This window comes from Podarcis erhardii (assembly GCF_964252035.2).
Source record: "Podarcis erhardii genome assembly, chromosome: 11".
NCBI classification, from domain to species: Eukaryota; Metazoa; Chordata; class Lepidosauria; order Squamata; family Lacertidae; genus Podarcis; species Podarcis erhardii.
In genome coordinates, this window is record NC_138501.1 from 17,101,833 (window position 1) to 18,255,265 (window position 1,153,433).

General features: G+C 42.2%; 5 protein-coding genes and 4 long non-coding RNA genes across 16 annotated transcripts; 6 read left to right on the plus strand and 3 right to left on the minus strand.

Annotated features, from left to right (window-relative positions):
• Positions 1 to 1,768: 1,768 nt before the first annotated feature.
• LOX (lysyl oxidase) lies at positions 1,769 to 8,359 on the plus strand (the record flags this gene model as incomplete). The annotated part of the gene is made up of 4 exons (XM_081880671.1): positions 1,769 to 2,917; positions 4,392 to 4,500; positions 6,450 to 6,587; positions 8,317 to 8,359. The coding sequence occupies exons 1-4, from the start codon at positions 1,906 to 1,908 to the stop codon at positions 8,357 to 8,359; spliced, it is 1,302 nt and encodes a 433-aa protein (XP_081736797.1). The 5' UTR covers positions 1,769 to 1,905.
• A 4,862-nt stretch (positions 8,360 to 13,221) lies between these two features.
• On the plus strand, positions 13,222 to 14,614 carry LOC309352295. Its single transcript, XR_014161234.1, has 2 exons — positions 13,222 to 13,354; positions 14,323 to 14,614. It is a non-coding gene; the product is annotated as an uncharacterized lncRNA (long non-coding RNA).
• Positions 14,615 to 20,780: 6,166 nt separating this feature from the next.
• On the plus strand, positions 20,781 to 24,207 carry LOC309352245. The gene is made up of 2 exons (XR_014161188.1): positions 20,781 to 21,174; positions 21,993 to 24,207. It is a non-coding gene; the product is annotated as an uncharacterized lncRNA (long non-coding RNA).
• TNFAIP8 (TNF alpha induced protein 8) lies at positions 23,030 to 67,847 on the minus strand. Of its 3 annotated transcripts, none has more exons than XM_081880605.1 (2): positions 67,709 to 67,847; positions 23,030 to 26,065 (listed from the first exon to the last, which is right to left on the minus strand). In XM_081880605.1, coding segments are annotated over exons 1-2 (567 nt in total). In that variant the 5' UTR covers positions 67,710 to 67,847; the 3' UTR covers positions 23,030 to 25,499. The 3 variants fall into 3 exon arrangements, with proteins under 3 accessions (XP_081736731.1, XP_081736732.1, XP_081736730.1); XM_081880606.1 differs by lacking the exon at positions 67,709 to 67,847 and adding an exon at positions 67,494 to 67,536; XM_081880604.1 differs by lacking the exon at positions 67,709 to 67,847 and adding an exon at positions 44,695 to 44,806.
• Positions 67,848 to 71,575: 3,728 nt separating this feature from the next.
• Positions 71,576 to 79,029, plus strand: LOC309352197 (uncharacterized protein). Of its 3 annotated transcripts, XM_081880624.1 has the most exons (4): positions 71,576 to 71,832; positions 71,982 to 72,117; positions 72,268 to 72,349; positions 78,890 to 79,014. In XM_081880624.1, the coding sequence occupies exons 1-4, from the start codon at positions 71,789 to 71,791 to the stop codon at positions 78,994 to 78,996; spliced, it is 369 nt and encodes a 122-aa protein (XP_081736750.1). In that variant the 5' UTR covers positions 71,576 to 71,788; the 3' UTR covers positions 78,997 to 79,014. The 3 variants fall into 3 exon arrangements, 1 of the variants encoding a protein (XP_081736750.1); XR_014161124.1 differs by having other exon boundaries at positions 71,576 to 72,117; positions 72,268 to 72,642; positions 78,890 to 79,029; XR_014161125.1 differs by lacking the exon at positions 78,890 to 79,014 and adding an exon at positions 75,704 to 77,547 and having other exon boundaries at positions 71,576 to 72,117; positions 72,268 to 72,642.
• On the minus strand, positions 77,548 to 148,703 carry DMXL1 (Dmx like 1). Its single transcript, XM_081880639.1, has 44 exons — positions 148,234 to 148,703; positions 141,858 to 141,983; positions 139,698 to 139,775; positions 138,642 to 138,720; positions 136,805 to 136,931; positions 133,619 to 133,685; positions 130,104 to 130,279; positions 128,531 to 128,720; positions 128,196 to 128,361; positions 127,204 to 127,416; positions 125,935 to 126,179; positions 125,179 to 125,845; positions 124,922 to 125,043; positions 124,283 to 124,372; positions 122,183 to 122,285; positions 119,829 to 119,945; positions 118,318 to 118,539; positions 116,178 to 117,836; positions 114,815 to 114,925; positions 113,933 to 114,102; positions 112,310 to 112,407; positions 110,175 to 110,340; positions 108,985 to 109,237; positions 107,115 to 108,193; positions 104,354 to 104,545; positions 103,865 to 103,941; positions 102,961 to 103,088; positions 101,523 to 101,771; positions 96,984 to 97,159; positions 95,864 to 95,997; positions 95,274 to 95,359; positions 93,115 to 93,316; positions 92,066 to 92,183; positions 91,502 to 91,564; positions 89,427 to 89,513; positions 88,585 to 88,706; positions 86,926 to 87,067; positions 83,455 to 83,515; positions 83,079 to 83,206; positions 82,531 to 82,623; positions 81,731 to 81,822; positions 81,067 to 81,119; positions 80,324 to 80,541; positions 77,548 to 79,688 (listed from the first exon to the last, which is right to left on the minus strand). The coding sequence occupies exons 1-44, from the start codon at positions 148,318 to 148,320 to the stop codon at positions 79,464 to 79,466; spliced, it is 9,057 nt and encodes a 3,018-aa protein (XP_081736765.1). The 5' UTR covers positions 148,321 to 148,703; the 3' UTR covers positions 77,548 to 79,463.
• Positions 80,313 to 87,043, plus strand: LOC309352218. Its single transcript, XR_014161144.1, has 5 exons — positions 80,313 to 80,453; positions 81,492 to 81,577; positions 81,697 to 81,844; positions 84,252 to 86,781; positions 86,917 to 87,043. It is a non-coding gene; the product is annotated as an uncharacterized lncRNA (long non-coding RNA).
• A 7,570-nt stretch (positions 148,704 to 156,273) lies between the features above and the next one.
• DTWD2 (DTW domain containing 2) lies at positions 156,274 to 922,554 on the plus strand. 2 transcript variants are annotated; one of them, XR_014161118.1, is made up of 7 exons: positions 156,274 to 156,561; positions 200,042 to 200,132; positions 200,849 to 200,943; positions 210,501 to 210,690; positions 247,231 to 247,359; positions 250,863 to 254,369; positions 922,340 to 922,554. XR_014161118.1 is itself a non-coding variant. In XM_081880576.1 (6 exons), the coding sequence occupies exons 1-6, from the start codon at positions 156,386 to 156,388 to the stop codon at positions 251,031 to 251,033; spliced, it is 852 nt and encodes a 283-aa protein (XP_081736702.1). In that variant the 5' UTR covers positions 156,274 to 156,385; the 3' UTR covers positions 251,034 to 254,759. The 2 variants fall into 2 exon arrangements, 1 of the variants encoding a protein (XP_081736702.1); XM_081880576.1 differs by lacking the exon at positions 922,340 to 922,554 and having other exon boundaries at positions 250,863 to 254,759.
• LOC309352203 lies at positions 225,456 to 261,317 on the minus strand. 3 transcript variants are annotated; one of them, XR_014161128.1, is made up of 4 exons: positions 260,937 to 261,307; positions 260,581 to 260,626; positions 243,347 to 243,620; positions 225,456 to 225,831 (listed from the first exon to the last, which is right to left on the minus strand). It is a non-coding gene; the product is annotated as an uncharacterized lncRNA (long non-coding RNA). The 3 variants fall into 3 exon arrangements; XR_014161129.1 differs by lacking the exon at positions 243,347 to 243,620 and having other exon boundaries at positions 260,937 to 261,264; XR_014161127.1 differs by lacking the exons at positions 243,347 to 243,620; positions 260,581 to 260,626 and having other exon boundaries at positions 260,937 to 261,317.
• Positions 922,555 to 1,153,433: the final 230,879 nt, after the last annotated feature.

Consider the following 1,153,433-nt stretch of genomic DNA (forward strand, 5'->3'; position numbering starts at 1 on the left):
TTAACTAAAAGTAGAAATCGTAGGAAGATTTTGACAGATTTTCCTGAGCCCTTGGGGTCAAGAGAAAGCAACTGTTGTAGAGACATTTCATTCTGAACCTGCAGCTAAACAGAACCAGACAGAGGATGATGACAGGTGGGTGTCCTGCCCCACCCCCTAACCTAAATTATAGCTAGGTACATGGGTGGTGCTGTGGGTTTAACCATAGAGCCTAGGACTTGCTGATCAGAAGGTCGGCGGTTCGAAGCCCTGTGACGGGATGAGCTCCCGTTGCTCAGTCCCTGCTCCTGCCAACCTAGCAGTTCGAAAGCACGACAAAGTGCAAGTAGATAAATAGGCACCGCTCCTGCAAGAAGGTAAACGGCGACAAAGTGCAAGTAGACAAATAGGTACCGCTCGGGCGGGAAGGTAAACGGTGTTTCCGTTTGCTGCTCTGGTTCGCCAGAAGTGGCTTAGTCATGCTGGCCACATGATCTGGAAGCTGTACACCGGCTCCCTCGGTCAATAAAGTGAGATGAGTGCCGCAACCCCAGAGTCAGCCACGACTGGACTTAATGGTCAGGGGTCCCTTTACCTTTTACATGGGTCAGGTTATCTCGATTCAGATCCAGAGGTAGTAACCCTTTTGTCTAAAGAAGGATGGAGAAGTGAGATCCCAATTTCTCCTCTTCTCCACTCCTTACGTTTTGCCCCGTTGATATTTAATCTCAGGGTGATGAGCAGCCCTCCCCATGAGAGAACTCTATTTGAAGGGAGTCTCTTCTCCACCAGACGTGGAGTTCTCATCATGTGACTCGGAGAGAGGAAAACAAAACCTGGTATGCCTGAGTTTATTTGAGGAGGATTTGGGCCTCCCTTTTCACCCTGCAGCCGCCACCAAGTTTCCCCTGCCAGAGCTCCAGTTGAAACGAAACATGTTTTCTGGGAAGTATTTTCACCGGAGCCATCTCCCACGTCTCTCCCTTACCCTGCTTCCTCGTCTCTTTAGCTGGGCTGATGATCTAATAACATCTCTCTCTCTCTCTCTCTCTCTCTCTCTCTCTCTCTCTCTCTCTCTCTCTGGCAGTCCTTTGCCACCTGGCAGTCTGAGCTGTCTGCGTGAAGCGAAAGGCCTGCATGCAGTTAACCCTGGATGGCGAGGTGCCTGCAGATTGTGGAGAGAGGGAGACCCCTGCTGAACCGAGCGCCTAGCAGATAAGCTGTCTGGTCCTGTCTCTCTGGGCCATCAGAGCCACGGGTAGCGCAGGGCTGCCACCTGCCCTGCCCTGTATAATACAAGATTGCTCCATATTTCAATGTAAAACGCTACGTCCTGTATTCAGGACTTCAGGTCTTCTCCTTCTTCTTCTCCTCTCTTTTTCTCTGTGCCAAGTTACGGATCCTCTCCAAATGAATGTGTTTGAATGGCAAGGTCCTGTATTTAAATCCTGGGTAGCCAAGCACAGACAGATTCACAAATCCATGTGTGTGCACGTGTGTGTGTGTGTCTGTGACCAGTTCCAGAGGCGCCATCCTGTTAGGCTGTAATCGTAGAATCATAGAATTTGGGAGGGACCACGAGGGTCATCTAGTCCAACCCCTGCAATGCAGGAATCTTTTGCCCAACTGGGGACTCGAACGCATGACTGTGTTTGCCCAACTGAGCTCGACTGTAACGCGTTGAAGCCCCTTCAGCAACAGATGAAAGAAGAATAACGGTTCACCAACCGCCCCGTCTCGCCCGGTCCTGTCTCAGGTGGCAACGCAGCCTTAGGGGTGAACGAGGCTGGAAGCCTGACGAAGGAGGCAGAGATGCGAAAAGAGGATTGTTGTTGTTGTTGTTTTGTTTAGCGGACCTGGAACTGTGGAGCCGGCACGTTTCGAAGCCCATTACGCGAACAAATAGCGCAGGAGGCGCCTGCCAGAATGGGCTTGTGTAACTTTGCGAACGTGCCAGAAAAGTTTAAAAAGCCCTCATCTCCTCCCACCCACCTACCCTCCGCCTCTCCCTCCCTCCCTCCCTCCCTCCGCTGCCGCTTCATTCCAGACACCAGCAAAAGCAAGAGGGAGAGGCGGCTCGCTCAGTCCCGCGCCGAGCGCATTCCTTTTAGCAGTCTTGGAGAGGAAGAGAGGGGAAGCTTGCTGCAAAGGGGAAATCTGCCACCTGTGTACGAAGAAAGCGCCCAGGCGCCTGCAAGAGCTGCTTCTTCGCCGTCGGGCTGCTGTTTGGCTCGACGGTCCTTCCAGGACCCAGGGGTGCCAAGGGGTACCCCACTCGCCGCCGCCGCCGCTATGCGCCTCTCCACCCGGCCGCCGCTGCTGCTCCGCATAGCCCAGCTGCAGGCGTGCGTCTTTTGGAGTTGCCTGCTGTGCGCGCCGTCGGGCGCGCTGCCTCAGCCAAGGAACCCGCCGCCGCCGGCCGTGTGGAGGCAAAGGATTCAGTGGGAGAACCAGGGGCAGCTATACAGCCTGCTCAGCGTGGGCTCCCAGTACCAGCCGCCTCGACGGCGCGCAAGCCAGCAACCCTCGCACGGCGGCCACGTGTTGCTCCTCCGGGGCAATGGCACCTCTCCGCGCAGGGCGCAAGCGGTCGCCGCCGACGGCACCACCCGGAGACCCGAGGCGCAGCACTGGTTCCAAGCCGGCTACCAGCAGCCCGCCGGCGACAGGGGGCGCGGGGCCGACGGCGCTGCCAGCAGCAGCTCTCGGCGAGCGCCCCTCGCCAGCGCCCCCTCCAGGCCGGGCAACAGCAGCGGCGCGCCTCCTCTGAGCAACTTCCCTCGGGCGCGCGGCTTAGACCGCATGGTGGGCGATGACCCCTACAACCCGTACAAGTACTCGGACGACAACCCGTACTATAACTATTACGACACGTACGAGCGGCCCCGGCCCGACAGCCGACAGCGGCCCGGTTATGGCACCGGTTACTTCCAGTACGGTAAGAGCGCGCAGTTCGCCACGCGACGGGAGAGAAAGTGTGGCGAGGAATTGCGCCCCTGCAGTGACTTAAACGTGGAGTTGGTCGCTTGCTCTGCCAACAGCAGTCGCCCTCCGAAAAAAACCCCAACCACTCTTTTTAAAACGCGGTGGGGTTTTTTTGGGGGGGCGGGGAGCGGGTATTGAGTCGTTGTTTTTATTCCGATTATATATTTTGCGATTTTATATTTTGATTTTGTTCTGCCATCCGCCCTGAGATCTCCCGGTATAGGGCGGTATATAAATTCAATTAATAATAATAATAACCCAACCCCGACGCAGCCACGTGGCAAATCCTGCCCTCCCCGCCAGACGGCACGTTTAACACGGAGCGCTTGGCAAGGCGGCCGGCTCCACTGCCGTTATTCGCCATCTGGTTCCAGCCCTCCCCCTTTGCCCCTCACCGTGTCTGCGTTGTTGTCAGCCTGGAACTTATTGCACGAGAATATCCCTTATTCACTGGAAACTTTTTTTTCCAACAAGGGTTGTTTCTCTGTACTTTAAAAAGTAATGTTAAAACAACAACAACAACCCACAAATCAACTTCTACAATTCAGTGCAGAGCGCTGGAGTGGGAAGGTTTTTCAGGACAAACATTCTGTTATCTTAGCGGTGGTTCATTTCCTTTATGCTGGAGGGAGTGGGGTTCTGTCCTACTGCTGCACTGACATTTTAACTCCAGCCCACAAGACCCCTCGCCAGCCATCAAAAAAGCTCTCTGCACATGGTCAGAGGCACTGTTATTATTAAATCTGGTCCTGTGCACAAACTGCTGGGGCTGAACCATGGATCAGTTAAGACCCCTACTGCACGCTTTGAAGAAAGAAGCCTTATGGTTATGGCACCCCTGCCCCCAAATTTCCCCACTCCTAGAACAAAGGAAACTTGCACCAACACTCTGTCTCTTTGCTTTAAAGTAAGGCTGGAAGGTGCCCTTCATCTTCAGGCTCTTTGAACAGGGTTAATTCAAACCACAACCTGCCTAATGGATGGCCAGCGTCATTTGTTTCGGCATAGCTGCAGGTCCATATAACAAAGAGCAAAGCTCCACAGTGTCGGACACATTTCTGGTATTTTGATCTGGCAGACTTAAGTGTACTCCTCAGCTGGTGTCCTTATGAGGAAGAATCCCTTGAAGATTTATGAGAAAAATTGCTTTGGAGAGTGCTGTGTTTCACAGTATCTGCCAATCTGCAAGGCACGTTGTCTTTTCATATTCCCGCCCCCCTTTTGATCTTGAGAAAAACGACTCTTGGTTCTTGTTAACCAGCCATGGATGTGAGAGATGTGGATTGTATGTAGTGTTTAGGAAGATTTAGTTTGTGACTCCTCTAAGATAGGCAAAATGCAAACATGTTCTGGGCTTGATCTGTTCTCTCTCTCTCTCTCTCTCTCTCTCTGTGTGTGTGTGTGTGTTGTGGCATGATGCACTGCAGGTCTCCCAGACTTGGTACCAGATCCGTACTACATCCAAGCATCCACTTATGTACAGAGGACTTCCATGTACAACCTGAGGTGCGCTGCTGAAGAGAACTGCCTAGCAAGGTAAACAGGAGTCACTCCTGCCCCTTGGTTTATGTTGACACTGGATTCCTAACTGAATCTGATGGGAAGATCTGGAGTCTTAGAATGAGGGTTTGTAAAAGAGGCACCCACCAGATTAGATTCAGAATGTCACATTGAAATTGGTGGGATAAGTTGGTTTTGTTACCTTAAAAGTACCGTTGCTTTCAATAGGACCAAAGCATGACCAACTTTGTGTGGAACCACATTGCTTTTACAACACAGTTCAGGACATGCTGACAAAAATGTAAAAATGTCACACTGGCAGCTTGACGAGAGGGAAGAGGAGTTAATTTCATAAGTAGTAGAGAGTTCTGCCTCCATTCCAGTTGATGAAACATACTGTTTCTATTACCCTCTGCTGAGAGCTGGATGACCAAACTACAAGGCTTCCATGCCCTTATTGTTTGGGAATTACTGCCTTAAGAAGTGCCTGTTTTTCATTAAGTCAGTGCTTCGCTAATTTTTGAAAACAAGTCCCCCTTGAACACATCGTTTACAAATTGTGAAATAAGTTGGGGTTTTTTTTAAAAAAAGGTAAAATCTTGCTATTTGATAAATGCAATTTGCAATCAGCTCTTAATAAACCATTTACTTTCTGATTATTATTATTATTATTATTATTATTATTATTCCATGGCTTTTCAACCAATGCGTATCTACTAGGGAGAAAATTCCATTGAACTCAGTGGGACTTCTTTGCAAAGATGCATATGCATAAGATGAGACTGTGAGGATACTAATATAAAAAATGTATTTTAGATCTGATGGAATATTGTTATGCAAAACAGCCTCTCAAAATTAGTTCATAGCAATGCCAGCCAAGATTTGGTAATATGCTTTTTACACTTGCAGTAGTGCTAGCAAATTGATTAAGAGTATATTGTACTTGAGGATGATAGAAAAATAGCTAGCTAATGTTACACAACTCCATCATATTCTTAGTTGACATTTTAAAGGGGAAATATAGAAACTCTGCTGAAATTGGCAGGAGAGGAAGGAAGTGGAGATCACATGGACATGATCAGCAGGAAGAGGAATCAACACCTACTCTGACTCGGCAGACACAAAAAATTCTGGTAAAAGATTTGGACTTGGTGGCCAAAGCAAATTTTGACCTATTGCAACAACAGAAAATCCACCTTTCATAGGACACCAACAAGGGAAGATAAAAATAAGTTCAGTAAACAAAAGTAGGCATGGGATATGTTTTTTTTCTGACATTCAGCCATGGCCTACTACTTCTTAGTTTTTAAAAAACATTTTCCTAAATATTTTATTGAAATAATGCACACTTCCTCTGATTTGAAGAGAGGAATTGGTTATGCTCATCAACTAGGCATGTGTTGGGCATAATCAAAAGGAGTCAAACGTAAACATTAATAGCAACTGGAACAACAGCAACAACAACAACAGTAAATTGTTGTTTTTTTACCCATGAGGTCTCTGGACAGGTTTCCACAATTTAATAATACAATATTAAAATCAGTTAAAACAAAGCAGTCAATAGAATAGGGTGGCTCCTAAAATACATATTTCAGGTGTCAAAGGTCAGGGTAAAGAGGCATATCTTCAGCATATAATGGAAACTGCACAATGAAGATTTCTTCCTCTCTGGGGAAGGAATTACACAGCTTAGGAGTTGCCATAGAAAACCCCCTCTCCCATTCTCCCCCTCTCACAGTAGGGGTGGGGGAACTACCAAGAGGGCCCCCTCTGCTGATCTTAACACCTGAGAGGGTCTGTAGAGAAGGGGAAACCGCATTGGACATTGTTAAGCAGCTTCAGCTCTCGTTATGTTGCATTCTCTAAAAATCCCCAAGAGATTGTTTCAACTATAATAAATACAAATGTCGCACCATAAGGCAAAGTGTGTTTAACGAGCAATTTCAAGCCTATTTCATGCGCATGTATGTTTTACATATTTGCAGCTCAGCTTACAGGTCGGATGTCAGAGACTATGATAACAGAATGCTTCTGAGATTCCCCCAGAGAGTGAAAAACCAAGGCACATCAGATTTCTTGCCAAGCCGACCACGATACTCTTGGGAGTGGCACAGTTGTCATCAGTGAGTGAAGGGCTCAGTATGGTACTTTCCAATTATGTTCACTTGCTGTTTGTTTGTTGTGATGTGGCTTCCAGCACTCCACTCCACTCCCTTCCCCTGCTCTTGCTGCCATGCAGAAAATAGCAGGAGTCGAACCCTTACCCACTGAACTCAAGTTTACAACCCTGCTTTAGGAATACAGTGGAACCTCGGTTTTCTAACCCAATCCGTTTCAGAAGACCGTTCGACTTCCGAAACATTCAAAAATCAAAGCATGCAATTCCAGCAGTATTTACTTACAGAAAACTCAAAACGGAAGCCATTCAATTTCCAAAAAGCAGTCAAAAACCAAAGCAGTTACTTCCGGGTTTTCGGCATTTGTAAACTGAAACGTTCAACTTCCGAGACGTTCAAAAACTGAGGTTCCACTGTAGAAAATAAATAGGAGCTATTCCAATGTGATGGAAAACGTAACTTGTTCATCTTCCATGTATACATTTTGGACATTCAGAACATACTTACTCAGTAATCAGTGGAAATGTTAGGTGGGTGAAATTGGTTGACTCAAGGTGATGTTGGTATCCGAGCTCTTTAACTCAATGAGCATTTCCTGCATATGGGAAGGATTCAAAGATGTGCTAATATAGGTATGGTTTCTGTGATCTGAAGACTGCCATACAACAGAAGGTAGCCTTTGGTTTTCAGCTGCTTAGGCCACACATAGGGCAAATATTACCTTCGTTGATTTTAGACAAGCCTTTGCCAATCTGGTGCCCCCAGATGTTTGGTACCACAACTCACATCAGCTTGGGAGGGCCTGCAAAGGCAGCTTTAGACCCAAAGAGGGACATTTGTGTTGAAACATGTTGCTTGATTCCTTCTGTTGGAATCAACAATAAGAAAATGCAATGGAGTGAAGACGTTGAGGTGGCTGTCTAAAGTTAACCTATTTCCCCTCCAAATAAATAAAAAAATTGTCCAGTAGCACCTTAGAGACCAGCTAAGTATGTTCTGGGCATGCACACAAGAAGGTATCTGAAGAAGTGTGCACACACAGAAAAGCTTATATCCAGAACATACTTAGTTGGTCTCTAAGGTGCTACTGCACAATTTTTTAATATATTTCGACTGCGTCAGATCAATACAGCTACCTACCTGAATCTATTTCCCCTCCAGCTACTCTACTGTGAGAAATATAATGTAGCAACAGAACAGGCCATTCACAATATGACTAATGAATAATCAGAAGCATAATAAGGCAATGTGTGTAAAACTAGAACATATTTAACACAGTGGAGTTTAAATATGAAAATATTTTGCGTAAATACTTGGGGGCCACTGATAGAAAAAGAATCAGAATCTATAGTATCCTTGGAATTTACAGTATACAAAGTAAGCATTTTTAATTCAGATGAACAGTATTCAAGGGTAACAATTAGACACTCCGATATAGACACTTAGGTGCTTCCTACTTCTTGCAACAGGAAATTTTGCAACAATGATTTTGCTTAGTCTTTAAACAAACTAAATGCTATGCAACAATTTGCTCTCAAGAGCTGTATTTGTACTATAATTGTTGAATAATGGAACTATATGAAGAACAGTAACGTAGGGCAACAAAATATTAGCCCATTAGTTTGGAATAATAAACAGCGGTTGTAAGGCTCTATGCCAACGTTGTTTTGCTGGCCACTATTGTTGTTGTTGTTGGGTTAACACTTAATAAAAAAGTTTGCCTGTGGTTTAACAGACACTACCACAGTACAATAGCCAACTGTTGGGCTAATTCATGAGATCACTCTTGAGATGCCCCCCACCAAAAAGATAAGTTGGTAGTGCAGTGTTCTTAAATCTAAGGTTTCTTTAAAGCATTTATAAATTAGAATCGGTTATTCGCAAGTGACCAGTGCAGCGTATCTGTGGGAACTTGTTTTTCCAACAAACGCTCTGTGAATAGAATCAATGCCCTATTCAGTTATCAAGTGCATTGAGACACTGGCAGCTTTAACGTTTATGTGCATCTTGGAGAACAAAAAGCCTTGCTATGGCCTAAACTTTTGTGGACTTCCTGAACATTTCAGGAAGGGCCATAGTCCAGAGCTTCTCCATGTAGGACCAATCAGAAAACCTGGAGAGCAACAGTCAGTCTGCATAGACAATTCTGATCTAGACAGATCAATGATCTTCTTTGGTATAAGGTATTTTCCTTTGTTCCTTATTACTATAGTCCACTTTATCAGATACCTATAACCAGTACCCTTTTTTTCTAAAGGGGTACTCTCATTTTCCTTCTCATATTGAAATACTGCCCCTCAATGAGGCCAAACTTAGATTCACAAAATGTTTAGGAGTATGCGTACCCCTGTGCCCCCCCCCACAAAAGCACTGCCTATAACTCAGGATATATACACATGGTGCGTGCAAGGGGAACTGTAAACAGCGAGTTCAGTGGGAAATTAAATGCAGCAAACAAAATGAAGTCTACAAAACATATGACACAAGAATAGTTTACGCAAAGAACTGGAAAGAAAGGATTACTCCGACAAAGGAGCAATGGTTGCAAAAATAAGAAACTGGGATGAAAATACAGTAAAATAAAAAGCGAGTGGGATTGCTTTCGAGAATATTTAAAGAGAGATGGAATCAAGGCAAACTTTCAAGTGAGCATAAAGTGGGGGGGCGGGGAGGTAAGTGAATCGTAGGGATAGAAAAGGTGGAAAAAGAAAGGCGATGTAGCAAATAAAAGAAAATGTGCTAGGAGGTCAATGAGGGATAGGTTGGGAAGTCTACGTAATAGTAAGATAAGATGATGCATGTATGTATGGCCAAGTGTAAACTTAAAAATGCATAAATAAAATTAACATTTTTTTTTATCAAAACACAAAAAAAACCTTATGACACAATAGGTCTGTTAGACTCCATAGTGTCATGAGACTCTTTGAGCTTTTTGCTGCAACAGTCACCCCTCTTGAAGCTTCCATCTTGATTATTCCATGGTGTAGTCAGTGGGCACCAAATAACTTGCTAATGTGACTCGCTAGAAAAACCTGAAGTGACGTGATACACAGACACCTTCTCCCACAACTGATCTTTGTGCCAAAGCTGGTAACAAACCCCTGGGAAAACGTACTTTACTTGGACGAAACTCATATCTCAAGCCAGTTATTAATTATGGACAATTCCTGTCCCTCCCTCGGTTTCTTCTAACTCCTCTTTTGCATGGCTTATCTAGCTGAACAACCTGCTCAAGAATCCTTATTCCAAACCTGCACTCCCACACCTCACGTGCAAAAAGATCCACAGCAGTTTCATGCAGCAACTTAGTATGAGTTAGGTGATTAATGAATCAACTAAATTCATACAATTAATTGCAATTTGCTTCATTGGGTCAGACCTAGCTATAGATTTTGGGAGGCCCTGGACAGGCAGGGAGTGGGGGCCACCAGCCCTCTCCAGTGCCTCTACTCTCCCCTTCCCACTCCCCGCAGCAGCTAGGCTATAAATGCCCTCCTGTTGTTTACTGGTTTACCCAGTGGCAATGGCACCAGAATGGGCTGGGAGCCATTTCTGTACCCTAAGATAAAGAGCAACTTAGAAATGCTTTAAAGAATTAACTCACAATACAACAGTGTCACCACTGTTTCTGGGTAAGCGCACAAGTGTGCACAAGCAGGAGATTGGCATGTTTAGCAGCACTTCCACTTGAGGGACTCAAGGGACACTGAGGGCATCCACCAAGGCAGGCATCAGCCCTGGTGGGCTGTGCCAGGGCACATGGGCACTATCCAATGTTCCAGTATGCTTGGTGCTGACGCTAAGCCAGAACTGAATGACTAAACCTGCCAGTTCATAAAATCCTTGTGGATTAAGAATACAGTGGTACCTCGGGTTAAGTACTTAATTTGTTCCGGAGGTCCGTTCTTAACCTGAAACTGTTCTTAACCTGAAGCACCACTTTAGCTAATGGGGCCTCCTGCTGCTGCCGCGCCGCCAGAGCACAATTTCTGTTCTCATCCTGAAGCAAAGTTCTTAACCCGAGGTAATATTTCTGGGTTAGCGAAGTCTGTAACCTGAAGCGTATGTAACCTGAAGCGTATGTAACCTGAGGTACCACTGTACTTACAGTGCACTTTACGGCGCTGAGCAGCTCTCAAAGTCCCTTACAAAAAATGCTCACAAAACAAACACTAAAGTATCTTATTAGAGCCAGGATCATTTAGGTGGCATTTCCTGCCCTCGTTCTTGGTCTCCTCAGGTGTTGCCTTTTGAGGATTGCCATATTTCAAAACGTAAAATTCCTGACACGAGCAAACTTATTTGGCCTTTTTTAGGAAGACCCCAAAAATATTGAGCTATTTTTAGGAACAAACCCAAATTGTTGACCTGCCCCCAAAATAGTGAGCTGTTCCCACTGCTTTTCCTATCATGTTGCCATACATCCAGGTTCTCCCTGGCAAAATTCTCCCGATGCCATTTTTACACCCAAGAACCAGGACATGTCAGGAATTTTCCTGACGTATGGCAAGCGTATGCATTTTACCCTCTGCCTACCTAGCATCGGAGCCCACTGAAGTCATCTTTTAATCTTTAATGTTTTGTTACGTTTTCATATATGTTGGAAGCTGACCAGAGTTGCAGGGCAACCCAGTCAGATGGGCAGGGTACAAATAACAAAAATATTATTTATTATTATCTGAGGTAAAGGAGGCTGAATAGTTGGATCTCACTTAGACCATAGAGGAGGTGAATCGTCCCTTATGCTTTAAGCAGTAACAGGAATGTATACTAGAAGCTGGTAATCATTGACTCTGAAAAGAGGGCTGTTCAGATATATGGCTTTAATAATAACTGAAAAGATATGATAGCAAAGTCATTAAATCATATATGATTTAGCTAAGATTCCTGAAGGAATCTCAGACTAGATGACCCTTGATACCTTCCAACTATACAACTGGATGATTTTATTATTCTAATAAAAAAGGATAAAACACTGGTACTAACTCTAGAATCAGAATACTTTGCATTAAGGACGCCTACACGTTGAATGGTTCAAGAAGTTTGTGGCAGTACATATTGCAAAACACAGGCTTGGCTTGTTATGCATGTTTATTATCTTCCTTGGGAACTGTTTCATTTGTGAGTGGGCAGGTTTTGAAACTCACGTATTCCCACCCACAATCTCAGGGATCTAGGCAATATTCTGAAGTGCCTACCTTTTTTAAGAATATAAAGTTGAAAAGATTTGCAACTTAACAACTTACTCAAAAGTTTTTTTATTGTCATTTTTGTAACAACATCCGTTTTGCAGGGTGGGGAGGTAAAAGGACCATTTTGCAGTCCTCGTGTCAGCAACAATTACATTATCACAGTCAGCATTAAGTTGCGTAATTCACTGCAAACTGATGTGGCAATAAGCAAAGCCATTAGTGGTTGTTATTTATTTCGTTACCTATGTTTTCCTCCGAGAAACTAAAAGAGATGAGCGTGGTTAACCTCTCCCCTGCTTTAGTCCTCTCAACAGTCCTGTGAAGCAAGTTAGGCTGGGAAGTAGCTGAAAGGGAGCTTCATCACTGAGTATTTGATTTTGGGTCTTGTCATTCCTAGTTTGACACTCTCAACACAAACGGTCTATGAATACCTGCCAGCCATAACAGGTGAAAAAGAAGCTGCATATAAAAGGGGTTAGGATTTCACTGAACAAGAAATTCTGGGAACAAACAAGACTGTGTGCGTGAGCTTTCCAGAAGAATCTGCGTGGACACTGCCAGAAACTAGATTGATCTTCTAGTACAAAAGTGTCTACTCAAAAACGAAACGTAGTTTAAATGCACAGAAGCTCTTTGCAGCCTACTCAAAAGCAGATCCCATGTATTGCAGCCCAATACATGTCTACTCAAAAGCAGATCCCAGTGGGACTTGCTCCCAGGTAAGAGGGCACAGCTTTAGTCTCGTCCCCCCCAAAAGAAGCTCGCAAAGAAATGGCAACCTACTATTGACAGCACACACCTAGCAGCCTGGGACCCACGTCTGCAGACCCTGCAGGCGGCCCCCTCCTACCTGCACCCGGGCAGGTAACTAAGAAGCAACCTTGCAAGCCCTCGAGGTCGCTACTGCTTACCTCCCCCTGCGCCAGTCACCAGCACCACCCGCCCGTCAAACCTCAACGGAGCGGACATGCTGCTTCAATAACTCGAGAGACACTCCTCCCCAGCTGCACAGCGCAGAGGGTAAGCGGGGAAGAAGCCGGCCAAAGGGCAAGGGGAGAGCGCGTGCGCGACTTGGCTCGTTGCATTCTGGGAACTGTAGTTCGTTGGAGCAAGCAGCCGCCGCCACCACCACCACCTCCTCCTCCTCCGAGCCGCGCAGCTTAAATGCAGTACTAGCGATCGGTTTCAATGGACCAGGATTTCCCCAAACTTAGGTCCCCATATGTTGTGGGTTTTTTGGACTACAACTCCCAGCTAGCAGGACCAATGATCAGGGATGATGGGAATTGTAGTCCGAGATCCAAGTTTGGGAAACACTGCATAAACCAGTGATGGCCCTCTAGCTGTTTTTGGGACTACAGTTCCCATCATCCCTGACCACTGGTCCTGTTAGCTAGGGATAATGGGAGTTGTAGTCCAAAAAACAGCTGGAGGGCCAAGTTTGGCCATCACTGGCATACACCCTCTGAAGGTGGAATCGAGACCTTCCCTTTAATGTTAAACGCAGAGGTTCTTGAGCACTTCCAAACAAAAGGTGGTAAAAGCAAAGAGAAGCCTTCCCGTTTTTTAAGAATGAAAAATGTAAGTGGTGGGGCCGTTTTGAACTGGCAGCTGAGCTCTCACTTGCGCCCCAGGAGATATTTAAAAATGGCAGCGCCCATGTGAACCAAGAAATCTGATTCCTTGTTCATGCAGCCGACTAAAGGTGGTTCAGGGAGGAGCAGAAGCGCACCTTCTGTCCTCCAGATGTTGTGCACTACAACTCCCATCATGCTTCAGCATCAGTTGTTCTGGCTGGGGCTGATGGAAGCTGTAGCTCAGAGGGCACCAGGTTGGGGAAGGCTGGAGTAGAAACTGGCAATGGGTGTAAAAGTAATGGGAAGGGCAAAGGATGCGTAGGTTATGCTGTGGATAGAAATGCGTGTTGCATTTGTGCCTCACAGCACAATAGGGTACATGTCTACTCCAAAGTAAGTCTCATTGAGTTCCATGGGACTTAAAAGGGACATGGGTGGCGCTGTGGTCTAATCCACTGAGCCTCTTGAGCTTGCTGATTGGAAGGTCGGTGGCTTGAATCCACACAACAGGGGTGAGCTCATGTTCCTCTGTCCCAACTTCTGGCAACCTAGCAGTTCGGAAGCACGCCAGTGCAAGTAGATAAATAGGTACCACTGCAGCAGGAAGGTAAATGGCATTTCAGTGCACTTTCGCATTTGTCACGGTCCAATGTACGCCAGTAGTAGTTTGGTCATGCTGGCCACATGACCCGAAAAGCTGCCTGCGGACAAATGCCGGCTCCCTTGGCCTGAAACAAGACAAGTGGGTCCTTTAACTTTACCTACTCTTGGGTAAGTGGGTTTAGAATTGCAGCCTCAAACTCGAGTGCTGTTTTAGTTCTAGAGGAGGGAAGGCTTGGGAAAACATATTTATAAAAGAATACCAGCAGCATTCTGTTAATTTGCACACATTTTCTGAGAAGGCAAAAAGTCTTCTGAAAAATTAAACTTTGCAGTAATTGAAAGCATCTGGCAATGTTGCAGTTTTTCAAGTTCACAGAGTTACTCAAACCACGGCAGATGTATCTTTCAAATGGAAACAGAAAAGGCACCTCTGATCTTGTCAACTCTGCTGGCTGGGTCATGGGACAATTTGTTCAGTTAAAGAGACCTACAGATATGTTTGAAACTTCGGTTTGTCAGAAGATGTCAAAAGTTTGAGAAATGCGAGGTGCAAAGCTTGGTATGAGGCATGCTTGTGGAATTGGAAGACGGGATCCATCCCTTCTCTTCGTAGCCAAGAAGTGCAAGATGCAGGATAAAAATAAAGACTATCCAAAATCCATGGCCAGACAATATTTGTTAAGACCAACTGAAATGTAACAAAACAGGGCCAACTTTTAGTGTTCCTCTGTTCTCTTATTAGGCTGCATGGGAGAAAGGGAGAGAAGCTGGCTTGGCATTAGAATATATTTAGTCACAGAATGAGATAGTACAGCATACTCCAATTAATTTCCATATGGAAATTTAGATGCATGCATATGGTTAAGTGAACTACATAGTCCATATGTTAGTCATTAAGCTGTCTGGAGACTATTCAAGTTTCAGGTTACTGCTGGGACTAAAAGCCACCATCCGTTCGAAATACATTACTTCCCTCAACATATTCTGAGCACTGTCGTTTGTTAAGGACGCTGCAGATTTTTCTTTATATACCGAAAAGCCCAACCCTAGCCTCCTACAAGGAAAAGGTTTGTGCCATAATAAACCGGTGAATCTTTTAAGGTTACGGCAGCTGCTCCGGAAGTTCTAAAAAAAATGGGTAATACACTAGGTGCCCATCAGTGTTTTAAAAGCACCGCAATACTTTAGTCCTTTTCTGTAACAGTGCTGCAAAAAGTACTTTCAAATCTCGCGAGACTTGCTTTCTTCCGACAGAAGCCAGCGTGTGTGTGTGAGAGAGAGAGAGAGAGAGAGAGAGAGAGAGAGCGCACGCGCAGTTACTCTTCGATACGACGTAGTTGGCAGTTGGGAGTAGCACGTGACCACCCGAGTTCTTCTGCCCAGCCAGCCAATGGTGGCGCTCCTCGCTCGGGCCGCGGGGCTTTCGAGGGCTCGGTCGGCGAGACAAGATGGCGGCGCTTAGGGCTGAGGCGTCTTCTCAGATGGGTAAGGCGCGGCGGCGGCCGGCAGGGCAGGGCACGCTCTTTTTAGGCGTGGGAGACGCGACCTGCCCGGACGCAGCGTGACGGCGACAAGGAGGAAGGGGAATGACTGCGCCCGCCTCATGGGGGGGGGGGGCTGGTGGGTGCCCTCTGCACATGGCCAGGAACGCTCGTGCTATTTTTTTGTAATTATTCCCAACCCAAAAGCCCGCCTTTTTTACGAGGCTCCCGGCGCAGTAATATAAATCTCAAACCCTTTTTAATGTCCAATTTGTCAACCTCAAAAAGCCACACAAGTAGCAACACACACACTATGGAAACGTTTGAAAACGAATGAACATTAAATTAAATAAAACTACACAAGGGGATCTCTGCATTTTTCAAGGCCGGTGGTCCCAAATACAGGACGTGTAAGGGATATATGTAATCCTGCAAAAAAGAGAGCTGCATATTCTCTGATAAGAATACTATATCAAAATCTGATTTCCTCCCCACTAGGGGGAGTATTGTACTGCTGACACAACTACACAATTTTGCACCCTCCCAGTGCTTTGCACCAACCTCAGGATTGCTTTATCTCTAGCATCTTAATAATTAGATAACCTGATTTATTACTGTAGAAAGGACTGGCTGCTGGCATGTTTTCAGTTTCTGAAAGAGAGAACATTGCTGCTTTAATTTCAAGTTTTTTTGGTTGGTTTGTTTTTAACATATTAGAGAAAAAAGGGCCAGTTTAAAGGAGTGGATTCACTGAAGTATGTTTTACACCATCTCCAAGCACCATTCTAGCATTTCAATCTCTTCTGATTCAGATGAAACAGAACTGGGTGTCCTCCATATTGGTGACACCTCACTATGAAACACTGAGCAGTTTCACATAGCTGTTAAATAATATGTCAGTTTGCATGGAGCATTATTATTATTTATACTCCACCCCACTCTGGGTGGCTCCCAGCAGATTAAAAACAGAATAAAACATCAAACATTAAAAACTTTCCTAAGCAGGGCTGCCTTTAGATAACTCGCATGGCACCAAACAATGATGCCCTCATAACTACTTTTTGAAAGCCACCCTGCAGGTAACGGTGAAACTGCCGAAGTACAGTGTCCCCAACCTTGATCTCCCTGGGCTGTTCCAGAAGAATACCATTGGCAACCGTTTCAAAAGTCACTGAGAGGTTGAGAAAAATAAGTAGGTATAGATGGCTCTGCCTAACGGTACTGTCCTGCTTTGAATCAGCAATTTTGTCCCTAAAGTGCAGAACAAATTTGTCACAGCAGGCTGCTCAGGGTGTCAGAGCAGCTCTCTGGGCCAGATGAAAACAGCCCATTTGCTGCTTGGAAGCTCTGCTGGACAGCTACCTGCAGTTGCAGTGGTGGCCACTGGTGGAGAAAGAGGGGGCGGGGAGAGCATACCACCCCTGGCAGCGCGATCCCGGTGGGGTGCAATCACGGCTGCCCCGCCCCCTGCAGGCAGCACGCCACCCCCAGGATGTGTGCCACGCCCCTGTGGGCGGTGTGCCACACCCCCAGGATGCGCACCAGCCACGCATCTGTCTGTTCTCTGCCCCCCCCCCCCCGGTGCCAGAGCATGAAACTCTGCCACTGTGGGCGGTGTGCCACACCCCCAGGATGCGCACCAGCCACGCATCTGTCTGTTCTCTGCGCCCCCCCCCCCCCCGGTGCCAGAGCATGAAGCTCCGCCACTGGTGGTGGCACCAAAGGCACTCAGTAGCAATTGTGTCAATGGCTCTGTGCAGCCCACCATTTCAGTGTGACAAGAGTGCCAGCCAACTGCTTAGCATCTTCAGTCTTTCATAATGTATGAGAGTTCAAACTATCTAGAGGTGCTGGGATGTGTATTCTAGCCCCACCCCAACATTCCCAACTCCTTCCTCTTCTGCCATTTTTCATTCAGCATAAAGGTATGCAGGAAGATTCTAACTGGAACCCAGATTGTGCAGGGTTCCCAGTTGCAGAGAGTATTAGGATCACATTCAACTGAACACTTATAATTCCACTTTGAACCATTGCACAGAATATGTGAAGGTCAGCAAAGAGCTCAGTATACAGGGGATATTGGGGTAGGGCTTTAAACTTTAAACCCACGCAGATTCTTCCAAATGCCTGAAGAGCACTTTTCTCCACTAGGCACCAGAGCCTAATTTAGGAAGAGATGTAGTAACTGTATCCACATCCCTCATTTGTATAAAGGACAGTGACGGAACTCATGCATGCAAAATCATGGCTAGTAGAACAGGCTTCCATCAGCTGTGTTTGGTTACTTAGTAGTGAGGAAAACATTGCATGTGCTCTGAGATACGCCTTTCCCACCTGCCCCCAGACTCAAGCTACAACATAAAAAATGATTTTGGAAGCTACATATACACTAGAGACCTTTGACTACTGTGTTGTATGTGCTAATTTCAGACAATTATCATGCTTGCTTCAGTGTTTTTCATCCCAGAGAAGCAATCTTTATTTTCCCACATCTTTGATTTTAGCACATGCCCCTGGAAAAAAGAGACAAAATTTTCATTGAATTCTGAAACCCTTTTAGGTTTCATGCCTCAACGCTAATGTCCCCCATGAATAAATCAAAGCTTGTACCTGTACAAGTTGTCTTTTAATGCAGAGCAATGGCATACTCGTATACATTGGGTTGCACAAAAAAGGCATCTTCTGCCAGGTAAAAGACAAGTTACCACTATTGATAACAAACTGAAAAGTGTATCTTGATGAAGGAGCTGTACTTATCCTAAATTCAGTTTCCTGTCTGAAATACCTTGCATAAGGAGGGAAAGTTCCTCCCTTTGTTTTAACAGCTATTTTTATGTTCCCCCAGTTTGCAATATATTTTCTAAAATGCCTGCACTGGAAGTAGTGTCTGTAGCAACTGTGGTGTATCACTAATTCAGTAGTGTCCAAAACAAAATAAAAAAATTCCTTCCAGTAGCACCTTAAAGACCAACTGAGTTAGTTCTAGGTATGAGCTTTCGTGTGCATGCACACTTCTTCAGATGCATGCACACGAAAGCTCATACCTAGAACTAACTCAGTTGGTCTTTAAGGTGCTACTGGAAGGAATTTTTTTATTTTGTTTTGACCATGGCAGACCAACACGGCTACCTATCTGTAATCAGTAGTGTCCCTATAGATTAACTATAAACATGTTATTTCCTTTGCTTCTTTGCTTCAAAAGCAGTGAAGTCAACCTCTTTTCAGATACATGCAGTTGATCATCTGTCAGCAGTGGTATCTGAAAAGCTGCTTCCTGGATTTGATGGCAAGCAACTGCATATTGTGCAACACACAGTGGGAAGTTCTAAAGAACAAATTGGCAAAGGTAAACATTTGAGAAGCACTTAACTTTCCACTTTCATAGGAGAGGCCTGCTGCCTTGTTTTCTTGCAAGAACCAAGCTTTGCATTTGTAATGCATGCATTTGTTGAACTAGTTGTGCCTAAGGCACCAGGTCTGGCAAGCTAATGATTCCACTAGTTAGGTTGTGCCCAAGGCACCAGTGTCTCATTGTGCTAATGTACTGGTTTCACTAGTTAGGTTGGCCACAAATAATGTAACAAACAATTGTTACAACAAGTTCTGTATGTGGCTTGCTACTATTAGAGATACAAAACAGTAGTCTGAATTATAGAGAACTCTTAGCAATCTGCTTCTATGTATGTCTACTCAGATGTAAGTTCCATCAAATTCAATGGGGCTTACTCTCAGGACTGCAGCTTAATTTAAAATGGTAGAAATTTATAGCCATAGGGGGATGAATGTGGATCATTTGGTCATTGAGTGAATTAATCTGTAGAATTTATCCAGTATGTTAAAACTACCACCATAATTATTGGTGAGAGGAGAGAACATTGGATGAAGTCACTGAGCTGTATTTGTAGTTGCTATTCGGAGATGGAGTTTCCATATTCAGACAGAATATGACAATTCCAGATAAATATTGACAGTTGCTCAGATAAATATTGACAGCAGTTTAGTTCTCCACTAGTTGGATCCATTGGGTCTGACCTGTAGAAAAGCCTCATCTTTTAATATGTAACTGATGGAAGTAGTTGAGTACATATGTGAAATGAAGTGGAATCAGGCTGCTGAACATATGGCTAAAAATTATTCTTTATTCTAATGAGTTCAGTTGTTATTCTCAGTTTTTCAATTGAAATTCAGAAGACCTAAAGATAAAAGTATTATAGTGCTCATGTGGGGACACACAGGGAGAAATAACTTACATTGAATGTAGAATTTGAAGGACAATTTTTTTTTTCCTGTGGCAAAAGATAATGCAGTAATCAATACATGGCTTCTGTTTAGATCTTGTGAGGGAACACCAAATCTATACTAGTGATGAAAAAAGCAAACAGAAGAAACGGGGGGGGGGATTACTGTGTTCTTGCTGACACTAACAGAAAATGATACTGGCTTCTCCTCCATTTTGAGCTTATTCCAGTCAATAGCACTTAGCAATAAGGGATACTCCATTTTAAAATTTGCCATGAGGGTAGTGTTTTGCGCCTAGCAAGTGTTGGTGTATTTCTTTTCCCTCCCCTCTTCCAGTAAAGACTCTCCTCTCTGAAAGAGAGGGGAGTGGTTGTGGGCGGGAGCCCGAACACCGCTCCTAGCGTTGCCCCCTGCCTCCAGCTCACCTGGCTGGTGCTCACGCCCCCCCCCCCGGTGGCCATCCAACCAGGTGCCATGGGGGGGGGCGTGTCCAGCAGCCTTTATGCTGCAGTGCCAGCCTCTCCCCGGCCTCATTTCTCTTCGTCGTCCTGTGCGAGTCACCCACCCTCCACTCCCTTTGAGTTAGGGCTTAGGTCATTGGCCTTGCTATGGACTTTAGGTTGGTCGCCCCGGTTGCCCAGAGGGCCTGGTAGGAGTTTTTCCATTTGGCATTAGGCTTTTTGGTTTTTTCGCCTACCTCGTAGCAATCGTCACAACTTTTTGTGGTATTGGTGGGTAGGTTAGGCATTAGAATAATGTGTTGTGTGTCGAAGTGCTAGGTGTGGCCATCGCCTATGCCTTCAATTTCTAGGGGTATTCCGTTAAAGGAATCTGGCGGTCGTGTATTCCGTCCGAAGCCTGCTTGGCGGGAGGCCATGGCACGACCCTCGGTGACATCAGGGGTGAGCCTATAGTTGGATTAGCATCAACAGGTGATGAACCCCTGGTGAATAAACCCACTTGTTTTGCGATCCAATGCCTAAGCCAATACCTTTTCATTGCTGTAATCAATAAAGTTGTGGCCTTTTCTAGCCCATTAACCTTATATCACATGTCCCTGTGTCTTCATTTTACTTCGCGGTGGTTGGGTCCTCGAACCACAACTCAACATTATTCCAAATTGTTTCGTTTTCCTGTTTTCATTTCCACGTTTCCCTTATTTATCCCTCACTTTTTTCCCTCTTCCCATCTCCATTTTACATACTATGTTATTTATGTTATTGCTCAAGATGGCCATCCATGTAATGACCTGGTAAGAATAATAAATCAAGCAATGCTCTTTCCATTGACAAGATATCATAGCCCCTGTGGTTTTTAACAGCAATGTTTTTTAGGTGGAGACTGAACCAGATCTCACTGGCGCATTGATCCACATCTTGCTCGATAGCCACTTCCTTAGATGGTATTGTCTTCCATTTCCCAGCCACTGCTTCCTCTAGCTCACCTTTATTTCTGTAAAGGTTTATATTCAGCAGTATCAGGATTTGTGAGTGGCTTTTTGGTGTGTCAGGGGCTCAGGAGCAGAGACACAGGGGAGAGAGGAAACAGAGAGCAAAGGGGAAGAATCTGAGGGCAGCGTAGGGGAGTATGACAGTGGCCCAAGAGATTCCATGAGCTTCTCCAGCGATTCAGAAGATTCCCAGAGGGGGGCGCCGATGGCCAGGGCAAGGGGGGTCCCAGGGGGGACACACCAGAAGCAAGGGGCCAGCGGGGACTCCCAAAGCAGCAGCGGGAGATCAGAACCAGTTCCCCCACCAGAGCGGAGTGGGGGGGAAGAGTCCCATGTATCAGGGCCAGCGTCTCCTCCAGCAGGGGGAGAAGATGAGTCAGGGCTGGCCACGCCTCTATCGCAGAGTGAGGGAACGGAGGGGAGATCAGGTCCAGCTAGCCCCCCCCCGAAGGGGGAAGCAGTGACAGGAGCAGTGTAACGGTCGCCGGCTGGGCGCACGCGCCAAGTTCAAATGTACAGGCGCGCGGGACAGCAGAAAACCCGGATTGGGAACCAGGTCCTAAAGCCCGCCGGAGGCAGGGGGAAGACTCAGGGGACTCAGCGTCAGAAGAGTCTAGAAAGGGCAAGACCCCAGCGGACAGGCGGACCCAGAGGAGGAAAGAGCAAAGGAAGAGGTGGAGCAAGGCTAGAGTCTTAAACTGGTGTCTGGGGGGAGGAGATTCAGACAGAGCTTCAGCGGTCTAGAGTCTAAGACGTAGAGCTGCGCGCCGCGGCTTTGAAATCGAAACTGAACTTCAATAAAGACTTTTGTATATAACAAGAACTGGCGTTGGTCCTTTGTGAGCTGGGACCTCGGGCAGCTCTGACAGGTGGTAGCAAAGTGAGGCATTCTATCAATGTGAACCAGACAGCACTGGAAGCTCAGCAATAGTGTACAGTATTTTAGTCACTTGGAACCTTCCTGTGGTTGAACTAAGAACCATTCAGCATTTGTTTCATCACTCAGATGTTGAAGCTTTACCCATGGTTTCCTTTCAAATTTATTTTCACTATTAGTCCTGATAGCTTTCATCAGTTTGCCTTTCACTGAAAATTTTTCAAGAGTTTTATTTGTGTCTGGAGAATGAGTTTGCCCTTGGTTTGGGGGCTAAACTGTGATGAGTGCCGCCTTTATCTAATGCAGGTAGTTAGATAGTTCAGGAGCCCAACACTCCAGTCTGGAATCCTATACTGTCCCCGTTCTTCACCCTCACATTCCTATAGAATCCACAATTTCCCTGACCATCCAGTTTTAATAGAAAATTCCATGAGTGCATATTTAAAACACTTTTTCATCCCCATATCCAATGGTACCATAGTAGTGCATCTTAATTATTAATTTTATGCTTTAATTCAGCAATTTTTGAAGACAGCCTGCCACTTTACAGATGAGTTTTATTTTGTTATTTCTTTGAGGAGCTCTGCAGCAACTGTCATCTCCTTTTTTTGCATTTTTGATTGCCTTGGCCAACTTTTTATTGGCCTATGAGATTTATTTCACATCAGCTGAAACAGAGGTACCAACTGCCATACAGTTTGCTGTTAATTCATGTCCATTAGCTAGTTGTCCTATGTTCAACATACACTTCCTGAGGCTGCTTCTTTTATTAAGGAGGGGTGATAAAAGCCAGTGTTGTGGGCAGTTTTTCTGCTATGGGAGTAAACACTTATGCTTCCATCTTTCTTTGTGTGTGCACACCCCTTTTGCCTATCATGTAATGATTACAGTATTTTTAAAAATTAAAAAATGATGAATGTTATAGGACACTGATTCGTTACGGTATCTTCTTGCAAGAAGGGGAGAAAACAGCCTTAGAAATAGTTGGTGTACATAAATAAAGAATCAAGAGCAATAGGTAGACAAATGTAGAAATGTTCAGTAATTTATTCCATAGATTTCTTTTTCCACTAGATGATGCTTTGTATAGCCACTCTGTACCACTTCTGATATTCCAATATGACATTTTGCCAGCTAAAATGCAATTATAACACATTCAGAAACATGTTTGCTCAAAAATAAGTCCCACTGAGTTAAATGGGTCACCCCCAGTTAAGGTATGTACTGGATTGCAGCCTTAGAATATTATGTGCCACCTATATAACAGAAGTATTATACATTATCCAGGGTTTGATAGCACTCAAATTTCTAGTACAGTCATACCTTGGGTTGAATACGCTTCAGGTTGAGCGTTTTTGGGTTGTGCTCCGCGGCGACCCGGAAGTAACGGAATGCGTTACTTCTGGGTTTCGCCGCATGCACAGACGCTCAAAATGACGTCACACCCATGCGCGGAAGCGACAAATCGCGAGCCGCGCACACGCAGACGTGTTGCGTTCGCTTCAGGATGCGAACGGGGCTCCAGAACGGATCCCGTTCGCATCCAGAAGTACCACTGTATATATTTTCTTAGGCATTCTCCATGCTTTGAATTACGTATACTCATCTCAATCTAAATGTAGTGGTGTTAAGGGCAGCTAAATAAGTCTTAATAGAATGATCTCAAACTCTGCTAATGAGTGGTAAAACTTAAGGGAAATCAAGTTTCTTCCCGCAGCAATAAAACATATATTTTGCAATACCTTAGGGAAAGCAACTACCCATAATAGAAATGGCATGTACAAAAATTATTAGAGACTTGTCAAGAAGGAACAAAACATGGCTTGGATTTAATTAAGTAGTGCATATCCATTTTTTGATTCGTTATGCCATAGAAAATCAGGCACAGCATTTATAATGAATATATTCTTTTAGTAACAATTCTTTTTAAAACTTAGCAATCAGCAAAGACTTGTGTGACATACAAAAAACATTACATTTTCAGCAAATTCCTTTGGATAGTCCTATTTTCACCTCAATATTGTTTTTTTAAGAAATCTTATACAAGCTGCTGCAGTTATAAGATGCATTTCACCATATTTGCTATACATTTATTCTAGGTTCTACACAGTGACTTTTGTTTCAGAGGCAATGTACACAATATCGTTCAGAATTTGGTGCTGGTACTTATGGTTTGCAGATTCACAATACCACCCATATATATATATTAGTTACTGTATTTTGTCACCCCACGCTATAGATTCTCATGTGCTCACATACACAAAATATTGACTTGTGCATGCAGGGTGCCTCATTTTATTGAGGAACTTGATCTGGAACTACATTCTTCTACAGAAATGAGAAAAGGCATTTGCAGACTGAACTCTATGTGCTCACTGTGGGATTGGAGTATTTAGGACAATTTCTATTTAAAAGCAAGCCCCTTAGCGGTGACAGTAATTTTGGATTAAGCTAATTTTTGGTTTGTGTGAGGGTATTGTTAGCAGAATGGCAAAATGTATATGGGTGCTTCATTTAACCACACACTACTAATGTATAGTTTTCCTGGCCACACTTTATTACTGTAGCCAACTAAGAATAGCAATACATCAATCAAATCCAGACCATTCAGCTGATAAAGCACACAAAATTATGGTACTATAGATTAACAATCCAAAGCCTTAAATGATATGATTAAGGGTAGGGTCATATGGAAACAGCCTTTGTGAATTCCCTCGAGAGTACATGCCACAAGGTTTAGAGGTGGGATGTACTGGTCTTCCATGGAAGTATGTTATGTCAAACCATGCCAATACATGTGAAGCATATGCAGATGCAATAACCACAGGACAACAGCTTGATGAACTACTACTGTCGTTATGGGAATAGGGACTGCCATGTACAGATGTCAGTTTATGCCAATGAAGTATTTCCAGATGCATCTGGCGGCAGCCCTGCACATTTCAAAGGCAATTGTGTGGTCTCTTACTGTCTTATATGAGAACCAGCCCTACGAAGCAGAACTATTTTAATAGTATAACTAAGACCATGTGACCTAAGCATTTATGTATAGCATATATGGATCTAGATTAAGTAGCATAGGTTCTATTAAATCTAACTCCAGTTATCATATATGTGCCATAGTCATTTGTGTATATAAAAAAATATTGATCCTTTGTAGGATTATAAATACTCTTCTACATGTAGAAATATGCATTTTGATTCTGATTATCTTGCTGTACACTTTTCCTGTCTATTTTACAAAAGCTCTGTTTCACGAGTAATCCCGTTTCATGGCTTTATTGCTCCACGTTTTAAAGCAAAGTACTGCAAAAAGAAAGAATAGCAATAGATGACTCCAAATAAATGGGTCAATTTGATGAAGAAATTTCTAAATATTTAGCATTTGTTTTGGTATTCAATTTTGCCATTACCACACACAGTTTTTCTAGCCCTCCTTCATTGAATCCAGACCATCAGTAGTCCTCAGCCTATGAATATACACCACCGATGCAGTAACTTATATATTCCCTTCATCTAACATTTTGTTGACACCATCACAGAGTCTCTGAAGGTGAGACTTGTAAGATCCAAATGGATTGTACAAGGCAGCCAAAAATTCACAATCTGAGAAGTGATCAAACACGTGGTTGACTCGTCCATGAGATTTCGCAGTTAGGTGACGCTGAATGATTTCATGAAGCAGGTCTCTGCATTCATTCAAGAGTTTTGACAAAAACTTTCTGTCAAAGGTATAATCCACTTGATGGAAGCTCACCACAGTTTTGGCCAACTGGTGAACTTTCTTCTTGAATTTCTCCATAAGGATGATCTCTTCTTCATTAAACTGGTTATTCCGGTAGAGGATTGCTAACTTGATTACAGTCTTAATGAGATTTTTAATGATCTTCTCCGCTTCCTTTTTGCTTTGTGTGTATTGCCTTGTCACTCTGTAAAGTTCATCCAGCACATCACTGCTAGTGTCATCTATCAAAGCATTTGCTATGGATTTAGATGCCATTTTGCCAAGGATTTTCTTCTGGGCCTGGATGGCCAAACCTTTGGAATTGAAGACATCTGTTGCCACTGGAAGAAAAGGAGTAGATGTTAGTACCTTCAGACCATCTGATGCAATCCATTGAATGTGAAAGCATTTTAAAGCACTGTGTGAGGGGGAAATAACTAAAGTTTCCCACTACATATATTTCCTGTATTAAAATGCTGATTAATTTCCTTGTGTAACAATTAAAAGAACTAAAACCTTTATACTACTTAGGAGGGTATATTTTTTATATTTAAGTACTGGTGTTGGTATTACTATTTCAGTGAATGGTACGCTATATTGCTTACTTGAAATATAATCTCCTAAAGGAATCCTGAAACCAATATGGGAAGCTAATTACAGACCCTAAAAAAAATAAAAATCCCCCCAAAAAAGGATGGAGTACACCTGAAGAACACACAGAAAGATCATTTATTTCTAGGCAAAATACCCAGAATTTTCAAGACGCAAGGGTGGTAGCTACTGGGCAAAGCAGTTTATCATGAGATGAGAAGAGGCTGAGCAATGAAAGCTTCCCTTAAATTGGGCTGGGGGACTGATTGAGCAGAGGCTTATCTGTGCCAGAAGCTAGACTCTCCCTTCTGCCTACAAAACATGCTGGTGGGAGCCATTAGAAAGTCCTGAAATGGGATATTCTGAGGGCTGTGGAAGGCTGAGCCAATCCTGGATTAAGTATATCCTGAGCCGGTCTCACTGCTGTTACATGATGGCATCTGGCTGGCTGGTGCTCCAGCATGGAGCTGGTGTGGGCATAGCGCTGCCACCATTAGGCTCTATCATCCTGCCCTCTCCACTTCTACCACTATGAGCAGCAGGGCTGCGGATGTAGCAGTGGCCCTGTTGCTCCAAAAAGCAAAAAAGGTAGTTCGTGGGATCTTGGATTGCGCCTTGAATGTACATATTTGAACACTAAATGTACACTTTGGTTGGTATGAACAATTTGTTTGTTTTGAGTGGAATATAGGGTTGTGGTTCTTTGTCTTAACTGTCAGATTTCCATGCCTGTGCTGACATACCCCCCATAGGACACATGTGCAACGCCACAAAAAGCTGCACTGTATAAAGAAACACCTTGTCTGTCCTGAATCTAGTGCCAAACAATTCAGGATTTTTTTTGGGGGGGGGGGGATTCTTTCATTTCATCACATCACAACATTATTTTATAAACTTCTATTATGCTCCCTCAATTGGTTTTCCTAAATCCACAAAAGCTTTAGCCCATGTTTCCCAACACAGCAGCTGTGGGCACAATATCTGCAGAGACAAAACTAAAGTCCATCATGAGAGCCATCCTTATCTTGGAAAGATACACAAGTGGGCTAATTCAGACACACTACTCCACTGGAAGAAAGATAGAGCAATTCTGAGGAATATACTAAAGAAATAAGATCTGGCCCTCCAAAAGACAGTGTAGATCTTGCAACAACTAAGTGGAATACTGCTTTATTTGTTGTTTTTTTAAAATCCAGCTAATCACATGCATATGGATTAGCACAAAGCTTTACACATGTCTACTCCTAGACAATATTTGTTGAGAGAATAGCTAATGAACTTTGAATAAAGTCTTACTCCAAGAGTAAAATATGTACATCTGGAAGACTCCTACAGATCAAATCCTGGAACTTGGAATGTGTCCAAGATATCCTACTAGCGCTCATGACAAAGATTCTGCTATTAGACACAGTCCAAACAGTTTATTTTAACACTCAGATCATTTAAACGTGTCTTTTAATAGCCCAATTTTCACAGATGAAGCTACTCAGATGCCAGATGAACTATTGTGATCTATTTTAAGAGAAGCAACTGGGATCACATGATGGACAAACTTGTGTTTTAACCATGTGATGGAGGGAGAGTCAGTCGATTTAAGAAATAAATAGTGCACTTAATGGCTCACTTGTAGTCTCAATTGTAAGAATCAAAACTCAATTTTCTCATATTAAGTGACAGCAAATTTCTTTTCCTAACACACACATTCATACGCGCGCGCGCACACACACACACACACACACACACAGGCTTTCCTGTGACTGCAGTTACTTTATTTCATTTTTCTATCACCAGATCCTTTAACAGTTGCTCTAAAATGACTGACATTCCACTTTATAACTACCCTAGGAAACCTATTTAGAATTAAATAATTCTAAGAATAGCAAACTAGTGCTAGAAGTTTTAAAAATATGAATGAGATTATTACATATGGTTTTCTACAATTACTATTACTTCCATTGTCCAATACTTCCAATATCTGACACAAATCTAATATTTCATGTTTTCCATAACAATCCTATAAATGTTTTTCTAAACTGTTTCAGCCGGGGGTCTCACTAAGACAAGCTATGTCTTGAAGAAACATTGTGGCTGATTTAGTTTTCCTTGGGTGCTGCTGCTGCTGCACCACTGAGAGCAAAACCATGATTCAACTTAGAATGTCATCCTAGTTGGATTCATGGTGCTTCTTGCTCCAGACAAAAACAAAAGCTATAACCAAGGTTTGATCTTCGGTTTATAGCTCATGATTTGTCATGGAGGCAAACTATAAGACCAGGTGGGACAACATGCTAAGCCAAAGCATGCCTTGGCTTACAGCAGCAAAGCAGAAGGATGACCGGGGGAGAACCACAGCGGTTGTGATCTCCTTCCTGGGAATAAACTATGGTTTGGTTTAGTGTTTTATGTGAACCAGCTAAATATAATCACTTTCAGGATCAGATGCAGCATGAGCAGCAGGGAAGGGCCACTGTGCTCATGTCCTGCTTTTGTGGGCCAGGCTTCCCATAAGGATCTGCTTTGCTACTGTAGTGTAGATAACAGGATACTGCACTAGGCAGTGCTTTGGTGTGGTCCAGTGGGACTTACGTTCTTATGTTGGGGTCTCACAGTTTACATAGCCACAAGGAAAATGAACTGCTTTAAACTTAATTCATCGTTTGTTTTAACACAACCCCCGCCCCCATACTATAGTAAGACAGAGTGCACAGGGAATTTAAGAGGTTGCTATGGAAAAGTCAAATTCCATCTTAGAATGCTTAAATAAGCTTTGAGCCAGTTTACACACACACACCTGCTGTTTTGTTATTATTTGATTTGAATTCTATTTCTTCTAAACTGCTCTCATTTTGCTACATATAAATAAATATTAAACTCAACTCAACTAGACTGTTGAACTGCAGCTCATGTAATAACTTGCATGTATGACTGAGGCGGAAGTTTCATTACTTCAAGCAGAATCCTCTTCAGTGGAATATTGAAAACCAAGTGAGGCACATATATGTGTGAACCAGTCCATTTTTTGTTTTTTTTAAAGGGTCTGATTAAGTGGGCACATCTATATACACATTCTTCCTTCTAGACATCCACTACTGGCTCTGTGCTCTCAAATCCACACTCTCCCAAGTATGCTATTGGTCAGCAATCTGCAGGGCTTTTGCAGACACATTTCCCACAGCAACAAGCCTGCAAACTGGAGTCATGTTTGAAATGAAAGTTGTGCGAATAAGTTGTGTATCACTTGCTTAAAACAACAAAACTGCATAGAATACAAAAGAGGCAGCAGCATGCCACACTATAACTAATAATGTTGCCTGGATAGCTCCATTGGTTAGAACATGGTGCTGAAAATACTAAGGTAGCCAGTTTGATCCCTGTACGTATGGGACAGCTGCAGACAAACACAGCTTACTGCTTGACCAAAGATTTTAAACCAAATGAATGTGGGTGGACAGGGTGACAGTTGGCTATGGTATTTGTGGATTTGTTGCTGCAGGCTTTGCCTCAGCACAACCTCTATGCTAACATTCCAACTTTCTATCCATCAAGCCTAGATTTTGCATGCCAATGGCAGTTGACAGTTTTAAAACCGGTATGTATTAATATTTATTTACCAGCACTCTGTTTTTCTTTGCACAAGAGTCACAGGGACGTTGTCATTAATTTTTTAGTTGCTTTTCCTCACAAAAGTGATGCAAAGCGGCTTAAAAAAATAGTATAAACGTTAAAGTCTGTTATAATACACACACAACCAGTAAATGCCTAAAAAGCACATCTGTGCAGATGACAGGTCATACATATCCCACCACACTAAAAGAGGTAACAAATGTATGAAGCCCTTCAAATTAACTAAAAAGGAAAGCTTTTGCCTGGCGCCTAAGAAATAAAGATGGCACCAGGGAGAGCATTCCACAAGTGGGGAGCCAACACTGAAAAGGTCTGTTCTCATGTGGCCATCCTTCTGCCCTCCTGAGGAAGGGACCCAAAGAAAACACCTCAAACCACAATTTAAGGATCTGGGTTCGTTCACATGGGAAGAGGCAGTCCTTGAGATACTGGGGTCCTGAGCAACTTAAGGCATTTCAGGTCAAAACTGGCACTTTAAATTGAGGCCAGAAACATAATTTGTAGCCAGTGCAGTCATATCATAATTGGTGTTATATCTTTGGACTGTCTTGCTTTGGTCAACAATCTGGCTGCTGAATTCTGCACAAGCTGAACCATCTTTAAAGCCCCACATACAATGCAGTAACCCAACCTAGAGGTTACCAGAGCCTTAGCAATGGAAGCTAGGCTATCCCTGTCCAGCTGGGGCACCAGTCAAAGCTGACAGAAGACACTCAGTCCCACTGAAACCACTTGAACCTCACATGATAGAAGTGGATCTAGACATCTTCTCAAGCTATGTACATACCTGCTCTTTCAGAGGGATCATAATCCCATCCAGGGCAGATTAATCCCATCTATCCGGTACCAACTAACACATCCTCAGCCTTATCTGGGTTAAGCTTCAGTTGAACAAAGTCAAGGAAATGAGGGGTAGAAAAACATGGAAAGGAAAAATAAATAGTCTGGGATAATGGGGTAAATGAGGAACATGATAATGCATTTGGGCAGATACAAGAGAGGAGCAAAAGTATGTATGTATGTATGTATGCATATATGTATGTATTTAACTTCTATACTGCCCTATACTTGAAGGTCTCAGGGCAGTTCACATAAAATATCAAATACATAAAAATCAAAACAACAACAACAACCCAATAACCTCCCCCCCCCCCCAAAAAAAGAGCCAGCATTTTAAAAAGGGTATAGGATGTAGATCAGGTCAGGCAAAGGCCTGGTTAAAAAGGAATGTTTTGCCTGGTGCCTAAAGGTGTATAGTGAAGGCACTAGGTGAACTTCCCTGGGGAGAGCATTCCACAGACAGGGAGTCTGCAGAGAAGGCCCATTCTCGTGTTGCCACCCTCCTGACCTCTCAAGGAGGAGGGACATGAAGAAGGCCTCAGAGGATGATCTCAGGGTCTGGGTAGGTTCATATGGGAAGAGGTGGTCCTTGCGGTATTGTGGTCCTGAGCTGTTCAGATCAAAATGAGGAAGAAGATGGATATGGGAAATAAAAGGGAAGGAAACAACTAGAGATGAAAGGACTATTAGGCCAGACACAAAGAGAACAGTAGGCGGTGGAGGTGCGAACATATACAGAGCAATGGGTGGGGGGAGGCAGAAGTAAACAGGATAAACACACTGGAGAGAAGGATGTCATTAACAGCCAGAAGAGACACAAAGATCAGCCAGATATTTCCTCTCCTCACCCCACCCCCTGCCAACTACAGGACCAGAGTGATGCTAAACAGACACAGACCACTTCTTTTAAGTTGAGTTCAGACTTTTTTTTCTTCTTTTTTTAACCACGTCTAATTCCACATCCTAACATTTGGATGCTGCTGTCAAACACCTGATAACCTTCAGTGTTAAGGACATGTTTTGCTCTCAGGGATGTAAAAGAACACTTTGGGCATATTTATAATTGTGAGCTAATGACCTGGAAACAAAATATAAAAGAACCCCAATGGTTAACTTTCACTTCATAATGGAAGATGGCATTTTTTAACTCTGGCCCTGCACAACACATTTTCAGCAGTCAAACTACTCTCACCCTGACGCTTTCTTTCCACTATTTGCTTTGGCATTTTTACAAACTAATTTGACAAGATGTAACATATACGCTGGAAACTGCAGTGGTTTTTTTGTTTTTATGTTTTTTGCTCTACTGAAGCCTGGCCATAGACTACTGAAACCTTTGTTCTGAGTATTTTCAGGATCATAGTACCAAAGGTGACTCACAGAGACCACTATATTCAAAATGCATACATTCAGAGTTGCCTTTCTATTATGACCGGTGACTATGACTAAAACAATGAATGGATTATTGTACATCACCGCTTCATGCTCCAAGCATTTTACCATTTTTTATCTCGAAGAGAATGAGGAAATTTTGCTTAATAGCAGAATTTGGCTGGCTAGCAGGGCCATCATTCATAATAGCTGTTTATCAAACAGTCTGCTTCTGCACTCTAACCATCTCAATTCTGTATCATGTCAAAAAAACAACAAAGTGGCAGACACTGACCTCACACAATCACATGGTAGATTCTGCTGTTAGAAGACTGATAGTACCATAATGAGATAGCAGCTTCAGTGATACAGCTTATTCCCAATTTGAGCTGACAACCTTAGAAACAGCTCCTGTAGCTGCCCTTTAACCACTAGCCAGGTCTGCAGCAGTTAGCAGGTGGAAATGTTTAGTTCCATGACTTAAAAACCTTCACCTGCTGATTTGCACGTCTCAAACCTTATATATATATACACACACACACACACCAATATATATATATATATATATATATATATATATATATATATATATATATATAAAAGCAGCTTGGCCTACTCATCTTCCTTTTATCAGGTCAGATGGCAAGACTGCAGTTGCCCAGGAGGATTATTTTACCCAAAAATTGCACAGAATTTTTCTGCTGGGGTCCTTACAGGTATGACACCTCGTAATGGGGGAATGCCCCACCACACTATATCCTCATGTCAATAAAGCAGCTTAGGCCCACTTATCCAGGAAAATCCTAAAGTCCAGGTATCAACCTCACTGCTAGTAATGAAGCAAATGGTTGTTAAGAAGTTTTAGTCCTACACCAGGCATGGGAAATTTGTGGCCTTCCAGCTGTTGTTGGGCAACTCCCAGCACAACTGACTACTAGGCCATGCTGGCTGGGGCTGACGAGAATCAGACTCCAACAATATCTAAAGGGCCATAGGTGTCCCCCACCTCCCAAAAAATTAATTCCACATAGTTATCAGCACAAAGTCTTTGAGTGAGAGTTGCACCCTTTCGCACTCAAGTTACAATTTCCTGAGTACTTCTAAAGTCATTGCTGCAGGATACATATGGTTTCCAAGCCAAGTGAGAATATTAGAAATATTATCTTTTTCCAAGAGGGGGACAAAACAGAACCTGAGGAGATCTAACCACACTTCTTTTCTAGCAGATATACTCAAGCCTCTTTATTGCTCCATTTGAAAACCATAAGAGGCTGTGGAGGAAATTTGCTACAGGATGTGGGTAAAGGTGCAATCGGACAGAAGCAGGACGACACAGATTCACATATTACTCTGACAGTGCCATGCTATACAGTAATACTGATCTCATCTTCCAAGTGTTAATCTTTATGTAGCCAGAAGAGAGTGAAAAGAACAACAAACTAGCCAAATGAGTACTGAGCATCCTCAGTTGGTGTGGGATGATGGCTGACTGTTGCGGGGTGAGGACCAAAAACCAGGATGACAAAAATGGAATAGAGTATCCTGGGAAAGGACACAACTGGCCAGTGGGCACTTTAAACATCCCATGCTGCAAAATGTGTTATAGGTCCCATTTGTATAACTAACCCTTGTTTAACTTATTGGAGATTTTGTCTAAAGTTTGTAGGGCTATAGCCCTATTTGAGTGTTCCAGTTATCCTATTCAATTAGAATCTCATGAAGAAGAGTGGCAACAAGTTGCTAGCTCAGCTCTCTGTCACTGTTCTCACCACTCTCTCCAAGTTAGAGGCAAATGTCTGCAATGCAAAGCAGAGCTGGGTCCTAAACAGCACAAGGAGCCTATACATTTAGAAAAGATTCCATACTTCAGAAATTAATGCTCCAATTTGTGGATGGTACAACATTTTATTTTTATGAGGGAGAGGGGAACTAGCCCACTAATATGAGGTATCAGAACATCTAAATAGGGCTTAGATGGATGGACCAACAATATAACCCAGAAACACACATTTTATTTTAGTCATACAGCTAAAGCATATACTTAGCTGTCCAAAGTTGTGGTTAGAGAAGGCTTAAGCGACATTATGTGGAGTATATCACAATCACCATTTTTATTATTGTGACTGAATTGCATATTCTGCTGAAATATTTACTGATTTTGCCTTGAAGAACTGTTTTAGATAAAATCCTATTTCCCCTTAAAACCATGACACTCACTCATTTCTGCAATACAAGAATTATAACGTGGACAAACGCAGCATGGGAGCAACCTTCAGAACAAGGTATAAGCCTGTAACTCTTCTCAATACTCTGAATGACATGGATCTACTTAACAGGAAAGTGCACAGAGTATTGTTAGTTAGACTATTCCTGTGAGATAGATGCCAGTGATTAGTTTAGCGTAGCTAACATTGGATTATCATAATCAAGAACTGCTCTTTTCTCATTTATGTGCAATGACTTTCTACCTTCTCTTACAACTAAAACATAAGGCAGTGATTCTTAAGTGCTTTAGCCTAGGCATTCATAGATTCTAAGCCAAGAAATACGGTGTATGCAAATACAGAATGCTGATTCACAGTTCTTTCTATCTATATGAGGGAACATAACAGAACGTTAACACATTTCCTTCCTCTTTGCCTTTCTGTAACAATAAGCGCATCTGCATAAGTACTGCTGTGCTACAGTTATTAGTTGGTACATCAGGCAACATTAAATTCTTAAACTTGCAGAATGATAAACACTGCCATTCTGCTGGGAGAACCAGCATCAAAATGAGCAGGGGAAAGTCATGCAATGTGAGTAGTAGTAATTTCAAATTACTAAAGCAGAGGTTAAAAAACTGATATTACCAGCTCTACTGTAGCTGGGTAATGAAAATGTTTTTCAAATTTCAGATAACCAAGGCACATGCCTCTTCTCAAGGGAGCTCAAGGCAGCATATAGGGTTCATAATTGTATTTTCACAACCACCTTGTAGGGTAGTTCAGGCTGAGTGCCCAAGGTCACTCAGTGAGCTTCACAGCTTAATACAGATCTGATCTCCCTGATAGTATTCAGACACTTTAACCACTGCACCACACTGGCTCTGGATAAGCTTCCTGCCAGAGTGGTCAGCAGAGAGGGGTGGCACTAAGCACCAGGCCTCCCAGCCAGGGTGTCTCTGCTGCTTGCTGAGAGGGACAGGGGCAAGGTGGCAGTGGAGATGGGAACTGCACGGATGCACCAGTAGAGCCAACCTGGTACTCCTGCCAATGAGCCCTCACAGACCCAACCAGGCATCTCAGCCCATTCAGTAAAGAGTAGCAGCAATGCTGCTACCAGGAGGCCAGGTGTACAGCAGCGGCCCTTCCTGCTGGCTGCTCCCTGTCTCTTGACTGGAAGGCAACTAGCTCAGAGCAGTAATACACTGTGAGACTCAATGGGCAGCCTCTTCTGAAGATAGGCAACTCTGCTACATCTCTGCACCCGGATTGATTGAATGATCCAGTCACATCAGATGCAAATATATGAAAGAATTATCTTTAGAATTAGCTGAACCATAAAGAAGGCTGATCGCCGAAGAATTGATGCTTTTGAATTATGGTGCTGGAGGAGACTCTTGAGAGTCCCATGGACTGCAAGAAGATCAAACCTCTCCATTCTTAAGGAAATCAGCCCTGAGTGCTCACTGGAAGGACAATCGTGAAGCTGAGGCTCCAATACATTGGCCACCTCATGAGAAGAGTAGACTCCCTGGAAAAGACCCTGATGTTGGGAAAGATGGAGGGCACAAGGAGAAGGGGACGACAGAGGACAAGATGGTTGGACAGTGTTCTCGAAGCTACCAGCATGAGTTTGACCAAACTGCGGGAGGCAGTGGAAGACAGGAGTGCCTGGCGTGCTCTGGTCCATGGGGTCACGAAGAGTCGGACACGACTAAACGACTAAACAACAACTCTGAATTAAAGAAATCCTCACTGCACTCTGGTGGTGATCTGAGCACAATAGATTGTCCTTCTGGCATGTACACAATGAACAATACAAGCACTTACATTTTATAACCTATAGACAAATCTAGTGACTGAAAACCCCATTTTCAACGTAAGAACATAAAGGGGCATTCATTTCACCAAACCATAACACAATCCATTCAAAATTTGGCACTTAAAACATAGCACAGTGGGCATGTACTGTGGAGTCAGAACTAATCCACGGCTTCATGGTATTCATCTACCTTATGGCTGTTCTTATCTTGGATCATACATGATGCAGCAGTCGTGTTTCGGGAAGTAACATATGATCTGGGTGCCCATGCTGGCGTCCAATTCTCCAGAAACCCCGTTTGTGGTTTCTCTCCTTCAGGGGTATGTGGGGAGTGGTATAAAAAGCACGAGTGACAGCATGAACTCTGGGCTCAACCTTCATTTCCCTCACATGGATGTTGCAATGAAACTGCTGTAAAGAGGGTTGTGTTTTTAAAGTACAGTAGACCCACAATGTATGAAGGGGTTATGTTCTGGGGATAGTGTATAAAGCCAAAATTGCATATAGTCAAAACACATTGAGTGCAAGGTGGGTGGGATTGCCAAAGTATTTTCCCCAGATGCCCTCTCCCTTTTTAATTTTTTAAAAAATGCTTGCCAGGCACATAAAGCTGAATGCACTCAAGTTAAATGTCCCTAAGTTGTGAGTATACTGTTATGAAGCACGGAGGCTTTTTCTTCAGTTTCAAAGCACAGGCAGCTGGTATAATAGTTTATTGCAGAGTTTCTCTTGAAGTTATCCTGCGTGCAATTCCATCCCTGCCACACCATCACCCCCCTCTCATGAGCTCGGAGATAAAGTCATGACATGCAGCTTTATTGATTCTCATCTAAAACTGCTGCAAACAAGCTTGTGACCTCAAGCATCTTGCACAGAAAAAGCTTCTGGAAAAGCCACAGTTATCAAAAAACAAAGGCTAAACCTCTCCAAAAAGGCATCAAAAATTTTATGCTGACCTCTCAAAGTAGTTTACAGTTTGCATTTTGACTGAGTCCACTGGAAAAGTGCCACATTCTTTTCCTGATCAGTGTAAGGCCAATTGTGAGTCATTGCTTCTGTTGCACTATTTTACTGTTCAGGAAACCAATGAGCTGTACAGCAGCTTCACATTTTTAAGTTATTCATCTCTTTACCCCAAAGTGATGTTCCACTTCCTGCTGAAACAAGCAATACCTTTAGGAGGAAGCAAAGAGGGAAAAAAATAAGGTAAGGAGGGAGGAGAAACCCCTGGAGATACTGTGGGACTGCCTGAAATGGAAAGTTTACTTCCAAGGATGAGAAAACATTTTCTGATGTACATCAGGTTGATTCTTCATTTCCTTTTGAGGTGTGTAAAAGCAGAGCAGGGGTTTCATGGTCCAGGTGTCCAGGTCTGACACTGTTCCATGATCTAGATCAGGGGCCAGCAAACGTTTTCAGCAGGCGGCCAGTCCACTGTCCCTCAGACCTTGGGGGGGGGGCAGACCTTTTTTTGGGGGGGGGATGAACAAATTCCTATGCCCCACAAATAACCCAGAGATGCATTTTAAATAAAAGGACACATTCTACTCATGTAAAAACATGCTGATTCCTGGACCGTCTGTGGGCCGGATTTAGAAGGCGATTGGGCCCAATTCGGCTCCTGGGCCTTAGTTTGCCTAACCATGATCCAGATTATATTCCAAGCACCCAATCCTTCAAATGTCTGTTCAGTTCAAGTGAACAACAGGTTCAGTGTCACCTCATTGGAAGGATGTGAAAGAATTAACTGTGGTAGGGAAGCTTTGGCCTGTGGATTCCCCAGTATTCAAAGCATATTTTCAGGGAGCTCAAGAGATAGCAGAAGGATTGAATCCAAGCAATTTTTTAAAAAAAATAATATAATTAATGACAATAAAAACTCATTATGGACATTATGATATTTCACTGTTTTACCTAGTCATGGTATCTACTCCCATACACTGATTAATTTATTTATCATTTACCTTTGTATCCTGTACTACTTTGAATGGATATATGCACTAACAAAACATTTGGAATATTTAAAGTCACACTTGTAGCACTGAGATTTATTTTACAAATTCTATTTTTAAGTCAAAGATATGCAAATTTCCAAAACTAATTCAAGGGGAGTTTTTGAAAGTATATTTACTCACTTGGAGGGAGTTAGCAAAGTTAGGTGCAAATGCATTTATTATGTGCAACATTGCAAAGATAGTATTTGCTGTTAAAAAAACCAACACCCTTATATTTGGTCAAATCACCAAACCTTATCAAACATTTTTGATAGTTGATCTAGGTATATTTGTACTAGCTTTTAGTGTACCTCGCAAACAAAGTGTTTAACATTTACCAGCCCATGAAAAAATGAAGCCATGTCTCTATTGTTGCTGTGTAGATGTTACTGTTCACATGCTTGAATCCACATGCTTGAAGGAGGAAGTCTCAATTTTGTGTTTGTGTGTGTGCATCAATAGTATGTTTGTATATTTGCAGTGATCCAATAAAAAGAAGTGCCCCTGAAGAAGGAAAAGAATAGTGAAGTGTCTTGGACCTTTAAACTACAATAAACTTTGAGAACACTTCCCTCTTTCATTTTCTTGTTGTTCACATAACTACACAACCCAGAAATTATAAAGCTGTGAATGTGGCTAGCTTCATGCTAAGACTGGCTAAGGTATGGGAAGTACATTGCTAACCACTTAGAAATGTTTTTCTACTTTTAATGGTAGTGATTCTAAGAGAGAGGTGAGCCTCAGCAACTCAAATGGCCAGTGCACATGTAATTTGCTTAACCACATGCTCCTTCCCAATCCCTCCTTGTGGAACCTGGCAAGCCTTAACCACATAATCACATTTCCCATAGGGACATTATTCTCTGTGTTTGTGGTGTTCTTTTATGTTGTGTTAAAATTCATTTTGTGTTCAAGACTGCCTTCAACCTTTCACAGGGCTGTACTGTTCCCCTGAGGCAAGGTGAGAGACCTTCAGCTCCCAAGGTGAACTTCTGCATCTCTAGATCAGGGATCCTCCTTTGGCTCATGGGCCGATCTTGGCCCATCAGACTTCCCCATTTGGCGCATGAGTCCACCATGTGTAAGCCATGGCCACCCCCATGACACCTGATGTCATACAGGTAAGGGTGGGGCTTGACCAAAGCTGCTTTGTCCAGCTCTGAAAGCAACCGGCAACCAGTTGGTTGTCAGGAGCCTTTGAAATGCTACACGAAGCAGGAACCCAGTGCTAAGCAGGATCACTCTCCCTTCATATCAGCTGATCCAAAGGGAGATCAAATTCTAAAGAACTTCTGAAGTTCTTTAGCTCGTTAACTTCTCTTTCTCTCTCTCTTAAATCTTTTTCTATTCCTTTTTCTCTATTTCTTCATTTTCCTTCCTTCCTCCTCCTTCTCCTCTCCCTCTTTTTTGCCTTTAATGTTTCAGTTTGGATAAAGAAAATATGTTTGACAATAATCTTTGTATTTTTCTTTATAAACCTTAATAATTATTTTAAGAAAAAAACATAGGGAGATGCTGAGGTCAGGCTTTTGTGGCAAAAATAACATACTCATTCAGCATATGTTTCATTGTCCCAAGCTCATCTGATTTTGTTCCTAACATAAAAAAAATTTTGTCAGTTCACCAAATGACAAAATAAAACTATGAATAAAATCAAGTGCCATTAACCTAGTCTCTATTTTCTTGGAGAAGGTATTTGAACACTAGAAGAAAATTAGAGAAATTCTGAGTCATCGTGTGTGTGTGTGTGTGTTAAGTTGCATACCAGCCTTCATCTGTAGCTCTCAAGGCAGTTTGCAGCATAAAAACAAAACAAAAAACATGTAAAATGTAATTCTGAAAAGCTGTTGCCAAGTAATGAAACTTTGGAAAATTATGATAAAGAACGTTAGCTATATATGGAAACAAAAAATGTGTCTGCAGGTTGACATTTTAACAGAATTACGCAAATCTGAAAGAAGGACATGAACAGGTAAGTTGAAGGTTGTGAACATAAATTATTACTGAAATTAAGTAACCATTCAAATCAATGCAAATAAGGATGTAGCAAGAGTCCTGCTGGAGGTCGGATCTGATTTAGTTCAACATCCTATTTCTCAGAACGCCCAGTCAGATATCTATGGGAAGCTTACAAGAAGGGCTCACTTCTAAATACATGCAGAAGAAGGCTGATCGCCGAAGAATTGATGCTTTTGAATTCTGGTGCTGAAGGAGACTGTTGAGAGTCCCATGGATTGCAAGAAGATCAAACCTATCCATTCTTAAGGAAATCAGCCCTGAGTGCTCACTGGAAAGACAGATCCTGAAGCTGAGACTCCAATACTTTGGCCACCTCATGAGAAGACTGGACTCCCTGGAAAAGACCCTGATGTTGGGAAAGATTGAGGGCACAAGGAGAAGGGGACGACAGAGGACGAGATGGTTGGACAGTGTTCTCAAAGCTACCAGCATGAGTTTGACCAAACTGTGGGAGGCAGTGGAAAACAGGAGTGCCTGGCGTGCTCTGGTCCATGGGGTCACGAAGAGTCGGACACGACTAAACAACAATAACAGATAATGTGGATGTTTAATGTAATAGTTACATGAAATGTCCACATCATTCAATATGTCTAGACTATCATTCATGCTGCATTATGATGTAGTGTGTGTGCAAGTTGGTTCAAGTCCCATTGAGGTATTGATTGGCTTCTCTTATTTAACACTAAAAAACAACCACAGGTCAGATTCTGACCTTATAATGTTTGCCACCTCAGTTCAGTCATTTGCAGAAGAGTAAATGGTCAGACTATCGCAGAATAATCAAATAACTTAAAGTAAATGCATACTAATGTTGGATCCATTTCCTTTTTCTAAACTACAGACATTGTGAAAGATTTATTAAATATTTAAGCCATAACAATTGCTATATTGATAAACTCTGTGTCATGGACTGGCTGGATGCAGAGGTGTGCAGCAGGCACCAGCGGGTACCTTCAGTTGTCGTAACTGCCTCATTGGGGCAAGATCTACTGGAAAGAGTTGCTGCCCTCACTAGGCCTGAGCTGTTGTGTTTCTCTGAATAAAGAGAGTTAACTTCACTGACAATGCCCCACACCCAGCGCAGCCAGCTTTTATGGCCGGTGGTGGACCAAACAGAAGACTGGGACTGTCAAGTCTGCCACTGGGGCACTGCGCCCCCACCAGGGTGCCAACTGGTCCATTTGCCAGCTCCCCACAGCCGTCAAGACCATTGCTGACATCAGCTGGCCATGCAGTTGATTCTCACCCCCAGCTCTCCTCGTGGCCCCATGCCAAGCTGCAACAACAACCACTGCCTGAAGATGGTAAGCAGTTTTAATATGAACCACCAGCACCACCACAATTATTCTGGTGTGACTTTATGGATCATACAAATAACGAAGCATTAGTAAGTTCTAATTAACTATGTCCTAGTAGTTCAAATACAGTTTTCTATCTTACCCAGAAGTAGACTGTGAAAAAGTACAGAGGTGAGGCTGCACACCTAACAGATTCAAACCCCAAAAATAAGTGTCAAAATGCCTCTTTTTAACGTGGGATACACCTTTTAGCAAAGAATGTCCTCCAACCTTTCCCACCCCATCTATCCCAAAATCAAGGAAGTAGCTGAAACATCTGTCTGACTTAACTCTAAACCTCCCCTAACTTTAACCCTGCCCACACTATACTGCAACACGACTGTGTTGTGCAAGAAGGAGAAGCATTACTACTAAATTGGGGAAAATATGTGTTCAGCTCAACTAAGAAAGCAATTATTCTAACCAGGATGGCAATTTTCACATTAACTCACTCCCCCCAAAGTATTTAAGGGAACATGATGTTACAGATATTTAGCTTAAAATTAGTTGTGCTGAACATCAGTCCAGTACAAATACCTCTAATAATAGTTTGTGGTCGAAAATTTAATACAAAATTTAATACAGAATGTAGCAAAAAGCACAATTCTATTGATCCATTGAGGTTTAGAAATCAATTATAATGTTCCAGTGTAATTGCTCCTTAGCAGCCTCATTTGTTATGGGATATTAAAAGGCCAGTATGTGAGCAATCTTCATCTGGAAAATACAGAAAACAGGAAAGAAGCACACAAATGCTGCAAAGCCATGGAAGAATGAAATGAACAACATTAACAAGACCTCTGCCAAAACAAAAATTAAGAGCCCTATTTTCCCAACTCAAATTTCCTAACCCAAGACATTATTTTATATTTTTTATCTCTCCCCTTGCAGCTCTTCTGAAACAGCTTATAAGACAAACACACACACACACACACACACACACAAATGCAGCTTAAATAAAAAGCCACACACACAGTAATCAGAGTCAGGAATAGCATCAACACTGTCCAAAGGCCTGTCTGAAAAGAAAAAGCATAGATGGCCAGCAAAAGATGGAAAACAAACAGGCCTGATAAGTCTTCTTAGGAGTGTGACTACCAATATGCTACTGTTCCTTTTAACTTGCTGTTCAAGGCCGGAGTCCTCTGCACTCTTACCTAGAAGCAGCTCCCCATTGGGAACAGTTATTTCTGAGCAATAATGCACAGGATTGCATTGCAACTGAGGCATAGCACTGGAAAGAGGAGCTCATTTATGATCCCAGCATCCACAGAAGAACAGGTAAGTTATCAGGCCCAAAAGTTTACAATGCTTTTTTGTAATGACATACATCAACACAATTAGCAAAAGTTTGTGGTCTTTAATTTAAACACTTGAGTGGAACTCTGGATACAAATCTTTATAACAAATATATTGTTTGGTTTCATCATTATTTTCCTTTTTCTCCATTCTATGTCTCACATCGTAAGCTCTAACTACAACAGCCATCAATCCCGCTTAAAACTGAAATATTGCAACCTAAATTTTGGGTGGACAGAAGAAATTCATCAACAGAATTGGGGGGTAGGTAATTTCCTGCTATTCTCCCCTCTCCTTATAGCCCCCCCACCCAATGTGCCCTAGAGGTGCCAGCACACTGAAACAGGTTTGTAAACTGAGACACAATATACTGTATTCAACTTTTACAAATGCCAACATGTATTTTTGTTTTCCTTAATTACCCCCCTTGAGAGAAGTTTCACCTTGCTCCATGTGAAACTCAGGAGTTTTGTAGAAAACAGAAGCACATAGGGGCATCTCAAGATGTCAGCAGAAGAACAATCACCCTGTAGCAAAGATAGCAGGGGCAATTTGGATGTTTTATCTTAAATCAACTGAATGTTCATGTGAAACGAAGGCCACTTTCAAAAGGTTTTCCTGCAATCCTTGTGTCATGTCATAGCATGCATGCTGCTTACTCATCTCGCACACAGGAGGGTTGGAATGAACGTGCCGCCAGGAGAACACTGCACTGAGGAGTTGCCAGAGAAGAAAGGTTTAGTACAGTTTTACAATTGTTCAATGGAAATGGATTCACATTTATTCTCTTGGTTGATGAGGAAAGGAAAGGGATCAGTATTAAAATGTTTTTAGCATCAATGTATTTGTTAATTAGCTATGCTGCAGTTTGTGGATTTCATTTAGTAGGCTGTGTTTTTTCTGTGCTAAGAAATACACACTCCTTCAACTCCAACTGGAAGGATAAGAGCTATGTTGAAAACATTGGCAAGGTGGGGGTATCAGATAAGCCATGGGGAGAATAGAGGAGCATTCCAGTGTTTTGAAAAGTTTCCTGATTTACTACAAACTGGTGTTCTAACTAGCTTATACCAGCCCTTTATTTAAGGCAAGTTTATCTGGCTTCTTAACAAGTCAGGAAATTCCAGTTTTTAAAAGTGTGCCCACATTTTTTAAGGCATTGTCCTTACCCCATTCCCACCCCTTCACCAAACCTCTGATTTAAATGGTTTTTGTATTAACATTTCAGAAAGCCATTTCTTCCTTTCCTCCACCAAATACCCCCTCCTCTATGTTTACACAGATAATTGGGGTATTTCCAGCTCTCCACATGCTCTTCCATATCATAAAAGTAAATGGAATTGTTTTCCACATTGACAAGCTTTGTTTCAGACCTAGTGTTACTTAAAAGCATACATACATCAAGAGTATATACCCACACTGGAAAAAGAAGTTGTTAACGCCAAGAAACCTCCTTCCTAAAAATAACGATCTTTCAGTTCTCTGTATTACACAACTTCCTTTTGCAAAAGGAACACTGCATCTACTTTAAAAAAGTATCTTCCCCTTTCAACTTAAGCCATTGTTGCTTGTGTGAATACATAGCACTCAGCCCTTTGAACATTAATAATACTGTGTATTGTATATAGTTATCATTGCACAAACAAAACGCCATTGGCATCAAGGCTCGTGTTTCTGCATTTTCAGTGAAATCTGAACAGCAGTCTTTAGATGCCTTTTGCTTTCTCCCCTCCCCTACGAAGAGCTCAGTGCTACTGAGAGCACAAATCTCTATTCATCATCTCATATTGCTGCCAGAAGCAGCTCTGAAGGAGACGCGAACTTTTTCAAAAACAAAAACCCAAATCTTAGAAAACACTAAAGTCATACCTTCTTTAGATTCATCTGCCTCAGCGCTCATGGTATCACACTAAATCTCTGGAGATTGCGGATGACGTGCACGTCTGAGAAGCAGCAAAGTCAACTTCTCAAAAGAAAAAAAGGGGGGCTGGGATTAAGAGAGGAAAAGTTCTGTGAAACCAACGAATCACAGCTCAGCTGCTCTAAAAGTTTCCGCCTCTTTCGGAATGGCATTCTGAGCAACTGTCTGAAAAGGAGCACCTTTGCAGACACCCATTTCATTTGCAAGGAATCACACTTTATATATTTTATTCTATTTTAGCCTTTCAAATGGTGGACTTCTACTTGTTAGAGCTTGCTAAGCAGTGTGAGCACACACATGCACATGAAAGGCAGTTTAGACAAAACAGCAGAAAAGCCACTAAGTTTTTAATATCTCATTAAGAGGCTGACAAGCAGCATGGGCCTACAACCTCCAACTGTAATTGTCTAAAACAGTGTTTTGAGCTATTAAGAATTAACTTGATATCTGAGTATGAATTGCTTTATAGGGTGGGTGTGGGTGGGAAAGACTCAAGGAAGGAAAAGGTATATTTAAAAAAATAAAATTATACACACTTAAGCATTGTTTCTTCCAGCTTTATTTTAAAATTCAGACTGTGGCTTTTTATCTGTCCACAACAGGAGCAATTTTGGTGAAATATTTTTGCCTCTGCCCCCCTTATCTGTGCATTTCACACCTTTAATGTCTCAGATCAGATAGACCTGGTGCTAAACCACTGTTTGTTGTAAGCAGAGTTTAGAACCCAAACCATGGCTTGAGAGACCTCTGGGTATAGGGCGGTATATTCTTCTTCTTCTTCTTCTTCTTCTTCTTCTTCTTCATGGTTTGTGCTTCCAAATGTACAAGGAAAACCATGACTTGCAGTACCTTGTCTGCTTTTATATTCTGCCCTCTCAGCTTTCCTAAACTGAAAGGGCCAGAAGCATATGAAAACAATGTCTGCAACTGTGGTTTCTGAGGCATTACAGTGGTACCTCAGTTTAGGAACTTAATTCGTTCTGGAGGTCTGTTCTTAACCTGAAGCACCACTTTAGCTAATGGGGCCTCCTTGTGCTGCTGCTGCGCTGCTGCTGCTGCACGATTTCTGTTCTCATCCTGAAGCAAAGTTCTTAACCCCAGGGAATATTTCTGGGTTAGCGGAGTCTGTAACCTGAAGCGTATGTAACCTGAAGTGTATGTAACCCGAGGTACCACTGTATACCAAATCTTGGGGCTGGTTTAGATGATACACACCTGCCTCATCTACTGGATAGAGAGGGGAGAACAAGCGTGCCTGCCAACCTCACCCAGACAGCATGCAAGCACCACTCGAGTCTCACTATGTGCATGTGTATGATATTATGCCTATGCATATACAGTGGTGCCTCGCAAGACGAAATTAATTCGTTCCGCAAGTCTCTTCGTCTTGCGAGTTTTTCGTCTTGCGATGCACGGTTTTCCATAGGAATGCATTGAAAATCAATTAATGCGTTCCTATGGAAACCGCCTTCCCCCGACCTCTTCTGGCGGGCGGCATTTTAAAATCGCCCGGGACAGCGGAGGACTTCTCCGCTGTCCGGGCGATTTAAAAGCCCCTGGGAAGGCAAGCAGGGGGGACAAAGACTTTTGCCCCCCGCCTGCCTTCAGAAGAGGTCCAGGACAGGCTTCGCGGACCTCTCCGCAAGCAGCGGGAGCGCTCCTTGCGGAGAGTTGCCAGCGCGCCCAGGCTTCGCGGCCCCGCCGTCCGGCTTCGGGACATCGTTCCGATGCCAGGCGGCGGGGGGAGGCTTTCTCGCCCCGCCGCCCGGCATCGGGACGATGCCCCGAAGCCGGGCGGCGGGGGGAGGCGTTCCTGCCCCGCCGCCTGGCATCGGGACGATGCCCCGAAGCCGGGCGGCGGGGGGAGACTTTCCCGCCCCGCCGCTCAGCTTCGGGACATCGTTCCGATGCCGGGCGGCGGGGGGAGGCGTTCCCGCCTCGCCGCCCGGCATCGGGGCATCCTTCCGAAGCCCGGCGGCGGGAGGAGGTGTCCCCGCCCCGCCGCCAGGCTTCGGAGGAGGTCCGAGGACAGCGGGGAAGACGAGCTGCGCTTCCCCACTGTCCCGGAGATTTCCCTATGGGCTGTCGTCTTGCGAAGCAAGCCCATAGGGAAATTCGTCTTGCGAAGCGCCTCCAAAACGGAAAACCCTTTCGTCTAGCGGGTTTTCCGTCTTGCGAGGCGTTCGTCTTGCGGGGCACCACTGTACCAGATTTCATTTAGGAAATCAACTGGAAGGTTTTAGTGTATGTATGTGAACAGCATTCACATATTATGTCCCCACATGCAGGTGTGGAGCCACCACAGGTGGGTCAAGTACTCTGGACAGGCAGGTATGTTCATGGTTCTCAAGGTACTTGGAGCCCTGTTTCAACTGGCTCAAACTGAGTGTGAATCATAGTTTCCAACCCCACTTCAAACTATGGTGTCCAATTGCAAGCAAAGGTTCATCAGTTCAGACATGATACAGAATCATAATTCGGTTTCCTTAATCATCATTTAGGGAGGCATTCATCTGCAGGTCTCAGTGCGGTTCACAACATAAAATTACAACGTTGAATATTGAACCTTTACTGTTGTATGAACTATCAGCTTTACTGATAGTGACATAGCTCTGTAATTAGCCTATTCTTAAGTTGTTTAAAAGTTTTATGCTTTTGTTTTGAAATTGCTTCTACTGAAGTACCGTATTTTTCGCCCTATAGGACGCACCGTCCCATAAGGCGCACCTAGTTTTTTGGGGGGGAAATAAAGGGGAAAAAATTATTTCCCCCCCCCCAGGTGCGGGGCTGGGGCGGGGGAGGCCCAAGCTTCCCCCGCCCCAGCCGCCAAACAGGCAGCTCTCTGCAAGCCGTGGGAGCCCAGCGCTGGCTCCCGCTGCTTGCTGAGAGGTCCGCGAAGCCTGGACGTGCTGAGCTCAGCGCGCGCAGGCTTCGGCATGCAGGCAACTCTCCGCAAGCAGCGGGAGCGCTCCCGCTGCTTGCGGAGAGGTCCGCGAAGCCTGCAGAGCGAGAGGGGTTGGTGCGCACCGACCCCTCTCGCTCTCCAGGCTTCAGCGAAAGCCTGCATTCGCCCCATAGGACGCACACACATTTCCCCTTCATTTTTGGAGGCAAAAAGGTGCGTCCTATAGGGCGAAAAATACGGTATGTCCTAGGTAAATTGTTTTAATGTTACAGTTCAGGATGACAATATCAATACTAATGTTGCGCTTTCTTCTTGCAACAACTCTGCACAATCTAAGTGTCTTCTTCAACAGGCTTTTGTGGTGCTTTGCAAGACCAAAGGCTGCTGCAATTGTGTCAGTCATGGTAATTGCCATGAGATGTATTGGTCTCTTGTGGAAGAGGCACTGTTCGTACCAACAGTGCCCGAGGTGATTCTTAGACTACATGTGAAGAAGCTCTCCCTGTGCCCCGTCAACTCAAACAAGCAACTGGCGAGTTACCAATCACTTGAGCATTAAATACTGTTAATGAAAACAAGCAAAACAGAAAAACAGAAAAATCTAAGTTATGTTGGTAGAGAATTTACTTGAGCAACGGAACAATATTTAACTTGTTTTTTTTTTACAGAGTGCTGTATTTTTCCTGTAACAGCAAGTTCAAAGCTCGGGAGTGCTTTTGAATCTGGCCTTGTCTTGCTTTGGTAACATCCAGACTGGATAGTTTTTAATTCATGACAAATAGGGCTGCCTTTTAAGTGTTCACAAAGAAACTTCAAACAGGGGTTTTCCACAATTAACATTTTGCCACTGTTGAAATATTCCTATTGTTTTCCAGTATGTTTCTGACCTCAGTTCAAAGATCTCCTTTTGATCAATAAGGTCCAGCAGTCCTCAAAATTCCCTCCTAGGGCTCACTTGAGCTGGCCCATGACTCATAAAATGGCAGTGAAGGAGCAGAGTTGATAACAAAATGATGGTCAATAGAGACAGAAATACCGTAAATTTCGCTCCATAACACGCAGATTTTTCCTCCCAGAAAGTAAGGGGAAATGTCTGTGCGTGTTATGGAGCGAATGCCTACAGATGGCGGGGGAATCTGCTGCAGTTGTGAGCAGTCGGTGGCTTGCTTTGAAACAGCAAAGCGGGTGTAAGCGGCTCCTGTCAGCGAGCCGAGCTGGGGAGGAGGGAGAGAAGCAGAGCGGGCTTGGCTGCTTTAAAAAAACCCCGTCCTCTATGTTCCTCTCTCCTCCCCACTGAGCTGCTAAGTAGCAGCGAAGCTTTTCAGCCAGCCTAGCCGGGAGGAGGGAGAGAAGCAGAGCGGGGTTGGCTGCTTTAAAACAACCCCGTACTCTCTGTCCCTGCCTGCAGTTTTTTGCTGTCCGATTTTGGATTAGCCACTGTAGGGGCTGTGTGTGTGTGTGCTTGAGCTATTGTTCTCCTCCTCCTGCTTCCCCTTCGCCCCTGCACTCTCCCTCCGACTTTAGAATTGACACTCTGTGTCTGTGTGCGTGAGAGAGAGGGCTCCTTCTCCTCCTCCTGCTTCGCATTCACTCTCCCTGCGCTGTCCCTCCGACTTTAGAATTGACACTCTGTGTGTCTCTGTGTGTGTGAGGGCTCCTTCTCCTTCTCTTGCTTCCCGTTCACTCCCCCAGCGCCCTGCGACTTTAGGGCCAGTTCCCTCTCTGCCTGTGTGTGTGTTTTGACCTCACTGCGCTTGTTGGGGGAGAGTGTTGGTCGCAATTTTTCTTGATTTGTCTCAGAGTGGTTACTATCATGGTTTCCTTGCCGGGGAGGAGGGAGAGACGCAGAGCCTGCTTGTTCTAAAGGAGCAAAGCTGGAGAGGAGCCTCTCCTGCATTATCAGCAGCATCCTTCTCCACACCCCCCACGCGAGCTCCTTGTCCCTTGAGTTCTTTTCCTTCCCTCCCCACTTAAAACGTGGTTACAAAGCACGGATCCACATGGATCCTCAGGATTTTTGCACTAGGTCACCCCAAATTCACCATCAGATCACATAGCATATCCATGGCTACAGCCTGCACCAAAACACACACGCACCCACTGTTTCATGGGGTCGCAATGGCGCAAAAACGTGGTTACAAAGCATGGATCCACATGGATCCTCAGGATTTTTGCATTGGGCTACCCCAAACTCACCGTCAGATCACATGTCTGTGACCACAGCATGAACCACAAAAATCATATATCCACTGTTTCATTTAGAATATTTTTTTCTTGTTTTCCTCCTCTAAAAACTATGTGCGTGTTATGGTCAGGTGCGTGTTATAGAGCGAAAAATACGGTAGGTATAATTGATGAGCAATTACTGACACTTCTATCTAATCTCTTTGTCACAGCAATTTCCTTGTGGTAGGGAATTCCAATAATTAAGAACAGATATTGGCTTCGGAGGCAACCTGATTTAGACTCTCCTTTTTATTTTATAAATTTGTTCTTAGTCATACAATTATTTATAGACTAACTTTTTAGGAACATCCAATGGTGGTTTATGTTTTATTTTAGGCAGAAATCGCTGATCTATGTCTAAGCAGAGATGGCTTTTATATTTTCACTTCCATATGCACCTCAAAATAGTTTTACCCATCCACAATTTCATCTTCCCATCTCATTTCACCCCTTTAACTTGTACCCTTTCCCCACTCCACAAACTGTCAGTTTCTTTAATCCCTCCTTTAACAGCTTCCCTCACCCTGCTTCCCCTTTATTTCCAGTTTATCAGTACTCATATTAGAAATACTGGATTTCTCCTAAGTTCCTTTAAAGGAGGCTCAAACCATCCATTTCTTTCACCAGCTCCTCCTCCTTCCTTCCTTCAAAACCAGTTAACCACACTGCCAGTTTTCTCACTTTCCCCCCTTTCTTAGCCTCCAACTCTGCATGCTACAGCCTCACTCTTGCTGGAAAGCATAGGGCATTCTGGGCACAACAGCCTAAGTCAGGCAGCCCCCCCCCCCCCCGAGCTGGCTTAGCCTTTCAAGGCCCAGGGCAAGTATACCCAGCTACTCTCCACTATGCACAGGCAGTATCAGAAAGTAGCCAGGCACAAGGCACATTTTGCGAGTGGTGCAGGTCCAACTGTGACCACGCGGAGATCTCTGGATGCCAGGTTGGCAACTGAACTCTCAATCTGGCTGGCCTCCGCAGCTTTCTTAAGCAGGTACGGAGAAGAGATTATTGCATTTATACCCCACCTTTTCTCTCCAAGGAGTACAAGGTCCAACCCCCTCCTACAAGAATCCTGTGAGGTAGGTTAAGAGGCTGTGACTGGCCCAGGGTCACCCAGTGAGTTTCATGGCTGAGTGGGGATTTGAACCCTGATCACCTAGGTCTCAGTCTGACACTCAAACCACATTGGCTTCCGAGAGTACTTCTGCTATGGGGCAGCTATATAAGTTAAGTAGGTAAATAAATATGGGGAAAACAATATGTAACTTAGAGAAACATCTGAAATCTTTTCCTTGAAGCTTTTCCTGACAGCAACAGGAGGAGGCGGAGGACAGGGTTCCACTCCCTCCACACCAGCAGCATTGCCACACTCCTTCCCTCGCCAGGCCAGGAGCCAGAGCTACCAGGCGCATGTCAGAGCATGTCTAGGGGAGGAGAAGCACAGGGGTGCCGGCAGTGGGTAGCTGCACCACTTGACTTCTCCCAGCCTGGTGAATGCATCTCCCCCGCCCCACACACGAGCAGCATAGCTAGCCTCTCAAGCACCCACACAGGAGACGGGATGAGACACCATGGGGGCAGAACTAGCTGCCCACTGGGCAGCACGAGTTGGGGCAGGGGCCAGCTAGAGGGCAACCGCGACAGGGAGAAAGGTGGCAGCTGGGGCAGCCTACAGGCCACGCTCCACATGCGTCCCATGCTGCATTTTCAGGCAGTGCTGGGCCCATACGCTGGAGGGTACCCTGCAGCCGCAGTGCTGCCCGTGTCACCCACCCCCCTTCCTCCGCTACTGATGCATCCTGTTCTGGGTGTTTTCCCAAGCCCTCCACAGGGGATGGGGTGGATATGGAGAGGGAAGGAAAGTTCTGCTGTGCAAGCAAAAGTCTTTGTGCAAATGGTACAACTTTATTGGATCCAACCCTTAGGCTACAATCCTATATCCACTTAAGTGGGAATAAGCACTATTGAATTCACGGCGCTTCTTGCGTATACATGTATAGGATTGCACCATAAGTAATGCAGCTGAGAGTGGCAATACATCGACACTGTAGTGCACAGTAACAGACCATGACATGTCAGCCTCTTTTCCTACTAAGGTTGACAAACTTCCAAGCCCCATGGTTCAGTATTTTGTGCAGTAGTAATAATCATAATCATAATAATTTATTATTTACACCCCAGCCACTCTGGGCAGCTTTCAACAAAATTTTAAAATACAGTGGTCTGTTAAACATTAAAAACTTCCCTAAACAGGGCTGCCTTCAGATGTCTTCTAAAAGTCTGGTAGTTGTTCTTCTCTTTGACATCTGGTGGGAGGGTGTTCCACCAGGCAGGTGCCACTACCGAGAAGGCCCTCTGCCTGGTTCCCTATAACCTGGCTTCTCGCAGTGAGGGAACCACAGGAAGGCCCTCAGCACTGGACCTCAGTGTCCTGGCAGAATGATGGGGATGGAGACACTCCTTTAGGTATACTGGACCGAGGCCATTTAGGGCTTTAAATGTCAGCACCAACACTTTGAATTGTGCTCGGAAACATACTGGGAGCCAATGTAGATATTTCAAGACAGGACTCTAGCACTCTCCCGCCCCGGCCCTGCTCCCACAGGCCATCAACATGGGATAAAGCATCCCCTACCACTCTTTGGAAACCATTTGGATCCATTAAGTGGCGGGGGCAGACCATCCAAATCGGTCCCACCTCCCTGCAAGAGTTCTACAGGAACTTGAAGCTTCACAACTCCTGGGTTTTTTAAAAAAGAAGACATTTTTAGGATGCTTTATTCAAGGAAAAGTTGAATTCCCATACAGCTATTGGTTTTAATATGCTCAAAACCAAGGTAATTGGTTCCTGCCTTCCACAGATGTGTGATAAGGCGAAATGAAAGTTCATTTGCAATGCATGTATGCAAAACAGGTCATCTAAACTGCATACTAAAACACAGAAGACATCTAATAATGGCCTGGAAGCAAGCAGCTACTTTTTGCACTCACTCATTTTAAAACCTTAAACACACATGGCACCTGCCTCTCTCTTGAAAGCCTGCTTTTATCTTCAAAAGAGTTTTGCCATGCAGTAGTATCTGTGTATGAATCCCATATAAAATTAGATAGAATTAATGTTACAGATTTGATCTAGTTATTTTCCCCAAGATAAATCCATAATTCAGTAATCTGGACTCAGTTTAAAACTGTGTGAACAGACCCCAATTAAGGAATTCTTATCTACAGTATTCTAAATTTGGTTCAAGCTTTAGAAAATGTAGTTGTATCAACATGGCACTAGATGGCACTTGATCACTAAGAAACCATATCCTTTTACACAGGAATAAGTTTGCTGCTGGTTTGAACACAACCATTAGAAGCATTAAAACTTGACAAGAATTTTACACAAGTTTGGGGGGGGGGGTGTACACACACACAATATATATATATATATATATATATATATATATATATATATATATATATATATTCTTACTATATCAGTTTAAAGGATTAATTTTCAACAAGGTTATTGGAGGCAATCCACATAATCACACAAATCCATGAACATTAATATCAATTTCTTTTATGGCCACATTCCCTAAAATACAGGAGAGAAGAATTAGAAAGTTTGACACAAGTTACTATGGGTTGCATTCAACTAAAACATTCCCAGAGTACACCTATGGAAATTAGTGAACCTAAATTAGTCATACATATTAACTTCAATGGGTCCACTCAAAGTAGGACTAGCATTGAATACTACTCTATAGTAGTATCAGAAGAAAAGTCAAAATTTCATCGTCTTTCCTATATACAGTTTGAGAGACTTCCTAAGTTTGTTATTAGTATCGATACCACATCCCAAATGGTTTGAATCCAAGTGTGCTAAAAACCAGAGAGGAAAGCTATTTTGCAGCTGTTACATTTGACCTTAGGATTCTGCTTTCCTCTTGTTCAAACTAGATTATTCCAATAGCCATGTAACAAAGCTTATGCACAGTGCAAACAAATACATCTGAGCAGCAAACAAAGTATATGTTTAGTCAACAAAGAAATAAAAGGTGGTACTTATTTTTCTAGATGTTTAGCTTCAAAACTCCTCAGGGAAGCTACCTTGCTGTGCTTCTGTATAGCACAGTATTTCAAACTCAGTCCAATCATCACTTTTTAAACAGGCTCACAATGCTTCTCAGATATTTGTTAGACACACAGCCTTTCCCTTTATTCATGCATAGGTGATTTCACAGCTGGAGATACACATAAGCAGTTAAGGATGGGGATGCATAAAATTTCAAGTCTGGATACTAGATTTTGGAGTGCCTGTAGCCCTCCTGTTTTATTATCAATAGGTCACTGGAGTACCAAGGTGACATGCATGCTTAACAGTGATGGTGAGGAGTAATTGTGTGAAAAGCATGCATACTGAAGTCCCCCAAAACCACAGTGAAAGCTTTCTCCAACACCACAAAAACTCATCTGCCCATGTCTCAGCTACATATGCCAAGCAGGCTCCCTCTTTCATGATCAGAATCTGGATGAGGGATGTTTTATTCTGGACAGACCCATCATTTAACATCACCACCACTACCACCAGGCCACGAGAACAGCTGATAGGCACTCCCAGATTCTGAAGTGCAGCAGTCAAAGCAGAGGGGGAAAGGGCTTTGATGTAATTAGCCCTGATCTCCCATTTATATACTTTCATCTACCTCTGTATGTCTCCCTATCTACAATCATCATTGGGAGGGAAGTTTCACTTCCATCCCCTATCCTTGGCCCCAGCCTAGATATAAAACTTTCCTTACCCTGACTGTTCAGCCCTAATCATTTAAGGCTTGGGGAGAAGCAAAGCATATATGGAAGAGGCCAGAAGACTCTGCCTTCTACTGTACCAGCTGGTGCACTGGTGCATCAATCTGAAGTACTTAAGGCACTTCAGCTTTAGCAGCCACCAGGATATGCAATTCTACAACTAGAAGCAAACACAAGCTGCATACGTTATCATTAATAGTGGAGAGAGTGTGAACAGAACAGGCAAATCTCTGATCAAACTGATGAAACTTTGTCAACATTTCCATATTATCTGGATTGAGATGAAACATTATTCTAAATTATTCTGCAGAATTATATACCTAGTGATAAGATGCAATATTTGATTGTTCCCAGTTAGAGAACAGCCTAGTACTGATGCAACCATGACCATGGCATTTATCTTAAGTGGAAACTGATGTAGTAAGCTGGAATGCAATCACAGTTCTTGCTCAACAACAATAAGCAAATGCATCCCAAGTAGTAGGAATGACACAACTGAATTTAAGCCTCCTTGCAAATAAGAACAAATATGAGTCATGTTACAACATGGGTGTTCCCATAGTATCACTGCTCAAACATCTAATAGTCACAGAGTGAATTCTGAAAACATTAAAAGGGAGAGTCATAAAGACTCTTAAGAACACAGGAAAGACAGGAGTGAAAACATAGAGGAGTGATGTGTTTTGTAAACTCATCTAATGATTTCAAGGATCCTGCTATAAAATGATCCTGCTAGTACAATGATTCAACAACAAAAAAGAGCAAGACTAGAATTGTTGCATTATAACATTTGGATTTTAGTGGTCTTTTGAGCACTAACACACACTTTAAACTGGCCCATTAACAGGGGAGGGGCATTTGGGTCCCTGAGCATTCCAGAAAATAAATTGAGATATTAACTGCAAAATGTTAAGTTATGCTGCAGAGTTCATGTTCTTACAAATGAGGTATTATCTCTTGACTTATACTTTGTACACAAATGCAAACCGCACAAATAGGCACCTATGTGTTATGTTATTGTTCAGAAATCATAACCAATACAATTTACTGTTCATGCATTTCTCATTGCAAACTCTTATTTATATTGAGCTTAATTTGAAGTCAGGAGTCAAAAACACACAAAAGCTCGCCTCTACCTTTATTAGGACCAGTTAGAATGCTGGTCCTACTAAAAGGTTCTCATTGGCCACATTTGCACATCACAAAAAATCACACATGAGCCACAGTGAGGTTCAGTGGTAGAGTGTTTGCTCAGCATACAGAAAGTCCCAAGCTCAATTCTTGGCATCTCCAGGTAGGGCTGGGATAGACCTGAACTCTGAACTCCTTAGAGAGCTGCTGCCAGTCAGTGTGGACTATACTGAACTGGATGAACCATAGGTCTGACACAGTTTAAGACAGCTTCCCAAGTTCCTATGCTTTATGTGAAGCTTTTAGTTTCACTTTTTTTAAGCAATAGCTTCTCATCTCTTTCAAACTGGGGAGTATGGTTTAACAAGCTATGGATTATGAAGTTGGCTTGTTTAAATTCCTTCACCCAACAATATGGCAGGAAGAGAGGTGGGGAGCTAAGAAGTCTGGAGTTTGCTATAGCTCATGTACATAACCCATGCTTTTTTACAGGTTACAGGGAACCAGGCAGAGGGCCTTCTCAGTAGTGGCACCTGCCCTGTGGAACACCCTCCCAGCTGATGTCAAGGCAATAAACAACTATTTTACTTTTAAAACACAACTGAAGGCACCCCTGTTTGAGTAAGTTTTTAATGTCTGATGCTGTATTGTTTTTAATAGTTGGTTGGAAGCCGCCCAGGGTGGTTGGGGAAACCCAGCCAGGTGGGCGGGGTATAAACAAATGACTACTACTACTACTACTACTATTATTATTATTATTATTATTATTATTTCTGCGGGTACTCAAGGGTACGCAGTATCCACATCTTCCCCCCCCCCATGTTAAAAGTGCGACACTTACTGTAACAATTTCATGGTGAGTAAAGGCACCTTTTTTGCTTAAAAAGCACAGTACATGACAATAAACCATGGTTTAGCATGACATTCAAACTGGGTCACTGTCACTTTATTTGCATACTACTTTTCTAGACTATGTAATTTATTACCCATCCTTCACGAACAAGTCTAGGAGGGCTGCTGCTGCAATAATTTGAAATTCAGACATATAAATACTTAAAACAAATCACAGTTGCATGAATAGGGTGGATCCTGAAAATACACATGTAAGGTGTCAAAGACCAGGGTAAAGAGTTGCATCTTCAGTATTTGCCGAAAGCTGCATAGCGAAAGTGCTAGACACACTCAATGTTAAAGGAATACCTGACAGACAAATGGCAACATGGAGGGCAGAACACTAATTACAGAGCAGTAAAATCAAAGAGAGAAAGCACGATTCGCTTCTCTGACCTCATTTGGAAAGTATGCAACTACAGCATTTCTCTTAGTATCAATAGATGATGTTCATCCCTCTGGCATATACATAGATACACACTGGTAAGCTCTATATTGTTTGCCTTCCCCAGTTTAGCTCTCTGCAAAAACTACCCTCTAGCATCAGCCAGTGGAAAAACACGATCAACAAAAGTAGATAAATAAATAAACAAGGGTCTGGACAACGCAAGGCCTAACATAAAGCCAGGGGGATTAGGGGTGCTTGACATGCAGACCACTTGTAGCAGCTTACACAAAAGCTGGAGTTCATGTAATATAAAGGCAAAAGCTCTAACACATAAAATAATCAGAAAGCTTCTACCATGGCAGAAGACTCTTTGTTCCAGCAGAGGTTTTATCAGTGGAAGAGAGAAGGAATGTGATTTTCACCCTTCCTTTAGTAGCACTGATCACCTCCCAAAACCTTCTCCAGAAGTTTGGCAGTTCCTTTAGAACAGCATGGGAAATGGTGTGAGGAGGACTACAAATTGGTGAAAATAGCCTCCTTTCCTTTTTGGCTGACAACAACCTCTGCTGGAATCAAAGAGCCTTCCTTTGTTAGAGCAACCACACTGCAAGTAAACCACAGTGATTTCCCCCATTCATTCTGTGAATTTTTGACTAGGGGGCAAAATAACACTGAATAGACGATTTTATTGCATTAGCCATGTGGCCATAGCATAATATACATAGAAATAACAACATAAAATGGGGGTGGGGAGATAAAAGTGGATGTCGTCCTGGGCGAATACTTTGAAAAAAATGGGGATAACAAAAGTAACAAGGGATTTAAAACATCGAGTGACAGAGAATACAAAAACAAGTTCGATTGTGCGGCGTATCGACTACTTCTGTGGTATTAAAGAAGAAGTTGGTGCCGCTTTCCTCTTCATCACACTAAGCAGGAAGTTAGCTGTCATCTCGGTAATCCAACAGTCAGAATCCTGCAGAAGAAGGGACACTATCCAAGGCTGGATTGGGAGATGAAGCTTGTTCACGAGAGGAGTTAGAAACCGAGATCTTTCATCTGTCCAGTTGGGACAGAAGAGCATTACATGTTCCATAGTCTCCAGAGCCGTGTCATTGCAGGTGCATGTTCTATTTGCGATGGAAACTCTGGAGTAACGACCCGAGAGAACTGCTGTAGGAAAACAGTTGAGACGGGCACAGGTAAAGGCTGAGGGAATTGTGAAGCAGTATAGAGGGATCCCTTCAGGGGGTGGAATAGCTAGGGCTAAGCCTGAACACGGCCCTCTTGCATGGGAAGCTGTGTTAGAGAAGTCAAGTTGCTGTAGCTTCTTTTTGATTGGAGGTAGGGCCGCCGGGCTAATACACTCTAAGTTAAAAACAGTTTTGCGGTTCAAGTTGAGAAGAGAGCGAAATTTGAGATTAATTGTAGTTTTCCAAGGAGAATTATGGATATCTCTTAGGATCAGATTGGAGAAACCACCTCTAATTCAAGGATCCGATGCTAGTAGGTGGGAGCTATAGGAAATGGCTCAACTCCATGCTCGTTTTACAATTGAGGGCTGGGCAAACTCAAGTCGTAGGGCTGCACCTGAGACACATCTCGGGACGCCAGAAAGAGATCTCAGAAACATGTGAAGTGGGTGATCCAAGTTACCTGATATTGCTGTAGTCCATACTTCGCAGCCATATAGTAATTTAGGGACAACTTTGGCATTAAATATTTGAATTGCTGCCGGAAGGTGTTTGCTGCCCTTCTGGTGATAAAATCGGACAATGGCATCGGACTAGGGGGCAAAATGTTATTTCACATACAGTTCATGTAATTCTTTCAATAACTTCACTACTTGTTTGCCTATTTATTCTGGGAAACCTTTCTAGCAGTCAGTCTAACTTGTTTGTTGTTTAGGTTATTATGTGTTAACTAAGTATTCAAATAGCTCTATTTCCATCTGCAGCACAAAGCTATTTCCCGATTATTCAAAGAAAAGACACTGATATGCACATGGATGCATTAAATACTAGGCGAAAACATGAAGAAAATCTACTACTAAGCTGAAAATAGATTAACTGAACAGAAAAAAGGACAAAGACACAATATGTCATTTTGTCATGGCTCATAACTTCCTGATTCTTTGAAGATTTATTTTAATTTATGTATTATTATATTATATTAATTATTATATTATATTATATTATATTAAATTATAGTCTAATAAAGTATTCGTTATTAAGTAAATTATGCAGTTTATAATATATGTGTGTGTTACATTATAAAAGGCAAGAAAATATGAATGTGTTTATTGTCCTTTAAAGCTCAGAAGTATTTGACTCATTATTTTGAATAATGTAAAATTCAGTGCTCCTCACTTCTCCACACTCCCTTTTCTAACAACAGGTAAAAAAAAGGTAAGCCCACACCCCATTCCTACTGCAGCCTCCCAATTTTCTTCTGTGTTCTCTGACCACTGGACCCCTCCAGCTCAGTTGATGCCCCTCTAAATCATCCCTCACCACCTCCATGCCATAGAAGCCAGTGGTTACAGAAAAAGACAATGGTCTTTTAAGAACAGCTCCTCAGAGGAAATAGGGGCTATGTGGTGGGTTAGGCCAGCCAGCCTTCAGGAGTCCTTAAAAGGCATCAGCATGCTACTGAGACCACAGCTCTCCCAGAGAGTGTCCTAGTCTGAACTGGCCAAAGTGAACTCTCCAGGGTACTAACAAGCTTTCTTTTGCTCTTAGGGGCCTTGCTGTCTTTCCTAGTGGAAATGTGGCAATGCCCATTTTGCCTGGACCACTAGTCTACTGCCTCTGCCCTGCCCCTGCTCTTTAGCACATGGCCTCCATGGTGCAGAGCATCAATCCACCATTGGATGGGGCACTATTTTGCTTCCCAGGCTCATTCAATAAACTGAAAACTTTGCCACTTTGGAGTCATGCTAGGAGTTTTAGTCCAAATCATCTGGAGGGCAGTATGCTAAAGGACATACGGCTCTCTGGTCTAAAAGGATGGCTGCCAGCTTATCATAGAAAAGAATCACCATGGTACTGGAATACAAAGGAATACAACTGAGTATTTCGTGTGGCAATTTTCTTGACTTCTTTTTGAAGGCACTCACTTTCATCCTGCACTGGGTGGTGTTGTGGTATCTCCATTGCACAGGTTCTTGAAGAGGCAAGTGAACTTGGCAAGGCAGCAAACAAATCGTAGTTAAGGACAGAACACTAAGCCATTGTTAAAACATAGTCAAAGTTTGTTCTTAAGAACAAACTATTGCTTCATACTGCAGTTCGCTGGACATTAATAAACCATAGTTAAGCCTCTGGGCAGAGTTCAGATGATGAAAAAAGCCATAGTTTAACAAACCATGGCTTAGTGTTATATACTTCCATAGCTTGGTTATGCTTCTTGCCACTCACCAGTATCAGATGATGAAAATAAAGTGCTCTATATTAACAAAGTCAAACCTTAATGTCCAGTAACTTTTCTCATTCATGAAATGGCATTCTTCTTTTGCTACCACCATACCATGTTCAGTTTAGACAAAGGCCTCCTCCATATTCAGAATGAAGGCCTCCCACTAACTCTCTTTGCATACACCAATTGAATTATATGCTTAATTCATTTGCGCAGCTCATCCACAAACCAGTTCCAGAACCTGCTATGCAAATCTAAATAAGGAGCTATGCAAAGAAAGCCCGGTTTGCACTGCTGTAAGCGTAGACAGAAGATTAGATGACAATATGAAATACAGACACCATTATGAAAATGTATTCCACTTGTCTCTACGATTCATGTTTCTATAATGAAAATTATATTTTTGTTTTTCCTCCATCTTAGATACAGCACCATTAACATTCAGGTGGAAAATTCAAATTTAATATAAAAGTCAACAATTGGGGGGGCAATGCAGGTATATGTTTAGTCATACTAAGGAAAATAAAAGCACCAGTGCACCCCACACTGCTAAGTGAAGCCTCCCCTAGTACCAAAGGCAGGTGGCTAGGATCATTTAGGATGAGGTGGGGGACCCTGGACCAAAATCAGCCTCCTAGGCCTCTCTATTCAGCCCTCTGGATTCTTCCCAGATGATGCCTCTCTCATTCCTAGGCTACACATCATCATGCTTTCATGCTCTTAAGTGCTTTTGACTGGCTGTAATGTGCCCTTTAACTGTGTTAATATTACCTGCTTGCCTGTATGGCAAGATGTGGGTGTAGTAATTTCCGACTTGTTTGGCTAGTGAATATACTGCCCATGGATCTCACTGAAAAATCTGAATGTGCCCATTGGTCTAAACTGGTTGGTGACTTGTGGATGAATGTCACAACAACAGGCTTTGGCCAGTTTCCAATGATCAGTGATGGGGAGAGTTTTAGCTGAAACCTACAGGCTACACATAGAGCTTGCTCCATACATAATAGCATTTTAAATGAACGCAGTAGCTGAAGAAGCCACCAGCAAGGACCTCTTGAAACAGCACCAAGAGTCTCATTACCTCCGAACACTCCTTGGTGCCCAGAGAAGATGCACTAAGGAGGTGCCCAGATAAGCACAGGTTACAGATGTAAAGTTTCCTCACTCCCATCACTCTTGTCTTTTCAGTATCTTGAAAGTCTAAGCTGTGAACAAGAACTTAGCAATTATGCTCATGTAAGGAAGAAATTTCTTTAACATTAATCATCATACACCCTCTTATTAAATGGTTATGTTGGGAAACAGCCAAACACTTTAGGCTTTCTGCACAGTTCCTGGGTTCCACCTTGCTAAATGAAGGTGCTGTTCCACCCAAACAGAAGCAAGATCCAATCTTCTGGTCTACAGGTGCCAGATGGTACAGCGCACAAGCGCATGCAGAAGAATGGAAAATGAAGTAAACAAAGAATCTTCTGTACTTCATAGTATTTTGTAGTCCCATTCATACAGGAGATTTTGCCCAAGAATTCTGCTATCCTACATTGTGTTGAGACGAATGAACACGCATACACAGGAAGTGCCTTTACACATGTGTGAAGAAAAACCTGGTTTACATCATACACATAGCGTACGTATTTTAAGGCAGCATGGCTTTTAATGAATTTTAACTTGACACTGGAGGTTTTAACTTTGTCTTAGTATTCAATGTTTTCTGTTACTGTTTAATTTTATTGGTTTTTGTATTTTCTTTTCTTGTAAAGTGCTTTGTTAGATTCACTGAGCCATCCATTTTTGTTGTTTATGCACATCACATGGGAGCTAACATTTACAGCAAAAAGTGTACAGTACACATGTAAAGACAACTGAATCTTCTCCCACTCACCCTCCAGGGGCTTACCATCTGAATGCTAGAAGCGCACCAGGTTGGGGGGAAAGGGCTCTTAGCAGTGGGCTATGGGAAGATAAGGCATGTGAGGGTATAGCTGTCAGCTATACAACTCTTTTTGATGTTAAATATTACCCAGATCGTGCTTTTTGAAAATACAAAAATGGAACAGATATGTGAACGGTGAGGCTGCCGTAGTCACATCTAGTTTAGCCTTTGAAAACAAAGGATACAGTTCCTCAAATGAGATCAACTTCCTTACCAAGGTCAACTTAAGGTAATGCTTCCTATCAAATTCCTTACTACATGATGTACATGGAGCTTCACCAGCATAAGAGTATTGACCTATCTGTCATTGTTCATTTTCTCCCCATTGAAGCGAAAAATCAATAACTTTTCCAAACCCATTTGCCCTTGTAACAGGCTCTCCGGAAATACAATTCTTATTAAAATCATGGTAATGTATTTTAGATTTTACTTTTCTCCCTTCACCACATTTTGGGCAGTGGCATGTAGAATTATGTCTGCAAGTTCATGTGGTAAGGATAATAGACCTTGGGATACACTAGGACTGCTAACGGCTGCTTTACATACTAAAATATTTTACAAGTACACAAAAAGGTTACATATGTACATGGCATGAACACCCATGGCTTTATATAAGACCCAAGTTCCATGTCACATGCACACTATGGAAGCAAATACACATTTGCTGCTGAATATTATGTGTTGTTTCCAAATTAATCACTGCTGTTGTAAAGGCAGAAATTCCAACAATAACTGAAATATTTTTTCTGAAGAGTATACTGGTATAGGGAAGTATGCTACCTACTTCCGTCAACAGTCAGGAGAGCTGTCCAGATGGTCGCTGGAAAGACAACTAGACCGAACATTGCCTCAAATTGTGGGAGTGTTAAGCCATAGATTTGTTGATCAGGCAAGAACATAGAATTGTAGAGTAGGAAGGGACTATGAGAGTCATTGGGTCCAATCCCCTGCAAGCCCAAACTGGGGCTTGAACCCATGTCCCTGAGATAGCCAACAACACCCTGCAGCCCTATTTGGCATTAATCTTCAGGAGAATAACATTCAGATGAGAGGCTGCACCCATTGGCCTTGTACCAGTATCCCTACCAACCTAGCCCCATCATCCACTTGCTGCAGGGACATGTCTGTAGAGGAGCCTGTTCTCAGTGCACAGTCTTGCTGCACAATCATGGTTTTAAATCTGAGAGGGAGTTTACTCTGATAGACCAGGCTCCTTTCTACAGTTGCCCCCAAACAGAGCTCCAAAAGAGAGGAAATTTCTAATCACAGTGCTCTTAGTAGTTGCTGAACTTACAACCAAGGCCAAATTGTCTCCTATCAACATCAAAAATTATTCCAATCTATCCAAATCTTGCAAAACTTCAATCTGATTTCTGAATGATTGCTACCTGTATCTCAAATATAAATAAGGCTGTTCACACCCTTTCCAGACATTTCTTCTTCCCTAAGCAGTGGGCCAGAAACTCCTCAACCTGTATTGCTGGAATGTTTGCCAATCTTACAATTGCCACACATTACATTGCCCCAAGTCTTTTTCTTTCTTGAATTGTCCTTAAAAGATCCAGGTAGTTCACAAATCACATTTCACAAGTACAGAGATGGATACTGGAATGCTAATACTGGGGGGTATGATTTTTGTTTGTTACTATGGTATATATTTTGTGTTTTATATTTTTTGTTTTAAACTGCTCTGTGACCTTTGGGAAAAGGGCAGTGTAGAAATTTACATACATACATACAGGAATATAAAATTGAGCATCCTGAAAATCTCTTTTTTCTTTTTAGAAACAGTAAGGATAATGCCTAGTGAAACCTCTGGTATGAGAGAGCAGTAAGCAAGATTTCTGGTTACCAAGAGGCTTATATAATGTTTTGTCCCTCCACTGACTAGTGGAAGCAAGGTAATATACACAAATCAAATGTATAAAAAATTGCACTGTCACAAAATTTAGCTTTCCTTGACAAAGAATATGGAGTATCAGTACCTACTCTTTTCTTTTCCTATTATTTTATTTTTAAGTGAAGAAAATACAGAGCTCTGGATTACTGGCATGCAGGGAAACATAACTTTGGCCAACGCAGGATTTTTGGTTCTAACGTGGGTGCTTTCACTGATGTTTAAGGCAGGAGTCTGGTACAAGGTGCAAGGCAAGATTGTTCTGAACTACCGTATCTACCAGAACAAACTTGAATCATTGCCAAACTCAGGATGCATGTCCTATTCTTCCTGCACTACACCCAACCAAATACACATTATACATACAAAGCAGGTGTATCAAGTATATACCTATTAAAAAGCAAATATTTGCTTTAGATGACAGGAAAAGCAAAAGAATGATTACATTGGTCACCTTAGTTTGCTTACAAATGGAAAACATTGACCAGAGAAATCTGGTTTAGCCACATCACCCAAAACATGTTACACAATGTGTAACAATGTGTGCATGCACATACACATACACTTATTCAATTTTTTAATCTACTTTTTATCTTCTTTCCGAACAACTCAAGAAAATATATTTTGGCAAATGAAGCAAAATACACCTGTTTGAATACTTCCATTTCCCCCAGTTTCCCCATGGCAGAAACCCATGAAATAAATACTTTGATTACAATCACCATCAGACTTAATATTTCTCCCATTCTACAAACTTGATCATTAAAACACCACCATGAGTCAAATGCCACCATTATGATCATGCCTTTTTTCTTTTTACAGTTTCACAGCAGTAATTTAATTTGAACAATCATTGTTCTCGGGAGGTTAATCAATAATATACATTATTGTCTAATTGCCTGAATAGGTTAATATTGTTTCCTGCTTTTAGGCTTGCTCAAATTAGAAATCAAAATGCAGTTTTTTTGACAGAATATGTAAATTTCTAATTACACCCATAAAAAAACAAAGGCATTTGTTTCCTTTCTTCTCATACACACACACACCTTTCACATATAGCAGACATGGGGAAGATGTGCCTTTCCTGGTGTTTCTGGGCTATAATTTCCATCATCACTGGCCACTGATCACTGGCCATGCTGGCTGGGACTGATGTGAGCTGGGGGGTTTAACAACATCTGGAGGATCCCTGGTATATAAGCCGCAGAAGCCTCCCAAAACTTGGTGCCCTCCATGTGTTTTGGGCTGCCACTTCCATCAGCCTCAGCGAGCAAAGCCAACAGTCAAAGATAATGGGAGCTTGAACTGCAAGTTGGGGATGGTCGATTATATATAAAGGTAAAGGTAAAGGGACCCCTGACCATGAGGTCCAGTCGTGGCCGACTCTGGGGTTGCGGTGCTCATCTCGCTTTACTGGCCGAGGGAGCCAGCATACAGCTTCCGGGTCATGTGGCCAGCATGACTAAGCCGCTTCTGGCGAACCAGAGCAGCGCACGGAAACGCCGTTTACCTTCCCGCCAGAGCGGTACCTATTTATCTACTTGCACTTTGACGTGCTTTCGAACTGCTAGGTTGGCAGGAGCAGAAACCGAGCAACGGGAGCTCACCCCATTGTGGGGATTTGAACCACCGACCTTCTGATCGGCAAGTCCTAGGCTCTGTGGTTTAACCCACAGCGCCACCCGCATCCCTGGTCGATATATAGGCTGCATTTATTTGCATGGGAAGCTGCCTTAAAGCAATTCAAACCACTGGTCCATCTAGTTCAGTATTATTTACACTGATTGGGAGCAGCAGTTCTCCGGGGTCTGAGACGGGGATTTTCCCAGCTTTAGCATTAAATGCCAGAGATGAAATTTAGGACCTTTGCTCTAACACTGAGCTATGGCCCTTCATATTATTTGGCAACTGTCTTTTGAACTGCCTTGCGTGTACAAATGCAGCAGGCAGGACAGATAGTACAGCACAGAATGGCAATCCCCAAAGCTTTTAAATTGGTATCCAATTGCCTTAACAATGTACATTTAACATATATTTAACTTTAAATATTTAAGGCTGCAGTCCTGCTTACACAGTGCAGTTGCTTAGATCCTAGCGACCTCTACAGCCACACTTAGAAGCCTCTCTAAGTGCACTGAACAACAGGCTAGAAGTAAACCCACCATTCAAGTGGTGTGTATGTGTATGTTTTTAAAGGCCAGCTCCACAATGAACCCCCAAAAAGGACGAGAAAAGAATAGAAAGGGCTCTGGAGCTGCAAGACTCTGGAAATTCCGGAGCAGCAGCCGTGATATGCCTTTCACAGCTACACAAGCTGACCAAGCAACCCAACCTGCAAGAGTTGGGGAGACAGTCAACCTCAACAAGAGGCGCTCCTTCCAATGATCCCAATTGCTTAATGGGATTGCAGGAGCAACAGCATCTTATTCTCTCCACCGCCCGCCCTCCAAAAAAGAGGAGTTTGCAGAATCGTAGCGTTGGAAGGGACCACAAGGGTCATCTAGCTCAACCCCCCTGCAGTGCAGGAATATTTTGCCCACGACCTCGAGACGAAGAGTCTCGGCTAGCAACATTTCCAGCTTTCCATCTCGCACCCGCTTTTTTGCAGTCCTACTTCTCCTTGGTATGCCAATGGGGGACAGATATATATTGCATATAAATTCAATAAATAATAATATCTGTGAACCACCCTGAGACCTCTGGGTATAGGGCGGTTTATAAATAATAATAATAATAATAATAATAATAATAATAATAATACTGTAATAATAATTGCGGTGCAGGTATATATTGAATATAAATTCAATAAATAACAATATTTGTGAACCGCCCTGTGACCTCCGGGTATAGGGAGGTATATAAATTCAATCAATCAATCAATATAAGCCCTGCCTGGCATAGTTGGTCACATGGTGCAACACACACACAAACACACAATTTGAATGGCAATGTCCATCAACTTTGGGGGAGGGGCTGGCTCCTCAAATATATTATTTGGGGAGGGGCGAAGGGGCCTTGGCTCCTAGGGGTTGGCTGCTATGTACAATATCCCATTATTCCAGCAGGACTATTATGTGGGGGTCATCTGGGGGCGGTTTTCGAGTAAGACCAACCTGTGATTTTGATTTATTTATTTAGTGTGTATGTGTGTCTACTACTCACTATCCCACGAATTCCTCAGCGAAGTATAAGACGTTTCCCCAGCCAAGAAGGGAAGCCCCCCCCCCTCAACACACCGTAAACTATTTAAAAAGAGCATTTTTCCCGTCACAAGCCGGGAGAAGCTGCCGCTGCTTCTCTTTCTCGTCATAAAGGACCCCCCCGCCCTCACACACCGACCCCTCCCTCCAGGGTCGCGGCCACGACGTCACACTCACTGTGTAGCCCGTGGAGAAACCGTTGGGAGGGGGAGGGGAAACCCAACGGCGGCGGCGGCGGCGGCGGCGGCAGCAACACCTTGACGACTCCTCACAACTCTCCCAATTCCCCGGGGCGCGCGAGAGAGCGCGGCTCGGATTGACAGGCGGGTGAAAGAAAAAGGTTTGGCCCACAGGGGGACAAGGAGAGGCGGGGCTTGAGACTTCGGGCCAATCGCAGAGCGGAGGAGACGGCCGGGGGGCGGGGGTCTCAGCGGAGGTTTGAAAGGTGCGCCGCGTGAGGTTTCGCCCTCAGTGGCGGCAGGGCGTTGGCCGCTGCTCGCCTGCGGGAGAGGGGGAGTTTCGTTGGCCGCGTGTCTCAGGCGCAAGAGAGCCGCGGTCTCTCTCCATGCTTTAACCCTTTGTAAAGAAACGGGAATGCGAAACACGTGTCTCTCCTTTCTGAAGTGCCCCGCCTTTGGGTGCTTCAGCGCTCCTGTTGTTGCTTCAACCGGTACAGGACGCCCGCCTGTCATCATCCTCTGTCTATCAGATCCGGAACGAAATGTCTCAACTGTTTGTAGAGTTGGAAGGGACCCGAGGGTCATCTAGTCCAACCCCCTGCCATGCAGGAATCTCACCTAAAGCACCCATGGCAGATGGACACTTAAATCGCTTTCTTTTAACCCCAAGTGCTCAGGAAAATCTGTCAAAATCTTTCTACAATGTCTACTTTTAGTTAAGTATTTTTATTTATTTACTTGATTTTTTTTGGAGGGGGGGGTAAACGGCTCCCCCCAGCAACGACCAATGTTGCTAGGTCATCTAGCCTCGTTTTGCAACGCCCCCACCATCCCACTTTGTGTGCACACGTGCAAATACATATATAATATATTTATATTATATTATATTATATTATATTATATTATATTATATTATATTATATTATATTATATTATATTATATTATATTATATTATATTATATTAATATATATATATATATATATATATATATATATATGTATGTATGTATGTATTCTTTGCTACCAACCATTAGGGGACAGTGCGCTTGGGTTTACGGATACTAAATCTGGGGGCAGGGTGTTAGGCAGAAATAGCCCCCAATAGTCCCATTGCCTGCTCAGTGGGCACATCACGGCTGACTGACTCTTGAGGTGGTGAAATCAAGATTTTACTATACAGTACTGAAGGGTGTCTCAATGTGTACATGCCATCTATTTAAAGTGCATGACTCCCCCCAAATATTCTTGGGAACTGTAGTTTAAGAATGCTGGGAATCATAGCTCTGAGATGTGAACTAAAGTTCCCAAGGTTCAAAAAGGTGTACCAGACTGCCTCTTATGGGGTCTGGACTATCCTACAACATTTTGCTGCAGTTCCCACTTGTGTATGCAGAATACATACCCCCAATGCACCCACAACACAATAACAAAAAATCAACAAGATATTCAGCTGGGCATACAAAACCTAAACTTATTAAATAATGACACCCAATTTAAAATCACAACCATCTTTCTGTAGATAGTGTGGTGAGAGATATAGTTTAACTTCAGATTTACAGGTATGTGGTATTTTTCTTCAATAACTAAATTCCAATTGATTTTTTTAATGCCATAAGGATATAGTCCATATTTTTTTTAACAATTTCCACTATTTTCTATAGGGATCCTGGCAGCACCCATGTCAAAATTCCTTTTGGCAAAATGTATTCATGGCAAAATGTATTCCCTCTTATTTAGTAGGGATAACTGGGGAGAAAATTTGAATATGTGTTTTAACAATCTTTCATATTTCCTGAATAATTTCATTCCAGAATAAAGCAACCTGTAGGAATCCCTGTCACCATTCATCCTACAGTTTGGTGATGCATTGGAAGTAATATTTGGAAGTGCACAATATTTATAAAGAGGTAGTGGGCTTTGGGTTTGCTTTGTCATGAAAGGAGTCTTGAAGGACCTTAAAACAACAACAAAAAGTTGTTGGTATTCTCTTTAGCATTTATATAGCAATATGGGAAGTAGGCTAAACTTAGACCTGCTGTATTATATGGTCCCAGATAATTTGCCATTATTGTAGCTTCAGCTCCCCGTCTGTTAAGGGGGGAAAGCAACAAACAATCTTGGAACTAGCATTGGAAGTGACCCTAAAGGGCATCTTGTCTCCAATATACCACTTCAGACTGTAATGAGGCTGAGCACAAATACAAACTTTCAGAAGTCCTAGGAAAACAATATATATGAGTAAAATTCTGGGTTTTAGCTCTTTAAATAAACTACACACTTTTTCTACTAAAACATACAAAATACTATACAGAAGTTTAAAAACAAGGAGAGAACTGTAAAAGGGAGAAAGTAAGAGGCTCTAAATTAAGTTTAAATGCTATTTTTCATAGTAAACGGAAACATTGGAATTTCGGGCTTTTAGGCGCTTGATACCCTGGCTCCCCTTTTCTTACAACTACAGATTCCCTTATTAATCAGCTGCACTTCCAATTTAAAACCCTCCCTTTAGATCCACAGTCTTCACCTATTTAGGAAAGCCTAAAAAGACCTACCTAATCCTGAGAGAAAAAAGAGACGACTCATCTTCTGTCTGAAAAATGCAGTTTTAAATTGCTGTCACAGGTGTCAAGTCTCCTGTTTGTCTTGCTTTCTAATTTTGCAATGTTGCAACATCTATCTCACAAACTTCCTACTAGTGCACAATAATTAAAAGCATATTCGTCTGCTTCAGGTGAAAAGCTTCTGGCAGTCCTAGAGTTCATAAGTCTGAAGCAGAAGCAGTCTTCCTGGCTGACATAGAAGACAAAATAAAAATCCAAATGTTTTATATATGTGGCACAATCACAGCTCAAGTAGAGTATTAAACATTGGTCATAGGACCTGTTTGGAGAAAGATACTTATTTTCCTCCTCCTAAAAGATTCCACCTAAACATTAGGAAGAACTTCCTGACAGTAAGAGCTGTTCGACAGTGGAATTTGCTGCCAAGGAGTGTGGTGGAGTCTCCTTCTTTGGAGGTCTTATAGCAGAGGCTTGACAACCATATGTCAGGAGTGCTCTGATGGTGTTTCCTGCTTGGCAGGGGGTTGGACTCGATGACCCTTGTGGTCTCTTCCAACTCTATGATTCTATGATTCTATGATTCCTCACCTGAGAAACTAACTTTGTGCTTGCTCCACTCTGCTCTCATAGTGTTTAAAATACAAAATTTGAAGATGGACCATAGCACTTGGATACATTAATCACTTGAAGGGGGCCGGTGAGTACAAAGGATCCCTGGCCCCAACATCCACATGCTGGGCATAGACACCACTGTAGGTCAGAGTGGAGAACATGTGGCCATTCAGATGTTGGATTGCAACATAGGCCCAGTATACCTGAAGGAGCATCTTTACTCCCATCGTTCAGCCCAGACACTGAGGTCCGGCTCCGAGGGCCTTCTGGCAGTTCCTTCATTGCAAAAACTAAAGTTACAGGGAACCAGGCAGAGGGCCTTCTCAGTAGTGGTGCCTGCCCTGTGGAACACTCTCCCACCAGATGTCAAGGAAATAAACAACTGTCTGATTTTTAGAAGGCATCTGAAGGCAGCCTTGTTTAGAGAAGTTTTTTAATGTTTGATGTTTTAATGTGTTTTTAATATCCTATTCGAAGCTTCCCAGAGTGGCTGGGGAGGACCGGCCAGATGGGTGGGGTATAAGTAATAAAATTTATAATTATTATTATAGCTAAGATTCCTGACCATTATGCTGGCAGGATCTGAAACGAGTCCAACAAGATCTAGATGGCCACAGGTTCTGCATCCCAGCTCTATACTGAAAGAGCTCAAGGCCCAAATATGCCATTTAACTCACATCAAACATTAATAGCTTTTCCTTTCCTTCTATATATGTATTTATTTACAAAGTACTTTTTGTCTGTATAATTCTAAGCACCATATCATGGTGGTCTCCCATCTGGGCACCTCAGCAGACCCGCCAAGTGTCCCTATTTTCCAGGGACATATTTACAGAAGCCATTGTGACCCCTCCCTCTGCTGGCTCACTGGTCTCCAGAGTGCTAAAAGGCCTGGTGAGCTCCTATGGTTGGATCATTTTGTGTTTGTTACAGAAAGAAGATAGACATGTAAGTAGGATTTCTCTCAGCATCTGCATTCTGTGATGATAGTGAATTCCTCTTGAGCTTTGAGGCATGAATGCCAAAATTAGTTTAGGAACGTAGATCAGGAGAGTACTAACTGTGGGCCCCATTTCTCACATTTTTCTCTTTTCTAGGCTTTCAAGGCTGAGAAAAGTGTTTTCCTGGTTGGGAAAGAGAAATAAGATTTTGCCTCTCCCTGAGACCTCCTCCTCACCCACAACCTCGCCCTCCACCTTCCCCTCTGGACCCCTCTTTCAGAGGACAAAAAAGGTAAAACGCTTCTGCATATAGATGTATCTTCCAGAGTAATATTAGTCCCTAAATAAGGCTTCTTAGGAAAGGTCTCTCTGTAACTGTCTGAGTCCTATTTTGAGGTTCAGAAAATAAACATATCCCATGTGACTCTTTGTTTCCCTGTAGGCTCTGCAGACCTCCTGCCAGCCAGAACTGAAAACCCCAGGAAAACATGAAGGCAATGTCTATTTCCAAGGATATGTTCAGGGTATATAAGAAAGTCCCTAAAACAGTTATAATTGCTAGCCTTCTCTTCTTTTCCATTGAGATGACATAATATCTGAAGACCTGGAGAGAGAGCAGGGGCAGGACAGCTTTTATACTGACACCATGAACCACCAGAACCTGAACACGGAGTTTGCCCTCACTCTCTACCAATGCTGGGCAGAGCTCCACCATGGAACGAACCTCACCATTTCCCCAGTGAGCGTGTCTCTTTCTCTGGGGCTCAAGGAAGCCCACTGGCTCAGCTGCAGCATGTTCTGGTATACAGCACTCATGGTAAGGCAACCTTCTGAGAAACAGCTTTTCGGTGAGCAGTGCATGCTGTTGTGAACTTCACCTTACAGCTTGGACTGTCTTTCCTCTGAGACGCCAAGGAAGCCGTCCTCCTGGGGCACCAGGGCTGCCTGGGTCACGGCGGGGTCCAGAGAGCCAGACTCCACATGGCTCAGCAGGAGCGGGGACGAGGGAGGACATGTCTTCTATGGGGGATCCTACAAGCCCAACTGGGGAGAATTTAACATTTTTAAAGCAAATGTCCTGGATTTGGTTCAGGCTCTGAGTCGGCAGTCTATCAGGCGACTTTGTATGTCTTGAAAATTGGCAACCCCAGATGTTTTGCTTCCCTGATTCTCAAGACAAGACAAGCTGATTCTATTGCACACTCTTTTGCACTGAGACGCTTTAAGACATTGCTATGTATAAATATGCTATTAAGCTAGAGCAACTGTTCACTCATCTGATGAAACCTTTTAAAAGAATTGTTGTTTAAGCCTAAGCAATCACCTAGCATAATTACTTTTATTTTAAATTGTAATCTTACAATTCCTAAGTTATTCCTTATAACAGAAAGAGATGGGTTATCGAGTAAAGCTATCAGAGTGCAACTCAAAGTAGAAATATTGCACAGCTGGGCTGGATCCAGATGACCACATCTAGCACCACAGAAAACAGATGCCCAGTGTTTTTAGCGCAGGTAGCATATCTGATTAGACATATTTAACTGGTGGGCAGACAAGGCTGGTTGTTTCAGAGGCTTCTTTCTTTGCATGACTTGTTGAGATCCTAAAATGTCTGTCCAACAGTTGCTTGAAAAGCTTTGAGAGATTGAAAGCGTAACTTGGTATTCGTGAATTACAACTGACTTAATTTTCTTTAATGATACATTTCAAGGCACCTGCTTTTTAAAAAAAAAATTCCAATCTGCCTAGGGACAGCAAATCAATGAGTAAAATGAGTGGTTGCATTGCACAAACACACTGTATCCTAACAGTGATCTCCGGATCATTAGATTTGTATAGCATTTCCCACCAGTGCTAAGGTAGCTGACTTCTAAAGTAAAATTTTCCACCATTTTTTTTAAAAGTAGCATTAATACACTGAGCTTTCTGCAGGTTAACTCTGACATTATGTGAGACTTTAAAAAAAAATACTGCAAGATCTTGTGTAATATCTTCAGATGCTCAAAAACAACAACAACAACCTTCTTTCCCCTGCTCTTCCTGGAAGGCATGAAGGCAAGAAGTGGTGTCTGGTGCAGCAAATTGTGCACCATTTCAAAGCAGTATTGCCACTGAGAAAATGGCAAAAGGTTTTCAGTGGGAGGGAGAGAGAAAGGAGAAAAATACACCACTGCTGGCCCCCTTTCCCTTCATAAGAAAACCCAGTAACTAACAGTCCACCTTCAGTGCAAGCCTTCCACATGAACTATTTTTGAAAGTTCATACTTGATGTGATTGGGGGGGGGGGAATAGTAATTCTGTAGTTTCTAATTTAGAAACTGAAATGATGGTTTTGTTCAAGCAAGCGATACAATCACTTGAAAGTAATGGGGTTCAGTACCATCCACATATAGGATAGGTCTAAGTAACTGCTGCAAGTAACAACTAAGTCAAAAGTTGCTGTTCAGCTTAAAAACACAACTTGTCTTGGTCAGTGCCAACTGCTACATCAGGGTGGGGAACCAGCATAGGTCCCAATGTGGCCTGCAGAACCATTTCCCTCAAATCCTGTGATCCACACCTGATGTCATATGGGATGTTAGGTGTGGGACAGGCAGAGACTGGGCCGGAGAGAGCTGCAGAACCAAGTTCCTTATGGAAAGTTTGTGCAGCAGAACCCTGTGGAAAGCAGGGTTGAAGTCACCACCCATCAGCTGCGTGACTGAGTTTCCCATGGGAAATTTGACTGCACAGCCAATCCTTACAGAAAGCAGCTCTGCTAAACATAGGGATTGCAAAGCCCCTTGCACTGCACAGACACACCAAAACCGCAAGCAAAACTCCTGTTGCATGATGCTGTCTCATACAAAGGCAGGCCCCTTCTCTGGATCCAAGCCTTGATGTTTCACATTATATATTGCTAGATTCCCAACTTCCCATCAGCCTCAGCTAGGTGTGGGCCAATTTCCAATGCTCAGGGATGAGGAGTTTTAGCTCAAAACCTACAGGCTCCATGGGACGCAGGTGGCGCTGTGGATTAAACCACAGAGCCTAGGACTTGCCGATCAGAAGGTCGGTGGTTCAAATCCCATGATGGGGTGAGCTCCCGTTGCTCAGTCCCAGCTCCTGCCAACCTAGCAGTTCGAAAGAACATCAAAGTGCAAGTAGATAAATAGGTGCGAATGTACACGGCGTTTCCGTGCGCTGCTCTGGTTCGCCAAAAGCAGCTTAGTCATGCTGGCCACATGACCCGGAAGCTGTACGGCGGCTCCCTCGGCCAATAAAGCAAGATGAATGCTGCAACCCCAGAGTCGGTCACGACTGGACCTAATGGTCAGGGGTCCCTTTACCTTTACTTTATAGGCTCCATACAGCTTGCTCCATACAGGACAGCAGGGCTTTTGTTCAGCCAGAACTCACTGTAACCTAGTTCTGACACCTCTCAGGTGGGTGCCATTGTCACAGGGGAGGCGTTCATGGTGAGTTCTGACACCTCTTTTTCTAGAATATGCATGATAGCATTCTTAATGACCACAGTAGCTGAAGAAGCCACCAGCAAGCACCTCTTGAAATAGCACTAAAGAAAGAGTCTCGTTACCTCCGAACACTCCTTGGTGCCCAGAGAAGAAGATGCACTAAGGAGATGCCCAGATAAGCACAGGTTACAGATGTAAAGTTTCCTCACTCCCATCACTCTTGTCTTTTCAACATCTTGAAAGTCTAAGCTGTGAACAAGAACTTAGCAATTATGCTCATGTAAGGAAGAATTTTCTTTAACGTTCATCATCATACACCCTCTTATTAAATGGTTATGTTGGGAAACAGCCAAACACTTTAGGCTTTCTGCACAGTTCCTGGGTTCCACCTTGCTAAATGAAGGTGCTGTTCCTCCCAAACAGAAGCAAGATCCAATCTTCTGGCCTGCAGGTGCCAGATGGGACAGCACACAGAAGAATGGAAAATGAAGTAAACAAAGAATCTTCTGTACTTTGTATTTCTGTATTCATACAGGAGATTTTGCCCAAGAATTCTACTAATCAACATTGCATTGAGAGGAACAAACACGCATACACAGGAAGTGCCTTTACACATGTGTGAAGAAAAACCTGGTTTACATCATACACACAGCGTACGTATTTTAAGGCAGCATGGCTTTGAATGAATTTTAACTTGACACTGGAGGTTTTAACTTTGTCTTAGTATTCAATGTTTTCTGTTACTGTGCCAATTCATTGATTTTTGTTCTTCCTTTTCTTGTAAAGTGCCTTGTTACAGCCAAACAGTGGCATAAAATGTTTTAATAAATACTCTATATACCGGTAAGTAAAGATAAAGGGACCCCTGACCGTTAGGTCCAGTTGCGGACGACTCTGGGGTTGCACACTCATCTCGCTCTATAGGCTGAGGGAACCGGCGTTTGTCCACAGACAGCTTCTGGGTCATGTGGCCAGCATGTCTAAGCCGCTTCTGGGGAACCAGAGCAGTGCACGGAAACACCGTTTACCTTCCCACCGGAGCAGTACCTATTTATCTACTTGCACTTTGATGTGCTTTCGAACTGCTAGGTTGGCAGGAGCTGGGACCGAGCAACAGGAGCTCACCCTGTCACGGGGATTCGAACCGCCGACCTTCTGATTGGCAAGCCCTAGGCTCTGTGGTTCAACTCACAGCACCACCTGTGTCCCCATGTCGTCCCCCAAAGTGGCCTGCAGGGGTCAGGAGAACCCCATAACAGCATGTGGATTGTGGTGTCTAGCAAGCTGACAAGTTTTGCGTCAGAAGAGTGTGACACTGAATTCCTTCCTTTGCTTTCAGTCTGATGTGTTAACCACTCTTGGTACAAATTCATGATCATGTATGAAATCTATATTTCAGCAACAAATTGATTAGAAGGGTGGGGAAAAGTGCACACCTTACCAATCTTCAACATCATACCATGGTTTCCCCAGTTTGTGAATGAGCCAGATTGAGCACTGAACTAAGTATACCAAAAGATGAGTAGAATGATCCAGCTTAAACAAACTGTTACACCCAATTTCAAGGAATTATGGTTTGTTTAAACTACAGTTTCATATCCTGGTCATTTGAAACGAACCACAATTCCTTGAGTTCAGGTGTAAGAGGGAACAGTGGTTAGTTTCAGACTTAGAAGTTGTATGCTTCAACCTCTTCACTAGGAGCACAAAAAAGAAAGTGGGAGGGAATATATTAAATTGAGGGGACAGACATAACATTATTATCCTTAAAATGACCTTCACGCTAAGGAAAGAGTCTTCATAAAAAGTTCATAGCAACTATGGCATTTTGGAACAATGATTCTCTACACGACTTTTTATTTAGGCATTATGGGTGGGTACTAAATACATGACAATATTACAAAATTTGAGTTATTAGCTGAGGAGTATTCTTCACAAACACACTCATTCACCCATTTTCCTTGTAGAAGTGCAGAACTGTACACAATATTGGAATATTGGCATACTTAAAGTGCAACTTGTCAAAAGGTTTACTGAAAAATAATAGTACTTCTCAAAATATAAATTTCCATCTTAAATTTATTTATTTATTTTTTTAAAAAAAGTCTGAACTGCTGGTACCCTGAACTGTAAATTTTCAGTATGCTTGGCTGCCTTTGTGATTCAAATATAAAACTCAGAAACTGGAAAATTAGCGTTTGTCTCTTTAACGTTGAAATCATTTCCCCATATTTGTCTTTTGAATTAAAATGTGAAGGGCGACAGTGTTTAAAGAGGAAATGCTTTAATACATACATGAAATATAATCGTCACAGCACTCAAACTCATGATCTGCTCCAAAATAGTTGTGCAGGCTTTCTGTCCAACATAAGCATAACTTTCCATAACCCTAGCATGTATCATCCTTGTTGATGACTTTATAGAAGGGACATAGGCCACTCTACAGGCCACTCCAAGCACTTATTTGCTGGTGCTACTTCCTTCATAAGCAGGGTATTAAAAGGCATGCCTTCCAGTCATGTGACTGCTTCATGGCACATGATAGAGCTATTGTCACCAAGTCACCCCATGGCCTGATCATTGTGTCTTAAAACATCAATTGATTCATGGGAATTTCAGAGGGAAAATGATTAAAATTCAATGTATCAAACAACTGTGCAAGTTCTTTGAAATGCCACTGTGCATTTCTTCTCTGCAATAGTAGCATATATGTTATTGCACAAATTTAAATGCAGACTAAGTGCTTAGAAACCACCCCTCTGCTCCTTGCACAGAAATCTGCAAAAAATTACATTTAAAATCATATAAAATGTTACAAAATATTAAAATTAAAATGTTAAAGTATGTGTCCTGAGAATATTACAAAATTCATTATACAAGCCCTTCATTTTTGTTTTATTTACAGCATCCATTCCCAGACATTTTTTTTTTTACAATTAGCATTGTATTGACACTGTTCCCACCCCCAATATTATAGCAAAAAGTATATTATTTGCATTTGAGTAACCAGTCTCTTATCTAGTTTACATACTTTTCTACACTTCTAAAATGTAAGAGTAACCCAGAATAGTTCTTTTAGCACATAGAAAACATTGAAGGCTTTGTGCATTTCTATATTTTGGTCAAAACAGTTAGTGTATACACTTTTTACATTTTGGCAAAAGAAACGTGAAAATCTTATTTCAATATACTTTGATTTCCCCCATTATAAATCTATAGTATATTTCATACCCCAGATTAGTCATTTTCTTTTGCCGTATTTTCTAAATTTGCTTCAGAAAGGCAGTTACAAGGTAAACACTATGATCTAAGTGCTGGGGAGAAAACAGCATCTTTGGGCTAAATGAAAACAAATTCACCAGAAAGAGTAAATCGCATTATTTGTCTATTTCCTGAAACACTCAGCGTTTTACAAAAGAACAATTTGCATTCAGTATCCTATGCAGCACATTCCTATGGTTCATTTCATCAACACTAAAGGTTCATGTATTGTTTTCTTTAAATATAATTCTTAAACAGTTTTATGAGAGAGATAATCACATAATATTTGCATATTTTTTAAACAGGGCTTAGATAAAAATATATATTTTGTATGTCTCTTGGTTTAAGGAAAAGACTGCCATCCTGATAGCAGCCATTCAAGCATGGAAAGTTCCGACACAAAGTCTATCCTTCAATTCTTAGCTCTGCGTACAGAGTTCAAATTGCAACAATGATCAACTTGGATTCCGGGGATTAGGTAGCAGTGGTGGCTCAACTCTCAAGAGGTGCTTATTTTAGACAAGTACAACCCATACTCATAGCTAGCTAGGAGGAGGAATTTGGCAACAGATAGTTGTATTTATCAGGCAAACGTCATAAGGCTTCCTTATGGTATGGGTCTTTAGAGAAGGATAAACGAAAAAAGACCACGTTCACCTACAAATTAAAAACACAGCAACATACATAAAAAACTTCAGCAACATACATATTTTAAACATTTACTGAATGATCGCATATGGTTGAGGCAAAACCAGAAGGAACTTATTAAATCTTTAAGGCATCAGTGCATCGAGGACTGAAGCGCCAAGAAATAAATATAAACATCGAAAAATGTTACTGTGATGTTATCTGTACAATCATCAACATACTTTACATACAATTGTTACCCACTTATAAAATATATTTCAGTATTAACACCATACTAGAGCATGAATTTCACATCACTTTTCAATACTTCACTGAGTGAGCTAAATCGATCTGGCAAGATTCTCATCTTTACTGTCCCATCAGCTCCACATGAGAATATGTGATTTGCTGGTCCTGTCTCAATCTGCATGACACCTGTCCCAAGATTTCTGAAAATAGACTGTCGAGAATGTTCATTGATGAAAGTGTGAAGAAGACCAAAGTTAGATAGACTCCATACCTAAAAACACAAAGAAAAATATTTCAATATGTGGGTTTGTTTTTGCTATTACAAGGATAATATTGTTTGCTTAAAATTACTTCATCAATACTGTAACATTGGTTATTGTGTTTTTTAAATATATATTTCATTTTATGGTTTGTACTGCAAACCTAATTCAACTTCTATAAACAAAGGCAGGATATAAATATTTTAAATAAAAACGAATTTATAGTTAAGGCAATAGTAAATAGTCTTAGGTCTAGGGAAAAAGCAGAAGAGAACAAAACATGAAAGTCCTACTCAATATAATTCTTAGGCAATGCTCTAATGAATGTGTAATAAATTTATATTTACAGTGGTGCCCCGCAAGACGAATGCCTCGCAAGACGAAAAACTCGCTAGACGAAAGAGTTTTCAGTCTTTTGAGTCATTCCGCAAGACGAATTTCCCTATGGGCTTGCTTCGCAAGACGAAACATCTTGCGAGTTCCTGCGAGTTTTTTTCCTTTTTCTTCAAGCCGCTAAGCCGCTAATAGCCGTGCTTCGCAAGACGAAAAAACCGCAAGACGAAGAGACTCGCGAAACGGATTAATTTCGTCTTGCGAGGCACCACTGTATCAAAGTCTTAAAAAATGGAATTTTACAATGTGTTACCTTTATGTTTCCTTCAGCAGATCCTGTGACAAAATATTCTTCTGTAGGATCCACAGCAATTGCTTTAATTGGAGAATCGTGACTCTGGAAAAATTGTCGTTGCTGCTTTTGCCGAAGATCTATTAAACAGGTATAGCCTTTTCTGCCACCTGATATTAATAGCTGGTGTTTGGGGGCATATGCTAAGACAGTTGCTCCAGTATCATGACAAGTAAAGGCTAAAATCCAAATCAATAAAATAAAATTAGTATTAGTATTTTATTTGTAGTCTTGTATAAAGCTTTGTGTAACAATAATAGCGCACATGAACTGCAATATTAAACCTGGTTTTAAAGTGCCAAACTCAAGTCCAAAGAAACTAAAATGTTACTGATTCTCCTGTTGGCTCTCATGCACATGGTTCATGGGATGCAGAGAGTTCCCCTCCCTAAGCAAATGACTACGAGGAACCACATAAATCAAGAAATTTGTCCTCTATTAATAATGCACATATTCGACAAGATGTTGCCAATAAGCTCTAGCACAAGTTCCAATAATCTATTGGTCAGTTGATTGCATGTAAAATGAATAGTGATTTGTGAGGATAAGACTAAACAAGGAACAAGAATGTAAATCTAGGCCACAGTATTTGTTTTGCAGAAGCTTGATAAAGAATGTAGCAAACTTTATGGGAAATATAACAATTATCTACCCACATATAAATCTTTAGTTTTAAATTGTTTGTATATATGCGTTAAACTTACCATGCACTAAGCTACTAGAATGTGCAACCAGAGTATCCCAGAGACAAATATTTCTAAAAAAGAGAAAGATAAAAATAATCAAATAAACTTTTCTAAATTGCACTTGCTGGTGCCCTCCCTTTTTATACACATCAAATAGTGTATGTGTGTATACAGTATGTCTACTTCACTATATCAGGATAACGCTTCCTGCATCGGATAAAATGGACTGCCTATCTGCAACCCCTGACAGATTGCCTCTTAGGGAATGACACTGTTGCAATAATAATTAAGTTCTACTCTGAGTAGACTCACTGAAATTCATGGCTATAATTTCGATGCATTAATTTTAACGGGTCTGCTGTGTTTGGTGGTTTTATGCTTGTAGAAATCATTTGTGCAAGGAGGATAATTCATTTTTGCCAATTCTCTCCTACCTACTGTAGTTTCCTGTGCACTCCAATAAGCTGGTCTCAAGGACTGGAGGGGCCCTCCTAAGTAGTGTGAATTATGGGGTCGAGGACTGCAGAGGGCTGGTGGAACTGGTGAAATTCAGGTGTCCCACCTTGTGCGAGCGGAAGCACTTTCCCCTACTGCAAGCCGCCATTGGCACAGCCCAACATAAAAAGTACTTTTTTCATTTGCACTCAGTTTACCACTGTGATCTTGGAACAAATTTCAGTACCTGTTGTCAGTAGACTGCCCAGCTGTGGCTATCAAAGATGAAGAGCTGATGAAAACGAAGTCACTGGCTGTTTTGTTATGGCACTGCCATGTCTGGAAATTGTAACGGGCATTAGTAAGTAAAGGTTGGAAATAAAAGTAATATATAATTTGGTCTTATAAACAGTAACATGTATGAGATTGTCTACGGGCTTTCCATAGTCATAGTAACAACTTGAATTTGGCCCAGTAACAAATCCTCAGCCAGCATGGCAGGAGTGTTAAATGCTGATAAGATCTCACATCTGTCAGCAATCATGTAGCATGCAGCCTTCTGCCCTAACAGCATAACATTCATAGTGCATTGCATTAATCCCATCTTGAAGTCCCAGTGCCACAACTATTGTGGTCAAGCTCTCCCAGTCCAGGTATAGTCACATCTATCATACCAGCCAAAGCTGGTAAGGTGTTTTTTGTTTCGTTTTGCTTTTACTTCTTTTCATTGAACAGAAGGTCCCTAAAATCGTATCATAAAATACTTTTAGAAAGTCCCCCCGTTTCAGAAGTGGTTTGCCATTTGGCTTGTGGGTTGCTGTTAGAGAAGAAGAATGAGCACAAAACCTGCAATTTTTCAACCAAGTATATTTAACAATAGATGTTTAATGTCTTACAACTATTTACTTCAAAGTATGTGTGCAAAGCATAGGAGGAAACCACAGTCAAGAATATAAGCAGCTTATAACAATTAAAATACAGCTTTTCAATGTCATGGTGCTATCAAACAAAAGCAAGCTGGGGGGAGGGGGGACTTTTTAGGCTCACCAAATATGGTTTGGGTGTGCTTCCATTAAGTAGAGATGTTTTCCAGTTTGTTTGATACAGACTTATAAACCCATCACCATCAACGATCCCAAACTGGGGAAAAACAACAACATTAAAAATATGAATATATATGCAGTTCCAACATATATTGTTTGTGTTTGTGTGTTTATATATTGCCCATACATTTAAAATTATTGTATCCTAAACATTTAAATCCATGGTTCCCAATGTAGGGCACCCCCCCACAGGGGGGCCACTTGATTTTTAAGGGGAGCAATTCGAGAATGAGTTATTAACAGTGAATGATGGCCTTTTGGGCTTCCTCTGCGTGCATAGGAGTTCACTTTTTGAATAGTAAGAATTATATGTCACAGGGTGTGTGTATGTCAGGATTGTAGAGATTATTAGATAGGGCATGGCCCAAAAAAGGTTGGGAACTACTGACTTAAACTTATTGTATCCTAAGCTACTGGAAGGAGCAACCAGAGCATTTCATAGAAACACATTTCTTTTTTAAAAAAATCTCTGAGATGCAAAAGGGACGCTACCTTATTGCCTTGATAATTGAATCTCATCCGTGTAATCCTGGAGTTGCCACCAGACCGGAAACATGTAATTTGCTGAGAATGGCCCCACTCAAACATTCTCACACTGCCATCCTGAGCACCTGTCAAATCTGGAATAAAAAATAATCCATAAAACTTCAACTCTTCTTTAAAACTAAGGTATAGTTAAAATGGCCAAAAACAGGTTCAATCTGAATTGAGAATTATAGCCGCCTACAAGTATGCTGGTTTTTTCCTCCATCTTTTTAAACAAGGAGCACTTTTCCTTGTTGGATGTTTTCAAACATTTTTTCCCTACACTGCATAATAAATTGGGACTATTGCAAACATCAAAATGGCCTAGAAATATTAAACTTACAGTAAGGTAGTGTTGGGTGGGAAGCCATTCTTCGTACATTATTGATAGCCTTCTTGATCATCTGTTAGATGTGCAAAAATAAATAGGTAAGCTGCAAAATTGATCAGAAGCCTTTAAAAGTAATTAGTGATGTAAAATGCAGACACTACCAAGTTTGTTTACCTTCATGAATTTGGGGCTGAAATATGGATGGAAGTCAATGAAAGCTACATAATTCCCTCAGCATTAGTGCACACTGATATCAACAGAACATAACCCCTGAGTGTGGGAGCTTTCGTTCCACAGGACTAAGGGTCCCAATAGAGACACTCTAGGCTGCATTCTTACCTCTTTTCTTGCCAATTCCTTTCTGATTCCATTAAAATTATTGGAATATTCCTGTATATTGTAAGGTAAGTAAGACAGAGGTAGAAGCAGAAGCATGTAAGAGAGAGGCAAACAAACTTTTACAGAAGTTAACTAGGAATGAAGAACATTGTGTTTTGCATTTAATCAATCACAGAAAATTTAGTTGTGACTTATTTGCATTAACTGGAAAATTATGTATCTAAGTAGCCTTCGGTTAAAGAGCACGTATTACAGTAGGTAGTTAAGGTATTGACACAGGTATGTGGCACATTCATAAAGCCTAATTTTTAAGGAGTATCCTAAATACTTCTGCAGCTTCGCCTTTCACACTTAATTTGTCTCCCCTGCCCACATTACTTTTACATATGCTTCTTTCTCCATTTCTTATCCCCATCTTCTCTACTCCAAGTTTATTTTTTAATATTAACCTTTTATCTATTTTCCATCAGTACCCGCTTTGGCTCTTTGCCCCTCAGAAGAGGGAGGAGAAGCATTCTGATTTGGTAAGTGATTAGCAGGGAGGATGGGAGAACTGGAGTGTGGGTGTGGGATTTGGAAGGGCCAGAAGATGCAGTAGCAGCAAGCCCCAAATGTTTCCTTCTCCCTCAGATCATCCATTCACTCCTCCTCCTTTTCTCATATTTGGCTGGGCACTCTGTCCTCTCTCTCTCTCTCTCTCTCTCTCTCTCTCTCTCTCTCTCTCTCTCTCTCTCTTGCTCCTTTCCAACTTTGCATGGTACATCTCACTCTCCAACCCCCTCTTGCTTCTGTGTGTGCTTATGCACTCACGGTGCATGTGAGCAGCTACTGGGAACAGTGTCAGTCCCACGAAAAGGCTATGGTCCCTTGCCCACAGTTTGAGAAAAAATATAGAGCAAAAACAGAGTTTAAATTACGTCAAAAAGGCAGACACATTAAGGAAAGTGTTTCATCTGTCAATGTCATTTGAACAAGGCATTCTTCCATAGCTAGCAGCGCCCATTTCTAGGTAAAAGATTAGGTAAAACAAAACATGTACACATCCAGCTTTGCTGAATACCGCACACTTGCTTTGGTTTTCCTAGTGTAACAGTTGAAGGGAGTACTCAAAATTCCTTCTATGTGGATGTGTAAGTTGTGCCAATACTTTAGCATGGGCAAGATGCCCAAATTCTCCCTTTGGATGTTACATAAAAACCATAAATTTGAAGTGAGAATTCAACCTTGCAGCAAAAGAAGATATATGGTAATTACAATGCATAGGATCACAGCCTTGCTACTGTCTGAGCAATTACTATCTTCCTACAGTATCACTGGGCTCAAATACACATGCCTTAGAGATTATTTGAGATCTTAGTGTAATCCATCTTACTTTTGCTTTATTTTCTCTACTTTTTGCAAAGGCAAATATAACCGAGCATGGATACAAAAATAAAAACCTAGGATACATATAGAACCCTTTCAAGCAGTTATTTTAAGTAACTAGTTTCAATATTTTATAAACCGAAGCTAATCCCTGCTAATTGTATCAAGTTTTATTTATTTTGCTTTGTGCCTGGCAACTTCAACTCACATAACTGCAGATAAACCTGCCATTTTTCCTCCATCGGGAAATAAAGGGCATGCATGAGATTTGTAAAATATATCCAGTGCCCAACGTCTTCTGGGCCAATATACACATAATGGCTCATGCATGTTTCTTTAAAAGAATCATCAACTGAAGAGCATAATAAAGAGGTTAAACTACAAAATCAAGTGAGCTTTCCTAATGTAATAGCAAGCAGCTTGCACAGCCTCAGATTCCTACTAGCAGAGCTGATGTGAGAACTCAGAACTGGTGAGGATTTAAAACGTTGGTGAGTAAAAGTAGAGAGATGTTTTCAGAAGTGTTCTCTCCTGAGGAAAGTGTCAGAACAGTTGGACCAGAACTAAAACTTCAGAATCGCCTTAGAGACGGCATGGAAAGGTAACCAAAGCTAAGGAAGAAGAGGTCCTAGGAGACTGGGGAATCCAAGGGGATGTTGATGGAGTCAACAGTGGACTGAGTTACATTCGACCAAGTGAAACACAGATGAATAAAGAATCCTGAAGAAAATGCAAACAGAAAACGCACAACTGAGGACTCTAAGTGACTCTCAGTTTTAGCACTCCCACCCCACAGTAAGGGCACAGAAAGACTTGCCCCTATTGTAAAGAGTTGTTGTAAGGGTTACAATTAGATGATGCATGTAAAGCATTTTGAAAGCTCTAAAAGGTACTATATCGATGCTGTATTGTAGTGAATTATTCTGCTTAAAGGAAACTGGGCTAGGTAGTAAATAAAACTAGCTGGGAGTAACAGTGGCTGTAGTAACAAAAGGGACAATTTTACAAGACGCAGCTTTTCTATCATTGGAACACAATGATGGGAAGATCCACAGCTAGTAAATTCTCCCAAGTATAAAGGTCATATCAAGAGCCAGACATGAAGATCAGTGAAACTCAAATAACAACAAAAAAGTAGAGCTCAATCATGTGTAAAATTAGAAATAAATGGCCAAGGAAGGAAGGCAAGCAAGTAAACCCTAGGCTGAACTTGGATCTCTCTCGACGTTTATCCTTTGCACAACATAAGAAACTTCTGGATAATGGGCATCAGCACCAGGCTCTGCCTTTGCCTCGCTTCTCCATCTCTTCCCTTTGAAAGGAACTGATGGCAAAAGAGGCAAGCTGAGGAAACTTAGTGTTAGCATGGTACCTTTTGGAATGTTCAAAATGCTTCATGAATTTGTGTCACATTTTCAACCACCATATATGGACAGATTAGTTTTATAATTTCTGTGCTACAATTAGGGATTGAGAATTCAACCAGCAACTTCTTAACTGATATATCATGTTCTCAGACAATGCACAATTACTAAACTTTGCTTTTGTTTCCAACAGCATTTGGATTGTCTGCACTGAAGAAAACTGTTAAACGTATGGATTCACACAATAACAGAAGTGCTGAGAGTTTCTTAAGTAATTATTAATCTTTAAAAGAATTAGAAGTGTATATATTCTGAATATGATTTCTAACACCTAATAAAACTTAAATATTCCATATTCAATATTAAGTGTGTAATAGTGTGTAATTGAAGGATTATTCTATCGCAGGTGACTCACCACAGCAGCACCTCTGCCAGTTTGGGTACTACCAAGCCAAGGCATGTTGATTGGAGTGCCAGGATTGCTGTGTGTATAAGGAGTAGTTCCCTGAATGTTTCCCAAGTCATCACGAGCGTGGATAACCAAGAAATCATCAGCTCTATAAAGGAAAATGTTCTAATGAGAAATTTATGTTGCAAGAAACGGCAGTTGTTCAGCCCATCTGCATCTACAAATTTTAATGCAACATCTCTAATTTAGGCTACTGTAAAATGGTAAGAAGGGTCTGTGTCAGGCTTCAGGGAATCGGCTCCCCCCCCCTCCCCGTGGTAGTAGATAAGAAGATCAAACGAAAGGAACGCCTTACCAATTAGAATATTTCATATTTAATAATCACAGCAAGAGAACAAAGAACACATCTCCTAGAAATGGTAAGGATCACACACCCCTCTGTCCCTATTAATCTATATCACTCCTACGTCTTGTAATCGGAGTTTGTACCCTCTGCGCTTTCTGTTCTGAGCTCTTTGTGACCTTGGGGAGGGTGGTGGAGGAATGCTGCTCAATGACTGTGAATCTGTCAACCCTCTCTCTCTCCCAGTGTTTCTTCTTCTGCTAGCTGTTCCCCATTCATTATTTCCCAGCTTCTGCCTTCTGAACTATGCTCCTCTGCAAACCACTGTTCCAAATCTATACTGTCTTCCTGCTCCTGGAAAGATGCAGGTGGAGGGGGTGGCTCCCACCATTCCTCCTCAGTGCAGCCCTCCTCAGCATGGTCCCTGGCAGTCTGCTGGGTCTGGCCAATGGTCCATCTGGTCCAGCATCCTGTTAACATAATGCCACCCAGATGCCTGCTTATTGTTATGTACTGAGCTGAATCCTAGAACAATAGGATCCAGAATGCAGCAGTTTGATTGGTCCGCAGGAGCCACCCAATCCAGCTCCAGGTAGAAGTGAATCAGCGACCTGATTGGCCTGCAGGAGCAGCCAATCAGGCTTCAGGAGGAGGTGAATCCACAACCTGATTAGCCTACAGGAGCAGCCCGGAATTAGCCAATCACGCAGGGCCCATTGTATATATAGCTAGATGTTTTGGGGAAAGTTTCATTCACTGCTACCATGAGCTGAATAAAGAGCATGAAATTCACACTCGACTCCGAGTATATTTCACTTATACTTGGCTCTTTGAATTCAGAACTAAGGTGACCATATAGCCACTTCAGTGTCTGGGTCAAAGCAGGCCAGTCTTTTGAGATATCGGGATAGCTAAGCCAACAGCTGCCAAGGGGGGAAAAATGATTGCTTTTGTCAACACAGGTGGACTAAAACCACAGCAAATAAGGGTAATAGAAAGGCGGTGCTAACATTGGGGGAAAGGTGGTCTGGGAACTGAAGCAAACAGAGAGGGGGAAAGTCCAAGGCTGAGGAGATAAAGAAAATCAGGAAGGAGATCCCATAACACTCTTAGATAAATGTTTTAATAACTTTTTAAAACTAGTTGGATTAAGAAATTAACAGTGTATCATTATCACTTATTATTATTATTATTATTATTATTATTATTATTATTATTATTATTATTTTCATTTCTATACTGCTTTATATTTTTAAGAAAAAAAATAATTCATGTACAGAAGCCAATGTTAGGAGATATAGCCAACAAATGAAAAAATATACCCTTTAGCTTCCACTTCTACATCATCATCAACCCAAGTGTAGATCTGTGTAGCAAGAATTCCAGAAACATCTAGTTCTTGAACATCGTGACTTGAAGCTATTGCAATGCAATTCCTGTTGGCCTACAATATACAAGTGTAAGGGGAAAATAATAAGCTCAGGACACCACCAGTTAACAATACCTTTAATTCCACTATTGCCTGTTCACCACTGAATACAAAAGCCCCATGGAAGCGTGAAGTTATGAGTGTGACAGGGTGTTTAAATGAATCCGCATTGGCAGAGTTCCACATAGCTTCATATCATTTGGGTTCCCAACCACACCAACCAGCTACTATTCTTTGGGTGGAAAGTGCAGAAGGTTAAAATATAATATCCATGCTGCAGTCAAGTGCATCTGGTTCAGCAAGCTTGTTTCCAAAATTGACCAGCCAGATGCCCCAGGAAAACCATTATCAGAGTATGACTGAAATAGCTATCTGCTATCAGTTTTTCAGTCAGTATTATTGCATTTCAAAAGCTCAACTGGATGAAAGCTGCCCATATATACGACTTTTCATTTATGTTGTATCCACTCAGTTCCATTGCAACCATCTATTTATGTTGGTAGTAGACCAAAGTTTCTAGAACAGCAGAATTACTGCAACAGAGATCACTTTGCCTTTTGTGCATGCAGAACACAACATAATATTGACTGTAGGAGAAATAAAAATGGTGTTATTAGCTCTAGCTAAGGTCTGACTATTTTCTTTAAATATTACAATAGCTCTTTCTTCTTGTGAGCCTGAACTACAACATTCCAAAATATTCATTTTTTTAAAGCACCCCATTTGTGTGCATACCTTGTTGACAGCAAAAGCAGTGATAATGTCAGACTCCTTATGGATAATTCTAGCTTTACTTCCAGGGTATCCCATATCAGTTTCTATCTGTATATAAAAGGGAAACAAAGAGAGAGGGGGTCACACACATACCCCTTTTTAATCAGTAAGATTTCTATCTTTCTAGCTCACGCTGAAATACAAAAGCTAAAAATTAATCAGGAAGAGATCTGTGCTACTTGAAAGCATGTTACTTTCATTAGTTCTAGAGAGTCCAGTAAAAAAGGTAAATTGTTATAAAAAATTAAAACACATTTTAAAGGGTGTAACAACTTTGCATCCTATCTACCTTATAATCATTTATTGTCACATCACTGTTATATTTCATAGAATCATAGAATCATAGAGTTGGAAGACCACAAGGGCCATCGAGTCCAACCCCCTGCCAAGCAGGAAACACCATCAGAGCACTCCTGACATATGGTTGTCAAGCCTCTGCTTAAAGACCTCCAAAGAAGGAGACTCCACCACACTCCTTGGCAGCAAATTCCACTGTCAAACAGCTCTTACTGTCAGGAAGTTCTTCCTAATGTTTAGGTGGAATCTTCTTTCTTGTAGTTTGGAACCATTGCTCCGTGTCCGCTTCTCTGGAGCAGCAGAAAACAACCTTTCTCCCTCCTCTATGTGACATCCTTTTATATATTTGAACATGGCTATCATATCACCCCTTAACCTCCTCTTCTCCAGGCTAAACATGCCCAGCTCCCTTAGCCGTTCCTCATAAGGCATCATTTCCAGGCCTTTGACCATTTTGGTTGCCCTCCTCTGGACACGTTCCAGTTTGTCAGTGTCCTTCTTGAACTGTGGTGCCCAGAACTGGACACAGTACTCCAGGTGAGGTCTGACCAGAGCAGAATACAGTGGCACTATTACTTCCCTTGATCTAGATGCTATACTCCTATTGATGCAGCCCAGAATTGCATTGGCTTTTTTAGCTGCCGCGTCACACTGTTGGCTCATGTCAAGTTTGTGGTCAACCAAGACTCCTAGATCCTTTTCACTTGTACTGCTCTCAAGCCAGGTGTCACCCATCTTGTATTTGTGCCTCTCATTTTTTGCCCAAGTGCAATACTTTACATTTCTCCCTGTTAATCTGTCAAGGTCGTTTTGAAGTGTGATCCTGTCCTCTGGGGTGTTAGCCACCCCTCCCAGTTTGGTGTCATCTGCAAATTTGATCAGGATGCCCTTGAGTCCATCATCCAAGTCGTTGATAAAGATGTTGAATAAGACCGGGCCCAAGACAGAACCCTGTGGCACCCCACTAGTCACTCTTCTCCAGGATGAAGAGGAACCATTGATGAGCACCCTTTGGGTTCAGTCAGTCAGCCAGTTACAAATCCACTGAGTGGTAGCATAGTCAAGACCGCATTTTACCAGCTTCTTTACAAGAATATCATGGGGCACCTTGTCAAATGCCTTGCTGAAATCAAGGTATTTAATGCATAACCAGAAAACTAGAGAAAGAAAAGCAATTTCACATAAAGATGAACCATGTCTACCTATGAAATATTTAAAATTGACTCGGTATCTACCATTTAATAGCCCAGAACCAGTCACAAATAATGTGAAATTTGTCAAGAGCAGCAATAACCATATGAACAATTCTACAAGTCAGAAGGTTATAGAGTGAAATCTGCTGTTTTTGTATGTTAGGCCTCTGTTAACAAGCACAGAAATACCAGTATACACATTACTTATGCACTTGTCTGACACATAGAAGTATCTATGAAGGTTTTACAGGTTGCTGGTTGTAGCCTTCAAAGATAATTACAATTAAAGTCTGCATAGTTTATCACATACAAATAAAGCTAATCCACAAATGTGCAAGACTTGACACAGTTGACTCTGGGGGAAAAAAATCACATACAAAGGAGACCAGACAATTGCTGGGATTAGTCCACTCTGTATCTTCCCAATCAATACCAATGAACCACATAATGTGTTACACAGTTAAAACACACACACACACACAAACAAACATTTTGAATGTAGGCTATAGTTATCCCATATCACCATTTATTTTATTTCACATATACCTTATTGATTCCAGGCTCTTCCACTGAAGTACTTTTGATATGTTCATTTTGGTCTTCTAATGACTACACCAGAAAAGAATAAATCACATGACAAAAGACAAGATGAGACTAACATGCAACTATGAGGCAAGGCTAACAATTACATAGTAGTTTTATGAATATGCAACAACATTTAACTTAGTGGAACAAAATTGAGGAATGCTGCAATAAACGTCTTTGAAGTACATTCTCAGAAGTACATCAGAAAGAGTTCTATACCTTAGCTACTATGGTGAAGACTTAACTCTCAGTTCACAAAGGGAAACTGGACAAACTATAATAAATGTATTTATACCAAACAAATAATACTCTCATTATATTGTTCTCCAGCAAGTGAACTTTACTGCTTACACATTAAACATATGCAACCTTTGTATTTGAGGAATGTGGCGCCTTGGAAACTAGAACAAATGTGGATGGGGGTTGCGGGGGAGACCCTGTGAGTTCAAAAATTTGAGGAACGTTGGCTTAAGAAAAGCCAAGTTAATGTTATTAAATTTCTGTATAAAAACATACAATACATACCTCATTCAAGCACCTTTTCTTTGAAAATATGTTTCTGATGAAGGTTTCCTGGACCATTTCTTGTTTAACCAGGTATTGCCAAAGTCTCTTCACAGATAGTGCATTATTACTTTTAGACCTAAAAATGAAGAGAAACATGTTTTTAAGCATGCTGCAGTTTCAGAAGCTTTTCCTGTAAGCCCAGTTTAGTCCCACTACCCTTGTAAATCTGGCAGAGGAGAATCCAGATTTGCTCATTGCTCAGATCAATGCCAGGCAGGACGCAGGTGACCGCCAAAGAGAATCATTTTTTGCCAGCATAAAATTAATAATCATGTTAACCTATTCATATGGAGCCAAAGAACTAATCCCTCAGGTTTGTTTCGTTTCAAGGAAGCTAGGTTTGAAATTAAGATGACCCAGTCTGAGCAAGGAGTGCAGATGTCATCTGAAAAAGCAGCAGAGCGTCTTAGCAAATTTTGATGAAGCACAACCAAAGGTAACAGAAAGAAGAAAAAACGATAAGTAATAGTGTAAAAGATAAAATAAGAGAGAAGAAACTGGATAAATAAAAATAAGGTGGGTGAAGAAGCTCTCTTATTTCCATAAAAGTCCTTATGTTTCCTTGCACATTAAGGTGAGACTTCCTTCAGAAAACAGCAAAGGGTATTTCATTTGATTTACTTACTTGTTTGTATTTGTAGTGTTCGGTTTTGGAGAACTAGCGGAAAGGCACAACAATATGTAACTTAAAGCACCAGTTACAGTCCACTCAAACTCCCTGTTTATCTGCACGATTCATGTTTGCAAACTTGTGGTTGCTTTGCCTTTCCACTTTTAAATATACAAGTACATTAAAATACAATCTACACGCGCACACACACAAAATTAGTGAATTGTCCTTAAGTACTATCTGCAGAGGAAACTTGCTTTGAGGTAACACATCCACGCTATCCTGAGGTACACTTACAACACTAATTAGAATGTATTGCCGATATGGAAACGTGAATGACAACGGGTTTAAAGAGCATGAAAAGTACAAAAACGACAGAGCCACTGAGCACACTTACTTGAAGGGGGTGTTTGTTGGCTCTAGCAAGGCTTTGTGGCGAAGTAGTGCAGGGCCTGAAGAGGATGCATCTTGAGAAGTATGAACAGAAATGAAGTTTTCTGGCGGGCCGCCATGCATCTCAAGTCGCCTAAGAAGAACTTGCTCCCAGCGTTGAAGTATCTTTAGTACTGCATGACACAGTGGGGAACTAACTGGAAGCTCTAAAACAAGAATAAGTTTTTCCTTAACTGCAATATATTAAGGAACTTTACACTCTATTTTCTGCTACGGTACTGCTGTCACATCAATTGCAGATTTTACTCTAGGGATGGAGCTTGCACATTTTCCTGTCAAGATGCACACAAGTGAGGCAACCAGAAAGTAAAAACAAAATCAAATGGACACATAAATTTACATGCTAAATTTGGGCATGGGCATTTATATGTGCTAATGAACTGTAGGAGTAGCTATCAAAGCAAAGCTGAAGATGGCAAACTGGTTATGAAATGAGGAATAACAGTTCTTTAGCCCAACCCTAAAATCCTTTATATATGTTGTTCATGTATGTATAAATATTTTTAGGTACATTTGATCCTGCCTTTCCTCAAAAGAGCTCAAGATGACATACACACCTTTTTTTATCTTTGTGAAATAGATTGTGACTGGCCCAAGGTAAGCTAATAAACTTCATGAATAAATGTACATTTGTATCTTCCCAATCCTAGTACACCACACGGACACCCTGGCATTAAATGGAGCTTAGTTCCTTAAAATTATCCTTAATATGACTGAATCTGTTACCGTATTTTTCGCTCTATTGGACGCAGTTTTTCCCCTCCAAAAATTGAGGGGAAATGTGTGTGCGTCCTATGGAGCGAATGCAGGCTTCTGCCATAGCCGCGCGCAACCCCTCCGGCAGGGAGAGGCTGCACGGGGCTATGGCTTCTTTAGCCCTGCGCAGCGTCTCCCGGCAAGGAGAGGCTGCACGGGGCTAAAGGGGAAGCCAAAACAGCGAGTGGGATCCATCCCGCTCGCTGCCTTGCCTTCTTCCATAGCTGCGCGCAACCCCTCCGCAAGGAGAGGCTTCACGGGGCTAAAGGGGAACCCCTCCGGCAGGGAGAGGTTGTGTGCAGCCTGTACGTTGCTCTTTGGGGCGGGGGGGGGGGGAATATTTTTTTCCTTGATTTCCCCCCCTAAAAACTGGGTGCGCCCTATGGTCCGGTGCGCCCTATGGTGTGAAAAATACGGTAATTATTTTCAAGGTTTAACACAAAATAGACCCTTTTCACAGTTGCATAGATTCTAGCCTGTTAGCTGGCCGTATGTGCAGTATAAAAATATTACTGCTAGAACATGACTTGGTATGTAACTTAAATATATGCTCGTTCAACAGGAGCTCAGGTTTAGCCACACTTAATATTTTAGCTGGCTGTTGTACTGGAGGATGTAAAAAAACAGCCTCTCTCTTTAAGAAGCTCTGTAAAGGGCACCTTTTCTCGGCTTTAGCACTTGTGGCTCATGATGATATTCTTGCAAAACTTTTACCCTTAAAACTCCTCTCACTCAGTCCTTTTTGAATATTCACTCACAAAGTTCAAGAGGGATCATTACTTCAGCATCTGGACATTACATTAGCTTCTCATCAACATATTTCAAGAAGGAAAAAGAGAAGGCTAATTTTCTCAGTCCTTCAACAACGCCATCCCACAATGCCTTTCAGGAAAACAAGTTTGCCTATCACACCAACTAAAACTCAACTAGGCTTGTAACTCCAAGCAAGGACTGAAAAACAGTTGCAGTATTATGATAACAGATAGAATCAGATATGTATAGATGGAAAATAAGATATGGACATGCATGAATGAATAATAAATATAATAGAACCATGGAGAGGGTAGAGGGAAGTCAAGGGATTGGAGAAATCCCACACTGTGATATTGTATTGATGTTTATTTTATATTGTGTGTTATGAATAAAACCAATATTTTTTTTAAAAAAGTAACTGCAAGCAGGGATTTACACATATGTGTACACATATGTACACATTATTTTTTTCATAATCAAGAGTTGTATAAATTTTATTAAATAATAAAAATATGCACCAGTAAAATGGGTTAATTAAGGAATATGAGGGAATTCTATATAAACAAATCCAAAAACCCACTAAGACAGACTTACCTGAAAGATCATGCCCAGCCATAGGGTAGAAAGTCTTCAAGTTCTGGAGGACAAGCTGAACCATAGCCAACCGCATCAGAGACCAACTAAACAGAATACACAAACAAGTATACACGAGCTGTGAAAAGATAATACTGGTTTCCCTTTCCTTTTTATTATTAACTAAGGGGTGTTCCTCTGCTTGATCCATACACCAACTCCCTTCTCCCTGCCTCAGTTGTCTTCCCCCTAGTTTCCCTCCTCAGGACCACAGAATTTCCCCCGCCTCCTTCCATATTCCTCCCCAAAATTACAATGTCTTCTTCCTTCCTCAGCTCCCAAACCTGCAAAGGGTTGCAATATCACTCCACGTCCCCCCTCTCTCCCACCCACAATGTAATCTCCCCCACCTTCAGTCTTCCCTTCTTTCTCTTCCTCTCTCACTTGCCACAAAATCTGCAAGTTCCAGTTTGTGTACAGAAGCACTTTGGTGTGTGTAGGAGAGAACTTTAGATGGAAAGGTTACCTCTTCCCTAGATGCCTCCCATTTCATAGATGAAAACAAATGTAGAAACAGTAAAGGAAAACAAATGAATCAAATAATTTCATACCTATATGAATTTGAATTTGAATGTTCCTGACTCTTTAAGTCTGGTGAGAATTCATCATCACCTTCATCATCGCTGCTTTCCTGACTCTCCTCTGAGTCATATTCAATTCTAGTTTGCGATGATGGAAGAAATGGCTAAAAGGTAAATTGAAGTCTCAGTCGACGTAAACACAAAACAAAATACACTTGCTTCAAATACTTAGGGAGATCTGCTTATCATTTCAATTTCAGATTACTTTTAGTATGACTTGGCTTGAAAAGGGTAAAACCAATAAAGAAGAACTTATTCTTTTTATTTCTTTTAACCTTAGAAATACAGACAGGAAAAATGCCAGGTTCCCTCTTTCATTTATACTTACCTTATACTTTATACTTTCAATTTTCCGTCTATAATACGCTCCCTATTTTTGGGGACTCAGATTTAAGAAAATGGAAGGAGATGTATCCGTGTATAAGACACCCCCTAATTTTTGACATTATTTTTAGGGGAGAAAACCTAGTCTTATACACAGAAAAATACTATAATTCATATATTCTGCACAGCTTTCCTTTTATTTCTTGGCGCCATTTCCTTTTATAGTTGCCTCCTATGGTCAGTCCTTAAGCTACTTTACAAATTACCTGGCTTTTTACAAAAAAGATCAGCCCACAGCTATTCTGATGTGCTCATTTTCCCACCTGCTTAACCAATAATTTAAGGTTAAGATATTGCTGTTCGAGCAGGGTTTTTGGAATACAGTAATTCAAGTAACATGTCATATTAAAACACAATTTTAAACCAGAGGTGGAGAGCCTCCTGCTCACAGAACAAACTTGGCCTGCTAGCCCTGACCATTTGGTCCGCAAGACTGTTTTGGGGAAGCCATGTCCATCTGCCCTACATCTGATATCATACATTTCATCAGGTGTGGGATGGGTAAGGGCTTAAAAGATGCATTCAGTGGTGCCAATGAGGGTATCTGCTTGAAGAAGCAAGGGTTGATTGTACTTCTTCCTGAAAGTGGATTCTGCTTTTTGCCAAGAAAAACTACCTCACCAGCAAGGCCAGTATGTGACAGAGTGAGAATCACTTTGGCTTAAGGAAAATATTCCAAAAGTGAATAAAAATTAAAATAAAATACCTTTGCTATGAAGTAGTCCCAGATACTAAGTTCAGGAGGAATAAATTTCTCTTTGTAATTTGGGGCATCTTGTTCTATCGAGGGTAAAGTAGTCTGTGAACTCTCTTTTAGAGAGGATTTTGATGACATTCTTAAAAACTTCTGTTGCTTCTCACCATCATCTAGAGGAGAAGAGGCTGCAGAGAGAAAAATATGCATCTTTTTAGTAAAGTTTGGAAACCACTTACCAGATGTCTATCATCAAACTATTTAAGAATAAATGTTAAAAAAATCAATGTCTTAATTGCAACACCCAACCACCAAGCACAAGTCTAGTACGGTATTAGCAATTTCAAAAATCTCTGGCTTCTAAACCCTTAATCCTTTATCTACCCTCTCCCTTAACCCTACACTTCCAAAGAGGTGCAATTATACTGCGAAAATTCTTAGCAAATATTGTAACTTTCATTTCTGCATACCTGAGAAATCAAATCTCCAACTATCATATTACAATGCAGACTATGAATTTATATCCCCACAGAAGAGCAGCATGTGGTGCTGCTACAGTATTTGCTAATAGTAAATAAAATCCGCACTGGCATGCAGGTTTTAAGAGTACATAATCTATAAATGGAAGTGCACGATAACACAGAAATAATTCAGATTTATTTTTCCAGTATATAATGTCACAAAACATGCTCATAAAATTCTCTTTAAAAATGCAACTCACTTACCTTAAAGATAAAAACATATCTGTTATAATACAAAGTACTTTAAAGTTTTCTTAAACTTTGGTTTTTAGCTAGCACATCAAACATGCACATGCATTGCTTAATATGGTGCATTAGTTTTTGAGCTCAACGAAAATAACAAAGCTTTCTTATGTTTGAAATGAAGGCATAGGAAAATAAGCTTACAGAAAGTGTTACATGATACAGAACTTGAGAAATAATGGATCTTTTGAATTCTTGCTTCCACTCACCCCCATCTAAACAGTAACCACTGTGCGTAACTGCTTTCTTGATTTAAATTTTACTGTTTATGCCTGTAGCACTAGTAGGCTATTTGTTATGGAACTACAGACAAATGCCAAACTTATTACAGGAAATGAAGTCTCACTGACAAAGTTCCTTACTCTACAAAATAACTAAGGAAATTTATCTAAAACTGGTTTAGGATTGATATCTTAAATGGTCAGGCATATTCTTGTAGTACTTTTTCTTATACATGGCAGAGAAACAGAGAAGGAAGTTAATAAAACATGTATATAACAAGACTAACAAAAGAACATAAATAAGTGACAATATAAATAAGCGACAAATTGAATCTAAACATCACTGGATAATTTAGATTGTTCTATTGTAAAAAAACTGACAAGTCTTATGTTAATAGTCTATTTAAATGTATAATATGAATTAGGCAAAAATTCCAAAATGCCCTTTTCTTATTAGCCACCCCCGACTGTATCATGTTTTACACAAGCAGCAAGATTTGAGCATTCCTTAGCTTGCATTGGAAAACTGCAACCATCAGCACAGCCAGTTTGCATTCCATTTGCTATCTAAAGTCCCAAATTGCTTGAAATAACTTTAGGGAGGTTGCTCCCACGGAACTACTTTGGCATGGCACTTTTCTGTTTTAGTTTACTATTCTTTTGTATTGTCAAAACAACTGAGCACCCTAAATGAAGAGGAATATGGGCTTCTAGTTATTTCTTAAAGGTTGACAATTTGCACTGTACAATATCCTTACAGCATTCAGGACTACTCAGCAGGTTGTTATAATAAAAGAAGAAGAAGTGTCACATCTATATATTAAATACTTAAATATCTGAATTTAGCCGAAGGACAACCAGCAGAATCCAAAATGGGTTGGAATAATAAACACCTGTTTTGTCTACCCCTGCTTCCAGTTCACAGTGCAACACCCATTTATTAGTATCTATATCCACTAAATCATCATCACTTTAGACATTTCAGGAATACAGATCTATTTATGGAAGACTGCCAATCATTCACTGTGGAAGATTTCTCTTTCAGAAGTACTGTTATTAAAATATTTAGTCCAACAAGTTAAAAAATAAGAATTTATTTTCAACCTAGATGAAAATGCTAACAAATCAAAAGGAAAGGAGAATTCTGATTATGGTGTGTGTGTGTGTGTGTGTGTGTGTGTGTGTATTTTGTTGTACTCCATCCTGGAATCAGAATTGGATGGAAGGTGGTACATAAATTCTTCAAATAAATGTGTGTGCACATATTGGGCTGGATCTTTGGGGTTTACTCCCCCACCCCCCATGTCTCTGTCATCTTGGCCTCCTCCAATTAGGCTCCTCAGTGTGAGGCCATCCCAATTCACAAATACAAAAAGAGTAACTTTTTACAAGTATTAGACCTGTGACATTTTGGAAGACATGTGAACACAAACTTGCTTTATACCAAATCAGAGTACAGTGGTACCTTGGTTTAAGTACAGCTGAGTTTATGAACAACTTGGATTAAGAACGCTGCAAACCCAGAAGTAGGTGTTTTGGTTTGTGAACTTTGCCTTGGAAGCAGAACATGTCCCGCTTCCTGTTGAGTGTGCTCCATTTGTAAATTGAGTCCCCCGCTGCTATGGGAAAGCACGCCTTGCTTGAAGAGCGCTTTGGTTTAAGAACGAACTTCCAGAACAGATTAAGTTCATAAACCAAGGTACCACTGTAATTGCTCCATCTAGTTTACATGTGCCCCGACATTCAATGGCTTTCCAGTAATGGGCAGCCATTTCTGGATCTTTCTTCCTCTGAAGCTTCTGACAGTGATTCCAGCCTTCAAACACTAGTCCCACCTGAAATCTTCTTACAAGCATGGGAGGAACACAATTTTATCCCTGGAAATTCCACTGTAATCCAGAGTTAAGTACAGACACTGACCAAATCTATTTCCTCTTTTCTAAAGTGAGCTGTCCAATGAAAAGCAGTTAATCCTAAAATATGTGCTTGCATGCAAGTTCTAATGAAGTCGGTTTTGCTTACTTCCAAGTACATTGACAGATGACAAGAGCTATAAATTTTACCCTAAAGCCACAAAGGAATCCATTATCAGAATCCTTCAGAATCTAAGTGTTGACATTACTCATATCTAATCTGCATACCACACAAGTTTACTGTAGGTTATAGATAATAGAAGGGACTATGAGGATCATCTCTACAGGAATCTTTCATCCAGTGTGGAGCTCACACCCATGAACCTGTGATGAAGTCTCATGCTCTACCAACTGAGCCATGAACTATTCCTCAGGATCATTTGTTTGGTGTAATTAAAAATTATCTATAATGGATTATATGTGGACATTTGAATACAAAGCAGCATTTTGCTGTGGTCAAATAAGCAGGATATGTGAATGATGATGTTTAAATAAACTCTTCTCTGCCAAGGCCATTTTGTGTCGCCTATGCCAATCACAAATCAAATTATAAATCAGCCAAAATGAAATGTTAAGCAGGTCACATTACCAGAGGATCTGTAGACACCAAGTTTTACACTTATATTATTTGCTGCCCTACAACAATCTTTGATGGTGACTGGATTCATTTTTGCTATGAACTAAAGGCGGCTTTTATATGCTAAATTAACAGTTAGAAATCCACAGCCATATGCATAGTCATGTGACACAAAACAAGCAGTCTTCATGAGCAAAAAAATGTATTGGAAATATTTCTGGTAATTGCAAGCCATGTTCTTCCTTCAATAATGAAGTTATTTAAAACTGATTTAGAAGGGATTGTTCCAAATGTATGAATGACCAATGTGGTGGTTTGTTGTTGTTTTTTTTTAATTTTCAACTCCAATTCACATAGTTAACATGATATAAATAAAACACAATAAAAACCTGAGGTCACGACTTACAAACAGAAATTTTTCTTTGTATCTTTATTCCTACATATGCAAGATCACATATCAGCACTGGATTTAAAAGCCTAAGACTGAAGCTAGTATCTTGCCTGCAGGTTTGGTAGGACTATGAGTACTGATGGCAGTTAGAGATTTGGTAAACCCCACACATTCCATGGAGAATACTACTACCTGGTGTGGGCTAGGCATAGGGAAGTGCCTACCTGCCAAAAAGAGAAAACATAGGCTGCTCTTAGAGTAAAGGAATATGGCTACATCAAACAAAAATAAATTATTTTTTCACGAATCATTTAAATATCATGACAATATTTTTTTAAACTGGCATTTAATAGGCTGCACAGAAAATTAGTTTTAGACTATCAAATACTGGAACACCTAGAACTGTTTGATTAATTTCACATGTAAGGTATGAAATGGCTATTTCAGTTACATTAGAAGTGTTTACAGCACAAACCAATGTACGTTTACTTTAGAACCAAGCTCAGCTACTTCCATGTAAGAACTACATAGGATTGCAGCCTTAATGCAGTTATTTACTTAATTTAACTATAGCAGATATGAGGAAAGACAGTGCCAGACAGCCTAACCAGTTTATGCAGCAGGAACAGGAAGGAACAGAGTTCACAAAAGTTTTATATGTAAAGAAAACAAAGAGCGAACTAACCCATCTTTGATGTTTGTTGAACCTGCCCTTTCTTCGGAATCTTTGCTCCTCCACCAAAAACAGCAAACCACATTTTGTCATTAAGAGGATGGGCCACAATTCTGTACAGCTCATTGCTGGAATGGGTGGCGAGACCATGGATGAAGAGGCTAAGGTAGACTGCTGTCAAAATTTCACAGAGCAAAACTGTGATCCCAGATTGCGCTTCTTCTCCGGTATGATTTAATAACTGGATTAAAGCCATTATACCTAGAAAGAGAATAAGCATTCCCTAGTTTTTAAACACACACAAAAACACAAAACAATTCTCCCCAGAGACAATACTAAACTTACTGTGAGCTATTTAGGGTGTTTATTCATTATTTGTGCAGTAATTGCTGCAACCCACCCAAACCATGGTGCAAAAATGTAGTTTTTTCGACTGAAACTACATCAATGCATCCTCAGGAATAGGCCTGTTCCCCAGAATGTACTTAACAGAATCAGAGTTTTGGGGTGTTCTTGGAAGCTCAGTTACCCTCAGTGGCCAGCTGTGACTTTTACCAGCTCCCACTGGTACATCAACTATGGCAGTTTTTAGATAGGGCTAGTCTGGCCATGGCAATTCATGCCATAGTACCACCTCAAGGCTCGATTCATGCAATGCACCCTTGGGCCTGCTGTGGAGGCTCCAGTTAATGCACCTGACCATAAGGCGCACCTACTTTTTTGGGGGGGGATTCAAGGGGAAAAAATGCGGCTCTTGGGGGCTTTTGCAGGTGGTGGGGGAAGTGAGAGAGCCTTGCTCTGTCCCTTCCCCCACCTCCCGCAAAAGCCAGGGATAGCCACGCGAAGCCTCCCCAGGGCAGCGGGATGAAGGCTCCCCGCTGCTCTGCGGAGGCTTCGCGGACTACCCCAGAGCTACTTGACCCAAAGAGCAAATCTAAGGGGAAATGTCTGTGCGTCTTATGGAGCAAATGTGTGGTCCCCGGGGCTGGTGGGGGGGGGAAGCACGGCTTTCCCCCACCGCCAGCCCCACAAGCTTGGGGAGCAGCCTTTCCGCTGCTCCCTGACCTGCTCTTTGGGGAAAGCCACCGCGCACAGCCTTCCCGCTGCTCCCAGAGCTTGTCGGGGCTGGCGAGGGAAGCCCGCCCCCCCCCCACCCCAGGGACCACACATTTGCTCCATAAGACGCACAGACATTTCCCCTTAGATTTTAAGAGGAAAAAAGTGTGTCTTATGGAGCGAAAAATACGGTATGTTTTTCTTTCAGTAGGCATTTCAACTGAAGTCCAATTTTGTAGTTTTAACTGATTTTTACCCTTTCTGGTTTTTTGGAAGACCTTTCAGAGACAATTGTAGTTATGCAGTATACATTGTTTAAATAAACCAAAAAAAGAACAGCACTGATTATTGTCAAGAAAGCTAGATAAGACAAATAAAATAAAATCATTACTACCTGGCCACTGAGATGGTGCAGTATTGGGAGTTACTGTTTCATCTAAGCTTGCTGTCCTTAAGGAATGCCGGTGAGAAAGCAGCAGTGTTTGGTAAACCGTTCCAGTGAATTGGTTTGCTTGTAACGAGCTATTAAAAAAGAAAAGTTAAAATTAAATTAAATTAAGCCACTATTTCTATTAATAATGACACTTCTTTTATTCTTTTGGAGCAGGCATAGGCAAACTTGGGACTACAACTCCCATGATCCCTAGCTAACAGGACCAGTGGTCAGGGATGATGGGAATTGAAGTCCCAAAACATCTGGAGGGCCGAGTTTACCTATGCCTGTTTTAGAGTGTCTTTCAACCTACAAACCCGGTTCTTATAATGCTAAACTATAGTTTGTTTAGCTTAAGTCTAACTTCCTTTTCCACCAAACTCAACCAGAATCGCTACCATGGTTTGAGGTAAGCAAACCAGGATCATACACCATGGTTTGAAGTTGGTTTGTGAATCTTATTTTACACTGTAGTTTGTAGTTATGCACAAACTTTGTGTGCTGGTTTAATCAAAGATTGTTATCCCACTCTACCCCTACTCCCCACCTGGTTACAGAGTCACAAACAAAGAATATAAAAGGGTGGAATCTGGGGTCTGTCACTTACATCTCCAGAAGGTATTAATAGTAAAAAGTACCGAATGATTATCTTACCATGAGTAGCTATAGTTCTGTTAAATAAGAGGTGTAATTAAGTTTGTCCATATACATCTAATACTTCAAAAGACCACAGAACATCATAACCCTTTATCATAGAATACACACAGATGCAGAAGCTTATATACCTTAAGTAGGACTGCAAATAGGGAATTATTTCTCTCACTGAGCATCAAAGCTCACATTCATTTCTTTTAAAGATCATTACCTGTAGCTGTGACCACCACAGAGAGACTGGTATATGCAAGCTGACAGAGATGCAGCTAACGTATGCATCACATGGATCTGGAAGAAAGTTTTAGAGGACACATTACACATCAGACAAGAATTGTTGTTTATGTAATGTTGGAACCTCTCGTTTCCAGAAACAAATGATCAAGTCAAACACAGTATGTCACACGACATAATGTGCCAGCATCTATTTAAAAATGAACAAAACACACTCGCACCAATGTGGTCTTAATTAAAGTAATTCCAAGGGCAGACTTTTGTGCCAGGGAATACATGTGCGTAGATATAAATGGGTGAAATGCAACGTAGCATTTAGTGCAGTATGCGTAAATAGAAGAAAGTTCTGTTGTGCAAGTGGACCCTGTTTCGCTTGTGCGGCAACTTAGTCGAATCCCGCCATATTTTCAATTGTTAAAAAAAGACTTGTTCAAAGACAAAAAAGAAAGTTACTTGTACTCATACTTGCCTTATTATTTTGTACATCTGGACTGGGAGGCGCATGAAGGTTTACTATAGCATGTAGTATGTCATGAGTCAGGTTACTAAGATGCAGCAAAGGATTGGCCACCACGGTTTTGGCACTTGCAGTACAGGCAAACAGAAGCGGTATTGAACTCTGCTCAGATACGGTATTAGTAGGCAAATGAAGCAACAGTTCCTTGGGGGGTGGGGAGAATAATAGAAAGCATATTTTAATAGCTGAATTCCTGTAAATACTAGCATAGGTTATTAACAGTGATTGCTTCCTTCTTACGGAATTCCTGCTGATGATACATATACACACTTGAAGTGATAACGTTAATGGTTTGCCTCTTCCCTCTCAAAAAATTACTCAAAGCTAAACAGGAATCCAGTATGTTATTATATAAGCTGGTGACCAGCCTGGCAAATTACTTGCCCTCTTGAATAAGCAATGTTTCTAAAGTGGCCTTGTGATTGGGCAGGGACCATAAGGTTTCTGAATTGGCCCGGCTAATTTATGATCCATGTCCGATCAGCAAAACTTTCACCTGCTGCATCCCGAAGTTTTGATTTAAGCCCCAGCTCCAACAAATGACTGAGACCTGAGATTGGAGGGCTCTCTCTAGATCTGGTTGCAGGAAACTCTGCCTCAAGCTGGCCCCTATTAAGTTTTAGGCATTGCAACACCAGTAATTGTGTTAAGCTAAATTGCCAGTTTGTGTCCACACACAGCAATGAATGTTGCATGAAGCATGTTTCTCTTGTGAAATTCTGTGCCACGTGGTGATGTATACAGAGGGAGGTGCAGGAGTGAGTGGCAGTTTCAGAACCATTTTCTCTCTCATATAAGAGCACTTTTGCCAATGGTTACCTGCCCAGAGTATTTTGGGAGTAGATTCACTGTTGCCTCTTTTTGGTGGCTTATCTCCCTTTACCATTTAATGTCCTTCAATTATGCAATTTTGATGTGACTGCCTTAGCTTCTCCCTTGTTGTATTTTTTATCTTTTTGCTAAGGTAGTCCTCCATGTCACTCTTTAAGATTACAATTCATCTATCTGAGAGTAAGTCCAACTGAAATCAGTGGGTCTGACTTGTGAGTAGACATGTAGAGGATTGAACTGTCAACTTCAGAGTAGTTTTTTGAGGAAGGGGAATGAGAGATGGGAGGTGAAACTGACATTCCAAGCCTTATTTTCCTCAAAGGAGGAATTTGAAAGGGTAGAATGAGAACAGAGCCTTTAGAAATCACAGGATCCCCCCCATAGAATCTGTGATTTTTATAGTTCAGTCAATACGCATGGATATAATGCATATGTGATATAATGGTACTTCCGACAGCATGCTTTATTAACCAGAGGGGTGTGCTTTTGCACAAAACTGAAGTTATTCCTGCTTTGCTGCTGTGCAGATCTGTATCGAAAAATGTTGCCCCCCCCAAAAAAAAATTTAATTAATTAATGGCTGACCATCTAGTATTGCAGATGGAAGTAGAGCAGAGGACAAATTTGTGCTCTTGGAGCTACTCAATGCATACACAACAGTGGGAAGGTGAAGATGCAGCAGAAAGATTGCCAAACTAGTTCAGCAACCTGAAGGCACTAGTCCCAGTAAAGTTAGAATAAACTGTTGCTTGTATTTGTCTACTTTGTAAACAAAGTGACAGTGCAATAAACAGAAAAAGCATGTCTGAAATGAGAAAATGAGTTGATTATTGTGGCATGTGGCATGGAGGTCAGCCTCCTGTTGCAACAATGGGAAATGTCACATGACACACAAGCTCACTTATAATTCAGCAAGCTTCAACATGACAAACTGCTCCTGTCTTTATCCTAAAAAGGGTGAGGCATCTCCAGCCCACAGGCCAATCTTTGCCTGTCAGAGGGTCCCATTTTGCTTGCTGGCCATTTCCCTCAAATCATGCTCACCCACCCAGCAGCTAACACCACCAGATAAACAGATACATTCTACTTCTGTTCAGCAAGGAACAGGATTGTACAGCCAAGACAAGATTTTAATCTCCACTTATTAGCTGATAAGCAGGGATTAGAGTGCTTCTCAAAAATGCTTCTTAAAGCAGTTCATGTACTTCTGGAATTAGATGGGCACCAGTGGCAGTAGTGGGGAGAAAAGAAGTTTCCCCTCCCCTCTCCCCAGTTACCACCCACCTGGACAAGTGTGTGAGCTGCTTCAAACAGCCCTTTTGTGATGTAATGTCAGGCACCCCTCATGTTCCCGTGTCAGCTGCAACAGGAGGGGACTGCCTTAAAGTGCTTCCCAAAAGGACAGTCTTATGCAGCTGCCCCCTTCACTTCAAGGAGAAGTGGTTGAGTGCTTCAAAAAGCGCTTTTGGAAAGGGCTTTAATAGAGTCCCCCAGGGGGGCTTTCTTAAAGCCTGTGCAAGTCTCCCCATACCCCCCTGCTAATCTTCTGAGATTGGGAATTTAAAATGGGAAGGGGGAGACATGCAAGTAATACATCTGGCAGGTGGATCAAATGTGGCTTGCAAAGCCAATCCTGAGAAGGTTCTGCCTCCCCTGTCCTTAAAGAGCTATGAGGATAATAGATATGATAGTTAAATACTTATGTGTAGATGCAAAACTATTTAGACATGTGTTATTTGAAGAAATTATAGAGATGTCTTTATATACTGAACCAGAAATACATTAATGGGCACTATAATTATATTTTGCCAATAATATGCTTTTCCTCTTAACTATTCATATTTTAATACTACATCTATACTACAAGGAGAAAACTCCATACCTGCTGAGATTCTTGAAGCAGTAAAATCAGTTCCATACGTACAGATGCCAAGCCTCCACCATGAGATCCATGAAGGATACAGTAACTTAGAAACATTCGCAAAAGTGATTGATATTTTACAAGCCACTGTCTTCTCTGAAGGTATTCTCTCTGCGGTGTATTTTGCTGTGTGTCTGATAGTTCTTCGGTCATTTCATTTGATGAAGGTTCATCCGTTACTGGGCTAATTCCTGGCTGAAGATCTTCTGTTTCAACACTATAGTCACAGGTTTTCTGAAGAGCTACCACTTCTCTTTCAAGCCAGTGATACAGCTGGTATCTTAATTTTCCACCATCTACTTCATAGCCGGTAGATAATGTACGAAGCTCCACTGTAAGGATCTTCAAGCATGCCCTAAATTTCAGCTGTGCAGAAATGATGTCTTCTGATGAAGTGAAAACCTCATTTTCGGCACCTGAACTGCAGGTTTCTGTGTAGCTAGAACTAACTTCATTTGGTTTCTCACTCACTTCCTTCTGCAAAGGTTTCATTACAATACAATCTTCACTTTCATCATCTTTGTCACTGTCCCACTTTAGCTCAAAAGGCTCATCCTGGAAAACTGTGCTCGGTTGACTCCAGTCGAATGAAAGAGCAGAATTTGAATGTTTACCTGATGACCCATCTGAAGATGATTCCAGACCATTGACAATAGGTTGTGACCAGTCAATGCTGAAAGGTTTGTTATCCTTTGATTCCAGTGGTCCTGGAGAAGAGGGTGAGCAGCCTTTACTAGTGTCCATTAAGCTAGACGTTCTTCCTAAAGGCTTTGACTTTTTTACCACTTTGGGCATCTTCGATAACACTTCCAAAGCCAGCATGGGACAGCCAGTTTTTAAGTGTGCATATGCAGTTGTAAAAAACAATCTTCTTTCCCTTAAATTGATTTCATCTGCCAGTCCATTTTCTCCTGTTACACAAATCCGTGTGGAAGATAAATCAGAAGACCCAAAATGGCGTCTCAACAAGAGAGGATGAGTCCTTAGGTAATTATAAAAATTGAACACTGAAGGGTTACATCTTGACACATTGCCTTCATCTGTAAAGACATTGCATCAGAGATTATTGTTAATGATTTATTTATTTCATAAAAAACCCAACCATTTCCAGTTCTAATACAATAAATCCCCTGGAACTACAATTGTATGTAATATTATCCCACCACTATGTTTATAATGTGCAGTAGGACTCCCCAAGAGGTTTATATTCAAAACAAGTAAGAAAATTATATTTGTATCTGCCTTATAAAAAGAATCACATCATGAATTCATTTAGCTCAGTATTGTCTCCATTTCAAACAATAAACAATTGGTTTATCATTATGTGTAAGAACGTTGGATTCATGCACTTTGTACTCATGTACTCTAGCTCTCTTCTCATATCCTCCAGTGTGAACAGACATGTATTTCTGAAAAATTATTGTTTCTACAGAAGAATCTCATGTCGAACAGAAAAAGTAAATAGCAGATGTCTACAGATATTCTTCAAATGATATGATCATATCAAAGTGAAGGTTTTCAAATACATAGTAACATACCTGAGAATCAGCACTGTAATGATCACTCAAAGCTCCCATTTTGTAACTAGAATGAGACTGTGACAGATTTTCTTTCTGACCCTGCCCACTTAGCCCTTTGTTGAGAGATTCATTTCTTATGTAGCTAAATGTTCGTTCACTGTTGTGACCAATGTCCATCTGGACTACCAGTCTGAACCAGAATAGCAATTCTTTGCTGTCTTTTACTGATATAAACTCAAAAGGTATTTTCTTCAGATGATAGATTCTTTATATGTTTCCTAATGAAGAATATATAAAGTGTCCCAGCTTACCTTCCTCATCCAAAATGGGTTGGCTTATAAGAGTATCAAGAGCATGGCTATAATCCTCCAAAATCCAGTAAGCCATACTCCGAAGAAAAGGATCCGCATGTGTGCTTGATGGACTCTCTTTAGTATGATGTCTGCTTCCCAGAATTCTCTTCTGTAGAACTGATTTGTAAGTCCCAGATACTTCAAACTCTGGCTCATAAAGTCTTGCTATTATAAGAGCCAATTGAATATCATTTAGTTTCTCTAGGCAGACCTTTTTGAAACAAACATAGGATTACTTTTTAAAATTGTTTCTGTCAATTTGTATCTCCACTGGGTTTTGTTTTAAGAAACTTAATATGTAAATGGAAAACAAATGTTGGATTACAGCTCATTATTTGGACAGCTTTCTAAACAATCTACCTGCTGATATTTTGCAGTAATGTCAGAAAAGTATTCAGCCTAATACCCAACAAGTTAATTAAAAGCAAAGCTGGCTTATGAAGCTTTTCCCCCCATTAAATACTGTTCTTACCTACAGCATCCGTTTTCAATTAACTGCAGTTTATTGTTTTGTCTGAATTTGGAACTGCAATTAGTTGAATTATGGCTTATCTCCAAAAGCCAGAATCAGAAACCAGAGCCTTAAATTGGCTTGTTCACACAACTATGAAATGACCAATTGCAGTTTGTTGAAAATCGAAGGGGATGCTTTTAATTTTCTTACTCTTGGAAGAGTGAGGAATGCCCACTAAATCTAAATATAATCAATATTTATTATGAATGTACATTGATTACTAGAGAACAGTAAATACAAAGTGTCAAGAGTCAAAGAAAAAGACAATCCTAGACCCATTACCTTAACGCCAGTAGTAGCTAAATCCTTGAAATAGGTTATTTTTTAAGCAGTACAATGTCACTAACTTGAAAACATGAATATCAATATGCACATTCTGAACTGAGTAGAACACTGGGTTAAAGAGAAAAACCATAAGTGTGTTGGAGATGATGTCACAGTCCCTTCTCTGATTCCAAGTACAGAGGCATTTGAAATCTTTAACCATAGTAAGCCAAGCCAATGACATTTTTCTTTTAAGAATTCAAGCCTAATATTTTTCCTGTAACAGCACATTACATAATTATGGTAATAGTTATAGCCCCTGTTCTAAATATTGATCACTAGTCACAAAAGGTAGTTTCATCCTACTTACCTCAACGGCATCTTTTAGGTGACCAGCCAACAAGAAAAACGCTGCAGAATGTTCAAAGCGTTGTTTGCCTAGCAGTGAAAAAGCATTCTTCAATGCAGCTTTACGCCACCTGTCTTCCGTAAAATTGTGTCCAAAGAACTGCGTCATCTTAGTGTCGTTTAGAGATCTGAAAATGCAAATATTTAATACACATGATTAAATCAGAATATATTCTAATAAGTAAGTTCAGGAGCATTCGGGGGGGGGGGGGAATACTGGTAAGCATATTATCCAAATATCACAGGGTAGTCCCTACTCAAAGTTCAAACAGCAATTCAACTTGCTTCTGAAAATTTCTGTACATGAGGAAAAGAAAGGACCATTGGGCTTATCTGCAAGTTATTTCTATGTGCATGCAAATATGTTTTCTCGTGGGTCTCAAGCTCACCTAAAGGATGAAGACAGGAACACTGTTTTGCTCCAAAATACCTAATACACAGCGCGGGTGGCGCTGTGGGTTAAACCACAGAGCCTAGGACTTGCCGATCAGAAGGTCGGCGGTTCGAATCCCCGCGACAGGGTGAGCTCCCGTTGTTCAGTCCCAGCTCCTGCCAACCTAGCAGTTCGAAAGCACCTCAAAGTGCAAGTAGATAAATAGGTAACGCTCCGGCGGGAAGGTAAACGGCATTTCCGTGCGCTGCTCTGGTTCGCCAGAAGCGGCTTAGTCATGCTGGCCATGTGACTTGGAAGCTGTACGCTGGCTCCCTTGGCCAATAAAGCAAGATGAGCGCTGCAACCCCAGAGTTGGCCACAACTGGACCTAATGGTCAGGGGTAACTTTACCTTTACCTAAGTTTCTGTATTTTACTCAGTCTGAAACTATCATCAGATCATTCAAGAGAAGCAGATGCTGAGTGTACTCTCTGTCGGGTCTTCTGTGGCTCAAGCTGGTATATTGCAGAGTGTGCACTTAGTTTTCAACATGTGCTTGTCTGTTACTTTGTACCATTAGTCTTTGTCTATCATTCCTGTTTTTGTTTCTGAGTTGCGACTGTGGTCTATGTGTTTCTCCTCAGTGTGAGTCTTTCTAGTCCCCTCCTGGCCCTGGTGTGATCTAACTCAGTTTATCAGTACAGTGGTACCTCGGGTTAAGTACTTAATTCGTTCCGGAGGTCTGTACTTAACCTGAAACTGTTCTTAACCTGAAGCACCACTTTAGCTAATGGGGCCTCCTGCTGCCGCTGCGCTGCCGGAGCCCAATTTCTGTTCTTATCCTGAAGCAAAGTTCTTAACCTGAAGCATTATTTCTAGGTTACCGGTGTGTGTAACCTGAAGCGTGTGTAACCTGAAGCGTATGTAATCCGAGGTACCACTGTACTGTATTTTAAGTAATCCCCATTTTTTTAAAGAGTCAATTTTTCTGAGTTGCTGTTGTTTAAAAAAGAGCCATTTATATTCTCACATTTTGTCTGTCTCTCCTCTATTTTTATGGTAGTCCTAGCCCTAAGTGTTTTGTTGTTGTTGTTTTAAACTTGCTCCAGGCTTTGGTCCTTTAGTAGTGATGAACAAGATGTACAATTCAGAGCTAACAGCTAGAACCCCAACAGCTTTCTTGGTAATAGATGAAAAAGAGTAACAGAGCTGCACGTCATTTGCATGCAAAATCCTCAAATGACTTCTCTCTGTAGTTACACAAAGAGATGTTGAACAACATGGGAGACAGAACAGATTCCTGAAGTAGACTGTGTATCAATGGCAAAGGTGCTAAAAGGAATCTAACACCTCCAGTATGACTGGTCAAAACTTATCCAACATACCAGGGTCCAGAAAGGGCTTGTTAAATAAAGGTCCTATGCCGCCAACTTAAGGTTAGATAGAACTACACCCCCCTGAATGTCTTTGTAAGTGGGACTAGAAAACATACTTCATGTTTGGGGCCATAATATTTAAAGTTCTATTTCAGGCACATGAGTTTTTTTGAGTCCCGCTTGCAAGCTGGCATTTGTAATGCTATTGGCAGAACAGGTGTGCTATGACATCAATAATGAACAGCTACTGGAAATCACAGAAGCTTCAAAAACTGATAGTAAAAAAACTACAAGTAACCAAGTTAATTATCCACATGTATTGAATTAAATCCAGTTATAAATCTGTACCTGTATAATCCCCAAATCACAGCCTTCTTTTTCATTGCAAGGTAAAAAATGGCCGCATCTAAAGGGTCATTGTTTCTTTGAAAGGCTGCTTTAGCGACCTGTAAAGATAATGGTGTACCTAAGCATTACAGATTTCATACATTTCTATCTAGATGACTGCAAGCAATATAGAACAATAATATCTGAGTCAAGGAAAAAACATTTATGTCAGTGCTGCTCATTGTTATAAGTCTTCTTCTTATTCTCTGGCAATCACTCATAGCCATGAACACGGTCTTAACAGCGAGTCTGTAAGTGACTGTGGAGGCCAATTTTGGATCCACACGTCCTTCCACAGTGGGGACAAAGGTTTCCGGGCGGGAGTTGATCATGGTGAGGGTTTGCCAAATGTGCCCTCCTCATAGCACATTTCTCCCTTTCATCCTGAGTTTGAGCACATTACAGAGTGCACCATAACCATCAGCAAAATAAACTTCTGCTTGTTGTAAATGGCTCAAGGCCAGGCGACTCTAAAAACAATGGTTTTAATAATCTTCATCTTATATTTAGATTAAACTTTAAGGACACTGGTGGTTTTTTAAGGGACATAGTATGAGCTGAATGACTTATTGAAATGAATTAAAATAAATTCCTACAATGACATCTTGCAACAACAAAAAAGCAACCTGAAAACATGTGGTACAATGCATATGATAAATGAGAATTAATGGTTTGTAGCCAACACTGTCCATGTGTGAACAGAATGGAATTCAGTTTGTGCAATGGGACTTCACCTTCCACCCCTCCCCTCATGCATCCTCAAAATCCAGGAAGAGAGATCAGGAACAGGCTTAGATGTTCATACCTGGCACCCCACTCCCTTCACTGTATGGAATGATTGAACTAGGAAAATCAGTGTTTGCTTGACTACGGAATCTCCCTTCACATTACAAGAAGAAACCCTTTTTTAAAAAGGGAGAAGTTAAACTCAGGGCCTTCTCCTGGTCTTTCACTTGCAGGATGTGAACATACATGTGTGGCCTTCCAAATACAACCATTACACAATGAAGTTCCATAAATTTAAATTCAGTGTCAAACGCAGGCAGAGATCTTTGAAAATGTGGTCTGAGCTTAAAATACAATTGAAAAGATCTTTTCTTCCGCTGCAGTCCCAGCTTTAAATTAAGCAGGGGCTTCAAAAAAAGAAAGAATGAATCGGAGAGAACTTATGAGTGTGCTTACAATTGAATCACCTTTAAAGGTGAATCATATGATGCCCGGTGATAGAAAGGTGAGTGGCCCTGTCCACCTGTTGAAAATCATGGATCTAGCTGGCTGGCTGGATCCAGTTCCTCGCCCCTGATTTAGCAGAAAAGGATGAATGTGAAAGATCCTTTCCATTGGCTACATGCCACCTTCTCCTCTCAGACTATCAATGACTGCAGGACTAAGCTTCCTTTCCCTTTGTCTAAATTGGTTCATTTGTTTTTTATATTTCTTTTCTTATCTACTTATCGTTTTCCTATTAAAAAGGTACAATATAAAGAAAGTACATATTTTAGTTTTAGTTACCCATGCTGAAAATACTGTTTTTCCTTAAGAACATTCCAAAATCATAAAACAACATGCTATCAAAGTATTTACCTTCTCAATGCATCTCCGTAAGCTATGGGTATTTCGAACCCACCATCCTACACCCATAGCTCTGAGCTCTGACCATGTTGGATCACCTTTTTGCATTGCAGGAAGCATGTTTAGCAGTTCTTCTCCTGCTACTGAATGAAACGCCCAGGCAAAATGACTAGAAGATAAGCCTAAATTGTTCAAAGAGATTACATTGTTACAGCTGTATAATTTATAACATGCTATCATGCTAAATGCAAGGGATCCACATCACATAATTTGGCTTTTTGCAAATAGGCACATTAGATTTACCAGTCTAAATATGTTACGTGGGCATTTGATTGTTAAATTGAACACAGAATTATGCCAATCTCTATGAAGGCCCCATAAGCCTTACATCAGGGGTGGGAAAACTTTTTTCAGTCTGAAGGCCACTTACTTTGGGGTAGCCAGAATATAGCCTACAAAGTTAGACCACATCGCTCCATTCAGGAAAACAAGAGGCATTATTAAGAGTTAAATGACACAATCCAATCAGGCAAAAGCATGAAGCAGTCAGTGCCAGTGAGGGGATGTGAAGTGAAGAGGGTAGATGACTTGGGGAGAATCCTAGAGGCTAACTGAGAGGCCTTGAAAACCACATCTGGTCCCTGGGTCTGAGGTTCCATATACCTGCATTAAATGAAGAGCCCCAAACCAAGCCAAAACAACAATTGTCCAGGCAGCCCTAGTTGTGCAATCATACAAAGGAAATCCAGTTGCTCAGTGGAGAACTATGAAAGCCGACATCAGCACAATGACAGAGCTCCCGAAGGCTAACATTTCCTCAAAAATCAATTGTTTCTAAAAATGTTGCCCTACATAATGTAAAATTGATACTATAGGCAGAGTGAAAACCATTACCTTGGTGAAGGAGCTGGGCTCTGTGAGCAGGTGGCAGCGAAGTTGTCATAAAAGAGTGAAGACGTACAGCCAAAAGAAACTTTAAACCACATTCATCAAGTGTTTCTCCTCCTATGATTAAATGTTCAGTGTATATAATTTAATTCTTCATGGAAAATGTAGATATTCATTCCACCCATCATCTTGTTTCACATAATTTAAATCGCATTAGGAACACATGGTTCGACAATTTTATAATGTCAGGAAACCAGTGTGCAGTAAAAACTGATTTACTAGCAATCAAAAACTATTCTAAATTAATATTGTAGACAATTATAGTGTTCATTAATTTGCTCACAGGCAATAAGTATAGCTGAAGTCCTGCATAATTATATTGTGGTATTTTTCAGTGCACAATTGTGTTACATATTACATCCAGAAGGAATATAGTCTGGATACAAAGGAGATGAATGTTGGACATTTGCAAAATAATACAGTCCAGATACAACATTGGGTAGCTGAGAATGACTCTCTCCCTCATCTCTGAGTACCTACCACTAAATCAAAAGCTGTAACTGCTCTATTTCATTCACAGAGCTCTTTGATTCTCAGAGGGCAGCTGTCATGTTATATGCCTAAGCAAGTGTTTCAGTGGGAGGCAACTTCTGAAACCAATCAACTAACCATGTGTAAGACCTGACAAATAAAAAATAAGTATAAAAGGTTCCTAAAGGGCTGAAGCCTACATGGTCTGCCATAGTTGAACTATATCCCAATATGATGTTAAACCACTGTATCCTTCAAAACCAATCCAATTAAATCCTTTCTATCGTATGCCTGTGAAATTAAGTTTCACCTACTTTGGTCCCTCAGATTTCATAGACTTCCAAACCCTTTCGTAATAAACAGATACATTCTGTGACTATTAGCAACACTAGCTAATGGATTATAAAAGTATTGGCCTTTGTATTTCAAAGTGCAATCTAAACATGTTAACTCAGAAACAAATCCCATTGTATTCCAGGGAAGTATTCAAAAGTTTTTAGCCTAAGAGCCACATCCAACACCAAACAATCACAATTCCCACAACAGAATGTCCCCTTCCTCTCTGCCCCCTGCAGCCTCTGTTCACATGCCCCAAAATCTGCTCCAGGTCCTCAACCTTCTCTCCACAAGCAATTTTCTGGGGCACAGAGGGAGAGGACTCCATTCTGCCAGTGGTGTCTGTTCCCCTGACAAATGGATATCATTCGATTTCTAAAGCTTGGACTTTAAGTATATAGCACATCAGATGAGTATCTAAACAAGCATACTGTACATAGAAATTCTGAAACAGTTTTGAGAAGGTAAATATCTCATTTAAACAAATCATGAGAAAACTCACCCTTGCTTTTGTCTCTGCTTTCTCCTATATCAGTGCTGGTAATGGCAATTGTATCGACCAAGGCCATCAAAGACATCTGCTCCATCCTGGTGAGACCGGGTAAGCTAGCGTGAAGCAAGTGCCGCGAAAGAACTTGAGCATGCTCTGGTCCAAAGTAAGTTGGACTGTACTGAGAAAGATCAATAACCTTTGGCTTTTTATCTTCTTCATCTACTTCAAACATAGTGAGATCATCCGTATGTAGATTGGAATTCTGAAAGAGATCGTCATAGTTTTCATCTGCCACCTCTTGCTTCTTAAGGGTTCTTTGGTTATTCGACTTCTCTGTACATGATGTATATGAGCAGTCCTCATCTGCGGCAAGCAATGCATATAAAGGTAGTGGTGGAACAGAGTCTATTTCTGTATAGTCTGTAATAGTACATTTGCTAAATGTCATGGGGTCCCGCGTACTGCTCCCACTGGCACATATTGAGAGAGAACGGTACCGCTTTTCATGCTCGGGATCGTCGATGGCAATAACTTCTCCAGCAATGCATTTCACAAGATGAGAGAGGATGGCTTTTGCTCTACGCACTTTCCCTAGATCCATGAGTTCCAAAAGCTGCAGAGGATGGTACTGAGGTAAAGTAGGACATAATGTATGAGCTGCTTCAAAGAGGCCAGAATCTTCCATCTCCAGGGACAGATCATATACAGTTCGTTTCCCACTAAGTTTCTGAGCGAGACTTGTCATGGATCTAGTCAATGTCCTCTTGGGTGGGTGACCACCAGATGACTGACTTTGTTTTATTAAGCTTATTATGGATGGTGTACTCCCACTGTAAGAGTCTAGAGCAACTGGTTCTTGCTTTGTAGGGGGCTGCCACTGAGAATAAACATGCATTTCACAATCCATCCCAACTACGAGGATGCCATCACGAACCCAAGATAAAGAAACAGGTAAAGGTGGTGAACCTTCTACTGATGAAACTAAATCCACACATCTTAGCAATATAAATCTAGAAGAGCATGACGTTTTAGCATTTTCCCACACAGGCAGTACGAGCATCTCCTTACCACTTTGTTCTTGCATCTTCCCAGACAGCTGACCAAACATATACAGCTTTGCCCCAATGCCTACTGTTAGGATATGCGAGCCGTCTTCTCTAGACATCCAGTCTAAGTGAACCATATGATTTGTTCTAGGTATTAAATTCTCATTTCCATCTATCACTGAACTGCTGTCAACACCCAAAGAGTCCAATGTTGGGTTTAGCTCATCTAAGTGAAGCGTTTGTTCCAAGATCCAACAAGAGCCTCCTGTAGATTCGCATTCAAAAATTCCAACCGTCACCAAAAAGTCTTGAGATGAGCGACTGTTTACAGTTGGTGTTCGCTTATATGCCACAGCTAAGCGATTTGTATGTGCACAGCTGATTTCCAGAGCTTGGCCTGGCACAAAAAGAGCACTACTGCTAAGCAGTCCATCTTCTATTAGTAATGGCCATTCTTCCCATATATACATGCCACTGTTCGTAATACTCTCTGCTACAGAAGTCACACCTGATTCCACTGCTAATCTGCACCTCCAAAACCTAACCTTACCATCTGAGCATAAAGTTGCCAGAAGATAAGGTGCACGACATACAGGATAAATGGAAGAAGAACTCAGGTGACCTGAAATTAGGAAGAAAGAAACCCTCAGGATATCAGATAAATATATTTTTAAAAATACTGTAAATCTCCTAGAGGTGACCAGCATTAAATGATCAACAAGTTTAAATAAAGTATAACAAGAAAAATACAGAATTCCAAACTGACAGCCCCCGCCCCCCAAAATCAGGAAGTACAAATAGAGTGGTACCTTGGCACTCAAACGGCTTGGCTCCCAAACTGGCTCCCAAACACCGCAAACCCAGAAGTAAGTGTTCTGGTTTGCGAATGTTTTTTGGAAGCCGACTGTCCGATGCGGCTTCCGCAGCTTCTAACAGAGTGCAGAAAGCTCCTGCAGCCAATCAGAAGCTGCGACTTGGTTTTTGAATGGTTTTGGGAGTTCAACAGACTCCTGGAACAGATTAAGTGTGAGAACCAAGATACCACTGTAAATCCAAAGTTAACCCCCCCACACAATTCCCTCCCCCCCCCCCAAATTACAAACCTGCTGATGGTTTGATGCTTATGATCTCTACTCCTTCTGGTAAATTCAATTCTTGACTATAGACAATTTCTGAAGAAAGAGTAAGTTGGCTGGTACTTTGAAGGTTCTCTTTGCAGGCTTGATATTTCTGAGTAAAGGAAGACTGGAGCTTCTCTTGATCTGGAGAAGTGTAAAGCTCTTCTTGAGATGCTGCTTCACATGCCTTGGCGTCTATTTTTTCATCTAAAGAAAGTGGACATTTTAGCTAGATGTATTATAAAAGCAGGTTTTTTAGAGAAATAAAATAAAAATAAAATCTATACCCCATGTATTCAAATTCTAGCCTAATCCTGGCTTTGATGTTTACCTATTTTCTTTCAATGGGTTTAACGTGTTTGTGAGCTCGGGGTCATGTAGCAACTATCATGAACTACCCTTGGCACTCTAAGACTTCAAGTATCCACAAGCTGTTACAACTATTTATGTAACGGTTTAGTAGTCTGTATACTATATTTTAATACTGAAATACATTAGCAAGGCAACAGTCACATTCTGTCCCCATAAGCTCTACATAGGCAGACCCTAGAGATAGTGAACTTGACTTTTCAAAGCCACACATAGCAATAATAGCCAAATTATCAGATGGAGCTGTTGACAGAGTTCTTCTTTCAGATACGGGAAAATGGGTAGCCCACAGCAAATTGTTTCAAGACTAACATACCTCACATGACAGTCTGAAGATAAATGATTTAAGAACTGTAATGTATTCATTCTTGTACTGGAAATGTTACGCTGTCTACAATGCACCATTCTGCACAACACCATCATTTTGGATTAGTTGCACCAATGCAAACTGCCATATTTGTATTGATCAAATTAGCGCTACGAAGCACCTTTTAAGGCTCTTTTAAAAATATTAAGCTGCACTCAAACACTGGATATGATTCAGCCCTTACTTTCAACAGGAGGTGTGCTTAATTGCCTGCTTAAAAGCAAACACATGCAATATGTTTAACTGAATACTACCCATGGCTGGATTTCTACCCATTGCTTTTTAGGCAGACACAGACTGAAAATGACTTGTTTTACTTTACTAATATTGGCCTGGGTTGCATCTTCCAAGAATTCTCTCGGTGTGCCTCCCTTCCTCTTTCCACGCTGCTGCTGCTGCATCACTGACAAGCTAAAATCTACTTTGTTTTGTTGTTTGAACCCAGGCTCACTGTTTGTTTCCTCCAAACTTGCATCAAGTCATACAATGACCTAGTATTTTCTTAGTGATGAAGCAGCAGGGAAGTAGCAATGTAGAAACTTTATAATAAATGATAGCTTATTTGAGAAGATTTTGAGGCAAGGACAAAAAGAAAAACTAAATCCCATGCGTGCGCGCGCGCGCACACACACACATTTGAAGAAGAACCAAAAATATTATTGAACTACAGCATTGCAATAATAATCAAAATAAGCAAGCATTCTATCAATAAATGTGCTTTATAACTTTAAAGTTTACATTACAAATATAAATAACCTACCTACTGAGACTGGTATGGACTTCAAATGTAATTTCCACATATGTAACATTGAACAGTTCTGAGTATGTTCAATTACTATTAAATAGAACTTTTCAGAAAACCCATTTTTCTGATATCCTGCAAAAATGTAGACAGATTTAGTTATTAGTAGAGAATAATTTGAGCAGTTGTTAACTACTGACTGGATAACGTTCATCCCTCTGTTTTATGGTATGTATGCATTCAATTTATATACTTGAAGGACCATCCTTTGTATCAAAAACTACAGAGTTTTTTACTTGTTAAGGAATCATGTTTTTGACACAGATTTAGTATGGCACAAGCTTTCACGGAATCCAGTCCACTTATCAGATGCATGAAATGTTATCCTGGGTTGTAAGTACATATAAACATTTGGAGGGGGCGGAGAACAATAAAGTCAGAAAGAAACAGGGGTGCAGAGTAATGGGAGTACAATATGGTGTTAATCGTGCTATTTTATTTTATGAGCAGTGGCCATTCATACACCAAACACACACACACAATATTTAACAAGCCAGACACTCTGGCACACCTGGTTGCAAAGGGATTTATTATTTCATGAGAGAGAATAAAAATTGAGCCTTAGGCCACAATTCTATGCACAATTAGTTCAGAGTAAGTCATACTGATTTTCGTGTTGCTAAGAGCCAAACAAGATGTGACAGTAAAGGTGTCGTTAGGAAAAACATTAATAATAATAATAATAATAATAATAATAATAATAATAATAAGAGCATGAGTGATTTTCATCAGGTTCTCATCACACAAGAAGGGAAGATTCCGCTTTTACTTCCCAAAACACTATTCTGATTAGGTAAAGGCAGGCTTCCCCAACCTCGGCCCTCCAGATGTTCTTGGCCTACAACTCCCATGATCCCTAGCTAGGAGGACCAGTGGTCAGGGATGATGGGAACTGTAGTCTCAAAACATCTGGAGGGTCAAGCTTGAGGAAGCCTGGGTAAAGGTAAAGGTAAAGGACCCCTGGATGGTTAAGTCCAGTCAAAGGCGACTATGGGGTTGCAGCACTCATTTTGCTTTCAGGCTGAAGGAGCTGGCATTTGCCCACAGACAGCTTTCCGGGTCATGTGGCCATCATGACTAAACCGCTTCTGGAGCAATGGGACACCGTGATGGAAACCAGAGCGCACGGAAATGCCATTTATAATCACACAACCACCCCAAATTGGCTTTGAGAGGAAAAAGCTCCCAGAAGTGAAAAGGGACTTTTTCCATATGTGGGAGGGATGATTTTCACTGTGATGGTAGCTAGGGATTTAAGTCTCTTCCTTCAATGTGGCTCTGTTGAAAATTCCTTTACTTTTGCCACACCAAAATAAAAATTTAAAAATGTAATTTTCTAATGATGCATGAGTTCTTGGAACTAAGGGCTGACTCTAAACATGGGACTGGAATGCTGTTCAAACTCAATCCAACAAGTCCCTTTAAACATATACAAATGATTATACATGCCATGGCAATTTGGCACTGTAGAATAGCAGCTTCTGAACAAAAGGACTACATATTCAGAATTTTAGATTACTCTTTTCTAGACTGAAGCCTGTACAATAACTGGTTTACATACACAGCAGAGTGAGAGGAGAATAAAATTCAATTGTAATACAATAAAAGAAATAAAAGAAGCAATAAAATACAATTAACAATCAGTATGAAAAATGGGATGGATGTGGTGTCTCCCATCTTCAACCACAAATCCAGACACAGACCACCTGAATGAAGCTCATTGACCAGTTTGAGAAACCCTGCTTTAGAGGCAATTAAGACATTTAGTTTGGCTCTTAGCAACATTTGGCCTTCTGCATTGGCCAGCATGGGAAATCTTTGGCAGATATGCCTTGTGGACATGAACATTTGTGAAACTATTTTGTTTTTAAAGACTAAAAATGAATTTTAGGAGACACAATTATAACTAATAGTATACAAGGTAAACTGTCAAAAAAACAGAAGTTAGTATAGTCATTTCAGAACACTTATCATTCCATAGAATCTGTAAGATATTTAAATTTTAAAATAAAAAGACAATAAAAACCATACCGCAACAGCACACCACGTTACAACTGCTACAGCAGGTAGAAAATTTTTTAAGTGGTCCACCAAGACCTTCAGCAATCATCAAGTAGTCCATGGGGGGCAAGTTTGGGAATCACTGCTCTAAAATATTAACAGTATGCTAGGATAAGCCTGTTGCTTACGGGACAGGAATCCCATTTTCTTACTATAATTAGAATACAATCACTGCTTTAGATTTCATATTTCCACAGATTGTTACACAGTCATAATGCCATTGTATTGAGAAGTTACTAAAGACGCTTTACCAGAGTCAGGTAACATGGTGTTTTTCTCAGACAGTCTATTTTCATGATTATTCAAAATGAAATCTTCTTGAAAAACGTGAAGTAGCTGCATTTTCCCACCACGCTAAATAATAAAAAAGCATATTAAAACAAAACATTCTGCCCAAATTAAATTTAAATAGTCTCAAATACAATATGTTGAAAATATGCAATACTTTGCTGAACACATTTTTAGGAGGCAAGGGGTGGATTAGCCCCTGAGAGGTTGAAAGAAAAATCAGGGAAGAGGAGTCCCTAGAGAAGCTGGGAAGTGGAGCTAGAGCAGAGGAATCTGCGGCTTCTGTTGATTCTCTTATGACGGGACCTTCCCAGAGAGTGGTAATAATGCCTACTTTTATTTCTTTGTGGCCCAACCCTATAAGCCATAGAATAAAAGCAGGAATGGCTATACTGCTCCACCTCCACCAGTGTAATACTGCCTCCCTAACCTCCTAGAAGATGAGCTGTTGCAGCCATCAAAGAAAATTTGCCCAGACTTAGGTTCCTACCACAAGTCTGGAGTCACAAAGCAAGATGACCCGCTGTGCTGCCAATAGCATGAGAGGATGACTCATAAGAGGCTTCCCTCAGCATCACTGCCACCCCCTCCTCTTCAATGTGTTTCATCTTCTTTGCGACTACACAGGCTGTGTAAAAGCCTCATCCAACCACTGATTAAATGAAGTCTGTATTCCCTTAAGTTTTACCTCTTATAGTTGTTTTAACTGCATGTCTTTTAGTTCTTATCTGTTTTAATTATCAGTTTTTAGCCATCCATTATCTATGTTTAATCTCGTATTCTATTCACATTTTTTATCCAATGCCTGTTTCTTTGTTCTTATTTGCTTTAACAATTATCTGTCTAAATGCTAACTGGTATTTTAGTTATATGTTTTTCTTATGCTGGTCTGTGACTGTAATAAAGTTCATTTATTCCTTCGTTCATTAGAGAAAACTTCCAAAAACCTAACTTATTCACCAATTCATTTTTCTGGATCAATGCATATTCATCCCAAAGAGGGAAGTATCATGTACTGTGAGGAACTCATTGGTTTGCGTGTTATTTGGCAGGAGAATGCCAATTGATGCAGAGACGAGATGAGCTGAACTTAAGGTTAGGAAAAACCATCTGTAAGATTTGGTATTTGCCACCTATGTTCTCATCTGGTCAAATGAAGTGATGGGAAGTCCTGGCCAAAACGATGTGTTCTGCTTTGTGTATAAAGGGTGTAGAAATGTTTGCTTGGGCACGGACAAGCCATCTCCTTGCTGTGGTGTCCATTCTACTTTCTGTAGTGGCTCGGGGACGTGGCAGGCTGATTTGCTGTAACTTTACACCTTTCTTTTAATAAAATCTGAGGCAATTTTACGTGAGGTGGCAACTGGTTAGTAGCATCCCCTGACTCTGGGCTGAGAAGGGTGGGGTAGTACTGTTCTACCTATGCTAGCAGACTCATAGCCAGTTAGAGAGAGCAAAGAGATTCCAGTTTTCCCCAGACCAGCTGCCAATGTTTGGGAAACTCACCGCAACCCTGGCAGGATACTGTGGTTCCCCTTCGTCACTTTCCTGCTGAAGTGAGCTGAGGGGGCCAAGGCTGGGAAGCAGTTACGGCCAGTTTGGTGGTAGGAAGGAAGGTTAGTCCTTCTCACAACATAAATAAAAATACAATCTTTGCAAAGCTTGTCCCCATTCCTCAGCCACGTCCCTGTTCTTACAGTGCCAGAAAGGGCCATTCTCATTCTCCAGGATGGGATCATAATGATTAGACCCTGCCTGGCCTTGTTGGGATGAGCTAACTCTGAAGATCTTGGAATGCCCTCTAGAATAAGGTTATCAGATTTTTTTCAATGAATCCGGGGACACTTTTCAGCTTCAATGAATTTTGTATGGGGACTGATTTGTAAATCCAGGGACTGTCCCTGGGAAACGGGGACGTCTGGTAACCTTACTCTAGGAACCACAGAAGAAAACACAATATTTTGCTCATTTTTTCAGAGGCATATTATTTCTAGAAAACAGGTTATTTCTTTTGAATAAAATAAAACAATGATGTTTCCACCCATAAAATGCAAGCGCCTTACCAGCTCTGTAATGGAATTCAACTCTACAATGCATCCTGGTCTAGCTGTGGATTGTTGACTTATGATGTTAAAAACTTCACCAACGTATTTCTGTAGAGTTATAAAGGTCAATAGTTACAATTTTTGAGATTACATCCAGTCATATCTCATAAACCATTGTCTGAATCTTAATGTAATGTAATCACTTGGGACTTTATGAGAAGGTATTCCTGCTTTACTTAAAAAAGAGTGAGAATTTCTATTTTTGTGAATTCCTGAAGGCAAAACAAGTTTTGTTCTGAGAAATCTGGGTCAGGGATGGGGAACCTGTGGTACTCTGTGATTACAACTCCCATCATCCCAGGTCATTGGTCATTCCAGGTGGGGTGGATTAGAACTGGATTCCAGAAACATTTAAGGGGACACAGATTTCCCCATGCCTGATCTAAGCAAAGCTCAAAAACATAAAAATCTCCTTATAATTTCGGGAGCCAAGATAAATCAAGCCTGAAAAAGATTAGTCATACTTTATTAAACTACAGGGCAAGCTAGACTTGATGCATGTGGCAGGAATTTAATCCTCCCCTTGTGATCTTTCTGTTAGATTATGTTAGATTTCTGTTAATTATGTAATTAACAAGCCTACTGGCCTTTACTTACAGAAATTCCTGGATTTGATAGCTCACAGAGAAGTTTTTTGGCATCGATTATAGCTTGATACAGTCTCAAATATTGTCCATCACTTGCAACAAAGCAAGCACTTGGTGAATTACAGTATGCACCTAAAGGCAATTATGAACAGTCTGATTTAGGTAAAAAAGATCAACGAGTACCAGTACATACACACAGTTTTATTCAGATATCATTATGAGTTGTTACTATGTTCCTTATTTTATTTATTCATAGGAGGGACTTACCTAGGCAGTAACTGGGTATAAGGGTAGGCAGCCATGCCACATTTGAAAAGGCAGAGACATGAAGAGAATTAATTCTTGCAAGCTCAGAAACTCCACCAGAAAAAGATAACGGCCCAACTGGATCAACTCTCCAAAGGATAAGTTCACTGTAAACAGCAGTGAGATCCTGTGATGTGCTTGCTGTGCCTTCATCATGAAGTCTCGATGGTGAGACGTCACACGACTCTTTTATGCTGTCAACAGCCGGTGTCCTTATTGCATTATGATGAGAGGTTGTAAGCAGCAATGGAAGTACTGAATGACAAGCCAAGTCATTAAGATGGAAGCGATGACCACAATACCTTGATTTGTGGGAAATACTGAGTACAACTGAAAAGGCAGATTCCTCTGCAAAGCTGACCAGCCATTGGTTTAGAGATCCATCTGCATGTTTGGAAATCATCATAACATTTGGGGTGAAGATACTTAATTTTAAGCTGTTGGTTGATTTACTATGGCCGGAAGAGATTAACATCGAGCAGGAACGCCCAAGGCTAGATGGTTTCTGTTTGCCTTGTTGAAGAGCAAGATCCACATTCTTTGTACAAGCGTACATCACTACACTTTTGCAGAGCGAATTTGCATCACCAGTAGGGAAGGCCACAGGAATCCTCGAAACAAACGATACCTAAAAACAGAAATGGTACGGAGAAGCATTGGAATCAAGTGGAACACCTCAAAACTATTTTAAAATTTTATTCAGAAGAGCCACAGTACCTGTACTTGGCGAAACATGCCTGGCTGGTACTCATCAAGCCAATCTACATGCCATACTAACAGTGACCCATCCATAGGATGAATACTAAACAACATGTCTGCATTTTTATTCCATTCAGACAGCTGTACTTCAATCTCATGATCAACAATAGAAGATGACAAGGGGATATAGCTTGAATTTGGAGCTGGTTTTTCACCAGCAAGTTCTTGATTTCCTTTTTGATCTTCTCTATTGCCATCGGTTTCTGGTGAGAGAAAAAAGTGTCGCTGTCAAGAGATCTGCACACTGAAACCATCCTTATAATTACAGGCAATGTGACATTTTACAGCATTTTCTAGAACTCAAAAAGTTCTAGCAGGTTGAAACAGACATCTCCTATACGCATACATTGACCTAGCACACATGTTACTTTAGACCACAGCTAAGTTTGACTGTGGTTTAAAGGTGAAGGGCAGTGTGTAAGTGAACAGGGAGGAAATAGTTGCCTCTTCATGCCACCCTTCGCTCCTGCCGTGATACTGGGAGTTAAATCAAAGTTACGCTCAAACCAAGACTCAGAGCTGACTCTCTCCAATCAACCCACAAGCTGTAACCAAGCCTTGTTCTTGACTTACACCTCAAGACTTTGTCTGGCAAAGACAAGCCACAAGTCCAGGTTCAGATGTAATGGTAGCGTGGCAGAAGTGGGAGAAGGGAGAGTAAATTTGCTGTTATTTTTTCCTTGTGCACCTGCATTCTGGACAGTCACCTTTAAACCATCTTTAAGTTTAACTTTTTTTCAAGTGACATGTGAATGAGACAACTTTGCCAAATATCCATGTTCAATATCTCCATCAATAATTTACTATGACTATTTTCAAAAATATTTCATATTTGGTTTATCTAACAAGGCAATGTTCACATGAGGGATAATCCTTGTTCTGTGGGTAATTAATGTCTGATTTAAAAGCTTTAAATGAAATATTCAGAATCTAGAGGTCATGGCTTCAAGATTAAGAGTTACACAGACAATGAACTCTCTCGTGCACTTAGGGAAAGAATCCAAAATTTTGCAAGTGGGCTTTCACACATACAATAGGACTCCTCCTTCCTCTCCTCCCCCTGCAACCCTCTGTGTGCTCTCAAAATCTTCTGGAGAAGATTCCAATGCTCTGGAGCACATTTTAAAGGTGCCTGTTAAAACATACAAACTAAATAATAAATTAGTGTATTATAGGCATTACATTGTTTCCAAAAAGAGTCAAACAAACCAACAGTAGGCACTTTACCTTCATCAGATTTTATCTCTGTCTGATTAGACTCTTCAGTGCTGACCTCTGAAGAAATATGCTCAAAACTCTTTTTTAGTTGCTGTAGAAAGACTTCCATTGATAGGGTAAAATGCAATTCTTTATTATTCAGCCAGTGTACAACAAAAGGCCCACTCTTTTCTTCATTTTCATTAAGACTCAGAGACATGATGGAAGGGAGCAAAGGAATGTCTACAAGCAAAAGACTAAACTTACTTTCTCTTCAAGATGTACCATAACTTTTAAATTATTTCCTTTTTAGTAAGTAAAACTTAACTGCATTAGAAGATGGACATTAACACACACATGCAAAAATCTGGACATTAACACACACATACAAAAATCACAGGACAGTTAATCCTACATTTCTTTAATAAAGCACACCCAGAGATATACATAGACCCCACTCCCCTCTGCCCACAAAAAAAGAGAATACAAACATGACTGCTTGAAAGTAGGTTATTAACATCTCAAGGATTCATGTCCGAAATTCAAAGAGCTTTTTAAAGTACACCTGAAGATTTTGGGCATGCTCATTGGGATTTCTGATTTTCTTTTATTTCAGCAGCAGAAACTAAATGTTATCTGACACAAGGAAGGAGGGCATGTCCAATGGACAAAGACCAGTCTAGTTTTTTTGTCTTTGGCTGCAAGGTGCCAAAATAACCCAACCGTGGCATGTGCGATTCACTTTCAAAGAAACTAAACAGATTATATGGCACAGTTTCATTTGAGGTTTTTGTTATTGTTATAAAATTTATATACCACCCTTCATGCAAAGATCTCAGGGCCCTGTTCCAGTTAACATAAATTATTTTCTGTTAATCATCTTCAGCAGCAGTCAAAGCCTTGAACTGAAGCTGTATATCATCATTATTTACAGTCAGACAGTATGTCTATATTACTTTTGCAGGAGAATTTAAAAATGAACTGTACCCACTTATAAAGCAAAAATTGGCATTCATAATCACCTGTAGCTGGATTGATGCTGGCAGCAATGTGGAAGTGGCAAAGTGCATTTGATTGCAGCGGAGTGTTTCGATGAACTTCGTGAGCGTCTTGCTGATGCGGCAAGTATCCAGTATGTGCAAGTGCTATTGACCTCCTTCTTCCTCGTCGAAAGGGCTTTAGATTTAACTGTTGAGAAAATGACATGTTGTACAAAAGCAGAAAAGTAATCTAGCAGCCGCAATATAGCTCAGATTGCTATTTCTCAACAGTCAGCAGGTTAGTATGGTTGTTACTTTAAATACAAAACTATAATGATCTGGGAGGCTTACTCAAAGTCAGGTAATTATCTTCTTACCTCTAAAGCATTTTTCATGCTCTCTTTACTAGAAGCATTCCTCTTAAAGTTGTTAGTTGACTTCACAGGTTCAGGCAAATGGTTGTATCCACCTCCATATAACAGACTGTCATTTGGCAACAAAGTCTCTGCCCAGAGACGGCATATATTATCTTTGCAGCATGTCAACAGCACATTACATACGGCACCACTAGGACAGGGGAAAAAGTTTTTTAAAAAATTCTGCAGGGGTTTCTGAATTTTATACTGTGCTGCTACCTATAGCAAGTCATATTTTTCTGCTTTGAAGTCAATACTACACATGAATACTTGGAAATAACTTTTTTAAAAAAATGTAAGACATGTTCCTATTTCCTTACCACCCTTCTACTGCAGCAGTATGGTGCAAATTAGGACAATTCGAGCCACAGTGGGCTTGGATATATTAGGTTCCTGCTTTGTTTCCCTATAGCCAACGATATTTGGATGGTGCAACACTGGTGAGGACACAAACTCCTAACGCTTTATGCACAGTGGTATCTCGGTTTTCAAACATAATCCATTCCGGAAGACCGTTTGAGTTCCGAAACATTCAAAAACCAAGACTCAATAGCCGACAGCTAGGTCTTCAGATCTTGCACTAAGCAGAAGCCACATAGCACATTCGACTTCCAGGGCTTGTTTGAAAACCAAAGCATTTACTTCTAGGTTTTCGGTGTTCGAAAACTGAAACATTCGACTTCTGAGACCGAGGTACCACTGTATAAGTATTTCCTACAATTAGTCTGATCGTTATTAAGTGACTCTCATTCGATGACTATGTTCCACTCATGGATCTATCACACTAAGCAATTACTCAGTGCTGAGGCAGTGATGGAGAACGAAAATGTGGCCAGACAGTGCGCTGCTGAAATCACTTACCTACTGTATTATAGGAACTTTTATGCCCACCAGCCAGGTAGATTAAGGTGATTTTTCATTTAATGTCAGAACACATGTGCGGAACTGATGTCAATGTTGCCAAAGTGTCGTACAGCAGACCTTCAGGGTGTTATGAGTGCTGGATGGTTCACGAGGCTTTGCACTGTGGCAGATATTTTACACGCTGCTTGTGGCATTTTACGGAAGCCTATTACATGCAGTAGCAGTGGATGGCATGGTGGAGGGTGCACCACTCACCTGACATTTCTATGCTCCCATTGCTGCTAAATACTGGGATGTAGAAGGGGAGCAATGAGATGGTGGTAAGGTCAGTGCTGTGCAAACACACTGCCAAGAGCATCGTATTGGCTCCTCCAGTTTGCACTGCACTGACCTTAACCCTCCCATTTTCTGTCCTGATCGGCAGCTGCAACTCAGCTGGAGGGAGGTCAGGTGTGCAGCACAGCCCGACCTCAGGGTCTACTACTGATTATATAGCTCCATAATCTTATATTACCTGTTTTGGGATCACTACCGGTGAAGACTTACTTAGATTCATCTGAATAATTACTCAACCATGGCTGATTGGCACAATTTTGAGAGCACAAGGCAAAATTTGAAACCATTCACAATTTCTACCAATTCAAAGATGGAACAGTGAAAAAATGCTCACCGTGGCATGTAGTTACTTGTCTTTCGCCAGGAGAACCCATTAACAGACCGAGGATGAACCAAGTAGATAAAGGAGAAGCCTACTTCCTGTGTGATTGCTTCTGGTGCTGTAACTGGAGGTGTGACTGCTGATTTCCAGCTATCAGTGTTATACCACACCTTTACAAGACAATCATCCTAGCAAAGAAAAAGTGATATATATTAGAACACTATTTTCCATAATTGCTACACAGAGCTAATTCTTCCGCTTTTGCTCACTCTTAAATAAGCTTTTCAATACAACTGAATAGAATTATTTTCGACAGAATTATTTAATCATGTTGAATGGAGGATGAAGTCACCTTTTCCCCATAAAAACAACTTTTAAAAATTCTTCTTAATCTGTGGTTCATAATTTCTGCCAATTATTTTTAATGAACTCCATCCCTCACCAGGGCCACTTCTTTTTGAAAAATGTAAGCAGCAGCAAAAAAAAAGATCATACTTGTCAGGGAACTGCCATCGGAGCCAGAGGGAGAGGGAGGGCTCCAGAGGGATTCCGGAGAGCATACTGGGAAGGAGAGAAGCAGCCCATCTTCCGGGGAAGGAAATCAGCGTAACACTAGTGGAGAAGGGGGGCAGATGGGGGAATCGGCGAGGTGGCTCCATGACTCCTCGCCGGAGACCAGCGGGGAGAGCACGGGTCCTCCGCTGCCCACACCCTCCCTGCGCAGGCTTCCGTGCAGGGAGAGTAGGCGGAGACTAGGCGTCAAAGAGCTTCTTTGCTGGAAGAAGTTCAAGAAACGCCCACTGACGGATTCTGCCAGCGATTGAGACAGCCACGGGTGAGTGGTTGTCTGGACAGAAAGGGTTCACCCAGGTAACTCAGCCAAGCGTGGCGCTGATTTACGCACGAGCAACCCCTAGAACCATTACAATACTCTTTCTGCAAGAAGAGCCAAAGGAGACTCCATTTCTCTCCCGAGTTCTCTGCCCTTGTCCAATCCTAGTTTCTGTAGATGTTTGATTCCCATGACACTCATCCACCCTCTGGTTATGAGTACAAAAACAAAAATATAAAATGCTTTGCACTAAATGCTGATCTCCCTCACCTTGCATGAACTTCTCAGCTACTGACAGATTCATAGCTGGCTTATTTTAACTGAAACTCATAACTCATTTCTATGTGTGTAAATAGTATGTGTGTAAATAAGGGGGAAATTTGGTATTTTAGTATGCCATGCAGTTAAGATATCTGAACCATAATCAGAGCCCAGGAAGAAAGAATCACTGAAAAATCCAGTATAATAGAAAAATGGTTACTGAAAATAATAAAGAGAAAATGGAAGGTGAATGAAGATAGATTAGCTAAATAATTATTCAAGAAAGAGATAAGTAGTTGTAAAAATTACAGAATTAACAGTCTGTAAAAAAAATGTAGTCTATAGTCCAAGGATGCCAAGAAGTTATGACTACATGAGATAACAATAGAAAAGCATGAGCATAAAGATATCAATGAAGCACTAGAGAAAAGCTGGTGAAGGACAAGATTTATCATGCTGTTTTGAAGGGCTGTTAAAGGCTTATTTGGAATTGAAATAAGAATGTGCATTGGCATAGAAGGTGCTATTAAAATAAATTTAAGATCTGAAAAAAAGAAAAATATCAATGGAAGTTTTCATAAGATTTGCTAATTACAGAGTAAAAGATGCAATTCATATAAATGTTTGGACAGGGTGTTTACTTAAAACAGACAACACAGAGGCTGATGTTTTAGCAGGTATGCATCTGAAAATATTAAGAAACAAATAGTAATTTTTGACCATTTGTTTAAGAGAGAGACAGATGAGGGACTACTTTTATTCTTAAGTTTTTGTTTGGAAAAGAATGGATTGCACTGCAGAATACCAAAGAAGGTCAACACTTGTTAGACATAATCAAGAGTTCTCTCCAACAAGCAAATAAAACCTAACCACTTAATGCTAGGCTGATGTTATTAATCCTTTCATCTCTCTCAAGCAGAAATAGAATTTCTTGAGAAAGGAAGGGAAGGGAAGGGAAGGGAAGGGAAGGGAAGGGAAGGGAAGGGAGAAATGAAACATGAACAAAATAGTAAGAAAAAAATGTATAACTGAATAATGGATAATTTAAGATTATCGTCTGTTAACATATGGAGTCTGAATTAATAAATGCATAAACATCATTAGGCTATTGAAAAAAGAAAAAAAAGCTTCAATAATTCACCTCCAGTATTTGATGTTCACTTCATCAAATCTGGCCCCCTTGGAAAAAAGTTTGGGTACCCCTGTATTAGAGCAACTACTGCCAGTGTCAAAGTATTTTCTTAAATGGGCATCCAATAATAAATAGCAGCTATCCATTTCCCTTAATTTTGGCACTATAGCCAAATATGTCAATTCCACAGAAAGTCATTCTGTCTGAAAAACAAGTATCACATGATTGCATCTTAGGCCTTAGGGGAAGTGTTAGCTGCTTCAAACAGATGACCATGTTATTGCAATATTATGCTTCTGTGCTGATGATTATTCATCCAAAGAGCACAAGAACTGTGAAATCCAATATGTTAAGAGAAAAAAACATCACACTGGATTTTAAGTTAGCTGATCTTTTGTCCAAAATTTAGTTTATAAAGGTGACTTATTATAACGAGCAATTTATTTTATTTATAAATTTGCATAGCACTCTTCATCTGAAGATCGCAGGGTGGCCCACAACATAAAATTGGAAATTATATTGTATGACTTATTCTTAATATTCTTGGAGGAAACTAAATTATGGTTTGTGAAATCTGTAATTTCCTCTTCTTTCAAGCAATTTATAACACTGTCGCAGCATCACAGTTGCTCCATGGATGAGTAGAGTTTGGGAAGATAGGGGCTTTTCGCAAAACCACAGACTTACATAGCCGATTAGCTATGTGGACTACAACTTTCCAATCTTTGGCTTGTTAACCACTTGTGACTGTGTCTGCATGCTGAACATTCTACAAGGCATAGGAGTATCACAGCTAAGCTTGCTTTGCCCTGCCTTTAAAAGCTTGGTGGTGGTCATGTTAACCCATTCTTGCCCTGAACTTTGACTCAGGACTACTGCTTCTAGTCCAGCTAGCCCTGTCATTCCTGTTGCCTAGTCCAAGCTCTGAGGCTGTTATGATACTATGCTTGTTGCTGAGCCTGCACCTTTAATCTCCCTGTATAAAGATCTCTTCCTTACTCTCAAATAAGAACCTCTGTTGCCATGGTCTGAGTGGAAGCCAAGATAGGTAGTACCTATGAACTGCCCTCCCCTCCTCTTACTATAGTCACATGAGATGGAAAATGACTTACAATGTGTGTGTAAGAATATCAACATTGTATCCCTGGTTTTATTGGTTCTTTTCATTTTATTGCTTTTTTCAGAAATGTTTCATTGTATTTTTATTGTAATTACTCTTTCTTACTTTAATGCTATATGCAGAAAGCCTAGGTGTGAAGTTAAAATAATAAATATATTTCAGATCCTATGAAACTGGTTTACCTTTCCTGCAGTAGCAAAAAATTCCCCATCTGGTGAAAACTTCATTAGCTGAACTTCAGAAGCAGTTCTGTGAACAGCAGAAAAGAAAAGGAGTAAAAGATGTTCATCGTGATTTGATACCTCAAAAGCTTAATAAAACTGAACTTGAGTTAAATATTAGAGTTAGCAAAATCACTTATTTGAAATTCAATTATTTTTGTTTTAGTTGCAGATGATTAATTACAAAACTGATGATACAAGTTATGTGGTTTACTTGGCTGTTCGCCTACCAAAAACAAAGTTACAACATTAACACAGGTTTTACAATGATAAAGCTTAATAAAATCTGTTGAAACCCTGTTTCACTTCTTAGCATTTGCATTGTTTGCTTTATTTATGATGGATCACCCTTCTTAGAGTAAAAGGGTGCTAAATACTCATATGCACTTCCATATGTTCTATGTTGTAGAAATGAAACATCTACTACATATTTTGGAAAGTATCTCATATATAACACTTTTTAATCTGGGAAACAACATACAAGTATTCGCAGGAATACTGGCAAGTAGAGTTAAAAACATATGGTCAGAATATATCCATGGAGATCAGGCGGGCTTTCTGCCGGGCAGGCAAATGAAAGATAATATTAGAAATATAATAAATTCCATAGAATACCTGTCTGCCAGGTATGATAAGCAAGCCATAATGATGTTCGTGGATGCAGAGAAAGCATTCGATAATATAATTTGGGACTTTTTACTAAAACAGTTAGAATATATGGAGGTCGGTATGAACTTCTTCAACGGAATAAAGGCAATCTATACGGAGCAAAAGGCCAAATTGATTATAAACAACGTGGTGTCAGAAGAAATAACGGTAGCGAAGGGTACAAGACAGGGTTGCCCACTCTCCCTGTTGCTATTTATAATAGTACTGGAAGTACTTCTGAACTCAATAAGACAAAATAAGAAAATAAAAGGGATTAGAATTGGTCAAAATGAATATAAAGTTAAGGCAGTCGCAGACGATTTAGTAATAACAACAGAAGATCCGCTGAACTCAATAAAAGAGATACTGGAAGAACTGGAACAATTTGGTAAGGTGGCTGGTTTCAAGTTAAATAAAAGAAAGACTAAAATAATGGTGAAGAATTTAGATTCGAAGGCAATCGAGGAATTACAACAACAAACAGAAATAGAAGTGGCCAAAAAGGTGAAATATCTAGGAATATGGATAACCCCGAAAAATATAGACCTATTTAAGAATAACTATGAGCAGGTATGGAAAGAGATAAAAAAGGACTTGGAGAGGTGGGGGAAGCTGAGATTGTCATTCTGGGGTAGGATAGCTTTAATTAAGATGAACGTTCTCCCGAGAATGTTATTTCTGTTCCAGAACTTACCGATAATCAAGGGCACTAAGATATTTAAAGAGTGGCAAAGAGGAATCTCAAAATATGTCTGGCAGGGCAAAAAACCAAGGATTAAGTTTAAATTGTTAACAGAAGCTAAAGAAAGAGGGGGATTCGCTCTGCCAGATCTGAAATTATATTACGAGGCATCGTGCCTTTGCTGGGTGAAAACGTGGATAAAATTGGAAAATAAGGAACTATTAGATCTGGAGGGGTTCGACAATAGAGCAGGATGGCATGCGTACTTATGGCAGGGGAAGAGGAAGCACAAGGGTTTCGCAACACATATCTTTAAAGGCCCTCTAATGGAAGTTTGGGAGAGGAATAGATTTTTACTAGAACCTAAAGTACCACACTGGCTATCCCCATTGGAAGTTATGAGCGTGAAAAAAGTAAACATGAGAGGTGATTGGATAACTTATGAACAATTGTTAACAAAAGTAGGGGGGACATGGAAACTGAAACCATATGACCAGGTTAAAGAAAAAGTCTATGATTGGTTACACTATTTCCAAATAAACAAAATGTTTAGACAAGACGTTAAAGAGAGATGATACGCGGATAAAGTATCTAAATTCCAGACTGAAATAATAAACAATGATTACAAAATTCTTTCTAAAACGTATAATATGCTATTAGAGTATAACTTGATAGATGAGGAAGTGAAGTCGGTGATGATTCACTGGGCAAGGGACATCGGCCATAATATATACTATGAAGAATGGGAGAAACTCTGGAAAAAAAATCTTAAATTTACAGCTTGCATAACGTTAAAAGAGAACCTCATGAAGATGTTTTACCATTGGTATATAACACCTGCAAAATTAGCAAAAATATATAAAACTTGCAATAAATGCTGGAAATGCAGGGAAAAAGAGGGATCCTTCTTCCACATGTGGTGGGACTGCAGAAAGGTCAAAGGCTTTTGGGAAAGTGTATATAATGAAATGAAAAGTATATTAAGATATAACTTTGGGAAAAAGCCGGAGGCTTTTCTGTTAGGCCTAGCAGGAAGTGATATAAAGAACAATGACAGTAAATTCTTTCAATATGCAACAACGGCCGCAAGGGTCCTATTGGCTCAAAATTGGAAACAACAGAACATACCGACGCTTGAGGAATGGAGAGCAAAACTACTAGAATACGCGGAGATGGACAGATTGACAGGGAAAATTAGATATTTAAAAGACCAAAGGTTCATTGAGGATTGGGGGAAATTTGTGGAATATCTGGAAAATATAAGTGAAGGTCAGATAACGCTAGTTGGGTTTAAAAAAGCTCTGTGAAAAGGTTGGAATATTGTCTAAAGAGAAAAAGAAGGAAAGAGAAAATAATGTCAATATAAGCCAGGATTTGTGTGAATTTGTTAAATTAGGGTATGGATGATTTCAGGGGAAGCTGAAGGAAGTCTTATAGAAAGAAATCTGCGACAACAAGGTGTAAACTGCTTTATTTTTTTGTTTGTTATGATCTAAAAAACAATAAAAATTATGCAGGGAAAAAAAAGAATTGCAGTTTACCAAATATGAAATTAGACCTGTGCTGAGGACAAAGGAAGTCAATTAGAAAAGAATAAGAATTGAAACATGGATATACATTTATTATTTGTTTTGTATCTGTATTTTTTAAAAAGTCTGTTCATTGTGTGTGTTTGTGTTGTAATAATAAGCTAATAAAAAGCATATATAAAAAATGAATTGCAGGATACTTATCATTTAAATATACTGCTTTGGAGTAATGCACCGGTCCATGGAGGTACAAAAACAAGTGTAAATTAGTCTTAATATATTTCTTACTTGCACTGCCAAATGATTCTCCAATTCCGAGCTTCTGTTTTTTCAGGATTTTCATCTTCTGATGGGTTTTCATAATTGACATTGGACCAAAGCTGCAAACAACTGCAAGCCGTCAATAGACGGGAGCCTAGATTTTGAGAATGTGCACACATAAATTAGAATAAAAAATAGTAGATAAAGTCAAGCTATAGACTCTGAAATAACTGTAACAAACAATATAACTATAAACCAACTATATACTCTGAAATATACACCTGAATCTATAAAGTTTTAGGTGATCAATCTAAACTGCTCATAATGAAACCACTTCATTTGCATACACAAAGACTAGAACTGGCAACTGCCCTGTAAGATGGCAAATTGGCAAGAAGTCAACTGGCAAAAATATGCATGCCAATCCAGCTATCAGAATTCCATCTTTATTAGTTGTCGCCTAGAGGAAGGGAAGAGATCGATCTAGCTTCACTTACCAGCAATGTACTTCAGCAGCTTCTCTGACTACACTGACTCAGCTAGTAAAATTCCATTTTTAACTGCCAAGTGCCTTATGAACAGATGGGACAGGCCTGTGTAAAGGATTCTCTTTATGAGGGTAAGCATTAAGGGATGGTGGGAACTCAGTAGACACATACATGAGGAATGATAAATCAGAAGGATTTGGAACCATGGAAGAGCAATGATGGCTGCAGAGAATCTCAATGTCACTCAACTCTTGCTAACTAGTCAAAGAACAGCTTTTTGGTGTCCAGCCAAAGAGTAAGGGATAGTAGGAAGAACCTCCAGATCAGAGTAGCCAGATGTTACTGGTCTCCAGCTCCAACCAGGCCCAGCCAGCATAGCTAAAAGTCAAAGCCGAGTCCAACAACATCTGGGCATCATTTTGGCTAATTCCAAGTTAGATACACTGAAGCCTTAACTGCACAGCATCATGCATTGGGGCGAGAATGAGGCTTTGAGTTTGCTAGGAATTCTGCAACACAAGTAAGGTGAGCAATATGCATTGTCCTGGTCAATTTCTTTCAAATTAAAAATACTGATAAAGTAGCATGTGAATCCTAAGATTTAGGAAGTGGGGACTGTGTTGTAAAAAATGACTGAAGAGCAATGCTGTTTATATCAAATGTCCATAGAATCAAAGAGTCATCTAGTCCGACCCCCGTTATGCTATTTAGACATGTGTGTTTTTTTCCAATTCATTCATATAAATGTCTCTTATTCCTCCACCCCCAAGCAGAAAAAAATAATCAGTTCTGCAAAGTATCATAAGCTTCAACATATATTCAAGTCAGTCAGTTACAGGAAAACAGAAAGCAAGGTTGGGGGTGTGGTTTGAGAGGAATCTTGGAAAAGAAGGGTACTTGAGAATAAACAGGGAGGTCCACTTCAGGGGAGGCTCGGGTTCCCCTGAATTCAAAGCACTCCCACTCCCCAGGCATACCCCTGGGATGGGTGAGTGTGGAGACTTATGCCATTCCTTCAGCTAAAACACTTATTTTCCCTCTAGCCACTCCCTATTCTCCCTAACCAGCATGAATTTTATGTTGTGAACTGCTCTGAAATCTACAGCGGTATACAAATTTAATTAATTAATTAATAATAATAATAATAATAATAATAGCAATGAAGCATGAGATTGGGTTGTTCTTCTATTACATATACTCCCCCCACTGTCATCCTACAGGATTGCTCTGCCCAACACTACACTTCCTTCCATAGAAACATGCCTAAATATGAATTGCATTATTGTTGTTGTTGTTGTTGTTGTTATTGCCATAAGATAATTCATTGAAAGGCAGGGAGAAAAGAAAGGCAAACATTCAGCTGATTTTGTATTTACCTGTTGGATCCCATGTTAAGTTATGCACCGCATCTTCCAGTAAAATTTGATCTGATTTCTGCCACTGATAATGTAATCCCTACAAACGAAACACAAATGCAATACAAATTGTTTCTAAACACCTATATTCAGTTGGCAGAGTTGTCAATTAAAGCACAAGGAATTCAGAAGATTTGCCAAACTTCCTTCAGCAACTATAGGACAATATTTCCAAATAACTGAGATAGCAATGACGAGTTCTAAAGGTTCAATTCTATAAGCTGAAACTGAAACTTCATTACAATGAGCCCAACACTTACGCAAGAGTTTTGTTCCAGGACTCTGCATGCAATGGGGAAAACATTCAAAATCAGGAATCCCAGGAACCGTCCCACCCCACCCCAGTGAGGCAGAGGACTGCTCCCCAGGGGCTCTGGGAAGGTCATTGCCCTCCCATGACTTTCCCAGAGGCCAGTAAGCAAGTCGGTGCATCTGAAAGAAACTGCTCTATGTTTGGAAATACCGGTACTTGCATCAAATCTACAGCACGCGAAAGAAACTGGTCTATGTCTAGAAATATTTGCACCAAATCAAGAAATAAACTGGCATGCGAAAATGCAGAAGTTGATTTCAATAGTAATTTGTTTTACTACCATTTTGATGGTTTCTGTTTTTTATGTTTTTTGCCTGCTCATCATAAAGTGGCAAAACCCCATAGACACTAGTTTCTTACAGTTCAGCAGCTTGTAGCTCCATTTGCAACAAAATTTTAAAAAAATAATTAATTTGTAATTATTGTCTGCATATACTGTACTTTCAATATACCAGAAACAATAATTCTATGGTAAACGAAGTTACACATAATGCATTTTATGTTCCTAAAGCAATAAAGTTACTTTTGATACTTAAAGAGTGCATAAAAAACCAAGTATTGCATTTTTCCACTCCCCTCCCCCCACAAAAAATTCTGTTCCCTCCGGGGAAAAACCCACCAAGAACATTTTCCCTCCATGGCTTCAAATAAATACAACTCACAATGCAAATGCTTAGCAAAGATAGAAAAAATAAATTACTTACAGTATGATGACTACTCTTCTGTTTTAGGTGTTGAACTGGCTCAAATATACAAATCACATTCCCATAAGAAGCTGCAATCTAAAGCAAATAGCATTTTAAAATTAGTTTGTACTGTATTTACTTGCAGATTGTGTTACTTTCCTTCCATAGCCATAAACTTCTTTGTATCTCCACGCAAAGAGTCGCCATCACAGAAATGGCAACTGTCTAAGTTATTTTGAAGATACACAATATTCATTTGTTTAGAAATGGCTACATATAGCTCTGTTAAGACTCAAAATATATCTAATTACCCGGAGGCTGGGAGCTAAAATGCACAATTACATTTGTTCAATTTATATGGTTCATGTATTTTAAATGGGGTGAGAAAGTGATATGCATGTAAAAGATACTCTGAAACATGATAAGAAATGTGTGATATGGATCAGAATTCAGCAATCCTGGGTGTCAAGAGTACAGTAATTTGAAAAAGAATACATACAAGATGTTAACATGTAAGGAACATTTAAAAATCTAAAGCAAAAAAAGCTCAGTCAGTCTGAAATAAAAGGATTAAAGACAAGCAAGGGTATAAAAAAAAGCAAAGAGAAACCACCTATGTATATTTGTATGTGAGGCAATAACAGAGACATATATAATCACAATTTTACATATTGCACAGAACTGGAGAAGCAGATCCAAAAAACGTAGGGGAAACTAATGAAAAGAAGTTTAAATACTTTAACTTCAACTATCATCTGTCAGAACCATATTCCACTTTAATGCACAATATAAATGCACAATATATGTGTATAATGCACTATTATTTTCATGGACAGGTCTTATTTTTTAAAAAAACGAAAACTTTATAATGTTACTTTTGCAGAAATTCTGGAAAAATGCAGTGAGATGCAGGTTCAAGATTAAAAATCTATTACAAAAACAAATTACAAGGCAAAGCAATCTACAGATGAGCATGACCTAAAAATGCCAACTAGAATCTTGTCAGAACTATACAAAATCTAGAGTAGGAAAGACAATAAGAAGGTAGAAAGGTATTGCGTGCTTAATAAAGAAAGTGATAATCTCCAGTATTCCATTCTCACGTGGATCTCAACTGTGAAGAGGAGTCTTATGTTGGGGAAAAGTTTATGAATTTGGTAGTGTGTTTAAATTCACACCTTTCCTAACAGAAGGATGTTCATTCTCCTTTCATGATCTATGTTTATGGAGTTTCAGAAATAAAAAGAAAAGGCAAGAAGTTCAGAGAGTGGATGTATGAGCAAAATCAAACACACCCTATCAGCAAAGGAGAAAGCAATGTTGGATAAAACAGAGAATCCAGAGTCCTAAGATTGTGTCTTAAACTTCAAGAGAGGGCAAGAGAGATCATCAAGAAATCTGTTCCAAGGTAACTCTCAGTTGATTTTTAAAATTGGTTTTAAGTTTCATTTACAACAGTAAATTACTATGTGTGTCTCCTACTATATGACCATATCTTAACCTTCCAGCCACTCCTGCAGACATCTGAAATAGCATGAAGAGACTTCTCTCCAAGGTGCTAGGTTTTGATGCTGGCATGGTTCACATGTCATATTCAAACACAGTTAAATATTAACTATGGTTTAATGCATATCAGCAGAGTGCTGCTGCATGCTGCTCTAAGTTCGTTTCACTTTCCTCCCATCCTGGCTATGCCAGGAACAACAAACAGCAAAGCCTTGTATGGTGTCATCAAAATCATGGTTTGTTTCTTGCCTAAACAAACAACATGTGATAGCCAAGAAAACGAAAGAGGATAGTCTCATGGAAAAACCTGTACTATCTCAGCCACAAGATGTCTTAGCTGGCTATGTACCCACCACTGTAGGAAGTGCCTGCCTTTGTGTGGGCTTGGGCCCACATTCACAAAGAACATTGTAGCACAATGATGACCAAACTGTTCTTCAAAACACAGTATCTGACTCTAGAATATAAACAGGAGTCTCCAGCAGAGGAATTAAAATAGCAGGATAGCTGCAAGCATGATTCAATCTTCTTACATGCAGGTCCTTGTGAAGGGTTAGTACTAAAAGTATTTGAAGAGTTTAATATCACCTTCAGACAGGATGGCATTGCAAAATACATAGTACAAGAACAAATCAGATAGGTAAGTTTAACAAGAGTACCACTTCTACTTACCTTCCCTTGTTGCATAGAGCAATCTACACATCCCACTTGTATATTTCCATGTTTTGCTCCAGGAATTATTTGTAATCTTTCAAAATCAGTCCCCAATATCACAATATCACATCCTGATGCGTATGCCTAGAAAAAAGTAAATTGTATAACTGTTCTGCCTTTTTTTTTGTAAGACAATTCAAAGAAAGGTGTATTTCAGTAATTACCAGTAATTACCCATTTACCTAATCATCTGGTTTATAAGTGTAGCCACATATTTAATCCACTGAACCATCCTTAACAAAAAATTAAAGCTTTGTACTGCTGCTATGAGAAAAGCCACTTTGTAAGTAGCATACACATCCTGACTGGATGCCAGTTATTTCAATAATTACTTTCATACAAATTCAGCAAAATAGATCTCTTGTGAACAAACACAAGCATTTATATACTTATACAAAGTCAAAGCCAATAACAAAGTTCAGCTTCTGCTTATGGCCTGCTTAGAGAGAGACAAACCATAAGCCTGGGCTCAAACATCACAACAAACCATACTCAGACATGTTTCTGGCCCCATGCAGCGCAGTAAGGAGGAAAGGGGGGGGGGGACACTTGTGTTTAAACTATAGTTTATTTGGAACACTGGTTTAATGTTTTGTAGGAACTTGGCCTATATGGGGGTGAGAAAATTTTCTGAAGAGTGTGGGGAATGAAGTGTGCTCTGTTTCTGTCCTAGCTCCTGCAGTCTCCCTGGAGAGGTTAATCTCATTGCACATATACCTACAACACTAATCTGCCTTTAGGATATTGCTAGAGACTCAAGTAGGCCAATAAACTGAACATCTACATTTAGGGACAATGTTAGTTAGTTAGTTTATTATCCTGCCCTTTCCTCCAATGAGTTCAAGATGGTATACATGGTTCTTCCCCACTTCATTTAATCCCAACAAAAACCTTGTGAGGTAGATTAGGCTGACAGGTAGGGATTGGTCCAAGGTCACCCAGTGTGCTTTATGGCCAAGTGGAGACTTGAATCCTGGTCTCCCTGATTTTAGTCCAATACTCTGACCACTATACCGTGCTGGCTCTCTTTTGATTACAGGACGCTATGGACAAAAGTAGATTGTTATATCATAATCTGCTTGAAAGCACCTAACTGGTTACTACTAAAGACACACTGCTACTGCAAACTAACAGGAAGAACTCTTACGGCCTTGTCACGCATTAATGCAGCTGCAACATTATATTTTTGGTACTTGCACAATATAATGAACACAGAACACTTCTTAGGAATTCAGCTGTCTTATAAATTGTGGCTAACTGAATCTGGAAGTGAAAGCTTTTGGTTTCCTCTTCACAGCATCACTGGAGAGGAATATGAGGTTTGCTCAGATAGTGTTACAACCATTACTGTTTGAGCGGCTCCCAACCCCTTCTCTCTTTTGATAAGACTTTTGACCAGGAGCCACATTATGCTTTGTTAAAAGAGAATAATCATAACATATCATAGATGTTGCCCTTGTAGAAACTGGGCTGTGCATTGTTTTAAACCTTATCAAGATCTTCCAGGGCAGCTTTGGAGGACCAGCCCTGTATGAAAATCCTCATTACAAGTCTCCAAATATGTATTGCCAGGTAATGAGACTAGACACAGCTGCTAAATTCAGAGAGAAGCAACAAATAAAAAAGCTACAGAAATTGCAGTGTTTCTGGAACTCATATACTGTAGTTCTTAACATGCAATCAGTCAGATTGGCAGCCTCTGTAGGCAGTCCCCAAATGGGACAACAGACCACCAATTCTACTCCTCGAGTAAGTTATTAGGAAAATAGCAGAGACTGATGAAAACCAAAGTATCTCCTGCTCAGGCTTAGCAAACTGTTACGGATACAGCTAAATCCTAAGACCCAGTCCCATTCTGAAGCTGCACCCCATCAGCCCCTCAAATGGGAGCAAACTCGAGAGGCATGTGCTGCCGGCCAGCACTGAAAATGTGATGCTAGCACTTTAAAATGCTGGCATTTTGTTCTTTTTTGCATGGATCCAGTACCTCAAATTGTTATGCTGGCTCCTAAAGTATTGATTCTGATGCCCAGGAATTTAAATATGTTGCCAGTGCTGAGCCACAGTTTTTAATACATTGGCTGAAGGAATTAATAGCCTGTTCAGTGCAATAAACTTAACAGAAATCAATTAAAATATTTATACAGTTGTGTTAGTCAAGTAGAAGAAAAAAATCTACAAAGCAGCAGTGCAGTAATACCTCCACTAGGACCAAGTAAAACTTCCCAAAACAATAAACAATCTATTGAGCTTATCAGATTTTTTATTCAGGTTACCTTAAAGAAAAACGAGTGTGTGGGACTTCTTTTTTGCTGGGTATAATACAAAGACCTGTCTTAGTTTTTAATAGTCTAAAAATGGAAATAGAGAAGGACGCTGTCACCTAAATGTTTGGTCTTGTCTGATAATAGGCACATTTCTACTTCCTAATGAAATTAATGGGATTTACACCTACATTTAAGGGATGAATCTTAAATTAGATGGTGCAAAATAGAAATGTTTAGTTTTCATCTGAAAAGCAGAAGCTGGAAGACATTCAGAACATTCTTTAGCAACACAAATCAATGCATATCATTGCTATAGTATTATAGCAACCATGTCCATGCACTCCCAGTTGCACTGATAGTCAACACTCCTGCTTAAAACAAAACACCCAGAGTTTTCCTCATTGCATCCCTTGACATAACATAGAAAGGGGGGTTGGGAGAAAGAGCTTTTCTTATGAAAAAGATACAATCTTAATAAAATATCAACTTATCCTCCATGCCAGTGGCATTTTTTCCTACTTCTAGAAACTTTTCACAACAGAAAACCTGTGAATAAATAGTTGAATTTTCATTTAAACAAGGAAAAGGCCTTCCAGGTCACCTCTAAGATAAAAATGTCCCAAGCTACTTGTGATGTAATCACTTCCTTGAATTCACACCAACAAGCAGTTACTGTTTACATTACTACGTTCTTGGACTATTTGATAAACAGTGCTTATGTTCATTTGTTCATTTTTAAAACAATGAAGAACCTGTCAGACCTTGAAGAACTAGAATTTTACTAGATGGTGCCATAATAAAAACATGGAGGGTGGCTCATAGAACTCAGCAAGCACAAGGTCCCAGTTTCAATTCCTGACATCTCCAGTTAACCATCTCAGGTAGAAAGGCAGGGAGTGGTGGAATAATTCTGCAGAGGACTTTAGAGAACTGCTGTCCATTAGAGGAAATAAATCTAGGCTAGTTGATCCACTGGTTTGACTCATAAATGGCTAGATTTGGAAATTTGAAACATTTAACAATTTTAAGAGTGTATTTTTTGTTTTCTCTCGTAGATTGATTGTTCTAACTCCTTTTAACATGTCTTAAGAACTACTTGCTATTTTTCCAATCCAATACTTTGCACGAGCAAAAGGAGTGGAGTTACTTTCATGCCCCTTAGAATATTATGCAGAAGACCATATTTTTATTGTTTACCTAATTCCACAACTATTGCAGGGACGGGAAATTAAAAAGATAATATAGTATTTTCCAAGACACATGCTACAACTACTTTGAATTAATAGCTAGTCTACAATTTGCATATACCATATTTTTCCATGTATAAGGCACCTCCATGTATAAGACAATCCCTATTTTTTTGAACCAAAAATTAAGAAAACAGTATTTAAACATCAAAAAGGGTGGGGGGGATGCACACCCAAGATTGGGCAAATTTGTTGAGCTTTTTTTGGAGATCGCCAAAACTGGGCTCCTGCGAGGGACAGTGGCTATGATGTTCCGGCAGCTTCTTCACAGAAGGTAAGTGGTGTTTTTTAAAACAAAAACCCTGTGCATTCACCATCTTTGTATAAAACAACCCCCAATTTTTTACTAAATTTTAAAAGCAATTTAAAAATCTGATCTTATTCATGGAAAAATACGGTAATTTTAAAAGATCAGTTGTGTTTTACTTAAGTTCATAACTTGGAAAACTTACACTTTTTCCTGATGATGTACAAAGTACTGGCAAAAAAGAAATGCTACGAAGTTGAATATAGAGAGATAGATAGATAGTTACACACACACACACACATACACACACCACAGCAAGTCTAGAACACACATTCCAAAATAATACTTCCCATGTTTCTATTATAGTATAACAACTGGAATCAACACAGTAGGTTTTCAGAATTTCCAGCACTGTCTTAGAACAAGTGTTGCAAATACTCTGAAAGACTGTAGTAAGGCTCATCAGCTTTTTCTGGTCTACCTCTGCAACAAAACTTAAGAGTTTAACCATTTCATTCCAATAAATATGCAGACAAAATCTCAAATAATTAAATGTTGCAGCAAGGAGATACATGGCAGAAATAGCCTAGAAACAAAACATACTTAGAAGTTTAGGCCCAAGTAACAGAGTTGTTCAATAGTGGAGCAGACTCCTTCGGGAGGTGATGGACTCTCTTTCCTTGGTGGTTTTTAAGCAGAGAGTGGATGGCCATCTGTCATGTATGATTTAGTTAAGATTTCTACATCACAGGGGGTTGGATGAGATGAACCTTGGGATCCCTTCTAACTCTATGATATCAAGAAATGTATTTTATTGCCATCCTAATGTTAAAACGCAAGAAAAAAGCCTCACTATGAAACAAGTTATGAAGAACAAATGTTTCCAGAGACCACCAAAATATGCTTTATTCTCATTATAATTAGTCATAACTCAGGGAGGCCTATTGTTTTGTTTTTGTCTTATTATGTATGTTGTGTTCTTGTTTGTAGTTTATGTTCGGAACCACCTGTCATCCAGGAGTACAAAGAATATATACATGCAATGCTAATCCCTAAGGAAAGTAGTAAGATCAAACTGTATTTATACTAAGGGTTTCCCGAGGGAGGTTGAAATGTACCAAAAAATGATTCTGGGTGACCACAGACCAGTTTTCAAACAGCAGTTTTACCCTGGGCTGAGTCAGTTTACATCACAGTTTACTGTTGCACTGGGAGCCCGTGCAACACCTTGGACTCAAGCAGTCCACATTCCTTTTCCCACACAGCTAAAAGGAGGAATAAACCATGTTTCAGTTTCTCCATCTCCAATTTCTGACTTGACATTATGTATAAAGCAAGAATTGTGGCTTACAATCAATTCTAATCAACTGCAAAAGCAAGTCAACTTTAAAATACAAAATGAGAGCACAAATACAAAAGCAAACCAATAACTCCTCTCCCACAAACACATTTAAAAGGCCATATAATGTTTAATCAGCCAAAGTCTGGTTATAGAGAAACAATTTTGCCTGGTACCTAAAGATATGTATGAAGGTGCCAGGTGAGCCTCTCTGGGGAGAGTATTCCACAAACAGGGAGCCAACACAGAAAAGGCCACCCTCTGGGACTCTTCCAGAGAGGGAACACCAAGAAGAGACTCATCTGATGACCAGAAAATAGTACTAATAATTAAGCCATAAGCCATAATATATGCCCAAAAGTTGCTTCTAGCATGACCCTTTGTCCTGATTGCCCAATCACACACATTTTGTCACAAGCGCACAAGAATGGGAGTACTGCATTTCAAACCTCAAAACCGAATATATAAACACCACGCTCAAATGTCACTTCCAGTTGTTTTCGATTGGAAAGCACAGCTGTTAGTTACATAACAGGCAGGCTGATCAATAACAGCCTCAGAAACAAGACAATCCAGATGTTTCCCGGGGCCCACAAGTGTGCCATACAGGAGCCTAACCCTATCTCTTGGCCACTTGTCCTTGATATCCATTCAAAGGAAAAGAAGAACTCTGCCTCCCTGAACACGTTTTGAACCGCCAGGCTCTAAAGCAAGCGCAGCTATAATATCAACAATACAAATGAATAATAATAATAAAGGGAGATACCTCTGAGCATGTGGAGAATGCCTCTGTGGCATTAATGCAACCCTTACGCCCAAGCACTTCGGAAACTAACCACAGCTCAGATGAGGAGTGCGCTTTATTGCAAAAAAATAAAATAAAATAAAAATAATGTAGAGAAGTGGCAAAAATGCTTGCAGCGGGAAAGCGAAATAAAGGGAATTGATCTGCCCCGTCATGGCCAAGAAAGGGCCCGGTCTCGTGCTCGCCCAGCTCCCGACGCCAATACAGGCTCGGCTCCGGTCGAAGCGGCGAGTCTCGGGCGTGCTTCAACAAGGCACCTGCCGAGCGTCCCACCCGCTCCGGGGCCGCCGTCCCTGAGGCAAACTGCCCGCCCGCGCGCCCTCCTCGCCTGCCGGCTGAGGGAGGCCGAGCGCTGCCCAGGGAAGGGGCGCCGTCGGAGGCGGCCCTCTTGTGGCGGCGGCCCCGGAGCTGAGGAGGAAGGAGACTCACCGTGAAGGGATGCCCGCCGACGTTCCCCACGGAGAAGCAGTTGTCCCCGGGGTTGACAGCCCCCGTCAGCACCTGGTGCAGGTTCATAACGGCGAGGCTCCCGCTTTCAGAGCCGACGCTCTCCGCCAACGGGCAGGGCGGCTGAGGCACCCGGAGCCGCTCGGCCGCGGCTAGTCCCGCAGGGGGCGGCGGCGGCGGCACATAGTGGGGGCGGGGTCTTCCTCCGAGGCTCCTCCCCTTCTCGGGCAGAGGCAACGTCCGCTCGCGACCTCAGGGGGCGGGCGGAGGAGCCCCGCGCGCCCGGACTTCCTCCCTCAAACCGGCTTCTTACTGGCCCGCGCAGAGTTCTCTCTCTCTCTCTCACTCAGCCTACAATAGCAGGCCGACCCTCTCCTTCCAATCGAAGCATCGCGAGAGCGGGACCGGCCGTGACGTCGCCCGGTTCACCCAGCAACCCGTGAGCTCCCTCCTTTCCCCCATTAGGGATGTACGCGTGCGCTAGGACTGGGAGGGAGGGAGGGAGGGAGAGGATAAGGTTCGGAGCATGCGCACTTGAGGCTGCGTGCCTCCGCGAGGGAAAAGACGCGGAAGCCGGAGCCGCCCGCCCGCCCGCGCGCAGGCGCATTGGTGGCTGGGCGGCTGGGGAAGGAACGTCGACTTAAGGGAGGAAGGAGCGCAGGCGCAGTAGAACTGTCTAGTTAGTCCATGGGGGGGGGGGGGCTGTTGTCACGTATTCGTCATGACCGTGAGGAAGGGCGGCGTGTAGGGGGGAGAGAGAGAGAGTGTGTGTGTCGGGCTGGGTGTGGTAGAGGAGCCGGTGTGTTCTGTTCCCGCAGGGAGGATCCTGGAGCCAAGGCTTCAGCTTTGAAAGGGGCCAGTGAGGATGTGGGAGGAGGATGTGAGGAAACTGGGAGCAGCCCAGGGATGGACGTGGCAAACTGGTGAAGAAGCGCGGCTCTGCTCTTAGGAAATAAAACCTTGGAGAGGAAAGTTACCTAAAAAGTATCCCTACCTTCCTCTCCACCAATGTCTGGATCTGGATGTTATAGAATAATATGTTTAAAGTTAAAATAAAAAGAAAGAAAGATGTTAAGTGATTAAGTTAGTTTTATGAGAAATCTGTTTTGGAAAACTGTTACAATGATATACAGTGGTACCTCAGGTTACATACGCTTCAGGTTACATACGCTTCAGGTTACAGACTCCGCTAACCCAGAAGTAGTACCTCGGGTTAAGAACTCTGCTTCAGGATAAGAACAGAAATCGTACTCCAGCGGCGCGGTGGCAGCAGGAGGCCCCATTAGCTAAAGTGGCGCTTCAGGTTAAGAACGGACCTCCGGAACGAATTAAGTACTTAACCCGAGGTACCACTGTACACTGAAATTCAGCCAGGGGGATTTGAGGAAGTCACTTAACAATCTTACAAAGATTGGATTAAGGACGGTTAAGATCTATGTTTGTTTGTCCGTTTAAAATTTTTGGAAAATCAATAAAAAAATGAAAAAAACCAACAAAGTCTCGACCTGGATCTTCTAATTCCATTTTTTTTCAAAGCCACTAACAAATGTCTAGGAAGCAAAACACTGTTAGCAGTTGCATGAATGGCACTGCATCTGATCTGGCCCTAAAACGACCTGTACCCTGGTTGGTTGGCATCTTGTCTGTATGGCTTCAGGGGTGATGTCAAAACTGTTGGAGAATGACAATCACCTGCTGCGACTTTCATAACTGCTGCCTCCTGCATTGCTTTTGCGGCGTAAGCAGCATCGAAGTACCAAGGCAGTGTGTATGGAGAACATGGGCTGCCCATATGATATAAGACCTTGCCCCCCCCCCCAATACCTCCCTCATGTGGTCCAAAGGAAAGCAGAGCAATACATTTGACACAAACTTGGCAGCAGGAGTTGCTGGAAGGAAGCAAACAAGACACATTCCAACCGCCTTACAGACTCCACTTTGAATTTGTATAGGATTTACTCCTTAGACTTCTCTTGAAGATGTCCCACAAGGCAGTGAGTACAGATGGTTCCTCAGAGTTTATTCCTGAAGTCTTTCTCACATATGAGTATGACCAGAAGAGAGTGGAGGTTTAGGATCAGAGTTTTCCTTCTCCTATATGGGGCTACCTTCCCATATTGACTAGCCTCATCTGCCCCCCTTATTTCCCTAAACAGCACATGTAGAAGTCCCCTTCTTGACTATTGGATCCACTATTGGTGTCCACTCAATCTGCTGGAATCTGTCTTTGCATGCAAGGGGTACCTTAATGTGTGGCAAACCCTAACATTTGCCTTCTGTTTGTCCAAAAACAAATTAACAGTTCTGGGTAATTTGTAAATAGTAACTGACCACCTTCCCCCCAAATTGTAATCCTGGAGCATGTCTCATTGTTACAGTATCATTACACACTCAGCTTGCTCAGCACTCAAAAAAATAGTTCAAACTGTTTTTGTGCATTACGTTCCTATTATTAGCCTGCCACTTTGAAATATGCAGTAGGCATACAGTGCAACCTTTTTCATATTTACTCAAAAGTAAGCCCTGTGTTCAGTGGGGCTTACTGCTGAGTAAGTGTAAATAGGATTGTAATTATATTAAGTGTCACTGTAGTTTGAATATATTTTCAGAAAAGGTCAGGTTAACTCATCTGCTACTGACATTATGAATTTAGCTTTAAGTCTTATACAAATATGAAGTGACCTTATTGTGCTATATGTCCTGAGCATTGTTTTAAGGCAAAGCTGGTTTAAAAACATTTAAAATCAATAGAGTATATTTTCCCAGATAATGTGACATGACCTTGTGATGCTGGAAGGAGAAGGTATTGGGGTAAAGTGAGGGGAAAGTGGTGTGTTGAGAAAATAAAAAAGGTGTTTTTATTTTTTAAAAAGTCTGAGTTCAGGTCGGTGGAGTAGAAGAAGGGGTGTATAGTTAATCCTGTGCATTTTCTGGTTATCCCAGTTACTAACAAATGCTAAAGAGAATAATGTGGGTTTCCAAAATAATTGTCTTTTAGTATAAGTTAGTGAAATGATTTCTGCAGCACTCTCTTACACATGTCTACTTACACCCAGTAAGTAAGCTTAAAGGTAAAGGGACCCCTGACCATTAGGTCCAGTCGTGGCCGACTTTGGGGTTGCGGCGCTCATCTCGCTTTATTGGCCGAGGGAGCCGGCGTGCAGCTTCCGGGTCATGTGGCCAGCATGACAGTACCAGCTCCACGCTTCTGATGAACCAGAGCAGCGCACGGAAACGCCGTTTACTTTCCCGCCGGAGCGGTACCTATTTATCTACTTGCACTTTGTCGTGCTTTCGAACTGCTAGGTTGGCAGGAGCTGGGACCGAGCAACAGGAGCTCACTCCATTGCCAGGATTCAAACTGCCGACCTTCTGATCAGCAAGTCCTAGGCTCTGTGGTTTAACCCACAGCGCCACCCGCGTCCCAGTAAGTAAGCTTACTCTCCAGTAAATGTACTGTATATAGAATTGCAACCTCATTTTAAACTTTAAAAATCAGCTGGTTTCCAATTCAGCTAAAGGTAGTTCTGACTATATACCATTGAAACCAATGTGATTTTGTCACTAAAATCCTAATGCTTTCAGTGGAAGAAAATTCTATGCATGGTTTATTTAGTGCAATCCTATGCATGGTTTATTTAGAAAGATCCCACTGTGTTAACTGCTAAGTATGCATAGGATTTCCAGAATAACCTAAGCACATTTACTCAGAATTTCTGATGAACAGTACCAGCTCCACAATAATCTACTGTGTGGAAATGTCTTTCGTCTTGACTATTTTCAGATGAATTGAGGTCTTGGTATAAAGAAACATGAATCTGTTTCTTACAGTTTAGGACTTCACTGTGATCTTAAACAACTTGCTATTTTAGTTTTTGTTCAACTGTCTAAAATCAGGCAGCAATTCTTTCTGAAGTTCCCCTCTTGGTTATCATAAGCAATTAACTCCATGACTGTTCATCATCATATGTTACTGACTACTGAAATCCATGGGATGGAAAGCAGAAGGCTTAAATGAGAATGCAGAAGAGAAGAGTTTCAAATTTGGGGACTTTCCATGGTGTTGGCAAACCCATTTAACAATTATTTCTTATACTGTAGTTAAGAAATATCTACAGAAAAGGGACATCTTCAGTGGGGGGAAAAAACACTGAGCTGCCCCCCCCCCCAAAGTAATTTCTATGCAGTATTTGAGAACATATTGGCAGAGCTATTCATGGAGAACATTGTTTTAAGAAGTGAAATCATGGTTTTGAAGTTTCAATACCAACAAAATTTATCATAATCCTGAAATATCAAATAGATTTGGGGCAGAATATTTTGTTCTGATTTTTTTCTGTGCAATACTATACCAGAAATTTGTCATGCACATTTGAAAGACTTTAAAAAAAATGTAACAAATGTATTCATGAATGCCTATAAAATATACCTTCAATATCCCACTACAGAGACATAAGCATTGGTGTGTTTCAAAAAATACTTCACTATACCATATTACAGGAATGTAACCTTACAGTACCTCTCTGTCTCAGACATAGTTCTTTGGGAGAACCTTTAAGTGGAAACTGAACCTGGAACCTCATTAATGCAACTTATGAGCTGCCCTAACGAGCTATAACACCACCTCTGCAATCACTAATTTGCATTCTTTGGAACAAACACACTAACAGCCTAGTACTGTACTAAAGGTCATAGATGTAAAGGAATTCCCCTTCTTCGTGCCTGCTCTATGAGATGTCCAGAGGGTGGCAAAACAGGAACAGGCTTTTTCTGCAGTAGCTCCTTGCTTTTGGAATGCCCTCCCCAGGGAGACTCGCCTAGCACCTGTTACATATCTTTAGGCACTAGGCAAAAGCACTCTGCCCATGCCTTTGGCTAATATAAACAATCTATAGCCTTTAAAGCTGGGGGGGTATTGTTTTTGTTTGTTATTGTGTTGTGTGTTTTGATACTGTAAACTTCCCAGTGCTCCTTGGGTGGTATAGAAATTTAATAATTTGTAGAATCATAGAACTGTACAGTTGAAAGGGACCCAATCCCCTGCAATGTAGGTCTTTCAGCTAAAGCATCCAGCACAGATGGTCATTAATTAAAATAAATAAGAATTACTTAGTAATACGAAGCAGAAATATTTTGGATCTTTTAAAAATATACCTGCGTGCCTAGAGAGGGATAGAAGTCCTGCCTAGGCCAAAGACACTGAGGCAGGAAACACCTGTCCTCTTTGGTGAGAGCCCTCCCTTGGAATGTTTTCCCAGTCTGCATCTGTAGCAAACTGTTTTTCTGATGTTTGTTTTTAATGTGTTTTAGTGTTTGTTATTTGCCGGCCTGAGCTCCTTTATTTATTTCATAAACAAACAAACAAACAAACAAACAAACAAACAAACAAACCTGAAGTTACTGGGAGGAACTGATGGTCTGGGGGGTTTGGAATTTACTCCTGAGGAGACTGAAGTGGAAAAGGGAAACTTTGCCACTCTGGAGAAAGAAGCACACTGAAGCAGCCACCCTGGGAGAAGAGGGCCGCTGAAAGCTTTGTTGTTGGGGAAATATGCAAACCATAGAGTGGAGCATTTCCGAAATGAGGGCTTGCATACAGCTGACCCAATGTGTTCAGCTGCCTCCTTTGACCCCTTTGACAGGTATGGCCCATGTGCCCCTTCCCCAGAATTATAACACACTGTGTATAAGCAATTGTATGCAGTTAGAATATCTTGATATTCTATATCATTGATATTAACTTCTCTTTTTGTTGCAGATCAGTATCGTGCCATTTAGTAATTTTATTCAGTTTCAGTTTTCACATTGTTTGGATGTATTTGTATTGAAAACACTTGAGGGCCTCCCTGGCTATGTTGACACATGATACTTCGGCACACAAAGTCCTTGCATGTGAAAGCACAGCGTGGATTTATGGGCAAAGGGGCTGTTTACTTCTTAATATTAGAAGCACAGAACCTGTTGGCATGTGAAATCTTACTTCTTTTCCCCCTAACACTGCAAAGAAGAATTGTGCATGCGACTTAAGGAAATAAGCTCCCATATTTGCTGTATCAGATGAAAGGCCCATCTAGCATCTTATTCTCACAGTGGCTGACCAGATATCTGTTGAAAGCCCAAAAACAGGCCATAAGTGCAATGAACGCTTGTCATTCATAGCAACTGGTATTAACTGGCATATCGCCTCTAACATGAAGGCTCTAAACTTAGCCATTATGGATAGTTGCAACTGATAGCCTTATCCTCCACGAATTTACTAAACATCTATTAAAATCATCCAGGTTGGTGGCCATCACTACATCTTGGCAGAGAGAATTCCATCATTTAACTATGCATGGTGGGAAGAAGCATTTTTTAAAATTGTCTATCCTGAATCTTCCAACATTCAACTTTACTGGATGTCTATAAGTTTAAAGTATTGAGGGATATTTTCTCTCTTTAAAACTAGCCCCTCCCCGACTGTAACCTTTCACCACAAGGGATTTGCTTCATCCCCTTGCTCTTTTTGGTTGTCTATTTGTGAACTCTTTCCAGTTCTAGTCTCTTTGATGAGAAGTGACCATAACAATAAACATCATCCCAAGTGTGGTTGCCTTGTAGTCTTGTAGAATGGTGTGACAATACTGGCAATCTTATCTTCAATCCCTTTCCATTTATACCTATCATGGAATTTGCCTTTTTCAAAGCTGTTGCACAGCTATCCACTGTGACCCAATGGTCTCTCTCATTCCTAGTCAGCCAGTACCAGTTCAAGCTCTCTTAGCATAGCATATACCTGTGAAATTAGGATTTTTGGCCCTAATGTGCATCCGTTTTCACTTGCTTACACTGAATTGCATTTGCTATTTTACTGTCCATTCAGTTTGGAAAGATCCTTTTGGAACTCCTGGCAATCTTATTTTAACTGCCCTGCACAATTTGGTGGTTATCAGCAAACAGGGCTACTTCACTGCTAACTTGTAACTCTATAGGGCTGTTCTTATGTTACATTAAGTGTGCAGTCTTTGTACCTTGGTACACAAGTAGTAGAGCTGTACATGTGTGGTTATTCACATGTAACATTCAGCAAGTGAACAATCTTTAGTCTGCACACATCTGCTGCAAGCAAAAGGAAATAGATTCAGTGACTTATTACAATTGAAACAATTCCATTTTACTGGCAACAAGGCAGGGCATGTCAGTCATGTTGTACTTCCTGAAAAAGTTTCTACAAAGGTTTACATTCAATAAGAAGAATTGTGGCAGTGTGGAATCTAGCGTTGCTCTTCATTTCCCCTTTTCTCAAACTTGCTCCAGTGAGCTTTATAACTGAAGTTCTTCTCACCCAGTGGGGTGAGAAGAACAGAGGTCATAAGACTATAAAGTCCAAGGTCTAAAATTAACTAGCTTCACCACTGGAGTTTGGAAAATAGGAAAAAAATGAAGAGCAACATTGCATCCCACTCTGCCACTGTTCTTACTTGGTAGGAAACTGTTTCAGGAAATACATCAGGACTGGTATGCCCTTGTCTTGCTGCCAGTAAAAGGGAATTGCTTCAATGACGCATGTGACAAGAGTCATTGAAGCCATTTCCTTTTGGTTGACTAGCGATTCCACATTCTGTTAAGGATGCATGTGAATATATGAATGAGTGTACACTCATTGAATGTAACGTGTGAATATCACTAATGAGCAAGTTAAAAACAACAACTTGTTCATAAAGCTGATCTTTGGAGGATCTGCATCTCCTACATCCCCCCTCTGGGAAAACTGTCCATTTTCTTATTCTCTTACTTCCAGCTCCTTAATCATTAACTGATCCATAGGAGAACTTGCTGTGCCGCAGAACAAGGTGTCCTAGACCTTACTACAAGCGGAGAACAGATCTGAACTCTCAGGATCCGGGTAAAGCGGTGATTCGCACCCAGCACTTAGCCCAGGTATCTCCCGGCTCAAGAGAGGCAAAGGCATCATTCTGCGGGAACAGCCAAAGCCTTTGAAGAGCACGCTGCTTCCCGATTGGCTGAGCATGTCCGGCGGGGGCGGGAGGAGGAGGAAAGCCCTTTTTCCCACCACACGGCCGGCGTCCCAAGTTTCGGGGGCCGACGGGGTCCTAGCGCCCTCTCCCGAACGTTCCGGCGCAGGGCAGAAGCGATGGAGGGGAGGGAGACGCCGGCAACGGACGCCGCGGGGGGCAGAAAAGACGAGGAGCCGCTGCTGAGGCCTCCCGCTCCGGCGAGCGGCCCCGAGGAAGGAGCGGAAGACTGCGGGGGCCTCTGGGAGCTTCCCGTGGAGCTCAGCGCGCGGAGGCCGGAGTGTGGCCGTTGCGGGTGAGTGACGCGGCGCGGCGCGAGGCTAGAACGAAGGCAGGCCGCCGCGGCGCGCGGAGGTCACGTGACACCGCCGGCCCGCCCGCCCGCCCGCGCCCCCTAGTGGCGGAGAGGCGGCGGTGCACCTTCGCCAACCTCTCCCCCCCCCCCCGCTTCTCAGTTTTATGGCGCCTCTGAGGAAAAGGAGGATCTCTCTCTCTCTCTCTTTCCCTCCTCTCCCCGCTTTGTTGCTGCCTTTAAATAGAGAATAATAATAATAATAATAATAAATCCTTCCAGTAGCACCTTAGAGACAATTTAAGAAGAATTAAATTAAGAATTAAAAGAATTAAGATACAACATGAAGTGTGCATGCACACGAAAGCTCATACCAGTAACAAACTTATTTGGTCTCTAAGGTGCTACTGGAAGGAATTTTTATTTTTATTTTGTTTCGACTATGGCAGACCAAGACGGCTACCTTCCTGTAACTTTAAATAGAGAGAGAGTTTAGATAGGCGGCTCGTTTGGATAAGATAAGATATGATAAGATACTGCTTTTTCCCCCCTGCTGCTGCAAGCAAGCCAGCTGTGGTGCATAGTGGTTACAGCAGGGGTCAGCAAACTTTTTCAGCAGGGGGCCGGTCCACTGTCCCTCAGACCTTGTGGGGCGCCGGACTATATTTTTGGGGGGAAATGAATGAATTCCTATGCTCCACAAATAACCCAGAGATGCATTTTAAAGAAAAGCACACATTCTGCTCATGTCAAAACACCAGGCAGGCCCCACAAATAACCCAGAGATGCATTTTAAATAAAAGCGCACATTCTACAGTGGTGCCCCGCAAGACGAACGCCTCGCAAGACGGAAAACCCGCTAGACGAAAGGGTTTTCCGTTTTGGAGGCGCTTCGCAAAACGAATTTCCTTATGGGCTTGCTTCGCAAGACGAAAATGTCTTGCGAGTTCCTGCGGGTTTTTTCCCCTCCCCCCCCCTTTTCCTAAGCCGCTAAGCCGCTTATCAGCTGATCCGCTAAAAGCCGCTAAACCGCTAATAGCGCTAATCCGCTAAACTGTCAATGGGCTTGCTTCGCAAGACAAAAAAACCGCTATACGAAGAGCCTCACGGAACGGATTCATTTCGTCTTGCAAGGCACCACTGTACTCATGTAAAAACATGCTGATTCCCGGACCGTCCACAGGCCAGATTTAGAAGGCGATTGGTCTAGATCCGGCCCCTGGGCCTTAGGTTGCCTAAACATAGGTTAGAAGAGTGTCAAACTCCGAAGTCCAGATTTCAAATCCCTACTCAGTCACAAAGCTCACTGGGATGCAGTGAGGTATACCTCTGAAGAAATACGCATAGGATCCCCCTGTTACATTTCAGTTTGACAGAATATTACAACTAACCATAATGTGACCTTTTTGAAGGCATATGCCAGTGTTTTTCAACCACTGTTCCGCGGCACACTAGTGTGCCGCGAGATGTTGCCTGGTGTGCCGTGGGAAAAATTGAAAAATTTGAAAGATTTAAAAATAAAGTATTTTATAATTTTTCATATTTCTGTTTACTTACTATTTCATAATAAAGTAATTATAAAATACTTTCTTTGTGTTTATTTGATTCCTATTCAAGATAATTACTTTATATATAGTCAATATAGGCACAGAGTTAAATTTTTTAACATTTTCTAATGGTGGTGTGCCTCGTGATTTTTTTCATGAAACAAGTGTGCCTTTGCCCAAAAAAGGTTGAAAAACACTGGCATATGCGATAGTCACTAAGCAACATGCATTGGTGACACTGTGCTGCCATCTAGTGAGCAATTGTGTTCTTGCAAGTTTTTGTATTAAAAAAGCACCCCTGAATCTAAAAACACCCCATGCATCTTATTTATTTCGGCAATTGATGTAATCGTGGTTGACTGTGGTCCATGAATTTCATCACATCTACTCAGAGTATTTGCTTAGCAGTACACAACCCCTTGCATGTTTATAGAGGCACATATGTGCTGTTACTGTTGTCAATTCCAGATCGATAGGATATTGTTTGACGAAAAGTAGTATTGGAGACGGACGAAAAAGTTATTTCCCCATGTTTCTTTCACCTTCCACAAGCAGCCCACTTCAGTAGCATTTCAAATAGAAAACTACAAATGGGACCCCCACAAAAAGTAAACTAAAATGTCTTAACCTGGCACCAAAACAGTTGTAATGTTGGCGGAATATTTGTCTCCGGGGGGGGGGGGCATTTCAAAGTTGGGTGTGCCACCACAGAAAAGGCCTTCTCTTCCTTGTGACTACATAAAAATTAAACCAGCCTCTTCAACCACTTGCGCAAACTGGGGTGTCCCTTGCCCTTCTTCCACCCTTCCCCGCTGTCCCAAGAAGATGATACAGCCCTGCAAGGAGCTGTTATAAAAGTGCTAGACCAAGGATGCTGGAACTGGCAGCAGGGTCTTTGGAGAAGGTCACAGAGGAGAGGCAAGCAGGTGCCAAAACTCACCTTTCCTCATTTGGCCCAGGGCAGGATTAAGTTACTCTGAGGCCTTAGTAAGGTAAAGGTAAAGGGACCCTTGACCATTAGGTCCAGTCGTGACCGACTCTGGGGTTGCGACGCTCATCTCGCTTTATTGGCCGAGGGAGCCAGCGTGCAGCTTCCGGGTCATGTGGCCAGCATGACTAAGCGGCTTCTGGCGAACCAGAGCAGTGCATGGAAATGCCGTTTACCGTCCCGCCGGAGTGGTACCTACTTATCTACTTGCACTTTGACATGCTTTTTAACTGCTAGGTGGGCAGGAGCAGGGACCGAGCAACGGGAGCTCACCCCATCGTGGGGATTTGAACCGCTGACCTTCTGATCAGCAAGTCCTAGGCTCTGTGGTTTAACCCACAGCGCCACCCGCATCCCACTCTGAGGCCTTAAACTATGTCAAATTTAAGTGGCCACATAGCATTACCTTAAAGGTTGATTGTTCAACGGACAATGAAAATGGAAAGAATGAAGTTTTGTATTTGCTACATAGGTATGTAGGTAAGGATGCAACTAAAAACTGACTATCTGACTGACTTTTGGGGGGCAGTGGTATTTAGAGGCACCTCATAATCTGAGGCCCTAAAATGTAGACTACATAACTTGTGCATAAATCTGGCATTGCTCAGATCAGATAGTCTCATCCCTTTTCTCTTATTGGTGGGCTGCTGCAGTTGCTTAATTTGTTCTTGCTTTGGGGGGAGTTTGTGGAGTTTTTTGGTTTCTCTTGAATTGTGAGAATGGTGGACTAGAAGTTAAATTAAATCAATATATATTTGGCCACAGAAGTTAGCTCTCTTACTATTTTATGTATCCTTGGGCGGACTCTGGCTTCAGTTTACCCAATAAATTAGACATATATATAAAATTTGCCTGTCTGCTTTTCCTCATAGGCTTTCTTGCTGCCTCCTCAATTTTCTAATTGGATTATGAAATCTCAGCTTGTATTCATGAAAGTAGAAAAGAAGAAAGAAACCTGTCTAAAATTATTTATGTATTGTATGTATGTATGTTTCAGTCCAAAAACTATGATTCTAATGTTTTAACAGACCAGGTGGAGGATTCAATTAATTTGCACAGTGGAGTCTTGCAAATAACTGCCTTGTGCTCCATAGCTATGAAGTTGACTGAACTGGTGAAATTTAGTAAATCCGAGTTCTGTTATAAACTATTATTCCACAGTCCCTCTGTGAACTTTCTATCATAATCATGCCAGTGCTTCTGGGCCTTAGAGATATCTGCTAGCCTTGACATTTTTGCTCGTGTGAGTCACGGCTGTCATTACCAAGAGAGGTTTATTAAATTTAACTTTTGAGATTTGTCAGTGAGAGAGAGAGAGAGAGAGAGAGGAGTATTTGAAATAGCTCATTCGTAATTCAGCGGAAAGGCTGCCTTGATTTAGAGAATTAATGCACTGGCTAATGTGCTAGATAGTGGGTATAAGCTTTGCAGGTGATGAGAGATGTTTTAGTCCCTCCTAATTAAGTCCCTAATGGGTATGTTTACAAGCCGTCAGGGCTTTTCAGATGTAAGCTTTTCAGAAAAAGATAGGCCTTTCAGTCCATCTCCTGCCTTGACAGGGTAGAATTACTTATATGTACGTACTTCTTACAGTGCTTCCTCTAACATAAATTTGACCTGGATAATTGTTGCATGGTGATGTTTGGTGCTCTTTTTGCAACAATTTTCATCATTTAATAGATATATCTGTATAACCCACCAGTTCTTTGAAAGTCCCTGCTTTTTCAGGAAGCCTTTCTGAAGACATTTTTTAGAAACAGTTTTTAGTTCCAGTCCTCTTTCAGACATCCCCTCCATGTCCGTCCTAGTAATAACCTCGGTTTGTAGCAGGTACAGTATGTGCATGTTTTGGTCTTGTGATAACAATGTTACTGTATGTATTGACATGTGAGCAGCGTTTCCCAAACTGCTCCAATTCCGTTTCCCCTTCTAAACCTACTCTACCTTTCCCATTTTCCCAATGCTTTGCATGCAGAAGGTCCAACGCTCAGTCTTTAGCATCTGTCCCAAGCTGTGAAAGACCCCCGTCTGAAATTCTGGCGAGCCATTGCCAGTGCGGAGCTAGATAGATCAGTGGTCTAGATTAGTTGTTTGATTCGGTATAAGGGAACTTCACCTGTTGGTTGGCAGATGTGCGGAGATCCTCGTATGTGGCAGAGTGCATATTAGTCTGCTTTTGTGTACAAGGATGTATAGATGAGATAATGGGATATTATTTCGTAAGAGAATGTGTCCCAGTCCTCCAACTCTTTTTGCCCATCTTCTGCCATTCATCTGCTTATGCGATGCATACAGCTCTGAATTTAGTATAGGAACGATGCTTTGCACTTCCCTAGAGCATCTAATGCATGGGTAGGCAAACTAAGGCCCAGGGGCCGGATCCGGCCCAATCGCCTTCTAAATCCGGCCCGCGGACAGTCCGGGAATGAGCGTGTTTTTACATGAGTAGAATGTGTGCTTTTATTTAAAATGCATCTCTGGGTTATTTGTGGGGCATAGGAATTCGTTCATTTTTCCCCCTTCCAAAATATAATCCGGCCCCCCACAAGGTCTGAGGGACAGTGGACCGGCCCCCTGCTGAAAAAGTTTGCTGATCCCTGATCTAATGCCTGCGAAGGGGACATAAAGATGCTCTTGGAATAGAAGAGGATGCAGAGGATGCAAGTTTTTCAGGAAGTGACCTGAAGAATTGGAGAAGTGGTCCGCCTCCTCCTGCTTACTTAAGCTGCTAAGTGTTCCCAACTCTCTCCTCAATGTACACTCCATGGACCAGAATCAAAGTTGTGTGGCTTCTAGGGATGAGCAGTTCTGGCAGTGGTAGCTATGGGATCTAGGCCATGTTACAAGTGTGTGCACATGCTGTTCATCTTGCCCAGATGCATTGGACCATCGTCTCATAGTTTCTGTACCAGCCTATTTTTTTCATATGGGCGAATAACACCATTTCACTTATATGAAAGGATGTAAAGAAAATCAAATGAATGCATGCTTGGAATAGGAGTTAAGCAGTTTCCTGCCTCTAGTAACCCCAAATGAGCCTAACTTCTGAACCCTGTCTTGGGCTTTGTTTTGAAACACTGCAGTCCTTTGCATATGTACTCAGAGGTCTTTTGAGTTGTCACACAGTGTTTAATCCTGTGGTTTAATCCTAGGTAAGTGTGCAGCTTCATCTTGCAGCATTGGTAGTCCGGGAAATGATGTTGGGAACTGGATGGATAGGTAGATATTGGGAATTCTTTGATAAACTTGAATAGGAATAGTTGGGTTTCACATACCTTCTGATTTGTTTGGCAGTTGTTTAACATTTAGGATTGTTACCAGTACTTAAACATCTGTTTGACTAGTAAAATCTAGTCACTGGAATATAACTTGGATATCTCCCACCCTGGAGTAACTCTCTGACACCAGAGAAATCTGAACTAACATATTTGTTTTTATTTCAATCTCATACTTGCATCAATATTAGTATTTGTTGTTTAGTCGTTTAGTCATGTCAACTCTTTGTGACCCCATGGACCAGAGCACGCCAGGCACTTCTGTCTTCCACTACCTCCCGCAGTTTGGTCAAACTCATATTAGTAGCTTCGAGAACACTGTCCAACCATCTCGTCTTCTGCCGTCCCCTTCTCCTTGTGCCCTCCATCTTTCCCAACATCAGGGTCTTTTCCAGGGAGTCTTCTCTTCTCATGAGGTGGCCAAAGTATTGGAGCCTCAGCTTCAGGATCTGTCCTTCCAGTGAGCACTCAGGGCTGATTTCCTTAAGAATGGATAGGTTTGATCTTCTTGCAGTCCATGGGACTCTCAAGAGTCTCCTCCAGCACCAGAATTCAAAAGCATCAATTCTTCGGCGATCAGCCTTCTAATATTAGTATACTCGGGGCTTTTTTCAGTTGGAAGTTGCCAGAACTGAGTTCCGGCACTTATCAGGTAGGCGCCATTGCCATTATAAGAGAACAAGGGAGGTGTTCATGGTGAGTTCCGGCATCTCTTTTTCTAAAAAGATTACACTGGGTATACTGCATGTTCAATTCTTAAATGTGGTAGCACAGTGAGTTAGGATCACATTTTAAGACTTGGTTGGGGGTTGATTATTACATGATGAGTTTTGATCTTTTCAGGCCATCCGCCCCGCTCTCATTCCATTTGGCTGCTACCTGTTTTGATCTGTTGACATTAAAACACACACACACACAATTAAAACAAAATAAAAAAATTCCTTCCAGTAGCACCTTAAAGACCAACTGAGTTAGTTCTAGGTATGAGCTTTCGTGTGCATGCACACTTCTTCAGATACACACACAATTAGACATCATTGGATGGCCATGTCCCTTGACTGATGAGAACAAAGAGCCTCTGCCTGTAGCAGTGACTAATCTTGTTAATTAATGTCATTACCTTTTGATTGGCTTTGTCTTCTGTGATTGTATTAACTGTAGTCTGGCCTTGAGGAGTATGGGATTGAGAAAAGAAGGATATTTCAGTGCAGATTGAAACATCATAAGCTGTATCAGTATTGTTATAAGAATCCTAGGGTCCCAGATATAAAATAAGCGTTCATAAATTTACAAGGCAAACACATACATAAGTATATAAACCACGTGTCTAAAATAGTACAGGAGAACAATCCTGAAGTCATTTTGACTCTCCCAGTGACCTCAAATATTTCTCTGCAAGGGGGAAGGAAATGGGAAAGTCTCTCCATTGTCTTTTGCTTACCTGTTTTAAGGGCGTACTTGGGTGGGTGAATAGGATGAGCTTGTGACCTGGATTCAGGAATTAAAGTATTTACCACCACAAAAGAATGGCCTGGTTGTCCAGGTAATGCAATCAGTGACCAGTGATCAGGTATCCTGGCAGACAGGCATTCTTCTGTAGACCGCCTCTTTCTGTGATGTATGTATGGTGTTTTGGGGGTGGTCTCTGGCTACAGGGTGGGGAACTTCAAAAGTCTTTGTAAGAGTTTGCACACCATTGTTCTGGGTTCCTCTCCTGCCTCCCTGCATGGCAGGAGTGGGGGGACCCTGTTGCAACAGTTTAATAAAGACCATGCTTACTAGCTGCTTTGCTTCTTCATATTCTCTGGTTGGTCTCTGTTATTTTCTCCTACCAATACAGAACCTGCATAAGGACTCTATACGGGCTCTTGGATACCCCATAAGGGATAAAGGAGCAGTCCCGTCCCCCCCTTATAACAAGTATATTCACTGAAAAGATGACCTATTTTTAAATAACCTATTTTTTGCTTTTCATCACATTTCACATATTGTGGTAGTGGAAAAAGAGAAAACTGGTCCCCCCCCCATTGTCCACTTACGAAGTGTATTAATATTTTCCCAATAACATTCCATTTAATGAGAAATTTGAAAACAAAACAAAACCACAGTTCCCAAGATTTGTATTAACAAACCTTTGGATCATAGACTGGAGGTGTCTTATTAAACATGTTAGAAAATGCTAAGATTTTTTCTCTAAAAATATACACTCTTATAATTGGTGAAAGGGTTTTGTAGTATAGTTTGTAAACTCTTACAAAAAACAACAGCACCGAGAGCAAAATAAAGTCAATGAATGATAAATCTATTGATATCATTGGAACAATTCTATTTGCTTTTGCATCCTGAAAAATCCTTTAAAAATACATATTTGACTGACATATATGTTGATCATTATCTGGCTGTAGTAACCCTAATAAAGGTAAGTCGCCACTTGCCATTCTTGAGGCAAAAATGTCTTTCTTCATCAGCATTTACATCCTGCTTGATATCTCTTTAATCTTAATTGCTTCTGCCAAGTCCTCAAAGTTTAAACAAAGATTCTGGCTGCAGGCTGTGCGTATAAGACATCTAGCCAACTGCAGGAATGAATTGTTGCCCGAGACAAATGTGATAAGGCCTTCAAAATACTGAAAGAGAAATGTTCAAGAGGCTTTTGTTTAAAGCAGCAAACAGTGTAAAATACTTGCTATTATTCTTGCCCTGCCACAAAGATATGTCCTAAGTATCGGATGATTTTTTTCAATGGAAAATAGTGAATAGTTTTCAAGAGGAAATAGGCTCTTGGATAATCCCCTTTGCTGCTGCTCTCACAATCAGTTTAGGTACTTTTCTCTATTGGCTGCTTTTTTCCTTTGTTTTGGAAATTCTTGGCAATATTCTCCGATTTGCAGAGTAGGGATTTGCAGTGACAGAAAAGGGAGCAGTGAGCCAAATGTATTTTCTCTGCAGGTACCCCTTGTAGAGAAATATTAGAGTAGGTGGGCCTGCGGCAACACAACCTGCTCTAAAATGGAGATCTCTCTCCCGTGAAGGATCCACAGGGAATAGCAACGAGAGGCTCCTGCATCCTGATTCACAGTGTTCTATACAGTGGTGCCCCGCAAGACGAATGCCTCGCAAGACGGAAAACCCGCTAGACGAAAGGGTTTTCCGTTTTGGAGGTGCTTCGCAAAACGAATTTCCTATGGGCTTGCTTCACAAGACGAAAATGTCTTGCGAGTTTTTCCGACTCCCCCCCCTTTTTCTAAGCCGCTAAGCCGCTTATCTGCTTATCCGCTAAGCTGCTAAAAGCCGCTAATAGCGCTAATCCGCTAAGCCGTCAATGGGCTTGCTTCGCAAGACGAAAAAACCGCAAGATGAAGAGAATCACGGAACAGATTCTTTTCGTCTTGCGAGGCACCACTGTAATAATAATAATGTTGTTGTTTAGTCATGTCCAACTCTTTGTGACCCCATGGACCAGAGCACACCGGGCACTCCTGTCTTCCACTGCCTCCCGCAGTTTGGTCAAACTCATGCTGGTAGCTTCAAGAAGACTATCCAACCATCTCGTCCTCTGTCGTCCCCTTCTCCTTGTGCCCTCAGTCTTTCCCAACGTCAGTGTGATGGCCTGGGATTCCGATTCAGAGGATGAACCAGAGGAATCCCAGCCTGCACAGGAGTCCCCGCCTCCAGGGCCGGCTGAACTGGGGCAAGGCCTAGATGCTGAAGAGCCTGCACCTGTGACAGAGCATCAGGAGCTGGCCCCAGGTGAAGCCCTTCTGGCCCCAGAGGGGCTTGACGACTCAGTGGCCACAGGTGAGCCTCCTCCAGGGCCCAGTAACCCTTCGGCCTCTCCTGATCTGCAGAGGCTTAGGGTAGAGAGGCGAAGGGAACTGGTTGCCCCCAGGAGGAGTGCTCGCCTTAAGGCCAGAGGAGGCGGGGCTCCTGGGGGCCGGGACCGCCCCCGGCCTTAGAAGAGGATAAAAGCCCAGTCAGCCTGGCCCCAGGTTGCGGGAGCAACGTCGTTGTTGGCTTTGGACCTTCCTGTGTTCCTGATCCCTGCTTGGCCTCCTGTTCCAGCGTACCTGTTCCCCGCCCGGCTCCCCGTCTTGGACCTCGCCCCTCTTCGTGTGGACTCTGCTTACACCCACGGTACCTTCCCCCGGGACCAGCACAGTTTGCTCCCGCCACACCCGCACTCCCCCTTCGTTGGGGTGCGTTCGGGAAAAGCCAGAGGCCATGGCTGACCAGGCGGCTGCGCTGGTGGCATTGGCCCAGGAAAACCAGGCCTTGACCCACACCGTTCAGCAGCTAAGCGATGTGGTTGCGGCGCTTCAGCAGCGGTTGGAAGCCTTTCCAGATCCTGGGGCCGACGCCCTAGCTCCAGGCAAGTACCCAGTGGCCTTGCCAGAGAAATTTGATGGGACCCAGGCCAGTTTTCCCATGTTCCTCGCCCAGGCCAAGTTGTACATTCAGGGGCGAGCCCGGAACTTCCCTGACGACCGCACCAAGGTGCATTTTTTAATCAGTTTGTTAAAGGACCAGGCGGCCAAGTGGGCTTTGCCACTGCTCCGGCAAGACTCTCCTTTGCTAACGGACTATGTGGGGTTTTGTAACCACTTAGAGACTGCGTTTGGTAACCCACTGAAGGAGAGCCAAGCCAATCGGGCGATTCGTCGGTTGAGACAGGACAAGTCCACAGCCGCCGCCTACGCCACAGAATTTCGGCTGTTGGCACAAGACTTGTCTTGGAATGACTCTGCACTACGGGACCAGTATCTTGAGGGACTGTCGGACGAGATACTAGACCAGTTGGCCATGATGGATCGTCCCACCACACTGGATACCCTCATTCAGCGGAGCCTGCAGATAGACGATCGGTTGGAGGACCGTCGCCAGACCCGGGACCGCCAGCACTCCCGACTCCTGGCGCCAGTCCTTCCCAGCAGGTCCACGCCCACAGCCGAGTTGCCAGTCGAGCCAACGCCGCTCGGGGCTGCGCGACCTCGGCTCTCCCCCTCGGAGAAGTCGCGGCGTCGGGAGGGGAACCTGTGCCTTTACTGCGGTGGGGGTGGACATTACGCCCGTTCCTGTCCCGAGAAGCTACCAGTCGCAGGGAAACCGCCAACCTCGGTAGCCGAAGGCCCTAGCAACGTGGGGTCCCAAACCATGCAAGAAGGGCCCTCACCAGTAGAATTGCGACATCTCATGGTACCGGTGCGTCTCTACCCTCCAGGTGGGCCCTGGATTCTTACCCACGCTTTGGTAGATTCGGGGGCAACCCGCTCCTATATGGACGCTGCCTTTGCCGCTCATCATCAGGTGCCACTTCAGAACAAGCCAGAACCGGTACAGGTGGAGGCAATTGACGGACGGCTCCTGCGTTCGGGTGCCGTCACTCGGGAGACCCAGCCCTTGGTCCTGTGTCTCCAGCAGCACCGGGAGGTGCGAACCTTGGACATTGCCTCCATGCCCCGGTTCCCCCTGGTGCTCGGAATGGACTGGTTAGAGGCTCACAACGTTCAGATTGACTGGGTCAAACGGACCGTACACTTCCCAGATCCATGTTCCCATGCTCAGTCGCAGATGCTAGCGGCCGCACCCACGGAGGAGGCAGCACCCACGCTCCCAGCCGTGTACCGGGACTACCAAGACGTGTTCGAGGAACGGGGGGCAGACCAGCTGCCGCCGCATCGGTCTTTTGACTGCGGCATAGACCTCCAGCCCGGAGCGCCCCTACCGGTGAGTCGCTTATACTCTCTAACAGAGCCAGAGCGCGAGGCTTTGCAGGACTTCTTGCGCAAGAACCTGGAGCGTGGGTTCATTAGGCCTTCCACCTCGCCTACTGCGGCACCAGTGCTCTTTGTTAAGAAGAAATGTGGGGAACTCCGTCCTTGCCATGATTACCGAGCCCTGAACAAAATCACCATCCCAGACCGGTACCCCTTGCCCCTTATTTCGGAGTTGCTGGAGCGGGTGCAAGGGGCACAGGTGTTCACCAAGCTGGACCTCCGGGGGGCCTACAACTTGATTCGGATCCGAGCCGGGGATGAGTGGAAGACAGCGTTTGGGACCCGGTACGGGCAGTTCGAATATTTGGTTATGCCTTTTGGTTTATGCAACGCGCCTGCTGTGTTCCAACGCTACATCAACCACGTGTTCCAGGATTTGTTAGACAAGTACGTGGTGGTGTACTTGGATGACATACTGGTTTACTCCCGTGACCCGGCTCGCCATGAGGGACATGTCCGGACCGTGCTGCAGCGCTTGCGTGAGCACCGTTTGTACGCAAAGCTCAGCAAGTGCGAGTTCCATCAGTGGACTGTGGACTTCCTTGGTCACCGGCTCTCTCCAGATGGGGTGCAGATGGACCCTGGGAAGGTGGCAGCGGTTCGAGAATGGGCGGCACCCCGGAACCGCAAGGACCTACAGCGTTTCCTGGGGTTCGCCAACTACTACCGGACCTTCATCGCAGATTATGCTCATCGCACCACCCCGTTGACCCGGCTACTGCGCCCAAAGACGCCGTTTTCCTGGGACGAGGAGGCAGAGGAGGCGTTCCAGGGGTTGAAGGCCTGTTTCCAGAGGGCGCCGATCTTACAACATCCTGACCCCTCTCGACCCTTTGTGGTGGAGACCGACGCCTCCAGTACGGCTCTCGGTGCCGTCTTGTCTCAACAGAATGGACCTGAAGCGCCACTCTTGCCCTGTGCCTTCTATTCCCGCCAGCTCCTACCAGCGGAGCGTAACTATACTGTGTGGGAGCGGGAACTACTGGCCATCAAGGTGGCCTTTGAGGTCTGGCGCCACCATCTTGAGGGGGCACGACATCCGGTGGAGGTGAGAACCGACCACCGGAATCTGGAGTACCTCCAGACCACCCGCAAGCTGAACCAAAGACAGATCCGGTGGGCGTTGTTCTTTTCCCGGTTCCAGTTCCGGATCCGCTATATCCCTAGCTCTCAGAACCAGAAGGCAGATGCCCTGTCCCGGAAACCTGAAGACAACGCAGACACGGTACAGCAAGCAGAACCCACCACGATCCTACCTCCAGCTGCGTTCCTGGCCACCCAGGAGGCGGAACCACTGCAGGCTCGGGTGCGGGAACAGCAGCGGGTCGACGCTTGGGCCCAGGAACGACTCCGGGAGCTGGCTGAAGGGTCCAGCCCACAGTATCCGGGGCTGGTCCTGCATCAGGGCCTTCTGCTGCACCACGGCCGTCTGTACATCCCGCCAGGGCCACTGCGGCTGGAGGTTCTCCGGATGGCTCATGATGCCCCAGCAGCGGGGCACTTTGGACGGTATCGGACCACCCATCTGGTCAGTCGTGAGTTTTGGTGGCCCCGCCTGAAGGCCGACGTGGCTCGCTACGTTGCTGGTTGTGATGTCTGCCGGCGCGCCAAGGGTCCTACCGGGCGACCCCCCGGCCTACTTCAGCCATTGCCAGTTCCACCGCGCCCTTGGCACACGGTTTTGTTGGACTTTGTAGTGGACTTACCCCCGTCTCGTGGCTGTACCTGCCTTCTAGTGTTCTCCGACCATTTCACCAAGATGGTGCACTGCACCCCCTGCCCATCTGTACCCACAGCCAAGGAAACCGCTCAGCTGTACCTTCAGCATGTCTTCCGCCTGCATGGCCTACCAGAGCGCGTGGTGTCCGACCGGGGCGTTCAGTTCACATCCCGGTTCTGGCGAGCATTACACCAGACCCTCGGGACAGAGGTCTGCCTCTCGTCAGCCTACCACCCACAGACCGATGGCCAGACGGAACGGGCGAACGCGGTGCTGGAGCAGTACCTCCGGTGTTACTGCAGCTACCAGCAGGATGACTGGGTCGACCACCTGGCATTGGCGGAGTTCGCCTACAACAACGCGGTGAATGCGTCCACCCAGCAGACCCCGTTCCAGGCCAGTTACGGTTATCATCCACGGCTGTTTCCAGATGTGCTGCCGGCATCCGCGGTCCCGGCGGTGACGGAGTGGCTTCAAGAGCTCCAGTCCCAGCAACAGCTTTTGGTGGAGCAACTGCACCAGGCCAAGGAAGCGTACAAAGCCCAGGCCGACCGCCACCGCCAGGTGGGGCCGGAACTTCGCGTCGGTGACCTGGTTTGGCTCTCCACTCGCCACCTCCACCCCTCTCGACCTTCGCGGAAGTTGGACGCCCGCTTCACCGGCCCGTTCCCTATCGTGGACCAAGTCTCTCCTGTAGCATTCCGTCTCCGGTTACCCGCAACCCTGAAGGTTCACCCGGTCTTCCACAGGTCCCTGCTGAGTCCGGTGGCCCCACCCGACGAGTTCCACCCGAACCGTCCCCGTCCGCAGCCAGTGTTGGTTCAGGGAGAGCCTGAGTATGAGGTGGAACGCATCCTGGACTCCCGATATCGCAGGGGAAAGCTGCAGTATCTCATTGACTGGAAGGGGTATGGACCGGAGGACCGTTCCTGGGAACCAGCGGCCAACGTCCATGCACCTGCCTGCCTCCGAGAGTTCCATGCGACGTACCCCGGCAAGCCGGGTCCGGACCCTCGGTTGAGGGGGGGGCCTGGGAGGGGGGATGGTGTGATGGCCTGGGATTCCGATTCAGAGGATGAACCAGAGGAATCCCAGCCTGCACAGGAGTCCCCGCCTCCAGGGCCGGCTGAACTGGGGCAAGGCCTAGATGCTGAAGAGCCTGCACCTGTGACAGAGCATCAGGAGCTGGCCCCAGGTGAAGCCCTTCTGGCCCCAGAGGGGCTTGACGACTCAGTGGCCACAGGTGAGCCTCCTCCAGGGCCCAGTAACCCTTCGGCCTCTCCTGATCTGCAGAGGCTTAGGGTAGAGAGGCGAAGGGAACTGGTTGCCCCCAGGAGGAGTGCTCGCCTTAAGGCCAGAGGAGGCGGGGCTCCTGGGGGCCGGGACCGCCCCCGGCCTTAGAAGAGGATAAAAGCCCAGTCAGCCTGGCCCCAGGTTGCGGGAGCAACGTCGTTGTTGGCTTTGGACCTTCCTGTGTTCCTGATCCCTGCTTGGCCTCCTGTTCCAGCGTACCTGTTCCCCGCCCGGCTCCCCGTCTTGGACCTCGCCCCTCTTCGTGTGGACTCTGCTTACACCCACGGTACCTTCCCCCGGGACCAGCACAGTCAGGATCTTTTCCAGTGAGTCTTCTCTTCTCATGAGGTGCCCAAAGTATTGGAGCCTCAGCTTCATGATCTGTCCTTTCCAGTGAGCACTCAGGGCTGATTTCCTTAATAATGGATAGTAGTAGTAATAATAATAATAAAATAAATAAATAAATAAATAAATAAATTTCTTATTTATACCCCACCCATCTGGCTGGGCTTCCACAGCCACTCCGGGCTGCTTCCAACAAAATATTAAAATACAGTAATGCATCAAACTTTAAAAGCTTCCGTAAACAGAGCTGCCTTCAGATGTCTTCTAAAAGTCTGGTAGTTGTTGTTCTCTTTGACATGTGGTGGGAGGGCGTTCCACAGGGCGGGCGCCACTACCGAGAAGGCCCTCTGCCTGGTTCCCTGTAACTTGGCTTCTTGCAGTGAGGGAACAGTCAGAAGGCCCTCGGTGCTGGACCTCAGTGTCCGGGTAGAATGATGGGGGTGGAGACGCTCCTTCAGGTATACTGGGCTGAGGCCGTTTAGGGCTTTAAAGGTCAGCACCAACACTTTGAATTGTGCTTGGAAACATACTGGCTTTGACAAAGTTTTTTGGGTGTGGCTGCATCTCTAAAGGTACTCGGGGCAGTATTCAAATAATTGCACTCGTGGATGAACAACTGCTTGCACAATGGGACGTTCCCGCTCGCCTCCTGCTTTGTGTCCCCTAACTCTCCAGGACAAGTTTGGGACAGCAAGGGTGGAGGAGAGGGGGCAAAGTCCCACTGCTTCGAAGCCTCGAAGTATATGTTAAAGATAGACAATATGTTAAGGAGTTTAACAATAAAGAGTAGAGTGTTTTGAAAACTGAAGTATGATACCAATATTTTTATTGTAAACACCAAATTACACATGTATTCACAATTTCTGATAAAAACGTGATATTAACAATGTGTCTCTTAGGTGAATTGTGTATTAGTTCATGCTTAAAATAAATAAAAAGTGTTGCTGATCGCCCCCCCCATCCCTAATGACTAGGAATTCTGTTTTGGTGCCCACAACCCAGGTCCCAGGAGCCATTTGGGTCCTAGCTTTTCTATCCCAGTTTCTAACGCTTATGAGGAGATGCCGTTTTTAAGGCATTGAGGTCCTGCGCTGTGTACAGCTTTATAGGTCAGCACCAGCACTTTGAATTGGGCCCAGAAACTAATTGGCAGCCAGTCTCTCTCTCTCTCTCTCTCTCTCTCTCTCTCTCTCTCTCACACACACACACACACACACACACACACACATCATCCAAAACAGTTTCAAAGCAAGCCAGATTCCCAGTGTGGAATGAGAATGCACGGCAATTAGTCACACTAAAATTAGCCAACCCAGATTAATGTATGTAAAAGAGAGAGAGAAACAGAAGTCCACAATGTGAGGAACACAGAGTAGTTGCATGGCTCTTTGGGTTCAGAAATTCAGTTTTCTATTTACTGTAAGGCAGAAAGCAAGCGGGAGAAGAGTTCAAGCAAAGACACTATGCAAATAGGGCTGAGCGATATATCAATATATCCAACACCGGTTTGAAGTTATGATAATAGTTTCATAATATTTGAGCTGGCGATATATGGTGAATCACAATGTGTATAAGGGCTAGACTAGGCAGTATCTGGTTTTCAATATTGCGATAACTCACCAGCTAAACGTTGCAATGTTATCACAGCTAAACACTGCAATCTACCGCAATGTCTGAAATAAGGATGGAACTATACAGAGGCAAACAGGACAATGTCCTGGCAACTGCTACTACTTAGGGCAGGGGTTGGCAAAGTTTACCAGTTCACTTCAGCGGAGATCCCTTCATGGGCGTGATTTCCAGCAGACGTGATTTCCGGCACCGCAGAAGCAAGTCCTCGCGCCGTGCCAGTTTAGCGCAGAGTCCAGGGACTCGCCAAGTGGATGGCTCGGTTCGGGGGTGGCTCGTGGGCCAGTTAAACGACCCCTGTGGGCCACTTGTGGCCCATGGGCCTTAGGTTGCCTACCCCTGACTTAGGGTCTAAAATGGATAAATGACAATATTATCAATCATCACACAGTTTCATCAGCTGCTGCTTCTTCTGTCACCTAGTAGGCCTGCTGGCAGTCCGGCAGTCCCAGATTATTTGTATTCACTATGACTCATCACTGTACTTTGGATTGTCCTGAATACCAACATTTGGTAGCCAAGCCCAAAACCAAAAGTCTCAATTGGATGCATTTTGCCTTGCCTGCTGATGAAAGTTGACCATGAGGCGATTGATAATCATCATTTATCAGTTTTAGACCCTTAAGTAGTAGCAGTTGTCAGGACATTGTCCTCTGTGTAGTTCCTTATTTCAGATATTGTGATATATTGATATATTGTGATGTTTAGCTGGTGATATATCATGATACTGAAAACCAGCTATGGCCCAGCCCTATATGTGAATAGGAAGAAGTCTCAGTGGTCCTTCCTTGGCACTTTGTAGATTTAAAGGGATAAGCATGCTCTCCATTTCAGGCTAATAAAAATACATAAGCAAGGTAGATATTGGCTCAGATTCTTACTGTGTGTATGTACTTTTGTGATAGGCTTTTATTCTCTTTAAATAATTACCCTAAGCACTTAGAGTGATATGGACAGCTCTTTGTGGTTCTCAAGAAGAGAAATCAATAGAGTAAATAAATAGAGACGAGTGTCCTTTAAAGCTTCATTGAGCAAGTGATCGTCTCAATCCTTTTCCACATCTTTTCATTTTGACGTGCTTGCAAAGTAAATCTATATAAAGCTTTCTTCATAAGTTATTATAGGCAAGGTGGGTGGATGTTCCAAAATACACAGATAACAATTAAAGAGACTTAACAAAACAAAACAATAAACTCCCACAAGCTTCTGTCTTCCTTAAAGCATGAAAGTGCTCTGCAAGAAAGTATTTGGCAGAGATGCTATAAAATAGCAGTGGTCTGTTGTTATCTAGATTGTTGCCAAGGGACCAGAAATCACACCAAGTCTTCTCCAACCAAGCACTCATTGCAAAACATATTTACCTAATTGTTTCTCACTTCAGAGAGATAATAATTTTATTTGGCAATCTTGGATTTTAATATTGCTTTTCAGTGAACTTTTCTGAAGTTTGACTCATAAAGGGCATACCTTTGGAAAGCAAGCTGTCTTGTTAGCTTTCTTAATAGAACAGCAGGTTAATTATACACTTCGGTAGCTCAGGTCTTTATAGGATGATGAAAGTAGCTGTGTGTTTAAAGCCAGATGTGCACTTTCTGCTGAAAGGACGTAATTCTTCGTGCATTTTAAAAGCCCCATTTCAAACACTTAGGCTCTCACGGTTCAGACATCTGAAGGCTCCTTTTTGTTTTGCATACAATATATGACATTCTTCATGGCAAATGCATGTGGCTGCCTGCATCTGGACCCAGACAAGGGACATAATCCTGGCTCTCCTCTGGACTGAATAGTGGATGTGCTAGAGATGGTTTTCTTACCTTGATAATGGACTGGATGAGATCCAACAAACTGAAGCTCAATGCCGATAAGAATGAGGCATTGTTAGTGGGCTGTTCTCTAGACTGGTTGGCTGGAGGTTGCCTGCTCTTAATGGGGTTGCACTCCCTCTGAAGGAGCGGGTATGCAGCTTGGGGGTCCTCCTGGATCTTTTGCTGTCCCTTGAGGCTCAGGTGGCCTTAGTGGCATGGAGTGCCTTTCATGAGCTTCGGCTGGTGGCCCAGCTGTGCTCCTGTCTGGAAATGCATTATATATGGAGCTGCCTCTAAAGATGGTTTGGAAGCTTTAGCTGGTGCAGAATTCAGCAGCCAGGTTGCTCACTGGGGCAAGATGGTTTCAGTATATTACACCGATCCTGGCCCTACTGTACAGTGGTACCTTGGTTCTCAAACTTAATCCATTCCGGAAGTCCGTTCCAAAACCAAAGCGTTCCAAAACCAAGGCGCGCTTTCCCATAGAAAGTAATGCAAAATGAATTAATTGGTTCCAGACTTTTAAAAACAACCCCTAAAACAGCAATTTATTATGAATTTTACTATCTAATGAGACCATTGATCCATAACATGAAAGCAATAAACAATGTACTGCAGTCGCACAATCAATCAGTAGCTGAACTGGGTTCCACACAGTCACAAAAACAAAACAAAAAAGCCGCAAAAACGGAAACACAAAATAAATAGCAAAAACAGACAGACCTCAGCGTAACACTCAAAATGGAAGCGTGGCACTCAAATCGGAAGCGTAAGACTCAAAACAGAGCTCGTTCGTCTTCCGAAAAAAAGTTTGCAAACCGGAACACTTACTTCTGGGTTTGCAGTGTTTGGGTTCCAAGTTGTTTGAGTACCAAGGCATTTGAGAACCAAGGTACCACTGTACTGGCTGCACTGGGCCCAATTCAAATTTCTGGTTTTGATCTATACATCCTTAAATGGCTCTGGACCGCAGTACCTCAAGGACTGCTTCTCCCCTGATGAACTGATCCCAGTGGCGTAGCATGGGGGGTGCAGGGGGGGCCGTCCGCACCAGGCGCAACATCTGGGGGTTAGGGTTAGGGGGCACAAATCCACGGGTTAGGGGGTGCAAATTACTTGCCTTGCCCCGGGTGCTGACAACCCACGCTACGCCACTGACTGATCCAGACCGTATGAGGCTCTTCTTCATGTGCTTCCTCAGTGAGAGGCCCAGATGGCAGCAACACGATAACAGGCCTTTTCTTCAGTGGCTTCCTGTTTGTGGAATGCTGACCCCAGGGAAATTCATCTGGCACCTTCATTCTATATCTTTAGGCACCAGGCGAAAGTTTCTTTATATTCAGGCATTTGGCTGATTAAATGTTATTATATGGCCTTTTAAATGTGTTTGTGGGAGCCAGTTAGGGTTTGGGGCTTTTTTTGGTTTATTATGTATTTTGTGCTCTCATTTTGTATTTTTACGTTCTGAACCACCCTGTGGTCTTTGGATGAAGGACAGCATACAAATTTAATTAATACTACTACTACTAATATTAATAGTGGCAGCAGAGCAATTTGTTCTCAGCTACTCGGTGTTCATAATACATTTGTTAACATGAAGTGAGGAGTTCCAAAAATATACATGTAATAATAATAATAATAATAATAATAATAATAATAATAATAATTTATTTATACCCCACCCATCTGGCTGGGTTTCCCCAGCCACTCTGGGCAGCTTCCAACAAAATATTAAAAATACAATAAAATATGCTAATCATTAAGGAAAATGGTAAGATCAAACTATATTTATACCACAGCTTTCCTGTGGTTGATTTTTTTTTTTTTTAAAAGATTTTGGGTGACAATAGACCAGTTTTCAAACAGCAAATTATAAAAAGTAGTTTTACCCTGGGCTGAGCCACATAAAGTCTAAACCATGGTTTAGTGTTGCACATGCAAGCTTCAGGGAGCCTGTGCAAACCCTTGGATTCAAGCAATCCCCTCTCCTGCTCTTACACAGCCAGGAGGCATAAACCATGATTCGGTTTCTCTCTCCTCGATTTCTGGCTTGTCATTATGTACAAACCAGGAATTGTGGTTTACCATAAACTCTAATCAACTGCAGAAGCATGTCAGCTTAAAACGGGGGGTTATGAGCCTGGTTAATTTAACACACTGGAGTTTATTTTAAACCATGATTCCTGATTCACATGTAATGAAAAGCCAGGAATCTGAGAAAGTGAAACTGAATCCTCCTTTATTTCTTCTCCCAACCAGGCATCAGGTTGTTAGCGGAGAGGAGCAGAGGACTTGAGCCTGAGGTTTCACTTGGGCTTGCAGAGATTTTGTGCACATCAAGTTAAATCATGGTTTAGTGTTGCATGCAAACTGGGCCATTGTCGCCTCCTTCTCTGTCCCTCGTCTAATACATCTGTTAGTTGTCTGGCACAAGGCTGTATTCGGTCATCAGACATTTTGAATGGGTAAAAATAGATGAAGACGCCATTTTTTATCTCTATTCCAGACACAAATTTAGTGCATGAGACATGTGGAGCTTCCAAACTTGCTTTGCGAGTTCAGGACATTGTTCTTGCACTGGATCAATCTGGTGTGGCAAATACATGTCTTTAGCCTTTCTTATCCTATTACCTTCAAGTATCATAAAATAGACACTGCTTGATTGTAAACAAACAAACAAAACCCTCAAAGCTGTTTACAAAAGATAAAACAGTAAAATCAAGAAAAACCCACAACCCTAAATTAAAACATACAATGCTAAAACATATTAAAATCCCCCCAACTTTCTTTTTTTTAAAATAATATTTATTACTTTTAAGACTTACAATAAAAAAAGAAGAAAGAAGACAAAAGAGAAAAAAAAGAACAAAAAAGAGAAAAAACAATACAATACAATATATAAACCATACAAAACACAACCTTAACACATTAAACTAAACACAATAAACTAAACAAAACAATACAAAAACAATTTAAAAGCATACATCATACCTTTTCCATATTCTAGCTTTCATTCCCTTGTTTCATCGACCTCCTCTCACGTCCCTTTTTGTATTCCATTTCTATTAGTTGTCTCAGCAATTCCTTTCCCTCTTTCTCTATTTTCTGTCATATAAATGTCTTAACATATTTTTAATCTTATTTTCCATTAAAACTAGTATACTTATTTAAGCTTAACTCCTTATAACATTTCCACTAAGGCCATAAAATTTCCTTCCAACATTTTTCTATCACTCATTAATTTTACAATATTTCTATATATAAACTTTAAATTTTCCAATCTTCTTCCACCATCTCCTCTCCCCGGTCTCGGACTCTGCCAGTCACTTCCGTCAACTCCTTACAGTCCATCAACCTGGAGATCTTATGTCCGAGGCTCTTAACTCTTTTCCACGTCCCTTCTGCAGGTCTTCTTCATATTCTTTGATGCTAAAGAGCAGATCTCGGGGAAACTCCGACCTAACAATACTTTTATTCCTTCTCGACAGGTAAAATCCCCTCAACTTTCAGAGCATTTGGGTAGGTTTGTCTACATAGGGATATTTTTAGCAGGCACTGAAAAAGAGTACAATGTACGCACCTGCTTGATCTCAATAGGCAGGGAGTTCCAAAGTAAATGTCAGTTCTACCACACTAAATGGTCAAATTCTTTCAAATGCAGAATGGGTGCTATGTGGCACCTGTAGTAATGCCAATTCCACCCATCGAAGCGGTTGAGTGGGCACTTGTGGGGTAAGGTGATTTCGTAGATAAACTGGTTTCAAGTTGTGGTGCTGTGGTCTAAACCACTGAGCCTCTTGGGCTTGCCGATCAGAAAGTTAGCGGTTCAAACCCTTTGGGGTAAGCTCCCATTGCTCTGTCCCAGCTCCTGCCATCCTAGCAGTTAGAAAGCACACCAGTGCAAGTAGATAAATAGGTACCGCTGCGGAGGGAAGGTAAACGGCATTTCCGTGCACTCTGGTTTCCGTCACAGTGTTTCGTTGCGCCAGAAGCAGCTTAGTTATGCTGGCCACATGACCCGGAAAGTTGTCTGTGGACGAACGCCGGCTCCCCCCGCCTGAGAGTGAGATGAGTGCCACAACCCCATAGTCGCCTTTGACTGGGCTTAACCGTCCAGGGGTCCTTCACCTTTACCTTTTTATAATACAGTGGTACCTCGGGTTAAGAACTTAATTCGTTCTGGAAGTCCATTCTTAACCTGAAACTGTTCTTAACCTGAGGTACCACTTTAGCTAATGGGGCCTCCCGCTGCCGTCGCACGATTTCTGTTCTCATCCTGAAGCAGTTCTTAACCCGAGGTACTATTTCTGAGTTAGTCGAGTCTGTAACCTGAAGTGTATGTAACCTGAAGCGTCTGTAACCCGAGGTACCACCGTAATAGTAACACACTGAACATGGCCCAGTAGCAAACTGTCAACCAGTGCAGATTTATGAGCACAGGTGTTATCTGCCAACAAGGCTGGATAGCTCAGTCCATAGAGCATGAGACGCTTAATCTTAGGGCCATGGGTTCGAGACCCACACTGGGCAAATGATTCCTGCATTGCAGGGGGCTTGACTAGATGATCCTCGTGGTCCTTACCATTAGGGATGCGGGTGGTGCTGTGGGTTAAACCACAGAGCCTAAGGCTTGCCGATCAGAAGGTTAGTAGTTCGAATCCCCGCGACAGGGTGAGCTCCCGTTGCTCGGTCCCTGCTCCTGCCAACCTAGCAGTTCGAAAACACATCAAAGTGCAAGTAGATAAATAGGGAAGGTAAACAGCGTTTCTGTGCGCTGCTGTGGTTCGCCAGAAGCGGCTTAGTCATGCTGGCCAAATGACCCAGAAGCTGTACGCCGGCTTCCTCGGCCAAAAAAGCGAGATGAGCGCCGCAACCCCAGAGTCGGTCATGACTGGACCTAATGGTCAGGGGTCCCTTTACCTTTTATGATTCTAAGGCCTCACTTCTGTCAGCCATCACACTGCAGCATTCTGCACTAACTGCAGCTTCTCGATCAAGCGTGTGAGAAGCCCTATGTAGAGCGCTTTGCAATAACCCAGTCTTGAAGTAACCAATACAGTAGTCCCTCAGTTTAAGCACTTAATTCGTTCCGGAGGTCCGTTCTTAACCTGAAACTGTTCTTAACCTAAAGCACCACTTTAGCTAATGGGGCCTCCCACTGCCGCCGGAGCACGATTTCTGTTCTAATCCTGAAGCAAAGTTCTTAACCCGAGGTACTATTTCTGGGTTAGCGGATTCTGTAACCTGAAGCGTATATAACCCAAGGTACATGAACTACTGTGGCAAGGCTTTCCTGGACTAGGAATGGCCAGAGCTATGATTTTGTACCAAATGTGGTTTGCATCTTCTTTAAGGCCTATTCTTATTGAGCTTGGGCAAAAATTGAGCTTTCGGGTTTAAAACTGGACTGTAGAGGGCAGTGGTGTATTTCATCATTGCATATTTTTCCTGCTCTAAAAATTTGGTACGGAAAAATTCTCACTGGCTCTTTAAAACAATTTCCTTATGCCTGTATATGTCACAAGAATGCTTAATGCTTCTCTTTTTAATTCATTTTAAAGATATCTCAGCTAATGTAATCCCACTCATTTGACCTACAATATATGCATTCCGTGTTTTATAAACTAGTAGGAAAAATCCATGTAGTAAGTTGTGCAGGGACTGTAAAAGCAAACACAAAACACATATTTTAAAAAGTATTGAACCCAATTTTACAGATATTTAGTGTTGTTGTTTTTTAACAGGTTTTCTATAATGGACGGAAGGAGGCAGTTTTTGCAAATTCCACCTTTCTCTTGCAGCCCTCAATGCCACCTCTGCTGCTCCCACCAAATGCTATCACAAGGGTTTCCCCAACCCTTGGATCAGATTTGGGGATGGGGATAAGGGCTGCAGAAGGAAGGGTGAATGATAGAAAAAAGGCTTCCCAGCGCCCCTTCATGGAAGCCTCCACAGGATCAAAGACCTTCTATGAATGGTTACAATGGGGGGGGGGGCAATAGCTAAAATGTTTTGATTTGAAAGACAGTTAAAATGATCCTTGAATCTACTCCTTGACGACACCTGATGGGTGCTTATTTTTATATGTTTTATTACAAATATTGTGTGTTTTAAATTCTATTTTCCCTCTCTGATTATTTTTTGGGGGAGGGTGTTATTGGGTTGTTCTTATTTTTTATTCTGTTTTTATTTTGATTGTGTATTTTGTGTTTTTATATTGCGATTTTATCCTGTGTACCACCCTGAGAACTGTGGGTATAGGGCAGTATATAAAGTTAATTAATAATAATAATAGAATAGAATTCTAAAAGAAATGTGTTTATAATTCCATGTGTTGTCTAGTTTCTTTGTTCTGGAATACCTGAAAATGACAGGTTCTACTGCAGGTATGAAGTTACAGGCAACGCATCCTTTATTAAAATGTGCATATCTATGGTGTTTTGTTTTGTTTTTAAAAAACCCTATGCCCAGAAAACTGATTAATCTTCTTCTTCAAGTACAAAACAAAACCCCAGTCCAAACAAGGCATATAATAAAATAAAAATAAAATATAATAAAAATAATTCTGTTTTGCAGCAGCTGGTTGCAAATTGGTTCTTAATTAGTCTAAAACAAGGAGGCAGTGTGCTCCAGTTATTCGTAAGTGAAGGTAACTGTCAGTTGCGGACGTCACTACAATTATATATTGTATTATTATTTCTTTAAAAGATTTGTATACCACCCTTCATCCAAAGATCCCAGGGAGGTTCACAACAGAAATACACAGACTCCATTAGTTTCTCCAAAGGTAAAACTCTCAGTTGTACACAGTAAAACCAAACAAAGCTGCTACTTCAAGGTTCCACTTCATTTCCCCAATTATTAAGGTTATTATTATTATTATGCTTATGCATTTTAGTGAGAGTCCTGGAGTCCTTGCCTCTAGCACTGACTGACAAATAGCTTTGAAAATAAGCTGGCCTAATGCGTACCTTAAAAGCATTCAACAACCCTTCCTCCCTTGACACATGTCCTTTATTTACATTAATCTCAGGCATTCTCCTCCGTTTTGCTTTGCATAGATTGTGAGCCAGTTTATAGGATTCAGCTGATAAACAAAAGAGCATCCTTTTAGCACCGAAGAGAGATCTCCATCAGTGGAGATAGTCCATCTTAATGAGTACCTGTGTATTATATTAATGCACAGATGGGCTTCTGTGGAAGAAAGTGGCTTCTTTCACTTGACCCCAATCCATAGATGCCCTTCTACTGGTTTCTGAGTGCCAGGGGTAAGGCAGATAGATGGTATCCAGGGATATGACTTTCTCTAGGGTGGGACACTGAGGTTAAAAAAAGAAGTCCATAAAAATGTATAACCTTCATTGTGTAGTTTTCTTGTATGCTAAACACACACCTTTTTCCCCTAGCCTGAGATTGATTTTGCTCTTTGCTTTTGACTGTAATTCGTTTTAATAGATTTTAAAATAGTTGAAACTTGGGACTCCACAGTGAAGGGCGGCTAAGAAATCTAATAAAAATAATAATTTCAAGTACAGTATAGAATAATCTAGCACTAAAGATCTATTATTATTCTCCTGTAAAGCAAGTAGGTCTATTCTATTGTTAGTTTGCGCACATTCAGTATATAATGTAATTTCAGAGCATATAAAGACACTCAGCTTTTAATGTGTTACAAGATTTCCAACTACTTAAAATATATGTAAGTTGTCTGCACACATGTTCCAATACTCATTTTTCAGAACCTACGCTTCATTTTTCTGGCCCTAGACTTGTCCCTTTTAATACCAACTTAATATGCAGAAATTAAGCAGCTACAGTGCTTCCAATATTTTATATCTGTTCCAGGAAAGAAACTCCATCAGCTTAATTTCTGCAAGTTCTGCTGAAGGTACAGGTCATTAAAAAAACGTTGGCAATTCTAGCTCCAGCTTAATGAAAAGCGGTGTTTCTTAACCCAAAGTTATGTGCTTATGTCCTTTAATTACTTGGGTCCCATTAAACTCAGTTAGAATTCAGTGTATAATTTACCTGATATTTTAAAATTCCATTCTATTTTGCAGAAGAAAATATGTGAGCTACAAGTCGCTTTTCATTGGTGTTGGTATGTCAGTGTTGGGAAACTAAGAACATATTCCAGAGATGGGATGGCTCCGTTGGTAGAGCATGAGACTCTTAATCTCAGGGTTGTGGGTTCAATCCCCACACTGGGTGAAAAGGGGGTTGGACTAGATGACCCTTCCGGTCCATTCCAATTCTAAATTCTGAGTTTCTATGGGAAAGTAGTGCACACAACACTACTTTAAACCTGCTTTCGAGAAAATTGGGAAATAAACAAAGTGAACTGATGCTGACCTAATCCTGGAACAGAAGGTGCTTTTAAGAAGTTTCTCACCTAATAAATGATTAAATAGTCATACTGCTGCTTTAAATAAGGTGTATTTATAGAAATATAGCTGTGGGTTAAACCACAGAGCCTAGGACTTGCCGATCAGAAGGTAGGTGGTTCGAATCCCCGTGACGGGGTGAGCTCGCGTTGCTCGGTCTCTGCTCCTGCCAACCTAGCAGTTCGAAAGCATGTCAAAGTGCAGGGAGATAAATAGGTACTGCTCCGGCGGGAAGGTAAACTGTGTTTCTGTGCACTGCTCTGGTTCACCAGAAGCGGCTTAGTCATGCTGTCATGGCCTCGGTCCAGTATATCTGAAGGAGCGTCTCCTCCCCCATCGTTCTGCCCGGACACTGAGGTCCAGCTCCGAGGGCCTTCTGGCGGTTCCCTCACTGCGAGAGGCCAAGTTACAGGGAACCAGGCAGAGGGCCTTCTCGGTAGTGGCGCCCGCCCTGTGGGATGCCCTCCCATCAGATGTCAAAGCGATAAACAACTACCTGACATTCAGAAGACATCTGAAGGCAGCCCTGTTCAGGGAAGTTTTTAATATGTGACATTTTAGTGTATTTCTCATCTCTGTTGGAAGCCGCCCAGAGTGGCTGGGGAAACCCAGCCAGATGGGCGGGGTACAAATAATAAATTATTATTATTATTATTATTATTATTATTATTATTATTATGACCCGGAAGCTGTATGCTGGCTCCCTTGGCCAATAAAGTGAGATGAGCACCTCAACCCCAGAGTCGTCCGCGACTGGACCTAATGGTCAGGGGTCCCTTTACCTTTATAGAAATAGAATGACAATTCCCAAATATACTATTACCACTAGAGGGCATAATATACTGAGACCTCTTTATCCAACAGACCTACGTGAATTAAAATGTTCCATGTACAGTAGTAGAAAGTAATGTTTGGGTACGTATTCCTCATATTATGCAGATCAGATTTTATTATTTTTTTTTAAAGTCTCTTCTACACTCTATCACTTTCTGTTCCATTTTAGTTAATACCACTTGAGAATCATATTCTGATTTTTCTCTCCACCCCCCCACCCCTTTTGCTATATCAGACCTGTGGTTAACCTGCAGCCACCCAAATGTTGTTAGACTCCAGCTCTCATCGACCCAGCCAGCATGGTCAATGGTCAGGCATGACGGAAGCCGCAGTCCAACAACACCTGGAGGACCAAAGGTTGACTACACCTGTTATATCAGTTTCAGTGAAGAGAGTGTGTGTGGCATCGTTCAAAGAAATTGGTAGTGACTGGAAAGTAGGACAAAGGCATCCATTTCAAAATTCTGAAGAAACAATGCTTAGTGGTTCCCCCCCCCCCGAAGTTTTTCTTAATTAAGTTTTCCAAAATTTAACACGTACATTTCAATACATAATAATAATTAAAAAAATTCTGACTTCCCACCCCCTTTTCTATGGTGTTTGTTTCTCTCCCTCTGCTGTACCCTACCTTCCATCTCTTAAACCTTAACTACTATAATCTTTAATCCCTTCTGTTGCGCATCATTCAAACCCTGCTCATGTGTTCAAAATATAATAAAATTTCTTTAAATGATCTGTAAAGGATTTCCATTCTTCCACAAAACCTTCACCATTAGGTTCTCATATTTTAGCTGTTAACTTTGCCATGCAGAAACTGGAGTTCTAATTATTTCAGGAGGCCCATCGCAAAGTTAATTCCATCAGCTTATCATGAGGTTATTTTACAATGTAATGTCTTCTAAGTTTATAGCCCTGATTAAAATTTCTCTTTAGCAGGAAGATGCAGTATCAGCAGATATTTAGCAGGTTCAAAACTTTTTTATAGGGTCTTATTTTAAGGTGTAAAAAAGGAACTTACACACCTGGGAGGTCAGGGAGTGAGGAAGTGGTAAAATCCTATACATCAGGTGTTATTGGACTGCATTTCCATCATCCTTGACCATTGGCCATTTTGGCTAGGCCTGGTGGGAGTTGGAATCCAACAACATCTGGAGGGCACCAGGATGAGGAGAGCTGCTCTACTTATCTACTCAGAAATAAGTCCTGTTGAGTTCAAAGGGGCCTACTTCCAAGTAAGTGGGTACAGAATTTCAGCCTAAAACATAGAGGGGAGAGGGCTATGAGATTTGATATCTAAATGGAACATTCCACGTGCATGAGCTGTATATGTCTAAGTACCTAATGCTGGAGACAAATGAGATGATATAGACGCTGCTTTCAGAGACTGGCAGTGGTTAGAAATAGAAACTGGACACTTGGCCTAATTTAGCAAAGCTGTTCTTATGCTCTCAGGTACAGTCGTACCTTGGAAGTTGAACTGAATCCGTTCTGGAAGCCTGTTCGATTTTCAAAACATTTAGAAACCAAAGTGCAGCTTCTGATTGGCTGCAGGAAGTTCCTGCAACCAATTGGAAGTTGTGGAAGCCCCGTCGGATGTTCGGCTTCCAAAAATAGTTCAGAAACCAGAACAGTCACTTTTGGGTTTGCGGCGTTCAGGAGCCAAAATGTTCAAGAACTAAGTTGTTCGAAAGCCAAGGTACGTTTGTGTTCATATGAGCTCTGAGAGGGGAACTGGGAATTTCAGCCAATTCCCTTTCTGTGATTTTTATTTTATTTTATTGGTGCTCTGAAAAACGTATCTGACAGTGTGAATATTGCTGCCATCAAAATCCACAAACTGCTGACTGATAACTCACACTGCTCTTAGAAATGCAGGTGCTGGTGGTGATGTGTGGAACAGAAACATCCTCTAAAGTCTTCATTAATGAATTGTTCTTAATGGCTATGTTTAAATACCATTACCACTACACCTTGTTCAGCAAAATGAAGACAATAAGTATATCGTGTCATGCTCACCACTAAGTCAACTCACACCACTAAGCAAGATGTATTAAAAATGACAACACTAAGGTTCATTAGTTCTTGACTTTCCCCGCTAAGTTAAAAACAAAAAACAATAAACTTTAGCAAATGCCCCTGGCATGAGATTGGTTTTTAGTGCTCTTGGTGTCGTCCAATGCCATTCAATTAAAATATAGACATAATTCAAGTAATCATAACACTGTTCCCTTTTTACTTGTGGGCAACTTGCATTACAATTTGTTAATGGAAATTACCCGCATAAATCCTTTCTTTTTAAATGAGCCAATAGAACCCATAACGTAGAGTTCTTTTCTATTCTTTATTTAATTCTCCCCCCATTTCCCCCTCTCTGTTCCCTTTCTATCAAATGGTCATTGGAATGGAAGAGTGAAGAAATGCTTAGTCAGATTTTCTGTCATCATAATGTTCGAGTAAATAATGTGTTACGATTTGTTCTTTGCAGCGATGGATGGGCAATGTTCCCCTAGGCTAGATTTGAAGTAGCCCTGACTGAGACATACTAATTAGGACTCCATTTTGATTGGGTCTAGATTAGTTTTAAATTTTAATTGGGACCCATCATCTCATGGCTTCAGATTGTCAGGATCAGCCACCTTTTCCTAAAACCATGTTTGCAAAAGGGGTGGTGGTGGGGTGTCATGGCATTCCAAGGCCTCAGAATTATGACCTAAATGCTGTTGTGCGAGTATGCACAGCCTTATCTGTTGTTCCCAGAAACAAGAGTGTTAAGTTCTGGGCGAACATAGCAGACGACACAGTGATTCTTCAAACAGCTCTTCTTTATTCAGATGTCAGAACAGAACTAAACTGAGTAGCTCAGTCAGCCTGCTTATATAGAGCTCCAGAACAAATGTAACTGTTGCCATTTTCTAAAACTATCCAATCACTGAACGTCACTTTTCGATCCTTCATTTGCATACAAAACTATCCAATCACTGAACATCACTTTTCGATCCTTCATTTGCATAACTATCTACAGTATCCCCCTGCTGGCCCAGGGTGAGAACTTCAGTACATAACAAAGAGGATGTTTTTGTTTTTTCAGCATAACCTTGGCCTTAATCAGGAGACCTAAAAATGCTGCAAGCTCTTCTTGCTGCTGCCCAAGTTTGCAGGAAATAGCCGGCTGGCAGGCAGCTTAGTTAAAAAAAGAACTTATTTTGAAATGGGCATGAATTTAAAGGGATTCGTGGTTGTGGGAGTGAATAAAAGAAATTTGGCTTTTGAACTCTATCAGTATCTAAACTGGGTGCTAGTTCTTTGCAAAGCAGATCAGACAAATAGCTGGTTGTCTTGCCATTCTATAGCAAATTCACCATTGGATTTTGCAGGGATTAGAAGCTTGTGGAAATAACATATTTGTTATTTCCAAATAACATTGGAAGCTCCTGCAGCCAGTTGGAAGCCCCATCAGACGTTTGGCTTCCAAAAATAGTTCACAAACCAGAACAGTCACTTTCGGGTTTGCGGCATTCGGGAGCCAAAATGTTCAAGAACTAAGTTGTTCGACTTCCAAGGTATGACTATTTAATAACAAGTCACCCACTTTTATGGGACGCGGGTGGCGCTGTGGGTTAAACCACAGAGCCTAGGACTTGCAGATCAGAAGGTCGGCGGTTCGAATCCCCGCGATGGGGTGAGCTCCCGTTGCTCGGTCCCTGCTCCTGCCAACATAGCAGATCAAAAGCACGTCAAAGTGCAAGTAGATAAATAGGTACCGCTCCGGCGGGAAGGTAACTCTCCGTGCACTGCTCTGGTACACAAGAAACGGTTTAGTCATGCTGGCCACATGTATGCTGGCTCCTCCGGCCAATAAAGTGAGATGAGCGCTGCAACCCCAGAGTCGGCCACGGCTGGACCTAATGGTCAGGGGTCCCTTTACCTTTACCCGCTTTTATATTTTTCTTACATACTATTTTAACCTTTTATTTGCTACCTATTTTCCTTACTTTCTCTTTCTGTACAGATTTATCTTTCCTTCTTTTTCTCCAAAATATGGTTGTGGCACCATAGGTGCAGCTCACATGGCAATTCACACCTTATAGACGAAGCTCACCTGGAGTATGGAGTTATGGAAGACTTACACAAAGTTTTAATGATGTTTTCTCCCAGTGCTGTTGGGATGCATTTAACCTCCACCTGTGGACAGCAAGTTAAGACATTATCGGCTGCTTCTGCAGCAAATGCAGACAGCTAATTACTTTGCACCTTTCCCCAGGAGGCCCTCAGAGCAAGGAAAAGGTAAATAGAAGAAGATTAAAGCTCCTTCCAGATTATCTCTGGACTGCACTCAGAATCAATCCTCTGATTATCATAATTTTCTGTATGGGTGCCTTCCACATCAGCCCTGACTATTGGCTCTGCTGGCTGGTGCTGACAGGTAGTTAGGTCTCCTGGAGGGCCAGAGCTTCCTTATCCCTAATTTACTGAGTCTTGACCAACTCAAAAAAGATACAAACAACAGATGTCTTCACAGAACAAATCAGGAGACTTCTGACATGAAAGTATTAAGTTGTTGAGCTCATTGAACACAGAACTGAACGTTTTTTCTTTTTAAAGAGCTAGACATACTGTAGATTATGATGCAAATCAGAGGCACCGAGGCACCACATGGTTGCCTTGGGCCAGCCCCAGTCGCTGATGGCAATCTATTTGTGGCAAGCCTGAATTAATGGACACCTTGGCCTTTGTTAGCTGTGGCCTTCTCCTCAGTGCAGATTCTGCTTTCCTCCAGACATCTGTCTCTCTTCCTCCGTCATAACATTTTAAAATGCAGCCCAAAGACATATATATATTTATGCTCCCAATTGTGCAGAGATGATTTATCTAGTGTATCTTATATTTAAACATAAGCTTGAAATGTGGTTCTTCTGTATTCTACTGTCAGGAATGAGGCTCCATTTATATCCACCGAGAATTGTGTCTCCAGTAGTCTCAGAGCTACTTGCCCATACGTAACTAGGAAGAGCTTGCATTGATTTGAGACTAAGAACTTCCAGTGGCTCGTCTTACTTATTTAGGAAAGTTCTATCCACCCGTCATAAAATATATCCCAGGGTGGGATAGAGGAACCTTGCCTTCCCCTTTCAAGGGTCTGTAATTGTGTGCCTTGCAGACCCCTCATTTACCCATTTAGAAACACCAAAGAAGCTTTTTGCCTTGGCATTCTCAATCACCTCAGTTATAATTATTGAAATAAGGGGAATAGCTGTAGCCAGATTCCCAGGGTCCATCCCAAATCTGAGTTTTGTGTAAGCCTCAGTACAATAATGTCTGCTTCACCCTGTGGTCCCACAACCAATACTCCCTGCCTGATGTAGATAGTTAATGCAGCCGCTCAAGTAATTTAATACCGTCCTTCCTTCCCAAGAGTTCATTAGCTGACTTTGATGTCCTAAAAGTTGAGCACGAATATTAAACTCATCAGGAAATATATTGGCTGCTTTAAAGGCCTCTCCAGTGGGGATGTGCTTTTATGTGTCTCTTCTGTTATTAACTTCAGTAAGTGACACTCTACTACTGTAACCAGTGTCTTTCAGACATTTTGCCACATTTGTCCCAATTTGAGTTGTGACTGAAAATCATTACAATCTGATGGATCTTTGGGAGTAATGAGAAGTGAATTGATGATGTCAGGCTAGGTGTCAACAAGAAGAATCAGGATCAAAGCTGGCATTAGTTGTCACCCTTTTCTTTGCTTAAAAGGAAACCAACATTTAAATGGACGTTGAATCCTGACTGACAGCAAGCTGACTTTTAAGATGCGAAACTCTTCTCCTGTATTTGCCCTAGACATCTCAGTGAATAGCAATTCACTTTGCAGATAACGTTAGTGTATCTAGACTACTCTGCCATTAGTCTTGACCACCACCCTTTAACCATCTTCCTCAAATCACCGCCTTGCTCAAATTTTCTGTGTATCCCCCCCCTTTTTTTTGTATGTTTATATGGCTGTCTCTAGCCCCGTTCAATCATTCATATTCACTTGGTTCTCATCTCATGAGGGAGCAGTGAGGCTGTGCTTGGTGGCCTACTGCCATGCACTGGTGGGAAAGTCTGAAAGGAAGAATCTGTTTTAAATGCGTTGGTGTGACGAAAAAGTTGGTTTTGCTGGACAGGTTGAATCAACAAGTGTTTCTTTCCCTACCAGCAAATGGTTAATGAATGGCAGCCTCTGATTGGCCGTGGTTCTAGGAGGGAGAATTTAAAAGGAGAGGATTTGAGGAGAGACAGGTAGTTAGGAGTTGGTTAAGGAGTTGAGAGGGTTAGGAGGGAGGGAGTTAGGAGGGTTGGTTTTGGACGGTTGGAATTGAGGTTGGAGAGGTTAGAAGATAGGTAGGGAGACAGGTTGAGGTATAAAGAGTGAATGGGAGAAAGAGTTGCTTCTGGATCAAAAAACAACTTCCACTGTGAAGGACAGGGTGTGGTGTCCTGTAGGAGGAATAGACTGGAATTTTACTGGGAGACAGAGGTTGAGCCAGGAGAAGTAGGAGCTGGAAAGGAACAGCTTACTTGGGACTCAAATCTAGTCTGGAGGGGAGAGATTCTTCCAAGGAAAAGAAGAAGCTCCCAGACCCAGTGAAGGGAGGTGATATGGAGAGCCCTTTGGTCTATTACCGTATTTTTTGCACCATAACACTCACTTTTTTCCTCTAGAAAGTAAGGGGAAATGTCTGCGCATGTTATGGAGGAAATGCCTACGGGTGGCATGCCTACGGATTTTCCTCCTCTAAAAACTGCGTGCGTGTTGTGGTCGGGTGCGTGTTATAGAGCAAAAAATACGGCACAGTGGTGCCTCACAAGACGAAAAGAATCCGTTCCGCGAGTCTCTTCGTCTAGCGGTTTTTTCATCTTGCGAAGCAAGCCCATTGACGGCTTAGCAGATTAGCGGCTTTTAGCGGCTTATCGGATAAGCGGCTTAGCGGCTTAGAAAAAGGGGGGGGGAGGGAAAAAAACCCACAGGAACTCGCAATACATTTTCGTCTTGCAAAGCAAGCCCACAGGAAATTTGTTTTGCGAAGCACCTCCAAAACGGAAAACTCTTTCGTCTAGCGAGTTTTCCGTCTTGTGAGGCATTCGTCTTGCGGGGCACCACTGTACTTAAAGTACCTCAGGAGCAGGATTGTTAAAGGGGGTGGATACCTGAAAGAAAGTATCGCCGTATAAAGGAACCAAAGTTATACAGTCATACCTAGGGTTGAAGTAGCTTCAGGTTAAGCATTTGCGGGTCGCGCTGCGCGGTGACCCGGAAGTAACGGAGCGCATTACTTCCAGGTTTCACCGCTTGTGCATGCGCAGCCGCTCAAAATGACGTCATGCACGGAAGCGGCGAATCGCAACCCGCAGACGCGGATTGCGTTCGCTTCGGGATGCGAACTGGGCTCCGGAACAGATCCCGTTCGCATCCAGAGGTACCACTGTAACTCAAAAACAACTGAGGATGAAGTAAAGTGAAATCACACTCTTTTCTTGAAGTAACCCAAGTTTAATCAGTGTGTGTTATATACTATCTTGCCTTATACAAATCTTCATTGTTTATTTAAAGAAAACCTGTCTGAGACTCCAACTTACTAGTTATCCCCTCACAAAGGTCCCCCCACAGGATACTCAGGGCTAGAATTATAAGAGGAAAGGAAAAGAAACCTTTGGGCAAAGGGTTGTTCAGTAAGGTGGGAGCAATTTATCTGAGTGAGAGCAGGCCCACCGGCGTAAGGCGAAAAAGTGCCAACGTGCCTGTCACAGCTGGCTTCCATCATGATTTAGAACCAAATCATGCAGACCAGGTGCCCATGTATGTAGAGCTGGATCTGTGCTTCAGACCTTGCCCAAACACATGTGGATGTGGGCAGTGGGGGTTGCAAGAGCAGAACCAACTAATGCAACCCTGCTCTGCCCCTTGTGTGTGTAATGGTAGGCTTGCAAGTATGATTGCCCAAAGAGGGCTTCATTTTCAGGAACTATGGCTGCTTCCCTGCAGCTCACACAGTCCTGTCCCCCCCCCGCCCCCCGCTCAAAAAATGACAGTAATCTTAAAAGTGATTCCAAATCTACCGGGCACAAAGTGAAGCGATATGTCTCAAATGACGATTTGAGAATGGATATGATAGAGGTGGCAGAATGGCAAGCTTGATGCAACATAAAAGAACTTTTAACAGTTAATTCACTCTCCTGCTCGTCTTTGACTCTGACTCATCATCTGCATTTGAAACACACAAGCCTCTTGTTTTGGGCAATTGGATTATTAAAAATGGATGGCTTTCTCTAGAGAATTCCCTGCTCATTTTCAAATATCACACTTTATTGAATCATTCATTTAAGAGGAAAAAACGATCTACAATCTCATTCTTATGTCAGAAATTAGATGCATATTATATCCCTATGAATAGATTGAGCTGAAGATTGTGAGCACCTGTTTCAGTGTTTTTCTATGCCTGTTTTTAATTTTTACAAGAAACATCATTCAGTAACTCTGATTTCTCCCCCATTCTTTTCATATAATTTTCTGATGGTTATTACGTTGGAAACAAGAAATGTTTTGAATATTTTTCTCCCCAGTTTCTGTTTTTCTGTACACCTGTGATCATATTATTTTACTGCCAGCTTCAAAAGAGCCATATGCAACTGTGTTTGAAAAGTGTCCTAATGATAGAGTTTGCAGTTGGAAAATATTTATATGAAGATGGGAATTAGTAAACATCCTTTTGAGTTCTACCCAAGATTATCCCTTTGGGTTTTGGTGCTTAAAACCATTTTATGATCTAGATGGTTAAGGTGTACTGAGAGATTAGCACACATATACAACTCCTGTTTCCTAAAACTAGCCACAAAAGCTCATTTAGAGAAGGTTTTTATCACTTCCCAAACTTTCAAGCACAAATATTTACAGAGTTCCTGAAGGAATTATAACATGAGCTGGGAACTTCAGATTTGGACTCCTAATGTGGTCCAAAACTTTCTAGTTCACTCTCAGAAGTTTCCTCCGGCCATATCACCTCCCATACCCCACCCCTCATCAGCCTTGAATAGAATTGTAGAATTGGGAAGGACCATAAGAATCATCTAATCTAAACCCCTGCAATGCACCCTTCTCAAATGTTTTTGCTTGGCTGATCTATGATATTGAACAGTTGTTATCATTACAGTGGTACCTCAGGTTAAGTACTTAATTTGTTCCGGAGGTCCGTTTTTAACCTGAAACTGTTCTTAACCTGAAAACCACTTTAGCTAATGGGGCCTCCTGCTGCTGCTGCGCCGCCGGAGCACGATTTCTGTTCTCATCCTGAAGCAAAGTTCTTAACCCAAGGTAATATTTCTGGGTTAGCGGAGTCTGTAACCTGAAGTGTATGTAACCTGAAGCGTATGTAACCCGAGGTACCACTGTATTAATTTTATTACCTGCCATTCACCAATAGATCCCAAAACAGGTTACAGCAATTTAAAATTCAGAAGTAAAAACCAGTTAAAACATATTAAGATCACAGGAATAAGGTGGGATACTTTTATCAAAATCTTTAAAAGGTTAATGAGACTGGGTTTACCCTTACAAAAGCCATGCTGATTCTGCTTCAGCCAGAATTCTATAGGTTTTTTATATTTTATAAAGCTTTTCACCATTTTCCCTGGAATAGATGTTAAGCTAGCCATCCTATTGTTTTCCAGATTCTGGCTGGTTCCCTTTTCAAGCATTAATGTTACATCAACCACAGTCCTTGGGTATGGAAGCTGATCTTAGAGATAAGTTACACATTTTTGTTACAAGATCAGCAATTTTACATTTCAGTTCTTTAAAGAACTCAGGAGAACGCCAATGATTTGTCCATTTTTAATTTGTCAGCAATCTTAGAACTTTGTCTTTTGTCACCACTATTTGCCTTAATTCCTCAGATTCCCTTTCTGAGAAATAGGGATAGGATCTGCCCTATCTCTTTTGCTGTCTAGACAGATACAAATAATTCATTATGGCTCTTATGTGATGTATTCATTTTTAACGTTCATACTCCCACCCTTTTGTCAATCAAGGACCAAGGTAGCTTACACAGTTAAAATTTGCAGCAGCACAAATTGAACGGAAAAAAGGGAATGCGATAAAACAGCCAATTAAAACAGTTGGCTCATAAGTATTAGGAATTGGCTCCAGCCTCCAACTGAAGGCAGCCTTGCGTAGAATATGGCCCAAAATTATCTCCTGGATTCATTTTCACTTGCTTTCATCTTGCTGCCAACATCAGCCAGGCATTCTGTACATATCAAACATGTACGATGAAGATGGAACGAAAAGAAACAATAGTGTTGGAATGACTGTTGCACTTATGCTGATCTTAGATGGAATCTCCACAACAGGGAGCCTTCTGGCTTCACTTGAAAGGAAGGGAAACAAGATGGAAACTGGTTGGACACAACAGGACGCACTTTTTATCATTGTTTGACATTCATATTATATCATATTGAAGAAAAATATTTCGGGAGTGGGGGAGAATATAAAATTCTTATCTATGAATGTCATCATACCTGACTATTACAAGCTAGAATTGGCTCAACTGAAAGCTGTATAATTTACAAAGGCTTTAATCAATATTTACTGCAGTGTGAAGGAAGCAGGGATCAATATTATTGAACAGGCCTCCACATCATAAGGCCCATGGGCTGACTATGGCCCAAATCCTGATAATTCATGCCACCGTAGAGGAATTCCAAATGCCTGCTGTTTCTGGCCATTTCGTACCACTTCAGGGAAACATTTACAATCCATATAAGACCATGAAAAGTGTTGTCTGTGGTGCATCGTTAGGTCTGATTGCATCTTTCCTACTCTCCCTGGAATTTAGATACACTTAACAGAAATTGTGCCAGTTTTTCCAGACTATGCCAGCCAGCCATGTTATGTAGCCTACTTGCATCTGAAACTCCCTCACTATGAATTTCTAGGAGAGTGAAATCCTGGTGTGCTTGTGCTGTTTAATTCAGCAAGGACCATAAACAGAGCAAAAATGATGGCACAAATGAGAAATACTACTATGCACACTTGTACTCAAGAACCCAGCTAACACATATCCTTTTGAGTCTTTAACTCACTTGCCATAGGGTAAGTTATACTAGAAGAATTAGCACTCAGACAATAGACCAAAGCTTGGAACCAAAGAATTTATGAATTTACATCATTCTAACTGGGGCTGAAGGGACGCGGGTGGCGCTGTGGGTTAAACCACAGAGCCTAGGACTTGCTGACCAGAAGGTCGCGGTTCGAATCCCCGTGACGGGGTGAGCTCCCGTTGATTGGTCCCTGCTCCTGCCAACCAACAGTTTGAAAGCACGTCAAAGTTCAAGTAGATAAATAGGTACCGCTCCAGCGGGAAGGTAAACGGCGTTTCTGTGCGCTGCTCTGGTTCGCCAGAAGTGGCTTAGTCATGCTGGCCACATGACCTGGAAGCTGTATGCCGGCTCCCTCGGCCAATAAAGTGAGATGAGCGCCCCAACCCCAGAGTCGGTTACGACTGGATCTAATAGTCAGGGGTCCCTTTACCCTTTACCTTATTTAACTGGGGCTGAAGGGAGTTCCTCCAACAGCATTTGAAGGGCCACAGGTTTCTCATCCCTGGTTTAGCCAAATACAACTTAGAGCCTATTTGAATGCCTACTCTGTGGAGGTGACAGTGGTGAAGACATTTTTCACCTTTCCTTAATGTCCAGATCCATGAGGACGGCCATCACCATGGATGGCCAAAATGAGGAAGTAGTCCCAGGATTCCAGAGAGACAGGAAGGGGAGGCATAGCAGGATCAGGACCTTGGAGAAGAACCATGGAAAGGATTTCAGAATCACAGTTAGTACTGTATTGGCCTGAATATAAGCCGCACCCACAAATAAGCCACACCTTTAAAATTCAAGGGGGGGGGGGAGAGACAATACCCGAATATAAGCCGCTCCCTTGAAATTCTGTAGGCACTCACACCTGTAAATGGCAAATGTAGAAGAAAAACCTACGGGTACTAGAGATGACCCACAAGTGAGTTAAACACACATTCGTAGCACCGTAAATGCAAATAAAAAAATCAATACTGCACTGTAAAATATGGGGAAAGCGATGAATGACATTAGAATTAATTGCACAACAGTCTCAAGCTCACAATTTGGCAATAAAACATTTTTTTTGTTACGTTTTACCATATGTCTGTTTCAACAGTGATATTGTAAAAGCCAGTTTTTGTAAGTTCACAAATTTAAGCCGCACTTTAACTTTTCATGATCAGAATTTGGGGTGGAAAGTGCTGCTTATATTCGGGCCAGTACGGTAATCCCGCAACTGAGGCAGGAAAGTATCCATGTGGTGTCCTGCAGCAACTGGCAGATCCATAAATCCTGGATTAGGTATTCATTAACTAGAGACTGTATTCCCAAATGCTATATCTGGCCAGCAAAAGGGCCTGTTGTCTTTCTTCACAGTTGTTGCCTTCTTCTGTGTCCTGGAGTTTCAAGCTGTGAGGATTTCTCCTTAGGTCTCTCCTGAACCTCTGAGGAGCCTGTGGACCAAGAAGCAGAGTTTGATGTCAAGAGTGTCTCCTTGGGGTTCAGGAAAAGAGATACAGGTTCCATTGAGAGGGACTCCACATGGGGCTGACCACTGAGAGTGTCCATCTCCTCCTCAGCGCTTCCATTGTCAGAAGACTCTGCCTCCGAGGATTCCTGCTCTGGGCCCATGACACCTTCCTTATACCATCTAGTGGAGCTCTTCAGAGCAGTTGAGGGGCTTATTCAACAATATCCATATCCATGCATTCAAGGCAAATGTGTGTAGGCTTAAAACCTGGAGGATACAAGTTGGGGCCCCACACTTGCTGGTTCCATTGCAGACCTTCCCATGTTCACCCCAGTGCTCTGAAGGAAAGTTCTGAATGCAATTATAATCCTCTTCCAGGATTGGGAACCTCAGTACAGTGGTACCTCAGGTTAAGTACTTAATTCGTTCCAGAGGTCCGTTCTTAACCTGAAACTGTTCTTAACCTGAAGCACCACTTTAGCTAATGGGGCCTCCTGCTTCCGGCCCGCCGCCGGAGCACGATTTCTGTTCTCATCCTGAAGCAAAGTTCTTAACCCGAGGTACTATTTCTGGGTTAGCGGAGTCTGTAACCTGAAGCGTATGTAACCCGAGGTACCACTGTAACTGAGATGTTGAGGACAGGTCTGTGCGATCTGTAGTCCAAGCGTATGGCTTTTCTGAAAAGGATTACACACCCCTTAAAAAACTAGGTATTCTGTTGCATTGCCACTTGTCCTGGCTGATGTTTTACTTTGCTTAAGTAACATTTCAAATTGATGACCACAGCCATCTCTGTGAAAGCTGCCCTTAGCAAATGTGCAAGCCAGGCATTGACTGGGCTGGGGGGCTTATGCCAGGATAAGAACACATTGCAGTAGTGTGAATAAGATTTCTGCTTGCCGGTTAGTTTCTGTGTGGTTCTGATCTACAAAATCCTAGTTACCTAAGGTCAAGCCTGTCTGGGTTCCAGAGCCATCTGGCCACTTAATGGAAATGCATGTTTAGAGAACTCCAGCTCTCTCTTTTTAGGAGACCATGAAATCCTCCCAAGTATCTGAGCAAAGCGGAAGGTTTGATTCATACTGCTATTTCATTAATGGATTATTTCTCAATGCTACTGATTAAATCATGTTATTTAATATTGATTTTGTGTGTATGAGAGACAGAAAAGAGCCATTATGCGTTGTTTCTTCATATATTCTAAAAGTTAGTAAAACAGTGAATTGACTTCTTGCAAATCTTTATGCTAGATCTTTGGTTTTGAATAATATATGTTGGGGAGGGGGAGATGTGTAGATAATTTATGAACATATAATAACTGCCTGTTGCCATAATTGCAAGCTGAGATTACTTGAATTCTTAGAATGGTAAACAAATATAATTTTAATTGTCTAATGTAAGTATAAGCATAAATAGTTAACACCACTGGATGTTTCTTTAATGAGATTGTATTTGAACAGAAAATGTGCAGTAACTATAGAAGTTACTATAGGAATTCATAAGGTGTGTGTTGATCTTCAGACTTTGTAGCGTTTGGCTTTCTCTCTTTTGGGCTGTTGAACTCCTAAGTATCTTTTACTGTTTAGTGAAATTGATTTCCTTCAATATGTGACATGACTTCTGATTGAATCACAAATGAGCTGCTGCCATCATTCAATCAGAAACATCTGCTTTCTAATATTACAGACGTTGGATTGGATCCAAATAATCTGCTGGGTGAGTGGAAGCACTTATGCTAGGGGTAGGAATGTCAATTTCACACCTACTTCTTTCTGTGCTCCCTAAAAACCCATGCTGGAAAGTTGTAGATCTGCTATCTTCAGCATTTTGTACCACCCCCTGCCGCTCGGGTAAATGTACTAGAAGACCCTCAGAGGTATAGGTTCTCCTTCCAGATGTACAACAGAATCTTAATACCTTTCTGAAGTACCTCTGTGTCTGTTCTGTGCCTGGGTGGGAGATTTATATTTGATTTTAATATTTGTATTCCATTTTTCCAGTGACAAATTCCATGCTCAAAGTGGCTCACAAACACTATACTGTCAAACACAATAAAGCAAATTAACAACAAATTTCATCAAAATGATTTGTGCAATTCCATAAAGTCATAGTACGGTAATTCAAAATATCAGAAAATATAAGAAATTATTTATCAAAATGATTAATACAGTTCAACAAAGTCGTAGCAACTGTGTACATCACATGGTGTTCCACTGAAAAAAAGGGGGATATAAATTTAAGAACGTCTAAGACACTATGGACTTCCTTTCTGTAGGACTATCAGGGCCGACCCTGCTATTGGGCAGAGTGATTTTATGTGTTATGAAAAGTGAGCAAATTGTGAGTTACATAATTTATTATTGATGTAATTGTTCACTTCTGGGAGAAAGTGCTTGTGGGATTTTCCGTCTTGGAGGAAAATAACTTGGCCAACCTTGTATACTATGCTCCAAGATTTGGAAGAGAAGATGCTATTTTCTCTTCCACCTCAGGCAGTACAATGTGTTGGTTCAGTGCTGACATCTATGCCATACTGAGTGATGGTGCCTTGCTGAAAGCTACATGATGACCTTTGTGGCAAGGATTTGAACACGTTGCTGGAACCATTCATCCTCATTTAGTTTCTCTGGTGTGAAGAACGAATGAATGGTAGATGCAGACTTTTGAGCTCTTCTTTTGTACAATCCCCAACGACAAACGTAAGGGCAGAAGCAGTGCTCTGTAGATTAACCCTAAATGATAGGTATGGTTTCTGAACACATGTTCTTATATCGGTGGAAGTTGGTGTGTTCAGGCACGTTTAAAAATTACTCTGCTTGGAGGGTGCGTGTACATGTGGTACAAGTCAAATATTTCCAACTCTTCAGTGTTTCTGAATTTTCACCGAAGAGTCTGTTTGCTTGTTTTAGAGCGCTACAGAACCACACAGTTGTTTGGGTTTTTTCAAACGTAGCAGAAAAGCACTCAGGCAAAGATGCACGTGTTACATAATAAAACTGCATTATATATTAACTCCTGCTATAAATATATGCCTGCCAACCTAGCAGTTCGAAAGCACCTCCGGGTGCAAGTAGATAAATAGGGACCGCTTACCAGCGGGAAGGTAAACGGCATTCCGTGTGCTGCGCTGGCTCGCCAGATGCAGCTTGTCACGCTGGCCACGTGACCCGGAAGTGTCTGCGGACAGCGCTGGCTCCCGGCCTCTAGAGTGAGATGAGCGCACAACCCTAGAGTCTGGCAAGACTGGTCCGTACGGCCAGGGGTACCTTTACCTTATTAATATATATATTTCTACTCCTTTCTATCCTATAGCCGTCCTGAGAAGGTGTGTTTGTGTCCATTCTTGCCAGTCCACCCACTGAAAGTCTCCACCTGTTTGTATATCATCCAGCATCCAGCAGAGGTGAGTAACGTTGTCGGAACTGCAAAGGTACAACTAGCAAGTTAGCTCAGCAAACAGGAAATAACACAAGTGAAAACTGGCTTAAGCCCTGTGAAATTCAGTCACTTTTGAAGCTGTTACCAACCTCAGCGACAGTCTCTAACCTTGTATGCTAAAGCTTACTTGTTTTGTGTTTGCTCAAGCTGTTTGTTGTTTTCTCCTGTGATGAGAAAAATAGTGCAGTTTAGTACATACTTCCTTTCTTTCATTGTAGCTCTTTTGATTATTGGTTTGCAGATATTTCTGATTTTAAGTGTGAAATAACTTTCCTTCACTTTATTTTTTCTGCCAGCTAGAAATAGCTATGTTACACTGTATATAATATCTCCCAATCAACACACATTATTGTTGCAAGCTTCACATGATTATTAGGCATTGCACAAATACTGTAAATACAAATATAGGTATATGTGGTTCATTTCCTGAATATTTTTGTTTTCCTTCTTCGTACATTTTCAAGTTCAGGTATATGTTTGCTTGGTAATAGGTTGGACCCAATTGTTTGGGGATAGGTATACCATTATTTTGCCAAGGGATAATGGTTTTTAGAGGTTTTCTTCCTTATCCTGTGAGTCGTAGTGTTTTCAGGTTTATAATACAGGCAAATCCAGTTTTGCGTGTGTTCAAAGAATGACGTAAATCTCTTTGTTTTGTTTTTATAACCATATGAACTGAAGGAAAGTAGAGTACTACGAACTGTACCCCTTCTGGCTGCTTGTCTACCTGAAGAAAAATGCAAAGTCTTGATTGGTCGTCGCTTCAGTGAAGACAGGTAAGGAGCACTGATTGTTTAACTTCCATTTCTTCTATGAGCAGTTACTCGTAATTGTAAGTTAACTTTGTGTTAATTGGCTCAGTGTTTTATAGTGCACATACAATGAAGGTGAAACAAGCTAATGTTCCATTGTGCCTAAACGAAATAAAACAAATTTTAGACACTCCCAAGCAAATGGCAATTCTTCTTTTTACATCTCCATCTCCAAATCCATCATTCATGCCCTGTTTATTTACTATATGAATTCCTTCAGATCTGCTTCTTGGCTTTTTGCTATATATCTGCTATATATATAATCTTTGTCCAGTTAGTTGACGGTGCCTCACATAAATGTGTGTTTCACTGCCATTTTCTTTGAGTAGGATTCACCTAAGTTGTTGCGTACATGAAACAATGTCTGCTCACACAGTAAGACAGGCATGGCCAAACTTGGCCCTCCACCTGTTTTGGGACTACAGCTCCCATCATCCCTAGCTAACAGGACCAGTGGTCAGGGATGATGGGAATTGTAGTCCCAAAACATCTGGAGGGACAAGTTTGGCCATGCCTGCAGTAAGAATTTCCCCTGTCTCCTGCCTGCTCTACACCACTGCACCGCCTAAATTTGTTTTGGCAGGATGGGGGAACCCTCAGAACAGGTTTAGGGGATGTGTGGGGTGGGAGTAGTGGGAGGAAACTCTCACTGCATGAGTAGCCCATGCATGGATACCACCCTATGTTCACATCTAGTATAAGACTCTGGCTTTGCGTCAGGTTTGCATCCATTCCAAACTTCTAAGTCACATATCTCCTAACTCTGTGGGGGGATATATCGATTTTTTGCCCATGAGGAGCAGACTGCAATGTTGACTTCACTCAGCGGTATATCACAGGTGAAACCACCAGCGCTTCTGAGTCCCTCTGTTAGCAGGATCCACTGGAGGGAGTCAAAACTCCCTTCCTCCAGCAGGCACTGCTAGCAGAGGGACTCATGAGTGGCGGTGGTGGTTTCACCAGAGATATGTAAAGGTAAAGGACCCCTGCATGGTTAACTCCAGTCAAAGGCGACTATGGAGTTGCAGCGCTCATCTTGCTTTTAGGCCGAGGGAGAGGGTATTTGTCCACAGCCGACTTTCCGGGTCATGTGGCCAGTATGAATAAATCACTTCTGGCGCAACAGAATACCGTGACGGAAACCAGAGCGCATGAAAATGCCGTTTATCTTCCTGCCGCAGCGATACCTACTTATCTACTTGCACTGGCATGCTTTCAAACTGCTAGGTTGGCAGGAGCTGGGACAGAACAACGGGAGCTCACCCCGTCACGGGGATTCGAACTGCCGACCTGACCTTCTGATCAGCAAGCCCAAGAGGCTCAGTGGTTTAGAGCTGTGATGGCCTGGGATTCCGATTCAGAGGATGAACCAGAGGAATCCCAGCCTGCACAGGAGTCCCCGCCTCCAGGGCCGGCTGAACTGGGGCAAGGCCTAGATGCTGAAGAGCCTGCACCTGTGGCAGAGCACCGGGAGCTGGCCCCAGGTGAAACCCTTCTGGCCCCAGAGGGGCTTGAGGACTCAGTGACTACAGGTGAGCCTCCTCCAGGGCCCAGTAACCCTTCGGCCTCTCCTGATCTGCAAAGGCTTAGGGCAGAGAGGCGAAGGGAACTGGTTGCTCCCAGGAGGAGTGCTCGCCTTAAGGCCAGAGGAGGCGGGGCTCCTGGGGGCCGGGACCGCCCCTGGCCTTAGAAGAGGATAAAAGCCCAGTCAGCCCGGCCCCAGGTTGCGGGAGCAACGTCGTTGTTGGCTTTGGACCTTCCTGTGTTCCTGATCCCTGCTCGGCCTCCTGTTCCTGACCATCCGGTGTTCCTGTACCCTGCTCGGCCTCCTGTTCCAGCGTTCCTGTTCCCCGCCCGGCTCTCTGCCTCGGACCTCGCCCCTCTTCGTGTGGACTCAGACTACGCTCACGGTACCTTTCCCCCGGGTCCAGCACAAGAGCACAAGAGCACTGGAGCTGTCTCAGCTGGGAAGTGGGGACCTTCCCAATCCCCAGCTGAGCTGCACACACATGCTGCGTTGTCCCAGCCTGCGAGCCCCTCGGTGAAACCGCCGCAAGGTGAGAGCTGGGGCAGTTTCACCCAGTGTCTCACGGGCAGAGGCTAATGCATATTGTTTTTTCAACATCGCGGTATATCGCCAAACCGTGATGTTTGGCTGGTGATACGCCGCCATGTTGAAAAGCTGATATTGCCCAGCCCTGCTCTGGGCAATGTGTTATCATCTAGATGTCTACTGATCAGGATGCAAGTTACTTCTCTTTTCTCAAGGAAATAAACCAGGGGTCAGCAACCATTTTCAGCTGTGGGCCAGTCCACCGTCCCTCAGACCATGTGGGGGGCCCGACTATATTTTGAAGAAAAAAATGAACGAATTCCTATGCCCCACAAATAACCCAGAGATGCATTTTAAATAAAAGCACACATTCTGCTCATGTCAAAACACCAGGCAGGCCCCACAAATAACCCAGAGATGCATTTTAAGTAAAGCACACATTCTACTCATGTAAAAACACCAGGCAGGCCACAAAAATAACTCCAGAGATTCATTTTAAATAAAAGCACACATTCTACTTAGGTAAAAACACACTCATTCCTGGACTGTCTGCAGGCCAGATTTAGAAGGCGATTGGGCCGCATCCTGCCCCCAGGCCTTGGGTTGCCTACCCTGTGTAATAAACTATAAATGCAAGAATTAGTATTAGTAACTCCTGAACCTGCTTGTGGAATCTAAGGCATCTCAACCCTTTTTAAGCTACTCTTTTTTAGTGTTCAGCTGTTACCTCATAAGAGACCGCACATGGTATTTGTATCTACTCATAAGAGACCGCACATGGTATTTGTATCTACTGAGTTTTCCACCAGTTTGGGTTATTATTATTATCATTATTTATCGAATTTATATATCGCCCTATACTTGCGGGTCTCACTGTGGTTCACAGAACAAAATGAAGATATAAAACCACAAAATACATAATAAAAATAAAAACAATAACCCAGTAGCCTCCCCTCCTTTCTGACTCATGGCTAGCATCCTTTGTATCTCCCTAGTTCTTGGTCCTCTAACCAGAGCCATCTTCAGAACAGAGTGCCCTTTGCACTAACCTCTTGTCTTCTGTCTTTAGTGAAGTTCTAGCCCAGTTTATCCTGCTTCCACCTAGGGAGTTGCACTCCCTAGTCTGTCAGTATTTAGAGAATTGCCACCTGAGGAATTCCGACGCTGAGTCACAACCACTGAATGAAAAGGCGCTGGAAATGTCTGTTCAAGGGCTGGGGGTATAATAAATGTGATGGTATGAGCGGGAAAGATAAGATGTTTTGAGAAGTACGGAGAAATGAAGCAAAGCACGCCCCAGCCCAAAGGCACACTGAAGCAGCATAACATGCACCTCAAGATCAAATTTTAGATTTCATAGTGTGCCTACTATTGCTCAGTGTAATCTTCTGCCAGAAATCTTTTCAAAGAAATGTTATTAACTTCATAGCACAGGGGGGGAAAACACCAAGCATTTTATCTATTTACCGTCATGCTTAATTTAAAGTATTCCATAAATAAATAAAGCTATATCCTGCAATGTATAATACTTTATTTAATTATCATTGTGTATTTTTGGCCAAGTGCTTGTTCTATTATTCATCATGAAAGTTCTGATGAAGTGGTGAAACTATTATCCTAGGATTTATCTAACTCTTTTAAGAGATATTTTTACAAGCATTTTAAAAATCATCAATCCTTTTTCAGTTGAACAGTAGATTATCCTAATACAGTGGTACCTCAGTTCTCTAATGAAATCTGTTTGGCTTCCGAAATCCATTTGGAAACTGAGGCTCATTGGTTGCAAGAGCTTCTTGCACTCAGTGGAAGCCATGTCACATGTCTGGGTTCTGAAAAACGTTTGACAACAGAAGCATTTACTTTCAGGTTTTTGGTGTTTGAGAACCGAAACGTACAACAACGGAGGCTTTCAGAAACTGAGGTTCCACTGTACTTGAAAGCAAACACTACCAACAGATTAGTAATAAAATAATCAATTTTTCGTCTCATTAAGTTATTTTATTGGCGCTTTAAGGATGATTTTGCACTTGGTTAAATAAACTTTGGTGCTAATTAAATTCTTTGAAAGCCATTTCTCCGTATTATCATAGTTCTGCATTTTTATTTTTATTTTTTTTAAAGCTAAAATAAACCCATTTGTTTTTTCTGATATTTTATATATATATATCCTCCTTTTATTATTTTAGCATCTTTGAAAGCCCCCCCAAGACCTTCAATTTTAATTTTAATAAATTAAAATGCTATTGATGTTTCAGAGGTACTTACGAGAACAGAATCGTCATACTTTGTGCAGACGAAAAGCAAAACAAATCTAAATCTTCAAAATTCGTCACAGATTAACCTGAAAAATCAATCTGAAAAGCTTTCTATAAACTTGCAGCACTGAACAGCTGAAATACAACTAAAATGTATTGGAAATGAACAAGTTTAGTGGGGGGGACAGAATGGGCAAGAGTTTACCTCTCCAAATTCAAGGTGGAAGCAGCATTTTTGGAATGCTCATGTCTATAGAGGAAATATGAATAAAATAAAATAAATGTAGCTCTCAAGAGCAGTTTTGTGGTGATGGTGCCAACTAATTATGTGATGTATTTTACTGAGCGCATTGGCCATAGACAATAAGTATGGTAACTATCCTAGGAAAAATTCAACTTTAGAGATAGAGTGCAGAGATTAATGTTATCAAAGTTTGTTTCCTTTTTGCCAAAAATAGAAGAGAATGGCAAATATAATCTGGGGTTTTCTTTATGAAATATAAGTCTGATAAAAGTAACCTGGAGTCTTGGTCTGTAGTCACAACTAGCATTACAACAGACAACATTTTAGTTTTAGATTCAGGAAAGCAAAATATATCCAGGAATAGCATGAAATCCCTGTCCTTTCTTAGCTGAAATTGCATGGCCGTCTCAGCCCTGTCTTAAAAGTGGAGCAGCATTTTAAGCGGCAAAGAAAAATGTAGTTCTATATAATAAAAATATGGCTTCCAAAACAAAAAGGACTTAGAATTTTAACCTCTCTTTCAAGATGGGTTTTGAAAATTCCCATACCGCCCTACAAGTATCTGTATGCATTCTTAAATGGAAATTCTTCTGCTGATATATCGGCAAAGGAGTCTGGTTTCTTATCAATTTGCCACAACGCACCATCCACAAATGTATGAAGGACAATTTATACTCATATCAACCTGGCTCTGCACCAAGATCTTTGGAAACCATTCTGCATAGTTTCCATACTGTCTGAGATGGGGTAGGTAGCACTTAGGGAGAGGCCCTCATCAGTTGTTGCTTCCACTTATGAATTCTGCCCCCCGAGGCTCATCTGGTACCTATAGAGATGTGTTTTTTAAAAAATAAAAATCTAGACTCTTTAACTCAGGCATACGCAACCTTGACCCTCTAGATGTTTTGGGACTACAATTTCCATAATCCCTGACCACTGGCCCTGTTAGCTAGGGATCAGGGGAGTTGTAGTCCCAAAACATCTGGGGGGGCCGAGGTTGCCTGTGAAAAGTATGTTCATTTTGGGGTTGAGAGGACCAAAGAAGGGAGCATGTTCCTGTGTATGTAGACCAGTTCTGTGAAACATGCACCACTTCTGTGGAGACATTTCCTTCTGGCTTCTCATATCAGTTGAGGATTATGATAAAGGCGCAAAACCCACTTTCATGTATTTTTAGTAATGCTCAGTCCTTAGCGGCTGGAAAATGCTTGAAGTGGAGTACCTCTGCCTCAATCAATGCTTTCAGTTTGTCCTCAGTTTACATTGAAGCAGCTGCCAGGCTTTTCTCAGCCTCTTTGAAGCACATAAGGCTCAAGAGGAAAGTCCTTTCTTTGTAAGAAAATCACATGTGTATATAGAATGCAACTTTTATTTTTCCCTTTACATCCCGAGATGTAAGATCTTTACAAATCTGGCTCTGATCTGGAGGGGCAGGGGAATGTTGAATTTTGGGGTTCCCCTTCCCTGTGATTCCTTGAGTCTTGGGAACTTCAAAAAGGATGAAGCCACTCTGATTGAAGTGGGATTTACTATTAAAACACCTGCCACTCTTTGGTACTGCAATATCCTTGTTTCATGCTTTGTTTCATAATGGTGTTCCAGTCTTCTATGGATTCACTCCTGCATAGGTTGATACAGTAGGACAGATTTTTTGTTGTTGTTGTTAATTTAAGTAATCTCTATGTTAAACACAGACCATTGAAGCTTTTATTTTAATAGTTAATACAGTGGTACCTCGGGTTATAGACTCTTCAGGTTACGTGTTTTCGGGTTGCACACCGCGCCAAACCTGGAAGAACCGGAACGTGTTACTTCTGGGTTTCGGCGCTTGCGCATGCGCAGAAGTTCTAAATTGCGCTTTGGGCATGCGCAGAAGCAGCAAATCATGACCCGCGCATGCTCAGACGCAGCGCTACGGGTTGCGAACGTGCCTCCCGCACAGATCAAGTTCGCAACCCGAGGTTCCACTGTACTACTGTATGATTGGGTCAGGGATGAATGTCTTCTCAGGATCTCCCTCAGCTCTGTGATTCTCTAGTTGCAAGCCTTTGGCTTGTGAATAAGGAGGACTTCTAAAATGATCAAAGCAGTTGCTTTTGCTAAGTTGATAGCCTTCTCCAGGTCTGTTAAGTATCTCTTCCTAGTTGGTAAAGTATGATTCTCTTAATCTCAGGTTGTGGGTTTGAGCCCCATATTGGGCATAAAGATTCCTGCATTGCAGGGGTTTGGACTAGATGACGCTCGTGGTCCCTTCCAACTCTGCAATCCTACACTTTTAATGTAAGCTAAGTAGCAGCTGACATATTGAGGTGGCAGTGCTTACTTAGCCGCCCAGAGTGGCTGGGGAGACTCAGCCAGATGGGCGGGGTATAAATATATTATTATTATTATTATCATTATTATTATTATTATTATTATTATTACCCCAACCTCCCAACAGCTGTGTTGCTGCTGATTACTAGGAGGAACAGGCAACGGCGGAGGAAGCCGCTCGGGCGCCTGGGGCGGTGCGCCCAGGGGTGGTGCGAGCCACCCATAGGGGCAGGGCGCACCGCGGGGCCTCTGGAGTCTGCCTGCCTCTTCCCACTCAGCTGTCCTATAGCTGGGGGGAGGGAGATGCAGTGGGCAGACCGTTTGGGCAGCGCGGAGCCTGTGCGTGCCCAAGCCATTGCGTCTCTCCCACTGCAGGCCCCGTGATGAGTGCCGCCCGGCATTTTGTCACCCCTCTCAGTGGTGACACCCCGGGCGGACCACACCCCCCACCTCCTTCCTCCGCCCCTAGCAACAGGGAGGTTGGCAAAGCGATCCTGTTGATCTCACTGACCTCTCTATTGCCTTACCCCTCTCCCTCCCAGTAAGCAACAGTGACTTTGTCAGGAGGTCAGGTGAGTACTGCTGCTGAACCATGCCATCCACTACTAGCTAGGACTATAAGTTGTCACAGAAACTAGCTACAGTGGGCGGGAGGCATGCCTTTCTCCTCCCCTATCCTGGCTGGAGGTGGTGTCATCAAGCCTTGTTGGCCTGTGGCAGGAAAACCAGCAAAGAACCCTGTAGCACCTTAAAGAGCAACAGAGGTATTATGACACAAGCTTTGCGGGCAAAGTGCATTTCATCGCATCCTGGCAAATGCGTATATAACTGTAGAGGAAAAAGGGTAAACTGTGAGACCAGAGGGAAACCTAATGTAAAAAGAAAAAGAAAGTGTGCCAAGTTTAAAGGCATGTAAAATAGGCACTGTGGCCATTCATAAAGTTGTGTTGATGAGAATGCAGACATCCTGGCATAGATAAAAATTAACAATTCAACATTAAATGTGTTTAATGCATTGTTCGGTGTTCCTAAATCTAAGAGCTGAATGCAGTCATTGGATCATTTTATAGCAACCGCCACTCCCTAATGTCCATACATGGTTTTTGCTGCCTCTGAAGGAATGAAACTGTTCCACCATTTTATGTTTTCTTCTTTCTTATAAAATGGTTGGCTGCTTCCTTTTTTTTTTTTTTTTAGAGGTCTACATTATACAGAAGGGTTCAAAGTTAAGCCTGAGAATTTGCCAAAGGGAAGTGAAACTTATAGATTTAATAGGGGGAAAGATGTTTGGGGAAATAGAAACTATACCAAGGTTCCACTTCCCCCTCTGATTGACTAAGACATTTAGGGAGGGAGTTGAAATAATTTACATATAGGGAAGAAAAAGAGAGAGGGGGGAATATGCTATAGGGTAGAGAGAAAGAGTTGAGGCACGGGAAGCTAGCACAACTGGAGCAATGTAAAAGGAAAAGCCTAAAGAGAAGACTGCAAATGAAACTAGTCCCTGAATTCTGAAACAGATGGATATTGATAAACACAGTCTTGTCTGCGCTTAGGATCAGTTTGCCTTGTATTATTATGCTCTAACGGGGAATTGTTCAATTGTTTTATAAAATAGGTGTTTCTTTAAGAACATCTTTTTTCCAGATTGTGTTACCCTGTAAAAACCATAAGTTGAAAATTGTGGTTTTTGAGTTTAAACAACCCGACCCCATGCCCAGTTGCCTTCCAAGTCTAGCCAATAGAAATGGTTGACTGGGACATTAAAAAATAATACTTCCAAAGATCAAAGAGCTGTTTCATGAAGGCAGCCAAGGAAAGAAGATAAAAAGGTAAAGGGACCCCTGACCATTAGGTCCAGTCGTGGCTGAATCTGGGGTTGCGGCGCTCATCTCGCTTTATTCGCCGAGGATGCTGGCGTACAGCTTCTGGGTCATGTGGCCAGCATGACTAAGCCACTTCTGGCTAACCATAACAGCACACGAAAACGCCGTTTACCTTCCCGCTGGAGTGGTACCTATTTATTTACTTGCTTTCAAACTGCTAGATTGGCAGGAGCAGGGACCAAGCAACGGGAGCTCACCCTGTTGTGGGGATTTGAACCACCGACCTTCTGATTGGCAAGTCCTAGGCTTTGTGGTTTAACCCACAGTGCCACCTGTCTCTAAGGAAAGAAGATACTGCTTGCTAACAGTGGGGAAGTCATCAAAAAAGGAGGGGTTGGCAGAGCTGGTTTGCTTGTTTCCTGTCCCTCTCCTGGGGAAGTCTGGTCCATCACACTGCTCCTTGCACCCCACTATTGTTCTGCCTCCAAAGGCTAACAGCTTTCATTCACCAAGTTAATAGGAGTGCAATATACAGGTTTCTTTCCCCGTGCATTTAGGTAGTCCTTGTGAGAAAATGGTGTTGGGTGAAATTATTTGGGGAAGATTGTAAATAAGTAGTTTCATTCCGATGAATGAAGAATTGTAAGTTTCCTAAGCCAGTGGGGCTAAGTATGTTAAACAGATTTCATATGTGTGAATACTTAGAATCCAGGTTTATCGTGAGGTGAAATGGGATAGGCAGGATCGAAAAAGACGAGCAAGTTCTATATTTGTACTTCTCAGAAAGAAAGAAAGAAAACACTAAAGTCACTTTTTCAATATTTCTGTAGGTACCCTGAGCTGGCATCTGTGTGCAGAAATAAAAATACCTTAATATTATATCCTGGAGCTGGAGCAGCAAATTTGGAAGAGGTCGACTTGAGCTCACCTGATCCCTATGTGATCATTATCATTGATGGAACATGGAGCCAGGCCAAAGATATATTCTTTAAGAACACCCTTTTTCGAATACCTAAACAGGTAAGGTTTAACACAGAGACTTAAAAATGAAGTGTGCTTCTGCCTGAGTCAATTCCCTTTGCAGACTTGCAGACACCTGCAACACAGCATTTGCATATACCTTTTATTATTAATTTAATATGGAAAATGCTGCTCCAAGTGCCCCCCCCCAATGCAATTATGCTTGGAACTGTTAAAAGTTGTTACTGTTGTTGTTGAAAACAATTTTTAAAAAATAATCATTGGGGTAAAATTCTTGGAAGAGATGCTTGAATAACTCATGACTGGAGTTTTTGCTGACCAACGGCTTTACATATTCACATGTTGATGTAGTAGGAGGGTCCTCGACTCCTTTTAGTAGCTGAAATACTAGTCATGTTTCATGTTGTTTTTACTCAACTATGCATTTGATCAATACCGTGACCTAAGAGAAATTTTTACAATGATGACTTCTGCAGCAACACCTGGTATAATCTCTCTTCATCAAAAGTTATCTTCAGCAAAGGTAACCTTTGATTACATTGACAATAGCCCTTGTGTGCTTGGTAGAAATTCCGCATTTAGTATGCTGTAAGCCTTTCTGACAGGTTTTAGATCAGGCTGAGAACTGCCAGGTCAGCAACTCACAGAAGTATAGAAAACTGCCTTATACAAGTCAGATCGTGGCTCTGTCTAGCTTGATAGTATCTTTATATTGACTGACAGCAATTCCACAGAGTTTTAGGCAGGAGTCTTCCCAGCCTTATCTGAAGATGTCAGGATCTGAACCTGGAATCTTCTTCATGAAAAGCATTTACTGTACCACCAAGCTGCAGTTCTTCCCCAAACCACAAGCCATTTAATATTAAACATAATATGAATTTATTTAGTTATTTTGTTTATAGAAAAATATTGCATCCTGCTTTTCTCCTGCCTTTGAAAAGTATCCTGCTTTCTGACTCCAAGAAGGGGTTGCAAATGAAGTATAAAACCACAAAGGTCAAAACCAAAATACTGTTATCATTAAAGCAGTTGCAAAAAAAGCTAAAAGCAGCACACACAAAACCCCCCCACAGGACACAAAGAACACAGAAACTGGAGGTAATTATAAATTAATTAAATTGATCAACAGCAGAATTGAAGGCTTTTTCTCCTTTAAAAAGAGTATTCAAATGCCAGTGGAACACAAATAGAGGAGAAAGGAACAGTGGAGCAGGGAACTCCTCACGAAGGGCACTGCCTCAGAAAATAGAAAGGCAAAATGATATACAGTATATCCAGATTTGTACAGTGGTGCCTCGCAAGACGAAAAGAATCCGTTCCGTGATTCTCTTCATCTTGCGGTTTTTTTCGTCTTGCGAAGCAAGCCCATTGACGGCTTAGCGGATTAGCGCTATTAGCGGCTTTTAGCAGCTTAGCGGATAAGCAGATAAGCGGCTTAGCGGCTTAGAAAAAGGGGGGGGGAGTCGGAAAAACTTGCAAGACATTTTCATCTTGTGAAGCAAGCCCATAGGAAATTCGTTTTGCGAAGCACCTCCAAAACGGAAAACCCTTTCGTCTAGCGGGTTTTCCGTCTTGCGAGGCATTCGTCTTGCGGGGCACCACTGTACTTCTACAGTGGTACCTCAGGTTACAGACGTTCAGGTTACAGATGCTTCAGGTTACAGACTCCGCTAACCCAGAAATAGTACCTCGGGTTAAGAACTTTGCTTCAGGATGAGAACAGAAATCGCGCGGCGGCAGCGGGAGGCCCCATTAGCTAAAGTGGTACCTCAGGTTAAGAACAGACCTCCAGAACTAATTTAGTTCTTAACCCGAGGTACCACTGTACTGAGATTCAAAAATAGAGGCTAGAATGGAGGTCTGTGAATAGAATGCCTTATATCTCAATGTATGGCCTGGCTAGCTTAATTGGTTAGAGGGTGGTGGTTATAATGCCAAGGTTGCAGGTTTGATTCCCAAATGGGACAATTGCATATTCCTGCATTGCCAGGGGTTGGACTAGATGATCCTCAGGGTCCCCTTTCACCTCTACAATTCTATGATTTGATAGAAGTGGAATACTGATCATCTGTGTAGTGTTCCAAGTGAGTAAGATTTTTTTTTATAAAAAAAAGATTCTCTACCACAAGTAAGGTTTGTTACCTTCTCATCCGTTTAATGTTTGTTTTGCTTTTGTTTATTAGTTTTATTAATTTCAGAGTGGTTTTCATGGCCTAAATAAAGCCTGAAAGAAGAGCAACTTAAGTTAACGCATCCTGAAGCATTATCTAGAGACATTTAAAAATAAAAATGAATTAATGCATCGTTCCAGCTCGCAAGCTCCGTTAGTTATGCTGGTCCCTATCTGCTGTAAAATTCTCATGCAATTTATTAATCCGTTCCTTCCGCATATCATTTTTATTCTTCTGTTACAATTTCTTTTTTAAAAAAATTGCTGAAGGTCTGCCCATACGTGGAACTGGAACCATCGGTACAGTTCTGAGTTTGGTCATCTTAAGCATGGTGAACGGATGGCTGAGAATTTTGTCGCGTAATCCTAATTGATTATAGGTTGTTCCTGCCCACCTCCCATGCGATTGGACTAGGATCTGGCCCTTACATCGTTCAGAGATGAGGGGCCCAGACATTGAAATAGTTTGGAGCCAGGTTTTTCAGTTTGAAGGGCAAGAGAATCCAACAAAGAATGGCAGAGTTTTGAGATGTGTGTTGGTGTGTTTAGTGCGTTGTATGAAATTCAGTGGGGGTACAGGGTTTGTGTATACAGACTTAGAAGATCTACTCCCTGTTTAGGGGTGCATGTTTGCTTCCAACACAGGCTGCTTATATATTTGTAAAATAAAACTAATATCACAAAGACACCGTAAGTCCCCAGTGCTCATTCAAAGGGTCTAAATCCTGTAGCATCCCTATTGGAACTTTCCACTACTTGCGGGGTGGGGAACACATTGTCTTGCTGTTATTGATGTACTATTAAAAGCAGAAAATCTTGACTCCACATATAAAAGAAATACAGTCGTACCTTGGTTTTTGAACAGCTTAGTTCTTCAACGTTTTGGCTCCCGAATGCCGCAAACCCAGAAGTGAGTGTTTCAGTTTGCGAACTGTTTTTGGAAGCCAAATGTCTGATGGGGCTTCCACAGCTTCTGATTGGCTACAGGAGAAACCGCACTTTGGTTTTTGAATATTTTGGAAATCAAATGGACTTCCGGAATGGATTCCATTTGACTTCCAAGATACGACTGTATAGGGTGGTGTCAGGGAACTGCCATCAGAGCTGGAGGCGGAGGGAAGGCTCCAGAGGGATGCCGGAGAGGGTCCCAGTAGGGAGAGAGGCAGCCCATCTGCTGGGGAAGGAAATCAGCGTAACACCAGTGGAGAAGGGGGGCAGAGAGGGGATTTGGAGAGGAGGCTCCAAGACTCTTCGCCAGAAACCAGCGGGGAGAGCACGGGTCCTCCACTGCCCACTCCCTCCCTGCGCAGAAGACTTCCGTGCAGGGAGAGTAGGAGGAGACTTGGCGTCAAAGAACTTATTTGCTGGAAGAGGTTCAAAAAATGCCCACTGATGGATTCTGCCAGCGACTGAGACAGCCACGAAGTGAAGGGCTGTCCAGACAGAAAGGGTTCAACCAGGCAACCAAGCCAAGAGTGGCGGCAACTTACGCACAAGCAACCCCTAGAACCATTGCAGGTGGGGAATTAATAAGTCTAGCACTCTCTTAGCCAGTTTAGGATTGTGTAGTGCTTAAAACTTGTGATTGTACATCTCCCTTTTGGGTTTGAAGGAACTAGAAGTCAAGGTTCAGGAGAGTCTACAATTAGTAGGTGCAGGCAGTAGAAGGGAACTACTATTGCTAATGCAATTTAATAATAAATTCCTTTCTATTCAAGACATGCTTTTTTGAGAGATACTTCTAAACAACAGAACAGATACAGGGAGCTCTCAGATCTTACCGTAGCAACTAGCAACATGAGTTTTCTATGAGAAAAAAATATTCACTCATTCATAAAGGAGCGGCTTGAGGAAACAAAGATCCCATACAACTAGGGCAAAGTTTATATATATGTACTGTGTTACTAAGATATTGGGCCACACTCCACTCAGGCATGACTAGGCTAAAAATGGTTAAGAAGCAATAGCTACAAAGATTATGCCTTTTTGCTGTTGTTACAGAACCTGAATACTCATTAAGTGGTCAGTTCACACAGTGAAAATTGATATGCTGAGAATATGGTCAGAGAGAGTCAGTCAGAGGTTGGCATGTAAGGAAATGAATATTTCAGTTGCTTTGCTGCACTCCCAACACCTAATTCAGCCCTAGCTTTTTAATACAGCAAAACTACTTAGAATGGTTGGGTCATGGCATGGTAAACAAATGCTTTTGGCTTGGTGTAAGGGGAAACAATCTTACAGTTTTTGCAACATTTATCACCAGTTGACCATAAGATGTAACCTGTCAAAGGTGTGTGTGTGTGTGTGTGTGTGTGTGTGTGTGTGTGTAATTTGCTAACCTGTCAGTGCTAAACTCAAACTAAGAGCTTTCTAATAACTTTAAATCTCATTCTGCATTCATTAGCTGAAACCTCTTTGGAACTGTGCTAAACAGCTGAAAATGAGACATAATAACTGTCTGCAAAGTTCATAATAATGTTCTTTTTCATAAAATTTACATCTGAGGACTGTAATATCCGGCTGCTGCTATCGGTAAAAGTTATTGTTGCATGTACTGCAGCTTTCTTTTATGGCCCCAAAGATCAGCCAAACACAGGTTTAAAAAGCATCTCCCATATTTTACTGCCATTAATACAAAGGTTATATTATGACACTATTTTCTTATAATCAAGCTGTCTAACCCTTTGAGAGTAACCTGTATAACACAGAAATAAAGCGCAATCCATGCTTTGCTTCTGCACAAAGTATGCAGTATTTCTTTCTTTCTCTAGAGAATTACTAAGATTTTCTTCTTTCAAAATAAGTTCTCTTTTTCTGCCAGCATTTATTTGCTTCTGAAGTTATTAAAGCAAGGTTTTTATTACTAGAAATAATTTAAATTTTAATATAACAGTTGCCACACAAAAACTTGCACTAGTTGCAGATTGCACTTTTGCCAAAAAGTACATCTGAGCAAATGTGTGTGTTGAGGCCAGAACTTTATGTTACATTAAACACAAGTCTAAAATGACAATTGTGTGTTTAATTCCATTCTTCTCTTTCATAATGCCTCAGATTGCAATCCTAAATTCACTTAACCTAGGAGTAAGTCTCATTAAATTTAATGGTACTTGCTTCGGAATAGAAATGTGTACAATTGTACTCTAAAACAAACCACATAGTACATTTTTTCCCCATTCCTAGCAGCAGATAACTCATAAAACACTTTCAAGGTAATACTTGGAAGATGATAGACAGATAGATATATAGATAATTTTAAATGAAAAAGATGTCAAAACTCCAAAATCTAGAAACTTCAATTGTTTGTTAACAATACAGCAGATGCTTCAACTGTTTGATATTTTTTGATACTATGTTTTATATATGCTGTAAGGCACCCAGAATGGCTGGGGAAACCCAGCCAGATGGGTGGGGTATACTACTACTACTACTACTAATAATAATAATAAAACGTTCATATGCATTTGTGCACACACTTTGAATTGGAATCAGTGATACTGAAAATCTCAGAGCTGTGGTTTGTTTTTTGTGTATTCAAAATGGTTGGCATACATATATTGTGATGGGGCTGACAAATAATGGCTTGCTACCAAAGGTACTTTGGACGCAGGTGGTGCTGTGGGTTAAACCACAGAGCCTAGGACTTGCCGATCAGAAGGTCAGTGGTTCGACTCCCCGCGACGGGGTGAGCTCCTGTTGCTCGGTCCCAGCTCCTGCCAACCTAGCAGTTTGAAAGAACATCAAAGTACAAGTAGATAAATAGGTACTGCTCTGGCGGGAAGGTAAACAGCGTTTCCGTGCACTGCTCTGGTTCGCCAGAAGTGGCTTAGTCATGCTGGCCACATGACCCAGAAGCTGTACGCCGGCTTTCTCGGCCAATAAAGCGAGATGAGCACCGCAATCCCAGAGTCATCCGTGAGTGGACCTAATGGTCAGGGGACCCTTTACCTTTACCTTTACCAAAGGAACTTAGTGAATTTGACCTTATTCAAGTCATAATCAGAGTATGACTTCTGAAATCAATGGACTTCTGTATGACGTAGTTGGATGTCACCTAAACTTCCTGGTCTCTACATAACTGTGCTTCACTAATTATTGGTCTTTCTGATGTTTCTGGGGGTGTGAGTAGCAGTGAAGGGATGTCTGTCCTTAGAGAATCCTAAATAATGCTCATTTTTTATTATTTTTTAAGTGGCATAATTGGGATTGAAATGATAAAGGCCAGTCTTCTGCCTGGTGTTTTAGTTTTCTATAGAGAGCGAGCTTTGGATATGTCGGGATATTTCTACATCCAGTCTCCACCTTCAGCTACAAGCGGTATATAATACAATCACAGATGCATAGTGTGAACCTGCTGATTGTGTGGCTCAGTTTTTAGTGCATTGTTCAGCGTTGTGGACCTGGTCCATTATCAGGATTTGATCCATTATCAGGGAGTGGATGGAGGAGAGAGGCAGGCAATTGTGGAGAGTTAAATTTTTCATTAAATTGTTGGAAGCTGCTTACATGCATAGTTCTCATGCTTGTTTCAGATTTATTGCTGTTTATCTTGCAGATGTTGATCAGACTTTCCACAGAAGAGCTTATAATTATGATTTAAGCCTTTTCAGGGAGTCAAAGGGAATATATATCCAATAAATAAAATGCAAGATTCCTCTCATTTTCTTGTCCTAAAGTCAAAACAAAATAAAAAAATTCCTTCCAGTAGCACCTTAAAGACCAACTGAGTTAGTTCTAGGTATGAGCTTTCGTGTGCATGCACACTTCTTCAGATACCTATCTTCAGATATGTATCTGAAGAAGTGTGCATGCACACGAAAGCTCATACCTAGAACTAACTCAGTTGGTCTTTAAGGTGCTACTGGAAGGAATTTTTTTATTTTGTTTTGACCATGGCAGACCAACACGGCTACCTATCTGTAACTTGTCCTAAAGTGTAAGTGTTGTATATTCCAAAAAGCATAAAAAATGTTCTAGGACTATAACAAAACAGTTTCCCTTCCCTTTGACATGTAAATTATGTATATGCATTTTGTATTTCAGCATAAGAGTATTTCTAGCATACTATTTTTGCAAACAGCATTTCTTGCAGATAATCACATAAAATTACAGGTTTCTAAATGAGAGATTCTGTATGAGAGATTCTGTTTTATTTTCAGGATGAAGAGTACATTAACATGGCCTGCCTGCCTTTCCTATCTTACATTTTTGCAGAAGTTAGTTCTGCTAAATTCAGTGGGATTTGCCATCTAAAAAGTGCCTCCAGCTTTTGTGTATTCCCCCCTCCTGTTCTCAGATTCTAAATAGTGCCATTTGAATATAGATATAGAAGAGAATAAGATTCATCATATTTTTCAAAATACATTTTGAATGGGATGTTTTTAGTGTATTTCTCTTTCCACTTGGTTTTAATGTATTTATGTGGGAGTTGTGGTTTTTTTGGCCTGTTTTTTGGTTGTAAGTTGCTTTCGGGTGCCCTGGGCAAGATAAAGTTACGGACTAATAATAATAATAATAATAATAATAATAATAATAATAATAGATTAATGCAGGTGCATAGAGAATTGCATGCATGAAGCTTCAGAAAACCAAGTTGACAGAGCTTGAAGAAACAAGATAATGTCTAGAAAATCCCGGACCATTTGACTACCCAGTTCTAAACTCTTGTAACTATGTCCAAATAATGTTATTATTCTGTGTGACTGACTTTTATATCTGCCTGAAAAAATTGCATTTTTCTGTTAGCATAGGTAGTCTGTGTGTCTCGCTCAGAGGATGGAAGGGACTATATCGTCATAGTAAGTTGATAGAATATGTTTGCAAGACATAGCTTAAAGTTGTCCCCTTTTTACTGAGTATTGTTGTGTAAAGCCATCGTTTGTAATGCTTCATATACTTTCCAGGAGCACATCCATGTGCTTTACAGAAGCGTACTACCCTGTGATGTTTCGGTGCAGACACAACTGAGAGAGGCTACGAAGGGGCTTCGCATGCACCACAGGTCTCCTTGCAGCAGCTGTCACAGTTGGCAAGGGGGATGCTAAGGAAGCGTTGCATTAAGCTGGCCCAGCAGATACAAATTAGTTCAGCGAAGGGAACACGTTTGTGTGCACAGCAGGCGCAGCTGCACAGTTAGGCTACTGGTATTTTGCACGAAGCAATCACTCTGCGCCGCGAGAGAGGCTGCTTTTCACGAAGGGCGATATCCATAGCAGAGTGGGGAACAGATGGCTAAAAAGCACTTGACCTTATCATACTTCGTTATACGAATAAACAAAGTTGCAGAAGCTTTTTCCTCAGGAGCAACAAACCAAATAGTAAACAGAAAACACATGCTTTTAATCTTTAAGCTGTCTGAAGCCTACTTTGGGGGGCACAGCAAGAAAGGTGCATCTAAAACAAGCAAATGTTGTGCCCACTAAAAGACCTGCAGTGAATTGGCCAGGCATATCCCAAACGGGCTCCATGATCACTGCAGATGGTGATAGCAGCCACAAAATTAAAAGACACCTGCTTCTTGGGAGAAAAGCAATGACAAACCTAGACAGCATCTTAAAAAGCAGAGACATCACCTTGCCAACAAAGGTCTGTATAGTAAAAGCTATGGCTTTCCCAGTAGTGATGTATGGAAGTGAGAGCTGGACCATAAAGAAGGCTGATCGCCGAAGAATTGATGCTTTTGAATTATGGTGCTGGAGGAGACTCTTGAGAGTCCCATGGACAGCAAGAAGATCAAACCTATCCATTCTTAAGGAAATCAGCCCTGAGTGCTCACTGGAAGGACAGATTGTGAAGCTGAGGCTCCAATACTTTGGCCACCTCATGAGAAGAGAAGACTCCCTGGGAAAGACCCTGATGTTGGGAAAGATGGAGGGCACAAGGAGAAGGGGACGATAGAAGACGAGACGGTTGGATAGTGTTCTCGAAGCTACCAGCATGAGTTTGACCAAACTGGGGGAGGCAATGGAAGACAGGAGTGCCTGGTGTGCTCTGGTCCATGGGGTCACGAAGAGTGGGACACAACTAAACGACTAAACAACAACAACATCCCAAATGGAGCAAAGCCGCACAAATGTACAGCATTGCACTGTAAAGTTACTGTTAGGCTACTTCCAGAATGGTTTCTTTTCATCAACTCAAGAAAATAAAAACCATTCCAGGCTTCTTTCACTTCACTGGGGTTATGTTTGTGAGTAATTGTTCAATCACAGAAGAAAGGATGGCCCACAGCCTAACCCAGGGGTCAGCAAACTTTTTCAGCAGGGGGCCGGTCAACTGTCCCTCAGACCTTGTGGGATGGACAGCGGACTATATTTTGAAAAGAAAAAAAATTGAATGAATTCCTATGCCCCACAAATAACCCAGAGATGCATTTTAAATAAAAGCACACAGTCTGCTCATGTAAAAACACATTGATTCCCGGACCGTCCATGGGCCAGATTTAGAAGGCGATTGGGCCGGATCCAACCCTGGGCCTTAGTTTGCCTACCCATGGCCTAACCCTTTGACGTATTCACATCCCCCCCCCCTTTTTAAATAGTGAGTCCATATAGAAGGTGTTTAGTAACATTTTCAGAAAGTACACATTCATTCATTTTCTAGAGAACACAATTTTTCCAAACAAACAAAAAACGCAAGAGTTCCGACCCTAAATTCTTTAGATGGACTTTAAAGCTGAACAGTTGTGAAAGGTGACACATCAGTAAGAATTTTCTCCATTGTTGTTGCTCTTCATTCCAATAACAAGCAGAATCCTTTTCCCAGCTGATGCAAGGCAAATCATAATAAAATTTCCCTGGAACCAGCATCTGTTTCCAGCACGGGTGACCAATCTAGTTCCCTGTATTCAGCAAGAGGCAGGCTGTGCAAGAAACTGCTGTCTTCAGTGATTGTTTAGATGAAATTTTGTAAAGTGCAATTTGCAATTTGCATATTGAAATATTAATTTTAATCTGAGGAGAGCTTTCCATTGAACTAAGTAGATAAGAAAACGGTGTATTTATCATTCAGTCAAATTCTAGGCCACAGCACTCCTCTTAGGAGTTGCGAAAGAAGTCAATGCCTCAAGGAGCCCTGTGGTTCTGAGCTAGTTCCCAAGGGTCTGCTAGAGTAAGCAACAGTCTTTAATTAACACCCACTGTACTCAGAGAAGACAAAGACACACTTAATGGGTTAATGTATCTGGAAGTAGAATGAGTGGGTGGGCTCAGCAGCCTTCCTGTGTTGTGAGTTGCAATTTCTCTTCACTTTCCTCCTTGCTTCTCTTGTAACCGGTAACGCCTCATGATACTAAGTAAAATATTCAGTTTACGCATGCAGCTATGTCACTCTTCCTTGAGGTGAGACAAAGAACCTACTGTGCAACAGGGCCAACCTCAGGAAAGTTTCTGATCTTGGGAGCAAGGAAGCTATATACCGTATTTTTTGCCCTATAGGACGCACTTTTTCCCCTCCAAAAATGAAGGGGAAATGCGTGTGCGTCCTATGGGGCGAATGCAGGCTTTCGCTGAAGCCTGGAGAGCCGCAGCGCCAGTCCCACAAGGTCGGGGGACAGCGGGGAGGCGGAACGCTGCCATCCCGCTGTCTCCCGATGTGGTTTGGAGGCTGACGGCGGGGAGACGCGTGCTTCTCCCGGCCGCCAGCCCCGCAAGCTCCGGGGACAGCGGGGAGGCGCAGCGTGTCTTCCCGCTGTCCCCGGACCTGGTCTGCAGGCGGGCAGCCCTGCAAGCTCCGGGGACAGCTGGGAGGTGCAGCGCGTCCTCCCGCTGTCCCCGGACCTTATCTGCAGGCGGGCGGCGGGGAGAAGAGCTCTTCTCCCCGCTGCCTGCCCCACAAGCTCTGGGGACAGTTGGGAGGCACAGCGCGTCCTCTCGCTGTCCCCGAACCTGGTCTGCAGGCGGGCAGCGGGGAGAAGAGCACTTCTCCCCGCTGCCGGCCCCACAAGCACCTGGGGGGGAAATATTTTTTTTCTCTTTATTTCCCCCCCCCAAAAAAACTTGGTGCGTCCTATGGGCCGGTGCGTCCTATGGGGCGAAAAATACTGTAGTCCATAAGCTACAGTACTTTCAAGGCCTAAGTTTGAGGGAGCTCTCTGACCTAACTCTGCACAAACTCGGGCTCTTATGCTGTGGCAGTTTACCCTGTGTGACCTTTTTCCCAACCCGTATTACTATGACTGAGGTGCAGCAGTATATGATGTGGTCAGGACTAAAGGCCTATGTACACAGCACAGCAATATGTGAAAGGTTATGGACAGAGCTATGTATGCTTTCTGAAGCCCTTGACTAAGGTTTACATGAAGTCTGTCTGTACTTTGTGATCCATAGTTATGCCTTATGCATGTAACTGGAAAACTCTGTAGTCTTCCCACAAGAAACTTTCAGGTAGCCTCAAGTGTTTTAATACAATGGTACCTTGGTACTCGAACGGCTTGGCTTCCGAACAAATCAGCTCCCGAATGCCACAAACCTGGAAGTAAGTGTTCCGGTTTGCGAACGTGTTTCAGAAGCCAAACATCCTACACAGCTTCCTCTTGAGTGCAGGAAGCTTCTGCATCCAATCAGATGCTGTGCCTTGGTTTTCGAATGGTTTCAGGAGTCGAACGGACTCCCAGAATGAATTAAGCTTGAGAACCAAGGTACCACTGTATACAGTTATTGATTCTCATTTGTGTGTGTGTGTGTGTGTGTGTGAGAGAGAGAGAGAGAGAGAGAGAGAGAGAGAGAGAGAGAGAGAAAGGGTTAACCTGAGCCCTGAGCTCAAGTTACCATTGTGGGTAGGGCTTAGCTTGCTCTCAGCCTCTGCTCCCTCCTCCCACTGGCTTCCCACTGTGTTTCTGGGAGCATGCAAAGGAGGAGCCATGCAACCATGGCTCCCTGCAAGTGAAATGAATCTCTCTAAAACAGATTTAAAGTCTGCATTTTTTTCTAACCCAATATTGCATGTTTGCTGTAACGTCTGGAAACTCTGTGAGTTTCACTTATTTGCAAAGCTAAGATTCTTGTTATTCATTCAAGCCTAAGTATTTTCATGGGGAATGTTTGTTTAAAGGTGGATTAGAGAAGATGTAAAATCTAACCAAGTTTTAATGTGCTTGGAGCTATCGTCATTGTGCTAACTCTGCTACGAGAAAAAAGATCTTTCTCCCAAACCCTTTTCTCAATCATTGAGTGCAAAGTCCTTGGTTTATTTCCTTTTGTTCATATTCATATGGTTACTGCAAACTTATATGTATGGAGAATACCTCTATATAAATTCAGAACTCAGATATGTTTTCCTGAATATGGGCTTTCTCAATCTTTCCTCTTCATTATGAACAAAACCATAAATACTTGTAAAATCTGCAGCACCTTCACTCGCAAGTGCCATCATTTATCAGCTTTATTTATTTTCTGCCAGTTTTCACTATTGGAAGAGGTTTAATCTTCTCATACTGTCACTGATGAATTTTTTCTTCACAGAACTGGACTGCGGGCTTCTGATAAGAACTAAAAAACGTTGTCATCCTGCTGGTCATTAGTTGGAAAAATTATTTTATACTTGAGGTTGTTGGTGGTTGATAAAACATCTTTCTAAAATAACCTAGTTCAATAAGCCTGAGCATTGCTCTTTCAAAACTGAGCTTCAGGAGAAGCTACATGTATGGCTGATTCTCGTGCAAGGTTTCTTCATGGAAGGCACAGAATATTATCTTGTAAGCAGACACGTTGTTGCTTAGGCTTTTTTTTTACCTTGGGGCCTTAGGCAGATGTCATAGGTGGTGCTGAAACTGGTCATCAGGGAAATGTAAGAAACCTTAGCCTTGGGAGCAGAGCATATACTCAGGCTTTAATAATAATAATAATAATAATAATAATAATAATAATAATAATACCCCACCCATCTGACTGGGTTGCCCCGGCTACTCTGGGCGGCTTACAGCATATACTGTACAAAAAACATTAAAAACTTCCTTATACAGGGTTGCCTTGAGAAGTCTTCTAAAAGTCAGATAGTTACACATCTCCTTGACATCTGATGGGAGGGCGTTCCACAGGGCAGGCACTGCTGTTGAGAAGGCCCCCTGCCTGGTTCCCTGTAGCCTTACAGTGAGGAAACTGCCAGAAAGTCCTTGGAGATTTCACTGTCCAGGCTGAAAGACAGGGGTCAGCACCAACACTTTGAATTGTTCTCAAAAATGTACTGGGAGCCAATGTAGGTCTTTCAAGATCGGTGTTATATGGTCCTGGTGGCCGCTCCAGTCACCAGTTTGGCAACCGCACTCTGGATTAATTGTAGTTTCCAAGACACCTTCACATAGAGCACATTACAGTAGTTCAAGCGGGAGATAACCAGGGCATGAGTTGCCCCAGGTTTTTTGGAGGGGCAGTGGCTAGCAGTTCCTTTCTAACTCTTACATGGCTGATATGAGCTGGCTACCACTTGGCTACTTTTAGCATGGAATGGTAGCTTCAGTTTCGCAGACTTCATGTGTCTACTTCAGTGCAGGCAAATCTGGGATTTGGGTTGATCCTTCTACATCTGGTACTCTTCTGGCTTCAAGATAGTAGATAGGAAACCATACTATTGATTGATTGATTGATTGAATTTATATCCCACCTTCATACTGAAGGAGCCCAGGGTGGCAAACACAATTTAAATACGAAAACATTCTAAAGCAGTTAGAACATTCTGATTACAATTGCAGTTAAAAAATCTAGAAGCAGTCATAGTTAAAAACATACTAAAAGTAGTTACAGTTAAAAACATCATTTCATCTCCTGATCTCAGGGTTGCCAGGAACAGTATTCTTCAGCCACCAAGTGTCTGGGTGATGTTTTTAAATTGTTGCTGAAAGTTAATAATGATGGAGACAGATGCACCTCACTAAAGAGGGCATTCCACAAATGGGGAACCTATATCAATATTGCCTGAATAATGCATCTGTTGAGGGCATGACTCTGAGTAGTTACAGTTTCCCAGCATTTTGGAGCTTGAAAGAACGTAGAAAACCCTTAACATGAAATATTAAGCCAAAAACTTTTTCGTTAACTGAATACAAAATTATATTTGTGGTTGTGTGTAATGTGTGTGCTGTAAATTAAGCAGTGCAACTTAGGTTTGGCTTACCCTTTGATATTGCATGCTGCCACACAGGGCCTGCTCTACCATTAGGCAGAATGAGGTAGCTGCCTCAGGCAACAGATGTTGAGCGACAGGTGGCCCCATTGTCAGTGTTGAAGAAAGACCCAACTACCTGTCCAGTCAGGAGGGGAGGGGTGCCACCTTGTCATTCACCTCAGCCCAGTTTCCTAAAGTTAGGGGAAAGAGAAACCCTTTCACTCATATTTCCTATTGGTTAAAATGGTAATTTTAGGTTTTCAAGTGCAATCCTGTGCATGTTTACTCAGAAATATTGCACTGGGTTTACTGAGCCTTACTCCCAAGTAAGTGAGTATAGGATTGCAGGGTTCATGCTATACATATCTCATCAGATAGGTCAGCCATATTTACCTTAAATACATTTTGCTACTGCATGTGTCTTCTCCGTTCATAAAATGCATTTGTTTACTATAAAGGGTTCTAATATTTTTTGTAGTGTATTTTTATATGCAAATTATATAGAATTAAAAAAAAGACATGCTCTTTCACTGCAGAATGTCCTTTGAGACATTTTATTTTTGTTTCAATCTATGGGCTTCAAACAAAAGTGGTAGTCATTGGGACTACATAATTTGGTCCTTTTGGTATGTTTTTGGAGCAGTGTTGTACAGAATTTCCTCAAGAAGTTTTCTTATTGCCTTTCCCCTGTTGCTTTTTATTTTTTTTTTTAACTTTTAACCTAACAGCACAATGTACAGTAATTGGAAGTGAATGCTATTTTCTTGTAGAGCTGGCTATCTTATGTTTCTGGGAATCCTTTAATCTTCTTGCTCTTTCTGTTTCCTCCTGGATTAGCAGGAAACTGTCAGTCACTATCATCTGCCGTGATGCTGGTGGCCTTCTTTCTTCAATCGCTGTGTATTTTGTCTCTGTAAGTAAGGGGGAAAGGTAAAGATAGATGCACCAGCCTTGTCTTGGACTGCTAGAGCTGGCAGATAAAAAGCATTTCATCTTTTATTATTCAGCGGCTGCACACCCATGTTATTCCCTGTTCCTTACCAGATTTAGACTGCCATCCTTACTGGAAGAAGGAGTTGTACCAGGTTCGTTGTGCTAATTGTAAATAATGCTGGTATGTTGTAAACGATAATGACAGCGATGATAAAATAAGTGGAAGCCAGAAGGAGAGACAAGGGCTCCTTTTACATCTTAGAGGCTGTTTTTTAAAAAGAAAAATCAGGCAAAAGATAGGTAGATTAACACTAGTCTTGAAGCCTGATGTTTTACCAGCTGTCTCTGAAGAGATGGCGATTTTTCACCCTGTCAAGCTGGAGGGGAATGTTCAGTGTACATAAACTACATTTTCCCACTGCAGATACAACAACACTTCTTTCTTCTTATGGTACAACATATTATTTGCTATCTTAATTAAATTTTCCTTAGGCTAATTACCCACTCACTTCTAAATGGCATTGAAATGTGTATGGTATAAACACTTTACAATATCATTTTTTAATTTTAAGAAACCCTAGGCATTCCTAGCTCGCATTGGTCTACCTTTATTTCTGGGTTGCTGCATTAAAAAAAAGAAATGTGTTCAGTTTTACTATCTAGTATATGCAAATAGATGATGCTGATGAAATGCACAGGGTAACTACATCACTCAGCTAATAACTTGACACATGCAGCATACACCCTGCAAACATGGTTATTTTCAATTAATTCTAATATATCTCTCACAGCACATGTAGAAATGAATCCTTCATAGTAGTAGTTGCCAAAATACACATTCTTTTGCATTAAGTGAGGGTAGGGGCCTTACACTGCAATCCAGACCGCAGCCAGGGAACAGCAGGGTTGCATCTGCAGCCTTGCCATTCAAACAGGACTCAAGGCTTAGGAAGGCAAATCACTGGAGTTGGTACAGCAATCAGGTCCAAACTGGGCCCAAACAGTAGGACTGAATTTGGGATCCAGCAGATCCTGGGCCATCTCAGCCCTACCCTTGAAACATCCCATTTGTGGGCTTTCTGTGGGTGCCTCTGATGAGGATCCTGCCAGCGGCACACCAGAACAGTTGCACATCAGATTGATGCTGGCATCACTCCAAGGGCAGAGGCCAGCATGGCTGGGAGGGGTATTTATCCTCAGTCCAAACCCACAGCTCTAGCTTGCACAAAGGCAGTTTGGATTGCAGCCCCATTTGAGTAGTTGAGACTTCCAGGTATAAAGGTAAAGGTACCCCTGACCATTAGGTCCAGTTGCGGACGACTCTGGGGTTGCGGCGCTCATCTCGCTCTATAGGCCGAGGGAGCCAGCGTTTGTCCGCAGACAGCTTCTGGGTCATGTGGCCAGCATGACTAAGCCGCTTCTGGCAAACCAGGGCAGCGCCCAGAAACGCCGTTTACCTTCCCACCAGAGCGGTACCTATTTACAGTGGTGCCTCGCAAGACGAAATTAATTCGTTCCGCAAGTTTTTTCTTCTTGCGAGTTTTTCGTCTTGCGAAGCACGGTTTCCCATAGGAATGCATTGAAAATCAATTAATGCGTTCCTAGGGAGACCGCCTTCAGACCAGGTCCGGGGACAGTCTTTCCCCGGACCTCTTCTGAAGGCTGGTGGGGGGGAGGACTTTTCTCCCCACCGCCAGGCTTCAGAACAGCCTTCTGAAGGCTGGCGGTGGGAAGAAAAGCCCTTCTCCCGCCGCCAGCCTTCAGAAGAGTTCCTGCAGGGCTGCCTAGGCTGCGAATAGCAGCCTGCTGCCGGGTGCGAGGGACGCTCTGAAGCAGAGCGCCCCTCGCCCGGGGCAGACATCTGCAGCTTGGGGAGCCCTGCAGGACTTCCCCGCAGGGCTCTCCAAGCTGCGGATAGCAGCCTGCTGCCCCGCACGAGGGGCGCTCTTAAGCAGAGCGCCCCTCGGGTGGGGCAGACATCTGCAGCTTGGGGAGCCCTGCCGGACTTCCCCACAGGGCTCTCCAAGCTGCGGATAGCAGCCTGCTGCCCCGCACGAGGGGCGCTCTTAAGCAGAGCGCCCCTCGGGTGGGGCAGACATCTGCAGCTTGGGGAGCCCTGCCGGACTTCCCCACAGGGCTCTCCAAGCTGCGGATAGCAGCCTGCTGCCCCGCATGAGGGGCGCTCTTAAGCAGAGCGCCCCTCGGGTGGGGCAGACATCTGCAGCTTGGGGAGCCCTGCCGGACTTCCCCACAGGGCTCTCCAAGCTGCGGATAGCAGCCTGCTGCCCCGCACGAGGGGCGCTCTTAAGCAGAGCGCCCCTCGGGTGGGGCAGACATCTGCAGCTTGGGGAGCCCTGCCGGACTTCCCCACAGGGCTCTCCAAGCTGCGGATAGCAGCCTGCTGCCCCGCACGAGGGGCGCTCTTAAGCAGAGCGCCCCTCGCGCGCGGCAGACATTCACAGCTTGGGGAGCCCTGCGGGGAACTCTTCTGAAGGCTGGAGGCGGGAGAAGGGCTTTTCTTCCCACCGCCAGCCTTCAGAACAGCCTTCTGAATGTTGGCGGTGGGGAGGAAAAACCCTCCTCCCACCGCAAGCCCCGGGAAGAGAGGAGAAGCTGCGCGCCTTCTCCTCTGTTCCCGGACCTCCCACCGCAAGCCTTCAGGACAGGTCCGGGAACAGAGGGGAAGGCGCGCAGCTTCTCCTCTCTTCCCGGGGCTTGCGGTGGGAGGAGGGTTCCCCGCTGTCCCCGGAGATTTCCCTATGGGCTTTCGTTTTGCGAAGCAAGCCCATAGGGAAATTCGTCTTGCGAAGCCGCTAAAAATCGGAAAACCCTTTCGTCTTGCGGGTTTTTCGTTTAGCGAGGCATTCGTCTTGCGGGGCACCACTGTATCTACTTGCACTTGACGTGCTTTCGAACGGCTAGGTTGGCAGGAACAGGGAGCTCACGGTAGCAACGGGAGCTCACCCCGACGCAGGGATTCAAACCGCCAACCTTCTGTTTGGCAAGCCCTAGGCTCTGTGGATTAGACCACAGCACCACCCGCGTCCCATCCTCCAGGTATAGGGTGGTGTATAAATTGTATAAATATTAGTAATAATAATAATAATAATAATACCACAGTTGTGTTCTTAGGGATGATTCAGATAAAAGGAAATCTGATCATAAGTCAGAGAGTTCCTTGGAAGATTTGGAGAAACCTGAACAACAGACAATGTCTGCACGTTTTATATGTGTATTTATGCGTGTTTGTGTGTGTGTGTGTGTGTGTGTGTGTGTTCATATTTTTAGTTAATTGGGGCTTGCCATGAAGGCAAATGGGGCAGTGTCCCCCCTCCCCAATAGCTATATCACACTCTGCACTGAGTCTTTACATGCATTGACTCTGTAAGAACTCACCCTGCCCTGGTTTGATTAAGAAGTCATAGGGTTGCCATATTTCAGAAAGTAAAGTCGTTGAGCCTTTTTAAGAAAACTGCCAAAATTGGGAGAAACCTACACCAAAAATAGTGATTTTGAGCTGTTCCCACTGCTTTTTCCCATTGCATTGCCATACATCCGGGTTTCCCCTGACATTTTGTCACTTCAGCAAAATTCCCTCCTGATGCCATTTTTACACCCGAAAACCAGGACAGAATTTTCCTGATGTATGGCAAGCCTAGGCTAGTATAGCAGTAGGAGACAGCTGCTACTGCGTGGACCTCTTTTGTCTTTTGTCTCACCAGAAGTACATATTTTTGCCCAGTGTAAAAATAGCCTCAGGTTTGGTCCTGGGAGCTACCGCTCAGTCCTTTTGCCCAGTTTCGCTGAGGTTGGTCAAAAAGGCATACCCAGAGCCAACTGGGGCACAGCTTTTTGTGGCTTCCATTGCTTAAGGATGCCTCTAGCCAGTCATGTGGCAAACAGCATTGTTGCTGCATTTAGCAAGCAAAGCTGTGGGGCTTAATCCTTGGCCAGCAGTGATGGGAGAGACTGACACTGCAGAGCCACCAGCCAGCATGACTTGCGCAAGCTTCTGGCAGCAGGGATTGCTTAGGGGGCACAGAGACTGCTTTGAGGGATGAGGGAAGGTGGTGGAGAAGTCACGAATCCTCTTTCACCTTGTATTTTTCAGCTAATTTTTAAACAAGCTTCAGAGTTTGTTTCCAAGCCTATCCCAGATGATCATAGCCACTTGAATACTCTGATGCTTGTGAATTCCAGGAGCAGCGAAAGGTGCATTTCCAGTAATGTTCATGCAGATGGGTGCTGTCAAATGGGCAACTCTTCATGCTGGCTTGCCATGGGGTTATGCATTCATTAGCTGCTTGGTTAATGCAGTTACTCTAGCATGCCTCTGCCCACCTAATAAAAGCCAGCTTCTGCACATGGATCCTGCTCTCTGCATTTGATTCTGAAAGTTGTCTTGACTGATAGAATTGGGGGCAAGGGCTTGTATCCTGTTCGGCTGGGGTTTGAGCCTTGCAGAGGAACAGGAAGCAGTAACAAGCACTTACTTCATTCAAGTCAGACAGCTTAAGACAGATCAGCACCACGGACAGCTCCCTGTAGGCCCTTTTAGCTGAAATATATAGAAGATGTCTCAAGAAAGGGTAGAGTCGCCTTAAGGCAGTGGTTCTCAACCTTGGGTCCCCAGATGTTTTTGGCCTACAACTCCCATGATCCCTAGCTCACAGGACCAGTGGTCAGGGATGATGGGAGTTGTAGGCCAAAAACATCTGGGGACCCAAGCTTGAGAAAGGCTGCCTCAAGGCATGGGTAGGCATACGAAAGCCTGGGGGCTGGATCCAGCCCAATCTCCTTCTAAATCTGGCCTGTGGATGGTCTGGGAATCAGCATGTTTTTACATGAGTAGAATGTGTCCTTTTATTTAAAATGCATCTCTGGGTTATTTGTGGGGCATAGGAATTTGTTCATTTTTTTTATCTCCAAAATATAGTCCAGCCCACCAGAAGGTCTGAGGGACAGTGGACCGGCCCCCTGCTGAAAAAGTTTGCTGACCCCTTAAGGCTTAAGGAGGCTGGCAGGACCTCACTTCACCCCACCCGGAAACTGCCTGCAATTATTTAAGAGCCCTTAAATGATTCTGCAGCCAAATGCTCCTATGCAGCTGTGGAGTAGGAAATGCTGCAAGGAGAAAATTCAGACACATTCTCAGGATGGAACTGTAGAATGTGAGGGCAATGTCTTCCTACAAGTGGAATGACCTGTAAGTTGTCCGAAACAGAGTCCTGTTTTGGGTGACTATGATGTCCCAGATGCAGGGGACATAATAGTTTGGGGTGCAGTATGATGACAAATAAGGAATAGAATATGTTTTGCCGGCAGGGGGGAGAGATCTTGCAGTTGAGAAGAACATCTATTGAAGTTCTAGCAAACTTTAAAAATCATTTTTAAAAAACCCATTAATTATCCATTTCTTACATTCCTATCTTTTCTGTGTGTTCAGATTAATGGTAACCTATAGGTAGGGATTTGCCATTTTGTTTCTTTTGTGTACAGCAACTAACATAATGTTAAGAGCATTAACAGCAACTACAATATACATGGCAGCTCTTCAGTGAATACTAGGACAAAATTAGGCCACAGAATAATTTTAGGCTCTAGGTGTTGACCCTGTGGCAGAATGTCTTAAATGGGATAAAAGGGGGTTTGCTTTTTATCTTTATTTTTCCTTTCATACTTGTATAATTTAGTTCCATATGGGGAAATGCCACTGTGGGAGTAACTGTGTGTGGTGAAATGCATTTTGCAGATGGCAGTTTTTATATATTTCTTGGATGTATTTTGATTTTAATATCAAATGAAGTATAAAGAAAAAATAAGCATTGCAACTGTTTAAATTATAATGTAGAATATAACAACATGCAGCTGTGGCACAGTTAATCTTCCAAAGCAAGACCAAGTGTTGACAAATTTTGGAACATCTCCATTTTGCTTCCTTACAAACCCAGCTAACTTGGCCAGCAGTACTACTGCCTCATCAATCACTCCTCCTAGTAGCAAACTCAGCTGGTGAGTGCTGACAGGACTGTTGCCAAAACAGGGCTACAGAGAAACAAGGCGGAGGTATCAGCACACTCAGGTGAATCTCAATATATGCACAAATCCATTTTTTAAAGCTCCCCACTTCCCGAAAATGTAATGAGGTCACCTCACAAAAAATAGTGAGGACTGAGCCCAGTAAGCCAAGGAATGTACAGTGGTACCTCAGGTTAAGTACTTAATTTGTTTCGGAGGTCTGTACTTAACCTGAAACTGTTCTTAATCTAAGGTACTGCTTTAGCTAATGGGGCCTCCCGGTGCCGCCGGAGCACGATTTCTGCTCTCATCCTGAAGCAAAGTTCTTAACCTGAAGCACTATTTCTGGGTTAGCAGAGTCTGTAACCTGAAGCTTATGTAACCTGAAGTTTATGTAACCTGAAGCGTATGTAACCTGAGGTACCACTGTAGTTAGGATGGGAAATAAAGCATGGAGAAGTGGGAAGTGGAATGTCCCACTTGATGGAAATGCCTGGCAAAAATTATGAACAGAAGCTTTTAGCAGTGAGGTTGTACTGCAACATTTTGTTGCAGGCCCTACATCTTTGCTTCTCTTTTGTATGTGTGTCATAGCAGCCCTTCCTAATTCACAGCTGTGTTCACTGAATTTCATTTTATTGCTTTCTGCCTCCTCTTCCTAGTTATTTAGAGCAAAAGGGACACATTCAATGCTATTTGGTAATCTATTCCTATCAGCTAAATCATTTGCCATCCTTTCTGGTTAGATTTTATCCATAATTCAGAATTTTTTAATCTTCTTAGATATTGTTTTATAAGCATTGCCCTACATAACTTCTTTCACTTCCCTTTCACGGGTCAAGAAATACTCAGTGCCATTAACAAAGAAAGAAATGGAAGTGTAAGTAATTAGTAGCCCTCAAAGCATCCCGTGCACAGGTATTTTTGTCTTTCGGCACTTCTGATATTTACAGTTAATTTAAAGTTAAATAGCTCTGGCAATCTGCATAATTACATTTCTTTTCTTTGTTTCATGGCCCTGCCTTGAGATCCGCACTCTGCTCTGTGCCTGCGCTTCCTTGCAGCACTTTTCTTGTCCATTAATTATTAAAAGAATAGCACTGCATAAAATATTGATCTGTTGCCTGACATTCATTTCAGAAATATATGCAGGGGGAAAAAAGGTAACATGAGGAGCCTTTTCAAAAGCTCGCCATTCCACTCTTCTGATTCCTGAGCAGAGACTTTTAAAAATGCTAATTCTGCTTTACTCGTTATTAATTATGCATTCCATAACTATTCAGTATGAATATTTTTCAATGGCGTGCTATTTTTTAAAATTGAAAATTGACATTTTGACCAGTCCAAAGCATACGTCTCTATAAAGGGATGTCATCTTAGTGAAGTTTCACGCCCCAGAAACCAAGAGGAGACTACTTGCCCACATAGTAGTGATGCTTGGTGGTAAAAAAAAAAATAAGCGTAGACCCAGAATATCTCATAGTCAAACTTACCTACGGTCAGCTCCTCTCAGGGTAACTGATACCTCTGAGATAACACGCAGATAGAATTGGACTAATTGATAGCAATACAAAATGTTGATGGCACCAGCCTGCCAAAGGAATAGATTCCAAATATTTGGCAATGGTTTCCAAATGCGTAGGAAGCTGTGATCATGAAGAACAGTGTTAACTAAACTCTGTTTCTCTGAATAGAACTAAAGCATCACTCTTTCAGATTATATGGCACCCTTTTCTGAAACAGCCCCAAACATGGACCCCTCATTTCCAGTCCTGAGGTGGAGCTGCATCACTCTGCTTCAGTGTTTATCATACATGCCAGCTCCGCACCCCTTTTTAAAATAATAATAATTAGGGAGCCAGTCCCCCTCAATGTTCAGACGGCATTCAGCCCTGCTCCCTGGCTCCTTGCAACATCAGGACGTCGAGCAATGTTGCGAACATGATGTTAGGCTATCATGTCAGGCCCTCCATCATCTTGTACTCAGACCCCTGAAAAATGTTGGTTCACTTCAAAGTACAGTCCGTTCGAATTCCAAAACATTTGAAAACCAAGGTGTGGCTTCCAATTGGCTGCAGGAAGCTCCTGCAGCCAATCGGAAGCTGCAGAACCCCTGTCGGATGTTCGGGTTCCACAGAACGCTGCAAACCAGAACACTCACTCCTGGGTTTGCAGCGTTCGGGAGCCAAAACGTTAGACTTGGATCCAAGGTACGACCGTACAGAAAAGTCGTACGAGAAAACATGTTACAGAATTTGTATGCACAGAAGCAGTTTTCTCATAGTGTCAGGGAACTGCCATCAGCTCAGAGGCGAGAAGTGGAAGGGCAGTTGTGTTACAGGGAGCCTCGGAAGATCTTGCGAAGCAGTTCCTCCTCTGGCGAGGAGGAAAGCCCCGCCTCCAGTGGGGAGGGGGTGCAGGGACCAGGAGATGCTAGGGAGAGCCTCAACACCGAGCCTGAGCAAAGCGGAGGGGAGGCAAGTCCCCCTTTGCCAGTAGGTTTGGGCGCAGAGAGGGGAGGAGAAGGATGGGGGTCACACGACTGTTATGCTGGGGTGGTACCAGGACCGGCCACGCCCAGATTCTGCTAGCGACTGAGCAGACATGGACTTGCGATGCTCTGCACTGTAAATAGTTTGTATTAATAATAAAGCCTGGAAAAGACAGGTTGGAGTCTTGCCTGTTTGCTCTTGAGCAACCACACCACCACCTGACAGCAATCTGGGCATCTCTGAGGTTGCTCGGGGGTAGCAGCGAAAAGGCAGCACAATGAGCAAGCCAGGGACAGGTGCTGAGACAGAGCAGGAGAAAGTCATGAAAGCCCTGATGGAGAGGAACAGGGACCTGGAGGCTCATGTCGCTACTCTCTCAGCCCGGTTGGAGGAGCGCCGAGCACAAGACAGCCAGGTCAGAGTCACTCCAATTGGGAGAAAGGTCCCAGCTTTTAGAACTGAGACAACCACACCACCACCTGACACATAGGGAGACTCACTTGGGAAATCTTTGGGTTGTCCATACAGGCTTCCCACCTGCAGTTCCATGTTAGTGTGTTGAAAGAGAGAGTAGTAGTCTGTTTTCCGGCAGCTTGGTCATTGATTTCCTCTGCCACTTTTCTAATTGATGCTATTCTTGCATGGCCAGTGTGGGAGTGTCATCAAGTAGCATTATGATTAGCAAGTGACAGCAGAATTTCCAGGTACACTATGAGAGTAACCTGGCTTTTGTAGATCCTGTATAGCTGTTGCTGTGCTTTTGAATCTACTGCTGTGTGGACATAAGAGCATGATTCCATAAGTTAGCCCCAGTGTGGCATCCACCCAACATATGGGGACCATATGATCACCTTGCCCATGTTCTCTTATTCCTTAGCTTCGAATTATTTTAATTCAAGTTTCTTCTAGCAAGCAAACTCCTATTTCTCAGATGCTTACTAATAATTCTCCCTCTTCCAAAGTTTTGGAGCAAAATACTTCTCATTGATTCTCTTGTGCTGTGCATCAAGACTAATATAGGGCTTTGTCTAAATGCCAGCATCTAGCTGTAAAGAAATGCATTTAATAAGATGAGCTTCCATACCTTGATAGCAGCAATCATGTAGGAAATTATAGGGGAAAGGATTTATGACCTAAGTGGAGATGGAAATTTAATAAGAGGCTTTCATCATGGCCACGGAAAAGTCATGGAGTTCTTTTAAGTGCAGTTCACATTATGCATAAAATGCACTTATTTTCCTAACATTTCTGTAAATATCTCATAGGTAGCGTGATTACATACTCATATGGAAGCATAAGAACATGAAAAGCAGAAAGGTTTCGTGACATCAATTTACTTTTTCTGCCTATCCATTCCTAACAGTTGCATGGCAGCTATTCCCTGTAGAATATAGCAACATGGAGCTCTTAAAATGCCACTTTAAATTAAAGTCAAGATGTTTGAAATGGCTAACTTATTTATGCTCTTGATGCAAATTTCAGCAATGGGCTGAGGCTTACTTTGTGCATTGCTTTCTCTGTCAAGAAGGCAGCTGGTGGAACTTTAGCAGCAAGCAGTTATAGCTATAGCATATAAAAGCAAAAGGAAATATGCACCCCTATTTGCCTTAAAGAAGGCATTTTATAAGATTTTGACACGCAAAGCTACACTGTTTATCTGGGCCATATTGACAAATAGATAATACCTGCACGATATTTCACATTGCCTAAGACCTGTGTCTTTTGTGTGTGCTATTTGGATTCCTTGCTTTTCACTGCTTTTGCATTCCATTTAATCACCACTAATACATTGCTCATTATATCCCCCTGATTTTAATGTTAATTCTGTTAAAACCTCAACATCAAATGTTGCTGAAAGTGACAGTGGCAAAAGAACCATTTCCCCACTTCAACTTAGAGAAGAATGAAGGGGTCTTTATTTCTAAGAGCTACCTTCTTCTGGGATATCAGGAATCTGTACCCTCACCATTCTACCTCTTTTTGGCTATCTGCTACACCTGTCCTCCATCCTTTTATAGTAGTCTTGTTCTACTGTTATGGACCGGCTGGATGCAGAGGAGTGGCAGGAGGTACCAGCTAGGGAACCCTCAAGGGATCCTCTGGGAAAGAAGTCTCAGAGCTTAGTGGTGGGACAATAATGAGTGGTTAGAGGGAGACGGAGGCAGACTATGAGAAGGAGGTGTTGGAAGGTGAAGAGGTAACAGGGTTAGGTGAGCAGGAAGAGGCCGTGGCAGCGAGCAGGCCAGAATCAGAGGCAGAGGCTGGTGAGGAGAGGGGCCAAAAGGCAGAGGGGAGGAAGGCTGCTGAAGAATCCAATGAGTCTCCCCCTCCCACTGCAACCATCTCCTCTTCTCCTTGGTCTCCCAGAACATGAAGAGGAATAAAGAGGGCAGAGCAAAGAGAGACAAGACAAAGGAGCCTCAAGTTACTGGGGAAGCACCTGGGAGGAGAAGAGCCTTAGAAAGCGGTGGAAGGATCTGTGTGATATATAATAGAACACACAAACTATATTTTCCATTTCATATGTTCGACACAATAAAAACCTGATCATATATTTACTCAGACCAGTCGACTTCAGTCTAATGTCAAAGTAAGTAGGATTGCACTGTTAGATTAAGTCTAAATATTTCATGGTCTCTGTGCAGTCCCACAGAGTAACAATGGAAACTTAACAGGATAAAAGACTTTTGGTGAAAGCAAACCTTCAGCCTTTAGTATACATGCACAAAGCGGGGGCTTTGTGGAGCATTGCATACTTTGGCTTCAGCATCCCCTGCCAAAATGGACCTTGGATCCACTAAACTTGCAGCTTAGGCAAGCAGTCTCAGTATGCCTGCCTTGTGAAATGTCTGCAATGAAGGCACATTCATCTACTTGCACGTCCTTCAACAAAGCAGGGGAGGCAGCGGTTGTGCCCATTGCAGGTTTGGTAGTAAAAGCAGAACAGCTGCATCAAGCTGCCTTTTGCAGCATAGACAAAGATGTCTGCTTGGCACCAAAAAAACCCCAAACTGAATGCAGATGTACAAATAACAACACTGTAGAGAGAAAAGAGAAAAGAAAGTAAAAATGGAAGGGCCCAACTTACATACTTGGGGGGAGCGGAAGTTTTCTGCTGGGATAGCTCAGTCGGTAGAGCATGGGACCCTTAACCTCAAGGCCATGGGTGCAAGCCCCACAGATTCCTGCATTGCGGGGGGTTGGACTAGATGACCCTCGCGGTCCCTTCCAACTATAATTTTATGAGTCTATGATTCTTCTTGATCATTGCCATATCCTTTTGGTCATGTGTACTAATGGTTGAGACTGAGATTCCTGCCAAAACTCTTTCACCTTTCATTACAAAGTTAGGTGAACCCAGGGCTCGCTCTTGTGACAGTACTCGTCAGTACAGGGTATCAGCACATGCTGCCCATGGCAACCATTTTGTGCTAGCACCCATGATACTTTTATTAATACAGTGGTACCTCGTTTCCCAAATACCTCCATTGTCGTACATTTTGGTTCTCGAATGCTGAAAACCTGGAAGTAAATGCTCCATTTTCGAACGTTTTTCGGAACCCGAATGTGTGACACGGCTTCCACTGAGTGCAAGAAGCTCTTGCAACCAGTGGGAAGCCGCGCCTAGGTTTTTGGACATTTCAGAAGCCGAACGGGCTTCTGGAATGGATTACATTCAAGAACTGAGGTACCACTTTATATGAGTGCTGGCATGAAGTGGGGAGGCCCATATATGTGACTACACAGATGACCACTCAAAGAAAGGCTAGCTAACTATTTTCCTTACCTACTAAGCCTGAGCTTAGAGCTGGTTTACCTAAAAGTTATTTATAGGGAAGAAAGTGAGACTACAGAAGTCTATAAAAGAGAAGTATGTGTTTTACAGTTTTCAGGAACATTCAGACGCATTTCTTTACAAGCAGTAGCCAAGAATTGGATTCTGCCATCTTTACTGTACTTACTTGCACACAGCTCTCATCTGTGTTTAGTTCCATTGACGTCAATGAAATCTACTCACTATGCACTCCATTCAGATCAGGAATGTGAACATTTTGAATAGCTGTATTTTAAATTACAATCAGACTTGTGATTAAGGACAGTCTGGATTTCTCCCTAGATCAGCAATTAACTTTAAAAAATGTTCTTTCACTTAAAGTGACACATAGTTGTCATTGTGTAGAAACATATTTCAATATATTACAATGAGCTACTGAGGATAGCATAAAAACAAACATAATCTGTTAATGAATCATTAGGCAATAAGCCCCTTTGTGAAGATAAGATTTAGTACAAAGATTGACACTCTGGGCTTTTGCATTTTGCAAAAAAAAATAAAAATGAACTATTCTGTTCTCAGAATAATCAGACACTAGTAATATATCTCTTACTTGCTAACTATAAAATTGTAATGTGTGCATTAACTAAAATATCAGTCATATGCTTTGCTTGATCCATTTGCAAAAATGTGCTGACTAGCAGCTGTAGATGAAGATGACGTTAAATAAAGAATTATAATGAATCTGCAAGCAAGAAACTTTAAGCTTTTTCCTCTACTCATTATAAAATGTATTAAAGTAACCTGCAGACAGGGCATATATTTTCAAGTCCCTCCAAAGTATTCTAATCACTCACTAATAGTTCAGATCCATTTTGACCCATTTTTCCTGACAGTCCTAAAAATATAAAAAAAAAAACCAACGAAAGCTAGTATTGTCGAGTTGGGACTAAAGTAAACATGACTGTCCTTTTGCTCCTCTGTGACTCCCAGTTGTCTACAGAGTTGCCTTTTCTGCCACAAATGGAAGAAAATAATTAATGCTTCTCACGATGAATGGCATTCTCTCTGCAAGAAGGATCATTTGATATTCTAGATGGATAGACATGGAAGCACAAAGTGGGCAGTCACTGTCTTGCACTGTACTTTGATGCATCATAAAGGAAGTTCTGGAACTAACTTATTGGGGCTTGTTTTGGTCAGTTCAGTATATGTTGAACATATTATAAGGCTGGGGTAGCTCAGTGGGAAAAGCATGAGGTTGTTCATCCCAGGGTTGTGGGTTCGAGCCCCATGTTGGGCACAAGATGCCTGTATTGAAGGGGGTTGGACTCAATGAACCTCATGGTCCCTTCCCACTCTACAACTCTATTGTTCTATGGATGATTTAAATATTCCATGAATTGTTTTTATAGTGAAGCAAACTATTTCCTCACCACTTTTACTAAAAGGTATTCTCTGCAATTGCAAGTAACTGGGTAGCAATCCATCTGCCCTGTGATCATGTGTGGTATAAGGTTTTGTTTGTTTTTTTTAAAAAATGTATATACAGTGGTACCTCAGGTTACATACACTTCAGGTTACATACGCTTCAGGTTACAGACTCCGCTAACCCAGAAATAGTACCTCAGGTTAAGAACTTTGCTTCAGGATGAGAACAGAAATTGAGTTCCGGCGGTGCGGCAGCAGCAGGAGGCCCCATTAGCTAAAGTGGTGCTTCAGGTTAAGAACAGTTTCAGGTTAAGTACGGATCTCCGGAATGAATTAAGTACTTAACCCGAGGTACCACTGTAAACATCTGAGATCCTGGTCAGCTGTTGAGTCTGGCCATATGGAGAGGACAGTAGTACCATACTCATAGTTCTCCATAGTTATTGTTGTTAGCAGGGAAATGAGAATACACACACACACACACACACACACACACACACACACACCAAAATCTAGGCTCCCACATAGATTTAGGAGTGCATCAGTGTTGACAAACCCTGGAATAAATTCTGAACTAGATTAGAAAACATTTTGTTATCCCTAACATCTTGACTCAGGTGAAGGTGTGCCTGTTCTCTGGTTCTAGAGAGACTTACAGGTATGATCTTGTTATTTGGTTAATGTGACTGTCAAATAGGTTTTTTAAAAATAATAATAATCCTGTATTTCCTTGACACTACAAGGTGTCTACTAAATTCAAATTCCATAGAAGTAAAACAATCGCAAAAACTTAAAAGCCCAAGGAATGCTGACCTTGTAAACCCCTAAGATATCTTGCCTCTCCTTCAAATGTCAATTCCACTTAAGTGGGAAAAAGGAGTTGTGGATCAGCGAGCACATTAGAAGTTCTAGCACTGCAAAACATTCTATAGAGGTTCTTTATTTAAGGATTTGAAAGGTCAAGTAGATAAAAAAAACCCTGCAACCAACCAACCAACCAACCCGACAACTGAGCAATGTCCTTTTTTGATGGTTTTGTCTGGCAGCCCCAGTACTCACCTTGCTTTGAGCATCTTGTGGCTTTATTTCCTGTAAACATCTGTAAAGTGAGGGAACTGGTAATATCCATCAGACGTTTTGTCAAGGCTTTTTATTTCACTATGCTTTTAATGTTTAATTTTTAGTCTTCTAATTGCTGGTCTTTGCTTTTTCATCTGACTGCTGGTTTTAAGCTCTCTTTTTATTATGCAAAAGCCGAAGTATGGTAACAGCTTTATTAGAGAACCGACCAAGGTGTCACAATGCCATGAGCGTTCTCCAACATTTTGCAGATATGAAATCTGGTGGTTACTTGCTTCTGTTTACTGTTCTAATTGGAATACTCCAGAGTAACTGTGAGCTTTTATTTCCAGAAATAAAAATGGATGAATGTCCATTGTTGCTTTGTCCCAGTGGTCCTTGGTGCAATATAAAATCTGTTAACGCATCTTTCATAGTGTAATCTAATTAAGTTTGCATAATGCCTTCTGCACTCCATCTTAAGAGGGTTTGTTGCAAGCTGCAGACTTTGGGAGTTTTCCGTCATGTGTGGTTTTCCTTTCTCATTCTCCCCCCCCCCCCCGCTTGGATGTTTTGTTTAGCATCCAGCAGCGCTTGGAGGATCTCAAAAGCTTATTATTTGGTGACATTTCAGATGATGGTAATGAAAGTTTTACCCTACAGTGATTTTCTCATTTATTTTAATAACTTAGCATTCTTTTGTGGCAGTGGGTCTGAAATACATGCAGGTTGCAGGGTAGGGTGGGGTGGAGGGAGAGACGCTCCGTATCTACAATAGGATATCTGTACACACATGCATAAGAGGGACGCGGGTGGTGCTGTGGTCTAAACCACAGAGCCTAGGGCTTGCCGATCGGAAGGTCGGCGGTTCGAATCCCCACGACGGGGTGAGCTCCTGTTGCTCGGTCCCTGCTCCTGCCAATCTAGCAGTTCGAAAGCATGTCAAAGTGCAAGTAGATAAATAGGTACCGCTCCAGCAGGAAGGTAAACGGCGTTGTTGCTTGGTTCGCCAGAAGCGGCTTAGTCATGCTGGCCACATGACTGTACGCCGGCTCCCTCGGCCAATAAAGCAAGATGAGCGCCACAACCCCAGAGTCATCCGCGACTGGACTTAACGGTCAGGGGTCCCTTTACCTTTTACACACATGCATAAAGAGCATCATGTCATAGGTTGTGTTATTGAAGACATAGGATTATTTTTTGGAAGGAGAATATGGTTGTATTGTAGCTGTTGGGTGCTTTAAATCACAAAAAACCAGTTTATCTGTTTCAGTTGTGCTTTTTAAGATCTCTTTCAGGTGAGCATCTTTTACTGCTTATTTTGAAAATGTTTTATCTAGTTTTTATCTTTGTTCTTTAGACATTTTTCTTTTCGTGGGGGGGGTGGTGGTGGACTATTTCTTTCAGCTACAGTTGATATGTCCTTATAATATGCAGGTCATGTTGGAGGAATTTTTATTCTAAAAAGCAGTATATATATGTGTGAGTCATCATAACAATAGTAGTAGTAATAATAATAACTTCTAAGATTGCTGAGCTTTTTCTATGTTGTGACTGTCAAAATGATCTCTAGTGACTGTTAGGAAAGAAGTAGGATGGAGGAAAGTGTTTGATTAAGGACCTGGAGGAGTTGAGTCCGTTGTTCTGAATTTGGGGCTGGTAGGACTCGGGTGGCGCTGTGGGTTAAACCACAGAGCCTAGGACTTGCCGATCAGAAGGTCAGTGGTTTGAATCCCCGCGACGGGGTGAGCTCCCGTTGCTCGGTCCCTGCTCCTGCCAACCTAGCAGTTCAAAAGCACGTCAAAGTGCAAGTACATAAATAGGTACCGCTCCAGTGGGAAGGTAAACGGCATTTCTGTGCGCTGCTCTGGTTCGCCAGAAGCGGCTTAGTCATGCTGGCCACATGACCCAGAAGCTGTATGCCGGCTCCCTCGGCCAATAAAGCGAGATGAGCGCCGCAACCCCAGAGTCGGCCACGACTGGACCTAATGGTCAGGGGTCTCTTTACCTTTACCTTTAACCAAGAGGAAAAGGGGCAAGGCAGCAGGAGGGTTGGTCTGGTATAGCCAACACAGCAAAGACAATCGGCCACTGTGTTTGTGCTTCCTTCCTGCCCATCTTACTCTTCTTGGTTACTAACAGTGATCCCCCACATTGGGAAGCCAGGCAAACAATACTGCTCTATGGCTGCTACTTTTAGAGACCCTAGTTAGTCTCCCTCCCCCCTTCAGTGGCAATGGTTGCCACAAAATCCTCTCCCCCCCCCCATTCTTTTCCCTCTTCTTTTTGTAACTGTGGCTGTGTTGTGGTGGTCGTGTACACACGACTCCCAGAGGCACGACACTCTGGGGAAATGAACATGGCAGCCACAACAGTTTGGAACTTTTTCTGCAGCATACACACTCTATAAAACACTCTATTAAAAAATAAAATAAAAATCTGTGGAGGGAAAAGACATTGCAGCAACTGCAACTGATAGCCATTGTCGTTTGGAGGCCTGTATACACTATGGATGCCTTTATCTGCACTCCATAATTGTGTCCTAGCAAACACCCCCAAACTGTCAAAGCAGTGAACCTGTCACACTTATCAGGCATCATCAGCAAGTTATAAGTATCAAACACTTAATAAAAGCTAAAAAACCCTTTTAAGAGTAGTTTATAAATTCACCTGTGAGCTTCACTTGTTGGCAGTGGAAATAAACATTGGCTGATTTACCTGAAGCCCACGCAGCCAGCATATCTCTTGTGTATTTTCTGTTCCTTCAGTGTTCCTGGATGTTTTTCATCTGTAAGTGTGGACTGTGATGGTTTCTTTGGTTGCTGCTCAACACTCACTCGACCTTGGATGTTTTTATCACCAACCTCTCTAATCATTTTCATTGAAAACCGTCATTGATTTTGCCTGCCAAGCTTTCCCCCTTGTCAAACATCTGAAGAGTTCTGAGAAGTCTGTCCTTTAAGTATTATTTCCAGGTTATTTCCAGATTGTTCTGTTTGAAATTTAAAATTAAAACAATAGAGTTTTATCACCCCAATTCACTTCATAGCATTGATCATACTCAGAAAGTGATCCTTATAAAACAGCCCGAGGAAGGAACGGCGTTCATTTTTTCCATGCTACAAGTACAGCCAAGGGGAAATAATAAGGTAATCTCTGAGGAAAAATATGTTATATCTGTGTAGAGCGAGAAATTAAATTAGTAAATCAATCATAAACCTGAGAAGGAGGCTTACTATTAGTGTTCTGTGGGGAAATAAAAACTTTGTTGGTAGAATCGTTATCGTAAGCTGCCCAGGGAACTTCATTATTGGGTGGCATAGAAATACCATTAATAAATAAATGCTGCTAAGCCAGGTAACAAAATGCTTCACATGGTCAGACACCCCTTCTGAACACAACACCACAGTGCAACTTGATACTCGATCTTCGGTTGGCTGCAGCTTTATTCAGTTCCCTAATGGGATTAGAAATCCCCTGCCCTGTTTGGGCATTCAGTTTCCATGTGTGATTGGAATGGTGTGAGGACAAACTGGCCAACTGCCCTCTGCGCCACCTCTCCATGCCTATCGCCACTAACCTCCATGCAATGGAGGGTGAATTTCTGCAGCAGGGAGCTCCTGATGTAGCTGTCAGGAGCTCATCCTACACTATAATAATAATAATAATAATAATAATAATAATAATAATAATAATAATTTATTAGTACCCCACCCATCTGGCTGGGTTTCCCCAGCCACTCTGGGCGGCTTCCACAGAGACCAAAATACACTAAAATGTCACACATTAAAAACTTCCCTGAACAGGGCTGCCTTCAGATGTCTTCTGAATGTCAGGTAGTTGTTTATTTCCTTGACATCTTATGGGAGGGCGTTCCACAGGGCGGGCGCCACTACCGAGAAGGCCCTCTGCCTGGTACCCTGTAGCTTTGCTTCTCGCAATGAGGGAACCGCCAGAAGGCCCTCGGCGCTGGACCTCAGCGTCCGGGCAGAATGATGGGGGTGGAGACGCTCCTTCAGGTATACTGGGCCGAGGCCGTTTAGGGCTTTAAAGGTCAACACCAACACTTTGAATTGTGCTTGGAAAGGTACTGGGAGCCAATGTAGGTCTTTCAAGACCAGTGTTATGTGGTCTCGGCGGCCGCCCCCAGTCACCAGTCTAGCTGCCGCATTCTAGATTAGTTGTAGTTTCCGGGTCACCTTCAAAGGTAGCCCCACGTAGGACCCTGGCAGAGACACATGCCCAACTGGCATGTTCTCTCCCTCCTGTTCGATCGTTCAGGAGCTTCAGAAGCTTTCTTCAGCCCGAACATCACAGCGACCGATGCCAACAGACATTGGCACACTTAGGGATCCGCAGAGATTGCGCAGCTTGTATATACAGACCTCAGCAACTCTGCATTGTGGCTAATCTACTTTATTTACATATAAACACACGGAGCACTGCATCGGACAGCAAAGAGCACTAGCATCAGACAGCAAAGAGAAAAAGACCAAAGGACAATAGTCCCACTTCACGGAACACAGTAACACAAACATCCTGTCTCTGTCACTTCCCACTTTGTGGAGTCAAAACATACACCGTCATGTGAAAGACACCAATCCCATGACTGCAACCATGGAGCAGAAATTCTAACATCAGCCACCCTGCATGGTTGAGAACCCTGATCATGCATGAAATACTGCAATAATGGAGGGACAGTGGTGCCGAGCATATCCACACTCTCATGTGTGGGGAAGCTGAATGCCTGAATAGGGCTTACCTTGATTATGATTCTACAGCCTTCTTATATGTTGTACCTTAGATCTGCTATCAGTTACTGCTTTTGGGCAGGAAGTGAATATAGCATGTGCAGAATTGCAGTGTCCATTGCCTAAATGCTCAAGAGATCTCCCCCACCTTTGATACCCTTATGAAACAGACTTGGATATCAAACAGGAATCCATAGCGATTTAATAGGTACGATCTGATCCGCACCACACATTTAAAACAGATCCAGTGCATGTTTAAACCATGTGATTTCTCCCAAAGAATCTTGGGAACTGTAATTTCAGGGTGCTGGGAATTTTATCTCTGTGGTGAGGAAACGGCACTTTTCTGTAATCTCAGGATTTTTGGGGAAGTCATGTGCTATTAAATCACCACCTTTCTTCTCCATATCTGGTACAGTGGAACCTCAGTTTTGGGGCATCTCGGAAGTCAAACGTTTCGGCTTTTGAATGCCGAAAACCTGGAAGTAACTGCTTTGGTTTTCAAACGCTTTTTGGAATCTGAAAGTGCCACACGGCTTCCCTATTGAGTTTTCCGGACGTAAATGATTCTGGAAATGCAGGCTTCGGTTTCCAAACGTTTCAGAAGTCAAATGGTCTTCTGGAAAGGATTACGTTCGAAAACCGAGGTTCCGCTGTATTGGAAAGGGGTGTTGGAGGTGGGTGCTGTACTAAGGAAGTATTCGTGAAAAAAGGAGTCTCTCCAGGATGAAGTGTTAAGAAAAATTTCAAAGGCATTGGATTTTGCATGTGTCTTGACTCTTCAGACTCACTCTGTATCAACTCTTTTATCATCATTGATATGAATATTAAGAGGATGTGCTACTTTGGCTTTCCATCCAAAGCCATTCCATGCTATTATGTCTGAATCTGAAGGATCATAATGAATAATGTCTGAATACTATCACAAAGGCTACTGTGTCATTTTTCAGAGGCTGTTTATAAATCCAGTGAAAGCCTGTGCAGCTGATAAAACACACAGCCTAATGGGAGATTAACATTTTTCTTTCCTGAAAAATGTTTAAACATATGTGATAGTGTGAAGTGCTTATCACTTAAGGCAGAACTAATTAATCAACTTAAAGTATTTTTAAAGTCTGCAGATATATATTAAAACTCTCCAATAAATCACATGAATTCGTTTTTTTATTGTACCTTTTTATAACAGTGTACTAATTTTCATTTATAAAATATTTTGCAAGTACATTTTTAAAAATTAACCCTATACAGTATTTTAAAATGGTTTAGGTTTTTAAAAAAGTTTTTACTGTGAAATATAACACATGAACAAATACAATGGCAGGATTTAAATCAATATAGGAAATGATAATGGTATAGCAGATTCAAACCAGAGTTTCAGAATCACATTTTTCAAAAACATTATTATGCTGACTTTTTTTATTTATATAAAGTATTTTTAGACTGCTGTTCAGCAAAGCTTCATAAACAGCTGTGCTAAGTGTAAAGACCAAATTTATTCTAAATTCTGTTTGCGTTACTATTGAATATATAACTATTTTTAAAGATTATTAGTGAATTATAACAAAAAAATGTTGCACTATAGCAGGCATAGGCAAACCTGGCCCTCCAGATGTTTTGGGACTACAGTTCCCATCATCCCTGACCACTGGTCCTGTTAGCTAGGGATCATGGGAGTTGTAGGCCAAAAACATCTGGAGGGCTGAGTTTGCCTATGCCTGCACTATAGTGTATACCTATGATAATTCTCAACTGCTACAAAGTATAATGGTGCATATTTTAAGGACTGCTTTTCAAAATAAAGGGCTCTTATAATAGCTTGTTCCTTTAATCTACAATTGTTGTTGTTTTCAGGTGCAGCTGAGAACTAGCCTTTCAAGTCAGTATGTAATTCGTACCCAGCCTACAAATGCATGCCTGTCAACACTTGAATGTGCAGCTATTTCCCTGGCCATCATGGAGAAGAATGATGGTATTAAAGAAGTAGGTAATTTTACTCTGCTAATGGAATAATAGGGTGAGAACACGGCTATTTCACAAGGCTGTTTCACAAACAGGGCTGTATTTATTGGCCAAGGACCATATACCATGCATATTTATAGTTGCAAGTTGTTAACTTCAGAGATTTAACAAAAGGAAGAAGCAAAGTTCTCCTAAGCATTTTGCACTTTCTTGCATGCCATACATCAACATCTGTCAAAAGCAGCTACATAAGTACTGCTTTTGGGATACTTCATTCCATACATTTAACTATGTTCTAAGTAAAGTTGCAACCCTAATCCCATTTACCTGGGAGTAAGGCCAGTTGAATTCAGTAGAACTTACTCTGAAGTAGACATAGTTAGGATTATGGTGCAAATCACATCTTTTTTAAACAATGTTTTTAAAAGTCAGCAAAAATATTTATAGGTTCTAACGTGAATCACAGTCATATGTATAGCACCAAATTTAGACCCTTGGTTCTTTGTTCTTCTGACACTGGCTATTTACAAAAGCAGAATAAAGGTATTAGTGTTGTTAGACTGAAAAGTGTGCCACTCCTCTTTCCCCTCTGAGGTTACATAACTCCTTTTCTCCTTTTCTTTTCATAACGTTTCATGCCGAAACAAAGGTTGTTGAAGTCAGGCTAAGCAATTATCTTCTTTCACGGTAATGAAATACATAAATGTTTATAAATAGGTTAAACAGCTACTCTGTGGTCCAAAGGCATCTGTGGTGAACCCCGAAGAATAATAAGTCACTGCCAATCCAATTTCAACCAAGCAATTAATAACAATCATTCCTGCATGAGATACTCTGCAAAGATGACCTAAACAACCCTTGAAGTGAGCTTGAAGATTAAAATATATTTGTAAACTCATCCCAATGACTCGAAGCATTCTTCTAGCCTCAGCGTACGACCCACTGGGTTATTTCTATCTACTAATCAGCTTAAAACTGTCAGATGTCATTATAAGAATTGGGAACATGACAGCTCTGGAGTTTAAGTTTATTCTACTGGGTCAAAGAACCAACAATAAGACATTAGCCTTTGCTGTGCAAGTGGATCTCCTGGGTCTGTGATGGAAGACTCTGTCAAGATTCTAAAACATCTCCAATACACTTTGGTAACTACTACTGGAAACGCTACATGATTGTTAGCACTCCAAATGAGAATCCTAAGAAGCAGTACCATAATGACTGTTTCTCATTGTGGGTTTTCAGAATAAACAGGCTTTGGGACAGGGCTCGGGAACCTTTACCCTCCATCTCCCATCAGCATCCATCACCATGGCCGGGGATAGGGAGAGCTGTCATCCAGCATTATTTTGGCAGCCACCACGCCTACCTGCCCTACACCTGACAGGTAAAGGTGTGACTCAGTTGAAAGTGGGGTTTACAGACTTTATCAATCACCTGATTGTCAGGCGTGGGGCAGCTTGGCTGGGACCGGAGTTTGTGATGCATGCAAAGCCTTGTACTTCTGCCGGTACAAAGCATTGTTCCCTGGCCTGCACAGCTTGATTTTAAACCATGTTGTCAAGGGGAAATGGGTCACCTGGTGATAATTGTGATGTCACGTGACTATAAACGTGACCCGTAGCTGATAAGGGAGATAAGGATCTGTGCCCCCCCCCCCTCCAGATCCAGTTCCTCACTCCTGGTCTTTAAATGAGTTTATGGCCTTCACAGCTATGGATACCCAATGTTAGGTACCATAACTTGCCAGGTTTCTGTTTCAAGCTACAGTGGAACCTTGTGTTACGCACCGCCCTCCTTACGAATGCTTCGGATTATGAGTTCTGCTAACCTGGAAGTGGGACGCGGGTGGCGCTGTGGGTTAAACCACAGAGCCTAGGACTTGCCGATCAGAAGGTTGGCAGTTCTAATCCCTGTGATGGGGTGAGCTCCCATTGCTCGGTCCCATCTCCTGCCAACCTAGCAGTTCAAAAGCATGTCAAAGTGCAAGTAGATAAATAGGTACCGCTCTGGCGGGAAGGTAAACAGCATTTCCATGCGCTGCTCTGGTTCACCCAAGGCGGCTTAGTCATGCTGGCCACATGACCCGGAAGCTGTCTGCGGACAAATGCCGGCTCCCTCGGCCAATAAAGTGAGATGAGCGCCGTAACCCCAGAGTTGGCCACGACTGGACCTAATGGTCAGGGGTCCCTTTACCTTTATCTTTAACCCGGAAGTAGATGCTCCCGGTTGCGAACTTTGCCCCAGGATGCAAGCGGAAGTCATGTGCCGGCGGTGCAGCAGCAGCGGGAGGCACCATTAGCGAAAGCGCACCTCATGTTAAGAATGGTTTCAGGTTGCAAACGGACCTCCGGAACAAATTAAGTTCGTAACCGGAGGTACCACTGTACTAAGATTTGTAGCCAACATTTGCTGAATTGTTAATGGGTACTGGCTTTTCAAACCTATCTGAATTGCATTTAGCAATGAAAAACATATTGTTAGTGAACCTCCCTGTATTTTGGTGTTTCTTTCCTCCCAGTTTTATGGAATCAAATATATCCTGTGTGTATTTGGAATATGAAGATGTACTAAATACTAGCACACTGTTTAACAGTCCTTTGCACATTCAGAGTAAGGGAGTGAGTGGCGCCATGATCTAAACCACTGAGTCTCTTGGGCTTGCTGATCGTAAGGTCGATGGTTTGAATCCCCGTGACAGGGTGAGCTCCTGTTGCTCTGTCCCAGCTTCTGCCAACCTAGCAGTTCAAAAGCACACCAGTGCAAGTAGATAAATAGGTACTGCTGCAGCAGAAAGGTAAATGGCATTTCCGTGCGCCCTGGCACTTGTCACGGTGTTCTGTTGCACCAGAAGTGGTTTAGTCATGCTGGCCACATGACCCAGAAAGCTGTCTGTGAATTAATGCCCACTCTCTCACCCTGAAAGAGAGATTAACTGCACTCCATAGTTACCTTTGATTGGATAGTTGACTTTGATTGGTCCAGGGGTCCTTTACCTTTACCTTTACATTCAGGGTTGATAAAGTTGCATGCAGTTCAGAACTCTTGCTACCCTTCTTGTATTTTAGCCTTTGCAAGAAAAAATGTAGTTTTCTGTTGTGTTTCCCCCGCCTCCACCTTCCCACTTTTACCTAGCACCAACACAATAGAGCCAAAATTAGCAACACAAAGAAATATGTCCAGGAAGCTTAGAGCACGACAACAACAAAAAGCATTGTATTAAGATCTGCAACTACTTTAAACAATGTGCTTGCAATTCTTCTGATCATTTTTATATCAAGCACACATTTCAGTATATTAAATATTTCATCTCAACATGTGATAAAATCCAGCCTGCAAGCTTGAGCATAATTCAGTGGAAGCTCCCTTTGAAATCAGTGTGAGTTCCAGTGTGCTCAGGAGTGGGATATCAGTCATTTACTTGGTGCAATGACAAGCCTGTGTTAACTCAAGATGAAATAATATCTGAAACCTATGTATAAAAGCTTTTTCTCTCTCTCTGTCTCCATCTGTCTCCTTTTTTCCAGACTGTCCTCCGTCCTCTTCAAGCCCTCTGCTCTTTCCAGCTTCAACACGGCGCCCAAGTTCATCACAGCAAGGAGCACCTTCTTAAGAATGGTTTATATGACAAGCCCATGCCAAAAAACAAACGCAAACTCAGAAGAATGGAGCTCTTAGTGAATAATGTTAAAATTTAGCAATGTCATGTAGAATTAGGTTTATTTTTTTTAAAAAGAAAGAATCCTTTAAAATGATGAAGTGGAGTTTGATATGGATTTAATCCAGACAATCATCTCTTTTGACAATGGACAAAGTTCAGGTGGCAACTTGCCAAGGAGTTCAAACATTATAATAATAATGAAAAGCAGAATGCCTGGACCATCAGGGAATAAACAAGAGATATCCGTCCCCCATACTCTCACCCCTGTTTATCAGTCTGTGATCTTTAGTATGGCTTCTTTATGGGAGGCTTTTGGCATTACTGCACAAGGAACGTAATTTTTTACAAGGCAGCGGTTAGAAGAGAAAATTCCAGTATGGGGATTTTGATTTGCAACAACAGTGGGAATGAAATAATAATTTAAACATTTTTTTCCGTTTAATTTCTTGTTCTGATTAAACAATATATCATATAAACCTTTATGTCCAGTTCACATTGCGAGATGTCGGTAAGAACAGACTAGTAAATGTGATCATTGGAGAACAAGGTATTTTGTCCTGTCACTCAGGAGAGCAATTACACAGTGCAATACACTTGTATGTGATTAGCATGTACATTGTCAAGGGAGAAGGCATCTCCAAAACATGCAGTGGATGTGAGCTAGAAAGCTGCAGCCAACCATAGATGATGATTAGGAGCTTAACCATGATCAGGCAATACACTAAGCCAAATCTTGGTTTAGCTGCTGCACGGAGCTAGAAGGCAACAGAGAGCAGCAAAGCGGGTGCAAATATCACTCCAGGAGCCTGCATGCTTCTGCAGTCCTGATCACCCATCGTTTGGCTTCCTGTGAGTTGCAACTTGTGTTTCCTACAGCCTGGCCGCAGTAATCCATGCTTGAAGAACCTCACAATGAGATTGCTACAATGCACTTTACATGAGCTACCATGAAGACAATCTGATAGCCTCACCTCATGCAAAATACAGCTAATGCAAAACAGCCTAGCTGTTGAGCAAGTCAGCTAGATGGGACCAGGAGGCACTGATCCTTAGAGCTCTTCACTGCCCACCTTTGACCTACCAGGACAAATTTAGGACATAGGTACTGATACATAAAAAAGCATCTCCCCAATATCTGCTAGCCTGTGTTCTTAGCTTGGCAGATAAGGCCCTCTTCATGATCCTACTAGTTGATATGGCCTGTGGGGCCGTTGTCTGAGACAGGGACTTCACAGTGGTGGCTCCCTGACTGTGGAATTCCTCCCCAGGGAAGTGCAGTTGCGCCTCACAATGTTAACATTCAGATGTCAATTTAAAACCAATTCATCTGTGCATTTGGGCAACAAACTCTCTGGGATTCATCAGTTTTGTTATTAATACCGATTTTTAATATCGTTTTTAAGGTTTGTAATTTTTAGTTAATTATTAATTATTGACTGTGTTTTTTACGTTGTGCACTGCCCCAAGAGCCTTTAGAAAGAAAGGTGGTGTATAAGTGTAAATAAATAATAATAATTGGTGGTATCTGACAAAGTAGTTCCATTAATGCAAGGACTTTGGGCTCCACGAAGGAACTGTGCCTCACGTCTTTCTTGCACCCCACATGCGCCACCTAGATGCGTTCTGGGGGTTCCCTCAACCCTCCAGAGCACATTTGGGGAGGGTATGCAGAGAGAGAAAGAGGAAGTTCAGTTGCACAAACGTAAATCCTTGCGCTGATGGACAGGGCCGTCTTACCCATAGGCGCTAGGGGTGCGGGGCACCCAGGGGCCGGGCTCTCAGGGGCGCCAGGCCGAGAGTCCAGGGCCTGAGAGTTGAGTCTGGGGAAGAGCCCGTCCATCAGTCGGAGCACTGCAGCAGGCTGTTCTGCTACGGGCGGCTCTGCACAGCGAGTTCAGGGGAGACCAAGCCACCAAGAAGCTGAGGCAGCCGGTCACTTCCGCCCTCCTGCACGCCTGGGACTGAGCAACCGGGGGGGGGGCAGGCAGATCTTTGCACCCCGGCGCCGCATATGCTTAAGACAGCCCTGCTGACGGAACTACTTGGTTGGAAACCACCCAATACTTTTTAGTCATGTGTCAGGGATTGACATTTTATAGCAATGTTACTATTGTAACACAAAATGAATATGTGGAAGAAGAATGTCCTGAATCAATAATGTATGGTTGACTGTATTTTGTCTAGATGAAAGAAATTAAATCAATACTACTGAAAATATGGGTTGCAAGGAAACACTGTTAATGCTGACATAGAACATTCTTAACTGTAGATGTATCCTGGCTGCAGCAGTTGTTCCTGTGAAAGCAGCAGCAATTAAGCTTTGTAGCCAACATATTCCTCTTAATGGAGGATGCACTCGCTTCCTTTGATTAATTTTTCCTTGCTTCAGACTCATTAACGTAGTAGTATTTTCTTCTGTACCAAATATATTTTTCCCCCTTCAAGTTTTTAAGAAGAGAGGAAAATCTAATACCCTAAATTCACAGTTTAAAATGTCTTGGTATTATTAGTCAAATAACCTCTTCATTTATAATGCCACAGTGTGGATTTTTATTAAATGTGGATTAATGTTTCATGTATATGAAAGAGGTCTGTTTTGGCACCCTTTGCAAGTCTTCTTAATACGTTAGTATATTTTTACTTCTTTGGAACTACTCAAAAGAATGCTTTGTATAATGAGATCTTTTGGAATCTCAATCTTTTAATTTTGTTGAGGTTTTTGTACATTTAGAAGTGGCGCTCTTCCTGTTTGCCACATGGAATATAGCTGGATCAGCTTTCTTCATTGTTTCTCCTCTAATAATTAGTTCTATTAACTCTGTCTTATATCCATGTTTATTAAAAGTATAGCTCACTGGTTCCTACTGTTTTCAGGAAATGTTGAACTGCTTTTTGATTTATAAGTTACTAGCAGCCTTATACACAGCATTGTTGGGAAATTCTAAGAAACAAAAAATAAAAAAATGAGTGCAGTTGTGAAATAAGTGGTCAAAATCAGTGCAGTTTTGAAAGGTTCCATCCGCCATCTTGATTCAAAATGGCATTCAGTTGTAGCCAAATATAGACAGAGTTACTGCTCAGTGCATAAAGGCTCCTTCCATTCATTGATGGGACTCTGATCCAGTGGAGAATACTGCTGGAGAAGGGATAAGGAGCCTGATTCAAATTAGGTGCTTGCTGTAGCACTCTGGGGGGACTCTTAAAATGACTGAACACAAGCCAAAATGACCGGAAGAATCCAAAATCAGGAAGTCCAAAATTTTAATAAGGAATGAGGAAAATTTATAACTTATCTTAAAGACCATTGTAAACAGTTAAAATCACCAGTAGGGTTGGAATATCACTTGTAGTTTAAGGGTGAATCCTGGACACAGTGGAGATGTAAAAGATTTGGATCATCATAAAAGATGCAGGAAGAAATAATCAATAATCAAGACCCACAAAGGGAAGGATGGAAGTGCAGGAGGTTCCTAGGAATCCTGTTTTTATTATCTATGTTCAATATATGACTGTAAAATTTTGATCTGAAAAACCAAATAAATTTAAATAAAATAAAATTATTGAACACACATAACACCCAGCTTAAACACATATAGGCCTATCAAGATTAGTGACACAGTGTGTTTTATGGTTGATTGTGTTGTCTTCATTATTTACAGAAGAGCTTGTGTTCCTTGAGGAGTCAGGCTAAATGGACATCTGGGACACCTGTATAAGCCTTCCACTTCCTGTAACAGCCTTCCCGGGCATAAATGGGAAGGGAGAAGAAGGGCATAAATGGGAAGGGACCCTGTCCATTGACTGTGCAAATGTATTAAGCAATTTATTTGTCATACAATTTGGTCTTCAGTTTTGCGGTATCTTTTTTTAGTATTTCGGTTTATTTCTATTCCATTTGTTGATGACTCTTCCCCATTTGTTAAGAGAAAAACACTTCAGTCTGGCACTTGTCTTATTTTAGTTTATCTCTTTAGTATTTTTTATTCAGAAATTGTATTGAAAGAAAGCATCACGAAAGTCTGGACTTTTTACGGATGGAACAGTTTTAGGGTTTGTGGTATAAGTTTTCTGAGCAAGGATTGAGCTCTAACTTCACTTTTCCCTCTATTCCTCATTACTGTTAATTATCCAAATGAGAGAACTTACAATGAATTAATGTTGCATTTGAATACTTGAGTAATTTCCTCATGTTTCTTTTCTGTATGACATAGATGAGTTTTGTTATTGTGAGTACAAATTACATGAACCTTTTGTCAAATGTGAAGGCTCAGTGTGTTTCTTTAAAATGCTCAGAAGTTGCAATCAGAGAACTGACTACTTGCAAGTTATTTTAAGGAGACAAACTATTTTTTTTAAAAAAATGCATTGATACAAAACAAAGTAAAATTGACCTTGAAGCAAGTCTCACTGAATTTTGCAGGACTGCTAAGTGGACATCCATACAGTTGCACTAGCATGAATGTGATTTGTGATTATGCCTACTCAAGAACAGCAATGTGGCTTTGTCGTTCACCGCTCTGGGGAAGCTGTGTGGATTTGTTGCCTCTGTACTAGCAACAAGTGAACTCAGTTGTTCCTCTCTTTACCTCCTAGGCTAGTTTTGAGGATAGAACAGATTACAGTCATACGTTGGAAGTCGAACGGAATCCATTCCGGAAGTCCGTTCGACTTCCAAAACATTTGTAAACCAAAGTGCGGCTTCTGATTGGCTGCAGAAAGCTCCTGCAGCCAATTGGAAGCCACAGAAGCTCCGTTGAACGTTCAGCTTCCAAAAATAGTTTGCAGACCAGAACACTCACTTCTGGGTTTGCGGCGTTTGGGAGCCAAAACGTTTGGGAGCCAAAACGTTCAAGTACTAAGCTGTTCAGAAACCAAAGTACAGCCGTATTACCAGCTTTACCACCTGGACATCCTTAGCAAAAAGACATGGTACTGGTGTGTGTGTGTGTGTGTGTGTGTGTGTGTGTGTGTGTGTGTGTGTGTGTTTTAAGCAACATAACAATTTGTTGTTGTTGTTATTATTCATTTTATACCCTGTGGAACCCATTGGAGAATATTTAGCAGCAGTTAACATGAAGTGATTATCTGTCATTGAATAATCTGCACCTATCCTGTAACAACTTACTCTTGGCTACAAATGTTGTTGATCAAAATCTCCATTTGCCCAAGTCCAAATCCTGCTATATGTACCTGTATAGTCATTGTCTTGCCATTTAAATAAGATGTGGTAAAATTTCACTGAACTACAACTCCCATCAGTCCCTGCAAGCATGGGAGTTATAGTTCAGCAACTACTGGAAGGCCAAAGGCTCCCATGCCTGATTTAAATATTCAACTCCGTATTTGCTTCAAAGCACATTCTGTTAAGGACGTCACTGAAATCAACGTGCCTTTTAGGAGAGCAATTGGGTCACCAGCATTTTAGAAGAAAATTCCCCCCCCCCCCTTTCATTCAAACTGCTGCTTTGGATATGTGCAGGTATTAGACATGCATAAATACCTCATCCATGGTGTGTGGTGGTGGGGTTTAAGTGGAAGAAAATAAATGTTCATTTCTTGACTCTGTGCTCAGTTCAGGAGACAAAAGAAAATATGTTGACAGAGTATAACGGCAGAGTGGTTCCCGTTACGTTGGTGATTTCTACATGAAAATACCTAATACATAATTTAGAGACGGCAGAAGCAAGTGCCTGGGTGGCCAATGACTCCAATGAGAAAATCATGTTGGAACCAAAACATGCTATGTAAAATGCATGATAAGACTTAGTGCTCAATTTTAAATTTTAATTGACTTTGGTCGCATGAGGCAGGCCGATGTACAGTTAAGGTGAATTCCCAAACAGCTTTTTGACATGCCAGCTATTAGAAGTGTTGTAAGTAGTTCGTGGTAGTAAAGAAAAAAAGGGGTAGGTGGGGGAGAATCGAAGAAAGATGCACTAGTTAACCTGAAGTGATACCAAGTGGTCACTTGACATGAATAACAAGCCTTCATTTATAACATTAAGGCTATAGTGTGCAAATTTGGAGTCAGTGCTATTGAAACAAGTTTTAAAAATCTCCTTTTCAAGTAGAGATATTAAGAATTTAATGCCGCATGCATTTTTCTGAAGACCTGGAATGGTTGGCACTGCCGTCAGTATTGTGGGTAGAAGGCTGTGGCTTTCAAACTTTCTGCCTTCAAAGAACCCTTTCCACATCGGCTGGTCTGCCAAGGCACCCTTTAGCATCTGCCAACAAACTCTTGTATTGCAAAGAATTTTAAAGTATGCTCCAGTTCACAGAAGACAATGCCAAGTAACATCACCCTGCATAAATTGATGCATGGAGCATAAGAAAATGGTAGAATGCTGAGGAAAAATAGAAAAATGTGTTAAGCTAGTCCAAAATGGCGTGTCTCACAAATTGCCTGAATTTGGACAGTTCTTACTACTCATCTCCAGCTCATATTACAGGTGTAAATTCAGCCTGAGTATACCCAGAAGCACACCCAACCTTGTGTTTACATGTTACAGGGATAGATCCGTTGTTCAAAGAACTGTGTCTGCTGTTACTGATCTCACCGAAGAACCTCAAAGAAGCTTCTGAACGCTGCTTGCAAACAACAGGCATTTGAGATTGAACTGAAACATCAGACTGCCTTCATGGTTACAAGGAAATGTGCCAAAGAAACCTTAGCCCAGTTTTAAAATTTACAGCAGAATCTTTGTGTCTTTGGCATAAAGAAGATGAATAATATAGTATGTACTGCTTGTCTTAAATGCTTGTGGTGCTTCCCATACCTTATCTGAAAAATCCTTAGAACAACTTGGCAACTACTTCAAGACTAAAACTTCAAGATAATGGTTTGTCTGATCCAGTGAGTTTATGATGGAGTTGAAATACGAAATGTGCTCGCTTCATGCTCTTCAGCACGACATCAGACCAGCTATCAAACTGCTTAAAATATTGTTTCTACTTCCAAAGTTCAGAGGTGAACGTGGGGATATACTGCATGCAAGGGGGAGGTATCAGCAGCCTGAGGGAAAGGGAAAAGAATGGAGTATTCTGGAAGAGGGGAAGCGACTGACTGGAACACTGAACAGGAACACTTCACACCATAACCTTCCGTTGCAGCTCCTACTTGTTCAAATACAAATGTCTGTGTCAAGAGAATTCTCAGCATGAATATACTGGATGAACAAATAGATTGACCACTTGTGGTGTGTGCCCTCCCCCCCCAAAAAAAAATAATAATAATTGTGGCATTAAGGCATCTTTTACTCCTGATAATTGTTTCTCCCACAGTCTATAGAGGCAAAATTAGTAGTTACCAGATTCCTTCAAGATGAGGGGAGGGGGTTTCCTGGTTTTCTAGGCCTGTCTTGCCAGGATCCATGGTGTTGGTCAGTGAGCAATACTGAAAGCTGCCACAAGCCAGGCTTTATCATAAACATAAGGGAAGCTTGATAATGAGTCATAGAGTTGGAAGGGACCCTGAGGGTCATCTAGTCCAACCCCCTGCAATACAGGAATCTTTTGTCCAGTTTGGGTCTTGAACCCATGACCCTCAGATTCAGAGTCTCATATTCTACCAACCAAGCTAGGTCCTAGCTCTGAAAGTGTTCTGAAATTTTATTTTACTCACCAAAGCAAGTGTGATAGAAAGAACTCAAGAAAGAAAATACATTAATGTATTTTCTTGCACCGCAATAACATCTAGCACGCTCTCACCACTGTCCTGCTGCAAATATTATGAAGGTTGCTGTGCTTAGCAACTCTGTAACTCGAGGATTTGGGCTTCTGATATCCGCTGCCTCTTTTTTCATTAGTTATTTTAGCCTCAGCTTACAGCTGCGGGTTAGGCCTGGGAGTATTTAAGCAGAAGCACTGTCCATGTAGCGTTGACATGAAAGTGCTGCAATAGCAGGGCCTGTCAGAAACCAGCATTAAAGAAATATATGGGAGTCCAACTTGGAGAAACTTCTCTTCCTCTCTTTTTAAAAGTTCATTAAAGCATCTTAAGAAGTGTCAGCACAAAGCAGCAAGTTTAATGGGGCCATACAAAGCCCCTGCGATGCTCAACACAAGATTTAGAGGCAGCTCATCTCCCATTGTTCCTTACCTGCCAGTAAAATGTTTATAACTGCCAATTTATGAATGTATCAGCATCTTGCCAGAAACTAAATGTAAGGTGCTCAAGTCTCTCCTGCAACTGTTATTATACTCTAAGATAATTTTACACGATAATGATTCCACATGGCCCCAACGCATCACATTTCAGTACAGATCGGCTGTCAAATATACAGTGGCACCTCGGGTTAAGAATTTAATTCATTCCAGAGGTCCATTCTTAACCTGAAAGTGTTCTTAACCTGAGGTACCACTTCAGCTAATGGGGCCTCCTGCTGCCGCCACGCGATTTCTGTTCTCATCCTGAAGCAAAGTTCTTAATTGAGGTACTATTTCTGGGTTAGTGGAGTCTGTAACCTGAAGCGTCTGTAATCTGAAGTGTCTGTAACCCGAGGTACTCGGAAATGTCAAGTGATTTTGACCAGCAACAACAAAACCACAACTGGCAGGAGAAGAAGAGAAGCAGAAGAGAAGGAAATTTGCTCCATTGGTTGCCATCTTGAGTAAGTTATGTTCAAGATTCATTAAAGACAGGACCACTTCCGCACTGGACTCGTACTCAAGCGGCTGGAATCGAAAGACACATGTTCTCACTCCGCCCAGCCACTTTGCAAGGCTGGGATCTGATCAGATCCCCAGCCTTGCAAAGCAGTGCAGGGCTGGCTCAGGGAGGGCGGCATGACCATCGCACACATGCAAACGCGCACACACACACACTCCAAGGTGAAAAATGTGCCTGGGGTGATTTCCCCAGCACACACACACCCATGCTACGCCCCTGATGGGTGTTGTTGCCAGGCTGCTGAAGGCTACACCCCATCATCAGAAGAAGATGGCTTTATAGAGCTGTTAGGCATTCTCTCTTTTTGCTGTGCCCTGCAGATTGTGCCAGGAGTGGTTAGTGCAGCAGTTCAGTTGCCTGCTCTCGCTCCCCCTCTATGGCGTTTAGTAGCATCCTGACACATTAACGTAATGCAGGCGTCAGCAAACTTTTTCAGCAGGGGGCCGGTCCATTGTCCCTCAGACCTTGTGGGGGGCCGGACTATATTTTGAAGTGGAAAAAAATGAACAAATTCCTTTACCCCAAATATAACAGAGATGCATTTTAAATAAAAGCACACATTCTACTCATGTAAAAACACCAGGCAGACCCCACAAATACCCAGAGATGCATTTTAAATAAACACACACATTCTACTCATGTAAAATCACACTGATTCCTGGACCGTCCAGGGGCCGGATTGAGAAGGTGATTGGGCTGGATCCAGCCTCCAGGCCTTAGTTTGCCTACCCATGATGTAATGCATCATACTTTTCCAGACACAGAAATAAGTGACAGGGAATAAAGTTGCTAAATTTCTCTGTGTTAAGACACATGAGCAGGTTTACTTTTAAAAAGAAGAAGGTAAAGATATATAGCACCAGGGATAATATAATGGAATTGGTGGTGACAACTTGCTTTGGCCATCGCTCACCTCCTGGAAGAGCCCTTTGAATCATCCATGTGGCCACAATCTGAGTCTGTTGTAGAATAAGAGATGGGTGAAATATAGAGTGAATTAACTATTGAAATTCCAGATGGATTAACTCTAATGTTTAGCACCCTTCAAAGCTTTGCCTCCACACTTAGGGTTAACATCTGGAGTGTCATAGGCCAGGAGTCAGCTTCACCTGCTGAACTGCAGCCTGAAGGGGGAGTGACTCCACCTGCAGCTGATCAGCCTTCAGGGACACAGAGGAGAAGGTACTGATGAGAACCAGCTGGCTTCAGCCTTCTTAAGCAGAGCTTCCAGCAGCAGGCAGATGTTGGAAACAAGGTTTGTAGACCTACCTTGCTGCTTCCTGTTTGTCTTGACCCCAGATTTCCTGACCTCTGGATCATCTGACCACACGGATTGCTCTTCATCTGAACCTGGGACTGAACCTGACTTTGGATGCTGAATCTGCCTCCAGGTAAGTACAACTCAGAGACGCTTCTGTTTGGCTGGCTCCACTGAATTTTGCATGTTGTTGCTCAGCAATGTGACTATGACACGGAAGAGGGGTGAGGTCATGGCTCCAGCTCTGTTCACAACCTAGAATGTCCAGCTCCCACCACCCCCTTGGTGATATCTAAACAGAAGGCTACTAGAACATGTTGGGTCCATAACACTGGAGAAGTAGAATCATAAGGCATGTCCTGTTTGTATTAGACCAGGGGTCAGCAATTTTTTTTAGCCGTGGGCCGGTCTACTGTCCCTCAGACCTTGTAGCGGGCTGGAGAAGCAGCACGGGGGGGGGGGGGGCTGGATGGAAGAAGAGGCAAGGGGGGTAAGTAGTCCTCCCCAGCCCCAGCTGTTGCACTTACTTTCCCAGACCTGTGATCTGAGCACCCCTGGCCCCTTCCCCCTCTCTCCAGAAGGGGAAGTGGGATCCCTTCCCTGGTGCTTCAGCCTCAAGGACTTTCACCGGGCGCATCCTTCGGTGGTGGGCTGTGCTCAGGTTTGCTGGGAGCTGGCCCGCCAGGCTGGGACTTATTGCAGCGGCTCTCTGGCTTCGCCCCTTCGCTCCGCACCCAGCCTCTCCCGCGGGGCTGGAGTTCACCTGGGCTCGCTGGGCGGTGCACTCTCAGTGCAGAGTGCCTCTGCAGCGGTGGCGGGAACAGTGGCGGTGGCTCCTCCTCATGCTCTTTCCCCTGGGCTCCCGCAGGCAGGATGGTGGCTGTAGACCGGCAGCCCTCGGCGGGCCACAGGGCGGGTCCAAAGCTGGTACGTGGGGGGGGGGGGATGGTGCAACAATAAATATGGTGGCACAAAAAAATAATGAACAAAATCCCCATGGCCCACACTGATCCACAGACCGTTTGCAGGCTGGATCCTGAAGGCAATTGGGCCAGATCCGGCCTGTATTAGACTAGCGGTGGGAGCCTTTTCAGCCCATTGGGCCAGATCTTTAGCTCCCCTCCTGCAGCAGTCACTTTGCCCACCTGTCAACCATCTGTCATAACCATGGTATCAGATGTGCCATCTTTCAAGCTGCACTGCAAAGGAAGATTCCAAAGGCTTGACGTCCTGCTTGGATTAGCTGGACTCTGGAATTCTCAGTCAGAAACTCTGTAGTGTAGCCAATACTGGCGGGACTTGAAGTCACTGCCAATCAGCTGACAGGAGCTGTCGTTAAGAACTGCTTTTAGCAGGGATTGGCTACACTAATGTGTGTCGCTGGACCTAGGTGGGCTTGAAGTCACTCTCACCTTCATTATACACCTTTAGGTGCCAGGCAAAAGCATTCCTCTTTAACCAGACTTTGGGTTGATTGACACCCAATGCCCTTTTAAAATGTGTTGGGGTTCTTATTGAGTGGTTTTTGTTTTTATTTTGATTATGTATTTTGTGATTTTATCTTGTGAAATGTCCTAAGACCTGAGGGTATAGGGTGGTATACAAATTTAATAAATAGTAACAATCTAAATCCTCTATGTTTCACTGTTGTTTTTTCAGTGTGGCTGAAAACTCTTTATAATATAAATTTGAATTTAGTAGTGGTCCATTTTATACCTGTGCACAGCATAGGCTTGGCCACAAATCTGGAAAACACTTCCTGAGTTCCTGACTTGAGACGAGTCAAATGAGTTATCTTTGATGGGAGTATGAGAGAGAATGGCGAGGGGAGGTTTGTCACAACTTGGGGAAAGCCAAAGAGAAGAGTACAAGGACTAGGAAGGTGAACACTCTGAGGGTGTTCCTTGAGCATGCCATGCCGTATTCCAGATGGCTAGAAAAACATGGGATTGCCTTGAGCATCTTTGTACAATATCAGCTTTGTCAGTAGTGCTGCCGTCCCTTCTGAATTTCCATATGTTCATGCTTTGTGGCATATGGCTGTCAGGAGAGTCTTATCTGCTAGAGAGGGGTAGGGGAGGCTCTAGCCTAGGTTAGGAACATCCTTGGTAGACATATGGCAGGTTATGTTGCCTCTCTAGTAAGAAGCTAGCTGACTTTCAAGAGAAGTGATGGGGCCTGTGGCTTTCCAGTCATTGTTGGTCTAAACTCCCATCTATTGATTTTTGATCACGCTGGTTAGGGATGATGAGAATTTCCAGCATCATTGAGACCAGGGTTCAGCAACCTTTTTCAGCCGTGGGCCAGTCCACCATGTGGTAGGCCGTACTATATTTTTTTGGGGGGGGGGGGAATGAACGAATTCCTATGCCCCACAAATAACCCAGAGATGCATTTTAAAGAAAAGGACACATTCTACTCATGTAAAAACATGCTGACCGTCCGCGGGCCAGATTGAGAAGGCAATTGGGCCGGATCCGGCCCACGGAACTTAGGTTGCCTACCCCTGATCTAGACAACTGCAGCTTCTCTATTCCTGTTCAAGAGATTAGTTAGAATGGATAGCTGTCTGATCATATTGATACCCTGTTTTAAATAGTTTCATCTTCTGTTTGTTTGTTCTTGGTCTGAGAGTAGCTACGTTTTACAAGCTCTCCTGTACCACCAAAAAATATGGAAATGGAAATGTGTAATTCTTTGTATTAGTCAGTTCCTGGGCATAGTGCATGATTTGTGATATGATCACAGTCATGCTATTTCTCTGTTCCTCTGCTTCTATTATTATGCATTGCGCAGCACACTTCCAACAGGACTATAAATTAGGACAGTAATTCCATCTGGGTTTCTGGTGACAAAAATAGAGATTTTAAGCTGTTTCTGAAAGTTCCTGATGATGCTGAGACCCCTCAAGTGATATTAGCAGTCTCCTGGTGTGTGGCTGAGGCAGGTTTATTAATTCCCTTCCCTTCCAAGAAGATATAATTAGTAATTAACCACAATTGCCTTGTCCAGAGGAAAAGTTACATGATGTAATTAAGATGAATGCATGTGGTATTACCAGGTGTTCAGATGGGCAAAAATGAATTAATAAACAAAGGAGCAAATCCATTGTGAAACTCAACCGCAAATGAATCATTGGTTCACTTCATAGGATATCTGTCCAAGGTCGTCACATTAGGAATCACTATGGCTACCACCCGGGCTAAAGGGGGATTAATTTACGTCTGAGGTATGCTGATCAGTGTCTACTCTGAAGTTGGGCAGCTCTTTTAATGCCCATAATAGTTGTGTTTTACTGCATGGCTACTGACACATGGTATGAAACAGTGCCATTGATCACAAGGGCTGATATAGATAAGCAACAGAAAATTATTCACAGAACGGTTAAAGAAGTTCTGAAAGTATTCCTAACAAATAAATTAGGCAGTCGCAATATTGAGAGAATGTTGACTGAGACAAATGCCACTGGACTTAAGTTGAAGGGTCAAGTTTTAGTCTTTTTAATTTTTATTATTCATTAAATTTGTACAGTGGTACCTCTGGTTATGGATGCTTCTGGTTAAGTACGCTTCGCATTACGGGCTCCGCTGACCTGGTGCTCCAGGATGTGGGCGAAAATCGCACGCTCGAGGCACGCGTGGAGCAGGAAGCACCATTAGCGAAAGTGCACCTCAGGGTGAGAATGATTTCTGATTACGAACGGACCTCTGGAAAGGATTCAGTTCGTAACCAGAGGTACCGCTGTATACCCCCTTCTCAGGGTGGTTCACAGCATAAATAGTCTTACCATTATAGACAAGTATTTTTTTCTAGCACCTAGCTAGTGCCCCATCTTCTGTATCACTAAGATGAAGCAGAGCCAAGATCAAACAGATATTCTAGAACCAGGAAACTAGTCAACAAGCTACCTTTTTTTGGCTGTCCTTAGTTTAATTGTCTGCTGCATTGCCTTTAAGAGCCCCCAATTAATATGTGGTTCCTTGTTACAATTCCTGTTCATTTGTGCCATTGATGCATAGCTCTTGTACTGTCAAGTCTTCTATAGGTGATGCACTGCATGCAATGAACACCCAATTTGCCTTACTTTCCTTCTCCAACTTTAGAACATAAGAGTCTTCCTGGACCAATGGTCCATTTACTCCAGAATTCTGTTTTTCATACTGCCCATCCAAACACCTAGCAGGACCTGAGCACTCTCGTCTCCTGCTCTTTCCCACAACTGGAATTCAGAAGGATATTTCTGTTTGTCCACCTTGCCCTATGACATGTTCAGTTCAGGGTCATACTTGTTTACCTTCTCATGATAAACCTGCTCTATATTTCCTGCATCCTGATAAGGACCAAGCTCTTCAGGGCCCACTAGCCACCTATTCCGTCCCTTCGTCCAATGGATGAAGGAAGAGGTTTATCAGAAGAAGGGAGCATACTGGCAAAACCTATCTAGTTGATGTTGATCAGAGCGGATCTAAATTTAATGATTGTTGATATGCCATTTTAAATGTTGAAAGCATATTGCATTCTCTGGGCTCATCCACACTTCCGCTTGTGCCGTTTCTAAAAAGCATGGGTCCAAGTGGTTTCCCACTTGACCCAAGCTTTCTAGGCATGAATCCAAGCAGTTTTCGCCTTGCCCTGCTTCTTTTCTAGGGAAAACCTACTCTCACGTGTTATATCAGAACTAATGGCATTCTGTGGAAAACCTGAATTGCTGTTTGTTCCGATTGAGCACTAAAGAGCAGTTTTTCCCAGTGGGAAAGCAGTAGAACAAGAAGAAAGGTGAATAAGCCCTCTGTCTCATCCATAATCTTGTAAGGCAGATAATTCTCACTTCAGTTGCCCTGGGCTCCTTTTGGAGGAAAGTTGGGATATAAATAGAATAAATAAATTTATGTACTGAGCTGCCCTGACCGTGATTATTCTGAAGTAAGCCCATTAATTCAGCAGAGCTTTCTTCCAAACTTACATGCATAGGATTACAGTCTGAAACTTGAACAAGTGACTTCAGGAAAACTAAGTTTTGTTTTTATTTGCATTCCAGATACAGTGGTACCTTGGGTTAAGTACTTAATTCATTCTGGAAATCTGTTCTTAACCTGAAACTGTTCTTAACCTGAAGCACCACTTTAGCTAATGGGGCCTCCTGCTGCCGCTGCACCGCCAGAGCACGATTTCTGTTCTTATCCTGAAGCAAAGTTCTTAACCTGAAGCACCATTTCTGGGTTAGCGGAGTCTGTAACCTGAAGCGTATGTAACCCGAGGTACCACTGTATCCAACTTGTATTTCATCCCTCTACCCAGATTTAACCATGTAATATATACTGAAAAATAATGATAAACTGAGGACATGGCTAAGAATGTGCACCAGATTTAGGCTTTAAACTCTCCTCATCATAGTAATCTTTAAACAACATTAAAGCATTCGGCATTTTTTCAAGAGCTTAATGTACAATCAGCAGGAGAAACAGGGCACGTTAGGCCTGTTTCTCACTTATTATTACCCCCATATATTCATCATTTAATGTACATACATGCTTCCAATCTGCATTCTTCCAGTGCCGTAAAATGGTCTTTATAGTCAGAATATGAATGAAAATAATGCCTGCGATCTCTAATGGCTTAACTTTAACAAAACCCACTAAGAACTTTAATGGGCACCATTGCTATTCCACTTTTAAATAATAACTTCTAAAGGGCCCTTTTGTAAGAAAAAAAAAAGCATTCTAGCAACATGAGCAAGAAGTAAAGTTGTCATGACTTTACCCTTTGCTGGGGGGAAATGAGCAAGTCACAAATATGTCATCCTAATGAAGTCTTCTTGTGATTATATTGCAATTTGGTCCCTGCTGCTTGCAAATGGAGAGGCACTTCCCTGCCCTGACTTTCTAGCACCCAGCCGAGTTAATGCAAAACGTGTAAATCTCTTCAAAGCAAGGAAGTTTGCCATGGCTGGATGGAATTCCACTATGCTGAGGTATCCATTAGGTTTGGAGACAAGCTAATTAGATGTCTGTCTTTTGGTGGGGAGATATTAAGTCTTAAATTCTAGGGCATCTAAAGTTTGTGCAAATCCAGGCATCAATCAGTTAGACAAAGGGAGAAAAAACAAGTCAATTTTATTAGACTACAAGACCCAGTCAGTTGATTATACTGAGAAAAAACAGGACTAGTTACTTTAACGGAGGGTTTGCTCTTGTAATTGATTAACTGCTGCCATCTGCTCTATTGACCTTCGTTAATTTGTTGTATTGCCTGTCATTCCTTATCTTGGGCTGTGTGGAGAGGATTTTTAGGTAAACATCGCCATTGCGAAAGTCAGAAGGGAACTTCAGCTGCCTCTGTGGTTTAAGTTTAATTGTATGCATAGTCAGACTTTCTTGTTGAAATCATTGTTGTGCTGTTACTATTTCAAGCACAGAAGCTTATGCCTGAAGCAGAGGAGAAGGAAAGGAAGATACACGCTGAGCTGATGTGAAACAGGCCACAACTTTAATTCATGAAATTTCCATGAGAGCAGCGTAAGAAGAATAGGGAGACGGCCCCATTATCCTCCCCCCGCCAACTGAGTTTATGCAGAATCAATTTCTGGTGGCTTTTTGTTTGAGTGGTTACTAAAAGAGAAGATCCAATGTACAGTGGTACCTCGGGTTAAGTTCTTAATTCGTTCCCGGAGGTCCGTACTTAACCTGAAACTGTTCTTAACCTGAAGCACCACTTTAGCTAATGGGGCCTCCTGCTGCTGCCGCACCACCGGAGCATGATTTCTGTTCTCATCCTGAAGCAAAGTTCTTAACCTGAAGCACTATTTCTGGGTTAGCAGAGTCTGTAACCTGAAGTGTATGTACCGTATTTTTCGCCCTATAGGACGCACCATCCCATAAGGCGCACCTAGTTTTTTGGGGGGGAAATAAAGGGGGAAAAATTATTTTTCCCCCCTAGGCGCGAGGCTGGGGTGGGGGAGACCCGAGCTTCCCCTGACCCCAGTCCCCAAACAGGCAGCTCTCTGCAAGCTGTGGGAGCCCAGGGCTGGCTCCCGCCGCTTGCGGAGAGGTCCGCGAAGCCTGAACGCGCTGAGCTCAGCGCGCGCAGGCTTCGGCATGCAAGCAACTCTCCGCAAGCAGCGGGAGCGCTCCGCTGCTTGCGGAGAGGTCCGCGAAGCATGGAGAGCGAGAGGGGTCAGTGCGCACCGACCCCTCTCGCTCTCCAGGCTTCAGCGAAAGCCTGCACTCGCCCCATAGGACGCACACACATTTCCCCTTCATTTTTTGAGGGGGAAAAGTGCGTCCTATAGGGCGAAAAATACGGTTACCCGAGGTACCACTGTACAAATGCAGAAGAAAAGACAGTCATCCTTCTGCCACAACCCACCATTTCTAGCCTGGGAAGATCATTAGTTTAGAAAACGTATGGAATGTTGGAACTCGGACAAAATGTGCTGAGGTGTGGGAACGCAGAGAACAAATTAGCTGCCATTGATTTACTGGCTTCCTTGTTCCAGAAGATTGCTTCTTGTAATAATGCTAAGTTTTTGTTTTTAGGCCTTCTCTAAATGTGGAGTTTGAATGAAGAAGTTTCTAAAAGCATTGGTTTGTAATCCCCTATAGACCTCTTGAACTTGAACCCACCCCCCTTATACAAGTACATAAATGTTAGAAATGTGCTGTGTAAGCTGGAAAAAAGTACTATGCTGATAGTGGAGCTAGGACTGCATTAAAGATAATCACATATGGAGCTTGACATCAGATGTCAAGGAAATAAACAACTATTTGAAGGCCCTGTTTAGGGAAGTTTTCAATGTTTGATGTTTTATCGATTATTATTACTACTATTATTATTATTTGGGAGCTGCCCAGAGTGGCTGGGGAAACCCACCCAGATGGGTGGGGTATAGATATTAAATTGCTGTTGTTGTTTTATTGACCAATGAGTCAGGGTTCCAGTTCCCTGTGGCTTTGGAACCTGGAGGTTAGGAAATGTCAGACAAACAATTAGTCTGTGGAATACCACTGAGCATTAGCTAGAGGAGGGAACTACAGTGGTACCTCAGGTTACATACGCTTCAGGTTACATACTCCGCTAACCCAGAAATAGTGTTTCAGGTTAAGAACTTTGCTTCAGGATGAGAACAGAAATCGTGCTCCGGTGGTTCGGTGGCAACAGGAGGCCCCATTAGCTAAAGTGGTGCTTCAGGTTAAGAACAATTTCAGGTTAAGAACGGACCTCCGGAACGAATTAAGTACGTAACCAGAGGTACCACTGTACTTTAAAAAAAAAGAAAGTATGAACCAAGGGACCCCACTATGGCGTAAGCATTTTCAAATAAGATCACTGATACATGAATTTCTCAGTCAATCATATGCTCAGAGAATTAACAAAATCTGAATACAAAAAATAAGGTTCATCTATTCTTAAGGCCAGATTATCAGTGCTGCAATTGGAGCAATTGTTCCAGGACCTGTGTCTGCAAGAGCCCACTTGTTTTGCATGATTCACCTCACATCAATGATGGAACAAATTAAGTACTTAACCCGAGGTACCACTGTACAAATTGACTGGTGTCCCTTACAAGAGGTTCCTTATAGGCCAGAACAGCTCGCACTATGGATTTGATAGTGGGAAAAATATTTGATCTTGATCTTCACCTTGTCTTGCTTGCTTCCCACTGGCTTTGCAGAGAAAGGGGCATTTTTACATTCTGGGCCTGTCCCCTTCATTTCCATCCTGTGATTCTTCCTTATGCTGCTTAAGAAAAAAACTGTACTCAAAGCAGTGGCGTAGCGTGGGTTGTCAGCACCCGGGGCAAGGCAAGTAATTTGCGCCCCTAACCTGCCGCCTCTGCCAGCTTCTTCTTGCTGCTGCCTGGGCTGGGGTATTTACGGTAAGGTAGCCACGGCGGCGGTGGCAGGTCCATGTCAGGTGATCTGAGGCGAGTTGCCGCTGGCGCTGCCGCCCAAACGACGCCGCTTGCCCGGAGGAGGAGGAGGGCAGAGAGGCGAGGAAAATGCAACATGGCCCAGCAGCTGCAGCAGCGGCGGCGGCGGGGCTGCCTGGCACACCCTCCGCGGCCCTGATGCGCGGGGACCGCGGCGAGCACTGAGAGCTGCCGCCTGCCGGACGCCTTCAGCCCGGACGCGCGCACAGCTCGTCGGTTCCGCGAGACATGGGGCTCTGCTACAGCCTGCGCCCGAGGCTCTTCGGCGACTCCGGAGGCGGCGAGCGCGCGCCCCCAGATGTTGCGCCCAGTGCGGCCGGCCCCCCTGCACCCCCCACGCTACGCCACTGACTCAAAGGACTTAGCTGTACAGCTGCAAATAAAATGTTTTAAATGTGTCTTAAGTACAATATATAATGTGACACTAGACGGCAATGGTGAGCCTGATGGAAAATTCAATGTATTTTTAAAAACAGCATTTTCAGAACGGTTTTTAAATGTGTGTAGATTCCACCAATGGGACACGGGTGGCGCTGTGGGTAAAACCTCAGCGCCTAGGACTTGCCGATCATATGGTCGGCGGTTCGAATCCCCGCGGCGGGGTGCACTCCCATCGTTCAGTCCCAGCGCCTGCCAACCTAGCAGTTTGAAAGCACCTCCGGGTGCAAGTAGATAAATAGGGACCGCTTATCAGTGGGAAGGTAAACGGCATTCCGTGTGCTGCTCTGGCTCCCCAGATGCAGCTTGTCACGCTGGCCACGTGACCCGGAAGTGTCTGCGGACAGCGCTGGCTCCCGGCCTATAGAGTGAGATGAGCGCACAACCCTAGAGTCTGGCAAGACTGGCCCGTACGGGCAGGGGTACCTTTACCTTTACTAGAGTCCACCAAAGTTTACTTTAAAATTTAATTCTATCAGTCTGATAATTTTAAAGAGATACCCGTACCTAGGTTCTTTTAAATATTGCTAAATAGTTCCTTCCTATATCTTGTCTAACTTTCTGAAGTCATTGAATATTTTTTCCTGTCTTCCCTGTAGAATTCTGCACATATAATGTCACTTCATCAGCATATTTAATTAACACCCCATTTAATACTTCTTCCAGCTCATTAATGGAGCTAGAGAAATGGTGCCATGATTTGCATTCTCTAATTAGGTAAGGGGAGTAAAGAACTTCTTGTTATACTTACAACTCTTGGATGCAGGGAGGGGAAATCCTCATTTAGTCCTACCATTTAGTGTGATTTGTCCTACCATTGCTAATATCGGAGGAAGAGATTTTGTTGGAATTAATGAACAAAAAGCCACATTCCCTTTGACAGTTAAGAGTCAATGAAAACTCCATTTAATGGCATTATCCAACGTAATCCATTCTCTTTTCAAACTTCACTCTGAAAAGCCAACAAAATCTTAGGATGGGAATGCTTTAAAAACCCTGCTGGATGCCAGAAAGCTCCTGGATTCTTTTCTTTGCATCATGATGACTAATTAATAGAAACAGCTTGATAAATGTTCAAGTTCAAGAGTCTAGCTTCCTCTGAAGCGTTTGCATTTGGGACGGCAGTCAAGCTGAGACAAGAAAGTTGTTGCCTCCAGACTCAGAACTTTGATCCTGCTTTGACTGATGTTGTAGAGAACTGAGAATTCTACCAGGTGATGCATCGTAAATTCCCAGCAGTTTTACCTTCAGGATGAGGCTGAGGAAACAGTAAAACAGCCAGTATACATATTTAACCCTCAAAGTACATTGTTACATCTTGTTCCCCCGAACTTATACCATCTGCCCCTATCCTCCGCTTTACCAAGATTGCTGCAGGTGAATACCAATATTTATGGATAATGTCAGGAGTTTAAAGCTAGTCTCACTTGTCTGATATGACAAAGCACCCCGGGTGCCTACTACAATGGCGAAACCCCAACACGAGAACCTAATAGAATGAAAAATTGGTACTTAGCTTAACAGGCTGGAGAATCCTCATCTCAAGCTGCGTTCAGAGCGATAACAATATGTCTGTTTGAAAAGCTGCTCTAAAATACTCAACTCGCAGGTACAATTTCCACATTTATAGGTATGTTAAGAGAAATAGAGGCACTCTCAGCAGGGTGAGGGGACTGGGTGAGGTCAGTAATATAAATGGTTTCTTCTTCCCTGTCTCCAGAAAAAGGAGATGGAGGTGGTGATTTTTGTCATAAAGCCTTCTTGTGTGCAAGTGTATTATCTCAAAGCTTGGCTAGATGGCACTTCCCGCAACTCTCAGTTGCCCAGTTCAAGGAAGGTTCTGTTGAGGAGCTAGCTAGAGGAATTACAAGCAGGGTGAGAGCCAGTATATGCATGCTTGGTTTCAATAGGTATTTGAAAACCATTCAGAAGCAAAAACCTTTCAAAGTGTTTTCCCACTTAGTAGCTGTTTTACCTGACCTCACTTCTATGTCAATAACTGTGGGGAAGAATAGAGTTAGGACATGTTCATTGGGCTTTTTGTTTGTGGGAAGTAGAGGTGGGTGTGTTCAGATGCATTAGCGCAACACATCTAACCCTACAAGGCACATGATACCCATATCAAGTCTTGACTTATCACCTCAATAATCTACAGGACAATATAATACTCATGAAACCAACATGGGTAACAGTATCCACAGCAGGCAAACATACCAAACCATGTTTTGTAGGCAGTCTGTTTGTATCTGCACTTCCATTTGAAACACCATGGGTTCTAGGAAGCTCCTGTGTAAGTCCATAATTTAACTCCGGACAATGCAAGCTGTAGGTTTAGTTGATAACATTGCTTACTAGGTTGGAATGTAGGTTCAAGGCTGAACGTTGTGCTCCCATAAAAAGTTATACTCAACTGCATAGCTTGATCTTCCTTGTATGTGTGTGTTGGGACAGAGGGGAACTGCTTTAGTTGCGGTAATTCAAAGAGTAACTGTCGCTGCAGCGTCAAGTGACACCCTGCGTTTGCTTAGTAGCATGGATCTGTGTAGTATGCCTCACTGTTTATTCAAATATATTTGCGTGCCAAGGCCCCGTGACCAACGGTCTCCTAGCGGATGGATAAAACACACAAACAAGCAGATTTTGGTTTATGGGTTCAAATAGACCACAGCTTTATTGGTTAGAGATGTGAGTGGTTTGGCTTATGCGCTGGGTGAAGCCAGCCTATATATAGACCCACCTGTCTGCAGGGACTTCATCTGAGGGTAAACCACTGGGAGCTCTAAGACTTATATCAAATAGAGGGTCCCCGTTGGGGTAGTGGCATGGTCCTAGCCCATGCCTGGGCATTTGACAGAATCCACACCCTTGGGTCCCTTTCCTTAATGAGGAGGGGCAGACAGAGGCTACAACCTCCCCTCCAACTAAACAAAGGCTTACCCAATGCCTGACCTCACAGCGTTGTGATGATTGCTACGAGGTAGGCAAAAATCAAATGGGGGAGCCAATTTGCCAAGTAGAAAAAATTCCTGCCTGGTCCCAACGATATGGCAACTGACGATTAGTCCGTAGCAAGGTTATAACGTATCAAAGCAGAAAAAAGAGGGCAAGGTGAATGGGAGATCTGGCAAAGGGCACAACAAGATGGCCTCTCCACTGCACTGGAGTTTAAATTTTCTGCGGACACCCCCTCCGTCGGTGCTGAATGGTTGGTGAGGCCCAATCCTTGAGCAGGGCCCCACCCAGCACTGATGGCATGGGGAGGTGATGGTAGGACATTTTCCAGTCTCCAGCCCTTGGCCGGGTGATGCAGGACGTGGGGCCCGGCCACAACACTACCCACCAAATGAGGTAAGCGGACATATCGCATAGCACTAAGGTACTGGGCTGGGCTGGAACAAGAGATCCCATAGTTGGGGTCACAGGGAGCTGCCATTTGCCATGCTGTTGTATTTTTTTTTTTTAAATAATTTTTATTAATTTTCATAAACAAAAAACACACAAATAAAAACATTCATAAACAACACATGACTTCCCCACGCCTCCCCTTCACTGCACCCTTGTTTCAAAAATTTTTAGCAATCCTTCATTCCATTTCTATATCTAATTTCCCTCAAGATTCTCTTGACTTAAATATTTACAGCTATAATTCTCTGTTTCTTACCCCTTGACATTTTATCAGTCTGAGATTTTGCAACAGTTCTTAAGATATATTTTAAATTTTTTCCAGTCCTCTTCCACTGTCTCTCTCCTCTGATCACGGATTCTGCCGGTCATCTCTGCCAGTCCCATAAATTCAGTCACCTTCGTCTGCCATTCTTCCAGAGTAGGTAATTCTTGCATCTTCCAATACTTTGCCAGGAGAATTCTTGCTGCTGTAGTTGCATACATGAAAAAGGTCCTATCTTTCTTTGGTACCAATTGGCCGACCATGCCCAAGAGAAAAGCCTCCGGTTTCTTTACAAATGTCCACTTAAGGATTTTCTTAATTTCATTATAGATCATTTCCCAGTAGGCTTTAACCCTTGGGCAGGTCCACCAAAGATGATAGAAAGTTCCTTCACATTCGTTACATTTCCAGCATTTATTATTGGGCAAATGGTATATCTTTGCAAGCTTGACTGGAGTCATGTACCACCTATAGATCATTTTCATTATGTTTTCTTTCAAGGCACTACATGCCGTAAATTTAAAGCCTGCGGTCCATAACTGTTCCCAGTCAGCGAACATAATATCATAATAATAATAATAATAATAATAATTTATTATTTGTACCCCGCCCATCTGGCTGGGTTTCCCCAGCCACTCTGGGCGGCTTCCATAAAAACCAGAAATACACTAAAATATCACAGATTAAAAACTTCCCTGAACAGGGCTGCCTTAAGATGTCTTCTGAATGTCAGGTAGTTATTTATCACTTTGACATCTGCTGGAAGGGCGTTCCACAGGGCGGGCGCCACTACCGAGAAGGCCCTCTGCCTGGTTCCCTGTAGCTTTGCTTCTCGTAATGAGGGAACCGCCAGAAGGCCCTCGGCGCTGGACCTCAGCGTCCGGGCAGAACGATGGGGGTGGAGACGCTCCTTCAGGTATACTGGGCCGAGGCCGTTTAGGGCTTTAAAGGTCAACACCAGCACTTTGAATTGTGCTCGGAAACGTACTGGGAGCCAATGTAGGTCTTTCAAGACCGGTGTTATGTGGTCTCGGCGGCTGCCCCCAGTCACCAGTCTAGCTGCCGCATTCTGGATTAGTTGTAGTTTCCGAGTCACCTTCAAAGGTAGCCCCGCGTAGAGCGCATTGCAGTAGTCCAAGCGGGAGATAACCAGAGCATGCACCACTCTGGCGAGACAGTCCGCGGGCAGGTAGGGTCTCAGCCTGCGTACCAGGTGGAGTTGGTAGACAGCTGCCCTGGATACAGAATTGACCTGCGCCTCCATGGACAGCTGTGAGTCCAAAATGACTCCCAGGCTGCGCACCTGGTCCTTCAGGGGCACAGTTACCCCATTCAGGACCAGGGAGTCCTCCACACCAGCCCGCCCCCTGTCCCCCAAAAACAGTACTTCTGTCTTGTCAGGATTCAACCTCAATCCATTAGCCGCCATCCATCCTCCAACCGCCTCCAGGCACTCACACAGGACCTTCACCGCCTTCACTGGTTCTGATTTGAAAGAGAGGTAGAGCTGGGTATCATCTGCATATTGATGGATACCCAGTCCAAACCCCCTGATGATCTCTCCCAGCGGCTTCATATAGATGTTAAAAAGCATGGGGGAGAGGACGGAACCCTGAGGCACCCCACAAGTGAGGGCCCAGGGGTCTGAACACTCATCCCCCACCACCACTTTCTGAACACGGCCCAGGAGGAAGGAGCGAAACCACTGTATAACAGTGCCCCCAGCTCCCAGCCCCTCTAGACGGTCCAGAAGGATGTTATGGTCGATTGTATCAAAGGCCGCTGAGAGATCCAGCAGAACTAGGAAACAGCTCTCACCTTTGTCCCTAGCTCGCCGGAGATCATCAACCAGCGCGACCAAGGCAGTTTCAGTCATGACCTAAGTCTTGTGCCCATTTGATCATAGCTGATTTAACCGTTTCATCCTGTGTATTCCATTTCAGCAACAAATTATACATTTTAGACAGATTCTTAGTATTGGTCTCTAACAGTTCTGTTTTCAGTTTTGACCTCTCCTTCTGAAATCCTAGTTTCCTGTCCTGCTTAAAAGTCTCATTTATCTGATAATAATGTAACCAGTCTCGAACTTTGGATTTTAGTTTCTCAAAGCTCTGTAATTTAACTTTTTCACCGTCATATTCTATAATTTCACAATATTTTGGCCAATTAGAGTCCATGTTAAGTTTTTTCACCGCTCTAGCTTCCATTGGTGACAACCATCTGGGTGTTTTATTTTCCAACAAATCCTTATATCGATTCCAAACATTATACAAAGCTTTCCTGACAATATGATTTTTAAAGCCCTTATAAACCTTTGCCTTGTCATACCATAAATATGCATGCCAGCCAAAATTGTTATCATACCCTTCCAAGTCTAAAATGTCTGTGTCTTCAAGAAGTAGCCATTGCTTCAACCAGCAGAAAGCTGCTGCTTCATAGTAAAGTCTTAAGTCCGGCAGAGCAAAACCCCCCCTATCCATTTGCCATGCTGTTGTAGACCCATTCCCAACTGTATAAAGCCTCATAGTTGCCATAGTCATGCAGGTCAGGTAACTGCCATAGCAACAAACTCGGTAAAACATGAACCCTAGAAAGGCTACTCAGGATTTATTTGTGTTATCTGAATGTTATATTCTGGGTTAGGCAGTAGCACAAGAAGTCAATATTTGAGCTGTGCCCTTCAATGCCACTGAAATATAGATAAAGAATAAAATAAGAATAGTGTGTCTATGAAGAATGGGTGGAAGAGCTTTACATTTTATGATACTACAGGGCTGGGGAACTGGATTCAGCCAGAAAGGTGGATCCTTATCTTCCCCCGTCCCCTGCAGGCTAAGTTTGACAGGTGGATGAGGCCAGCCATGCATTAATCAGCTGATGACACAATATGCAGATGACAAGCTATCATTGTACTATCATAATACTGTGCATGGAACTGCAAGGGTCTGACAATCAGCTGATCACTGGAGCTTTCACAGTGCTGTGCATATTAGAATAATTGACTTCCTATAATGTTGTTTGGGCTTGTTTTTCACAACTGCATTTATGTATTTTTGCACAATTGCATCTCTGACTTTAAAACAACAGACCTTGTTATAATTGGGTGGATGAATAAGACTTTGCATTGGGTTTGTATGGTCTTTTCTTCTTCTTCTGAACATAAACACACCCCTTATCTAGAAAGCTAACATGTCCATAGACGACTGCTAAAACATATGGGGGTTTTAGCTCCTGAAAATGTCCACATATCATAGTCTGCAGTTGGAATATATATGCATCAGCCAGGTGTGGACAGGATAGGAAAGAGATGAAAGCAGAACATAAGAAAACCCCTGCTTTATGGTCCAAGGAGTCCATTTAATACAGCTTTCTGTTTCCAAGAGCAAGTGGCCAGGCAATTCCTTCCAGGAAAACAATTGTTCGTCTCAGTCCCTTAACTGACGTACAGAGGTACCTTTCAGTTGCTATAGCTACTGAGGGACATATCTTAGGTGCACAAGTGAATCTTCCTTCCCACCCTCTTCTCTGCAGTTCTCCCCATCCTGAAAAAACTACCCAGACCTACTGAACATTGTGGGGTTTGTTGTATGGGGCTGCAGTGGGAAGGGAGAATCACCTGAAATCAGGCAGAGGAATCTTCCATCTTTACTTCTTGTGTGCTTGTTTCAAGCAAATTAATTATTCATTAATTTAATTTGTATACCACCCTATACCCACAGGTCTCAGGGTGGTTACAACATAAAACCAATAAAAAAGAAGAGGAGTTTGGATTTGATATCCCGCTTTATCACTACCCTAAAGAGTCTCAAAGCGGCTAACATTTTCCTTTCTCTTCCTCCCCCACAACAAACACCCTGTGAGGTGAGTGGGGCTGAGAGACTTCAGAGAAGTGTGACTAGCCCAAGGTCCCCCAGCAGCTGCATGTGGAGGAGCAGGGAAGCGAACCCAGTTCACCAGATTACAAGACTACCTCTCTTAACCACTACACCAGTGTTTCCCAACCTTGGGCCTCCGGCTGTTTTCGAACTACAATTCCCATCATCCCTGACCACTGGTCTTGCTAGCTGAGGATTATGGGAGTTGTAGTCCAAAAACAGCTGGAGGCCCAAGGTTGGGAAATGCGGCACTACACTACACTGGCTCTCTAAAAAGCAAAAACAACCCAATAACCCCCTCCCTTGCACTAAGCTATAGTGTAAGGTGCACAATAAGTCATGCATTAGCTGATGGAAGTTCTTTTATCTGTCAAGGACCAAGTGAAGTGTGTTGTTGGACATAAAATCTTTGTTTTGAAAACTGTTTCCTTGTAACCAGCTTCTATTCTTCCCATAACTTTGGTGGAAGTGCAATGTAATGGGGCCTAATATCCATAAGGTGGCAGTTATATAATTGTTATTGTAGGGATAATCGCGGAGTGGGGAGTGGGGTCCGGAGGGAGCACACTCCCCACCAGCAGGCAGTCGCAGTCTGCCTGCACGCGTGACCCTGGGGTGCGGGGTACACCCCCCTCAGACAAACCACGGCTGTTGGAACATCGTTCCTTCTGTCTAACCTTTTGCGGTCTCAGTAGTCAGCGGTGTCCTGTCTGTAACCTTTGTCTCTGAGACCTTTTGTCTCCTTCGTCATACACTGTGCAAGATGAAAATGACGCTGTGGAAACAGGTGCCAAAATAACTTTGTACCACCCCATGATCTCGGGACTGAAGATGTGTAAAGGTCACAGCCCAAAATGTATCTGCCTGGTTTGCATATTTGTCTCAATAAAAGGAGGCTCCATAGGGCTAGCCAGCAGCTCGCTTCAGCTCACCTGTGCGCAGCTCACCTGATGACCAACCCCCAGTCTTGTGCCTTCACTTCAGTTATGGCATGACAAAGCCCAGGAGCCATTAGTTAAATATTGCTGCCCTTTCCAGCCTTGGGACTTGTTATAGAGGTGGATAAAATGATACTTTAAGCGGCTGAAAGGAAATCTCTTAATGGAGACATGCTTTTACTCAAACCACCTCAAGCATCCATTCCTGTAATGCTGTGGTGTTACCCATAATGAATTCAAAGGTTGGCAGGCTTCATTTGTTTGAGATGGGTTGCTCAGGTTCCAGCTACTTTCCCTTCCTTTGAACAACACTGCTTTAAATATCATGGGGGTAGAACACAGCAGAGGCCGTGTCTTGTGTTTTCTTTAGTTTTGTTTGATACCCTGGAAAACTGTTTTTTTTTTTATAAAGCCAGGCATTTAGACTTGTTTCTTGAGAACAGTGCGATGGCCGTTTCTCATTAGTCTTTCTTGGCAGTGATCTTAAGCCATGCCTATCCAGTTTGGCTTAAAGGGTGTCGGCACAGTTACCACATGACTAACAAAACCACCCATAAATAAATAAATCTGTATGCACCCCCCCTCCCCCTGAAGCTGTCAACCAGGGCATATAGGGATGAGAAATCCAGTCAGAATTCTACTCACATTCTCCATTTGTAACGTTTCTGTTTTCTGAAATCCAGTCAGAATTCTACTCACATTCTCCATTTGTAACGTTTCTGCCAGAAAGGTTGGGCAGAAAGATACTGCCTGCAATTCTTTTAATGGCTGCATGTTAACCTGCCATTTCACCCACTTTCATTGGGCAACAAATTACTGACAGTCTCTTAGATTCTCATGGACCGGAAAATAGACAAAACCAAGAGAGAGAGAGAGAGAGAGAGCGCACTTATTGTTCTGAAGTGCTTTATTTTAAAACAATGGGAGCACTGTTACAGTTCTTATGTTCCATTACTCAACATGTTTCTTTTTATAGACTGGTCCTTGTGGTATTCTGTTCTTCTTGGGCTTGGGGCTTGCAGGAGAAATAATAATGAGTACCAGACTAGGAAGATTAGGACCCTGGACAGTTCCCTGTGGTCCCTACTTTCTGAATTAAGGAAAACATTGTCTCAGCCATGCATGGACCAAGATCAGCTGAGAATTTAAGAAGGCTGGCAGGACCTTCCTTTCCAGTGGCTCCATCCCCCTGGAAGATCGGCAAGCCATCTTTAAGGAACCTGTAGCCTATTCTCTACTTGCATACTCCTGCAAAATAGAAGAATATTTATTTGTATTGGCCACTAACCATAGCAATAAAATAAATAAAATAAAATAAAGTGTACTGAAGATAGAGGTAAAAACTTTAACTATAGAAAATACATTTTGGGGATTTACATCAATAACCAAATAATAGATCTTATTCTAATTGCCCCCACTAAAAACCTTGCCGTTTTTGCTGTCACCTTATTATCTTGATCTGCTAAAAGAAAGGACACAGTAGCAATGGTTGAGCGACCTGGTATGGACAATAATAGAGGGGAAATAATCTTCTGTAATCTCTGGAGTCATTCTCAGACTCTGAGGATGATGGGAGAGCCATTTCCTTACACCACAGAGAAGGAACAATCAATCAATCAATCAATCAATCAATCAATCAATTAATCACTTTATTTGTATGCTGCTTTTCCAAAGTTAAAACCACGCCCAAGGCAGCTTACAACATATAAAAAAATTGCAAAACTACAAATATAAAAAAGTAGTCATAAACTATAAACAAACCATCAAAAACTACACAACCAAATGCAAAAAATTCCACATAAATCGTAAGATACAAAATAAAGATACAAAAATTCTCAGCAACAATACCCCCCGCCCCCAAATCTAAACAGTATCCCAGGCCAAGATTCTGTTCAGTAGTCTCAGCTTTTGTAGCTGGAGTCAGTCAGGATTCTGCTCTCCCCCCTCCCAGCCAGGTGAGAAAAGGTCTGCAAGGCAGGCTGCAGGTCTTCCAGGACTCACAACCATGATGGTCTCTGGCCTCTTCAGCAGTTTGAGGTCTCTCCCTTGAATGGGCCAACTAGCATAGCATCTGAATCTGAGTCCTCCACAGACATACTGAGATTCTGGAGGAGAGGGATATGACACTTGATAGGCTATGCTAGCAGGCTGTTCTCAAAATACACCTATAGTCACATATTAAGACAAGAGAAAGCTGAAGCTACCTCTAGAGTTGCTGCTTAATTTTTTGCCTACCTGGAGTTTTCAAGTTCATTTTCTCTGAATCAAGTTGGACTGAGCTGATTTCTCAGCCCTGGGGCATGACTCACTGGCAGAGGAAGTGACATCACAGCCTCAACATAGACAAGTCTTCCAAGAAACATTTGCCTACCCATTGACGTTGGTGTACCACGCTGGGCTTCGTAACCAACTTGGGAAAGCACCAGGCAGCTGCGTTCTTCCCCCTCAAGTGCCCCTCAGGATGATCCATCACTTCTCTGTCCTGATGCGCTTCTGCAACACATATCCGAAAATATGTGCATACAATACTGTAGCAGAGTCCAAGCAGAAACTAGGCACAGGGGTGTGAAATCTAAGCTAATCTATTATGTACAAGATCAAGTGTTACAAAACAAAGGAAACATGGCTCCTTTCTCCTCCTCCTCCGAGAGAGAACAGCAAAAGCAAAAGTACAACAATAACGGAACAGTGTAACTCAACTTCCATTCTCATGACTCCAATAGTATGGAATGTCAACACAGACATGTGATGAAAACAATCACACATCAGCAGTGGAGAGAATGAAATCCCAACAACTGGCACATTTTAGTAAGGAATGGCTTGTAATCTTCACACGACATTTTCATGCATCCTCTGGAGAAGGCAAACATGGATCCAGTGCCATTAAGAACACAGAGCCTAACGTATACATTATTGAATAAAAACATGAGGGGTGTTTTTGAGGAGACATCTGTTCAACAGGTCAGCACAATAGAAGTGAACCACATTTATGTCTTAGGCAACTTTACTTACAGAACCTGGAGTTATTTGCTTCCAAAGCTTCCATAGGTGTGTAGTATGAACATTTCCAACAAGCATCTGTTAAGCCATCTGTGTTAGTTTACAGCATGCTGTGCTCACTGCAGTGCTTCATATATGTCCTGTTCAACCCCCCACCTCCCTTTTCACCTTCAATATAGCTGTCTCCTGTCTAATGTGACAATTCCACTAGGAGCTTGCATATAATGGGTATTCTTTATTTTGACTTTGTCAGCCACCTTGGGCGTCTCTTGATAGACAAACAAAGTAAAAAACAAACAAACCACTGTAATAAACTTTTTTGTTTTTACATTTCTGCTAAAAATGTCAACTCCGCTTTCCCCTTCCAACAGACTGCCAAAAAACCCCAATAAACAACATCAAAAATAAACATAGCAACAAGCCACATCGTTAAAATAATGAAATGCATAACACAATACTAAACTAAAAGCAGCAAAGAACTCAGAGCACCCATGAACAAATAACAACCCAAACAGCAGGAGAATCAAAAGCCTGCTGAAAGAGAAAAGTTTTCAGCAAAACACCAGTAAAGAAGAGACTAATTTAAGTTCTTAGGGTAGGCAGTTCCATACTTCAGATGTCACTGCAGAAAAGGCTCTCTGGCACGGTGCCACCAATAGTATCTCAGAAGGTCTTGGCTTGCTTAAGAGGGCAGTATCAGTTTCTCAAAGGACAGGTAGATTCACAGGGAAGGAGGAGTATCTCAGTTAGGTTAGTTCCAAGCCATTTTGGACTTTAAAGGTAGTAATCAGCACCTTGAACTGCACCCAATGATGAACCCACCCCAAACAGATCGGAATGCAATTCAGTGGCCTGGTTCTCTTAATCCTATTAGGTAGCCTCCCTGTTGCATGGGATGTGAAAACAAAAACCTGCTGCCTTTTCTTATGACAACAGCATGCTACACATATCTGAAGAAGGCTTTGGAGGCCCCCAGTGCAGTTTAAGGTAGGGGTAGCCAATGTGGTCGTCTTCTTTGGCGATTACTCGTCGCCGAGTAAGATTGTCTTCCATAAACACTGTTTTAACAATGACTCCATAAGTGACTGTGGAGGCCAATTTTGGATCCACACATCCTTCCACAGTGGGGACATTGGTTTCTGGGCAGGAGCTGATCATGGTGTGGATTTGCCAAGCGTGCCTTCCTCTTAGCACGTTTCTCCCTTGCGTCCTGAGTTCAAGTGTCTTCAAAGCCTGTAACACCTTTGGTAAAGGCTGTTCACCAATTGGAGTGTTCGCAGGCAATTGTGTTTCCCAATTGTTGGTGTTTATACTACCTTTTTAAAAAAGATTTGCCTTGAGACAGTCTTTAAACCTCTTTTGTTGACCACCAGCATTACGATTTCCATTTTTAAGTTCGGAAGAGAGTAGTTGCTTTGGAAGATGATAATCAGGCATCTGAACAACATGAACGGTCCAACAAAACTGATGTTAAAGAAGTGTGGTACCCTATAACTTCCATCAGTCCCAATGCACAGTCAATTGTCAGGGGTGGCGGGAGTAGAAGTCCTCACTGACATGTAGGAACCAGATTGAACACCCCTGGTTTATGATCCATGATCAGCAATAACACCATGGTTTTGGTATTTTTAAGACTGTAAGACTGGCACGTGTAGTGGGAAACTGACAAACCTTTCTATTTTAATACCTTGTTTTATGTATTTGTGGTACCCTGCCCTGGAGTATTGTGACAAAGGGTGGGATATATAAATCTAACAATAAATCTTCTACCATGACAGCGGCTGCATACTATAGCCTTGCTCCCTTGCAATCACTACGTTGTGTTAGGCCTCATTTCCTCTTTCCAAGCCAGACACAGATATCACACAGAAACACATACACATGCTTCTCCTGCACTCTATAGGCTCTGCACTTCCTGATCTGCAAAAGCCCCATGGGAGAAGTTCTATTGTAGCTCTTTAACTGAAATGTGGGAAGCTGGAGAGATTGGCTACCAAGTGCCTGAGATCGCTGATTTTGTTTCTGAGGGAAGTCCTTCCTTTTAATTTTCCGCACTGATTCTTCAGTTTGGCTTCAAGTCCTCTGCCTTTTTCTTGAATCGCGCATGACATGATTTGGATAAAGCAGAATCCCACCTGTGTTCCTTGGCCACTCTCACCAAGTTCTGGACAGTCCGGCTCACTTTTCCCAGAAGCCTAGCTGATGAGTCATTTCTGTTCTCATTCTGCTAAGCAGCATGAGATGTAGGCTGCATCAGGCTTTCTGGAGGAAGAGTAAAGCCTTTACTCCCCAGCAATCCTGATTTTGCCCTTTGCCTCCCCAGTGATCCTGGTGCAGCCAAGAAAGCATCATCCATGCTGTTAAAAGTAGCATGGTGTGGCCTCTTTAAATTCTTACTGGTTCTCAGCTGAGAATGGGCTTTCAGCAGGTCAGCTCTATAACTTAAGAACTCAGTTGGGATCTACCCACTGTTGATTTCAGAGTATTTACTCTGATCCTGCTTTCTGAAACCTGTAAATGCTACCTTGTAACTTTGCTTGGGCTGCGTATACATCATACATTTGAAGCACATGATGTTCCCCCAAAGAATCATGGGGATTGTAGCTTACCTGCCACCAAGTGACAGTTCCCAGCAGTCTTAACAAAATACACTTCCTGGGATTATTTGGAGGAAGTCATGTGTTTCAGATGTTTGGTGTATATGTCGCCTTGGTGTTTTAAGGGCTCATAGCCTAGCCAGGGAGAGGGCACAGACCATGGGAAAGGTTCTGAGTTTAAATTCCCCATGACTTTCTGCCTACTTGTTTTTGTAGTACAGTGGTACCTCGGGTTAAGTACTTAATTCGTTCCGGAGGTCCGTTCTTCTTTTTTTTTAAAATAATTTTTATTCAATTTTCAATTTTAAAGACAAAACAAACTTACATAAAAAAAAAATCAAAACAAAAGTAAAACAAACACAAAACAAAACAAAACACAACCAAATTTTCATCTCCTTCTTTCAATGACTTCCCCGCACTCCCCTGCCCACCTTCCATTTTCACTACATAGCTCAGCAAATTATTTATTAGGTCTCTTAAAAATTATTCAATTCTTTCCTTCCAATTTATCTTTTCCCCCTTTTTAACTTATCATAATTTTACATGTTCCCTTTCCCATATTGGATCTATTCTCCAAGGTCGGCGTAATTTCTCTCCCACAAATTCATCCTTTTTTTTTTTTCTTTTTTTTTTTAATATTAAATCTAAAATCATAATATTTCAGTTCCAAATCCCAGGTTTTTACCACCCCAAATTCCCCTCCCCCCTGCCCCCGCTTTGCCCCTACCCAAATAGATAAACAACAGTTTTAGCCTGGATTTCTGACATCCGAGGCCTTCAGGCCCCAGTTAGCCTCTCTCCGCCGATTTTGTTTATAGTCCTCTTTGTTGGTCTTCCCTTCTCCATGAAGTTCTGTCAGCAGCTCCTCATATTTTCTTTCTTCCAAATCAAACAAAGACAGTTTTTGACCAAAGACAACAAATCTCCCAAAGTCCAGCCCCAGAAAGAAGTCCCCATTGAACTTGTTCATTCTTTGTTGATTCAATATTCTGATTATTCCAGGGGCTTCTCTCTTCCTCTGGCCCTGCAGATCTGCAATCCCATAGTCATCCTCCTTGTTTCTTTGATTCCCAAAAGTTACAGGTTTCTGTTTGCATTCTTGTTGAACTCTTTCTTTTTCTCCTTCCCCCCATAGGATTATCTCTCCTTCTGCAGCTGCAAATTTTTTTTCCACTTGTTTAGTTCCATTGACAGAGTCGTTAAGTTTAAAACTGAAGGTCATCAACTGTTCAGTCATAATTGTGTTCTGTTTTTGCAAGGTTCCCACCAGACAAAACATTTTTTGTATCTCTGCCAGTAATTTTCCTTCAGCAGCCATTGCAATGTCATCAGTTCCCTCCAGAGGGATCTCCATCATGAATCTCACCCAACAGTCAGTTACTTTGTTGTTAAAAATTATTTTGTTTCCAATCGGTTCAATCAGTTCAGTTTCAATGTAGCATTTAATCCAGAAAAGCAGTTATAACACAGTTCCACGTTTCGGCTAGTCGTTTGACAGCTCTTTTTGACAGCTGTCAAACTCCTTGTTCTGTTTCTCGGGCTCCCACACTGGGCGCTACCCGGGTCTGGGGGGGTCCACTTAAAAAGCAAAACCCCCGGAATTCCTCTTTCTTCCACTCCTGCTCAAATTACTTCTTAATTCAGTTTGTGAAAGTTCTCCGTTTAAGCACCAAAGTCTTTCCGACCTGGTGCTATCTCTTTGCTTTAAATCTTTTGGTGGGGAGGGGGAGTGCGGACTTCCTTTTTAACACGTCCCCCCGATCATACTCGAATTCGTAAATAAGAAACTTTTAGTGCCGAAATTTCCTTTTACTCACGGGTTACATTTTCAGTCCAAATTTTAAGAAGAAAGACAGCGCTCTCCGGTCATGGCTCGCGGCTTCGCTCCGCCAAGGCAGCGATCGACTCTCAGCACCACGCCACTCTCCGGTCCACTCCGTAGCCTTTAAAAAGGCTCTTCGCGGGTCAGGGAGGGCGCTTAAGGTGCCCACCGAGTCACCATGTCCGCAGGCTTCCGCGCCTGCGGTTTCTAAGGGTCCCCGTGTCGCCGGCACGGCAAGACCCGTCCTTAGCGGAGCCGACTCCCTCCGGAGCTCAGAGGGAGTCCGCCATTACCCGTTCGCGCTATCCCGGAAGTCCCCGGAGGTCCGTTCTTAACCTGAAACTGTTCTTAACCTGAAGCACCACTTTAGCTAGTGGAGCCTCCTGCTGCTGCTGCGCCTCTGGAGCATGATTTCTGTTTTTATCCTGAAGCAAAGTTCTTAACCCTTACTATTTCTGGGTTAGCGGAGTCTGAAACCTCAAGTGTATGTAACCTGAAGCGTATGTAACCCGAGGTACCACTGTACAGTTGTACCTTGGATCCCAAACACCTTGCGAGTCAAATGTTTTGGCTCCCAAACGCCACAAACCCAGAAGTGATTGTTTTGGTTTGTGAACGTTCTCGACACGGGTTCCATGGATTCCGATTGGCTGCAGGAGCTTCCCGCAGTCAGAAGCCGCACCTTGGTTGTCAAACGTTTTCAGAAGTCGCATGGACTTTCAGAACGGATTCTCTTCGACAACCAAGGTATGACTGTACTTTTATGGCAATCATTTCCCCCCACCCACAGCCTATTTGTGAAAATAGTTTTGACACATGAACCAATATAGTCACATTGAAATATTACATATTCATGACTATTGAAAGTCGTTTTCTTTTTCTCTGCCTACATTGTTTGATTACCGTACTTAGTAGCAAAAGATGCTCAGGCGGTTCCCATTAGCTGCAGCTTCAAAATTAGGAGGGATCTATCCCTTAAGGAGTTTGGCTTTTTTACTCCCTCATATTTCCCCTTTCCCTTTTTATAGACAAAATTGGTTTTCTTTCTACACAGGAGCTTCAGCTTAAGTAATGGAAACGCTGGCGCTTCGGCATTTCTGACCAAGTGCTTAAATGTGATTTATTGCATCTTGTGTGCAATTCTTGGAACTTGCACCTTAAAAAAAAAGTGTGTGTGGGGGGGAATGTGAAACCAGTACAGTGGTACCTCGGGTTACAGACGCTTTAGGTTACAGGCACTTCAGATTACAGATTCCGCTAATGCAGAAACAGTACCTCAGGCCCCAGAGCCCTGTCAGCTCTGCCCCGCTTTAAACACATTTCATGGTGGTCTAATAACCCCCTGGCTGGGTCCAGGACCAGCCATTCTACAATGTCATGGAGAGGCCCTATATCAGGAGCATTGTGGGAAATTAAAATGGCATCTTCCCAGTGTTCACCAATGTGTGTGGTTGCTGCTGCCTGCTAGTACTGCCACTCCCAGCAGGGAAGCCCACCAGGGGCGAACTGCTGCAATAGGAGGGTGCCCACCTGTTTGTGGAGGACTGGGGCCACCCCTTTCTCAAACCTGGGGCCACATTATTCCTTGACTCCCCAAAGGCCTAGTTCCTACTCTGACCAGAAACGCATCACAGTTATGGCCAAATCCTAAATCTGCTCCCTCAGTAGTATTCTCCTGCCATTGAGGGGATTTGCTGTGCGGAGGGATGGGCATGTATGTCAGTTTTCGTTTCTCATTTTTTCAATCTTAAATTAAGTCAGTTGTTTGCATAGCACAGTTGGTTAGAGTCTGATGCTGATAATGCCAAGGTTAGGGTTCGGTTCCCATACGGGACAGCTGCATATTTCTACACTGCAGGGGTTTGGACTAGATGATCCTCAGGGTTTCTTCCAGCTCTACGATTCTACATTTCCACATCAGTTTGCAAATTGTGTTGGGTTGTTTTTTTTTAAGTTCTCACAAAAATTCGCCAGCATTTTAGTGAAAATTTCACCTAACTAGGGGTTGATGTTCCTGCTTGCTTTGTCCCCAACCCCACCAACCCACCTTCCCCAACCCCCAAAGCCCCCTCTTCCTTTACTTATGGTCCATGCTCCCCTTAGCCTCCCCTAAAAGGTAATGGTAAAGGACCCCTGACAGTTAAGTCCAGTCACGAATGGCTCTGGGGTTGCAACGCTCATCTCGCTTTACTGGCCAAGGGAGCCAACGTTTGTCCGCAGACAGTTTTTTCCTGGTCATGTGGCCAGCAATGATTAAGCCATTTCTGGCGAACCAGAGCAGCACACGGAAACACCATTTACCTTTCTGCCGGAGTGGTACCTATTTATCTACTTGCACTTTGATGTGCTTTCAAACTGCTAGGTTGGCAGGAGCTGGGACCGAACAACGGGAGCTCACCCCGTCATGGGGATTCAAATCGCTGACCTTCTGATCGGCAAGTCCAAGGCTCAGTGGTTTACACCATAGCACCACCTGTGCCCCTTACTCCTCCCCTGTTGTTGTTTAGTCATTTAGTCGTGTCCGACTCTTCGTGACCCCCTGGACCAGAGCATGCCAGGCACTCCTGTCTTCCACTGCCTCCCACAGTTTGGTCAAACTCATGCTGCTAGCTTCGAGAACACTGTCCAACCATCTCGTCCTCTGTCGTCCCCTTCTCCTTGTGCCCTCCATCTTTCCCAGCATCAGGGTCTTTTCCAGGGAGTCTTCTCTTCTCATGAGGTGGCCAAAGTATTGGAGTCTCAGGTTCACAATCTGTCCTTCCAGTGAGCACTCCGGGCTGATTTCCTTAAGAATGGATAGGTTTGTTCTTCTTGCAGTCCATGGGACTCTCAAGAGTCTCCTCCAGCACCATAACTCAAAAGCATCAATTCTTCGGCAATCAGCCTTCTTTATGGTCCAACTCTCACTTCCATACATCATTACTGGGAAAACCATAGCTTTAACTATACAGACTCCTCCCCTACTCCTTGCCAAATCTCTGCAGCTTGCCTGCACTACCTCGCTGCCATGCCACCCTTCTCACCCCACCAGCTCACTCACCCAGACCTCCCCCTCCAGCCTTTTCTCGCCCACTACCCAGCAAGGAAGGCTCTAGATTCCTCACAAGTCATTGCACATTGTACTTGTCCCCCTCATGTACATTCAAGCACACTCCCATCATTTGGGTGCCATATTGTGGCCATTTATGCAGGATTTATTCTATTTGTTTTAGGAGATTTACAGCACCAGAGTCAATTTCTGCCAGAGTTTTCTGCCGGTTCCCGCCCTGCTAAAGCAGTTTATCAAGACTTTTCTGTGCTGCTGGTTGCTGCTTATCAGTTAATGATCTGTGCCATTGAGTGGAAAGCAACAAGAAGCAGCTAATAAAGGCAGCTTAACTTCCTGGGGTTGCTCACAGCTAGCTTCTCTGTGTCTGTAAGCCAATTTCTCTTTTCTCCCCTCCCCAACCCCCAATCTAAATATCCTGCTCAACCGTAACAGTTTTCCTATAAGTTCTGCCAAAGCAAATATTTCCCTCGTGTTATCTCTTGAGGCAAGCTGAAGTTCTATAAATTTCACTTTCTAGATGTGCTTTCTGCTCCACAAAGACTCTGTGTCTAAATGGAGTTTGTTGTGCAGACTTTCTTCTATGTTAGGGTTGTGGGGTAGTCTTTTGGGAGGTGCACATCAAAGGGTTCCATGTCTAGTCTCCTCCCCTCAAATCTTGCTGCCAAGAAAAATGTGACATGATGGAAGTCAGCCAAAAATACATTTATTATGCCAAGTACCACCACACAAGCCCATCAGCCCTTTAAGGCATGGGTAGGCAAATTAAGGCCCAAGGGCCAGATCCAGCTCAATCGCCTTCTAAATCCAGCCCGCGGACGGTCCAGGAATCAGCATGTTTTTACATGAGTAGAATGTGTCCTTTTATTTAAAATGCATCTCTGGGTTATTTATGGGGCACAGAAATTCGTTCATCCCCCCCCCAAAAAAAAATAGTCCGGCCCCCCACAAGGTCTGAGGGACAGTGGACCGGCCCCCTGCTGAAAAGGCTTGCTGACCCCTGCTTTAAGGGCTGTTTCAGAACCATGTCCACAGTCTGATTCAGAGATTAGGAGGCAATCCAGCAGTTTAGGGTGGGTAAATCAGAATGTGTTGTGCTCTGTAAGTTTCCTTCATGGGATCACCTCTGTTAGATTCAGGACCAATGGACCCGCAATGGTGGAACCCAAGACTGTAACCCTCTGGATTAGGAAGAAGAACCATGTATATCTACGTTTTCCTTACTGGCTATGGGCTTTCCCTGTCAATGAAGCAATGGCCTCTCCTTTCCTATTCTAAGGCCTGGACTGGAAGCCTTTCCCCCCCTCTGCAAGCATTTTTAACCTGTGTAGGTCCCTTGGATAAAACCAGTGCTGGTTCCTGGTAAACTAAGGAGCTGGCTCTTAGCCTTAGGCCCCATCTGCACTGTACATTTAAAGCAGCATCATATGACTTCAAACAGTCATGACTTCTCCCAAAGAATCCTGGGAAGTATAGTTTGTTAAGGGTGCTGAGAGTTGTTAGGAGACCCCTGTTCCAGAGTTGCCTTTGAAGGGGGCTTGATTGTTAAACCACTCTGAGAATTGTAGTTCTCTGAGGGAAATAGGGGTCTCTTTAAAAACACTACCGTCTTGGCCTGAATATAAGCCGCACATGTTTTCAAATTCCGACCATGAAAAGTCAAAATGCAGCTTATATTCATGACCTTACGATATTGCTGCTGAAACAGCTGCCTGCGAGGGCCATCAGGGGTGCGGGACAATGGCGCCTGTCCCAACCGTGGCTCCCAAGCCTCCCCCAAACCGCCAGAAATAAGGGGGAAGGGGGGAAGGTCGCCAGCAAAGTGGTGCGGCTACCCCCCAGGAAGCAGCTCAGGAGTGTGGTGCAATGGTGCAGCGCCTGCCCGCTGTCCCAAGCCTCCCCCGAACTGCAGAAAAGAAGGGGGAAGGCCACTGGCAAAGCGGTTACTGTATTTGGCAGCGGATGACCACGTGGGCTTCGGTGGTGAGAATGTGTTTGTTTGGGATGGGTGCTTGTTGACCCCCTTTTCATTCCCTCCCCCAACCCTCCCTGGGCAAACCTTGTGTGTGAGTGTTCCTCATTGTGTGATTGTGCTTCATTGGGTGGGTGCCTTCTGTACCCCCCCTCCAATTTTAAGGGAGAGGCTTATACTTGCGTATTGTCTTTTTTCTTCCAATTTTAAAGGTGTGGCTTATATTCGAGTGCGTCTTATATTTGGGACAATACATTATTTTATTTTATTTTTATTTTTTATTTGTGTGCCACCCATCTGACTGGGCTGTCCCAGCCACTCTGGGTGGCTCCCAACAAAATATTAGAAACACAATAAATCATCAAACATTAAAAATTCCAGGTGTCTTCTAAAAGTCAAAGTTGTTCATTTCCTTGACATCTAATGGGAAGGCATTCCACAGGGCGGGTGCCACTACCAAGAAGACCCTTAGCAAAATACAGCTCCCAGGATTCTTTGGGGAAAGCTATGGGACTTTAAAGTTTTATGGAACTGCTTAAATGAGTTGTGCACATCGGGGTTTATTGAGGATTGTGACTCTCGTTCTATTGGACTTCCTTGGCGGCGTGGGGAGAAGGTTGAACTATCCTGGTTAAGGGACTGTTCCCTTTGACCTCCTGCAAAGGAGTTTGCCTACTCTGCCTGGGTGATGGTGTCCCTTTTTCCCAAACAATCTGTGTTCCCTGATGAATGGGAATGTATATACTGTGTTGCTTGTAGACACACGGCAGAATTATGTCCCAAATAAGCACTGGAAGTGAAAAAAGGACATGTCAGAATTCGTTGTTTGTTTTCACTGCAGGTCAAAACAAAAGCCATTCTTTATGACTGCTGTACATTATAGCAGTCAGTTGTTTGCAAAGTGCTATGTATAATATTGGTGAGCTGTGAAGTGTTCTAGCTTTTTTGCTTTTGTTTTTTAATGCCCTGGATGGCTTTTCCCCATCTTGCAGCTGTAACCTCTGTGCTTGAGGGGAGAGGTGCCTGCTGACATATGAACCAAAAGCATATGCTGCCCCTCAAGGTGTGGATATTTTTTACACCTACATCATTGATGGAATCAGTCTTGTGGAAGATCCACGGCCATGATGAAATATAGCACAGAGGGCATACCCTGCTATCAGCAGAACAGTGCAATGTCTTTTGATTTAAACCATTTTCTGTAGTATCCCTTTTCCACAAGCATTTGCAAAAGGGTGCTGAAAGCCACTGACCTGTTCCTTGTATGGCATTTCGCTTCTCTTTCAATATTCCAGACCTTGAATGAGTTGGCTGCTAACTCCAGAGTACTAAAATATCTGATATTTGAGAGTTTTGAGTCCTGCCTCATGACAACCTCTAAGCAATTGCTATTAAATAATATCGGGACAATTGGCTCTTTCTGAAAAGGCCATTGTTTGCTGCTTCACTGGAGACTTGAAGAATCGAGAACCAAACTCACAAACACTAGCATGTGTTCATGAACCAATCAATCTTTCAGTTCACATCTTTCCACTAGGCAAGCCTCCCTCTCTCCACACACTGCCCTTTCCCCCAAAGGCATGTGTGCGCTGTGTGAGTAAAATGCACACAGTGCTACAGCAAAGGCTTTGTGAGAAGAGTGACTGACCCCTTGTCAACTTTATAGACGATACATCTACTTGTCCAGAACGACCCTCTTAGGGATCAGCCGAACGCCTTGCCAAAAGTAACAGGTTTAAGCAGAGGACATGCGAGATCTGAAATATTTTGCAGCTCATAAACAAAGCTGACGGAGTAAGAAGCAAAGAGGAAACGCAGTAGCTTGCTGTATCGCTTGTGGCACCTCTGTGGCAATGTGGGGATATTTACTAGCCTGCAATCGCTTCCCATGAAAGCACCGTTTGAATAATTCATGGCTATTTGGGGATTTGCAAGGATTCCCACCCCCTCCCTGGCATCGTATCACATTGCACTGGTAGATACTTTTATTTTTTTTATTATTTCTCATTAATGAAGCTAGCTGATACCTTCATATGAGATCCCAAATACTGGAGCCTTTATCTAATGCTTTTGATTCTGCCTTACTCCTCATATATATATATTTTTCTTATCTTATAATTAGGACTGTCAACTAATTAAAGTCCTAGCGGCCAATTAATTGGGCTGATTTAACTTGGCGCTTAATCAGTTTAAGCAACTAAATGCTACAGAACCTCAATAAATCTCTAGGGGCTTCTTTTCAGAGAAGCCTGGCACTCTGCTGCTCCTGTTCTAGCACAGTGATGCCCTCCTGCAACACTGCATACATAAATGAATAAAAAATACTGATCTGGAAGGGCTTTTTCTTAGCAGAGTCCTTTCCCCTGACATGCTTGCAGTCAAAAGACGCCTGACTTGATCACATGCATGCATGAGCCTGTGGAGGCTGTTGTACATGGATGGAATTAATTGCATTTTCATAAAAACACAAGTGTCCTACTGAATCAGGCCAAAAGCTCATCTAGTCCCGTATCCTGTTCTCACGCTGGCCAACCAGACGCCTGTGGGAAACCTTCAAGCAGGATTCAAGCACAAGAGCACTCTTCCCTCCTTTAGTTCCCAGCAACTGGTATTCAGACGCATTGCTGCTTCCAACCATGGAGGCAGAGCTTAGTTGTCATGGCTAACAGCCATCAATAGCCCTCTCCTCCATGAATTTGTCTAATCCTCTTTTACAGCCATCTGGCTTGGTGGCCATCACTGCCTCCTGTGGAAGCAAATTCCATAGTTTAACTATGAAAACAACATCCCTTAAAAAACCCCCAACCAACAACAAAACAGCAATGACTCTGGCTATACCTACAGTATATAGAGATTGCTTCAAGGTGATTCCTACCACCCACTTAAATATCGAGGACAATTCTAGGGTGCTCATGTATGCAGGAAGAAATGGGAGAGGCACTGTGTGAACCACTCTTTAGGACAGTTCTTGTACTATAGTATTAAACCCCTTCATTGTTTTGATTATTTTTTATGATGCTCTGATTATTTTTATGATATTTTTATTATTTTTATTATGCATTTTGTGCTTCATATATTGTAACTTTGTGTTGTGAACTACCCTGAGACTTACGGACATAGGGCAGTATACAAATTTTAATAGTAGTAGGAGTAGTAGTAGTAGTAGTAGTAATAATAATAATAATAATAATAATAGAATAATAGAATACTCCTGACATAAACCACTTCCTACTGGAATGAGGTTGTGCAATGACTGTGATCTTCCCTCTTAAGATTGCATAAAACTATCAGCGTTCAGCTGCCCCTGTTGGTACCCATGGAACAGGGGTGGCTTTGACGAGCAAGCGTGAAGATTCGCCTTCCATGTGTCCCACCCCACAGCACCTGCTACCTGGAGATGTCAGGGACTGAATCTGGGATATTTTTTTACATGCAAAGCATCTAACTCTGTGTACGCGCAGCATGGTGTTTATGGGTTATATCCCACCATCCTTGTTTCACTCCTTTCCCCATTTTGCAGCCATTTCCCCCCTGCTTTCTTCCCACTGTTTCAGCTTGCAAGCAAGTATCCCCCCCCCCAATTTTGCACACGTCTGTGGGTACAAACAAATCCTGGTGCTGATGAGCCAGAAGAGGCAGTTCAACCAACCGGCATCCTGGTCAGAGCCTGGAGAGGTAGAAGAAATGTACTAATTGACAGAGTGATTTATGGATGCTGATAATCGTTCTCCCTGTGGTCAGCTTTGTCATTTACTAGTAGAACCAAGATTACTCTGCGATTTCTAACACTGGACTCCTTTTAAACTGGTAATAACTTAAAATAGCCTTATAACAGGCAGTACCCACAGCTGTCCATGTTGTTGCTCTTCCTGACACCCTCATAAGGGAATTGTTGTGAGCATATCTCGTTTTATAGCTTTGCCTTCCTCATTTCCTCCTGCTGGCCTTCACAAGGGGTGCCACAAAGCCTTTCCGCCACAAATGTCCCTGGCCAACTCTTAAGGTACTATTTTATTCACAGACTCCCCTCTTTTTTTCTTGCTCCTTAAGCTTCCCAACATTTTTATTTTTTGTTCCCATAAAAAATGAGGGTAGAGAAGCTGTTTCTTAGTCCCCCACAAATCTCCCTCTGATCCTTTCCACTTAAATATGAGGAAGAGGAAGTGCAGGGACGAGGCACTCTGCCCTTGTGAAGAGATCTTGAAAGATTACTGTTATCCTTCAGAAAGAAATGAATGAATATCCTTGCAGCAAGCCAGCCTGGCTACGTCTGCCCTAGATTCTGTTTCTCCCCTTGTAATTTATATCTTTCTAAACTTGCTAAAAAGCGCAGCTGCTAAGCCAAGCTGAAAAGGACATTTAACAATTTGTGGCCCCATCTGCACTACGCATTTAAAGCATAATTACAAATTTGAAGATTCATGGCTTGCCCCAAAGAATTCTAGGAAATTAAAGGTACTGAAGGTTGTTAGCAAACCCCTATCAACTCCATCCGGCACAACCAATGGGCAGGGATAATGGCAGCTCCTATGCCTTTGTTGAAACATTTATTTATTTGGAAGCCAATGTAGACTTCCGCATCTGAAGACTGTTACTGACTATATTCTCCAGAGTTTACATCCTTTGACTTTCTCACACTTTTGGCATCCTGCTTTCGATATTCCCTTTGTTAGGAATCCTCACTTTTTCTAACAATCCACTCTCTGGGGAAATTTCACATATTGTGTGCTTTGGGATGGGCCCTCCATTCATTTGTTGACCCAAGCCCAAGCGTATCTTTTCAAAGGTTTGTGTTGTATAACTCTACTAGAATGGCTAAAGGTCTCTTTTAGCACACAGTGATAGGTGAGGAAGAAGGACGGACGCTTTCTGCGGGCAAGATAGAGCTTAGACTTTAGTATCTGGAGAGGGGGAAAGCCTCCCACTTCCTGTCTAGTTTGTTGGATCTTTGTGTTTTTCAGTTCCTATCAGCAATGTTCCATTGCTCTACACCCAACATAAAAATAAGCTTTGTGGGAAAGAACAAAATTATGTTTTAAGGGTATGTTAATGTGTGCTCTTCTCAGAATGGCCTTTAATCCAGTGGAGCTGTTTATATATTACAGAACATCTTAGTGTTATTGGACCTAACTGGCTGACCCCTACAAACATCCACCCACCCACCCACCCATGTTTAATTGTTTTCCAAGACGTGGAGGAAAAAGGATAACTGGGACATTCCAGGCAGTGCTGGATTTATGTATAAGCTAAACAAGCTATAGCTTAGAGCCCCACTCTCTCAGGGGCCCCCAAAAAGTTTCAAAGGGAAAAAACCTGGATGTTCATTTCCAAAATATAAGATAAAAAACAAATAAAATCAAACCTACATACAGCAACAGTGTTTTGTGTTGTGTAGGCTCCTATGATGTAAGTAATGGGCCCCACCTGCTAGCCTGCTCCCTAAAATATCACTGGTTTGCTCATTTCTATATATAGGGTGCCTACATTCTGCATGTGCAAATGGCTTTAGATACCTATTAGGTCCATAAATTACCATATAGCATATATTCAACACAAAAAAAACAGCGACAATTTGTTGTTGACAAAGGACAACTGGAGATATAAAGGGCCCCATTAACTTAATGAGCTTAGGGCCTCATCAAACCTAAATTCGGCCCTGGTTCCAGGATCAAATCAGAAATAGGAATGGCTTCTGTAATTCTGGGACTGTCCCTGGAAAATCAGGACACTTAGAAGGGTATGTTATACACAATCCCACTTTCAATCCTGTATCTGGCTGCAAAGGTATTGGGGCAGACTGCTTTGTTTCCAATCTCTGTGTGTCTCATAGTTTTCATCTGAAATACTGGAACATTTCATAGCACAAAGGTTCCTAGTTTGTCATTGTTTTGTCTTGCTTTTGTGGTGTTTCGTCGAAAAGGGCCCCTCTGGACAGTAATAACATGGTAATGTTGGGGAAGCTTCACAGAACAACTAATAAAGTGGAATGAAGTGTGGATGGTCCAGTAGAAATCTAGCATTTAATGCAGTATTATCGGTCAGTGACAATGACCACTGGTCTGGAGGGACCTTTTATCTTCTATCCGTTAGATTGTACCTATGATGGTGACTGTTCCTAACATAACTTGGCAGTCCCCTGAGCCGGGCTGGTTAATCTAGCAATCGGAAGCAAGATGGCTTTAGCTCTTATGTCAATAGTTCTTTTTGCTGAATGGCAGCAGAACGTGAGGATGCCTGGTTTAGCTTACAATGGCTTATGACAAATATTTGCCCTTAATTACCTGCCGCACACACGCACAATTCCCAAAGAAGGGGTTTGGTCTGCCTAGCACAATGTAAACAACCGCATTTGGCAAGGAATGGCTTAGTCACTTCACACCCAAGGTACTGTGTTAATAAAAGAACTAATCACTCTTTATAAAACTTTATGCAAATATAGTCAAATTAGATTTATTAAAATGATGAAAGAGAGCAGGGGATTTTTTTTAATAAGTAGTTATGTTGTGCAGTATCTGTTCATAAAGCAGATGTAATGATGCATTATAAACTCTGGGAAAATGTAATCAGTCTAGGAGAAAAAAAATTATAATGAAATGGTTGTTTAAACACTGTAAAGCTAATGTTATAGTAATTACTTCCCAGCGAGAAAGGCATGGAAGGCATTACGCAGGCTGTGTTTGATTAGTGATCTTGCCAGCAACATCTGGCTATTTGCTCCATTTTATTTTAATACGATTAATTTAATATGATTATCAAACTTAACGTGAGTGGCAAAATAAATAAATAAATAAATAAATAAATAAATAGTTGCAGGTTGGAAATAAAGTCTTTGCAGCACCCATAGTTTCTCTACACATTGTGTTTCTTTCTTCTGTACTAAACCAACTTTTGAGTGGGAACTTGATGTCCGAGTGGTTTTTATTTATTTATTTAACCTGAAATAATTAATTGATTATTTCGTAGATATATTTTCCCCCCTCCAGTGAGCGGAGAGCAATACACGTTATGGGGCTATCCCATTTTGACCTCTCAGAATCCCTGAAAGGAAGTTAACATTGAGAAACAGTGATTGACCCACGATCACATCGTAAGGTGAGCCATGGGCATTTTGCTACCTGAGAAAAACTGAGGTGACCGAAAGTCCAGAGGTAGCATTATTATCCATTTACGATGGGGTGGAAGGTTCACAGGCTATGAAGGGCTTGCTCACTAATTTATTGACAGCTGCACGAGTTATAATAGCTAGGAAGTGGAAGGGGCAAGCAGAATATAAAATAGAAGAATGGTATGAAGAGGTGTGGGATATAGCTATTAATGATAAATTAACATGTGCCATTAAGGTAAGATGGGGAATTCGCAGGAGAAATGATTCTGAGGAGATATGGAAGGTGTTTGTAGAATCTGTACTGTTAAAATGGAAAGGGGTCAAACCATCACAGAAGGATTTTGAAATTTTGGGAGGCTGGATAGTTACAATGGAATGGTCTCCGGGGTGGGGTGCCCATTTTTATTCTTATTTATTTGTGATTATTACTTTGTCAAAATATAAAATAAGAATAAAAAATAGAGAAGAAGAAGGAGCAGCAAACTGAACCGCAAGTCAACTCTTACTTCAGCAGTGGTGATGGGCAGTGCCGGATTTAAAGGTAAAGGTAAAGGGACCCCTGACCATTAGGTCCAGTCGTGAACGACTCTGGGGTTGCGGCGCTCATCTCGCTTTATTGGCCGTGGGAGCCGGCGTACAGCTTCCGGGTCATGTGGCCAGCATGACTAAGCTGCTTCTGGCGAACCAGAGCAGCGCATGGAAACACTGTTTACCTTCCCGCCAGAGTGGTACCTATTTATCTACTTGCACTTTGACGTGCTTTTGAACTGCTAGGTTGGCAGGAGCAGGGACTGAGCAACGGGAGCTCACCCCGTCGCAGGGATTTGAACCGCCAACCTTCTGATCGGCAAGTCCTAGGCTCTGTGGTTTAACCCACAGAGCCAACCGCATCAAGCTAAACAAGCTATAGTTTAGGGCCCCACTCTCTTGGGGGCCCCTACAAAAATTTAAAGGAAAAAAACCTGGATGTACATTTCCAATTGTATTTCAGTTCAACAATTACTTTGATAAAATACATATTTTGATATGTGCAAATTGCTTTAGATACCTATTAGGTCCATAAATTACCATATAGCATATATTAAACACAAAAAAGCGATATTTTGTTGTTGACAAAGGACAGCTTGACATATAAAGGGCCCCATTACCTTCAGTTGCTTAGGGCCTCATCAAACCTAAATCCAGTCCAGATGATGGGGCAACATCCTTCATTATGACCGAGGACTTCAGGCTAGCTTAGAGGGCACAGGGCAAACCAAGTACCACAACCAGCTCTGTCCACCAACAGCTCACCGCTACTCTGTGCCCCAGTATCTCTTTCCTCAGGCTGCCTCCTCATTCTGGATAATCATAGGGATGGCCCTGATGCAAAAGCTGTTATATGAACTCAAGTTGTCCAGTCCAAGCCCAACATTGTATCCATGGCACTTTCTGGATCATGCGTGTTTATATCATGTTGTAAGGTTGTATGGCAATGACAAACCTAGATAGCATCTTAAAAAGTAGAGACATCACCTTGCCAACAAAGGTCCGTATAGTAAAAGCTATGGTTTTCCCAGTAGTGATGTATGAAAATGAAAGCTGGACCATAAAGAAAGCTGATCGCCGAAGAATTGATGCTTTTGAATTATGGTGCTGGAGAAGACTCTTGAGAGTCCCATGGACTGCAAGAAGATCAAGCCTCTCCATTCTTAAGGAAATCAGCCCTGAGTGCTCACTGGAAGGGCAGATCCTGAAGCTGAGGCTCCAATACTTTGGCCACCTCATGAGAAGAGAAGACTCCCTGGAAAAGACCCTGATGTTGTGAAAGATGGAGGCACAAGGAGAAGGGGACGACAGAGGACGAGATGGTTGGACAGTGTTCTTGAAGCTACCAACATGAGTTTGACCAAACTGCGGGAGGCAGTGGAGACAGGGGTGCCTGGCGTGCTCTGGTCCATGGGGTCACAAAGAGTCGGACACGACTAAACGACTAAACAACAACAACAAAGATGGTATGGATGAATCTAGAAGGATTTCAACGACGATGCTTTATTGTATTTTTGTTTGTAACCTCTTGATTGTGAGCCTTTTGTAAGGACATTGAAAAGCAGCATATGTTTAATAACAGTAAAGTTGTTGTTGGCATCTATTTTTTGACAGTTCTTTCATGAACTGCACTCGTGAACTCCCAATAAATGGGAAACTAATCATGTGTTTATTAATTGTGGTCGAATAAGTTATAGCCAATGACAGGGGAACAAGGATAGTGACTTCATCAAACTCAATTCATAATATGGTATGAGAACTTTTGAGTTGTACAGAAGTCTTCCTCCAGATGGATTTTTTTTAAAAAATAATGTGGATATTTAAATGTAGCGACCATATCCTAGGAAGGAATAATTGATCAGCAGAACAAGAAATAATTATTCATCAATGCTATAAGCTGTGACTAATTTGACCAGGAACAACAGGGCATCTATTAAACAATGAATGACTCACTGAAGGTCCCCAAGGATCTTGCCTGCTTTTTGGAACAGTTGTTACCAGATGGGAATTACAATGGAATGAAGAGCAATTTCATGCTATTTTGAGATTGGGACAGGTGAAGTTTCAATAACTTTAGGATCAAGAAGGAAAGGAACCAGTGACATCTGCTTCAAGAAGCATGAGCTCTGCCAACAAATTTGTGACTTTATCTCTTTGAGAAGGCCTCCCCTTTCAAATAAACAGAGCACATATGGCTCCCACAGTGATAATCTACAAAGCGGGCCTGAGAGATTCGCCCTTTCAGTGTATGTTTGCAAAATGTGCTTGAATAATAAAACACTATCCTTTTTCTTTATTTTTATTAATTTGCATCAACGCTTTTATTATAGTAATTTTGTAGAGGATGATGTTTAGAGAAGTGTTTTTAATGGAATCCTGTTTATTTTTTGTTTATTGCTGTTTTTAAAATTAGCAATATTACAGTGCTTTACATAATTTCAGAGGGGCATGATAGGTAGAATTGTCCAAAAGGGAAGCAAAGTGTAGGTGTGAGGAGTTCAGCTTAAAACACCTTCTATAAGTGCATTTTGGAATCATATCTGTAATTACAACCATGCTATGACAATGCAGAAAAAAAACCCTCCAGCCTGATTTATCTTTGTCAGAGTGGTAATAATAGTCTTGAAATCCAAAGGTATACATGATTCTAAGAAGAGCAATTTATCAACCATTTCATTTGACACAAATTGAAATTAAGCTACTTCTCATACTCTAGAGGTCACTTTCCAACGGGAAGAATTCACTGTACATTAGTATATCCAGCAGCAAAAATATAAAAGCGAAGTAAGCACAGTTGAATGACATTTGTGCGTATCAAACTAAAATGGCAATGGCGCCCGCCTGAGAGGTGCCGGAACTGAGTTTTGGCTGGAAAAAAAGCCCTGGTTATAAGCCTCCCTGTGATTGGGAACCTGAATAATCTTCAGATTTTCCTGTCCAGTGCAGGAAGGTCAGTGATCAAGCAGAGATTCACAGTGAGTTTGGGGCAATGGTTGCATGTGCACATACATTGCTATACCCTTCCAGTCAAAACTAATGCCTGAACAGGGCTAGAGTAGACTACTTTGGGTAAGAGAGAGTCTCTCTCTCTCTCTCTCTCTCTCTCTCTCTCTCTCTCTCTCTCTCTCTGTGTGTGTGTGTGTGTGTGTGTGTGTGTGTAAAATGTACTGATGGAAGATGGAAGGAAGTTCTTACAGGGACAGAAAGGGTGCTGAAGGACAGCATTCTCCACAACATCTCAGGGTTGCAAGCTAGCTTAGGAGGTGCAAGAAACAAGGAAGCTTTGGTTCTGTTGGGGCACTGACTCAGAGGACGGAAACGTCTGTGGTTGTCCCCCTCTGTACCTGTCACCTGCCTCATTCTGCTTAACAGTAGCCCCAGTCCTTACATCTGGGGACTATGTGTGTCTGAATAAGCGCTGTGGGTACAAGGCAGCTGAAAGTACTTCAGTACCACCTTTTGAGAGTGGGGCATCTACGTTTCCAACTCAACTCAATAATAATAAAGTTATGCTTTTAACATTTATTTTGTGGAGCAAAATAAAGCTAAACTAGTGGTAGTATCTCACTTTCTTTTCCTCAGTCCCCAGCATCCATTGTGCTATCAGTATAAGGCAGCAAGTGGAATAAAATATTTCAAGGTATAAATTTCAAGTAATTTGGCAGCAAGAGGAATACAAATATATTTTAATTGGGGACATGAACATAGAAAAATTGCTGCCTGTGCAAATAATGAAAGGATTATGGGATTTTCTGCAGACTGAAGGAATAGTAGAAACTGAAATATTAACCCCATGTGAGGGTGATATTGTGTGGGTTGCGGTTTTGTGTGTGTGTTTTTTTACTAGCATTATCCAGGTGTATAAATAAATCCAGTTGCTCTGCTGTTATTCACAGAGGAATATTGTTGTTGGAGCACATCTGTCTCAAGAGACAATGGAGTTCGCCTCCGGGAGGTAAAGTCAAACTGCTACATTAGCAGCACTGAAGGGACCTCCCCGGGGCGCAAACCTTGGTGGTGCGTATGGAGGTTCTGGGTTGCCCAGACAAGAACTCCTCCATCCCCCGGCCTTGCGGATGTGGTCCAAAGGATAGCAAAGCAATACGTTTGGCACCAGCTTGGCTGCAGGAGTTGCTGGAAGGAGGTGTACAAGGCATCATTCAACCATCTTAGGGACTCCAATCTGGATTTGTGCATTGCATACTCCATAGCCTTTTCTTCTCCCAAAGATATCCTACAAGGCAGCAGAGGTTTAGAATCCAAGTTTTCCTTCTCCCAGATGAGCTACCTTCCCATGTTGAAGGCTACGTATTGTAGAGTGGATTCCATACCGCAAAAACCATGTGAATGACTGTCACACCAACTGGACATTGATAATACCAGGTTTTGAGCATCAGAGCCTAAAACCTATGGGGTGGAGTAGACCAGAGTGCATGGCTGGCCCTTGTGATTCCAGGGGGCTAACTCAACAGACAGCAATCTTATGGCTGTAAAAAAAAAAAAAGGAAATTTGTGGAAACATTGAAAGAAAACCTTAAGCATTTTTTTTAAAAAAGATATTCCATGGAGATTAGTGAATTTTTAAAAGCAGTGTTTTAACATAAGCCAAAACACCTGGGAATCCTTTGAGTCTAGCTGGTGGCCCTGAGACCAAATTTGCCACCCTTAGAAAGGATCCCAGAGCCATAGCCCTGGGCACAATCATACCATTGGCTCAATTATTTACTTGAGGCTTTCACAAGGAACCAACCATGATGGTTGTTAGAAACCTCATAGGTTTCCCCCTTTATATTATGGTCATAAAAATAGGCTTGTGAGTACCACCCAGGCCTTTTCAGTTGGTTTTGTCCTGCCTTTCTTTTCCATGGGTAGCCCCAGTCTCGCCCCCTACCTTCATTATTGCATCTGATTTGCTTCTCATGTGCATCCTTAGTTCAGCAGCTTCTTCCTTCCTATTCAAACATTATCCATCTCTCTGTCCATGTTTGAGGGAATGTGAGTGTGCTGTTGGGCCTGGACTGAGGGCAACTGGTCCTACCTGGCCTGTTCTAGGGCCTTGAACCAAGCAGCCATTGTTGAAACTCTGTTTGACTTAAGATAGCTTTTTCGATGAGGACTTTGAGTCTTTTTCTACCCCTGTCCCTGCATCACTTCCAATCTTGCTTCTGCAAGGCAGGTCGGGAGGGCAATGGGCTCCCAGCCTAAGGCTTTGTTGCTGCACACCTGCCCAATTAAGGGTGCTTTTCTAAAAAAAAAAAATCCTGCAAAGAGGTATACTATTTGATCCCAATTGCAATTCTGCCATTGTGCATTCATGAAACTCTCTGCCCTTAAAACCCTGAGCTCTCCATAGCGTTAAGGTAACAAAACATGCTAAATTTTGAGTGAAATATCAAGAAAGAAAGTAATTTATTTTTACACAGCTGTCCCTGCTCTATCCGACTCCAGTTGTGTGATATGATCAGTGTTTAATTTCAAGTAGTTGGAGAGTTTGAAGTGGCAGAATATTTCCCAAAAGCCAAGACAGCTTTAGGGGGCATTGAAATGAAACTCATAGCTCTGAGGAATCTGATTCAACAGAGGCCCCTCAGGAACTCTAAATTAAACTTCCTCTCTGTGAAACAAAGGAATTCTTTTATCTACTCCAAATGCTGTTAAACACTAGGCCTTCTCCTTTTGGACGTACTAAAATTTCACTTCATACCAAGCCAAGAGCAGAAAGAGATTACTGAAATAAAAATAAGCTAAAACAATTGTAACATTAAAAAAACTGGCCCTGGAATCTGCTGAGCTTTCCTCAGAAGTCCAAAACACCTAGAGAGCTGTGCTGCCAGAGGTAACCCACCACAAGGTTCTTGTGTCTTGGTCTGGTATATGACATGGCAGTGACTTACCAGATTTGCAAGTACAGTGGTACCTCGGGTTAAGAACTTAATTTGTTCTGGAGGTCCGTTCTTAACCAGAAACTGTTCTTAACCTGAGGTACCACTTTAGCTAATGGGGCCTCCCACTGCCGCCACGCGATTTCTGTTCTCATCCTGAAGCAAAGTTCTTAACCCAAGGTACTATTTCAGGGTTAGCGGAGTCTGTGACCTGAAGCGTCTGTACCCCGAGGTACCACTGTATCTGTTGGCAATTACAATACATAAAATATTATGTGGGAATTATATACAGAGGGCTGGCCATGATGCTGAGGTGATGCTCCTGCATGTCCTGAGTGCTGCTCTCTGGCTTGCCCATGTTCTCCAACTCCCTCCCCTATTTCCCTCCTCCTTGAGGGAGAAGGTGGTGAGGCCTAGCAGGGTCAGTCGGGACTTTGACGGGAATGGGAGGTGGGTGAGGTTGCTGCTCCTTTGCACCTGCAACATTGGGAAGGGTGCAAAAGCAAGTTGGGGGTAGGGGAGGATCACAAAAGGCCCAAAGAATCAGCACGGGCCAAGCTTTGCAACTCTTGCCCTTTCAACCTCCGGTGCTGGGATTCGGACAGATGAGCAGAGCAACCTGTCTGCCAATAATAATAATAATAATTTATTATTTGTACCCTGCCCATCTGGCTGGGTTTCCCCAGCCACTCTGGGCGGCTTCCAACAAAGATTAAAAATAGATCAAAATGTCACACATAAAAAACTTCCTTGTCACTTGACATCACAATTGTGCCAGGCAAATTGTCTTGCCCATCGGCCAAAGTTGTCCCACAGGGATCACCACCCCTGGCCTAATGGGTTAGTGTGTTTGTGGGGAGAGATTGGCAATGTCTAGGGGGGTGGGAAGGTTGTTGGGGAGCAGGGTTGTGAGGTTGGTGAGCAAGCAGGGATGGAGCCTCTAGTACAGTGGCTTTCAACCAGTATGCTGTGGCACCCTGGGGTGCTTTCAAGGGTCCCATGGGCAACACTGGCCTCTGTCCCTCTTTCCTTCCCTCCCTCATCTGATTCTGTCTTGCATCTCTGCCTCCCAAAGGCTTGAGCAGCCCTGGCTACAAGCCACCCAGGTGAATGGTGCCTCTGGGGCTGGCCAGCGGGTGTTTCCCAGGCCCCTATGGGGCAGTGTGAGGAAGTGCCTCTCTTTGGGGAAAGCGAGGCAGCTCAGAGACCAGGGGTGGCAGCTCTGGCTGCCCAGAGAACACCCAAGGAGAGGAGAGGAGGCTGAGGGAACACTCCACAAGGGGGTGTGTTTGAAAAAGTGTGAGAGGCTGCCAGCTCTGCAGGCAAGGGGTGACATAACTGGACTCCTGAGCCCCACAGGGGTGCCGCAGAAAGAATGTAGTTGCTCAAGGGAGGTGTGGACTCAAACAGGTTGGAAAACTCTGCTCTAGTATATAACTATCTGCCAACTGATAACTCCTCACAAATGAAAAGCTTATGGCACCATAAATTTATTAGTGTTTGAAGGCTCCACTACTATTGCTGCTACTAGTAGGAAGCATCTATATAGCAAGATTCAAGTGCTCAAAAGTGCTTCCTATATTACCTCAGCAAAAGCTCAAAGCAGCTTCAAGTTTTTGGCGTTTCAGCAAATCCAATATTTATACATTATCCTGTCTTATAAAGAAATGGAAATTGCATATTGCATGTATAAACTTTGAAACACACTCTAAATTTCTTCCCGTCTAGCCAATATTTCTACTTTTTTATGGATGGGTAAGTGCAAGTGACATGAGTGATGCTCCCCTGTTTGCTAGCACACCGGTGGAAATGGTGGAGTTCTGACTGACTGCAGGAAAAGAAGCTTGCTGCTTGAGGGTATGTCCATCAGAAGCCTTCTTGGCCATTCTCCATGCCGTCTTCTGGAGACTAAATGGATGTGGACCAGAAGCACTCAGATATTCCCAGCTTACCTACCCAGCAGTTTCCTTCCCTACTGAGTATTTACTTAGGTTTGTGGAAAGATGTGATATTTTACTGCCCTGATTTATAGTGAACAAGTTTCAATCTTGGCCACTGCACCAGAGTTTGAATTGTGGAATTAAAATGACACACCTGTACAACTGGAGTTGGAGTTTGATTTTAAATTATTGATTCTCATACCTTCAAGGAAGTGGCTCAAAGAGGTTTGTAAATCCAGGGAACGTTTCACCAGGGGGAAGGTAGATTGGGCTTTTAGGTCTAGGTGACGATATTTTATGTTTAGAAGGTGCATGAGCAAAAAGAACTGCAAAGGGAAATTTTAGCTAAATAATAACACGCATGCACACCAACAAACGTAGCTCCATCTTTATATTGTTCTCCATTTTCATGTGACTATAAACTGCTAAATTGTCCATCCTGGTCGGTCTCTCATGAATGTATATTTTAAGGGTCTGAACAATGTTCGCATAAATGACTGATGGATCATACTTGGATTAATTATAGATTAATTATGTATATAAGGGGTTAAGATCTACATATAGAATCATAGTTGAAAGAGAAGTTCAGAGTTGGGAGACAAGGACCTGTATAAAAGTGGTTGGAAAATTAGACTCTGGGTGATCTCTTGGACTTGGTTGCATTATTTGCTTGGTTTTTTGTTTGGATTATTTGTTTGGATTATTGATTACTTGTTGGGATGGACAGAATCCGGCTTGACAGGTCACCTCAACTCATAGATTATTTGTGTCTGGGAATGTAAGTGATACCTATCTTATATTTTTGTTATCTGCCCGTGCGAAGCTTGTGAGAAACTTCTTGCGTATGCATTCTTCAAAAAAGTTGTTAACCTGCAACTCAAGTTGACTCTGCCAACTTGAGTTTAGTAGGTCAGTGAGTTCCCAGGGACTAGTGAGGGTACCTAAATGAAGAGGTTGTAGGATAATTACTGGTCCCAACTCAAAAACTCTATAAAAACGAAATCCTACAATATGCACCCCAAAGCAAAATTTTCATGGTGCAACACCCACCCCTCACTCAAACATAAAAGTAAATAATGGAAACTTTGTCTGCTACCAGCTTCTGAAGCTTTGTAAGAAACCCTGCCCATTTATGAAATCCTGTTGTCTTTGTTGTGCAACATCTGCAGTATGCTGGGTAAGAGTTGGTCACCTCCTTGTAAGGTAGTTTTGCAATAGAGGCAGTGACCATTTTAGGTGCGTCTGATATCTGCATGAGTACTCATGTGCGCTTAACCCGGAAGTGACCCCAAAACATCACAAAAGTGGCTGGAATGGTGCAGGGGCAGAAATGGGTGTTTCCAGGCTTTTTCAATAGGTGTTTCATTTAGATGTGGTTTCACATAAATGTGTGGTGCCTCAGAACATTTTTAAAGGTATGCAAATACTATTATAATAGCATTTAGATAGCAGGTTATGGAATCTTGCCTTTTAGAATGCCCACATGGAATAAAGTAGGGCTGCCATATGTCTGGGTTTTCCTGGACATTACCTGGATTTCAAAGGTGGAATTGACGTCCAGGGGAAATTCCCGAAAGGTAGCGCTTTGTCCTGGATCTTAGGCAAGTCAACTTAGGCAAGTCAACTGAAAAATCACTTTTTTTGGATAAAGAGGCTTGGCAATGGGAAGCAATTAGAGAAAGGAAGTCGACCTGAGCCATTTTGGCTTCTTCATAATGGAGCAAATATAAGATCAAAGGTTGGGGAACATATCGAGGTTCATTGAAACGGTAATGGCAAAATAAAAAGCTGGTAGAATATCTGACCAAGGTGATCTAAAGGGGGAAGTGCAGAGTTACTAACCACGTGGTGATTAGTCATTGTTCTAATTGCTATGTGTTCCACTGATTTCATTGTTTCAAAGTGGTGCTACTTCTGGCCATATTAGTATTCTTTCTCTAAATGGAAGTGTGGTAGTAAAATTGTGTGCATTGACATGGCTCATTAAAGGCGGTTCCACTGAGTTTATTCCCCTGCCTGAAAGGATGGTGAGTCATACAGCCAAACATTAAGGTCTGTAAACTGCCCCAGAGCTGTATTCAATATTTATTTTTTTTAAATGAATTTCATAACATGTTCTTGTTGCATTTTTGCCCTTCTTTGCTAATAGGTCTCTTGACCCATTCTGTTGTGCAGAAAGCAATCATAATGTCTGACAGAATAATTTTCTGTTCTGCATTGCCGATTAAGCAAATACACAGATCAGGACTCCAAAAGTCTTTGGTGTATAAAATCTCTGGTGCCCAGCTGCTCCATTTGGCTCTCCTCATTTGCTTTAGAAATGTGCCCCAGTTTTACAAGTTTGGCTTTTATTTTCTGGAAGAGGGTACTCACAGGTACGCTTCCCCTAAGGAATATAGAGCACATCTTTCTCTCTCTCTCTCTCTCTCTCTCTCTCTCTCTCTCTCTCTCTCTCTCACACACACACACACACACACACACACACAGATAATCACTTATTTTGACTGCTACTACACTATTAACAGTTGAAGCTGGTGGGAAGAAACATACATGGAGGAGATTCTCAAAACAAAAGTTAATCTGTTGGGTTTGTACCTTCCCTTTCTCATTTTTATTTCCATCCAGTTTTTACTGATTGAGCACAAAATCTAGAAAAAGAAAACAATAAAGTGCCTTTTTATAAGCCTTGGTAGCCTCAAAGGAACTGTATTACTTTTGCTCGGCTAAGAAACGACTTCAGAAATAGATAAAACTCACGCTTGATGGCTAAGGAAAGAGGGAGTCGTTCTGCAACAAACATTCAGCAGAGCATTGCCATGCAGCTTCAATCTGCTTCTTTTTAGGAGGGTATCAGTCACAACAAGAGTGTTTCAAGATGGATTGTTTTTTGTTTTTTTCCTTCATTTCTTGGAAATGTGTGGAGTTGCACATATGAGAGGCCGTCTGGCTCGCTGAGTGTTTGCTGGGAATTGCTGAGGGACATTGTTTATGGGGAGAAACAGGACAGTTTGCTGATTGATTCTTTTATAGATCCATTCTCTGGAGACTGCACACAGCAGAGACTGCTGTCTGTAGTAATATAATAATTCCTGTAGTTCCTGAGAGAGCCTGTTTCATATCTCATCAATGCATGCAATCTGATCTGGGTGGAGCAGACAAGTGCTTGATTTACAGAGACCTCCATTGAGGCATTGGGTATCAGCATTTGCCAGTAGACAGCAGTTGTAGTCGAGTCAGAGACAGACACTGACAGATTTAGCACGGCTCAATCTGACTGTAAATGTAGCCCAGGGAACACATGCACAGGCTTGCAGTGTGAAGAAGAGCATGCCAGAAACCTGCAAAGGGCTCAAGCACTACAAACAGCACCTGTGCTGCCAAATGGTGAGGGACTTGGCAGCCAATTCCTTCTGCCGAGGCCCCGGGAAGGATTATTCTCAAGGTCACCCCAATGTTTTGCCAGGAGTGGCATGGCGCTATAGCATTCAAACACAAAAGCTCCTTTCCCCCCTCCTCTTATAAGAGTAGTTAGGCAGCTCAAGTAACGCCGGTGCCTGAGGCATTCTCAGATTTAATCGTCTAGGCTGTAAATAAAAGCAATGTGACCAGGAAAACAATCACCATTACACTGATTGCTCTGGTGGAATGTATACTGAATCCAAGTTTGGGGTCAAAGGTGTCTTATAATTGTTTTGCTCTCTGACTTGTTTTCAGTCACCAAAAATAAATAGTTGGGGCAGAGAAGTGATCACAGGCATTTCTTTTCATGTGCACTGAGCGATACAGCTATACATTGCTATTTTTCTAGGAAAAGAGGTGCCTGAACAAATCATGAACTTCTCCCTTGTCCTCTTACAATGGCAATGGCGCCCACCTGAGAGGAGCCAGAACTGAGTTCCGGCAAGTTCCGGCTGAAAAAAAAGCCCCCAGATCTGATTTCGTAGCATCACTTAGCAGCATGATGACAGCATAAGAATGTGATTGTGTAGTTGCAGCTCAGTATGGATTTGTACTAGCCAGCAAAACCCACTGGAAAGGAAGGGTCATTAAAAAGCTGCCTTATTCAGATGGAAATTCCCACAGATGGAAATTCCCAGGTGTCAAAAAAGGTTATTTATGTATGCCACTACTGCAGCCAGTGTTTCGTTAGCCCCAAAATGGAAAACGAGCGAGGTCCCAACTAAAGAAGAATGGCAACTTAAACTGATGGAATACGCACAGCTTGTGGACCTAACCTATAGATTAAGATAACAAGAAGAACATACATTTAAAGAAGATTGGAAAATGTTTATTGAATACATGGGGGGAACTTGTGTAAGCTTGAAAACGCTGGCAGCATTAAGATAAATTCAACAGTGTAAGTAAGTTGCGATGGATGTAATAATGGAATAATAAATGGTTTAGTTTATGTAAAATATGCAGGCATTTATGTTATGCAAAATGAACCGTGGAAAGAGAAGAAGGGAAGTCACTGATATTTTAAGGTTGTTCACATGAATATTCTAAACTGTAAAAAAGAAAATTTAATAAAAAATTATTTAAAAAACACACACAAATCCTTGCCTTACGGAGATTTCAGAGACCAATTCAATCCATAAACTCCATCGTCACACCAAGTCTATAGGGAGGCATTAAGGTGTCAACCATCCAGCATAATTTTTCTATTTTGGGTTCTCCCCATCATCTCCTGCTTTGTGCCAGACAATATGAGTGTACCTGAGCACTATTTTGGGACATTTTGGATGGTCTTAATCAAGAGATTGCCCAACTGTAGCTTTTGGAGTTCTTTTTTCTTATGGACCAACATGGTTACCTTCATTGTTAAAATCTGTGTTATGCTGAGTCAGGGCTTTTGTGCCTCTAGAGCAAGTCCAGGAAACCTGAGGTTCTTCAGCTGTTGTTGGAATGCCCTTTCCATCAACCCTCTCCAGCATGGCCAGTGATTAGGAATTATGGGAGTTGCCATCTACCAACACCTGGAAGGCCACAGGTTCCTCATCTCTGCTCTCAAGCTTTGAGTCTCTCCTACCATTCTACCTGATACTGTTTTCACTGAAGATGCCAAGGGTAGAACCTAGAACTTTACATGCAAAGCCACTGGACCAGCCCATCAAGATGATGTAGACCAGTGCTTTTTTCCTGAAAAAAGGTAGTGAAACTCACCACAATGCTTATTGTTTATTGTGGGCCTAGTCACAGTCCCTCCTCCCCGGGGTGGTGACTAAATATAAGGTGTGATTAATAAACTCAGACAGACAATGATATGGATTAGAAATGGTCACAGCTTTATTGATTACAGATATAGGTGGATTTTTGGCTCAGGCATTAGGTATTTAATTTTAAAAGGCTAAGGGAACTCAGTTTTCTCCAAGTTCCTGTTCAGAAAACCTCCAGATGTAAACAGTGGACTTGACAATTCAGGGCAGATTTCTGCAGTAGCGTGCAAATGACTGGATTGGCCACTATTCGGCAATGTGGCAAATTGTCACTATTCAGAGAGGCAGGCAGAGCTAGAGGCCCAGTCCTTGTCCCATTACTTCTTTCAGGGCTGTAATCCACTGAAGAACTGCCAGAGGTAATGCTAGGGATAAACATAATAAATTACTGACTGCATTTCATATTGCACTGGAAAGGTATCATTGGCATAAAAGATGTGAGAATATGTTCACAGAGTATTTCTTTTGGTGTACCATCATCTGGGTAGTTGACATATTATTGCTATTTTATTAGAAAAGGCTAATTGGGCAATTAGCGGATGTTTTCCCCATAATGCTCAGAGGCAGGCAGATTTTTATATTTTATTATTTGTATAATTGTCAACTGGCTCCCTAGTAGAAATATTCCCAACCTATTTTTTCTTGGGTTCTGTGAAAGAAAGAAAGGCTATAAATACAACTAGCTAACTAACTAGCTGAAATATTTAAAATTTGAAATATGGTAGGCACATTACAAACCTGAATTAACTTTAAAGTAAAGAAAAGGAGACTTGTCCCATAGTTGCCGAGATTACATGTTCCAACCAAGACTCATTAGGAGTATTTTTAAAAGGCATTTTTGCAAAGAGCTGCTACTCTGTTGTTTGCTATACAGAACACATCTGTGAGGCGCTGCCTACAGATTGTTTCTCAAAATAGGCAGAGTTCCTTGTTTGTGAAATCTGCTATTCAAACATCTGGTGTTTTCAAGATATTTCCAGAGGCATGATGCTCTCTTTCTTCACATGCCCAGGAGTCAAAAGTACTAGAGTAGCTTCCGACTGTTACTTTCTCCTGGGAAGAGTCATGCTGGGCAAATTGTATGAAAAGACAAAGCACCATTTGCATTTTTTATACAGAGCCTGAAGTGACAACATGTGCTGTTTTGGCCCACAAAGGAGCCATGTGACTATTCAGATCGCTTCAGCATTTTTTTGTTGCAGTTGCAAAGATTCTGCATAAAGGCAGATTCAGCATTGTCCTTGACTTTATTTAGATTCACTGTCTGTTGAGTCAAAGCTTCACATACAGAAAAACCTGACAAACGTTTATCATTGGAAGCCATTTTACCGGTCCAGGTGTTTCCAGAAATCCCTGGTGTGGCATCACGATGCCTTTTATTAATCAAAAGCATGTCCTTGTGTTAACTAGCATGCTGTGCAACACAAAACATTCTCTCCGGAGAAGGTGTTCCATTCGTTTGGTTTCTGCCTAATAGAATGGCATGACCATTAGGTTAGGGGTCTGATCTCCCTGGTATTGAGAATGCAGACTACTGACATTTCTCTGGAATGTTGCCATTATCAAGCAACAGAATGCACCTTGCATTGGGAAGAGTTATAAAAATCTAGACTAAGCAAACTTCAACAAGAGTGTTGTCAAAGCAGGGAGCTAGAGTTGCAGATCACATGGAAGGGGACAACTGATGGTATCTTGAAGATAAACCAACAGCAGCATGCCAATTTAGGTGCAGAAGACTTTTGTGGAGACAAATTTTTGAGAGAACTTCCTTCAAGCGTCCAGGTTCTGTACTCTGAATATAAGATCTGGCCTGACGTCTGTGAGATAGTGATGAAGAAAGATGGACTCTCCAAACATTGCCAAAGAAATTCTTAGGAGATTGTCGTGGATGTGGGTGTGTCAGAACTGTTCTGTGTTCATGCCTGCCTCCAAGACCAAAACTCTGGTCTGGCTGAAGCTCCTGGGAGCCCAGAGACACTTGACTAGAAGGCTAGCACTCAGTAGTGGAGAGTTGTGGGGCTGCAAGGTTTATCTGACCTCCCTCTGGCTGAATGGCTGCTGCATCTAATCAACTCATGCGCAGTACAATCTTATACAGCTCCATTCAGAAGTAAACATCACTGAGTTCAAAGGGACTTGAAGGGCCAGCATGTAGAGGATTGTAACTTCAGTGGCCTAGTAGATCTTAGGCTCAGTTCTCCAGCAGCAGTATGAGAATAATAATGATCATTGACTTTACAAAAATTACAATGAAATGTATATGAAAACATCATCTCTACACAAAGTGATATATGCTAATCATTATTCATTCAATTAAAAACAAACAAACAAACAAACAAACAACAGGAACCCCAGAAGGAAGAGTTGATGCTGAGGGGTGAGGACTTGCCCACGGAAAAGCCATTCAGTTGAATGTGAAACGGAAGTGAGGTCTGAAGTGCTTCCAACTCTCAATTCATTCCAGGCTATACTGGCTCCCATCATTAGCTATTAGTCAAATGACTGAGAGGAACCCAAATGCTGTTGTTTTAAAGGTAGAAAATGCCAGCAAAAAGACAAATGGCACTGAATTAAAGGCCCCAAATGTTTCTTCTGACAGCTTAATGATCTATGTATAACTATGATGCATGGCTATTTAATGGTCCTCAAAGCTTTTCTGGGAGCCCTGGACTATACAGGATTTATCTCTAAAATGAATTATTTGGTGTTTTTGAAGAATCAATGATATGGAGCCCCACATGGAATTAAAGGACGAGGAACTCATTCCAATGAGAGATGTTTTCCTGCTTCCAGTCTTGTGTCACATTTGTACTGTGTTTCTTCAAGTTACCAGCAGATTAACAAGTGTTTCTGGGTATTGTCAGTAAAGACCAATCTTTTGTGGCCTTCATTGTGACCCCCCAGTGCTTCCCAGGACTTCCCAGGAAAATATACCCCTCCCCACTACTATGGAAGAAAGGAAGATGTGCAACAACCAGTGTTGTGAATACGGTAAATAGTTTTGTTTACTTTGATTGGCATTCCCTTGGAGACAAGTGTGTTTATGGGTGGTTGCCCATGTATCTCCACCTTCTCCTTTTCTTAACCTGGATAGGGTACAAGTGGGAACTGGGCATCCCACTGGTCCATGCTGCCCTGTCAGACCAACTCATTTGCTTTTCAGCCCTGTCCTGCTTACCATCCTTGGGTACCAGCACACCACCAGCCAGACCACTTGGACTAAGAAGAAGAGGTAGAGCTCTTCATGCTACAGCAAGGCCTATGTCTTACCCTCTGCCAATTTGCCTTTGCTGTCTCTTTTCTAGTGAGATACAACCACAATTAAAGTTGTACAACCAATCTGCTTCCTCTCCAAACAAATCAGATTTTTGTGTGATAAGAAATCACCAGCACCCCTCTGTTTCCAGAGTCAATGGAGTGTGCCTCCAGGGGTGAAGTCAGACTTCTGTGTTTACAGCACCAAAGTGACCTCCTGGGGCACAAGCCTGGACGGTGTGTATGGAAGTCCTAGGCTGTGGTCTGGGAGGTTTGCCTGGCACCATATATCTTTAGGTACCAGGCAAAATTTTTCCTCTTTAACCAGGGCTTTGGCCTCTAGATACATGTGGTGTTTTAGAGTGGGTGGGATGTTTTAATGAAAAAAGAAAAAGAAAAAAGGTTGTAAGTTTTTGAGTTGCCTTGGGCAAGTAAAAGTGACTGACAAATGTAATCAGTATTAATAATTCTATATTATTCTTTCCTTGTGCAAAATTATGAAGGTGCAAACTATCAACCTTTCAGTATCAAAGTATAGATTTGAAAGGACAGGCAGAGAAATTAAGAAATATGTAAAAGAAGAGTGAGTTTAACATAGCTATAGCAACTGCGTTTTTTATGAAAGCGACGTCCCCCCCCCCAAAAAAAAGCTTAAAGGAGTATGATTACTTATAAATCTGTTTTAAAACTCTTGAGACAGAAATGACCAGAGGGAACGTAAATAGGCACAGCAGCCAATGACTTCATTCAGCGCTCTCTTTCTCCGGTTCACTTTTCGCTTGCTTATTATTGGCTTTGCTGTCTGATTCCAGGCAGTGCCTAAATGGCTGATGGGGGAGAAATTATTCAGAAATAATAGAGGATAAAAACCACAATCTATGAACCCAGTGGAAACCTGCAGGGACTGCAGTAGTGCGGACCTAAATATTCCTGTTAAGTAGGGAGTTTGTTTTCACAACTTAAAGACTGGAGTTTTATTTCTTTTTGTGGATGTATGTTTTAAGTGCTGAATGTAAAGGAGACCTGAGGAGAGGCAAGAAGAAAGAGGCAGCCTCGAGTGGGATGGCTGAATCCTTTCCTAATCTGCTTATCTACCCTGCACATTTGTTGGCAAATTGCTTTCCTAGTAGGCGCCACTTAACCAACTACTAATCCACTTTTATACATTAGCACAGTGCTGTTTTTCTAGAAAATGAGGTGCCAGAACTCACCACAAACACCTCCATCATTCTCTTAGACTGGCAATGGCGACCACCTGACAGGAGCTGGAACTGAGTTCCTGTGAGTTTCCCCCCTGAAAAAAGCCCTGCATTGACAGAGGGAAGGGCAGGATAAATCCTCAAGCAGCTGGTTCATTAAGAACCCTTCTAGAGGAAGCGTGTTTTCAACTTCCTCATGAGCAACCAGAGCTCAGATTGAAGAACCGTCTTGCTTTGTGGATACCAAAGCAATGGTCGAGTTGTGGATTTGAAAGGCAAGCCAAGATTGAAAACCTGAAGTCCCCCACCCTTGTCCCACAGAAGAGCTGAATAGTCCTACTGGTAGTTGAGCGAAAAAGGAGGTTCAGGGTGCAATTCTACTCACACTAACCTGGGAATAGATCCCACTGAATTCAATAGCATTTATGTCTCCCCTAGGAATGCACTGTCAAGACTGTAGATAGGCTAAGCCAGATGGGGCCCTCCAGATGTTGGACCACAGCTCTGGTAATTCCTGTTCATTGGCCACACTGGTCTGCAATTGATGGGAGTCATAGTCTAACAACATGTGGAGGGCACCATGTTGGCTGGCCCTGGGTTAAGCACTGGTTCATACAAGTATCTTTCTCTAAAGCAGCCATGGCCTGTGCAGTCTGGTTCATACCTTTCCTCACATAACCCAAATGGTTTGCATGAATGAACCCCAGATCTTCCTTGGTCTGTAGGCAATAAACTTGTCTGTGATTGATGAAGTGGTTCTATCTGATCAGATAACAAGTATGGGGTCTTTAGTTATGTTTCTTTACAAGCAGGGTTGTAAAGTAGGTTGGAGCTGTTGCTAGGCACAACGTGCTCCATCTTGGGCTCATTAGGGAGCTTTTTTCCCCTCACAGATATGTCAGATTTTGCAACAGTGATCTGAGTTTCTGTATGTTTTAGTGCAGAAGATGACTCAGAAGCTTCAACTGGTAATGAAATGCATCCTCTCCAACATTTCTCTGATGAAAATAGGGCTGTGCTATTCAACAACAACAACAACAATACCCCACCCATCTGACTGGGTTGCCCCAGCCATTCTGGGCAGCTTCCAACATATATAAAAACATAATAAAACATTAAACATTTATAAAAACTTCCCTGTACAGGGCTGCTTTCAGATGTCTTCTAAAGGTTTTATAGTTACTTATCTCCTTAACTTGGGGGGGTCACATAACTCCATACCCTCCCGCACAATTTTATGTTCCTGTCTCTTTTTCTTCTCTCTTAAATATGACAGCCATTTTGTATTTTATCACATCCCAAGGCAGCCATCTTGTTATGCCACCCCCATGGCAGCCATTTTGTGGACTGGTGCTCATGCTGCTTCCTGTACTTCTGGAGGCTCCCAGTATATCTTCATAGTCTGGAAATCAGGGTTCCAGAATGTCTGGGGAACAGCTCTTCATTCAGTTCCCTTTTTATTTGCACATTCCCAGATTACCGTAAAGTTTTCACATCAGCCTGTGCTTGAGTAGTTTGCTAGAGGTTTTTGTGTGCTTACGCCAGGAAAGATCTCGACTTTCTAAAATGTTGTTGAAAAGGCTGTCGCAAAGTATGGATTTCAAGCTGAGAAACTGAATGTCTACAAGGCATTGTTTACAATGGCTTTCTCCATCTCAGGCTGCCATATCTGTGACAGCTTTGCCTCTTAACGGTTAGCTGACATGACTTTTACTCCTTAGCCTGACGTGAAGCTGTCCATTATATTTGGAGAAGTTTTAATCAGTGCCAGGACCTATGACATATTAGTGAAATGTCCTTCAAAGCTGTTCTTGCAGGCATTACCGCCGCTCTAACTCCTTAGGCTTGAACTGAAGACATATCTAATGACTTGGAGTTAAATGTAACTCAGTGAGCCACTGTCCTAGTGGCAGATATAGATTATGTGTCCAGCTGTCAGAGTACATTCACAGTGCATGTTTTTAATCTTCAGAGTTAAAGTCGACTTCATATTTCTGTTTAACAACAACAACACTGCACTCTAACAATACCAAAACTTTATCCCATTGTGATGTATTTTTGTGCTTTGCAGGCGCTACGCAAAATGGTACTCTTGATTATACTTGTTTCTCAAAGTTCTTGTCTAAGAAGAACAATCTCTGTATTCGTGTCTGGCCAGACGGAACTAAAAATACCACAATGCACAAATAGCAATAGCACAGAGTCACAGCCAGACTGGATCTGCTGCCCACCCTTCCCTATCCATCTTTGCTTTACAGTGGTACCTCGGGTTACATACGCTTCAGGTTACATATGCTTCATGTTACACACTCCGCTAACCTAGAAATAGTGCTTCAGGTTAAGAACTTTGCTTCAGGATAAGAACAGAAATCGGGTTCCGGCAGTGCGGCGGCAGCAGGAGGCCCCATTAGCTAAAGTGGTGCTTCAGGTTAAGAACAGTTTCAGGTTAAGTATGGACCTCCGGAACAAATTAAGTACTTAACCCGAGGTACCACTGTACTTTATTCAGAACTTCCTTCAATGCAACGAATTCCCAGCATACCGGTTAAGCACCAAACTAGATGTGACGTACCACCTATATAGCAATTTAATTTGCCTCATCCACATTAAAAAGCAGGGTAAGGAAAGATCTAGTATTCACATGACCACCTAGGGAAGTGGAGTGAAACCCATCTCCACCTTTGCTCACTGTGCAAGAGGGTTTTAAGCAGGTTCCTCACTGTGTGGGTGTCAGGCAGAGGCCAGATGAGGAGTAGTGGTGGAGACCTCCACCCCAGGAGGCTTCCAGGCAGGAGGAAGATGGAGATAGCATGGACCCAGGTTCGTGGTGGTGGCAAACAGGACACACCCCAGAAGAAGAAGAGCTGGGTAATAATGGAGAGTAAGGAACAGGAGCAAGCTAGTAGATGCACTAGTCTTGAGCAGAGACAGGATGTCAGGTGTGCATGCAGGAGCCAGGCCCTGTGACCAATATGACTTTGCAGGACTGGAGCCTTCCTAAGTTTGTCCTGAAGAGGCGAGGCGCGGCCTCACAGGTGAGGCCGATTGGTAACTCACAGCACCTGGTGGCAAGAGCTGGGAAGGGATAGAAGGTCAGCATTTCCCTTTGGCTCTTTGCCACAGCAACACGCTCCCTGCCTTGCTGCGTTTGACTTCTTGACTCCTTGCTTCTTGCTCCTCGGACCCCTGACTTTGTGCCTCCTTGCTTTCTGACCCTCGGACCCTTGGCTTCTTGACTCCCAGCTCTCTGACCCTCGGACTCTTGGCTTCCTGACTCCTGGTTTCTGGACCCCCGTTCCTGTTCCCACCCTGCCATCTTGCCCCCGGTCCTGACATCCCCTGCTGGGACTTTGATCGCCCGTGATCCAGACCATGACACAGGAGTCAGAAGTGGTCGAAACATTTGAAGGGCTAGATCCAATCTGAAGGGGTCCTCAGCAAATTGTGGGCCTGCTCCTACATTAGCATCAGAAGGCTTCACCAGCCGCACCAGTTGAATGAACAAGCTGCCATTTTAGATTTCCATAATGGTGAGGAACCATCACTTTGAGGCATTCTGGGAAATTTAAATGGATGGTTTATGGCTAGCTGCCTGCTTCCTTGCACCAGGAGCCCAGGTCAGGTCTTGGAGGTTGATGTCAGGCGAGAGAGCGAGAAAATCAGTAAGAAGCATTATTCCAGTACCTGTAATTCATTAAAGGAAAACAAGACATGTAACTGCGTGCTATGCAACAAGTGTATGTTTAGTTTGCCTCTAAATGGGGAGGGATCGTGTGTTCAAAACAACACAGAAGCTTGCCTGAGTAACTAGCCCTAAAGGTAGTAAAGGTAAAGGGACCCCTGACCATTAGGTCCAGTCGTGACCGACTCTGGGGTTGCGGCGCTCATCTCGCTTTATTGGCTGAGGGAGCCGGCGTACAGTTTCTGGGTCATGTGGCCAGCATGACTAAGCTGCTTCTGGCGAACCAGAGCAGCGCACGGAAACGGCGTTTACCTTCCCGCCGGAGCAGTACCTATTTACCTACTTGCACTTTGATGTGCTTTCGAACTGCTAGGTTGGCAGGAGCAGGGACCGAGCAACAGGAGCTCACGCCGTAGCGGGGATTTGAACTGCCGACCTAGGCTCTGTGGTTTAACCCACAGTGCCACCCGCATCTCTCCTAAAGGTAGTAGCAGTAATCTGTTCTTGAAGCACTGTTTCTCTAATGAAGGGCTTGCCAGAAAACCACAGTGAGCTCTCTAGAAATGTGACACTGCAAAATAGGCTATTGTACATGTACACATATATACAGAGACACCCCAAGAGGCCGCTTGTGTTCATCCTGTGAAAACATGTTATTCGGTGTTGCCACAAGTTGTTGTCTGTGTTCTCCTGTTCTTCAGTCTCATGGTGATGATAGGCGATCTACATTTTGCCTTTCTTTTGTAACCTCGCCTTTGTGTGAGGCAAGGTTCTGCATTTGCTAATTAACAGCTGCAGTATCTTCATTGTTTTAAGACACTGGTTTACCCTGATAAAGAACAACAACAAATCCGTTATGCCAACGATCAAAGCTCAACAAGGCTGTAGATTGTGCTGCAGATCAAAGATGATCTGTCAAACTTTATTACAAACAAAATGAAAGCACAGTGACTTCAAACATTATTGAATCATTCTTGATTTCCTCTTCAAAAATGAATTTCCCCCCCAAAGCTGAAAAATCACCTCGGAGATCTCAAAATGTGCAAACCTGACACCACCTTTGCCTATACTCGAGTCTTTTGCTCCTTACTGCTCTTGATTCCAGCTTTATCCTCCAGTTTTGAACCACAAGAAACAGTTACTACTTACACTTGTTACTCATCAGTAAATGCTGGATAGTCAAGGTTTTATCACAGTGTGTTATTTCTTTGTCTATAAGAATACTTATATTTTATAACTTGTCATTAGAAAGCCATTTACAATGATTATTTATTCAATGAATATATTTATTTATTTATGTATTTATTCAAAAAATAATCAATATTTATTCAGTAAAAACCACACACAAATTCAAAATCACACACCATCAGCTAGCTTATGGCAGAAGATGTTTTCTCAATTGTCGGCTTAATCCTGGCGGCATACAAAAGTTTTCAGCAAATGTTTAAAAATTAGAACAGAAGAAATCTGCAGTCATGGGCGGGGGAGAAGGCAGAGTGACTCCACCTGCAGCTGATCAGCCTTCAAGGACTCAGAGGAGTAGGTGCTGATGAGAACCAGCTGGCTTCAACCTTCTTAAGCAGACCTTCCAGCAGCAGGAAGATGTTGGAAACAAGGTTTGTAGTTGCTAGCCCTACCTTGCTGCTTCCAGCTTGTCTTGCCCCCTGATCATTGGATTCCCTGATCCCTGGACTATCTGACCATGTAGATTACTGTTTGCCTGGACACCAGGACTGGAGTGGACTTTGGATACCGACTCTGCCTCCAGGCAAATACACCTTAGAGCAGTGTTTCCCAACCTTGGGCCTCCAGCTGTTTTTGAACTACAATTCCCACCATCCCTGACCACTGGTCTTGCTAGCTAGGGATGATGGGAGTTGTAGTCCAAAAACAGCTGGAGGCCCAAGGTTGGGAAACACTGCCTTAGAGACTCTGCTGGTTGGCTGGTCTCCCACTGCACTGAGCTCTACACGTTGTTGCTCAGCATAAGACTATGATACCTGCTGAATCTCTACTAGAAGAAGACTGGGCCCATGACACTAGTGGCCTGGTTTTGTGTCAATGAGCCTCACCACTTGGGGCAGGCTGGTGGTGACGACCAACAATGCTCCTGCCGATGTTGTCAGTGATAAAGATGGGATCTGAAGGTTCAGGCAGGCCCTAAGGGGCCTTGAACTTAAGTTGCAAATCAACATAAGGACTTCAAACCTGGCTTGGATTTTTATCAGCAAGAATATTTGCTCAAGCATGAAGTTAAGCTAAGAGATGGTGGTGCCCGATTCTAGCCAGTGAGCCTCAGGGCTGAATGTCAATATGAACTAGGGGTGAGTGAATCTGTCTCTTTCACTTTCTCATTTTTCCAGTTCTCCACGTGAGTTTGAGATTTTTTTTGTTCATAAAGACGTCACTGAAATGCCACTAAAAGGGCAGGGGCAGAATGAGGTGTTTGCAGGGTTTTTCAATGGGTTTCAATTATACGCAATTTTACTGACGTACATGGTGCCTCAGAATGTAACCCCAACGTAAACCGGGGGGGGGGGGCTGCCTATATAGACATTTGACAGCTAGAGGTTTCAGGCTCAGGCACTGAGCACACCCCGCATCCTGGTACAATTTTTTTTTTGGTATGTTCTTTTCACTATTGTATTCACTTCTGAGCACACTTTACCACAACATATGCATTTTTCTACACATTGATTGGCTGCAGAACTGCACTGCAAAATTTGGAGATGTGCGGATTTTGAATGACTGTTTCAGAAAGCTCGAAAGACATGATCTTTAAATGAAAATGGAACTGAATCTCTCCCCTCGCCCTTAATTTAAGTCCAATCCTTAGCCAGGTATTCTAAGCAGCACATCCCACTGGTTCTCGTCCATACAATCATAAATCTTTCTGTTTCAAGTGAAGCAAAATGTTGCATATTTACCTAGTCTTTGGGAACTGTCTCAAGGCTTCCCATGGCTCTAAGTGCCCATGGGGAGTTTTTAGGAATCTGCTCACATGAAACGGCAACCACATGGAAGCGACTTTAAATCACTCCCCGTGGTGGCAGTCTCATCTGAGCAGGCTGTCTGTGGCATGGAGAAAAGCCCTAATTGACAGGGCAAATTACTGCACAATTTCAAGTAGCTTCACATGTCAAACCCTTTGTCTTTCATTTTCATTAGCCGTGTAGCTATTTTCCATCCATTTCTGTCTTCTACCAATAACTTTGGTAGGTTTTCTCCACTTGCCAAGTTTACGCTGCTTGCACTGATACAGCTACTACATCTTCAGAGCACTAAGCCACGATGAAACACACTTTATTTAAAATCTTGTTTGCTGCAGCACATGCCAATTTTTCCTGACCGCTGAGAGTAGGTGCAATTGCCTTGTGATTGCTTCCAAATGGCCGCAAGGTGGTGCTGTTTCAGAGCATAAAAGTACACATTTGGCTCCAGCCGCCCATTATTTACGTTGGTTTTGCTTATTAGGTACATAGTACTCCTGTCTCCTTAAACTCCAGCTTCAGAGGGCAAGGAATTAAGAGGCTCTTGCAGCACACTATATCATACTTACCAGGAGACAGTCAAAATAAATGATAGCGAATTGCGGCAGTTGCTTTGTGCTTGCCATTATGGACTTCTAATTTTGACATTAATCACCCAACATGCGAGAGCTGGATGTGAACAATCTGCGAGATCCTGGATACAAGCCTCAGTCTCTCTCTAGTCTTTCTTTGTGGTCTGCTTCTCTTTCCTTATAATCTCCCTATAAAGATCCTCGCCGTTCCCTTCCAGTGAACTTTGGCACAGCAGGCGCAATTACAGGTGGAACTGCGGAAGAATAAGGGGGAAACTGCGCTTTATTATTAAAAAATGAACTCTCGCTACCTCCAGCACAGCTGCTCAATTATTTATTAAAAGTTGGAGGCATTATTTGTACTTTGCCTTTGTAAATCCTCCTCGCGGCCCTCGTGGGCATCCGTAACAAGCTATTAAGTGGCTGCAACTGCAACCTGGAGAGGAAAGTTTTCCTCTTGTAATGATTTCTGCAAATCAACACACAAAACGAGTTTGCTATAAATCCTCACAGAATGTAAACACAGTGAACGGAGTCAGGCCGACCCTTGCTTTAGGAAAGCCTCAATTCTGGAGTTCTGAAACGGGCAAAGAAAATAGGTTCTCTCACCCTGCTTTTTTGTGGGGTGCTCTGACATGCTGTGGGCTTGATGGCCCGTGCAATCTATTAGATGCTGCTGCTTACCCCATGGAAATAAGCAAGGTTTACATAAAAGCAGTCCTTGGTGGTCTTAACTTCCTCTGTGCCCTTTTGTTGGGGGAGGCCAGACTGACAGGCATCCCCTGATATATTTTTAAGTGATTCCACCTGCTTTCACAGTGGGAGATGTTTTCTCTCCAGGTCCACAATTAATAACCACCTTGATAGGAATCAGACTTCTGGTGTCTGCTATGTGGGTCATAAGGCCATTTGCATCTCCTTGTTCTCCACATGGAGAACATTTTTCACCTCTTTCTGAGACTACTCTTTCATACAATCCGGTGCTCTTTTGCTGAGAAGATGAGAGGAAAATTTAGAATGGAGCAATAAAGCCAGTCGAGTTTCTTTAAAGCTTTTCTTAGCTACCTTTCCACAGTTAGCTTACAGCAGTGATTGCTATTGCAACAGATTAAAATAAAAGGGAACCACAGAAAGGAAATGCAGGGCAAACCAAATGCTCTCATGTTGTTAAAACACACTGGCTGCTTTGTCTGTGAAGTGGGTTGGGTTGCTGTTGTCGGTAACCATTAGTTTCTTTTTTCACAACGTGAACTCAAAAGCGACTTGTAGAAACGAATGCTAACAAATATAGAGTAAAAACAACCTAAAATGCACACCTGTAATATGTATCAAAGAGCAAACCCATCTCAACCCCCGCCCACCAAAATGAGTACAGTGGTGCCCCGCAAGACGAATGCCTTGCAAGACGAAAAACTCGCTAGACAAAAGAGTTTTCCGTTTTTGAGGTGCTTCGCAAGATGAATTTCCCTATGGGCTTGCTTTGCAAGACGAAAACGTCTTGCGAGTTCTTGCGAGTTTTTTCCCTTCCCCCCCTTTTTCTAAGCTGCTAAGCCGCTAATAGCCGCTAAGCAGCTAAGCCGCTAATAGCTGCTAAACCGCTAATAGCGCTAATCCGCTAAGCCATTAATGGCCGTGCTTCGCAAGACGAAAAAACCGCAAGACGAAGAGACTCGCGGAACGAATTAATTTCGTCTTGTGAGGCACCACTATAGAACGTTATAGGTCTGAGTGAATAACATTTTTTTTTTACTGGTGTCGAAAAATAGGTAGTGATGGTACCAGACATGCCTCCCTGGGGAGAGTGTTCCTCAAATGAGGAGCCACCACTGAGAAGGCCCAGTCTTGTGCCAACATCCTCGGAGGGGGGTACCTGGAGATGGGCTTAATTTGTCTTTTAACAGTAAAAGGAGCAGGCATGGATGGGAGCAAAACTCACCTCTCCCATGCCTTACACTCCTGTGCTGCCAAGCTTCGTTACTGAAGGTGATCCACCTAAGCAGTGGCAGACTTTGGGTTCTCGAATTTTCATGGTGCCCTGGTTGGCACACCCACCCAGTCTCCCTGCCTCTTGCAATCCATTCTACATCATCATTGTGGCACCCTCTGTGGCGCTAGTGCCCAATGCGGCTGAACTGGTTGCACTACCCTAAAAGTGCTTCTGATCTGAGGATCAAACCACACATGACCTTAACTGTGTCGTTCTCCCCATGAGTGCAGTGTTCCCCCGTCCCCCAAATTGCCAGCACAATGAGTTTGATCTATATTGGGACACTAGCATGGGAATGGGGGACTTGAATGACAAGCAGGCGACAGGGCATTTTAAGTTTGGGCCCTCAATTCTGGAATGTTTTCTCCAAGAAGGCCTGCCTAGTGCCAGCCTAGATGTTGCCTTTGGAGCAGATGAAGAGGGTTTTCAGGTTGTGATGTTTTATTTTGTCCCTATTTTTGCTTTTATTTATTTCCCCTCCACCATCTGTATGTTTGTGTGTATCTGACAGTCTTATGTCCTGAGAGACTCTTTTTAACCTGAAGAGTGGCATAAAAAGAAATAATAATAATAATAATAATAATAATAATAATAATAATAATAATAATATAATGTCTCTCCAAGTTTTGTAAAGTGGTGCCAGAAATTATTTTTGACTGGGTATTGTGACCGGCGTCTAAGTCATTAGCTAACTTCTTGGGAGCTTGCTGAACGAATATAGAGATTTGTTTGCTCATGTAGTTGGGACAGCAACCCTATGAACTGGGTGGAGTCTTTGTATCTTGCAATAAAGTGGAAATCTTACCAATTTAACACCACCTCCACCCAACAGCCCTTTCCTAGCATGTGTCTTCAAACTCAGTACTATGTCCCAATTGTGATACATTGATATGGAGGTTTTGAAAGGTGTGTACTAGTGACATGACCCACTATTACAGTGCAGAAGTGCTGAAGTGGTGGTAGAGATTCTGAGATGAATCCCTGCTTTCTTTCTTTGACACCATACCCAGAAGAAGCAGTTGGATCAGACAGGGACAATTCTTGCTTGGCAACAAAGCTGCAATCTAAAACTTCTGGAAAACTGCATGCAGGCATACTCTTAGTGTTGGAGTGTGAATGGCAACTATTTCTCTTTGTAAACCAAGAGAACAATTTGATTCAGATTAGATTAGAATCTGATAACTGCAGAGGCTATTCCTAGATTCATATGTAGGTGTCACATCCATAATTGTCAGTGCAGAGATTTCCACTACTGTTCTGTTTCTTGTATTTGTTCTGGGACTGCAAGGGACATCTCTTGTCACAGATTTGATGGCCCCCTGAGTCCATGTTTGGAAGAACCCATATATAGTAGGTTTAGTTGACTTCTAGGTGACTTATCACTGCCTATCTCATTTTTGTCTTTCATCCCATGAGTTTGTCTAATCAGCCCAGTTATCCCTATTTGTGAAGGACTACGATGCTTGGTATGTTGGTCTGACTGAGAGCATCCCTGCTGATGATCTCATCTTGGCAGGATGCAGTGTCAGCAACAGACATGGAAGTTGTGCCTAATCTTTTGCTTGAAGTGGTTTATGTCTTATAGCCCATATACCAGGATATTGAGAATCTGGAGCGGATCAATCAGTGCCTTTGTCTCAATGGTTAGGTTGGCATTTTTCCAGCCATGGTTTGCCAGGCTGCCAATGTGGTTGCATTCATAGAGTGCCAACATGACAAGAATATATTGTATTATTCAATATCCACTGTTGTTCAGCTCATTGCTAAGCCATGTAGGATATAGATTCCAGACAGAGGACAAATATTATTAAACTGATAACAGGCACTAGACTTGATCTTAGACTATGAAAAGTTATTATGGGAGGAGATAAAAAACAACAACAACTAATATTTTGGCCCAGCATGTGATAGAACAAGCTCATAAAAATCTGGAAAGTGATTTATTGCATTTCAAATGTTCTACCTTATTGGTATTGATAACATATATGCAGTAGAGATGAAATATGTTTGCATAATGCATTTGACCATGAATTACACACATGCCCACTACATTGAACCATGTCTTTTTACAGAGTTAGTTTTTACAGCTGAATGGTAATAGCTCTATTAGTGAAAAGATGGCGGTGTTACACGCTGTTTGCATATTGTTTATGTGTGCTGTGGGATACACCATTCTATCTGTGGCTTGTAAAGAAAATGTGCATTAAAAGGGCTGCAGTATGGAGAATGCGGAATGTAGGCATTCAGGAAATTAACATGGGAGGAATTTAAAATATGAAAACACAGATTCCATTTTAAATAATAATTTAAAAAATCCAACTATTCAGGGCTGAAAGATTATTGCATGGCTTTGTTATGCGTTAAGAAGCATGGCAAAAAAAGGGAGCAAGGATCTCTATCGAGAAGTATTACTTATGTAGTTCCACACATGGTTGCGCCAGAAATTTAGTTATATGAGGCAATGGAATAAATAATTTTGATCGAGAAAAGTCTGTGCAGGACAACAAAAAGGGATTTTACAAGCCCTTATGGTTGCTAAGAGACTTATACTTCAAGTCTGAAAGGACAAAAAACTCGCTGTCTATTTTGCAGTGGTCTGAAGACCTCAATGTCCTTGCTAGATTTGAACATACTATCTATAAACACCACTTTGTTTGGGTATCGGTTTGGAGGGCCCATATCGATTTGCATGTGTAAATTAAGGTGGATGTAAGGATGTTTATGTATTACGAGTGAACTGGTGGTTTTGTTTTGGTTCTGCTGTTCTTTGTTTTCTTCTCCTTTGTTTTTCTTCCTTTCCTCTCTGTAATAATTTTTCAGCAAAATATCAATTAAAAAAAGAAAAGCCTGCCCATGTGTATGAGAGAAAAATCTGGGCGATGCATGATGATTATGAGCATTGCAACTACCACTCTTCAAGGTGCTACTGTAAGCTATTTTGTGAATCGATAAAACGGTGTTCTTCATGTAAGACAGCTACTTCAAACTGAGGATTTCTTAATCACAGCCATGGTATATTGTCCTTTGTATTGTCTCAATGCCACTGTCTGTGTCCTTGAGCGCCACTCCCATTGTTCCGAATGCTGTAGATATTGCCACTCCCATTGTTCCAAATGCTGTAGATATTCCCAGAAAAAACCTGCCTTTCTAACATCACTGTAAAGTTTCAGATATCACTCCCAACAAAAGCAAATTCAGCTGGTGACTGCTGACAGGATTGTAGGCAGAATTGGGCCACTGAGAAACAAAAGAAAGACCTCAGCATGCTTAGGGGAACCCCAAGGTTTGCAGAAGTACAAGAAAATATGTAGGGGGTGAAAATATGAGGGGGAACAAACCCCTCAGCAAAATGAGGACTGAATTTAAACAGTGGACACTGAATACTAGAATATGTGTGTGTCAACATAAAACTGTTGGACAGGGAGAATAGAAGAAAAGAGGGCATGACTGGCTTGCTGGAACCCAGAATAGGAAATGTTTCATCCTGCAACATTTTGTTACAGATCAGACTTGTTAGGATTTGTTTATAAACTCACTTGTGCAGATACAGACGTGAGGATGCTGGTGCTCTGTTGTACTCCTCAGACTCTTTCCTGAAATAAGATTTGTTACTTTTTTAAGGTGCTTTCAGATACCTGTCTAACTTAGGTACAGCCTATGCCATGATTCACAACACAACTGTATGTATTGTGTCAGTGTGTGTGTATATATATAAATATGGTGTTCTTCAGAGCAATTATTGCTCAGTCAAATTGATAAACCATTCATTATTGAGGGTGAAGAGCTGAGAAGCAAGAGTTGTCTATGTTTCACCCCTCACCTTAAGCTATTTTCAAGTGAAGTCATGGTAGCAGGCTGTCTTCTGTGTTATTCTGATCCAGGAAAAAAGACTCGATGTGCTATAGAGATATGAAAAGTGCAAGCTATTGTGTTCAGACCTGCAGTACATACCTAAAATGTTGGGATGCACCCTTTAAAAATACACACACAATGTGTACCAAAATACAAAAGATAAAACTACGAATTGGCACCGAAGGAAAATAAACTGAATAAGAAGAAACCAATTATTTATCTTCTATTACAAGATTGCAAGCTTTTGCCAATTATTTTCTCAATAGCAGGAGCCAAGACATTCCCCAGACATGCTGCTTTCAATACTGTGCAGGCTTCAAATATTCAGCCAGGGTGGAACATATATTTCAACAGCCATCTATTGGGAGAGCAAAGTCTATTCAGAGCCTTAAGATCATGTACAGCTGGAGTGCTTGTCTGTCTCTAGTGGAAATCTGTGGGGGTGGAGATATCTGTGAATAACCGCTTCTTTTTTATGATGGGGGGGTGGCAGGGGGAGAACTCAAGGAGAAAGAGTTCAGGAGTCCAAGGAGAGAGAAGACGCATATGCGGCTACATGCCCCATCCAGTTGTGTGCACATTTAAATGGCCGTTTCCCCACATACCTGGAAGCGGGCCCAATCATTTCCTTACTGCTCCGTGTCTGCATATTTCAAGGGAAGCCAGCCATTAAATGCATGCATTTAATTCACATCTGAAACATGACCTTGAGCTTCCAAATATGTGTATAAGAGGGAAAGTGTGAACTGGCCAATTAAAAATAAATAAAAACGCAAACTTTGCTTTTCACTGCATCTGGGTCTCGAAGCAGATGGATATACTTTCTTTTGATTGTAGTCAGTGGTAGCCCCCCGAACAGAAGGCTCTTTGATCCAGCAGAGGCTTCTATCAGTTAAATGGGGAGGGAGGTGACTTCTGCAGATTTCTCCTCCTCCTGCAGCCCCAACACCACATCCTGCACTATTCAGAAGATTTGGTGGGTGCAGAGAAGAGGGGAAATAAGTAAAAATTCCCTCAGACGCAGCAGCCCCTGCAGAATCAAAGTTGCTTCCATCGTTGGAGAGACGTCACTGGATGCTGTCAGTGGCAAGCAACTTCCTCATAAGAGACTCTTTATCTCCTGTGTAGATAACAAGGAGCTATCTATTGATATCACCTTCTGGCTTATGAAGTACCATAGCTCTGTTAACTTTGCTTTTTGAGCTGCCAATGCAGGGCTATTGAAAAATCACCTTACCGTGGTACCTCTGCTTATGAACTTAATTTGTTCCGGAGGTCCATTCTTAACCTGAAAACGTTCTTAACCCGAGGTACCACTTTAGCTAATGGGGCCTCCTGCTGCCGCCGCACAATTTCTGTTCTCATCCTGAAGCAAAGTTCTTAACCCGAGGTACTACTTCCGGGTTAGCGGAGTCTGTAACCTGAAGTGTTTGTAACCCGAGGTGTTTGTAAACCGAGGTGTTTGTAAACCACTGTACTCTGAGGGGAAGATAGAGAGGAGCCTGAAGAGCCCATTATCTAGCTCCTGTAATGATGTTCCTCCCTCAGCTGCTGCAACCACCGAACTACACAAGGGTCATCTTCCCCTGAGAGAAGAAAGGATTTGGCTCTCCATAGTTTTTCCTACAGCTTGTTTCATTAATGCTTTAACATATTTATGTAAACAACAGGGGCACCATCTAGGGAGGCCTGGGAGGCTTGAGCCCCTTCAAATTTTCAAGCAGGGGACCAGGCCCCCCCAATATTCCATGGCCTGCTATTAGGCCTTCCCATGGCTGAGATGGGCCCCATCGGGCCTCCTCCTGCTGCATGACATCACACACACGTGCCGCCACCCCCCCAAAGTTGGGTGGAACCAGGTGCATGTGGTAAACAACATGCCATTCATCTGAAAAGCAGCATATAAATACCTACTTAAAATTTTATAGGCTCCTGAAAAATGCATTTATTATCATTGATCGCTTTCTACCCATTTGTTTCAAGGTGATGCCCAGTAAGAACAGCAAATTACAAGGAAACAAAAGCCACCAGAAAGAAAAGTACAGGGAAAGAAACAGCAGCTCTTTAGGTCCACAGGGATTCCCGGTGTCCAAACAACTCACTCATCAATCACAGTTCTGACATCACTTGTTGGCTAAAAACGCTGAAAGGCAGGAGCAGCCATGTTGGCTTATCTCATACAAATCCCTTAGAAGGTTAAGGCTTGCTGGCACATTTTGCTTTGTAACTTTCTTCTTCTTTTAAATAAAAACTAAGGGTTTGGAGCCCAGTACATATCTACCCCCTGTACCCCTGGCCCTGATTGTTGGGCTAGAACTCTTATCCGCATTGACTACTGGAGTTCAACAACACATGTTGTCATACAACACATGTCATACACACCTGGTGTATGGTATGAAAGTAGAAAATCCAGGTTTATTCTTTGCTCTGTCACGACACTTACCAGCCACGATAAGAATGTAAGAAAATAATAAAAGGAAGTACTATAAAAAAAAGAAGTTGTGGCATTAGATGAGAATCAGTGCCAGGAATACAGACTATAACCACTATTCCAAGAACTGCTGTTTTTATACTTAAGAATTCTTTTCGGCTGAGGCTGTTTTGCTGCCGAGGAGAAAACTTTGTTGAAGCGAAAACATCAAACCCTTCCCTTTCTTTTAAATGAATATTAACAAAGCAAGAGCCGAGTAGGAAAGGGCACTAGAAGTTTCCAGGTAATTCCCCAGCAGGGGATGTAATCTGGTTCTGTTATTGTGTTACCCTTTGATTTACTTCTATTTTTTATATATAAGAAGATGGTATTCATTGGAATGACAGTAAATCATCCCCGCAGGGCAGATTTACACTATTGATGTGAGTGCCCCTTCTAGGAGGCTATCTAGCTGAGTATTATACCATGTACTTATATTAAAAGGTTTGTGGGCATTGTGTAGATACCTGAGCTGGCAGAGATCTTATACATATATTTTATTGCCTGAATAACCCCAAGAGAGAGGCTGTGTAGCTGTTACATCTATTTCTTGTCAGGATATAACAGTATAACTCCTACATTCCACATCTTTCTGGCAGGCTATATAATACATATAATACTATAACCCTCTAAATTCTACACTTTGTTGTAGAGGTTGATTGATTTGTACTGAGGCGGAAATATGTTAGTGTTGGCTGTTATGAAACTATGATTGTCCTGTTAACAAAGTCACTTAAATAATGAAGATGGAGTTAGGCAAGAAAAAAGAAATCCTGATAATGCTTTCCTGAGGGAACTGAACAAAACAATGTATAATTTCGTCTTTCTAACTTTAGGCTTTGGGCCTAGTTTATAGCATGAATATATCTATCAATTAAACATAGGAAAATTCACTCAAAACTATTCAGCCAATCAGAGTATGTGTTACCTCAGTGCATGTTACTTCATGCCACTCTGGCTGGTTGCCAAGCCAGAGTGACATAAGGTAACTTATGCACTGAAATAACAAATGCTGAGAAAATAATTAACCCTTAACTTACAAACTGAATGATCCTGGCTGTTGCATTTCCAACATGACCAGTTAAGTTAAGAGGTGAAATAACGCTTGGTTTCACTGGAGACAATGGAAATCAGGGGCCAGCCCAAGACACTTGGTGAATCACAAAATGGCACCCCCCCCCCATCAATGGAAGAAGGAATGAGTGAAAATCTATCTACATCACAAATAAGAAAGGCATATAAAGATTAGGAACATGGGTAGGAGGAGACCAGCAGTGCCTCCTATTCACCAGAGGCCGCTGTAGAGGCAGCATTGTGGGAGTTGTCAAGGACGTAGCAGATCTGGCCTCCAAGGAGTGGGTGTCAGCCATGCCACCATACCACCCCTCTCCCACACAAGGTGTGCCTATGAGGGTGGCAGGACCGAAATAAGGGCCTCCCGCGAGGATCCTAAAACCTGCAGAGGTTCATATGAGGGCACATGTTCCTTCAGATAGCTTGGACCTACGCAGTGTAGGGCTTATAGGTTATTAACAATACCAAAGGCAGGAGAGGCGTCCCATTCAAGACCATTTAGCAAATATCTGAGTCTTTGATTCCTCTTGCTTTGAGAAGAGGAATTTTGTTTTTGCAAAAGTGTATTGTTATGCATTTCATATTAATAAATAGAAGACAACACCATCATGCTTTGATGAACACGTCCATGTCGCTTTTTCCACCATACTGATCTCTGATTATCTACTCTGTTGCTCCTGGAACAACAATAGAGTAAGACTGCACAGATAAACATCACTGTGCTGTTGCAGTGAATGTTCGCTTCATCACCTTATGCTATGGGAGCTTGCTTTCCACAAGGAATCATGAATCGGTGAGGCCCTTATACCCTTCCAGCTCTACGGCATTCACAGTCATAGGTTTTCAATAAAACACTGATTGTTTCTAAATTGCTCTCCAAATTAACAATCTGCCCTTGGATGGCTATTGTGGGACTTGGATTATTTCAAATTCCCTTCCGCTTGTTCAAAAATGTTTTGCGACTTGGTGGTTGTCAGCTCAGATATAGAACACACAACACTTGTTGGCTGGTAAGCTACTTTCTGTTTCTGTTTCCATTTCAGGTTTGCATCGTTATGGGTTTATCGGTAGTAGATGAGAGCTGACAGTCTTACTCTTTGTGTTTTGAATGACTGCACAAGGGAGAGAATGAGCAGCCTGCTAGGGGAAAAACTAACAGAGCTATGTTTTATTTTTCTAAAAAATTAATCCATGCAATAGCTATTTTATTCATGAACAAGACTTCTGTCAATGAGCCAATTAACTTGGCCACTGAACTGCTGACCCAGATATTTTTTAGATAATTAGTGGTTTGTGTGCAACCATAAAGGAAGCCTCACCAGAAAATGCACCTTAAAAAAAATGTTCTCCTGACCATGGTATGAACCGGTGTTTCACATATAATAAGGTTAGTACCTAAAGTGGGGGAAAAGGAAGGGAAGAAGAGGGGAAAAGGCTCTTAACACATGGGACCAGGAAAGGAGCAGGCCACAACTTTTAATGAAACTTACAGAATCCAGTAGTTTGATGCAAGGCAGTAAGGATCTCATTGAAAAGTCTGAATCTACCTACTGGGGGAATCTGAGGAGGAAGAAAGGGGTAGGCAGAGTCCTGGTATAGGAAGGTGTGCGATTAGGCATTTGGGGAGTAAAACAAGTTCATGGCTGGGGTCAGTCTCCAGTACCCATCTGTGGTGACTTCCTGGGTTAGAGGTCTTTGGATGTCAAGAATCCTGGGACTCGGCATGGTCAGCAGCCAAAGCCCCTGCAGGTAGTCAGAAAAGAAGAACAGAACATGCTCAGGGTGAGTGGGCTATTGAATATTCTGCTTGGTGGCCGGATAATAAATGACGCCATCTTGTAAAGAACCAGAGGTCTTGGGATATCCACTTCTGTCAACTCAAAGCACTCCAATGGCTTTGTTTTCTATTCTACCTGTGTGTCTTTGGTTCAGGTTTTTGTAAAATTAAATTAAAATAATAATTCCCCATATTCTCCTCTAAGAAAAGGCAGGGTGGGGTTGTGACTATACAACCATCTTCAGAGCAGCTGAACTTGAGATGCCCCAGTGATGTCAAAGGATATTTTGCCAGTTGGATGTGGATGTTTCCCTTTTTAGCATCTCTCTTGATTACATCAGCATGGGCACTTTGGTTTTTTGCCAAACGGAATAATATTACTGCAGTGATGCCTTGCTTAATGAAAGTGAATTTCTGGGATGCTTTACTCAGCAATCTGCTAGTTTATTACATATTCTTAGTCAGCTTTTTTTTTTTTTTTTGGAAGAACATGATTTATTTGTTAGTAGGCCCTGTTGATGCCGAATAGAAAAATATATGCATATAATCATCATACGTACAAAACCATATAAATAGATAGGCATGTGAACAGAAAGGGTTCAAGGCTATTTTGGGCTTACCACCAGATCGTGATCACATCTGCATAAGGTATTAATATCTCTTTATTTCATCTTTTTATTATTCTGGCAGAGGCTCAAGGGTAATTTACAATATTAGCTGCTCCAGTTGAGAACATTTAGTATAACAGCACTAATGGTTACACAAGTTTAAAGAGTAAAGCACTGAATCATACATAAGCGACTTGGAAGCTTAAATTGCATTTTGGAAGATGAGTAAGGGCCTGATTTTAAGATCTGCTGCACTGACGAATAAGTTCTCACAAGGATGGGGACTTCTCATTGAGGTTGTGCAATATTATTACAAGCTGCAAAGCTGAAGAGAGATGAAGTAGTTTTGTAAGCAGAATGACTGATATATAGCACTGCAAATGTTGGGAATTGCAACAGTAGAGTTACAGAAAACAAAACAGCAGATCCTTTGTTAATACTCCCATGACCAGGCTAGTTGGAGAGCATCATCTTTCATTTCTCCCAGGAAATTGGTCAGAATGTGAACATTTGATACCTAGTAGGCAGGAAGAAAAGACTTGAACTATAGAACTGAAGGTGAGACTACTTGGTGCATCAAATTCTGTGGGAAGGAAAGTAAAACAGACACAGGAACTGTCTGCTCATCAGCTATTCAGCACTAAAAAGAGCCAGCTGAGAAACAAGAATTAGAGATGAAGTCTGTCTATAAATTACTAGCAGCCTTGTACCTGGCGTTGCTCAGGAATTCTAAGAAGCCAAAAAAGGTAAGTGCGGTTTTGTAATCAGTGTTTAAAATCGGTGCAGTGTCGAAAGGATGTCTGCTATCTTGATTCAAAATGGCATCCAACTGTATCATTATTTTTTAAAAACCCTCCTCCTTGATTTCAGAAACCACCCTGAAAAATTGGGTATGATATCTTAAGCAGGGTCCAAATGCATAGTGAAAATCACCTTTCTAAAATATATAGTAGGTCTTGCCCTGAAACATTGCATCTCTGGTTAAACTAATTCCTGAATGACAAAATTCTGGTATTGAGTCAGAGCTCGGCTGGGAAAACGTGAAGGGCTTGTGCTCAGGGATGAAGCTGTCCAAAGAAAACTCTCCTTGCCTTAGGCATACAGCTGCATGTTTTGAAGGTTTGATGTTCTACTGTTTGATGTTTTAATTTTGGGGAAGCTGCCCAAAGTGGCTGGGGTGACCCAGTCAGATGGGCGGTATATAAATGAAATTGTTGTTGTTGTTATTTGCTTTCAAGTCTCCTGCTATAAAAAGAGAGAGAGAGATTCACACATGATCCTAGGCCCACACAAGCCATCCTTTACCCATTCCAGACTCTGATGGTATCCAAACCAGACATGGGTGGCACTGTGGTCTAAACCACTGAGCCTCTTGGGCTTGCCAATCGGAAGGGCAGCGGTTTGAATCCCCTCGACGGAGTGAGTTCCCGTTGCTCTGTCCCAGCTCCTGCCAACCTAGCAGTTTGAAAGCAAGCCAATGCAAGTAGATAAATAGGTACCGCTTGTGGCGGGAAGGTAAACGGTGTTTCCATGCGCTCAGGCTTCCATCACGGTGTTCCGTTGCGCCAGAAGCAGTTTAGTCATGCTGGCCACATGACCCGGAAAGCTGTCTGCGGACAAATGCCAGCTCCCTTGGCCTGAAAGTGAGATGAGCGCTGCAACCCCATAGTCACCTTTGACTGGAATTAACCGTCCAGGGGCCCTTTTTTAATGCATCCAAACCAACAAGCAAGAACTCAAGTAGATGAGCCCATCTACAAGCTCCATGTTGTAACATGCATAGCACACACATGTGCAGCATATAATTTTGTTAGAAAACTCTCTAGAACAGAGATTTCTCCATTTTATGGGCTGAGTCTATACTCTGAAGGATGATCAGTGTACCCATAGAAATAATTCAATATGCTGCTTTGCTTGGGATGGACAAGACCTGGTAGTGTGCTGGCTCTGAGAGGCTCTTGCAGGATCTTATGGGGCCACCTGAATTCCTGCAAGGTCTCATGTGAGCATCTCTAGCTTTCCTGAGCCAGCATGCTGAATGGGCTTTGTCACCCAAGCAAGGCCGAGAGCTTCAGGTATATGTGATTTTTGTGTATACATGGAACCATTGTAATTGAGACCTTGCATAAGCTGTGATCTTACTGTACATCACAAGAGTGTCTCCTCTTAATGGCAGGGGATGAAGTGGGGGGAGATGCCATCTTGTCCTTCGCTTCCAGTAGCAAAATGGCTTCAGTCAGCCCTCAGGCCTGTTGTTTTTACATACCTCCACATGTGGTGGGAGTGCTCCAAAACCCAACTATTCTGGACAACAGCCATACGAGAAATATGTAAAATAACTAAGCAAGTATTAGACATCACCCCAGAATTGGTCCTACTAAACATCTCCCAAGACAACAGTGCCCATTTACACCACAAAGAACTCATAACCCACACTGGAGAGACCTGTCAGGAGTAAGCATGGACCAATGGTACCAAATAGTATGGGAAACAGCCCTACTAGAAAAATTAACCAATAAACTGAAACTGACATGGGGACAAACAGAAGAAGACGCCTATACCCTGGTATGGCTCCCCTTTATCACATACACAGCCCAACAAGACAATGACAATAATCCACCAACAGCATACAAATCAGTATGGCTAACCTGATCCAAAACACCCACCCACCCCACTCACACATGAAAACAAAGATCACCACAGCCAATCACAAACAAACAACCACACCCTAGGCCAACCACAACCCCTCTCACCACCAAAGAAACACAAATGAACAGCACGAGCAACGCTGACACCAAACCCTACATACATTAAGCAAAATAGAAACATCGCCACCCGACCCCCCCACCCATCTCCCCCCCCGACCCCCCTAATGTCTCAACAAATGAAACTGATTTGTAAAACTGTTACATGGAAAAAATACGAGAGACATAACACATACTTCTGTAAAACAAGAAAATATTTAATAAAAAAAATGAAAAAAAAATTCTGAAGGCATCATTCATTTTCTATTGATCTGGTAACTTTACTGGCATGTGTGAGGGGGCAATCTAGTCTTTTTATTCAAGAAGCCGAGGGTTCTGGATCTAAATCAGCAGAGCACATATATATGTTCCCTAGTGTCACCTTGATCAATACTTTCAGCTGTATCCACTTCATATTCTGAATCAGGGTTTTGGTCTTCAGGATTTGAGTAATACTGCCGGAGGCTGGAGAGTAAAATATTTAGGAACATGGGAACAGCACATTCCTTTGCATGTTTTGTGGGAGCCTTGTAATTGGACGTACATTTTGTAGTGATTCAGTGGGGCTTACTCCTATGTAAGTGCCTGCAGGATTGCAGACCAAAAATTTGAAACAAGGGTGATTCTATATAAAATGTCCTGTGATATTTAACAGCAGGTCTGCAGAATTTTTAACCAAGCTACCAGCTATGTACAGAGGCTCTCCTGAATTCCCCCCTCCCGCTACTTGTTTTAAGATTGAAAAACAGAACAAAAAAGGTTTCTTTTCCTAGTTACAATACTTAAGGGTCCCTAATTGCAAAAGCTTCACAGAAAGCAAGCAAGTTTTGTCTTTTGTTAAATATTTGAAGTGAAGATGCAAGCGGGGGGGGGGGGGGGGGGAGAGGAACCTTATAAACAACAAGAATCGTGTGCCATTTTCCCATGAAAAATATCTGAATTCTTTCAAAGGGATATGCACTTATGTAAGGTCTGAAACTGATGAGAGGGATGTAGTTGAGAAAAATGGGGAGAGAAGTTTGGACAAGTAACTGCTACTTCATTGACAATGTTCTAGATGACACTATGACATTTAAATTAAGAGAATCCGGATTTGCAAAAGCAATGGTTCTCACAGTTCGTTAATTTTTCCTGCTGCTGGTATTGTAGCAGCTTCAAGGGACATTTAGATCAGGAAAATGGTTTGGCCAGGGTGGAAGGAGGATTAACCCTTCCCTCTCCCAGTGCTGTTGCTATGATCAAACTTGGAACTTGGCTCTTTCTCTTTTTAAAGTGAACTCAAGAAACTGATACCGCATGTAACCTGGTCCTCAGATTCCTTAAAGCAATGAATATTACAGATGAATGAAGAATTGGAATCTCTTTGTCTGAGGCACCTTTTTCACCCACAAACAAAAATAGCTTCTCTTTCCAGGGACTGTAAATTATTTGTGGGTTTCCCTTTCTGATTGTGATACAATCTAAAATGGGTGGTAATGGTCAGTGTGAATGCTATTTCAGTTTGTTACTCTTTTAAACAGTGTTTGTCTAGGTCACTGCAGAAATTAGCAATTTCATTTTTACAAAGCAGAAAAGGTTCTTTTGCAACAAATAATATAAAAAGTACACCACCCTGCTTCCTTCACCTGTAGTTTGGCACTTGTTTGTTTGCTACAAATGCCACTCCTGTATGGATGAATAATAGACAAGTGGGAACAGTTATAGAATTCATTGGCTTTCTGTGGGAAATGTTAGATTAATGGTACTAAAAGGCTGGTTCCAGATCTTCAGCATGTAAAATAATAAAGCAATAAGATGTGGCAAGGGACATATTAATGGGCAATAAATGCATAGCTCAGGTACACTATGTACGTGTGGCCGGAGGCCAAAATGTTTATTTTAATCTATCCAATATTAACAGCCCTTTAATAACATAGGGCAGTGCATAACTTTATGAAAATTAAAGATATCAGAATTATTTCATCCCAAGCCAGAAGCAATCATTTTAAAAATGCGATGGCAGAGGGAATATAATTTGGATTTGTGATTTCTCCCCTCCTAATATTTTCAATAAAGGTGGTATAGCTGTATGAGAGTACAGTTAGATGATATAATGGAGAAGTAGCTAAAATGGGGGCAGGGTGGCAGAGGCCCTGGGTTTAAAATTCTGAGAGGAGCACAACCAGGTGCCCACATGACAGGCTCCCTCACTGAAGTAGAATTGGTGACCTCCTGCCATCTTCTGGAGCCCCGGTGAGGTAAACTGTCCCCAGGCCAGGCCTTCAGGGCTGGGGTGGCACATCCTTTTCCTTGTGGACAGTGAAAGGATGTGCGCCCCCCATGTCCCATCCCATGGCTGGTTCAGAGGCGAGGTTGGGCCGCTTCACCCTTGTGCATTGTGTGACCTGTCAGGACCGCAGGGTGGAAAGCAAGGCAGGAGGGTGGCCCCTCTGCAGACATGACAGAAGCTGTCTCTGCTCCAAGCTAGCCCCTCTTCCCTCTTCCCCAGTGTGCATCCTGGTACCATGCACCTTGGCCATGATCTGTGCTCCGCAGCAACAGTGGTGGGGGCTGGGCATGGCCAGCACACAATAGCTGGGTGCACGAAGGAAGCCCTGAGCTTTCCCAGTGTGGGTTCTTGCCAGCATGCCCCCCCCCACTGCTGTGTCATGGCTAAAATTTGGCTGCTGGGCCAGCATGAGTCAGCGGCCTGCACCGGGTTGTATATATAGAGTGAGAAATGTTAGTTTGGTGTTGGGTTGGTTGGTTGGTTAGTGAAAGCTGGTAGTGTTGATGTGTGTACAGTCACTTTTGCAGAAAGACTTTTAAGAATAAAAGCAGAAAGTACTCTGCAAGGATACTCTTCTCGTGGACTCTTTTATGCTGACAAGGGTCCAAGGACCAGGCTGAGGCAACAAAGGGAGGTCAGAATCTCTCTCTCTCTCTCTCTTTTTTACAAACACTGACATGCTGCACCTCGCCACTGCCACTTGCACACTGCTTGGCCTGGCCAAGAGGGGGGGAGGGAAGGGGGGAAGAGGAAGGCTGGAAAGCACCCGAGGGGCAAAGGCCACCCAGTGCACGCCTCCACCCCAGTTGCCCAGTCCACCAGGGGGGCACCACACTTGTCCCAGCCCGGCCGCCAGCAACCCAAGCTACGTCACTGAATGGAAGACCTGAGATTTAAATCCCCAGTATTTTTTTTTTTTAATTGCAGAGTTTTGGAGTGTGTGTGCGTGTTGGAGTGTGTCTGGAATATATTGCAAGTTTAGTGTTCCTTGTTGTTTGCTTCCAGAAAACCCCCCGCTGTAGTTCTGCTGTTTTCCACTATATTGCCAGAAGTGGCTTTTACATGTAGAAATTAACAGTTAGCGAAACGTCACAAAAGCGAAGAGCTGCCATGTGAATGCAGCTGGTGTCAAATCTTATGTTTTTAAGGTCACTGAAGCCTACAGACATGTTATTGTGACTGTCAAAAAGATTATAATTAATCAGCTGGTAGAGATATGCAGTTTTACATTTTATTTCTGCCTTTCATATAGAACACACATCCAGATGGTACAGAGAAAGAATACTGAATGAAAAGTTTAGTTAGCAAATATTTGATCCATACTTAAGAATCTGTTAAAGAAAATAAAAAAAGAAACTCAGCCAACTGAGAACTTCAGAAAGAATCAGATCTTATTTATATAGCACTGGCACCAGCCCTGTTCACACATTATTCATAAGGATGAAGAGAAAGGAAAAAACCATACTGTTAGCCCTTTCCCCTGATATTGCATCTTTTCTGGTCACAATTAGGGGTTTCGAATGATCTTAAAAATAAATGTGATACATCTTTATTAAGAAAAAGAAAAGGAAATAGAACAGACGAAGTCCATCAATTTCAAAACATCGAAAAGCCACACTGGGGAGCAAACAATTCTCTCTATAGTAAATAATAAGTGGGATCCAATTAGTTATAAGAATTATATTGTCTTTGTTCTGTTTCCTTTGATCTCAGAAAAGTATGTCAGCTCTGCCGTGAAATGAATTCCCAAAGCTTGTCTATCTACTCTACTTATTGTGAGTGTTCCTTGCAACCTCCATTTCTTCTGGAAACAATGTTTTTGTTGCAGTTGCCATATGAGAAAACATTTTTTTATTTCTATACTAAAGTGATCCGTATAGTTTAGTAACAATACCATTGGGTCAAGTGGGATTTCTTAATCCATGAGCTTCAGTGTTAAACATTTAATCTTTCCCTAGTATTTCTTAGTAAGGTGACATTCTCACTACATATGATAACAGTCCCCTGTTCCCCCAGGCATTTCCAGAATATTTTCAGGTAGCTTTTATTTATCCTAAAATTATTTATTTATCCTATTTATTTATTTATTTAACCAACCACAGGAGTTATATACTACCTCATTATTTCAAAACAATTTCCTCTTATATTCATATCGAAAGAAAATGTTATTTGTTGCAGATGTTGTTAGGATATTTCCGTTCCACCTTAAAAAGGGAGCAGGTTGTTGTGTTACAGCCTGTGCACTTCCGGCTCACAGGAAGTTTCTGTTTCGTATAGAGCTGTTGTTTTTCTCTCTGTGTGCCTGGACACGCAGGCAGGCAGTCATGTTTTTCTTTGTTCTGACCAACGCTGAATAAAGTTGTAATCAATGCTCTCCTGGGTGCATCTTTTGTTGTGCGAACTCTGCTGAAAGGGCATGCACAAGCCCTGGAATGTGGCTAACTATTTCTGAGGCTTGTGTCGCTAATTGACTGATACTGTTCTACGGGAGATTGATGGATCGTCTGGAATCGACGTGGAGGCATGATGGCCTTTGTCTCCTTGGCAGTATCCCAGCGGAGGTTTCCCCAAACCTCCATTGAGATATTATTCCTTGCATCTTGTTCCCAGTTTCATTTGTACAGGATCCATGCATCTTTAAAAAGCATGCTATATATTTTGGACAGTAGCCAAAGCTGAATTAAGGTACTTGATTTCCTGGTGCCTTCTGCTAAAACAGACCCCCTTTCTCCCAGAAAAGAATACACAAAACGTACACAAGACTGATAGCCAGTGGAGCTGCTGTCACAAGGGACTTGTGTGTTCCTTATAGCCAGTCCCGGTCAACAATCTGGCCAATAGACTGAAAAGCAACAGCAATTTATTTGCTAATGGTCTGGCCTGGATGCTTAAGAAATGCAATGGAAGGAACATGCTAGTGATCCATCATTGATGTGAGGTGAATCATGCAAAACAAGTGGGCTCTTGCAGACACAGGTCCTGGAACAATTGCTCCACTTGCAGCACTGATAATCTGGCCTTAACAATAGATGAACCTTATTTTTTGTATTCAGATTTTGTTAATTCTCTGAGCATATGATTGACTGAGAAATTCATGTATCAGTGATCTTATTTGAAAATGCTTACGCCATAGTGGGGTCCCTTGGTTCATACTTTTTTTTTTTTTTTTTTAAGTACAGTGGTACCTCTGGTTACGTACTTAATTCGTTCCGGAGGTCCGTTCTTAACCTGAAACTGTTCTTAACCTGAGGTACCACTTTAGCTAATGGGGCCTCCCACTGCCGCCACACGATTTCTGTTCTCATCCTGAAGCAAAGTTCTTAACCCGAGGTACTATTTTCAGGGTTAGCGGAGTCTGTGAGCTGAAGCGTCTGTACCCCGAGGTACCACTGTATCTGTTGGCAATTACAATACATAAAATATTATGTGGAAATTATATACAGAGGGCTGGCCATGATTCTAATGGGGCCTCTAGCTGTCGCTGTGCCGCCGCTGCACAATTTCTGTTCTCATCCTGAAGTAAAGTTCTTAACCTGAGGTACTGTTTCTGGGTTAGCGGAGTCTGTACCCTGAAGCGTATGTAACCCGAGGTACCACTGTATATGAATATTTTGATTCAGAACTTAAACAGTTTAAACTCAACATGGTTAATGGGTGCCAACTATAGAGGGCTCTGGGTGTCTGAGCACCCATACCGCAGGACCCCCGATGCGACTTCCAAGGTCTCGCAAGACCTCAGAAAGCATCTCTGAGGCCTCACAAGATCTCAGAGATGCTTTCCAAGGTCTCGAAACCTGACTTCCAGTGTCACTGGAAGTCGGGTTCTGAGGCTGGGGAGTGTGCATGACGTCATAACCTGGGGCCCAAGTTGGCTCTCCTGGTGCATAACATTTTGAGTGCATACTTTACATAGACAAAGTACCATTCCTGTGTTAGGCTATTAGTAAGGATGATATCACAAAGTGTAAGGTGCCTGCAGGCTGGGGAAAAAGTGAAATGTTTTGACAGAAAGAAATAGACAGAGGTTGTAATCTAATTGGTGCTATTGTTCTCATGGAATGTCTTTTAATTCACTAATGGAAGAGGAGTGGAGGCATCCTTTGCTTATTCTCCCTTGCTTGTTCTGAAGGGTCTTCCAACTTTCTTCAAGAGCTCTGAGGTGTTTCAGGAAGGAGAATCACCCAGAACTGCCTCCCCTCATTTTCGTTGCTACGTCAACATCCTCCCATGCATCAAGGGCACCAATTAGATTCTACCCCAAAAAATCTTTTTGATATTTGGCTGTGGAAGGAAAATGGAAACTGCTCATCAGCATAGTTCTTCAGACAATGATGACTAACAACTTTTAGTGAATAAAACAACCCATCAGGTGCACTGAATATGAATGAAAAAGATAATTTTTTACAATATAAAGAAATAAAAATCATTAGGTGGACAAAATAAAAATAATTGGGATGAACTCTTCTGTGTAGTGAATGACTACTCAATCTTCAGCCGTGCACAAATAGCATGGACCAATAATCTTCCTGCCCTTCACCCCATGCAATGTCTTTAGATGTCACAAGAATGGTGGAGAAGGAATTGTGAAGCAGCCTTTTTCATGGGGAGGGAATGTATGAGGAAAAGGAAAGGAAAATACTTCTGAGAATTTCCCCCTCAGTTGTAACTTAAAAAGAAATTTGCAGTGCAAATTCTTGGAAGCATCCACACCTATCCTCTTCACTCAAGCAGAACATGAGGGGAAGAAAGAGGAAGTAAGGGGGGGACTGAAGAATTTTTCTTGTCAGGTAAGCATTGGTTCCTTATTATATTACTAAAGGAAGAGTGAGCAAGCTGATGTGTGGTCAGTTTTGCACAATTTTCTCTTCCTTCTGGACCTGTCTGCCTCCTGACACATCACTGCCATGAGCTCACCCTACCTGTCAAGTCCTCTTCCATACTTACTCTACCATTCTTCTTCCTGTCATACAAATTTGGTATAGTTCTGAGAGGTCTTTTTAACAAAGGTTGTTTTGAAAGCTACCTTAATTCGGTGAGCATAGAATAATTAAGAGTGGATGAACATAAGAGGCAAACACAGTTCATATTAAATCGGCAATGATTTCAGTAACGGAACATGATAGAACTTGCTAGATAATAAGGAGAGTGTGCAGGAGGGTTGTTGCTGTTGTTATAATGCTATTATTACAACCAGGGAAACTGGCATGGAGAGCGATTTTAGGTATGTCCACAATCTAGCAAACTTTGGTTCCTCTGCATGAGAGAGAGATGGGAGAGATGGGTCATTCCCATATTTAAGATGCCTTTACCTTAAACATCCATTTGGAATGATAGAAAGCATTCTCCTTTCTAAATGTCACTCCATATCTCAAATTAGATGTCACTTCCAGGCATCTTCCATCGCTGCACTTCCCATGTTTACACCCACATCTGCACTACCCCTAGCGTTTTTGGCTGAATCCATCCCAAGCCTCACATTGGGTAATGTGAGGCTTGGTCACATTACCCAAAATGATAGTGGCAGCCCTACAAACAGAACCCCCTGCAAGGAGTTAGCTATGATTAAATTCTAGGCTTTTGAAGCTGGGCTGCAACCAGAATGTTTTCCAGGGCTTCTGATGCTGTGCTGCATCTACACAGATTCAAGGGCTCACAGCACCTAGTTGTAAATTCCCATCCCTTACATAAGCCTATTGAACTTTTCTTTGAAAAAGAATGAGGAAAACACACCTCTGTGCCTAAAAGGATGAGCTTGCCAATTACAGTTCTGGAGATTTGAACCAGCTTCCCTCGCCCCTTGACATATGGACGCTGGCTGTGGTAATAGTGGGGAATGAAATCTTTTGCCTTAGCTCGTTTGTAGGAAATGATTTTCATCTCTCCTTGTCTCGGGGGCTCTTTGTAGTCCTAATGAATTTAAACTGGTTGTTGGACTCTGGTACTTTCTCAGTGGCTGGCTCCTTTCAGGTTCACTTAAAGATAATAATAGAAACAATGACTCCTATTGATGATTTTGCATTTGCTGGGACTCTGATGTTCAAATATTAATCTCCTTTCCTTGAGTGCACACATAGAGGAATAGGCACAGCGCTTATCAGCATTTCCAGTTTGAGTGAAGCAGAGAGGCAGTGCTAGGATATCTTGTTATCTGTTGTCATTGTCAATTTGCCTTCTTAACAAGTGTAAAAACCGAGCTTTCAATTCTAAATGCCACGGAGTACTGCTAAGAGTATCAAAGGTACAGCGTTTTGTACAATTCACCTTATCACATATCTGCTTCTATCCTTAAGCTTCTTGTATGTATTCAGTCCTGAAATTCTTGGTCTCTGACTGGAACATAGGCAGAATAGTTCACTACCTCCGCCTAGTACAGTTATGCTGCAGGTGTGATGTCCAGAGCTCACACAGATCCCCAGATTCCTGCTTTCCCCACCCCAAGATGCCTTGCAACAGGCTTCCAGCCATTCTGACATTCCCAGGATGTCTCTCTCTTTCCCCACCCATCCCGAAATCTTGACCCTTGATTGCTATGTAACCAGCTCCTGCCTGGAATATAAATGAGCGCTCCTTGTCTGTGTGATTAGATTAAGTCTTCGGTAAAGGGGTTCTTCACTGAGCTGCTGGGGACCTTTTCAACCTTTGATGAGGGCCTTTCCATTAGCCAGGGTGAACCCCTTGCATAAGGAGGTGAATCTGGAGCTGGTCCCCCTCTTCCGTAACTTGATGACAGTTGAGGGAGGAGCATAGCTGTCAACGTTTCCCTTTTTATAAGGGAAATTCCCTTATTCCGAATAGGATTCCTTGCAAGAAAAGGGATAAGTTGACAGCTATGGGGAGGAGCCTGATTTCAGGATAATGTTTCTTTTACCAAAGACAAAATTATGATTATGTAATTGGGTTTACAGTGGTACCTCAGGTTACATAGGCTTCAGGTTACAGACGCTTCAGGTTACAGACTCCGCTAACCCAGAAATATTACCTCGGGTTAAGAACTTTGCTTCAGGATGAGAACAGAAATCGTGCTCCGGCGGCACGGCAGCAGCAGGAGGCCCCATTAGCTAAAGTGGTGCTTCAGGTTAAGAACAGTTTCAGGTTAAGAACGGACCTCCAGAATGAATTAAGTACTTAACCCGAGGTACCACTGTACTGTGAAATGCTCTTTTCCCTGACTCTCTTCTTTTTCTTTTTCTGCTTCTGCTTCTTCTGCTTTTTAGAAAAAGGGTTCATTGATGGCTATTATTATTTTACTTTATTTTATTATTTATTAAATTTCTGTACCACCCTTTTTCTGAAGATCACAGGGTGGTTTACAATAGAAAAACACATAAATACATGACACAGTAACAAACAAAAACAATGCCCTCCTCAGTTTAAAACACCACAAGTTGCTTAATTAGGCAAAGGCCTGGGAGAAGAGGAATGTTTTGTCCTGGTGCCTAAAGATATGGAACAAAAGTACCAGGTGACCTTTCCTGGCTAGAAAAAAAAGTTGTTAGTGCACTTTTCCAGATAGAAAATGCCCACTGGACATTTGTCAATATCTTTGTTCATTCCCTGTGTGCTCTTTCCATTTTTGTCGTGAAATGAAAGTTTGAGTTTCTCATTATTCTGTGAGTAATATGAAATAGAATGGTGAAGACGTTTCTATTATCATAAAATGTTGTGGTGCCAATATTCCATACAGAGGCTGTGGGAGTAAAATGCATCTAAGTTTGGTTCTGTTAAAACACACTGCTTTGTCACTTCACAGATGTAATTCACTCCTGCCTTACAAACTTCATTGTAGGTGAAAGTATGTGATGTATTATTGGTCTCATTATGCATCACCAAAACTGTCAAGTGTAAGTGTATTTATAATTGGGATGATCCAGACTCCTTTCAAGAAATATGGATGAAGTAATCTCTAATTCACACAGCAGTCTACACATTTGTGGCTCTACAATGAGCAACATAGTTATCAAAGTCAAAGTAACTTCAGTTTTAGAAATAGTGTCACCCTTTCATTGCCTTATTGTTTGAAGGAGATTTGCTTCTGGGTTCTTCCACTTTTAGTGAAATTGCTACCATTGGCTTGTCGTGTGACATCGGTACAATGCCAGCTGATAAGATAAAGAGCGAGGGAGGCAAAGACAGCTCTATTCGGACACACATTCTGCATGCAAAAGGTCCCAGGAGTTTCCAGGTAGGACCAGGAAAGTTGTTCTACCCGGACACTGAGGTCCCATGCTGAGGGTCTTCTGTTGGTTCCCTCACTGCGAGAAGCCCAAGTTACAGGGAACCAGGCAGAGGGCCTTCCCGGTAGTGGTACCCGCCTTGTGGAACGCCCTCCCACCAGATGCCAAAGAGAACAACAACCACCAGACTTTTAGAAGACATCTGAAGGCAGGCCTCTTTAGGGAAGCTTTTAATGTTTGATGCATTACTGTATTTTAATATTTTGTTGGAAGCCACCCAGAGTGGCTGAGGAAGCCCAGCCAGATGGGCGGGATATAAATAAATTATTATTATTCCCAGAGAGCTGCTGTCCATCGATGTTGACAGTACTAGACAAGGTGGATGAAGGGTCTAACTTGGTATAAGAAAGCTTCTGGAAATTCCTATGCAAGATAGGAGAGTCAGAGTAACCAAGAGGACAGGAAGTTGAGCTTAGGATGTTGGGGACCTCTGTATCACGATACTGGGACTCTTGTTGATTCTCCACATGCCATAATAATAATAGATTTGCCAAAGTCCTGTTTATGACCAGATGTGTTGGCTTTGATTCTCCCCTGAGATTGGGGCCTCCTCAGAGGGCAAGGATCTCTATCCATCTTCCTAGGGCCAGGGAAGGGGTGATTAGAGCTTAAACAGTGTCGGTGATCTGCTCTGTTCTCTCCAGTCATCACTGGCAAAAGTGTCTCTGAACAATCCTTAGTTGTCTCTTCTGTATTTTTGGCAGCTACTGAAGACATTCCTTTTTCAACAAGCCTTTAAAATGGAGTTATCTTTTTCATTCCAGTCTGTGTCTATGTTGGACCTGAAGTTGTTTTTTATAGGCGAAATTGTTTTAATTGTTGATGCTTCTATTGTTAAACCACTTTGAGATATGTTCTAGGAAGCGATTCATAAATGAAATGGGATAATAAATAAATCATACTCCTTGGCTTATCTGGTCAACCCAGTTGTTCCCAAGTTGTGAAAGAACCAGATTGGTGTTACAAATAGATTTAGGTGAAACAGATGGGAAGGATGAAAAAAGTTCAATAACATCGTTTAAAGACTAATGATCTAGATGTGGAATCTAGAGACTAATGATCTAGATGTGGAATCTACTCCAGACTTCCTCAACCTTGGCCCTCCAGATTTTGGCCTACAATTCCCATGATCCCTAGCTAGCAGGACCAGTGGTCAGGGATGATGGGAATTGTAGTGTCAAAACATCTGGAGGGCCGAGGTTGAGGAAGCCTGATCTACTCATTGAGAAATGTGAAAGGCAACTTTGGTGTCCAAAAGTTGACTATTTCCCATAACAAACATTGCAAAACCTTGGCTCTAAGAATTCTATGGGTTCTGCAAAGAACTGGTGAGTCTGATGCACCCGCCAGGAATGGAAGGGAAAATCCTCATGGTCAGGTGCTGATAGCATACCTCTTGAAGCAAAGCCTGACTAAAAAAGTAAGTTACATTGGATTTCTGACATCCATTAAGAAAACCCACAACCTTTTATCAAAACCAATCTCCATCAAAGAGGTTTTGTTTCATTTTGCTTTCCACCAAAATGAGAAGACTCTCATTTATCCATCCTAATCCTGTTTCATGTGCTCAGCTCACATTAACCCTGAAAAGGCACCAGATCTCTATCCCACACCAAAGATGGAAAGACAGTAATTGGTTGAGGTCTCCACTGCCCCAAGCTGACCCTGTCAGACTGAACAACAGTAGTTTGCAGAATGAGCTTTGTTTTAGGAAAAGAGCACCTAGCAATGAAGAAAAATATGAGATGGGAGTTACTGAGTTCTTAGATTACAGTGGCAGATATAGTGGAGGCTAGGCTTCACAAGGGATTTGGAAACTGGAAGTTGTGCATGTATCAGCTCAACTTAACTAGTATCCTAAATGAACACCTACTGAGTCAACTATTCATAGAATCTCTGGGTAGAGCTACATGTTGGAAGTGTAGTTCTTCCCTGAAGAATTGGTTTGGAGAAAGTTTACAGAGAGCTACAGTGGTACCTCGTGTTACAGACTCTTCATGTTACAGACTCTGCTAACCCAGAAATAGTACCTCAGGTTAAGAACTTTGCTTCAGGATGAGAACAGAAATCGTGTGGCGGTGGCGCGGTGGCAGCAACGGGGGGCCCCATTAGCTAAAGTGGTACCTCAGGTTAAGAATGGACCTCCAGAACGAATTAAGTTCTTAACTCGAGATACCACTGTACATATTTTATTTGAGTGGCAGTTTTGTTCTGCTGCAATTTTTCTGCATATAATTGATTTCTGAGCTTTCAAAAACCACAAAGTCGAACTGCAGGGCTTGGGGTCGGGAAGAAGTGACTGCTATTATGATATACAGTGGTACCTTGAGTTAAGAACTTAATTCGTTCTGGAGGTCTGGGTTAGTGGAGTTTGTAACCTGAAGCGTATGTAACCTGAAGCATATGTAACCCAAGGTACCACTGTAGTTGTACTGCACAAATTACAGCTCATTCTTTTTGACCTTTTAATGTGCTTTATTAAAACGAGAATAATATACCGTAACTCTTTTGATATTAATTTGAAATATTGTCATCATCATTCTTTGAGGAAGAAATATCTGCATATTATCCAGTACTAGCCAGGATAATGTGCTTTTGCATTTTGCAACAAGCAAGTTTATGACCTTAGCAACATTATTTTGTGTAGAGTAATGCCCACCCAACCAGTTGCTACCAGTAGATAAAGGCTGATTTGATAATTGCAAACCTAAGGCAGGACTAAAAGCTGTTGTTGCACTAAAATAATAAATGGGTGGAAGGACAAGAGCATCTTATATTCTGTTGCTCAAAGAGCTGAATCAAATTAGCCAGATTTAAAGTTCAACAGTTCAGTGATGCAGTGCAGATCTCTGCTTTGAGACAGGTAAAACCCAAGTATCTCTGTAGCTGATTCTTGCTCTCAATTAAAGTCCAGAAGTACTCAGGCTGAAAGCATCTCTTTCTGATGGTTTGTAAAAAAAAAAAAAGTCCTTTCAGATAGATTAAACTAGCAAGTTTCAAAATGGAACAAAACTGAAGCTGTTTCCTTAGAGGTCCAATATGATGCCTAGGGACTATGCTGAACCATTTTCATTGAGACCTCTCCAACCATAATGAAGTCAGCAGTAGGATCAGGGATTAATGTGCTAACTTTCCACATCTCACCTCCCCAGATATCGTCACCCTCTGCTAGTCTGCCCTCACACCTCCAGGCCTGACCTCTATGCAGTTCGAAACCTCCTTCCTTCCTTGCATGTATTCACTTTCAAGGAGCTCAGAGCAGTATACATTGTGTTCTCCTTCCCATTTTATCTTCACATCAACCCTGTGAGCTAGAGATTGTACTAAGACAACCCAGTGAACTTCATTGCTGAGGAAGCATCCGAACTCAGGTTCACCTCAGAGCTCAAAAGTTAGGCCGAAGTGAAATCCACAAGCAACATTCCCGCTGACACCATGCCAAGTATTAGATAAATTTCACCTCCGCATCCTAATAAACAATGTCTGAGGGGGATCATCTCCCTCCACAACTCATCATGATCACCTGAAAGTTTGTGCCCTCCAAATTTCCTCCACTGCCCACTCTGTGCCTTCCAGAGGTGCCAATTGGGTAAAAAAATATGGTGGGGCAGGAAAGCCTTGTCCTGGATTATTGATCACATGGCAATGCCCATCAGCTTTTGGGGCCCCATCCCCTCAAATATTTTATGGGGGGCAAGGGAGCTTAGCTCCTAGGAGCTGGATCCTATGGTGTCTTCAAACTCTTAAAGGGCCAACTCTCTGATCTGAGTATGGGTGCTTTCGCCCATAATTTAGGAGACATGCAGTTCCTTAGGCTGAGGGGACAGACCAGTGGGGGTTTCTGACTCTGCTTTTATGTACTTTGGTTCAGAGAGATCCTGCCTTGTCCACCTGACATTCAATGGGATCCTAATCTGATTCCTTGTCAGGAACCTAGTCCTGTACTATAGACTCTTTGGTGGTCATGGTCATTGCCAGACTTGATGGCCATGCCAATTTGCCTCTGGTAAGCTTTTTCTTTTGGCAGGGGTTAGGCATTGGGGGGTGGGGGCGTGGGTGGCGCTGTGGGTTAAACCACAGAGCCTAGGACTTGCCGATCAGAAGGTCAGCGGTTCGAATCCCCGTGATGGGGTGAGGTTCCGTTGCTCGGTCCCTGCTCCTGCCAACCTAGCAGTTTGAAAGTACGTCAAAGTGCAAGTAGATAAATAGGTACTGCTCTGGCGGGGAGGTAAACGGCATTTCCGTGTGCTGCTCTGGTTTGCCAGAAGTGGCTTAGTCATGGTGGCCACATGACCCAGAAGCTGTACGCCGGCTCCCTCAGCCAATAAAGCGAGACGAGCGCCGCAACCCCAGAGTCAGTCACGACTGGACCTAATGGTCAGGGGTCCCTTTACCTTTACCTTTAGGCACTAGGGGAGATGTTGGAGTACTGGGTGGCTCCAGGCACTTTCAAACTTGACACAGACTCTGCTAGTATCCACCTGGTGGAAATCTGGTATTTGATTGGTTTGCAAATGGTACACATTGTGTGATGAAATCTTGTCTGGATCTGCCTTCATACCAGGAAACAGCAGGAGTCAGGGTAACTTAAGTGGTTGTATTTATTGGTAAACAGCAGAGCAACAAACCATCTAGACTTGCTACACAGGCAAGGCTAAGGTTCCCACTAAGCTATAGAGGCAACCGGACTTTCTATTTCAGACAACACATGTCTCTTAAAGAAACAGGCCACACTCACTACAGGAAGTCTGTGCTTTCACTGCTGGGCATTTAGGATTCCTTTTGAATCAACAGCGACAATATATAAATAGAGTTAGATTACAAAGCCTCATTACAAATTCTTTCCAACATGCATGCTCCAAATCTGGTTGCCCAGTCTTTTCCATAAATACAGATTGCAGTTTAAAACAGCTGCGATCGAACCTAGAGTTTCATTTCTCTATCTACAAAATAACCTCTGTAATACTTTGCACCCTTTAAAGCGGAAGTGAACTTTGAGTCATAAAACAAAGCCCTGACTCATCTCTAATTAAGTAGCCAATTTGTGAAAGGCATTAAGGCTTGCAAACAGGGGTGGGGGTTAAGAGAAGAAGGAACTGATATAAGTTTCGAAAATAGCCCATTATTAACAATCTGTAGCAAATCGATTTGTACCTGCAGCTCACTCTGCCCCTTAACAAGCTGAACGATAGCTGAGGTAATTATTTGAGGAAATTATTGCTGTTATAAAATGCAATCAATTTTTTTTTTCTTCAAAAGGACACTCCTCCCCATCCGCTAATGTGTTCTAACTTTCTATAGCCAAGCTGGCAAAGTAGTTGATTACAATACAAATCAATGGAGGCTTAGCCACCAGTCACAATGCAGAATTTCCAGTCACAATAAAAATGAATGGTCCCCCCCTCCTTTCTACTGTGAACTACCACAAAGCCATTATTATTTTACCACCGTAATAGTGATACAAATTGTTTAACACATAACATGCTTCATATGCATAACCAACGCCAATGCATTGCTGTGAATATAGTCAAAGATGACCTATATTCACGTGTATCAGATCGGTGGAAAGTGCTTGTTGGCATGCAGAGGGCCGGGAGGCCAGCTGGCTAGCCCCGGCTGGGCCGTTCCCATCCAGCCATCCCGCTGCAAGACCATCACCTCTGCTCCAACGTAAATCAGCGACCCGGGCTTCTGAGCCAGGGCACACTATCTGCAGATCAAACTGCACACACAGAATAGGCGTGAGGCTTGTGGAAGCATGCTACAACTACAGATTTATTAAGCATAAATCAGGACAAAGAAACATGTCGTCTCTCTCTCATGTCATCTCAGGGAGAACAGCTAAAAGCAAAAGCTATACACACAATGGAAGTTCCCAGCATACTATGCTGGAATGTAAACAGACATGTGACACGTAACAATCCCATGTTTGTTCCTTAAGGTGGAATGGAAATGTCAACAGTGCTCAGAATTATATTGCAGGTATTCGAAAAGATTGTATGGCCATGTACCAGTATGGGCTCAAGGCGTTTTGCTGCCTGAGGCAGAGGAACATCCCAATTAATTCAAGGTACATACCACCTCAAAGCCACACAACAATAAGAAACAACTAAACAGAACTGATTTCATCCAGCTTCATTTATTCCAAACTTAATTCTGAGCTCAGTTTGGAACTTACTGCATTCACAATAACATTTTAATCAAATGCACCTCCTGTGACCCCATAGCCTGCCCTGAAATCTCCTGGTCTAGCAGTGGCTAAAGCAATTGTAGTTTGGGAAGGACTCCCTCCTTCTCTGGTGCATGCCACGGCAGCGTGCTAGGCATCTTGGGAAATATAGTTTTCTTTGTGTATTGAGGCATGTAGTTTTCAGAGCACCTGCTCTCCATTCAAAGGACTCAGTCTCTGACACCTGAGATATTTCTGTAGCAAATTTCAATGTGTCTAGGAAGCAAAAAGCCCTCTAGAGAGACTTCCTTCCCAACATCAGAGGAATCGGGGGGGGGGGGGTAACAGGTAACAGTTCCTGTAAGAACCAGCAGCACTCCTTCCTTATGTGCATGTGACTGATGTATAAAAATGTTCTGTGAATATTAAATTAAAGCTGCTTGACTTCCTGGCCTTCATCTTCCTGTTAAAGCTTATCTGTTTCTCCACAAGACTGAGATGTGTGTGGGTTAGTTTGTTTTAAAAAACTGGTATTGCATGAAGATTATAACTGCTTATTATCAGTATACATTTTTGCTGGTACTGACTTTTCCCATCTACCAGGTCTATAATTTTCATGAAGTGCTGCGTTAGATGGGCATATACTGAGTACTGAATTACCTAACATCATGCATTGAAAGGAATAGATTGTATGTGTGAAAAATCAACAAGATTATATTTCTTGAAAGTGTAAGAAACAGGTTTGTATCTTTTTCTCTGGCATAATCTTCTCTAAGCATTTCTGACAGGCGTAGGCTCCCTTCCTTTGCCAACTATTATCATGAACGTACAATTAAGTTATAGAGAAAACACTTTGCCTTGATCCACCCTGTACACTCCTGCTGAGTTGCCCAGTTGCCCACACCTCTGTCTTGTCCTGTGTTTGACCAGAATGGGAATGCTGTGGGATGAACTTTTGCCCACCATGCACCACCTGGGGCATAATATGTTATAGCCATTCATTTGAGAGACAATGATTTGGTTCAACAGACAGGCTTGGAGCTGCTAGCAGAGATCACTAAGGATTTTTGTCACCTTCAGTTCCATGTCCCAGAAGCAATGCTTACTGTATGTTGTCAGTGTCAGGAGTTGAGCCTACACTCGAGTAGGACCCTGGCAGAGACACATGCCTGAATGGCATGTTCTCTCCCTCCTGGTTGATCGTTTGGGAGCTTCAAAAGCTTTCTTCTGCCCGAACATTGCAGCGACCGATGCCAACTGACACCAGCACACTTAGGGATCCGCAGAGTTTGCACAGTTGCGCAACTCAGCATTTTGGCTAATCTACTTTATTTACATATAAACACACATGAAGCACTGCAGCATGGCTCCCTCTCTCTCTAGCATCAGACAGCAAAGAGAAAAAGAACAAAGGACAATAGTCCCACTTCACGGAACACAATAACACAAACACCCTGTCTTCGTCACTTCCCACTCTGTGGAGTCAAAACACATACCGTCATGTGAAAGACAAAAATCCCATGACTGCAATCATAGATCAGGAATTCTAACAGTCAGAGCTTTTGGAGAGAGAGGTCTGGTGGACCACACAAATAAGGCCAACCACACTAATAAGGTTGACGGGGCACAATGGAAGATTAACTGTATGATTAAGTTTTACATCCCAAAGTTATATAAGAATGATGGCTTCATCTGTCTGTAGAGGGTAACACTTGGACGATCTGCAATGAGCTCTTTTTGAGCTTTTGTGGGAGGAGGAGAGCTAGCAGAACCTGATTGCCTCCATTTGGTTCGGGTGGGTGAATGGATTTTGGAAAATACCCAATTAATATCTGAACCAGAGTGATTTTGGGGCCTGTCAGGCACGTTGGGGTGAATGATGGCCAGGAGGGCTACAGTGTGCCTGTAAAGTTCATATACCCAAGGAGCACACAGTGAGGAAGTTTCCTTGAGCCTTGTTGCATGTGGCTGGTAGCTGGTTCAGAGCTGAAATCTCCTGTCAATCAACCTTACACTGTCATTGGTTTTGGTTAATTTGGTTGAATTATTCTGACTGACAGATTCTATAGATGCTATATTTTAATAAATATAACCTGTTACTCATCCTTCTTGTCTCGAATCATCTTGGGTGTGTTGGCAAAGAACCTACTCTGCGACACAAACAGTATGGATTTCACTAATGTGTTCATGCAAGCAATTTTGTTTGATAAAACATTTATATAATGAAAATTATGCAGGCAAACACAAGTTTCAGGATTCTTTGTTCTGTCTAATATTCTTGTTTTGAACTTCTTGAAGATTAAAAGCAAGATATGCCCTATTTCTTCTTCTGTGTGAGAGATAATTTGGTAGGACTGGTAAATAAGCAAAACAAGACAGCAACAAACCCACAATTGTTAGGATAATTTCCATATTTATCTTGTGATGTAACTGAAATTAGCAACAAATGAGGAAATTTCAGTCGCATAGGTTCCTTAACTACATGTTCCTGAAACCAAGAAAATGGCTGCCTGTCCTTTGTTCTAAATCTATGCTGACAGCTGTAAATTGAAACTAATTCATGAATTACACAAGTAAAGAAAACTAGATCTTGCTCCTTAGAGACGATAACTACGCAGCTAATGTTATCCAGGAAACCCTGATCAAACCCTAGCTGATTGTGTTAATTCTCTTATGCCTGGCTCCCGATGGCTGCGCAGAGCTGCCTGCAGTCCCGGGCTCAGCGCAGCTCTGCGCGGCCATTGGGAGCGGGGCGCGAAGTCCTGCCTGGCTCCCGATGGCTGCGCAGAGCTGCCTCCAGTCCCAGCTCAGCGCACTTCTCCCCACTGCCAGCCCCACAAGCGCGGGGGACAGCGGGGGAGGCGGAGTGCGCCTTCCCGCTGTTCCCCGAACTGGTTCTTCCAGCCCCGCACCTGGGGGGAGGGAAATAATTTTTTTCCTTTATTTCCCCCCCCAAAAACTAGGTGTGTCCTATGGGCCGGTGCATCCTATGGGGCGCAAAATACGGTAATGTAAAGCATTTCTTAAAAAGAACCTTTTATTTTTCAGAGTTCTTCATATAAAGCAACACTAGCATTTATCAGTGTGCATACAGTGAACTCATGTACGTGTCTGTGGAACGGGACTACAGAGACAAATTCTGGTATTTGCACATTCACAAGATGATTTATATATTCCCCATGTGTGTACAAACTGTAAGCACATAGCATTTGTTCTCAGTGGCTGGGGACCCTGTGAAAAGCATGTTGCACAACTTGAGATTTTAGAGCCTATGTACATCAAGTTGCTACACATGCATGGGCTATACACATGGTCTGGTGAGCATGCATAGGTGAAGGATAGAGTTTGTTGCTATGATCTTTCCCGTCTCTTACTCCCTTTATGCATATTCACTGTAAGCATGCTGACAGTCTGGAAAGTCCTACATTTGAATCGGAATGGTGGCAGTCTTTGCACTAATCCAGTTCGCACTTAAACTGAGCCCCATTTGCCCACAGCCATTTGTGAGTTTTGCAAGCCATGCAAGGTTTCATGCAAGTGTTAGCAATATTTAGTAAAGGTAAAGGGACCCCTGACCATTAGTTCCAGTCGTGGCCGACTCTGGGGTTGCGGCGCTCATCTCGCTTTATTGGCCGAGGGAGCCGGCGTACAGATTCTGGGTCATGTGGCCAGCATGACTAAGTCGCTTCTGGCAAACCAGAGCCGTGCATGGAAATGCCGTTTACCTTCCCGCCGGAGCGGTACCTATTTATCTACTTGCACTTCTTGCTTACGAACTGCTAGGCTGGCAGGACCGAGCAATGGGAGCTCACCCTGTCACAGGGATTCGAACCATAGAATCATAGAATCATAGAATCATAGAGTTGGAAGAGACCACAAGGGCCAAGCAGGAAACACCATCAGAGCACTCCTGACATATGGTTGTCAAGCCTCTGCTTAAAGACCTCCAAAGAAGGAGACTCCACCACACTCCTTGGCAGCAAATTCCACTGTCGAACAGCTCTTACTGTCAGGAAGTTCTTCCTAATATTTAGGTGGAATTTTTTTTCTTGTAGTTTGGAGCCATTGCTCCGTGTCTGTTTCTCTGGAGCAGCAGAAAACAACCTTTCTCCCTCCTGTATGTGACATCTTTTTATATATTTGAACATGGCTATCATATCACCCCTTAACCTCCTCTTCTCCAGGCTAAACATGCCCAGCTCCCTTAGCCATTCCTCATAAAGCATCGTTTCCAGGCCTTTGACCATTTTGGTTGCCCTCCTCTGGACACGTTCCAGTTTGTCAGTGTCCTTCTTGAACCGCTGACCTTCTGATCGGCAAGTCCTAGGCTCTGTGGTTTAACCCACAGTGCCACCCGCGTCCTGTTAGCAATATTTAGCTGCACATAAATTTCTTCAGTTGTGAAAACAAAACCAAGCAACTGACAACTTGTCAAGCCATTATAACTGCACAACCCATTTCAAGTTGGGATCTGTTGTGCTGCTGAAAGGTATATTCTGTATTCCTTCTGTTTAGTTGAACTGATGACAGTAGCCATTAATGTTCCTTGTTATGCTTCTAATTCTGTTTCCAACCGTGTATGGTAGTAATGCTTAATGGTACTAACTGGGCTGCTCAACCTTCCGTTTGGTAAAAGTTGTACCTGCAAGTTGTCATTGCCATTGCTTTTGCTAACAGCTAGTAATAAGAATAATACAATTTATGTACATGATTGGGTGAGGCCTTTAATCCTGGCCAGGACATGGTTGTCTGCCCTGCTGGATCTGATCTGGGGAGAAGAGTGCTTTAGCGAAATGACTGGTCTTTGTCAAAGAGAAGACTGCCAAACCCACTGCTGATGTCAGCTGTGATTTTAGGAACTGTAACCTGGAGAACTTGTGCTTGAACTTGCTTTTTCCTCCTCCCTCCCACTCCTTTTTCCTCATGTGTCATGACTTTTAAAACTGTGAACCTAAGGGCAGAGGCTATCTTAGAACGGATAGCCACTCTGACAGCCTTTTTGGTTAAAGAGCAGGCCACAACATTCTCCAGTTTAGAGGAGGCACTTAACTGAATGATCTGCGTTGTATATGGAAACCATCACCGTGTCAGTGTCTGCCCTGTGTTAGGAGTAGAGTCAGCATCAAATTGCACTGTTCTCTTTAAAATTTTGCCTTGAGGTAGATAATTCAGCGGCTGTGTTGACAGGAGCTGACATAGCTTTAAACAATTCAGGCAATTAGAAGTAAGGTGTGATTCCACCGAGATGTACTTTTGAGAATAATTAAATTACATATCTGCTTGATTAAAATATGAGGGAACATCCTGTCATGAAAAGCCTTTAAACATCTAGACTTTTTCTGCTGAGCTTCTAATGTGAGTGATATAAGGTGCAGTGCAAAGCTACACATGGCTACATGGAAATAAGTCCTACTGAATTCAATAGGGTAACTCTCACAGATTAGATTCCTGCATTGCAGGGGGTTGGGCAACTCTACAATTCTATACAAGTGATTGCAAAGTATTTTTTTTAAAAAAATCTACTGCTAAATTCTGCATTATGTTGCATATTATTTAAGAAACCTTACCCACTCCACTCCACCCTCACCTTAATCTGCTTATATTTTAAGGAACACAGTAAAACTTCGTTTTTAGCAAGACTTTGGGAGAGCTTTTATGATTTTATGATGCCGTCTCAACATTGCCATACTGTTTTTATGACTGATCTGCTTTCTATAATTTTCATTCCAGTTTTTCTATTGATTGTTATGGTTCTGCTGGGTTTTTTCGCCCTCTATGGGATGTTTTTAAATTTTGTAAGCTGCTTCGATTTGCTATAAGTAAGAGAGGATGTTGGACTCATATTCTATGCAAGTGTAACAAATCTACAAAATGCAACGTCTTTAGATACTTATGTTTCTTTTTAAATGAAACATTCATAGAAAAAAGTTTTTCCTCCATTTTTATGAGTGCAAAAAGAGTTACAAAACTTTATGGGAGAGTCCTGAGGGAAATCTCTGAAGACGGAGTGCTTGCTGTAAAAGATTAACAGTGGTTCCTTGTTATTCCTATAAACCCAAATGCATCATGCCAATTGAGAAATAATGAATAGCAAATTTGCTTAATTTGCATGGTGTCTAGGGGGTTGCAGAATTTAGCTTTTCAGAATTTGGCCAAGGATCTGGGGAACCAGCGCAGAATCACCAACATTTCAGCTCTGCTTTATTTATTTTGGGACGCTATTTTATTATTTTTACAACAAGCATCCATTCTGGAAAAGAAAAGAAAAGAAAGGATGGGGTGAAAAAAAAGGAACCAATTCAATTCCAATTTACAAAAGCTTCTCTCTCTGTTCATATGGCAATAATTCTTACTCTCCAGAGACAATTAAGTCAATGGCTATTTGTATGCCGGTCACAATAGCCCCAAATATTCCTCACAGAACGTCGCATTCAGATCTTCTACCTTTATATTTGTTCTTCCTATTAAATGTTCATGGCCCTTGTTTTCTCTCCCTTCTCATGGCCCTTGTTTTCTCTCCCCAGACAAGAAAGGAGGAGGAGTGGCGTTATATGTCAGGGATGTGTATACCTGTGAAGAGATCCAAGATTTAGAACCTCAAAGCCAAAGTGAGAGCATTTGGGTCAAAATTAAGGGAGAGAAGAATAACAGGGACCTCATTGTGGGAGTTTACTATAGATCCCCAAGCCAAACGGAGGACATAGATGATGCCTTCCTGGAACAGATGGCCAAGCATGCAAAAGGAAGGGAGATAGTAGTAATGGGGGACTTCAGTTACCCGGATATTTGCTGGATGTCAAACTCAGCCAAGAGCATAAGGTCAAACAGATTCCTCACTGGCCTTGCAGACAACTTCATTGTCCAGAAAGTGGGAGAAGCAACAAGAGGAACAGCCATTTTAGATCTGGTCCTAACCAATGTCGATGACCTGGTTAGTGGGGTAGAAGTGGAAGGATCATTAGGCGCGAGTGATCATGCTCTCCTGAAGTTTACTATACAGCGGAAAGGAGCAGCCAAGCATACTAGGACTCAATTTCTTGACTTTAAGAAAGCCGACTTCATAAAACTTAGGGAAGTGCTGGGTGAGATCCCATGGACAGTAATACTAAAAGGAAAGGGAGGTCATGATGGCTGGGAGTTTGTTAAGAGGGAGATAGTAAAAGCACAACTTCAGGCAATACCAATGAGACGGAAACATGGAAGGTGCCTAAAGAAGCCAGGGTGGCTATCTAAAGAACTCTTAACTGAGTTAAGATTAAAAAAGGATGTGTACAAAAAATGGAAAAGGGGGGAAACCACCAAAGAGGAATTCAAACAAATAGCCAGCACGTGTAGACACAAAGTCAGAAAAGCTAAAGCACAGAATGAACTCAGGCTTGCTAGAGAGGTTAAAAGCAACAAAAAAGGCTTTTATGGGTATGTTCGTAGCAAAAGGAAGAACAAAGAAACAGTGGGGTCGCTCAGAGGAGAAGATGGTGAAATGCAAACAGGGGATACAGAAAGGGCTGAACTCCTCAATGCCTTCTTTGCCTCAGTCTTCTCCGATAAAGAAAACAATGCCCGACCTGAAGAATTTGGAGCAAATGATTCAGCAGAGGAAACACAGCCCAGAATAACTAAGGAGATAGTACAAGAATACTTGGCTAGTTTAGATGTATTCAAGTCTCCAGGGCCAGATGAACTGCATCCAAGAGTATTAAAAGAACTGGCAGATGTGATCTCAGAACCACTGGCACTCATCTTTGAGAATTCCTGGAGAACAGGCGAAGTCCCGGCAGACTGGAGGAGGGCAAATGTTGTCCCTATTTTCAAAAAGGGAAAAAGAGAGGACCCAAATAATTACCGCCCAGTCAGTCTGACATCAATACCAGGGAAGATTCTGGAGCAGATCATTAAGCAAACAGTCTGTGAGCACCTAGAAAGGAATGCTGTGATCAACAATAGTCAGCATGGATTTCTGAAAAATAAGTCATGTCAGACTAACCTGATCTTGTTTTTTGACAGAATTACAAGCCTGGTAGATGAAGGGAACGCAGTGGATGTAGCCTACCTTGATTTCAGCAAGGCATTTGACAAGGTGCCCCATGATATTCTTGTAAAGAAGCTGGTAAAATGCGGTCTTGACTATGCTACCACTCAGTGGATTTGTAACTGGCTGACTGACCGAACCCAAAGGGTGCTCATCAATGGTTCCTCTTCATCTTGGAGAAGAGTGACTAGTGGGGTGCCACAGGGTTCTGTCTTGGGCCCGGTCTTATTCAACATCTTTATCAACGACTTGGATGATGGACTCAAGGGCATCCTGATCAAATTTGCAGATGACACCAAACTGGGAGGGGTGGCTAACACCCCAGAGGACAGGATCACACTTCAAAACGACCTTGACAGATTAGAGAACTGGGCCAAAACAAACAAGATGAATTTTAATAGGGAGAAATGTAAAGTATTGCACTTGGGCAAAAAAAATGAGAGGCACAAATACAAGATGGGTGACACCTGGCTTGAGAGCAGTACATGTGAAAAGGATCTAGGAGTCTTGGTTGACCACAAACTTGACATGAGCCAACAGTGTGACGCGGCAGCTAAAAAAGCCAATGCAATTCTGGGCTGCATCAATAGGAGTATAGCATCTAGATCAAGGGAAGTAATAGTGCCACTGTATTCTGCTCTGGTCAGACCTCACCTGGAGTACTGTGTCCAGTTCTGGGCACCACAGTTCAAGAAGGACACTGACAAACTGGAACGTGTCCAGAGGAGGGCAACCAAAATGGTCAAAGGCCTGGAAACGATGCCTTATGAGGAATGGCTAAGGGAGCTGGGCATGTTTAGCCTGGAGAAGAGGAGGTTAAGGGGTGATATGATAGCCATGTTCAAATATATAAAAGGATGTCACATAGAGGAGGGAGAAAGGTTGTTTTCTGCTGCTCCAGAGAAGCGGACACGGAGCAATGGATCCAAACTACAAGAAAGAAGATTCCACCTAAACATTAGGAAGAACTTCCTGACAGTGAGAGCTGTTCGACAGTGGAATTTGCTGCCAAGGAGTGTGGTGGAGTCTCCTTCTTTGGAGGTCTTTAAGCAGAGGCTTGACAACCATATGTCAGGAGTGCTCTGATGGCGTTTCCTGCTTGGCAGGGGGTTGGACTCGATGGCCCTTGTGGTCTCTTCCAACTCTATGATTCTATGATTCTATGATTCTAGGTTTTCTTCATTTCCATTTCTTTCGTTCCATTTACCTCAGAGATCTCATTTTCTTCTTTCTCTTTTGCATAGCTCACGTTTTCAATCCCCCCCTCTTGAGTTTCCAGGCCTGCGCAGTGTCTTCTCAATACCTACAAGTATTGTTTTATGATGTTGTTTGCTTCATTCCCTTTCCATTAGAGGGTTTGTCTCATGTGTGGGCCTTTTCAGTGTCAGCCCATGAAATGAATACACGAAAAAGCCAACAAATATTAGTTTGTGTGCTAAGACTGTACTGTGGGAACCTTCAGGCTAAGCTGGCATAAATTCTCCTTAGGACACATTCAGTGCCAAACAGCATCATTTTGGAGTGCTATTACCACAGTTTGTTAGCTTTGTTGAGGCTGAAATCCTATGCATACTGGCCTGGGAGTTAATCCCATGGAAGTCAACTCAACCTACTTCTGAACATACATGGATAGAGTAGAGAAGGGAGGAAAATTCAGTTCAGTCTGCTATTTAATGCTAGCCTATATAATGTGCATTTCCTGAAACAATCTGTGAACTGAAATGCAGCTATCCTTCAAAGTTTGCACTTCTCTGAATTTTGCAATGCAGTTTTGTAATGCAATTTTCTAACTGCTGCTATCAGCGCAGGAATATATATCTTAGGGGAACTTTGGCACAAAACTGCATATATTAGTGAAAATAATTAGTAAAAGGCATTCTATCAGGGAAAACTGCAGACAAAAATGTATGTATTAGAAGAAATGAACATACAAATGCTGATGCGTTTGGGGTAGAATTAAACTTTCATCGCTGGGCAGAGTGTCAACCATAAAAATGAATGTATTACCAAGAATGTTACTTTGTTTCAATCAATACCAGTGATCTGCAAGACAGACTGCTTCAACAAATGGCAAAAAGATTTTTCTAAATATATCTGGCAAGGGGAAAAAACAAGAATAAAATATAAACTACTGATAGACACGAAAGAGAGAGGGGGTTTCTCCCTGCCAGACATGAGATTATATTACAAAGCATCTTGTCTGTGCTGGTTGAAGGAATGACTACAGATGCATAATGTTATTTGCCCAAAAGTGGAAGGATGAAGAGGTCCCGATGAAAGAAGAATGGATACAGAAACGAATGGAGTATGCAGAAATGGCAAACCTTACCAGAAGAATAAGAAATCAAGGCAACAAACTTTTTAGAATGAATGGAAATGGTTTGTTGAGTATTAACAAATTGTAAACAGATCAAGATATTGGTAGAATTATTGTAAAAACCTGCAGTATGTATACATACATACATACATATACAGGGGCGCCTACTTATAAAAAATATTGGGGGGGCGGGGGCCCATACCGACTTATAAAAAATATTGGGGGGGCCCAAGACCTCCAAACCGCTGCTGCTGGGGGAACGAAAGGGGCGAGCCCCGGGCTGCCCCGACCTTAAGTGAACCTGTGAGGGCCCGCCCTTTGCGGCAGCCGATTGGCTGCCGCCGTGGGCGGTGAATATTAATGAGCTAGGGGGAATCCCCACTTCTCGCGGGGCTGACGCCAGCCCCGCGAGATTGTTGATGGGTTTAGAGCCCGCAACCCCACCCCCTCTCGAGATCGGGAGTGGCTTTGTTTTAACTCATTACTGAATGTATTTTAAAAGGTAACTATCGTCAAACAAGGAAAATAAAAAATACCAACATAATTTTGTGATTTTACAAAGCATAATATAACTAATAATTTTCTTAAATTATTGGGGGGGCGGAGCCCTCCCAAATGAATTTTTGAGGGGGCTTGGGCCCCCTCAGGCCCCATGGAGTCGGCGCTTATGTACATATATACATATACATATATACATATATATATGTGTATATATATGTGTGTGTATATATATATATATATATATATATATATATATATATATGTATGTATGTAAGGAACCACAGAAAGAGGGGGAAGTGAGTTGAAGTTGAAAATGTTAAAATTATGGTTAAACAATTGTTGTAATGTATATAAATGAAAATTATAAATACTTTTTTAAAAATGCTGATGAATTTCCATGAGAACATTAATAAAACTGATGCAGAAATGAGATGAACTAATTTAAGGCTGGAAAAATGAGAAACTCTGATTGGGAGCTTTAGTTGTAAATCAGCCTTTCTCAACATGTGGGTCCCCTGATGTTGTTGGACTACAACTCCCATCACCCCTAGCTAGCAAGGCCAGAGCTCAGGGATGATGGGAGTTGTAGTCCAACAACATCTAGGGACCCACAGGTTGAGAACCGCTGTTGTAAATCAACCTAGCTGTTAGTGAATCCAGTGTTTGAATGCAGCACCCTGGGTTCCCCTGGGTGTTGTGGGTCTACAGTACCCATCATTGCTAACCTCTGGCTATTTTAGCTAGGGCTGATGGGAGTTGACTGAGGCCTCCACCTTTGCCTTGTAATTCCGGATTCATCCAAATCTGATAGGTAATGATCTTCACATGGGTGGAGTTAAGCTAATACAGAACTCTCTTCAGACTGACAAAAGTTATAAATGTGATATTGTGCTTATATTTTGTTCTGTTAATATTAATGTGTTTGTACTGCCTTGAATACCTTACAATTGTATAAGCAAACCTGCTTCTTTTGTTTGGTTTCCAGACGCATACTTGCCTGTTTGACTGATACACCCAAATTCCTCTATTTCTCTACAAACATGTCTGCATCATAGCATCTTCCATAGTGCTGGTAACAAAAGAGCCTTTTAAAGTTCAAATTATTTCTTTCTGAGTCATTGTATTTATTTTCTTTGACAACGTGCTCGATTTTTCAGCTGAGTTTCATGGAAAAGCTAGACGTGCCTTTGTTAGACCCCAGCATTATCTTCAGCGTTGCCTTCCTAATTAAGTAAAGCTCATTTATTTAGCAGCAAATTAATGCAACCAAATTCTCCTGCAATGACATCAGTCTAGAATTGCTGAAAGGTTTCAAAAACTGCATGGGCCCATTCTTTTTGAAGATCCTTGCTATTTCATTCATGTAAGCCATTAAAATTAGTAAAGCAAATTAACTGGCTATCAATTTTCAAATGTCACCATTTTCATAGAGTTGTTTTTGCTATTCAGATTATAATTATTTTTTTAAAATCCAGGCCTATAGAAACAAGGGAAATCATCTTGTCAATATATCAGTCAGAACAGTATCAGACTGATGGTCCTCTTCTTAAAAAAGAAAACATTCCTGATGCTCTGAAGTTTGAATCTGCCCTTCCAGATACTGGTTGCAAGAATGAGTTACACTGCGGGATTTCAACTTTGTTCACACCATAGGAAACTGGGCCAGCTGAAAGAATTTAATCATGTTTCTTTCTCTCCGCTGAGAATATACCGGTAGGTTTGCCAATGCATAGAAGACAAATGTTTTTAATTCCCCCAAACTCCATCAATTACATTCCCTGGTAATTGAAGTTAGAATTTACAAATATACCTTAGGGTTCCTTAACAGGTGAAAAAGAAAACAAATATTGACTCGTAAGACGAAACAGTTACTTTAATCTGCAAAATTGATGCAGACTCTGTGATATTATTTTTTTTGTGATTTTCCAGAGATGGTAGCGTTTGACAGAAAATGTTGATTTTAAATTATTTGAATACTTTAATTACTATAAAATTGGCATTTTCTGGAAGAAGCTATGCTTTAAAAAACAAACAAACTATAAAATCAAGATTATTGTGATTTTTTAAAGGTGGGACTTAGCATATTCAGTACTGCTAGATGAAGTGGGGAGGCATGTGGAAAAACTTGGTGCCATCACTGAGAGTTCTTCGCTAGAATGGCTCAGACGGTGGAACAGAGCTGTAGCTATAGCCTCCTGGAAGTGACATCACTACCATTTACAGGAGCAGGAAAAGAGAAGTGGTAAGTGACCATGACACCATTGCCTAGAGGCCACTGCTACACCTCCACCCCCACCCCACCAGGTGAGTTGCCTGTGATTCTAGAGATACAACAATGGCTTCTTCAGAGTCTGGTGGCAAACTGCTGGATGACTAGACTTTCTGGGAGGCAGAAGACCAAGACGATACATATGGATTTGGCCTCCTCAGAGTCCTTTCATCTACACCCTGTTATAGGAGCCTGGGGAGGCTGTCACCATGGCCTGAGTGGCAATGGCCTTACTATAGTGCCCTGCTCAACAGTTTCCAGAAGGACTGAAACCATTGGTCATGAAGCAAATTTCTCTTGGATTGTCCCAGCCAACCATTCCTTAAGTTAGCAATGGGAAAGTGGGTTGGGTTCATTTATTCTCAACCAATGTCATTGCCCTTCCCCCACCCCACTGAGCTATGGCCAGCAGCAGATCTCGGCTCTCTCCTGCCAGGGATGTTGCCCCACAGCATGAGGGATGCACACATGCACAGCCCTGGCCCCAGAAAGTTTCAAGAAAGTTGGGGTGGGGAGTCCTCCCTACCAGGAATGTTAATGCAAGGGTAGATGAGCTCGACCATCAATATTATTACATGCCACCCCAATCTCCATGAGCACTGGGAGATTCCAAGGGTTGCAGGTGTGCTTGCCAAGGTCTGTGTTCTCCTTTGGCATAGTGGAGACTGTGGTTGACCACAAACTTGACATGAGCCAACAGTGTGACGCGGCAGCTAAAAAAGCCAATGCAATTCTGGGCTGCATCAATAGGAGTATAGCATCTAGATCAAGGGAAGTAATAGTGCCACTGTATTCTGCTCTGGTCAGACCTCACCTGGAGTACTGTGTCCAGTTCTGGGCACCACAGTTCAAGAAGGACACTGACAAACTGGAACGTGTCCAGAGGAGGGCAACCAAAATGGTCAAAGGCCTGGAAACGATGCCTTATGAGGAATGGCTAAGGGAGCTGGGCATGTTTAGCCTGGAGAAGAGGAGGTTAAGGGGTGATATGATAGCCATGTTCAAATATATAAAAGGATGTCACATAGAGGAGGGAGAAAGGTTGTTTTCTGCTGCTCCAGAGAAGCGGACACGGAGCAATGGATCCAAGCTACAAGAAAAAAGATTCCACCTAAACATTAGGAAGAACTTCCTGACAGTAAGAGCTGTTCGACAGTGGAATTTGCTGCCAAGGAGTGTGGTGGAGTCTCCTTCTTTGGAGGTCTTTAAGCAGAGGCTTGACAACCATATGTCAGGAGTGCTCTGATGGTGTTTCCTGCTTGGCAGGGGGTTGGACTTGATGGCCCTTGTGGTCTCTTCCAACTCTATGATTCTATGACCCTAAACCTGCCCACTAGCATCCAACAAAGAAGGGGCGCCAGTCCCCTTTGCCTGGCAGTGTTGCCTTCTGATGGTTTCCTTGATGGGCCATTACCGAACTTTGTCCCTTGCCAATGGCCCGTCCAGCTAGCTCTGTTTGCTGGCTTGGCTCCTTAGCCGTAACTAGACCTAGGCTGTTTCTGTGTTTGGCAAAGTTCAATCAAACTTTGATTGATTCTAACTTCTACTACATCCAGGAGTTATGGGGAGTCTGCCTCCTCAATTCATCATAACATAAACCCTTTCTTGCTGACCTTTTAGGCACAGGTGGTGTCTGCAAATGGACATTCCACTTCAGAGAGATATTAATGTAAGTGCTTTGAACCTCTGATAAATGAAAAACTCTCTACAGTGGAGTTTTTATTTTCTGTTTTGCTATTTTGAAGCCTCCTTTATGGCAATCCACCTCTGCAGATGCAAAAGGCAGCAATAATCACATGGCGAGGGGAAAGAGAACACAAAACTCCATCAGATCAAGAAGAATGGTTCCCCCAGCTTTCTCTTCCCTTAGGCTAGAAAAAAAGAATATAAGAGAAGGGTGCATGAGTTGTAACGAACAGGTTTGACAAAGAAACATCCATTGTTCTGAAAGCAGTTGCAAATTTCTTTTTCAGGGCAACTGACTCTTATCCAGAAGGAATCCTTTCCCCCCCTTTGCCTACATTACTTTGTTTATGCTTCTGCAATGGCTTCCTATTTGTTTTGTCGCATCCTCCGTACGCTCTTTGCATCTTGGCAGCCTGCTTTTCAAATCTAGTTCGCCTTTTGCTTTATCTTAATTCTTTGTGTAAATGCCTAAGCCTCTTTGGTGAACTTGGGTTGGGGTGCAGGAGAGGGTGGGGAAGATATAGAATATCTTTCTATGTTGCAAAGCTTTTCCCCATCCCATTAAAGACGCTCTCAAGGAGAACATTGTGTGATCTTGGCATAAAGTGCAGATTGATGCCTTCCTGTGAATGCATCATTTTGTTACAGATCCATGATTGTTAGCTAAAGGTGTCCCTTTTTTCTGTAGAGGTCTCGTTTGATTGTGAGCCAGCTGAGGCAGGGATGTTGCCATCAGTCACCATCTTTTTTACTCACAGACTTGGATGAAACTTTGGTTCCCATGATTCTGTAGTCTGAGTCATCTTAAGAAAGATGTAGGTGGGTGGGGAGAATGGGAGGCCATTTCCTGAATGGGTTGAAATGTTCTCTGTCAAAGGAATCAAGCAGATCTGCTAACACTGAACTTTTGTCCTATGATTTCTGCAGGGTTCAAGATTTTAAATGGAAACCATGTTTTTATCTCATTAAAGGCCTAATTGTTTTTAAAGTTCCAGTTTAGGTTTTCATATTTCAGACTTATTTATTGTAGAACTATTTCTCCCTAACATAACTCAGTCTATTTAGTGTGGTGAAAGGTATTATTTGTAAAAACCCTAGGGACATCTAATCACATATTCCCTATTTACATATTTAAAACCCTAGCGCCAAGCAATTACATATTTACCATGCACCAGCTAGATGAGGGTGGGTATCACAGAAATGTCAGAAAGGAACGGGGGTGACCAGGAAACACATTTCTCCAACATTTCTCCAATGAAAATAGGGATGTCCTATTTATTATTATTTTTAATAATAATATTTATACCCCACTCATCTGACTGTGGAGCCCTTCATGAGCCTGTTACTGAAGAGTGTGACACTCTTATTTTCAATGAGCCTCAAAAAATGACCTAATCAGAGGTCTTGTTGTTGGGGGGGGGGAATTGGTTAGCACTTACTGGGGCAATAAAAATATAATGTTGCCTAGTTAACTGTATTGTTCTTCATTCAGAGCATGTAGCTTAACTTCACTTGCTTTCATCACTTCCTCTGCCTGTTTCATCAGTGCTGTTTCATCAGCACTATGTCCTTTAGTCACTCCTACTTTATGACATGCCATACCTTCTGTATTAGGAAGGTTAATTTTTTCTACCAGGTTAATGTGTGGTGGAATGTCTTGAATCAGAGAATGATTCTGTCATTCTTCTTCTGTTGCTCTTCATTCTGGATGAACAGGCTTCTTCAACACTGTAAACTATTATCCTTAGTGTGACCATGGACAACATGATTTTTCAAAAATATTAATAATTTGCATAATTACCAGCAGACAGGAAATATATATACACAAGCTATTTCCAGGACTGAGGTACAAACACTTGCTATATAATATTTTGTATTTCTTGATGAAGTCTCATGTCTGTTTTAATGTTGGGCGCTTGATTCCATTCTAATATTCTTTCTTCTAAGTGTCAAATTAGGTGACACACTAGCCATGCAATTAGCATTGGCATGAATGGGAGCTTTTATTCCAATGAAAACAGCAGGAATGGTGCAGGCTGATCTAAACTGGGACGGCAACAGGGGACTTATGGTTAAATCCCCCCTATCTCTCCAAGGTCCTGATCCAGCTTAGGGTCCGGTCCCCCTGTATGTTATTTACTTTTTAAAAAAGTAAATAGGCATGAATGACATATTGTCTGATTTGGTTTATAGTCCTAGGGAATTCAGTTCAACATTAGTTTGTAAGCCTCAGGACATAGGGGAATGAATCTAACCAGTTTCCAGGAATTCTGAATTTTAGTTGTAAAACAATTCTCCATCATCCAGTATCTCATTTAAGGGAAGTATTATGTCTCTGTCAGTTATTACCAAACATACTGAAGACATGTCAATACTATGCAAAAGAATGATTCAGGGACATAATTGGCTTTATGTCCACTTATATTAAAACGGTAAATCAGGAATGGAAAAAACCCCAAATAAATAAGATTATACTGGTTCTTCTTTGCTCATCTGTTATGGGGATCTGTGGCCAAAGGACAAATGTGTTAATAAATTAACAGCCGAGTCACCAATGGAAGCCTAATCCTTTAAAAATAAAGCAGTTTGCATGAATAACATCAATGCAATATATCCTTTACGGTAACGGCACTAAATTTCAGATGCCTTAAATTACACAAGACTTTGCTATCATAGGGTTACCATATTTCAAAAAGTGAAAACCCCGAAAGTTTTTGAGGTTTTTTTTTTAATAGGAAACCCCCAAAATGGTTTCAGAAATTCTCCCCGGATGCGTCAATTCCGCCTTTGAAATCCTGATAATGTACGGAAAAATCTGAATGCATGGCAGCCCTGTGCTATCACCACAATATAAACATACAAGCTACTCTTCCTCAGTTTGAAAGAGGCAGGATTTAGGGTTGCCAGATTTCTGACAGATGCTTGGTATTTCTATTTTGTCATAACAGAAATTTTGGTCTCTGTCTCCTTTATCTCAGTTAGATGGATAAATACAGCTCAGGTGCCAATGCAATAAGCTCTACTGGCATGTTAGGTTTCTGCCGTAAAAATGCAGAATATCTCTGTATGGTGTTATAAAAATCTTCACATCTGCTCACAGTGATCTGAAACGAATGCTCATTTATTTTCCCTTTTCTATGTGGAATGTGCCTGCATATGTGAAGAGAAATTGTTCAGGCCATTTTATTTTAGCAGACTACCGAGAGTTCTAATTGGGGAGGTGAGGATGTGATGGAGAACCAGAACTGTTTTTCTCTGTTCCAGGATATGAAGACTAGGAATCTGGCTTAGCTTTTCTCTGTGCAAATCATATTTTATGCTCCTTTGGCAATGGCCTCCTTTGAGTCAAAACTGCAGTGCTTTTGAACAGTTTCAGTATTTGAAAACACTGCCTAGGATATTGTGGTGGGACAATGTGCTTTTTAGAGGAGGTGACCTTATATTGTGGGTGTCCGCTGTAGACCGCCAAGACTTGCATGTTGCCTTCCTAGAGGAGATTACCAAACGTTTTCAAGAAGGAGAGCTATAGTAGTCATGGGAGAGTTCAACTTCCTGATATCTGTTGGAACTCAAACTCTGCCAAGAACGTAAGGTCCAACTCATTTCTCCACTGCTTGCTGACAATTTCATATTCCAGAAGCTGAAAGAAGCAACAAGGGGCTCATCAGTATAGTGTTGGGCTATGGTCATAATTCATTGACAGCAGTAGTGGGGAGACCAAATCATACTTCTCGTTTATGAGAAATATTTTGTTTTGGTGAAGAAGTCATTAAACTGCTGATAAAGTTACTTCTTTTTAGTTAAAACAAAAGGAGCATAGTTTTATTTGTAGTCACAGCCCAAAAGCTAAAAAATAATCTTTTCACATTTAAATGTAGAAAAAGCTGGGTATGGGATTATTCCTTTACACCACACTTGTGTAAACTGCAGGAGGTATAGCTCTGAAGCAATTTTTTGGGGGGAAATATGGGGATTTTATGTTTAATTTTAAAGTTAAGATCGGATGGAGTATGCTGATTTATTTATTTCCCTAGGAACAATTACTGTTTCACTATAAAAGTGCTAGGTAGATTTCTAAACTCTTTCACCACATTGCAGCTCGTAAATCAAGGGCTTAACACTTAGCAGGTTTGTTTATTGAGCTGTTTACTGTAGTATTTTCACAGTTTTAATCTAAAAAGAGAAAACCAAGCCAATGTTTTGTCAGATTATCTCTTGGAGAACAGTAAGCACACTAGACAAAAGAACAGCTGTGAGCAAGGATTAAAGGAATATTCCACCACAGATTAATTCTTCCTCCCAATATCATCTCGATGTGCATCCCTTCAGTTTATTCTATTCTGTTACAAAGTTTACATACAGCTGGAATGATAAACCAGACACTTAGTTAAAATTTATTTAGGCATGGACTCAAACCTGTTATTGCATAGTTCATACAAGGTGCCACCATATGGCCACTGATTTCTACTTCCCTCTTCAACCCTCACCTTCCTCTGTGTAGAGCTGCTTTAGTGAGGATGGTGGCTAGAAAAAACCCATTGCAGAAGCAGAATCCTGCTCACACTCAAGCTATGGGACTTAGATTTGGGGACAATTTTTAAAGAATCTAGGACCTTCTATTTGGGATGCCAGTGCAATAGGGAGTGCTTCCTCGTTGTAGTTCACCCATCTCCATCCTTGTCAACTCTGCTATTTTCTAATGAAGTCATGGAACTGGCAGTTAAAAAGCATAGGATGCAATTGTCATTTATCAGTTTTCCTAAGCACAGCTATCCGAGAATCAAGATTATGTTCCATTGCATTTACTAATTGCATCTATAGATTGATGGATCAGTCTGTGTCACTTTCACTTGTGTTCATCCATGAACGATGCCCATTCTATTTCCACATTCATATTTTTTTTTAAATCTGCATGGAAATTTCCATTTGTATTTTAAATACACATTTCCAAATGTATCCCCCCCCCATTTTTAACTTGGTTATACACATATTTTTGTATGTTTCAGAGCATTAGTTTATTTTATTACATTTATATCATAACTTTCCTCCAAGGAGCTCAAGGTGGCATGCATGGTGTTCCCTCTCCTCATTTAATTCTCACAACAATGCTGTGAGGTCGGTTAAGCTGGGTGGCAGTGACTGGCCTAAGGCCACCCAGTGAACTTCATTGCTGGATTTGAACCCTGGTCTCCCATGTCCTAATCTGACCCTCTAATCACTACACCACACATTCATGAAAGCATCCGTGGATTTGGGGGGAAATCTGGACTACAGTCCTATGCACACCTATCAAGATTAAGCTTGATGGACTATAAAGAACCTTGATCTTGTGCAAACACACTCATGCTTGCACAGTAGGAGATATAAGGTTAAAGGAATAGTTTGACTTTTTCTGACATTGTCTAAGAAGGCAAATTATTCTTGCTGAATGGTCTTTGGCTGGTTAAGATTCCTTTCAGTATTTCTAGCACTGCACAGGCTTGCCCACTATATTTAGCCCCAGGCTAGTCTGGAAGCATATAAATTTAAATTAGCATAGCCATGCATGTACCAAGACGGTAGGCATTTTTGAGATTTTTGCCTATGCACATGTAGAAGCATTCAACATTGGGAGCATACATTGAGGAAGGGAGCGGTGGGTGAGAGACAAAGCCCTTTTCTCTTTGGGGTGAAGGAACGCAATCTTTCCTTCCACCATTTGACACAGTTTATTCATGGTTTCACTCTGCTGGGCCCAGAGGGCTATTACATGGCCGTGGGCTTTCTCGGTTTTTGTTGATAATCGCTCTGCCACCGACACTGTAGATAAAATTGTGCTCAAATAAACGCTCATGCACCCAGACTGTTTTATGGGCAGACGGATGAATGCATTTTGGATCAAATTAGAAGACCCCCTCCTGTGATGTACCTCCAGACTACATCGAGTCTCAACCAGATCAGACACCACAGAGCCAGTGTGGTGTAGTGGTTAAGAGCGGTAGACTCATAATCTGGGGAACTGGGTTTGCGTCTCCGCTTCTCCACATGCAACTGCTGGGTGACCTTAGTCTAGTCACACTTCTTTGAAGTCTCTCAGCCCCACTCACCTCACAGGGTGTTGTGGGGGAGGAAGGGAAAGGAGAATGTTAGCCGCTTTGAGATTCCTTCGGGTAGTGATAAAGCGGGATATCAAATCCAAACTCCTCTTCTTCTTTCCTTTTGATTCTTCGCTTGACCCAGCTATCTCCTGCCATTTTGCTGTACTTGCTTAATTTTAAGTACAGTGGCGGGGTGCTTGTGCTTGTGTCTTTCTGAGGAGAGGCGTAACAGCTTTCTCTCCTCTTCGCTGGCATTCCAAAGCAGCGGCACCAGCTGCTCCCACCCTTTCAAGAATGCAAAGTACTTATGGCCTAGCATGCTGCAGAGTGCGTTGTCATATCAATGAAATCCTGCCACCTCCATAAAAAATGCCATACTGGGAATTTTTTTTTGTGGAATTAGGCCTACCAGCTGGCTCCTTAAAATGCAAGTTGGGGGAGTGGGCCAGCCAGCCTCCCCTTGAGAGTCAGACAAGCCATCTGGCTGCTTGCTAATGGCGAAGCGAATCTTTTGGGCTTCTTCATTAAGATGGGAATGTATTAGGTGGACTTCTGGGACAAAGTAGCAGTGACTTTGTTTTGTTTTTATGTCTCCTGTTATAGGCTTATATAATAATAAAATAAGATTAAAAGTGAAGATTTCCTGCCCACATGGCTTCCTTTTGCTGTCTCTGCTGACACAGGACATTGTTCGGGTTCCACAGCCGGCTGAATATAGATTGATAAGGCATGTTATTCATAGCAGATTTAAATCTGTCTGGTGTGACTGAAATCTGCTTTTGAATATGTATTACAAGATCTATGTCTTCTTTGTTTTGGTCTTCTTTATGTCTAGGTTTTGGTTCCCTAGTCATGTTGTACAGCTTTATTGAAACAGCCTGTTTCCATCTGCATTCTGCACAGTAATTATTACTGGGGAGCTTTTGCTGATTTGGGTGTTATGCTTGGCAAAATGAAATTAACTATTTAAAGAACGAAACATGCCACACTCTGCCCCTGAAATGCTAACCAATGTAGAAAGAAGCCTTAAAGGTGCTATGGGTACCTTGCAACTGCCAACCAAAAGACTCCAAAGTCAGTTGGGGGCCAGGACCAGGTTGAATCAGCCCTGGATTATCCTAAATCAAATTTGGGCTGTTCCAAAGTGATGGGTTGAGGAGGGATTTAGGGGAGTGTGACCAGTTTAACCACACGGGCCACTTTGCTGAGAGGGTGCCACAACAATGACTTAGAATGGAAGGCCAGAAGTAGGGGGCGGGTGCACTGAATTTTGGCGCCACAAAGGGATTCCCTGAAATTTGAAAGCCCAAAGCCTGCCACTGGCATGTACAGTCCTAGTTAATATAGCAGGCATCTTCAACTCTGATAACTTTATTCTCAAATTCATGCAGAAAAGGTTTAGTGTCCTAGCCACCCAACAGAGAATGAGAATGCAGATGGTAGCATGAATTATGTCTTAGTTACGCCTTCATCATATTTGGTCTCTCTGTGGTATTATAAAAATTCAGAAATATTAAATTGATTGGCGAGGAGGAACTGTCATCTTAAATGCCACAAATATTTGTTTTAAAGTATGTCAAGAAGGAAAAACACATTTTAAAAATAATCAGGACTTAATGAAGTGCCAATTAAATACAAATTAAAGTATATTTTCTCATGTAGCTTCACAAGGACTTAGTTTCAATTTGCCTATATATTTGATCAAGCGGAAATAACTCCATTGCCTTCATAAGTATGTTTTCCGTAACATGTCCCTCTAAACTTGAGTGGAGTCAGATTTTCTCAATCCCATCTGCAGTTGGAATGAGAACATGTGATAAATGGCACTGACTCGTCACGTCACCCCTCATGACATGTAAACTGTTTGCCAATTGGGAAGGTATGCTTACTTGATATGTGGCGGAAGTTATGTATTATGAACATATTACTGGCAATATACTCGGAAACTCCAGATGACCCAGCTCATTGGTTTCATGCAGTTAAAACTGAACCCTGCAGGACCTCACACTGAAGACTCCATGTGGCCAAACAACACTCCCTAAGCACCGCCCTCTGAAAATGATCATCTAAATAGAATTAGAACCATTGTAAAGCAGTGTCACCCACCCCCAGCATAGACAGCAACTCCAGAAGAACATCATGGTTGATGGTATTAAAGGCCAGTGAGGGATCAAGGAACATTAGCATGGTCACACTCTCCCTGTCTCTCCCGAACGAGAGATAATCATACAGTGTGACCAATGCTGTTTCCATACCAAAACCAGGCCCAAACCCCAAGTGAAATGTATCTAGAAATGCAATTTCATCCAGGAGAGCATGGATCTGACCCACAACCACCTGCTCACTATAATAAAATGCTATGTGCACGCAGCCTAAATTTATAGTTGTTGCATATAGCGAGTGCCAAGTTTTTATCCCTTCCCTACTTGGTACATTCTAGATCTGGCTTGCATTTTCTCGTGTTTTTGAAATTGGAGCATCCATTGTCTTCCTTGTTTACAAAACTATTTTTGCATGCTTGTTATAAACCTGTTAGCTCCCGTGTGCCTCTGTAGTGGTCTTATCGACTGCAGAAATACACCGAAATTAGTCTCCCTCCTTCCCTCCCACACAAAAAAAATCTGTTTTCATCTTATTGACCATCTTTTTGTCCACGTCTTCCTGAATTTCATAACGTGTCTATCTTGTCATGATTTAAAAACCCAGTGTTGTTTTCTTCAGCTTTGATCAAGACACGCTCATTCAGACCATGACAGCTCTAATTACAACCAGAGAGATGGCAAGAAGGCCGCCTTTCCCTTGCCTACTACATTTAGCATCTGAGTGTGTATCATTGATCTTGATTTTCCAATATTCTGTAATCCTTTGTCTGGATTAAGACAGCTAATGAAGCGTTGCGGGAGAAAGTTTCAGCTAAATTCCGTCTATTACTTTTGAAAGGCATTGTGTTTGCAAACCAGAACTTGGAATATGTATATGACACGTAACAGACACTAGCATCAAATATTCCAACTCAGTAATTCCCATGCAACAGAGAAATTCCATGCTTTCTGACTTAAAACAAAATTGCAGTATTGGTTACAGATTTGCGGGGTATAGCTTGGGCAAGATCCCTTTGTCCTCCCTGCTTTGAGTGGGTTTAACTCTTTGTCGCTGCCACCAGTGCCCATCCACCTGCCATCTCCATCTGGACCAAGTGTGCATCACTGCTTAGTAGGAGGCAGCAAGGCAAATGGAGGCTCCTTCTCCTTTTCCTTGCTCCTGTCAGTGCATGGAATGCAGAGCTTCCAACAGCTAAGACATACTGCTCAAAAAGGGAAATATTATTTCATGCTTCAGCCCCTGGAGGGGACAAGTGAATAGGCAGCATCAGCAAGGAGGAGGAGGAGGAGGAGGAGGAGGAGGAGGAGGAGAAAAGCAAAGTCAGGAGGCTCAGGAGGGTCATAGCTGGGTTCCTTGCCTATGTATGGGACTCACTTAGTGCTTGACAGGAAGCGTGACAGCAGCAAGACTGAGATAGGATTGTTAAGGCTGTGATCTTCACTCCAGGGACCTGCATGCTTGCTCAGTTGCGCTAAGCCATGGTTTGGCTTGGTGTTGCATCTAAAATGGGCATCAGTAGTTTGGAATCTTTCCTTTTCACCCTGTTTTAAAGCTCTTCCTTATTGGTTGGCGGTTTGAATCCCCGCGACGGGGTGAGCTCCCGTTGCTCGGTCCCTGCTCCTGCCAACCTAGCAGTTTGAAAGCACATCAAAGTGCAAGTAGATAAATAGGTACTGCTCCGGCGGGAAGTTCACCCTTTTCACCCTGTTTTAAAGCTCTTCCTTATTGGTTGGCGGTTTGAATCCCCGCGACGGGGTGAGCTCCCGTTGCTCGGTCCCTGCTCCTGCCAACCTAGCAGTTCGAAAGCACATCAAAGTGCAAGTAGATAAATAGGTACTGCTCCGGCGGGAAGGTAAACGGCGTTTCCGTGCATTGCTCTGGTTTGCCAGAAGCAGCTTAGTCATGCTGGCCATATGATCCGGAAGCTGTATGCCGGCTCCCTCGGCCAATAAAGCGAGATGAGCGCCGCAACTCCAGAGTCATCCGCGACTGGACGTAATGGTCAGGGGTCCCTTTACCTTTACTTTATAAAGTATATGGAAAAGCAGCTTGACCAATATGACCTGCTGACTAAATAAATATGCAGGAGATGGAGGTGGAAGGGGAAATGAGGTTTTATTTATTTATTTATACATACATACATACATACATACATACCCAATCCATCTGCCTGGGTTTCCCCAGCCACTCTCAGTGGCTTACAGCATATCTAAAAACATAAAACACAAGCGTTAAAAACCTCTTGATACAGGGCTGCCTCCAGATGTCTTCTAAAAGTTGTGTAATTCTTTATCTCCTTGACATCTGAAGGAAGGGTGTTCCACGGGGAGGGATAAATAGAATATTCATTTAGAAAGTCCTATAATTAACACACAACTACAGACACCATATCCATAAGCAAATGACTGCATTTGCACATCAATTCTTTCTTTATGACAATGCCTAACTTTTTAATAATAATAATAATAATTTATTATTTATACTCCAACCATTTGGCTGGGTTTTCCCAGCCACTCTGGGCGGCTCCCAACAGAATATTAAAAATGATAAAACATCAAACATTAAAAACTTCCCTAAACAAATTTCCCTGACATCTGGTGTGAGGGCATTCCACAGGGTGGGTGCCACTACTGAGAAGTACTTACTGTGGTATTACTAGAGCAAGTGCAGTACAAACAAATTCACTTCCAGCAATGGTCAGTAGGATTCCAGTGTATCTGAAAACACTTCTCCCATTAATTTCAGTGGTACTTAAGAATTTAAGAAGAGCCTTGCTAGATCAGACCAAAGTCCTGTCTAGCACCACTTCCAGTTCCCAAACTGTCCAACCAGCAGAGGCAGCAAGTTCCACCCGACATTTGGAGCTTGTGTTGGGAGGAGGCTGAGAGTCCCAGCAGGGCCCTCAGCCACTGTGGGGAGGCCCAGCGTCAGGCGTGGAGTATCCTCTCCTCCTCCGGTAGCCTCAGAGGCAAGAAGAACAAACAGTTCATATTTTATGGCTTTTTATTCAGTCATTTGGTTGCAAGACAAAAGATCCAGGTCTCCGTGCATAGGAGACATTGGCTGCTCTGAGTCTCTTCTCTTCTGTCTCCCACAACATCCTGGAAGCCTATGGGAAGTCACAGGAGTCACATCCCTTTGCATTCTCTGTTCTTGAGCCCTTGAACTAGAAGGGTCTCCCATAATCTCCAGGGTGGTCTCTGATGCGCAGCATAAACTCATAATGCAGAGTCTTCTTCAGTAAAAGAATAAAGGCTTTACTGAGTTAAAATAAACTTGTTTGCAAATAACAGCATAGTGAACAGAAGATTAAACTAGCATCAGCTAGTTTCCATTGAGCCCAGGCTCCACCACACACAGAGAGATGCTGAGACACACACAGACACTGAGTCTGCCTGCAAGCAGATACAATACGTCTACAGAGAATGAGTCATCCTCAAGATGAGTCACAGTGATTCAGCATGCTAACTGATTCTGCAGCTTTTCAGCATTTCACAACATTTCTAGGCTCCTTTACTGCTTCTTTTACAGCTTCTGCTCTCAAATACTTTTGTCACATGACAGTCTCTGCCTCTGCTCTCTAACTCCAGCCCCCTCTACCATCTCATAACTAGGCATTTCCTCATTCAGCTGTACATCACCCCTGTCTCCCTCTCCTCCTGAAACTGCTGGAGATGATGGGGGCGGGAACTTCCCACTCCTCCTCCTCTTCTGAGAGGAGCCGATCAGACCGAGGGCTCATTTCCCATTCCTCCTGTCCAGTCCAGTCCAGTCCCTGGCACCCAGTGAGGCCCGCCACAGCCTGCCCCTCAAGATTGGGGAGGCTCTGCCCCATCCCCACATATTTCAGGGGACTGAGCTGTCCTCAGCCCCATAGAGTTGGCACCTATGCCAACCAGATGCCAGTTTGGGCAAAGACCTGAGTGCAATAAGCCTTCTGCCCACTTGTGACCAGCAGCAACTGAAATTTAGACACATACAGCCTCTGAAAAAGAGGGGAAAAACAGCTATCATGGCTAGTAGCAGTGGATTGCCCGATTCTCCAAGAAACATGAACTTGTTGAACCACATGGTAACAGTTGTCGGTGCTTAATTTGCTTGTTTGTTAGAAAACTGTGATTGCATGCTGTTGGGGAAAATGTTGCTAAAAAGTTGGGTAAGGGTAGAGCACCCCAGGTTCAGGCCCTGGCATCTCTTGGTACAGCTGGTAATGTTCCCCCAGCCTGAAACCCAGGAGAGCTGCTGTCAGTCAGTGAAGACAGTACAGTGGTACCTTGGTTCTCAAATGCCTTGGTACTCAAACAGCTTGGAAACCAAACACTGCAAACCTGGAAGTCAGTGCTCCGGTTTGCAAACCTTTTTCGGAAGCCAAACGTGCTCCGTTTTGAGTCCATGCTTCCGATTTGAGTGCCACTCTTCCGTTTTGAGTGTTATGCTGAGGTTTGTCTGTTTTTGCTATTTATTTTGCTTTTTTGTGACTTTTTTGTTTTTGTTACTGTGTGGAACCCAGTTCAGCTACCGATTGATTGTGTGACTGCAGTACATTGTTTATTGCTTTCATTTTATAGATCAGTGGTCTCATTAGACTGAAAAATTCATGTTAAATTTCTGTTTCAGGGGTTGTTTTTAAAAGTCTGGAATGGATTGATCGATTTTGCATTATTTTCAATGGGAAAGTATGCCTTGGTTTTGGAATGCTTTAGTTTTGGAATGGACTTCCGGAACGGATTAAGTTTGAGAACCAAGATACCAGTGTAATGAGTTTGATGGACCAATGTTCTGACTTGACAGTAGGAACTTTCCTAAGTTCAACCTAAATTTTTGACACAAATAAATATAAGAATACTGGAGGGACCAATTAAAGTATTATGCCACATGGATTATGTAAAAAAAAGAAGAAGTGATTGAACAAAGAATGGCAATTCCATAGAAAATGGATGGTGTGTAATCAATTCTTGTTTCCCCCCCCCCCAAATATTGCATAGCAACCATCAGAACAGATAGGATGGCATGCTATTTTATTGCCGTTTCCCTACATTGTAATGAGGGGATTTAATTACAAATGTACCACATAACTTTGTTGCTATTCATACAAAAAAGCTAACCCCTAGTGAAATGTGTGTGCTTTTGCAAAAATGTTATTGCCTGGGATGCTTGCAATATATTTTAGAAATTATTATTAATAATATTGGAATTGTTCATATATTAGCCCCGAAATCTGTCATATGCAGACATAACAGGAAATTGGAAATACAAAGGATTACATTGGTATCATTGGAGGCTTTGCTATAAAAACATTTGTTCTTAACTCCAAACAAACAAAAGTACTGTGACAGAATTCATTGTGCTCCTAAGGATAATCTTCCCATTAAAAAAACCCACAGTGTTACTCTCTCTTCTGTTTCTTCATCTGAGGAATTTGACTGCATTTGGGAACAGAAGCAAACATTCAGTTGAAGCTCCAGTGTCTAAACCTTATCTGTGTTCGGCTAATTAGCTGGCCTACTCATAATTTTAGTTTCTCGGATTTTGTGAGGGAAGAGAAAGGCAAATAATTAAGCAGTATATAAATGTTTTATGTAAGATTTCTCTTATCTGTAGGACTTGAATTTCCACTACGTCCTGAACTTGAGGTTTGTCTGGGAGTCATTCAGCTCTGGTCAAAGGAGAGAATCACAAAAAAATAAATAAGGAAATAGAGACACTGTCAGAACAGCAAATGGTGGCCCACCCAAAAGTCGAAGTGCATAATATTCCAGACTTAAATTTCATGACACCCTAAATCTGCTGCCTGAAGTGGCCACCTCACTCTGCGTAATGGTAGGGCCTTTCCTGTAAATGCTCCTTGTCCATTATAAAAACTTCCCAATCAGGTTTGGTTACTGGGATGAACTATTGGGGGATTCTGCTTAGGTCTACCACTGTCTGAGAGAGCTCAAAAGTGTCATTTCCCAATCTATTGGACACCCCAGAGCATTACTTGAATCCTGAAATGAGCAAACTTGCAAGCAATCTTATGTACGTGTCCTCAGAATTAAGCCCCAATGCACTAAATGGAGCTGCTCTCAGGAAAGTGTGCGTAGGAGTGCAGCCTTAAGGAAGTTCAAGGAGGTTTCATATCTCCAGCAGACCCCCATAACCCACAAAAACAAGTCTTCTCTGGAGACTTGATGACTCCCTGCTGATCAAGGTGGGATGGGGTACAGGGGGCTACTGGGGGGGGATTGACTCAGATCGGGCTTGGATCCTAAGGTCAGTTAATTTAATGGAAATTGACAGTACAGTGGTACCTCAGGTTACAGATGCTTCAGGTTACAGACGCTTCAGGTTATAGACTCCGCTAACCCAGAAATAGTACCTCGGGTTAAGAACTTTGTTTCAGGATGAGAATAGAAATCGTGCAGCAGCAGCGGGAGGCCCCATTAGCTAAAGTGGTACCTCAGGTTAAGAACGGTTTCAGGTTAAGAACGGACCTCCGGAATGAATTAAGTTCTTAACCAGAGGTACCACTGTAGTAAAATTTATTGGCATTTCCTTGGCCCTCATTCTCTATTGCTCAGGAGGGGTCCCTGGTCTTCTACAGGGGAATTTGGTGGTCATAGGTGGCTGCAAGACAGAGGAGAGGGTGTCAAAGTTTTCTGTGAATGAAAAAACAAGACAAAATATGTATTCAGTATTCTGTTCACATGCAAATCCTACATGTGAACAGGGTGTTAGGGTGTAACTTCATACCAAAATACAGTTAAAACAATTTTATTAAAAGATCAAAATCTTGATGCAAAATATAATGCATGATTAATAAATGGGATAATGGAGCAATCATGGATGAGATTAATGTAACAGATGAAGTTGATAAAGTGCAAGAGTTACATGAAGATCTGACAAATGATTAAATTTAATAAATTGTCAGGCAGAAAGATGGAACGCAGCATAGCAAACTGTTATTTTAGCGGGTGGCCAATCCATAAAGTCGCTACAGCATCTCCTGGGGACTAGTATGGTGCCAAACCCTTTGATGTTATCAACTTTTTCCTCCCCTGTAAAAGCGACTTCCACCTTTCTGTTTCATTCATAGGGCATTCCTTTATAAATTTGTGGGATATACCTTTGACTTTACCTCGGACGCATCCACACCACACATTTAAAGTGCTACAATATCACTTTAAACAGCCATGGCTTCTGTGAGAAATAGCGAGAGCTGCAATTTGTTAAGCGTGCTGGCCAGGGTTCACCTGTCCTGTTTTGCCTCCTGAGGAGAAACGGGAAGGAGCCACTGCTACCATGCCAACTCTCCCCCAAAAGCCTTGCTTACTGGCATTGTGCGGTGGCAGCAGTTTCCGACAAAATCTCACAGACCTCTTATATGAGCTCTCGGAGATCTTGGGAGAGTTCACTGGAAGCTGCCACCCTGGTTTAGTGGGACACCTTTTGTAAAAAAATGTTTTTATTAACAATTTCAACATAACAAATTATCAAAACATATATTCATTATTTCCCCCCTCCCCCTGCTTCAAACCCTCCCCCCCCCAGAGACTTCCCTCAGCTCCTCTCTCTGAGTTCTCAGCACATATTATTCTCTGCATGTTATAAAATTATACATAGCCTTACATTATCTATCTACCATGTTATCAACCAATAAATTTCTGTATGTTTATTCAAAACCTGCCAAGGAGTCCAATTTATTTTGTTGTCTTTTTAGATAAATTGTAAAAAAGCTCCCATTCTTCCTTAAAGTCACAGTTGTCCTTGTCCCGCAATTTGTATGTCAATTTAGCCAGCTCTGTGTAGCTCATCAATTTTTCTTGCCACTGTTCTTTCGTTCTGATTTCCTCATTCTTCCATTCTTGTGCTATCAAGACTCTTGCCGCTGTTGTAGCATACATAAATAAGTTTTTTGTTTGTCTTGGCAGGTCTTGTCCTACAATCAGAGTGGGACACCTTAAAGGGTGCTGCCCCATGAGTCTCCACCCCCCAAGGTGGCTGCTTCAGTCCACCTCAAGAGCAGTCCAGCCTTGGTGCTAAAAAGTGTTTTTAGGAGACCCCTAGTCCCCTCCAACAGCTACAGTTTGCAGGGGTGGTGGTGGAGGGGATTAACAATCAACACAAGGACCTCTGGGAATTGTAACTCGGGGGAGGAATAATATTCAGCACCTTTAACAAACCTCAGCACACAGAATTCTTTGGGGGGGGGGAGCCATGATTGTTTAAAGTGGTTTTGTAATGCTTTGAATGTGTGAATGTGGCCCTTGTCACTGCAAGGTGGTCAAGCGTAGTGGTGTGTTTTTCTACCCGTTAAACATTTCTCCAACATTCCTCAGCTTCCCTGGCAGAATATGCCTTCTGATTTGAAAAAAAGCTCAGTAAGAAGAGCTACCCCTAGGCTTTAATCAAGGTGCAGGAAAATGGAGAGGCTATCAACTGAGGGCTTGAGACAGGTGTGCTCACTGAATGTGGTTCTAAGGAAGTTCTTCCTTCTATATCCCAACACATAAACACCATAACCCAACATGCACAAACTCCATTAAGAGTAGAAACACTTATTTAAGAAAAGAAAAAAGCAGCTGTATTCGATTTCCCAGGAAACCCATCTCAGGAAACAAGAGGTCCCTTGGAAGAATATGAAATGAAGACCACCAGAGAGGTGATAAAAGAAAGGACACTCAGAAACTCTTGGCCACCTCAAAACTGAGATGAGTGCAACAAAACCCCTGCATAAACATCTTTATTTAGATAATTTTAGAATAATTTCTCAGTTGTTGGATAATTGTAGGGGGAAATGCAGAATTATTATTTTTTTAAAAAAGCAAAGCTCTGCTTGGGTCTGAATTCAAAGCCGAAGAGAGGACCTTCTTCCTTAGTGGTTTTGATTCTGAGTCTCATGGGAGTGGGTTTGACATATCACGAACCACTTTAGTTGGGGATCTGCTCACTGTTTCTGTAAGTTAATTGATGTGCTTCCAACATGAAGTAAAATAGATGTTGCCATCATTGTACCTGACATTTTACATGTGGGTCCACATCTGGGTTTCCTGCTTGGCAGGGGGTTGGACTTGATGGCCCTTGTGGTCTCTTCCAACTCTATGATTCTATGATCTCCTCCCTCTTCTATCTGTAAGTTGGGGAAATCATGAGTGCATAATTCTCAAAGACAACAACTTGGATGAGTATTCTTCTTGTAGTTGTTATTTTCCCTTTAGACAGTGGCTGTGCTTATTCAGGCAAGGATCCAGTGTCCCAGCCTCATCTTGCAGGGACTGTCTATCGTTGTGGAGGAATTTCCTGGTTCTATGGCAAGCCTGGAGAAAGGCAGCTTTTAATATTTGTATTTATTTAGGAACAATGGCCTGTGTATTCTAACTTTTGCTTCAGGGTAATTGGAACTATTCCCATAGCTAGTATTAAGAGGGATACTATTTGAATTGTTTTGAGTTTCCAGACATGCTTTATTTCCAAGTTATTTTCATCGTTCTCAAGTGTTTTTCAATGCTATATATGATACATTGCAAAATCTATTACAGGCTCCCTAAGCAGGTGAGAATGAATGACCCCCCCCCCCACTTCAGCTGGACCTGGGAACACCCTCTTTAGTTAAGGTTTCTATCTCATTTTCCAACCAGTGACATATTTGCTCATGTGTTAGATTTTGCTTTCTTATTTGAACGACGTGCTCTCAGTGACTGTAGTTAATGCTTGATGTGTCATGCTTAATGACATCACTGGGGCCCACCCCTGTGACATCACCGGGGGGAGGCCGTCCCTAGGTCTCAGGTTTGGGTTCTGAAACCTCAGGATCTGGGAATCTTAAATAGGGTTCTCTTGACAACTCTCAGCAACCTTAATAAACTAGAATCCCCAGAATTCTTTGGGAGAAGCCATGACAGTTTACAGTGATATCATAGTGCTTTAAAAGTATGAGATGAACGTGACTAGAGATTAATTGAAATCAGTGGGTCTACTCTTAAGTATGTCTAAACCTGAATTCAACCCCATGAATGGAAGATTTTGTCAAGGCTAGATGTCAGTGGCGCTGTGGTCTAAACCACTGAGACTCTTGGACTCGCCGATCGGAAGGTTGGCGGTTCGAATCCCCGTGAGCTCCCGTAGCTCGGTCCCAGCTCCTGCCAACCTAGCAGTTTAGCAGTTTGAAAGCACGCCAGTGCAAGTAGATAAATAGGAACTGCTCTGGTAGGAAGGTAAACGGCATTTCCATGCACTCTGGCACTTGTCACAGTGTTTCGTTGCACTAGAAGTGGTTTAGTCATGCTGGCCACCTGACACGAAAGCTGTCTGTGGACAAACACCGGCTCCCTCGGCCTGAAAGTGAGATGAGCGCCACAACTCCATAGTCACCTTTGACTGGACTTAACCGTCCAGGCATCCTTTACCTTTTTTACCTTTACTTTTAAGTCAAGCAAAGCCTTAATTGAGTGCCAGTACAGGTGGGGACCATTTTAGGTGTGTCCAATAGAAATGCAATCATCAACATGCGGGTACACTTTTACACCCAGAAGAGGGCAGAACGGGGGCAGAACAGAGCATAGTAGGGTGGGGCACATTTTTGTGTGCTCTGTCGGGTAGGGCTGGGGGCTGGGAATGGAACCTCCATGCAAAAGGGTCACTGTCTGTAATTTACAAAGCATTTCGTAGATGCAATTCTCTCCAGGTTAGTTTGTGACTGCATTGCAATTTGTGCACATGCACAAGATCTGGGGTATTTTGCATTTAGCAGATGCATGTTTTGATCTTTTCCCAATAATAATAATAATAATAATAATAATAATAATTCCCATGTCTCAGTTCTCCTCCTATAATCTGTAATATATGTTTATGCTAACTACAAGGTACCTTTATCTCCAATTCAGTATTAAGGGAATGATGCATTTTGTTATGAAATTTATCACAACTGGTGGGCAAAAAGGATTGATTCTGGTGCTTCTTGTTGTTGTGCTTTCCACCAGTCATTCAAGGGAAAATATATTTATTTCACAAGATTTATACTTCTAGATTGTAATAAAACCTTGAATAAGTTTACAAAAAAGAATAAAACAAAACTATCAGCAAAACCCAGTTAAAAACAACATTTTAAAACATCCAAAAATAATTAAAATCAACAATAAACTAAAAACCAGATTTAAACACCTGTCAGAATACTACATATCTGGAAAGGAGTGCCTAAACAAACATGTTTTTAGCAGATTCCAAAAGTAGTAGAGTGAAAGCAGGGAGTTCCAAAGTTTGGTTGCTGCCACACTAAAAGATCAATTTTTAGTGGTACCTGTAACAGTACCAGTTTGACAGACTGAAATGGTTGAGTGGGGATATATGGGGTAGAGCGAATCCTCCCTCCACCTCCCAAGTTAAACGTTTTAATTAAATCTGAATGCCACTCTGTATATAAAATGCTAGAACACACTATTTTTGGAGAAGTGAAAGGCAAACTGTTAGCTGAAACTTTGCTGAAGGAGTTACGATACTCTAGGGAGAAATAACTTTTGCTAAGAAATATTTTTAGTAGAATTGCTTCGGAGTTTGGCATGGTGTTTATTTTAAATAGAACTTCAGAAGCACAGAGGAGCTTCATAAAGGGTCATTCGCTATATAACCACCTTATTTAATAAATTCACAGCTCTGGCTACTTTCCTTTCCTTTATTTCCCCTATTTATGGTAGGGTGGGGGTAGGGGGAGAGGGAGAGGGAGAGACATTCTGTAGTTTGTGAACTGCTTCTTGTGTTAAGTTCATACACATGCTTTCTTTATCCGCATATGTCTCCAGAAATGATGCTATGCTGACAGTATGGGAGCACTACCAGCAAATTGTTGTTGTTTAGTCGTGTCAGACTCTTCCTGACCCCATGGACCAGAGCACGCCAGGCACTCCTGTCTTCCACCGCCTCCTGCAGCTTGGTCAAACTCATGCTGGTAGTTTCGAGAACACTATCCAACCATCTCATCCTCTGTTGTCCCCTTCTCCTCTTTCTCAACATCAGGGTCTTTTCCAGGGAGTCTTCTCTTCTCGTGAGGTGGCCAAAGTACTGGAGCCTCAACTTCAGGATCTGGGATCTGTCCTTCCAGTGAACACTCAGGGCTGATTTCCTTCAGAATGGATAGGTTTGATCTTCTTGCAGTCCATGGGACTCTCAAGAGGGGCTGATTTCCTTCAGAATGGATAGGTTTGATCTTCTTGCAGTCCATGGGACTCTCAAGAGTCTCCTCCTGCACCATAATTCAAAAAGGAACTATTCCCCCTGCTTTTTCCCCTTGCTGAAGGAGGGGCGGGCGAGGCAGCACCTTCTCGGTTTGTCTGTCCTTGCTTCATCGTCTTGTAGCCATCACTTAATTTGGCAAACATTTGACAGCTGAAGCTTTATTTCATTTAAGTATTATTAATAGCAAGCACTACAGGTCTCTGTGGAATAATATCATTTTATTGTGGACGAATTTTTTTCCAGTTGCTTTACAACAGTTTCAACATGGAGATATGCAAGTGGAAGAAAACATAATTGAGTGAAGTTGATTTATTTAGTAACACAGCAGGGTATAATTGCTTTTCTGAAGTTAAATCCCACAGAGAGGTGTTTTTTTTTTACAAAATAAACACACACACAAAATTCCTGCACCAGATTACTCTGGTAGCTGTTTCTTTAATTAGAAATAAATTGCGTTCTTGCAAAAAGTGGATCACTTACAGTTTTTAAAGACTTCATCGGTGCTATAACGCATCATGAATTTCTTCCCCGTCCCCCAACTGCTTGAATTTGAGGGAAATAAAGACCTGTATTCTCAGGGTCAAACATGGAAAATCTGTGATTGGATTTGTCTTTATAGAGGTCGCAGCTGGGATAGGAATGGGTGGCTCCAAATCTGAGGAGAACAGAGATGCTGGGTGACATTTTTCCTGTCTAAGTTCTCTTCTGAAGTCACTAGGAGTCCCACTGTAGACAAAGATAGGAATCTGCTTGGGGGCGGGGGGAGAAGGGGTATTTCAACCAGGAAAATGATGCATGTGTCAGGAAGTTCTGCAGCAACCTGTTCCAGCAGCTGCTTTCAAGTAAAACTAAAATTTGCTTGCAGATTTGATCATGGATCCCCTGTTGTCAAATTTAGTTAGGGCCTTTAAACAGGTAGCTCTCTCTCTCTCTCTGTTTTCTTTTTCTTTCTTTTTGACAGGTTATGTAAGCATTTAGCAATTGCTGCTAAGGTTGCTGCCTGTACGTCCAATGGGCCTCAAGTCACAATTCAGAATTAGCTTGCTGCGTATGGGAAAACATTGTTTGATGTGATAACAAAGCTAAACAAAGATAACAAACTGTTGTTAGCCGCTCTGAGCCCGGCTTTGGCTGGGGAGGGCGTGAGATATATATATATATATATATATATATATATATATATATATATATATATTATTATAAAATATGAGAGAAACGTATCGTGTGTTATAGGTATGTGGTGAGGAATAGGAATGTGGTGTGTGGAAGAGTCAAAGGATCTGTCCAGGCTTATAAAAGTAGCTCGTGATCCAGTATTTCGGGGTAGGTGACCAAATGTAGTTGGGGTGCCAACTCTAAGGGGCCCAGGCCCGGGGGAGGGGGTGTAGTCCTGGGCTCAATTTTGTGAGGGGGCACAAACAGCCCCCCCCCACAGCAGGCACCTTCATCGGAGCCTGGCTCCACATGAGAAGGAGCTGTGCCTACCAGAAGCATTTTTACTTGGCATTGTAGGAGAGGATATTAATACACAGGATTGTAAGTTGTTTTTATATGCAGTGACAGCAGCAAGAATATCATTGGCGCAAAAATGGAAGCAAAAAGAACTCCCGATGAAAGAAGAATAGAGGATGAAGTTGATGCAGAATTAGATAAATTAACAGGAAGGATTCGAAACCTGGGGGATCAGAGATTCTTAGAAGACTGGAGTAAATATATGAACTATCTGAAAAGTAACTGTGATGAACAGATTACGTTAGTAGGACTGCAAGAAGTTTTGTAAGGTGGATTATTTGAAATATTGCAAGAGAATTATTAGTTAAGGATAATTAAATGTAATAGGAAATCAACAAATGCAGAACAAGTGATAAAGAACGGAAAATCATCAGAGGTGTTGAGGGAAGTCAAAAATATTGTATAAGATGTGACGATATGTTGTATGACTGTTGGAACTGATGTGGTAAAAAATCAATAAAAATGTATGTGTATGTATATGTGTGTGTGTATATATATATATATATATATGCAGGTTTTGGTGTCCTCGGGTGTCTTCCCGTGTAAAAGTTGGGGTGTCTAGGCGACGTTTCGACGAGGTCTCACTCGTCATCTTCAGGCTGGTGCTTTCGGCTTCTTGTTACTGGAACAGAGCAGGATCTCAGTGTTTGAGTTCCTATAAATACTGTAGAGGGGGTGTGGTGTATAGCCTCCAATGTTCTGGGCAGAGAGGAAGTTCCCAGGCTAGTGTGCCTTTTCTTCTTTTGTTCCTTAATTACTTGAGAGATATCTTGAGTGATTTCTTGAGTGATATCCTGAGTACCACTTAGGTGGGTCATTAGGTGTGGATTAGTTGTTAAAGTCTTTGTGTCTTGACCTCTTGAACTTTGTGAAGAGTTTTCCTGAGAAGATGGCTGTACTGTACTTAGTTGTGCTCTGGCTTGGCTTCGTGTATAGGGGCGAGCTGTGGTTTTGTGGCTTGTGTCAGCCAGATCTGTGTAGGGATTGCAGGGGGGTGCAGCATCCGGAGGTGCCACCATGGATTGGCTACTGGATGGTGTCTGTAATTCATCTGTGGAGAGGGTCTGGGTTTGGGTCTGGTGTGGTTGATTGGTGTTGGCGTTCTGTGTGCCTCTGGATCTGGTGTCAGTTTTTGTGGGGAGGGCTAATTTCCAGATGTCTGGCAAGCGGGATGTGTCGTCACGCTTGTTCATGTTGTGAGGGTGTTTCTCTATCTCGATGGCTTCCATGATTATTCTCTTGTGGTGATGTTCCGTGTTAAAGAGCAATTTGGAATCTGCAAAATTAATTTCGTGTCCTGTTTCTTTCATGTGTTGGAAAAGAGAGGAAGTTTTTTCTTCTTTTTTGACGGCATTCTTGTGTTCTGCGATACGTGCATTTATTCGTCTGTTTGTTTGTCCAATGTACGTGGCTGGGCAGACTTTGCAGGGTATTTCATAGATCCCTTGGTTTTCCAACTGGATTTTATCCTTGGGGTTTCTGAGGATATTGGCTATTTTTTGGTTGGTGCAAAAGGCTGTTTTGATATTGTGTTTATGGAGGATTTTGCTAATTTTATCTGTAGTGCCCTTGATATAAGGAAGGAGGGCCATGCCATTGTTTTCTTCTGTGTCTTGGTTTTTGGGGGGTGTTTCCTTTTGGATTAGCTTCGTAATCCTGTTTTGCTGGTATCCATTGGCAATTAACACGTTTGAGAGATTCTGTAACTCAGTTGTCAAGTGGTCTTTGTCAGCCAGGCGTTTGGTTCTGGAGATGAGAGTCTTGGCTACGGAGTTTATTTGTGCAGGGTGGTGGTGTGATTGTGCATGTAAGTAGCGGTTGGTGTGTGTTTTTTTCCGGTAGATAGTGTGTCCTAGGGAGCCATCAGGTTTTTTGTAGATTAGGACGTCAAGGAAGGGAAGTTGGTTGTTGGCTTCTATTTCCATAGTGAATTGTATTTTGGGGTGTAAGTTGTTGAGATGTGTGAGGAAGCTATCCAGTTTTTCCTTCCCGTGTGGCCAAATTACAAAGGTGTCGTCAACATATCTGAGCCAAAGTTTGGGTTTGTGTTCTGACTTGTCTAAAGCATTGGTTTATATATATATATATATTTGCTTTCGTAGATTTTCACGGGTACAGGAATGCAGGTTTTGGTGTCCTCGGGTGTCTTCCCGTGTAAAAGTTGGGGTGTCTAGGCGACGTTTCGACGAGGTCTCACTCGTCATCTTCAGGCTGGTGCTTTCGGCTTCTTGTTACTGGAACAGAGCAGGATCTCAGTGTTTGAGTTCCTATAAATACTGTAGAGGGGGTGTGGTGTATAGCCTCCAATGTTCTGGGCAGAGAGGAAGTTCCCAGGCTAGTGTGCCTTTTCTTCTTTTGTTCCTTAATTACTTCTTCACAAAGTTCAAGAGGTCAAGACACAAAGACTTTAACAACTAATCCACACCTAATGACCCACCTAAGTGGTACTCAGGATATCACTCAAGAAATCACTCAAGATATCTCTCAAGTAATTAAGGAACAAAAGAAGAAAAGGCACACTAGCCTGGGAACTTCCTCTCTGCCCAGAACATTGGAGGCTATACACCACACCCCCTCTACAGTATTTATAGGAACTCAAACACTGAGATCCTGCTCTGTTCCAGTAACAAGAAGCCGAAAGCACCAGCCTGAAGATGACGAGTGAGACCTCGTCGAAACGTCGCCTAGACACCCCAACTTTTACACGGGAAGACACCCGAGGACACCAAAACCTGCATATATATATATATATATATATATGAGAGAAGGAGCTGTGCCTAGGCTGCAGCTTCCCCACTCCTCCTTCCCTGGACTGTGGCGCAGGGGAGGGCATCCTCCATGCACCCCTCCCTTGGGGGCGCACACCACCCCTTTGGGGGCATGCCTCACATATTGGTGTTTCACAACGTTCTGACTTGTTTCAGGACCTTAGCCAGACCTAGCAGACTATGCAGAGTTCACGAAAGCAAGTGGCAATCAGCTGCAGGCAGGATGGACAAAGCAGGAACCAGTAACTTATACTTAACGTGTTTATTATATACAGTGGATTATTTACAGGAACAGAACAGAACACGGATCTTTGACTAGCTCTCTCTTACACAACTCACAACTCTCAACCTCCAACTTCTACACTAGAAACTGACTCAACCAACACATTCCAGTTAGTAGGCCATTAATCATTATTCCCGTGTAAGAGCTTGACCAACCATGGAGCTGTCTCCATGCCTCTGTATCACCAGGCAGACTTTACTCTTTTACATTGCCTTGGCTGTTGGCCAAACTCCTAACTGACTCTGTGTGAAGCTGCACGTATTCAAAATCCCAACATCACCCTCCTTGGGGGCAAGCCCACCCTGGTCAGAGTAAGCATATGCTCCGCTGCTGCCCAGGTCCCTTCGGTCGATCCCACCCCGAAAATACTAGGGGTGCCCCCCAAATTGATAGACAATAAATAATGATAAATGAATAAACAAATACAGAACATGGCCAATGGCTCCACAGCTGTGGGGGAGAGAGAGAGTAAGATAAAGAAAGTATTAATGTGTGACATGGGAGGTTTTCTGAATTCTGCTTTTGGAACTGGCCACATTCTGTGCACGGTCCTTGAGCCATGATAATGTCTCTTACATTCTGGGATGGAGAGACGTGGGTTTGTAGGAACCTCTGAATTTTGCATGGCTTGAATGTAGCCTGCGGTACATATGTAAGAGTGACATCTATTGCTCTGCATATTTTTTTGCCTCTGGCCACACCAGGCAACTGGTGTATTTCAACACTGCACTTAGCTGGAAATATTCAATAAATAAATAAAATGCACACCCAGGACATTGAATACCAGTTTGACTTTCTTGGAATGTCTGTAATGATTTGGACGGTTTTAAAAATATTGTTTTCCAGTGCAGCATCCTATACATATCTGCTTAGAATGAAGTCCCAATGAGTATAATGCAGTTTACTCCCAGGTAAGCGGCTGTAGGATTGCAGCCTAAATTACTAATATGGGGCACTTGGAAATATTATCTGTAGATCACTCATAGTTTTCTTTAACTAAGAGCAGGAAAAATGGATTATATTTTTGAAATAGATGTATGCTAAGGTTCTTAAAAGCTGTTCTAGTGGGAAAGAGAAAAATATAGGTATTTGCATTCTTCAAGACTTTTTTTTAGCATTTTTTTTATTTCACTATTAGCAAGCAGACTTTGACAAATGCTAATCTTGGCAGGCTTTACAGAGCTGCCTTGTAAATGAAGATTTAACTCATGTTCTGCAGGTACTATTAAAATTACAGAGGTTCAAAAAAGACTCACTGTCAAGCCATTAATTCCCATGGTGCTATTAAAATCTGCAAAAACACCATTTGAGAAGAATGATTGATTAACCATGTCATGGAATAAAGGTCATATGACAAACAATATTTTTCAGACAATAACGGTCTGCGTTTTTGGAAGATTTACTGTTGTAAACACTTGTTAGCTGTAAACTAACCCATGAAAGTAAGAAATATAATGCATATCTACTACTTGGAATGAAGTCATTGGCTACAATCCAAAGGTCCGCAGGGATCTGAAGTTATGGAGCTCCTCAGTTGCCAGCATATGCTTACTGCGTGCAACTCCACAGAGTGGTTGGAGCACACTTAGTAACTCCCAGTTGCAACCACGGTTTTTTGTGAAGTTGAGATCAAGTGTCAAAAACCAGTATGTGGAATCACCATGTATACAATTAGCCCAGCTTTTTGGAAATGTGCTTTCCTGAGTGATCCACTGTTCCATAGGCCTTGCTCTCGGGTACCTGGGCATCGGATTGCAGCCTAAAAAGTCTGAACTGGCTAACTTAAATAATTCAAGCAAAAAAGGACTAGAAAGCAATAGGTCATGCTGGAAACTGGATATTTCAGTATGACTCAATCACTTGTGAATGATTAACAATAAAATGATTTATTTTTATCTTCCTAGATATCACCTGCATTATTATTATTATTATTATTATTATTATTATTATTATTACAGTGGAACCTTGACCTACATCTTCTCGCGGACGTTCCAAGTTGCGACTGTGGCAAACCCGGAAGTAAACACCGGGTTTGCCCTGATTCGTGCATGCATGGAAGCGGCTTCTGCCATTTGTGCATGCACACAAGTGGCTGCCGCCTCTATGCATGTGCAGAAGTGCGCTGCTGCGAATGCACATGCACACAACGGCGCCTCTACTAGCGTCCGGTTTCGCCCCGTGGACGGACCTCTGGAATGGATTACGATCGTAGTAGAGGTTGTACTGTATTATTATTTGAATTTATATACCGCCCTATAACTGGAGGTCTCAGGGCGGTTCACAGAGAGCCAGTGTGGTGTAGTGGTTAAGAGCGGTAGTCTCGTAATTTGGGGAACCGGGTTCGTGTCTCCGCTCCTCCACATGCAGCTGCTGGGTGACCTTGGGCCAGTCGCACTTCTCTGAAGTCTCTCAGCCCCACTCACCTCACAGAGTGTTTGTTGTGGGGCAGGAAGGGAAAGGAGAATGTTAGTCGCTTTGAGACTCCTTAGGGTAGTGATAAAGCGGGATATCAAATCCAAACTCTTCAGAACAAAATCAAAATATAAAACTACAAAATATATAATCAAAATAAGAACAACAACCCAATAACCCCCAATAAATCCCAGTTTCTTAAATCTGTGTTCTGTGCAACAGCAAAATATAACAGTATTATTTCTATTTCTGACAACCATGAAACTACACCCTTAAAAATAATAATTAACCAGCATTGCCTGAACAGGTAAGCAGCTAAAAACCAATTTATTTCTTTTGATTCCTTAGAATAAAACAATGTTTCTCCTTTCCTCCATTACCATATTGCATTTCTTTGATTAATTTCAAAGGATCTCCTGCACTTCAAAAATGTTTTGTTTTTTTTTAAATTTCATTCCTAAGTGGTGGATAATTTTTTAGCTTAGCTAGATGAAAGTTGCATGCAAAGAATACAATGCAGCCAAAGTTAAGCACTTTTAGAACTATTGACCTCAGGGGGAGAGTTAAGAATGTGATTAAGTCAAATTCAGTTGGACTTTAATGTGCTTAACTTTGGCTAGATCCTGCCCCAAATATAATAGCATTGTACAAGGATATTGGCAGAGCAATCCCTCTTCTAAGAGGGCAAGAGAGAACAAGAGGTGGGCAAGCCACCAGTTCAGAACTCTGCTGGATGTACAGCAGCTGAGCAGAAGGGAAGAGGGACTGGAATTTGACCTTCTGCTTCCTTCCCAGTCTGATCCAGTCTACATTTCCCCTCCCATTGTGGTGGGAAGATAGATATACTAGCTCCATATTCTTTGTATTTTTCCCTGTTTCAGGGGCATGTCAGGGGAATAATAATAATAATAATAATAATAATAATAATAATAATAATTATTATTAATATCCCGCCCTCCCCAGCCGAAGCCTAACAACAATAGCGGCTAACAACAAAATAGTACAACATTCTAAAACCATTCCATTATAAAATTAATTCAACTCAAAATGATGGCAACCATTAGGCTAAAGTTCTGTGAAGATGGCCAAAGGAGGGAGTCAGGCTGTGCCCTGACCAAAGGCCTGGAGGAATGGGAAGGCTGTGACTCTTTCCAGCTCAAATCTTTCTCCAGTTCACCTCCCAGCATGCCCCATTTCTGTTCCCAGCCTGTACCAATATTGGACCGATGATGGTGGTAAGCCAAGAGGCACAGGGTTTTCCACAGTGGCCAAGGAAGAGCCGTATGAGGTTAGAGTTCACCCTCAAATGTATATGTTTGTTGCAAATCTCCTCTGGTTCCACCCAGATCACAAAGCCTGTATCTACCTAGCCTGCGCTAATTGGTGGTGGGGCACATGTGCTTTTCTTGGCTAAAAGTGTGTGTTAGATGGCAGTGCTACCTCGTCCTGCTCCTCTAATGCCAAGCACAGAGGAGACTTACTGGTATTTGGAGACCACAGAGGCCTTCCTTGACACCCACAGTATACCTTCCCAATTTCTTTTTTCTTTTTTAATAATATTTATTGAACATTTTCAAATATAACAGAAAAAAGAAAAGAAATAAAACATCCATTTTATAACCTTATTTTCATTAGCATCTTGCCAGGACTTCCCCACCCCACCCCCTCTTGTATTCCAATTCCTTCAAATAGATTCAGCAAGTTCTTACCCCAAATTTTAAACTTATTATAGTTAACCCAATGTTAAGAATGTTTTTCCATCCCCTAAAATCGACCCCGCTCCCTTCCACGAGTTCCCCTCTTTAATATGCAGAAGAGATTAAAATAAAAGAAAATAGAACAAAGAATAAAGTATAATTTAACACCCTTTGGATTCCAAATTTCCCTCCCCCCTTTCCCGGTTGCGTTCCCCAATGTCCATCAGTGCCTGTTGTCATCCTGGAGATCCCACATCTAGGCCGAAATCCTTCACAAGTCCACTTTGCCGTCTTTTTAATAGTCTTTGCCGTCTTTTTGATCATCTTTAGTTTCAAGCGTCCAATCTTGGAAAAGCTCTATCTCAAAAAGGTCCATTTTTTCCATCCAGATCTCTGTATTTAAGAGTAAAAACTCCAATTTTGTTTCTTTAGACCTTTCAAATCTGGATGTCCCAAATGTTCCCACTTCCAGCTTTGTCCAATTCTTGTTGTTTATGTTGTTCTTATTATTCTCTCTCTTCACTTTCCTCTAGTTTCTTTTCCTGCTCTCCTGCAAAAATGTTCCAATTCCAAAAGCTTCTAAATCCCCTACAGAGGCTTTGTTATTCAGGAACAAAACTTTACATCAAGTCCCTTCCATTCTTCAATAGATAAATCTATTGTCTCCTTTAGTGTAGAGACTTCTGTAGACAAAATAGTGTTCCATTTCTGCAGTTTCCCAGGAGATAAAAAGTCCAATTCAAATTCCATGCCAGCAATACTTGTAGTGTCCCACAGCCCCTCTAGAGGGATTATAGTAACTCAGTTTCCTTCCAGATCGCACCCAACAGTCAAAGTAACTTGTTATTCCTTGTTTTAAACAATTTATATCTAATTTGTAACAAATGTAACCGGCAAAGTCCTCATAACAAAGTTCTCTTTTTATTCTTCAGCTTTGACAGCTCCTTTGACAGCTGTCAAAGCCTCTGTTTCTCCTCTCCTGGCGCTCTTGCGGATCGCTCCCGGTTCCCGGGGGGGGGAGGGGTTGCATTTTAGCTCACATTCTACTTTTCTCCTCCAGCCCAGTCTTATAATTTTCCATCGTGAAATTAGTGACTTTATCAAAATAAGGTAGCACTCGATCTTAGTTGTTAAATCCTTTGCTTTAAATCCTCCACGACAGGGGGGAGACGGACTTCCTTTTTGCACCTCCCCCGCTCGCTCCGAATTTAATTTTTTTCCCCTTTTTAAGTCCAGTTTCCAATTACTCACGGGTTGTTCTTTTTAATCCGAATTTTCAATGGAAGAAGTCAGCGCTCTCCGCCAAATGGCATGCGGCTTCGCTCGGTAGGGGAAGCGGAGGACTCATAGCACCACACCCCCCCCGGCACCCGCTCCGTAGCCTTTAAAAAGGCTCCTTTGCGGGTCGGGGGGCGCAAACGGTGCCCACCGAGTCACCATGCCCATGGGTTTCAGCGCCCATGGTTTTTAAGGGTCCCCGTGACGCCGACGCGGTAGAACCCAGCCCCTGCCGAGCAGGCTCCCTCCGGAGCTCGGAGGGAGTCCGCCATTCGGCGATGGCGCCAACCCGGAAGTCCCCTTCCCAATTTCATGTCCCCTGCTGCAGTTTGGCTTGTTGTAGCCAGAGGTGCCACCTTCTCTGGAGGACTGAGGAGGCCCACACACGACGCCGTGCAACGTCCTGACGTCACACTCATGATGCCGCGTGACATCCAGGCGCCACACAGGGGGCCGTCTGAATATTAAGGGGGCCTGACCCCTTCCTAAAAAAAAGATTTGGGGAGCCACAGTGCTCTCCAGGAGCCGGCACCCTTGGTTGTAGTCAATAGAATAGGCTGTGGTGTGTAGTTGGTTGTGGGGTGCCCACAACAGTTTATGTGGTTTGCAAATAGCCCATAAGGTGAAATTATTGGTGACCCCAGCTGTGGACTTTAGCAAATACAATTTCATAGGAATATTGTTGTGAACAGTTGAAAATTGTATTAGTACTCAGTGGAAAATATACACGTCTCTCTTCAGTCTTTACCATCGTCATCCGTTTACTACTAGTCTGTTTCCAAAAGTTGATTCCTGGCAATAGAATTCTTCTTTCAAAAGGTAAGGCAAGCAAATTAAGCATACTTTATCTTTATAAAGAATGAATGCCATGCCTGTTTAATGATTTGTTTCTCTTTCAAATCGAGTAAGTACCTTAATTTATAAAATTGTTGCAATAAAGCAAACCATTAAGGGCTCCTATTCCATGCCACTCTAAGCTCCATATACAAATGTGATACATTGATAAATAAATTAAAATGGCAGCTGAAAGATTGCTAATGATAAAAGTAAATATAATCACAGTAAAACAAAACTTTTATTTATATGCTTAGCACACCCTTGGGAACATTAAAAAAATTAGAGGAAAAGAGATGACTGTAATCACCAAACAATATTTCTGTCATGGTCAATAATTCAGTGTCGATATAAGATTTCAGCTGCTCATTAAATATTTTCTTTCCATAGTGTATACAGTTTGTTTTTTAGTATAGAAAATTAATCCTTGTTGGTTATGTGTTGCCATTTTGTACTGCTCATTCTTTTCTTTTCTTTTTTCCAAAAATGTGCGAACAAGAGAAAGTGATGAGCAATTGGGAATGAATGTTCTATTTCTTAAATGAGATATTTTTTTAGGCTAATGAATAAATACCACTAGCATGAGGTAACAGAAGCCACCAGGCCTAAATGGTTCATTTGCATCACGTAAATTGGAAAGACATTATTTGTCCCACATCTCATGCAGTCTACAAATATTAGTTGAATTGGAGTGTTGTTTGGCAGAAGGTTCAGAAATGTTCCCGTAGCTGCTCTGAAAGAATTGATTCAGACAGTACAGATAATAAGTCTTAATGATGCCTCTACACAATGTAAACTCCAGATTCATTAGAAGGCTGAGTAGGAAAAATGTTGAACATCTCATCCAGGGGGGAAAAAAACCCCTTGGAGATAATCAGCCTATTTATGTCTCTTTTATTCTTCAAACAGAACCATAGAAGTTTGCTTCACACTTCCTTGCCACCCACAGATGACCACACTAATGGGTAGACTCTGTGGTCCATCCCCCCCCCCAGCGATCACATGATCCTGCCCCCCTTTATTGTTAGTAATGAGTGAAGGAGGCTAGTTTTCATTGATTGATTAATTGATTCATACTTCACATTACCTCTCCACAAAACAGCTTGCAGATAGAAGTATAGGCAAGAGAACAAGCACAGTCCCAACCCATGGCAAACATAAGATTGACACAACTGCTGATCTTAAAGGATGGGCAGATTCCCAGAAGAAAAGAGAGCCATTCAAGAAGCTTGGTCCCAAGGGTTTATTGAACCTGCAACTGCACTCGAAAATGAACTGGGAGTGATAGCTCATCTAGGAAAAGTAAAACTCTGGTTCTATTTTTTTTAAATCATTTTTATTGATTTTCCAATAAAAAACATCTAGTTAATATATCCAATCATAATACTCCAATTAAAATAAAAAAACTAAAATTAAAAAGATCAAATTATAGTCCAAATTATAATTATTAATTTTTCAGAGCTCCCCACGGTCTGGATCTCTGAAGCATATATCCACATCTCAGTCCTGCCTCTCCTCGTTGTTTCCATATTTTCCACATTTCGATTTTGACGCTTTATAATTCTCTGTCCCTGAGTCCACGATTCTAAACCTCTGCTGCCTTGTAGAACATCTTCGGGGGAAGAAAAAAATAATGAGTAAACCCAAATCTGGAGTGGAGTCCCCAAGATGATTGGATGCTTTCATTTCTTTTCTGTGCATGTAACTATTTTCAGAACACCCCTGAATGGAGGAGTGTGGTATCTATCTATCTATCTATCTATCTATCTATCTATCTATCTATCTATCATCTATCATCTATCTATCATCTATCTATCTAGCTCTATCTATCTATCTATCTATCTATCTATCTATCTATCATCTATCTATCTATATCTATCTAATCATCTATCTATCTCTAGAAATTATTTTGCACAAAACCAGAAAACTGCAAAAATGTGTGAAATTTTACAATCTCCTGAATGTGTGCTTTTGCGCATTTACTGGACAGGATTTTTTAAACAAACAAACAAACAAACAAACAAACAAACAAACAAACAAGGTGCTTGTGCATCTATCTGTGTATTTAATCAGAATTAAATCTGCAGTATTTAATCAGAATATTGGTTGCAATACATTCGGAATTTGGCAGCAGTGTCTGGGCGGAAATCGGTAAAAAAATGTCTGGGAAAATCCGGATGTATGGCAACCCATGTTGGCAGTGTCGTTTTTGCCGATTTCCCATAAAAATAGCTCAAAAACATCTCAACAACATTTTTGTCTGGATTTTCACTGTTTGCAATATGGGAACCCTGGAATAACAGAATCAAAAAAAAAAAAAAGGGGGGGGGGGAGAGAATGGGAGAGCAAACACAACATGGAACACCTACTAGCACGAACTAGTATGTTCCTCATGTGTAGACTATTCCAATCTAATTTGATTGGAGGGGGGAGTAGATTAACAGCAAAATTGTGTTCAAATGTGAAGAAACCCTGTGACATGCTATACTGTATTTTTAGTCTCATTTTCTAAAAATGTCCAGACATAGTTGTATAGCCTAGATATCCTTGGTTAGGCCATAACATCTTTGTTTTGACATTAGCATCTATGCAATTAGCCCTTCTCTGTTTGAAAGCATAGCTGGTTGAAAATCAGATTACAGGTAATAGATTGGGTTCATAATCTGGATTTTATGATTTATAAATCTCTGACTGAAGAACATCTGGTTGTGGCTGGAGAAGCTGCAGCAGTGGAAAGCAGCGGATGAAGACAAAACCTCAGAAGAACAAAATATGTCACATTCTAACCACACAAAGTAGAGCCATTCATTTCCAAAGGTTAAATCTAGAGGGCAGCATGAGAAGCCCTATTGACAATCTGGGATATTTTGCAATAGTAACACAGATGCCTCAAATCTTGTGTGGCAGGTTTCCTAAACCAGGCTTTCTGGAAACAAAAATGGCAATAATTACCAAGTTTATGGTCAGTGTAATGTTTAATCTGATTGTGATTTACTGAAGGGTGAAGTATATACACTTGGATAGGCATGCACACATTAAATTTGCTCCACTCTGTTGCTTGATAGCAGTGTGAATACTGCTTCATTAAGAAAAATTAATTTTTCCAGGTGAAAGTAAATGCTGGTTAAACTTATTAAACCTCCTCACATCAAATAAGCAGGTTTAAATGGCCCAGTAAGATGTTTTGAAGTCTTTTCTCCAAGAGGCTGTGTTAAAAGCATTATGTAAATGAGTTGGCTATTCAGTGGCAGCAAAGACTCTCCTCCCTGAAAGAGAGGGGAGTGGTTGTGGGCGGGAGCCCGAGCACCGCCCAGCAGGGGGGCATTTGCCCCCTGCCTCCAACTCACCTGGCTGGTGCTCACGCCCCCTCCTGTGGCCATCCAACCAGGTGCCACGGAGGGGGCGTGTTCAGCAGCCTTTTGCTGCAGCACTAGCCTCTCCCTGGCCTCATTCCTCATCGTCGTCCCGTGGCGAGTCAACAGGTCTAACCTCCTTGCTGTCTGCAGAAGCCAGGGAAGTATTTTGCAAGGCCTAGAGTGGGGGGGGGGGCTGTTTATTGCTATTGGAGCTAATTCCTTGTGATTAGAGTACTGGGAGAGTTTGGATCTTTGCTTGGATGTAAATTGCTTCAGTTTACTTTTCGTTGAGCTAACTTCCCTATTTCCCCCCATTTCTGGTGTTCGGTTTAATTTCAGGGTTGTTAAGCAGGGGGTTCCTAATTTTCTAAATCCAAATCTGCTGGTCTGCTGTCTTTCCGTATCCGGATCAGCGACCAAGCTTTATACCGGAATGACGGTGTCCACCTATCGAATCTGGGGAACGACATTTGGTTAGCTAGTGTCAGCAAAGCATCTGGGATTGGTTACAGCTTTGAGGGTATTGGCGGCGAGCCTTTCGGCTCGGGTGGCGGTTAGGCATTGGAATAATGTGTTGTGGTGTGTCGAAGTGCTAGGTGTGGCCATCGCCTATGCCTTCAATGTTTAGGGGTATTCCGTTAAAGGAATCTGGCGGTCGTGTATTCTGTCCGATGCCTGCTTGGCGGGAGGCCATGGCACGACCCTCGGTGACAGCAGGAGGTGAGCCTATAGTTGGATTAGCATCAACAGGTGATGAACCCCTGGTGAATAAACCCACTTGTTTCGATCCAATGCCTAAGCCAATACCTTTTCATTGCTGTAATCAATAAAGTTGTGGCCTTTTCTAGCCCATTAACCTTATATCACGTGTCCTTGTGTCTTCATTTCACTTTGCGGGGTCGGGTCCTCGAACCACAAAGTAGCTTTTTGCCTAATTCCCCCTGAATCCACAGTAACCTAGTTGGGCACTCAAAATGGAAACAAATCTAGACACTTACTCATTGGATTTCCTGCTTAAAATATCTCCCTCTATAGTCACAAATGCAAATGAATAATATCTCAAAGATGGGAAAAACCAAGAGAGTTTTTCCAGGAAAAACAGCCTATGGGCAGGGAGGTGCGGGGATGGAACTTGAATCACATGGGATCACTGATCAACATGTGTTGCTGTGAACAACAGAGCTAATTGTAAAAAAAAAAAAGATCTGATTTGAGATAAGCCCTTCCAAAGGATTGTAGTAAGCATTCCTTAAATACATACAGAATTGGAACTTGGCTACCTGATTGCATGTCCACAGACTTCATCTGCCCTTTACGTAGAAGAAAATGAAATGTGTAATCCATCCTTAAACCATGCAAGTTATGTAAGCAGGTTTTTTCTTCCTTTTTTGGTTACTGTTGAACTCACTAGAAACCGCATTCATCAGTTTTGAATATTGCAATGAATGTTCTGTAACAACCTACAAATAGCCATCTTTTGTCTTGTCTAGTGACCAGGATATTCTCCAACAGACACAAATGGCTGGAATATGTTTCTTCAGATGTCTATGACAATTGGTAACTACTACCAGCCAGGCCACACCTACTATCATGGTAGTTCTGAGTGTGTGTGCATGAAATGGGGGGAAAACAGTTTAGAGTACAGGTGGAGGCTATAGTTCAGCAATCGTCTGGAGGACACAGATCTCATAATCTCCTGACCATTAGCCATGCCGACTGAGGCTGATGGTAGGTGGAGTCAAACAAACCTCAGTTTCCTCACCACTGGTTTAAAGTGATGACATGTAAGCCAGGAAGGCTGGAACAGGTTTGAATTTTCAAGCTAGCTTGAAGGCAGCATCAATGGAATGCTTCTTGCTTTGAGGAAAACTGATACGTCATCACTGTCAGCTCCAGCTCAAAGATGCTCAGAACAGCAGGATAAGCTAGAAATTGGCAGTGTTTAAATTACAGAGCTAAAGCAGAAAATCTCAAAATCCTGGGCAGAGAAAACAGACTGCACTTGGTGCCGAAAAGGCAGCAGAGGTGATGCCTGATGAACATCTCTGACGATTAAAGAGATGAGACATTAACACTGAGAAGGCTGTTTATCAGGTTACCATCCACCTCACCTCTGAACCTGCAGAGAGGACCTGCAGAAGGGCTGCTTTGGAAGAAGATCTTAACACCTGGACAGGTTTATGGGGATTAACTTTGAACTGTGCCCAGAAACAGACCTTTATGGAAATCTGCTATACATTTTATGTGTTCACTATGCATTTGCCCACCTCCTAGGATATTGTAACCCAATTTTGTATGATGGTTCCTGAGATCAAGGAGCAAGTTTTCACCTATGTTTGGAAACAATAGGGTGCCATTTTGAAATTCGAAATGGCACTGATTTTTTTCTAGTTTCTTTGAATTCCCAAGCAACGTTGGGTCTGAGACTGCTAGTCCCCAATAGATAATAGAGAAGATCTCCCTGCTTTACAATATAGCACTCTTAGTGAAGGTACCTGCCTGATTTTCCATGTTCAATGTGTATGTTTCTGAAAGATCAGAAATGGTAAAAAGGCTAGAAGCTTATACAAGTACTACACCAGTACTCATCACTCGAGTGGAGAGTACATACTTGTAGTCTAGTTCCTTGTAGCATTCTCAGTTATATAGAGAGAGCCCTCCATGTATACAGCTGTTTGTGTGAGGACTCTGAATGAACACAAGCAAATTGGGGCTGGAATTTAAAGCCACTAATCTATGTGCACAGTATCCTTAGTTGTTGGATGTAACCATGGATACTGAATACATGAATAGAGATAAGGCCTCTAATGACTTTGTGCCATAATGCACATTCCAGATAAATCCAGAGCTTTCATTAGGACTGTGAATGATTCTTTCATGTGCCCTGGAGACTATAGAATCTGGTCTGTGGAACAGTTTTATACAAGGAAATCCAGCCAAACAAGGCTTGGGTGGTTCAGAAGCTGGAAAGTATGCTTGCTCACAGTTCCAGAGATCTTATAGCAACTCTCATAGCTCCTTTGATATGTGTTGCCTTATTTGATGCCATATTTTGATTGCTACTTCTGAGTCAGTAAATGGAGAAAGATAAAGGTGTAAGTGAAGCATGGCAAAGCAAAGGGCGCTTGTGATAAATTCTAAGCAATAATATTGCACATATTGCCAGCTGTAACCAGAGCAGCAAATTTCCAGAGAAAAATATGGCCGCAATTTATGCTGAAGTTTACACTGATTAGTATAAGGGAGCTGTGTGCTTTATGTCTGCTCAAATTAGTCTTTTTGCAGATGGAAAGAAGTTTTCTTACCCAGAGTATAAAATAATACAGTAATGATTGTATAGCGAGGAAAGCAGTTCCATAAAAGATTTCGACAATATGATTGTAATGTAATAGAACTCTAGTGACTGGACAGTAGAATCTGGCCCATTAGGGTGAATGAAGCACTGCTTCATCAACCAACCCAGCTTCTTGGGCTTCCTGCTTACAACCAGTTATGTGGGGTAGCACAACCTGTCTGCTTCCTCCTCTCTAGCCTTGCTGTTGTCCATGTGGAACTCAGCAGGGAGAAGGATGGGGACAAAAATAGCTGAGGCTGGATAGCTCAGTCGGTAAAGCATAAGACTCTTAATCTCAGGGATGTAGGTTCAAGCTCCAAGTTGGGTAAAAGATCCCTGCATTGAAGGGGGTCGGACTTAGATGACCCTCATGGTTCCTTCCTATTATCTTGCTTTGGCTCCACCTACTGCTGGTCTCTCTTTCTTCTACTCTACCCATCCAATGAGCATCAGTTACTTCTGAAAGAGCTAATAGAGAGCTGGGACACGGGTGGCACCGTGATCTAAACCACGGAGCCTCTTGGGCTTGTTGATCGGAAGGTTGGCGGTTTGAATCCCAGTGACTGGGTGAGTTCCCGTTGCTCTGTCCCAGCTTCTGCCAACCTAGCAGTTCAAAAGCATACCAGTGCAAGTAGATAAATAGGTACCACTGCAGCAGGAAGGTAAATGGCATTTCTGTGCACTCTGGGTTCCATCATGTTGTGCCAAAAGCAGTTTAGTCACGCTGGCCACATGATCTGGAAAGCTGTCTGTGGGCTCCCTTGGCCTGAAGCGAAATGAGCGCCACACTCCATAGACACCTTTGACTGGACTTAACCATCCAGGGGTCCTTTACCTTACCATACCTAATAGGGAGCTAACAGGCACCAGTTGGAGGAACTGCTAAAGGTCAGTTGACTTAAAGGCTTCGTAAACCTTGGGCCAACAAATACATTCTGGAAAAAAATAAGAAGGGATGAGACTTCTTTAACAGAATGTCTTGGTTGAAGGAGTCCTGTGAGGCAGGGTGGAGAGACGGAAGGAGCCGTTTTCAAGTTGAGGTCATGTTAATATTTCCTTATGTGAAACTTCTTAAAAGCTTTCCTTGCCAGAACATGAAGTTAACTTAACATTTCTGAGGTTTGAATGGGGAACTCTTTGACCACCTGGTGCTGTGTGGGAAAGCCAATTCTATTACACCCGAGTATTGTTTTCAACTTCAGTTGTAAATGAAACGCATAAGGGAATAAACATTGAGAGGAGGCAGTGTGTTTTCCCAGTCTATTTTTCCTTTGTAGCTACTTGGCCAGCATAATAGGATGAATAGAAAAACCCTTCTGGGATATATTTAAATAAGGTTGCATGAGTGGTTGTCATGAATACCTTTCCACTGTGTAAGTCATGCGGCTGAGGTTTTCCAGATCTTCTGTTTACTGGGATTCACTTGGATCCCTTCCGCCTTAAACACCTGCTAGTGTTACAAAGGACAGCATATTTCATTAGTCGTTTTAATTTTTTGAAGTAAAGGAAATTAGACAAGTATGCAAACCATGCCATGATTATTGCATATCCTCCAACATTTCTCTGATGAAAATAGGGACATCCTATTCCATAAATAATAATAATTTTACTATTTATACCCCACCCATCTGACTGGGTTGCCACTCTGGGTGGCTTCCAACATAATAAAACATTAAAAAATTTGTTTAAAAACTTCCCTATACTGTGTTGCCTTCAGTTGGCTCGCGGGTTGGATAATTCCATACCCTCCAACATTTCTCTGATGAAAATAGGGACATCCTACCATACCCTACAACATTTCTGCAATGAAAATAGGGACATCCTAAGGGAAAGAGGGACATTCTGGGATCAAATCAGAAACTGGGACAGCTTCTGTAAATCCAGAACTGTCCTTGGAAAATAGGGACACTTGGAGGGTCTCTTATTGGTACAGACTACGGAACAAATGGACTTTTGCTTCTAATGGAGCCGCCCAGAGTGGCTGAGGAAGTTCTGTCAGATGGGTGGCACTCTCAGGCCAGTCTTCTTCATTGGTCCTTCTCTCCTTGCCTGGCTGGAAAGTGTTGTTGAACTCTGATAATGCTTTTTCTTGCCTGGAGGGAGAAATATGTGTATCTGCTGAAACCACTGGAATTCTGTGGTTGGAATATAGCCTACTCAGCAAAGGTTAAGAACCAGATTCTTTGTCAATATTTTCCTACTTACTGGTGTTGCAGCTACTTTATTACTCATAAAGGTTAAAGGTATACACACATTTTTGAATTGATGCACATCCTAGTTCCATTCCTTTCAGGAGTGTGGGTTACATATATGTGTGTTCAGACATGCACCTTGTAACACTGCGTAGCTGAAAACAGAACTTGCACATCTGAGAAGCATTCTGTCCCTTTGGGCCATTAACATAACACGGGTCAGAAAGAATCTTTCATCTACACATGGTAAAGAGCCAGTCACCATGAGACCTGATTCATAGGGCAAGCATATCTATGTTACCATAGGGTAACGGAGAAAGCGAAGCAATTGCGTTGGTTACTAGTGAGTCTGATTATCTGAAGTTTTATTTATTTATAATTTATTTGCAATCTGGAAAGGCTGAGTCCAAGTCCCACTCAGCCTATGGGACATAAGCTCTGGAGATGACTTGAGGTTCTCGGTCTCTACTTGTTGCCCATTTGCAAAATGGGAATGACAAGGACATTTACATAAAAAAAACAACCCTGCCAGTTAAGCCATGGTATTTGAAAATGAAGAGTTAATTAGTCAGGCTGCAGTCCTAATCTCACTTAACCTGGGAGTCAACTCCATTGAACTCAATAGGACTTACTTCTGGGTAGACATGATTGGGATTGCATTGTTAGTTCAATGGGCATCAGGAGAAGTCCTAACTCCAGGCATAGGTTTGACTATGGTTGGATGGCTCTGCTTTGTAGCAGAGAACAGACAAGGGAAAAAAAAGCCTCCAAACCCTTTCAAAGCTGGGATTCAAGAAAGCATGTTAATTCTTTGCATCAACCTTGTATGTGCTGGTTGCTTGCGTATCAAATGATCGGCCTTTTGGCCAAGCACTTTGTGACTGAGCCAATTTATATCATTGGCATAAGTCGCCTTCACTTCACCACAGGCTCCTGTTCAAATAAATAGCTTCTGAAAACACAAGGGTAAGAAATATGGCAGAGCAGGTTGGAAAGGCCAAGGGACAAGTGCAAAAGGACTGCTGCAGTGTGAATACTGAGTGCTTATTTTGTTATAATGACTAATGGGTTATTTAAAGCAAAAAAAAATTAAAAAATTATTTCCTCTTTTTCTTATTAAGGGATTCAGGCCGAAGTACAGTGGTATCTCGGGTTACATACGCTTCAGGTTACAGACTCTGCTAACCCAGAAATATTACCTCGGGTTAAGAACTTTGCTTCAGGATGAGAACAGAAATTGCATGGCAGCAGTGGGAGGCCCCATTAGCTAAAGTGGTGTCTCAGGTTAAGAACAGTTTCAGGTTAAGAATGGACCTCCAGAACGAATTAAGTACTTAACCCGAGGTACCACTGTATATCGGTCAATTAAAGCAGAACTAGCCAGCCTTGGCATGTAGGCTGGCATTTTCATCTTGATACAATTGCTATTTAATGAGCAAGAAAGGGACATTTTGAGGTTTGCTGTTTATTTTTTATATGGTATCCATCTCTGTACGGTTCAAAGGCAATCCTTCTAATGTACAATGGAAAAAGTTTTAGATCAACTGGACCCCAATAAACAGCTCCATTAAACTGCCTATTCCCCCTATTAAGTATTTTCAAAAGTAATTTAAAGTCTCAAAGTTATCTCTAATAAGTGTGCAGGTTTTTTTAAAACTGCCAAGAACAATTTAAAATCAAACCTAGCTTTTATTCCCTTCCAATTTAAATAGTACATGAGGGAATGTTTCCAACATACGATACAATACAATACAATACAATACAATACAATACAATACAATACAATACAATACACCCTATAATAATAACACAATTCTTTTAGTAAACATGAAAGGGACACAGATAGATCTGTATGCTCACATTGGACTGAACGTTAGACAACCACAGGACTACTTGAAGGCCACAGTGTTAGCATTCTTCTACTAATGATCCCCAGGAACTGGGATTCAGAGGTAGAATACCCGGGAGACAATATTTAATACAATATTTAATATTTATGGAAGTTTTCCTTGTAGTGTGGACTAGTCATGTCGTCCATACTATTGAAGATGCTTTATTGTTTTTCTGCATTTTATTTTGCATATGCTCTCATGTCTTAAAAGGTATAGCATTGTGGTGTTTAAACGTTGAGTAGTATAAAAATGCCTATAAACTAAACCATTTATAGTCTTATCCTCCAACTAGACTGGTGACTGGGAGTGGCCTCAGAGACCATATAACACCGGTCCTGAAAGACCTACATTGGCTCCCAGTACGTTTCCGAGCATAATTCAGAGTGTTGGTGCTGACCTTTAAAACCCTAAACGGCCTTGGCCCAGTATATCTGAAGGAGCGTCTCCTCCCCCATCGTTCTGCCCGGACACTGAGGTCCAGCGCCAAGGGCCTTCTGGCGGTTCCCTCACTGAGAGAGGCCAAGTTACAGGGAACCAGGCAGAGGGCCTTCTCGGTAGTGGCGCCCGCCCTGTGGAACGCCCTCCCATCAGATGTCAAGGAAATAGACAACTATTTGACTTTTAGAAGATATCTGAAGGCAGCCCTGTTTAGGGAAGTTTTTAATGTTTGATGTTTTATGGTGTTTTTAATACTCTGTTGGGAGCTGCCCAGAGTGGCTGGAGAAACCCAGCCAGATGGGCGGGGTATGTATGTATAAACAAACAAACAAACAAACAAACAAACAAACAAACAAACAAACAAACATCATTATCATTATCCATGACTTTGCCCAATTCCCTTTAAAAGCCATCCAAGCTGTTGGCCAACATCACAGAATTCTAGAATTGCAGAGTTTGAAGGTATCTTGAAATAGTGAATTTCACAGTTTTAATATGCCACCATGAAAACATTTTTAGATACTGAATTCCTAATGATGCATAGTATGAAGTATTTTCTTTGGCCTGTCCTGAATCTAATCAATGTAACCTGCACACTGTTCTGTGACATTCCTGGGGTCCTTTGAAAAGTCTTAATCCCTTTTCATATCCTATTATTACAATAGTCATTGGATAAACTTGATTAGAAGTGAGTCTGCTTTTTGTAGTTTTACCACTGAGATTAAATCTACTCTAACGTTTGTTATAAATTGATCACCCAGCAGGAACTTGATTTAATAGAGATAATGGGAGTGCTAAATTAATTTTTTAGTACTGTAAAAATGTTCAAAAATATTGTATATTTTTTAAACTGCTGGTTTTATTTATATTCTATTTCTTTAGGTTAATTGTCTTTAACATCTGGTTGCATTGGTAATTTTAATGTATATCTTAGGTGAAATCCTTAGAAGTTTTAATGATTAAATGCTATACACTATAAATCTTGTTAAATAAATAATCTACACTTTGGAACACCTTGTCTAGTGAAATTAGGCAGGCACATTCAAAGTAGTGTTTCTGGTGCCTGTTAACTTTTTTGTTCAAGCCAGCCAACCCAGTTAAGTAAATTCTTATCTTAACATGCAATTTCATTATATATATATATATTTAAACTGATGGTTTTATTTATATTGTGAAAATATGGGGGTTAATTTCTTTTTAAACATCTGGTTTTATCAGTGATTTTAATGCTTATTTTATATAAGTATTAAGCAGCATATAATCTTACTAAATAAAAAATACATAAAATAAATGATAATCAAGCTAGCTTCTGAACTTTAAACTTCCTACAGATTGTCATATTCTTTTTTTAGTAAGTTGGCTGAAAGTTGTTAATTTGGAATGGAATAAGCCTATTCAATTACTCCCTGAACAAAAATTTGGTTTATTATATAACACGGAGCGAGGAAATATAGTTGGAGTTAAGGAGATGAAAAGCAAACATTTCTAATTTAATGCTTGCTGAAATTGCATATGCAGGCACATATAATTTCCATGATTACACAAGAACCATAGCAAGGAGCAGTTGTTTCTGTGGTTACAGCTCAGTTCCATCTTGCTTTCCTTGACAAAGAGGGATTGCATAGAATTCACTGATCACAGCTTTTGCTTAGGACCCCTTAACAACAGACCGTTGAGGGGAAACATATAGGAAAACTTGGCTATGACCTAACGCTAAAAACTACCACAATCATTTTTTCCTCAGATGATCAAAATGATAGATAATAAAAACATGTAGGGACAACAAGATGACCCTTGACCATAAGCCACCAAATTTTGATTTAAAGGCCTGAACAGAGTACATCTGTACAAATTGTACACACATAGGATCTGTTCAGATTTTCAGATCAATGCATGGATACCATGAATGGGGACGAAGGCCATGATCTCTCCATCATCTATGTTTTTCATTATTCACTGTTTTTCAACTTCTGAAAAGGGTTTGGGGTGAAAGTAACAGCCGTGTAGAATAATAGATTACAGTAACCTTCACATGGAAGCAATGGCTTGCCAGTATTTGGGGAATAGCTTGCCATTACTTTGGATTATCAGAAATTGGCAAACAGAGTGATGTATATTCAGGAAAAAAATTGCTAGCGTCTGGTGAATTCCCTGGATATATACAGCCTGGTCTGTTAGGAATAGGGGCATCTTGGTTCAGAGTATAACAGAGAATTATTTTTAACCCAAGATAGTATATTCCTAACTTCACATGAAAAGCTCCATCAAATACCCCCAAACCTGGAGCCTTTTCTTGGTGTTAGCTCCACGTTTTTTGTTTTTTTACTGGGAGAAACTTTAATTTGTGATTAAAACTTTATTCATAGAACCAATCAATTGATCAGGCTTGGTGCCCTGTCCAAATGATATAAAGATGCAAGCAACATAGATCTACTGGGATCCAGAAATTAATATCTCCTAAAGGCGTAATGAATAAAGGCACTGTCACTTTCCTTTCTCATCAGTTTGCAGTGCTACTAAATAAATGTACTTTGAAGAGTAGGTTTGAGGGTGACAAAACCTGAATTGGAGCTTAAGGAGAATAAAGATCAGCTAAGCAGGAGATGCTGCAACCATGAAGGACCTTGAGGTTAAGAGCATATTTTTTACCTCATTTCTTGACTTTATGGGAAATCAGTTTAATGACTCAACAGAAGGAGGTGAAATATGATAAGGCTTTGTGTTTGCGAGTAACCTTTATTCATCAGTGTGCTCTATCTGTATTTATTTTTTTCTAGTATCAGTTGAGAACGTCAGTGGCTACAAGTGATAATCAGTAAACAAGATGGCAAAGGCGCAGAGAAGCAATGTCAGCAGGGGGATGAAAGGTATTCTATCAGGTTATATGTTTCAGGTAGCAAAAGGATTGTTTTATCATCTTAACTCAAAAACAGTAAGGGATCAAAGTGACACTGAATCTTTATGAGGAGGTATTGAGGCTATAACTGGAGGGTAAGAGAATGTTATCTAGGTAGGAGAATATCTTGGAGCAGCTCTATAATGCAATTTGTTGTGGTCTCAGTGCTGCTCATGCACACAAGGCTTTTTTGTTTTTGTTTCTTTTGCAGCACCCATGAGACGTTGTCCTCATTAAAATGCCACGTACAGTATATCCAAACTTCCCCTTTAATCCAGATGTACTGTTCCTTTGCTTTAAAAACACTTAGTGGTTTTTCTATGGAAATGGTAAATCCAGATTGAGGAAAGATATTGTAGACTCTGCTTTGCTAATGATATTATCGAGCTACGAGGGCATGAAGTGGGAACCATAAGTGAAGGATGTTGTGATTGAAGTCTGGGGCTGCTGCTCAGCCAAATGACCAGGAGTGTCCCTCAAGGCTTATAACAGTTTGAAGGAGGTGAATTAATGCTCATCACCATCTGAAGCAGGCATGTCCAAAGTCTCTTTTGGGGGCCTAATCTTTGCCTGCTGGTCGGTTTAATCTGGTCCCTGTGGCAGTTTATTTCCTGAGGTAAAAAATCCTAAAAAAAAAAAAAGCTCAACAACATCAATCCTAAAAAAAAGGTCAACAACTTTGGTTGGCCCTTTGATTGGCCCTTCTCTTCCTCAAATCTGGCCCACTTTGAAAAAAGTTTGGACACCACAAGAAAGGTGCTCCCTGAGTCTAAATTTACCTAACTGTACCTCTGAGGATATGAGCAGCAAAAGCAGTGTCATGCAACTTGAGTGACATTTCCAGAACCCACTTTTCAAACTTTTGAGAAACACTTATGCTTTGGGAGAACTTTCCAACTTTTCTCAACGTTCCCTGAATTCAGTTGTTTATATGTTAGTTTACTTCACGCTTTGTTCTCTCTCAAGAAAAAGAAAGCTCAAATGAGCGGGTTCTGGGCTGGAGGTGTCTTCTGGAAACTTCTTCTGTTAGATATTTCTGCGTCTTCTGCCTCTTTGCTCACTTGTTCCCATTTCAGCACCTGAGGCCTCAGATGCAGACAGCCACCTGCCCAGCAGGAGGATGTTTGCCTCAGGAAAAGCATCCCTTTGATTTGGTAGACTTCTTCAGCTCATGACTGACTAGACAAGGCAGCTGATCAAGGGGTAACATCCCCCACACCTTCTTGAGCAGATGGCTTCCTGCAGGAAGGCCCCAGGAGATATGGTTGAGTGTGGCAGGTGAGGCAGTAGGTGGAGAATGTGTAAAGAAGCTAAAGCAACTATCCTGCTTATCTCACCATATGTGTAGAATCTTCTAGCTTTGTTTCATAAACATATCCCTTCCATCATATGTAACAGTTAAGCCTAACAATAAGCGCTCTCTCTCTCTCTCTCTCTCTCTCTCTCTCTCTCTTTTTTAAAAAATGCCATTCTTACACTGATGTACCATAATTGAATAGAGTAGAATAAATTCTGGTTTGCTCTCATAACTGAAAGATTAATGAGCCTCTGAAAAAATATCACATGGAAATGTTCCCAGGAAAACAACCCTGCCACTTAAAGTTAATGATAGCTATTAGAATGGATACCAACATTCCCACCGGCCTTTGGAAGTTCTCTTTCTCCTTCCTGTATTATCCTCATGTTTTCTAACTGCTGCGCCTGTCTCTCTTTCTGCTACACCTTCTGTATAACGCAACTGTTTGATATGTATTTAAGTAATGTGGATCTTGGGAAGAGTCTGAAGGGAAAGATGCCATTGATGATGAAGTCTTGTCTGTTTACGTGAAAAGAGAAAAATGCACTGGTGAATACTTACCATTGATGTTGGACATAAACTCTCATCAACATTGCTGTTTTATGTGCCAGCTGTAGAGATAATAACAGCTAAAGAGGAATATACATGACATGATGCAAATCCATGTGGAACAGTCAGCAAATTCCTTTGGTGAAGATTGTCCTCCTTGTGATTATTTTTTATGCCAACAAATTAAAAGTCCACTTTTAATTCAGATCTAGTGTGTAATAGGTAACGAGCCTCTTGAAGTAAATGTTACATTTGCAATGAATAATATAAACAACTAATTATGAATGAATTAGTGAGTGCCGTGTTCTCTGTCTGTAGCATCACTAGAGAAGAAGCGATAGCGCATTTGAAATCTTGCTGCTGTTCATTTTTTCCATAACATGAGACAATGTGAAATAAAGTTCTACTCAGATCAGTCAGGACAAAGGCACCCCTGTTTGACTTTACCAGAGCTAACATAAAATCACAGAACTGTAGAGTTGGAAGAGAACCCAAGGGTAATCTAGTCCAACCCTCTGCCATGCAGAAATCTCAACCACATTATCCAGGACAGATGGCCATCCAGCCTCTGCTTAAAAACCTCCTGAGGGAGTCCATTCCACTGTTGAACAACAGTTCTTCCTCATGTTTAGTCAGAATCTCCTTTCTTCTAACTTGTATCCATTTGTACAGGTCCTACCCTCCAGAGAAAGAGAAAACAAACTTGCTCCATCTTCCATGTGATAGCCCTTGAGATATTTGAAGATGGTTATCATATCTCCTCTCAGTCTCCTCTTTTCCAGGCTAAACATACCCAGCTCTCTCATCCATTCCTCATAAGGCTTGGTTTCCAGACCCACGTTCCAGCTTGCCCAAAACTTAATTGAGATAGTTAATTGATGGTGGGTGGGGTTGAAAGAAGAGAGGGAACAGGAGAAAGATGGCAGGTTTGAGATAGTGATGAAACATAGAGAGGAATTTGGAGATATGTGATTGGACGGAGAGGGGAATTAATGAGGTAGAAAGTTTCTGCATATAAGCAGTACTTTGAAATGTTTCCGATATATATATAGAGAGAGAGAGAGAGAGAGAGAGAGAGATTTTCACAGTATTTTGATTAGGGAGAGGCTGTATAAGGCTGAATTTGAGGTAGTCAACTAATGGCAATCAATGCAGTGGTGGACTTTGGGCTCTCAAATTTCAGCGGCACCCTGTACGATGCTAAAAATTGGCATCTCCCAACTCTTGCACTCTGGTCTACAGCATTGTTGTGGTGCCCAGTGTGGCTGAACTGGTTGTGCTACCCTAAAACTGCCTCTGTCCAATGAGGTCACCAGCACGCAAAGAAAGAAGAGATTAAGTAGGTTTGAGCCTTTATAAAATTCCAAAAGGTAAATGCAAATTCGACACTCTTAAATGGCATCAACGGTGATTCCTAAATACTAAATACTATTTATCACTCCATTCTGTAAATATTGGTTGGTTTTATAAAAGACTGTTTTTCGTCCCTTTTTCTGAAAGAACTGCAGTTTATGAATGGACCTCAAGAATAATTTGCCTGAAATGTATAAATCAAAGCCTAAGTGAGTGAATTTGACATGCACCAGTTATTGCCTAATATAGCTAGATATAGCAAATAATGATGCAGAGAAGAGTATAAGGTCATTTGGGTTTGGAACACACCATATGGCAATGCAGTCTGTTTAACACCAGGCTTTCTGAGTTTCAGGTGCTGATAGGAAGGAGGAATATTAGCTCCTAGGTTTATATGCCTGCAGTTAAAATTTTAATAAGGGATGCCTTGCTGTCTAAATAGAATTATTTTGGGTAAGGCTTGTGGTAAATAAAGAATGGAAAACAAACTTTGAATAATACTCCTTTTATGTTGCTTCCAGCTACAGTGGTATATTTTATACATTTGAACAATTATGGTCCCTGTAGTATGATTGTTTCAATTCTAATGAGCAACTGTTGAAAATTGCTCACATACAACTCATATGGTGTATTTAATTACAGCCTCTTTAAGCATCAGTTCAGGTAGCGGATTTTATTTTTTTTAAAATTTTTATTCGTGATTTTCAGTTATATACATTTCAATAGTTTTACAGTCATTTTAACATTTCAAAACCCGACTTCCTTCTTCCTCTTTCTGTGGTTCCTTAAATTTATATTTTTCGGCAAGTTTTGCCACAGCTGATTTTAAAGCGGCAAGAATCTGGACATTCATGGCCCCCCAACCTTGTATCTCACAATGCAAATGATTTGACTTCCTCAAATCCAGTCTCACATAGTCTCTCCATATTAAAAATATTGTAAATAGATATCTGACACATTTCAAAGCCTCAAGAAATACACATGGTGGACTTTCAGGTTACATCAGGGGTCAGAAACCTTTTTCAGCCATGGGCCGGTCCACCGTCTTTCAGACCATGTTGTGGGCTGGACTATATATATATATATATATTTTGGGGGGAAATAATGAACAAATTCCTATGCCCCACAAATAACCCAGAGATGCATTTTAAATAAAAGGACACATTCTACTCATGTAAAAACATGCTGATTCCTAGACCGTTTGCGGGCCAGATTTAGAAGGCAATTGGTCCGGATCTGGGCCCCGGGCCTTAGGTTGCCTACCCCTGAGTTACATGCATTTCAGATGTTTGTTCATGGGATGTGGTGCATATGATCTGACAAAACTTTAGAAGAGGAACATCTACAGGACCGGCTATTGGCGTGGTGCTTTGGGTATGACATGGAAGGTGGTAGTTTTGAGGTGTGGAAGCTCTTGTAAACCTGCTGAAACCAGCATACAGTTGTCTGTATCTTTCTCCCCTGGAAGGAAAATGAGAGAATGCTTTTAAGTAGAAAAGGTGGGTCCCAGTGTTAAGCAGCGTTGAAAGAAAAGGATTAAAGAGAAGCAACTTCCCCTTCCCCTGCTGTTGCTGGTCATCAGGGCAACCTGTCGCATTAACTTTTGATTAAATAAATAAAGGTAAGGGAAAGATACTTGCTAATGTGTTTCCATGCGTGGTTGTAGCCATGCTTTGCATGTTCCCCAGACATGCGTTCCACTGTACTCACTGGGTCTTTTTCCAAAGTATATGTGTCAGGGAACTGCCATCGGAAAGGCAGGAGGTGGAGGGGCTCTCAGAAGTCAGGAGAGACTCAGCAGCGGAGGAAGGCACCAGTAGGGGGAGAGTGGGAGATCAGAGAGAGAGGGAGGCGAAGGAATGGCTCAGGGAGTCTTCTAGCGATAACAGCGGAGAAGTCTCAGGACCTCCCATAGGTACACCCACTCCTCGCCGGAAACTGTCGCGCCGAGAATCCAGACGACGCGTTTCCGTCAAGGAGCTTTTATGCTGGAGTAGATTCCGTAAACGCCCACTGTCGGATTCTGCCAGCGATTGAGGGAGCCATGCTTAAGGGCTCCGCTAAAGACAGAGCTTTGCTAAGCTGAGCAAACTCTGAGGGACTAAGCTTTTACGCACAAGCAGCTCATCATCCCATCACAGCAATCCGACAGTCTCTGAAAGCCGCTTGTGGAAGGAGAGGCATCATGAGCAACCCAGCCGGAGCCGGAGCAGCGGGAGGAGCTGGAGCGGGTCCAAGCCTGGAAGAAAGGTACAGGATGTTGGAGGTCCAGCTAGCGCTGCAAACGGCTAGGCTCGAGGAGAGGAGGGCTCAGGATGCAGAAAAGGGAAAAGCCACCCCACTCACGAGGAAGGTGCCAGGATTGGTGCAGAAGTTTGGGGGGGATCCCAGGAACTATCAAGCCTTTAGAACAGAGATGCAATATGCCCTCAATCTGCAGTTTGATGACTTTCCCGATGAGGAATCGAGGGTAGCGTTTGTGATTGGCCATCTCGAAGGGGGGGCGAAGGACTGGGTGAGACCCCTGATGGCAGCTAATAATGACGCCCTAAAGGACTCGAGGAAGTTTTTTCGCGCCATGGATCTGATGTTTTCCAGCGAGATTGAGCAGGGAGTGGTGCGCAGACAGTTAATGGGGTGTAAACAGGGGAGCCGATCTGTCCGTGAGTACTGGACTGAGTTCACCATGTTGATCCATAAATTGGGATGGGACCTGTCGGCGGAACCGATACAAATGCTCTTCGAAGAAGGGCTATCTTCGGCGGTGAAGGACGAACTTTCCCGGGCGCCCAGGGCGGAGTCTATGGACCAGCTGACTAAATCCGCGCTGGCCATAGGAGCACGCCAGGAGGCGAGAGCTTTGGAGAAGCGGGAAGGGAAGGGGGAACGTTGGAGGGATTTCCGCATTCCAGAGATTCCCGAGCAGCATTCCCCGCCAGTAGAGCCGATGGAAATTGGAACAGCGCGCGCGCGCGCAGTTTCAAACCCCAGTGAAGGGCGGAAGAAGGAGGGAAGGAGCGCCAAGAAATGTTTTCTCTGCCAACAGCCAGGTCACTTTGCCAGAGTCTGCCCGCAAAGAAAGGAATGGCAAGGGATGGCGGGAGCTGTTGGGGGAGAGGAGGAGGGAGTTAAGGAGCAAGTAAAAGCCAACGCCTGGCTGCCACCATCGGGGCACAGCAGCCAGGCCAAAGAGCAGTGAATGTGCCCACGCCCCCAAGACCAGCGCTTGTAATAGAGGTGTTGCTAGAGCTGCCAAACGGACACCCACTAAAGATAAAGGCGCTATTGGACTCAGGCAGCTCCGGTAATTTTATGAGTAAGGAGTTTGCAGCCGAACACCAGATACAGACTATCCCTTTAAGTAACCCTTTGCAGGTGACCACAATTGATGGGAGGGCGCTGTTGGGAGGAGAAGTTAACCAGCAGACTGTTCCAATGATAATGAGGGTGGCAAGACACACAGAACTGATAGCGTTTAATGTGGCCACCTTGGGAGGAGCGCCCATTATTTTGGGGATGAGCTGGCTAGCGCTGCATGATCCGCTAGTGGGATGGCACCAGAGAGTAGTCTCATTTGGGTCAGCGCATTGCCTGGCACACTGCAAGGAAAAGGAAGCCCAAGTAGGAACCCAGGCCACGCTAGCAGGGATGGAAATAACAGATAAAGGGAAGGTACCACGACAATACGCCGACCTGGTTAACGTCTTCAGCGAAAGAGAAGCAGATAAACTGCCCCCGCACAGACCCTTTGACTGTCAAATTAACTTACTCCCAGGAGCACAATTGCCAGTGGGCAAGCTGTATGCAATGTCAGACAGAGAGATGCAGGAGTTAAGGGAGTTCATTGACAAGAATCTCAAGCGAGGTTTCATCAGAGAGTCACGAGCGGTGGGGCGCAGCCCAGTGTTCTTTGTGGACAAAAAAAATACTAATAAACCCAGATTGGTCGTGGACGTCCGGGCCCTAAATGCAGTGTCAGAACCAGTGACTTTCCCCATGCCCAGAATCGATGACATTTTGACCCGGGTGAGGAAAGGGAAAATTTTTACCAAGCTGGACCTAAGGGGGGGCGTATAACCTGATATGTATGAGAAAGGGAGACGAGTGGAAAACCACTATGTTCACCCCCTTGGGGGCCTTTGAGTACCTCGTTATGCCCTTCAGTCTACAGGCGGGCTCGGCCTGTTTTCAATCGTTCATGAATCATGTCCTGGGACCATTGCTTTACAAGAACTGTGTAGCGTTCTTAGATGACGTCCTGGTGTACTCAGAGAATGAGGAGCAGCATGTGCGAGATGTAAGAGAGGTACTGAGCAGAATGCAAGAAAACCAGCTGTGGGTGAAACTGGAGAAGTGTCAGTTTCATACCAGAGAGGTGGAATTCCTGGGGTACCGGTTGTCAGACAAGGGATTGGCCATGGATCCCAGCAAGGTTCAAGCGGTACTGGAATGGAAGACACCGAAAACTAAGAAGGACGTGCAAAGGTTCCTGGGCTTCGGAAACTTCTATCGGAAGTTCATCAAGAACTTTGCCCACTTAACGGCGCCCATCACTGATTGTCTCAGCAGCAAGAAGAAATTTGTCTGGACGGAAGAGGCGCAGCGAGCGTTCGAAAGATTAAAGAAGGCGTTTGCGCCGGAAGAACAACTTTTGCACGTGGATCTACAGCAACCAATGAGAGTGGAGACTGACGCCTCAGACCGAGCGGTGGGGGCTGTGCTTCTACAGCCGAGAAAAGATACGTCGGAATGGAGACCTTGTGCCTTCTTCTCGCGGAAGTTGAACAAATCCGAGAGGAACTACACCGTATACGACCGAGAACTACTCGCCATTCATGAAGCGTTCCGGAGATGGCGACACTTGCTGATTGGGACGCAGCACAAGGTCCAAGTACGGACCGACCACAAAAATCTAGAATACTGGAGAACTGTCCGAGTACTGAACCAGAGACAAGTGAGATGGGCCCAGGAGTTCTCCAAATTCCATTTTGAAATTCGTTACGTACCAGGACCAGAGAACGTCAGGGCGGACGCTCTCTCCCGAAAACCTGAGTATTTAGAGGGGGAGGGAGCGCCTGAGGAAAGGCATATCATCCCCGAGGACCACTGGGTGTGTGGGGCGGCATTGGTGGGGCAAAGAGAACTGGTAGAGGGTACCGAGAACGATGAATACGCCCAAGAGAAACTCAGAGAACTCAGGGGGACAGGGGAGAACACAGGGGGGTTTGAGGAAAAGAACGGGGCGTTATATTACAAAGGGGCACTGTACATACCCGATGGGGAACTGAGGGGCAGAGTGCTCAAGCAGTTACACGACAGCCCCACAGCGGGGCACTTCGGGCAGCACAAAACCATGTGGTTGGTTACCAGGGAGTTTTGGTGGCCCAAGGTGAGGGAAGACGTACGGGAATATGTTAGGGGGTGCGACAGGTGCCAGCGAGTGAAAGGGGAGAGGTTGGCACCAGCGGGGCTATTGGAACCCTTACCCACACCAGAAAGGCCATGGGAGGCGGTATCCATAGATTTTATGACGGATCTGCCAAAATCCAAAGAGAAAACAGCTGTCATGGTGGTGGTAGACCTATTAACTAAGATGTGCCATTTTATAGCCTGTTCACACGCGGTCAGAGCGGAAGAAACCGCCAAGTTGTTTGTAAAGCATATTTTCAGGTTGCATGGCGCCCCCTTGAGGGTGGTCTCTGACAGAGGGAAACAATTTACTTCCAGGTTCTGGAGGAAGCTGATGAGCTTACTGCACGTAGAAGTCAATTTTTCAACTGCCCGGCACCCAGAAACAAATGGGCAGGCGGAAAGGGCAAACGGGATTTTACAACAATACCTGAGGTGTTATGTAAATGACAGAGAAAATGATTGGGTAGATAAGTTGGCCCTAGCAGAATTTGCCTACAACAACGCGGAGAATGTGTCCACAGGGATAAGTCCCTTCCTGGCAAATTATGGGTGTCATCCCAGGGCATTTCCAGGAGAAGGAGGGGAGAGGTGGAGTGTCCCGGCTGCGGAACACTTTGTTGAAGAGATGGAAGCGATCCACAGGCAACTCCAACTTAACTTAGAGAGGGCCAAGGAAGAATACAAGAAGCAAGCAGACAGAAGCAGAAGGGAAGGTGAAACCATAAGGGTGGGGGACCGGGTGTGGCTATCCACCCAAGGACTGCCGTTCAAGGGAGGGTGTAAGAAATTGAGACCCAAACGGCTGGGACCCTTTGAGGTCATACAACAGGTCAACCCGGTAGCATTCAAACTCAGATTGCCCAACCACATGAAACTGCACCCAGTATTTCTCAGGTCCTTACTGTCGCCGTACCGAGAGGGGCGAGAGTGGGGGGAACGTGAGAGGGAGGTTACTCAAACCCCAGTCATAGAAGAAAGGGAACGCAACATGCATGTGGCAGAAATCATTGATTCCAGGTGGAAAGGGAATCAGGTGGAGTATTTGGTAGAATGGGAAGGGGAAGCGGAGTCAGAAAACACATGGGTACCGGCAGAGGAGGTCAATGACGAGGTTTTAATAGAAACGTTTCATCAACGGTTCCCAAGGAAACCTCAGCCCGTGGCACGGTTCAGGAGGGAACACTTCGGCACCACCGATGAGGAAGAGGAGTTTGAAGGGTTCCCAGAATCAGGGGTGGAAGAGGGAATAGACTCCGACGAGGAAGAGGACTCAGGGAGAAGAGACGGGAGGCAGTGGAGAGAAGTGTTTGAATCCTCTGATGAGGAGGAGTGTTCTTTCCGGGGTTTTCCATCCTCACCGCCAGTAGGGGAGGGGGCGGGAGGGGGTGAAGGGGGCCCTGGAGGGGAGGTGGATGTCAGGGAACTGCCATCGGAAAGGCAGGAGGTGGAGGGGCTCTCAGAAGTCAGGAGAGACTCAGCAGCGGAGGAAGGCACCAGTAGGGGGAGAGTGGGAGATCAGAGAGAGAGGGAGGCGAAGGAATGGCTCAGGGAGTCTTCTAGCGATAACAGCGGAGAAGTCTCAGGACCTCCCATAGGTACACCCACTCCTCGCCGGAAACTGTCGCGCCGAGAATCCAGACGACGCGTTTCCGTCAAGGAGCTTTCATGCTGGAGTAGATTCCGTAAACGCCCACTGTCGGATTCTGCCAGCGATTGAGGGAGCCATGCTTAAGGGCTCCGCTAAAGACAGAGCTTTGCTAAGCTGAGCAAACTCTGAGGGACTAAGCTTTTACGCACAAGCAGCTCATCATCCCATCACAATATGTGATTAGGATTAGTGCTTAGTAAAGGTAAAGGGACCCCTGACTGTTACACTAGGTCCAGTTGCGGACGACTCTGGGGTTGTGGCGCTCATCTCGCTTTATTGGCCGAGGGAGCCGGCGTACAGCTTCCGGGTCATGTGGTCAGCATGACTAAGCTGCTTCTGGCGAACCAGAGCAGTGCACGGAAACGCCATTTACCTTCCTGCCGGAGCGGTACCTATGTATCTACTTGCACTTTGATGTGCTTTCAAACTGCTAGGTTGGCAGGAGCAGGGACTGAGCAACGGGAGCTCACCCCGTCGCGGGGATTCGAACCGCCAATCTTCTGATCAGCAAGCTCTAGGCTCTGTGGTTAAATCATGTTATTCCCCACATCGAGGTTAAAGTACAAAGCAGGGAAAGCAAGGAGGGACACATGTTTGCAGTAAAGGTTATCTTGATAGAGTAACTGACACTTGAGGAAATATAAAGTATAATCTATGTCTTTTTTTTAAGCTGGAAAAATTCCTGATGGAGGTTTAGAAAGAAGAAAAAATTTGTGGTTGTGGCTTCGAGTAGCTGGATATAATATTCTATGTCATTTTGATGTCCAGATCACATTCATATTTACGTTGCTGAGCAAAGTGGAAGATGCATTAATTAATTCACAACTCATTGCAATAAGGAGTTCTATTCTCCAGAGTCTTATACCTGTCGTAGTAACGAGCATGCCAAGCGCCTACCGTAATTAAGATGTAGTGAATGAAACAATACTTCAAGACTTTGGTTTTTGGTCGGATTCATTCAATTATGCAGTCATTATATTATTTGCATGTCAAGGTCCCCAGGGCCCCCCCAATAACTCACACATCACACCGAATTTTTTGTTTAAGATTTTTGGCATAATTTTGGCCACAACTTTATTAAAATACAAACATGTGAGTGGTTGCTTAGGCATTGGTTGCGACTATCTGCCCCCACCATGGGGGACAGACTGACATTCCGCACAATGCGAAAGTCAGAATAGGGGAATACACTTGGGGGTAGCGACGGAGCAGGGAACCTGCCCTCACCCCAAATGCAACCAGGAGCTCATTGCTATGGCCCGAGCCCCCTTGACAGAGTGGACAAGCAATAGTTAGCCCCCATTTTTTTTAATGGAATCCCTTGCAGCAGCAGCATTAGAGGGGCAGGCACTCAACCTACCAAGGGCAGGCACTCAACCATTGCCCCTCAACCAACCAAACCATAAACCAATGCCTAACCGCAACCTTACAAGTTGTGACGATTTGCTACGCAGTGGGCAAAAACCAAATGGCCCCAGCCAATCAGCCAAATGGACAAAATTCCTACCGGGCCCCTGCCCCAAGAGCAGACGACCCCATGACAGGCATAACAAGGTCAAAGCGAACAACCCTAATTCTAGGGAGGGGGGACGGGCAATCCAATCCACGGTCGAAAAGAGGAAGCCCTAGCCTCGTGCAAGGAGTTTTAGCATTTCTGGCTGTCAATCAAAAAATGGCAACATTAATTTCTTTCCAACAACAAGGGAAGCCCCAATCGCATCAGTGGCCAACGATCAATTAGCCCGCCCCCAACTTTGGAGTGTCCTGGCGGCCCCCACCGCAACACGTGCTCTCCATGAAGGAGAACACGCTTTGTTATGGTCAATTGATGTGTTTCCCCCCTAAAAGCCTTTATTTCCCTTTTTCTTTTCCTGCTGTTTTAGAAAATCTCAGCATTTTTGAAGGGCTCACACTTCCGGTAAATTGGGAATTACGTAGGTACTCCCAGGATATATGCGCCAACTGTAGCCAAATAAAATGCTTGTTCGCAGAACAAAACGTAGATAATTCTCATAATAGGAATCATTGTATAAAACCCCACCAACTCAATCTCCTGCATCCATGGGAAGTCTTATAATGGCTACATTTGAAAACTTTATAATTTATGCAGCTCTTGGTGTAAACAAACAGATGGCAAATAACAAGATATTCTATACATACTGTCATCGAAGTATGTTGATCCCTTATTTTGGCTGCCAGCGGAAGGCAACAGTAGCATAAATATGTCATTTATAATTTGTCAGTTTGCCCTACTAATGACAGAAACTGTGACTATCAAAAACAATTAAAAATATTTTCTAAATAATCTGTCCAGTAAGCAGTTTTTGAAAGAAGTGTTTGACACTGTATAATGTTGGCATAAAGTGTGTGTGTGTGCATATAAGCATCTATACATCAAAATTTATCCAAGGTATGTTAAATGGTCTACTGAGAAATGTAGTCTGTTTAGCTGAGAACTCTCTCCAGATTTTTCACCTCTTTTATCATTGGAACGAGGCTTAGGCTTTTGAAAACACTGAGAACATAATAGTTTCTGGTTTTAATTTTATATTTAGGAGAAGAGAAATACTCTAGAATTTAGTCGTATTTTTTTAAAAAAACATATATACAAAAAAAATTCAACCCAGATGCTTGGTGACCATTTAAAAACAAATATTCCAGACTTTCCAATTTGGCTTTTCACTGTCAAGTGAAATGAAATATCATGGAACGGGCAAAGAATGAGACATTGTAGTACCAGATCCCATCTGGTATAGCTCAGTTTGATTCATTGTGGCTCGCACTCTGTAAAATGTTTGAAAGCTGCAAAGTCAGTCAATAGTACCTACTGTCAAGCTAAAGATCTCAAAGCTTTGTTTCATCATAGAAAGAAAAACTTATTTATAAATAGTGCATGTGATATAAACTACCTGGGAGTAAGTTGTCAGGACTGCAGGGGTCACTAAATTAAGTGGCTAAACGTTCTGTTCACGGCTCTAAAATCATGTACTGCATATTCATTGCACTCACATCAGTCTGAAGTAAATGCCCTACAGAGATCCTGCATGTATTGGCTTCCTCATTCACCAAACTTCCATCTTAAGAAACTTAGATGTATAAAATGGGAACATCAGCACCAACCCAAGAGGCAAACGGCTATGCATAAAACAACAACAACAACAACTTATTATTTATACCCTGCCCATCTGGCTGGGTTTCCCCAGCCACTCTGGGCGGCTTCCAACAAAAGATTAAAATGCAGTAGACCGTCAAACATTAAAAGCTTCCTTAAATAGGGCTGCCTTCAGACCAGTGGCGTAGCGTGGGGGGTGCCAGGGGTGCCGGCCGCACCGGGCGCAACTTGGGCAGGGGCGCACTCGCACTAGCAGCTCTCTGCCCCTACTAAAATCCACTGGTTAGGGAGCCCGCGCTCGCTCGGCTTGGCGAGGAGGTCGCAGAAGGGGGAGAGCAAAGCCTTCTGCCGCTGGCAAAAAAAGGAGAGGAAGCCGGGCGGGCGGGCGGGCTGGCTGGCTCGCGGGGGTCTGGCTGCGCCTGCTGCTGCCGTTGCCGCTGCTGCCGGGCTTTGACAGCTTGGCGAAGTGGAGGGAGAGGTAATTGCGTCTCTCTTTCCACTGGCCGCCTGGGTAGTGAGCCGAGCGGAGCAGGGAGTCTGGCGAGGGGGCGGGAAGAGACTTTCCCCCCTTTTTCCCACCTCGCCTGGTCAAAAAGGAGAGCGGAGTCTCCTCAGGGTGCCCTCAGGCAGGGCAGGGCAAGGCAAGCAGAGCGAGGAGGAGAGAGAGGGGAAGGGGGGGGGAGCAGCCAGGAAACGACGCGGTGTGGAGGGGGAATCAATTAAGGAGAGAAGCCTCGCTGCTGCTGCTGCTTGGGAGAGTAAATTACTGTACTTGCCTTGCCCCGGGTTAGGGGGCGCAAATTATTTGCCTTGCCCCGGGTTGGGGGGCGCAAATTACTTGCCTTGCCCCGGGTGCTGATAACCCACGCTACGCCGCTGCTTCAGACGTCTTCTAAAAGTCTGGTGGTTGTTGTTCTCTTTGACATCTGGTGGGAGGGCATTCTACAGTGCAGGTGCCACTACCGAGAAGGCCATCTGCCTGGTTCCCTGTAACTTGGCTTCTTGCAGTGAGGGAACCACCAGAAGGCCCTCGGCGCTGGACCTCAGTGTCCAGGCAGAATGATAGGGGGGGAGACACTCCTTCAGGTATACTGGACTGAGGCTGTTTAGGGCTTTAAACACATTGAATTGTGCCCAGAAATGTAAAAGATGACTGGCCTAGTAGCTGAACCTTCCTTCAAGACTGGAATGAAACTGTATCTACCACTGGATCTTAGGACTACAGGCTAGTTTAGAGGTCATACAGCTCTGCTCTGTACACCTTGTCATAGATCCCTACCACCCCTACATCTCTTGTCATAGGCAGGTTCCTCACCCCTGCCCTGGGAAAAATGAGTGCAGAGCTGCCTGCAGCCCAGAAGAGAACCTTTTGCAATGATGGCGGTTCCATATATTCATGTGAACTCTTGTGCGTGAAAATAGTCATTGACTCAGATCCAGAGATTTCATGAGCTGATTTCTGCTCACAGAATCCCCTGCCACTGGACATGGGCAAGGAGGCAGGTGGGGTGGGAGGGGATACACTTTTGGAGCCATTTCCCTCTGCGGTCCCCTGTGCCCTTGAAAATCTGGTCTGGATGTTTGAAAGACCCTCTGGAACAGTGTGGCAATTGGCGCAGGAAGATGCAAAACGTGTCTCCACTTCTTCTGTGAGTGGGATCCTCTGCTAGACCACCAAAGGAATTTAGGAAGCTTCCTTGCATTAGGTCACACCATCTTTCCAGAGTTTCAGACAGGAGAGTCAGCCTTACCCGGAGATTCCAGGGATTGAATCTGGGGACTTCTGCATGAAAAGTAGATGAACTCCACAGAGCTGTGGCCCGTCCACAAACTGAAGAAGCCATTTTGCAGAACAGCTACTCTGGATTCAACCCACTGAGATGGGGCAAAGATAATCACGAGACAATTGGGAATCAGCTAGTAATAATAATAATTAAAAAGCCAACCTTTGTTTTATGTGAGGGATCTGCTGTAGAAGCTCTGCTGGGACCAAGTAACTGTGGAACCCAGCTTATTTATGATAAGTCAAATTGTAAATTTAACAGCTGAAAGCTGAACTAAAAATAACTTATAGGGAGTGCCCAGACTGCACATAAATGCACTTAGCACAATGAGGCTTATCAGGAACATCACGTTGAAATATTGCTGCAATGCCACTTTGGAAAGGAAGTTTGTCTTATTCAACTTTATTTAATGATTAGGTTTTATTGACTGCAGTATTATATTCTGACAGTTCTATGGGTAAACTGTTGTTCTCATAGTGCTCAGGACTGTGGGGCGGTGCTGAAGTCTCAGGCAGCAGCATGATGGAAAATGTAGGTTGAAGTCTGTTAATTTTCTTCAGGGTTAGGGTATTAGGTCTGTTTTCACACAAAAAAGGCAGCTGCTGCCTTTTGGAAGATAGAAGAAGTTAATCATAATAAGTTGTAACGCCGATGTCAAAGGAAAAAAGAGAGCTGAAACTCATTGTTTACGCAGATAATAGAACATTAGTTACAAAGTCATACTAGTAATTCTCCCTTGGAAACTAAATGCTAAAAATGATGAGTAATGAAAAAGAAATACAAATAGCAACAGTAGCATAATACTGCTAATATGAACATGTTCCACTAATATGAAAAAATGAGGGGAAAGGAAGAAAATCAACTTTCCACTGTAACTTAGAGGTGAATTATTATAGATAGGCTAGAGTTGATTTCTAAGAATCAAGCAGAATTCTCTTGGGTTGTTGGGACAAACCAAGATCAGGAGCCCCTTACTTGAATGAAGTGAAAATCAATCATGTCCCCAAACTTTGGGATCCCCTTGTCCCTCAGAACTCTTGAAAGACCGGTGTGCTTCATCTCCTTTCTAAATTGCTCTTGGGTACATGCAGTGCTCCAGGTGAATCAAGCATCTCACTAACACAGCTGAAGGATTTACTTTGTAAGGCTGTTACACTGATGGCCTGTAGGGCAGGACGAGGGAGTGGATTTGTATCTGCAAATTACTGACGCATTACAGAGATGACCAATGTTCCCTACAGGGTTATCCCACAAAATCAATTGGGCATTTTGTGGTTCCAGTTGTAATCTGACTGGAAAGGGTAAAAAGTTGAACTGATTGGAAAACCCATCTTGCCCCCCTCCAAACTTTATCTTGGAAAAGGGGAAGAGGGTGAAAAGTCACAGGTTTCCTTCAACACAGGAGATGTTCCATAATTAGGATTGGCATTTTCTTCTGAAAATACCAATGTTGAGCTTATTTGCACATTTTCTCCCCTAATTCCCATCTTGCTCTTTAATTGTGTGGGAAAGTGTTTGCCTTCCACCAGCTCCTCTAAACATGTGAACAATTCATACATATTATATGAATTATTATCCATTGTACATACATATAATACTATACACATATGTATAGACATTCCAGATTTCCCACAGTACATGAGCATAGGCACACAGCTGCACAAATACATGCCTATAACTGTACAAATATACAAAATTAATACAAAATTCAGGAGAAATATAGTTTAACTTGGGGCTTGACTCCTTTTTACATGCTATAGAATATGCTGCATATAATTGGTCAGACTAAAGAAATATACAGTAAATGTCTCCAACCTAAGCGGGTGCTCAATCCAATGCAAGCAAAACTTGAATCACATCAGAAGTGCCAAATTCCATGTCTAAATCTGTTTAAAATAGATTCCTCCTCCATCCCTCTCTGCATTGCATCTCCTTGCCTGCAAACAATGTGGAGCATCATTTCTTGCCAGTCTTGTAGCTGGCAATTGGTCTGACTCATCATGGTGATTTATGTCCTAATTATTAAACAGGAAGGTAGCAACTGAGACAAGCCATGAATCTTGGAAATTTAGGAAGAAATCAGAATACCAATCTAAGGCCCTGTGCAAGGAGCTGAAAAGTACCCCTGCATTTTTACAAAGTAAAAGTATAAAGGACCAAAATATTACCTCTATATGTATTCTGATCTTTTAAAAACATGTTTTCGTTTTTGAACAAAAGGGGAAATGTTTGGAATGGCTTCTCTGATTTGATGGCCCCAATTTTAGAATCTCTCCGGAGTGCACTACAAAAAGAAAACAGCTGAAAGTTTCCGGCTAAGATAAGCTTCTAAACAGACTATCAAAATTATAAGTCAAACAGATGTTAGTAATTTCTGTCTCTGTAAGATAGAGATTGTAATCATAGGCTCAGTTGTGATATCTTCCATACCAACAGACTGCAGGACAGGATATGTTGCTCAGGGGCTCCCCAAATGGAGACCCACGGAGAGTCTTTGCTTTGTAAGTCAGTCAAGTGTGAAGAACAGAAATAAAAGATGTGGATGAAAGTCTAAAATACTTCAGATACTTCCGGATTATCCAATACTTCCACAGAAGGCATGCGGTTCAGAGTTCATCTACCCAATTTTGCAGTACATCTTGATGCCTATGTTTCCCAATGAATCACAGGGTGGCAAAGAAGTGCAAAATCTTGTAAGAATGAGGACTTAAGATCTGTTCACCAGAATTGCGTCCACTTTGCAAAGAACTTTCTACAAGGGAGATGTATGATTAGCTGCAAGCACTTGTAACTTTACAGGAATGCTGTATCCAGTGACCACTAAGAACATATTTACATGGGATGCTGGAGACTCACTCCATTATCTCTTGAGACAGACAAATGTCAACATGTGTCACTGCTGAGAAATTTGGGAGGGAATATCTGGAATTATTATTATTATTATTATTATTATTATTATTATTACTCTGATCTTTACTTTAAAAACACTGGCGTACAAAGATCCTGCTCTCATGCTTACAATCTAAAAGACATGAAATACAGTGGTACCTCGGGTTAAGAACTTAATTCATTCTGGAGGTCCGTTCTTAACCTGAAAATGTTCTTAACCTGAGGTACCACTTTAGCTAATGGGGCCTCCCGCAGCCGCTGTGCCGCCACTGTGCGATTTCTGTTCTCATCCTGAAGCAAAGTTCTTAACCTGAGGTACTATTTCTGGGTTAGCGGAGTCTGTAACCTGAAGCGTCTGTAACCTGAAGCGTCTGTAACCTGAAGCGTCTAACCCGAGGTACCACTGTAAAAGGAAAAAGGATTGGGAGGGAGGAGCAAAAAAGGAAACTCAGGCACTACTTTTTAGTTACAAAGTTCTGATAAGGACCGTGTTAGATCGTCTCAGATACATTGGCTGAACTCCTCCCTGATTGGCTGGTCTGCAGAAGGCAGGATCCAGCTCAGTAAGTTCTGATGTGTCCCTACTCCCAAGGGGTGGATGAAAATCCCAACACCATGAGGCAGACTGAGCATATCTGTAGCCGATCGTACAAATTTATATTAATTTTCCAGAAGCATTTGAGAAAATGCTTTTGGTGGGATTGCAGGAATACTTTCATCGTTTGCTTAAGTTTTCTTATTTGTTTAAAGGTGCACGGACTTAGCATTTCAGAGAGAACCAGCTAATTCAAGGATTTTGTATTATTACTAAGCCTTCTTATTTTCCAGTAGACAAATGTACCTGTTTAAATTCTGTTTAAAAATGAAACTTTTCTTTTAGTTTCATATTCCATCATAGTATTGGCAGAGTAGTATAATGTGGGGCAAGTATACATCTTAACTGGCAATGAAGGAGAAATGTCTGCAGTTGTAGAGTTGAATAAAGTAGAAGAAGAGGAGTTTGGATTTGATATCCCGCTTTATCACTACCCGAAGGAGTCTCAAAGTGGCTAACATTCTCCTTTCCCTTCCTCCCCCACAACAAACACTCTGTGAGGTGAATGAGGCTGAGAGACTTGAAAGAAGTGTGACTGGCCCAAGGTCACCCAGCAGCTGCATGTGGGGAGCGGAGACGCGAACCCGGTTCCCCAGATTACGAGTCTACTGCTCTTAACCACTACACCACACTGGCTCTGCAGATCAAAGTAGCTGCAGATCTATTAATATGCAGAACTTTCTGTGTTTCACGATGAAGATGGTCTGACTAGAGAGCTCCATAGATGCTATATGGCAGCTAGCAGTTTTATTGGCCAGCATGCGCTCCAATCAATTCCCTTGTGTCTGTAAGATCTAGTGGCGCCCACTGAAACAGGATAGAACTTTCCAATGGCTAATTCTTTCTACAGTTGCCTGGATATGGGGTGTTACTGCTCCAGCAGTTGCTAGAGGCATGACAGAATGGTAATTATATCTAATTAGGAAAGAATAAAATGTTATGAGACAGAAAAATAATGAAACTTGATTGCGTTTTATGGTAGGCACATAAAACCCCTAACTTTCATTTTATACTTGGAATTAGCTTACCAGCTGATAAACAACTCAATGATACTTTGGGATTTTCAGCGCAGCACTTGTCTTGCTAATAAACACACATTCATGCTTATTCTTAAGTCTAGAATTTGTTCCCAAAGAAATGTCCAGTTCCATTTTATAGCCTTCATTTACTTTTTCCATATATAGTTTATGACTTGCCTTTTTGAAGTAATATGTGTTAAATGGACTGTGCTAAGGTGAAGGATGAGCACTGTAAGATAGCTTTGATAAATTAAAATATAATCTTTTTTTCTTAATTGTACACACCAGTGGCATTTCTTTTAAATATGGAGTTCTTTTTCATTTTTATTATCTTTACTATCAAGCAACAAGAATTTAATGGAAATATGCTTGCGATTCATCACAGAATAAGTTCTTTCAAATCATTGTTTCAGCATAAATGTTAATTTCACTTACTTACAGGCTTGTTCTCAAGGATACTGGCAGTGCGCTGGAACATAAACAGTTTTATGGCCGTGCCAAAAAAGAACTTGGATGCAAATCGGTTTTTTCGGCAAACATGTAGAGACATCAAAATTGCCCAGATGTACAGAATGCAGAGCCGACTGCCCATTAAAAATGTATCTGATGCTGAAAGTTTTGAACACATGGGGAATGTCAACAAGGAGAAAAATTGTAAGGATCTAGGAAAACTATATCCCAAAGGCTAAAGCTTTTAAGCTGTCCAGTCACATGGTGGTGATATGTTCAGTAGCCTAGATATGCCAAGAAAACTGTCTTTATTGTCAGTCTAAAACTTAGAAATGAGCCCTAGTAGAATATTTTTGGATCTTGAAAGCTGGCACTGCATTGTAAAATCAGGAGATGCTAAATGAATGATTTGGGTAATTAGGGCATGCAAAGTTTACCCTTTTATTTATATATGCAAATGTCACACTCATTGCACCAGATTAGTAGAATGGAATTAGTATACCTGCTCTGCATACTCACTTTGGGCTCAGCTTCTCCTGGTGTAGGTTGAAGTATGCCATCTATCTCTTATTAGTAATGACAGGCAAACTCCCCTAGGCTCTATTCAGATTAGGACTGGCAATCAGGAATGAAGTGGAATTGGCTGGGAGACAGTTATATTTTCCTGGAGGGTTATAGTCTGTGAGCCCTCTCTTACCTGCTTGCTGTGACATCTGGTGGCAGTCTCTTCATCATTCTGCTTTTCATCAGTGATTCCGCCCCCCCCCTCCTCTCACACTCCCTCTCACAACCAGAGGACAGAGGGAAGAAGGACCACTGCAGCCAATTAAGGGGCTGAGTGGCGGGAGAAGTTTTTATTTGGCTCGGATTAAAATCTTAGCTGAGGAAGAAATTCTCAGAAGTTCTTGCAGTGCATCGGTCTTTTCCTGAATTTCTAACTAAAACAACCTATGTGTCATATGTTCTCAAGGTGACCTGTTGGCTGGGCAGAAATCTCAGAGTAGAAAGTGGTGAATTTTTAACGGTATGCTAAAGATCAGTGCGATTCTCCTGGCCTGACAACACTGATGTCATTGGATTCTGCTTTTCTACAATAATGAAATAGTTTCACAGTTGTTGTTTTTTCCATGTAGAATTGGGCAAGATGCTTGAGAAGGTGGTTGTGGTTCAGCTTCAAGCATACTTGGAGGAAGATGATTACTTGGACCCATTCTAGTCTGGTTGTGGCACTGAAACTGCACTGGTCACCCTTTTTGATGAAATTTTTCAGGAGAAGAGATGAGATTCGGCTTGATCTCTTAGTGGCTTGACCACAGTATTCTGAGGTTTCTTAGGGAGGTGGGGATTGGGGACCACTGTGCTTCAGTGGTTCTGCATCTAGTTCCAGGGCAGCTTCCAGAAAGTGGCCATGGGAAGCTACTGTTCAGCACCATGGGAACTGTTCTGTGGTGTCCCACAAGGTTCCATCTTGTTCCCCATGCTATTTGACATGTATGAAGCCTTTGGAAGCTGTCATTGAGAGATTTGGAGTGATCATCTCTTGGAAGACCTGCTCTCTGCCTTGCGAGTCTTTCCCTACCTGACTTGGGAGAGCAAGGCCCTGACTGGCTCCAGCTACAAAAGCTGAGACTGGTGAACAGACTTATTAGCTTGGGGTATTGTTTAAAGGGGGGGATGATGGGGGGTTGTTGCTGTTATTGATATTGATCTATTTTTAGATCGTACAGTGATTTATGTGGAAATTGTATGTATTGCAATGCACTTTACGTGCTCTGCTGCTGCTTCTGATAAGGATCAGCCCCAATATGGCTCTAACATATGATACACTTTACTTGCATTAAAAGTTCAGTCTGTACTATTTCAGTGCACTGTTGCAATGCTTACTGGATGCATATTCTGTAGCAGCCATTATATATAGCACAGTTATCATTTCCTTATAGTTCAAGACATTAGCATCACATTGCTAGAAATTTACATGGTCACATGTAAATATCTTATTTATACATTCAAAGCATTTCTATACAGTTCTTTATCAAATCAGGTTGATTCCAGGATAAAAATATTGTTCAACCCAATACGGTATAATGAAACACTAGCCTTAGCAAACACCAGATTAAAAATTACAGGAGAGGCTGAAGTATTATACAAATTACAGTTTGTAAAATAGGCACCAAACATACCTTCTTAGGGAGGGCATCCCAAACCTGTGGCATTCTGTTTTGGAATTATATTATGCACTCCTGCAGCACCAAAAAAACTGGTGTTATTGTGCTTCTTAAAAACATATTACCTTCGGGAGCCAGTAATATTTTAAACTAAGTATTAAACAGTCTTTGTTTGGGGTTTTATGTGGCTAATACCACTGAATTGTAGCCATAGAATACAGCTCTAGAAGATTATGGAACCATATCCAAAGAATTAAGAGTCCATGGGGTCACGAAGAGTCGGACACGACTAAACAACTAAACAACTACAACAACAAAAGATAATGTAAGGTTATGTGATTTATCCACTATTTGGCTGCCTGTCACCATCAACATGGTTTATAAGGTGAAACATGATATTAAAGGCACACTGTTATCGAAGGGGTAATGATGTACAGTTTATTGCTCTCAACTGGCTTGGTCTTCTGTATTCTCAGAACTGGAACCAATTATGAGTTCATGGTCCTTGAACCATCAAGCCACTGTGGCCGTCTTTAAGTTTTCTTAATGGGATAGAGAGGAACTAAAGGGTGAATGAAAACATCTGAAAAATGTCCAGGTTTGGCTATTACTTGTCTAATACCATTACTCTCTCCCCTTTCTCTGTATATACAGATACACACAAATTTAGTTGCTGTCCGTCAAAATGTAAAGTAGCTGATAAGAAAAGACAGAACTTTTAATGGACTATTACTGAGAATTTCTCAAATCAAAGTCCTGCGAAATGCACAAGATTGGCCATCAGTGGGTGCCTTGGATATTTAAAATTAAAAAGAAAGAAAGAAATCTAATAAACATAGGCCTAGCCCAATTGGCTGAGTCATAGTTTTCAGTGAAGTTACCCTCACATCATCATCTTTGTTGTTTAAATGTTCATCAAAATGGCCTGTACCTTGACTCTGAAGTAACCGAATCTGTTAAGGATTATGTTGAAATGAAGTGGAAATCTTATGCTGTTCTAAAGACTGTTTGTTTCAAACTATGAAATGGAATGAAAAATTTCCCTGCTGTTCTAGAATAGTTTTCTCAGACATTACATTCTTGCAGAAAAGCATCATCCTGTACAGTCTTATTATAATCCCTTAATGGATTTCTTTCTCTTGCCATCTGGTTTCTTCAGCAATTTAAGGAAATTCAAAAATCAATCCCTTCTTAGCATACGATTTGATTCATATTTAGTGGTACTAATCCTCAAATTGTATTCTAATAATAAAATAAATTGAACAGTGTTGCCCCTGGCCCATCATAGATTAAAGACCCCTGTTTACATTGGTCAGTTTCCTAGGGAGCTTTTTTGCAATAGCGTTATGTAAGGACAAGTGAGTTATTTTTAAACAGAAAATGCTTCTAAGAACATAGACATGAAGTGCCAATGGATTATAAATCTGTTTTGATTCCACCCCACCCCCCCTTATTCTTTTTCAAAGCTTGAATTCATTCTTATCCGAAGGAAGGCTGGTATGCTACTGAAAACATACAGATCATGACAATAGGTAATTAATATAACATTTTAAAGTATTGTTAATTTTGGCAAATGTTTTCATTAAAATAAAACACAGAAAGCTGCTAGGAGTTATGTGAAAAAGACATAAAAAGAGGTGATGGATAAAGAAAGGATGTTACCTACATAACAAATCAAACCAAAACTACACTAGTTCTGTAGCTGACATATTTTTCATCTCATTATGGGGCCATATCTAGGAAACTGGGGGGGGGGAGTGTTGAATTGGGTAGACCCAAGGTTTTCCCTGTATTAGAATAAATCATTGAAAAGCACACTGACAGGTGAAACAGAAGTCCATAAATCCCTTATGTGTCTGATCATTTTTTCTTCAAATTACTAGTTTTTCAAGGAAGACAGATTGTGAAGGCAGAATTGAGGCTGACCCAATGCTATTTTGGGGGTCTCGTTTGGATTTCTCCTAGGTTTTCAACACAAAAAGCTTCAAAAGGTGTCTCCTCCTTGAATAATGAATGGGAAATAAGGTGATAGTAGTGTCTATCACATCTGAAGGTCAAGACCCTGGGTCAGGGTTGGGAAAACATGTGCACCCCCAAGATGTGGGACTATATCAGCCCCAGCCAACATGGTCAATGGTCATGCCCTGGGTCAAGGTGAATCTAACCAATTCCATTTATCTTCTACCCATGAGTTAGAGCTAAGCAAATACCTTGCACTGAGTTGCATTACCTATGCCCTCATTTACAGCTTCCCTGCTAAATGGGCGACAGAAGCTTTTCAGTAAACTTGATAGAATCCTGAACAGTGGCTCATTAACTGCCTAGGAGCACACAGCTTTAGCATTAAACTTTGTGTGTATTTTGTTGTAATACCAGAGCCAAACAGAAACAGAGCACACTAAATAATTTGACGGCAATTGTTTTCTTGTATCTGAACATAAGAGCATAAGGTGAACCTGCAGGTTCAGGACAATGGCTCAAGTAGTTGAGCATCTTGCTCCCACAGAAGCCAAGCACATGCCTGTGGGAAACCTGTGACCCAGGCATGAAAGCAACAGCACTCTGCCCATTTGTGATTTCTAGCAACTGCTATTCAGAAACATAATGTCTCTGACAGCAAAGGTAGAGCCACTTTTTTATATACATTTTTTAAAACCTACTTTTATAATTTGATGCTTTTACCCTATATTTCAGGAAAGAGTTCAAAGCGATGTGCATAGTTTTCTCACCCCCTTTATCCTTTGAGGTCAGAGTTAGGCTGCGAGAGCTTGACATGCACATGGAAACTTCATGACTGAATGAGAATTTGAGCTCAAGTCTCCTTGCTCCTAGAACAACAACAACAACAACAACAACAACTTCTTATTTATACCCCGCCCATCTGGCTGGGTTTCCCCAGCCACTCTGGGCAGCTTCCAACAAGATTAAAAATACATTAAAACACCAGTCATTAAAAACTTCCCTAAACAGGGCTGCCTTCAGATGTCTTCTAAACGTCAGATAGTTGTTTATTTCCTTGACATCTGATGGGAGGGTGTTCCGCAGGGTGGGTGCCACTACCAAGAAGGCCCTCTGCCTGGTTCCCTGTGCCAGAAGGCCCTCGGAGCTGGAACTCATTGTCTGCGCTGAACAATGGGGGTGGAGACACTCCTTCTGGTATACTGGGCTGAGGCTGTTTAGGGCTTTAAAGGTCAGCACCAACTCTTTGAATTGTGCTCAGAAATGTACTGGGAGCCAGTGCAGATCTTTCAAGACCAGTGTTATGTGGTCTCGGCAGCCACACTCAAAGCACTGTGTCTCAACAGATCTTTCTATAGAACAGAATGCATTTATATTGTTTTAATAAAAAACCACCATTGTCTTTGTTTCTGCTGATTTCTTCCCCTAAGTATTTCTCCAGTCAAAGTTTATGGTCCCATTGATTTCAGTGAAAGAGTTAAGGTTGGGCTTAAAACACTTTCATTGAAATCAATAGGTCTCAAGTGCTTGAGATTCCTGCTTTAATATATATGATCTAACTAGTATTCCAGTTCTGTCAGCCAGCTAACAGATGCAAATGGTTGATGTGGTGTTTGGGTGTTTTCTATAGTTGTATAATTGTACATTCTGTAGAACATAACTTTCTAATAAAAACTAAATTAGAGCAGAACAATATGACCTCTGAAGCACTGCACTCCCAAGAGCATTGCTTGAGTGATCCACAAGCCTAGTTAAATCAAGAAATCAAACATTTATTCTAAATTATTTAACAAGCTAGCTTTCAGATCAAGAAAATCTGTTCCAGTCCTCACCCTGCCACTCTTCTTCTTGCACACACAGACTAAAATTCTTAGAAGTAATTGATTCAAATGTAGCCATGTAGGTCACTAGCTCTTACGGTGATCTGGGTCAATGTAAGATTTATGAATAATTTGCCCTATATTCTGCTCTACAACAACAGAAGTGCAAGACTGGAGATCTGGAACACAGACAATGGAAACAGTTGGCAGGTATCCCTCTTCAAACTCAATCGCAGCCAATTCACACAAACTTAACTTGGGTTTAGTTCTGGCCCAGTTGATTTTTTCTTTCTTTCACAGCCAGGGTTGAATCAGCAGGTCATGTTATAATTGGCTTGGTCCATATGCTCATCCTCTGCGTAGGGGCCAGAAATATTTGCGACTGGTTGTTTCACTGTTGTGTGAACAGCTGTTCCTAGACCTGGGCCAGAGTGAAGAGCGATAATAAGCGCAGAACTGGATGCCACACAATGCTTCAAAGTAGAAAGACGAAAAAGTCAGCAGGTTTTAAATAGGATCATTCAGATTGGCCCATATTTGGACTTCTAGAGGTTAGTGAATGCCTAAAATTCATATCATTATTTGAACAAGCCCTTAGGGTGTATTTTAAGGGTGTACATCAGCTCCATGGGGGGCTGGAGTAACAAGGTGAATCAGAGTAATGGGTTGGGGGGGCGTCTCCTATCCCTAATCAGAATGCAATGTCAAAAACTCCCCATGAGTTGGATTAGGGCCCACAGAGTGCTGTGTTCACTGTGTACTAACCCTGATGGATATGTTCATTGTCCACTGAATGCTACTAAACAGTAGCTAGAAACTGCAGGGCAGAGAGTGCTGTTGCATTCAGATCCTGCTTGTGGGCTTCTCATAAGCTTCTGGTTGGCCATGAGAACAGGATGGTGGACTAGATAGGCTGCTGGCCTGTACCAGCACAGCTCTACATTTTCCTTTATAATGCATCTACGTTTCTTTAGGTCCACGGGCTTTAAAACAAATGAAGCTTTCCAAAATATTTCCCACAGAGCAATGGAAAACTCTGGATTGCTTGTAGGTGTGTTAAGGCACAGGAATGGAGTGGGGCATTGTCACTTACCATTGCCACGCTTTCCCTGCTCATAAGAGATTCTGAAAGAAAGTGAATCTTTTTACTTACCCCACAAAAAGCCCTTGGGTCTATTTGTCTGCAACTTGGCAGGCTTGATACACCTTGGAGGGGATCACATGCCTGCAAATTTCACCCACTCTTGCCCAAGAGGGAGAAAATTAAAGCTGTTTTTTTTTACTTTCCCCATTATAGTGAATGGGAAAATACAGAGCTTCATTGTGAAGACAGCAGCTCAGGAACTGAATTGCAGATTGAGTGGAGTACACACAGATTGAAATTTTCAAAATTGCACAGATACTAGGCACATCTTGGGGCCTGTGCATACTCCTAGAATGTGTCATGACTGAGATTATCCTTGGTACAGTGGTGCCTCGCAAGACGAAATTAATTCGTTCCGCAAGTTTTTTCGTCTTGCGAGTTTTTCGTCTTGCAAAGCACGGTTTCCCATAGGAATGCATTGAAAATCAATCAATGCGTTCCTATGGAAACCGCCTTCAGACCAGGTCCGGGCACAGTCTGTCTCCCGACCTCTACTGAAGGCTGGGGGGGGGGACAAGGGCTTTTCTTCCCACCCCCAGCATTTTAAAAAACCCCGGGACAGCAGAGGACTTCTCCGCTGTCCCGGGTTTTTTTAAAATGCTGGCGGGCGCTATCCCGGATGGCTTTTGAAGGCAGGCGGGGGGGGGGGAGCAAAGACTTTCGCCCCCCCGCCAGCCTTCAGAAGAGGTCCAGGACCTCTTCTGAAGGCCGGCGGGGGGCGAAAGTCTTTGCTCCCCCCGCCTGCCTTCAAAACCCGTCCGGGATAGCGGGAAGCGCTTCCCTGCTATCCCGGACCACTTTTAAAATGCTGGCGGTGGGGAGCAAAGCCTTTCGGCCCCCGCCGGCCTTCCTGGACCTCTTCTGAAGGCCGGGGGGGGAAGGCTTTGCTCCCCACCGCCAGCATTTAAAAGAGGTCCCCGGAGATTTCCCTATGGGCTTTCTTCTTGCGAAGCAAGCCCATAGGGAAATTCGTCTTGCGAAGCGCATCGAAAAACGGAAAACCCTTTCCTCTAGCGGGTTTTTTGTCTTGCGAGGCATTCGTCTTGCGGGGCACCACTGTATATAAGAAGAAAAAAGCTTATGGTTTTGGATTGTAAGAGCACTGGTCACTAAAGAAAACCATAGTAATGCTAAGGGCTGATACTTGCATTAGGGCTGTCATAGGAACATGATGGATAATTCTTTCATGAGGCAGCCATTCACCACATGGCTTGTTAGCCATCCTGAGCACTATAGCCATTGTGGAAGGGTGGGCTACACATTTCCTTAATTAGTTAGCTACAGCCAATGTTAGAATCAGCACTTACTTTTATGGGAAGGTAAGATACAGCCCAGGAGTGCCTGGCGTGCTCTGGTCCATGGGGTCAAGAAGAGTCGGACACGACTAAACGACTAAACAACAACAACAAAAAGATACAGCCCTTATCTGATTGTGCCTGGGAAGAAGAGGAAATAAGGATACGCTCCATTGAAACAGAAGCTTATTTCTGACCTTGGTTGAAAGATGGTCTTTCATCAGCTTCTTCACCAAGAGAAGATGATTGTGGGACCTAGGGTAGCTAAATATGGAGCTAGTCTTAAGTAGGAATCAGAACATCACAGTGATGAGAGAAGAATAGAGAGCTGTTGGGGTTAAGTTCTTAAGATTCAGAATTCAGTTACATAACAGTTTTATTGTAGGCCTGTAGCAGTGGTAGGGATGGAACACAGCATGTTCTGTGAAATTACAGAAGACTGTTATTTTTAAGAAGCTATACAAATGTTTGAGAGAGATTTGTCTGTCTATCGTTCATTTGTTCATAGTGTCAAGCAGGGGGAAAAATGCAACAGTAGTTCAGATATAAGTATCATGAGATTTTTAAAAAGCCTTGAGGTGTTCTGGCTGTTCTTGACTTTTTTTGAGTCAGAAACTGAGCTGCTGGTACTTTTTCTTGTGAAATTATCCAGAACTAAAATCAATGGGAGATTTAATAACAGACCACCTTCCAGGTAGGGCAATACATAGCAGATATAGGGACATGGCCATCTGGGAAGCGTTGCTGAGCTGCATGCCATTTCCTTGAATAAAGAGTTAACTTCACTGACAATGGACTCTGGCTCTTCAGTCTGACTCCTGCCTTGACACACACACTTATATAAGACTGATGTTCTCATCCCTATCCCTCTCTCACAAAGACACATCAGTCCAGTTGTATCTCATTTCAGCATGGACTGGACTTAAATCTGTCCTGTCCCATTTCAATGCAGATGTTTCATGAGAAATCTGCACAGACAAAAACCAAGCCATTAAATGACAAACGAGTCAGTCCAAGGGCTCCCTCTGAGTCTGTCTTGCAACTGTTTCAGAACACAATTCTAGCCGCCTGGAAGAACATGGTGCTCCTGTGTTGAAGGTGGAAAACTCTGTTATCATGAAAGAACATTCGTGTGAAAAGAGCACAGGGAGCCAGTTTTGCTTTTCCTTTTTGCAGTGCCAATATACTACTTTTAGGCAGCAAAAAGGAAAGAACTACAAATCACAAACACAGGGACAATCCTGTTTTAAGTCACTCCTGTGCCCCCACTTGCAATTTAGCATGCTTTTAAACAAGAAAATGCACTAGAGCAATTTAAAATGGCTAAATAATTGCTCCTTAAGAAACAAACCAAGGCAAATATTATTATATAATCTGATTCAGATTCTCTTGGTAACAAAGACTTTGAGGGCTCAGATAATCACAAATTTGCTTATATTCCAAAATGCACTTTTACAACCTAGTTATATTGTCAGTGGATATAAAGCAGCCGTGTAAATTTAACATTTTCTGACATTCTATATCAGTATTTCATGGAAAAAAGTATCCAAATAAGCATCTATGAGTATTGAACTGAAGTCTTTAAGAACATAAAGGTTTTATTGTCTGCTAAAAGCCCCTTACTTATTTTTTACTACACATCAATGCAAACATTAAAAGGAAGTTGGCTGTTATTAGTCTGTTGTTAAATTGTAATGGAGAAAATATTAGGAAAACATTTTACTGACGTTAAATAGAACAAAGCCAGCAATTTTCTTGGGTCATATGTTGCATTTCATTTCATGTTTTTTTTATTTTATTTTTAAAGACACATTATTACAAACAGCAAGTATTGAGGCCATATGCCTGTGACCTGCTATTTATAAAGAGATTTTCCCAGACAAACTCAATTACTCCTTTAATGGAATTACCAAATAAATGGTAAAGATAAAGTTGGGTGATTGAGTAGATCAAATAGACCTGGAATTTAGAATAGTATTTGATGAAGTGAGATGAAACAATCCAAATGTATTCAGAGTGTACGGTTACACAAGTTCAATAACTTGGGTTATAGGTTCTGAGCAACTTGTAATCAACTCTGTAGTGGTAGTGAACCAGCTATGTATTGTAGTCTGCCAGATATCTAATAATTTATTTGCTGTTGCGAGAACACATGGCATTGCACCCCACCATGCTGCGAATGGAACTCTGCTCATAGGATGTGCCTGCTGCAGGAAGAGGGAGGTAGTTTTCATCATTCTCCACTTCCCTGAAGCCCTCTGTGCCACATGAGAAGATGCTCTGGAGAGTCAGGGGACCATTTGGAAGAACTTGGGAGGTGGTGGCTATGTGAAAATGACCTCCACCCATTTAACTTCCATTGGGAAGTCTCCACTGAATTTTAGTTCCTTCTGCAGGTGGAAGGAGCCCTTCAATTCATGGAATCAATCTTGAAAGCTGGTTTGACCTCTGGCAGGTGACCATACACGGCTGGTAGATTGGTTTTGTGGGTCACAAATAATACAGATTGATTGATTAAAAAGGCGGCGGGGGGGGGGGGAGGTTATTTGGAAGCCCAATTTGCTAACGCATTGACATTGTTCCTCTACAATTCTTTGTAAAAAGATAGTGTAATAACCTGGTCCTCAAGATTTTGACCATTGACAGATTTTTCTTCACTGTGAAGTGGCTCAGCTGATGTTCTGTGGAACTAATGAATCCTTTGCTTTTACACTTTAAAGTACAATGCACAGAAAACACGTGTTCCATTCCTAAACCTCTCCACTCAGAATTACCATTTGTTTCCATGGAATGTCTTTCAAAGTAAGTATCCTGAGTTACTGAAATATTTCCCCCCTTAAAAAGTTGCTTCTTCTAGTGAGTTATGGATGGGTACTCTTTTATTTATTTATTTATTTATTTATTTATTTATTTATTCTAGTCATTTTAAAATATGATCTTTAGACTCAAGTTGGATGATCAAGGAAGCTTAAAAGCAGACTGTACCCTTTAGAAATAGGAACCCACAAATTGCCAGACTACCAGTTTTATCTCATACAGAACCAAAACTTCAAGAGTGGCACCTGGGAAGGACTGGTAGAATATGTTAGGGATTCTAGTTAGTTGATTTCTCGACTCATTCCTCTTTGTGATTTCATTTAAATTGGAATACTTTGGTGTAAGCACTCCAGCTCTGTAACTACCACACAGTAGTACGTATTCTATTTTTTTCTATCCCATATAAGACCGTCCCGGTGTCTTATAAGCCTCATGTAATCTAAGTTGTGCATGAACAGTACCTAACTTGTTGCTGACGTTCTAAAATATCTCATGGTAGGATTGTGGTTCATGTCATTCAATATACTCATTCAAATGGACTCTTTCCAAAAATGTAATCAAAACGTTGGCCATGATTCAGCACAGTCAGCCATACATGGAAGGGATGTGCAATAATCCCTCTACTAATCACACAGGGGCTTAAGAAATGACCTCTGCTGCTTTCATCTCCCCTTTTCCCTGCCTCAAGGTAAAAAAACTCTACTTGGGGCAAAGGATGTGGAGCAGGGGCAGAAGTTCCAGGAACCTCTTCTTCAAGCCTTTTCAGGACGTAAAAGCTGTTTTGCCTGGGCATGAGAGTGGCAGCAGCAACTGCCTTTATGCCTGCCTCTCTTCCACTTTGTACAATAAGAAGGTGGAGGTGCATAGTCCATGGGATTGGGGGAAACAGATGACATATACCGTCGTCTTATACACGGATAGTGCATGGGGGGGATGTGTGATTGGCTGCTGCCGGGAGCCAGAGATTGTCATCGGCTATTGGGCATGTTATTGGTGGCTGCGGCAAGGGCTGGTGTTGATTGGCTGTTGCTTCATGAATTGGGCGTGTGATTGGCGGCCTCTGCCTGCGAGGGGACAGCTGATAAGCAGCTATTGCAACATGCACGAGTGGCAGTGCAGGTCATGCGGGTGAGCGATTTTCAGCAAACCCCCCTTAAAAAAGCCCAGCAACTCAGGGTCACCCCCCCCCCCTAGAAAGCTCAACAACTCTGGACAATCATCCCCCCAAAAAGCTCAATAAGTTTGGGCAATTTCCCCCCCATGTTTTAAATTTTGAGTCTCCCAAAATAGGGGGCGTCTTATACATGAAAAAATACGGTAGTTTATATTCTGTGATGCAGCACATTGCCTAAATTTTATTTCCTGCAAGTTGCTCTATTTCTTTCCAAGTTTCATTACTGCAAGCAGGTGTTTACATGAACTTTGTCCTAATGCAAACAAGAAACACGAACAATTTCTCACTCTCGAGTGCAGGTGGTCTGTGTTTAAGCTTTGGAGTTTGGCCCAGTAATTTGCCATCATGGATTGAGTGAGATATCATTCAGTAACTAATTGGTATTTTTAAACATTTCAGTCCATAACAAATAAAAATGGATGGCTTTAAAAATAATAAAATAAAAATTGAATTAGATTTAAAATGTTTTGATTGATTGAATTTTTAAAAAATAAGAACACATTGCATTTCCTTTTTTTTTTTAAAAAAAAAAGCTTGGTTAAAAATAAATCTGAATATAATAATGTGAGCAACTTAAAACTGAGCCAAAGCTACTCTATCAAGCACAGGTAGGTAGCCGTGTTGGTCTGACACAGTTAAAATAAATTTAAAAATTGTCCAGTAGCACCTTAGAGACCAACTAAGTATGTTCTGTGTATAAGCTTTCGTGTGCATGCACACTTCTTCAGATACACAAAAATCCGAAAAAGTGTGCCGTGTGTATGCACACAAAAGCTTATACGCAGAACATACTTAGTTGGTCTCTAAGGTGCTACTGGACATTTTTTTTATGTATTTCTATCAAGCACATTAAGTTAAAGCAGTGGCTATCAAAGGGTGTGGCATGCCACACTAGTGTGGCAGGAGAGGATGGCAAGTGTGGCAGGAAGATTCAAGGACAAAAAAACAACAACATGTCATCATTTCACAGTATTATAGCATAGCATAGCATAGCATAGCATAGCATAGCATAGCATAGCATAGCATAGCATAGCATAGCATAGCATAGCATAGCATATATGCATGCAGAATATGGATAGATATTTTTTCAAGATGAAAGCAAGAGCATCAATCCTAGCTGTTATCCAGGACCACCTTTTGAACAGACTTCTGAAGGTGACTCGTTTATAATTATATTTTGGGGATGATTCATGTTCTTATGTAGGCACACTTTCTGCATGTCCCATGATCATATTCTAAAATACAGTGGTACCTCTGGTTACATACTTAATTCGTTCCGGAGGTCCGTTCTTAACCTGAAACTGTTCTTAACCTGAGACACCACTTTAGCTAATGGGGCCTCTCGCTGCCGCCGTGCTGCTGCTGCGTGATTTCTGTTCTCATCCTGAAGCAAAGTTCTTAACCCGAGGTATATTTCTGGGTTAGCGGAGTCTGTAACCTGAAGCGTATGTAACCTGAGGTACCACTGTAGTTGTGAAGTAAAAGGTAAAGGACCTCTGGACAGTTAAGTCCAGTCAAAGGTGACTATTGGATTGCGGCACTCATCTCACTTTCAGGCCGAGGGAGCTGGCGTTTGTCCACAGACAGTTTGTCCACAGATGCACTTGTATTTCTGTCCCTGTCTATAATTAAAAATGAAAACAGATGATGGGAGGGAGGGCGTAGCCCAGGGAATTAAGGAGAATACTCTAAGTGTAAAAATAACATATGGGTTCCAATCCTGTACACGTACCTAGGAACACCTGCTATTGAGATCAATAGGATTTACTTAGGATTGCAATAAGACATGAGATCAGTATGTTTTATAATATAAAATGCAGAGGATTGTACTGCTGAGATTGCTTAGCTCAGTTATATGTGTTATATCCTGCCCATCAATGTAAAAAAAACCCCCTATTTTCCTATTCTATTTGGTGTGTGTAATTTACTTTGAGTTACCATTCCTAATGCACTGCACCTTGACATATATAGAGAGTGAAGTGATCCATTAAATTAGGAGCCTTTTAAAATTATTTTTAAAAATATCATGATGGTTCATGCATGTGTGTTCATGTATATGCATGTTTAAACACATACCGTAAATTTCGCTCCATAACACGCAGATTTTTCCTCCTAGAAAGTAAGGGGAAATGTCTGTGCGTGTTATGGAGCGAATGCCTACAGATGGCGGGGGAATCTGCTGCAGTTGTGAGCAGTCCGTGGCTTGCTTTGAAACAGCAAAGCGGGTGTAAGCGGCTCCTGTCAGCGAGCCGAGCCGGGAGGAGGGAGAGAAGCAGAGCGGGCTTGGCTGCTTTAAAAAAACCCGTCCTCTATGTTCCTCTCTCCTCCCCACAGAGCTGCTAAGTAGCAGCGAAGCTTTTCAGCCAGCCTAGCCGGGAGGAGGGAGAGAAGCAGAGCGGGGTTGGCTGCTTTTAAAAAAAACCGTACTCTCTGTCCCTGCCTGCAGTTTTTTGCTGTCCGATTTTGGATTAGCCACTGTAGGGGCTGTGTGTGTGTGTGCTTGAGCTATAGTTCTCCTCCTCCTGCTTCCCCTTCGCTCTCCCTGCGCCCCTGCACTCTCCCTCCGACTTTAGAATTGACACTCTGTGTCTGTGTGTGTGTGAGAGAGGGCTCCTTCTCCTCCTCCTGCTTCCCTTCACTCTCCCTGCGCTGTCCCTCCGACTTTAGAATTGACACTCTGTGTCTGTGTGTGTGAGAGAGAGGGCTCCTTCTCCTCCTCCTGCTTCCCTTCACTCTCCCTGCGCTGTCCCTCCGACTTTAGAATTGACACTCTGTGTGTCTCTGTGTGTGTGAGGGCTCCTTCTCCTTCTCTTGCTTCCCCTTCACTCCCCCAGCGCCCTGCGACTTTAGGGCCAGTTCCCTCTCTGCGTGTGTGTGTGTTTTGACCTCACTGCGCTTGTTGGGGGAGAGTGTTGGTCGCAATTTTTCTTGATTTGTCTCAGAGTGGTTACTATCATGGTTTCCTTGCCGGGGAGGAGGGAGAGACGCAGAGCCTGCTTGTTCTAAAGGAGCAAAGCTGGAGAGGAGCCTCTCCTGCATTATCAGCAGCATCCTTCTCCACACCCCCCACGCGAGCTCCTTGTCCCTTGAGTTCTTTTCCTTCCCTCCCCACTTAAAACGTGGTTACAAAGCACGGATCCACATGGATCCTCAGGATTTTTGCACTAGGTCACCCCAAATTCACCATCAGATCACATAGCATATCCATGGCTACAGCCTGCACCAAAACACACACGCACCCACTGTTTCATGGGGTCGCAATGGCGCAAAAACGTGGTTACAAAGCATGGATCCACATGGATCCTCAGGATTTTTGCACTAGGTCACCCCAAATTCACCATCAGATCACATAGCATATCCATGGCTACAGCCTGCACCAAAACACACACGCACCCACTGTTTCATGGGGTCGCAATGGCACAAAAACGTGGTTACAAAGCATGGATCCACATGGATCCTCAGGATTTTTGCATTGGGCTACCCCAAACTCACCGTCAGATCACATGTCTGTGACCACAGCATGAACCACAAAAATCATATATCCACTGTTTCATTTAGAATATTTTTTTCTTGTTTTCCTCCTCTAAAAACTATGTGCGTGTTATGGTCAGGTGCGTGTTATAGAGCGAAAAATACGGTACTTGCTTAGAACATGTAAATACTCTGTTTTGTTGTAAAGGAACATGCTTTTGTGGTTAGGATAACAAATTGGCATTCATAACTTCATACAGTATATGAATGGAAAAGCCATTTTTATTGTTAAAATCTTCTGAATCCATCTAACCTGTTCCATTCACATTATTCTTAAGTACAGATTCCTGAATACATTTTGGTCTTCCCTGTTTAAACATTTGGCTACTCTGGTGATTTACAAGCAAAGCAATTCCTTGCGAAAAAAATGTCTTTTATGTTTCGTATGTATTGGATTCATTATTTTCAATCAGTTGAACAATTCAATATGCTGTTTAAGGTTATTCAAATACAACATAGTCAGCATCAAGGATGATGGGGATTTTATGACTCTCTTGCACGTTAAATGGCTTTTGCAGCAATTCTTCTCTGTGACCTCTGCAGGAAATATTGGTAAAAAGTTGATTACTTGCTGCTCCATTTCAGGTACTCTGCCTACTAAGTAGCAAGAGAGGTCTGTCAAGAATAAGGAGAAATTATCTAGTCTTTGCTTTTCAGATTTTTGGAGCAGCTTGCAGATTAGACATACACCAGGCATGTCCAAAGTCCGGCCTGCCAGTTGGTTTAATGCGCCCCCTGTGGAAGTTTCTTTTCTGGGGTAAAATCCTAAAAAAAGCCCAACAACTTCAACCCTAAGAAACGGTCAACAAGTCAACAACTTTGTTTGACCCTCACGCATGTTCACTTCATCAAATCTGTGTTATGTACTGAAGTTCTCACCCTGGGCCAGCAGGGGGATACTGTAGATAGTTCAGGTCCACATATGCAAATAAGGGATCAAAAGTGACGTGATTGGATAGTTACAGAAAATGGTTACTGTTGCGTTCTAGTGGAGCTCTGTATAAGCAGGCTGGTTGAACCCTTCAGTTCAGTTCTGTTCTGGCCTGTGAATAAACAAGAGCTGTTTGGAGAATCGCTGTCGTCTGATATGTTCACCCACAACTTAACAATCTGGCCCTCTTTGAAAAAAGTTTGGACACCCCTGATACAGGAATGATGCAGGTTCCTAGGTAAGGCTACAATTTTAGCACCAATTATCTGGGGATAAGCTGAGTAGACATGGTTAGGATCGTGTTGTAAGTCTGCAATCCTAGTCTCTGCTCCAAACCGGGAGTAAGCACATTTGGTTGAACTCAGTGAGGCCTACTTTTAATAAGATTGTGCTCTTAAGACTTCAGCCTCATGCATATTTTAACTTATTTTAACTAGAAATAAGTCTCAGAATGTTAACGGCTTATTCTAAGAAAATTGTACATAGGATTACTGCCTAAATGTGAGTTTAATTTTTTTTTTTAATGTTCTTTCTGTTCCCTGTAATTTTCCACCATTGAAATTTATGTTGTAAATGTATTTCCCAGTATGTCAGGTTCCATTGCAGTTTTAGAAAAGTTTTACATTCAAAAATCTTGATGCTTTTTATCAGCATCAGACTCTTTAGTCTACCGGCTCTGTAAGTTTCTAAAACTGAAGAGTGCTGCTCTTTGCAACAAACTTGGCTACTGTTCAGTAACTTTGCAGCATGATGTTCTTGTCAAAATATAATTCACAAACTTGCATGGAGATGTGCTGTGTTAAATTCAAAATAGAAGTGATGCGCAAAAGAGGCGAGTTCAAGGAGAACAAATTCAATGACCAGTAGTCAAGATAGAGGTTAAGCTCTACCTTCACAGATGCAGACACTCCAAGAGTCCCGATTTTCCAGAGACAGTCCTGGATATGCAGAAGCTGTCCCAGTTTCTGATCTGATCCTAGGGTGTCCCGTTTTTTCTTACGATGTCCCTATTTTCATTGGAGGAGTATTGGAGAGCGGCCCTCTTTTCATTGGAGGTTATGGAGTTATGTGACCGCCGAGCAAAGGAGTTAAGCAAATCTACAACCTTTAGAAGACATCTGAAGGCAGCCCTGTATAGGGAAGGTTTTTTTTAAAAAAGTATATTGTTTTATTGTGTTTTTATATATGTTGGAACCTGTCCAGATGGGCTAGGACAACCCAGTCAGATGGGCGGGGTATAAATAATAAAATGATCAAGATGTTGATGATGGAATAGGACATCCCTATTTTCATCGGATAAATATTGGAGGGTATGTAGTATTCTTGTGAATACCAGTTACTGGAAACTACAGAAAGCAAGTGTGCTCTTCTCAATTCTTATGTTCTTATGCTCCTAAGGATGCTAACATTAGAAACTTGTCTTAAAAATAATATTTAGGCTTCAAAATTAAAATTAAACTAGAACTTCTACTTCTTTTAGAAAAGAAACAATAATCCAACCAAACGAGTCAAAAAACGCTGTAAACAGCAACAAAAACGGTTTTTATCTCTCTTAGCATTTTTCTTCTTAAATTTCAATTTGCATTGTATGTGTATATCTTAGTTTCTTTTTAATTTCACCCTAATGTAATTGGGAACCCAAAGCTTTCTTCCTTGAATTAATTTGTGCTGGCCTGTTTTCTCTCTTCACCTTATTGAATGCTGACAGCATAACTCAAATATCCTTGACATGCTGATAAAAAATAGTGATGGCACTGTGGAAAAAAACCCTCTGAAAAAGTAGACTTTCAGGATTGTAAGCTAATAATAGAACTCCAAGGGAAGGAAACACATTTTGTTCTGTAATTGCTTGCCATGACCCCAAAACATATAAAAGAAGAAATCAAAGGTTAGGCCAACCAGTGAGATGTTGGTGCATGTTGGATGATACAACTTGTTACACAGCTTTGAAACTAGAATGCCAGACCTATTGAATCTGATATATAATTTCTTCTTACTTCCCCATTCTCTTTTATTCATTTTTATCTTGATTGATACACATAGCAGGTATCATATGCAAAGTCTCAAATGTAAGACTTTGCAGGAGTCAAGATATTTCTAATCTCTATATGCCGTGAATGTATATTTACTTGAAAAAAGAAACTAGTTTGGGATGGAAGATTCAGAAAAAATAGTGTATTTTGGTAAAGGGGAATGATATTACGATTAGTTTAAAATATGCAGAAGGAGAAAATAGTAAAAAGAACCAGAAGGGGAAATTGAGGGAAGTCCTTGGCTGGGTGGGTGGGATATATGTTTATTTCTTTGTGTGATTTATGTTGATGGATTATGTTGATTAAATTGTAAAACTCAATAAAGAAAAGAAAAAAAGAAAAAAGGAACTAGTTCTAATTTATCATGTTCAAAAAGGAACTATTTCTTGTTCATGTCTACTTGTTATATATTGAACTAGTTCAGTTAAAGTTCCTCCAAATAAACTTTTTAGTTCATAAAAAGTTCATCCTCAGTCTTCCCTCTCCTCAGCATTCTGCATAGGGTTCAAAAGCGGATCGGGAGCCATACATAAGTAATAAGGTGATTGGTATACAGAATATCAGTAAGCAAATCTTTCCCCATAATTGTATTTCCATATTGGAAAAAAGCTGTTTACTTTGTGTCATCCACACAGCTGTTAAAGGGACAAGGCATCATTTGCTTTGTTCTTGTGTTTATTCTCAGCATCCCAAGGTTTTAGTCTTCCTTTTTCCATTAACTGGGTCATATTGAGATATGGAAGGCTAATAGTTGCGCTATAAGGAAGCTTTCATCAAGATTTGGGAAGACCCTTGTGAGATTCCCCCTTTGTCAAACATCATGACAGAATCAATCTGTTCTAAATAATGAAGAAATAGTTGCATTTTATGTAGCAACCAGGGATCTCATAGCACGTTAGAAACATTTAAATATTTAAGCTTTATGACACCCCCTGAGAGGTAGATAAGCATTAATTTAGCCGCTGACAAGTAGTTAGATAGGTATAGGAAGGGATTAGTAAGACGCTATTACATTGCTGCAAATCTACTTATGGCAGTTTATAGTCCCTCAGTGGAGCTTCATCTCGTCATGAATGCAGGATCCCTTAGTACAGCAATCAGACCATTTCTGTTTCAGGGTGGTCAACTGGCTGGCTTTAAAATGGCATGGCCGCCTTTCCAAGGAGTTAATGAGCTAAGGAGAGATGAAGTGCTCTTTCATTTGCAGATGAGAACGCTTCTTGGCTTAATCAGTTTATGGCGTACTTATGTTTCTTGCCTCGCTCTTGGAGAAATGTGCACATGCTTACAACTGGAAATGCATTTGCATATTTCTATATTAGAATTGTAATGCTTGCATAACAACTGTAATTGTGGCCTAAAGGGGCTTGTACTGCTCATGCTATAGCTGATCTTCTGAAGTTGTTCTACTTTTTTTAAAAAAAGAAGAAAATTATATTCATATCCCACTCGTTCCTTTCTCATCTCACTTTTAAATAAAGAAAGCATCACACCCAGAGGCAAACACTACTGACTAATATTTTGTGTGTTTACTGGAGTAAGAAAATTGGTAGTCGGTAAACCAATCAATTAGTGTCTAAGCTGTATATGCAGAGGAGAACAGCTGAAACCTGTTTTTAGGGGAAAAAGATATGAGCCAGTTCTCCCAGAGCATATTCTCTTTCTCTCTTTCTCTCTTTCTCTCTTTCTCTCTTTCTCTCTTTCTCAACAAGCAGTGCATGCCTCTCACAACCTTCTGCTTATCCCTCATGCTAGGCTGCTAGTCTTAGAACTTTTCCACGTTCCCTCTGGTCCCACTGCTTATCCCTGGGGAAAACGGCTCTTTGGCACTCATTCAAAGCAATCAGCACTTCAGGTTTTCCCTGGGTTGACATTTGTTCCGCTCTATCATTAAAAAGCGGGTTTTCCATTGGAAAGGAGTGGGGGAAGGAGGAAAACAGCTCGGAACTCGACCCATGCCTAGAGAGTGCGGGTCAAGTGGAAAATGGCTTAGACCCATGATTTCTAGGTATGGCACAAATGGAAGAATGAACCAGCCCTTAAATAATAATAATAATAATAATAATAATAATAATAATAATAATTTTTATTTTTATTTATACCCCGCCCTCCCCAGCTCAGGGCAGCTAACACCAGTAAAATTACAATAAAAACATAATAGGAGAAAAAACCCCCCACCAATTTAAAATACAGGTTTAAATACAATTTAAAATGCAGCCTCATTTTAAAAGTAGCCCATAGATACAATGGAGGACACTGTCCTGTCACCAGTGTGGCAGTTAGGCTAATGGACTTCCAGGAATCTGCCATTTTGTTGTGTGCCTTGGGTGAGAAAGTGTCTTGGCCAAGCCCTAAGAAGAGAATCCCAAGTACTTTGCAGAGAGATCGTTCCCCCGCATTGGTTTGGAGCTTAAAGGATCGAGACTTGGATCCTACTCAGTTCTTCAGCTGGCAACAACGTTGATTTTTTGTTTTGCTGCCAGCTTATGAATTTTTGGAGAAGTAGAAATTAAATAAATGAAGCAACAAGATTCTGCATTTTGTATTGTGAAGGTATTTTTCTTGTGATTCATTTGAAGACCTGTGTGTACCACGACTAATCATAATCATTTTTGCTTCAAAACCACTTTAGCCTTGATTTATAGCTTCCGAGGCACTCTGCAGTTTGAACAACAATGCCATCATTTACTTAAATGGCTGTTTCTATTGCCATATTTCAGCATTTGAAACTGATCATTACAAAACCGACTAGCCATATGATTATTAATTAAATTTTTATAAGGGTAAACATTTATCATGCAATTGACTGTCTTCTCAATTAAGAATTAAATGTATTGTGATTCTGTGAGAAAACAATGCACTTGGGTGGAAATAAAACTACTCTTGATTTGAATTCTACTTTGCGTTTGGCCAAATTTGCCGTGAGAGCTCCAGTTATTGTTTTTCTCTGAGTAAAAAATAATCTGAAAAGCCTATTTGGAATGAATGTACATTGTGGTACCTGACCTGCATAGATGTGATTCTTCAAAGGACTGTAATAGTTCATCAAATAGTGCTTTGAAGACCATTGCTGAGTTTTAGGGAGCAGAAAATTCAGAGCCATCGTTCAGTGACTTGGCATTTGCCTTATATGCCAAAAGTCCCAGGTTCAATTCTTGCGTCATGCCAGGAGCTTGGACCCCAGAATTAAAACTGGCCCTAGAATAAATTTAGTGATGTATGGAAGTGAAAGCTGGACCATAAAGAAGGCTGATCGCCGAAGAATTGATGCTTTTGAATTATGGTGCTGGAGGAGACTCTTGAGAGTCCCATGGACTGCAAGAAGATCAAACCTCTCCATTCTTAAGGAGATCAGCCCTGAGTGCTCACTGGAAGGACAGATCGTGAAGCTGAGACTCCAATACTTTGGCCACCTCATGAGAAGAGAAGACTCCCTGGAAAAGACCCTGATGTTGGGAAAGATGGAGGGCACAAGGAGAAGGGGACAACAGTGGACGAGATGGTTGGATAGTGTTCTCGAAGCTACCAGCATGACTTTGACCAAACTGCGGGAGGCAGTGGAAGACAGAAGTTCCTGGCGTGCTCTGGTCCATGGGGTCACAAAGAGTCGGACATGACTAAACGACTAAACAACAACAACAACAACAACAACTAGAAGAAATTAAAATGAACCTGACAAAGACTTAGGCTTGAATAGTTACCCTTGACCTGCTTGAATAAGCACATTTAATCATGCAATTCCCCAAAGTGGTACAGACCAGGTGGACCATATTATATGCCTTTCCTGAATGTGTTGATTCATACCCAATAACTGCTATCAGCTCCCAAACTTCCATGAGGAAAAGTATTTCCCAACTTTCCTGGGAAGCTTAAAATTGCAGAAAAGTGCCCCCTCCCCTTTATGAAAACAGCTGCAGGCAAGCAGATATAACTAGATTCTGTCCTGTAGCCATGGGATGGTGAGGGAGGGAAATTGAAAAAATCCCAAGGAATGTCTGGAAATCTCAATTACTGCCAAGTGAGCTGTGAAAGGACTCTGTGGCCTTTGTATTGATGTACAAATTGACTTAGCATGTTTTATTTAATTTTGCTGTCAAGTGACTTCTGCATACATACATGTCGAAAGGGCCCTGGAAATGCCCCTGGCATTGTGACTGCAAGTAGCGCTAAAATGCTTGGAGAAAGTTTTTTAAAAACGAAGTCCTAGGGCTAATCATACATATTTGAACTGGGTTGCTTTTTACACAGAGAGCTTTCTAGCTGAAGAGAGAATGGCAGCTGGATACTAGTTTACACCACCCCACCACCCATATTGTGGCATTAATTCACTAGATTTAAGAAGGAAAGCTGGGGAAATGCCTGCTCTATCATCTGTCTATCTATCTACCTTAAGGCCGCAACTTACGCTCACTTTTCTTATGCAATCGTAACTGTATGCAGACGATCAAATAAATAAATAGGTAGGGGAAGAAACTGGAGGGAAATCAACATAACCATTCAAAAGGTGAGAGAGTGGGAAACAAGAGATGGAAATCCCATCAGCCATTTCGTTCACCTCGGGAGAGTGTTCAGGCATCATCGGAGAGTGAGAAAGCCACTTCCAAGCTAGGGAGGAGGTGGGGTTGCGGGCTTCATGCCCAACCCACCCTCCTGGGGCTGGCATCAACCCCACAATAACCCAGGGAATCCTCGGACGCATCATCCCCGGCCCAGCCAATTGGCTGGGCCGGGGGGGCATTGCCTAGCCGCATTTAGGTCTGGCGCGGCCGAGGGTTTTTCTCTTTGCCGCACAGCTTCAGCCAGGTTTTCCCTCCCCTCCCACCCATGAGGCTAGGCTCTCTGACGATGCTATGGACTCCAGTCGGTCGCCGTCAAGGGGCCTGGTAGGAATTTTTCCATTTGGCAGATTGGCTCCAGCCACTTGGTTTCCGCCTACCTTGTAGCAATCCATCACAACTCCGTGATATTGGTGGTTAAGCATTGGTAGGGGTATTGTTCTATTGTTATGCAGATGATGGGGGGGGGAGAAGCGCCATCACCTTCCCCCAAAACAAAGGGGTAGTCCGGTAAAGGATTCCGGGGGGCGTGGCCTCGTCCTGAACTTAGGGAGGTGTGGGCCCTCGGCACGCCCCCAAGCGGTAACTTCAGGGGGAGCTCCTAGTTGACGTGCCTCAGCAGGACTCCCCCTATTGGTGGTTAACCCCTTACCGGTCTTCAAGCAAGAGCGCTGAAACCGGTTAGTTGTAGGACCAATGCCTAAGCCAATACCGCTCAATTCCTGTAATCAATAAAGTTGTGGCCTAATTTGACCCATTAACTCAAATTCTTGTCTCTCGTGTCTTTATTTCCAAGGGGGGAGGCGGGAACTCACTACGCAATTAGAGTCAGAGAATCAGAAAGTGAGATAGGGCCTAGGGGAGAGCACAGAGAGCAAGCAGAGGTGATCTGAAAGCAAGCAAAATTTCCGCCTGAGAGCATGGCCCCCAGGTTGCTTTCTTCTCAGCTGGTGGGAAAGCTAAAAAGCAGAGATACGTTCCCACGCTGGAAGAGAAACTGGCTGTGCTGGGCTGCTTGAGGAGCAGCATGACTGCAGTGTGGCACACAAATATGGCTGGTAAAAGTCAAGCATCTGTGCCAACAAGGTGCGGAAGAAGGAGTACTCCTTCTAACTGCGAAGCTTAGGTGCATGATGAGGCTTTAGTCAAGACTGAGAAGTCATTAAACCTGTGGTTGGAAGACATTAATGGACATGTTGATGGACATATGTTGCTCCAAAAGACTCTCTCTCTTTTTAGTGTGGTATTACCTACACTTTGGAACTCCCTGACTATTGACAGCAGGCTGGTACCGTCACTATGGGACGCGGGTGGCACTGTGGTCTAAACCACTGAGCCTCTTGGGCTTGCCGATCGGAAGGTCAGCGATTCGAATCCACATGATGGGATGAGCTCGCGTTGCTCTGTCCCAGCTCCTGCCAACCTAGTAGTTTGAAAGCACAGCAGTGCAAGTAGATAAATAGGTACCACTGTGACGGGAAGGTAAACGGCGTTTCCGTGCGCTCTGGTTTGCGTCATGGTGTTCAGTTGCACCAGAGGCGGTTTAGTTCTGCTGGCCACATGACCCGGAAAGCTTTCTCGGCCTGAAAGTGAGATGAGCTCTGCAACCCCATGGTCGCCTTTGACTGGACTTAACTGTCCAGGGGTCCTTTAGCCCCCCCTTTTTTTGCCATCACAGAAGGTAAACGAGGCTTCTGTGCCCTGCTCTGGTTCCAGTGTTCCATTGCACCAGAAGCGACTTAGTCATGCTGGCCACATGACCCAGAAAAACTGTCTGTGGACAAACGACAGCTCCCTCGGCCTGTAATGCAAGATGAGCGCCACAACTCCAGAGTCGTCTGCGACTGGACTTAACTTAACCTTTACCTTTTTATATTCTTTCAGCCCCTGCATAAAACCTTTCTAATTTAGGCAAGCCTGTCCAGATATGTAGAAGTTACATGTATTTATCTCTTTGTAGCCACTGTAGATTTTAATTGTTTGTGAATTCCTGCTTTTAACTGGTGTTTTTTTAAATTAAGAATGTTAATATTTTATATTTTTGCATTTTTTTTGTATATAGTATATAGAAAAATAAATAATAAATAAATGGTGGAAGGAGCAGCAGAAAGGTCTGTGGTGAAGATATTGATACCAGGGTAAAGGTAAAGGTAAAGGTACCCCTGCCCGTACAGGCCAGTCTTGACAGACTCTAGGGTTGTGCACTCATCTCACTCTAGCGCTGTCCGCAGACACTTCCGGGTCACATGGCCAGTGTGATGAAGCTACTCTGGCGAGCCAGAGCCGCACACGGAAATGCTGTTTACCTTCCCGCTAGTAAGCGGTCCCTATTTATCTACTTGCACCCGGGGGTGCTTTCGAACTGCTAGGTTGGCAGGCGCTGGGATCGAGCAACGGGAGCGCACCCCGCCGCGGGGATTCGAACTGCCGACCATACGATCGGCAAGTCCTAGGCGCTGAGGTTTTACCCACAGCACCACCTGCGTCACCAGGGTAAAGATCACCAAAAGATCAAGCTGATTCTTTTTCTTCCACACGCAGGGTTTACACTTGAGGGAGCCCATCGACTTCATCTGAAAACACTTGCATTAACTCAGTACTAATGAAGACATAACCAACAGGATCACATTTACAGGAGTGTAACAGGAGTGGGGGCAGGGAACAGAGCGCATTGTTTATCCCGCGAGGAGAAGCCTTTTCTGTGTGGCTCTCCTGCAAAGCATTTTCAAAGTTGTTGCTTTCTTTTATCCTTCTTAGCATGGTGGCTCAGTGCGTGCAGCAGGAGATAACTTTGAAGTTGCTGTTATTCATCAGGCGAGATTCCCTACTTAATCTTTGCACTGGATTAGTGAGGGTAATTAGGTGATGAGTCGATTTGTTGCCAGCAAATAGCGTCTAGGCAATGTGCATTAAGTGGAGCAGGAATGGAACATTAAGACGCAGATTTCAAATGAAAGTGAATCATTCCTTGATATACTGTAACCAATACAGTGCTCGGCATTTAATTAATATTATAGATATTGTAGCAGCCAGCATGAAGCTGAGGTTTTAAAGATATATTGACACAATGCAAAGATAATAGAACCGAGACCTCAAATGAGGTTGCCTCACTTTGTTGATCGTATTCACATCGAACAGCAAAGCAACACATTTTTCAGGGACTGGATTTTACCTTGATTAAGGGATCTTTGTTGCATCTGCCTTCAAAAGCCCTATGGACCATTGGGTGATACAATTTCATTTTGGTATAATGCTGTGCAGAAATGCCTCAGACTATACGTCTAAAAGAAGGTTGTATTGACCTCAAACAGACAGGCAATTGTATTCTGCAAGGTAATTAGTTTGTCTTAAAGGGTTCTTATTAATAATAATTTTAATATTTATACCCCCCATCTGGTTCAGTTGCCCCAGCCAAGTTCATTTCAATGCATGTCATAACATTACACAGTAGCTGTCTTTATTGGTGTTCTATAGCAACAGTATTCAGTATTTTGGGGGACAAGTCCCACCCTCAGCAGTCCTGCAAAACAGGGTCCCTTTCACTGTACATGCCTATCTTTTTGTTTTCTCTCTCTTTATTTAATCATAGCATGTTTCTAATAAATCCCATATGATTACCTCTTCACTTTGCCAAGTTACATAGACATTAGTTTAAATTTATTGTTCCTTAAAAACTAATTATACTTTTAATGTTGTTATTAGTCACTTTTTACAACTTTTGCATGACTTGAATTTTCGAACTATTCAAATGTTCTTTCTGAATTACTCACTGTTTCCCCCTGGAATTGAATATTTTGTGTGTGCTTGCACATTAAAAACAAAAACAAAGGAGAAGACCACCATGTGGACTTTTATAATCCACAGATTCACATGCCTCTGTATGATCTTTCTCTCTCTCTCTCTCTCTCTCTCTCTCTCTCTCTCTCTCTCTCACACACACACACACAGTGCTAAATACTTCACCTGTCTTGATCACATTTCTTATCCAGCTCAGATGTTACCACAGACCACAGGGACCACAGGGGCTGTCACAGACCATCCTTTTATCTTGTGTTACCTAGTAACTGAAGCTAACCTACAGCAAAGCAGAATGGACAGAAAAGTAAAATCTGGATAATGCTCAGGCAGTCAACACACAGATGGGGATAAAGATGACACTGGACCAGGAAGGACATGGGTGGACAGTGGAAGGATGGGAACAAACAGGAATCAGATACTTCTTCAGACCATGGAATAGAATAACATGACTTTCAAGACATATGTATTTTTTGACTGTGCAAGGGTTCAGTGGCTCTGCAGTTGTTGTTGTTTAGTCGTGTCCGACTCTTCGTGACCCCATGGACCAGAGCACGCCAGGCACTTCTGTCTTCCACTGCCTCCCACAGTTTGGTCAAACTCATGCTGGTAGCCTCAAGAACACTGTCCAACCATCTCGTCCTCTGTCGTCCCCTTCTCCTTGTGCCCTCCATCTTTCCCAACATCAGGGTCTTTTCCAGGGAGTCTTCTCTTCTCATGAGGTGGCCAAAGTATTGGAGCCTCAGCTTCACGATCTGTCCTTCCAGTGAACACTCAGGGCTGATTTCCTTAAGAATGGAGAGGTTTGATCTTCTTGCAGTCCATGGGACTCTCAAGAGTCTCCTCCAGCACCAGGCTTTGTAGTAGAGTGGAAGAAATGGTTGATAATAGTGGTTTAGTGATTAAAAATGGGAGATTAATTGGGTCGATGGCATATTTGTAGGTGTGTGCAAGGTCTGGAAGTAGAATGGGATGAGGGTTATTGGATGAGTAGCAAATATTGTATGGCTTGTATAGATGCAAGACAGAATATGAGTGCAACGGTATGTGTTAGTGGCTGACAGCTACATACTTTGAGTCAGGATGTGGCGTGACAAGAGGGACGGGGAAGAAAGAAGGGATTCCTGACTCTTTAGGTGTTTTCAAAATGTGCTGCTGTGTTTTTGTTTGGGGGGTTTATTGTTTCATATTGTATTGCAGTTTGTATTACACTGAAATGTCATTTTTGTTGGTTTTTGGTTAAAAGCAAAATATAATATAGGTATGTATAAAAAGAGAATTCCCTGGGTGCCTAGATCTAGGTTTGGGGTAAGTAGTCTTTGGTGAGATAACCACTGCAGAGATTTAAAATACCACAATATGCATCAAAGTAAATTGTGGAAATATAGACTCTTAGACCTTTAAAATATCACCTTCTGAGTTGCTTCCTCTATTCACTTAGCATAGAAAGAGACCACACATTTGGTAAGTTAAAAATTGGTTTACTTACAAACTTTTCAAAAGTCAGATCATGTGCATTCAGAAAAGAAACACAGTGAAACTTAGGTTTAAAAATGGTAACTGTTTCTAAATTATTTGTATAGAAACACAAATGTGGCTTGCTTAAGCCATGTGGTCTGAGCTCGGAGCATCCAGCTTAGATGTCCTGACTGATAGAGTTCACATGGTAGAAGCTGGAAGAACAAAGTGTTGATAACTCTTTATCGCAAGGTGAGGGATGTGACCTAGCTAAGTCTGGCAGAACAACTTACTCTATTGTCTCATTCACTGCTTGCATTAATTAGACTTAAGCTTATCCCACAAATTTTCAGTTTACACACACACACACACACACACACACACACACACACACACACTTGTGTACATCCCATTTGTCATTTTTGTAAGCCACTTAGACTATTTTAGTTTTAGGCAGTATATGAATATATGAAATAAATAATGCAGTGATGTTGGGGAAACAGGAAAGGACATACTGGTGAGGCCTTTTGTCTTTATACTTCCCTTCTTAATCAACCTGGATGCCTCTTAACATCTGTCCATCAATGGGATTGAATGAAATTCCTTATCTCTTACTGATCTTCAAGTCCAGAGCAGATGTTGTTCTGTTTACCTTGATTCTATCCCTGTTTCCTTGGTGTGGACGGGAAGATGAGTACAATGTAAACTCTATTTTGAAAGACTTTGGATGTTTTTCAGTAGCTTGGTTGAAGAATGACTTGTCAATAGGTCAGCTGCATACACATGCATATGATCTATATTATGTTCACATATTATCTCTGTGCAGAATTATAGCTAGCCAAATTCACATGAAAACCCTCTAAGGCTGACAATATCTAAATGGAAAAATTAAGTGATATTATGATAATGTCACTACAGGTATTTCCATCTTGCTAACTTAAAGTGTATTTGTAGACATATATTTCTAGAAGGAATGGTATTTCTTATTAATAGGGTACATAAAACTCATAGGACACTCTACTGATTGCTCCTTTGTCAGTAAAAAAAAGAAGTTAGGTCAGAAGGAAAAAAAAACCCCAAAAATTCAATTACATTTACAGCAGCAGCTGAAGGGGAACAAAATCAATGAAAGGAGCATACTTATTAGAGACCCGCAGTTGCAATAAAAGTGAAACTAAATCACATTGACAGCATCTGAACTTCAGGTAAATTGCTTTGAATTCAGAATGGGAGCCTGGAGAAATAATGGAAATGATATTGCAGTTGTTGGGGGGAAAAGGAATATAACTTTTATATATCTGTTGCTGCTTTGGATTGTATGGCTAGCTATTATAGGCACGTAACACTAATGTGTTGTCTGTATTTTGTTATATAGGGACCTCTGTTGTTTCGTGAACAGCTAAAAATACCATTGTCAATTGAGTCAGACCCCAATGTCAAGAGAATTATACTTTTTGGGGCAAAAGGCTGACTGGTAACCAACAAACTAAGCCTCATCTGAGCACCAGGCTTATTAAGCAGTGGGAAAAGTTGGAGAGTTGTCGGTGAAACCAATTCTTTTGCACCAAAGAATTTGTCAGGGCTCACTCTCAATCTCTGTTGACTTTATTAACCACAAGGTGAAGCATACATTCACTTCACCACATGCAACCAAGTTCTCCAGCTGGTTTCATGGGTTGTTTCCATTGTCTTTTGCCATGCTTTGGGAATATACAGTGGTACCTTGGGTTACGTACGCTTCAGGTTACATATGCTTCAGGTTACATACACTTAAGATTACAGACTCCGCTAACCCAGAAATAGTACCTCAGGTTAAGAACTTTGCTTCAGGATGAGAACAGAAATCGTGCTCCGGTGGCACGGCAGCAGCAGGTGGCCCCATTAGCTAAAGTGGTGCTTCAGGTTAAGAATAGTTTCAGGTTAAGAACAGAATTCTGGAACGAATTAAGTACTTAACCTGAGGTACCACTGTAATGTGTGAAGCAGAGGGGAAAATAATGAGCTTCAGTTCTAATTTCAGTAACTCAGAACCTGGAGGAGATGTCCTCTGAGAGATGGATCACATTTCTCCCGGGTTCTGAGTTATGATAATTAGATGACATGATTATGATTCTATTAGTAAGGTCCTGTAAACTGCATGGAGCCTTAGGTTCATCTAATGGCTAGTTGTCCTCAGGGCTGGCCCAAAATATTCACTAACTAAGGCAAAGGATGAGATGACATCCCTCCCAATTCTGTGTACAGAATCTGAGCAGACTGTAGATAAATCTTACTCTAAAATCTTAGCATTTCACTTCTCTGTTGCTGATGCGTGATTGTTACATCACATGTCTGTGTTTACTTTTTAGGCTTGGAAAGCCTGAGAATGGAAGCTAGCCTTATCTCTTCCGCTCTATTGTGTTTTTGTACTTTTTACTTTCTGTTTTTGGAGCTGAAGTGAGAGGATGCCATGATACATTGTCCTGTATATAGTAAAGGTAAAGGGACCCCTGACCATTAGGTCCAGTCGTGACCGACTCTGGGGTTGCGGTGCTCATCTCGCTTTATTGGCCAAGGGAGCCGGTGTACAGCTTCTGGGTCATGTGGCCAGCATGACTGAGCCGCTTCTGGTGAACCAGAGCAGCGCACGGAAACGCCGTTTACCTTCCCGCCGGAGCAGTACCTATTTATCTACTTGCAGTTGACGTGCTTTCAATCTGCTAGGTTGGCAGGAACAGGGACCGAGCAACGGGAGCTCACCCTGTCGCGGGGATTCGAACCGCTGACCTTCTGATCAGCAAGCCCTAGGCTCTGTGGTTTAACCCACAACGCCACCCACGTCCCTGTATATACTGCTTAATAAAAGCTTAGAATGAGTACACCAATCTCCCCTTCGTTTCTGTTACTCTCTGCTGAGTGTACATGCACATAGTCATCTGCTATGTGTCGCTGGAGCACCCGAGATTGATGATTTATGGATGTCCCGGAACTGTGCAACACCAGGAAGACGCACGGAGAGGTTTGACTCATCCCAGGGGCTGTGTGGGCCCTCAGAGCCGTATTCCGACATGGTGATGGGATATCAACTTCCACCATACCTGAGGTGGCAGGCTTGATTAAAGGGCCCAGGAAAGGCCTTGTGGCAATAGAAGACAATGCTTGGGGGCTGTGAAGGAACAGCCGGAGGCTGCTGCTGCCCCTGAGCAAAAGGTAAAGGACCCCTGGATGGTTAAGTCCAGTCAAACCTGACTATGGGGTGCAGCACTCATCTCACTTCAGGCTGTGGGAGCCGGTGTTTGTCCACAGAAAGCTTTCCAGGTCATGTGGCCAGCAGGACTAAACCATTTCTGGTGCAATGGGACACCATGATGAGTGCCAGAGCACACAGAAACACTGTTTACCTTCCTGCCGCAGTGGTACCTATTTATCTACTTGCACTGCTGTTCTTTTGAACTGCTAGGTTGGCAGGAGCTAGGACAGAGCAACGGGAGCTCACCCCATCATGAGGATTTGAACCACTGACCTTCCGACTGCCAAGCCCAAGAGGCTCAGTGGTTTTGACCAGAGTGCCACCTGCTCCCTGCTTGCCCCTGAGCATTAGCTGCCTGAGGTTGTTGCCTCACCCCACCTATTGGTAGGGCCGGCTCTGGCTGCCTTGCTGATCAACTGTTTGAAGACAGTGGTGGTACTGAAAGGACTGCTTGGGCTTCCATTATAGAGTAAGTATTTGTGTAGCAGGTCTATGAAGTGGCTAACCATTGGTTTAAAGATGCTCTTAATGTGAGATAGTTAGTTTGTTCCACACTACTGCAAAATCAAACTTATATGAGCTTGTATGAGCAGTGGGCATTTCTAGACAATTGGCTCAGATCAGCTTGTACACAGACAGATATGCCGGTATTTGGCCTGATGATTCAGCTTCTGGTTAGAGCATTTAAAAAAACACACACCCTGAACATTAATTTTTATTTTACTTTAAAATTAAGCTTATCTGTGTAAGCAAAAGTCATATTTTAAATGCAACAATGCTATAGTACTTACAGATAAGCAAAGCTGTAATAAGAAACAAATTAGATAAGATAATATTTAGTTGGAGGCAGATCTTATGAGCCACTAATAATGCACTTGAAAATATTTGTTATTTGTTATATACAGTACCAATGTGAAAACGGTGGATTTCCAGTTGTGAAGTCTGCCTCTCCGTGTTAAATGCCACAATTACTAAATTCATATCAGTCAATCAAGCAATCAAGCAGTCTTGCAAAATGTGGGGATGAAATTTGCAATGTTGTAACCTACAATGCAAGTTCAATGAGCAGTGGGTTAATATGTTCAAATGGGAAATTGATAAAAGAGTTTTCTAGAGAACTGTACGGCATTTTAATGAATGAGGGAGATTGCTTGTTTGAAAAACACCCATGCCAAACCCATTGCACATGAAAAAGTTATGAAGCAAATAATTTTTTTTCAGGTTTCCAGCCTTCTCTGTAGACATTTGACCCAATTAATGTCCACTAAAATTTTCCATTCGGCTAGTCCCACGGCTACAGTTGGATGGAGTAAGCAACTGATGAGTTGACTGGACCATAAAACTCCCAATGTTGCTTCAAATGAACATGAGAGATAAAACATGAGGTCTCTCTCCCTCCCCCCCTCTCTCCCCCCTCTCTTTCCACACACTCACACACTATGTATTACTACTAATATTACTATTACTAATATTATCTCACTGCCAAGAACTTGTGTGGTCCGATTGTGTGGCTCACATGTTATTTCCTTTCTGCAGCTGTGGCTGCAAAATGACTATAATTAAGAGAAAGGGTTAAGTACCCCCCCTCCCTGTGCATCATAGTCCCACTTCAGTTCAGGGACACTTTGTACTACTATTAATTGTTTTAAACAGGGCTTTCTTTCAGCCAGAACTCACCAGAACTCAGTTCCGGCACCTCTCAGGTGGGCGCCATTGCCATTGCGTGGACAGATGGAGTCCCCCCTACCCCAGGCGACCCCTGAGTGGAATAATGACTCAAGACAACGTGCTATGGGATGAAAATTGGTCACAACTTTATTAAGTTTCAGGTGTAGGGAGACTTTGGCTCAGGCATTGGGTGTTTTTCCTTCCCAGTCCCCAGCCGGGGATCTGGGAGACATCGGGGTTATCCAGAATGTGTGGGGATTGGGCTGGCTCTGGAGAACATATGTTCAAGCAGAGAGCCCGCCCCCCGTTTCACCATCTTTGGAGGGGAGAGCAATGACAACCTCTCGGCGTATGGCCAATGCCTCCCCTCAAGACCCCTTTAACGGGGAACCCTGGGATCACCGCCTCAAGGGGGGTGTGGGTCACTGCTTCATGCCGCCCCCCCCCCCAATTTAGGGATTCCACCCAATGCCTGAAACTGCTAAAGTTGTGACGTTTTGCTACAGGAAAGGCAAAACCTGCCAATGCAGGGAAATTCCTTTCCGGCCCTTCAACAGCGACCCTGACGTAGCAGCGCCTGTGTACCGGTGGAGAAAATGTTAACCTGCAAAAGAAGACTTAACTGAGGGAGGGGAGGGTGGGAGAAGCTGTGGAGCCGATTGCCACTTTGCAGGTAAGATTCACCTTCTTTTGTGTGGGCAGGACGGTCTCTCCCCTTACCTGGCCCCTGACAACGCCTCCCCAGGTGGGATTGGGTGATTGGCTGAGGTAGGCGGAGACCTCCAGGATGAAGCCAGCCCAAACTACCAGGAGTCGCACTGGGATCTGGGGGGCTGCACGCGACCATGCAAAGGGCGCCACCATTTGATGTGGGGAGCGGTTATTTTAAGAGAACAAGGGAGGTGTTCATGGTGAGTTCTTGCACCTCTTTTTTTTTAAAGGAAAAAACGAGCACTGGTTTTAAATCCTATAAAGTACTGAAATGCATTCATACATTTCACTCATTATTTATCATGGACCCCATGGTCTGGATCTGTCTTCAATAGTAGTAGCATTTATTAGAGTTGTTCATCAGATTTGGCCAAATCTGAATGGAATCAGGCATCGGTAGGGGCTACCATGCCACCATGTGAATAAACAAAAAAGTTATGTCTGTTTTAATTTTAGAACATGTTACATTTAAAGGTGTCTAGCATAAAACCCCACAAATTTACCCATTGGATATTTGGCAGAGTTAATCACCTCTACAGGGACTACCAAGCTACCAAGTCTCCAAATTTCAAGCATCTATGGTGAAAGAACAGGAAAGTGTTGACCATTTTGTTTCGCAATGCAAGTCAATGGGATTTCTGGAGAGCTGTGCCTTCCAGATCAAGATCTGGATTTGAATTCAGGGCAGGTTGGATCAGATCTGGATTTGTCGTGACCAAATCCGGTCTAATTTGGATTTAAATCAGGTCCAATCTGGATTTCCAAATCAGGGCCACAAATTGGTTCAAGGGCTCTGTGCAAAGTTCTAGCATTTAGTAAAACATTTGTTGTTTGTTGTTGTTTAGTCGTTTAGTCGTGTCCGACTCTTCGTGACCCCATGAACCAGAGCACGCCAGGCGCTCCTGTCTTCCACTGCCTCCTGCAGTTTAGTCAAACTCATGTTCGTAGCTTCGAGAACACTGTCCAACCATCTTGTCCTCTGTCGTCCCCTTCTCCTTGTGCCCTCCATCTTTCCCAGCATCAGGGTCTTTTCCAGGGAGTCTTCTCTTCTCATGAGGTGGCCAAAGTATTGGAGCCTCAGCTTTATGATCTGTCCTTCCAGTGAGCACTCAGGGCTGATTTCCTTCAGAATGGAGAGGTTTGATCTTCTTGCAGTCCATGGGACTCTCAAGAGTCTCCTCCAGCACCATAATTCAAAAGCATCAATTCTTCGGCGATCAGCCTTCTTTATGGTCCAGCTCTCACTTCCATACATCACTACTGGGAAAACCATAGCTTTTACTATACGGACCTTTGTTGGCAAGGTGATGTCTCTGCTTTTTAAGATGCTGTCTAGGTTTGCCATCGCCTTTCTCCCAAGGAGCAGGCGTCTTTTAATTTCGTGACTGCTATCACCATCTGCAGTGATCATGGAGCCCAAGAAAGTAAAATCTCTCACTGCCTCCATTTCTTCCCCTTCTATTTGCCAGGAGGTAATGGGCCCAGTGGCCACGAGCTTGGTTTTTTTTGATGTTGAGCTTCAAACCATATTTTGCGCTCTCTTCTTTCACCCACATTAAAAGGTTCTTTAATTCCTCCTCACTTTCTGCCATCAATGTTGTGTCATCTGCATATCTGAGGTTGTTGATATTTCTTCCGGCAATCTTAATTCTGGCTAGGGATTCATCCAGCCCAGCCTTTCGCATGATGAATTCTGCATATAAGTTAAATAAGTTAAATAGTAAAACATAGCACCTTTTAATATTTAAAAATGGTCCAAATTTCACACCATTAGGGCCTGAAGCATTTCAAGAAGTACCCCCTGAAGAACAGTCAATAAGATACAGCCCTCTGTATTTGTTCAACCCAAGCATGATATATAATAACAAAAAGTGTAACAACAAATTGCATCTACCTTGGTTATCCATTACTCTGGTTATTTGTAAACAGTGACAAGCATTTGATAGACATTTGTTTTATTGTGCTCTTTTTAGTTAAGTTTTCATAGAGCAATCTATTTCTGCCAGACTTAAAGAACCAGAGCAAAAGACGCTCTCTAGAAATTGCAGGCCCTCCAGGCAGAAAGCAAGAGGCAGACGAAGCTCTTGCACTTTTCCTTGATCTCTGTAGTCAAACTCTTAGGGCTGAGGTGTTCTTTAAGAACCAAATAATTGTATTTGATGGAGAGCCCTTGAGGAATGCGCAGAGGAACTGCCTTTCTGTTGTTTAGCGATCACTTGCCATCTCTATGTGTGTCACACATGCTTTGAATATACATATAATTCATATTTGCTCGTCTGCTGTCAGAATAACCTGCCATGTTCCAGACATACTTATTTACCTGGCACAGAGCAGGTTGGAAATTTCTCTGGGTATTTAAAATGTATGTCTTTCTTTCAGTGTGTGGCTTAGAGCCGTCAGCAACATGATGTTATGGGAAAACAATACGGGAAAAATAATGCGAAGCTGTAACTCAATTTTCTCTCAACAGCGAGTGTGTCTCATTGAGCTCAATGGGATTGACTTATGAGTGGGCATGTATAGGATTGTCCTCTAAGTCACTAAATTCAGTGACTGATAAAAACTGATAACAGAAGAGATTCAGGGCCAACATATATGGTGCAAAATATGTGCTGAGGGGGGTTATTGGTTTGTTTTTGTTTAATTATGTATTTTGTGTTCTCATTTTGTATTTTTATGTTGTGAACTGCCCTGTGATCTTTGGATGATGGGCGATGAAATATACTCGGAGTGAGTGAAATGAATGAAACTTTCCCCAAAACGTCTAGCTGTATATACATTATTTACGCAATGGGCCCTATATGATTGGGTAATTCTGGGCTGCTCCTATAGGCCAATCAGGTTGCGGATTCACTTCCTCCTGAAGCCTGATTGGCTGCTCCTGCAGGCCAGTCAGGTCGCTGATTCACTTCCACCTGGAGCTGGATTGGGTGGCTCCTGCGGACCAATCAGACTGCTGCATTCCGGATCCTATTGTTCTAGGTGATATACAAATCTAATAAATAATTGTTTGTAATAATTGTTTGTAGTTGTTGGTTGCATCACTTCAGAAAAAATATTGGAACATTGGAAAAGACTTTGAAGAGGGTAACTAACATTGAATTGTTCAATATATTATAGCCAATCTTTCCTCTTGAAGGATCCAAGGGTGGCAAACAAGTCCCCGTTTGTTTTGTTTTTTAAAGTAACCTAAAACAGTTAAAACATTTTTTGAACTGTTGCATTTTAAAACATTATTTCATCCAGAGATCTCAGGGTTGCCAGAAACAGTAATTTTTTAGCTCAAAAATGCTTGGGAAAACAAGAATACTTAATACCAGCAAAGCACAAGTGAGCATACAACCAGATGTAAGAGACATATGTTTATAGTCTGTCTGACTATGTAAAAGGAGTGCAATACCTCAAGGACCGCTTCTTTCCATATGAACCTACCTGACCCTGATATCATCTTCTGAGGCCCTCCCTCGTGTGCCTCCTCCTCGAGGGTGGCACACGAGAACGGGGCCTTCTGTGCAGTGGCTCCCCATCTGTGGAATGCTCTCCCCAGGGAAGTTCACCTGGCGCTTTCATTATACACTTTTAGGCGCCAGGCAAAAATGTTCCTTTTTAACCAGGTCTTTGGTTGACCTGGTGGACATCCTTTACCCTTTTAAAATGTGGCTCTTTTGGGGAGGGCGTGTTATTGGGTTGTTGTTCTTATTTTGATTTTATAGATAGATAGATAGATAGATAGATAGATAGATAGATAGATAGATAGATAGATATAGATATATATAGATATATATAGTGGTGGTATGAGAGATTACATAGTGCCTGAATGTACAAAAGCATCACTGTATTTCTTTTCTTGAAGATTCTTAAGCATGCTCAAAGCATGTGGCATTTCCTTGCTTATTTTGGAGAGTATTCCCTCTCCACCCCCCCCACCTATGATAGTATCATTTCTGCCATTTATCCCCTTTTTGGATCATATGGCAACACTGCTCCTTTACCCTTTCCTTCTCTTATTATTTTTTAGTTGAGGCTGGGTCTCCCCCCTCCCCTTCAGAAAGTAATACTTTGTAGGGAGAAATGGCAGGATATTACTCACAGGAGGAAGCCCTATTATTCTTAAAAGATTTTTGACAGACTGGCTTCCAGTTTCAGAATGCTCTACTCTTGATATGCCCGCTATGATTTTTATGTTCAAATTATAAACATTTCCAACACAGTACAGCTCATCTAACTCCCCAGGTATAGTTTATCAGAAAGCAATTTTGTTTAAATGGAAAGACAAATGAAGGGATGCTACCATCACACACCTGTCACACAAAGGCAACCTTGTGCTTGGGATTCATCACAGGCTAAGTGAGAATTTATTTTAGGGTGGAGGGAAGCTAGGGACTGTTAAAAGTACTGGCCGTGCATCACTGGTGTGCCAGATATGCCACTAAACCATTTTGAGATACGTTCCAGGAAAAGGAGAGAAATGGCCTGTCACGGTGGAAGATTGAGGATTTAACAAGGCAGATGTCTGAATGAGCCCTAAAGGTCAATCAGCTTCATCAGAAACTACTTGAAAGACTACAAATGCAGCATAATATCTTCATGGGAGGCACCCACGATGGATGTCTAATAGCTATACACTGCAGACCCTGCAATATAAAATTTGCAGGGGATTTAACTCACAAAAAGGGCGAGGACTTTATTGCTCTCAGAAGTCATTTTTCTTCCAAGAAGGCAGCAGCGTAGGGCGTTTACTTGCATGTTTTAATGCTTTTTGAGTAGGGGTATGTGAACCAAATGTGCAATTTAATAGGCCTCTGAAGTTTGCAGAGATGGAAATCGTGTTTGGATCGACTCTGTGGCTCTTTACCAGTCCTGGTATACATAAACCTGGCATGCATAAAATGAAAATAAATTAGCTGCAATACAGATAAAGCCGCTTTGCCCTCCTGAAGCCGATACCGTGATAATCTTCGCTGCATTTTGGCTGTGCTGCAGTAAAAGGAGGATGTGTGAAAATGTAACGAAATGCAAAAGGCTGAGCATGTTTTCCCATGCGCAATAGTTTGTAGGGGGCCTTGTTACAATGGAGAGAAAGAAGTAATAGAAAAGTTAAAACTGAACTATGAGATATATTGAAACAGCCTCCAGCAGAAGGCTAATAACATATTATAGGAAGAAAAGGTGGAATGAAACAGGTGATCTGGAAGAAAAGGGGGTGGAGTGTAGCAGGGTACCTGCAATGAAGCATATTTAACTGCACATAAGAATTCTGTACTTTTTCGCTACAAAATGAACTATGCTTGATAAAGCTACTGGTTACGCTCTTTCTACTTTCCTCCCTTTCACACCTACAGATTTATAAAACATTACACATAAAACCATATGATCAATAGAAGAACTGTATGATAAATTATCCATCACCCCAAGCTTTCTTTGACATGCCTCAGCTATGGAAGCACAAAGAAACTATAATTCATATTGCATTTCAGTTGAATTTTCTTTCAGCATATGACTTGTCCAAAGCCCAGTTCAGACAAACCATGAGATGAGTTCTGACCAATATAATATTTTGAAGCCATCACACTGTACATCTTCATGGCATTCTGGAAAAAAAAGAAATTTCAAGAGATTCTCCATGGATTCTGACTTTGCACATCATATTAGATTGGTCTGGGGAAAGTAATGAAAACCTCTTGTTTACTTTCTTCATATTTCTTAAATCTTTATCTTTGAAGTTTAAGAAATTGAGAAGCTGGACCGTCTGGCAAGAGGAAGGAAAAAATATGTTAATATTTACTCAGCACAAATTTAGAATGAACTTAACCAGCTGTCTCCGAAGCAATTATTATAGTTCTGGTTGTTTACTGCATTCATTTAAGACGAAAACCAAAACCACAAGCATTCTTCTGTAGGGCTAAAAGGTAAAGGACCCCTGGACAGTTACGTCGAGTCAAAAGCGGCTATGGGGTGTGGCGCTTATCTCACTTTCAGGCCAAGGGAGCCGGCGTTTCTTCAGACAGCTTTCTGGGTCATGTGGCCAGCATGACTAAACCGCTTCTGCCACAACGTAACACCGTGACAGAAACCAGAGTGCATGAAAACACCATTTACCTTCCTGCTGCAGAAGTACCTATTTATCTACTTGCAGTGGTGTGCTTTCGAACTGCTAGGTTGGCAGGAGCTGGGACAGAGAAATGGGAGCTCACCCCGTCTCAGGGATTCAAACCACCGATCTTCCGATCGGCAAGCCCAAGAGGCTCAGTGGTTTAGACCACAGCACCACCCGCTGCAGGGCTAATCTGTGATCGGTATATTATACTCTTTCAGACTCAACAAAACTGAAGGATAGAGTATGCACTTTCAATTTTTATGAGAAGATTGTCCCCATTTGGGTCATAGCGTGGAACCCAAGTGGTGCCATTTTGCTTATGGAAGGACTGTTTAAGGTATCTGTTTAAGGAAGAGAAGGCTATGCAATTTTTGCTAATTCCCCCTTGTCCCTGCAGTTCCTCACACCACCTTCCAAGTAGTTCTTAGAGGTTTCGCAGAGGGAGGCTGCAGGGGGAAGGGGAATACACAAAAATCACCACCCCTTTCTTCCACTTGCAGATGATGCCAGCTGATCAAAAGCTGTTCTAGAGTGCAAGGGAACCAGTTGGATTACATCCATAACATTTAGAACATCCAAAATAATTGCCTTCATTGTGTGAGAGTCTCCAAAGTCTCTCCACTGGAATGGCAGGAACACAAAATAGAGATGATGGACATGGTGACCCAATGTAATAGCTGTGTTCCATGTTGCAAGTGTTTCCAAGTACAGTGGTACCTCTGGTTATGTACTTAATTCGTTTTGGAGGTCTGTTCTTAACCTGAAGCACCACTTTAGCTAATGGGGCCTCCTGCTGCTGCCGCACCGCTGCAGCACGATTTCTGTTCTCATCCTGAAGCAAAGTTCTTAGGCCGAGGTACTATTTCTGGGTTAGCGGAGTCTGTAACCTGAAGCATATGTAACCTGAAGCGTATGTAACCCGAGGTACCACTGTATTACGTACAATAAGAGGGATGTGGGTGGCGCTGTGGTCTAAACCACTGAGCCTCTTGGGCTTGGTCGGCGGTTCCAATCAATGCAACAGGGTGAGCTCCCGTTGCTCCGTCCCAGATTCTGCTAAATGAGCAATTTGAAAGCATACCAGTGCAAGTAGAAGCTGGTATTGCAGCGGGAAGGTAAATGGTGTTTCGGTGCACTCGGGCACTCAACACGGTCCTCCGTGTACTAGTAGTGGTTTATTCATGCTGGAAAGCTGTCTGTGGACAAACGCCGGCTCCCTTGGCCTGAAAAGAGAGATGAGCTCCACACCCCATAGTCGCCCTTGACTGAATTTAACCATCCAGGGGTCTTTTACCTTTACCTTACATACAATAGTTTATTATTCTATGTATTTGCCACTAAAACTCCACATTGGGGGAATTTCTTCAGTCTCAGAAACCAAATAAATGTACTGCTAAACTAAATCTAAGCAAGTAACTGTGACTTTTCATAGCAAAAGCCAAGGGACTTTTGGTTTGAGCAGAAAAAACCAAGAGATTCCCAACTGGTGTCAACAATTACAATCAAGGACAAACCATCACACAGAGCACGTTTTCATTTATGCCTGAAGAGGAAGGGTCCACAGTCAACATTTCTCCCTCCCTCTCTCCGTATATAAAAAAGAATGATTTAACATTTTTCTTCTGTTTATTTCCAAAGGCAATTTTACATTTCATTAGGTACAACAATATGTCATCAGTCTTCCATATAGTTACAGTCTCAGGTAATAATAGTCACCCTGCAAAGGTTAACAACAAAGCGCACATTTTGCAAGGGGTACACAAAGCAAGCTAAATACCCCTTTCTACCAAGTCATTCAAGAAAAGTTTATTGCGTCAGGAAGTAAGTGGGCATATTACCCGCCAGTAGTAGTTCATACGTAAATGATTGGAGTTGACTCAAATGGGCTTTTTTTAAGTCGTCAAGGAGAAGAGAAAGTCGGAAGTTGTGATGTACTGGGAACTGAACAAAGATGTGGCATACTGTGCTATACTGAGGTTCCACAGCATATTACATACCCAATAAGGTAACACAAGAGTGTAAGGAAAGAAATTAGCTTGGATTCAGTAGAATTCCACCTGCTCAAATGCCTATATTTATTCAACATAGTTCTAACAAGTGTTGGCAAATGAGATAAAGGATTAACAGTGCAAGTGCATGCATGGCTTCTCAGAAATAAGTCTTATGAAATAGGATGGGACTTACTTGGAAGTAAGTGAATCTAGAATTGCAGCCTAATCGCTCAATGACATTGTTAGCAATTCTTTTCTTCAGAGAATAAGGGTGTTGTTCTAACACTTATTATGAGAACTTTCCAACTTTGCTATGAAGTGTGGAATTTACGTGCAAGCCTGCAATCATCAGGTGCAATCCTGACACTCAATTCAGGGATATTGGACACTGAGACCTGGACACATTCCAGTTTGTCAGCCCAAGAGTTAAAACAGACCACAGAGATAAATCAGAAGTAAATTTTATTATATTGAAAGGGAACACATGTATTGTCTCAAAAGGGAATTAGTGCATTTACTAAAAATATTAAACAAAATCAATAAATGGCAGACTCACACTTGTCTGAGCTTAGAAGAGTCAAAACCAGTGCAATAATTATTCTTAGAAGCATTCCTAGGAAAACTAGGATGTGGTCAGGGAAAGGGTGGAATGGGGTAAGGGGAAGGAGGAGATTTGGCTGAAGAGCTGAAAATGGTACCAGAATATTATTTTTTTAATAACTTTTTATTGGGTTTTATAAACAAAGATAATAGGAATAATAATACTAATAAATAGACCAAGTCTTCTAATGTCATTTGTATATCACAAAAATGGCATAATAAATTTGCGGTAAGATCTTCAACATGGCCCCTAGGAGTTGGTTGCTATGATTATTAGTGGTCAATGTATAGGTTCTTGGTTCGTGAACTGGATTAAGCAAAAACAAAGGGGAAACAGGATAGAACAGAATAAAACTAAATTAACAGGTAACATTCAACATCACATAGCTAAACACCCAATCTGGAGCCATTGTGGTTGTGCTTAGATAAATTACAAGCAATAGTCATTTTTCTTCTTATGTTACCAATGAAACAATATAAGTGTTGGTATATTGACGGATATAGGAGGGGAATTCAAAGTAAAGACTTTTTTGGAGGCTGACAAAAATTGGCTCATCATAAAATGTGCACCCACTTGCTGGCATACGCAGAATTAGAATTACAAGAATTTAGTAAGTTATGGTGTCATCTCTCAAAGGGGAGATCTATTTATTCAAATGACTTTTTTTTTGGTTGGGCTGATTAGATTCCAGAAAAGGCTGACATGTTTTAATAATACTTTATAGACTAACTTCCTTCTTCAGACCCAGTTCTGGAATTTCCTCTAACTTGTTATATTAAGAATATATCGTAACAAGAATATATTAAGCATTCTTTTCTTTATGTTATTCTCATTTTCAATTTTGAAGAGAACCATATTCAAAAATTTCCACTGTTGATTATTTTAAACCTTTTGGTCTGATTTGCTGGTATGGCTCCATAAGAATAAAATTACCATTAGGAACTTCACATAAGGTTGATTGTCATTTATCGTTACATGGGAGAGTCATCATTATTAACAACTTTTCATCATATTGAATAGGTTTTCATTCCACAAGTGCCTCAGTGACATTTAATAGAGTCATCCTTCCATAATGAATATCTCTACTGTTCATAATGGTTCTCTAGATCTCAAGTAATCTCCATTTACTTACATTTTTTTTACCAAGTTGGGGTACTTGTCCAGATAATTGAATAGAGATATTGAGTATATACTGAATATATTTCTGACATTAAGAGGGCTTTGTAAAACCTGTCATAAAAAGGGCCCCCAAAAGAAATAAAGATCTACAAGAAGTAGCTAAATGAGATGCCAATACATATAGACCTACTGAGATAATATAAAAACCTATTAGGATAATACATAAAACAGTGTTAAAACGCGGGTTGTGAGGAATAATGTCAGCCATCTTGGTTAGCAATATCACCTAGAATTATTATAGAGTGTACCAACAGAGAAAAGGAACATTTGACAAAGACTTTGAGGTGACAGCAAAGTTCAGTAGAAGACAGTGTTAATTATGAATCCATGCAAAAGTTCTAGAGCTTTGTGTAAAGGCGAAACATGAAGTAAGTGGGGCCATAGCTTTGTGGTAGAGCATCTGATTTGCATACAAAAGGTTACCTTATTCAGTCCCTGGCATTTCCAGGCAGGATTGGGAGAGACCCCCAGTCTGAAACCCCTGATATTTCAGTCTGCCAGTCAGTGTGGACAATATTGTGCTAGGTATGTCAATGTCTGACATGGCATAAGGCAGCTTACTATGTTCAGTGTGCACCAAATTCTTCTTAATGCTGAAAGTGATTAGAAGATTCCGAAGTCTTGAGACTAATTCAGTTGTCTTGTATAATTGACTAGAGTGAAAAAGCAACTTTTCTTGACAAGGGATGCAAAACTAATGGCTAGGGTGTGTGCGTGTGTGTGATGGTGGTTGATCCAATATCCTGCCCTCCTTTCACTGATGGAATGGAGGTATTTTGCGCCTCTACTTTGAACTATTTATCTGCCTTTGGAAACAACGGGAGGGAAATAACCCAGGACTACATAGGTTACGCACAGGGACATGGGTGGCACTGTGGGTTAAACCACAGAGCCTAGGACTTGCCAATCAGAAGGTCGGCGGTTCGAATCCCTGCGATGGGGTGAGCTCCCGTTGCTCGGTCCCTGCTCCTGCCAACCTAGCAATTCGAAAGCACCTCAAAGTGCAAGTAGATAAATAGGTACCACTCCGGTGGGAAGGTAAACGGTGTTTCCGTACGCTCCTCTGGTTCGCCTGAAGCGGCTTAGTCATGCTGGCCACATGACCTGGAAGCTGTATGCCGGCTCCCTCGGCCAATAAAGCGAGATGAGCGCCGCAACCCCAGAGTCGGCCACAACTGGACCTAATGGTCAGGGGTCCTTTTACTTTTACTTACATAGGTTACGGGGGCCTGTTGGAGGAATAGGAAGGTGTTGGATACTTCAGCTCTAAACCTCCCACTGGTCCACTCCAGCATGCCCACACAGCTGTGGAAGTTTTCACAGTGGAGACTGTGAAGTTGGAGCTCTCTACCCTCAGAGAGGAAGTACCACTACTTCCTATGTCCCCTGAGATATCTGCCCAGGGACTGTAGAACTGGAGGACCCAACTCATTTATCAGATCACCAACGCATGGAGAGAAATGATCTGTACAAGACCTCAGGGATCACCTAGACTTCTTAGTGATGGCAGAAGATACCCAACCTTGAGGGAACAGCCACTTACTTTGACTTAGAAGGAGATAAAGAGAACCCCAATTCTATGTTTGGATTAGATACAAGGAACTCGGTAGAATGAAGAGGCCAAGGCACTTCCCCTTAATTTCAGTGGGAAGCCTAAACCATCCTACCTTTTGAACATGGGGTTGTGGTGATGATCAAAAAGCAACACTATTGATATCAAAGGCAAACAAACAGAGGAATGTGCATATATTCACAATGCCACAGAAACACTACTTTCCTATTCTGCACTGTCCAAATGGCTAGAGATGAAATGTAGTTCAGGAGAATGGTCTGGCTTGGCAAGGCGGGATATGCAGAAAGTCCAAATTCTGTTCCCCCAGCTCCTCTTGCCATAAGGTTGACTAAACTGAAGGCTGAATTAGTCAGAATTCAGAAAGCCTGTGCCCACAGTAGCACATAGCAGAGCATTTCTGTAACTTGCCTTTGGGCTTCCTGCAAACCTCTTCTAATGTGTCAGAAAGAAGGCAGTGGAAATAAGAGCTGGCAGCTTCCTCGCCCCTTATAAAAAAAGAGAGACGGAAACCCGTAACGAATGAAAGCACACAAAACTGCTCTTGCCATCTGCAGAGCTCCCAAACCTCTTGTAATTTTATAGCAACAAGATGCCAATGTCTCTGAAAGCCAAAAACCCAGATTAAAAACATGCACACTGAAAAATTAGGCTGAAATTGGGAGGATATCGCAAATCATTATTACAATAATAATAATAATAAAAATTATAGAGAACTCCAACAATGACAAATAAAAATGAGAACACCAAACAGGAAAGGAGGCTGGCAGAAGGCAGGAGAAACAGACTTAGAGGAATGATATAAAATGTTTATAATGGAAATGGTTGAGCTAAAGGGCTCCCTGAGTAGAAGCATTCCAGCTTGAGGCATCATATTAACACCTTTGAGCCAGGCACTCTGCTCACCCAGTGCTTAATCAAGGCAGATGAATTATGGCACACTTCCTCCAGCTAAAACAAACGTTGGGTTTTAGAGCTGAGCTGTAGCACTCAGAAGTTATTTCCCTAGAGATATTAATGTTTAAAGCAAAATCAAATATTAATAGCTGAACATTGGTCATTTTAAAAACTAAACACACACACACACCGAATCTGCACGACTAGCTAGACGATGGCATTTTTGCATCTTTTTCTGAGTAAATAAATTGTTTTTCCCCCTTTATTTCCAGGTAGTATTCAGTGATACCAAAAATAAACCCCCATCTCCTTGACCTGGTCTTTTGAGACCAGGAGCTATCTTAACAGTAGAAAGAGTTCAGGTAGGGGATAGTTTGCCTATTTGTGTTTTCCATGCTTTGAGCATGGTCTGTGTGTACCTGTTAAGTGTTGTGGGAATTTTCTTTAGTTTGTTTGGGAGGAGTGGGTATGTTGTGGTGCAGGTATTTTCAATTGTGTCCCTCTCTATGTGTACCAATTGTTTTGTCTCATCTTCTAGTATGTATGGAATTACATGACGTATTTGGTTGGCAATGTAATATGCTTCTATGTTGGGGATTCCCCATCCTCCTTCTGAGGTGGGGAGGTGCAGGTATTTGGGGCTTATTCTTGGTTTTTTATGTGAGAAGATGAAAGAGTGTAGTTTTCTCTGCCAACTGCGGAGTTGGGTTGAGGGGATCCAGATTGGGAGGGTTTGGAATAGGTAGGTTAGTTTTGGGAGTGTGATCATTTTGATCATGGCTATTTTGTCTGAGAGAGTGAAATTCGTGTTATTCCATCTCTTTAGGTCTTTGTTAATTTGCCGCCACAGGGGCTTGTAGTTGTGGAGGTACAATTTGTTGAGGTTTCTGGTTATTTGTACCCCTAGGTATCTGAACTTGGTGTGGCAGAGTTTTATTTTGGTGACCTTCGTGAGCTCTTTTTGGGTGTGAGGAGGGGTGTTGAAGCACATAGCTTCTGACTTTATAAAATTTACCTGTAGGCCCGACACCATTGCAAATTTGTTGAGTTCTCTGATTAGGGAGGTTGCTGTGCTTATGGGGTCTGGTGTTGTCACCATTAGGTCATCTGCAAAGAGCCCTAATTTATAGGTTCTGCCTTTTATTTCCACTCCCTTGATGTCTGTGGCTGCTCGGATGCGGATTGCTAAGGGTTCCAGAGCCAGGATAAATAAGAAGGGAGACAGTGGGCATCCTTGTTTCGTGCCTCTTTGGATAGCTATAGTATTAGAATCCATATTGTTAATTCTGCATTTTGCTGAGGCTTGGGAGTATATTTGTTTGAGGATTTGTAGGAAGTTGGGGCCAAATTTCATGTTAGTTAGTACTGCTAATATGTATTTCCACTCTAAGCAATCAAAGGCTTTGAGGATGTCTAGGGACATAATTGTCAATGGGAGTTTCGTTGCCTTGCTGTGTTCGATCAGGTTCAGTAGTTTCCTGATGGGGTCTGTTATATTGCGGCCAGGGACAAAGCCAGTCTGGTCTGGGGCTATTAACTTGTGTAGGAAGATTTTTAGGCGGTTGGCCAAGATTGATGTGAATATCTTGTAGTCTTGGTTTATTAATGAGATTGGGCGGTATGATTCTACTTTGAGGCTGTCTTTTAGTGGTTTTGGGATGGAGACTATTTTGGAATGGGTCCAGGTTTTGGGGATGGGGGCCCCTTTTATGATGTCGTTGAATAGGCGGGTCATGTAGGGCATCCCCATCCCCACTAATCCCCCTGGCGTACCACCCATTATTCCACCATGCAGCACAAAACCTCCAGATAAAAGCCTGGCGAACCAAAGGCTTATATCGCCTAATAGACTTTTATAAAAATAACAAACCCTTGTCAACACAAGAAATACAAGACAAACTAGAAGACACCCAAATGCCCTGGTTAACACAACACCAACTACATGCCCTCTTAAACAACCCAACAGTAAAATCAGCAGCAACTAGGCCCCTGACAACCTTTGAAAACCTCCTCCTAACAACAAAGGGAAATGGTAAAGGGACGGTATCCGCAATATACAAAATACTACTCCAAAATCCCGCAAATCCCCTAGACGCAATCAAAAAACAATGGGAGAATGACATAGGCTATGAGATTAACCCCACTCAATGGACCAGAATGTGGTCTAAACCCCCCTTTAAATCCATATCAACGAAAAGAAAAGAACTCACACTGAAACTCACCTACAGGTGGTACCTAACACCAAGGAAACTAGCGCTAATACACCCAGGAACCTCACCAAAATGCTGGAGAGGGTGCACCTCCACAGGCACATACCTCCACATGTGGTGGGAGTGTCCCAAAATCCAACTATTCTGGACAACAGCCATACAAGAAATATGTAAAATAACAAAGCAAGTATTAGACTTCACCCCAGAATTGGCCCTACTAAACATCTTCCAAGACAACAATGCCCATTTACTCCACAAAGAACTCATAACCCACCTACTTTCAGCAGCCAGAAACACCATAACCAGACACTGGAGAGACCTGTCAGGAGTAAGCATGGACCAATGATACCAAATAGTATGGGAAACAGCCCTACTAGAAAAATTAACTAACAAACTGAAACTGACACGGGGACAAACAGAAGAAGACACCTTCACCCCGGTATGGCTCCCCTTTATCACATACACAGCCCAACAGGACAATGACAATAATCCACCAACAGCATACAAATCAATATGGCTAACTTGATCCAAAACACCCACCCACCTCACTCACACATGAAAACAAAGATCACCACAGCCAATCACAAACAAACAATCACATCCTAGGCCAACCCCAACCTCTCTCACCACCAAAGGAACACAAGTGAACAACACAAGCACGCTGACACCAAACTACATACATTAAGCATAATAGAAACACCGCTACCCCACCCCACCCCCATCCATCTCCCCTCCTTCCACCCTCCTTTCTTCTTTTTTTTTTCTTTTCTTTTTTCTTCTCCCCCTAATGCCTCAACAAATGAAATGGATTTGTAAAAATGTTACACGGGAAAAAAAAATACACGAGGCATTACACTTAAAAAAATAAAATAAAAAATAAAAAATAAAAAATAAATAAATGTTTGTATATATATGTGTGTGTTTGTGTGTACACAAACTATGGGTTGTTATAAAAGGCCAGAGATGAGAGGATTTTGTTATAATGCCAAATGTAATTGCACTGTATAATCCTGTACCGAATTAACAGTTAATAATTAGTTATTTCCTACATGTTTGAAAATCACTGGCTTTGAAATTTCAGCTGTCATATTTTATAACATTTTATTCTGATATTTGAAGTTTTTTGGTAGAGGTGGGAGAAGATCTATACCACTGTTTCTGTTTATGAATGTTTGAATAAAGCCATGCAGGTCAATTAAGCAAGGTGTAATACTTAAAAAAAGAAAAAAAAAAAAGAGTTCAGGTAATTTAAAAGGGGTGTTCCCATGGACTGCAAGAAGATCAAACCTATCCATTCTTAAGGAAATCAGCCCTGAGTGCTCACTGGAAGGACAGATCCTGAAGCTGAGGCTCCAATACTGCCCATATCCAATCCAGTCTTCCTTGCCAAACCTTATACTGTATATGACAGTCCTCCAGCCCTTAGGACATGTAGGCAGCCAAAATTAGGATCTCTTGCCTTTCAGACATGGAAGTGTCTTTTTTTCACAGAAATCTATACATTTCCCTATAAAAGAGATGCAAAAGTGCCAGGAAGATCTGTGTCATGGGCTGCCAAAACTTGAGAGAGCTACATTTTGTGCAGAAATTACTTTGAATTATATTGCATTCAAGTGGGAAGCTAGTTCACAGTTTTCTATTCAGGAAAGCCAAGCTAGCATTCTTTTTAAAAAAGGTTTTTTAAAAGTAGATATACAGATTATTGTGGCATTTCTCCTAAAATCCATAGAAACAGTTATGTGGTTTTCTCTAAGTGGCATGCACACATTAGCTTGAATATGTTTTCCTAGGTGAAAGCCGCAAGAAAAGTGGGTTGGAAACAGTGTACAGCACAAAATGTAATTGCTGTTGGAAGCTTTGAAAAGAAAATAACATTTGAAAGGGTAAAAATGGCCACTCTGGTTGTATCAGTTAGCCATTTGGTATTTCACTTTAGAATTACGGCAGCAAAAGTTTTACAAAGCTGACATTTATTTACTCCTTTCTCTCCTTCTAGCCATCTGGTATTCCTGCTAGAAACACTGGCGCAGTTTTTTTCAAAAGGAAATTTATTGCACTGCTGGTATTTGGGAAAGATGCTTTTCTTTCAGGTAAGGCTTCCAATGGAATTATGAATGGGGCTGGTTCATATGTTTCAATGAATGAATCATTCACTCTGTTCTCAGTTTTCAGGCTGTAAGTATCATTGTTTATGTAGCCAAAACAGCACTATCTGTACAAAAGAGGTTTAGAGCAAGTCTGAAGATTGCAGGAGGGTAAACCTCAAAAATAATAAGGACTGAATGCAGAAAGCGAGGACAGGGGAGGAATCATAGAATCATAGAATCATAGAGTTGGAAGAGACCACAAGGGCCATCGAGTCCAACCCCCTGCCAAGCAGGAAACACCATCAGAGCACTCCTAACATATGGTTGTCAAGCCTCTGCTTAAAGACCTCCAAAGAAGGAGACTCCACCACACTCCTTGGCAGCAAATTCCACTGTCGAACAGCTCTTACTGTCAGGAAGTTCTTCCTAATGTTTAGGTGGAATCTTTTTTCTTGTAGTTTGGAACCATTGCTCCGTGTCCGCTTCTCTGGAGCAGCAGAAAACAACCTTTCTCCCTCCTCTATGTGACATCCTTTTATATATTTGAACATGGCTATCATATCACCCCTTAACCTCCTCTTCTCCAGGCTAAACATGCCCAGCTCCCTTAGCCGTTCTTCATAAGGCATCGTTTCCAGGCCTTTGACCATTTTGGTTGCCCTCCTCTGGACACGTTCCAGTTTGTCAGTGTCCTTCTTGAACTGTGGTGCCCAGAACTGGACACAGTACTCCAGGTGAGGTCTGACCAGAGCAGAATACAGTGGCACTGTTACTTCCCTTGATCTAGATGCAATACTCCTATTGATGCAGCCCAGAATTGCATTGGCTTTTTTAGCTGCCGCGTCACACTGTTGGCTCATGTCAAGTTTGTGGTCAACCAAGACTCCTAGATCCTTTTCACATGTACTGCTCTCAAGCCAGGTGTCACCCATCTTGTATTTGTGCCTCTCATTTTTTTTGCCCAAGTGCAATACTTTACATTTCTCCCTATTAAAATTCATCTTGTTTGTTTTGGCCCAGTTCTCTAATCTGTCAAGGTCGTTTTGAAGTGTGATCCTGTCCTCTGGGGTGTTAGCCACCCCTCCCAGTTTGGTGTCATCTGCAAATTTGATCAGGATGCCCTTGATGGGGAATGGGGAGGGTGAATAGGACTTCTGGAATCCTGAACAGAAGCACTTCATAGAACAACATTTGGTTGTGGGTCCCACTTGTAAATATATAAAATAGTCATTGGGCAACCACAACAGAGTCCAGAAGTAAACCAAGCTGAAATGAAATAGGGCTGGGGAGATCAATCTGTTCTGCTTTCTCTCCATTTCTCATTTTCCCGTCTTAAGTTATCCACATTTCTACATTGGTTTGACATTTATTTTATTTTTTAAAGCCTCAGGAATATTCATTAGCATTTTAATGTGAATTTACCCTAATATGCACATTTTCTATACACTTTTGCCTAATATCTTGTTATGGGTTGTGGGTGTGGGGATAGGCTATATGCTGCCCCCCTTTCTATCTCCTGGAACCAGCAAGGGTTAAAATCTAAGCAGGATTCAAATTGCTGGACTAGTCAGGCTAGCTTCCTGGTGAGGTGATGGACCATTAAGGTAAAAAAAAGGAAGTGGATCTGTGCTAAATGGCTGGGGCTCCCTCCCTCAGCTCGCTAGTAGATAGAAAGACAAAGGCCAGAGTTCAGAGTTTAGTTATGTGAGCTGGAAGCTGGAAGCAGCAGGCTAGGAAACCAGAGAGACAGAGTGATGCTTGATTTCTCTTTGAATCCAAGGCTGCAGCTATGGGAGAAGCAAGACCCTTTGGGAGTGTTAATGTAGCAAACTTCTCCATCGTAGGCTCAGGTTGCATATATGTGTAAACAAACCATATATCATAAAGGTACCACAGTCTCCGCTGTCCCTCATTCCAAAGGAAACATGAACCCTGGGTAACTGCCTGGAATTTTGCACCGCACACACAAAGATCAGGGTAGCATGCAACAATATAAATCTTTGCAAATGAATTCTTCCTAATAACATGCATTTTGGGATGTTATTTTCACAACTACTTGCATTTTAAAGCGCACTTTCCTATAGTATACTGTATGTGTTTTTGTACACATTACTTGCCTGGAGAGCTGCATTGCAAAATTCAGAGAAACGTGAATTCGGAAGGAGGGCTATGTTTTAGTTCGTATATTGTTTGCAAAGTGCAAACACCAGTGCACATCATGGGGACATTAAAAGCAAGCTGAGGAAGGTGGGGAGAGTCCAAGGTTCAGAAAGCCTCAGCAGAAACTGATGAGCAGGAGATGTTGCAAATCCTCCAGCCATTTTGGCAAATATTCAGCAGTGGTCTGTGCCATGGACTTTGTTGGAAGCCACCCAGAGTGTCTGGGGGCAACCCAGTCAAATGAACAGGGTACCATAAATTGTTGTTGTTGTTGTTGTTGTTGTTGTTGTTGTTGTTGTTGTTGTTGTTGTTGTTGTTACCTTAGCTATAGTGGGCACCAAGACCCAAATTGCTTCCTTTGTTTTTTTTTATTATAATATTTTATTGCGTTTTAACAGTAAAAAAGTTGTAAGACATAGAAGAAAAAACACAAGAAAGATACAAAAACACAAAAATACAAAAATACAAAAATACAAAAATGCAAACATTTAACATAGAACAAAAAGAAAAAACCCAAAAAACCCAAAAATCCCTCTTTTTTAATTTCTCGTCTTTGATTAACTTATTTTCCTGACTTCCTCACACCTCCCTTTTTTGTATTCCATTTAAAGATTGTTTCAGCAAATTCATATCCTGTTAGTTTATCCTTAATTATTTTTCCTCACATATTATAGCTTCAAATTTTCATCTAATGTCAATCCATTCTTACATATTCTTATACCTTATTACTAGAACCCCTTCATTTCATTTCAATGTCATTAACATTCAAAAACTTTACAGTGTTTCTGTAAATAAATTTTAAATTTCTTCCAATCTTCTTCCACCAACTCTTCTCCCTGGTCTCGGATTCTGCCAGTCATTTCCGCCATTTCCATGTAGTCCATTACTTGCATCTGCCATTCTTCCAGGGTGGGTAGGTCTTGTGTCTTCCAATGCTTTGCGATGAGTATTCTTGCTGCTGCTGTAGCGTACATAAAGAAAGTTCTATCCTTCTTTAACACCAATTGGCCAACTATGCCCAGGAGAAAGGCCTCTGGTTTAGAAAGGCCTCTGGTTTCCAAATTGCTTCCTTTGTTGAAGGTATCCCCATATAACTGTGAGTCCATCATAATGGAAGAGAGCACCACATGATACTCCCCAGATGCATCACTAGCTTAGAAGTGATAATATTCTGAATGTACTCCAAGTCACACCATATTTTCCCCACACCTACCATATCTACCCATGTATCTATCTATGCTATAAAATACCTTGGGGCTTTTGACCGTCTCAGGGTGTCCCTTCTGAATGCCTGACTTGCTGTGCCCATAGCCGGTGTCATATATTATGTATTTATTAAAATATTTATACAACATTGTACTTTATTTTAGTATCATATATTATCAGCACACAATATTCTCTGATACTTACAATCTTATTTATTTCATTTACCTCACAATTCTACCTTCTGAACATTACAAAAGATTGTACTGATACTGCAAATAATGTGGGCAGTTAAGGGCTTCACTAAACTTGAAGAACCTCAGTAATGAAAGTATAGTACAGCAGAGAAACTACTGAGACTGAATTTGTAGCAAGCCTGGCTCAAAATGCTTAATCGGACTCAAAGTGTATGCCCTTTGGTTACAGAGAAAGACAGAGTGACATTTCAGAATTCTGAGTTATGAGATTATTGATCCAGACGAATGTAAGAGCATGGAGCACTCCACGACACTAAAGGTAATTGTGAAGCCTCTGCCTCATGGAGTTCTGCATTGTACTGGTGCTCTTGCAAAGAAAATAAGTTGGGGATCTTGTTTCTAGAGTCTGAGAAATGAAAGGCTCTTTAATATGGAAAGTTGAGACACATCAGAGGCAATGTGTAGCCCTTCTTTTGAAACGCACAAGTAAGCAAATTGCATTTTTAAAAAAACAAAACAAGTGTTGTATGGAAACCATTCTTTTTTTCTTTTCATTTCTTAAAAAGAGAATTATCGCCAAAATGAAAGAGGAAAAAGAGGGCTCAGGTTCACATAAAGAAATGCTTTTTTTATATGCATATATGCAAATTTAGATATAAGTACTATAATTAAAGTAGAAATCTCACTTTAATGGGGCAGACTGTGTACCTGCTCAGTCTTCTGGTAGGTGCTAACTGTTGGTGATCAACAGCAACTTCCCTTCTAATGGTTCTTTGGGTCATAGCCAAAGAAATCCTACTCAAAGTAGACCCGATGATTTAAATGGCTCTACCGGGAGGAAGACTAACATTGGGTGCAATCCATCATCTTTCGACTGGACTTGAACCTGATAGCCCTTCAAACAAAAGAGTCACTCGAATGCAGGATTGTCTTTTGTAAGGCAGTTGTCAGGGAGCTGACAAGGAGAGCAGGTCATTCTTAGATCAGAGAAAGACAGTGAACACCAGCTAACTTTCAGTTAGCTTCTTTATTAAGGAAGCAGAACAGAGAACACACAGAGACTTCCAAGGGTCGCTCCTGTCTAGATGAAGCACTTCCCCAGATTGGTTTGTAACTCTTCCTCCACCCCCTATCCCTCTGTGTCAGACCCCTTCCTCTGTCTACAGTGAGCCCCAATGGACACTCTCTGCGTCCACCTGGCTCTCTGCTCGGCGACATGCGACAGATACCATGTTCTTGGAGTGGAGGGGGCTTGCAAGCTATCAGCAGAGAAGCTGTCAGGGTAGCTCTGTGGTGAAGCTGCCAAGTCTGATTCCTGTCTCTGCTCTGCACTGAGGAACCTGCCTGTTTCCTCCTCTTCATCATCCCTCAAGCTTCCTGCCTCCAGTACTTCCCAGCTCTTCCACTTCCTCTGGGGTGTGGCCAGTTTCCCACCATCAGGAGCCAAGATCCAAATACTTTCCCTCTGTGCTTTCCCTGGAGGGTGGCTCTTAGTTAGGCAGCCTCCACCACTCTTGCTCATCCAGCCAACCCCAACAGTAGGACACTGGGCCACTACGTTCTAGGGGACTGTATGGGCAGAATACACAATCGCTCAACATGCATCTCCTCAAGAGAGTCATTTTCATGGGTGGCCATTGTTTACGTTGACCTGGGTCATGCTTGCCAACAATTTATATCCTTATTCATGTATGCATGCGAAGCCCAAATCTTTTGTATCCAAAGAAGAGCAGAATCGCAGAAAATCCTGCAGGCCAAATTCCTGCGGTGTGTGGGCATATTGTTCTGGAAATGTCATTTTCTCTGCAATAGCTCTGGATTTTGTTCCTAAAAGAAATCCCACACAATTTGGAATTTTTTAATGCATTGCCCATCCATGCATTAGCTGTACATTTTCAGGCCCGGAAATACCCACTTACACGGATTCTGAAGCAGAAGTCCTGCAGGGTGCAGACTCCTGCAATCCATTTCAGTGGAACGTTTTACACACAAGTTATTGTATGAAATGCATTGGTAAAACATTAATGACCTCTGCTCTGCTCTAAACCAGCAGGCAGACATTGCTTTAAACAGCTCATTTTCCATCTTTGATAGAAGCTGGAACAGCATGACCACTTCTGTTAACTTTAATTTTGAACATTTTTATTTACAATTAAAGCGCCACATGGCAACTTCAGGGGAGTCACTGCCTCATAATGGCACCGCTTATCTTAAAAAGGAATAGCATTAACTTAAAAATAAATAAATAAATGTTTCTTAACCTTCATCCCACATTGGGGAAAACAACATACTGATGGTTTTGAGGTGTTTTTTCCTACTCCAGTCAGATTCCCAATGTATTGGGGAGAGCTGAGAGCAGGACCCGGATAACATTTGTGTCTGTTATGTCGGATGAAGTGTGCTTGACAATTCCCAAACACCCAGAGCCAGAAAACACGTATTCAGAGAAAGTAAAATGTCTGCAGTAAGCATTTCCCCTGCCCTTGCATACTGAGTAAACAGCACCATTTCTGTTCCTTTAATACGCCATGATTTTTATTTTCAATTACCAACAATAAAAACTATAATTTAAAGTAAAAATGTTCTGAGCATATTGTAAACTGTCTAGAAAAAAAAGCACTTTATTACAACTGAGAAATAACATAAGCTAATGTTAACGTTTTTTGGGGGGGTGTTATTCTGATACCATCTTTAAAAAAAAAACCTGCAAGAAATCTGACCTTGGTTAGAGAAATGTCCCCAAACAGCACTATATGGATTATGCCAGCCTACTGATGTTTTCTTGACCTCTTGCTGGCCTATGGGGTGTTTTACTTCCCCTATCCACATTGGTTGTGGTATTGAACACAACCCAATTGCAAAAGTCAACAAATTTTCTCTGGCATTTTGCTTTCAGGAAAACAGGAAAGAAACTGGCTAAGATTTGGGGACATTGTATAGGTGACAATTTTTGACACTGACCTAGAGGGACCCCCTGTCTGCCAGCTTATGTTTAAATTTCACAATGGAAAGTGTATCTGGGGTGGGCTTTGAACTCCATAAAAATAGATGAAGGTTAAATGTGTGTCATTTCAGGAGAATTAATAGTTTTATTTTGTTCTAGTCAGACCTCATCCGAGGTACTGTGTGTCAAGTTCCAAGTGGTGCAACTTGGTAAGGATAGAATCTGCATAGACAAAAGTGGAATGGGGTCAGAGGAAGGAGTTGGTCAGCAGTATGGAAAACAAGTCCTACAAAGATGGGTGGAAGATAGGTTTATCTTGAAAAGAACTGACAAGAACAAGGTAGGAGGATGGGGTGGAAAAGGGATAATAGCACTCTTCAAGTGCCTAAAGGGCTGTCAGAATGAAGGTTGCTGCATCAGAAGGAAGGATAGATCTAATGGGCTTAACTTACTGGGAGATAGAACATATTTCTAAATGGTCTGAGCAGTTTAACAATGGAAGCCCAGGGGACGGGGTGGGATCTCCCTCCCTCAATATTTTCAAGCAGAGACTAGACAGCCATCTGTTGGGGAAGCTGTAGCTTGGATTTCCAGCAATGACCAGGGTTCTGGTCTACAAATATGCATCCAAGTCTATGGTTCTATGAGTTTCTATTCTGAAAGAACAAGTAGAAATTTAGACATGTGCAGGTGACTCCCATAGTCCCCCCCCCCCCAAGCACTGATTGATCTCTTTGGAAGAGAATGAGAGGCAGGGGGAAGGGGGATTTGGTGAACATTGCCTCCCTCTCCCCTTCCATTAGTGACAGTCTCCCCCAGATCATCAGGTCTTCTGCAACCCCTTTTGGAGGCAGAAGGGATACCAAAATTCAAGCCACGCATCCGACCATAAGACACACCTAGTTTTAGAGGACGAGAACAAGAAAAAAATGTTCTCTCCGTCTCTGCTCAGACCTCTCCAGCAAAGTGGGAGGAGAAAAAGAAGGGGCTCCGTTTCTCCTCCCGCTTCGCTGAAGGGGCGCTGCACAGCTCTCCCTCTCTGCACAGCACCCCTTCAGCGTAGCGGCAGGAGAAACAGAGCCCCTTCCATTTCTCCTTCCGCTTCACTGAAGGAGCGCTGCGCAGAGAGGGAAAGCTGCGAAGTGGCTCTCCAGCGAAGCACGCCCGCTGCGCCCAGGAGGCTTCGGACGGCTATCCCTGAAGCCAGCAGAGCAAGAGGGATCGGTGTGCACCAATCCCTCTTGCTCTCCTGGCTTCAGCGAAAGCTGTGCAGCCTGCATTCGCTCCATAAGACGCACACACATTTCCCCTTACTTTTTAGGAGGGGAAAAGTGCGTCTTATAGAGCAGAAAATACGGTATATGCTGGAGGGGTGCAGTTAATTGGCTGTTCAGAAGTATCAGTTGCAGTGGAATCAACTCTATAGGGCCGAGGTGCTTTTGACCCCATCGATATCTGCGAGGAGGGGACAGGCCCTCTCAATGTTGAGGGGGCAGAGGATGCTGAACGTGGAGCCGAGCATGAAACAGAAGGAGCCACTAGCCATTGAAGCCATGCCACACTTGGCTCTGCTCTCGGCCTCCTCCTGTCGATCTGATGTCGTGCGTGCAACACGCAGTGCACAACACATGCATGACATCATACATGCACAATTGGCCCCCTCAGTCTTGGTCATAAGTTGGCGCTTCTGATCAGTTGTGATCCAAAGCTATTTCTGTGCACACAAGGGTGCTTCGACTTTTGTGTTTCTCAAACATCAGCTTCTAGTACCTCACAGCAACTTACTTTCGAAACTGATGAGACTTTCAAAAGTGGTTTGCCATATGGCAAAGAGGGATGCGGAGGTCCCTGCTGCTCAGTGAAAAAGGACAAGAACGCTGCTAGGCCTGCCAGAGTATTTAGGGATGCCGAAAGTAGCTGTTTAGATGCCAGCCACAATATGCTCTGCGTAACCTTTTCGCAAGAGTGTGGCAGGTACCACAGCATTGCTGTTGAGTGCGTTTTGTGCAATTTGTGGTGTGAGGCAGTAGCTATTAAGATGTTTTGAAGATGATAATCAGTGAAACAAGATTGCAGTTTACCCTTGTTAGGTTTCAGCAAAGAAAATGTTTGCTGACAGATGTGCATGCGTTTAATGACAGATGTTAATTTATGGAAGGATGCACCGTCTTTGCACATTTAATCTCATCACCTCTCTAGTGGGTCTTGAAGGATGCGAGATCAGAACGTACACAAACTGCTACTCTCTCCAAACTATAAATAAGAAATCCGTTTTATAGGAGACCGCTGCAGATAATGGGATAATAATCTCAGTATGTTTTTGTTATTTCATTCCCGGGTCTTACACGGAAAACGTTTACTACTTGCATTCCTCAATATGTTCTTTGTAGCCTAGACCCTCAGGCACAACACATACCACAATATTTATGCTATATCTAGCTGCTTAAAGTATTGCAGACTAATTTTAAATGGATCAAGTTATTGTATCATGAACAATGCCAATTATTTGCAATAATGAAGGAATTATAAAAAAAAAAGTTTTTAAATTCTGTCTCATACAATGGGGATGAGAATGAACTTTTCCTTTATTGTATGAAATGGTAGTAGTTATGGAAAGTGCTAGCGGAATATTAAAAGTCAATAATGACACTTTTAGATTTACACAGCTTTTAGATTTGTGTGTTTTTTTAAAAATGGACGCCAGAAAACTATGGTTCTCTAAGTCTGAGGAGCCAAGCATTTGAAGGGCCTTTTCCATAACAGAATTATTGTAAGGGAACCTACAGTTTATCTTGAGGAGTTTTAACCAATAGGAAGCCAAAATCACTGCTTTTGTTGAAATTCGTGGTGTGTAAAAAATACCAAGTCACTGCTTATGACTGGGTGGGCTGAGAAGGTGGCCATCTTGTAAAAAGGAAACATGTGTCATCGCTATCTACAGATCACCACAAGGTCATTACAGTATATTTGAGATTTCCACCCCTTCTGACAAACCGGCAACTATATAATTGGTATAGAAGCAGGAAATGATAGCCTTTCTAATCTTGATGTGGTTACACTGTAACTCCAAAGCCGGATCTGGAGGCCTGCCACTGTTCGCCTTGGCGTGAAAACTCCTCCGTTATGGTCAGGCAGTAAGTAAGTGTGGTTAGAATGCTGTCAGTACATGTAAGGAATAAACATCACTTGTATTTCATATTATCCCTTAGCAAAGTATATCTGCTACATAACCAAGAAGTTATTGAACCCCTGCTTGTACCAGCAGAATAAGCCATGCTTTCATGCTTGGCCAGACTGTGGCTTATCTACTGTGTGGACTCTGTGAGCGGGGGCTTTTGTGCTTAAGTTTATTACCCAAACTGTTCATGACAACCTCGCTAAATCTTTCCATATCTCGTTCCACCACGCGTAAAGTGCAGATGGAAATGTTGGCTTGGCACCACTGACTTGGTTGCGAAGGAAGCTAAACATACAAAATGCATCAGATGGAATGTCAAAAGGCTTTCCCTTGAAAGGAAACAGGAGTGTTTAAACCAGCACTTGTTAAGTTGTAGGGGAGGCAGAGGTGTTACATTGTGAAGAAGTGCTTGGCCCCTTCGTTTCTCATAAGGTAAAGCGCTCATCTCGCTTTATTGGCCAAGGGAGCCGGTGTACAGCTTCCGGGTCATGTGGCCAGCATGACTAAGCCGCTTCTGGCGAACCAGAGCAGCGCACGGAAACGCCGTTTACCTTCCCGCTGGAGTGGCACCTATTTATCTACTTGCACTTTGATGTGCTTTCAAACTTCTAGGTTGGCAGGAGCAGGGACCAAGCAACAGGAGCTCACCCCGTCACGGCGATTTGAACCACTGACCTTCTGATCGGCAAGCCCTAGGTTCTGTGGTTTAACCCACAGCACCACCTGTGTCCCATACCCGCATTGCTCATACCTGGAAGCAAATATGACCTGGGAGCTATTTTAGGGGTATCACATAAAACTATTGATCCATTGCCATTATGAGGCTTCTTTGCTGGTCTGGCTAATTTCTTGATTCTTGAAAGGGGGAGTCCAACTTATTGCACTAAGCATCCCACTTTGGTTCTCATTGTCCTTCTGGCAGTCCTCAGCAAAGTCAAATTGGAATGCTACCTCGGAAACAAGCCCCCTAATTCTAATGATAAAGTCTACTGAGACTCCTTAAACATTGTGAAGTACAGAGGATATTAGGACATGATAAACTTCTCCTAGGTATAACTATCGTGGAGTCAGCAGAACAAGACGACAGAGGACTCTCTTGGCTTGCAGTTCATTTATTTGTTTAGATGGCAAGAATTCCTATCTCACCATGGGCTATTAAATCACTTAAATCATGTTACACAGAAAAGACTGGTTTTATTAGAATATTAGAATAAATGTATCCCTAATAGTCTCATTTTATTTCCAGAGTGCTTGATCTAGGTGTCCATTAACCCTAATTTCTTTTTAGAGTTATGCAGTGAAAAAATATCATACCCAATTGCACCTGCAACTTTACACACACACACACACACACACACACACACACACACACACACACACCCTCTTGTGGGTAAAAGTAGTATCAAGCTCCAGTTCTTGGAAGAATAAGGTAAAAAACAAAACAAAAAAACCCTCAGAGTTTAATTTAAACCAGGAGCTTTGACCCCAAATTTCTAAAGTGGCCAGCAACAGTAAAGCTGTCCTAAAATGAGCAGTTTTGCCAGCCATGTTGAAAATGCCCTTGCTCCCCAAAGTGCCACACTACTCTCATTGAGAACAACAGAACATGGTTTCTGTAACTGGCTTTGCTTGCCCTCAGCAATGTGCTTACATAGCCAAATATGAGTGGCAACTTTGCGATATCATCCCCTTCACTGTATGATCCCTGATAGGCTGGGAGCACACATGTAATTAATCTGGGAGGAAGCTACAGAAACGAGATGCTATTGCAGTTGCTCAGAGGCAAACCGAGGGTCACAATTAAATTTAAATAAGGCGGACATCTCCCAATTAAGGGGCTTGTGCCCTCATACAGGCTGCATGCTCATATCAGAGCACCACAGCCTGGATGACTGTTGGCACTGGTGTGGAGATTGCACACAGATATGGGACCATTGTGTAAAGGACTTTCAAGCATTGCATCTGTCATGTGGAAAGCTACCATAACTGCTTTTCAGCAGCCTCCAAATAGGGGCTATAACCTTTAAATCAATGAAATGAAATGAGAATTGAAGCATAACTACTTAGGGCACAATCCAATCCCATTGTGGCCCGGCACCAGCACACAGTGTATTCCCTCAAGCCTCAGTATAGCCCTTTTGCTGCTCTCGTGCTCTGTTCAAGTGTGCAGGCAGCACAGCAAGTCAACACAGGGAAATGGTATGTGTGTCTGCGAATGCAAGTGACTCAGGCTTGAGTATTGCGTGGACAGGCGGAGTCCCCAGATCCCGAGTGGTCCCCCCCGTCATGTGGAATAACGACTCTAGACAATGTGCTATGGGATTAAATTGGCCACAACTTTATTAAATTTCAAATGTGGGTAGACCTTGGCTCAGGCATTGGGCGTTCTCCCTCCCTAGTCCTCAGCCGGGGACCTAGGGACCATCAGGGTTATCCAGTGTGTGTGGGGGGGATGGGCTGGCTCTGGAGAACATATGTTCAAGCAGAGATAGCCGCCCCCGTTACGCCGCCGCAGGGGAGAGCAATGACGACCTTTCGGCGTACGGCCAAAGCCTCCCTTCAAAAACCCCTTTAACGGGGAACCCTGGTATCGCCGCCGCAAAGAGGAAGATGGACTAAAGGATTCCGCCCAAGGCCTGATACTGCCAAAGTTGTGACGTTTTGCTACGGGAAAGGCGAAACCTGCCAATGCAGGGAAATTCCTTTCCGGCCCTTTAACAGCGACCTTATCATAGCAGCGCCCGCATACCTGTGGAGACAGGTTAACCTGCAAAACCTATGAAGAAAAGTTAACCTGCAAAAGAAGACATTAACTGAGGGTGGGTAGGGTGGGAGAAGCTCTGGAGCCAAGTGAGGATTACCAATTAAGATCCACCCTCTATTGTGTGGGCAGGTAATCCCTCCCCCTACCTGGCCTGGTTTCCCTGGCAACACTTCCCCCAGGTGGGATTGGACAACTCACTGGGGTAGGCGGGGACCTCCAGGTATCCCACCTGAGGGAAGGCAAAGCCTATGTTGATGGGGCCACTCCAGATCCAGGGCTGTGCGCGTCCACGCAAAGGGCGCCCCCCGTTTTTTAAGTGGGGAGCGGTCATTATAGCCAGGGTGTTTTTTTGTTGATTGATAGTGGCTTTCACTTGAGTTCATGGCGAAGGCGAGAGTGTGACAAGTCCTTTCCATCTCACGGTTCACATTCTTCATCACTATGCTGTGTTAACTCTCATGTCTATACATCAGAGATAGTGAATCTTTGGTTCCCTGGATGCTGTTGAAGATGGATGCAGCTCTCAGCTTGGTCATGCTAGCTGGGGTTGATGGGAACTGGGAGTCCAAGAACATCTAGAGGGCAGGAGGTTCTCCACCCCGATATATACAGATAAATTGGGCAATGGCATTTGAATATGTATGGGACAACTGATTGAACAGATTCTGAGATCTTGAAATTTAGTGCTGCTCTAGCAGGAGTTTGGATATGACAGGCATACATTTAAGTCCCTGCTTCATGAATGAAACTTAAAATTGTCTTAATCAGTTTTTTAGAACAGCACCAGCAGTGACACCAAAATCTAGAATAACTATTCACTAACAGATATCCAAGGCAGATTATTCCATTCACAAATTTCATACCTTCAGCATTTCTCCAATGAAAAGAGGGATGTTCTATTCAGTTCATAATAATAAATTTTTATTTTTATTTAATTTTAAATTGTTGTTGTTATGATTATTTTCTTATTTATACTGGGTTGCCTCAGCTACTCTGGGCAGCTTCCAACATATATAGAAACATAATTAAACATTAAAGAACTTCCCTATACAGGGCTGCTTTCAGATGTCTTCGAAAGGTTGTATAGTTACTTATCTCCTTGGCTCTCGGGTTTCATAACTCCATACCCTCCAGCATTTCTCTGATGAAAATAGGGATGTCCTAAGGAAAAGTGGGGCATTCTGGGTTCAAATCAAAAACAAGAATGGCTTCTGTAAACCTGGGGCTGTACCTTCTGAATATGCTGGATGTTGTAGTCAAATTAGCACAATTCATTGAAGTGCTCAAGGGAACTGTAAGGCAGGGGAGGGAGTCTGCATCCAGCCTGCAAGAGAAGCCCTTATCTCTCTATGGACAAACTTCAAAGGGAGTCGCTCTCAGTCCCCGCTAGCTGTTTGCCACTGAGAATGGCTCCATTGGCTGCACTAATGAGGAACTCCCTGGTGAAGCCAATCCTAGTTATGTCTTTATCTAACTGGCATCTGGTTCGGTGGTTTGCGGTGGGGAAAACATCACAGGCCTATTAGGGCTGAGGGCTAGAGGTACTGCATGGCTTTCTTTGATTCAAGAACCAATTTAATACCAATAGTCACAGCTTGCTTGGCCCTCTTCTGAAAAACCATTTAGGGCCTGATTATTTGAGAGACTGCCTTTGCCTTTATCAACCTGTCTGGTTACTGAGATCAGCCGATGAGGTGATTGGTGTAATGGCATCAATACAATGGAATGTACTCTCTATAGAAGTGTGGCATGCCCAGCAGTTTGCAGTTTCCAGCACATGTTTAAAGCATCTTTCTTTTAAAAAGCCTTTGTAGAATGACAACATGGCCTGGTATTTGATTTTGTTGGTCTGTACAGATTTGACTTTTATTTTTATCGTTTTATTGATGGTATTTTCATTTTTACTTTACTTCCTTTTTTGCACATGTTCTGCACCACTTCAAAACATTTGCATCGGTGATCTATAATTTCTATAACTAAAATAAATAAATAAATACAAAGGGTTGCCAAAGGCAAGGACACACTTCTTGTTATTTCCAGGTTGTTTTGCTGATGAAGAGCTCGATTTCAGCATCATAGTTTCCCTTCCCAAAGTGTTAGTAGCTTATTTCCCTGAACTTCACAGTCTAACTATTGCTATATGGTACTCAAGGGAGCAAATCTCACTGCGACATAAGGTCAATGAGGCACAAGAGTATCGTAAGTAGCAATGAGCAAGTATCCGAAGGCTTGAAGCTGATTCAGATGTGGATGAACATTCAAGGTTATAGGTATCTATCAAACTGGGCTGGGGGAAAAAAACCTCTGAGGGGAAAAACAAAGTTGTTGATTTTATTATATTCTGTTTTCGGCAGTGTTGGAAATATAGTGAAAATCAGGTTTACTTGAAAGAGTGCATTTCTATTACTTCCAGAAACTACCCAGGAGCCCAAAAGTGCATTATAACATGTATTAAAAAGGAAAAAGGAAATCTGTTTTCTGGAATTTCCCAAAGCATTGCAATTTTTGTTCTGTGAACTGCCCTGAGACTTCCGGGTATTGGGCAGTATATAAATTCAATAAATAATAATAATTTGGGGCCTGAAAAAAAATACTAGCCAATCATTTGTTCTTGGACATTATTGAATCTGAAAAGAGGGCAGGCAGCACTGACTATGGAGGTCCAATTCTTCATTGCTTGCTGTTGTTGGTGATCTTCCTTAGTGATTCCCACATTGCCAATACAAGAAGGTGAAACTAATGAACAGTTAGGCAGAATATTCATCAAGCTGCCTAGTACTAGTCCAGAAAATGACACAGCATCTAGTGACCAGCACCTGCCCCAGTGAAAGCACTTGTTGCTTTTGTTGGGATCTGTGTTTGACCGAGCTGATAAAGCTCCATTTCCCTCCGGAATTGCCCCCAACGTGATTGACGACCTGAGCCTCTGATAAGGCTGCAGGCACATCCCATTCAGCAGAGAATCCAAAACAGCACGTGGAAGTGATGAGATTTATGGCTACATGCTATGCTTTATTACTAAGCTACGTAGAGAGCAAAGAAAAATCCATCCTCTCCCTGTGAGAACAGAGAGCAACTGTACAACAAAGGAACAGGAAACCACTAACGTCACATCCGTCTCCCATTCCCGTGAGACTCCCAACAGCCTGGACTGTCTCTGGAATGTAAACAGAGCCTTGTGACTCTAAGCAGCTGCACAGTGGCAAGCAGAAACTAACAGCTTTCACCTGTTGCAGCGAGATCTATTTCTGTGACATCTGCCTTGTTGCTGGTCCATTTACCTTCCTTTTTCTCCAGTCTCCTTTGAAGTACATCTGGGCAGTTGATGGCTATATAAAGCAAGGGAAATGGGTCGTTGATGCATAGAAACAGGAATTACTATTTCTTCATAACCCAAAGCAACAGCCATTGTGTGTAAGTCAGAAAATTGGCCATCGTAAAGTGGGAGAAAGGGGGAAAACAATCACTCTTCCACTTAACGTCTCTAAAACAAACTCTGTCTCTACACCAGCTGCTATGTTCAGCAGCAGATGACATGGTGGGAGTCACTATTCACCTGACTTCTAGCCAATCACGCCACTGCTGCTTATGGGAAGTGGGAGGGGCAAGAGCTCTCAGTCATTCTCACTGGCAGAATGAATGAGAGCTCTTACCTGAGAGGTAAATTTACACAAGGGCCAAATGCAGTAAAAAGAAGAGTTAAAATACTTTTAAAGGAAAAGTTGGGATTCTCAGTACAAGATTGTCAGCTCAGCACAGAGAGATAAAAAGATTTCATGGCATTCCATTGCCTAATTCAACAAAGTGCAACACTATATGTAGTTGTCACTTTTAGTATTTAAAATGTTTTAGTGCCCCCTGAGCAATCTTATTTGATTAATAAGAAGCCAAATGAGCAACCCACCTCTTTTAAGTGTATTTCCTTCCATGAGGCCTCTGATCTATTCTATTGATTAACTTTCGGTTAGTTTCACTCTAATGTCTACAAATAGTGTCCAATGTGCTCCAAAGTCTATACTGTGACTTACGTTATACAGAACTCCCCTGGATTAATTCTGGATTTATCGTTGCCAGTTGTGCAGTTTGAGAAATATATTTTAAAAGCATTCAATATCAGTCATTCCACATTGTATTTAGATTGTTCAAGCCATACATCTTTTTTTTTTTTTTAATCCTCCAAGTTGAGACATCCTGCTTTTTGGTGGAGTCTAGCAATAGTGACATCAACTGAATTGGCGTTTGTAACTATTTTATGTTCTCCCTTACAAGTGGTATAAAACTAAATGTAATTTACTGAAAACAATTTGCAGAGCTAGAGGCTTCAGACTCATTGGGATGAAGATATTGAAAGACCAGTTCGTTCCTGATATATCAACAACGGGTATCACTAATAGGTGCCATAACTTCTGTTTATGAGTCTGTAGGGCATTTTTCTTTTCAATAAGTATTTTCCATGAAGATTTGTGATGAGGAAATTACCTCAGGCCTACAACACATATGCATATGCTGTACCAACTCTTTGGCTTATGCACTGAAAGCATGTGTATTCTAGATGTATTCTAGATGTACTCTCGATGTATTCTCAGTTTGCCAGCAAATTTGTAGGGATTTCTTTTAAAAAATAATAAGGCTGAACATAATATCTCTATTATTTATTTATTTCAGGTTAGTCATCATCTCATTGTGAAAAGAGTCTTGAAATGACTTACAATAATAAAAATACACAAGAATACAACTGACTACATTCTTTAAAAGCAATTCAGCAGATATAATGGCCACCCAAAATAATCAATTGTAGACAAACCCCCCCCAACCCTCCACCACTCCATACCTGGATGAATACTTTTCTATTATTTCCAAGTCCTGAATAAAATCATACAAAGCTTTTCTAAAATCCAGGACACTTTCAATGAACCCACTGAGCAGTAACCATACCACATTCACATAAGGATCATTAAAAAAATGACAAGTAGAAACAAAAGTTTTCATGAGCAAAACACATAAGTGTGGCAATAACTGTTTGCTTAGCCTCAAGACTACAAAATGCATCATTCACTGCCATAACAAGCTATGTGCTCAAAAGCAACTGGGACTTCAATTATAGGGAGATCCGGCGGAAAGCCTCTGCTATAAAGACTGTATAATACCGATTGTGTAGGAAGCTAAATTATCTTGTGTTTGTAGGAAACTAATTATCTTTTGTAAGTTGCTTTGGGACAACTTTGCCTTGAAGGCTGGCATGTAAGGGCTAAGCATGAATGAATGAAATATGTAACTGACAATATTGGAGAGAAATGCAATTCAGGAATTAAAAAAATAGAATTCTACCAGCAGGACTTCTACATAACTACTGTACATCCACATACTGGCGAGTTGTGTCAGAGCCGGTACTCAGATCCTTTCAATGGGCTAATTTCCAGTGGTACTTCTTTTCACATGTACTCGCAAAGTCTGTTTCCAGTCTTTAGGGCATTTGAAAGAGAGCATTTAAAATCCAATGATTATCCTTTTTATGGCTATTCCAAATGTGAACATATGATGTATCAGTGAAAAATCCCCCTAGGAATTAAAATATAGAGCTACTTAATGTTCAGGGATGGATTCATTTTTGATCCCTCACAAAGTGTACACATTCCAGGGTACTTGAACAGGCCCATAAAGAAGTGGTTGCAAGTAACTACTTCATGTTTATTTTTTTTTGGATGCAAGAGCCCTAGCGTGAACTTATACTCTAAAGAGGATTTTTTGGGATTCATATAAAATGTTTCTGTTTGGCTGTTCTAGTCATTTGAGTTAAGCCAGTAAAAGTGCTAGCATAATGGGTTCTAATAATATATTGTTATAGATCATGCATCTGTGGGATAGACTGTAATGTCCTATAATTCATGAGGGTTATAGGGTGGTTTTTGGAATTTGTTGTTGTTGTTGTTGAGGAATGAGTCTGGATTATATCTGTAAGCCCTTTCCAGGCCTGTAATTCTGTGTCAAGGAGCTTCAGAATCTAGTAGAAGAGGACATTGAACTGGTCTGATGTCAGGTGCTGGGCAGGGGAGGAGGAGTGGTGGAGACCGCCTCCCCATTCTGACCCTTCCATGTAGGAGGGAGAGGAAGACAGTTTAGATTTACAACAGGGGTTTGCAGGAGGTCACAGCTCAGAGGCAGATGAGGGGGAATGTGGGGATATCATTGGAGAGCTAGAGCAACAGCTGCCTGACACAGTATCTTTAGAAAGCAATCCAGACCCACCATCTCCCAGAACCTGGTGGGCCTTAAAAGTAGGAGAGCAAAGAGCTCAAAGACAGAGGGCACGTAGCAGCACCCGTTGAGGAGATGATGACGAATGAGGAGGTGGGAGAGAAGGGGGGTGGGGATTCACTTGGGATGGTGCCATTATCCAAGAGGTTGAGTTCTATAGCCTTCTATAGAGTTTGAAATAAAAAAAGTCTGTAAGAAACTTTTCCTTGTCTTCGTAATTTCCTGGGCAACCAGGCGGGAGCCGCTGACAGCACCCTGACATCTGACCACTTTCTTTGTGTGACAGTGAGCCTTAACTGGCCATTTCAGTACCACCATTTACATATCCAAAGAGTTTGCCCTGTTGCCATAGAGACAAAGTTGGGGGATGGGTAACCCTCCTTCTCCTCACCTAGTTGGAAGTTCCACCATGTTATAAGGTGGAAGAACAATAGCCAGGGTTTGTATGTGAGATTTTGGTGGGCTGGAAGCTAGAAGGAGAGACATAACTCTTTCTGGGTGCTGAATTCCAAAATGATGGCTTGCGGGCAGAAGGCTTTCCTCAAAAGTTAGGGGAATCTTGGGGAATCAAAATTGTTGGCGCTTTAATGCTGTGAGCTCCTCTATCCTATGCTCAGGTAAATAAAACCATGTATTCTAAAGACACTAAAGTTTCCAGGGACCTTCATTCCAAGGAAACCAAACCCTGGCCAAGCACAGGAACCCCCAAAGTCTCTCACTGCTTGGAGATTTGGGTACGCACAGCAATACACATGGATGTTGTGTATTTCTTTTTTAATATCTAAAAACTGGTTTCTTAGGTGTAACCGTTATGTCTGAAGGCTGCAAATATTTTGAAAAATCAGTATTTGTATAAAAGAGTATAAAACTGATGGTTGATTGATTTTCCATAATGCAAAATGCCCTGCACTGCAGCAAAGCTAAAAATGAAAGCAAAAAAGCCCAGAAGTGCATCTCATAAGACTTTCAAAACAACCCTTTGAATGCTTATTCAGAAGGAAATCTCATGATGTTCAGTGGGGCTTACTCCCAGGTAAGAGTGCCATGGCTCTAACCTTTGCGCTTAGCCACTGTAACTTTGAAAAGTTTGCCATCTGAAGAATATGTTGTAAATCCAGTTCTCCAAGGATCAGCAGGAATTCAAATTAACAAGACTTTGACCAATGCAAGACTTTGGTGCCCTGTGGTTATTATATGAGGTACTCATGGAACATTCAGGATAGCACATTTTTATACTACTATAATAAGCATTTTGGTTTCTCCAAGTACATAACGATCATCTCTTTGCTTTATAAAGAAGGATTTAAAGGTCATCGGTTCATTGTCCTTGAGAGCCTGAAAGCTTTTCAGAGTAATGTTTCTTCAATGGAGTGTTTGTGCAGAATAGCCCAGGTTGAAATGAAACACTTAGGTTCACTCTCTTCCCGAGCTCCGCAATCTAAACATTTATTTCTCCGTGAAACTTAATGCCCAAACCTAAATTAATGGTATCAGGGGGGTTTGCTAATTATGTATATAGGTCAGAGCTCATACAAGCAGGAGGTCAATTTGAAAACGTAGGTGTTTTGTTTTCTTTCCTGTAAGCATTTCATGTAGATTTGTGGCCTTCAAATTAAAGGGAACCTCTTTATTGGCATTGGACTAGGGTTCAAGCTGGGAGCATCCATATATTAAAAACATGCTATTGAATGAAACAACACAGCAGTGGCCTCCAGGATGCCCTACCCCCCCCCCAAAAGTGGCTTGTAACATTTGAAGGGTTTGACTTTGAAGCAAATGGTTGTATCCCCAGGAAAATGAAATATTACCCTATGTGGTTCCTGTAAAGGACTTGGCACTGTGGGAGGGAAGAATGTGAAATTGCCTTCTGAATTCCTCTGGAGCAATATTGGGGCATGCATAATGGTGGTACCTGGCATAACATGTCCCACACACTGACTCTAGAGTAATTGCATTTTACACAGCCTGCTGCTCACACAGCACCTTTATAAGTGAACCATAAAGGCCTGCCTTCTCCAACTTTATTAAAAGAATAAAACCAGCCGAATGATACTGCAGCGCTGACCCAAAACACATGGCTAAACAATAAAACACAACAGTAAACCAGTTTGGAAATGTTTGATGCACTATACAGTCTAGAATACCTATAAAGTTTTAAGTGAATTGTGGGGGGAAAAGGGTTTTGCTGCTGTTTCCCCAGTGTTCTCAGACTTAAAAGTCTGACCCAAGGTTAGCTATAACTATGTTGTGACAGGCGCCACTGCAAAGTATTGGAGTGCAATAAACTTAACGTGCTTCAGGTTTTGAATCTGAACAGAATATTTAATGCCCCGTTCCATATATATTTGAAACTAACTTACGTCAGAAAAATCATGTTTAATATTAGGATATGTGATGAATATATATGTGTGTTTCATACCCAATGTAAACGATATATTTGCAAAATGTACTTTATGTCAGTGTAATGTAATTCACAGCAAAACTGCACAATAACAGATTATGCCACGGATATGCTCAGCAGTGTAGAATATTCAGCATCCTCACTGTGCCATCCAGCAGAACTTATCTGGTTAGACTGGGGTCTCTTGCAGTCTGCCCTGAAGGAGGTGGTAGTTCACTTAGGACTGCCATACGTCCTGATTTTCCAGGACATGTCCTAGAATTTGCATCCAAAAATGATGTCCTGGATTATTTTTCAGAAATCAGGCAAATGTCCTGGAAAAGCAACAACGGGGTGAAATTGTGCCGAAATGCCTAAAAAACCTCTAAAACTCAAAAATTATTGTAGCTGGTGTCCTGGTTTTTACTTTTTGAAATATGGCAACCCTAAGTTCGCTGTGACTTGTTTGCAAAGCATTTTGAGGACAAAATTGCTTGCATCCCCTGGGATCTTATAGCAGAAGGGGTGTCTGGCGCACTGTTTAGTCCTCTTAAGTTGGATGAGTTTCAGTTAGTAAGGCTCGGGAATGTGGACAAGCTGCTGGATCGGTCGGAGCACTTAATAACTTAATATAATGAAAATAAAAATGAGTTAAAATATAAAATCGGAATATATTATTATTATTAATTAAGTAAAATACAATAAATATAATAAATATTTATATAAATATAATAAATATTTATATAAATATAATAAATATTTATATTATAAATAAATAATATTTATATTATATAAATATAATAAATATAATAAATATTTATATAAATATAACAAATATTTATATAAATATAATAATATTAATATATACATACAAATATATTAAACATAATAAAGTAAAAATATATGCTTGGTACTAAAAAAATAGTATTCAGTAGACACTGGAAGCTGAATAGGAATGGGGTCTGCCTGATCTCAATGGAAGGTAGTTCCATAATATCAGGTCTATCATTGTGAACATATGGCTCCTGGTAGATACTACAGTGGTAGCTTGGTTTTCAAACGGCTCCATTTTGGAAGATTTTGGCTCCTGAACACTGAAAACCTGGACATACCGTAAATGCTCTGGTTTCCGAACGTTTTTTGGAAGCCAAATATCCGACGTGGCTTCCACTTGAGTGCAGGCAGCTCCTGCAGCCAATCGGAAGCTGCGCCTTGGTTTTTGAACAGTTTTGGGAGTCGAATGGACTTCCGGAACAGATTAAGTTCAAGAAAGATGGCACCACTGTAGTTGTGCATTTGAGCCACAGGGGACCACTAACCATGACTTCCTCCAAAGATCTCAGTGTTCGGACAGGGATGTAACGGATTAGGCAGTCCTTGAGCCTTCTGGGAACCATGAATGTGAAGAGTGCTGCTGCAGGCAGGCCCTGCTTCTGGATGTCCCATAGATATCTGGTTGGCAACCATTAGAACAGGATGGGCTACTGACCTGAATCAGCAAGACTCTCCTTTGTCTTCCTTGTTCAAACACCAATTCATGGCAAAATCCCTCAATTCAGAAACCAAGCCTGTTTTTCTTTTTTAGCAAAATGGAAGCTTGGCATGCAGTAAACTGTGAACCTGGTATGCTTTAAATTGCTATCAAGTAGAACTGAAATAAATGGTGCATCTCAAAATTTATGAACCACATTCAAAGATATTTCATTTATTTGAACTACTGGTGAAATTTAATACATACTGTGTTAAATTCATTGAATTATGCAGTCCCCCTGAGTATTCTTTTCAGTTTGCTGAAATCTCTCACAAAGAAAGCCAGCAACAGAAAGCTAGCAAACCAGGTATTATAGCCACCTATTTGGACTTCATCTCCGATGTTCCTCACTATGGTCACCAAGTGAACAGTGTTAGTTTTCTCTTGGCTATGTCCATGAAAACAGCCTTTTCCTCTCTGGGATGTCTCTATGGTCTTCCTGACCAAACCAACCACATTCTTTATACCAAGTGGGGTGGTAAGGCAATTAGACATGAGTGATAGACAAGACCTAGCAATGAAGTAATTTATTTCACCTGTTCCTAGTCCACAGGGCAGGGCAGCTTCCAAACTTCTTGCTTCTTTTGTTTGCCGCACTCCTGGATTCTTTCTCTGATGTCTAGCTCTCTGGCTCTCTTATTGGTTTATATATGCCCACAAACACACAATTCCAATTCCTTCTCCCAACCTCTTAACCAATCAGAAAAACTGTCAGGCTTTGGGGAATCGGCTTCCTCTCTCATGGCTATAAGAAGATCAAATGAAAGGAACGTCTTACCAGTTAGATTCTTTAATTATCACAGTAAGAGACAACAGAACAGAACACGTCTCCCTAGAAATGGTGGTGCTCCCAATTAAGGCACACCCCCTCCATCCCTATTAATCTACGTCACTCCTACGTTTTGTAATCTGAATTTGTACCCTCTGTGCTTCCTGTTCTGAGACTTTGAGCTCTTCTTGACCTTGGGGAGGGTGGTGGAGGAATGGTGTGCAGTGACTGTGAATCTGTTAACCCTCTCTCTTCCAGTGTTTCTTCTCCTAGCTGTTCCCCATCCAGTATTTCCCAGCTTCTGCGTTCTGAACTATGCCCCTCTGCAAACCACTGTTCCAAATCTATACTGTCCTCCTGCTCTTGGGAAGATTCAGGATCAAGGGAGTGGGTGGCTCCCACCATTCCTCCGCAGTGCAGTCCTCCTCAGCACATCCCTGACAAAAACAAAACAAAAAACCAGAAGCACATTATAGTGTTGCTAAGTTTCTAGCTCTCATACAAATTAGGCTTCTCTGCCAGCTAATGTTTCAGTTTTCTGGGTTGACTTGTTGAACCTTCTGAGACACTCTGAACCCCTGGGCAAGAACAGCTTCTAAATAACCCCATGTATAAACAGAAGGGCATGTTTTATAATAACAAGCAAATACACAATGCTCAAACAATTTCATTCCTTCACAGTATCGTCCTTTATATATGCAACTGTAGTTATAGGATCTTGAAATCTGTGCATTCCACCCAAGGGCATGTTTTGGTGTCTCTCTCTATGCAAATTTCTCCTTTCTTTTTAGAAAGTGACTTTCTCTTTTATGTGGGATTCTTCTTCTTTTCTCCATTCCACTTGAGACCATTGTCACACAAAGCTCCATGGTCAGTTGGTCTATTTTAATATTTTGCCTCATTACACAAACTGATAAAAGTTGCCCAGCTCCCTTGCATGCCAGATGTACTAAATTTTTATTTTGTCCCATGTTCTTTCCAGTGACTGCTCAGCCATTCACTCTTCTTGTGTCAGTCCCATTCATCTGGTGTTGAAGGCTGTTTATGTTATGACTTTCTAAGCTAGAGGGTGAAACTGGTGAAGGTGATATCATGCAAAAATATTAGTGCAACCCAAAATATTTCATCAAGGCAAGCTGCTGGGGCTGCTGCTTCCCCCCAAATAGAAAGCTGAAAAAGGAATGCCCGAGAGTAGAATGGGAAAAATATGTAATATGTATTCCAGCTACTACTATTGCTACTACTACTACTAGAACAACCTGGTTTGGGAAGAGGTTAGATTGGAAGCCCATCTACCTCCTTCTGAATGACTTACTTTTCATGGACAGGTGACTCTCATGGATCTCTATTATTATTATTATTATTATTATTATTATTATTATTATTATATGCTGCCCATCTGACTGGGTTGCCCCAGCTACCCTGGGCAGCTCCCAATAGAATATTAAAAACTCTGTAAAATATCAAACATTAAAAACTTCCCTAAACAGGACTGCTTCTGAACTCAATTCTATCAGCCCTGTGGATAGCTCAGTTGATAGAGCAGTAGACTCTTAATCTCAGGGTTGTGGGTATGATCCCCATGTTGGATCAATTGACCCTTGTGGGGTCAACTCTACAACTACATGTCACTAGTATAGGTCCAGTTTTTTTTAAATAAAAAATGGTTAAACATCTTCCTTTCCAACTCAGTGTTCTTCAAAGGGTGGATTCACACAGGCACCCCCCAGTACAATTGACAATATGATTGTTTGACATGTTTACCAAGCATTAGTTCCTTTGGTCAGTGTCAACGTCCATCCTACAAGCCTCACAAGATCTGGCGTTTTTGTCACAGCCTCAAGCTTGGTTGTCTGCTAATCCATAATTTTGTCTTCCCAGAAATGACAGAGCTCGTTGAACCTGCTCTCCCAATAATCTTAGGAGCTTTCGATCTGAAAGAGAGGCCTGCTGATTTAGGTCTGACCTAAAACCACATGCACAGTCTTAGAGGCTGTAAGAAGTAAAGATAAATTACACATTCTACGTGGCTTTCTACAGTTCAGAAGACTCCACTTTATAAACTTTTCTTAAGCTATATTTAGAAGTTATAGAATATAGCTTTATTGGGTGGAGAGTATATATATGGATTGGGGAGTGGGGCATGGCAACCAGGAATGACTAGCCCTCCCAAAAGTTGTGTGAACAGTCTAATCTTGCTTACTGGCTCTATGTGTAAAGACCACTTCCCTGTAGATATTCATGTTGTCTACATGGATGCTAGGTGGAAGAGCTAGTTAGCATAGTCTTCCCATTACTTTACACAAGAGCTGTAACTTCTGAATAGCTCCCTCTCCCTCTCCCTCCTTCCTTTATAAGCCACCTTTCTGCAAGCATCAATGGTTGGCATCTTTAGGTAACTGCAGAAGGCCAAGTTCCCAGCAGGTTGCCTGCTGACAAGCCCCACCTGGACCCATTGTAGTGAGAGATAGGCTCACTGAGATGGGGGGCATGGAGGGTGTCTTGTGACTTGTCCAAGGGCCCTCCAAAACCTGGAGCTGACCCTGTGAAAAATATTATTTCCAAAACAACATCACCCTTCCCTTCAATGTAGCAATTTGGCAGCTGTTCTACAGTAGGAGAGATGGGTGATCATCTGCTTTGCCTGAAAAAGATCTTGAGTTCAGTCCTTAGTATCTCCAGCTAAAAGAGAATGACAGATAACAGGATTGGGGGAAACCCCTGCCTGAGTAATAATAAATAATAATAATAATAAATTTTATTTATATCCCGCCCTCCCCAGCCGAAGCCGGGCTCAGGGCGGCTAACAACACTAAAACAATACAACATTATAAAACATTATAAAAATGAGTTAAAAACAAAATTAATGGCAACCATAAGCTAAAGTCTTGAAAAGATTGCCAAAGGAGGGAGTCAGGCTGCGCCCTAACAAAAGGCCAGGTGGAACAGCTCTGTCTTGCAGGCCCTGCGGAAAGATGTCAAGTCCTGCAGGGCCCTTGTCTCTTGTGACAGAGCGTTCCACCAGGTTGGAGCCGCAGCCGAAAAAGCCCTGGCTCTGGTTGAGGCCAGCCTAACCTCTCTGTGGCTTGGGACCTTCAAGGTGTTTTTATTTGAAGACCGTAAGTTCCTCTGTGGGGCATACCAGGAGAGGCGGTCCCGTAGGTACGAGGGCCCTAGGCCGTATAGGGCTTTGAAGGTTAAAACCAGCACCTTAAACCTGATCCTGTACTCCACCGGGAGCCAGTGCAGCTTGTATAGCACCGGATGAATGTGATCTCTAAGCGAAGACCCCGTAAGGAGTCTCGCTGCGGCATTCTGCACCCGTTGGAGTTTCTGGGTCAGTCTCAAGGGCAGCCCCACGTAGAGCGAGTTACAATAATCCAGTCTGGAGGTGACCGTCGCGTGGATCACAGTGGCTAGGTCAGGGCGAGAGAGGTAAGGAGCCAACTGCTTAGCTTGGCGGAGATGAAAAAATGCCGCCTTTGTTATAGCTGCAATCTGCGCCTCCATAGAGAGGGAGGTATCGAAGATTACACCCAAACTCTTAACGGATGGTGCTGGCACTAATTGCACCCCCGCAAGAGATGGGAGTTGCCCCCTCAGTCCCAAGTCGTCCCGTCCCAGCCAGAGGACCTCTGTCTTCGAAGGATTTAACTTCAACCGGCTCCCACGAAACCATCCAGCCACAGCCTCCAAGCATCTGATCAGTGTGTCTGGGGCCGAGTCCGGGTGGCCGTCCATCAACAGATAGAGTTGGGTGTCATCAGCATACTGATGGCAGCCCAGCCCAAAACTCCGGACAAGCTGGGCGAGGGGGCGCATAAAGATGTTAAAAAGCATCGGGGAGAGTATTGCACCCTGGGGCACACCACACACCAAGGAGTGGCGGGATGACAATTCCCCCCCAAGCGCCACCCTCTGTCCCCGACCAGAGAGAAACGAGCGCAGCCATTGAAGGACTGTGCCCTGGATCCCCACGTCGGCAAGGCGGTGGTCTAGGAGTTCGTGATCGACCATGTCGAAGGCTGCTGACAGGTCTAGAAGAATCAGCAGCCCCGACCCGCCTCGATCCAGCTGCCTGCGGAGATCATCTGTTAGGGCGACCAGAGCCGTCTCGGTCCCATGACCAGCGCGGAAGCCGGACTGGAATGGATCCAGAGCTGATGTTTCATCCAGAAACCTACCAAGCTGTTCAGCAACCGCTCTCTCAATCACCTTACCCAGGAATGGAAGATTCGAAACCGGGCGGTAATTGGATAGATCTAAAGGATCTAATGATGTTTTCTTTAAGAGCGGGCGCACCACTGCCTCCTTCAGTTCCCCTGGGAATGTCCCAGCGCCAAGAGACAGATTGATGATATCCCCCAGGGGGCCCCGCACCTCGTCTGGACACGCTCTAATCAGCCAGGACGGGCACGGGTCGAGAGGACAGGTGGTGGGCTTTCCAGCTCGGAGGAGTCTGTCCACATCAGCTGGGGATATCCAGTCAAAGTGGTCTAATACTGAACCCGAGGACAGTCGAGGGGCCTCCAGTTCCTTTATTGTATCCAAATTGGCAGGGAGGTCATGGCGGAGCAACAAGACCTTCTCCGCAAAAAAGCTCGCGAATGCCTCACAGCTGTGTGTCGAATTGTTATTTAAATTTGGCTGTCCTTCAAGGGACGTTAAAGACCGAATTATACTAAATAATTGCGCCGGGCGAGAGCTAGCGGATGCAATGGAGGCCGAGAAGTAGGACTTCTTAGCGGCCTTCACTGCCATCTCATAGGTTTTCATAAAAACCCTATAAGATGTTCTTGAAGCTCCGTCACGGGCACCCCGCCATACTCGCTCTAGCCGTCTGAGGTCCCGCTTCATTTTCCGGAGCTCCTCGGTAAACCAGGGAGCCCGGTTTCTGCGGGGTCGCAGAGGGCGCTTAGGTGCGATCTCATCGATGGCTGCCAGGAGCTGGGTATTCCAGGCCTCAACAAGCTCAGTCAATGAGTCGCCAGGGGGAGAAAGGTCCCGCAAGGCTTGACGGAATCTATCAGGGTCCATCAGCCTCTGCGGGCGAGCCCAAATTGGCTCGCCACCCAAGCAGGGTGGGGGTGGAACGTCAATCCTGGCTTTCAGAGCATAGTGATCAGACCATGGCACCTTCATTGAAGGAAACATGATCACATCTATACCGATGCCAAAGATCAAATCCAGCGTGTGGCCTGCTTGATGTGTGGGGCCCGAAACAAACTGGGAGAGCCCTAGTGTCGCCATGGAAGACACCAGGTCCAGAGCCTTGGAGAGCTGCTGCCAGAATGGCTTAGATGGACCAGTGGTTTAAGGTGGCTTCATGCATTCAGCTATGGGGCAACTACTGAGCAAGGCTTTATAAGTTCAGTCATACCTTGGTTCTCGGATGCCTTGGTACTCGTCTGTTTTGGCTCCCAAACGCCGCAAACCTGGAAGTGAGTGTTCTGGTTTGCGAATGTTCTTTGGAAGCCGAACGTCTGACAGGGCTTCCCTGGCTTCTGAACATTTTGGAAGTCAAACAGACTCCCGGAATGGATTCTGTTCGAATTACAAGGTACCACTGTAATAGGAAGTATTAAGGCTTTGTAAGTAATAGGGAACATTTTGAACAGTCAAAAAGCTATTCAGAACCTGGTGTGGATGAGCAACCAAAGGTCACAAGGAATGGATGTTCATATTATACAGGATGGGAAGGTAGTAGGCTGAGTAGAAATATGATATACTGTATGACTTCAGACCCTCCAAGTGTCCCTATTTTCCTGGATCTGCAGAAGCCGTTCCGGTTTCTGATTTGATCCTGGAATGTCCCGTTTTTCCTTAGGGTGTCCCTATTTTCATCGGAGGAGTATTGAAGAGTATGGTAGGGTGGCCCTCTTTTCATTGGAGAAATGTTAGAGGTTAAGGAGTTATGCGGCCCCCGAGCCAAGGAGTTAAGCTACTACACAACCTTTAGGAGACATCTGAAGGCAGCCTTGTATTGAGAAGTTTTTTATGTTTAAGTTTAATGTTTTATTGTGTTTTTATATATGTTGGAAACTGTCCAGAGTGCCTGGGAGAGCCCAGTCAGATGGTGGTGGAATAGGACATCCCAATTTTCATTGGATAAACGTTGGACGGTTTGTGATTTAAGACGCTCCTTCAGGTATACTGGTCCGAGGCTGTTTAGGGCTTTAAAGATCACCACCACTTTGAATTGTGCTCAGAAATGTACTGGGAGCCAATGTAGGTCTTTCAAGACCAGTGTTATGTGGTTTTGGTGGCCACTCCCAGTCACCAGTCTAGCTGCCACATTTTGGATTAGTTTTAGTTTCCAGGTCACCTTCAAAGGTAGCCCCACATAGAGCACATTGCAGAAGTTCAAGGTGGAGATAACTAGAGCATGCACCATTCTGGCAAGACAGTCCGTGGGCAGGTAGGGTCTCAGCCTAAGTAACAGATGGAGCTGGTAGATAGCTGCCCTGGACACAGAATTGGCCTGCGCCTCCATGGACAGCTGTGAGTCCAAAATTACTCCCAGGCTGCGCATCTGGTCCTTCAGGGGCACAGTTGCCCCATTCGGAACCAGGGAGTCCACCACAGCCACCCGCCTCTTGTCCCCCGAAACCAGTACTTCTGTCTTGTCAGGATTCCACCTCAATCTGTTAGCTGCCATCCATCCTCCAACCGCCTCCAGGCACTCACACAGGACCTTCACCGCCTTCACTGGTTCTGATTTGAAAGAGAGGTAGAGTGGGTATCATCTGCATACATAAGCACAGGTCTCAGGCTGCATGGAAATATTGTCATCAGCTGCATCATAATTTAGAGAAGCTAAATGATAACTGTTTGCATATCTGCAAGCAGATATTTTATTCATAGTCTGGATAAAACATGGGGGGGGGGAGCAGACTCAGAGGTTGGGGGAAACTTTGTTCTTGAGGTGAGGGCAAAAAGAACCTATGTATGTTTAGACTGAAATGCCTTATCATAGGCTAATCATTGGTGTGAAAGGATTCTTGCAATTACTGCTTCGTGCCTCTCTCCACCTTGACAAAAACCATCACATTTTGTTCCTTGTACCATTCATCCGACTAGAAATTTTGTGTAGTGGATAAGATATATGACAACTGTGTGGTTATATTTCTATACATATATATATTTAAAGCCACACTGGTTTCAAAGAGTTTCTTCGTTTGGAAATGAAAAGTGGTGGAGGCTTTTTTTATTTTATTACTGCTCGGTGGCTTCCCTTCTGTGCTGACTGCTGATTTCCCCAAATCTATTTCCTGTAACTGGCATCTCATGCAGAAACTATCAATCTCTATTGGACACACATGGAAGATGGGATAGCCTTTCAATATTTTTAGCTCGGTGACAGAGAAAGGAGAGGGATGGTGGAAAGGAAGCTGTAGTGTTGAATCAAAAAGCTATTTCTGCTGGGGTCTGAACAACCTCTGAGCCACAATTTTCCTGTCAGTTTTGTACACTATGTGTGTACCTCTGAATAAAGCTAAGGAAACTGGAATTCTTACTGTCAATGACTAAGCTATATATTTTCTGTTCCTGAATAGTTTGACTGTAAATATAAAAATAAAAGTCTTTACCCAGCCCCAATTGGTTCTGTTACCTTTGAAATTTCTCTCCCAAATATATCAGAATCATATGCAGAAATTGTATTTAATCTTCAATGGAATAGTGGAATGGCACATCTCAAAGCAGTTCTTGAAAAAGTATTGTAGCACGCCACCCCAATCTCTGAGCCATGCAAGATTCCAGAGTTTCCAGGCCCTTGCCCAGGGTTCAGCTTCCTTGGAATGACAGACAGTGGAGACTGTCTTTATGATATATGGCTTTTTTATACATAACCTGAGCACTCCAAAAGGTCTTGCTTCTCCTATAGCCGCAGACTTGGCACCAAGCATAAATCAAACATGAGTCTCACTCTCTGGCTTTTGCCAGAAGCCTGCATATAGCCCAGCTTTCTCTCACAACTCTACTGTGGCTATTATCCTTCTCATTACCCACCAGGTAGTGAAGGGGGTCCACCTATTTGTCTTCTGGCACAAAGCCACTTCTCTTAGGGCCCATTAACTCACCAAGAAACTTGACCAGCCCCTTCAACAATGGAATCTCCCAAACTCACAACAGTATCTTGCATTATCTGGCCCTTTCTTAAAAGAAATTGGGAGCTACCACCACCACCATTTTACCCTCCCAACAACCCAATGAAATAGTTTAGGTTGTCAGAAAGTGACTGGTCCCATAGTCACTTAGTGATCTTCAAAAAGTGAACATTTGATCTCAGGCCTTCCTAACCTCAACATCGCACTGACTCTGGGCTATGATTCTCATATAAGGTATCTATCTATTTATCTATATCTATCTATCTATCTATCTATCTATCTATCTATCTGTCTGTCTGTCTGTCTATCTATCTATCTATCTATCTATCTATCTATCTATCTATCATCTATCTATCTATCATCTATCTATCTATATCTGTCTATCTATATCTATCATCTATCTATCTATCTATCATCTATCTATCTATCTATCTATCTATCTATCTATCTATCTATCATCTATCTATCTATCATCTATCTATCTATCATCTATCTCTATCATCTATCTATCTAATCTATCTATCTATCTATCTATCATCTATCTATCATCTATCATCTATCTATCTATATCTATCTATCTATCTATCTATCTATCTATCTATCTATCTATCTATCATCTATCTATCTATCTATCTATCTATCTATCTATCTATATCTATCATCTATCATCTATCTATCATCTATCTATCATTTTTTAAATAATTTTTATTAATTTTCATCATAAAGAATACATATCACATCACATTACAACTTTAACAAATTTTTCACTTTTGGACTTCCTTCAGCCTCTCTGATAATCATCCAAGTTAAACTTTTTAATTACACATTTCCTGAATTTACTATTGCCTTTTAATATACCCTTTCATACCTGTTTTTCTTTTTTGCAATATTTCTTAGGCTCTTACAGAGCTTCTTTAAATGCCACCAACATTATTTCATTATCACTTATACCTTCCCAATACTCCACCAACTTTCCCCAGTCCTCGATAAACTTTTGATCTCGTAGATATCTGATCTTCCCTGTCAATTTGTCAAGTTCTGCATAGTCCATCAGCTTCATTCTCAACTCCTCTAGTGTTGGTACTTATCATCTATGTATCTATCTATCTATCTATCTATCTATCTATCTATCTATCTATCTATCTATCTATCATCTATCTATCTATCTATCTATCTATCTATCTATCTATCTATCATCTATCTATCTATCATCTATCTATCTATATCTATCTATCTATATCTATCATCATCTATCTCTATCATCTATCTTAGATTTATACACTTCCCTCTTAACACATTATCAGAGCGGCTTGCAGTATAGTAGGGAGAGGGATCTTGTTATAACTAATACATGAAGATAACCATGCTTGATTTATGCTTGATGCCAAGTCTGTGGCTATAGAAGCAAGATCTTTTGGGGTGTTGATGCTTTGAGCTCCTCCATATTCACTGTGTAAGGGTGCAATCCTGTACCTTAGTTATGCCAATTGAGAAATTTTGGGACTTGGCTAAAGCCACACTACATGGGCAGAATGCAGGATATGCTTCTGCCATGATAGATACCCCAGGCACACTGTTTTGGTGTTGTCACCTGTCATTCCCGGGCACACACAAAAGCTTTTTTGAGCTGGAACTCCTCAGAACTCACTTTCAGCACCTCTCAGGTGGGCGTCATTGCCATTTTAAGAGAATGAGGGAGATGTTAATGGTGAGTTCCGGGACATCTTTTTCTAGAAAAATAGCACTGGCAAACAGGAGATCATTCACCCTTTTTTAAAAAAGGTCATGCTTGGATGTTTCCCCCTTTCCCACCTGGGCTGGGCATGCATAAGATATGGCAGGTCTCCCATCTTCCTCAATATAATTAGAATAGAGAATTGCTCTGCCCAACTCCATTCTTCATCTTCCCTCTTTTTGAAATGAAACCAGTTCCCTTTATGGCTCAGCTCAACATATAGCCAAGTAAATTAATTTTACACCTTTAATATTAAAGGAGAGGGCTGGCATGAAAAATGGTTGAGTTAAAATCAAACACAAGATGAATGATGAGAAAGAATTAATTAGATTGAAGCAGAATTACATTCTTATCCTTTCCTCCTAGTTTGTGGACCTAGCAGTGTATACTGCTTAAAGCATCATGAACTGATTACGTAATTGACATCGGGGTGCCATATTTAGACTTCTGCCTTTTTATTTCATACTGAGTTCTTTGTTCTAAAATAAAGGAACCCATGAGATTTATGTCAACATAGGAAGTACTGTTGAAACCAATGCATGTTCATTTGGAAGTAATTTCCACTAGGTTCGATGGGACTTACTCCCAAGTAAGTCATCACAGGATCACAGCATTAGACATAAATTAGAAATCTCTTTCCACAATGAGAGATTACTATGGATAACAGATGTACAATGTACATCATTTCTCATCAAAGATCACATACGGTTTCTTAAAATAACAATGACTGTATCCAGCAAGTCTGGTGTGTGTGTGTGTTTATGTGAACAGAACAGCATCACTCTTCAAGGAGAGACTGAATGTTTTTCTATTTATGTGATGGGATTTATAGAACAGCAAAAGTACTTTTGCCCTGTAATCGTAATAAATTACATATCATGGTCAACAGGGAGAATCTAGGAAGTAAAATGATTTGCTGTATTGTTGGGGTTTTGAAGGCAGCTGTTTTAACATACTGTATGAGAATATATCTCCCTTATTTGCTCTTTTTAAGGGATAGAAAGTTGACCTACATTAATGCAATTTTGCCTGGATACTGGCTTTACTACCCAGTATCTAATTGGTTTATTATCTGGCTTGGATTCCTTCCTTCCTTCCAATGAAAAGAGATAGAAGTCAAAATGTGGAGGCAATATTCCAACCAAATTTTTGGGTGAGAAAAGACCCTGTTCCCAACCTCTACTGTATTTAATGCAGGAATCTACAACTAGGTTTTCCACCTGACTTCTGCTGTGGAAGTCATGGCACAGGGAGCACATCCCAGTGCACTGGGCTCAGCTGAGACTATCTGCTCTTTAGCTCATCTTTTACTGATACTTTCACTTCTTGGCTGCCATTGCATCTGACTGCTGGCAAGGGAAATATGAGACAGGATGGTCCACCTGGCCTCTCTCCCTTAGACCTGTCTGTCTAGTAGCCATATCACCTGAGCTCTGTTTCAAAGTGGAGGGAGGGAAACAGCAGGGCTACACTCACTGGCCCAGGGGTGCCAACAATAGGGGGTGGAAGGGGCTTTTGTCCCTTCAATATTTGTGGGCAGAGGGCTTAGCCCCCTAATATTGAGGGGACCACCATTTCCCGCCGCTGCTGGGTGAGCGCTTGTGCACTGGGTGAGGGTGGGACACGTCACGTGACTCCTCCCCCTCAATGTGTGTGTGGTGGGGGGCAAATTGGCAACCCTGCACTGGCCTCTTCCCTGCATTCATGGGAGCTCTGCCCATTCACTGGCAAGCATGTCCATAAAGAGGAACCTGCTATACACACCTAGGCTCCCCCCATGATTTAGAACCCAACATATTCAGGGTTCCAAGTCACAAGGGAAGTCTACCTCCACACACAGAGAAAGTCTCTACAGAGCCAAAAAGAACTTTACAGCAGGGGTGGGGCCAGTGCATATGATCCTGCTGTTTCCATCCACACAACTATGATTGCATGGGCTCTGGTCAACATCTAACTGGAAAATTTTGGTTACAGTTTGCTTGCTCTCCTCTTTTTGTGTTGTTAAAACCAAAAGGCCATGTCAGAGCTCTGATCAGTGGGTGCTATAGAAAATTTAAAAAGCACACACATATCAGGGAAGAGCTCCCAAAAGACATGAACCACCATCTGAAGAGAATTCCTGGTTTGTTTGCGAGCTGCTGAACTCACAAAACTTGGGTTCTTTGCATGGTTTAGGGTTGGCATTGAGAGGAAGCAGCGCTGTTGTGCATTTAAGAGCTGTGTGCAGGGTCGGAGCAAGGTTTGGGCGGTGGAGGTAGCCCGCCCCAGGTGCCCTCACAGAAGGGGGTGTCATTTGGCGTGCTGCTGGCCTGAGACTCCCGCCTACCCCGAGCTGTTGGGGGAAGGGGTGAGTTGCACTGCTTTGCCTTCTCCCCTTCCCCCTTCGTTTTGACAGCCCCACGCTTCGGGGCTGCTGGAGGAGGCATGCAGGCAGAAAGGGAGATGATGGGAAGTAGGCTTGCAAGCAAGCAGAGGGTGGACGGAAGGAGAGAAGCAGAAGCTCCCTCAAGTCAGGACCCAAACCCTGTAACCCCCCAAAAGCTCAACAACTTTGGTCAATCCTTCTCTTTAAAAAGCTCAACTCCTGGCATTGACAATGGGTAGATCACACCTAGTATTTTTATACTGTGAGTAGATTGCAGTCTCTTGGGAGTCCAACTAGATGTGTGGGGGGGGGAGGGGTGACAGGAAATTTTCCGCTCCGGGTACCACCTGACCTTGCTATGCCACTGGCTGTGTGGCAGGCATAAATTCCTAGTATCAGAATACAGTTATGGGAATTTCTTCACCTGTTGGTTTTCTGTTTGTCTGACGTCTTATTACTTGTGTATGTTCCCTGATTTGTTTTTGGTCCATCTGCATAAGAGAACACAAATTTCATTTAGTCAATGTGCACAGAAATGTTATGCAAATTTGTGTCTTCTTTTGCAGATGGAGCAGAGGACACAATCCACATGGAGCAGAGGACACAATCCACATGCATTGTACTGTTCCCAGTCAACCCCTGTGACTAGGCAGCAGCATACCCAAAAGGGGGGTGTTATGACAACTCTGAAATATAGACTTCTGCTTAATTTTGTGTGTTTGATGTGGGGCTGAGGCTGGTTAAAATTTACACTGAAAATATCCCTCACAGAACAGCCCAAGGATATGGTCAGCCTTGCTCCATTCTCCCTTTCAATGTCCCCCACCCAGCTCAAATTCAGCATTCAGTTGCAATCTGAATTCTTGTGTTCCATTGACTTGCATGCAGACAAATCACTTATGAAAATGCTCAGAGAATATATTACAAAAGTAAGAGTGAAATTAGCAGTGAGCAATTTGCACCTTATGCAAATTAGGTTATTCAGACTTGGGAGACGGTAGAATGGCATCTCTCCATAACACACAAAATTAGCCTGAGAGCAGGTTGTATGAAATGAATATGTAATTTGTGCAGGTAGCAAAAATAAGGAAAGCTAGCCTTCAAATCATCAACACATGACCAAGATCGCTACTGAATTGCTGGAAAGAATGCCATCATTTGTCAACCATGCAATCAAACCTTGGCCCTTGACTATTGTTTTGCAGATCATAAAACTGGCATCAGGAGTCCTGTGATCCACAACTTCAGATTCATGAAGTGTGAAAGTTTCCTTCAGTCAAGCTTTCATTAATGTCTCAAGAAGGATATTAATAAATGGAAGAAAGAAACTTCTGGGGAAAGAAGTATTCTGCATAAGCTTCTTCATTGTTACCATTTAAATTACATTCTGTCTCTGCCACTTAATAAAACCCATTGCCTTCATTTACAGAAAGTGAAAATTAATTTGGTGTTCTCAACCTGAAACTACCTTCATCTGTTCATTTCTGAAAATTATGCACTTAGTGGTCTTTCAGAGGCATAAGATGGAGATGGTCCTTGTTGTGAGGACTGCCATGTATTACAGAGAACGTTTATGGGTGAGCTTAACAGCCATCCTTAAAAGAGCCGTCCCCAACCTGGTGCCGCCCAGTCATTTTGGACTACAACTCCCAGCAGCCCCAGCAGCTGGGCAGTGCTGCATTGAGCTGATGGGAGTTGTAGTTCAGAACACCTGGAGGGCACTAGGCTGGGGAAGGCTGCCTGAAGGACACAACACGTCTTCTGAGAGAGTGTGACCAGCCTATCACTGTGATGACAAATACATTTTCTCACACTTACACGAGAAATCATTGCAGATAATGAAAGGTTGGCGTAACCAAAATGGTGCCCTCTAGCTGTTGTTGGACTACAGCTCCTAACAGCCCCTGCTAGTGTGGACAATGACCAGGGGTGATGGGATTTGTAGTCCAACAAGATCTGGAAGGCATATAGTTGCCCCTGCTATAGGTGATTGTCTTAGTGAACTAGATGCCCCTGCTGTAGGTAACACTTGTAACAAGTCTCTTATAAAGGTAAAGGGACCCCTGACCATTAGGTCCAGTCGTGACCGACTCTGGAGTTGCAGCGCTCATCTTGCTTTATTGGCTGAGGGAGCCGGCATACAGCTTCCGGGTCATGTGGCCAGCATGACTAAGCTGCTACTGGTGAACCAGAGCAGCACACGGAAACGCTGTTTACCTTCCTGCTGGAGCAGTACCTATTTATCTACTTGCACTTTGACGTGCTTTCGAACTGCTAGGTTGGCAGGAGCAGGGACCGAGCAACGGGAGCTCACCACGTAACAGAGATTCGAACCACCGACCTTCTGATCGGCAAGTCCTAGGCTCTGTGGTTTAACCCACAGCTACAGCAGGGCAAAACAAATGGGTCATATGCTGAAACTCAAACCTTTGATTATCTATTTTCCCAGTACAGGTGGCGACCATTTTAGGCACATTCAATTGACATGTGAGCGCTGACATGCGGGTCCATTTGGACCAGGAAGAGGGCAGAATGGGGGTGGAACGAGGGAAGGGCATAATTGGGGTGTAACGTGCTTATGCACACTTCACTGATGCATGTGGGGGTCGGGAATGGAATCCCCTGGGCAAAATTGTAGCTTCCTGCACAGCACAACTCTTTTAATTGGTACAATAAATAAACATTTTAATGTTGGAGCAGATATCTCTTTTTTATTTATTTAAGCAGGATATATAAAAAAGAAAGTGATGCCATTTTGGAGAGTGGGATGTTAGGGCTCAGTAGTTAGAGTCAGATATCCTATAGTCTTTCACCTGAGGAAAAAAAAGGATTCTATAAGCCAATCTTTTCCAACTGTGTGCCCTCCAGAATTGGTTAGACACGCCCTACCATGCCCACCAGCCCTATTCAGCATGGCCAATGATCAAGGAAGATGGAAGTTATAATCCAAAACATTTGAAGGGTACCAGGTTGAGGATGGATGGTAGAAACAAATGGGATGGACCACTGTCACTTGGACACACGCAGAAAGCCCTAGAAGTTCAATTTTCAGTTTGTTTTTAAATTTCACACAGAGAAACTTGGAAACATTTTTGCCTACAGCCTTTTGAGGCACTGGCACTACTTGACTCACTAGAGAATTTTGGTTTATGACTATACAGTCCTAGAGTTATTTTATTTCTTCTTGAAGGGAAATAATTTCATGAACAATATGGCTGGCATTATGTGTATCAGCTGAAATCCATGTATTAGAAACAGTTGCCCATTGTTCTGCTGTTCACAATCCACACACATGGTCGCCCCATGTTGTGGGAGAAGGCCCATCAAATGATTCCAGAGGGATGGGAAGGTGTTACCAAAATGTTTAAAGTATGTTTGAGATTAGTCTTGTGAAGACAAGGTTCATAAGAGGTAATGAAGTGAAGGACATGAGGCAGGAGTTGATAATGCAGGTGAGCTGTGCATAAGCAAGCTGCCAGCTAGCTCTGCCAAGGCTCTTTATATTAGCACAATATGCAAAACCAGGCAGATACATTTTGGACTGTTACCTTTACACATCTTCCAATCCCGAGATCGTGGGGTGGTACAAAGTTACTTTGGCACCTGTTTCCACCGTGTCACTTTCTCCTAGAACAATGTATGATAAAGGAGACAAAGGTCATAGACAGGGCATGGCAGACCACTAAGAGAGCAAAGGTTAGATAGAGGGCATGATGTTCAGACAGCTGTGGCTTTGTCTGCAGGTGGAAGTGTGCTCCACACCCGCCAGTCATTCCTTCAGGTAAAAGGTCCTTTGAATGAAAAGCGAAGTATAGTGGTACCTCGGGTTAAGAACTTAATTCGTTCCGGAGGTCCGTTCTTAACCTGAAACTGTTCTTAACCTGAGGTACCACTTTAGATAATGGGGCCTCCCGCTGCTGCTGTGCCATCGCCGCACGATTTCTGTTCTCATCCTGAAGCAAAGTTCTTAACCTGAGGTACTATTTCTGGGTTAGTGGAGTCTGTAACCTGAAGCGTCTGTAATCTGAAGCGTCTGTAACCTGAAGCGTCTGTAACCCGAGGTGCCACTGTATTTATGGAAAATATTGCATGAAGGGCTGACGTGTTGTTTTGTTTCACACTAGATGAAACAAAAATGAGCAGGTGTTCCAAAGTGGTGGCTCTTTCTTGCCTAAAATGTTGTATAATCAGCTGCACACATACAGACACCCCAGCCATGTGGAAGCTGCTTTTCTGCAATGTGTTTTGATGTTACTGAGAGCTGCAGGTAAATGATGTAATTATGTGGTTGAGATCAATTGCACAAATCTTTCCCATTGCACACCTTGAATCGTGCAGCAGGATCTTCTACATGGCAGAGAAGGGCACTCATAAGAAGGTGTAATGGGTAGCAGAAACATCAAGCTGGTGGCTCAGTGATCACCATCCAAATCTTTGCTAGAAGATGGGATCTCACTCAAAGCTATGTTTGTCAAAGGACCAAGCATGCTTCTTCATTTCCACTGAGGCAGCCTTGGAGGAAGGTTGATGGCTTAAGACTAAGTAATAATTATTTAAGAAGCATAAACAGAAACAATTGAAATCTAGAAAGACGCATTATGTGATTCCTCTCAGGGGTTATAAAATAGGTTCTAAATTTTTTAATCTTTGCCTCATCTGTGTGTGCTTCATCTAATATGCATGCCTAGATGTAATGAATATAAATTGTATCTAAAATAAACTAATAAATTGGATCCTTGATTAGCCAAAACAGTCTCATTTGTTGAAAAGTCAAATGCAAATTCTTCAGGGTCATTGTCTCAACATGAATACAAGTGAGGTTCAGACCTTTTTCTTGAGAACACATCCTTCCCCTTTTCTTAAGAATATATAAAGTGAATGGCTAAAGGATTCTTTTTTTAAAAAAACCCAAAACCCCCAAGATGGACTGAGTTTTCTCCTTACTTGCACTTCTCAACAAATGAGACTGCTTTGGCTAATCAAGATCTGATTTATTATACAGTACAGTGGTGCCCCACAAGACGAATGCCTCGCAAGACGGAAAACTCGCTAGACGAAAGAGTTTTCCGTTTTGGAGGTGCTTCGCAAAACGAATTTCCTATGGGCTTGCTTCGCAAGACGAAAATGTCTTGCGAGTTTCTGCGGGTTTTTTCCCCCTTTCCCCCCCTTTTTCTAAGCTGCTAAGCCGCTTATCCGATAAGCCGCTAAAAGCCGCTAAAAGCCACTAAACCGCTAATAGCGCTAATCTGCTAAGCCGTCAATGGGCTTGCTTCGCAAGACGTAAAAACCGCTAGACGAAGAGACTCGCGGAACGGATTCTTTTCGTCTTGCGAGGCACCACTGTATAAAGAGCCATTCTCTCCCAATAAAGGGACCCCTGACCATTAGGTCCAGTCGTGACCGACTCTGGGGTTGCGGTGCTCATCTCACTTTATTGGCCGAGGGAGCCAGTGTACAGCTTCCGGGTCATGTGGCCAGCATGACTAAGCCGCTTCTGGCGAACCAGAGCAGCACACGGAAACGCCGTTTACCGTCCTGCTGGAGTTGTACCTATTTATCTACTTGCACTTGACGTGCTTTCGAACTGCTAGGTTGGCAGGAGCAGGAACCAAGCAACAGGAGCTGACCCCGTCATGGGGATTCGAACTGCCGACCTTCTGATTGGCAAGTCCTAGGCTCTGTGGTTTAACCCACAGTGCCACCCGCGTCCCTTAACAATAACAACAAGCAAATTCATTTATTTGTTGCATCTGTATGCTTGTCCCATGCCCTTTTGGCAAGTGTAAGAGGTCAGCAGATCTAAGTTCCAAGGTCCATGTGAAATCAAACCCATTTATATACAGGGTAGCGCTCTATGTGTTTCCAAGCAACACACTGAAAATCTTAAACTGCTTTACAATGAGTCCAGATAGCCCAGTTTTGTCTAATCTGAATGGTAATGGTTCTTCTGAGTTTCAGGCAAGGCATCTTGTACAACAAGAGCTCCCCTTAACTGGAGATGTCATTGATTGGACCTGAATAACTTCTGCATATACAACAGTTGAGTTGGGCTCCTACCTTCTTAGAATCATAGAATCAAAGAATTGTAGAACTGGAAGAGACCGCGGGGGTTATCTAGTCCAAACCCCTGCAATGCAGGAATCTTCCCCCCCCCCCCCAAGAAGGGGCTTGAACCCATGAACCTGAGATTAAGAGTCTCATCATCTACCGTATGAACTATCCCAGCTTGATGAAAGCCTTTTGCTAGAAAGGTGGAGGGATCACATGCACAATTAGGATATGTGAAATGGTTGTTTCGGATACACATGCCTCTTAAGCAGAATTGCATTTCATAGAGAATGGTGTTATAGTGTCCAAAGATCACTCTCACTGACTTTCTTCAAGGGTTCTCTATATCTCTTAAGAATAATCCTTCCATCATTGTCCAGTGCTTGCAAAGATCTGAATCACTGTGAAATTATCAAAGGTTCAGTTAGCGTATGATTGTGTATTGAATACACTTGTGGGTCCAAGTCTTGAGAGACTGAAATTGCTCAACGGTAAGAGCTGATGGGACTTCACAAACTCAAATGGAGGAGAAATAGCTATTGCAGAGCACCCCTCATAACCTAGTGCACTTGAAAGTATAAAGTATTATGGGAAGCAGTTGCAGAAATGTGAACGTGGCCTGAATTATTTCATTATGTGAACGTACTTCAGAAAGACACAGAACTGGTGTGAGATTGATAATTTGACTGGTATTGCAGAGTATTTCTACCTTTCTTCTTCCCAAATCAATAAGAATGTTGAAAATGTAGATCTTACAGTTCTTAATGGTCCCTTTTCCATGTAGTTTTGTAGGTGCACTTGCATGTAACCATCTAAGAGTGAGGGGGAAGGTTGCGTGGAAATATTTACAGGCACACAGGTCCCTTCCAGCTCTACAAGTCCATGATTTCTGGATCATGACTGATATTTTTTCAACTGTCAAAACCGCAGAAATGGCTGCAACTACCTGAGTATAGCCTCCTGGTTCGCAGCAGCCTTTTCTGCATGGGGTCTTGCATCCATATATGACTGCATGGATTAAAAATGGCCAGTTGCATGCATGAACTGTTTCTCATTATGTAATTGCCTTGTCTTCCTAGGCTCTGAATAGTGAATTGTTTTATGCCTGATGTTTAGTCAAGTAAACTGTGTATCTGTAAGGAGTAGACTGTTGCTGACCAATCAGGCACTAATGTCTTTCTTGGGATTGGCAATGCAGTTTTATTGGGGAAAAGAAAGTAAGCGCACATATTCAGCAAAGTGCTTTCTGGAAGGCTGCCCCTAGTCTGCAAAGCATTGGTCCTGCCTTCTGTCCTCACACAACCCTATCGTCATGTTTCATTTGCCAGTCTCTACCCTGCTCCAATCCCCATAACTATGATTTATTTCTATTGTAGGTAGCAAGCCTAATAAGAAAGACTTGTACCATAAATTGTACCTTGGAATAGATGGATCAGCCTATTTTCATTCTTTGTCAGTTTCACATGAGTTTAGTTATGTCTCTTCTGGCTGGATTTTGGAATATATTTTTTTAATGCACAAAAGATTCACATGTATATTGTATGCATTTTTGCATGCACATTTCTCTTTAAAAATGTGCTTGTTTCTCTCATGAATTATGCAATTTTATACACTAAAAAAAACCCTTGCATTGCAAACTTCAGAGACATGCACACTCAAACTGTTCGCTGTCTTTTGATCTGCTTATATGCCCGAGAATGGTGAATAAGGTCTGTTAACTTTAAAATGCAGACCAAACAAAATCATCACTAATTGCACCATGTTCAGCACAATGTTAGCCCTCAAACCCTTTTGGCCAACCCTGAAGAGATGCTTCCAGTCAGTGCATTTAATAGTGAGCTAGATAGACCAATGACTTTACTTGCTATAAGGCAGCTTCCTCCTAGGAAGGCTAAGAAAACTCTTTGATGTGATGCTTGAAACCATGCTGTGCAAGCACATTGCATTATTTCAATTTGCTATTTTAAGCCAAATAAATGAGTTGTGTGTGTGTGTGTGTTAAAAAATGCTAATACATTTCTTTTTAAATCTAATTTTGCTTTACTGTAATGCAGAAGGATATTTCCAATAATTGTGTCCCAGATAATTTGCAGATTATTGTAATGGGCACGATGTCCTCAGACCCTCAGCAATGGCTTTGGCTTTCAGATTTCAGTACAAAAGAGACATGCAGTAGCAGGTCTCCATGTGGCAGGGAAGGAGGATCGTAAAACCCACCTCTCTCTCATTATTGAAATTAACATTCATTGATTGCATGTGCCCAACGCAGCACTCAGGCATTCAGTGCACATCAGAAACAAATTTGAAAATTAATGATATCACTTCTAAGGCATGAATCCCAATAAAGGCAATTGGAAAAAAAGAAAAAGGAACAAGAAAGCAAAACTTTGTGTATTCACTGGTGTCTCTCCAACAGAGAGAGAGAGAGAGAAAGAGAAAGAGAAAGAGAAGACCACATGAAATATTGACAACAACATCACCGGCCAAAGGACTTATTCTTTGTTCTAAGGTACATTACCAGTCCTTCTATGTTAAATGCTGGGGAAAGTCTAATAGAATCAGATTGACATTTGATAGCAGGCTGCACTAAAATAAGTAGTGAAGGATAACAGAACAGAAAGGTAAAAAGGTTTTGACTCCACAATATCACTTCAAACAGGGAGCACGAAGGATGCAATCATAAACACACTTATTGGGGAGTAAGTCTCAATGAATATAGTGTGGCTTACTTCTAAGTAAACATGTGTAGATTGTGCTACATGCCAGGTCCAGTCTGTGCATGTGGCTGGTGCTACACATCTGGTCCAGTGTACTTATGGATTCTTTGGTTTTTCCAATCACACTAAAATGCAGAGCTTTATTTACTGTGGCATTGCAGAATGTTCTAGAGGCAGACACTTTCCTAACCCACTCTTCTGACAGCTAGTTAAGCTAAATGATCAGGGTGAGGTTTTTTGGGTGGTAATGGTGGTTTGTACTAGGTTGCCCTCATACAATCATAAACAGCATATATGAAAGGAAAAGCAAAAGAATGGAATGTACACTTAAAATATCAGATGATGGAACGATTTAGCCTGTGTACAAAACATGCCTACAAGCAAAATAGTTTCAAGCTTGAGCTACGCCAAGCCTCCTGGGGTAATATTTTGGGGAAGGGTAATAGCTCAGTGATGGGACACGGGTGGTGCTGTGGGTTAAACCACAGAGCCTAGGACTTGCTGATCAGAAGGTCGGCAGTTCGAATCCTCGTGACGGGGTGAGCTCCCGTTGCTTGGTTCCTGCTCCTGCCAACCTACCAGTTTAAAAGCACGTCAAAAGTGCAAGTAGATAAATAGGTACTGCTGTGCTGGAAAGGTAAACGGTGTTTCCATGTGCTGCTCTGGTTCACCAGAAGCGTCTTAGTCACGCTGGCCACATGACCCGGAAGCTGTATGCCGGCTCCCTCAGCCAATAAAGCGAGATGAGCGCCACAACCCCAGAGTCGGCCACAACTGGACCTAATGGTCAGGGGTCCCTTTACCTTTACTAATAGCTCAGTGGTAGATCACCTGCCTTGCATGCAAAATGTCTTGCATTCAACACCCTGACCTTGCTATGGACCTTGGTTGGTCGCCTGTTGAAGGGCCCTGGTAGGAATTTTCCCACTTGGCAGATTGGCACCAGCCACTTGGTCTTTGCCTACCTCGTAGCAAATCATCACAACTTTGTAAGGTTTGGCATTGGAAAAGCTTGTTTATGGGAGGGGAGGTTGTGGCCATCACCTGTCCCTCCCCTTTAAGGGTATTCCGTTAAAGGAATCCGGGGGTCGTGGTTCCTGTCCGAAGCCTGGGTAGAGGCTAGGGCCATGGCACGACCTCTCTGGTGACCCTGAGGGGAGCTCTGAGTTCATGTACATCAACAGGGCTCCCCCTACTGGTGGTTAACTCTTGTGAGACTTCCTGCATGGTGGGCAGGAGCCAGATATAGTCGGTTTGGGTGCAATGCCTAAGCCAATGCCACTCACATTCTGTAACCAATAAATTTGTGGCCTTTATTAGCCCATTAACCTAAAATACTGGTGTCTACGTGTCTTATTCATCAAATGGAGGATGGGGGTGGGGCCTTGACACGCAATACCTAGCTAGGAGGACCAATTGTCTGACTAGGTATAAGGCAGCTTCCTGTTGTCCCACAGCTGTAGAGCAGTCACCGAGAAAGCTTCTATCCATGCCTTTGCAACTGTAGAGATACAGTTATCAACAGAATGTAGAGTCAATATGTCAAATCTTTCACACAAGATAAAATTGAAAGCCGTGGCGAGATCTCATAGGATCAGTAGCAAATCAAGATCAACAGAATCAAAAGCTGCAGCAAGAGCATACAATAGGATCAGCTGGGTAAAATGTCATCTCTCGTTCCAAGGTTGAAAACATGAACCAAAGCCATCATAGTCTCAGCGCTAAATCCAGGTCAAAAGCCAAAACTATCTTCAGGAGTATCTAAAGCTGCACAAGCTGTGTGTGTGTGAGACACACACACACACACACACAGAGAGAGAGAGAGAGAGAGAGAGAGAGAGACAGACAGACAGACAGACAGACAGACAAAGACACACAGAGAAAGAGAGACAGAGAAATGGAGTGTTGCCTGTCTAAGGTTGCAAACATAAACACATTTATTGGACGTTACCCCCACTGAACACAGTGAGGTATTATTCTGAGTAAACAGGCAGAATATCAAGTAGCAAGTCAATTTTTCTTTCCCAAGCGTATGTTTAGTTATAGCAGATTTAAGGCTGCTTGATCTGCTCTCTCCCTTGCTCTCCATGAGGCATTGGCAAATCCAGCCAATACATGACCCAGCGTATCTCAGCTGATTTTCATGAATCAGAATGGACCTAGATCCAGGTTGTAATGATCAGTTTTGCTTCAATACAGTGGGCAACACAGATCATTGTAAATTCTTGAAATGGAATTCATTTTTTTTAATGTATCTCTTCCACCCATAAACAAAAAATATGAGATTTTCAGTTTAGGAAAAACATTGAGCAAAGTGGTGACTTGATAGAGGTTCACTTTGCCCCCTCAAAAAATAAATATTGTGGAAGTCCCATTTTCGCTTCACAATAACCTTGGGTATTAGGCTAAAATATGATAAATGGACCAATGTCAACCAGTAGGATTCATGGCTATGTTGGGATTTCAAATGGTTTATTTATCCCTGGTTTAAGTCCACCTGCCTTTATATTATAGCACACTGGCTCTAAGTGAACCAATAGTTTATTTCCTGTCCTTCCTACATAGTTAAGAAATAGGACAGTTTTGGATTATACAATGTATTCTCATGGCCCTTTCTTTCATATAATAACCATTGATGTAAAAACATGTGTTTGTTTTATGGTGACAGAGTAATGGCCTTGTCAGTCGATAAATGAATGCACATTCAGATTGAGTTGCTGTATTCAACTTATGCTTATGAGGACCAAACACCACAAAAAATGTCACAAATGTGCTTGTGGTTGATAGAAACCAAACTCAATTTACAAAGCAACCATATGCATACCTACTCAGAAGCCTTACTGAGTTCAGTGGGGCTTACCCCATGCAAGCTGGTATAGGATTGCAGGATTTGAGGATCCTGCAGGATTGCAGGATCTCAGTCATGTGGAGAGCATAACACAAGGTCCTGCCAAATAATAGCCCTTTAACTCCCTTTGTGTGTGTACATGAAATCATGGTGTCTTAAAACTGCTCTGCTTTGGCTAGATCACGACCAATATTATTAGAGTGGAATGGAAGATTATTTTAAATGGTACCCACATAATAATCTTTCCTTGTGTCATTTCTTATTTTTAATTCATATCCCTGAAAGTCAGGGGGTGAGGCGTAAATTTCCAAGAATGATTTATAGAACAAGATAATTAGCTAGAGGTGACATACTTGAGTTTATTATGCCGGAGACCGGAGATTCTTTGTACCACACAGTGCAGGTGACTTTTCCAAGGTTGCTCTACCAGTGAATGATTCCATAATGAGTGATATGAGCTGTCATCCATCCTTTCCATAATTTGCAAAGCCCTGGCGTTCACAGAGTTCTGAGAACACAAAGCAATGAATGAGATATTAAACCATCTAATCCTTTCCTCCCTAATCCCTCCCATCCAGTGCTTGCTTGAAAACAATGGTAATGAAGGGTAGGGATTTTGTGGTTTGATGCAGGCTCCCTGTGGTATTTCTTTGAAATGCTGAGACGCTGGAGCTTGCTCTCCCTTTCTTGTTTAGCCCAGTTTAGCAAAAAGAAAACAAAACAAAAAACCCTTCTTGATCATCATAACCACAAGACTCCAAGGAGAAACACGAAGCGGTGTAGCTTTAAAGGTCTCATTAATTTCCTTTGTACTCCAAACCTGGAACATTAGAAATTGTGATAGCGCAGATTCTATTCCAAAGTCAAAAATTCACTCCAATTATCCCGCTATTTACATCAAAGAGAGCCTGAAAGGGATGCACACGAGAATTACATTCTTGTGCTGAAAAATTAATACATCGTTGACACTGACCCATTTTCCTGGCTTATGAATTTTTCAAGCTTTTCTGACTTGTAAGACAGATCCATGCTTAAACTTGTTTCGGGATATTGTCCCTTGAAAGATTAAAGAGCAAGGCCTGTTGTTCCTTTGGAGGACTGATAATGCATAAAATAAAATATATTTTTAAAATGGTCTTCACAATGCCAATGTCTAGACTATTTAAATCTCAAGCACTTGTTTCAACAAGGAGGCAAACTGAGTACAAATGCACATATGAGTTCAGTTACACAAAATAGTATTTACATCATGATAGCATTCTATAAGACAAAGGCTGAATCTACACTTAGAGATCTGTAACATCTCAGTCACTCTGAATCAGGCTTCCTCAACCTCGGCCCTCCAGATGTTTTTGACCTACAACTCCCATGATCCCTAGCTAGCAGGGCCAGTGGTTGGGGATGATGAAAATTGTAGTCTCAAAACATCTGGAGGGCCGAGGCTGAGGAAGCCTGCTCTGAACCCTCATGACACAATAGTCAACTCACTGCATTCCCATGAGTCCTACCTCATTATTCCAATATTCTCCTGACCCAATTTGTGAGGTTTTTTCCCATCTCTTGTGCCTAATATAGGTAAGTGACACATGATTCTTATGATGGGAGTGGATGATATCTAAAATTTCATGAGGACTTTCCTCAAACACACCCTTGACTCTGTTTCAGGAATGGGTAAATATGCCAGTTTCAGTTTCTCTTTCTGATTTTTTCCAAAGTTAAAATTGGTTATCCACATTTCCACATAGTGTTCTGGAAGCTTCTCTGTGTGAAAGAATTAAGCAAAAGCTGGTTTAAATTGGTTCGGTTATCTCTTTCAGTCAAGGTCATGCTGACTATAAAAGTAGGGCCAGAAGGAGCCTGGGTTTCACATTCTCTTTCTATCTCTTTTCCTTCTGGTCTGGTGTTCTGTACACAGTATGCTTAATATTAAGGTTTAGTCTTATTATAAGTTATTGTAAGTTTAAGTTAAGTCTGCTGCAACTGGATTTTTTATGGACAGTGCCAACCCTGAATGTATTGGACGTGACCATTATGCTCATTTGCCTTCACTAGCAGTAAAGCTCTGCTGGATGAAATATTACATTAATTGCCTCTGGTCTATTTTTTGGGAATCCTGCAAAGTGTTTAAGTTTTACTCTGCCAATTTTTACTCTGGATCAATACTGAGTAAAATTTCAATGACAGCCTAACAGTGCCATGACATCAGGCCATCCCTCTCTAGGAGTAGGTTTTTATTTTTGGGTTTTTTTAAAAGTAAAGGATCCCTGGACACTTAAGTCCAGTAAAAGGCGACTGTGGGGTTGTGGTGTTTTTATCACTTCAGGCTGAGGGAGCTGGTGTTTGTCCACAGACAGCTTTCTGGGTCATGTGCCAGCATGACTAAATTCTAGTGCAATGGGATCCCACGACAGAAGCCAGAGTGCACGGAACATTGTTTACCTTCCCGCCACAGCAGTACCTATTTATCTACTTGCACCAGCGTTCTTTTGAACTTCTAGATTGGCAGGAGCTGGGACAGAGCAACAGGAGCTCATCCGGTAGAAGGCACTCCTAGCTGCAGAGGACATGGGTGACATTTGGGAGTTTCCCTAAGCTACACACTTGTTTTTTCAGAGGGAGTGGAACCACTTCCAGATCAGGCAATTTGCCTATCTCCTGTACATGGGTGCCTCCCACCCACAACCTCCATCTTCCCTAGTTTCAAGCTTTCAGAGCCTCTCTCAATTCACATACATACCATATCAGTCATCCCATCCAATGAAAAGGAAGGATGTTTCCAAAGTCCACAGTCTTCAGAAGAGATTTCAAAATTTAATTCAGGATTCCTTTTAAAACATTATTCATTCATTATTCCCATATGCCTTTGTTGTTGCCCTTATTGGTTATAAACTGCATTTGGGGGTCCTTTTAAGGGCTAAAAGGCGGTGTACAGGTATTTTCAATGAATAAAGGATAAAGAAATCATTATATATGATTTGTGCCAAGCGCTAGACGAGCCAAAATAGCAAGTTCTGTGTTTTGCTAAGCAGATTCTATGTTAGGAACATTTAATATTTGTCCGTAAGATTTCATCACAGCCATTTTTGGAGAGGTGTTTTTGATATATTAAAATTGATTAGATTGTTTTGACAGCTTTACTTCTGCTCAGAGATTCTTACTGTTGCTTTTCTGCAGTAATCAATCTCTAGTCTGAAAGATTGTGGGTTGGGAAGGAGGGGGCGAGAGCTTTGCAATATGCCAAAAATCATATGAAGCAAAATGAAACACAGTGTGGTTGTCTACTTAGTTCTCCAACTACTCCCCACCCCCACCCCAAGAAAGAAAACAGCCAGCTCAGCCACAAAATCAATGGCTTTGGATATATGACCTCTGGCTGGCTGAGAAGACTAAAACCAAATGTGGGATTAGGAAGGACAAGACATGGAAATTGTCAAATGTAGTAGATCCTCCTTTTCAAGAGTCAGCAGGATGACTTGAAAAATTGACTAAAAATAAGTTATGTATAGCATCACCATACACATACCTAAATAAATGGAAAGCATATGTTACAATCTATACAACCTCCTGCAGTTCTGGTTATAAAGGGAGGGAGAAAAGTGCTGAGTATATAAAAATGGTGGAGAATTTGTTACATTTGTCTCCCCCACTGACCAACAAATGAATTTTATATGAAACATACATTGAACTTTCACTGTCCCATATGTGACCCCTCCTTGTACAGGAAATAATCAGTTTGGAGCTCATAATGTATGGAATATTGAGCATTTTCCATAACAAGGCATGGTGATGGAAGAATCAAGTTGATAAGTGTGTCCTGAGCTATAAATTTGCTATGGCCATTTCATTCATTCATATATATATATATATGCATGCAATGGAAAAGATTGCTGGTTGCTGGAACATACATCAACTTTCAACTCCCAATTCCCTGATTTTATTAAATGCATTGCTTACATTCTGAAAATTCAAGAAAATATTTGCTTTCTCCAGGTTCTCTAGGTTGGCCTAGATGACCCTAATAGTCCCTTCCAACTCTACAGGTCTGTGATTCTGTGATTCTACTCAGTTTTCTTGTAGCTAAAGAGACTGCATGCAGTGTCAAGGCAATATGAATCAACAGTGAAGACCTAGCAGGAGCATTGCTAAGTACCGTATGTCTTTATCAGTTCATTCAGATGGTCGCATAAACAGTGTAATATTGTGGAACTCGGTAATACCAAGCAGCAGCTGAGGTATTCTGATTAGAAAAAATACCCCATAGCAAATGAGATAAGGGGTTTGTCCATACTGGAACAAAATGTGAGTATGCATTTGCCTGTCTCTTCATTAATACTGGGGACCCTTCCTCCTTCAAATGTGGTTGGTTTTAAATGTGGTTGGGGGGGGGGAACCCTGTATTTAAAGAGGGAAAGATAATACTAATGGGGAATATTAATGGGCAAATGGGCAGTTGCAGATCCCCATTTTGCTGTGTTATGAACAACCCAAGTTTTCCATCCACCCACCCACTCGCTTAGTTCTTTGCGTTAGAAAAATATCATCCCTTGGAGAAAATACTCATGCAAGTGCATGAAGATTCACACAACTGAGTGTTGCATATAGTTTGGCCATGATGCACACAGTTTTAAAGACTGAATTCAAAGCTTGCGGCTCCACCTTAAACACTGATGATTTACAACACAGAAAGTATTTCTGTGTAGTTAAAGAATAAGACTAATATATAGAACATTGTGTGAAAACACTGTTGGCTCCAGATTTTAATTTTCTTTTTTTGAGGCAGGGAGAGGGATCCTTGGAAAAGATGCCCTATGTGGTCCCCACATCTTTCCCACCATTTTTCTCCCTCCCTGGCCCAATTCTTGAGAAGAAGAGGTCAACTAGGTCAGGAGGAAGATTGACTGCTGGTCCTCCTCCTTGCTCACATATTTACTTGCAAGTGTCAATAGTGGGAAGGGCAGCAGTGCCAGTGGTGGTGGATGTTTCATTTGGACAAATGGATCACTGCTTTATGAACCCCAATCTGCTCTCAGTCAGCCCCCACCAGCCTGTCAGCTTCCTCCTCATGGGCCTCAATGTTGCCTAGGTAGAATTCAGCAGGCAGTTAGAGGATAGGGACACAACTTGAATTAGTTAGCTCTGCCATTCATTAGCTCTTGCCCTACCTACTATTGGTCTCTCTGCCGTCTGCCCTACCAGTCCCAATGAGCAATGATCACTACTGACTCTGCTGATCAGCTGTGGGTACCATGCTGATATATGGGGCCTGGTAGATGCCTGATGACACCAACTCCCAACAACCTCTACATGAGAATCGTAGAGAGTTACTCTTGTGTAGACATTGTCTACATGTACTGAAAAGCCAGGGCCTTTTGCAGGCGCACTTGCAATGAAACGGAGATTTCACAGTGTCGTACATGAGAACTTACACATGGCTTTGTGTGGGAAATATTTCATGTCCGATGTAGGTTTCGGATAGTCATTGAAGGGTTATATTCAGGGTTAGGCAAGGACCGCAAGCTGAGGGGATTATAGGAAACTGACAGATTTTCTGACAGAGGGCAACCTTCCAAACTGATTTATCGAAGAAATAAATTAGTTGACTGCACTGTGCTTTATTAAGTGGAACATTTTTCAGCTTTTGACATTTTGAAATTGGTATCAGCCACAAATGTTTTCCTAGCAAAGAGGACATGAAAGTTGCTCTGGTTAAGTTAAGGGTCCATGTTTTATTTTCTATTTCCATGCAGCAGACACTTTCAAACAGCACCGAGCCAAAATGAGGTGTGTGTGTGTGTGTGTGTGTGTGTGTGTGTGTGTGTAAGCACACAGTGTGTGGGTATGTTATGTGAATATTTTCACCATCTTTATGTATGTTGATTTTGTACAGCCATTCATGCTTCCCCCTCACTGGATGTGAAAGGGATGTTGAAAACCAATCCCATTTCAGAATACTGAAAAGGTCAAGGTAGTATACTTGATAAATATATGAGACGTTATAACATTTTTGGTATCTAATTTTCATGTCTTGCACAGCATTAATCTTATTGAAAAGATGAACCATTCTAATGAGAACTGGAAATAGTATAAATCTGGCACATTCCCTTGCATAATTTTTAGATTGTAGAGGTGCAAAACTCACCTTAGCTGGCATATATTGTTTCTGTGTTAACAAAAGTGTAAGAGCGATGCTAAATTGAAAGCATATTTCTTCGTCCAAATGAAGGCTACTTTTACCACCGCAAAGGCTTGTAAGCTATTTTCATTTCTGTATACGGCAGATCAACTGTTCGGAGGATTTTTCGATGCTCAAGTTCAGTCCTTTGTAAGATATGTAATTTTAGTAAAAGGAACAACTCCCTTGTTCAACACATTGAATACAAAACATTTAAGTACTCTGAGGTCCATAGGTTCTGAGGAACACCATGTTTCTTTGGGAAGGTGGGGAATGCCATATTGCAGACACCACTTTCCCAAGATGCATGCACAAAAATTCAAAATCTCAAAATCACAGATAACTTTTGCCTGAGCTTGTAATGTTGGATCCACAATTTGGCCTGCTGGTTATGATTTCAGACTGCATAAGTTCACCTAGCTGTGTGGAACTGCTAGAAAGGATATCAGCTGGCACACACTTTCAAAATCAGGCTGCAGTTGTCCCTGGGAGGACTAGACATGATGGAGTACTGCTTCTCTTCTGAACTTTGAAGATGGATGGCTGCTGCCACAAGTAAATCAAGGGGTTGAATTGTGCACCATTCCATCCCATTCTTCCACAGTCTATTCCCATCCACAATGTGTTCAGCAACAGCACCTAGAACTTGCTAAGGGGGGGGGGGGAGTTAAAAGGCAGCCCTGTGACACCTCATAAAATATGAGTGTTTTGTTTTTTAAAAAAAACCAAAACAAGTAAATTTTCATGCAAGGATTTTTTTAAGTCTGCACATAGGAAGCTTCCTTATACTGAACCAGACCATTGGTCCACTTAGTTCAGTATTATCTACAATGACTAGAAGTGGTTCTCCCAGGTTTCAGACACAAGCCATGCTTAGGATTTTTGCACCCAGAGCAGAGACTTTACCACTGAGCTAAGGCCCTTTCCCAATGGCAAGGTTGTGTGTCCCAGTTGTGTGTCAAGCCTCTCCCCTCCTGTTTTTGGTGAATGCTGTATGAATATCCTCATCAGAAGATTTTATGGTGCACTTAGGGCAAAAGTTGAACACTTTGCATAGCAATAGAGATGGCCACTGTTGCATCAGGAACGGAACAGATGATGTGACTCAGTGATAGAACAAAATCTTATAATATGCCAGAATCAGAGGAAGCTTTGAATCTTTAGGAACATATTTGTCTCAATGTTATTGAAAGGGCTTTATTTTTTTTCTTCGTTAATAAGCTTTGTGCTGCTTTTGTATTAAAAATAAGCTGCTTCTTGTGAATGAAAAGTGATGATACTTACATTTCTTTTGATCTTGACAAAGGCCACAATCCTTTTGAATGCTTTATAGTTTATTTGGCTTCTTTCTCTCTCTTTCTCTCTTTCTCTCTCTCAGGTAGTCCTGAGTAGTGGATATATCACATCCAATTCTCTTGAAACTTGGCCAAAGGTCAGTCTTGTGCAGGAGTGATACAGGATTAATGTGTCAGTAAATTGCTCATCACTGCTTGACATGAGAAATAGCTGGACTGACAGAGCGCTGGCAGATGAGCCTTTAGCCAAGGAAGTTTTCAGTTGAAGGGGATTAAGACTAAGGCTAAGCCTTATGAGACTTTGACTATGCCACATTGAAAGAGAGAGCCCTGCCCTTTGTCTTTATATGTAGCTTTCCCCTAAATTGTTCCTTGTTTCAATGCATTCAAGCCCTTGTAACTGGAGAAAGTTTAGCCCAGGCTTTCTCTGTGAGACTTTTTAGCATCTGTGCCAATTATCTCTCCTTAAGAGATTTTTGGGGTGGGGTGGGGTGGGAGGTTCTGAATGCCTGCTGTCAATAAATCCATCATTGTTGCCACATGAGGGCACTGGCAGTAAATATGAACCTGAGGGTAGCAGTAGGTGACTTTATTTTCTCATTATAATATGATTTTACCCCATGGTTATAAGGAGCCAGTTATCTCAAATCACACATCAGGTTGAGGAAAGTGAGCAGCGTGGGAGCAAATTTGTAATGAAGAGTGAAACATTGTTTTATATTAATTTTAGAACAGTTGGCCAAATAGTAGGGGGGCGGTATTTAAAAAAAGCCATTAAAAGTGTATGGACGTCTTATGGAGGAACTGGATAGGTGTGGGAAACTTGTGACTCTCTAGATATTGCTGGAGTACAGCTCCTAGCAAACCAGCCATTGGCCATGTTGGTTGGGGTTGATGAAAGTTAGAGTTCCCTGACAGGTTCCCCAGCTCTGAACCAAGGGATGAAGTAGGCGAACACTGTTGGGATACTGTCAGGGAGTCAAAGGCCATCATGATTCCACGTCACCTCCGGACAATCCATCGATCTCCTATAGATACAGTATCAGTCAATTAGCGACACGAGCTTCAGAAATAGCTTGAGACATTCCAGGGCTCGTGCACGCTCTATCAGCAGAATTCGCACAACGAAAGGTGCACTCAGGAGAGCATATTTACAACTTTATTCAGCGTTGGTCAGAACAAAGAAAAAAACATGACTGCCTGCTTCGATGTCTCAGGCACAGAGAGAGAATGAAAGCAATAGACAAAACATAAACTTTCTGTGAACAGGAAATACGCAGACTCTGTGACTCACAAAGCCTGCTCCCTTTTAAGGTGGAACGGAAATATCCTAACAAACACTAGATTTGTTGTGGATCAACACGGCTACAATTCTAAGTAAATCGCATTGAAATCAAGGGTGCTTAGTTCTGAATCAAGGTGGTAAGGATTATGTGGCAAGGTTGATTCTGGAGACTAGGAACTCATGATTTAAAATGGTGATATGAAGGTCACAAAAAAATCTCTTTGCAGTTAGGTGGCCCATGGACTGCAGGTTAGCTGCCCTGCTCTAATCAGACTGTGTAGTTGACATTTCTTAAATCATCCCATTGTGGGATCCAGCTATATGTGGATCTCATCCTGAAAGGATGGAAAGAAAACAGTAATGACACCTGAAGATTGCAGGCAATGCCTCTGAGGTTTATATTCCTTTCCACAGTCCAGCAGCTTAAGACTCATTGTTTTCAGGGGGTCTTGCACAAGGAGCTATATCCTGGATAAGATTAAAAAGGGCAATAGTAGGTTCATGATCCGATCCAATGATCTGTGTGCACATTACTTTGGGTACCCATATCTCTGAATCCATGGTTTAAAGCCATGATTTTCCCAGTAGTGATGTATGGAAGTGAGAGCTGGACCATAAAGAAGGCTGATTGCTGAAGAATTGATGCTTTTGAATTATGGTGCTGGAGGAGACTCTTGAGAGTCCCATGGACTGCAAGAAGATCAAACATATCCATTCTTAAGGAAATCAGCCCTGAGTGCTCACTGGAAGGACAGATTGTGAAGCTGAGGCTCCAATACTTTGGTCACCTCATGAGAAGAGAAGACTCCCTGGAAAAGCCCCTGATGTTGGGAAAGATTGAGGGCACAAGGAGAAGGGGACGACAGAGGATGAGTTGGTTGGACAGTGTTCTCGAAGCTACGAACATGAGTTTGACCAAACTGCGGGAGGCAGTGGAAGACAGAAGTGCCTGGCATGCTCTGGTTCATGGGGTCACGAAGACTAGGACAGGACTAAATGACTAAACAACAACAAATCTCTGAATCACGTCCATAGACTTGCACATGCCATTCTGCTTGGCTGTAGAGATGGAAAGATTAGATGGTGAGACTTATTCCACTGGCTCAGCAGAGAGATCAGCTGCCATCTGGGTCCTTCCCCCCCTCCCAAACTATTTCCATTCCATGTGATAATCATAGAAATAAAAAGTTGCATTGGTTTTAAACAAACAAATTGTGTTTTGTGTGGAACTTGACATCATAATTCATGCAGCAACAAGACCCGTGCCATCTTTTATAAAGGAAGAGTGGGGCCTATTTACAGGTTTAGATTACATATGAAAGTTGGGTATGAGACAGGCAAGTACAATCCCCTTCCTCTTTTCATACAAATCTAAATGGGCCCCAAAATCATCACCTGAGGCCCTTCTTCATGTGCCTCCTTCATGGGAGGTCCAGAAGATGGCAACACGAGAATGGGTGTTTTCTGCAGTGGCTCCCAGTTTGTGGAATGCTCTCCCCAGGGAGGTTCATCTGGCATCTTCAATATACATCTTTAGGCGCTAATGTTTCTCTCCAACTGGACCTTTGGCTGATTAACAGGCAACACCCTTTTAAACGTGTTGTGGGAGGGGAAATTCTTAGTTTTCTTTTTATTTGAATTATGTATTATTATTAATTTTTGTTATATCACATTTTTATGTTGTGAACTGACCTGAGATCTAAAGAAGAAGGGCAGTATACAAATTTAATAAATAATAATAATAATAATAATAATAATAATAATAATAATAATAATTCACAGTTAGGGGTAGGGGAGAAATTCACTTCAAGTCTCATCTGGAGCCAGACCTACCAAATTTGTATGTTCCAAAACAAGATGGGAACTGAAGCACAACCATCCTTCAAAATTCATGCTTAACTGAATTTTGCTACGCAGTTTGCCAGCCAAGCAATTTTTACGAAAATGCATATACTAGGATAAAGTGTGCCCCAAAAATGGATATATTGGTGAAAATAATAAACCAAAATGGATCATATTAGGTTAATATTCTGGTAACCAAAGGAAAAGGCCCATATGTTGTGTGGAAAGTCCTGACTCCTACATAAAATTATTGTAAAATGTAATAAAAATGACATGAAAGCAACCCTTAAGCAGATTTAGGCTGTGAATGCATAGGAAAATGTCCTAACCATTTTATTTGAGAGGAAAGTTTTCCTCACAATTAATTACTTATAAATGTTATCAGATCACTAAAAGCATCAGCATTGTGAAATATGCTTCGTAATTTGGACATGCTTGCTGAACAAAGAGGCTACTAACAGGAAGAAATGCATTTGAAGTGTTCCAGGAGTGGCCATGTGTCCTGCTTTAAAGCCCTCTATTTCAAGGGCTGTCTGATTTAAAGAAACATAAGAAAGGAGTGCAGAGTTCCTGAAGCTGCCTGTCAACAGCCCAAACTTTATTCACTATACTAGACTGATTCATTATTATACCTTCTCTCTTCAGGTGATTTTTTTTTCTGGTCACTCATTTTTTTTTCCTAGTTCAGTAATGACATGTATAGACCTGCATCCCATTATGGGCTGACTGAAAATGAAGACAAGTACATATTACTATAGAGGCCCTTTGCATGTTAAAGTGGACCTTATAGATAATTGTTGAAATAAAAAATTGTCCAGTAGCACCTTATAGACCAACTGAGTTTGTTCTGGTATAAGCTTTCGTGTGCATGCACACTTCAGATACACTTAAACAGAAGTCACCACACCCTTATATGTAGTGGGAGGGTGGGGTGGGGTATTTCTCAGAAGGGTAGGAGGAGATGGGTGATTGGCTCAATGGGTATGGTAAACCTGTTGACTACTTATAGGCAGGTAGCCATGTTGGTCTGCCGTAGTCAAAACAAAATAAAAAAAATCCTTCCAGTAGCACCTTAGAGACCAACTAAGTTTGTTATTGCTATGAGCTTTCATGTGCATGCAGATTCTGAAGAAGTGTGCATGCACACAAAAGCTCATACCAATAACAAACTTAGTTGGTCTCTAAGGTGCTACTGGAAGGATTTAAAAATAAAAAATAAAAAAATTTCTCACTATATAGAAGGGTCTGGTGACTTCTGTTTCAATGTATCTGAAGAAGTGTGCATGCACACGGAAGCTCATACCAAGAACTAACTTAGTTGGTCTTTAAGGTGCTACTGGAAGGAATTTTTTTATTTTGTTTTGACTATGGCAGACCAACACGGCTACCTAGCTGTAACTTTAAAAAAAATGTTTCTGTTGACTACTGTTAATGACTGTTAATGACTGCAATTAGTCCTACAGGAAAAAGCAAGGGATAGTATGCAGATGCTTATAGGTAATTGTCATGAATTTATTTATGGACAAAAGAAAGCGCTGCTTTACACCATGCAAGATGTAATTATGGTACCCTAGACAAATTCATGGATGATGATTCAGTGGCTACCAACCATGATGGCTATGTTCTGTCTCCACATTTGGAGACAATATGCCTCTAAATAACAGTTATTGAGAACCACAGGTGGGGTGAGTGCTGTTGCACTAGGTTATGCTTGTGGGCTTCCTATGGGCACCTGCTTGGCCACTGTAAGAACAGGATGTTGGACTAGGTGGGCTTTGATCCAGCAGGGCTCTTCTTATTTTCTCAGTGGACTACTGTGTTTATTCAGGGTTTGGTCCATGTATTTTATATTCTGTTAAAAAGAGTGCATCTGGTTCATCAGATGAATCTTCAAATCAGTACAAAGATCTTTTTGTCTCTGATGGAGTATTTTGGAAGTAGTAGAGGAAATAAGTGTTTTGAAAAATAGATAGGACTAGGGGTGGGAAATAACTTGTCTGGCACTCGTGAGCAGAAGGAAGTTTGAAGCCAAGGGTAAAAGACACACACAAAAACCCACATGGTAAAAAATGATCAGACAAGAAGCTTGAGAAAAGGAGGAAGAAACAAAGACTTAGATGGATTTTTAAACCACCAAGGAAGCAATACTGGGTTGTTGAAAGCATAAGTGATAAAAGCTGAATTGTTGCTGAATACACAAAGAAGCCACTAATGGAAATCAAAGAGAAAAAGGCTAGACTCTCAGGGTATTAATTTAAACCATATCAGCACTGGACATAATGCAGTCTTTGCTGAAGGTGCAGTGGATTTCCACAGGCCCCAAAGAGCAACGCATCTTTTCCTCCAGAAGCTGGGTGGCATCAATGGTGGTTTCTGATGGTGATGCTCAAGGTCTCATATGTGATTCTCTCCTCCCCATATAATCCTCACAACAAAGCTATGAGGTAAGTTTGGCTGGGAAACAGTGTTTGGCCCAGGGGCACCCAGTGAGCCTTATGTACACGAAGTGCTATCACTGTGACATTTGCTCCAACTGTGTAGAGAGGAAAGTGGGACAATGTCTATTGTCTATTGGTTATGCGTCTCTAACAGGCCGTACATTTGGAAGAATATCTGCAGAGCCTGTATTTGCATGCAGCCTAACCCTGAAATGCAGAACCCTGCATGATCAGAGTTCCCTGTCTCTGGCAGAGCTGATATTTCTCTGAGGAGTTGCCACCACAGACTACCTGAATGAACCCCTGATCTCATTATACACCATCTTGCCTTATATTTCCCAAAGTACACACAGAAACACCCACCCACCTCAGCTACTTCTTGTCAAGTCAACTCCTGGTCCCAGTGGTTTTCAACGCTGGGGTGCCTTGAATGATGGTCAGGGGTGCTGCAGGTAACACTGGACTCTGTCCATCTTTCCTTCCCTCCTCTGACGCCATCTTGCATCTCTGCCTCCCAAAGGCTTGCACAGCTGTTTGTTGCAGCAGCTCCAGCTACAAGCTCTGAAGGCAAATGGTGCCTCTGGGGCTGGCCAGGGGGTGCTGGTTGCCAGGAGCTGAGGTGGCCTTGGAGTAAGCAAGCAAGCAAGCAAGCAAGCAAGCAGGCAAGGGAGCCCAGCCAAGCAGTCTGCCAGCCCTTGCTGTTGGGAATGAATAGACAGTGTGAGGAGGCATCTCTTTTTGGGGTGGGGTGGGAGCAAGCTCAGAGGCCAGGGCACCGGCAGCAGCTGCCCGGAGGACTCCCAAGGAGAGGGGAGAGGAGGCTGAGGGTACACTCCACAAGGGAGGGTGATTGAAAAAGGATGAGACTGCCAGCTCTGCAGGCAAGGGGTGACATAACTGGGCTCCTGAGCCACACAGTGGTACCGTAGAAAGAATGTAGTTGGTCAAGGAAGCTGTGCATTCATAAAGGTTGAAAACCTCTGCCTTATCCTGTTATCATAGTGGCCAACTAGGTGCATTTAGCTAAAACATTTCAGCTCCCCCGCTCTCTTTCACATACTTTTTCTCCCCCTCTTCTTTAATGCATACATACAGACATAATTTTATTTGTATGCCACCTTTCCACAGTTCAAACCATGTTCAAGGTGGTTTTTATATGTGTTAAAAGCCACCCAGAGTGGCTGGGGCAAGCCAAACAGATGGGTGAGGTATAAATAATAAAATTCTTAGGGTTATTATTAATAATACTACAACATGAAAAAATACGTAACTTCAACACAACAAAAGTAGTTAGCAACAATAAATAAAACATTGAAAAACACACAACCAAAATGAACAATTTCCACATAAATCACACCAAGATCGAAAATAAAGATTTTTTTTTTTTTAAAAAAAGGCGAAGGGAGCAACAGCCCCTGCCCCCAAATAACACCCCAATCCAAGAGTCTGTTCAGCAGCCTCAGCTTATGTAGCTGGAGTCTGTCCGTCAGTCAGGGCCTTGTCCTCCTAGGCCTGATGGAAAAAGGCCTGCAAGATAGGGAGCAGGTCTTTCTGCACATATCTCTGTTCTCAGATCCCATCCTGCGGGTAAATAGTCCATTCAGAAGGGAAACTATTCTAACCATTAGCCCCTATTAGGGACATATCAACTGGTCATCCTTGACTATTAGCAAGCCATCAGCTTAACAAAGCAGCCCTAACAATATGAACATAGAGACGAATGGCATAACTACAGGAAAAAAAGTAGAATCAGGGATTCAGAGAGGCGATCAATATATGGAAAGGCAAGACAACTAGCAATGCTGATGAAAAGCAGCCATAAAGAGTAGGGTAGATAAAAGAGGGGTGCATAATAAGATAGCAGTAAATAGACAGATAAAAGGCAAAGTTCTGGCAGGTAGTAAGGAAACAGTCAATAGGGGAGGGTAGCACAATTAATATGGCACATAATAAAGTGCAAATCAATGGGACAAAACTCAGCTAATTCAGCAAGAGGCAAAGGGTCAGGTAATATTAATAATGAGAACAACTACTAAAGCAAAGCCCTACTTTTATATAGCTCACTGTACATATATCAGAGAGATCACTTCATTTACTTGGTGACCTTGGGAGGGGGGGCAGCCACCATTTCTAAATCAAATTTACCTCACAGATTTGTTGTGAGGATTATATGGGAAGAGAGAAAACCACTTTCTTTGTTCTTGACTCAAGTTCAGTGCCATCATTCACAATATCAGTAAAGAAAAATAATCCCTTTTACCTGACTCCACTGTTCTTTCCAACCGCCAGCCCGAAATTTAACTGCCACTTTGTTGTGTGTCAGTTATGTATACCCACATAACAAAACCACATGTCTAAACCACCTAGCCTTTTGGGCTTGACAATTGTAAGGTCAGCAGTTCAAGTCTGTGCAATGGGCTGAGCTCCCATTGCTCTGACCCAACTCCTGCCAACCTAGCAGTTCAAAAGCACACCAGTGCAAGTAGATAAATAGGTACCACTGCGGCGGGAAGATAAATGGCATTTATATGTACTCGGGTACTTGGCACAGTATTCCATGCGCCAGAAGCAATTTAGTCGTGCTGGCCACATGACATGGAAAGCTATCTGTGGCAAACACTGACTCCCTCGGCCTGAAAGTGGAGATAAGCGCTGCACCCCAAAGTCGAATTTGTCTGGACTTAACTGTCCAGGGGTCCCTTATCTTTACCTTATGTGTACCCATATAAACTGTTGTGATGGATTCCATTGATTCAACTGTACATCAGAAACCACCACTGGTGTCTGATGTCATCCAGACCTCAGGAAAGAATGGATTAAACGAAGAGGGAGTGCAGCTATAACTGTCAGGTGGCCTCCACCATTCCCTTTTCTTCCCTGAGTGAAATAGAGGTGAGCTCCTTCACGGCATCTTTTGGTGTTGCTTTCTTTGCCTGCCAAAGAAAAAAGTCAGTCCTGTTGAATCATGTTGGACTCTGGCTGGTTTCTATTTGGGATGCTGTCAGGTGCTGTTCTGTAAGCCTGCCTGGGGCAAGGGCACAGCATTCCTAAGAAGAAGAGTTTGGATTTGATATCCCACTTTATCACTACCCGAAGGAGTCTCAAAGCGGTTAACATTCTCCTTTCCCTTCCTCCCCCACAACAAACACTCTGTGAGGTGAGTGGGGCTGAGACACTTCAGAGAAGTGTGACTAGTGTGAATGAATTTCTAAAGGATAAAATTAATAAGAATGAACTTGCTAAATTAATTTTAAAGTGGAATACAAGAAAGGAAGGCGGGTGGAAGTCAGGAAAATAAGGTTATGAAGGATAAGAATTTGAAAAGAGGTACTTTTTTCTCTTTTATGTTAATTTTTTAAGTTTTTTATGTTTGTAATATTTTTCTTTTTTCTTTTTTTTTTGGCTGTGCTTTATTGGTTTTGTTTTTGCCGTTTAAATGTTGGTATTTGTTGGTGTTTTGATGTTTGTTGTATGTATTTTTTTTATTGTAACTTTTTCTTGGTAAAATCTAATAAAATATCATTAAAAACAAACAAACAGAGAAGTGTGAGTAGCCCAAGGTCACCCAGCAGCTGCATGTGGAGGAGCGGAGATGCGAACCCAGTTCACCAGATTACAAGTCTACCGCTCTTAACTACTACGCCACACTGGCTCTCTCACTGGCAGAAGCAGCTGTCTCCATCATCGTTGCTGCCGCCCCCACCCCCCCAATCTCTCTAATGTGCAAGATTCCAGGGATTCAAGGCACTTACGCAAGTTTTGCGTTTCCTTTTGGAAATGAGGCACAGTGTAGTCTGTTGTGTCTTTATGCTATGTGATTTATTTGCACATACACACAACCTGAGCCTACAATTAAGGAGTTCACAGTTCACACCCCCAAGAAGATCTTGCTTCTTCCATAGCCACAGCCTTGGATTCTCAAAGAAATCAGCCACAGCTGTTCCTATGCCTTTCCAGCATTCAGCTTTCTGCCTCCTGCCTCTAGCTTAGTTGGTTAGAGTGTGGTGCTATTAATGCCAAGGTTTGCAGGTTCAATCCCCATATGGGACAACTGCATATTCCTACATTGCAGGGGGTTGGACTAGATGATCCTCAGGGTCCCTTCCAACTATGATTCTTTGAAATAACACATACTTTCTTTAAACCCTGTTTCCTGTCCTCACTAAGAGCTGGAGGAGAGCCCCACCCATTGGTCATTCCTTTGTTTTCTTAATCACCCATTTCTCAGGCAATCAGCTAGTCTGATTTATATTTTTGCACTAATAATAATAATAATAATAATAACAACAACAACAACAACAACAACAACAACAACAACAACAACAATAATTTATTATTTATACCCCAGCCACTCTGGGCGGCTTCCAACAGAACACTAAAATACAATAACCTTTTAAACATTAAAAGCTTCCCTAAACAGGGCTGCCTTCAGATTATAGGGATTAGAAGTCTGGCACCCACAAACTCCTAACAATATATTGTGTTCCAAGGTTCTGTGCTTTGTCTATGCCCAGGGGGTGCAACTTCAGGCCTTCCTTTCTAGGTCTGGAGCATTAAACACCCCGTAGTTCTGTACCCTGTATGTATGTGTAAATTCTTGGGTAGGCTCTTTCAGTTATTTCATCCTGTAAACATTGTTGTGCAACGGGCCCCAGAAAGCCCTCCTGCTGCAAAACAAAACAAAACAAAACAAAACAAACAAACAAACAATTGTTTCCTCCTTTACAGCAGGATACAATGGAGGTAGATTCTGTTATTAGTTGCTGAAGTTTTATCTGGGTACATCACACATATTTAATCCCAAAGCATCTCTGTGAGAAAGCTAACAATGCAATGCTATTGTCCCAGTTTCTTATTCATTGTGTTGGCGTCTACATCTTCATTCAGAGCTATTTTCCATGCTTATGAATTTTCTCACCCCAGGATTATATATCTTTAACATTTATCTCAAAATTGCCATATAAAAATAATGACGTTGGAGAAAAAGGTGGACAGAAGCCCACCAACGGGAAAGAGCTAAGCTGTGTGCTGTAAGCTGATTATTGGTAAGAGGACTGGAAGGTGAGACAGAATGTTTATTTCAGCATCTAGTATTAGAGAAATCTGAATCATTCCATTGCTAGACTTTATTTCCATTTTTCTGATCACTGGTTCACACTCCCCCCCTTCCCGCTGGTATCTGCCTTCATGAAATGAACCACACCTCCTGATCCTTGAAAGGTAAAGCCAGTGCGTCTATGGGAAGAGCAGAAGTTTCGTGTGATTTTTTTTTGGGGGGGGGGGATGGCGGGAGTGGAATCCAGAAGAGATGGTGGAGGAGGAAGATGCAAGCCATGAGAAAAATGGAAGGGGAAGGAAATGGGGTGGAGGAAGGGATGTAAGGAGCATAGAAGCAAAGATGTGCATGGAACAGGGCAGATTGGGAACAGTCCCAGTTGCAGTGGGATCAGGGGCTTATGGAAACCAGTTGGAGTGCAATTCATGAGACAGGAAACTGGGTTTGCATAGTTGTGGGTATGTGAAGTAGACATGGTCAAAATGGATGTGTGGGGGAGGTGACATGTGGCCATCACCTGCCCCTCCATGCGTAAGGGTATTCCGTTAAAGGAATTCGGGGGTGTGGATCTCGTCCGAAGCCCGGGGAGGGGTTAGGGCCATGCCAGGACCCCAGCGGGAAACCAGGGGGGCTCGAGTTGATACACATGGGCAGGGCTCCTGCTACTGGTGGTTTACCCTTACCAGACTCCCTGCAATGCGGGCAAGAGTCAGATATAGTCTGCTGATGCCAGTGCCTAAGCCAATACCACTCACATTCTGTAACCAATAAAGTTGTGGCCTAAATTTTGCCCTTTAACATTGACCCAAATTCTGTGTCCTTGCGTCTTTATTCTCCTGGTGTGGCTTGGGGGTCTTGAAGCACAATAAATAAATAAAATAAATTATGAAATTGATCAGCATTTTAGTGCAAGTTTTTCCTAATATATACGGCTTAATACATTTTGGTTTTTTGCATGTTTGGGCAAGGGGTTTCAATGAATGTAATGCATTTTGTATGTTACTTTCAGCAATGTATTCATTTAAATGCACATTTTAGCCTAGTAACTCCTGGCTGGAGTACTGCACTGCAAAATTTGGCTTTCAGGTTGCATATTCTTTCAGGAATGGGCTCATCCACACTTCCATTAGTGGTTTTTTTTTTTTAATATTTTTTATTAAGGATTTTCTTGTTTTACAGAAGTGTAGTGCCTCGTTTTTTTTTCTTCTTCTTCTTCTTCCATGTAACGTTTTTACAAATCCGTTTCATTTGTTGAGGCATTAGGGGGAGAAGAAAACAGAAAGAAAAAAGAAAGGGGGGTGGGGAGAGGGAGGATGGATGGGGGTGGGGTCGGGTGGCGGTGTTTCTATTATGTTTAATGTATGTAGAGTTTGGTACTTCCATTAGTGTTGCAATTTGTAGGCACAGGTCCATGCTTTGGGTGCTGAAATGGAACAAATACTAAAATGCAGGAAAACTAATTGACATTTGTTCCGATTCAGCAGTGGGTTTTCTCAATGGGGCAAAACAACTCCCCCCCCCAAAAAAAACCCCCCACCCTGCTTCTACCTGGATCTGTGCCTTCAAACCACTGCACAAATGGAAGTCCGGATGAGCCCAGTGCAAATTAAGTAAATTAGCATTTAAATGTGAATTTAACCAAACATATTTCCCATTCCTAGTATGAAAGAAACTCACAACTCCCTAGATCTGCTGTGGCAGAAATGTTTGCCCAGTATGGAAGGGATGTGTTTATTTTTTTATTCTTTTAATGGATTCCTGCTAAGCCAGTCCTGCATCCAGACATGGGGTAGAAGAAATACAGATCTAGTGGGAGAGAAAACTCCTGGAGAAAATGAAGCAGGAGTGATGGGAAAAGGGCCTGGAGGCCTCCCTTCACACCAGTTGATGTACCCAAGACATTTCACAGACTTTGCACTAGTCGTTTTGTAAAACTTACAGAGCAAGAAGGAAACGACATGAGAGAAACCCTAATATCCCAGGGCTAGCTTTGTCACTTATACTGATAGCATGTGATGATGCTTCATTAACTAGTGCAAATGCTATAACATGATAAAGCTGCTGTCTGTATTACTGTTGCTATAGCTCAGAGAAGGTTGAATGGGCAACTATCATACTATCTATTTTTGTCAACTAAACCCAGGATATGTGGCTATGGAAAGCACTCTTCTTTCTTCCTCTCTTCACCTCCCCTCCTTCCTAAATTGTCCATAACCCTCTTGACAATCTCCAAAAAGTGCACGTTCTTAATCTTGCATTTTCAATAATGGTTTTAGACTTATTTATTGTAAGCCACCAAAAGAATTTTATGCTGCCGGCGAAGTGTTTGACGGAAAGAAAAGCGCATACACCACCCATAGCCACATTGCAACGAATAAGGTAAGCTGGAATCTGAATCCACCAAAATTAGAAAGAAATTATTAAGCACTTTGAGAAAGAGGCTTTCAGGGAAAAGGAAAAGTTCTGAAAATTGGAGGCTGTGATTTGGTACAGCACTAGCTCCCTCATTGCTTTGTAGTTTAATTACAGCACAAACACACAAGCTACCATTGCTTAATTTAGTGAGAAGGTGCAAAATATTGAACTTCAGTAGTGGTTGGGTTCACTGCTGGGGTTCTGAGGCCCATCTTGAATGTTTAGAAAGCAAAAAGTGTGGTATTTTAAGATAATTCATTGTTATTATTATCTTTCTGTGTGTCATATTAACTATAGCAATGTTCTCCACATAAGACAAACAGGTACATTTTTTTAGGCGAAGGGATTTGTGATATTGGCATGCATACCTATTATTATAGCACCTTGTAATATATTGCAACCATTTCATGTATAGAACCTGTGAGCTAGCCAGAGATAACAGATGCTCCGGAGACGGTTCTTAAAATGTTCCTCCCGCTGACATACAAATCACTCTTTTTATCTCACTCTCTCTCTATATATATATAATCTCACTATATATTATCTCACTATATATATATATATATATATATATATATATATATATATATATGCGCTACATATATATATAAATAAAATCTGAATTTTAACCAAATCTGTCAAGGTTCCTCAAGAGTTAAGCTTCTTATGTAAGCTTGAAGCTGCATTATTCTTTTGTTCACAACTTGGAGAATAGATGTAAATTTTAGACGATTACCTACTTTTGACTGACACATTCCATTTGCTACATTTTGCACATCTTGCATTATTGTTTCCACACCTTTTTGTTGGCAGATCAGCCTACAAAAGACCAGCCAAGATATTTGGAGTCTATGAATTCTATTCACACAGAGAGGTTACCATAGAAATGAAAGAGAGATCTCATTTACACATCTCGGCAGTGCATCTTCTGACAGCTGTGGTTGACACGTTTGGTAGCAACATTTCTGAAAGATTTATCTTCCAGAAAAAGGAAACCGAGCATACTGCTAGATAAAGAGGTAAATGATTTTATAATTCCTCATGTTTTCCTCATATGCCCCTCACATGCCCAGCCTCCTCCATTGGTAGATGAAAGATGAAACTGAAGACCCCCTTTATATTGTTCTGTTCCCAAGATCTCAGATCCTCCCCATATGCTATACAAGCCTAATTGTTACTCCTAGTTTGAGATGAGCAACACAGACATCTTCAAGTAGTTTTTCTTCTTCTGGGGAGACTGTTCATGTATCCCAATGTCCAGGCTACCATATTTTGTTAGAGAAATGCAATATTCCCCTTGGTTAGGGTATCTATTGTGATTGTAGGTTCTGGTTGAAATGTAAGTTGTAGGAGAAGACATAGTGATGAAGAATATCACCTCTTTATGATGAGATTGAAGATTCCTGTTACACCATTCCATCTTCAACCCCAAACTCTCCAATCCTTTGTTCACTCTTACTCATATTTTGTTATATATGGGTAACATAGACATCACTGGATATAAGCTGGATATACACACACCATATGCCTACAAATACACATCCAAAGAAAAGCATAGCTCATCAGGGTTTTTGTTTTTTATAACAATCAGAAGTTGTAGCCACCAAGGCTGCCCTTGTATTTATTTACTTAGGTTCTTTCTATGACATCAGTATTTATTACAAGGTGGCTTGCAATACAGAGCAAATGTTAAAATCACAATTACAGTTGCATTGTCCTACTATATAAAGTAAAGGTAAAGGGACCCCTGACCATTAGGTCCAGTCGTGGCCGACTCTGGGGAGCCGGCGTACAGCTTCCGGGTCATGTGGCCAGCATGACTAAGCCGCTTCTGGCAAACCAGAGCAGCACACGGAAACGCCGTTTACGTTCCCGCCGGAGCGGTACCTATTTATCTACTTGCACTTTGACGTGCTTTCGAACTGCTCGGTTGGCTGGAGCTGGGACCGAGCAATGGGAGCTCACCCCATCATGGGGATTCGAACCGCCAACCTTCTGATCGGCAAGTCCTAGGCTTTGTGGTTTAACCCACAGCGCCACCCGCATCCCAACCACATAGTGGCCACTTAAATAAGAATAAGAATAACCTTGCTCTTTGAATGCCATCTTTTCCCCTACTGTGGTTCTAGAATGCATATCTCGTTCTCACAACACCCCAAATAGCACACCCTCCAATATTTCTCCGTTGAAAATAGGGAAATCCTATTTCATACCCTCCAACATTTCTCTGATAACAATAGAGGTCTCCACTCCAACATTTCTCAGGTGAAGATAGGGGTGGCCTAAGGAAAAGCAGGACATTCTGGGATTAAATCAGAAACTGGGATGGCTTCTGTAAATCTGGGAATGTCCTCGGAAAATAGGTACAATTGGAGGGTCAGAAAGAACTTCATGGCTTACCCTTGCAGAAGGGCCACACCTCCTTCTAGAAAGTGGAGCTGCACTAATGCAAATAGTAGAATGCCACATTTATAATCATCTGCAAAGGCCCTAAGCAAGGGTCACATAGACAATTTCCTTCTTTCCCCCAAAGCAATAAAGCAGAATTTCGAGCCTTCCAGTACAGTATGTTGCCTCCCAATCCTTTCAAAGATGTTACTGGGCACGAAACAGTACGGTGGGGAGCATGTGCAGATTAGTTCCGTAAATGAAAAGCTTGTATTTACTTAATTTAAATATTGCACGGGAAGTGACACATTTGCTTTGTCACATTGTCAGTATGAGTTCCAGTTTTGCACACAGCAATTAGAATCAAACTCAAAACCTTTCAGATTCACTCAGCATTGTTGTTTGAGTGATGTCTCTAGCCAAGTCTGGGTTCCAGAGTTCAAGGAAGAATGCAGAATTCAATGTTGCTTTATGAATGGTGGAAGAATAACCCATTCAGCAACTGAGGCCAGTTTTGAAAACCACATGAAGGGTGACTGTGCAGGCAGAAATAAACAGTACCTTCTTAGTGCAAACCAACCATTTCTTTCAGAAAATGCTTAAACGTTAGCCCCATGTGACTTAAGGATTTTAATTGAAGCTTGCCGCCACCACTGATTTTTTTTGTTTATTTCTCATTTAACATACAGACATCCTTTTATTTGCAGGCCACCTTCTCATAGTTCAATCCATGCTCAAGGAGGCTTACAACATGAAAACATTACATAATTACAAATATAACAAAAGTAGCCATAAACAATAAATAAAACACATTCCAAAGTACACAACCAAACTGAACAATTGTCACATAAATCATAGTAAGATCTAAAAATAAAGTTACAAAAATTAATATCAATTAGAGCAACAAACCCTCCCAAATTAAAAAACAACCCCCAAACAAGACCCAAGAGTCTGTTCAGCAGTCTCGTAGCTGGAATCAGTTATAGGACCTACAACCAAGGTGGACAGGCAAACCTGTATTGTAGTCATTTTCTTATAAGTAACTACATTATATATTAAATGGATGAACTTAAGGGTGGAGGATTATTATTGGATTCAACTATAGAGAAGTGGCAATGGTAAAAGAACCAGTCACAACATTTAGGGTGGAGTGGTGCCATGTTTATGTGGAGAAGAGAGCAGAGTAACTGTTCTGCAATCAAAAAGTTGCAGATTGAGGACCTGGCATCTCAAGATAGGGCTGGAACTCCTGCAGGTTCTGCTAGTCAGTGTAGACAATACCAAGGTAGTTGGGCCAATTAGCATAAGGCAACTGCCTCTGTGGATTCTGGTAACACACATACACATATGGTTCCCAGACAGCCTGTCCTTGGGCTCCAGAGGCAAGTGAATGTACCAAGTGTTCAAAACAGCAACAATTGTTCCAGTTGTAACATAGTCTAGAGTGTGGTTGACACAGAGACAGTCAAACTGTGAGAGAGATATGGGCAAGACAGGATGTGGCTTTCTTAAAGGTTACAGTGGTACCTCGGGTTACATACGCTTCAGGTTACAGACTCCGCTAACCCAGAAATACTACCTCAGTTAAGAACTTTGCTTCAGGGTGAGAACAGAAATCGTGCTCCGGCAGCGCGGTGGCAGCGGGAGGCCCCACTAGCTAAAGTGGTGCTTCAGGTTAAGAACAGTTTCAGGTTAACAATGGGCCTCCGGAACGAATTAAGTACTTAACCCGAGGTACCACTGTACATGCATATATAACACCCACATTTTTGATCTGGAACCCAGCTCATCAGACTGGGGCACGAAAGGACATATGCTGGCCGAAGTGGAGGGCAAGGTGGTACCCTCCCCATTCCAAATAAGCACATCTGGCAGATGAATCTTACTCCAACACTGGCAACTGAAGAGCTCCATTTACCACGCCCAAGTGAGACATGCTAATTTAGGTGGCAAAGGGCAGAGACTGTGTGGCACTCACAGATATATCCTCCCAACAGATGGGTATGGCCAGGGGGCTCATGAGGAATGGCTAGAGAGCTGCCCTGTCATCTCCCCAGGATCTGCCACCTGAGATGACCATCTCCCTTTGTCCTCTTCCACCTGATATATCATCAGTTAATCACGGGGAACAGTGACTTCATTGCTCAGCTGGAGTCCCTAACAGGGCCAGCAATTTCTTACCTATACGTCATACTTCTGTAGTTGAATAACCACTCATTCCAATGTTGCTGGGCTCTTATGGGGTTTGTAAAGGTAGTTCCCAGTGGCTCGTGATCTGTCAAAATCTTTGCAGGCATGTCAAACAAACATAGTGATGGAACTTGATCCTGGACATGGTGAATGCCCTGTGCGAGCTGCAACAACCGGTCCTAAAAGTTGTGCAGAGTTAGCTTGGGCTAAAGTCCAGGGTATGGTATTTAATTTCTCTGATCAGATGCCGCAATGCTCTCTGTACTCCACATATCACAGCCCTAATAATTGGAGTAGAGGTATGCTGAATCTTATAGGAAGGAAATACGTAGTTTGATTACCACTGAAATCCAACAAACCTTACGTGTGGTTCATTGCATGCTATAAACCACCGCACTTCATCGACAAACACCAGCATAACAAATGGGTGACAAGGGAATTTCACAACACTCAACAATGAAGTGGTTCGGGTCAGCAAATTCCCCTTTTCTCTAGTTCAATCCATAAACTCATATTCCACTACCATCCCTCATACACAGTTGACACATTAGGAATGTGCCATACTGCCCTTCAGCCTGTCAATTTCCAATATGCTGTAGTAAGGAAAGGAAAAGACTGTCTCCTCTGGCTTCTCATTGAGATATATTGTTCTGTGTTCCCAGAAACTAACTATCTGGGTGGTATCTCATGCAGACTTGAAGAATAGTCATTCCTTTTCAGGAATGCATGAAAGAGTGATAAAGGGGCAACAGTGACTTTTCTTGAGTCCATTCATTCAGGTCATGTCCTCTAGACCAGCAAAGAGAGTGTTTGCTCCATCTTCTACATGACTGAACTTTCAGATGCTGGAAGATGGGACAGTGGTCCTTCCCTGTCTCTCGCCATGCATGCAGTATCTTCTGCTTAGTCTTGTTAACAAGGCTATTATAATTCCAACCATTGAAAGTTTTCAGCAGTTGTAATTCATATGGCTGTACTGTGATCAACTAGAGAGAACTGTGGTTTGTGGCTTTGCTGAATGCTAGTAATAGCTGGAGTAGTGTTCTCGAAGCTACCAACATGAGTTTGCCCAAATTGCGGGAGGCAGTGGAAGACAGGAGTGCCTGGCATGCTCTGGTCCATTAGGTCACGAAGAGTCAGACACAGCTAAATGACTAAACAACAACAACAACAAAAAAAAAACAGACATGACTAACTGAAGTCTATTAATTTCAATGGTCCTCTCTGAGTAAAACACAGTGGAATTGCAAGAGTAATCCATGTCCCCATACCTTCTGTGATAACTTAGTAAGATGCAGATTTTAGAGGGCTAAAGGGACGCGGGTGGCACTGTGGTCTAAACCACTGAGCCTCTTGGGTTTGCCGATCAGAAGGTCGGTGGTTCACATCCGCATAATGGGATGAGCTCCAGTTGCTTTGTCCCAGCCTAGCAGTTTGAAAGCACGCTAGTGCAAGTAGATAAATAGGTACCACTGTGGCAGGAAGGTAAATGGGGTTTCCATGCACTCTGGCTTCCGTCACGGTGTTCCATTGCACCAGAAGCGGTTTAGTCATGCTGGCCAAATGACCTGGAAAGCTGCCTGTGGACAAACGCTGGCTTCCTCAGCCTGAAAGCAAGATGAGCACCACAACCCCATAGTTGCCTATGGAGAGAGATGGGGGAGGGGCTAAATGTATTTCATTCTATATCATAGAGTTTGTGCATGTTTTTTGTGTCAGGATCATGTGGGTAGGTCTCTCTCTCTCTCTCTCTCCCTCTCCCTCTCCCTCTCCCTCTCCCTCTCCCTCTCCCTCTCCCTCTCTCTTTCTGCATTGCTTTGGATAAAATGGAAGCTTGTAAATTTCATTAAGGGCGCCCCTAACTATTTTCTGATAATCCGAGCACCAGGGTACTTCCTTTTTTATGTGCTTAATATGAAAATTAGGGAGAGGGTTTGTCAAGATCAAAAGCTAGAAGGGAAAAAAGGATGTGCAGTGATAGCAGTTATCCAATTTCAGCTTTCAGGCTTTCAGAGGAAGGACAGTAAAAATTCTGCTCCTAAATTCCAGTAATTTTTAATGCTGCAAAGTTTCCATATCCTTTAAATATATATATGCTAAAGGAAAAGGTATTGGTTCAGTCCGGAGGATGAATCTCTCTGAATTGCAAAAACCAGGGTGAGAGGAAGGAAGGTAACAATCCGTAGAGGAGCATATTTCAGTTTTGAATTTTTAATGGGCCATTATAGCATAAAAAGCTGTGGGCAGAGAAACCATTTTAGAGTAAATTAAAATACCTTGACAATATCAATTGAACTTTAGCAGAGCAGCCAAGTGATCCAAGTGAATGAAAAGTGATGAAAACAGGGGACATGTTTATAAATATGTGTGTCACCAATCCATTTGGGTTATGGGATCATTTCGCCTTTTGGGGAATTAACATGTCATGTTCACCTGAATGTGTCATAGATCATCCATTAGTAAACCATTCTTATGATTCTGTGCAGTCCCTGATCTTTTGTCAGGACACAATGAAAAATAATTGCTCACTTAACCAATACACTTAGAACCAGAGAGCATAATAAATGGGTGGCTTTTGGAGGAGACTTTGGTTCACCTTTACTGCCCATAATGCTTTTACTATATATGTTCTGTCCTATTTTTAGATGGGCTTAGACAGTTCCTAAAAACGCACAACTTAAATACATTAATGCCTTTTAGTTTATTATGGTTAGTTTGCATTATGTTTTAACTTTCCATTCTTTCTTGTAAACTGCTCTGGAAATGCTATTAAAGGCTGTCGCAAAAGTACCTTTAACCAATCAACAAACAACTAAAAAATATTTGAGTCTTTGAGCTAGTCAGATAAACTTGGATAACAGGACTTTTGCATGACTTTTAGGGTGCAAAAAAAGAAAAGAAATAAAACTTTTAATTGTAAAGTATCAAGTAATAAATGGTGTGGAAACATCGTCAGATAGATTTGTTACCATAAAATAAGGCAGTTATGTGGTGATTTTGCCCTTTTCATTTGGTTCCAGAGAATGGGAACCAAAAGAATAATAATAATAAAAAAATCAAAATGTATGCCTGCATTTTTGTCTTGCCTTCTGCCTTTTAATGAACTGCAATTACTGGGCAACTAGCAGCATGTTATGGATTAAATGAGGATGCAAATGCTTGATTTACTGACTAAATTATAAGGAGTGGTGGATGAATCCTCCTCAATTTTTGAAGGCAATTATTAAAATCACGGTGTTTTATTTTTATTCTTAAAATCTCATATCCAAATCTCTCTCCGTCCCCCATTGTTGGCATCTGTCTGTCTCGAGAGACAATGGAGTACGCCTCCAGGGGTGAAGTCAAATGTCTGCATTAGCAGCACCAAAGTGACCTCCCCGGGGCGTAAGTCTGGGCAGTGTGTCTGGAGGTATAATTAGGTCATCCCAGCTAAAGGGCAGTCAGCAGTTGTGGGGGGAAAAGGACAGGCAATAATGAAACAGTAGGGCATTAGGACCCAACATGCATTCGTCAAATTCTATTCTGTAATACAAGAATGGGAACTGAAAGGAGTCAGCTGTGAAAACTGGGAGGATAAGAGACATAACAAATGGATAAGAGTGAGTGGAAGGAGAGAAAGGCTGCTTATGTTTGTAGCTCCCGCAGGTTACAAATGTGTCCAAAGGATCCAGACTGGTGGGAATGTATAGTCCCGGATGAGACTTCTTTTTCATTTTTCTGCCTCTCTTGTGTGAAACAGCCATAACAGATCAAACACAAGAGGCCATCCAGTGTCATTCCACAACATTGGAATTTGAATGCAGCCAGTATTTTTCAGTGGAGCCAGGTCACACAATCAGATGTATGCCATTTAGTGAGGTCATAGAATGATATTGTGTCAAAATTTGTTAATTTTTTTGCTGGTAGAGGCAGAAACCTTTCCCTTAAGGCAAAAAGGTAAAGGACCCCTGGATAGTTACATCCAGTCAAAGCCAACTATGGGGTTGCAGCGCTCATCTCGCTTCAGGCCGAGGGAGCTGGCGTTTGTCCACGGACAACCTTCCGGGGCATGTGGCCAGCATGACTAAACTGCTTCTGGCTCAATGGAACACTGTGACAGAAACCAGAGCGCACTGAAATGCCGTTTATCTTCCTGCCACAGCAGTACCTATTTATCTACTTGCACTGGTGTGCTTTCAAACTGCTAGGTTGGCAGAAGCTGGGACAGAGTAATCACCCCATCGTGCAGATTCGAACTGCCAAGCTTCCAGTCGGCAGGCCCAAGAGGCTCAGTGGTTTAGACAACAGCACTACCCTCTCCCTTATACACCCATGGACTAATGCATTTTCTGCCATGTCTATACTTCCTTCCATGCTATTCAGGAGTTGTTTTGAAACCTCTGCTCTATGGTTCAGGTTTACAGTACTGCAACAGATGCCTGCCCTCTGCCCTGATCATTGGGGCAATTTACCCCAGTTTAATTCAAGTTGGCAGAAATTCTGCAGGTTCCTAAATTGTTACTGACACATATCTAACCATGTGGGAAACTGGTTGTTTAGACCATGTGGTCTTAGAGGAAGGCAATTCTCCCCTTCCTCCCAATGCATTCACAGTCTGGATCCTGCCAATTCTTTATAAAGTGGTGCTACTAAACAACCAACAAATGCACAGCCAACCATAAAGCATGGATCTGGTTAAAATGCCACACCAGGTGGAAGCACATTACTGGCTTCTTAGTTGCATGTGCATCACAGTATGTTTGCAAGCACCGAACATGTGGGATACAGTTGTCTGCACCTAATGTGCAAAATATGTGTGTAAATTAGCCCTTTGCCACTCAAGAAATTAAGAAGTAAAATCACCTGTTTTAGCTTACTCACTGCATTTCCCCGAGCAGTCGAATTATATCTGGCATTCAGCTCTTCATCTTTTGTCCATGCAGATATCTGCGCATGAGCCCAAGGAAAGGGACATTGATGTGGTTGTCTTAGCTCTCCCTGTGCTTGTCTAAAAATCCATTGTTTGAATGGCTACTTGTCAATGGAGGGGTTAAAGTGGAGCAATTTATCTACTTGAATGCTGGGAAAGGGGGATTCAAATGTCTTTCTGCTGCTGATCCACATTCAAAGGTACTTACTCTGTATAAATGGAGGCAGAGAATAGGCTAGGTTGTTTTTAGGATAAAAACTAGCATAAATATAAATGGGGGGGGGGAGAGATCTTCCAGAACAAGGTATTCCAATTAGTTCAGCCCAATTTTCTATTAAGCTGTGTGCTGTAGATAGACATATTGGGCCTTTTATGAGCTTCATTGTAATGTTTATCATTTATTTGTTCATTACAAAAATTTTGCTTCTCTCAGCATTTGAAATGCACAGAGATGCTTTCTTTAATCTGGGGATATTAAATTTTGAACTGCAGTTACAGGAAGAGCCAACAGAACTGCTTCTAAGACTGCAGGAGTTTTTTGCTTCCAAGAATACATATTGCTGATAATCTTTAAATTCACCGTAGGTGCCCGACTATAGGGTATAATAAAATCAATTGTCGAAAAGGAAATTGACTGCAGCATTACACGGAAACGTTTTGTGCTTAAGAAAGCCAAGCATATATTGTTTTGCTGTGGGCAAGAAATATTTCAGAAATCTGTTCTGTGCTGTAGCAGCTGGGACCAATTCAAGAGAGCATCTCCTGATAGAGATCCCTTGCAGGCTGAGTGAGAACCAACCTCTCAGCCTCCCTTCCTTGTTTCAAGGGGTTTGGATTGGAACTGCCACCAGGCAACTACTAGCAAGAGGCGGCTGCTTTCATCACCAGCTGAGTGAGATCCAGTTGATTCTTCGTCCCACTCACTAGCTCCAGAGGAATTTGGTGGGAGCTGCTGTGTGGTAGGAAACCAGAGCTGGATGACAAGGTCAAGTTCAGGAAACATTACCTGGATAATCCCGGTTACATAAGGACATTGGGTAATTTCTGTTCATGCACTACTTGATCCGAGCGGGACTTTTGTTTTGAGAATCTTTTGCAAGCCACTTTGAGGGGCTATAAAGTGAGATGTAAGCCTTTTGGGTAAAATGAACCAATATATTATGCCTCGCTGCTATTTGTGAAAGTCAAAATATATCTTTTAGCCTCTGCTTTTAGAGTCAAGAAATATTATGCTCATATGCGCAAACGAGCGACAAGAGCTACAACGAACTGCATGAAGTACAAGAGAAGGTTGAAGAGGAAGCCAAGCCAAGGCTTTCCCCACCTTGCTGAACATGGTTTAAAGCAGGCCCCAGTGTCCTCATCTGCTCTACCACTGACTCTTTAGCCTTTCAGTTAATATTCATGCTCAAGGAGCAGTGTGGTGTGGTGTGGTGTGATGGTGTTGGGCTATGACTTGGGATACCAGACTTCAAATCCCTGCTCAGGGATGAAACTGGGTGACTTTGGGCGAATCAGTCACTCAGCCTTACCTGCCTCATATGAGGATGAAATGGGGAGGAAGAAAAACATGGACGCCCCCTTCTGTTCTTTGGCGGGAAGGTGGAATACAATTGTAATAAGGAAACAAACATGGAGCCAGGTGAAGTTATACTGTGAGCTCGCTGCTGCCCATGGGTAATGAAATTGTTCTTGTGTTGGCTTTGGGGATCACTTTCGGGAATCAGTATGGTGTATATTGGTTATTCTGTTTTTGTATGTTAATAAAAGTTTGAATATGTTGCCTTATTTCTGCCTTCTTTTTTGGTAATGCTCAGGGATGATAAGAGTTGTAGTCCAATAATACCTGGACAGCCACAGATTCCCCAGACCTGCTTTGGTTCATCAGCTTTTTTGATGACTTACGTTAAAGGCAATAAATCCAGAAATCAGTGGCACAATACTCTGCTATTTCCGCAATGATGCAGATAGTAGATTTCAATAATTTATTCAGAAATTTATGTATGTTGAATGTCCTTCCACAACGTATAAGGACACTGGACTGGAAATAATGACTTTATTATGATATTTCAAGATTCTTCATCTGGAAATTATGGGTGGAAAAAAACAATCATACCCCATAAAAATTGCAACCAAATCTTTTGTATATCCACATAAAATATTTTTTTGTCTTGATTTAGTGGAAACAAGATATATTTGACCTGAATTTGAAATAATAATTCTGAGAGACACTTCTCAATGAATTAGTCAAATATTGACTCTGTACTGAATAACAAACTGTGCAAGCAGTACTATCGCTTAAAGGGCATGGCAGATTTATGAGTTGGGATAGGGAGGTGGGAGGAGAGGAAAGATGGGTTTTCTTTCATAATTTAGAAGTCCTTTAAGATGATACAGTGATCTATGTTACAAGGTCTCAAACCAAAGAAAATATACTTACCTTTGATGTTGATTGAAGTAGTACTAGACAAAACTGAAGAATCACTGAGTGAGTCTAAAGTCACAATATTTTTGTTAGCTAATGCTACCATGATAGCTAATCCATGGTAAATATCAGCAAGGCAATGCTCTTGTTTGTTTGTACAAATTAAATTAACTATTCCCCATCATGCTTCCCAACATCTACATGAACCTACCATGTGGACGTCTCCGTTGAAATGTCACAGCTATGCTAATAGCCTATGAAGATCTTTGCCTTGTTTCCATTTTCTGAGTCTAAGAAGTGCTGAACAAGTATGGGGCACAGCAGTTTTAGACTGTATGGGAGTATGGAAACGGGAGAAATTCATTCAGCTTTCATGTTAATATGAACCCTACATAACTCACACTTCTTGAGCTATCTGAATTTCTCACTTCACCAATTTTTTTGATGAAGTTCTCCAACCAAAAAGTTGTGTACGAAAAAGCATGCCAAAGGTAAAGTGTACACAAAAGTTGCATATTAGTGTAAACAACATGCAAAAGTGCATTAGGAATAATTTCTTATAATTGAGTGAATTAAGAGGAAGGCACTCAAAATGTTTTGAATATTTTTGCAAACTATTTATTTTTTAAAAAAGAAACCTTTGTGGAAAAGGAGCCATCTAGGATTTCTCGTTTAAACTGAAAGATTTGCCCTAGATGGAAGCAAAGAAATGGAAACTTGCTCAAGACAAGACGGAGGAGCTGTTGGTTGGAGAAAATATGCATGTATTTCGTATTGCATCTTTCCTATTGCCTCCACTTCCTCATAGAAAACTACAAAGCAGCCACAGCAAAAACAGATTGCTCTCAATGCCTGCTGTGACTCACCTCTCCCTGAAAGCTTGAAGAAGGAGGGGCATCTTTACGTGCCGAAAATATAAACATTCTTGACTGAAACCTTACACCGTAAGGAAAATTAATGTCTACATCAGAGTAAAGGAATGGAAATGGTTGCCCACCTGGTCCTGTCTAGCTTAACTCAAAACATTCACATCACATTCAGCGTACAAGTTATTTCAATTATATGCTACTTTTGAGTACGTAACTCCTGCTGAGGAAATGTTGGGATCAGGTGCCAGTGTGGAAAAATAATCACAATATGCCATCAAGAGTCCCAGTGCATAAACCAAAAATACATTTCGCCTGTCCCGTCCCGTCCCGTCCCCCTTCCCCCCGCAATTTCCCTCCAATGTAAAATGCAACTCTGGCTATTGTACTTATGCCTCTTTCCAATGCTGTGTTGTTTAGATACTTTTGTCATGATAGGCTCCAAGGTTAGCCTTTATTCATAAGGTTCAGGCAAGAATAGCTGGAAGTGAATATATATTGCCGTAAAATTGCTATTCATATTGATATAGCCCTACTTGCAGCTATTGTGTATGACAATATTTAGATCATAATCTGATTATTTTGTCCTACACTGAATGTAAGACAAAGCATCAAAGATATTTGGATTTATATTTAGACACTCTCTCGCAGCTTTGGGGCTCCAATCTTTTAAAGCCCAGCTTTCTTAAAACCTGCGTTTTTCAGCAGGTCTGTGCAACTTGTTGAAATCTAGGAAGCCAAGCACAGCTCACAGTGCCGTATCTGCGAGTCCACTGGGCCTTCCGGAGGCTATGAAACAAAACAGAAGAATAAACACCACAAGAGAGCTGTCAAACAATGGACAGGCCCCCAAACATGTCTGATAGAATTAGTTTGGTGGATCATGTTGTGCAGGCTTGATCTGGAGGAGAAAATTGAAGGGAGGAGAAATAAATTTGCAACATGGTCATCTAAAAGAAATCTTAGCACTGAATCCAAGACTGGACATCCTTTTGATCATCTCCATGGATTTACAACCCATGCCACCTTCAGTGGCAAAGATGGTGGTTGGCATTCCATAGACTCCATCTTGGAAGTGCCATCTTTCCCATCCACCATCATGAATGACATTCTATTGTGAGAGAGGAGCTAAACTTGGAATATAGTAAGCTGCATCAGAAGGGAGCACCTAGACAGAGCTTTTAGCCTTATTATCTATTGTGACTGACCGTGGACGGATGATGTTGCCTTCCAGTAATAAATGTACCAAGCTATGCCTCTGTTTGGTCATCAACTAGGAGAGAGAACATCCTTTTGACACTCATAAAACTCTTCACAGATCTACTCAGTCTTTACTGACTACAAAAAGGTGCTAGAATTTAAGATCTAACCACCTTTTGAATCCAGGTATGTCTGTGGTTGCTTGAAATTGGACTCTATTGGACTATAAATAAGGAAGTTATAGTACACCATTGAAAATGGTGGATTCTATAGGCTTGGTTTTAATCACAGCTATCCCTGATTGATGGGCTTCCCTTTGTAATTTGTTCTACTGCCGACTATTCTCATGATAAGTTAACAGCAGAACAAGTAACCATGGGAGGTAATGGAGTCCCTCAGAGGATGTTTCACAGACTAGGCAACATTAACATCTGTAAAGTACTTGTGATTCTTCCCAAAGCCAGTGAGTTATTCAATCTTAGGCTCTAAGGATTTATAACATCTTTTGGTTTGGGGGACATAAGCATTTGTATTGCAGCTATTAGTTATGGCTGTTTCCTGGAATCAATTGAACAGAGCTGCTGTTTCTGATTTTTCTCTGTCTCATATTATTCTTGCTATACCAATTATTAATGGGTGTTCTGAGATAATCCAATATCTGTTATAGCCTTGCTTCTGTTTCTTATTTTCAAAGCACCAATAACATGATGCACATTAGAAATACACAAGGCAACATTAATTGTTTCTCAGTATCATCATTCAAACACGAATACTGGTTTACTTTCAGTCAAACAGTCAAATCTGAAATTGTATCGTATGTTCACTATGGAAGTTCATTTTAACTGTGTTACAACAAATGGATTGTGTCTAAGGGGTCAGTTTAAATTTCAGATAGGTGCAGAGGGGTGTGTGCATGCCTGCAAGGGTAGTTTTGAAATTTTCAGAGGAAGCGATTTGCTTACCCACCTCTCTCTGAATTATTTTGGGAGGAATTTGTCTGAAAAGAGAAGGGAGGCACAGAAAGGGGTTCACAGCAGATAACAGAAAATACCAAAGTCTAACAATGAGGTAGGTTCAAATGTGGATGCTCATGAGCTTAGAGGGTGAGCAGAGTGGGACCGAGAAAGCTCACTGGGTGACCTTCAGCCAGTCTCTTAGCGTAATGCACCTCAAAGGGTTGTCAGAAAGGTACCTGTTCAAACCAAATGCACACCTTAACTGTACATAAAGATAAACTTGAAGTCAGACTAGAACAAGGGTAGCAAATATTATGCCCTCCAGATGTTGGACTACAAACCCTGACTGCAGGATTTTTCTCTTCTGCTGCTGTTACAGCAGCAACACCACCACTCATCACCCTCCTTGCTCCCCGCACCCATTGGATAACATTTGAGAGGGGGCAGTACTGCTTTGGAGTGGGAGCCGGGCTTGGCCCTCATCTGTGATGGCCACAGGCCATCTATCTTAATTTATTCAAACTGGAAAGTCCTAACTTATAGATTAATTAAATCACTTGACAGATCTCTCCAGCCTACAGATCATGAAACGTGTGGATTCCATAGATCAATTAGGCTGGTTTCTCTCTATGTTACAGAAATATAGGCTGAGGCATTGCATTTGGGGTAAATTAAAATGGTGCAGGACCATCACAGATGTGAGCCAAACTCCTACTGAAAAGCAGCTGCAATGCCAAACCTGGTTGGCTGAAGGCTGAAGGCCTGGTCATTCACACATGCACAGAAACCATGTGAAAATGCTAGATATCATCTATTTGGAGAACTTCGGGGGGGGGGGGGGACAAACAGGCCTCAAATGAGTCAAGGCATGTGAGGAAAAAGTTCCAGCCAAGAAAGTTAACAATGCTGTAATTGTCATTGCTGCAACTGATGACAGCAGTCACCATTGTCAAGAATTAATCTGCAATAAGGATGAAACTCTAGCACTACCCTGCTTACACAATGGAGTTACATGGAAGAAAGCAGGAAGGGATTAGGATCAGCTCCTCAGAGTCTAAATACTCTGTCTCCTTGACTGAAAGCTTCATCTTCAGTTAGAACGTGAGCGGCAATGCCAGAGGGGATTTTTAAAAGATATTTTCTGGGGCTGGGGGAGGAGAAAGGAGATGCATAAGCAAATGCACTCAGGATAGTTGCAACTCTTTCATGGCTGTATCTAGGATTCACTATCCTCTTTGATGGGATGTTTGGTTTAGGTGGGATTAATCTAATCTTACCCTTTGATGTATGCACAGCAGTACTTATAGATGTTAGCTAATCGAACAAACACAATAAAAAAATGCTTTAAGAAATATTCTACATTTTTTTATTTTTGCAATGATTTTACAAAATATTTAAGAGAGCACTGCCAATATTGGTATCTGGGTGAACAAGTCATGATCAGTAGATCATGTCATTATGCGGGCTCTGTTGCAAACCTTTTAATTAGCTTTAATTATTGCAAACTGGAGCTGGAACATCGACAAGCCTATTTTCTAGAATAAGTGACAAATTAAAGTAAAAAAGTAAACATGGGCATGTGGAAGATAATCCTCCTGTGGACGAGCAAGAGAGAACTGCTTGTATTCAGCAGACAGGATGAAACTGAACTTTCTTTGTCTCTAAGGGGTGAATGCACTAGCTAGCAGCAAAAGAAAGGATATATTATATAAAATATTTCTTTCTGGATTGGGAATCTTATTAAATGCATCAGTTTTTGAGATATTGGATTCCATTACTTCCAGCCAACATTTGTAGATAGGCAACACACATATACAATGTAAGGAGGTTATTGCATAACCCCCATTGGAGGGTTTGTGGCACATTGGAACATCGGGTTTCAAACGTACTTCATTCTGGAAGACTGTTTGCATAGCTGTCAACTTACAGATTGAAAAATAGCAGCCTCAAAAATAAGGGATTTCCTTTTCCCCCAACATGTACCCCCGCTCCAGACAGACCTTTTCCCTGGCAAGGGTGAGTGGGCAGTCATTGACGTATCCATCCGATTCCAAGCACAGGTATGTTCAACTTCTGAGCCCCTCCAGGCCAAGGGCAGAAAGCCCAGCCAGCAGCCAAACGAAGCCTCAAGCGGTGGTTCCCACAGCACAGCAACCCGGCAAAGGGAATGCAGCAAGGAAAACCACCGTCACCTCTCCGCTGGGAAGCTCTGAGCAAAGGCAACGCGGCCGATTTGATCGGCACAAGGCATGCAAGCTCCGCCCCCCAGTCGTTCTTAGACTCCTTATTGGGTGAGCAACACAGCCAAGCAACACAGCTGGAGCCTCCCTCCTCCCTGCCTGGCAGGGAGGGAGGGAGAGGAGCTGCCTCCTTTGAAACCCGGGAAATTTACGGGATATTATCAATCTGGGACAGCAGCGGGACACGGCCCTGGGATAAGGGAGTTTCCCACCAATAAGGGACGGTTGACAGACATGACTGTTTGTCTTACGAAACATTAGAAAACAGAGGATTTTGCAGTCGGGAAAATCCATTGTACATCACAATCCTAGATTTGCAGGAAGTCAGGGTAGAAAAGGTGAATAAAATTGAAGGCAGGTTGCACAACAGCATTGGGCGTAGGAGAGAGAAGGGGAGGGAGATGAGAAGCGGGAAAAGGTACTTTAAAACAAAGCACTCTCTCTCTGCCTCATGAAACCAGGGCCCTGCAGGATCTGATTTCTTTCCGCAGGGCCTGTAAGACAGAGTTGTTCCGCCTGGCCTTTGGCTTGGAGCCAATTTGATTCCCTCCCCCCTCTTTCTTTTTTATTTTCCTTTCTCCTCCTGCGATGAGGCTACATTTTAATATTTTAATGTTGTATTTTAATTTTGTTTTTAAGTTGTATTCATTCAACTTGTTTTTATTATTGCTTGTTAGCCGCCCTGAGCCCAGCCTTGGCTGGGGAGGGCGCGGTATAAATTATTATTATTATTATTATTATTATTATTATTATTATTATTATTATTATTAAAACAAATGGCAGAGGTTTTCATAAAGTGCTATGGAATATTTGAGGGCTCCACATTCTTCATCTCTCTCACATGAGGCAGCTGAGGAATGGAAGAGGGAGAGGTTTTTAGTATAGTGAGAAGGAAAGAACACAGAAAGGGGTGTGTGTGGCCATTTTAAAGATTGGCAGAAATTTGAATAAAGGAGGGTGGAGAAATACAGAAAGGAAAGAAATTGAGAGGATAATGGAAGTGTTAAACAACAACAGAGGTTTCCCCCCCATCTGTGATTTTCAGCAACTGGTATTCAGAAGCATAATGCGTCTGACAGTGGAGGTAGGGCATAGCCATTGTGGCTTGTAGCCATAAGAGTTACCCTCCATGAATTTGTCGAAGCCTCTTTTAAAGGGAGTCAACCTGGTAGCCATCACTGTTGGTTTTTGTTTTGGTTAAAAGAAAATATATATGGTAAATAAGAGGAAAATTCCCTGGATACATAAGATCCCGGTTTGGTGAGAAGTTCTGTTTGGTGAGAGAACCCAGCAGAGATTTAAAACCACAAAATAGTCAGCCAAGTAAACAGTGGAAACATAGGCAGTTAGACCTTTAAACATCCCCTTCGAAGTTCCTTCCAAAGTTCCCCTCTTTGCTTAGCAGAGAAAGAGACCACACATTTGGTAAGTTAAAAGTGGTTTACAGTGGTACCTCGGGTTAAGTACTTAATTCGTTCTGTAGGTCCGTACTTAACCTGAAACTGTTCTTAATCTGAAGCACCACTTTAGCTAATGGGGCCTCCTCCTGCCGCTGTGCTGCCGGAACATGATTTCTGTTCTCATCCTGAAGCAAAGTTCTTAACCTGGGGTAATATTTCTGGGTTAGCGGAGTCTGTAACCTGAAGAGTATGTAACCCGAGGTACCACTGTACTTACAAACTCTTCAAAGGTGAAATTCATGCAGCATTTAGAAAACACATGCAGTAAAGCCTATGTCCCAAAGGAGTGAATATTTCTAAATTATTTGTATAGAAACACAAAGATGGCTTGCTCAAGCCTCATGGTCTAAGCTTGGAGCATCTAGCTTAGACCTCCTTGCTGGTAGGGTTCACATGGTATAAAGGAAAGAACAAAGGCTTGATAACCCTTCCTCCCAAGGTGAGGGAAAGTAACTTAGCCAAGCCTGGCTGCATAGCTTTCTCTATGGTCTTAACTCCTTCATGCATTAATTAGATTTAAGTATGTTGGTTATATGGAGCTGAATACTTCATAATTAGTACCCTTTGTGGCAGTGAATTTCATAGTTTAACTATGTGCTGTGGGAATAAGTACTTTCCTTTGTCTGTCCTGAATCTTCCAACAATCATTTTTCTTGGATGTTCCTTTAGTTCTGGCTCCTATGAGAGAGGGAAATATCCAATGTTGAAAGATAATGCAGATGTGTTTTATGTGATAGCACACCTCCAACAGAGCTTATAATCCGCTTCTCCTTTGGCAACTGCTCCCACTGAACTGCAAGCTGCAGTTCTGGAAAAACTTCAAAAGGGGATACATATACTGATTTGGCAGCCATACACCCATATGCAGTAGTTGGGTTTAATTGTTTAATTAAATTGTTTAATTAAATTGGCAATGTTCAATTTTAAAGTTTTTCTTTTTTGTACACCTGGACATCCTTTGATCTTTACTGTACATCCTTTACTTGAAATCAGTGCTATTTTTCTGGAAAAAGAGGTACCAGAACACCATGAACACCTCTCTTGTTCTCTTATAATTACAAGCTGTTTATTATTGTTGTTGTTATTATATTATTATTATTATATTATTATATTAATAATATATTATATTATATTATTATTATTAATATTATTATTGGTTTCTTTTGATTTATTGGTTTGTTTGCTGCTTGTATAGGATTATTATTATTACAATGGCCCATCTGAGAGGTGTGTCAGAACTGAGTTCTGGTGAGTTCCAGGTGAAAAAAATGCCTTGCTTGAAATTACAATTACACCACTGTCATAAACTGTATATTTTCCAGCTTCCTATTTTAGCTCACCTATCATCACTTCTCTGCCCAATATCAATGAAACTGCAATCCTTGACTGCTCATCACAAAAAAACTGCCAGAATAATTTAATATGTCAAGTATATAAGCTGATACTTAGCAAGGATAGCAAGAAATAAAAAATTAAAATCCTGTCCTCCATCCTGCAGCTTTGACATATAACAACCAGTTCTTTCGCAGAAGCTCTTCTGAGAGTTATAAGGAGTGTATTTTGGTGTCATTGCAGAGAGGGAGTTTAGTAGATCTGTATTTGTCACTCTTTTACAATACTCTAGTGACAACAAGATTCTAAAATGAATACTGCCAGCCGTTAACTAAGCTGAAAATAATATGCTTTTTCAAAATAGCCTGATTCATAGAGCTCAATTGGTGACAGCCTTCCTTCTGAGTCATTCATATCCAAGGGTACACTCCCAAACCAACTTGGACCAAATTCTTGTTGCTTGCTATGTGGTTGATAAAGTGCCAGATTCTGCTGGTGCAATGCATATAATTTGAGGCAACGGCCCAGAACGACATATATTTAGAGCAGACGAGAGAGAAAGAGAATACTGGCAGCCATTGTGCCAGTGTACATCATTCCAACACAAAGACCCAGTTCACATAAGCAACTCCCTGCACTCCTTATGCAACTTCAAACAGTGCTACAGAGGCCACTTTTGTGAAGTGGTTCCTACATCATTGTGAACCTTATGACAAAGCCAGGGTGTCTTTGACAGAAGGAGTGAGCAATCAAATCACACAGTCACCTCACATTTATATTGCTAAGCCCCAAATTCATTGCTGAAATAGTATTTTATGTGATGGAGTCGGGTAGGAAAGGTCACCTACAGCTGAGCTGAAATTCCTTTCATCTCCCGCCGAGCTGAATGGCTTTCTCCTCTCTGTGGCTCTTGTAAGTTCAGGTTCACATATTGAAAGGCCAGTGTACATCTATGATTCCTCTATTCTGGGAATAGGCTTTGTTTTATAGAAGAAAAAAGGCTGCCCGCCTTCAGATGACCTGCCTCAACGCTTCTTATATCTGCAGCCTAAGTTATTTGACTCCCTGGCTTTTGTGGAGCAAATCCCAATAGCAAAAAGGTCATCTTCTCTTCAATGTAGCTGACTTCAAACTTTCATCCCATGTTAAAAGTGGCTTTTCGGGGTGTGTTTTTTTAAAGTTAATGTGCTGTGTTGGTTCCATAGGCTGGAGTGTTTATGAATTACTGGCTCAAGAACAGAAGAACAGTATCTAATGTGTCACAGAATCATAGTGTTGGAAGGGACCAAATCTAGCCCCATAAAACACAGCAATCTCAGCTCAAGCATCCATGACAGATGGCCATCCAACCTCTGCTTAAAAACTTCCAAGGAAGAAGAGTCCACAACCTCCCGAGGGAGACTCATAAAACCACTGGTGTTGGCCTAAATTTTTGTTTTTCTCTACATTTTTTCTAGGGAAGTTTTTTGGGATCCTAGCATTTCCCATATGCACGTGTTAATTTTTTCCTGTTTCTCGCTTCCCTTTGTATTCAGTGAATTGGGAAATTCTGGCATGGTTACCCTCATCATGCACATGGAAGCTCCTGCACACATAAGGCTCCAGATCTTACCCACTGTCCTTTCCCATGCGTATGAAAATATTAAAATGTTTACTTGTTTTGCAATGATTGCTTCCCCCCTATGTTTTTAGCTGTTTCTATTTTAGCAGTAAGCTTCCTTGGGTCCCTGTCAGTGAACAAGACAGGCAATAAATGAATAAAAGAAAAGAAATGCGAATAGTCCTTATGATCCATTTGTTTTTCTCATTCCTCAGTCTAAGACAGCCATGATATCTTTCCTATTCTTTCTTTCTTTTGTCCCTGAAGACAGCTATGGCACTGTGTGTGTGTGCAGGCAGGCAGGCAAGGTGGGAGACTATGCCTTACTGCTTTGACCCTTACAGGGCTCGCAGTCCCAGATGGGATTTGTACAGATTTAGATGTGGGTCTTTCTTTCATCTGTGATCCTCCTTCAGTTTTTCATCAGATCCCCTGCTACTGCTTTTTTCCTCCAGAGGAAAGGCTCCAGAGACCTATTTGAGCTACTTATTTTCAGTCAGGCCTGCCTGAGAGGGTCAGAAGGTGAGCAGCTGTGATAATGGACTAGCAAATGGCAGGGAAATTCGTGAAATAACTGCAGTGCTTTAAGCCATGTTTGGATTGCAGTGTTTATTAAATGTAATTGTTTTTGTAACTCATGGGTGGGCAGCTGCTACTTTTCAGGGGTGGGGGGGAAACCTATTCTTTACTAGTTTGGTTACTTAAATGCCTCTGACCCTGAATCAACCGCAACCAATCAAGATGCAGTCAAGACACCTAAACTGTGATTATAGAAATAATATTAGATCCCATAAACTGCATAGCTACACACCATCCTATTTTCTGCCTTTCTACTCACAAGCAAAAGACAAGTGAGTGCCAATATAATATTGCACAGAGACTTTCCTGCACCTTAGGATAAGCCATGCCTAAATATAATGAACATCACTGTTGTAAACAATATAAATTGGAGCTGAGATGGGGAGAACTTTACCCAAGGCACCACAGCTTATTGCATATTTCCGTCAAACTGGATCCTAAAGTGTTTCACAGAATGAAATAGTGCAAGACCCTATGTGGTATGCGCTACAAAAAGACTGCGGAGAGAATGAATAGAATTGGGTGGCCCGGGGCTTTGGCTCTGATCCTCACAGCACTCTGACAGCCCAAGTTAATTGGACCTTGAAAACAACTCCACACCTTACAGAATCTGCCTGTGCCCTCCAACATTCCTCCGACGAAAATAGGGGCATCCTATTCCATAGTAGCAGCAGTAGTAATTTTATTATTATTTATACCCCGCCCATCTGACTGGGTTGCCTCAGCTACTCTGGGAGGCTTCCAACATACATAAAAACATAATAAAACATTTTTTAAAACTTACTTAAATAGGGCTGAAATATATATAAAAATAAATAAATTGTCCAGTAGCACCTTAGAGACCAACTAAGTTTGTTTTTGGTATGAGCTTTTGTGTGCATGTACACTTCTTCAGACACCATCTTAGTTGGTCTCTAAGATGCTACTGGACAATGTTAAATTTTTTAATATATATTTCTACTGCGTCAGACCAACCCGACTACCTACCTGAATCTTAAACAGGGCTGCTTTCAAATGCCTTCTAAAGGTAGTATAGTTGCTTATCTCCTTGGCTCGGGGGTCACATAACTCCAGTGCTTTTTTTCTTAAAAAAAAAAATGCTTTTGACTCAAGAAAATCACCATTTTATAGTTCAAATTGGGGGGAATAAATACAGAAAATGGACAAAAATACAAAGATTCACAAAATGTTTAGGGGTATGTGTATCCCTGCATCCCCACAGGAAAAAAAAAGCACTGCATAACTCAATATCCCAATGAAAATACCTGTAGGGACATCCCAAGGAAAAGCAGGTCAATCCGGGATCAAATCAGAAACTGGGATGGCTAATATAAATCCAGAACTGTCCCCGAAAAAAAGGGACACTTGGAAGGTCTGTCTGCCCACCAATTTTAATCTTGGAGATTCTTTGTCAGCTAATTTTGAAATTACCAATGGGTAATTCAATGCAAAGGTGGCGCTGTGGGTTAAACCACAGAGCCTAGGACTTGCCGATCAGAAGGTTGGCGGTTCAAATTCTTGCAACGGGGTGAGCTCCCATTTCTCGGTCCCTGCTCCTGCCAACCTAGCAGTTCGAAAGCACGAAGTGCAAGTAGATAAATAGGTACCACTCTGGCGGGAAGGTAAATGGTGTTTCCGTGCGCTGCTCTGGTTCGCCAGAAGTAGCTTAGTCATGCTGGCCACATGACCTTGGCTAATAAAGCGAGATGATCGTCGCAACCCCAGAGTTGGCCACGACTGGATCTAATGGTCAGGGGTCCCTTTACCTTTACCGTTACCTTTAATTCAATGCAAAACCAATGTCCCACCACCCCCGAAGCTCATATTGCTACTTAGCAAGCTAGAACCCTGTGCAGACATTCATGTGATGCAGAAATGAAAGCATGGAAGGAGTATCAGGGGCATCGATCAACTCAGGTTGCCCCTTGTGCAGAGGCAGCACATGTACTCAAGTGGACAACCCATCCTCACAGTTTTTGCTGGGCATGGCTCAAACATATTGCAGCCTATGTGCTGTAGACTGCTATGCAAATTTTGCAAACTTTGAGGCTATTTTGCAGTATGTGAAAGTATCCAAGTCTTTAGAGTATTGGTTTCCCATTTATTTTTATGAATATAAAATTCTAATTCAAGGTAGGGGACTGCCTCTGCCAGTTAATTTATTTATAATATGTCTAGTTGCACATATTAAATATGGTTACTGTGGTTTACATATGTCTTCAGCACTTTGTGTCTTTGAAATTGCCGTGAGGCTACACAAGATGGCTGCATAAAGCTAAAATAATTAGTCTAACTGCTTGGAGCGGGATCTTTTGTTTGTTTCATTACCAGGCTCCAGAAGAATGATGTTTAAGTAGCATTAGTAGCTAAGTTTAAAGTTTATTTTTTTAAGGAGAAGGTTGCTAGAAGCTTTTCACATATGTTTCCTTACTATGATCATTCTCTGTACAACCACGGAGGCAAGTTTTCAAAGTTCACCAAGGTTCTCTGGTGACACCCTGTGAATTAAAAATATATATGTTCTATATGGAACAGCTGGAAGTGAGGCATATTTATCTTTCCAGTAGTAATGAGCCCTTGCAGAGCTCTTGAAAGGCAGAAAGGCAGAAAAAGAAGAAATAAGAAAAATATTGTAAGGTCACAAAGTTAGAGATTAGTTTTGAAAGAAGACTAGGCACTAGGGATGTTGGAGGAGTCCAACCAAAATGGAAAGAGGAGTGGAAATTGCAGATGTTCACTTGTTGATCCCATCGTGCAAATGCAGTTGGTATTCACCCTTGTTGCTTTAAGTCTACAATGGATATGTTGTTGATTAAGTCCCCACTGCTCACATTTGCATTGTGTTTCCTTTGCACTGAAATGAATGGGGTTGGATAATATAATGACTACCTAATTAATTACATAAATTATATGAGTTAGGTAATTTCGTCGCAGGAAACAGTGAGACAAATTGCATAGTTCTTTGGCAGAAGATGAACTGTGGCATATTGGAAACAGTGCTGCAGCAGACAAAACCAGAAAACAATGATTTCATAAATCCCTAAAAGGCACAGGATTCATTGAAACCTAATTTGACTTTTGATTTTGTTGTTGTTGTTTACACAGAGGTCTCTAAGTGGCTAGCATATGTAAAAACATATGTACAGCATATGTGAAAACATAAACATTGGGTGGGGGGAGGAAATGTAATAACAACACAGTCCCATAAATATACATGCAAAACGCCCACCCTGCCTCATATAGCCATAGAAACCTTTTTTAGCACACAAACAGGAGAAACATATTGAAAGTCCATCAAAAACCTGACAGGGGAAGAATGGGAAAGTAAATTTCTACCTGGTGCCCAAAAGATGTTAAATAAGGTGTTTGGTGGACCTCACTTGGGAGAAATTTCCCTAAATGGGGAGCCACAACCTAGGAATGGATGAACTTTGTGCAATGTTCTCTAAGAAGAAAATAACATCTCTGTGTCTATTTCTTTCTTCTGATGGTAGAATATTGTCTTTGGATAGTGAATTCCAAGCCAATGATTTAGCTAAATGTATTGCTAGGAATGCAAGATTATTCATAGTGGAACAATTAATACAGATTGACATCTTTATTGCTGATGTACCTGGGTGACTTTGTGGTACACAGTTTGGTTTAGGTTCATGCAGTTCTCATGATATGCTCATGAGAAACATATGTCACCTAGTTGTCACCTTTGACCTCTTAAAATATTTTCTCGACTGTGGTCCTGAATTATTTTCCATGCCTCATTAGAACTTGTGCACAGAGACACAGTTTGCAGGAGGAGATTATCTCCTTTCTCATAGAATCCCATTGTGGCCATTTTTCTTTTCTGTCACCTCTAAAGGATTGAAAGCTGTCTTGAAATGATCTGAGAGAAGATGGCATTCAGCAGTTTTAAGGGAGCGGAAAATGGAGAAGAAGAAGAAATTAAGAACAGAGAAAACATAAGATTAGAAAGAAAGAAACAGTTTGCTACTACATCAAATCCTCCCCTCCGAAAAGGCTAATCCTGATAGGCACTTTTTGTGACATTACAAGAAGAAAAGCAATATCTTTTATTTCCAGCACATGCGACCTTTATCCTTATCGACCTCCTCAGCATACAGCATTTTAGAGGCATTGCCTCTGATTTCAGATGTTTTGTATCTGCCTTTTGCTCTCTCTTCCCTAGTGAAGTCTGAGGGAGACACCTTTTGCTGTACTTTGATCTTCTCTCTTCTATGCAACCTCAGCCACAATGGCAAGCCAGCTAGATAAGGAGGAGATGTCATCTATCTTTTATGAAAGACTATTGTATAGTTTCCAGAACACATTCCTTGCTTTTGAAACAGGTTTCGATTTTGTTTTAGTATCCCGCTTGCTTGAAAAAATAAAAAAAGCGCAAAGGCCATAAGATAAAAAATCCAAATGGCACAGCTTTGGATTTTGAGTGAGTAAGTTAGTACATTGTATTGCATTGCCTAGCTGGCCAGAAAGGAATTTCCCCATAACTCGAACCCTAATTGACCACTTTGAACCTGGCTCACTAGCCAGGCAGTCATGTCCCCCTGTCTGCGACAGCCAGGGGAAAACCCTCATCCTCCGTAAGGACAGAACGGCTCCTGACACTGCAGCAGGAGGGTCCGATGGAGCTCATCACAGCCATGGCAATTCCTCTTGGGCCTTTCTGAGGACATGACGGGCCCTGTCAGGCCTCCTTCTGCCATGTGACATCATACATGTGGTGTGTGTGACATCACACATGCATGCCAGGCACTCACAATGTTGGGCAGAACCCAGAACACCTGATCAGGTAGCCACCATTGCCATTATAAGAATAGTAATAGTAATTTATTATTTGTACCCCACCCATCTGGTTGGGTTTCCCCAGCCACTCTGGGCGGCTTCCAACAAAGATTAAAAATACATTAAAATGTCACACATTAAAATGTCACACATTAAAAACTTTCCCTTCAGATGTCTTCTAAATGTCAGGTAGTTTATCTCTTTGACATCTGATGGGAGGGCGTTCCACAGGGCGGGCGCCACTACCGAGAAGGTTCCCTGTAGCTTAGCTTCTTGCAGTGAGGGAACTGCCAGAAGGCCCTTGGTGCTGGACCTCAATGTCTGGGCAGAACGATGGAGGTGAAGACGCTCCTTCAGGTATACTGGGCTGAGGCCCTTTAGGGCTTTAAAGGTCAACACCAATAAGAGAACAAGGGAAGCATTTATGGTGAATTCCAGAATCATTTTTTCTAGGAAAATAGCACTTCTTTCCTGCCCATCTGGCTGGGTTGCGAAGAGAATGGAGGAAGACCTTGGGTTGGTGCCAGCTTAAGAAGTCTGACTCTCACGCCTTCCGAAATGGGCTGGAAAGCCCTTACGTGACCGACAGCCATCCCTCCCCAAGTGAAACTATTCAGGGCTTCTCAGATAAGAGGGCTGTGTGGCAAATTCACCCCCACTACCAAGAGTGGCAGTGGCATTCTCAATACTTCAGTTGTGTATTATGGTGAATTTCAAGGACATCAAGCAATGCGCTTCCCTAGATAAATAGAAATACAACCACTGATTAACATTTAATATTGGAGAAATAAAAATACAGTCCACTGGCTCACATTTGAATGCTTCAGGTAAATTATACATGAAATTCCAGACAGATATCCCTGCACCAAATGTAGAAGCTCTTACTTGAAGGTAAGTAATGCTAAAATCAATGGGAATCATGTCTAAGTAAATACATTTAGGTCTTTGATACTGGCACTCCACATTTTAAAAAGGTCATGTTCCCTTACAGAATAAGTGAGCATAAGCTCTTGACACAGTAATGATAAACTAATGGTAGGAAAAGGGTGAGCATCAGATTTATTCTAACCAACTGCAGCCACTTAGAGGTTAACCATTTTTTCCTGAAATTGATTAAGATGAAACTAATAAGAACCTCCAGAACAAAAATAGTAATTTTAATACTTTGCAATATCTTTCATCATACAGCAGAGGAAATAGTTCTAATTTGCACAGGCACTCTCAAGAATATAGATTTAATTAGCAGATATCTGTCTTATTTATTATAAAAAAGTTGAACATTTATAAAATCACCTCAAGGGTACAAAACTACTGCTTACTGTTTAATACTGATTTTATTGACATTTCCATTATACCGATAAAGAATAATGTGCAGATTAAGTCGTTTTGTAGCCAGAAGAAAAAAAGATTTTCTTTTTAGTGAAACACTCTGTCAGGAAAAGATGAATAATAAACAAAACCAATCAGATTATTATTATTATTATTTAAAATATGGTATTTGACATCTTGAGAGTCTTGCCTTGCATGTAAAAAGTGAATTCTTAGTCCTAGTGAATAGAGTGCAATAATTTAGATACATATTTGTGGTGAAGCTTCAGAAACATTTTGGGGGGGAGACACTGCCTGTAAATCCTATGCAAAGAAACTTAACACTCTCCCCTTTACACCTCTGGTTACTCAGACTCCTCTGAAGCTTGAAAGTCTGTCCGGTGATTATGCTTTCCAGTCCCTCAGTATCCTTTCATGGTCAAGGATGGGAAACCTTTTCTGAGCAGTGGGCCAGAGCCCTATCTTCCCATTCCTAACTGGCCACATTTTACAGATGGCTAGGGCATACCCTCCAACATTTCTCCGATGAAAATAGGGACATCCTATTCCATGATGATGGTGACGATAATAATTTTATTATTTATACCCCACCCATCATACTGGGTTCCCTCAGCCACTCTGGGCAACTTCCAACATATATAAAAACATAGTAAAACATTAAACTTAAAAAAAACCTTACCCTGTACAGAACAGCCTTTATATGTCTTCTAAAGGCTGTATAGTTACTTATCTCCTTGATTTAGGGGTCGCAGAATTCTATACCCTCCAATGTTTTTCTGATGAAAATAGGAAAAGCGGAACATTCCAGGATCAAATGAGAGACCGGCATGGATTCTGTAAGTCTGGGATGGCGTTTCTGTGCTCTCTGCTTTCTGTCACGGTGTTCCGTTTTGCCAGAAGCAGTTTAGTCATGTTGGCCACATGACCCGGAAAGCTGTCTGTGGACAAACGCCGGCTCCCTTGGCCTGAAGGCAAGATGAGTGCTGCAACCCCATAGTCGCCTTTGACTGGACTTAACCATCCAGGGGTCCTTTACCTTTTACCTTTACCTTACTCCCAGGTAAATGAAACTTATGATATGCTTATCATAGAATCTGGGCTTTATTCCACAGCATCCAGATTTCTTTAAATTTTGGTTCAGAATAGATATGGTCCTGAATATGAATCATGGACACACAATATTTTCATACTTCTCCCTGCTGTGCCTTGAAGTCCTCAGTTCTGAGGAGATTTCTGCACTCTGAGCTTTGAGCTCACTGCTGTTGTACTTTCTACGAACAAAGCTGACCTGAATTCATTCTTTGGAAGGGAGACTGAAACACAGTAAATTACATCTTTGTCATCTCCTCAGTGTAGTGAGGTCAACTATGGCCAGAGAAAGCTGAGCAGCACTTGCTGAGTTACAGGGGAACAGTTCCCTGGTGCTTAGAGAGCCCGACTGCTGCATAGGTCTATTTGACCTGTGCTATAGTTGATAAATGAAAGTACTTTTAGAGTTATCCTGTTGTTAGTTCCTGCGAAATCGTAAATTGCTTTGGGGAAATGTCATTATGCTCTGAAAGCAAAGAGGATGTCAGCAACAGCCTTTAGCGTTAGTTCTGTGTTAGAATGAAAGATACCTAGTCCTCTGTGTTAGAATGAAAGATCCCTGGTCCTCTGCCATCTACTGTATATTTCTCTTATGAAACCTTCAGAACACTTCCCATCTTACACAACCTCAAATTCTTTGAAGGTTTGATCACTGCAACCGGGTAATATGGAGAATTCATTCGGAAGCATATTCTTGAGGCTTGGAGAAAGGTACTGTGAAAGTGAGAATGGGAGATTTATCTAGTCGTAAGGAAGGGAGGAAAGAGAGGGAGGGAAAGAGAAAGAAAGAAAGAAAGAAAGAAAGAAAGAAAGAGAGTATAATAGACCTGAAAGGAACTGCATAGTGGACCTAATTATGACTGGTAATTTAGTGTTAATTTTTGTTTATTGTTATAGGGGTTTATTGTACTTAGATACAAGTTGCTTGTATATGCCTCTGAATGTATTTGTGCATGCTCATTTTTAACAGTTTTGTGGCATTTAGCTGTATCTTATCATGTACAATTTTATTATGCACACAGTTTAGAGAGTTCTTTGATTAAACTGTTTATAAACCTTTCAAAGTAAAAAAAAAAGATTAGAAATGTGTTCAGGTGCTTGTCAGAAAGAGTCTACATGTGTTGATTTTCAAAATCCCTATTTTTAAAACTTAAATGCATTCACAAGAATGTTTTTAACCAGCTAGAATGAGATGGTGGCGGCAATCTTAAACATGATTATTGCACATGCATATTATGCTGTTGTGTGCATCTATATGGGCGAAGTCAGAAGACCATCTCCAACATAAAGTTTTGTACCCCGAGGATGCTGTTCAGATTTGTCTTTGAACACCTGGTGTGTATTCATGGGAATAATTCCAGGCCATCAGAAATAACAGCCAGGGAGGACTTTGACTAAACCAGTTGAGGTGACACCTCATAAAGCCAAATTCATGGCAGAGGTTCTTGTTTCCAGCAGTTCCAACCTCTTCTAAATAGCTTCCTGCTTTAATACATGATGAAGGGTCAGAAATGATGGGGTTAGTCATCCCAAACAAGCTGGAGGTCAGCAGATTGAGGGAGGCTTTCTAGACTGAGGGTGGAATCCAACCAGTGCCCTCACACATGGGCTTAGCCAGGATTTTTGTTAGGGGGCAGGTTTTTGTTGGGGGGCAGTCTTTTGTGAGAAGGGGCAGAACCTCAGATTTGTAGTGATTGATTTTGATTGATTATGGGGGGAGCTGCCCCCTGGCTACGCCCATACCCTCACGCCTGCTGAATACCTTATGATCTTATGCCTGCCTCTGCTAATGGGTGAGGAGGGGAGTCCATTTTCCTAGTCCCCCCCCAGCACCCCAACCAGATGAAAATCAGCTCCAGAGAGTTGGGGTACCCTCCAAAACTGTGTGAAAGGTGGTGTAGGTTGCCAATGGAGGAAGGGGAAATTGATTGGACTTGTTAGGTGAATTTTTAAAATCTATGATTTTATAAATTAGCCTAAATTTTATAAGGGGCAAATCAATATACATGTGTAAATAATCACTCCTATTCTAATATATATCTCAGTAGAAGAAAACAAAACTCTATGAAAACTTTGCATTCGATTTGACATAGTGAAAAGGATGATTGTGTTTCTATGTTCTTTTTACTTGAGCTTCTATCTTTTATGTTAAACCCTGGTATTTAATTTCAGTCAGTGGTTTGTGGTTGAGACTTTGCTACTGCTTTGAATTGGGAATGTTCTGTTGGTACCGCTGGAGTTATAAATTTAATCTTGATTGCACCAAATCTATGTCATCAAAACGCTTTTTCGTTCTTTCAATGCTTGCATGTAAAATTAATTTTGTTGCTGGGGTTTTAAATTTCCCTATTCTCTTCTCAGTTGCTCCATTATTTGTCTACATATTGTGTTGTCTTATTTTTATTATTATTATTGCTTGATTTCTCTTGCCATCCAGGAGTCTAACTGCAGCAGTAAGAGTCGAACAAATAATGTCACCATTTTTGAAAAGCAGGAGGGAGGCAATCATTTTAGTTGCAAATGATGCTATAATAAATAATGAGATTCATTCGGTTAAATCCTTCCTTAGAACCTGGAGAGTAAAATAGGACTTCTTTAATGGCATGGCATAAAGGGGCAATTTTGTCTGCAGAATGGTGATTTGATTATCATACATTTCCCACAGGGTTTCAGTGCTGAATCAACTCAGAAAACAGCCTCTACCAGTAGCACCATATTGAAAATGTTTGGGCAGAAGCACCGGATAGAGACCAAGAGGAAAATCTGTGTATATAAATAGTGATATCTGCGAAGAGAATCTCAGAGGGGGATAAATAAATTTAAAAATTAAAAAATTGTCCAGTAGCACCTTAGAGACCAACTAAGTTTGTTCTGGGTATAAGCTTTTGTGCGCATGCACACCTCTTCAGATACCTTCAGATATCACATGAAAGCTTATACCCAGAACAAACTTAGTTGGTCTCTAAGGTGCTACTGGACAATTTTTAAATTTATTTCGACTGCATCAGACCAACACGGCTACCTACCTGAATCTAGAATCAGAGCGGGACAGGGATAGACATACAGGACCAAGAAAAGAAAACATATGCTCTTTTAAACTTCTTTCTGTGCCTCTACCCCTGCTTCTTTGGCCCATCCCACAAACATATTTAAAAATATGATGGCTCTGAAGGGGAGGGATTGAGTTGTCTTTTAGCATCTATCAAATACGGACTGGATTCGCGACTGGGGAAGGCTGTGTAATCCTTGTTGACATTGGGCTCATCCAGACTACCTTTTCTGCTGCGTTTCTAGGCACACGTGCATACCCTCCAACTTTTCTCCAGTGAAAATAGGGACGTCCTATATTATTATTGAGCAGGACACTGGTGGCGCTGTGGGTTAAACCACAGAGCCTAGGACTTGCTGATCAGAAGGTCGGTGGTTTGAATCCCCGCGACGGGGTGAGCTCCCATTGCTTGGTCCCTGCTTCTGCCAACCTAGCAGTTCGAAAGCATGAGGAGTTGAAAGACAAACTAACAGGTTGGCTGCAATTTCATCAAATAAACACAGTATGGAAGGAAGAGAAAAAAGTAGGGATAAACAAGAAAAAATCTAAATTCCAGATAGAAATAATTGAAGGTAAATCCAAGTTATTATCTAAAATGTATAACATATTATTAGATTGGGACACTGAAGATGAAGAAATAAAGGAGGTCATGACAAAATGGGCAATGGACTTGGGATACAATATAGAATATGATAAGTGGTTGAAATTATGGACTAGTGGAATGAAATTCATGGCATGTGTCTTACTCAGAGAAAATTTGGAAAAAAATGATGTATAGGTGGTACATCACACTGGCAAAACTAGGGGAAATGTACAAAACAGGAAATAAGGCTTGCTAGAAGTGTAAAATCAAAGAAGGCAATTTCTACCATATGTGGTGGACCTGCGAAATAATGAAGAAGTTCTGGGAACTTATTTATAATGAGTTAAAAAAATATATTTAAATATACATTCCCTAAAAGACCAGAGGCCTTCTTACTAGGAATAATTGGGGATGAAATCAAAAAAGAAGATAAGACATTATTCCAATATGCCACAGCCGCCGCTAGAAAATTGCACAAAATTGGAAAAGCCCAAATACCCCAACGATCAGAGATTGGCAAACAAAATTATATGAATATGTTGATTTAGCAAAAATGACACAAAAAATCAGAAACCAAAAAAATACAAAGTTTATTAGTGACTGGAATAAATTTATGGTATACATTGAAGGAAACTACAGAGACTTAAAAACTATAGCAGGTTTGATATAAGTCTTACGACGCGTAAAGCAGTAACAATTAATAGCTGCAGAAAAAAGAAAGAATTTTTATTAAGAAGCCCGAAATCGGGAGGGAAGGAGGTCAATGGGTGTGTAGAGAAAAGGTTTAAATATTTAAAGATATAAAGATTCAAGGAAGAAGACAAAGAACTGTAATGGATGTTATCTTTGTGCTATGTATGGATATTTCTTTTGGATTTGTTGATTTGTTTTTTTCTTTTGGTTTGTTTTTTTAAAGAGAAACTCAATAAAAAGAATTAAAAAAGAAGAAAAAGAAGAAAAAGAAGAAAGAAAGCATGCCAGTGCAAGTAGAAAAATAGGTACCTCTCTGGCGGGAAGGTAAACAGCGTTTCCATGTGCTGCTCTGGTTCGCCAGAAGTGGCTTAGTCATGCTGGCCACATGACCTGGAAGCTGTCTGCGGAGAAACGCCGGCTCCCTCGGCCAATAAAGCGAGATGAGCGCCGCAACCCCAGAGCCGGCCACGACTGGAGTTAATGGTCAGGGGTCCCTTTACCTTTACCTTTGAGGAAAAGCAGGGCATTCTGGGATCAAATCAGAAAGCAGGACGGCTTCTGTAAATCCGGGACTGTCCCTGGAAAATAGGGACACTTGGAGGGTCTGCAGGTACAGGACTTAAAGCTCTGTGTCTGGGCATCATTGTTATTATGATGATGATCCCAGAGCTTTCCCAGGGAAAATCTGAATTTTACTGCTGAATCGGAGCAAATAGCAATTGGTTTTTCTGTGGATTGACATTTACTCCTATTCATTGTGAAATCATGGGTTTAAACAGAGGCTCAGACCTGGATAGTGCATTGCAAAAAGAAGTCTGGATGAGTCTGTTGTCACATTCCCTGTACTGGAAGTGTCATTCTGCTTGCTTACGCTTAGCGCATTGATTTTTCACATGCTCACGCACTTAGGGCATATTCCCATGACAAGCAATGTGGACGGCAGGCCTCAGCTGAATTTTGTTTCTACTCTTGTGTTGAAGACTTTGAGAGACAGCTGCACAACAATATTGTGTCCCGGGAAACCTGCTGTGGGCTATTTTCAAAGGAAGCAACTTTGCAGCAATGTAAAAAAACAAAACAAAACAAACCCTTTAAAGTCACATTGGCACTTGCAAGCCATGACATTGCAAACTTTAAAGGCTGGCATTCCCAGGGCAGCGCTTCTTACTTTAAAAGAAGGCTTTGAACTTGCAATCTGCTATATGAATAGAAACTCCTTAGTGACAAGAAGCCTTTATTGCAATGGCTGGCAAACTTTAAGAATGAAATAGATGCTCAAAGGTCAGAAGAGTATAATTGGTATCCTATTTAAACCGTGTGATTAAGACCTGGCTTTTAGTAGCATGGGGCAAACTCATTTTCTCTCGTTTAAAACCAACTCAGATCTTACAGGCTCAAGACTCCCATTTCATACTTAGGTTGGATACATAGAACTTTTTCTATTTAAAAAGGAATGGTTGGGGTGAGGGAAAGGAAGCATTCCAAAAAGTGAAATCTTAGCGTAATACAAATACTCAAGGAAATGAGAACTTGGAAATTGATTCAACTTACCAAATTTAAAATCTTTAGCCTAAGCCTTACCTAATTTTGAGAAGTTTCCTTAAGGATCAGCAGCCTCTCATGTTACAACTTCATTCTTCCTCCTTATTGCTTGCATATTTGGTGGTGGGAAAGCAGCGATGGGAAGAGAAATGGAATAGAAATGGCTTCGCCTTCCTTGAGAAGATGTGCTCCTAACTGCACACACCTTGCTCCAAAATTGGGAGTCCACTTTGAGCTTTGAAGCCTTGCTCTTAGTCACCCTACACTTGACATCATGTGGATGACGGATGGTGGGTAGGCACAACTTCCCAAAACAGCCCTGTGGGTCACATGGGGAGGTAAGTAGGCAGTGGCTTAGCATGGTTTGCCAGTGCCCAGGGTCATGTGGAGAGAGGGAAACAGGTGGAGTATTCATGCACATTCAACTGCCTAACAGCGTCTGCATCACCCAGGAGATCGCAGCTGCAGAGATAAGAAAAGAAGAGTAATCTGGAGAGGTCACTTCCTGGTTCACATGGAGAAGCATTTTCAATGGCACTCAATGACGGAAGTGCACAGCTGGATTGAGGCAGCACACGGTGTTGAAAACTTGCACCTCCTAACAACTTTGCCCCTAGGGCAACTGTCCTTCCACCTCCCACTATGCCATTGCTGGTGGGTCACATTTGGCCTGCAGTCTAGAGTTTCCCTGTCCCTGTTTTAGCACTTGTGTTGCATGCTGAAGATCCCAAGTTGAGTCCTTCGCATCTCTAGGTAAGGTCAAAAAGGGCTCATGTCTCAACTAACTGGGGAACTTAGAAATCAAGACGATAACAAATATAAAAAAGAATGTCTAATGCATATATACAAAAGGATTGTAAGGAAGTTGTTATGTACTGAAGTTCTCACCCTGGGCCAGCAGGGAGATACTGTAGATAGTTCAGGTCCACATATGAAAATAAGGGATCGAAAGTGACGTTCAGTGATTGGATAGTTACAGAAAATGGTTACTGTTGCGTTCTAGTGGAGCTCTATATAAGCAGGCTGGCTGAACCCTTCAGTTCAGTTCTGTTCTGGCCTGTGAATAAACAAGAGCTGTTTGAAGAATCGCTGTGTCGTCTGATACGTTCACCCACAACTTAACAGAAGTGAATACGGCAGGGTTTTAAAAATACTTGTAATGTTATCGGTAATGCTTAAACTTGGTGGTAATTAGAGATAATGACGTTATTGACATGCATAAATGAAGATAAAACAAAGGAACCAGGGGAGGGAGTGGAGGGATTTAATATTAAATTTCATGCTTTTTCAGCTTTTTAATTTTCCTTTAATGTACTGATTTTGTTTACAGTGGTACCTCGGGTTAAGAACTTCATTCGTTCTGGAGGTCCGTTCTTAACCTGAAACTGTTCTTAACCTGAGGTACCACTAATGGGGGCTCCCGCTGCTGCTGCGCTGCCAGAGCATGATTTCTTTTCTCATCCTGAAGCAAAGTTCTTAACCCAAGGTGCTATTTCTGGGTTAACAGAGTCTGTAACCTGAAGCGTCTGTAACCCGAGGTACCACTGTATTGTGAAAATTAATAAAAATATTATTATTTTTTAAAAGGGCTCATGTCTCAAACCTTGAAAAGCCACGCCACAGTCAGTGAGTGTAGTAGATAATACTGAGCTGGTCTGGCTCCTGAGTGAGTATCCTAGTTTCCAGAACTTCATATACATTCCTCAAGAAAGTGGGATCACCAGCAGAATGTGGCTCTAAAATTTCCCATGAAAATATTGCTCCTATTAAGCTTTAAAAGGGCAATAAGTTAGGAGATAGAAAGATACCCATTAACATATATATATGACAGGAAACCTAATCTCCTTGGCTGTTTCCATTGCATAGAAATCATTGCGTGCAAAGGGGATTTCATAGTCACATTCCCAGACTTGTCTATTTATTATAATGTATTTAAAACACATCCCTCCTTTCCTCTGAAAGAGCTCAAGATTGTAACACAAGTTATAACAAATATGATAAAACCAAATGATTAAAAACGTCCACAGAAAGATAAACACATGAAGCGCAAGCGGCTATTAAAGCAATTGATTATCTTCCGACAGTGAAAACAATTCAACGTCTTGCCACGTTCGGCTCCCACCGGAGTGAAAAGTCAAAGTCTGATGCTACTTGGTGGCTTCAATAAACTGCAAACTCAGATTGCATCAACAGCTGTCCCGTTGTAATTCTCATCCCAGAGTTTATGTGAGTTTGGGACTGCATGCATGCAGCTGCTGCTGTCACTTCGATGCCTACATTCAAAATCAGCGCTCAGCTGTTTAAGGCTGCTTGCAGCCATTGTCAGCTGTGTCAAAAGGATTAGCATGCACCCAGCATTCTTAAGTCCCATTGTGGCAAAAATACTGCAGGAATGTCAAAATAGGTCCCAGAGAGCAGGTGGGAAGAATACTAACTCAGCAGGACATAGAAGAGATGCAAAATGGCACAGGGCAGACAGGACTGAAGAACTGAGCCTGGGAAATATTGGGGAAGACATAAATCAGTTTTAGTCCCGATTACTGAAAATAGTAAGTTTATTTATCTGCAGTAATTGTACCCCACCCTTTAGCCCCAAAGGCTGTCAGGGTGGCTCCTCTCTGGATCATAATAAAAAATTCTAGAGGGATATTTTTCTTGATGCAAATAGGAGGGGGTATTCTTTTTTTCCAGGTGTGTAACAGAGAACAAAAAGCACAAAGGGGGGTACCTTTCATTCTGTATTTTCTTGTCGGGGGAAATGAAGATGCATGGAGCTGTTTGGACTTTCCAGCTGGATGTTTGCTGAATTTCCACAAATATTCCAGGGTCCAGAAGGCATGGATCAGGGACAACAGTTTCTGAAAGGTTGAGGTTTCTCTGAGGCAGAAGGTTTTGATGTACTCGTGCATGCCAATGAAAACTTTTTTTAAAAAACCAAACCTCAAGGAAGCCCAACAGAATGGAAGCAAGAAAAATCAATAGTCAATTCTAGCATGTCTTCATACTTTTGTTGCTGAATTACACCTGGATCAGAATCTCTAGGTCTAGGATAAAGGCCGTACAAGATGCTTGACTTTGGAAAACTTTTTACTGAAAGCGTGAAATAGAAGATGCTACCTTGCTTACTTCTTAACCCTTAAAGGAGTAGTCACTAGGCAAATGTAAAATATTGTTTTCATACCAACCCCTCAGTGTTTGTAACAGCACAGAGGGTAGTAGGGTGGAACTATTCTTAGACAATGTGAGGTGATAAGCCTAAGGTAGGTAGTTTGATGTTGCAGTGATCCTATACAGTGGTATATCGGGTTACAAACTTAATTCATTCCGGAGATCCGTTCTTAACCCCAAACCGTTCTTAACCTGAGGTACCACTTTAGCTAATAGGGCCTCCCACTGCTGCCGCACTGCCAGCACATGATTTCCGTTCCCACCCTGAGGTAAAGTTCTCAACCCAAGGTAATACTTCCGGGTTAGCGGGGTTTGTAACCTGAAGTGTTTGTAACCCGAAGTGTTTGTAACCCGAGGTACCACTCTATTATCTATCTATCTATCTATCTATCTATCTATCTATCTATCTATCTATCTATCATCTATCTATCTATCTATCTATCTATCATCTATCTATATCTATATCTATCTATCTATCTATCATCTATCTATCATCTCTATCTATCTATCTATCTAATCTATCATCTATCATCTATCATCTATCATCTATCTATCTATATCTATATCTATATCTATATCTATCTATCTATCTATTTATCTATCTATCTATCATCTATCTATCTATTATCTATCTATCTATCTATCTATCTATCTATCTATCTATCATCCATCTATCTATCATCTATCTATCTATCTATCATCTATCTATCTATCTATCTATCTATCTATCTATCTATCTATCTATCATCTATCATCTATCTATCATCTATTGTATATACCTGCAGGTCTATCTAACTCTCTATGTAGCATACCCTCAACATGTTGGGTGGGAGGGCAATTTGGGGCACCCACCTCACCATCCCATCTGCCCCATCACTCACCCCATCTCTGCTTCTGATCCCTTCCTTTCCCGCTCGCTCGCTCAGCCCAACCTGTTCCTTCTTCCATCTGCTGTCCTCCTCAGTCTCAGGGGAGCATTGGAAGACGCTGCAGGGACCAACATGGCCTTGGAAGTCATCCAGGGTTGGGATCAGAAGCCGAGGCACCTTCTGTCCATCCATAATGTCCCACCTATAATGGGACACTTGGAGTGTATGCACTATCTGTCTATCTTACCATTAGGGAGAGCCGTTCCTTGGGCTGCCTCTACAACAGGAGAACCAAAGTGGTACCCTGCAGATTTTGCAGACCCCACCTCCCATCAGACCTAGCTAGCATGGCCAGTATCCAGGGAGGATTGGAGCTGTATTCCAAAACAACTTGGGGGGACCTCTTGGTTACCCATGCTCTACAGTCGAAAACCCCACACTTTTTCTTTTGTAAAACCCCACCACCACTATTCAGTATAAAAACCATCTGTCTCCATGGTCTGTGTTGCTTCTTATCATTCATGTTGCTCCAGCTCCATTTCCTCAATATACTCCCCCACAACAGTCTTTCAAATAACATGATCGGCCTCTTCTAATGCTTTAGAGTTTGGGATATTTGCTTGAAGGGGGCTCTTTCTGTCAAATGTGTTACTCTCAAATAGCCTCCTCTTTGGGTCGTCTAAAAGACCTATTCACATACTGCTGCCTGATCCTGTGTGGGTTTAAAGTCTGGGAACCAGCTTTCAAGTTTACCACCAGGAACAATGGTGTCTTTGAGCAGCACAACATGAGCTGGTCAATCACCCAAATATGTCTGTTTTTCTTTTCACTGACTTTTCTGCAACCTCCTCATCACAAGTTCTGGTTCAGGCTGACTGTGGCCTTAGGCAACTACATGTCTGGAATTTCCTTTTTCAGCTTGGAGCAACACAGCTTGAATTAATGTAGAAGAAGCTGCTGCAAAGCTTTAATGGAGGAGTTTATTCAGCTGCATTGCCAAAGTTATGCTGATGTTTTCTGTATGACGTCTTGGCCTGTGTTTTAAGTGTACCTGTGAAGGAAGGCTTTTCTTTGTTTTCTTTTTTAAAAATAAGAATCTATATTGTATTTATCATGTTGCAGGTGCTGCTTAGAGATTCTAATTTAATTCATCATTTAAATTCTCTATCACCTGTGTGGAGGGGAATGGAGGGGACCAGCTCTAGTACGTTATGATATATAAATTATTTTATATTGCTATAGATTTGGGGTGGGGAACCTCCTAAACCCTAGACATTAATAAATGCTAGAATTTTGATTACTTGGGATATGAAGGGAGAAAGCAAGCTGCAGAGGAATTCCTGGGCTAGCCTATTTAAAATGAGCTGGCCAAGGTAGGGCCATTAAGAAACAATAGGGCCCATTGAGGGCCATTGGCAATGCAAGAGAACTGTCCTCCCCCCACCCGGTCCTGCCCTGAGGTGTGAACAGAGACTGGGGGTTTCGAAGGTTGCCAGGGTAACTGTGTGTTGGAGGTTACAGGAAAAGGGAGTCTGGTGGCAAGGGGTTCTGGGAAGGAGAAGGAGAAAGAAGGGCTGGATTCCATCTTTGGGCAGGCTGGCTGCAGAGCTGACTGGGAGAGATGCCTTGGACTCCAAGGCTGCACTGCTGTGAGGTACAAGCTCCTTTGAAATGATCACGCAAAGCTATGGTTTTCCCAGTAGCGATGTACGGAAGCGAGAGCTGGACCATAAAGAAGGCTGATCACTGAAGAATTGATGCTTTTGAATTATGGTGCTGGAGGAGACTCTTGAGAGCTCCATGGACTGCAAGAAGATCAAACCTCTCCATTCTGAAGGAAATCAGCCCTGAGTGCTCACTGGAAGGACAGATCGTGAAGCTGAGGCTCCAATACTTTGGCCACCTCATGAGAAGAGAAGACTCCCTGGAAAAGACCCTGATGTTGGGAAAGATGGAGGGCACAAGGAGAAGGGGACGACAGAGGACGAGATGGTTGGATAGTGTTCTCGAAGATACCAGCATGAGTTTGACTAAACTGCAGGAGGCAGTGGAAGACAGGAGTGCCTGGCGTGCTCTGGTCCATGGGGTCACGAAGAGTCGGACACGACTAAACGACTAAACAACGACAACAAGATCTGGACTCCCTCCATGCAGATTGAATGTGTAAATCGGTGAATGAAAAGACATTTCTTAAAGCTATGACAGTCTCCGCCATGTCTCAATTCTCCAGAGGAACACAGACCCTGGGTGAATGCCTGGAACCCCAAGAGCTCTTGCTACTGCTCGGCAGAGAAGGGGGGAAGACACCCAGCTTTTGTAACTTGGATCTCACTCTGTTTGGAGATCGCTGGATGATTTGCAGTCGATCAATAAGCAGAAGTGGCTCACTGAGTGAGACAGAGCAGCTACACTGACTACTTGCAGGTGAGTTGCTGTTGATTACTGAGAGTGAGAAGATAAGATGGAGGGGAAGGTTGGTGTACTCAGAGGTAGATTTAGGGGAGCCCGGTCGCACTGGGTGCTGAGTCTTGGGGGTGCCACAACTAAGCTTTCTTTTCTTATTTTGTAAATAATTTTTTATTTGATTTTCAAAAATATAAACATACAACAAAAACCAATTCCGAATCCAAATATCAAGATTAATCTGAATCTCCTTACTTCCCCCCATCCCTTCCCGTGGTTCTATTAACAATATTTTCAACTGCATATAAATACTTCTCCAATTTTTGTCTTTCTAAATTATCTGTACATTCCGTTACATTACAAGTGTGGTTAAAATCCTGTCAGTGTTTTAATCTGCCTACAATGGCCTCGTATAAACTTTCCCCATTCTTTTTAAAAGTTATTGTCTTCTTGATTTCTGAGCTTCCCAGATAATTTTGCCATTTCAGCATAGTCCATCAACTTGGTTTGTCATTCTTCTCTGGTCAGACGCAACTAAGCTTTCAAATGGAACACGAGAGGCAGAGGGCACTAAATTTTGGTGTCACACAGAACACCCCTGAAATTTGAGACTCCAGGGTCCACCACTGGTGTAGTGCACATGTACTAGTGGAGCTACCGGTAATCTCCTGCTCCTCCCTGCTACCTCACTCCTCCTGGTAGGCAGTAGTGACCTACTTTCACATCTTGTCATTTCAGATACAGTGGTACCTTGGTTCTCAAACTTAATCTGTTCTGGAAGTCCGTTCCAAAACCAAACAGTTCCCAAACCAAGGCGTGCTTTTCCATAGAAAGTAATGCAAAATGGATTAATCCGTTCCAAACTTTTAAAAAGAACCCCTAAAACAGCAATTTAACATGAATTTTACTATCTAATGAGACCATCGATCCGTAAAATGAAAGCAATGAACAATGTACTGCAGTCACACAATCAATCAGTAGCTGAACTGGGTTCCACACAGTCACAAAAACAAACAGAAAAGAGCCACAAAAACAAAAATGCAAAATAAATAGCAAAAACAGACAGACTTCAGCATAACACTCAAAACAGAAGTGTGGCACTCAAATCGGAAATGTAAAATGGAGTATTTTCGATTTCCGAAAAAAGTTTGCAGACCGGAACACTTACTTCCGGGTTTGCAGTGCTTAAGTTACAAGTTGTTTGAGTACCAAGGCATTTGAGAAGCAAGATACCACTGTACAGTCAGAATATGTAATGGACCTAGGAGCTGTGCATTTCCTGTATAATATTACATAATTCTTGCTACAACCAAACAATGAATACATACCCTCCAACATTTCTCCAATGAAAATAGGGGCATCCTATTCAATAATAATAATAATAATAATAATAATAATAATAATAATAATACCCAGTCCATCTGCCACTCTGGGCAGCTTCCAACACATATAAAAACATAATAAAACCTTAAACATTTAAATACTTTTCTATACAGGGCTGCCTTCAGATGTCTTGTAAAGGTTGTATAGTTTCTTATCTCCTTGGCTCAGGGGTAGCATAACTCCATACCCTCCAACATTTCTCTAACATATTCCCCCAATGAAAATAGGGATGTCCTAAGGAAAAGCAGGACATTTAGGGATCAAGCCAGAAACTGGGATGGCTTCTGTAACAGACCTTGGAAAATAATGACACCAAGGTCTGTGAATAATGTAGAATATATTCTACTTGTCTAACACTGTCATGCCCAGGGTTCTTTTTAGTCCTATATTGCAAATCTTGATGATAGACAAAATAGAGTATAATGAGAACTACTATTATTAGCCAGGTAACTATAATATGATGTCTGATTTTCTCATACTCCTTTATCCATGCTTTGCCTCTGTACCGGAAAATATAATATGCAACTTAAACAAAGAGGTGCACCTTGATGAGCTCATCACTTTGTTTGAATAAGCAGTTTAGTGCAGGGGGGGAAACCACATAGTTTATTTTTAAATATGTCTTTTCATGCTGCATAAAGCATCTGACTCAGAGAATGCACCAATATCTAAATAATACATTTTGCAGAAATAGAGAGAGCTCCACAAGGCAGTATTGCCACATTATTTATCTTTCATTTTAAAAAATGAAATTGCACATAATTATCCTGTGCTATATAAGCCCATTTGTTGAAAGTTGGCAATGGCTTCTGCAATAACAACCTTTTGGAAAATACTGCTTACCATCCAGTTGAATGTAACTAGCTGTTATTAAGTAAATGTTAGGGAAGGGAATACTCAACCCAGACTATATCCTACTATGTATTATTAAATATTCTTGTACATCCCGCCCTACCACAGCCCAACTGTTTCCTACAAAAGCCTAGGAACGTATTGCTTTGCGAGAACTGTAGATCACTGAGAGTAAAAATCAGTTTTATTATGCAATGGTGCCTACATTTTCAACAGTAATTAGCTTTAGTAGCTCTGTGGTTCCATGTAAATAAGTAACTACTGAATTGCTTTATAACTAAAAGAAATATGATGTCTTGCAATTAACTTCCATTCTATGCTTCTTTATAAAAATGTTGAATTGTGTGTGGGAACAGGCGCACACAGAGAGGCCGAAAGCCTGAACAAAGCCTTTATAATATGTCCAATGCCCAGTGGACAGGAAACACCCTGTACTCATTCATTCAATGCATGTAAAATGTTTTATTAAGTCTTATCAGTTCATCCTGTTTTGATTTCCCAGTAGTGAACTGGGAGTGGGGGATGAGTGGACCCCAAAACTGTAATGGTTGGCCTTGTGGGAAGACCATTGAAACTTCCCTTCTGAAATTTCTTTTTCTTTTTCTTCTGTGTGTGTACACACACACACACACACACACACACACCATTTTAAACAATTATTAAACATACTTTTATATGTTATACACATTTTTTTGACTTCCATCAATCACATCTGAAAATTTCCCAATCTTATCTCTTAGTTTACATTTCTTACTTTCGCTATTACATTTAAATATTATAACTAATGTCTGTCTTCTTTCTCTTCTTTGCAATATTTCATATATTTCTCCTTACAAAACTTCTTGTAGTCCTGCTAGCGTAATTTGTTGATTACAGTTGCTCTTCAATTAGTTCGTATATTTCTTCCAGTCTTCTGTAAATCTCTGGTCCCGCAGGTTTCGAATCCTTCCTGTCATTTTAACCAATTCTGTGTAGTCCATTAATTTTGTCTGCCATTCTTCTTTCGTCGGTATTTCTTCTTGCTTCCATTTCTGGGCCTCCCTTCTGAAATTTGACAGGATTCACAAGAACATAACAAGAGGCTTCTGGATCAGACCAATGGCCTTCTAGCCCAGCATCCTGTTCTCACATGAATTAGTCTAATCCTCTTTAAAAACAATCCAGGTTTGTGGCCATCAATGCCCCCCATGCCCCCCTCTGACAGGGCAGACTTGCTTGCAATTTCATCTTATTCAACCCTATTATTATTATTATTATTATTATTATTATTATTATTATTATTATTTTGGTATAGCTCTTTACCTTTTAGAGCTTCTTGAGAACAAAATCAAAGTTCAAAGATGGCCAAGTATCAATGCCTCTGGACCTAATTTCATGTAATTTGACAGGCATCCACTCTGGAGGAGCTAACAGCCTTGTACCTTGCATCACTCAAGATCCCTGCATGATTAGTGTTCCAATTTGCATGGAATCTGCATGCCTGGGGTCCTTAATGCAGACACCTACACACAACACTTGGGATATGAGCAGTGGAGATGGAGAAGCCTTGTGACAGCAGGGACAGAGACAGCAATGCAGCCTTATTTCCCCTTAATCACATGGTATCAGCTCCCTCCATGGTATCGTCAAACTATCTGCACCGAAGAACTACTTCCTGTCTAATGTCCTGTCTATTGCATTTCTTCCAGTAGGCCAGCAATTCTGTTTATCCAGGTTTTCTGCAGCAACAGTATTCTGTTTAAAATAAGCAGAAACCCATAGCCCTTCAGCAAAATGGGAATCAAGTACATTCAGAAAAGCAATTTATTCAGCATCAAGATGCCATTCTTAGAGTCACCTAGCGGCTTTTAGCTACACATTTTAAAAGTATAAGAAAAGCACGGTCCTCTTAGAAACACTTGCAGTTGTTGGGTAGGGAAATAATCAGGACATGGGTGGGTGGAGCAAGGAGAGATTTCTATAACAAATAGGTTCAAGGTCTCTCTCTCTCTCTCTCTCTCTCTCTCTCTCTCTCTTTTCCCTTGGTGAATGCTGGACTAGTTTCAATCAATTTAGACTTTCCAGAAACAGAGGGAGGCCCTTGCTGTAAGTAGGGCCAATGGTGTAGGGTTTGGGGCAAAGTCAAACTTATCTAATTTGCTACAGACAAATCAATAGATAGGTATCCTCTCACACACATACCTTATGTGTCATTGATCAGAGAGAAGCACACTGGGACATTGGAGCCAACTCCTAGTGGACTCCTTTGCCTGAACCCTTCTGCATGCTGGGAACAGGGAAGGCAGAGGTGAAGCTGCCAGACAAGATAATGCCAGTCAGAGGCATAGGAAGGTCAGGTGGTACCTAGTGTGGAAAATTTCTTGTCACCGCCCCCATTGATTTTTTCCCCCTTTTGCCTGCAAAAATAGTTTTACGTTATTTCATATTTTCTTACAAAGGAATGTGGATTATGGGCCTCTGATAACAAGGAGGCAACTGTGGACAGATACTTAAATCTACAGGATGGATTGTGTTTTGGCTCCACTGAATTGAAATTTCAGCCTTCATTATTTGAAGAGCAACTGTAATCAACAAATTACGCTAGTAGGACTACAAGATGTTTTGTGAGGAGAAATATACAAAGTGTTACAAAGTAGAAAAAGATAGAGATATTGGTTATGAGTTTGAAATGTAATAGGGAAGCTAAGAAATGCATACTGAGAGATTAGATTGGAAGATTTTCAGACAGGATTGATGGAAGTCAAAAATTTGAATAAGATGTAAAAATATGTTTAATTACTGTTGAAAATGATATGTTAAAAAAACCCTAATAAATCTCTCAATCTCTCTCTCTCTCTCTCTCTCTCTCTCTCTATATATATATATAAGAAATTTCAGCCTTCACGACATATGAAAACAGCCAAGTAAACAGTTATTTTTGTGGAGGAGGGTCAAGATATTAACTGATATGCATGAAATTTCAGATATAGCTATATAATCCCTAGTGTAGTAAGATAAGACCTTTGGAGCAGGCATTTTCAAAGAAATAGTTTTTTATAAACCGCCCTAGTAGGGCAGTAATTGTTCCTTTTTGACATCCCCCTCCATGATGGAACCCGGGGTGGACCGCCCACCCTGCCCCCTTCCTATGCCCCTGCTGCCAGTCTGTATTTATGGGATACAGAAGTGCTCTTGAGTGGAACCGCTGGCTGTTGGGGGATACTGTCTAAAACCCTAATCAAGGGAGGCTGCCTGCCATTGCTGGGGTAACTATTAGAGTGAGCTGTAATACGTATTCCCCTAACAAAAAGCATGAACAGAATATCCCAATGATTGTGGCTGTTTGTGCAAAATATGAGGAATGGGGGAAAGGGCCTTTTGATATACATCTGCCCATGGAAACCCAACAGCAGGATACAACATACATTATTGCTGGATCATAAGCATGAACATTTGAAGTGGCACAGTTGAAAGTTGCAATGCTAGATCAGCCAAAGCTCTGATCTTTCTTGTTATCTCTCTGTACATTCACAAAAGTTGACATATTGGGGAGGGAGGGAGAAAACACCAACCAAATCAGAGGTTGCAGGCTAAAGAGGGGGACTGCTTTCAGTCTGAATCCTGCTGTCAAGTCACTTTGATGGGTTCAGCTGAAGCAAAATGAAAGCATATAGATTCCCCCCCCGCCCCCTTTCTCTTTTAAGCATTGAAAGATGCAGCCAACTGCAGGGCAAATGATTATCTTAGCTGAGTCCCTACAAGTCAAAAACGCTGGGGGTGGGAGGTTTGTTCTTCAAATGTTTGTTTATGGGATTATATGCATACTTTGGCCTGAGACTTCCATGATACAGTAATTCTGAGCCTCCCAAATGTGTCGAAAGAGATAAGCTTTAGTATATAAGATTAGAAGGGCATAACGAGAGTTGATCACAATTGGGCACAAAGTTTCAGTCCAAAATTTCACATGTCTCGAGGGAAGATTGAAGTCAAATCTGCAAAAAGATTCTGTAACAAGACTAAATGGAGAAAGATCAAAAAGGCTTTCTCAGATCCGTAACCGCTTCTGGCAAGATGAGCTGCAAGCCCTTTGGAAGATGAACTCTGAAAATAAAGTAGAAGTAACTTAAGAGTGAATGGTCATGATCCACATACAAATCCATGTCCATGCAGTCATTCTGGGCTACCTGAAGGAGGAAAAAGGACTGTGCTAGCAAACCCTGCTCTATGTGATCTGAATGGGTTGCAGGAAAATATTCCATGCCTGTACAAACTGGGCAAAACCCTGGATTGTGCATAGATATGCACAGTAGTGGAGACTCGTGAGGGGGAAGAAGCAAAGGCAGCACTGTGCTCATCAGGACAAGGATGGGGTGGAGCAAGACAGCCACGGGTCAATTCTGTGGGGCTCTCATTCACACACAGCTTCTCTGCAGGAAAGCCACTCCACAAGATTGATGCCTCTGCTGAACATTTGTTGTGAGAAGGCATCTTTTCTGTAGAGTGCTGCTTCAGGGATGGAGCACCAGGCAGGAAGGAGAATCACGTGACATTGGGCTCTTACCACTCCCAGGAAGTTGCAGTTGGTGGTTGGATAGGTCTCAGTCTTGTCACTGGCGGAGGAAGAGGAGTGCAAGGGGAGTGCACCACCCCCAGCAGCACGATCCCAGTGGGGTACCATCGCAGCTGCCCCACCTGCCCGCGTTGGGTGCCACAGTCCCACAGGCTGTGTGCCACGCCCCCAGGACACGCGTCGTGCCCCTGTGGGCGGTACGCCATGCCCCCGGGATGTGCGTCAGCCCTGCCCTTGCCTGCTCTCTGCCCCCCGGTGCCGGAGCATGAAGCTCCGCCACTGAGTCTTGTGTGGGGTTTTCTTGACTGATGCTCCACCCCCTGACAACCCACCTTTGGGGCACCCAACTTGCAGAGATTCCAACCTGGGTTGTCTGAACCCCTCCAAATAGGCACCTAATCCAATGCACAGTCATAGTAAGCTGTTACTGCAGGTTATGTTTTAGGCATATTGAAAAATACAAAACACATGGCAGACACGCCCCCTCACAAAGTTCAGATGGAGTCTCTATATTCCAATTCCAGTGCTTTGGAAGGAAAAAAATAACAACAAACTTCTTCTAGTTCTCTCTTCCCTCCCAAGTGCTCAGGACCTATTTGCTTGAAATTGGCAAGCAAATTCACCTCTCATATCTACCATTTCCCAACCACTCACCCACAAAATATCAGGGAAGACCCCAAATGTAAAAACTGCAGTTGTTAAAAAACCACAAACCACCGCAGCTATCCTTTCAAAATTTGGCAAGATTATTCCTACAAGATTTATCAAGTTCTACCTTAAAAAAAAAGTTGTAGATATTTCATGATTTCAAAGTTGAAAGGTGCCCAACACACACACACACACACACACACACACACACACACTTTTGGCAGGCTTAATCCAATCTCTGAAGGCTACTATGCCTTCAAATTTCTTCCACTTCTGCCAAAAGTAAAGATGTGTTAGTCATTCTTTAGTTACGAACAGTGATTTTGGAAGGCTTCACCCAACGGTTCCTTGCAGAGGCTAAGTAGCCTCAGATCAAGATGGAACCCTGCGAAACTCCATAGGCCAAACAGAATAGTAGTTTCTGAGCATCATGTTTGAAGTCCAATTTCCCAGGAATAAGTAGAGCCAGCACAACACAGTATCTCATGACCCCCCATCCCTTTGAGACAACTCAGGAGGATACCATAGCTAAGTGGTTCATTTGATCTCACTGAGTCATAACTGCTGCATCTGGACTGTGTATGAATCTCAAGGAAGATATGTCACATGCATACACCTGAAATACATAGGTGATAGCTAGAAATAAACAGTTTCACAGAAGTACGCCACACTTGGTGTAATATTGCATTAAGCAAAGAGATGTGTACAGAGTGCCTGTCTCAGTTCCTCTCCTCTCAGCCATCCTTTCTTGCTATTGTACTTTTGACAATCCTAGTCTGCTGGGTATCACAAATAATCAAAACAGCAACTGCAACTGTAGGGAGACAAAGTTCATAGATTCTCTACTCTGGTAGCAAACAATGGGATTGCTGGAACTTCACTATGAGTGAGAAAGCAACCTGAATTCATTTCAATAAATCATAGAATCTTAGAGTTGTAAGGCACTCCAAGTTGTAAGGCACACCTGCGACCCTCCAGATGTTTTGGCCTACAACTCCCATGATCCATAGCTAACAAGACCAGTGGTCAGGAATGATGGGAATTGTAGTCCAAAACATCTGCAGGGCTGAAGGTTGGGGGTGCCTGATCTAGTCCAACCCCCTGCAATGCAGGAATCTCAACTAAAGCATCCATGACAGATGGCCATCCAACCTCTGTTTAAAAACCTCCAGATTAGGAGAGTCCACCGTCTCTCATGGCAGTCTGTTCCACTGCTGAACTGCTCTTGTAACTTACAGATCTTGAAGAGAATGTACAAATCAACCTAGACCCTATTCCGTTCCGATCAAAGGGGAGTGCTTCTGAGATCTATGGCATGTAAACTGAACATTTAAGTGTATGGCTTCGAGTGAAGGACTATGGTGCTATAATTAATTGAATAGAACTGAGCTTTCCACTCTCACCTTAGGACTGCACTAAGAAGAAAGGTGTAGTATATCAAGGAAAATAGATGATACAAATTTCTACACTAGTTCAGAGCTGCCAGGATCTGGAAACAACGCTGTAAATAAGAAAAAATGGTGAAGGATAGAACTTATACAGAAAGTCTACTGGAATATAATGGATTAAAGCAAAAAAGTTATGCTCAAATCTTTATTTTGTTTAACAAACACACATTCCACTTCATGTCATTTCTTTGCTAGTTCTTATCAGAGTCCAGTCCACATATTTGTATATTACTATCCTTGTAAGATATGGGACGCGGGTGGCGCTGTGGGTTAAACCACAGAGCCTAGGACTTGCCGATCAGAAGGTCAGTGGTTCGAATCCCCGTGACGGGGTGAGCTCCCATTGCTTGATCCCTGCTCCTGCCAACCTAGCAGTTTGAAAGCATGTCAAAGTGCAAGTAGATAAATAGGTACCGCTCCGGCGGGAAGGTAAACGGCGTTTCCGTGTGCTGCTCTGGTTTGCCAGAAGCAGCTTAGTCATGCTGGCCACATGACCCGGAAGCTGTATGCCAGCTCCCTCGGCCAATAAAGCGAGATGAGCGCCGCAACCCCAGAGTCAGCCACGACTGGACCTAATGGTCAGGGGTCCCTTTACCTTTACCTATCCTTGTAAGATAATCTCCAAAGTGCCTTGCAAAAACTGTAGAAAAGTTGAAGCCTGTAGGGTGGGGAGAGAAATCTGTCTGAAATCTTGGAGATCCACTTTTAGATAGTAAGGACAAGACAGAGCTAGACAGGGCATTGGTCTGCCTTGGTATATTTTTTGTAATAAAAATAGCTATGGCTGCAGGGGCAGAGGAAGGAGGGTGCGGTAGGTGTGGTGTCATCACTGGGGTGTGTGTGACAAAATGCCAGGTGGCACTCACCGCGGGGCCTGCAGTGCGCCAGAGTCATGTGTCTCTCCTGGGAGAGACACAGTGGCTTTTGTGCATGCAGGCTGCGTGCTGCCCGAATGGTCCGCCCACTGCCTCTCCCCCAGTCGTAGGGCGGCTGATTGGAAGGAGGCAGGCAGACTCCAGAGGCCCCACAGCTCACCCTGTCCCTGGGCGCATCACCCCAGACGCCCAAGCAGCTTCCTCTGCCGCTGTATGGTTGTGTTAGTTTTTTACACTTCTGTTTTTAGAAGTCACAGATATCTGTACTCCGGAAAACATATAACCTTGGAATCAGATTTTCCTGTTTTTGTGGGGGAAAAGGGCAGGCACAGGCATTGGAATTACAATCTAACAATCAATAGAATGCAGAAGGCTCTAAGATGGGTTTGTTTACTTACGATGACCAAATTGATTCATTTGAAAATGTTAAACTGTTTATGTGCTCTATTAAATCATTTGGAAAATTTGACACCAGTCTGTTTTTCCATATAACTACTTTGAAATGTGTGGGGGGGGAGGGGCGGATTATCTTCTGAGGGCTGCCCTGGTGAAAAAAATAATGGAATTGATGAGTACTTCAACATCTATGATTCAGACACATCTAGCATAGTTATGAAAGTTTTCAACTAATAAACAGGAAACTTAGATATCCTGATCTGTCAAGGGAAGTCTGCACATGATTAATGTTTTTTATGTATGTTTTATCTGATGCAAATATCCATCTGGGTATGCGGATTACAACACTCAAATGGATTCTGTCGAATGACTATGCATCTCCTTCTGGAAGCTTCTTCTCAATGTCTGCTCTGTTAATTACTCCCCTCAGCTCAAGCTATTTACTTTGAAAATGGTCCTCAGGTTAATTAAGGAGGCTTTTTTGTATTAATATTCTGTCATGTCACCCAAGTGGCAAATATGTGGCTCTCAGGATGTCTCCCATCCAGACGCTGACCAGACTCAGACCAGTTAAGCAAGGTGGTGGCTTTATGGGCCTTCAATTCACACCCTCAGGTATTTAATACCCTGGATTAATTTCACATCACGTGCAATTTGGCCCTTAGTTCCTATCAAGTGGGATAAGATTGGGTTGTACAGTTGCAATGTATGCAAGGTTACCTGGCTGTAAGGTAGCGGTGGAGCATATGCCCCCATTGCCCAGGGCGGGCATGCTCCCAAGGGGGGCAGGGCGCAGAGGGTGCCCTCCCAGGTATGGGATAGCCGCTCAGGTGCATGGAGTGGCACTCGTGCCCTGCAACCAGGGGCGAGCGAGCCGCCAATGGCAGACATTCAGCACGCCGCCTGCCCACAACTCCCAAGCCTCCCCCAAGCTGTCAGAATGAAGGGGGAAGGGGGGAATGCCACTGACAAAACGGCACAGCTCCCCCTTCCCCCGACGGCTTGGGGTAGACTTGGGAGTTGCAGGCAGGTGGCACGACAAATGTCACCCCCCTCAGTGAAGACACCTTGGGCGGTCCACCCCCACCACACCTCCTTCCTCCTCCCCTGCTGTAAGGCTCACTCTATCAGTTTTGCATTTCTTAGTACAGAAAGTATTGATCTGATGTGTAGAGATCTTTCCTATTCTAATTAATTCAAGAGGGTTCTGGAAGCTTCTCTGTGTGAAAGAAACAAGCAGAAGGTTGGGTTATTCCTTCAGAGAAGCTGAGCACGGCTGGCTTAAACTGGTTCTGTTATCTCTGTCAAGGTCATGCTGACTATAATAAGAAGCCAGAAGGAAGGTGGGTTTCACTTTCACTTTCACTTTCTCTCTCCGCCACCCTTTCTGGTCTGGTGTTCTGTACATAGTATGCTTAGTGTTAAGGTTTAGTCTTATTATAAGTTATTGTAAGTTTAAGTTAAGTCTGCTGCAACTGGATTTCTTATGGACAGTGCCAATCCTGAATGTATTGGATTTGTGACCATTATGCTCATTTGCCTTCAGTAGCAGTAAATATCTGCTGGATGAAATATTACAGTAATAGGCTCTGGTCTGTTTTCTGGGGATCCTGCAACGTGTTTGGAGTTCTGCTCTGGATCTATATTGAGTCACTCAGAGGAGAAGATGGTGAAATGCAAACAGGGGACACAGAAAGGCTGAACTCCTCAATGCCTTCTTTGCCTCAGTCTTCTCCGATAAAGAAAACAATGCCCGACCTGAAGAATTTGGAGCAAATGATTCAGCAGAGGAAACACAGCCCAGAATAACTAAGGAGATAGTACAAGAATACTTGGCTAGTTTAGATGTATTCAAGTCTCCAGGGCCAGATGAACTGCATCCAAGAGTATTAAAAGAACTGGCAGATGTGATCTCAGGACCACTGGCAGTCATCTTTGAGAATTCCTGGAGAACAGGCGAAGTCCCGGCAGACTGGAGGAGGGCAAATGTTGTCCCTATTTTCAAAAAGGGGAAAAGAGAGGACCCAAATAATTACCGCCCAGTCAGTCTGACATCAATACCAGGGAAGATTCTGGAGCAGATCATTAAGCAAACAGTCTGTGAGCACCTAGAAAGGAATGCTGTGATCAACAATAGTCAGCATGGATTTCTGAAAAATAAGTCATGTCAGACTAACCTGATCTCGTTTTTTGACAGAATTACAAGCCTGGTAGATGAAGGGAACGCAGTGGATGTAGCCTACCTTGACCTCAGCAAGGCATTTGACAAGGTGCCCCATGATATTCTTGTAAAGAAGCTGGTAAAATGCAGACTTGACTATGCTACCACTCAGTGGATTTGTAACTGGCTGACTGACTGAACCCAAAGGGTGCTCATCAATGGTTCCTCTTCATCCTGGAGAAGAGTGACTAGTGGGGTGCTACAGGGTTCTGTCTTGGGCTCGGTCTTATTCAACATCTTTATCAACGACTTGGATGATGGACTCAAGGGCATCCTGATCAAATTTGCAGATGGCACCAAACTGGGAGGGGTGGCTAACACCCCAGAGGACAGGATCACACTTCAAAACGACCTTGACAGATTAGAGAACTGGGCCAAAACAAACAAGATGAATTTTAACAGGGGGAAATGTAAAGTATTGCACTTGGGCAAAAAAAATGAGAGGCACAAATACAAGATGGGTGACACCTGGCTTGAGAGCAGTACATGTGAAAAGGATCTAGGAGTCTTGGTTGACCACAAACTTGACATGAGCCAACAGTGTGACGCGGCAGCTAAAAAAGCCAATGCAATTCTGGGCTGCATCAATAGGAGTATAGCATCTAGATCAAGGGAGGTAATAGTGCCACTGTATTCTGCTCTGGTCAGACCTCACCTGAAGTACTGTGTCCAGTTCTGGGCACCACAGTTCAAGAAGGACACTGACAAACTGGAACGTGTCCAGAGGAGGGCAACCAAAATGGTCAAAGGCCTGGAAATGATGCCTTATGAGGAACGGCTAAGGGAGCTGGGCATGTTTAGCCTGGAGAAGAGGAGGTTAAGGGGTGATATGATAGCCATGTTCAAATATATAAAAGGATGTCACATAGAGGAGGGAGAAAGGTTGTTTTCTGCTGCTCTGGAGAAGCGGACACGGAGCAATGGATCCAAACTACAAGAAAGAAGATTCCACCTAAATATTAGGAAGAACTTCCTGACAGTAAGAGCTGTTCGACAGTGGAATTTGCTGCCAAGGAGTGTGGTGGAGTCTCCTTCTTTGGAGGTCTTTAAGCAGAGGCTTGACAACCATATGTCAGGAGTGCTCTGATGGTGTTTCCTGCTTGGCAGGGGGTTGGACTCGATGGCCCTTGTGGTCTCTTCCAACTCTATGATTCTATGATTCTATAATTCTATGATTCTATGATTCTATGATTCTATGAATAGAATTCCATGACACACTGAACTTTTTCTGAATGACTGGACTATTTACTTGATCCTTTGCTATAGTGTGTTCTCCCTCATGGAGAGCACAGGTTGTGGGCGGGGCTGACAAGACACCTCACTGTTACTAGGCAAATGGTTTGGCCATCCTTTAAGCAGGGGCGGGCTGTTACTGAGGAAATCTAGATGCTGCCATTTGTTGATTGACAGCCCTATTTGTTAAATACAATGCTCGCAGTGAGGAACTTCCTCTTTTTGCTGCTTACTTCGGATCACCCGCCCTCCCTTCCCTAATTTTAGGCTGTTTGCTTGACCTTGCTATGCCTGTCATGGGGTCGTCTGCTTTGGGGCAGGGGCCTGGTAGGAATTTTGTCCATTTGGCTGATTAGTGTGTGCCACTTGGTTTTTGCCTACTGTGTAGCAAATCGTCACAACTTGTAAGGTTTGCAGTTAGGCATTGGTCTTGGAATTGGTTGGTGGAGGGGTATGGATTCAGCTGTGCCTGCCCCTCCAAAATGCTGCTGGTGGTGGAGGGGTATGGATTCGGCTGTGCCTGCCCCTCCAAAATGCTGCTGCTGCTGCTTCAAGGGTTTTCCGTTAAAGGAACCAAGGGGCTCCCCATGCTTTTGTCCGAAACCCCCTGGCAAGGGGCTAGGGCCACGCAAGAGCCCCTGGGGGCATTCTGGGGAGAGGTGAGGCATGGTTCCCAGTCCCCTCTCTCTCCCCAGGTGACTTACCCTTCCTGACTTCGCGGGGGGTGCGAATGTCAGAGCTGTCCCCGTGCGGGGTCAGTTAGTGCTACCAATGCCTAAGCAACCACTCACATTGCTGTAATTTGAATAAAGTTGTGGCCAAAATTATGCCAAAAACCTTAAACAAAAATTAAGTGTCAATTGTGTTTTTCTTTGGGGGGTGTCTTGGGGACCTCGACATGCAACAGGGGACAATTCCTCCCTCAAGTTCTCACCACTTCCAAATTTTGCCTTTCTGTGTGAAGAACAGACTTTGTAGCTGCCGATTTAAACTGCAGTATGAACATCAAATGTTTTCTTTCACCTAATACCACTCTGCACATTATATGGTTGTGTTTCTCAGTAACAAAGTGTACATTGTAAGCTGTCACCTCTGACTCTAATTTTCTCCTGTGAGTAGAAGATGGATTCCACCATAACTAGTGCAGAGAATACAGATGCAAAGATGTCATCCACTGATTTTAACTTATCCCTTCATGTGGAATATACTGTGCAGGGCCAATTTTAAATTTTCAGGTCAAGGGTAATTGGCTGAAACCCAATTTGTAAAGAAGTAAAAAACTATTGCCTATGGCTTTTCATTTGCTTTATTTTTTTATCCACACTGAAGTTAAAACGATACAATCTTTAACAGTGCTTGCCCAGCTCACTGTTGCATTTTATGAAAATCTAATACTCTATGCAGTTTAAAAGAAAAAGAAAAGATGGGGAACATCATATTACCCTTTCATCCTGGGAAAATCACATCACATTTTATTAAACTATCAGATAAACACACATGTTAGTTGCAGATTCCTCTCTTTGCTCTGCCTGCTGGTCTGTCTTACAAACTTTGCAGTACATCATGCTTAATGGAGTCACTATACTGCCCAGTATAATAGATTAAAATATTTTACCATTCATGAAGCTCAAGCAACACATGCTGGAGATCTGACCAATATCAACAGCAAAAGAAATCATACCCTCCAACCTTTCTCCGATGAAAATCAGAATGTTCTATTAGATAATAACAATAATACACAGCTTGGGGGTTGCGTAACTCCAACATTTCACTGATGAAAATAGGGATATTCTAAGGAAAAGCAGGAGATTCCGGGATCAAATCAGAAACTGGGATGGCTTCTGTAAATCTAGGACTGTCCCTGGAAAACAGAGACGCTTGGAGGGTGTGCAGAAATTACATTTCGGGCATATATATATTTCTGGCATATATATATATTTTTAAAGGAAGATACTTGATGAAGAGGAAGGCAATTTCCTGAAAGCCATTCACATGAACAGTCTTGTAACCAAACAGACATTTTCTTGCATTAATAAAGATTCAGTTTAATAGCTCTACAAGCCTGAGGGTTGATTCTAACTTTCTTGGGACGTCGCTGCTTAAGCACAGTTGGAAGGGATACAGGCGTGGTAAAGCAGCACTGAAGCAATGCAGGCTTTCAGGGCAGGCAGGAAGACAGTAGTTACCAGCGGAAAAAATCCCAATTTAAAGCTCTGAGCATCTGCCTCTCAAAAGTCTCCATCCTGTTTGTAAGCTAGGAGATTTCTGTATGGAGAGGCATCTCACCATATTCTAGAGCAGGGCTTTCCAAACAGTGTGTTACAGCATGTTGGGAAGGATATGTATTACGTAATTCTACCTTGCCCAGCCTGTATTCGTAGACCGGGATCCATGATTGGAAAGGGAAGCTTATTTCTGCTGTGCTCAATGCCTAAAGTAGTCCCAAAGAAGATGGCCAACTGTGAGAACAGGATGCTGAGCTAGTTGAGCCATTGGCTGTATACAGAAATTCTTCTTATGTTCTTGTATTCTTAGAGGGATGCGGGTGGCACTGTGGTCTAAACCACTGAGCCTCTTGGGCTCGCCGATCAGAAGGCTGGCAGTTCAAATCCCAGCGATGGAGTGAGCTCCTGTTGCTCTGTCCCAGCTCTTGCCAACCTAGCAGTTCAGAAGCACACCAGTGCAAGTAGATAAATAGGTACTGCTGCAGTGGGGAGGTAAACAGCGTTTCCGTGTGCTCTGGTTTCTGTCACGGTGTTCCGTTTCACCAGAAGTGGTTTAGTCATGCCGGCCACATGACCCAGAAAGCTGTCTGTGAACAAACGCCGGCTCCCTCAGCCTGAAAGCGAGATGAGTGCTGCAACCTCATAGTTGCCTTTGACTGAACTTTACCATCCTGGGGTCCTTTACTGAAATATACTCAGAGTCGAGAGTGGATTTCATGCTCTTTATTCAGCTCCTATGGAAGTTCCCCCAAGATGTCTGCTTTATATACATTATTTACACAATGGGCCCCACATGATTGGCTAATTCTGGGATTCACCTGTAGGCCAATCAGGCTGGATTGGGTGGCTCCTGTGGACCAATCAGACTACTGCATTCTGGATCCTATTGTTCTAGAACCAATCAGACTGCTGCATTTTGGATCCTATTCAACTCAGTAGATAGCATTTACCTTTACCTTTTATTCTTAGAGGCTTGCCGAGTCCTCTGTAAGGACAAAAGTATAATCCAAGAATGCACACGAGTATTGGAAATACTAATGTTCTCTATCTGGTATAAATCCACCACAAAAATCCTAGCATTTTGTTTAAGTGGCAATCACAGAAGTCTTAAAAAGAAATCCCTCTCCTGCACTAGTCTGCATAAAAGAAGTCCCAAGTGCACAATGGAAATGCTGGATATAGCAGGGTTGGCTGCAGCATGCAGGAATTACAAGGGGGTGAAAGTGATGCCTTCTTAACGGAAAGCTTGACAGCTTCCTAGCTACAGCACAGTGTGCTGCAAGGAGAGCTAAGATACATTGTTATTTTTCTTTGACATAAAAATTGATGCTTGAAATGAATCCTACAACGAGATTTCTACGCTAATTGCAGAAATAGATAACGTGTGCCCTGGGCGGCCATTACTCATTCTACAATAATCTTTCTTGCACTGTAAGTGGCATTCTGCTTCAATAGGACTCTGCAGTGTGCTGCTCCCACAAGGAATGCTAAAAACGGCACTGTCTGTTGAAAGACATGCAGCCTTAAGCTGCAATCTTACACATACTCACCTGGGAGTAAATCCCACTGAATTTATTGGATCTTACTTCTGCAATGCAAAGGATTGCACCCTTATAGTGTCTGTTTCCCATAACTGTAGTTTTTGATCATTCCTTTTTCAACGTGTGTACATAGCACAAGACAGTATCTTAAAAAGCAGAGACATCACCTTGCCAACAAATGTCCGTATAGTTAAAGCTATGGTTTTCCCAGTAGTGATGTATGGAAGTGAGAGCTGGACCATAAAGAAGGCTGATCGCCAAAGAATTGATGCTTTTGAATTATGGTGTTGGAGGAGAGGCCCATGGACTGCAAGAAGATCAAACCTCTCCATTCTTAAGGAAATCAGCCCTGAGTGCTCACTGGAAGGACAGATCGTGAAGCTGAGGCTCCAATACTTTGGCCACCTCATGAGAAGAGAAGACTCCCTGGAAAAGACCCTGATGTTGGGAAAGATGGAAGGCACAAGGAGAAGGGGGCGACAGAGGACGAGATGGTTGGACAGTGTTCTCGAAGCTACCAGCATGAGTCTGACCAAGCTGCGGAAGGCAGTGGAAGACAGGAGTGCCTGGCGTGCTCTGGTCCATGGGGTCACGAAGAGTCGGACACGACTAAATGACTAAACAACAACACATAGTACATGTCTAACCAGTTTTTGAAAACCACTATTTTGCTTTAGTTTTCCTGCATTCTTCTGTGTTCACCATGGTGCTGCTCCTGTTTCTGCAAGGGTCCAATAATTAAGAAAATAATAGATGCTCATTACATTGGTTAACATCTGTGCAGCCTTCCTACAATCAGTACCTGGCAGCTAGAGAGTGTGAAAGACAGTGCTGGATTAGAGGAATTCATTGTAGCTGAAGCTTGTGATGTTTGGTTGTCCACAGAAAGGCTTAAAGAACTCAAAAGTAAATGGCCAAGACAAACTCGTGTGTCATAAGCCTGCTGTATGTTACTGCATTAAGATCCACAGATCAACACAGTCTACCCCCTTAAAAGGTATCCAACATAAATATATTTTAAATAAATAAAATAATAATTAAAATAAGATGCAAATCTATGGTAGTTTTTATATATAGCTTTCCCCTCTGAATTCACTCCAAATTGTACACAGAGTCCTTTCTTTCTCAGTTCTATCTCTGCCAAATCAGGGTGTCTCTTCATCTCTCCATCCATGGCTTCATTCCACTCCTCCAGCATTACAACTCCACCATTTGTGGTTTCATTCCTCTAAACATCTGTGTGAAAGACTTTTCACCCTCTGTTGCCTCCAACTCTACCACGTCACCCTCCTATTCTGGCAATTCTTTATCCATATTGTTTTCTCCAAAGTCTCTTTGTCCTCCTTGATTTCGCTTTCCATTTCAACCTTCTGTGGTCTGCTTCCATTCACCATTTCATAAATCTCAGCTCTAATCACTTTTATTTGAGAAGCAGCATGGTGTAGTGGTTAAGAGCAGTGGATTCGTAATCTGGTGAACCGGGTTCGCGTCTCTGTTCCTCCACATGCAGCTGCTGGGTGACCTTGGGCCAGTCACACTTCTCTGAAGTCTCTCAGCCTCACTCACCTCACAGAGTGTTTGTTGTGGGGGAGGAAGGGAAAGGAGATTGTGAGCCGCTTTGAGACTCCTTATGGGGAGTGAAAGGCGGGATATCAAGTCCAAACTCTTCTTCTTACTTGTTCATCAAACATTTGTTGAAGGATGTGAACGGTCAATGGAATGTCCAAGAATGTATTCACTATGCTGAATAGTCTTGATCTTATCAACAATTCATTATCATTACATCTCCTGTCTCCACCTTAAGATCTGAACAGCACTCTCTCTTATCAAAATACATTCCTTTCCCATAGAGAAGGTATGAAGTGGCAAACTTCCATAAAGGCAACACTTTCATTATTATTTTTTTATAAAATATTTATTAAAAGTTTTCTTAATACAATAAAGAAGAACAAACAAACAAAGTAACATAATCATACTTTCTTCACTTCATTGGACTTCCTCACGTCCCTCGTTCCTGCGTTCCAAGTTTATCAAACTTTATCCAGCAATTTATCACCTTATTTCAATTCTTATTTTATAACTTTCAAATATTGTATCCCTAATTTTAGATAATTTAACCCAAACCTTAAAAGCTTAATCTTGACATAATATTTATCCAAAATTTAACTTTTTCTTATATTTTTACTTATCTTCATATTCCTTTCGACTATTTTGATGGTGCCATATTATTTGTAACACTTTCAACAGAGAATAAAAAACAAAGAAAATAAAAATTCTTCGCAACTCCCTTGATTGTTTAAAACTCTTTTTGGCTCAAACAATTAAAGCATGCGTTTGGTTCTGCCTCTAGCCTTTAAATGATGGTCTCTTCTGAATGCCAGAAGGTTGCTCATAAACCAGATGTAAAATTCTACCGGCAGACAGAGAAACCCCTCTTAGGTGGAATCTACACACATATTAAAACTGTTCTGAAGATACTTTTTTAAAAGCGTTTTTAAAAATACATTGAATTTTCCATAAGGCTCACTATCACCATCTAATGTCACATTGCATATTGCATTCAAGACACACTTAAAATATTTTATTTATGCTTGGCTATCATCAATCACCATGTAATTATCTCCGTCAGCCACCTGCCGAAAGAAGACATTCAGTCTGCCATGTTCCTCCCCCAGAAGATCTGATTTGCTAATTTTCTATGTGCAAGGTTTTCTTTCGGTTTTTGGCTTTGTATGTGATGGATCCCTCAATCATACAGTGCTGGGTTTTTTTTTGCATCTTCTAATCATGGAGGCAAAGGCAAAAGTTGGACTCCTAACCAGGTGTACTCAGTGCAATCATAATCACGTCTACTAAATCCTTTCTGGATTCAATAGGGTTTACTCTCAAGAAAGTGGGGTCAGGATTGCAGCCCAACTCAAGAATTGACAAGGGACACCTAAGTGTTATTCTCCACTAGCCCTCCTCCTGCTCCTCACAGTTCACAAACAAGCACTTGCAATATTAATACCGCCATACACCTTATTTCATTTTATGCTCTCTGATTTATGAACCTGGCTATGCTCATATTTATTGAAGAGCTGCTAAATTCTGATGCAATGTGAGCCAACATCTCTTCCTTTCTCCAACTGTTCACACAGCTGTGGTAGATTCCAGTACCTGAGGTGATATGAACCTGCAAATAATGCTTACATTTATATTAATGAGCTGGATACTACTTAGCTAATACAGAAAGACATTTTACCTTGCTTCCAAGAGAAAAACATATGGTAACCTTCTGATGAAAATGGCAAAGCCAATAAACAAAGCTGTGGTGGACTCTGTGAAATAAGAAAGCATCCCTGGGCTGTGCAGAAAGAGAGAAATATACATGAAGTGCCATGCTACCATCATTAATTACATTTTGAAAAGGTGCTCATGAGAATATTGACCAAATAAAAAATGTTTCTTGCTGCTCAGAATTCCAGATCAGTTCTTGCAGAGCCAACACTTGGTATTTTTGGTCAGGAAGAACCACTTTCTCATTTGTCACAATTCATATCGCTAACATAAATGAGAGTTGATTAAGCTATCTACAATGCAAGCCTAGAGAGAATTAGAACTATTTACAGAGGACTGATAGAGTGTAGCCCTGAAAAGGAAGCTCATCCACTCTCCACCGCCATCGTTCTGCCTGGACGCTGAGGTCCAGCGCCGAGGGCCTTCTGGCGGTTCCCTCATTGCGAGAAGCAAAGCTACAGGGAACCAGGCAGAGGGCCTTCTCGGTAGTGGCGCCCGGCCTGTGGAACACCCTCCCATCAAATGTCAAAGTGATAAATAACTACCTGACATTCAGAAGACATCTTAAGGCAGCCCTGTTCAGGGAAGTTTTTAATCTGTGATATTTTACTGTATTTTTGGTTTCTATGGAAGCCGCCCAGAGTGGCTGGGGAAACCCAGCCAGATGGGCGGGGTACAAATAATAAATTATTATTATTATTATTATTATTATTATGAGAAACATCTTGCTAATGGAAAAAGTGATACACAAGATTTTGCATGGCAACTCCTGTATCATAACAAAGAGAATTAATGTTGTCTAATTTGTTTCCAAAGTTCCAGGTGATAGAGATAGCTGTAATCTAACGTGTTTCACTTATGTTGTGACAAATAAGAAGCCACTAATTATCTTTTCCAGTTGGAGTGTTATTAGGAAATGTGTGCCATCCAAATTAGAATTTGGAAGCTTTATGCGAAAAGGAACATAATCCAAGCTGTTTATCTTTTTTCTTTTTTAAAAAAGCTATCTGCTTAAACTGCCGCATTTACAACTTATTCATTTAAAAAACCCTTGTGTGTCCCATTACAATTACCAACCAAAGTTACCCTCTTAATTATACCATCCATATGTCAGATTTAGAAAGCAAGAGCTCCGATAGATCCATAGTTTCTGTTCAGTAAGAACTCCTTAGATGCTTTGAAGTTTCAATCCCTTTGGAAAGCATTACCAGTCCTTGTCTGAGTACTTCCTGGGGGTGGGGGAAAAATGCTATTGTACCCATGTCCTGCTTTCAACCTTCCCATAGAAATTTGGTTGGCCTTTCAGAGAACAGAACACTGGGCTAGATAGGACTTTGGATTCTTTAGATAGGATGAATTAGGCTCAGGTGAAGTCAGAGAAAGATGGAGAAATTCATTAAATGCTCAGTAGAGTTCTCAGTGGCTTCTGGGCTTCTTGAAATACATGCCATGTCGGATTTAGTGGTAATGTGATGCCTTTCATGAGTCATCTTCTCATATAATCCCCATCATTTGAGACTTCAAATGTGAGTGGAGCAGCAAGTATCAATGTTATCTTTGTATGGTAGGAAGCTTTCTGGCCCTACCACCACTGCCAGAACATTGCCCAGAAAGGAATTCCAGATTCTTCACTCCTGCTCAGTTAAAGATGATAGAAATTGAATGTCATACAGTGCTATTTTTCTAGAAAAAGAGGTGTTGGAACTCACCATAAACACCTCCCTTGTTCTCTTAGAATAGCAATGGCACCCACCTGAGAGGTGCCAGAACTGAGTTCCGGCAAGTTCCGGTGGGAAAAAAGCCATGATAAGTTTTTAATGTTTGATGTTATATCATGTTTTTAATATTCTGTTGGGAGCCATCCAGAGTGGCTGGGGAAACCCAGCCAGATGGGTGGGGTATAAATAAATAAAGCATCATCATCATCATCATCATCATCATCATCATCATCATTATATGTTCTACAAGTATTATTATGAAAATGTTGTATGATTTGATGACCAATACAGTTGCCCTCTAAGAATTCTTTTTAAAAAGATCTACTGTAAATATATGAACGTCAGACTGTGCTAAGTAAAAGGGATAGAAATAAAACACATTCATTTATATCTGCTTTATCTGCAATGGATAACTGAATTACAAGCATCTTAGAACATAAATAACATGTCAGGTGTTGTTGTTGTTTTTTAAAATTGTAGCACATGACAAATGGCAAGCTTCATCGATATTTGCTTGCCTTACTTCTATTGACATCTGTGATTAAAGATGCACTGTTATATTATTCAGTTATAAACAGATAGCATTTGTCTTAATTACCAATACAAGGTAATGACATTTACTGTTGTGTACAGAATAGATCCTGTCTATTAGTGGACTTATATTTATTAAAGCCAATAAACCTCTTTTTCAAACTTTCTAAAAACACATGGAACCAATTAACTTGGCATATTTTTTTTTTGGTGATTTCCTAGAGCACTATATTATGAACGCAGGCAGATTCACTTTCACTGCATGTACAAGATAAAGCGGGAGATGAGATTCATTGTGGCAATTCTTACACTTCCTTTACCCCAGAACTCTTATACAACACCAAGACCCAATAGTGCCCATATGTCTGCCTTTGAAGAGAATAATCCTCTATTTGAACAGCTGCTCCCTCTAAGTTAAGTTTATGTACACATACACGCAAACATATACACAAACAAACACACACCGTATTTTTCCGTGTATAAGACGCCCCCTATTTTGGGGGACTAAATTTAAAGAAAATGAGGGGAGATGGCCCAAAGTTGTTGAGCTTGTTTAAGGGGGAATTGCACACGTGCCATCACCCCAGCAGGGCTGTTGCTGGGGGTTGGCAAAGTGGGCAGCTGCTCCCCCCCTACGCCACTGCGGGCGGGAAGGTCCCTAGAGCATGGGCTGCCAACCAGCTGGCTGATGGTTTCCCCTTCATGCCGCTGCCCTAGGGAGCCCTAGAGCGCCCACCTCCGGCAGTGGCATGGGGGAAAATTGCTTGCCCATCAACCAGCTGGCTGGTGGGCGCAGCTCTCCCCCCCCCCCATGCCACTATCTGTGTATAGGACGACCCCAGTTTTTTGACATGCTTTTTGAGTCAAAAAACCTTATCTAATACACGGAAAAATATGGTGTGTGAATATATATGTATCTCAGCATGGAGAACATAGGCCGTTAAGTTGCCCCTTGACAGGTGGGACTAGTTCAACAGATGGATAAAGTACACAGGTCATATGGCCATAGTCATCTTTGCTTTCCTTGACCCCTAGAAATTGGCTCCAATGGGCTATGTCATCCTATCCATCCTGACTACTGGATCTACTGCCTGGGAATGATGGGAGCTGGAGTTCAACATCAGGGCAGGGAGCATACAGGTTTCCTACACCTGTTCTATGGCATAGCAGAGGCACCAACTTGTGAGGGAGGTGGGGGGGGCTATGACATTGCATCGGCTGCTGCCCCACCAATGGCCAGGGGCTGCTTCTCCCCTTCTTCCCCTCCGTGGGGCAGGATGTTGTCTCTGCAGTCATAACAAAGACCCCCTGAATCTCCTTTATCCATGTATCCCTCTTTTTCTGTGGGTGGGGGGAAATATCTGCTCAATCCTCTGGCCCCCGAGATTGATGCCCGCCCAGGCATTTCAAAATATTTCACAATTTTTTCACCCTACCTTAAAAACCTAAGTTCTCAATTTGAAGTGTAACTTGAGTCAGCTATGGCTGGATTTTTAAACTGTTTTCATGGAACGTACGAGATTTTTTGCAAAACTTCTATGCTTTTGTATGCTGTCGTTCTGATTTTAAAGATACTTAAAATACTGTCTGTAAGAAAGGGTTCATATCTAGTAGACTGTTTACTTGGCTACCTTGAGTTTCAATATTTTGGTATGGAGAGCCTTATGTATGCTATTCTATATTATTTCTTGGGCAAGTAATTATCGTATAAAAATATGACAGGCTAACAGATGTTCAGTGTTTCTACGATGGAGCTCCAAAACAAACTGCAGACTAAATTTCTCATTTCCCTAACCTTGTTATAAAAAGTTCCTGATATAGTGCAGTTAGAGCACACACCTTGAAGCAATCAAAAGGCTCTTGTATTAAAATGTTCCTTTTCTGTAACTGATCAGTTGTTTCAGGTGGTCATAATATGTAAAACCTGCCGTGCAGTATCATATTCATGATGCTTTTGCAGCGCAGCTCTAAATATGTAAGTCTTTCTGGGTTCAGATGGTCTTATTTTATGGTAATTATGCTTTGGGTGGCAGTTCTAATTAATATAATTTGAAATCAAGCTTTCAGTATATGACTATATCCAGTTAATCATTCATTCATGCACTTATTCATTTAAAACACATACTCTGCCTTTCTGAAAAGTTCAAGGCATCTAACCAAGAGAGAAAGATAGAATATAAGCAGATAAAAATTGATTCAAGGCGCAACAAAAACAATTAAGACTTGATTACATATAAGATGAAGCAGAGCTCAGTAGAGCATGAGATTTTTAATCTCAGGGTTGTGCTTTTGAGCCCCATGTCGGGCCAAAAGATTCCTGCATTGCAGGGAGTTGGACTATGTGACCTTTGGAATGTGTTCCATCTCTACAATTCTTTGATTCCATAGTTTAAAGATAGAATTATAAGAACAACAACAATTTATTTAAAAATGCTATGTTTACTAATGACACAGTCCCATGGTCCTGAGAGGGCACCAATCTCAGGGACCAGAGGATAGAGTGGATATTCCCATCCACTCATGGAAAAAGAGAGAAATATGGACAAAGGAGATTCATCCTCAATGGGACCTTTTTATGACCACAGAGACAAAATCCTGGCTCTGCTGTTGGTGCTCAAAGGCACAAGGGAGACCAATGCTGTGTGTCTGAGTGGATTAACCATAAATTCCTCCATTTTCTCGTCTGCCCCCCCCAAAAAAAAAAATCCAGGGGAAAAACTAGGTCAATGCTGGAATAGTGAATTCTCCTCCCCTAAGAACCAATGGGAAAGAAATTGCCTGGGGAACTGTTGCCCCTCTCCAGCTTGTGTCCTGGTCGGTGGGAAGTTGTCAGGACTGTGGCAGTTCCTGTGACATTAACATTTGAGAGTGCTGGAGGTGAAATAGTTAAACAGGTTACCCAATCAGAACTCAGGGGGGTGGAGTCAGAGGGACTATAAAACCAGCTCTGGGAGGGGCAAAGGAGTTCGTTAGGAGTTGGGTGGTTGGTTGGAGTGGGAGTGAATTGGGATAGAGTTTGTGGGTAGGATGAGTTAGTGTAGTGAAATAAGCTGAGTTAGGAATAGTTAGGGGCTAGGAAGACAAGTAAATATCTGAAAGGTGGTTTAGTGAGTGAGAGTAGGTAGCGGAAGTTATAGGTCTGGATAGGCACCCCATGAATGTAATTGACTGATACTGTTTATGAAACCACATGCTTGTTAAACTGCAATAAATAAACAAAAGTTTATGTTCCAATTTAACCCTGACTGGACTCAGTATTGTACCAGGTAGGGCCTGGGTGGTGGCAGCAAAAAATAAAGTGGTGGCACAGGGATCAATAGATGGTGAAACGTCTGGGGACCCTGTGTGATCGCCACAGTTCCTTGTCACAGATGTTTCCTTCCTGTTCAATAGTAGGGTGGCTCTATAAAAACACTCACATCCAAACGCTTTGAACTAAAATCCTAACTGGAGTTTTTATCACATTTTGACCCTTCATAGCTAGGGAGAAACTTTATAATTCACTGCATGAACTTTATTCCAGTCATGAAATATCTTGTGCATGAATTGGGAATGCCAGTTTTTTTGGGTTTTTTTTACAGCTAATGTAAAGCCATCTGAATCCTAAACTCAGGGAGGACAACTGCCGGATAAAAGTTCATGATATGGATAGATTATGTAATACAAATAAATATTGTGAGTCCTTTAGGAGGAGGAATGAAATTGGGATAGCAAGATTCTTCTGAGATCACAATAAAGTAGAAAGGATAAAAATGACAATGAAATTCAATCAGTGTAAGTCCCATTGTTTTGGAAGAATGCAAAATGGCCAGAGCTCAGTGGTTTTGCATGCAGAAGGTCTCCAGCATCTGAGAGAGAATTGTGTGTGAAACGTTGATGAGCTGCTTCCATTCAATGCTAAAAATATGGAACTAGATAGACCAAATGGTATGACTGAAGCATAAGGCAAATTTCTATGTTCTGCTCTCCAAATGAAATCAATGGGATTGTGGTGTGCTTAACTTGGGCTGAGAAAATAAGAAAGAAATTAATTTCAATTTTAACAATGTTAAAAAAAAATAGTTGAGACAAGGTCCAGATGATTATTACTTTCACTGAACTCTTGAGATAAAGGGTTTGGAACAATCTTTAAAGTGAAACACTTAAAAGAGGAACAATCTCTATTGCTTAGTGCCAAAGTGCCCACTCTTTGGAAAATTACAAAATTAGACTTCTTTAATCACTTTAATCTGGTTGAGAGACTTTAGGTGCTTAGCTGTATATTCTAGTTATAACCCAATAAACAACTGGTAGCATTGTCCTCCAGAAGATCATAGCACAGATTAATAGAACTGGGTGCTTTGAGGTTAATCTGTGCAATTTTCTGGAAAAAAAATAAAGGGAACTGTCATGAACAAAAAATACGTTGTTATTAAGTAATTAACTTGTCCTCCAGGCACCTACAATTTACTGATGCACCACATAACACATCAAAGTGCAATGTATATATTCTTAAAGGATAAAGGAATCCCTCCAGGAACAAGATATCAAAATGCAAGGTATTAGGTTTATAATCACTCTGCATTGCAATGAGCAGCTGGCTTGCAGATGTGGGCTCTCTACAAACCACTTCTCAAATGATCACCTTATTGGTTTTTAAGTCCTTTTGTTACACTGTTGGAAAACTGTTTCATTATCTCTGCTTTTAGTGAGTCTCATTTAAATCCCATCAAGCCCTTCTCTTATTTTCAAAGCTGATTTATGATCATTCTCAAGTGAAACAATCAGTAACCTACAGAATGGTGCTCATCAAGGCTTAAATTGGTAGAAACCCAAGAGGTAGCTCCAAGGGTGGGGGAAATCAACAGTAGTCTGTTCATGTTACATTTCAAGTTAATAAAATTGTCTTATTAGTATAACGTTGTAAAAGAAGCGTATTGTAAGATCCATCTCAGTGCATTCAAGCTTTATTATTAGAAGGTCTTTTTTAAAGCAAATGTAAATGAGAAAAGGCTTACAACATCAGATTAGTCATCTATTTAGTCCAGTATTCTGTCAGAGATAATGTGACTATGGTTTGATGGAGAGGGTGGTCTGCAAAATCTAAAATAATTTCTCACCATTGAAAAGAGCTGCTTGGCAACGATGGCATTAGAGAACACCAAGAAGTAGAGAGAATGAAAGGCTGGAGCTGGAAATGCAATGAGAGTTCTGCTTTAGGGCAGTGTGAGCAGACAAAATACCTGTCCGTTTCCAATGGTGATACTTGACTAGGTCATACTCAGAGTAGGGCCATTGCAATCAATGACGTGGGTTAGCCTGCTGATTGCAATGGACCTACTGTAACAAGATATCTGTTTTTGAAAATTGAAGTTTTGTTTTATTTTATTTTATTTTATTTTATTTTATTTTATTTTATTTTATTTTATTTTATTTTATTTTATTTTATTTTATTTTATTTTATTTTATTTTATTTTGCAAGGGTGCAAGTAGTTAGCCTTGTCTAGGGTACAAAATAGCCTGGCACTGGAACTGCTTCCAATGGGCTCCATTCCTTCCTCCCCATCCATTTTTCTATCTCTCCCCCTCCACCAGACACTCATCTTTTGGTGTCCATTGAGCATGTTCTGTATTCATTGCACTGTTATTCTGGGGGATGGGACTTGCACCCCTTATATGTTCCCCCCAAAGGTTTTTAAATACTTTTTCAAAGTTCAGCCTTCTCCTGTTTGGGCTTATTTCAGTTCGTTTCTCCTCTTTTGGGTGAATATGCATTCACAACCCAAAGATACGAAACGAAGTGAAATAAGACAAAAGAAAGCTTATTCGTCATCTTTCTATGAACCATAGTTTTGACTTACTTCACTTTGTTTTGCGTTTTTTTGCGTCATTTTGTCCTCTTTCTATGCATGTTCACCCAAACAACACATGTTTTCCTTTGTTTTGACTTACTTCACTTCATTTTGCGTTTTTTAAGCGAATATGCATGCACACCCCATAAACACGAAACAAAGTGAAATACGCCCAAACAGAGCTTTTTCGTCTACTTTCTATGCATATTCACCAAAACGTTTTCCTTTGTTTTTACTTACTTCACTTCTTTTTGCGTTTTTTGAGCGAATATGCATGAACACCCAAAACCATGAAAAAACCTTCTCCGAAAAAACACCCAGAAAGCCTTCTCCTAAGCATGCTGTGATATCACTTTTATGTTTCTCAGTAGCCCAATTTTGTCTATAGAGAACTCACCATCTGAGTTCTCTTGCTATCATGATTTTCCTGCTAGAAATATGAAATTATACGGGAAAGCCATTGCAGGAGCCAAAATAAGTTTCAAGTAACGTAGCTTCCTTTTTAAAAAAAATTAGGGAGATTGTAGAGGTAGTTGATTCACAGAGAAACCCCACATAAATGATTCTGTTCGAATTTATGTTTCTAAGCCATTATATAAGACTAGTACTGCAGAAAGTGAAAGTAATAACAAGTACTAAAAATAATAATGTTGAAACACTTTTTTAAAAAAAAGAACATTATGTAAATTGGCAAAAGTAATTGAAAGCTATAATACTCAATGGTTTGTGGATCTTATTTTGTCAATGGTTTTATGGTTTAGATAAAGTAATTCTTATTCATCAGGTCTGTAATTTGTTGTGGAATGGAATTATAGAAAATAACGCCTTTAGGAAAGTGCTCTAATTTTATGCTCCTGATTGCTTCGGTTTCCCAAGTTTTTCTTATAGGCAAAGCCTGAATCTCAGGATTGCTTTTATTATGGATTTTACATCATGAGTGAGCTTTATTCCTGACTAGTAAAATGTTCATCATTTAAGTGTGTGTGTGTGTGTGTGTGTGTGTGTGTGTGTGTAAAAACAGGGCTGTACTATATAGGCAGGGAGGTGGCAGTATAATAAATATTTGTGTGTTCTGCATTCAATTTATTATCAGTGTTATAGATGTTGCCAATACCACTATTCTGTCTCAAAATGAGGTAGTTTGATATGCCACTAGTCATAGAAGCAAATGATAACTGTTCACTAATAAAGACTTAGGGTTGTAATTCAATACACCATGGGAGCAGGAGCTTAATCTAGATGCAAATTAGGTAACTGACTTATCTTCTGATTAACTTCTGAGTTGATCTCATTTTTAATTTATTACTGAACTGATAAATGAACTAAATATTAAAGTCCAAATGACAAAGGGCAAATGCAATAAAACAAGATAAAACAGATAAATGGTGATCTACCAGAAAAAGGATCCACAACATTTCAAAAAAGTTTACAAAAGGTTGCATACAAAATGGTGATAATGAATTAATAGTTTTGTTTTGTTAATTGGCAATTATTTTTTAAATAATTATTAACACGATTATCTTTTGAAATGTTAGTGACCTATGTTCATGATAACAAAATCAGACCCTGCAAGTGTCCCTATTTTCCAGGGACAGTCACAGATTTACAGAAGCCATCCTGGTTTCTGTTTTGATCCCAGAATGTTCCACATTTCCTTAAAGGTAAGGTAAAGGAACCCTGACCATTAGGTCCAGTCGTGACTGACTCTGGGGTTGCAGTGCTCATCTCGCTCTATAGGCCGAGGGAGCCGGCGTTTGTCTGCAGACAGCTTCTGGGTCATGTGGCCAGCATGACTAAGCCACTTCTGGCAAACCAGAGCAGAAACATGGAAACACCATTTACCTTCCCGCCGGAGCGGCCCCTGTTTATCTACTTGCACATGACGTGCTTTTGAACTGCTAGGTTGGCAAGCAACGGGAGCTCACCCTGTCACGGGGATTCGAACCGCCAGCCTTCTGATTGGCAAGTCCTAGGCTCTGTGGTTTAACCCACAGCGCCACCCGCATCCCATCCACATTTCCTTAGGACTTCCCTATTTTCATCTGAGAAATGTTGGAGACTATGGAGTTATGTGACCCCTGAGCCAAGGAAATAACCTTTAGAAGACATCGTTATGTTTTTATATACAGTGGTACCTTGGGTTAAAAACTTAATTCATTCCAGAGGTCCATTCTTAACTTGAAACTGTTCTTAACCCGAAGCACCACTTTAGCTAATGGGGCCTCCTGCTGCCGCTGCGCCGCCGGAGCACAATTTCTGTTCTCATCCTGAGGCAAAGTTCTTAACCCGAGGTACTATTTCTGGGTTAGTGGAGTCTGTAATCTGAAGTGTCTGTAACCTGAAGCGTATGTAACCCGAGGTACCACAGTATGTTGGAAGTTGCTCAGAGTGGCTGGGGCAACCCAGTCAGATGGGCAGGGTATAAATAATAAAATTATTATTATTACTATTATGGAATAGGATGTCCCTATTTTCATAGGAGAAATGTTGGAGGATATGCAAAATCCAAACACCAGTTCCCGACTCTTCACAAGCAAATGGCAGCCTGATCGTCATCGTCATCATCATCATCATCATCATTTATTATTTATATCCCGCCCATCTGGTTGGGTTTCCCCAGCCACTCTGGGTTGTTCCCAACAGAATATTATTATTAATAACAATAAAATGACAAAACACCAAACATTAAAAACTTCCCTCAACAGGGCTGCCTTCAGATGTCTTCTAAAAGTCAGATAGTTGTTTATTTCCTTGACAAAGAAACAGAACAAATGGCAGCCTAATCCTGAACATTGGCACCATTTGTATCGTACGATGATAATATGGCTTCAATATTTCTTTAGTGGCAGCAGCATCTCTGCATGTTTAACTATTCCAAATAGCTCAGTCCTAGAAAAATGGGTGGGGATGGCACTGCGGAGGAGGCAGTGTGTTGAACAAGAACCTGCCGTTCTCCTTCCATTTTGACCGTTGCTTGAAGATGAGAGAGGAGCCAGGGGAAGCAAAACAAGCAAACACACAAATGGCTGGAAGCCATTCCGGAGAGGCAGGAAAGGCAGGGGGATAACACTGGGACCCTTTTCCACTTTGAAGAAAAACAGCCTGCTGAGGGAAATGGAGGAGTGGGAGAAAGATGAGGAGAAAGTCACAGCCAAAATGATTTCCTGTGCTTTGATCTCTTGCTTTCTCATGTGTTTGACCAAAATAATTTCTGTCTGCCACCTCTTCATCCCAGAGGAGCCTGCAGCTGTGTTTTCTGTGTGGAGCAAGTGATTCTTTACCTCCACATTGGGAAAGGAGAGCTCAGGAAACAGGAGGTGGGTATCTTATCAAAGAGTATTTACTATGCTTCCCTCCCCCTTTCTACCTTCTCACTGCATTCCATTATTATAGCTCAGTTAATGAGGTATGCAGCTGACTGTCGCTATAAAATGTGAAAGTGGGAAATGGGATAAAATTAGGCCTACCGCTTCCGCTGTTGGTATTTTGACTCCGTACTCATGCAGTTTTCACACCGTGATTAATTCTGAAATAGATTCAGCCATTACATGTTATATCACTGAATTTTGTGAATTGCAGCAATTTAACACGTATGGAAATGTGACTTCACACTCTTCCAAAATGCATGCATCGTATAGCCTTTATTGCGTCTTTTAGCATATACTGTTGGAAGGCTGGGGGTTGGGGCAAGAGATAGTTAATGGAGCCAGAAGAAATGCTGGAGACTCCCTAATGTTCAGCGGCAAAAGCACTGCACATGTGCTACTCAGGCCCTGTTGCCCTCACTGGGGAGCACTGATGGCATCTGCTCTCTTCAGCGTGTGTGTTCCTGCTCGCATGTAAGGGTCTTTGTGATCCGGACACCCAGTTGTGCATGTGTCCTGAACACATGGAGCCCTCATACAAGAGCAGTTTGAAAGAAGCAGACCAAAAGTGTAGCCCTCTTTCTGTGCATAGGACACAGGTTTCGGTGTGTGTGTGTGTGTGTGTGTGTGGAAAGTACAGTGGTACCTTGGGTTACAAACACCTTGGGTTACAAATACTTTGGGTTACAGAGTTCGCTAACCCGGAAGTAGTACCTCAGGTTAAGAACTTTACCTCAGGATGAGAACAGAAGTCACGCAGTGGCGGCACGGCAGCAGCAGTGGGAGGCCCCATTAGCTAAAGTGGTACCTCAAGTTAAAAACAGTTTCAGGATAAGAATGGACTTCCAGATCAAATCGGAATTTTATAAGAAGTTGCATGAGATTATGCTGGACTATCTGGACTACAACAACATCATTATGATGGGAGACATGAATGGGGTCGTATCGACTAACATGGATAAGTCACAAAATCAAAATGTTACAAAAGACGGCAGACTACCAAAGACCTTTTTTGAAATGACCGACAATATGGACTGGATTGACATTTGGAGAACTAAGAACCCCCTGGGAAGAGAGGGAACATTCTTCTCTGAAGCCCAGCTGACTTGGACAAGAATCGACCAAATATGGATAACTAGAGGTCTGGCACCCAAGGTTAGAAAAGTGGAAATCTGCCCAAAGACCTGCTCCGACCATAACGCGCTGAAGATGGATATGACACTTTTGCCAACCGGCTCCTTTAGATGGAAGATGAACGATAGCTTGTTTAGAGACCAGGAGATTATTAAGAAGGCCCAAAAAACTCTGAAGGACTATTTTGAAATAAATATGAACACTACGGTGGAAAAAAGAACTATCTGGGACGCAAGCAAAGCTGTGATGAGGGGGTTCTTGATACAACAGAACGCCGTAAAGAAAAGGACACAAAATGAAAGGAAAGATAAGATCTTGCAGAAAATTAAAGAATTGGAGAAGAAATTAAGATCAAATCCGAAGTCACAGCCGATTCTGAGAGAAATTAAACTATACCAAGCACAATATTCCAAACTGATAAACCAAGAAATAGAATGGAAGATTAAATTAATGAAACAAAAAACTTTTGAATCGGCGAATAAATGTGGGAAACTGCTTGCTTGGCAGTTGAAGAAGAGACAGAAATTAAATACAGTTACAAACCTAGAAATTGAAGGAAGAAACATTCAGAACCCCATGGAAATTAGAAAGTGCTTCCAGAGATACTTCAAAAAATTATACACTCAAGGGCCGCAAGATGAGGCTGAGATTAAACAATTTTTGGAAAGAAATGGACTAACAAAGTTGTCACAAAAAAGCAGATTAATCCTGAACAACAAAATAACACAACAAGAGATTGAACAAGCCATTCAGAACATGCAACTGGGCAAATCTCCAGGGCCAGATGGCCTGACTTCCAAGTATTACAAGATATTAAAAGACTATCTGATCCAACCAATGATGGAGGTTTGTAATGAAATTATGGAAGGGAAGAAGGCGCCGGAATCGTGGAAGGAAGCTTTTATCACATTGATACCAAAATCTGAAACTGAAAAGACACAACTCAAAAACTATCGTCCCATTTCCCTTCTGAATGTGGATTACAAAATATTTGCAGACATTTTGGCAAGTAGACTAAAAAGAGTTCTTAATGAAGTAATTCATAAAGACCAGGCAGGCTTTCTCCCAGGTAGACATATGTTTGCTAATACTAGGAACATTATTGACATTTTGGAACTTTTGCAAACAGACATAAATACAAAAGCAGTGTTAATTTTTATAGATGCGGAGAAGGCCTTTGATAATATTTCTTGGAAATTTATGAAGGGAAATTTGAAAGAAATGGGAGTGGGACGGGGGTTTGAGAATGGGATTGATGCAATATATTCAGAACAAAAGGCCAAACTGATAGTTAACAATGTGGTTACAGAAGAGTTCAAAATTGAAAAAGGAACACGACAAGGCTGCCCGATTTCCCCTTTGTTATTTATCTCGGTTCTGGAGGTGCTCTTGAATATGATCAGAGGGGACCGGTTGGTGGAAGGGATTCAGGTCGGAGCGAAACAATACAAACTTAAAGCTTTTGCAGATGACCTAGTTTTGACCCTGCAGGAGCCAGAATCTAGTACGAAAAGAGTATTACAATTGATTCAGGACTTTGGTCGGGTGGCGGGATTTAAATTAAACAAACAGAAAACCAAGGTGCTGGGAAAAAATTTGACAGACATAGAGTCAGAACGGTTTCAGAGAGAAACAGAATTAACTATGGTTAAAAAGGTAAAGTACCTAGGGGTAAACATAACAGCAAAAAACCTGAGTCTATTCAAGGATAACTATGAAAAATGTTGGTCTGAAATTAAGAGAGACTTGGATAGTTGGACAAAATTGAAGCTTTCTTTGTTAGGCCGAATTGCTGCTATTAAGATGAATGTATTGCCAAAAATGTTGTTTTTGTTTCAAACATTACAGATTGTGGATAAAACGGAGTGCTTCCGGAAGTGGCAGAAAGATATATCTAAATTTGTCTGGCAGGGCAAAAAGCCCAGAATTAAGTTTAAGATATTAACAGATGCGAAAGAAAGAGGGGGCTTTGCCCTGCCAGACTTAAAGTTGTACTATGAAGCCGCAGCTTTCTGCTGGCTAAAAGATTGGCTACTTCTCGAAGACACTGACGTACTGGACCTGGAAGGTTTTAACAATGCTTTTGGTTGGCATGCATACTTATGGTATGACAAAGTTAAGATCAATAAGGCCTTTAAGAACCATATTGTCAGGAAAGCAGTGTTTAATGTCTGGACAAAATATAAAGACTTATTGGAAAATAAACCTCCAAGGTGGCTTTCACCTCTGGAGGCTAAGGCCCGAAAAAGACCCAATATGGAGGCCAAATGGCCAAAATATTGGGAAATATTAGAAAAAGATGGAGACAATTGGAAATTGCAGAGTTTGGAGAAAATGAAGGATAAGGTGCGAGACTGGTTACATTATGCTCAGATTAAAGAAGTTTTTAAAAATGACAAAAAGTTAGGGTTCCAGGTGGAGAAATCGAAGTTAGAAACAGAATTGTTAGAACCAAAGACCAAGGTACTATCTAGAATGTATAACTTGCTGCTAAAATGGAATACACAAGACGAAATGGTTAAATTGGCTATGATAAAATGGGCACAGGACATTGGGCATAACATTATGTTTGAGGACTGGGAAAGGTTGTGGACCACTGGTCTGAACTTCACCGCATGTAATGCTCTGAAGGAAAATGTAATGAAAATGATATATAGATGGTACATGACCCCAGTTAAACTTGCCAAAATATACCATTCGTCTGATAATAAATGTTGGAAATGCAGAGAAAATGAAGGAACATTCTTTCACCTCTGGTGGACATGCCCTAAGGTGAAGGCCTTCTGGGAAATGATATATAATGAGCTGAAAAAGGTATTTAAGTATACCTTCACAAAGAAACCAGAGGCCTTCCTTCTGGGTATTGTCGGCCAGAAGGTGTTAAAGAAGGATCGAACATTTTTTATGTATGCAACAACGGCAGCAAGGATTCTCATTGCAAAAAACTGGAAAACTCAAGATCTACCCACACTGGAAGAGTGGCAGATGCAGCTGATGGACTATATGCAACTGGCCGAGATGACCGGCAGAATCCGTGATCTAGGAGAAGAGAAGATGGAGGAAGACTGGGAGAAATTCAAGATGTATCTACAAAAACATTGTAATTTGGTTGAATGTTAAGAAGGATGCTAGATTATAAAAAACTGGCCACCACTAAACTAGATTTAAATTTGATGATAAGTGAGACTAAAGAAAATATAAAAAATTTTTGGAAGAAGTGCTAGATTATATTTGAATGAGTGGACATGAGATTGTAAACAAGTTGATAATTTGTTTGGAAAAAATTTTTAACGATGTAAATGGGAGCGGGAGACGTGAGGGAGTCCAAAGAAGTGATGAAATTGTTGTAATAGAAGTAAGATCGTTTATTATGTGTGCATTTATATTTAAAAACCTTAATAAATATTTATATATAAAAAAAAAAGTTAATAACCAGAGGTACCACTGTATAGCTATATAGTCCAAGAAAGCTCAAAGATCGCTGGAGAAGACAAGACATCCTTATGACCAGTGGTGTACCATGGGTTGTCGGAGCCTAGGGTTGTGCAGCGGGGTGGGTGGAAGGGAGGGAAATACACATTCAACTGTCTAACAACATCCACACCACCCAGGAGATCACAGCCGCAAAGACAGGAAGAGTCGTTCCATTGTCTGGAGGGGTCACTTCCTGGTTCACATGGAGAAGCTGTTTTAACAGAGCCCAGTGATGGATGCACAGCTGTACTGAGGCAGCACTGGGTGATGAAACAATTTTGAACCCAGTGGCTACACCACTGCTTATGATAAGGTTACCAGACGTCCCCGTTTCCTGGGGACAGTCCCCGGATTTACAAATCAATCCCCTGACAAAATCCTATCATTCCTACTGAAGTTGAAAAGTGTCCCTGGATTCATTGAAAAAAATCTGGTAACCTTAGCTTATGAGGCTCCCTGTCCCAGCCAGAGAGAGGGGACAGTCTAGCTGTGAGTTGAAGGCACCACTATGAGAAAATGGAGCATGGGCTTTTAAAAAAAAATCCACATGGCTTATTTATCTGAATGATTGATTTACCAAAAGAGGAATACCGATCCATCAAACAGCTGATAATGCCTATGATATTTCAGAATGTTTCATTTAGTTCAAAAAAATTAATTCCCTGGAAACAGAAAGTAACTAATGGGATTTAAAGTTTGTTTTGTACATCTCCCTCTACTACAAACTCTTTGGTATCTGAATACATAGGAAATGTATACTTTTCCCTTCATTCAGTAGAAACAACCTTCTTTCCCCCCAGAGTATTATTTGCTATTATAGTGGGCCCTGCTGGAAATCTAGTTCCTGTGTGAATGCATGAAATTTCTCAATTATTCCTTCTTCTTTTTGCATACCTTTCACAGGTTCATTCTGCACTCCATAACTCCTTTTATTGGCAACGCCAGCATTAAGGCTCTGTGACACCATGACTGATGATAGGCTAACCAGAGGCGCTACAGAACAAAGCTCCTCCATCTTTCATAGTTGAGAAAGAGGCTTTCAAGTTTAAGCTTCTTCCTTCCTTCCTTCCCATTCCTGGATTATGAACACAACACAGCTAAAGTTCTATCAATTTCAGTAGAACAATTAAGCATGCATGAAAGAGATTACTAAGTGATTCTGTTTGTCCAGCTTGTGTTTTTAGCATATCCATTTGACATTAAATTCCAAAGCATACTTAGGAAAGTTATGCTTCAGAATTCAAGGTGTTAATAAAGTAGCAATTGCTCTTTTTTAACTGCTAAGGGACAACATCTTGATTTGCTTTTGAATCGTGAAGTGGTGCCTACGGCTTGTTAGAGAAGAATCAAGAGGCATTACGATTTGTACAGAGCTTTAATATCAGCAGGCAAAGTTTCCCCATACTGTAATTTTTCACAGTTGCAAAACAGCAGGGTGGTGGTGGGGAGAACAATAACCTCAAGGTTGGTTGGATATATTTATGATCATCTCATCCACTGGGTCAGCTTCCCTTTGAAAATCTACTTCCGTTCACAGCCTCAGGCTCATTTTGCTTGCTTGCTTTTTTTTTAAAAAAAAGTATTAACCCTCCCTCTGTATTTCCCAAACATGAAAGTGCAGCTAAGTTTTAAATGCTTCTCTCAACCTGTCTGAAAATGAAAATTATTTCATCTTAGTTTTGCCTGCTGGCACTGTGGTGAATACTGAAAAACGATCACATAGCTCGCCAACAAATGGGTACAGCTAAAGGCATCATGGCATGGAGGGGATCTCACCCCTATGTATCTTTGAAATTCATGGAGAACCTAGAACATGGCATATGAGTTTACACCATGCTGTACTGATCAAAGAAAGGCATGACCCACATCTTTCCACACAAGGGGGAAAGAGGAGATTTCTTTGTCCTCTAACCATGCAATCCTTTGCATGCATGCTTTGATGGTATTTACTCCCAGTTAAGTTTGAATAGGATTCCAGCCTGACAAGCCTACCTACAATCATTTCCATTGAAACTGCAAGCTGAAATGCTGGTATTTATTAGTGGTAAAATTTTAATTATTACTCTGAATGACTTTCTTCCTTTAACTCTCTTTACTTGATCCTAAGGGCGCACAGAAGTTCAAAATCTTGCACAGCCAGTGTAGTGTAGTGGTTAAGAGCGGTAGACTCGTAATCTGGTGAACTGGGTTCGCTTCTCCGCTCCTCCACATGCAGCTGCTGGGTGACCTTGGGCTAGTCACGCTTCTTTGAAGTCTCTCAGCCCCACTCACTTCACAGAGTGTTTGTTGTGGGGGAGGAAGGGAAAGGAGAATGCTAGCCGCTTTGAGACTCCTTCGGGTAGTGATAAAGCGGGATATCAAATCCAAACTCTTCTTCTTCTTTACAACAACTCTGTGGGGCAGGCTACACTATTCTCATTTTGCAGACTGCCCAAGAGTGATTGAACAGGGCATCTTGAGAATGATTTTACCTTTGAGGTTGGCTCCACCTTTGTCCAAGTCTGGAACTATATGGTCCAACCCAAGTCATGCCTAATACCTATAAAATGGGCAGGGTGGAGTTAAAGTGCATAATGGGTAGCTGGGGGAAGGTTGAATCTCCTTTGCCTTAAAAGAAAAACCCCACCAGTTTATCTACTGGTGGAGGTTAGTCCCCGTTACAAAATCCTATGGTGAGTTCTCTTCATCAGTCCTCGCTGGGAAAAGCTTTCAATGTGTCAGTTACAGATAGGTAGCCGTGTTGGTCTGCCATAGTGAAAACAAAATAAAAAAATTCCTTCCAGTAGCACCTTAAAGACCAACTAAGTTAGTTCTTGGTATGAGCTTTCGTGTGCATGCACACTTCTTCAGATACACTGAAACAGAAGTCACCAGACCATTCTATATAGTGAGAAGGTGGGGAGGGGTATTACTCAGAAGGGTGGTGGGAATGGGTGTTTGAGGAAAGGCAAATGGCTCTGGGGGAAGTTTCATCCTCTTCTTTCTACCTGCCCATGCTGCACTTAAAATCTCTCTCTTCAGCCTCCATCCTTCATAGGGGTTTGACACTGACCCAAACCTGTCACACGCGCCTTTGGCCATGTCAAGGCTAATTTGCATTACTCAACACCTTGGCATAAATTTGGATGTGTAATCAACATCTGCTCCCCTCCCCAACTATCTTGCACATCCGGTGACCTATTCCTCCCACCCCCACATGAAAGTAAATTTGAAATTTGAAACTCAGAAATAAAGAAGGTTCACAGAGAGGCAGGGAGGAAGAGATACACACATAAAGTGGGGTGGAAGTAGGGCCATTGCTTTATTGATTAAAAGCCTTCAATATTCTAATGTAAAGAGGGCAAAGAGAAGATAGATTTGCTGTCTTTTTGACTGATGAAGGAGACTACAACCATTCATACTGGGAGAGCAAACAAATCCTAGGCAGGGTGAAGGATGGACAAAGGCGTCAATTTCTGCCTCTCATTTTTCCACAGGATTTGCAAACGGGTGTGTTACAAGGGAGTTTAGTAGGGGAGTTTGAAGGGGAGCCCTGGAGTGCTGTCTCATAGTGTGTGTAGGGCCAAGAAACATGAACATTGAATGAGCTGGTGCAGAAACCTGGTCATCTATTTTGGACTTGGTCCTCACCAACAGGGAGGAACTGATTGACAAAGTGGAAGTAGTGGGAACCTTTGAAGGAAGTCATAACATCCTCTTGGGTTTCATGATACAGAGGCAAGGGAAAGATGAGTGTTTTCAGACAAGCACTCTGGACTTTATGAAGGCTGATTTCAAACAGTATAAGGATCTACTGGGTGAGATCCCATGCTCAAAAATACTCAAGGAGAAGGGAGTCCAAGATGGATGGGAGTTTCTTAAAGGGAAAATATTGGAGGCACAGATCGAGACAATTCCAACAGAAAAGAAAAGTGGAAGGTATCTAAAGAAACCAGTTTAGCTTCATAAGGAGCTGATAGATGAGCTGAGATTTAAGAAGGGCATGTGTAAGTAATGGGAAAAAAGGGAAATAACAAAGGAAGAGTATACACAAGTAGCTAACAGTTGCAGGAAGAAAGTCAGGTCATGCAAAACTCACAATGAGCTCAGGCTTACAAGGGAGGTTAACAATAATTTTAAAAGGTTTCTTCAGCTACGTATGTTCAAAGCAATAGGAAGAACAAGCAAGTACTAGGTCCTCTGCATGGAGAAGACAGAAAAAATGTTATTGTTACTATCATGACAATGTTGTGATCTACTTATAAAGGTAACAATGGCAAATAAATAATTTAGATTTTGACAGTTTTGATTGATAGACTAAACAACAGATAAAGATCATGTCATAATAAAACGAGTAATTTTTTCTAGTTATTTTAGGACCAACTAGGATTGTGAAATCTACATTTGTTAACTAATCTGATCCTATGTGGGATTCAGAAAGAAAGAAACGTAAAATCCTAAAATTGTAGAGTTTGAAGAGCCCACAAGGATCATCTAGTCCAACCCCCTGCAATGCAGGAATCTTTTGCCCCATGTGGGGCTTGAACCCATGAGTCCAACTTTAGAATAAGCTACTGAACTTGTTATCAGTTCAAAAATTTGTTAGCAGTGCAATGAACTTGAGAAAAAGAGCATTTCACAGTTTTAAGGCTTAAATATTAAACATTGTACTTAGAGCAATTAACATTTTGACTGGAAAAATCCAGTGTGGAGACCCAGGGCAAAATTATAGCTTTCCTCTTGGAACAGATTCCCCCTCTTTACGCTTAACATTTTTTTCATAAAAAATACCAATCTGCAGTTAGTAAGAAACAATAGGTTCCAGTAAGTAAAGAGTACCTCACATACCAATAGCACTGCCCATATTCACCCTCAGCTGAATATGATGAAAGAAAGAAAGAAAGAAAGAAAGAAAGAAAGAAAGAAAGAAAGAAAGAATTATTCTGGAAGATGAAAAACAACCTTTCTCTCAGTTAAGAAACAAGACTAGAAATGGTCACCAAATTCAGCCAAATGCCTTTGAATTATGCCTCCTATGGAATGCAGTTTGTACTTTAGTAGAGAAATCTTCACTCCAGTCATTTAAATGTTAAATGGAAGGCAGCTAACTCCCTTCCTGTTGTTAAAATGTCTTATTGTATTTCTCAGAATGTTATTGTTGCAGGTAAGCCGCAGCTTAGGTAGCATGAGAAGGATATAGATTGAATAAATAACATGGGGCATGTTCCAATTGTAAGCATTTTTTAGTTCCATTGATTTTAATGGGAAACATTTAAGAATGTTGTTATATGTCTCCCGCTTCCTCAAGCAGTGAGATGTCCAGGGCAGCTCTGCAGGGTTAAGTTTCCTTTTGATCAGAGAGTGCATTGGATATTTATAGCATCTCTTAGTCAACAAATACACAAGCAGAACATACTGGAAGGAAATCCATTCAGCAGCACAGGAAGGGTGTCTTGTCAGATTCCCAATAAGAGCAAGGGTTAGCTAAGGTCAGTTTAAGGGTTCTGCCTGTTCCTAATTCAAACTGCTTCTAGCTGCTTTCGATGTCATGCCATTTTCTGCACCAAACTGATGAGGTAATTACTCAGTCCTTTAATCCAGTCTCTGATCGCTCCTCAGATGTCCCTTTATGTAAAACCATGGCAAATCATTCACAACTGAGAAAGAACCAGAAGCATAAAGATTTGCTCCATATGGTCCACTCTTCCACTGATGGAATCATAGAATCACTGATGTAAACAGAGAACAGCCATGATAATTGAGAAGAGTTCTGAAGTAGAAAATCATGCGGCAGAGGCCCATTCATTTACCTCTTGAAGATGTCTGAAGATGGCAGTTCCACAACACTCAAGTCCTGGCAGCTCATTGTATAAAGAATACTGCCTGTTCTTTCAATAATCATTTCACCAAGAAGCAAGAAAACTAACCAGCTCCCCACCTTTTAATACTGGTACCCCCGGAATGTTTTAGAGTACAAATCCCATCATCATTGGCCATGCTAGTTGAGGCAGTGCTATAGAGTAACATTCAGTTCTCAGAGGGGCTGAATCATTTTCTAATCATCTCAAAGCTAAAATGACACAGTTCTTTTTACTTTTTATGTAACCTTTTAAAAGAGGAATGACAATACAACACAAGAGAAGATTATACAATACATGAAAATAATAATTACCTTCATGTAATATATATATAGGGACGCAGGTGGCACTGTGGGTTAAACCACGGAGCCTAGGACTTGCTGATCAGAAGAGGTCGGTGGTATGAATCCCTGCGACGGGATGAGCTCCCGTTGCTCAGTCCCTGCTCCTGCCAACCTAGCAGTTCGAAAGCACGTCCAAGTGCAAGTAGATAAATAGGTACCCCTCTGGCAGAAAGGTAAATGGTGATTCCGTGCACTGCTCTGGTCGCCATGCTGGCCACATGATCCGGAAGCTGTACGCCAGCTCCCTCGGCCAATAAAGTGAGATGAGCGTCGCAACTCCAGAGTTGGTCACGACTGGACCTAATGGTCAGGGGTCCCTTTACCTTTTTAATATATATATATTTGACAAAACGTTGTCTATGCAGTAAGCAGAGCTAAAGGTCCTCTAGTTTGAATTGGATTAGGTCAGAGATCAGGATGGATGAATATGTCCATTTTGGTTTCTCTTAATTTTTCAATTTTCCAGTCATAAATTCAGTTCTCCGTATTTCCAAATCAGGTTGCTTATTTTTTAAAAAAGTGTCCTCAGGTAAATTGATCAGCACTTTTGCAAATTTTTCCTAATATATACATGTTTTTATGCAGTTTTTCCTTACCTCCACATTTTTGGAAAGCAATTTCCCCTAAAATAATGCATTTTGTATGATTTTTTTTTTTCACTGAAACATACATTTTACGGACACATGCCAATTCGCAAATTTGTGTGCACACTATTTGGCTGTAGAACAGCATTACAGAATTCAGAGAATTGCGAATTTTGAAGGATAGCTTTGTCCTGGTTGTTTGGAAAGGGAAAGTTAGTTTAATTTGCCTTTAAATGTGAACTGCATCAAATTCTCTCCCATCCTCAGTCAGAAATAAATTAAGCTTTCCCCCCTGAAAATTCAGAAAGAGCCCAGCATGCCTTTTTGAGCAAATTTGACTTTGGGAATTGGCCTGGAGATGGCAGCAACAACAGCTGCATCAAACTATGGTTTTGGGAGTAGTGGAGAAGGTAATCTAGAGGCCTGGCGTGCTTCCTTCTCCTCCTATTTTTTCACAGCTCCCCAGTGTCAGGAACATCATTTGTTTGTTTCAAACAATTATAGCCACCTTTCTGCATAAATGGCATTCAAAGCGATTTAACAACAATTCATAAATGCTTCAAAACCAATAAAAATGAAAGCATAAAACAGCAGATAAGGGATCAAAATGTGTCAGTGTAAACCCACAATCAGAAATCCAATGCAGTAGCTTAAAAATTACAGCAGCGAGTAAGACAAGCAAGACAAGACAAGCATATGAGTCTAGTGAAATTATTGTTTTTAAGTGTTCACTGTTTGTAACAATTTCCAGAAGGGAAGCTGGGATAGTTTGTGTTGCAGCAAAACCAGCAAAGAATTTTGTGGCACCTTAAAGACTAACAAAACCCACAAAAACTTATGCCATCATAAATGTGTTAGTCTTTGTTAATACAGTGGTACCTCGGGTTAAGAACTTAATTCGTTCCGGAGGTCCGTTCTTAACCTGAAATTGTTCTTAACCTGAGGTGCCACTTTAGCTTAATGGGGCCTCCTGCTGCCGCCGCCGCGCGATTTCTGTTCTTATCCTGAAGCAAAGTTCTTAACCTGAGGTATTATTTCTGGGTTAGTGGAGTCTGTAACCTGAAGCGTCTGTAACCTGAAGTGTCTGTAACCTGAGGTACCACTGTATATCAAGTGTCACAGGACCTTATCTCTGTGACATTGTTGCACTGTGCCAACTCACATTCAATTTACAAAAGCTTTAACTCTCAGATCCTTTTCATTAGTGTGACAATTCGACTAGTTATCCCCTGATTTAAATGTGTCCGTTTTCATTTCTATGTAAATGATATGTTTTGCTGAAATAAATTACTGCCACATAACATGAATATTAACAGCACCTATATATGAAGTTAAAGTATTTGGGAGCTTTCTTTCACCATTAGTTTTGCTGAAACAGCTACATGTGGCTCCATTTGCAATATGTTTATGAAAACAGCTTGTAATGTGATTTTACTGAAACTGAGGCCGAGTGAAACAAGCTAGCCATGACTAGATATCAGCAAAAGTAAGAAGTATGCCTTTCCAAGCATCTCAATGACAAAGCACCAGACAGCTTAAAACAAAGCAAAACATTAAAACCAATTTGAAAAATCATCATAATAAATTAGCATAAGAAGAAAGAGGAAAATATCTTATATCTATCTGTCATCTATCATCTATCTATCATCTATCTATCATCTATCTATCTATCTATCTATCTATCTATCTATCTATCTATCTACTATCTTTATTGCAATCCATAGACCCACAAAACAGTTTTGAAACAAGATACAGTTAAGACAACCAAACAACAGTCGAAAGAGACCGAGGTAGTCATTTTGTTATGTCTAGAGTATGATGGTCTTTGTTTCTTGCGACCTCCAAAAGAAACTTTGCCATGGTCAGTGTAATATCATTTGACCTATTCTCCAGAAGGTATTTAATATGGGAGGCTTCATATTTTCCCGGCAAATTTGCTAGTAAGGGTTTGATCAGTTGATTGCTTGCTTGCTCATACTGCCCACAATGCAGTAGGATATGGTTCATGCAATCAATGTCCTGAAAACATAAACAAAGCCTATTCTGATAGGGTATGCTTCCTAGTCTACCATTTAGAACTTTCAATGGAAATACATTTAATCTAGCTTTGGTAAATAAACACCGATAGGTAGGTACGGACAAATTACTAAGATATGAGGCTAACTGAAAGTCATGCCCATATTGGATTCCAGCTGCAACCGGGCCACATACATTGGATCTGGATCGCAGGTCGCTATGTGAGATGTCCCAAAGCCTTTGCCTCAGGGATACAAGGGCGGTATTGTAGTCCAGTTGATACAAAAGGGATGGTGACAGTCCAGTCAAGGTGGCTTTTCTGGCCATAGTTTTCAGCCATGGACTGATAAACTCCTTGTTGATTAGATGTACAAGTAATCCCTTCCCCAGGCCAAGGAAAATATTTTAAAACTAGGAAGCATTGAATCAAATCTTCATATAGAAAAACCACCAAAGCTGTGCAGAATAGAAACATTATTCATGCTCACCTGAAAGTCAACGAAGCTGAGGCTAACCTCCTCAGTCTAAACTTCCATGGTAGCAGTTCCATAGTTAGGATGCTGCCAGAGAAAAGACCCTGTTCCACATTCCCAACAGCTTCACCTTTTTAGGTGGTGGGACACACAACAGGGCCTAAGAAGAAGATTGAACCTGCAGTCAGGTTCAAATTGAAGGAAATGGTCTCTTAGATACCTTGCCCCCAAGCCATAGGTTTAGCACTAAACAGCACTAGATAAAGTTGCTATCGCATTGAAGGATGTCTGCGAAGGTCAACTGTGAGACTTTCGAAGAGTTAGCACCTGGGATTTAATATACAAATTCAGGTGTATTTTTGGTATATAAATGTACTGAAGATAGAAGAAACAAAATAAAAAAATTCCTTCCAGTAGCACCTGAAAGACCAACTAAATTAGTTCTTGGTATGAGCTTTCGTGTGCTCATACCAAGAACTAACTTAGTTGGTCTTTAAGGTGCTACTGGAAGGAATTATTTTATTTTGAAGGAATTTTTTTATTTTGTTTTGACTATGGCAGACCAACACGGCTACCTATCTGTAACTGAAGATAGAAGAAACGTTCTTCAATCAGACACAGACTCTTTAATATGTACATGTTACATTACATTCTAAATTATACAACAGCATTGCTTCTCTCCGCTAAGGGAATATGCTGTGTAGGAATAAAGAAGGATTGGAGAAAGAACTTGAAGCTGTGGGAATTAATTATATCTTGCAGTTGTAGTTAGAGAAGATGTGAAGGAATCTCTTGTATTTCCACTAGACATAATTCAGTGAGTGATGCCTGTCTTGCAGCATTCAAGAACACCTATCATCTGAAAAAAAATAATGCAGTACATTTGCAGTATGTTAGGAAACATCTGCGGAACTTCTTGATTTGCATTGCCAGATGGTGCAGGTCAGGTTCTGCCTAACTGAAATCTCCAAGATATCCAATGATTAGTACCAAAGCTAACTGGAGTCAGGGTGCAAAAAGGCTTTCATTGGCTCACTAGTGGGTGAGAAATTCATGAATATTTTACAGAAGGCATTCTGCAAGGTAATACAATTGACAAAGTTTTTTTTTATATTGTTCTGAAATACGTGGCAGAAAGATTATTGCACTGAAGCTATGTTGTCATTGAAGGACACTGAACTAAAATGCCCAGTCATTAAATGATAATCCAGAGAGACCAAGATTTGAATGTGAAGAGTTGGTGCAGAGGTGCCTTGCAAACCTGTCCACACTCCCTCTCACAACAGGCTGTAGTCATGTTATGTCCATACACAGCAAACCAAAAGGTCTTCCATTATTCTCAGAGATGTTTCCACCAATCAAGCCTCTATTCACTCCAGGTTGACAAATCCAGTTCCATCTTTTGAAAGGAAGAGCTAAAGGTCCCTTAGGAGAGACTGTTGTCTGAGAGGAACAAGTGTAGTAGGCATGAAGAAGAGGCAAAAGTGCTGGAACAGAATCCCAATATGTCTCTAAATACTTCCAGAAGATGCTTGATTTTGCTTGCTTTTTGGAGTTTCACTGTCATGTAAGGGCAAGGTCTCGTGTTTTGGATTGGACATAGAGGTAAAAGGAAGGGGTGAGGGCTCCATAGCTACAACTTAGCTTCTCAGATGAAGGACCTGAATCACCAGAGAGGACTATTATCTACAACTGATGATCCTACCTACAAAAGGTTCAAGACCTAATGACTGTAAGCACCTTAAATTTGCCACAGATACAGCTTTAGTTTACTGTATCCAGTCCCAAACCATGTCTTACCAATAGGCAAACTGAAGACAGGAATTGGGCCTCAGTCAGGCATCAATTCTAGTTGTTCCTTCATGCTACGGTGGAACTGAAGCTGCTTTCTCAGCATAATGGTTTCATTTTTTTTTGTCATCTTAGATGTCTTCCTGTTTCAGTGAGAGTTATGGGTGGTGCAGAGATGGTGATTTTGATTCTGCTGCATGTTCCTCCTCTCTGTTATGGAGAAATGAAAAATGGCTATGCTAACGTAATTGCTTCCACCCATGACCTTCTGCACTATGGATCACGAAGTTTCGCTGGCTCATCTGTGGATAGTGGCAGCAATAAGCAGAAATAAAGCTATGTTTACTGCACCCTTTCCTGTCCATAAATGGTTTCCATCAGATAATTATTAAGGTTTTTCTAGGGGTATATAACAAACATAGATTTACATAGATCAATGGCCTTTTTTTGAAAACTTCTAAGTTAGACCTTCTACTGGATGCTATAAAATGTGATCACGTCAAGGAATGATATTTTCTCTGAAAGTTTGGAGATTATTGGAGCTTTTGCCCTCCAGTAATGAACTTCATAAAACAAGAAAAGAGACATGGAGAAGTTGAGATAATAAAATGCTAGCCAACCCTGAGATTCAAATACTAGTAAAGTTACTGTTTTATTAACATCTTAATAGCCCCTTTGTGGCCTGTTCCTATGAGCTGCTATACTGAGATCGTAAGTTCATAGCAATGTATATCTAGAGCCCAGTTCAAGAATGAGGAAAGAATTTGTATTCTTAATGCTTGTGCTGCTACCAGACCTAACACCAGTCTCTGCAACCTGGTGCCCTCCCAAGTATTTTGGACTACAACTCCTATCAGCTTCAGCTAATACAGATGTGCTGGTTGGAGGTGATGGAAACTGTGGCCCACAACATCTACAAGGTGAAGGCTGCCTTACACTTAGCATGACTCTTCTTCTTCCAAGCTTACTTATACTGTGTTATGATACAGTAACCATTCCTCTCTTTTTATAAAGGTGATAGTAATTGGCCCTGTTTTTACCAGTCTCATTTTTTCGTTTGGCACAACAGAATATTTTATTATTTTTGTACCACTTGCAGAGCAACAGATGCTGTTTTATAATACCCAGTTTTAGCATAGCAGCTAAAGACAATTCATGAGATCATCTCACCTATTTTGGAATGTGTTGTTATCTTAACCCCATATACAACCCATGATATTTGCTGACACAGTGATGTGTGTGTGTATGTTCGAAACTTTTCACATATTAGTGATAAGGGTTCCCTTTTAATCTGAGGCTATTGACAGCCAGAAGTCATTCCTAGGTATTCTGCAACAAATGCTTGCAATTACTAGTACATGAGATTTCCAGAGAGGTGACATTATTTACCAAATATCTCAGAGATCTTCTGAATATTTGCCAGATAGTCATTTTTGTTCTGTGAAGAATGTTGCAGGGTTTGTTACATTTTTTTAGTCCTAGTAGGTTCAATGGAATTTACAACTGTGTATGCAAATATTTATAGCATCCAGTCTTGCCTTCATTGATAGGGAATCAAGGAGGTAACAACTGAGTCATATTGCTTTGCGTCTTCTCTCTCTCTCTCTCTCTCTCTCTCCCCTTCCTCACGTTATATAGAAAATTCCAATTCCAACTTAGCAATAGATGGTCTGCAATGTTAATTGATTACTTTGACCCACTAGAAGCTTTGCACCACCATCACCTGAAATCCTAGCATTTTCTAATTTTTATTTTGGCAAATTGAAAAGAAACAAAGTCTTCTGCAAATGCAACATATCCACAGTTCATAATTTCAAGAATCCATGATTACATCCATGATTATACTCAGATTTTGGGTGTTGCTGTTCTGGATTCATGGCCAAATCTGCAGGACACGCCTTGTGAATATATGGAGAAATCAAAGATAGTGACATCAGTGTTACTGATTCATGTAAGATCAGAACCCAGCAAAGAAAAGGGAAGAGCTACAGCCTTCTATTTCCCATGCCTTAAATTCATTGTTCCAAGGACTGGTCAATTCTGCCAGAGCCCTCACCCACTGCTGCAAAACATGTCGGATTGGAATGATTACTGGGGTGTAAGAAAGAGCTAGCACTTAATGGCTCACAGAGGGCAGTACTTTGGGCTGCATTAGCCCAGTGTCTCTGTGCGTGAGAGGCAGGAATGAGCATTATACAAGCCTGTTTCCTCCATAAACAACAACCGGCCAGATGGGGAAGGAAGCAGCATGACCCACCAATCTGCTGAAAAGCACAGTGGCTGAAATGGATTGTTTCCTGCTATCCCTGATTGGCTGTTGATGTGGCATTTTGCCTTCCCTAGAGTGTTTCTTCTAATGGATGAGGTTTGTGTCTCCCATTGATTCAATCCGCCTGTATCGACTTTGTTCTTTTTCTTGTTTGCCACACCCTTGGCAGAAGGAGGAATGTGTAGATAAGGACAACGAGGGAGGGAAGATGTCTGGGAGGTACTTACCTGCCCCCAACCCCCCCTTCCCAGCTGGAGCAGATCTCTCAGTGTGCTTCTGCCTAGGGCTGTGAAGATTTGCTGCACCAAGCAGAGCTAAAGTTAGCTAATAATACCACCCCTCAGGTATAGCTCAGGTTCATTCTTAATGGTGTCATTGTCTCTGGCAATCCTTGTCAGTCTCCCTGAGCATCTGAAATACAGGGTTAGAACCGGAGGCACCAATTTCCGAGGGAGAAGGGGGAGGGCTGATGTTGTGTGGACACGTGATAATGTGCACATGACATCAGGAGGAGCTGGGGGCGGAGCCAATTGCAATGGCAATGTGTCTGAATTAAGATGTACGTGGTACCTCGGGTTACATACGCTTCAGGTTACATACGCTTCAGGTTACAGACTCCGCTAACCCAGAAATAGTGCTTCAGGTTAAGAACTTTGCTTCAGGATGAGAACAGAAATCGTGCTCCGGTGGCGCGGCAGCAGCAGGAGGCCCCATTAGCTAAAGTGGTGCTTCAGGTTAAGAACAGTTTCAGGTTAAGTACGGACCTCTGGAACGAATTAAGTACTTAACCCGAGATACCACTGTATTTAATTAATTGATGTCTGGTCTGATGCTTATTGTGTTGTTTTTATGATGTTAGCCGTTCTGAGCCCGGCCTTGGCCAGGGAGGGTGGGATATAAATAAAAATTTATTATTATTTATTATTATTTATTATAGCTCCTCCTCCTCCTTGTGCCACCACTACCAGCCAAGGTTGCTTCCCCGCTCCTTCCTCTCTGTGGAATGCTTGGCTTTGGACTTAACCTTCTCTGCCCCCTTTGAGCATTGGGGGAGGCCCTCCTGAAAAATATTGGAGGGGCAAAAGGGCTCGACCCCTAGGATATGACGCCTCTGGTTAGAATAATTTCTTTCAGAGAGTTCTCAACTGTTGCTTTATGCCAGCCTTTGCCAACCTGGTGCTCTCCAGATGTTTTTGGATGACAGCTCCCCTCAGGCTGATGGGCACTGTAGTCTAAAAACATCTGGAGAGCACCAGGTTGGTAAATGATGCCTTGTGTTACGTTCCCCAATAAAGCTGTGGCCTGAGTAATCTCATTTATTGCTGTCTGCCTCTTTCTTCCTCCCACAGCAATTAGACCTTTTGTGTGGTAAGATATTCCTTTAATTTACGAAAGCTTTCCACAGCAGCGCTCTGGCTGCTTTGTAAGTTAATAAGGAAGCTCTGTTCTCACTTTCAACATCTTAAAACCCTGCACTATGTGGTTTCCTAAGCAAGGGTGCCCAAAGGGCAAAATCAGCAACAATTGTACTTTTATTAGATCCAGCGTTGTTGGCCACTCATTTTCAATTTTGTCACCAGCAGGAGAGAGAAATACTTGTTTTCCAACCAGAAAAAGTTTTTGCCTTCCTTGGTTTTTTAAAAATACCGTTTAGAGAAGCTCTGTTTTCTTGATGGACAATTCTTGCAGCAGGTTATTTGATCCTTATTCTACCTTATCAAGAAGAAGAGTAAGGTAAAGGTAAAGAAACCCCTGACCATTAGGTCCAGTAGTGACCGACTCTGGGGTTGCAGCGCTCATCTTGCTTTATTGGCCAAGGGAGCCGGCGTACAGCTTCCAGGTCATGTGGCCAGCATGACTAAGCCGCTTCTGGTGAACCAGAGCAGCACACACAAACGCCGTTTACCTTCCCACTGGAGTGGTACCTATTTATCTACTTGCACTTTGACGTGCTTTTGAACTGCTAGGTTGGCAGGAGCTGGGACCGAGCAACGGGAGCTCACCCCGTCGCGGGGATTCGAACCGCCGACCTTCTGATCGGCAAGTCCTAGGCTCTGTGGTTTAACCCTACAGAAGTGTAGGCCACTGAAAATGATACAACTTGATGAAAATGTATGTATTTAGTTTAAATATGTATATAATGCCTTATATTGCAAAGGATTTTCAGGGAAAACAAATGTCAACATAGAAAGGTTATCATACCATCCCGGTTCATACATTACCTCTGATGAGATTGCATAAAATTTAATTATTAAAACCTTGCCAACATCACAATCACAAATAAAAGAAATTAAAGATGATTTGTTTTGTCCATGGAAAGCTTCCTCAAAATGCAAATTTGGTTAGAGCGGAAAAGATTCTGTTCCAGATCTGCATAGCTCATAATGACTTGTTCCAGTAGAACCTGAAGAAATCCTTGAACCTGCTCCTATTACAGAATGGAGTGGCTTGTATGATTTGTAGGGCTGGTCAGTATAGGGCACCCATCCCTAACCTGATGTTCTCCAGGCTGCAGCTTCCACCAGCCCCTTCTATCATGGCCAATGGTCAGTAATGATCTATAATTCAAAACATCTGGAAGACAGCAGGTTGGGGACAAATAACATAGAGTTTTTTGCTTAAGAACCAGCAAGCAGAAATGAGCTGCTCTAGAAGATAAAGTCTATTGGGTTCCCTTTCTTTCTTTTCTTCTGTGAAATCACTCACCTAAAGTTTTACAGTGGTTTGCAATGCAATCCTATTATGTCTACAGAGAAGTAAGTCCCACTGAGTTCAGTGGGGCTTACTCCCTGGTAAATTTGGGCATAGCTTTGAGTGGCCTGTTTGGCCATAAGTGTTTAGTAAACGAAGGTGACCTCATTAAATCTGTGCATGTGAAATATGCTTTGTCGGGCAAACCAGTAATCCAAATCCCTTAAACTCTAATCTTAGCTTGTTTCAAATTCAGGAATGAAGAGGGGTGGCAGTAGTAACACTAAGGGAAGTGAAAGAATGAAATTTGTTTGATGTTGAAGTGAATAACAATTACAGCATGGAGCTTAATCTTTTTAAAAGCACATTTACATGGAAAATGAATTTATAACAAGGTTGTTAAGCCCCAGAGGATGCAATAAATGATTCCCCCCCCCCCCAGTTTCGGATGCTTTCTCACCCTCCACTGCCTTCCACATCCAAAAATTCATAATGAAGTGTCTCTAATGTTAGAGAAAGTGTATTTAATAAAGAGAATATTAAATATAGTGCATGGCTATCAAAAGGAACACATTTTTGTTGAAAATTGGCTTCCTCTGTTAGCAGGAGAATAAAGAAAAGCTGTAATAATAATTCATGAAAATGACCTCTCTAAGAAAAGATTCCTTTCAAGCACCCAAAATGGGTGCCAAGATCAAAAGGTGAGCTCTATTATGGGCTGATATTTGCAGACAGCTCTCATTTGATCTGACAAAGACGCATTCATGATCAGTGTGTGAAAATATCACTTTATTCATGATAAAAAGTTGAAGGCTGCAAGTTATATTTTTTCTCTTTAAAAGACGGAGCTGGAACAGCCTAGTACCAATGGCTCAAACTGTACCTTTTTTTCAAGAATGTAAATATTACTGGAAAAGGAAAAAAGAAGAAGAGAAAGAAAGAATGGCATTTGCAGCATGTTCTTCTCATACAAGGTATTCTTTCGAATGAGCTTTTTCATCTTAAAGATGTTTCTTTTAGAAACATATGCACTATCCTGCTCCTGTTTGTGAACTGCTGTTGATGTACTCAGAAGACAAAAAGTAAGAATGAACTCAGTTGATTAGATATAAGACCACAAACATAGGGACTCCTTATATTCTCCAACAGCTGAGCTCATAAAAGCTTAGAAGGAAAGGATATAAAGCTGTTTCAGAAATGTGTTACTGCATTGGCTTAATTAGCAGATGGCTAGATCACTATTTGGATGCTTTTGAGAGCCATCTAAATTTATCTCTCTCTCTGTGTGTGTGGTTTATACAATTTGCATAGTATTGTCCAAAAGAGGTTTCTGAACTACCATCAGAACATCATAAAATGATGAAGGTTCGAAGTTGCTCTTCTACTTTCAAGCCATTGTTTTTCCCAACAAAGATCTAACAAAAAAACATTTCAGGAACACTCAATGGGCAGCTTGAACCTGTCACTGGACTGGATGGACTAGTCATTAATGATTCTATATTACACAAGGTCCCCTTCAGGGTGCTAAGAAGACCTAAGATGGTAGGTTTAAATGTAAGAAATCAAAACACTTGTGTAGCAAGTGTCAGATCAGGGTTCTCCAAGCAAGCAAAGGATGTTGCCACAGTAGTTGTCTAGAGAGTATAGATGCTAGAGGAACCTGATTTCTGTGAATTCTGGTGTGCACTGACCTAATCCACTCCTCCTTGATGTCAGGAATGTCAGGAACGTCCCTTCCCAGAGCAACAGTGAGGACTCCGAAGGTGAGGGGTGGCAGGCTGGGGAATACAGAGGTTTGCTTCCTTCCCATACAGTGGTACCTCAGGTTACGAACTTAATTCGTTCCGTAGGTCCGTTCTTAACCCGAAAGTATTCTTAACCTGAGTTGCGCTTTCGCTAATGGGGCCTCCGGCTGCCGCCGCACCATCATCGTGCGATTTCCGTTCTCATTCTGGGGCAAAGTTCGCAACCCAAGGTGACTACTTCTGGGTTAGCGGAGTTTGTAACCTGAAGCGTTTGTAACCCGAAGCATTTGTAACCCGAGGTACCACTGTACTGAGGGTGATGCAAGCCCCTCCCTTCCTCGAATGCAGGCTGTAAATTCCCAAAATAGCATATGTCAGACAGAGGCAGGTTCAGAGGAACTGCAGCCTTTGGACATTGTTCCAAGGGAGGTGGAGGTGGCTCCACAGTGGGGTGGCCAAACTGCTCCTGAGTCCCCATGGACATGGCGAAGAAGTAGGGTCCAGGCTTGGTGTCAGTCCCACAGGAGGAGGGGTGGCCGATAGAGGATATCCTGTGTGAGGAGGACCTGCCCTTTAGTGAGCCCAATGTCATCTTCAGCAGAGGATTGAGCTGTGAGCTCGGACTGAAACTACTGTGTAGACACTAATAAATCTAAGTGCAATTAAACCGCCAGCTTGCCGCGTTCTTGGTGTGAGAGGGACATCTGTAATCTTGACACTGGACTAATGAGCAGATTGGGAAATAATCCTTGCTGGATCAGACTGAAGGCCTAGCAAGTTCACTATTCTGTTCACATAGTGGAGCTGCGAGAAACTAGCATACCCTCCAACATTTCTTCAATGAAAGTAGGGATGTCCTTTTTAATAATAATAATAATAATTTTTATATACCCCACATATCTGACTGGGTTTCCTCAGTCACTCTGGGTGGCTTCCAACATATATAAAAACACAATAAAACATTAAACATTTTAAACTACAGGGCTGGCTTCAGATGTCTTCTAAAGGTTGTATAGTTTCTTATCAACTTGGCTTGGGGTGTGTGTGCGTGTGACATAATTCCATACCTTCCAACATTTCTCTGATGAAAATAGGGACATCCTAAGGAAAAGAAGGAAATCCCAGGACAAATGAGAAACCAGGGCAGCTTCTGTAAATCTGAGACTGAAACTGAAAAATAGGGACACTTGGAGGGTCTGAAGCCCACGAGCAACATATGAGTGCAATATTCCCATATTCCCAGCACATATTCCCTGTGACTGCATTCAGACTTCAGAGGTATTATCCCTCCAATACTGGTGGTAGTATAGAACCATCACAATTAGCAACTATTGATAGCCTTATCATCCATGAATTTGTCTAATCCCCTTTGCAGTAGCAAATTCTATAGTTTAACTATGCCTTGTAAACCGAGGCACTGAGGTTAGTTTGCAGGAGCAAATGGTGCCTATTTTGCCCACATAGTCATGTAGTTGGGTGGAAATTTGCTGTTCATAGTGGGTTAGCATCCATAGCCATTTTTGTGGCTACATTCTCTCTTTTATGATAAAGCACAATCCTGGAAATGGCAGGGACTGTTCTCCTGCAAGAGGGTATTTATCTTTAAACTTTCTCCACTTGTTCATATATCCAAGTGAAAATATTTGCCACTTGGTTTTGGAATCAACTTGAGTTTTGTTTACTTGTTGAATCCAAAGGACAAAGACTACGTTTGGAAATGCGTGTCAAAGCTTTGTGCAGCTCACATATATTTCAACTGAAGTGAAATTTTAATAGCTAAGATATCACCCCAAGTAAACAGGACAGATAATGGAAACATAAATGCTGACACAACCTTAACTATAATAATAATAATAGCTTGAACTTCTTCAATAATACAACATGTTTTTATTACATCCTTCACCAACACATTTAGATTAAGTGTTTTTAGAGAGATAAATCAAAGACAGCATTATGATTATATTCTTATTTGGCTGTAATGCATCCTGGGGATTTAAAAAACAAAAACCCAAATGTAAGTAACTCTGAAGTACTTAACACTTAGCTCATTGAGGCATTAAATGTTATAAAAAGTGACCTTCAATGCTGTCAGATATGCGATAATAAAACAGACTTTGTTTTTTGGGCACATATATCAGGGGGAAATGAGTTGTTAATCTAGAACTGCAGGTGTAATCATCCAGATCAAATATTTAGTTATGTGTTTTTGGTTGATAGCACCTCTATCCCCCTTGTGGAATGGCAACGGAACTAAAAATAGGGCAAGGCTAGAAGGGAACAAAACGTGAGATGGTGTAGATTGTTGCAGCTCCATTGAACAAAAAAATTATTTGAGGATATCCTATGGTTCGAAATAACATACCCTCCAACATTTCTCTGATGTTATAGGACATCCTATTCCATACTACTAAATTTATTATTTATATCCTCTCCACTCTGACTGGGTTGCCTCAGCTACTCTGGGCGGCTTCCAACATATATAAAAACCTAATAAAACATTAAACTTTTTTTTTAAAAAAAACCTTCCCTATACAAGGCTGCCTTCAGATGCCTTCTAAAGGTTGTTTAGCTACTCATCTCCTTGACTCAGGGATCGTATAACTCCATACCCTCCAACATTTCTCTGATGAAAATGGAGATGGCCGAAGGAAAAGCGGGCCATTTCAGAATCAGATCAGAAACCGGGACAGCTTCTGTAAATCTGGGACTGTCCCTGGAAAATATAGCCACTTGGAGGGTCTGGAGTCCTCAGGCTTACAGTGGTACCATATGCCTTCTCTAGTACAGGAACACCAGCTACATTAAATCCACCCCACAGGACAAAATAGAGAATTCAGTTCATGCAAATGACTACTTAGAAAAAGATGATGCTTCACCCAGTCTCCACACTCCCACACCACTGACTGTGTTGGCTTCCAGATTTTGGGATGGGTGCTCCTCATGCATGCAGTTTTTGGATAGCGAACACACAAAATCCTTGGCCTAAAAATGCCAGCCTGTATTTCCTTGCCCCCATTTAATCCAGGCTTGCTATTTCTGGAAACAATCCAATAAATGACAAATGCCTGTTGACAACGACCTGTTTGCGATATTTGAATCACCCTGTACAATACTAACCGCTCATCTGGATCCCCCTATAATTTGGAAAATCAAGCATCTATGTGTGCTTTGTTTTCAAGAATATTTGCTTCCAAACATCTCAGACATCCTGAAATTTGCTAATGTTTTGCTATTCAAGCAGAAAATTGGACTCCACCATCTCAATACATCATGCTGAAGGTGGCTTAGCTGTCAGAGTTCTAATCCCATGAGCCGCTGCATTTTAAACAGCAGTGCATGGGATTGTGGATTGTTCCTTGTCTCTGCATTGGGACCTATTTCCAATTCAGGAACTGGCATAGCAAAAAGGATGCATCCCTTTGTTCCACCTCTCCTCAGCTTGACCTTGCAAGCACCGCTGCAGTATGCCATGGGCATTTAAAGGTCTGGGAGGGATGAAAGCAACCAATTACTAGGCATCTGACTGGTCAATTTTATGAGCTGAGGACCAAATCCATCCCACTGTTCCTTTGTATTAAAGCACCATTTGTATCACAGTTGTGCATCCATACATAATAGAAAAAGAGAGAAATTGACCTTAGCGAACTTGTCAGACTAACCATATTTTCTATCAGTGCGTCACATAGATTTCTGCTGTAGCACAGTGATTTGCAATGAGTAGATAAAATGTTGCTTGTCAAATGCAGTTAGATGCAAGAGCTGGGGGACTGGGGTGGGGCTGGCTATGGGGGGGTCCCACCCACCCACTGCCTCTCTGGTGTTGCACTGCTGTCTGCTCCCAGATGCTGTAGATTAGAAGGAAAACCACTCCATGACACAGGAGTCTATATAGATGCCTTACTATGTATGAAGGTAATGCATACTACATACATTAAAGCAGGGGTCACCAACCTTTTGTGGTCCCAGAGGCAGATTTGCAAAGAGAACAGTGTCCACTCTCAAGGGTATCTTTGAAAATCACCGACCTAAGATATTAAGCAGGTAATTTTATTATACGTAACCCCTTTCCTAAAGGAGTATGGAATGGGGGGCATATTTGTCGTCTTAACTCCTTCCTCAAAGATGATTTAGGAGAATGGCTCCTGAAGGGAGTAGGCTGTGGTATAAAACATATTTGGCCCAGGGGCAATGAAGAGGGGGTTGGAGCTTGCCTTTATAAGCCCCTTCCTCCCCTGAGCTCATCCTCCTTGATTTTTCGCTCCCTTCCTACACTGACTTTTGCGAGTCTCCTGTTATAAGTGGGCTGAGTAGGAATTTTTTTGAGGCGGGGATCCCTGGATTTGCCTTACCATCTATCAAGGAGCTGTTAAGTGCACCAGGTCAACCATAGGGCAGGCAAACACACACACACACACACATGACATGGAAGGCAATTAGTTATTTTATTAACAGAAAATACTAATGTAGCAGGTTCCTCTGGTTCATCCAGGTGACCTTGCTGTGAGGAAGCTGGGGAGAAAACAGTCAGTCTACTGAGGCATGATTGGGTTAAGGAGACCCTTTACGGATCTTCCAGTGATTTATGCCTGGTGGGATTTTAAGGGTGCCTTTAGGCCTGACATGTACATTTTGTGTGAACACTGGATGGTGGGGCCTGGGTACGCATGTTGGGTTTATACCCAAGGCAAGAAGGGAGTAATCTCTCCCCCCATCCTTTGTTGGGTAGTCTACAGCTGCATCATTTGCCCAGGGGCTGGAGGGATATGTTAAACCCCTCTTTTGCCCATACTCTCTGAATTCGGTTTATCACGCTGATTTATCTTGCAGTTATATTAAGGTTCTCCTCTTCCCAGTGGGGCGGGGCTGTGAGTGGGAATCACTTCCTGCGCTCGCAGGGGGCTTGGCCAAGCCCCCTGCATCACTGTGTCCTGGGCCCACGTCATGCCCCCCAGCCAGCTGTGTCCTGGGCCCACGTCATGCCCCCCAGCCAGCCAACCTGGCTTCCAACCTGGCTGGCTGGGGGGCATGGTTTAGTCGCATTTAAAAATGGCTGTGGACACACGGACTCACCCTTGTTGTTCCAGGCCTCCTCAGATCACCCACCCTCATTCTAGGTTTTGCTTCAGCTCCTGACCTTGCTATGGACCTCGGTTGGTTGCCATGATTGTCCAAGGGGCCTGGTGAGAATTTGTTTCGCCACTTGGCAGATTGGTACCAGCCACTTGGTTTCTCGCCTACCTCGTAGCAAATCGTCACAACTTTGTAAGGTTCAGCTGTTAGGCATCAGAAAATGTGTTGTGTGTCGGAGGGGATGTTGTGGCCATCACCTGCCCCTCCCCTTTAAGGGTATTCCGTTAGAGGAATCCGGCAGTTATGGTTCCTGTCCGATGGTGGCTAGGGCCATGGCACAACTCCCGGTGACTCTAGGGGAAATCTTCCAGTTGATTCGCATCAACAAGCTCCCCCTACAGGTTGTTAACCCTTGTGTGACTCCCTGCGGAGTGGGCAGGAGTCAAGTATAGTTGGTTCAGATCCAGTTCCTAAGCCAATACCACTCACATTCTGTAGCCAATAAAGTTGTGGCCTTTTAAAGCCCATTAACCTAAAATCATGGTGCCCATGTGTTTTATTTTATCACCAAGCAGGGGCGGGGCCTCGACTCACAAATAAATACTGTATAACCATTTTCTCAATCATTGCTTGAGTCTTCTTTGTGGGTGTCGGGGCCAGGACATATAATTATCTACAAGTACCAAGCAACTAGGGTATTTACATGGAGAAAAGGGCTGCTGCTTCTAGAACTGAAAATCTGGCCAGTTCTGAGCATCCTCTTTATTGCCTGTTGGATCAGGTGAATTTCTGCTGATGAAGTGCTGGATTAAGTTCGCTGAATAGAGCTAGTGATTCATTGTGAAACCCATTTGCTTTTGCTTCGTATATCAAAGAGGAAGGTTCCCACTGTGGCAAAGTGGCAGGAAAGATTTTGCTTTTCCACAACACTGAGCAGGTCAACACGAGGGGCTCTTTCCACTGATAGCCTCTCATTCAAGTTCCCTTTGTTGCTGGGTGACGACATCAGTGTATTACTAAAAAGGCACCTGAAAATCAGAAAGAGACCAGCTGTCTCTGGGAACTACTTACACCTATATAAAGCGGATAACATTTTGTTCTTTCAGTCGGATATCTGTGGAGTTGCAAAGCATAATTGTACCTTTTGCACCGTGAATGGTGTTTTTCAATGAACTTGCCACCCTTCTATTCTCCCGACTCTATTAAAATAGGTGAAGAATAGTTCTCCTGAAAAAATCACAAATGAAAGACAGGTGTGTGCACAGCAAGCGACAGCAAATATCAGCATGTTTCTGTCAGTTATGTAGGAAACATCACGTATGCTAGACACTGCAAGTATTAAAATTTGTAATATTTTGGCTTATAAAATCACTGCTTGCAAATTTATTATTTAATAAGCCACACATGCCTCCGTTCTCTGCTTTCTCCCCTGACCGTCCACCATCCTCAATGGAACATGAGATCAAGGTAGCAAAAGTAGCTTTGTAAAGAAAGTGTCAAGCTGCTGCGTTTAACTTCTGAGTGTGTTAACAATCACTGAGTGCAATTACAAGTGTTCCATTATTTGTGTAGGTCCTTACATTCAAAATCAGTGAAAGCACCAGGAGCCTGAGTCAATAGCAGTCACTGAACTATCCATTACTGAGAGAGAACTAAGATCAAAAACAAATGTGGAATTGTCCACCCTTTTAATGAAGGAATGGGCAATCTTTTTTTCAGAGGGTTTCAGGGCACAGTGAAATATGAAGAGCAATCTTGCTTGACCCCATGTTTGCCTGGTGGATTATCTTTTGATGCTGAAGGGGAAATATTTTATAATTCACTCCCCTGCAAATTCTGAGGAGCTTTCGTCTCTCATATACTGCCTTGGCACTCTGATATTCATAGCAATCATAGAGAAGGAATATATTTGAAGGAGAGCAAATATTAATAGAGCTGTTGGTCTGTAGCCCACAGAATACCCATGCTCCCTCTGAAAAAGAAAGCCTGTGAGATCTTTCCAGTTCTTGAATAAAGAGCAGGATATTTCTCTTTAGAATTTGGGGTTAGATGCATATATCTTGAAGTACATCACAGCTGTTTTGTCTACATGTCACCTTCAGGATCATGCAGAGAACAGGAAATATTGTCATCACCATGATAGCATTCTGTTCAGAAAAAAAGTTAAAGTCTGAGTTTATATGCCTACTGGATGGCATGCTAATGCATAAGGGAATGCGAACCCCTAGGGTGCCCCCTTTTCACTCAACACCAATGTTTGCAGACTAGATCTTAAAGGAAGATGAACTGTTTTTGAAATTACACGCCCACATTTTGGGCTTGGTAGAAACTTAAAGGTGGGTAAGTGTTATTTACCATGCAAGCAGAAATAACAGGTAGCTATGACACCCTGGTTTCCTGGACAAAATTGTCAGTTTGCATTTCTTAGTGCAGAAAGTATTAATCTGGTTTATAGAGATCTTTCCTACTCTACTTAGTTCAAGAGGGTTCTGGAAGCTTATCTGTGTGAAAGAAACAAGCAGAAGGTTCATGATGTTTGGGTTATTCCTTCAGATAAGCTGAGTACAGCTGGCTTAAACTGGTTCTGTTATCTCTATCGGTCAAGCCTGGCGTGCTCTGGTCCATGGGGTCATGAAGGGTCAGACACGACTAAACGACTAAACAACAACATCGGTCAAGGTCTTGATGCCTAAAAGTAGGGCCAGAAGGATCTTGGGTTTCACTTTCTCTTTCTATCTCTATCCCTTCTGGTGTTGTGTTCTGTACACAGTATGCTTAGCGTTAAGGTTTAGTCTTATTATAACTTATTGTAAGTTTAAGTTAAGTTTGCTGCAACTGGATTTCTTATGGACAGTGCCAATCCTGAATGTATGGGATTTGTGACCATTATGCTCATCTGCCTTCAGTGGCTGTAAAACTCTGCTGGATGAAATCCAATTGCCTCTGGTCTACTTTCTGGGAATCCAGCAACATATTTAAGTTTTTACTCTGCTAACTATACATTGGAATCTACTCTGGATCAATTTTGAGTAGAATTCCATGACAAAAATATCTTAAAAATTGACCCTGACCCTGTGGTCCCCTGTCCAACTGAAAACATATAAATAGTGGATGCAGGGAATTCAGTTTCGAATTCGCTATGATCTCTGAAGATAAGAAAGTAAGAAATTCCATACTGGATTCGGCTGGAGGCACATCTAGCCCAACTTTCTGTTCTCACAGTTTCTGATCCAATTCCTATAGGAAACCCACAAGCAGGACCTGAGGGCAACAGCACTCTCCTCATTTCTGATTCCCAGCAACTGGTTTACCAAGGCATACTGCCTCTGACAGAGGATGCCCAACATACCCATCATGGCTGGTAGCCACTGGTAGCTCTGTTCTCCATGAATTTGTTTAATCTTCCTTTGAAACCATCCAGGATGGTGGCCATCACACCTTGTGGGAGTGAATGCCATAGTTTAACTAGGACTGTGTGAAGTGGTGCTTTCTTTTGTCTGTACTGAGAGAAGGTCCCCCTTCCCACCCCAATAAGGGCTCAAAAATTACAACTGTGGAAAATTGAGGGAGAGGTGCACCTCAATATCCACTGCAATGCTACAGGGGATGTGCAAGCACTTTTCTCAAAATGCGCAGTGTAGCTTTTAGTAGCAAGATTTCTTCAGCGCAGCCTGTTGACAGCCAAGCCGTTGGGACCATAGAAGACCAGTCCTAAAGGTTCTACACTGGCTCCCAGTACATTTCCAAACACAATTCAGTGTTGATACTGAGCTTTAAAGGCCTAAACGGCCTCGGCCCTGTATACCTGACAGATACCTCCTCTCCTATTGTTCAGCCTGGACACCAAGGTCCAACTCTGAGGACCTCACAGCAGTTCTTTCACAGCAAGAAGTGAGGCTACAGGGAACCATGCAGAGGGCCTTCTCAAAAGTGGTGCCCTTCCTGTGGAACACCCTACCATCAGATGTCAAGGAGATAAAGAACTACATAACTTTTAGAAGACATCTGAAGGCAGCCCTGTATCAGGAAGTTTTTAATGTTTGACATTTTATTCTGTTTTTATATGTGTGGGAAGTTGCCCAGACTGACTGGGACAACCCAGCCAAATGGCCAGGGTATAAATGTTGTTGTTGTTGTGCCCTCCAGATGTTGTTGGACTTCAGTGCCTATCAGCACCAGTCAGCATGATAGGAGTTGTAGTCCAACCAAGTGGCAAGCTCTGGTTTACGCAAATAACAAAGAAAGAGGCAGTTTTGGGGTTTTGTAAGTATTATGATTGATGGTATTTAACTAAGTTTTACTCAGAATAGGCCCACTGAATTTATTAACATTACTAAATTAGGGCCATTAAAGTCAGTGGGTCAACTTTGAGTAAAACTTAGTTGAATATTACCCGACAGCTGTCCAATTGCTGATAAAACACGTCCAATTTCAGCTAAATCTCAGGCAGTTTTTGTTACAGTGATTTACATAAGAACACCATGGAGCCAGATCTCTGAAGAGCACAAATTTGAGCTGGGTAGCTGATAAAAACAGGCCCCTTCATTAAAGGCCTGTGTTTTCCTCCCTTTTCTCTAGGGTGCAGACACGAAGCTCATCACTAGACATAATTTAAGCATTCATTTTCTCACCCCAACTGGGAACAAAGGAGATCTGAATTTCCTGAAGTCTAAAATTAGGCTAATGTTTGGCGTGAGAAAGCAGTATTTTTTAATATATAACAGCATAATGCTATTATTGTAATGCCGCACAATGTAGCAGCTGCATGAATAGTCTCTATTCATCTTGTCCTCTTATACGTTAATTATGAACATGTTACCTATTATCTCTCCATTGTCTCCCAGCTCATGGACTTAGCAAAACATTCAGCTTGGGTGACTGTCACAGTGAAAAGCAGGGGAGGGGAGCACCATTACCTGAGTCCCTCCCACCTCTTGTTCTTTCTGCTGATACCACTAAAAGTAATGAATGCCCTTATCTGCCTGCAATAATGCAGTGTCTAGTACATAGTGCATCCTCTAATGGGTCGGACCAGAAGAGTTCACAACTCAATGCACTCCAGCAATGCTGCCTTCATACTAATTGTGTCCAATCAAATAACAAGCCCTGTGCAAACTTTAAATCATTTAGGCTTGTTAAAATGCCACAGCTAAAGTTCACGGAGCCATTTTCAGGGTGCATATCTATTTCCTGCTGTGATCTATTCCAGAAATAAAGGATGAAGGCAGATTCTGAGCAGAGTAACTCACGTGTCAGCAGCTTGTTTTATTTGGAAGCACGTAGATTTCTTCTGCAGCAAAACAAGGAACGGATCAGAAAAGAAAAGAAATGTTAGTCCCAAACTTTTCATTCATAGATTGTAAAAGATTAATTTAATTTAGTTTTCCTCGGTGCTAAGAAAGCACTAGAGGAAATAGAAGAATTTGGACAAGTAGCAGGTTTTAAACTCAATAGAAAAAGACAAAAATGCTAGTTAAAATATATTACATTGGTGAAGCTATCCAAACTCTATAAGGTAAATAACAAATGCTGGAAATGTAAGGAAAAGGAAGGTACCTCATATGTGGTGGGAATGTAAGAAAGTGAAATGCTTCTGGGATATGATATATAATGAAATTAAGAAAATATTGAAATATACATATACAGTGGTACCTCAGGTTAAGTACTTAATTTGTTCCGGAGGTACGACTTAACCTGAAACTGTTCTTAACCAGAAGCACCACTTTAGCTAATGGGGCTACCAGCTGCTGCCATGCCGCCGGAGCACGATTTCTGTTCTCATCCTGAAGCAAAGTTCTTAACCTGAAGCACTATTTCTGGGTTAGCGGAGTCTGTAACCTGAAGCGTCTGTAACCTGAAGCGTATGTAACCTGAGGTACCACTGTATTAAAAAAACCAGAAGCATTTCTACTGGGAATTGTAGGTACAGACATTAAGAGACAAGATATTAAGCTTTTCCTATATGCAACAACGGCAGCAAGAATTTTATTAGCACAGAAGTGGAAACAAGAGGAATTACCGACCAAAGGGAGAATGGCAACTGAAATTAATGGAGTATGCAGAACTAGCCAAAATGATGGGAAGACTCTGAGAACAGTGGGACCAGAAGTTCATCAAGGACTGGACTAAATTTGTAAATTATTTGAAAGACAATTGTAGTCAATCAAACACGTTGGTAGGATTGCAAGAAGCTTTGTAAGGAAAGGTACAAAAATCACTGCAGAGAGGAATAAGAAAGTCATGTCCCTAAAAAGCCAAAATATAAGAAGAAAGATTGTGATGGAAAGCATTATTGTAAAATTAATAAAAATTAATTTAATTAAATTTAGTTTTCCAAATCATTTTCAAAGAGCAACTTGTTTTGAGAAGCTTAATGCCAAGCCAACTATCATAAAATATGCATTGATGATGTTGATACATATTTTCCTTTGGCTATATGGATTTGTTACTCAGGGCTGCACTTTCTTTCCTTCTATAGATACATTGATTGATTGATTGATTGATTGATTGATTCATTCATTCATTTAAAGTGGCTCCAGACTCTCCCAATTTTGTGGGAGGGGAGGGATTAAAATGCATTCCATAATTTTAGGTATATGTAATTAAGGTGGATTAAAGTGTTCTATCTTGCTGCAAATCCACTCTTTAAAAAGCACCAGACTTTTTGGGGTTTGGAAATTGACCGGGAGAAATGCATTCAAAACCATATGATAAATAACAAACTAACTGAAAGACACATAAACATTCTGCGAGCAAGTCAGGATAAATACAGGTTGAATGCTCTAATAATAATAATAATAATAATAATAATAATAATAATAATAATAATTTATTTGACTGGGCAACCCCAGCCAATCTGGGCAACTTCCAACAAAATATAAAAGGACAAAACATCAAACATTAAAAGCTTCCCAAAAAGTTTGATAATTGTTTAACTCTTTGACATCTGAGGGCGGGCGCAACTACAGAGAAGGCCCTCTGATTGTTTTCCCATAACTGCCCCACCAACAGATCAGAACAAATGTTCAATAAATTCCAGATATAATCCAACCTCTATTACCTGAAGATGCTCTGACTGATTTGAGAGGGCTAGACCACTTGTTATATACCAATTCCATCTGCCTTCATTCTGAAATTGGCATGTACTAACTAGTGTGCCCTGTTTCTTCCTCTGCCTTTTTCTTTCCAAATGTTCCTTTCCGCTAAGAGAAAGTAAACTCACCTCATCTTCATTTAGACTGCGGCAGTTAAGCCAGCATCCCTGTTATGTCATGTAATGTGAAGGCGACCTTGAACTAGGTGAAAACGACATTACTTTCTCAGTGTGCATTCTGTGATTACTTCAGGTTAGGGTTCAAGAGCATTAGCGGAGACCCAGCTGCCTAATGGCAAGACATCTTGAGCACTTTCTGCCTTTCTCCTGCAGAGCCCAGCTGCCTAAGAGGCAGGCTCTGCTGCAGTTCCATTAAAGAGGCTGGAGTTGATTAAAATGTCACCTATGCTGGGTGCTATGAACTGGGCTACTTTCAAATGTGCTATCTGCATAACCTTTGCAAATCATATCTAGCAAGCTATGAAACATAATCACTGTCATACATTAACTAGGGGGCGAACAATCTGAAAGGTCATACAATGAATCTAAATTCCTATATGATGCAAAATGTGAATTGGTTTAGCTTTCTGCATTTCTTGAAACCCATCAAGTACTACCTATGTAAAAATACAATACCTCAGAATGCAGCAGAAAAAATTGTGAGTGGAGGTACTCCCTTAAAAGACAGTGTCCATCTATAAGGCATGCAGAAGGGGTGTAGATGTCTGTGTAAGGTGTAAGGAATTGATTGAAACCTAAGGTTCAGAACTACTGACATTTTAGTTTCCATATCTATTGGCACTCTAGGTTCTCATGAATAGTAAATAGGAAAAAAGTGTGTGTGTGTCCCTTCTCAATATGTTGGGTATAGAATAACTGAAAATTTCATATGTAGACAAATGTCAGTTCCAGTGCTTTTTTCTGGGGGGGGGGGACGCATACCCCTAAACATTTTGTGAATCTTTGTACTTTTGTCTATTTACTGTACAATGGTACCTCAGGTTACATACGCTTCAGGTTACAGAATCCTCTAACTCAGAAATAGTACCTCGGGTTGAAATTCAAGATGTATTTACAAAAACATTGTAATTTGGTTGAATGTTAAGAAGGATGCTAGATTATAAAAAACTGGTCACCACTAAACTAGATTTAAATTTGATGATAAGTGAGACTAAAGAAAATATAAAACTTTTTGGAAGAAGCGCTAGATTATATGTGTGAGTGGACATGAGATTGTAAACAAGTTGATAATTTGTTTGGAAAAAATTTTTTAACGATGTAAATGGGAGCGGGAGACGTGAGGGAGCCCAAAGAAGTGATGAAATTGTTGTGAAAGAAGTAAGATTGTTTATTATGTTTTATATTTAAAAACCTTAATAAATATTTATATATATAAAAAAAAACAAATTACTAATTAGACCAAAGCATAAAAAAAAAAAGAAATAGTACCTCGGGTTAAGAACTTTGCTTCAGGATGAGAACAGAAATTGTGCAGCGGTGGCGCAGCAGCAGCAGGAGGCCCCATAATCTAAAGTGGTGCTTCAGGTTAAGAACAGTTTCAGGTTAAGTACGGACCTCCGGAACGAATTAAGTACGTAAGCAGAGGTACCACTGTATTTATTTTTCCTGATTTGAACTATAAAATGGGGATTTTCTTGAGTCAAGATGACAGTACCCCTAAACATTTTTAAAGAAAAAAAGCACTGGTCAGTTCTATACTTCCTAAGAAGAAATCTTTGCCAGCTAACAGAGCCTGATCAGGACAAAGCAAGCAAGCAAGCAAGCAAGCAAACAAACAAATATTAGCATTATTTGACTGGCCAAAGTAAGGGTAGCTTTGGAGATCCTGCACATTTACAGGTGTGGAACAGAAAGTCATGACTACAGTTATACTTACTCTAGAATAATATTAGTGCACGGCCTCTGCTGTGTTCAACATCCTTTGTTTGCCAGCAAGGACTTACTTCACATGATGCACAATGGCTCCAATTTCCCCTTTCTTTTCAAATAAGACTGCAATCCTCCCACATTTATCTAAGGGAAAAGTCTTATTTATCCCAGTTCAGTGCATGCAACAGCAGCATGCTTTTAAAATACTCTCCTGAGCCCAATTCAAGTGTTCAAGCAACACATGTGAGCGGCTAAAGTCTGCTAAAGTTTGGTGTGTACTACCTTAGCTTCCCTACATTGAACAGAATGATTCAAAGGGGACTTCTAAGAGGAAGGATGCATGCACAAGTGAGCAGCCTGAAAATGCAGGCCTTTTAAAAAAAACACCACATCATTTTTCAAATTCTGAAAATACTTATAACAAACAATCCCCATGTAATCTGCACAAGAAACATTCCAAGCATATACAATTTAAATGATACAGTCAAACATTAAGAAGGTTGGTACAATAGTTTAGTTCTAATTCTTTCAGTTAAGTGTTTTCTACACTCTGTCTTAAGAGTGAGCCACAGGTAGCTGGTGGTGAGGGTACATTGTCCTTTCAATGTCCTGGGACAAACATGTACCATGAAGTTTCAAAATAATGTTTGGTCTTTGTGTTCCTTAGTGCTATAATATTGTTGGTATCCATCTGTCTTGAGAGACAATGGAATGTGCCTCTGGGGATGAAGTCAAATGTCTGCATTAACAGCACCAAAGTGACCTCCCTGGGGTGCAAACCTGGGCATAACCTGTGTATTGAGCTCCTGGGCTGCCAAGGCAACAAGACTCCACTCTTGGCCTCACTAATGTGGTCCAAAGGAAAGCAGAGTGATATGGCTCCAACCTAGCTGAAGGTATTGCTGGAAAGAGGTGTACATGGCACCAGAAATTGGCATCCTTTAGCCAGAAGGGCCTGATGTTCCTACAGCAGAAGACGTTTATAGTTCTCCAGCAGGCTATTCCAATATTCAAGGACAGCTTTTAAGAGAGAATGATTGCACTGTATGAGGTGCTTTCACTTGCACAACTCATTGGGTTTTCCATCCAACCTTCTCCCACTTTGGCTCGGATGATTGCAAAGCTGCTACACTGAATAATGCGAAGGTTCCCATGGAATGGAAATATGTATCCCTCAGTGAGAACTATGGCTGTGCTCACATCTCAGCTCAGTGTGTTAAAAATTAAGCTGAGGGTGTGCTATGATTTCAGAAAGATTTAGCATTGCTGTGATTAGATAAAAGCAGGGCGATACATACAAATGGAGCCTCAAGCAGCTATTCAGTCTGAGATTTCATGCTGTAAATGAAGCATTACATAGACTCTAAGCTTTAGGGGACAAATATCAATAAATGATACATACAGACGTACACAGAAGCAACCTAGTATGTATATCAAATGTATCGGCTGTTAGGACATTTATAACCACCATCATATTTGATAGTTTCAGAGTAGCCTTAGGTTGAGGGTTAATTTGTAGAACGAATGTTGATTTTGTTTTGTTTTTATTGGATACACTCTTGGCTACCTGGATGTGTTACAGCTCCACAGGGGGACGTTTGGCAGACAAAAGGAGCAATCTGGATTTTCTGCCAAAAAGGCACTTTCTCCCCATGGGGCAATATCTCCTGCAGGTGATCATGGCTACAGAGCTGTATTTATTTATCTAGGTTTGTGTCATGCTTCTGCACTGTGTTTTGGAAGAATTGGTTTTTTAAAAAAAACAATTTGCATGAATATTGTGCACAGAAAATCTTTGTACAGATTTTTATCCCCAAACAAGGTAAAGATAGTCTAAAAGCATACATCATATGCTTTGGGGTCAGTTTTGTATGTGTGTGTGCCTAACATATTGCACATTTATGAGATAAAAAACAGGACTAGAAACATGTAGCATGGTGTCAGATATTGGAATGACAATTAATACAAGTTCTGTGTCCAATGATTTGCCCTGTCTTCTTGTAAGGAGAACTGAGGCTTCTTTACAGTTGATGTGCAGGCTTTGATAAAGGAGGGCATGTGTGTGCACCATGAAGCGAGGATGTAGCTGCTGATGTAATCACCGTCTTTTACATTTGGTCCCCATTTTCTCTTTTGAAACTGAATCATTTCCATGATTTACAGTACTGTGCCTCTGTCTGCTGGCCTGCTAACCTCACCTTGATCTCTGCCCCTTGTTTTCCCATTTGCTGAAACTCAGGCTAGTCTCCCATGCCGATCCCACCATCTGCAAGCTGATGTCTGCATTTCATTGACTCGGTGACTCCCTTTCTTTTTTGCGTCTTTCTCTGCCTGCCTTATAACCTTATGACCTTCTCTCAAATAAAACAATCAAATGCTATCCCATGGTTTCCAGCTGCTCAATAAATCTCCACCCTCTGTTCTTTGCTTCACTTTCTCCTGGAATATTGGAAAACACGATCAAAGTGATGTTTGTGTAATACATTTTCATGTGACAAATATGCAAAATAGCCATTTGATGGTGGGTTTTGATCTTCTTCTTTCCAATCAGCGCTCGAGCTATTTTGTGGTTTGGAAGAGTGTCAGCCATCTAACTTAAAAATTAGAGTAAAGAGCTAGCATTGCCCCATCTGGAAGTGCATAATGTTGAAATAATGGTAATAGTCAGATCACCAGCTTGCTCTTTAGAAAATAATAACAATTTACAGAGGCAGTGTGAGATGGGAGTAGCATTAGAGCCAGGGCAGGTGGGAAGGGGAAGCTAAAACTCTTTTGTCCCTGCTACAAACCCAACGAAAACTCTCCAACGGTGCCCTCTACAAGGCACCAAAGATGATATAGGTATTGGGAGAAAAGGCAATTTTAATAAAGACAATGGTGCAGGAAAATAGATAGGCATGATCCTGTCCCCAACCCCCCAAGCAGCAGCTATTGCAGGGGGTTTTTAGATCAATAATGCAATCAATGACACATCTACCTTTAGACCCTGATTCTTTGAGGCTGTTGTTCTGCTTGGTTTTGTGCCACTTATTTCACCCAGTACATAGGTTGGTAGCAGAAAACTGGAGGACAGCACTGGCAGCTCCACCCACAGCTGTCCCTTCTGGGCTCCTAATCCATAGAGTTGAAAATCAGAGCTAAGTGTGTCACAGGCCTGTTATATATCTCCTAAATAAGCTCGCTGCCCTTGGGTTCACTGGAGGATGTTATCCTGTTGCCATTCAGTTGCCTATCCAGTCAGCATCTGTACATGGAATGGAGATGGGCACCATTTTGTAGCTGACGTTAGGCAACAACACCTCTTCAGCTGGCCCTGATTGGTGGGCTTTCTCTGTAAGTGGCAGCTAGGTATGTCAGAGAATTCTGATGAAAACAGAAACAGGAGTGGAAATTCCCAGTGTTTGTTTATCTGCCCCATGTCCAGATGGGAAATCAGTCCAGCAAATATAGCCAGTGTTCACTGTTGTTGCTTTCAGTCATGTGAAGGCTGAAATAGAAAAGGGAGATTTTGGAGAAATAGAATAAACAGCTGTGTGAATGCAGCCATGCATTTTGGCACAAGATGATCTGCGCTGTATGTGACAGATAAAGGATGAACTGGGAGATGATGCCTTCTTAGATTCTTAGTGGCAGGAAGCAACAAGAGGTTTACTTTTACTCTTGTTTTAGATACCCAAACAAGTCATTGTGTGTCTGGTCCTCAGCTCCATTTAGTCCTCAGCTCCTGCCAATCTAGCAGTTTGAAAGAACGCCAGTAGATAAATAGGTACTGATGCAGCGGGAAGGTAAACAGCATTTCTGTGTGCTCTGGTTTCTGTCACAGTGTTCCGTTGCACCAGAAGTGGTTTAGTCATGCTGGCCACATGACCCATAAAGCTGTCTGTGTACAAACACTGGCTCCCTTAGCCTGAAAGTGAGATGAGTGCTGCAACCCCATAGTTGCCTTTGACTGGACTTAACTGTCCAGGAGTACCTTTACCTTATTGTTTTTGAAGTCTTCTTGGCTTAGTTTCTTGTTGCTAGCTGGCATGGGTGGTGTTGGTTTAGACTGTCAACACACATGTCTTTGTGACCTCTGTTACCCATCCCCCTGAGTGCAATAGGAAAGTATTTGCAGAAACACATTAGAAAGTGAAATCCAGATATCATCCCATTTGTAAATTTCTCATGTTCACTTTTTACTAACATTTAAAGTACTGAGCTCATCTGTCGTAAGATAAATGACAATCAGGTTGAAGCTCAGATTCATGAATATTCATTGAAAGAAAATGGAAAGATTGTATATTTTTCTAGCAGTCTTTGCCTTGTCTGTTGAATATATCAGAGAAGTGTAAAAAAAGAAAAAGGAAAAAAAATATGACTGATACAGATGTTTTTGCAAATGTTGTTTCTTTCTGTGTGCGCTACATGAGAACAACAAGGGGGAACTTTAAGAGTCTTTAAATTTAAGAGACTTTAAGAGCCAGAATCTAATAGTCTGTTCACTGCTGATCTGAGCATGGGAAAAGAAGCGGTGAAATTTATTTATTTATTAACAGGTGTTAAGCTATCACTGTCCAGATAGCCGCACATCTGGGCCACCAGTCAAAGCTTATGAAAGGCATTCCAGGGCACTGAGGCTACCTGAGCCTCAAAGATTTAGGTAGGTAGCCGTGTTGGTCTGATGCAGTAGAAATATATTTAAAAAATTGTCCAGTAGCACCTTAGAGACCAACCAAGTTTGTTCTTGGTATGAGCTTTTATGTGCATGCACACTTCTTCAGATACCAAAGTATCCCCAAGCTACCTGCTCCTTCAGAGGGAAGCAATCTCCCTTCCATCTAGTCTGGGGAACCTCCCACTAACAGTCCCTCAGACTTATCTGGATTGATCTTCAGTTTGTTGGCTCTCATCCAGGCCATTACCAAGGCAAGACAATGATCCAGCACATCCACTGTCATACCTGCAAATGTAATGGAGAAGTTGAGCTGTGTGTCATCAGCATATTGCAGACAATATAACTCCAAACCTCTGAATAACCCCGAACAGCAGTTTCATGTAGATGAGACTCTACAGGGTGGAAGAGCATTTTCCAACCATCACCCTCTGGAAATGATCTTCCAAGTAGGACCAGAATCACCCCAAAGCAGTGCCACCTTGGTCAGCCACTGCAGAAGGATACCATGGTTGATGGTCTTGAAAGCCAAGGACACATTTCCCCAGTATCCCGACAGAGGTCATCATACAGGGAGACCAAAGCAGTTTCTGTGCCAAAGCTGTGCCTAAACCCCAATTGAACTGGATCTACAAAAGTAGTTTTCTCCAAGAGTGTCTGCATCTGGTCCATGAACAGATCTAGTCAAGAACCTTGCCCAAGAAGGGGAGATTGACAACTGGCCATTAATTACTTAGAGTTTCTAAATCCAGGGACGGTTTCTTGAGGATTGGCTTTACCACTGCCTATTTCAAGTAGACCAGGCCACCCCCTCATGCAAGGAGGCATTAGTCACCTCCCTGGCCCAGCCAGCTGCCCTCTCTCTGCTGGTTTTTATCAGCCAAGAGGGGCAAGTGGCCACCCTTTCTGATCCAAGCACCTTGTCCACATCCTCGAGCCTTACTAACTGAAACTCGTCCAACACAACAGGACTGGACAGTGCTCTGGACATCCCTTGAGACTCGTCTGCTTTAATAGTGGAGTCAAGTGGCTGCAAATGATTTTCCCCCTTGAAATGCTTTGCAAACAAGTCATAGCAAGCTACCAACAGTTCTACCACCTCCTTCAGGCTTTGCTGGATTGAACAGTGAGGATGCAATGGAGGCACCAATGTATGCCTTCTTTTTTGCCTTCACAGGGCCACTAGGCAGGCTCAGTGATTAGCCCTCACCAAGGTTCAATTGCATTCAACTGGAATTTTCCTCCAAGGTCTCAGTGATACAGACCAGATTGGCTTCCTCATCCACAACTGGATCATGGATGAGGGAGGTCTTATTCAGAGCTGACCTGGCATTCAACAACAGTAGCCATGGACACTGAGGGCTAGTCAATAGCAAATTCCCAAGGGGCTGGCACACGGCTAGTGACTAACTGCCTAGGAACTTTTATGCAGTGAACAACTAGCATCGATCTTTAAATGAATTCACTGTCTGTTTAGGAGGATATCTATCCTCCTATCTCAGACAGCCCATAAGCTTCTTCACGTATTTCAAGTGATCTCTCCGAAAAAAATTGTCTTGTCATACACAACTGAGCAGGAGCAATATCAGTTCAATACTAAGAAATACTGAGTTGGAGCGTCATGGAAAAGAGAAGAAACTCAAAGTCCTTATATCGGATCTTTTCCTTCCTTGACTCTTCTGTTGCCTTGTGCCATCCGCTGAACAGATAGAACATTTTTATACTTAATGAGCATAATACATTCTGCAATTGAATAAAAGTCACAGTGATGTTCTTTATATAGAAAGCGGAATTAGACTTCCAGGACTCACATTTTCATTTGAGAAGGCTGCTGCTTGTTCTGCCATGACATTTCTAATAGCTCTGATCTAAAGATAGTGCTCTGCCTATCTTTAAGTCATTTAATTTGTCGGCCTGTAATACCATAATCCACTTTTCTGCTTGTACACCTTGATAAGGGAGCTGTAAAAATAAACAAGCAAAATCCCACCTAGTAAGGACTTCATTATTATTAATTCCTCTGAAATATGGTGAATAGAAGCTTAGCTATTCCCTTGTTTCTGCATCCCCCTCCCTTTTCGTCTAACATCTGTTGCTGAAGGAAACTGAAAATTACTGACGGGAGCCAATGTCTCCAATACTGCAGAGCAATAAATTCTGAAGCTGCTTTCATTATTTTAGTGTGACCAAGCCACAGAATAAGTAAATCACATGGTGGGCCTAACATGCAAGTGTTTCTCTCGCAAAGTTCCTTTGACGTAATATGCATTTATATTGCTGTTTTAAAATCTCAGATATTTTTTTTATAGCATTGCTGTTGGAAGAGGATGGTAGGAGCTGTAGATGGTCAGACAGATGGAAAAAAGTCTTGCTGAGTGCTTTATCAGACACCTGCCACTCTCTAAATGGTAGCAGATAGGCCAGACTATCTCTTTATGTGGCATCTGTGCCTTTAAATTTATTATCACAACACCATGAAGCTTCACAGATACTGATGTAGCCAATTTATCTGCAGGGATGTCTCTCTGATTATCATGAAGCATTACTGGTGTGGTGTGTGCCAGTGGTTCAAAAACAAAGCAAAAATTAGAAAGGGGTAGGAGAAGAGAAAAGGTGTTTTATAATCACTGCTAACTCTTCATGGCAAGATCAATATCTATGAGTGGCTGAGAGATGGATAGAAGTGAAGTATGTCTAAATGGAACAGATTTGGTAGAACAATTTCAATTACGCATTTAAAGAAAGGTTCTGGGCAAAATGCAGCATTATCAAGTGCAGTTCACTGAATCTGAAAGCAGTTATAAATCCAGCAGAACTAGAAACTGCCAGCCATGTAATTTGAAAATGATCGTTGCTCAATATGCCCTTCCGTTTATAGACAAGGGGCAGCTTAGTTAAACAGGGAACTCCAATTTCCCAGAACAATCGCGAAGCAAAAGCTAAGGGAGTAGGACGCTGCTTCCCATCACACTCCACTGGAGGCAAATTCTGTAAACAGTTGCAGGATGTGATGAAAAGTAAAAAAGAAGAAGTGCAAAAGCCACTCATCTCAATTCACATGGGCCTCCTCAGGGCACTGTAGAGAACCTGGTTTTATAAAGGAGTCCCTAAGGATCTCTCAGTTCCGTAAACTAGCAACCCATTCCTCCCCTTTCACATTCAATGAAGCTCGTGGATCAAGCAGTCCAGAGAAATGAAAGGAAAAGGAGAAACTCACGTTGAGATCTCCAGTAGTGATGACTTTTTATTGACATCATCACATTCATATGGTGAAAGGTCTCGGGCGTCTCCCAGAGATGCACTGCAGAGAGGCTTGCTTTGTTTTACTTCCAGCTGAGAAGCCAACTTGGACATTAAGGTTCCCCTCTTACACTGGAAATTCAATAGAAAGAAGACATGTGAAACGTCAGTAAAATATTGCCAGGGCTCTGCCACGCATACAAAGGTTTCCCTAAATATTCTGGATTTTACTGTTCCTTTATCATTCATTTGGCACATCTTTTAATTATACCCTTTCTCTGTTGCCTTCTGAGTTGCTACAGAAATCTTTTAAAAGTTTTCCATTTTGTCAGGAAAGAATTCCAAGAATCAAGTCCTGTGCCTGTCCCACTGTCTTCAGTTGGATTTACTCCTCGGTAAGTGTCTTATTTCCTGAGGTCTGAAAAGAACATAAATACATACATTTTTATTTCAGATATTCTTCACACAAGCACAAAAATTAAGATGTTCATAGTGGTGCAGCAATAAAACTGCTAGCACATTTGCAAAGCTAAGCAGGGGCTGGTGTGGTTTTAAATTGGATGGGAGACCATGTGTTGAGATTCCTGCATTGCAGGGATTTGGACTAGATGACTCTCGGAGTCCCTTCCAATGCTGCAATTCTATGATTCTATGATGGGAGGGGGATTTCAAAGGACAATTTTGAAGGTCAAGTGATATGTGTTCTGTATTAGTAAAGGGGTTAGACTGTCCCTTATTAACATGTATAGGACAGAGCTGTAAGCACTTTAAAAGATCACAGAAATGGCAGACAATTTCTGAGCACAGCAGAGTGAAGAGGTTCCACGACAGTTGACAACATTTGAGTTGACAAACTCAATCTGAGATACAATGGGTTAACAAATATTACTTCTTGTATATTGACTAAAGAAATCGCATTAGGGAAAGTGAACTGGACGTGAGAACACTGTTCAATTTTTATATTTTATTGAGTTTTGATTTACTATGTTTATTTGCTGACATGAATGCTTGCTGCAAGATAAAATGTATCACCTCACAGCATCACAGCGATGCAGAAAATGTAAGATCACTATGATAAATATAGTCCCTTATCATTAATTTGAAATTGCACAATGAATCTTCTTCAGGTAATCTGATATTTGTCTTCGGCTCCTCAATGTGATCAGATTTTCTGGTTGGTTTGTCAGCCTTAATATTAACAGTTTTGAGTTGAGAAACTTTTCATTGTATCCCTTGGTAGTTTGATAAAGTATAAGCATTGCTTGGAGAGGACAACATATCTATACAAATTAGGGCTGCTTTTCACCCTAATTTCAAGGATTTTCTTGGAGAAATGAGAACCATTTCTTGTATATATTATTGACTCTAAACAGAAGGAAGGCCTGCTAAACCTAACTATATTTTGGGGTAGTCAATGTGGTGGTGACTTCCAGATGAGCTGATCCATCAGTCAGCATGGCCAAAGGTCAGAGGTGAAGGGAGTTATCTAACAACACCTGGCGTGCACCATATTGGCTGCTCCTTATCGATGCCAGTTTGTTTGTCTATATTACTCTATCTGTTGGGTTGCATCCAAACATAACCATCCATGAATTGGGAAAGTGGTGAACACAGGTCTTTGGCTCTGGGGAGAAATTCTATCTCCTACTCCTTCTTGTACAACACGATACATTATCCTATATACACTTTCCTGTGGCTAAGTCCCATTTAACTTATTTCTGAATATGCCTATGTATAACCACACATATAATTCATGCATTTGAATTATGGTGGTGGAGGAGACTCTTGAGAGTCCCATGGACTGCAAGAAGATCAAATGTATCCATTCTTAAGGAAATCAGCCCTGAGTGCTCACTGGAAGGACAGATCGTGAAGCTGAGGCTCCAATACTTTGGCTACCGCATGAGAAGAGAAGACTCCCTGGAAAAGACCCTGATGTTGGGAAAGATGGAGGGCACAAGGAGAAGGGGACGACAGAGGATGAGATGGTTGGACAGTGTTCTCAAAGCTACAAACATGAGTCTGACCAAACTGCGGGAGGCAGTGGAAGACAGGAGTGCCTGGTGTGCTCTGGTCCATGGGGTCACGAGGAATCGGACACGACTAAACGACTAAACAACAACAACAATAACCACACAATAAAAGTGCTTCTATACACCAGTGGTCAAAAAAGTTGTGATTTATGGCAAATTATCATGAAACTCACACTGTATGAGTGAAAGCTTTCATGTACACAAAGACACTTGATGAAGCTCTTTACTTTCTTGCTTTGCTTTGCTTTCCAGTAAATAACGATGAATACACTGAGCTGCATTTCCCCCCCCTGATAATTTTGGAACTGAGTTCCAAAATTACATTTGGACAGACTAAGAACTATTTCCCCACTTCTGTTTATATTTATGCTTTGCTGATGCTACCAGACAAGTCACATAAATAAATAGAAACGAGCACTTGAATAATTGTATGTCTTACTGGAAGCAGAAAGGTCCCCATAAAAACAATAAGTGTCAGAGTATGTTTCAGAGATCTGAGGTTAAAGGAAAAATCTACATTGATAGCTCATAAAACACGATCTCTCTGCTAAAGGCTATCTACCTCTCATGGGCCTTCACAGTCAGCCAAGTAGGCCTCACCATCATCCATCTTGTTTCCTAAATGTGTGTCTGGATTGCTTGCCAAATAGCTTTCTGGCAATCTTCTGGCATCCCTAAGGAGGCCACAATCATGATGTCCCCACTGGAAATGCTACAATATTTTTTTTAAAAAAAATGCAATCACACATACATTGTTTATGGTAGGAGTATGCTGCTTCCATTACTTTTAATATTTTGGTGCCTTAATGGATAATGCCTGGGATTTGCTATTAGAGTATATTAAATTCAGCTGGAAAGGTACAATGGACTTGAAATTTTCAATTGCCTTGTAACTGAAAATCATAAAATATTATTATGTATGAAATGGTTTATTCTTTTCCTTGTTTGAGGTCAGAAACTTTCATATTGATGACAGGCATAAAAGCATGGCTACTCTAAATGTTGTATCAGATAAATATTTGTAGATATATATAATGAACATTCAGATGAATGTCTGTTGGACTATTTCCCTTAAAAATACATTCTGAAATGTATATTTTTTTTAAGGTACCATCAAAAGAGATGGTCTCAAGAAAACAGCATGAAATATCTGGTTGACTTTGTGGCACCGTAAAAGAAATCATTATTTCCTCATCAGTTCACCATATGGAGCAATACTCCTATCGTGCTGGTATTATATGCAGTCAGCATTCGTTTGCTGGTGAGGTATTAAAAAGTAACAAGCTGTTAGGTACCAATATTATTATATTTATATGTTATAATTTACATATAATACAGGACTTAAGAAACTCCAAAATTGGAGAAGCAAGTACTTTATATCCAGACTACAATATCCATTGGGCTACATGGATGATGATGATTATTAAACAATAATAATTGGATTTATGAACTGCTTTCCATGGAAATGCAGGTTTTCCTGGGGAAACTGCTGGGGCCAAAACCAACCAACCAACCACCAAACAAAAACCGCTTGGTCTTGAAACTTTAAAACCTAGACCTGTCTAGAAACATGGCAGAAAACTCTGGACAAGCTCTTAGTCTGATTGCTCCATTCCTTGCGAGTGTTTGCTCTTTTTCTGCAAAGGCTGCCCTGGATTTCCTACCACACAGAGACAGGGGAGCAATAATATTATTATTATTTTGTAACAATCCTGTTACCTAGCTCTTTTTAACAAAATGCTAATTATACAACCATTCTAAATTCACCATAACACTTAGGACCCGTTGTTAGGAAAGAAATGAGTTTATACGGAGCATGATTTTAAAATGTGGTATTAATGCAGCCTTTTTGGCATATAACCCTCAATCATTAATTCTGTGTGTGACTGGTCAATCAGATAATGAGAAACACTTCCTAAATGGCAGATGAAAGCTAATTTCTCGCTACCCAAATGAAACATATAGCTTTTCATGCCATTATTATGACCGGTAAGATTTGAAGTGGAAAAAGCCTGCTTCTCAGTAAGACCTTAATGGTGAAAACCCATAATTCTCAAGCAAAGAAATGAATATACAATACTCCAGACCTTTAAAGGCCCTGACCTTTAAAGCCCTAAACAGCCTCGGCCCAGTATACCTGAAGGAGCATCAGGAGTATACACTGTAAGAAGCAAACTTACAAGGAGCCAGGCAGAGGGCCTTCTCAGTAGTGGCGCCCGCCCTGTGAAATGCCCTCCATTCAGATGTCAAGGAGATAAAGAACATAATTTTTAGAAGACATCTGAAGGCAGCCCTATATCAGGAGGTTTTTATTGCTTGATATTTTGCTATGCTTTATATATGCTGTAAGCCATCCAGAGTGGCTGGGGAAACCCAGCCAGATGGGTAGAGTATAAATAATAAAAGTACAATGGTACCTCGGGTTACATACGCTTCAGGTTACAGACGTTTCAGGTTACAGACTCCGCTAACCCAGAAATAGTACCTCAGGTTAAGAACTTTGCTTCAGGATGAGAACAGAAATCGTGCAGCGGCAGCGGGAGGCCCCATTAGCTAAAGTGGTGCTTCAGGTTAAGAACAGTTTCAGGTTAAGAACGGACCTCCAGAACGAATTAAGTACGTAATCAGAGGTACCACTGTAGTAGTAGTAGTAGTAGTAGTAGTAGTAATTGTAGTGATATCCAACTAAGTCATACTAAGATTAGACCCATTAAAACCCATGGATTTAAGTCCATTGTGTTCAGTCGATCTTTTCTAAGTATGAGTGACATTGACAGTGAATCTTAGGATGCAATCCTACGTCCTCTTACCTGGAAATACTTTCATAGCATTAGGGATATGGGTGGTGCTGTGGTCTAAACCACTGAGCCTCTGGGGCTTGCCAGCCAGAAGGTCAGCGGTTTGAATCCCCACGCCGGGGTGAGCTCCTGTTTTTCTGTCCCAGCTCCTGCCAACCTAGCAGTTCGAAAGCATGTCAGTGCAAGTAGATAAATAGGTACTGCTATGGCGGGAAGGTAAATGGCATTTCCGTGCACTCTGGCTTCCATCATGGTGTCCTGTTGCAGCAGAAGCGATTTAGTCATGTTGGCCACATGACCCAGAAAGCTGTCTGTGGACAAATGCTGGCTTCCTCGGCCTGAAAGCGAGATGAGCGCCACAACCCCATAGTTGCCCTTTGACTGGACTTAACCGTCCATGGGTCCTTTACCATTATTTTTTTTACATAGCATTGTGCTATTAAGGTTGTATTCAATGCATCACTAAGTCTTCCATCAGTACAAGGATTTACACATTAATCATGGGAGCTTTCCCCCTCTCTGTCTCCCCAACGCCCTCTAAATCTGTTCTGGGTTTTCCTTCAACCCTCTGGAGCAAATTTGGGAAGAACATGGGGTGCACAAAGAGGGGAAAAGTCCTATTTACGGAACATAGTAGTTGAATGCCACCCTTAATGTCTAAACTGCACTGCAGTGCTGTTCAACTTTACTCAGAACTTTACTTTGTTCAATATGGCCTAATCCCTAGTGAGAGTGCATGGAACTACAGTGCTAGTCATTTCTACCACATCCCAACAAAAGTATGCCTGTCCTACATCGTAACAAATGCTATAACTGCATGTTTAATTTAATTTAATTCAGTTTACTGACCCCCCACTCACCACTGCCATGATTTGCATTGCTATACACCACCAGAGTGCCTGGTGTGCTCTGGTCCATGGGGTTATGAAGAGTTGGACACAACTAAACAACTAAACAATAACAACAACACACCACCCCAATCTCTGAGCTGTGCAAGATTCCAGGGGGTTCAGGTGTTTACCCAGGGTTTTGATGAAATAAGAGAAAGTCATGCTCCTTACATCTAAGACTTGATGTTTTAATGGTTCCCTCCTGATGTTGTTGGATTGCAGCTCCCAAAAATTCTACTGGCATGACCAACAGCCAGGGAAGATGGGAGTTATATTCCATCAACATCTGGGGGGGGGGTACCACGTTGACTACCCCTAGTTTATCATGTCCATGGGAGTGAGAGATTCTTTTACTTCTCTGTGTGAAGCAAGACAAGATATTCATTATGTCTAGAGATGCTTTCAAGTCCTTTTTGCTTCTTTTAACCTTGTATGTTAAACGGACTTTTCTTACAGAAATATAATCTATTCATTAGACACTTAAACCAGAATATAGGATATAATTCAAGGATCAGTCAATGAATCCTTTGTGATATTGAGAATTTAAAGCAATGGTGGAAAGCAGTTTCAGAGCACTTCAGAACCTGATTTCTCATGTTCAGTGGTTAGGTCAGGAACCGTGTATTTTAAATGGATGCATTGTATCAGCAATTACTGGGGCTTTAACTGCATGTAATCACCCAATCTCTAGAGCATCAAAAGTATCCATGGTTAAGTCAAATATCAGGTTTTCTTTAAAAAAGGTGGTTTTTGAGGGACAATTCACTTACTTATTGTGCTTGGGATCACAGGAAATTTTACATGCCTTTTTAAACAGGGAGGATTGAAAAATGAGCAGCCAAGGAATTGCCTCTACCGGAATGAGGACACAAGACTCATAAGATTAAATCAACATTTGCAACATATAATAGACATGAACAAATTACAGGCAGGCAACCCACACACCCCGGATTAATGGAACCCCACTCACTCCATCCCCATTCCCCCAAAATTCTGGATAGACCCACCTTGCTCAAAGCCTTGTTCAACCAAATTGAACAGGAGTATTCCATATTTGAACATTTTGTTGCAGGCCCCCACTTTTTAAGTCAATAGACTCCAGAAATTTAAAGTTCTCTTACACTATAACTAGACCATCCAAATAACCTGCTCTGTGGAAGAACAAAATGTTTAGTCTATGGATACTTCCCCAGTTTGGCTCAAATACGGCTTCTGTTTATTTTGAAATCACGAAGATTATTTTATACACAGATTGCATAGCTCTAGTTGATTATCTATGGGTGGCTTACAAATAATAACAAACCCTGTATCATGCACCCTCCACTTCCTTCAAATCACCACTTCATAGCCGTGAAAATTGAACAACTAACAGAATGGATTAGCTCTAGCAGTAAATTTATTACAAAGAGGAATCTAAAATAACAAACTTGATTCCTGACAAAGCCCTTTATTCACACAAAAAAACCCAACTGACTCCCACATGAGTGGCTGTGTAAAGAACCTCCAGCTGTAAAATCTGTAACATTTTACTCTCACCCACCTTTTACTTGGTCTTTGAGAAACAGCATTTCCACTTTGGTTGTAAGTATCAGCATATAGAGGGAAGGTCCAAAAAATATCCACATGGTGCCTAGGGAACAACTTACACCTTAATATCAGCAAGACAAAGGAGATGGTGCTGGACTTTGGGAGGAAAAGAGGAGAACTAGCCCTGCTGTACAGCGGGGAGGGCTGTGTGGAGAGAGTCTCTTCCTTTAAATTCCTAGGAGTATATCTCAGTGAAGACCTTACTTGGAAAATCAATACAACCCAGGTGGTTAAGAAAGCCCAACAGAGACTCCATCTCCTCAGAGTATTGCGAAAGAATGATGTCAATCAACATTTGATGATCTCCTTCTACCGGTCCACAATAGAAAGTGTCCTTTCATACTGCATCACGGTGTGGTACGTTGGTTTGACATCAGCTGATAGGAAGTGCCTACAGAAGGTGGTGAATACAGCACAAGATATTATGGGCTGTGCTGTGAATCCACTGGATGACATCACGGAAGAACGTTGCCTCAGGAGAGTGAGGAAAATTCTCAGGGATGATTCACACCTGACTGACACTTTCTTGATCTCCTGCCCTTGGGCAGAAGATATAGCAGAATGATTAGTCGCACCAACAGGGTAAAGAACAGCTTCTATCCATGGGCTGCTGAATGAAAAGATAACAACAGGACAACTGACTTTCAGGTTTGGTGGGTGTGCATCAGTAAACGAGGGGGATTAAGACTAAGAGAGCTGAGTGTGGGGTGCTTGTGTAATCTCACTGAATACAAGTTGTACAAGTGACAATAAAGTATTTCAATTCAATTCAAGTTGCTTTACAAATTAAATATATATTGACTGCTTACACTTCAGCATAGGCATGAACTCCTGTGGGCTGAGGTGTCTTCAGCCCCTTCTATACCGTTTAACAGGGGGCTCCGCCCCAATATTGAGGGGGTGGAGGATGCCAAGCGCTGAGCAGAATGTTGCCTGTGCCTCTGCTGCTGCTGCCTCCACCTCCTCCTTCTGCCACTGCTGCCACGGGGCTCTCGGCAGAAGCAGCTGTGGTGATCACAGCTCAGGTCCTCCACAAACAACCAGCCCTCCCATGGTTGCGGAGCCCTGCTGCAGTACTCTGTTGCCACTGTCATTTTCCCCAGCCCTGCCACTGACTCTGGCTGCTGTAGTGGATTGCAGTGGTGGCTCCCACTCTGGTTGTGCCAGCCTCACCATGCCGCAGCCCAGCTGGCAGGAGGCTCACCCGGTCCTCTGCCAGGCTAGGCACTTGGCTTCCTCCTGGCTGTGCACAGCTGCGCATGACGTCACAGGTGCATGACACGGCACTGAGCCCCTCCAACGCTGGGCCCAAGGCGGCGCCTCTGCACTTGCATAATAGAAGCCATACAAAATGCTCAGACTATGGTTTACAGTTTGTTTGAGATGGGTGGTGTTGGACTCACAAAGTTGTTTTGGACAGTTGTGTTTGCTATTAACAAGAGATGTCAATGACCGGAAGAATCAGAAATCAGGAAGACCAAAATTTTAATAAAGAATGGGGGGGGATTTATAATTAATCTTAAAAACCATTGTAAACAGTTGAAATTGTTCGTTGGATTGGAATAACACTTGTAGTTTAATGGTGAATTTTGGATATAATGGAGACGTACAAGATTTGGATTAGTACAGGTATCGGGAAACTCGGCCCTCCAGATGTTTTGGGACTACAACATCCATCATCCCTAGCTAACAGGACCAGTGGACAGGGATGATGGGAATTGTAGTCCCAAAACTGCTGGAGAGCCGAGTTTGCCTATGGCTGGATTAGTATAAACGATGCAGGAGGAAATGACTAACAATAGGACCCACAAAGGGGAGGAGGGAAGTCCCGGAGATTCTTTGGAATCTTGTTTTTTATGTTGTATGATCGATATGTGATTGTAAAACTGTAATTTGAAAAACCAAATAATAATGTTGTTTTTTTAAAGGAAAGTCAAAAAACCAAGAGATGTCATGGTGGCTAGCCTGGGGTATTTGGTACTGATATTCACAACAGTGGTACCTCGGGTTACATATGCTTCAGGTTACATACGATTCAGGTTACAGACTCTGCTAACCCAGAAATAGTGCTACAGGTTAAGAACTTTGCTTCAGGATGAGAACAGAAATTGTGCTCCGGCAGCATGGCAGCAGCGGGAGGCCCCATTAGCTAAAGTGGTGCTTCAGGTTAAGAACAGTTTCAGGTTAAGTACGGACCTCCAGAGTGAATTAAGTACTTAACCCAAGGTACCACTGTATTTGAATTATAGTGAGTAAAGATCAGACCAAAGACCCATCAGGTCTAACATCCTGTTCACACAGTATGGTAGCAGATGCACAGACGACGATAGAAGAACAGACTAGAAGCTACCAAAAGGCCACAAAGTCTAAAATGAAACTGTGAAGGATAATGGAAATGCTGTTGGGTCCCACCCAGTCAATAAATACTTCTGTTTTGATACATAATTGAATTCAGTTCTTAACTGATGGCAAGAATGTAATTAATTTGCAGGGCTGAAAACAGCCATTGAGAACTTCTTTAAAAGAGCCTCAAGTTAAGTATTGTTTTAAATTAAATAGGGTGTGTTTTGTTGTCATTCATTAGCCTAATTCAAAGTCAGAGCAAAAGAGAGCCTTTGTGGGAGGAAAAAATATTTAATGTTTTGAAGTGAATGAATGCACCAAGTTATAGTCATCTCCACTGAAACAAGGGTCTTTTTCTGCTTTGTATGTTGGGTCCAATTATCCAGTCAGCACATGAATACAGATGAAAATGATGTCAAAAGCTAAGTGTTAGTTAACAGTTGGTTCAGACTGCTAGTCTGTAAATATTTTTGCATGCACAGGGCAGGGAGCCCACTATATAAAGAGGAAAGGTTTTGAAAGGATATCGGGAGGCATTGTGGAGTTTGTCCTTATAAAAAAGTGAAGACATGTATTACAGCAAATAAGTTCTTGCACTGGAAAGTAGTAAGAAGATTTAAGGAAAAGCAAGCATTTTAAAATACCAGTATGTACAGTGGTACCTCAGGTTAAGTACTTAATTCGTTCCGGAGGTCCGTTCTTAACCTGAAACTGTTCTTAACCTGAAGCACCACTTTAGCTAATGGGGCCTCCTGCTGCTGCTGCGCCACCGGAGCACGATTTCTGTTCTCATCCTGAAGCAAAGTTCTTAATCTGAAGCACTATTTCTGGGTTAGCGGACTCTGTAACCTGAAGCGTATGTAACCTGAAGTGTATGTAACCCGAGGTACCACTGTACATTGGTATGGTGGTTTTCTTTTTATTAGTCACACCACTGGAGCTACCAAGTAGGTAATTGTTGTGTAACTACATTAAAAACAATACTTTAAGGGGAAAGCGGGGAGGGGAAAGGGGAAGAATTGCAGGTAACTAGCAACAGTAAATCATTGGTTAAGAGGGATGTATTCAAGGTGGGAAATATACAAGAATAGAGTTGTGACTGGGGAAATTGGTGGAAAGCATGATTTGAGATTAATATACTTTTAATTCTCAAATGAGAAGAACAAATCTTGCTGAAACAGCATGGTTTCTGCAAAGGGAAATCTTGGATCAACCAAACTCGAATATCACCAAGCATATTGACAGTGGTAAATTATCAGGGCTGTGCATTGGATTTGGCCCAATCCTAAACAGAACTGGGCCCCTTTGGGCAGACCTGGCTTTGACTAAATCAGTTTGAGACAGCACCTGTCGAGTCAGAAGCTCATGGGGAATATCAGAAGCCCTTGATGGGAATATGCTTTTTACCTCTCTTCATACCAGCTTGGGCAAGGGAATTGGTCAAGGTTGGTTTGGTCCCTGGCAGCAAGTAGGAGATTTTCTGCCTATCAGTACAGCTTATATCTGCTGCACTTGTTGGGCCTAAGTATTCACATATAAAATGCTCAAATTAATGTGTTTAGCTGAAGCATTCACATATAAAATGTTCAAATTAATGTGCACATTATACATATGTATTGTAGGTTAAATTAATGTGTTTAGCCAAAGCATTCACATATAAAATGCTCAAATTAATGTGCACATTATACATATGTATTGTGGGTTAGCATGTTTATTTCAAGCATGATCTGACTCTCATGGAGCCATCCTCCCATCCTTGCTGCTGCTTACCAGGATGAGACCGGCAGGGCGATGGTTAGGTCAGGTTCACCTAGCTCCAGCAACAGGAGCACCACCACCAATCTGCTGTTCGTATCAGTGCAGCTGTACAGCTCCATCCCCACTGCATGTACCACTGCTGCTGACTCTGGACCCTATTCAAATTCAGATTTAGCATTTCCAGCATGCTAACTACTGACTAGCTGTACACCTTACAGAGATTGGCTACATCCCAGTTGATCCCGGGCAAGCAAAAGCAGCATTTCCCACATTCTCCCCAGATTAGGGCCACTCAAAATTCATAATCCTTACATATACCAAACCAAATGGAACGTTGATGGTTGTTCCACCCTCTTCATATACTACTCAATTTTAATTAACGACTTTAAGATCTAGTTCTTAAGAGATCTAATCCTAGAGGTGGGTTAGTGAAATCCTTCTTTTCAGTATAATCAATGACAAGATTTTGATTGGTTTCCCTAGATTCAAAATTTCGTTCAAAATAATATTGGGAGGAGTAGGAGGAAGGAGAAGATTATTAGTAAGGCAGGAGAAATTTGAGTAACCAGGGACCTTATCTGTCATAGTGTCCACTGCTCATTTTGATTCCCCCACCCCCAGTGCATACCCCCTTTTTTGCGGACATCTGCTATATATTATAAATGATCTAACTCTTTTTATTAATGAAACCTGACAATTTCTCTAGTGCAATCCATCCAAGTTGATCAGTCAGTCATTAGACACTTTTATATCTGACAGACCATTGAGTAGCTTTTTTTATAATTGTAAAGGTTACTTGAAAGTTGTGAGGAATGACTTATAACAACTTTAGTTTCTAAAAGACACTGTGAAGTAGAACATTAAGATGGGAGATAATAAAACAGTTGCTTACTTATCTTGTTTTTCTTTTCATTCTGGGTCACCCAGCAGCCATAGGAAGTAGGAACGATGTTGCAGTCTTTGGGATTTCTCCATGTAGAATCCTTGAGGAACTTTGCTTTAAACATAGGTGAAATCTAAGTGAATTATTGACATCTATGGGTAGTCAAAAATATACAAGGATACACATAAACGATCTAGAGTAGCCTTCCCCAAGCTGATGCCTGACAGATATTTTGAACACCAACTCCCATCAGTCCTTGTGGGAATGTTCAGGGTGGCAGGAGAAGATATATTGTTTATTAATATCCTTCTTAACTTGCACTAGCAAGTTCCTTTACTTAGCAGAGTGCATTCCCCTTTACACAGCAAAAAACTTGTTGCAAACTAGTGTGAGTTTCTTAAGATAATACACAATTCATTCTGGCTTTTCCAGATTGAAATGTGTTCTAATATTTTCCTGGTAAGACCCCTTGAATCTCTCCTAAAATAATTAAGACACCACAGTCTTATTCATAAGCAATAAAAAGAAAGTTTGCTCATGATCAGGCAGAGCACAGCGCGATCCCTGAAGACAGGCTTTAGGCTTAAAGTTTCAAACATATACAAACATTTACCCCCTAAGGGAGATTTACCTAGTGACTGCAGGCTAGCAGTCCAGCAGTTCACAGGATGAAAGGAAGATAGAAAAGACCTTTGACCAGGTCTGGAAAGATCATGCCCACCCACTAGTCACATGCAAGGAAGGATGCCCCAGACCAGGAGGAACAAGAAGTTTCGATTGGCTGGACCAAACATTCCCTTGCATGACCACTCTAGGAAAACAAGGAATGTTGTATTTGACTGCTCCCAGCAGATTACATCCCATAGCCCTTGTGTCAGGGAATGTTCTGAAGATGAGGACTGGGGAATGCATTCCATGGCAGACCAGCTTCTCTCCAATGGAGAGCTGGGGGGGAGTCACCCCCCCCCTGTCCACAGTGTGTTCAGAAGCAGGGAGAGAGAAGCTGAACAGCTAAGGGGTGAGTTACCCAGTTGTGAGATAATGACAACAGAACCAGAAGGGAGGGGCCAGCTAGTTGAGACAAGAGCATGGGGACTCCCCCCTCACCATGGACTTAGAGATCTGAACGTATCAGAGAGCAGAGGAGTCAGAGGGAGGGAGGAACTTCACAATGGCGCCCAAAATGCTGAGGAAGCCAGAAGAAGGATTAGACTAGCCAACTGCCCTCCTTGCAGAGAGCTGTGTATTAGTGCTTGCAACATGATGCTGTAAAAAAGGGACTATAAATCTGCTCGTTAATTCTTCTCTGGGAAGTTACCAAAGTGAGGGGAGGACTCTCCACGCCTGACACCTTGCCAGTATGGCCACCAGTAAAGGATGATGGGGATCTGAATCCTAAACAGCTGGAAATGAGTACTAGGCTGGGTTGCTCTGAGTAACATGTAATTATCGAACATGTAAAAGTCGTGAATATATGTTTGTCAAATACAAACGAATCATTCAAAAATAATAATTATAAGCTCATTCGGGAGGCTCTAAACTCTTACTCATTGACCTGTGCATTAGAAATGGAAAATTAGTATCTGTTTTACAGATGGCTTCTGTGAAGTAGACAGCTGTACATTAAGAGTTGGATTAAGACCATCAACCAAATTTATACATGACCATTCATCTCTGTTGACTTTATTCAAGCTCATATCACTGACCTTGCACTAAACCATGTTTCCTTTTAGAAAAGCAGCTGAAAATAATACTGCCCATATTACAATATAGTTAGAGTGTGCATGGTTGGAATGCTGTGTGTACAATTCTGCTCATCATTCTGTAAATCATTGTATGTACAATTCTGGTCACCACCAAATCCCCCAAAATGATATTGTAGACCTGGAAAAGGTACAGAAAAAGGCAACCAAAGGATGTAATGATCAGGGCGTTTTAGTTAGGAAAAAATGGTGACTGGGAGGCATGACAAAAGTTACAAAATTTTGCATGGTGCAGAGAAGCTGGAAACTTGGTACAAGGATTCCTAAGGTGGGGTCTACATCAACATTTGGGTGCCAGGTGCTATTTTGAATCATTATAGTGGTGCAAAACATGACTGCACTCATTTTTAGCACAGGTTTGGTTGCATCTTGATAGATCGTTGTCAAACCTGGCACAATAGTTCCTGAGGTGGTGTTTGCGGTCTTCATCAATGTTTGGACACTGAACACCATGCTGTTCCAAGATGGTGGAACGCAACATGACTTTGGTGTGACTTCGTCCATTTTTTTGGCATAGGTTCAGCTGCCTCTCGTTGCCAAACTCAGCACCATGGTTCTTGAGGTGGGGGTGAGGGTCTTCATTAACGTTTGGATGCCAGGTACTATTTTGAATCAAGATGGTGGACCAAAATGTGACTTTGGCATGACTTCACCTGATGTTTGGCAAGGGGGGTTCAAACTCCAAATTAAAAAATCTATTTTTTTAAAAAAAAAAACTGGGTCAGAGTTAAGCTTCAAGAGCAGCTTGACAAATGCCGATCATTGCTACATTCACAGAATGGCTCTGATGTATGTGTGGAATTTTCACTTTGGCTAAAAGGTGAAGTAATTATACCAGTTAAACTGTGACAAAGTTAAGGTGCAAAATTAAAGACACACTCTTTCATTATCTACAGGGCCTTGTATGGTGACAGAAATCCAACAAAACACACTTAGACCTGGATGTTAAACATGACTTGAACCCCTCTGGCATATCATTCAATAATGTGTGTGGGTCTCTGTTGTTTCAGATGTGTAGCTGAAAAGTTACTGCTGGATTCCAGCCAGTGAGTTGTGAATCAATGTTCCTAAGATGGCCTTCTGCAGAATATAGCTACATAATTTACTGGCTGAGAAAGCAATATCACATTACTGTAACCGTGTCAGGGGGGAAAAAGATGTATATTTTCCTTTCTGGAAATTCCAATGAGAACCAAATTAAAAACAAAAAAGTGTGTGTCTTTTGGTGTTATTTGAATGAAGAACATAGATTTTTTAAATCCCCTGTAGAGTTGTGAAGGAAAATAATTCAGCAAAGTATATCTAGTCAGTTCTTTACAGTTGGGCCTTGTTTTCCAGCGATCAATTCCAGTGTTTAGGAGCTAATAGTGCAGAATAAATTGTATGTTCAAGAAAGACTAAATGAGCAAGAACATTCACAAAATGTTTCTGTGAGAAACAGGGTCTCTGTAGAATTCAAAAGTGTAACACAAGAAGGAAAGAACTTTGTTGTTGCTACTATTTAAAATTGATCTAGTAACCACAAGTATGGTAGATGCAGATATCAGTTTTCACGTAAGCTGATTTTACAGGATAGATTGTGGATCTGGTCAAATTTGATAGAGATCAATTGCAGAAAAAGCAGATAACAAATTATAGGAGGGTACAAAATCCCCCAACTATTGAAGTACATCATAATGATGCTGCTATCAACAATGTGCTAGGAGCTGCATATAGTATATGATGGATAAAAGTTCAGGAAAGCCATGTGTATAGCTTATAAGTGCCATACAACAATAGTTAAGTACTTTTACATTCAAACAAACTGCTATTTTGTTATTGGGGGAGGTTAATTGTGGAATGTCTCCCCATAGCTGTCAACTTACTGATTTGAAAATAAGGGACCAGCAGTCTTGAAAATAAGGGACCAGCAGCCAAAATAAGGGACCTGCAGCCTCACCTGTTCCAGGCACTCCAGTCTTCCTGTCCTCCTGCAGTGTGGTCAAACTCATGCTGGTAGCTTCAAGAACACTGTCCAACCAACTTTGTAACCAGAGGTTCAACTGAATAGAATCTGAATCCCATGCACCACAAGGCCTATGCAGCCTCAACTTAAGATGGCTCCCCGGCCTGGCTTTGCACTGCAAAGTTTGCAGCAGCACATGGAACAAAATGGTGTCCAGCATTCAAAAACCCCCTCAGCTTGCATTAACTAGCCACACACAAGGCATGCAAGCTCCACCCCCCAGTCGTTCTTAGACTTCTTATTGGGTGAGCAACACAACCAAGCAACACAGTTGGAGCCTCCCTCCTCCTGGCTGGCAGGGAGGGAAGGAGGGAGAGAAGCTGCTTCCTTTGAAATTTAAGGGACATCATTTAAGGGACATCCATCAATAAGGGACAGCAGCGGGACATGGCGCTGGAATAAGGGACCGTCCCTTCAAATAAGGGACACTTGACAGCTATGTGTCTCCCACTGGTACCACTGTGTGTTTTTTTTTTAAAAAAAAATAAAATTTGACTGGATTGTATCATAAGTCCATTCCATATCAGCATCATGGTCACTCAGTCATTCATCTGTAATGCTTTGTTTTCTGTGGACTTTCCAATGAAAAGTCCACATGTAAATTGCACATATTAGCTACTCACTCGTCCTCTTAAATGGAAATCTCCCGATGAATTGTTCAATAAAGGAGCATTTTGTACATATTTTCATGTAAAATACAGGTATGCATCCCTGTGCACACTTCTAAGGACTGAAACTGCATCCCAAAACCCAGAGAACGGACTGACAGTTGTCTTCTGATCACCAAGCAACTACAGTGGTACCTCTAGTTATGAACTTAATTCGTTCTGTAGGTCCGTTCTTAACCTGAAACTGTTCTTAACCTGAGGTACCACTTTAGCTAATGGGGCCTCCCGCTGCCGTGCTGCCACCGCACAATTTCTGTTCCCATCCTGAGGTAAAGTTCTTAACCCGGGGTACTACTTCTGGGTTAGTGGAGTCTGTAACCAGAAGTGTTTGTAACCCGAGGTACCACTGTATAGGAATGTTTAGTTGAGTTGGTCCACAGCAAGAAGCACACTGAACTAATTCCTCCCTCATCCATGATTACCACTGGATAATGCAAGGAAAGGACTTTGAGCATTTGAAATTGATAGAAAGCTGATAAGTTTTGTTAAGCAACCTTTATAGATCAGAAGCTCAAAGTGGTGAAGGCATGAGCTGGGTCAATTTTCTGACTCGCAGAGATGACGGGCAGAATCCGAGACCAGGAGAAAGAGACAGTGGAAGAAGATTGGAAGAAATTTAAGGACTATCTTAATAAATATTCCAAGATTAAAGAATGTTAGATTGACATGGACTTAAAAATATTGGTTTTCAGAGACATTAGAGTAAGAAAAGGAATGGAATTAGTAAAAAACTTTTGGGAAATAAGGGAATGGAGTTGCTGATGGGATAATGAAACTAGAATACAAAACGGTGAGGTATGAGGAAGTCGGGGAAATAAGGTTGAGAAAATAAGTTTTGAAATTATACTTGTTGTTTTTTGTTTGTGTTTGTTTTCATTGTAGTTGTTTTGTATTTGTATGTTCTTATTGGAAAATTTAATAAATATTATTAAAAAAAAACAAAAAACAATTTTCTGACCATTTCCCTTCCCATCGACTTCAATGGGAAATTTAATTTAAGATTTAGTATCCATCGACACCATGCCATATCCCTGACACCCCTCTGGAATGCTCCATTTTTGCTACCTTCACTGACAAACACAGCCAGCATGATACAACAGGCATACCAAGGCTGGATCTATACTGACCTTTTAAAAGTTATTTGAACGATATTAGAGATATCATTCTAAAATGTCCCAGGGCATACTGGCAAAATAAAAACCTTCCTTACCTGTTTCCTCTGTAACAACGCAGGTTCCCTACTGCCTAGTTCCTGGTTGCTCTGCAGCACCCTTTGGTGTCACATTTTAATAGCGCATTGTTAACGTTACAAGCAAAACATAATATTTTGAAATACGTTATGATAACAGTTCCTTAACCCTTCCTTAACGTTATAAACCATGAGTATAGATCTGCCCCGAAATACTCTGTTAGTGGAAGAGCTCTCCCTTTTAGCTACCGTATTGGCCTGAATATAAGGCTCACTTTTTTCCGTGAAAAAATTAAAGTGTGGCTTATATTCATGACCTTATGGTATGCAGCCAGGAGCACGGGGCAAACAGTGCCAGGAGCACACCCCATGCGTATTCCCCTGTCCTCTCCCCCAAGGCCAGGAAGTGAGAGAGCAAGGAAGGGGAAAGGCAGTCAGCAATACAGCACAGCTCCTCCCGCCCCCCAATGTGCAGCCAGGAGCAGCGAGGAATGGAGCAGCTTATTTTCGGGTATTTTTTCTTTTTTCTCTCCCCCCCCCCATCAATTTAAAGGTGTGGCTTATATTTGGGTGCGGCTTACATCCGGTCTGCGGATGGGTGGCGGGTGCTGCTGTGGGTTAAACCACAGAGCCTAGGACTTGCCGATCAGAAGGTCGGTGGTTTGAATCCCTGCGACGGGGTGAGCTCCCGTTGCTCTGTCCTTCTCCTGCCAACCTAGCAGTTTGAAAGCATGAAGTGCAAGTAGATAAATAGGTACCGCTCCGGCAGGAAGGTAAACAGCATTTCCGTGCACTGCTCTGGTTCTCCAGAAGTGGCTTAGTCATACTGACCCAGAAGCTGTACACCGGCTCCCTCGGCCAATAAAGTGAGATGAGTGCCGCAACCCCAGAGTCGGCCACGACAGGACCTAATGGTCAGGGGTCCCTTACCTATATTTGGGCCAATACGGTAAGTAAAAAGCAGTGCAATGCTTATCTTTATTCATTTCCATAAACTCCTGCGAAAACAGTAACATTCACTGTGAGCGACTGGTTCGTTTAGCATTATAGGGGACAGCCAGCCAACAGTCCTGGACAGGAATTCATATATATATATATATATATATATATATATATATATATGAGAGAAAGATTCTCTTCTAAGAACAAAATAGATCAGGACAGAAAGTTTTCATTTTGGTGCCACGAGAGTCAGTGACACTGTTGTGCAATGTATTCCGAATGTGGAGAAAATATATTGCTCAGTCTGGCTAGCTCACAAGGGCTTATTGCAAAGGAAACAGTGCTTGGCAGGAAGTATTTCTTTCCCCATTTTTTGTCAGTTCAAACATCTGTCATTGTTGGCCTGTCCTTGTTGGCAAACAGACCCTGTTAAAATTAATCTGGCTGATGATTGCTTAAACATGCGACAATAAAAAGTTACTGTGAAAGAATCATAAAACTATGTCAGTTTTTATCCTTCGTATTTGATGGTGATGGTGATACTGATGATGATGAAGCAGCAGTCGGAGAAGAAATCTCAGTACGTAGTATATTTGTGTCTGAAAGAACATACCGAGATTGGGCTGGGAGTAGACGTTCTACCATCCCTGGCAAGGAAATGGTACTGTTCACATCAATTTTCATCAGGAAGATTTGGTTTCAGGTCCAATTCAAAGTTCTTGTGTTGACCTTTAAAGCCCTGGGGTCCTAATTATCTGAGGGAACATTTCAGCACCAGCACTCCTCACTGCTTCTGACGAGTTACTTCTCCAGATCTAATCTTTTTGAAAGTCTGGATTAGGCTCCGCAAGGAACTTTTCTGTAGCAACCCCAATGCTCTGGGTTTCTTTTTCTGGGAGAGGTACCAACTGTCTCCTCACTGCTGTATTTTCAAAGAGAAATTCAAGCCATTGATCATTCTGTTGCTTTTATCTTTGTCCCTCTGTTGTTGGTTTTTATACTATTGCTTGCATGGTATCTTATCGGGGTTTTTTTTTGGGGGGGGGGGTATATTGCTGTTCAGTATTGTTTTACCATCATACAATTTAGATCATGGGTAGGCAAACTAAGGCTAGGGGGCCGGATCCGGCCCAATCGCCTTCTAAATCTGGCCCGCGGACAGTCTGGAAATCAGCATGTTTTTACATGAGTAGAATGTGTGCTTTTATTTAAAATGCATCTCTGGGTTATTTGTGGGGCATAGGAATTCATTTATTATTATTTTTCAAAATATAGTCCGGCCCCGCACAAGGTCTGAGGGACAGTGGACCAGCCCCCTGCTGAAAAAGTTTGCTGACCCCTGATTTAGATGAACAGCAACATTCATTTTTTTTTAAAAAAAAATCAGTAAGTAAAATAATAAAACTAGTTTGTTCCAGACTAATTACACACTGGACATGGGTGTTTTCCCATTCCTACTGATCATATATTGAGGAAACAATTGTATTGATCCCATTCTCTAAATCGGGACGTATTATCAAAACTCTTTGCACTCAAGCATCTGTTGAAGCTGGTGGAAGAAGCATCTGTGGATTCAGGAGTCAACATGTATCTTGTTGCCATACATGGAATATCTCTGAATAAATGGTTAAAGGTGTATGGGTGGGTGGGTGTGAGTGAGTGTGTGTGTGAGAGAGAGACTTCAATAGATTCTGAACGACTTCCTTATGTAAGAGAACTCCATAAAAATAAATGAAGGAAAGTTTCGAATCCAATGGAAAATAGTATTGGTATTGTTCATTGTTTTTTATGTAAATGCCAATGGAGAAGATAAATAAATAAATCGTGGAATGTTCCAAAGGCTGTTCTAGGAAGAACAATCCACCAACACATAATGGTTATTTTGAGGGTTTTGCGCTATTGGAAACTGGCGTAGGAATGATTTGGAAGCACTGTAAGTTTTTGAGGATGCCAACAGACTCTTCGGCTTGTCATGCTGAGTTCTTCCTTCTGCTCCCTGGCAAATTCAGTAACAAACAATAGTCAATCAATGTTCCTAGGTAAGAAGCATGTTAATTTCCAGTTAAGCTGTGACCAGAGGTGGAAAGTAGCCAGATCCTCTTCTGCCTCAAAGAAGGAAAAGAAGGTTGGAATACAAAGGGACCTTTCTGAGCCATTAGCTAGTTAGATAGATAAATAAATAAATAAAGTATATGCAGTATTATCTAATTATTAAAAGCTGTGGAAATAACATACAAATGAAACAGCAGGCATTACTGTATACTATGTAGGTTAAGTTAACTCTGAAGAGTGAGATCAAACAGGCAGAACTTCCCGAAGTCTTCCAAAAAGCTGGTAACAGAATAGCTACTTCATTATTTGGGACCTCCCAAAATGGGAAATGGGAAAAAGATGCACAGAGACAATTATTCAGGAAGTTCATTGCATTCCAAGGTTTTGTAAAGGAAATCATCAAGTTTTACTGTTATGCTGACTCTAAGCTGTGGTTTTTAAAATTGGCTGAGAAAAGATAGCGAGTGTAGAACAAACTGCCACAACTTACAAGGTCTGTTATCCAAGACTAGTCAATGAGATCCTCTCAGCTGGTTATCAGAAAAAGTACAGAACCAGGATGCAGACTTCACAAAGAATACAATTAATTACCAAAGAACTACTGTTGCAAATCCTTACTTCCTTGCATAACATTTCCCAACACATGTTTGTACCCTGAAGGTGTGTCCACAGCTCTCTTAGACCCAAGTTTACAATTTTGAGTAGATGGGACTTAGTTTGTCCTTGTTTCTTCAGCTTACACTGTACACAACATTCAGCTTCCTTACTGACCTCTTACTGGAAGAGGAAATACTGTAGATTTGAGGTGGTTGGTTGGTTGGTTGGTTGTGTGTGTCTCCTATAGCACATTGATGAGATGAAATTGGGCAAAAAAAATGAGAGGCACAAATACAAGATGGGTGACACCTGGCTTGAGAGCAGTACATGTGAAAAGGATCTAGGAGTCTTGGTTGACCACAAACTTGACATGAGCCAACAGTGTGACGCGGCAGCTAAAAAAGCCAATGCAATTCTGGGCTGCATCAATAGGAGTATAGCATCTAGATCAAGGGAAGTAATAGTGCCACTGTATTCTGCTCTGGTCAGACCTCACCTGGAGTACTGTGTCCAGTTCTGGGCACCACAGTTCAAGAAAGACACTGACAAACTGGAACGTGTCCAGAGGAGGGCAACCAAAATGGTCAAAGGCCTGGAAACGATGCCTTATGAGGAACGGCTAAGGGAGCTGGGCATGTTTAGCCTGGAGAAGAGGAGGTTAAGGGGTGATATGATAGCCATGTTCAAATATATAAAAGGATGTCACATAGAGGAGGGAGAAAGGTTGTTTTCTGCTGCTCCAGAGAAGCGGACACGGAGCAATGGTTCCAAACTACAAGAAAAAAGATTCCACCTAAACATTAGGAAGAACTTCCTGACAGTAAGAGCTGTTCGACAGTGGAATTTGCTGCCAAGGAGTGTGGTGGAGTCTCCTTCTTTGGAGGTCTTTAAGCAGAAGCTTGACAACCATATGTCAGGAGTGCTCTGATGGTGTTTCCTGCTTGGCAGGGGGTTGGACTCGATGGCCCTTGTGGTCTCTTCCAACTCTATGATTCTATGATTCTATGATTCTATGAAATGAAATGAAATGAAATGAAATGAAATGAAATGAAGATGTCCATTTGACCCTGGTTGTTGGTGCTTACACATTTTTAGGTTTTGTTTGACCAGTTTCTTTGGTCTATGTATTCTTGGGCTTGCAGTAGTAACCTCTGCTCTCTAGTGCTTATATGTAGTGTACAGTTAGAAATAAAAAATAACTTAATGGGATTGAACAACGGAAATGAAAGAGACTGCACCCATGAAAAATAGAGTGGACCCACAAAAGTCTTCTGGGTGTCTTCCCCCAGTTGAATCTCTTTGCCACAAGTTGGGGAGCAAAACTCCAACTTGTGACACCTCAAATGCCTTACTCAGCTATGCAAGGAATCCCTGACTGTCAAATGAGTTACATTGCCAAATCCAGGTGGTTTGGCTTCCTTCCAAGTTAGGGATGGTTCTGCCATCTTAAACTTTATCAGACAGATGCAGAAACTGCTACTTCCACTTTTGCAACATCATGCCTAGCATACTGCAGTGTACTAGACATGGGGCTGCCTTTGATGGAACCAGAGAGCACCAGAACTGTGATTCAGCCTTTTTTAATATAATCCTATTTAAGATTCTAGGCACAGATGAAGCTTTGTGGCTCAACCAGTTCCTGAATGAATTGAAGTCAACCCTTGTCAGAGATCAGTTACAACCTCTCCTGTGTTCCCAAAAGCCAAACAGAACACCCCTTTTACAATATGTCAAGCTGAGAAGGCATGGTTCAGAAGGCATACCAAGGCATTCTTACAGCTTCTCTACAGTTGCAGGAATCTCTGCTTCTGGAGACATGCCAAGTGCATAGTCTGAGCATCTGTTGGGAAGCCATGTAAGTATTTTTTATTTGAGCTGAAATCTTGTGGTTTGGCCTACACCAGTTTGCAGATGGTTTTTTAAATGTTCAGCCTGTTTTAATCAGGTTTCATCCTTCCAAGCTTATGTCTTTGAGAAGATGGAGGTCTAAATATGTATCAAATCACAGATATCGCTGTCTCTCTGGAAGGTCAGATTTTAGTAATGCTCTTCACACACACACACACACACACACACACACACACAATTGCTGGGAGCTACTTTCCTGCACTTCTTTTATTTTAAATAAATGTGCAGTTGTGTTGCTGGGACGGGGGGGGGGTACTGATGGGGTGCGAAAAGCGCATAAACCCTCTCTCCCATTGTAGAGTGCATACCCTCCAAGTGTCCCAATTTTCCAGGGACAGTCCCCAAATTATGAAAGCCATCCCGGCTTCTGATTTAATCCCAGAATATGAGCAGGTGCTTGCCCCAAGTGGAGGTAGCAAAGGAGCACAGGAACCAACTCCTGGGGGCCAAGGCCCCTTCATCCCAAATAAAATATTTTACCAAAAACCCCCAATTAAGGCTATTGCCATTCAAACGGGGGGTGTGTGTGTGCCGCATCATGTGATCGATTATGCAGGGTGAGTATTACCTGCCCCAAAGGCTATTAAGAAGAAAAAGCATAACAACAAGAAGATTGAAAGATGGGACTGGTGAACACTAAAAGCAGCAGAAATATGAGATGACTGGACCCTTACTGAACTCGAAGCATGGGAACCCCCAACAAAAATATATAATTTGGCAAAATATTTGGACTTTATGATATGTATTGGTATAATCTGGAATAATTAATGTGATATGATTGGATTGTTAAATGGAAAACTTAATAAAAATTATTTTTTTTAAAAAAGAGAGAATTACCTGCCCCCCCATATTTTGTTCAAGTTGGAGCCCCTGCGAGTCAGCATCCCATGGCTGCTGGTGCTGGCTTTCCCTGGGCAGCTCATAGAAGCTGCTGAAGAGCAAGCTAGGAGGATTGATGTTTTAAGGATGTATTATGTTTTTAGATATGTTGTAAGCCGCCCAGAGTGGCTGGGGAAACTCAGCCAAATGGGTGGAGTATAAATTATTATTATTATTATTATTATTATTATTATTATTATTATTAGTTGCCACCACTGAGGCCCAGCCTTGTGTAACATGCCAATTCTGAAGCTCAGGCCCTGGGTGGAAGGAAAAGGGGAGCAGAACAGACCACAAGGGGTCTTGATTTGAAACAACAACAATAACAACTTTATGTGTCCACATCTAATTTTGCCCCCTTCTAAAATTTGTGTGTGTTTTTCTTTTTTGTAAATCTACCAAAGAATAAAATAAAATCAAATCAGGAAATGCTCTGGGGGGGGGGATAACAAAAAATAAATAAATGAGGAGTCAAGGAGGGTCAGTTGGAGTGAGTGAGAAATGCTCCAGTGTGGTGTAGTGGTTAAGAGCAGTAGACTTGTAATCTGGTGAACCGGGTTCGCTTCCCTGCTCCTCCACATGCAGCTGCTGGGTGACCTTGGGCCAGTCACACTTCTCTGAAGTCTCTCAGCCCCACTCACCTCACAGAGTGTTTGTTGTGGGGGAGGAAGGGAAAGGAGAATGTTAGCCGCTTTGAGACTCCTTTGGGTAGTGATAAAGCGGGATATCAAATCCAAACTTCTCTTCTTCTTCTTCTTCTTCTTCTTCTTCTTCTTCTTCTTTCAGCTGAGGGAAGATGGAGGGTATGAGAATGCACACATATTGCAGCAGCATTAGGTAGCTCCACAGGAAAGCCCTATCCATTTGGCTGCAAGAGTGTGTTGAGGAAGCAATTTATATCCTGGAGAAGTCAGAAGAAGGGCAGACAGAGTATCCTCAAATTAAAAAAAGGAAAAGCACCCAAATCTGGAGACTTTGTTGGAGGCCAAAACTAGAGTGCCATTTGACATGAGGGTATCAAGAAGTCCTGAATGTATTTACCAGGTGGCAAAGTACTTCTAAGAAGTTAGACTATGCATATGATAGTCCAAAGGTGGGTGGGTGGGTGTAGCAGTGGAGATGGATTAAGACTGGCCAGGGAATGTGATTCAGAGACTCAATTTAAACTTCCAAAGACAGCTTTTAATCCTATCAGTCTCTGCTTCTTCCTCCTTGTGTCCTGGGACTAAACCCAAGAAGCACATAGATCAGTTTGTTGTCAGAAAGAAGATGAGTAATTGCTGTTTGTATTTGCTCCCTTTATTAGTTTGACACTTCTCTTCCCACATTGTGGCATATGGTGTGTCCTCATGAACTGCTCCTGCAGCCAGAGGACGATCCCTGAGAGCCAACGCAGAGGATATGGAGAGCAGCAGGAAAGCCAATACAGACATTGGATCTTTTGCTCCTTTCAGCTGGGAGCAAAAAACCTTATGAAGAGAATGAAATGGAAAATAGCTTTCAGGATCATTGTCGGGAGAGGGGAAAGATCCTCTTGTGATCATGCAGTGATGCATGTATCTGAAATGGTACCAGTCCAAAGTGCAGGCAAAACATCACACGGAATACTTGCAGCAGCTTGAAAGGCGAGTTATGCTTCCATTATGACACGGGAGGGAAATCAACAAGGAAATGAAAATGCGATTGGCCTCCCTGTGATCCTGCTAGAAAAACAACAGGAAAAATAAAATACGCTTGGATGAAAAATAATGGGGGGGGGGGGGGATAACTTGGCATTCTGAGGCTGCAGGGTTTTTTATTTGTTTGGACAAAAATAAAATAAAAATGGAATGCAGATGAAAAAGAGAGTAGACAGAAATAAACATCGAACAGGAAAGCCAAGATATTAGGCTAAGGAGAGCAAAATCTGAGCGTGGATTTTGACCTCAAAATGTGCGGCTGGAGTGTAGGAGGCCAGCTCTAGGATGGTTTGGTAGTTATCATCACTAGTTCTCTAACGGAAAATTGCATGTAATTAACACTACAAATGACAGATTTAAAGGTTCAATTATACCTTTTTAATTAGTGGTTCAAATTGGCATCTGTGCCAGAGGGAAGGGGGCCAGAAATATGCTGGCTTAAACATGTCCAAGCTATCACAGTATCCAAAGCTAGCATGTGGCATCATAGGACTGTGAAGATAATTTACTGGTGCGCCCCCAGTAAACTCCTTGCATTGATCAGACATAAACTGGGTGGCACGAGGCTTCTGGCTGACTCCCATTCATGTAAATTGGCTGTGTTGGAATAGCAGGATTGGAAGGGCTGTGTTGAAATCTGGAGTTTTGATTTAACAAGTGGCTTCACTGACACTGATAAGTTCAGTCTCAAATTTCAACACTTCTCTCAAAATGGCTTTGCTGCAATTTCTCACCTATCTGTGCTTGGCTAAAACTTACCATCATGCAATGTCTTCCTGCCCATCTTATATCTATGCTCCCTGGATTACATTAGACATTATTTTCCTGCTGATTCTGTGACAAGATTGTACAATGACAGAATGATTTTTAAAACAAAGAAAAGGCCAATAAGGACCCCTGAATCCACACACAAAGTTGGAGACTATGGAGGCACCAACTAAGGAGCCCGATCCAGTTCATGGTGTGTGTGTGTGTGTGTGTGTGTGTGTGTGTGTGTGTGTGTGTGTGACCACAGCTGCACAGATGTTATTGGCCTAGAAATGGAAAGAAGATAAAGTCCCTACCAGAGAAGAATGGCAGATTAAATTGATGGATTATGCCGAAAAGGCAAAAATCACCAGAAGAATCAGAAATCAGGAAGACCAAAATTTTAATAAGGAATGGGAAAAATTTATAATTTATCTTAAAAACCATTGTAAACAGCTAAATTGTTAGTAGGATTGGAATAACACTTGTAGTTTAATTGTGAATTTTGGACATAATGGAAATGTAAAAGATTTGGATTATTATAAAAGATGCAGGAGGAAATGACTAACAATAGGACCCACAAAGGGAAGTCCAGGAAATTCTTTGGAATCTTGTTTTTATGTTGTATGTTGGATATGTGAAACTTTAATCTGAAAAACCAAATAAATATTATTTATTTATTTATTTATTTATTTTTTTATTTAAATTCAGGGTTTTGTGTCAGTTGCTGGATATCAGAGGACCACTACAACTGAAGCTGGTGGACAGAAGCCCACAAAGGACCTTTTAGACCACCAGGGCCAGAGCTCAGATCCACATGTGTGCCTTCCCCAGAGTCAGAGGAAACAGATGTCTCCCACCATATCTCAGCAGCCTGGCAGTGCAGGGGGTGCAAAAGGAGGGAAACTATGGAACAGAGGAGCAGTTCCCAACATCAGGTCAGGGGGTTGGGATTCCACCACCCAAGGTGGCTGCTTCAGCCTGCCTCATGGGCAGGCCAGCCCTGGGGCCACAGCTGAGATTTCGGACATCTCAAAGCATGACGCCTACCTAGGTTTCTGAGGAGTTTTTGTTTGCCCTGTCTCCTTGAGCTGGCCTACTCAAAGGGTGACATTCAGCATCACAAGATCACACTTCTGTGTCCTCTTCCTTGCCTCCTCCTTGCTTCAGCCACCCTCCCTCAATCTTCTCCAGAAGGTTCCTCAACCCCCTACTGCATATTTTAGAGGCATGTGACAGGCTTCAATGTAGGCTCCATCACAGGAAATGTCCCATCATTCAAGCAGACATCCGTTCTGCTAGCAGACAGAAGCCACTGGATTTCACCTTCAAGGTCCATAGCCTTCTGTTTCTAGTTCCTCTGCAAATTTTTCTCAGCATTAACTGTCAACAGGACTTCTCCCCACTGACAGGTCAGGAAGAGGGCAGGGGTCTGTAGACATAAAATCAAGAGATTTCCAGCTATTCCCAAACACTTGTCTCCTCATCCGACTCCTTTCTTCCAGTTCCAAAATTCCATCTCCCACCTCCATATCTCCTGTGCCTCATTTCCTCTTCTTTGGCCCAAAGCCTTCTCAAATATGTCTTTCAGAATCTGCTACAAAAATCCCACCCACCCCCCGTCTTCAAGGGGCTGGGATTTGCCAGGAATTAAACAAAGGGAATACAATTAAAGTGTGTTATTAATAAAACAGTGTTGCTAGAAAGCTATTGGTTTTCAAAAGATATTTCTGTTCCCAAGGAGGTGTGGGGGTAGTTTTGGGTTGTTTACTTTTGTCCTGATAGATTTCTACCCTGATTCTGCCAGGTGGGTATACAATGACAAGTTTTGTGTGTGTGTTTGTGTGTAATATCTCACTCACCATGACTGAATGAATAAACCAGTTGCATGTGACTGTTTTGCTCAAAAGAGAACCTGGAATACACACAGCGTGGGAAGATAAGGATATCTGATTTTTTTACGAAAGTATTTTTTAAACATGAGAAGAAGAGCTCTATGTAAAACTGAATTTACAGGGTTCAGCAGGGGCCAAGTCTGAAATTTACAACCCTAACAAAAGAAATGGATTGGAAGTTCAGGTCGTGTATCTCCATTCAAAAGCTTGTAGGGTGCTTTCAAAGGTTTACAAGAGCAGACCGTCAAAATGGCAGAATGGCTATATGAAAAGGATGTATTTTATTGTAAGGACAAATGGCAGAGAACCTATAAGAGAGGGGCATGTTTTATTAAATGACAGGTATGCATTTGTGCTTTTCCCTTGTACGCCGCATATTCTTCACTCTCTCTCTGTTCAGTCAAATGTATTCTATTCTTTTACTTTTGACTTTATTCAGAAAGCCATAAATGCTCCTTTTATCCGAATGGATCACTGTTGCCAATATCTTTTCAAAGCTTAGAAGCTGGACAGGGAGCGGGATGAGTATTTTTTCAGCAAAAAAGGAGGCACTTTGCACCACTTTGCACTTTGTAACTCCCTTCTACATACTCCGTCTTCTGCCTCTGTTACCAGTCCCAGGGCCTCCAAGTTGTTCTTCCCTGCCACTAGATACTTAAATGAGAGAGAAAATGCCATACAATGCCAATGGATAGTATGATAATAAGGCAGATATAGGATAATTTTCTGATTAACAAAATATATTCCAGCAGATCCTCCAATGTTGGACGGTATGGTTGGACGTCACTATTTCCATCGGAGAAATTTTGGAGGGTATGGAATTATGCAACCCCCCCCCCCAAGTCAAGGAGATACAACCTTTAGAAGACATCTGAAGGTAGCCCTTATTAGAGAAGTGTTTTTGTTTTTTGTTTTTTTACTGTTTACTGTTTTATTTTGTTTTTATATATGCTGGAAGCTGACCAAAATGGCTGGGGCAGCACAACCAGATGGGTGTGATATAAAAAGTAGAATTGTTGTTGCTGCTATGGAATAGGATGTCCCTATTTTCACTGAAGAAATATTAGAGGGTGTGATTCCAGTTACTGTATGTGTATTTTATATAGTTGCTGAATTTGTAGGCCTCAAAGTCAGAATTCTAGGTTTTCTTACCTTAGATCAGGATCACACATTACATTTGCCATGGAGAAGCTCTTTTTTTTAAAAAAGGAAAGGTATTTCCATGACAAGTAGCCTGTGTCCGAACTGCACAGAACTGACATGATCAATATTCCTAGTGGCCATTGAAGGGATGTTGAGACTCACAATATGTCAGCAATGTTACCACCTTTTACGTTTTCCAGAGGAGTAGCCTGGTTAGATTTTTTTTTCCCCCAGCAAAAGCAACAACAAGTCCTGTGGCACCTTAAAGACCAACACATTTATTATTTATGGATTTATTAAACCTTTTACTTGTAATGGGGAAGGTCGTTTCGGCAGCACGGTCTGCGTGAATGAATATATGTGTTCTTCTGGCCTTCTGAGCCTTCAGTCACTGCAGTGTGTTCTAAAAGACCCTCACTTGGAAAGCCATAAAAGGAGCGCAAGCTAGGATCATTCAGGCACATAGTTATCTAGATCATATTTCATGTCGTATATCTTCTAAACATCTATAGTGTGGTGAGATGCACTTCCAAAGTGTTTTTCTGTGGCTGGGGTTGAGATGGTGGGGCTCAGCCAAACTCCACACATACACACTGAAAATTCTTTCCCCTTTCTACAACGCAGGAGTTTTTCAACATTTTATAGCGCCACTGGGGTGAAAAGACACACAGTCCTTGCTTTCCCCTTATAGACAGCCTGCCATCCACATAGCAGTCAGGGGTCTCCATTGCAAACCTCTTTATGACCTGATTGGCTATTACATCGACATCTTCCTTCTTTCTCGTAACACCATTATGTAGCCTCTGCTTGGTAACATCACTGAAGGCGAATGAAGGAATCACAATGCTGATTTGAGTGGCATCATCATGTATCCAAATCTGACCATGTAACCATGAGGAAGTCAAAGAAAAAATTGTGCAAAAGCAGCAGCAAAGAACAAGGCCATATGTTAATTTGGGGGAGTCTTTTGGGAAACGTTTGGGCTCTTTGTAACCCCTTTCACTCCAAAAATGTTCAAGGGAGAACAGTTGGCTAAGCCCTGGGCTTCATGCAATTGTAGGAATCTCAGAGCACTTCCTGGATCAATAAATGGTTTGCCCTTTCACATTTAACATATATTTATCTCTTTAGATTTTCTCCTATCACACCCATCAGGCACCTGAGTGATTAACTGGACTTCACTATTTACTTCTAGGCAAAACTTAAGCTCATGAATGTAATGATAGTAATAGTAATAGTAATAGTAATAGTAATAGTAATAGTAATAGTAATTTATTATTTGTACCCCACCCATCTGGCTGGGTTTCCCCAGCCACTCTGGGCAGCTTCCAACAAAGATTAAAAATACATTAAAATGTTACACATTAAAAACTTTACTGAACAGGGCTGCCTTCAGATGTCTTCTAAATGTCAAGTAGTTGTTTATCTCTTTGACATCTGATGGGAGGGCGTTCCACAGGGCGGGTGCCACTACCGAGAAGGCCCTCTGCCTGGTTCCCTGTAGCTTAGCTTAGTTTTGCTTCTCGCAGTGAGGGAACCGCCAGAACGCCCTCAGCGCCTTCTCAGTGTTCGGGCAGAACGATGGGGGTGGAGACACTCCTTGAGGTATACTGGGCCGAGGCCGTTTAGGGCTTTAAAGGTCAACACCCACACTTTGAATTGTGCTTGGAAACGTACTGGGAGCCAATGTAGGTCTTTCAGGTGTTATATGGTCTCATTGGCCGCTCCCAGTCACCAGTCTAGCTGCTACATTCTGGATTAGTTGCAGTTTCTGGGTCACCTTCAAAGGTAGCCCCACATAGAGCACATTGCAGTAGTCGAAGTGGGAGATAACTAGAGCATGCACCACTCTGGCGAGACAGTCCATGGGCAGGTAGGGTCTCAGCCTGCGTACCAGATGGAGCTGGTAGATAGCTGCCCTGGACACAGAATTGACCTGTGCCTCCATGGACAGCTGTGAGCCCAAAATGACTCCCAGGCTGTGCACCTGGTCCTTCAGGGGCACAGTTACCCCATTCACGATCAGGGAGTCCTCCACACCAGCCCGCCCAATGTCCCCCAAGAACAGTACTTCTGTCTTGTCAGGATTCAGCCTCAATCCATTAGCCGCCGTCCATCCTCCAACTGCCTCCAGACACTCACACAGGACCTTCACCGCCTTCACTGGTTCTGATTTGAAAGAGTAGAGCTGGGTATCACCCGCACATTGATGGACACCCAGCCCAAACCCCCTGATGATCTCTCCCAGCAGCTTCATGTAGATGTTAAAAAGCATGGGGGAGAGGATGGAACCCTGAGGCACCCCACAAGTGAGGGCCCAGGGGTCTGAACACTCATCCCCCACCACCACTTTCTGGACATGGCCCAGGAGGAAGGAGTGCCCCAATGTTCTTTCTTATGTGCCCCCTTTCAATTCTGTTATATGCATGGTGCCTGCAATGTTATTTCCTACATGGCAAAGGAGATTTCTATAGAAATGCAGTGACATGCTTCATACAGTGGGTGACCTGGTAAGGTTAGCTAGATGAGGGGACTTTTGCTGCAAGCTATCAATGATCATTTTTTCTGTACATCATCTTGTGGTAGCTGTGACTGAAAGCTTAAAGCCTCAGTGCTTTCTCATAGATATCATGCCCTAAATAGGCTAAGCTGTCTGTCTGAAAAAACAAGTATTTTATTTTTTCTCAGTATGAAAAATACAGAAAACAGCCTTCCCGCCCCACCCCCAATCTCCCTCTCCCTTAGTTGCTGTTGTTTTAATCCCTGATATTCTTGCTCTCCAGCTGGTACATTACTTTTGTAATGTCTTAACATAGTCTTAGAAAATGTGTCTAAGAGGAAAGTCAACCATGATTTGATTCTCTCTCTTCTCATCATACTGACAAGCCAAATACAGTTTTGTCAACATGAAATGACAACTGTGTGGAGGCCAAGTTAATTTGTTTCCTGTTGTAGCTGCCTGGTATTGAATTTATCCCTGTCCTAAGCCACTAGCATGGGGCAGCTCTTCATGAGGACTAGGCTATCATTTCATGCCACTGAAATCCTTAGAAGATGGAAAGAAAGGAAAGAGTGCTTTTATGGCATCTCATTGTACAAGGAACTTTTATATACTTAAGGTACCCCCTGCCCGTACGGGCCGGTCGTGTCCGACTCTAGGGTTGTGCGCCCATCTCACTCTAGAGGCCGGGAGCCAGCGCTGTCCGGAGACACTTCCGGGTCACGTGGCCAGCGTGACGAAGCTGCTCTGGCGAGCCGGCACCAGCGCAGCACACGGAAATGCTGTTTACCTTCCCGCTATAAATAATAATAATAAATTTTATTTATATCCCGCCCTCCCCAGCCGAAGCCGGGCTCAGGGTGGCTAACAACAATCAAATAATCAAACAATCAAATAATCCAACATTCTAAAAACATTTCATTATAAAAATTAATTAAAATCAAATTAATGGCAACCGTTAAGCAAAATTCTGTGCAGGTTGCCAGAGGAGGGAGTCAGGCTGCGCCCTGACCAAAGGCCTGGTGGAACAAGGAGCCCCACATAGAGCAAGTTTCAATAATCCAGTCTGGAGGTGACCGTCGCGTGGATCACAGTGGCTAGGTCAGGGCGAGAGAGATATAAAGCAGTACCTATTTATCTACTTGCACTTAGGGGTGCTTTCGAACTGCTAGGTGGGCAGGAGCTGGGACCGAAAGACGGGAGCTCACCCCGCCGCGGGGATTTGAACCGCCGACCATGTGATCGGCAAGCCCTAGGCACTGAGGTTTCACCCACAGCGTCACCCGCGTCCCTTTTTATATACTTATTCGGTAGTAATTTTATAATTCAGCAGAGGCTGGATACACTAAGTATACAGAGTGACATTATTTTCATCAATGAAATGCTAGAGGAAATTTGTTTACTGTGTTCTACTCAGGCGTTTAGCGGATCATCAAGAAGTTCCCCTAGTTTTAAACTAGAAAGCTGAAACTTAAATAGTCTAGGGAGGAGGAAAGTGTGCTTCTGACATATAGAATCTATGATAGACACCTACTTAAGTCAAAATATGGCATCACCTATGCTATTTGTCTGTATAGTTAAAGCTATGGTTTTCCCAGTAGTGATGTATGGAAGTGAGAGCTGGACCATAAAGAAGGCTGATTGCTGAAGAACTGATGCTTTTGAATTTTGGTGCTGGAGGAGACTTTTGAGAGTCCCATGGACTGCAAGAAGATCAAACCTCTCCATTCTGAAGGAAATCAGCCCTGAGTGCTCACTGGAAGTACAGATCCTGAAGCTGAGACTCCAATACTTTGGCCACCTCATGGGAAGAGAAGACTCCCTGGAAAAGACTCTGATGTTGGGAAAGATGGAGGGCACAAGGAGAAGGGGACGACAGAGGATAAGATGGTTGGACAGTGTTTTCAAAGCTACCAGCATGAGTTTGACCAAACTGTGTGAGGCAGTGGAAGACAGGAGTGTCTGGTGTGCTCTGGTCCATGGGGTCATGAAGAGTCGGACACGACTAAACGACTAAACAACAACATGCTATTTGTTACACACGTATAAATAAAACAAAGAGGGTGGAAAGGAACACCACAGGTGATATATATATATATATATATATATATATATATATATATATATATGGTATATGTTACATATATTGTTCTGAAACGTGGCTGTTATCATGCAGAAGCCATATATGCTATAGCAGTGAGATTGTCATATACAGAACTGTTGTTTTTCAGCTGCAGATGACTGCACTAAGGCTATGTCTAATCATGGCTTTTGTCTGCTCCACGTCTCCAGATCGAAACCCTTATTTTGTTCCCAGGTATATTTGTTTTAATGAGGGTTAAATTGGGAATCGTTTAATTTTCAGGAGGCTCCACCATATCCACTGCTGGGAACTAGAAGTCCCAGTAGGCACAATGGTAAAGTCCTTGAGCCAATACTCCAAGCTTAGAATGAACTCTCAGAAATACAGGAGATCCAACTCCTTGAATTCTCCACCCAGAGAGTATCTCCACGGGATGGTCTAATCTAGGATGCAATGCAGCAGGTATAGCCTGGCTATTATAAAGGCTCAATAAGAGTTTAATGAAGAGTTGCGGAGGGAAGCACTCAGCTTTTATACATTTTCTCATTCATGCCTTTCTTTGGAGTAATTATTCTGGCACTGTATAGCAAGAGTGTTAAAATAATGAAAGAGCAAAGGAGAACCTCTTTAAAATCCCACTGTGGTGAGCTTTTCAGGATCCCACTGTATTGGCCAGCAGAAACTCAGCAGTGCTGGAACAGTAATTTACAGCTATTCATCAGCAGTGAATTGCACACCCACACTTGGCAAAGAAAACATGGTGCGAAACAACAGCAGATGATGGATTATGATGATGGCAAATAACAAAGATAATGGCTATTGATTTCCCTTTTCCCCCTTTTTGGAAGGGTCCTTCAGCCTATGTTTGCTGTGGAGACAGGGACAAAACCAGCTGGCAGTAGCAGGTACTATGAATGTGAAAAGACAAAGGACCATCAGTGATGTTTATATCCATATTTGTTTTATGGTCTATTATCTGGAAATTCTGACAAAAAGATGAGAAGAGAAACCAGAGAGAGAGAGAGAGAGAGAGAGAGAGAGAGAGAGAGAGAGAGAGAGAGAGATATGATATAGAATTCTGATCTGGCACAGGATAATTTTGTTCTCTCTGTCTTCCTGTACTAGGCTCTCTTCAGGTCTCTTTCAGCCCTGGGCTTCTGTTGTGCTATATTCAGTGCATCTTCCAGCAAACCGGAAACTACAACTAATCCAGAATGCAGCAGCTAGACTGGTGACTGGGGGCAGCTGCCGAGACCACATAACAAGTCTTGAATCACTTACATTGGCTCCCAGTACGTTTCCGAGCACAATTCAAAGTGTTGGTGTTGACCTTTAAAGCCCTAAACGGCCTCGGCCCAGTATACCTCAAGGAGTGTCTCCACCCCCATCGTTCTGCCCGGACACTGAGGTCCAGCACCGAGGGCCTTCTGGCAGTTCCCTCATTGCAAGAAGCAAAGCTACAGGGAACCAGACAGAGGGCCTTCTCGGTAGTGGTGCCCACCCTGTGGAACGCCCTCCCATCAGATGTCAAAGAGATAAACAACTACCTGACATTCAGAAGACATCTGAAGGCAGCCCTGTTCAGGGAAGTTTTTAATGTGTGACATTTTTGTGTATTTTTTGTCTTTGTTGGAAACCACCCAGAGTGGCTGGGGAAACCCAGCCAGATGGGCGGGGTACAAATAAATAATAATAATAATTATTATTATTATTATTATTATTATTATTATTATTATTATTATTATTATTATTATTAAATGGTGTGAGAAGCATGCCACAGAGGCTCACCATGCAGCCAATGGCATTTCCCTTGTCACTGCAAATCTTGCCACAATATTAAGTCTCTGTTTTGGCAAAACTATGGTTCATTTTAATTGAAATGCATTTCATTTTGAAAGATGGCCCATGTTGACATTTTTAAAAGATGAAGTAATGCGTAGGTTGGGGTGCTTTAGATCTTTTGTTTTATTTTACGTTAATGTTACAGGTCCAATGCTTGCAAAGTCTTACTTAAGGACTTAATTTAAATAAAACTTCCTGCCTTAACCTTAAACACATGTGCGAGATCTACAACAAATCACGAATAATATCTACTAGGTTACTAATCCCATGCACATTGCACCTTTGATCACTTCAGCTGTAATCTTACTATAAAATCCATTCTCAGTGGGCCTATTTCTTCTCTTTCAAACCTCTGAGAATGTTGCAGTTGCTGCAGCTTTGTTTTCAATCATCAGTTCTGAAATACTACTGTTTCTTCTGCCATTATACAATGGCTTTTCCAGACATCGTGAAGAAGATGTTCATACAATATAAGTGATATTAATGTCTGTGCTGAAACTGTTTCCTCAGCTACTAGTAAACTTCCTTTACCCCTTGATCATGGCCAGAGAGCTGTCGTACCCTAAAATAAATGGGCATCTGCCAAACAACTAGAGACAGGAGCTGGATCCTGCTAAGACAGACAGACTGTGTGAGATAGGCTCCCAGTTCTGAGAACTGGGGGCTTGCCTGTTCTAAATGGGCTTGCATTCCCTCTGAAGGAAAAGCTATGAGTGCTCTCGGAGCCAGAAATGTCAATGGAAGCCCAGCTTTGGCTGGTGCAACAACTGTGCCCTTTGCCCACAGTGACACATGCCCAGGTATCCTCAAGTTTAGACAATTTAATGCTCTCTTTGTGGAGCTTTCCCCTACAACCGGTCCTGAGTCTGTGGCTGGCACAGGATGCTGTGGTCCAGTAATGCCCTTTATATCACAACAGTTCAAAAGAATCTGCACTAGCTGCCTATTAACTACCAAGCAAGTGTTAAGGTTTTGCCACTAACATATAAAACACTAAACAAAACTGGACAAGATTATCTGCAAAACCAGCTTCTCTTCCACTGCCCTGTTAAGGGCATTAAGTCAAACAAATGAAATCTGGTTAGTTTTGCCATGGTCTGATGATTTGGGTTTTTTCAGTGATGAAACCAGTATTGTGGAAATATACTGACTCTGGCATCTTGCTCTTCATGCCGCTTGCCATTTTCTCCTGCTGTTTTTTTTACAAACAAAATAAAATTGTACAAACTATCCAAATTTTTGAATAACAATCTTACAGAACCAAATATGTTAGTTCGTTGTAAGAGATTCAGAAATCACCCATATGCTTTACCAATGCCCAGTGCTAATCTCAGTGGTCCATTCAAAATCTTTGTTCTGTCTCTCAGTTTCTTTTGGAAATGACCATTTTTGAAAGTTGGAAAATGAAGATTTTATCAGTGTCGGGAGAAAGGGTTATGCAGAGTTGGGGCAAAGTTCATAAATAAATAAATGGGAATTTTAAAGGCTCCCATCTAACAAAATTATGCTACTATATTTTTCATTTCTTTACTGGGATTATTTTCCCACACACTGGGTCAATGACAAGATCTACTTTTTTCTAAATTATGCCTTTCTAAATTATGCCATACACATAATGAACGAACAGATTTTGTTTTCACAGTTAACTCATTCATAAAATTAACAGCAGAGTGCTGCCGATTGCTTTGATGTGTTTCAGTAAGTTCCACTGCTTTCACGTACATTTCCTCCACTTTTTGTTATTTTTACAAATCTGCCTGCTGTTGGAACTTTGCAGCGATTCCTGGCCTGTGACAGAGGGACTAAGATCTGAACATATGCTATTACAGAGACATCTATTTTCAGATCTGATGGCTCAGGGCTCTGTGTTGCTTCTTGAGCCCACTAATCCTACCAATTAATTCCTTCTGACTACAGTGACATCTGTTGGCGAGGCCAGAGCTGATGGATTGTGGGCTCAACTTCAGGGTTGCACCAGATGAGCTGTTTCAAAGCATGGCAGTTGTTACCTTCTCTCATTTTACTTTTGCTAGCGCAAACATTTTGGATGGGGCAAATTGGTCTGTTTTCGCTTGAAAAGGATCTTAGCTGCAGAAGCCTAATATTGAGGCTGCTGGCTGAGAAGGATTCCTTTCATGAGTAAACTGAACAAGTGTTTGACCTCAACTTTAATCTGGCCAGAGGATGACTGGGGAGTCTTTAAAATGTAAGCACCATTCTCTTGGTGGGATGGCACCTAAAACCATGGATGAACTCCTAGTTCTTCACTTGCTGAAAGTTCCTTGGTGATCCACTGGTGGCAAGTAGGACCAGGCATGGTGGGTGTGTTTCAAGGGCAGCCTCTAAACCACAGGATCTCCCCACTGTTTCTCTGGTTAACACAACATTCTGAAAGCTATAAGGAGTTGGCTTTCAGGGGAACAGCTCTGAGCATGCTCGGAACATAGGTATGATTTGATAGGGCTGGAATAGCCTGAGTCATCCTCAATCAATGTAGATGGCTCTCATAACAGGAAGAAGGAGCGGGATGCTCCTCAACCAGGGCTAAAAAAATTGGAAGTCCTCCAATAATAATAATAATAATAATAATTTATTTATTTATTTATTTATATCCCGTCCATCTGGCTGTGTTTTCTCAGCCACTCTGGGCTGCTCCCAATCAAATATTAAAAACACAATACAGCATTAAACATTAAAAACTTCCCTAAACAGGGCTGCCTTCAGCTGTCTTTTAAAAGTAGGATATTTGCTTATTTCCTTGACATCTGATGGGAGGGCGTTCCACAGGGCAGGTGCCACTCTGCCTGGTTCCTAGAGACACATGGGAGGAAACATTTTACCATAGAAATACTATTGGATTAGGATTGGTTGAGTGATGCACAGAGCTGATTGACAGAGCATAAAATGTAAGTATAAAATATATGTGGGCAGGAAAGAGTGTGTTGCTTTGAATTTTTTTTTGAGGGGAAGGGTTAAAATATATTTGCATTATCATTGGGAGGGCTATGCCCCAGTAGCCCTATAAATAGCCTGAACACTTTATATAAATCCTTAATAATGTTTTGTGAGCTCATCCTGGTATGCCAATGCTGCATATTTCCTAAATTTCGCACTTTCTTTGAGATATCTGGGCACATCTGTTTTGATGTGCCTTTGCCTTTGTTTCACCCTCCAGTTGATTTGTCTGCACCCCTGACTTGGGTTTCAAACGGAGTCTGCAAATACTCGCCACTTCCACACAGCAGTATATTATGGACTTGGTTCTCTTCATGCACACAAATTATACACAATATTGACATGGCATTATCTACATAATGATAGGAAGTTGAGGGAAGTTTTTAATGTCTGACATTTTAATGTATTTTTAATCTTTTGTTGGAAGCCGCCCAGAGTGGCTGGGTACAAATTAATACTACTACTAATAATAACATTAATATGCAACCTATATTATTATTTTCCCATTTAATCCAGTTTTACCATTGCCACAGAAAATCTGATAAGGAAAAACAGACAGACAAACATATGAATAGTAAATATGGGTTTGGTTGGGGGTGGGGAATGAGATTGCTTTTTGATGAAGCTGATATTGTGCAGACACCGAAAAAACATGTATGCCTCATCAGCACTGAGTCTACAATCAGCTGTCATATGGAAACACCCAGCTTAAGAAGATGCTGCTCAGCCAGGCCAATGGCCCCATCTAGTTCAGCATCCCATTCTCAATAATGTCCAGCTAGATGCCAGTGGGAAGTTTGAAAACAGAAAAAGCTCACAAACACTCCTGGTTTTAACACTTCCATGCCTGGAGTTCAATGTTTCCTCTGTTCAGATCCCATTCTTGATGGAATGTCTAACTGGCCGTTGAACTTTTAAAATAAGATTTTATCATATGATTATACCATTTTTAAAACAATTTCTGGGGACTATCTGTGTCCCCAGAGGTTCCACATTTATTGTAAAAGCTGTTTATAGAAAGGTAAGAAAATCATCCAACACAATTTAATTTATTTCCCGTATGCTTAAAGGAAAGGAAGGAAGACAGAAGACAAAAGTTCCCGTAGATAATGCTTTATGGAAGTTTTCATGATTCTAAATTAGAAGTCTCATTAAATAATAAAGGACAATGTGAAATGTAATCTGATTCAGTAAGGCTGCAGTCATTTAAGTACCTGGCTAATAGAGTGCAAATAGAGTTCACTGCAGATTCAAATATATTGGTAAATTCCTAAGTAAAGAACCACAAGAAATGAGACGGATATAGCAAGGCATGGTAATAAGCTGACAAGAAAATAGATTTGAGAGAAATGGAAGGGAAGAACAGTATTAAGAGTCATCAGGCTGTCAGCTGCAATGAAGAAATCAAGCAGGAACACACACAAGGAGGAAATTTAATGTAGAAGGCAATCTATAAAGAGCCATGTATATCACTGTTCACCATAGATGTAATTGCCTGGCATGAAATCAGGCTTTCTCAATTTATCTGGTCAGAAAATATTAAAAATGTTAAACTCATCCTTGCTGGAAAAGAGGAGAGAAACTTCATAATAACCTGATTTGAATTATTTTTTTAATTGCAAAGGGGATTGAGAATATTGATCCAGACAGCTAAATAGCTGTGGTCTTAGATTCACTATGTTTCCAATCAACTGCTTGTGAAGAAACAAATCAACTGAGTTCATTCTATTTTCCAATCTGCATTATACAAAAAAGCTAATTTTGAATAAATTCTACCTAAGGAAATAGATTTTTCTGTACACACAAAAATACGTTTACATTTTATGTAAAAATGTACAAAGATACAAATCATATTTTAAACTCTTTTCTGTGATAGTTTTAAAAACAACGGAGGAAGCAATAGCACATAATTGTAATAACATGGGTTTCCTCTTTTTGTACTTTGTGAGGGGAAAGTCACGCAGGTACAAAGTTTCACTTGTCAGGGTAACTTTATTTGCATGTTTTCCTCTTCTGCGACTGGGCTCTGTGATGTCAGTTACTGCTGTACAGTGTCTAGCATCCTTGGGTGCTTTGAAAATAAAATAGGATGGTGATAATCAACTAGAAAGCAGAACTATAGCTCCCCCATCCCTTCTTCACAACCACCATTCAGGTGGGTTAGGCTGAGAATTCATGACAGGCTCAATATTCCTTGGTGAACTTCAAAGGTGGGGGGGGGGGGCTTGGACCAGTCCCCTAACATGGCATTCTAACCACTACACCATGCTGCAGTTTTGTCAAGACACTTTTAGACATCTCCCTCTCTCTTTCTCCTTCTCATTAATTAGCCGATAGGATGTTAAAAGTACCACATGAACAGGAAGATTTGAAACATAAACCAAAAGGAGATAGTTTATCATTGACATATGTCAAAGTTACAGATAATTTATGTGGGTTTTTTTACGATTTGTCTGTGGCCTTTCCCACTTCTTTAAAGGTCAATAGGCTGTATACACGTTGGACAGATTGCTCACTGACTCTGCAGCTAGATTTATAAGAGCTGGATCTGGGCTTGCAGGTGTCTTGTTCAGAAGCGATAAGAAATATTTCTGCCTTTTGTCAAGGCTGGCAGAATTACTGCCCGTAAATTGCCAGACACATTGTTTAAAATTTCCAGATGGATCAGTATTCTGCTGCTGTCACTCAGTGTAATTTCACGGAGCTCAGTACTATCTTTTCTTTAACATCCTCTGCCTGCCTATTTATCTTACACCAATAAATGCATGTGGTGCGCATCTTACATGCACTGATGTCTTGAAGTCTGCCAGCTAAAGTCAACCCCACAAAATACAACAGTTCAACGAAGTTCAGCAGTCAAATTTAATATGAAACTGAAGGGCCAAAGCCCCACAGACCAAGCTGAAGATAAGACAAAAACCTTAACAGTGTCATAAAAAGTCTCTAACTTTTACTCAGTTTGGGGCAGATGTATGTAGAAATGTTTTGGGCATTGGCCTCAATCCAGCCAGGTATGACTAATTCATATTGAAACCAGCGTGACAAGATATAGTTTTGTTCAAAAAATAAATAAGCAAGTAAAATTTGCCATTGCTAGTATTATATTACTTTTTTAAAAAAAAAGTCTATATTGTCAATGAGGACGTGGGTGGCACTGTGGTCTAAACCACAGAGCCTAGGGCTTGCCGATCAGAAGGTCATCGGTTTGAATCCCCGTGATGGGGTGAGCTCCCGTTGCTTGGTCCCAGCTCCTGCCCACCTAGCAGTTCGAAAGCATGTCAAGAGCAAGTAGATAAATAGGTACCGCTCCAGCGGGAAGGTAAACGGTGTTTCCATGTGCTGCATGACTAAGAAGTGGCTTAGTCATGCTGGCCACATGACCCAGAAGCTGTCTGCAGACAAACACCAGCTCCCTCGGCCTTTAGAGCAAGATGAGTGTCACAACTCCAGAGTCGTCCGCGACTGAACCTAATGGTCAGGGGTACCTTTACCTTTACCATTATTTTGTCAATGAGCACACAAAACTAAAATTAATAATTGAGATAATTCTTCTTTGGCGATCACTTTGTCTTACATAAACACGGTTTTAACAGTAAGTCCGTAAGTGACTATGGAGCCAATTCTGGATCCACACATCCTTCCAGAGTGGGGACATTGGTTTCTGGGCAGGAGTTGATCATGGTGTGGATTTGCTAAGCGTGCCTTCCTCTTAGCATGTTTCTCCCTTGCGTCCTGGCTTTGAGTGTCTTCAAAGCCCATGACACCTTATATCAGGGTTTGCTGATTTGATGTCTGTTGTTTGGTGCCATGGAAATATTCCTGTTGAGTCCAGCAGTGTTTCATCAGGTTCCTCGTGCTATGAAGCATCTATCTCAAATGGTTGAATCTGTCATCAGGAGATTTGGAATGAGGTGACACCAATGCTATTTTTCTAGAAAAAGAGGTGCTGGAACTCACCATGAATGCCTCTCTTGTTCTCTTAGAGCAGCAATGGCACTTACCTAAGAGCTGCTGGAACCCACCTGATAACTGAGTTCCCCTGAGTTCCTGCTGGAAAAAAGCTCTGGGTGTCACCAATATGCAGACAACAATACAAGTTTATCTCTCTGTTCTATCTGTTGCTTGGAGGGTTCATCACTTGCTCAAGGCTACCAGATGTCCCTATTCCACTGTCAACCCACTACACACCCTGGGTTAGATTCTCCAGATGGAAGTTAGCCATGACTTACTTCCTATTGGTTTCAAGTATGGCTAACTTAAGTTCCATCTATTTCAACTGGAACAAAGTGTGACTTACAGTGAAGTCCAATGTGTGTTTACCTGGAAGTAAATCCGACTATTGGCTTTATATTGTGCCACAGATCGACAAACAGCAAGAGTCTGGAAAAAATGTAATGCTTTTAGTAAAAGGGAGTATGATAAAATGAGCCTCATTTATTCCTATTGGAACCTTGACCTTTTGATTCAGATAGAATAGTTGTGATATTATACTTTTTAATTGGTAGATTAAAATCTATGATTAATTTTTCAGAGCTATAACACATTGTCCTGATCAGAATGAATTATAATTACATTTTGGGCTTACTTTAAAGTCGGATATGATTCCTTTCAAGAGGGATTGTATCAATAAAAATTAAAACTGGAGAAAGTTTCAAAAGTCAAGCTAGGTTATCCAACTAGATCAGAAATTAGATTCCCCTCAGTTTTATTTTCATGAGGAAATTTCCACAATACAATAATATTACAATATGTATTTTCTCTGCCACCTATTAACTTTTGAGATGATTGGTAGATTACATATTGTATTGTATAATCACTGCACATAATGTAATTATTTAGATAATTACTTACTTGAGAAATTATATTGCAAATATTTATTTTCTGGGAGCAAAACATACTGGCATAGAGGGTTTTTTTAATCAAGAATCTTAAGGCTTTTTTGATATGCTTAGTAATAAAATAATCATAATGTAATAGAAAGTGACCACTGCCAAGAATGTAATGCACTTACATTCCCATAGCCCAGGGCAATTTTTCATTTCCATTTCCCATCGGTCAGCTAAATCTGGCATTCAGAATTGTATGCCATATTGTGATGGCAAGGAAGATAATTCAAGTGCTCCAATCCCAATGAACTTGAAACAGAAATGTAAACTTGGCTAACAAGGTCACACCACATTTCTGTTTGAAATGAAGGCTGGATTCAATTTACACAGCAGCGTATTAGCTAACAATGTGAAAGCAATATAAATATTGTAACAATTCTAATGCAATATATTTATTTTTTAAAAAATCATCTTGCCTCCCTGCAGCTTTAAGGTGGCTTATATCACTAATTAAAATAACTATAAATGCAGCAGTGTTGCAACTGGAAATATATGATATAGGCGAGGATCCAGCAAAACTATTAGTATAAAGGAAACATTGTCTACATGGGTAGAAGTTTCTTTGACATTTACACTGCAATTGCGTGTGAGAACTGAAGAGGCAAGCCACTGTCTGCAGCTTGCCTCTTTAGCTCGATGACCTGATTTGGAGGCATAGTAAAAGAAATGTCTAGATACATGCACAGTTCCTGTCCTCCTTCCACATGGCACATAGTTTTGTTGGAATCATGATATTCAAATATATAGAGAGATGAGATTTAATTAAACGGCGAACAGTTGTACACTTCATGCATGACATTCTGTGAACATTTATCAGGATCTGACCATTTGATCCAATAAGTGCCTTCATGTGCATAGGTCCAGATCATGTATCCATTCACTTAAAGCTTAAGGAATTTTTTTTTTACAATAGCTACACATCATCTTGAAGGGAAAATAGAGAAAATACTACAGTATACAAGGTTCATGTACAGGGTTCAGGTAGGTGCCCTGGATTGGTTATTGTGTGTATGCATGTGTGTGTGTGTAAAGGTAAAGGGACCCCTGACTGTTAGGTGCAGTTGTGGATGACTCTGGGGTTGCGGCGCTCATCTCGCTTTAATAGCCGAGGGAGCCAGCGTACAGCTTCTGGGTCATGTGACTAAGCCGCTTCTGGAGAACCAGAGCAGCGCACAGAAACACCATTTACCTTCCCTCCGGAGTGGTACCTATTTATCTACTTGTAATTTAACGTGCTTTCGAACTGCTAGGTTGTCAGGAGCAGGGACTGAGCAACGGGAGCTCACCCCATCTTGGGGATTCGAACCGCCGACCTTCGGAGCGGTACCTATTTATCTACTTGCACTCTGAAGTGCTTTCGAACTGCTAGGTTGGCAGGAGCAGGGACTGAACAATGGGAGCTCACCCCATTGTGGGGTTTCAAACTGCTGACCTTCTGATCGGCAACCCCAAGCGGCTCAGTGGTTTAGACCACAGCGCCACCCGTGTCCCCCCCCCTTATCTTTAGTGCTACCTTTATTGACCTGCAATATAGATTTGAGCTGAGCTTCTAATATTAGGTTTTTTTAAATTCAATTGTGGGGGAACCTATCTGGGTGTATTCGTATCCCATTATGTATTTTAACTTTCATTATGTTTGGCATTTATTCTAACTTCCATTATAGTTCAGGTTATTGAAAGAATAAAATTATATAATCCACAATGCCCATTCTCAGTCTTAAAAAATATCTGAAAGAAACAAAAATGTACAATGCTTTTATTTCACAATGCCATATGCTGCAATTTTCTAAGAGATTTAAAGAGACATTAGTACCAATATGTATAATGTTGCTTTAAATCTCTTGGAAAATTGCAGTGTGTGGCACTGTAAAATAAAAGCATTGTACTTTTTTGTTTCTTTCAAACGCTTCTTTTAGCTTAGAAGTAGATCTCTTTGGAAGATCAAGACAATATTTTGTGTTATTATGTCATGGATTACAAAAAGCAAGGTGAGCTACAGCCCAAACTGTATTGGCACCTCAAGAATAGGACCATTAATCTCACTCACAAATGCTTTCAAAAAATAGCCTTGGTATATTGCCAGACTTCAGGCATGTCACAACCTTTTCAACAGATGCCTTTTTTCACTTTGCTGCGCACTGGCAAAAGATATGAAAACATTGCTCTTCTACTTTGGTTTCTGCAGCACAATCATTAGAATTTCGGTGCATCTCTGGCCATCAGTAGTTTGTGGCCTTTGGAAAAACTGTATATAATGAATCAGCAAAGTGAATGATGTTATGTCACAACTCAATACATTATTACGGTCCATTTCTAGGTCCATTTTGGATCTCTTGTGAGCATGAGGCAGAAAAATAAGGCATGCACCAAAGATAAATTAAAACATTGTGAGTCATCCTTTCTGAAGGTCATTTGAATCTTTATTACATAGCGATCTATTCCATGGTTCTGATTTCTTCACTCTTGTTAGGATTTTAAATGGTTACAGTGGTACCTCGGTTTTCGAGTGTCTCGGAAGTCGAACGTTTCACTTTTCAAATGCCAAAAACTCGGAAAAACACCCCATCATAAGTCAAACTGCTTCTGCTGCATATTTTTCAATTTTCTTAACTGGATTTGCAGCCAGCCCTTTGTGCCTCAGTTTTCAAACGTTTTGGAAGTCGAATGATCTTCCAGAATGGATTACATTTGAGAACCAAGGTAGCACTGTACTCATGTCACTGTGACTTTTGGGCTGGGAAATATAAGTCTGTGGGACTTGTAATGCTCACCTTAAACGCAAGCAGAGCATTATGCCCTTCCCCACCAATTATTCTCAATTTGGATTTTTATCCTGGTTAGAGAATAATTCCTCAATCGTCCTTCCCCCATGACCTGCCCCAGTCTCTTCCTCTGCTGCTCACCACCCACATGTCTGAAGTTGGCATTCCTATAACATAACTTCCAATACGACATGGCCCAAAACTGAGATACCACCTTTCAGGTCTGTGTGTCCCACACAAGTCATGTGACCGGCATGAGATGGCAGACCCGGAAAAAGAGTTTTTCAGAAATGGTGCCCCAAAATGTGTCCTTTGGGGCAGCACGCGAGATTGTGGACTTTCAGGATGATCTCACGGCCCAAAATCACATGATGTCAGGATGGTGCCAGTGACTCCAGCTGGTTGCCCAGGAACATATAAAGACAAGGAAAAGTTTCTCACCATCCTTTTTATTTCAATATTAGAGAGAAAGGCTATAGAACCCAGCCTCTTGGATAATGGCGTTGTCCTGAGTGAATCTCCACCCCACTTCTCTCCCACTTCCTCATTCATCACTTCTACAGGTGTTGCCATGTGCCCTCTGTCTTTGAGCTCTTTGCTCTCCTACTTTCAAGGCTCGCCTGGTTCTGGGAGGGGGGACGTCTAGAATGCTTTCTAAAGACGCTGTGTCAGTCAGCTGTCGTTCTGGTCTTGCCTCCTCCTCTCCCATTATTTCCAAACCTTTTCCCTCATCTGCCTCTGAGCTGTGACCTTCCTCAAACCCCTGTTGTAAATCTATACTATCTTCCTCTTCCTCCTTCCTGGAAGGGTCAGGAAGGGGAAGCGATCTCCACCACTCCTCCTCTGCCCAGTCCCTGACACATGAGAACATGGTGTCCAAAATGGCTGTTGTGCTCTTCTGAGGGGAAATGGGATGTTCCATTTTTTCCCAGGACAGTTGATAAGTATGCTATCAATAAGTCATGACAAATGGAAATAATGAAGAAAGATATCTCCACCCTCCATGTCTGTGTTTCTTTTCTCTCCCCTTCTTTCATTCAGCTTCCATAGTTAATTCTGCCCATATTGGCTAGGTCTGAGAAAAAGAGAAGGAAATTTGGGGCTAGATGGGTGGATGTGGAAAGGGGTTAAGTGAATAGGAGTGAGTTGGGGTTCATGGAGCAGCATAGGTAAAATTCAGAGATTGATTCAGAAATAAGGCAAGCTACTTCCCCAAAATTTAAAAAAATAGCTTGCCTTATTTTTATATAGATTTGTTTTGAGCTATGGGGATCCCACACATCATAAAAAGAAACTGATAAAGATTCTCTTGAAAACTCTGATTGGACTTTATTTTACAGTGAGAGAGGAGATAATGCATCACATTAACTGCTGGTATTTTATTTATTTTGTATAACTTGTAGACCTTTTTTCACCAAAATGGTGCCAAATCAGTTTCCAATGAAACCAGCAATAGTAATAAAAACAAGGTACAATTTTAAAAGAATAAAAACAGTAGCCATAGGATACAATGTGTGGATTCTCTTGGCTCCAAACAACAGTAGCAGTTTTTTCTCTTTTCCTCGTAGTTCTTTGCTTCCCTCCCCGAAGTCATCTGTGAATAGGTCACTCATATACCTCACTTAAAAATTTCAGCTATAAGGTTTCCATTGTAGTGAGCAAATTGCAACTTTGACTGTTCTTGCTATTCAGGAACAGCAGCCGGGAGGAGAGAACACTCTTCGCGGAATATTATGCAGTAGACTGTTAACTATTGTTATGAGAGGAAAACATTCTATGGCACCTCGGGGACTGACTGTTTTATTGTGGCGTGAACATTTGTAAGTGTAGCTCCTGCCATCAAATGCCTCCTTATAGCATAAAGCCTGCAATCCTTCGTTTGCTTTCTGCTGTTATTGAGCAGAACCTGTCAATGCACCAGAGCAGGACAGTGAATGGAAATCACGTGCAACTCCTGCCAAAGCAAAGGCAGTCCTCCCCCCCCCTCTTTGCAGTTGGTGTGAGCATAAATGTGGTTAATTAGCTAAGTCATAAAAATACATCACAGTGGTACCTCGGGGTAAGAACTTAATTCGTTCCGGAGGTCCGTTCTTAACCTGAAACTGTTCTTAACCTGAGGTACCACTTTAGCTAATGGGGCCTGCTGCGCCGCCACTGTGCGATTTCTGTTCTCATCCTGAAGCAAAGTTCTTAACCCGAGGTACTATTTCTGGGTTAGCAGAGTCTGTAACCTGAAGCGTCTGTAGCCTGAAGCGTCTATAACCCAAGTTATCACTGTACATCATATAGGAAAGGAATTAGCTGGAGAAATAAATGTACTGACCAAGTGTGCCCTATGGCTGATGCATTTAAGAATCTCTATTACTTGGTGTGGGTTTTGCCCTCCTAGGTGACATCATGCTGGGTCATAAGGAAAGGGTTAAATGAGTGTGAAGTGATTGGCAAGTGGGAACCCAAGGGAGGAGTTAGAGTTAGAGTTGTAGAGAAGTCAGTTGGGCATTAGAGAAGAGAGAGGGAGGATAAGTTTGTGGGCTAGGATAGTTTGATGTGAGAGAGTGAGAGAATCAGTTAAGAAGAGTCAGTCAAACAGTTGAGATAACACTGGGCAACAATTTTTTACTTTTTGAATGTTGTCTAGATTTCTACAATTGATTTAGGGTATTTTTGCACTGCTGAATCAGGGAATGGCATCCGTTTCTCTCCATCAGGTCAGGTTTTTGTGCTATGTTGATTTGAAAAAAATCAGATCTTATGACAAAATCGATTACATTTTTGTGGCATTATCAGCTGATTTTTGTCAACACATATCATCCTAAATATGTTTTTATGAGAGAAAAAATGTTTTTCCAACAACATATATTGATTACCTGATAGAAACATTGATTACTGTAAACTGAATGGTGAGCATTGATAAAGGTAAGTACACGTAAATTGCATGTTGCTTCACCATTTTTCAAACTTCAGGGCTTGAACTTCCATTTCTTGGAACTCCTGGAATGCTCAGCGGCAGGGAGGTCTCTCTTCAGAGTCCAACAGTAGTCAGCAATCATGACTGCGTCCCAGTGACCCTGATACCTGGTCTCCATCTCTTTCATGTCCTGATGGAATCTCTCCCCCTGCTCGTCACTCATTGAACCCAGGTTCTCAGGAAACCAGTCCATATGTGAAAATAGGTAGTGCATCTTGACGCTCATGTTGCAGCCCAGGTTTCTGAAAGAAGTCAGCATGTTGTTGACAAGTTCTACGTAGTTTCTGGCCTTATTGTTGCCCAGAAAGTTCTTCACAACCAGAACAAATGCCTTCCACGCTTCCAGTTCCACTTCGTTCATTGAGTTTCCAAACTCTGGATCTCTGATGAGCTGATGGATCTGAGGACCGTCAAAGATGCCAGCTTTCAACTTCTCCATGGTCAATCCTAGAAAAGCATGGCACATGTAAGTGAAGCAGTCACCATCCTTGTCCAGAGCCTTGGTGAACTGCTTGATTAAGCTGAGCTTGATGTGCAGCAGTGGGAAGAGTATTCTGTCTCTGTCCACCAGAGGGTCATTGATGACATTCCTTTCTTTGCAAGGCACCAATTCCTCCCACACAGGCCAGTCCTTCTTCGTGTAATGCTGAGCACGGTCCCTACTATCCCACATGCACAGAAAACATGGGTACTTGGTGAAGCCAGACTGTTGTCCCAACAAAAAGTTCACCATCTTCAGGTCAACACAAATAAACCACTTATGCTGATCATAACCAATTTTCTCCAGCACTAACTTCACCACTTCAATGAACAGTCTCCAATCTTTGGGTTCGTACTGTGGCACTCCAAGCTTGAGCAGAAGCTGCGCAATATCTGCACAGTACATCAAGTCCTTCTCTTCCAAGAAAAAACGGAGGTACTCTTGATGTCTGTTGCGGAAGAAGCTGATGCAAGCACTGTCAGAGAGGAGGTTTTTTTCCCTTCAATCTGGATGCCAACAGTTCGGCAGAGTCCTTTGACAAGCTGAGGTCGTGAACGAGATCATTCAACTCCTTTTGGGAAAATGGATGTGGAGCATCATCTTCAAGAACCACTTCTTCTTCATGTCCTTCAACACTGGAGGCATCTTCGTCACTAATGTCAGGAAGTTCTCCGAAGATAGGCACTGGAATTTCATCACAATGAGCTACAGGATGACGTGCTGATTGAAGATCAGGATACTTGAGGCTGCTCCGGTTCTTTTTGTTGATCCCAGTCACATCAACAGTGCAGAAGTAGCAGTCAGTGACATGGTTTGTCGGCTCCCTCCAAACCATGGGAATTCCAAAGTTCAGACTCCTCTTGCCATTGGTCCACCCATGTAGAGTCTCGGTGCATGCCTTGCACACCATGTGTGACGCCCAAGCTTTATCCTGGTCACCAAGTTTAATACCAAATAAGCATGGTAAGCAACTTTATGCTTTGCCACACCAATTATTGATTTTGAGGTTTTATGACTTCAAACTGATCCCTTTTCGACATAATCACCCAGAACTATTGGACCTGAATACTTCTTGTCATTAAAATAATCATTTCCCATCAAAACAATTATTCGACATGGCATTTTACCCCCACCAACTTCTTCTAAAATGCTCCACACAAGCTTACATGTGAACAAAAACGTAAAAAAAGACATGTGGCCATAGCTCAAAAACTTGACCTGATTGAGCAAAACCAATGTGATTTTTGGATTCAGCGCATCATATTCATCCTAAATCAACTGAAAAAACACAGACAACAAATTTGTTGTTGACCAGTGTAATCAGTCAGAAGGTATTAGGAAGGTATAGGCCAGTAAAGAAACTAAGATTAAGAAAATGACAAGAAAAATTATCTGAAACTATAAACTTGTTAATGCTTATAAAATAAAGTTGTTTATTTGATTTAATGTTAACAACTGTCTGGACTCCGTGTGTACCCAAGAGAAACGGGTTGGTGGCAGCGAGGAAGCGAGCACAGTGGTGGCACAGGGATCAATAGACAGTCAAACGTCCAGGGACCTTGTGTGATCGCCACACTTGGGTTTAATTCAAGTGCCATGTAAGCATACCCTTCAACATTCCTCAGATGAAAATAGGAACATTTTCCACTCCCCTCTAACTGACCCTCCTCAGTCCCCATATTTTGTCCTTCCCATGCAGAGCATTTCCTATGAAAAGAAGAGTGAATGCTACTGGCACTACCGTCCTGGGAAAACCCCTTAATCCTGATTTTATTTTATTTTATTCTTTGGCAGATTTACAAATAAATTTTAGAACAGGGCAAGATGCACAAAGCATTAAAAGAACACACACACAACAGGACTCTTTGAGCTGTGCTCTGCTCTGTTCCCCTTTTCTTCCCACCCATGTTGGCCCTGTCATCTGTCTATCTCACAGAGCCGTTAAAGCATGTATAATAGAATAATGATATCATTCAAAAGGTAGAAATAAATCAATTAGAGCTCATATATACAATGTAACAGACTAGTGGCACAGAATGTCAAGCCATGTGTTCAAGGTAGGAGTCAAAGGTCAGTCTCACAATGGTTATGCAAAGGTTTCAACAGAAGACGTCTAATAATAATAATAATAATAATAATAATAATAATAATTTATTATTTATACCCCGCCCATCTGGCTGGGCTTCCCCAGCCACTCTGGGCAGCTTCCAACAAAATATGAAAATACAGTAATGCATCAAACATTAAAAGCTTCCCTAAACAGGGCTGCCTTCAGATGTCTTCTAAAAGTCTGGTAGTTGTTTTTCTCTTTGACATCTGAAGGGAGGGTGTTCCACAGGGTGGGCACCATTACTGAGAAGGCCCTCTGCCTGGTTCCCTGTAACTTAGCTTCTCGCAGTGAGGGAACCACCAAAAGGCCCTCGGCGCTGGGCCTCAGTGTCCGGGTAGAACGATGGGGGGTGGAGATGCTCCTTCAGATATACTGGACTGACGCCGTTTAGGGCTTTAAAGGTCAGCACCAACAGTGTTTCCAGAATGATACTACTGTTTCGTGATAGGTATCTCACAGAGCCAGCACATCATGCAGGGCTGGGCCTCAGTGGTGGGAACTTCTCCTCATCATCATCCTTGTCAACCTACTTCAGACTGGGATCCAAAATTTGGTTGGAGTCAGTGCACAACTATAGCAAAGAATGTAGAAAGAGGCTATATGATCACAGCAAGCATGATAAAAGCATATTGATCTCCTGTTTAAATCAATGGGACACCCATAGGATGCATGCAGATGGTGACAAAGCAAAGGGTGGAATTAAAAAATTGCTGATGCTTCCTAAAATTTTCCAGCTGGAAGGGGGGACCCACAATTTAAGTTAATGATCTGAAAAGACAATAGGATTCTAAAATTCATTTTTTATTATTATCTTGTGGAAAACACCATCCAGTTCACAATGCAATACTATTCCCTCCCAAATCCATTTCTGAAATATGTGTGCGACTGCAAACATTTTGGCACACCCCTGCTTCTTTTAAACATTCAGTTTTCATGTAAAGGGCAAGCCTGAAAAGCAGAGAGACAGAATGAATGAATCACAGAGAGCATTTAAGACCAGCAAGCCTGGTATTGATTTGCGCATTCTTTGAACAGCCAAGCAAAATAATCCAGCATGTCATAGCAAACAGATTAAGCAGCATTCTAGAATCTTCGTAGACGTAGCTGACAACACATTCAAAATATTCCACAGCAATTCTGGAAATCCTATTCATCTATTTGTTATTATTGTTGTTCAATTGCCTGCATACACCAGGCACAGCTACTGGAGCAGCCTTTACCATCCATTCAAGGGGAGCTTTTAGATTAGATGTATTAAAGTAGGAGGGCTACATTTATGTACTTCTCTCCCTTCTCCCTTCTCCAGACCCCAAACCCCTGATAAGTTCCTGGTATTCTAAATTAGTTACACCTGGTTCTCCATAATTACTAAATTCACCATAAAGTACATTGACTCATCCTGGTTCTAGCCATGCTTCATTGCAGACAGTTAGTGATTTTATATACACCTTTCTGTCTACACCACTATAAAGATTTGCTGCAGTTGGTCAACTTGTATGGTAATGATTAACACATGTGGATTTGAGATTATTGTGAAACAATTGCACAACTGTTTCAGCCTACAGGCAGACTCAGCCCACATTCTCATAACTTTCATGTTTTGTTTTAGTTCAAACCCTCATCATTAATATTGTGGCAACAAATATTGGATACCATCCTTTTCATCTAGTTCTCACAATAAGCCTGGAATTTCACATGCTGTCGCATGTGTCAGTAATTTTCAATAAATTAATGCAACTTCTTTCCTAATGAACAGTATTTACTACAATAGTATAGTCTTTTCCAAACTCATGTGGGCTCATGTACCCACTGAATATAAGAGCAGGACCAAACCAGTTAGCCATATGTCTGATGCTCACACCCTGTCCTGGCCATGTTCCCTGGCACCTGCACACTGCGCTGAATGCTTGAAAAGAGCCCCTATGCACACATAAGTAAGTGTGCAGAAAACATCCCATGTGAATCAGTTTTCCGATAAAGGTTTATCTGCATTCGGCTTGCGTTCGTTTTGTTAAGGATACCCGATAGCAAGAAGTAATTTGGACATTTTGGAATTCCTTCCTTTATGCTTAGAGAGAAAACCTCAAGTTATGTTTCAATGATCAGCACTGGTTCTGTGAACTCTTGTCATTCATGGTTATCTATCTTCATCTAGTTTTCCATTTGAGAGGACATGCTCACAGGGTGTGCCTGAAATCTGCTATATTGGTCTCTCCTGATTCACTGGAGGCCCTGCTAGTGATAGGCTTGACAATAGATTGATTGTCCACACAGAGAGCAACTGCAGGAGGCACTCTCCTGTTGGTCGTTGTATTTACTGACACTCCAAGTGGTCTTAATGAGTTTTTCGTTCACCAGCTGCAATACAACCTGTCTTGTTGGCAGTCGGCAGCGCCTACCAGCCATTCGTTTCCATTTCTGTCCTCTCATTTGCGTGGAATACTTTTGGCACAGTAGTATCAACAGGTGTGAGGACAGCTTTGGTGCCAGTGATTTTCTGCAGGAATAAAGGAGGAAGGTCTATTGTGCAAAGGCAGAATGTTTAGTTCATCTGAGCAGGTTGGCCTTCAAAATCTTGGCATCATATGGGCCACAGTGTTTGCCTAATGTTTGTCTTCTTCTTTTCTTTTGGTAAGATGTGTGAGAGACTGAGACCCAATGTACAAAGTGCGCACATCTGCAGATATTAAAATATCGCATCTTATAGTCATATTTCAATAGCTGCTAGCTGCATTTTCACAGTTTGCTGTCATTCAAGAACCAATTGAATTGGATGAGCTCCAATGGCAACTCCATGTACTCCGCTTGTGGTGACCATTTTCCTGAAGACATTACTTTCACACCAGCACTAAACCAGTTGCCAGCATTGCCAGATGAGATGGCAGCCAAATGCCTATTCTACAGGCCATCCTGTCTAACAAAAACATATTACTTTTGAAATGTAGACACAGGCTCTGCAAAGTATACCTGCAATCCCCTACTATGTCTGAGTCAAATACATGTTTATACAAAACACTGAGCTTTTAGCACCATGGTTTTCCATCTAACCTTCCTGGGAGCAGCTTTGTATTTAACAGTCAGGCTATTTCCAGACAGCAGCAGATATTTCATCTTCCGCTGTGCTTGCTTGTATCGTGTGGCCTTTATTTAACTGGGATACCTGAGAGAACACCCAATGCATCTGAATGCAGTAGATTTTCAGCAAGGTGATTAAAAGCTCTTCATGTCAAGAGTGCACACAAAAAAAGGATTGTTGGGGAATTAAGATGTGGTGAAAGCTATAGCACACATCTAACATCCGAGTAAAGAACACATCTCTATAGTCAACTCAAGAGGAGGGGGAAAGGACAATGACAACAGCAGCAAGCAGTTTCATTTAGAAGCAATTCAAAGGGAATGCACCACTGCAGCAGTGATGTTTGCAAATGATTATTTGTTGCATAGAAAAATATATACAGCATCTTCTTCTTCTTTGGTGATCACTTGTAGCCGAGTAAGATTGTCTTCATAAACATGGTTTTAATAGTGAGTCCGTAAGTGACTGTGGAGGCCAATTCTGGATCCGCACGTCCTTCCACAGTGGGGACATTGGTTTCTGGGTAGAAGTTGATCAGAGTGTGGATTTGCCAAGCGTGCCTTCCTCTTAGCACGTTTCTCCCTTGCGTCCTGAGTTTGAGTGTCTTCAAAACCCATGACACCTTTGGTAAAGGCTGTTGTCCAACTGGAGCGCTCACAGGCCAGTGTTTCCCAGTTGTCAGTGCTTATTTTTTAGATTTGCTTTGAGTGAGTCTTTAAACCTCTTTTGTTGACCACCAGCATTACTCTTTCCATTTTTAAGTTCGGAATAGAGTAGTTGCTTTGGAAGACGATCATCAGGCATCCACACATGACCAGTCCAACGAAGTTGATGTTGAAGAATCATTGCTTCAACACTGGTGATCTTTGCTTCTTCCAGCATAGAAGAATACAGAACTGGATACAGCATACACATCGCATTCACATGTAACAATAGCTATGGCTTGTGGCTTATTGGGATTGGGCAGCATGCTGATGCACACTGCTTGGTCACTTTCAAGTAGGAGCAAGTAGGGCTCAATCTTCCTCAAGTAGAAGCAACAAGCCAGGAAGACTTAGCTGGCTGTGACAACTGAACCAGTATTATGGTTTCTCCCTACCAACCTCTTATCAGCAAGCTAACAAGCTGGGAAGGGAAAAGAGGAGTTTAAAGATTTTAAAAAATAATAATTTCATAAGTTGTGTGTCTTTGTTTCTCAATTTGATCATTTTATGTAGTTTTCTATGTATTGTGGTATTTTATGCATTGTGTCTTGTAGTTATTTTTTACTGATCACAGTTTAGTAATTATTTATTTTAATTGTTAAGAGTGAATTTCTATTATTTGCCGATGTTTTGAGAGTTAATTTTATTCTGTACTATTATACTCTACTAGATTATTGAACATTACTTTATTTGATATAAATCGTTCCATTTAAAAGTTATGCTTTATTATGACTTTCAGTATTGGATCAGATTATTTATAAGGTGTGCATTCATTGTATATTTTGTTGCTGTAAACCACCTTGTGTATAAATATAGAAATATAGAAAGGTGGCATACAAAATTAAAAGTGAAATGAAATGAAACAACAAAACTATGTGGTTTGAAACAATTCATGATTTCAGGTTTGGACATAACAAAAATTCAAGAATCCACTGCTTGTTGATCTCTCTTTCTCTCTCTGACTCAAACATACACACCCACCCACCAAAGCAAAGCAAAGTTGAAGTGATCGGGCAGTGCTGACTAACACACTGTTCAGTCCCAATAAACGATATCCCATGGTTTATCGTGATGTGCAAAGTGGCCCATGGAATCATAGAATCATGGTTCGAAAATAACTCAAATATCAGCACATTGCTGAAATTATGAAAAGCTTAGAGGAGACACTGGTCAGAAAGTTAGCCAGCAGAACAGATACGGGAAACTCCCAATGAAACATGTTGTTGCTGGAGGGAGAGCATCAGAATGGGAAATCCGCTACTCCCCAGACTCTAGCCTTAGGTACACTACTTTGATTTGAGAAACCCCTGCTTAGACACATAGGTGCAGGATCTTCACCCTTCACATGCACCAAGGTAGTCCCTTCCTTACTAAGTCAGCTTTTCCAGGCCAAGCTCCAGCCCCTAAAAATTGCTGTTCAAGGTCCTGAGATGGTCCTGAGACTTAAACATCTCTGCCGGATTGTACTAAAATGTCTATCAAGTCCATCCAGACAATAGCACTAATAGTGTGCACAGTATTTGCCTCAGTTCTTAATGTTACTAAGATTCCAATTAGTTTCAAAAGTTGTTTCCCCATATCCTGCCAACTGCACCATGATGAGCACAGAAAAGGACTGAAAGAAATATGTAACTTCAGTTTATGTGCCTGAGCAAAAATTCCTGCTAGTAATTGTCACTTTGCCTGTCCATACTAATATTCATAAACCTTTGGCTTCAAAATGGCTTCCAGCATCTGGCTAAACCTTATCCTTTTCTTTCTTTTAATTCTAGGTTAAATGGAAACATACGGGGCAGGGAAAATCTTGTGTGAGTTACATGAAACAAAGTGGTTCTGAGAAGGATGTGCGAGTTCTTCACATAAAGCCAACAGCCACTCAGAGAACAAGGTGGGGTGATGCCTGCTAGGCATGTCCCAGAATGCTGACATACTCACTCTTCACAACTCCTGGTAGTTGATGGTGCTTTTCACCAGAAACCCAGCCCCTATTCACCAGAAAGCCCATCTTTTTATATTAAACACTATAAATGTTATGTTAAAACATTGTTTTGGCATATAATCAATGGACAGGACCATGTCTTCCTTGTTGATCCTAAGGAATAGGTTGTCACACACACACACACACACACACACACACACACACACACACACACTTTATATGGAAATAAGGTTTGTTTGGTTTTTTTAAAAAATACTTTTAAAAAATGGGAAGCAATTAAATAAAACAAATAAGTTTCCGCCATCCTTCCGAGGATTTAACCCCTACCATTATCTAGAAAGGGATTGTATGGACATACAACCTTTCTCCCGAATATGGGGCTATTGAAGGCGTTTCCAGCTGGGATGTTGGAAATAATAATAATAATAATAATAATAATAATAATAATAATAATAATAATTTATATGCTGCCCTTTATATGCTTTATATGCTGCCCTTCTAACCGGATTATCCCAGTCACCCTGGGTGGCTTCCACAGTAAAACTTCAAGCAATAAAACTTCCCTATACACTGGTACCTCAAGTTAAGAACTTAATGCGTTATGGAGGTCCATTCTTAACCTGAAACTGTTTTTAACCTGAAGTACCACTGCCGCCATGCCGCCACCGCACAATTTCTGTTCTCATCCTGAAGATCTTAACCCGAGGTACTATTTCTGGGTTAGTGGAGTCTGTAACCTGAAGCATCTGTAGCCTGAAGCGTCTGTAACCTGAGGTACCACTGTACAGGGCTGCCTTCCAATGTCTCCTAAAAGTCTGAAAGTTGCTTATTTTCCTGACATCTGATGGGAGAAGATGCAAATCACAGGTCTGATACTGCTCCATCCATTCACCAAGCACAAGAAGGATTTGATGTGAAGACTCCCAGTGAATGTGATCCAGGATCCTATGAATGCTTTGTGCTTGGGGGACCCTGCTCTAGACAGATAAAGGCCCCACATTCCCCAAATTCTTTCTCTTGTTAGAACCATAAATAGAAGCTGTTTGCATCTGCCTCACAGGTGTTTTCCACATTGTATCAACCTTGTGGATGCAAGGCCTCACCCCACAAGTGCCTGCGTCAAGGAAGACTGGGGAGGCGGCGAGTCCATGCTATCGGGAATAGGAGCTCATTTTCAGTATAAAACCACCTATCCCATTAAACGGGAAAATGTGATTTTAAAGATAAGAGACTGGGATGGTTACAGAAACAGATAAAAGTGATTGGACACGTTTCAAGTTTCAGAAATCAGAGAAAATTCTTGGGAAGGGAATACTCATTCTAGTTGCCATCTGCAGTAAGACATTTAACAACAGCGCAGGGATCGTGGTAATCATTCATGTGGTGGCGAACATTATTATGCACGGCTATTGACTGTTATTCACACCAGTATGTTGTCATGGTTTCCCTTCCTCCTCTCTCGATGAAGTGTGTGCATATTCCTTCTTTGGAACAGATAGAATTTGTCTCATTAAGTCGTTTGGTGTTTTGCAGCAAGGAGTAGCTCAGTGCAATGGAGCCATCCTGAGCACCTTGAAAATCTGATATCCAGTGGGCTACTAGAGCAAAGTTTTAATCTGGATTCAAAGTGGTTAAAAAGCATGTGATGTAGTATTCCTCTGTTAAAACCATGACAATCGAGTTCCAAAGAAAATTGAGGGGATCTGTACATTATTTGTTTATTACATACTTATAGCATTTATATGCCACTTTTTCTCCTGGGAGTTCAAAGTACCTTATATGGTTCTACCCAGTGCTTTTTTTCTGGGGGGGAGGAACGCATACCCCCAAACATTTTGTGAATCTAACGGGCGAATTCTCTAGCATGGTGAATTGTCAGTTTCGTTGTTATCACCTCTGATGGCGGCTTCCTTTCCTTTCCCGGTGTTTCCTGAGTCTCAGACGGAAGTGAGTGTTTAATGTGTGAAGCAGTGTGGAAGTGTGGTGTTCTACTGATGAACATTTGGCCTCATTGAGGGGCAGTCTTTCAATATGAGTAATGCATGTTCTTTGTACATTTGTCCATTCACTGTATTTATTTTTCCCAATTCAAACTATAAAATGGTGATTTTCTTGAGTCAAAATGAGAGTATCCCTAAACTTTTTTTTTTTTTTAGGAAAAAATAGCACTGGCTCTACCTCTCCTCAGTTAATCTCCACAACAACCCTGTGAGGTAAGTTAGGCTGTGAGTGGCCCAAATTCAGCCAGTGAGCCTTGTGGCTGGGTGAAGATTTGCCCAGGCCAGGCCATCATCACCAGCATTTGCACCGGTCCTTTTATGCAAAGAGGGATGCAGGTGGCGCTGTGGCTTAAACCACAGAGCCTAGAGCTTGCCGATCAGAAGGTTGGCGGTTCGAATCCCTGTGACGGGGTGAGCTCCCGTTGCTTGGTCCCTGCTCCTGCCAACCTAGCAGTTTGAAAGCACATCAAAGTGCAAGTAGATAAATAGGTACTGCTCCGGCAGGAAGGTAAACGGCGTTTCCGTGTGCTGCTCTGGTTTGCCAGAAGCAGCTTAGTCATGCTGGCCACATGACCCGGAAGCTGTACGCCAGCTCCCTTGGCCAATAAAGCGAGATGAGCACCGCAACCCCAGAGTCGGCCACGACTGGACCTCATGGTCAGGGGTCCCTTTACCTTTACCTTTTATGCAAAGCACCATGGAAAACAGACTATCTGGACAATAGAAATCAATCCACATGACAAGATGAAGTACTACTGAAATGGTTAAAATGGTAGATATATCAAAATTTGGTGGGGGGCACTGGGGTTAAGGTGTGAGGGAGTTGGCAGCAGTGGCAGCAACAAGCAAGAAGCCTGCTTGAGAGAAGTGTAAGGCCTTCAGGAACACACCTATATGAGATGTATTGGCAACAAATATGCAATGACTTTTCAGCTTACCTAGTCCCAGACAACTACTGAAGGGAAATGGCTCTAATTCTTCTGCCTTGCTTTACTGAGTTAATTTGGCTTGCCATATATATGCAGAATGATTTTACTTTGGGGTTGGAATTTACCATAAAAACTTCTTATAAAATAATTCAAAGATATAACTGTGTGCCTGGCAAAGGACCTTTAAAAAAAAACTTTCCTTTTTCTGTCCTCATAAATATTTTCTCTCCCCCCCCCCCCCAAAGTACAAAATTGCTTCTTAGAGCTACCCTCACTGTCAATTTAAATACAACATGATTTAGATTGCAGGGGGTTGGACTAGATAAACCCTTGGGCTGCTTCCAGCTCTCCAATTATATGCTTCTAAGACAAAAGGAGTTAAATCCTAAAATTAGCTCCCTTGCTATGTCCATGTTTAGAGGGTTGTGCAATTAAATAAAAAAGCAATCATTTCGGCAAAAGCAAAGAAATAACCAGAAGGAAACAAATATTACCAAAAGTAAACAAATAATCAGTTTAGTCCTGAAATCATTATTTCCCCTGCTTTAAACACAGCAGGTCAGAAATTTGGGGGTTATATTGAGTTCTGACAAAAGAGTTCAGAGGTTCGTTCAGTCTTCATGAAAACCCAACCAAGTGACAAAGTTTGCTGAAATGTATTGCAAATGGTTCAAAGACTTAACCCACACTTTAATTAGCTATTGTGATAACACTACACAGCAAGCTGCACCCCCCTCACAAACACAACACACTCACACATATCCTGCTGTACATGCAAACATGCCCATGGAAACACTTCAAAACTCCCCCCCCCCAATACTTTTGGATTATTGTGGTCTGACATTTAGATTGTCAGGAAATTTCTTTCAGTGCTGAAAAATGAGCATATTTTTTACATAACATTGGCCTTTACATTCAATTTAGGCAGGCATTCACTGGCCTCCATGCACAATGCAATATTTTTTTTAAAGAAATATTAGTCTGCAGTTAGGGAGAAAGCTAACTCCTTTTTCACCTTTTAAAAAAGTAATGTTTCTTTTAAAAGATTATTATAGTTAATATTATCATTTTTCTGTTCCCCCTCTGGACTGGTAAACAACTGAAAATTTTTATCTAATACCAAAAGTGTGAGACCCCCGGGTATAGGGCGGTATATAAATTCAATAAATAATAAATAATAATAATCATGTTGCACACCAAACAACAAACTCCAAGTGCTGTAAGATCCCAAGGGTTCCCAGTTTCCTTTGGGAATGAGGCATAGTGGAGATGGTGGTGGAGGTTCACAACATTAACATCCCAAAAGGGTTTTGCTCCTCCCATAGCTGCAATCTTGGGTTCAAACAGACACCAAACAATGCTCTGTCTCTCTGTCTTCTCCCAACTTGCTGTTTTACATCTGGCCCACATCACTGTAACTTTTCACTCTAAAACTCTGTCTAAATGGGTGTGGGGCTTCACCCAATTGCCATCTCATACAGAGCCCATTTCCTTTGTTCCACTTAATGGCTCATCACCCAGGCTATCACCTCACCAGGAGGCCAGGCTTGCTATTCCAAGAATTAGAAGGCCTGGTTAAATTTTAACATTTTCTGGATCCAGGGATTAGAAGAATCTCGGCATATACCCCAAACTCATAACAATATATTCTTGTTTACTTGGTTTAAAATGCAACTTCCTTGCACTTTTGCTTGTAGCTGATGGCCAGGCAATCTTGTAAAATGCAGCACTTTTGCAGGCAAAAACCAGTCTCCAAATTCATGTTACCCATTTACCTTGTGCCTTGGTTCAAATATCCTTGCAGTGCTTCTGCTGAACAGATAGCTTGTGCTACCATCTACGACTTGTCGGGATGGATCACTAAAGGTGTATCCAAAAATCAGTCTCCAACTCCCTAAACAGATGATCTACACTGTCAAAACCAGCAGCACAAATCACTTGAAATAACACCACTGGATGTACAGTTTTTCCCTTAATGCAACTCCAGTTTACATGTGCAGGTTCTTAGTCAGAGGGCCAGCCTCACAACAAATATCTGTTTCCATATGTAGATTACATATATTGGCTTGGCGGTGTTTATCTTCTATGCATCATGTTATAACATAGGCATACTTATTATGGCAACAGCACATGCGTTATTTAGAATGTATATTATGTTTCACTTTTAATGGGATTTTTATCTCAGTAGAGAAAAAGAAGAACAAAAGCATTGGAAGAGGCAAGATGCTATGAAAGTGTGGCTTCCCCTAAGAGTTGAGCTGTCCGTTTCTATTTTCAGGAAAAGCGTATCCAAGTAAAACAGAGTCAGGAAAAGCAGATTATCTGGCATAGCAAGATTAGCCAGCACTTGGAGGGCCAGCGATTGCATCATTGGCTGGCAAACAGAGCTGCATTGTCAACACGAGAACTTGGGGTGGAGGGAAGCAAGAGAAAGTCTGGAAGGAGGTGGTGCGTCAACAGACGCATAGAACATGATGAGGGAAAGATGTCGGGCACATCGATCTGTGACGACGCTAAAGGGTGCAAGGCCACAGTGTGGCTTGTAGCCACTTGACGTATTTGGTTTACAGACGATGTGAGATGACAGGTCTGATAAGCTTCAGGGTTGAATCCCTCAGTGATGCTAATATCTTTTGACCTCGTGGCACATAATGAAAAGAGCTCCTCCATTAATTAAGTTTGTTACCTCAACAAATAATTAGAGCATATTCTCAATTTATGTCACTCCCCATTCCTATCTTCTTTTGTGCGTAAAATCCCATAAATGTTAATCAGTTGTGAAAGCAGCAAAAGGCAAGGCTGCTGAGGAGGCCAGAGACCATCCTGGCTGGAGTCTTGGGGGACCTGCTCCCTGCCTTGCAGGTCTTTTCCACCTGGCCTGGGAGAGCTGGTTGCAGGTGCAAAAGCTGAGGCAGCTGAACAGACTTTGGACTGGATTGTTTTTACCATTGCTCCAAGTGTTTAAAATGTTTTCAGTTGTTTTTAACTATGGTACTTTTAAACTTCATACCCTCCAAGTGTCCCTATTTTCCACCGACAATAACAGATTTACAAATTAGATCCCTGAATGTCCCGCTTTTCCTTAGGACTTCCCTATTTTCATTGGTGAAATGTTGGAGCGTATGGTAGGATGTTCCTATTTTCATTGGAGGGTATAGAGTTATGTGGTATACAACCTTTAGAAGACATCTGATGGCAGCCCTATACAGTGGTACCTCAGGTTAAGAACTTAATTCGTTCTGGAAGTCTGTTCTTAACCTGAAACTGTTCCTAACCTGAGGTACCACTTTAGCTAATGGGGCCTCCTGCCACTGCCACACAATTTCTGTTCTCATCCTGAATCAAAGTTCTTAACCTGAGGTAATATTTCTGGGTTAGCGGAGTCTGTAACCTGAAGCGTCTGTAACCTGACGTGTCTGAAACCCAAGGTACCACTGTATAGTTTTATTATGTTTTTATATACAGTATGTTGGAAGCTGCCCAGAGTGACTGGAGCACCACAGTCAGATGGGTGGGATATAAAGTAAGTTGTTGTTGTTGTTGTTGTTGTTGTTGTTGTCCATCAGGGAAATGTTGGAAGGTATGTAACTTATGTGTTTTTAAATTCGTTTGTTTTGTTGTTGTTTTAATCGAAAGATGTGTGATGTGCCTGGGAAGAGAGGATCTGGGGAGAGCAGGGAGGATGCCAATCACAGTAGCGCAGGGTAGGGGAAGGTGTGGTGGGGATTCGGAAGCTTAGACTGACATTCAAGTTGGCGGCCATCTTGTGGCAGCCAAGTCCATAGTTTAACTGTGAACAAGTGCTGTATTTTGTTTGTGCTGTGCTGAATCTTCTGACATCCAGCTTCATTGGATGAGTCCAAGTTGTATTATGGAAGAAGGCCTGCCCAGAATTTTATGCACCTCTATCATGCTCCTCTTTACTAATTCTCTTGTTAATATTTTGGCCCTCACAAGGCTGCATATGAGGGAATGTGAATCTCCATCTGAAAATGGTTCCCCACCGCTGAACTAAGTCTTATTAGCAAAGCTATTCAGTCATAGCAGAATGGATATGTAAAACTGAAAAGGTAACCCAGCAACTGACATATGTATTTGCGGGTAACTATTCTAAGTGCACGGGCCATATTATGCCGTCCGTGTGAAGGAACACATTTGATTATTAATTATGACATTTAGATAATGGATTTCCTTGTCATTTCAATAACCCATTTCGATTGCATGCAAAAGCCTGGCACCTGAAAGATGTTTACATTTTGTTTTTGATAGAATTCTGCCACTTCTAGTTTAATCTTCTTTTAGAAATTCCTTGGGACTTATTGATTTTGGATGCAGTGTTATTAAGAAAACTTGATTTGCAGAGACACGGGGAACAAGGTAGCGTTTGTGCAAACCAACAAAATGAAATTGTGACTACAGAAGCCTTATATAAATATTTATGATGATAATTACAGGGTTTGCCCTAGTTAGCCAGGGAATGGTGTAATGGAAACTGATTAGAAAAACGGTAAAGGCACCAGGCAGAATCTTATTACTACTATAAACTAAGGCTGGGGAAATGCACACCAGGATTACCTTAAAAGTATGACATAAACTATCTGGTGAAGTATTAAATGAAATGAAAAACCTGGATGCTTAAAAACAAATGTAAACACTATATCCTAACTTATTGCAGTGCTTAGCCTCTAATTTCTAGGTTGCCTTATGAACAGAAGAAGAACCCTATTGGCTCAGACCAATGGCCCATCGAGTCCCACATCTTGTTCTTAAAGTGGCCAAAAAAATGCACATGGGAAGCCTGCAAGCAGGAACTTAGCACAACAGTGTTTTCCTCACTTGTGATTCCCAGGAACTGCTATTTAAAGACACACTGTTTCCCACACTGATGATAGCTATATCCTCCATTCATTTATCTAAACGCTTTCAAAGCCACCCAAGTTCGTGGCCATCACTAATTTTATAGGTATGGATTTCAGAGGTTAACTAAGTGCTGTGTAAAGTATTACAGTGGTACCTCAGGTTACATAAGCTTCAGGTTACATACGCTTCAGGTTACAGACTCCGCTAACCCAGAAATAGTGCTTCGGGTTAAGAACTTTGCTTCAGGATGAGAACAGAAATCGTGCTTCGGCGGCACGGCGGCAGCAAGAGGCCCCATTAGCTAAAGTGGTGCTTCAGGTTAAGAACAGTTTCATGTTAAGAACAGACCTCCAGAACGAATTAAGTACTTAACCTGTATTACAGTGTCTCTGAAAATTTTTACACATCACTTGGGAAGATAGGCGAACTAATGCCAGTGTACTGGAAGAAGCAAAGATGACCAGTGTTGAAGCAATGATTCTTCAACATCAACTTCGTTGGACTGGTCATTTTGTGTGGATGCCTGATTATCATCTTCCAAAGCAACTACTCTATTCCGAACTTAAAAATGGAAAGTATAATGCTGGTGGTCAACAAAAGAGATTTAAAGACTCACTAAAGGCAAATCTTTAAAAATGTAGTATAAACACCGACAACTGGGAAACACTGGCCTGCGAGTGCTCCAATTGAAGAACAGGCTTTACCAAAGGTGTCATGGGCCTTGAAGACACTCGAACTCAGGACGCAAGGGAGAAATGTGCTAAGAGGAAGGTATGCTTGGCAAATCCACATCATGGTCAACTCCCACCTGGAAACCAATGTCCCCACTGTGGAAGGACGTGTGGATCCAGAATTGGCCTCCACAGTCACTTACGGACTTATTGTTAAAACCGTGTTTATAGAAGACAATCTTACTCGGCTACGAGTGATCGCTGAAGAAGAAGAAGAAGAAGAAGAAGAAGAAGAAGAAGAAGAAGAAGAAGAAGAAGAAGTTGTTTATTACTTGCCTTTGTCCTGAATCTTCCAGGGCTCAGCTTTATTGTATCACCCCAGGTTTTAATATCATTCAAGAGAGAGAAAAACCTCATCCTAACTGCTATTTCCACACTATACTTAATCTCAACCCTCTGTAATGTTCCCCCTTATCCAGTGACATAGCATGGGGGTTGCCCTGGGAGCAAAATTCTTAGGGGCATAAAACTTCAATACTTGGTACTGCCTCAGTTCCTCAGTGCTTCCATCACTGGGTTCAATTGAAAACGGCTTCTCCATGTGAACCAGGAATTGATTTCTCCAGACAGCAGAACAACCATTATTTTCTTATCCCTGAAGCTGCGATCTCCTGGGTAACATGGACACTGTTATGCAGTTGAATGCACATGCATACTCCATCCATGCATACTCCACCCACCTCTCCACATGCCCCTGGGCACTGGCAGCCAACGCTACGTCACTGCCCTTACCTTTTGTCTAAACCAAAAAAGCCCCCAAATTTTGTCCCTTTTCCTCATAGAGTGTAGTGTTGATCCAGGTCTGTGATGAAGATATTGTTGGTAAATGATTTGAGGGATTTTTGTGGTGAAACCTCAATTGGCTGAACGGCTGTGATGTCACAGAATGTTCATAAGCATTCCAAGGAAAGGTAGCAGCAAGAGAATATGCACAGTCTAAGTCTGTTACACAACCGCCAAGGAAAGGAGAAATATTTGAAGGAGTGCCATTTCATCGTCAAGCAGAGGCACAAAGAGATCTCACTGCAAAGAGAAATATTCAGATGAAGCATCAGATTCCATATTTTGAATAAATTGCAAAAAGAAGTGCATTTTATTATGCCTCATAATCACCAGAAATATAATGTTATGGAGGAATAATCGCATCTAGTTCCCACATGAGGGTGGGAACTTAAAAATATATAACAGTATATTGTATTCAGTGCAGTCATAACACTGTGAAAGCAGCATGCAAAGATAAGATTTCCTTCAGCTGCCAGCTCTTGATTTTGATTATCTGTACACCTAAACCCATAAGTGCACAAAATGTCACAGGTATATATATATATATATAATGACTGGTGTGTAGCAGCAAGAAAAATAATAAAAAATAATGGAGGGGAAAGTGCCTTTAGAGAAAAGGAAGTCAGAAGGAGCAAAGATGCAGGTCTCTGGAGAAGGGATATTAAAGCAGAGAACTGTCCTACAATACTTTACAGAGCTTCTAGTATTTCAATAATGGTTCCCCAGGGTGTGCCTTTGGCACAACATTTCAGTGTTTCTCATATCTTGTTTAATCTACTCATTTTATCTATCACATCTTGTCTAACCCACTAATCCAAAGGCAGACAAGTCATTTCTGAAGAGACCTTTGCTCAGTGTTAGCAGCTTATTGTCATTAGGAAGAAGGCAATATTGCTTTCCTGTTGGAAATCTATGGCTGCTTAAGAGTTCGCCGCTGTGATTTCACCGCAATCATATGCGACTCCAACTTCCTCTCAGATATCTCTGTAATCCAGTTAAGTCCAAAGACTTCTGACATACACTAGTAAACATCCAAAATGATCCGGTGGTTAGAGCAACTGCCCTAAAATGAAAGATTGGAGCTTTTGAGCTAAGAAAAAAGTAAGTAATTAGAGGTGTGTAAAATGATGCATGGTGTGAGGAAAGTGGGGAGAGAAATGATTTTCTCCCTCTATCATAATACTAGAATTCAATGGTGGCAATGTTGGAAGATTTACAGTAGGAAGCACCTTTTCCCTACAGTACATAGTTAAAAGATGGAATTTACTTAAGATGTAATGATGGCCACCAACTTGGATGGCTTTAAAGAGGACTTGGCAAATCCATGAAGCTCTTCATGGCAGAACAGAAACAAATGATGCTTTCTTGCACAGTTGCATTGCCTGTTCTTGCAGGTGTGCTGTTGTGCGAGATGTTGTCACAGGTGAGATCTTGTACAAGTCAGCATTTGTTCACACTAGTGTTGAAGTTCACAGTTGATAGTTAAGAGGAACTCAAGTCACTCCTGCTTCATTCTTGCTAGAGAGGATGATGACACTTTATTGAAAATGCTCATTGGTGTGCACTATGTAGTGTGACTTAATACAGGCTTCACACTATAATATTGTGTGTTTGCAACAGGAACACAGCAAAGAACAAAAAGATAGGAATATAGTCAGGCAGATATCATGGTCATATACCCGGGATGGGAAATCTGGGGTCAACTCGATGTTATTGGACTACAACTCACATCATCACTTTACTATTGGCCATTTTGGCTGGAGCTGATGGGATTTGCCATCCCACAATTTCTGCAGGGCTGCATGTTCCCCTTTTCTGCCATATAATGTTCTCAAGGAATGAGCAGACACAAAGAGTAATGAAACAAAATCAGATGTTACTAGGGCTGGAATGGAGATGTGGGCACATGTAACTTGCCTAACAATAAGCACTGGTGAAGGACAGAAATAATAGCAAGAGAGAAATTAAAATAAGATTAAGCGGGGATTTTTGGAAATAATTAGTTTAGATTGGAATAACGAAAGGTCACATGAACAAAGCACAGCTACCACAACTCCACAGACCCCTTAAGCATTACTACTCCTTAAGGAGTCAATTAGCAAAGAGCAGTTAAACAGTGTAATAACGTCTAATACATTACTTCAGCATCCCTCTCAACAGCACAGTGATTGGAAAGTCCTGGGAAAGTCATTTTCTGATTGGTAGCTGGAGTTGTCAGTCACAAAACTACACCTCACCCTCTCATCTGGTGCTTTCCTGGTGCAAAGCATGTGCTAGGTTCATGAGTAGTGCACACTCTGAAACCCTGAGGTGCACTGGCAGTTTTGGGAATAAACTGCTTTAGTTTGGACAGCTCTGGAACAGTCCAGAGACAGTCTGGATATATTTGAAATGGACAACTTCCCCTTGGGATTTGTGCTTTATGCAAAACACAGTGCAGGTGGTGCTGTGGTCTAAACCACTGAGCCTCTTGGGCTTGCCGATCAGAAGGTTGGCGGTTCAAATCCCTGTGACGGGGTGAGCTCCCGTTGCTCTGTCCCCGCTTCTGCTAAGCTAGCAGTTCGAAAGCATGCCAGTGCAAGTAGATAACTAGTTACCGTTGCAGCAGGAAGGTAAATGGCATTTCCATGCGCTCTGGTTTCTGTCATGGTGTCCCATTGTGCCAGAAGCAGTTTAGTCATGCTGGCCACGTGACCCGGAAAGCTGTCTGTGGGCAAATGCTGGCTCCCTCAGCCTGAAAGTGAGATGAGCACCACAACCCCATAGTTGCCTTTGACTGGACTTAACCATCCAGGGGAAACGGGTGGCACTGTGGGTAAAGCCTCAGCGCCTAGGACTTGCCGATCGCATGGTCAGCGGTTCGAATCCCCGCGGCGGGGTGAGCTCCCATCGTTCGGTCCCAGCTCCTGCCCACCTAGCAGTTCGAAAGCACTCTTAAGTGCAAGTAGATAAATAGGTACCGCTTTATAGCGGGAAGGTAAACGGCGTTTCCGTGTGCTGCGTTCGTGCTGGCTCGCCAGAGCAGCTTCGTCACGCTGGCCACGTGACCCAGAAGTGTCTCCAGACAGTGCTGGCCCCCGGCCTCTTAAGTGAGATGGGCGCACAACCCTAGAGTCGGACACGACTGGCCCATATGGGCAGGGGTACCTTTACCTTTACTTTAACCATCCAGGGGTCCTTTACCTTTACCTTTATCCAAAGAGAATACAGATCTATAATGCACAGAAATGAACTACAGATCCGTATACCTTTAAAGCACATTTGAAACACATCTTTCCCCTCAAAGAATTCTGGGCACTGCAGTTTACTGCCCACAGAATTGCAATTTCTAGCGCCCCTTACCAAACTACAGGGCCCAGTCAAAATATATAGTGCCTAATATTACCATTTCCACTAGCAGCATTTATCAGCAAAGGTTCCATATTAGAGACAGCCCTTCAGCAATGCTGATATCGAAGACTGGATGAGCCCCAGTCACATCTAGGCTTTATTTTCTTTCCTTTCAGTACAGCCTTTTTCAAGCTTTCCTTATTTCTTAACATATCTGATGCCACACGATGAGAGGAAATGTCATAAGAGTGGGCGGGGGTGTGTGTGAGTCGTCTAGCGCCTATAAGACTTTTTATTGAGGTGGAATGAAAAATAACAAACAGCATTTTTCAAATAAAATACCTTCCAGAGGGATGTATCTGGTGTTGATGTGGGGGGGGGGGGGAGAGAAAGAAAGAATCCAGGGTGATTAATTTGCATGTACAGCTGCCTTCGAGGCTGACAATCATCCATTTGACAAGAAGGAGCAGCCTGATCTACCAAATATGAATATTTCATGGTCTGTGGAGGTGGGGGGGCAAGCTTTTACTGACAAACAAGGGAAATAGGATGGTGGCTGGTCTGCCACTGGCCAACTGCTGTCAGAGCAAAAGAATCGCTATGAGTGACAATGACTTTCGGAGCACATAAATGGGAAATGCACTACGCCAAAGATTTTCAGTCCTCTGATTTCGTAATCTTTCATTTCTTTACTGCTGGTCTCAGGGTGCTGCAAACTCTCCCTTGACAAAGAGGAATCTGAAACAGATATCAGGGCATTTAGTGACTGAGAATACAAAGGGGTTGTCAACGATTATCTGCTTTGCACAAGGATTTTGCATTTGTGCGTGCATATGTATGCATTACGCTGAAGCATAAACTCCCCAGGCAATTTCCTATCTAGGCAATTTAGGGGGCCAGACCTTCTTATCTCCAACAATAGAACTTTATCATGTGCTTTCAATCCAACTCTCATTATGGGGTCATGACATGGTATTTGAAAGATCAAACAAAGGACACAACCAAGAATTGTCCTTTTTTTTCTTCTTCTTCCCTCAAAACATGCTCAGAACTGCTTTGACCATGACAAGTTATTAATTTTCTTCCAGCCTCATTGATCTTTTGTCTACATTTTACTCTTGCTGAAATGACTACCTGAGGCTTCTGTCATGGGCTTCACGGCCAAACATGCCCTCCCTCAGCATACTTTTTGAAAGGTTTGTGATGGCAGGCTCAGATTCACTCTGCTGGGGCATGTGGTGGAAACAACACGGCCACTTCACCAGGAGAAAACTTGGTCAAAAGGAAATGCAGTTGGGTGGTTGGGGATAGAGTATTGCATGGACCAGCACTTGATTATCAATGGTGATATTTTGAGACTATGGGTTGAATGGATTTGGGAGAGCCAGTTATGAGGTCATGCCATTGCTTAGCCTAGCTTCCCCTAACTAGTGCCCTCTAGATGCTTTGGATAACAACTCCCACCAGCGCCAGCTATGTTGCCCTCCAGCTATGAACATCTGGAGAATGTTGGGGAAGGCTGTTTTAACCAAACACTGAGATCTGCATTCACTGAGCTACCATAACGTAAACAAAATGAGTTGGCAAAATCTATGTGGGTTGATCTGCACAATGGGCACATGATGATACAATCTAGCAGTTATTTCACTCTCTGTGTATTTCCCCTCAACCTAGTTTTTGATGCCGTCAACGTTATTGTGGGGACTCTCATTGCGGGCTGGCCCACTGCTGCAGAAATATAAGGTGCATTATTTCTCTGGTTTCATTCCTAGTAGATTATGAAGGCATGAGGATGCCATCACTGAACATTAACTGTCAAAAACTGGTAACTGCAAAGAAGCTTTCTAGGAATAGAGGGCCAAAAATCATACAGACACACTTTATGCAAGTAGAGAGCATTTTCAGTGACTCTTTGGCAGGAAATGCAATTTGGTTTGAATTTTGGTGTGAGCCCTACCTGATTCGTGCTTTTCAAAATAACACATGAATCAGCTATTCTTTGAAATTTACACTTCTGAATTTTGTAGTATAGTTCTACGAATAATGCATACAAAATGTCACAGCCCCTAATATATACAATGTGTGGCTCCTCATAGCTACATGACTTCCTCACTTCGTTTGGCTTTGCTGGGAAACTGGGCTCCCATTGCATACTTTGTCAGTGCAGAACTAAGAAGTAGCTTCAGCTACAGGATTGAAAAATATAACTGTAACTTGAATTCTTTTGGATTGCATCATCAATATTGATGTAGTTTTAAGGGGTTGGTTGTGACAACTGGCCTGTGAATTACATATGTTGGTTATGAAAAATAGTTTCTAATGTATGTCTTTAGAGTAGACATGGCATACCTGCAGGAAATTGTTGCAGCCTATCTTAACCACCTCCCCTCACAACAACCACAGTTACTTTCAGCATCACCATTCATATACTTATTTTCAGAATGCCATATATTACATTTGCATGACTATTGTATATCACTTGGACTTAAATTATTCAGGCCTGTATTTTCCTTTGCTTTGACCTTCAGACCAAAAACAACAACAATTCTGTTCTGGCAGAAAGACATATCCAAGAACTTGGAAATAACAGTAGTGACCTATTGAACCTAACTAGGATATCACTGGACAGTGTGCTCATTTTTGGGCACCATAAATTGGGAAGAATGATGAAAAATGGGAAAGGATAGAGAGAGAAAATACAGAGGTGGTTCAAGGTTCAAAAAGCATGTCACACACACAAAGTTTGAAGGAATTTGTTACTTTTGCCAGATGAAAGAAATTAGGGCGGGAATATGATGAGAGTTTTCAGATAGCTGAAAGGATCTCACCAAACAGAGAAAACGATGGCAGATCAAATTCCTTGAGGATATATAGTAAATGACAATAAGCCATGAATTAAATTGCAGGAAAGTAATTGAAGGGGAAACATCCCCAAATGAATACAGTTCAGTAAAATAAAACAAGTTCCTTACGGATATTGGAATATTAGAGATACGTGGGAGGGGAGGATGGCTTTGATGCTATTAGGGAAAAACTGGATGGGATATGATATCTGACTACACTGGGGGCAAAGCCAATAGAGTTAAATTAAATGTAATTGCTTTGACTCCTACTGTTTGCTAAAGCAGAAGCCCACAAAACATCATTTTCCCTACAACCTCAGAGCAAAGCATTAAATTAGTTAACTTGTAGCATCACTTCCAACTCTGATTCTATGTAATTGCATAGTAAGCAGCTCTAATAGCAACTTTTAGCTGATGGGTGGCACGATGGTGAAAGCCTCTTTTGTCAGTCTACATGACTTAGTCACAACATGTGTAGAGATGCCCTGGTGATGTTCTGATGAGTGCACATAAACTCGGGCAGATCCTTTCACTCCCAGGTCTGTATCAGAGATGGTAGAACCTCCAAATGGATGTTGTATGTGGCTGTCTAGTCCTCTCTGTTTGGTCCTTGGAAATCTTTCCAGGCCAAACCTCTCACCATCCCTACTCTACAGCTTCCTTGAGTTCTTTTGCCTGCCTGAAATGTGCCATTGAACCATGGTAATGCCTTGTACGTGTCTGGATGGAAGATGGGCAGACAAGCAAGAGTGTTTGTGTAAAAACTGCTGACTTTTGCATGCATAGAATGTAGCCAGCTATACAGAGACCCACATCTATTGCTTCACCCACTTTGCCTCTGGACCTGCCCACAGTTGGGTTGCAGCTCCTGGAAGGTTGCCCATATGCGACTGTGGCCCTCAGCCCCACTTCTGTTCTTTGTGAATGAAAAATTGCAAAGATGGGGGGGGGAAGGATGGGAAGAATGAAAAATAAATGAGTATTTCATGATAAATAAGAGAAAAGAAGAAGTGCAGTGATACTGTTTCATACAATGGCACTACGTGAAATTTTAAAATATCTTTGTGATTAGCTTTTTCTGTTCCATAAGTATAGAGCCAGCACAGAATCTAATTGTTTAAAAGCATCTGTATCCAGTTTAACTTTAATCTGGAGTCATTATGTGGGGCTGCAATTTGTTTATGCTAAAGAAGGGCTAACAAAAGTGGTTTAGCATCTAGTCTGGCTTAGCTTCAGTTGCTTGGAAGCTGCCCTTTGTTTGAATCCTTCTGTAAATGGGCTGCTGCCAGCAAGAATTTGGCAACATTTGGAAAGTTACACTCTTGATCACCAAAGAAGACATTGTGACAATTCCCATTTGATGTGCAGTCAACCCTGAAAGGAATCTCCACCTCTCACCAGTTCTCCTCAGAACCATCATCTCTCTAAGGTTTGGCAGCAACAACTTCCCAAATATTCTCTGGGTGTGCAACAATGCTTCACACATTTTCTAGTCGGCATTCAAATATTTCCCCTTTCAAAAAGTTTTCCAGCAGCAGTCAAGAGACAGATTTCAAAATTAGAGTAAAAAGTTCAGTTTCAAAAGGAAACATTTCAGCTCAAATGTCAAGATCAGGAACTAAAATGTGCTAAATTACATTGTAGTTCAGGGGTTTTTTGTGTTTGTTTGTTTGTTTTGTATGTGTACATTACAGTGGTACCTTGGTTCTCAAACTTAATCTGTTCCGGAAGTCCGTTCCAAAACCAAAGTGTTCTAAAACCAAGGCACGCTTTCCCACAGCGTAACACTCAAAACGGAAGTGTAACACTCAAAACAGAGCACCTTCAGCTTCCAAAAAAAGTTCGCAAACTGGAACACTTACTTCTGGGTTTGCAGCGTTTGGGTTCCAAGTTGTTTGAGTACCAAGGTGTTTGAGAACTAAGGTACCACAGCATCTTATTTTATTCTCTTTCAGGAAAGGAAGAAAGAGGTTGCACTGCACCAGATATGCCATCTGGTAGAACCTGCAAGCAATCAGTGTTGATGGTGAACTTCATCCACAGTAATGGTGTTTTTGGCTCTTCAGGAGTAAAACAGAAGGCTTTATAGGTTTTCAGACAGGGAACATTTCTCAGTCCTACTTGGTGATGCCAGAGATTGATCTTGCAATCTTCTGCACCAAAGCTGATGATCTACCACTGAGATGACTTTCCCAGCTTTATCTGCCGAGTATGAGCTCGTTTGCTAGGGTTGCTTAAATGATCAAGAGTTGAGCTGTCTAGCTTCGGTTGGATTGGATGAGTTCTACTTTAAAATTGGATCACTGCCAGTATCTTAAGTTTAATTTACAAGCAAAACAGGTAACACCTATGGCATTGCCAATACAGTATATGTCTCTAGAGTCAGCATTGCAAGATGGAGTGCAACAAACCATATCACATGATCTTGAACTTCACATCTTTAACGTTTCACTTAGTGTTTTCCATCCAGTGCAATTTTTCAAAGTTGAGAAAATACACTTGCTTTGAAATTCAGTGAGGAACCAGATTTTTTAGTGATACACAAACTTGTCAGCCAATCACTAGAAAAACAAAATGAGCCATTAGTGATAAATTTGACTTTCCGTATATACTTGCATTTCAGTTGACCATCAGGGAAGAGAAATAAAAGTGCTCTGGGAGGCAAAATCAACTTTCCACTCTTACATATTTAGGATCTGGACCATTGCAGGCAAACCTGTCATTAATATGTTTTCAGATTTCTTTACTTAAATGTGAATTATCATCCTCAAACATGTAGACTATGTGAAATATATTGTGTAGGATGTTATCGGACAAATATTTACCTGAAGCAAATGGTCTTTGAAGAAGCCTGAAGCCAAATTAAGTGCAATATGGGAATGCCTATAGATTTATGCGGCAGTTGCAAAGTATTAGGAAACTGCCACCCATTTAAGCACAGAAGGAAATTCTATTCTTACAGAAACTAGACATTAACCTTCAAGCGCTAAACTAAATGTAGTGGAAAACATTTTAATCTGCCCATTTTTTTTATCTCTAGACAACAGTGTGAAGGGATTTAATGGTACTGCTCAAGAAAAGGTTAGCAAACTAATAAATATCCAGATTCAAGTCAATGGTTAATTAACATCACATAAACAGAAACTTATACCTACGCTACCTTGTTTAATGAAGCTGTTATGAGAAAAAGAGACAAATACCTTTGAATACAAGCTGCCTTTTGACTAACTTCAAGGATCATTAATGCTCATCTGTAAGAAAAGAAAAGACATTATATAGTTAGGTAGGCAAGTGACAGCCTCAATGTCTACTGGAGTTATGGATTCCATTACTTTATTACTTAGCTGGAACACTCTTTCTCATATTGCTTTCAGGAAGGGTAAACCTGGAGTTTGCTGAGTCAAGTGCTAGGCATAATTTTACTGTATTTATTCTCAATGCACAATCCTATGCACAACTACTCATATGTTAAACTCCATCTATTTCAAAGAGCCTTACCAAACAGGAATAGGATTGCAGCCCTGGTCTTCAAACCTACCCTTCATCGAAACCTTAGGGCAAATAACCATGCTAATAGCTCTATTTCCCCACCTAAGTTATAAAATAAACACACATCCATTTCAATGCTTAGTATTTCTGAACCAGTTGATATTCAACTCTTCTGTTTCTGCTTCACTTCCACAAAAGAGATATATCTCAAAGAGGTTTTTACAGAAATTCTGAGACTTCAGGGAACAGATGTCAACCTCGCTCGTGGTTTGTTTTCTGTGTGAGTCCTTCATGGCTGGAGGCAATAATACTTCTGAATGCTAGTGGCTAGAAACCAAAGGAGGGAAGAGTGCCCTTGTGTTTGGGTCCTGCTTGTAGGTTTCATCCAGTCATCTGGTTGGTCACTGTAACGGGACTCTAGATAGACCACCAGCATGATTCAGCAGGCTCTTCTTATGTGTTCTTAAAGGATTCTTATTTGTTTTCATAACTGAAATCAATGGATGGGAGGAGGTATGTTTTTGAGGTCTGCACCGTCATGTCATGAACTGCATTTGCCAGTTTTGAATCCTTGCACAAACATTTCCAACATCACTAAAAACAATATGCAAAATCTGAAGACTGGGAAAGAGGGTGGTCGATAGTCACACACACTCCACATCGCCATTTCCTCTCAAGTAGGCAATATTTTAGCCAGAAACCATTTAGTCCACAGTTAATTCATTATAGTCAGTGAGATCACACTGAAATAAGTGATTGTTGCATCTCTTTTAATAATATCCACAATACCATTGAGGGAAAGTGTTTGTATATTGTTTTTGAGTACAGTTGTACCTTGGAAGTTGAACGGAATCCGTTCCAGAAGTCTGTTCAACTTCCAAACATTCAGAAACCAAATTATGGCTTCTGATTGGCTACAGGAAGCTCCTGCAGCCAATCAGAAGCCGTGGAAGCCCCGTTGGAAGTTTGGCTTCCAAAAATAGTTCGCAAACTGGAACAGTCACTTCCAAGTTTCTGACGTTCGGGAACCAAAACATTCGGGGACTAAGCTGTTCGAAAACCACGGTACGACTGCATCATGAATTTCAGGAAACATCACAGTGCTATACATGTCTACTCAAAAGTAAGTCTCATTTTGCTCAGTGGGACTTACTCCCAGGTTACAGCCAGTGTGATATAATGACTAGTGTGGGAGATTGGGAAGTTCAAATCCTCTCAAAGCCCACTGGGCGATCTTGGGTCCATCACTGTCTTTTAAGCTTAGCTTACTTCACAGGGTTGTTATAAGAATAAAGTGGAAGTAGTGAGGAGAAAGGGACGCGGGTGGCACTGTGGGTAAAACCTCAGTGCCTAGGACTTGCCGATCATATGGTCGGCAGTTCGAATCCCTGCGGTGGGGTGAGCTCCCATCTTTCGGTCCCAGCTCCTGCCCACCTAGCAGTTCGAAAGCACCCCTAAGTACAAGTAGATAAATAGGTACCGCTTTATAGCGGGAAGGTAAACGGCGTTTCCGTGTGCTGTGCTGGTGCCGGCTTGCCAGAGCAGCTTCATCACGCTGGCCACGTGACCCAGAAGTGTCTCCGGACAGCGCTGGCCCCCGGCCTCTTAAGTGAGATGGGCACACAACCCTAGAGTCGGACACGACTGGCCCATACAGGCAGGGGTACCTTTACCTTTACTAGTGAGGAGAAATATGTAGTCTGCCTGGAGCTCAATAGATAAAAGATGGATACAAGAGTAGTAAGCAAAATCACATAAATAGTAGGTATAGGATTTATGTATAATAAGTATGTTTGCATATGGTTACTCCCATAGCATGGCACAAACGAGGGCAAAATCTTTTCCCCTCCTCAGGAGTAGCACAAACACTTGCTGTTTTCAGTATCCATGGTCAATTTAGACCATCTTTCAAGATTCACCATATATTTATTTATAGTCTATTTACTCGGGCATATGGCGCCTTGGTCTCTATTCGCTCTCTATCTGGAACTGTGTGGGGCAAGGGAGGAAGATTAGCAAAAGCTGGTGCAAAATAAATGTGACACGCTGATGTCTCTCTATAGTCTGACAAATCCTGATAAAAAGCAGATGTAAACATTTCTGCACTATTTGCTGTGTGTTGTACTTAAAATAAAGAACTAGATCTTCAGATCTGAAACTGCCAGGAAAAACAAGCTGGCACTTCAGAAAGCTCCTTTTAAAAAACGAAACACTCCCCGCCCCCCCCCCCCCGCCCCAACATCCAACACCCAGAATGATGACTGCAACAATAATTTATTTACTGGTCTGCTGCAGCTCTGAGGTCCTAATGTAAATTATCTGAACAAAAATAACTAAACCATATGTGAAACCTTCACTCCTATGGCCTCTTCCAGGCTTCTACATCATGTGGGCAACATACACAAGCCCCCACACCCAGCCCAGACCTTTTTATTGCATATTCATGATGATTTGTGTTTATGATGCTATCAGGCTGGTCCCAAGCTCAATACTGCTTGCACCTGCAAAAGTTTTTGTGTAGTCACCCTGCTTCATCTCCAGTCAGTGCATAACCTGTAACTTCCTGCAGAAATCCCTTAACTTGTTATACCATAAACGTTATACCACAATTTTTTGCTCTGCCTTTGTTGAGCTATCAGTCCTCAGGACATCAATGATGCGCTAGCAATGGAGAAGCATTGTGGCACAAACTCAAGCAGAATACAGTGGTACCTTGGTTCTCAAACGCCTTGGTGCTCAAACAACTTGGAACCCAAACACTGCAAACCCAGAAGTAAGTGTTCTGGTTTGCGAATCTTTTTCAGAAGCCAAACGTACTCCATTTTGAGTGTTATGCTTACATTTTGAGAGCCACACTTCCATTTTGAGTGTTACGCTTCTGGTTTGAATGCCACACTTTCGTTTTGAGTGTTACGCTGAGGTCTGTCTGTTTTTGCTATTTATTTTGCATTTTTGTTTTTGTGGCTCTTTTTGTTTTGTTTTTGTGACTGTGCAGAACCCAGTTCAGCTGCTGACTGATTGATTGTGTGACTGCAGTACATTGTTTATTGCCTTCATTTTATGGATCAGTGGTCTCGTTAGATAGTAAAATTCAGGTTAAATTGCTATTTTAGGGGTTGTTTTTAAAAGTCCGGAAGGGATTAATCTGTTTTGCATTACTTTCTGTGGGAAAGCATGCTTTGGTTTTGGAACGGACTTCCGGAATAGATTAAGTTTGAGAACCAAGATACCACTGTAAGTCTGCCCTGAAGGCACTACTATTTGTGTCAGGAAGTGTTTGCACCCAGATGTGCTGCGCCCATTTCCAGAAGTACTGGGGTGGCAGAGGATGCGACAGAGGTGGAGGAGAGGCAGAGGCGGAGGAGAGGCAGCAGAAACGGCATATCTGGGATTTCAAACAGAAGCTGAAATGGCTTCTGTGAATCCGGGTTGTCCCACTCAAAGCAAGAATGTCCCACTCAAAGCAACATGGTATCATGTTTAAAGTGATAGGAACACCTCTGTAACTCAGTTAACTCTGTTGGCTTTGCCTGGTTTAATCAAACGAGATGTAACATATAAACAGGTTTTGTGAAAACATCCTTGTTTGTATTTTTATTTAAAATATCCCAGAGAGTCAGATAATGGAATCTTGGAACCTGTATGACTCTCCGGGGTAAAATCCTAAAACCCAATGTGGGTGCAGTCATTCCACTAATTGTTTTGCATAACCAGAAAGTTAAACAGTAAAGACTTGAGTTTTGGTTGCTAAAATATGTTGCAGAATCTATCTCAAGCAACTGCTCAGGGGACCAACAAAAATTGGCTATTGAATAGATATACTCTCCTATTACAGTTGGAATGGAAATGGGCTCTGTACTCTTGGGAATATGCAAAACAGGAGACTGCCTATTAAGAGCAGTATCTTACGAGTTTCTTTATTTTAAAAAGAATCCATTAAAAAGTTTTGTCTACGCTTGCCTCAGATCTTCAAAGTGAAAAGCCCAAATTTTTGTTTTTTAAAGTCATTCAGAGGTCATATAGCAAAGACTATGGCCTATGGCAGTTAGGTGGTTAGGTATTTGGAGTTAGGTTCATACAACACGGCCACCAAAATATCAGCATCTTTGGAGCTCGTAATGATTTTTTTAAAAGCTATGTAAATAATTCCTTTGAGGATGTGAAAAACAAGGTTCAAAAAGCTGAAGTGATTTACCCATAAAATGTCAGGATCCTAAAGGAATCATGAACTTGGGGCATGTCAGCCAAAGATCAAACTGCAGGATGCGTTCACACATGATCATGTGACTGGGGTAGGCAAATAAAAAGCAAAACACAAATGTGTGGAGTTGAAACAGGATGACATTTTACTCAGTACAGATCTCAACAGAAGGTAAGCACTACACAGGAGTAACTTATCACAACAGAACTTTGATGAGTCATCTTGATCAAGGCAAAGGCATGGCCTGGTCATAACCCCAAGCCCCACACTTGCAACGAGCAAGGAGACTTTCTGACCCAGCCCAAGGCCACAAAATTCCTGGTGGGTGACACAGCCCAGAGGTACTGGACTAAGAATAAGGCCCTTACTTCCTAGGGTACCTCAGTGTGCTCACCTGGTTCTCTTACCATCCTTCTATGTTATGTTATATTAATATTTATTTATATGCCACATTTTGGCCAAAAAAAATGCCCCCAAGGCAGCTCACAAACAATACACATTTAAATGCAACCCAAACATACTGATACAAATACAACACAATACAATAAAAATCAAACTAAATCTTAGCATTTGCACCTCCGAAAGTTGTGACATAGTTCACAGCTCAAAATAATGCATCAAAATGAGTTTCAAGATATCTAATTTGATACACACACACATATATTTAAAAGTGCATATATAAATGTTACTATGACTGTATGTTTGTGTGTGGATTTTGCTGTTGTGTTTCTTAAATACAGGTTACTCTGGAAACAGAATGGAAAACTTTTGAGAGCACATGCATCAGAAAATGACCTGAACTTCAAAAAGACTGATTCATCCAACCCAAGGATGGGGAAACATTCCAAAATAAATGTCCCAGGAATCCTCATGGCCAATCTGAAGAGTATCAGTGTTTAGAGTAAGTTCTGAAGAAATGATTTTGTGTCACGCTGAAGTTATAAAAAGGAAAATTTTAATTATTTTCAATGTCTGTCTGTGTAACAAGCAGAACAAAGAAAATCAATGTATGAAAGTTAATAATTTTGATTATGTTTCTCTTTTATTGAGCTGCACTTTAGCATGAAAGCAGATGTGCCTTGATTAGGCTTATAAATATAGAAATGTATTGATTACTTAAATGAAACTGCTTGAGATGCTCTCTGCACTAGAGTGATGTGTTTCTTGAAAGACAGAAAGCCTTGCTGCCCTGCCATGGACACGAGAGGCTTCTGCCCCCGACATCTCAATAAATATGAGATACTTATTGACTCTTTTATGAACGCTGAACCAATGGAGTGATATTACATTGATGGACGTTTACAGAAATTGACAGAATCATCCTTTGATTTCGCAGCGTAGGCTTAAACTGTGAGGACATGGAAATGGCAGGATGAATCGAAAAGATAAGCTATGTTTGCATTGGAGCCTAAGCCTGGGGAATTTCTACAAGGTCAGAAGTTTGTGAAGTGTTACTCCAACCTCCCATCTTCACTTCATCTATCCCCATCCCATGCTCAAGTATTGATTCTTACTCTCCCCTTAAGGGTATGTGAAGCAACATCCAATCATACTCTCTTAATCTTAAAATCCTACCTCTTTCTGACCTTCACCTTATAGATGTCCCTCTGGAAAATTTCTGAATAGTGACCCTGCACTGTAACTCCCTCAGAAATTTTCACTGTGGGGAATCCTTTACAAATAATGTTTGTGTCATAATTCTCCGTTTCCCCATGATAAATTAAGTAACATTTTCATTCTTCCTTAAGTCTACTATGAGGAATTGCTTGCAATAAAATGTGGTATTAGCAAAACTGCACTCTAATACTAGTGTAGGATTGCCATTAAATTCAATAGTAGCCACATACACACTCTGCGCTGGAATTTGACATTCAATCCCTGAGGAAATATAACAGGAAAAGCAGATGCTGTAGCACTATATTATATTGCTTGGAAGTTCCACTCGAAGTTGTATAAAGCTGTTCCTTTATTTTATAGCAGCGAGATGGTGCTGAACAGACTTTTGGCAATATTTTTGAACGTTACAGAAAAATATGTGCAGATGTGCACTGCCTTCTGCTTATCATATACACTTATTATAAATAGCTGTTTATACAACACTCCAAAAATGCCCCACAAAAAAACCACGTTCATTACAGCAGGCAGCAGCAAAAGATGTGTTCACACCTACGTCAGCAGCCCAGGCTGAAGGATTGCCTGATGTGCCTTGCTCTGGCAGAACGGCTCAGATGGAAGGTCCTCAGAACGAAACTGCTCTGTATTGTTGTGGATCTCGTTGGGTGAACCAATCATTATGTTGCATAGAAACATGGAATCATGGAATTGTAGAGTTGGAAGAGACGCAAAGAATACTCTAGTCCAACCCCCCTTCATAGCTGGAATCCCAAATAAAGAATCCCTGACATTGCCATCCAGTCTCTGTTTATAAACCTCCATCACCTTCTGAGGTAGTCTGTCGAACAGCACTTACCATCAGAAAGGTCTTCCTGATTTTTAGTCAGAATCTCCGTTCTTGTAATTTGAATCCATAAGCATGACAAGGCAGGGATAAAAGACATAGAAGCTGTGACAGATGGCTAAACATGTTAAGAGGTTGATCCAATGTTGGACATGCCCCTAGGGATCCTACTTTAAAGACACAGCTTTAGTATGGCAAGGGAGAAGCATCTTTGGACTGGACATGGAAATGGGCACTCTTTCAAGTGGGCTGGGCCTTAGGTGTCTGTTCATGCCAGCACGGGTGTCTTCACGGCCTAGGTGAGGAGAGAGGAGAAAGCAAAGATCAGAGCCAGACTTGTCCTTGGGCAGCTCCCATGTGAGTGGAAACTCACTGACAGGTGAAGGTTGCAGAAGAAGAGTTTGGATTTGATATCCCGCTTTATCACTACCCAAAGGAGTCTCAAAGCAGCTAACAATCTCCTTTCCCTTCCTCCCCCACAACAAACACTCTGTGAGGTAAGTGGGGCTGAGAGACTTCAAGGAAGTGTGACTAGCCCAAGGTCACCCAGCAGCTGCATGTGGAGGAGCGGAGACGCAAACCCGGTTCCCCAGATTACAAGTCTACCGCTCTTAACCACTACACCACACTGGCTCTCTGCACCACACTGCAGAGAAGACTCTTATGAGGAAGGGCCTCTTCAAGAGTGTTTCTAGGTCTGACTCGGCACCCATGGCTTCCTCTTCAGACAATTCTGAAACCTCCTGAGGTCTATCTCACACAAGCTCCATCTCAGCCCCCGCTATGTGCCTCCCCTAGTATGGACACTTACAATTGCAGTCAGAGTCTCCATATTTTTTATTTTTAAAAAACACTGGCAGATATTCATTGATTTTATCTGGCAAGGGTCCCAGCTTGGTGTCAAAGTGCACGCATTGCCTCAAGGTTCAATCTCTATCATCACCAGTTAAAAAGAGCAGGTAACAAATTGTGTGTTGCTGGTGGGCTTCCCATAGGTATCTGGTTGGCCATTGTGAGAAGAAAACACTGGACTAGCTAGACCTTGGGTTTGTCCCTGCAGGGTTCTTCTTATGAAAAAGAGCTCTGCCGGAGATGATGGAAAGCTACTGCAACTCAGAGTGGCTAATACAAGGTTAGATTGACAATCTGGTATAAGGCAACTTTCTATGTTTTCCAGTCCTCTTGGGCACTGGGCTGCCATTATAAATCTTCAGAATGAGAAAGTCATTCTCTAAGGCCAAAAGTAGGGCAATAAGAGCATTAGGAAGTTGGAACCTGTCAGGTCTTTTACTGAAAGTTGCATTTCCTGACAGTTTACATTATTACTGTCCAATAATGAATTGTTTTCTGCTCCATGCATATAATATTTCATGTCTAGATTCCTTAGTAAAAGAGATCTGTTAGTTATACAGATCCAGACTGATCAAAGTTGCCCCCTTTCCACACAAAGATTTTTCTACAGAATCACCTATGGGAGTTTATCTCAAGACAAAGTTTTTTTGGGGGGTTAAAGACATTTGAAGCCATGCCAAATGGAGATCCTGGTCCCCATGTCTCAGCAGGTTACATCTAAGCAGTAAATCATTTAAGAAGCTAAAATTTGCTACACTATATTTGCCACATACTGTAGAAGGAACTGGGCACACTACAAAAATCAATCAGAAAAAGACAAGCTCAAATAAAATGCAATAAAGGCTTCTGAAGTTGAGAGAGACAGAGAAGTGTTTACTTTTAATTATTTTTTTCTTGCCTGCAGATTTCTCCCACCATGGGACTACATCTTACAAGGAGCGATCGAAACCAAGACCACTACCATGTCTACCTGCTGATTTTTTAAAATGGGCAAATTCCTATTTACAATTACAGTAGCTGTGTTTATAGAATGAGTGGATGGGCAAGGAATGAGTGAACTGAGGAAAGCATTAACTACAGTAATTATCAGTGAGTGCCCTTTTTCCTGTTCTGTCCATTTGTTTCCTTCCCCACCCCCATGGTTCTTCTACCTCTGTGTGGAATTCCTGGACCCTCACCCACTCCTCCAACCTTCCCCGAGCAAGAACCAAACTGATTCTAATGAAATTTCCACCCACATTTCTCTAAGTGAAGGAAAAGAAACTCAAAGTATATTTCCCCCCTGCAAAGTCTACTGAGGGTTGTGGATTTAGCAGCACCTGCTGAGAGTAGTGGATTTATGACTGGCGGTTTTACTTCTGGTAAATTGGTGGGAACTTTCCAACTTGGCTGCTCCAAGACTGTCTATTAAGGGTAATCATGTCAAAGCCTTATGGCAGAGTCTCTCTCTCTGAATTGTCACCTTGATGTGCACTTGTGAAATAGATTCTAGAATCCAGCTCAGGTGACTGGATGGGTCTCATCTCCCATTACATTTGTGTTAGCAGTAGCAGTGTACTTTCCATGCAACTGATAGCTTTATCTACTGACTTTCTTCATATCTGCCGCTTCTGTTAGTGTGTTTTACCATGGCAAACATTAACAGCAATCTTCGTCGCTCCATCAAACCTATTTTAACTATTTCTTCTAATGGCTTTTGACAGGTTACTTAATTGCACTTTCATAAAAGTTTGGTGTCCGAGTCAGCATTTTTAATTAACACAACTGACCTTTCAGATAGCACCCTCAAAATTCAGAATGCCTGCTAATTATCTGAAAGGTTATCAGGAACTTTTGAATAATGAACCTGGAACTTTTGCTGCTTGAGATGTTTAAATATTGCAAAAATATGCTGCCAGCCAGCACTGGGTCATAACGTGGAGGCAAAAACACAGTTTACTCAAATGGCTGGTCCATAAATCACAAAAGCAAATGAAACGACAGCAAGGGGAATCTCTATTAGGATTAAGTGGGTGACATTTTCATAAGATTATGGGTGTTTTGGCAGCCAGTTTCTAATTGTCAATAAAGACATACACACAGTTTTTTTTCTTCCTCAGTATTCATATAGTAAAATAATGTTGCAGTGTGTATTCACAGGTAAGGTCACAATCAAGCAAACCTTTTAAAAAGTTACTTCTTTTTAGGGTTGCCACTTTTCATGGTCTCACTGATTTGTAGCTATAAGAGCAGAGTGACATCCATGCATAATTACTGAAACCATAGTGGAAAGGCAAAGTTTTAGTTTTATTTCACTTTACGGGTGACGTACTCACTGGAGTAATGACGCTTCAGTGCCATTATAGCACTCACCTTCATTACATATCTTTCTCTGTAACCAGGCCTTTGGTAATAATAATAATAATAATAATAATAATAATAATAATAATAATAATAATTTTTTTATTTATACCCTGCCCATCTGATTGGGTTTACCCAACCACTCTGCCTGGCTCCCAACAGAATATTAAAAACACGCTAAAACATCAAACATTAAAAACTTCCCTAAACAGGGCGGCCTTCAGATGTCTTCTAAATGTCAGGTAGTTGTTTATCTCTTTGACATCTGATGGGAGGGTGTTCCACACGGCGGGCACCAGTACCAAGAAGGCCTTCTGCCTGGTTCCCTGTAGCTTTGCTTCTCACAGTGAGGGAAATACCAGAAGGCCCTCAGTGCTGGACCTCAGTGTCCAGGCTGAACGATGGGGGTGGAGATGCTCCTTCAGATATACTGGACCGAGACCGTTTAGGGCTTTAAAGGTCAGCACCAACACTTTGAATTGTGTTCGGAAACATACTGGAAGCCAATGTAGGTCATTCAGGACCGGTGTTATATGGTCTCGGCGGCCACTCCGATTCATTTAAAAGGCTGATTCTATAGCCTTTTAAATGTGTTTGTGGAAGGGGGTTATGGGTTTGTTTTTGTTTTATTGTGTATTATTATTTTTGTTTCATTATGTATTTTGTGTTTTTATGTTGTGAGCTACTCTGTGATCTTCAGATGAAGGGCAGTATAATGCTGCTACTACTACTACTACTACTGCTACTACTACTACTACTACTACTACTACTACAAATCTGCTCCAGAAGATTCCCCAACCCCCCCTCCCCATTTCACAGATGGTAACTAAGCAATACTGCTGGCTACAGCCCAGTCTCAAAGCATGTTTCGGTCTTCAGTGCATGAAGGAATACAAACACATGTGCTTGATTTCTCTCTCTCTCTCTCTCAAAAGTAAGTTGCTAAAATGCTCTTTCTCCTCAAAGTTCAGAAGAAACTGTTAAATAAGCAGTTTGCATGAACAGTACTTGTGTTTGCATTGACCTGCTTTTCCAGTGTCCATATTGGTTGTGCTTTATTTATAAGTCTATGATTATTATTACAAGAAAGGAGATTGCCTTCCTCTATTGTGTGCACAGGTAATCCCTCCCCTACCTGGCCTGGTCTCCTTGGCAACGCTTCCCCCAGGTGGGATTGGACAACTGACTGAGGTAGGCGGAGACCTCCAGGTATCCCACCTGAGGGAAGGCAAAGCCAAGCCTATGCTGTTGGAGCCGCTCCAGATCTAGGGGCTGCACACGTCCACGCAAAGGGCGCCCCCCGTTTTAGGCAGGGAGCGGTCATTCTGACTAAACATCAGGAAGAACTTTCTGACAGTAAGAGTGGTTTGACGGTGGAACGATCTCCCTCAGGAGATTGTACAATCTCCTTCCTTGGAGGTATTTAAGCAGAGGTTGGGTGGCCACCTGTCATGGATGCTTGAGCTGAGGGGGTTGCAGGGGGTTGGACTAGATGGCCCTTGCACTCCCTGCCAACTCTACAATTCTTCATCCAAGGATCACAGGGAAGTTTACAATCTAAAAACAAAGAAACGCATTAACATAGTGACAAACAAACCAATAACCCCCTACTGCCCCCCCTCACAGCTCCCCAGATTTAAGATCATAGATTGTTCAATTAGCCAAAGGCCTAGGAGAAGAGGAATGTTTTCACCTGATGCCTAAAGCTTTAAGTTTAGTAAATATATATACAGTGGTGCCCCGCAAGACAAACGCCTCGCAAGACGGAAAACCCGCTAGACGAAAGGGTTTTCCGTTTTGGAGGCGCTTCGCAAAACGGATTTCCCTATGGGCTTGCTTCGCAAGATGAAAATGTCTTGCGAGTTCCTGCAGGGTTTTTTCCCTCCCCCCCCTTTCCTAAGCCCTAAGCCGCTTATCAGCTGATCCGCTGATAAGCCGCTTATCAGCGGATCAGCTAAAGGCCGCTAAACCGCTAATAGCGCTAATCCGCTAAGCTGTCAATGGGCTTGCTTCGCAAGACGAAAAAACCGCTAAACGAAGACCCTCACGGAATGGATTAATTTCGTCTTGCGAGGCACCACTGTATTAGTAGAAAAAATATAAATGACAATGTTTGGAAACGAAGAAAATAATGCTGAGACTGCTATAAAAATCAAAAGAAGGAATGAAGATTTACTTTTAGTACAAATCCGACTTCACATGCTAAAATATAAAAGTTATTTGAAGCTATTCTGTCTTTGGGGTTCTTACACATCATTAATCCCTCCTGCCTCTAGTCAGTTCCAATCAAGCACCTCACATATTTTAGCTCTGGTTAAAAGTTTGCCTTGTTTCAAATAAAGAGAAAAGTGTAATGCAAGAAAAATGTTGCATTTTTAGATACTGCTGAAACACAAGCCATATTAAAGGCAACACAGATCAGAATTCACGGCCATCTTTACCTTACAAATCATGTTTTCCCCAGCCCCGATCTTTATGGGAATCTATAACAGCCCAGCATATATAAAATTGTCAGCCATGTTGTACAAACAGATGATGATTCAGCTTGGCAGCCATGCCCTGAGCTATCTTCCTGTCCTTCAAGGGAACCTTGAGAAAACCAGAGATCATTGTTTCAGCCTGGAATGACTCAGTGCTACAATAATATGTAATACCCACAGCCCATCGTACAGAAATAAAACAGAACCCAACACACATCTTTGAAGTCTTCTAAAGAGAGAGGGAGAGATAAAATATACATCTAGGTTTAGATCCTAGTAATTATTAATATGTATGTGCAGCCAGAAAAAGTGTGAGCACACTGGTTATGATTGAGCCACGAGATGCAAAAACAAATGTCATCTGAGCCATGAACTCACTAGGTGGCCATAGGAAAGGAATTGTTCTCTCAGCTCAGCCGCCATCTGCAATATGGGGTTAATGATATTGACGTACCACAAGACTTCTTCAGGCGTTAGATATTTGTATTAATATAGGAGGAGAGCTATAGGGATAGATGTGCTAGCTCTGCCTCCATCAACATTCTGCTTGTTCTCTGTGAGTTGGAGGGTTGTCTGTCAGAGAACTACAGTATAAGACACAAACATAACCTGCTCCCATAGCTTCAACACCCCACAATTTCTACCCCTCAACAAGCTAGGAAGTTGATAGCACTTCGGCATTTTCAAAAATGCAATTCAATGTTGAGTATTTATGTGTAACTCTTCCAACTCAACCTTCAGCATTTTTTCTTGGAAGTAAGTTCCACTGAATTCAATGGGATTGAACTCCTGGCATATTCAAAATTGTAAAAAGGTAAATTAGGTCTAGTCGTGACCGACTCTGGGATTGTGTGCTCATCTCACTCTATAGGCCGAGGGAGCCGGCATTTGTCCGCAGACAGCTTCTGGGTCATGTGGCCAGCATGACAAAGCTGCTTCTGGTGAACCAGAGCAACGGCGTTTACCTTCCTGCCGGAGCAGTATCTTTTTATCTACTTGCACTTTGACGTGATTCTTTTTTTTTTTTTTGGTAAAATTTTATTAGTTTTTACAATATCAACGACAAGCAAAAACATAAAACAAACAAACATAACAAACATAAATCCTAACCTTATTGAAAATAACAGTTATTTACTTTGTAAAATGACTTCCTCGTTTCCCCTTAGTTGAATTTCACTGCTGTGCTGGACCCGGGGGAAAGGTACCTTGAGCGTAGTCTGAGTCCACACGAAGAGGGGCGAGGTCCGAGGCGGAGAGCCGGGCGGGGAACAGGAACGCTGGAACAGGAGGCCGAGCAGGGTACAGGAACACCGGATGGTCAGGAACAGGAGGCCGAGCAGGGAACAGGAGCACCGGATGGTCAGGAACAGGAGGCCAAGCAGGGATCAAGAACACAGGAAGGTCCAAAGCCAACAACGACGTTGCTCCCGCAACCTGGGACCGGGCTGACTGGGCTTTTATCCTCTTCTAAGGCCAGGGGCGGTCCCGGCCCCCAGGAGCCCCGCCTCCTCTGGCCTTAAGGCGAGCACTCCTCCTGGGAGCAACCAGTTCCCTTCGCCTCTCTGCCCTAAGCCTCTGCAGATCAGGAGAGGCCGAAGGGTTACTGGGCCCTGGAGGAGGCTCACCTGTAGCCACTGAGTCCTCAAGCCCCTCTGGGGCCTGAAGGGTTTCACCTGGGGCCAGCTCCTGGTGCTCTGCCACAGGTGCAGGCTCTTCAGCATCTAGGCCTTGCCCCAGTTCAGCCGGCCCTGGAGGCGGGGACTCCTGTGCAGGCTGGGATTCCTCTGGTTCATCCTCTGAATCGGAATCCCAGGCCATCACACCATCCCCCCTCCCAGGCCCCCCCCTCAACCGAGGGTCCGGACCCGGCTTGCCGGGGTACGTCGCATGGAACTCTCGGAGGCAGGCAGGTGCGTGGACGTTGGCCGCTGGTTCCCAGGAACGGTCCTCCGGTCCGTACCCCTTCCAGTCAATGAGATACTGCAGCTTTCCCCTGCGGTATCGGGAGTCCAGGATGCGTTCCACCTCGTACTCAGGCTCTCCCTGAACCAACACTGGCTGCGGTCGGGGACGGTTCGGGTGGAACTCGTCGGGTGGGGCCACTGGACTCAGAAGGGACCTGTGGAAGACCGGGTGAACCTTCAGGGTTGCGGGTAACCGGAGACGGAATGCCACAGGAGAGACTTGGTCCACGATAGGGAACGGGCCGGTGAATCGGGCGTCCAACTTCCGCGAAGGTCGAGAAGGGTGGAGGTGGCGAGTGGAGAGCCAAACCAGGTCACCGACGCGAAGTTCCGGCCCCACCTGGCGGTGGCGGTCGGCCTGGGCTTTGTACGCTTCCTTGGCCTGGTGCAGTTGCTCCACCAAAAGCTGTTGCTGGGACTGGAGCTCTTGAAGCCACTCCGTCACCGCCGGGACCGCGGATGCCGGCAGCACATCTGGAAACAGCCGTGGATGATAACCGTAACTGGCCTGGAACGGGGTCTGCTGGGTGGACGCATTCACCGCGTTGTTGTAGGCGAACTCCGCCAATGCCAGGTGGTCGACCCAGTCATCCTGCTGGTAGCTGCAGTAACACCGGAGGTACTGCTCCAGCACCGCGTTCGCCCGTTCCGTCTGGCCATCGGTCTGTGGGTGGTAGGCTGACGAGAGGCAGACCTCTGTCCCGAGGGTCTGGTGTAATGCTCGCCAGAACCGGGATGTGAACTGAACGCCCCGGTCGGACACCACGCGCTCAGGTAGGCCATGCAGGCAGAAGACATGCTGAAGGTACAGCTGAGCGGTTTCCTTGGCTGTGGGTACAGATGGGCAGGGGGCGCAGTGCACCATCTTGGTGAAATGGTCGGAGAAAACTAGGAGGCAGGTACAACCACGAGACAGGGGTAAGTCCACTACAAAGTCCAACGAAACCGTGTGCCAAGGGCGCGGTGGAACTGGCAATGGCTGAAGTAGGCCGGGGGGTCGCCCGGTAGGGCCCTTGGCGCGCCGGCAGACATCACAACCAGCAACGTATCGAGCCACGTCAGCCTTCAGGCGGGGCCACCAAAACTCACGACTGACCAGATGGGTGGTCCGATACCGTCCAAAGTGCCCCGCTGCTGGGGCATCATGGGCCATCCGGAGAACCTCCAGCCACAGTGGCCCTGGCGGGATGTACAGACGACCGTGGTGCAGCAGAAGGCCCTGATGCAGGACCAGCCCCGGATACTGTGGGCTGGACCCTTCAGCCAGCTCCTGGAGTCGTTCCTGGGCCCAAGCGTCGACCCGCTGCTGTTTCCGCACCCGAGCCTGCAGTGGCTCCGCCTCCTGGGTGGCCAGGAATGCAGCTGGAGGTAGGATCGTGGTGGGTTCTGCTTGCTGTACCATGTCTGAGTTGTCTTCAGGTTTCCGGGACAGGGCATCCGCCTTCTGGTTCTGAGAGCTAGGGATGTAGCGGATCCGGAACTGGAACCGGGAAAAGAACAACGCCCACCGGATCTGTCTTTGGTTCAGCTTGCGGGTGGTCTGGAGGTACTCCAGGTTCCGGTGGTCGGTTCTCACCTCCACCGGATGTCGTGCCCCCTCAAGATGGTGGCGCCAGACCTCAAAGGCCACCTTGATGGCCAGTAGTTCCCGCTCCCACACAGTATAGTTACGCTCCGCTGGTAGGAGCTGGCGGGAATAGAAGGCACAGGGTAAGAGTGGCGCTTCAGGTCCATTCTGTTGAGACAAGACGGCACCGAGAGCCGTACTGGAGGCGTCGGTCTCCACCACAAAGGGTCGAGAGGGGTCAGGATGTTGTAAGATTGGCGCCCTCTGGAAACAGGCCTTCAACCCCTGAAACGCCTCCTCTGCCTCCTTGTCCCAGGAAAACGGCGTCTTTGGGCGCAGTAGCCGGGTCAACGGGGTGGTGCGATGAGCATAATCTGCGATGAAGGTCCGGTAGTAGTTGGCGAACCCCAGGAAACGCTGTAGGTCCTTGCGGTTCCGGGGTGCCGCCCATTCTCGAACCGCTGCCACCTTCCCAGGGTCCATCTGCACCCCATCTGGAGAGAGCCGGTGTCCAAGGAAGTCCACAGTCCGCTGATGGAACTCGCACTTGCTGAGCTTTGCGTACAAACGGTGCTCACGCAAGCGCTGCAGCACGGTCCGGACATGTCCCTCATGGCGAGCCGGGTCACGGGAGTAAACCAGTATGTCATCCAAGTACACCACCACGTACTTGTCTAACAAGTCCTGGAACACGTGGTTGATGTAGCGTTGGAACACAGCAGGCGCGTTGCACAAACCGAAAGGCATAACCAAGTATTCGAACTGCCCGTACCGGGTCCCAAATGCTGTCTTCCACTCATCCCCGGCTCGGATCCGAATCAAGTTGTAGGCCCCCCGGAGGTCCAGCTTGGTGAACACCTGTGCCCCTTGCACCCGCTCCAGCAACTCCGAGATAAGGGGCAAGGGGTACCGGTCTGGGATGGTAATTTTGTTCAGGGCTCGGTAATCATGGCAAGGGCGAAGTTCCCCACATTTCTTCTTAACAAAGAGCACTGGTGCCGCGGTAGGCGAGGTGGAAGGCCTAATGAACCCACGCTCCAGGTTCTTGCGCAAGAAGTCCTGCAAAGCCTCGCGCTCTGGCTCTGTTAGAGAATATAAGCGACTCACTGGTAAGGGCGCTCCGGGCTGGAGGTCTATGCCGCAGTCAAAAGGCCGATGCGGCGGCAGCTGGTCTGCCCCCCGTTCCTCGAACACGTCCTGGTAGTCCTGGTACACGGCTGGGAGCGTGGGTGCTGCCTCCTCCGTGGGCGCGGCCGCCAGCGTCTCGGATTGAGCATGGGAACATGGGTCTGGGAAGTGCACAGTCCGTTTGACCCAGTCAATCTGAACGTTGTGAGCTTCCAGCCAGTCCATCCCGAGCACGAGGGGGAACCGGGGCATAGAGGCAATGTCCAAAGTTCGCAACTCCCGGTGCTGCTGGAGACACAGGACCAGGGGCTGGGTCTCCTGAGTAACGGCTCCTGAACGTAGAAGCCGTCCGTCAATTGCTTCCACCTGGACCGGTTCTGGCTTGTTCCGAAGTGGCACCTGATGATGGGCAGCAAAAGCAGCATCCATATAAGAACGGGTTGCTCCTGAATCCACCAAAGCATGGGTAAGAATCCAGGGCCCACCTGGAGGGTATAAACGTACCGGAACCATAAGATGTTGCAAGTCCATTGGTGCGGGCCCATTCTGCGCTGTTTGGGACCCCCGGTAGCTAGGGCCATCAGCTACTGGGGGTTGGCGGTTTCCCTGCGGCTGGCGTTTCTCAGGGCAGGACCGAGCGTAGTGTCCACTTCCGCCACAGTAGAGACATAGATTCCCCTCCCAACGTCGCACCTTCTCTGCGGGGGAAAGGCGTGGCCGCACTGCCCCGAGCTGCATAGGCTCCTCCGATAACTCAGTTGTGACCGTGGGGCTGCCGGAAGAAACTGGTGCCGAGAACTGGAGGTGTCGTCGGCCCCGGGCCTGGCGACGATCCTCCAGCCGGTCGTCTATCTGTAGACTCCGTTGAATGAGAGTGTCTAGCGTGGTGGGGCGTTCCATTGTGGCCAGCTGGTCCAGTATCTCGTCCGAAAGCCCTTCGAGATACTGGTCCCGCAATGCCGAGTCGTTCCAGGTCAAGTCCTGTGCCAACAGCCGAAACTCCGTGGTATATGCGGCCACCGTGGACTCGCCCTGTTTCAACTGCCGAATCGCCCGGTTGGCTTGACTCCCTTTCTGGGGGTTGCCGAACGCGGCCTCCAAAAGATTGCAAAACCCCGTATAGTCTGCCAGCAAGGGGGAGTCTTGCCTGAGTAGCGGCAACGCCCACTTGGCCGCCTGGTCCTTTAACAAACTAATCAAAAAGTGCACCTTGGTGCGGTCGTCAGGGAAGTTCCGGGCTCGCCCCTGAATATACAGCTTGGCTTGGGCGAGGAACATGGGAAAGCTGGCCGGGGCTCCATCAAATTTCTCGGGCAAAGCCACTGGGTACTTGCCAGGAGCCGGGGCGTCGGCCCCAGGAGCCGGTAGGGCTTCCAAGCGCTGCTGAAGTGCCGTAACCGCGTCGCTGAGCTGCTGCACGGTGTGAGTCAAGGCCTGGTTCTTCTGGGCCAAAGCCACCAGCGCAGCCACCTGGTCAGCCATGGCCTCTGGCTCTTCCCGAACGCACCCCAACGAAGGGGGAGTGCGGGTGTGGCGGGAGCAAACTGTGCTGGACCCGGGGGAAAGGTACCTTGAGCGTAGTCTGAGTCCACACGAAGAGGGGCGAGGTCCGAGGCGGAGAGCCGGGCGGGGAACAGGAACGCTGGAACAGGAGGCCGAGCAGGGTACAGGAACACCGGATGGTCAGGAACAGGAGGCCGAGCAGGGAACAGGAGCACCGGATGGTCAGGAACAGGAGGCCAAGCAGGGATCAAGAACACAGGAAGGTCCAAAGCCAACAACGACGTTGCTCCCGCAACCTGGGACCGGGCTGACTGGGCTTTTATCCTCTTCTAAGGCCAGGGGCGGTCCCGGCCCCCAGGAGCCCCGCCTCCTCTGGCCTTAAGGCGAGCACTCCTCCTGGGAGCAACCAGTTCCCTTCGCCTCTCTGCCCTAAGCCTCTGCAGATCAGGAGAGGCCGAAGGGTTACTGGGCCCTGGAGGAGGCTCACCTGTAGCCACTGAGTCCTCAAGCCCCTCTGGGGCCTGAAGGGTTTCACCTGGGGCCAGCTCCTGGTGCTCTGCCACAGGTGCAGGCTCTTCAGCATCTAGGCCTTGCCCCAGTTCAGCCGGCCCTGGAGGCGGGGACTCCTGTGCAGGCTGGGATTCCTCTGGTTCATCCTCTGAATCGGAATCCCAGGCCATCACAACTGCATATCCTTATAACGGTTTTCCAAATCCCAATTTTAATACCCTTTAAATTAAACATTAACATCTTTAAATCTTTTCCTTCTTGTATTAAACATATTATTTTGTCAGTTAACATAAGTACAATCCTAAGCCCATTGAGTATCTGGACGCTATTTCTAGTTATTTTAGCTTAACAAATTTAGCTAAATAATCATTAAATTTCTTCCATTCTTAATGGTGTTTCTCCTCCTTCTGGTCGCGGACTCTTCCGGTTAGATCGGCTAGCTCCATACAATCCATCATCTTCATCTGCCATTCTTCTACTGTTGGTAATTCTTGAGTTTTCCACTTTTTAGCTAACAGAATACGAGCCGCAGTTGTGGCATACAAAAATAGATTAACATCTTTCTTGGGCAATTCCGAACCTATTATTCCAAGAAGAAAGGCCTCTGGTTTCTTTGTAAATGTATATTTCAACATTTTTTTCAATTCCTTATAAATCTTTTCCCAGAAGTCTTTCACCTTGGGGCAGGTCCACCACATATGAAAGAATGTTCCTTCCTTTTCTTTGCATTTCCAACATGTATTATCACAGTTATGATACATCTTTGCTAATTTTACAGGAGTCAAATACCATCTATACATCATCTTTATAATATTTTCCTTTAACAAAGTACATGCGGTGAACTTCACCCCTTTCTTCCACAATCTTTCCCAGTCCTCAAACATTATATTATGTCCTAGATCTCTTGCCCAATCTATCATCACTGATTTAACTTGTTCATCTTTCGTATGCCACTCCAGCAAAAGCTTGTACATTTTAGATAAGTTTTTACCTTCAGTATCTAACAACTCCATCTCCAACTTGGATTTTTCCAAGGCAAAACCATTTTTCTTATCCAGTTTATAGAATTCGTTAATCTGGTGGTAATGTAACCAATTTAACTTATCTTTAATTTGCTCAAATGGTCTTAATTTATAACCTTCCTCTTCCTCTATTAATAAGTCATAATATCTCAACCATTTGGTATCCATATTTAATTTTTTCTGGGCCTTTGCCTCCATTAGCGAAAGCCATCTGGGCATCTTTCTTTCTAAAAGGTCTTTGTATTTTATCCAAACATTATACAACGATTTCCTAATTATATGATTTTTAAATGTTTTATGGGATTTTACTTTATCATACCACAAATATGCATGCCAACCAAACACATTATCAAATCCTTCCAAATCTAGTAAATCTGTATCTTCTAATTTCATCCATTCTTTAATCCAACAAAGTGCAGCAGCTTCAAAATAGGTTTTTAAATCTGGCAGAGAGAATCCCCCTCTTTCTTTAGAATCCGTAAGTAATTTGTATTTAATTCTGGGTTTCCTCCCCTGCCAGATAAATCTAGAAAGAGCTTTTTGCCATTCTTTAAAACATTTTACATTGTCTATAATTGGGAGGGCTTGAAACAAAAAAAGCATCTTTGGCAGCACATTCATCTTAATCACAGAAATCCGGCCCATTAATGACAATTTTAAGTTAGACCACACCTCTAAATCTCTTTTAATTTCATTCCATATTTTCTCATAGTTATCCTTATACAAATTCAATTTTTCCCCAGACAGGTTCACCCTCAAGTATTTAACTTTTTTCACAAAATCTAGGCCCGTTTTTTCTTGTAATATTTTCCTTTCTTCGTTATCCAGATTTGTCTCTATTACTTTGGTCTTGCCCTTGTTTAATTTAAATCCTGCTACCTGACCAAACTCATGTATTAGCTCCAGTGCTTTAACTGCACTGGAGTCTGGATCTTGTAATGTCAGAATTAAATAATCAGCAAAGGCTTTTAATTTGTATTGTTTCGAACCTACTGTAATACCTTTAACTTGTTCATCTTTTCTAATCATACTTAGCAAGACCTCCAGAGCCGATATAAACAGCAGAGGGGACAGTGGACACCCTTGCCTGGTTCCCTTCTCAATTCTAATTTCCTCTGAAACCATATTATTTACAATAATTTTAGCTTTTTGTTCTTGATAGATCGCTTTAATACCATTTATAAAATCATGACCTATCCCCATACTCTCTAAGTTATGTAACATAAAACTCCAAGAAACATTGTCAAAGGCTTTCTCAGCATCAATAAATATTAACATTGCTTTATAACTCTTTCTTGCTTCTAACTTTTCCAAAATATCCACAACATTTCTAATATTGTCTTTCATATGTCTTCCAGGCAGAAATCCTGCCTGGTCTTTATGAATATACTCCGATAAAACCTTTTTTAGCCTATTAGCCAGTGCACTTTGACGTGCTTTCAAACTGCTAGGTTGGCAGGAGCAGGGACCGAGCAATGGGAGCCGACCTTCTGATCGGCAAGTCCTAGGCTCTATGGTTTAACCCACAGCACCACCCGCATCCCTAGTCCTAGTAGTCCTAGGCTAAAAGGTATAGGGCAGGCTTCTTCAACTTCGGCCCTCCAGATGTTTTTGGCCTACAACTCCCATGATCCCTAGCTAGCCGGACCAGTGGTCAGGGATGATGGGAACTGTAGTCTCAAAACATCTGGAGGGCTGAGGTTGAGGAAGCCTGGTATAGGGTGTCTGTTGAAATCGCAGCTAAGAAGCTCAAATCATAGATACAACTGACACTGTTCTTTGGAAATTAAAACAATGTCCAGACTTGAACATTCAAAATATTTCAGAAGCCTGTAGTTATAAACATAATGTTTAGTCATGGGCTCACAGTTTCTTTTTCTAACTTCCAAATAACTGTATTATCTTGTCTTTCCAGAGCTCAGTACTCAGTCTTCTGTATGGACAATTAGGCCGTGCCTTGCAGCTTCTATGAGATATTTCCACTTTTACCTTCTCCTGCAGCTTTGCTCTCTTTCTTTCAAGCAGAGAAGAAGAACTCCAACACTCTATTCAACTTGGCAGTGTTCACAGTGTATTCTAAAACACAGTCATCTTGCTTCACATAAAATGGAGTCTCTCCTTCATTAGATACCTTCCATGAGACCAACATTAGCCAATCGCATGAGAACCACTAGAGAACTCTGTAGAATTAAGTTACCAACCAATCAAATTTAAAACACATAGTAATGCATACAAGTATTTACAATTTCAGTGTGTTAAATTACTATACTTAACGGTGTCCTGTTATCTATATTATATGTACATTTACACTACGCTGCCTATCTAATAATCAGTACACAATCTATGTAGCACACTCATTACAGCAAGTGTCAAAATAAAATACTATACAACTGGCTAGGAAGATGTCTTTAAAATTTCCTTTTGAAGTTATTATTTATGCATCCACAAACATAACTCTATATGCAGCAAATCTTAGCCAGCACAACTCATTTTTAAGTTAGCAAGAGGATGACCTGCCATATCAGTTACTATTTTTGCTAGCATATTAGAATGTGGTACGTTTCCCGCTAGGAATACCACTAAAAAAAAAGTAATTCAAATCAGCTTGAACATGAACTCTTATCCAGTCATATGGGTTGGAGACTTACTATTATAAATAAAGAATCATCCCTTGTGGAAAGTTCCAGGAGGTTGAGAGAGTGAACTGCAAGCTGTGGTCTATTACAGCCTTTGTAATAGCATGAATATGAAATTCAAAAAGATGTGATTTATAAAAAGAATACAACACCATCTACTGAATATTTCAGATGAATACTAAATACTTGTCAGAATTGTATATTCTTTGATTACTTCTATATTATAGCAAGGCTGGTTGTGCAACAGAATATGTAAAATCTTTTCATTTTCACTGAAAATGAACCCAAGTATAACTCTCCAAAGAAATGAATGAGAAAGCTAGGTGGAATCACTGCAACTAAGCCTTTGCCTGTGATTCATTCCCTAGCTGTCTATGATTTATCTGCAATTGAGCCTGTAATACTAATGAGGGATCACTGCAGATAAAGGGCAGCCAGTCAATCCAATCAATCAATAAGCAAATTTACAGTATTTAAAGTGATTTCTGAATATGCCTGAGTATAAATGGCCCCACCTTCCCGATCTTTCTAAATGGCTGGAGACATGGATAGCTCAGTTGGTTAGAGCAGGTGGTTATGACACCAATGTTGCAAGTTTGATCTTCATATTCCTGCATTTCAATTCTACGATTCTGTGTGAGTGTGCATGAGAAGTAAATGGCGTTGAATGAGTTTCAAATGAAAAGCAACCTTATATTGCACTGAGTTTGTGGTGGTGTAGACTGAGATGTTGCATCTGTCTGAGAAGGAGTCATAAATGGGCAGAATAGATATGAGAGAGAGAGAGAGAGAGAGAGAGAGAGAGAGAGAGAGAGACTGACTTACTTGGTTAAAGCCTAAGTCCATGTTTGTAAGGAAGTACAGTGGAACCTCGGTTTTTGAATGTAATCCATTCCAGAAGACTGTTTGACTTCCGAAACTTTCGAAAACTGAGGATCAATGGGCGGTCGGCAAAATCCATTGAAAAAAATGGAGAAATGCGCCTCAGAAGCTGTTCGACTTCCAAGGTGTGTTTGAAAACAGAAGCAATTACTTCTGAGTTTTCGGCGTTTAGGTTCTGAATCATTTGGTTTCCAAGATGCTCAGAAACTGAGGTTCCACTGTAATGTGTTTAAGGGAGTGAAGGGAGCAATTCCTCTTGAGGACTGAGTGGATTGATGTTGTGGCGACTTCTTTGTTCCAGAAGGGAGCACTTTTGAGGAAAAATAAGTCACCATATAACTCCACCCAGTCCTCAGAAGTTGCAGCTATATTGTAAGGAAGCAATTTTTCCTTTGCTTCCGCAGCAGCTGCTCTCAGTTTGGCAGACATTGAAACAAACAGCAGTAGTCTTTTTGCAAATTTAGCTACAATTGCTGGTACATGCAACATCAACTTATTTCCCTTTCCTAAACCCTTTCCCAAAGCAACTGTAAGGTGGGTAAAGGTTCCAAATCTCTGCATAGTTATTTGGGAGTAAATTCAGCTGAACACAATAGGACTTACTTCATAAACATGTATGAGATCTGGCTGTAACCCTCTATCGTATAGGCATAAGAGAGGCAAGCACATTGTAGAGAAAGTGGAAGAGAAATAGATGGAAATTAGGAGTCAAAACATTTTGTGTAGGCCTTTGATCAAGCAAAAGTTCAAATCATCCCAGCACTTACCAGTATATGTGTAACTAATCTGAAGAAAAATATGGTTAAATATCATAGGTCAGCTATATAAAGAATGCCCCAATCAAACCTGATGGTAAAAAAGTCAGATTAGCAAACCACAGTCTATTTTTCAACCAGTTTTCAACCCTCTGAGCTTGCTACTAGACCACCTAACTTTAAATGGCTTCAAGAACTCTGGACAGAATTGAAACAAAGCTACGTCTTGTTCTATGTACCTATGTTGCATCCTAATGCCAACTTTTAACTTCAGTGCAACTGAGAAAGTATGACACCACTAGCTGCTACCTGCTTTTGATGCAACAGAAGTAGGTCATAGAAATTACTTATGGTCAAGAAAGTGGTTGCGCTTTGGAGCCCTGGTGGTTTATTCAGCTCTGCCCTGATCTCAGCTGGAAGTAAGGAACATGTGGGAGAGTTTCAGATAAAAAGGCTGTGCTAGACAGCCAGATACAGGATGTCACACAGTATTTATATGGAAGCACAAGTGAGTTCTTGTATTGGTTCAGTTACCACAGATCAATATACTTTGGCTGGAAATCAGCATCACTCCAGAAAAAGGCAGTTTGAACTCAAGAGCTTCAACAATGTTTTGCAGTAGCCTGACCTCCTGGACTGAAAGCAAATATTTGTTGTTGTTTAGTCGTTTAGTCGTGTCCGACTCTTCGTGACCCCATGGACTAGAGCACGCCAGGCACTCCTGTCTTCCACTGTCTCCCGCAGTTTGGTCAGACTCATGTTTGTAGCTTTGAGAACACTGTCCAACCATCTTGTCCTCTGTCGTCCCCTTCTCCTTGTGCCCTCAATCTTTCCCAACATCAGGGTCTTTTCCAGAGAGTCTTCTCTTCTCATGAGGTGGCCAAAGTATTGGAGCCTCAGCTTCACAATCTGTCCTTCCAGTGAGCACTCAGGGCTAATTTCCTTAAGAATGGATGCGTTTGATCTTCTTGCAGTCCATGGGACTCTCAAGAGTCTCCTCCAGCACCATAATTCAAAAGCATCAATTCTTCGCGATCAGCCTTCTTGATGGTCCAGCTCTCACTTCCATACATCACTACTGGGAAAACCATGGCTTTAACTATACGGCCCTTTGTTGGCAAGGTGATGTCTCTGCTTTTTAAGATGCTGTCTAGGTTTGCCATCACCTTTCTCCCAAGGAGCAGGCGTATTTTAATTTCGTGACTGCTGTCACCATCTGCAGTGATCATGGAGCCCAAGAAAGTAAAATCTCCCACTGCCTCCATTTCTTCCCCTTCTATTTGCCAGGAGGTGATGGGCCCAGTGGCCATGATTTTCGTTTTTTTTTATGTTGAGCTTCAGACCATATTTTGCGCTCTCCTCTTTCACCCTCATTAAAAGGTTCTTTAATTCCTCCTCACTTTCTGCCATCAAGGTTGTGATGGAATGTTGGTGCCTTTGCAGATAGAGACTATTCAGCACCCCAAATGTACCCTTCATATTATTATGACCATCCCATAATCCCTAAATCAGATATTTTCTGCAAACGTAGAAGCAAGGAATGAAAGAAATAACTGTTCCCATTGTTGTCCCATTCCCCATATAGGCTCTGAGCTTGGAGATTCCGTTTATCTAGTGTAACAAATACTCACTGATAGGCTGATTATCATCAAAAGCTTTGGGGTGAGGTGTTATCTGGAAGTGGTGATGGGCTGGGTGTTGGCCTATGAACTGAAACTGAAACAGACAAAATTGTTGTTCTGTTAGTTGGGGACTCCTGGATGGGAGTAGGCAACCTGCTCTGAACAAGGTGGCTCTCCCCTGAAAACAGGCACCGACTTGCCCCCCACATTGGTGTGTGTGTGTGTGTCATGTGATACATCCCATACCACCCAGCTCCTGAGCATTCGCTTTGCGGCAGCAGGGGAGGTGTTGGGGCCTGCCGAAGGCGATCTTCACTGTCCATGTGTCCCACCATGCAAGCGCTTGCCTAGCAGTGGCAGGGGATATCAGCTCCCTCAATACTGAGGGGCTCAGCCCCCTACCCACCAATATTGAGGGGTCAGAAGCCCCTTGCACTCTCTATAGTTGTTGCCCCTGCCTGGAGATCCTGGGCTTATAGCTTGGGAGTGCACTGTTGCTTGAGTCCCAGGTAGTTTTAGTGCCTATTTCTGTCAATGTATTGCGCTTTCTGGTAGTGTTCAATGTTCAAGACCCCATTATTTTAATGCACTCTGTGTGGGGCTGTTCTTGAAGACAGGTTTGGAAGCTGCAACTGATGGAGAATGTCATGGCCAGGTTGCTATAACTGGGTACATATTACACCAATCCTTAAAACTGGTCGCTGGAGTGCTTCTGAGCCTACTTTAAAGTGCACAATGGACCCCAAATATCTGGAGGAACCCCTTGTCACCTAGAAAGCTGCCTTGGTATTGAGATTCACAGGGAAGGCCCTGCTGTAGTTGACAGGGCAGCAGTATATGAAAGGGTCCTTTCTGTGGTGACCCCCACCCTCAGAGGTGTATCTGGCCTTGGCATTGTATACATTTCAATGTCAGGTCAAGGTACACCTTCTTGCATAGAGCTTTTGTCACCGGATGAGGGTATCAGAATTTCTCTCCCTTTCAATCTCTGTATAGAACACAGTTTGATTGTATTGAGGCACTTGTAACCTGTCCTGGGACCACATGATGAAGGGTGAACTATGCAATAAACATATAAATAAATGTCTTTTCACATATAATTCCATAAGCTTCCATCCACTATGAACAGGTGATTTCTTTTTCTTCATTGTGTAGAGTAATTTGGAAGCAATAGTACTTCCTACTGCCACTCTGTTTTATTTACTGTTTTGTTTTTGAAACTATCTTTATTGATACGGGTGCAAAGATATACAGAAGTTCATACCCAATATAATGGATTTATTTAAAATACACCAAAATAAAAGAAATGCTTCTAAAATCTAATCTAAAAAGTAACAGCAGAGGAAAGAAGGGAAAAGGAAAAGGAGGGAAGAAAGGAAGAAAAGAGAGAATGAGAGAGAGAATGAAAAAAGATAAAGACTTTCAGTTCTCTGCCCTGCAGCTAATGTAGTATTCACTTCTGCTACTCTGTTTTATGTGGGTAACCCAAGTTCTTATGTTTTGAGAGAAGGTAAAAATAAACTCTGTGCCTGAGACCATGCATAATACAGCTCCTTCCCCCAAACTCCCAAGTATCTATGTAGGACATTGCATCTGACCTACATGGTGGACTGGACAGTGTGGTGTGGTGCCTGAACCAGCAAAGGACTTTATAAATCCAGTGCTTTCCACTTGCTGACACGCTTGACATTTTCTGCATCCCCCTTGCCCTGTTATCAGCTTATGTTTGTTTAGCTAGCATTTATATTCTCCTTCTTCAGGCAAGACTTCCACTATTAAAGGAAACATGCATACCATTTATCACTTCCTTGACTCTCCTCGTTAACTTTGATGGTTTCTTCTTGGGCTTGTTTTTGTCATTCACTCCAGGTGGGTAACAGCCCTCCTTTAGGAAAACATAACAAAATTTCCTTAAGTTCACAGAGATTTCTCAATGGCTGCTCAAACATCTTGCAATTCTTCCCAAAAGTGTTTCTATTCTAGAGCCAGTTTCTATTCTTATTCTATTCTAGAGCCAGTGTGGTGTAGTGGTTAAGAGCGGTAGTCTCGTAATCTGGGGAACTGGGTTCGCGTCTCCGCTCCTCCACATGCAGCTGCTGGGTGACCTTGGGCTAGTCACACTTCTCTGAAGTCTCTCAGCCCCACTCACCTGGGGGTCAGGAAGGGAAAGGAGAATGTTAGCCGCTTTGAGACTCCTTTGGGTAGTGATAAAGCGGGATATCAAATCCAAACTCTTCTTCTTCTTCTATTTGGCCTGAGAGTTGAGGAAGAATACAGCATCTGCCCAAAGACGAAAGCGCATATAGACCAAGATCTGCTCCTTGACTTACAGAAGGAGTTGGCAGCATTTTCCATAGACAAGCCAAGCATGTCAGTCTTCTTCAATACACACACATAATGACACTTATCAGGCTCCATTAAGGTGGCAGTGAGTCCCCAAAACGCTGCAGTAGGGAGTAGATAGTTTGGCTGTGTTCTGTCAGCAAGCATCCCTGGCGTGCTCAAGTCACTCTGCAGCTCCTTGCTCCCTTGGGGTGCTCATCACGGTAAGTCTGAATGCAGCCATTAGTCTTCCGATGAAGAGCAAGAACAGGAAGCGTAATGCCAAGAACAGGCCCAGCGAAGTGAAGGGAAATTCAAAAGTGCTCCAAGCAAGGAAGTCAATGGAGCTGCAGATATGAAAGGTACAGTAATGTTCTGAGTGAACTCACTAAATCATGAGGAATCACTCTGCTGAACAAACGGCTATTTTGGCATGTGTGAGGTCGCCCTGAGGCCAGCCTGATGTGTGTCAATGAGGGATGCTTAGGACTCCATCATCCCTTAGAAGCCAGAGAGTGCCTTCCTTGCGACTCATACTATGTCACTAGGTAAATCATCTGCTATGGGCAGGATGGAGCCTCGAGGGGAAACTGAGGTGGGTTTGACCAAGTGATAAAAATATTCACAGCGCCTATCTCTTGCCTTCTGAATTGATGGCTAATGCAAAGTCAAAATTAAATAAGCTTGTTCATTTTACCCATCAGTAAGCTTCATGCCTCTCTCGGCAGGTTTACAATGAAGGCCAAGTTTGAATTATGGCCACTAAACATATTTTACAAAGCCCCTCCTCCTCCTCCTGGATTATATTTCTTGGTGGAGAGCCAAGGGAGAGAGGCCAAAAGAAGGGAGAATCATACAGTGTGGTTTGTTTTGGCTGTGATCGCTGTTCCAGTTGGAATGAATGGTGGCTGTGCAAGAGGACAAATGTCACCTAAAGTCAATATAGGCATGGGGTAAGGGAGTGTTAGGAGAGGGAGTTAAAATTTAGGTCAGTCTTTCCCAGCCTGAAACCTTCCAGCATAACCAATTGCCAGGGAGGATGGGAATTGTAATCTTAAAACATCTGGATAAAGTCAGATTGGGGTTGGAAGATTAGAGAGGGGTCAGTCTGTTGGTTTGGTTTTCTTTCACTGTCTTGTTTTTCCAAGCATAAGATCAGTTCTCCAAATTTCCACATTAGAATATAACACATGTTTGAATGCTCTTTTCAGTAATAATGCATATGCACACTTGTGTATATGCATTATTGTATATGCATTATTGCATGTGTATTTTTCGCTGCCAAATTTGGAGAAGGGTGAATTTAAAAAGATAGCGGTGTTTTTTGTCACACTTTTTTGGAGTAAGTGTGAATTAAAAAGGTTCACCTTTAAAGGTGAACTGAATTGAACCCCACCCCCCACCCACCCATCCCTAATGGCTGGTGCAAATGCTAATGGCTAGTGCTAGGGGAAGGTGGCAAAATTGTGTTTTTTAAAAAGTGCAATAGGATCAGAGAAAAGAACAAAAGGTAGCAGTAGAAAGAAATAAAGTGTATCCTATATAGATTACAGAAGACGACTGAGGTCAGGAAGGTCTGCATTTCCACAGAGATGTTTCTAAAGTGCTATTTTTCCCTCCCATAAGCCTGGCAGCAGGGGACTAGTGTTGGCGGAGGAAAGGAGCTCTATATAAAACACTTTGTTTCCTTACCTGGTATAAGCTTCCATTGCTTTCACACTGCATCTGAGGTGCATAGAAAGGGCACACAGATGCAGCAGCCTCTTATGTTTCTTGACCTGGATTTTTATCAGCAAATCCTTTTTCAGCTATAATATGGAGAATGCAATAATTTTTAAAAAACACCCATTCCCCCTTCCGTTCTTTTAGCCATAGGGATTTTGTCTGCCTCATGTCTGCTTAGATATTCTAAAAGTGTGTAGGCTCAACACACAAAGGGTGACTGGGATTATGTTCCAGTCTCAGTGCTCAAATGAAGAGCATAATAAGAGCTCGCAGGATCAGGCCAGTGGCCCAACTAGTCCAGCACTCTCCTCTCCTGAGTTTTCCAGCAACTGGTATTCAGAAGTATTACTGCCTTTGACCACAGAGGCAGAGCATAGCCATTATGAGGTGTATGTATGGAATTAGGGTGTGTGGGGAAATGTAGCAGCCCTGCTCCAGGACAACGCTTGTTTTAAACTAAATTTGTCTATAGGTTTCTAAAGACAGCTATGGGAGCTGCCACAAACAGTAAAGAGCATAGGGCTCCCTGAAATTCAAGCATTGCCCTTAGCTCTTCACATTGATTGCCACTGTGTGCACCAAAGGACCCGGACACACACATCCTATAATAATAATAATAATAATTTAATATTTGTACCACGCCCATCTGGCTGGGTTTCCCCAGCCACTCTGGGTGGCTTCCAACAAAGATTAAAAATACATTAAAATGTCACACATTAAAAACCTCCCTAAACAGGGCTGCCTTCAGATGTCTTCTAAATGTCAGGTACAGTGGTACCTTGGGTTACAGACGCTTCAGGTTACAGACTCTGCTAACCCAGAAATATTACCTTGGGTTAAGAACTTTGCTTCAGGATGAGAATAGAAATCACGCGGCGGCGGTGCAGCGGCAGCAGGAGGTCCCATTAGTTACCGTATTTTTTGCTCTATAAGACTCACTTTTTCCCTCCTAAAAAGTAAGGGGGAATGTGTGTGCATCTTATGGAGAGAATGCAGGCTGCGCAGCTATCCCAGAAGCCAGAACAGCAAGAGGGATTGCTGCTTTCACTGCACAGCGATCCCTCTCGCTGTTCTGGCTTCTGAGATTCAGAATATTTTTTTTCTTGTTTTCCTCCTCCAAAAAACTAGGTGTGTCTTCTGGTCTGGTGCATCTTATAGAGCGAAAAATACGGTAAGTATACGGAAAGATTGGCTACTTCTTGAAAACACTGATGTTTTAGATTTGGAAGGATTTAATAATGCTTTTGGTTGGCATGCATATCTGTGGTATGACAAGGTTAAAATACATAAGGCTTTCAAGAACCATGTTGTCAGAAAAGCAGTGTTCAATGTCTGGTCAAAATATAAAGACTTATTGGAAAATAAGACCCCAAGGTGGTTATCACCAATGGAGGCTAAGGCCCCGAAAAGACTCAATATGGAGGCCAAATGGCCAAAATATTGGGAAATAATAGAAAAAGATGGAGACAACTGGAGGTTGCAGAGTTTGGAGAAACTAAAGGGGAAAGTGCGAGATTGGTTACATTACGCTCAGATCAAAGAAGCTTTTAAGTCAGATAAAAAGTTAGGATTCCAGGTGGAAAAATCAAAGTTAGAAACAGAACTGTTAGAACCCAGCTTTAAGATACTCTCAAGAATGTATAACTTGCTGCTAAAATGGAATACACAGGATGAAACGGTCAAATCAGCTATGATAAAATGGGCACAGGACATAGGGTACAACATAATGTTTGCTGACTGGGAAAAGTTATGGACCACAGGTTTGAGATTTACGGCATGTAATGCCTTGAAAGAAAACATTATGAAAATGATATATAGGTGGTACATGACTCCAGTCAAGCTTGCAAAGATATACCATTTGTCTGACAATAAATGTTGGAAGTGTAAAGAAGCTGAAGGAACATTCTTTCACCTCTGGTGGACTTGCCCTAGAGTGAAGGCTTTCTGGGAAATGATATACAATGAGCTGAAAAAGGTATTTAAGTATACCTTCCCTAAGAAACCAGAGGCCTTTCTTTTAGGCATTGTCGGCCAGAGTGTGCAAAAGAAGGATCGAACTTTTTTTATGTATGCTACAACAGCAGCAAGGATACTCATTGCCAAATGCTGGAAAACTCAAGATTTGCCCACACTGGAAGAATGGCAGATGCAACTGATGGACTATATGGAACTGGCGGAGATGACTGGCAGAATCCGAGACCTGGGAGAAGAATTGGTGGAGGAGGATTGGAAGAAATTCAAGGACTATCTACAAAAATATTGTAAATTGTATGAATGTTAAAGAAAGATGTAAGATTAGTAATAGTTCGGCTCCAATAAATTAGTTATAAGGAATACAAATCTAAATGCAATTGAAAGAAAAGACAAATTTTGGAAATTTGAGATTTAATATTGGAAAACTACATCATATGAATTGAAATAGGTTAATAATTTGCTAGCAAAATCTATGAGTTTAGAATGCAGGAACAAGAGATGTGAGGAAGTCCAAAGATGAGAATGAAATGTGGATATTGGAAAATACTATGTTATTATGTATGTTTTTTATTGTTTAAACAAAAACTTAATAAATATCATTATATAAAAAAAAGAAAAATACGGTAAGTGGTACCTCAGGTTAAGAACAGTTTCAGGTTAAGAACGGCCCTCCAGAACGAATTAAGCACTTAACCTGAGGTACCACGGTAGTTGTTTATCTCTTTGACATCTGATGGGAGGACGTTTCACAGGGCGGGCGCCACTACCAAGAAGGCCCTCTGCCTGGTTCCCTGTAGCCAGAAGGCCCTCGGCGCTGGACCTCAGTGTCCGGGCAGAACGATGGGGGTGTTGACACTGCTTCAGGTATACTGGGCCGAGGCCATTTAGGGCTTTAAAGGTCAGCACCAACACTTTGAATTGTGCTCGGAAACGTACTGGGAGCCAATGTAGCTGTTTCAGGACTGGTGTTATATGGTCTCGGCAGCCACTCCCAGTCACCAGTCTAGCTGCCGCATTCTGGATTAGTTGTAGTTTCCAGGTCACCTTCAAAGGTAGCCCCACGTAGAGTGCACTGCAGTAGTCCAAGCGGGAGATAACTAGAGCACGCACCACTCTGGCGAGCAGATAGGGTCTCAGCCTGCGTACCAGATGGAGCTGGTAGACAGCTGCCCTGGATACAGAATTGACTATAAATGGATATGTTTTGTACATATTGTTACAAAAGCTGGGTGCCACCCCCACTCTCTGCAAGATTCAGAGGGTTCCAGGCACTCACCCTGGGGACATCCTATTCCATACCCTCCAACATGTCTATAATGAAAATAGGGACATTCTAAGGAAAAGCGGGACATTCAAATCAGAAACTGGAACAGCTTATGTAAATCCAAGACTGTCCCTGGAAAATAGGGGCACTTAGAGGGTCTGGAATACCAGATGCTAGAAACACAGGAAGGGAGGGGGCTCTTGTGCTTAGGTTACAGGTTTTTCCACAGGTATCTGGTCAGCCACTGTGAGAACAGGATGTTGGCCTAGATGGGCCATTGGATGTTGTATGTGCCCTCACCTGTTGGTTTTTCCAGTTCCCTGAGTGCCTAAAGAGGACTATACTCTTTTGTTGATAGCTCCTTAAAGTTGCGTAACATTTTTAGAACATTTTTAAAACAACCTTCATTTTTTCACATGTACACACTATATTCCATGGAAATCTTCCATTGAAGAAGAGGAGGAGGAGGAGGAGTTTGGATTTGATATCCCACTTTATCACTACCCTAAGGAGTCTCAAAGCGGCTAACATTCTCCTTTGCCTTCCTCCCCCACAACAAACACTCTGTGAGGTGAGTGAGGCTGAGAGACTTCAGAGAAGTGTGACTAGCCCAAGGTCACCCAGCAGCTGCATGTCGAGGAGCGGGGAATTGAACCCGGTTCACCAGATTACAAGTCTACAGCTCTTAACCTCTACACCACACTGGCTCTCTTGTAAATATTTTGTCTTCCCTTAGATTCATGCCCTGTGAGTTCTGATCTGGATGCACACCTAAGCATTCACAAAACTATTCAGTCCCAAAGCAAGCATCACCAAAAGGGGGGGGGGGGAGAGATGCATTTGTTTTTTGTTTTTTTTAAATAATATTTATTAGAAATTTCCAATTACAACAAAATAAAAAGAACAAAACCTCCCAATTTAAAATCTTATTTTCAATAACATCTTTCCAGGACTTCCCCTCCCTCCCCCCTCTTGTATTACAATTCTTACAAATAAATTCAGCAAGTTCTTATCCCAGATTTTGAACTTATTATCATTAGCCCAATTTTAAAAATATTTTCCCATCCCCTAAAATCGACCTGTTCCCTTCCGCACGTTCCCTCCTTTAATATACAATACAGATTAAAATAATCAAATATAATTAATTAAAATAAAATTATAAAATATAATTAAGATAATCAAATATAATTTTACGCCCTTTGGATTCCAAATTTCCCTCCCCCCTTTCCCGGTTGCGTTCCCAATGTTCTTCAACGTCTGATGTCTTCCTGGAGCTCCCACATCTATCTAGGCCATAGTCCTTTACCAGTCATCTTTAATTTCGAATGTCCAATCTTGGAAGGAGTCTATCTCAAAAAGGCCCATTTCTTCCATCCAGATTTTTATATTTAGGAGTAAAAGCTCCAATTTTATTTCTTTAGACCTTTCAAATCTGGATGTCCCAAATGTTCCCACTTCCAACTTTGTCCAATTCTTGTTGTTCTTGTTGTTCTTGTTGATCTCTCTCCTCCTTTTTTTTTTTTCCCCTGCTCTCCTGCACAAATGTTCTAATTCCAAAAGCTTCTAATTCCTCTGCAGAGGCTCTGTTATTCAGGAACAAAACATTATGCCAAGTCCCTTCCATTCTTCAATAGATAAATCTATTGTCTCCTTTAGTGTGTAGACCTCTGTAGACAAAATAGTGTTCCATTTCTGCAGTTTCCCAGGAGATAAAAAATTCTATTCAAGTTCCAAGCAAACAATACTTGTAATATCCCTCAGCTCCTCTAGGTGAATTGCAATAACTCAATTCCCTTCCAGATCACGCCCACCAGTCAAAATAACTTGTTATTCCTTGTTTTAAACAATTTATATCCAATTTATAACAAATGCAACCGGCAAAGTCCTCGTAACAAAGTTCTCTTTTTTTGTTCTTCCGCTTTGACAGCTCTTTGACAGCTGTCAAAACCTCTCTTTCTCTTCTCCCGGTGCTCTCACAAATCGCTCCCAGGATTCCGGGGGGGGGGGGTTGCTTTTTAATTCAATTCCACTTTTCTCCTCCAGCTCAGTCTTATAATTTTCCATCGCGAAGTTAGTAACTTTGTCAAAATAGGGTGACGCTCGATCTTAGTTGTCAAATCCTTTACTTTAACTCCTCTACGACGGGGGGGGGGGCTGACTTCCTTTTTGCGCCTCCCCCGCTCGCTCCAAATTTTTTTAAAAAAATTATCCCCCTTTTTAGTCCAGGTTCCAATTACTCACGGGTTATTCTTTTAAGTCCAAATTTTCAATAGAAGAAGTCAGCGCTCTCCGTCGAATGGCATGCGGCTTCGCTCGGCAGGGGAAGCGGAGGACTCAAAGCACCCCCCCGTCACCCGTTCCGCAGCCTTTAAAAAGGCTCCTTCGCGGGTCGGGGGGGCGCAAAAGGTGCCAGCCGAGTCACCATGTCCATGGGTTTCAGCGCCCATGGTTTTTGAGGGTCCCCGCGTCGCCGGCGCGGTAGGACCCAGCCCCTGCCGAGCAGGCTCCCTCCGGAGCTCGGAGGGAGTCCGCCATTCGGCGATGGCGCCAACCCAGAAGTCCTCGAGAGAGATGCATTTGTTCTCCCTTTGGGACTTGAGACTTACACATCAATGAATTACATGTGTTTGGGCTCACTGAAAATCAGGAGGCTTCACTGCTTTTGCCTTCATGCCAAATTGTGGCAACCAATTGCCACAAGTGACCATGAGTAAAAGTTAATATTAAAACACCCATATTTTAAACCAGTTCACAAATGACAGTATTGGCTACAATCTCCATCAATATATCCAGGGAAAATGAAATGGAAATACTTCTAGGTATATGCAAGAGCCACAGAGTCTAAGTGATGGTCTTTGAACCACACAGTCAAAGTGGTAGCTTTTGTTTTATTCTCTCTTTTTTTATTTGACTTATTTTTAGGGCTGACCCACAGACCCATCCTTACGTGAATTTATTTTAATTAGTCAGCTTACGCAAGCCTACCTGGAGCAAAAGCATGCAGAACTGCTTAACAAGGACAGAAGCTTAATGCCACAGATGTCTAACCTTCAAAAACTGGCTATTGGGTATTGCATGGGATAGTAATGTGATATATACATTCCACAGAATGTGAGACTTTCATTAGGAGACTATTAAAAAATGAAGCATCTTCTGCTTCTTATGAAATGCCTTCATTAAACTGTTTTTTAGAAATTAATAATTTTAAAAGAATGCATAAAATTAATCAAACATTCCCCTTACTATGTTAGAAAAAGCTTGAAATCTAACCCCACTGCTTTGAAACTATTACTGGCCTCTATACAGGCTTAATACAAATGATAGACATAACATACTGCTCACTGCTATTACAAAATGCCTATTGATAGAGAACAGCGTCTCTCTCTTTAGGCATCTATGATGTCATCCTCAACAGTCAAAACAGAGCCAGCCTGGGCCTCCTGTGCTATAACACTCCATGGTACCAAAGTGGTGATAAATGACTTGTTCTACAATGCTAAATGCAATGTTGACAGATCGGAGGGCTGGAAGGGAGGTGCCATCTAATCTCCCTGGCATGGAGCTGCCACAGCAAGGGGGATCTCAGAGGCAAAAGAAGAACTGCAATAAGAAAGTGAGCTCCCATATAAATATGCATACAACCATTTGAACCCAGGAACTAACATTGGGTCGTGTTAATAAACTTTTAATGCATTTCTTCCCAAATATATATTTATTTTTATTGATGATTTCTAACTATACAAAAACACGTGCGTTGTCTCTTTTTTCGAGTTGTGTTTTCTACAATTCAGTTTCATTTGTTGTGGGACATTAGTGTTACATACAATGTTAGGTTAGGAAGAAAAGAGAGGGGAGAGGGAATGGTGGGTGGGGTGCGGTGGTTATGTTTCTATTCTTCTACTTAGTGTATGTTTGGGGTTTTGTTTCAGCATCACTTGTGTGGGTTGTCTTACTATTCACTTGTTGTATTTCCTTGGTGGTGAGAGAGGCTGGGGGTGGCCTAGGGTGTGGTTGGTTGTCTTTGGCTGGCTGTAGTGAGATTTGTTTGTGTGTGTGAGCGGGGGGTGTAGTAAGCATGGACCAATGGTATCAAATAGCTTGGTAAACAGCCTTATTAGAAAAACTAACCAATAAACTGAAACTGACACGGTGACAAGACGCCTTCACCCGGTATAGCTCCCCTTTATCACATACACAGCCCAACAAGATGACAAAAATCCGCCAACGTTAAATAAGTTCTTGTTATTAAATATACCAAGAAAAAAAGCACACCAAGAACTCAGGCCAATGTAAGTTTCAGTAGTGGGAGTAGTCCCTACTCACAAATCAATAGTCAATAGTAACAGTATTAGTTTTTGTTACTATTGACTATTGATTTGTGAGGAGGAAAAATCTGCCAACAGCATACAAATCAACCTGGCTAACCTGATTGACACAAACACACACACACACACACTTTTAATGCATATTATATCAGCAGAGGACAGTCAATTGTTGCTGTTGCTTTATTGTTGTTGTTGATGGCATCAACGTATTGATGAAATCCAACTCGCTGGAAGAGCTCTTCCAGAAACTGACTATAGATGCTGGGAGCACTGAAGAGAAAACTCAGCTCAGTTTCCAAAGTGTCCTGGGGTGATAATAATTATTAAAGACATGACGGTTGTTGGCTAGGTGACTTGAAGGGGAAATGAGAAAAATGTGGTGTGTGTTTTGTCGTAGGTAAGTTGAAAAGTTACCTGAGTGAAGTGGCAGACCCCTGCGTCAAATCACTGGTCACATTTCACATGCTGCATTACCTCAGGTGTATGAATGTCTTTGCACCCCTTTCTTCTGCAAGACTATACACAGGGAACAAACCAAGGTTTTTGCTTATGCCCAGCTTGTGTCTTTTCATTGAGGCATGACCCTCATCAAGTCTTTTTTTGGTACTGGCTATATATAGCCAATGGAGAGATGAAGGAGATTTGTCATGGACTATGCACCTGAGAGACAACAAGGGCCTCATTGCAGCATTAATCTGCCAAAAGGATCTGGCTTCATAACAATGTCACTGAAGCAAGCGAGGGCAATGGAAATGAAAAAGGAGTCATTTTATTTATTTTTTGCAAGGGGTGCGAAAGAAAGAAAGAAAAAGAAAATGCCATAAACAGGTGTTTTTTTCCAGCACCGCCAAAAGATTTTAAGCTAACTGACTAGTCTGGGGGCAACATTTGTACAGTATCGCCGGAAATAATTTGGGGAAAATCATTTCATTGCAGAAAACTATTTTAAAATACATGTAGTTCCTCACATCCAACATTTGGACTACGAAAGGCTTGTATCCTTGTATGATAAAAACAGATACAAAATTCCAGACCTGACTGAGCCGATGTTTTTGGTACATGGGAAGCAGAAGGTTAAGGTATTCTGTGAGAATAATAAAAAGGACCATTAACACAATTAAGGTTGGCATTTCATTTCAAGATTAAAGATGAATTTCAGTGTGTTTTTTGCATTTTTTTCCTGACATGAAGGATTGCCTTAGAAATAAAATTTTCTACAAAGAAAATCTATGGTATTTTTTTTATATTCACAAGCACAAATCATATTATATTACCTATATGTATCATCAATTATTTAGAACAAATGCCAGACCATCTATTTTGAGCCTCTAGGCTGCCTCATTAAAATTAGAATGTTATAAATTATCTGATATTGCTTTGGGAACATTTGCCCTCCCATCTTGACTGTTAAATGGTATCAAGTTTATTATTTTTATTTTACACTGCATTCCCTCCTCTGCTCTGTTTCCCTTGACCTCTCATGTCTAGCTCTCCCCAAAACCAACTGTAGCCTAAATGTCCCATTTCCTGCATGAAATTAATTACCAAAGCCCACTGATAGCCTTCTGAAAGCAAATGTTCAGACGACAAGATTGTGCAGAGGCTAGGCCTGGATAGCTTGCTAAATCCTGTGAAGGAAAAGTGAATAGGCTTGTATCCAGCACTTTTTGAGCAAATTCTGAGGTTGTGGATGGTAGGAGGGCTGAAGGGGAAAAGGAGGAGACATTCCGATGGGCAAGAATAATTCTGTTGTGAAAGCAGAACCACTGCATTAGACACAACCCATTCCATTCCAGTCTATTTAGCAGAGCTATTACTCTTATTAATGGGCATCACAATCAGCACTAATTGATAACAGATTGCACACTTTTAGCTTGATATTAGAAGTAGAATATATAATCTAAATTATGCATCTTGAGTCAGAGTCACTGTAGCAGTTAAGAGAGTCAAACTACAGCCTGGGAGATCTTGGCTTCCCATCTCCAAGCAACCATGATGAAGCTCACTGGATAAACATGGACCAGACACTGCAAATTGGCCTTACTTTATTGTGACGATAAAATGGCTAGTGGGAGAATCATGTATGCCTCCTTGTGTACCTAGGACATGGAGTATAAGCTGCACAAATAGCCATTTTTAATTAAGGAAATGGCATTTGCCCATCATGGCTCTCTAACTAGTTCTTACTCTTATAGGTCTCACCACCCCTTGGTTGATTATCCCTGTTTGCTGAGGTGATTTTTATGGTGTTGTTAATAGAATTTTGTTTTATTATTTTGCTTTCATTTTTTGGGCATATTTTAACATGCTATAAGAACCTTTTAAAAGAAATAGTTGTTTAAGAAATACAATAAAATGAAGTATATCGTGTGGGGTAGGGGAGACACAGTGATTGCATCCTCATGCAAGGGGACTGTGGACCATTGGCAAAAACATGGCATTTCTGACCCATAGTTTGGAACAATACTTTTCCATGGACTAGTAAGATGAAGATAAACAATGGATAAGACCATGTTTTTATTGATCATATTTCAAACTTCCGTGTAGCGAGAAGCTCTTGACATTAGCTGTGGGAATGCATGGCACCTGTCTCCAAACAACATATTTCCCTCTCTGTTCGAACATATATCTCCCGGTACTTCAGAAGGCTTGCCTGCTATTCTGCAGATCTATGAACTGCAAATTCCTCAGAGTAGGGAGAAAAAAGAAAGCACAGAAAGTAACTGTGGCTGCTTTGATCACCAGATCTTGTTGGATCTAATTTGGTAGCTGAAACAGGGAGGGTTCTTTGTTGGTTCCTGGGAAACAGTAAGTAAAGCACTCACAGTTGGAGAGCCAGTTGACTGTTTTCAAACTGTACAGGAACACATGAGCAATTGCAAAGGGAAGGGTCTCTTTGATATCAGTCATCAAGATTAAAAGCGCCATGCCTCATGCCTGTGGAAGTTCTGCTTTATACTGAGGTCCATGTGGATCTCTTTCTTTTTTTAAAAAAAGGAAAAAGGAAAGAGCGAGCTTGAAAAGATACTGGTTAGAGAAATGTCATGATAAATATTTTACCTTTGGAGTTTTATCTAATGATTATTTATTTCTATGCTGGCCTTCTCCAATGGTACCAGGGTAGGTGATAGGGAATGGATTGAAGGGGACGAGATGGAGGAGGAATGGTGGAGATCACACACACACACACACACACACACACACACACTGCCAGGAGTTCAGGTTCTAAGCTTGATAACACAGTAAGCATAGGTAATTAAAAAGGAGGATTTATTGCAAAAAACAAACAGCTCCGGATGACTCTAACAAAGCCTCTGGCATCATTACTCAAGATGACCCTTCTGAAGACTTCTTCTGGCGTTGACAGAAGATATTGAACTTACGACCTTTATGTCTCTTGTTTTGCTTCCTATCTAGCAGCCCTACCATTCACCAACTCTTCAGACATAGTGGATCAGCTCCAATTTCTTCCTGGTCTGAGAGGATGTCTCTGAGTCTATTTGCGCCTTTTTGTGCTTCCTGCAAGCTTTGGCTGTGTTCTAGCCTGTTCTCAGCTACTGCCTTATCAGCCTGCCCGTCAAGGTCAGGAAAAGCCGAAGTCTGCAGCTGCCCGCTCTCCCCTGCCTGACTAACATCTAAGCCTCTCTGTTCCTGGCTGCTTTCTGCAGTTGGCTGCAAATCTTCGCTTGGAGCTGGCTCATTCCTGACACCCACCCACACTTCTCCTGAAGCTTCCAGAGAAGAGGAAGGCAATATTGATTTACAGCAGGGGTTTGGGGAAGATTACAGCTCAGAGATAGGCAAACAGAAGAGTTGGGGGTATTAGGAGAAGGGGGAGGGGAGGCCAAGGCCGAGCAGCCAGCGGACATGTTGTCACTGGAGAATATAGCTGGACCCCCCCTTCTCCTAGAACTCTGTGTTCGTTAAAAGTGCAAGAGCAAAGGACTCAGAGACAGTTGGCCACACGCATACACTGTAAGGGGAAGCGCTGTTGCTAGGAAGGGAGGGGGGAGGAGCTCAGTTGGAGCAACACCGTCAATGGGAGAATGGCTGGATTTCTTAATCTCTCACTGTGATGACTGAATGAACTCATTAATAAGGACTCTCTTTGTTTTCCCCTGCTTCTTGCTGCCACCAGGGGAGAGAGATTATTCCCCGAGCCTGACAGAAGTTTATGTTTTTTTAAAAAAATGCAAATGAAAACAAACGAGACAAAAGTTCAATTAAAATCAAATCAGCAATAATAACTGTACAGGAAGGGCAACATTCACTTATCTCGGTCCACTGCCCCCCCCTCCAAATGCAGCTGGGGATTGCAGAGAGAGAAAGTTTGTATGCCTTTCACTCTACCATGGTTGCAATAAAATCCGTTTCACACGCAATGTTGGAATCTAGGGAGAAGGGAACTACCCACCTGCCTGCAGAATATTATTTGAAATCTGGAAACAGAGTTGCTGCCCACTTGCAACTTAAAGATCTTCCATCTCAACTGGAGGAGCACTATTAGAGGTCCCCCAATTAATAATTGTGTCCTTCGTAGTAGATTCAATTCTATGACACTCCTTTCCATTATAAATCAGATGGCAAGTTAAAATGGTGTTATTTTAGGAGAACTTTCCACCATGGATGTTCTTCTAAAGTTCTATTTGCTGATGTTTAGCTTTTCAGTTATGTATATTGTGTGCTGTTTTTATTCTTCAGGAGCTTTGAGATGCCTATAGTAAAAACAAGGGTATACATTTCTTAGGTAAAGCAAAAAATAAAGCAGAACAGCAATTATTTTTAAATCCTACTCTCTGGTGTTGATTTAATAAGGGCTTTGTTCTGTTTTAATTGGTGCTCGTATATTGTATTGCATTGCATTTCATAAAGTATTGGTGGAAGAAAACCAATGAAATGGTGGTAGTATGAGTTGTAGTAATCATATAACCCTTGTATGGAAGCACTCAGAATCTGCAGTCTCATCTGATGCAAAAATATATTTGCCAAAGTCTCTTGAAACCCATATCCCTATGTGGAACTATAAAGTTATTTACGGGGTACTTCTGATTACTCTGTATTTCATATAAGTAGCACAAAGAAAGTATTCTCCAACAGGGGTTATGGGTGTCATCCATAGACACTGTCTACAATTCTTGTGTAAATGGAACATAAATAGCACCTTTGTGATGCTAGTGTTCAATGCTGTTATCCCAAAGCCTTGAAAATATAACTGTTATAAGATATTTGATTTTTTTTTTTTACTCAGAAATACCAAGAAATATATGTTTGTGTTTTTCCAAGGCTCAGGTCACCCACCTGAGGAGACATGGCTGCTCAACACTTTATTTACTGCCAATGATAGTTTCCTCCTGTACTGATCTTTTGTTCCAGGTTTCGGTCAAAAGATCAGGGTAATTTTTTCATCGCTTCAAAATACACACCGAAAAGACAGTGAATAAGTACATTCTACACATATTGTGCGATAAAAGCTATGATAATAAAAAAAGGAACAAACACTAGGTGAAACTGCAAAGCTGTGTTGTAAAAAGATAAAATGTCCGAGAAAATAGCAATCTTGGAATGTGTATATGAGTTAATTGCAGTAATGTTTGTTTTTGTGCATGTTCATTCACAATTCTATTCCATCCAGTTTCTGCATGGAAATTTGTATTTAGATATATATTTTATTAGATGGTTTTATTTAAATTGTGATTTATCTCAAATGTGTGCATTTCTAAATCTGCTTTGTTTTAAAGTGAAAATCTTAGAATGCCCTTTTGGTCCCTTTTTTGAGCTGAGAACTCTTTTGCAGATTTCAGAGATTAGTAAAGCCAAACAATGAGTAAACTGTGATCCATTCATTGTTATAGGAGGCACAATTCAGGTCAATTCACACTGGAATTCACAGAAATCAAATGCCCCAACCATCTTGACATGAAGGTGACTGCCGCGACCGCAATAACAACTCAGATGGTCACAGCAAAAGTCTACAAAGTAAATCTACAAAGCAAACATTGGTTTTATGCCAGTTTAATTTGTGGGGATTATAGTTTGGTGGTGGTGATGATGATGAGAATGCTCTGTGATCCATGAGATACTGTGGTCCTAGGCTAAGGTTACCAGCTTTTTCTTCATGAATCCAGGGACACTTTTCAACTTCAATGGATTTTGTATGGGGACCGATTTGTAAATCTGGGGACTGTCCCCGGGAAACAGGGATGTCTGGTAACCTTATCCTAAGCCACCCAGGGCTTTAAAACTAAAGCCAGGACTTTGAAATGGATCCGTAACAAAGTGATAGCCAATGGAAATGGAACACAATTGTCACCATATGGTTGATCCTATTGATCTTAGATCATAGTCTGGTCTCAACATCCGTGATTTCTGGTTTATGTATTTTTGAAGAATGATTGCTTCAAGGTATGGCACTGCCTTCTCGTGAGTAATGCTATTCACCCACTATTGTCTGCTCTGGCTGGCAGTGGTTCTCTGGCAACTGTTTTTCCCATGGCAATGCCAGAAATTGAATTTGGGCCTCACTCCGTTCATAGTTTATGCTCTACAACTGAGCCACGGCCCCTCTAAGGTATCCATCACTCATGATATAGAAGCTTTCATTACGTTTGCTTAATTGTACACTCAATGTGTCAGGGAATATGAATATAAAACAATGGGGGAAATCATTTAACTTTTAGTTTGGTTTCAACTGATATGCATTGGACACCATAATAATGAAATCAGACCTTCAAGGACAAACTAAGACTGTAGCATTATGGAGGGGAGAGAAAAATACAAGGGTTCTGCAGTTGTCTTACATCTTAATTAGTACTATGAATCACATTTACGGAGACAATAGAACATTATAAACAGATATATAATATCAGTACAGGGTGATCCAGCTCATATACTTAGGATGACAACTTTATTACTATGGTGGACTAGCATTGCAATTAAATAAGGGACTGGGATAAGGTGCTTGGAAACAAATATGAGTAACAGAAGGTCAATGCACTAAGTTGCAAACGGATTGGATTTTTCATTGCTCATGATACCTACACAAGAAACCCCATTATCTGCGCTCTGGTGATAGAAAACTCCTTGTTTTCTGAATGTAATGTATCTCTGTAGAGATGGCTCATATCTAATCCCATATAACTGTAGCGATACCTCTTCTGCGGTACAGGGAAGTATGTGTGACACAACTTGAGGTGCCCTTTTCTACTCCATGTGTTCTTTGGACTCACGGCAACAGGGTATTACTTTCCCTTATCAGAATGACTGGTATATTTTCACTTATGTGAGGGAAAGGAAAGGCATGAATCCAGAAACAGCTCTGATGATCCGACTGTCAGAAGAAACAGCCTTTGTTCTTTCGCACTTCTGCCCAAAGCTGCCTCCCATTTATATTGTATAAAGCAGAGATGTTCATAGATGTTCAAGCAGCGTATTATTTACCTGCCACAACATGCCCTTAAAGTTCTCATATATCCACAAACCTAGTTGGCCCAAGTGCATTTCTGGAATGTTGACTTAGACTATTGGTCCATCTAATTTGGTATTGTCTACTCTGGCAGTGACTCTCTAGGGTCTCAGGCTTTCCTTCTCCAGCTCTTCCTGTGGTGATTGAACATGGCATAATTCTGAATAATAATAATAATAATAATAATAATAATAAATATTTAATTTATACCCCGCCCTCCCCAGCCAAGACCGGGCTCAGTGCGGCTAACAACCAATAATAAAAGCAAGTTGATTGAAATACAATTTTTTCACCTTAAATACAATTTTAACCTTTAAAAAGGTTAAAAATACAACATTAAAATATTAAAACATTAAAATGCAGCCTCATGAATGCAAAAGAGGAAGAAACACAGGCTGGATCTACAACGACCTGTTTAACGTTATTAGATATATCATTTTAAAACGTCACAGGGTTGTAATTTAAAAGCGTTTCATGCTTTGTTTTCTCTGTAAAAACACAGTTTTCCTACTGCTGGATCCTGGTTGCTCTGTAGCACCCTCTGGTGTCACATTTTAATAATGAAGTATGCACATTATGAAAACCATTCTTTAACCCTGCCTTAACTTTATAAACCATGATTGTAGATCTGCCCATGTTAGCTTTCCTCATAGGCACCCATTTTGAGAGGCCAGGCCCTGCCAGGCCTCCCCGTGGTGGCAGCGGGCCTCACCGGGCCTTGCAAACTCCTCCCAACACACATGATGTCACACATGTGTATCGTACGTGTGACATCATGTACTCACAACGAGGTCCGTCCCCCCCATGTTGAGTGGAACTTGGCAACTCTGGCCTTCCTTAATCTAGAAATTAGCAAGAATACTAAGAAGAAGTGAGGGACTGTGGATGCAGGTGAGGAAACTAACTAACTAAGAGAGGCTCTCTTCTCTTTGCCTGCTTTTAAATGGTTTTAACAGTATTTAACTGAACTGTGTGTTTGAGTCAGGCTGCTGTGACGCTCGCTGTGCAAAAAGAACAGCATTTGCAGTCAGAAGATCCAGGAGGCTGGATCTATCATAGCTTGCTATCATTGCACATCCTTTCTGCTGTTGCCAGCTTCCTTTGGAGGAAAAATGAAGGAGTCAGGTGTGAAACTCCTAACCCTGCCAAGAAGACCACAACCCAAGGACTCTTGAACTGCTCTGGCCACGTGGAGTTCGACAGCATTACCACTTTCAGTCAGAGGCGTGGCAAGGTCAGGTCGTACCCGGTGCAAAAAAAATTGTCACCCCCCCCCACATTGCAATTTTTCAGAACGTTGAAAATCCAACCACTGATTCCATAAAAACACCCGCCAGCAATGCGAGTGCCACCATGCCGATCCGCCCAGGGGGATTTTGTCACTACCCCATGGCATGACACCCGGGGCTGCACACATAGACATCATGCACACATATACCCCTGTCACCTTGAGCCAATAGCAACCTCAATTGTCTCACCCATTCTTGCCCACACTGAAAGCAATGGGGGCGTGGGGGTGCAAACACCGCCTGCTGGGGGGTGCCAGGCTGATCACCGGGCAGATTTGTGTGATCAGCGGATGGATTTTAACAACGACGGTCACGCAAAACGCAAAAATCCACTCGCCGGGGGTGCGAGTGCTGCCACACTGATCTGTCCAGGGGGTTTTGTCACCCTCCTCTAGGCATGACACCCGGTCGGACCACACACCCCGCACCTCCCTTGCGACATCCCTGCTTTCCGTTTGGGCAGGGAGGGGAGAGACAAATGAGGTTGCGATTGGCTCAAGGTGACAGGTGCATGTGTGTGCATGATGTCTATGTGTGTGATGATCTCAAACACAGGAGAAGCTTTGTTTGTAGAATAGGATGTCCCTATTTTAACTGGAGAAATGTTGGGGTGCATGCAGGCTTCCAGGCAGAGAGTCTTTCACAGCCACACCAAGAGATGCTGGGATTTGAACCCAGAACCACCTGCATACAATAAGATCTCTAGGTAGTGATTGTGGCCACGAATAATGCACCCCATACTGATCTCTTTGAAATGGCTGCTGGAAAGGTGAACGCTTGTTCTAAGTACCCATCTTTGCCAGGCAATGTAAAAGAGGTATAATTTCCTATTCTGCTCCTATGCTATTCCCAACTGCTGTTCATAAACAAGTTTTGTTTGAAAAAAAGTTTTCTAAATGAGTTTTTTTTTTAATTTAAAAAGTCATTAATAGGTCCTGCCCGTATTATTTCTTTTAAGGCAGCTGAAGGCCTAGATAAACATGGAGGAGCTGACATTTCTTGCCCTTGTTAATTTTGGCATCTTTAGTGCCGCACAAGCCACCAGTGGTTGTAGCAGTCGACTAAACTACAGGGCAGGATTTGATTGAAGACTTCCCCTCCTCCCTATGAAAAAAGAGTTCAAAAGGCCTAAAAAGGTTTGTAAAAGGTTAAGAAACAGTCACGGTTAGGTATTCTGACATGAACAATTCACAAGAGATTGGGTCTGAATTTGATTACACGAGAGTCTCTTGGCAGATATAATCAATCATCCTTCTGCCCTATCGCTACCCATGTCTTAGAATGTGTCAGGTGTACTGCTGGAAATTTGGTACGGAGCTTTCTTGCACAATGTCATCCTGTCTACGGTGTTGGCTCTAATTTGTTGTGGTTGAGCATCTGATGTTGCACTTGTTTTCCACCCTCTACCCCACTTTGAGCCTTCTATCATCTTGTCAGAGGAATTTCATTTTCAGACAATGGGCTAAGAAAGACAAATCTGCAGCGTGGCATCTTAAGACATCCATTGGTAGGCAATGAATCTTTCTTATGTGGAAGCATTGCACTTCTGGAATGATTGGGGGGGGGTGAAACATGGATGAGAAAAGCATCCAAAACAACAACCTGCTCTCTCTCCCCCCCCCCACTTTCCTGGCTCTCAACTTGTGATGTCATGCCCTTGGCTTGGGTGTTAAAGATTTGGGTAACTAAATGCATACATTAATATATTAGTCCATAGCTGTCAAGTGCCCCTTATTTGGCGGGACAGTCCCTTATCCCAGCGCCATGTCCCGCTGCTGTCCCTTATTGATGATGATGTCCCTTAAATAAGCTACTGAAGGTAATGGGGCCCTTTCTATGTCCAGCTGTCCTTTGTCAACAACAAATTGTTGCTGTTTTTTGTGTTGAATATATGCTATATGGTAATTTATGGACCTAATAGGTATGTAAAGCCATTTGCACGCAACAAAATAGGTATTTTATCAAAGTAATTGTTGATCCCTTATTTTGGCTGCTGATCCCTAATTTTCGAGGCTGCTGGTCCCTTATTTTCAAATCTGTAAGTTGACAGCTTTGCATTAGTCAGTTTTGAACAAAGATCTATTGTATCAGAAGTTACGGTCTCCCTCGGAGGTTTTTCAAGAGAGGTTGGATGGTCATCTGTCATGGATGCTTTAGCTTAGATTCCTGTATTGCAAGGGGCTGGACTAGATGACCCTCAAGGCCCCTTCCAAATCTACAATTCTATGATTCTATGATTAAGAGTCCTAAGACCATAATAATCCCAAGTCCAGTGGGGGCGAACCTTTTCGAGACCAAGTGCCCAAACTGCAACCCAAAACCCACTTATTGGTCACAAAGTGCCAACACAGCAATTTAATATCGGGTCATAATGATTGTCTGCATGCGCACATACAAATAAATATACTGTAAGGAAATGGGGGGGAGATTAACCAGAGTTATTGAGCTTTTTGGGGAGGAGGAGTACCCAAAGTTGTGGAGCTTTTTTGGGGGAAGGACTGCCCTAAGTTCTTCTGCTTTTTTTGGGGGGGGGTTGTCTGGAGTTGTTGAGATTTGGGGGGGGGTTTACAAACAGTTATTGAGCTAATATGGGGGGGTGTTTGTTGCTGATTCCCACCCAGAGAGGCGTGGGGGTGAGCCAACTTTGAAAACCCCCAGGAACAGCACTGCAGGGGCGATGGCGTGCATGCCCACAGAGAGGGCTCCAAGTGCCCACTCTGGCACGCGTGCCATAGGTTTGCCACCACTCCCCTAGTCTGTGCTCAGCAGCAACTCAAGCACTGTGTCTGCATAGGAACATTATAATCTTATACTGAGTCATCTAGCTTAGCAATGTCTACAGTGACTGGTGGCAACTGTACAGTATTTCAGAGAGGAGTCCAAACCCTGTATGGAGACACCAGGGATTGAATCTGGGGCATTCTGCATGCAGTGCATGTGCTTTGCCATTGAGTTATGGCCCTTACCTAGATTTCTTTCCCATATACCCTAGTACCTTTCATGTTAAAGGGTGGGATATAAATCATCGTCCACTTGTACTTCCTGTCAGTGGTGCTCTCTGGCTTCTAGAAAAGATCTTGTGGACTAGCCTCTTGACTTCTTTTTCTCATGTGGATGATTCACACAAAATTCACCCAATGGTCGATATTGGACCTGTGCTTTGGGTTAAACCACAGAGCCTAGGACTTGCCGATCAGAAGGTTGGCGGTTCGAATTCCCGTGATGGGGTGAGGTCCCATTGCTCGGTCCCTGCTCCTGCCAACCTAGCAGTTCGAAAGCATGTCAAAGTGCAAGTAGATAAATAGGTACCGCTCCGACAGGAAGGTAAACGGCATTTCCGTGTGCTGCTCTGGTTCACCAGAAGCGGCTTAGTCATGCTGGCCACATGACCCGGAAGCTGTACGCCGGCTCCCTTGGCCGATAAAGCGAGATGAGCACCGCAACCCCAGAGTCAGCCACGACTGGACCTAATGGTCAGGGGCCCCTTTACCTTTTTAAGCAAGTTAGTGATAAGCAGTGAAGTGGCCAAACCTGCTGCTAAATTGTTCAGGGTCAATAAAGCAACAAAAGATTTTGAAGAGCTCCAAAAGGACCTCTCCAATCTGAGCAAGTAGGCGGTGAAATGGCAAAGGCAATTCGATGTAAACAAGTGTAAAGTGGTGCCTGTCAGCGCAAAAGAATAATAATAATTTTATGGAGTCTGAACTGTCAGTGACTAATCCAGAACAAGACCTTGGGGTTGTAGTGGACACTCAGTGAGGATGCTGACTCAATGTGTGGCAGCCAAATAAAGGGCCAATTCTAGCCTAGGGAAAATAAAACTGCCAATATCATAATGCCGTTATACAAATCTGTGGTGTGACCACCTTTGGAATCGGTGTGCAATTCTGGTCACTTCACCTCAGAAGGGATATTATAGAGTTGTAAAAGGTTCAGAAAAGGGCAAGCAAAATAACCAGGGAAATGGAATGAGAAAGGAATGCAGATTGGGAGTTTTTTGTTTAAAGGTAAGTAAGAGGTGACATGATAGAAGTTGATAAAATAACCCATGGCACAGAAGAAGAAGAAGAAGAAGAAGAAGAAGAAGAAGAAGAAGAAGAAGAGGAGGAGGAGGAGGAGGAGGAGGAGGAGGAGGAGGAGTAGTAGTTTGGATTTGATATCCCACTTTATCACTACCCTAGGTAGTCTCAAAGCGACTAACATTCTCCTTTCCCTTCCTCCCCCACAACAAACACTCTGTGAGGTGAGTGGGGCTGAGAGACTTCAAAGAAGTGTGACTAGCCCAAGGTCACCCAGCAGCTGCATGTGGAGGAGCGGAGACACGAACCCGGTTCCCCAGATTACGAGTCCACCACTCTTAACCACTACACCACACTGAGAAAGTGGATAGAGAAAAGTTGTCCTCCCTTTTTCATTACACAAGAACTCATGGACTTCCAATGAAGTTGAAGGAGCTGAGACAGAAGGTGACTTCCAAGAAGCCACCCACAGCTCTTTCCACAAGTGTGTTTGCTGTGGAGAGTTGGGATTCAGTCCAGATGTAGAAGGTTGCAGATGAACATCTGTAAAATCTAAAAACACAACAAAAGCCTAATATTATGTTTTAGATTCTTCTTAGACATTCTTCTTTGTGGGGAAGGGTTCTTGCTGCAATTCAAGAGCACATTGGGTGCCTATTTTTCATTTTATTCTTACCACAGAATACATTAATACGTGCCACTCATCTGCTATATCTAGCCACACTCAAAATTCAACCCAGCAGGCTCACATGATACCTGACTCCAGATATCTTCCCGACTGTATACTAAGCCTGACCTTTAAATCAAACACTATCTTGACTCTACTTTGTTTCTATCGTTGCTGGAGACAAATTACTCTATAATGGATGTGTGGTTATTTTTCTTGTGCTTCTGTAAGCTTAACTTGCATCTTCTTGGGAAGATTAAAGAGCTGTTTTGATTCAGTGTTCATTTCCTTTCCCTCGGTTGGCAAAGAGACAAATCTCCTCAAGATACATTGCTCCGCTGGTGTTGTTGTTTTACCTTTTTCATTATAGAGAAACCAGAGCGCTATTTCTATCCTTGGTTTACTTGGCGATCTCAGACCTTTTCGGGACTGCTGCAGATAGAGGGAGAGTACCAGTGGTTGCTTTCTCTCCCTTTGTGTTGATCTAATTTCACGATAATGGAGTCGCTGGCACTGATTACTCCAGTGGTTTTGATATCTACCAACTCCTAACACTTTCCTTTCAGAGGATGCAACAAAAGCTGACCACACTTTTCTTGGTGACTGTCATCATATTCTTTGTTAATAATATAGGGTAGAATTCAATGTAGCGCTGTTATGTGTGGGAATGTTCAGGGATGCAGGAGAGGATATATTGTATGATTATATCCTTATCCAACTTGTGTTAACAAGTTCCCCGATATCAGCAGAGTAATACATTCCCCTTTATTTTAAGTTTGCAACGGCAACGTTTGCTCAGGCTCGCTAAAGCCTCTATAATAACTATTCTGGTAATTTCCCCTTATTCCCTCATAAAATAGAAGAGATGACACAGTCTTTTACAAAAGTATAAAAAGAGTTTACTCACATTCTGTTCACAATCAGATCCCAGAAGGCAGACTTAAGCTTAATGAAGTAACATGCATTTGGAATCTATCTTATAAGAAGACTGTCCCTTTGTCCTCTCTTGGCTGGAAGCCAAGATTGCATCTTTCGCTCAGTAGATGTGGCTTCTTCGATGCATGTGGTGAAAGAGAGAAGGAAGAGAGAGATGGCTGCCCTTCCCTGTGCTTTTATCATTACCTGCACAGGTGAGGCCACACCCACCTCTAGTCACATGTAGAGGAAATCTGTCCCAGCCCAGAGGGAAACAGGAAGTATACCTGCTGGCTGGACAAACATCCCTCCCCATGTCTAAACATGTTCACTCTAGGAATGTTGTACTTGACTGCTCTTGTGTTTCACATCCCACATTATGAACATTTGGCCAGTGTAATATTTTCTTCTCCTTTTCCTCTCCCTGTGTGCTGTTCTGGGGGTTCCCCTGATCTCCCCACCCTGAGCCAGTTTGGGGGGTTTATGTGAATCCAGCCCATATAGTTTCCATTTTTCATTCTGATCCTTTCCCAACCCTGGCTTGAGATGCCAGGGATTATACATAGGATTTTGTGCATGCAAAGTAAGTTGTCTACCACAGTGGACAGAAGTCCATCTGCCCCCTGACTGTCTGACATGTGCTGTGGCCTCCTCAAAGCAGAGGTGATGGGTGAAATCCAGTCTTTTCCATTTATAAAGAGAATGTTTATTTTCAGTATTAATTTACAGGAAGACATTGCAATTTTAAAGCAGTATAAACAACAAAGCTGTGTCCAGTCCGTTGATCTTTCCCCATCTGTCTATACCTTTAATTTTACCCTTGAGGCGTTCCGAAAACACACGCAGAAGCTCTCTTGACTTTTGTGTATACTGTAACTGCACAGGCTAAATAGACCCTTTGTGCACATTCTAAGAAGGATGTGGCTGAGGGATGTGTACTTTTGCAAGTTGCGAGCAGATGTATGCATATTGCTACTCACCTCCTGCTTCCTTATGAATGCATTTGCAGATAAGTCAAGCAAGATGTAGCCCTCGGTCACAAAGAGAAATGCTGACACCAAAAACCAAACAAAACACCCACCTGCCCATCAGGCAGCTGTTCTTGATTTATTGCTTTTGTATATCAGACTCTTAGCCCATGATTCTCAAGGTCAGGATGATTCAACATTGTGTTGGTGTGTAACAGCACATGACATTTGGAACATGTATTGTTGGTGGCCTGCCTGATAACAAGACGTCCTGTACATTTATATTTTGCTGGATGAGAACATGGGATAATATAAAAGAATGGTAACATTTCTGGAACATGATGGTTCACAGATGAGCTCTTCTTTCGCTGTCTTGGTCAGCACCGAGTATGAAAAGGGCAAAAGGCAGAACTTACTGTCTTCGCAGAAGAATATAGTTTTCTCAGCTAGGAAGCATAACAAAGGAAATCTGGAGGGGGGAAGGAAATGGGATCGAAGATATTAACACTTGAGATGTGCTAGATTATAATTGCTCCATTTCTACCGGGCCTGTTTCTTCTTCCCCCCCCCCCCCGCCCCCAGCACAACCCCAATGCCTTTCCACAGCAATTAGCAATTTACTGATACAACAAGGCAAGTTGAAGCAGGTGTGCAGACGCATTGTGGGATGAATGCATTATAGAGCAGAACTCCCCACTCCCAGTTTTTCTCCATTTTCACCTCTTTCCTGGGGTGCATGTGGGAAGTAGATCGGGTTCACTGTAAGACTGGTCATGTTAATTTTCTCTCTTACCTACTTCAAAATTGTATTTTTAAAGGAAGAACAGGCAAAATGAAGGTATACAAATTCTTATAATAGAAAGAGAGATAAGAACAAAAATAGGTCATGCAGGGCAGAGGTGGAATCAGAGTGTGTCTTTTTGTTAAAGGCTATCCAGTTCTTACCAAGTGATTTGAAGGGAGAACAAGGGAAGATCTTAAAACAGATTATTATCCATGAGTTTGGCTGAAGGAATAATTGAATAAAATGATTCAAGTTCCATGAATGCAGGGGAGAAGAGTCTGTATATCTTTAGAATTGTCATCAAATTACAGCCAAAGTGAGACTGAGGGAAATTTGGAAGGTCCTAGTCAGGCAAAACATTGGTAGAAATTAAATTAAGAGGATGGTGATAGATTGGAATGACTATAGACATGGAAAGCTGTGTGGACTGTTTTAATTCTGCTTCTAACTCATTGCAGAAAACCCGTCTCTCAGCACCATTAAACTGCTGTTAGGTGGAAGCAGATGCTCCTTAATCTGATGCTTAGTCCAAAATAGATGCTAAATCTGAAACTCTTGAAAGTTGAATAGTGAGTCCATATTACCATTCTAAATTGAATATTGATAGGATAGGTATTATCAGTTTTATAAGGAATAGAATGTTCCTACTTCATAATGGTAGAACGCTGAAATTATACCACCACATCTGTATAATCAGAGTGAACACCAAACAAACGTTGCTATAGAAATTTTAGTTGAGGCAAGTTGTATTTTAGTGTAGCAGATGCAACATATTGAATGCATATGGTTGCTTTCGCTGACAATGAAAAAGGCGCAACAAAGAACAATGGTTTTGAGGGGGGAAATGAAAATAAGGAAGAACAATGCTACACAAATGCCAAATAGCTATCCATGCTACAAATTTCAAATGCAGAAGCAGCTAGCAATAAGCTTGGTTTGTGTTTTCCTTAAAGTTAAATATAGTATCCTGCAGTGAGGGAGCCATACTTCTCACTGAAATGAAACAATTGCGGTGAGGAGCCAGTAAACTACTTATTTTCATTCCTTGTTCTTTATGCTGAATGCCGCTGCTGTGTTGTCCTGCAGGGACAACTCGCTGAAATGTAATAGCAGATTACAACGCACCTTATACATCCAACAGCATGGAAATAATCTTTTGCCAGACATAATAGATACAACTGGGATTGCTCGCATAGCTAATTAAAATCCAAATCAGAACTGCACACAGTACAATTCATAAATGCACCATTTTAGGATAGTGATGATACATACAAAGCATATCCTCTTCCCCTCTGTGTATTGATGTTTAGGACAGGGGATGATGAGGGATTTGCAGTCTTATTTCATTTATAATTCATCCACACCAAGGGAGAACAGGCCACATCATTATCTTTAAAAAGAAATTGTCTGGTTTTCCCCACTGATGCTTACATTGAGCCAAACCAACACCAAATGGGATTGGAAGAACAGAAATCGAGCAACACAAACTCACTGTGGATTCAGCTATACAGCTACAAATAAAATGTTTTAAGTGTGTTGCAAAATGCAACATAGAAATGTGACCCTAGATGGCGACAGTGAGCTATGGCAAATCCAATGTCTTTTTCAAAATGTTTTTCAAAAAATGCATTTTCACAGCGTTTTTCATATGTGTGTAGATTCCACCTGTATCTTCCAACTTTTTCAGAAGCTTATATAGGACGAAGCTGCCTTATACTGAGTCCATCTGGTTCAGCATTGTTTACACTGATTGGCAGTGGCTGATCAGGGTTTCAGGCAGGTTCTCTCCCAGCCCTAGTTGGTTTCATGGCCCGTCCCAAATAAGGAAGTCACATGTCTGATAGTTAACTCTTTATTGGCGTCAGCATCAATTTTGGGCAAGATCACACTGGTTTCCAGCAAGATCTCTCTGAAATAATGCAAGATCTTCTGGAGTGCATGAAATCTCGTGTGATTTTGGCTAGATCTCACCAAAAATTGATACAATCTCACCTAAAATCAGCACCATTGCAACTTCTCCACCAGTGGCAGGACAGAGCAGCACTTCCTAGATCACTTTAAGTGGTGAAATAGGACACACCTCCCTCTCCCTCTCCCTCTCCCTCCCCCTCCCCTGTGGTGAATTTCTAAGACAATCTTTCTTAGAATAGCCAGAACAATAAAATAAAAATCCCCACATTTCTCCCATGTAACTGTGAGCTTGCCTTATAGAATGCTTCTAAAAGCTTGCATTCTGCTTAGAAATAATTCTCAAGCTTACATTCTCTCTGCCTGTCTATCTCTGACTGCATAGAAACAGTACGGCAAATGAGGAAGTCATGTTGAAATGAAGTAATATGTTTATGTGACAAGTTTATGTCTGCAGCCCTTCAAGCTATATCAGTTAAGAAGCACAATCTATGGGACAATGTTCTACGCAATTCCCTCAGGGTCTTGTTTGAGAAGTCCTAGAATTGCAAAGAAAGGGCACAGGGAACTTAATGAAATACCAACATCTCTCTTTAGAAGATAAACTTAAAAGAAATGCAGTGATTCTAATTATACATCTTGCATATCTAGTTAAAAGTTTGATAGCTGAACTCTCTCAGCACATTCCACTCGTGTATAAGTGATAAAGAAAATTAAAAGGAATAACCATAATAGGGGGGAAAATAGTGTGCAATGGAAAGCAATTACAAAGAGTAATTACAGTAAAGTCAAAATTTCATAGTGGTTCAGATAATAATCAGAAACTTGAAACTTAAGTATGCGGTTGAAAGGCTTCAACTTCATTTCTGATATATCACCAATACGTCTTGATTAAATGTTTACCTGAAATTCATAGGGGTTGTATCCAGAGGGGTTTTTTTTTGTTGTTGTTGTTTTGAAACATAGAATTGTAGAGTCGGAAGGAACTCGGAGGGTCATCTAGTCCAATTCTCTGCAACGCAGGAATCTCAGCTAAAGCATCCATGAGAGATGGCCATCCAACCTCTGCTTAAATACCTCCAAGGAAGGAGAGTCCACAGCCTCCTGAGGGAGATTGTTCCACTGTCAAGCAGCTCTTACTGTCAGAAAGTTCTTCCTGATGCATAGTTGGAATCTCTGTAATAGTAACTTGAGGCCATTGGTTTGAGCCCTACCCTCCAGAGCAAGAGAAAACAAGGTTGTTCCCTATTCCATTTGACAACACTTGAGATATTTGAAGATGACTGTCAAATCTCCTCTCAGTTTCCTCTCCTCTCAGCCATCTTTCTATGGAGTACAAACTACATGGATACAACCTCCTGAAATTACCTACATATGATTAGCAGTAGTAGGCTATGTCTTATCATTCGCTTTCAGAATCCCTAACAACAAGGATACAATGCTTGGCTAAGTGAAAGCTGAGGGCCTTTGGAAGGGGAGAGACTCCATCAGGCAAGGCCTCCTTCCACCTGCCTTGCCCCACACTCTGACCCTAAGAGTCCTCATAAGGGAGCTGTTCCTGGAGGAAGAACTGTGAGGGGAGAGACTCCATCCTCCAGTCTCTGCTTCTCAATTTGTATTGCATTATTTTATGTACTGTGGCTTGCCATTGTTTTATTGATTATAGTTTAGAAATTATTTATTGTAACTGTTGAGTGGATTTCTGTTTATTATTATTTAATATTATTCTAATGATTGTTGAATGTTACTTTTTTGATGTAGGTTGCCATAAGATGTACATTTTTTGTTTCTTCAGCTTGTAAACCACCTTGAGTATTGTGAGATAGAAAGACGGTGTACAAATTAAAAATGATGATGATGGGACACTGATGCCAATAAAATGATGATGATGGAAATGTTTTAGAGTCCAATCCTGTGTGCTACTGTACTAGCAATTAAGTATATATGATGCAGTAGAAAAACTGTTTCATGTATGGCATCTCAACTTGTGTCACTGAGCCACAAGTATAAAGGAGGGTTTCTGTGCAAGTGAACAAACTCAGTTTCACTCTGACATCTTCAAATGCAAATGAGATGTGGTCAAAGTGCATAATGGAACAGTGATACTCAGTCTGATATTTTCTCCTAAATTGCTTGCATGGATGTAACTTTCTGAAATGTGCTAGAACAGGAATGGAGAACTTAAGCTTTTCTCCTTTCGACAAGCATTTTAAGCAGAGATCTTTCCCAGTCTACAGTACTTCTGTGCTGGAGTTGTTTTTAGATGTTCTCATTGTTTTTATTGCTTGTGTGTTTTCCTCATATAAATATGAGAATAGTAACATTGTTTTTCAGTCTGAGGGCCAAACTCCCCCCGGACTACCTTCCTAAGGCCACACTCAAGGGGTAGGTAGGGCCAGAGGTAGAAGTGGAAAATAATGTGTGTTTTACGTTTGTACAGTCGACTGGTTTCAAGACACACTCTTCTTCATCCTTCATCCTTTACTTGCCTTCTTGATAGCACATGACAAAATGAGATTTGTGGTTGTGCCATTTAGCCTATTTTTTAGTTGTTTTGTTCACGATGGTTGTTTTACTGATAATTTGTTAATCACTTTATATGATTTCTGTTGTGGATGTTCTGTTCTGTTATTATTTATGGCACTCATGTGAGTGAAAAGCGGCGTAGAAGTATAATGAATAAAATAAATAAATAAAATGAAGAGCAGTACTTTCTAGGGAATAAAGATAGGCAAGGGGGTGTTAAAAGGGGAGTCTAGCAGGGAGCAGAACCATAGCTATTTCAGGCCAACAAATAGGCATCAAGGGATGGGGGTGAGGAAGATGAATGGAACATCTGTGAAATCTTTTAATGCTCTGTTCCCTGTTTTTTTGAGTTAAGAAAAAGCTCGCTGCCCAATTTTTGGATGCCATTTTAGCAGCCATGATTGCAGGCTGCATGTGCCAGGTTTCCTTATTTAGGCTATTGGTAGAAACAACTGTGCACCATTTACGGGTGTCGATCTATAGTAGGGATATTGTACTTGTGGTCCTCCAGATGTTGAACTACAACTCGCATCAACCCTTACCACTGTTGACTGTGGGTGATGAGATTTGAAGCCCAACAACATCTAGAGGATCAGAGATTCCCCATACCTGATCTTGATATACTCAGCTGAAAACCTCCAAGTTCCTTTCATATAATCAGAAAACCTATGTAAGTTTACTCTTAAGCTCCAATGAATTTGGTGTGACTTATATAATGTTGTTGAAATATTTGCTTGTGTTTGTTTTGTGCTTACCAGTTCATGTAATAAAATCATGTGCTTCTTAACAATGGAACTTGCTCTCAGTTAAGTGCGCAATGTATCTTAGCCTGATTTCCATGCTATTCTAATTGTATGGAATACTGCAGCCATATTTAACAACATTTATCCTTTCATTTTACTACTGAATGTGTTTTTTATATATAAATTAAATCATTCAAAATTATTTGTAAATTTTCTCAGTGACAATATTTTATATGAAGCCATTCAGGCTATGAACATTATAACTGGATGTATAATTTTTCCTGCTTGCAAATTATGCCACTGTCGCTTAGGTAATTAACATCCCAACACAATGTGAATTTCAAATGGTATGTTCTATCACTAAAGTCATAACTCAAGCCTATTTATGCAAATAATCTAATCAGCAAGTAGTATAAACAAATTTTGACGCATATGTGAGGAGGTACCTGCTTGAACTGTTAAAAATGAAAAATCCAAAACCACACTTCATTTTTGGGAAATAAAATGGTATGTGAGCCTATGTTATTGGTGTTGACCAAAAGTTATAATGCAAGGTCACACACTCTACAAAACAGGCAACGTGACAAAGTAACACCTGGTGGAAACTTAAAGACTAATAAATTTATAATGGCATTATCTTTCCTTGACTAGAGTCCACCTTGCCTGGGAGGTGCATTATGGGACCCAGAGGAGAAGCAAAAGAGTAGGCAGGAGACCAGGTGCTGGGATGAAAACAGGCCAAAAATCTGTATTGACTGCAGGAGGCAGGGTAAGGATTGGCATGGCAAGGATCAGTGCATCATTCTGTTTATCTGATGTTGATGGAATGCGATCCACTGGGGAGTAGACCACACCAAAGCTGTCCAATGAGAGTCAGTGAGCACTGAAGCCTGTTATGGTTTCACTGGGTGACCAAGATGTGTATTCCAGGCAGGCACAGACCCAACCTGAGTTTAGGGAATGTCATGACCCTCATGGGGGCTCCCTTTTATTATGTTGAGCCTGCCCAGTGCCATTTCCACCCTTATACAAGACAATGATTCTTCTGCTTAACAAAAGAAATCCATAAAGGTCACTGAAGGAAAGGGGGGGGGGACCCAACCAAGAGTCACCACTCATAATTGTTCAGTGAAGGATCTAATCCAAGGGTGGATGAGTGGGAAGCTTGTAGGGCAAAATGGCCCCCAATTCCAGAGGTGAAAGCCTTATAAAGGCTTCTTCCACCTCCTCCTGTGGTAATCCATGCAAGAGTTTCTCTTCATGGGACATTGCAGGGAAGATGACGTGGGCAGAATTCTCCCATTTGCCTCTCCTTGGACCACATGCTACCAGGCAAAGGGGGTCATGAGTCAGAATGGAGCATATCAGATACATGAAAGGTTATCCTCACTTAGCAAGTACACATGAACAGCATTTTTAAATAGCATAAAAGTAGTTAGGTTGTAAAGGGACGCGGGTGGCACTGCGGGTTAAACCACAGAGCCTAGGACTTGCCGATCAGAACGTCGGCGGTTCGAATCCCTGTGACAGGGTGAGCTCCCGTTGCTTGGTCCCTGTTCCTGCCAACCTAGCACTTCGAAAGCACATCAAAGTGCAAGTAGGTAAATAGGTACCGCTCCGGCGGGAAGCTAAAGGGCGTTTCCGTGCGCTGCTCTGGTTTGCCAGAAGAGGCTTAGTCATGCTGGCCACATGACCTGGAAGCTGTACGCTGGCTCCCTCGGACGATAAAGCAAGATGAGCGCCACAACCCCAGAGTCGGCCACGACTGGACCTAATAGTCAGGGGTTCCTTTACCTTTAGTTAGGTTGTAAGCCACTTAGGGCTCGCGCTTCTTCCAAAGTAGAAAGTTGAGACCATTTTTGATGTGGCTTAGCCTACAGCATGTAGATTGTGTTTGTGATTCTTCTTTCCTGGAGTGAAAGGTTTACTCTTGCATGTCATTTTTTCCAGTTGGAGAGCAATTGAACATGGTGGGGAATTTCCAATTATTTGTTAATTGTTATCGCACGCAATACCTCCACAGGAAATCTTGCATGCTTATGTAGCCACTGTGTTCTGTGGCTTTTGTAGACACTGACAGCAGACTCTTTCTTCTCCCTCAATAGACGATAAAGAGAAAGCCCCACCCCACCCTGGGAATAACATATTTGCTGAGTGTTATAATAAACTCTTGTCTTTGAAATAAACTTTGTAGATGGAGGCCTAGATTATCAGCCTTGGTGTGTTGTCATAGAAATAAGGAGCAGGAATCTCAGATGAATTTGTTTCTGAAAACTTTCCAGTGCCTGAGGGAGCTGAACACTTTCTTATATATTCAAATCTTTCTTAGCTCCAGGGGGGAGGGTGACAGGCTGTAAATTGGCACCGGGTAATCTCCAGCCTTGACTGTGCACTAATACATTCAAAGCGTAGAAACAGAGTATGCTCTAAACTCATTTGGAGGTCTTCGTCTCAAAAGCTACACTTCTGAAAGCCAGTGACAGGGACAAAGATAACAAATGTTGCCTTTGATCCTGTATTAAATTGGGGTGGGGAAGTGGAGAGAAAAAGAAAAGGTTTTCGGCAGAACTTGCGCCAGCTGATTTTAGCAGCTGGTCACAGCAAGAGCATCTTCACAGCTGCATTATCCATTTAAGGCAATATCACACCACTTCAAACAGTTGCAGCTTCTCCCAATGAATCCTGGGAACTGTGGTTCATTAAGGATACAGTGATACCTCCAGAACTTAATTTGTTCTGGAGGTCCGTTCTTAACCTGAAACTGTTCTTAATCTGAGGTACCACTTTAGCTAATGGGGCCTCCCGCTGCCGCTGCGCCGCCAGAGCACTATTTCTGTTCTAATCCTGAAGCAAAGTTCTTAACCCAAGGTACTATTTCTGGGTTAGCGAAGTCTGTAACCTGAAGTGTCTATAACCTGAACTGTCTGTAACCCAAGGTACCACTGTACTGAGCATTGTTAGAAAACCCCCTATTCCCTTCACATAGCTACAATCACAGAGTCTCCTGGGAAGAGGGATTGACTCTGAGAATTGTAGCTCTATAAACTTTTTGAATGGAGCGTTTCACAACAGAAGTGCAAATTCCAGTGCTACTTCCTTCCTGACACATGATTTTGGGTGGCACAGATCAGGTCATTTCATATCAGAATGTGCAAAACTCAAATGCCTCAAGCATCGCTGTTCCATTCTGTTATCATGGACCAGACACGAACTCTGTTAAACACACAAAGGGTTGTATCTAATGTAGCACTAAAGTAAAGTCACTTAGTGACACGTTGTTTCCATTGGCAAAATGTTTTGCAACAACTGAATGTTGTTGCGCAATCAAATGTATAACTATTTTGCACAACAGGTTTACACTAGTGTAACTTTGGCATTAGATTCTTCTGTTGCACAACATTAAAAGTCCCCTGTACATTAGCAGAGAGCCCTTATGCTAGCAGGTAGCATATGATGGACATAGCTCATACATCCCCTATACAGTTGATGCTTTTATCCAAATGTTCTTTTGTCTCTGAGTCCAATAAGCAGATATATGGAAATTACATGCTTAGGACTGTGTTGCAACATTGACTTTGCCTGCTCCTACAGGTTAGCTGCCTCGACACACATTATTTATGTATTTTCTATATAAGATTTTGTTTTTACCCACTCTTTATCCCAGGGTCCCAGGACAAGATTACAGCAATACAATCATACAGTTAAAAACAACAACAGGTTTTATTATTATTATCTTTTATTTAATTAAATTTTAAGCCGGAATTCCTGCATTACAAGGGGAGGCTGAGAGCTATATAATGATGTTGGCAGACACATCCTCTGTGGTGCAAGAGTTCCACACAACTGGGTGGCTGCCACAGAGAAAGCTCTCCATTGGGCTGCCATTTCCAACACTGGGAGCGGCAGAACAAGCAACTGTCTGCCCAGCTGAAAACCCAAGTCTGCGGGATAGAGGTTATCTTTCAGACATTTGGGGCCCAGGCTATTCAGGGCTTCAAACATCACATGCTGGAGCATTTTGCTCAAACTTATGGACTTCATTTTGTTTTTTAATTGCAGTGCAAGGTATCATTTTGAGTGACATGATTTTTCTCTCTCAAAGAGCAAAGGTTCCCTAAGGAAAAAAAGACACCTTTCACTGTAAAATTGAAATCTCTTCAACTCATAGCAAAACACTTGCCAAGACAGGGAGTGAGGTCATGGCAGGCATTGTCCTGTTGAGTCCCTCCTTGAAAATGACTAGATTTAACCACTTGACTGTGCAGTCAGTGGGGGCTGGTCCCCTGGGACTGCTAAGACACAGCCCTCCCCATGAGAATGCTAAGCAAAATCTCAAAGCCACATACTCTTTCCTGCGCCACGTACATTTCTGCAAACATTTCTGTCGCTCTTCTGTTTTCTGGTCAGTCAAGTCTCTGCTAAATTCAGCCAATCCTAATCCAAAAATATAGCTATGGCAAAGAAGTCTCTCCCATGTGTTTCTAAGTACTGTGTTCCAGTGCTGAGGGAGGGGAATAATCTTTCCCCATAGGTCTGGAAATGGATGGAGTCTTTTGTTAACACTACTGTGTAGCCCCTTTAAGACTAACCTATTCACACTGTGATCCAGAACGTATTTATGAGGGAGCGAACCCCATTAAATGGAGTGAGTAATGCATGGCTATTGTGGCATTAAACCACCCTGGACATTGTAAGAGTTGGGACCGCTTCTGAACCAAGGTAAGGCATTTCATTAGGTGTTAAGTATTAATAAATCTGCAGTGTTTAAGTGTCCACTGTTTCTTTGCAATGGAGAAGAAGAAGAAGAAGAGTTTGGATTTGATATCCTGCCTTTCACTCCCCTTCAGGAGTCTCAAAGGGGCTAACATTCTCCTTTCCCTTCCTCCCCCACAACAAACACTCTGTGAGGTGAGTGGGGCTGAGAGACTTCAGAGAAGTGTGACTGGCCCAAGGTCACCCAGCAGCTGCATGTGGAGGAGCGGAGACGCGAACCCGGTTCCCCAGATTATGAGACTACTGCCCTTAACCACTACACCACACTGGAGGAAGATAGGGAGAGAACCAGAACAGATGCAAGCCATAAAACTGCTTTCTCTGAAGAGAATCAACTGTGACAGTAGGCCACACTTCCGAACCAATGTAAGATGCTTTTCAGTTCAAGTTAGGTGCTAAGTATTTCTACTATAGTCTTAGGAGTCCACAGTATCTTTGCAGAGGAGAACAACAGGGTCACATCGCTATATTTTTGGATTAGGATTGGCTGAATTTAGCAGAGACCTGACTGACCAGAGAACAGGGGAGCGAGAGAAATGTTTGCAGAAATGTACATGGCGCAGGAAAGAGTATGTGGCTTTGAGATTTTGCTTAGCATTCTCATGGGGAGGGCTGTGTTTTAGCAGTCCCAGGGGACTAGCCTCCACTGACTGCAAAGTCAAGTGGTTAATACAGCAGTTTGACCACACCCCTGTGACCTAGCAGCACCACCAGGTCTAGAGAGCTCCAGCCACCACTAAGTGCAATCTTATAAATGTCTAATCAAAAGTAATCCCCATCGACTTCTGTGGGACTTTCCTTCCTGTTTTCTGTGTGTGCACAGGATTGCAGTCTGAAGAACTCACTTCCTAAGCCCAGGGGTCAGCAATCTTTTTCATCAGGGGGCCGGTCCACTGTCCCTCAGACCTTGTGGGGGGCCAGACTATATTTTGGAAAAAAAATATGAACAAATTTCAATGCCACACAAATAACCCAGAGATGCATTTTAAATAAAAGGACACATTCTACTCATGTAAAAACACGCTGATTCCCGGACTGTCCACGGGCCAGATTTAGAAGGCGATTGGGCAGGATCCAGCCCCTGGGAGTTAGTTTGCCTACCTATGTCCTAAGCCTTCTTTTTGTGAAAGGAAGGAAATTGAGGTTGGTTAAATTGGGAGACCATATGCATTTATTCTAGCCACTTAGCAATAATTATGCAGATTTAGAGGACAAACCCATCATGTAACAGGACATTGTTGTGGTGTCCGGTGAATTAAGGTAAAGGTAAAGGGACCCCTGACCATTAGGTCCAGTCGTGACCGACTCTGAGGTTGCGGCGCTCATCTCACTTTATTAGCCAAGGGAGCTGGCGTACAGCTTCCAGGTTATGTGGCCAGCATGACTAAGCCGCTTCTGGCAAACCAGAGCAGCGCACAGAAACGCCGTTTACCTTCCCACCAGAGCAGTACCCATTTATCTACTTGCACTTTGACGTGCTTTCGAACTGCTAGGTTGGCAGAAGCTGGGACCGAACAACGGGAGCTCACCCCATTATGGGGATTTGAACCACCGACCTTCTGATTAGCAAGTCCTAGGCTCTGTGGTTTAACCCACAGCACCACCCATGTCTGGTGAGTTACATTTCCTCAAAAGCAGATGGGCGCACTGACACACTATATATCTTCAGAAGCTGGTTTCAGAAGCTGCATCCCTTAGACAGGTCTGCTGACTGAAGTGACCCACATTGTTTAAGTAGCCTTTAGGCCAGGGGTGGGGAAGATATGACCCTCTGGGTGTTATTGGGCTATATCTCCCATAATCCCTGACTATTAACTGTGCTAACTGTGGTTGACTGAGTCTTATAGCATCTGGAAGACCAAAGATTCCCCACCCTTGCTTTAGTCCTTTAGAAGAAAACCAGGAACATGCTTAGGCAGACAGAGTTGACCTAGTCCATACTTGCAAGTCATAATTCAGTGAGGAAATTGTGACTTCAGTTGCATATTGCCAAAAGGAAAATAGATATTTTAGCACAAATATTCCTATTGTATGCCCATATTTACTTCCTACTAGCCAACTACTTGACAGTCTGACACATGCCCTCTAATGCTTCATTTCTTTGAGGTGTTTATTTTAGTGTTCAGAGCTGTAATTATCTGCAGTTTCCCACTTCCTTGCAGTGTTCTTTTAGAAATATACACGTATGCCAAAGGTAGCCATTGGAGCATTGTGGCGTTTGCCCTTCTAAGTGTGTGACATCATACTGGTTTCATAAGGAAAGGGTTAACTAAGTGTAAAATGACTAACCAATAGGGACCCAAGGGGAGGAGTTCGAGTTCGAGTTGTTAAGAAGTCAGTCTGGAGCTAGAGAAGGGACGGAGAGGATAAGTCTGTGGGTTGGGCTAGTTTGATGTGAGAGAGTGAGAGAATCTGTTAAGAGGAGTCAGTCAAACAGTTGAGATAATCAGTCAGAAGGTATTAGGAAGGTATAGGCTGGTAAAGAAACTAAAGTTAAGAAACTGATAATAATATTATCTAAGAAACCATAAATTTGTTAACGCTTATAAACTTGTTTATTTGGTTCAATTTTAATAACTGTCTGAACTCAGTGTGTACCTGAGAGTAACGGGTTGGTGGCAGCGGGGAAGCGAGCACAGTAGTGGCACAGAGATCAATAGACTGTTAAACGTCCAGGGACCCTGTGTGATCGCCACAAGCATATTAAACTCTCTCTCTCTCTCTCTGTATATATATATATCCCAAAAGAAGTACACATGGGGAAAATGTTATGGCATCACTCTGCTGTTTTTAATCTGAAAATTAATCCTATTAAATCACTAACCCCCCCCCCCCTTTTTAAGGCAGTTAAAAGAAGAGAAAAATATTTGGAATATTGATGTTGTTGCTTATTTTTCTGACTCTCTTTTTATCTGTTTCCTGTGTATATTCTGTTCCAAGAATGCAAGGGCAGCATTTACTGAGATGATGAAGCAAATATGAGTGGAGAAGGCAGGGGAAGGGAACTGGAATTTATGATAAGGAATTAATATTATACATGTCTGCTCTGAAGTAAGTCCCAGGGAGTTCAATTGAGCTTTTCCCCATTTCTTGAGGTATAGTCTCAGGCTTAGTGTAAGTCTGTGAAAAGTGGGGAGGGCGGCAAACACCCGCAGAAGATCCTCCTCCTTATCAACTTATGCAGTCCTAAAGATTGTTGGGTATGTGTGTCTTATACCCCTCCACCCACACGTTCCCAAATGACAACCTAAAAGTGGTTTTATCCCATCAGGCATTCAGGTGCAACTATATTCTGGACTTGTATTAAAAGCTATTTGCACACTCATTCAAAAGAATAGTAAAAGGAACCTCCATACTTCAAAGCTACAGTGATTAATGGCAAGGCAGTGGCACAATCTGTAAACAGTAGGAAATGAACAGATAAGGGTGAAATATGACCCATTTCCTCCCAAAGTGAAGCGCAGCGGGATGCACCAGCACTCCATTACTCTCTCGAAACACCCTGTGGTGCCTAAATGCTTGGGGAAATATGGCACCTAAATTTCCCTCCTTTAAATAATAAAATAATGCTTCTAGCTCCATTCTAAGCCTTCTAGGAGTGTTATCTTAAAGAAAGGGGATGCAGGACAAAACAGGGCTGTGTTATTACTGTGTCTCATTCGGTTTGGGCTCTGATGGTTTGATAAGTCTGGGCCTGACACACTGAATAGCTATGTAGTTATTTGTGTCCACAGAAGAGTGTAAAAAGCAAACAGAGGAGATAAAATGGCCCAGCGATAGTGGAAGAACAGTAGCGGTGTACATCAGTTTTGTGTCAAAGCAATACAGTAAAATTAAAATAGTATGAAAATGGACAAAAACCAGGCTGGCATATAAGATCAAAAGCATAGTGTCATATCCATGTTTGTGGTGTGCAATTGTATATTTCTTCCCCCTTATTACTTGGGATTTAATATATTTTCATGGAAACTGGGGAATGTGAAGTACATAATGCTCAACCCTTGTACTGATAAGGTACTTTAGAAAATGAAAATATGGAGGTCAATGAGCATGGGTTTTTTTTGTTTTCATCTATTCTATTTAGAACTCATGTTGACAACAAAAACGATGTACAAAATGCTGCCATTGTAAACCATCTACATTTTCCAAAATCACTTATTTAAGCAATAATACTCAAATGAATGGTTTGCACTTCAAATTTTGTATTGTCAGGTCGGTGGAAGAGGAACCAAGTGACTATCTTCCTTTAGGTTTGCAACCATATTTTCAGCAGAGAAAATAGAATGTTTGAAGATTTACTTAAACCAGAGGCTTTTCTTTACTAATTATTTGAATCATACTTCAGTCTATCAAGTCCACTTCAAAATTCTAACCTGATAATAATGAAAGAATGTGAATGGGTAATAAAGGATCCAGGCAGCCCAGTCCTTTACATGTCTTTTCAGAAGGAAGTCATCAGGGCTGCATCTGACTAAGTCATATTCAAAGTAAACCCACTGAAAACAATGCCCTTAAGGGACTTAGGTACATTGATTTCAATGGGGAAATACTGAGAATGACCATTTGATACAACCCATAGAGTTCAATGGAACTTTCTCCCAGATACATATGTTTAGGATTCTTGCCTTTGACAAAAATCCAGAAACTAGCTAAAATGATGTGCTTAGAATGTGATTACTTAAATCCGTATACAGTGGTACCTCTGGTTAAGAACTTAATTAGTTCTGGAGGTCCGTTCTTAACCTGAAACCGTTCTTAACACGAGGTACCACTTTAGCTAATGGGGCTGCCGCGCCGCCACCACGCAATTTCTGTTTTCATCCTGAGGTAAAGTTCTTAACCCGAGGTACTACTTCTGGGTTAGCAGAGTCTGTAACCCGAAGTGTTTGTAACCTGAGGTGTTTTTAACCCGAGGTACCACTGTATTCCACTTCAATGATTACACAGATTTGGGTGTTACATAGAATCCAGGCCAACGTCACACATTCTCCAAGCCAGGAACCCAAACAGTGACAACACTCTTGTGTTTCAGGCTAATTTTAACTACAGAAGAAAACCCTCCAAGATACCCAAGTCTTTCTAGAATGGTTTCCATTGTCATTTGTAGGTCTGCACAAAGAAAAAAAAACAAGTCCTTTTCCTCAAAGTCCCCACAGTCTATTTACAGGAAAAACAAGCAAGCAAAAGTAAGGCAAGGAAAGGGAAGCCGTTCAAATCTTTAGGTGAATTGAAAAACTGTAAATTAATATATTGGGTGCAACAACAAAGTTGACCCAATATATTAATGTCTCATGAGAACATGTGAAGGAAAAGTGTGCTGCACTTGTGTATGTTCTTCAACACAATGAAGAAAACTGCATGATTAGGTCTCCCATTGAAGAATATGAAAATTGAAATTATCAACATTTTTTAAAAAATGATTTCAAGGTAAAATGTGAATTTCTTGTTTTACTGTGAACTTACTTTGCAGAAGACGGCAATGAACATCCCAGACTTGTTTTCAGCCTCAGAGTCCCTTCCAATTCTACGATTGTATGAAAAGAATCCTTGTGTAGTTGAGTCTTAAATTCCACTGGCAACTTGTCTGATACTGCACCTGGCCTTGACTAGAAAATAAAGTTGTTGAGAAAAGATACAGACATTGTCAGGGAAATGTCAATTTATGAGGCTGTAAATGTTAACTTTATCCAGAGAAGTGTTGATTACATCAGAATTGAAAGATGAAAGGAATCCCACACAAAAAAATCCCTTCCAAAAGGCATGCTTTATTGACATTTCTCCTTCTCTCTCCAGTAAGCTTGCTTTTTGAATTAAATCTTACACAGACTTATAAATAACCCAGGGATGCTGTAAACAACAACAGCAACAGATGGCTTCGAGAGTGACCAGGCACAGTTTAGAGAGCTGAGGGTCCCTTCTCACCTTTAGGCCACCAGAACTTACATGAGGCCCAGGTGTTTCCACATTGCCCCAAATCTATGTTTGGCAGTTAAGGGAGTGCTTCCCTCATGAAAGTAACTTATTTGGCTGCAATCCATATCACATTTCATCCTATTAAAGGCTGTTAAGACCTGTTCTGCAGTAAATGGATAGTGGATTGCAGCCACAGTGATGGAATGTAAAGGGGGTAGGAGAGAGGAAACTTTTGTTTAAAAAGGGCCACTAGTAGCAAGTCCAACACAACCAGAGAACCATTTTGTTATTCCCAGTAAAAGGCAGAAGACTTATTCCCAGCCGCTACATAAATACCAATGTGAACTTACAAAGGGTATCTTCCCCAATCACCATCACTTTCTCCTTGTTTGTTTATTCAGCCATAATAGATTTAGCTGGGAAATTAATTTAAATTCTGTCAATTCAGAGCCACATAAAATGGTAGGGGGAATCAAAACAAATCTGCAAAAATAAGTGTCTTATCATGTTATGATGCAGAGAAGCTATCAGAGCACAATATGCCTTTGTCAGAGAATGAATATAGCAAGCGAATAAATAATAAAGTTCTACAAAATGGCAATTCACCTCAACTAATCTTCCATGCAAAAATGCTTTTGATTGAATATAGCTTTCCTTTCTATTGGACTATTGTCACTGGTGGAAAGCAACAAAGACTGCCTTAAACAGTGGCTTCAGGAAGCAAAATCCAATGTCCACTGCCCATTTTTTTTTTTATTTTAAGAATGGAGCTACAATCTAAGGGGAAGCAAAGGTTGGTTTAGAAAACTGCCTTTCTCTTTCCCTGCCTGCATTCATGCTACTACCAAGACTGTTCCCCCAAAAGGTAAGCAGACAGCAGTACTTCTGGCTTTCCCTATCTCTTCAACACCAAAACCACTGATTTGTCACAGCACAGAGATCGGAAGACCCTTTCTCCAACAGATGCGAGAAAGAGAGATTAAAAGATAAACGGCAAAGTGGAATGGCAAATGCCACCAAGTGCAGTCAGCAGTGTCTATATGTTCAATGTAGCCATTTAAGCTCATTTTCAGACTAATCACTTTGCACTACCCTCTAGCTCATTGCTCCAGAGATGAAAGGTTCCCTGTATAAATCAATTCCCTTTGCCTTTGGATTGCCTGTCACCTGCCTCCTTCATTCCTCTACATTTCTATTTGAATAAAATTGCATGGAATGATATTAGTCTGCCTAAAAATTGAAAGCCGTGAGTGTCAGTTCCTACCCAGCATGGTGCACAGTCCTCTTGCTCAATTTGTTTTTAAATGCAAGATGAACTTGGCTTTTATACTTGCCAAAGTTATGGGACATGTTGCCCTTGCAAAACGGCACCATGCAGATCCCTCCCAGTCTCCCTATTTTCCAGGTACAGTCCCAGATTTACAGAAGCCATCCCAGTTTCTGATTTGATCCCTGAATGTCCTGCTTTTCCTTAAAACATCCATATTTTCATTGGAGAAATGTTGGAGGGTATAGAGTTATGCGACCCCCAAACCAAGGAGATAAGTTACCATACAACCTTTAGAATGCATCTGAAGGAAGCCCTGTATTGTTGTTGTTGTTTAGTCGTTTAGTCGTGTCCGACTCTTCGTGACCCCATGAACCAGAGCATGCCAGGCACTTCTGTCTTCCACTGCCTCCCGCAGTTTGGTCAAACTCATGCTGGTAGCTTCGAGAACACGGTCCAACCATCTTGTCCTCTGTCGTCCCCTTCTCCTTGGGCCCTCAATCTTTCCCAACATCAGGGTCTTTTCCAGGGAGTCTTCTCTTCTCATGAGGTGGCCAAAGTATTGGAGTCTCAGCTTCAGGATCTGTCCTTCCAGTGAGCACTCAGGGCTGATTTCCTTAAGAATGGAGAGGTTTGATCTTCTTGCAGTTCATGGGACTCTCAAGAGTCTCCTCCAGCACCATAATTCAAAAGCATCAATTCTTCAGCGATCAGCCTTCTTTATGGTCCAGCTTTCACTTCCATACATCACTACTGGGAAAACCATGGCTTTTACTATACGGACCTTTGTTGGTAAGGTGATGTCTCTGCTTTTTAAAAGCCCTGTATAGGGTAGTCTTAAAATGTTTAATATTTTATTGTATTTTTTATGTGTTGGAAGCTGCCCAGAATGGCTGGGATGTAAATAATAAAATTATTATTGCTGTTATTGTTATTGAATAAGACGTCCCTATTTTCATCAGAGAAATATTGGAGGGTATGATACTAGCGCAATGTTTCTGGTTTCATTGCCAGGCCTCTGAGAAGTTTTTAAAACTTTCATGGCAACTAGATTATATATTTCTGCACTCCTAAAGCTAAAGTGCATTGATGATGTTTATTAGGGAACCTGCTAACTTACAGGTGCAGTGTGTGTGTGTGTGTGTGTGTGTGTGTAATCTCAGATATTTTTGAACCAAATACCCAAATATTTAAGTGTTCAATAGGTTTAACACTTTTGAACTGGCTATACAGTTCAAGTGTTCATTGTGCTTCATAGTCCCAAATATCTAAGATTATTATTATTATTATTATTATTATTATTATTATTATTATTATTATTATTATTATTTTATTCCCCCCGCCACCCATCTGACTGGCTTTCCCCAACCACTCTGACCGGCTCCCAACAGAATATTAAAAACACAATAAAACATTAAAAACTTCCCTAAACAGGGCTGCCTTCAGATGTCTTCTAAAAGTCAAGTAGTTATTTATTTCCTTGACCTCTGAAGGGAGGGCATTCTACAGGGCGGGCGCCACTAACAAAAAGGCCCTCTGCCTGGTTCCCTGTAACCTCACTTTTCGCAGTGAGGGAACCGCCAGAAGGTCCTTGGCGCTGGACCTCAGTGTCTGGGCTAGATGATGGGGGTGGAGGCGCTCCTTCAGGTATACATTGGTAGCCTCAAGGCTGGATTATTGTAGGGCACTCTGTGCAGCTGCTCTGAAGGTTGGTTTGGAAGTTGCCGCATGTGCAAAAAGTGGCAGCTCAGTGTGGGGCCAACCAAGGTAAAATAATCATAATCAGTATTGGATTGAAATAGGTCTCAACTGTAATTGATTACAAGTGCCTTCAAGATGAGCCCAGCAGAGACGCCACTTGGAGGGGTTCTATGGCCCATCAGCCCCCATGTGGACTTCTGGACAGAGATGGGGTACCCAGTGTCTTATCCACCCAAAGTTGTGATGATTGCTATGAGGTAGGCAAAAACCTGTAGACCAGCCAATTGGTCTGCAGTAAAAAAAAATCATCCCTGGCCCGAAATATGGTGACTGAGAATTCCAGTCCAGTGCATTGCCCATTCACCTTCAGGAAGGACCTACAAGAAACAGGGCAAGAGCGGGACACAGCCAGGTGTGGCTTGGCTTTAAAGGAGATAAGCAGCTAGGCAGCGGAGGAGGGAGCCACTTGGGTGCCTGGGGCAGGGCAAGGACGCGGTGAGCTGCCCATAGGGCAGCCTCTGGAGTCTGCCTGCCTCCTCCCACTGAGCCGTCCTATAGCTGGGGGTGGGGGAGGCAGCAGGCAGACCGTTTGGGCAGTGTGGAGCCTGCACACGCCCAAGCGACCGTGTCTCTCCCAGAAGAGACATGTGACTCGGGCATGCTACAGGCCCTGCAGTGTGTGCCGCCAGCTTTTTGTCACCCCCCTCAGTGATGACGCCTGAGGCAGCCTGCACCCCCCCCTTTCCTGCGCTCCTGCAGCTAGGGCCAATGCCCCAAACACTCCCCCTTTGCTTCCTTTTTCCTGGCCCGTTGAAAGGAGTTTTTGTGCCAAGTTTAGGCCAACTGCAGGTAGAGATCCTGCGTTCCCCAATGGCCCCAGAACAAAAGAGGCCCCCATGTCTGAAGCACAAACCACACTGCCCCACATTCACAGGTGAGAAGACATTTCCTAAGTAGAGCATCTCACCGCACACCAGCTGAAGGAATGGATCCAGCTGCCGGTTTATTGTTACTGGTTTGTGAAGTCACATACATCTTTGGGCCAGTTTATCGAGAGAGTGCTTTAATAACAACAACAACAACAACAACAATATTTTATTTATATCCCGCCCTCCCAGCCAAAACCAGGCTCAGAGCGGCTAACAACAATAAAAGTAACACAGCATTCTAAAATCAATTCATTTTAAAATCAATTCAAAATCAAATTAATGGCAACCATTGGGCTAGCGTTCTGTGAGGATTACCAAAGGAGGGGGGTCAGACTGTGCCTTGGCCAAAGGCCTGGTGGAACAGCTCTGTCTTGCAGGTCCTGCGGAAAGATGTCAAGTCCCGAAGGGCCATAGTCTCCTGTGACAGAGCGTTCCACCAGAGCGGCCACAGCCGAAAAAGCCCTGGCTCTGATTGAGGCCAGCCTAACCTCCCTATGGCTCGGGACCTCCAAGATGTTTTTGTTTAAAGACCGTAAGGTCCTCCGTGGGACATACCATTCAGATTATCAGAAGGTGCCCTCCTGTTTATGCCACTTCCTGTGAAAATACATCTCATGATGACTGCATGAAAGGTAACATTCTCAGGGGTGGCACGCATTTTGGCCTCCACTCGGAGATCTAGCCTGCACCAACGGTGTGGGCATTTTGCCATTTGCTAGAGACTGTTCATTTGCCCAAGCGTTCCCAGGCCTCTAATATCTTAATACCAGTTTTACTGCTCTCTGGATGTTACAGTTACACACACACATATATTGGGTTTTATTGAACTGCTTCGTCTTGATTTTGTAATTAAAGGTCCATGAGTCAAATAAATAATAAGAAAGATGGTTTACCTATGGTATGTATCTCCAGCCTGGAACCATTTCATAAAAAGTAGCCTGCAACAGTGATAGATAGATAATCTAGTAAACCTTAGCAGCCACCTTCTAAGCCAACAGTTCTCAACCTGTGGGTCCCCAGATGTTGTTGGACTACAACTCCCATCATCCCTGAGCTCTGGCCTTGCTAGCTAGGGGTGATGGGAGTTGTAGTCCAACAACATCTGGGGACCCACAGATTGAGAACCACTGTTCTAAGCCATGGATGGGGAGTATGTGGTCTTACAGAAATTGCTGGACTACAACTCACACTATCCCTGAGAATTGGCCAGGCTGCCTTAAATGGATGGGGTCATTTATTTATTTTTTTGTCAGATTTCTACAGCTGCCCATGAATAAACATTCCACAGGCAGTTTACAACAAAGTATTAAAAATGCAGAATGCAATAATAATTAAAAACCAACATTGAATAATAAAAGACAGCAAAAGAAGCCCTCACGACAGCAGCAGGATAACTAAAATTTCTAGCTCACAGGTCTGCTATCTCTGCTGTAAGGTAATTCAATCTTATTATCTCCCATATTGCAGATAGGGATACTGAGGCAAAGAGAAAGTGACTTGTTTAAAGCTTCCAAGTGCATTCGTGAAACAGGAGATTCAAACTATTGGACTTCCTGAGTCATAGACAACTGCCTTACACGCTATAATTGCTTTCAATATCTTCTTGCTTTTTGGTTTCTCCCCACCCCATTATCAGAAATGCATTCAGATTTCCCTCTGGCAGAATAAACTAGAGCTGAACCTTCATATGATTATCTGAAACTGAGTCACTTAAGCATGGAACTGGTTCATAAACTTCAGAGGATGCATTTGCATGTGAATATTGATTTCTCTCACATGAACGGCTCATCCTTTTATGTTGCCTCTTGCATGAATTTTCTCCCTAGAGAACTGATACTTTTCCCTGCTTCCGCTGCTTGGTGTGTTTTCATCCACTGTTCCAGTCAGAAACACTTCCTTGAACAGGACCAAATGGAGCAATGAGACCGCTGATTATCTCTAGTTCTTCTCCCGTGAAGCAGAAACATTTCATTCCAAAGAGGGAACATCTGACCTTTGTTATGTCATCAGGCAAGTCAAAGGAGGAAAACATATCCAGCCTGCATGTGAATTAACATACAATGCCTTCTGATGGCTGAACCTAGAATATTTTGTCAGTTTCCATTACTGACCCTACTGAGGTGTAGTTAGCATAAGATGAACATGCACACTACAAGACTGACCCTAAGACAATTACCTATGCAAAATTCATCCTGTAAACCTCTACAGAATTATTCACATTGACCCTGCAGCCCAAACCACTGGATCCACTGGATCCACCAGCTGTGACAGGTTAGGATGAGGAGGAGATGCTGAGAAATGTGTTGGATTGGCTGCTGTTTACATAAATGCTATGGATTCTACAGGTGTGGCTGTACTCCTTCCACTGCAATTATTTTCCTGCCCACCCATCACTGAATGAGAGTTCATTGCAGCCTATCTCCTTCCTTGGTGGATTTCGGTACTTGGTACTGCCTGATTTAGGAAACCAAGAGCTCAGCTATAGAGCTGCAAATACGTTTTAAATGTGTTGTAAGCTGCAATATACAAATGCGACGCTAGTTGGCGACAGTGAGCTATGCAAAATTTGATGTGTTTTTTCAAAACTTTTTTTTTAAAAAAACATTTTCACAGCATTTGTTGTATGTGTGTGGATTCCACCTAAAAGTTTTAGAAATCAATCTCATTACTGAATTTCAGGAGAAAGGAAATGATACACCATTTGCTTGTCAAATCCTTTATTGCTAGTACTAATGCCCAGATCACCAACTAAAGTATCTGTCCTTCACTTATTTAACAACAACAACGAAAGTCGCAATAAAGTATAACAATAAGTATTATTATCCTTACTACTACTACTTTTACTGCTACTATCATAATCATCTTCACTTAAAATCTTTAGCTTGTTCTTTAAATCAAACTTACCAAGTCAGCTTACAATAAAATAAAAAGTACATAAATAAGGTCAAACCAACAAACTTATGAAAGCAGTAATACAATAAATAAATGAGGCAGAATAAAGCAGATCATCAAAAGTTTAAAAGTCTACGAAAATAAAAAGGTCTTCACCTGGCTCCAGGAAGTATCAAACTAGGCAGCCTTAAGCCATTTTCTAACATCAAAACAAGATTCCATCTTGTCTGCAGCAAGGAAGAAAACACAATTCTAAACATCTAAGCACACTCTGAAATATATGCTTTAATAATGAATTTTAAGGAGGTTTTCTCAGTTGGGTGGGAATTTAAAAATGAGCTAGTGCTTAGATGATGGTGGTGACAATTTGTATCTAAAGTGGAAAGGCAAAAGGACAGTCCTTCTCTGCTCTGTTTTTTTTTAAATAACACACAAAAATAGGTACTGGAGGCAGAGAAATGGTGCTCTTCTGGAAGCTGCCTCCCAAGAAAATGCTTCAGATTGCAATCTAAGTCCATCTTTTGGTTACACGTAGCCTCTTCACATCAAAATTAGAACGTTGCACCTGTTTGCGTTGGTGGCATTAATAAGCAGTAATATCATCAATGTCTCAACCAAAGTCATGTTCCTGTCCCAGCTTATTACCTATATTTGGGTTTCATTTCTGCTGGAGGTGATTCTTCATATACACTCCCTGTTCATCGCACTTGACCTTCAGCAGGAAAATTTCCCAGCGGATTGCGTCCAATAGGTTTCTTTCTTCTTCTATTAGTTCAAATGAAATGTGGGAAGGTGTGTGTGGATTATCCATATGCTAACCAGAGCCACAATAGTTCAATTTCTGGAGGGCAGATATTTCTTACTATTACATGAAGGGATGGGAATCAGCCCTACTGGAAAAATTGTCATATAAACTGAGAGCCTCTAGAGGTCAAAAAAGTAAGGACTTTTTTCTGTTTAGTATAATTTTATTGTTTGTGTTAATAATGCAGAATATAACCAATCTCAACCCATAGTCAATAAATGGCTGTGGATAATACCATAAAAGAGAAATATGTGAAGAGTTTCATGAGCTAAGGTTCAATGAAAATGCAGCTCATCCCCCCTGAAAAATAAAGGATATTCATGTTAATACCTGATTTTGTTTTATGCTTGACTCTGTATTTTAATAAAATGTGTGCATTTCCACTTGTCTATAGCATATGAATATGCTAAAAATAAACCCCTGTAGTTTTGACTGCTCCCTGTCCAGACACTTTACTTGAACCAATTGCGCAATAGCCAGCAGATCCATCGTGAATTTATGACACCCAGCATTTTGGTCTGTTATGAAGTAGAAGAGATATGATTCGTAGTCCAATGAATGTTTTAAGCAGTCATTGCCCTTTAACCCAGGACGCTTCTCATAGACACATCAACTATTCCATTTCTTAAAGACCTCCAGTGGGCCCTCTCAAAGTAGAGTATCTTTCCCTCTAGGCAACTTGCTTAGATTCCGTTTAATCGTGGATGATTTTTATTGCCAAGCTATTTCATTCTGTCAGATTTTATGAGCATTCATATACTGGCTTACCCTGTGATAATGATGCTCTTTTTTTCCTCAAAAACTGTGAATGGAATTTAACCTATTAGGGGAGGAAAGGGGGCTAAATTAACTATTATGCTAAATACACATCCCAGGAAAGCACCATTCAAAAGTTGAGGTCCCTGTGATCCCTAATTATTTGAAGCATGGTTCATAAGTTGGGCTCATTGTGGAAGCTGTGGGCGGAAGGTCCTAAGCATGGTAAAATTGGAATAAATGCAAGATAGCCACTTGGGATTAAAACTGGCCACAACTTTATTGACTACAGATGTCATTAGGTATCCAGTATACCCATGGATGTGCATAAACCAACCTGTCTGCTGGTTAGTTTTTTGGTCAGAGTTAACCAAGGTTACAGATCACCCTATGGTGTATACCAAATCAGGGAGACCCAGCCTGAGATCACCATAGTGGAGCTATGGCGCACCCCCCCCCCCCCATCTGGGCACCTGGATAGAATTACAGTCATACCTCAGAAGTTGAACGGAATCCGTTCCAGAAGTCCATTCAACTTCCAAAACGTTCAGAAACAAAGGTGTGGCTTCCGATTGGTTACCGATTGCACAGGCGCACTGGAATCAATAGCAGAAGCTATTATGAATAAAATTCAGAAACCAGAACACTCACTTCCAGTTGAGGAACTGGAACGTTTGACTCCCAAGGTGTTCGGGAGCTGAGGCATGACTGTACCTCTACACTGGATCCCTTTAACTGGATACCCTGTTTCTTTGGACATGTGGGGGGTTCCGACCCCACTGTCCAACTAGACAAAGTATCTACCCCAATGCCTTGTCCACCATCAAGTTGTGTGGATTGGTATGAGATAGGCAAAAATCTCAGATGGGCCCAATTTGTCTGAAGGCAAATTCCTCCCTGGCCCCAGATATGGTGACTTCCATAGCAAGGCCTTACTCTCAGGCAGTTCTACAAACAGAGTGTCAGCTGTGTGGGTAGGGATACCAAGCTCTGACTAAAACTGGTGCCCAGGCATGGTTGACTTATATAACCAGGGAGTTACCAGAGGAAAGCCAGAGAGAAAAAGTCTTCCCTCTGGTCCACCCCCCTCCAGCCAGCATCGCCCATGATTGGCTACAAAAAAACGGGAGAGACCCAGGAGTCAGTGTGGCCAGTGGAAAAGGAAGTGACGTCCTCGCCCAGCCGGAGAGAATGTTCCTGTCCTAATCTCCATGTATAAATAAGTCACAGTGTTTAAGAATGTAATTAGTGGCCATCAGACATTCTGTGGTAACAAATTACATTGCTTAATTTTGAACTGTGGGAAGTATTCGCTTACACTGGCTGCTATCAATTTCTTTGAGAGATTCCAAGGAAGTTTATTTTGAAAGCGAATAATCTTTCCCCTTGCTTTCTCTCCACGTCACATAATGCTCCCCATCAATCATCTTCCGTCTCCTAATCTCTGAAGTCCCAACACTTTAAGCCTTTCTTATTAAAGATTATATATCCATCTGTTATTTCTGCTGCCCTTTTCTGTACCTTTTCTCTATCTCTTTTCAAAGCAAGGTTAGGAGACACATACACACAATTCTCTAATGGATGTAGAATGCTAACTGTTCTGTTTTCTTTTGTTATTAGCTTTTTTAAAAAATAATAATTCCCTGCCTAACCACCCACTTCAACATTTGACCTATGCATTTTGGTGATTGCCTACTCTACAAGAATCACTTTGTTAAGAAACCTTGCTAAGCCTCCTCATAACAGATCCATGTGCATGCATGTTTGTGATGAATATTCTTGAGGTAAGAATTGGGGATTTTTTTATACATGAAAGATTCTGAGCGTAGAAAATATTTAATCATAATTAATGAAAGCAGACAATAAGATTGAGCTGACATGTGCCGGCATGAAGGTCTGACCCAAAACATATTGCTGTCAAGAGTTCGCATAGAAGGCAGCAGACACAAGGCAGGAAGTGTGGCACTCACAGCAATGTCCTCCATCAACTTGCCATCAACTCTACCCCTCAGTATTGTTAGGAGTGTCCTACTCTCGTGTAGGACCCTGGCAAAGGCACACACCCGACTGGCATGTTCTCTCTCCTGGTCGATTGTTCGGGAGCTACAAAAGCTTTCTTCTACCTGAACATCACAGCGATTGATGCCAAAAGGCATTAGCACACTTAGGGATCTGGAGAGTATTCACAGTTTGTGCAATAGAACTCAGTAGCACAGCGTTTTGGCTAATCTACATTTATTTACATATAATACACTCGGAGCATTCTGACTTAGCTCCCTCCTCTTTCTCATCAGACAGCAAAGAGAGAAAGAAACTAAGGACAATAGTCCCACTTCACGGAACACAGTAATACCCAAACATCCTGTCTCCATCACGTCCCACACTGTGGAATGAAAACATACACTGTCATGTGATAGACAACAATCCCATGACTGCAGACACAGGGAATGAATCTCCAACAAGTATTTGGTGCATGAAGCAACTGCCTCATTCTGCCTGATGATGATGATTTCATTTGACTGGGTCAATTTGACTGGGTTGCCCCAGCCACTCTGGGCAGCTTCCAGCATATATAAAAACATAATAAAACATTAAATATTAAAGACTTCCCTAAACAGGACTGCCTTCAATGTATTTTAAATGTTGTATAGTTACTTATCTCCTTGACATCTGAAGGGAGGGCATTCCACAGGGCGGGGGCCACTACCAAGAAGGCTCTCTGCCTGGTTCCCTGTCACTTCACTTCTCACAGTCAGAGAACTGCCAGAAGGCCCTCAGTGCTGGATCTCAGCTGGACCCAAGCTGAACAAAGGGGGTGGAGACATACCTTCAGGTCAAGGCCATTTAGGGCTTTAAAGGGCTTTATAATTGCTGCCATAGTGTGTAAGGCAGGAGGCAGTTCCACGCTATAAATTTCTATCCCTCAGCCACCCTTTAAAATGGCTGCAGTGGTTCCCAATAGGTCTCAAGCAAGTAACCTTAATATTACAGGTTCCCCCTGAGGAGGTTTGGCTGCCCTGACTGAAGAGCTTCAGCCACTTCCCTTGTCCCTCTCTCTTGAGCTCTCCTCCCTCTTGTGGCATGGATGCCTTGCCTCAGCCAGCTCTGATAGTGGCAACTCTTGAGGGTGCCCTTCCAAAAGAGTTCCCTCACAGGGCAGGAGACATCTCTTCCTTGGGAAATGAGAGTTTCCAACACCCACTCGCTCTCATCTCTCCCTTCCTCCCTTCACTTCCCCTTTCCTCCTCCTCTTCTGCCAGTTGGCACGCTTAATGCATCATGCTGGCAGCCACCATCCAGCTATGTGGCTGCTCTCTGCCAAGCCCTCATCCATCTGGCCTCACTGTCAGTGCCTTCTGGTGCTCTCATTTCTGGCTGATGGTGGCCATGGCTGAGCTGCTTAGTCTGTGTCTCAGACCATGGGCAGGTAGAGGGTGCTGCAGCAGATAGTGAATGAGATGCCAGTTAGTGTGCTGCCCAAATGGCTTGCGGTGTCTAAATGGCAATCAATAAATCAGGAAAGCTAAGCAACATGGCTTGACTACTGAGTATGGAACAACCAATGACTAACATTAGTAGCAGACCATGTCAAAAATGCCTGTTGTCTTTGTCCATGGAGTTTTCTTGGCAGGGATACTGGAGTGGCTTGCCAACCGGCAAGGGGGGGGGGATGTTTTGAATTGCGGTGCTGGAGGAGACTCTTGAGAGTCCCATGGACGGCAAGAAGATCAAACCTCTCCATTCTTAAGGAAATCAGCCCTCACTGGAAATCAGTGCTCACTGGAAGGACAGATCGTGAAGCTGAGACTCCAACACTTTGGCCACCTCATGAGAAGAGAAGACTCCCTGTTGGGAAAGATGGAGGGCCCAAGGAGAAGGGGACGGCAGAGGATGAGATGGTTGGATAGTGTTCTCGAAGCTACCAGCATGAGTTTGACCAAACTGCGGGAGGCAGTGGAAGACAGGAGTGCCTGGCGTGCTCTGGTCCATGGGGTCACGAGGAGTCGGACACGACTAAACAACTAAACAACAAATGTAAAAAATGAGCCAGTTGTATGAATAATTCATCTTTCCTTGTGTCTCTTTTGTGGTTCTGGAAACTCAGGGATACCAGGGTTCTGATCTCAGGCTCAGCAGAATGGATCTCATACCTGGTCTCAGAATGTTTTCCTAGATTAGTGGCGCATATGGTCAGGGATTGGTACAGAAGCTTGTGGCGCTCACTTAAGTATATCCCTTGTGGAAAAAATCCAGTTAATTTCTTCAGTAAGGAACAGTTTGAGAAGCACTGGACACAGCAATTTATACTCAAGCTTTGAATATCTTCTTACTATTTTCTCAGAAGGCATAAGATAGTAAATGAGTCATTTTCTGCCATTTAAAAATATAGCCTTGCTGTAGCCTTGCTATACCCATAGAATCAACCTTGATAAAATATACCATGTGTGCAACCCTGTGCCTCAAAAGAATAATTAAAATATTTCCATTTAAAATGAACGCCACCTGGTTAACATTCATTAAAATGTTTTAAGAGAGTGTATTCTGTTAATAAACAGATGCCTGAAACATATTACAAGTAATTAGGTGGTGGAATTATCAGCAAAAAAGCTGGTAATAATTAAGCAGATGGTTTTCTAAAACTACCTGCCATGCATACTGTCATAGAGTTCAAACAGAAATACCCATAAATGTTCGTATATTCTAGCTAGTATGGGTAAAGCCACTGTTTTGCACAATGTGGTGACATTCTGTTTGGAGTGCATTGCTATAATGCTCTGTTTGTTGGGCTGCTCATGTCAGACACGGCAGTCAGTACAAAATATGACCACTAAGAACATGAGAAGAGCCTGCTGGATCAAGCCAATGCATCCTGGTCTCACAGAGGTCAACAAGATGCCTGTGGGAAGTCCAAATTCAAGACCTGAGCCCTACAGCAGCCTCTCCACTTGCGCTTCCCAGCAACTGTCATTCAGAGACATGCTGCCTCCTGACAGTGAAGGTGGAAAGTGGAACACATTGGCCATTTATCACCAGTCTTTGCTCCTAGCCTGTTTCTGTGCCCAGTTCAAGGTGCTGACATTCCAAACCTACATGGGTTGAGAGGGTGATAACTTAAAGTATTGGTGCTGACCTTTAAAGCCCTAAACGGCCTTGGTCCAGTATACCTGAAGGAGTGTCTCCACCCCCATCATCTAGCCCAGACACTGAGGTCCAGCACCGAGGGCCTTCTAGTGGTTCCCTCACTGTGAGAAGCCAAGTTACAGGGAACCAGGCAGAGGGCCTTCTCGGTAGTGGCGCCCTCCCTGTGGAACGCCCTCCCACCAGATGTCAAAGAGAACAACTACCAGACTTTTAGAAGACATCTGAAGGCAGCCCTGTTTCGGGAAGCTTTTAACGTTTGATGGATTACTGTATTTTAGTATTTTGTTGGAAGCTGCCCAGAGTGGCTGGGGAAGCCCAGCCCGATGGGCGGGGTATAAATAAATTATTATTATTATTATTATTATTATTATTATTATTATTATTATTATTTGCAAATCTGCCTGACTATTAATATCTTCTTCATCAGCCACTCACCAAATCCACTTAGGCAGGACCTTTTCACTTTGGGGTCCCTGAGTTTGGAATGCTTTCTCTAGAGGGGGCTCGAGGGCACAGAACGTGATATCTTAGCAGTTCCATGTGCAGTGTTTTTTTCTGAGGGAACACAGGGGTATGCATACCCCTAAAATATTTTGTGAATCTAAGTTTGGCCTCATTGAGGGGCAGTATTTCAATACGAGTGGGAAAATGAGAGTACAATGTTACCTCGGGTTAAGTACTTAATTCGTTCCGGAGGTCTGTTCTTAACCTGAAACTGCTCTTAACCTGAAGCAGCACTTTAGCTAATGAGGCCTCCTGCTGCCGCTGCACCGCCGGAGCACAATTTCTGTTCTTATCCTGAAGCAAAGTTCTTAACCTGAAGCACTATTTCTGGGTTAGCAGAGTCTGTAACCTGAAGCATATGTAACCTGAAGCGTATGTAACCCGAGGTACCACTGTACCCCTAAACATTTTTATTTATTTTTTTAGAAAAAAAGCACTGGCCATGTGAATAGCTCTTACTCCAATCAGGCCTTATCATTTATAAACTTCATTTTTTTAACATTCTTATTTTAGTGTTGCTTTCTCCCATTTTAAAAGCCACTGAAGAATGGAGCACATCTTCTCAAAATAAACAAATCAATAAATTTGTTTCCAATACGAATTCCAAGTTCTGGCTTTGACCTATGAAGCCATGGATGGCCAATACCTCAGGGGCCCCTTTCCCCATAGAAATCTACCCAGACCCTGAGCTCAAAATCTGAGGCCCTTCTCTGTGTGCAGAGGGCAACAATGAGAAAAAAATGCCTTTTCTGTGGTGGCCCCCCAGTTGTGGAATGCTATCCTGAGTGAGCCTTACCTGGTGTAGACTTTGTCATCCATAGTGTGCCAAGCAAGTATATTTTTACTCTTCTGGGCATTTGTACAGCGCTAATTCTCTCTCTCTCTCTCTCTCTCTCTCATGTACATAGGTGATTTTTGTGGATGAACACCTTTAAAATGTTCCATTTTGATGATTTTTTGGGGGTATATTTTATGTGTTATTGTCACTGTAAATCACTTTGGGATAGTGGGAAGTAATACCTAAACTGAATTAATTGATATAAATTTAGTAAAGCGGGGACTAAATTTTGCAGGCCACCCCATTGCTGTATTATGCGAGCAGTAAAAGCATGCCACTTTTGTTTATGAGCATGACATCCATGCTGATATGTGGCAGGATCCATTATCCCACTGAAATTTTATGTGCCTATCCAACACTCTGAGTGCTCTCTGTTTGTAGATGGTTGGGGGTTGTCTATTTCAGCATTAAGACATGAAGGGAGGAAAGCCCACGTGAACAATATTTGTTACTGAAATGCAGCTGTTTTCTAGCACGCTTGGATTTCTTAAATGGGAATTAGGTAGAGGCGGTCTATTATTAGAAAGCCAACAGGCTCACATTAGAGAATATTTATCTTCTAGATTTATTTGTTTGTTTCATTCTTGAATGATCATAGAAAGCAATTCGCGTAATTTATATCAATAGGCTGCTTCTGCAAAGTGCGAAGCAAATAATAGTCCTCTACAAATGGCTTCTTTTTTTTTAAAAAAAGGCTTCCTTTTAATCCGCTTATTTACCTTTATGCAAACGTGGCAGCTACAAAAAACAAACAAACAAAACCCACACTTTTACAGAGTCATGTGAATCGCTAAATAAGTAGGATGAGCCAGTGTTTGGGTTTTGTAGCTGAGATAGAATAACATCTTCCTATCTGTTTGGCTTGAGACAGCACTTCATTCATTAGGAGAACATTCTGACTATTGACAATTTACTTCCCCGGCCTGACCTGCTTAATCTTGTGGTTAGGGCAAAAGCTTTCGTAGGCTCGTCTGTGTGAACAGGTCAATAACTTCACCAACTAAGTTCCTCCGCTTTGCCTTTCGAAGTGACCTTTTGGCTCGCCATCATCACATTCAGCTCATGCTTTATTTCACTTTATTTTACTGTGGAGCACTTTGGAATGTTTGTCATGAAAAGAGCTACATAAATATTAATGTGTTGATGGTGTTATGGCTTTTCAGGTCTATTTTTCATTTCATGGGGTTTAAGAGCTACAAAATTTACTGAGTGCACAGAAAATATAGGTATAATGGACTTTCCGAAATGCCCTGAATGAGATAAAATATATGAATTATTAATCTCGGCAAAGTTAGTGCAATCCTGCTTAAGCACCACATTTTTTAAGCCTACCTTGTATTTTCGTCTGCTGCCACACACACAACACTATATGCCGTAGTGAGGTTGGTGGACGTGCTTTAATTCGGCGATTAAAAGGAGAATGTAGATCACTTATAGGGCTTCATTTGTCATAAGCTACGTGGCATGTGGCTTTATGCATGAAGGTGAGCCACAAGATAAGTGGTAGCTCAACAAACTCTTGACCAAGATCTCATTAATTGTATGACTAGGTACCAGAGACCAATGGTTCCTGGATCCATCAAGTGTTGCAATTTAATCATCGCTTGGGGTGTTAAACTGGTCGCCAGGCCTCTCTACTTCTGGATACAGCAAGTGTTCAAAGATAATTAAGCCAGGCTAGCTACCTGTGTTGAGGTGATTATCTGAGGTGATGGGCCACTAAGAGAGCAAAGGAGGCTCTGTGCCAGGTGGCAAATGGGGGGGGGGGGGCCTCCATCAATAAATAAAGCCAGAGGTTAGAGTTAGGAGTAATGTGACCTAGAAGAAAGCAGTAAACTGGAAAACAAGAGAGGCAGAGAATTCTGCTTGAATTCAAGACTGTGGCTGTGGGAGAAACAAGACACTTTTGGGGTGTTAATGCTGTGAACATGTCCATCATAGGCTCAGGTTGTATCAGTGCTTTTTTTCTGGGGGGACGCAGGGGTATGTGTACCCCTAAACATTTTGTGAATCTAACAGGTTTTTTCTCCGGCACGGTGAATCGGTGAATCGTCAGTTCCATTGCTACCCCCAATGGTGGCCTCATTTCCTGTCATGGTGTTTCCTGAGTCTCAGACGGAAGCGAGCGTTTAATGTGTGAAGTAGGAAATGGAATCCAGCACGGTGATTCGTCAGTTTCCTTGTTATGACCTCCGATGGCGGCTTTATTTCCTTTCCCGGTGACTTTCTTGAGTCAAAATGAGAGTACCCCTAAACATTTATTTTTTAAAGAAAATGCACTGGGTTGTATACAGGTGTAAACAAACCTTATATCATAAAAACATAACAGTCTCCGCTGTGCCTTCTTACCAAAAAGAAATACAATCCCTGAGTAAGTGCCTGGAACCCTGAACTCTTGCACTGCTGGGAGATTGGGGTGGCGTGCAACAGTATGCTGTTTGTGATAGTAAAGATAGCCAGCATGATAAGTATCCATATACAGTCTTCTTTTTCTTCTTTTTCTTCTTCTTCTTCCTCCTCCTCTTCCTCTTCCTCTTCCTCTTCCTTATTTCATTTCTATACCACCTAATATTTTTAAGAAAAAACTCAAAGCGGTTTACAGCATATTAAAACATCAATAAAACAATCCAGAATCAAACATTTCTGAGGAAAGTCAAATATAGAGTCTATAGTCAAAGCAACATGATTAACAGAAAACTAAAGTATTATCTTAAAGATTTCAAAATACAGTGGTGCCCCGCAAGACGAATGCCTCGCAAGACAGAAAACTCGCTAGACGAAAGAGTTTTCCGTTTTGGAGGTGCTTCGCAAAATGAAATGTCTTGCGAGTTCCTGCGGGTTTTTTTCCTCCCCCCCCCCTTTTTCTAAGCCGCTAAGCCGCTTATCCGCTAAGCCGATAAGCCGCTAAAAGCTTCTAAAAGCCGCTAATAGCGCTAATCCGCTAAGCCGTCAATGGGCTTGCTTCGCAAGACGAAAAAACCGCTAGACGAAGAGACTCGTGGGACGGATTCTTTTCGTCTTGCGAGGCACCACTGTAAAACATTACAAAGGAGGTCAGCTACAGAATACGTATTTAACACAATACGTATTTAACACAAACAAAGTTCACAACAACAACAAAAATCTTAAATGTTTCACACACAAAATTGAATTTTTTATCATTCATGAATTTCAAGCTGGTGGCCATGACTACATCTTGTGGTAGTGAATTTGAACTTCAAGCTTTATGATTCACACAAGGGCCAGTCAACACTGTGTGGAGCCTAGGTCTGAAACAGGGTGTAAGGTAGTTCTGCTTCTGAAATAAAGGCTATCTGGTTTCTGCACCGACCAAACAAGTGTGTCTGCTGCCAACAGTAAGACTGTGAATGTGTCCCAAACGGTGGCAATTACATTTCGATAGCAGGGTCACCACTAAATCTGTGCTTGTCTCCATGCAGCCTTGAGAATGCAAGCTCCACTTAGATTTCCAGCCATTTCTAAGCATTCAACAGAAAATTTTCCTCACATATTCAGCACCTAAAAATAAGGACCAGAAACAGCTTTGCTGTTTGAGTGAAAACCCTATTGGTTCTAATTCGGTGGTGAAAAACAGTTCATGCAGCTGTAAGAATATAACCTACTTCTTTATGAGTGAAAATGAACATGCCTTCTCCTAAGAAATGTATAGTGCTATCAATAGAAAGATTTCTATCTGAAATAAAACTTTCTGCTTTGCCTTAATAATAAAGGCTGGCAAAGAAGTGACTATTGCCAAGGAAACCACACAACATCTTGGTTAACAAAAGTTGCAAAGGATTCCAATGCAGATTTAGAATACAAGGGGATTGTTTCATCTCTCATGATTTTTGCTGTTATTGATCACTTTCCTGCATAAATCACATGGTTCACTCTATAGGAAAAGCTTGTTCTTTGTTGTTGGTAGAATATATCTATCTATTTTCACCTTTTTTCAAACACTTGAGTTCAAGAATTAACAGATTATTTTGCAGAAGTTCTCCAGAAACTCAGTGCCAAGCTCCCGCATTGGGAAGATGGGCTGGAAGGTGTATGAACATCTCTACCTTTTGAGTTCTATGACCTAAGCATGCTCAGTTCAATCCATCAATTCCAGACTTCCTACAAAAAACACACAAAATACACCAAGTGGGGGAGAGGATTAGGTTTAAATAGATAATTTTCACATTCAGAGACAAATGCCAAGGAGTTGGGAAATTTGTCCTTTCTTCAACCCATCATCTTCCAGTTCTTTCCTTCCAATGCTAATAAATGTGCAGCTGTTTTTTAAAAATAAAAATATGAAGTTCCTTAATACTAAGCCATGGGAAGGTGATGTCACTGGGTGGAGTGTGAAAAACAATCTGCTTGTTTTCCACAGTTACACAACTGCTGTCATGTGAAAACTGCAAAGCAGAAATCCAGCTGTAATTCTGGTTTCAAAGTTTGCTTTGGCTATTAATGGATACTGATTCATTTAATGGATGACATCTGAATTGTAAAAGGACACCTTAACACGCCTGTGTGTGTTTGTTTGTTTGTTTGTTTGTTTGTGTTAAGTATGACAGGAAAGAGTTAAAAAATCTCATATTATCCACAACTGGATTGCAGACATTTCACTTTACCCCTAGCAATTGAAGCAAATTATACATGCTGGTCAGCAACAGAGTGAAATAACATTCTCAGCTTTTATGATAGTGAATGCATTGAATGACTTTTACTTCATAAACTGCAGTATATGGAATATACAGTGTTGAAATGCATAGGAATGTGATGAATAGCCAGAGAAAGTCAGTTATGCTGAAAAATGCTATTTAATATAACCCCTGGTTATCCATTAGAATTAAAATGAGAAGCTCAAAGGGAAGGTGCATGTGTAGGTTTCTTAGGGAGATGGGGTTATTTATTTGCTGGAAATGGTCACTTATCTGGTAGGTGAGGTTTCAAAGAGTATGCCCTGGAACTCTTGAAAATGTGCCTTTTAAGTGCCCCTGGTGATGATGACACCTGGAATTATACATGGCGATGGAAATGAAATTTTGAATCAGTTCAGTGAATTGATTCATTGTGAATCAGATCTATATTAGTATTCACTTATGGCCTTTAGACACTTGACAAAAACATTTTTATTCCAGAAGGCATAAAAATGCCTTCATAAAAATTTTTAAGGCATAATTTTTAAGGCATAATTTTTAAGGCATAAAATTTTTTATTCCAGAAGGCATAAAAATGCCTTCTAGGGGTTTGGGTGGCCCCTAGATACTACTGTTATGCTGTCACCTCCTGTATTATTCAATTTAGGTTGTTGTTCTTAAATTATGTTGCTAGTAGACTTGAGAGCCTCACTTTTTATGAAGTGGCCCATAATCCACAAAAGTTTATACCATTAAAAATGTAGTTTCGTTCTGGAGCTTCTCCTCCTGTGAACAGACGCTAATTCTGTGTTTCGATTCTTGCTTGCCAATAAAGGTTGATTGACTGAATGATCGATTAAAAATGTGTTGGTTGATAATGTGTCACAAGACTCCCCTTGGTCATTTGTGAGTTAGGAAGATAATGCATCTATCACAGATGGTAATCTAATCTCTGCTTAAAAACCTCCAATGAAGCAGTTATTGTTACTGCTGATACTGAATATGTTGCCTGTTCTTTAACAAATTCAGTAGTTATGAAAGTATTTACCTGATTGATTTGCAACTAATTTCTTTTCATACCGTCCAATTCAGTTCAGATTTGTTCTTTTTGATTGTTCTATCTTGCCTTAAAAAAAAACCCCAACTGTTACGTTGTGGGTTGACATAGCAGACGACACAGCGATTTCTCCAAAGCAGCTCTTTATTTTGTAAGCTGGAATAGAACTGACTAGCAAACAGCTCAGCCAGCCTGCGTTTATAGGCAGCTGGCTGTCTACATTGTAGCAACAACAACCCAGAGTTTCCCGCCTAAAATAACTGACGTGGACCTGAGTGAAAACTATCTACAGACCTGAGTGAAAACTATCTACAGTATCCCCCTGCTGGCCCAGGGTGAAACTTCACTACATAACACCCCTCCCCACCGAGATAAGGCGTTAGTTACAATCGTAATGGTTTCCTTATATACAGCACTACGCGTAATGGTTCAATTAGGCACAAAAGCATATCGGTTACATTTCCCATACTTAGACCAACAGTGATACATGTCCAACAACATAGTCCTTTAAATAAGTTGGGCGCTTGGAAACTCTGCCAGACCGCCGGGGACTGGTAGCCAAGTCCGGAGGGCCACACAGTTCTTGCTGAGGCTGTGGTGCGACCCTAGGTGGCGTTGAAACCAAATCCCCTGGATCCGCTGCTGTGGGTGGAGCCTCCGCAAGTGGAGTGGTCTGAGTCTGTGGTAAGTCTGGCAGACCCTCTGAAGTGGCTTGGTTCAGCTCCACGCTGGCAGTTTGCGAGGGAGGTGTAGGTGGAGCCTCGCCATCTGTAAGTATCCCATCCTCGTCGCCAGTGTTAAGTTGTGGGTTGACATAGCAGACGACACAGCGATTTCTCCAAAGCAGCTCTTTATTTTGTAAGCTGGAATAGAACTGACTAGCAAACAGCTCAGCTGGCCTGCTTTTATAGGCAGCCGGCTGTCTACATTGTAGCAACAACAACCCAGAGTTTCCCGCCTAAAATAACTGACGTGGACCTGAGTGAAAACTATCTACAGACCTGAGTGAAAACTATCTACAGTATCCCCCTGCTGGCCCAGGGTGAAACTTCACTACATAACACCAACAACAACGTAATCAAGGAATCCCCTATCCTCTGATCATTGTTGTCATTTAGGTTTCTCCTTGCAAGGAATGTGGGGTGATACAAAATGGGTATTAAAGGGGAAAGAACTGGAGCCAATTTATGCTGCCACAATTTTCATTGTGTCCAAGTATGCAAGGTGAAAATATTGATAATTTGTTTGGTCTCTTTTAATGGCAAGGGCTGAAATGAAATTTCCCCAGACTTTGCCACTTCTAATATATATATATATATCCGTTGTTTGTCCAAATCACCCTTTATTTTCAATTGCAATGTTATAAAGTTTTTAGACAAGCATGGTAATCTCCTGAACCCTCCCACAATTGCTTTCCTCTACTTAGTGGTTCCCAATCTTTTTTCCCCATTGACCACTTGAAAACTGTTAAGAGTCTTGCTGGACCACTTAATGATTTTTTGCCTGTTGTAGCAACTGTATTGCTCTGTAATGATCATAATCATATTTGTACAGACATACTGCAGACCACCTGAATGAAGTGGTCTGGGGAACACAGTTTTGGACCCCCTGCTATATACAGATTCATGAAAGTCTCTGGGAAATTCCCTAATATCATGACTAGAGCTTGCATCAATGATTGGGTTATTCTTTGGACTTCTACAATGACTCAGGCAGTAGCCACAATGGAGTCTAAGCACCATTTCCTCTGACTAGAACCCATTCATTGCTCAGGATTACCAGGGAGTTGGAGCAATGAAATAATTTGCAATATTGACTGGAAGACATACAAGGATGTAGAGGAAAACTCACCATGAGTTTTTATAATGCAAGTAAGATCGAAAAGAAGTAAAAATTCATCTTTGAACTTTCTCTGTGAGAGAGATGATAGCGGAAAACCAATATTTGTCAATCACTGTTATACGCTTGCATTATTTCAGTGCCGTGTATGACCTAAAGATGACCAAACATCTCTGCTCACCTTCAAAACCATCTTGTTTCTCCAGCCATTTTTTTAGGATTGCAGATCCTCAAGGGATTTTGTGCACTTTTGGAAAGAATGACGGCAAAAGCAAGCTAATACACATAGTTCACAAACAATAAATAAACTTTATGTGTGCAAAGTGGAAAGCAAACATTTGAGGGAGTTGAACATCCCACACAATCAAAGTCTGTTGACTGTTTCAGAACAGGTTCAGAACCTTCGCTTCCTGATGAGACTGACCTTTCTGCTAAAAAGACTTCAAATCCCACCCTTTTCATAGGAAATTAGGAGCATGATATTCAGAGTGGGAACATAATTCAACCTTTATAGGACTTCAACTCCCATGAAACCCATCCAGCATGGCCAAAAGTCAGGGATCATGGGAGCTGTAGTTCTCTACATCTGTTGGTTACCCCTGTACTAGAATAAAGTGAGACATAAAATGTTATTTCCAGCTGTCCCAATTTACAAGAGATCCCAATTCTGATTAACTGAGAAAGAAGAGATAGGCCATTATCAGTGCTGAAGATTTGATAAAAAATAGAGAAGGGAATGGAAGCAATTGTGTGTGCATGTATTAATTTAATTACATTGAAGAGATTAAAATGATTGTTTTGCAGCAGGGTATTAGATTAAATGAATAATAATTTGGGCATTTGGATAGAAGAGCAAGATACAAAGGATTTAAGGAAGTTTCTGGGAAAAATGATCGCCTAGCTACACTTAAAATGATGAAATCTCAATTGCCCTCCGGAATTGTCAGACAGTGTAATTTTATAATTAAGAAAAACACACTTGAAGTTAAGAGATTGGGGTATAAATATTGAGACACTTGATCTTGTGCTTGGAATTATCCAATTCACAGTTAAGCACTCAATTTTATATTGAGACAATATAAGTAGGAGGCACAAAAGTCACAGGATGATTAATCTAAGTGAACAGATCCATTGTTATATTGTTGTGTATAGTATGCACAGTATATTAAATACCTGTCAGCAGAGCACAATTGTTCACATCCTCAAAGCTATTTGGGGACCAGGAATAAATCACAACTGTTTCCATTAAAAAGCATTCCCTATTTTTTTCTTATTATGTGTTACTGTGCATAGTTTACAATTACCTAAAGCTCCCTTCCTCAGATTCCTCAGACATCCCTTCCAGTGGCGTAGCGTGGGTTGTCAGCACCCGGGGCAAGGCAAGTAATTTGCGCCCCCTAACCCGTGGATTTGCACCCCCTAACCCTAACCCCCAGATGTTGCGCCTGGTGCGGCCGGCCCCCCCTGCACCCCCCACGCTACGCCACTGATCCCTTCAGCTAGACTACAGCTCCCAATGTCCCTGACCACCGGTCATGCTTGCAGGGGCTGATGGGAGTTGGAGTTCTACAAGATGGGAGTTGGAGTTCGACAATATCTCCAAGTCACCAGTTGGGGAAAACTAGCCTCAAGTTACATGCCCCTGAACCACTGTAGTGGCAAAAAGGGCACAAGAAGTAGAAGTTTTAATTGTAAGTATGAGACACATATATGGACAGCCTAATGCCTATTTAGGTTGGGAAGTTTTATAATTTGACTTTAGCTTGGTGCTAGTGACAGACATCAGGCAGCCATGTATTGATGAAAAACAATTTGCCTTATCCTGATCTGGTGCCCATCAAGTCAAGCCATCAAGTCCAGAAAATGGCTTTTAATTTACACTTTTTTTTACCTACCCAAACTGAGTATATACATGATCATCTGCTCACTGGTGAAGTTCATTGTTAGAAAATGCAACTGGTGAATAATGTGCAAGTAGCATTTCCTAGAATTTCAAATTTTTGATCAAAATTCATTGGCAGTTTCATGTAGAGCTAAAAAGTATATTGAAATTATTGTTGCACTTCTGAGAAAAATCTGTATCTGTTTCCTCTCCCTTCCCTCAATAGAGAAAGCAGCCTGGGTCACTATGTGTCAAAAATAGGGATGTATGCATCCAGATTTTCCAGACATCACTGGGATTTCAAAGGCAGAATTGACATCTGGGGAAAATTTCCGAAAGGCCGCACTTTGTCCTGGATCTTAGGCAAGTCAATTGAAAAATTGCAAAAAAAAATTTGGCAATTTTGTAAAAGAAAAAAGCTCAACAAGTTTGGGGTCTTCCAAGTTTTGGGGTGTCCTGGTTTTTACTTGTTGAAATATGGCAACCCTAGTCAAAAATCACCATTGAACAACTTGGATCCATGTACTGGCGGAGAAAGTAGAGAACATTTTCAGTGTCTTGAATACCATTTGCTGGAAACTACAGGGAAAGAGAGTGCCATTGTCCTTAGGTCTTGCCCTGTGGCCACAGACATTTGTATGGTCACTGTGAGAACAGCAGTATTTCTTACAGAATGGCCCAATAGGAACAATGTGACATTACAAAGTTGCAACATTCTCAAGGGCATTGTGGGAGGTTGGGGAGCAGCCCACTGGCCCAGCTATCTCTCTCATCCCTCCCAACAATGTTCCTGGGAATGGAACTACACCAGGGATGGCCAGATGTTGCTGGGATACAGGTCCCATCAACCAAACGCAACATGGACAATGGAAGGCGAGGATGAGAGATGTGGTCCGACAACATCTGGAAGCTCCCCTGACACTGCATCATCCTTGTTAGACCATTCTGTAGGAAACAGAAGCACTGTCAGGATGGTTATTGTAGCTCAGCGTGGCAGCAAAGCTTCTTTGTTAAAGAAGAAACAATGGGAAACCTGTTGCCATTCTTTCCAGAGCAAACCACTATATCCTGCCCTGATTTTGCCCCACCCCTGGAAACTACTCTCCTTTTCAACAACACTTTTGCAGCAACCCTCCCTTCAGCTGAGAAATGGGATCATCTTAACAGATGGTCCTGGTTGTGGGCAGACTCTCAACCTGGTTCCCCCCACTCTGGCATGGGTGTAGCTATCGCCCTCATGCCGGGGTGGCACCACAATCACCCAGGGCTATTGCCCAATCATGTCAAAGGGTGATAGTGGGGGAAAGTATAAAAGCAGTGTGCTAGGCTCCTGCTTCACACCGCTGAACACCTGCCCACCCTCCCTTTAATTTAGATCCTTTGGCCTTGCTTTGGACTTTGGTTGGTTGCCTGGCTTGAGTCGGGGGCCGGGTAGGAATTTTTTCCATTTGGCAAATTGGCACGGGCCACTTGGTTTTTGCCAATCGTCACAACTTTGTAAGGTTTGGCGGTTAGGCATTGGCTTGTTGTGAATGGGGGAGGGGAGGTCGGTCATCGCCTGCCCCTCCAGTTTCAAGGGTATTCTGTTAAAGGAAGCCGGGGCCTGCTTCCTGCCCGAAGTCCGCCTGAAGGGTGAGGGCCATGCCAGGCCTCTGGGAACACCAGGGGAGATGCAGACGGGTTCCCCCAAAGCAATTTCTCTTTGGGTGGTTTACCCTTACAGACTTCCTGCAAAGGGGCAGGAGTCAGATATAGTCTTGCCAGTGCCTAAGCCAATACCGCTCTCATTCCTGTAATCAATAAAGTTGTGGCCAATTTTTTGCCCAAAAGCCTTAAACAAAATAGTGTGTCCATGTAAATTTGTTTATCCTAATGGGGGGTCGGCTTGAGGGTTTTGCCACGCAATCACAGGAAAAGTCTCTGTCCAGCACAAAGTCTGCTGCTATTCAGGAACAGCTCCCATGTCAACTTTAATCATTTAACCCAGAATTTCAGTGAGTCTAGTATTATGCAGGTCTCTGTTACATCAGGAAATACTTCCACTTTACAATTACGGTACCTGTGCACTACAGCAGGAGGAAGAACCCGCTATCAGTGGTTTCTTTTACGGTGTCCCAATGCAAGGCTGTTGTTAAAATATGTTGTTAAGTGGTAAACAGTGTTTTGCAAAGCATGTAATTTTGTTGTCCTGTGTTGATGAATATTCCCTCTGCAATAGCTGCTAATGGTAGGAGGAAAACACACTTACAGAACACTGAAGTCAAGTGAGCTGAACAGAGCATAAATACCAGGACAAATCCGAACGATTACTGTATTTCTAGCATAATATAGATATGCGTGAGAGTTTTTAAAAGAGCATTAACTAGCCTGTGCATGTTTTATTGGGGTAAGTCCCAGGGTGCAGAATAGGGCTTACTCACAGGTAACCACGGTTCCTCTTGTTAGAGGAAAGAAGGCAAAAGCGACAGTTGCCTGGAGTGGTTATGAAGAGCCAGATGGTTCTCCTCCACTTATGAATTATACAACACAACTCTGTGGTGCAAACTGCTATTTGTGTTGCTATGAATTTAAGGAGATTCATAAGAGCAAGACAGAGATTATGCAAAAGCAGGATGACACCCTGTCCCCCTCTTCTCACCTTGCTTATTGCTAACAAAGCTCTAATCCCCATCTTAAATCCTTGTTCCACATTCATTCAGCTCAGTGTAACCTCATTGCAGCTGTGATTTCATGATAAAGGCTTTAATTAAAGGCCAGCTTACACAAACAGGCAGCTCTTCATACAAGACTGCATGTGGCCGGGTACACCAGCTGTTTACATTGACACCCATTTCCATAATCATATTAGCTTGGGAAGGAGAGGCCATGATCATAGCATTTTCTAGCTGACCCTAGAAGGGGCCAGATCACATTGAAATGTCGCCACAGCGCCGTGTTTTATGTGGAGAAAATTAATGCCACTCGTTTTGATAATTGTGGTGGTCTAACTATGCACATCTGGTCATCATTTTTCAGTGGTACATAGAGCAGAACTAAGAGTGGGGCGTGTATCTCTGAGAAAAGCAGAAAACGTTTTGCCGTTCAAAGTGGAAAGACGGCACCCGATGTCAGAAAGTCCACAATGCTACAGTGACTGTCACTTTTGGGCTGCATACACATTTAAAACACCTAATTTCCCCATCCTGGGAGCTGTAGTCTGTTAAGGATGTTTGGAATTGTGAGGCATAAACAATGATTCCCGGAATTCTTTTGTGGGGGGAAGTCATGTACTTTAAATGTGTGTATGCAGTCAATCTTAGTTGTAGGTATATAATTCAGTCCCATGAATAGGGGTGAAGAAATTACTGTTATCTGAAGGGATGCAATGAACTTCATCACCACCTCAGAGGTTGTCTTTCAAGTGTGTTGTGGCAGATTATTATTTTTTACATGCTTTTTCTGATGGCCACCTTGTTCCCCACCACCACCACCTCAAATGCCCCCCAAACATGTTACATTGTAGTTATTCTGAGGTTGGAAGCCCATGTTTTTGCTCCTGTGGAAACTACAACTAATCCAGAATGCGGCAGCTAGACTAGTGACTGGGAGTGTCCGCCGAGACCATATAACACCGGTTTTGAAAGACCTACACTGGCTCTCAGTACATTTCCAAGCACAATTCAAAGTGTTGGTGCTGACCTTTAAAGCCCTAAACGGCCTCGGTCCAGTATACCTGAAGGAGCGTCTCCACCTCCATCATTCTGCCCGGACACTGAGGTCCAGCGCCAAGGGCCTTCTGGCGGTTCCCTCGCTGCGAGAAGCCAAGTTACAGGGAACCAGGCAGAGGGCCTTCTCGGTAGTGGCACTCGCCCTGTGGAACGCCCTCCCACCAGATGTCAAAGGGAACAACAACTACCAGATTTTTCAAGTCAAGTCAAGTACTTTATTACGGTCATAGACCAGCATAAACAAACACCAGATTTTTAAAAAACATCTAAAGGCAGCCCTGTTTAGGGAAGCTTTTAATGTTTAATAGATTATTGTATTTTAGTGTTTTGTTGGAAGCCACCCAGAGTGGCTGGGGAAATCCAGCCAGATGGGCGGGGTATAAATAAATTATTAGTAGTATTATTATTGTAGCAAAACAAAAGGTTAAGAAGCTACCTCCCACTATCAAACCTAAAAAGAACCCACAAAATGGCAGTGAATTCCCCACTCTCCAATAATACCTCAAAGCCAGCTGATAACAAAGTTGCATGGTATGTTTGAACTCTGAAAACATTCAGTTGGGGCACATTCATATGCCGGCTTGAGATGTCAGCATAGCTTTCCCGAGGCTTGGGACAGAACTTTAGGTTGTCTGTTAAAGCCTGCTTCACAGGAGAGTCAAGTTTCTTTTCATTCGCTTGCATAGTCTGTGTGTGCTTATTTAAATTCTTAGTTATCAACTCCTTCCTTTTGATCCTATTCAATAACTTTGCTCAGAACTTGAGGCCCTTCTGGTTGTCCCCCCATCTAAGAATAGTTTGATTGATAGGATGAGGGAGGCAACCATTTCAACATGGCATCCAAATTATGGAATGATGTCCCCAGAAAGGTTCAGCTAGCCTGTTTTATTGCCTTCATTACTGGAGATGATATACCTCAAAATACTTGTTTGTATAACATTATTCTCATTTATAAAACCCAATAAAAAAAATACCAGTTGCTAAGGAACATCCTCAAGTCCTGTTTGAATGCTTCCCACATTTGGTCAGTGTTAGAACAAGATGTTGGCCTTGATGGGCCTTTCATCTAATCCAGCAAGGACATTCTTCTCTGATTATGTATTACGGTGGTACCTCTGGTTACGAACTCATTTCATTCTGGAGGTCCGTTCTTAACCTGAAACTGTTCTTAACCTGAGGTACCACTTTAGCTAATGGGGCCTCCTGCTGCCACTGCACCATCGCCACGCAATTTCTGTTCTCATCCTGAGGTAAAGTTCTTAACCCGAGGAATACTTCCGGGTTAGTGAAGTCTGTAACCAAAGTATTTGTAACCTAAGGTGTTTGTAACCCAAGGTACCACTGTATTTCATCACACCCAGATAATTTTACTACAGCTGGATTTTGAAAGGTGTTTTTTTGTCTTCTGTTTTTATTAATTTCATTAATTGTTTGTTTGTATTTTATCTCATTTTGTTACATTGCTTTATCTTGAAAAATTGTATGTTCCTTTGAGTGGACAATTTTCCTAGAAAGCCACACCTAACCTATCCATCACAACTATTCCTCACAGAAATGATGCTATCCTATGGCCTATCTCAGAGGAAACATCTGACCTTGTACCATGGAAATCTCCACACTCATTGCCTTACCAGCACTGGAGCTCCAGCAACAGTTGAGGCAAACCCCCCAAAAAAACAAAAATAAATCATGCTGGGTTGGACTGGGGGCTTGACAAAGGTAGATCAAAGAAACTTTGGGACCTGAAGGATCCAAAGTTTTCCCCTTTCCCTCACATCTTTTCCCCAATCCGAACCCAAAAAACCTAGGGAGAAATGCTACGACTGGAGTTAGCATGCATATTTTTTTCTCCCAATGGGAGGTAAACCATTAAAAAAACAGAGTTAAAAGTGGGGTGCCAGTCTTCTTTCACTTCTGCCTATTGCCATGTGCCTGAAAGGGATTAGAAGATTCAAATTATCTAACATCAGGTGCACACACACACACACACACACACACACATACACACACACAGAGCCATCAGTAGGATTACTCTATTGAATGTCACCTTCTCATCTAGACGCATTTGAGCCCAAGCCTTAGATGAAACAAATGGTCTACAGAGATGCTCTTTAGTAAATTTTCTCCACAAATGGCTGCTCAGATTGAAAGCACCATTTTTTTCAGGAAAACATGACCAAGTTGTATTCTTTTCATCTCTTCAATTTATTCTGTGGTCCTCAAAGAATTCCACCACAAATTGAAATATCAGCATGTTGTTTTTTTCTGCAGTATTGAATGTCATACAGAGTGAGCACAGTGTGGAGTTTTCCTACATCACCCCATCCTCAAATTTTTTCAGCTTCTTTGACAAAATGATACCTTTAAGCCTCCTGTGGAGATTTCTAGTTAACTGATTCTTTCTAGATAAAACCGATCTGTTTGTAACTATCCTGCTCTAACCTTTATGGTCCTTGACTCTGTCTTTAGGAAGTCTCTATGGAAGCAAATATCAAAGGAAGAGGAGGCCAATTAAACTGTGCAAGGTATTTTATTTTTAGAGATATAATCTGGGAAATTGCAAACAATTTATCAGCAAAGGAGTGGGGTTTTTTGTTAGTAGATGTCAGGGTTTCTCACAGATCACTAGGAATTCTAAGTGAATTCTCCCAAACTGGTCTTTAATCAGTGGGTTATCAGAAAGTACTGTTCTGTAGAATATTGTTACAGTATAGAACATTTCATTTCTGCTATAAAGTTACTTTTATTTTGCCTGTCTTTATCAAACTGCATTTGTAAGGTGTGGACATCTTTTAAACAAAAGGCTGACTTTATGATCTGAATCTGGTTCCTAGATTTGTAATTGGGCAGGATTTCTTTCTTCACCTCAGCCAGCAACTACAGAAGCTATTTTTGATAACCTTTTAGCCTATAGTTTGGTCATTAGGTTTGAGTCATCTGGATTATTCATAATAGCTCCTTCCCATATTATGATTATGAACTTAGATGTATAATTGACCCTATTGAATTGTAGCTTAAGGATTCACAGTGCAGCCCTGTATGTGTATGTTCAGAAATAAGCTCCATGAAGTTATTTGAGGCTTATTAATGTATCATAGCGGAGATCTACTTATTATTATTATTTTATAGACATATTCACTGGGATTGCAGTTCTATGCACACAGGTGGCACTATGGTCTAAACCCCCGAGCCTTTAGGGCTTGCTGATCAGCAAGTTTGAATCCGCATGACGTAGTGAGCTCCTGTTGCTTTGTCTCAGCTCCTGCCAACCTAGCAGTTCAAAAGCATACCAGCGCAAGTAGATAAATAGGTACTGCTGCAGCTGGAAGGAGAACAGTGTTTCCGCAGGGACATCCAAGAAACATGATAAGCCACAGTGGTGGGAATGATGAAAAATGTCCTACAGAGGGAAAGGAAGAAATCACACACACACACCCCTGCAAAAAAAAGCATTGCCCGGTCAGAAGGCTTATTGGAAGCTAAAAAGAAGTCACACTTAACAACAACAACAAAAAAAAAAACAACAACAACAACAACAAAATTTTTATTATTTATACCCCGCCCATCTGGCTCAGTTTCCCCAACCACTATAGGTGGCTTGCAACAGAACACTAAAAACAGAATAAAACTTCAAACATTAAAAACTTCCCTAAACAGATGTCTTCTAAAAGTCAGATAGTTGTTTATTTCCTTGACATCTGATGGGAGGGCATTCCACAGGGCAGGCGCCACTACCAAGTAGGCCCTCTGCCTGGTTCCCAGTGAGGGAACCGTCAGATGGCCCTTGGTGCTGGACCACAGTGTCTGGGCTGAACAATAGGGGTGGAGATGCTCCTTCAGGTATACTGGGCTGAGACCGTTTAGGGTTTTAAAGGTCAGCACCAGCACTTTGAACTGTGCTCGGAAACATACTGGAAGCCACTGTAGGTCTTTCAGGACCAGTGTGATATGGTCTCGGCAGTCACTCCCAGTCACCAGTCTGGCTGCTGCATTAGGAAGAACAACAACCCCACCCCCATGTATATTATTTAAAGGGAGAAAGATAAGGTGAGCAGGTGGACATAAACATTAAGTACAAACACAGGGTCCCCTTCCAAAGCTCTAACTGGCCAAAATGATTGGTATCCCATTTATTCCTGATAGGTATGATTTAAATTCCACACTGAAAACACCAGCCCTTGCTTCTCCCAGCAGAGTTCAGTCTGTGGAAATGTTGCTTGCAAAACCTCAAGTGAGCAGCAGCAGGCAGACACAATGTCTCATTGCATCCAGGGAACATGGCGCAATTCAATGACAGATAATTACTATACAGCGCTAGGTTTTTCTTTGAAGCTTGCCTATAAATTTAAGTACATAATTTTTTTAAAAAAGAACACCAGGGAACGGTATAATTCCAAGTAAATAAAATTAGTTTTCAAATAGTTTAATTCTCATCCACAATAGCCCATTCCACTGCCTAAATGGGCTGTGAGATGGAATGTTGCTTCCTTCAATTAAGCTTTTCTTATTATCCAGTTATTTGTCTCACTGCTTTTTTTGTGTGAGCATAGACAGAGTTCCCCAGATACCTTCCTCTTCATTCAAATCTGGGCCATTTCTCCTTTGTAGTTTAGGTTTGCTGGAGCAGAACTTGCTCAACTTGGTGTTTTTTTTTTCTTGTGGCTGCTTAGCTAAAATACAAACCGTTCATCACAGTGTAGCCAGCGATACAAAGAAAGGTAGCTTTGGGGCAAATTATTTTTAAGGATTTTCAGACAGCCACTACACTAGACTGACTGAGCATTTCCAACCATATAATTGTGTATACAGAGTGCCTGGAGCATGAATGAGAAAGCAGAGAATAAGCCGTAATTCCTATTTATTGAAGTGTTTCAGTGAATGTGGGTTTACACTACTGAAGAAAATTGGATTACTGAGGATTTCTACAGGGTTTTTTTTTTTAGCTTTTCAAAGCACCATTCTCACAGTGATTCATGCATCTACATGGAGACTCCTTGGCTCCAGTCAGTGAACTCCTCCTGTCCACCTGTGCGTAGCTGATCGTACTGGCTCAGAATGGTTAGCGTCTTCAAGGATGCAGATTAAAGCTAGTTTGCACAAGTCTGCAATGAATGGACAGGTTTGAGCTGTTTTGTTTCATACCCGTCTTTACCCACCTGGTGTTCTTCAGATGTTTTGTGACTACAACTCCCATCAGCTCCAGACAGCCGCTGTCAGGTTTTATGATGTCTCTCCCACACAAGATGCAGCAGGGTGACAGGCTAATTACTCTTAGATTTATTTAGTAATTTACACAGTAGCTGCAGTCTGAGCTCTCCTAGCTCAGTCATCACTGGATGAACCAGTTGGCACAACTGGATGACACTGTCTGCGCCAGCTGGATATCCTCCACCTTTTGCCCCACTTCCTGCTGGGTTGACATTGCCCCAGTACCTGGCTCTTCCTCCTGCTCCGAGGAGATTTGGGTGCAGCCTCTTCCTCCTCTTGAGCCGAGTCTAACAGCAGCTGTTGCCCTGCAGCCAGCTCTGTCGGCTCTGTGCTGTTTTGAGAATTGACAGCTTGTATTCCAGAGCGAGAGGGGCTTACATCACTCTCAACGTGGGAAGGAACCAAGTCTCTACTCCCCCCAGTCTGCTCTCCTTCCTCTTCGAATTCCTCACTGTCACTCTGGGGAGGAACGTCCCTAACAGCCCAGCTACGAAGGCTGTAGCTGATGCAAGTTCTCATCCAAAACATCTGAAGGGTACCAGGGTGTCAAAGACAGCTCAGTCTAGGTCAGAATCACACATTGGACAGGAAAATTCACTCCAATTCAATTTATTCATTTTAAATATTCAAAAGCATAATACTACAATTATATAAATAAAAACATTTTTTTAGGGGAAAATCCAAGCAAATCGCATTTCAAAGGCCTGTCTAAATACTGCAGTTAAACAAACAATATAAAAGAAAGTTATTTTTGTACCTGACTGAAAATCCCACATGCACCTCATACTGGCAGTCAAAACATGATCAGTAGTAGTGGTAGTAGTAGTAGTAGTAGTAATAATAATAATAATAATAATAATAATAATAATAATAATATCCCACCCACCTTACTGGATTGCCCAAGCCACTCTGGGCAGCTTTTGCCATATACAAAAACATAATAAAACATAAATGAAATAACAGTTAATAGTTTTGCTTACTATTGATACTAACTGATTTGAGGGGTCAAAAAGAAATAGCAGCTACCTGAGAGGGGCACCTCACTTTATCAAATGGTAGTGCTATCCCTGATTTGAACAGGCTCCTTTTTATTTTTTAACAATAAGTATATCTGTTCGATAATACCGATTTTTTGGGGGGTGCCTTCCATAAGCACTAAAAAAAAGCAATATAGACAAACATATTCTTGTTCACTTCACCGGATTAAGAGAAACAATCTTTTCCGACATTGGAGGTGATCTGAAACTTGCCAATACATGCTCATTCTTATGCTCTGTTGTGGATATTTTATACAGGCAGAGGCTGTAGTGCCTGGAGTATGTAGTTTTGAAACAAAGGAGTTATTACCCACTGCCAAAACTTTAAAGAGTGTTGGTGTGTGTTGGTGTGTGCTCTCATTTCTAGCATGAAATCATTGCTAAGGTGCTTAAGGAGACGCGGCCAGGATTTTCTTATTATCGAGGCATAAAAACTTCAAACAAAATGCTCCCCATTTATTATCTTTCTAAAATTGTCGTCATAATGCAATTATGCAAATGACGATCTGCAATCACACTGAGTATTTCTTCCATTTTTGAAGCATATATTTATTCGATCAGAGCTGTTTCTTTTTTAAAATAAGCGGAAGAAGCACTAGGTTGAATTCAGGGAATGTGAAAGAGCATGAGAAATTCCCATTGGAACTATTCCCGATTCACTGCATAAATAAAGGTGGAGAGGATGGTTGCTGGAGGTTTTATATAGCTTTTTTTAAAAAAAGTGTGTGTGTGTGTGTTTCTGCGCGCGCGCACAGTTTTTCTTCAACATTTTCTCAGAAAAGAGAATGTGAATTCTGGGGAATGAGGCCTTGCCGAAGCAGTCAGGAAGCCCTCTTCTATCCTGGTTTCTGCCTCGTTTTCCCTTTCAGACGCACCAGCCTCCTCTCTCTCACTCCACCACAAAAGGTTTCCAGCGGAGAGCAGCTGGTGCCTCATTTTGGCAGCTTTCCACAGTCTCTGGGGCTTTCTCTAGAAATCAATGGCTGCTTATTTTCCCCTGCACTGGGTTTTTATGTGTGAACTGACATGGCCCCAACCATACTGACCCATTCTGTTGAGCTATTTCCATTCAGATTGTGGCTCTTTACAAATAACGGAAATTAGTCGAGGGCCAGTGTCAAACTGCTTGTCACATCTTGTTTTCAGTCTGTTGAAATCAGGTTTATAGTGTCCTATTCAGAAGCCTAGACGGCTTTTGAAGGCACACAATGCATTTCAGGAGTTCCATCAGGCGGTAAATACAGAGCTCCACATTGCTATTAAAAAATAATCAAAATGATTAGTCTTTTGAATTTTTTCTGAAATAACGTCTTTGCATGGAATTTGTTGTTTTAATTGCACAACGTCACTTGTTTCTAGGTATTCATCCCTGCAACGTGTAAAATCATTTGTAGCTGATCTGTCAGTGTTGCAGCTATAACACGTGAATACGTTTCCCTATTCAGTTGCTAGCAATGAATGAATGAATAGATGGAAGACTGAATGAATGACTAATTTGAGAGTTGCTAGAGTGAATGCAGTCAAGCTGGAGATGTTTAGCTTTAGGAAGACCTGAAGACTGTGTCTAACCCTCCCAGAATGCATCTAGGTTAACATTCTGCATGGAGCATTAATTAAACCCAATGAGGTCATTAGTTAGAGAAAGTGCTTATTTGCTAAACTTGGAATATTTTATATGTTTAAAAGATCCTTGTTTTTTCTCTCTCAAGGCTCCCGTGATTATGTCTGGCGAAATTTCTAAATTATATAAGTATTATTTACTTATTTATTTAAAAAAGATTTTTCATATTCTTTGCAGCTGATGTCAAGGTCTTCCTGTGTAGAATTGGCATCACACAAAAGAAAAAAATGCCTTTTTGAGTGGCTTTCAATGCATATAAACTGACAAATAATTAAGTTGTTTGGAAATACATATTCAGCTCCCCAATTCAATATTTTCTACCAAGTCTTAGCAATATGTAGGAGTAAAGAGTTTAAGATGCAGTCACCATTCTAATGCAAAAGCATCTGCTCCCATATGTCTGTGAAAGGCACATTTCAGAGTACCTATTGGAGACTCTCTGTATTTAGATATGTGGGACTCATATTTTGTTGTTGTTTAGTCATTTAGTCATGTCCGACTCTTTGTGACCCCATGGACCAGAGCACGCCAGGCACTCCTGTCTTCCACTACCTCCCGCAGTTTGGTCAAACTCATGTTTGTAGCTTCAAGAACACTGTCCAACCATCTCGTCCTCTGTCGTCCCCTTCTCCTTGTGCCCTCAATCTTTCCCAACATCAGGGTCTTTTCCAGGGAGTCTTCTCTTCTCCTGAGGTGGCCAAAGTATTGGAGCCTCAGCTTCACGATCTGTCATTCCAGTGACCACTTAGGGCTGATTTCCTTAAGAATGGATGCGTTTGATCTTCTTGCAGTCCATGGGACTCTCAAGAGTCTCCTCCAGCACCATAATTCAAAAGCATCAATTTTTCAGCTATCAGCTTTCTTTATAGTCCAGCTCTCACTTCCATACATCACTACTGGGAAAACCATAGCTTTAACTATACGGACCTTTGTCGGCAAGGTGATGTCTCTGCTTTTTAAGATGCTGTCTAGGTTTGTCATTGCTTTTCTCCAAAGAAGCAGGTGTCTTTTATTTTCGTGGCTGCTGTCACCATCTGCAGTTATCATGAAGCCCAAGAAATTAAAATCTCTCACTGCCTCCATTTCTTCCCTTCCATTTGCCAGGAGGTGATGGGACCAGTGGCCATGATCTTCGTTTTTTTGATGTTGAGCTTCAGACCATATTTTGCGTGCTCCTCTTTCACCCTCACACAGCTGCAAATGAAAAGTTTTAAATGTGTTGTAAAGTTCAATATGCAAATTTGACACTAGATAGCGAAAGTGAGCTATGCAAAATTCAATGTATTTTTTCAAACATTTTTTCAAAAAGCATTTTCACAGCATTTTTTATATGTGTATAGATTTCCCCTGTGGTCTCTTCAGTGTGTTCAGATGTATAGCAGGGACAGTCTCTGCACAAACACATGCCACTTAAAAAAGAACATTAGGACATGATCAAATCCTAGGTCATCCACAGATGGAGGAAGCCCATAGGATCAGCAGACTCCTGTTTTAGGAGTCTTAATGAACTACAAGATTAAAAACCCTAAAAATACTTAAAGAAAACAGGGAAAGAAACTTGAGTATACTTGCTTTAGAAATGGAATTGGTTGGACAATAATATAGGTAAAGTATTAATCACTGCAAAATTGGAGGATCTGTTTTTATAGAATTCTGCCTCCCTCAGTGATATTTGTTACCACAGGTGTATAGCCTGTATGGGATATTTGCTGGAAATGTGGAAAACCTTTCTGCAGATTATTTACACTTATTTTGGCAGTGATACAGGACTTAAAGCTTCTGGAGGTTTGTGTTCTATTAAACAGATAACTGGATGTCATCTCCCAAATGACCTAATTATAACACTACTGAATTATTTGCAATGACATGTGGAGATGGGTACCAAAATGTCAAGCGCCGTGTATTAGAGAAAGAAGGTCACACCCAATATCAGAGTTGTTTTCCAGGACCTGGGATACGCCTATAATGTACAAATTAACCTGATATATTTGAATGTGGGAAAGCCGTATATGAATATCAATTTGCTAAGAAATGGTCCCTCTTAACCAGTTATTGAAATGATAAAAGTGGTGATGGTGTGTGACATTTCACTTTATTTACATTGGTTTGATGAATTTTTGGTCGGGCTTTTTTTCTAAACCAATATGATGAATTATTTAATAATTCTTTTCTCTGCCCACCAATCCTGACCCACCCTATATCAAGCTTTTTCTTTTTCAGTCTGTGTACCAAAGAAGAAATTTTGTACTGATTAAAAAATGCAAATAAAAAATAAATTGTGTAAATCAGGTTCTCTTTCCTCAAGGAAATGATAAAACTCTGGATAAGAAGTACCCAAAGCTTGCAAAGTCATTTTAAATAGAGTGAGGGTGGCATAAGAATGGGAAAGACAAAAACAGCATTACACTGGCAGACATGCTTTTAAAACATCAACAGTACCAAGTTTTGATTAACATGCATAATTCTACTTTATTATTTATTTTATATAGCAAATCAGTTGCCTACCTTTAAAAATAATTATTATTTGGAGCAAAATATACATCAGAAATATAGAGAGCCACAAAACATTCCAAAATATTCTACGATAAAAGAGTGAGATCAACTACAGTAAAACCAAAATAATAAAAGCAGTAGAAGTAAGGGAAAGCACAGAAAAATGAAACAGGGTGAAATGGGATACAGTGGTACCTCAGGTTACATACGCTTCGGGTTAAAGACTCCGCTCACCCAGAAATAGTGCTTCAGGTTAAGAACTTTGCTTCAGGATGAGAACAGAAATCAGGCTCCGGCGGCACGGCAGCAGCAGGAGGCCCCATTAGCTAAAGTGGTGCTTCAGGTTAAGAACAGTTTCAGGTTAAGTACAGACCTCCGGAACGAATTAAGTACTTAACCTGAGGTACCACTGTAATAATGTCTGTCTACCACGAGGATGAAACTTCCTCTTCTCCCAGCAACTACTTGGAAATGCCTAAAATCTGCTCTAGGCGTTGGGGAAAGCAGAGAAAGTCCCATCATACAAGCAGAAGCCCACTTGCATGATGTTTATTATATCTATCTGTCTATACTGCTTAATCATTAGTGTTTCTAAGCATTATATATAAACGTAAATGAAGCAGAAACCTGAAGACTCTTAAAATGGCAATTGGAATATGAAAGCCTTTGTCTGAACTTAGCCTGAACTTCATCAAGAAGCATGACTATCTAACCTCGGTTGGGTGGTGGAGCCACAGGCTTGGGCCCACAATGCTGAATGCATCTTGGTTGACAAAATTGAAGTTGAATTAGGTGAATTAGTGAAGTTCTTTGGAGTGTCTGTCCTACAATGGGGGCACCTCAACAAAAAGGGTTGTATCTCCACTATCCACCCACCTAACCTCCAGTGGTGGGAGCATCTGGAACAGAACCTCTGATGACAAGCTCAGCAAATGGGCAATGTTGGAAGGTTGCCTACAGAAGTGTGAGCCAGAACTTATATGAATCCTTGAGTGTGTGCTTCTCGATAAAGGACTCTATATGTAAAAAAAAAAAAAAGGGGGGGGGTCCAAAGTTGTATGGCCCTATTGGTAGAATAAATGTTTTCAGCAACCTTTCCATGCGTGGGCTATATTATGCATTTATTTATTTGTTTATTTTATTTCTTCTATAATAACCATTACAGTAAGATCCATAAATAATAATAAGTAAATAAATAAGTTCTTGCTTTTCTTACTGATTTAGAGATCATCTCTTTATTGTGCACTCATTCTAATACGCTTGCACAAAGCTTATACGGAGGTTAGGTCACATAGGGTTGCCATATTTCTAACAGTGAAAATCTGGATTTCCCAGACATTTGCCCAATTTCTGCCTGGACACTGCTGCCAGCTGAAGTATTCCGGATGTGTTCAGGAAAATCTGGAATCCAGGAGCTCGCCTTGCTTTTGTCTGAACCCTGTCAAGGGGCTGGGAGCATCTGGGGTGAGCTGTGAGATCAAAGCCAGCTTCTCGCTCACCCAGGATGCTTTCCCTTACTGACATATGGTGGTGCCCAGTGCCAGTCCTGTTCCTGCCACCGTGCAGGTTCAGGTAGTCTGGAACCAATGCCTAATCAACCACTCACATGCTGTAATCAATAAAGTTGTGGCCAAAATTAATGCCAAAAACCTTAAACTAAATTCTGTGTCTATTGGGTCTTTATTTTGGGGGTGGTTTTAGAGGCCTTCACACGCAACAACGTAACTGACCAATCACTGTGCTGGATTCCAATTCCTACTTCACATATTAAACGCTTGCTTCCGTCTCAGACTCAGGAAACACCGTGACAGAAAATGAGGCCGTCATGGAGGATAGCAACAGAACTGACGATTCACCATGCTTGAGAAGAAATAAACTTTTTAGTTTCTTCTCATATTAGATTCACAAAATGTTTAGGGGTATGCGTACCCCTGAGGTCCCCCCCCCCCTGAAAAAAGCACTGGTTAAATGTATTTCTCACTATTTTCCTAAGCACAAAATGTATGTTTCTTTTTTAAGGTGCATTTGTTGTATGCGGGCAACAAAGCACTTTAATGTACTTTAATTATGCAAACTAAATTTCCTGGTATGCACCAGAATCCCTCCTGAAAAAATACTGACAGTCTGGAGGCAGTCCGTGAACTTGTGCCCTACGTGATTTCAAGCACCTCACTCTTTAAATCTCGTGCACGTGCTTTGCTTTGTTTGTGTGGTTTACTTTGCTTTGCCACAGGTACAGATAATCCAGTGTGGTTTTTGTGAACCTGACTGGAAATAAATACAGTGAGGATTTGTGGAAAACGTAGGTGACATCTGAAGCAAAAAGCAGCAGGAGACTGCATTTCTTATTTAATATGTCCATCAAAGGCATAAATTAAAAAAGTAAAAAAAGAATGATGATATTGAAAAACCTGAGGGGTTTTTTCTTCTCCTGTGCATAGGGATATTGTAAAAACAGCCTTGGCATATCGTTTCTCTCTCCTCAGTGAAGGTAAATGAAGCTTTTACCTTCAGATTTGAGTGTCAAACAGGTTAATGGCAAATTAGATGTCTATTTTAGAAACTTTAATTAACTTGAATAATTGAAGCTGATGATACCTGGAAGTTCCCCCTCCCCCCATGTCTGTCTTATGGCATGTCAATTTATAGCAAAAACGAAAGTGTGTTTTTAAAGTATAGCCTGAGGTGAGTCGCTCTGCTAGGTAAGCTGTGTCGGTAGAAAAACACAGCTTTTAAATAAAACTCTTTTTTTACTCCCCCCTTTTTTTCCCTTTTGGTAATTCCTGCACCTGTGCAATGACATCACACCCACCTAGGTCTGTGCATATTCAAATCAACATTTTTGCATCTTAGACCTACAGTAACAAGAATTTTCAAATGAAGAAAGCCTAATTGCTACAGCAAATGGTGACAGTCACTGATGATGATAATAATAATAATAATAATAATAATAATAATAATAATAATAATAATAATTTTGTATACCCCTGGATAACAAACTAGGCTTCTAAGCAGCTGACAAAGTATTAAAACCAAGTTACACAAACATTAAAATATAAATACCCACAATTAAAATGCACAATAAAGTAGTACTATTAAAACAATACAATCATTAAGAAACGGAGGCACAGATTACAGCCATTACAGATGGGCTATTTCATATTTCAGCAGGGAGTACACTCTATATGCTACCAGTATGACCAGTGAAAAAAGCATGTCTCCGCATTGGCACAAGCCAATAATCACCAAGCTGTACCAAACTAACAGGATTCTATTTGTTCATCTTAATGCCTTGCTGGTCAGCGATGGGAAAGCTGGTGTTTGCGGTCTGGAGCTGCAAAGAGTTTTGTAAGTATGTAAAAAGACCTTAAAATTGGTACAGTGTTGAAAAGACGACTGGTGCAGGTTCTTCAACACTGGTGTGATATGTGCTCAGAAAGGGGCATCATTCACCTTTTTGACCACCACACTCTGCATCAGCTGAAGTCTCCAGAATATTTTTCGGGGAGCTCCACATACTGTGCTTTACAGTAGCCTAATGGAAAAATTACCACAGAGATCAAGCTATTCTTAATATTAGGTGTTCTTTGTCATGGGGGCCACCTGGAGCTCCATAGACAAATATGGTTCCAAGAGCCCTCCTAAACTGTGTATTTATTCCCTTAGGACAGGCTTCCTCAACCTTGGCCCTCCAAATGTTTTTGGCCTACAACTCCCATGATCCCTAGCTAGCAGGCCAGTGGTCAGGGATGATGGGAATCGTAGTCTCAAAACATCTGGAGGGCTGAGGTTGAGGAAGCCTGCTTTAGGAGAACAGCCATGTGAGAGTTCAGAACTTAACTGGTTAAGTGTTCTGAGATGTGCGTCACTTTCTGACGTCAGCTTGGAAGCTGGGAGGAGTCTGGGAGGAGACTGTACTTTCTTGTTGTTCTCTCTGTGTGTCTTGAGAGAGACGGACATGTTTTTACCATGGCTGCAAGCAGTGATGGACAAATGTTTCAATAAAGAGCTGTAAATAGACGAACCTGTCTGTGTATGCTTGCAAGGAGCAAGGGAGAAAAAGACTGCTTTACACCGCTGTATGCTACTCTGCTAAGCCGTGGCTAAAGAGACAGCAGAATTTGTTGCGCAGCTAGGAAGGAAGTGTGCCGGACGCAGTAAAAGACTGATTGGGATCGTAAACCTATCAGAGGCCACGGCTCAAAGATCGGGGTCCAAAGATCGTTATCTCAACAGGTTATGGAGGTCAGTAAACGCTCGTAAAACAGTCGGCTTTGAGCCACTGGAATGCTTTGAAGTCCGCACGGAAGCTAGCCGGAGGTTGGAGGCTGCATTCCGTGAGTCTAGCCTGGTGCCGGGAAGCAGAGGAAGTGTTTGCCTGCTTCTGAGAGGCAAGAGAGCTGCTGAGAGACAGAGCTAAACGCTGGGAGCAGCTGAAATCGTTCCTCCACGGAAGGGAGAGCCGGAGCAGCTAAGCCGTTTCTCCACGGACAGGAGCCGGAATCAGCTGGTACTGAGTAAGTACAGCTTGTGGGGCACCTTGGGAGAACGGAAGAATATGGCTGAGAGCCAGGACATGCCGGTGGAAAAGCTCACTTTAAAAAGTTGGGCAACCTGGAGCAGAAGAGTAAGGGGCTGGTTCCTGGTCCATGGGCTTTGGGAAGGAAGCCAGAGGGAGCCAAAAGCACCACCCCTTAGCTGGGAAGATGGCCAGCAGAAAACGCAACAAGAGCTGAATATGCTCAGAGCATGCGTTCATGCATCGCTGAAACCCCATTTGGAGGGTGTACAGTCAGCAAGGGCTGCCTGGGATGTGCTGAAGGGCTTGTGTGAAGCTTCAGCGGAAGGCCAGAGCCCTGGAGACGCTGGACTGGCAGGCCCATTTCCAGATGTATCGGCCTGTAGGAGCGCTGGTGAGCAGATCGGGGGGGCAAAGAGTTCCAAAGGCAAGTTTAAGAAACTTTCCACTGTTGCTGAAGGGGCGAGCAGCTTCAAGGGGGGCAAGGCTGGTGGGAGGCGCCGTTCCAGAAGAAGGAAGGCCAGGCCAGCTGGGAGGAGCCCCGGGCAGTGTTTTTCCACTGGAGTTCAACGTCTGCGTGGCAGTTGCCCCCACTGGAGCACAGAGCCGAGGCAGGATGTTGTGAAGGACACTTCTCATGGGAATCAGGCGGGTTTCCATGGCAACAAGCCTGCAAAGGCAGGCAGGCGTGGGATTGAGTCCGGACGTCGTGGTAAACAACAGGAAGAGTCTTATCAAGTCACTGCTAGCATGGCTTTGTTTGAAGACAGCCGTGTGGAGCTGAATCTTGTCATCGACTCTGCAGCTAACCGCAACATGGTTCCAGAGACCCCTGCAGTCGAGATGTGGAATTGCACGGCAGTTCCAAAGGGACAGGGACAGACTGTTAAATTTGCTAATGTTTATCTTTCTGTTTTGCAGGAAAGGATGGAGTTTTGTATTGTCCCAGAGGTGCATCACTGTTTGTTATCTGTGCCTTATTTGTTGAAAAAAGGGTTTCAGGTTTGTTTTCAGGATGATGTCTGCACAATCTCCAAAGGGGAGAGGGTACTTGCCAAGGTTAAGAAGGGGCAGAATGATCTTTTCATTCTTAAAACGTCTCTTGGGGGTGAGGGGAAGGTTGAGAGAGCACAGGCGCAGCGTGCTACAGTTCCCACTCATGTTCAATGTGCTTGTGCATGGCATCAGAGGACTTTTCATGGTTCTCTAGAAGAACTGCAAGTGCTTCCTGAGGTTACCAGAGGGTGTAAAATTAGAGATTGTGGATGTGCCATTAATTGCGCCACTTGCAAGCAAGCAAAGGTGAAAGGGTGCAGTTACCCAAAGGTGGAACGGGTAACCACTAAACCTTTTCAGCTGGTACACATAGATCTGTTCGATTCTGTCAAGGAACAGAGTCTAGGGGGGGCCAGGTATCTGCTAACGTTTCAGGATGATTTTTCGCAGAGCACCTGGACCCACGGTCTCAAATCCAGGGAGGATGCAGCACAGCTGATCAAGAGCTGGATTGAGGGGGTGGAACTAAGGTTCTCCACCAAGGTGAAAGCAATCGTCAGTGACAGAAATGCTAGGTACACTGGTTCTGCTTTGCAGCAGTTCTTTCACAAGAGAGGGATAAGTTACACAGTTACTTCACCCAGTAAGAGAGGGGTGGCAGAGCTGAAGAGTGAAGCTCTGGTTAAGACTGCACAGGTGATGCTAACGGAAGCTAGGTTACCTCCAAAGTTTTGGCTGGAGGCAATCCGTTGCGTGTCTTTCACCTGGAATCGTGTCTACAACTCACTGGTAGGTGACACACCGTACTCTTTGTTGAATGGCAGAAAACCCCAGGTTCACTTTCTGCGCAAGTTTGGATCTCCTGCGGTTGTCCCTGTGCCTAAGGCTTTGCAAGGGCCAGGTGGAGCCAAAGTCCAGAAAATGATCTTCTGTGGGTATGAGCCAGACGCTCGTGCATGGAGATTTGCTTACCCGTCAGGTGATCAGAGTAAGGTGCTGATCAGTAAACACGCTGAGTTCTTTGAGCAGGATGAAAGGCCAAAGATTTCTGCACAGCGTGATGTTCTTTCAGAATGTCTCTCTCATCCAGAGGACAGTTCTGTTGAGGAGGAAGGAGAGGCTGAGTCTGCTGATGACGATCAGGTCACTGACCAGAGTCAGGAGCAGGAAGGGGCGTCTCCACAAGTTGTTAGAAAAGGACAGCCCAAGAGTGAGCCTAGTTCTCCTGTGAGTGTAATGGAAAGGATTCGAAGACGCTTTAAGTCAGAGGGGGAATCCTGTGATGCAGAGGACACACCTGCTGGTGACAGTGAGCCAGAGGAAACACCAGAGTTTGTGCCTAGACGATCCAGTCGCACAACCAAGGGTATTCCACCTGAGAGGTACCAGTCCACAGGTGCGTGGGTAAGTTTCGCACAGTGCGATTCTGAGAGTTGTGAGGTGATTCCACAGATGCCTAACAGGTACGCCAAGGTAGGGCGCAAGGCATTGGGGAAGGGATTGATCTCACAGGGTGTTGCTGAAGATGTTACACAAATCTGGTCAGAAAGCAACGCAAGGGGGTGTGTGAGAGTTCAGAACTTAACTGGTTAAGTGTTCTGAGATGTGCGTCACTTTCTGACGTCAGCTTGGAAGCTGGGAGGAGTCTGGGAGGAGACTGTACTTTCTTGTTGTTCTCTCTGTGTGTCTTGAGAGAGACGGACATGTTTTTACCATGGCTGCAAGCAGTGATGGACAAATGTTTCAATAAAGAGCTGTAAATAGACGAACCTGTCTGTGTATGCTTGCAAGGAGCAAGGGAGAAAAAGACTGCTTTACACCGCTGTATGCTACTCTGCTAAGCCGTGGCTAAAGAGACAGCAGAATTTGTTGCGCAGCTAGGAAGGAAGTGTGCCGGACGCAGTAAAAGACTGATTGGGATCGTAAACCTATCAGAGGCCACGGCTCAAAGATCGGGGTCCAAAGATCGTTATCTCAACAAGCCAGACCATGAAAAGGCTAAGGAACCCCACTCTTGGACCTGGAAACCACCCACCGATAGTGTCTTTGTTTTAGCAGGATTTAGCTTCAGTTTGTGGTCACTGGTTCAGCTTGTTCATGGCTTCTCCTGACTCAGTTTTTTTACACTGCGCCCCAAATCTCCTTACGACTCTTTCCAACCATATCATATAAGCAGTGGTGGAGCTAAAATGGTGCCTTGTAGCACCCAACAACTGAGTTATCACTCAGTTATCACTGAGTTATAACTTATCAGAGTGTAGACATGTAGTTCTTCAAGGTCCTCCGATGAGGAACAGAACCCCTGTAGAAAAGTGTCTCCAACCCTTAACTCAGAGAGAGGGTCCAGAAGGATACCATTGTCAAGGGTATAAAAAGCTGCTGAGAGATCCAGAAGGAGCAAGCCTTATTATCCTCTGTCTACCTAACCCTCCATATATCTTCAAGACTGATCCTCTATATCCAAATAACAGCATATCCAACATATCACTGACATTAAATAAGCCCATGACTGTTTCTTTTGTTATGTGCCACATTAATAAGTTCAATTTGTAATAAGTCATTACAAATTGTCAAGCTTCAGGGAATCTGATCCCTCTCACGGTGGGCAGCCAAGAATTAGATAAACAAGAAGAGTTCTTACCAAGTCTTTTATTCAATATTCACAGAGAGAGGCTTTGAAAAGTGCCTCTCTTGCAGGGGACACTTATACATGTTTGGTGGACCTGTGAAAAAATCAAAAGCTTCCGGAACACAGTATATGACGAGCTTAAAGAAATGTTTAGGTATAACTTTATGAAAAATAAAGAAGCTATTCTACTAGGGATAATGAACACAGGTATAGCAGAAGATCAGAAAATATTCCTCTATGCCACAGGAGCAGCAAGGATCCTAATTGCTAAAAACTGGAAAAAAGAAACTGTGCCAACAAAAAAGGAATGGCAAGACAAACTGTTAGAGTATATTGAACTGGCTAGATTAACAGAGGCAATTAGGGATCACACTAGACAAAAGTTTCAAAAAGCATGGGGAAAATGCAGAGAATACTTCACAATCCTAAAATACATACCTGGACTTGTTTCAATTAAAGTCTGAAGAAGACTTTGTGGATATTTAAGTTGTAATTAGAAAAATCTTAATAATTATTCATAAAGGAAACAGTTTATAAGAAGCAAATAACGAGGCCAGATACAGGATAAAGGATGTCTTCTATTTCGTTGTTTGTACTGTTGTATGTTATGCTCACTGTATGTTATGTTCATGTTTAATGAGGGTGGATTGTGTATTGGGGGGTGGAGGGTTTATGTTATGTTGCAAATAAAATTCCAATAAAAATTTAAATAAAAAAGAAAAGAAAAGTGCCTCTCTTGCAGTAATGGTGTTGCTCCGAGTAAAGCCCCACCCCCCTTCGTCTGTCCTATTATACATCATCCCTGCGTGGGCCAGTCTGTGCTTTCTGCCTCTGAGCTTTCTGTTCTCCTACTTTCCATGCCTGCCGGGTTCTGAGAGAAGGGGTAATCTGGAATGCTTTCTAAAGACACTGAGTCTGTCAGGTGTCTCTCCCCTGGTGCTTGTTCTTCTTCCTGCTCCCCTCCCGATATTTTCCAGCTTCTCCCCTCTGCAGCCTCTGAACTATGACCACTGTTGTAAATCTATTATACTGTGTCCCTCTTCTCTGGGAAGTGCAGGCAGAAGGGGAGGGACAGTGTCCGCCATTCCTCCTCCGATATCCAGTCCCTGACACAAATATATTCTTAGCATCACATGTGAAAATGGTATCAGTATGTAGGGAAGGCCTTGCATTAGGTATGATTTTGGCTTCCTAGACCATGCCATCATGCCAGATACTCATATCTGACAACAGAGTTCATCATCAGACTATACCGACTGTATTACATCACCCCTTTTCACATGCTGAAGATATGCATGAGAAGTGACCACACTAAGCCCTTTCTTCTTCTTCTTTTAATGGTTGTAGAATTGGGTTTAATTCACCATTACAAAGTGGCTGCGGGTGGCTATTTTTCTTACCATTAAGCAAAACAATCTGCACCCCAGTATAATTTCTTCTTTGATAATTTTCAGATGCAAATTTCTTTCCTCAGGAACTGATGCAGAATGGCTAAAAAACATGCAGGAGAAATTTTCAGCATAGCCCCAGATAGTACTAAAGGATGACATAATGCACTCAATGCAGGCTGTAGCCAAGGTCTATTGTCTGATATGAACATCTGGCTTATTGGCTTAGCTCAGAAAAACAGAACCATGCCTAACATAAGCCCACTTAACTGTTTTCATATATGATGCTAATACTATCTCAATAATCAGTTTTGAAACACAGCTTCAGTATGTGCAATTTGATATTTCTAGTACATACAAACTTTACAAACTTCAACACAAGAATGTTCTTTGGCATTCTCAGTGACTTTTGAAAAATTGCATTGGGAGGATGGATTTGATGGCAGTGTGACTGTGGAACGAAGCCTATCTTGTGAGAATACAAGGTTACTACTCCAACCTAGTTATGTCTACTCAGGTTGCAATCCTGTTCCCCCTTTCTTGTCAGCATGTCCCACTGAACTCAGCGGGGCTTCATTTTGTGTTGATAGGAGTGGTGAGGTCACCTTTTGGTTCTGTACATTTGCAAAACATTGTTAAAATAGGAATGACAGTAGGAGCTGGGACCAGTAGGCTAGGCCTGGGGAAATAAGCGAAACTGATGTGGAGCTGGTTTGAGAACCACTGGCTTTGGTGGCACCAGCCATCTACAGTGGCTTCACATTTTTACTGCATTCCTGAAAATGTCTATGTGTTCTGTCATCCTGCGTTGAAACATTAGCCCTCCATCTTGATTTACTTAACCAGTGTTTCAACACTCTTCCAGGAATATGTTAACTTGTGTGTTGGCTCATAGCTTCAAGTCTAATGTAGACACTCTCTTGATTTCCCACAACACACATATCCCCAAATCCTTGCTTTGGCACTGTCAGGAATGCATACACAATGTCAACATACCCTAGAAAGCATTATGCTGTATAATCATTTAAGCAAAACTTCTATTTGCTTATCCTTATCTAGGAATTCTGTTTTGCTGCTTGCACTGAGGGTGGCAGTATATGAGTTGAGCAAAACCTATTATTCACATGCAACTATCATTTCACACGGAACACTGTGCCACACTCAGTATTCTGTTTGCCGAGTGCTCTCTATTCGGCTGCAAAAACAATTTCATTGAGTTATGTTGTTTGGACAACAGAATTTATTGACCTATCTTTTCAGCCACCGGTTGCATTTTGAAAAAGCCTGGATGGTACAGTTACTTTGCCATCTGTGGCAGCAGTTAGAAAACATGGAGATGATGGTCATAATTCTTTGTGACAACCTATATCCTCGCATCTAATAACAGCTGCCAAAAAAACACCTGCCAGGGATCCTTGAATTCTTTATGGCTTACGGATTCCAAACTAGGAAGTTGCTAAACAAAAATAAAGGCCACCATCCGAAGTGACACTGATGTGCAAATGTTATTTACATTTGCTAAGGACAAGAGGTGCCATAACAGGTCCACATGTCTACAAAATGTATCAGTCGAAACATAATCAGAGCTGCGATCCCTGATGGGCCTTGTTAGTTCAAAGTTCTATCAAAGATGAGAAATGAAATAGCGTCCAATATTTTCTTTAGTAGAATTCCTCTGGGTTATATTCCTACAGTATTTATCAAATCAAAACAGCACTTTTCAACAACTCCACTGTGGATAACAGCATTTCAGCTCCACAAAGTTAATGTTGATACTGTCAGACCAGAAAGGCAAAAACCAAAAATAAATCAAGCCCAAAATGGAATGATGTGATTCATATATTACAGCATGTGACATTTCCGACTGGAATCATCTCTGAGAAATACTTCCAAGGAACTGGACAGTAGCAAAGGAGGATAGTTATTTTTCTTCAGTATTAAAGTGCAAGTTATAAATGCTGCTGTGGGGTTTTTAAAAATGCTACAGTTCTTATATCTTCAGTATTCTTGGGAATGGAGACTAATGGATAACGCGTAAGAGAATTATTGTCATAAATATATTATACATCTAGCTGTTTAGGCATGATGCCTTATCTGAGTCTTTACCAGAATCACTAGGGCTTTCTTCTTCTTCTTTTGAAACATTGTTAGATGCCTGCTTGTAGCGTGTCTTGGTTTTATGGCAGTTACCCTCATTGGCTATTTAAAATCTCATTCACCATGGTGATTTAAGCGTATAAAGCAGGCATAGGTAATCTCAGCCCTCCAGATGTTTTGGGACTACAATTCCCATCATTCCTGACCACTGGTCCTGCTAGCTAGGGATCATGGGAGTTGTAGGCCAAAAACATATGGAGGACCGAGTTTGCCTATGCCTGGTATAAAGTGCCATTAGCTCAGCTTTGGACTTATACAAAGAGATTTTGTTCAGATCCACAAACCCAAAGAATGGCCTGAATGAGTGCTTTGATGCAACGATACCAAAGAAGGGCGTCAAAAATGCAAGAATGGCCAATTCTAGTACTCTATTAGAAGAAAGTGTTCCTCACTGAAATGCTGTCCTATGACCTCTCTGAGGGTGGAGAAAGAGAGGTCCAATCTGAGAGGGGACATCTGACCTTGTACCATGAAAATCTTAAAACATAATCGGAACATACCTTCCAAGTGTCCCAATTTTCCATGGACAGTCCCAGAATTACAAAAGCCATCCCGGCTTCTGGTTTGATCCCGGAATATTTCCCCTGCCAGTGCTTCTGCCGCCAAGCTTAGGGAAAGAGGATGTGCCGGAGCTTGCCCTGAGCAGCACTCAGGGAGGGTCAGTTTGGGTGTGTGAGAGAAATGTCCCTCTTTTCATCTGAAAACTGTTGGAATCTCTGCCTGCAGAGCCTTGCTGCCATTACAGACTTGGGATACTGCTGAAATGGCAAACGTTCATAATGACTTGTCTGCACCCAGGAAAACATTTATGTATTACTTATATTTAAAAAACAGCACACATCAATTTGGGCACAGCCTCCCATCGTTCTACCTGCCAATGACAGCACAGGAGGTTGACATCTTATGGCTACTTCCCCTCTTTAAGCCAATAAGGATAAGCATAGCATCAAAGCAAACCAATTAGTATATATCAAAGCAAGCGTGTAAGCATATGTGAGCTCATTTTTGCAACAACTACTTATCTGTCCTGGGGGTTATCTTGACTACCAAGATGTCATTTACAGGCTTTGCAGAACATTCTCACAATTTAGTTCTACACAATTCAAGGTAACCCTATTGATGCGATCTTCCGCAGTTCCCTTGGGGTCTCGAAGGAGGAGAGTTGTGTGATGAGTTTGCTATTCAGCTGAAAGCAACATCCACAACAATACAAAAACTCACAATGAATTGATCTTATTACTATAATTGTGACAAAAAAAGCATTAATAAGCAGTGCCACAACCCTCCAAGCCCTTGGAACCACCCCTGTATTACAGTCCACCATGTTTCTTGTTCCAAGTCTGCCCTAATTTGATATAAAGCATGCACGGTTTTATTTAAAAAACCAGAGACAGATGATAGATGATAGATAGATGATAGATGATAGATGATAGATGATAGATGATAGATGATAGATAGATGATAGATAGATATAGATAGATATAGATAGATAGATAGATAGATAGATAGATAGATAGATAGATAGAGATGATAGATAGATAGATAGATAGATAGATAGATAGATAGATGATAGATAGATAGATAGATAGATAGATAGATAGATAGATAGATAGATGATAGATAGATAGATGATAGATAGATGATAGATAGATAGATAGATAGATAGATAGATAGATAGATAGATAGATAGATGATAGATAGATAGATAATGATGATAGATGATAGATAGATAATAGATATTTAGTATTCCTTTTTTCCTTTTATTAATGAAAACTAACAATCTAAGCCCCCTCAGAATCGAATTCCTTCTTTTTTCCTGTCAGATGCCCAGGGCAGTAGTATAGAGTCCAGCCTGGGGCACTGAGAGACCCCTCAGGACATTGCGTGCCTCACACCTTGGACAATGCCCAGTTTGGCCCACCTTGAAAGCCAGCCCTAGTGAGGAATCTGGTTTTTTCTCCTTTGTGAATAAACCCTGGCCAATGTTGTGAGTCTGATCTTGGCTTCCAAGAGGACTGAGGTCCTCACATTCAACAACAACAACAATTTATTATTTATACCCCGCCCATCCCCAGCCACTCTGGGTGGCTCCCAACAGATTAAAAGCAGAATAAAACATCAAATATTAAAAACTTCCCTAAACAGGGCTGCCTTCAGGTGTCTTCTAAAAGTCAGATAGTTGTTTATGTCATTGACATCTGATAGGAGGGCGTTCCACAGGGCAAGCGCCACCACCAAGAAGGCCCCCTGCCTGGTTCCCTGTAACTTGGCTTCTCACAGCAAGGGAACCACCAGAAGGCCCTCGGCAATGGACCTCAGTGTCTGGGCTGTATGGTGGGGCTGGAGTTGCTCCTTCAGGTATATTGGGCCGAGGCCATTCCTAACTGCATAAAACCTATTAAAAAGAGAATACTTTTAATACAAAAACACTGTAGGAATCTAGACTTTGTCTCTTGGGAAGAAAGAGCAAAGAGTGAGTGACAAATGCTATTAAACCACAGCACTGTTAAACTGATTTGGAATGAGTCAATATATCTCAGCAAACTACACATGGAAAATAATTTAAAGTAATAAAAATGATATAACAAGCAGAGAAACACTGTCAGCTCATCACTTAGTGAGGGTGAAATCTTGCTATGAAGTTATGCTTAAGGATTTTCAAAACTACCTTTGATTAATGTGCATCAATAACAGCACACTCGTTATTTCATACATTATGAATTGTTTTAATGAAATCAGATACGTTGGTTTGCTTAAGATGAAAATGAAAATCAGATACATCCATACCCCCTCAACTCACTGGCTGCTTTTTCAGCAAAGAGATTAATTGTCTGCAATATAAGACAAGTTAGATATATGAAGGATTGTGCTTTAAATGTCCTAATCACAACTGAAATAAGAATGGAGATAAACAAAGAGTCTGTAGGTTTCAGATCCATACAACATCCTGCAAGGAATTCCCTGTTCTTCATTCTTACCAGGTCTGTATTCTTACTCTGAATTGGGATAAACACAGAAAACAAGGCAGACCCTTTTGATTAGGCAGAATGAACAGCAATTTCAGTTTTAAAGATCAAAGACCCCATCGTACTGAAAAATAAGTGAATAAATTTAAAATGAGCAATGCAATCTTAATTCCAACTCTCCTATTTGAATTCTAAAGACAGGGATTATTTTATCTAATCACGCATATCCACTTATCAATCATGTGGAGTAACTCTGTGTTAATATTAAAAGATGTAGTTTTGCAGTTGCCATAGTCCTGAAAAAATCGCCTTTCTTAAAATGTAGATAGAAGTATCTGATATTATCCTTGTTTACTAGTGTAGGTGGGCTTCAGCTACGGCTGGATTAATCACTATTTGTATCTTCCATTTATATTTGTTCACTAGTTTTTCTTCAAGAAGCAGAACTGGCAACCTGGCATAAAAAGTAGCCTGTCCTTGGTAGATTTTTAGATGTTGAACTAAAAGCATGTGGATAGTGTCATTATGTAGATCAGTCACTAGGTGGCACTGGACATAGTTGTTTCTGGAGTTTAAAGTTGTTGTTTTGCTCTTGTTTGTGGGGGCAAGAGGGTGAAGAGATCTTCTCCAGCTTCCCGACTGGCATGCCTTCTAAGTCTTCCATGAGAAATTGTCTGTTAAAACTTTATTTTAGTACAAGAGAGGGCAAAAAGATAGGCAAACTATCGGTCACTCTCATGTTGTGCTTCTAACAAAGACAACAAAGTCGTGATGTGCTTTAAGGGGGGAGAGCCATTTATTAAGGTTAATAATATAAAATTAAAGTTGTTGTTTCTCTTTCCATGAAAAAGAGTTTTCAGGTAGCTAAAAGGAAACTTTTCCATGACATTTCCTTTTTTCACGGTGAATTTTCCCTTCAAGGAGTGTGTTTTACCCATCAAACATTTTTTTTTCTCAATGGAAAGGATATTTTCAGTCATGAAAAACTTTCCTCTGTAATTTCTGTCCAGTTCTGTGAAGTCTCAGCAGAGGTCTGAAACCCTTTGATGCACAAAACTGAGCATGCTGCACCACAGCAGCCAAGTAGGACAGAGAAAAAAGTTTTTTATAAGGAAAAATTGTATGAAAATATACTTTTTTTTCTCCCCTGCATCTGTTTTCTTCTGATAAGGCAGCTGTAAATATCATTGCTTTTTATACCTTCCTCGACACTAAAATTGAGTGAAATGTGAGCTTTAAACACAACAGTCATTATGAGCCTCTTGCTCAGCTGAAGTACTTTCCCTTCTCATCAACTTGGCAATCTTGCCATTGATTGATTTAGGTTCAGTGCTATCCCCCAGTTACATTTCTCAAGCACAGAATTGGACCTTTTAAAGAAGGAAACACACTGCACTTGTAAAGCACATTCAAATCACATTATCTACCTCAAAGGATTGTTCGTTGAGGGCTGCTGGCAGGGCTTTTCTTGAGCAGGAACTCACCTGAACTGGCACCTCTCAGGTGGGCTCCATTGCCATTACAAGAGAACAAGTTCTGGCACCTCATGGTGGATTCTGGCACCTCTTTTTCTAGCACTGGTTGCTGGGAATTGGAGCTCTGTGTGAGGTAATAAACGACAGTTCCCAGAATTATTTGAGGGAAAGAATGTGCTTGAAAGGTGTAGTGTGTACACAATTCTCTATAATTTACTTTATGGCTTATTTCTTGACTTGCAAACCTAGTGCTCATGTTCCCCCTCTTTCCTGGTCAAATATTCATTATGATTTATAAATCAAGGTTTCCACAGCAATATTATTATTGGGATAAGAGTGGAGTAAACAGACAGTGGGGAGATTCCAGCTCCCTTTTTCTTATTCTGGCCTGGTGTAGTTTCAGACAGATTGTGTTGGTTAACAGGCTTTGGGTCTTTCAGATGCCTTCAGCAAGCCCTTGGGTTGCCCATATTTTGTCCCACATCTCTGGTAGGACACCTAGAAGAGGAAGAAGAAGAGTTTGGATTTGATATCCCGCTTTATCACTACTCTAAGGAGTCTCAAAGCGGCTAACATTCTCCTTTCCCTTCCTCCCCCACAACAAACACTCTGTGAGGTGAGTGGGACTGAGAGACTTCAGAGAAGTGTGACTGGCCCAAGGTCACCCAGCAGCTGCATGTGGAGGAGCGAAGACGCGAACCCGGTTCCCCAGATTACGAGGCTACCGCTCTTAACCACTACACCACACTGGCTCTCATTGGCAGGGCTTTCCATGGGGATACCAGGGAGACTCTGGTTTCATAGGTGTTGCCCCCTGGCCTCCTTCATATGAACACAGACCTTATACTGAGTCAGACCATTGGTTCACCTGGCTCAGTATTGTCAATTGCAGTGCCTCTTCATCATTTCAAACAGGTGACATCCCTAGTCATACGTGGAAAAGCCAGAGACTGAGCTTGGGACCTTCTGCATGCAAGCAGATTCTACCACTGAACAACATTCCTCCCCTCCCAGCCAGTGGAGCAGTGCTTGCATACCGTCCAACATGTAGAGTCCTCAAACCAGGGTGCAAGTCTTCCTTCCTGTGCTCCTATGGAAGTCGTGTGACCCAGGTAAGATCACAGAGCCAGGAAGTTGCATTTTGGGGGGAACACTTGCACAGCGGATGGGGGTACCCTGCAAGATCGTGGCCCCCCACAGTGTGTTTTCTGGGATGATATCTCAGTGTGAAATTGCACAAGATTGTGGCACCCCAAATGGCCATTGTGTTCTCTCATGAGAAAATGGAAAGTCCTGTTTCTTCCGGGACACATGCAAGGTATGCCCTTACGTTCTCACTTTGATAATAATAATAATCAGTGATCAGTGACGTGTATGTGACAGGGATGGAGCTGCCAAAAGCATTGTAGTGGAGCTATCAGGCATCACTCTGCTCTCCCCCTCCTGCGATGATGATGATAATAATAATAATAGTAATAGGGGGGAAAATTATTTATACCCTGCCCATCTGGCTGGGTTTCCCCAGCCACTCTGGGCGGCTTCTGACAAAATATTAAAATACAATAGTCTGTTAAACATTAAAAGCTTCCCTAAACAGGGCTGTCTTCAGGTGTCTTCTAAAGGCTGATAGTTGTTTTTCTCTTTGACATCTGGTGGGAGGGCATTCAACAGGGTGGGTGCCACTACTGAGAAGGCCCTTTGCCTGGTTCCCTGTAACCTCACTTCTCACAGTGAGGGAACCGCCAGAAGGCCCTCGGCGCTGGACCTCAGTGTCTGGGCTGAATGATGGGGGTGGAGACGTTCCTTCAGGTATACTGGGCCAAGGCCGTTATGCTAAATATTCCCATAACACTACCTTAGATGGGGAAAAAGAGCACAAAGTTCCTGTTCCTGTCCAAAGAATATATTTCCTGGACCTCCTACACACAAAGGACTACATCAGGATGAGAGTATATTTTGGTGGGGATGCATACAGAGGATTTGCAGTCCTAGATGTACTGGGAACTTCAATTTAGCACAGTGATGCTTACTGCCAGGTAGATGGGTACAAGATTGGATTTCTAGGTGAACTACAGTTTATAAGCCAAGCTCCTGGCAGGAACAGTAGAATGACTTTCCCATGTTTTCAATGAGGATTTGTCTGCTATCTTTAGTATACGGCTCTAAATAGGCAAATGCAAAAGAGCACAAATGCTCTTATCTAAAACATTACCATCCTCGAGAAACTGGAAGATTATGTGAAGTGGAATGTCAAAACCTATCACATTTGTCTTTCGTTTTGCAAATCCATCTACTATTTCTCTTTAGCATTTTTCTGTTTTTAGGAAGCCCTGGGAAAAGCTCAACATCAGAAATGTGTTGGCATGTGTGAAACGCCCTGGGAGAATTTCCCTCTTCAGTTGCTTTCAATCTTGAGCAGCGAATTTCTGCACACCCACATAACTTATCTGCCAGCTTTAATTTTTGTGGGTTGCTGTTACACATCAATTGGGTCCACGTTGTCACCACTGCACTTTCAGTCAAGACCCTGAATATTTTTGTGCATGCATGTTTCCCTTGCAGGTGCAATGTATTATGGGGTTTGTAGCTTTAAAATGGCATCATTACTTTGACTGATATTCACATATTGATGAATAGTTCTCTTATGTGCCTCCAATAATATTGCCACAGACGTAGACCAATCTGATCTTTCAGATCAAAACCCAGGACATATTTCTTCCGAGATGCACTGCTGGGCAAGTCATGTGACCTGCGCTGCAATCTCACTCCAAAAAAGCACTTTAGTGGGACGCGAACGTGGTGTGAGATTGCGTAAGAGTGTGGCACCCAAAATGGCTGCCATAATTTCACGTGATAAAATGGGATATCCTATTTCCCGCAGGACACTTGGCAGGTATTTGTTCCATAAACCTCCACATAGGCTTTGGTTGACTGAGAGCAATTAATAACTCAGAGTGATGTGATTCCTACAACTTCTTCTGTTTGTTCCAATCTGGGGCTTTCACCTCTACGGTCAGCTGTGGCTGAGTACCGTGCTTATGCATAGTGAGCCAGGCTTCATTGATGCTATAAATTATCTACACAATCTGGCCTAACAATTTCTGTAGAATTTAGCATAAGATAGACAACGACATCCAAGACTTTGGTTACCATGGAGATATAAGTTCTATTCAAGAGTTATTGCCTGAAGATCTGCAGTGAGGAGTGAGGCTGCACATACTAGCCCTTTCCTCAATTTATTTTTCTGTATTTGTCTATTTCTTATGCTTTCTAAACCACCTTTTATCCCATAGGATCCCATGATGGTTTACAAAATACCAGTTCAAAAACACAATAATAAATTACACAATCATTAAAAAATTTAAACTAAACATAAAATTAACAGCATTCAGATCACTGTATTTCAGTCATCCTGCAACAAAAAGGTGCACAAGACTAAGAGCTCATCCGCATTTCTGCTTGTCCCATGCCTGGAAATCAAGGATCTGAATGGTTTTCTGCTTGTTCCACATTTTCTTGGCATGCGTCCAAGCGATTTTACCTTGCCCTCACTGCTTTCCCCCAGAATGCCCATTCTTTAGGGCTAAATCAGAACAAATCACAATCCACAGAAAACTGATGGCCATTTGTTCTGATCTAGTGCTAAATATCAGATTCTCCCAGGGGAAAACAGTGGGGCAAGAGAAGTGTGAATAATCCCTAAGCTTAAGTACCCTCTCCAAACACACAAGTGAACAAATAAGTTGATGCCAAAAGTTAAATAACAATAGCAAAAGAGATAATTCCCCTCCAAAAGGTTGAGTTCCACAACTGGGGCTCCACCAACAGAGCGGGCTCTAGTCTGTGTCCTTGTACAACAGATTATAACTATTATCAGAACCATGAAATGGGTATCCTATACAGATCTCAGGACCTGGGCTGAAAGATATAGGGAAAAATGTTCCTTCGAGGATTTGGTTCCCAAGTCATTCAGGGCTTTCTGAGTTAAAGTTACACCTTCAAGTGGGTTCAGTAGCTGCAACTTTGTCTTCAAGCGACAATGTTTAATCAAAAAGTGCCCCATGCTATAAACCTGCTCTTTCAGGGCAATGTGACTCCATTCAGAACAGGTTGTCTCTCCAATTTCTGTTTGTTTGTTTTTTAAAATATATTTATTTGCTTTTACAAAAAAGAAGAAACATAACAACCACAAAACTAAAATAAAAAAGACAAAAACAATCGCAAATACACATAGAAGAAAAATAAAAATAAAAATTCCAACTTTTAAAATTATGCTTACAAGAACTTCCTTTCTTGACTTCCTCACGCCTCCCTTTTTTGTGTTCCTCTTTACCCAATCGTTTCTGCAATGTTTCTGCAAATAGTCTTTAAACTTCTTCCAGTCTCCAATTTCTGGACACGATAACTACCCACCACCAATGCCTTTATCTTGTCAAGATTCAGTCGCTGAGGGTGGTACTGCAGGTAGTACCTGAACCAACATACAGCCATGCCCACAGCTCCCAATTTACAAAGCCAATCCAAGAGTATACCATGGGTGATCAAAAGCTGTCAAGCTTTAAGGATCATACTCCCTCAATCTCTCCCTATACAGTCATACCTTGGAAGTTGAACAGAATCTCTTCCGAAAGTCCATTGAACTTCCAAAATGTTCAGAAACCAACGCACGGCTTCTGATTGGCTGCAGGAAGCTCCTGAAGTAAATTGGAAGCCGCAGAAATCCCACTGGATGTTCGGCTTCCAAAAGAACATTCAAAAACCGGAACAGTCACTTCTGGGTTTCAATTGTTTGGGAGCCGGAACATTCGACTCCCAAGGCGTTTGGGAGCCGAGGTACAACTGTACAGGTCATTTACCAGGGTGAAGACAGAGTGAAATGGGGTGGTGATGATGATGATAATAATAATAATAATAATAATAATAATAATAATAATAATAATAATTTTATTATTTAAATGCCATCCATCTGACTGGGTTGCCCCAGCCACTCTGGGCAGCTCCCAACAAAATATTAAAAACACAATAAAACATCAACCATTACAACCTTCCCTGAACAGGGCCGTCTTCATATATCATCTAAAAGTTGTATAGTTATTTATTTCCTTGATTTCTGATGGGAGGGCGTTCCAAAGAGTGGGTGCGACAATTGAGAAGGCCCTCTCTCTACCTTGTTGCCTGTAGTGCAGGATCTGCCAGAAGGCCCTCGGAGCTGGACCTCAGTGTCCGGGCTGGACAATGGAGGTGGGGATGCTCCTTCAGGAATACAGGGCCGAGGCCGTTTAGCGCTTTAAAGGTCAGGACCGACACTTTGAATTGTGCTTGGAAACATCTGGGAGCCAGTGTAGATTCTTTAGGACCAGTGTTACATGGTTCCAGTCACCAGTTTAGCTGCCGTATTCTGGATTAGTTGTAGTTTCCTAGTTACCTTCAAAAGTAGCCAAGACAATCCATTTCCTCCATACATCCCTGAAGTTGCCCACCATAACAAGTTAAGGAAAGGTGCTCAGGTGACGCCTGTCAGAAAGTGAAAACTAATTAAGTCAATCTGTACTTTACCAAATATTTATCACTAAACAAAAAAATCTAAACAATGTATCACAAATATCTCTTCCCTTTCAAAAGCAAACTACCCAGATGCACAGCAGTAATCCTTTTCCATTCTTTGGTACCATTGTTGCATATCTATATTTCTATATTGGTTTCCTGTGGAAATGTAGGACCTGCAGGAATGATGAACTACCTTTGCTATCTCTTTCTGTTAAGGATCTCTGTCCAACACTTTGTTTCTTTTATTGGCAGCCACAGTGTGATCTCCACTGACAAGCTCAAATATGCTAAACTACTGCTATTAAATATACTTCAAAAGGAGAAGTCAATAGGACACAAAATGATGAATAGTTTCCATGGGCTTCCTGTCACTTGAAGGTGGTTAAGAAGCCTTTGCTTTATAACTAGAAGAAGTATATCATCAACTCATCAAGTCCTTGGATTCTGCTTCAATCCATAGGTATCGATTACTCATTTATTTAAAATCTATTAACCATTTATTAGGCTGCAATAAGCTAATTTAACATTGAACACTCATGATAAGATAAATAACGTATAATCAGCTGTAATTAAGCTGGCAACCAGCTTCCATCAGCCAAGCACCATTTTCATAATTTAGTCTCCAAAATTGGTTTGGCCCGAAAATGGTCAGATTTATTTGAATGCATAAGAATGCACTATCACAATTAGCCTGGAAATAGGGGTTATCTCTATTTGCATGTTAATGAACCATTCTCTTCAAAGAATTGTCAGAAAAAATAAAAGGCACTAATGAGATTTTATGGGAACCAACTGCTGGCCATTCTCTTTTATTGCTAACCTTGGGTGACAGAGTCCATGTATCAAATAGAAATTTGCATTATTATAAATAATGGGGCAAAACAGCAATCTAAAACCCAGCTTCGTTCCAATATAGAATAAATAGCTGCTATATTTTAATATGTGGCTGAACCACTGAAGAAAATAGTTGATGCCAACAAGTGCAAATGAGTGGGATACCTCCAACACTAATATGAATATAGCAGAATGAAATATTTTCTCAGTCTCCCACTGGAATGCCTCGGGATGATGTCTTGCCACATTGCATCACTCTCCCCCCCCCAAAAAAAAAACATTATTGGAAATGTGGCTGGCAGAAAAGTGCCCCAAGGTTACCACATCCCACTAGACCTTGAATGGCTTTGGAGGAATGTGGTGGGGTGCTGCTTCTGAAGTAGGCAGAGAGAAATGGAACAGCGCAGAGCACTTTCTTTAAAGCTAAAATGCAAGTACAGTGGTGCCCCGCAAGACGAACGCCTCGCAAGACGGAAAACCCGCTAGACGAAAGGGTTTTCCGTTTTGGAGGTGCTTCGCAAGATGAATTTCCCTATGGGCTTGCTTCGCAAGACGAAAATGTCTTGCGAGTTCCTGCGGGGTTTTTTCCCTTTTTCCCCCCTTTTCCTAAGCCCTAAGCCGCTTATCAGCTGATCCGCTGATAAGCCGCTTATCAGCTGGTCTGCTAAAAGCCGCTAAACCGCTAATAGCGCTAATCTGCTAAGCTGTCAATGGGCTTGTTTCGCAAGACGAAAAAACCGCTATACGAAGAGCCTCACGGAACGGATTAATTTCGTCTTGCGAGGCACCACTACTCAGCTGCCTCACTAGGTTAAGCAAGGTAAAAATCAACCCCACCCCCAAAATGTTGGAGAAATTTAGCCCCTATCCAAGAAAGCAGCAGCAGATGTGCCCCCCTTTTTTCCACAAGTGTTATTTTTTCAGATAATACTGAGGGGGGGGGCAAATTTTGGAGTGGGAAGATCCAGAGGCAAAAGTAGACAAAGCAATGAAGGTGAATTTTACCTGTGTACAGCAGGTGTTCTTCATATCTGTGAATCCACCCACTCTGTCCTCCCCTCAGGCAAGCAATAGGCATTCTCAGAGTTCAAAGCTGCTGAGAGGTGTGCCTTGGGAGAGTATGGACTGAGGGAGTCCAGGGGCTAGATAGACAGGGCTGGAGGGACACACTTGGCCCATGGACTCAGGACTATTCATTACTGGTTTACAGCATGGCAAAGGATGGCATCAGGCTGCTATATCTGATGCCAGAATTATCTGAAAGCCCACTAAATTCCTACAGAAATTCTTTAGCCAGCTTGAAAAATAACCCACCTTAACCCTGATGTTACTATACAGTGGTACCAAGGGTTACAAACCGTTCAGGTTACAGACGCTTCAGGTTACAGACTCCACTAACCCAGAAATAGTACCACAGGTTAAGAACTTTGCTTCAGGATGAGAACAGAAATCGTGCTCCAGCAGCGTGGCGGCAGCAGGAGGCCCATTAGCTAAAGTGGTGCTTCAGGTTAAGAACAGTTTCAGGTTAAGAATGGACCTCCGGAACGAATAAGGTACCACTGTACAGTCATACCTCGTGTTGCGTCCGCTTCATGTTGCATCTTTTCGTGTTACATTCCGTGGCGACCCGGAAGTACCAGAACGGGTTAGTTCCGGGTTTTGCTGCTCACACATGTGCAGAAGCGCCAAATCAAGCTTCACACATGTGCAGAAGCGCCAAATCGCGCCATGCGCCTGCACAGATACAGCGCTTCGAGGTGCGGGCATTTCACGTTATGGATGGGGCCCCAGAACAGATCCCATCTGTAACAGGAGGTACCACTGTATATGCATACATCCCATTTAATTCAATAAAAGAATAAAAAATATATTCTTTTGCATTCCAAATGACTTTTTATTACTCTTTGTATTTTCCATAGCAGTAGAAGAGCACACATACTGACATCATTCATTAAGCAATATATCCAGATAATATTTTTTTTTTTTTTGAGAACTTAAGCCATTTATGTAGCTAGAAAGATAATATTTGATGAAAAACAGCAATATTTACTAGAAAGGTTGATGGTCATTTTCCTAATCATGTCATTTACTCTGTATTGTCTTATAAAGCTGGGTTTTTGAAGTCAAAGCTGAGTTAGGCACAACAATAGTTCTATAAAGCATGTTTCTTCGACTACTATAAAGCAATTAAACTTCGTGATTACTCAGATACTAAACTTGATCTTAGGTCAGTTCATACTGCTGGAACATAGTAAACAAGAACCAAGGTGTAGATGGGGTATGGTCAAGTATATTTATACTACATTTTCCACAAATACATGGTTCTCAAGACAATTCACAGAAAATAAAGTGGCAACAATCTGAATACAATGACAGCATATATCACTAGCCATAGCACATTTCACACTTGCCAGAGTACTTTGTTTTTAACAAAACCAAACATATTGCAGTATTGACAGTCCAACAATTAACCAAGAGTTAATTAAATAATATTGAAAGCTTAAACAAACATAAAACATACCAGTAGAACAATCAAAAGCATCTGATCCTGACAACAGCAACATTATGTCCACTCAGGGCTTCAGATAAAGGGACTAATCTACCAATAAAATATGTGGGCCATATCTTCAGGTGTGATCAGGCATAAATGAAGAACCAGCATATGGTTGTATCCAATCTGTTGTTCCACCCATTCTCTCAATTGGGCTTTTCCTTCCTCTTTTCCGCCCTGCACCCCACACCCAATACGTCCTCAAAATCTGGTTCAGAGGATTGGAGCAATCTCTCAAACAGATTGGTGAGGTGCATGAGAGGAAGAGAGTAAGGGGAAGTCCAACCGGGCTAACAGAACTCAGCTAAAACACCATTGGATAAAACCTGTTCTTTGAAACTGTCACTATACAGTCAAGAATTGGCCCACCGTGGTGCCACAAAATTAATACAGTGGTACCTCAGGATGTGAACGGGATCCGTTCCGGAGCCCCATTCGCATCCCGAACGGAACGCAAGATGCGACAGCGTGTCTGCGTGTGTCGCGTTTTGCTGCTTTCGCGCATGCGCGTGGCGTCATTTTGAGCGTCTGCACATGCGCAGGTGGGGAAACCCAGAAGTAACGCGCTCCGTTACTTCCGGGTTGCCGCTGAGCACAACTCGAACGTGCTCAACCCCTAGCGCATTCAACTCGAGGTATGGCTGTACTGGAAACTCAGGGCAAAAAAGAAAGAAAGAAAAATAACGCAGAAACTTATAAGCCTACACACCAATGTCCTCAACAACACATCATCCCAAAAGCATGTGCTGCTCTGAAACAGAAGAAAATATTTTCAACCATTTTTTTCTATGGAGTCTTCAGCTATATCTATTTCAGAAAGGAGCGGCATGTATAGATTTGCAGTCATTGTATCACTAAGGTTATAAAGCTGTTATTAAACAATAAGTCATCAGGACAAAGGAAATTATCCTTGTAATAATCTTATAGAAGCTAAAATGTTTACTGCCTATATTTCCATGTGGTGACTCTTCAGATTATCTTATTATCCCTTTAAAAATATCAGTGACATCTGTTTTATGTAGTGTACTAGGAATACGTTTATGGATTTGGGGCTCTTGTTTATTATACCTCTCTGTGCTTAAATGGAATACTTCGCTCACCCTTTCATCTATTCACTGCCATACGTGTCCTTTATACAACACCATTAGAAACTAGCACAGAAGAGGCTTTGATATTCAATATCATCACAACATATAGATCTGTGTTTTTATATTATAGGTCTGGGTAATTGGCTATCATGTCATAATCAAGTTGTTTCAGGGATCAAAGCCAGAACCAACGTTCATCAGTAAGTGTTGGCAAGCCCCCCTTTGGATATATCATGATCTTTATACAAACTAAAGAGCTCTAGGCAGCACAAATGGTTATCACCTCACCTGTTTGATTCACATAGAAACCCTTTGAAGTTGGCTAGGCTAAGAAATAATGACTTGCCCAATGTCATCCAGTGAGCTGTGTAGCTGAATACGGATTGGGCCCTAGGTTTTCCCAGTTCTAGCCTTGTAGTGGGCCACAACCACTACAACACACAGACCCCCAAACTATGACCCAGTCCAACAGTTTCAGTAGATACCGTGGAGAGAGACAGGGTTTGGAATCTTCATTTCTTTTCATCAGAGCCCTATGTACAAGGAGTGCTAACTTAATTGGTTTTCAATGCTGCCACAATTTCAATTCGTCCCTCCACCACAACACACACATCTGTTACTTGCATCAGAAGGAAAGCTCCCACTGGTGTAATAAAGAAAGAAAACCCTTTTAAAGAACTAATAGAATATTCTCTTGATCTGCCTCCACCAACCTGGTGCTCTCCAGATGTTTTAGGCTACAACTCCCATCAGTCTTACAACTCTCATTACCATAGTCCAAAACATCTAGAGGGCACTAGTCGAGAAAATGATGCTCTAGATATTTATTTATTTATTTATTTATTTGAAAGTTATCCAAACAGATGTTGGTAAATGCTCTTCTCCATCAAAAAAGGAAGGGAGGAAGGAAGGAAGATCAATAGAATAACTTTGTCACCTGCTTTTTTCATACTTTTGAGATTCTAGGTGACTCACACATTGACACTCATTATCAGTTACACTTGAACGGATTCCCAATTAATTTGATCACATGGCGGAAGAGATGGGATTTTTCAGTTCCCAGTGCTTTTCTGTGAGGCATTTTTTTTTTTTTAAATGTATTTTTCTTCTCTTTAGTTGTTGGACTGAACCGAGCAGTGGCATGATTTGCCTAGAAAATTAAAAAAAGACATGTTCGTGTCAATTTAATCTGTGTAAAGATGAAGCAACTTGCAGCAGGATCTGTGCCAGGATGCTGAGTGACAGCTTGTTTGCTTTCAAGTTATCCTTGCCAAATAACGTGTATGGAACAAAGATACGCAGCAAGGACACAGATGTTTCTTAAGAACAGTCTTATCTTATTTGCTCATCATAACAAGAAATAAATATCACACAATCAGCTTCCTCAATTATCTGTCTCTTGCAAGGAAGATACTGTAGTTCTTCATAGATTTAACAATCACTGGCAGGACAGCCATCCATTTATTTGAAGGTGTGTGGAAGGGCGGGAGGACTATGGATACAACTTCAAGCAAAAATAAGAACTCCTTTTAAAATGTTCAGGGACCCACGAGCTGTTAATGGCATTAACCACCAAGGATGGAAGCAACCATTATTCTTCAGCATTGTTGTCGTTGTTGTTTAGTCATGTCCGACTCTTCGTGACCCCATGGACCAGAGCACGCCAGGCATTATCTTCAGCATTATGAACTGTTTATTAAAGGCTTGGAAACATTCAGCGAAAACATGCAGTGACCCATAGTGTGATTTGCAAACCACTTAAGGCAATTAGCTTACAGGTAAGATGGTTATCCCCACACTACGCCACTGCTATGACTGCAGCCACGCTGTATGAACTGAACATTTCCAGTTTTACCTTAATTTCAGACCTTCCATTTCCCTAAAAGCCAACAACATTACTTTTAGTCTAATGCAGTGCCTGATGCATAGCAGCACAGTCATGCCTTGGAAGTAGAACGGAATCCATTCCAGAAGTCTATTTGACTTACAAAATGTTCAGAAACCAAATTGCAACTTCTGATTGGCTGCAGGAAGCTCCTGCAGCCAATCAGAAGCCCCATTGGACGTTCAGCTTCCAAAAACAGTTCACAAACCGGAACAGTCACTTCTGGGTTTGAGGAATTCGGGAGCCTAAAGGTTCAAGAACTAAGCTGTTTGAAAACCAAGGTACGACTGTATAGCTTGACAAAAAGGCAAAAGGGGAGGCGGGGATTAAAGACATCTGATGGAAGATTTAAAGAGTGTGTGTTGATATTATGTGGCAACTATGATTTCTACACACACATATACCTGCTGTTTTCTGGTCAAAAATCACGCCTCAATCTCTTTCTTGCTTTGTGGAGTAAAGACAATGGAGCTGTGGAAAGAGTTACGTGTCACCTTCTTCTCTTCCCAGTTTTCCTTTCACAATCCCTGATTTCATTTTAACATAAAAAAGTTAGGGGAATGTTCTACACAACTTTGTATAACATCTAGTTTGACCCTGTAGAAAAACATGTACATCAAATAGCTTCAGTTTATCACTTCAGGAAAGTAAATCCAATCTCGTTTGAGAGCCACTGAATTAAATTAAGCTATCAGTATGATTGTCTAATTTGAAAATCCAATTAGCCAATAGGATAACCTTCAGCAGGAGAACAGAAATCTGATGTGGTTATGGTGGCTTTTTCTCCCATCCTTCCTGGTCCAGTCACAGCCAGCTTGGTTTAGGATTCAAACAAGGGCAGGTTGTGATCACCAGCTTTTAAAACTGCCTTTGTTTTCAGAAACACTTTGCCTACAAGATGTTGGGTTCAAATCCAGACTAGGCACATGGAACTAGAACTAGTCATTAGGCTATTTTTAAAACTCCTGGTTAGGATGGCCATTTGAACATCCCCCCAAAAGAGCAAATGCATGACCAAAAAAAGAGAAAGCGAAAAATACAACGTATGAAATTGGTATATGGTTTATTTATGTTAAGAGATGCAAATTTAGAAATGATTGCTGTAATTTAAATAGCAATACCATAGTGGGGAAGACTGGGATCACGGGCCCTTTGTGCCTGCTCTGTTTGCTGTCGACCTGCTAACTTTTAATATGATACTGAATTAAATTCAAGGTGCTTATGTTGATTTACAAAGTCACATTCAAATCGGAAGCTAAATACAAAGTGTTTCTTGCCATACCAGCCCACCTGTCAGTTCAGATCAATGCCAGGGGTGAGGAACCTTTTTTTCTACTGAGTGTTGCATTTCTTTGGGGGTAAACCGCTTTGGGGGTTCACGTGCTAGAGGGGAACAGAGGCACAAAGCGGTAGTAGCTGGGCCAGAGTCAAAAACAGGTGAGGCAGAGCCAAAAAGTGAGAAGAACAGCCTCTTTCCCCGCACCGCTGTCTCTGTTTTGCAACAAGCCTACCTGCACACCTAGGCTTTGTGAACCTATCCTATGAATGTTGTGTCTCTATGATACATTCCCTCTCTCTCTCTCTCTCTCTCTCTCCCCCTGCCCTCACCTTCCTTGCTGCTTTCAGCTCAGTTGGGACCTGAATCAAAGGGAAACTGTAAAAGCATCCTTGATGGAATACTGAAAGAAATGCCACCTCCTGGTGCCAGCAGCACAGTTCAGATTGCAACAAACAGATACTGCATGCTTAGTTTATTGCGTTCCAAACTCCAGTCAATCTATGGTAATTTTCACCTCTTAGTGGAATGCAGATTAAGTGCATGCTAATTTTTCTGGTCACAGCCAGCGTGGTGTAGTGGTTAAGAGCAGTTTACTCGTAATCTGGTGAACCGGGTTCGCTTCCCACCTCTTCCACATGCAGCTGCTGGGTGACCTTGGGCTAGTCACACTTCTCTGAAGTCTCTCAGCCCCACTCACTTCACAGAATGTTTGTTGTGGGGAAGGAAGGGAAGGAGATTGTTAACCGCTTTGAGACTCCTTAAGGGGAGTGAAAGGCTGGATATCAAGTCCAAACTCCTCCTCCTCCTTCTCTTCTTCTTCTTCTTCTTCACCATATGTGCACCAATGCACCCAGTCCTCCTCCTGCATCTCAGATGTGAAATATTTAACACTATGATAGTCACAAATTCTGTGTTACATTCTGTCCTCTTTTCATTTTCATTGTTTACAGTGAATGTGCTTTTTATTATCTGTTTTGCCCATCAGCCCAGCATCTCAGACACATTTTCATCTTTATAATGTCTGCATGCATTCGATCCTGCTACAGTAACTGGGCAATCCTGATGCAGAGAGTGAATCTGCCTGCCTGTTATCTGTCTAGGTTGACTTTTTCTCTTAATCTTCAGTGGAAGTTTTACAATTGCACAACCACAGATATGTGCTACCTTCTGCATTAATGTTATTGCTCTGTGAATTGCTGAAATGAGATTTTGTCCACCCACAGTTTGAGTAGCACAGTAACTAAGCAGCTATACGGATTCCCTGCTGCAGCAGGTGAGAAGGATGTTAAATAACCGTTAAATACACATTAATGCATGGTAAACTACCAGTGCAGACAAGGCCTTTATCTGTCTTGCTGTGTGTTCTCGATGCCCACTAGAAGTTAATAACCTGCCAAATCTAAGCAGTTTTAGAAGAGGGATCATTTTGTAAAAAGAAATGGTTAAGTATTGGGAATTTTCCATAATATTATTGGAAGGCACAGATTTTTTTGGAAGAGACAGTGATCTTCAGACCTACTTTCAAGAACTGAATCAACCTTTGTCGTCCTGATGGATGACTTTATATTGAGAAGGACAGAGGGAATATGGTCCTGTTGCCGTTTCTCACTCTTTTGGCAACTTTTTGGTAGAGACAGTTAGATATAGATAGATGATATATAGAGATAGATAGATGATAGATGGATAGATAGATAGATAGATAGATGATGATAGATAGATAGATGATATAGATAGATAGATAGATAGATAGATAGATAGATAGATAGATGATAGATGATAGATAGATGATAGATGATAGATAGATGATAGATAGATATTTAATACAATGGTTTAATATAGATTTAATACAATGGTTTAATGGATATTTAATACAATGGTTTAGATAGATAGATAGATAGATAGATAGATAGATAGATAGATAGATGATAGATAGATAGATAGATGATAGATGATAGATAGATTAGATAGATAGATAGATAGATAGATAGAGATATAGATAGATAGATATATAGATAGATAGATGATAGATAGATAGATAGATAGATAGATAGATAGATAGATAGATAGATGATAGATAGATTAGATAGATAGATTAGATAGATAGATAGATGATAGATAGATAGATAGATAGATAGATAGATAGATAGATAGATAGATAGATAGATAGATAGATAGATGATAGATGATAGATAGATGATAGATAGATGATAGATAGATATTTAATACAATGGTTTAAAAGTTTGAAAACTTCCGTATGTGTGCCACAGTTGGCTCAAAAGCAGGACATTCCACTGCCTTTGTTTGCTTGTTTATAAAAATACTTCTAGATTACAATTTCATTTAAAAAATACCAAAGCTGTTTACAACAATTATACATGCACAAGACAAACCACAAAAAGATTTAAAATTACAGATCACCAGCTATTAAAGAAAATGCTTTCCTTAATTGTCTGCATAAGCCTGGCAGCAAAGACATGTGTTCAGCAAATGTTTAAAGGTTAATATAGAAGATGCCAATTGAATCTCAGCATTCAGAGCATTCAGAACAATTCCCTCCCTTAAAATGCCCCTAGAATAATGGTAGCAGTGTGGCATTTGGACCATGCATGGGATTTTCAAATTCTGCTCTCTGGTGACACATATGCCAGTTTCTAAGCTTAATTAAAAAAAAAATCCACAAGGGCGGGTGAGCAGGATGACCCAAATCTTCTACTATACCAGTAAAATAGAAACAATGCGAAATAAAGGAACTGCATCTAAATTTCCTTCCTCATCTGTGGGCATTTCACTTTCATGAAAGGGTTAAGAGTGCATAAAGCTCTTAGGATCTTGGGATAAATCCAGTGCTTTTTTTCTGCAGGGTTATGCATACCCCTATAAACATTTTGTGAATCTAAGTTTGGCCTCATTGAGGGGCAGTATTTCAATATGAGTAGGAAAATGAGAGTGCCTCTAAGCATTTTTAAAGAAAAAAAGCATTGGATAAATCCCTCATAAGAGCAACATAAGAAGAGCTTTGCAGGATAAAACCAAATCTAGTCCAGCTTCTTCTTCTTCTTTTTTGGCTATCACTTGTAGCCAAGTAATATTGTCTTCCATGAATATGGCCTTAATGGTGTGTCCATAAGTGGATGTGGAGACCAATTCTGGATCCACACGTCCTTCCACAGCAGGGACACAGGTTTCTGGGCGGGAGTTGATCACGGTGAGGATTTGCCATCCTGTTCTCAAAGTGGCCAACCAGATGCAGGACCTGTGTGCAAAACGACTCTTCTCACTAGTGAATTCCAGCAGTTGATATTTAGTTGGTAGTGCCGTTGCCCTCACTGATAGGCTACCATCCCTATTTTCCACAAGAACAGGTGTGGCCAATTTTAAGCTATTTTCCAAACTGAGGAGAAGGAGAAGGTTTTTTTCGCTTCAGCTGTTGTCTATCAGATGGATAGGAAGGAAGAAGAGCACCTTTTCCTGTGGCATTTTTCTTTAGCGCCGTGGGATAAAAGGAAAGTCAGGTGAACCCTTCTAAAATGTAGGAGGCACAGTTCCCTTGGTGCTCCTGTGTTCTCAGAGCTGTGTGGCAACATAAGAAGGTGCCGAGACTTCTGTATCTTTGAAAGATTCCAAGTTAGGTTTTTGTGTTTTTTTACAGGAAATTGAATGTGCTGTCAATCTGCTCTAAAGGAACTCCAAGGGAAGCCAAGCCGGAGTCTTTAGTATTTTGCAAAGCTCATTGAAAACAGTGACACTTATTGACTTTAATGGACTTTGGACCAGCTCTGCATTGTGGTAGCCAAAATAACAATAACAAAAGCTGCTAGAGGAAGAATTCAATGCATTTTCAGCATGTGCAATGGGTATTTCAGATAGTCAGCAGCCCAAAGCATTTGAGCTTTGTTCTGGAGCTCGGGAGAAGGGCCTGTATATTATTCTAAGGAAGGATTAGAGGTCTTCTTAGGACTCATTTGTTTCTTAAGCCTATCAGTTTTATTTCTGCTCAGTGGCTGCTACTTAAGAAATCATCTGGAGAGATAATCCCCAGAACAGTGTTATTTTTTTCACAGAAAAAAAATGTAATTCTAAAAACTAGACATCTAATCCTTAGGCTTGTTAACTAACAATGTGCCATATTGAAGACCCTGAGGTCAGCTTCCTTAGGGCTTGGGCTCCTTTTTCTCTCTCTGAAAGAACTTAAGAAACAGAAACTAATCTTCCTTCCTCAATTGGCTACTCAGATATTAATATTTTGAGTGCCTAAGGAAACACAAATCTTTCCTAAACCCAAATGCTCTTTTTATGGGAATAGTTTATCCTCAGCATTGGAAAGGCAGAAACAAATTTGCCAAACTAAAGAGTACAAATCTCACTTGGTGAATTCCTGAACTCATTGTTAAGCAATGGACTGTGTCTCATTCCTGCCTGTGTATGTGTTTTAAGTAGAAACCATATCTACCATTTATGTTACAGAAACTACCAAGACGACATATATTTCCTAAGGATAAAAAATGGATTCTCCCCCTTCCTGCATCTCTGGGCTCTCTATGAATAATATATCATACTTTTTTGTTTTACTTTGCTGTCTACCTCTGCATTTTTTATACTTTTATACGGGGTCTGTGCCTGCAAAAACATGATCCACCACGGGAAGCATAATATAGGATTCCCAGAACATGATTAGCCTGAAGGGTTTTCTTTCAAGAGCCACCAGAATGGCTCTGAATGGTAAAATAACAGCTAGCCCCTTGACATGAAGTGATTTGAGTCACGTTAGGCTGCAGACTCAACAGTCAGCGCCATTTTCCTTCTTTCAGCCTCCATGCCTATGTGTCAGGACTGGGGAACCTGAGGCCCAGGGGATTCCTTAACTACATGGCAGCATCAGTAGGATTGGTGGGCATGAGCTCTGTCTCTTTGGAGGTCATCAATGAGCCTCACGTGGACTGGAATATAGCAGTGAAGATCTGCCTGAGGCAGCGCCTCAGCGACATGTCAAGGGTGATGCTAAGTACGCACTTAGTGTCTCACTTGTATCTTGGAGTCCCTCTGCTTCTCTGCCCAGTGCCAGCTCTTTTAATGCAAACACAGGCAACTGAGCCCAAGTTTCCAGCATTGGCAGCATATATGGTCTATGTTTAAAGTATTGTTTTATTATCTTGCTAATTATGCTGTTTTAAATGTGTATTCTATGTCTGACCTCTTTTAGTAATGTTTTATTTTGGAATGTTTGATTTGATATGTAAATGGAGGTTGTAAAACACCTTGAGATGTAATAATGATAATGATAATGATAATGATGATAATAATTATTATTATTTTACATGCCGCCCATCTGACAGACAGACAGACAGACAGACGCACACACACACACACACACACACACACACCAAAGCATCTAGAGGGTGGCAGGTTTGGGATGGCTGATCATATAACTGTAGAGTTGGAAGGGGCCATGAGGGTCTAAACTTTCAATAAAAACTAATATTTTTTAAAAAAAATCTTATTTTTTGGTATAATCTATAGATATACTTTGTGCTCTTTGGTTAGTTGCCTTGCTTATAAATTGGGGGTGGGTGTTTGAAATAAAGGGTTAGCAAAGGTTTTGAACAGCCATAACTAAACATTGTTTTCATGCACTGAGGTAATTCAGACCAAGGTCCTTCCTAGCAGCCTCTCTAAACTTTTGTTTATGCTCTCCCTGTAGCCCATAGCTAAAGATATAAGTGTGGGAACCATTTGTCATAGGAAAATGTGAGATAAAATGTGACAGAAAGGAAGACAGCTACAATATATTGAGTTACAATAAAGCCGAGCAGTTTTGTTTACCTCAAACGGCGCTACCACAGAGGTTGATCAGTACCAAAGTGCAATTTCTTCACGTGCAATGCAATCCTACACATAACTACTCAGAAGTAAGCCTTGCCAAGTTTAACAGGACTTATTCCCAGGTAGGTGAGATTAGAATTCCAGCCTGAGGCACATTTTGGGCAAGGCAGCATTCTAGCAGCAGCGGGGGAGAGAAGGGGAAATTTTTATTTCATGCCCAGTTTATTTGAGCGCTGCTGCACACAACCAGAACAGCTGCTGCTCCATAATCCATAGGCAGTAATAAAATTTAAAAACACAACCTTTTCATATTAGGCAGTCTCCGAACGAACAGTAGGCATATGATAAACTGTACAGCTATTACTGTCCACTGTGTCAACAGCCTATATTTTAAAGAGCCCCTAAATACACATTGAATGTAAATTGGTCAACAGTGAATATTTAAACAAGTCTGCATGTGTACACTTTACCTGAAAGGTTGCAGCAAGCACTTGCTGTCATCTGTTATTGAGCTATTTGCACACACACACTCAGTCAGTTTTAATCTTGTCTTCTTAAGTTGTGGGGTCAAACGCACTATAAGAGGAACAACGGAGGAAGACGGAAAGTTTTCTTATACTGAATCAGTTCACCTAGATCAGGGGGCAGCAAACTTTTTCCGCAGGGGGCCTGTCCACTGTCCCTCAGACCTTGTGGGGGGCCGGACTATATTTTGGAAAAGAAATAAAAAAAAAGAATGAATTGCTATGCCCCACAAATAACCCAGAGATGCATTTTAAATAAAAGGACACATTCCACTCAGGCAAAAACATGCTGATTCCCAGACCACCCACGGGCCAGAATTAGAAGGTGATTGAGACGGATCTGGCCCCCGGGCCTTAGTTTGCCCACCCATGACCCACAATGACTGGCAGCACCTCCCCAAGATTTCAAGCAGCCCTGCCTGGGATTGAACCAAAGATTTTCTTCATTCAAAGCAGATGTCCTATCAGTGTGCTACAGTTCTTCCTTACCCCTAACAGCTTGGGGCTGAGGTACCTGAAAGACCATCTGCTACCACATGAGCTTCCCTGAACCGTGCGGCCCCAATTTGAGGACCCAGTGGCGTAGCGTGGGGGGTGCAGGGGGTGCCGGCCGCACCGGGCACAACATCTGGGGGGTAGGGTTAGGGGGCACAAATCCACGAGTTAGGGGGCGCAAATCCACGGGTTAGGGGGCGCAAATTACTTGCCTTGCCCCGGGTGCTGACAACCCACGCTACGCCACTGTGAGGACCTCCTTTATATCCCCTTCAACCTGAAATTAGCCAGCACCAGAAAAAGAGGCATTTATGAGCCCAAGAATTTCAGCATGTGACACAAGTTATGGTTTTCTTTCCATTGTCCACCTCACTTTCAAGACCATTCGTGATGGCAAAATGCGTGAGCCAGTTATGATGCTTTGTTTGTGAGAGGCACGTGTCCCCTGCTAAAATCCCGTGACTTTTCAGACCACAAATGTTCTGGGCATTTTTTGTGCCCCACTTTTGTTGTACTGTAGCTGCTCCAGCAGCATCAGTGAATAACCAATAAAGCAGAATGGTGTGGCTAGTCCAGTAGAATGTGGTATTATTGCATCAATAACATGTTGCGGAACTTTTTCAGGGGGAAGAGGGAAGAGATCAGTCAGAGAGCAAATTGTAAAGATAAAGGTAAAGGGACCCCTGACCATTAGGTCCAGTCGTAACCGACTCTGTGGTTGCGGCGCTCATCTCACTCTATAGGCTGAGGGAGCCGGTGTTTGTCCGCATACATCTTCCGGTTCATGTGGCCGGCATGACAAAACCGCTTCTGGCGGACCAGAGCAGTGAATGGAAACGCTGTTTACCTTCCTGTCAGAGTGGTACCTATTTATCTACTTGCACTTTGACGTGCTTTCGAACTGCTAGGTTGGCAGGAGCAGGGACCAAGCAAGGGGAGCTCACCCTGTCGCGGGGATTCGAACCGCTGACCTTCTGATCGGCAAGTCCTAGGCTCTGTGGTTTAACCCACAGCGCCACCCGCGTCCCCCGCTAATTGTAGCATGCAATAAATGCAACATGCAAACGAAGCCATGCAAAAATGTTGACCAAACCTTTCCTTTCTTCTACATAACTTTGTGAAATACCGCCAACCCCATTTCATCAAGTCGAAATATGTTTTTGAAGAAATATCACCACGGGCAGCCTCAGCCCTGTACCAGTGTTTGCAAAACTTAGCATAAAATGCACCGGTGGATTAAAATGTATAGTAGGAAATACCTTTGATATGGAAATTAGCCTAGCCTTCTCAGTTACTTTCCACGATAAAGGTTAGCAGCACATGCAATATGCAAAATTCTCAATCCTACTTAGGGAAATCCTGATTTGAATTGTAGATGATAAAACTCCTAAGAGTATAATTAGCTTTGCACACTTTCTAGAGGTTGGAGGTTTTCGCTTCTGCTTCTTCTTCTTTTTCTTCTTCTTTTTGATCAGCCTTACAGAGAACGAACCAAAACCTATGGAAGGAAAAAGAGCCTTCCCTTAGAGGCACAAATAGTGGCCTTTCTCTTCAAATTTGACCTGTAACTGTACAATCTAACATGGAGTGTGAATCCAGCATGTATAGAACTATCATCAGGAATATCATTGGTAGTCAATTCTGGCATAGAGTCCACATGAAAAAAACATTCGAGAAAAGCACATTGGCTTCAAAGACAAATGTCACTTTCTAGTATTTCCTCTTTTTCCATTCTGTCATTCATATCTGTTGTTTACTGTCACATATTGCATCTCCTGGTTGCAGAAAAGGTAGACTGAAAGGTAGGTCCTATTTTGCATCTTGCAGTGTATAGTCAGAAAAGAGCTTCTCATGCAACTTTGTATTATCTCTCCCTCCCTCCCTCCCTCCCTCCCTCCCTCCCTCCCTCCCTCCCTCCCTCTCGCTCTGTGTGTGTGTGTGTGTGTGTGTGTTCTACTGAATAGAAAATTATGCTCTTTGAAATATAGATCTTTTCAATGTTACTGAACATCTGTCCCCTTTTAGTGAAGTGAGAAGCTTTCTTGTTGATGGATGGGTGGATGAACACGATAAAATGTTTTGAGATTTCCTATTGCCCAAGAACGACATGGAGCTGAGCCAAATTCTAGCTTGTAACTGAACATCTCCCAGATTCTCAGAAAAATACAGACTTCCAAGGAAAGGCTGGGCTTGGTTTTTATGAAGAAATGGAATCAGTGAATAATCAAATTAAGAAAAACAAGGAGAGGAATGCTATGAAATTAAAAAAAATATCTGAGACAAATCTGGAAAACTAATAAAAATGATTTGGGGTGGAGGAATCTGGGACAACCATGACAGAGTCTTGTCTGCTATCATGGGGTTTTATTTTATGAAGGAGAAGCAATTTTCCTTATGTATGTAAGCAGGAGTCATCACAAATTAGATCTGAGCCTTCTGGGAATGTAGCTACCAAATAGGGTTAACAATTTTTAAAGGATGAACTCTGGAAAGGAAAAGGGTGTTCCAGGCTAGAGTCAAGACTAGGGGAAATAGATTGAAAACCAACTGTTAGAAACCCAAGCAGCAAGAAAAAGGGTCTCTTTGCGGAGAATAATGAGAGAGATGTTTCTACATCAGCTTCTGCTTTCTTTCCTGGAACCTAGTAGACTCTTGTGGGGGGTCATGATTCTGTATGTGGCATAGAACTTGGACAAGTATTCAAAATGTCTCGGTTTCAAATCTTGGCTGACATATTTTGCATTTGAAATTCATGTTGAATTTGAACATCAAATTGTACTTTGAGATTTAAATTTCAAAACATCTAGACCTATAGACGTCTCTGCATCTCTGCATTTGCGGGGGGGGGGGGGCAGATAGCAAATATGGGTTGGATCCAGATCAGTGGAACCCTGCTCATTGACTACTCCTACTGACAGAAGTGCGGGAGAGAGTCGATTTTTTTAAAACCAAATTCTAATTCTACTTTTTCAGTAGGATGTGGGGGGGGGGAAAGAGAGTTTTAACTGTTCCCTCTGACCAAAATAGCCATTGACAGTGTGAGATTGGAACAAAGACGCCTACCTAGGGCACACTGGCTTATATAGACCTTCTGACCCTGTTCTCAGCATACTGCACACTCACACTCATGTGTGCTTATCCTGCTTCAGTCTTGGACTGACCACAATATTCCCCCACCCCCAAAAAAAGAAACCCTACTAGACTTGGTACATGGAGCTGATATTTATCTAAAACACTAAACATCAACAAGACAAAAATCTTTGGAAACAGCTCAAGGACAGACTTTGGGGCTTGGCTTTCAGAGCAAGTTCCTGCCCTGATCAACTGTATTTTCATACCTTGCAGGATTCCTTCTCCATCCTCAGGTAATCTGTAGTTTTGGCACCAACTCTGCATCTATCTTCCACTTGCATAGGTAAAGGTAAAGGACCCCTGGATGGTTAAGTCCAGTCAAAGGTGACTATGGGGTTGCGGCACTCATCTCGCTTCAGGCTGAGGGAGCCGGCGTTTGTCCACAGAGAGCTTTCCGGGTCATGTGGCCAGCATGACTAAACTGCTTCTGGCACAAAGGAACACTGTGACAGAAACCAGAGCGCACAGAAACACCATTTACCTTCCTGCTGCAGCAGTACCTATTTATCTACTTGCACTGTTGTGCTTTCAAACTGCTAGGCTGGCAGGAGCTGGGACAGAGCAACAGGAGCTCACCCTGCTGCAGGGATTCGAACCGCCACCCTTCTGATCATCAAGCCCAAGAGGCTCAGTGGTTTAGACCAGAGCACCACCTGCATCCCACTTGCATAGCAACAAGGTCTTCCAATGCCAATCTCAAAAGCCAGGCAAAGCCAGGTGGGAGGAGCAGGTCGCTTCAGAGATAAACAAGTCCAAAGCCATTTAGGGCTTCAAAGGTCAGTTTGACATTTGACATTTCTGGAGTGTTTTTAAAGGCAGCCCAAGGTTGAGAGCATTGCAGTAATCCAGCCTGGAAGTAACCAGGGTGTAGATAACAGATGCCAGCTTCATCTCCTCTAGGAAAGGCACAGCTGGGGAACCAGCTGGTGTACACAGAATCTCAGCAGAGCATGGTGTGTAGTCAAATTATAACCTTTCATCAGTCAGCTTGTTGATGGAAGTGACCCTCCCTGTGGGTCACTCACTTAGGCCACAAACAACACTGAGAGAGGGGAAAACAATAGCAATATAAGTATGAATGGTAAATAAATAGGTATATTTCACTAGACTGAACAGTATGATTGGGAAATTGTTGCTGTCTCATTAGCCAATGACGTCTGTGGAACATTATTTTTTTTGTACACCAGAGCCCTAGTTGGAACATTTTTTTGAAGGAATATTGTATTGCCTCAGTAACTTTAGGCAAGTATTTTGTCAGAATAAATAAAATGTTACAGCTGAACAGAATTTTATTTATTAATTTATTAGTTTTATATACCGCCCTTCGTTATAAGAAGGTGGTTCACAAAGTAAAATACAGGATACAAACAAAACAGCAAAACAGTAGCCCCAATTCCCACAGATACATTTAAAAGGCTGTAGAATATTAATCAGCCCAAAGCCTGGTTGAAGAGGAATGCTTTCACCTGGCACCTAAAATATACATAATGAAGGTACCAAGTGAACCTCCTTGGGGGAGAGTATTCCGCAAATGGGGAGCCACTGCAGAGAAGGCATTGTCTTGTGTTGCCACCCTCCAGACCTCATGTGGAGGAGGCACACAAAGAAGCTCCTCAGAAGATGAATACATAGTCTGTAAATCTTCGTTTCTATTCACAATCTTTAACTTTGAATTACAGTGGTACCTCGGGTTACATATGCTTCAGGTTACAGACTCTGCTAACCCAGAAATAGTACCTCGGGTTAAGAACTTTGCTTCAGGATGAGAACAGAAATCGGGTGGCGGCGGCAGGAGGCCCCATTAGCTAAAGAGGTACCTCAGGTTAAGAACAGTTTCAGGTTTAGAACAGACCTCCAGAATGAATTAAGTACATAACCAGAGGTACCACTGTATTTTACAATAAAAATGTGGTGGGTGCTGGGAATTGGAAAGGGGCAAGGAAGTGTTGGATAGCAAAACTTTGCATGTCCTGCACCTCAAAACAAGCCTGCTGTTGCCAGCTGCAGTGGATGGTAAGTCGACAGGTGAGCGGAAGAAGGGGAGCTGAACATCTATGTGAAGGTTAGGGAGAATCGTACCCTTCCAGTCACCCCTGACTTGGGTTTGAAAGAGCAGAGCTTCCCCAACTTCAGGAACTGAGTTTGAAATAACAGAGCTATTTCCCAAAGTTTGTATGTGCCTGACGGAGGGGCATTCACACATGCAGGTATTCTGTGTGTGTGCACTACTGTGCAAATATATGAGGCCCCAGAATAGGATGTTTGTCAATTCAGGTTGCTTCAATCCTTTTGGCTACTCCTAAATTTAAATAACCACAAGGAGAGAGAGTGTGCAGCTCAATTCAGAACCCTACTTTCCCAATCCACTCTTCAGTGATCTGAGCTGACTGCCCCAGTTATCTGTCCTGGAGTCATGGCGATTGCCTACCATACTTGTGTCTCATGACCGATGCAGAAGAACCATCTCATGCACCTGAAACCCACAATGATTTGCCATTTACTTTACAGGTTTAGCTGTCTCAAAAGTGATCCATGAGTACATGTTTGAACCATCAACTTTCAAATGCTGTGCATCTATATTCTAATCTGGAGCCATCTTTGATACAGCAGCTGGCAACTAGCTATACTTCACATGGCTTGCCAAGTATTTCATTCACTGGCATATTCAAAAGGGTGGAATTATTGCTGCACTCACAACAGAGTGCATGTTGTTTCTTGACTTCAAACTGATTGGTTTACTTGGCCAAGCCTATGCTTATTTTATTCCTATCTTTTATTATATTTATTTGACAGGCTCTGGCCCAGCAAGCGAAGGAGACAGTGAACATTGATCACTTCACAGGCTCACTCCTGCCATTGTATAGGGGGAAGTTGTGGACTGGTGTAAATATTCTTGCATACAGTGAAGGAGTGCAAATATCAGAAAAAATCTCCAATAATGAGCTGAGGAAGGGTGACTCAAAAAGATTTTTAATTTTAGTTGTCTTTATTTAAAGTATTTATATATTGCTTAATTATCAGATTTTCTAAGCCAGTAGAATAAAAGTTTTGAGCTTCTACAAGGTGAGGCCAAAAGCCTTACAGGCAATATTGCCTGTAAATTTCATTGAATTCTGCCCACATGTTTTTTAAAAAGTTGATAAGCACAAATCCTGGAGCTATTTGTATCTAATCTGGCAGGTCTTGTCCATTCTGCAAGGCCTACCATGCTGCAAAAGTCATCCACTTCTGCCCAAAGTGGGGAAAAGTCATAGCTTTTTATTATTATTTCCCAATGTTGATGGAGCAGCAGAATCAGAGCAGACTCAAACAGATGTCTTACATTGGACAACCCACAAACTATTTCAGTCTGAGGCAGTCTGCTTTACAAAGTATCAAATTCAGAACCGAACTGAACATTGTGGTCACTGTGCAGTCCTGGAACATCAAAACATTACATTGACTCATACTCAAGTGTGCGTGGATACAGAATTACGCACAGTGCCCCTCATACAACCATAGATTCCACATATTGCTGCAATGGTTGAGAGATCTGGTTACACAATTTGATCAGAGGCTACAAAGTCTTTAGAAGCATGGGGCTGATGCTAAGACTTACATGACATAGGGCAGCAGTGAGTAGAAAATAGATCTGGTTCTACTGCTAGATCTCAGGGTGATTTGCAGTAGATTTCCAACTTCTAACTCCTTAACAAAAGCAGCAAGGTCATGCTACCCCACTCTAAATTAGATTGCTGAAATGAAGAAAACTTTGGGGTAACCAGGAGTTAATTTTTGTGGGGAAGGACTGTGGTCAGGAGAATTTGGTGGTCAGGAGAATTTGCTGGGCTCACAATTACTTTTTTCTAAATGTATCCTTTCGCACCCAGACTGTGGAGAGCGAATCTCAAGGTTTTATGGGGGGGGGGGGGGAATGCAACAATAAAGATAATAAAAGTCTGAAGTCTGTTCAAATTTTATATGGGACTGTTTGCAGATTCCATTCTAGATGGTCTCAGCTATGCAAAACATAGAAAGTGCTTTATCGAAGTCAAGGGAATGTACTTCCAAAGATGTTCTAGACAAGTTTTGTTTTTTGTTTTTAACTACTCTTTTATCTGTCTCATGTTTTTCACCAGAATGAGCCCTGAGAGGCAGCTATATATTGATCTAACCAGCAAACAGAAATACTGTTGAAAGCAGAGTGGCTCAGCTGGTCAGAAGATGACACTGAAAGGGCTAAGGCTACTGAGATAGAGCTCAATTGCTTTCAAGCCCTGCTCCTGAGATTCCTTCAGGCACATTGTTGGCAGAAATAGGAAGAAAAAAGTTGACGGACTAGAAGGATTCTTGGTTTGATCTAGCAGGGCTCTTGCTATGTTCTTATAAATGGCATAGCATAACCTAGGCAGCTAAATGTTTTAGGAAACATATCAGCTGATGATGCCATGATAGTAAGGTAAAGGTAAAGGGACCCCTGACCATTAGATCCAGTCGTGACCGACTCTGGAGTTGCGGCACTCATCTCACTTTATTGGCCAAGGGAGCCGGCGTACAGCTTCTGGGTCATGTGTCCAGCATGACTAAACCGCTTCTGGAGAACCAGAGCAGCGCATGGAAACGCCATTTACCTTCCCGTTGGAGCGGTACCTATTTATCTACTTGCACTTTGACGTGCTTTCAAACTGCTAGGTTGGAAGGAGCAGGGACCGAGCAACAGGAACTCACCCCGTCATGGGGATTCGAACCGCCAACCTTCTGATCGGCAAGTCCTAGGCTCTGTGGTTTAACCCACAGCACCACCCGCGTCCTAGCATGCAAAGCCTTAAAGGGTTTGGGGCCCCGATACTTAAATGATCATTTCCCCCCACATCAATCATGTTGAGACCTATGACCAACATCTGTTGGTGATGCTGTCCAGCTGTCACTTTGGACGCCCGCTCATGGAATGCCCAGTGGTGTACAAATGTCTCCTCATTACTGATGTTTGGCTGGCCCCTCCTGCTTTCTTAAGCAAGTAAGCAGAAAAGCTTATTAGTTGCATTTATCTTTCACATTTTTCTCCAAGGGCTACTTGGTTCACCCCGATCCTCACTTAATCCCCATGATGACCCTGTGAGGTAAGTAAAGAAGCTGTAACTGGCCCAAGGTCACCCAATGGGCTTCATGACTGAGCGGGGATTTGATCTCCCAGGTCCTAATCTGACACTCTAACGTCTACACCCCACTGGCTTCCTAGAGCACTTCTGCTATGGGGCAGCTATATAAATTAAGTAGGTAAATAAATAGGAGGGAAGAAAAATGTCACTTAGAGAAGGATCTGAAATATTTTCCTTGAAGATTGAGTTTGTTTTTGTTTTTATTGTTTTGTTCGATGGTTTTATGTGTTGTAGACCACATTGAGATTCTTTCTTTAAAATAGAAAGTGGTATAATAATAATAATAATAAATGTTAAAACATTCCTGTCCACCCAGGATTTGGCAATTAAAAGATATTTTCTCCAGCAACTTTGAAATATTAGGTGTGAGGATATTTGGTTGGTTTCCAAACATTTTTAAAAATGCTGTATTCTATTTATTGTTTCGTTGTTTGCTGCCCTGGGCTCCTTAAGTAAGAAGAACGGTAATAGTAATAAGAACACCACTTTCTTTGCCTTTAATAGCTTGGTGGTCTACCCCCTGAATCTATTCCTCCTAGATGGGTAGATCCAGATTCCAACAGATTTTGGTTTTCCTTTACTTTGCCTAAGCACAAGACTCAGCGACAACTGCAGACTAGAAACACTTGCATTCCCGACTTGAATACTTTAATAAGACCGGCTGCTATGAAACTTGGAGAATCTCCTCAGCTCTCCAGAGATAATAAAGTAATGTACGGCTTATCCATTCAACAAGGTTTAGCTGTAAGCCACACTAGTGCGGTTTCTTTATATTCAGCAACATCTATTTTAAACATATCGAGCAATCAATTTCAACTTGTTATTGTCATTAGGGATTTGAAACTTTAATAAGCAATTACCAGGGTTCAGTCCTTTATGTTTTTAATTTTTTTAAACCGAGATGCAGCTCAGTCCAAGACCTAAAGCAATCATGCCCTCCAGAATGCTTAATTAAATGAGTCCATAACTCAGACCTGCTTCTGACTGTATTTTTCCTTTCTTGATTTATGGGACTGAATGATACAATACACACAGAGAGAGCACAGGGAAAATGCAAATTGGAGGTGTCAGCTATAAATATTCAGCACTGCTGTACTCATCAACTCAGTGGAATCTAGGCCAACTGACCTCCTTTCCCCTCTACTTTTGATTAGTATATTGCTCTGCTTTTTGATTGTATATTGGAATGGGGAGCTGTCCCCTTCCCAACCTATAAATTCACAACATGATACTCTATGCATAGCATATAGCTTCTTGTGTCACTCATATATGTGGAAAGAATACCTGAAGAATCCAGGAATGGCTAACTGAATTATTTTGATTTCCTATTCAATTTCTTTCCCTTGACTCTTCCACAAACTGGTGCCTGTGCCCATTTTTGTAATCTGGTTTCTGGAGGGAGAAAGCAATCTGTTATTAAATTTGTAACCATTTCTATTTTCTCCTTCTTCTTCAGCTATTAAGCCAGAGAAATGATCCTCTATCGAGATTAATTTTGCATTAAAGAGCTGAGCCCACAGTGTTTCACAGCCACATTAATGTCATTATGCATTAGGATCCTATTTGCACAGAATTTTCATGCAGATTTAATTTCTTTTCTTTTAATGGAATTGCATATGCTTTTCACCTTGTATGATAAAAATCAAGTCTAGCGGGTCAAAAAATGTTCTTAGAAGCGATAAATGACACCACCATTATGACACAGTTTAACTGCGGGCTTAATTCTCTCCCACTTAAAAGTGGTAAATTGTGCTCATTTGTGCTCAGGGTTTTAAATGGCGTCAGAGGCCCTGTTTAGAAGACCATCATTGTGATCTATTAGACTGGTGGACACAAGAGATAGGGACTTTTTGGTAGTGGCTCTATGCTTCTCAAATTCCTCCTCTAGGGTAGTAAGAGATATGCATTGCCTCCATTATACTGGATTGTGAATGGACCTTTAAAACTTTTTTAAATTTTCAAACTGCTTTTTAATATGTGGCTCATATTGTTTTAACTGCTGCTGCTTTAACATTACCCACGTTGTAATAATAATGATAATAATTTATTATTTGTACCCCGCCCATCTGGCTGGGTTTCCCCAGCCAGATGGGCAGCTTCCAACAAAGATTTAAAATACATTAAAATTGTACTCTTTTAGTTTTGGATTGCGGTTTTACTGAAAGCTGATGTGCTATGCGTTTGATGTAATCTGCGTTGGGAAAGTTTTGCCCTGAAAGACAGCACATAATTTTAAATAAGTATCCACTTTCCAAGCATATTTGTCTAAGACAGCCTTCCAGAACCTGTTGGGCCTTCCTGCAGCTGCGACAGGCAGCGGCGAAGCATATGCCCACACTACTCAGGACGGGTGCGCTCCCGGAGGGGACACGCTCCCAAGGTGGGCAGGGCATGGAGGGTGCCCTCCCAGGCGCAGGATAGCCGCTCAAGTGCACAGAATGGCGCACACACCCTGCAGCCAGGGGTGGAGCAAGCTGCCGATGGCAGACATTTGGCACACCGCCTGCCTGCCTGCCTGTGACTACCAAGCCTCCCCCAGCTGTCAAAAGGAAGGGGGAAGGGGGAATTCCACTAGCAAAGGAGCGCAGCTCCCCCCTTCCCCCAACAGCTTAGGGTAGGCTTGGAAGTCACTGGCAGGTGGAGTGCCAAATGTCACCCCTCCATCAGAAATGACACCCAGGGCAAACCACACACCCCCTTCCTCCGCCACTGGCGACAGGCCTCGCAGCCTCCTCCTGATGCATGATGTAATACATGTGCACCATTCTCATGATGTCATACACACATGGTGCCCCCACCCCCGAAAAAGTTGGGCAGAACCCAGCACCTGTGATGAGGCAATATCCTTCACCTTGTCCAATGACAGCTCCCTAGTTTTGGTATTTACATGTCAGGCTTCAGGAAATCTGATCCCTCCTATGCTGGCAGCCAAGAAGCAGTCAAACAAGAAGAGTTCTTAGCAAGTCTTTAATTCAATATTCACAGAGAGCAACGTAGAATTGCCATCTCTCTTAAATAATGGCATTGCTCCGAGTCCCGCCCCCTTTGTCTCTCCTATTATATGTCATCCCTGTGCCGGCTGCTCTGTGCTTTCTGCCTCTGAGCTTTTTGTTCTACTACTCTCAATGCACACCGGGTCCTGGGAGAAGCAGGGTCAGGAATGCTTTCTAAAGACATCGAATCTGTCAGCTGTCTCTCCACTGCTGCTGCTTCTTCCTGCTGTTCCTATTCCAGTATTTCCCAGCTCTCCCCTCTGCAGCCTCTGAACTATGACCTTCTGCAAACCACTGTTGTAAATCTATACTGTCCTCTGTGGGAATGTTCAGGGAAGCAGCAGAGGATATATTGTTTATTAATATCCTTCCTAACTTGCGTTAGCAAGTTCCTTTACTTAGCAGAGTTTTACATTCCCCTTTTAAACACACAGGCAATAGCTGGTTGCATGCTTGTTTAAGCCTCTCAATATTAGATTCCTGGTAAGTCCCCTTATATTCCTCTTCAAAGAATAGATACACCACAATCTTGTGTAAAGTATATAAAAGAAGTTTACTCACATCAGTTCACAGTTGGATCCCTGAAGGCTGACTTAGTTACAAAGTATATACATGTGGATCTACCCCATATGTTGGTATAATCCCAGTGACTGCAGACTAGCAGTCACTGCAGCTCACAAGATGAAAGAAGATGGAGAAGAGTCGAAGAGAGAGAGAGATGGCAGCACTCCTTGTCCTTTTTGTTACCTGGACAGGTAAGGTCACACCCACCTCTAGTAACATGCAAAGGAAGTATGTCCCAGCCAGGAGGAAACAGGAAGTTTTTGACCGGCTGGACCAAGCATTCCCATGCATGTCCACTCTAGGAAAACAAGGAATGTTGTACTTGATTGCTACTTATGTATCACATCCCACATCCTCCTCTTCTCGGGAAGGTTCAGGAAGAGGGGGGGCGGTCCCCACCATTCCTCCTCAGTCCAGTTCCTGACAGCAGGTCTGACCACATAAGACACATAGTTATGTTCTCTAAGATGTTTCTATGACTACATCTCTCCCAACCCACCCACCATCTGCCACTTGAGATAATTGCCTAACTCTGCCTAACGGTAGCGGGCTGTCCCATCACATTTAGAAATCTGGTTGATCAGGACCCTGAAGTATTCCCATTCTTGGCTACTCCTCTTGCAATTCAGTCTCCTTTCCTATTGTGTTTGTTATTTGGATACTGATAATGGTCCAGAGCTCCACACATGCAGCTATTTCACATTATTTTCTATAAAAAGTGAAAATTCAGCACACGGTGTACTGACTTGACTCTTAGTGAATATGTCCTGAAGTCTCTCTTTTTCCTTTTCTTTTTTTCTCCCCTTTGGTAGCTGAAAACAGAAAGGTCTTTTTATTCACAGGATTCTAGAGATCCTTTGCCTTATGGCTTCAGTACAGATCTCCGCATGTGGTTTCTCATGCTACCTAGATGGAGTTCTACTGAGAGAAAGCACTTCGTTTTGCTGGAGATAACAACAAGAGAGTCTGGTTCCTAGCTGCAGCCTATTGCTCCAGTGCAGTGAACGAGAAGTTTTCAACATTGGCATCCTCAAAACCAGGGACCTTTCCCTTCCCTTCCCTTCCCTTCCCTTCCCTTCCCTTCCCTTCCCTTCCCTTCCCTTCCCTTCCCTTCCCTTCCCTGATTGGGACAGCTCCACAAGTCCAAAGTTGTGTATATGCAATGCTTCACTCTCCATGGCAGCGAATAGGATAGCCTAAACTTAAATACTCCATTGTCATATTGTAATACATACAAAGCTCTGGATATAAATGCCTATTTTAAGAGCTCCTTTTGTGATTTCTTAAGTTGTAGGTATTGTCACAATAATCTAATTTCCCAGAAATTAGATATGCACCACTCAGTTTAGTTTATGAAATGAAAAGTATAAAATTTAACAAAGGATGCTACTGAAGAAAGGAGGAATAGATAGATGTCCCCGTGGTGCTGCTCCCCATACTGTAATTTCATGACTTTCCCTTGTGATTACAAATAATTATAATAATAGCAGAATCCTGAAAACTGGCACTGGTTTCCCCACTGACTTATTTCATAAAGAAAGTGATGCACTATCAATTTATGTGTAGTTTTTACTTTTGAAAAGCAAAATAAGAAGCCAGCACACAATCACCACTATGTTGCAATAATAATAATAATAATAATAATAATAATAATAATAATAATAAAATATTATTTATACCCCACCCTCCACAGCCAGAACTGGGCTCAGGACAGCTAACACCAATAAAATTTCAGTAAAAACATAGTAAGAAAAAAGAAAAAGAAAAAAGCAATTTAAAATACAGGTTAAAATGCAATTTAAAATGCAGCCTCATTTTAAAAGTCAAAACCATAAGGGGAGGGAAACATAATGGTCAGACTGAGTCCAAACCAAAGGCCAGGTGGAACAGCTCTGTCTTGCAGGCCCTGTGGAAAGATGTCAAGTCCCGCTATGCATATAAGCTATGCATATTTTCCCAAAGCAAAAAATATTCTAAAACATTTGACTAAAGGGCAATGAAGCATTTTGAATGTGGAAAATCTACAGTATTATCAATAATGTATGATAGAGGAATGTAAATGACAGATCCATGAGCATTTGTTAATTCAGAACTACCAGGAAATAGGAAATAGCAACTACCCACTACAATTATGTTTTATATAACCAATATAACTGCAGGGGATCTGTAAACGTATCTAGACTTAGTTATGCTTAAACTTGAGTCATTGAGATTAATGAGACTTGAGCTCGTTGTTACATCGATTTTAATGGACCCACTCCAAGCATGACTAAATCTGGATCCAACCTTATAAAAATGTGCATGGCTGTTGCTGATAAACCTTTGGAACAATGCAAAAATTTGGGATGTTGTAAATAATGATTAGGAGAGAGAAGTTAAAGTGGGTGTGATGGGATAATGAGCTGCTTGTGCGTAAAAGCTGAATCCCTCAGAGCTTTGCATAGGTCTCAAAGCTCTGCCTTTACGGGAGCCCTCAAAGCATGACTCCCTCAATCGCTGGCAGAATCTGTCAGTGGGCGTTTCCGGAATTTGCGCCAACATAAGAGTTCCTTAACGGAAACTCTCCTTCGGGATTCTCGGCGTGACAGTTTCCTGCGAGGAGTAGGTGTACCCAGAGGAGGTCCTGAGACCTCCCCGCTGTTTTCACTGGAAGTCTCTTGGAGCCATCCCTCCGACTGAGTTTCTCCATGAACTCTCTCTCTCTCCCTGCTGGTTCCTTCCTCCGCATCCGAGGGTCTCCTAGCCTCCTTGAGCCCCTCCACCACCTGACTCTCCGATGGCAGTTCCGTGACAGTGGGTAACCTGATCTGCATAATCAGCAAAGAAACCTCACCAAGAGGCTAGTGAATGTCAAGAGATATTTTCTGAACCTACAAAAGCTTCCAGCTCAGACTTGCTCACTGCTCTGTGCAGCATTTATTTCTGTGATTCCATTTATGAATCACGTCCCATAAAATACCTTAATGCCATTTCATAGTAAAAACTTCTACAACCAAAACAATTAAAAACAATTCCATACGTACAAACAAAACAAAAAACGCCATATATAAAAGCACTCCCATGTATAAAACCATGGATGGTTTTCGTAATTTCGGAACTATCTCTGGAAAATAGGGGCACTTGGAGGGTATGCAATTGAGAGAAAAGCTGGATTTGTGCCATTTTCATATGACAACTAGTGGCTACTTGTTAAAGATACCGTATTTTTGGCTCTATAAGACTCACTTTTTCCCTCCTAAAAAGTAAGGGGAAATGTGTGTGCGTCTTATGGAGTGAATGCAGGCTGCGTGGCTATCCCAGAAGCCAGAACAGCAAGAGGGATTGCTGCTTTCACTGCGCAGCGATCCCTCTTGCTGTTCTGGCTTCTGAGATTCAGAATATATTTTTTCTTGTTTTCCTCCTCCAAAAATTAGGTACGTCTTATGGTCTAGTGTGTCTTATAGAGCAAAAAATACGGTATATGCTTCAGATTAACAGATTAACAGATTAACCCAGGAATAGGCAAATCTGCCAATTTTGGTTCCTCTCACTTTCTCATTTTCCCTCCTCTTCATTTCACTTCCCTCCTCTTCTGTATTTCTACATCAGTTTGCAAAATCTCTTTTCTTAAAGCCTCATGAAAATTCGTTAGCCTTTTATTGTAATCTTCTTTCCAAACGCAGCTGGAAAACTGCATTGTGAAATTTGGATAATTTCCAAGCTTGGCTGTGCTTTGGTTCATGTATTGTTTGGGAAAGGTAGCTTGTCCTTTAAATGCAAAGTTTCCTCCCCATCCCCACACTAATCCCAGGAGTAATTCAGCTATCTGATGTGTGTTATATAGGACACCAGAGCAAACGATCTCAAGGGACACTTCTTATTTCAAAGCACCTGACTGAATCCAGGTTCTATCCTGTCCCATTCAATGGGCAAAAGCCGACAATCAAAATCTGTTAAGCTATCACCTTGCTAATTTCCCAGGTCTCTCCTGAGAACTCACTTCTGTGAGGCTTACAAAGAACTACTCTCTGATAACAGCCAGGCAGGGGGCAATTTGCAGTTACTGCTGCTGAGTGGCAGGAGGTTAAGTATACTGCTGGTCTGAGCTACAACAGCTTGTTGTTTTATTGCAAGCTCTCTTGCATGTTTCTTTTTCCTTCCTTTCTTTTTCCTTTGTCTAATGCGCATATTAGAGAAAGGCTGTGAATATAACTGATGCGTTACTTATCTTGTAGCCTGAACTGGTTGTACGTTAAAGGAAGCCAACCAATGAGCACCACAAATCTGCCTGCTGGAAAGGAGAGACAGATTTTTATTCCTTGTTGACCGGCTTGTAAACCACAATTGCATAGCAAATGTATTGGTGCAATCCTATCCACAGATATACAGTGGTACCTCGGGTTACATACGCTTCAGGTTACATACGCTTCAGGTTACAGACTCTGCTAACCCAGAAATAGTACCTTGGGTTAAGAACTTTGCTTCAGGATGAGAACAGAAATCGTGTGGCGGCAGTGTGGCAACAGCGTGAGGCCCCATTAGCTAAAGTGGTGCTTCAGGTTAAGAACAGTTTCAGGTTAAGAACGGACCTCCGGAACGAATTAAGTACTTAACCTGAGGTACCACTGTACTCCAAAGTAAGCTCCATTGAGTCCAATGGGACTTACTCCTTGGCAAGTGTATAGAATTGCCACCCTAGGCAATAAACTTTCTAAGCCGTTGACAAGGGCCCCGATCCACCAGCAAGTCTCCCTGGGAAAGAAAGCATCATCAAAATTAATGCAGCATTCCTATGCAGCTCTTATTAACATCAGTGGGCTTTGTGCAAGGGAACTTTACAGTGAATTGTGTCCTTAGTGAACAGAATGGGGCGCTTTATTGTCGGAAAGAATTAAATGAGGCCAAATGATCACATTATTTCCCAGGCCAGCAAATGCATTGACTTACAAGGGTGTTACAAATCTAAACCTTTCAGTACACATTTAAAGCAGTTGTATACATTGAGTGGAGAATGTCAAAAGGAAGGGAGGTCTCTTATGAAATCCTAACTTTCCTTTGTTGCATGCTGCCTCAGCTCTGGGAGCACAGCTTCTTAAACTTAACTGTAAATTGCTGCAGCACAAAGCATCAAGTTAGATTATATTTTTTTGGAGAGGGGGGAATGATTCCACAGGATGCCAGCAAAAATAACCAGAAACAAATGATGGTTTCAGTGCTGTTTCTCAGAATGAACATTGGTGTTTTTCTCTCAGACTGGTCCCCTGGCTTTTGGTTCAAGGGTCTCTTCAGCAACAGCTCTCATCCAAATAACAAACACGACTTGTTCTGAACTGCGTAATGTCAGACCCAAGTCATGTCAGTTTTAAATAGTAAATGCAATATTGCCACAGATACCAACAGGTATACCTACAAGATCTATGATGCAATAAGAATTTTGTAGATGATATCACTACTGAAAAATATTAAAGAATTTAACATTTAAGCATGATTATTTTTCTTAATCATTCTAAAGGAGACCAAGGTGGCAAAGAAACAATTAAAACATCTAAAAAGAATTCCAATATGGTTTTTTTGTTTTGTTTTTGAGGATTCCTCCTTCTAGTCTTTTTCTCTTTGATGAAATGAGCCAGGATGAGTGCATTTTCTTCTTTCACTTACGTTTAAATTCTATGCATATTAACTTTCATCTATGAAGTATAGGATACACAGCACAAAAGGCAGGTATTTTCTTGACTTTTCCACCAAATAGTTTTCACCTATTAAATATACAGTTTAAATTCAACTTAATTACCAATATAAATTTTATCATTTCACAGGTCTTGATGGTGTACATCATTCATTTCCTTGGTCATTTATCTGTATATTGTATTTCCTTCAGGGGCACTAGACCTCTTGACCTAAATACTGGGGACTTGCCAATAATTGTGTTTCAGACCAGATGCTCAAAGGCTTTTGGATTCATTCTGAGAATCACTTGCTTCTAAGAACTCTTACTGAAGCCAATGGACCAATTCTAGAGTCATTGGTTTGGAGCATCATCCATTTAAACTCAAAGAAAGAGCTCTTACTTTAAAGTGAGGTACAATGAATAATCTAGCTATTTAATTTACTTACTTACTTATTAAATCATTTTATTCTTTTCAAAGGTCCTCCCTCAATCAGGTAGTTAAGCAAGCTTTTTCTGTGCACAGACTTATTCTGTACTTTCATATTTTGCCAGATCTGAATCTAAGCTTACTAAATTCCCGTGTTGTCTTTTGCTTTTGTAAAACAGTGGAGAGTCTTGTGGTACCTTAAAGAGAAACATATTTATGGTGGCATTAACTTTTCTGCACTATAGTCCATTTAATTAGATGCCCCAAGTGCAATTGTCAGATGTCAGGGCCTTTTACACAAGGGTATAAAGGAAGGAATGCAGATGCTGGAATTAGATAGCACTGAAATGCAAAAAGTACAGTCTGTGACAGTTCAGCTGGAACTATATTGTATGCAGAATATGCACAATGACCCTTCACAACAGCAGTAATTGGTGATAATACATTGCTAAGTAAATTAACACCTGTAGTGGGACAGAAAACCATTATCTCTGTTCAGATCCAAATGAGCAGATTTGAACTTCTTGATCAGTTGCAACTTCATGCTGAAGTTTCTTTGAATTTTCCGTGTTCAAAGACCTTAAGGTGATTAACAAGATATCCTAGTAGGTCAAAATGTCCTGAATATTGCTGTTTCTGATGTCAGATTTGTGCTCATTTATTCTTTTGCTTTCAAGGCAATCTCTACGCTTTTCATTTTAGTCCATTTTATTTCAGATCTGTCAAATACTCCAAAGCCTTATTTGGTCAGGTCATTTAGCATGCTAAAAACAAATCAAAGCAGAATGAATCAGATCACCTGTACTCTAATTGACCGGGAAGCCACCCAGCATATGAAATACCCAGGACTTCTTAGAATGCCATGAAGAGAATATTTCATATAGCATTATTTTCCTATTGCATCCACACTCAGCCTTGAAGTATGAGTTGTTTGTTCCACACCTAGAATCTAGTATTTGATTCCCAATAGTTTTCTAGTACATCCCTAGCTTTTGTCTTATGAGGTTGCTTCCAAATTAGTTACTAGCTCACTAACATTGTAGAACATTTGCGATCAATTAGATGAATAGGTTTCATTACCTTGTGGTTAATGAAAGGTTTAATATTTTAAAGCACAGTAGAAAGATAAACTAGGGAAGGGATTTATCCAGCAAAAAAGAAAAGAAAATAGTTTATCCTGCTGACCATTCAATCACTAGAGGACAAAAAACAAAAAAAGGGGGGGAATCTACACCCTATACTTTGGAACTTTTGGGAAATCTCTACTCTGATAATAATAATAATAATAATAATAATAATAATAATAATAATAATAATAATACCAGGTAATTTTAAAAGATCCAGCACAAAGCAAATCCCTCACCTGATCTGACCTACCATGTTTATGTACCATACTAGCCATAGAACACAAGAAGCAAAAAAAGCCACCAGCAAATTTGCAGTATCTGATGCAAGTCATGCAGCCCCCCTTCCTTTACTGGTGAGGAGCTTCTTCAACTTCTGTGGTATTGATGGGGAAGTATTTTGGCTCCAGCACAGTGGATGGTCATTACATCTTAAGAAAGCAAGTGCTAATGACAATTCCGAAGTTGTACTTCGTTCTCCAATTCTGGAAGCTTTTTCTCATTTAAAGGAGTTTTCTCAAGAACCCATCTCTATATTTGGTTTTTTAAACCATGGTATAATGCTCAAAGCCCTGGCAGTGAGTCAATGCAGAGTTCGGTACACTTAAGCCTACTGATTCCAGTGAGCTTCACCAGGCTTAGCTTTGTTGGACCAGGGCCTTCATTTCATCAGTTTGTAATGTCATTATGCTCCCAACATTCGTTGCTTAGCATTGTTCTCCTTTAATGACAGAAGACTCAGGTTTAAAATGAACCCTGAACTCTTTGATCCAGAACAGATTGATGTTTTCAAACAGACTTCACATTTGCCCCCTACATTTCTGAATATCTTAGGTTGAACTCAGTTGTTTGCATCTTCACAGAGAAGAAAGAAGGACATAAGTACAGTGGTACCTCGGGTTACGAACTTAATTAGTTCTAGAGGTCCGTTCTTAACCTGAAACCGTTCTTAACCCGAGACGCGCCTTCACTAATGGGGCCTCCTACTACCACTGTGCCACTGCCGTGCGATTTCTGTTCTCATCCTGGGGCAAAGTTCTTAACCCGATGTCCTACTTCCGGGTTAGCGGAGTTTGTAACCCGAGGTGTTTGTAACCCAAGGTACCACTGTAGAATCATGGCTTTGTTGACCATCTAACAAAGGGGATCTGCAACACACTAGCTGTTGTAGAAAGGAGCCAACTCTCAACCTCCCTCTCTTATATTAATCCATATGAATGAGCCAACCCTCCAGTAGTAGTATTACCTGCGAGCTTCCCACAAACCACACCTTTAGATGTGGATGGTGTACCTCTGCAAGCCCCATGGCCTTAGCTGTATGAGATGGTTAAATCTCAAAGGGGGGGACCTTTCCCTACCCCTTGGACTCCGTAAGCCCTAAGCTTCTGGTCTCTGGAATCCTCAGGACTTTTGACAAATTCCCCCAGGATATTCTTGCGGAGAAGCTGGTAAAATGGGGACTAGGTGAATTTGTAGCTGCTTGACTGTCCAAACCCAAAGAGTGCTCAGTAATGGTTCCTCATCATCCCGGAGGGTGGGGGGAATGACAATTGAGGTTCCTCGGGGTTCTGTCCTGGGCCCATTGTTGTTCAACACCTTTCTAAATTACTTGGACGGAGGTACTGAAGGGATGCTCAACAAATTTGCAGATGACACAAAACTGGGAGGAGTAGCCAATGCCACTTGAAGACAGAATTGGGATACAAGATGACCTTAGCAGATTGGCCCAAACTAACAAACTAACAAACTAACAGCTATTTGGAGATCTTGTATAGAATGTCCTGGGAGACATTCTACTTCTATATAGTAGCTGTCATATTACAAAAGAATTTCAGAAATAGACTGGAAAGAGAAGTTGCTGAATTGCAACTTATTACCAAACTTAAAACCATGGAGAGACCTGGTCTGAATAGAGACATTGGATTCTTATCTCATTATACACGATAAAGCTATTTTTAGCCATCTCACCCCTTGCTTTTTCCTGTAAGACCAACTGCAGTCGTTAACAGTCGTCAACAGGTTTACCACACCTATCAGCCAATCACCCATTCCCACCACCCTTCTGAGTAATACCCCTCCCCACCCTCTCACTATATATAAGGGTCTGATGGCTTCTGTTTCAGTATATCTGAAGAAGTGTGCATGCACACAAAAGCTCATACCAATAAAAAACTTAGTTGGTCGCTAAGGTGCTACTGGAAGGAATTTTTTGTTTCGACTACGGCAGACCAACACGGCTACCTACCTGTAACTATAATCCCCTGAATGCGTAGAACCTAGATCAAAGGCTGGAGGAGCAGAACTGATGCTGACTAGGCATTCTTGTATTTAGGGATCATTCCTCCTTCCATACCAGCTTGGAAATAAACACATAGTTGAGCTCTGCATCTTCTTTTGAAGATAAGCATCTTAGTGGTTGGCAGCTCTCTGATAGCAGCACCACAGAGACCCCTAGATGAGGCAATCCAGGTTATTTCCTCTTCTAATTAAAAACAAGGAAAGAGAGAGAATTTCTCTCTCAGACCAATTCAAACCTGTGCTTAACCAACACAGAATTTTTGTTTAATTCAAAATGAAATATCTTTTATTACTTTGATCCACTGATATCTTTGGGTATCCTTTAATTTCACATGCTCCTTGCTCAGAGTTCAGAGTTACCTGTGTTTCTGTTTGATTAAACTGGGAAGCAGCTGTTCCTGTAAAAGTGCCCCAATTATAAACTATAGACGCTGGGGGTGAAAGGGAGTATAAAATATGAAGTGAACACTTCAAGGTTAAGATGAATGATGTCTTCCCTTGTTGTCTGGTAATTATCCAAGTGTGTGCCTTTATATTAAACTCAAATATGGAGATTTATTGCTTGGAATGCCCCAGTTGGTCATGAGAAAAAGTAAATCACTTTAAATTAATATCTAGTTTAAAGTTAATGTAGGTTCAGATGAAATTTTGAGTTGTTTTAAGCTAAAACATAAATACCCCCCACCTGCTTTATTCTTTTATGGTTTAGGGCTGAGAGATTCAGCCCCTATCTGAACCATACATTTATAGCCATATTATACCACTTTTAACAGTCATGGCTTCCCCCAAAGAACCATGGAAACTGTTTCTTAGCCGTGCTGAGTTTATTCTTCAGCTCAGAACAACTTTTGCAAACCCTGGCTATTCTCCTGAATATGTGGCCATATCTCATATTCACATCCATCATAAGGAAATGAGCCATCCAATAAACTGATTTAGCATCAGGATGCAATTAATACAAAGCAGAATGATATATTCTAGTCTTTCAACATATGTTTTTAAAGATCAGCAACAACAACAAAAAGTCTAGGTTTACATTATGTTTGGTTTGTAAGCAACAATGACATTGCTGTCACCATAAACCTCCTTCCTTTCAGGATTTTAAGCAGATTTTAAGCTTGGATGGCCATCTGTCATGGATGCTTGAGCTGAGATTCCTGCATTGCAGGGGGTTTGACTAGATGTTCCTTGGGGTCCCTTCCAACTCTGTGATTCTATGATTCTACTACTACTACTAAAGTGGGAGCCAGTGTGGTGTAGTGGTTAAGAGCGGTAGTCTCGTAATCTGGTGAACCAGGTTCACGTCTCTGCTCCTCCACATGCAGCTGCTGGGTGACCTTGGGCCAGTCACACTTCTCTGAAGTCTTTCAGCCTCACTCACCTCACAGAGTGTTTGTTGTGGGGGAGGAAGGGAAAGGAGAATGTTAGCCACCTTGAGACTCCTTGGGGTAGTGATAAAGCGGGATATCAAATCCAAACTCTTCCTCTTCTTCTTCTTCTAAAGCAGAGAATTCCCATTTACAAGCTCCATGTTTTAAAAAATTGAATAAGCTTGCCAATGATTTCATAACAAAGGGCTATCAAATGCAGTACCCAATACTATTTTTTTTAATAAAAAAAATCCTATTAATTTCTTTAAATCATTTAAAGAAATAAGTGTAATAGGCATCAGTCACTTTGATGCCCGTGTAGATTGATTTAATAAATGTAAAAGATCTAGTACTATTTAACTACAGCCAACGAACAGATTTGAAAGCAGCCATAACAGCTCCTGCCAGTCTATTATGCTATTTCTAGCATATGTGGGTTTTATTTTCGTTTAGGTTCAGCTGTATAATACGAACAAACACAAATGTGGAAATAACTTTCCACCTTGGCTGAGATCCACTTAGTCCATTTATGTGCCTGCAAGGCATTGATTTTGTTCAGCAGGGCTTCCACGCCCCTCATTCTTGTTCTCAAAAAAGCAGTTCCTCTGCCACATCACAGAATGACTTCTGGATCACAAGAAAGTAACATGGGGTGCTACATACAGAGAGAGGTTGTGCTTCTCGGAATATGGATGCATACCTACTGCCTTCAGTGTCATTCGCAGAGAGCAACCAGAGCTCAAGAGATCACCAAGGCCAGGCAGGTGGGCTTGATCCCAACTGTGGTTGCACCAACACCATACATTTAAACAGTTCCGTTTTTCTAGAAAATGAGGTACCGGAACTCACCACGAACACCTCCCTTGTCCTCTTACAACTAGATTGCCAGATGCCGGGCAATGTAAAAAAATCTTTGAAAGAAGTCAATAACCAAACACACTAATCTAATTTGCTTAATATTAAAACCCAAAGTGCTTTGACCAAATCTGACTTTAAAAAATCATTTGTTTCCCCTCCCAATATCTCCCATTTTATTTTCAAAGACAAAAAAGCCCCATCTCCCCACCCCCCAAAAATAATGTTAAAACAAGGATAGGGGTTACAGGCCAATGTGACAGAGGAAGAGATTATTATTCCCTAGGGTGGGGAGAAGGAAAACTTGAAAGGCCAGAACTGAAACTTGCACAGGCAAAAAAACCCCCTACATAAGCAAAAAGATTGCAGCTGGTGCCGAAAGATGATGGGGAAGATCTGTTTAAAGGCTGGTCACATTTCGAAGCAAATGTAGAACTTCAGAGAGCCAAATGCCTTCATACGCAAAGTGGCAGACAGTCTTTTCTTGGTGCAGTGAATACAGTACAGTCTGAAGGAAAGTCACAGAAAACATAGGAATCTCCCTGATCAGCCAAATAATACCACTAATCCAGTATTCTCTCTTTCTGGTCCTGAATCTCTGAGATAGCAATCTTAGAATGACAATGGCGCCCACCTATGAGGTGCCGTAACTGAGTTCCACCTGAAAAAAAGCCCTGCATTTAAAGCACATGGCTTCCTCCAAAGATTCATGGAAACTGTCTTTTACCTCACAGATCTACGATTCTCAGCGCCCTTAGTAAACTATAGTTCCTAAGATTGGGGGAAGCCATGTACTGTAAAGGTAGTAGGGTCGATGTGACCTGGGTTTTTCCTCTGCCCTTTCTCTTCCAAGGTGATAGCACCACAGAATCTAAGGTAGGGATGGACAGACTGATATTGCAAAGGAGTCTACCAGTCGGTGTGGTGTAGTGGTTAAGAGCAGTGGACTCGTAATCTGATGAATTGGGTTTGCATCTCCGCTCCTCCACATGCAGCTGCTGGGTGACCTTGGGCCAGTCACACTTCTTTGAAGTCTCTCAGCCCCACTCACCTCACAGAGTGTTTGTTGTGGGGAAGGAAGGGAAAGGAGATTGTTAGCCGCTTTGAGACTCCTTGGGGTAGTGATAAAGCGGGATATCAAATCCAAATTCCTCCTCCTCCTCCTCCTCCTCCTCCTCCTCCTTCTACTTTCTTCAGCCTCAGGGACATTACATGTTCATAAAATTACCCAGGAAGGGGTGCCACTTCCAGGGTTTGTTTGTGGTTTGTTTGTTTGTTTTACTTAAAATGTCTGTGAGCCTGGCAAATACTAAACATACTAGATGTTCCAAGCAGCTAGTCGTGGTTTTTAGAAAGAAAAAAGGAACACAACAGCACTTGCACCAGTGTCATTCAACAAAATGTAGGTAGCAGCAAACAATGCTTGACATGCAATCCAAACTGTGAAGCCAACTGAAATTACCCCTGCTCCATCTGAATGAGTATCAGGAGAGGTTTTTTTTATTTACAAGTCATTTCAATAAGGTAGGTAAAAAGGTAAATTACCTCTGGACCGTTAAGTCCAGTCAAAGGCGACAATGGGGTTGCGATGCTCATCTCTCTTGAGGCCAAGGAAGCCGGCCTTTGTCCACAGACAGCTTTCCGGGTCATGTGGCCAGCATAACTAAACTGCTTCTGGCACAACGGAACCAGAGCACACGGAAACACCATTTACCTTCCTGCTGCAGCAGTACCTACTCACACTGGTGTGCTTTCAAACTGCTAGGTTGGCAGAAGCTGGGACAGAGCAATGGGAGCTCACCTTATCGCCTGGATTCGAACTGCCAACCTTCCGATCAGCAAGCCCAAGAGGCTATGATTATTTTAGGTGCCTGTGGTGGTGCAGTCCTTAGAGTATTGAGCTATGGTGTCATCCTGAAGCAATAGCGAGGCTCCCTGCTGTCACTCTGGAATGTTCTAGGGTTGAAAATGGTGTCCACCAAGAACCAGGGACATGACCACCACCCTTAATAAGTTTACCTCACACCTGATTGCACACCTTAACCACCAAACCATAAAGATCCTTTCTTACTCTGAAGCCTACAAACAGAGTAGTGAGGCTGGAGGATGGAAACATCCTAAAAGTTATGATCTTTGTGGCATTCACCTGCAATGGACCTACCACAATGTTCGGATTTGAGGCTGAACTGTAGCTAATACCTACAGAACACAATTTCAAGGTAAATGAAACAGACTAATCAATATTAACAAGCAAATTGTAGTAATATGTGAGGAAAAAAATGTGGTCAAAAGGTTACTGTTAATTTTTCTAAGATCTAAGATGAAACATTCTTATTCCTGTTAATTTGATGTGTAGGCTGCTTTGCGCCAAGATAATTAATATGCCATATCCAGGCTTTGGAACAAACTAATTAAGATTTACTGAATTATTTTTTTTAAATTGCTGAATTACACCTGAAAGTAATTCCTATAATTTCCATGTGAACTGAATGTTAATCAAGCTCATTTTCTGGAAGAATCTTTGATTCATGATATATGTAAGGTTTCATCTCACTTAATTCTGTGTTTGATTGTGGCCATTGCCTTTACTATTTTTACTAAACTGAATAGGGCTGCAGCAGTTTAAGTGTAAAATTCACAATTGTTGGGTGGGAGAAAATTGTTCACATTATGCTGCATGTGTGTACTTCAATGTTTTCTTATTTTTCTTAAGTATATATCGTAAGTATACATGAAAGTGCACATGAAAACCTCAAAACCACTTGCAAAATTCTGAAAGCTGGAAATAAAAATGTTCAGGACCATATGAATAAATTGTGAATTTAATTGGAATTGTGTTGCCTTCTTTTTCTAGTTCTTCTTGAACTAGAACTATTTCCTCCCCAGGAGGAAAATCTAAGAAAAAGGGAAAAAATACAGAAGGAAATGATAAACAGAATAAGAAAAGCATTAGACAACATCAATGCAGACCTGAAACACAAGTACAGAAAAATATTGTTGTGGTTTAACAAACATTTTGACATATTAGGAAAAGAAAATACCACAGCAATTACCAATTTGGTAATTATATGAGGTAGATCAAACAAAAATTAATATTTTTAATTTCATTGCTTTCTTATCATGTGCACACCATATGAATATATATATATATATATATATATATTTGCTTTCGTAAACCTGCATATATATATATATATATATATATATATATATATATATGAATAAAATATGATAAAATAAAACAGCAATGTAACCTATGTAACCTATGTAACCTATGTAACCATGTAACCTATTCTTTAGCATGAGGTAGAGGCACCATGTGTCCATATGCCTCCTTATTCATAAATGAAGAGCTAATTTAGTTTTAAAATTAACTTTCCAAGCACTGGCCACAGCCAAAACTAAATTCATATATATTTTATAAAGAACTAAAGTGCTAAAATATTCCACCAAAGACAGGTGAGGACTATATGGTGTATTTCAAGAATGGAGTTTAATTAGAGAGTCTTTCGATACTATAAACATTTGCTTTACTGGCTCATTAAGTTTACTACTTTTCCAATGCTCTTATTAAGCTATATATGACTGCCATGATTTCACCGGGACCCTTGGGCTGGTGGTTTGGGTCATTATAACATGGGTCTGGTTGAATTTCAGTGTATTAAAAAAATACCAGCTGTAGCCTGAATCCTATCAGAGAAATGTAACTTTCATTAAATGTGGCTGAAGGCTTGAACTACTGCAATAATTCTATGACTGTCTTCCGCTTGAAATCACAACAAATGCATTATGGGCTTTTTAAAAAATCACTGACCTTCAAGTTTCACCCTGTGACCACATTTTTCCTCTTTGTTAACTTCTGCCTTCTAAGTTCATCTCCCCATACCTCAAGTTACCTTCTGTTTCAGCTAACCTCTACTAGATCAATTCAACAGGAATAGTAGCACCAGTGATTAGGGAAGTGCAGACCACTTAGTCAAGGAGTTTAAGCTCCTTGTCCATGGAAGACTGTTCTGGTCCCTTAAAATCAGAGACTGGTGGCTTTTCTGATGAGAAGATAGGGGATGTCAGCTTCTGCTAGGATGCACTTAACTCAGAGATCCAATGATACGTTCCAATGTGCTGTATTTGGCATAATATAGCTTCCAAATATTGGTCCTTTACTCGCATCTTAGGATTCTGATTCTGCATGGGAGTCAAATCACTAGGCTCCTCCATTATCCGGCAAAATTTAATAATACAATCAGAAAGCTCACCGTTTAAGGAGTATTGAGCTTCATGCTTAATGCCAATGGCTCAAGAAGCATTAGTACAAAACATTCTCTACAATCGAACAATGCAGGATTCAGAAGGATGGTGTTCCAATGAAAGCTTTATTACAGATGACAAGAGACATAATGGGCTGGATTCAACTTTGTTCTGCTCAGAATAGACTCAGTGAAATAAATGTGAGTCATATCCATTCATTTCAATGGGTTTACTCTGAATCTGACTAATGATTGATACTAGAGTTGTGCATCAGCTCTGTGAGGTCAAATAACAATATGAATCAAGGTTGTTTGGAAAGCCTCACCCCCTCTCCCAAATAGAAGCACCATGCCAGCAACCCCCTCAATGCCAGAATTGGGCCCTCACAAAGCTTTTTGGTCCTCTGTTACTCTCATTTCTGTACTTCCCTGTTTCTCTAGGTCTATGGGCTTTATAAGAGGTGAGGCTGTCTAAACTGTTGTCTGCAGAACACTGAAGAGCTATAGATATTTGGTGCTGTTAAAATACAGCATTGGAGGAACTTTATAAAAAGGTCAAAGCTTCGTTCAAGTTTTATTTTCTTAAATCTACATTGTTCTGTTTTAACAATAACATTCAGAGCTCCTTAGAAGTCTGCAGGCAACAGTTTGCACAGCCTCACATTGTCTAGCCTTTCAGAAGCTACAGATAAGCAATGGAAAGGAATGATCATTGTGAAGCTGCAAACATTTTAAACTGTGCAACTTATAATACATACTACTCAACCACCTCATAATTATTTTAAGGTAAGAAAAAAACAAGAGACAAACCACCATCCTCCTTCCCATAAGGGTTTAATTCCCCCACAAAAAGCCCCTGGACAAACTGTTTGCAATTTGGCGGGCATAATCCATTCTGAAGGGGCTTACATGGCTGCAAATTTCATCCACTTTGGCCAAAAGGAGAGAACGATATAGACATTTAAAAATTCCCCATCTTGAAACCCTAATGAGAGATTGAAGTAGCAAGAGCACAGAATGACTCAGAAACAGAGTGGAAAATTTTAAAATGCATAGATACAGAACAAGGTGAATCTATAAAATTCATTTACACGGCCATGTAGTTAGAGAAATAAAGAAATGCTATATTTCAGTTCCTCCATACACCTCGGGTCTTCTTTGTATCTCACTTTAGTGAAAAAATAGTACTTTAGAGTAGCATATTGACAAAAATAGATAATCCCTTATGGTGTTTTTGAATGGACAATATCATGTACCATATTAAGATTTGTAAAAGGTCTTCCATTTATAGATTTTTTTTCATATTTGTTCCACATCACCTAAAACATAACAGAACCATGTTTTTATCAAAAACCAATTTTCTTCCACACTGTTCTTCAATGACGTACATGTTATTTTATTAGTCTTTTTTTACATAACAAACTCTTTTTTGGCTACAATTCCAACAACAGAGAGCCCTTCCCACACTTTTATTGAAGCTTCAATTAGTCACTTTGTCTGACATTTTATGGCAGTAGAACTCTCCGGTTGAAAAGGGATTTGTGACCTCTGATTCAGACAAAAAGGCTAATGTATTCTAGATAATACTGCAACAAGCTTTAAATTGATTCAGTGGTAAAACGGTCCTTACTGAGTGTGAGTGTGCCATTGATTTTCTTCAGAAAGGTTGAATGTAATTTCTTCTGGAACAGCGAGAACTGTAGATGTTCCTTTCTTTACATAAGTTTGTACTTTCTACATTTGGTTCTGATGGTGCTGTGTATAAATAGTTCCATCAAATGACAAACACCAAACTCCAGATATAGATATAGATGACATAGATAGATATAGATATAGATATAGATATAGATATAGATATAGATATAGATATAGATATAGATATAGATATAGATATAGATATAGATATAGATATAGATATAGATATACCGCATTTTTCGCCCTATAGGACGCACCGTCCCATAAGGCGCACCTAGTTTTTTGGGGGGGAAATAAAGGGGAAAAAATTATTTCCCCCACAGGCGCGGGGCTGGGGCGGGGGAGGCCCGAGCTTCCCCCGACCCCAGCCCCCAAACAGGCAGCTCTCTGCAAGCCGTGGGAGCCCAGCGCTGGCTCCCACTGCTTGCTGAGAGGTCCGCAAAGCCTGGACGCGCTGAGCTCAGCAAGGGCAGGCTTCAGCATGCAGGCAACTCTCCGCAAGCAGCGGGAGCGCTCCCACTGCTTGCGGAGAGGTCCGTGAAGCCTGGAGAGCGAGAGGGGTCAGTGCGCACCGACCCCTCTCGCTCTCCAGGCTTCAGCGAAAGCCTGCATTCACCCCATAGGACGCACACACATTTCCCCTTCATTTTTGGAGGGGAAAAAGTGTGTCCTATAGGGTGAAAAATACGGTAGATACAGATACAGATACAGATATAAATGATATAGATAGAGATATAGATAGAGATAGAGATAGAGATATTACCTTCTCTTACTCTGAGAAGGTAGTGAGGCACAACTATAGAGGAAAAAGTTTTTGCTTTTGCTTTAGTTTATATTTTCAGGCTGAAATTTGCATTTTCAGTACAGTAGATTTTTTTTGTCAAGCCAGCATGCAAATTATGCAGAAATTAAAACTGTTTTGCTAAATTGCTTGGCTTGAGTGCAGTCACTTAATACCAAGATGAAAAGGAAACTACCAACAATATAATGAAAAGTTCATTTCACATGGGAAACTTATCATTATAAAATGTATACATCAAAGGGGAAAATAATGTAACCATGTCCTTCTGATGGCTGACAATTACTTCTCTGACAATTCAGATGGCTGACAATTACTTCACTGTTACTTTTCTCCTACGTCTTATACTTTTTACCTTTAATGTCTTGTTCATACAGACAAGGATAAACCTTCATTGTGTTTCAAGGTCGCCACTCTCAGTTTGTTCCAAGCTTTATATAAATACCCCCTAACGCAAGCCCCAAACCTAAGAAATCACTCAAACATTTGATTTGCTATTTAAGCATTGATTCTGATCTCATCATTCCACTCGTGATTTGCATTTCTCTAGTTCTTTGGTTTCACTCCCTGGTTTTCTGCATCTCTGCAGATTTCTGGTAGACCAATGGTCTGACTTAGTTTAAGAAATACATTTTTCTACTAGGGGCTGCACCTCTTCTCACTTTGCTCATCAATCCTGCCTATCCCCCTCACCAAGCCACCCCACGCACCTTGCCAACCCCCCACCCTATACCTCATTACCACCCCACTCCCTACTAATCCCTTGGACTTTCTGCCATGATGATGAGGAAATCCAAGCAGGAGTCCAAGGTGAACCATGAGGGAACCACCAACTCCCTTTAAACCTTCCAACTGCTCTAACTTTAATCCCCACAATCCTTATCTCCTTTCCAACTAACACCTCAGTCCATCATAACATTAGAAATGGCTTCAAAGAAAATACTGTTGCCTGCCTTCTCCAATAGTCTCCAGCTTCTTACTATTTTTAGTATCCTAGAAGAGAAGAAGGCTGGCTGGAACTCTCAACAGGAACACTACTGGTAGAGGTGATGATCCACAACAACATTTGTTGCCGCAGGTCCCAATTTCAATGCATTTGCAGTCCTTAATATAAAGAGCACCATCTCCTTCCTGTAGGCATTTAAAAAAACCTATTTCAGTGAGAAGTCTAAGGCATCATTCACTCCCCCCTCCCAATTTCTAGAGCAGGAGTTCCCCAAGTCTACAATTAAAAATTATACAGCACATAGTATGGCTCATTACAATAGCTACAAGAAGTAGAAAAATCATTAAAGCAATTTTCAAGTGGTTCATGGAAGGTGCGGAGATTGGGAACCACTACTCAAAAAAACCCCCACATTTTCTGTAAACTTAACAAAAAAATAATTACAGATGAGATACTAATTTGAAGAAATATCATACATTATATTTTTAGATATACCTATCCATCATGTTCAGCTTATTGAGAGCATTAACATTCTTACTTTAAAAGCTATAAATCATTAGAATTTTTTCCTTGTTCCCAAATCTATTAAACACCAGACAACTTTATTTCTTCAGATTTTTTGATTTTGGTGAATAATGAGGTTGCAGTATAGGGAAGCCAACGTTGTACTTTAAACAAGGCAGGAAGTTACTTGTTGACTTGTAAGCGAATCTAGAACATATTGTTATGAGCTTGTGGGTGCCAGACTTCTAATCCCTATAATCCTAGAAAATGTTAAAAAAAATAATAAACCAGGCTAGCTTCCTCATGGGGGACGCGGGTGGCGCTGTGGGTTAAACTACAGAGCCTAGGACTTGCCGATCAGAAGGTCAGCAGTTCGAATCCCTGTGACGGGGTGAGCTCCTGTTGCTCAGTCCCTGCTCCTGCCAACCTAGCAGTTCGAAAGCATGTCAAAGTGCAAGTAGATAAAAAGGTACCGCTCCAGCGGGAAGGTAAAAGTCGTTTCCGTGCGCTACTCTGGTTCGCCAGAAGCGGCTTAGTCATGCTGGCCACATGACCTGGAAGCTGTACGCCAGTTCCCTCGGCCAATAAAGCAAGATGAGCGCCACAACCCCAGAGTCGGTCATGACTGGACCTAATGGTCAGGGGTCCCTTTACCTTTACTAGCTTCTATCATGAGGTGATCACCTGGGAGATGGCTCATGAAGAGAAACAAAGAAAAGGTGATGGGCCATTAAGAGAACAGAAGAAAGAGGGTTCTGCTTGAATCCAAGGCTGTGGCTATGAGAGAAGCAAGACCCTTTGGAGGGGCTGATGCTGTGAACCCCTCCATCACACGCTCAGGTTGTATATATGCCTAAATAAGTCATACATCATAAAGACACCACAGTCTCTACTGTGCTTCATTTCCAAAAGGAAGCATGAACCCTGGGTAAGCTCCTGGGACCCCTGGAAACCTGCACCACTTGGAGATTGAGATGGTGTGCAACAAAATACACTGGCAAGGGAACCATTATTCCCTGCTCTTTTTCCAAAGGTGTTTTCATTTCCTAAAGCATCCTGAAAATATGGGACAGTCTTGCACTGTCTTGTCCAAAATATCCCACAGGTACACAAGTGTCAGGGTTTGTGGAATCAGCTTCCTCCCCCGTGGCAGTAAAGAAGAAGATTTTAAAAAAGGAACGTCTTACCAGTTATATTCTTTAATAATCACAGTGAGAGACAACAGAACACGTCTCTCTAGAAGTGCCAGTGCTCCCAGTTAAGGCTCACACCCCCTCCATCCCTACTAATCTACATCACTCCTACATATTGTAATCTGAGTTTGTACCTTCTGTGCTTCCTGTTCTGAGACTTTCTGAGCTCTTCTTGACCTTGGGGAGGGTGGTGGAGGAATGCTGCCCAATGACTGTGAATCTGCCAACTCTCTTTCTTCCAGTGTTTCTTCTCCTAGCTGTTCCCCCTCCAGTATTTCCCAGCTTCTGCCTTCTGAGCTATGTCCCTCTGCAAACCACTGTTCCAAATCTATACTGTCCTCCTGCTCCTGGGAAGATTCAGGATCAGGGGGGAGGGGGTGGCTCCCACCATTCTTCCTCAGTGCAGCCCTCCTCAGCACAGTCCCTGACAACAAGTATGAATGGTACTTTTACAAGTATGAGCCATACCAAGTGTTTCTTCAAAATCCACCCTGGGCACTTCTATTGGCACTTTGACAGCATTCCACAGAGTCAAGATCCAGTTGGTTCCTTGTCTACACTGAGAGACAGCCAGCACTTTACGCAACATGGGAGGGATACCAATGGGGAACAAAAGGAAATTCCCATGAATGGAACAATTACTTGAGGGGATGTGGAGATGTAGCAGGAGAACTGGAATGTGTTCAGATGTATGCATGTTGGTGACTTTGGCTCAAAACCACTGATGGCATGAAAGAAGTAGTAACTGTGTCGTTGCCAATGAAGGAACAAGGGCAAGCCAATAGAGACTGATATACTTGTGCAACTATCTTTTATACAGTCCTCACAATAGCAGTGGATGCAGCAGCTGGGAGAAAGAACAGCAATACAGTGGTAACTCGGGTTACATACGCTTCAGGTTACATACGCTTCAGGTTACAGACTCTGCTAACCCAGAAATAGTACCTCGGGTTAAGAACTTTGCTTCAGGATGAGAACAGAAATCATGGAGGACTTCCGGGTTAGCGCCATCAGCAATGGTGGCGTTCCTCTGACTGAGAGGAACCCACTCTGTGGAATTCGGGTCGTGCCGCCACGGCGAAGGTGGAGACCCTTTAGAAATCCCAGGCAGATGAAGCCTGGGAACGTGGGATTCGGCTGACACCAGGAGCGCCCCCCTACCCACAGGGAAACCCCTTTTCGGGGGTTCCGAAGTGACGTGGGGTGAGCGGCGCGGTGTTTTGAATCGACCGCTATTTTTATGGAGTGAAGCCGCGTAGCCGTTGCTGGAGAGCGCTGACTTTTTCTTGTGGACAATTGGATTTCAAACAACAACCTGTGAGTAGAATGGAAATTGGATTTTTAAAGTATTTTTAAATTGGCACCAATCGGGGAAGGTCTAAACAGGAAGTCCGCCTCCCCTTTCTGTAAATAAACTGAAGCAAAGAACCTGTTAACTAAGGTCGTGGAGAGTCTTATGTAAAGGATTTAAATTCCACTGATTGAAACTACCATCAATATTCTTTTTGGAAGCAGGGGAGCCTGCAGGAGAAGGTTAAAATTCGGGAATTGAAGTGCCACTTCCCTAAACCCGGGAGTGGTCTGTGAGAGCCCGCTGATGGTGAATAGATAAATTTGACAGCTGTCAAGTTAGCTGTCAAGATACAAAAGAAGGACTTTGTTTCTACTGTCCGTTTTTGTTGCAACCTTACGTTTAAAAAGAAGGAAGGAACTGTTACAATTTAACGTATGGGACCTTTGGGTCTGTGCTGGAAGGAGTGAAAAGGAACTTGAATCCCTCTAGAGGGAGCTTTGGGATACTGTCGTAAGGAAGCAGCTGGGAAATTGCTTTTAAAGATAAAAGCCTGGAGAAACTAGTTTTTGACCTTGGACTGTTTAAGGATGGCGGTCGGGAAGGAAATCGAGTGTGAACTGAACAGGACATTTTATCTCTTGGGAAAGCTGCAAGACCAGATAAATGTTATGGCTATTAATGTTGTAATCTTGGGAACAAAAGTGGGTATTAGTAAAGAAGTTGACAAGAACTCGGCACAGGAACCTCTTCCAACTGAACAAATTGAAAAATTTGAGAAGGAGAATCATGTTGTGATTAAAGTGATGAAAGGGGGAGCCGTAACCCTACAGAGGCAAATGGTGGACTACAATTTGAGGCTTTACATGATGGCAACTAGGAGAAGCAAATTTTTGGAGATGGAAGCCTGGATTGGTCTGGAAAATGAAAGATGGAGAGATCACCCTATGTGGAGATCAAATGACCTTTGGGATACAAATCTGAGCCAGGTGGAGGTTGGAGCTTCGGGGGGCTTTGGATTTGAAAGGAGTGTGAAACAAGATTTGGAATATCCTATAGGCCCTATTTTTAACTATGGAAGTTTGGCAGGAAGGAATATGGTTACTGTTGGGTTGGAGCTTCCCCGAGATCTGGTTTTCAACACCAAAGATTATCAAAAAGACCGGCAGAGGGGACATGAAAGAGACTTAAGAGCCTCGGACTTAAGATCTCCGGGTTGATGGTTTCCCGAGATTGATGGAACTATTGCTAGGGGCCGAAACCGGGGAGGGGATCTGGTGGAAGAAAATTGGGAATTTAAAGTGTATATAATATAATTTGTTTTTTCTTTTCTTTTAATGAGAGATGGGAAAATCATGGAATGGAATCTTTTTTGACCCTAGGGGAAACGTCTTAAGAATAAGTACAGATATATAAGTTTTAATGAGAAATAAGATTAAATAAAGTAAAAGTAGATGGTTATTTGGTGAAAGAAAGAATGGAAAATTATAGTATATTAAGATAAGATATAAGGATAAAAATAAGATGAAGGATTTGCTGAAATATCTATATGAATTAGAATACAAAGAGGGGAATTATAGTATGTTAAGATAAATTATTAGGATAAAAACAAAGCTGGAAGGATTTGCTGGAATATCTAATTGAATTAGAATACAAAAATGGGAGGCGTGAGGAAGTCAAGGAAATAAGTGAATGTAAGTAAGTGAGTTAAAGGTTTGACTTGTTTTTTACTTCTTTTTTCTGTTTTTTGATGATGTTTTTTCTTTTTTTATATATGTACTGTTTTTTCTGTTTTTTCTTCGATTGTTTTCTTTTTATTTATTTTTCTGTAACCTTTAAAATCTTAATAAAAATTCATTTAAAAAAAAAAATAAGAGAACAGAAATCATGCTCCGGAGGCACGGCAGCAGGAGGAGGCCCCATTAGTTAAAGTGGTGCTTCAGGTTAAGAACAGTTTCAGGTTAAGAACAGACGTCCGGAATGAATTAAGTACTTAACCCGAGGTACCACTGTATACCCAGCAAGGGGCAAGTGTTCGAAAAAGTGCTTGTAAAATGCAACATCTCTGCACCAGAAAGACAAATTTGAGAGACAACATATGACACTTTTTCGAACTGAGAGGCATGATTTATAAAGAAGAGGCCCTGCAACAAAATGAGCAGCAACACCTTGTGCAAATATAAGCATGGTTGTGTACAATACCCCTTAGGATTTTTCCCCATTTTAAAGTGATGTCTCTCAGGCACGCCACAGAGGAATCTGCTCATATCCTTGTGGATGAACTAACAAGGTCTGCCCCACCATGGTCAGGGAATTTGAACATTAGGCTTTCCAGAAGCACACTGGGAAATTACCAAACATCTGCTGAATAAGATTGCATCCTGCATGAATATCCACCATGAGGTGAGTACAAAGATTTATGTGAATCCATTCAATAACTGGCTGATGTCCAAAGATTCTTGCTTGGCCAAGAACTGTCCACCACATGCTAACTTTTCAGCTACAAAGAGAGAAGCATTTTCTTCAGTTAAAAAGTACTGTCCTAATCCACACATTCCAAACTAATAAATAGTTTGGAGTGTAATTAGAGATTTTGCATTTCTCCGTATTTTGTGATACTGTCCTTGGCTTAAAAGCCAAGCATGCCAAAAATTCATTTAAATGCATATATTTTAGGTTAAATACACTTAGAAATGCACACGTCGAGAGAAAATGTGTGACTGTGCTAAAATAGGTATTTAAATCAAAGATTTTTCTGGTGTATTTGTTTTAAAATGCAGATTAATGTGGAAATAGGATACCAAATTGACACACTCTCGAAACAGACATCCATCCATCTCTATTTTCAGCAACTTCCTCTTTTGATTACAGCTGCACTAACTGCATCAGATCACCTCACACAGTTCCATCACTTTTAAAAGAGGCTTTTTGGAAACTGTGGAGAGCTACTTTAGAAGGCAGGTTCAAAGAAGGTCCTCACATAGCCCTTTGGATTACACCAAAATAATTTTACAGGTGTGGAACCTTTTTGCATTCTGCACTTTGAAACATATTCATCCCTCAAGATAACCTGAAAAGAAGGCATGATGAGGTTTATTTCTGGTGTGTCTGAACTCGACACTGTGTGGTTAAAGGCAAGCTCACCTACTCAATTAACATATATTAAAAGCGGGTATAAAATCGCTTTAAAAGATACTAAGAAAAAACACATAACACATTTTTAGTAATGTATTCCATTGATATGGTTCCATTTGAAGAATGACAGGCTTGCAGAATAGTAATAAACTGTCCTCTTTGAGCACAGCAACAAAAGGAGAAAGGGAAATAAAATATATTCCCATTAGGCCTAGCATGCCCAAGGGATGTATGTGTTGATTATGTAGCACATTAGGTGTGTCCAAAATTAATTCCCAAGCACTCATCAGCATTCATGAACCATTATTAACATGACTTTCAAGTGTAAGCTGATCAGACCATAGGATTTTTATTTAATGAGGCTAAGATTGTAACTAATTAGAGTTTAAATAGGCTGTGTAGTGGCTTCACATACCATTGCCCTAGTAGCACAAGTATTGATCTTATGGAAAACCAAGGCTTGAATTTGAATCCTTGAACTATCAGAGAGGGGACAAGAGATAAAAACAGTGATTTAGGGCTTGTCTGCATCAGCTCCATAATGCACAATAATCTCTATTTAATGTGAATTTAAAGTACATCAGTCCTACAGCATTTGCATGCAGACAGGCAGATAGTGATGGAGGTACCCTGCTAAAAAACTTGATGTCTGAAAATTAATGGAAGAATGAAGAGTAATGTACATAATATATACAAACAAAAAATGTCTGGCAGAAAACTCACAATGATCCACCCAGAGTGTGATTTTCGTGCTTGTTGGGTGATAATGGTTATTATTATGTTACTACATTTGTCTAGTCAGCTTGGGGGGAAATGTTGCACAAAGCTGGGTTAAGCTGCAATCCTTTGTGTCTACTTACCTATGAGTAAGGCCTACTGAACTTTAAAAGATGTCCAAGTAAACATGCATTTCAAATAGAATTGAAATGAATTGTATAGACCAAGGGTCCTCTGGTGTAGTGGTTAAGAGCGGTAGTCTCGTAATCTGGGAAACCGGGTTCGCTTCCCCGCTCCTCCACAAGCAGCTGCTGGGAGACCTTGAGCTAGTCACACTTCTCTGAAGTCTCACAGCCCCACTCACCTCACAGAGTGTTTGTTGTGGGGGAAGAAGGGAAAGGAGATTGTTAGCCGCTTTGAGACTCCTTCGGGTAGTGATAAAGCGGGATATCAAATCCAAACTCCTCCTCTAGTTCAACAACCTGCAATGTAGGAATATCAGCTAAAGCAACCATGACAGATGGCCATCCAACCTTTGTTTATAAACTTCAAATGAAGGAGGGACCACAACCTCCTGAGGGAGTCCATCACACTGTGAAACAGCTCTTGCTGCCAGAAAGTTCTTCCTGATGTTTAGTTGGAATTTCCTCTCTTGTAGCTTGAATCCATTGGTTTGAAACCTACCTTGCAAAGCAGGAGAAAATAAGCTTGTTCTGCCTTCTATACAACAGCCCTTGAGATACTTGAAGATGGCTATTATCTCCTGTCAGTCTTCTCTTTTCCAGGCTAAATGTACCCAGCTCTTTCAACCGCTCCTCATAAGTCCTGGTTTCCAGAGCCTTGATAATCTTGGTTGCCCTCCTCTGCACACGTTCCAACTTGTCAATATCCTTAATGAGTTACTTAAAGCATAGGTAAACATAATTAAACTATTTTACTGTAATTATTTCTGTATAGCATTTTAAGGCTAGTTATGTTAAATAATTTAGGTTTATATTTATAAAAACAAAACTGGAAAGCAGTTGACCCTAAAACACACCATTTAGAAAAAGAAAAACAAGTTAAGATTGAGCAAACAAAACTTATCATGCAAAATTTGTCATCATTTGAAATCATAACGAGTGTGCTGATAATCATGAGAAAGCAAGACTGTAGCTACCAACATAACTTTCTGTTTTATAGCTAAGGATGAGATTCAACATTGTGACAGTAGATGAAACATGACTTTACCTTATTCTCATCCTGTGGGGGTCATAGGGGAACTACCATGGAAGGGAAAGTTCCCTTTGTGTGAGTGGGAAGCCCATTGCACAAGAGGGACACCACAACTAAATATTACCCTAAATAAATAAGAAGGAATAGATAATGAGATGAAATAATATACATTTCCTCAGTACTTAAAATGTAAATTGATGCTTGTAAGAGGAAACTTGTAATTCTGGAATATAATAAACTTTTTCTGTTAACTCTTCCTGAAATCTGGAAAGTGTCATAGCTCTGCATATTTGAGGACAGATTAGATCTCTAATTAGGCACATTCAAAATTTAATTTACTATTGAAAGCCAGTATTGTCATTTTTTAAGGAAAGGACAAAAATGCGTCATCTGGTTCAAGTTTATGATGTCACCACTCACTAGCAATTCCACACATAGAAAAACATCCTTAATTAGATATTTTAAATTGAATGCATGCTTGCTCTATTTATGGTGCCAGAATTTTCAAGGGTTGATATTTTTCTGGTTAGCCAAAATGAAGAAAAATTGAAGGCTGCATACTAAGCTTCAACTGATGAAAACAGAAAATTATTTATGTAAGCTTTTGAATGTGGGGCTTGATTCTCAAAATGCATACATAGTACTTAAAGACATAATGCAACATCTTTCATCCAACTAAAACCAACTTGCAGAATGCATCCGTTTACATACATAATACCAAAAGCAATCATTCATTATAAAGATGCTTGTTGTTTGTTTAAAGATGGTAACTCTTTTCTTTTCTGAAAACAAAAACCAAAACCAAAAGCCACCTTAGTTTGATGCCAACCAGATGGACCACACATTGATAGATAGATATTAGTGGTAAAGAATGGACTATTCTAGCTCTCTCAGAATTCATATTTCATCTGCTGGAATTTCCCCAAACCCACAATGCCCTGCAACCATCTAGTTAATGCTGATGCAGTTGTAGGCTGACTGTAGAGGAAACATTCCACTTAATTTAGATCTGGTCAGGAAATCTTTGAGGGAACTTGGGTCTGTAAACATGATGAAGCAATAGATTTGCAGGAAACTATCTATGCGTGGGTTTATTTTCAAAGAAAGTTTGCACATCTTGCAACCCAATCTGAAGGATGTGTGCTTGAAAGTAGGTCACACTAACTCTCAAATATTTGGGCTTAGCCATAGGAACATAGGAAACTGCCTTAGAATCATGGAATCTTGCAATTCTACAGTTGGAAGGGACCCTGAGGATTATTCTAGTCCAATCCACTGCAATGCAGGAATCTGAAGCCGTCCTATACAGGATCAAACCTGCAACCTTGGCGTTATCAGCACTTAAGCCCTAACCAACTGAGCTATGCAGTTCTGCCTTATACCAGGTCAGACCAAGTAGGTCTATCTCGCAAGGTATTAGCTACACAGATTGGCAGCAGCTCTCCAATTCCTGAAAGCAGCCTAACCCAGTATAACCCGGTGATGTTGGGTGCTAAACATAGGGCATTCTGTATGCAGAGCTATGAAAGAGCCCTCCCTATAGGATGAAATTCAGTTCATTCCTGCTTTATTTGGACACACAGAACAATTGGGGTCAGATTCAGCAGGAGCTAGTACAATGGGGATTTTCCCCTTCTCCACCCAGTGCCCTCTGTGCCCCCCAACCCCCAAATAAGGAGAACCCCAAGAACAGCACACAGCAGGAAGAGAGGGAAGATAGTTCTGTCTGTCTGCTTGAACAGACAGAACAATCCTATTAATGCAACACTGAATTCCACACTATATTTTCAGGTACCTCTTTATACGAACCTAACAGTTAGACAGGGTGGGAGTGTGGGAGATGCTGGGCATGTCTTTTGATAGCATTGTCTTGATATGATCCAAGGCACAGTTAATACGTTTCCTGGTTAAGTTCCTTTTTTTTTTTTTGTAATCAATTTTTATTGAAAGTTTAAACATGAAATACAATAACAGCCAAACTGATCTAAGAGAGAAATGGAAGAAATCAAAGAAGAAGAGACGAATAGAAGAGAGGGAATAAAAGGAAAGAAGAAGGGGGGGAGAAGATCATAATGACCGCTCCCCATATCAAATGGGGGGCGCCTTTTGCGTGGTCGTGCTCAGCCCCCCAGATCCCAGTGTGACTCCTGGTAGTTCGGGCTGGCTTCATCTCCCCAGGCTGGATACCTGGAGGTCTCCGCCTACCTCAGCCAATCGCCCAATCCCACCTGGGGAGGTGTTGTCAGGGGATTGGTCAGGTAAGGGGAGGGACCGTCCTGCCCACACAACAGAAGGTGAATCTTACCTGCGAAGCGGCAGTCGGCTCCAGAGCTTCTCCCACCCTCCCCTCCCTCAGTTAAGTCTTCTTTTGCAGGTTAACCTCTTCTCCACAGGTACGCAGGCGCTGCTACGTCAAGGTCGCTGTTTACGGGCCGGAAAGGAATTTCCCTGCATTGGCAGGTTTTGCCTTTCCTGTAGCAAAATGTCACAACTCTGGCGGTTTCAAGCCTTGGGTGGAATCCTTTAGTCTATCTTCCTAAATGGGGTGAGGGCCTGAAGCAGTGACCCACGCCCCCCTTGCAGCGGTGATACCAGGGTTACCCATTAAAGGGGTCTTGAGGGGAGGCATTGGCCATACACCAAGAGGTTGTCATTGCTGCCCTCTCCAACAGCGGCGAAACGGGGGGCAGGCTCTCTGCTTGAACATATGTTCTCCAGAGCCAGCCCAATCCCCACACATTCTGGATAACCCTGATGACTCCCAGATCCACAGCTGGGGACTGGGAAGGATAAACACCCAATGCCTGAGCCAAGGTCTCCCTACATCTGAAAGTTAATAAAGTTGTGGCCAATTTTAATCCCATAGCACGTTGTCTTGAGTCATTATTCCACTCGGAGGTTGCCTGGGGTTGGGGGGACTCCGACTGTCCATGCAATACCATAGGCTTTATCACAATTACACCATAACCCTTATTCCACACATAGAAGAGTGAACCCTCCCAGGTCTCTCCTGTGAGCTTCTCTTTCTTTCTTCAGCCTCCCACCCTGAGGGATGCTCTCTACCCCTTTTATTGTTCCTTGTCAAAGCAATATGGAAGTTTGCACCAGTTTGTCCACAAAATGCCCTTTCCCATTAAATAAATATGGAATTCACATTAAGAACATTCCGTTGTAGTCCAGTGATGGAATTTGCACAAACGCTTCCCAAAGCACCATTGCATTCACAGTTTGGAAAAATTAAGTGTGCTGTCAAGAAAAAAATAAATGTATCGTATCGTTCCCATTGGCTGCAATCCAAACCACAGTTATGCAGTTTTAAATCCCATTGATTTCATTGAGACTTCAGCAGAGGTATCTAGTGGACTGGATCATAGCCATTGTGATCTATCATAGTTATTCAAGTAACTGTATCCTGTGATGACCTATGGGTTTCTCTCCCCTTCTTGTTTTCTATGATATGGAAATTAGATCCATCTAGAGGAACGTCAACTATTTTTTAAAAAAAATAATCCTCGCTGTACCAAGGCAGTGCTGTATATCTGCAGTAGATTCCTGGCTGTTAGGGTTTAATCAGTGTTTTACCTTTTAAATGGGACACAATGGTGCTGTGGGTTAAACCACAGAGCCTAGGGCTTGCCGGTCAGAAGGTTGGCGGTTTGAATCTCCACGACGGGGTGAGCTCCCGTTGCTCAGTCCCTTCTCCTGCCCACCTAGCAGTTCGAAAGCACGTCAAAGTGCAAGTAGATAAATAGGTACTGCTCTTACAGGAAGGTAAACAGTGTTTCCGTGCGCTGCTCTGGTTCACCAGAAGCCGCTTAGTCATGTTGGCCACATGACCCGGAAGATGTCTGCGGACAAACACCGGCTCCCTCAGCTTATAGAGCGAGATGAGCGCACAACCCCAGAGTCATCCACAACTGGACCTAATGATCAGGGGTCCCTTTACTTTTTTAACAGGTATTGGATTTAACAGTGCAAAAAGGCAGGCTAAGCTTCTTTTCCTGTCCAGGACATCGCCAGGGGAGGTAGTTAAGGACTTGTTTTCTGCAAGTGCTGCTGGGAAGCAGAAGAAGGCAGTGGGCAGAACTCCATGGGGAGACTGAGCAGAAGCAGCCATGTTGGCTGGCTGCAGCAGGCTGTCACAAAGAGACAAGGGGCTGGTGTTTAGGATGCCTCTGGATCCAATAGATCCAAGCCCTTCTTGTAAATGCTGTGAACCCCCTCTCCATCAAAACACAGGTTGTAAATATGTGTAAAATAAACCAACTTTCTTAAACTTATTAGTCTATGCTGTACCTCATTTCCCCCAAGGAAACACAAATCTGGTTAAGTGCCAAGCCCCCTGGAATTTTGCTACCGCTCAGCAGAGATTGGTTGAATGGCCATCTGTCATGTATGAGTTAGCTGAGATTCCTGCATTGCAGGGGGTTGGAGTAGTTGGAAATTGGGATCTCTTCCAACTCTACAATTCTATTATTCCTTCCAAGCAAGCAGAAGACCAAAACCTTGATCCATGATCCAAATTTTCTGGAACTCAAATGTGCAGAGTCAGTTTCTCATAAGCCATCCTCTCTTTCAAATCAGAACCAATGAAGGTGGTGAAGGTCCTGTGTGAGTGCCTAGAGGCGGTTGGAGGATGGATGGCGGCTAATGGATTGAGGTTGAATCCTGACAAGACAGAAGTACTGTTTTTGGGGGACAGAAGGCGGGCAGGTGTGGAGGATTCCCTGGTCCTGAATGGGGTAACTGTGCCCCTGAAGGACCAGGTGCGCAGCCTGGGAGTCATTTTGGACTCACAGCTGTCCATGGAGGCACAGGTCAATGCTGTATCCAGGGCAGCTGTTTACCAGCTCCATCTGGTACGCAGGCTGAGACCCTACCTGCCTGCGGACTATCTCACCAGAGTGGTGCATGCTCTAGTTATCTCCCGCCTGGACTACTGCAATGTGCTCTACGTGGGGCTACCTTTGAAGGTGACCTGGAAACTACAGCTAATCCAGAATGCAGCAGCTAGACTGGTGATTGGGAGAGGCCGCCAAGACCATATAACACCGGTCTTGAAAGATCTGCATTGGTTCCCAGTACGTTTCCGAGCACAATTCAAAGTGTTGGTGTTGACCTTTAAAGCCCTAAATGGCCTCGGCCCAGTATACCTGAAGGAGCGTCTCCACCCACATCGTTCGGCCCGGACGCTGAGTTCCAGTGCCAAGGGCCTTCTGGTAGTTCCCTCATTGCAAGAAGCAAAGCTACAGGGAACCAGGTAGAGGGCCTTCTCGGTAGTGGCGCCCGCTCTGTGGAACGCCCTCCCATCAGATGTCAAAGAGATAAACAACTACCTGTCATTTAGAAGACATCTGAAGGCAGCCCTGTTCAGGGAAGTTTTTAATGTGTGACATTTTAATGTATTTTGAATCTTTGTTGGAAGCCGCCCAGAGTGGCTGGGGAAACCCAGCCAGATGTGTGGGGTACAAATAATAAATTATTATTATTATTATTATTATTATTATTATTATTACCCTGTTCTTTTAAGTGTCAGGGTATAGCCACCCTGCCTCTGCAAACCTATAGTGATGCTGAAGAGAGAGGACACCTCCTATATTCACAGAGAGCTATGTATATACATCTAAGCTCCCATGTGGACATTTTAACTGATGGATCAAGGTCTATGTATAAAGAAATGCAAGCATCAATATGCATTTCAACACACTGCAGAAGCTAAGAATGCATTTTGTCCTGCTAAAGTGAGTCCAGTGTTCCAAATATTACACCAGACTAAGTTTAACATGCTTTTGAAGTCATCAAGCTAACTTCTAATAGGCATGTTTGGTAACTGGAATTGCATAAATTCAATAAAGCTTTGAGCAACTTTTATCCAAATGTACTAATTCCCCAAAGTACCATAGCAAGGAGTTATCGATTTGTCTTGTAGACTGATGAAAGTTATTACTACAGCTTTGGCAGCTTGAGAAAACCTTACTGGCTAGTTTAATTAAAGCCAGAGCAGAATTTAAAGGTGAAGAAAGCATGAAGACAGCAAAAAATATTAGCTTGATACAAAAAATAATCAATCAGCATTCTTGGCATCAAGTCCGTAAGTTGATGCCGTTCTGCTTTTATCACTTCTACTGCTGATCAGTAAACATGTGGATTTGGGGGTAAAGAATAATAAATTCTGGCATGGGGAGGAAATACAGAGATCTTTCCTACGAGAATTATAATTTGCAAACATGGGACACTAATTTATATGACTTCATGTGTGAAATGCTTGTTGGAAAGAACTTTGCACATTCAGACCCTCCAAGTGTCCCTATTTTCCAGGGACAGTCCCAGACAGAAGCAGTCCCAGTTTCTGATTTGGTCCTGGAATGTCCTGCTTTTCCCCTTCACTGAAGAAATTTTGGAGCATATGGAGTTATGTGACCCCTGAGCCAAGGAGAAAAGTAACTATACAACCTTTAGAAAACATCTGAAGGCAGCCCTGTATAGGGATGGGTGGCTGGGTCAACCCAGTCAGATGCGTGGGGTAAAATAAACTTATTATTATTATAATTATTATTATAGAATAGGCCTTCATTATTTTCATCAGAGAAATGTTGGAGGGCATACATATTGTGCACAGGATTTGATCAAGCCCCTAGCCAAATCAGAAATATTTGGAGCTTGGTTATTAGACAAGCTGGGTACAGATAGTCACAGACTGCAACAGGTCAGGTTGAATTGCCCACAGTGATACATGGCTGTCAGAGGGTGGGGCATCAGGCAGGAAGGAGAGACTGACATTTGGGTGGGAAAGCCCCACAGAAAGGCCAAGACTTACCCTAAATGCTGCCTATGTCTTCTGGGAGAAGGTAGGAACTTGCTGCCTGATTCTGATGAAAATAAGTACGTCCTAAGGAAAAGCAGGACATTCAAGGATCAAGTCAGAAAGTGGGGTGACTTCTGTAAATCTGTGACTGTCCTTGGAAAATAGGGACACTTGGAGGGTCTGCAACCACCTGAGAGTGAATGCTGTCAGAGAGCTATGAAAAGTGCCCAAGGGGGAAAAAATTGATGTGACTTGAGAGGTTTATATAAAACTTTTGAGGATTCTATAAAACTTTCTATCTGCTTTCCTAGCAGAATATAATGACTATCTCCCACACAGTGCCAAAATTGGGAAACAATGCCCTGCAGTGGGAGGAGAGAAATGTGGAAAACAATAACAAAAACAACTATGCAACTTTGATTTGTGGAAAACATCACACTGCTGTCAAAGGGAGTTCAGGACCAAAGGGAGTTTTTCAACCTGTGTTCAAAATCCACTCCTTTATTTCTGAAGAGTATCCTGTGCCGTTCCAAAGTTTGAATCTCACTATTTACTTCCTCTTCCATCATTACTTTTGAATGATTTTTTTTATTATTATCCTCTGCGCTGCAGCCTAAGAGAACATGACTCCCACTGGCTTCTCGTCTTTGGCTTGACAAATATGGACATAGAAAGCATCAAAAAGACTTAAAATAAAAAAGGTCTGGGAGCCGCAGTAGCTGGTGTGTTCAGGTCAATCAGATGAAAGGAAAAGAATTATTATTTGACCAATAACAAGATGGTAGATCAATGGAAACTTTTGAATATGTTCAAAAGATACGAATTGGGCGATCGCAAGTAAGGGGAGGCAAAAATAACAGACTATATGGCTAGGAGTTTTAATCATATTGATTGTCAAGTCATTTATAACACATATTCATCAACTTTTCACCTAAAAAGACAAAGCAGAAATTAAATACATACACACACACATTTAACAATAGCCAAGCTCACACAGCCCCAGAGGTCTTTAAAGAATCAAAAGCAGCTTTTGGGGCAAACAGTATACAGTAAGCCCACAACTTGCAGGCATTTAGCTTGTGTGTATTCAGCTTTATGTGTGTGGCAAAAGGGGGCAGAAAAAGGGTGAGGGGTTCTGGGGAAAATGACTTTGGCAGTCATCCACATCTAGGCGGATAGGGAGGAGTGAGACCTCCTGCATCAGAAACCTATCCCTTCCAGGGACTTCATTATGCTCTTGTTGGTGTCCTGTATTTCCCAAGGAAGCCTACCCCACGGTTTGAGAATGGCCACTGCAGCAGCAGCCAAAGAACTATCTATCCGAGTGTGTGTGTGTGCATGTGTTTTGTTCCAGAAAATTTCATACTTTGGTCAAAGGAATAGCCATCCAACCATATAATAGCTCTCCTGTTGGCAGAGTAGCTAAATTGCAGCTAGGAAGCCCAATCATGTGCAATAATGACATTTTCTTGAAATTCAAACAAAGTCCAAACACTTGTTAAAAAGCTTCCACTTGCAGAACATATAGCTAAAGAAGACTACATGATTAGTATTTACATTCACATGCTTGTCCAAGCATGGGCTTCGTTTTTCTAAATTGGAGATTCCAGCTTCTTCCTTGAACACTCAAACAAACTGTCTTTCCTTCAGTACTTGCACTCAGCCTTCTGTACCTTAGGCCACAAGATCCTTCTGAGAGGTTTCCACTTTCTCCTTCTAGCAGACTTCTCCTTACTACTTCCTCAGAAGAGCATCAACTTCTCTACTTCTTTCTGTCATATACATTCACACATAAACATTAACACTACTGTCCTCAATTGTGTTTAGAGAGAGTTATCTATCACTTCCTCTTCTTCAGTGTTCATAGAGATGCACCCATTAGAGTCAAGTCACTCACACACAAAACAAAATGGAGACTGTAATAATATACCTCCTGTTTGACCAAAATTAACCAATCACACAAGTTACCAGGGAGCATTCCGGAATTAAACACACAGAAATGCAGTTGAGCACTCCCAATTTCAGTAAATTACCGTATTTTTTGCTCTATAAGACACACTTTTTCCCTCCTAAAAAGTAAGGGAAAATGTGTGTGCGTCTTATGGAGTGAATGCAGGCTGCGCAGCTATCCCAGAAGCCAGAACAGCAAGAGGGATTGCTGCGCAGCGATCCCTCTTGCTGTTCTGGCTTCTGGGATTCAGAATTTTTTTTTCTTGTTTTCCTCCTGCCAAAACTAGGTGCGTCTCATGGTCTGGTGCGTCTTATAGAGCGAAAAATATGGTAAATCACAATACTTAACATCTCCACCATCATTTATTTTTAATGCTGATGTTTCTACAGTTTGCCTCAGCTATCTGCATGCAACTGTGGTATCGTGACTACTTTGCTTGCCCTGAAATGCTCCTGGACCTAAGAGGGACCTAAGAGGGGCAGGGACCTAAGAGGGGCAGGGAAATATGATTCCTTATACATGTTTCAACAGGCAAAGAGCATGAACTCTAGGTTAAACACTCATAAAAGCTGAGCAAAAGCATGCAAATGCAATGTTCTCTGCTATATTTCAGCAACGGCATTAGCCGTGTTGTTTTCAAGATATTTCCAAACAAAATTTTAACTCTACTTTCCTTGCCTTCCAAATTGGGGGAGGGACAAAATCATTTTGAATTTCAAGCAAGTATGGCCCCCGTGCCTAGTTAATTTATGTTTCAAGTCTGGCTTGGAGCGAAAACAACTCTACAGATGAAAAACTGAGGACTATTTTGAATGATCAGTTTTTACAGAGAATCCTTGATGAACCTGGTGTACTGCCTAAAGCATTATCAAACTGTAGAGCACAGCAAGCCCTTTCCCAGCATGATATACTTGATCCTGAATGAAGCGAAAAATAACCAAGAAGAAAGGAAAGAGGTGCAGCTAGAGAATAGAAGTCCAACATTTGTTTTTTATGCTGCCTTTCCTTTTCTTGAAAATTATTCCCATATGAGCAGTCTACTTCTTCTTAGTACATATCTTCCCCCAGCCATCCCAATATTGATTTGTGCCATTACAATTTGCTACATTTCCCTTATAAAAATAGTACCATGATACAAACCCTCACCTCCCCCTTCCCCACCCGCTTGGTAACTCTGCCTGAGGTAAATATGAAACAAAGGAACAGGGCCAGACAGGGCCACAACATCCACTTCTGGGAATAATGCTGGGCTATATAGAGTAGGGACGCGGGTGGCGCTGTGGGTAAAACCTCAGTGCCTAGGGCTTGCCGATTGCATGGTCGGCGGTTTGAATCCCTGCAGCTGGGTGAGCTCCCGTCTTTCAGTCCCAGCTCCTGCCCACCTAGCAGTTCGAAAGCACCCCTAAGTGCAAGTAGATAAATAGGTACCGCTTTATAGCGGGAAGGTAAACGGCGTTTCCGTGTGCTGCGCTGGTGCTGGCTCGCCAGAGCAGCTTCGTCACGCTGGCCATGTGACCTGGAAGTGTCTCTGGACAGCGCTGGCCCCCGGCCTCTTAAGTGAGATGGGCGCACAACCCTAGAGTCGGACACGACTGGCCCGTACAGGCAGGGGTACCTTTACCTTTACCTTTATAGACAGAGTAGTGATGTGGTGGAAGGGGGTAGGATTCAATTTAGTTCCCATTTAAAGGTGGACCTAACCGATTCACACTTTCTGAAACAAAACACAGGCATTCTTCAAAATTTGCCTATTTTCCATGTTTGCCAAGCAGTTGTCCTATCGAGTAATGTGTGCAGAAATGCATAACAGACCCTCCAAGTGTCCCTATTTTCCAGGGACAGTCCTGGATTCTGATGTGATCCTGGAATGTCCCACTTTTCCTTAGGACATCCCTATTTTCATCAAAGAAATGTTGGAGGGTATGGAGTTATCCAACCCCCAAGCCACCTGAAGGCAGTCCTGTATAGGGAAGCTTTTAAATGTTTAATGTTTTATTATATATTGGAAGCCACCCAGAGTGGAAACCAGTCAAATGCATAAGGTATAAATCATGGGTAGGCACGGGGGCTGGATCCGGCCCAATTACCTTCTAAATCCGGCCCGTGGACAGTCCAGGAATCAGCATGCTTTTATATGAGTAGAATGTGCCCTGTTATTTAAAATGCATCTCTGGGTTATTTGTGGGGCATAGGAATTCGTTCATTATTATTATTTTTCAAAATATAGTCTGGCCCCCCCAGAAGGTCTGATGGACAGTGGACCGGCCCCCTGCTGAAAAAGTTTGCTGACCCCTGGTATAAATAGCAAAATTATTATTGTTGTTGTTGGGGTATAAATAGTAACATTGTTGCTGTTGTTACTATTTTTATGGAACAGGACGTACCTATTTTCATCAGAGAAATGTTGGAGAGTATGCATATAGCAGGGGGAACTTGGCATAAAATTTGTCCCAACAGCTTTTCCCAGCCAGCTAAATAGATCTTTGACCATGGGTGTACTTTGTTAGGGTTTTAGTCTTGTTTTAAATGTACTGTATTTGCTTTTTTCATTATTTTATCTGTTTTATTATCTTATGTGTAAATTGCCTTGATATGGTTGTTTAGATGGTAAAAAATAAACTAGGGCTGCCATATGTCCAGGATTTCCCAGACATTACCAGGATTTCAAAGGTGGAAGTGACGTCCGAAGGGAATTTCCAGAAGGCAGTGGTTTGTCTTGGGTCCTCGGCAAGTAAACCAAAAAAGAATGGGCTTTTGGTGTTTTCGTAAAGAAAAAGGGCATGGTTTTTACTTTTTGAAATTTGGTAATCCTAGAATAAGCCAATATTAATAATACATCTACAGTGAGTAAAGTTCATTAAGTATATTAGAACTTCTAAGTACAGTGGTACCTCGGGTTACATACACTTCAGGTTACATACGCTTCAGGTTACACACTCCGCTAACCCAGAAATAGTGCTTCAGTTTAAGAACTTTGCTTCAGGATAAGAATGACCGCTCCCCGCTTAAAACGGGCCCTTTGCGGGGACGCGCACAGCCCCTAGATCTGGAGCGGCTCCAAGAGCATAGGCTTGGCTTTGCCTTCCCTCAGATGGGATACCTGAAGGTCTCCGCCTACCTCAGTCAGTTGTCCAATCCCACCTGGGGGAAGCGTTGCCAAGGAGACCAGGCCAGGTAGGGGAGGGATTACCTGCCCACACAATAGAGGGAGGATCTTACCTGGGAATCCTCACTTGGCTCCAGAGCTTCTCCCACCCTACCCACCTTCAGTTAATGTCTTATTTTGCAGGTTAACTTTTCTTCACAGGTTTTGCAGGTTAACTTTTCTTCACAGAAACGGGCGCTGCTATGTTAAGGTTGCTGTTAAAGGGCCGGAAAGGAATTTCCCTTCATTGGCAGGTTTCTCCTTTCCCATAGCAAAACGTCACAACTTTGGCGGTATCAGGCCTTGGGCGGAATCCTTTAGTCCATCTTCCTCTTTGCGGCGGCGATACCAGGGTTCCCCATTAAAGGGGTTTCTGAAGGGAGGCTTTGACCGTACGCCGAAAGGTCATCATTGCTCTCCCCTGCGGCGGCGGCGGCATAACGGGGCAGCTATCTCTGCTTGAACATATGTTCTCCAGAGGCGGCCCATCCCCCCCCACACACACACACTGGATAACCCTGATGCTCCCTAGGTCCCCAGCTGGGGACTGGGGAGGGAGAACGCCCAATGCCTGAGCCAAGGTCTACCCACATTTGAAATTTAATAAAGTTGTGGCCAATTTAATCCCATAGCACGTTGTCTTGAGTCGTTATTCCACATGACGGGGGGGGGGGGCCGCGCGGGATCTGGGGACTCTGCCTGTCCACGCAACAGAAATTGTGCTCCGGTGGCGCAGCAGCAGCAGGAGGCCCCATTAGCTAAAGTGGTGCTTCAGGTTAAGAACAGTTTCAGGTCAAGATTGGACCTCCGGAACGAATTAAGTACTTAACCCGAGGTATCACTGTATACATAGCTCAGCAATGGTACTAGGAACAGAGGTATCAGAACACAAACAATATTTTTTGGAGGAAGAGAAACCTCTCTTACCATGTGGTAATTATGAACCATAACAGCTTCTATCAGCATCATAACAAAGCTAGTATGTTGGGCAGGGCAGGGCAGGAGGAAACTTCTAGAACAGGCAGCTAGTCCATACCAAAAATTATCACCCAGATGTTAACCTTTCATCATGTGGAACAGATTCTCCATTCTAAAGGTTGTCTTCTGCAGATGACAGTAGTTGTACCAGTGTGATCCAGAGAGTTTGATTGTGAAATGGCAATAACAAGAATATATTGTGCTGATATGGAAGGTGCAATAAGGATTTTAAAAACCACTGAATACAGCAAGTATGAAATAATTTATTCTGCTCATTTTATTTATTTCTTCAATTTATACGCCTTGGCGACAGTCCATAGTTCTGCAGAGATCCACATATTCTCTTCATGTAGGACACTCCTTTACAAGCAAATCCTCATAGTACATATAACATACCGGTACTTCCTTCCACATCTCTTATAGCACTCTGGGAATTCCCCCTTGTGTGGAATTTTGCTAGTCCCCCTTGCTGTCAACATTCCCACATCAACTCAAGATCCTTTCATTCACCTGAGAATTCAGGAGATGAAGGTGACCCGGTGCTTAATAGTTGGTGAAGTTTTTAAGCTGTATTTTCGAAAGTAGCTGAGCCAAGGGGGAAAATGGTTATATTGTTTTATAGTTTTAATCTATTGTGAGAATCGGCTCTTTTATCTGACTGTGTTGTACACGGCTCTGAGCTCCTTCAGGAAGAAGGGTGGTATAGAAACATAACTAAGTAATAAATAAAACAAAATAAAAAAATTCCTTCCAGTAGCACCTTAAAGACCAACTAAGTTAGTTCTAGGTATGAGCTTTCGTGTGCATGCACACTTCTTCAGATACACATGTGTATCTGAAGAAGTGTGCATGCACATGAAAGCTCATACCTAGAACTAACTTAGTTGGTCTTTAAGGTGCTACTGGAAGGATTTTTTTTATTTTGTTTTGACTATGGCAGACCAACACGGCTACCTATCTGTAAGTAATAAATAAATAGGCAGAACAAGACAACCTCTGCTCACACAATAGTATGCAGGCCGGCTCCACCAAATTGAGGCAGCTAGAGAAAAAACAGTATAAATAAGTAGCAACTTTTAAATTTTTCATCTTATCTAGATTGGCCATATGACTCACCCAGGTTTCTATTGCTGCCATAAGCTGGAATCTCTGCCCATGTTTTCTGCATACTTCTCCCAAAATATAGCTAAGGACAGTCCTGGGTTGGGTGCACTAATGGTCTGACTCCATATTTAAGGCACATCCATATAGCCACGTGTTGCTGCTAACCTATTTATTGCCCCAACTGATCTTGTCCTTGCCTAAGGATGAACACATCAGTTTACTTCGGACCTATGTCCATTTCGTGTGTGTTCATTCATAAGCATATTCCATCCCCTTTCCACATTAATCTGTCATTTTTAAAAATCCATATGAAAATTTGGATTCAAATATGTTTTTCCAGAAAATGTGATGAATGCACACATTTCCATATTTGTCTTATCCTACAATGATACGTTGCAAACACATTTTAGTAAATTGTTTGTTAGTATCCCTAAGTTCAGAAGTGCCAAATAAAAAGGAGACTTGTGTTCTGATGTGTGCATTAACCTAGGAGATGTGAATTGGGGCTGCAGTCACTCAACAGTTTATTCTGTTTCCCCAACATTTCCCTAATTATTAATTTCCATATTACATTTGAGCTTTCACACAACGTAAAAGCTTCTTCCAGAAATCTTGGGGAATACGGTGGAAGTTTAGCACACGTTCCCATCTTAATTGGTTCCAGAAGTAATCATTAACCCAGAAAATATACCCCCACCGTACCCTCCAACATTTCTCTGAAGAAAATAAGGACATCCTAAGGATAAGCTGGGCATTCCCCCATCAAATCAGAAACCAAGATGGCTTCTGTAAATCTGGGACTGTCCCTGGAAAATAGGGGGACAAGGATGGTCTGCCCCACCACATCCCTACTCTTGCTTACACTTTTCTGGTACTTGCCTTCTCTTCCTGTTGCATCTATATTTTCCTCATATACTATCATCATGAACAGCAGAAATTAGTTCCTCAAGATACTAATGAGAAGTGAGGGGGCAGTTTCACAATCTGACATCGCAATGTATGTCGTTTCATAGGCAGGCACCAAAGTCACCTAGTGGAAACTCCAGCACCATGCTGAGCTAAGAAATAAATAAAATGAAGCATAAGTGGGTAGCTTCATTAGAAAAAAATGTGTGCCCTCCTATCGCTTGCTAAGTATTAGCCATTTGTTTCTTTTATGCGAATGGGCCCAGCAACAATGTGAGAGCAGGATAGATGTACTTAACACAGCACAGGCAACGTGGCCTTCTGTGTAATGCACATTTACCATAAGTGTACACTAATGGGGGCGGGGAATCACAGCTAATAGCAGGGCAAGAATGGAAGATAATCAAATAGCAGGATTTAACAATAAATGGGGGACATTTATTTTATTTTTAAAAAAGAATATGGCCATTTGTTTGATTTAGAGGATATTGCAGTGAACAGGGGGGAAACACTTCAACGTGTAGTAATTTATATGCATTACTGTCTTTCCCAGCTGTGCATCTTTGTATCTTTTTTAACCTTTTAAATTGTGTGTGTGTGTGTGTGTGTGTGTGAGAGAGAGAGAGAGAGAGAGAGAGAGAGAGAGAGAGAGAGAGAGAGAGAGAGATTGATTCTAAGTGGTGCTTTAGAATTCCTGTCACATTGTTAATAAAGTTTTGTGTGAGAGGCAGTGTGGTGTAGTGGTTAAGCATGTCGGACTAGGACCTGGAAGACCAGGGTCTGAAACCCCACTCAATATCTGCAGATTCCCATGGGAAGCCCCATTGAAACCCCCCAGAGGAAAAGGCTCAGAGCCAGGAGACTGGTGGTGGGTTGATGATGAATGGTCAGAGGGAGAAGAGGGAGCAGACTGGAAGGAGGAGGTGGCGAAGCAGAAGAGATTTAGTGAGCAGGAAGAAGCTGTGACAGAGGACGGCCCTGATTCAGAGGCTGGTTTAACTTTGCCATTTTCGCCAGGTCTCAGCAAGTGGTGTACATGTTTGTTGGTGTATGTGTTGGTGTGACCCAGAGATAGAAGAGGCTGACAGGTGCTTGGAGGCAGCCAAATGGATTTTCCAGATAATCTGCTGTTCAGGAGGAATCATGATTACAGCATGCCCTTTATGTAGGAGGAAGCTATTGGTTCCTCCTTGTCACCTGACTCTCAGACTTGAAGGACTCTGCCCAACATTTCTGCTCATCATCTTCCCATACCCCTCTCTGACTAGCCGTACATCGGTGAAGAGAATTAGATGCTAGTGCCTTTCTAGGTTCTGGTTTGAGCCTTATGGGCTGAGATGTTAAAATAGTTTATGTGACAGCAATGAATAGGTACATAGGAGCTGTTCACTCATTGGAAAATCTGGCATGCAAACAGCTGCTCATCCACCCCTCAACTTCCACCTCATGTTATATTTATTCCTTTCAAACATCTGAAAATGAAGCTTCCAAAACTTCTGTGCTGGGTCTGCCAGGTCATCCTATGACCAAAAAAGTACATTTTCAGTTGCTATCGTGATTCAATTTCTTTTAACGGAAATATATTTATGTAGTTCCTTGTGGATTGCCAGCCTTCCATCTGCTGAAGAGCTAATGAGAATTCCATGCACCAAGACTCAGAAGGACAATTTCAGATCATGGAAAAATGAACACACACACCCTGCGATTATTCCCTCCTGGCCATTGCTCCCTGATATATCCCACCTAATTGGACTTGAACAGTTGGTGTGATCCCTTGTTAACCGTTCCACAAGAGGTGGTGCAAGGCTTCAAGGTGGAAATGTTGTGAATGCAAACTGCATAACAAGCCAAGTTACACTGGCTTCCTCTTGAGGTGTTTACCTTGCCCTGCTGTCTCTATCACACAGACAGGGCCAGTCCAAGACATTTTGGCACCTGAAGTCAACCACAAAATGGCACCTCCCTCCCCACCAGAGAAGAAGGTGTGAGTGAAGATCTACATCAGGAACAAGGAAGGAAGTACCTAAATATCTACATCAGGATCTGATGCCCCTGCGGATTCTGTCACCTGAATTTGTCACCTCATTAGCCCTGCACACAGAAGAGGAGAAATTTTTTTCCTTTCTTTTTTAATTGTATAAAGGAGGGAGGAATTTACAAGAAAACTTGGTGTGCATTACCCATTTGGGTCATTTTGCTATATTTATCAACAAAATTTATGGGCCACTAACCATTATATTGTACTCACAGGATGGTTTCCATTGGCCAAATTCTTTCCGTCTAGGAAGAATTGTAGCAGGCAAGCCAACTGTTGATGGAAGTTGCCACTCCTAAACAAACAGGCCACAAGTGACAGTACTGAATCCAGAAGCAGCCCTAGACTACACAACTGCTCCTTTCAGGAAAGTACAACTCTCTCCAGAAAAAGCTATTTTACCACCTCCCTTGGTGCCATCTATTCAGGGCTTTGGGGGGCCGGGTACCCACAATTTTTCGATGAAGGGGCTGCCCCCCACGTTCTGTGGGTTGTGTGCGTGTCACGCACGCCACGAGGCATGCAAATGTCATGTGTGCATGCCACAGTGATGTCGGCCCACCCTCTGTCACAGGAACAAGGTGGTGAGCCGGTCACCTCCCATACTGAGGAACATGAAAAACATAACAGCTATACAGTGGTGCCTCGCAAGACGAAATTAATCCGTTCCGCGATTCTCTTTGTCTAGCGGTTTTTTCGTCTTGCGAAGCAAGCCCATTGACGGCTTAGCAGATTAGCGCTATTAGCAGTCTAGCGGCTTTTAGCGATCAGCTGAGAAGCGGCTTATCAGCGGAACAGCTGTTAAGCGGCTTAGCGGTTTAGGAAAAGGGCGGAAAAAGCGGAAAAAAACTGCGGGAACTCGCAAGTCATTTTCGTCGTGCGAAGCAACCCCATAGGGAAATTCGTTTTGCGAAGCGCCTCCAAAATGGTAAAACCCTTTCATCTAGCGGGTTTTCCGCCTTGCGAGGCGTTCGTCTTGCGGGGCACCACTGTATTTGGTCTGGTTTATGGGCTCTAGCACCTGAACTGCCTCTGCTAGTGCAAATGCTTTGGGGACAAAGAACTGGGTGTCATCCACATCTTCAGGACATCTCAGTCCAAACCTCCTAATGACATGGCTTCCCTCGAAGACAGTCTGGAAACTGCCACTTGTGCAGAATGCTTCAAGAATATTGAAAGGTGTGTCTGCATGTCACACAGAACTTGTTTTGTGGAGCCTGCCCTGTTGCCTATATGTAATATACCAGGCCAAATTCAAGGTGTTGTCATCCAGGCTTTGGTCTCGCTGCCCTGCTGACAGATGTAACATACGGGATCAGGCCAGTCTATGTGGTTGCATCCAAACTGTGGAATTATCTCCCCAGTCCTGGTGAAATCCCAGGTTAAATGAGATCTGTTCTCCCTGAGCATTTGTCAATTGAAATTTGGGCTATTCCACGCTTTAGGAGGCATTGAGCTGCTGTTGTTCCTTGCTATGGTTTTATAATTGATTGACTGGTTCCATGGTTGCGTTTAAATATTTTGTGTTACCATGTTTTGTAAACTGCTCCATAATTCTTCTGCAACAAAGAGCGGTTTAAAAGTTTCACAAATAAATAAATAAATAAATCCACCCACATCATTGGTATCATTTCTGGCGAAGTTTTAGATTATCCCCCCCCCCTCCAAAAAGAAAAAAGAAAAAGTGCACCGAAACCAACTTTGCTTTTTGCTTAGATTCTGGTGTGCTTAGGTGTCAGAGCTGAGCTCTGAACTGTTAATGAGATGTTGCCTAACAAGTCAATATAGACTGAGCTGCTTAGCCTCCAAACTGAAGACAGCCAATTTATTTCTACTTGCTTTGGCTAGAACCCACAGTAAGTGCGCTTTAATGACAGCTTGACAGCTTTAGTAGTATTTTTAAATTGCTAAAAACAGGCTAAGCCTGTCTAAACATAGTTTATTCACAAGCTCTCACCAAAACAATTCAGCTTTTTTTCTTTCCTTCTCTCACTCTCTCTCCTTTTTTTTTTCCCCCTTTTTTTTACACAAGATGATCCAGCAGACCATGGAAGCCTGCTACACAGGCTTTATTTATTAGATTGCAAAGCTAAAACCCTCAGGCAAGCAGCAAGTCAACCTAGGCAGTGGTCACATTAAATAGTTTTACTGCGTTAAGATAAAACGGGCCTTCTCTTTGGAGAGGGAAATGGGGAGTTGCTGTGTCAGCAAAAGCTATTCGGCAAGAGCTCTTGTAAGTGATTTATAAATGCTAAAGGATCTATTTAGAACATCACTGGGCAAGGTCTTTCTGTTGAAGGGGCACAGTAGGCTAGGGGAGATGGCTGCAAGCAGTCAACACACTTTCTTGAAATGTCAGGAGAACAGAAGTTTACCATCATTTCTATCATGAGGTAGACATTCTGAATGAGAACATAAATGATGGCAATTTGTGGTTGCTTCATTCATATTTTTAAAGAGGGAAAGGTATTTGCATTATCTGTCTCAGGTACTACAATGTTTTTGGCCAACTCTAGCAGAGCTCACCATCAAGTGCCTCAAAACTAGCACAATAAGGGCTTTTTTTTTCAGCTGGAACTCGCTAGAACTCAGGTGGACATCATTGCCATTATGAGAGGACAAAGGAAGCGTTCGTGGCGAGTTCCTCTTTTTTCTAGAGAAATAGCACTGAGCACAAGCAATTTAGCTGTTAAGCATAAGATTGCTTTAGGCCCATTTTCACAATTTCCACAACACCTCTTTAAAACGACAATCCATTTGCTCAAATGCTGCCAGGGGAACCACTACAGGAGTGAGTGCACATTTGTCCAAGAAGATAGAAAAAGTGCAACATCTCAGGGCTAGTTCCATGTCTCAACAGAGCAATCCTGTGATGCTTGTTACACATACTGTGTGGGATAGGATCACTGCCAGTACGGTTACACTGGAATAACACAATATAATAGTAATAATAATAATAATAATAATAATAATAATAATAATAATAATTTATTATTTATACCCTGCCTGTCTGGCCGAGTTTCCCCAGCCACTATGGGTGGCTCCCAATCAAGTATTACAAATAATACAGCGTTAAATATTAAAAACTTCCTTGAACAGGGCTGCCTTCAGATGTCTTTTAAAAATAGGATAGCTACTATTCCCTTCACATCTGAAGGGAGGGTGTTCCACAGGATGGGCGCCACTACCGAGAAGGCCCTCTGCCCGGTTCCCTGTAACCTCACTTCTCGCAGTGAGGGAACCGCCAGAAGGCCCTCGGCGCTGGACTTCAGTGTCTGGGCAGAACGATGGGGGTGGAGATGCTCCTTCAGGTATACTGGGTCAAGGCCGTTTAGGGCTTTAAAGGTCAGCACCAACACTTTGAATTGTGCTCGGAAACGTACTGGGAGCCAAAGCAGGTCTCTCAGGACCGGTGTTATGTGGTCCCCGCAGCCACTCCCAGTCACCAGTCTTGCTTCTGCATTCTGGATTAGTTGCAGTTTCTGGGTCATCTTCAAAGGTAGCCCCATGTACCGCCCCACAGTGGGTAGAAATGCACCAGGATAGCATTGCTCTTGTATTAGAAGAAGGCTACCATAGGCAAAAGCACTGAACATGCAAATGAAAGATTGAAGGGGTGTGGGGCAGTAGAGAATAAGAGCTGAGAAGGAATCTCACACTTGCCTGAAGCGCCTTTCCACCCTCTGTAACTGCGTAACTTTTAAATTTTTATTTATTGGTTTGTTATTTGAAGTTGTCTTGTTCAGACTAGTGACACTTAAGAAGTTTAAAGTCTGTGAATTCTGATGTGAAGCAACCTGACTCACAACTCCAAAATTAACATGCAGATAGGAACATCCTTAAGAGTTGGTACTTCTTCAAATTTCACAATAATAATAATATATTATTTATACCCCCACCATCTGACTGGGTTTCCCCAGCCACTCTGGGCGGCTCCCAACAGAATAATAATAATAATAATAATAGTAGTAGTAGTAGTAGTAGTAATAAAGTAATAAAACATCAAACATTAAAAACTTCCTTAATCAGGGTTGCCTTCAGATGTCTTCTAAAAGTCAGATAGTTGTTTATTTCCTTGACATCTGATGGGAGAGCGTTCCACAGGGTGGGTGCCACTACCCAGAAAGCCCTCTGCCTGGTTCCCTGTAGCCTCACTTCTCGCAGCGAGGGAACCGCCAGAAGGCCCTCGGCGCTGGACCTCAGTGTCCGGGTTGGATGATGGGGGTGGAGACGCTCCTTCGGGTATATTGGACCGAGGCTGTTTAGGGCTTTAAAGGTCAGCACCAACACTTTGAATTGTGCTCAGAAACGTACTGGGAGCCAATGTAGGCCTTTCAGGACCAGTGTTACGTGGTCTCGGGGGCCACCCCCAGTCACCAGTCTAGCTGCCGCGGATGTGAGGGCGATCAGGCTGCGACATCTGTCACCCCATTGATCGCCAGGGTTGATTCGGCTGATCTGGCTGGCTAGGCGGGTGTCCCCTTCCTCCCTCACTGCTCCATGTGCGTCCCTCCCGAAGCTGCACACTCGGTGGAAGAGGACGACCATCCCAGATAGAAGGAGTGTACCGTTCTTCAGTCAAGGGTATACGATAGCTGCGCTCCCCTGCTAGAACCTCCAGTCACCAGTCTAGCTGCCGCATTCTGGAGCAGTTGTAGTTTCCGGGTCACCTTCAAAACAAAACAATCATACTGCTCTGTCATAGGAAGTTGCCTTATATAGAGTCACACCCTTGGTCCATGTAACTAAGGGCTGTCTACACTGACTGGTTGTGGCTCTCCAAGGTTTTAGGCAGGGGCTCCTCCCAGCCTTACCTGGAATTGCTGGAGATTGTGCCTGGGACCTTCTGCAAGCATAGCAGATGCTCTTCCCCTGAGCTACTATCCACATTTCTACATCAATCTGCCATTTCCTTTTCCTTTTCTAAAAAAGCGCAAAAATCATATCATGTGTATTTGAAGGATTTTCTCACAAGATATATCATTCTAAAGCGCCTTCTTTCAAGGAACACATTTCTACATATAAAATTATCCCAAAATACATATTTTTGTATGCATGCTGGTACATTAGTTGTTCTTGTCAGCCAAGATGTGCACCAGAGATGTGTAGAGGTGTGAAATCTGAAGCATAAGGAAATTCAAATCAACACATAAGTTCAGGAGAAGTAGACCAGTTCATTTCTGATCATAGCTGTCAACTTACAGATTTGAAAATAAGGGACCAGCAGCCTCGAAAATAAGGGCTCAGCAGCCAAAATAAGGGATTTTCAGAGCACAGGTATGTTCAACTTCTGAGCCCTTCCAAGCCAAAGGCAGAAAGCCCAGCCAGCAGCCAAACAAAGCCTCAAGTGGTGGTTCCCACAGCGCCCGGCAAAGGGGGGATGCAGCAAGGGAAACCACCGTCACCCCTCCACTGGGAAGTGCTGAGCAAAGGCGAGTCCCCAGACAATGCGGCCAATTTGATCGGCACAAGGCATGCAAGCTCCACCCCCCAGTTGTTCTTAGACTCCTTATTGGGTGAGCAACGCAGCCAAGCAACACAGTTGGAGCCTCCCTCCTCCCTGGCCGGCAGGGAGGGAGGGAGAGGAGCTGCTTCCTTTGAAACCCAGGAAATTTAAGGGACATCATCAATAAGGGACAGCAGTGGGACACGGCGCTGGGGTAAGGGACTTTCCCGCCAAATAAGGGATGGTTAACAGCTATGTTTCTGATTTCACAAAGAAAATATTCCTTGGGCCTGCCCAGGTTTTAAGCACGCATATGTCCTTCTTCCTATGAGTATATGAATCACTGTGCTTGCCAAAATAACATCTATGACATGGCTTTTATACTTCTTGGAGCTTAGTTAGTTATTGCATGTATTCTTGCTAAGCTATAGCCACTTCCATGCTGAAAGAAAATAACAAAAGTATCTTTGACAGATTTCAGCATCTAAAACTTCCTAAAATATTTTGCCCAACAAAATGGAAACTTAATCCTTTTTAAAAAAATAAGTAAGAAAAAGGCAATCATTCTGTGTGCTATTTTAGATCAGGGTTAGCTATACAGATTCAATTATTTATCAGCAAAATATGAATATTGCTACAGCAAATGAGGATGAACATCTGTACATCAATGAATTATCCATGTAGCTGTCCCTGAAATGCTTTCTGTCCATATTTTCAGAAGATGTTGTAACGGTGTTTTTGAGGTGTATTTTTATCCAGCGGAGTCATGTTGCGTAACAGCATATGGAATGGCTATGAATCTTACGAGCATTATCTTAAAATCATGATGCTAAGTACTTTCTTAAGTATCTGTGAATATGATAAGCAGAGAATGACTTGCAGCATTGACAGGCCTTTGAAATCACATCGTTATCCGTGCTTCAAAATGCATCTCTCCCTTTCTCCATTGTAGATGAACACTTTAGAAGATGGAGAAATATCAGCTGGCAATTTCGCCAGTGTCACTCCATTTTGAGTTGGAATGCTGTTGCAAAGAGCTTCCAGATTTGGAGACCACACAGTAGAAGTTATGTTGCATAAAAGCAATATGTAGCACGGGCATAGGCTTGTCATATTTCAGAAAGTGAAAATATGGGCACAAAAGTTTTTGAGCTTTTTTCTTGGACGTATGGCAACCTGAAATCCCTCATTTTAATATAGCACCTTTTCTCTCCCTCCTGCCTACTTAAGGCTGCCACCCTCCTTGTACCACCTCAGGTACGGACAGGAAGCCATCGCGAGGAGCTCCATGTACAGTGGTACCTCGGGTTAAGTACTTAATTCGTTCCGGAGGTCCATACTTAACCTGAAACTGTTCTTAACCTGAAGCACCACTTTAGCTAATGGGGCCTCCTGCTGCTGCCGCGCCGCTGGAGCACAATTTCTGTTCTCAACCTGAAGCAAAGTTCTTAACGTGAAGCACTATTTCTGGGTTAGCGGAGTCTGTAACCTGAAGCGTATGTAACCTGAAGCTTATGTAACTGAGGTACCACTGTACCTCCTTTCCCTCCCTCCCTCCTATCCATGTCCCCCACTGAAGCCTGTCTCCGAAGCTTTCCACCAGATGGTATCACCACCAAACGTGAAATGGAGGAGGCAATTGTTAGGCTGGAACCTGGAACTGCAACCGGCCAAACCTCAGCCTCTTTTGGCTCTCAGCAGCACCTTCTTGGTTTCTAAGCATGAAGGGCGAGGTTGTTGACAGGGCACCCCTCAAGGAATGAACCACCATCACCCGCTAGCTGCGTTATGGGCAAGAGAACCCCCATAAGGAAACCGAGACTGCGGTAGGGTGAGAGTAGTCAGCGGTGGGGGTGGCATTCATGCTAAGCTTGATGTTTTTGAGCTATTTTTATGGGAAATTGGCAAAACAACACCAGATTTTCCTGGACATTTGACCAATTTCCACCAACACTGCTTCCGACTGCAGTATTCCGGATAGGTCTGAGAACTTCCAGACGTATGGCAACCCTAGCGTAGCCAGGATTTTTGTTGGGGTAGAACAGGCCTTTTGTTAGGGTGGGCGCAGAACCTCAGTTACCTATGTATTTTTATTTATTTTTGTTTATTTAGGGGAGCAGCTGCCCTTCCCTGCCCCCCCACCTTGGCTACGCCCATGATATGTAGCTGAAGATGACATATAGATAGTATTTCAGCAAGAGCTCTGGAATTCTGGTGCTTCCTAAGAGATTTGCTTCCGAGTCTTGACTACATTGCTTTGTAGAATAAAGAAGGGTGCAATAGCCCATTCATGCAAAGAAAATATTTGCTTGTACCCCATTCTGCCATGGCAGGTGTTGGTGACTGCAGGATTTTCTTATGAGCAGATGGACTTAGCAGGAGCTCCTGTGTTGTGGTCCTAACATTGTAGAGCAAGCATGCCACTACTTGCAAACAGTTATGGGTAGATTGTCCAGTTTGCTTGTTTGTGACACTATGGGGCATGAGCTCACCATTCCCACCACTTCTTGGCATGGGCTGGCTGGGGCCAATGGGAGTTATAGTCCAAACATCTGGAGGGCACCATGTTGGGGAACTTAGTGGGTCAGTATTGCCCCAAAAGAGCAGATGGGTGCTTACTTGAAATGAGATCTGATTATGCGTTCCTGCACTGCAGGAACTAGATGACTCTCAGGGTTCCTTCTAACTCTACAATTCTATGAAGAAGGCCGCCTGCAAGAAAGCAGTTGCATCTACCCCCATATCAATCTGTTCATGGTTGCATGAGTGCTGGAACCTGCCATTCCAAGCAGCCAGTCGACAGGGCAAAACCATGGGATCATATTGTCTAGTTTAATTCTCAGGCCAACCCAAAGTGTCAGTATGCCAAACTAGTTTAATCAGGCTCAATGACATTCTTGAAGGCTGCTCCTCAGTTCTGGAAATACTGGAGCCTATGTTGGAGATGATTAAACCACAGAGCCTAGGACTTGCCGATCAGAAGGTCAGCAGTTCGAATCCCCATGATGGGGTGAGCTCCTGTTGCTCGGTCCCTGCTCCTGCCAACCTAGCAGTTCAAAAGCACGTCAAAGTGCAAGTAGATAAATAGGTACCACTCTGGCAGGAAGGTAAATGGCATTTCCATGCGCTGCTCTGCTTCGCCAGAAGCGGCTTGGTCATGCTGGCTACATACCCGGAAGCTGTACGCCGGCTCCCTCGGCCGATAAAGCGAGATGAGTGCCGCAACCCCCGAGTCGGCCACGACTGGACCTAATGGTCAGGGGTCCCTTTACCTTTACCTTATGTTGGAGATGGGAATATATATACCCAGTGCTATTTTTCTAGAAAAAGAGGTGCCAGGGCTCACCTTCCTTGTTCTCTTAGAATGGCAATGGCACCCACCTGAGAGGTATCAGAGCTGAGCTCTGGTGAGCTCCGGCTGAAAAAAAAAAGCCCTGGATATACTGTGTATATATCAGGCTGGATTTTGGTAACTAAAATAAAGCTAATATTAGGTGGGTTTTCCATAGCTCTGTTTTATCCCACCCATTTCAACAGGTTTTTCTCCATATTTTTCACATGCATTTGTACAGGAGCCTGAGGCTAGACTAGAGCAATCTAACTGTCCAATGTAAGGTACAAAATGCAATTGTACAGTTAACTCACACAAATAATTTGTAGGGGAGTGTCAGCACAGGTCTCTCCCACGGCAATTTCAATAGTAATTCTGCTGTATTTCAAGCAGAAAGCTGGCAGATCAAAATCAAAGTAGTTTTGATCATGGATCTCCTGACATCTTGACTAGTTCTGTTCGAAGGCCAACCCAAAGGGCCCGCTGCCTTCCTCGCTCTTATGGAAAGGAACCATTCAACTATTAAATGGTTCCTTGCATATAACTTGATTCAAACTATTAGCACATGGTGTGGTTTCTTCCCTTCGTTATGTCAACTGCTTATTATAGAATCTCCCTGGCACAGAAGCAAGAGGGAAGAAGGAAGGGAGGCTCTGTGTCATCTTGCCATTGTGCCAGCCAATACAAAGTGACAGAAAGGGGGTTAAGACAGGGCTGAAGGTATTAAAATATGAATACTGCACATTGATATGCAGAGTACAAGAGTGCTAATCTTGCACATTTTTCATTCCATACATATTGTGGAAGAGTGCCTTGGAAGCACTACAGAATTGTACATTTCTGATTAATTCAAGACTCTGTCTATAGGAGCACATGTGCAGAGCCCTGATAAGGAGAGACAATGTTCTAACATATAAACATTTTTTTAGAGGCCTAAGCAATTTGGAGCCACTAAGTGCATATATACTAGACACCGATACTTGCTTACTGACTTTTGTAATTGCAGGAAGAATAAATTGCCACCATATCCAATCCTGGCAACCCTTAAAACACTTCTTAAAAGTCTGAAAATTAAGGTTTCCAATTGTATTAATTTTTAGTTAACAGAAATTCAAATGCTTATGGTCTGCATTTTATTGCAACCCATTTTGGATTTCATTTATAGAAATGGAGTAAAGATAGGGAGCTATTAGTTGAGTCTCCCACTCTGTTGTTAACTAGGTTCTATCCAAACTGAACTGAGAGATAGGCTAAAATCCTACCGACTTTACTAACAGATGAATGGTTAATAGAAAAAGAAAAGGCAGCAGTACCTTTAAGCAGTTCTTAAATGAAAGAACTCTCGCATTTCAATGGCACACATTCAGGAACACATTAAGGCTTTCTACAGATTTTTTGTTTCCTCTATGTCAACCCAGGAAAGGAGGCCGGCCCTTATCAGTTACCCTACTTCCTACTGCATATTTAGCTGGATGTCTGAAATCAGACCTCTATATCTATAGGCACCTCACTCAATCAGGGTGGCTGATTCCATGGTTGCCCCCTTTTCAGTTGTCTCACTAATTACCGTATTTTTTGCTCTATAAGACTCACTTTTTCCCTCCTAAAAAGTAAGGGGAAATGTGTGTGCGTCTTATGGAGCGAATGCAGGCTGCGCCGCTATCTCAGAAGCCAGAACAGTAAGAGGGATCGCTGTGCAGTGATCCCTCTTGCTGTTCTGGCTTCTGAGATTCAGAATAATTTTTTTCTTGTTTTCCTCCTCCAAAAACTAGGTGCGTGTTATGGTCTGGTGTGTCCTATAGAGCAAAAAAATATGGTATGTGCATATTTGGGTCACGTGGCAGGATGCAGGAGTTAGGGGCAGAGCTAACAGGCATGGTAATGTTAGCCTCTCCATTTATAGACTAAATATATGGGAGAAAATGCATATTTACATATACAGAAAGAAGTTTAAACATTCGATCCTATAGCAGTCTAGAATCATAGAGTTGGAAGGGACCTTGAGGGTCACCTAGTACAACCCCATGCAAAGTAGGAATCTCAGCTAAAACATCCTTGGCAGATGGTCACACAACTTCTGCTTTAGAACCTCCAAGGAAGGAGAGTCCATCACCTTTTGAGGGAGTCTGTTCCACTGTCAAACATCTCTTACTATAAGAAATGAGATTCAATTGTTTTTGAGAAACCCATGCTGGGTCTTAGTAATCACAGCATCCTTTTCTAAGTGCTCGCAATTAATGATCAGTGTCAAGAAGACTGATCGGAAGTTACCCAGGTCTTCTTTTCCCTCCTTTTTGATGGTGGGGACAACATTTGCTCACCTCCAGTTTGTAGGGACCTCACCTGATCTCCAAGAATTCTCAAAAGGTTATATACAGAGCCTCTGAGGTTACATCCACAAGTTCTTTTAGTACCCTTGGGCGCAGCTCATCAGGCCCTGGAGATTTGAATTAATTTTACCCAATTGCTCAATGTGTGGCTAGGTGGATCGCAAGTTGCTGTACTTGTTGTACTGTCTCTTCCAGCAAGGCAACCAGCTTGCACTGGTTGCAGGTGTAACTTTGCACGTTCTTAGACAAGAAGACAAACATGGCACAGGTGCTGCAAGTCACTACAGCAGCTCCTTTGACATCCATGTCTCTTGGTCCTACATACACCATGAGACAATTAGGGATGTAGGTGACACTGTGGTCTAAACCACTGGGCCTCTTGGGCTTGGCGATCGGAAGGTTGGCAGTTTGAATCCCCACCACGGGCTGAGCTCCCGTTGCTCTGTCCCAGCTTCTGCCAACCTAGCAGTTCTAAAACATACCAGTGCAAGTAGATAAATAGGTACCTCTGCAGCGGGAAGATAAACAGCGTTTCTGTCCGCTCTTGTTTCTGTTGTGGTATCACATTGCACCAGAAGCGGTTTAGTCATGCTGGACACATGACACAGAGAGTTGTCTGTGGACAAATATCGGCTCCCTTGGCCTGAAAGCGAGATGAGGGCTGCAGCCCATAGTCACCTTTGATTGGCCTTAACCATCCAGGGGTCCTTTACCTTTTTTTTACCTATAGCATGAGACAACACTCTGGGCCTCCCCCTCAAACTTCCCCACAAAACACCCCTGTGTACAAGTCCTTCTCACGAGCTCCTGCTCACAAGCTTCCAGAGGTTGCAATCAGCTAAATATAACTAAATCCTCTCCTAATTCACTTCCTCCTTAAAAATATCCACCCGGCCAGCACTGTCCACAAGCTGCATGTAATATAACAAGTGATGGGTCACATAAATTCTCCACTGCACGATGACATCCCTTCTTTTCCTGTGCACGTGGACCTGTGCAAAATTCCCTGCAAGAGTTGCTTCTTCATGCAACTCAATCTAATCCTCCACATCCATGACTTTTGCTTGTTCCAAGGAAGTCAGTGTGCTATTTTGACACTTTCCACTTACAATGTGCTGCTGGAATAATACTCCCAGCTCAATGTGTTTCCCTTTATGGAGGAAAGTTTAAAATGTGCTGTCAGTGCATTCAGCTGTTGCAATGAAAGTGGCCACATGTGGGTCTTTCTAACTATTGAAATATATTATTTTCTTCATTTGGTGCCACACGTTTTCCTGTAACGCTGCAAAGATTAATCTATAAAGGTTAATGTGTATCTTTTCCATAGTGATGGGAAAGAGTTTATGTGCAAGGAGGTGTGACTGTTCCATAACAGTGTTCTTGGGAATTTTGTGGTGGAAGTCCGGTGAAATGTATTTCAGCTGGCTGTTGTCCACGATGAAACAAAGCAACCTAAGCACTTTTATAAGTTTCAGATACCGAGTTCTGTCCAGGAGAACGACCTGGAACATCATTCTGGGCAAACAATCCAGCTGCTCTGCATTTTGAGCGATGTTGGCAAGGGAGTGTGATATTTCATCTCAGGCCGGAATGAGATGCAGTTAGGGAAATAGCTCTTGCTCTTTTTGGGGATTCAAGATCACATATGGAAATTATATTCGCAGCATAATAAATACATAGCTTTAATAATGAAATACAGAGATTACTCAGATTGCTATGTGTGCACCACAGGCACGGCAGTGATTGAAAATGTAACTTTAATCTCAGTATGCAGTTCCAATGTCATCTAGAGTAGCCGTTCTCTACCTGGTGCCTCCCAGATGTTCCGGGCTACAACTCACTTCATCCCTGATTGCAGGCCATGCTGAGTAACACTGATGGGAATTGGAGTCCAAAACATCTGGATGGCCCCAGATTGGGAAAGATTCAAGTATACACTTCCAGACTTAATACTAAGCCACCATAGATGCTTTTTAGAATCATTTACCAATGTACCTGGATGCGGGTGGTGCTGTGGGTTAAACCACAGAACCTAGGACTTGCTGATCAGAAGGTTGGTGGTTCAAATCCCCGCATCAGGGTGAGCTCCCGTTGCTCGGTCCCTGCTCCTGCCAACCTAGCAGTTTGAAAGCACGTCAAAGCGCAAGTAGATAAATAGGTACCACTCTGGTGGGAAGGTAAACGGCGTTTCCGTGTGCTGCTCTGTTTCACCAGAAGTGGCTTAGTCATGCTGCCCACATGACCCGGAAGCTGTAAGCCAGCTCCCGTGGCTAATAAAGCGAGATAAGCGCCGCAACCCCAGAGTCGGACACAACTGGACCTAATGTTCAGGGGAACCTTTACCTTTATGTTCACCAATGAACCATCTGAAACCAAATGTATCCTCCCCCCCCCCAGCTGTCCTACCCCACTACAGTGGTACCTTGGTTCTCAAATTTAATCCGTTCTGGGAGTCCGTTCAAAAACCAAGGCACAGCTTCCGATTGGCTCCAGAAGCTTCCTGCACTCAACTGGAAGCCACAAGCTACGTCAGATGTTCTGCTTCCGAAAAACATTCGCAAACACACACTTCCGGGTTTGTGGCATTCAGGAGCCAATTTGTTTGGGAGCCAAGCTGTTTGACTACCAAGGTACCACTGTATTTTCTTATTCTGCTGTCCTATGCATTTGTCAGCCCCCAGCATGGTACAAAATGCAAACATATTCTGTTGGAACATTTAGCCCATCCCTTATAATAAAAAGCATACTTTACAAAGGACTTCAATAAAGGCTGCATCGTTATGAATGGCAAATCACCCCCTTGCCTTTTTCTCCCGGTCTTCCTCTTCTAAATTTACTTTAGTACCTGGGGAACCAGGCAGTGCTCTCTCTTTTTTTGCTGCAATTGTAAGACAAGTTTGGGCTTCCCAGTATAAACTTAAAGTGGAGACAGAAGAAAATGACACCCAGTGGCTTAGAACCAACAATGACACATGCAAAATCATTGCTTGGCTTTCAGAGAAATCCCAGGCTTTACAGAACAGAATATGCAAACATTGTTAAAGAATAAACACTGTTGACAGAACAAGCAAACAAGCATCTGCTTAAAAAGGCAATATAAAGAAATTGGTTGTTTTCAAAGCAGCAGTGGGGTTGTTTTTTTCCAATAGCATAATGTGTGATTTCAAGCATTATCATGTTTCTTCTGCTTTTCCGGAAAAAAAAGGAAAAATAATCATAGAAATAGAGGCAATTTAAAGAAAATGTCCAAAGTTTGCCTGTGCAGTTTTCATGGTATGACTGTTTTACTGCACTAGAAAGTTTTAATACCACATTGAAGTGATAGATAATAGCCCATTAGCTTGGCTGACTATGAAGATTCTTTCTTTTGAGTCAGAGTAGTGCTCTGCCTAGTTTAGTGCTGGCTGAGTTCAGACGTCACAGTAAACCATAGAATTGTATGAGAACAAGTTGCAGCAAGGCTTGGACAAAACAAGCTCCTCCTGCTCCATCTCCATCATCATCGTGAGGCAGAGAGTGGAAGTTTTCATTTACAGCTTGCTGCATCCTTGAAACCAAAAGGGCCATGCTTGGTCTTTGACTTTAGTTTGAAATAAGGCAACTTAAAACCAAGGGTTACAAAGCAGCCCACCTGCTACAGAACTTAGCAGGCAGAAACAATATTGAAAGCAGGGTCACATATAACTGCCCCAATACCATCATGAGCAGAAATCATTATGAATGATATGAGGGGCTGGGTTTTGAGGAGACCCCTTGTAAAAAATTATGAGGGTCAAGCTTTGTTTTTGCACTATGTGCAGTTCTGGAAAACACCAGGTCCACAATTTTTACAGTTCAGATTTGTCTCAGCTATCTGAATTGGGGGGGGGGGTGGATGATGCAATTTCAATAGGATCCCTTTTAATTGATTTGCTGCATACTTTTGTGTACCTCTGGGACGTGGGTGGCGCTGTGGGTTAAACTACAGAGCCTAGGACTTGCCGATCAGAAGGTCAGTGGTTCGAATCCCCGTGACGGGGTGAGCTCCCGTTGCTCGGACCCTGCTCCTGCCAACCTAGCAGTTCGAAAGCATGTCAAAGTACAAGTAGATAAATAGGTACTGCTCTGGTGGGAAGGTAAACGGCGTTTCCGTGCACTGTTCTGGTTCACCAGAAGTGGCTTAGTCATGCTGGCCACATGACCCGGAAGCTGTATGCCGGCTCCCTCGGCTAATAAAGCGAGATGAGCGCCACAACCCCAGAGTCGGCCATGACTGGACCTAATGGTCAGGAGTCCCTTTACCTTTACCATTGTGTACCTCCACCTCCCTCCCCTTCCTTCCTTCCTTCCTTCCTTCCTTCCTTCCTTCCTTCCTTCCTTGTCTGTCTCTCTGTCTCCTGTAGCACCCCATTTTCTCCTCTTTGCCTACCCCCTTGGTCCCATTATCCCTCCCCCCAGTCTCCAAGATCATCCCCCCATTACCTCCCCACTTTAGCTCATTTCGTCACTCCACCTTCAGGTGTTAATCTGAGTCTCGAAAAGCACATAAAGCTGAATGGTGGGAGAGAGAGAAAGAGAGAGAGAGAGAGAGAGAGAGAGACTCGTCCTACTTCCTCTTTTGCCTTTATCTGCTCTTCAAAGTTATGACAAGCAGCTTGGATGCCAATCCGATGCTTGAAAAGCACATAGCTTTGGAAAAAGTACAGAGAGGGAAAGTGTTCCACTACTCCAACTTCCTCCTTTTTGCTATGTATTTTTCAAGAAAAAAGCACACCAAGAACTCAGGCCAAAGTTTCAATAGTGGGAGTGGTCCCTACTCGCAAATCAATAGTCAGTTTTAACAAAGATTGATCCATTCAAAAGTATGTATTCTGACTAGGATTACAAACTCAAATAGAGATTACAAATTCTAACAGAGATTACAAACTCAAACTCATAAAGATATGTATAACACAATAATTCGTTACAGAATTAGAGATAAGAGTTTATGAGTAGAGACAAGTTCATGTTAGTCCATAGTCAGATTCAATGTGAAGGTCTTAGCTTCGATCATTGTGCAGAAGTCAGGAGTCAATTATGGATCGGAAATCAGGACAGGGCCCTGTTTCGATGTATTCACCTTCATCAGCTAATTTTTAAAGGGTCATGTAAATTTGAAGACTTTTGGATAAATATATCCTATTATTTTCTATGTTTCTCAGAGATAACAACTACGTGTGGGACGATCAACATGTATCTTGAGCTTTTCTGTGCGTTTTGTATTTTTCAAGGGTAGAGGGAAAGCCAACATCTTTGCTACCTTAGGACAAGGAAGACGGCAAGAAGAAATTTCAGAGGCTTCAAGAGGCTGGACACCCAAATACTAAACTGCAGTTAATCAAAAGTGAAAGTGAAAAACAGAGAGGAAGATGGGAATGGTGAGTGCAGGAGTCCAAGTTTGGCTGTGGCTTGTTCACGTTGCACCAAGCTACGGTTTAGCGTGATGTCCAAACAAAGAGGATATCCAGTGTGCCAAGGAGAGGTCTTTTCCAGCCCTTGTAACCCAAAATCCATCTATCTCCAGTTATATGCAAAGTACACTCGTACCTTGGATCCCGAACGCCTTGCGAGTCGAACGTTTTGGCTCCCGAACGGCACAAACCCAGAAGTGAGTGTTCCGGTTTGCCAACGTTCTTTGGAAGCCGAACATCTGGCGCAGCTCCCTGCTGCCAATCGGAAGCTGCGCCTTGGTTTCTGAACATTTTGGAAGTCAAACGGACTTCCAGAATGGATTCTGTTTGACTTCCAAGGTACAACTGTATATGTTCTTCCACCAAGGCTATATTTTCAGTGAAATGTGCATCACAAACCCAGGATCTCTTTTCCAGAAAATTGCCACCAATTTAAGTAGTTAGAATCTAAGTAGTTAGGGTTTTATTTCCAAAATGTTCAAAAAAAAATTAGTAACATGGTGGTTCAGATTGGCCCTTCTCCAAAACATTTAGAAGTGTTAAATTCCTGCATCAGGTGACTCATAATAATTTAGACTCCATTTGTTTCCTGTAACTAGCCTCTAATGACATTGGAAAGGTCAGTAATTATTCCATAAAACAACCTGGAATTCACATGGGTACGCTGCTCTAACATCTGTACTAAAGTGTTGAAATAATGTTGCAAGGATCAAATCCAGGTGCCTGCTCTTAAAAGGAGCCCAAGAGGAGGAAAATTGGAAAAATGCATGTTCACAATTTCCACTAAAAAGATTTTCACTCAATGAAAAAGCTCAGTAATAGAACTAAGACTCACAGAAGCCTTGGTCCCCATGCTGAGATTCAGTAGAGCTGGGAAGGTGTTAAAATAAGATGGCATCAAGCTTGCCTGGCATAGTTTGCACTTCTGTGGTCCTCAAGTATGCAAACTTGGCCTCCTCTGAGTTTTAAACTGCAATGCTTCCTATTACCTCCGTTTTGCTTCATCCCATCCCTAGAGTACATTGCAAGCCGAGTGATAAAACATCGCGTCAGCATAACCAAGCTTCAGAACTGGGAACACTTGATAAGAGCAGGGAAACGATGGGAATTGATGCTCCATCAACACAATATAATGTGTTAAGTTATAATTTTCAGTAGTACCAAACAGGCTGTAGAAATAAATTCAAGGAAAGCTCTGGCACCAAGAGGCCAGAGATCTCTCAGTAGATCCCAGCCTTCCTTTTCCCACTGCTACAGCAATCAATTGATAGATCTCTGGGTGATTTTATACATTATATTGTATTTCTATATCTCTTACAGAGATATGTTCGCTTCATGTCCAGAATAGAAGTCAGACCAAATAATATGATTGGTATTCACTGTTGTTGTTGTTGTTGCTGTTGCTGTTATTGTCATTGTTGTTGCTGTTTTCAGTCCACAAATGGTATGTAATTGATTACTTCCTCTCCCCAAACGCATTTGCATTGTGTTTCCTTTCCACCAAAATGAATAGCAGGAATAATGTACTAATTACACGAGTAAGTAAAGTTCCACTGCAGCAGAGAACAAGCTCCTTAATTTAGTTTTTGTTTGAAGATGAACTGCAGAAGGAGTGCTACATGCAACAAAACAGGAACTCCACTACACTCAGTCAGTTATATCATTGTAACTTCGTTGTGAAGACGCGACACCAGATGGCACTGTAGAGCAAAAAACTTTGTCTATGCGGTTTCACATAGGGTTTTTTTACCCCTTTTGTTATAACAATCTAATTAATGACTTATGTATAGCATGTTTTTCCCTGTGTGTAGATCCAGCCTGAGTTTTATCCAAAATGGGCATGCACAGCTTGAAGATGCGAATTGGGGGGGAAAGTGTATGGAACCTACAAAAAAACTAGTCACATTGTTACCAATTGTGTGGACAGTATAAAAGTAAACAGCAAGTGCTGATTCAGATTGGGGGCCTTGCATGAGCATAAGGGGCTTTCAGACTGAGAGGCCTTCAACAGTGATTTACACTAGACGACAAACTCCCATAGATGCAAATGGGAATTTTTCTTCTAATACCAATAACAAAAGCAGAGTGTCTATGTCAATCAGGACCAAAGTGGAGGCAAAAAGTTGAAGACTTGTAGACAGGCTGTCAGTCTGGATTGCTAGGAGGGGAAGGCATGCTTACTATTAACTTTAAAATAGACATTCATGCAATTTGCTAATTGCATGAGTAACATCTTGTCTGGTTTCGCCTGATAATAATCTTGGAGCCCCGTGAGAGTTTCAGATCTTATCTGTTCTCCTCCAATTCCCTAAAAGAAACAAATGCAATTAGAGGAAATGTCTTCACCATTTGTACATTTAGGGTGGAAGTATGTTGGCATTCATAATGATCCTGGAGGACAGCCACCAGATCCACACACACAAAGGTGCAACGTAGTTTCTTTAGTAAAACCATTATCTTCGGTGACAGGGAAGCTTTTCGGCTCAGGCGCTGCCAAACTGCTCGCCTTAGATTACAGAAAGCCATCTTTGGGAAACAGACCACTGGACAAATTGCAAAAGAAAAATAAAGCCAAGAGATTGGCTTTCTGGTGGAGAAATCAATGATTGATTAGATCAGGGACATTAATATCCCCCAGCTCCAGTGAGTAAGTGCCTTGGCAAACTCCGAAGTTACAAGAATGGAACATTCAGTGGTTACAAGAATTACACTAATCACTGATCATACACACCATTAGCTATGACCTACATCATTGCTTGTCTGTTATTAAATTAGTGAATTAAAATATGTTTTTAAAGAAATGATACCACAGGCTTATTTTTAAGCCTATTTCAGGTGTTATTTATCTTTTTTTTTCTGCTGATATCCTGATATATAATCATGACAAGTCAGAAAATTAGCTGTCTCAGTAATATTTCTATGGTGTATTCCAATTCCCGTTTGGTGTTCGTTTTTATTACATAGTATAACTGATTCAATAATGGAGACATTTCCCTAAAGCCAACTTGTAGTTGGCTGGGCAAGTTAATATGTCAACACGCAGAACTCTGAGAGAGGATGGCAGCAATGGATAACAATTTCATTCACCTTAAAACCTCCAATTTTACACTGAAGGAATGCTTGACAGCATATTATTGACCATAGTTTCCTTTCAACGTAGTTCTAAAACGCATCCAAAGTGCCATGTTTTTGTTGTTTTGCATCTTTTTTTTGATAACCACTCATTAAAATTCACAGAAAACAGTGTCATGGAGCTAGACGTTACCAACAGACCTAACCCAAGGCAGAATTAGTTATCCCACATCTCTTTCCAACCAACGATGCTTACGGGACAAATACCTTGAGATTATTAGTGCAAATTATTAGGATCAAACTTCAGAGGAAGGCAATAGCCCTACCATGACAATCTGCCTGAGTCAGACTTCAACCCTGACCACAAATGTGAGCAAAACACATCCACTAAGGCAAAAATGTGGGAATGGCTGTTGCCCTCCAGATATCAGACTCCAGCTTCCATCAATCCCAGCAAGCAGGGCCAGTGGTCAGGGATGATGGGAACTGTAGTAGAGCAATGTCTAGAGGGCCACAGGTCATTCATTCCAGCATTAAGGACCACTTCAGATGTGATGCCAACAAAATGGCTGCCAACCAAGCTAGCCCCCAGGTGTGAAGGTTTCACATTTGGTCTTGGGATTTTTTAAGCAGTTCGACATGGAGAAATTCACTACATTGTGGAAACCTTCCATGTGTAACAGGCTGTTTTGGGAGCTGATGGCACCACCGTGCAATTGGAGCTGTCCAACAGCCATTCTCGGTTGTTACTACTACAAATCTTGCTGGAGGCTAAACCACATCTGACCAAAATCATTGGGAGGGAGTGCCATTATTATTTAATTGCTCTCACAAACCACTTTCTTCTTTCTCTATGCTTTTGATAATTTCACTAGAATTCTAAAAATATATATCAATGGGACAAGTTAACCGCAACTAACCAAAGTTGCATTGATTTCAATAGGATTAAACCAGGATTAAACTAACTTAAACTTGAACCAACCCATGTATTGGTAATTGTTCTGGAAGATTGTGGGGGGCAGGGAGTGTATCAGTACACCTTAACTTGTTGTTGTTTAGTCCTTTAGTCATGTCTGACTCTTCGTGACCCCATGGACCAGAGCATGCCAGGCACTCCTGTCTTCCACTGCATCCCACAGTTTGGTGAAACTCATGCTGGTAGCTTCGAGAACACTGTCCAACCATCTCGTCCTCTGTCGTCCCCTTCTCCTTGGGCCCTCAATCTTTCCCAACATCAGGGTCTTTTCCAGGGAGTCGAGTCTTCTCATGAGATGGCCAAAGTATTGGAGCCTCAGCTTCAGGATCTGTCCTTCCAGTGAGCACTCAGGGCTGATTTCCTTAAGAATGGATAGGTTGGATCAAATGCAGTCCATGGGACTCTCAAGAGTCTCCTCCAGCACCATAATTCAAAAGCATCAATTCTTCAGCGATCAGCCTTCTTTATGGTCCAGCTCTCACTTCTATACATCACTACTGGGAAAACCATAGCTTTAACTATACAGACCTTTTTCGGCAAGGTGATGTCTCTGCGTTTTAAGATGCTGTCTAGTTTGCCATTGCTTTTCTCCCAGGAAGCAGGCATCTTTTAATTTTGTGATTGCTGTCACCATCTGCAGTGATCATGGAGCCCAAGAAAGTAAAATCTCTCACTGCCTCCATTTCTTCCCCTTCTATTTGCCAGGAGGTGATGGGCCCAGTGGCCATGATCTTCGTTTTTTTGATGTTGAGCTTCACCTTAACTACTGATCAGCAATGATAGCTTATGAAGGTGATACAGTGGTGCCTCGCAAGACGAAATGAATCCGTTCCGTGAGGCTCTTCGTATAGCGGTTTTTTCGTCTTGCGAAGCAAGACCATTGACAGCTTAGCGGATTAGCGCTATTAGCGGTTTAGCGGCTTTTAGCGGATCCGCTGATAAGCGGCTTATCAGCGGATCAGCTGATAAGCGGCTTAGGGCTTAGGAAAAGGGGGGGAGGGAAAAAACCCCGCAGGAACTCACAAGACATTTTCGTCTTGCGAAGCAAGCCCATAGGGAAATTTGTTTTGCGAAGCGCCTCCAAAACGGAAAACCCTTTTGTCTAGCGGGTTTTCCGTCTTGCGAGGCGTTCGTCTTGTGGGGCACCACTGTAGATAGATTTTTCCTACTTTCTTAAGCCTGTATATTTTTAATTTCCACCGGATAACATCCACTTATTCTTCCACCATCACCATCCCAGAACCAATTAACTACTAATAAAAATAAAGCACTAAACTGGTATCTTGAAATCTGTTCCTTTCAGTGGATGCCTGCAAACACCAGGCATATCTTAAGTGGAAATCAGCCGACTATAGCTCTAATTGCCACAGCTGAATATAACCCTAATTTGAAAACTAATCTCAAACTTATCAAGAGTACAAGCACAGAGCTTCTTTGTGCCATATTGAGTTAGGCAATCATATGATGTATTGTAAACAGGTTTTAATGAGGAGCAGCCCACATATGCCAGTTGCACTGACTCCTCAAAATTATGCAGCAGCTAAAGCAAATAAATAAAAGCCTCTTTAGCCACTGTGGAATCCCACGCTAAGACTTTAATCCTAAACACACGTACTAGGTAAACCCCACTGAACACAGAGGGGTTTACTTCCAAGTGAATATGCATAGGATTGCACCGTTAACAGATTTATAAAAAGGAATTTAAAATGTAAAATGTAACTATTCTGCTTTGAGAAACTAATGCAAAAGGATAGGAAACACAGAGACACAAATCTCCAAGCTTTGGTCCTAGCGATTTCCACTAAAATAAGGGTGTTTAATTTTGATGTATCTGAAGAAGTGTGCATGCACACGAAAGCTCATACCAAGATCAAACTTAGTTGGTCTCTACAGTGCTAGTGGACAATTTTTTTTTTTTTATGTATTTAATTTCAATAATAATCATATTTTAAAACAAAAAACAAAACAAAAAACCCCAATGTTATTCATATTGTTCCATAGCAGCAGGGCAGCCACTACAGTCAGCTGGCTTGGTGTGTCATAAAATGTACCCCAAAAGTATTTTTACGTGCACCCCAATCTCTGAGCAAACTGTGAGTATTTTTACTTGCACCCCAGCCTCTGAACGATGAGAGGCTCCAAGTTCAGTTTCCTTGGAAAGTATTTCACTGGAGACTGCAGCTGCGATGACTTTGTGGTGATGTAGAAAAATAACTAAAGAAGCCGAAAACCAAGACCAAGTAAACCAAATGAAGAAGACCTAAGAGATATATGAAGCTTTTTCCTTTGCAAAGACGCCAAATGTAACAAGTGCATAAGGGTCACCTTAGGGATACACATTTACAAGTAGTAAATGCACAATTACAACAAATACCTAGATACAATTTAAAATACCTGGATACAATTACAAGAAAATACTTGGATACAATTATAAAAATAGGGTAAATTCAGGAAATAGGGTAATAGGCAGTGCAGGGACGAAAGAGAAATGCTTTATTTGACAGAAAGGAAAGAAGGAGGGGAATAATGAGAGAAACGAATTAAAAGGAGAGCAGACTAAAAGGCAAAATTAAAAAGGAGGTGGGATCCAGACAGGTTGTGGAGGTGAAGGCACCCCCCTCTGAAAGCATCACTATCACTTATTTCTATGGCTACAAGGCCAACACTTTCACCACATAAAAAGATACTAGGGCCACTAACTTAACAAGGAGTCGGGTTCAACCACTCCCAGTTTCTGCTTCAAAATCCTATCTAACACTTATAAAACCACATGCCTGGAGAACACTCAAGGTGACATCCAAACCAATCCTCGATTATATATATATATATATATATATATATATATATATATATATATATATTTGCTTTCGTAGATTTTCACGGGTACAGGAATGCAGGTTTTGGTGTCCTCGGGTGTCTTCCCGTGTAAAAGTTGGGGTGTCTAGGCGACGTTTCGACGAGGTCTCACTCGTCATCTTCAGGCTGGTGCTTTCGGCTTCTTGTTACTGGAACAGAGCAGGATCTCAGTGTTTGAGTTCCTATAAATACTGTAGAGGGGGTGTGGTGTATAGCCTCCAATGTTCTGGGCAGAGAGGAAGTTCCCAGGCTAGTGTGCCTTTTCTTCTTTTGTTCCTTAATTACTTGAGAGATATCTTGAGTGATTTCTTGAGTGATATCCTGAGTACCACTTAGGTGGGTCATTAGGTGTGGATTAGTTGTTAAAGTCTTTGTGTCTTGACCTCTTGAACTTTGTGAAGAGTTTTCCTGAGAAGATGGCTGTACTGTACTTAGTTGTGCTCTGGCTTGGCTTCGTGTATAGGGGCGAGCTGTGGTTTTGTGGCTTGTGTCAGCCAGATCTGTGTAGGGATTGCAGGGGGGTGCAGCATCCGGAGGTGCCACCATGGATTGGCTACTGGATGGTGTCTGTAATTCATCTGTGGAGAGGGTCTGGGTTTGGGTCTGGTGTGGTTGATTGGTGTTGGCGTTCTGTGTGCCTCTGGATCTGGTGTCAGTTTTTGTGGGGAGGGCTAATTTCCAGATGTCTGGCAAGCGGGATGTGTCGTCACGCTTGTTCATGTTGTGAGGGTGTTTCTCTATCTCGATGGCTTCCATGATTATTCAAGCCAGAGCACAACTAAGTACAGTACAGCCATCTTCTCAGGAAAACTCTTCACAAAGTTCAAGAGGTCAAGACACAAAGACTTTAACAACTAATCCACACCTAATGACCCACCTAAGTGGTACTCAGGATATCACTCAAGAAATCACTCAAGATATCTCTCAAGTAATTAAGGAACAAAAGAAGAAAAGGCACACTAGCCTGGGAACTTCCTCTCTGCCCAGAACATTGGAGGCTATACACCACACCCCCTCTACAGTATTTATAGGAACTCAAACACTGAGATCCTGCTCTGTTCCAGTAACAAGAAGCCGAAAGCACCAGCCTGAAGATGACGAGTGAGACCTCGTCGAAACGTCGCCTAGACACCCCAACTTTTACACGGGAAGACACCCGAGGACACCAAAACCTGCATATATATATATATATATATATATATATATATATATATATATGAGAGAGAATATGTTTTAGATTTCTCTACTTCTGCTTCATGCTGATTTTAATGTATGTCATATATATATATATATATATATATATATATATATATATATATATGAGTCCCTTCTGCAAACAAAACAAAGCAACCAGTAAGTTTAACTAATAATGACATTAACAATAATTTTATTTAGGGATCTGTTAGCTAATATGAAAAACATATTATTATAACATGAAGAGCAAATTCATATTTCTGTTTAATCCCATTTCTGCATTAATCTGTGATTATTATTATTTTTAAAAACTGAGTTACATTTTGTACTTATATATTTAAATATTTTTTTATAAAATATTATCTTTTAAAATATCCATGCTTATTTTCCATTTCTAAATATGCATTTTAAACACGTTGATGTGTTGTTTGAGCTTAGCACTACATCACAAAATTTGCAGAAGTGCAAAATCCAAAGGGCCGTTATGCACCGATCTTATACATTAGTCCATAAGGAGCAGATAAAGCACAGGACAGACTTTAGCTTCTGCTTAGTTCATTGATTGTGCTTGTCTGTTGAAGTGGAAGGAGGAGAAAATCCCAACTAAAGAAGAGTGAATAACCAAGATGATGGACTAGGCCGAAATGGCAAAGATGACTGTGAGGATTAGGCACCAAGATGACAAGAAATTCAGTCAAGAGTAGAAACAGTTTATAGAATATCTGAAAGACCACTGTGTATATTTTAAAACGTTAGCAGGATCGTTGTAACACTTATAATGTAATATGAATCCAGGTAAAGAAGGAGATAAAATGAATTAGAAAAATCTAATTAGATGCATTTCCCAGTAGTGATGTATGGAAGGGAGAGCTGGACCATAAAGAAGGCTGATCGCCGAAGAATTGATGCTTTTGAATTATGGTGCTGGAGGTGACTCTTGAGAGTCCCATGGACTGCAAGAAGATCAAACCTCTCCATTCTTAAGGAAATCAGCCCTGAGTGCTCACTGGAAGGACAGATCCTGAAGCTGAGACTCCATTACTTTGGCCACCTCATGAGAAGAGAAGACTCCCTGGAAAAGACCCTGATGTTGGGAAAGATTGAGGGCACAAGGAGAAGGGGACGACAGAGGACGAGATGGTTGGACAGTGTTCTCGAAGCTACCAGCATGAGTTTGACCAAACTGCGGCAGGCAGTGGAAGACAGGAGTGCCTGGCGTGCTCTGGTCCATGGGGTCACAAAGAGTCGGACATGACTAAACGACTAAACAACAACAATTAGATGCAAAAAAACAACCAAAAAACCATATATAGGGAAAAATTGGAAACTGGGGTGAGGGGAAGTCTGAGGGAATGTAAAAACTGAAAATGATGTGAATGTATAAGAACACTGTTTAAAAAATGAAAATGAAATATTAAAAAAAAGATTGTGCTTATCTGTTGTGGATCTGGTGTCACAGCATGGCTGAAGAGCACGCTGTGAGCCCTCTTTTTATATTAATCTTTTCTCCATCGTAAAATGCTTCTTTTTGGGAGGTTCAAAAGTCTAGCATGAATAGGGTTGTCATATTTTTTAAAGTTGTCCACCTTTTTTTTAGGAAACCCCCCAAAGTTTTGAGTGCTTTTTTTTACAAAGACGCCCCAAAAATGTGATTTGTCAATTGTCTTGCCTAAGATCCAGGTCAGAGCACCGCCTTCTGGAAATTCCCCCCATACATCGATTCCTTCTTTAAAATCCCGGTTACATCCGGGAAAATGCAGACGTATGGCAGCCCTAAGCATGAAGCACCATCGAAAGCATATCTACATGGTAAACGGTCACACTTGTCAAGGCACAATGAAAAAGTATATTATGAGTCTGCTACACTTTTAAAGTGAACTCGAGGTGACATTGCAACTGTTCGGCAAGACATATTGTTTTTATCTGTGCTATTGTGGGCTCTTAAGTTATAAACTGGTAATGTCTCCATGTTGGGATTTACTGGTTACATGACAGATTTATAGCTTGAAGCAGATGTTCTTCCTCCATAATAGCTATGCAAGAGTTATGGTTACCGTAGCGCTGCGAAATTATCTCGCAGAGTGGAAATAGGATACCTTATTATTAGAAATAGACACAAACCAAGTTATCCGCTTTGTTTTGTTTCAAAAAGCGTGCGCTGGTGAAAGTCACTTTCAATTTTGGAAACTTTCGCTTGAAAAAGAACATCACTTTGGCAAGGCAATCGCTCAAGTTTTTTCTCCTCAACTTGTCCATCCCATCCTCCATTTTTATGAGCTCGTCTTTTAACAACCACCCATAGACAAGAGATAATTTCAGCCCCAGAACTGGAGTTATTTCACTCCCTGATCCATTGTGAAAATGCAGTGGCAGGTAAAATGATGGAACTCTCATTTTATTTTGCCGGGGGGAACCATGCTCCATGTGATAAAACTATTTCACCAAGTTGACAGAAATGAGAGGATTTGTTTTGAGGACTCGGGCAGAATTCTGAAACACTGACCTATTGCAGTAGTAAAAAGATTATGATGGTGTTGATCAACATCATCAAATTGATTACCTACCATCTCAGGGTATAGAGAGGCCCACCTCTATAGAATTTGATGTACAATGGTACCTCTGGTTACGAACTGAATTCGTACCGGAGGTCCGTTCTTAACCTGAAACCGTTCTTAACCTGAGGTACCACTTTAGCTAATGGGGCCTCCCGCCGCCGGCGCACGATTTCTGTTCTCATCCTGAAGTAAAGTTCTTAACCTGAGGTACTACTTCCAGGTTAGCGGAGTCTGTAACCCGAAGCGTTTGTAACCCAAGGTTTTTGTAACCTGAGGTACCGTTGTACTTGGACATTGCAGACAACCTGATCACGTTAATTGGCTTGATCTTGGACTCCTCTAGGTGACCTAAGGTTCCAAACTTACCAATTTTCATAGAGGCTAAAACATTGTAAAGCGCTCACAGTTTCTAGGCGCTTGGTCATATGTTATAAAACACACAGCAATTAATGAATTGATACTATAAAGCGCACCTCAATTTATGGAGGCTAAAAATTACACATTTCATGGCAGCATGATCATATAGAGTGCTCAAAACATCACTTCTTCATCAACCCTTGATGGGAGCCACCCTTTTGTCAATAATAGATAGTTTCGATTATTCCTTCACTGTGACCTCCTACCCCAGTTTCATGTTAAAGCCATCAGATAACCTACTGTAACCCCCAAAAAACTTGCAATAATATTCAGAGTGTACGCCACAAATCATGAGATACCAGCACACCACAGAACAAGGAATTAGATTCAAATGGGCTATGTCTTGTGCTACACACAAACACAAATAGTGGTCATGTGTTAATCAACAACTGGCAACAAATAAGAGCGAGTTAACTTTCAGGATGTGAGCAGATTGGTAGGCAGTGAAATGAGATGGTAGAACTGATTCTTTCCAACTACATATTGAGGATTTCATTAATGAAGGCTATAATAATAATAATCATAATCATAATCATCATAATCATAATCATAATCATAAACACCCTGCAGTTATAAGTAGTAGATAGTGGAAGAATGGATCCTGCTCAGCTTCTACTGAGGTCCTTCCAGGAAATTTACAAAGGAGAGAATTCAAAAAATAATAACTGAAGATGCAGAGTCCATTCTCCTAACTCAACACTCTAATATTTCCATTCAGCCTACCCAATTTCCCAAAGCTGTGCAGTGTAAAACCAGTCCTGTGGGCTTATTACATGGTGCACCATCACGTAACAGAGGCAATAAAACAAAGCAAAACACAACACTCTGGACTCGGCGACATTAATAAAAAAATGACATTCTGAATTTGTTATAAACATGTGGCACCAGAGAGCAAAAAAATGTTCTAAGCGCTTTTACATAGCGTTTTTTTCTTTTGCTATAAAAATTCAATTTCTGATTTATTTATAGCATTTCCCCCCATGTGTAGATCCACCCTCTATTGCTCCTTTCTTAGTACAGCTTCCTGGCTCTGAGCGGAGATTATGTAGCAAGGTCCAGCACAGACATGCTCCTAAGTTTTTAAGCATGGTTCATTTGAAATTAATGGGATAGCCCGAAAGAGCAAACTAGCATTCACAATTTCTGTAAATAACAGGAATTAAAGCTCAAAAAGATGAATTAGCAAGTCCAAATACTATCAAATAATTATCTTTACGACAGGGTGGGAATATGAAAATACTCTGAAGAGCATTTTTGACAGCACAAAATCTAGCGCAGAAATGTATTTAGACTAGCAGGCCATGAATAATATATTGATGAATAGCATCCTTGAGGATACATGGATAAACAATGCAAAAACAGTCATAAGGCACCTACTTAACTTGCCAGTTCAGGAGGAATGTGTGGTCCGTATGCAGTTTAATGAAGGAATGCTCTATAAATGATACATGAGAAAGGGGATCTGACAAAGAGCAAGAAAAAGGGGTTCTTTTGAAATTGCTGAACTGCCATTTACATAACTGGAGGGCAGAATGCCTGTGTGGGTGGAGGAGGGCATTTTGACTGCCAATAGTCCATTCCAGAAATACTCAGTCCAGGCCACAATTTGAACAATTCCTACACGACACAAATAGCTGCCTGTTTGTCAATCTGATAGGCAAATGGCTTTGCTGTTTTAGATCTAAGAAAACCACCCCCAGAGAAGTACAACTTGGCTCCGCTTCCTTTACTGCTAAAAGTTAGGTGAACATACCCTCCACATTTCTCCGATGAAAATAGGGATTCCCTATTCAACAACACCCCTTCATGGATCACTGCCTTGTCGTGGCAAAGGGACTTGGATAACTCCAAGAACTATGAGCTGTGCCATGCAGGGCCACCCAAGATGGACTGGTCAAAGCTGAGAGTTTAGACTAAATGTGATCCACCTGGAGAAGGAACTGGCAAACGACTCCAGTATTTTGCCAAGAAAACTCCATGGACATAAAAAAGGAGAAGCATTGTGTTATGTGCTGAGTTGAATAGGATCCAAATTGCAGCAGTCTGATTGGTCCTAGAACAATAGGATCCAGAAGGCAGCAGTCTGATTGGTCCGCAGGAGCCACCCAATCCAACTCCAGGTGGAAGTGAATCCGCAACCTGATTGGCCTACAGGAGCATCCCAGAACTAGCCAATCACGTGGGGCCCATTGTGGAAATAATGTATATAAAGCAGACATTTCGGGAAAACTTCCATTCCTCACTACTATGAGCTGAATAAAGAGCATGAAATCAACACTCGACTCTGAGTATATTTCACTTTGAGAAGAAAGTGAGAGTTTCCACTGCATGCTCTGGTTCATGGGGTCACGGAGAGTCGAACACGACTAAGACGACTAAACAACAAAACAACAATTCAACAACAACAGCAATATTTTTTTATTTATACCCTGCCCATCGGACTGGATTGCCCCAGCCACTCTGGGAAGCTTTCAACATATATAAAAACAAAATAATGCATTAAACATTTTAAAACTAACCCTATACAGGGCTGCCTTCAGATGCCTTCAGATGCATAGTTGCTTATCTCCTTGGCTCAGAAGGGTGACATAACTCCATACCCTCCAGTGTTTTTCTGATGAAAATAAAAGGTAAAGGGACCCCTGACCATTAGGTACAGTCATGGCTGCCTCTGGGGTTGCAGCGCTCATCTCACTTTACTGGCCGAGGGAGCCAGTGTACGGTTTCCAGGTCGTGTGGCCAGCATGACTAAGCCACTTCTGGCGAACCAGAACAGTGTACGGAAACGCCGTTTACCTTCCCACCGGAGTGGTACCTATTTACATGCACTTTGACATGCTTTCAAACTGCTTGGTTGGCAGGAGCAGGGACCGAGCAACGGGAGCTCACCCCGTTGCGGGAATTTGAACCACCAACCTTCTGATCGGCAAGTCCTAAGCTCTGTGGTTTAACCCACAGAGCCACCCGCGTCCCTTCGGATGAAAATAGGGGTGGCCTAAGGAAAAGCAGGGCATTCCAGGATCAAATCAGAAACCAGGACAGTGTCTGTAAATCCAGGACTGTCCTGGAAAATATAGGGGCGCTTGGAGGGTCTTCACAAACGTATGTCCCATAGTTAACACATCACAACAAGAGGAGCAAGGCTTCTCAAGTAGGTTCTAATAAAACCTGGGTTAATAAAAAAATGACCACAGATAAAAACAGAAACAAGGCGACTAGAAAGAAAACCACACCGTTTAGAAGCAGTGTATGTCTTCTACATTTGATTAATTTAGCAACATCTGTCCACTGAAAAGCAGGTGAAGTACAGCTACCATTTTTATGCAAGTGACTTTTTAAAAAAACGAATCAGCTGTCCCATGTCAATCAGGAGCAAGCTTTTATCAGGGAAAGCAATGGTTTTGCCATTAGCTTTCAACTCTTCACCACAATCTGATACTGATATACACCCTCTCAACTATCAAAATTGTCTATAAGCTTCAGCAAATTTAGCTGCAAGGCCCCTAATGTTACCTCAATGGCTAACTCCCCAGCTGTCCGCGCCATCTGTCTGAAATTCAATCCAATGGAAGAAGAAGATTGCGAAAAGAGGCATCCGCTTTTTGTATTTTAAGTTGTTTGTTGTATTATTAGCTAACAGGTCCATAAATGGAATACCAAGAGGGCCTGAGCAACAGAAAACGAGAGTGCTTGGAAAGCAGCTAGAGGGAGGCTGCAGCAAATTCCTGAGGTGCTTAGCTATCTGTTTTTAAAATGTGATCTGACCATTTCAAATATAAAAAAGAAGCTACTGAGTTTGCTCTTCAGAGACTCACAGGGCTAACATTTGTGCTTAGCAATACTCCAAGTGATATTTTTGTATGCCTGTATTGCAGCAATATTCAGGCAACTGCTAAAGACTTTCATATATGGACCCTGAGGTAAAAAAATTTGGGGTGAAATCCTACAGATTAATACTTTTTCCTGCCCAGGTGCTTAATATCCTGTGGAGGAGGGGGATTAAATTTTCTCAAACTGAGTTTTATCTACAGGTTTATATTTCCCATCTTTATAGTATTGCATGGCAGGCTTTTTCCTGTTTATTTGTGTGGTATTGCTCAGCCTCCTTATGACCAGATCTTTGGAAGATGCTGTGACAGTCACAACTTAAATCACTTCATCTGGAGCCGCTTAACTAAATCATTGGTGAAAATAGTGGTTTGAGGATTGCTTTATGCACACTTTTTCCAATCCATTGCTATTTGCCTACAGCCAGAGGAGAATACGATTTGTGGGCTTAAAATTATTGATTATGTATAAATATTGTGACAGGAAATAAATATTTTTAAAATATTAGAAAATTCTGTAAGTTTTGCAAGTTTAGCAGTAATAAATATACCTTCAGAAAGTCATACCCCAAAGTGATTCCTTATTTATTATTCCCTTGTTAGAAATATTTATCCTCCAGTCAAGGAGGAGAGGAAAATGTTATGTGGCTTAGGTGACCAGCTGCTCATCATAAATAGCAAATGCAATGGGAAGAATTTGAAAACATCTTGTAATGTGAAAATTATTCACCTCAAATTCTGAAAAATAACTCAAAAGAAAGAAAAATGCATACTCAGAAGACCCACGCTGTATAAATTTCCTAAGGAAAATGAGAACATAAATATATCTAAAAGTTTGCTCATTTTCCCACTGAATAGTTTTTCTTTCAGAAGCAAATCATGTAAAATATAACCATCACTTTCCTCTCCAGACTACATTTCTACCACCTGCTAATAAAATGCAAGTGAAAATACAAAAGTGTACATGAAAGAATAAGTTGTGTTTCTAAAACTTTACACATTAGGGTGCAATGTCAACTACATTTCAGAACAGTTTCAGAAACTACACCATTTCCAGCCAATGAGTGATGCTTACTATTGCTTTTCATGCTTTGACCTTTCAATCTTAGCATCCAACATTTTTATTTTTACTTTTTAGAATAGCATATTTAGGATTTACAAAAATCAATTCCAAATATCTTTCAATTTGTACACAACTTGTTCATGTGCAGCGAGTTTGCACATATCTTGAATCCAATCATTAAAGGGAGCTGCATTTTTATTTTTCCAGTTAATCAGTACCAGTCTTTTTGCCATAGTAAGGGCACGGAAAGTCCATTCATATTGTCCCTTTATTAGATTCCATGTTTTGGGTATACAGTTCAAAATTATGTTTTCCACTGCAAATTTAAAATTGTTCCATACAGACGTGTTGATCATCTCTATTCGCTTCTGCCAGAAATTTTTCAGTGTAGGACATTGTACTGACATAATGTTTCAGGGAAGCATTATTCATGTCACATCTCCAGCAGTAGATGTCTTAGATAGTCCTTTCATAAACAAGCATACTGGAGTCCAGTGTGTTCTAAATATTATTTTTTGATGCATGATTCTTAATTTGAGATCCAAAGACACTCTTATCTTAGCAACCAACATGTTTATCCTGAGCACTAACATATTACACTGCTGAGGCCATCCAGATATTATTAGATTATTGCTCCCATCAAACCTGACCATCAGCCATGTTGACTGGAGGCTGATGGGAGCTGGACTCTAGCACCATACAGAGGGCCACAGGTTTCCCATCAGTATATTTTTTAACAGAATAAGCAGGAATAACCAGTGATATAAGTAGGCTTCCTTCTCCTCTTCACTCTGTTCACATGACATCCCCATCATATTTTCAGAAGCAGAAGCCACCCCATACTTTTCATAATGCAGAGGTTACCCCCAGCCTTAGCTGCAGAAGGAGAGATAAATCAATAGCTGAATAACTACATAGTTACAAATAAATCTCAAAGCTCAGCCTACACAGTTAAATAATTTTCTCCTAGTTTGACAACAATGACCTTTTACTGTGACACTTTCTCAACAAGCAGGCATTGGGAGGTAGGCTTGTCGCCTTGGGTGTAAATGAAATCAATGTGCTCATTTTGATGAATGTCTTATTGATTTTGGTTGTTAAATAGGTACATTTCCCTCCACTTTCATTAAGTAAGATGATCACATTTGGAGTTAGATGAGATTGTGGATAATGCTTTCAGGGCCCATCAGCTCCAGTGGCAGGTGCATCGGAGGGAGGCAATGACAAAAGACACAACGAAAAGGGTAAGAAAGAGAGAGTGCTGGGAGGGAAGAAGAAAAAGGTGAATCATAGACTCATCAAAGGCACCACAAAGGTCATCGAGCCCAACCTCCAGTCAAGTCAGGAAATCTACTGCATTCTTGATCGGTGACCATCGGGCCTCTGGATGAAAGGGATTGAAAGGCTAAGGAACAGGTTGTGTATTAGTGTTTCTACTTCCCTTCTAGAGTTCTTTAAACTAGGAATTCCCTTGCAGGGTTTGGTTGTACCAGAAAAGAACTGCTTCCTCATAATTGCCAAACATACTTGGAAAGCAGCCACTCTGTTTCACCTCTGTTCATACAGGAGGATTTTTTTTGTCAGTCTGAGGGTTTCATTCCCTCATGGACAACCTTGCGGGAAGCGCATGCTAGAAATGGGCAGAGCCAGAGGAAAAAAGTGAGTAAGTAAAGAGGGATAATAATAATAATTTATTATTTATGCCCCACCCATCTGGGTGGGTTTCCACAGCCACTCTGGGCGGCTTCCAACAGGATATTAAAAACACAATAAAACATCAAATGGGACATGGGTGGCGCTGTGGGTTAAACCACAGAGCCTAAGACTTGCCGATCAGAAGGTCAGCAGCTCGAATCCCCGTGATGGGGTGAGCTCCCGTTGCTCGGTCCCTGCTCCTGCCGACCAAGCAGTTCGAAAGCACGTCAAAGTGCAAGTAGATAAATAGGTAGTGCTCCAGTAGGAAGGTAAACGGCTTTTCCGTGCGCTGCTCTGGTTCGCCAAAAGCAGCTTAGTCATGCTGGCCACATGACCTGGAAACTGTACGCCAGCTCCCTCGGCCAATAAAGCGAGATGAGCGCCGCAACCCCAGAGTTGGTCACGACTGGACCTAATGGTCAGGGGTCCCTTTACCTTTACCTTTACTGTAAGTAACGGGGAATAATAATAATTTATTATTTATGCCCCGCCCAACTGGCTGGGTTTCCACAGCCACCCTGGGCGGCTTCCAACAGGATATTAAAAACACAATAAAACATCAAACTTTAAAAACTCCTAAAAGTCAGATAGTTGTTAATTTCCTTGACATCTGATGGGAGGGCGTTCCACAGGGCAGGTGCCACTACCGAGAAGGCCCTCTGCCTGGTTCCCTGTAACTTCACTTTGCGCAGTGAGGGAACCACCAGAAGGCCCTCAGAGCTGGACCTCAGTGACCGGGCAGAACGATGGGGATAGAGATGCTCCTTCAGGTATGCAGCTCAAAGCACTCATATCAAAGGGTATGGAGCAGCACTAGGGAGTGGAGAGGGCCAGAGAGAGAGAGAGACTTGGATTCAACCCCTGGGCATATGATTCACCATCCCTGCTTTACAAAGTTTCATTTTAATAAAAGAACGGTCTAATTGAACTGAGTTCTATTTAAGCTGCTTGCTTGTATCTAGGCAAGATTCCAATGCCAAAATAACTCCTGGTATTTCTTCCACCAATGCTTGTATATCTCAGACATGTCAACCATATATTTTTTTCTGGTTCACCATCTCATAGCTATGATAGCTGCTTAGTAATGGAGGAGCGTGGAGTGACTGCCTTCTCTCTAGAATTGCCACTTAAGAGGTTCAAAATTTGGAGTACACACATTTTTTTATTTTGCATGGTAACTTAGGAGTGAGGATGCGGGTGGCGCTGTGGGTTAAACCACAGAGCCTAGGACTTGCCGATTAGAAGGTCAGTGGTTCGAATCCCCACGACGGGACGGGGTGAGCTCCCGTTGCTCGGTCCCTGCTCCTGCCAACCTAGCAGTTCGAAAGCACGTCAAAGTGCAAGTAGATAAATAGGTACTGCTCCGGCGGGAAGGTAAACGGCGTTTCCGTGCACTGCTCTGGTTCGTCAGAAGCAGCTTAGTCATGCTGGCCACATGACCAGGAAGCTATTATCTGGCTCCCTCAGCCAATAAAGCGAGATGAGCGCCGCAACCCCAGAGTCAGTCACGACTGGACCTAATGGTCAGGGGTCCCTTTACCTTTACCTTAACTTAGGAGTAAGGAATTAGATCCTGCCATTTGGCCAGATCCTTATCTCCTGCCCACCCCGTAGGGCCAAGTGTAACAAGTGAGCAGGGTCGCCCACCTGTCTATCACCTGATGTCACAAGAAACCATTTTTGCCCATGTACCTTGAAATCAAACTGCAGGACAGGCAGAGGCACAGTCCTTTACTTTGCAAGCTCCAAGGAATAAATGATAATTAGAGCTTGCAAAGCACAATGCTCAGGGCTTCAGCTGACCATTGCCCTTGCAAAAACTCCTGTACTGTGCTTTGCAGATCATGCCTTTGCCTGCACTGCACCTGATATGGTTTATGACATCAGGTGTATGGGTGTGCCTTCTTTGGTTCAGAATATAAGGGAAAGGCTCTATGTGCAGCTTTACTTTCTCATTTCTCTATAGCAAAATCAACCCATTTGTCAGAAAATGGACACAAATGCATTTCAACAGCTAGAGAAACAAATCATGGAAAGGCAAGCAATGGTGTCCATAACAGCGAGAATGACTGTCTGGATTACCACGGATCACAATAATAGCAATACAGCTAAAAATGTCAGAGGTTGAACACTGACTTGTCACGTAACAACATTAAACTTTACCATAGCGCATCCGTTTGTTATGTAATCTTGCAGAAATGCCATTCCAGTGTCATGTTTTGACACAATGGGTTGTACATCCGCTCTAAGCAGTCATGGAGTAATCTGGCAATTTGATAGGTTAGCTATTAGAGAGCTATCCATTCTGTATTTTGATAAGCTTGATTTTTTTTTTGGGGGGGGGGGACCTGTACTACATCATGACCTATTTGCAGTGATGAGACTGGCTGGTTTGTATTGATAGTTAAGTATAAATAGTCAGAAGGGGTTAAATGGTGGGTGGGTGTGAATTGCATTTGCAAATCAACCTGCTATATTAATGAACTCAGCTTATTAATATAGCATTAGTTAAGTCAAATGTATATATCTGCACCCACATCTTTCCGTATCTATATGTTAATGCAGGATCACTAACTATCACTAAAAATAGCCTAATCTGAAATGCAATGCAGTTTGCTTCCAGCTGAAAATTAGTTGGAAGACATGGATGAGGAGCCTGATTTATCTCTGCTGAAATGCTATTGATGCATCCAATAGATTTTTTGGCTGTACCTTAGTTCTATCCATTCTGGAGTTATTCCAAAAATTACTAACATTTCTTGAAATTAAAATTTCTTTTAAAGCTAGGAACTTTGCCATATATAATCACTTTACTTTTTTGTTGTTTCAACATTTAGTATGTACTCTATTAATGGAATGCCAGCCTGACTCTTTTCATACATTTTATCATTTGGCAGGCAATGTTCCCTTAAAAAGGATAAGCAGTTCATTTTATCCATCCTGAATTTGGAAGCGAAAGCTCAGAACCCTGTCCACAAAAAGAGTTAAGCGAGCACCACGAACCATTTCAAACCATAGCACTATTCATGAGACAATATTGCATATAGGGAACACCCTTGTAGCTGAGATGTAGACCCTGCACTTGTCATGCAAAAATTCCCGGGTTCATTCCCTGACTTCCCAAGGGAAGGGCTGGGTAAGACCCCACCTGAAACTCTGGAAAGTATATCGACACTAATGAGTAAGACACACCAAAGCTCTGACATGAAATAAAGCCGTTTTTATGTAAGCCCTGTCCACTGATGTACATGTTTTCCCTAATTCAGGATTGGGGAACCTGATGCCTTCCAGGTGTTGTTGAACTACAAATCCCAGCAGCAGTGGCGGAGGAAGGGGTGGGGGGCGGTCCGCCTCGGGTGCCGTCTCTGAGGGGGGCGACAAGAAGGCAACCTGTGGGGAGGGCTCGCCCTGCTGTCCCTGGGCGCAAGCTGCCATCATCACACCGCCGCAGCCGCCTGCGGAGGCTCCCTCTGCCGACGCTGCAGCCTCGAGTGGAGGATCCCTCTGCTGCTGCTGCAGCCATGAGCGGAGCATCCCACCACCATCTGCACGGTGCTCAAGTTGCGCCGGGGGCAAACCACCCGGCGTCGCATGCTATGTACGGTGCATTTGCGTGTGCCGTATGTAGCGGCACCGCACATGCGCCGCCAGGAGTTTGCTCCTCCCCTCGACACCCCGCACTGTGTGCTGGTTAGTGTTCCTTTGCCCCTGCCCATCAGGCCCAGTCTACATGGCCAGGAATCTTTCTGCCTCCTGTACATGTGTATGTTTAACATGGTATAAAGGTAAAGGGACCCCTGGCCATTAGGTCCAGTCGTGACCGACTCTGGGGTTGCTTGCTTTACTGGCCGAGGGAGCCGGCGTACGGCTTCTGGGTCATGTGGCCATGACTAAGCCGTTTCTGGCGAACCAGAGCAGCGAACGGAAATGCTGTTTACCTTCCCGCTGGAGCAGTACCTATTTATCTACTTGCACTTTGACGTGCTTTCAAACTGCTAGGTTGGCAGGAGCAGGGACCGAGCCACGGGAGCTCACCCCATTGCGGGGATTTGAACCGCCGACCTTCTAATCGGCAAGTCCTAGGCTCTGTGGTTTAACCCACAGCACCACCCGCGTCCCTTAATGTGGCATGGATAGCTGCAAAATTGACGCATACCAGATACTGGGCCTTTTCATCCGCACCACTTCAATTATGAAACTACCTCCATGTGAAATCTTTGTACTTTTAAGGGCCCTTGGGAAATTTGGGGGACAGCAATCTGATTCTTCTAAAGCAGGCATCCCCAACCTTCGGCCCTCCAGATGTTTTGAACTACAATTCCCATCATCCCTGATCACTGGCCCTGTTAGCTAAGGATCATGGGAGTTGTAGGCCAAAACGTCTGGAGGGCCACAGGTTGGGGATGCCTGTTCTAGAGCATCTCCAAACACTTCAACAGGTCTACTCTGGTGTTGTGTCACCTCTGTAATTTCTCACCCCCGTGCTAAGAATGCTGAAACGAACAATTAGTCTTCTTACTATGCATTGTCAAGGTCCTGAAGCCTAGTAGCCCTCTGCCAATTAAAGATCATAGTACTAATGCTCAAATTAAACAAACAAGGTAATTGACAGTGTAACCAAGGTCAAATGAAATTTCAAAAATGTGGAGAACTCAAAAGAACTGCAGTGTTAATTGTGTGCTCAATATTTCCACCCTTGTACATCAAGCCTCCAATTAGAAATGATGTAATGATTTTTTTTCTTCCAGTCAGGAACCAGCAGCATTGCTGTCTGAAACAAGATTTTAACACTAGAGGATTTGATCATTGTCCCCACTTGCAAATGCCCCTGGAAATGCTGTTTTGAAGCAAATATCAATTGTCTGTTTACAATGTGTATAATCAAAATATAATAGGACCTGTGCATTTTTATGGTGTGATGAGACTCCATGAGAAAATGGTCTCTGCATGAGTGACACTAACTACACACCACAAGAAGCTTCATCGGTTACCACAAAAAAAATGACACCAGGATATGAGATTAATAAATTGTAGGATACGTTATGAGGGAAGAGAGAAACACAGGAGAGAGAATTCAACAAAGGGTTGCCATTTTGGGCAATCGTTCTGTGTGTTTATTTAGGGTAGTTCTGTCCTTGATCATAAATGGGGTTCTTTCCAATTATGGCTTTTTCTTGCAAATTAGAATTTCAGAATATTCACATGAGACTAGAAGCAGGACATTCATAGAATAGACAAAGTAATTAATAATCAGCTAGATGGTCTGATATGGTATAAGTCAGCCTTCTTTGAAAGCTGTTTCTTGTTTATGTTTTATTTCTGCATTATGTTTTGGGGACCAGAATGTACTGTGCCTTAGACTCTCTGCTAGCACTCAAAGGAAGCAATGAGACTGTTTAATTGTAGCATTATTCCAGGCTCCATTGCATCTCAACCTACGCTGCTGGTGCATAGATTGCCCTTTGCTTGAACCCTTAGAAATGGCAGATGAGGAACCAATAGCGATGACATGATTTAGACACTCTAAAACCTTTGGTTTTTCTCTATTTCCTTGCATTCCTCACAATAATGCCATCACAAATTGCCTTCTATATGGCTTTGTTGTTTTTAGTCATGTGGCACTAGGATATGTTCTATAGCAGGGGTCAGCAAAGTTTTCGTGGCTTGGGCCGGTTCACGGTCCCACAGATGCCACAGTGGGCCAGAGTGCGTGCACATTCAAGCGCAAACGCTATTTCCAGCGTTCCTTCTGGTGCGGAGGAGGCATGAGCCCATGGAACCCCGGCGCCCACTCAAGGACCCCCGCTGCCTGCTCGGTCGGCTCCCATGCGCCGCGCTAAACTGATGCGGAGCAGAGAGGGGACCGCCTTCTGCGATGCTGGCCATCTTCCTATTGGCTGCAGGAGCTTCATTTGGGTTGCCCTTTTCTGACCCATTCATGGAAGACTCTGTCGGAACAAAAAGCCTTCTAAGAATGAACAGACTCAACTGGGTACAATCTCTACACACCATTTAATGTCTAACAGTTCAGGACTAATCTTGGCATTTTATCAATAATCACACACACACACATAACTCATTTCGTCAAAGTATTTTTAAAACTGGAGAAGAAAGCCAGCTCTGAAGTTTCATGGTGGTACTTCGAACAATGCCCTGACACACACTTTTCTTGTGTGATGTCTGAATGCCATCAAGTAATTTATTGGATGAATACATTTCACGATATCCATTCAGTTACAAAACTAACTGAGCTATGTCAACTGAAAATTTAATATTCATTAAATATATTTTCCAGAGAATGACTTATCCACTCTCTGCTCAGCACTTTGAAAGTATATAAATAACATACAGTGATAAACTCAAGGACAAAAATGTGAGTTTATAGGAATTGTGCAAGTCATTTTTATATAAAATATTAGCATTAAAGTGTATATTTTACATGTACCCTAAGTATAGAATTTCCTGAACTATTATTGTTGTTTATAAAAGCAAATTTACTGTCGTATGAAAGTTATAACAGAATAAGCTCCATAAAAATAGACACAAAAGTAATTCGAAATTCCTCATTTACATGTTCTATAAACTTGTCAGCAAACTCCACTAAAGTGGCAATCTGCTTCAAAGTTTGCAGTGCTGACTTACTTCAAATATTCTCTAACCTGTTTATGTGCCAAAGGCAATTGACAAGATTAAAAAACCAATTAAGACAAGAGTAATACAACATGCAAAAACAAAAAGAGAGACGACCAACTAAGCACATCAACTAATAAAACAGGAAGATGAAAATTAGCAGCTTGGCAACTCCAGTTTCCCATGAAAGCTCTCTTCCTGAGTAGAAGTCTCTGAGTGCCGGTAGTAGTATATAACACTCCATTGAAGCCACTTCCAGGGTTGCATCCTGTAAAGAGCCCTTTACAGACATTCAATGGATGCAAAGGGGGACTGATTTAGATGAGACTGCTCCATTCATCACTGAATATTGTTCTGAATATCAGTCATGTCCCTAGCAGATGACTTCCCTTCTAAGGATAACCTGGAGCCTCTATAAACTCGGGAGCATCCCAGAGCAACAGCCAAGGAGCAGCCAGGACCCTCAGGTAAGAATGGCTATATGAGGAGGTTCAGACACACTCTCCATGCATTGAAAAAATGGATGAAAAGTTCAAAGCTCCTCCTTGGCAGGAAGGTCCCTATGCAAATGGCAGGAATGTGGCCATTGCATACACTGGTGGGTAGGGGAATAGGGATAGCCTGAAGGCCCCCTTTATGCACCACGAAAAGCTCCATAGCTATTGATAGACCTCTCCACTCCCACGTGCACCGTAAACTTATCTAGTCCATTTATAAAGCCATCTATGCATTTTTTTGCATTTTGTGTTGATATTGCCACTGTAATTAAGCTGCCTAGGGTGGGGCCTTCATATCCATATTCACTGCTGCAGAGAAACTGAAGGAAGGAAATTCGTAGAAGGAGGACATTCAGCAATTAGGTCCTAAAATTAGTCTATGGCCTCTCTTTCCCCCAAAATTACACATGCAGACAAGGTAGCAAGTATCATTTGTTCCAGTCAATTACAGAGGAAGAGACAGCTTGCTTTCCATATGGGTAGTGATGACCCCAGCTTCAGATTTCAATGTCCAATTCTTTTGATATCATTACATGGATAACTGATCAGATGACGACACAGTCCGTGCACTGAATGCACCTCAAATTAATGATAAAATCATGATCATATAATTTATCTTTTTTCACTCATACCTCCAGTTTGACATAGTGCTACTGGAAACATCAGCCTGTTTTCCAGACTTCCTATGCATGCAAAACAAAAAGCTTTCTGTTGGTGTATTGGAAAAATAATATTGCATTGTTATAGGATAGAGCCATACCATATTCAAGTACATTTCTGATAGTAGTCTGGAGTCTTCCTTTTGTCTTTGAATTAGTAAGGGTTTCTTTAACAGCTATGCCTTCATGCTAGAATTTAATGTTTCAAACAAGTTTCAAAATGCCTAGCTTCAACCAAATCCCAAATTCCCACCACTCCTTGACCACCACCATAGATGTTCTGTAGGATATTTTAACCACACTACTGCCTAAAATGTAATATCAGCCAAAATATCATTCACAAAGAGTGAACCTTTTAGTCTGGTCCATCAGGACTCTACTTCTGCTACCTAAAATATCTAAATAAACTCTTCTTCGCCCCTTGATGTCCTCTGCTCTGGGTCTTTATTTGGGTTCAGGGGTTGTATTTTCTTCTTCTTCTTCTTCTTCTTCTTCTTCATCATCATCATCATCATCACCACCACCATCATCATCTGTGATCACTCATACCCGAGTAAGATAGTCTTCCAAAACAGGGTTTTAGCAGTGAGTCTGTAAGTGACTGTGGAGGCCAATTCTGGATCCACACATCCTTCCACAGTGGGGACATAGGTTTCTGGGCAGAAGTTGATCATGGTGAGGGTTTGCCAAGCGTGCCTTCCTCTTAGCACATTTCTCCCTTTCCTCCTGAGTTTGAGCATCTTCCAAGCCTTTGGTAAAGGTTGTTCTCCAACTGGAGCGCCTGCAGGCCACACTCTAGGCCAGTGTTTCCCAGTTGTTGGTGTTTATACTACATTTTTAAAGATTTTCCTTGAGATTTGCCTCTTTTGTTGACCACCAACATTACACTTTCCATTTTTAAGTTCACAGTACAGTAGTTGCTTTGGAAGACAATAATCAGGCATCTGCACAACATGACCAGTCCAACGTAGTTGATGTTGAAGAATCATTGTTTCGACACTGGTGATCTTTGCTTCTTCCAGTACACTGGCATTAGTTCATCTGTCTTCCCAAGTGATGTGTAAAAAATTTCAGAGACACCGTTAATGGAATCTTTCAAGGACTTGGTGATGGCATTTATAAGTGGTCCATGTTTCACAAGCATACAGTAAGGTATTATGATTTATTTATACATACATACATACATACATACATACATACATACATACATACCCTGCCCATCTGACTGGGTATCCCCAGCCACTCTGGGTGGCTCCCAACAGAATATTAAAAATACAATAAAACATCAGACATTAAAAACTTCCCTAAACAGGGCTGCCTTCAAATGTCTTCTAAAAGCCAGATAGTTGTTTATTTCCTTGACACCTGATGGGAGGGTGTTCCACAGAGTGGGCGCCACTACCAAGAAGGTCCTTTGCCTGGTTCCCTGTAACATCACTTCTCACAGTGAGGAAACTGCCAAAAGGCCCTTGGAGCTGGATCTCAGTGTCCGGACTGAACGATGGGGGTGGAGACGCTCCTTCAGGTATACTGGGCCAAGGCTGTTTAGGGCTTTAAAGGTCAGTACCAGCACTCTGAATTGTGCTCAGAAATGTACTGGGAGCCAATGTAGGTCTTTAAGGCTTTGTAAACAAGCATTTTGGTTTCCCTGCGAATGTCCCGGTTCTCAAACACTCAGCACTTCAATTGGGAGAAAGCTGCACATTCATGAGGTAGTAGGTAGTTGACTGTGGATCCTGGGTGGGGGGCAGAGAAATGTTGGTCTCCAAGGTGAGAGACTGGGAGGTGAAAGAAAAGGTCCCTGGTGCTTTTCACATGCGCCTTCGGTGGAGGATCGGAGTGAGCCTGAAGTTGTAATCATTGAGGTGGGCCCATGCAGAAGAGAGGGGTGACTTGAAATAAAACCTTGAAAGGACATCTTGCTCTGATCCTGCATAAGAAGCATGGAAGACTTCAGCACCATATGTCAGACTGAATGCTTGGGAGGATAGCAAGGGAAATTGTGAAGTTTTCCAAGTGTGCAAGGATTCCTGGTTGCTGCCCAATGGATGGAAGCAGAACAGCTGAAACCTGAAGGAGAAATCAGGTCAGTGTCCCATGAGTGTTGCTGTACAATAAATGCATGGTTTTGCACCATGTCAAATTTAAAAAGGAGGGTGGGAAGAAAGGTCCCAGGTGAGAACTGGGAGGGCCTACTACCTTCTGTGGGTTGTAAGAGTCAAGAACTACCTTTAAGAAAGGACTCTATATTATACTTATTTTACTTATATTTTTAGTAGGTTTTTTTTTTAGCTTAGTCTTCTATATTTTATTACATTATTAAAAACTTCAATAAAAATCTCATATCTCTAAAATACCTGAATAAAGCAAACATTCCAATGGGTAGAATTATATATAAAAGTCTATGTGGTCCCAGTATGTTCACAGAGTTTCAGTGTCCCACAGAGATCTGTGTCCGTGTGGGCTGATTTGTCCTCTTTTTAAAAGCATATTGGCCGATTTCAAGTCCTATTTTGTTTTCAAGTTCTTCTTAAAAAGCGTATTATCATGGATCATTTTAATACCAGCATTGGGTCATGTAAAGTACAAAGCTTTTCTTAAAAGAAAAGGAAAAAGGAAATAAGAACATTGTTACAGAAACGATATCCAATTTAAATTTCAAATGTATGGGTCATATAAACATTTACAGTGCTGAACAGATGTTCATATCAGCTTTGCTTAGTTGTTGTGAGGACATGATAAAAGCCTGTATGAGAGGAATGTTAAAATTGAAAAGTACAGAAGAAGAGCAGAGGGATTTGATCAATATCTCAATGTATGACCCCAATGCAAATGTGTTATTTGACTTCCATCATCTTACACTATATCCTCTTTCTTGCGCAGTTCCCTTTCAACATACAGTTCTTATGCTCTGAATGTAGAAGCAGTGATGAAGATGCCCTTGTCTAAAATAATTTACAATAGATATATAAAGCAGGAAAATGTAAAATACTGCACAGACATGATGCAGGACTCCTTTGTGGAATGTATGTAACATTGTCCTTCAGACATTGTCCTCCCTTCAGCCATGGTAAAAGATGACACATAAATATTCTATTCAACCCAATACATACCTGTTCATGCTGGTCAATGGGAGTTTATGTAAGAAGAGGAGATGTTTTTATTCACCAACATTAAATAGAAGATTTGTATTTGATGTCACTAGAGAGGGGTGAGACATTCTAAGTCACAAGCCACTGATAGCAAGAGGACATCTGCGCTGACTTATACTGAAATCTTAGACCTGGAAGAATTCACATTGATTTTCATCAGGATTTTCCCATTCAATGACTATTTGCTGAAGCAAGTCCTAAATCCTCTCCCGAGTACTAATCCCTCTTATACTGAAAATGTCTTTATTACTATTAAGGTCATGGGCTTTCATGATAAATTTATTTAATGTTCATGCTTCATTTGATTTCCAAGGAAAGCCCAACAAATAAAAACTGCTATAGTTGATAAACTATATTTATAACAGTCATGAAAATAAGCAGCTTTCACCCGGATGCTTGGACAAGACATGTGCCACAGAAAACACAGCCATAGGATTGTATAAAATAAGTGCCACAACACTGCTGTGCCTGGAAATGGATGATAAATTGTCCTCAGAGGAATCTATGAAATTATCTCCAGACATTTTGCTCTGGTACTGGAAGTCAAAATGGCACTGCTATTATGGAGGTTCATTTCCAGCCCTATTCAGGCACTATTTCCTGGAACCTTCTAGAAAAGAATATGGCTGCCCATGCTGGTTTCGCCCCCAATATCACCATGCATGCTGGATTCACCCCTAGGCTTTGTACTCCAAACAGGCAAATTCGGGCAAAAATGCATGAAAAGGATCAAATCGGCCTTACCCAATGCTTGAAGTGGAAATCAAAAGCCATTGCACAGCCCAGGAAACCCTAGAGGGCAGCCCCCACCATTTCCTCCCTAGGGGTGGAAGGAGGCCAGCAGTGACTCCTACTTGCCAAGAGGCCACCGTAGAGGCGGCATGTTGGAAGTTGCTGAGGAGACAGCATATATCCAGCCTCCAAGGATCATGCTGCAGCCATCACTGTTATTGTAGCAGCGGCAGCGGCAGCGGCAGCGGCAGCATTCTTTGGAGGCTGAATCTATTGCCTCTGTGGATCCTGTCACCCGAGGCGGTCGCCTCTCCTTGCCTCATGGGTGGGCCAGCCCTGATTGCACTGGCTATCAGTTAGTTTCCAGACTCAAATCAAAGTACTAGAAGCCTTACGTGGCTCAGGATCCACAACCTCAATCATAGCCCACCAATCCTAACCAAAGGGTATGATGCTTTTGCATATCCTCCAACATTTCTCCAGTGAAAACAGGGGCATCCCATTCCATAATGATAATTTTACAATTTATACCCCACACATCTTACTGGGCTGCCCCAGCCACTCAGGACAGCTTCCAGCATACATAAAAGCATAATAAAACATCAAACATAAAAAAACCTTGCCTGTACAGGATTGCCTTCAGACAACTCAGGGATTGGATAACTGTATACCAGGGGTCAGCAACCTTTTTCAGCCATGGGCCAGTCCACCGTCCCTCAGACTATGTGGTGGGCCAGACTATATTTTTTTTGGGGGGGGGTATGAATGAATTCCTATGCCCCACAAATAACCCAGAGATGCATTTTAAATAAAAGGACACATTCTACTCATGTAAGAATAGGCTGATTCCCAGACCATCCGTGGGCTGGATTGAGAAGGCGATTGGGCCGCATCCAGCCTAGGGGCCTTAGGTTGCCTACCCCTGCTCTATACCTTCCAATATTTCTCCAATGAAAATAGGGACACCTTACCATAACCTCCAACTTTTATCTGATGAAAATAGGGACATCCTAAGGAAAGGTGGGACATTCTGGGATCAAGTCAGAAATTGGGACAGCTTCTCTAAATCAGGGACGTCCCTGGAAAATAGGGACACTTGCAGGGTCTGCTTTTGTATGACCCTGATTGTTTTTATTTTGTATTTTAAAGATTGGATCGTCTGCTATTCTTCAGGGCTCCACTGATTACATCCTGTTATCTAGCCTGAAAAGGATGTATTTTTGTGCATTAACAACTAGGTTATTTATTTTGCTCTGTGTTGGCAGTCTTAACAGCTTCTCTTGACATCCTTTTCTATATGACAGCCGTGGCAGTAAAACACAATTCCATGGGACATATTAGGCTGCCCTTTATAAAATGCAGCCATCACAATGCCTTCATAAGATGCCAATTACTTCAACCAAAGCTCACTCTAATTAATTCCATATATATGTTATGATAACAAAGAATCATGGAGAATTAGAGTAGCATGGAAACCGAAGGAGGCTTTCAAAACTTTTGTGACCTTTATGTCACTTCTTTTCTAATGACCAGGATTGTCCATGTTCAAAATTATGCCGGCATTTCTTTCAGGCAGATGAGTAACTTAGTGTGACAACATTGTAGACATCATCTGGCCTTTCCAAAATGTGTTTGCATTTGTATGTATAAAGGGTGTTTGGGCATGGTCCGCAAACTATAGCAACTAGCTTCAGAGATATTCAAACCTCCAAATTGAAGTGGGACTCTCCAAAAAGGTCTGAAGTGTAGCATGTTTGTCCTGAGCCTTCATCCTGCTTCAGAGTTCTGTAGGGTATCAGGACAGCTACCCAAACCCCGATGTGCACATTCAGAAAATACTTGCTTGCACTCTAACTCTACAATTCTATGATCCATATCTATGACACGGTTTAAGAGCCTTACTTTTTCCTCATGCAAGTCAATGGAGACAGCACCCTCCACCCTCAAAATATGAGTGGGTGGGTCAATGACCACACCATACCTCCATGTCGGTCATTTTCAAAGATTCAGCTTTTGTTTTCCCCCATGAAAGAGAGAAGAGAGAGAGAGCGCGAGAGAGCACATGTTTCCACTGACTTGCATAGAGGAGACATCTGAAGCTTTGGGAAATCAAAGTGAGGTTCTGCCTCAATTAGAATTGAAGCAGGTCTTCTCTGAAACTGGCCAAAGTGGTCCTTGCCTTTCATCTAGAGCAGTCAAGTCCAACAGGTAGACCGTGATATACCAGTAGATCACTAGATGTCTGTGAAAGCTCAACAACTTCAACCTGATCACTGCCAGTTTTTAATTCTGTGAGTAGATCGCAGTCTCTTGGGAGTTAGCCACCCCGATCTAGAGTAAATTCCAGAATTATTTTTTCCCCTTTCAGTGTGTCTGATATGTATGTATGTATGTATGTATGTATGTATGTATGTATAGATCAGCCTTCACCAACATGTGGTGGTCCAAATATTTTGGACAACAGCTCCCATGGGCCCCATCCAGCATGGTCAGATATGACTGGAGTTGTAGTTCAAAATAACTGGAGGGCACCACGTTGGAGAAGGTTAGTATACATAGGCAAGCAGAGACATGCATACAAACCTGGATATGGAAAAATGCCTATATAAACTGCATGGTCTGGTTCAATTATTAAGGATTGCAAATATTTAAAAGTATACATATGGCAATTAACATAGTGCAAATAAACATAAAATGTATTTTTAAAAACCTATTCACTCCTGAAAAATAAATAGTGGCCCTTGGGAGGGCAGTTATATTGACTATTTAAACTAGAAAATGAAACACGTATTTTTCTCCCATACTTTGATGAAATATATCTATATAAATTTTAATTTTGAATTGATGAATGGTTTCTCGTATTTTTTTGGCAAAATCTTTTAAGGATCAAAGAACCAGTTCTTCCTCTTCCAGTTCATGGAAATTGTCTTACTATTTTTAGCCCCCCCTGTGGAAGGCCCTCCCATCAGATGTCAGACAGATAAACGATGATTTGACTTTTAGATGACATCTGAAAGTAGCCCTGTTTAGGGAAGGTTTTTAATGGTTGACGTTCTATTGTGCTTTTAATGTTGGGAGCCACCCAGAGTGGCTGGGGCAACCCAGTCAGATGGATGGGATATAAATATCATCATCATCATAGCTCGATCAGCTTGAAGCAAACAGCTTAATATTTGGCTAACAAAGCAGCATGGTTCACCAGGCTTTCTCAAACTCGGCCCTCCAGGTGTTTTTGGCCTACAACTCCCATGATCCCTAGCTAGCAGGACCAGTGGTCAGGGATGATGGGAATTGTAGTCTCAAAACCATCTGGAGGACCAAGTTTGAGGAAGCCTGGTTCAGACCTTTAAGATAAATTATCAGAACTCATGAAAGTACATTTACCATCCTAGAATGCACTTCAATTATCAGGTTTTTCAATGCTCTTGCAATGATATTTGTATGAAGAAGAGCAATTCATATCCCATCTTTGAGTTTCGGACAAAAAGTTGCATGGAGTATTTCTCTTTAAAGAGAGACAGCCTTGTGCAAAATTGATCTAAACAGAAGCCTAATACTAATATCTTTCTGGGTTTTGTTTCATCCATCATCCATGCTGATCCTAGAGAAACTATGCTCACACCACACTTCCCAGTAGCCAGCCCTTTATCTCCATTTGTTTCTTAGCTTGTGATAGAGCTCGCTATGGGACTTCTCCCCTTTAGATAAATCATCATATATGCTCAATCACTGCAGACAACCTTATCCTACTTGATCACACGCCAACACAAACCCGGACTTCCGACTCTTGTGATGCAGATGCAAACATTTCAATCTGAAAGGAAACCCACTTATCTTGACAGTAGTAATTGCCGAAGTGCAAAAAGAAGACTCAGTCATGGGCAATCAACAAATCATCAGTGTGATTTCATGGCAATTTATGAAGCCTGTGTAACCAAAGAAGGCTAATTCATTAGCATGTCAAGTCACTGCTCAGAAAAGGATGTGGAGTGAAAGGAAATAGAAATCACATGTCGGGGAGAAAAGAGATAGGCCAAAGAGTCAACACCCCCCCACACACACACACAAGAGGCAACTAAAGGGTTAAGGCCCAATCCATAGCCAAAGATTCTAGAATTGGATTCTACTGCCAACCAAACAGTGAAAAGGTCCTCTCAATCCAGCAGCTCAAATCATCATCCCATTAATACAATGTCTCAAGCCAGGGAATTAATTGAGTTAAGAGAGTATGCAGAGCAGGCAAAGGCAGGAGGTTGCATGCATCCTTTGTACAGGGACAGGACAGACCAAGAGACCAGAGCAGACAGAATGAACCCAGACCCTCCAAGTGCCCCTATTTTCCAGGGACAGTCCCAGATTTACAGATGCCGTCCCAGTTTCTGTTTTGATTGCAGAATGTCCCACTTTTCCTTGTTGTTGTTTAGTCGTTTAGTCGTGTCCGACTCTTCGTGACCCCATGGACCAGAGCACGCCAGGCACTCCTGTCTTCCACTGCCTCCCGCAGTTTGGTCAAACTCATGTTCATAGCTTCGAGAACACTGCCCAACCATCTCATCCTCTGTCATCCCCTTCTCCTTGTGCCCTTCATCTTTCCCAACATCAGGGTCTTTTCCAGGGAGTCTTCTCTTCTCATGAGGTGGCCAAAGTACTGGAGCCTTAGCTTCAGGTTCTGTCCTTCCAGTGAGCACCAGGGCTGATCTCCTTAAGGATGGATAGGTTTGATCTTCTTGCAGTCCATGGGACTCTCAAGAGTCTCCACTTTTCCTTAGGACATCCCTATTTTCATCAGAGGAATGTTGGGTGATATTTGAAACCCATCCCCTCCCATCACTGCTTCTTTTTCTCAGGCTCTCTCACAGCTGCCCATGGAGGCGCAAGTCAATTCTGTGTCCAGGGCTGCTCTCTGCCAGCTCCATCTGGTACTCAGGCTGAGACCCTACCTGCCCGCGGACGGTTTCACTAGAGTGGTGCATGCTCTGGTTATTGGCCTTCTCTGTAGTGGCACCTGCCCTGTGGAACGCCCTCCTATCAGATGTCAAGGAAATAAACAACTACCTGACTTTCAGAAAACATCTGAAGGCAGCTCTGTTTAAGGAAAGTTTTTAATATTTGATGTTTTATCGTGTTTTTAATATTCTGTTGGGAACTGGCCAGAGTGGCTGGGGCAACCCAGTCAGATGGGTGGGGTATAAATTACTACTACTACTACTACTACTACTACTATTACAAGCAAAAAGACAGGGGCTGACTGGCGAATTTATTGGCTGGTTCCTAGTAACTCCCTCTGAATTGCAGCATCTGTTTTCCAGCAGGGATGGGGAATGCATCCCTCCAGGTCTCTTTATGTGGGCCTTAGGCCTCCCCCAGGCCGAACCCTTCTGCAGTCCTGCTCTGCACCGACCTTGAGTGCCTTTGCCTGGATGGAGTTTGTCTCTGAGTTGTCACAATGTTTCTTGGTGGGCTGGATATGTATGTGTGGAAATCTCTGAATTTTGCACAGCTGGGATGTAGCAACCCAGGCCTACTTTCTTGCCGAAGAGCAATTATTTTATCGTCTATATTTCAAGGCAGCAGCTTGATTTTTATTTTGATGGGAAATTGAATTGATTGCACCCGTATGGAGGAACCAATGCCTGCTCAGCAAGTGCCCCCATATAGTCCAGTCATTATAGTGCAACTTAACGTTAATCTGTATTGGTATTAACTCAGCGAGGGAACATAAGCAAAGGACTCCCTGCTGGCGAGACTCTGCTCTTTAGAGATAATAACGGGGAATTGAGTGTCTCTCTGAAAGCCACTGCAGACCTGAAGATCATTTTAATATTACACTTCAGGGATTAATCAAATCTTTGGAATTATTTTTAGCTGAGCTTCAAGGAAGAAGCAAAAATGTTCTGGCCTCCCTAATGCTAATATATGTCATTATTTGTACTTTTCCAAGGCATTAGCAATTCAGAAGGGAGATTGTCCAAGAAACAATTGTTTCACGAATTTTACATTGAATCTGGAAAAGTTTTACACCCACCCCTTTCTACAATGGAGGCTCCAACCATATAAGACACTTCCACACACTCCAACATTTCTCCAATGAAAATAGGGATGTTCTATACTATGTTGTGGGTTAAACCACAGAGCCTAGGGCTTGCCAATCAGAAAGTTGGCGGTTGAAATCCCCGCGACAGGGTGAGCTCCCCTTGTTCACTCCCAGCTCCTGCCAACCTAGCAGTTTGAAAGCACATCAAAGTGTAAGTATATAAATAGGTACCGCTCCGGCAGGAAGGCAAACGGCATTTCCATGAGCTGCTCTGGTTCACCAGAAGTGGCTTAGTCATGCTAGTCAAATGACCCGGAAGCTGTCCTTCGGCCAATAAAGCGAGATGAGCGCCGCAACCCCAGAGTCGTCCGTGACTGGACCTAACTGTCAGAGGTCCCTTTACCTTTACCTTTGTACTATGAAGATAATGATGATGATGATGATGATGATGATGATGATGATGATGCCCTACTCACCTTACTGGGTTGCCCCAGCCACTCAGGACAGCTTCCAACATGTATAAAAGCATAAGAAAACACTTAAGATTAAGAAACTTCCCTATACAGTGGTACCTCTGGTTGCGAACGGGATCCGTTCTAGAGGCCTGTTCGCAACATGAAAAGAATGCAACCCGCAGCAGCACGTCTGCGCATGCACAGGTTACGATTCGCCATTTCTGCGCATGCGCATGTCGTCATTTTGCACTTCTGCACATGCGCGAGCGGTGAAACCCAGAAGTAACCCTTTCCGGTACTTCCAGGTCACAGCAGGACGTAACCTGAAAGAACGTAACATGAAGCAGACGTAACATGAGGTATGACTGTACAAAGCTGCTTTCAGATGTCTTCTAACAGTTGTATAGTTACTTATCTCCTTGACTCATGGGTCACATAACTCCATACACTCCAACATTTCTCTGAAGGGGAATAGGGATGTCCTAAGAAGAAGCAGGACATTCTGCGATCCAATCAGAAACTGGAACAGCTTCTGTAAATCTGGGACTGCGCCTGGAAAATAGGAACACTTGGAGGGTCTGTACTTACCAAGGAGTAAATTCCATTGACCCCACTAGGATTTATTTCTGAGTAGACCTCCATATGATTGTGCTCCATATTTGTCTTATGGCAGCTTATGTACCCCCTACAAACTGGGCTCAAACCATGATGTACAGAGTGCTTAAACCAAAGCATCCCAGTTTGGACATCATGGGGAAACCATGGTTTAACAAACCAGAAGACCTCCCTTAAACCAGGCATGTAAGAAAAGGAGAGGGGAGTGGACAAGAGATTGTGTGCTTTACACTCCTGTTCCTACAAACCATAGTTTGTTGGACTAGGAACATCTAGGTCAAATCAGGGGAGGGGTTTTTTGTTTTTTGTTTTTGTTTGCAGTGTTCAAATGCCTGAAGAATTCAACTTCTGCATTAACCTATATAGCCCATGGGAAATCTTCCTCTAAGCAGAACTACTTGCCAACATGTTGTTGTTTTAATGTACTGGTCAAAGAACAAGAACTATGCTGAAACATAAGTCATTCTGTTTTCAAGGGACAATATGCAGATGAGTCAATTGCTCCGAAGAGGGCTGTTTAACATCTCAAGGCAAATTTGTAATCTCTGTGTACCAGTAATAAAGCTGTAAATTTAATTCATTAGTTAAAACTGCAGCATTCCTAAACTAATGATACAACTGGGGGACCGTCACCTTGCAGAAGGAACAAAAATATAACACGATTTGTGCTTCCACACATTGTTTTGATAGCCTGGAATTAGCAGAATTAAGTATGGTAATAATCTAGTAATTAACAGCAATTTCTTTTATAGCTACAGAAATGGCACAACACAAACTGCACTGACCTATAATTTACGTTGTGCAAGTCCCACATCTGTTAGCTCTGTACTTGTCATCATCCCTGCGCTCACCAAAATATTGCTTATCAGTTTACTCATGAAATGGGAAGGTGGGGAGGGTGCCAAATATTTATAGGATGATCAATTCTTTTTCTTATTCTGCTGAATTAAAGGTCAGCTCCGCGGAAAAAGGCTAACTCAAAGTGGCAAGTGCATTGAAACAGTAATTAGTTCTATCGTCTCTCCTTTGATAACCATTGGGTAATAGAAATATATGTAAATGAAAATAATTAAAAGCATTAAAGCTAATTTTGCCCTTGTGCTTTCATTCTTTTGCAGTGTAATTAAATAGCAGAAGAGGGAAAATGTTGAACAACGTAAACAGCCTCTCATCTTCTCCCCTAAATGTGCAACAAGTTCCATTAGCATTAGCAGAATTATGCATAAACTTCAATATAGATCATTGATAATATCATTTGCAATCTTAAAGGATTCGCCGCATGCTTCTGTCCTTAAGTTATGCCTGCTGGGCAGGATGAGATTGCTCCTGAATCTCTTGCACGGGCAGACCAAAACGATTTGGCCATGAAATCAGTCTATAATTGTAGCAATAATGTTTCACCAGAAGCCAGCTCCTGCAAGTCAGACATTTGCTGTCAGAGGGAAAAACTGGGCAAGGAGAGGAAGAAAGCAGGCAAATTTGGTGAAATCGTGTCCTCCCTAAAAAAGGGCACCTGTTGCAGTGAGACCTAGAGACTGACCTCCTGTGTTGTGGGTGGGTTTGATTGTTATGCCACAACACCCGATTGGTAGGTCCCTCAATGTTGGGTTCAATCTGACCAATGGGGCGCAGTCCAAATGGATCGAGGGACCTATTTATACCCATGCACATGACCCAGAGCTTCCTCTTTCGGCTCGTGCATTCAGAACACTCGCCCACCTCTCCCTAATTTTAGGGCTTTGTGTGATTGACCTTGCTATGCCTTCATGTGTCGTCTGTCGTTGGGACAGGGGTACGGTAGGAATTTCCCCACATGGCTGATTGGCTGTTGCCATTTGGGTTTCGCCTGCTGCGTAGCAAATCGTCACAACTTGTAAGGTTACAGATAGGCACTGGTTCAAGTGATAGGGATGGGGAAGCAGTCTCGCCATCCCTATGTGAAGGGTATTCTGTTAAAGGAATCCAGGGACTCAACTGGTTTGGTCAACCCCTGAGAGGGGGTTGTGCCCATGCCTGAGTCCAGGGGGGCATCTGGGTGGTGAACAGAGTCTGTACCTGGCTTTTCACTTTCCCAGGTGTTCACCTTTGGCTGACCTATTCTGGTGCCCTGGGTCAGCGCTTCCTGCAAGAGTGCAGGGAGCTAGTCGAACCAGAGCCTATACAACTACTCACCTTCTGTAATCAATAAAGTTGTGGCCTAAATTCTGCCAAAAACCAAAACTAAAATTTGAGTCATGTGTGAATTTATTTAGGGGGGAGGTCTCTGAGTCTGAACATGCTAAAGGAAGATAGCACACAAATTAGCACTTTACACAAATGGTGAACAGTGAATGCTAACAATAAATATAGGAAAGGCAGATGAATACTTATGTTCCCAGAATCATACAAGTACTATGCAACCAGATTCCAGGTGGAAATACCCAACATAAATCTCTGAATCTACAACTTGTGGGGGCTACAAGTAATGTTGCCAGATCTCCAGTTTTGACCTCAAGTCTCCAGGTTTTCCTGACTCTGTCCAGGTAGCAGGTAAAAGGTAAAGATAAAGGGACCCCTGACCATTAATTCCAGTCACGGATGACTCTGGGGTTGCAGCGCTCATCTCACTTTATAGGCCGAGGGAGCTGGTGTTTGTCCGCAGACAAGGTCATGTGGCCAGCATCGCACAGAAACACCATTTACCTTCCCGCCAGAGCGGTACCTATTTATCTACTTGCACTTTGATGTGCTTTCAAACTGCTAGGTTGGCAGGAGCAGGGACTGAACAACGGGAGCTCACCCTGTTGTGGGGATTTGAACCGCTGACCTTCTGAGCAGCAGGTCAGTGCCACCCACATCCCTAGGTAGCAGGTGGAGAGGTTGAATTTCCAGGTGAGAGCGGTGCTTTTTTCTGGGGGGACACAGGGGCACACAAACCCCTAAACATTTTGTGAGTCTAGCGGGAGAAGAAACTAAAAATAAAATAAAAATTAAAATAGTTTCTTCTCTAGCACGGTGAATCATCAGTTCCATTCCCACCCCCGATGGTGGCCTCATTTCCTGTCACGGTGTTTCCTGAGTCTCAGACAGAAGCGAGCATTTAATGTGTGAAGTAGGAGTTGGAATCTAGCACGGTGGTTGGTCAGTTTCGTTGTTATCATCTCCGATGGCGGCTTCATTTCCTTTCTCAGTGTAATGCATGTTCTTTGTACTTTTGTCCATTTATTGTATTTATTTTTCCCAATTTGAATTATAAAATGGTGATTTTCTTGAGAGAAAATGAGAGTAGCCCTAAACATTTTTTTTTTGGGGGGGGGAGGTGAAGCACTGGGTGAGAGTACCTTTAACTAATACTAAAAAATAGAATAATAGAGTTGTTGAGTTGAAAGGCACCACGAGGAACTCTAATCCAATCCCCTGCAGTGCAGGAATGCATGTTGTGCAGCTACAGAAATGTCTACCAACTAAATACAAGTCCGCTTACCCCCTTTTAGGGGTGCAGTGGCTTTGCGGGAAGACCAGCGCCTCCTTCTGCTTCCGCCGGCACTGACGGTGCTGGGCTGTGGGTCGAGGACTGATCCTTGCTGGATTGTGAGCTCCTGGCTTGAAATCCTCCACTGGCCCAAACACCATTTCAGGCAATTTTTCTGCCTCTCTCATTGGCATGTTAAGTGATGCGGGTGGCTCTGTGGGTTAAACCACAGAGTCCAGGACTTGCCAATCTGAAGGTCAGCAGCTCGAATCCCCACGACGGGGTGAGCTCCCATTGCTCAGTCCCTGCTCCTGCCATCCTAGCAGTTAGAAAACACGTCAAAGTGCAAGTAGATAAATAGGTACCGCTCCAGCGGGAAGGCAAACGGCGTTTCCGTGTGCTGCTCTGGTTCGCCAGAAGCGGCTTAGTCATGCTGGCCACATGACCCAGAAGCTGTACGCCAGCTCCCTTGGCCAATATAGCGAGATGAGCGCCGCAACCCCAGAGTCGGTCATGACTGGACCTAATGGTCAGGGGTCCCTTTACCTTTACCTTGCCCATTGATTCAGAGAGCCATCAGCCTAGATTTAAATTCTGAAGATGACTATATCCGAACAGCCAGCTCGATGCTGCCTACAAAAGCATCTGTCACAAGCATTGATGGAAAGCAGTCTGTATCATTAAATCATGTGTGCATTCGATAGCATATATTTTGTATATGCCAGCTTCCAGGGGGGAATATTTTAGGTTGATCTATATCACATTAAATGCAGTTATACATGGACTGTTTTACATTGGCTTTTACCACAGCTGCCAGCCAACTCTCCACAGGCCACAACCAATTACCACTGCGTGGAAATTAGAAAGCAAGCACCAAATCTACCAGGTCAAATTCAAGCCAGCTGCAGATCAGTGATCGCCCGTATTTACTGTGACAGCCTGCATTTCTGATGCTTTGATCAATATTTGGGTGTAGGAACTCTGTAATACTACAAAGCAGAAATCCAAGATTTGACATCACAAATTTGGCTAGAATCAGATCACATCAGTCTCTACACAGCATGATACCGACATTTTTAAAAGTGGTAACTTAGGATCAAGGTATCCTGGTAATTAAGTGCCATTAAGATTTAAAGCAACATTAGATCATTATTTACAATTGCACCAGGGCAGCCAATGTGTTGCTGGACTATGACTGCATTCAGATGTGGAGGGGTTTATTGCATTAGTTTACTGGTTAAAATGTTAGCACTTCAGTCCCAAATTTCTAACATTATTTTTACTGAGCAGTACCTATTGCGTTCTGGAGCTAGGTTTTGGGTTTTTTATCTATATAACTCCAAGTTGTACGAAATGGTGGGAAACAACAGCATGCTAGGATACCACCCCAAATTTTATCTTGATCATGGCTTGATCATGAGAACCCTGGGGGAATTAGAACACGAAGCTTCCACTATTTTCCAAATTAATGGGGGGGGGCATTCTGGAAGCAATTAACAAAGAAATGAGCAAAGTGTTGGTGCTGCTCTTTAAAGCCCTAAACAGCCTCAGCCCTGTATACCTGAAGGAGCATCTCCACCCCCATCGTCCAGCCCGGAAACTGAGGTCCAGGGCTGAGAGCCTTCTGGCGGTTCCCTCACTGCGAGAAGTGAGGTTACAGAGAACCAGGCAGAGGGCCTTCTCGGTAGTGGCACCTGCCCTGTGGAACACCCTCCCATCAGATGTCAAGGAAATAAACAACTATGTGACTTTTAGAAGACATCTGAAGGCAGCCCAGTTTAGGGAAGTTTTTAATTTTTGATGTTTTTAATATTCTGTGTGTGTGTGTGCATATGTGTATTGCTTTTATGTATAATTTTTTAATTGACACCATTACTCCCCTTGTAAACTACCGTTGTTTTTTGTTTTTTCTTTCTGGTCTATGACCGTAATAAATTAATTTCATTTCATTTCAATATTCTGTTAGGAGCCACCCAGAGTGGCTGGGGAAACCCAGCCAGATGGGCAGGGTATAAATAATAAATTGTTGTTGTTGTTATATTTAAACTTCTGCTAAATTCCACTAGGTTTCCAGTAGTTGCTTTTACTTCATGTGAAAGATCACATTCTAAAGTCTAAGACTCCTTAAGAATAAAGATAAGAATTCTTAAAAGGCAGGGCAGAAGTCTGAAAGGTGCTCATCAACAGTTAGACTCTGAGTAGGTGACCTGCGTGCCAGTTTTCTGTCTATGGTGAAATGTATTCGATTCCTATTCAAATTATAGTATGTAGTTCCAAATTTGCATCTATACATATAAATCAGTGTGTGCAAATTTTATGCAGATTTGTGTTGGGGAAGGAATGCATTTCCACTTTCGAATGTTTATTTATTGATTTGGTTATCTTTTCATCCTTCATCAGAATATACAACTACAGAACAAATAAAACATCTAAACACAAGCAAAACCTGCCCACGGAGTCTTCAAATGAAAATGCTACTGGAACACAACTGCAAACTAGCTTATCATTACATTACCACACCACAGTCCAACTTTGCTACTTCTGTTTATTTAAAAGTATATCTATACTTCTCTTTATATCAAAAGATACCCAAAGCAAGTTACAACAATGAAACATAACAAAACAATAAGAAGTATAAAACTCTGAATACAATAATTCAAAAAAACTTCAAATTAGAAATACATCAAAATCCTAATAGAGTCAAACCTTGGATCCCAAACGCCTCCGTTTCGGAACGTTTTGGCTCCCAAACATCGAAAACCCAGAAGTAAATGCTCCAGTTTTTAAACGTTTTTTGGAAGCCAAACGTCCAATGCGGATTCCACTAAGTGCACGAAGCTCCTGCAACCAATAGGAAGCCACGATTCGATTGTCGAACATTTCAGGCTTCCGGAATGGATTATGTTCGACATCCGAGCTTTGACTAAATGGTTAATGCATGTTTAGCTTCTGGGAGAAAGTTGTTGCATAGGGCTAGTGCCATTACCATTAAGACCCTCTTCCTGGTGGTCCTGGATCTCCAAGGCCTTTGGCACCACCAGGAGGACTTCTGCTGCTCACTGCAGTAAACAGGAAATCTATATGGGGTCACCCATCATCTTCTCGGTAAATTTTTGACAGCTAAAGAGGTGAATAAGTGAAACCTACCCACTCATGGTACCTGTATATCAGAGAAACTTCCTCCTGCTTACGTTAGCTTGTCAGGGAAAAAGTTGGCAAGCCTATTCATTTTATAGCACCAGTCATTCTGATGACCAGTAGGGTTGACCATATGGGATGACCATATGGGATTCCTGTTGTGTGGTTTAGGCTGATTAAACCCAGTTAACTGAGACTAAGCCCTGTTGAACTCACTGGGATTTACTTCTGAGAAAGCAGGTATAAGATTGCACTGTTAAATTTCTCCCCTTTAATAATCCTGTATCCAAAAGGAAAAGAGCAAGAATCATTCCTGGGGTCTACATTTGCCACTTCATTCTACTAGCAACCAGTGTGAACCAGAAGGCTTTTTCTCATTTCTGCCAAGGAACAACTTGATGCTTTGAAGAGCTACAAAGCGAAAACCTGTCTGGACCTCCTTCCCCTCCTGAGCTGATACTTGAAGTCTGTTGTTCAGACAGAATGGGCTACACTGGGCAAAATTCATTCTCATTTACATAGGGAATAGCTCTGAGGAAGCCAATAGAATTACAGCGCAGAGAGGAAGAGTTGGACTTGGGGCTAATTGCAGCTCCAGCTGACCCATTTTATGCAGATAAGTGGCATGAGCGAGCCTGAAGATAATTCTTTGATTTCCTTTTTTTCCTTCTACACAAGATCTATAATAATAAGCAAAATAGGCACCAATCTCGCAAAAGATCTGCATCGCCTCCTGGTACAAGGAACCATAATTTGGTGGGGTGTCCCGTCCCCCCAGTGAATCATGTTTAAACATTTTGTTGTTTAGTCACACCAATAATGAGGGGACATAAGAATCACTCGGAAAGGAGATAAACACACATCTCTCACACACACAATGGCTCTCTCACACACACACAGCTTACCTCAGCTTTTCTCTCTACATATCCTCTGAAGTACCTCTGCTTTTTTAAAAAAAACTGCTGAGCAAGTTAGGTTGCTGCAGCTTTTAAGAAATAAATAAACTGCAGAAATGGGAAATATGGACAGTCCCTGCTACTTGGAAAGTGTGGTTTTTTATTTTTAAAAAATGGCACTGCATTATCCTACTAATTCTGGAGATAACACCTTTTTAATACTCCGTTGGAGGTCAGGTCCATGGTTTCCATAACTGTCTGATAATTGGCAATTATATTATATTTGCTTTTCTGGAAGGAACACCAATTGGATGACGCCATTTTCTGCAGCTGTTATCGCTGCATAATTGTTTACAAGTTTAGTCTAGAGAAAGATGCAAAACAACTACCTGACATTCAGATAAACAACTACCTGACATTCAGAAGACATCAGGGAAGTTTTAAATGTATGACATATTAGTGTATTTGTGGTATTTGTGGAAGCCGTCCAGGGTGGCTGGGGAAACCCAGCCAGATGGGCGGGGTACAAATAATAAATTGTTGTTGTTGTTGTTCTTGTTGTAATGGTTTTTCTAGTTTGGATGCTGGCTCTGACAGAAGCGACAGAGAGGAACCAGAGCACCAACAGGACAGCCTCTCTGCTGAAGGCTCTCCAGCCCCACTGACTCCCAGAACACAAAGGATTGGAATGATTATTGACCGAAGCCATGTTTCAGGGATGATTCCATAGTTGTTGATAAGAGTAAATGGTTGAGCTAGGAGTTCCGGCCACCAGTCTATGAATGTCTTAAATAATTCTGTTGGTAGACCATGAAGGCTATTACGTGTTGCTGAGCAATGAACCAAAGAGGCAGAGAGAGAGAGAGAGAGAGAGAGAGAGAGAGAGAGAGAGAGAGAGGTGCCTTCTGCTCACCGTAGCAGAAGATTACAGGGGAGGAGCTCTGACTCAGAAGGCTAGAGAGCAAAGGAGGGACTGCACACCAGTTTGAGTAACTTCTTCATGGTGCTGCCTTTATGAGCCTCCTTGTATTTTTTTCCTTTCCTTAATAAAGAAACTAACTGCAGGCTAGTTTCAGGAAGTGCGAACGAGGCAAGCTCACCTTTAAATGAGAACTGAATCAAATTTCTCCTCCATCCCTCACTGCAGGGCTCACTTGGATGAATGTTTGAAAACACTAATGTCCTGGTTGTTTACTTCCCCATGTGGTGTCCTTTATGTCAGCCTTATCTGGAGGAAAGATGAGGGAGTCAGCAGTAAATTAGTGGGGAGACTCCTCCCGCTCTGAACAGTACTTAAGTCAGGCTGCTGAGGCTCCTTGGAGTGCAGTTAAGGCCAGCAGCTGGAACTTTATTGCCTGTTAACTTTCTTTTTTCTCTGTGCTTATGCATTTAAGTCTAGATTGTTTCTTTCTTTTTAAATACCGGATTTATGGCTGCCTTGTTGAGTTGTGTCCTATTTGATATGTCAATATGCCTTGTGAACTGGTTCTTCTTGCATCCCCACCCCACCATTTTGTATTTTGAGAATGGCTTTGGACACAAATCATTGCGGACAGGCAGCATATAAATAACCCCAGCCAACGAGCCAACCAACCAAGGGTGGATCTATACACAAGAAAAAATAATCCCCACTATAAATAAGCCAGAAATTAAATCGTTATAACAAAATAATAAAAAACACTCTGTGAAATCACATTGAAAAGTTTTGTGCTCTACAGCACCATCTGGTGTTGCATGTTTATAATGCATCCAAAGTGCTTTTTTTTACTAATGTAGCTGAGCCCCAAGTTACAGTAGTTGGGGGTGGGAGCCACTTTTATGTGGCTTCAAGCTACTGTAATGTTAAAAGACTCAGCAATCCAAAGCAGGATCAGTCAAGTGAGGCGACCATTTAGGCCCCATGCACACTAGCGCTGGGAGTTACCTGGTTTTCAACATTGTGATATATCACCAGCTAAGCATCGTGATATACTGATATATGTAGAGGCATTGATTGGCTTCAAACTTTTCTCCACATCAGGATTTTTGTGCGTGCGCGCGCACACACACACCACAATTCGTGATATATTGCCAGGTCAAAAATTATGGAACTGATATCATGATATGGACTGGTTTTGGGTGATATATCACCTAACACGCATCATGATTCACAAAATATTGCCACATTAAAAATTATGAAACCAACATCACGATATGGACTTCAAAGCAGTTTTGGAATTTATATTGATATATATCCTAATCCACACAATACATTTAAAGCAGTATCATAACACTTTAACAGGCATGCCCCCCCAAAAAAAATTCCTAGGAGTTGTACTTTGTTAAGGGGTGCTGAGAGTTGTTTGGAGGCTCCTTTTCCCCTGATAGGCTAAACACATGCATGCACATCCATTTCAAGGATGAGAAAAGCCTGCCACAAAGGTTGCCACATCTGCTTCTAGAGAAGCTGTCAATAGACAAAAATCAGAAGGCGGAGCCCAGTGTCCTCCTCTGGTTCTGCTTGTGTCAAGAAAAAGGCGGCAACTTTGCTTAGGGAAATTTTAATTAATGAGCTATGTTAGTGCCTGTGATACTGAATTTTACAATCCCTGCAGAGAAGAACGGATCAAAAATAGAATGGTGGTAAAGTGTAAAAAAAGAAAAGAACAAACTGAGGGAATCTTGAAGAATTAAATGACAGTTATCCAGTTGGAGAATAATGCAAGAATAAGATCCTCGGTTAGTGAAAGTCAGGGATGAAAATCCACGGCCCTCTAAATGGTCCTGGATTCCAACTCCCATCAGCCCCAGCACTGATAATTATGGTGGTTAATGTTGTGGTTCAACATTGGGGAAAGGGGCATCTTACCTATCTGTAGTGTAAGTCACTAGAATTCCACCCATATTCATATATCTATATATGGCCTTCACCTGGGGCCACATCTTTCTGAAATCATTCCTATGCCCTTATCTGGTACCTTGGCACACTGGCCTAATGGTAGGAAGCAGGAATAAGAAACCAAGCTATCCAGAAAAAGAAGCAACCAAGTATAGCATTGCTCAAACCAGCACTGCACCTTCTTCCAGTGTATGGTGTCTTTGCAGACTTACAAAAAACATGACTGCTCTCTTCAAGCTCCAGCAGTCTAGTAGCAAACACTTCCTGGATAGGAACAAACGGAAGAGCTCATATTACACTCTGAGCTAATTCCGGTGCTTTGCACTGTGAAATGACTGTCCCTCTGATTCCCACGGGCAGTCCCAACATTCCCACCATGTTTACTTTTCAAGCTAGCACTTTGCAGCTGCATTGCATCCATATCGTAACAGTAGGGCCCAAGTAATGTCTTGAGGAACATAGAAAGCTGCTTTATACTGGGTCCATCTAGCTCAGTGTTGTAGACTTTTCACTGACTGGGAGTAGGTCAGCAAGCTTTCAGCTATGGCTCTCCCAGTCCTACTTGGAGATGTGGGAGACCTTCTGGATGCAAAGCAGATGCTCTCCAACTGAGCTATGGTCCTTCCCCTTCCAGCCAGATTCCATTTTGTTTGCAAGGAATCAGGACAGCTAGCAAGACTTAGGTATGTAATTTGTATAGCCATAGCTTTTTGTGAGGTTATGAAAGACTGTGGTTGAAAGCTTGTATGGCTTACCCAAAGGGTAAAGGTCTGGGATGAAGGCCCACCACAAACTCTCCTACTTAGTGCTTCCTTTGCAGGTTGCTGCCATTGTCACAGATCTTTTCATTCTGCATGTGCTGTGTCTGAGCTAAACAAATGTAACATCGCATCAGTGAAAGTCCCTGGTGTTTTGAGGTGGAACAGATCGGTGTTCCATGGCCCAAACAGTGAACATGTATAATTTTTAAAACTACTATAGCCCAATTCACCACCAGCAGAGAGCCATGAGAGTTTGTGTGTATGCATTCACACACACACACACACACACACACACACACACACACACACAGGTCATCTTGTCCATAAGATCTGCATTTTTTAAAACTTCCACTATACAATCCGAAAAAAACCTGAGTCAAAAATGTTATTGCTATAATATCAAAGTGTCAATATCAGCGTCTGTGCTAGGAAAAGAAAAATGTTGCCTTCACTCTGACATTTTGTTCCTTAGCCCTTCCTTAGACAGTTTGTGGCAGACAATAATAATGTGAGATAGTATTGTGAGCCTACCCCCATTGCCAACAAAGGTCTGTATAGTTAAAGCCATGGTTTTCCCAGTAGTGATATATGGAAGTGAGAGCTGGACCATAAAAAAGGCTGATCACCGAAAAACTGATGCTTTTGAACTGTGGTGCTGGAGGAGACTCTTGAGAGTCCCATGGATTGCAAGAAGATCCAACCTATCCATTCTTAAGGAAATCAGCCCTGAGTGCTCACTGGAAGGACAGATCCTGAAGCTGAGACTCCAATGCTTTGGCCACCTCATGAGAAGAGAAGACTCCCTGGAAAAGACCCTGATGCTGGGAAAGATGGAGGGCACAAGGAGAAGGGGACGACAGAGGACGAGATGGTTGGACAGTGTTCTTGAAGCTACAAACATGAGTCTGACCAAACTGCGGGAGGCAGTGAAAGACAGAAGTGCCTGGCGTGCTCTGGTCCATGGGGTCACGAAGAGTCGGACATGACTAAATGACTAAACAACAACAACAACAACCCCCATTGGGAAAGGGGGCAGGCCAGCTATAGGGGAAGGGACATAACTCAGTAGTAGAGCATGTGCTTTGCAAACACCATGTTCCAGCTTCAGTTGCTGGCCTCTCCAGGTAGAGCTGAGAATGACTCTTCTATTAAACCCTGAGAGTCGCGGCTGAGCAGTGTAGACAATACTAAACTAGATAGATTAATGGTCTGGTTCAGCATAAGGCAGCATCCAGTTTTCCTGTGTACTATTTGATAATATCTGGAATCCACTGCTGTGTGCTGTGGCTTGACAAGTGAATGCATGTAATAAAAGAATGAGCAATGGACTGCTATGTCTGAAGAAAAGCAGGTGAGTCTAAGTCAGGCACTAACTACCCACTTCCCATCATTGTTTACTGCAGATGAAAGTCATGTGGGATGGACCAGAATGTCAGACTAGATGGACCAATGGTTTTACTCAGTACAATGCAGCTTCCTAGGTTCCCATGATGCAGCTGGAGATCAACAAGCATCTCCTCTCATTGGACAGGGCTTTGGGCGTGAAGATTTTTCCTAGCTTCTTTTTTTTTTACTCAGCACCCAGACCAAAGAGAAACGGTGATTGAAATTTTTAAGGCCTCCAAGGCTGAGTCATAATAAGGTAATAAATAAAAGACAGCTTCGATAGGTAGAGAGAGAAGTCTGATTCTTCATTCTCCTGAAAATCAAAGGTTCATAATTTCTAGTTTGTTAGCATGCATTCTGTCAACATCACTAAGAAGATTCTAGAAGCACAGACTCTAGTGTGGAATTATTCATATCACGTCCAGAAACCTGATAGATTCACTGTTCTGATTGGGTGTCTTGTAATTATAAGTGTGCACCGGCAGCCTACTGTAATTTTATGTTGTATTTCAAATACTTCCAAGGCATGTTTCACATTTTCTCCCCTGTACATTTGACTTTGAAATTGGGGAAGGGAAACGATGCTAAAATGTGGTGTTTTCTTCACTTTCTGTTGGGTTGATGCACGTTATTCATGAAGCTTAATTTTGATGAATGACTTAAATACACTTTGGAAATTACCATTGCTTTCGCCTTGCCTAGCTAAGAGCTTGCTTGACTCTAAAGCATTTCTCAAAACATTTGCAAAACTGTGATTCTAGCTGTCTCGAAAACTTGAATAAATGATCCAAACGACTTATGAATAGTCAGCGCAAACATCCAAATTTGCCATTTTGCTCTGCTCATTTGCTGTTCTCTCTTGTGTCTTGGCAAATGTGGCAGCCTGCTTCTCTGCTGCAAATGCTTCAGATGAAATGCTTCCAGCGCTTAGTGCCAGTTCTTCTTAATGGTTGCAGTATCTTTACAATACAGGGACGCACATCATAGGCGTGTTCTATTTTTAAACCCTGCATATTTCAGCCACGCTGCAAATAGCACAATGGATTAAAAAAAAAAATGCCACCATTGATTCAGTTAATTATATGAGCTATTCTCAAACAGAATCTACAGCTCGTATAAAATATTCGTGGGCCTGTGACTCATTTTCATCGTACTCTTTATCGACTCACTGCTGCCTCACTGCTGTTGACGGCTTCCACAGGTCTGTGTCCCAGAATCTCTGATGGGGAGGGAACCTGGAGCTAATCCAAAATGGAACAGTTTTGCTAATTGATCCTTATCTTGCCTAGCCTTGCAGATGCCCCAAAGTGCCAGAAGTACATAACACAGTGGTCCTGGTCCAGAACTGTGCAGCACTTGGGAACTGATCGCTGCAAAGCCATTTCAAGGGGAGAAGGAGTGGGATGGATAAACTTTGTTTAGAGCACTTCTCCCTCTTCAGCACCACAAAGTGATCAGCGCACACAGAGCTCCCAGGATTGACTGTGCATTCAGAAGTTACTCCTTGGGTGGAAGAAATATGTATTCCCCTGCCATGGTAGCATCTTTTTGTACTGACAGCATGACAGAGCTTGCTGTAGATGGGAGTGTCTCTGAGAGGTGATAATAGTCATGCTCCCCTGTGCCTAGGATTTATTTATTTTTAATGACGTAGTTGCCTATTACACCATGAATATAACTTGTAGTCAACGTGGAATATTTTCCCCAAGTCTCTACAAGACATTCTCTGGGTAGACAGGTTTCCTGCACCATCTCCCTATGGAAAAGTATAATATGCTTGACAGTAAAACGATTTTAATCAGTTAAAAAGCAAGTTGGTTAATTGCCAACATTAATTCTCCACCCTAAGCCAAACACATGCTCATGGGGAAAACCAAGATGCAGCAAGAAGCATCATCATAACTTTCATAAATTTCATGAACAAGCAACTGTTCATGTTTCTTCATTCTAGACCCAAGAGAAATTCTCACAAATTCTTTGCTAACTCCACTACTGGGCAATTGTGTCCCTTGTTTGTGATTATGACTATGTTTCGGGGCAGCTTTTTCTTCTATTTGAGGGCAGAGCTAGAGTCCACTGGCAGAGCACGTGTAGAAGATCATAAATTCAGTCCTAGGTATATCTAGATAGGGTTGAGAAACTCTAAAATCCTTGAGAACTTCATTCAGTCATTGTAGACCAGGATTCCCACGCTGTGGTCCATTGACCACCACTGGTCCACAAGCTTCATTGGTTGCTTTGTAGCATGTCTGTAAAAATACAGAAAATTCATAAAGCATAGTGCATAACAAATGCTACAACAGGCAGAATAATCATTAAGTGGTCCACCAAGACCCTCAGCAACTTTTCAAGTGGTCCATGGGAAGTTTGGGAGCCACCGGTGTAGACAATACTGAAGGAGGTCCGGTGACACAACCATGGCTCACTGTACACTACTGTGTGACAAACCAAGTACTTGCTTCATTGACTTTTTAATTTTTGCATCATTAGTAGGATTAGATGGTAGAGAGCACTCTCCTAAACTCAGTTCCTTTCCCCATATTCTAAGTTTAATACACTGAGGAGATTTCTTCATGAACGCTTTAATAATACAGTGGTACCTCAGGTTAAGTACTTAATTCGTTCCGGAGGTCCGTTCTTAACCTGAAACTGTTCTTAACCTGAAGCACCACTTTAGCTAATGGGGCCTCCTGCTGCTGCCGCACCGCCAGAGCATGATTTCTGTTCTTATCCTGAAGGAAAGTTTTTAACCTGAAGCACTATTTCTGGGTTAGCAGAATCTGTAACCTGAAGCATATGTAACCTGAAGCGTATGTTACCCGGGTTACCACTGTAATAGCATTGTGGGCTTTTCACAATATACCTCCAACCTGAGATGGCCACATAATTCATCTTTAAAATAAGTCAGTTGGTGAATGTTGAAGGAGTTTCTCATAGCCCCCACAGCCATGCCCCCCAAGGAGCTCTGTTGATCCTTTCTACACAAGAATCAGCTGACAGCCAGAGCATAATGAACTGGCTTCAATCTCTGACTTTGCCGCACAGTATGGAAAAGCTTGAAATCTCATTATCATCTCATTCATTTACCAGAGAAAGAAGAGTTGTCAACTACCCTGTATCATCACTCATGCTCTGGGGGATGGGAAGCCCCCACTGTGCTTGCCTGCATTTCCCCTCCACTAAAACACTAGAAGTAGGGTTGTCTCCTGATTAAATGGACAGCCCTACTTTTCTGATGTCATCTGACTGAAAAATTATTGGATTAATTAGATAAATTGGAATTGGTTGATGGATTAACCAAAGCTTGCATATATTGCACAGGAGGGGGGGAATCATTATAAGAGGGGGAGATGTTTACTTTTCTTGCAATAGGTATAATTTTAGAAGAAGTATTCTTCCTTTTCTCAGATGTAAGGAGAATGTTTCTTTAAGTATGGTACAGTATTTGACATCCGGAATTTTATAAGCATGTGTATTTTAATATGTTGCTGCCTAATATATTAGAGGCATGTTTTGAGTTGATCACAATGTTTTCATCCATTAATAAAGCATTAATCAATTAAACATTATAGACCTCATTAAAAGGGATCAATGCTATGTTGTTTGTGAAAATCAGATATTTTGATCCAGCATATCTAGTCCTTGAGAAACATCACAGTGTTGATCAGGGCCAGCCAGTGTAAAGTCCTCGAAGACCACAGCTTCCATCATTCCTGGTCATTGGCTGGCTGGGGCAGATGGGAGTTGGCATCCACCACATCCACATTGACTACATGTACATGTACATGTGTATATGTATGTGTATGTGTATGTGTATGTGTATGCGTATGTGTATGTGTATGTGTGTGTGTGTTTGTGTGTGTGTATACACTGATGATTTCTCAATACATTGCTGAGTAAATAATAACTTCTGCAGAAGCTACATGAATCCATGTCAGCTGAGAAAACAATTTCATAATTTCCACCCTGATTTCTGGATATAAAAAATTGCATGACATCACCCTGAAGATCAAATCTTGTGTTTCTCAATTCACTTGTTCTTGGGTGGGATGTACTAATGCAAGATGACAGTTTGCCAATAAGATTGAATACTGCAGCTGTGTATAGTCTAGGGACAAAAAAAAAAACCACAACATTTTTCTAACACCCATTTTGAAATCCCAATTTTGTTGTAGGCTGTGTGCTTTTTCTCGCTCGTTGACAGTATTCAGCACCCTCCAGCACTGTTGTGATGTAAATCACATCATTTACAGGCAGAAGGATACTACTACAAATCCACTGTGAGTAAATGAATTCAGATTGTGGTTTATAGCAGAGGTTTCATTCTGGTCAGGTTCTCATCATTCTTCAGATGGTGCTGAGCTGCTTCTATCCTTCGGAAAGGGAAGAGAGGCATACGCCTCAGCACCTCCTAACTCTTGGCTGTTGTTTCTGCTACCAAAACCTAAATGACTACCTGAAAGAGAAAGCACCCAAAGGTTTCAAAGATGTCCCTAGGCACTTTCCTGCAAGAGATTCATTCCTAGTTTTAATGAAAATAAACTGCAATGTTCTAATGGAAGGTTTTAATTAGAAAACACACACATCCTTTCACTTTATTCCCCAAGAACCATGTGTGGCTGAAAAAGAAGAGTGCAGAATGAGAGCAATCACTTATGAATACAAAGGAAGGCAAGAATCAAGACCAACTGATTACACGGCCTTACCGTATATTGATGTTGATGTGGACTTCATGTGTAGCAAAGCAATGTTGCTACTCAAGACACCTGCAATCTATGCTGACCTCAGTGCCTTATAAAAGGATACTCAAAGTTTATGCCAGTATGAATTAAGGTTGATATACATAGAAGTATTTGCATTTGAGAAGATAAAGGAGATTGTAGTCAATATTATCTGATACGGCAATGCTTCTGTTTGGTATTTGGTGTTTGCAACGGGGCAAGGCTTTTAAAATCTCATAGGGACACTAAATGGATTTTGAAGACTGGCATAGAAGATAACTGACCACTATAGTTGCAAACAGCAGTTAATGAGGAAGCAACTATCACACCGTCAGTTACTTCATAACCTGGGCACTGACTTTGCCTGCATCCTCTTGCCACAGGTGGGCAATAACACTCCACCAGATTCAGGAAGGTGTGGAAGAATTCATAAGATGCTGAGTAAGGAACAGAGGCTGATGGTCGTAGCAGCTTCCCATTTCTGCCTTCTCATGCTCTCTTGAAGAGGAGAGCTGAGCTATGATACACAACAACAATACTGGTTCACTGGCAGGAGTTGTATAAGCCACTGAACTGAAGCTCTTGGAATGAGGAATACTTTCTCTAGGATTTGCTTACATTTCAGCTCCAGAATGTTGATTTTTTCCCCCAAGTATTTTTTTATTATTTTCTTTAAATATTCTTTTTCCAACGGTCCTTATTATCACAATATATTCCCTTTGACTCTGCCGAGTCTTGACTTACCTCCCTCCCTACAGTTGGTATATTTATCACATTCTTATCGCGTATATTATTCTTATATCTCTACTATTTTACATTGAAGGTATTATTCCAGTCCTGCTAGTGTCTTTAAGTTTTTACAGTTCTCCTTTAAGTATTCAATGAGTTTACTCCAATTGTTCTTGTATCTCTGGTTCTCTTGGCCCCGGATCCTCCCTGTCAATTTGGCCAGTTCCCCAAAATCTGTCATCTTCACCTGCCACTCCTGCAGAATGTTGATTTTTGACGTGTGGTGGCACTTGGACATATGAAAAATATGTATGGAGTGTGTAGAGTGTGTAGAAACCTCAGGGATGACTGAGACCTTGATCAAGCAAATAGGCATGTCATCCGTGTGTGCTGCCAGACTCTTGCTGTTTTGCCTGTGTTCAATTTCATACTGGCAAATTCAGGCTGCACAATTAGAGAGCCGATTCACACCATAGGTTTAAAGCAGATCCAACACACATCTAAAGCGCATGACTTCCCCCAAGGAACAGTGGGAGTTGCAATTTCCGTCCCACAGTCCTATCATTTCCAGCACCCTTAACAAACTAGAGTTCTCTGGATTCTTTGAGAGAAGTCATGCACACTGGATGTGCTTTAAATGTGTGGCATGGATCTGCCCAAAGTTGATTGGAAACTCTTGTTCAACAAATCTCCTTTCCTACAGAATTGGACTTTCTGCAGTAAGGAAAGGGATGGAGAAATGTGGGGGGAAAAACCTTTGCTTGATGCAACATCTTCTAGCTTCCCTGCAAACAAATCAGAATGAATGCTCGGTAAATAGCCAACATTACCTAACTTCTCCCTGCAATTTTTGGGCAAAGACATCCAGATGAATGCTCAATAAACTGGTTGTCGGGAAGTGATTTATGTATGTGTGATTGCACATGTGTGCATGTAGAGAAAGAGAGAGATTTAAAAGGCACTGCTTCCCCCAAGGAATTTTGGGAACTGTAGTTTATCCCTCATAGAGCTACAATTCTCGGCATACTTAAACCACAATTTCCAGGAATCTCTAGGGCAAAGCAATGTTCTTTAAACTGTATTGTGTGGATTGTGGATTGTGTGCAAGTCACTTGCTCAGTGTAGAAGTCTGCATATAATGAGAAACCAGTTAGTTTATGATACTTGAAACACACTGGGGGGAGGGATCTCAATCTCTGTGATGTAGGACTCTAAGCTAGATGTCTCCAAAGATTTAGCCCCCACATCACCCATCAGCATGACACTAAATAATTCTTTGCTAGATATGAGGTTGTCTCAGCCTCCTCTGTCTTGCTTCACCATCCTGATTACTTCCAGAGCAAACAATGCCATATGGAGCTGAAAAGATAAAGACTATGAACCCCTCTTTCATTTTTCATCCTCTTTTTTCAGGATCTGCTATGCTGGGGTTGTAACAAAACTAAACAGCTCATGTTAAGTGGTCTACAACATACTGCTTCTTGTAAAAAGCAAAACAAAACCTCAGGCAGCCCTTGAAAACAGAGGTTTGGATTGGAGTGGGTTATTGTTATTCAGAACATAACCCTCTCCCCTATATATATACACATACACACACACATAAACTTCACAAGCTTACAGTCTCACTGGTGGGTTTCTTTCCCTCCTCCCCATCTGGATAAAATGAGAATTTTTGTTCGCATTAGATAAATAGAAATGGAGGATGATTAATGTTGCTGACCACACCAGGATTGGTGTGCAGATTTGTTAAGAGTAAGAATAAAATGCATGCGGTCAACCCAAAGAGACGGAGAAACTGTTCCCGGAGCCCAGCATGTTAAAAATCCATTTGATTTAGTATTTGAGGTGGGGGAGGAAGTCATAAGATTACTTTGAATCAATAGTCCCATTCTTTTGTTCCACACATAGGCTGGATAAGTGGAGGAGGGGCCTTGCTTCTTTGCCCTGTCCTTAACTTGCATTCAGCAGAAGGTCTGAAAGGGGCTCCAATGTATGTCTGGCTGTGATGCACACAGGCTCTTCCATCCAGTCAGGAACCTGTGTGATCAGGGCTTTCAGCTGCATACAAACACGCATGCATAGAAGCCCCATCCAGACTTTCCACTGAATGTACAAAGAGTTGGCGGATGAAGCCAATGGACATGCAGTGATCAGGGACATGATCAGACCACTGAAGGAAGGTCTACAAAGGGCTCTAAATTATAAAACCCTCAACAACTTGGAACCTGTTTACCTACAAGAAAGCCTTTCCCCACGTGTGCCCACACAACCACTTTGATTGGCAGAATTGTAATAATAATAATAATAATAATAATAATAATAATAATAATAATAATAATATATTTATACCCCGCCCATCTGGCTAGATTTCCCCAGCCACTCTGGGCAGCTCCCAACAGAATATTAAAACACGATAAAACATCAAACATTAAAAACTTCCCTAAACAGGGCTGCCTTCAGGTGTCTTCTAAAAGTCACATGTTTGTTTATTTCCTTGACATCTGATGGGAGGGCGTTCCACAGGGCGGGCACCACTACCGAGAAGGCCCTCTGCCTGGTTCCCTGTAACCTCACTTCTTGCACTACTACAGGTGCTACATAATACTAAAAACATTCTTGTTTAGGCAAAGCCTACCCAGGTGCTTAGAAAGTTAAGGTACCGTATTTTTTGCTCTATAAGACGCACCAGACCACAAGATGCACCTAGTTTTTGGACGAGGAAAACAAGAAAAAAAGTATTCTGAATCTCAGAAGCCAGAACAGCAAGAGGGATCGCTGTGCAGTGAAAGTAGCAATCCCTCTTCCTGTTCTGGCTTCTGTGAGAGCTGTGCAGCCTGCATTCACTCCATAAGACCCACACACATTTCCCCTTACTTTTTAGGAGGGAAAAAGTGAGTCTTATAGAGCAAAAAATACGGTAATTTTAATCTCTTTTAGTATTTTAACTTTTGTATGTGTTGAAAATATGGCTGTGAATTGCTCTCAATTTTATTGTTTTATCTTTATAGTTTTGCAAATCCCTTTGAGTTTATTTTTTTGCAATCAAGTGGGGTATAAATTTCATAACAGAAAGCAAGAAAGAACAAAGACTCTCGTGGCAACTGAAGGACTGTCTGATGAAGTGGATGGGATGCCATGGTTGGTCATTTAAAATTGCCCCAGCTGCAAAGCTCCTTTTGGAGCTTGTCAGATCCATGCCTCAGATAACACATAAAGAGTCCCGACTTTAATGTTCTGAACATCACAGAAAGCAGATGTGTGAAGGAGTAGCAGCCTCACAGCTGAAAGGGAAATGGTATGTGGGAGATGGATAAGCACAGGCTGCAGATTCGACTTGCATGTTCTCCCTGTGGAGGGTGAGGGCTTGAAACGCAATTCATTGACATATAAAACATGAATTGGAGTCCGGCTGTGGTGATAAGAATGTTGAAAGAGCTTGTTGGTCAAACCTGGTGGTTAATCAGATACCTAGGGGAAGTCCTCAAGCAAAACATCAGCTCAATAGCATTCTCCCCCTCATGTTCCCTAAAAACCAGCCTTCAGAGCAAAACTGCATCTTGATACTGGAGGTACTGAATAGCCCATGTGACTGGCTGCCCTGTGCTGCATGAATTTATTTAATCCCTTTTTAAAATGGCCCAAACTGTAGCAAATTCTACAGTTTAACTGAGTTCTACTATTGCACCTCAAGGCCCCAGGACCCACCCCCCAAATTAACTTCACACGGACACCTATTTTAGTTTTAAGTTTTTGGGCAATTTTTTGGCCACAACTTTATTGAAATACAATCACATGAGCAGTATTGGCTTAGGCATTGACTCCCCACTATAACTGATTCCACCTCTCTGCGTGATCATCCAATGGGGTAAACCAAACGAGCGAGCAACGTTGATGCGGACCAACCGAAGCTCACCCCGGGGTTCCTGTGGTCCTGGCATGGCCCTAGCCCCTCAATCGGGCATCGGACAAGATCCAGGACCCCCAGATTCCTTTAATGGAATACCCAGTTCCTGGAGGGGCAGGTGATGGCGGCACCTCCCCTCCCCACAATCCAACTGAGCCAATGCCTAACCTCCACCTTACAAGTTGTGATGATTGCCAAGGAGTAGGCAAAAACCAAATGGCTAAAGCCAATCTGCCAAATGGAAAAAAATTCCTACCCAGCCCCTGTTCCAAAACAGGTGACCCAAACCAAAGCAAGGCCAAGCGACTCTACCTAAAACTAGGGAGAGTGGGCGGGTGTTCGGCAGAGCGATGCAAGTGCCCCTGCTTGCATCACGCTGTTGGTTTTAAAGCCCCTGGGATCACACCACCCGCTGGCGATTGGCTAAAACAGTCTGGCATGATCCCAGGGCAAAGGCCAGGACTTCCTGCTACTACCCCCCCACCAATGTAACACTATAGGGGGTGAGCCCCAGGGCCCGAGCGCAACCAGGACCCTCTGTTATGAGGATCCCATTCATTATGAGACAGGAAGAAAAAATTCCCTCTGCCTATTTTTTCCCACCCTTTACATAAATTTATACACCTCTATCCCATCCCTTACTTGTTTTTCCCCTCTAAACTGAAAACTTCCCAAAATTAAAAAACCTTCCTCATACAAAGGGAGTAATCTTCCATCATAGGGGAGAAATGAATTTGGGGGAAAATGAGAAATGTTACTTTCATGAACTTCCCAGAAGGGAAGATGAAAAGCTTAAGTGGTTTTATTTATTTCATTATTTAATGTGCTTCTTTCATTCATTACTAGAATAGAACAGATCTGCTTTGAATGCAGAAGGTCCCAGGTTCAGTCCCCGACATCTCCCAGTAGGTCAAGGGAAAAACTTGGAAACCCACTGTAAAGGTAAAGGGATCCCTGACCATTAGGTCCAGTCGTGACCGACTCTGGGGTTGCGGCGCTCATCTCGCTTTATTGGCCGAGGGAGCCGGCGTACAGCTTCCAGGTCATGTGGCCAGCATGACTAAGCCACTTCTGGTGAACCAGAGCAGCGCACGGAAACACCGTTTACCTTCCTGCCAGAGCGGTACCTATTTATCTACTTGTACTTTGACGTGCTTTCGAATTGCTAGGTTGGCAGGAGCAGGGACCGAGCAACAGGAGCTCACCCCATCGCAGGGATTCGAACCCCCGATCTTCTGATCGGCAAGTCCTAGGCTCTGTGGTTTAACCCACAGCGCCACCCGCATCCCATTGTAAGTCAGTAGATGAACCATTGGTCTGATCCAATGCAAAGCAGCATCCAGTTTTCATAAGCGCTATTACATAATATCTGGAATTTCTGCTCCACATTAAGAGAGAGACCAGGGCCCTGCGGTATTTAACCTCCTTCTGCAGGGCCTGTAAGACAGAGCTATTCCACCTGGCTTTCAATTTGAGCTTAGCCTGATCTTTTATTCCCCTTCCTCCCCTCCCCCTCCCCTTTTTATGAAGATTACCCGCTCTGGGATCCCACAGCTAATTCTCCCCTGGTCTTCTCGCTGGCCCAAATAGGACTAATTTAGCCAGCTAACCCTGGTGATCATCTAATGTTTATTGGATGGATTTTTACCCTAAATCGATTTTTGAATTCTGAATTTATTGTTATTCACGTTTTATACTGTATTTTATGCTGGTTTTTGTTGCATCAATGAAGTGTTTTAAATTTGCTGTTAGCCGCCCTGAGCCCGGTTTTCTGAAATGGGAAGGGTGGGGTATAAATAAAAATTTATTATTATTATTATTATTATTATTATTATTATTATTATTATTATTAAGGCTCAACATGTGGAGGCACATAATATAATAAAAAGCAACTGGCTCCTATACCTGAAGAAGCCTATCTCCTCCTTACCACCCAGAGAAGAGGGGCTAAGGCAGGAGGTAATCACTCAAACCCCTTCAATTTTCTATGCAAAAGAAAGTTTTGTCAGTAATGGAACAGAGGTGTAGCTCTACTCCTGGCTCTTTCCAAACTTCCCCAAAGGAAGCATCTGGGATGAATCCAAGTGCCATTTTCCAACCAAGATAGGTGAGATACCATAAAGGTGAGGGTTGCCCTTGAACCTAAAAGTCAGTCACTGCTGCAACAGTACTGCCTCCTCACCCCACCGTATTCCTTCTCTGCATACAGCCAGTCGCGTCTCTAGGTCTTTTGTGCTGACACCTGAGCAGTTAGAATGTTCATGATAATTCCAAAGCAGCTCAGCCAATGGTTAGAAGAGGACGGGGACTAATGTCAATAGAGTGAAGTTCTGGGAACTCTGACATCTATGCCTCCATGACATCTTAAAAGGTCAGACAAATGCAGGGGTGAGGTGGTCATTCCACTGCAACCTCCCAGATTTTACCCCTTTCCCAGCCTCCTTTGATTATCTTTGTTATTCCACTTCAAATCAATGTGTTCTTTGTTTTAATATGACACCTCATTTGTATCTCTATGCTGACTCTAATAGCTCATTAATGATTTCAACACTATGCTCGGTTTATACACTTTTTCCCTTTTCCTTTCACAGCTTAAGGTCTTGATGTTCCACCTTGTCCTGCAGTTCTGAAATCTCTGTGTCTCGCTGGGTCACCTCAGCTACACCACCAACTCAATTTCCCCATTTAATGACCCTTTGGCACTCTCCCATCCGCAAGCCTGGGATTGGTGTTTCTCGAGAGCACATCCACATGCTTTCAGAACGCTCACAAGACAATCTGGCGCTTCATTGTATTAAAGTGCTTCTTCATCCGTCTGTGTCAAAGAGCCATAGCACTGAAATAAATAATTCCTCAAAAAGGTTCCATTACAAAATGAGACTCATTTTGTGATCCCTACCTTTTGAACATGCTTGAAATGAAATTTGTGTGATTGGTTTACTGTCTCATTCAATGATCTGTGACCCGCTTTGAATTAAGAAACTCAACTTCTGGCTTCAGCCAGGATGAGTCAGATGATTGTAGCCACCCACTTGTCAGGTACAATCTGTTCATATGTCATATAATCTAACACTGACGTTCAATTAAATTGAATTTGAGTTCTGTGTTTTTGAACAATAGCTAGAAGAATAAACATCATTATGTTGGCAATTTCTTCCTATGTAGCTGTACAAACATGAATTAGATTCAGATGATACCTGACAAATAAATATCTTAAACAAAGTTTTCCAGATGATCCACACAGATCTCTTTCCTGAGTAAGAAACCAAAACATTATCTTTGAAGTCAAAGTGTCAGGCAAACAGGAGGTATACATTATAGACTAACTTTTCCAACATAGTTTCTCTTCCATCCTCGGATGGTTCAACTTGGGAGGTAAATAATTACGAGGAATCAAAGAAAAATCAAGATGAAACTTGGGTGAGGAATAGTCTTGTGTGAATTCTTTCTAGGTTTGGAAAGTTATTATGTTATTAACTTTGTAAAGTATAGAAAATAAACACTTACCTTACAACGTGAGATGTTCTTTCCTCGCAGCTATTTGACTGATTTGAAATAATTGACCTTCTCAATTTCAAGGGTCTTTATACTTTAAACTTCCTAATTAACTTCCTAGTATCTGTGGCAATTGGCATCATTTCCCCTCATTTTTTTCTCCATATTCCTTCCTATACAAATATAAACACTAATAGTGAGAGTAAGCTTTGCTCTTCATCTGTCACACATATGGTAATCATCTGTGGATTTATAAACATTAAGTTTTGGGGGCAAGTAGGACAGACACAATGCTGTGCTGAATCGCTCCCCGCACTGCTTTCATGGAACCATTAATCACCCAAGAAATGGTATATGTGCATGGAGATATTGGACATCCTCGCCAGTGAGCAAATTCTAAGAACTTTGGTTGGGGTGGGTGCACTTTTAAAGGATGAGATAGCAGGCAGGCAGGCAGGCAGGCAGGCAGGCAGGCAGGCAGGCAGGCAGGCAGGCAGGCAAGAAGGAAGGAAGGAAGGAAGGAAGGAAGGAAGGAAGGAAGGAAGGAAGGAGGGAGGGAAGCTTCAGCACCACGTCAAGCAGTGCTCAGATGTTCTTGCCAGCTCTACAAAAACCGCATTGTAAATTTTGGTCAGACTATTCCATAGTGGCATTCCCAGGGGCATTCTTGGGGTGAAAGAAACATATCCCTATTGACACATTTCAAAGCATTTATAGCAGAACTTCAAAGCATTTTATAGAAGGCACACCTTCTCTTAAAACAATAGCTACTACACAACCCCCCCCCTTCTGAATACATACCCTTTGACAAAAGTCCTCTGTGCTTTTGTTCATCTTGTTTCAGCTGATCCACACTCTTGTCCCTCATTACAGAAGCGTATGGTGTAGTCATTATAGCACAGATCTTGATCACCTGGAAGAGGCTGAATATTGGCACCGATGGCAAATTCAAATGCACAAAGGTAGTTGGTTCTCCCACAAAATTTGGAAGAGTAGCTCTAAGAACAGCCTCCCAGGTCAAGATTACATATCCAAGAGATGTCTAGGACTTTTGCATCTCTCAGATGTTCCTTCACTGTTTGAGGAACAGCAGGCAAAATGTCTCTAATCCTTAGCACTCTACCATTGCTATGTGTTGTCAAAATATTGTGCTGTAATAAAACAAAGTCCTAAAAATGGTAAAGTAAACTTTTATGTTTTAGTTGATCAAAAGCACAATGGCCATTCTTACGTCAGTACATCAAATGTCTTCATTGTGCTTTGCCCTATGTAAATTTAGAAAAGATGCACAAATCCAGACTAAAGAGATCTATGTTCATACATTTGACAGCTTTCATGTGTTTTAAACAAATTATTTCTTTATTCACAACTTATCCACAAAACACGGTCATCTCTGTACTTCCTGCTGTAGCTTGTTTGACAAATGCCAATAGATCTGCCTTTCAAGCTGTAGTCCTGTCAACACACTCAACAAGCCATTGGAATACATGACAGATTACCAAATCTGGAACACATATCACGTTCCACAATAGTTTTATTTTTTAAAAATACAGAAAATAATTTTTAGGTGTCTGCTGCCCACTGTGTGGAGATAGGTTAACATGTGGTTGTCATATGACATGCTGAAAACATGCACTTATGGAGGGTGGGGAAGCTGAGGTGCAATCTGTGTTCATAGTGAGCTTTCAAATCAAGGGGCTATTTGTAATTTACTGTCATTTGGACCCAAACGCTGGACACGTCAGAGGCTACATGTGGAACCAACCTTTCTCCTTGCCAATAACAGTTGTCATCATTGGACCCCACCACCCACCTGATCTCCGGTTGTAGACATCTCCAATGCTTATCAACAGGGGAGAGGCAAGGTGGTGGTGAGGTTGGCACAGTGCAAACACACCAGCAGGAGTGTTGTATTGTATCTGTTGGCATTTTTGCAACATACGAATCTTGTCATCATCTTGCCACTCCCCCTCTATCTCCCAGTAAGCAGCAGCAACCCGCCACACTGTCCATGTCTGCTCTTTTCCTCTGCCCAACCTTGTATAATGGCCAAAAGTCTCTGTGGAAGTTTGTCCCCAGGAATAATGTGAGTTGTGTGGTGGGAGGCTATTGAATGAAGAGGAAATCACCCCAAATCAGGCAGAGCGACCTTGGAAGCATGCAATCTCTGTTGACTGGGTATGACTGATTGTACTAAATATTCCTGTCTTCTGAAAGGAGTATCCCTTCTGTCCAAGGACATTCTGTCTCTCCATGAATAACAACCTTTGAACCCAACCCGATATGTGTATATCCTGTGGTCTGTCTACACATAAAGAAGAACCTTAAGCTGCTGAATTTCTGGTCAAACGAAGTTATATGGTTTGGCTCTTGTCCCGACTGTTGTTTGTGTAGCTATTTCATGAATCAACAGTGTTTTGGTTTTTTAAATTGAAGAGAACCAAGGGGGAAGGGAATGTTGTTGATCTCTAAGCTGCTCATTTCTTCCCATTCAACTCTTGTGAATAGTCTCAGTGTTATCTCAGCTGTTCTTTCTTTGTCTAACATCTACTGTCAGTCCTTAGACATTTCACCACAGCTGACTGGACAGAAGTGAGAAGCAGGATCTTCAGCAGCTGGGGCAACAAGGCCACCTGCTTCTCCCATGGCTGCTTTCCATTGCCTATGAAACACTAAGGAGACTGTATCACAGAAGTCAGGACAGCCAAGCAGCCAATCTCGTAGAGTGAGACACAGTACTGGGTGAACAACTGTCATACAAAGTGTGAATCCCAACTTTTGTTGTGTTCCTCCAGGAAGTTTCATCTTACAAGGCCTGGAATAGACACTTCATAGCAAAACAATTTGATGAATGGAGGACTGAAGCTAAATGATAGCAATCTGATTGCACACTGAGGCTGTGTACACAATACAAGCTTAAAAGTCAGCCAGGGAATTGTTGTTGTTGTTTTTTCAATTTAGATTGAAGCTGGTTTGGGGAATAACACTTCAAAATGTGATGTTTCATAAGAAAGGAGACTATTGATACAGGATAGATATGGATTGTAGCTAACATTGTGTGTACACCCCATCCCCAAACAGTGCTCAGAGCATACTGGATGCAGTGTACAGTAAATGGAAGTGAGTACACTGCCTGAGAATTGGATTTGTGATCAGAAATTCTAGCTCAATAGCTAACAAACTACTATACATAAGACAAAATGCTCCCCATTTTAACAAAAGATACAGCAATACTTCACACGGCTACAATTTCTAAGCAGGAATTTTAACATAATTATGATTTTCACCTTTACCCAACACTCACTGAAGTCAGTGACACTTTCTCTATGGAACCGAGTGAAGGTATTAATAATACTAATAACAATACTTCCACAGCATCCATGGGATGAAATGATGAGAACAAGAGGTAGAGATGTGTATCATCTGCTTACTGGTGACATCTCAAGCCACCAACCTCTGACTGACCTCACGGAGTCATTTTATGTCAATATTTAAAAACATGAGAGAAATTGGACAATTGCACCATCCCTAGTTTCAGACATCTTTAGTTTCAACCTTTTAGCTTGTGTGAGATCAAAGCAGACATTTGCAGATGGCAAAAAATGCCTCATTGCAAAAACTGCATAGCTGCTTTTTTTCAAAATATGTCCCCAATAGTCCACCAGCAAAAAGATAAATATAATGGTTCTCTGTGACAATTCCAGCTGATGGGTATATCTTTATACATATATCTTCATTGACTAGCCTTGCCCAAAAAAATTCCCTATGAACTGGAGTTACAGGAAGATCAAAGTTGTCCCTTATGAAATTATATATCTCAAAAAATATGGCAAATAGATGGTGTCAAATACTATGAGTTTTTTTAAAAAAATATAGAAAGCCATTTGGCATGTTACCATGACTATCAAACAAATATGGGATTTTATTTCCATTTCTTTTGGATTGCAGATCTAGATACATAATACCATTCCCATCTCTCTGAAGAGAGCAAATTCGCCCCAAGTGGAGAGAGGAATCCATGTGGCCAGTGAGTCTTCCTTTAGGGCTCCCCTTCAATGGCATCACTTATATAGCAGTAGTTGTTCAAACCAACGTTAGAATGCAGTAAATCAGTTGGCAACACTGGGCATGCATACAGTGGACGGTAGATGGTCTCTACACATAAGGAAGCAAAGAAGTGGATATTCGAAGTAACAGTTTGCCAGTAGTCTGGGTGCAAAAATATTTGCTTGTATGAGGTCATGGCAGGTTTAGTTACAACAAAAACAGCCTTGCATAGAATGTCTTAGTAGCTGCCAAACAGCTACTGGAGGCAGAAGATATCCAACACTAGTTCTTTTCATGTGCTATGTATCAATTACAGAAATGCCGAGATTCAACCATTACGAAAACGGTTCCTTGAGCTCTTTTGTTGCCATACAAGTGGACAATTGGTGTATTACAAATGCCTAATTAACAAATACATTAAACAAGAGGATATTTTTCTAACTTCCTGGCAAACTCACAAATCAAGCTTTGGATGCTGATGATCGTATGATTTCCCCCACAAATATTGGCTGACTATATTGACAGAGTAGTGAGGTCTTTGGCTTTTGGAATGCGATGAAGAATTTGTGGGTCAAAACTCACTTTCCTACTTTAATGTACTGCCTATCCATATTATTTTATATATACAGAGATTTCAGCAGCTTTCAGTGTGATAAATAAGGGAAGTATGAATGCCACCAAGTAAGTTACACTAACCTTGAGTTTCCTAATGGGATTTTTAATAAGTGTCCCTTATGCAAGCCTTTTCTATTTCATTTCTGTTATACATTCTTACATAAAGGGCAAGGCAAGATTTTCATAAGAACAGAAGAAATTGCACAACCAACTCCTCCTGCCATTCCAATATAATTGAGTCTCCAAAGCCTTCGCTTCTTTGACAGTTTCACCTCTTAAAAGAAACTGAGCAGTTGGCTGTTACAAAAGATGAAACTAAAAATAAAAAGATGGTGGGGGAAACCCACAAAAACATTAATAGTGGAGTTGATACTAATGTGATTAAACAATATGAGAATTGCCACGAAATTCAGAAGAATCTACCCATGGAGACTGGATGGCTCTTAGATTCATGTGCTGATCAGGATTAGATCACTAGTGTGGAGGGGTTTAATAATGGCATATTAAAAGGTGAAGACAGATTTTAAGTCCAATGATTATAGTTCAGTTAGTTTATATGCTGCTTTTCCACATTGGACTGTGCCCAAATCAGACGACGACAAGGACAATGATAATGATGATATAAATAACAACTTATCAAAATGCAATGTCACATCTGAAAAAAGACACATGGTTGTGAAATAGATCAATAAATTCAAATAAGACCAAATTGACAAATCAGTAAATATCACATAAATTGGAGACTGCAATGTGTGAGACAGAAGCTGCTTGACCAGTAATAATCAGCCCAAATGACTGAACTACAGCTGGCTACAGGTGGTGCTGATAAGGAGGCGTTTGGATTTGATATCCCGCCTTTCGCTCCCCTTAAGGAGTCTCAAAGCGGCTAACCATCTCCTTTTCCCTTCCTCCCCCACAACAAACACTCTGTGAGGTGAGTAGGGCTGAGAGACTTCAAAGAAGTGTGACTGGCCCAAGGTCACCCAGCAGCTGCATGTGGAGGAACAGAGACGCGAACCCGGTTCACCAGATTACGAGTCCACCGCTCTTAACCACTACACCACACTGGCTTTCGATAAGAATATAAGGCCAAAGAATATAAGAATATAAGACCAAAGGCTGTTCTAGTCTAGCATCCCCTTCTCACAGTGGCCAGTCAGATGCCTACAAAAAACCTGGAAGCAGAATCTGAGCACTCTCCTAGCAACTGGCATTCAGAGACATAATGCCCCTCTAACAGTGAAGGTAAAACCTAGCTATCATGGCTAATATCAATTAATAGCCTTCTTCTCCATGAATTTGCCTAGTCCGCTTTTGAGAAGCTGGAAACTTGCAGAGTCATGCTCCCAATGGCTTGTAAAAGAGGAGAAAGGCAGAGGCTGCTGTCAAAGGAAATAGGGCTGAATCCAACAAAGCCTTCATGCACATCTGCTTTGGAGGGTTAGGAGAACGGGCAAATTAAACTGTTGGACTTTGCTGAAATGGCAAAATTGACTGGAAAGCTCGGGAACCAAGAAGACTAAAACTTCAATAAGGAATGGGAAAAAATTATAATTGATATTGGAGATCACTGTAAGCAGATGAAAACATTAGCAGGATTGCAATCACACTTGTAATGTAGCAATTACTATGGAGATGATGGAGTTATAAAAAGCATGGATTACTGAAAAAGATGCAGTAGAAAAGGTTTAACAACAGAACTCATGGAGTGGAAGGTGGGAAGTCCAGAGATTCAGAGGAATCTTTTAATTGTGGGTGTGGGTTTTGGTATTATTATAATTATATATTTGTATAAAACCATATATAGAACTAGATCTATATATGAGAATTCCCAGAGCAGATTTTTGTGGGGAATGCATTGATGCATGGAGGAAGGGGTGTAAGGGAAGGTTCCATTACACACATGCAAGTTGCCCAATAACTTCATTGGAGACAACTCATGGCTTTCCACCCTCCTTGTTGCCATGAAGGGTTCCACAAAGAAATAAAGAAAATACTAAGAATATGATATAGTAAAAGACCAGAGGCATTCCTTTTAGGAATTTTGAAAGACCATATTCCAAAAGACAAAATCAAATTTTTATTATACGCGACGTCTGCAGCAAGAATCCTGGTGGCTAAGTATTGGAAAGGGAATCAGTTACCCACTAGGGGAGATTGGTTATGTAAGCTTTCAGAATATTTAGAATTAGCCAAATTGACAGATATAATAAGACAAAAACCAAAAAGTGAAGTGAAAAGGGAATGTGAGTGCCTAAATGAATACCTTAAAAGCCAAGGTTCAAGGACAGAAATCTGGCTGAGTCTGGAATAACCTTGTGAAGTGAAAGGATAAGAAAAAGGGATTTATATCTAGATGCTAGGATAGAGATGATAAGGAAAACAGGAAAACAGGAAGATACAATAAGAGGTAAAGGAGGTGCTGTGGGATTGGTGGAAGTCAATGTTTGTTTTCCTTTTTGGTGTTTATATTATTAATTTGTAAGATTTGGAATTATTTTTATATGCTTGTTTTTGTGTTTTGTGTATTGTTATTTTTCATTTTGTTTTTGTTGTTGTGTGGGAAATACTAATAAAATTTACTATTTAAATTTTTAAAAAAGAAAAGAAAAAAACTTCATTGGAGACAACTCATGGCTTCCCACCCTCCTTGTTGCCGTGAAGGGAATGTGCCAAATGGCCAGCAGAAGACAAGTTATAGTAAGGTGGTTGGTTAAGAATGGAGCAGCACTATGTGGAATGAATACTGCAGGTACAGATGGCACATTGTGGATTTCCAAGTGCAGTATGTCTGGTGGTACTCAATGTACCCTCCCCAGCTGGGATATCACAGCTGGCATGTGGATGACGATGGGAACGCACAGAGCTCAGACTTTCCCCAATCAGCTCTGTAGCAGTAATGAACTTTGGGCTTTAAAATTAGTGGCACCCTGTGCCATGCCAAAATTTGGAAAAGGGGCACCTAAATTTTCAAGGCATGTCAGCATGCTCAATTCACTTGTGCAAGGCACGCAGTGTGTGTGCCAACACATTTCACGGCATGCGTTAGTGATGTCAGTAGGTTGCATGGCATGCATGAGCAATTTCAGCATGGCACATGCACATAGTGCAGTGCCAGCCCCCTCAGTTGTGGGGGAAGCCAGTGTCCCTGGCCCAGGACCATGGGGTAGGAAGCCATGTCAACTCACAATTTTCTGTCCTGGTCTAAATTATAGCCTACCACTACCACATGAAGATATGGGACGCAGGTGGCACTGTGGGTTAAACCACAGAGCCTAGGACTTGCCGATCAGAAGGTCAGCGGTTCGAATCCCCACGTCGGGGTGAACTCCCGTTGCTCGGTCCCTGCTCCTGCCAACCTAGCAGTTCGAAAGCATGTCAAAGTGCAAGTAGATAAATAGGTACCGCTCCGGCGGAAAGGTAAACGGCGTTTCCGTGCGCTGCTCTGGTTCGCCAGAAGCGGCTTAGTCATGCTGGCCACATGACCTGGAAGCTGTACGCCGGCTCCCTCAGCCAATAAAGCAAGATGAGCACCGCAACCCCAGAGTCGGTCACAACTGGACCTAACGGTCAGGGGTCCCTTTACCTTTACCACATGAAGGGAACAAGGCAGAAAATGTTGTAGCACCTCAGAATAGACTGAAAAAGCTGAAAGCCAAAGAATTCAAGTATGAAAGCCATGGTATACAATATAGAGGCATGCTTAAATCAATCAATCAATCAATCAATAAGGATCAGTCCAGTCTGATGTCTCCTAGTTCTTTAATGTGTGTATAAAAAGCAGTCAATTGAATCTAGACTGTTTGAGCAAAACTCACCCTACAAAAGCTCAAGAGAAATGCTTGTTTGTAATTTGGCTTCAGTCTAGCCTGTCTTCATTTGTCAAAGGAATCTTTGGATTAAAATGTTACTCTCTAAACAGAAGTTCATATTTTTGCCACTGCACTAAATGCAGAAAACAGATGCTGATAGTTTTGTTCAATAGTGTTAAATTGGGGGAGAGGGGTATATTTCTAGGAGAGGAGGCAATTAAGAGAAGTACAGTGTAATTATTTCTCAAAAGCATGAAAACCTGCCATAATTCCGCACCCTTTCATCATACTGCAAGCAAAGATCTATCAACATTTCTGAACTTCATGTTTTCACATTTTGCAACCAGATAGTTTGCTCGGGGCTCATGCCTGAAATCCAAACGAATGTGTGGAAAAAGGATCTTTTGAGGCACACGTGCGATTCCCAGTAGGAACGCTGATGGAGAAATATCGGAAGGACTCTGGTCCAACACTGTCCACATCCTCATGCAAACTCAGGAAATGGGCTGTGTGGGATTTGCTGACCCAGCATTAGCTCTCAAGGAACATTAAGGCAAACGTGGAAAACTCTCTTCCAACCAACCTCATATTTGACATGTCATCTAAATCTGTGCATATCAGAGAGAAAGAACTTACATCTGAAAGCATCTCATCATCTTGAAATATCATTTCATGTCAAAGCAAGTCTAGTGGGAGTAGCAAAAATATATCCTTAGGAGAAACTAAAACCCCAAGGTTTTGCTTCAGGAATGACTTCTTCCTTCTATGCATTTTTATTTAATACAGTTTGACCTACTTGGAAACAGTTTTTTTCCTTCCAAAAAGTGATATCCCTAATTAAAGCTAACAGGCTTTGTCACCTTGAAAATCTATTATGATTAATAATACTACTGAATCTAAGAAACCAGATGTTTTTCCAACTGACTTTTAAAAACATGTAACTGGAAACAGAAAATCAGTGCATGGATATAGGACATGCATAGGGCAACTTAAGAGCCAAAGTGGCATTAAATGTGTTACTGAACTTAACATGGGCTTTTTATGCAGATAGCTGCTATAAGGAGCCCAAACAGGATTGGGAATGTAGGGAGGGGTCATCTTTTGCTCCCTGCTACAATCCCAACAAAAGGGGCTAACCAACTCTGCTTTTGGGGAATGGCTGTATCTCAGTGTTAGAACATCTGCTTTGTGTACAAAAGTCGTCCCAGGATCCATCTCTGGCATGTCCAGTTGGGTCTGGGTGAAATTCCTGCCTGAAACCTGGAGAGCCACTGCCAATCAACTTCCATTAGTGTCAGTGGGAGCTTTGCTCCCAATGCAATAAACAGATTGATGGAGACTGATTTTTATCAGCATTTGGCAGGGGGGAAAGGGTTAAAAAATATTTCCCACTCGCCATAGTTCTGATCCTACTCAAGGCTTCCTGCAGCAGCTATTTCCATTTAAAAAAATAAAAAAATAAAAAAGTGTATGTTAAATGCAATTTCACATTCATGTCTGGTTTGGCCCTAACATAAATTGCTCCAAGTGTGAGCTCTGGGCTCACAATGGACTCCTGATATCTCATTTCCAGAAGCAGAGTCCCCATGATTGTTTCAGCACCCAGAAATGCAAGGGAATGTCAGAAGCTCTCTGGTGCATTGTGAGAAGGTGTTGCTGCCAGAAACAATAGGCTAATCAGAGTGTACAAACCCTCACACACATTTCATTGTTTTGATTATGCCCGTTGTTTATTTGATCCTCACAGAACTCCCCGCACGGGCATACAAAGCCAGTGTACACATGGCAGTACCTCTTTTGTGAACCAGCACTCTTATGTAAGGAATGTGGGTGGCGCTGTGGTCTAAACCACTGGGCTTGCTGATTGGAAGGTCGACGGTTTGAATCCCTTTACGACGGTTTGAATCCCTGGAGTGTCATGTGACTGTCAAAAGGGCATCCTACCTGTATTTCCTTCCTTCCCCCCTTCCAAGTGCATGTTTAATCATGCTTAACCATGTTTTAAACCCAAATTATACATGTAGTTGGAAAACAGCAAAAAATGAGTCACCATGAACCATTTGTGTGATGATGCTAAGCTATGGGCTGTTTGAAACTGGTAAGTGAACTTTACATAAGCACCATGGGAGTGCACATGGTTGTGGCTAAGCAGCAGTTGCTCAGAGTGTGAAGTAGCATCTCCACCTGAGATGTGGCTGCTCTGATTTGCACACTCATAGCAGCTTTGAAAATGTTACTGTGTAGATTATGGTGCCCTTACATAATAAAAGTTAAAAAGGTAAAGGACCCCTGGATCGTTCTGTCCAGTCAAAGACGAATATGGGATGTGGTGCTCATCTCACTTTCAGGCCGAGGGAGCCAGCATTTGTCCACAGGCAGCTTTCCAGGTCATGTGGCCAGCATGTCTAAACTGCTTCTGGTGCAACAGAACACCATGATGGAAACCAGAGTGCACAAAAACATTGTTTACCTTCCTGTCGCAGCGATATCTATTTATCTACTTGCACTGGCGTGCTTTTGAACTGCTAGGTTGGCAGGAGCAGGAACAGAGCAACGGGAGCTCACCCCATCGCATGGATTTGAACCACTGACCTTCTGATTGGCAAGCCCAAGAGGCTCAGTAGTTTAGACCACAGCGCCACCTGCTCCACTTGATCCAGGCCAAGGCAATTCCCAGCTACCTTAAATCCTAGCTCTGTGAACTATGGTTGCACAGCTCCAAGTTCAGACTAGTAAGATGCACAACTTTGATATAGAAACAGGTGGGTTTTTGTGAAAATGCATAATGTATGATTTTATAGTAAGATATCTCCTAACTAGACATGGAACAAATACAGAATTGGGAGTGAGGGGGTGAGTCAGTAAGTTTGGGAAAGAATGGGTAACATTATCCTTTGCTTTGAAACTATCCAAATAAGGTCAACCATGAGAATCATCTGGAAACATAAAAATAAATGGAAAACTCAATTAGTCTTGTAGAACAGAAGGCTTGGTCTTGAAATTTAGAAGAAAAATATGTTACATTCACCTTCATTTCTCATGCTTCATGTGATTTTGTTCTAGAGTTCATTATATACATTATATATATTTGTACAGAAGAAAGGGAAGATAAAACTATACATTTGGATATTGTCCTCAGGTGGCCTGCTTGTATTAGCCTCACTTAAATTAACATAGATGAAACAGCTCAAAAGACCAATTGACATTTTGCTAATATATAAAATGATGGGAGGAAATGTGAAGCGTTCACCTTTATAAACATCTGAGCAAGTCATCTGTCAAAGAGGAGCTGGCGATACAGTTGGCTTGCCATCTGAAGGCAATGAGTTTATTCCAGCATCATTGATTGAATTGGCGGTTTGGGACTGATTAGCCAGGGCAATACATTTGCAGGCAGAAATGAAATAAGTGATTTGTGACTTAGGCAGAGGGAGGGACATCAATAATGTAATTCCCTGCAGCTAAAGAAAATTAAAGTATAGAGAACTTATTCCAGACATACTCTACAGGCTCATCCAATGAGAATTGGAACCATGACTAATCTCTCCTACTCTTTGCATTTTGAGACCACACAGAGGGAGAGAGAAACACAGGGGAAAGCAAGCCAGCAGAGGACTCTAAACCACATAGTGGTGACATTTAACAAGCACGCCATGGCAGTGGCATGAATGCAGTGGAGGTCCCTGCATTAAGCCGTGTGGGCGCACATGCATTTCCCAGGCAAGAAATTTGTCATTTTTTGAATGTCAGAGAAGCACACTTGGTAAGTTATTAATGAATTAAGTACATCCCTCACAATGGGATGAAAAGGTGGAAAAGGCAATGATAAGCAAGACGACATGTTAATTAATGGCACCTCGTCTTTGGGATATATTACTTTTCTGCATCAGCGTCATAAATAATTGAGTAGCCTCTCAAGGCAATCATCCAGAGACTGTTTTAAACAACAGCAATTTAAAACAAGGAGAGAGAGGAGGAAATGAGGAAAATAAACTGACTGAGTAACTGAATTGGGTATGAAACCAATAGGCTTACAAGGACAGACCTTCTCTGCCACTCTAAGAGAGGCAATATCATTATTCCGCTACTTGGAGATGTGGCAAAGAGATTATTACATCTCTCCCTCTTGCTCCTCCCCATTAATTTAAAGTTTAAATGCCTAATTTCCCCCCCTTGTGCTTACAGTGACTATTTTGCCTAACACCACACATTTCCTCGACTGAGCAGTTGATTGAATAGTAGACGCTCTTTACGCAACTTTCTTCCGCTTGCATTTTGTAGTCATGAAAATAAATGTTCTTGGACTGGGAGGAGGTGGGCAGACACCTGACTGACTGACTCTACCTGGAGAGCATAGTATAGAAAATGAAGCTAGAATAGCCGGTCTTGTTGAAATGCAGAATGGGAGATAAACTCAGTTGGTATAATGATACAGAATATCAAACTGTGTGTCTGTCAGGCCCAGAATACAGACAGTTTGATACTACAAACATAAAGCTGTTGGGAGGAAGATAATAGCAAAGCAATCTGTGTCCTGCAGAGTGACAAAAAGGAGACATTGATGGGCAGAAGTTGAGACAGAAGGCGATCTTCTCCTGAGCAGGTCATCTCTGTGTTCCAGTGGAACACAATAGAATGAGCAGCCTCCAAACAGAGTCATAGAAAATCTGGTAATCCTATTGCAGCTAAACCTCTCCTGCTGCTATTGCTATTTCCACTCTCTCTATTGGACAGTGTCCAGCAAATGACACACACAGAAGAACAGATTAGCAGTAGCAGTGGTTAGTTAACAATCTGAAAAACCACAGGAAGTGTGGAATAATAGAAGGCCAATACAGCGAATAAAGTCTTGCTGTTCTAGCTGACTTTCTATGTTTCACATATATGGATAGAGACATACACATAAACACACTTTCCCCTGAACTAAAATAAAAACAAAAGACAAAAAACAATGGCTTGACTTATTCTTCAACTGATCCCTGATAAAATACAGAGGTGATAGGTAGAAGAAAATGATCTACTGGTGATAGAAATTCTGTTTTCTTGCAGAAAAATAAAAAATGGTTCAAAACTGCTTCCTCTCACTTTCTGGAGATTAAGGGCCCACAAGTAAATGTACGTTTGTAGCCTTAGTTAAACATGTAGGTGATTAGATTTGCTTTATGTGATTTTATGTGATTCCTTATGAATTAGGAACAAATAGGCAATTTTTTTAAAAAAAACCCCACATAATTTGTAGATTATGCACTTGCCTTGAAGAATTATTATTGATTTGTACAGAGATAGTAACATGAGTAGAGAAGGACAGAAAATTAAACAAATGATATGAGAATCCGAGATAAAATAAGACAATATTCTATTGTGCATTTTTTAAAGATAAACCAAAATTTGGATTTTATTTCAGCTAGATACCCACTATCTATACATTTAGCTGTCATGTTAAACAGCTTCATCTGTCAAATATTTATGTTAACCATAGCAGAGCAGAACAGGGATCCCTTAGCCAAAATTCCTTAATGAATTAATTCATTCTTTAATTATTTTTTTAGTAACGTCAAGTTATGTGTGTAGCTTAAGGAGATTTTGTCCTGCATACTGAATGCTTGAATATGTTTTGCTTCAATTCCAGGAAGTCATGCTGAATCAACTGGTCTGAAATGTGAAATTGATGCAAAAAGTGTATACTTGCACCCCCAGGTACGATTAAATTAAATTTTGTCATAAATTAGCCTGAGGGAGTTAGTGTGAAACATGTGTCTCTCATGATTTAAGCTGACTGCATTCTAGCTGAATTTCCCACCTTTTCAAAGAACATGGCACTGCTTTTCACCCTCCATTGAAACTTCTACAGTACTAGAATTATAAAGCACAGAGGGCACTACTAGAAACTTTTCAAAAGCCAAGGAGATGAAGCCAACGGCATGCTTATTTTCAAAAGCCACAAGGTTTTATATGTAATGTCCTGATTTCAAGTCTGTTCAGAAACAGGCTACCTATAAACACTGGTTGAAGAGTGCTCTGTCATTAGGGTACAGCTAAGCCTTGCCCTTGTCATATCACAAAGCCTTACTCTGATGTGCCATCACTCTCTGCCACTTTGTGTGTAGCCCCAAATGTTCTTTCAAGTTACAAGAAAGTGGGAATAAGTCTGCTAACAAGCTACGAACCCTAAAATAGGTCAGCAACAACCAGTGGTGGAGGAAGCTACTCGGGCCCCTAGGGCGGCATGCCCAGCGGTGGGGATAGCCACCCATAGGGGCAGCGTGCAAGTGGGGCCTCTGGAGTCTGCCTGAAGGAACATCTCCACCCCCATCATTCAGCCCAGACACTGAGGTCCAGCGGCAAGGGCCTTCTGGCGGTTCCCTTGCTGCGAGAAGCCAAGTTACAGGGAACCAGGCAGAGGGCCTTCTCGGTAGTGGCACCTGCCCTGTAGAATGCCCTCCCATCAGATGTCAAGGAAATAAACAACTGTGTTACTTTTAGAAGAAGTTTTTAATGTTTGATGCTTTGTCATGTTTTTAATATTCTGTTGGGAGCTGCCCAGAGTGGCTGGGGAAACCAAGCCAGATGGGCGGGGTATAAATAATAAATTTTATTATTATTATTATTATTATTATTATTATTATTATTATTATTATTATTATTATTATTTCTCCTCCCACTCAGCCACCCTACAGCTGGGGGGGAGGCAGTGGGCAGACCTTTGGGCAACGCGGAGCCTGCGTGCGCCCAAGCCACTGCGTCTCTACCAGGAGAGATGCGTGGCTCGGACGCACTGCAGGCCCCGCAGTGAGTGCCGCCCAGCATTTTGTCACCCCCTAAGTAGTGACACCCAGGTGCACCCACCACACACCCCTTCTTCCACCCCTGCCAACAACAGCACAAATGCTTATGTAGAGGTGGGGGAGTTCAAGCTAGTTTGCACATTCATTTTGATGCAGTGACATAGCAAAAAAAGATCACAATCACCACAACATGACTTTAGCCTTTATATATGTGAGGGACATTCATTATGATTGCTTCTTCTCTCCGTATGGATTAAGGCATGGTGTGTTTTCTGAGTCCACTATCCAGGGCCCTTTCTTTCCCTGTGGTTTCTTTGGAGATCAGACCTGCTCTTCAGCTGGGTATGCAGGAAGGCTTCTGTGGAGAAATAGATCTTTGCAGCCTGATTTGTTAGTCTGCATTAGTAACTGCCGGGATTTCTGAAAACTGAAGCTGAGCACAGATGTCCCTTATCACACCTTTAAGGCCAGGGCTAATGAGAGTTGTGTGATCCAAAGCCCATTGATGGAAGCAGTGAGTGCTCATTGCATACTCTCCAAGTGTCCTTTTTTTCCCCAGGGACAGTCCCAGATTTACAGAAGCTGTCCTGGTTTCTGATTTGATCCCAGAATGTCCTTCTTTTCCTTAGGACACCCCTATTTTCATAGGAGAAATATTGCAGGATATGGAGTTATGCAACCCCCGAGGCAAGGAGATAAGTAACTATACAACCTTTAGAAGACATCTGAAGGCAGCCCTGTATAGAGAATTTTTTTTATGTTTAATGTTTTATTATCTTTTTTTTATAAGTTGGAAGCTGCCTAGAGTAGCTGGGGCAACTCAGTCAAATGGGTATGGTATAAACAGTATTATTATTATTCTATAGGACGTCCCTATTTTCATCAGAGAAATGTTGGCGGGTCTGTGTTTGGTGAGCCCCTACATACAAAAACTCACTGTGTGATGAAGCCGCCCTATGGAATGATCAAAAGCCATCCCCATCTAGCAGATGTAACTTGAAAACCAAGCTACAACATTTAACACTGATTGCAAATCACTACCATGCTGGTTACCATACAGTTGTGTGGGAGGGGTGGCATCGGTGGTAATAGATTCTCCCAATAAGCGCATATGGAACAAGTAGACTGTGCTGTATTTAGGACAGATAATCGCCCCCCTACTCATGATTAAGCGGTTAGCACAATTTTCTCATGAAGAGAGCATAAAGGGAGAATTGCTGTGGACCTGCTTTGGACACTGTCCCACAGACACTCCCCTCTTGCTGCAGTGAAAATCAAGCCGGCTCGTAAAAAATGTTTAGCAAATTTGACTTTCTGGAAACCACAAAAAAACAATAATGTGGTGTACTGCAACCCTTAATCAGCAACTTGTAAATTTTACTCCTCTTTTCAAAAGAGCACTAAAAGCTACTGTCTCAAGCAACTTGTAAATTTTATTCCCCGATGCAGCACAATTGGGGGAGGGAAACCTGCAATGAAAAGCACTGGAATGCAACCGACTGTAAATTTATCTTTGTATTGCAGGAAAATCCACTCCACGGTTCTTACACCTCAATGCACCTTCTATTTGAAATGTCACGTTTGAATGCCTTTAGGCCTAACCGTTGTCTCAGTTGTCAGAAATGCTAGGAGTGTTGACTGAAGGCCTCTTGGCAAGCAGGGCAGGAGTATTCTACTTTTACTTGCCTTGGGCAAGAGGGACAAAGGTTTTCTTGTTTCATTCTCAATGTCCGCCACTCAAGTTTGTATTTTTTTCAAGGAGCTCATCATATGCAAATATTACAAACAGTTAACATTGAAATCCCAGTAAGTCAAGCCCTTGCAGAATATGAGAGAGTGGTGGGTGTGTGTGTGTGTGTGTGTGTGTGTGTGTGTGTGTGAGAGAGAGAGAGAGAGAGAGAGAGAGAGAGAGGAAATACTCTTCTGTGTCTGGTGTTTTTCTCCATTTCTTATTTAATTGTCGTCATCACTACTTTACTTTAAAAGATAGGAGTTTTACCACTTCTGTATAAAGCTTCTGACAAAGATAAGATTTTTGTGAGAAGAAAAAAATCAACTGAAAGAAGGCATTAGTTGTAGGCAGGACTACTACTACTTGCATATATCCTTTTTGTGAGGAATAAAAGGCTCAAAGCTAATCAAAATCTTCCACTGGAAAGTGGAAGCTGTCTCATATTGTTAATTCACAACTCTTTCTGCGGTAATTAAGCATCTAATGCTCCAGATGGCTAAGTGTTCAAATTTAGTAAATTTCAGCTCTGCTGAACATTTTATTTCAAAATATGCACAATACCAAACAACCAGCAGCTTTTAGCAACTTTGGGAGTGAATCTCTTGAACACTGGGAGGCTCCATCTTGTTTGTCAAATGGGACATGGTTGCTGCAATCTGCCTGCTTCAGACTCCAAAAGAAAGCGTCAGGACAACAGTGGAAGAAAGCCAAAGGGGCAGTACAATGAATGTTTGAAGGACAGAAAAGCACCAAGAAATGAAATGGAGGGTGAGGACTTTGTCAGTAAGGAGGGCTTAAAGAAATAATAAGTGTGTAGAGTTATATCCAAAGAAACCTAAAGCTCTATTCAGTCATCATTCTCATGAAGAAGGACCAGAACAATAGAGCATCTGCTTTGCACCCCAAAGGTCCCAGTTTCCAGATAGGAATGGGAATACCTACAGTCTGAAACCCTGGAGAGCTGTTGTCAGTCAGAGCAGACAATAACATGGAGCTAGGTGGACCAATGCTCTGAGTGGGCTTCCAGTGGTCATGAACACAAAGAGGATGCAGGGATGCACTTTTAACCCTGCTTATCAAGCAACTTAGGGACGCAGGTGGCTCTGTGGGTTAAACCACAGCACCTAGGGCTTGCCAATCAGAATGTCAGCGGTTCGAATCCCCGCGACGGGGTGAGCTCCCATTGCTCAGTCTCTGCTCCTGCCAACCTAGCAGTTCGAAAGCACATCAAAGTGCAAATAGATAAATAGGTACCACTGGCAGGAAGGTAAACGGCGTTTCCGTGTGCTGCTCTGGTTTGCCAGAAGCGGCTTAGTCATGCTGGCCACATGACCCGGAAGCTGTCTGCGGACAAACGCCGGATCCCTCAGCCTATAGAGAGAGATGAGTGTGCAAACCCAGAGTCATTTGCGACTGGACCTAACGGTCAGGGGTACCTTTACCTTTATCAAGCAACTTATTCCAGTTTATCAGGCATTCAGGGCAAATTTTTGCCTGATGTGTATGTGAAGGATGCCTGTATGATTTAGAACTCAGGATTCCAATCCATGTTGCTTCTGCATATGTTAAGGTTGCATTCAGACATGATGAATATTGCATTCATTTTCCTGTTGCATATGTTAGGGGAATGTGTGCAAAACAATGTAGGTATTCTTTATTTGTTTATTTCATTAACATTTCTATACTGCTTGTTTTTTTAGTGAAAATAACATGCCAAAACATGCATTATAGTAGGGGAAATGGCCTGCAGAAATGTGTACATTATTCAAAACTGCATATAAAAATGTGTTCATTTAATGCTGGTACATTTTATGCAGATTCTTTTTTTAAGAATTGATGCAAAATGTTTAGAGCTGAATTTAAGAGCGAACAAATGAGAAACTGAGAGAACCAAAATGGTCAGAGCCTTCCATCCCTAGATACACCCCCACAGAGTTAAAGGCAGCTTAATAAATTTTACATCCTAACAGTAGTCCAAGGACTACTGACATTAATCCCCAATGATTGAGCCTTTTTCACATAGGGTCAAACCATAGTTTGACATTGTCTATAAAGTTTCCCATCATGTACAGACATTTAGGAAAGCCTTTGGCATAGTCTGTATGCTATTCCCATCAATTAGCCACAGCAAAGAAGGTTAAATAAAGAAACAAAATATGAACAACTATTAATATAGAAGGTCAAATACTAATGGGATCTCACATATGTTGGTGGAGTACTTGAACAAAGAAAATTATGACATAACACACACTATTTTAACAACAATAGCAACCAGGGTTGGAATTCAAAGCAGCAGTGATGAATTTAATTATAACAAAATCAGTACAGTATAGGAAATCAGTACAGTTAAATTAAGGATTGATGTAACATATTGCATAAGGGACAAGGTGGAAGAACAAAACCATAAATACAATTTGAGGTTTACTGTCCTGTCAGAAACAATGATGAGAAGGATTTAAGTATCATAGGATGAGCCTGAGTCGGGAAGCAAATTCAGTTTTAGGATGCATCAACAAAAACAATCTATTCAAGGAATGATGAGATCTCAGTGGGAGTAGTGCATAAGAGTTTTGGTTGCTACACTTTCAGATGCAGGCAGAAAAGAGATGAAATTGAGGAGATCAAGACAGCTCATCTAAGATTTAGAATGGATGCATCTACTGTAAAATTGAATGAAACACAGTTAAGCTGCAGTTTGAGACACACTTCCTTGGGAGTAAGTCCCACTGTACTAGGTGAGGCTGACCTCTAAGGAGACATGTACAGGATTGCCCTGTTCAACTTTAAAGAGACTGACAAGGATACCTGCAGCAGGGGGAAGGAAGGACTCAGTGTATTTCAGTCATAGGATGCATTTTTACATCAAACATCAGCCTGCATAAGTCAGAAACCAGTTTTTAAAAAACCACCCGCACAAAAAAAGGAACTTATGTACAGATTTTACTCTCCATATCTTCTGTGTGGCAAATTCATATTCACATTTTCCATCTTTGCAACAATTTAAATGTTGACGCTCACAAAGAACCATTCTCTGCTGGTGAAATAATGGCACATATCACATTTGAAATGGGTGATTATGCAGAAATATGACCCCTGAATTTATCTGGGAGGTACTCAGGTGTTAGCAGACGCACGAAGCAACACAAGGGCAAAGGGTTTCTACGGGGCTGAATGTTTGGCCCCAAGCTCACAAGACTCTCCTGTTGGCCTTTCATGTGGAGAACGTCTTTCTGCAGCAGGAAGAGCAATGCTGCCAGTTGTGTGGAAACCCTCCACAGATACAAAGGGCTCCCTGCAACAGGACTTCTCTCTTGTCAATGAAGGACCAGCCCAAGACATTCCAGCACCTGAGGCAAACCACAAAATGCCTACCACAAACCAGGGAGGAAGGGCTGAGTGAAGATCTGCATAATAAACAAAGGGTGAGAGGAGACCAACAGTGCCTCCCACTCACCAAGAGGCCACTGTAGAGGCCATGGGGGGGGGGGCTGACAAGGAGGCAGCAGATTCAGCCTCCAAGAAGCATGCTGCAACTGGTGGTGTATTCCTTGTAGTCCTTTTTTTTTTTTTTTTTTTTTAAATAATTTTTATTCAATTTTCAATTTTAAAGACAAAACAAACTTACATAAAAAAAAATCAAAACAAAGGTAAAACAAACACAAAACAAAACAAAACACAACCAAATTTTCATCTCCTTCTTTCAATGACTTCCCCGCACTCCCCTGCCCACCTTCCATTTTCACTACATAGCTCAGCAAATTATTTATTAGGTCTCTTAAAAATTATTCAATTCTTTCCTTCCAATTTATCTTTTCCCCCTTTTTAACTTATCATAATTTTACATGTTCCCTTTCCCATATTGGATCTATTCTCCAAGGTCGGCGTAATTTCTCTCCCACAAACTCATCCTTTTTTTTTTTTTTAAATTAAATCTAAAATCATAATATTTCAGTTCCAAATCCCAGGTTTTTACCACCCCAAATTCCCCTCCCCCCTGCCCCCGCTTTGCCCCTACCCCAATAGATAAACAACAGTTTTAGCCCGGATTTCTGACATCCGAGGCCTTCAGGCCCCAGTTAGCCTCTCTCCGCCGATTTTGTTTATAGTCCTCTTTGTTGGTCTTCCCTTCTCCATGAAGTTCTGTCAGCAGCTCCTCATATTTTCTTTCTTCCAAATCAAACAAAGGCAGTTTTTGACCAAAGACAACAAATCTCCCAAAGTCCAGCCCCAGAAAGAAGTCCCCATTGAACTTGTTCATTCTTTGTTGATTCAATATTCTGATTATTCCAGGGGCTTCTCTCTTCCTCTGGCCCTGCAGATCTGCAATCCCATAGTCATCCTCCTTGTTTCTTTGATTCCCAAAAGTTGCAGGTTTCTGTTTGCATTCTTGTTGAACTCTTTCTTTTTCTCCTTCCCCCCATAGGGTTATCTCTCCTTCTGCAGCTGCAAATTTTTTTTCCACTTGTTTAGTTCCATTGACAGAGTCGTTAAGTTTAAGACTGAAGGTCATCAACTGTTCAGTCATAATTGTGTTCTGTTTTTGCAAGGTTCCCACCAGACAAAACATTTTTTGTATCTCTGCCAGTAATTTTCCTTCAGCAGCCATTGCAATGTCATCAGTTCCCTCCAGAGGGATCTCCATCATGAATCTCACCCAACAGTCAGTTACTTTGTTGTTAAGGATTATTTTGTTTCCAATCAGTTCAATCAATTCAGTTTCAATGTAGCATTTAATCCAGAAAAGCAGTTATAACACAGTTCCACGTTTCGGCTAGTCATTTGACAGCTCTTTTTGACAGCTGTCAAACTCCTTATTCTGTTTCTCGGGCTCCCACACTGGGCGCTACCCGGGTCTGGGGGGGTCAACTTAAAAAGCAAAACCCCCGGAATTCCTCTTTCTTCCACTCCTGCTCAAATTACTTCTTAATTCAGTTTGTGAAAGTTCTCCGTTTAAGCACCAAAGTCTTTCCGACCTGGTGCTATCTCTTTGCTTTAAATCTTTTGGTGGGGAGGGGGAGTGCGGACTTCCTTTTTAACACGTCCCCCCGATCATACTCGAATTCGTAAATAAGAAACTTTTAGTGCCGAAATTTCCTTTTACTCACGGGTTACATTTTCAGTCCAAATTTTAAGAAGAAAGACAGCGCTCTCCGGTCATGGCTCGCGGCTTCGCTCCGCCAAGGCAGCGATCGACTCTCAGCACCACGCCACTCTCCGGTCCACTCCGTAGCCTTTAAAAAGGCTCTTCGCGGGTCAGGGAGGGCGCTTAAGGTGCCCACCGAGTCACCATGTCCGCAGGCTTCCGCGCCTGCGGTTTCTAAGGGTCCCCGTGTCGCCGGCACAGCAAGACCCGTCCTTAGCGGAGCCGACTCCCTCCGGAGCTCAGAGGGAGTCCGCCATTACCCGTTCGCGCTATCCCGGAAGTCCCGTATTCCTTGTAGTCCTTGTAGATTTGCAGCCTGTGTGGATCCTGCCACCTGAGACGGTCGCCTCACCTTGCCTCATGGGTGAGCTGGCCCTGAAGCCAAGGAGAGTTCCATTAGTTAGGGCTAAATGCATGGCCCAACAGCCTTGCAGTACTCACATTGCCTCTTCTGTCTGATAATGGCTGAGTAGAGCTATACAGTGGTACCTTGGGTTACAGACGCTTGAGGTTACAGACTCTGCTAACCCAGAAATAGTACCTCGGGTTACGAACTTTGCTTCAGGATGAGAACAGAAATCACACGGTGGCAGCAGGAGGCCCCATTAGCTAAAGTGGTGCTTCAGGTTAAGAACAGTTTCAGGTCAAGAACGGACCTCCAGAACGAATTAAGTTCTTAACCTGAGGTACCACTGTACTCACATTGCCTCTTCTGTCTGATAATAGCTGAATAGAGCTATACAATGAAGCATCGGTGCTTTTTACTTGTTCAAGATCTAGTCTCCCATTTATGCTGATTCCGTGTTTTCACTGCAGCAACCCAGGTTGCACCTCTTCTTACAACTCATACTCTTTTCTAGAATTTGTCCCAATCTTCTGAAGTAGCTTTTGGTGGTCTGGGGAAAAGCTGAGAGCCCCATTTCACTAGCAGAACTATCCTCACAATTTGTGGGATGCAAGTCGCTGCTTGTAAACATCGCCTGGCCACCTTCACGCAGCGGCATGAGTTCTGCTCTTGTTGAATGAAAACAAAAGTACTGATAAGAAGGCATGGTTAGGAGTGGGTGAGCTGCGAGAGATCAGATACCCTCTCAGCCACAAACTAATTGGGTAGCTTTAGGTAGGCCACTATCCCCTCAACCTCAACCAGTCACAACACTGATAACTTTGTAAAGATGACTGAGATAATACATGCAAAGCACTTTGAACGCCTGAAACGTGCATATAGATGTTGAATAACTTACACCACTTTTTGGAAACAATTGGATTTTTGCATTTTTAAATATTTTCTTTATCCTATCCATTTTACATATCCTTTCTGTTGCAAATTACTAGCTATGCTAACGAAGGCCTAAAGACATGGGTGTGGAACCTGTAACCCTTCAGAGGTTCTTCAAATCCCATGAACCCCAGCCAGCAGGTTCAAAGGTCAGGTCAAGGATGATGGGAACTGCAGTCCGGAAATGTCTGGAAGGTCCCAGGTTCCCCAGCCCTGGTTTTAAACATTTAAAATACGCAAATAAAACATTGCTGCTGTTGTTTGGCTCTGAAATGAGGGGTTTGGAGGAAGCAGGGTATTTGAGAAAGGGATCCATTTCACAGATACGCTTTATGAAATTATTCCATAATCATAGAAAGACTTCGTTTTAAAAACATGTTTGCACACATTTTTTAAACTTGCTTTTGAGAAAAAGAACTGCTTGCTGCTGTTTCTGAACATAAATCCTTTCTTATAGAAATTGTTTTCATGGAAATGGGCATGTGTTACCAGAAACATCTTCTCAACGGGGAGGGGCAGAATCTGAGAAAGCACTAGAGGTTCCATCAGACTACATCCTTCTCCTATGGATTTGGATTAAAAAAAAATGCATGCTCCTTTTTCTGCACCTGTGTCTCACTTTAATTCTCTCTCAAGTGCACATCTCAAGGGCCAGTGATAAGGCTGTGCAGCTCTATACCTCAGGTGTGTGCTTAGCATTTAAAAAAGGGTTTTGAATTCTTTTGAGACTTCCGCCTTAAAAACCCTTTATTATGTAACATTTACAATAACAGTGATTATCTCCTTGCGTTAACATGGTAACAGCTTGCTGAAAAAGAAATCAACAATCTAAACAGAAATCTGAGGCTTTGGGAATATTAAAAAACACCTTGAAAGATTGACTAAACATAGAATTTTAAAATTACTTTTCAGACACATTCCATGCCCTTTCCGACGCATGGTGTCTACTCATGTTGAGTGGAAAGGACACTGCTGATTAAGACTGCATTCAGACATGGGGAATATTGCATTCATTTTCCTGTTTATAATGCTCACTCTTCTGTACAGTTCTCTAATGTTCCTTTCAGACTGCAGTACGTGTTATGTTATGGAACTGTGGCCTTTGGGGGGATATACTGGCAAGTGACACTAAATTTCATTAGACAGGGTCACAACAACTACCCCATCCTTTCCACACATGTGTGTTTTTGTTCCCTGGTGATTCCCGTATTAAAACAGCAGGAAAGAACTGTATGTCAGGATACCGCCCCAATTTTTTGTCATTTTACTCAAGCAATTTTCCAGGTTAGGTGGGCTGCTGACATATTTTTTTTCTGGAATAAAACAACATGGAAATGACCTCTAAACATGCACTATATTCCATTAGTTTTCTAGAGGTGGGCTTCTCAGATATAATGCGGAAATTAACAGTGACGGAAACATCAGGAAAATGGAATAAACTGTTCTGCGAGTGCAGCCATAGTTGAGCATCATAAATAAAGTGTTGCAAAGATCTGGACCCTGAAAATAAAAGTTCAGTCAAACACTGACATCTAACAAGGTAAAAATGCACATATATCTTTACTACTTGCACACCTAGCTACATGATAGTGATCATACAGTATCTGCAGATTTTCATCTCCTCAGGATAAATTTGATATGTAGGTGGAGCTGCCTACCTGTCAATCACCTGATGTTACAATTACAGGTGGGCACTTTTTCAGATTTCTACATATTAGTCAGCATATCATACCACCATCGTCTTTTTTCTCCAGCTAAAAATATCCAATAACTTGAACCATGATCAGTTTTCTAATCTCTGAAATATTTCCAATTTATACGAATGCTTCCTGAACCAGTTAGCATCACCCAGAGAAAGGCTAATTGTCCACTTCCACCCACCCCTCTGCCTAATGTACGTGACCAGCACTAACAGAATAGATAGCACAGGCCATATCATAAGAGAGGAGCTCATAGTTCAGTGGTAGAGCATATGATCTACATCAGGCATACACAAACTCAGCCCTCCAGATGTTTTGAGACTACAACTCCCATCATCCTTGACCACTGGTCCTGTTAGCTAGGGATGATGGGAGTTGTAGTCCCAAAACATTTGGAGGGCCAAGTTTGCCTATGCCTGATCTACATATAGATCAGGTTCAATCCCCAGTATCTCTGGGAGAGTTGGGAAAGGCCCTGTCTGAAACCCTAACTGCCATTGCCAACCAGTGGTAGGAACTAATGGCCTTGATGGATCTGTTGTCTGGCTCCATATAAGGCAGCCCATGTGTAATATATGTAACATATCACAGTGTAACTACAAAATAACTGTGCAGCCTAGGGAGGTAGATGCAGATTGCCTTGTCTGCAGCTGTCTTTTGTGTTCATATTGAATTCAATATGTGTATTTCAGACTGTTTCAGCAGAGGGAATGACTTTTCTGCTTGCAGCCTACAATCTTGACCACATCATTTGAAAGCTACGTGGAAAACAATGGGGTTTCCTTTTGAGTAGAACATTTACAGTTAAGATGCAGTAATGATATAGAAATGGAAACTGAGAGCCATTTCACGCATTACACTCTAGGTGTACACTTGGGATGTTTTGCATGTAAGACCACGAAATGTAGCACGTAAACATAGCAAACATATGATTGTAAGCGTGTATCATGCATGCTTGCTTTCCATTGGCTACAACTTCCTGTTGGGTGGCTCTGTGTAATAAAATGACTCTAGGTAGTGGGTGACACTGTGGGTTAAACCACAGAGCCTAGGACTTGTCGATCAGAAGGTCAGCTGTTTGAATCCCCACGACGGGGTGAGCTCCTGTTGCTCGGTCCCTGCTCCTGCTAACCTAGCAGTTCGAAAGCATGTCAAAGTGCAAGTAGATAAATAGGTACTGCTCCGGCGGGAAGGTAAATGGCGTTTCCGTGCGCTGCTCTGATTCGCCATAAGCGGTTTGGTCATGATGGCCACATGACCCGGAAGCTGTACGCCAGCTCCTTTGGCCAGTAAAGCGAGATGAGCACCGCAACCCCAGAGTCAGCCACAACTGGACCTAATGGTCAGGGGTCCCTTTACCTTTACCTTAGTAATATTGGTTTACTAAATATCGCTATCAGGTCTACAGTGATGCTGCAAAGGTTTAAAGAACTCCCAAATCTAGAGCATGTTTTATTTTAAAATTAATTAAAAAATTAAAATAGACCCACAATAATAGACATATTGCCCCAATATTCTTTTTTTAAAAAACCACAAATCTCATTTTACAAACAGAAACCAAAAGCAACAAATTTTTCATTTTATAACAAGTCACAGATAATATTCAATTACAACATCACATTTTCATTCCTCTTTTTCATATCACAAAATAAACATTGAACTGAGACTTGAACTGGTAAGTAGGCTGAGCTCAGTCAGCACCCAGCACTTTTCAGACAGAGTATTTTCCCCGTGGGATCTGTCCAAGGTCCTGAAGGACTTATGCCTGACTACTCATTTCTTGACTCCAGTTTCTACCATTTTAAATTGCTACACCCAGTTTCTGCCTGATCATTACTTGGGGCGCGGGTGGCACTGTAGTCTAAACCACTGAGCGTCTTGGACTTGCCAATCCAAAGGTCGGCGGTTCGAATCCCTGTGATGGACTGAGATCCCGTTGCTCTGTCCCAGCTCCTGCCAACCTAGCAGTTTGAAAGCATGCCAGTACAAGTAGATAAATAGATGCCGCTGCAGCGGGAAGGTAAGCAATGTTTCCATGCGCTCTGGTTTCAATTACGGTGTTCTGTTGTTCCAGAAACGGTTTAGTCATGCTGGCCACATGAACCGGAAAGCTGTCTGTGGACAAACACCGGCTCCCTCGGCCTGAAAGCGAGATGAGCACCACAACCCCATAGTCGCCTTTGACTGGACTTATCCATCCAGGGGCCCTTTGCCTTTTTACCTAGATCATTACTTTAGGCAACTCTGCCTCATTTGCTTCCACTATGGGCTCTCATTAGGACAGGAAATTTTAACATCTACAGACAAACTTTTAGTAAGGATGAAAATCACTTGGGGATGGCTCAGGCAAGGTGGAGTACTCTTAACCAAAAGTTATCACAAGTATGAAATGTTGTTAATGGTAGGACAAGCAGAGTGAAGAATCTTTACTCAGCTGGCATGCCTAACTTTAACTTAGCAGAAAATTCTCCAGGACTCTTTATAAGACCATATACTGTATATTAATAATGATCTCAATTCTCCGAGTCTCAAACTCTGAAGCCAAAACAGTACCATTTATGCACTAGGAGAAAGAATCTGCAAGGAGGAATCTCCTGGAGGAAGCCCAGGGTTAGAAGACGCACAAAAAATCTTTAGGGGAAAACCCAAGGGATTGGTATCCCAAAAAAGCCCAATGTGGACATGGAATGGTAATCAATTGTTGGGGGGGCAAATTGAAAGCTGGGAAATGGGAGGGATAGCATGGAATATCCTGGAAATAGTTGCACTCCACACATCTATGTTTTGTTGTTGGTCCCACATGTTCCTTCTGTTTCTGTTCAAACTATGAGTGCCACTGATTATGTAGCAAAAATGCAACACCTCATTCTCAGGAAGGAGGTATCAGTAGGCTTGGGGGAATCCGAAGGTTGACAGAAGATAATAATAATAATAATAATAATAATAATAATAATAATAATGGTGGTGGTGATGATGCATCTTAAGGTGATGAATTCTTTTTTTTTAAAAAATAGCCTTTCAAAATAGAATTGAGCAATGGCCATGGGATGGTGGCTGACAATGGTGGCAGTGGGGAGGGGGAATAGAATGCAGTATTGTGGAGAGGAGCATGTCTGGAACAGTGAATGAGAACACGCTATGCTGCAACATTTTGTTGCTGGTTCCACTTTTAAAAATTCTATTAACTACTCCTTCTACATGCTCTACATTCACTTTTCTTAACTTAACTTGCTACACTTTGTTTTTCTCTCAGTTATAATGGACCTGTGTGTAAATCTTGACTGCAACACATTACCTTTGCTCCATAATTTGTTTGCTTTTTTTCTTTTTACTATAAATAAGAGGAAATACTGTATCAAAGCTTTTCAACTTAACTACAGTCTCAGTGAAGCTAAATCTGAGATAATATATTCTGTGACTCCTTTTCATGCATTTTCTTCACTTGGTATAAAAGTTTTCTATTTCGGTACACAGACCATTGTTCAAAACTGAGTGTTGTTCTTCAAAGTGCCCTTTCAACCCACAATGATACAGGAAAGAGTCAGTTCTTGCACTTGATCCCATAGGCAAGTTGAATATCTGACAACTGTGAGAATTTCTGAAGTTAGTGCTTCTATCTCTGAGGATCACTTGTTTATAAAATATTAAAGAGAAAAATAGAGATCCAGAGATGTTCAACTACACAATTCAAATCATAACTAAAACAATATCTTCTGTTAGAATTAATTTGTCACTTCCATAATAGCTTACCAATGAGGTAATATTTTACAGAGCCATTATAGTAAAATAAAATGGGTCGATTTTAAATAGGCAAATAACTGCTGATTGTAAAACATGAGTCTTAATGAGGAATTGTAAGCTAACAGAATAAAATCTGTATTCAAAAAAGTTACATAAATCACCAGTCCATAGTAAGACCTGCAAATCAGTCTCTTGCAAATAAAGTCTAATAAATCATTTTTTAAAATTCAGATGACTTGGGGGACATAGGTACACTGTCACAAAAAAATGCATAAGGCTGACAATGATAATATTTCTTAAAACAGCATTTGGTTAGCATCTTTTAAAATTCTGGTGGTAACAGAAACATACAGGCTACAGATTTAGGTAACCTTTGACCTGCCAGGATGCTTCTGAACTATAACTCCCATCATCCCCAACAAGCATGCCCAATGGCCTGGGGTTATGGGAGCTATAGTTCAGCAACCTTTGGCAGGCTAAAGATTCCCCACGCTCCTAGCCTTATTCAGCAATACTTTGCCCCTGACTCACTGTCCTTTCTAAACCACAACATAGTCAGTCTACATGTGGCCCAAATCCCCCTTTAGATCCATCTCAGCTAAAATAAAAGACTCTGAAACTCATTGGCAGATGGTACCTAACAGCATGGAAACTGGCACTAATATGCCAAGGAACCTCACCAAAATGCTGGAGAGGCTGCATTTCCACAGGCATATACCTCCACATGTGATGGAAATATCCCCAAACTCAACTCTTCTGGACAGCAGTCATACAAGAAATATAAAAAAGAACTAAACAGATATTAGAAGTCACCCCAGACTGGACCTACTGAACATCTTCCCGTGTAGTGTAGTGGTTAAGAGCAGTAGACTCGTAATCTGGGGAACTGGGTTCACGTCTCCGCTCCTCCACATGCAGCTGCTGGGTGACCTTGGGCTAGTCACACTTCTCTGACGTCTCTCAGCCCCACTCACCTCACAGAGTGTTTGTTGTGGGGGAGGAAGGGAAAGGAGAATGTCAGCCGCTTTGAAACTTCTTCAGGTAGTGATAAATCCAAACTCTTCTTCTTCATCATCATCTTCCAAGATAATAATGCCCACTCACAGTATAAAGAGCTCATAACCCACCTACTCTCAGCAGTCAGAAGCATCATAGCCAGACCCCGGAGAGACCTGTCAGGAGTAAACATGGACCACTGGTATCAAATTGTATAGGAAACAGCCTTATTAGAAAAGCTAAGCAGAAAACTGAAACTGACATGAGGACAAATAGAAGAAGACTCCAGTATGGCTCCCCTTTATCACATACACAGCCCAACAAGACAACAACAAGGATCCACCGACAGCATACGCTTCAATATGGCTAACTTGACCCAACAATCACCCTCCTTCTTTCTTTCTCCTCTTTGGGAGGGTGGAGGAAAAAAGAAGAGGAAGAAGCTTAGATTTAAAAAAAAAAAAAAACCTGAGCAAATTAGACACTCTCTCTCTCTCTCTCTCTCTAATCTAATTTTTATACATTTGGAGAAACACTGGACATATATTTCTGATGAATAGTAACATAGGTTTATTTCCCCTATGAATTTAGTTCTTCCAAGACTTTTAGAAAAATAGCAGCTTTAAAAGTATGGAAATATTATTTTGTAAAGAGGCTATGCAGATTCTACATAGAGCAACAGAGGGTCTTTATCATATCTGACACTCTTTGCCTTCCACTGAGAGCATGTTCCATACCCCTTGGAAAACATCTGTCTATTGGAGAATGTGCTGTAATGAAGTAGATGTGTACCCTATAATTTGTGATATTGGCTTGATACAGTGTGTTCTGCTCTGCCAAAGGCTTTCTTTTAACAAAAAGAGTACTGAGTATATTCCCCAGATATATAGAAAATGATGTTTCTGCATCTTAATGCAGAAGTGAAGTTCAGTTTTCTGCCCCCTATAATAATCAAAAAGTGCAAAGAATGGCTTTTTAAAATACTAAAGCCTCCATTCAATCATTCCTTCCACTATCAATATTCTGCAAATATGATGTACAACTGGATGAGCACCTAATTAAAAATCAAACCCGAAGAGCTTGCTGTTCAAACAGAAATCACATCCACTAGCTCACACAAAAGTCTGCATGTGTGCAAGTTTTTTGGGGAAAATTTGATATGCGTTGATAAATCTATGATTTTTCTCCCCACTGAAATAGGAGTTATTTATACATGATTTCACTAACTTACAGGCAGAAGAGGGAAAAGCCATGGACCCACGTGTAAAATGTCAAGTACAATAATTGCAACATCTATTTTCCTGCATGTTGGAAGCACATCAATTAGCAAACGAAAACAGTGAGCAGATCCTCAAGTAAAGTGGTTTGTGATATGTCAAATCCACTCCCATGGGACTCAGAATCACCACCACCACCATGGAAAAAGGTTCTTTCTTTAGCCTTGAATTCAGTCCCAGACAGAGTTCTGAACACACACACACACACACACACACACACACACCTATTCTTCATTTCCCCCTGCTATTCTCCATCAACTGAGAAAAGAAATTTCATTCTAAAATTATCTTAAGAAAGATGGCTATGCAGGAGTTTCGTTGCACTCACCTCAGTTTTGAGGTGGCCAAAGGGGTTTCTAAATGCCCTTCCTTTTATTCTATAAATCTTTATTTTTCCCACGGAACTAGGAGTTTGAATATTTTTACTAAAAACCAATTCCCAGTTCTCTTCTAATTACATTAGGGGTTGTATCCAATGCTCACCAAATGGAGTTCTGCTCCTGCAATGGGACTTCCTCTTCCCTTCATCTCCCCACACATCCTCAAAATCTTCTCTAGAGGTTCCCCAAACATCAGAAGCAGAATTTTTAACGTGTGTGTGTTTTGATTAGTTTTTGAAAATATAATGGGGGGGGTCAATATAATGTACAAATCAATCAAAGTGAGGGGTAATCATAACTATAGCCATGACTGTGACTGAGTAAAGTACAGATTGTATACATCATCTTTTGCATCTACAATATTAAGAAATAAATATGAAGCAGAATTTGAGGGTGCAAGATACAGCAGAAGCCTGTTGAGTAGTGTCAAGGACTGGGCAGAGGAGGAAAGGTGGAGACCGTCTCCCCCTCCTGGCCCTCCCAGGGAGGAGGAAGAGGAAGACAGTATAGATTTACAACAGGGGTTTGAGGGAGGCCGCAGCTCAGAGCCAGATGAGGAGGAAAGTTGGGAAATAATGGAGAGAAGGAGCAGGCAGAGCCGGAGCAACAGCTGGCTGACACAATGTCACCAGAAAGCATTCCAGACTCCCCCTTTCCTATAAGGCGGTGAGCCTTGAAAGTAGGAGAGCAAAGAGCTCAAAGACAGAGGGCATGTAGCAGCACCCGTAGATGGAAATGCAAGGAAAAAGGAGGAACCTTTTACCACATGTGGTGGACGTGCCCCAAGGTAAAAGACTTCTGGGAAAGGATTTATAATGAATTGAAAAAAAGTGTTGAAAAACACATTTATTAAGAAACCAGAAGCCTTTTTACTTGGTATAGTGGGGGGTGAAATCCCCAAAAAGGATGCTACTTTTTTCTGTATGCTACAACAGCTGCGAGAATATTACTAGCGAAGAACTGGAAGAAACAAGATTTACCAACTATCGAAGAATGGCAGATGAAGATGATGGACTATATGGAACTTGCCGAACTGACTGAGAGACTCTGAGAACAGAGAGAAGAAACAGTGGAAGAAGATTAGAAGAAGTTTAAGGAATATTTGAAAAAATATGTTAATATTTAAATCTTAGAATAGCTTTGGAAGTGGATATAGGCTGTAGGGTTAGAAGTAGAAGATAGTGTATTTTAAAATAGTATTATTTGTAAGTGATAAAATGTGAAGATTTTTATGGTAAAAGTAAGCGTGATAAAAAAAATTGGTTAGAAATTATGATATATGTAAACTGCTAAAGATGAGGTAAAATGAAAATCAGATAGGGGGACTTGGGGAAGCCCACCTAACAATGTTTAGAAAAAATAAGAATAAGACAAGAATTTGTTTGTTTTGTTTGTTTTTCTGTTTGTGTTGTTTATTTGTGTTATAAAATGAATAAAAAAAAAAGTGGGGGGAAAATAGCAGCACCCGTAGAAGTGATGAATGAGGAAGTGGGAGAGATGGGGGGGGTGGAGGTTCACTCAGGACAATGCCGTTATCCAAGAGGCTGGGTTCTATAGCCTCTCTCTGTGATTACTGAATAAAAAAGGACGGTAAGAATCCTTCCCTTGTCTTTCCTTTCCTGGGCCACCAGCCAGGAGTCACTGCCAGACTCCTGACACATAGGCAGAACAGCAGCTTTGGCTACAAACCTAGGTCTGTAGGTGTGATTGCCCCTGATCCATATCCCACCCCATTCCTGGGTTCATGTCTCTCTAGTAATATTTGATTACGAAAACTGTGGCGTGACTTCTTTGTGCTGAATCTAACCCTGCAAGTACTAACCTGCCAGTGAAAACTGTGAGTGCTCAATGCAACGTTTAATGCAGCAATGCCATCTTTTGTGTTTGTTTTACCAAATGTTATCGGGGAGATGGGTGGTGGTGGTACATGCATGTCAACAGTAACCATGAAACTGTGTGTGTTAACATGAGTATGTTAAGCCAATGAAGCTTTCTAGGCTTCGGGGAATCTCTGCGAAGGAATCGTGCCCTAAAACTGGTGTCGTTTTTTGTTATATGAGGTTGACTAGGTTGCCCTGCCTGGTGCATTTTTACAGCCAGGTAGGGGCATATTAGCAATGCATGCTAAATCACACTTTCTACGTCTTGACTACAAATTGAAAATCAGAGATAATCAGAGAAATATTACGCTACGTTAGAAAAATGCAAAAGGGAAAGACACAACAAGGATTTTCCTATTTTCAGCAAAATGGAAGCAGTGGAATGTAATTCTTGGTTCTGCTCAAAAGCAGTTTTCTGTGATTACTGGCATGTTTTAAGGATGCTTCATTCTCATTTTTGCATAGATTGTCCAATTATACCAGGAGGCTTCCTCTGCTAATCATCTTTGGGGTTTCAAACAAAAGACCAACGCACTTCAGAGTAGTCTCATTGATTTCAATAAGAGTGGCTTGTAGCTTGCAGCCAGAATGAGTAACTACACTGGTAACACTGATCTAGCCTATATGGGACTCAACTGACACATCCCAGTTTCTGCACTTAACCGGTTTATGGATTGGGTTGCTTGCTCTTTGTGCTAGAAACAATGGTCACTCCAGTTTCAAATGAAGCAGAAATACAGGGGCTGGGTTCTATAAAGAAAGGAATTAAAAAATGTACAAACTGTGATAGCTTGCTGACAGCCAGAGTTAATTACCTGTGTTCACCAGGGAGACCTATCATTTCATCACTGGGGCTTCGTTTCAGAGCAGAACAATTGCACCCAGGTGATTTAGCAGTGGGTGGAATCCTCTTTCATAACATTTCCAATCCTAGCCATGTTTACTCAGAAGTAAATCCTCCTGAAGGGACGCGGGTGGCGCTGTGGGTTAAACCACTGAGCCTAGGACTTGCCGATCAGAAGGTCAGCGGTTCGAATCCCCGTGACGGGGTGAGCTCCCGTTGCTCGGTCCCTGCTCCTGCCAACCTAGCAGTTCGAAAGCATGTCAAAGTGCAAGTAGATAAATAGGTACCGCTTCAGTGGGAAGGTAAATGGCATTTCCGTGCGCTGCTCTGGTTCGCCAGAAGCGGCTTAGTCATGCTGGCCACATGACCCGGAAGCTGTACTCTGGCTCCCTCAGCCAATAAAGCGAGATGAGCGCCACAACCCCAGAGTTGGTCACGACTGGACCTAATGGTCAGGGGTCCCTTTACCTTTTAAATCCTACTGAACTCAACAGGACTTACTCCCTAGTAAGTGCATGTAGGATCGCAGCTTTAGCCTAAACATCTAGCCCATTTTCTATCTGGGATGGTCGTCCTCTTCCACCGAGCGCGCAGCTTTGGGAGGGACGCACATGGAGCGGTGAGGGAGGAAGGGGACACCCGCCTAGCCAGCCAGATCAGCCGAATCAACCCTGGCGATCAATGGGGTGACACATGTCGCAGCCAGATCGCCCTCACATCCAAGAATCCCAAGACTACCTTAAATGTAGCTAAATTCTGTGCGTCTGCAATCAATCGCAGGAAGCAAGTGGTATCCCATAATGACCAAACCCCTAAATGTTAATTACAGGGGGCACGCTAACAATTAATTTTTAATTTTTATATTTAAATTCTTTTATATTTAAATCCTTATATTCATATTGTCTCTTGTATTTTTGATATTTTTTATGATCTGTGATATTGTGTGTGTTGACGCTGGTCTGTGACCGTATTAATAAATTCATTCATTCATTCATTCATCTAGCCCATTTTCCCCCAAACTTGGGTCTCCAGCTGTTTTTGCTCTACAATTCTCATCCCTGACCACTGGTCCTACTAGCTAGAGATGATGGGAGTTGTAGTCCAAAACTATCTGGAGACCCAAATTTGGGAAACACTGTCCTAGCCCTAATTAAGTAAGCCTGTACTGCACACAGGTAGAATCACAATTCATTCCTCAACCAAGAGTGAGAAGAAATCACAATTCAGTCCTTTAAAAGTTAATGTGCACCAGGAGAGCTTCCATCAGTTCTTGGAGTGTGCTGGGCTGCCATCCCGTTTTGTTGTAGTTGTTTGTTTGGGTGGTGAACCTATAACCATCCCACTTCTTTTCAGGTTCATGTAACTGAGCCTGGATGAATTACCCGACTTCATTTTTCTCTCCCACTTCAACAATGCAGGAGTTTATCCCCCATAGCAACACCTCCAAAAAGAGTCCAAACTGCAGGCAGCTGTGTCTACACACCCACAGTGGATGACAGCAAAATACCCATTTATTGGGATCAGCTGACAGTCACAGAATAGATGTTTACAGAACAAATTTAACTTGTAAAATGCATCATACTGTAGCAAAGAATCTTCAGCCAGCTGAAATGCAAGATTTGGCTTTTAATTAGAAATGCAAACCATCTTTCAGAGAAGTATTGTCGTTTAATCTGGTGGAGTGAGGTAGGAACCCCAATAAAGAAAAGGATATAACTATCCAATAAGTTTTCTTTCTATGCCAGCTGCCTTGAGAGTTTCTAACCAATACATAGGTTGAAAGGTTACAGTTTTACCTCATGGGTTTTCTACAAAATGGCCTCTCCTTGCTCAGAGAAAATAGCCTGTGTAAGACATGAATCTTCTAAGATGGTTCCCATCTCTCTCTCCCCACTCTTTTACTTCCAGCTGTTTATCATCAAAGAAACTGCATATGTTTTCAAGCAACACATTTCCTTTTAGCTGGCCCTGACATCCTCCAGGCCCCTATTTGATGGCCACCTTAATTTCTTCACAGCAGTGGCTTCCTCCAAAGGCTAATGTCTTTAATAAACTTTACATTGTGTCAACCCCAAGTTGATACCCCTCAGTCTTCCTGACAGAGTCTGGCTAAGCTGTTTCCTCGCAGTCTCCATTTCTTCTAGCCCTCTCTTACTGTGAATTATTATTAATGTTCATGTTTCTATCTAGTACAAAGACTCTCATCATAGTATTTTTCTTTAACAATCCTGGCTACTTGCAGCTGAGAGACTCTCCTCACCCAGCAGAGATACTGAAAAGGAACTTCCATTGAGGATAATGGTCAGCAATTTATCAAATCTTCTCAGGGTTGTTTTGGTTCAGTTTATTTTATTTCCTTGGTCATAAATTAATTTCAGAGACCTCTGCATTAAGATGGGTGGCATTACTGGAAGTTAATGGGCTTCAATGTATACTATTTGTGGGCATAATAAGTTGTGCCATGCATAGGTTTCAGCATGGAGGAACTGGCCTAATTTAAACCAGTAGCGCTCAAAAAAAATTATTGTTGTCTTTCCTAATCGGCACATTGGGGAATTGTGAAGAACAGTGGAGCAGAAATTACCGATGTTTGCTTATTCATCCCATACCTGGAACAGGAATCAATCCAGAGTACACAATCAGCATTTGCTATTGTTGCTTTCAGTCCGCAAATGGTACGTCATTGATTACTATCTCCCACATTGTGTTTCCTTTTGATTGAAATGAATAGGATGGAATAAGGCAATGGCAATGTAATATATTATTTATGTAAGTTATGTAATTTCATCAGCACAGACAAATATATATATATATATTTGACTGCAGCTCCCATCTGACCAGCCAGCATGGCCAACAGTCAAGGGTTGATGGGAACTGTAGTTTGGCAATAGCTGGAGGACCACAGGTTTCTCCATTCTCCATAGATCTTTCCCCATGTTGGTTCCATTGCCTGCTCTGGATGACGATTCAGTGCTTCAGTCTATTCCAATGATGGAACAATTGGAATAGCTTGTCTCGTACCTACTTTGTCCGGTGCCCAGGGCCTTGCAGAGCCAGGCAGAGGCCTAGGCCAGATAGATAATGTGCCCCCCGGCGCCTGATCGCAGCCCCCACCCTGGATGCCGGGGAAGCTTTTCTCTCATGCTGCCAGCCATGGCCCCAGGGAATCCGCCCACCACCGCCTTTGCATCTCCGCGTTCGCCCCAGTGTATCCCCTGCAATTGTGAATATGCTGACCGAGGCTCCCTTTGGAATCAGAGGCCCGGGCCAAGTGGCCCAAATGGTGCCCCCCCCGTCTGGTCCTGCCTGTGCCTGAATCTCCAGCAGTCACGAAGACATAAACAGAACATGCACTTGAACAAGAGGCATTGATACGAGTAGAATTTGTGCAGGAGAGGTTCCTACTTGATTGTGCTCCGTGTTTGCTTGACCTATTTCAGAAATGCCAATTCCTTTTAACATCGGTGGCTGACGACTTCTACTGCAGGCCAAACATTTTGTGTAGTTGTGTGGACCTCTTTTCCGAATGGGAATTCAAAAAAGGAAAAGCATCCATTGCTAAGGGAGTCTGGGATCTTGATGTAGAGACCAGCAGCGGGATGAAGTATTTGGCTTTTTTCACATGGCATAATTTCAATCCGCAGGGATTTATCTGGGGAAAGCTCTGCAGGTCTTTCCTGTTCCTCCAAGGAATCTGTGACCTAGTCATCATGGTGACTAGTGGCAGAAGTGTCTCCTTTGGGTTTAGGCTCTAGGATTTAGGCTCCAGGATTCAGAACCAGGGAGTGAATCTGTCTCCTCTTCCTTGGATCTGCTGTTCTAGGAGGGATCTGCAATGAGGACTTTTGGTCTGGGTCCATGAATGGAAAGAAAAATAATTTGCAATGTGTCCACTTGGAAGCTGCCCCAAGACCTAATTGCTGCAGCAATTTTGAGTAGCTGATGCATGGTAGGGAAGGGGTAAAACAGTCCCTTTCTCCACCAACCACCCCACTGGGATTTTTTTTCCTTATAAAAACCCATTGAGGAACAAAATCACACACACAGCTCCATGTTAATATGTAGCTTGGCCTCACTTACTGAAAATTCCCCTGAAATTAAGACAGCTCAGCTTCTTTTAATCATAAGCGTTACAACATCCTGAATTCATGTCCATCTTCCATGTCCCAAAACTGTCAAGTTAATTGTACCATCAAAAGGTTTATAATGTGCCTGCCACATTGCAGCAGTTTATACCTAATCAATCAACTTGTCTGAATACCTTTCACACACTCAGTCTGTATATTTTTAATTTGTTCTACTGTGCTGTGTTTTTAAGCTTGAAGTAATAGGATTAAAAAGCAGCATGTCTTGTATGACCTTTACGTTCCATAATGACAGCAGTAAACATATATTGACAGCGTAGGGGCCAAGCAGCAATAAAGCATAAATGTGTTTATTGCAAATATAAGCAGCTTCAAAGCAGGCAGCTTCTGAAAAGCTTTGTGAAATGCTGTTTCAGCAATATTTATGATCCTGCCTATCAACATCTTATTTATGGGGCTTATCTTCACTTTCAACTGACTCTTCAGTCTGGACAAATTGGTGCTTTGCTGATTCATTCAGTAACCCAAGTCCCAAAGCATTGCAGCATAGCAACCTCTTAACATTTGTTTCCTTCCGACCCTACATTTAGGCACAGATTTACAACATATAGTCTGATGGTGCAAATAAACAAGAAGGTGAGAGACCTGTGATTCAATCACCTTGGTGGTGGTGGTGAGGGCAGTAGTTAAATGATTAATGTAGCCATGGACTGAGGGGTGCAAATTGGATCAGGACTGCAGAACTGCTTTCCTACAATGCTTTCCTGATCCTTCTCAGTACCTGAAGCTGCTATTGGCGTTGTTTTGGTTTCTTTGAATTAAAAGTTAACTTCACTAACACTGGGTTATTTCTGACGCTGGTTCTTGACAACCCTGGTGATGGTTGTACCTCACCATGGCTTTCAAGGAAGAACAAGATTAGCTAGTTACTGCTTTTAATAAGGAAAGTGACCTTCAGAAGGCTGCACTTTTGAGTTGAGAATCCACAGGGGGAGAAGGCACTAAGCTTGCTTCCCCCCTGCCATTTTTCCACTTCAGATCACCACACACCCAGAGGTTGGTGATGCTTACCTCCAGAAGCTCCAGATGAATGCTTCTGAGGGGAGACTATCTGAAGTGGCTGGAGGACCCAGTCTCTTCTTAGCTAAGAACCACAGCCTCCCAAAGCTGCATTTCCTTATTAAGTGCATGAAACGTCTAGTTAAGTCCTCGTCCAATGTCATTTCAGCATAAGCAGAAACTTTCCATTAGCCTTAATGAGTAAGAATGATAATGCACCATTACTGTCTGAATGTCTTCAGAGGGTTTGGCAAATAGTGGGGATAATGAAGCTGTTTAACTCTAGAAGTGCAAGAGAGAGGACACAAATAATAACGAATCGTTTTACTCAGCATGGGACATTACTTGTGCAATACTGGAATGATAAGTATTACCCCCCCCCCATCTATCCCTGTGCTCTATTTTATCTGCAATAATATGCAGAAAATTCTGGCAGTCCAATTACATTTTGTGATGTATTTGTAATTTTGCACATGAAAACATTTTCAAGTGGTTTTCAGGAAACGGGGAAGAATTGGAGCTTTAGAAGAGAGATAGCTAACTTAAGGATTTTTAAATTGTTCATATTAAATACATCAGCAAACTCTCTTATTATTTTACTGCATGCCCACTACTTTTCTATCTCAATTGTATTTATTCTTCTCCATCCTTGTTTTCTATCTTAGGGCCAAAGTAGGGAAGTTTTTTGATTGGGTACAAACATCGACAACAGGGGGCCTTGGATCCAAGGCACTAGGAACAGAAATTTAATCCATTCTCTTACACTATTTTTCGGATGAAAATTGCACACACAGCGGGCATTTACTGGATTAGCAAAGACATATTTGTACAAACTATGTATGTGTCAGTTTTGCCTAATAGGACAAATGGCAACTTGGGGGGGGGGGCGTTTTGATTAGGAAAAAAGCCCTTTTCTCCAACACCTCATTTGCAAGTACAGTGGTGGCCCCCAAAATAAACTAGGAGCCACACACATAATAAATTGCCCCACAGACACAATATGAAAAGGTGAAGCTTTCCACATAGTTGTATAGTCATAGTAGAAAATGCTTAACTTGTTGGATTTCTGGCCTGCCATACAACTGTTAATGGCACAAGTACCCAGCTTGGCTTCATGCTAACCCTAAAGCAAAATTTAGGCTGTAATCCTGTACTCATTTACTCATTGCTAGGTTTTAACATGTTGTGTTAAACTTCTTTACCATCCACCTGCACTTATTATGGAGTAGTATTTATGGAAAATAACTTCTAGGGAGTCCCTGATCTCAGATAGATCCACCACATAAAAGATGTATCCTGATTTCTGGGTGGTGGTGGAGAGGAAGAGTAAAATACAGGACTATGAAAGAAGTAGAAAGGCTCTACTAAAGGGGAGGAGGAAACAGCAGGTCTTTAAGACCACAGGGCAGGCCCAAAACTTTTTGGCACCAGAGGCAGACTCCAAAATGGTGCCACTCCAAGTCTCCTCTCTGCAAGGGAAAATGGCGTCAGGGAATATCTGCATCAGGAACTGCTTGTGCAGGAAGGGAGAGAAAGAGACATTGGGGTCTGCTGCCTCGTGGACTTGCTGCCCGAGGTGGTGACCTCACCTTCCCTCATGGGTGGGCCAGTCCTGCACCTGATCTGACTCGTTGGTCAGAAACAGCCAAGGGAGGAATAAGCTAAGCCCCCAAACTCCCAAAAACTGCTTAGAAGCTTCCTGCATATTTTACTTCATAACTTTTTTCCTAGGAGAGCTAGAGATTTACCTTTTAAAAAAATTAAAAGCTGTGGATTTGGTTTTGGGGCTTGGTACATCAGTACCTCCTATAAAGATAAAAGACCCCTGACAGTTAAGTCCAGTCGCAAATGACTCTGGGTTTGCGACGCTCATCTTGCTTTACAGGCCGAGGGAGCTGGCATTTGTTTGCAGACAGTTTTTTCAGATCATGTGGCCAGCATGACTAAACCGCTTCTGGAGCAATGGAACACGCATGGAAACACCGTTTACCTTCCCGCTGGAGCGGTATCTATTTATCTACTTGCACTTTTGGGGGGCGTGCTTTCGAACTGCTAGGTTGGCAGGAGCTGGGACAGAGCAACAGGAGCTCACCCCGTCATGGGGATTTGAACCGCCAATCTTCTGATCAGCAAGCCCAAGGGGCTCAGTGGTTTAGACCACAGCGCCACCTGCATCCCTAGTACCTCCTGTACCCCCTTGCATATGTATACATTTACATATCCTGCCGACATAATTTGAAAATTGAGTTGTTCTGTTACAAAATCTCAGTATGAAGAGCTCAGTCAATTTTATATATTCTTTTGGTTGCATTTATTTACTGTAAAAAATATGTGTGTTCAATGCAAAGTATTTATTTTAAAACATTACTGAAGAAAAGAATATTTCAATCCAGTGTTAGAATTAAATGGTATTCATTTATTTTGACACAGGATTTGGGGAGGGGGCGGAGAGAAAAAGAAGAAGAATTAAGGGAGATCCAAGACATATTCAAAAATGATTATTTTATGCAAATATTTTCCCCAGTCTTTATTCTAGTTTAAAGCTCAGGCATTTTTCATGTTAAATAATTAAGGGAAAACAAATCAATAGTGCCAGTAGTCTGAGGAATTAATTTTTTAAAAAATAATACATTCATGGGAGGCAAGCTGGGTTATTTTAATTCATGCAATGGTCTTAGGCTTAATTTCCACTCACTCAGCTGCAGCAAAGAAGACAAATCTGTGGCTTTCTTCCTAAATACCAGCCTCTTGCCTGGGTGATGATCGGGTGGGTACAAGGAGCCACACCATGAGCCCACCCACGAGATTCCTGTTTCCATATAGTCCTAGAACATTTGGGAAGAAGCCATGGAAAGGCAGCTCTCATACAGTTGTTGTTGTTGTTGTTGTTGTTGTTTAGTCTTTTAGTCGTGTCTGACTCTTCGTGACCCCATGGACCAGAGCACGCCAGGCACTCCACTGCCTCCCGCAGTTTGGTCAAACTCATGTTTGTAGCTTCGAAAACACTGTCCAACCATCTTGTCCTCTGTCGTCCCCTTCTTCTTGTGCCCTCCATCTTTCCCAGCATCAGGGTCTTTTCCAGGGAGTCTTCTCTTCTCATGAGGTGGCCAAAGTATTGGAGCCTCAGCTTCAGGATCTGTCCTTCCAGTGAGCACTCAGGGCTGATTTCCTTCAGAATGGAGAGGTCTGATCTTCTTGCAGTCCATGGGACTCTCAAGAGTCTCCTCCAGCACCAGAATTCAAAAGCATCAATTCTTCGGCGATCAGCTTTCTTTATGGTCCAGCTTTCACTTCCATACATCACTACTGGGAAAACCATAGCTTTAACTATACGGACCTTTGTTGGCAAGGTGATGTCTCTACTTTTTAAGATGCTGTCTAGGTTTGTCATTGCTTTTCTCTCATACAGTTAGGGCTAGAATATTCCACTCCCCCAAATACAGGACGCCTAATGCATACATTATGACATTTTTGCTCTGTGTATGTAAAAGAAAAATACATAGAGATAGTTCTGAAACATGTAGCCGTGCAACACAGATCAATGGAACACAAAGCTTTTGCATGCAGCTTAGTGCTGGAATAGGACTGGGAGAACCACCACTAATCCGTGTAGACAATACTGAAAATGAACCCAGTGGTGTGAGAACATAAGGCAGTTTTCTGTACTTTCAGAACTCTTTGCAAAACACACAGCAACTATGGTCATGGTGTCCTGAGTTGCTACCCAACACAGCGGGCGGTGCTGTGGTCTAAACCACTGAGCCCTCTGGGGCTTGCTGATTGTAAGGTCGGAGGTTCGAATCCACAAAACAGGGTGAGCTCCCGTTGCTTTGTCCCAGCTCCTGCCAACCTAGTGGTTCAAAAGCATACCAGTGCGAGTAGATAAATAAGTACCGCTGCTGTGGCAGGAAGGTAAATGACATTTCCATGTGCTCTGGCACTCGTCATGGTACCCCGTATGCCAGAAGTGGTTTAGCCATGATGGCCACATGACCCAGAATAGTAAAGGTAAAGGGACCCCTGACCATTAGTTCCAGTCGTGGCCGACTGGGGTTGCATCGCTAATCTCACTTTATTGGCCAAGGGAGCCGGCGTATAGCTTCTGGGTCATGTGGCCAGCATGACTAAGCCGCTTCTGGCAAACCAGAGCAGCGCATGGAAACGCCGTTTACCTTCCCGCCAGAGCGGTGCCTATTTATCACATAGAGGAGGGAGAAAGGTTGTTTTCTGCTGCTCCAGAGAAGCGGACACAGAGCAATGGTTCCAAACTACAAGAAAGAAGATTCCACCTAAACATTAGGAAGAACTTCCTAACAGTAAGAGCTGTTCGGCAGTGGAATTTGCTGCCAAGGAGTGTGGTGGAGTCTCCTTCTTTGGAGGTCTTTAAGCAGAGGCTTGACAACCATATGTCAGGAGTGCTCTGATGGTGTTTCCTGCTTGGCAGGGGGTTGGACTCGATTGCCCTTGTGGTCTCTTCCAACTCTATGATTCTATGATTCTATCTACTTGCACTTTGACGTGCTTTCGAACTGCTAGGTTGGCAGGAGCTGGGATCGAACAACAGGAGCTCATCCCGTCGCGGGGATTCAAATCACCGACCTTCTGATCAGCAAGTCCTAGGCTCTGTGGTTTAACCCACAGCGCCACCCATCATGGTGCCCCGTATGCCAGAAGTGGTTTAGCCATGATGCATGATGGCCACATGACCCAGAATAGCTGTCTGCAAAAAATACCGGCTCTATAGGCCTGAAAGCGGAGATAAGCGCCACACCCCATAATCAAATTTAACTGGACTTAACTGCCCAGGGGTCCTTTACCTTTAAATTTTACCCAATATCTTACCGCACAAAGTGAAAGCATTTGCTCCAGAATTCCCATGTATGTGCTTATTTCAGTCTGTGCCTGTAATCAGTGCTTTTTTTCCTTAAAAAAACGCGTTTAGGTGTATTCTCATTTTGACTCAAGAAAATCACCATTTTATTGTTCAAACTGGGAAAAATAAATACAGTAAATGGACAAAAGTACAAAGATTCACAAAATGTTTAGGTAGGGGTATGCGTACCCCCAGAAAAAAAAAGCACTGCCAGTAATGCAGACTCTCCCAATGTCCCCGTTTTCCAGGGACAGTCCCAGATTCACAGGAGCTGTCCCAGTTTCTTAAGGTACACCTGCTGAAATTCTCTCTTTCACACCCTAGCTTACATACCATCTATGGCTCAGGTTGTTTTGTATCAGCCAGAACAAAAACACTCAGGATGCAATCCTGTACTTACTTAGTGGGGAGTAAGTCCCACTGAAATTGATAGGCTTTAATTCCAAGGGGACATACACAGGATTGCACTGTCAGGGTCATAGGCCTCCAGTAGAATTTACACAGCTTCAGAGACATAAAACCATTAAAAAATGGGGTATAGTCATTTTATACTCATCCTCCTCTTTCTCCCAGCCAGAGCAATATGAAGAAGTTGTAGTGTAAATGAGATTTCAGACATGGTTGGCTTAGTCATAGTAATTCATTTTACCGTAGAAAACTAGGAATTCTAGCAAACTTGGAAAAGGTCTAAGTTGAGCTCTTTTCACATTTAAAAGTTTCTGCTTCAGATAGTTCAATATCTGCCTGGCAGAGCAAAGGGAAAATGTCTTCAAGTTTGACATTCACCACCTCAGGAGTTCTTATTTTTTGCATTTATTTATTTATTTTTACTCACGGGAATTTTCTTTTCTTTTTTAAAAGAATTCAAAATGCAACCCAACACATAACAATGTAATTACTGATTGATTGATATTTATATAACGCTTACATGCCCAAATCACTAAGGCTTCACTTATATGCCCGCTTTCTGGGAGTAAGCCTTATCGGGCTCCATGGGATTCATTTTTGAGCAGACATGCAGAGGACTACTCTGTAAAAGTAATAAAGGAGCTCACTGATTAAAAAAAAATAAATCCTTAGCATATCATGCTTGTTAGATAATTAGTTCACTAACTATATCACATGGGGGGGGGATAGGTGCCTGTAATTGATTGGCATTTGATCAGAAGTTGAAAAGGCTTCTACAATAAATGGAAACCATGGTGATATAGTATCTTTTTTAAAAATGAGGATTCCCTGCTTGCTACACTTGCTGAGTAGATTTGTCACTTTGGTCTCTCAAACTCTAATGATACATTACTATTTAGATGGTTGCTTGGAAACTTCCAATGTACAGTGGTACCTCTGGTTACAAACTTAATTCGTTCTAGCGGTCTGTTCTTAACCTGAAACTGTTCTTAACCTGAGGTACCACTTTAGCTAATGGGGCCTCCCGCTGCCGCCGCGCCACAGTGGCGCGATTTCTGTTCTCATCCTGAAGCAAATTTCTTAACCCAAGGTACTCTTTCTGGGTTAGCAGAGTCTGTAACCTGAAGCGTCTGTAACCTGAAGCGTCTGTAACCCAAGGTACCACTGTACACGCTATGCATAACTCTGCTGCTGCATACAGTTCCCTGCACTCTCCCACTGGCAGAAGTGTGAAATCTTTCACCATGACAAAGTCTTGTAGCCCATGAAAGACCAACAATTTTATTATAGCATAAGCATTTGTGGACTAGAGTCAAATGCATGAAATATTATTCTCAATTATTCTCAAAAGAGCTGCAAATTGTGTTTCGCGATCTGAGCAAGGAAGGGTGCAAAATGTAAACAGTGAAATTAAAGATGACAAAGACAGTTCAATTAAAGATTAAAAGTATGTAAAACTAGCATCCCCCAAATCAGCGGTTAAAATCAATGCAGTTTTGAAAGGCTCAGTTCACTATCTTGATTCAAAATGACATCCAGCTATATCCAAACACAGACAAAAAAAACCTGGCCCATGATCTCAGGAACCATCATGCAAGATTTGATTAAAATCAGTGCAGTTTGGGAAGGATCCGTCCACCATCATTATTTATAATTGTGTCCAATTTTAGCAAATCATAGACACAAACCTGCTCAGGAACCACCATGAAAAATTAGGTTATGCAATCTTAAGAGGTGTCAAAATGCATAGTGCACAAATGAACAACTTTCCAAAACATATAGTAGATTATCACAGTGACCACTCACAACAGCGGCAATTGGTGATAACACAATCACCCTAGCACTGTTAAATGAATCAACCCTTGTGGAATATAAAACCACCGTCTCTCTTCACAATTGTCTGAATTTTGTTAGTCTTTAAATTGCTACAAGATATCTGCTTTTGCTTCAGCAGAATAAGACAGCTGAGCTACCTCTCTGGAAGTTTTACCAAGAAGGTGTTGACTGAGGCAATAAACCCTGTCTAGGGCAGGGATTTCTTTCCTGGGCTCCATGATCACTGCAGATGGTGACAGCAGCCACGAAATTAAAATACGACTGCTTCTTGGGAGAAAAGCAATGACAAACCTAGACAGCATCTTAAAAAGTAGAGACATCACCTTGCCAACAAAGGTCCGTATAGTAAAAGCTATGGTTTTCCCAGTAGTGATGTATGGAAGTGAAAGTTGGACCATAAAGAAGGCTGATCACCGAAGAATTGATGCTTTTGAATTATGGTGCTGGAGGAGACTCTTGAGAGTCCCATGGACTGCAAGAAGAACAAACCTCTCCATTCTTAAGGAAATCAGCCCTGAGTGCTCACTGGAAGGACAGATCGTGAAGCTGAGACTCCAATACTTTGGCCACCTCATGAGAAGAGAAGACTCCCTGGAAAAGACCCTGATGTTGGGAAAGAGAGAAGGAGAAGGGGACGACAGAGGACAAGATGGTTGGACAGTGTTCTCGAAGCTACTAATGTAGTGGGAGGCAGTGGAAGACAGGAGTGCCTGGCGTGTTCTGGTCCATGGGGTTACGAAGAGTCAGACATGACTAAACAACTAAACAACAACAACAGGGCAGGGATAGTTCACCATGAAGAGGCCAATTTATTTGAAGCACTCTAATGACAAATGATATTTGTGCACCAGCATCTGCTGTAAGAACATGAGAAGAGTTCTGCTGGATCAGGCCCATCTAAACCAGCATCCTGTTCTCACAGTGGCCTAAAGCCCACAAGCAGGAATTGAGCACAGCCTGATTCTCCCCTCCTATGGCTTCCAGCAATTGGTATTCAGAAACATTACTACTTCTACAGTAAATATATAATATAGACATTAGGGATAGTAACCACAGATAGGTTTATCCTCCACGAATTTGCCTAATCCTCTTTTAAAGCCATGGAAGTTGGTGGCCATCACTGTCTCTGGTGGGAGTGAATTCCACAGTCTAACAATGCACAGTGTGAAGAACCATTTTCTTTTGTTTGCCGGACATTTAGCTTCATTAGATGCTCCTGTATTCCACGAGAGATGGAGAAAAACTTCACACACTTGCTCCAAACTAGGCATCATTTTAAGGATTTCTATAATTTCTTTACATGCCTTTTCTCCAAAAAGCACCAAATTTTGTAACCTTTCCCCATAGGGCCTTGATCATTTTGGTTTGGTTGCCCCTTTATAATGAGAAAGAAATACCTGAAAGAGCATCTCCACCTCCATCATCCAGCCTGGACACTAAGGTCCAGCTCCAAGGGCAGTTCCCTCACTGAGAGAAGTGAAGCTGCAGGGAACCAGGCAGAGGGTCTTCTTGGTAGTGGCACCTGCCCTGTGGAACGCCCTCCCATCAGATGTCAAGGAGGTAAGAAACTATACAACCTTCAGAAGACAAGGGAAGTTTTTAATGGTTGGTGTTTTAGTGTGTTTTCAATATTTTGTTGGGAGCCACCCAGAGTGGCTGGGACAACCCAGTCAGATGGGTGGCTAATAATAATAATAATAATAATAATAATAATAATAATAATAATAGTTATTGTCAGATTCGGGAAAGGCCCTGGTCAGAAACCCATCTCCCCCATGGTAGAAAAGTAAGGGGTAAGAGGAATGCAAATCACAGTGGTCTTTTGATTCCAGTCCTGGAAATATTAATGGCTTAGATCCTAAGCAGAGGTGCTCTTTCAATTCACATAAAGGTTTCCAATCCTGTGAAGGATTTCTCCTTGGCAGAAGGCAGGATGAAACAAATTTTCCCAATTTCTTCTTCTCTGTGCAGCCCTCAGTGCCCCCTCCCATGCTGTCCCAGAGGGTTTCCCAACTCTACTGAGCTGATTTTGAAGGGGAGGGGATGGGGAAGGTGGATTCAGAGGAGATCACTTTTGTTGGCCTTCTCCCCATGGCCACAGCGTGCTACTCACAAGAACCTAGCCTCCAAACCTAATGTGTTCAACTAATTTCCTGATTATTTGCACAGAAGCCAGCATGTCAAGCCCTCATTTACATTTAAGGCACTTCACGCCACTCTGGGGACACTGAAGAAAAGTAAACTGCTCCTCTCAAGTCCTCTTTTCCTTGTACATATGTGTTCTGTTAGTCAATGCAAAGTGATACTAAAAATTCATCAGTGTTGAGGAGCCTACATAACCACCCATGGATATCCAAACATCTGTTTAGCTTTGCCACCAGCTAGCTAGGAAAGCACCCGCCAGATTTTTATGTCTGCGCTATTTAATTATCCTGAAGAAGCAAGCGCATGGCATAATTTGATAAATCTTTTTGCACACTAAAAAATATTAGTTTCGTTATTTTTGTTTTGACTAATAGAAAGAAGATCAGCCAGTGTTTCTTTTGTACAAGTCTGTTGAATGTTATGTTAGGGTTTGCTGCTGCTGCTGCTGCTGCTGCTGCTGTTGCTGCAACACAAAGGTACACAAAGCTAATTTCTCATTTAATGAAAGAGCCCTTAGTCGGGGCTTTTGCTCATATGTCAAATGCATCAAGCAACAGTCCTTAGCAATTCAATTCATTCTTGTGTCCTTCAAAGAAAGTCCCATGAATAACATTCGCCACATTCCACACAGAAAGCCTGGCGAAAGCTCCGTTGCAAAATCGACCCCAGTCATTTGCTACATTATTCACCTGATAGTTGCATTTAACACTGAACAGCCTGCTGGCATGAAATTGCCGTCTTTAGTAATCACGTGATCAGTTATCATGGATCACTGGCTCTTACCAAGCAATTACAAAACAATGGGAGGCTGGCACTAAGTATCTACAATTGGTTTATTGTAAATTTACAATAAACCAATTGTCAAAACTGTTTGCAGAACAGTGGAGGTGTTTGGAGTCTGGCAAGCAAGGGAACCTATTTGTGTGTGCCTCGCTGACCTAAACTCTTACAAAAGAAATGACATTGGCAAAGCTGGAAGAAAGAACAGGTGTCTGGATGTTCAAAGTTGTTAGGAATTTGATGGTGGCAGCTTGGGATGCTGAGCCCTCATGGGGCTTGCACATAAAACGTGGATGCTGTCTCATAAAAACTGGGTGTCAGCATCTCAGACGATGAAATGTGCATTGCTAAGGCATCTCTCTTTCCCTGAGATAAGCCTCACAGGGGAGTGCTGAAGGCTAGCCTTCAACAAGCAGGTGTGAGTTGCTAGAAAATGGCACCCAAAGGACCGAAACACAAAATTAAATCCTTGTGCAAGTTCTGTGTGGATCCACCAGATACCCTGGTATGGGAAAATTATTGCTCTTTTGGACATCAGGACTCCAGCTTCCATATACTGTTGAACAAATGCCTTAATGAAAATAAAATTGGCACTTTGCAAATTTATTATGTTTAGGAACGGGAAGAAACTCGTACCAGGAATGTGTTGCTTACTGCCTTTGCTTTCCCATTTTTGTGACTTTTGCAGACTTCTAGGCCACTTACTGGTGTGAATAGAGGCAAGGTAAATAAGTTTCATCCTCCCCTAGTTGCTCAAACTGCAGTTTTTCATTTCTCACGGCATGCCTCCCCCCCTCCAATCTGGATATAGAAACTATATTTTCTATGTATAGCACCCATCTTGGGGCCCTTCCCTTATCATTTGGCACGTTGCAGTGAGAATCAGCTGGCCTTCAGAAGAAGACAAGGGAATTTCAAAGGAACTCAAAGACAGTGGGAAACTAAGGATGAAAGGACACAGCTAGCTGATATGGATAGCCTAGTTAAAATTGCAACTTTGGTTAAAGTTTGTTGATGGAAGATTAGATGCAGACATGGGGCAAGATTAGATGTGGATGCACAAAACTACTGTATATACTTCAGTGTGGGATAATCTAAGGAGTCTCTTCAAACATCGTCATCCAACTAAGGCAGGGGTCAGCAAATTTTTTCAGCAGGGGGCTGGTCCACTGTCCCTCAGACCTTGTGGGGGGCCAGACTATATTTGAAAAAAAAATATGAATTCCTATGCCCCACAAATAACCCAGAGATGCATTTTAAATAAAAGCACACAATCTACTCATGTAAAATCACCAGGCAGACCCCACAAATAAGCCAGAGATGCATTTTAAATAAAAGGACACATTCTACTCATGTAAAAACATGCTAGTTCCCAGACCGTCCGGGGGCTGGATTTAGAAGGCGATTGGGCCGGATGTGGCCCCCAGGCGTTAGTTTGCCTTCCCATGAACTAAGGGGTAACAATGAACAGCTGCCACCTATATTAGATTCTGAGAGTGATTAACCTTTCACAGAAATCCTGTTCATTTTGCTTTCAGGCAAGTTGACATTGGGAGAGGGCAAAGGCACAGAGAGGTGAATGAAAGTGTGGTCTTGCCTAGTTACAATCCTACTTGATCAAGCTTTCTGGTGTCCGGAATGGAGCTATGTACATGAGTGTGATTTTGCATAGCTAGAAGGCTACTTATTTGTGTAATGGTAACAGAGACATCTGTTGCTCCTCCTATTTTTGCTTCTGTTCCACACCCCTTGTGCCTTTGGCCCTGTCTGCTGTTGGCAGATTCTCTATCCCTGCTACAGAAGAAACAAATGCACGGCTTTCATTCTCAATCTTGTCCTTTACTTCCTGCTTTCAGAAAATGTGTTCCCAGGAATCTTAGTATTTTCTTATCAGAATCATTTCTGCATGGTATTTGTAGCAGGAATCTGTGTGACGATGAATGGCAAGGCTGTATTCTATGAATGGTCCCTATTCTGCTTAGTACCATCCAGCAAAAGCTATGTAAACTAAAGCAGAAGTTCACCTCTTCTCCCAAGTTTACTGATTTCATTCAATTCCCTTTTTACAGCCTCAGACTGGCTGCAAATAGAAAGGCATTAGAAGGTCATGCTTCCAAAGATCAAACTTCTAATTGTCCTTTGAATAAAAGCACAGAGCTTTGCATACGAATGAGTCCTTTTCCATGAAGCAAGTCAGCTATTTTCAGCTCAAGGCCCCAGTCTTCGATTTCTTATCTGTAGCTATGGAAATAGGATTAGATGGCATTCCGAAAAATTCCTTTTAACAAATCGGCAAAGGAGAGTGCACAAGATTGTGCTGGTAGGACAATGCAGGGAAATTGCATAAAGAGAATTTCACCAGGGCCTGGAGCATTTTTCAAAATAATGATGCTCAACCCATCCAGTGCCATCTGTTTGTTTGCGAGTGATTTACCGCTAGTCACAATGAACAGGTTGGGGCAATGTGATTGAGAGAACCGCCCTTTTGCCCATATGTTCGACGAACACCACACCTTCCCACTTAACAAAACATACTTAACTTTTTCATGCATGCATATATACACACACTGCATTCTTTGATACAGACCTCTTATAGCTAGCCGTTAAATCCATTTTAATAACATTCATTATGGTACCACTTCAAAGTTCATTATTCAGTTTGGGAAGGGAAATCTAGTTTAACCCCGAGCCTCAGGCCATGTTATAATGAGTCAGCTTAGCAGTGAGAAAAAGTTATGAGCTTTTGGTTTCGCCTTTGTGTTTTTTTTCAGCTTTTCCTTCGTTCTCCCCACCAACACCAGCCCGCCTCCTCAATAAATGGCAGGTCTCAATAAGAACATCAAACAGAGTCTCTTGAAGCTTAGTGTTTCATTTTTCAAAATATTTCATTACTAATTGCCTCTGGAGTATTTTTCTTCTTAACTTTTCACTTAATTATATGTGCAAAACAGAAACGAGAAAGAAGAGGAATTTGTGTTTTAAGCTTGTAACCCCTGGTCCAGCAAGAGTAATCCCCAGGGGTTGTTCCCCCCCCCCCCCTCATCTGAAACTCACCAGAACTCAGTTCTGGCATGTCTTATATGGGCACCATTGCCATTCTAAGAGAACACGGTGAGTTCTGGCACCTCTTTTTCTAGAAAAATATCACTGGTGATCATCATTCACAAACAGGTTTCTGGGCCCTTGATGTCCTCTGCATCCAGTCATGTGGATTTGTGGGAACTTACACATCCAACACTGGAGGTGAAATTGGAAAGGAAGATGCGATGCTCCAATAACGCAGAACACTTGTTGGAGGAAAGTCTACACATAGATCTCTTGGTCTTTGTACCAAGAGGTGAGCAAGCACAGTCAGGGCAAGAGTACCCACCCACTTCTCCTGCTGGATTTTCCAACTGGGACCTTAATGAACATTCGATTCCATAGAAATGTGTCATCTAAAAATACTACTGCCACAAACTAATTCTTTTCAATAAATTCTCAAATAGAACCTTTCTTCGTGGTTTTTATTGATCAAGCAGAGGAGAAAAATTCAATATTGTTTTCAAAACCATTTTCTAAATGGTTGGGTTACATTTAATGAGCACAATTTCCCATTGATCTTTCAGATTTGGGTTTTTCTAAATGATTAGCTTACAGTTCAGCCTTACACACACAGACAAAGTAGTGTTTGAAGTTTGATTGCCAGATATCTTGCACCTTAAGGAAAGCCCTTTACTCTGATATGTTCACACATTTTAATAGGACAGTCTTAGTTTTGAGTGGTGCCCATTTAAAGGCTTTGTGTGACATCTGCAGCCCCTTTGTCAAATTTACATCAAAGTAATGTTTTTGCCACCTTCCATCACTTCCTCTGTACAGATGATACAGAATTATCATTTTACCAGTTGGAAAGGAAGCACCTTTCCCAAAGTTTCAGTTCTGTGAAATAGGATCAGAAATGCAATTGAGATGGGAGAGGAGTATTAGATAGTTCAGTGGCTGGTGTCGTGTGGTAGGCTTGGCAGTGATCCTTCGTATGCAGATTGTAATATTGTTGACTGTGAGTGATTTATGTTTGGGTGGTTGGTTAACAGAATGCTTGAGGCTGTGAATAATTGTAGTGGTTATGTGGAACAGTGAAACTGGGTGAGTGGGTATATGAATAATGTGTGTTACATTGTTTGAATTCTACATTATGCTGCCTTATTAATGCTCTCTGGATTTATTTATATTGATATTAGTGGTTACATCAGTCTTAAATGCCAGGGTGTAGTTATCAGACTGGTGACTGGGAATAAAACACGAGTCTAGAAAGACCTACATTGGCTCCCAGTACGTTTCCAAACACGATTCAAAGTGTTGGTGCTGACCTTTAAAGCCCTAAACGGCCTCGGCCTAGTACAGTGGTACCTCAGGTTACAGACGCTTCAGGTTACAGATGCTTCAGGTTACAAACTCCGCTAACCCAGAAATATTACCTCGGGTTAAGAACTTTGCTTCAGGATGAGAACAGAAATCGTGGCAGTGGGAGGCCCCATTAGCTATAGTGGTGCTTGAGGTTAAGAACAGTTTCAGGTTAAGAACAGACCTCCAGAACGAATTAAGTTCTTAACCTGAGGTACCACTGTATACCTGAAGGAGTGTCTCCACCCCCATTGTTCAGCACCGAGGGCCTTCTGGCAGTTCCCTCACTGCAAGAAATGAAGTTACAGGAAACCAGGCAGAGGGCCTTCTCAGTAGTGGCACCCGCCCTGTGGAATGCCCTCCCACCAGATGTCAAGGACATAAACAACTATCTGACTTTTAGAAGACATCTGAAGGCAGCCCTGTTTAGGGATTTTTTTTTATGCTTGATGTTTTATCGTGTTTTTAATATTCTGTTGGGAGCCGCCCAGAGTGGCTGGGGAAACCCAGCCAGATGGGCGGGGTATAAATAATAAATCATCATCACCATCATCATCATAGATTCTAAAATAGTCTCACCATGAACTGGGCCTGCCTCACTCCCTTCCCCATGCAAGGCACTTGCTGCAAATGGAGGGAGAACTCCATATACAGTCCTAGGTTCACAAAGGTCTTTAATGCTATGCATGTGCTTGCAAGGTAGTTGGGTATCATGGGAGCTGCAATTCCCATGATCCCCAGGTCTCCTCAGTTGTTCCCCTTGAATTTTGTGCTTAAGTAATCCAGAATTCCACTGGCAGGTTTCCAGGGGATATTCTATGTCGTTTGCTATGATGTATACGGAGAGATATTCACAGAAGCTTATTCCCTATCATCCCAATGTGCTTTTCAGCTCTCGCTATTATTGCTGAAGGGGACATGCAGAGTGGCATTCATGCTGGTCCTATACAAATGTGTTTCTCTTTTCTCCACCCTAATACTTTCCTTCAAAGTGATTTAATTCCAAATCCTCAGTAAAAGCCAGGAACAGGGAGATTACTTTGGTAGGCGCATAACACATTATCCAAATTGCTTGGTTTTGTTTTGGTTTTTTCCCTCCTCAGGTAGAAGCATAAACTGTTGGGCTGGAAATTTACTTACTTTCACCACTAGTTATCTAAATAATTGTTTGCTATTCAAAATGAAAATAAATAATTGTTTGCATACAAATGATAATAATCTGGTTTCTTGCCGGCAGAGCATATTTCAGAAAACATTGGACTAAAAAGAGCACAAGAGCTCAGGAAAAAAACCCCTATGTGTTTTAGTTTTAAATGGCTTATTCTGCATAATATAATACAATTTACACAGCACAAAAGAGAAAGCAGCAGCCATTTTAGCCTTGCAACATTTTTATTTTTATTTTGCCGGAAACAAAGCAGCAGGAAAGACACTTTGCTGCAAATCTATAAAAAAGAGCACAGAAAGGAATACGTTTATCTTAAGCAATTCATTTAACCTAAGGTAAGATTCAATATGTCAGCAAATTGATGTTGACACCTTCTGGATTTCTAAAAATTCTATGATATTTGCTTCCTCTATTATCCCAGCACACGGAGATGAAATGCACAGAACAGTGGTCCAAATTGGCATTTAATCCTTTAATGTAGCAGGTAAAGTAACATCAATTGTCGTTACAGATATTAGAGAAAAACCCGTGAGGGAAGTAAATGAAGAGAAATTTCCTCCCTTTAGTATTGATGACAAGTTTACTCTTATTATTAAAAGCAATTGCAAAACCTGTAAGTGTCCCTATCTATGCCATGTTATGTTTGTTTGTTTGTTTGTTTGTTTGTTTGTTTGTTTGTTTGTTTGTTTGTTTGTTGCTAAAAGAAAATGGGGTGGAAAGAGATGTGCAAAATGGTTTTTTAAAAAAAGATGTAATCAAAAAACATTTTGGTTGGACAATAAAAAGAGTGGCATATTTATTTATATCCTGCCTTTTAGGGTGCTGGCTTTCTTATGAGATGGGTTAAAATAAAATATCGTATTTTTTGCTCTATAAGACGCACCAGACCACAAGACACACCTAGTTTTTGGAGGAGGAAAACAAGAAAAAAAATATTCTGACTCTCAGAAGCCAGAACAGCCAGAGGGATCGCTGTGCAGTGAAAGCAGCAATCCCTCTGGCTGTTCTGGCTTCTGGGATAGCTGCGCAGCCTGCATTCACTCCATAAGGCACACACACATTTCCCCTTACTTTTTAGGAGGGTAAAAGTGAGTCTTATAGAGCAAAAAATGCAGTATTTATTTATTAAATGCATTGCTCTCTTGTCGCCCAAAGGGTATCCAAGGGGGGACAATTCTGGAACAATTGTGCATAACTCGTTTAGAAAGATGCTTAAATTTATTTCTTGCTGCCAACACAAAAATGGATGGAATTGGCCAGGAAAATTCTGTGTTCTGGTAGCATCAATGGTCAAAGAATACTTAGGGGTTTTACCAAGTGGTCAGTCGTTTGGCCTAATTGTGTACTGGAAATTATGAAGCCAGATGTGGAAGTTTTATTGGGCCATATGATCTGCTCTGGCATATTGCTGTTCAATAAGAATCATTGCTGGTCTGGCTAGTTACTTCATTGTTTCCACCTTTGCCCAGATCATCTTAATGGTTCCCTGGCCACTTCTCCCCGCAGTTGTTCACCTCCAGAGCGATAAGGCTTCCTGCTTCACATTATGGGAATTATTTCCAGCTTTGTCTGATTGTTCATGTTTTAGCAGCAACTACAAGAACTTCAGCAGCAGACCCATATTTTGTGAATTAGCTGAATGTTCAAATAAAAACTGTGAAATCCCACTGAGCACTAAATAGTTGTGTATTATATCCTGCACGACTGTGGGCTTTCCCCTCTTAATTTATGGATGCACTAACTATTCCACAATGCCTCTCCCAGACTGAGGGGAATGTCTAAATGCAACCGGAGCCTGTGGATAAGGTTTACTCCCCCTTGTCTTTAGCTCCCAGAGAACAATGCACAAAATGAGTCATTACTTAGCAGACAATGTAGCGCATCAGACGTAGCTGATGCTTATCTATGATTAGGGTGGCATCACCATAGTTCTTTTTACCTTAGCAACTTAAAACCTTTCCTTTAATCAGAGAGAGAGAGAAAGAAAGGAAGTTCTGGAGGGGGGAAGGTTTTTTGAGTGAAAGATATTCTTAGAGTCCCAGGATGCCGCAGATCAGCATGTCCACTAGTCTTTGAAACAGATCTTTAAACAGATCTTGGCAAGCTATATTTTCTTTTGTGTTGCAAGTCATTGTTTCCAAATGTAGGCAACAATTTGCATTTCTAACAGGTTATAAAATAGTTTGGAGTCTGGCTGTGCTGGAGGATTGAAACAATGGAGGTCGTAAGAATTAAAGTCAATTTATACTAAACGCATCACTTCAAGTCATGTCGTTGTTACTATACTATTATTATTATTTTAATTGATTAGACACCTACAGCTAAGAATACTCTCAAGAAAAGTTACATCAAATATAATGAGATATGCAAAGACTGAAACCAACCACAACAAATTATCTAAGCAAAGCCATCCCACCTCCTTCTAAAACATTAATATATAAAAGTATCACTAGCAACACAGAAACAAACCAGCAGAGTTCACAGCAAAGAAAAATGTTAATAATCAAATTCTTGGGAGAAGAGAATGGTCTTCACCAGGTTCCAAAAAGATGTTAACATCAGGACCAGGCAGACCTCACTTGGAGGTCAAACTCTGATGACAGCCTTGGGATCCAGGCTATTTTGTTTTTAACATTTTTAAATTCCTTTTCACTTTTAACATTTATCATCATATGTAAATCATAATCATTTACAAATAGGATTCTCAGAATCACAGAACTTCCCTCCTCCCCTCCATGGTTTCCCCAGATATTCTTTTCAAACTGCGTCGTATCATATTCTCCATATTTTCTTAAAACTCCATTTTTATCATTGTTCTTGCTTCATTGCTAGTGTTTTCAAAATCTTGCCAGTGTTTTCAGTTGTTTACAGTGTTCTTTCAAGTAACTTAGAAAATTTCCCCATTCTTTATTAAATTTATTGTCCTCTTGATCTCTGATTTTCCTGGTCATTTTCGTCAATTCAGAATAGCCCATCATCTTTATCTGCCACTCTTCTTTTGTAGGTAGATTGCCCTCCATCCAACTTTGAAATGTGCTCTGAAACACATTGGTGGTCAGCGCAGCCAGGACATAATGAAAGCCCCATTTATAACATATTGAAGCAATCTACCCTAGAGGTTTCCAGAGCACAGATTACTGAAGCCAGGTTATCTCTGTTCAGATAGGGGTGCAATGAGGCCACCAGCTGAATCTGCTAGAAAACACTCTACCTTGTGCCTCAAGTGACAGCTATGGATTCAGGAGAACCCAAATTTATGAACCTGTTTCTTCAGGAAGACTGTGATCCTAGCTTGGTCGTCCTAGGGGATTTTAACATCCATGCCGACACAGCCTTACAAGGGGCTGCTCGGGACTTTGTGGAAAGCATGGCCTCCATGGGGCTGTCCCTGAATAAGTCTGGCCCAACCCATAGCCGCGGACATGCCTTGGACCTAGTGTTTACCTCTACGGATGCTGACACTAACTAAAAGTGAAACAAAAGAAGTGCCATGGTCAGATCACTTCCTGGTGCAACTGGACTTCTCCGCGACCCTTCCCCTCCGCAGGGAGGTGGGACCGATTCGGATGGTCCGCCCCCGCCACTTAATGGATCCAAATGGTTTCCAGAGAGGGGATGCTTTATCCCATGTTGATGGCCTTTCCGCTGATTCCCTGGTGGCCCGCTGGAATGTGGAGTTAACCAGGGCTATTGACTATTTGGCTCCGAAGCGCCCTCTCCGATTGCATGGAGCCCGGACAGCCCCGTGGTTTTCCACGGATCTGAGGGCAATGAAACAATCATTGAGACGGCTAGAGCACCGGTGGTGGATGACCCATTCTGAAGCTGACTGGACACAGGTTAGAGCTCAATGTCGAGCCTACCAAGTGGCGGTAGCGACGGCGAAGAAGACTTTCTTCACCGCCTCTATTGCTTCTGCAGAAAACAGCAGCAGGAGACTTTTTCAGGTGGTCCGCAATTTAGTGGAACCACCTGCTACATAGGGGCCCAGTACAGGCCACATGATCTCCTGCAATGATTTTGCAAAGTTTTTTGCAGATGAAGTCGCTCGGATTCGGGAAGAGGTAGACGCCACCGTGGGAGCAGGGCCAGGGCGGAAGAGTGCTAGAGTCCTGTCTAGTCAAATTGCGTGGGATCAATTCCAATCTGTTACCTCCGAGGATGTGAACAGGCTGCTTGGACGAGTGAAACCAACCACCTGTCTCCTTGATCCTTGCCCATCCTGGCTTATAAAAGCTAGCCAGGAAGTGCTGGGCGATGGGCTTCAGGGTGGTGAATGCTTCCCTCCGTGAGGGAGCCTTCCCAGACCCGGTTGATGATCTCCGGCGGGCTAGGGACACAGGTGAGAGCTGTTTCCTAGTTCTGCTGGATCTCTCAGCACCATCGACCATAACATCCTTCTGGACCGTCTTGAGGAACTGGGAGCTGGGGGCACTGTCATACAGTGGTTCTGCTCCTTCCTCCTGGGCCGTGTTCAGAAAGTGGTGGTGGGGGATGAGTGTTCAGACCCCTGGGCTCTCACTTGTGGGGTGCCTCAGGGTTCTGTCCTCTCCCCCATGCTTTTCAACATCTACATGCAGCCGCTGTAAAAGATCATCAGGAGGTTTGGGCTGGGTGTTCATCAGTATGCAGATGATACCCAGCTCTACCTCTCTTTCAAATCAGAACCAGCGAAGGCGGTGACGGTCCTGTGTGAGTGGGGGCGGTTGGAGGATGGATGGCAGCTAACAGATTGAGATTGAATCCTGACAAGACAGAAGTACTGTTTCTGGGGGACAGGAGGCGGGCAGGTGTGGAGGACTCCCTGGTCCTGAATGGGGTAATTGTGTCCCTGAAGGACCAGGTGCGCAGCCTGGGAGTCATTTTGGACTCACAGCTGTTCATGGAGGCACAGGTTAAATCCGTGTCCAGGGCAGCTGTGTACCAGCTCCATCTGGTACGCAGGCTGAGACCCTATCTGCCTGCGGACTGCCTCGCCAGAGTGGTGCATGCTCTGGTTATCTCCCGCTTGGACTACTGCAATGCGCTCTACGTGGGGCTACCTTTGAAGATGACCCGGAAACTACAACTAATCCAGAATGCAGCAGCCAGACTAGTGACTGGGAGCGGCCGCCGAGACCATATAATACTGTTCTTGAAAGACCTACATTGGCTCCCGGTACGTTTCCGAGCACAATTCAAAGTGTTGGTGCTGACCTTTAAAGCCCTAAACGGCCTCGGTCCAGTATACTTGAAGGAGTGTCTCCACCCCCATCGTTCTACCCGGACACTGAGGTCCAGCAGCGAGGACCTTTTCTGCCTTTTCTGGTAGTCTGGCCTTCTGGCGGTTCCCTCACTGTGAGAAGCCAAGTTACAGGGAACAAGGCAGAGGGCCTTCTCGGTAGTGGTGCCCTCCCTGTGGAACGCGCTCCCACCAGATGTCAAAGAGAACAACAACTACCAGACTTTTAGAAGACATCTGAAGGCAGCCCTGTTTAGGGAAGCTTTTAATGTTTAATGATGTATCACATTATTTTAATATTCTTTTGGAAGCCGCCCAGAGTGGCTGGGGAAGCCCAGCCAGATGGGCAGGGTATAAATAATAAATTATTATTATTATTATTATTATTATTATTATTATTATTATTATTATTATTATTATTACATGTCTGAAGCAGTACAGGAAGACAGTCCTTTAACCATTTTAACTCCCAAACTGACTAAATGTTTCTCTGCAGGGAGAGAGGAAATGAAAAAAAAACCTTCCCATTGTCTCAGGAAGTAAATAATTACCATCTCAAAGGAATGGCCAGACTACCAGAAAAGGCAATCAGATAAGGCATTATCAGATAACCTGGCAGACAGGAAAAACAACAACATTCAAATGTCTGTTGTAGACCGCCTTTTCTGTGATGTAGGTATGATGTTTGTGGGGGGTGGTCTTGGGCTACACCCCTTCTGTGATGTATGTATGATGTATGGAGAGGTGGTCTTGAGCTCCAGGGCAGGGAATTTCAAAATGGTTATATAAGGGCAAGTACACATGGTTCGTAGGGACGCGGCTGGCGCTGTGGGTTAAACCACAGAGCCTAGGGCTTGCCAATCAGAAGGTTGGCAGTTCGAATCCCCGCGAAGGGGTGAGCTCCCGTTGCTCGGTCCCTGCTCCTGCCAACCTAGCAGTTCGAAAGCATGTCAAAGTGCAAGTAGATAAACAGGTACCGCTCCGGCGGGAAGGTAAACGGCTTTTCCGTGCGCAGCTCTGGTTCTCCAGAAGCGGCTTAGTCACGCTGGCCACATGACCCAGAAGCTGTATGCCGGCTCCCTTGGTCAATAAAGCGAGATAAGCGCCGCAACTCCAGAGTCGGCCATGACTGGACCTAATGGTCAGGGGTCCCTTTACCTTTACACATGGTTCATGGTCCTCCTCCTCTCTCCTGCGTGTGGGGGGAGCACCCTGTTGCAACAGTTTAATAAAGATCAGGCTTACTAGCTGCTTGGCTTCTCAGTGTTCTGTGGTTGGCCTCTGTTATTTTCTCCTACCGATGGAGAACCTACAAAGGACTCTATAAGGGCTCTTGGGTCCCCCATAAGGGAATAAGGGAAGATTTTGTTCACAACAGAACCCCAAACACGAATTCACTTTATCCTATCTTCACCACTGGATCTTAGTTTTTGCTGCCTTCTATCTGATCTGCCATTACTGCCTTCACAGTAAGAAAAATAGGCAATTGACGCCATGTGTGCATATTTAGCACCACCGTGATTTGGGCAGTGGAAGGCTTTGTTATGCAGATGCTGGCCTGCATGAAAACTCTGACTGTAACAATGGGGAGTGGTGGTAGCAGCAGGTGGCAATGACAAGAGTAGATACCAGAAAAATAGTGGTGTAGCAGTAAAAGAAGATGTAACACTTTGAAGCAAATATTGGAGTATGGCTTTAAGACAGCACGGAGCTCAATCTTTTGAGACCTATACAATGCAACATGTACAGAGCATGCAAAATTTCAGATTACATGGGATCCTTCATACAACAAAATGGGAAGCAAGATTAGGCAATTGTCTGGTATATACTATTGCTTAGATTTGTAGTCACTTCCAGTAAGCAGGGATCTAATCATAATACACTCAGCCCATAGCATGCATAAAGTTTTTATTCAAATGCATATAAAACGAGCCATCTACAAGCAGAAAAGTACAGGCTGCAGTAAAAGAATCCAAGCTATACATACAAATCTTTAGAAAATAAAAGCTAGTGAGTTTAGTTCCCAGGAGCTGTTCTTCAGTTGTCCTCTAGACAGAGGGAGTAACCATGCTGACCAAATGCCTTCTGATAAGCAAGAAGCTATTGTTGTGGGGGAGGAAGGGAAAGGAGAATGTTAGCCGCTTTGAGACTCCTGAAGGGGACTGAAAGGCGGGATATCAAATCCAAACTACTACTACTACTCCTCTTCTTCCTCCTCCTCCTCTTCTTCTTCTTCTTCTTCTTCTTCTTCTTCTTCTTCTTCCCTGTAATTATTTTTCTATGGCAGATCACACAAAGGTCTCCAAATACTGTATTTGGTTTCCTTAAACCATTGAAAACACAAAAAAGGGGAATGACAAAGACTCTTGTTGCGCCTTAAAAACTAATTGATTTGTTGTGGCTGAAGCTTTCATGAAGCTGAGCCCACTTCACGAGATGTTTGAAGAAGTGTGCTCAAGTACACAGAAACATATGCTACAATAAATCATTAAAGAGTAAAATTTGATATATGTTGAATCAAAACGAGTCCCATTGAGCTCAGTAGGCTTTCTCCCTGTGTAGGCATGCACAGGATTGCAACCTTACAGTGTAAGCCCTTCTACATTCTGCGTGAGTCCCTCTACAAGATGTCACACCCGTGTGATGCATGCAGGACCTCAAAACTGAGGGGGCACATACCCCTTAAATCTAATATTGAGGGGGCTGAGGTGCCCCCTAGGGTTGGTGTACCTGCTGATCACTATTTCCTCACAGCTTCTGACCAAAGATTTTTTTTAAAAAACCATTTTATAACATGTAGTTTGCTCATGTCTTGCATTTTGACTATAACTGTTAGGTGTGGGGAGACAATATATTTCACTACTAGGAACCTGCTCTGCAGTAACCAATTATTTTCATACAGTTGAAGCCCTATCTGAATTTTTAGTTTAAAAAGTTAAAAGTGGTGAATAGATGTTAGCCGAAGAGAAAGTAAAAAAAAACAAATGTAGTAAGTTCTTTAATCTCTTCAAGAGCAATTAACATTTTTAGCCCAAATATTACTGTTTGATTTGTGTTGCACTCCTAATTTATTGAAGGACTTCTGTCCTTTGAAGCCTTTAATTGCATTAATGGTCAACTGAGGCATGCATAAACCTGCCAAATTTGGAGCCAAATGTATTACATTAGTGTAATGAGGGCCTATGGGGGCTACAGGTCTAAAGATGACAAAGCTGTAATTCTGAATCCAGATGGGAGTTTGAAGTATCCACCATCAGTAGTCACCACTGCCATAACTGACCAGTTTCTCAGATACATCCTTGTGTCAGTTCTGTTGTCGCAGAATATTTACCTAGCATAAGAGTCAGCAGCTAGGAGGCCTTTGACCCAAGGTTTACAGACACTGTACTTTCTTTTACTGTACTATGCACTCCCTCAAACTACCAACTCCAAAGGAGTGTGAAAGAGCAAAGGTGTTGACCACCATTAAGAGTTGCTTAGCCTTCCAACATCTTCCTATGCCAAAATATCTCTCAATTTCAAGCAAAGCTCAGATACCCAGGACTAAGTTTCGCCAAAATCAGAGAGATTTCCTTTTGAGCTGGCATGTATAGGATTGCACAGTAGGCACCTCTTCCATGCCTGGGAGTCGAATTAAAGTCTCATTGAGTTAAATAGGGAACTGTACAGGACTACAGATTAAGCTCTACAAGAACGCACTGGCAGAAATAGATTTTTGCTGGACATGTTTGAAACAACAGATGTGGCGAGGGAGTTATGTGTTAATCTAAATGCATAGTCTATAAGTTCCACAATTTCCCCCCACCATTTTTCTTCATTGCAACACATAGAAATAAGACTGCAATTCCAACTGCAGGAGAGGTGATGACATTTCTTACGCTTTTGAAATATGCGTTTTCTGGTTATCTCTACCTTACATGTGTCTTAAGTTCTACCTCTGACAATGCAATCCTACATACAGTGGTACCTCGGGTTAAGTATTTAATTCGTTCCAGAGGTCCGTTCTTAACCTGAAACTGTTCTTAACCTGAAGCACCACTTTAGCTAATGGGGCCTCCTGCCGCTGCCACGCCGCCGGAGCACAATTTCTGTTCTCATCCTGAAGCAAAGTTCTTAACCTGAAGCACTACTTCTGGGTTAGCTGAGTCTGTAACCTGAAGTGTATGTAGCTTGAAGCATATGTAATCCGAGGTACCACTGTATAAATCTCCTCAGAAGTACAGTGGTACCTTGGTTCTTGAACTTAATCCATTCCAGGAGTCCGTTTGACTCCCGAAATGGTTCAGAACCAAGGTGCAGCTTCTGATTGGCTTCAAGAGCTTCCTGACCTCAATTGGAAGCCGCGTTGGATGTTTGACTTCCGAAAAACATTCGCAAACCAGAACATTTACTTCCTGGTTTGCAGCGTTTGGTAGCCGATTTGTTCAGGAGCCAAGCCGTTTGAGTACCAAGGTACCAGTGTACGCTCAAATACCGTAACTTTTCTGAATACACTTGAATGTGCCAACAACAGTACATCGTTCTGATGTTCCTTGACACACACACCCCGCCATTCCCACCCCCTGGCAGAGCATTTCCTGACAGGAGAAGGGCGAGTGTGACAACCACAACACCAATAGGACACAGCACACACACCCTCCACCATCCTGAGAAAACCCATAAATCCCAATTTTATTTTATTCTTTGATAGATTTGCAAAAAAAAAAACACGCACCAATAAAAAAAAATTAGAAAGAGGCAAGATTGGACACACTACATATATATCTTTATATCTCTGTCATCTGTCTATCTATCTATCTATCATCTCTCTCTCTCTCAATATTCCTTGTGCTCCTCTCTGCTCCCCCTTTTTTTTCGCCCAGGGTGGCGCAGTCCTCTGCCTGCCCCTCAGAGCTGGCCCATCCCATGGAGCTGGGCCTCGGTGATGGTGGCCTCTCCTTCTCCTCACCCATTCTCCAGCCACTGCTATGAGCTACCCATGGTGAGACCACAGTGAAGCAACGGGATGCTCCTTCACAGCCGCCACTGCATCTGCTGCTCAGGACAAGTGCTGGCTCATCCTCCTCTCCAACCTTGGCAGTGGTCGCGCTATGTCCTGAATGCCCAGGAGGGAAAAATTTTGACAGTCCAAATATATAAGAGATGTGGAGGACTACCTGAATTAAAGATTACACAGGGCTTTTTTTCATCCAGAACTCACCAGAACTCAGTTCCGACACCTCTCAGGTGGACGCTATTGCCATTATAAGAGAACAAGGGAGGTGTTCGTGGTGAGTTCTGGTACCTCTTTTTCTAGGAAAATAGCACTGTACATACACAACCCTACAGCAGTCAGGAATCTCTAATCACCTGGGTGGACATTCAAAACTGCCCTACCTGAAAACTTGCAACAACACCCCCCTCAAAAAACACACACCACCCAGCTAGTTCCTGACTTCCTTAAGGATTTGTTGACCATCATGTTTCCAGAGCTACAAATCACGTGTGACATAGGAAAATCTGTTTAGCCAACAGAACTAGCTGCTTTCTGTTATTTTGTTTTGTTTTGGTGCACATCCAGGGATGTAAGCTTTAAGTGCTCAGTCCAACAGTTCCATGTGTACGTTCTGATGTTTTCTGCCATGTATACAGATGGGAGGGAGATCAGTCATGATGCTAGCCCAACCCTTATACCCAGAGCTCCAGGGAAGAGTGTTAGGCGCATATGCCCTTCACACAAATGTGAGACACACACAGTCACAAAGTTGAGATGTGGCCAGGGTTGTGCCACTACCAAGACTCGGGGGATCCTAGCAGTCACTGTATGAAAAACGAGGTATGAAAACCTGTATGAAGCATTCGGATAACTAGGGAGTTTTTGAGAACAGAGAGGACATTTTGTTTACGCAATCCTGAGAGCCAGCGTGGTGTAGTGGTTAAGAGCGGTGGGCTCGCAATCTGGTGAACCGGTTCGCTTCCCCGCTCCTCCACATGCAGCTGCTGGGTGACCTTGGGCTAGTCACACTTCCCTGAAGTCTCTCAGCCTCACTCACCTCACAGAGTGTTTGTTGTGGGGGAGGAAGGGAAAAGGAGAATGTTAGCCACTTTGAGACTCCTTCAGGTAGTGATAAAGCGGGATATCAAATCCAAACTCTGCCTGGTTAAATTCCCTCTGCTGATTCCAATGGAATGTGTGCTTGGGAAACTAAGTACAGGATTGCAGCCTAGATTTCTTTAAATATGTAGCTGTATGCATATCGTTCCCAAAGGATGTATGAGAGAGGATATATGCTGCATACAGAGAAATGCCTATGTACCAATTTTGCTTGAGAAAGTTTTCATGCATGAAATTGTGTCGAGAAATATTCTCCCTGCTAAGCCTTTTGCACCTCTCCTCATCCGTCTTGCTAAAGCATTTCTGATCCAGTCTGATTTCGATTTAAATTTCTCTTCTTATATTATGAAGTGATTATTTTTCCACATCTGGTAACAGACATCATAATAACTCACTGGTGGGAGATTTTTTTTCTTCCTGGGAAGACCTTTCTTCCATTTGGAGGTCTAGGATATCTTCAAGACAGCAGCTGATTTTTTGTAATTTGAATAGCAGGATAAGGAAATTGATATTTTAATGACTTCCAACAGTATGTTTCATTTGTGGCTTAAAAACAAACAAACCTCGATTCACTATATTACAGGTAGCATATGTGTTACTTCCTCTTACTGCCGTATATAACTTGAACAAAACTGATCTGCACATTTTACTGATTAGAGTCAGCCAATTTGACTTATTGGACGCAGATGAAAACAGGTAATTAGTTTCCTGTGTAATGTAGTTATAAATAGCATTTAATAGTAATCATTAATGTCCACTCTCAGACCGGCCAAGCCTTGCTTCCTCTCCCATGATATGAGAGATTTCACTGAAAGGGTTTTTTTATATATATAATAATTTTTATTAGTTTTCCAATTTTAAGACAAGACAACAACAACATACAAACATCAACAAGTACAAACAAACACACAAATATAATTTCTTAACCTCATTTTCATAAACCTCCTTTCTCGGACTTCCCCGTACCTCACCCTTTTTGCATCCTTATTTTACAGTTTTTCAGCAACCCTTTTTGCCAATTTAATTTAAACTTATTATCTTTCTCAATTTCACCTTAAATCATCAAACAATTTCAGCTGTAATTCTGCATCTTCCTTCCCCTTGACATTTTAGCACTCCTCAATTTTGTAACAGTTCTTAAGATATACTTTAAACTTCTTCCAATCTTCCTCCACCGTCTCTTTCTCTTGGTCACGAATTCTGCCAGTCATTTCTGCCAATCCCATAAAGTCAATCACTTTCATCTGCCATTCTTCCAGTGTGGGTAGTTCTTGTGTCTTCCAATACTTTGCTAGAAGAGTCCTTGCTGCTGTGGTGGCGTACATAAAAAAAATCTTATCCCTCCTTGACACCAATTGGCCGACCATGCCCAAGAGAAATGCTTCTGGTTTCTTGTACATTTAAGTACCTTCTTAATTTCATTATAAATCATTTCCCAAAAGGCCTTAATCTTTGGGCAGGTCCACCAAAGGTGAAAGAAGGTACCTTCAGTCTCATTACATTTCCAACATTTATTATTGGGCAGATGATAGATCTTCGCAAGCTTGACTGGGGTCATGTACCACCTATAAATCATTTTCATAATATTTTCTCTTAGGGCATTACATGCCGTAAATTTAATACCGGTGGTCCATAACTGTTCCCAGTCAGCAAACATAATGTCATGGCCTAGGTCTTGTGCCCATTTAATCATAGCAGACTTGACTGTCTCATCTATTGTATTCCACCTCAGCAACAGATTATACATTCTTGATAAGTTCTTGGTATTGGGTTCTAACAATTCTGTTTCTAATTTCGATTTCTTCACCTGGAAGCCAATTTTCCTGTCTTGTTTAAAGGTCTCCATTATTTGGTAATAATGGAGCCAGTCTCGTACCTTTGACTTTATTTTCTCAGAACTCTGTAATTTAAGTTCGCCACTTTCTTGTTCTAAAATTTCAGAATATTTTGGCCATTTAGATTCCATGTTAAGTTTCTTCACCTCCTTAGCCTCCATTGGTGATAACCACCTAGGAGTTTTATTTTCCAGCAAATCCTTATATCGAATCCAAACATTGTAGAATGCTTTCCTAACAATATGATTTTTGAAGCCCTTGTGGACTTTAACCTTGTCATACCATATATATGCATGCCAACCAAACCTATTGTCAAATCCTTCCAAATCTAGAATGTCTGCATTCTCAAGAAGTAGCCAATCTTTCAACCAGCAGAAAGCTGCCGATTCATAGTACAGTCTTAAGTCCGGCAGGGCAAACCACCCTCTTTCTTTGGCATCAGTAAGTATTTTAAATTTTATTCTGGGCTTTTTGCCCTGCCAGATAAATTTAGATATATCTTTCTGCCACTTCTTGAAGCAATCTAGTTTATCCACAATTTGCAATGTCTGAAACAAAAATAACATTCTAGGCAATACATTCATTTTGATCACAGCGATTCGGCCTAACAAGGAAAGCTTCAAATTCGACCATATTTCTAGATCTTTCTTTACCTCTGTCCAACATTTGTCATAATTATCCTTAAATAAATTCACATTTTTAGATGTCATATTAATCCCCAAATATTTTACTTTCTTTGCCACCATCAGCCCAGTTTCATTTTGAAAATTCTCTCTTTCCGCATTTGTTAAGTTTTTTTCCAAAACTTTAGTTTTTTGTTTGTTCACCTTAAATCCTGCCACTTGACCAAAAACTTGGATTAACTCTAAAACTTTTTTTTGTACTAGTGTCTGGCTCTTGTAAAGTCAGTACTAAATCATCTGCAAATGCCTTCAGTTTATAATGTTTGGCTCCGACCTGAACCCCTTTTACCAGCTGGTCCCCCCGATCATATTCAGCAAAACCTCCAGGACTGATATAAAAAGTAATGGGGATATTGGGCACCCCTGCCGTGTCCCTTTTTGTATAGAAAGTTCATCAGTAACCACATTATTTACAATTAACTTTGCTTTCTGTTCAGAGTATATTGCACCTATACCATTTTCAAACCTTTGGCCTACCCCCATCCCATGGAGATTCTTCTTCATGAAGTTCCAAGAAATATTATCAAAGGCTTTCTCCGCGTCCACAAAAATTAAAACTGCCTTTGTGTTGATATTTACAGTTAGCAGTTCCATAATGTCAATTATATTCCTTACATTATCTGATAAGTGTCTTCCTGGGAGAAAGCCTGCCTGGTCCTTATGAATCTCCTCCACTAACACCCTCTTCAGTCTTTTGGCTAAAATGTCAGCAAATATTTTGTAATCCACATTAAGTAGTGATATAGGGCGGTAGTTCTTAATCTGGTCTTTTTCAGTTTCAGTCTTTGGTATAAGTGTGATAAAAGCTTCTTTCCACGATTCAGGTGCCCTTTTTCCCCTCTAATATTTCATTACAAACCTCCTTAAGCGGCTGTATTAACCATTCCTTCAATGCTTTATAGTATCTGGAGGTTAGTCCATCTGGTCCTGGAGATTTCCCTAATTTCATATTTTGAATGGCACCCTCTATTTCCTGATCTGTTATTTTCTCATTTAAATCCAACATACTTTGTTGCGAAATTTTTTGTAATCCATATTTCTTAAGAAAATCTTCTATATCTCCTTCGTTTTCCGGCCCTTGTGCATACAATCTTCTGAAATAGCTCTGAAAACAGTTGCTGATCTCATTTGGTTTAAAAATGTTCTTTCCATCCACTTCCAAACTTGTGACTGTATTTAATTTCTGTCTCTTCTTCAATTGCCATGATAGAAGTTTCCCACATTTGTCAGCTAATTCAAATGTCCTCTGTCTCATTTGCTTAATTTTCCATTCTATCTGCTGGTTCATCAATTCCATATACTGCATCTGGTAAAACTTAATTTCTCTCAGAATCTCATGAGACTTTGGTTTAGACCTCAATTTCTTTTCTCCTTCTTTTATTTTTTCCAAAATCTTATCTTTCTTCTCGTTTTGTTTCTTCCTCTTTAAAGAATTCTGTTGTATGAGGAAACCTCGCATCACGGCCTTGCTTGCGTCCCAAATCACTCTTTTCTCAACATCTGTCCTCAGGTTTATCTCAAAATAGTCCTTCAAAGTTTTTTGGGCCTTTTTGTAAATCTCAACATCTCTGAATAGGGTGTCATTCATTCTCCATCTAAAGGAACCAGCTGTTGTCAATTTCATTTCCAGCTTCACTGCATTATGGTCGGAGCATGTCTTTGGGCAGATTTCCACTTTTTTTATCCTTGGAGCCATTCCACTAGTAGTCCATATTTGATCTATTCTTGTCCATGTCATCTGTGCCTCTGAGAAGAATGTCCCCTCTCTCTCAAGAGGGTTTCTTGTTCTCCAAATATCAATCAAGTCCATATTTTCGGTCATTTCGAAGAAGGTCTTAGGTAATCTCCCGTCCTTAGAAACCACCTGTCTTTGTGCTTTATCCATGTTAGTAGAAACGACGCCATTCATATCTCCTAACAAAATCACCTTATATTCCAGATAGTCCATTAATGTCTCATGCAATTTCTTGTAAAATTCTGCCTTCCCTTCATTTGGTGCATAAATGCCAACTGTCAAAAATTTTTCTCCTTGGATTTGTATCTCTATTGTCAGAATTCTTCCATGTTCATCTTTAAAGATCAGTTTTGGGGCCAATTTCTCCTTTGCATAAATCACCACTCCTCTTTTCTTGACTTTATCTGATGAAATAAATTCCTGTCCTAATCTTTTATTTATAAGCAATCTTCTATGTGCCCTTGTCACGTGGGTTTCTTGTAAACAGATCAAATCCAGTTGTTCTCTTTTCAAAATGTGAAAAACCTCACGCCTTTTTCTGGGAAGGTTCAGTCCATTACAGTTCCAGGTTAAAAATTGCAGAGACATTATTATTTAGTTACCTCCAGCCGCTCCCTGCGGCTGTTCTTCTTCCGTTGGTGACTTAAGTCCAAATGTCAAGTTTCCAAGATCTGTTTCAGAGGTCGATTCAAACACTCCTTTCAAAAGGTCCTCCTCGTTTTTGTCCAGGAATTGTTCTTTATCTTGCACTGTTCTTATTTTAACTTTCTTTCCTTTGAAGTTGAAAGACAAACCTTGTGGAAATTCCCACCTGAAAGGTATGTTGTTCTTCTTCAGCAGGTCAACCAGATTCTTAAAGTAGGTTCTTACCTCCAGAATGTATTTTGGGATGTCCTTGTAAATTTGCACAGAGGCATTTCCGATCTGGAGAGTTCTCTGGTAATGCAAGTTTAGTATTTTATCCCTTTCCTCTTTAGATCTCAAAGTTATCAGACAGTCCCTTGGAATCTTCCTGCCTTGCCTTCTGCCCAGTCTGAAGGCAGTTGTTATCTTGAATTCTTCTTCCTCTGGGTTTGCCTGCCAAAATTCTGTAAATTCTTTTGTGAGAAAGTCCACTAGGTTGTCCCCTTCACTTTCAGGAACCAACCTAAGTCTCAGATTCTTCTCCTTCCTCTGCATCTCCCACAAAGACAAGGCCGCCTCATGCTGGTCAAGCTTCTTACAAACTGGTATTAAACTTTCCTGTGTGGTTTCTGCAGTAAATTTAGCTTCTTCCGCAATTTTTCGGATCGTGCCGTTTTCTTGGACCAATTTATTTATAGTCTCTGTATTAGATGTAATACTTTTGGTATTTAAGTCTAATTTTGTTGTAAGTTCTGTCAGTTGTTTAGTATTCTCCGTACTCTGCTTTGTCAAGTTTTCTAGAGATTCATTTATTTTAAGTAATGCTTGTGTCACTGAATCCACGAATGCGTTTATTCCTTTCTCCTGCCCAGCTGCGCCTGTTGGCAGTAAGCCTAATATTGAGCCCCTTTTCTTTTGTGCTTTAACCTTAGATCTTGTTGTTATCTCTTCTGCGGGGCCGCTCGTCCCAAGGCCGTTCCCACAGGAACAGCTCCTAAGTGGAAAAATCCAGTGACTTGTTTTTTGACAGTCTATGTTACAACTGTTACTTTTCAACCCTCTAGAGGGAGCAGTTCATTGTATCCAATAGGCAGAGAAAACAAAGAAACCAAAAGCCCTCTGAGAAGGAAAGATCTTAACAACAATCTTTCAGTCTTCTAGTTGCAACAAATGTTACTTCTTTAAAGTCCCAAAAAGTTATATCCAATAAAGTCTCCGCTTTACAGCAGGTCTTGTCTGACAGTCCCCTGTCAAAGTGCTTCACCCAGGCAGTCTGTTCCCAGAGTCAGAGACAGCAGCAATTTTTCACTTAAATTTTCTCTCTAGCAGGTTAAATCAAATTCCCTTTTCTTCCCCCCCTGCTCCTGCTTGCTGGGGGGGGAGTTGAAGTTCAATGTCAGAGTTAATTAACTCAAAAAATTTAAAGTTGCTTTTCCTTTAATTGCAGCTTTCTAGTTCCGTTGCTTTAAAAATCATGCAGTCGGGGGGAGGCAGACTTCCTTTATTTACCGTCCCCGATTTCGGCCAAATTTAAAGATACTTTTTTTTTTTAATAGTCCCGATAAGGCTCCAATCCTACTTACGGGTAATCAATTTCAGTCCAAATTTCAGGAAGGAATCGGCGCTCTCCGCTCATGGCGACGCGGCTTCACTCCACGGGCTGGGTAGCGACTCTCAGCACCGCACGCACCCCAATGCCACTCCAGAGCCTTTAAAAAGTCTCCTTAACAGTAAGGGGGGCGCAAATGGTGCCCACCGAGTCTCCTTGTTCACAGGCTTCCGCGCCTGTGATTTTAGGGGTCCCCGCTTCGCCGTAGCGGTCAGACCCGAACTCGTGAAGCAGTCCTCCTCCGGAGCTCGAAGAGAGGACCGCCATTAAGCGCTGGCGCCGACCGGAAGTCGCCGGGTTTTGCCTTCTCTCAGCCTTTAAGCCATTTATCATTGCTTCTTTAATCAACCAATGCTAACAGTCATTGTCCTTTGTTATTCAGCAGTAGGTAAACACTTTCTCCTGCCCCTTCCCCAAGGAAAAAAATTACTTAATTTACCATCCTCTAATTAGACTTTAAATACATTGAACTAGTTGTTCTTTTTACTACCCCATAGTTCTACATAAATTGCCAAAATGATCACATCTGTATCCGTGCAGGAGCAATGGAGTTCATCCAAACAATAAAAGAATTCAGTCTAAGTGGCAATAGATAAAATTCAAGTCTCCTTCACTTCTGTGGTTTGATTTATTTATTTATTTATTTATTGGGAGGAAAAGACATCTCTAGTGAGTAAAAATTTGGCTGCTGTATTCCATGCTCTAGTAAATTCCAGACTGATTTTTATTTATTTATTTATTTATTTTGCAATGTACTTTATGTGGAACTGCCCTTGGAGATGACTCAGAAACTTTAGTTGTTTTAAAATTCAGCAGCAAGATTAATGGTGGGGGTTCCATTTAGATCTCATTTGGCCCCTGGTTTAAAACAGCTGCGCTGCTTGCTGGTTTGTTTCTGGGCCCAATTCAAGGTGCTCACACGAGTGCTCAAAGCCCGAAATGACTCAGGCCCCAAGTACCTGAAAGACTGCCTCCTTGGCTAAAGACTTTCATGGGTGGTGAGATCAGTAGCCCCCTTGCTACTTCCGCTGCCCACAGAGGCTCAGGATAGCAGTCCAGGAGAGGACATTCTCTGTGGCAACCCTCAAATTGTGGAATACTGTCCCGTCAGGGGTGACCCTGTCACCTTCGTTTTATGCTTTTCAGCAAATGGCGAGGATGCACCCATTTAACCCTGGTTTTTGAGACTTCAAATATCTACCGTATTTTTTGCTCTATAACACACACCTGACCATAACATGCGCATAGTTTTTAGAGGAGGAAAATCCGTAGGCATGCCACCCGTGGGCATTGCCTCCATAACACGCACAGACATTTCCCCTTACTTTTTAGGAGGAAAAAAGTGAGTGTTATGGTGCAAAAAATACGGTATTTTTAGGAACCTCTTATTTCTCAGTCTGTAAGTTGTTTGACATTGTTTTTAATATTGTGTTTTAATTGTTGCAACCCATCTAGGAACCTTAGGGTGAAGTGTAGGAAGAAGGAGGAGGAGGAGGAGGAGGAGGAGGAGGAGGAGAAGGAGAAGGAGAAGAAATAAAAAATTCTTAAAAATTAAAATAATATGCAGAAAGTATTTTTTTAACCAAATAAAATAGTTTTATCCTTATTTCTCCCAGTGCAATGGTAAGTTCCATAGACCTTCTAGCCCAACATTCTGCTTGCTGCAGAAAATTTGGAGCAAAGCACCCCCCCAACAGATGGCTGTCCAGTCTCCACATAGAGACCTCTAGCCAAGGAGAACCTTGGCTAGAGGTGCTTAGTTCCATTGCCAAACTGCTTCCGCCATTGTAATAACATAGGAAGTGTCTTGTTGGATCAGACCAATGGCCCATCTAGTCCAGTATTCTGTTCTCATGGTGGCCAGCTAGGTGCTCGCAAGCAAGTCCAGAGTGTAATAGCATTCTCCACTCCTGCCGTTTCCAAGAACTGGTATTCAGAAGCATCAAGAGGTTTCTGCTAAAGTTCAGATCAAATCGACAGCCAATGGATTCTTTTATTAATTGTAACTGAAAGTGTCAACCCACATGTGCATTAGCTGAGGCATGCAGAGGTTCTCCGCACATTAAAAAGAATGGGGACATCCACATGCACACACATAGGAGGAGGTTTGTGTGTGAAAGAAACAGAGCAGACATGATATGCTGGATCGGAAACTGTGCAATTGTTTTATAGCTGGGCAGGCATCTGGAGAACGCTGGTAGGGCAACAATTGTCAAGTTTTCATCTTTTAACAGGCCTCAGTGTGTTTAACCGCAGGTTTATCTAGAGACAATTGCAAGTGATAATGTTTTTCTTCTTGCTGTGAAAAATTTCACGCTGCTGTGAAAGAGCAGGCCTGGCTAATTTTTTCAGGAATTGTTCAGAAAAGATATTCTCTATAGTTTCAGGATAGCTATGGTCATCAATTGTACCATGGCCACTTATTCTTTTCCTCAAACTACTGTAGTTTTTCGTGCATAACACGCCCCCGTGTATAAGACGCCCCCTATTTTTGGAGACTCCAAATGAAGAAAATGGGGGGGGATTGCCCAGAGTTGTTGAGCTTTGGGGGGGCACAACTGTTGAGCTTTTTTTAGGGGGGATTTCCGAAAAACGCTCACCGACCACTTGCATAGCAGAAGTGAGTCTATCCCCGCACCGGCAGAAGGCTCCAATTGCCCACCCAATTGCCGCAGCAACAGCAAATCAACACCAGCCCTTGCCACAACCACCAATAATACGCCCAATAGCCTCTGACAATATCCAGCTTGCGGCAGCAACCAATCACACTATCCGTGTATAAGACGACCCCCAATTTTTAAGATATTTTTTAAATAAAAAAACCTCGTCTTATACATGGAAAAGTACGGTATCTAGAGGGCAGGGCTTTTGGATGCTGCACCTATTGAAATTCCCTCTTATACACAACTATTAAAGGTGCAAGACTATTGCCCTCCTTTGTATCTGGCCAGTCTGTTCATCACATAGAGTGCTTGTGGACATGAATGGGGTGTGCTTCCCTCCTCAGCAAATACCCATTGTAAGCTCCATACATTCAGAATTGTGGTCTCTATGACACAGAACATGCTTTCTGATACACACATACACTCACACACCTCTGATTGAAACTTATCTAAAGGAGGCCTTTTTGGAAAATGTGCAGGAAACTGGTTGACCTGGTGCTTCTCTTGCTGTTGAACTGAAATGTTCTTTTCTCTGTCCTCCATTATTTCAAATCAAAATTCAAATGTGCCCATAGACCAGCCAGAGATCTGTGCATATCATAACCAAGAGCTGTGCTTTACTGTTCGTTGTTCAAGAACTGCGATAGAAAAGAACACAGACTATATGTTAACTAACGACAATTGCATATTTCTCTGCTCCTTCAATATACGACAACCTCTCAGTTAATTACATATTGTCACTATATATCTAACAGAGCTGGAGCAGGTATGACCTTTATTCTTCATATTATCTCTATTATATTTGTGCATGGCTGTGCCTGATTAATGCAAAATAGCTGTTGCTAATATTAGACAGTTTAACAATAATGAATGTAAGCCTTATTAAGCCTGATATCTTGAAAGGGTACTAAATTTGGAGCTTTTCATTCATTGTCATTTGGGAAGTTATTCCTGCCCATTTGAACACAGAGTGAACCTAATCTTTCTTCCTCAGGATGGGAGATTCCTTCCCGTTGCTGAACTCAAGACTCAGGCTTCCTTCTTCAGGATGTTGATTTTGACTGATAGTACTTCGCTTATAGCTTAAAGCATGTAATATGCTGAGTTCAGCCGGGGCCCTGGCGATGTGACCTGCCCTCCTGACGCTGAGCATCCTGTGCGTAAAACTATTGTGTTGTAAACTGTTATGTGTGTGTAGAAAACCAGCTTGGGCGCGTTCTCCTGTGGTTATGAAAATAAAGAGCCTCTTACGTCAAAGTAGCTGGAGGGCTACCATCTGCAGACTGGAGCAGCCGACAAAATCAAAATATTGAATGCACCAAACAGGAAAAAAGGAGGGAGGGTTTGGCCCACAAATGAGGCATAAACAAACATCTTTTTAGCTGATTCTTGGGAAAATATTGCCGTTTACTAAGATACGGTGTGTTTCTTACAGAGACCTTTTTATGGGCTAACTCCCTGTGTTTCTATCATATTATTATTCATAGCAAAATTACACTGAGGGAAAAGGAAGATGCAAGTGCTATTAAACCAAAACGGTAAGTTTTGTGTTAGTATTCACCATTGTGCATCAATGATATTATTTTAGAGGAGCGTTGGACTTCCAGCTCCCTCCTTCTGGTTTAAAATCAAAGCCATCCACACAGATTTCTTTTTTTAGGTGTTACCTGGAATCATTTATAAATGGTTTAATTTAACATGGAAGCTACTATGGAATGTCACTAGAAAGCTCTAAAATCAAGATAATTCCTTCTGAGCAAAAGGACTGCATTGCAGAATGTATGATCTCAACTGAACCAGAAATTTGTTGTTGCATTCTTAAAGTCTAAACCAGGCATCCCCAAACTCAGTTCTCCAGATGTTTTGGGACTACAACTCCCATCATCCCTGACCACTAGTCCTGTTAGCTAGGGGTTATGGGAGTTGTAGTCCCAAAACATCTGGAGGGCCGAGTTTGGGGTGCCTGGTCTAAACGATATCTGCATAACATTTGGAAGTATGTAAGATACACATTCATGCCCTTTTTGTATTGATGCTCCTGTGATTGAGAAGGGCAACAGAACTGAGCCTTTCTTTTTACAGACCCGGAAACTGCTCTGAGCACAGCACACTTAGTTTCTCCATTCATGTCCCTTGTAATCCTTCTCTTTCTTCTTCATTTTCTTTTACACATAAACACACAGAGAACTGCACAGAGCAGGGATGGGAAGTATTTGACCTTCCAGATGCTGTTGAACTACAACTTTGATCAGCCCCAGCAAGGATAACTAATGGTCAGGTACTATGAGAGTTGTAGTTCAGCAGTATTTGCAGACCCTCCAAGTGTCCCTGTTTTCCAGTGACAGTCCCAGATTTACAGAAGCCGTCCCAGTTTCTGATTTGATCCTGGAATGTTCCATTTTTCCTTAGGACATCCCTATTTTCACCAGTTGGTGGGTATGGAATTATGCAACCCCAAGCCAAGGAGATAAGTAACTATACAACCTTTAGAAGACATGTGAAGTCAGCCCTGTATAGGGAAGTTTTTTTAATGTTTAATGTTTTATTATGTTTTTATATATATTGGAAGCCACTGAGAGTGGCTGGGTCAGCCCAGCCAGATGGGTGGGGTATAAATAATAAAATTATTATTATTATGGAATAGGACACCCCTATTTTCATCAGAGAAATGTTGGAGGGTATGTATCTGCAGGGCCAAAGGCTCCACACACCTGGGGCTAAATTGGGATGTTTATTTGGGTCATGGGAAAATTAAAAGGAAGAGAGATTTTAACTGCAGTCCTCCAGACCTTGCATTTCGTCATCATCAATGTCATCATAATCTGTAACTTCAGAAAAAGGACTCTCTGCTTTACATCACTGTATATAAGAACACAGTCAGGCCCAGTACATTATTAAAATATAAGGACAACTGTTCCCAATGGGACGTGTTAATAAGAAGCTAAAACTGTTTGCATAAAGATTATAGCAAAGCAAACACTTGAAAAAATTATTCCGATTCATCCTTATTTTGAAACAGATTTGCTTTGAAAATGTACACATCCCTTTCATGTTCACTTTCTGAAAATATTCTGGTAAATAATTTATCGGAAGGAATGTTCTTGGGAATGGTACACTGTGAGCAATAATTGCAGAAAGAATCTTGCACAAGGCACATTTTCATTTCAAACGAGGTGCATGTCTTACGACTTGAGAGACTAACCATAGAATTCTCATTCTGAATATGAAAGGTGAGAACTGTAGTGAGGTGATCCCAATATACACCAATATCATTCAGATGAACCATTTTAAAAAATTAACCATGGTGTTTTGGAAACCTGTAAGTTTCAAATTTTGCGTAAATCCAGAAGGGGGGGGCATTAGATTAATACATACATTGCTGTAAATTAGCATTGTCACTTTTGGTCGGGCAAAATAAAGGATAGGTTGGGCAAAATACGGGACAGGTTGGGGGGAATTAGGGGGATAAATGAGGTATGGAATTATGTGACCCCCAAATCAAGGAGATAAGTAACTATACAGCCTTTAGAAGACATGAAGGCAGCCCTGTATGGGGAAGGTTTTAGATGTTTTGCTATGTTTTTATATATGTTGGAAGCCACCCAGAGTGGGGTATAAATAATAAAATAATTATTATCATTATTATGGAATAGGACAGGCTTCCTCAACCTCGGCCCTCCAGATGTTTTGAGACTACAACTCCCATCATCCCTGACCACTGGTCCTGCTAGCTAGGGATCATGGGAGTTGTAGGCCAAAAACATCTGGAGGGCCGAGGTTGAGGAAGCCTGGAATAGGATGTCCCTATTTTCATCGGAGAAATGTTGGCGGGCATGTGATCCAGCGAGGCTTTTCTTGTGTTCTTAAGGACTTGTAATGTATGGTTCACAGGGTTGTGCCCTGTTTATTAAAACACTGCCCTTAAATTCTTTGAACACACAAGCATACACTGTGAGAGACTACTCTCTTTCCTCCCTTCTGTCTCTGACCACTGAAGGCAAGCAGGATGTGAAGCTCTGAGGAGGAGGAGAGCTGCAAGTTTGTCACAGCTGAGCTCCTTCAAAGCAGCACCACAGAGTGCAGCCCATGGCATTATGGGAGGAAGGAGACCTGGGGAGAGGGAAATCTCTGGTATCTTTATGACAAACAAACACAGCATTGTGCACTCTTCGGGGAGGAGGGGAAAGTAGGACTCCTAGGTTTACAGTCCCAAGAGGCCTCTCTCCTCCTTTGATATTAGATCTCAGTACTTAAATACACATACCTCAAGGCTGCTTTTACAGCATCTGTGGGGAACATAAGCCTGAACACAGAAACAGATTGTATACTTCCTTACATCAAGGAAGGCATGAAAAACAACAAAACACAAGTAAGAGAAATCTTAGCATTACCAGTTATCCTCACTTCAAATAAGTCGCATCCCTTGTTTGAAAACAAGCTCGCATTGCGGAAGAATACAATAAGCCAAAGTGGAAACAATTCGTTTCAGGACATCTTCTCCTCCATACACCTTTATGGATCAGGCATTATAACACCAAGTACCCCATATCTAATACGATCTGCTACTTGCCTCATTTTTATAAAGGCCCACTTCCGCACCTTCTGCATGAAAAGGAGATTCTCTGCCACTTAGTTACAACTTTCCCCCAGATCTAGTCGTGAAAATGCAAGCATACACATTCAAAGGCAAAGTCACAAGGGCAGGCATGGGGTCAAGCTGGGTGAGTCACCAGCAGTGGCAAAAGCAAAGTAGATTCCATGAGTACTACGGAAAGTGAAGTCTTTAAATTATGCATTATTATTGCCAACTAGATTTCTTACCCACCCTTCACCCTAAGGTCCCAGGGTGGGTTGCTACAATGTTAAATGCAATATTAAAATTGGTTAAAGCAGAATCAGTGGGTCCTAAAAATGTAGGGGACGCGGGTGGCGCTGTGGGTAAAACCTCAGTGCCTAGGACTTGCTGATCGTAAGGTCGGCAGTTCGAATCCCCGCGGCGGGGTGAGCTCCCGTCGTTCGGTCCCAGCTCCTGCCCACCTAGCAGTTCGAAAGCACCCCTAAGTGCAAGTAGATAAATAGGTACCGCTTTATAGCAGGAAGGTAAACGGCATTTCTGTGTGCGGCGCTGGTGCTGGCTCGCCAGCTGCAGCTTTGTCACGCTGGCCACGTGACCCGGAAGTGTCTTCGGACGGCGCCGGCTCCCAGCCTCTTGAGCGAGATGAGCGCGCAACCCTAGAGTTGGTCACGACTGGCCCGTACGGGCAGGGGTACCTTTACCTTTAAAAATGTATTTCAGGTGCCAGGGGTCAGGATAAACAGGTACACCTTCCGCATGTAAAAGATAAAATGGTAAAGGACCCCTGGACGGTTAGGTCCAGTCAAAGGCAACTCGCTTTTAGGCCGAGTGAACTGCCGTTTGTCCACAGACAGCTTTCCAGGTCATGTGGCCAGAATGACTAAACCGCTTCTGGCGCAACGAAAACACAGTGATGGAAACCAGAGTGCATGGAAGCGCCGTTTACCTTCCCGCCACAGTGGTACCTACTTATCTACTTGCACTGGCGTGCTTTCGAACTGCTAGGTTGGCAGGAGCTGGGACAGAGCAACGGGAGCTCACCATTGTTGCGGTGATTCGAACTGTCGACCTTCTGATCAGCAAAAGCCCAAGAGGCTCAGTGGTTTAGACCACAGCGCCAACCCTGTCCCATGTTCAGCACGTAACAAAACTGCACAATGAAAGTGTAAGATGGACCTCTGTGGGCAGGGGTGGACTTTGGCCTTTCATATTTCAGCAATGCTCTGTGCAAGGTCAAAATTTGGTGTCCTCCACCCACATATTGGGGACGCGGGTGGCGCTGTAGGTAAAACCTCAGCGCCTAGGACTTGCCGATCGTCAGGTCGGCGGTTCGAATCCCCGCGGCGGGGTGCACTCCCGTTGCGCGGTCCCAGCGCCTGCCAACCTAGCAGTTCGAAAGCACCCCCGGGTGCAAGTAGATAAATAGGGACCGCTTACTAGCGGGAAGGTAAACAGCGTTTCTGTGTGCTGCGCTGGCTCGCCAGATGCAGCTTTGTCATGCTGGCCATGTGACCCGGAAGTGTCTGCGGACAGGGCTGGTCCCCGGCCTCTTAAGTGAGATGGGCGCACAACCCTAGAGTCAGACACGACTGGCCCATACGGGCAGGGGTACCTTTACCTTTACCTTTATCCACATATTGCTTTCTGTTCTGCTCAATTCACTAAGTCATAGTTGTGACGCCCTGCGGTGCCCCCTAAACTCGGCACCCAGTGCAGCAGAATCAGTCACACTGCCCTAAATCTGCCTTTCCTGGGGGAAGGAAATTCCACAGCTTAGGGTTTCCACAGAGAATACCCCCTGTCAGCCAACATCCCTTAAACCTGTGAAGGTGAAAGGACCCTTTCTGCCAATGTTAACACCTCACATGTTCCACAGGCAGTCTTTCAGACATTGGGTCCTAAGTCTTTCAGGGCCTTTAATACTAATGTGACCACCTTAAATCACCCCTGAAACCAAACTGGCAACCGCTGCGGCTGTTTTATAATAGGGTTGTGTGTGTTCAAAATGGAACCCCAGCCATTTTTGGCCAATTGGAAGTTTCTAAGTTATCTAAATGAGGGCAGCCCTATTTTACAATAATCCAATATGGAAATTAAATGGTAACAGTACTAATATAATAATAATTAGCAGAAAGATTTGGGAACAGAAACCAAGTCCTTCTGCGTTTGGTACAGCAGTTTATACACAGTGAGTGCTAAATTCATATTTAAAACAGTAGGAGCTGTTGTGCAATAATCTGACCCATGTAGAGAATGCCAGTGTGTTCAGTGTCATGTCACCAGAGTAGCTGAAGACAGAAAGTGACCCCTTTAAAGCGAACATCTAAAATGGTATGATTAATTCCATGTATCTGATTTTAAATTCAGTTTGAATGCACATGCCTGTGTGTCCAGTGTGTGGCTAGGTTTGCATGTTCATTAATTTCCACAAAACAACATATTATTGATGTGTGTGCTGTTTTACCCCTATTAGTTACAGATGATAACCTATGTTTGTATTTAAATTAGTGGTGACATCTAATTGAGTTGTAACTGAGCTGAGGCCAGCAGTCGGAGCTGAACTAAGGGAGCATTTTAGAAAGTGACTGTGGAGAGAGATAAGAGATCAGCCCGTCGGGCCTGCCCTTGATGCCTTATGCAACTTAGGACAATAAAATCAATACAATACAATTAAGCAATAATTTCATTATGGGAAAGATACAGTGAAGCTAACGATGCCCCATGTACTGCTGATAAGCTGCACAAAAATATACCACACATCAATAAAGGCTTGTTATTTTAGCCAAGTTTGCAATTCCCACATTGCAAACATATTGCAGATTGTATTGACAAGATGTTTTTTATGGTAGTTGCTTAGGTTAAAAGAAGTCCTTTCCCTGTCACATTGAATCACTGGAAGTGGCCTTTAGTTATGGCTAAACTAGTGTATTACCCTGTTATGAAATGAAAGGAACTGCTTCTTCTCCCCAGATGTTAAGAGTGTCACTGCCGTCTTTCATCACAGGCAAACAAAAACAAAAAAAACCAGCAAAGGTTATCAGTTCATTTCCTACAGTATTTACTTGCCACCAATAGGTTTTTAAGAAGGGGTTTTTTTTATAACCTCTACAGAGGTTAGTGCAAAACATTCCCATTAACTGAAGAACTGTAGATTTTATTCCATTATAGCAAGGAGGCAATATATTCATCATCAAAGACTAAACTGAGTTTAGAACCACGATCCACAAAGCCATCGATAATGTTGTCATAATCTGAATACCTGTTAAACCACCCAAAAGATAAGAAGTTCGACATTTGAAAATTGACTGCAAAAGTTAACAAACATTGACTTCACCATGCCATTTTTTAAATAAAAGAGAAAACTCCATTCCTTACTCCATGTATTACTATTAACTTGTGGCATCTTTCTTCCTCTCACATTTAGCACAGCAAGGGGAAAGACGTTGGGATGGAGAGCTGTTGAAATTATCCGGCTCAGGATTGTGTCAAAAGTGTGTTGAAAAGATCCCATTTTCACCATATACTAATCTAACTGATTTAATGTCAAAATAGAGAACCTTCTGTGAAAAGAAAAGCTGCCATGCTGCTTGCGTCACCAGTTTCTGAAGGCATCAAAAGGAATTCACAATAATTTAGGACCTCCAGTCTAAAGTTCAGTTGGTCCTCCAGCCCGGACACCGAACCTCCTTATGTGCAGGCTTCACAATTCACATAAAATGAGAGGAACGTTTTGTGTGTCCAAAAACGCGTGTGTACATGTGTGTAATGCTCCTGTTGTCCAGTGAAATGAATAAGGAATTTATTTCACACATAGGAGCTCTGTGAGAACACATCAAAGGCACTGATTAATTCAAAGGCATTCTTACCATGTATATTATTTAATAACAGGAATGTGCAATGGTTCTTTTATACTTCACCATTTTAAAATCCTGTTTATTTACTGGATATTTTTCTCCGAGAAGAAATATTTCAAGAATTACGGAAATCTTGAACGTAAAGAAGGAATTTGCACCATTTTGTACTCCTCGTAAGACAGGAGCGATAGTTGGTTTTCTACCAATATTCACCACCTAACAGAACCATTTAATCCTTGGTCCCTTTTGCTCAAAGAGTTTTGATGGCAACAAAGCTTATTCAGTTTGCATGTGCCACAAGGAATCCTTAGTTCTATATGAATAAAACCGTTGTAATATATGCATTTGAAGTGTAGTGTATTATGTATGTTCTTTGTTAAACCTACAAAGCTAAAGTCTTGAAAGCTTTGCATGAGTTTAAGTCATTGCTGCTGCCATGAGTGCTGGAAGGAAGACTGCTCCCCTCTGCAAGGCCCATTTCCACCTGGCCTAGGGGGCAGGGTCCAGACTTACCCTGAACAGCTAAAAGAGGCTCCTGGGAGGCCAGAGGGACACCGATGGAACAACTCTTGGGCTGGGCCAACTGGCTAAAATGTTTTCCAGTTCTAATTTTGGTTCCTCTGTTTTGTTTTTGTCGGGTTGGTGTTGGTTAAATGTTTAGCTGGCCGAGATGACTGGCAGAATCCGTGACCTGGGAGAAGAGAAGATGGAGGAAGACTGGGAGAAATTCAAGAAGTATCTACAAAAACATTGTAATTTGGTTGAATGTTAAGAAGGATGCTAGATTATAAAAAACTGGCCACCACTAAATTAGATTTGAAATTTGATGATAAGTGAGACTAAAGAAAATATAAAATTTTTTGGAAGAAGTGTTAGATTATATTTGAATGAGTGGACATGAGATTGTAAACAAGTTGATAATTTGTCTGGAAAAAACCTTTAACGATGTAAATGGGAGCGGGAGACGTGAGGGAGTCCAAAGAAGTGATGAAACTATGTCTGTGATAGAAGTAAGATTGTTTATTATTTGCGCATTTATATTTAAAAACTTTAATAAATATTTATAAAAAAAAATAAATAAATGTTTAGCTGAGGTTGACGGTTATTTTAACTTGGGTATATTTGCAAGCTGTTTATTATTGTTGTTGTTATTGTTGTTGGTGGTTTGTTTAATGCTTGTATGGGATATTTTATTTTTTAATGTTTGATTTTTGTGTGTGTGTTTGTATACATGTTGTAAGCTGCCCAGAGTGGCTGAGGAAACCCAGCCAGATGGGTGGGATATAAATTAAATTATATTAAATATTAAATTATTGTTATTATTATTGTTGTTGTTGTTGTTGTTGTTGTTGTTGTTGTTGTTAGACTTGCATTGATCACTTTGAGATGCATGCAGCTAAAACTTCATGCACATGGGAGTAATTGTTGGCCCATTTCTTTTTCTTGATATTTTGGTTCAGATTCAATTCTTTCTCTCTCATACTCAAATCAGATAGCCATTTAGAATAGACGAATAATACGTCTTTGGGGAATAGCACATTTCCTCATTACTTTGCTATCTTCCTTGTTCAGGGTATTAACAGTAGACTGGCATTACCCTTTTTGCAGTTGTGAGGTAAATGAATCGATACTTTTTGCCCCCCGGATCTTTTGGTGATTTGAATTGTCCTCATGAAGAGCCCAGTTTAATTGTAGCCATGAGGGGAAGCAGTAGCTTGGTTAGACAGCAGGATTATTGGCTACATATGAGCTGCCTGCCACCCGACACATCTTCTAAAAATGACATTAGTTCTTAATTATTTGCACTCATCTTCAAAATACCTTCCATGGGAAATTGCTGCAGGAATCACCAGGAAAAATATATTTCTTTGGTGAACACAGATCAAAGCGCATTTGGTGTGGTGTGACTTCGGTCCTCTATGTTAGATTTCTCATATGGTGGCATATTTCACATCCCCACATCCTAAATATGTTTTCTCCTAAATATAAGTCCTATTGAGTTTGATGTAAATAAATAGTTCTCTTCCTAACCCCAGTTCTGTCATTGACTGATGGAAGTGAGCCCTTAGGGAACTGTTCTTTATCAATATTGATCAATAATGTAAAGCATGAGTATGTGAAAAGTGCCTCCACTTTGACCGCAGAGGTCTGACTAGGAGGGGAGGAAAAGAGCAAACTACTTGGGTTCATAGCTGTCAACTTACAGATTTGAAAATAAGAGACCAGCAGCCTCGAAAATAAGGGATCAGCAGCCAAAATAAGGGATTTTCAGAGCACAGGTAGGTTCAACTTCTGAGCCCCTCTAAGCCAAAGGCAGAAAGCCCAGCCAGCAGCCAAACAAAGCCTCAAGTGGTGGTTCCCACAGCGCAGCAACCTGGCAAAGGGGATGCAGCAAGGAAAACCACCGTCACCTCTCCGCTGGGAAGCGCTGAGCAAAGGCAAGTCCCCAGGCAATGCGGCCGATTTGATCGGCACAAGGCATGCAAGCTCCACCCCCCAGTTGTTCTTAGACTCCTTATTGGGTGAGCAACACAGCCAAGCAACACAGTTGGAGCCTCCCTCCTCCCTGGCCGGCAGGGAGGGAGGGAGAGGAGCTGCTTCCTTTGAAACCCGGGAAATTTAAGGGACATCATCAATAAGGGACAGCAGCGGGACACAGCGCTGGGATAAGGGACTTTCCCACCAAATAAGGGACGGTTGACAGCTATGCTTGGGTTGGGTGTTTGTATCTCACTCCAGTACTATCTCTGGGAGCCACAAGCTGTTCCATGATGCTCCCTTGAAATGCTTGCCTGAATCTTGATTAAGCCAAGAGGAGAAGTTCCTCCCCAAACTTTCGCAATCAGTAGGTACTGCATGGGGAGATGTGTGGCTGGCAAATCAAATTTCACTGTACTGCATCATTTTACAAGGTTTACTTTAGACTACGTGCACAACAGGGCTAATTTACTTCAGTATTTGGTTTCGGATGCTCTCTGTATAAGCAGCAACAAATTCCAACACTGATAAGATTCATTTGCTGCTCTAATTGGTGTCATACTTTTTAAAATGTGGGTTGCTGTTCCATTTCATTTATTCTCAGTAAACATTAGGGAGTGAGCCTTTCTTCACATTGCAAACACACCATTTTTTTATTTTTATTTTTTTAAAGAGATACTTTCTAGTATGCAGCTATGCTTTTATATTGCCTGGTAAGTGGCATAACCGAAAGATGAATCTTGCCAGGCTTATTTTTAGGAGTAAGCTTTGACAGCTGTCTGCAAATTGACTGTATTCCCTTCCCCCTGGTCCAGCTGATGTAATGCATCCCGGATGGTGGTCTGACAGCATAAACATTGACAAGATTTTGCCATTCACTGTCTTTTAGTTAAAGAGTAATTTTGTCTCTCTATGCTCTGCAGTTTGCTATGGAAATGGAGACATACTTCAAGGGCTGATGGACAACCCTGCTGTGCGTAACTAACAGGTGCCACACAGATAGATTTCACTGCCCCATGCCCAGTACAGAGGGGCTGTCAGAGCATTTAGCCTTTCACTGAGTGACTTCTTAGACCACAGGAAAACATAAACTACTTTCTTATTGCAATGAGGGGCAAAAAAAGGGGTGGGGGATATCACAATTAGACAATCTTGTATTCAAATGACTAGATTTTCAAGTTTACACTGTTTAAAACCCAGTCTGCAATCTCATGTGTCATTACAAGGGATTAAATCCCTCTGGATTAAATAGTGTTCATTTCCAAGTAAACATGTTTAGGATTTGGTTGTTAACGCCTATTTCTTACACATTTGCATCAGAGTTTATTTAACAGAAGCTCTTCTGGATTTGCACAAGTTGGCACTGGTTCTTCCTAATGAACGACTGAAAATGGTGGGTGTTAATCTTTAGCTGAACAGCACAAGAAAGGGGAAAGAGTTGAAGAGCAGTGCAGATTAAGAATGATGGTTTTGTTTTTATTCTCAAATACTGCTTGCTGAACTGTAAAACCATCACTAAAAGAAAGAGGGGAAAGAAGGCTGAACTTCTCTCAAGTTTATTGCCCACAAAGGGATCAAAAACTGTGCAGTAGTTTTATTTCTTTTCAATTTTACAATTGTGCTGGAGCTCTTGTGTGAGAAATTGTCCCACTCCTTCTGGCCTTTCCCGTTTTCAATAGGCTTGCTGCATTTTCAAACAAAAAGCTGCTTGCTCTTCTCATCTCGGATTTACATTGGGACAAGAATGCAAAGGCTGTGTGCGTACAGACACAAAAAGCAAAATAGTCTGCTGCATGTAATCTGCCCATGTAATAGCATGTGGGTTTGGGTGAGCATCAAAGCTGCAGTGAACTGTTCACCTCCACGGCATGCTTGAACAAAAATCCCTACTAAGTTCACAAACTCAGTCTTGCTTTCCCATGAAGAAAACTCTTTAGTACAAAGACCTGAATGTGCCAATTAAGACAGGAAAGGAGGCTGCAATCTGGGGGAGAAAAACTCTTTGGTGGCAGCTGGATGTCTCTCAGCCTGAGTCTGAGTGTTATGTGTTTGTGAGTGCAAAACGCCCTTAAATTCCTGGGTCTGGTGAGTGTCAGAATTTAATTAAGCTCAGGGTGCTAAACTGTGTGCTAGACACTTTGAATGCCCTTGAATCAGCAAGTCTTAAAGCTCATTAAGCCAGGCTAGTTTCCTTTTGAAATGAGAGCTTGGTTGATGGGCCATTAAAAACAGAAGATCAAAAAGACCCTAGACAATTTTCCTCTGTTGTAGGGTATGGAATATATTGGTTTGATATGCATGCATCATGAACCACACTGCAACCATAGTATTATGTAGCATTTCAATGAGACAGAGTTTTTCAAGATTTGCAAAGATTTTCAAGGGTCCAAGAGCACAAATAATGTGTGCGCAAAGTAATTAATTGCACACTCTGATAATTGTAGCCATTTTGCCCATAAGTTTGGTAAGTCAAACCCAAAGCTAAAGCTGGACTTTGCTGCATCTCCATATTAATTGATCAGGGAATAATCTTGATTTTATGAAGCTATTTCTGTTATATCGTATTTCGTTTTGATTTAAGTGGTCAACCTGTGTCCATGCTGTACCACTTCAGATATCAGAAGGGGACTCATATAACTGAATATTTCCCAATGGAAATATCATGCTCCTTCATGGAAAATGAGATGTCAGGGAGAAGAGCTCTATCCTAGCCGTATTCCTCACACGCTAGTCAGGTCGCGTATTCACAACAGTGACCACAGGAGGAATGACCGCTGGGAGGAGCCCAGAGAGAAGAAATGCCATGGTGCACCTGTAGCAATGAAACCAGATGACTTCATGTGCCCTGGCTGCAATAAAACATGTCTCTCCTCTATCGGTCTTTACAGCCACAGCAGACGCTTTAATTCTCCAATGATTTGATTTCACGCACAGATGTGCACAGTAGGTAGTTTTATATGTATGGATTTTTATTTTCTTGTTGGCAATTCCCAGTGTGCCATTTGGCATGATAGAACTCAGACACATCTTGTATACTAACAGCAAACTAATTTTCCAAGTATAGATCCATATATAACCAGAGTGGCACCACCCAGAACTAGGAAGTGTCAGCAGGAGCCCAAGGTCTGTTGCAAGGCCACACATTCTCTCCTTACTGTGAGCTGTTTTAGTTAATTGGGTCCTCCCTTAAAGAGGGCACGTATTGCGGTGAGACCTGGACAACCAACACCCTGTGTTGTGGGTGGGTTCAAGTGGTAAGCCACAATACCCGATTGGTAGGTCCCTCGAAGCTGGGTGCAATCTGGCCAATGGGGCGCAGTCCAAACGGTTCAAGGGACCTATTTATGCCCATGCACCTGACCCAGAGCTTCCTCTTTTGGTGCGTGCATTCGGAACACCCGCCCACCTCTCCCTACTTTTAGGGCTTGTTTCACTTGACCTTGATATGCTGTCATGTGTCGTCTGTTGTTGGGGCACAGCAGGAATTTTCCCTACTTGGCTGATTGGCTATTGCCATTTGGGTTTCGCCTGCCATGTAGCACATCATCACAACTTGTAAGGTTACGGATAGGCTCTGGTTCAGGTGATAGGGATGGGAGAACACTCTCGTCATCCCTATGTGAAGGGTATTCTGTTAAAGGAATCCAGGGACTTGATGCCTTGGTCAACCCCTGTGAGGGGATTGTGACCGTGCCTGAGTCCAGGGGGACATTTGGGTGGCGGAGTTAGCCCATGCCCAGCTTGCCGCTTATCCAGGTGTTCACCCTTGGCTGACCTATGCTGGTGCCCTGGGTCAGCGTTACCTGCATGGCAGGGAGCTAGTCGAACCAGAGTCTATGCAACCAGTCACTTTCTGTAATCAATAACGTTGTGGCCTAAATTCTGCCAAAAACCAAACCTAAAATCTGAGTCAAGTGTGAATTTATTTAGGAGGGAGGTTTCTGGGTCTGAACATGCAATTATTGCAACGGGAGAGAAAATATTAAACAAGATCAGAAACATAAAAGTTTTCCATCTGAGTGAAAACAAGACCTTTGTGAGTCAATAATTCTAGATATCAGGGATAAGAGCTGCCAGTTGGAGCAGGCTGCTCTGACCCAAATGAAGAGCTGTTCAAAGAAGCACATTCAGTTTTCTTCCATCAGCCCAGCATAGCAACCGGCACCAGAAAAGCCAGTCTGCCTTTGTCTCCAACTATCCTCTTAGGAGTATGGACAAGGTAGGTAGGAAATCGCTTCAGGAATCAGTGACATGTTAGCATTTTATTTATCCCCTTTATTTCTTTCTCAGCTCTTGGAAACATTCTCAAGTCTACAAATCAGCTTCGGGACCCCACTGAAGAGCAGGGGACTGTGATTAAAATTAGCCCTCTGACAATTGCCATGAAGTGAGGATGAGAGGCCTGTTATTTGTGCTGGATGCCAGCTCTTTCATTTTGCTGTAGCTTTTAATCACCTTGCCTGAAGGATTGTGTCAGTCATGGCTTGTTATTTTTTCCCCCTCTGCCTCTTCAACTGCTAATGTGAAACGCAGTTCACTCTAAATATTCTTTCCAGAGTTAGCGTAACATAACATGGTGCAATGTTAGCCCTGCTCACTTAATAGACAAAACTGTCATAAAATGTCACTCATCACGTGCAAAACTTTATTAAGCACAGTTTGTAATTCAGCAGTCACCCAGCTGATGTCCTCAACCACCTTTATGGAAAATCCATGTGTTTCATTTCATTTCTTCTTCGTTTTTTATCAACTCTAAAACTAAAATAAAGGAAGGGGAGTTACTCAGTTTGACAGTGTGTCCAGGAAGCAGAGTGTTTGAGGCTGAGTAGGGGCAAATTCTCCAAAACTTGCTTCAGTTTGACTAATTAAATATACTAAAGCCAATGTGGTGTGGTGGTTAGACTCTTGGGCCAGGAACTGGAAGACCAGGGTTCAAATCTTTTCTCAGCCATGATGCTCACTGGGTGGCCTTGGGCTGTCAACCTCACAGAGTTGTTGTGAGGATAAGATGGGGAGGAGAACTATGGAGCACCAGAGAATGGGAAGGAAGGAAACAACTTTCATTTCTCCCGTGCTGTTGCTCACACCACAGAACCTAACAACATTTGAAAGGTATGGGGTGGTTTCTGGGCATACCAGGGCAGTTGGGATGGAAGGATAAGATCTTCCCTAGCAATCATGGCCAGTGGCCAGGAATTATGGGAATTGTAGTTCAGCAACAACTGAAGGGCCCAAGGTTTGCCACACTGGGGTTAAACTGAGATAATGTGACTGGCTTCAGGTCCACCAGTGAGTTTGATGTGTAAGTTGGGGTTGCGACATCTGTCACCCCATTGATCGCCAGGGTTGATTCGGGGTTTGAATCACAGTCTAACTCTCCAGCTTTCTGTGAGTTCACTGGTTCTTCCTATGAGATAGCAGTCCTCTTTGCCTTGTAATAATTGGAAGCAATGGGAGACAAACTCACTCCTTTCCCTTCATAAATTACATTGTCTTTCGAGAAGGCAATGCTTTGCTCTGGTGTCACACTTCATTTTGCCAGATCCTAATAACATTGTTGTTAATTTGATTGAGCATAATGAGATACTGAACCGCATCCAAAATCTATTCTGATTTCTATGTGGGGCATATGCCAGGACAATTAAAAAACTCAGAGCATCCAGGCAGCTTCTTTTCCAATGCTGGATTAAGCCTGGGGTCAGCTTCAGATTTGAAACTCACATATGAATCTCTCTTTCCATGCAATAAAATGTCCTGATCCCTAGTGTGCCCCATATCTTGTAGGCCACTTGTTTCAGCTCTCTGTGGCCGTATTTATTTCTGACTTTGATTAGTTTGATTAGTTCAGGTAGGATGATTTATTCAATTTGCTTTGTCAAAAAACAGGGCTAATTGAAGTTATACACTGAATTCATTAGGCCACGCAAATTGCAACACAGATTTTGGCTGGTTAATTAAGATCCAGCCCATAGACTGCATCTCTCTAGAGCAACCTCCATCGATTTTAGTGAGGCTACTCTGGAGTAATTTATTTATGAATTGAAGCCAGTGTTTCTACTTCTATTCCTGTGTTTGCTTTCCCTGCAAAATTACTGTAAAACCAAGTAAATTTAACCCTAAATATGTGGCTGCTGCCAAAAGTTGCATTCACTTCCCTTTTGCCAGCCATACACCTAGTAGCTTTGATATTAGGATGTTCTGCGTCATCAGCTGTCTTTGGCTAGGGATGGGGAAACACAGAACATTGCATTGTTATGCCATGAACAAGTTCTACTAGAATCATGAAATGTTAGAGTTGGGGTATTAAGAGGCCATCTACCGCACACCCTTTGCTCAGTGCAGGGTCTACACTGCAGAATACAGCTGGCCATCTATGCTCTGCTTAGATACTTCCATCTAAAGAGAGTCCGCCACCTTCCACTGCTAAACAGCTCTTAGCATTAGGAAATTTCTCCTAGCGTATGTACACACTAGCTGCTTCAAACACAGTGAGGCCATTGCCCTCTGCTGCAATTCAAGTCACAGTTGTAAATTGCTGTACAGACCAAAGAGCGGGTGCAGATGTACTCAACTGATGGCCGTAACCTAATTTGTTTCCCAATGCCAAACTTCACGGAAGTTGTCATCTGCACGTGCTCAGTGGCTCCCTGAGATGTGCACACTTCAGCTTACCTGTGGCTTCCATTTTCAAATCAGATGGAAGCTAGTTTGGGGAAAATATGCATCAAACAAGAGTATTTCTCCAGAAGCTACAGGATACCTATGGATTAAGGGTAACATCATGTGCACATGATTTCACACACTAAAATGATCAAGGGAATGGAACAATTTGCGACATAATAGAAATTTGTAAAATCATAGAGAAAGTTGGGGGGGATTCTTCCCTCTCTCATAACAATAGAAGTTGTGGCTATCCAATGAAGGTCAATGTTTATCAGGGCACAGTGCACAGTCAAACAATGGAACTTGGTTCCACATGAGACAGTGATGGCTGCCAACTTCAATGGTTTGGGTTGGGCAAATTCATTGAGGTTAAGGCTACCAATGGCTACCTGCCACTAAGGTAAGGTAAGGGACACGGATGGTGCTGTGGTCTAAACCACTGAGACTCTTGGGCTTGCTGATCAGAAGGTCAGCGGTTCAAATCCCCATGATGGCGTGAGCTCCCGTTGCTCTGTCCCAGCTCCTGCCAACCTAGCAGTTTGAAAGCCAACCAGTGCAAGTAGATAAATAGGTATCCCTGCAGTGGGAAGGTAAACAGCGTTTCTGTGCACTCTGGTTTCCGCCACAGTGTCCCATTGCACCAGAAGCAGTTTAGTCATGCCGGCCACATGACCCAGAAAGCTGTCTGCAGACAAACGCCAGCTCCCTCGGTCTGAAAGTGAGATGAGTGCTGCAACCCCATAGTCGCCTTTGACTGGACTTAACCATCCAGGGGTCCTCTACCTTTTACCTTTTACTAGCCACAATGGCTATGATCTGCCTCCCTGTTCAGAAGCAGTAATGCTTCTGAATACCAGTTTCTGGAAACCAGAGGAGATGTTGCATTCAAGTCCTGCTTGCAGGCCTATCACGGGCATCTGGTTGTTTCCTGTGAGAACAGATGCTGGACTAGATAGGTCATTTCCCTGATCCAGTAGGATCTTCTTACATTCTTATGTTCACCAGTTGTGGGAGCACATTGAAGCCAGATAGTATTGAGGCAGCCACACCATTTCATTTTTTTCTTCCTTAAGACAAATATTCTAAGTGTGTGTTATGCAATATGAGCAGCTCCCTTTGTTTTCAAGTTCATGGAGCCCTGTCCTCGGGAACTCTGGAAACTTTAGGAACAAGCACATCTGGATACATTTGGTTATTTCGAGCATCTACATTTTTAACGATCACATTTCATTAGAGCACAATTGTGTAAAATTCCTGAATCACTCACTTATAGAATCTTGGGGGATATAATTAGTCTCCGGGAAGCTTAATATTTTATTTTATTTTCATGCGAGTCGGTGATTCTGCCTCCCCTTTCCGTTCAGAAATGTAAGCTGAACCACAGCCAAACTCTCCATGTTCTTCATCCATTTCTTTCCAAACCATAAATTTCCCATCAGCAGCTCCATCCTGGCTAGTGCAGAGAAAGTGGAGAAAACTCCTGGCGTACGTTGAACCCCAAAGGGGATAGCGTAAGTGGTTTTGAGTAGCAAAAGCTATCCCCTCCTCAAAGAAGGAATGGAATTTTCCTTTTACCTTTACTATCTTCCGAGGGAACAAATTTCAGTTACATACTGCCTTTTGCAGTCAAAGCAATAACATAATGTGGAATCCCAGCATGATTGCAGCTACAAGGAACTCGGCAGTAATCTATATTTCAGCATTTGGAAGACTGCGTTGATTTAGCTTTTGTCATGGATGTAACATGAGTGAGCAGGTTACAGGGTCAAGCGCGGAGCCAACTCTCTGAAGAACTCCCCAGCATGCATTTTAAAAAACCCACTAAATGCACGTTAAAGCACATGACATCCAAAGGATCTTGGGAACTGCAGTTTGTTTAGGGAACTGTAGCTCTGTGAGGGGCATAGCTGTCAACTGTCCCTTATTTGGCAGGAAACTCCCTTATCCCAGCGCCGTGTCCCGCTGCTGTCCCGGATTGATGATGTCCCTTAAATTTCCTGGGTTTCAAAGGAAGCAGCTCCTCTCCCTCCCTCCCTGCCAGCCAGGGAGGAGGGAGGCTCCAACTGTGTTGCTTGGCTGCGTTGCTCACCCAATAAGGAGTCTAAGAACGACTGGGGGGTTGGGCTTGCATGCCTTGTGCTGATCAAATCGGCTTTGTTGCCTGGGGACTCGCCTTTGCTCAGCGCTTCCCAGCGGAGAGGTGACGGTGGTTTTCCCTGAGGCTTGAGGCTTTGTTTGGCTGCTGGCTGGGCTTTCTGCCTTTGGCTCGGAGGGGCTCAGAAGTTGAACATACCTGTGCTGAGTGCTTGGATCGGAATCGGATGGATACGTCATCGACGGCCCATTCACCCTCGTCAGGGAAAAAGTCTGTCTGGAGCGGGGGCACATGGTGAGGGAAAAGGAAAGGCGATCCCTTATTTTGGCTGCTGGTCCCTTATTTTCAAATCTGTAAGTTGACAGCTATGGTGAGGGGGAAACTATAGTTCCCAGGAATCTTTGGGGAAGCTATGTGCTTTAAATGTATGGTGTGCATCTGCCCAGAGAAATCCTATGCATGCCTACTCAAGAGTAAGCCCTGCTGCATTTTGTAGGGTATAATTACATATTTAGCTACGTTTTCTGGTTTGATGGAGCTTGAGATATTCTCATAGGAAGGAAAGTACAGGTCCCCAAGCTGTTTCACTGGGATTTCATATGAGATGTCCCCAGACAGAAGGAACATATTCTGAATCCTGGTATGGCACTGTGGGAAGGCAGAAGACTAGTAAATGGGCATCAAAAGACACAAACACTTGCTCCAAGTTATCTGTAGGCAGCTCACAATTTTCCTCCTTTGTTTTCCCTGGAAGTTTTCAATTGCATTCGGGGAAAGTATTGGACTAAGGTATGGAAGCCTACAGACGCCAAAGCACTGAACCAACCAATATGGCTTGTCAATCATTCCCCCGTGTATTTATTTCTACACATGTATTCCAAAATAACCGTTGTTGTGATTCTCGCCAAGGAAAATAAGATCAGAACAGTGCAAACCTATCTGTTTACTCGGAAATAAGCCTTGCTGCATTCATTTGGACTAGGACTGCCACACGTCCGGGATTCCGATGCCGGAAATGGTGTCCAGCTGGAATTTCCAGAAATCACTGAAATGTCGGGGGGGGACCCAGACGTATGGCAACATGGCCAATTTTCTGGTAAAAATCCTTTAAAAAGCTTCAAAACTCATCCCCCGCCCCCAGAGCTTTTCCCAAGAAAACCTCAAAAACAGCTACCTGGCCTTGGAGCTACCCAACATCTGTGAGCACAAGAACTCCATCGATCTGAGAGAATCCATCAGCCTGAATGCTTTAGCAGGAGTGCAAGGCCAAGGCCGGCCTGGAGTATTGCATCGGGGCCAGGATGCCGGGTGCTGACTTCCCGCAGGCCGGCAGCCCGCTGTACAGCCACACGGACAAACTGGAGGCCAGCATGGCCTATGAGTGCCTGGCTGGAGGCCCACCACTGCCCGGCCTGCGTCCACTGCTCATAAAGCAGGAGTCTGATGAGGCGGCGGTGCTGGCCACCCTTTACTCGCTGCCAGCCAGGCCCAACTGCAGCCACCTCTGGTACTAGGTGGCACACTGCGCCCAGATGACGGTTCATTTGCAGCCCAGCAGGCAGCCCACGCCACTCCCCAGCCCTCATGGCGATGCCCACCACCCGCATCACACACAGTACCCGCACCACGCGCAACAGCTCCATGTGGTGGTCAGCGGGGCCGCATCACTGGGCAAGTCCCAGAAACTGCTGGACAAGAGCAGCAGTGAGTGCCACATGCGCTGAAAGCACAACAACATCGCCACAACAAGGCCTAGCAGCACAATGCCAAGACACGGCAGAAGGTGCTGGAGCTGAACAGCAACAACAAGAGGCTCCACAAGCGCTTCAAGCAGCTCAGCAAAGAGCTAGAGGACCTGCATGGCATCTTCTGCCAGCGGCCCGAGAGCTGGCTCATTAAGGCCATGGGGAGCTGTGCCTAAGCGTGCCCCCTGCCGGAGCTGGACTCCTGCCTGAGTCGCCACTGAGTTGGGCCACTCATTTGCGCTCTCTCCACCCTCTCTCTGTTTCTTGCCAGCAACGAGGGCGCCTGGGGAAGCTCCGGTGTGCAGACTATGGTGGGAGCCCTTTTCACCCGCAAGTAGGTGCCAGGGAAAACAAGGAGAGCATGTGAGAAAGTCTACCCCTTACTTGGTGCCTTAGGGAGGGAGACAGCCCCCAACAAGTTTGGCATAAAAAGGAAGCTCAACAACTCTGTCCGGATTTTTACTTTTTGAAGTATGGCGACCCTAATTGGGACTTACTCCCAAATAAGTGGCTATAGGATTGAAACTTTAGTGTTAGAAGGGCATTGTCTGGAAATGCCAATCAGCCTTTTATATGTGCTGAACAAGAACTCAAACGTTGCTGACTACCAGCTACCGCTTCTGTTTGGAGGAAGGAATTGACCAGAAATAAAGAGCTGTCACCAGATCACTTCAAAAAAGAACAATTGGCTCTTCCCTTTTGACTCGGTAAACAGAGATGAGGACCTTGCAAAACACACACAATTAATTAAGAAGCAGATCTAGGAAAACCACAGGCTCATGGATCATGATTCACAAAGCATTTAGAGGGTGTTTTACATCTTTGAAATGTTCTGTAAACAAGACCGCACAATTCTGAAGCGACTTACGAGCTTGTAAAGCCAGCTGTGTGGGCCCTTCTGTTTATCCTGACAAAAGGCATAGACGTTTGTGTACTTCTCCGTCTTCGTGGCAGACATTTGCTCCTACAAGGAATCTTTTTGTCTTCAGACTTCTGCTGCTTACGCTATTAACATGTCATCACCAAGCTTTAAGCATAGTTGCCCTTTAAGAATTATATACTGTATGCCTTCATTGTCAGGCTTATATATAAAAACTGCCAATGAAACGTCCCGTGGCTTTGTTAAACATCTGATTTCCGTTTTGCATATTCTTTTCCTGTTGCCAGCCACTAGATATACCTGATATCTATTAGTGACTGGTGAAGTTGTTGGGTTCACTTTGCAACTGACTTCATTTTTATGAGCTCTCTCTCAGATTGTAATGTTGGTGCATGACACACATAATAATAATAATAATAATAATAATAATAATAATAATAATAATTTATTATTTGTACCCCGCCCATCTGGCTGGGTTTCCCCAGCCACTCTGGGTGGCTTCCATAGAAACCAAAAATACACTAAAATATCACAGATTAAAAACTTCCCTGAACAGGGCTGCCTTAAGATGTCTTCTGAATGTCAGGTAGTTATTTATCGCTTTGACATCTGATGGGAGGGCGTTCCACAGGGCGGGTGCCACTACCGAGAAGGCCCTCTGCCTGGTTCCCTGTAGCTTTGCTTCTCGCAATGAGGGAACCGCCAGAAGGCCCTCGGCGCTGGACCTCAGCGTCCGGGCAGAACGATGGGGGTGGAGACGCTCCTTCAGGTATAGACGGTGCATTGTTGCATCACATGCTGCATTTAGAGCAGGGGTCAGCAACCTGCGGCCATGGGCCACAGGCGGCCCACAGGGGTCATTTAAACAGCCCATGAGCCACCCCCGAACCAAGCCACCCACTCAAAGAGTCCCTGCACGCTGCGCTAAACTGGCACAGCACGGAGCAGGGACTTGCCTCCGCGGCGCCAAAAGTCATGTCTGCACAGACGCAGACGCAATCCGGCCCATGGAGTGATCTCAGTGGGAGTGAACTGGCCCAGGCGAGGTAAACCTTGCCAACCCCTGATTTAGAAAACTGTCATGGCTCAGCAGTAGTGTCAAGGGCGGGTGCCAGGAACAGGTCGGCAATACCTCACATGGTGTCATTGAACATAACTCTTTATTCAAAGAAATATGGCAGCTCCAGAGGTCAGGCCTAGAGAGCACAACAACTCTTCCCAGTAGATTTAACTCCTTTGAGGCAGCTGAAGGGATGGAAGCTCCTTAAGTCTCCTCCACCCAAACAATCTGAGGCTCCATCATCTTGCCTGTCTTTGCTCCTACTTTTTCATGCCGCTTCAGGTTCTGGGAGACCGGGGAGAGGGGAGCTGGTTGCAGCAGGAGGGGAAAACAGCCTGACTTTCTGACTAGCCTGACTCTTGGTGCCCCTCCTCTTCTGTCTCTGGTTCCATACTGATCTCTGACACAGCTAGGGTTGCCATATATCCAGGATTTCCAGGACATATCCGGAATCCAGCTGTCTCTAGCAGTGTCCGGACGTACGTCAGCTCATGTCGGCAGTGCTGTTTTTGCTGTCTTTCCATAAAAAGCAGCTCAAAAACAGCATTTTTGGGTGTGATTTTGAAAAGAAAAAGAAAAAAGCTCAACAGCCTTTCTGTCCAGATTTTCATTCTTTGAAATATGGCAACCCTAGACACAGCCTCTTTCTGCTCACTAAACCCTGTTAAAACTTCAGCTTCCAACACCCCTTCCTCTCTATCTTTTCTCTCTGGCCATGCATCATCGTCCCACCACCAATCCCCTGGCACTGAGCCTTCTTCTTCAGTTGGTGCCTCCCACCACTCGTCTGCATCCCGCCAGTCCACAAAAAGTAAAATAATCCATGCTTTGCAAAACATTCCAGGTTCAACCCCCAGTTCCTCCTGTGGCCTGCCCAGGTATCCCCTGGGATACGGCTGTAGATTTCAGGAAATGGTGCAATGGTGCCAATGCAGGTGAGTCCCATTAGTGAATATCAAGGGACACCAAGCCATGTTGGTGAACACCAGGTACTCTGCTCCACTGCTTATTTCTTTGCTGGAGCTGGGGTACATGGCAGTGGGGGAAACAGGGTTCAGAGCAGGTCCCTACAACCGATGCATGAATATTGTATCATTGCAACAACCACAGTCTCAGCCCCCACAGACTAAATTCCAAACACAGTTATCAATGACAATGACAATGGTTGAGTGGGGAACAAGGCTAAGGCATGCAGGGTGGAAAAGTGCTTAGATGATGACACTCTTCCTTACTTGTACTCACTCACTAAGTCCTAATGAGATTGCTGCAGCTGCTACCAATTATTCATTGCCATTTCTACATTTGTCCGGGCTACTCATACTGGCAATAAAAGGCAACAACGTTCCCCACCCCCTCCCATGCAGACCACAAGTGTGGCCCGAGGAACAGCTGTCACTGGTAGAAGGAACAGCTGTTCCTCGGTGGGGTTGCCACTGTTTCTTCCAGCAGAGCTCCTCTGCTTTCCTGGAGTGCAAAACAGATGGCTCTGTGACAAAAGCAGAATCAACCAGCCCAGAAATGCAGCATAGCATGACCATAGGATCGCAATGCCCATTTTCTATTTTTATTTTTCCTAGGTCAGTTTATTGCTTTGATTCTCTCCTCTTTAAAAGAGAAGCTTAGACTTGGCTTGCCTCAAGAAATATGTTTATCTTTCACATTGGACTACGTGAAAATTGCAAAACATCAAGGTAACTTACTCTCTGCCCTTGCTTGTTCTTAAAACCTCCTTTCTTAACACTGGAAATGCCCCCTCTCATGGCAATTATGTCAGAGACCAAATATTTGCTTTGTTAAATGAGCTGCTCAAAAATGAATTCTTTCCCTCAGCCTGCAAATTGTTCAATAGATCGTAGCCATTAACAATGCATCTCCCGCTATTGAAAAGGAGCCTGTGTAAAAGTATTCAAAGGTTTGTTTTGTCATTGTTTTGACACACTGTGAGTCTTTAAGTGCTTTTTCGATATTCTCCTGCATTGAATGAAACTGATGTTCATTAGCTGATTTCCAGGCTTTTTTGTTTTGTTCTCCCAGCTTATTCACAACTTGATTAATGATTTCAGGTGCTTGCGGTTTGTGTTTACACAAAAAGGTCTCTGAAAGTGTATCAACAGGGACATCACCTGAGTTTCCAGGGGGTGCCAGAAGAGGTTTATTGGAGAACAAGTAACAGACTGACACATTATGGCAGCAGGGAATTATTTATGTTTGTGTCTATGATGGGATTGTGCCTTTAGGGTGGTTATCTAGCTACATTTACAAGTGCAAACATAAAGAATGGAGTAAGGCAGGAAACAGGCAAGAAAAAATTAAAGAAGCACAAGAAAACTGGTGATTAGCTCAGGGTTTATAAGACTGTGTGCTAAACCAGAAGCATATATCGGTGTCTCTCAGTGGTGAAAAAATGGTGATATACATCCCCGACTCTGGCATGCACTAGTCATTAGTAATGCTTAATAAACCAGTGATGTGCAGAAAATTTCTCCTGCATCTTTTCCAACCATTCTCCATACATTTATGAGAAAAGACATTGCATCTGAAAATTACGAAAGGGGAGCGAATATTTCAGAGAAATGCTAATGGGTTTTTGCTGTGCTTACCTGTGTTCGAATTGCTTATCAGCCACAAATCTCCCTCTTTGGCTTTAGGCAAGACACTTTCTCAGTCTTAGCCTAATGTACCTCACACTAGGAATGCAAGGTAAATTCTGTGCGGGTCATGCTTTAATGCAAATCTATCTAATTTGTGCTTCCTGAGACAATACAAAAGCCAAAGCACGAGTACCCTTCAAAATCCATGATCCTCTGAATTGACTGATGCAGTTCTCCAACCAGAAAATGTGTACAGATGGAGATTCTGGATGAAATTGCACCTAAAAACACATTGTGTGTATATTAGGCAAAATGATGGTGGATTTTTGTGAGGGTTTTCTTTAAAATGCCAACTGATGTTGAAATGTGGCAGCCTGAATGTAAGACTGGAAAAACAAAAAACTAAGAGAAACCAACCTGAAAGACCAAACCACACCAAATTTGTCCATTTCTATTTCGCAGCGCTGCTGTGACCAAATGTGGATATGATCATAGGTAAAACCAAATCAATCTGTTTCCGTTCTTTAATGCGAAGGTAGTTGGTCTGAATTTTTCCAGGACTGTCTGTTCTAATTGAATTGTGGGTTATGTAAGATTATCATGCTGATGTTTTCTTTTTATTGTTATGTTGTGGGAACTGAATTATTTTTTTTTAAAAAAACTGTAAGCATGTCCTCACAGCTTGTTCTGAACCAAAATCTGCCAAGAGGCAAAAAAAGGCTGTAAAGGTCAATAAACATGCATGGGAAGCAGTGATTAGCCATTAGGATACAGTGCTGAGTGGTAAAGTGAAACTGCCAAACAGGATGAACAGTGACACAGACCTGGAAAGAGATCAGGACACATTCGTAAAGATGAATTTCACACACTCATGATTTACTCCACCCACCCAAACCTGCCCTGACAATTCATTCACACCCCTAACATATAAACAGCTAAGCCAGCGAGTAAAATTAAAAGGAAGTTGTCATGCCTCATAGAACCTTGCAGATGCTTTTGGCTGCTTCAAAATCATTGTTGCAACCCAAGGGCAAAGAAGTTAACTAAGGACAAAGAACTGTGGAACACAAAGTATGCTCAAATGCATTAAACATTTAAATATATTTGTACAATGAATCCTCTCCTCCCCTTAACCATCTATGGTTATGATATAAAAGAGGAGAGTTAGGGTGGAGCAAGGGGTGGAATTAAAAAAGCACACCACAGAAAATGGGATGGGAAGTAGGCAAAACAAAAGAAAAAAATATTATATATTAGAACGCTTATGTGAAATTTGTGGAAATTTGATAAAATATGTCCTTTTTTAAAAAAAAGAGCCCACTGGATCAAGCCAATGGCCCATATAGTCCAGCATTCTGTTCTCACAGCAACAAACCTGATGCCTGTGAAAAACTCACAAGGAGGGCCTGAGCAGAATTTAGACAACAGCAAGGGAGTTTTGGCTTTCATTATTAGACACTTATGGAAAATCACTGGACTTTATTAAAGTAATGTATGACCTCTAATTCTTCACTTCTGTTCACAGTTGCTCAGGTGTAAGCAACATTAAAAATTAGTGTATGTTTGTTTAAATGTGCTTAGGATTCTATTTTAAATAACCTAATTACCCATGAAATTTCTCAATACTGTTATTGCAGGGTGTGGTATCTTATACAAAGTTTATCTGTTCTATACCCTCCAACATGACGTGGCCCAAATCCAGGACACCATCTTCCAGGTCCGAAATCCTGCATGAGTCACATGACCCGCGAGAGATCGCGGACCCAGAAAAAATGCTTTTTTGGGTACATTGCCTCCACACGGATATTTTGGGGTGATGCACAAGCTTGCAGACCCCCAACAACTGTTTTTTTGAGGCAAGAAAATCAGCCTGAAATCACGAGAGAGCAAGGCACCCCAAATGGGCAGTTGATGGGGAGGCGAAGCCGCGCGGCTGCTGCTGATGAGCGCCGACCTTTCTTCCTTTGAACATCAATTTGGCAAGCAACATACCCGTGAGTAAAGTGAACTACAATTTGGACTCAAAGTATCTCTTTTCCGGGTTTGAAAACGGGAGACGAGTAAAAGGAAGTCCGTCTCCCGATACTGCTTACAAGATCAAAGCATAGATACAGAGAAGCGCTGAGGCGTTTAATGGGAACTTTGTAAAGTGGAACTATTGTGCATTTACAGAATTTACAGTCCTCTTATTTAAAAGACCAAGAGAGATCTTATTTTTGCCTATGGGACTTGTATTTGGGACTTTGTTCTAAGAACGCAAGTCGTCGGGCTGTCAGTGCGTAACTGAGCTGTCAAACTGCGGACTATAGTAACAAGATTTTAAGTCGCTACATATATTGAGACTTTAAATGTTTAAAACACTGTTGCAACTACCACTCTGGCTCCTAGTGGCTTTAGTTTAAAAAGTAGAGGACTCTGCGAACCTTCCTTTTGTCTTGGAATTACAAATTAAAAAAAGAGATCACAGAAACTTTAAATGGCGGAAAAATTCTCTCCTTCCCTGAAATTTTAAGATACTCCCCCTAGAGGATTGTGGAGTTACAGAGGCCTGGGAAACATACTTTGTTTGGAATTTTTGTGGTTTAATTGTTTGTACTCTGGACCTGCTTTCTCATGGAATAAAGGATAACTTGACCTTGAACAAGAGGCAGGTGTGGAATGAGTGGCACAGGGAAAACAAGAGCAGCCAAAGCTAAAGAAAGAGAAAAAGAAAAAGAAAAAGAAAGGAAGCCTGTGCAACTTGTCCAAACAACTTTAGCTCATCATCGTAGATCATCTGTTCCAACCGTCCTGATAGCACAGGAGGTGGAGGCCGAACAGCCTGCTGAAGAGGACATGGCAACAGGAGGATCTGACACAGTTTTGAAACAAATTTTAGAACAATTAGCAATTCTAAATCAAAAAGTGGACAATCAATCATTAAAAATAGACCAAGCAACATCTACTATTGGTGCATTATCTGAAAAGGTCTCTCAGAATACACAGGCAATTGAGAATTTACAAGGAGCTACAGCTGAAAATCATAAATTAGCTGTGGAAGCCTATCAAAAAGCGGAGCAAGCAAGTAAAAAAGTTGATGAGATTAAAGGTGAAATCAAGCCTCTGCAAAGACAGGTAGGGGAACAACAGGCCTACCTGTCGATGGTGGAATTGAGAAACAAGGAGAATAACCTTAGGTTGAGAGCTGTCCCAGAATTGGAGGAAGGCAACTTGGAGGGATTTTTGACACTTTCATTCTCCAAATTTTGGGGAATAGAAGAGGATAAAGACTTTAAAATTGTGACTGCATTTAGACTGGGCAGATCGGTGAAGAAAGACAAGTCCAGAGACTGTTTGGTTATTTTGAGATCAAGAGAAGAAAGAGACAAGATACTAGGCCTACATTTCAAAAAATCTCTAGAGATAGAAGGCAAAAAGGCTGAAATTTACAGAGATATACCCAAATTGTTATTGGATCTTAGAGCCTCATACATAGAACTGGCAAAGCTATTGAGAAACAACACAATCCCTTATAGGTGGGAGTTCCCGCAAGGACTATCATTTAGTTATAAAGGAAGGAAAATAAGAATCAGAACACCAGAGGACCAGCAGAAGTTTCTTCACGACAACGGGGAAGACCTCCAGAAAGGAGCAGTTGCGTCTTGGCCACCTCCACTACCAGAAACCAAACAGCCTGGAGCTGGACCATCACTGCCACCGCCGGGAACGGGGGAACTAGACACCCCATTGTAAGGCCTATAAACTGATTCAGGATGTCTCTGCAACTTCTCAGCTGGAATATAAATGGCGGAAATTCTCCAGAAAAAAGAAGGAAAGTATTTCACATTTTGAAGAAAGAACAATTGGACATTATTTGCCTGCAAGAAACACATGTGACAAGGCTCCATCGGAAAGTGCTAATTAACAAAAGGCTAGGCCAAGAATTCATTTCTTCGGACAGAGTTAAGAAAAGAGGAGTAGTGATATATGCAAAGGAGAGCCTGTCACCGAAATTTTTATTTAAAGATGAACAAGGCAGAATTTTGGCTATTGAAATTTATACACATGGAGAAAAATTTTTGATATTAGGAATCTACGCACCAAATGATGGAAAATCGGAATTTTTTAAGAAGCTGCATGAGACTTTACTGGACTATCTAGACTATAACAACATTATTATGCTGGGAGATATGAATGGGGTCGTCTCTGTAAATATGGATAAGTCGCAGAGTGCAAATATAACAAAAGAAGGCAGACTACCTAAAACTTTTTTTGAAATGACAGACAATATGGATTTGATTGATATATGGAGAGTCAAGAACCCCCTAGGAAAAGAAGGAACTTTCTTTTCTGAAGCTCATCTGTCATGGACACGAATCGACCAAATATGGACAACTAAAGGACTGGCACCTAAAACTAGAAAAGTGGAAATTTGCCCAAAAACTTGCTCCGACCATAATGCTTTGAAAATGGAACTGAGACTAAACATAACCGGATCCTTCCGATGGAAAATGAATGACACTTTATTTAGAGATCAGGAGATTGTGAAGAAGGCCCAAAAAACTTTGAAAGACTACTTTGAGATAAATCTAAACACTACGGTGGAAAAAAGAACAATCTGGGACGCAAGTAAAGCGGTCATGAGAGGGTTTCTAATACAACAAAACACCGTAAAGAAAAGACTCTGGAATGAAAAGAAGCAGAAGATACTGGAGAGAATAAGTGAAGGAGAAAGAAAATTAAGATCCAGGCCCAAGTCTAAGGAAGTGCTGAGAGAAGTGAAATTTTTCCAGGCCCAATACATGAAACTGATAAATCAAGAAGTGGAGTGGAAAATTAAACAAATGAGACAAAGATCTTTTGAATCAGCTAACAAGTGTGGGAAACTGCTAGCATGGCAGTTGAAAAAAAGACAAAAACTAAATACAGTCACAAATCTAGAGATTGAAGGGAGAATGGTTCAGAAGCCTGAAGAAATTAGGAAATGTTTCCAGAGATATTTCAAAGATCTTTATGCACAAGGGCCGCAGAAAGAATCTGAGATGGACCAATTTATTAAAACTAACGGATTACAAAAAATTTCCCAGGAAATGAGAACAATCCTGAATGTTAAAGTTTCACAGCAGGAAATCGAGAGTGCCATACAGAACCTCCAACTAGGCAAATCCCCAGGCCCTGATGGACTCACCTCCAAATATTATAAGGTTTTGAAGGACTATTTGATACAACCCTTGATGGAGGTATGTAATCAGATCATGGAGGGTAAGAAGGCACCAGAAACGTGGAAAGAAGCTTTCATCACATTGATTCCTAAAACAGAAACTGAAAAGACTCAACTTAAGAACTACCGTCCCATCTCACTCCTAAATGTGGATTACAAAATTTTTGCAGATATCTTGGCTAATAGATTTTAAAAAGTATTGAACGAAGTGATTCATAAAGACCAAGCAGGCTTTCTCCCGGGTAGGCATTTGTTTGACAACACGAGAAACATTATTGACATTTTGGAACTCTTACAAACAAATATTAACACTAGAGCGGTGTTAATTTTTATTGATGCGGAGAAAGCCTTTGACAACATTTCTTGGATGTTCATGAAGAAAAATTTGGAAGGGATGGGAGTGGGACGGGGGGTTGAAAATGGTATAGAAGCAATATATTCAGATCAAAAAGCTAAATTGATAGTAAACAATGTGGTGACGGAGGAATTCAATATTGAAAAAGGGACACGACAAGGGTGCCCTCTATCCCCATTATTGTTTATCTCGGTCCTGGAGGTGCTTTTGAACATGATTAGAAGAGACCGGTCAGTTCGGGGCATTGAGGTTGGAGTAAAACAATATAAATTGAAAGCATTCGCAGATGATTTGGTATTAACATTACAGGAGCCAGTTCCTAGCACAAAAAGAGTTTTGGATTTAATTTCTGATTATGGTCGGGTGGCGGGATTTAAGTTGAATAAGCAAAAGACTAAGGTCTTAGCAAAGAACCTAACGTCTACAGAAGCAGATGAGTTTTTGAAAGAGACAGGATTAAATGTGGTTAAAAAGGTAAAATACCTAGGGGTGTACCTGACTTCTAAAAACTTGAATTTGTTTAAGGACAACTATGAGAAATGTTGGTCAGAAATTAAAAGGGATTTGGAAATTTGGACAAGACTAAAACTTTCCTTGTTAGGCCGAATAGCAGCTATAAAGATGAATGTTTTGCCGAAAATGTTATTTTTGTTTCAGACCCTGCAGATTGTGGACAAACTGGTATGTTTTGGAAAGTGGCAGAAGGATATCTCTAAGTTCGTTTGGCAGGGCAAAAAGCCCCGAATTAAGTTTAAAATATTAACAGATGCGAAAGAAAGGGGGGATTTGCCCTGCCAGACTTGAGGTTATATTATGAATCTACAGCCTTCTGCTGGATGAAAGATTGGTTCTTGTTAGAGAACACCGATGTCCTAGATCTGGAAGGGTTTGATAATGCTTTTGGGTGGCATGCGTATTTGTGGTATGACAAGGTTAAAGTTCATAAAATGTTCAAAAACCATATTGTTAGAAGAGCAATTTTTATGGTCTGGACAAAATATAAAGACTTATTGGAGAGCAAAACACCAGGGTGGCTTTCACCGGCGGAGGCCAAGGCACGTAAGAGACTTAACATGGAGGCCTACTGGCCAAAATATTGGGAATTAATTGAAAAAGATGGTGACAATTGGAAGCTGCAGAGTTTTGAAAGTGTAAAAAGCAAGGTACGAGACTGGTTGCATTATGCTCAAATTCGGGAAATTTTCAAAACAGATAAAAAGGTTGGGTTTCAGGTGGAAAAATCGAAATTAGAGACAGAATTGTTAGAACCTAAAGACAAATTACTTTCAAGAATGTATAACTTGCTGCTTAAATGGAATACACAGGATGAGACAGTCAAATCCGCCATGATAAAGTGGGCACAGGATATTGGACATAACATTATGTTTGAGGACTGGGAAAGGCTATGGACCACCGGCTTGAAATTCACGGCATGTAGTGCCCTGAAAGAAAATATTATGAAAATGATATACCGGTGGTACATGACCCCAGTCAAGCTTGCTAAGATATATCACCTGTCTGATAATAAGTGTTGGAAGTGTAAAGAGGCGGAAGGGACGTTCTTTCATCTCTGGTGGACATGTCCGAAAGTGAAGGCCTTTTGGGAAATGATCTATAATGAGTTAAAAAAGGTATTCAGATATACCTTGCCTAAGAAACCGGAGGCCTTCCTTCTGGGCATTGTAGACCAGAATGTGTTAAAGAAGGATAGAACCTTTTTTATGTATGCTACAACAGCAGCAAGAATTCTCATCGCAAAGTGTTGGAAGACACAAGATTTACCCACACTGGAGGAATGGCAGACGCAGTTGATGGACTATATGGAACTGGCTGAAATGACTGGCAGAATCCGAGACTTGGGAGAAGAAACAATGGAAGAGGACTGGAAAAAATTTAAGGACTATTTGCAAAAATATTATAAGTTGTATGAATGTTAAGAAAATGCACTTTTTAGGAAATATTAGCCCCAGCAATGGTAATCAGGTGAAATGAAAACTAAGGCACAAGAAGATAGAGGTGAAATTAAGAAAAATTTTTATTGCATTATGTTTTAATCACAATACATAAGATCATGGTTATAATAACTTTGACTTTGGTAACATGATGAATTGAAAGATACAATAAGTAATGAAATAAGATAACAAATAGCTGAAGACTTTGTATTATGAACATTGGGTTACAAATATACTGAAATGGGTAACATGACAAAATGAAAGATACAATAAGTGACGAAATAAGATAACAAAATGCTGAAGTTGGTATTATAAATAATGCAGATTCGGGAAGATGTGGGGAAGTCCAAAAGATTCTGTAAAAGAAATATGATTTATGAAACTTTTGTATTTTGTTTTTTTTTTTGTTTTTTTCTTATTCTGTAAAATTAATAAAAATCTTAAAAAAAAAAAAAAACAAATGGGCAGTTGATGGGTATGGTTCTTTAGCCTACTCATGGAATATCTAACATTGAGTCTTCAGCTTAACATCATAGAAAGGGGCATTGATTCAGTAGCAGCTAGCAAGGATGGAAAATGAAAGCACAACCCTACACAAATTCTAGAGGAAATACTTCAGATGTAAGCTATTTCAAGGGATTTGGCTGCCTCATCCTTCCCACAGAGAGACCTTCTACAATATTCACAGCACATGAGAAAATCATTTAACTTCACATATGTAAACAAGCCAATGTGACTTTGAATTCAGTTCAAGTATTGAAAGCGTTGTTGGTTTCAGACCCTTGCATCCAAGAGAGGATGCAACAGGGGTTCAGTTTTTGCTTGGGCATGGAAAGGAGCTGAACAAGAGGCAAGTGGAGAGACAGAGCCAGGCAGAAATTCTGGTTCCAATGAGGCAAGAGAGGGCTGGGGAAGCTACAGGCAGATGTAAGGCCAAATTGCATTGAGACTTGTTCTTGTTGTTTACAATCAAGCGGTATATAATTTTTTGTGAAATACATACATGCAGGTGGGGTTCACAATCCAAAACTGCAATTAAGAAAAGGCAGAAGGAGGGAAGACAAAGCTCTTCCACTTTAGGCAAGTTGTTCAGACCGATGACAGGCCTTCCAAGTGTCCCTATTTTCCAGGGACAGTCCCCGATTTACAGAAGCCATCCCAGTTTCTGATTTGATCCCAGAATGTCCCGCTTTTCCTCAGGAAGTCCCTATATTCATCGGAGACATGTTGGAGGGTGTGGAGTTATGCGGCTCCCGAGCCAAGGAGATAAGTAACTATATAACCTTTAGAAGACATCTGAAGGCAGCCCTGTATAGGGAGGTTTCTTGATGTTTAATGTTTTATTATGCTTTTATATACGTTGGACGCTGTCCAATGCGACTATTCAGTTTGCCAAAACCAAACAGTAAGAATGGCTGCATGTGAATTTCCCAATCATGATAAACTCAGTATGCAATCGTTTTTACTTTCTTTTTTTTAAAAAAAAATATATATATTAAATTAAAATGTCACATCTTTGGATTTGTAAAATATGAGGCTGAATTTGAACTGCTCTTACGAAGCCAGGGTAAAGAAACGTAGCGAGGGAAATTGCACACAGTTGTTCTATTTCCTCTTTCTTGTTTATATTTTCTGAGGCTAAATGACACTGTGTTGAGTGAAAGCATAAGGTTCGGTCATGGCATTTGTACTGCATCACTTGATTCCATTAATCTTTGAACAGTAGCGCAGGTGGCCATGAGGGCATACCCTGCAGCCAGCATGCTCATTAGGCTTCAGAAACAAGCGCAGGAAAGGGAGCCTCAGAACATAATAAACTGCTCCTGCTTATCCTCTTGAAATTGCTTCCTTTGTGGGGAGATTTTATTGTCATGACTCAGCTACTGTGACAGATGATGGAGTCTGCAGCATCGCAGCATCAAAAATCAGAAGCCTGCTCTAAATATGCCTATCGACTATGGATGCTTTGTTCCGGGACACTTGATGCAAGCCCTTTTTAAATTGGAAGGTTTCCGGCAGGTAGCTGTGGACTGGGTTTCTTTAAGGAATTTCAGGGTAAGACTTCCCCACCACACAGGGAAGAAAGCCTCATTGAGTCCGACAGCACTGAGCCTCAGAGAAATGGGTATATGGTTACAACGTAAGATATTCAAGCGGAAATCCTATGCACGCTTAGCCAGGACTAAGTCCAATTAAACTCTATCATGCTTACTGCTGAGTAGAGATGTTACAGTTTGCACTGTCAAACACGGAAGTTTATAAATTTGCCAGAAAACAAACCCAAAGCCTTAGTCAGAATTCACATTACAGTGGTACCTCAGGTTAAGTACTTAATTCGTTCCGGAGGTCTGTTCTTAACCTGAAACTGTTCTTAACCTGAAGCACCACTTTAGCTAATGGGGCCTCCTGCTGCCGCTGCGCCGCTGGAGCACGATTTCTGTTCTTATCCTGAAGCAAAGTTCTTAACCTGAAGCACTATTTCTGGGTTAGCGGAGTGTGTAACCTGAAGCGTATGTAACCTGAAGCGTATGTAACCTGAGGTACCACTGTACAGACTTTAATATCTGTAGTCATTCAGTTGAACCACATTGCTTCATCATTATCAACAACAACAAATACAGGAATGCATTTTTACTCATGAAACACTTCACGCTATCTGCTGGATATAAAGCCAACTTTCTGAAGTTAATGTGAAGCCTTAATTACTCGGGATCCATTTGCCCGCTTACCCAGGACGTAGAGGTGACAAAGAAGCACCAGGGATTCAGTTCCTTCGGAGAAAAAGTTTATTGTGATCTGCGCAGAAGCCACCAGCGGAATTATTTCCAAAGGCTGGCAGGCCTAATACACATAAGCAAGCAGTTTTTATACCCTAGCAGCACCTCCCAACCACCCCACCACCAGTAACTTATCATATCATATTCCCCCCTTTGCCTTATGGCCTCATTGGGTGTTGCCAAAGCATTTCGCCCGTGCACTCCTTTCGCTTATCAGTCAAGCCTGCATATCTTATTTGCTCCAGATGCATTTCTTCTCCTGCTCTCCGGGCGTTGCCTTCCAACTGTCAATGCACCCCCCTGCCCACTCCCTTCATTTCCCCCCTCTTCTTCTGAACAACCTAATCCATAGGTTCGTTCGCAGGGATGGGCCTATACTCTCGCATGAGGGCAATCACACGGGGTCCCATCTTTCGGGACATCATTTTTTGCATCATCTGCTGCAAGCATTGCATTAAGCAGGGAATACAGAAGCAGAGCAAAAGCAAAATTAGCAAAGGTCCCATAAGCATAGCAAAGAGCCCCCTGTCTTCTCATTTCATGTGTGGGGAAAATGCTATTACGATTTAAGGCCTGGAAGCATTTGGCCTTGGGAGTGGATTCTCCCACCATAAATAGGAGAAGGATCATCAAGGGGATGGTGGGGGATCGCTTCCTTCCAGAAAACCTATGGCGTTCGTGCCAACAGAAATAAAAGACCATCCAGATGATCAGGGCGGTACATATCACTCCTACCCACCATGCCCATTGGTTCCATGGTTCCTCCCACCACTCCTTCATCATGATAAGGGTCTGGGGAAGGATTTGGCCTGCCTGGGCGTTCGGGGCAATCAGGATAAAGGGGTCGTGGAAACCTCCAAGGATCAAATCCTATAGTATGCAAATAGAATCCTTCTAGTCCTGCGGGGTGACTATATCCTTGGTGGGTGGAGGGCAAACACAAGCCCCACGGGGAAGGAGCCCAAGGTTGGTGGATTACCACACACCCACAAGATCCATTTGCCCGCTTACCCAGGACGTAGAGGTGACAAAGAAGCACCAGGGATTCAGTTCCTTCGGAGAAAAAGTTTATTGTGATCTGCGCAGAAGCCACCAGCGGAATTATTTCCAAAGGCTGGCAGGCCTAATACACGTAAGCAAGCAGTTTTTATACCCTAGCAGCACCTCCCAACCACCCCACCACCAGTAACTTATCATATCATATTCCCCCCTTTGCCTTATGGCCTCATTGGGTGTTGCCAAAGCATTTCGCCCGTGCACTCCTTTCGCTTATCAGTCAAGCCTGCATATCTTATTTGCTCCAGATGCATTTCTTCTCCTGCTCTCCGGGCGTTGCCTTCCAACTGTCAATGCACCCCCCTGCCCACTCCCTTCAAATGTACATCCAAGCAACAATTGGGTGCCCTTCAACAATCTAACCAGAGAGCTCTTGACATGTAGCATGTTGTAGAAGTCCAATATTTGAAAGCAAAGGAGATTATTTGTATTCAGGATATTCTCCAGTTATACCTCCGATTCCATGGGAGTTGCTCTTAGCATAGCCAGCTTATGCAATATTACAGACATCTAGGAACATAAGTGCCTTGAAACTATTTAAATACAGTGGTATTCGTTCCAGAGGTCCGTTCTTAACCTGAAACTGTTCTTAACTAGAGGTGTGCATTCGCTAATGGGGCCTCTTGCGGCCACTGCGCCACCGGCACACAATTTCCATTCTCATCTTGGGGCAAAGTTCTCAACTTGAGGCAACTCTTCCAGGTTAGCAGAGTTTGTAACCTGAAGCATTTGTAACCTGAGGTACCACTGTACTAGACAATACAGTGGTACCTTGCTTTTCGAATGAGGTTAGTAATTCTTTATTGTAACTGACAAGTGCAAACTGTTTAATTACTATTTGATCATGTCTAATTTTACTGTTTACTATTGGATTTGAATGGATTATCAAGCATTGCTTTATTTGATATAACTTGTTTATTTTAAGTTATTGTGACTTTTTATATTGGATCAGTTACTATTAATGTTTGATGTTTTATTATTATTATTGTGTGTGTTGGAGGCCGCCCAGAGTGGCTGGGGAGGCCCAGACAGATGGGCAGGGTATAAATATTATATTATTATTATTATTATTATTATTATTATTATTATTACATTCAGCAGATACTGTGGCAGAAGATACTGTGCTCAAATATCTCTCTTTTTTGTGGGGGGCTCTGAAATTGCTGGAAAATATAAGTACTATATGGTATAGTAATCTGTTTTTCCAATGCAGTAACATCAGGCGACCATTAAACTAGGGGTCACCGACTGATTTGGGCCATGAACCATACCAGTAATTTGAGGAAGTGCTGTAGGTGCTGTTCACAAAATGGCTGCTATGGGGGTGTGACATAACACAAAATGGCTATCATGGAGGCATGTAGAAGAGGCCAAGCCAGCGCAAACAGACATGGAACAGGAACAGCAAACAGTCAGTGAAAAATATTAACACATCATGAGCTAGCTGCTATTTAGAATGCTCGGCCAAATACTTGTGTATATATATATGGAAACAACACAGAATAAACTGAATTACCTCAGCATTATCCCAGTTCAACATAAGTAAGCATTTGTTTCTCCATTGAAGGGGAAAGCTGCATTACACAAGGGCATACTATTTTTCTTTCCTTCGGAGTCAGTATTATTTACACTGACTAGCAACACGTCTCCAAGGTCTCAGGCAGAGGTCTTTCATATCCCTTGCTACCTGAATTATTTTAACTGGAGATGGGTTTTTATTTTAACTGGGTTGAACTTGGGGCTGAACCTGTATAGAAAGCATATTCACTACCAGCACATGAGCTTCATTTATAATGTACGACCATATAATGAAGGGCTATCAGGACAATTACAATCTTCACATGAAGCTTTGAGTCCATTCTCCGTAGACCAGTGAGGGTTGGTGTTGGTTTTGAAAGAAGACTTCAAACATGCCATGTAAATCAGTGGTGGTGGTGTGGTGCCTTTAGTAAGTTGTAGGACTACCACTAGCATCATCCCTGACCATTAGCCGTGCTGGTTGGCTCTCATGGGAGCCGAAGTCCAACAACATCTGATGGATGCTACATCGTCTGTGCCTGCTGTAAGTCCAACAGACATCTGGCAAGTAGTCATGTGGCTTAGTGGCTGACTGAAAGTATTATGGCCCAGTTTATATTCCCTCTTAAAATAGCTCTTCCGTAGACACGGTGGCGAGGCCTGAACGATCACTCGATGCTTACAAAGTAATAATGTGCGGTGCGGCCATATGTGCAGATAATTTGTTCAATCCTTTCCCCTCAAAGAAAGGGAGAAGAATTGTGCAAATCATCTCCATAAGTCACAGACAGCTGCATCACACGTTACGCTGCAGGCACGGCCGGAATGCTTTAGGTCAGCAGAAGAAGAACTGGAGCATCTCACCTGGTCCAGCATTCTGTTGCCACAGTGGCCAGCCAGATGCCTCTGGGAAGCCCACGAGAAGCACATGAGCACAATAGCCCTCTGCCATTCATCATCATCATCGTTGTTGTTGTTGTTGTTGTTGTTGTTGTTATTATTATTATTATTATTATTAGATTTTCCACATTGATAACAAAAACCACAAAGCAGAATGATACACAAAAAACGGGGGGGGGGAGAAAAATACGTCAATGAACGAAAAAAGAAAAAAAGAAAAAAAGAACAATAAACAGATAAACAATAACAGCAAACTTAATTCTTTACAAATCCAACCTTTTAAACATCTTGGTTGACTTCCTCTAGTCCCTCTCTTCTGAGTTTCTTTGTAGTTGAAGGTAACAGCTTTCCAATATCATTATTAAACTAAAACAATTTCCAATTATAGTCCATCTTATTCACATTTCTTAATATTCTAAATCCCATTTATTTAATTATAACTTAGTTTAATCCTAGGCCTATTTGTTTCTTTCAAGTAATTTCTAATTTTTTATATTACAATATTTGTTCAAATAGTCCTTAAATTTCCTCCAGCCCTCTTGAAACTCCTCTTCTTTCTGGTCACGGATTCTTCCACATTATTAATATTATTATTATTATTATGTATTAGATTTATATACCGCCCTTCGTCATCAGATCTCAGGGCAGTTCACAGACTAAAATACAGGATAAAAACATGAAAACAAATAAAACAAAGCAGCCAAAAAATAACCCCCCATTCCCACAGACACATTTAAAAGGCTGTGGAATATTAATCAGCCCAAGGCCTGGTTGAAGAGCAATGTTTTCGCCTGGCGACTAATATATATATATAATGAAAGCGGCTACCAAACCTCCCAGAGGGTATTCTACAAACAAGGAGCCACTACAGAGAAGGCCCGTTCTTATGTTGCCACCCTCCGGACCTCATGTGGAGGAGGTACACGAAGAAGGACCTGAGATGATGAACATACTGTAGAGTCCAGCAACTGTCATTTATAATAATAATAATTTATAATGACAATTTCTTATTTATACCCCGCCCATCTGGCTGGGTTTCCTCAGCCACTCTGGGCGTCTCCCAACAGAATATTAAAAACATGATAAAACATCAAACATTAAAAACTTCCCTTCAGATGTCTTCTAAAAGTCAGATAGTTGTTTATTTCCTTGAAATCAGATAGGAGGTCGTTCCACAGGGTGGGCGCCACTACCAAGATGGCCCTCTGATACTGCGACCAGGAAAACAGCAAGTTTTACAACAGAAGAGTACATATCACATATTACTCAGATTGTGCTAATGTTCTCTGAATTTGTTTGGGATACAAACCACGTTAGCTGAGACAGTCACCCAGTATGCACAAAACACTAAGCCGAATCATAGCTTAATGCAAATGCACAAGCATGCCAGTTCCTGGAAAGGAGATTGTGGTCACTTTTGATCCTCTTCTGGTCCTCCTGCTGCTACAGTTTGGCTGCTGAACCATAGCTATTGGTTTGTCTCACTCCAGACAAACCATGATCCATAGCAAAGGTTTGTTCTTGGGTTTATAGCCCATGGTTTGTCCACGGGCTTAGCCAAACCATGGCTAAGCGCACAGCACTGCAGCAGCAAGACTAGCAGAAGAATAAAGTGGTTGTGATCTTCTCTCCAGGAACCCATGCATTTGCCATGCATTATGTGCAAGACTGCTATAGAGTTTATTGGTCAAAGACAACACATAGATTATGAAATATCACCCCACATTGAAAAACCAGAATCTGGGCAGGCCATGGTAAAATCACATAACTATTATTGCATTTGGCTGATTAACTTGACACAACATTCAACCTGACTTCAGTATTGCGGAAGGTAACTGATGACACTTAGTCAAATTTGGCATCTTTTATACCAGTTTAAGCAGGGACGCGGGTGGCGCTGTGGGTTAAACCACTGAGCCTAGGACTTGCCGATCAGAAGGTTGGCAGTTCGAATCCCCGCGACGGGGTGAGCTCCTGTTGCTCGGTCCCTGCTCCTGCCAACCTAGCAGTTTGAAAGCACGTCAAAGTGCAAGTAGATAAATAGGTACCGCTCCGGCGGGAAGGTAAACAGCATTTCCGTGCGCTGCTCTGGTTCACCAGAAGTGGCTTAGTCATGCTGGCCACATGACCCAGAAGCTGTCTGAGGACAAACGCTGGCTCCCTCGGCCAGTAAAGCAAGATGAGCGCCGCAACCCCAGAGTCGGTCACGACTGGACCTAATGGTCAGGTGTCCCTTTACCTTTTATACCAGTTTAAAGAAAAAGTAGTTGGTAGGTGAAACTACCAGTTGGCAGGGGGCACCTTCAGGGCCATGAAATGATGGAAGCAGCATCCCTAGCCAAGGAGTAGGATGAGGTCTATTCTTAGCATGTGTCTTATAAATGTGCCCAGAGGATTTGCATCTTCTTGTCCTGCTTCCTGTGCTCACCTCTCATCTGGCTCATGTTTATCACTTTATTGAGAGAAAAGGGGTTGCTTTTAGACTGTAGGCTGTGCAACCTTTCCTCCTCCCCTCCCTTCACATAAGGTAAGGCGCAATTTAGATAAAAATACAAGAAAACAAAGCAAAGCAAATCCATCTGTTCTTCCTCTCATCGATTGTGTCTAGCAGGCGAAGCAACAACATTGGCTGTGCTCTTTAAATTCTGATTATACAAATGTACAGCAAATGCCATCATGTTTACATGTTGATTCCGATCATCCTTCTCCACAATTCTAAAGATCATTTGGAAATTAAATTCTGGGGGAAAAGGACAATATGCGGGTCAAATGGAACAGCATCGAGCTACTCGGCGCTTCAATGTTTAGCAAACTCTGCTCATTAAACTCAAAGCAATAGCAATTCCACATAAAGGCAGACTTAGAGAGTGTGTGCCATGCATTTCAGACAAGTAAGGATGGCAGGTTTTTAGGCATGCCTGTCCAGAGAGACTAAAATAACTTTTAAAAAATTAGAACGCAGTGATTTCTACAAATTCTCCTTTAAGTTTCAGACACATATGAAGATACTGGTTCACCATCACTCAGCTCAATCCTCATTTCAAAGGTTTACAGGCAGTGGTGAGCTACAAACTTTACAAATCATGAAAAAAAAATAAAACGGATTTTTATGGCAGAGGTGCAGAACTTCTTGCCTGTGGCCAATCTTGGCCCATCATGGCATCTAAGTTGGCCCACGAGACCATTTTCCCCAAACCACACCCACCTGTCCATCAGACACTCACTCTACATACAATATAAGGACATGACAGTTGTCCTGAAGGATCAGAGGGAGGTCTTCTATCTCCAACAGTAGCCAACCAAATGCAAACTCGCAAGATAGATACTGGCATCCCTTGTTGTTTGCCTCCTGCATCTGGGAATCTGAGATATACATGGAATTCTCAGAAACTGACATACACATTCTCTTCACAAGGAAAGTTACCTGTGAGACCCAACCCATGAAGCAGCTGAGAAAAGCTACGAATCAGTGGGGTCACTAGGGATTTCAGATTATGCAGGTCAGTGGATGGAGAAACTGTGACCCTCCAAGATAATCTACAGATCCCATCATCCCTGACCTTAGGCCAGACTGACTGAGTATGATGAAATATGAGAATCAAACAACATCTGGAGGGCCAGAAATTATTCACGCCGATATAAGTGCCACTAAGGAAAGATGCAAGGAAAGATAAGAGCAGGCTGTAAATATATCACATCTCTGAGCAAAAATAGAAAATGTTAGGCCAATCTAAGTGCCTGAATTTCCTGCATATACATGGTTCCCATGATGATAATTATTTTTCAATCAACTGTACCATCAGTTTAATTTCTAAATCTGATTGCCATCATTCACTTGCTACATTTAAAGGACACATCATTATGAGTTATGTTCAGACAAGAGCTGTGACTTTGACGTCAGAGTGGCTGCAATGAGAATTGATGTCAAACTGTCAAACTTTGTGCTACTGTCAGTTTCCCTCGAGGCACTCTTTTGACCCTTTAATCAAATGGCTCGTCACAAAATTAAAGAATGGTAATAAGTCCCAAAGCCATCCGGCTTCTTATGTCGAGGCTTCTCAAGCCAAGAAACCACCAAGGTTTCTATAACTGGTTGAGTGCCTTACTGCTCCCACTTTTATCTTAGCACAGTGGCAGAAACTAGAAATTACAGGATGGTTAGTTGTTGTTTTTTTCTAGGAAGCCAAGAGATCCATCTTCATTTTGTATGGTTCACTTCCTTGTTTACTACACTGGATCCAGACATTTTATTTTGTATATTGGATCCAGTAACCATAAACAAAGATGGGGGGAATTAAAGAAGCCACTGACGTTAAATTACTTTGGGGGCTTCTAATACTTGCTTCAAATGTTGTCATTAGACATGCAAACACCCCCCAAAAAACCCATCTGCTTCTTAGCCCGCCTTTAAGGTCAATCCACTGGAAAACTTCCGGGGGAAACACACACACAAAGGGAACCCTCTTGCCTCAAGAATCCCCCTGTAGGAGATGGTCTTTTACACACAGCCACCCACCACCACAACCAGAGGTTGCTGCCTTTGAAAGCAGCACTTATGCATATTCATGGTAATTGCTATCGCCTTCCATTTGCACAGGAGATGTTTTCAAAAGTCACACCCAGGAAAACAATTGACAAATTCAGATTAGTTCTGAAATTAGTTTCCCAGTTGTAGGGGAAATAGTTTTACTCCTTTCCAAGCCCATGGGGTGTGAGGGCAGGAGAGGGGGGCACACCCTTCCTAATTTCATCTGGTTTCATCTTCCAGCCAAATCTCTAGTCTCTTGAGATGTGGCTTTACAATTTTTCATTTAAAAGTTCAAGGACAAAAATAAATGTGTTAAGCCAGGCACAGGCAAACGCAGCCCTCCAGATGTTTTGGACTACAACTCCCATCATCCCTAGCTAACAGGACCAGTGGTCAGGGATGATGGGAATTGTAGTCCCAAAACATCTGGGGGTCGAGTTTGCCTATGCCTGTGTTAAACAAAACCCATTCCTTTTTATTTTCTTTAAAAAAAAATCTTTAGCACCCACTGGGCATTGTGAGGGCAGGTACACCAATTAAAAGGGCTCACTGGAACCACCAATGATGTTATCGATAGCTACAGGGAGCCCTTTCGAAGTTTTGATTTTCTGACAGTGAGCCTTCTTGGCTGCACTAGGAAGCTAGAGCTGGCAGTGGATTCCAGTGGGGTTTGCTATCCATGCTGTCCAGCTGATCAATGAGCCCCGCTTGCAAAGGAGCAATCAGGAGCTCACTTTATGTTCCCAATTGTTCCTTTGCAGTCCCAGTTGTCCCTTTTTAGTCACATCCTTACCTATGCCACACTGAGTGGGTGCTGTTGTTTGGAGGAAATGGCCTTGGGGTCAAATTAGGACCCGAGGCCAAATATTCCCCACCTCTGGGCTGAAGTGTGAGGTAAATCACACACGACTGGACTTCATCAAGCAGAGGGGAAGGATCGTGAGGCCTGCTTGGGTAATAATGAGCAGCTACGCAGGTGGCGCTGTGGTTTAAACCACAGAGCCTAGGACTTGCCAGTCGGAAGGTCGGCGGTTCGAATCCCCGCAACGGGGTGAGCTCCCATTGCTCGGTCCCTGCTCCTGCCAACCTAGCAGTTCGAAAGCACGTCAAAGTGCAAGTAGATAAATAGGTACCGCTCCGGCGGGAAGGTAAACGGCGTTTTTGTGCACTGCTCTGGTTCACCAGAAGCGGCTTAGTCATGCTAGCCACATGACCCAGAAGCTGTACGCCGGCTCCCTCGGCCAATAAAGCAAGATGAGCGCCGCAACCCCTTACTGTCAGTTAACCAAATGGACATGGGATGGGAGAAGTGAATGGGCTGAAGTGAATGGGCAAAATGAAAAGGCATCCCAGAAGTTTGTGGAGGGAGATTTCCCACCTACTTTCATGGGACCGTTCCTGAGCCAAAATTACCCACTCCCTAATCCTTCATGAGCATAAAAACCAGTAATAACATCAGCCTTGTATTCATTAAGGTGACATTTGTAATATATGATAAAAAATAAACCCGGAGGAAAAGGTCATAAACATGCCTCATTCAAAGGAAACGGACCAGGATAAATGCAAAGTGCAGTTTGCAAAGGTTCAAAAGGGATTAGGACTGTAGACAAGTTGGTGAATCATGCCATATGCTTAAAAAAAAATAGGTAAGCCGGCACACATATTTTTTTAAAAAATGTAAGGCAAAAATGAGCCTACAACTATATTTTAAACATAGTAAACACAGAAACCTGGCAGTTAATGTGAATTGTTAAGTTACTGGAACTAAATAAATTCAGACATTATATGACCATGTCCTGAGGAATGTAGGATATTGATATTGATGTTGATATTGATATTGTATGTATACAGTGGTACCTCAGTTTTTGAACATAATCCGTTCCAGAAGACCATTCAAGTTCTGAAACATTCGAAAACCAAAAACTCAATACGGAAGCCACGTTTCCGGTTTGACTTCCAAGGCGCGTTCAAAAAACGAAGCATTTACCGTATTTTTCGCTCTATAGGATGCACTTTTTCCCCTCCAAAAATGAAGGGGAAATGTGTGTGCGTCCTATGGAGTGAATGCAGGCTTTCGCTGAAGCCTGGAGAGCAAGAGGGGTCAGTGCACACTGACCCCTCTCGCTCTCCAGGCTTCAGGAAGTTATCCGCAAGCCTTCGGAGTGAGGCGGGAGTGCCCGCCATGCTCCGAAGGCTTGCGGATAGCAGCCTAGAGCCCAAAGCCCGGGGAGCGCTGCGCAACATGCCCCGGGCTACGGGCAGATATCCGCAAGCCTTGGGAGCCGGGCTCCCAAGGCTTGCGGATAGCAGCCTCCAAACCCGACCTGGTTTGGAGGCTGGCAGTGGGGAGAAGCGCTGCTTTCCCCACCGCCAGCCCCACAAGCTCGGGGGACGGCGGGGAGACAGAGCACCGCCTTCCCGCTGTTCCCTGACTTGGTTTGGAGGCTGGCGGTGGGGAAAAGCAGCGCTCCCCCCCCCGCCAGCCCCAAAGAGCAGGTCGAAAAGAACCCAAAGCCTCCAGAGGCTTCGGGTGAACGCACCTTGAACGCACAGAACGCACTTTGTTTTAGATGGGGAGAACAAGAAAAAAAAAATTTAATAAAATTTACCTCATTAAATGTAAACCAGCTCCCAATATTAACATTACAAAATGTTTCAACTCAACCCTACAAACATGTTTCAAATGTTTACAGTTTTCTTTCATGTATTGTATAAATTTACTCCAGTCCTTTTCAAGCAGTTCGTCGCGCTGATTTCGGATCTTCCCCGTCAGCTTTGCCAATTCTGCATATTCCATCATCTTAGTCTGCCATTCTTCCAATGTTGGAAGTTCCTGGGCAGCATCCTGTTGCCTCTGTATGGTCACCACTACCAGCCTTCCTCCCTTGGGCACCTCCAGCCCGGTAGGACAGTGGGCAAGGAGGAGGAGAGGCAGGCACAAGCCAGGGCTGCCCTGGGTGGCAAGAAAGGGGGAGCAGAGTCTTGATTTTTTAATATAAAATAAAGTGTTGTGCATCTGCATCTAATCTTGTCCCTTTCAAAAAAAAAATGTTTATTGGGGTGTGTTTTTCTTTTTGTAAATCTGCCAAAGAATAAAATAAAATAGGGATTAGGGCAGGGGTCAGCAAACTTTTTCATCAGGGGGCCAGTCCACTGTCCCTCGTACCTTGTGGGGGGCTGGACTATATTTTGGAGAGAGAGAAAAGAATGAATTCCGATGTACCACAAGTAACCCAGAGATGCATTTTAAATAAAAGCACACATTCTACTCATGTAAAAACTTCAGGCAGGCCCCACAAGTAACCCAGAGATGCATTTTAAATAAAAGGACACATTCTACTCATGTAAAAACACACTGATTCCTGGACCGTCTGCGGGCCGGATTTAGAAGGCGATTAGGCCTTAGTTTGCCTACCCATGGATTAGGGGGTCTTCTAAGGACAGTGGAGGGTGTGGTGTCCATTGGTGTAGCAGTGGTGGAAATGCTCTGCTGGGGGGAACAAAAAAATGAGGGTCAGTTACAGGGAGTCAGAAATGTCCCTATTTTCATCTGAGTAATTTTGGAAGGTATGATCAGGGAGGTGATCAGGGAGTGGAGAAGGGGCAGTTAGGATGTTTTGAGAATAAGTCTCCAATATTCCTCTATTCTTTTCGTTCTGCATTTACTCTACACCCAGCCAAACCATTCCATCTTGGCAATCATAGGGCAGGTTTGGGCACAGAGAGCAGTCTGGGCCTCGCTTCACCGTGACAATGTCCTCAATGATGATGGATGCAAGGGCAAGGAGGAGAGCGACCCTGCGAAATCATCCTTAGCTGCTACTAAGGCAATGGCGCTGACCTCTAAGGAGGCGGGGGGGGGGTCAGAGAAGCACGCAAATTCACATGTCCATAGCTATGACTCTGAAGGAGCCAGCTTCCGACAGGCAGCGCCGCTTTACAGATAAGCTTGGAGCAGAAATAAATGAAAAGGCAAAAGTCCATCAGTGACACTAACAGATGCTCCTCTGAGGCCAAGGCCTCTGGAATTGTTTTCCTCTCTGTCTGTGCGTTGTGAGTGTGTGCCTGTGCGTCGCTCTCATTCTGTCTTCTCACCAATCAACCTGACCTCTCTTTATTCACACAAATGACAAATTTGTTCCCATGTGCTATCAGGCAGCATCAGGGACGAAAGGAAATTCAAGGGGTTGAAATGAAAATCTGAACTGAAGCAGCAATAAAAGAAGGCTGCAACCAAGAGCTGGTGAGATAGAAGGTTAAGCTTCCCTTTTTTTGAAGAAGAAAAAGAAAACTCATTAGCAATTGTCCTTTACTGCCCTGCTCCTCTTCATTGTGAGAGTTGTTTTGGAACATAGCAGGATCCCAGCACCTTTCTTTTTTTCCCTTCTTTTTTTTCCTAGCGGCTTTGCAGCAGCAGATGTGATAATTACAAGATGAACCATCATAGGAATTTGGCATTTATCTGTTTGCCTTAATTTCATTTTTACTACCTCTTTCCTTCAAGACAGCAAGGCATAGATTGAAGCCATAAACTGCCAACTTGTGTATCTTGCAGAGCTACCGGTTTCCTGAAATGTGAGATGATTTACATTTCAAATCAAATGGACAGAAAATGAAACATTCAGCACAACTCCGACGGAAGCAGTAACAGCTCCCAAGTGGATTGGATTCCTCCTCTAATCTTTACAAATCCACTATTAAATACTAAATTACACTCTATAGAGGAGTTTTCTGCAGTCCAAAATTAGATCAGGTTAGTTGCATTAGACCTCGTATTACAGGGAGTGTAAGTTTTATTTTATTTTTTCCTCGCTTCCCCTCCAAGGTATCTGTCATTGTCTCTCCGGGGTGACAATATGGGAATGCCTGTTTTTCAAGAGACAAGTTATTGGTGGCACTTGCTAATAAGAAGACAGAAGAAATCAAAAGAGAAATGCTTAGGCTCAGTTTTTACTGTAGCCTTATGAGGCTTTGCCCTCGGATGGGAAAAAGTATTGCACCCGGAAAAGGGAAAATGGGAGTCAACAGACACTCAAGTAATAGTTTTGGAGAAAAAGCTTTATTTCTACCATCCATGAACTGGTAGAAGGAGCAAGTGTGATAGATTCACAAAACAAGCACGGGTTCACAGTCATTTGCACAGAGCATATATTCCCCTTCCAGTTCCCTCCCCTTTCTCCTCCCTCAGGAGTCCTGCCCATGAGTTCCTCTGAGCATGAACAGAAAGCTCCTGTCTTGGGACTCTTTTGGACTCTTCCCAGGAAAGGGGGTGAGAAGCCAAGGGGGTCGAGGAGCCTTGTGGTTCAGCATGTCCAAGATGTTGCAACTGAATGAGATAAGATTCATTTCTCAGGCCTGGTCTGACAGAGTCTATTCATTAGCCTTTTTTGAAGCTCTCTCGTATTGATAAAAGTAACGGTTTGCCTTTGCACAGCATCTTGTGAGAAAAGCAGAGGAAAACTTTAACTGTGGATTTTTAGAAGACAAAAGGAATTTTGGACAGTTTTGAGGCCTGGTTGGGGGGGGGTGACTTTGGGCCTAGGTGGGGTCACCTGTCCTCACCTCCTTCAGTACAAGAACCTATATTTAGGAAGCTAGAAAAGCAATGGGGTTAACAATGAAAAAAGTAGCAAATGTGGCTACTTCCGTTGTGATTTTAAAAAGGAGGGCCATGGCTAGGGAAGGGAGGAATTTAGTTCAGGTCCTTAATTTGCACTTCCCAAAACAATCTGTGAACCAAAACACAGCTATCCTTTGAAATTTGCAATCCAAGCAAAGGATGGATCTCCCTGGCTATTGACCTCAGGCAAGCACTTTAACTGCAGTCTTTTCGGCTCCTGCTAAAAACCTTTCCGTTCAAGGATTTATTCCTTTTGTAAACCTCTTTGAGGTTTAAACATTCTTTTACAATGAAGTGGAATATAAATTTTATTAGATAAAAAATATATATAAATGCACATATTGAGGGAAATTGTGCATCAAAATGCATATACTGGTGAAAATATAATGCAAGAATGCATTAAATTGCCAAAAAAAAAACTTATATACTGAGAGAACTGCACACTCAAATGCTGGTGGGTTTTCATGAGGATTTTAAAAAGACTGCAAACTGTTACAAAAGTTTGGCAAGCTGAATTTAAGACTAGGAAAATAAGGACCCATCATCAGCTGATTTGTCCAACTTTAGTCATGTCTGAAGGCTGGAAGTTATTCTTCCCTCAGTTAGAATACAGTGGTACCTCAGGTTACAGACGCTTCAGGCTACAGACTCCACTAACTCAGAAATAGTACCTTGGGTTAAGAACTTTGCTTCAGGATGAGAACAAAAATCACGTGGTGGCGAGAGCGAGAGGCCTCATTAGCTAAAGTGGTACCTCAGGTTAAGAACAGTTTCAGGTTAAGAACGGACCTCCAGAACGAATTAAGTTCTTAACCCAAGGTACCACTGTATTATCTGTGTGATCTGTGAACAAGCCCAAATCAAGCTGCCCAGCTATTGTTCAGAGCAGGACCCTAACCTTCAAAACTAAGTGGCAAGTAGCTTTAAGGACATATGGGGATATTTAGCTGTGCTTGCCATTGTCTCCCAACATAAAAGAGGT

Coding starts and splice junctions, on each gene's coding strand:
- TNFAIP8 (XM_081880604.1), bottom strand. CDS start 44,725: ATGAGCGCTGAGGCAGATGAATCTAAAGAAG. Junction 26,066..44,694: donor GGCAGATGAATCTAAAGAAG/GTATGACTTTAG, acceptor CTTTTCTTCCAG/TGGCAACAGATGTCTTCAAT.
- LOC309352197 (XM_081880624.1), top strand. CDS start 71,789: ATGGTTGGATCATTTTGTGTTTGTTACAGAAAGAAGATAGACAT. Junction 71,833..71,981: donor TACAGAAAGAAGATAGACAT/GTAAGTAGGATT, acceptor TCTCTTTTCTAG/GCTTTCAAGGCTGAGAAAAG. Junction 72,118..72,267: donor TCTTTCAGAGGACAAAAAAG/GTAAAACGCTTC, acceptor GTTTCCCTGTAG/GCTCTGCAGACCTCCTGCCA.
- DMXL1 (XM_081880639.1), bottom strand. CDS start 148,320: ATGAACCTGCACCAGGTGCTGACGGGGGCTGTCAACCCCGGGGACAAC. Junction 125,044..125,178: donor TATACCCAGTTACTGCCTAG/GTAAGTCCCTCC, acceptor AATTGCCTTTAG/GTGCATACTGTAATTCACCA. Junction 119,946..122,182: donor CACCATGTTACCTGACTCTG/GTAAAGCGTCTT, acceptor ACATTTTTGCAG/GATATCAGAAAAATGGGTTT.
- DTWD2 (XM_081880576.1), top strand. CDS start 156,386: ATGGAGGGGAGGGAGACGCCGGCAACGGACGCCGCGGGGGGCAGAAAA. Junction 200,133..200,848: donor TCATCCAGCATCCAGCAGAG/GTGAGTAACGTT, acceptor TATGAACTGAAG/GAAAGTAGAGTACTACGAAC. Junction 247,360..250,862: donor AGAATGATGGTATTAAAGAA/GTAGGTAATTTT, acceptor CCTTTTTTCCAG/ACTGTCCTCCGTCCTCTTCA.